The sequence below is a fragment of the Pongo abelii genome, chromosome 1, assembly GCF_028885655.2.
Source record: "Pongo abelii isolate AG06213 chromosome 1, NHGRI_mPonAbe1-v2.0_pri, whole genome shotgun sequence".
Classification (NCBI taxonomy): Eukaryota; Metazoa; Chordata; class Mammalia; order Primates; family Hominidae; genus Pongo; species Pongo abelii.
The window spans coordinates 168771671-169925103 of NC_071985.2; the positions used below are offsets into that span (position 1 = coordinate 168771671).

The following is a 1153433-nucleotide window of genomic DNA, read 5'->3' on the forward strand; positions in this document are numbered from 1 at the left end:
CTGAAACCTAGAACAATCAAATCTAACTCTTTGGGATTTGAGAAACACTGCTTTAGCCTGATGTCAATGAACATTGAATGCCTCACTTCTGATTTCATGCTCACCAAGCAATCTTCTCTGATTAACATTTGGCTTCCCACACAGATTCGTTTAACAGGGATAAAAATGTGTGGGTTAAAATGACTTCGAATATTCTTGGTCCCTGTGGCATTTCTAAATCACACTAAGTTCATGAATTGGCATTCTCTTTTCCATACCCCCATTCCATGAGCAGAGTTAATGTGAGTCAGGTCCTGAGAGCTGGACCATCTGTCAGTGTGGGGACGCATCGGGTATGTAAGCTGGCAAGACTTGGACCAGAATCTGGGCCTTGGAGAGCTCATCAAGCTAATGAATACCAAGCAGTCAGGCCTCTCAAGAGATGGGCTGCTACTGTTCCCACGAGAAAAGTGTGTGTGCCCATGAATTGCTTTGTGCATGGGCAGAGCTAGTGAGTGTGCCTTACCCTTCCACAACTTAAGGCAAGATTTCCATTTATATTCCTCTTGTTCCTTATGTAAATAATCTTTTTTTTTTAAATGAAGGCTTGAACCACTTAATCTAGATTGGTGTGAATGTAATTGTGGTTTTTGCCATAATATATATTATATAATTATATAATTTTTTATATTACATATTGCTTATATTATATATATATATATATAAAAAATATAAGGTTCTTCCCCTGCACTTACCATCTACAATTGGTTTCAGTATTTCTAAAGAGGATTCTCATGCACTTCTGAAAGGAGTTTGATTCTCTCCAGAATTTTCCCAAGTCATTTCACAGTGTTCTCTAATAAACACTGTCTTTTTAAAAAGAAAATAAGCATGCCATTTTGTCCTCAAACTGGCCACCCACTGTCCTACTGAGTCAAAATATGTTCATGAAATACAACTGTATTTTGCAGAGGTATAATTCACAGAATTCTCAAGGATAGATATGTCTGGGGAAATTGTATCCCAAATAAAATTCAAATTTCTCACTCTTCTCAGAATTTATTATTGTCCAAGAGTGGCCACAGGCTGAGCAGGTTTTTCCTTCCAGGTAATATAGTTATCTTTTTTTTTAAGTTGTGGTAAAATGTACGTAAACATTAATTATACCACTGTAAACATTTTTAACTGTAGTGGTTAACAGAATTAAGTACATTCAGAGTGTTGTGTAACCGTCACCACCATCCATCTTTAGAACTTCGTCTTCCCAAACAGAAGCTCTATACCCATTAAAAAGCTTCTCATTCTCCTCTCTACTAAGCCCTTGGCAACCATCATTCTACTTTCTGTCTCTATGAATTTGACTACTCCAGGTACCACATTTAAGTGGAAACTTACAATATTTGTCCTTTAGTGACTGGCTTATTTGTCTTTAAGATTCATCTATGTTATAGTATGTGTCAGAATTTCCCCTTCCTTCCTTCCTTCCTTCCTTCCTTCTTTCCTTCCTTCCTCTCTTTCCTCTTTCTTTGTTCTCACCCTGTCGCCCAGGCTGGAGTGAAGTGGCACGATCACGGCTCACTGCAGCCTCAACCTCCTGGGCTCAAGCAATCCTTCCTCTTCAGCCTCCCAAGTAGCTAGGACTGCAGGCATAAGCTACCATGCCCAGCTAATTTTAATGTTTTTTTTTTTTTTTTTTTTAGAGACAGGGTCTCGCTGTGTTGCCCAGGCTGGAAATTTTCTTCTTTATTTAAAGCTGAAGAATATTCTGTTGTGTGTATATATCACATTTTGTTTATTAATTCATCCGTAGATTGACATTTGGACTTTTCTACCATTTGGCTATTGTGAATGTTGCTGCTATGAACGTTAATATACAAAGGTTGAGTCTTGCTTTTAATTCTTTTGGTATATACCCAGAAGTGGAGTTGCTGGATTATACGGTAATTCCATGTTTAAATTTTTTAGGATCTATCATACTGTTTTTCAGTGGCTTCACCATTTTATATTCCCACCAACAACGCACAAGCGTTCCATTTTCTCCACATCCTTGCCAACACGTGTTATTTTCTGTTTTCTGACAATAATCATTCTAATGGGTGTGAAGTGGTATCTCATGGCAGTTTTGATTTGCAGTTCCTTTATGAGTAGAAATGTTGAGCATCTTTTCATGTGCTTATTTAGCCATTTGCATATCTTCTTTGGAGAAATGTCTATTCAAATATTTGCTCATTTTTGAACTGGGTTATTTGTGTATTTGTTGTTGAGTTGTAAAAGTTATTTAGACATCCTGGATATTAATCCCTTATCAGATATATGATTTGCAAATATTTTCTCCCATTCTGGTGGGTTACCTTTTTACTTTGTTGATGGCATTCTTTGATGCACAGAAATTTTTAACTTTGATAGTGTCCAATTTATCTATTTTTTTCTTTTGTTGCTTGTACTTTTGGTTTCATATCCAAGAAATCATTGCTAAATCCAATACAATGAAGGTTGTGCCCTATGTTTTCTTCTAAGAATTTTATAGCTTTAGCTCTTATGTTTAGGTCATTTTTATATATAGCAGAAAGTAAGGGTTCAACTTCATTCTTTTGCATGTGGATATACAAGTTTCCCAACACTATTTGTTGGAAAGACTGTCCTTTACCTATTGAATGGTCTTGGCCCCCTTGTTGAAAATCATTTGACCTTAAGTGGGAGGATTTATTTCTGGGCTTTCTATTCTATTTCATTGCTCTATGTCTGTCTTTATGCCAGTACTAGACTGTTTTGATTATTGTAGCACTGCAGAAAGTTTTGAAATCAGGAAATGTGAGACCAATATTGTTTTTTTTCAATGTTGTTTTGGCTATATGGGGTCCCATGAGATGCCATATGAATTTTAGGATGGGTTTTTCTATTTCTGCAAAAACATCATTGAAATTTTAATAGGGATTGCATTGGATCTGTATATCACTTTGCATAGTAGTAACATCTTAACACTAGTTTCCAGTCTATGAATGTGGGCTGTCTTTCCATTTATGGGTGTCTTCTTTCATTTCTTTTGGCAAAATTTTGTAGTTTTGAGTTTATAAGTCTTTCGCTTCCTTGATTGTTTGTTTCTAAGTATTTTATTCTTTTTGATGGTATTGTAAATAGAGTTGTTTAATTAATTTCCTTTTTTAGTTGCCTATTTTTGGTGTATAGAAATGCAACAGATTTTTGCGCATTAATTTTTTATTCTGCAACTTTGCTGAGCTTATTTATTCTAACAGTTTATATTATGTGCAAACAATAACAGCAAACGTATGTCATTTTTCTTTGTTTGTTTTTTCTTTTTCTTTTTGGACACAGGGTCTTGTTATGTCACTCAGTTGGAGTGCAGTGGTGTCATTACAATTCACTGCAGCCTCAAATTCCTGGGCTCAAGTGATCCTCCTGCCTCAGCCTCCCATGTAATTGGGATTACAGGCACGTATCACTATACCTGGCTAATTTTTTATATTTTGTAGAGATGGGGTCTCACTATGTTGCCCAGGCTAGTCTTGAACTTCTGGCCTCAAATGATCCTTCCTCTTTGACCTCCCAAGAGCTAGAATTACAGGCATGAGCCACCATGTATGGACATTATTTTTCTTTTAACTGAGGACACAGCTATAAAACAGAAATAATTGATCCCTTTTTCTTTTCTTTCTCTCTCTGTGTGTGTGTGTGTGTGTGTGTGTGTGTGTGTGTGTGTGTTTCAGATAGAGTTTTACTTTTGTTGCCCAGGCTGGAGTCCAATGGCATGATCTTGGCTCACTGCAACCTCAGCCTCCCGGGTTCAAGCGATTCTTCTGCCTCAGCCTCCCAAGTAGCTGGGATTACAGGCGCCTGCCACCATGTCCGGCTAATTTTTGTATTTTTAGTAGAGATGGGGATTTCACTATGTTGGCTAGGCTGGTCTCGAACTCCTGACCTCAGGTGATCGGCCCACCTCAGCCTCCCAAAGGGGATTACAGGCATGAGCCACCACGCCTGGCCGTCTTTTTCTTTTTTATGAACAATTAGCTGTGAAAATGCTAACCTTTAATGAGTCCCTACCATGAGCCATATTTAAAGTTAAGAATTTTCACCATGACCCTGTGAGGAGGGTATTGTTATACTCACTTTATAAATGAGAAAACTAAAGACTCAGAGGTGAAACTGCTTCTAAAAGACTATTTAAAATACAGGTCATCTGTTTGGGTTAGGCCAAGGGAGCAGTCCCAAAGTTAAAACAGAAGAGGGCAGCTACCATGATGCAAGCCAGGGAAGCTGGGAGGAAAAATACTTTAAGCCAGTAAAAAGGTGAGAATTCTTGTACCAAATGTGAACTACTTGTTCCCAGAAAATTCACTGGCTTAAGACTAGAATAAGACCATTCTAGTCTTGATACAAAACATGAAAGCAGCTGTCAGGCAATGGTGTTAATATTTGGTGCCCTGATAATGAAGAATAAGATTATCACTGACCTTGGCCAGTTTTCTAGAAGGTTCTCTGATTGTAAGCTTTATTTGAAATTGATTACAGACAGTGTCCCTGACTGTTAGCTGGGCCTATCCTGGAAGCTAGTCTTTAATCTTTCTAGAGAGGAGTGAGATGGCACAAGTTTTTCATGTCTGAATACCTTAGTGGCTTTTCCCCTCAAGTTCTTTTGTTATTAAGATGCCAAACCCGTTGGAGATGCCTCATTAGTTTTGCAGAGGGAGGAATCCACTGTTATGACCTTTCATGCCTTATTTTTAACATGCCTTCTTGTAGCACAAGCTCTCCTGCCACGTATCACGGATCACAATGTGAGTTATGAGTCCCCGACTGAAAATCGGAGTATGTAACTGCTTCACGGTCCATTTCCAACCTGTAGGTCCAATCTCCAAGGAGGTAACTGAAAAACATCCCTTATGGATTTCAACATAATACCGTACTGATTTTCTTTCCTCTTAGAGCTGACAGCAACTAAAGATTACACTGACACCTCAAAGGAAGGGTGCAGTAAGAAACAGGCAGACAGTTCCCCCAGCAGGCTTCTGGCAGGACTTAGAACTTCTGATTTATTTTCACGATGATGGTGATGAAGTAGGAGGAGATGAGGGACAGAAATCATTAAATACATATTCAAAAGAAATCTCGAGAATGATACTACACCTCGGTAACTTTAAACCTGACTTTTGTCTCTCACTCCATTCCTAGGCAACATTGTTCCCCATATTATAAATAATACCAATGAAATGTTAATAAATCCTGGAATGCTGGCTCACCTGGCAAAAAGGTGTCAGTTTAGTTTGGTTTCATCAGCGTAATATAATAAAAACTGCAAAATGATCAACTCTCATGACACCTTTTCTGTCCCCGCTGATGAGAAATGGGTTTCTTATTGGCAGGCGCTGACTATATTTTAAGGAGTAAGTACTGATAGATGGACTGATTAGTTCTGAATTCCAGATTCTGTAACATAGCATCTACTGTTCTAAAATGACAGCTACTTGTGTATGTGATATGTGTCTTCCCTGGAAGTTTGCAAGTTTCTTGAGTTTTGGACTCTTTTTGCCCTCACTTTCATATAGCAGGGTGTTGCATGTAATAGGCACTAAACAAACTCATTTATTCAACAGGCTTTTTTCTGAGACCCACTAGTACACCAGATACTAGCACTGAGATGAAAAAGACAAACCTTTATCCTGGAGAAACTCTGAGTTGGTGGAGAGACAAGCATCTATTATAAATCAGTGAAACCATAGTTTCAGTCATAAATGCTAGACTAGAGAGCTGGGGCTGAAGAATGCCAGTAGAATGCAAGACCAGTTTACAATTAATTATGTTTGGAGGTAGGGGTGGCAAGTGAAGTTCAGCTTTGTGTTTTCCCACAGGCAAACCAAGTCAGAAACCTTACCGTGTCCTCATGCTCCCTGAAATATTTCCAGCAAGAAAGGCCAAAGGAACAGCATTACCCTCTACCAGCCCCTAACAGGCAGTGGGAAACACCCAGGGAACGCCTCTGCTGAGATCCCAGATCTTCCCACACCTAGCTGGAGGGCTGTCAAGAGGCTCCTGACCCTGGGGGCGGTGGGGGTGGGGGTAGGGGTGGGAGGTGGGGTTGCTTTGAAAAGTTTTGCTCTTAGCACCTCTGCCAGCTTCCAGGGTAGAGACCTCTCCTGCTAAAAATAGCAGCAGGAGGAAGAGATTCAAAAGCAGGAAGCAGAAAGGGGCTGAAGGAGATGTGGCTCCTAGTGGCCTGCAGGGAATAAAGGAAGAAGGGAAGGAAAAGAAGGAAGGGAGGAAGGGAGGAAGGGAGGCAACGTCCTCTGCTGGGAATTTCCAGCTCTGTTACTTCAATGCCTCAACGACGCTGTGAGGTACCTACTATTATTGCCCACTTATCAGAGCCAAACTAGTTAATTCATACATCTTTATGGAGTGTCTCCTCTGCGAGGCACTGTTGGACGCCCTAAGACACCATTGAGGCCCTGCTGGGGAAACCGAACCCTGGGGAAGCAGCAGCAGCGTGGGATCCCATCCTCCTTGGGCTAGGCTAGGGGGGCTGCCAGGCGTGGGGAAGGCCTCCTTCCCTGGCATCTCCAAGGCGGCTTGCAAGGGCTTGCAAGGGGCGGGGCAGGCTCCCCGGAGGGAAGTATTTCTCTCTTGCCTGTGAAATCGCTCCAATTGCAGCCCCCAAGCGGATTTACAACCTATTGAGGCTTGGCTCTTGAATATCCATGGAAAGGCATATGAAAAGGGACAGGAAGTTGAGCAGATTCGATGAGACTTTATGATTTCAGTTTCATTTCAAAGCCTTGTTAGCAGTTGGGTAGGAATGGGGCACAGCAGTCCCCAGGAACGCTCCCTCTTCCTCCTCCAGCCAGGAGGATGTGCGAGCAATCTTGGGTCTGGGGAGGGGGCTGGACCTGGAGAGAGCTGGGAGAGGTTGCTTTAGGGCTTTCTTTTGGGAACTGAATTTTAAAGGATAAAACAAAAATATATTCAACAGATCTTTCCAGAACCAGCAGTGTACGGTATTCGGTACTGGGAATGACTAGGAATTAGGATAGAGAAGGTGGTTACAAAGGAATCTGTAAGAAATTAGAACTGTGGATGGAGATGCCAGTGGTTAAGCCTGGGCTCCAGTGGGAGACATCTGGCTGGGAGTCCCAGTTCTGACACTTACTAGAAAAGTCTGGGTGAATCATCTCACTTTTCTGAACCTGTTTCCCAGGAAAATGGGAATAATAATACCAGTCACAAGGAAACATTGTTATGTATTGATTGGTAAATGCCTCATAAGCGATCTCTCTTGCTCACCATTCTCTGAAACTTAAATTAGATCATCATACTCATGATTAAAAACTCTAAACTTCCCCCATTATACCTGGAATAAACAAATGTTCAAAAGTCTAACAAGCCCCGGTTACTTCCAGCTAATACAGACCAAACCCATCCTCAATACACTTCCCACCATGCCCTGCTCTTTTTCTTCATAAAATTCTGACTACTTGTCCTAACACGGGTCTTTGTTTTCTTCTTTACTGTTTGCCTCCCTTATAAAAGAGCCATCTCTAGGAGAGAAGGGATGGCTTCTAACTTTGTTTATCCACCATATACTGACATAACACATGGAATATATATATATTTGGAATGAATTAGTGAATGAATGATGGAAGAGTGAAAAGTATCTGGTACATAGTAGATAGTTAATAAATGGAAGCTCTCTTTATTCCTATTATTTGTAGTAGGAAGATGTTTTTACAACTTTTGGAGAGACTCCCTATACATGAAATAATTGGAGTGCTGAGCCACTTTATGGTTTAAAAAGTGATTTTGCAAGTGGTGTGTCACTGTTATACTCATGACAATCCTCATGACAATCTTAAGAAGTAGGCAGGCCAGGTATCATAACCTACATTTTACCAACAAGAAAAAGTGAACTCGAATGAAGAAAAATGCTCAGCTTCAAAGCCCCACAGCCAGCGAAGTCAAATCAAAGTGCAGATGTGCTGTGTTCCTGATTTTAAGATCAGGTCTGAACTGTTTCTGTTACGTGCTAGGACACTGAGAGCGCCAGGCACCATCTCTGCCCCAGGGCGCACATACACACACACACACACACACACACACAACATATACACCACATATACCACACCATGTACACACCACACACGTAGCACACACACCACACATACACACACAACATATACACCACACATACCACACCATGTACACACCACACACGTAGCACACACACCACACATACACACACACACCACACATACACACCACATACACCATACCACACACACACACCACACATACCCCATATTTACTCTACACACACCACACCACACACACACACTACACACACCACACACCACACAGACAGCACACATACACACCACATATACCACACCACAAACACCATACCACACACACCACACATGCACACATACACACCACACATGCACACACCATACATACACACTACATACACTACATCACACACATATACCACACCACACACACCATACCACATCACACATCACATCATACATATATGCACCGCACATACACACCACATACACCACACATACCACATCGCACACACCACCCACACATACATCACACACATACCACAAACACACACACATATACATACCACACACCACACCATATACATACACACCACAGACACAGTACACATACACACACCACACATACCATACACACACAAGACACACATATACACACACCACACATGCACACATACCATACACATATATACACCACCCACATACCACACACATACTCCCCCACATACACACATCACACACACCCCACATGCACACAGCACATATGTATGCATACACACATATACACACATACACACACACACACACACACACACGACCAGCATGGCCAGTGGCATGTCCTGTGTTTCCTACAGGACCCCTCCCTATAGGGAGTTTTCTACATCAGCAGCCCCAGACAAGAGCTTCTCTGGGAATATAGGTCACCTGCTTCTCCCTGTGTGCAGGAAGGTGGGAGCTGCACTTGCCGATGGCCTGGGGGCTGCTGCAGAGCAAAGGGAGGCCTGGCCACCAACCATTTTCACTGCCTTTCATCTCAGAACCAAAAATGCTTTGCTTCAGAGCCAGGGACAGAAGCTTTCACATTTCATCTTTCTCTCCTTGTCGCTGTCACCCCACACCACCCCCTCTCCTTTTTTATTTATTAAAGGTTTTCCTGGCAAGTAGATGGAGCACCACAGCCTTCAAAGTTCCTGTCCCATCTCCAGGGCCTCATTTTCTCCCTTCCTGATGAAATGACTGCATCTCATAGTAGTCACTGCTGCTGCGTGTGCAGAGGTGAAGTGAAGAGGACCACTCCTGCACCCCCACCACCCTGCTGAACACACTCATACCCACGCCCATACACACACCCCCTACAAACCAGACATACGCGCACTCCATACACACTGGACTGTGGGGACTCCCAGGTCCAGAATTCAGTGGAACAAAATGCACTGGCTCTGGTAATGCCCCCCAGGGCTGCAGAGCAGCCCCCATTGCAGATGCTTAGCCCAGGACCAGCTTCTCCTTGATGTACTGAACCCACCTTCCTGATTCTCCTGGCTTTGTATTTGGCCTTTGGGTACTTGATTTGGGTTCTGCCTTGGCTTGTGTGTTAGTTTGAGTTTCACCAGAAGCAGCGCTTGAGCCAGTAGTTTAACTGGGAGGTGCAAGGGACCTTCTTAAGAGAATCACCAAGGGAAGGGAGAGCAGGAAACACTGTGTGCCTTGTGAAGTCAGCTACCCCAGGGGGCAACTAGAGTGCCACTCTATGGCGAAGCTCTGGGAAATGGAACAAACCACAGGCCTTGGAATTATTCTCTCCAAGGAGCCAGGGACTTGGAATATTTATACACTAATTCCAGATGGTCTTTGGTTGAGGGCCATTTCCAAGGGCTTAGTGTCCCCAGAGCAGCCTTTCATGGTTCTGAAAGTAAAGCCCTTGGAAACAGGGATGCAGATGTTAGCAAGCTGGAAGTGAACGGTTAGAAAGACCTGGGCCAGGCACTGACAGTGCCCACCATAGGTTGCCAAGCTTGGCTCCTTCCTCAGCCTTCCGTGCCTGACTCATGGTGGGCCTATCACATGCCTGCCCTGGAATTTTGGAACTTGGGAATAAAGAGGTTGAACAAATGTCAATTCCAGACTTCTTCCCACTGTTTAAATAAATCCAGACTAGTAGAGGAGGAAATGAAGCAGACACACCAAGGGAAATGGAGATGAGTGGAGGAAATAATTCTATGGGATTTTAGCTCATGGTTTCAGTTGCCTTGAAGGCCAGCTAAGCCCCTTCCTGAGCCTTTAACAAAGTCTCCTTTCCTCATTAAGCTAGCTTGAGTTGGATTTTGCTCACTTGAACCCAATGAGCTCTGACTAATGCCTGGATATCTTGGGCTGCTTCCCTCCTGCCACTACTCATAAAGAATACTAATAAAAGTAATGATAATAATGATCTTTGCACTGCTGCTAAGTGCCTGGTGTTTTCTAAATACTTTGCTATAAAGGGGAAGTGATTATTCTATGAAAATAATCTGCCGATGATCCTAGATATTTCTTCTTTGCTTTCTAATGACCCTTATTTGGGCCTTAACTCTCTCCACTGGGCTTTGTATTTAATCTGCCCAGTTCCTACCCAGGTGTTGGGTCTTTCTCAGGGACTATCTCCTTAAGATAGGCTTCTTCTCTCAGGCAGTGTCAGATCACACGGCAAGCTACCCTCCCAGTATGTATCTGCATTTAAAAAATAACTTCCATGGCCAGGCATGGTGGCTAACATCTGTAATCCCAGCGCTTTGGAAGGCTGAGGCAAGTGGATTGCTTGAGCTCAGGAGTTTGAGATCAGCCTGTGCAACATGGTGAAACTCTGTCTCTACCAAAAATACAAAAAGCTGCGTGTGGCGGTGCACACCTGTGGTCCTAGCTACTCAGGAGGCTGAGGTGGAAGGATCACTTAAGCCTGGGAGGTGGAGGTTGCAGTGAGCCGAGATTGCACCACCATACTCCAACCTGGGTGACAAAGTGAGACTCCGTCTCAAAAAAAAAAAAAAAAAGAAAAAAGAAAAAATTCCATAGTTTTCCTAAAATTAACTTTTTTTTGGCAAAGAGAAAAAACCTCCATTCAAAAGTCAAATTTTTCCATGCATGCAAATGGAAATCTATTGGCTCATGTAATGAAAATTTCAAGGTTAATAAGCTTCAGATGTAGTTGGATCTGGGAGTGCAAGCAATGCCATTGTAACTTAGTGTTGTTATGTGTCCCAGATCTTTTTCCCTTAGTGCTGGCTTCATTCTCAAATGAGCTCTATCTACAAGGTCATCTCCTTCTTCATCCCTAGCAGTTTAGGATGACAGCCTGTCACAAAACTCCTAAGGCTGATGTTCATTAGCTTTCATTGGCCAGCATTGGTCTTGTGCCAACCTCTTGACTTTTCTCTGTGGCGGTAGGCATGTGGTACTCCTATACATCATGTCAGAGTAATATGCCTGCCTCTGAGTTCCAGGAGAAGAGTTAAGTCTACCTGATTCACGTGGTCTGGGGTTGAAAAGGAGTGGGTCTCTATAGGAAAATTGGAACCAGCCATGGTGGCTCACACCTGTAATCCCAGCACTTTGGGAGGCTAAGGCGGGAGGATCACTTGAGCCCGGGAGTTTGAGACAAGCCTGGGCAACATGGCGAGACCCCGTCTCAACAACAACAACAACAACAAATTTAAAAAGGAAAATAGGGATGCTGTTTCTGGAGAAGAGGAATTAGATGCAGGGCCCACAGAGACCTTAAGCCCCTGTTTCTGGGGCTCAGCTTCTGGTTGAGAGAACACGTTAGTGCGCTGGAGTGCCAGGCAAAGTGTCTTCAGCTAATTGATAATGTATGTCTAATGTTTTTCTGTTCTGGAAGAAAGGGATGTAGAGAACAAGATGATAGAAGGGCTCTAAGATGTAGTCAGGGATTCTTGGGATCAGGGAAAAGGAGGGATAAAAAAGGAGGCCAAGGATGCTCAGGACGTGCTTCCAGATGTGAACCATTCTGTCTAAGCTGGCTACGTTTTCCTTGAATGCACGGGGTGATATGAATGGTCTCAGCAGTGTCTTAGTCACAACTCCCAATGCTGTGATTCACTGAGCATGACTTTCTCAAGATAAGATGTGTGTGGGTGTGTGTGTGTGTGTGTGTGTGCAAATGCGGGCATTATGTAAAGGAGTTTTTCTCCTGGGGCTTTTTAATTGGGAGATTGCTCTGCAAACACATTTGACAAAATCCTATGGGATGAACAAGCTACCTTTGCTCTGAGAGCTAAAGAGGGGTGGGAGTGGGAGTGGCTATTCTGGGAAGCACTACATTAACATGTTCTGGCTGCCAGGAGACTGGAAGACATTGGACAGCCCTCATCTTCATGCATTTCTCAGGGTTCAAAACTTTCACGTGGATTCTGCTTATTTGCCCCCAAAGTACTGATTCTATTGTGTTAACATTTTTTTAAATGATTCAATTTAATCCAAGTGTGGATTTTATGGGGAGGGGGACTAGCTGAGACCTTAAGCAAGTCACAATCCATTGATTCCTAGAGTAGGTCACTATGCAGATGTTGAGAGGCACTGTCTGCCTGAGACCAGAAGATGAGGAGTCATTGTCCACAAAATAATGACTTTTTAAATCCTTGTGATAATTCTGCATGCTGGGGTTCCATTAGTATCACTATTTTACAAAAAAGGAAACTAAGGCACATATAAGTAACTTTCCTTGAGTTACAGAGCTAGGAAAGTGGCAGAGCCAGGATTTGAAGCCAGCCTGGCTGCCTCCAAAGGCCACGTTCTCAATTGTTAATCTCTCCTCCAGAATCAACCTCAGCCGACTTTACCTTGCAAGGCGTAAGAAGCATAGCTACTCCTACCTGTCACCAAAGTACAGAAATTTCTGATCTAGAAACTGTTTTCCAGTCTTACTACTTGAATCCCTCCAGTGATGGAGGGCTCACTACCTCTCAAAGGAAACATTTAGACTGTTGGTGAATTGTAATGATTAAATAGCTTTTTATTATTTATTAATGAGTTCAAACCACCCTCCTGGTAGTTTCTAACCTTGATAATAGTGATAGTACCCCTGTACTGAGCTAGTATTATGTGCCTGGCCTTGTGCGAAGCATTTTTTTTTTTTTTTTTTTTTTTGAGACAAAGTCTGGCTCTGTTGCCCAGGCTGGAGTGCAGTGGCGTGATCTCGGCTCACTGCAAGCTCTGCTTCCTGGGTTCACGCCATTCTCCTGCCTCAGCCTCCCTAGTAGCTGGGATTACAGGTGCCTGCCACCATGCCTGGAAAATTTTTTGTATTTTTAGTAGAGATGGGGTTTCACTGTGTTAGCCAGGATGGCCTTGATCTCCTGACCTTGTGATCCGCCCATCTCGGCCTCCCAAAGTGCTGGGATTACAGGCATGAGTCACTGCACCCGGCCTCGCTAAGCATTATCTTAGTACCTTGTTTAATCATCACAACAAATTTATCTTATCTACAAATATAGGGAAGAGACTCAGAGAGGTAAAGTAATTTAGCGACAAGGAGAAAATCAGGATTAGAATCCTAGTCTGTCTGAATCCAAAATCATCCCAATAAGCAACAGTGTGTTCCAGGGGCAGAACCTTTGCCTTTGGAAAAATTCATTTCATTGCCTTTCATTTTTATTTACTGAGACTCTGCTGTGGGGGAAGCCTTGTGCCAGCTTTGGGCGCTCATGCAAAGATGTATACAAGGCAGTGTTTGCCAGGAGCTTCCCCTCTAAAAAGAAACATGGGTGAGTATAGTGGCCCAGCTGGATCCAGCTTCACAGAGAGTGAGCCTTTGGCTGGAGGGCAGATGGAGTGGAGCATGAAGAGACAGGTCAGCTGACCACCTCCTTTATGGGTCTCGTGGACTGACCATAGACATAAGGTCATATTTCCTTTTGCTTCCTCCAAGGTGTTTTTGTTTTTTGTTTTTTTGTTTGTTTGTTTTATCAGAGTGCTACCTCTTTGGAAGAAGGAACTCTCCACCTAGCACTGCTTCTGGCCTCAGTGTCGAACCTGAGAAAGGAATGAAGGCACAAGCTGAAGCAAGCACTGGGAGAGTGGTAACTGCCTGGGGCTCTGGGAAAAGCTGCCAGGAGCTTACAGTTGAAGATAGTTATCACTACTTCTCTATAATACAATACTGTGTTCTTCAAACAGAAAGCCTGTGAAACCTTTCCTGATGCCCTCAAGCAGGGTTAGTCACTTAGCATTCAGTACACACCTCTGCTGTCTGACTCACTTAAGCAGCATTGTATTATAATTGTGTTTACATACTCTTCTTCGCTAGAATGCCAGCTCTCAGGACTATGGTGTCTTACATTATAAATCTCCCCCACATCTGGAACAGCACGTGGGAAATGGCTTACTAGAGTGCTTATAACATGCTAATATATGTTATGTATTTTACTTATTTATTTTGTTTATTATCTGGCCCTAACTATCTGTTTTATACACAAATGTATCCTCAGCACCTAGGACAGTAGTCAGCATAGCGTAGGTGCTCAGTAAATGTTAGATGAATGACCATTCCTGAGACTGGAGGAGGGGTGAGGAGAGAAACAAGTGTCAGGAAGTGGGGTGGTTAACCAAGAGAGTGCACATTGCTGGCTAAGGAATAGCAAGCATTCTCTATAATGGTGGGTTAGCATGTGAATTATCCTCATTTTCAATTTAATTTTGAAAGTAGCATCCTTTTAACAGTGGTCCCACAGTTGAATCAGTTGAATGATAATCCACTATTTTGATGAGCCAATGATTTAAAAACTATGCCATAAAAGCAATATCGAAAAATTTCAGATACTACCTATTTTTAAAAAAACTTCACTGAATATGTTAATGGGATATCAAGAGACTTTTCCTGATTTGTTGGAATTTCATTAGAGGACTAAAGGCTAAGAACACTCTTACATCCTAGAGATGCTAGAACATCTGTGCCCGACTTGTGGAGAGGTTCTCCTGGCACCAGGTCATAACCCACCTCTAACCTTTAGAAGAGCAAGTTGAAGAGGTCATCTGGAAGGACTGTTTTGGAGGCAGTTGTGGGTATGCTGATTTTTGCCTTTCCTACCTGTGGTACTTTACCCTTACATTGGACCATGTGAAAAGAGAGCCCAGAGGATCATTCAGACAACTTAACATGGGTTCCCTGGAACTTGCAGGACCCAGCAACTCTCAAGGGAAAAATCTAAAGGCTGCTAGATGTGGCAGAATGAAATACAGAAAGACCTGTACTGATATACTGATAGCTGCACTTCTAGCTATGGAAAGCCAAGGGGTGTAGTTCTTATGGACTAGATAAAGGTCTCATGAAAGGACTATCCTGGGATTATTTAAAAAGGGACCTGGCTGGGCGTGGTGGCTCAAGCTTGTAATCCCAGCACTTTGGGAGGCCGATGTGGGTGGATCACTTGAGGTCAGGAGTTGGAGACGAGCCTGGTCAACATGGCAAAACCCCATCTCTACTAAAAATACAAAAAAATTAGCTAGGCATGGTGGCACATGCCTGTAGTCCCAGTCACTCAGGAGGCTGAGGCAAGAAAATCACCTGAACCAGGGAGGCAGAGGTTGCAGTGAGCCAAGATCATGCCACTGCACTCCAGCCTGAGTGACAGAGCAAGACTTCTTCCAAAAAAAAGAAAAAAAAAAAAGGGCCCTACCCCAAGAGTACTTCCTGGAGTGATAATGGGACTCAACATAGGGGTGGACCACTCAATGGCCAGCTGGAGAAGGCAATGCAATCCCAGGGAGGCAGTGCTTGTCTTTAGAAAGGATGCCTCCAGCAGGTAATCTCCAAGGGACCCACCAAAGTGTCTTACAGAAGAAAGAGCCAGCAATGGTGCCTCTGCCACATTGGGAAAGCCCAAAGCCGGAGCACAACTATATGAGCCAAGTAAAACAGTTCTTATCCCTTACTTATTCTTCCTTCCTTCTTATGATACAGGCAGGGCCCAGAGCAGCAACCAACTAGAGGGGGAGGAAGTAGAGCAAGGAAAGAGGAAAGACACAGTCATGCACCTTTCTCTTGTCATCATAAAGGTCTAGGGCAGGGGAGAAGATTCGCAGTGGCTGAGTTTGAAGTTTGATTACATAGTGGACTAGATTGGCCTGGACTTTGTGTCATCTCAGAAAGACTGAAAAAACTATGAAATATGATTTTGACTTCATCCATCTTCTTGAATTATGGTCCTACCAAACTGGAGGTTCTTCACAGGTGCCTGGAACACTCTGCCACCTTATCAGAATGACCAAGTTCTACTCATCCTTCAAGATGCAGCTCAAGGGACATTTCTTCTACCACAACTTCCTTCATTCCCTCACACAGAAGAAGACATCTTCCATGTGTTTCAATTGCATTCTCACTTATCTGGTAGAGAAGGCTAGTTGCCCACAACATCTCTTTTCTCCTTCTCTAACAATGGAGTGGAGCCTGGACCTGTAGTACCTGACCTGCAGCTGGAAACTGTACTGCCCAGCCCACTTTGCAGTTAGGTGTGTTCACATCAATATCATGTCAATGATATGCTCACTTCTATTTCTGGGCCTTCAAATGTTTTGCCCATGCTCCTTCGTAACTGTCCTGCTTCCTGCACGTGGGAGCACAGATATGTTGCCACTCACCTTCAGTTATGGAGATGAGGACAGTACCATGTGAGCTGGTAGAATAATAGAATGGAAGGAACCTGGGCCCCTGAATGACAGTGTGGGGCAGAAACTTCCCCACTGGGGATTTGTTACATAAGAGAGAAATACAATTCTTTGTTCCTAAGCCACTGTGTTATTGGCTCTCTTTGTTTGAGATGTTTAGACTTTCATCATAACCAATTCAACTTATGGTTCTAGACTGTCCTGTAACTGTCTGTTTACCTGTCTGTCTTCCCCAGTAGACTTAGACTTTCCTGAGGACTGGAACTTATTGAATTTTCTTCCCCAGAATCTAGCACAGTGTCTGTAAATAGAAGGTGTTCAACATGTGCATACAAAATGAAAGATGACAGGTGAAAATAAACACAGTGTCCTATGAAGCATCCAATGTGGCAAGCTCTCCATGTATGGCCTACCAGCAAATAGCCACCATATTTGGCTGCCATGGCCTTAGGTGAGTAAAGGACTCCCTCATTTCTGCTTTTCAAGTCTGACACAAATTCATTTCATTGCCAATGAGAAAGGGAGTTCCGTGATATGTAGTTCCTATTATTAGACAGGCATGGCTTTACCAAGTTGATGACAGACAACCCATCTCAACAGGTGACAGGGAGAATGCTCTAGGCAAACAAAATAGCATAAGCAGAGAAAAAGAGGTAAGAGTGAGCATGCTATAATTGAGGAAGTGAAGATAGCTAAGAAACTCAAGGGATGCAGGAGTTCAAGTTGTAGGGAGCCTTGAGAATGTTTTACAGATTCTAAAATGTTTTTATTTTTTTGAGATAAAGGCTTGCTGTGTTGCCCAGTTTGGAGTGCAGTGGTGTGATCTTGGCTCACTACAACCTCCACCTCACAGGTGCAAGTGATTCTCATGCATCAGCATCTTGAGTAGCTAAGACTACAGGAGCACACCACCACGCCCGACTAATTTTTTTTTTTTTGTATTTTTAGTAGAAATGGGGTTTCACCATGTTTGCCAAGTTTGTCTTGAACTTCTGACCTCAAGCCATCCACCCACCTTGGCCTCCCAAAGTGCCAAAGTGCTGGAATTACAGACGTGAGCCACTGCACCTGGACTCTGAAACACTTTTCTGATAAATGGGAAATCATTAAAGGATTTCAAGTAGGAGAGGATCAGTTTCCATTTTGAAGAGGTCCCTCTGGCTGCAATATGGACAGTGAATTGGAGGAGGACAGGAACAATGGTGGGGGGTGCTTAGGAGCTAATAGTAGCCCCTCCAGGGCAGAGATGGCACTGGTTTGGGCGAGGGCAAGGGTAACAGGGATGAAGAGAGGTGAAAGGATAGAAAAGATATTTTGTAGGTAAAGCAAAGCCCCTTATCCATAGTTATAAAAAGCAGCTGCAGCCAGGCACAATGACTCACACATGTAATTCCAGCACTTTGGGAGATCGAGGCAGGAGGATCACTTGAGCTCAGGAGTTTAACACCAGCCTGGGCAACATAGTGAGCCCTCCTCTCTACTGAAAATAAAAACAATTAGCTGGGCATGGTGGCACATACCTGTAGTCCCAGCTACTCAGGAGGCTGAGGCCAGAGGATTGCTTGAGCATGGGAGGTCAAGGCTGCAATGAGCCATGATCACACCACTGCACTCCAGTCTGGGTGACAGAGCCAGACCTTGTCTCAAAAGATTAAAAAAAAAAAAAAAAGAAGCAGCTGATTCTTGCTAATTGGTTGAACCATATGAAATTGCCATTTTGTGGGCCAAAAAATGACCAAGTATCGGCAATTTCATATGATTCAAGTCAAGAACATCTCTAAAGCGCTATGACAATTCTGTTGCTGCAAAGGAGGAACCATTAGGAGAGCAGCTGTGACTTTCCTAAATGGCCAGAACTAGGGGCCAGAAGGGGCTGCCCACCCACATAAATGCCTGTGAAGAACTACACAACTTAGCCTGGCTTCCTATGATTTTTCTCTTAAGACTAAGAGATTTAGGAGACTTTTAGGTGTAAGTAAGAGGAAATCTAATTCAAACCAATGTAACATTAAGTGGCGTTTGTAGGCACAATAAATCAAAAGTCCCGAAGTAGGAAAAGCTTTAGGTATAGTTTGTCCAGGAATTCGGTTTTATTTCCCTGCCATTCTCTCCATATTGGCCTCCTCTGTGAGGCTGCCTCATCCTAACTGGCTTCCCTCAAGATATGAAGATGGCTGCCAGCGTCTCTTGGGGCAACACGTTTCCCTGTCCAGTCAGTGGGAGAGAGATACTCTCACAAACATTCAGAGAAAAACCCCAAGCATCTCTCTGTTTGTGCCAAGTAAGGTTACATGTCCACTCCTGAACCACAGTGGCAAAGGGCAATGAGACGACCCTGAGGGCTTGCAGCCCTGGAGCCAATGGGGTCAAGTCAATCCAAACAGCATGACAGTAACATCACGGGTACGTGTGTGGAATGGATACTGTGGAGACACCCACCTGCCTAGCATAGCAGGGGACTGAATTAAACTGTTCTGCAAAGTGGGTCCCTTCTGATCTGGTAATATCAAGGAACGGCCTCTGGGGTCAAGTTTTGAAATCACCTGCCACACTGGAGGTGCCTGTTGAGAAAGAGCAAATGCATTTCCCTGTGGCATGCCTCTAAGGACACACAACTTGACAGCTTCATAAGAAAGACTCTTTCCTCTCAAACTGCACCAGAAGTAAGGCAGTTTTTCCCCCTGAAAACTTGCAGAGTGAAAAATGAAGGGCCTCGTTTGAAGTATAAAAGGATTTCTTATGGTCCTCACAGATGGCCAACTTTATCCTGGTGCTGTTGGCCAGGGCATGTGATCTTGGTCCTGGGGCTCTGTCATACAGCTGCCGAGGTGGCAGCAGGGAAGATTCCAGCTTGAACTCATTTCCTGACATTTTCTTTGGCACAGAATAAAGAAAAAGAGAGTCATCTTTTCAACTTGGGGTAAGAATCCATCTCATATAATTACATTAAGATGGGTCCTCAAATGCTGTCCTCCCAGCATCACTCTGAAATGCATTACAGATATGGGATTAGAGGAAAGCTGAGAGCTTTCTGCAAAGAGCTTGTAAAAAGTTTCCGTTGTTATAAATGCAGAAAGGAAACATACTAGACGTTAGCTTTATGCTGAAGTCTAGCTCTTCTAAGAATGGCCTCCTTGTAAAGAACTCCCATTCATCACGGATCACAATTTTATACTTCTGGATCCTCTGGGAAGTTACTGCTGAACCCAATAATCATATCTTAGGTTGGTGACCCTCCCTGGAAAATGATACGCTCCAGGACCCATTACCAAATTATCTATTTGGTAATTTGACATTACCAAAATGATCGTATATCCAGGTTTCCCTAGGACAGATTGTCCCTGTATTCTAGTTTAGCCTTTTTCCCAGACAAAAGCATTCTAATTTAGATGATAAACTATATGGTCACCCCAGCTGTTACCCACTTGACTTCCGCTGCAAAGCATACTGGAAGGTGGAAACAGATGGGGCCAACCTTAATATGTCACTGCAATTTCTAATGGTTACAGTGCCAGGTCCTGCATTAAGAGCGCCCTGTGCTTTGTCTCATTTAATCCTTGCAACAATCCTTTGAGAGTAACACTACTACTATTATGTCTGTTTTACAAATGTGAAAACAAATTTGCCCAGGAAAATTTGTCCGCCTATGAAATGGAAGAGGTGGAATTTAAATTTGGACTCCAGAGCTAGAGATTTTAATCATTATTCAAGTTGAGTATGTCTCATCCAAAATGCTTGAGAGCAGGAACGTTTTGGATTTTGGAATATTTGCATTATATGTATTCACTGATTGACCATCCCAAATCTAAAAATTTGAAATCCAGCATGCTCCAAAATCTGAAACTTTTTGAGTGCCAACATGACGCTCACAGGAAATGCTCCCTGGTGCATTTTGGGTTTTGGATTTTCAGATTTGGGATGCTTAATCTGTATCATATTGATGGTGAGGGCACCAACCGGAAAGCACAGCTGCTCTTCTGCTAGATGAGGTCCAGGGGCCAAATGACAATGCACAGCAACTCTGGTATCAGTGTTTGTATCAGTGAAGATGCTTTTATCTCTGGGCAACAGAAAATCCAACTAAAAATGGCTTAAGCAATATTAGCTCACCAGTGAGAAGCCCTGGGGCAGGAAAGTTTTAGGGTTGGATGATCAAGAGACTCAGTGACCTTAGCAAGGACCTAGGGCCCTTTTGTCTCTGTACTCTGAGGTCCACAGTGTTGGCTATATCCCAAGGCTGATCTCCTCCATCTTTGTAGGGCAGCTGTCATTAGCAATCAAGGGTACACACTTCCCTCTTCTCACCTAGTAGCAAAGAGAGAGCCTGGCTTCCTATGATTTTTCTCTTAAGACTAAGAAAAAGAGTCTTTCCTAAAAACTCTCGGTAAATTTCTCCTTCTTAATCATTGGCACAAAATGGCCTGCCTGTCCCTGAACCTGTAATTGGCAAGGAGGATTACTCCTACTCACTCGGGCTGGGGTAGAGTGGCCTTATGGGACTCAGTTGCAGTGTCCATTCACACAACCAATGCAGAATTAGGAGCTCAGTCACAGGAGCTCCTGGGCAGCCTTAACATTTGGAGCCTTGGTTCTGGAGTTAGTGACCTGGGTTTAACGTTTCATTTTGTCACTTACTAGCAAGGGACTTTGGGCAAATTTCTTATCTTCTCTAAACCTTGAGTTTCTCCTCTGTAAAAGGGGAATTAATAGCTTTCAATTATATCTGTTTAAAGATTACTTTAAACGTTTAAAAATATGTGAGAGCAGGCCAGACATAATGGCTCACTCTTGTAATCCCAGTGCTTTGGGAGGCTGAGGGAGGAGGATTGGTTGAGGCCAGGAGTTCAAGACCAGCCTGGGCAACATAGTGAGACCCACTACAAAAAATTAAAATTATAAAAAATTTAGAAATTAGTCAGGCCTAGTGGCACACACTTACTGCCCTAGCTACTTGGGAGGCTGAGGTGGGACAACTGCTTGAACCTAGGAGTTCAAGGTTGCAGTGAGCTATGACTGCACCAATATACCCCAGCCTGAGGGACAGAGCAAGGCCCTGTCTCTGTAAAAATAGAAAAACATTCATTGAATAAATGAATGCAAACAGTGAGACAAAAAGAGAGATTTAGAAACACTAGTCCAGCTAGAACAATAGAATGAGTTTGAACTAGAAGGCAAGAAATACCTGAGTTCACATCCTGGTTCTGCAGTCCACTTACTGTTTAACCACGGACTGTCATTGCACAGCCTGTCATTGCAGATCATATAGCTTGACGGCACCACCCTAGGGCTCACCTTGTCTGTCCTAATGATTATGTTACAAGGAGAAAGGCCTGAGCTCGACTGTGAATTACACACAACAAAGTACAAAGTACCACCGTAGTGAGTCTGGGAATAAAAGATAGTCTAAAGTAACTCGATCTTAGAGTACTTGGTGAGATTTTTGCCAGATGTGAGCTTAAAGAGATAGGCTTTGTTTATAGGCAATCAGAAGATGTGGCCAGCTTCTATTCAGAATGGAGGAAAACAGATCAGTGTTTTGTAGTCACAGTGTGTGTGCAGACTGTGTTATCTATTGTGAGAAACCAGAGATTGAAGGCCAGATAGTGAATGTCTTCAATAGTCCAAACTGGAGAGATGATAGGGGTCTAGACTTGCAGAGCGGCGATGGACAGGAAAGGCTAGTTCACTATGAATAAGGAAGGCACAATCTGGTTGGGGTAATTAATTGGCGTGTGAGTAATGAATCTAGGATGGCCTTGGGATATGTAAGTTGGGTGACTGGTTGGAGAGTTGGGAAGACTCTGAGATAGGGAGGAGGTCTGGTTGATTTGGAGTGCATGTGGTTTGTCTAGGAAGCAGTTGGTTCTATGAGTCTAAAATTCAGACAAGGGGTCAGGGCTGAAGACACAGATCTGCCCACAGACCCTATGGAAAGAAGAGAGGTAAAGGAGAGAATAATTCGAAATACAGTACTAGTATTTAGGGAGTTGGTAGAGGAAATGGTGCCAGCGAAAGAGAAGGCAATGTTAAGAGAAGTAGCAAGAGAACTGAGAGAGTAAGGTTACTGAAGTTGAGGAGGTGGGGAGAGATTTTTTCTGGAGGGAGGAGGGTTACATTTCAGAGACATTAAGTAGGATAAGCACCAATGAGGTCACTTCATGAGCTTCATCAGATCAGTCAGTAGAACATTGGGTGTAGAATCTAGATTGTCTGCAGATGGTCAGAGAGGGAATGGGAAGTGAGATTATAAAGCCAGCGAATAGGAGCTGTTGTTCCCAGAAGTCCTATTGTAAAGGAAAGAAGCCCATGAAGGCAGTGGGTTAAGCAGATGTACAGTAAAGGGAAAGATCTTTATTAGGATGAGGAAGACTTGAGAGTAAGATTGAGGAAAGGTATGAAAAAAGATCCCGGAAGAAATCATAGAAGGTGATGGGAGGTAATTAATAATAACAGTTAACAATTACTACATTCATGACATGTGCTAAGCACTCTCTGTAGTGAGTAATTTTCACTCACTAACTCATTTAATCCTTACTATCACCCTGGAGGCAGGGACTATCGCTATTGTCTTCATTTGACAGGGGAGGAAACCAAAGTACAGACAGGCTTGGAAGTTCAAACTCTGGCAGTCTAGTTTCAGAGAATATGCTCTTAACCATTAGGCTGTACTGACCAGCTCTCTAAAAACATATCTAAGAGCATAAATTAAGGTGCATGCTTTGTCCAAGAAGTGGCTCATTGCTTCCTTGGAGAAAAGGCACAAGAAGATATTGATCAGCTTGGAGGCTGAGCATGTTCATACCTAATGGTCCCCACATCTCCTTGTCTGGTAAAATAGAATATCTATTGAGAGAGGGAAATGAAGACGTAGGGCAGCTTAGCAGCCAAGGTTTGGAAGAGCTGCTGAGATTCTACTAGAATTAAACAAAAAGGTTTCTGAGTAAAGACATTTGACCTTAAAAAAATGAATGATCCACTGAAGTGGATATGACAAGTGCCCAAACAACTGTAATCTGGGACAATATGTGTGAAGGGACATAATAGACATAGGAAGTTAGTGGTATGAGGGTTCACCAAGAGAGAAACTGTGTCAGGTTATGGAGTAGAAGGATCAAAAAGTCAAGGCCTGGGCATGGTAGCTCACGTCTATAATCCCAGGACTTTAGGAGGCCAGGGTGGGAGGATTGCTTGAGGCCAGAAATTTGAGATCAGACTGGGCAACATAGCAAAATCCCATCTCTTCAAAAATAAAAAAATTAGCCAGGTCTGTTAGTGCGTGCTTGCAGTCCTAGCCACTAGGGAGGCTGAGGCGGGAGGATTGCTTGAGCCCAGGAGTTTGAGGCTGCAATGAGCTATGATGGTGCCACTGTACTCTAGCCTGGATGATAGAGCAAGACTCTGTCTCTGGGAAAAAAATTAACAGCAGATAATTCAGTGTCTGACTCATAACAGGCTCCTAAGCAACATTAATTCCATTCTAGTGTGAAAGGACAATCTCAACCCCCTCCTTAGTCTAACCTCAATAACATGTATGTATAGTGCAGCTTTTGTGTAATGCTGATATTTTTTGTGTTGTTTTAAAGACACACCTTTTCTGTTGAAGACCTAGGACAAGATCATTCTCTGTGAGAGTATGGAGCCATGTCCTGTGTAATTTTTGGGTAAAGAGAGAGCATAAGACAGGAAACCAGAATTTGGAAGGTACAGGTTTAGGCAGACAGGGAGACAAGGAAGGGGATAGCTGTTTTCATTTGGTTCTTTCTCTCTGGGATCTGGATGTTAAATAACTTAGAAGTGGCGAGAGGGAGATGGCTTCTGCTCCAGGGTGAGGTCTGAGAACCAGGCAGAGGTGCACTATAGAGGTTCTTGACTGAGTAGACCATAACTTGTAAGCCAGATTCTATGGCTATCTGCCATTCTTTGGTTTGATTTTTCTTTTATTCTTATGAGTCTTAAAGAAAGTGTGCTTGAATGTGCCATCTTTGCTAGTGAGACTTAGGGGACAATTTCTGCCTTGGCCCCCTTTTGGGCTTCAGCATCAAAGAGCCAGCAACACCTCATGTGGTCGATGTGGTGGTACAGTGATATTAGTAGAACCTCAAAGGGAAGGAGATCAGCCACCAACAGTGGCCAGCATCCTCTCCCTCTGTGAAGAGTTTTCTTCCGTTACTTGTCTTGGATGGCCATTGTATTAAGGAATCAGAGGGGTCTCATAATTGGTGATGAGTGGTATCTTGGTTGGAACAGCCCATGGCCCATGGCTGGAGACTTCAATATCCAACAGGAGGTGGACAAGAGATCAGAGCTTTAGCAAATGGTTTAAGAGCCAGTACAGGACTTCCGTTCTAGGAGGCAGCCAGAATACAGACCATACATTCCAGAGAAAAGGCACAGTTCATTGGGAGTGGCAGGTGAGGGGAGGGCAAGTTTGCAACTCAACAGCTTTGTTCAGAACACTCTAGAAAATAATTTATCAATTCTAGACTTCGTCTTCTACAAGGAGCAAGTTCCCTCCATAGTTGGTGGAAACTGCATTAGTTTCCTCCTCCTGTCTCTTAGTGGTCTGAGAAGCTACCTTCCACAGGTGTCTTGGGAAAGTAGTTTCTAAACTGTGGGCCATGGAACCCCTGGAATTTGTGGGAATAGCTCAGGGACCAATAGGTGAAAATGGGAAAAGAAATGGGCAGGCCTCAGTCATTCATCACCTTGACCCCAGGAAGTTCCACTTTCCTCTGTTTCGATCAGTGCCTAGTAGAGAGTCTGGCACAAAACAGGCACTCAGTAAATGAATTAATGTTTTAGATATTTCAGTTATTTGTAAGTTTTCATTTGATTAAAGGATTCCACCACTAAAAATGTATGAAAGCTACTGCATTAGAACATTTTTAGAAGACATCTATCCATATGAGAAGAACTAGAGCAAAGAGTCATCTGAAGGTCTCCTCACTTGGGTTCAAAAACCATCTTGGTCTCTTGATTAAGAAAAAGAATCATCAGAGGAGTTTACATATTTTAATCCCCTCCCATGCCTGCACCAGACCTTGATGACAGAGAAGTGAATTTATCAGAGTGACATTCTTGAGGAATTTTTTTTTTTCATTTTTGGAGAAACATATTCCTTTGATTCTTATATGGTAATATACTTTATTTCCACGAAGGACAAGAATAAAATAACAACATTCATGACACCGTGAGCCAGGTGTTTGCACACATTATGTCGTATAATTTTTACTAGAATATTCTCAGGTGGATATGATCCTCTTTTTTTTTTTGACAGAGTCTCACTCTGTTGCCCAGGCTGGAGTGCAGTGGTACCATCTCAGCTCACTACAACTTCTGCCTCCCAGGTTCAAGTGATTCTCCTGTCTCAGCCTTCTGAGCAGCTGGGATTACAGGCACCCACCACCACGCCCAGCTAATTTTTGTATTTTTAGTAGAGATGGGGATTTGCCATGTTGGCCAGGCTGGTCTTGAACTCCTGACCTCAAGTGATCTGCCCACCTCAGGCTCCCAAAGTGCTGGGATTACAGGTATGAGCCACTGTGCCCAGCCCTTTTTTTTTTTTCTTTAAATGAGGCAATCGAGGCACAGACACAGAAAGATAAAGTAACTTGCCCAGGATCACACAGAGAGGTAAACTCAGTATTTGCACTCACGTCTGCCTGACTCTAGCAGATATGCACTTTTCATCCTGGCTTTTATTGCAGCAGCAAGAGTGATTTTGGGTATTTATGAGAGTTAACTCATTTCTAAGGACTGCAGAGAACTGAGAACTATTACTAAAGCTGGATACATGATCCCTTGCTCTAATACTCTTTCATTAAATAGGCTGGATACTTACCTGCTTAAAGTGCTTAAAGGTGAAGCAGGCGGGGAGCTGCAAGTACCGATTGCTCATTTCTGGCCACACCTATCCATTGGCAATTTTGTGGCAGTGCACCTGGATCGGTACCCTTGAGAAAAAAATCAGTCAGGAGGCAGGAAAACACATGGAACAGAAAGGTGAGAGCTTAGAGAAGCAGGGCACTCTCTTTGTCAGGCAGAACCAGGCAGCAGGGGGAAATGCTGGCCTTGAAGCAGGCAGGGAGAGGGTTGTTCCTCTCCCCTCAGAGACCCTTGGATTTTCCTGTTGGTTTAACTCCTGGGACAGGTCGGGTGGAGCAAATAAGGGCTTTAGAGCCAGCTGAATTCCATTGAAATCCTGGCTCTACTTCAATCATGGATTGGTCTTAGGCAAATTACTTAATCTGTGCAAACCTCAGTTTTATTTTTCATAGTATGAGGATAATAATGTTTCCTCTTATAGTTATTGTGAAGATTAATAACATAATAAATTAGCATGCATGGCATAAATGGATATTCTGTAGTTTCCTTACTCTTTCTTTTCATATTCTGTTCCCCCATCCCCACTTCAAATACTGACCACAAGTCTGCTTCTAGTGCTGTAATTTCAGGGTTTGTTTCTAGAAAGCTGACTGAGAGGAACCTTTCTGGTTGCCCTCAGGAGTGTGTTCAATCTTAAAAATGGGAAGGAATATGATGGGCATTTGAATCAGCAAAAATCCAGCCAAGGCCGGGTGTGGTGGCTCACGCCTATAATCCCAGCACTTTGGGAGGCCGAGTCAGGCAGATCACCTGAGGTCGGGAGTTCGAGACCAGCCTGACCAACATGGAGAAACCCCGTCTCTACTAAAAATACAAAATTAGCCGGGCATGGTGGTGCATGCCTGTAATCCCAGCTACTCGGGAGGATGAGGCAGGAGAATCACTTGAACCTGGGAGGCGGAGGCTGCAGTGAGCCGAGATCGCGCCATTGAACTCCAGCCAGGATGGTCTCCATCTCCTGACCTTGCGATCCGCCCACCTCGGCCTCCCAAAGTGCTGGGATTACAGGCGTGAGCCACCGTGCCGGGCCAACAATCCCAAAAATCTTAACTTGTTCCGCGTCGTCTTAGGAGTCCAAAGTCCCATGTCTCATTTGAGATTCAAGGAAAGTTCCTTCCAGCTATGAGCCTATAAAATCAAAACCAAGTTATTTATTCTCAAGAAGCAATGGTTGTGCAGGCATTGGGTAAACATTCTTATTCTAAAAGGGAGAAATCAGCCAAAAGAAAGGGGTAACAGACTCCATGCAAGGCTGAAATTCAGGAGGACAGACATTAAATCTTGACGCTCCAAAGTAATCTCATACTCCATGTGCTGCTCCGTGGGAACACTGGGGTGGGAGTTGGGCCCCAAGGGCCTCAGGCAGCCCCAACCCTATGGCTTTGCTGAGTGCAGCGCATGTGGTTGCTCATAGGGATTGGAGTTCAGTGCCTGAAGCTTTCCAGGTGGGCTTTGCATCCTGCCAGTGACCCCATAGTTCTAGGATCCTGGTGGTGATCCCATTCCCGTGGCTTCACTAGGCATTGTCCTAGTGGGGACTCTCCGCAGCAACTCTGAGCCTGCATTTCTGCTGAGCATTGTCCTAGTGGGGACTCTCCGCAGCAACTCTGAGCCTGCATTTCTGCTGAGCATTGTCCTAGTGGGGACTCTCCGCAGCAACTCTGAGCCTGCATTTCTGCTGAGCATTGTCCTAGTGGGGACTCTCCGCAGCAACTCTGAGCCTGCATTTCTGCTGAGCATTGTCCTAGTGGGGACTCTCCGCAGCAACTCTGAGCCTGCATTTCTGCTGAGCATTGTTCTAGTGGGGACTCTTTATGGTGGCGTCTCTGCCCAGGCCCCTTTTGAATCCTTTGGAATCTGGGTGGAGGCTGCCAAGCCTCCACAGCTCTCACTTTCTGCAAGCCTGTAGAATTAATACCATGTAGATGCCGCCAAAGTTTACAATTTATACTTCCTGGAGCTGCAGCACTAGCCACAAACCATAGCAAACTCCCTTCAACCAAAAAAGTAATGGAGATGGGAGTGGGACTGGGGGAGGTCTAAATTACTGGTGGAAGAATTGAACGCATGACAGTAAGAACACACATTCATCTGGCTCTCAACCACATGCTGTCAGGACTCTTGCTCTCCATAGTCTCCAGTTTTCTGCATATTGGGTTCATTAGCTTTTCCTACAGATTAGCTTTCTTTGCTTAGTGGAAATTCTGGCTACTAACAGTTTGCAAATTTCACACTTCTTTCTACCACCAGAAAAAGATTGAACCACCTCCTCTCATTGGTGTAAAAAAAAAAAACGTTCCTAAGGACAGCCTTATGAACAATAAAGAAAAAAAAAATCAAGGGGCTCAGCTTGAGTAATATGCTTACCCATGGTGCGCCTAGCTATGACCTGAAAGGGGGTCTGCAAGAATATGGTGACAGTCACTTAAAAGGGTAGATGGTGTTGGAGTAGGAGGATTTCCTAGAATAAAAGGAATTCTGTTCCTAGAATAAAAGAAAAGGTACGAGGCAGATAATATAATAGAAGTCTCCTACAAAACATGTAAATCCCACAAATGTATGCTAGGTTGATCACACTCAAGCTAGAATTTCTCAAACCAGGAAATGACCACATTCTACAGGTGAGATGTCCTATTTAAATATTCTTGGGCTATTTTATAGATGTTCTAGTTGAATATTCTTGAGCCGTATTATTGGGCTGTTTAAATTCCTGGGGTGCAAGTTTCCAGGGATGCATGTTATTTCTGTGGGGAAGGTTATCTCATCCGAGTGATAAGTGAACTAGATAGTCCATGACAATATGCCTTGTGAGTCACATGGTCTTTCCTTACCATGACAATGGATTAGAGAGGCAAGCTGACCCAAGGCTGGGACACCACTGTCTGGTCAGTGGCCTGTGATCAATCATTCTTCTATACTTTGATTCAACAAATACATATTGAGTGACAGACACTATCCCAGGCACTAGCATATAGTGTTCCTGCCTTCATGAACCTTACATTCAAATGGGAAGACAGATAATAAATGTACACACGTTATGTGAAATACAGAATGTAAACCGGGGTGAGAGAATAGAGTGACTCATGTAGCCTGACCCTGAAAGATAAGATGGGTGATCAAATTTCTGAAAGTGGGCTCTGGGAGGCTGAGTTGGTAATCTGTGAAACCTTAGGTAGCCTTAAGATATGAAGCCCTCAGATTGGGTCAAGTGTGGCATAAGGTAGCAGGAGAAATTTCTCCAGGGAAGGATGTAGAGATAAAGTAGAAAAGAGAAGCACAAGCAGTTCCCAGAGTTGGAAGGAGAAGCCTCAATTCAGCGTCAATTGAAGTCCCGATTCTCTCATCACTCGTGTCCAAATCCCAGGAGGGGCAGCTTAGATGTCCACCAGAAGTAGTGGCTGGCACAACTGGCACTGGCTCAAGAGCTGATTCTGAGCACCTCTTCTCAAGTCTGTGTTCAGGGACATGATGGAGGTAGCTTGAAATTGGCCATGGTGGGAGAATTTACACTATGGAAATTGGCAAACATGACAGCAGTGGCATTCATAGCTGCACTGCCACCCCCTAGTACAGAGTCCACCACACAGTTAGCTTGGCAAGTATTCATACACAGAATGTAGATGTTTCGTTACTGAATGATTGAATTGTTATCTATAGATTACCAATGGTTAACACCACAGGCTGTATGTTATGTACCAGGAATTGTGTTAAGTACTTTATATACATCTCTCATTTAATCCTACTCAACCCCTTGAGGTACAACTATCACCCTCATTTTATAGATAAGGAAACAGAGGCATATAGAGGTCAAATGAGTTCCCCAGAGCCACATAACCGGTAAGCAGCAGGTCGCGGATGAATGAGTGGAGTGAAGAGTAGCTTGTACGCAATCAAGTGGTGGTGACAAGGAGAGGTCACTGCTCCACTATGTGGCTTCCCTTTCCAGGAAGAAGGGAGATTATAGGGCTAGTGATGAGGGACAAGTCAACTGGCTGGATTCCACCCTGGGCCCAGGTGGTGAATGGTAAGGAAAGGGGCCACAGGGAAGCATGTGGCTGCAGTTCTGGGTGTGTGTATGATTCCAGCTGGATCCAAACTTCCCTAAATTGGCAGGCCCAATGTGAGGCTTCTGGCATCCCTCACTAAGGAGCTGGATCTTGAGGTTGCCGGGTGTCTGCGGGGTCCAGAGCCCAGCCATGTGGATTGGGCTCTCACTGGTCATCAAGGAGTTGTTTTTATGCGAATGCAGCTCCAGCTGCCAGAGGCATTTCCTGAGGCTTGCTTGAGGCCTAGCGAAGGCTTGAATGTAGCCAGACTTGAAAGCTGAGCAAACCTCAAAACCTGTAGTTGGTAAACTACAACCTTCTGCAACTGGCAGCTGCCAGGGTTCTGGCAGCAAGAAGGCCATTTGGCTGGGTCTAGCATGCGGCTCTAGCCCAGCAGAAGTCAGGAATGGAAAGCATTCACCTCCATAATGTGGTTAGGAATAGAAAGCTCTTCTTCAGTAAGCTGGGTTGCCCCAGCCCTGACAGGTGACCACATACCTGTGTTGGTTTTTTTTTGTTGTTGTTTGTTTGTTTGTTTTTAGCTCAATGAGAAGGCAGACTGAGCCTAACAAGACTAGCAGTGCCCCGTGGGGTCAGGCTGCTGTGTGTAGACACCAGCCCATATGGGGCCCTGTGGGGGTGGGTAGACAGAATGGAGTTGTTCTGAGCCAGGGTACTGGGTTATGGCATCAGGAAGACCCAAGTTCAAATCTTGCTGGCTGTGTGGTTATGGGGCCAGAATGTAACCCTTTAAGCCTCATACTTATCTCATAGAGTGATTGTGAGAATACATGTGATGTGATAGTCAATCATAACCACATCAATGTTATTGTCGTGACAGATCAATTTCCATCACAGGCTGAGGCATGGACACTGATTTAGGAGATCACGGAGTCCTTTTTGTGCATGTGTACGCACCTAGAAAGCTAGCATATGATAGTGTCTCAGAGATTGCTAAGCCCAATTTTCTCATTTTACAGAGGAGGAAATTGAGGTCCAGAGAGACTATAAGGCTTATTAGGTCAGGGCTGGAGCTGGAATCCAACGTCCCTAAGCTTTCTCTCTCATCCAGGCTGTCATTCTCAATCAGTAGTAAGGCTTTAGCTGGGACTGAGCATTTATAGGCTTTTGAAAGCATTCATGGGCTGGTTCTCTGGTGGGGGGTCTGGTGACCAGGACATTCCCAGACGTGGAGCTTCCAATTCCTCCACATTCCTGGTGTGGAGCAGCAGCCTGATAAATGTTCATTCAATTGATCGATAACTCAGGATGCCAAGAAGATGTGAGGGTGTCAGCACTAGATACGGCAATGCCTTAAACCCAGCCTTCCCTCTTTCTTTTTCTTGGACATGCCCTTCTGAGGGAAGTCAGCTGCTGGATATATGCGCAGGATGTAAAAGCATTTCAGCATGGTGTGAGGAAAGCAGCTGTTTCAAGGGAAGGCAGCATAGAGAAGTAGAAATGGCCCTGGCCTGGGACCAGAGATCTAAGTCCAAACAGTGGTTCTGCTACAGCCTAGCTGGATATTAACTGTCATTCACTTTCTCTGAGCATCAGTTTTCTAATCTGCAAAGGGAGCAATAAGCCCTGGCTTTGCTTATTTTACGGGAAAGCTGTCAGGATTAAATGAGGTTCCCTTAGGCCAGTCGCGGAGGCTCACACCTGTCATCCCAGCACTTTGGGAGGCCGAGGCAGGTGGATCACTTGAACTCAGGAGTTTGAGACCAGACTGGGCAACATGGCGAAACCTCGTTTCTATAAAAAATACAAAAATTAGCCAGGGGTGATGATGCGTGCCTGTAGTCCCAGCTACTTGGGAGGCTGAGGTGTGAGGATTGCTTGAGCCCAGGAGGCGGAGGTTGCAGTGAGCTGAGATGGCGTCACTGCACTCCCACCTGGAAAGAGCCAGACCTTGTCTCAAAAAGAAAAATGAAAACCACAAATGAGATTCCCTCATTTTCTCCATCATAACCAGCATGACTAGCAGCAACTGTGTAGTGGAGACAAGCCCAGACTCTGGAGCCAGACTGCCTGGGTTCAAATTCAGATCTCAGGCTTACCTACTAGCTACATGACCTTGGGCAATTTACTTACTCTTACCTCACTTTGCTCATATGCAAGATGGGATAATATTATTTACCTCATAAAGATATGTCCATCTGGAACCCGTGAATGTGACCTTATTTGGAAAAAGGGCCTTTGCAGATGCAATTAATTTAAAGATCTTGAGATGAAATCATCTTGAATTACCTGAGTAAGCCCTAAATCCAGTGACAAATGTCCTTATAAAAGACGGAAGACACAGACACACAGAAGAGGCCACGTGAAGACAGAGGCAGAGATTGGAGTCAAGCTGTCGCAAGCCAAGAATCACTTGAAGCCACAAGAAGCTGGAAGAGGCGAGGAAGGAGTTCCCCTCTAGAGCCTCTGAAAATATTAAAGGTCTGCCAACAATTTGATTTCGGACTTCTGGCCTCCAGAATGTGAGAGAATAATTTCTGTTGTTTTAAGCCACTCAGTTTGTGTGATTTGTTAGAGCGGCCCTAGGAAGCTAATACCTGCTGTCCACCCACATTGAGAAGAGGCCGTCAGCTTTCTGTATCCTGTTGCACGGACATTTATTAAAAATCTGTTCCCCACTTCCTGGTGCTGGACTAGAGATGCTGAAAAAGGATAAAACATGCCTTGTTAATCACAAAATGTTCTACATAGAAATGTCTATTACTAGCTGTTATGATGACTGGTTTTATAGAATCTGACTCTAAAAGTTGGGCTGGAATTTTGAAAGTTGTCAGAGTTTAATCTTGAATTTCCCAAATTCAGTTAGCAATAATATCAAGCTTTTAATTAAGGTCTTTGTGCTGCCGGGCACAGTGGCTCACGCCTGTAATCCCAGCACTTTGGGAGGCTGAGGCGGGCAGATCACCAGGTCAGGAAATCGAGACCATCCTGGCTAACATGGTGAAACACCGTCTCTACTAAAAATAAAAAAAATCAGCTGGGTGTGGTGGCACGCGCCTGTAGTCCCAGCTACTTGGGAGGGCGAGACAGGAGAATCACTTGAACCCGGAAGGCGGAGGTTGCAGTGAGCCAAGATCTCGCCACTGCACTCCAGCTTGGGCGACAGAGCGAGACTTGGTCAAAAAAAAAAAAAAGGTCTTTGTGCTAAGCATCTGGTCTTTCTGCTTTACATGTGTTATTTCGTGTGACCTCATAACAACCAAGAGGCACATACAACTAAGACCCTGAATTTTGAACGTAGAGAAGTCAGATAACTTAACCTAGATTCTACAGTGACTAAGTGCAGGAACCAGGCATCAAACCTGGGTGCCCTCACTAACCACTTGGTCATGTGACCACACTGCCTCGCCAGTCACTTAGTAAGTGCCGAGTTAGCTGCTGGTCCACAAGGATGAACACAATATAGACCCTGCCCGCGGGACAGTGGGAGAGATAAAATATGCAAAAAATATATAATATGATTAACCAAATTCTACATGGATCGAAGGTCAGAAACAAGTCTAGATATTGGTTAGAGACTGATGTGTGCAGGCATTAATGCCAGATGAAGGAGGTTATTGTGCAGGCAGGGGAGGGCCACAGAAAGCTTATAGGCAGGACTCTGAAGAAAGGGCATCCTGGCGGCAGGGTGACTGATGGATGGGACTTCAAGGACAGCTGGGGGTAGGGAATGCAGACAGAATCTTCTTTGACTCCATCTGACTTGGTTTCTGAGGATGCTTAGGGGTTAACAGCTGGCTGGCTATTGCCTCGCTAGCCTGGTCCCCTCACACTTTCTTTCTTTTCTTTTCGAGACGGAGTCTCACTCTGTCACCCAAGCTGGAGTGCGGTGGCGTGATCTCGGCTCACTGCAACCTCTGCTTCCTAGGTTCAAGAGGTTCTCGTGCCTTAGCCCCCTAAGTAGCCGGGACTACAGGCGCGTGCCACCATGCCCAGCTAATTTTTGTATTTTTAATAGAGACGGGGTTTCGCCATGTTGGTCAGCCTGGTCTCGAATTCTTGACCTCAGGTGATCCACCCACCTCAGCTTCCCAAACACTTTCTTCACTCTGACCATTGGGAACCCACTGTCCTTTCTTTCTGGGCTCTCTCACTCTCTTGGCAAGTTCCTAATGAGTCAGCCTTTCCTTCAGCTGATCCCTGGATGCACTTCTTTCCTAACTGACCAGGTGTCTCAACTGGCATTCTCTTTCACAACTCCCTTTACAGTGTCTTTAACCTGGATCAAATTAGCATTCTTTCCAGGCCCCAATTTCCTATTCTCTTCTTTGCTCTTCCTATTCCTGGTAACCCACTCTCAGCTGCAGTGCAGCTGTACTTAAGCAGTCATGAAACGATCTATTGATCTTAATTGCCACCCCTGATGTCCCTCCCAGACACCACAGAGGATGGGCAGATGTGTCTGTCTCCTGCACTTGACAAAGACCTTATCTTCTTTTTGTGTCAGCCCAGTGCCTAACTTTTAGAAGATGCTCTATACCTAACTTTTGGAAGATGCTCTATATTTGCTGAATGAATAAATGAATGAAGAAATAATTTCTGCCTTCAACAGGCTTACCATCTAGTTGGGCAGATAGGTACAGCGTGTCTTTCTCATTGGACATCACTGGGGGATTAAAAAAATTCTAGACAAGTGAATTTCCCAGATAAATGAAATGTATTCCTTTAAATATCTAATTATATTTCTTAGACATTTTAGATGAGAAAATTTAACTTCTTTTTTAAATTTCTTCTTATATCAGTTAGGACTCTTTATGTTCCCAGTAGTAGAAAACTTAATTGAAACTGGCTTTAATAATAAGAGAATTGTCTTAGCTGAAAGCATTGGGTTCACACTTAGATGTGTGGATTGTTTCAGAGCCCAGACAATCTCATCAGGATGTAGTTGTTGTTTTCTTTTTCCCCCTCTCCATCTCTGGTCTTTTCTTGCTAAATGTTTGCTTCATTCTCAGACAGGTTTCCCTTTGAAGTACAAAATGGTGCCAGCAGCTCCCAGGGCTACCCGCTGCCTTATTCATATTCAGTAGGAAGAGAAGAGGATCTCTGTTAGCTTTCATAAAAGGAGGAGGGTTGTCTTTACTTGCAGACTCAGGTAAACCAGTCCCTGACTGGTTTACATACCCATCTCTGAACCAATTGGTAGTAAGGAAATTGGAATAATGTGCTTTTTTCTTTTCTTTTCTTTTCTTTTTTTTTTTTTTGGAGATGGAGTCTTGCTCTGTTTCCCAGACTGGAGTGCAATGGTGAGATCTCGGCTTACTGCAACCTCCACCTCTCGGGTTCAAGCGATTCTCCTACCTCGGCCTCCCAAGTAGCTGGGACTACAGGCGCCTGCCACCATGCCTGGCTAATTCTTTGGACCAATCTAACCCACTCCTGGGGGTGGCATCAATCACACTCAATCAGCAGGGCTGACATGGGAAGGCTGGAGAGAGAAGGGGAAACGGATGCTGGAGAGCAACCAACCAGTATCTACTACCTCCTTCTCTTCCTTCCTCTCTTTCTTTATCATCTTCTCTACCTCTCCCCTCTATGAAAAGTTCTGTGCTAGGAGTAGAGGCTATAAACATGAGAATATATTCCCTGCCCCTGAGGTCCTCCTGGGCCAGTCAAGGGGTGACATGTAAGAATGTAATTATAGCAATGGGAAAATGCTAATAATTGAGAAATGGGAACACAGCAGAGAGGTGGACAGTATTATTGTCCTGGGGAGGTCAAAGAAGGCTTTCCAAAACTATTAGAACTTGAGCTGATTTTGTAGATTGCCTAAGAGGTCACCAAATAGTCAAGAACAGACACAGTATTCCTTTCAGAGGGAACAGAAAATCCCAATGCAAGTAGATGTGAAAGATGGAGGTGAACTCCAAGTGGTTCTGTGTGGCTGTAAGAGAGGTGATAGGGCCTGGCGAGACAGGAAGGGACTAAGACAGACTGTTTGTCAGACATGCTACCAGGCATGGTAAACGTACCACCCTGTTTAGTTCTTACAATGACCCGATGTGTTCTGTGATGGATAAGCCACTGTTAATTCCTACAATGACCTGATGTATTCTGTCATGGATAAACCACTTCACAGCTGTCACTCCTCCTTAGTCCACTTGGCATCATTCTCCACTCTCTATCCCCTGCCTCACCCCACCCCGCCCCACCCCCCAACGTCTCTAAGTATAAAAAAGATGAAAGTGGCAGAAACAGATTTTTTTTAGGGGAAAAGCAACGAAAACAGAAGAAATATAATCCCTGGACAGGCTGTTCTCTGTGAGAAGATGTGACTTCTCAGGCACTTGTCATGTGGGAGTGGCTGTGGCAAGGATAAAGGGGATGCGAGTATAACCAGCTGGAACAGGGAAAGCTGGTGAGAAGGTTGTTAGGGCGGAAGGGTAAGAGGCTCCCAAGAATGGAGTGCTAGAGCAGAGGACAGAGCAAGTGATTTAATGCATTTCTGTGGACTGAATTTTTGGACCCTGTATTCATTATCTATATGCACCTAAGTATTGCAAAACTTGGCCTAAAATAATATAAATATTTATCTCACACAGTTTCAGTGGGTCAAGGGTTTGGTAGTGGCTTAGCTGGGAGGTTCTGGCTCAGAGTCCATCATGCAGTGAGGTATTGGCCAGGCTTGACTAGGCTGACAAGAGCCACTTTCATGATGACCTACCCACATGGCTATGGGCAAGAGGCCTCAGTTCCCCACCACAAGGATCTCTCCACTGAGCATCCTCATGGCATGGTAACTTGCATCCCCCCGCCCCCCCACACCCAGATTGAGTAATCCAGGAAATAGCAAGATGGATGTGGCAATGTCAGAAATCACACACAGTCATTTCAGCAATATCCAACTAGTAACACAAGTCAGTCCTCTCTGGTGTTGGGGGAAGGGACCTATATAAGAGTATGAATACCAGGAAGTGAGAATCACTGGGGGCCTTGGAGGCCAGCCATCACAGAGATCCTTAAATGTTTGAGGAAGACCTGAAGAAAGAATTAAAACTTTTCATATAGGCCACGTTCATTAAATGCTTTGCTGCACAGAAACTGAACAATTTTGACTTCGGTCTTTATGTGCTCATTTTGGTGCCTTTAAAACCTATTTTACAGATGGAAAATATTAGTCTATGTCAATAACCATTAAGGAGTGGCTGATCTTGGTCCACCCAAATCCGAAACCCACATAGCTTCCACAGGGTGAGACTAAAGGTAGGAAAACACGTTAAGAGGCTCTGCAGTGACAGTCCGTAGTTAAACAGTAAGTGGACTGCAGAACCAGGATGTGATCCCAGTTATTTCTTGCCCTCTAGTCCAAACTCATTCTGTTGTTCTGGACAATAGAGTTTCTAAATTTCTCTTTCTCTCACTGTTTGTATTCATTTATTCAATGAATATTTTAGAAGCATAAAAACATTAACCTCTTCAAAGGAAAGGATTCTTTCTTATTAATGTTGCTATTCAAACATCAAAAACAATGTCTTGAACATAGTAGGTAATCAATATATCTTATTTTTTGATTGCTTTAATTTTATTATTAATGATTCATTATCTTGGGCAATGTGTCAGTCATGGTTGTCAGAAAAATAGAAGTTACTGTAGGCATTTCAGGTTGGAAGCAAATTTAATATGAAGAGATAGAAGCTTACACAATCCTTGGAAGGGCTGAGGAGCAATGATTGGGAAGACTGCTGCTCACTACCAAGGAATCTGTTTACCAGGAATCCTGGCAAAGCCGCTACCAGGATCTAGGCGACCCGCAGCACCTAGTGATGATTCTCAGGATGGTACCTAGAAACCCCACAGCTGCCTCCAGAAAACAATGTCTTCCCCTTATTCATCTTCCAAATGTCATGTGAATATCTCTCATTGGCAGAGCCCCTGGTGGAAGGGACTCCGGGAAATCTAATTTCTAGGTTTTCAGTGTCTGTGGTACAAAAGACAGTGATGGGGAGCATACTGACCGTCAAAAGACATTATCTGGTGTAGGTGATTGACGCTTTCAGATTCTTATGGCTAATCTTAAAGGGAACTTGCATTTGCTTATTATGATACGATGTTCTTTGGAGGGCTAACAATTCACGTGACAGCTAAGATCTTCAAAAGAATTATTAGTCTTGTCTTTAATAACGTTAACTATTAATAGTAATTATTATTCATAGTGACAACAACAGCATAAGTCAATCAGTATGATCATGAGTTTTAGAATTCTAGAAACCTAGATGTGAATGTCTGATCTGTGACTTTGGGGAAGTTATTTAGCCTCCTGACCAGGATAAAGATTTCTCATTGGGATGGAGATAATAGAATCTTCCTCGTAGGCTTGTGGTGAGGATTAAATTAAGTAAAACCTATAAAATACCCAGGAAATACTTAAGAAGTGGGTGCTCTTTTTACTCAGTACCAATCACAAAATACTTCAACATACATGATGACATGTGACTAGCCCAATTGGGAGGGGAAACATGAGGAGGAAGAGAAGAGTAAGAGACATGAATTCAAGGAAGGGTCTAGAAGGTTAGAGGGAAAGGCCGAGATGCAGGACCCCGGGTGAAGGGCTATAGTGGGGGTGGCCTGGCAGGCCCCAGGAGAACACTAGGCTTGGAGCTGGCATAACCATCATCTTGTCAACAGCCTCCCTCCTGATGTCTCTGTTTAAATTGGAGGACAGGAAATAAAAACAAGTGCTGAGTCTAAAGGCTCTGAATGCTAACATCTGAATGAGGACCAAAGATTTAGATACTTTTTTTTTTGCTAAATATTAAAACAATAGTGTAAACACTGAGGCTTTTCTTTTGCCCCAGCTCCAGCCCCGGAGGCTTCTGTGGCTCCATTTATAACTAACAGATGAAGAGCAGAGACTGTGGGCTTTGCTAGGCCCATTAACTTGGTCTAATTATTGGAAAATGTTTTTTCCCAGTGATTAATCACAGATGAAATATTTCAACTCACTTCATGATTTTTTTCCCTTACCGTTTCCAGAGCAAACATACTCACACACTTCTCTGTTCCTGTCCTTTGCTTTGGGAACAGACACTCCATCACGCACATCTTGGGCAGTCTTGGAGAAGCACCATGCTGCCCCCAAGGAGAGCAGGAATTCAGGGCCACACTTCTGAGAGGGCTACATCCTGGTCTTCAGCACCCCAAAAGCCACCCATTTGGGTGTCCTTAGTTTTTGATATGGGAACTCGATGTTTTCTCAATCAAGTCAAAGCATTTGTAGAAATAAGTTTTGTAATTTGTATTAATTTTTAACACATTCTAACTTAAAGTAATGTGTTCGTTATACACATTTGGATTTAAGTCAATTTCCTTTGCAACTAGGCTGCAACCCCTGATCCTGAATAGAAATTGAGGAGCTGGTGCTTTTCATCACAGCTCTGCCTCTTGTTAACTGTGTAGTTATCTATGTCACTTCTGTAGGCTTCAGTTTCTTCTTCTGTGAACATGGAATAACCTCCCCTATTTCTCGGAGTTGTTATGGATATTAAATAGGTAACATATAAAGCACACAGCATGGTATTTGACAAATAGAAAATGGTTAGTAAATAATTATCATCATAGCTAACCAGCATTAGTCCCAACATCATACAATTAGTAAAAAGCAGAATCAAAATTTGATCATGTACATCAACCTAAGACGTTTCTGCACAACAAAGGAAACAATCAACAAAACGAAAAGGCAAACCATGGAATGGGAGAAAATGTTTGCAAACCATAAATCGATTAGGGGTTAATGTCCAAAATATGTTAGGTACTCATACAACTCAATAGTAAAAAAAAAAAAGTATTTTAATGGGAGAAGAACCTGAACAGACATTTTTCCAAAAAAGATATACAAATGACCTGCAGATTTATGAAAAAGCATTCAACATCATTAATCATTGGGGAAATGCAAATCAAGACCACAATGAGACACCACCTCACACCTGTTAGGATGACTGTTCTCAAAAGTCAAAGGGTAATAAGGGTTGACAAGGATGTAGAGAAAAAGAAAACATTTATACACTGTTGATGAGAATGTTGATTCGTATAGCCATTATGGAAAACAGTATAGAGGTTCCACAAAAAATAAAAAGTAGAACTACCATGAGATTGATCTGGCAATCTCATTCCTGTGTATATATCCAAAGAAAATAAGATCACTACCCCAAAGAGATATCTGCACTCCCATGTTTATTGCAGCATTATTCACAATAGCCAAGATATGAAGACAACCTAAGTGTTAGCGGTAGATGATTAAAGAAAATGTGATATAGATCATGGAATATTTTTCAGTCTTAAAAATGTCACCATTTGCGATAAAGCTGGAGGACATTATGCTAAGTGAAATAAGCCAGATGCAGAAAGACAAACACCTTATAATCTCACAAACGTAGAATCTAAAAAAGTTGAACTCATAGAAGCAGAGAGTAGAAGGGTGTTTACTAGGAGTCAGGGGGTGGGGAAAATAGGGAGATGCTGGTCAAAGTGTAAAAACTTTCAGTCATAACATGAATAAGTTCTGGAGACCTAATGTCCAGTATGATGACTATGGTTAATAATAACGTATTATATACTCAAAATTTGCTAAGGGAATAGATCTTAAGAATTCTCACCATGCACACACAGAAATGGTAACTCTGTAAGGTGATAGATATGTTAATTAGCCTGATTGTGGCAATGATTTTACAATGTATACATGTATCAAAACATCACAATGTGTACCTTAAATATATACATTTTTTTTCTTCTTGAGACAGAGTCTTGCTCTGTTGCCCAGGCTGGAGTGCAGTGGCACTATCTTGGCTCACTGCAACCTCTGCCTCCTGGGTTCAAGTGATTTTCATACCTCAGCTTCCCAAGTAGCTGGGATTACAGGCATGAGCCACCATGCCCAGCCTACAATTTTTATTTGTCAATTATACCTCAATAAATCTGGAAAAACAATACAAATGATATACACACATACATGCATAATATGCAGCTGGGGAAAGAGATCCATACAGGGAAGTAGATACCACTCTGTTAAAAATAGTTATTGCTTGATGGTGGGATAATAACAATTTTGTTTGATGGATTTTCAAATCTTCTATAATGTAAATTAAATAGTTATAAATAAGAAAGAAGCAAAAAAAGATTTGACCCCAGACAAGACTAAAAAACCCTCTGCCCTTTCTACATAGAATTCTGCCTTCCAGCTGGGTGAAGGATTCAAGACTTGTTTCTTTGCTTTACATACTTGCCAGCCAGAAAAAGAACAAAGACTTGGTTATTTTCATCCAACAGGTGAGGTGGGGGGATAAACCAGACCCCAAAGAGCAATGAAAGGAAGCACGTGATAAGAGGACAAATAAGAGGAAAAGGAAGTACCAGGGTAGCACAGAGATGAGGGGAGGCTTAAATTAGGTTTAACTTGAGATTTGATAAGCAGGAGGCAGCAGGGGGCTTCTTGTTTGCACTTATTCTCTTAATTGACAGACATCCTGGAGCCAAATCTTTCTCTTGAACTAGGGGTGCAGACTTAGTTTGAAGACCTCGCTTTGCACTTACCGGGTATGTGAACTTGGGGCATCCCTTCACCTCAATCTGGGTCTCGGTATCCAGTTTAATAAAAAGAGGGAGTTGGACTCCCCTCAACTTCAGCTTGTCCTGGGAGAATGTGGTGCTATTTTCATGGTCCCACAACATTTTGTAGGGTTATCTTGTTTTACTTTGGGCTTGTTGATTCTAAGTAAGAGAAACCCTATCAAAATCAGTTTAGAGGCCAGGTGCAGTGACTTATGCCTATAATCCCAGCACTTAGGACAGCCAAGGTGAGAGGATCACTTGAGCCCAGGAATTTGAGACCACCCCTGACAACGTAGCAAGACCCTGTCTCTACAAAAAAAAAAAAAAAAAATTAGCCAGGCAGGCATCGTGGCACATGCCTGTTGTCTCAGCTGCTCTGGAGGCTGAGGTGGGAGAATCACTTGAGCCTAGGTGGTCGAGGGTACAGTGAGCAGTGATCACCTCACTGCATTCCAGTATGGGTGACAGAGCGAGACTGTCTAAAAAAAAAATAAGTTTAGAGAGGTGAGGGGAAGTATATATTACATGACTCTAAGAATATATACCTCACTTTTACCCAAGAACAGAAAAACATTCTGGTTTCATAACTGGAAAAGCCCAAGGAGAATTCTCTCTCTCTCTCTCTCTGTTTGGCTCTATAGTTGCTTTTTCTTGCTACATGTCTGCTTGCCTCTCATTTTTCTTCGCAAACAAGATCTCTCTGCTTGTTCTTTAATATACGAAGCCTCAAAACATGCAGCCCACCTACCAAAAAACAACCCTGCCTTGGTTCCCATAACTTCACAGATGCATCTCCTACCACTCACTAACTCAATTTGTGCCCCAATTCCACAGTCTTGGAAGGGAAACATGATTGGCCCATCTGTGGCCAGGGAAAGCTGCTTGGTCTGACCATCTGTGAGTAATGATCCCACAGTGGAGGCCAGTCCCTGTCCTTTGGCAGGGTGCAGTAGGAGTAAGATGGGAAAACCATTCTGGTACTTGTCCTTTCCTGGCATTGGATCAACTTCAGTTCCATTGCTCCCACACCAGACTGTGAGTTCCTCCTTCATCTTTGCATCTCCTGTGCCCAAAAGAGGGTCTCAGAAATCACAGTACTTGTGGAATTGAAAGGATACAAAATAAAAACAACATTGAATGTCCACATAGCTCTTTACAGTTTACATTGCAGTTTTCATATGCATGATCTCATTGGACTCTCACAGAACTGCAAGAAGTAGGTATTATTCTTACTCTCGGTTTACATCTGAGGAAAATAAAGCTAGCTCAAAGTCACATTACCATTAAGTGGTGGAATCAGGACTCAACTCTCAATATCATGGCTTGAAATCCCAGCATCCAACTACATGGTACTAAGGATTCTCTGGTCCTAACATCAACCAATACAAGGACATTTATATCATTGTGTTTAAAAAGCAAAAAACAAAAAACTCCACATTCCCATGTTTCTTGGTTATTATTTCCATCTCCCAATGTTAGCTTTGTTTCATTATATGGCCAATAAGATGTTGCACTTCTAAAAAGCATACCACATTGGATCTCCTTTTATCCTCAAAGATATATTTCACTTGAAAGTGGGGAGAATGGAGAGGAATTAAGACCCTCACAATAAAAAAGAGGAAGGCTCATGAAGAGTGGTCTGGCTAGTCTTTAATGAGAAGCATCAGACTCCACTATTGAGGCCATCTGGGGTGGGGGCTGGGAATCTGACTGAGGTTTCCAGTATAACTGTAGTCACAGGCAGTCCCAGGCATCTGCATGAGTAGCCCTCTACTATTGAAATGTCAGGAATGCCTTTTATTTCATTGACTGGTATAGGCCATGTCTTTGGCTGACTTGGTAGTGTTTGAGTAAATCCTGACCAAGGCTTTCAGCTTTCATCCCTGGGGCACTGCTGCCTGGATAATCGAATTCTTTCAGAGGTACTGTCTTTTTTTTTTTTTTTTTTTTTTGAGACGGAGTCTCCCTCTTTTACCCAGGCCAGACTGCAAGCTCCGCCTCCCGGGTTCACGCCATTCTCCTGCCTCAGCCTCCTGAGTAGCTGGGACTACAGGCACCCGCCACCACGACTGGCTAATTTTTTTTTGTATTTTTAGTAGAGATGGGGTTTCACCATGTTAGCCAGGATGGTCTCGATCTCCTGACCTCGTGATCCGCCTGCCTCGGCCTCCCAAAGTGCTGGGATTACAGGCGTGAGCCACGGCGCCCAGCCAGGTACTGCCTTTTAAGAGCAATAATACACATATTATTATTTATTGATTACCCTGCAATGTGTCAGGCAGGTAGTAAACAATTTATCTAATAATATTCATTTAATTTTCCTCACAACCCCATGAGATAGAGTAACATAGTCCCCATTTTATAGTCCCCATTCAGGGTCACTGAGATCTACAAAAATAGAACAAGATCCCACAGCTAATAAATAGCAGAACTGTCATTTAATCAGTTAGCCCAGATTTGGTTGGCCCCAAAGTGAATGCTCTTAACCATTGGGTTCAGGGTCTCCTAAACCTGGAGGGGACATGTGGAGCAAAACTAGCTATGAACCCAATTTTACCTATTCCAAAACCTGTGCTTCAAAGAGAACACTCTGCTTTTATATGCTTTATAAATTTAGGTTCTACATAACATTTTTTTTTAAGCTTCAAAGCAAAAACTATAATAATTGTTGTATTAAGCTGCTCTTGCATTGCTGTAAAGAAGTACCCAAGGCTGGGTAATTTATAAGGAAAAGAGGTTTAATTGGCTTGTGGCTCTCAGGCTGTACAGGAAGCATGGCCCTGGCATCTGCCTCTGGTGGGGCCCTCAGACGCTTACAATCATGGTGGAAGGCAAAGCGAGTACAGACGTGTTACATGGAGAGAGTGGGAGTGAAAGAGAAGGGGAGGTGCCATACACTTTTAAACAACCAGAGATCAGGTGAACTCAGATTGAGAACACACTCATCACTCAGGGGATGGCACCAAACCATTCATGAGGAATCTGCCCCCATAATCTGAACACTTCCCACCAGACCCCACCTCCAACACTGGGGATTACAATTCAACATGAGATTTGGAGGGGACAAATATCCAAACCATATCGATTGCGATAATGACTTTGAAACGTACTCCACTCCACTGTCATTCAGAATTTCTCCCAGTTGTTTCTCACCACCACATCCACCTATTTCCCCTTCTTCCCAGGCATCCGGCTAGACCACCTGTCCCCACCTTCTGTGTGCTTATGAGTGGCCATGTGACTGAGTGCTGGCAGGTGGCCTCTCCGAATTGTTCTCTCTGAGGCAGAGAGAATGCTGTGTGCCACATCAGGCCCAGCCCTTCCCTTTCTCTCTTCCCTGTCTGCTGGCTGGATATCTGCCCCCAGGGGGACCTTGGAAGCCACATGTTGACAATGGCAGAGCCTCCGTCAGTCTGGGTCCCTGAAAGATTCCGTGAGGCAGAACACCCATCCTCATGCCCTCTACCAATTCAACTTTGCTAGAGTCAATGAAATTTCCTAGTTAATCCACAGCATACTCTCCCCCTCCTGCTGGAACTTGTTTATAAATAAAAGGCTCGTGTTTGAACCAGGCCTTGCTTCACAACGAGGCTCACACCATAATATTCTGAAACCTGGTCCATGACCTCATTTACCTGTATGTAGTGATTAGGAACCTTTGGCTGCCACCATCCCAACTCTGTTACCACCCGAATTATTTGTTTTCTACCTATAGCCAAATTGATAACTGCGAAGCATTCTCTCCACTCTTGCTTAGAAGACAGCTTAAACTGATTTAGCCGTTTTCTTCCTGCCTTTTGGCCACATGGTTCTCCCTCTTTTGTTTACGTCTAATTTTTCCATCCTCAGAGCTCTAGAGTAAGACTGTACCAGAGAGGATCCCATCATTTTAAAGATTTCGCAGAGAACTTTAAGATTCACTAGTCCACGTCTCTCATTTTACTGATGACAGAAGACAGGCCCAGGAAGATAGTCACTTGCTATGGACATACAATAGTTAGTGACAGAAGTGGTGCTAGAACCCAGGGCCAGGGCTAGGGTAGGGTGAGCAAGGCACCCAGGATGTACAGTTCAGGGAGGCACTCACTCGCAGCTGCTAACCCTGGGTTCATGACCAAGAGCCCTCTGTGATGTTCTTTTCTATAAGGAATAGCCATGTCTACAGCTGAGTAGTGTCCTCAGACTGCTTCTCGCTCCTAAAAACTCAGGAGCAAAAAAACTTCTCTTTATTTTGAATTGTCACTGCCTGTTTTAGTTCATGCTAATGTAACTCCCTTGGAAACTTTGTACAAGAGTATAGCACACTCCATTAGACAAAAACTACACTCAACATTCTTTGCAAGGCAGACCTTTCTTTCTTGGCTTACTCATAGATATTTTGAGATTAGGCTTCTGTGACACTGTATCCTGAAGACCTGAAAAGAACAAACCCTGGTGTGGCTGAATAAGAAAGAACTTCTGCCTGTCTTTAAGGTGGAACATCCATCTTTTCCTGCCCTTGGAACTTATGCTACCAGGAACTTACGGAACTTATGCTACCAGCTCTCCTTGTTCTCAGGCCTTCAGATTTGGAGTGGAACTTACAACACGGGCTCTCTTGGTTCTCAGGTTTGGGGACTCAGATTGCAACTACACCATTAGCTCTCCTGGGTCTCCAGCTTGCTGACTGCAGCTCTTGGGACTTCTCAGCCTCCATATTTATGTGAGCCAATTCCTTACAATAAAATTCTTTCCATATATATGTATGCATTTTCATGTTATATGTTTTATAGCATATAAAACATATGGACTTGGTTGGTGCATGCATATTTGTGCATGTTGGGGTGTGCGTATGCATATTCCTATATATTCTTTTGGTTCTGTTCCCTGGAGAACACTGACTAGTACTTCCACTATTCCTGCAGCTGTGGGATGGGCACAGGGAATCATCATAATGCTTAACATCGATCAAGTGATTACACCCCAGGCCATGTTCTAAGTGGCTTACTTCTATTGACTTATTTAATCACCATAACAATTCTACGATATAGGCATTTTTATTGTAGCCAGTTAAAAAAGATGAATTGGAGATACAGAGTGGGTAAGTAACTTGCCCAAGGACACACAGCCACCAATGAAAGGTCTGAGTTTGCACCCAGGTGATCTGACTATAGAACTTGAGATGTAACCACTATGCTTTACTGACTTTCTAAAAAGGAAAGGAAGTAGTGGGGGAATGAGCAAGACAGGGAGGAGCTAATGGATGATACAAGAGAGGTCTTCAGCGCCCAGATCATAACGAATTTTGTGAGTGTCTGCAAAGTTCACGTAACCGCTTTAAGTGCTTCTTTCAGAGACTCTCAGGATCTATGTATGTGCACGTTTTACCCCTCTCGCCTGGCCCAGTTGGTTGAACTGGATCCAACTTGGGCCAATAGTAATCTTTTAGGAATTAGGAATTAGGACTGAGAAGTTCTGGATTGGTCTGGACAGGACTGTTAGAACTAAAGGGAATACATTCAGGAACGGTGGGAGCCACATTCTGCCCACCTGTGGCCTCGAGACGCCTGGCCTTGACAGAAAAAGAACTGTAAGTGCAGGGGAAAGCAGGGAAGATTGACGATGAGTCTCCTTCTGTTCTAGGTCCCAGCAGATCCCTGATTCCAGCCTTCAGGTCTGTGAGGGCCTCCCAATTCCCCCGTTTCCTTCTTATATTAGGGCCCATTGATATGCGGCACTTGCTGCAAACTCCTAGGGATTTTGTACACCCAGAGCATGAGCTTAAACTGTATTTGAAGGTGACAGGGGCCCTCAGAACGATTTAAAAACAGGTAAGAGAAAGAGGGGACAAAACTGTCTTGTCTGTACCAAAGGGTGGAGATTACCGAGAGGCGAATCTGGACTCAGAAAAAAGAAGAACTTCCTAAATTAATGCTGTCCAAAACCAGAACAACTCGATTCCTGAACTGTAAGATTCCCTGGCACTTGCTTGGTGCAAACCCAGAATAATCAACCACGTAACAGAGGAAATTCAAGCTTCAGGAGGAGCAGGAGTGACCAGGGATGACTTCTGGTGTGGCTTCCATATTGAGGTTTTGTGATCCTGTGACTCTGGACTGAGGCCTGGACAGTTTTCAGCCGGCTCTTTGTTTCTGGTGAGGAAAGAATGCCTGGTTTAGAACACACAGTTGTACCAGCTGCCTATGCATGAGAGCGGCTGTGGGAAGATGCTGGCTGCATGGGCCCTGCACTGTCAGTGTGGAGGCAGGAGCCAGGGCCTTTCTTGTTTCAATAAACAGTGTTTCTTCCTCCCACCTGCCATGATGAGCTGGCCAGTTCTGTGGGCATGTTAATGAGCTTCTCTCTGGTGACAGAGACACAGCATAGGACACAGCTCCTCTGGCCCCTGAAGGGCAATTAAGTCCCAGTAGTGTCTGAGAGCCTGATGGCTGGCTTCTGGGACTCCACTCACTCTTGCATACATATTCTCCTTCTCTCCATCCCCACAAATATTGTAGCTGTCTCAGGTTCTAAAAGCAATAATGACTTCTTAGTAAAGACATTCTGAAAAGCCTAAAGAAAATAGAAATGATTCAAAATCCTACCTCTCAAAAATAGCTACTACTCACTTTTTTGGTGAACCCATGGCCCCTCTCTCACACACCTCTCTCATTTAATGATCTCATCCTTGGAGCTGTTGTGTAACCTGCTTTTTCATTTAATCACCTCTCCCAGACATGTTTTTATATGTCAATAAACACAGACAGCCCTGATGCTCCTCACTTCCCCCTCTTCTTCCTGATAGTTTTCCTGCTTCATGTGGATTGCCTGTCTAGCCCAGCCAGCCAAACGGGCTTCCTTCCCTGAGACATCATTAATTGAACAAAAGCCTCCACAGACTCGGGGCTGGGCACCAAGGCAGCCGCCCACTGCCCAGAGGCTGCTCAACCCTTCTCTGCCACAACCTTCCTGCTGAGGCTTTGCAGAGACCGGCTGCCAGAAAATCACAGTGAAAGAAAGTGACAACGGAAATTTCTTTTGGCTCCTTGGCTGCCTTGTCTTGCTCCTTCTTTATGGAATTCCTGGTTTGTCTCTAATTATCTAGCACCCAGAGCTTCAGAGCAAAGCCACGCTTCCAGCCACTTGTCAAGGGAATTGAGACACTATAGAAAATGCATGAACGTGGCTTTGGACCCATAGACGCTTGGCAGATGAGAGCTGTGGCTCCTCAGCATGAAGAAGGGTGCCTGATTCACAGGGGAGATGCCTGATGGGGGGGCTGCTGTTGGCATCCCCACGGGAACGTTTGTCCTAATGGGGGCCTGACTCCCTCATCACTGGCTTGTCCCAAAACAACAATCAGTGTTTCCAAACCTATGCCTCCTCTTTGGATTTTTGTTTTTCCTCTAGTTGGAGGGAATAAAAATAGCCCATGATTTCTCAAGCTTGACACTACTGACATTTGGATAGCGTAATTCTTCGTTGTGAGGGGCTATTGTGTGCATTGCATGACACTTAGAAGCATCCTGGTGTCTATCCACTAGATGCCAATAGTATGTCCCTCGGTGTGACAACCAAAAATATCTCCAGACGTTTGCCAAATGTCCCTGGCAAGCAATGTCACCCCCGATTGGGAACCACTGGGGTAGAGGTTAACAGGGTGAGCACTGCAGCCAGACCAGTCTGAGTCCAGGTACTGGCACTGACCCTTGCTTAACTGTGTGACCTTAGCAAAGTTACGTGAACATTTTTGGTCCTCAATTTCCTCATCTTTACAATGGGGGAAGCAACTATATCTACCACAAGGGGTTGATGAGAGGATTAAATATTATGAGGGAAGTTCATTGGTTAACAAGAGACTCAGGCCGGGTGCAGTGGCTCACGCCTGTAATCCCAGCACTTTGGGAGGCCGAGGTGGGTGGATTATGAGGTCAGGAGTTCAAGACCAGCCTGGCCAAGATGGTGAAACCCCGTCTGTACTGAAAATACAAAAAAATTAGCTGGGCATGGTGGCAGGCACCTGTAGTCCCAGCTACTCCAGAAGCTGAGGCAGAGAATTGCTTGAACCCAGGAGGCAGAGGTTGCCGTGAGCTGAGATCACGCCACTGCACTCCAGCCTGGGCGACAGAGCGAGACTCTGTCTCAAAAACAAACAAACAAACAAACAAACAACAAGAGTCTTAAGGAATTATCCTATTTTGTTTTCACAGTAATTGTTTGAGGTGGTTAATAACAATATCCCCATTTTTCAGAAGAGAAAATTGAAACTTAGGGACATTGGATGACTTCCATAATTAGTAAGTGGCCTATGATGTTAATTCCTAGAGAAAAGGAACTTCCCGACCACGCCTGGGATAGGTTACTTATATGCGGAGATACCAATTTTCTAAACTTAGGGGTGGCTGGCAGAGGCTGGTGTGTCGGACCCATGGACTAGTTATCTCAGTTTATCCAGCGTACTTCATAGATGTCATCATTTTCTCTGTATGCCAGATTGTACATGAAAGCCTTATGTACTCCAAGGCATTGTGCAAATGCAAGTTGTTATTATGGTACAGACCTGTCCCTCTGAGAATGTAAATACACAAGGACAGGTGTCTTTACTCTGTAGAAATTGGACCTTATTGACCTTGAAAATCCTTTTTACTGCTTAGGATTTTATGGATCCAACATCTTACAAGTGAAGATGCTAAGAACCAGTGTTGATGATGGGGAAAAGGAAAGAAAGGCTGAGAGTAGCCAGAGCTGAAGAGTTGGGAAGGGGCTAAGACCCCAAGACAAACAACAGGACAGAGTGCTTCCACAGATGTTTTGATGGGAGGCTGCTTCCTTTCTGAAGATAGGTCTCTCTTCTGATCCATCCCAAACTTCCAGAATCAAGACTTAATTTTGACCAGGTGTGGTGGCTCATGCCTGTTATCCCAGCACTTTGGGAGGCTGAGGCGGGCAGATCACCTGAGTTCAGGAGTTCAAGACCAGCCTGACCAACATGGTGAAACCCCATCTCTACAAAAAAATACAAAAATTAGCTGGGTGTGGTGGCACATACCTGTAGTCCCAGCTACTTGGGAGGCTGAGGCAGGAGAATCGCTAGAACCCAGGAGGTGGAGGTTCCAGTGAGCCGAGATCAGGCTACTGCACTCCAGCCTGGGTGACAGAACAGGGCTCCATTTCAAAAAAACAAAAAGGATTCAATTATGGGTGAATAAAGAAATGAATAGATAAGTGGTAAACACAGCAAAATGTTAATAATGGCATCTAAGTGGTGGGTGTTTGGGTGTTCATTGTAACGTTATTTCACTTTACTGTATGTTTGAATTTTTTATATTAATAATAAAAAGAATTTAATCTCTGGTAGAATCAAATATAAAGTAAACAAGAGAAAGTATCCAGAGGCCAGAGACCCTGTCTGAGGATATGTACAGGCATCAAGACCTCCTCTTCTCACTCTGAACCAATGAACTCCTGGGCAAGTGCTGCTGGGCTGTGGTTGCCCCCGCTTCAGTGCCATGTCTGTGGTCATGGAATATAGGGGTGGCGTGGCAAGGGGCAGAGGGGAGGACAAAGCGAAGACTCATTGGGTCATGCCCCCAAATGCTACAATTTTTTATTTTTATTTTTATTTTTATTTTTTTGAGATGGAGTCTCACTCTGTCATCCAGGCTGGAGTGCAGTGGTGTGATCTCGGCTCACTGCAACCTCTGCCTCCCAGGTTCAAGGAATTCTCCTGCCTCAGCCTCCCGAGTAGCTGGGATGAGGTGCCCACCACCATGCCCGGCTAATTTTATTTTTGTATTTTTAGTAGAGACGGGGTTTCACCATGTTGGCCAGGCTGGTCTCCAACTCCTGGCCTCAGGTGATCTGCCTGCTTTGGCCTCCCAAAGTGCTAGGATTACAGGCGTGAGCCACCGCACCTGGCCAACTATGATTTGATTCCTGTGCTGTCTCATTTCTCCTTGCCCCTGTCTGCCTTCCCTCCCCCTGGAAGACACTTGCTCACTATGTGAGTGTGGAAAATCACAATCTCTCTGTGCCTCATTTTCCTTATCTATAAGGTGACAATTCCTGCTTAATGTTGTTTTGAAAATGAGAAAATAATGTAGCTCTTCGTGATGTCTAGCACAAAGTACATTCTCAATTAATGGAAGCTATTAATATTATCATCACTATTATATTTCCCTATTATCCTTCAGCCCTTGTTTATAGACATCCAAATTTCCATATAATTGAAAGAATGGTTTACTTACATATACAATTCTTTTTTTTTTTTTTTTATACGGAGTCTCACTGTCACCCAGGCTGGAGTGCAGTGGCACGATCTTGGCTCACTGAAGCTTCCACCTCCCAGGCTCAAGCAATTCTCCTGCCTCAGCCTCCTGAGTAGCTGGAATTACAGGCGCGTATTACCACACCGGCTAATTTTTGTATTTTTAGTAGAGACGAGGTTTTGCCATGTTGGCTAGGCTGGTCTCAAATTCCTGACCTCAAGTGATCCATCCACCTCAGCCTCCCAAAGTGCTGGGATTACAAGCATGAGCCACCGTGCCTGTCCCATATAGAATTTTTGACACTGGAAGGCACCGGCTGTCTGGCTCCTAAGTGCTAGGGTAGCACTGTCAGTCTCCCAGAAATTTATTTATATTAGTCAAGCTCATAGAAGGCTGAAATATAAACCCAAATGTCAATTTGTTGATTTACTGAGAGAAATATAGCTGTCTCCATTGTACAATAAAAAGAGACAGAGAGAAAGAAATATAGATCAAAGGGTCTAAGGTCTAAGGTCTCTTAGCCATTTTCTAACTAAGAGAAGGGCTTTCCTGATTTATACAGTGATGAGTTGGCTTAACATAAGAATGGATTGTTGATTTGCAGTTTAAGAGAACAAATTTTTTTCCTACAGCAATCATGCTAGGAGATTAATGAACAATAAGATGCTTATCAGCTTTCCAGCTTTTGTGGTCATTCCATGTTTTATAGTTGGAAGTTACTTTCCTGTTAGATTAAACAGGAAGTCTGAAATGAACAGTCTTAGAAGAATTTTTTGAAATCTTGAATATCTTTAGAATCTTCTTTTTCTTTTTTTTTTTTAAACATGGTCTCACCCTGTTGCCCAGGCTGGAGTGCAGTGGTGTGATCATGGCTCACTGCAGCCTCAACCTCCTGAGCTCAGGGGATCCTCTTGCCTCAGCCTCCAGAGTAGCAGGGCCACAGTTGTGTACTACCACACTCAGCTCATTTTAAAAATTTTTGTAGAGACTGGGTCTCTCCACGTTGCCTAGCCTGGTCTCCAACTACTGGGCTCAAGCAATCTTCCCACCTTGGCCTCCCAAAGTGCTTAGATTACAGGCATGAGACACTACAACCAGCCCTAGAAGCTTCTTGATACTTCTTGATAACATAATATTTTTTAAAGTCATATTTATTTAAATGTATAATTCTAAATCTATCACTTACTATGTGGGTAGTATAGGCACATGATTAAAAAATCGAAAGTATAAATGGCATGGCAATGATGGGTCTCCTTTCTACCTGTGTAGAAGTCACCCACTCTCCCTTCTTACAGGAAATCACTTCTGTTAGTTTTTTTACCTATTCTTTCAGAGATATTTCATGCATACATAAGTAAACAGGCTATATTATAGTTAAATACATCCTCTTACCCACCTGTCTAGACTCTGGGTCCTTGTGCTTCTGAGGACTCTGAAATGTAAATGTCTTCCAGCTGCCTTTCCTTATCTCACTGAGGAGGAACTGACTAGCCCAGTACTCTGAATGGTCATGGTACCTGTGTCAACAAGATGATTTCCTCTCAAGCCTTCCGATTAAATGCCATTGTGCCTTATGGCCTATATTTTCATTTAATTTTAGTGAAGGCTGAAAGAAAGATTTTAAGTTTATAATTTATGTTTCCACACACTGATATCAGACACAACAACATGCAACTTTGATTTTGAAGTGAGCAAACAAAGGAATCAGCTTTCATTTTATTGGTGCTAAGTCAAGTTCCTCACACAGAAGGTGTATTGATTAAAGTATGCCGATTTTGCTGGGCATGGTGGCTCACGCCTGTAATCCTAGCACTTTGGGAGGCTGAGGCAGGTAGATCACCTGAGGTCAGAAGTTCGAGACCAGCCTGGCCAACATGGTGAAACCCCTTCTCAACTAAAAATACAAAAAAATTAGCCGGGTGTGGTGGCGGATGCCTGTAATCCCAGCCACTCGGGAGGCTGAGGCAGGAGAATTGCTTGAACCCTGGGGGTAGAGGTTGCAGTGAGCCAAGATCACACCACTGCACCCCAGCCTGGGTGACAGAGTAAGACTCTGTCCCCAAAAAAAAAAAAAAAAAAAAAATTGCTGATTTTATAGTCCGTTTCTTGGAGAAAAATCTGATCTACTTTTTTTTAAGGGTACAACCTAGTTAATTCCAAGTACTTTTTACACTATTTTTTTTATTTTGAACATATTATGAATATTTATTTAAATATATTTTTAATGATGCAATGTCATAAACTCTGGTCTATTGTAGGGGAGACCATCTGAGACAAGATAGAAGTAGTAGGCTGTGTTTTCCACAGACAGTCACCACAGTGTCTCCCATCCCACATGCTGCTTTATGATGTGACCTTGCTATGCCCCCCATCAAGAGGTAGAGCCTCTCACTTAGAATCTGAGCTGGTCTATGAGTCAGTTACTAGTAACTAGTAGAATGCAGCAGAAGTGGTACTGCGTAATTTCCAAGGCTAAGTCAAAAAACATCCTGTATCTTCCCCCTGGCTTTCTTAGGCCTCTCCTTGAGTAAGCCTTGACAAGAGCCTTGAGACCTCTGTGCTGGAGAGGCCACATGTAGACACTTCAGTTGACAATCACAGATGTCTCTAGTCTTCTAGCCATCCCCACTATGGCACTAAGCATGTTAATGAAACAGTCTCACACTCTTCAGATTAGCCCATCTGCCAGCTGAGTACTGCAGCCAGGGAGCAGAGGAGTGACCCAGCCATGCCCCACTGAAATTCTTTGCCCACAGAATCCATAAGATGTAATAAAGTGGATAATGTTTTAATCCTTTAAACTTTGAGTTTGTCCCACAGCACCAGTAACTGGAACGAGGAGCTTGGGGAACATTACAATTTTAAGAAACATTCAACTAATATAGTGTTATCTATATGTTGGGCACTATAAAGATTCTGGGGATTACAGCAAACAGTCAGATGAGACCCCTATTTGCAAGGAGCTTCCAGATCACTTAATGGAAGTCAACTTGCAGATAAGATAAATACAACCAAATAATTTTATAGGTGCTGTGGTAGAAATATATATGAAATAATATTGGGGGGCATAAAGTAGTAATGGGAAACAACTTAAGTCACTCAGTATTCTAGAAGTTTTGCTACCTTTTCTTTCTTCTTTCTTTCTCTTTCTTTTTCTCTCTTTCTCTCTCTTTCTCTTTCTTTTTCTCTCTCTCTCTCTTTCTTTTTCTTTCTCTCTCTCTCTCTCTTTCTTCTTCCTTTCTTTCTTCCCCTCCCTCCCTCCCTCCCTTCCTCTCTTCTCTTCTCTTCTCTTGTCTTTTTCTTTTTCCTTTTCTTGACAAAGTCTCACTTTTCACCCAGGCCTGAGTTCAGTGGCACGATCTCAGCTCACTGCAACCTCTACCTCCCAGGTTCAAGTGAGTCTCCTGCCTCAGCCTCCCCAGTAGCTGGCGTTACAGGTGCCCACCACCATGTCCAGCTAATTTTTGTATTTTTAGTAGAGATGGAGTTTCACCATGTTGACCAGACTGATCTTGAACTCCTGACCTCAAGTGTGATCCACCCGCCTCGGCCTCCCAAGGTGCTGGGATTGCAGGCATGAGCCACCACCGCACCCGGCTGCTGCCTACTATTTCTTCTAGTCCTCAGCTTCTGACGAGAATATGTTGACTAGAGGTAGGAATAGAAAACACCGTTGTCTCATTTCTAATCTCAGAGGAAAAGTTTTAAATACTGTAGAGGATGAGGTTAATGTTTTCATTTTTGTTTTGTAAATACCATATCAAACTAAGGAAATCCCCTCTATTTCTTAATATATTTAATCTTGAATGAGTATTGAATTTTGTCAAATGCTTTTTCTGTATTTATAGGTATGATACGATTTTTTCCCTTTATTCTGTTAATGTAATGAATTACATTGGTTTTCAATATTAAACCACTTTCACAATCCTGGAATAAATCTGATTTGATAATGACATACTTTTAATATGTTGCTGGATTTGATCTGCTAACATTTTAAGATTTTTTATATTTATGTTCAGGAGAGAGATTGGCCTGAATTTTCCTATCTTATAAGTAATGTTCTTGTAGTTTTTTTTATCTCAAGGCTATGTTGGCATCATAAGATGAGTTGGAAAGTATTCCCCTTTATTATTGTTATATAGGAAACTTGGTGCAAAATGATATAATTTCTTCCTTTAATAATTGAAGAATTTACCAGTGAAGCCAGCTGGGCCTGTATATTTAATTTTGAGAATGTTTCTAAGTAAAAAATTAATTTCTTTATTAGGAATAGAACTATTCAGATTTTTTATTTCCTCTTGTGCCAGTTTTCTAGGCTGTGTTTTTCAAAGATGTTGGCCATTTTATTTAAAATGTCTACTTTGTTGGCATCAAGTACTTACCATATTATCTTTTTAATGTCTACTGAATTTGTAATGATCCCCTTTTCATTTCGGATTTGGTAATTTGTCTTTTTCGTTTCTTGATTACATTGCTAAAGGTTTTCAAAGAATATTTGGTTTTCTTGATTTTCTCTATTTTGCATTTGTTTTCTATTTAATCCACTCTCTGATTATTATTATTGTCTTCTATTTTCTTTAGGTTTACTTTGTAGTGTTCTTATATTATTTTTTATTATTATTATACTTTAAGTTCTAGTGTACATGTGCACAACATGCAGGTTTGTTACATAGGTATACGTGTGCCATGTTGGTTTGCTGCACCCATCACCTGATCATTTACATTAGGTATTTCTCCTAACGCTATCCTTCCCCCAGCCCCTTTATATTCTTAAAGTTAAAAATTAGATTATTGATTTTTTCACCCTTTATTTCTAATATGTGCATTTCAGGCTCTAATAATATCTCAGCAATAGCTGCAACCTGGGTACAGAAATTATCTCAACCTGGCTACAGAAGTTAGCCAGGCATGGTGGCACACTCCTGTAATCCCAGCTACTCAGGAGGTTGAGGTGGGAGGGTTGCTTGAGCCCAGGAGGCAGAGGTTGCAGTGAGCTAAGATTGCACCACTGCACCCCAGCGTGGGTGACAGAGTGAGACACTGCCTCAGAAAAAAATTTCAATTCAATTTCTTCCTGCTTCAATCTTGGGAGGTTGTGTGTTTCCTGAAACCTATCCATGTCCTAGTTTGTGCACATAGAGATGTTCATAGTAGTCTCTGAGGATCATTTGTATATCTGTGGTATCAGTTGTAATGTCACCTTTGTCATTTCTGATCGTGCTTATTTGGATCTTCACTATCTTTTTCTTGATTAATTTAGCTACCAGTCTTTCAATCTTGTTTGTGCTTTCAAATAACCAACTTTATTTTTCAAAGATTCTATTTGCTTTTGTTTTTTGTTTTTTTGTCTCAATTTCATTTCATACTGCTCTGGTCTTAGTTCTTTTCTTCTGCTAGGTTTGCGTTTAGTTTGTTCTTGTTTTTCTAATTCCTTTAGGTGCAACATTAGGTTGTTAATTTTTTATCTTTCTTTTTTATGCAGGCATCTAGCACCATAAACTTTCCTCTTAACCCTGCTGTTGTTATATCTCAAAGGTTTTGGTATGTTGTGTCTCTATTTTCATTTGTTCCAAAGAATCGTTTGATTTCTGCCTTAATTTCATTGTTTCCCCAAAAATCATTCAAGAACAAGTTGTTTAGTTTCCATGTATTTGTGTGGTTTTGAGAGTTCCTCTTGGCATTAATTTCTGATTTTATTTCACTGCAGTCGAGAGAAGATGTTTGAGATGATTTCAATCCTATTGAATTTATTGGGATTTGCTTTATGACCAAACATGGTCAATCTTAGAAAATGTTCTATGTGCAGATGAGAAGAATTTGTCTTCTTTGTTGGGTGGATAATTCTATAGATGTCTATTTATTAGGTCTATTTGGTAAAGGGCAAAATTCAAGTCCAGAGTTTGTTAGTTTTCTGCCTTGATGATCTGTCTAATGGTGTTGGTGGAGTGTTAAAGTCCTCCACTATTATATGGCTATCTCTTTTCTTAGGTCTAGTCTTATTTGTTTTATAAATCTTGGTTCTCTGATGTTGGGTGCACATATATTTAGAATAGTTAAATCTCCTTGGGCCAGGCACAGTGATTCACATCTGTAATCCCAGCACTTTGTGGGGCTGATGCTGGAGGATAGCTTAAGCTCAGGAGCTTGAGACCAGCCTAGACAACATAGTGAGATCTCATCTCTACAAATAATTAAAAAAAATTTTCTGTGCATGCTGTCCTGTGCCTGTGGTCTCAGCTACTAGGAGGCTTAGGTTGGAAAATCACTTGAGCCTGGGTAGTTAAGGCTGCAATGAACTGTGATTCTGCCACTGCACTCCAGCCTGGGCAACAGAGACTCCATTTCAAATAAAAAATCTTTTTGTTGCATTGAACTCTTTATTATTACATAATGCCCTTCTTTGTCTTTTTTTTTTTTTTTAAACTATTGTTGGTTTACATCATTGTCAGCAAACTATGGCAAGGACAAAAAACCAAACACCGCATGTTCTCACTCATAGGTGGGAACTGAACAATGAGAACACTTGGACACAGGAAGGGGAACATCACACACTGGGGCTTGTTGTGGGGTGGGGGTAGGGGGGAGGGATAGCATTAGGAGATATACCTAATGTAAATGATGAGTTAATGGGTGCAGCACACCAACATAGCACTTGTATACGTATGTAACAAACCTGTTAAAGTATAACAAAATATATATATATATAAAATAAACTATTGTTGGTTTAAAATCTGTTTTATCTGACGCAGGAATAGAAACCTTTGTTCTTTTTTGTTTTCTATTTGCATGATAAAACTTTCTCCACCTCTTTACTTTGAGCCTATGGATGTAATTACATGTGAGATGAGTCTCTTAAAGGCAGCAGAAGATTCCACCTTGTTTTTTTCTAATTGAGTTTGTCACTCTATGTCTTTTAAGTGGAGCATTTGGGCCATTTATGTTCTAGGTTAATATTGATATGTGAGGTTCTGTTCCTGTCATAGTGTTGATAGCTAGTTGCTTTGTAGTCTTAGTTGTGTAATTGCTTTATAGGGTCTGTGGGCTTTATACTTACGTGTGCTTTTATGGCAGCAAGTATTATTTATTTGTTTCCATGTTTAGAACTTCTTTGAGCATTTCATATAGGACTGGTCTGGTAGTGACAAGTTTTCTTAGTGTTTGCTTGTCTGGAAAAGACTTTATTTCTTCTTCATTTACAAAGCTAGTTTGGTGGGATATGAAATTCTTGGCTGGCATTTTTTTTTTTTAAAGAAAGCTAAAAATAATGCCCCCAATCTCCTCTGGTTGTAAGGTTTCTGCTGAGAAGCCTGCTGTTAGTCTGATGGGATTTCCTTTTCATGTCATTTGGCCCTTTTCTCTAGCTGTCTTTAAGAGTTTTTCTTTTGCATTGACTTTGGATAGTCTGATGACTACATGTCTTGGGGATGGTCATCTTGAATGGTATCTCACAGAAGCTCTCTGAATTTCTCATATCCAGATGTTGATGTCTCTAGAAAGATTAGGAAAATTTTCCTGAATTATTCCCTCAAATATGTTCTCCAAGTTGCTTTTTCTTCTCTCTCAGGAATACCATTAAGTTATAGGTTCAGTCACTTTATACAATCCCATATTTCTCAAAGGCTTTGTCCTTTTAAAAATTACTTTTGTCTTACTGGGTTAATTTGAAAGACTGTTCTTCAAGTTCTGAAATTCTTTCTTCTGCTTGGTCTAGTCTATTGCTGTAGCTTCAAACTGTACTTTGAAATTCCTATAGTAAGCTTTTCAATTACAGACATTTTATTTGTTTTTTCTTAATATAGCTATCTGGTCTTTCATAACCTGAATAATTTTTCTGATTTCTTTGTATTGGGTTTCAATTTTGTCTTGGATCTTGTTGACTTTCCTTGTAATCCATATTTTGAATTCTTTTTCTGTCATCTCAGATATTTCAGTCTGGTGAGGATTCATTGCTAGGGAGCTAGTGTGATTCTTTGGAGGTACTGAAACACTCTGGCTTTTTATACAGCTTGAATTCTTGCATAGATTCCTTCTCACCTGAGGAAGCTGCCACTTCTTATCTTTGAATTTGCTATCATTTGATTGGGCTTTTAACATTTTTAAATTATTTCTTCCCTTCAGGGTATGACTAAGGTGTATATTGTATATGGTGTATGTTGTATAGTGTATGATCGTTCGGCTTTGCTTCTGGTTGTTTTCAGGGAGCCAAGGCTCTGTATGTGTTCCTTTCTCAGATGCTGCTTGTAGCAATGTATTAGATATAAGGGCTGACACACTATCTCCTGCAGGATTGAGGGTGTAGAGGTCTCAGGAGGCTTATCTCATGGATTAGCACAAAGCCCTTGTGATAGCAGGTTTTTTGTTTGGTGGTGCAGTTCAGGCTGCAGTCCAGACACTTAAGAGTAAGAGCCAGCATGAAGGCTGGTGCTGAGTGGAAGCACTTGTCCTGACTAGGGTGGTAGGAAGAGATGATGATGGGGTGCACTAAGGTCTCAGGGGAAGGATGAGATTGCACCAGCTCTTTGTCCTGAGCTGGCAGGAACATGATCTGCTTTCCTATTATGACACTGTCACAGCACTCATGACCTGTTTACAAAGGCTTTGTCTTTTGATTCCCAGCTGCAGTGTGTCCAGGGACCATGGGTACATGTCTCTGAGGGCTACTACTAATATGGGGCTTGGGGCAGAGCCCCTTCCTCCAGGCCTCACAACTCTGCAGTCTGTCCTCTGTTGTTGGGGTACTGCTGCTTTATGTATGGAGGGGGAGTTGGGCTTCATTCTTCATGGAAGTCCAGGCAGACATTTCAGCAGGGGTGGAGCCATGCAAAAAGTGTGGAAAGTGCTTTCTTTGAGTGCATGTTCACTGTCCCCAGCAGGAAGAACCACTGCTGCACCCACAATAGCGTATGGGGGTGGAGGCAGGAGATGACCCCGCCCCGCATCTGTTCCTGGACTTTGGTGTTGCCGCCTTCAGTGGTTGGTGCTGCCGCCTTCAGTGGTTGGTGCTGCATTCACATTTCCTTTGTTTCAAGGGGGCTTTGGTGAGCTGCACTCCTTCCTCCCTTAGGAACAGCCCACACCAAAGGTTAGATCTCCACGGGTCCCACAACTCCCCAGGGCCCTGCTATGCTTGCCAAAGTCAGAGCAGGTTGCAGGGTATGTTTGTGGGGAATCTGGTGGTTTGGTGGCTTAAGGGTTTAAAATCCCCAGGTGGGGCAGTGGCACCACCACTATAGCACCTACCATCTCAGTTTGGGTCTGAGGGGTGTGTGAACCCACCAGAGTGGGCTGGACACCTGGCTCTGCCCTTGGGAAATCCTCAAATTGCCACTGACAGTATTGCCCTAGGTCATGAGGGCAGAGGGGCTCCCCAACAGTTTAGCAGTCAGCAGAATGTCAGAGGAGTGAGAGGAAGAGAGAAGAGAAGCACTCCCACCTACATTTTCCATGTGGCTTTGAGCTCCTCTGGTGTTAATTCCCATAGACACGTGAACCCAACTTTTACTTCTTCAGTCTCATGACATTGCTGGAAGCTCTGTTGTATTCTCTTTCTATGATTAGCTGTCTTCCACCCATCTTCTTAGCCTCTCATCTCACTCTTTAATATTTAGCAAATAGGAAAAAGTCCTGATCCAATTGTCAGGTTCAAGTCAGTAATATTTCCTTCTTTCTAGGATCTTGATCCTTCATATCCTGGATGCCTCTTCAACTCTTATGACTTCATGAATATTTTTTAATATAGCTTTTTTTTTCCTTATCTTGATTGTGTTGCTACAAGTTACTCCATTATAACCACAGTTAATTTAATTTTAAATGTAGAAAGATTCCACATACATGACTAATATATTCCCTCATGAAGCCATCTATTAGTTCTGTCTTACAATAAAACCTCAAATATATATACAGAAATCTTAGATTCTCAGGTTACCAGAATGAACTTGGATATAACCAAAAAGGTTCAAATAACTAGACACTATAAATGTTACGTAAGATGGGAAGTCTTAATAATACAGTTCCAAAAATGGCTCTGATGGTTTTAGGGCAAATTCTTTAAAAAAAATCCATAAGGGGTAAAATTTTACCCATGAAAATTAATCTCACTTTACAAAGCAGTAAGTGAAAGAAAGAGGATTAGCCCAGTGCCTGATGTATGTGTGCCTAAAAATGTTTATAAGATAAATAAAAGAAAATGGGTTGGAGCTGACAAGCTTGTAAAGGGGATTCTGATACTGAAAAACCATAATGCTTGAGTTCCGCCAAAATTAAAAAAGAAACTGATAAGGACTGTGAAGATGATGATTCCTTTGAGTGAAAGAACAAGCTACTTTGATCTTTCATTCAAAGAATGGTTTTACGGAAAGATGGTCATATTACTCTACACAAAAGTCATGCGACTGAAATTTCTCTCTACTTTTATGAGGAAAAAAATGGCAAGATAGCAACCAGATGGTAAGAAAAACAGGTTTAACAAACCTCAGATTAGCACTTAAATAACTCAGAATACAGATTCAACTGCTTCGACAGACCTAAAATAACATGCTTTCAATTATATAGATCAGGAGTCAGCAAACCATGGTTTTGGGAACAAATCTGGCCCACTACCTGTTTCTGTAAATAAATTTTTATTGGAATATAGCCACACCCATTCTTTTATGAATTGTCTGTAGCTGTTGTAGAGGTGGTAGCTGTGACAGAGATTGTATGGGCTGCAAAGCCTAAAATATTTACCATCTGATCTTTTACAGAAAATAGTTGCCAACCCCTGGTATAGCCATTTTTCTTTTGTGTAAACCTATGAGCAGTTATAGGGGCTCTGCTTTGTGAAGTCCTCAGCGCCCCAGGATCTTTCTATCTTGTCACTTAACCTTCTGTAAGATGTTGCTTTTGTCTTCATAGTCCAAGCTCACCATGAGGTCTGCATGACGTTCCAGTCAATCTACATCTATTGTATAATAAGCAAAATGGTCTTCCAGTTAAAAAAAAAAAAAAGGTTAAACTAAGTTCAATATATCCTGTTTATTAAGGTAGAAAAGCAACATATTTTAAAAATACTTCCATTTTTAATTCTCTGTGCTTAAAGGGGAAACTTGATCTTATATACCTCTCCTTCCAGGCATCATGGATAAAGGAAGTGTTGCAGTATAAAAGCTGGAGAAAGGACATTCTTTGGAATCAGACAGAGATCAAGCTGAATTTCTCAACTTTGTCCCTAAGGAAGTCAATTTTTTTTTTTTTTTTTTTTTTTTTTTTGAGACAGAGTTTCACTCTTGTTGCCCAGGCTAGAGTGCAATGGCGTGATCTCGGCTCACTGCAACCTCTGCCAAGCGATTCTCCTGCCTCAGCCTCCTGAGTAGCTTGGATTACAGGTGTGTGCTACCTTGCCCAGCTAATTTTGTACTTTTAGGAGAGATGAGGTTTCTCCACGTTGGTCAGTCTGGTCTGGAACTCCTGACCTCAGGTGATCCACCCGCCTCGGCCTCCAAAAGTGCTGGGATTACAGGCGTGAGCCACTGTGCCTGGCTGAAGGCCAATTTTTTAAGCCCTCTGTGCTTCAGTTTCTTTGCCTCTAAAAATAGGTTGCTAAGTGAGATAGTTTAGATATTTGCCCCACCTACATTTCATGTTGAAATTCAATCCACAGTGTTGGAGGTGGGGCCTGCTTGGAAGTGATTAGATAATGGAGGTAGACTTCTTATGAATGGTTTAGCACCACCCACTTGGTGCTGTGACTTCTCACAAGATCTGGCTGTTTTAAAGTGGGGCACCTTGCCTTCTCTTTCTCTTGTGCCTGTTTTCACCATGTGATGTGCCTGCTCCCCCTCTGCTTTCTGCCCCTGTCATGATTGTAAGTTTCCTGAGGCCTCCCCAGAAGCTGAGCAGATGCCAGCATCTTGCTTCCTGTATAGCCTGCAGAACCATGAGCCAATTAAACCTCTTTTCTTTATAAATTACCCAGTCTCAGGTATTTCTTTATAGCAATGCGAGAACAGACTAATACACTGAGTAAGTAGTTTTGAAGAGTAAATCCGATGTATATGCTGTGCTGGTAGGTTCTCTATAGCTGTTGGCTTCTTTTCTTTTCATGAGTTTTTTACTTGTGCCAATACGAACTTGATCCTTGGAAATGTTAAGCAGACTGAAACCTCATTGGTTCCCATCCATAGAAACATACCAGGCCCTGCACATATTCATATATTTATTATAAACAACTTTGTGTAAATCTCATTTATGTATAAATAATTTGTGAAGAGCCTAACTGGGAAGTACATCTTTCTGCAGACACTAACACTCAGGAAGCCTATGACCATTCTTAGGTAGTGGGGCATTTGTATTGGAGAGCATCATTGTATACTCTACTTGAAAAGCCTATAATTAATGTCTTAAACCACAGTATATAATATAGTGTGACAGGCTTCTTTTGTGTTAACAAGAAGTTACTCAGTAATTCATTTCCTAGTCCTCTTACTGGAAATCATGATAAAATAATGTGGTTTTAATAAGGCTCTAATATGTTTTTCCAAGAGAATTCTGCAGTGCTTTAACAATTATCATACCACAACTTTAAGGCACTATTGCTTCAAGAATAAGTATAGCTTGTTACCAAAGGAGATGATATGTTCAGGGCCAGGAATGGGAAGTCTCAAACATGTTATACAATTAAATATAGAGATTTAATTGATGAATGCTTAGAACAAAGACAAATCTGAGATTTTAGCATGTGAGATGAAACAATGGTTCCCCTTCCCTGAAAACTACTGCTCACTAAGGAAGAAATAAAACAAAGAAAAATATTAATGCTTTAAGCACTAATTGCTTTCAATGTAGTAACTAACCTATTTCAGGTGCTTAATAATATTTCTCTGCTCTTTGGGGTCCTTTGTTCATCTTAATGGGACTAATTTTGTTTTGATGTTAATTGTCCTTTAATATTTTGTTTAATTGTGCGATATGTCTCTAGGTTTTTTGAAAAAGGGAAAGAATTAATTTTAAGCAGAAAGCCAAACAAACAAATGCATATGATTCATTTTCCCTGAAAACATCTGAGTATTGCTCTGTATATGACTAACTAGACTTATCCTTCAATGAGCCAAGTATTTTTCTTATACGCACATTATAAAATTTAGCAACAAGGAGGATAAGTGACCACCAACATTGATTTAATTCAATAAACATTATTTAAGCACCTATTCAGTGAAGACAGAACAAGATGCAGCACATGAGGATACAAAGGTAGATAAATGGTTCTGTGATCTCATAGTATGATAGAGACAAATGCATACAAAAATGGTATTGATATATGGGCACCCATGAAAATATAATAACTTTCATTTCAATTAGGCTTTTATGGTTCATGATATGGTTTGGCTCTGTGTCCCTACCCAATCTCATCGTGAATTGTAATCCTCATGTGTTAAGGAGAAACCTGGTGGGAAATAATTAGATCATGTGGTGGCTTCCCCCATACTGTTGTTCTCATGAAATCTGATGCTTTAAAAGGGCTTGGCAATTCACCTGCCCGCCCCCACCCCCTCCGCCACCAACCCACTGCAGCCATGTAATATGTACCCTGCTTCCCCTTCACCTTTTGCCATGATTGTAAGTTTCCTGAGGCCTCCATAGCCATGCAGAACTGTGAGTCAATTAAACCTCTTTTCTTCATAAATTCCCAAGTATCATGTAGTATCTTTATAGCAGTGTGAGAACGAACTAACACAGTTTACAAAGGACTTTTGTGTTCCATTCTTATTCATTTAGATCCCACAAAAATCCATGAAGTATATGAAGACTGTTATCTCAGTTTTACAGAACACTGTGGTTCAGAGTTGTTGACTACCCTAAGATTATATAACAAATAAGAAGGAGAGTCAGGCTCCAAGTCTTTCACTCAATTCTCTGTATTATTCTGCTTTTTGTATATAACATGAAAGGACAGGGCATTAGTGAGTTCTCTTTAAGTAATGCTATGGACTGAATTTTTGTTTCTCCAAAATTCATGTGTTGAAGCCCTAATTTCCAATGTGACGGTATTTCGAAGTGGGACATTTGGGACCCACTGGGAACCTTTGGGAGATAATTAAGTTTATCTCCATGAGGGTAGAGCCCCATGATAAAATTCGTGCCCTTATAAAAGAAGAGACCAGAGCCCTCTCTCTCCACCATGTGAGGATACAGCAAGAAGGTGGCCATCTATGAACTAGGAAGAGGGTCCTCATCAGGTACCTAATCTGTCAGCACTTTGATCTTGGATTTCCCAGCATAGAGGACTATGAGAATAAATGCCTGTTATTCGAGCCATACAGTCTATGGTATTTTGCTACAGCAGCCCAAACTCACTAAAGCAAATGTTAAGTCCAAGAACATATGCATTTGTCCTGTCAGGGAAGGCTGACCTGCTTATGTCACACCCAAATCATTTTACTGGCTTCTCAAGCCCTGGATGAAGTCCAAGTTCCTGGACCTAGTAGATGAGGCCTTCCATCTCTGGTGGTTTTTGCCAGAAACTTTGGCTTTATGTTTGCCATTCTCATCCTTGACCTCCCGCAGTACGTTGGCACTTGCAGTTCCTCATGCACTTCACATAGTTTCCCACCTTTGCCCAAGTTGTCTTCTCTGCCTGGAATGTATTTTTGTCCCATTTAACCAGACAACCTCCTATCATCTTTAAGACTTGGCTATTCTACTTCCTATTGGAAGCTTTTCAGACTCTACCAGAATCAATTTGGTTTTCCTCCTCTATGTTTCCATAATATGCTAATTGTATTTTCCTCATTTTAGTATACTCATGTTTATGAGCCTCTTTCCTTTCTTAAACTTAAGTCGAATGAGGGCAGGAACTAGGTTTTATTTTTCTCTGGTACCTCTCACATAGAAAGTGCTGAGGGCTGTACAAATGACCAGGTTCATTAAAAACATAATCACCCCTGAAGTGAGGCTCAGGACTGTATATGACAGAACAATATAGGTCTTATATATTTTAAGGGTTGCAATTGGTAGATAAGAGAAGTTGCTCACTGGTTACATCAGTCTATCTGCCATCCCCTTTAGTCTGGACTGGAAAATGTAGTAAAGACAGAATACAGTAAAATCTTCCTAGTAAAGAAGAGGCAACTAAATAGAGATAGTCTGAAATGTTGAAATAAGCAAATTATACTTTTATTAAAAGAGAATAGTAATATTATAAAAAGTTTAAATCAAAGATGCTTTATTCCTAGAAGCAGATAATTAGAGGTAGATAAAACACAAACAATTGTCTAGGTCAGTCCTAAGGTGTAATTATTACACACACACACACACATACACACACTCACACATGATACTGAATTTCACTGCTAATACAAACAATGAGAATAAGAGTAACATAGTAATCCTATTACTACATTTCTCTATTCCAGCAGTTACCCTTCCTTTCTCCTAGTTGGACAATTAGTACCTTTTCCTTTTATTTTTTCCGACTTCATTGAGAAAAGGGGTGTTGTACTAATAGTAGCACCTAGAACCCTGACTCCCCTGTTCAGGAATGGGGGTCGATTGTGCCACTTGGGTCACCAGGCAACCCAAAGAGAAACTCTGAGGCCATCTGGCCCACCATATTTTTCATCTTCTCCCAAACTTACCATGACCCAAGCTAAACTTGATTTCTCCCCAATTCCCAACCTGTTCCTCCTGCAATCCCTATCTCAGTAAACAACAATTCTATCTTTTTAGTTGTTCAGGTCAAAAGCCTTGGGGTCATTCTTGACTTGCCTATTTTTTTCATATCCTATATCCAAACCATTAGAAATCTTGTAAACTCTGCATTCAAAATATCTGATCACCGTCCTCATCTTCACTGCTACTACCCTGGTTGAAGCCATTACCATCCTTCCCTTAGATTTTTACACTAGTCTCCTAATTGAACTCACAGCTTTGCCTCTGCAGCCTATTCACTACCCAGCAGCTCGAGGGATCCTTTAAACTATGTCAGATCATGTCCTACCTCAGCTCAAAACATTCCAAAGGTTTTCATTTCACTTGTTTAAAATTTAAAAATGTACAGGGTTTTTACATGACCTCCTGCCACTGACCTCACTGTGTTCATTTCTGCCTCAGCCATGTGGGCCTTTTCCTTGTTCTATTATAAAACACATGAATAGACTCCTGCCCCACGGTTTTCCTTCCTGCTCTTCTCTAGGCCAGGAAGGCTCTTCCCATAGACATATGCTTAGACCATTCTTTTTCTTCAGGTTTCTGTTCAAGTGTCTAAGATGAGAGAGGTGTCCTGTGCACAGTCTACTAAGTTCCAGCCCTCTTTCCCCGCATTTCCTATCACTCTATTTTGTATAGTTAAAATAAGGGATAATCAAAGTATGATTTCACAAATCACAAAGAGTATTGCCATACAAAGATATTTTGTTTCTTTTTGAATCACCTAAAGAAGAATAATGAGAACAAATCTAGAGGGAATACACTTGATAGATGACGTACATTAACCACAGAGTGAGTTCCAATTTTGTTAGAGTCCAGTTATTCGTCTAGTTGCTCAATTAGGATAGAAGCAGGGCCTCTGTGGAAAGTAAAGTCTAAGCGAAATTTGAGGCATACTGTCAAAGGAGAGGTTCTCAGGAGAGATGACTTGACCAACACAGGAGAGATCCATGAAGGCACCTAAGGTCTCGCGATGCTAGAGGGCAGTGCTAGTGTTAGCCGAGGAGGCTTTAAGCTCAAAGGCTAACTAAGCACGGCCTTGAAGAAGTGACTGATAGAGTGTATACTGCCACAGGCTGAGCATTCAATGTCTGCCAAGCTCTTGAGTTTATATGTATTTTGGAGTCCGTAATTCATGGATGAGTTAAGGTCAGTAACTAATGGATGAGGTCTGATAATGTGTGACATAACATTCTCAAGGGGAAGGAGATTACACTTCAAATTCTTATCATAGCAAAACTTGTCACTCATGTAGCAAACTATGTAAGTGTTTGGAACAATTTCAAAGCTTATCTAGATGTGCTTTTCTTTATAACTCTTATTACCACCTGATCTGTTATATACACAGTATATATTTGTTATTACATTTATTACCTCTTTTACCTCTAAAACAAAATTAATATCTGCGTGGAAAGGAACTTAGTATTTTACCCTGAAGCATCTGGAGGAACTAAAATGTACCTGGCACTTGGTAGGCACTCAGTACATATGTGTTGACTGAATAAATGAATGAATAAATGAACATATTACTTATACTGCAAAAATTGAAAAGATTAATAATACTTCATAATGGTGACGATATGGAGAACTAGCATTATACTCCGTTGGAGGATGAATTATTTTAGATTGCTAATTGACACTTGGAAATATCCATCAAAATAAAACATAAATATTCCCTTTGCTCCAGCAACTCAATTTCTAGGAATTTCCACCATAACAGTACTAGTTCACAAAGAAGATGGCCAAACAACAGTTACAGAAGTATTTTTTTCAAGAATAAAATAAATAAAAACAACCTTAATGCCCATCAATAGGGAATTAGTTAAATAGATTTCGTTGTATTGGAAAACGGTTTTGAAAGCAAACAAGGCAGATCTCTATGTTAATGCTGCCTGGGATCTGGTGTTGAGGAAATAAATAGTAGGTTGTAGAAGTACATGAATAGAATGGTCCTTCTTATTTTTTTCAAAGAGAACATTACATAGGTTTACATGTACACATGCTTACACACATTAGATGGTACGTGGTAGGATGTCATCAGCTTGGACTGGTGATTATCTCTGAGGGGCATGGGAAGGTGATTTTGCTTTCTGATTCGAGCACTTCTCAGCTATCTGAGTTTTTTCATCATTATTTTAAATGATGGAAATTAAACATTTTTACTTTATTTAAAAATTATTTTTCAATGCCAAGTTTCTCAGAAAGCCTAAAAGAGCAACAAAGATCGATATGAGGACTTGGTTTGAATATTGGCTCTGTAACTTACTAGCTATGTGACCTTTAGCTATCAACTTAATCTCTCTAGAAATCACATCCATTACTTGACAAGGAGGCAGGCAGCATATGACTCCCACCTGGTTGTACAATGGGGAACATTTTGGACACTGAACCACACTAAGGAATAGTAGACAACTGAATAGATGAGATTTTGGAGAGGAGGTTAGCATAATGCTGTTTCATGTCATTTAATATTGACATTAATAGGCTCCATAAAGCTTCTTCCCTTTTTATCCAGGATGTGAACCAGACATCTTTAAGATTGCAGCAGTTAATTTTATCCATTCGAGCTTCCCAATCAATGCTTTTACTTGGAAAATATTTATGCTTAGGATGCTGAAAAGCTTTCTCTGCAGTCAGGTCCCTAAGGCATTCTAATATCACTTTCTAGAGTTAAGTGCTGAGGCCTTGGGACCTTGATGTGAGAAACAATAAATAATAATGACTACAGCACTTGGCAAATATAATGCTCTAGGCAAAGTTGTAGAAAGAATACTCAAGCATGCAGAATAAACAAGATAATATATATAATATAACTTTCTCAGTTTTTGATCCTAAAAATTAGAAGCAAAAACAGCAGCTGTAATTTTGAACGTTCGACAATCACCTTGCAAGCATTTTGTATATCAACTGTCATTGCTTATTAGTGCACGTTTCCTTTTCTTTTCAGTCTCTGTCTCTCTATTTCCACTTGCACTCACCAACCTCATCCTGTAAAGCCCTGTTTACCCTCAGAATCAACTGCTGAGCTCTCCCTCTCAAGGTCCTCGCTGGTATCCATTTTCTATGTACCCCCAGAAGATTCAACTTCCCACATCACTAATTTCAATATGTCCGTCTTCAGCTTAAGTGTTTCCTAATAGATGCAGAATAAAGTTTAACTTTTTAAAATTGGTACTCAAGGCTTCTTCTCTAATCTGTTTCCCTCATTTTGTCATAAGAGAAAGAGTAGAGTACGTGGTGTTAAGAGACCTGGGTTCAAGTTTCAACTATGATTAGCTTGTTTGGATTTCTTGATCTCTTTTAGCTTCAGTTGTCTCATTTGTAAAATGAGATTTATAGTAATGCCTATCTCTCAACGTTATTGTGAGGATCAAATGAATCCATGCTTGTGAAAGCACTCTAGACAGTAGGCACTGTAAAACACAATAATAGTAATAATATTTATTGAATACTTGTATGAATCCAAACCTCACAGCAACCTAGAAGACTTATTACCATTTCCATTTTATAAACAAATGAGGTACACTTGGGTTAAATAAGGCATCCTGGTTACACAGTCAGGCAGTGGCACAGCTAGAAGTCAAACCCAGGCATGTGGCCCAGAGTGCATGCTCTCACCACTCTGTGGCACTGCCACTGGACGTGGTGACTGCCCCTTCCTGACAACGAGACAGTCATTCAGGCTCCCATGCCAGTTAGTTCTCTGTTCTCAATCTTTTGGAGCATACACACTCATTAGATGGATCTATTAATAATTCCTCTATTTTCCAGCGTTCAACAGGATAGATGGTGCCCAATGATCATTTCTTGAATAAGTGAGTATTATCTAATTCCGTATTCTTCAAACTTACCCATTTATAAGAATCACCCTGGGCACTTGTTAAAAATACACATTTCTTGCACATTAAAACCACAATGCGGTATCACCCCTCTCACCTCTCAGAATGGCTATAATTAAGAAGACTGAAGATAACAAATGTTGGCAAGGATGTGGAGAAAAGAAAATCCTTGTATACTGTTGGAGGGAATAGAAATTAGTATAGCAATTAGGGAAAACAGTACGGAGTTTCCTCAAAACACTAAAAATAGAACCACCATGTAATCCAGGAATTCCTGGGTATATATTTAAAGGATATGAAATCAGTTTGTCGAAGAGATCTGCACTCCCATGTTCATTACAGCGCTAGTCACAATAGCCAAGATTTAAAATCAACCTAAGTGTTTATCAAGGGATGAATGAATGAAGAAAATGTGGGATACATACACGATGGAATACCATTCAGCCTTAAAAAAGAAAGAAATCTTGTCATTTAAAGCAACATAAATGAGCATAAAGAACATAAGTGAAGCCTGGGCATGGCGGCTCAAGCCTGTACAGCACTTTGGGACGCCAAGGCGGGTGGATCACCTGACGTCAGGAGTTCGAGACCAGCCTGGCCAGCATGGTGAAACCCCATCTCTACTAAAAATACAAAGATTAGCCAGGGGTGGTGGCACATGCCTGTAATTCCAGATACTTGGGAGGCTGAAGCAGGAGAATCACTTGAACCTGGGAGGCAGAGGTTGCAGTGAGCAGAAATCATACCACTGTACTCCAGCCTGGGCAACAAGACCGAAACTCTGTCTCAAAAAAAAAAAAAAAGAAAAGAAAAGAAAAAAATGAAATAAGGCAGGCACAGAAAGTCAAATGCTGCATGATCTCATTTTCATGGGAATCTAAAAAAGCTGAATTCAGAAGCTGAAAGCGGAATGGCAGTCACCAGATGCTAGGGGTTGGGGGCACCTGAGGGGATGTGGATCAAAAGGTACGGAACTTCAGGTAGAGAGGGGGACTAAGTTCAAGAAATCTATCGTACATCATGGTGACTATAGTTACTGACATATTTTGTCTACTTGAAAATTGCCAAGTGATTATATTTTAAGTGTTCTCACCACAAAAAAAATGATAAATATGTGAGGAAATGCATATGTTAATTAGCTTGATTTAGCCATTCCACAATGTATACATATACCAAAATGCCATTCCATATGCAATAAATATATATAATTTTATTTGTCATTTTTAGAAAAATAAAAGTATGCATTTCTGTGCTCTATGTGAGACCAGCTGTGAATCGGTAACTCTGGAGGTGGGTGGAACTAGATAAATCTAGTGTTTTATAAGTTCCTCAGGTGATTCTTTTAATCAGATAAGGCTGGCAAGTACCAGTCTAATTCAATACATCTGAATCTCCCGGGAAGCTTTTCAAACCAGGCAAACCCATTTTTATCTCCACCTGCCTTCAGAGATTCTGATTAAGTCTAGAATATGTCTTGAAAAAACTTCTTAGGTGATTCTTATGCTTCCCTTTCCCATCCCTGCCTCAGTTAAAAACCCATTTCTACTTGTTTCAGTGTATAATGTATACACTGTGGTCCACAACTTCACACTTCCACCCCAAAAGAGACTGAAATATGGATGCTTTGGGAGGCCAAGGCGGGCAGATCACGAGGTCAGGAGATCGAGACCACCCTGGCTAACACGGTGAAACCCTGTCTCTACTAAAAAATACAAAAAAATTAGCCGGGCATGGTGGTGGACCCTGTAGTCCCAGCTACTCGGGAGGCTGATGCAGGAGAACGGCGTGAACCCGGGAGGCGGAGCTTGCAGTGAGCCAAGATGGTGCCACTGCACTCCAGCCTGGGCCACAGAGCGAGACTCCGTTGCAGAAAAAAAAAAAAAAATGAAATATGGATGGTAAGCTCTGTGTTTTATAATTTTGAATCCAACACATGCCAAGGACATAATGGCATAATGGTTGTTCGGTTGAATTAAAATTTCTGTTTTATTCCCTTATCCATCCCTGGGTTCAAGTTTAAACTATGATTAGCTTGTTTGGATTTCTTATTTACTCATTTTATAACTTAGTTACTCATTTTCTGCCTAACTACCTTTTGACCTGGCCATGTGTCCAATCTTTTGGTTTAATTCACTTGTGTCTTTTGCCACTTAGCTATCTCCCTACCCTGGAATCCATAGTCAGTGCCTTCAAAACCCACCCTTATTGGAATCCTACATTATTTCAATTTGCACACCCTAATAATTCAGGCCATTTGTTGACCCTCAATGCCAATAAGCCTCTGCGCTTGTCCTTCTTTTTTAAAAATATAATTTATTTGTTTTAATAAAAGTAGAGATGAAGTCTTGCTATGTTGCCCAGGCTGGCCTTGAACTCCTGGGCATAAGTGATCTTCCTGCCTTGGCCTCCTAAAGTGCTGGGATTACAGACATGAGCTATTGCACCTGGCCATTGCCCTTCTTAATGATATATACCCAACAAGGTCTGTTCTGCTATAAATGAATCATAGATCACCCTATGATATGATCAAACACACGGAGTGCTCATGCAGAAAACATCTCCCTAACAGACCTGCCCAGGTGCCTAGAATTTCTAATACGATGCCTGTACATCTCTCCAGAACAATGTGAACATGACATGGGAGCATATTAACATCCTCATGAACACACTAGTTTATCCAGGCAGCTGAGAAGAAGGCCTAAGTGTAAAACATGGCTCTAGTCAGATGGCCTGTCTGGCACGTAGGCAGACACTCTAATAGGCACTCTGAGATACAAGCGTTCATGACCCAAGAAGGACATAGAAAAGGGCAGAGATATTTGGTCAAGTTGAAAAAGGAAGACCCAAAACTTAGCTTGCCATGGAACACTTTCTGAGAGTTAGGAATCTAACACTTTCTAGTCATTTGATTTATATAATTTCTAACTCCACAAACTCTCTTAATCTGATGATTTTAAGATGCCCATTCTTATTGCTGCTCATTTAGTTTTTTTCGTCCTCTCATTCACTCTCCAGACCCACTCTTATTTCTTTTCCTTGTCTCTAAAATCTTTTAACCATGCTCTTTTCCCTCAGGATTTTCCTGATTTTTACTTCTCCAACTCTCCTTGAATGTGAGATGTTGTTAGTAAAGAAAAAAAAAAAAAGACAGGGGAAAAAGATTTCAAGTTGGAATTCATTATTTGTCTGCTCTACTATTGTGTGTGTGTGTGCATGTGTGAGAAACTTTGAGACGGAGAGAAAAAGGAAACAGAGAGACAGAAAGGTTAATTGATTCTGTATTTTCCTTAAAGAGAATTAGGAGTTCACTGTGTTATGTAATTATATAATATGATTGGATTTATTTTTTTCTTTCACTTTTTTCTTTTCTTTTCATCCCTCCCTTTTCCTTAAGTTGCTTTGAATTACAATAAAGGCTAAACAATCTGCCTTTGTATGCAATCTGTGCACAAGCTGCCAAGCTGGCTGCCAGGTTTAGTCCTGATGTGATCAAAAATGGTTGGGTTACAAAGCCACTGAAAAAACCGGTTTTCTACAGGAAATAGAAATTTATTAAAATCAGGCCTCCCCAAATGCCCTGGCTGTTAGGCTGGCAGCCTGCCAGGTCAGCAGGGCTGGAAGAGAAGGAGATGAGCAGATGTGATCGTGCAGCCCCTACTCAAGCCAGGCGGTGGGCGGGGAGCACTGCAGGGTCCTAGAGAAGCAACTGTCATACAAACAAAAGAATCTCCATCAAGAACACCAGAATTGTGGTTTCCCAATCCCTGACATTTTTAGGTTTTCTGGGGTGTGCCATTTGGATTCTGGCCATTCATGGGCTCCCAAACTATATTTCAAAATCTCTAATTTTTCCCAGCAGAATAAAATGTTCATACCCTTACAGGGTCTTGGGTTCTAACGTCAACAAAGTTCCTTAACTTCTTTGAGCCTCAGTTACCTCATCTCTACACGGGGAATAATACCTACTCCACGAATTGTGAACTTAAATGAAATAACAACTGAGAACTGATAAGTATTGCCATTGTTATCTCCTTCCACCACAGGATGGGCTATCCCAGGCAACTGGCTGCCTCTCATTAACCACTGGTTTGGATGCTGCTTTGGTTCCGGGCACAAGGCCTAAAGAGGCACTGGCCTGGCTCTCCTGGGTTTCTTCTGACACTGTGATAATACTGACACTTACTCAGGGCTTACTTGAATTTGGACCAGCAATTGCTCTAGGTGCTTTAGAACTATTAACTCATTTAATCCTCACATAAAACTTCTTAGTGGTTACTACTCTTATCAGATTAGGAACCAGGACAGAGAGAGGTGTTGCTCACCCACGGCCAATGTTTGGTGGTGTTCAGAAGGGAATCCAGGCAGTGTGGCTCTAGAGCTGTGCACTTGAATGCAGTGCTGTAGAACCCAAACTCTTTCTTGTTAAGGAAGTTTTTAATGTGTACTTTTCAGAGCATTAGCATCTAATGCAGTGCTGGGAATTTGGGAAACAGATAAAAGACAGATACTGCAGGAGTAATAAGGGATTGGGGAGGAGACGCAGCTCAGATTGTTCTGGGGTGGGGAGCAAGCACATCTTGCGATCAGACTTTCCTTGGGATGAAGTGCCTTGGCAAAAGTCTTGGGGTCAGAGCCCACTACATTTCCCCAGGCCTGGTCTCTTTCCCACTTCCTAAGCTTCCTGCCTAGCTCCACTCCTCTTAAGTTTTCTGAGCAGCCTTTGTGCCTAATTCTCTTGCCTCCTCTTTCCACCATCTTCAGACACAATAATTCTAGCTAGCATTTATTGAACCTGATACTGTGTGAAGCACTTTATATGCATTTTATTATTTAACTCCAATAATGACTCTGTGAAATAAGTATTATTATTTTCTCCATTTTACAATGAGGGAGGTTTTCTCCATTTTCTCCATTTTACAATGAGGCTCAGAGAGCCTTTGTAATTTGTCTAGGGTCACATCACATAGCTTGGCGCACAGGTCTGAACTGAATCTGGCTGAATCCAGAACCCAGCTTTTTCCGTTTGCGATCAGATTAAAATGGATATTAAGTTTGGCCCTGGCAGGAAAAAATAGTCAGTCAGCCTGTCTGTGGGGATCTCAACTTATTAGCAATATCTTGTCCCATTCAAAATGTCTTAATCCTTTATTTTAGTAAATGGGTCCATCATCCCTCATGTCAACCAGAATCCCTGACCCCTCCCTCCTAGAGTCCAATTCATCACCAAGTCTTCTACACAACCTGGAATCCATCCGCTTTTTGTCTTCTCTCTGCTCTGCCCTTGGCAGGTCTCCATCACTTCTCATGTGGTTCCTGTCTCAAGCATGGTCTGGCCCCTGCCTCTTTCTCTTACCTCATTTCTCTTACCTCTTGCCCATCAATTCTGCAATACAGTTATAGCCAACTATTTTCAGGTCTTCTCAGGTGTTGTGTCCCCTCACCTGTGTCTGGTAGGTTGCAAGGCAAGCTGTTCCCTTGGCCCATGCACTCTTCCCCAATTCTCTCTATTGCCCAGTTAACTCCATTTATTCTTCAGAACTCAGATTAAATGCTGCTTCATGCAGGGAGCTTTTCCTGAGCTCTTAAATCTGGATTAAGTGTCCTCCTGCCCCCATGACTCCCAACCCGGCTTGAACTTCACCCATCACACCACTTCATTTTATTCCAACTCAATAAATATTTGTTGAATATGTACATAAACGAGTGAATAAACAAAAGAATGAGCTGATGGTCCCTTGTCCCCTCCAAAGTCACTGCCATTGGTCAGGAGTGAGAAAGTAAAACCTAGACTTGAAGTTCCTGAAGAATAAAAATGGAGTATCCGCTCTTCTGTTTGTTCTCTGCTATGACTGCCATATTCTCCAATTTACAAACACATTGATTCAAACACCAAAAATGTATGAGGCCAATCCCTTATCCTACCTCAATCCCAGGCAACCATAGCTGGGAATGGTGATCACTGCATCAGATGAGCAATATTTACTCTGCTACACTTCCTCTTATTAAATCATACACCAGAAAAAAGATTAAGCAACAAAAAAGAACAAAGATACTTTTGTACACCAATGAGAACACATAGAATGATTCTGCCTCCACCACGAAAGCACCGTTGTCTCTGCCTTCTCTTCTCTGCTGTCCATGTAGATGCATTACAAAGGGACTTTAAGGCAACATTTAAATAATTATTGAGTACCTAGTACATGTCAGACACTGTTGAAGGTGCAAGGGCTACAGCACTGAGGAAAACAGACAGAATTCCAGTCTGTATGGAACATAAATTCTAGAGCCAGGAGAAATGAAGGCAGATCTCCAAATATGGTTATGATGATCAATTTTTTAAAAAAATGATCTATACACATTAAAAATTAGAAGTGTCTTACTTTTTACCAAATAGACAAAGAACCTGTCTTGGCATAACATTTGGGGGCAAGTTGCTTCTAGTTATCTAGGACAGTCCTATCCTTTCACAATTCACATTGCATAGTAATGATCTATTATTGAAGTATATCCTGGACTATCCCTATTGCCTAGTACAAGGCCTGGCACATAAATGAACAACTGGAGACTTTTTTCACCCTAGTAGTAGAGAGAGGTTTATATTGATTTATCTATGCTTTCTGTACTAGATTGCAAAAGTAACCAAAATTCTTAACTCCTCCTTTCATTTATGTCCTTGGTAATATGGCTTCGCGGTCCTTCCTATAAAGAGTTTTCCTATAAAGACTCGATTTGCCCTCCCCTCAAGTCTAGTCTGGACCTGTTTTGGCCAGTAATTTAGCAGAAGTAATGATGTGCCAGTTCTGAACCCAGGCCTCAAGAAACCTTGAACATTTCCTCTCTCCCTCTGGATACCAGTCCAGTTGCCCCATGACCAAGCCTGTGCTAGTCTGTTGAAGGATGAAAGACCAAGACGAACAAAGACAAGCTGTCTCAGTTGAGTCCCCGTAGACCAGACAGACTTCAGCTAAGCTGGATGCTGACTGCAGATACATGGACGAGCCCGACTGCTACAATCTGAGAAGCTGACTCTGACCCAAATTGCTGATATGAAGGATTGTGAGTTAAATAAATGGCTGTTGTTTGAGCCACAAAGTTTCAGGGTGGTTTGTTACATAGCAAAAGTTAGCTTTTGTGATCAATAAATCCACTGCCATGCCCTTATAGATGTTAGGATGGATTAATGAGGATTTGTGTGTATCTAAAACCAGAGAACCCTTGTTCACAGAAAGATTGTACTTACGACTTAACTTTAGAACAAACTGAATGTGGGGAAAATTCAGATTTGGGGAAAATCGTGAGCTGGTTTTTTGAAGCATAGAAATTAATGTTTTTCTTTAAATTCACATGATCTCTTTTTAAACTGAAAGACAAATTGAGTTTGGAAGAGTCCATCTACTTGGATCTAAGTTTCCCAAGCTTTGTAATAAAATTCAGACTAAAGAAGAGTCCAAATCTTTTATTCATAATTAATTGTGTATTTTTTTTTTTTTTTGCCAGAAGGAGACAGGATATCATTTAGATGCTCAAACCAAACTCCTGGGGTGCTCCTGGGGTTCATGTCCATTTAAGCTTTCTTGAGAGCCTAAGAACATTCTTTAGATTTCCTTTGATATGGCTCCCTTCTCACTTTTGGCCAAATTAATAAAATTAATATATTCAACCCCAAGTTAAAGATAAAAAAGAATTATTGAACTTTTCTGATTCTTTCTTTGTGAAAATTAAATGTTTTATGTGGGACAATGGCACACGACTTAAAATTTTATCAATCAGCCTATCAACTGGGGGTCCCCAGGTCTAGAGGAACTGGATACTTAAGTCTCAGAATGTTCTTATTGACAGAGTGAAATCAGCTGTGCAACTCAGAGCTTTTCTAACATGGCAAAGTCTTGAATGTTGAATCTTATTCCCCACCAAACCCCCAGGTCCAGAACACTGTAGTTTACTGCCCCTAGATATTAACCAAATTGCTCTTGATCATAGAGCACCTGTTCTCCCAGGCCCTGTCTAGGTCTCTTGGATTCTAGACCTGCATCTTACACTGCTGAAGGCTGACATTAGGCCATCTCTTTCTGGGGCCACCTGGACTGACCAGCCTGACTGCTGCTACCTGTGTTCCACTGTGTTATGACCTAAGAACATCCTAATTTATGAGGTGTTAATGGACTGTTTACACCATTGAAGCCTACAAATTCTGAAATGCAGCGTGGGCCTAATCATCCCACAGTTCATTTATTCTAATCTATTTTAAGACTGGGAAGAAAGTACTTAAAGGAAAACCCAGGATTAGGTCCCTTTTATGTTGATTGATTTCACAGAAAATCTTAGAAACCCCTGTCCTAGCCCACCCAGAATATTTGGTCACCTAACCAAGATGTAAATGCCTAGAATTCTCTGTCTCCCATCCTCTTCAAAGTGAGTCAGATATTTCGGCAAGTGCAAAAATACAATAATGTAAAATATTTTTAAAAATATATAAAATTATCCTTTCACTTATCAGTTATTAATGCATATTAAAATGTGGTAAAGGCTATTGTAAACTACCCATTAAATCATCAATGAATGACTAAATGAGTATGGATAAACTATATTATTAACAGAACTGACTTTTTAAAATTTTGCTACCAGTTTGGTTTCTAGCATTGAGGACACTGAGTCACCCTTTGCTCTAGAACAGAAGTAGCAGCCAGCATCACTTCCCTTCCCTCTTCTTCCTTTCCTCCTATCTTGAACAAACAGATGAAGTCTGGAACTGTATCAGCCTTTTTTTTTTTTTTTTTAAGACAGTCTTACTCTGCTGCCCAGGCTAGAGTGCAGTAGTGTATGATCATAACTTACTGCAACCTAGAGCTCTTGGGCTCAAGCTATCCTCCTGCCTCACCTTCCTGAGGTGCAGGCCACCATGCCCGGCTAGCTATAAAAAAATTTTTTAGTAGAAACAGGATCTCACTATGTTGCCTAGTTTGGTCTCAAACTCCTGTGTTCAAGCAATCCTTCTGCCTCGGTCTTCCAAAGTGCTGGGATTACAGGTGTGAGCCACTGTGCCCAGCCTTCTAGCAGACATCTTGTAATCAAGAAGCAAAAGGCATGGAGACAAAAGCTAGCATCCTAAAAATGGTAGCGAGGAAAGAGAAGAAGCTTGGTCTTTGATGGCTTCATTGCCTAACTAGCTGGACCAATGCCAGCAACTGCCCACCTAAGGGCTCCTTATTTTGTGAAAAAAAAAAAAAAAAAAAAAAAAATGAGTCTCTACCTCTTTAATCCTCTAGTAGGTCTTTTGTTATTTGCCACGGAATGTAGGAAAAAGTTGACTCATATGACACAATATGAGAACTCAGTTATTTAAACAATTTTGAACACTAAAGTAATATCATCTTATTAGTAGCCCTCACTGGTGACATTGAGGTTTATTTTAGATATATTCTAAGTTAATTATTGCACATACACTTACTTAATGAGAACAATATCTTAGTTATGAAGTTTTCCTTAAAAATGGATGGCAACTTGTGAATGCATCTAGTATATATAATTTTCTCCTCTACAGAAAATATTTTTTTTCTATCAGTGAAGCATTGTTAACATGAGCTAGTTGTTGAGACATGCAAAAAGCCTCAGGAGATCAGGATGGATGTTGTAATTGTATTTGTTGAAACAGAATTCAACTTGTAAATATAATTACCCTTGGCTGTTCAAGTGATCACTTTTCATTTAGATTCCAGTCTGGTCCTTAGAACTTGAAAGTGAGACGAAGAGTCGGGGAGAGGGTTTGAACATTGAGAGGCCGTAACAAAGAATGAAAAGGTCTGGGGTTGGTTAGTACAGATCGCAGAAGGGTATAGAACATTTAAAATTAGCCTTCAGATCTATTAAGGGATACTGCTCAGAAAATGAGAGCCAGCTGCGCTCCACCTTTTATGATGAAAACCCCAAATCAAGTGGGCTTATACTTTTGCATCTAGGAATCAGATTAGCCAAAAAGAACTCTCTCCTGGGAGGTGGTTAAATACTGGAGTTGAATATTTAGATAAGGTTTGAGATCTCACCCTCTGGAGAGAGTGGCTTAAATTTAACTCTAGGTCTCCGTATATTCTGAGTTAACTGCCAAATAACAGAGATGCACAGGATCCCCCTTCATCTCCCAGCCGACACCATCACTGTCATCTCCTCGTTAGGGGCATCCATGGCCTGTAAGGGAGCAGCAGGGAGGCAAAGGAGGTCTAGGTGGCCGGCAGGCCCCGAAGCTTTCTAACTGTCAGCCCCTAGGGAAGTCCCTCCCTCCCTCAGGTAGGAGGGGGAGCAGCTCTCAGTGGATGCACTGATGTCTGGAAGTCATTAAACAAAACTCAGGCTCATTCTCATCTACAAGAGGGTGGTTTCTGTGTGGTCCTGCCTGAAGCCAGTGGTGAGGACTGACTGATTTCTCCAGGTTGGCTCCATGATTTTATCAACGTGAGTAATTTGTAAGCTCTGGGCTATTTTTCTTTCAGTAAATCTTTCCTAGTACTGAGTAAACATCTTCCTTGGGAGGGAAAACAAAGTATTCCGCTCTTATAAACTAGTCATGTGTCATACGAGCCTTTAAAAGCATAAAGAGGCTTGGTGCCTGGCTTCCAGTGAAGAGTGTCTCTTAAGACTTAAGTGCATGAAATAGCTAACTGGCGCCATCTGGAGGGGAAGTGGAGTCTAAACAACAACGCAAGTTTAAAAAACATTGACAATGACGTACATGCAAAATTTTATAATATTTATTTTCTTTTATTTTTATTTTATACTTTTAAGACGGAGTCCTGCTCTGTCGCCCAGTTTGGAGTGCAGTGGCGCGGTCTCTGCTCACTGCAACCTCCGCCTCCCGGGTTCAAGCGAATCTCGTGCCCCAGGCCTCCGTAGCAGCTGGGACTACAAGAATGCGCCACCACTCCCGGCTGATTTAGAACATTTTAAAAAATGAAATTCCCTGCTTCTCTCTTCTCCTCTCTTTTCAGAATCCATCCAGACTGATCACAAGGGGGCTGGGGCCTCGCGTTCCTATAGAACCTTAACTTCAGATCTGGTATCATATCCAGTGGAGGATATGAGTCAGTTGAGCTTTACTATACATGACACACTCCGTTATCAAATGGCACGATTTGGCATGCCATATTAATCATATTTGAAATTAATCTCAGAATTACATTGTGTCTCAAAGTGTCATCCACTAATCGTCTTCATCAGAATCAGCTGGGGTTTTTTTTGTTTTTGTTATTGTTTTTTTGATGGAGTCTCCCTCTGTTGCCCAGGCTGGAGTGCAGTGGCGCGATCTTGGCTCACTACAAGCTCCGCCTCCCGGGTTCACGCTATTCTCCTGCTTCAGACTCCCGAGTAGCTGGGACTACAGGCGCCCGCCACCACGCCCAGCTAATTTTTGTATCTTTAGTAGAGACGGGGTTTCACCATGTTAGCCAGGATGGTCTCGATCTCCTGACCTCATGATCCGCCCCCCTCAGCCTCCCAAAGTGCCGGGATTACAGGCGTGAGCCACCGCGCCTGGCCAGCTGGGGTAATTTTTAAAACTGCAGGTTTATAGACTTCAGTTCAGGCCCTCTGAATCTGAATTTCTTTCATAGTGCATGGGATCAATTAACTAAATAGAAGTAAATTTTGTTTTTTATTTGATCAAACACAAATATAGCGCTTACTATAGGCCAGGCGCTATTATTAACACTTCATAAATATTAATGTATTGATGCATTTATTTGGTTTTTCTCAACAACCATAGAAACCTAGGTGTATTTGTCCTGTTTTGTTTTTTTTGAGACAAGGTCTTGCTCTGTTGCCCAGAGTGGAGTGCAGTGACATGATCACAGATCACTGCATCCTCAATCTCCCAGGCTCAAGCAATCCTCCCACCACAGCCTCCTGAGTAGCTAGGACTATGGGCATGTGCCACCAGAAAGCTCTACTACATGTATCTGGTCTCTTGATACTTTCCTGGCTAGCTAAATATTTAGCTAAATATTGAACCCGGAAGGCAGATCAATAAATCTGACTGAGAAAAATGAGTGAATACTGGTGAGGTAAGCAGAGATGGGGGTCAAAGGCAGAGACATATTTTAGAATAGGAGAGACCCAAGCATATGTGTAGGTTGAGACAATATGGCAAAAAGAGAGAGAGAAAATAAAGTTATAAGAATACGAGGAGATAGAAGGTCAAGGTTGAAGAGAAAATGGCATGTACTCTGGGATAAAACAGAAGAGAAACATTAGTAAATAGCGACATCTCATTCCTTGAATATGGAGGAAACAAGACAAGAAACGAGGCAGATGTAAGTCCATGTATAGATCCCGCTACTTGGGGTCATGTCCAGCCGCTGAAGCTCTTAATTGCTCCCCTCCTATCCCAGCCTCTTTCTGACCCATTCTCTGCCTGCAAAAACTTGTGTCCAGTAGCCTAACAACTGTGGGAGTGTCACACCATTGATTGGCATATGGCAATGAACACCCCTAACTTTGGTAACTTCGTTCTAAAGGAGTAGCACTCAAAAAAGTCAAAGCAACATCTTTACTGATTTGTACTTATATTTCTGATTTGTACTTGCAGTGAGCGGGTGAGAACAACTTGAAAAAAATGAAATCCAAGTTCTGAGAGTCTTCCAAAATTGCTCCACAACGCTGGGCTATGGCGGAGGCTGTTTATTTTTTTAATCTGATAATGTTCTGCTTAATCTAAAGTATTTATATTGAGAGTGTTGGTCCAGGAGATCAGATCTTCCACTTCCTCTTCCCTGGGCTCATCTGTGTCATTTTCATATAATGAAGTGTCACTCTTCCACCCCTCCTCTTCTGTTTCATAAATGTCTGTGATGCTGTTTATTGCAGTTGGTGACTCAAGAAAAATTTCATCTGTGGTGGGAATCATAAAAAATAGAAATTTAATAGACACAACAAGAAAAACAATGAAAAGAGAAGTGTTCTTGCATTTGTAGGATAATGCCAAAGACCATCTGAATGAATGTGAGCAAACTTTTTTACACTTTCTAAACTTCATGTTTTATAAGTAACTTTATTTGTCAAAAATCATTCTTTCCGTCTTGCTCAATCTTTTGATGCTTTGTTAGTTCATTCATTTAGCATATATATTTACGGGGTCTCTGCTAAGGGCCAGTTGATGTGCAAAGGAAAAGCTGCTTTGGGAGCACAGGGAGGGAATCACTATGTCTAAGTGAAAACAGACTCGGACTTTGAAACAGGAAGACCAGTTTGTTAGACAGAGAAGGGAGGTCAGAACACGTTAGATAGAAGAAACAGCACACATCATATAAGCACAAAGGTATGAGAGGACTTGACAGGGTTAGGGGTGATCAGAATGGATTCTCCCGCACTTCCACTGTGCCAGGTGCGGTGCTAAGCAGTCGACAGCTATATTATTTAACTCAGACACAACCCTTGTGATGGGTAGGTATTATTATTCTTATTTTACAGATGAAGAAACTGAGGCTGAGCGACCTATAGTAACTTGATCAAAGATATCCAGCTAATAACAAGACTCGTCCCAGATCTGTCTATCCAAAAACACAATGTTACAGTACACAGAAAGTTTCGTGGAGCTGGAAGGGAGGCTGAAGCCAGATCAGGAAAGCCTCATATGTCATGCAAAGGACTTTCATCTTTATCTTATAGGCCTTGTAAACAGGGAAATAAACTGATTATACTTTTCAAAAGGAGAATATGGATATAATGTCTATATTTCTAGATCTATATTTCCACACAGCATGGGGACCTTGCTTTCTGGGGATGAACTCTAGCTGGTACTATTTATGTTCTGTTAACTCTAAAATCTTACTGCATTCTCTTCCCTTTTACCTAGTTGTCACCGGATTCACTGCCGATTATGGGTTCCAGGACAAATTTTGTTTGCCTCATATGTTTATTTCCCTCACACATGAAATAAACCCTGTAATATTTGCTGTCTTCTAATGCTATAGACATGGGCTACAAGTGACTTGTTTTCCTTCTGTCTTTGGTTTATAGAAAGATACACCGACAGACCGGGCATGGTGGCTTACACCTGTAATCCCAGCATTTTGGGAAGCCAAGGCAGGTCGATCACTTGAGGTCAGGGGTTCGAGACCAGCCTGCCCAACATGGTGAAACCCTGTCTCTACCAAAATACAAAAATTAGCCGGGTGTGGTAGCAGGAGCCTGTAATCTCAGCTGCTCTGGAGGCTGAGGCAGGAGACTCACTTGAACCCGGAAGGCAGAGGTTGCAGTGAGCTGAGATTGACCCACTGCACTCCAGCCTGGGTGACAGAGTGAGACTCCATCTCAAAACAAATCAAAGAGAGAAAAATACACAGAGAGATTTGAGTTTACACAGTCACTATTATCCTATGGTTATCCTGAGGCCCACAGTGATTTTTAATTTTTTGTACTTTCGGTACTAATATTTAGTTGTAATTAATTTAAAACTAAATTCAGTCTGTGCCTTGAGAAAAGCATCTACTTTATTTTCCATGAACATATTATTGATGGACTAACTCCAGTTCTTTCTAACCATGTTTGGGCCTTTCTGACTCCACATGCTTTTGATTACAAGAAATATAAAGCCAAGTCAATCCAGTTTAAACAATAGGAGAGTGTTTTATCTCACATAAGAGAACAGCCAGAGTGGAGAGTAGGACTGAATGTTGCAGTGACTCCACAATGTCACAAAGGACACAGCTCTTTTTACTGCTTGCTTTGCTAACTGAGGTGTTGTCTTCATCTTCAGGTGCATAGCAAGAGAGCTACGGCCATTCTAGTAACCACACCGGACACAGCAACATCCAGAGGAAAAAGCGATCTTCTCACCAAGATCTCATTTTTAAGAGTGGACGAGAAAACCATCCCCTGAAGCGCCCAGCATATTTCCCCTCAAGTGGGATCCTGTCACATGCCATTTCTTTTAATTTAATTTAATTTAATTTTTTTTTTTTTTTTTTTTTTTTTTTTTTTTTTTTTTTTTTTGAGGCAGGGTTTCACTCCCGTTGTCCAGGCTGGAGTGCGGTGGTGTGCTCTCAGCTCACTGCAACCTCTGCCTCCTGGGATCAAGTGATCCTCCCACCTCAGCCTCCCAAGTAACTGGGACTACAGGCATTCACCACCATGCCCAGCTAATTTTTTTTTAGTAGGGATGGGGTTTTACCATGTTGGCCAGGCTGGTCTCAAACTCCTGACCTCAGGTGATCCACCCACCTTGGCCTCCCAAAGTGTTGGGATTACAGGCGTGAGCCACTGCGCCCCGCCCCATTTCTAAACTAGTTACTGGGAAGGGAAATGGGATCACCATGATTGGCTGAAGTGAGTTGCTGGCGTGGAATGAAAGTTGGGAATCAACCACCTTGACTATTTGCCCTCTTAGTTCCTGCCCTGTTAAAAACTCCCAGGAAGCATAAAAAGAAACCTGGCTAGATCAGCAGATTATAATGCAAAATAAATATAGAAATGTTTCTTTAGAACATAAAAAACAATATTATTTTGAATTTCTCTCCTCCAGGAAATCTTAAGCATTATAAATCCCTCTGAGACACCTTGGATTTGGTGGTTGGAATCAGTAATAAAGGTGGGGATTTTGTTACTATGTTAACAAAATAAGTTATGGAAGCACAAATTCTAACTGCCTTATATTTTCCATGCCTTTCTTGGGTTGGATCATGGAAACTCTGCCTCTGATAATTTATTTTTAATCTGAAAATAGTTTAGCTAATAAAGATATTAAAATCTGTGCTGACTGATGGGCTCTGATGATTGCCAAATGGTTTATTTCTATTCAGTCCTGTTTTCAGCCTGGGTTCAGTTAGGAAAACAGAGCCACTACAAGTAATACAAGAGTGAGAGTCTAACACAGGAATGTGGGATTATCCAGCTGTGGGAGGACCCAGGGGAGTGAAGATCTGGAAGCTACAGCTGGAGAATTGAAAAAAGAGCCGTGACCCACTTTAGCCTGATGCACTGACATGAGTGGGAAACCAGGAGCTCATGGAGTACAAGAAGCTGCACACATTTAGCCACCCAAAGTGGGAAAAAAACGATGAGTTCATGGGGATATTTGTGCAGCCACCATGTCTGTGAAGTGAGGCTGTGGAGAGATGTGTGAAAATGCCATATCTGAGGAACCCGCCATGCCTGATGTGAGCAACTTCCCAAGCATAATGGCCTCGACTTCCCTCCTGCCTGCCAAATCTCTGGTGAGTTTCTCCCGTTGGCAAACTATGACATGCCATCCTTCTCTGCAAAAGAGGGACACACACTTCTTTCCTTTTCTGAGTCATACTTCCCTTTGATATCCTATATAAGTTCGCTCTCGCTACATAATAACTCTCTTGCTACATAATAAACAACCACAAAATCTTAGTGACATACACAGCAATAAGTATTTGTTTTGGTCACATGTCAGCAGGTCAATAGGTGGTTGGCTTCTTTGGCTGGGGAATGGCTGGGAAACGTGGGTGGGCAAGCTCAGATCTATGCCTTGAATCTTTCTCTGTGATTAGAGGGCCAGTCCAGGCACGCTCTTGTGATGATGGCAGAAGAGAAAAAGAGCAAGCCAAATCATGCAAACCCTTTCCAAACCCTGGGGGCACACTGCACCCACTAATATTCCACTGATGAAAACAGGTCACAGGGAAAAGCTCAAAGTCAAGGCACAAGGAAATACATTTTGTTCATGTGGGTGGAGCAGGAATGAATATTTCTGAACAATAATCAAATTTACCACAACCTCTCAGGTATAGTTTCTTCCAGAGTAGACAGAAAGAAGAGTCTATTCCATGATTAAAGACGACAAGGCTCAGCACTGGAGAGCTAACCAGTTTCTGGACATTAAACTTAAAATGTTGTCCCTTCCAGCTTGCCTTTTTCCCACTTATCATGGGTTTTCACCTTTTTTCCCCCCAAATCACAAGGCAGATAAAAACATGACAATTTTACTTCATCCTACTGTTTACTTACTCATTGATAGCTACTGTATGCCAACCACTGTGCTGTGGAAGATTGGGAGGTGAGCAGTCCCTTCCCTCAAGAATCTCACTCTTTTTCAAAGGAGACAGGCAGTAAAGAGAGTGATAACACAGCATGTGTGCCGAACAGACTCCAAGATGGCCCCCAGAATCCCTGCATCCTGGTATTTACACCTGAGTGTAAACTCCTCCTTTCTGAGTGTGGATAGAGCCCATGACTTCTAACCAATAAAACAGGATGCAAGTGATAAGGTCTCACTCACATGATTATGCTACATCACATACGACTCCATCTTGCTATCAGACTTGCTCTAAAGACTCTTGCTGGATAAAGTAGGAGGCCAGGCTGGGAGAGCCCACATGGCAAGGAACTGTGTGCAGCCCTCAGCAGCTGAGGGAGGCCTCCCGCATATAACCAGCCAGAAGCTAGGGCCCTCATTCCTAAAGACAGAAGAAAATGAATTCTGTCGATAACCTCACTGGGTTGGGAAGCAGATTCCTCCCCCATTCAGACCACTAGGATGAGAATGCAGCCCAGCCAAAGCCTTGATTGCAGCTTTCTGAGACCTTAAGCAGAGGATTCAGCTAAGCTGTGCCTGTACTCCAGGCCCACAGAAACAGTAAAATAATAAATGTGTGTTGTTTTAAACCATTCAATGTGTGCTAATTTGTGACACAGCAATAGAAAACAAATAGAGCATGATACGGCTATGGTAGAAGGGCTATGATAACCCACAGAGAAAGTTTCCTAGAAAAGGTAATACCCGAACTGAATCTCAAAGGATGCATAGGCATTAGACAGTAAAGAAGGGGAGAGAAGAGCGTTTAGAGTAGGGGTATGAGAAAACACAGTGTACTGCTCAAACTTTTTTATGAAATGAGGTAGGGAACAAACAATCATGACCCACTAGCATAGTGTAGCATTTAGGTTGTGAAGGGGAGAGGGAGGGACTGTCAGTGCAAAGACAGAGACAAGTATTAGAGCATTAAGGATTTTCTGTGTCAAAGAGTCTAAATTTTATCCTGAAGGAAAATGGGAAACAAAGTATTTTAGACCTGGTAAAAACATAAGCAGAGCTGAGCTATAGAGACATAGCTTTGTCACCAGTCTGACAAAGCATAGACAGAAATTACTGTAATCACCTCAACTTAACCAAGTGATCTCTTCCACTGGTGAAGATGGTGGGGATGTTGAAAGACAGAGATTGCAGAGAGGAGTAGGGAAATCATGGAGAAAGCAAAGAGCAAGGCTGGAGAAGGCAACATTTCCTACCTCACAGGTACCCTGAAATCTGGAAGAAGGCAGAGTTGAATGGAAAAGGCTGAGGCTGGTAATACAGAGAAGGAAATCTGCGTGGCACACCAAACAATTAGGAGGGAGAGAGGTGGATACTGAGTAGGGAAAAGAAACTTGGAGATGTGGGGGCAGGGCCCTTGGAGAATCACTGAATAAAGGTGATTGCCTGTGCCTGGCATTTATATGCTGTTATGTTTAGTGGCCAGGTGACAGGAAAAAACAGTAACTATTTTTTTTTGTACTTTTCAGTTCACAAAGAAATTGTCTATACATGGAGTCACTTAGTCATAAGAATCCTGTGAGTAAGGGCAGAATTTTAGCAACTAGGATTTGTTGAACACCTTCCACGTACACAGTACTAGCTGAGGATGAAAAAAACTAAGTTCAGAGGTTGAGTGACCTTTCCATAATAGCACAGAACTGGAATCTGAACCTAAGTTCTCTATCCCCAAATGTCATGCTTTCCCCTCTATACCAGCTGACTTCCATGGTAAGTTACCAGCTCTCCCTGCTGAAGACTCACTCTCAACCTATCCCAACAAGTAAATGTTAATTTTTAAAAGAGCACGAAAAACAACTCAGCATTGTTTCTTTCTTTTCAGCCATATTGCATATATCTTTGAATATACAATGAGTTTTAGGGATCAGTTTATTAGTGCTCTGTGTGTTTTGGCTGCTTTTTCATATTTTGAAACTTAGCCTTAAAATTTCAAATTGTATATCAACCTATTAAAGGGTAGTAAGCTTGAAAATATAAGTAATTCAATTCTGTCAAAGTTCCAATTCCTATGTGAGTAATTTACCAGATTAATTTGGAAAGTCAGAAAAAGTTAAAGCAACCTTAAAAGGAGAACACAAGAATTAGCCCTCATATATTCCAACTTATTTAAATGGAAAAAAGTTTAAAGTTATGCATATTATGCATAATATGTTAGTTATAAAAGCAAAACAAATAGAGTGAATCGATTTACTTAGAGTTGGCCAGAGCTTAATTTCTTCCATTGAGTGATTGACTTCATGAGGCATTCTATTTTTTCTAGCAAGCCAACACTTCATAACAGAATACCTAGAAAGAGAAAAAGAAAAATGAACTAAATTCCCAAATGAATTTTGGTAAGGGTATATTTACTTCTGAGAAAAATAAATGAAACAAATGAAACATAAAAGTAGAACAATAGGCTTTGAATATGGAACCATTCTGAGTGTTGACTAATTTAATGGTAAAGTAAAATTATTTCAATATGTGCTTTCCAACAGAATAGAAGTTGGAAAAGCAAATGAATATGACATAAGTTTACTATTGTAAAAGTAATAAAAACATCATGTGGTATAGCAAGGTATATTAGTTTCCTTGGGCCACCTTAACAAATGACCACAAACTTGGTGACTTAAAATAACAGAAATGTAATCTCTCATAGTTCTGGAGGCTAGATGTTGGGGATCAAGGTGGCAGCAGGGCCTCCCTCCCTTGGAAAGCCCTAGGGAAGAATCTTCTATTGCCTCTTCCTAGCTTCTTCTGGCTGTCAGCAATCCTTTACATTGCATGGCTTATAGCTGCATCACTCCAGCCTCTGCCTCCAATGTCACATGACCTTTTCCATGTGGGTCTCTGTAGTTCCGCTCCTCTTATAAGGACAATAGTCATTGGACTCAGGGTCCACCTAAGTCTAGTATAGCCTCATCTTAACTAATTATTATTTATATCTGCAAAGACCCTATTTTGAAATAAGATTCTGGGGGGACAGGTGTTTGTTTTGAATCATGTGGGACATGATTCAACCCACTACACAAGGGAGAAATTCTATCAGAAAAATTAATGACTCATCCTGGATAAAACAACAGGCTTATGGGAGACATCAATGAGCCCAAGTCAAGCTATTAGAGCATTTCCTTGGAGAAAGAGTTTACATAGGGAAATGAAAAATTTTACAAAATTTTTTTGGGGGACGACTACTTTTTGGAATACATGATGAAAAGAAAACTTTTGGCAACAAAGTTTTCTTGAAGAAAAGTAGGTGGCATAGAAATGTTTTTGTCAAAAACAAGAAATGGGGAAAGGATTCCCTATTTAATAAATGGTGCTTGGAAAACTGGCTAGCCATATGGAGAAAGCTGAAACTGGATCCCTTCCTTACATCTTATATAAAAATTAATTCAAGATGAATTAAAGACTTAAATATTAGACCTAAAACCATAAAAACCCTAGAAGAAAACCTAGGCAATACCATTCAGGACATAGGCATGGGCAAGGACTTCATGACTAAAACACCAAAAGCAATGGCAACAAAAGCCAAAATTGACAAATGGGATCTAATTAAACTAAAGAGCTTCTGCACAGCAAAAGAAGCTACCATCAGAGTGAGCATGCAACCTACAGAATGGGAGAAAATTTTTGCAACCTACCCATCTGACAAAGGGGTAATATCCAGAATCTACAAAGAACTTAAACAAATTTACAAGAAAAAAACAAACAACCCCATCAAAAAGTGGGCAAAGGATATGAACAGACACTTCTCAAAAGAAGACATTTATGCAGCCAACAGACACATGAAAAAATTATCATCATCATTGGTCATCAGAGAAATGCAAATCAAAACCACAATGAGATACCATCTCACACCAGTTAGAATGGCGATCATTAAAAAGTCAGGAAACAACAGATGTGGGAGAGGATGTGGGGAAATAGAAACGCTTTTACACTGTTGGTGGGAGTGTAAACTAGTTCAACCATTGTGGAAGACAGTGTGGCGATTCCTCAAGGATCTAGAACTAGAAATACCATTTGACCCAGCCATCCCATTACTGGGTATATACCCAAAGGATTATAAATCATGCACTATAAAGACACAGGCACACGTATGTTTATTGTGGCACTATTCACAATAGCAAAGACTTGGAACCAACCCAAATGTCCATCTATGATAGACTGGATTAAGAAAATGTGGCACATATATACCATGGAATAGTATGCAACCATAAAAAAGGATGAGTTCATGTCCTTTGCAGGGACATGGATGAAGCTGGAAACCATCATTCTGAGCAAACTATCACAAGGACAGAAAACCAAACACTGCATGTTCTCACTCATAGCTGGGAACTGAACAATGAGAACACTTGGACACAGGGCGGGGAACATCACACACGGAGGCCTGTCGTGGGGTGGGGGGATGGGGGAGGGATAGCATTAAGAGAAATACCTAATGTAAATGACGAGTTAATGGGTGCAGCAAAACAACATGGCACATGTATACCTATGTAACAAACCTGCACTTGTGCACATGTACATTAGAACTTAAAGTATAAAAAAAACGTTTTTGTCACACAAGTGTACCTCACTTATACAATATTACCAGAAAATTCATTCATTTAATAAATATTCATTGAACACCAACCTTGTGCCAGACACTATTTTAGGAGCTAATAATATAGGAAGAACAAGACAGACGAGGTCTCTGACTTCATGGAAGAGACAAAAATGAACAAATATAAAAATCATGATAAATCAGTAGTGATACATGCTATAGTGAAAATAAAGCCTCCAATAAAATATCGTGTGAAAGTAGTGAGAGCAGACATCCTTGCCTTGTTCCTGACATTCAGGGCAAACATTCAGTTTTTTTAGCATTATATATGATGTTGGCTATAGTTATGAAAATAAATATGCTTTATCAGGTTGAGGAAGTTCTTTCCTATTCTTAATTTACTGAGAGTTTTTTTTTCAATGTGTGAAAATCTCCTTGATCTTTTATTTTAAAACTCTCTCCCATCTTTGATAGATTTTAATTTTAATTTTATATGAAAAGTTTATTGGGGTGAAATTCACATAACATATAATTAGTCTTTTTTATCTTCAACTTTTATTTTAAGTTCAGGGGTACATGTACAGGATGTGCAGGTTCGTTACATAGGTAAACGTGTGCCATGGTGGATTACTGCACAGATCATCCCATCACCTACATACTAAGCCCAGCATCCATTAGCTATTCTTCCTGATGCTCTCCATCCCCCAACACATCCCCCTCATCAACAGGCCTCAGTGTGTGTTGTTGCCTGTCATGTGTCCATGAGCTCTCATCATTCAGCTCCCACTTCTAAGTGAGAACATACGGTGTTTGGTTTTCTGCTCCTGTGTTAGTTTGCTGAGGATAATGGCTTCCGACTCCATCCACGACCCTGCAAAGGACATGATCTCATTCTTTTTTGTGGCTGCATAGTATTCCATGGTGTATATGTACCACATTTTCTTTTTCCAGTCTATCATTGAAGGGCATTTGGGTTGATTCCATGTCTTTGCGCTTGTGAATAGTGCCGCAGTGAACACAGGCATGCATGTGTCCTTATAACAGAATGATTTATATTCCTTTGGGTATATACTCAGGATTTGAACTGCTGAGTCAAATAGTATTTCTGCTTCTATGTCTTTGAGGAATCACCACACTGTCTTCCACAATGGTTGAACTAATTTACAAACCCACCAACAGTGTAAAAGTGTTCCTTTTTCTCTGCAACCTTGCCAGTATCTGTTGTTTTTTGACTTTTTAATAATTGCCATTCTGACTGGCGTGAGATGGTATCTCATTGTGGTTTTGATTTACATTTCCCTAATGATCAGTCAAGTTGAGCTTTTTTTCATGTTTGTTGGCCGCATGTATATCTTCTTTTGAGAAGCTTCTGTTCATGTCCTTTGCCCATTTTTTAATGGTTTTTTTTTTCTTGTAAATTTGTTTAAGTTCCTTGTAGATGCTGGATAGATGTCAGATAGATAGATGGCAAAATTTTTCTCCCTTTCTTTAGGTTGTCTGTTCACTCTGATGATAGTTTCTTTTGCTGTGCAGAAGCTCTTTAATTAGATCCCATTTATCAATTTTTGTTTTTGTTGCAATTGCTTTTGGCATTTTCGTCACGAAATCTTTGCCTGTGCCTATGTCCTGAATGGTATTGCCTAGATTTTCATCTAGGGTTTTTATAGTTTTGAGTTTTACATTTAAGTCTCTAATCCATCTTGAGTTAATTTTTGTGTAAGGTGGAAGGAAGGGGTCCACTTTCAATTTTCTGCATATGGCTAGCCAGTTTTCCCAGCACCATTTATTAAATAGGGAATCCTTTCCTCATTGCTTGTTTTTGTCAGGTTTGTTGAAGATCAGACAGTTGTAGGTGTGTGGTCTTGTTTCTGAGTTCTCTATTCTGTTCCATTGGTCTATGTCTCTGTTCTTGTACTAGTATCATGCTGTTTTGGTTACAGTAGCCTTGCAGTGTAGTTTGAAGTTGGGTAGCATGATGCCTCCAGCTTTGTTCTTTTTTGCTTAGGATTGTCTTGGCTACTTGGGTTCTTTTTTGGTCCATACAAATTTTAAAATAGTTTCTTCTAATTCTGTGAAGAATGTCAATGGTAGTTTAATGGGAATAGCATTGAATCTATAAATCACTTTGGGCAGTATGGCCATTTTCACAATATTGATTCTGTCTATCCATGAGCATGGAATGTTTTTCCATTTGTTTGTGTCCTCTGATTTTTTGGAGCAGTGGTTGTGGTTCTCTGTGAAGAGGTCCTTCACTTCCCTCATTAGCTGTATTCCTAGGTATTTTATTCTTTTTGTAGCAATTGTGAATGGGAGTTCATTCATGATTTGGCTCTCTGCTTGCCTGTTGATTGGTGTATAGGAATAATAGCAATTTTTGCACATTGATTTTGTATCCTGAGACTTCCCTGAAGTTGCTCATCAGCTTAAGAAGCTTTTGGGCTGAGACGATGGGGTTTTCTAGACACAGGATCATGTCATCGGCAAACAAAGATAATTTGAAGATAACTTCCTCTCTTCCTATTTGAATACCCTTTATTTCTTTCTCTTGCCTAATTGCCCTGGCCAGAACTTCCAATACTATGTTGAATAGGAGTAGTGAGAGAGGGCATCCTTGTCTTGTGACAGTTTTCAAGGGGAATGCTTCCAGCTTTTGCTTATTCAGTAGTTCTGTTTATGTGATGAATCACATTTATTGATTTGTGTATGTTGAGCCAACCTTGCATCCTAAGGATGAAGCCAACTTGATCACGGTGGATAAGTTTTTTGATGTGCTGCTAGATTCAGTTGGCCAGTATTTTACTGAGGATTTTTACATCAATGTTCATCAGGGATATTGGCCTGAAGTTTTCTTGTTTCTTGTATCTCTGCCAGGTTTTGGTATCAGGATGATGCTGACCTCATAAAATGAGTTAAGGAGGAGTCTCTTCTTTTCAATTTTTTTTGGAATAGTTTCAGTAGAAATGGTACCAGCTCTTCTCTGTACCTCTGGTAGAATTCAGCTGTGAATTTGTCTGGTTCTGAGCTTTTTTTTTTTTTGGTTCGTAGGCTATTATTGCCTCAATTTCAGAACTCATTATTGGTCAATTCGGGGATTCGATTTCTTCCTGGTTCAGTCTTGGGAAGATATGTGTGTCCAGAAATTTATCCATTTCTTCTAGATTTTCCAGTTTATGTGCATAGAGGTGTTTATAGTATCCTCTGTTGGTTGTTTGTATTTCTGTGGGATCAGTGGTGATATCTCCCTTATCATTTCTGACTGTGTTTATTTGATTCTTCTCTCTTTTCTTCTTTATTAGTCTAGCTAGTGGTCTATTTTATTAATTTTTTTCAAAAACCCAGCTCCTGAATTTGTTGATTTTTTTTAAGGGTTTTTTTGTGTCTCTAGCTCATTCAGTTCCCCTCTGATCTTGGTTATTTCTTGTATTCTATGAGCTTTGGGGGTTGTTTGCTCTTGGTTCTCTAGTTCTTTTAGTCGTGATGTTAGATTGTTAACTTGAGATCTTTCTAGCTTTTTGATGTGGACATTTAGTGCTATAAATTTCCCTCTCAACACCACTTTAGCTGTATCCCAGAGACTCTGGTACATCATCTCTTGGTTCTTATTTCTTTCAAATAACTTCTTGATTTCTCCCTTAATTTCATTATTTACCCAGGAGTCATTCTGAAGCAGGTTGTTCAATTTCAGGAGCAGGTTGTTCAATTTCCATTTAGTTGTGTGGTTTTGAGTGAATTTCTTAATCTTCAGTTCTAATTTGATTGCGCTGTGGTCTGAGAGTCTGTTATGACTTCAGTTCTTTTGCATTTGCTAAGGAGTGTTTTACTTCTGATTATGTGATGAATTTTAGAGTAAGTGCTGTGTGGCAATAAGAAGAATGCATATTTTGTTGTTTTGGGGTGGAGAGTTGTGTAGATATCTATCAGGTCCACCTGACCCAGAGCTGAATTCAGTTATTGAATATCTTTGTTATTTTTCTGTCTTGATGATATGTCTAATATTGCCAGTGGGGTATTAAAGTCTCCCACTATTACTGTGTGGGAGGGGGAGTCTAAGTCTCTTTGCAGGCCTCTAAGAACTTGCTTTATGAATCTGGGTGCTCCTGTATTGGGTGCATATATATTTAGGATAGTTAGCTCTTGTTGCCAGATTGAACCCTTTACCGTTGTGTAATGCCCTTCTTTTCTTTTGATCTTTGTTGGTTTAAAGTCTGTTTTCAGAAACTAGGATTGCAACCCCTGCCTTTTTCTGTTTTCCATTTGCTTGGTAAATTTTCCTCAATCCCTTTATTTTGAGCCTATGTGTATCTGTGCATGTGAGATGGGTCTCTTGAAGAGAGCATACCGATAGGTCTTGGCTCTTTATTCAGCTTGCCACTCTATGTCTTCTATTTGGGGCGTTTAACACATTTACATTTAAGATTAGTATTGTTATGTGTGATTTTGATCCTGTCATCATGATGCTAGCTGGTTATTTTGCAGACTTGTTTATGTGGTTGCTTCATAGTGTCACTGGTCTGTGTACTTCAGTATATTTTTGTAGTGGCTGGTCATGATTTTTCCTTTCCATATTTAGTGCTTCCTTCAGGAGCTCTTGCAAGGCAGGCCTGGTGGTGATGAATTCCCTCAGCATTTGCTTCTCTGAAAAGGATCTTGTTTCTCCTTCACTTATGAAGGTTAGTCTAGGCAGATATGAAATTCTGGGTTGGAAATTCTTTTCTTTAAGAATGTTGAATATTGGTCCCCAATGTCTTCCAGTTTGTAGGGTTTCTGCTGAGAGTTCCACTGTTAGTCTGATGGGCTTCCCTACAGGTGCCTTGGCCTTTCTCTCTGTCTTCCTTTAACATTTTTTCCTTCATTTCAACCTTGGAGAATCTGATGATTTTGTGTCTTGGGGTTGATCTTCTTGTGGAGTATCTTATTGGGGTTCTCTGGATTTCCTGAATTTGAATATTTGCCTGTCTTGCCAGGTTGGGGAAGTTCTCCTGGATGATATCCTGAAGTATGTTTTCCAACTTGGTTCCATTCTCCCAGTCTCTTTCAGTTACCACAATCAGTTGTAGGTTTGGTCTCCTTACATAATCCCATATATCTTGGAGGTTTTCTTCATTCCTTTTCATTCTTTTTTCTCTATTCTTGTCTGCCTATCTTATTTCAGAAAGATAGTCTTCAAACTCTGAAATTCTATCCTCCACTTGATCTATTCAGCTACTGATACTTGTGATTGCATTGTGAAGTTCTAATGTTGTGTTTTTCAGCTCCATCACGTTGGTTATGTTCCTCTCTAAACTGGATATTCTGGTTATCAGCTTCTGTATTGTTTTATCATGATTCTCAGCTTCTTTGCATTGGTTTACAACCTGTTTCTTTAGCTCAGTGAAGTTTGTTATTACCCACCTTCTGAAGCCTACTTCTGTCAATTCAACCATCTCAGCCTCAGCCCAGTTCTGTACCCTTGCTGGAAAGGTGTTGCAGTCATTTAGAGGAGAAGAGGCACACTGGCTTTTTGAGTTTTCAGCATTTTTGTGTTGACTTTTTCTCATCTTTTATGGGCTCATCTACCTTCAATCTTTTTTTTATTTTTTATTTTTTATATTTTTTTGAGATGGTGTCTTGCTCTGTCGTCCAGGCTGGAGTGCAGTGGCACAATCTCGGCTCACTGCAAGCTCCAGTTCCCAGGGTTCATGCCATTCTTCTACCTCAGCCTCCCAAGTAGCTGGGACTACAGGCGCCCACCACCACGCCTGGCTAATTTTTTGTATTTTTTAGTAGAGACAGGGTTTCGCCATGTTAGCCAGGATGGTCTCGATCACCTGACCTCGTGATCTGCCTGCTTCCACCTCCCAAAGTGCTGGGATTACAGGCGTGAGCCACCACGCCCAGCCCTACCTTCAATCTTTGAGGTTGCTGACCTTTGAATGAGGTTTTTGTGGGGTCTTTGTTGTTGTTGTTGTTGTTTTCTGTTTGTTTTTCTTTTAACAGGTAGGCCACTGACTGTTAGCAAATGTGGGGCTGCTATGGTTTGCTGGGGGTCCACTCCAGACCCTAGTTGCCTCCGCTTTTCTTGTACTTGGCAGTAACACCAGTGCAGGCTGCAAAACAGCAAAGACGGCAGCCTGCTCCTTTCTCTGGAAGCTCCATCCTAGAGGGGTACTGACTTATTGCTGGCCCAAACACTCCTGTAGGAGGTGTCTGGAGACCCCTATTGGAAGGTCTCACCCAGTCAGGAGGAACAGGATCAGGGACCCACTTACAGAAGCCATCTGGCTGCTTTTTGGTAGAGAACGTGTGCTGCATTGGGGGGGACCCTTCCTCGTCCAGACCACCTGGCCTCTCCAGAGCCAGCAGGCTGGAACAGCTGAGTCAACTGAACCACAGAGATGGTGGCCACCCCTCCCCCCAGGAGCTCCATCCTAGGGTGAGATCAGAGTTCTGTCCATATAAGCCTGGCTAGGGTGACTGAAGGCCCCCTACAGGAGGTAGTGAAAAGGAATGGACTGGGATCTCGATTAAAGAAGCAGTCTGGGCACAGTCTGGCAAAGCAGGTGTGTTGTGTTGGTGGAGAGACCCCTCCTCGTCTGGAATGCCTGGACTCTCCAGAGCTGGCAGGCTGGAATGCTGAGTCAACAGAACTGCAGAAATGGTGACCGCCTTTTCCCCCAGGAACTCACTCCTGTCTTAAGCAGACAGCCTGTTGCTGCTGGTTGGCTGGAGTTCCAAGCTAGTGGGCCCCAACTTGTGACGTGCTGTGAAAGTGGGACCCTCAAAATGGTGCTGCTTGGCTCTCTGGATTCAGCCCCCTTCCTAGGGGAATGTATGGATGGATCTGGTGCCTCACTGGGGGATTCTAGGACCGGATTATGTAAAACACCTGAGTCTCTGTGTGTGTGTGTGGCTGTTCTGCTAAGATTACACACAGCTCTGTATATTGGACCCAAGGCCCTGGTAGCAGGGGCTCATGACGGGATCTCCTGATCCATGAGTTGCAAAGATCCGTGGGAGAAGCATGGTTTCCTGGGCAGGGTCACACACTCACTCACTGCCTCCCTTGTCTTGGGGTGGGGATTTTGTTGGCTTCATGCTGCTCCCGGGTGGGCTCTCGCCTCACCCTGCTTTGCCTTGCTCTCCATGGGTTTAACTGATTGCCTAGTCAGTCCCGATGTGAGAACCTGGATACTTCAATTGAAGGTGCCAAATTCACTTGCTGCTCTGAGTTTTTTTCTTTTTTAAATCAGGAATGGATACTGAATTTCTTTTCATCTATTGAGTGGATCATATGGTTCTTCTTTCTTATACTAATTTACATTGTTTGAAATTTTCAAATGTTAAACCAAGGTTACATTTCTAGTATAAACTCCATATAGTCATGATGAATTATCATAGTTATTTACAATTATTTATCAAAATTAATCCTGACCAAGTACAGTTTATATCAGGAATGTAATCTTGATTTAACATTGCAAAAAATCTAACAAATTTTAAAACTATATTATATATGTTATATATATATTTAGATTAAATATACTAAAATTTTTGCATCTATGTCTGTGAGGCATATTGATCTGTAGTTTTCATGTACTGTCTTTGGTTTTGTTATTGAGGTAATGCTGACTCTGTAACACGTGCTGGGAAGTGTTTCCTTCTATTTTCTGAGTTTGTGTATATTAATGTTTTCCTTAAATGTGTGGGAAAATTCTCCAGTGAAGCCATCTAGGTTTAAAGTTGTCTTTGTGTGAAGGCTTTTAACTATAAATTCCTTTATTAGATATAGGATTACTCAGGTTATCCATTTCTTTTTAAGTGAGCCTTGATAGATGTTGCCTTTCAAGAAATTTGTTCATTTCAACTATGTGGTTGGATTTACTGGTCAAAAAAAGTTTTTATTTTACCTTCATTTTAGAGAGATCTTTTCACTGGTTATAAAATTCTATGTTTAATAATTTCTTTCAAGCACTTTGAAGTTGTCATTTATTATATTTTGACTTGCAAGGCTTCTGACATGAAGTTTTTGGTTATTCTTATCTTTGCTCTTTATGTGTAACATGTGGGGTTTCTTTTTATCCTTTGCTACTTTTAAGATTTTTCTCTTCATTTCTGAGTTTCAACAATTTGATTACGATGTACTTTGGTATGGCTTCTTTATATTTCTGTTTCTTGGGATTCATTGAACTTCTTGGTCTGTGAATTTGCAGACTTCATCAAATTTGGAAAATTTTCAGTCATAATTATTTCTCCAAATATTTTTTCTGTCCCCTCCTCTGGAACACCATTTATATGTATCTTATACCACCTGATATTGTCCCACAGCTCACTGAGGCTCTTTTGTTTCTTTTCAGTCTTTTTTTCTATCTTTTTTTAAAGTGATTATATTGCTACACTTTCAAGTTCATGGGTCATTTCTTCTGCAGTGTCTAACTTGCTGTGCTTCCCATTAAGTATATATATTTTTAAATATTTGATTTATTTTTATCTCTAGATATTCCACTGGTCTTTTGTACATCTTCCATTTCTTTCATCATATTCATGTTTTTCTTTAGATACTTGAGTATATTTTATAAGATGTATAGTAGCTGCTTTAAAGTCTCTATCTGTTAATTCTATCCTCTCTATCACTTATGGATCTATTTGTATTGATTTAATTTCTTTTGGTTATGGGTCATATTTTTCTGCTTATTTGTATGACTGGTGATTTTTTTTTTTTTTTTTTTTTTTTTGAGACAGAGTCTCACTCTGTCACCCAGGCTGGAGTGCAATGGCATGATCTCGGCTCACTGCAACCTCCACCTCCTGGGTTCAAGCGATTCTCCTGCTTCAGCCTCCTGAGTAGCTGGGATTACAGGTGCCCACCACTGCACCTGGCTAATTTTTTGTATTTTTAGTAGAGACAAGGTTTTGCCATGTTGGCCAGGCTGATTTCAAACTCCTGACATCAGGTGATCTGACCGCCTTGTCCTCCCAAAGTGCTGGGATAACTAACAGGTGTGAGCCACCACACCCGGCTGACTGGTAATTTTTCAGTGGGTTGCTGGACATTGTAAATTTTAGGTTATTAGGTGCTAAATTTTGTTATGTTTCTTTAAATCTGATTGTTCTTCATTCTGGCTCACAGTTCAGTTTTTTGTGAAAATCAGTTTGATACCTAATATGGCCCCACTATAAAGCACAGCTCTTCTAAATTTTAGTCAATGTCTGTTAAATTATAATGTCTCTCCACTCTAGCTGGCAGGATTTCCAGCTCTTTGTGAATCTTGTGTAAGTTTAAAAAAACCGTTAGGATTTTATTTTCCTCAGGGCAAATATGACTTTAGAAAACAACATAACTTGATTTATACCTTTTCTTCCCTATTGACAAATCTTTGTCTTCAAAAAATTACATAAGCAGTAATTCCTTCTTTATTCAACCATTTGCCTTTATATAATTAAAACCACAAACTATAAAAACAAAAATTTTTAATGTCACTAAAATATGCAAATCAAATGACTGTGAAGTAAAATGTCATAATAGTAAGTTAAAAAAAAAACAAGTAAAATGACAAACACTAATGCTTGTTCATTTTTAAATTTCTCACATAGATTGGGGCACCACAAATTGTAACATGTTCTTGAAAAGGAGCTTTACATGTATAATAAGAAGAATAAAACTTATTGTACCCTTCCATTAGTAATTTGACTTTTGGTAACATTTTCTAAAAGAACTTTTTTGCTTCCTTCTCATTCCTGCCTCCTTCTGATAAAATGCAATCTCATATGACTCTGGGGAATATACCCCTTCCCGCCTCAACCCTGCTCAGACAGAGAACCTGAGCAGGACCTAAGCCAACCCATGTATCGTATTTCTCTGGTCACAGGGAGAGGGACTGAGGGGAGAGAAAGAGGGACAGGAGAGGGAGGAAGGCTGTAGAAGGAGAACGAACCCATTAAAATGTGGGAGCAGAACACCAAAGAAGGAGTTCTAGGAAAAAAAATCATATGTATTTGTGACTCATATTAAAACTGTCTTAGTTCATTTGGTGTTGCTACAAATACCTGGGAGTGGGTAATTTTATAAGGAAAACAGGTTTATTTAGCTCGCAGTTCTGCTGGCTGGAAGACTGGGCATCTGGTGAAAGCTGTTTCCACTCACGGCAGAGGTGAAGGGGAGCCGGTGTGTGCAGAGGTCACAGGCAAGAGAGGAGGCAAGAGAGGGAGGGGAAATGTCAAGCTCATTTTTTTTTTTTTTTTTTTATGAGACAGGTCTTGCTCTGTCACCCAGGCTGGAGTGCAGTGGCACAACCATGACTCACTGCAGCCTCAACCTACTGGGCTTAAGTGTTCCTCTCTCCTCAGCCTCCCACTTAGCTAGGACCACAGGCATGTGCCATTATGCCTGGCTAATTTTTAAATTTTTTGTAGAGATGAGGTCTCACTATATTGCTCAGGCTGGTCTCAAATACTGGCTTCAAGCATTCTTCTTGCCTTGGCCTCCCAAAGTGCTGGGATTACAGGCTTGAGCCTCCATTCCCAGCTGCCAAGCTCTTTTTAACAACTAGCACTCCCAGGAACTAATGGAGAACTTACTTATCCGCCATACTCCTCCACCCTCCTTCCCTGCCCAAGGGAAGGCATTAGTCTCTTCATAAGGGATCTGCCCCCATGACCCAAACACCTCCTATTTTCCAACATTGGGATCAAATATCAACATAAGATTTGGGGAACATCTAAACTAGCACCATATATGTTTGTGACTCATATTAAAATTCCTCTTTTTCAGGAGAGAGGAAGGGAGAAGCCCTAAGCCATGGTGTTTATAGTAGGGGTAGTTCCACTGGATTTTGTGCTACAACCAGAAATCCATGGTAACATTTTGAGTCTACATTGGAGAGCGAAATTGATGGAATGAATTATATCCATAAGAGGGGACCAATAAAGAATACTGAATTCATAAAAATCAGCTGAAAGAACGGAGTGTGTTTATTCTAAAAAAGAGATGTAAGAGGAGGTAGGAGAAAGACATGATAACTATCTTCTGAGACTTCGAGGGCAATTTCACAAAGCAGAAATGGCCTTATTTGTGTTGTTTCCAAGGACAAGTGGCAATATTTTCTTTTCTGCCCTATATAGCCTCCTTTGAATACTGCCTTCCACCAATCCCCAAGGCCATCCCCAGGTCCTCAGTGTCTGACATGGTGCCTGCTTGATCTAAGGAAAAAAGCGTGGCTTGTGGTATCTGGCAGGCCTGCATTTGAATTTCAGCTTTGTTACTAAGTATATAACCTTAGGGAATTTTCTTTAACCTTTTCTGCACATCTTCTTTATGAAATGGAGATAATTTCCCATTTCTGGAATGGCTGACTATCAAAAGGTGTTAGATACAAGCTAGAACTGAAGAGGATTAGAGCTATTTAATGCTTCTTGAATTATCAAGCTTCTTATCTCTAAAAACATCCAAGCAGAGACTAAATAGTTGCTGGGCAAAAGTCATTTTTTCCTAAAGGATTTTCCTGCCTTTGTTTATAATTTTTCCCACGTCTGTATTTAAAAATACAGGCAGTGTCCATTCTAATGCTAATTCACTTGTTAACCACAAGATGGCAGTCAAGATTTAATTTTGGGGAATAAAGCTAGCACTCCTTAAAAAAATGCATTGAATACATAATTAAGTAAACTTATAAAAAACATGTTTAAATTCAATAACCCTGAAAGGACAGCACAAACATATATTAAAAGAATCTACTCAGCATGAATGTTTTCCATATAAAGGGGATCAAACATAGGTACACCAAAAGAAAGATTACTTATCTTTTGTGAGTTAATACATGCTCACAAAATCAGACACCAAAGAAATGTAGAAAATATATTTATTAGCCCCTTAATTTAAAAGACAGGACAACTAAGTCCAGAGTATGATTTACAAATATAAGAAAGTTTTTTATTGGTATTTGATATTGCACGGATGTTCTTTTTTTACATATAAGAAAAAAAAGAACTAACATTGTTTAATAATAGAATTTAATATTGAGAAAAAACACAACTTTTTCACAAAAGGTAGACTTGATTGGGCTTGCAATTGGGTAGGCAATATTTTTACGCTTACCTGAACAATTTAAACTTTTAATAAGTACATATTAGTAGGCAAGTAAGAAACAGTTTAGTTTTAATTTGAAAATAAAATTTATGTTTATCAGTAACCTCAGGAAAACTCGCTAATCTCTGTGCCTCCATTTCTCTCACTGGTAAACTAGAGATAATATCCATCTCCACCTTTACGGAACGTCTGGGGCGTCAGGGGTTGGGAGATGGGTCTTAGGAGCGGTCATCCATTGAAAAGGTTAGGAATCAGGTCTTGGGCTGTGAACAAGGCAAGCAAAGTGGTCTGACTTGGAGTACAGGTTGATTTGTTGTGGCTTTGAAGGAGGCTGATGGGTATTATTGTGGGTTACACTTACACGTGTGACTGTCAACTCCACAGGATGGCCAATATGAATTAGGAAATGAAGGGAGAATGCCGGGCATACAAGAAGTACTCAGCCATGTTAGTTCCGGTTCCCTCAATACCTCCTCAGTATAAACAAGAAGCAATATTCTTTTCTAAAGCGACACCAAATGTAAACCACCACCAGAACTGATAAGTTTTATTTAGACAACTTGCTAGCTGCCAAAGCTTAGAATACTGATAAAGATTTTTCTGTTGTCACAGAAGCAATCATTAGCTAGAGTATGGCACAAGCATAGTTTTATATGTGCATAACCAAGAACACTCGAAAGAACAGCTTTCATTGCTTTCTGATTTTATATCTTTTACTATTTCTCTGGAGAACTTAAATACAAACTACTGATTAGATTACAGATTCATATCCTTTAGCGGAAAGAAAGCACTTTCATGAATACAAAAGACACTCAAGCCAATAGGAAAGAAAAAAGGCTTTAGAAAGGAACACCAAACCAAATAATTGATTAATGAATATTTATGAGCTGCTTATAATGACAATGTTTCTATTAATAGTAACAAAGACTTGCCAAATTAGAGATTTTGCATAAAATATTCATGATAGCCATTTACATTTCCAGTTTTCAATCACTGTTTCCAACTACACCTTAGAACTCCCAAAATAGAACCCTAAATCTTTACATTAGAATGAACCTTAAAAGTTTGCAACTAAATTTTATTTTTCTAAAATGAACTGCCTTCACATTTAATCCTAATACTAATTGAAAAAACAGGGTGAGGATGCGTTTTTCAACTAACATTAATTGAGTGCCTACTATTTGCCAGGCACCATGCTAGGTACAGAGAATGCAAAGGGACACAAACATCCTTGTCCTGGTCCCTCTTCATGAACAGATGAATTTCCACATCACACATGCTGAAAGATGTGGGAACAGAGAATATGGAGAGAGAGGATGGGGTAACTGTGAATGCCTGAGCTTGTCAGTGACTGCAGTGACTGTCTCCACAAAAAGATATTTGGGCCAACTCTTCACACCATCTTTGTGAAGCATTTCACCAGGCAGAAGAAATGATGGCAGTGGAATAGAGAAGGAAAAAGAACTAGAGGCATATAGGAACTACAATAAATGTGGTTATGATACGTGTTGCTTTCTAACCTGAGAAAAGACAAATTTTACATGTTTCCAACAGATTGTTTTTATTCTCTGAAAAGTAGGCTGGCATTGTCAGGCCTCTGAGCCCAAGCCAAGCCATCACATCCCCTGTGACTTGCACGTATACGCCCAGATGGCCTGAAGTAACTGAAGAATCACAAAAGAAGTGAATATGCCCTGCCCCACCTTAACAGATGACATTCCACCACAAAAGAAGTGTAAATGGCCAGTCCTTGCCTTAACTGATGACATTACCTTGTAAAAGTTCTTTTCCTGGCTCACCCTGGCTCCAAAAGCTCCCCCACTGAGCACCTTGCGACCCCCACTCCTGCCCACCAGAGAACAAACCCCCTTTGACTGTAATTTTCCTTTACCTACCCAAATCCTATAAAACGGCTCCACCCTTATCTCCCTTCGCTGACTCTCTTTTCGGACTCAGCCCGCCTGCACCCAGGTGATTAAAAGCTTTATTGCTCACACAAAGCCTGTTTGGTGGTCTCTTCACACGGACGTGCATGAAATTTGGTGCCGTGACTCGGATCAGGGGACCTCCCTTGGGAGATCAATCCCCTGTCCTCCTGCTCTTTGCTCCATGAGAAAGATCCACCTACGACCTCAGGTCCTCAGACCAACCAGCCCAAGAAACATCTCACCAATTTCAAATCCAGTAAGCGGCCTCTTTTTACTCTCTTCTCCAACCTCCCTCACTATCCCTCAATCTCTTTCTCCTTTCAATCTTGGTGCCACACTTCAATCTCTCCCTTCTCTTAATTTCAGTTCCTTTCATTTTCTGGTAGAGACAAAGGAGACACGTTTTATCTGTGGACCCAAAACTCCGGCGCCAGTCACGGACTGGGAAGGCAGCCTTCCCTTGGTGTTTAATCATTGCAGAGATGCCTCTCTGATTATACACCCATGTTTCAAGGGTGTCAGACCACGCAGGGACACCTGCCTTTGTCCTTCACCCTTAGCGGCAATTCCCGCTTTTCTGGGGACAGGGCAAGTACCCCAACCCCTTCTCTCCTTGTCTCTGCCCCTTCTCTGCTTTTCCGGGGACAGGGCAAGTACCCCAACCCCTTCTCTGCTTTTCTGGGGACAGAGCAAGTACCCCAACCCCTTCTCTCCTTGTCTCTACCCCTTCTCTGCTTTTCCAGGAGAAGGGCAAGTACGCCTCAACCCCTTCTCCTTCACCCTTAGCGGCAAGTCCCACTTTTCTGGGAGAGGGGCAAGTACCCTTCAACCCCTTCTCCTTCACTCTTAGTGGCAAGTCCCACTTTTCTAGAGGAGCGGCAAGTACCCCAACCTTGTATCTCTGTGCCCCAATCCCTTATTTCCACACCCCAACCTCGTATCTCTGCACCCCAATCCCTTATTTGCACACCCCAACCTCGTATCTCTGTGCCCCAATCCCTTATTTCCACACCCCAACCTCTTATCTCTGTGCCCCAATCCCTTATCTCCGCACCCCAATCCCTTATCTCCACGCCCCGACCCCTTATCTCCGTGCCCTGACCCCTTATTTCCGTGCCCCGACCCCTTATTTCTGTGCCCCGACCCCTTATTTCTGTGCCCGACCCCTTATTTCCGTGCCCCGACCCCTTATTTCTGTGCCCCATCCCTTATTTCCATGCCCTGACCTCTTATCTCTGCGCCCTAACCCCTTTTCCCACTTTTCTGGAAGGTAAGAGCCCCCGAACCCCTTCCCTCCGTGTCTCTACTCTCTCTTTTCTCCAGGCTTGCTTCCTTCACTACGGGCAACCTTCCACCCTCCATTCCTCCTTCTAGTCCCTTGGCCTGTGTTCTCAAAAACTTCAAACCTCTTCAACTCACACCTGACCTCAAACCTAAATGCCTGATTTTCTTCTGCAAAGCTGCTTAACCCCAATACAAACTCGACAGTAGTTCCAAACAGCCAGAAAATGGCACTTGGAATTTTTCCATCCTGCAAGATCTAAATAAGTCTTGTCGTAAAATAGGCAAACGGTCTGAGGTGCCTGACATCCAGGCATTCTTTTACACATCAGTCCCTTCCTAGTCTCTGTGCCCAGTGCAACTCGTCCCAAATCTTCGTTATTTCCCTCCTGCCTGTCCCCTCAGTCCCAACCCCAAGCGTCACTGAGTCTTGCTAATCTTCCTTTTCTACAGACCCATCTGACCTCTCCCCTCCTCGCCAGGCCAAGCTAGGTCCCAATTCTTCCTCAGCCTCCGCTCCTCCACCCTGTAATCTTTTTATCGCCTCCCCTCCGCACACCTGGTCTGGCTTACAGTTTAGTTCCGTGACTAGCCCTCCCCCACCTGCCCAGCAATTTACTCTTAAAAAGGTGGCTGGAGCCAAAGGCATAGTCAAGGTTAATGCTCCTTTTTCTTTATCCCAAATCAGATAGCGTTTAGGCTCTTTTTCATCAAATATAAAAACCCAGCCCAGTTCATGGCTCGTTCGGCAGCAACCCTGAGATGCTTTACAGCCCTAGACCCTAAAAGGTGAAAAGGCCATCTTATTCTCAATATATATTTTATTACCCAATCTGCTCCTGACATTAAATAAAACTCCAAAAATTAGAATCTGCCCCTCAAACCCCACAACAGGACTTATTAACCTCACCTTCAAGGTGTACAATAATTAAAAAAAAGTTGCAATTCCTTGCCTCCACTGTGAGACAAACCCCAGCCACATCTCCAGCACACAAGAACTTCCAAACGCCTGAACTGCAGTGGCCAGGCGTTCCCCCAGAACCTGCTCCCCCAGGAGCTTGCTACAAGTGCTAGAAATCTGGCCACTGGGCCAAGGAACGCCCGCAGCCCGGGATTCCTCCTAAGCCACGTCCCATCTGTGTGGGACCCCACTGAAAATCAGACTGTTCAACTCACCTGACAGCCACTCCCAGAGCCCCTGGAACTCTGGCCCAAGGATCTCTGACTCCTTCCCAGATCTTCTTCGCTTAGTGGCTGAAGACTGACGCTGCCCGATTGCCTCGGAAGCCCCCTAGACCATCACGGACGCCGAGCTTCGGGTAACTCTCAGAGTGGAAAGTAAGTCCGTCCCCTTCTTAATCAATACGGAGGCTACCCACTCCACATTACCTTATTTTCAAGGGCCTGTTTCCCTTGCTTCCATAACTGTTGTGGGTATTAACGGCCAGGCTTCTAAACCTCTTAAAACTCCCCAACTCTGGTGCCAACTTAGACAATACTCTTTTAAGCACTCCTTTTAGTTACCCCCACCTGCCCAGTTCCCTTATTAGGCTGAGACACTTTAACTAAATTATCTGCTTCCCTGACTATTCCTGGACTACAGCTATATCTCATTGCCGCCCTTCTTCCCAATCCAAAGCCTCCTTTGCATCCTCCTCTTTATCCCCCCACCTTAACCCACAAGTATAAGATACCTCTACTCCCTCCTTGGTGACTGATCATGCACCCCTTACCATCTCATTAACACCTAATCACCCTTACCCAACTCAACGCCAATATCCCATCCCGCAGCACGCTTTAAAAAGATTAAAGCCTGTTATCACTCGCCTGCTACAGCATGGCCTTTTAAAGCCTATAAAATCTTCTTACAATTCCCCCATTTTACCTGTCCTAAAACCAGACAAGCCTTACAAGTTAGTTCAGGATCTGTGCCTTATCAAATTGTTTTGCCTATCCACCCCGTGGTGCCAAACCCATATACTCTCCTATCCTCAATACCTGCCTCTACAACCCATTATTCTGTTCTAGATCTCAAACATGCTTTCTTTACTATTCCTTTGCACCCTTAATCCCAGCCTCTCTTCGCTTTCACTTGGACTGACCCTGACACCCATCAAGCTCAGCAAATTACCTGGGCTGTACTACCGCAAAGCTTCACAGACAGCCCCCATTACTTCAATCAAGCCCAAATTTCTTCCTCATCTGTTACCTATCTCGGCATAATTCTCATAAAAACACACGTGCTCTCCCTGCCAATCGTGTCCGACTGATCTCTTAAACCCCAGCACCTTCTACAAAACAACTCCTTTCCTTCCTAGGCATGGTTAGCGCGGTCAGAATTCTTACACAAGAGCCAGGACCACACCCTGTAGCCTTTCTGTCCAAACAACTTGACCTTACTGTTTTAGCCTAGCCCTCATGTCTGTGTGCAGTGGCTGCTGCTGCTTTAATACTTTTAGAGGCCCTCAAAATCACAAACTATGCTCAACTCACTCTCTACAGTTCTCATAACTTCCAAAATCTATTTTCTTCCTCCTACCTGATGCATATACTTTCTGCTTCCTGGCTCCTTCAGTTGTACTCTTTGTTGAGTCTCCCACAATTACCATTATTCCTGGCCCAGACTTCAATCTGGCCTCCCACATTATTCCTGATACCACAACTGACCCCCATGACTGTATCTCTCAGATCCACCTGACATTCACCCCATTTCCCCAAATTTCCTTCTTTCCTGTTCCTCACCCTGATCACGCTTGATTTATTGATGGCGGTTCCACCAGGCCTAATCGCCACACACCAGCAAAGGCAGGTTATGCTATAGTACAAGCCACTAGCCCGCCTCTTAGAACCTCTCATTTCCTTTCCATCGTGGAAATCTATCCTCAAGGAAATAACTTCTCAGTGTTCCATCTGCTATTCTACTACTCCTCAGGGATTATTCAGGCCCCCCTCCCTTCCCTACACATCAAGCTCGAGGATTTCCCCACCGAGGCCTGGCAAATTAGCTTTATTCAACATGCCCTGAGTCAGATAACTAAAATACCTCTTAGTCTAGGTAGATACTTTCACTGGATAGGTAGAGGCCTTTCCTACAGGGTCTGAGAAGGCTACCGCAGTCATTTCTTCCATTCTGTCAGACATAATTCCTCAGTTTAGCCTTCCCACCTCTATACAGTCTGATAACAGATGAGCCTTTACTAGTCAAATCACCCAAGCAGTTTCTCAGGCTCTTAGTATTCAGTGAAACCTTTATATCCCTTACGGTCCTCCGTCTTCAAGAAAAGTAGAATGGACTAAAGGTCTTTTAAAAACACACCTCACCAAGCTCAGCCACCAACTTAAAAAGGACTGGACAATACTTTTACCACTTTCCCTTCTCAGAATTCAGGCCTGTCCTCGGAATGCTACAGGGTACAGCCCATTTAAGCTCCTGTATAGACATTAGGCCCCAGTCTCATTCCAGACACCAGACCAACTTAGACTGTGCCCCAAAACAACTTGTCATCCCTACTATCTTCTGTCTAGTCATACTCCTATTCACCATTCTCAACTACTCATACATGCCCTGCTCTTGTTTACACTGCTGTTTACGCTATTTTTCCAAGCCATCACAGCTGATATCTCCTGGTGCTATCCCCAAACTGCCACTCTTAACTCTTGAAGTAAATAAATAATCTTTGCTGGCAGGACTATGCTGAATCTCCTTAGGCACTCTCTAATCAGATATCCTGAGTCGTCCCAATTCTTAGACCTTTTATACCTGTTTTTCTCCTTCTGTTATTCCATTTAGTTTCTCAATTCATCCAAAACCATATCCAGGCCATCACTAATCATTCTATACAACAAATGTTTCTTCTAACATCCCCACAATATCACCCCTTACCACAAGACCTCCCTTCAGCTTAATCTCTCCCACTCTAGGTTCCCACACCGCCCCTAATCCCACTTGAAACAGCTCTGAGGAACATCGCCCATTCTCTCTCCATACCACCCCTTAAAAATTTTTGCCGCCCCAACACTTCAACACTATTTTGTTTTATTTTTCTTATTGATATAAGAAGGCAGGAATGTCAGGCCTCTGAGCCCAAGCCAAGCCATCTCATCCCCTGTGACTTGCACGTATACGCCCAGATGGCCTGAAGTAACTGAAGAATCACAAAAGAAGTGAATATGCCCTGCCCCACCTTAACAGATGACATTCCACCACAAAAGAAGTGTAAATGGCCGGTCCTTAACTGATGACATTACCTTGTGAAAGTCCTTTTCCTGGCTCATCCTGGCTCAAAAAGCACCTTGCGACCCCCCACTCCTGCCCACCAGAGAACAAACCCCCTTTGACTGTAATTTTCCTTTACCTACCCAAATCCTATAAAACGGCCCCACCCTTATCTCCCTTCGCTGACTCTTTTTGGACTCAGCCCGCCTGCACCCAGGTGATTAAAAGCTTTATTGCTCACACAAAGCCTGTTTGGTGGTCTCATCACACGGACGCGCATGAAAGGCATGAACTTTCCTCTCCTCCTCTCCCCAGGAACTAAAATTTATTGAATGCCTATGTGTGACACTATATTAATTTTTATTTTATATATATAACTATATATAATATACACATTTATATATAATTTTTGTTTCTATCTCTTGAATGAAATCATATATATATAAAATAATAAGCGTCAAGTGCAAAACAACTTTGCAAGATAGGTAAGGTTATCTCCATTTAACAGATAAAAAAACAAGTTCAGAGTGGTTAAGAATTTCTCCAACATCTGCCTGACTCTGAAGCTCATGTTCTTCCCCCATGCTGCTTCCAAAGAAAGATTTTTCATCTGCAAATGAGGGCCACAGTAAAGTTTTAAAAGCATGAATAATAGTGAACTTTATGAGTGCTTGCCATGCACCAGATACTGTTTGAAGCATTTTACATATATTAATTTATTTAATCCTCACACCTTCCCTGGGAGGTAAGTACACTTATTACTGTCACTTAACAGATAAATCTGAGGCACAGAAATAATCAGTGACCTTGCTTAAGGTCACAGAACTGGTAATTGGCAGAGCCAGAATTCAAATCCAGACAGTCTGGCTCCAGTGCCCCTGCGCTTAAGAGCTCCACATTCCACCTTTTAACTAACCAAATCCTAGCTCTAGACCAGCAGCAAAGACCTTGCTGATCCAAGGCAGAAGGTACAAAGTGGTAAAGAGGTCTTAGGTTCCCAAATAATAGTGAGAAAAAAGAATTCAGTGTGGCTTAAGAATAAGGTATTGATTGATGAGGGGAGGGAAGGAAGTAGCAGGAGAGACAGGTTTCTCTTTTTCTTCAATGCTATGCAAATAAAGGGTTCTCAATTTACATTTCCTGTTTTTTTGAAACAGGAAATTTCAGCGTAAGGAAAGCATTTTTGAATATTAAAAATTGAGAGATGCATAATATGGCATGCACAATATAGACAATATAGACCAATTACTCATGTGCCTAGATCCCCAAACATTTTCTACTTGATTCTTTTTTTTTTTTTTCCATTTAACCCTGAGTTGACACAGCACGTTTCAGAGAGCAGGGGGCTGGGGGAAAGGCCATAGATCAACAGCATCCCAAGGCAGAAGAATTTCTCCTAGTCAGAACAAAATGGAGTCTCCTATGCCCACCTCTTTCTACACAGACACAGCAACAATCTGATCTCTCCTTCCTTTCTCCACACTTCCCCCTTCTCTTCAACAAAACCGCCATCGTCCTCATGGCCCGCTCCCGATGGTCGCTGTCTCTTCGGAGCTGTTGGGTACACCTCCCAGACACGGGGGCGGGTCAGAGGCGCTCCTCACCTCCCAGACGGGGCGGCCGGGCAGAGACGCTCCTCACCTCCCAGACGGGGCAGCCGGGCAGAGGCGCTCCTCACATCCCAGACGGGGCGGCCGGGCAGAGGCGCTCCTCACTTCCCAGATGGGGCGGCCGGGCAGAGACGCTCCTCACCTTCCAGACGGGGCGGCCGGGCAGAGGCGCTCCTCACTTCCCAGACGGGGCGGCCGGGCAGAGGCGCTCCTCACTTCCCAGACGATGGGCGGCCGGGCAGAGGCGCTTCTCACTTCCCAGACGATGGGCGGCCGGGCAGAGGTGCTCCTCACCTCCCAGACGGGGCGGCCGGGCAGAGGCGCTCCTCACTTCCTCCCAGACGGGGTGGCAGCCAGGCAGAGGCGCTCCTCACTTCCCAGATGGGGCAGCCGGGCAGAGGCGCTCCTCATTTCCTCCCAGACGGGGTGGCGGCCGGGCAGAGGCGCTCCTCACTTCCTCCCAGACGGGGTGGCGGCCGGGCAGAGGCGCTCCTCACTTTCCATACGGGGTGGCGGCCAGGCAGAGGCGCTCCTCACTTCCTCCCAGACGGGGTGGCAGCCAGGCAGAGGCGCTCCTCACCTCCCCGACGGGGCGGCCGGGCAGAGGTGCTCCTCATCTCCCAGACGGGGCAGCCAGGCAGAGGTGCTCCTCACTTCCTCCCAGACGGGGTGGCGGCCGGGCAGAGGCACTCCTCACCTCCCAGACGGGGCGGCCAGGCAGAGACACTCCTCATTTCCCATATGGGGTGGCGGCCGGGCAGAGGCGCTCCTCACTTCCCAGATGGGGCAGCCGGGCAGAGGCGCTCCTCACTTCCTCCCAGACGGGGTGGCAGCCAGGCAGAGGCACTCCTCACCTCCCAGACGGGGCGGCCAGGCAGAGGCGCTCCTCACTTCCCAGACGGGGCGGCCGGGCAGAGGTGCTCCTCACCTCCCAGAGGGGGTGGCCAGGCAGAGGCACTCCTCACTTCCCAGACGGGGTGGCGGCTGGGCAGAGGCGCTCCTCACTTCCCAGATGGGGCAGCGGCTGGGCAGAGGCGCTCCTCACTTCCCAGATGGGGCAGCCAGGCAGAGGCGCTCCTCACCTCCCAGACGGGGTGGCCAGGCAGAGGCGCTCCTCACCTCCCAGTCGGGGTGGCCAGGCAGAGGCGCTCCTCACTTCCCAGACGGGGTGGCGGCTGGGCAGAGGCGCTCCTCACTTCCCAGATGGGGCAGCCAGGCAGAGGCGCTCCTCACTTCCTCCCAGACGGGGTGGCGGCCAGGCAGAGGCACTCCTCACCTCCCAGATGGGGTGGCAGCCAGGCAGAGGCACTCCTCACTTCCCAGACGGGGTGGCCGGGCAGAGGCGCTCCTCACTTCCCAGATGGGGCGGCCGGGCAGAGGCGCTCCTCACTTCCCAGATGGGGCAGCCGGGCAGAGGTGCTCCTCACTTCCCAGACGGGGTGGCCGGGCAGAGGGGCTCCTCACATCCCAGACGATGGGCGGCCAGGCAGAGACGCTCCTCACTTCCGAGACGGGGTGGCCACGGGGCAGAGGCTGTAATCTTAGCACTTTAAGAGGCCAAGGCAGGAGGCTGGTAGGTGGAGGTTGTAGAGAGCTGAGATCACGCCACTGCACTCCAGCCTGAGCACCATTGAGCATTGAGTGAGCGAGACTCCGTCTGCAATCCCAGATCACTCGAGGCCAGGAGCTGGAGACCAGCCCAGTCAACACGGCGAAACCCCGTCTCCACCAAAAATACAAAAACCATTCAGGCGTGGCGGCGCGCGCCTGCAATCCCAGGCACTCGGCAGGCCGAGGCAGGAGAGTCACAGGAGCCTGAGGCAGGGAGGCTGCAGCCAGCCGAGATCACGGCAGTACAGTCCAGCTTCAGCAACAGAGGGAGACCGAAAAAAGAAGGAGAGGGAGACCGAAGAAGGAGAGGGGAGAGGGAAGAGGGGAGAGGGGAGAGGGGAGAGGGACTTGATTCTCTATCAATTGTCCTCTTTATCATACCCTACGTATTTTGATGAACACAAGACTTTTGAAAATTACTTCAAGAGAAGTTGAATTTTGCCATTCTTTAGATTTTTAAATTTTACTATACCTCTAACATTTGCATAGTCAATATTTATGCCACAATAAAATGCAGATAAATATAATATCTTTTTAAAACGGTATTTAAATGGTGGAGTTTTTGACTAATCAACACCAGCGTTTCAAAGCAGCAAATATCATTTGATCTAAATATATTCTCATCAACCACCAGATGGCATAAGGTGTGAGGGTTTTATTCTGACAGGGTCACTATGCACATGATAATTTGACCTATAACTTTGAAATAATGTATTTGGAAAAATGTTCCAGCACTCAAACAGCTCACAATTATTTTAGCCATGTGTAGAAGTGGATGGATAAATTGAAAATGACATGGTTCTACTTTTTCTAAATTTTTGGGTTCTGTGGGATGTTGGCATTACATAATGAATCGATGATCAAACAAATAAAACAGTTCTGTTAAAGGAAATAAAAAAGGAAGTCACGTCAAAGAAAAATTAACCTTATATTCTAAGTAGGTTTCTGCAACTCTAAAAGAAACTTAAAACATGCCTTCAGGAAAAAAACATGCTTATACTCCTTCAAATTTGGCTTGAAAAAACTTTCTACTCCCTGTAATTTATCCTGAAAGCAGAAAAGTATATCAAATGCAAAAGCTGTTCTCTACTTTAGCTTGAAAGAAAGTTGTTACAGAATCAACAGAAGAAAGAAAATCCAACTGAAAAACTCAGTCTGAACTATACGATGTTAAAGGATAGGGAAGTATATTTTAATATACTCAATTTTAAAAAAATATATTCAATTCCTCAATTGCTTCACAAATTCAAAATACAGCACCGTTATCTTTATTCATCATGTATTTCCATCTAGAAACGAGGGCACATGGTTAACAGTAAATTGAAGAGCTAAAAATTGAGATAAATGAGATAAATGCAAAAAATAGGATCTTTAATTCCACTACCTTTATGGTAGCACACTCACTGAGTACCTTGGAATAAGCACACCAGAACAAACAACTAGCACAACACAGCCAATACCACAGAACTGAAATGGCATCTTTGCTGTAACATGATAAAGCAGAAAAACTGCCTTCAGGGGTCAAGAGACCAAAGATGAGATTAAAGTTCCTTCCTTAATGTGGTCGAAGAGTCAATGATTTCTAAAGATATAATAATTTATGTTTGTATTTTACTATATCCTTCCTCATTAGATTTAATATACTTGGTTCTTGAATGAGAAATCTGTGGGAGAAGAAACAATGTTTGGAGCTAACAAAAGGATGAAAAGCTAATTGATGATACATAGTTTTTTGCTTTTTTTTTTTTTTTTAAAAAAAGCTATTTCTAAGTCACATGTTGATAAGGATGATGGAAATGAGAGTAAGAGAAATAATGGGGAGGATATTATGAGATTTCTCCACTGCGGATCGTGTCCTATCTCCATCTTTGGCAGCAAGTATGTAGCACAGATATTTCCTACCTGGGTTCATATGAAAGCAAGAAATGATCGTTTCTTTCATTCTTGTTCTTATACTGAGAAAAGGGTATAAGTTGTTATTTCCAAGGGTTTCTTCTGTTATTTCCAAGTTGGATAGTAGAAAGTGGAATAATAGACAATTCAAGTTAATGTACACATTCAAGGCACTTCATATTTCTTACTTTAAATTCCATTCTTTATGGTGCTGTAGATCCATTTTCTTCCATTTGTAATACTGTCCAATGAAATTTGGATCTTTGAGCACTGAAATTAGAATATTAAAAAAAGAAGCTATACATACATTCTTTAATAATAGTTAATAGTTAAAAGTTAAAAATCATTCACTTCTCATTAAGTTGATATGTGGCAATAACATACACTATATAATTCAAGTCATATTACAATCCTTAGAAACTTTCCAAATTTCTTGCTTTTATTGGAACATCATAATATTAGATATTGTTTGAAATAGATAGATTGTGACTTGGAAGTTATTTTCATTATAATGAAAAACATTATATATCCTTTATCGTGTTAAATAAAATTTATAGGAGACCATTGTTTTGGACCAAACACCTACCTTAGGCATTAACAGACCAAACCAAAATGGAGTCACTCATGCTAAGTGTTATGCAATAAAACTGAAACTTTAAGGAAGCAGGACAATCTTAAGCAGATCAGTTTTTTCAAAAGAAGAGATTCACAGCCACTGGTCAGAAGGGGCCCAGTCAACTTGAAGTGGCATGATAAGGAAGTCCCTGTGCTTTAACCCTTACAAGGAAAGTAACTGAAGTGCCTTATGTTAACCAATCCACTTTTTGTATTATTCTGTTTTCTTATTCCTGCTCTAGCTACCTCATAAAAACTAACTGTTCTGCTATGCTCAGTAGACCACTTATCTGTTTTTAAGATGAGATGCTGCCTGATTCATGAATCACTAATGCAAGCCAATTAGATCTTTAAATTTATTGAAATATAGCCTGGCCAATGTGGTGAAACCCCATCTCCACTAAAAATACAAAAATTAGCCAGGCGTGGTGGCACATGCCTGTAATCCCAGCTACTCAGTAGTCAGAGGTTGCAGTGAGCTGAGATTGTGCCACTGCACTCCAGCCTGTGTGACAGAGTGAGACCCTGTCTCAAAAATAAATAAAAATGTAAAAAGAGAAATTTTGTTTTGAGCAACAATAATGAAGAAAGTATTAAAATAACTCATATAAAACCGAGACATCATAGTTTAACAAAATTCTAATTCAGCACTTCAAGTAGAAAATTAGAACTTTGAAGTTGGAAATGACATTAAAGACCTTGCTTGATCCTTCACAAAGCAAGAATCTCCAACAGATGTTCATCCAGGTTCTGAATGAATTACTTATGAACTATACAAAATGCACCACTTTGTAGCTGGGAGACTGCCCATTCCATTGGTAGGTAAGGGTTACAATGTCCTTCCTTAATCTGACTGCTGTGAGTTTCCACTGGTCTTAGTTCTAACCTCTGGAGCAATACTAAGTTCATCCCTCTCCCACAAGAGAGAGTCCTCTGATAGCTCACAGGGAAGCCTCAGTTCTTTTAACTTTTTCTTAGGATATGATTTTCTAGAAACTTAACCATCCTTAATGCCCTGGTGATAAACTCTTTTGATGTTCCTATTAAAGTTAGTGTCCAGAACTGGATCAGGACCTTGAATTGCTTTGAAGCAAAGATGCAAATGGGCTTACTATCTCCCTTGCTCTGTGCACTATCAATTCAGCTCAGACCTGCATTAGTATTTTCTGGAACTCATATTACATCACCACTGGCTCTTAAGCTTGTGGTTAATTACAAGCCTACACCTTCAATCAAATTCACATAAGATTTATTAAAAACCTACTATGATTAACAACAGGTGCTGGAGAGGATGTGGAGAAATAGGAACACTTTTACACTGTTGGTGGGAGTGTAAACTAGTTCAACCATTGTGGAAGACAGTGTGGTGATTCCTCAAGGGTCTAGAACTAGAAATATCATTTGACCCAGCCATCCCATTACTGGGTATATACCCAAAGGATTATAAATCATGCTGCTATAAAGACACATGCACACGTATGTTTACTGCTGCACTATTCACAATAGCAAAGACTTGGAACCAACCCAAATGTCCATCAATGATAGACTGGATTAAGAAACTGTGGCACATATACACCATGGAATACTATGCAGCCATAAAAAAGAATGAGTTCATGTCCTTTGTAGGGACATGGATAAAGCTGGAAACCATCATTCTGGGCAAACTATCACAAGGACAGAAAACCAAACACCGCATGTTCTCACTCATGGGAGGGAATTGAACAATGAGAACACTTGGACACAGGATGGGGAACATCACACACTGGGGCCTGTCATGGGGTGGGGGGAGGGGGGAGGGATAGCATTAGGAGATATACCTAATGTAAATGGCGAGTTAATGGGTGCAGCACACTAACAGGCAAATGTATACATATGTAACAAACCCGCACGTTGTGCACATCTACCCTAGAACTTAAAGTATAATAATAAAAAAACCCTACTATGTTTAAGGCACTGGTAATTTTTACATGAAATATTATTAAGCCAGATCATATGCCCATATATACTTTATCTATTTTCCTATTTCTTATTATTGTTCTGAGCTTAGCTTACAGTCTTGAACTATTTAACCAGCTACATGCTCTCCATCAGTTTTGTCCTTGTCTGGGGCTTTCTTCTTTTTCTTCTTCTTCTTTTTTTTTTTTTTTTTGAGATGAGGATCTCACTTTGTCACCCAGGCTGGAGTGCAGTGGCATGATCATCGCTCACTGCCACCTCCAGTTCCTGAGCTCAACGGATCTTCCCACTCAAGCCTCCCAAGTAGCGGGGACTATAGGCACATGCCACCATGCCTGGCTAATTTTAAAATTTTTTGTAGAGATGGGGTCTCCCTATTTTGCCCAGGGTAATCTCAAATTTCTGGGCTCAAGAAATCCTCCTGCTTTGGCCTCCCAAAGTGTTGGGATTACAGACGTGAACCACTGTGCCCAGCCTGGCGCTTTCTTCTTAATAATGATGAATTTACCCCTTTTAGTTTGATGACATTTGCCATTGATAGAAAAAAAAAATTTTAACTGAATAGTTTCCTTTTTTACATGATTTTCACCAGCAATATTTTTGTCTGTTCCTTAATTTTCTTGCTTCAAACACAGGTAAGCACACATACATACATATTCTTACAGATGTTATTAATACTTTTTATTGGTATTTGGATATATGCTCCTCCCTTCCATTAAAGAAGTAAATCTTAGCTCCCCAGAGTTCTTATGAGGTTTCATTATTTCCTTTAGATGATTATAATAATTAACATTAGCAGATTTTTCTTTTTTTTCTTTTATTCCTTTTTTTTTTTTTTTTTAAGGTAGTCTCACACTGTCACCCAGGCTGGAGTGCAGTGGTGCAATCTTGGCTCACTGCAACCTCCACCTTCCAGATTCAAGTGATTCTCATGCCTCAGCCAGTGAGCAGCTGGAATTATAGGCATGCGCCACCATGCCGGGCTAATTTTTGTATTTTTAGTAGAGATGGGGTTTCACCATGTTGGCCAGGCTGGTCTCGAACTCCTGGCCTCAACTGATCCACCTGCCTCGGCCTCCCAAAATGCTGGGATTACAAGTGTGAGCCCGCTGTGTCCAGCCAGAATTTTTATTATATGCTGGGCACACGTAAAATAGATATGGTTACCGTTAGAATACCCACTGTACAGATGGTCAAACAGACATAGAGAGGTTGAGTAATGTCTTCTCATTGGGACTCTTCATTACTCTTAGCCAAAATTTAAAATTTAATCTCTCACGAATGCTATTTCCTTTTGAGGTTTCTATTTAAGGATAATTCATATCTTTTCTTAAACTTTTTGAGATTGCCTTTCCTCATTTTATATTTGAATATGTATGGCTGTCTCTTCCTTATATATTATGAAACCCCAAATGACACGGTCATCTTTCCTGAATAGTCCCATTAGTTTTACATCATTGACTCATTTTCTTCATTGCTTTCTCCATCATCTGAGAGATGAAAATGCCACAGTACTTTGTACAAATTTTAACACTTCTCATATTTTATCCCTATGGTTTTTTTTCACTCATCTGTCTCTTACCACTTGTCTGTAAACTCCTTGAAGAGCTTACCACAATGTGTCTTCTTGTCTCCTACACACAGCCAATTGTCTAGATATAGAAGGTGCTCAATGAATGACACTGATCGGAGAGAAACAATGAAAGAATGAGGATGGGAGAGACACAGAGAGAAGAAAGGAACCATGTAATTTTAGCAGAAGTTTTGCACATTGAAATTCCTTCATCACTATGATATCTTGCGTTTGTCGCAGTTTTGTAATCTGTGGTAGGAAAGCATCCTCTATTGCATCCACAATATAGTTCTTCTTGCTTTTCTGTTGTGCCTTCTGCAGATTCCAGGGCATTGCTTCTACTCTGCCTTTTTTTTTTTCTATGATACATCTCTTGTCCAACATCTGTACGGGTTGCCCTGAATTTTTTTTTTCCACTGCTAGGATGGTCACATCCAAAAAAAACAATAGCACCAACTTGCCTCAGCATGTTCTATTTTCACACATGCTATCTCATGCTAACCATAGAGCAACATAAAGTAGGATGGAATATTTTTGTCAATCAATAGAAATGAAAACCAAAGTACAAACAGTTAAGTGACTACCTTAAATTCACTTACCTGCACGTGGCAAAACTGATACAGGGCTAAGGAGTTTCTAACTTCTGACATCATTCTTTTTCCACTAGGACCTTCCCAGCCTTGGATGCACATTGTAGTCACCTGGGGAGCTTTAAAAACTACTACTGCCTGGTCCTACTCCCAGAGATCCTGATGTAATTGGTCTTGGGTGTGCCCTCTATATTGAAATTTTTACAAGCTCCTCAGGTGGTTCTCATGAGCAGTCAAGACTGAGAACCCCTGCATTAGAGTCAGATGATACTGCTTCTTGCATCTAAATGTGTTTTGGAGACACTTGCCCTTATTGCTGGCTTAACGACTCAAAGAATAAAAGTCTCCTAGGGTGAAGCAAACATCCCCATCATGCTTCAGGCTGTTTGGTCTGTCTTGATGACAGCAAACAAACATCAGGAAGCCTAGGCTCAGTATTACAGAGTACACTGGTCTGGAGGAATTCTTTTCCTCTAACATAAACATTTCCTTATGGGGATCATATTCTGTCATTAAGGCTCTGTTGCCCACAACCATATGTATTGGTATGTTCTCTGCCAAACCTTTTACTTGCCATTCTATAGCAGTGGAGAGAGAACAGTGGATCCTTGGTACATTTTCCATACAATTGCCTATGCTTATGAACTAAAAATTATAATTATTTACAAATATGCTGCATGTACTTCCGAGTTTGAATTTAAATCTCATACATACAGAGAGAACAATTTGATGTGATATTACAGAGGCAGTAGAGTATCAGAGAAACAGCAACAAATGTGGAGTGAGAAGATGTGGTTCCAGTCTCTGGACCACAGCCTACCGAATTAATTGAGAACACACTTATTGAGAACTTACTGTTCACTTACTGAGAACTCACTATATGCTGGGCACTGTTTTAAGTGCTTCAACCCTATAAAGTATGTGCTGCGATTATTCCTATTTTATGGATGAGAAAACTGGGACACAGAGAGGTTAAGAAACTTAACTAAAGTCACATAGCCAGTAAATGGCAGACCCAGGATGAAACTCTGGTAAATCTGACTCCAGGATGTACATTCTTTACCAACATATGATATTCTCCCTCACATGTGTAACCTTAGGTAAATTACTTAGCTCTTCAGTCTTAGTTTTCTCATCTTAAAACAAAATAATAATAATAATAATAATGCCTGGCACGTAGGGTTGATATACCACCATGCGTGACATATATTAGGTGCTTAATAATGTTGGTTGAATAAATGAATAAAAGAATGATAGATTGGGATGGCTAAAAATATATAGGAGCATACTTCATAAACTGCATTATACAAGAATAAACTTACTATTATGATGATGCCAACGACTATGTATAGATTTGTGGCACAAGATAGGGAAAAGAGTTAATACCCCAAATCAAAATTTAACTACTTACCACTACTCATAAAAGATAAAGCTCTTAAAAATATGCACAAGAGTTTAATAATCTTTCCAATGCTAAGAATGTAACTGTAGAAAATGAAGTTATTAGAAGTTTCTCTTATATTTCTGAGTTGTTGAAGAAACATTCTATAATCTAAAAGCTTCATCTTTATTATTGCCAGGAAATTAGGCCATTAAAAAAGATAGTATTGGATCTCATCCAGCTGAACTATCAAAAGATAAAATGGCCAGCAGCACATGTAAAGTTTACATTTAATTTTTTTAAATTAAGTGCTGGTTATTATTCAAGGAAAGCTCTTGAAACATTCTTATAACAATTCCCTAGAGGAAGAAGAGGCAGGGTGATTGTGAAATCATGCACCAAGTGCTAGATTCAAAGTCTCACAAAATCATTTGGGCTAGAGATAACGATGGACAGTTATTGCCTTTACAAACAGGGATGAGTTACATACTAGGTTAGTGAAAGATGTAGAAACAACAAAATTAAACATTTTGGGGCCAAACTCTTTTTGAGGAGGAAACTGTGGTCAGTGGAGCCTTATTATTTCCTTCCATTTTTAAATTATTCTTTATTGCAAGACAATTATTCCCAAATCTCCTTAAGTTTTGGCACATGCTTCTATTTTTTTTTCCTCTAGCAGTTTGGAGTTTCCAAGTGGCCCTATATATTTACATGTTATTCTAGAAAGCACCATCCTGTAACAATCTGTTTTTTGGTGGAAGGAGTTTGACTGTGAGTGGTTCCCTAGAGTGTGCCAATTAATGTCTCTCAACACAGTGTTTGTGTAATTAAGGGTTATTGCCCCTGCAGGCTATATGAGCTGCTCAGTGCCTCATACATAGTAGGTACATACAGCAGATGTGTTTGCTGAATTGACTAGGCAGCATTCAACAACAAATCTTTGACCTGAATTAACCATTCAAGTACTCTGGTATCAAAAATAATTAATATTTTATACTGATAGAGCTGCTAAAGATTGTACATCTTGATGTACCTTAAATTGTTTTGACCTATGAGTGAGGATGGTAATATATAATCACAAAATAATTAATAGCCAACCTCCTGAAAGAACATGTGATTTCTTAAAATTTATTGATCTAATTTACCTTTTAAGGATATTTATTAAGCTTAGTACTATTTTTTGCCCTCATTTGTACCTTAAAACTTGATACTATTTTTCACTATAGGAAACTATCATAATGATGTGATGAAATACAAAGAGACCTCAAATTAAGGCAATGGTCATGAGGGTGTAGTAGAGTGGAAGCATTCACAATGTTGCAGCAGATAAAATCAACAAGGCTTAATGAGAGAGATAAAGAGATGTAGGAAACATCTAAGATTCTGGCTTTGGTAAGAAAATGTAAAAATAGTGATCTACCACTAACCAAGAGAGGGAATAAAGGAAGAAAGATAGATTTGGGGGCAAGATGATGAATTCACTTTGAGATATTTTGAATATGAGATGCCTATAATACATATAGGTGAGATGTCCCCTGCACAGTTATAAATATGCATGGAAAATTCAGAAGAGGGATCTGGCTAGAGATGCAGCTTTAGGAATTGCTGGCCTGTAGGCAAATGAAAACCATGGTAGGGGAAGAGGTCTTTCAGAGAGAGTAAGCAGAGAGGACTGAATGAAGAAGATATTGCCAAGGGAAGAGGCAGCAGAGTGCTTAGGAAGGGAGATGAAAAGCCATGGATGTATGGTCTCATGTAAATCAAGGAGAGCACAGTAAGAAGAGGACTAAAACGTAATCACTGCATCTGGGAATTCAGAAGTCTCTGCTACTGCTACTGCAGAATGCACCATTTTAGAAGGATGGCTGAAACAAAGTCATATTTCAGTAAGTGTATGCAGACTGGACAACCTACTTTCATCCAGATAATGAAATAGTACTCTAAAGATCCAATTAAATGGAGCCAGAAAGTTGTCCAGCTCTCTCATTCTGTCTTTTTAATTCCTGATGTATGATGGTAACAGATGATTTTTCCTTTTAGATTGATATAATTGAATAGCCCTATGTTCTTATGTTTTCTTGCGGAATTTCTACCTAATATTTCCTGTGGCGTAGAGGAGAAATAAAAAGGTTCTCTCTGGTGTGAAAGCTTTTCTCTGGGGTAAAGGTAGTAAAGTAAATCTCATAAGATTGGGAACTTTTCTGTTATTCCTCCAATTGACATCTTTCTTTCTGGCTTTTAATCAGACTTCAGTCCAGGGCTCTATATAAAATAACTTTGTGTTCTTCTTTGAGAGGCTGAGGCGGGAGGATTGCTTGAGGCCAGGAGTTCCAAACCAGCCTGGACAACAGAGTGAGACCCCCATCTCTAAAAAGTAAAAATAAGGCCGGGTGCGGTGGCTTACACCTGTAATCCCAGCACTTTGGGAGGCCGAGGTGGGCGGATCACGAGGTCAGGAGATCGAGACCATCCTGGCTAACACACTGTAACAACGTCCCTACTAAAAATACAAAAAATTAGCCGGGCATGGTGGCGGGCGCCTGTAGTCCCAGCCACTCAGGAGGCTGAGGCAGGAGAATGGCATGAAACTGGGAGGCGGAGCTTGCGGTGAGCCGAGATTGTGCCACTGCACTCCAGCCTGGGCAACAGAGCCAGACTCCATCTCAACAACAACAACAACAAAAAGTCAAAATAAAAAAAGTAGCCATGCATGGTGGCTTTTGCCTATAATCCTAGCTACTGAGGAGGCTGAAGCAGGAAGATCGCTTGAGTTTGGAAGTTTGAGGCTGCAGTTAGCTATTATTGTGCCACTGCACTCCAGCCTAGATGACAGAGTTAGACCCTGTCTCCAAGACAAAAAGTTAAAATTAATTTTTTTTGAAAAAAAGAACTAAAGTAATAGTTGTTGAATGAATAGTATATAGAGCCTACAGAGAAGTTTATCACTCTTACATAGCAGATGTGTGTCAATTAGTCTTTGAAAGCAAGAAAAATGTTAACAGATTAACATATACCAAAAGGACATAGGATAAGGATAGTTCACCTTACATGGAGTTCTGTAGTATTCGGTGGCTTTTGATGTAGCTATTCTGGACCATGTCTGGTAGTAATCACTAAATGAGGTTGTTTTAATTGGTCTGAAAATATAAATATAAATCAGACAATGGGAAGTTTGTAAATTTTCTTTTTAAAATTATTGTACTGCTATACGGACTGTTCACATAATATCTTGTCACAAGATATGAAACTGACTTGCAAATTGTAACATGTATTTTTAACAATTGTATCCAATATATTGATTCCACCAATAATGAATACAAATAACGAAAAAGAAAATGTCCAAATCATTTTTCAATGATAAATGTAAATATGGAGCCACATGTATATTATAAAAAGAAAAATACAGGTTTAAGACATCTGCCTTTCATGACTAACATTAAAAAAGAACTTTAAGCAAAGCATTATACCTGTCAATTTCTCATTCTATAAGAAACAATAAACATTTTTCTTGAACTTCAATGCCAAATTCTAGTAAAAACCCCTTATTTCTTATAATGAGGACAGAATACAAATATTAGAATTGAGATTAGTTTTGTTTTTACAGAGAATCTGGCTATTTTCAAAGAGGGGAAAAACAGCTCTTTTCTAATACTCCTGGCTGCTACTTTCCCCTCCCTGTGCTAATATTACTATGTCCTAATGAAGAGCAAAGATTGTTATAAGGTGTTAAATGAAAACTATAAAGCAGTCCCTTAAATAACTGCATTTCCAAGCATTTTTCCACAAACTTGCAGAGATTCTCAACACTCTGTAAACAAAACATTACTTAAGCATATTTTTTCAGACATGTGAAATCACTAATTAACTGGCTTAAACAGATGTTTAGACATCCAGTGCAATATGCCTTATGCCTGTTTTCCAATTTAAGTTCTTAGCTCTTTGGAAGAAGAAGCAAGTTTTCAGTCAGAACAAGTATATTAGCATTAGTTTTTATAGGTAAATCATAGGTACCTTAAATTAAGTATTTGACTCAACTTTTAAATTAATGAGGCATTATCTAAATGTGTTAATTCATTCATTTATTTAAATAACAATTATGCACACCTAATTTTAAGACTAACATTTTTCGAATGTGTTATTACTTTTACAATCACACTTAAGTAGAAATTTGAAACTTGACGAAGATAAATTAATCATTACTATTATTGCTTCCAGAGCTGCATGCTGTGCTGTAGACGACTAAATGATATACTAAACTAACATGAATTTGCCAATGAAATGTCTCAGCATTTGGCAACAGAGGTAACAAAATGAAAGGCTGCATTATATCTCCTGCATGAAAAAGCTTGTGATCAATTTGCTGTCACAGATCATTTAGCAGACAACAATGACTCAAGAGGAAGGAAACTGTCAACACACTGTCTCATGAAAAAAAATACACCATCTTCAGGCACAATCGTCTCCATTGTTTTTTGTCTGACCACGACCCATGACCTTTTCCCTTCCCAGGGTGTCCTGTTCAATTTCAAACTGTTAGCCTTCAGGGGCTTTCTGTTTTTTCCTCCATAATAATTAAAAATATTACCCTAAAAGGTATAACTTTAGTGAGGTTTGAATATACAAAGCAAAATGTCTTACACATTTGGGAGTTTTTGAATTTTCAATTCTATAAAGGAAACAGTCCCTTAAAAAAAGAGAACAGTAAGTATATTTTACTATTATTCAGATAAAGTAAGCTTACAGAGATATATGCAGCATAAAAATACATGTGTTGATAGTTTCAACCAATGATGGGAATTTACTGAGTATTATCATTGACGTTATGAATACAAAAAAGTAGAAGACATAATTTTAAACTGAACATTAGAATTTGTTATCCTGTTGGAAAAAATAAGATATATACCTGGACTAGTGAATTGAACAGCTTTATATATTAACACGATAAAGTGTTATATAGTTTAACGGAGACATTTGGAGAATACAAGAACAGATACTTCTCTCCTCTGGCAGTGGCAATAAGCAAAGAAGTCGGAGGAGGGAGATGTAATTTTTTTTAAGTCGTCAGGGAAAGAGTCATTTGGGATACAGGTCTGGAAAAAAAATAAGGGGGCACTGTAGGCCAAGGGAAGAGTATTAGTAATTGCTCAGATGGGAGAGAGCATGGCGTGCACATATGTACATACAGAGGATGTTGGGGGAAGAAATTATAGAACAATTGACTAGAATGGAGACTTCATATTCACAGGAGTTGGAATTGATAAGTGAAACTGGGCAGTGCAGGGTCCTCAGATTTAGGCAGAGAACGGGTTAGAGTTAATTCAGTAATCTTCATCTTGATTTGTTGGGTAATAGACAGCCATCAGTAGTTCTCGAATAAGGCAAGTAAATTATGGAACCCATGTTGGAGCAAGACTTTTCCTTGAAAGTAATAAGCAGGGTGGAGTATAGAAGGGAGATTAAATGCCAGGGGACCAGATAGGAAACAAACGCAGTAATTTAGGGATGAACTACTGAGAGCTAATAGCACAGTGGCAGCAAACGTTATGAAAGGCAGGAGATGAGTTGAAGGCAATGCTAAAAAATTGACTGGACTGGTTGGTTGCCTGACAGGGTGTGAAAAGTGAAGGAATATTACAGTCAAATATTCTTCTAAAGCCCAGAAATCTGGTTAGTTTTGCTGTTAATAGAAAGCATCAAGAGAAACTGAAGTAAAATATGAGTTTAATTTTAGATATAGATTTCAGGTGATGTTAGTACAGACAAGTCAAAATGATCTTCAGGAGTGTGATTAAGACACTGAGATTAGAAATAAGAGATTTGGGTCAAATCAACAAAATCATCGATAGAGGAAGCTACCAGAGAAAACCACCTTCAAAAATGTTAGTAAGTATTTGGAAAGAAAGAGAAGAAACCAACTTATAATTAAGAGGAGCCAATGAAGGAAAGAGAAAGGTTCATTAGGGGAAGAAGAAAATCATGGCAGTGCTATTTCATGGAAACAACATCCCAGCCACAACCAAAGCCTAACAATGAAACCCCTAAATATCTCTGGTTGGAACCTTCCTGTCCATCATGACCTAGTTGTTTAGTATCATGGATACTCAGGGTCTGGAATCAGTTGGCCTGGGTTAAAACCCTCTGGAGCTTCTACTTGTTAGGTGTGTGGCTCTGGAGCAAGTTATCTAACCTCTCCAGGTCTGTTTCCCCATCTATAAAATCAGGAGATAAAACTTTCTGAAGTGGTTGTTGTGAGCACTCAGTGAAATCACGCATGAAAAGAGCCAAGTTTAGCGCCTCTGCAGCACTTAAGTGTCAGCTGGTCTCCATTGCCTTGATAAGTACCTCATCATTTCTCTCCTATTAACTCTAAACAGCTTCCTTGTAGTTTTTCTACCCCTAACTCTCCTTATTCTAGGTTATCATACCTCTGCTTGAAAACCACATTTGGTACTGAGGCAGGAGGATTACCTGAGGGTCAGGAGTTCGAGACCAGCCTGGCCAACATGGTGAAACCCCCGTCTCTATTAAATATACAAAAATTAGGCCGGGCGCAGTGGTTCATGCCTGTAATCTGAGCACTTTGGGAAGCTGAGGCGGGCAGATCACGAGGTCAGGAGATTGCGACCATCCTGGCCAACATGGTGAAACCCTGTCTCTACTAAAAATACAAAAGTAAGCTGAGCATGGTGGCGTGTGCCTGTAATCCCAGCTACTCGGGAGGCCGAGACAGGAGAATTGCTTGAACCAGGGAGTCGGAGGTTGCAGTGAGCTGAGATCGCGCCACTGCAATCCAGCCTGGAGACAGAGCGAGATTCCGTACTCAAAAAAAAAAAAAAAAAAAATTAGCTGGGCAAGGTGGCACGTGCCTGCAATCCCAGCTACTTGGGAGGCTGAGGCAGGAGAATCGCTTGAACCTGGAGGCAGAGGTTGCAGTGAGCTGAGATTACGCCACTGCACTCCAGCCTGGGCGACAGAGCAAGACTCTGTCTTAAAAAAAAAAAAAGAGAGAGAGAGAAAGAAAAGAAAAAGAAAACCATATTTGGTTATGTAATTCTATATGAAAACATCTAAATACTTTCAAATAGAACTTGAAGCTCTTCACCATCTGGCCATTTCCATCCTTTTCTTCTGTTATCCATCCCCACATCCAGAGGCTCCATCATACAGAATTTCTTACTAATCCAAGCACACCGTGGTATTACACTCCTCTTTCTGTGAAAGCTATTCTAGAGACTCCTGTCTCCTCTGTGCCTGTCAAACTCTTACTCATCAAAGTTTGGGTCCAGTAAAAATATTTTGCATATGAAGGCTGTCACAGTGGACATTGTGGTTGCCTCCTCAACAGCTCTTGCATTCTTCCCCCATTATGTAGATACCATACACTCTGATGGGACTGACCCCACCTCTGGCTCTAAATTAGAGCCTGATGGGTTCGGGGCTGTCTGACCACGGTGCCTAATTCAGCAACACGAATTTGACCTAAAAACATCCAATTAGAGCAAAGTTATAGTCGTTTTCTAGTACATCTTAATATCTAGGGGTATCTATGCTCTAACTTTGTTCTTCAAAATTGCCTTCTCATTCTATGTCCTTTGTACTTTTAGATATATATTTAGAGCTTGCTTACGAATTTCCAGAAAAAAAAAAACTGCTGAGATTTTGATTGAGATTGAGTTTAATCTACAGTTTAATTTGGGAAGAACTGACAATATAATAATATTGAGTTTTTCCCAAGCCACAAACATTGGATATTTCTACTTCTTTAAGTCTTTTAAATTTTCTCTCAGAAATATTTGTGGTTTTCAGTACAGATGTCTTGCACATGTTTTGTTACATTTTGATGCTGTTGTAAATGGTATTTTATTATCTTTTTTTTTTTTGAGATGAAGTTTTGCTCTTGTTGCCCAGGCTGGAGTGCAATGGTGCGATCTCGGCTCACTGCAGCAACCTCTGCCTCCCAGGTTCAAGTGATTCTCCTGCCTCAGCCTCCCGAGTAGCTGGGACCACAGGCATGTGCCACCCATGCCCGGCTAATTTTGTATTTTTAGTAGAGACAGAGCTTCTGCATGTTGGTCAGGCTGGTCTCAAACTCCCGACCTCAGATGATCTGCCCACGTTGGCCTCCCAAAGTGGTGGGATTACAGGTGTGAGCCACAGCGCCTGGCCGTAAATGGTATTTTAAAAATTTCAGTTTCTATCTGTTGATTATGAGTATATAGAAACATAATTTTTAATCTTAACTTTAATCTTATACCACGAGTCTTTGCTAAATTCACTAATTTTCAAGTTTTTTTATATTCATTTGGATTTCAGTATGCACATAATCATGTTATCTATGAATAAAGACAATTTGCTTCATCCTTTCCAAACTTTAAAATTTGTATTTATTTTCCTTGCCTCATTGCACCAGCTAGATCCTCCAGTACAATGTTGAATAGAAGTGGTGGTAGTAGACATACTTACCTTATTCCTAAACTCAGGAGAAAAGCATTCAACATTTCACATTTTAGTATGAGGTTGGCTGTTGGACTTTTGTAGATTCCTATTACTGAAATAAGGGAATTTCTGTTTCAGTTTGCTAAGAATTTTTATCATGAATGGGTGTTAAATTTTAACAAATACTTTTACTGGATTCAGTGAGATAATTTTATGGCTTTCTTCTTTATTTGGCTAGTAAATGTGTTACACAAATTGATTTTTGAATATTAAACCAACCTTGCTTTCTTATAATCAGACCCATTTGGTCATTGTTATCCCATTTTATCAGTGGATTCAATTCGGTAATATTTTGATTACAATTTATGCATCTATGCTAATAAAAGGTATTGACCTATAATTTCCTTTCTGGTAGTAATCGCAGATTTTAGAATCTGAGTTTGGAGGTTTGGAAATGTAGTCATTTTCTCTACTCACTGAAAAGGTTTGAACACCTTTTTTTTTTTTTTTAAAGTTTTATTTTGAACAACTTTAGAAATATAAGAGAGTTGTAAAGATAATTGAATATCTTTTTCTTCTTTTAAGAGATGGGTCTCACTATATTGCCCAGGCTGGTCTTGAAATCCTGGGCTCAAGCAATCCTTCCACCTTGGCCAAATAGCTGGGATTACAGGCCCAAGCCATCTCACCTGGCTTGAATAGCTTTTTAAAATAAATTTTATTGCAGCATAATTTACACTCAAAAAAATGCACATGTTTTAAGTGTACAGACTGATGAGTTTTGATACAAAAGTGTACTTCTGCATAACCATTACCTCATACAAGATGTAGAGTATTTTAATTATTCCAGAAAGTTTCCTACTGCCCCTTCCCAGTCAATCTCCCTTGACATTCTGGGTAATCACCGATCTGATTAATCTGACAGATTAGTTTTGCCCGTCCTAGAACTTCATATAAATTGAATCACATAGTATGTACTCTTTTGTTACTGTGTTTTTTTTCACTCAACATAATGCCTGCATACTTATTCCCTATTGTTCCATGTATCAATAATTAATTCATTTTTATTTGCTGATAGTATTCTTTATATTAATAAAGCACAATTTATTTATGCATTCAACTGTTGATGGACATTTTGATTGTTTCTAGTTTGAGATATTATAAATAAAGCTGCTATGAACATTTGTGTACAACTGTTCTCATGAACATATATTTTTCATTTCTTTTAGGTATATACTTAGGAGTAGAATTACTGGATTACAGGACAGGTAATGTTTGATATTATAAGAAACTTAAACTGTGTTTCAAACTTGTTGTGGGCATGTAAAGTGATAAAACAAGATATGCAGCAATGTACGAAAGCTCCAATGACTCCATATCTTTACCAACAAATGGAATTATTCATCTTAATTTGAGTCAATGGTGTCTTCTTTCAATCTTCTCCATCTCAGTAAATGACAGCAGAACCCACCCAGTTCAACCCCAAATCTAGTAATTATCCTTGGTCCCACTTTTTCTCACGCCCCACATTGAATCAGTAATTCTCCTTCAGCCCAAGCCTTGAATCCACTCATTTCTCCTCCTCCATACCTACGCCCAAACCCTTGACTGAACCACCATTGTCTTGCCCCGATCAACCAAAAAAACCTAATAACTCTTCTCTTTGCTTCCACCTTAGATCCTTCACAAACTATTGCCCTCATAGCAGTTAAAAGTACTCCTTTTAAAAGTTAAATCTGGTTCTGTCTCTCCCTTTCCTAAAAGCTGTTCAACAGTGTCCCAATTTCCTTACCTGGTATAATAAAATTAATCTAAATTCCTTACATGGTTCATAAAGTCCTAAGTGATTTGGCCCAGCCTACTTCTCTTACCTCCATCTACCTCTCTTCTCTTTTCCCCCTTGCTGTGTTCTAGCAACAGCAGCCTTCTTACTGATTCTCTCACACCATACAAGTACTCAATTTAGGGTCTTCACATTACTCTCCCAATTTTTTACTCCTTTTTCCTTTCAATTTCACAAATCTTGATTTTTCAAGATAATACCATTTACAAGTTTACTTCATAATGGTTCTTGAGTTGTCTTTGACTAAAGTTATTATAATTACTTTCTATGTACTTAACTCATTTAATCTTCATAGCAATTCTATGAAATCAGTACTATTATTACTAGCATTTAATATATAAAGAAACTGAGACACAGAGAAATTAACTTTTCTTAGTCACATAATAAATGGAAGAATTGGGATTCTCTCACTTGCTATTCTAGAAATGCCTTTCAGGTGTGTGTGTGTGTGTGTGTGTGTGTGTGTGTGTGTGATAATATCATATACAGTATTTTATAATGCACTCTTTTCATTTACTTTTTTATTGTGGCAAAAACACATAACTTTATCATCTTAACCATTTCTAAGTGTACAGTTCAGTAGTGTTAAGTGTAGTTACATTGTTGTGCAAGAGATCTCTAGAACTTTTTCATCTTGCAACACTGAATTTCTGTGTCCAACTTTTCACTTAATATTTTTTTTTTTGACACAGAGTCTTGCTCTGTTGCCCAGACTGGAGTGCAATGGCGCAATCTCGGCTCACTGCAACCTCCACCTCCCGGGTTCAAGCAATTCTCCTGACTCAGCCTCCTGAGTAGCTGGGATTACAGGCATGTGCCACCATGCCCAGCTAATTTTTGTATTTTTAGTAGAGACAGGGTTTCATCATGTTGGCCAGGCTGGTTTTGTTTGTTTGTTTGTTTGTTTTTAATTTTTTTTTCTTTTTATTATTATTATTATTATACTTTAGGCTCTATGGTACATGTGCGCAACGTGCAGGTAAGTTACATATGTATACATGTGCCATGCTGGTGCGCTGCACCCACCAACTCGTCATCTAGCATTAGCTATATCTCCTAATGCTATCCCTCCCCCCTCCCCCCACCCCACAACAGTCCCCGAAGTGTGATGTTCCCCTTCCTGTGTCCATGTGTTCTCATGCCAGGCTGGTTTTAAACTGCTGACCTCAGGTGATCCACCCACCTCGGCCTCCCAAAGTGCTGGGATTACAGGCATGAGCCACTGCACCCGGCCCGCTTACTTTTAATGTTAGCAAGTATATCTCCAGAATCATATCCAAAGGCTGCTTTTTGGACATTATTGCCTAAACCAATATTTGTTTAGTCAATCAGTTTTGTTGGACATTCTGTTTTCAATTTCTCATGATGTATAATTCTATGATGAATATTTTTGGAATCTCTATATATTAGTTTAAATATATCTTTAAAGATAAATTTCTAGAAGTGGAAATGCCGTGTCGAAGGCATGCATTTGTCTTAGGATTTTTGATATGAAATGCAAAAGTTACACTCTTCTGTCTGTATCCCTCAAGTTTTGTCTTGTGCCTGCCCCTTTAAATGATTTAGCCACTCGCATACAGATGTATATTTAGCATGTTCACCATCTATGTTTCATTTTCATCTCCTCTCTTGATTATCAAGCAACCAATCCTCCCCTCCCTTTCCTCTTCTAGCTTTTATCTCAGCTCCTGATAATCTTATTTTGGTTGCCCCTGGCATTCATGATTCATTTTAACTTTTTATTTAGGTTGTCAAAATGCATTCCCCTGGGTCAGGCTGTTGGAAAGATGTCCTGTTGTAGCTCCATTCCTGTTGAATGTGCTGTTGAATGTGCTGTTCCCTCTGCCTAGGATCCCCCGGCCCCAAAGTCTATAGGTGAATCCCCATTCTGCCTCTAGAAGTCACTTTGGCATCACCTCCTCTGAAAATTTGTCTTTATGTGTTCATCTCCCAATCCCTGCCAAGCCTGAGTAAGATGTTTCTCCCTCTGTGCTCCCCCAGCATCTTGATCTTACCTCTATCATAACACTTACTATATTATATTTATGTTCTACAACAATAAACAGTCGTGGCCCAATAAAATATTGATTGCATTTAAAAGAGGCAGTTCCATTTAAAAGAGTCCCCAGAGATGGATGACTTAGTGAAAAACTGAAGGCCTGTGAAGGAAGCCTAGAAAAAATAAAAACCACAGGGGAAAAGGTTTCTGCTAAATATGACTCATTTTAGACATGATTCAATCTGCCCTCAGCATTCTTCCCTTAGCCACGATCTTGATACCTTCCCTGTGATCTTCCAGCTACATTCTCTGGTGGCAAATGCTGTCTACATTGACCTAATGGATCGACAGGCCTACTTCTTGCACTGTCTCCCTTTCAGAAGAGGAACATCTTCTGATACCATGCAACAATTAATACAAAATAAAACAAATAATTTATATTTATGGAATGGGGAAAAAAGAAGAGGGCTTCCAATGCTAGAATATAAATCTCTTGAGGTTAGGGATGACATATTAATCAGGTGGGTATCCTCACACTGGGGCACAATGCCTGGTATACAACATATGCTCAGTGAATTCATTCTAAGTACATGGATGACTGCAGTACATTTTAAGTACATTCTAAGTACTAGCTGTTCTCCCAAGGGCTGAAAACCTGTCTGTAAGTGGTATCCTGTAGACCACTGCAAACATCCCAGATGACTAGCACAAGTTCAAGTCACCTTCAATTCCTGAACATCAACTAGATTCCCCCAACTATACTGTACCCAGTTGAATAGACCTTGCCTAAGTTTTGCTATGTCTTTTAGAAACAGGGAGTCCAACTGCCTGGATATATCTTTGGAATACATTTCTACAGCCAGGCCAGTTCTTCTAGCTCATGAAGTAATGCAAAGTTCTAAGCATATGGCACTAGACACACAATATTAACAGCAGCATCTTTCTTTGAATAATTTCTGCAAGATCTTACTGTGAATGCATTATTTAAAAACTAAGAACTAGACATAACTGAGCTCTATTTCAAAGCAACTGTACCAGGGGCAAACATTAGAATTCATAGACACAAACAAAGTGCAGCCTGATATACAGCATGAGTCTAGAGTATCATTGAAATCTAGACTGCACTGCCTCAAATAAGTACTACCTAAAGCCTTCTCTAGGAAGTTCAGGCTGGCACAAGGTGCTTACCACAAATCAGATCTGATTCTAGCACCATTTATCCTTGGTTTGGCTCAGAGGACCTGCTGAAGCTGAGACCACAGAAGGTCTTCTGCTCTGTTCTTACTGCCTTATTAGTAAACGCGGGTACTGTATCTTTATGAACTGCAAATAACTATACCATAAAGAGTAATAACTTTTGATATCTAGGGACATTCATGTTTTAGGTGATAAAACCGCCTTTATGCATTGAATGACTATTTATCATAGGCCTATTTTGTGCCAGGATGGTCAACCACATTGACACATTTAAGGGGCGGCAATGCCCTCTATTGAATACCAACTTAGTGTACCATTAACTAGATTATGCTTACCTTTCTGCAATTTTTCAACATTTTTTCACGAAGATAAACCACTTAAGTTTTTTGTTTTTTCCTGTTTGTTTGTTTGTTTGTTTTTTGAGATGGAGTCTCGCTCTGTCGCTCAGGCTGGAGTGCAGTGGCACGATCTCGGCTCACTGCAAGCTCCGCCTCCCGGGTTCACACCATTCTCCTGCCTCAGCCTCCTGAGTAGCTGGGACTACAGGTGCCCAACACCAAGCTCGGCTAATTTTTTTGTATTTTTTAGTAGAGACAGGGTTTCACCACGTTAGCCAGGATGGTCTCGATCTTCTGACTTCCTGATCCATGCGCCTCAGCCTCCCAAAGTGCTGGGATTACAGGCGTGAGCCACCGCGCCCGGCCATAAATTATCTAATTTGACTCAACTTTTATACAGAGCTAGTCAAGGAAATATGAGCTAAAGTAAACACTGTTACAACACTAGTTAATTGGCTGTTTTCTAAATCTGATTGACTATCAAGATAAAGCTGATGGAAATGCTCAAGAAATTAAATGCCGCTGAACCATATGTGTGTTTCTAGGCCTACACCTTGTTCAGGTGTTCAAGGTGAACTGATGCCACATTTATAGGCTGTCTCCCAAAAGGTACAATGGCTTCAGCCCTAACTCTTACCATTTTTATCTAGACCTATCTTCTCCTAAATTGCTTGAATTTTTGTGATCTATAATGGTCTGTGCTGATTTTGTTGACAATACATTCTTCTCTTTTCAAAAATAAAAAAAAGGCAAGATCGGCCAGGCACAGTGGCTCATGTCTGTAATTCCAGCACTTTGGGAGGCTGAGGTGGGTGGATCACCTGAGGTCAGGATTTCAAGACTAGCCTGACCAACACGGTGAAACCCTATCTCTACTAAAAATACAAAAAATTAGCCGGGTGTGGTGGCAGGTGCCTATAATCCCAGCTACTTGGGAGGCTGAGGCAGGAGAATCGCTTGAACCCTGGAGGCCGAGGTTGCAGTGAGCTGAGATTGCACCATTGCATTCCAGCCTGGGCAACAAGAGCAAAACTCCATCTCAAAAAAAAAAAAAGTGAAATCATATAGTTATATTTAATCTTAATTCAACTAGAAAGAATTCAAAATTTTCCACGTTCTTTCTGAAAACAATATTTTAAAAAGATATTATATTTCTAAGTTAAAAACAAAGATTTAATTATGATGAAAAACATAAACAGTTTAAATAAATAGTCCTTTTGGTAAATAAATCGACATAAAATTGTATAAAGAAAAACTTACCTGATACATTTATGTGGGTCTTTAGGTAACTCCTGGCTGTCATCTTTCACTATAAAGAAAAGATATGAAAGGATTCTGGTTTACTTGGAGATTGAATATATGGCTTTATGTGCACTATTTCCAAAGCCTCAATAAAATGGTAATAAAGGAATAAAAATAAGGTATAAAATCTCAAGGAGAGCAAAAGAAAGATGACAAGAAAATTTTTCAAGATAGAAAGCAGATGTCAAGTGGTAACTGTCTTAGCAGGCCATAGAAATTTGAAAAAAAACTGCATGATGAGAGGAGACCAATGAAAAGCAAATGGATTCGCACTTCAGAACCTGTGAAACAGTTCAGGAATCGAAGGTGCCAGATACCTCTGGAAGGAGGGGTAAGAGGGAGAGCACAGACACCAAAGACTTATACCCTCATCCTGTGCGATCAGATGATGACCACTGCTCACACAAGAAGGAAGAAATTTAACCTCTGGAAAAACTGGGCCAGAGAGACTCAGGACTGGAGGACAGTAGAAACAAAACAGGACGGAGTAAGAAGCTGAAAATGGAATAAATCACATCGAACGGACAAGATTCCTGATTCTTTCCCCTCGTCCAGCTGTCAGAGTATTAGCAGTGCTCTCTCTCTCTCTTGCTTGCACTTGCTCTCTCTCTCTCTCTCTCTCTCTCTCTCTCTCCACAAGACTGGCAGATTCCTCTCAGGAGAAATAGTTAAGTCTAATGAAATGGCCAGGTTCTCACTGAATAATTCTACAATGAAATAAAACTGTCAACAAACCCAGCCTGTATTCAGAACTTCCAGTCTTTTTAATAGTCCATTCATCATATGTCCATCATAAGAATGGATAGTCAAAGATCACTAGACATTTGAGCAAGGTCAATACCATAAAACAGAACAATCCTAACCACAAAAAAGAGAAAAATAGGAAACAGAAACATTTTTCTCAAAATCTTCCAGAATATACAACACACAAAAAGACGGATAATAGGAGAAATTTGGTTTTAAAAAATTAGAGGATTGGCCAGGCGCAGTGGCTCACACCTGTAATCCCAGCACTTTGGGAGGCCAAGGCAGGCAGATCATGAGGTCAGGAGATCAAGACCATCCTGGCTAACACGGTGAAACCCCATCTCTACTAAAAAAATACAAAAAAATTAGCCAGGCGTGGTGGTGGGCACCTGTAGTCCCAGCTACTCGGGAGGCTGAGGCAGGAGAATGGCGTGAACCCAAGAGGTGGAGCTTGCAGTGAGCCCAGATTGCCGCGCCACTGCGCTCCAGCCCGGGCGACAGAGCGAGACTCCGTCTTTAAAAAAAAAAAAAAAAAAAAAAAAAATTAGAGGATCAGATCAATAGACCCAACATTCAAATCAGAGCAGATCTAGAAGAGACAATAGGAAAAATGAAGAGAGAAGAAATTATAAAAGAAATCACATAAGAAAGTTTTCCAGAACTGAATGATTAGAGATTGAGATTTCAATAGCTTATCAAATGTCCTATGTAATGTGGAGGCAGGGAAGGGGAGGATACACAAAGAAATATTATGAAAAATTTCAAATCACTGGGAATAAAAAGAAGGTTTAAAAAGCCTCCAGAAAAAAAAGAATAAATCACATGTGAAAAATTGGACATCGGAATGAAATTAGACTTCTCAAGAGCAACACTAGAAACTAAAACGTAGTAAAGTATTTACAATTTGGAAAGAAAACTATTTCCAAACTAAGATTTAACCAAACTATGAGCATATGACAGTAACGTAATTACATTTTTAGGCATGTGAGGTTATAAAAGGTTTAGCTCCCAGGTACTAGGAAGCTCCTAGAAGATGTGCTCCAACAAAACAAAGGAGCAAAATCAACTACAAGGAAAATGGGGGATTGAGCAGCAAGCAGGAGCTCCAACCCAGCAGGCACCAAAAAGGCCATCCCAGCACACCTGCAAGAGAACTGCCAATTCAGAAATGAAGAGGAAGGATAGAATGCCACAGGAAAGAGGGCTCCAAAAACAAAACAGACTCGATGCTGATTGAATACCTAGTAGCTGTTTTATAGCTTTGTCAGAAAGTTTATAAGAAAAGATAGTATACACATAAAAAACAAAGGAATGTAAAATCAGACCTTTTGTACAAGAAAAGAAAGATAATCATTTATGGTTTATCTGTGACAAGTATTTATAAAGTCATATTAATGTAACCAAATCATATTAGGAGGATGGGGGAGAGGAAATGTGGGTAGGAATGGTAGTATAAAAGCAAAATCTTTGTATTTTATAAGATGAAGTCTATAAATAATATCTAAAACCGAAAAGCCCAGAAATATTAGTATAGAATCAACTTAGAAATGTGGTGGTAAATGCCAGATGAAACAACTAAACGTGTTGAAAGCTATTGTTGCCTCTGGCAGGCAGCACTCAGGGATAGAGGACATATTTCATTAAAAACCGATTCCTATTATTTGTCCTCTAAAACTATAAACATATATTTCTTTGATAGAAAATAAATACTTAACATTTCTCGTTAAAACTAGCAACTTAGAAACTTTGCTGAAAAGTTACTGGACTATCTGGTATAATGAAATACAAACAGGAAAAAAGAGGTACGTAACTCGAGCAAATAGATCCACACTCTATCATGCTGTTAAACTCAGTTTTTTAGTATCTTATGACATTTGTAAGTAACAGAATATCTGTAACAAAACTGTAATCATCAACAACAAAACTGGTTCTGAATGATGGTGCTAAAAAAGCTCAGGTTCTTGAACAAGTAAGCAATGCTACTGGACTAAATTTTGTTTTCCCCTGACACCCACAAAGTATATTTCTCAGGGGAAGGGGTATTCTTACACCTAACCGAAGAAGTATACTCATTTTAAAAAGAAACGGCAACCTGGAATCCTATGAGACACCACCTGCTTCAATTGTAGAGACAATTTGCTTTAAAATTGCTCTATTATTAAAAGGATTTTTTTAAACCCAGTGAACAAACTGGGAACTTGAACTGGAGAAGAATCAAAAGTCTGTCACAACATTTTCTTAATCACAAGCAGAATATGATGTATTTGTAGAGTTATCAGGTTTGTAAAAAGTATATCACACAAATTAGTATTATAATCTCCCTAATATTTCTATATTCTCCTTTATTCTAGTATTATGACTCAATCTCAATTATAGCTTATTTAGATGAGCATCTGAAATGTATTAGATGATCCTCCTTTTTTATCAAAAACTATAGGAATATACTTGGCTAAGAAAAAATAATTACCTCAGGCTTAGCTACCATCACTCAGCTTTACTCTTTTTATACTCTTGTACTTTTCTTCAACCAAAGGTTTTAAAAATGATATGAAACTTATATTTTAAAAAATCAAAGCAACTATGACAAACAGAAGATAAATATTACTTGATAATATAACTACATAGAAATCAAAATTCACAAGGATGAACTGAAAAAAGGGGCAGATAATCACTTATATGAAACCTAAGAAAGCTAACAAATTAGAAAGTAAGTAGCAATACTCAGAATCTATGAGGCAAACAGTTGTTATACATTGTCTCCAGACCTTCCTCCTCTGAGTTTTCATAAACTAGTTGAACAATAGGTTGGAAGGTATTTAAAAGGCCCCCTTATCCAATTCTTGGCACCAGAGCTTTTTATCAAAGCAGCTCTTTGATAACATCTCTGAAAAACGGTCATTTAGCTCTATCAAATAAACACTAGTTACAAAGAATACCTTTAGTAATAGAAAGTTTACTAACTGCCAGCCTGGCCTTGTCCATTCTTTTAAGCAACTTGAATTATTTAAAACAATTCTTCCTCATATTTGGCCAACTGGGACCTGGATGGACTTTACCATTAAGAATGGTGCAACTATAGAGTCATTTGCTTTTAGGAAAGATCAGCTGGGCACTCAACTGGCTATATAATTGTTTGTTCAAACTGGTACATTGCAGGTGAAAGGAGGTACTGGAAATAATTATACCAGGACTTTCTCAGGCAGTCTGGGGGATGTGAGCCCTCTAAGAAAGGAAAAGGGGCCAGGCCACAAGGAAAGGAGGCTGTCAGGAAACGGGAAGGTCATCGGACCTCCACACTGGGTTTGAGCTTAGAGCTTGGTCTTCTTGTCAACACACCGAGGCAAAGACCTAGCTATTCAGGGTAGGCAAACATAACAAATGTTGGGGAAAAGTTTGGGTAATGAGCGACATTTACATGTCTGCATATCACATACCAGGCTTAGACTTAGGACAATAAAATTAATTCCAGACAACTGATCATGGAGTAAAGTCCCTGACACATTAAGGTATGTTCTGATACAAGGCAGGGCCAAGCCTGTGTATGTGAACTTCAGTTCTGCTACAACCCAGCAGGCCTGGGAAAGTATGACTGACGTATAACTTTAGTGTTTGTTCTATGTTAGTTTTCTGAAGCAACTCAGAAGAAATCTTTTTCCATAGGAAATCCCTTCGAATATTTGAAAACAGCTTTTACAACTGCCCTTTATCTTTTCTTCCGTTGGCTAAATATATACAGTTTCTTCAGCCTTTAGAAATGTGAGGCTCCAAGTGGAGCCTACTGGTATTCCAGATGAAAGCCCACCAAGCCAGAGAAGGGTACAATTAGTATATAACACATACTTAGAAGAAGGGAATTTTCTATTACTGCTTCACCTTAAGCTTGTGATCAAATAGCTCCCCCAAGAACTTTGTCGTAGAATAAAGTTCTATGGTACTGGAAAAGATGCTTGATCAACACCGTTTGATTTGTATCAGACCCAAAAACCCTGCGGAGGAGGAGCAATTGAACTTGGTCACAATTATACAGACTTAGCTAATGGATTGGGAGTCCTGGAAGGGAAATAGAAAAAGAAACAATGTAAATCTGAGAGAAAAAGTGCTATAAGAAATCAAGGCCTGTTGATTGGGAAGGTAATGATACCAGCTACTATGCAAGGTTGCTGTGTGCTACCAGAAGAAGGTGGGGCAGGATATAAAGGAAATAACTATGTCAGTAGGGGCCCAGCTCTCAGCTGTGGGAAACCCTTCTGTGCACAAGAAGCCAGAAGCAGTGCTCTACTACCTGGAGAGAGAGAGAGAGAGCACACAGGGGCAGTGGAGGCAATGGAGTTAAGAGTCATAACCAGGCTGCTGGCAGGATACCAAGGGTATCAGGAAAACACTGCTCAGTGGAGCAGAAAGACTGAAGAGCTTCAGGCTCTATTTCCACATGGACTCTTAGAAGGAATTCATGGGGAGGGAACTCTCCGGAAAAAAAACATTGGCATCTTGCTAATCAAGAAGAAAAGTGGTACAAATCAGTAAGATCTGGAGTACTGCAGTTGAAGTCTGGGAAATGCCCATTACAGATTGAAGAGTTAAAATTAGATGTCATATCTTTATGATGGGTGGACTAGTTTCATTTGGCACCATCCATGCATATGACCATAATATTTAAAGATACGGAGCTTGAGATCTTTGATGATCTTTAAAAAAGGATCACACTGATTGGTTTCACAAAGAGTTACAGTAGGAGAGATCTTAATACCATTTCATTACTGAAAATGGATACAGAAAATATTTCAAATATTCCCTCATATAACAATTATTTCCTAGATCACTATGCTATAAATGTTTAAAGTATAATTGAAAATTGCCAAATAACAAAAAGTAGGTACTTCTTTTTTTTTTGAGACGGAGTTTCACTCTCATCGCCCAGGCTAGAGTGCAATGGCATGATCTCGGCTCACTGCAACTTCTGCCTCCCAGGTTCCAGTGATTCTCCTGCCTCAGCCTCCCGAGTAGGTGGGATTACTGGCATGTGCCACTAGGCCCAGCTAATTCTGTATTTTAGTAGAGACAGGGTTTCTCCATGTTGGTCAGGCTGGTCTCGAACTCCGGACCTCAGATGATCCACCCACTTCAGCCTCCCAAAGTGTTGGGATTACAGGCGTGAGCCACTGCACCTGACAAAAGTAGATACTTCTTACTTTGTAATGGCCTGTTGAAAAGTCTTAGAATTGTTCTGTACAGAGATTCATCTTTAACCAGTATTCTGGCTGCTTCCAAATTCACTGGATTCTCTAGCACTGGATTAGAAAGCATAACCTATAGGAAAATACAGACAACATATAATTTCAAAAGTAAACTTTTTTTAGAGCAAAAAGACAAACCAATATATACAACTTTCAATAAACATTTATTAAATGCTTACTATGTATGGATCTGGAAATAGATTAAAAAATAACATGAGACATTGTCTGTACTCTCAAGAAACCTAAACTTAGGCTCATGAATGTACTATAAAACCGTGATAGATCAAAAAACACGTTACAAGTTCCTTTCTGTAACTTATTCCTTCCTAGCATATACATTTAAATTGAATTTAAATTAAGATTATAAAAATTTTAGTTGATGGTGGTTAGTGTATTTAAAATTCAAAATATTTTAAACAACATTTCAAGTATACATCCCTTGAATAACAGTGTGATAATTGAAAATGTATCTCATTTGTTATTAAGAAAGAAGTAGTTAGTAATTATGGTCTCAACTTGTATTGCCCATCACTGTAGGCCCAGTCACAGGTGGTTATTTACATTAAAATTAAATAAAATTAAAAATTCAGCTCCCTAGTCACAGTGGTAACATTTCAAGTGCTCAGTAGCCACATATGACTAGTAGCTACTGTATTGAACGGTGCAGATATAGTGGACATTTCCATCAATGCAGAAAGTGCTACTGTGTAGCACTGACCTTCAAAGGAATATTGAATAGCTATTAAAATATTGATTATAACCATATGGAAGTTACTTGAGAGGCAAGTTAAGTGAAAAAGAAACAGGCTATATAGTTTACATACTCATGTGCCACATAACAATTTTCACTCAACAACAGACGGCATATATCATGGTGGTCCCATAAGATAATAATACCAAATTTTTACTGTACTTTTTCTATATTTAGATACACAAATATTTACCATTGTGTTACAATGGCCTATAGTGTTTAGTACAGTAACATATTGTATAGGTTTGTAGCCTAGGAGCAACAGGCTATAACATAGCCTACATATGTATTAAGCTATACCATCTTGGTTTGTGTAAATACACTCCATGATTTTCAAACAACGATGAAATGTTTAACAACTCATTTCTCAGAATGTATCCTTGTTGTTAAGCACATGGCAATATACATACCATAACTGCAACAATGTAAAAATTCAGGTTCATTCATTCATTCATTTTATTTAATATCTACCAAATGTCAGCATTGTCTTTGGTATGCTCCAGGAAATCAAGGATGAATTAGACCTGTTTCCTGATTTTGGGGAGCTTGCAGTACAATAGGGGAAGACAGATAAGTAAGCAGTGTGTGCTTTATAGTATTAGTGTTCTAACAGAAATCTGCTCAGGGTACTGTTGGGTGTGTAGCAAAGGAAGCTCCCCCAAAACCAAAGCTATCAATTCTCCCTAGGAAAATAAATCAGAAAAGGTATCCTAGAGGAAGACTCATTTGTTCTAACTCTTACAACAACATGAACAGCTGCTTGCTGGACAGACTGAGGAAGAGGAGAGGAGAAAATGAGTTGCCAGGCAGAGGGGAACTGGAGACTGACCATTTCTAAGGTAACTTTAGAACTCTGAATGTTTTTTGATCTGAATTGAACCAAGAAATGTGAGTGCAGAAAAGCATGAAGATATAAGTATGAGCAGGATTGCCTGGTGTGTTAGGGAGAGTCTAGGTGTGAGGATTAGATATGCAACAGAACTAGAGCTTACACCTGTGGAGAAGGTGGGATCCACTGAAAGATTTTAAACAGAAACACAGGAGAAAAGAGCAGAAAGCTCTTTCCTAGTAACAGTAAAGTTAAGGGTTTTCTTTATAATTGTCAGTGATTTTCTTTTCCTTCCCATTATCTTAAAAATCTTTTGTAATGTGGGCATATTTGTTTTATTAATGTTTTTGAAAAATAAAAAGACAAAACTGTGTTATCTACTGGCTTTCCATGATATATTTGGCAACATTTTGGTGTCACTTTGCATTACTGTTTAATAGTAAGAACAATCATAATGTTAACTAACTAGAGGTTCAGCATCCTAAATCTGAAAATCTGAAATCCTAAATACCCCAAAATTCAAAACTTTTTGAGGACCGACATGATGTGCAAAGGAAATGCTCACTGGAGCATTTCAGATTTCAAATTTTCAAATTTGGGATGCTCAAATGGTAAGTACATATAATGCAAATATTCAAAAATTGGAAAAATTCCCAATTCCTAAGCATTTCAGATAAGAAATACTCAGCCTGTATTAACTATTGAGTTATTTTCTCGGACCAAGCACACTTCCGAATTCTTTACATGCATTAATTAATTTCCTCCTCACAGATTACATGAGGTAACAACAGCTCCATTTTACTGATGAAGAAATTGAGACATTGAGAAGTGGAAAAATTTGTCCAATGATACAAAGGTATCAAGTGGCAGAACCAGGATGTGAAGCCAAGCAATCTAACTCAGAGCCCCACATTTTCCTTTTATCAAATTATTCTGCAATTCAAAATTTTCACCAGTTCATTCTGGTTTTCCCTTACTCATTACATTTTGGGATCATTTTGCTATTCTTAGGGAAGACTCTAGTTTAGGTGGATGAGATCAGAATATGTCTCAGTTTAAAGGAATCCAAAGGATTAACCCCAGATTTCTGCATATCACACTCACTCACTCCCTTAAAATTTTTGCTCAAATGTCTCTTTCCTAGAACATAGCCTCACACAAGTAGATCCTTAATACATATTTGTAGAATGAATGAATGAACTGAACATTGAATCTTTCCTAAAGATTATATTTTACTCAGTATGCTAAGATGACTAGCCAGGAAAGTATTATTTTATTTATTTTCAAATATAAGAAATAGAAGAAATGCAATTTATACTATAATTCTATATTTAAAAACTCAATTATGCCAGAATATTTTATATTCCAAGTATTCTAGATAATCCAAATGTAATTATTTATCTTCAGATATTATTGGTGATAAGTAGGTCGTGGATAGATTATTGCTAAGCTAGATCTAAGAGGTCAAAGCAAGTTCACTGAAATAATTCATTTTAGCATCAGATGAGAAAGGAGGCATTTTTAAGGACCAGAAATAACACAACACTGGGTGGATGTGGTGGCTCTTGCCTGTAATTCCAGCATTTTGGGAGGCTCAGGTGGGAGGATCTTTGAGCCCAGGAGTTTGAGGCCAACCTGAGCAACATAGTGAGACCCCATCTCTACAGAAAATTTAAAAAATTAGCCATCCATGGTAGGGCATGCCGGTGGTCCTAGCTACTTGAGAGGCTGAGGTGGGAGGATCACTTGAGCCCAGGAGGTTGAGGCTGCAGTGAGCCAAGATTGTGCCATCGCACTCTAGCCGGAGTGACAGAGCAAGATCCTGTCTTAAAAAGAAAAAAAGAAAAGAAAAGAAATAGCACAACACTGAGGTATGCTTCTAAGGACCATGGGTCCAGTGGGTAAAGATGGCATTTGAGAAACAGGCATCTGAGGAGAGGAGAAAATCCTTGGTATAAATTGTTCACTGGGTGTGATGTGAACACTAATGAGACAGAAAGTAGCTAACTAGCACTGTCAGAAACAAAAAACAAAAGTGAACATTTTAAGTTGTAGTCATTTGATCCACTTCTCTCAGGAAGGCAAGGTCCGTAAATGAAGAAAGATCTAAAAGGCTTGCTCAACATCAGGAAGTGAAGTTAGGAACCAAAAGAAAAACTAAGGTTATATTTTCAGAATTGAAACCATCTAAATAATTATTTTATTCTTTCATAAGATATGTATTCTTTGGTCTTGAGAGGCCTTAACTATCAATTTCACTTTAAATAATAGTTTTTATAATTTAAGTAAGTTCTACTTTGTAGCCTTCATATAGAAGTATGGATTTAAATAAACTTCTCAAATTCTTTAAATACTTAAATATGCATTGTATATTTTAATCCTTGTAGTTTGAATAATTAGGGTAATTAAAAGTATTAAAGAGAGGATCACATGAAATCCATTCTTACCTGTAGGGCAAGTAAGATGCTGCTCAATGTATAGTTTGTATTCCACTTCTCAGGGTTGTCCAAAAAGTCTATACAGGGCTGACCAGTGTGTGGGTCTACTGTATTAAAATAATACATTAATATTTGCATTTATAATAAATTATTATTTAAAACTTACAAACATCAAAATAATAAGCCAGAAAAATTATCTGCATTTACTCTTCCTTTTTCCTAGTTCTTCTCTCTGTAGTGAGAAGCACTATACCCATCCCTGGTTCCCACCCATTACCATGTTGTTTTAGCTGAATACATAGGTGCCCCTACTGTTTTTCCTATCCTATCCTTTAGCAAGATATGGCCTTGTGACTAAGTTTTTGTTGTGGGACATAAGGATAAGTGTGCAATTTCTAAGTCATTTTTTAAAGGAAGCTGGCTTTCCTTCTTTTTTTTTCCCCTTCCCCCTGACTGGAAATGGTGACAAACAGTAAATGCCTTAGTCCCAGAAATGGAATCCTCACATCGAGGATGGGCACAACTTCCCTCCGGCGTTGGCCTGTTATATTAAGTTGGAAAGATGTACAGGAGCTTGGCCTATGCCCTAACACAGTTAAGTAATTTAGTGTTTGAAAAAATAAAAGAATAGAGTTAAATAAGAAAAATAAAACTCTAGAATGACTAGAAGAAACTTAAAATGACTATTTGATTTTCTTTTGGGAAAGGATCATCTAAGATGAAAGACAACTGCAAAAACCTCAAAGGACAAGATTAATAGATCTTAAATATAAATTTATTTTAAATCATAAAAATCTCTAAATCCCAGATGTGAAAAAACAGCATAAACAAAGTTGAAAATTAATGACAAATTAGAGGAAATATTTGCAACACCTAGACAATGTGATAACATTGTCAATTGTATCATACAAGTCACAGAATAAGAATCAACAAATGTGGGAAATGTTTACTTCTCAAGTATTCGAAGAAGTGCTTATTAAAATAATAGCAAGACTCTTAGCAAATTGGCAAAAAAATTTTCTTCAAAGTTTCAATGGCCAGAATTGGAAGGTGCTAAAATAAGAACTTTATATATGCTTTTTGGTAGGAGTATAAATACCACCAAAAGGCAATTTGGCTTTTTATATAAAGACTTAAAACTGTACATAGCCATCTTTTGCGGGGCGGGCGGGGGCAGGGGTTGAAAGCTAGTAAATAACCCTTCTCTCCCCTCAAGTTCATATGTAATTATAAAATAGATCAAAGTATTGAAAGGTGGAAGTAAAAACATCAGCTTCATTGTGCATAAGACTGAAATGGAGAACGCACTTGATGAATGGCTTTAATCAGGCTCCACAAAAGTCCCCCTGATTTGAACTTAACTCCCAAACTGAAGGCCTGCCTAAGTTTCCTGCCTGGAGCAAAAGAGACTGTACCCAGTATGGTTAGAAAGAGAGAGTGTTGAGAAAGTTCTGGGCCACATATGCTCAATTCTTTCCTTCATCTCCCTAATCAGATAAGTGACTTCTAGGAGGAGTGATGGGGGAAAAAAAAGAGCAGTCACAAATTTTCCTATACCTTCCCTCCTAGAGACTAAAGTTCCCTCTACTTTATGGAAGTGGGAGGGATGAGGACTAGGGGATAAGAATACCTCCCCCCATTGAACTTAATCCAATAATTCTAACTATTTTAAACAAATAAAGGCACATGTATGTAATTAATTTTGTGTTATAGATACCAAAAATAGGTTTTAATTACAATAAAATAATGTACTTGGGAAAAAAATAACATAAAAAATCTAATGTAAAATATGAATGCTCCCCTGCCTACTAATTCTACCATTCAAGACTAATATTCCCAGTCGGTCTATACAAATATACACACAAACACATATATGTATACACACCCGTATGTGTGTGTTTATTAAATGGGAATATATTTTACGTTTTATTGTTCAAAGTATTTTTTCACTTAACAATGTATTTTCAACATACTTCTGGACATAAATATTTATTCAAAAAATATCTGAATACCAGATATGCCAGGCAGTGAAGATTCTAAGGATATAGCAATGAGCTAGACCTAAAAGGTTCGTAGACCGTCCTCATTCTGTTTAGAAGCAATACATGTGACTGTAGGATATTTCACTTATAATTCCCGTGTTAATGGAGATTGAAGTTATTTCCATTTTTCCTATTTCTAACGTTGCTGTTGGGAATAAACATCTTTTTTTTTTTTTTGAGGCAGCATCTTGCTCTGTTGCCCAGGCTGGAGTGCAATGGCACAATCATGGCTCACTGCAGGCTCGACCTCCTGGGCTCAAGCAATCCTCCTACCTCAGACCTGAAGTAGCCGGGACTACAGGCACATGCTACCATGCCAAGCTAATTTTTTTATTTTCTGTAGAGACAGGTCTCACTATGTTGCCCAGGCTGGTGTCAAACTCCTGGACCCAAGCAATACTCCCCACCAGCCACCCAAAGTACTGGGATAGCAGGTGTAAGCCACTGAGCCTGGTGGGAATAAACATCTTTAAATATAACACACTCTTGCACATTTGTGCTAATATTTCTACAGAATAGTTTATAAACATGGCATTATGGGAATTTAGGGATATATGCATTTTATACCAGATTAGAAACTGTCACACTACTTCCTCAAAAGGTCATGATTATATCAGAGGAACAATGTCTACCCATGCCTACTAAATATGTATGTTATACTTTGACATTTTATGAATATGTGATAAATAACAATATTTTTTGTTTTAATTTGCTTTTATTTTCTTACTAGTCAGATTGATAGTCTTTTTATGTTTATTTTTGTTGTTTATTCTATCCAGTGTTTTATAGCCTTTGTCCATTTTTTAAATTGCTTTATGTTCTTTTTTTATTGATTGACAAGTGTTCTTCATATGATATACATATTCCGTTACATGCATTGCAAATATTTTCCCTCAGTTTGCAAAAGTCAGTGTCTTTGACCTCTGAGTATAATGTCCTGGGCTGTAGAGAAGTTTTAACAGGTTTTGCAGTTTAATGTGTCATATTTTCCAAACAGTTACTGGGTTTTATCATGCTGAGAAAGGTCTTCCTCACCAAGCCCATAAAAATTCTATTAGATTTCCTTTTCTTTCCAGCATTTAAATTTTTTAGATTTTTGATCCTTCAGGAATTGGTTTTGTGTATAACTTTAAGTAGCAATCTAACTTACCTTTTTTTAAAAAAAAGTTAATCTGTCCAGTGCATCATTTTTTTATAATAATGAAAAATTAGATCCAACTAAAATATTGAACAATACAGGAATGGTTAAGTGTATTGTTGAACCATTTAAGACTATCTTTTGAAGAATGTTTAATAATGCAGAAAAAAGACATATAGTTTTAAAATTAAAAACCTAGGCCAGGCGCAGTGGCTCACGGCTGTAATCCCAGCATTTTGGGAGGCCAAAGCGGGCGGATGGTCAGGAGTTCAAGACCAGCTTGGCCAACGTGGTGAAACCCCATCTCTACTAAAAATACAAAAACTAGCCAGGTGTGGTGGCACACGCCTGTAGTCCCAGCTACTGGGGAGGCTGAGGCAGGAGAATCGATTGAACCTGGGAGGTGGAGGTTGCAGTCAGCCGAGATCACACCACTGCATTCCAGCCTGGGCGACAGAGCGAGACTCTGTCTCAAAAAACACACCATAAAATAAATAAAATTAAAAACCTAGAGGCAAAACTTTATGTGTAATACCTACATAGAAAAAAGGAAAATAAGTTTGGCAAAATGTTGACAGTATTTTCTCTTTGCATTAGGATTTAAGGTGATTGTTAATTTTTTCCAGCCTTTTCATATTTTCCCCAATGAGAGTTCTTACTTTTAGAATCATAATAAAGTTCTTAAAAAGAAACATGATTATTATAAGAAACAAGGATAATAGGGACAAAGCCTCTAATGATAAAAATGTCATTTAGTTCTTACCATTTGGATGAAAAGGAATTGTTATAAATTTCACAACTGGAGGAGCATAGTTGTACTCCGATGTAAAATGTATTGTCAGTTGGAAGACTAAACCTATAATATAGAAATAAACATTTTTACTAAAGTGTCATGTTTATTGATTAACTGTAACCTGATTAACACTGGAGTTTCTCCCTATGGTTTAGTCTTTCCACAGTTTTATTTTTAAGTAAATTGATTCATAGAGTGCACAGACTCCTTGGATAGTAAAACAGACACTTCACAATCTATTATAATCATACGTTTTCAGTCTCTTTCCCACTAGTCCTTTCCATCTACTACCTTTGTCCCCCTAACATCCACCCCCTCTGTTGCATCTCGTATTGACTGAACTCACGTTCCCATGCTACACCCTTTCTTGTCTACACGTCTTTGCTGCGCTGTTTACTCTGCCCAAATTTCCTTCTCCTTCTTCTGAACCTGGCAGATTCTTCAGGACTCAACTCAAATATGATTTCCTTGGGAAGACATTCCTGACTCCCTCAGGCATAATTAACTAATCCTCTTCCTCTTTAGCATTCTGTTCAAAATCCATAATAACGTATATTTTATTGTAATTATCAGCTGATGTGTTTGTCTCCCCTGCCTCACTCAAGGAATCTATCTTTTTTTTTTTTTTTTTTCTTTTTTTTTTTTTCTTTTATTGTAATTATTATTATTATTATTATTATTATACTTTAGGTTTTATGGTACATGTGCCCAATGTGCAGTAAGTTACATATGTATACATGTGCCATGCTGGTGCACTGCACCCACCAACTCGTCATCTAGCATTAGGTATATCTCCCAATGTTATCCCTCCCCCCTCCCCCCGGAATCTATCTTATTAATCCACAATTGAAAGAAAACATGATCATTAAAGTTTATAGTGGCTTAGTGTTCTTGAGATTTTTTGATTTATGAAAATTTGGGGGAAAATCATAAAGGAAAAATGAGAAGTAACTGTGGGGTTTTGAAGCCAATAGGAATTTTGATAGTTATTCCCTGATCTCATGGAAGACAGAAGATATTCTCTCAATTGATATGCTTTATTGTGTCTGCTTCTTAAAAATGTAATAAAATTAAGATTTGGCATAAAGAAAAATACCCCAAATTTCCATCTATGTTGACACATGGCAAAAAAGTCATAAATAAAAAAATAATGGGAATTTTTTAGAATTTTAGACAACTGGTATAATGCAAACTTATGCATGTGAAGAAGAATTTCAGGAAATTTATGTAATGCGACCTTATCCTATATAAAAAGAGGATGGGCTAATAATGGTATAAAGACTTTTTAAAAAAATAGATTGGTTTTGAAAATACAAACCCTGCCAAACTGAATTCTGTAGACCTTCAATTTCAACTTCCCATTCCATCATATCTTCACTTACAGGGTTAGCAGTGATACCCTTGAAGTTAAAAACAAAATTAAATCAGATAAAACTTATTAAGTATTTACTGAAGTTTTGAAAATCATATACCAGGTCACACTGAATTCTAAAAACTCTAAATTTTCTTTCCTTGATAAGTTTATTTATTTGCTACTCTGGGGAAGTGTTACATGTCTTATCACACGGAAGTTAATATAGATCCCAGAAAACATATGCAATAGTAAATAAAAATAAATCATAAGTGTGGAAATCACAAGTGGGACTAGAAAGTCAAGATTAGGATGTGTGGCTTATATACTGTTTGCGTAAATCAATAACCAATTTAAGATTCAAATTTTAAAAGAAAGAAATAGTTGGAAAGTGCATGTTTCTTCAAAACATTTTAGAGCTATATGAATGCTATATGAAAGGCATGAAGTGGGAACATTTTCATTAAGAAAAAATCCAAAATTACACTTGTATATAAAAGCAAAGTTTTCCTATACTTGAGGAGTTGCTCCAATGGAGGGACAAGAATGTATTTCATAGAAAACCTTATGAATTACATTAAGTAGCACACTTACAAACACATAAAAACACTTCTGAGCACCCACATGGTTATTAAGTATGTTAGTGCTTGTCTGGGTGAGCCCTCTCTATTATCTATATTTACATATTCCTTCACTGGATTCTCTTTCAACAGAGAACTACAAAGCTCAGGATGAGCAGAAACAATATCAAATGTTAGGTCCATGCCCCAGGAATGTTTGCTGTTGGACTCCATAATTGTTCCTAACATCTCCAGTGAAGGCAGTACTTTTATAGCAGAGGTAAAAACTGAACAATGCCACTGAACTACACCTGAAGCAATTGTGGGAAGCACTCTATACCTTCCATGGACAGCTTTCTTTCTATTCTTTCTCTTAAGCACTCCCTCTTCGCCCCCTCTTCCATTTTTCATTTTCCGTAAATCAGCCTGTGGCACCCATGGACATTGATAACCTCATTGGTGGTGTTTAAGGCCAAGGACATTGCTTCTTTTGTGTTAAAACTATAAAGGGAAGGCATTTATGTGTTATGCTGGTAAAAGTGCACTAGACAGTAAGCAGTGGAACACAGGAATTAAGAACTAGGGCTTTGAAGTCCGAAAACCCTGTAATGGAATCATGGGGCAAAATCTTTACAGAATATTTCTGAGGCTTAGGTTTTTGGTAGGTAAAATGAAATACTACTTATTGTATAGTATTATAATTAATGAGCATAAGCCTGCACCTACTAGTCACTAACTACATGACAGACCCTGATATTCAGTGCCTAGATCCACATAAATTACTCTGCATAATATGTTCAATATTGTTAAGCATTATTATTTTGAAGTAATAATAATTGTTATTAATACGAAACACATTACTTCAGTGAAATGGATTTATTAAATAACAATACTGTAGTGGCAAATCAGGTTTAACTAAATTACTACTTATAGAATAAAATGGGTTAAACTGCCTCTGAAAAATTATTGCACAATGAAACACATCCCTCCACGTGCCCAGTACTTACCTTATAATTGTTCTCCTTGAGATCACAGAAGTCTCTTTGCAGCAAGAGGTAAGCTCTGCCGTGCATGATAGGCAGTGGAGGGTCCGACACTTGTCCCCAAATGTCTCAGGTTTACTCTGAGGCAGATGTTTGAAGTTATGGGTCACTTTCCCACATTTAGTAAACTGATATAAGTTACTTGCCTTCTAGAACCTCAGAACGGTACCAAGATAAGTGGCTTCTAAATTTGGGATATAACAATGACTTTTTCTCCTGCCTCCTCTAAACGAGAACTTCCCGAAGGAAGACTTGGGCACTTCCTCATCTGCGGCGTTTCACTGCAGTGCCAGTTCACAGCCCAGTCTCAACAAACTTGGATGAGCAACGGAGACAAGCCCGTGTCGTCGGCGCGTGAGTGGGAGTGAGCGGCGTACGCCTATCAAGGTCCTAGCAGGTTGTCTCTGCTTCACAGGTGCAACCACGCAGCCACGCACCGGAGGAAGCAAATCGGTTGGCAAGCAACAGGCCCCCGTGGGGCCGCCGAGAGACGGAGGCAGGGGGTTGGCCGCTCTCACCCAATCAGCGACAGGGGGCAGGCCTCTTGCTATCCCCACAGCCAATCCTACAACAGTTTCCCCTTTGAAAGGCCAGTGAGATTCGTGGTCAAGGCAACACCACGCCTTCTCAGGCCACGAACATGGGCTGTACAAAACTAGTGTAAAGGATGGGGTGAGGTCCCAGGACCCAGAGTGTAAGTCACAGAAGCCGTCCCACGAAGTCCCTCTTCGAAATTATCCTTCCTTTTTCTTTGAATATCAAAAGATATAGTAAGTGACTGGTAGGTACAGGTCTGCATAACAATATCTTAACTTACATGGCGAGTTACCATTCACAGTAGTGTGCATGTTATTATGTCATCAAATCCTACAATCACCCTGGGAAAGTGCTCCAGAAACAGGGAACTGCTTAAAATTTCTCTGATTCCCATATCTTCCCGCACAGTTTCGCACTTGCTGTTCCTTCTACCTAGTCGTTTACCACATTCCTTCCAACACTTCAGCCCTCATTTCCCCTTCAATCACTCATCCTTCAGATTTTAACGACTCTTTAAGGGATCCTTTCTTTTGCGATCCCACAGGACCTTCTATTTGCCTCCTAGTTAACATTTGCCATACGGCATCACAATTGTCTATTGTCTTCACCAGAGTGGGAACTACTGAAAGACACAGTTCCATTGCCAGTGCCAACTACAGAGCCTGGAATCTTTGTTCAGAGTGCTTTCTTTTTTTACTTTTTACTTACTAATTTTATGGCATCCGGATGTTCATTTGGTCCATTCATTTTACAAATATTTATTAAATACTTTTTTTATGTGAAAGATTCAAATGAAGTAACTGTCTTTATGGCTCCAATATATAATAAACAAGTATACAAAACAAAAATCATGATTTCAGATCGTGATAAACCTTATGTGGACAATAATAAAACAGTAACATGATAGAGATTGGGGTAGGTCATTAAGGATTAGAAATGATGGTCAGGAAATGCCTCTGTAAGGAATGGGGTTTTGAACTCATCCATGAAAGATGAGAAGGAGCCTGCTACATGAAATATTGAGGGCAGAAAGTTCTAGGAAGAGGAAAACAGGATATTTTTGAGTCAGGAAAGAGCTTGTCTTGAAGAGGGAACAAGGGAAGGTCAGGGAGGTCGTGGAGGAGCCTGGGAGGAGTGTGATAAAGATGGGGCACTACACAGTAGGAAGTTTGGGCTTTATTTGAATAGCTATGGGAATCCATTGGATGGGTTTAAACAGGAGAGTGTCATGCTCTGATTTATATTTACATGATTACTCTGGCTGCTCTACGAAGAATGAATTGTGGGGGAGACCACTTGGAAGGATCCCACAGTAAATTTCATCTCCAGGTATGGTAGCTTAGAAATCACCAACAACATATTAACTGTACTAAAATGTTGACACAATAAAATGCTATTATTCTATGTTTCATAAAACTAAATATAAAGGATTTTTTCCTGTGAAAACATCAACAGGATCTGGGATTGAATTTTTTGGCCCTTCTTTCCATCCCATCAGATTTTAACATGGGCTTGTATAGGACTGCAAATGTCATGTGAAAGTGAGTAAAGGGCTACTTCAGTGAGAAGGGAATAGGCCCAGTTTGGAGATCCTAACTAGGTTTGTCCATATCATTGTGGTCCCACAATCCTTTCTCCCACCCTAATGGATTATTGTGATAACGAATTCAGAATCTTTTGTATTTGAAATATATATATATTTATTTATTTATCATGGAAAACATGATATTTTGAAATATGTATACATTATGGAATAGCTAAATTGAGCTAATTAATATAAGCATTACCTCCTATGCTGAGGAAACCTAAAATCTATTCTCATCTATTTTCAAGGATACAACACATTTTTATTAACTATAGTCATCATGTCATACAATAAGAATCCTCCATCATTTGTTTAGAATTTTGTTCTAGGGAAAATTATGTTAAAGTAAAAGAAAGATAAAAGTAAGTAAAGTAAAAGAAAATTAAGGTAAAGAAAAACATTTTTTGTTGTGAATTTTTAGAAGATGGCATTTACATGATACTTTAGCACAATGAAAATCAAGTTGGAAGATATTCATATGACTGCCCCCACAACAAACCTATATTACTAGCTTTGACCTCTTCTTGGAACTTCTGACTAGTATACCTACTAATTTATATCCAAATGCCTGGTTATCACCCAGCTGTCTTGTCCCAAAGACATTTCAAACTCAAACATCCAAAAATCAACTCATTACTGTTTCTCCCAACCAAGCTTCTGTCCCAGTTGGAAATTTGAAGTCATCTCTGACTCCTCCTCTTCCTCATGACTCACAAGACATGCTGTTGTCATAGCTTCTTCTCAAGCCTTACCACTAACGCTCAATTTCATAACCTTGTCATCTCTTGCCTAGATACAGAACTTCTTTGTATTGTACTCCCTGACTCCAGACTTGCCTGTCATGAAACTTGATAGTAATGTATTTAAACTAACATGTGATCATGAAATTCTCTACTTAAAATACTTCAAAGGATTCCCCTTCATCCCAACTTATCCCATCTTCAACATGTGGATTTACTTCCAAGGGTGTAGGTGGGATGGCTGAAATCACTGGCAACTTTATATGTGTCTGTCTCTACATTTGTATGTGTATGCAAATGGACTTTTTTTTTGCTTGATAAACCACACACTACAGAATTAAATCTAAGTTTCTTAACATGGCAAAGCAGAGCATTCCATAATATTTTCCTATTTATCCTTACTTTTATTGACACTCACTCTGCTTCATACTTGAGGTACCCACTCCATTAAATTGCATATCTTTTTCCTGTATGTACCCATGTTACCTAGGCTCATCATCTTTTCTCCCTGACTTCTTCCTGTTTTTAAATCTAATTAAAAACTGTTAACACATGCTGAAAGACATAAATGCCTCCTTGGAGCCATCCTGAACTGCCAGAATGTGTTGTGTTCTCATTTGACCTGGGTTCATCTTTGTATATTATCACCACATTATTTTGAAGCTATTTTTTATGGGGTTTTCTCCCTCACTAGAATATTACTTCTTAAGGCCATGGAGACCTGTTTATTCATCGCTGCATTCCCAGCACTAAGCACCTGGCTCAGAGGAGGTATCAGTATATTCTGATTGAATTGAACTTAGCAGAATAGAAAGTTTTGGGGCCAGGAGAGTGATCTTCCATGAAAGAACTAGGCGTAAGCAAAGGAAGAGGGTTGCAGAGATATGAAGAGCTGGGTGATGTAGAGAAGCTCAGCCAGCTCCATGACACATAGGAGGCTAAAGTCTGGAGGACAGTGACAGAGTAGACAATGAAGCAGAAGCACCCTTGAGAGCAAGAGCCACCAGAGCAGAAGGGGCTGCAGAGCTGCAGCCAGGGCACATTTTATAAGCAAAATCCCCAGGATGCCAAAAAGGAAGGGAAAGACACTTACAAAGGTCCCACACCCAGAGGGGCTGAGGGGACAAACAGGTTAAGGTTTCCAGAAATATTTTGGGAATGAATTTTTTGAGAAATAAAAAGCTTCCTGCCAAAGTGAGGGTTTGGTGCTGTTGTGTTTGGAGATGCTAACTAAACAAGATCACAGATGTACTCACTGGCTGGCCAGCATCTTGTATTTTTTCTCTCTCTTTTTGTTTTTTAGACAGTTTTCCTCTGTTGCTCAGGCTGGAGTGCCTCGGCGCAGTCATAGCATATCTTATCCTGTGTGTGAGTGTGTGCATGTGTGTGTGTGTAAGTGTGTGTGTGTGTGTGTGTACCTAGCATCTAGCATCTGTGTAGCAACTGGCTAGGTTTGCCTCCTACAATTAATATTATAGCAGCAGGAGCTGAAAACTAATAGCATCAGCTGTTCAGCCATCTGAGTCACTCAAAATTGGAAATTTATAAGGAGAGGCCCATCTGAAAATATTTTCTCTGCATGGTATCACCTTCCATTTATTACAACAAATGTTAGTTTTAGTAAACTTTTCACATACATGATACTGCTGTCATAATCTTCTTGTCACTTCTCACTCCTGAGCCCTGTCTTTCTCTGTCTTGTTCATCAGCTTTGTTGTGTTTGGTTGTGGGTTAGACAAACCAACTCAATTGGGAAAATAAATCCCCATCTTCAGTCCTTCCACTGCGTTAATTTATTAGTAAGTCTGTTGATAAATAGAATGTGCCTTCAAGACAGACCTGGGTTCTGTTCTGTGTCTTATTAACGTGTACAGATAGTCTTGAAGAAGTTACTTAGCTTCCCTGTACCTACAATGTTCTCATCTGTAATTTGTGGCCAATAGTAATACTTACTTTGCAGGATCATTATGAGGATTAAGAGATATAATCCCTGCCAATGACTCAGTCACACCTGGCCTAGAGTAAGTAATAGCCAACACCTGCACTTTCCATGTGCTGAGCATGCTGTTCTAAGTGCTCTATGGGAATTAATTTCATCCTCACTAATAACTCTGTACAGTAGGTACTCTTAAGATTCTAATTTACAGATGAGGAAAACCAAGGCACAGAGACACTAGATGATTTGCCCAAGGTTACACAGCTGGAATGCAACAGAGCCAGGATGCAAACCTGAGTCCATACTTTTAGCCACTAAGCTACTCTGCCTCACAAGTATCTCATGTTCTACTAAGTGAGCTCTCTGGCCTTCAGTAAATTATTGCTACTCTCAATACTTGTGAGAATATTTTTGTCCAGCTGTTATTTTTGTTTTTGTTAACATTGTGGCTGCATTTTTACCTGCCGTTAAAAAGTAAACCCAAGAAAGCCAGACCACTGCTGTATAAAATAGTGCCCATCCGTGGCTGGCCTTCTCCCAGGCTGGCTGGACCCCAGGGCCTGGCCCTGCCTGAGCCTCCTGTGCCAATACTGTGACTTAGAAACAGTGTTACTGTTGGGCTGCTCTACGTCCCTCCCCGTGCTGCCCACGCCAGCCCCAGGCTGCTGGCAGCAGAGGCCAGACCAGGGCCAGTCTGGGTACCCTGCCCCTCAGCTGGCCCTGCCCAGCCACCCAGCCACCCTGGACATGGCTCTGTCCCTCTGCCACACCCCGGGCCCTGTGAGGAGTCCCCAAGAGGAGCCCACTGTACCATGGAGTTAATAACCTCTGCTGCCTGCCTGGGTATCTGGGCCTGGCCACCAGCCGTGTTCTTCGTGTGTTGATTTTATTTGACCCCTGGAGTGGTGGGTCTCATCCTTCTCATCTTGGCAGAGAGCAGCAGAGGGATGCCTCACTGCAAACCCTCCCTTCAGTGTCAGTGATGGTTGTCCTTGTCTCAGAATAACCAGGGGCCTGCCAGTGTCTGACCAAGGTCAAGGGGCAAGTGCAGGGGCGGCAGGGATGGCTCTGAAGCCAGAAATGCCTTAAACTGCAAAGCCCCATCCCTTCTCCAGCCCCAGCCCAGTCCTCTTAGGAGCAGGATCAGATAAAGCAGGCTGTGGGGAGGCTGGGCACCGCGTTACTAACTCCAGTACATTTCCGTGTTGATCCCTGTGAAATAAAGTCTGAAAACTTAAAAAAATTAAAACAGTGCCCAAATACATATCTGTTAACTAAATGTGTATCCTATCTTCTCTTTTAGATTGTAAATCCCTTGAGAACTGAGTTTGACCTCTGCAACTTATGAGTACATTTATCGTACTCTGTATGTAGCTCAGAAAATACCAACTATTATTATTTATAAAAATAATTTTAAGATGTTAACTTTTAGTAAATTTGTACCTTTAAGGGAAAGTAGATTTAATTAAGTTCTACTATATGCTTTCTTGGACTTTCTCTCCCAGTCCTTCCCCCTAAAAATAGAACTACAAGTTTGAAAAGAAAAATCTTGCATTGTATTTTTATGGTAGGCAGGATTCTAAGATGACCTCCAGGATCCCTACTCGCTGTACAATCCTCAGGACTGTGAAAATGATGGATTTTACTGCTGCAATGAAGTTATATGGCACATTTGACTTGAAGAAAGGGAGATTATTCTGGGTAAGCCTGACCTAATCAGGTGAGCCCTTAAATGGGACTAGGTCCTTCCTGAAGTCAGTGACTCAAAGCATGAGAGGGATTCTATGTAAGGGAGACTGTCTGTCGCTAGCTTTGGAAATGGAAGGGGCCATATGGCAAGGAATGTCGGTAGCCTGCAAGCGCTGAGAGTGACCACTGGCTGACAGCCAGCAAGAGAATTGGGGCCTTAGTCCTAGAATTCCAAGGAACTGAATTTCGCCACAACCACATGAGCTAGGAAAAGGACCTGAATTCCAGATCACAGCAGAACCCAGCCAATATCTTGTAAGACCCTGCACAGAGAATCTAGTCAAGCCATGCCCAGATCAGACTGACAGAGTGAGCCAGGCAAGTGAGCAAGGCAAGTGAGCAAGGCAAGGCAACTGACAGTGTAACTATTTCCCTTTTGTAATGTTACTGAGGCTGACTCCAGCTTTAACAACCAGGCATCCTCTCCCCTCTATGTAAAAATAATTCTTTCCCTCAGGACTCAAACAGATGTTTTCATTTTACTTAAACCAAAAGACTGTTTTCCTCCTCCACCAGGAATATGTAGCAGTACAAAGTGCTAACGTCGTGTGGATTTGAACCCCCATCCTCGAGAGCAAAAGAAGGCTGGGGATTGCCAAATGTCGTCTCAGCTGTGAGAAGTGTTTTAAATCATATTTTGACGTAGGTTATGCTGTTAACTAGAAAATGAAGTGCAGCACACATGCTTCTAGTAACTCTGGTTTCAAATCCTATGATATCTTCTTTGTCTTGAAGACCTTTTGATGTGAGTTCCCAATATTGAGTTTCTCTGCTTTTAATAATCTTATATTCCTTCCTCAATATAAATGTCATGAAAAATACTGAATGCTAATCTTCAAAGATCAAACAGGAAGAAAGAGGTGGGGAGCATAGTTCACTGACTTGAATTCCTGAAATTTCTCATTTAAACATTTTATTTTAGCTTATAAAAGCCTTGGCTCAAAAAATGCTTGGTTCCTGTTTTTAAAGTTGGAGTTGTACACTCCCCCACATTTTCAGAAGTGTGTTAATTACAAAATAATTAGGCCTCTCTCTGTAAGGCACCTGACATGCGGGGGCCACTTAATCATTATTTGTATCTGTATTTGTGTTTACAGGGAGGAATTCAGAATCAATACTTACTGGCTTTTAGTTTGCTGTCTCTGCTTTAGCTAGGGTGACCAACAGTCTTGGTTTGCCTGAGACAAAGAACTTTTCAGTGCTAAAACTGGGACAGTCCCTGGCAAACTGGCAGGGACTAACTTGGGCATCAATGACCTTTTTAGAGTGGGAATTGTGTAAACAACTCGGCAAGAGCTGTTTACTTGTTTTGGGAGCTTGGTGTTTAAAGGCACCCAATTTGGTTTCCATGGCAGGCTGGTGCCCAAAGCCTGTGATCAAAGTTATAAAAAATCTTGCTCAGAATTGTGTTAGGAGATGATTCTGGAGGTGTCTGTGATGAAGGAAAGCAGTGCCTGCTTGTGTGCTTTACATGCACTGAAGTGTTTTAGAAAATCAGTTCTCCATTCATTTCCCCACATGAGAATTTCAATTGTTGAGTGATACTGCATTCAATAACATCTATTTGTGACTATTCAGTGTGTGTATACAGGTGTTTAAAAGATGTAATTATTCTAGGCTCCTTTCATATATATCAGTTTAATATACCTTTTTATAGTGCTCTCAGTTGCCCCCAAGGGTAAATGTGGAATTGGACGATGGAGAGACTTTGAGATGGCAATCATCTTGGAAGGTTTAAGGGATGACATATGGTTTAGGGATGGCTTAGGGATGTGTCTTGAAGCTGTTTTACTTAGTTTATGTTTATTAGGGGTGGTCTGAAGGGAGATGATAGAACTGAATGAGGAGTTGGCTAACCCCACCCCCACTTCCTTAGCACCAGTCCTCTGGGTGTTCTATGTGATGGCATATACATTAATAATTAAATGGAATATTTTGTTCTCTGTTCACCATACTAGAAAATATGTATCCCTTAGTAAAAGTTGTTTAAAACACATTGAATAATAACAATCTTACCACTCTTTGAGCACCTACTATGTGCCCAGATACCTCTCATATACTCACATATATTCTCATTAAATGCTCATACAAATTCTGAGAGATAAGTATTATAGAAAAAAAGATAAAATTTTTTTATCTGGGCTCGCTTGTGCCCAGAGAGAAAGTAAAGCCATGTCAAAACTGTCTACAATTCCTCGAGTGTTTTTCCAGCTACCTACCACTCACCCACTGACTCCCCTTGGACCTCAGTTAGAACCTGACACCAGGGCACCCATGTCCTTCTCTTTTTTGAGGACTGTGTTTTTTGAGGACTTTATGTCAGGTGCTCTTCTATTCAGATTACATGAATTATCTTGTTTAAATCTCATAACAGTTCTGTAATACAGACACTTTTTCAGATGAAGAAACAGCAGTTCAGTAACTTGTCTGAGTTCACATGGTTACCAAGGGGTGAAGGGGAGATTTAAGCCAGACAATCTGACATCAGAACCCTTGGTGTTCAGAATAGTGTAAATGCTATATTTACACCATTTGACGCATAAGAAAATAGAGATTGCCTTACTTGCTCAATCAGCTAGCTCATCTGCCAGTGCAGTTGAAAAATACATGCTGTGTGCTTGCATTCTCTTTGTCCAAGTCCCAGGAAGGAGGAGGAACTACAGATTACAGTGCTATATGCTATGTGTCAGGGATTTATAGGAGATTTTCAAGGTAGCTTTTCTGGTACATTCTGGAATGGTCCTGAGAAGTTATAATTTTTAGGTTCTCCCCCAGACAATTGTGATAATAACCTGGCTTGACAACTATTGCCCCAGCACAGGGATGGCTAACAAGTTTTATTTCTAGTGCCATTTCTGAGCGGTAGGTTGTTCAGGCAACTATGTTGAAAATTTTAAGGCTAAGTCTGAGTTCAGTTGGGAAGATCACCAATTAGTGATGTCTCCCATGAATTTGAGGAAAGAGAAGGACATGGGTGCCCTGGTGTCAGGTTCTAACTGAGGTCCAAGGGGAGTCAGTGGGTGAGTGGTAGGTAGCTGGAAAAACACTCGAGGAATTGTAGACAGTTTTGACATGGCTTTACTTTCTCTCTGGGCACAAGCGAGCCATATATACAGCATTAGCAGGGTAATTATATGTTTTACAGACAACAGTCCCTCCAAGCCAAGCACAAGCTCACATGGGCGATCACCTAATATGCCTCATGTGGTGTGGTTACATAATGTGCAGGGTTGTACGCCTGTGCTCCAAACCCGCTGAGTCATGCTGCACTAGAAGGCCGCCCTGGCCTACTTCTGAGTAAAGCACAGCCATTTCCCTTACACTCCACCCCCTAGGCTGAGGGCATCCTCTGGGCAGGGACACATGCCCATAGGGCGGAGCCCTGAATCCATAGCTCAAACAACAATACAGAGAGCAAGAGCTCACTACTAGGATCCCAGTTATGCTACTTATGACTGTTAGGGCCCAGCATAGGCCAGAGCCCAGGAATGCCCACCATAACTTCAGTGGAGCGACATGTATTATGTTTACACAGGCCATGACAGGTACCCATCCCGCAGTGGTGTTACCCCAGTGTTGCTCTATGCACCACGGTGCCTGGGCTAGGGGTACTACATGTTCCCCCACTAGCCAGCCCCACCCATCATAAACGCTACAGGCCAGCCAGGGGTAGGTGTGCCATGGGTCTTGCAGTGTCTTTTGTCTAAAGCTTGCTGCCTTGCGTTCCAGGTGTCAGCCATGGGACCCCAAGTCTCCAGCCATGTCCAGTTCTCTGCAGACACTGAATGCATGTGCCAAGGCAAGCTGTCCGCAACTGCTGCTGGAAGAGTGGTGCAGAGCCAACAGTTGGAAATATTGGTCACCTCAGCCTACGTGTGGGCCCAGTTCACGATGCAGTTGGAGCATGTTAACCTGTGGTTGAAATGACAGAGCAGGCATAGGTACTAACAGAGGTAAATCACGTCTCTCAAGCAAAATACAGGCTAACCTTTCATCCCTGGATAACAATGCAGCCAACAAGGGATTTTGCCCCGGGTGATGGTACCACACCTTCTCAGCTCCCCATGGTTCTTTTGAGTCCTGTATCTGTGCCAGAGTCACAGGGGAACTCATAATAGGTCACACAAGCAATACATATATTCCCTGGAGGAGGGTTCCTTCCCTGGCCATTCCCCTACAAACAGTCAATTGCAGGGGCCATGTATTGAATAACCAAGGAGTGACATGCAAGTCATAGTGTATGCCCTACCCCCAGGGAGCTATGATGGCCAACCACTGGCAGTGGGGGGCTTAGAGGGTCCATGGCCACAGCCAGGTTTTCTGTTCCCCTGCTTTCAAGGGCGCTGGGGCTGGTAACAACAGGTTACTGTTCATCCCCATACCTGGTTGGAGGAGGTCATCCTTGGTATGTATCTGCAACTGAATGGGGATGGTGGCCCAGTGTAACAAAGCCGCCACCAGAGCTGGGCCAACTTTCTGTGGCTGTTAATTCAAGGTTTGAAGTACCAGGTCCAGCCTGGAACTCCAGCCCCACAAAGACAGGGGTGTGACAGGCAAGCATAACCCATTCTTTAAGAGCCTCTTGTACCACTCAATTGTATGTGCAGCTTGTGGGTTATATAGTACATGGAATCCCCACTTTATGTCCATTTGTTATGCCCATTTTTGTGCCTGTTGTCCAGTGATATGTGTTCCCTTATCACTCTCAACAGCCAGAGGGCGATCATACAGGGCATATAAGTGTTGCAGGGCCTGGATGGTGTTCTGTTGGTTGGCCACTCTGCAAGGGTAGGTGAACAACAGGCTCATGACTGTGTCCACAGCTGTTAACACATGCATATACCCTTGCAACTTCAGCAGCGGCCTAATGTAATCTTTTTGCCACTTGGTCAAGGGCACTCACCCTATTGTCGTTTGTTGTGTAGCATTGGGCCCCTGCCTCCATTTAGAGTATGCCTGAGCATATGCCGGGCATTTCTGACAAGCCTCTCAAATGTCTTGCTTGGGCAGGAATAGATCCCAATGCTTATTGACCCGTTGCATCAGTTCACCCCCCGCATGTCCCAGTTTCTAATGTAGCCACAAGGCCACATCTCATGTTGGTGCTGACTAACCATCAGACCTTAACCAAGGCATCTGCCTCATCATTGCTGGGGGTAGGTAGTGAAAGGCATATTGCCTGAGACATGATAAAGAGTTACCTCTTTCTGATGACCCATTTCCCAAAGGTCTTGCCACATGACTTGGCCCCAAATGGGTCAGTGGCTGACTAACCCCTTCTGTATTTTCCAGGTAGTTAACCATAAGGTTAAGCCTTGATAGACTGCCCAGCTACCGATACAGGTTACTATAGGTGTCGCTTCCTTGGTGATCACCATCCATACTACTCTAAGTTCAGCCCATTGGCTACTTTGTCCATACCTGGTTTCAAACCATACGGTGTTAGTACTAGGTTGGACTGCAACGGTAGTCCAGGCAGAAGTAGCACCTCAGCCAGACCCATCTGTGTACCATGCCCCATCGGGAATAGGGGGACACCCTTAAACAGTGAAGGCTCAGGGTCTAGGGGTGGCTCAGGCCCCATGGCCTTATCTTACATTAGGACTACAGGTTCAGGTTCCAAGACTTCTTGCAACTCTGCTGCTAACGGACTTGTACTCAGCGTTCTCCACTGCTCCAAGTAGGCACTCCACTTCGGCAAAGTGGATGTCTGGGCCATCCCAGTCCGGGAGGTCATTACCCATGAATGTACCCATCCTGCTATTGGGTAAGTCATCTGCATGATGACTGCAGCCCATCCTGTCACACTCTCACAAGCCTGAAGGGCGGCATACACAGCTGCTAGCTGTTTCTTTATCAAGGAATACCAGAGCTCAGCTCCCTTCCATAGTTGGGACTAAAAGCCTACTGTCATTCTCAAGTGCTCCGTGTGCTGCCGCAGGCCCCAGCTGAAGCCATCTGTGGTCACATGCACACCCAGCTCAAACAGGCACCCCTGGTCAACTACCTGTAGGGCTTGTGCCTGCTGAATAGCCCATTTGGCTGCCAGGAAGGTGGTCTCAGCTGCATCATCCCAATCCCAAGTAGGTCCCTTTTTTGTTAACCATGCAACAGTTTTATCATCTAAGCTAAATGGGGCACAGATGTCCAACAATATCCCACAACAATGTCCCACAAAAGTTTATAGCTGCTTCACCGTGGTGGGCCAGGGATATGCCTGAATCTTATCAATAATAGCCTCTGGGATGGCCTTTGTCTTACCCAACCAGATAACTCCCAAGAATTTGACAGATAATCCAGGCCCTTGGACCTTGGATTCATTGACAGCCCAACCGCATGCTGCCAAATGTTGCTGCAAGAGGGGCATCACCGCTTCTAAATCTGCAGGAGAATCAGAGGTTAGCCTAATATCAGTAAAGTAATGCAATAGGCAGACCCCTTCTGATATTGTCAGGTGGCTAAATCCGTGGCAACTAGACCATGACATATGGTGAGGCTATGCACATAGCCCTGTGGCAACACTGTAAAAGTCCACTGCTGCCTTTTCCACGTGAAGGTGAACTGTTCTGGTTCTCTGGAGCGATTTCTATGGAGAAAAATGCATTGGCCAAGTCCACTGCATAGTGGTACCGTCCCAGTTCCTTCGTCAAATGGTCCATCAAATCCATGATTGATGGTACAGCTGCATGCAAAGGGGGTGTTAATTTATTCAGTTCCTGATAGTACACCGCCATCTGCCAAGTTCCATCAGGCTTTCTAACTGGCCACACTGGAGAATTGTAGGGGCTGTGGGTGCCACGCACTATCTACACCTCCTCCTGCATCTTGATTGTCTCAGTTATCTCTGTATGCCCACCCAGCAAACGGTATTGACGGGTGGAAGTAACCCATTGGGGTTGTGGTAGGACCTGAGGCTGGTGATGTGTATGTCCACGCAGCACCGGCTTCACCACATGCACTCAGAGCCTGAATTCCGTGGCCATACTTTGTAACACCAGGCCATGTAAAATATCCACCCCCAGAATGTATTCAGATGTGGGAGAGATATACACAGTATGTAAATGGAGAGCCAAATGGCCAGTGCCAAGGTGCAGAGATACAGGTTTCACTTTCACTGACCAGCCTCCATAACCATCAATGTAAGCAGGTTTGCCCAGAGACTTATTCGGGTTCCTATAAAAAAGGCTGCCATCGGTGCCAGTATCCACCAGTGCTGGCACCCGCTGTACATTGGATCGCTAATTCCACATGTGGCCTCTGGTTGTTTGGTGTCCCCCCAGGCTGGGCACCTTAGCCAGTTCCCTAATCGAAGAGAAAAGGCTCTACATTTCTGCCTGGCTGCAGCAAGTAGTCTTTAAGCTAAAGCGCCTGGGCGGGACTGGGTCACGCAGCAATGTCCTTCTCCCCCTTGGACATTTTCTGGAATTGCTGCTCCGGAGACAACTGTCTCCACAAAGTTAAGAGTCCTTCCTTGGTCTGCTTATGGATTTTCCCTCAGTCAACCCTGGCCAAAATCAAATCTATCCACATCTGTGTGTGTCACTCATTGGAGCCCTTTTCTCCCATGGCGGGGCACCCTTAAGGTGGAGCATCTTCCCCTTCTTTATGGCACAGACCCCTCAGTCCTGTGGATGGCCTTCAGCTTGCCTGAGACCTGCCATAGCAGTGGTCACTTCATGTATGCTGCACCCTATGTACCGAGTGAGGACAGCAGCTAGGAAGCCAAAGGCACTCAGTGGGGCAGAACTCAATATGAGATCCCTCCTGTGGGAGGTGAAACTTTCATCATCTGGCCCCTGGGTATTCAGGACAAACATAGCCTGCTGCATACCCATCTCCCAGATGACTTGCACCAAATCGGTATACGACTGCCATTTACTCATGGTTTTGGGTATTTCATCGGCATCATTCCACGCAGTCCATATGGCTGCCTTTAGCCACTCAGTCAGGGTGTGGTCATCTTGCCCTTGTACCAACCACCTACTTACTTGCAGCTGCTGACAGAGGGAGGGGTGAGTCATGATAGAGACCAGCTTTTCCATTTCAGACGTGGAATAGGAGATACTACCTGCTCCCTCATTCCACAAACAAAGCATCCATGTGGGCAGAGTTTGCCCTGGATGTTGTGGCACTGCTTGCCTAATTCCTGCAACTCAGTTGGGGTACAGGCAGTATATGAAGTATGTTGCGTTATGGTGGGGGGTGGGGGGGGGAGGTCCCTGAGCCTGCCCTTGGGGCCGCAATGGCTCTTCATGATCTGCCTTCTGATGAACCACTGAGCAAGCCCACAATGGAGGTTCTTCCTCCTCGGTATCAGACTAAGTGGGGGGTCTCCAGCGGAGACAATAGACCCAGGCCCGGATTCACAGCAGCCTCTAATTACTTTTCCAAGCTCTGTAGCCAGCCTCCAAGTGCCCTGCCTGCACCTAGAGGTCCCCATTCACAGCAGCTTCTAACTGTTTTTCTGAGCTGTGTAGCCAGGTGTTAGGTACCCCGCCTGTGCCTGGAGTGCCCTCACCTGTGCTGCATCCCTCAGGGACTGGGTGTGTACTTCTTGTAGCACAGTCAAAAATGCCCATCCAACTCTGCGGGCAAAAGCTTGCTCCTTCTTGGTGTTCTGTGCTTCCACCGCTTCAGCACCTTCTCCATGCTTGTGGCAGACCCATCTACTGCCACCCAGGTTTCCACTGGAGCCTGTCTGAGCAGCACAGCTGCCACTGGGTACCACAACCCATGTTGCGGCCACATGGCCGACCCAGAATCAGAGGGGACAAAAGGCTCACTCACCTCAGGATCCTGTTTGTGATGCCAATTATCAGGTTCTAACTGAAGTCCGAGGGGAGTTGGTGGGTGAGTGGCAGGTGGCTGGAAAAACACTCGAGGAATTTTAGACAGTTTCGACATGGCTTTACTCTCTCTCTGGGCATGAGTGAGCTGTGTGTACAGTGTTAGCAGGGTAGTTAGACATTTTACAGATAATAGAGGCTCTGAGCCAAGCACGAGCTCACGTGGGTGATCACCTAATGCACCTCACGTGGCATGGTTACATAACATGTGGGGTTGTGCACCTGTGCTCCAAACCTGCTGATTCATGCTGTACCAGAAGGCCGCCTCGACCTACTCCTGACTAAAGCACAGCCATTTCCCTTCCACCTGGGTTTGCTACACAGCCTCTATTCACTCAGGGATTCAGCTGCCTGGGGGATCGTATTATTGTTCCCAACTATTCACTTCCTTCCCTGCAAGAAGATTCTATATTCCTGCTTATGATTATGCAACTGTCTGTACCTCTCTGCAGGTGGAGATATGTCCATGTCCTGCAGTCAGGTTTGGCCTCAGAATTTGTGTTGACTGAGAGGATGTGATATCTGACTTGTCTGCACAGAAGTTTTTGAGTGCTTGTGTTTCAGTTCTGCCTCTTGCTGTTTCCCTCTGTCATGAGAACACGTTGTCCTTCAGAGAACTGGAGACAGGGCCACTGCAGCAGACCAACTCTGCTGATAGACATGAGTGAGAAATAATCATTTGCTCTTGAAAGGCAAGCCACTGAGATTTTGGAGTTGTTTATTACTGCAGCCAAGCTGACCAATACAATCAATACTGGCCAATTTGGAATTGATCTGTTTGAAATCGATCAGTTAAAATCAATTCCAGTGAACTCTGGAAAGAAAAATAATCCTAAACTGTCATTTTGTCTGAATATTAGTTTTAGTCTTATTAGACTGACTCTTGGTAAACTACCTAGGTTATGCCATTAGGGAGTTTCAGTCCCTTTTAAGTGATTTTAATGCGTGTAGACCCAAAAGAAGCCATTCAGGGAATTGTCTTAAAATGGGCCCAAATGATAACTGGACTAATTTTTTTCTAATGCCCAAGGATTGCCGTAGGTAAGGAGCACCTGCCATAGGATGGGGTCTGTCCTGGACCTATTTCTGATGCAAGGCCCATATGCCTGTACGGTTGGGCAGAGCTTAAGCATTAATCTATGGCGTTGTGTAGGTAGTTCTGTTGTTTTGTGTGTGTTTGGATTTACAGTTGGGAGCACAAGTCCATGAAGATTGACATTTAAAACTGCTTTCCTTCAAATTGAATAGTCTCTGAATTATCTTTATTTCGGGATGTCAAGATATTGTCCTTTTTCAAAGTGTAAGTAACGTCCCATCTAATTTTAAAGAGGTGCCTTTCTCTTAAGCATGATTAGGTAAGAATTCAGTTCAGTAACACACAGCATAATGACATTCCAGTCAACAACAGGCCACATTTAAAACAGTAGTCCCAAAAGATACTAATGGAGCTGAAAAATTCCTATCACCTAGTGATGTCATAGCCATAGTAACATTGTGAGTACAATGCATTACTCACGTTTGTGGTGATGCTGGTGTAAACAGACGTACTGTGCTGCCAGTTGCATAAAAGTATAACACATACAATTATGTACAGTACATAATACTTGATAATAATAAACAACTATGTTAGTGGCTTATGTACTCGCTGTACTATACTTTTGATTGTTATTTTAGATTGTACTCCTTCTACTTATTAAAAAAAAGTTAACTGTAAACAGCCTCAGGCAGATACCTCAGGAGGTATTCCAGAAGAAGGCACTGTTATAGGAGATGACACCTCCATGTGTGCTATTGTCCTTGAAGACCTTCCAGTGGGACAATATGTGGGGGTGGAAGACAGCGATACTGATGATCCTAATCCTGTGTAGGCCTAGGCTAGTGTCTGTTTGTATCTCAGTTTTTAACAAAAAAGTTTAAAAAGTAAATTAAAAAAATTAAAAATAGAAAAAAGCTTATAAAGATATAAAGAAAATATTTTTGTGCAGCTGTACGTGTTTGAAGCTAAGTGTTATTATAAGAGTCAAAAAGTTAAAAGTTCATAAATCAAAAGGTTAATTTATAATTGAAGAATTTTTAAATAAATTTAGTGTAGTTTAAGTGTACAGTGTTTATAAAGTCTATAATAGTGTACAATACCCACCACTTCACCCACCAGTCACTCACTGGCTCACCCAGAGCAACTTCCAGTTTTATAAGCTCCATTCATGATAAGATGCTTAGATTCACAAATACTTGCCATTGTATTACAGTTGCCTACAGTATTCAGTACTGTAACATGCTGTACAGGTTTGTAGCTTGGGAGCAGTAGGCCATACCCTATATAGCCTAGGTTTGTAGTAGGCTGTACTATCTAAGTGTGTGTAATTGTACACCATAATGCTTGCACAGTGACGAAATCACCTAAGGACATTTCTCAGAATGTATCCCCTTCGTTAAGTAACGCATGACTGTATTTACTAACATAGTCATTTGGTAAAGTATCTTGCCAATCCTGGTCAGCAAATGTTATGGTACTCATTTGTGAGTGAGCAATTCATACGTGCTTAAGATTCAACTAGTCATAAATATGTCAGCAGACCTTCTCCCTCCATATGTCTATATTTTTAAGCCTTCAAAGCCTAATTTCCCAGAGGATTACATTGACCTTGAGTGCTTTGATGGTTTGTAAGATTCTCCTTTTCTTGAGCTAACAGTGTCCTACTACCGTTGGCATTTATGGTAACAAACTTCAGTGCAGTCATATTTTGGCTGCAAAAACCCTTTCTTGTGTGTGCTCCCTTGCTCCTTCTCCTCTACTCTGGCACTTCCTCTTTAGCATTAGAGCTATTGGCTGAAAAAAAAATGCGTATAAATTAAGAAGAGTATGAACTGCACCCCAGAACCTCCCTTGGATCCCTCTTTCTGTCCTTCCTCAGAGCTTTCAGCCCTTTAAAGGCGGAGGAGAGCAAGTCCGGGCAGAAGAGCACTCATGGCCAGCCAGGGACTGATGATGGATTCCAGCTGGCCAAGGAAAACAGCAGAACAAGCCACAGGTGTCTGCATCCAGCCAGCTGGGTTAGGGCATCACAGGAAGTGCAAGGGAGGGAGGGGAGCCCCTGCAGCAGCTTCCTGCTTGATGCTTACTAGGGCTGAGTCTGTCCCTCCTCTCAAAGACCAGCCTATACTTGACCTTAACTTTGTTAAGTTGCAACATAGAAGGGATTTTTGTTTTGTTTTGTTTTGTCAATCATCAGTTGAAGGGTCAAAAAAACGCGTACTAAGAGACCAACTTCTTTGAATTTGTCCATAAGAAGGAAAAAGCATTTGGCCATCATCCCAGAATTTAGGTCTCAGGTGAACTGGATGAGGAGTATCTTCTTGACAAAGACTACATGTTGTCAGTTTTCTATCCAAGGGAACAACTTCAAAAAATATAGCTAATTGTCAAATGGCTAACACAAACAGCTTTTAGTGCTGAATTTTACAGTAAAACTTGATTTTCTTTAAAGGGGAATAAAGGGGCTAAAATGTTATTAAATGCTTATGTGCACATTACTAAGAATGTAATGATCGGCCGGGCACGGTGTCTCGCGCCTGTAATCCCAGCACTTTGGGAGGCTGAAGTGGGCAGATCACAAGGTCAGGAGATCGAGACCATCATGGCTAACACGGTGAAACCCCATCTCTACTAAAAATATAAAAAATTAGCCGGGCGCGGTGGCAGGTGCCTGTAGTTCCAGCTACTCGGGAGGCTGAGGCAGGAGAATGTCGTGAACCCAGGAGGCGGAGCTTGCAGTGAGCTGAGATGGCGCCACTGCACTCCAGCCTGGGCGACAGAGCGACACTCCGTCTCAAACAAACAAACAAACAAAAAATGTAATGATCACCCACCCCCATGCCTTTAAATTAGGTCAGTTCTTGATCTTTAGAGTATATCAGAATCATGGGAGGCTTGCTAAAACACAAATTTCTGGGTCACATCCCCAGAATTTCCTCTTTAGCATTTGAACTATTAGATGAAAAAAAAAAAAAATGCTGTCTAAATTAAGAGGATGAACTTCACCCCTAGCATCTCCTGTGGATCCCTTGATTTAGTACTTCAAAGTGGGGCTTGATAATTTGCATTTCTAACCAGTTCCAGGGTGCCGCTGTTTCTTTGCTCTGGGAACCACACTTTGAGAACTACTGGGATAGGTAATCATCTTTGAAGATGTGTGGATAAAAGAGCTCCTCTTTATTCAGTATTGTAGTAGGCATTACGGGAAGGTGATGCTAGGAGTTTGCAGATATTGGTGATTAGGGAATTAAGGGAATCTCAGAGTTGAAGAGATTGGGGATGGTGGGAGGGTCAAGAGCTGGGAGATAAAAGAAGGAAATGGGAGTGAAAGGCAGGCTGAGGAATTCAAGTGAGAGGGAGAAACCCAGCCTGACACAGATCTCACTGCCATGTGAAGGGATTGCTTTATTGAGTTTGATTGTTGAGGTGGTGACAAGAGCTGTACCTAAAATAGATGGATAAGGCCCTAAAGGTTTTATTGTATTCCTTTCTGTGTTAAATAGCAGATATGGACAACTTCTTTGAACTTTCATTATGGTACTCATTTTCCTTGACCGTGTATATTAATTGCCAGATGAGGAACTCTTTCTTTTGGGCAAATAAGGTCATAAAGATAAGTTGTGACAATTAAATGGCCCCATTTATTTTATCAATATGTTTGGAAGCTAAGTTGGGCATGATAAGATGTACACAGCCTCTTCTTCTTTAGAGTCCAAAGAGGTGACTTTGATATCTAACGTTATATGGAAACATCAAGGCAGAAAATGATGCAACTGTATTCTTAAAATCAAATATTTTTATATTCCATTGGTTGTAACTATTCAATATATTATTTTGATTTTAAAAATTCAAAGCTTGCCATATATAGGTGGATAGTATTCAGTTATGAAATCATTAGGATTCCCCTCTCCACCTATGGTTGTTTGTTAGCAAAATAATGCCCAAATCTGTTTTAAAAGCCTACTGAAAAAAAAAACTTTAATGAAACAACAGCAAATAGGAATTGTGATTCCTCTTTCTGTAAAATGTAAATATTAAAATCCCCAAATACCTCTATGACAGCAATATTCAGGAAATAATATTTTATAGTAAACATTTTTAATAAACAGCAGCATAAAATACTCAGTGTTTAATATCATCTCTGGTGTGTGAAATACAAATGCATATATCCTTAATATAAAATAGCCTTTTTGTCATTACAATTCAATGCTTGTCTATTTGAAATGCCCATAATAACAAATCAAACATTAAGTAGTACAGTGATTACATGCATGCAGTGAAAATAAGGAAAGATATGGTAGGGTGAGATATCTGAAAATTGCCATTATATATTTGAAGAAAATCTATATCAAGTTAAAAACAAAGGAAACAAGAAAAACAGACCAGATATAAAAATGCAAAGATATATTTTCACTTCTGTGACACAAACCATAAGCATAGTTTTGTGCAAAAAAGGAGAAAAAGATCTGAAAATAAAGTCATCTTACAAAACATTGTCAACAAAGGAAAAGATATTTTTCAGTTTGTGAAAAAAATACTATTTTAATACAAAAGAGACTGTGTTATATAGTATCACAGTGCGATTATAAAATACATTATTACAAGTGGTTTTGAAATTTCATTTGCTCACTTTAATGTTTTCAGTTATTATAAAATGTTTAAAATAAATGTTATAGTTCTTTATAAAAAACTAACTTGAATTTACTTTTTAACCATAATAATGTTTTACCAGAGTAGGTATTTTACTGGCTCATGGAATGCTAATTTCCCTTTAAGGGACTCCTAGAAAAACTCAGATTCACTGAAATTGTGTACTTAAAATAATAAATATTCTTGGAAAACAATTGATTGTCATATGATATACAAAATTGTGGTTTGAAGCTTCATCATTAAACAGTTGCATAGCAACAAAAGGATACAAATATTCTCCTCTACCTAAAGTTAAGAAATGTAACTTCTGAATCAGCTTATTTATGCCACAAAAATATGTCTTAATTTATCTCCCAGAAATCTGGATATAACCAATTCTTCGAGTTCACAGTACCTGTAAGTTCATGTTTGTTATTTGAAGACTCAGGTTTGGGAAAATTGCAATACATTTTGGTAAACATATTTTCTTGATTTCTCATGCTAGTTGTATTTTTTAAAAATGAAAACATCAATGTGTTTTTAATTCTCTTATATTCTCCTCATCAAATATCATTTCCAGGAATTACTTTTATATCCTGTAAGTCTCTTTATAAGTCTCTTATACCTTTAAAGTAAAAATGAGACTTTGAGACATTGTTCTTAGAATAAAGGAGTTTTTTTTTTTAACAAGAGAAAAATCAAAAGTAAAATTACTTTCTATATAGAACTTGAAACGCATAAGAATTCTAAACTTGGCAAAAGATGGTTGGCAGGTAAATGCCATGAGCTGCACATTTGAAACCTCCCACTAAGGCAAAAATGGTTACGTTACTTCGATTTGCTAGTTTAAAGAATTCAGTTCTTGGTAACTTTTGAAATGAGAACTCAGTACTTGTTTTTTAGGAAGACCATCATATTTTGCAAAATAGAATTAATTACCTTTGGATTCCAACTAACTGTATGAATACATCGTTGTAATTCTTGGGGTGGGAATCAAATCTGTGAAAGTTTCCAGCACAGAAAAAAAGGGAGAGAAACTTTAAAATTACTAGACATTGGTATCATGATGGAGTTTCCTACTTCCCTAGAGTCCATTGACCATAAGCACTCCAATGCCTCGGACAACTTGTAAACAGGGAGTTGCAAGGGGTAAGTGTGCTCATCTGTAGCCACACACTTATTTTTCAGTGTTACTGGTTCCAGAAAACTCCTATGGGGGCTGTCCCCATGGGAACCCTTTTTCCTTTCCCACAGATGCTGATCTAGGCTGTAGGGCCATTTTCCTGGCTGTGCTTCCTTTGGCGCCTCATTCCTAATCCAGCAAAGAGAACTATCAACCAACAATCAATTCTAGCATCCACATCTACCCTTCTTATGGTCTGATGCGCTGTGTTATTCCAAGGGCAGTGTAAACACACTGTGAGAAACTGTGGGAAAGACCCTCATGATCAGAGGAGGATTCACAAAAAGGCACGCTCTACACCTTCCCAAAGAAGCACAACGACATAGAAGGCTTCAGGGCTTGTTATACTTGTCTTATGGCTCATTTCCCTCCAGGGTTTCAAATTTGGCCTGAAGTTTCTTCATTGATTCTGAACATCATTTCCATAAGAACATGCAAAGAGTCTAAATTCAATCAATATAATTCCTGAACATCTGTCCTGAAGAAAAGACAGCAGGTAGACAAATGCTATGGTATATATACATCTGGGGGAGAGACCACTCATGGTGACTGAAGGCTAAAACACAAAGCACCATTTGACTTTTGGTTTTATATTTAATCACAAGGTTCTTTTCCTCTTCACTGGTTTGCAGCTTTCAGTGCTTGAAACCACATGTTCCAATCCCAATGCCATGTCATACACTCCAATGGAGTGCACATCCCACAATGTTTTTGTTTGTTTGTTTGTTTTGTTTTTTTCTGGCCTAGTGTCTGTCCTGCTTGGTAAGACACAGTCAAACTTCACAGAAGATACTTGTTGCGATGTCTGCTAAATGAGAACCTTACTTGAATAAAAACATTTGAATATAAATCTTTTCTATGGCCGTCTAGTTTGTCCTGTATACCACATTTACAAAAGTTGTGCATTTTACAGTTCTGCAGAAATCATAGATTCGGTGTGTCCATGAATATTGGCGTCTCCTAGTAAAGATGCTTGCTTTGAGTCAATTTTGTAGGGTTTTTGAGATTTGTTGCCAAAAACGGTGATACCCATTCCACCAGGATGATTTGGAATTGACATGTGTGGTAGTAAAGGAATATTTGCTTCCTGATTGGATCCTGATGAGGGCAAGCTAGTCACATGGCCAGTGCTAGTCGACCCACTGGCACTGCTTGGGGACCGACTCTTGGGAGGCGGGCAGTGCTGAATCACTCTGGGAGGACCTGTTGGCTGGTAGTGGGCAGCTGGAAACGCTGCATATCCAGGAGGTATTGGGTATCCATTGATGGGAATGAATCGCTGGTTCTGAGGTATTGGCGGGCCAATGAAACCAGCAATCTGGCCCTGTGGTGTAATACCCTGGCTCGGGAACATGTAATTAGGATATCTGGGGTTACTGAGATTACTCACTGGGCTGGCACTGAGGGAGGTTGTCTGTGTGGTGGCATTTCCCCCTGAAGGAGTAGTAGAGCTCGTGTGACTTGAGAGTCCCTCCCAGGACCGAAGCCGGACATGAATATCTTTAAATCTTGGTCTCCTGGAAGGAATCTCATTCCAGCACTCTGTCATGAGGCTGTACATTCTGGGTGGGCAGTCTTCAGAGCATGGTAAGAGCTGCCGTTTTCTCACCATCTCAATCACTTCCTGGTTACTGAATCCATAATATGGCTGGAGTCCAAAACTGAAAATCTCCCACAAGACAACCCCAAAGGACCAGATATCTGAATCAGAAGAGAATTTCCCATACATGATGGCTTCAGGGGGCATCCAGCGAATGGGCAGCAAGGACTTACTCTGGACCCTGTAGTAATCAGCGGAGTAAATTTCTCTGGAAAGCCCCAAGTCTGAAATCTTTACATGAAGTTGCTCTCCGATTAAAATATTGCGAGCTGCAAGGTCCTTGTGGACAAAGAAGTGACTAGACAGGTATTCCATGCCAGCTGCAATCTGAATTGCAATGTGCAGAAAATCTCCGTGGTCCAGGCTGGATTTCACAGTCCCATCTTCATCACTGCTGCAGCCAACATCAGAGTGTGGGGATCGCATGATGAGGAACTCATGGAGATCCCCCTGATTCATATACTCAAAAAGCATGCACACAGGTTGTTCCTGAGTGACAGCACCTAGAAGGCAGACAATATTGGGGTGGTGCAGTTCTGCCATTAGGGATGCTTCTTGTTGAAATTCTGTCCATTGCTGGGGGTTGTTATAGTCTTTCAAAGTCTTGATAGCAACCAGCTGAGCGTGGTCCATGCCTGGGAGATAGAGATGGCCTTTATAGATTTTTCCAAAGGCACACTCACCCAATTCTTCCATAAAGCGTACAGCAGAAAGAGGCAGCTCTTTAGCCTTGCTCTGTATGAAAGAGAGGAAAAACGTGGTTTAAAACATATCTTCAGGCAAGACAGCTTTGCATCCGAAAGGAGGGATGGGGCATATAGGAAAATGTTCTATAAACAAATTAAATAAAATATTGTAGGTCTATATATCTTTCAAATCGTTGGCTGCAACTCAGGGGAGGTGCCATAGGCAACCGTCCATCACTACTCTATCCCTTTCCCTCAACCCAGCCACAAAATGGTTTTTTGCTGTTGTCTAGAGTCTTGGTACTCAAACTGTGGTCTGGGGACCAGCAACATCAGCATCACCCAAACTTACTGCAAATGTGGACTCTCGGGCCCACCTCAGACCTACTGAATCAGCATGTGCATTTAACAAGACCCCAGTGGTTTCTGTGAAGATTAGGGTGTCAGAAGCAGTACCGCAGAGGCTATAGCCTGGTACTCAGAGCATTTGTAATCTGGTTCTAACTCACTTTCCTGACATGATCCCTTGCTACTTCTCTATGTGATGGCATCACTTTAGTTAAATAGGTTTTCTCAATGTCCACTCCTGAAACCATTTACACTCTTGCCTAATACTTTTGTTCCTCCAATGTTCTGCCATTCTTAGAATATTTATTGTGCTAAAAGAGAAACCAAAACAAAAGATTGTCCTTCTGAAGTACTCACAATAGAGATGGGAAGATCTGAAATGTGGTCTTCTCCATTGATTAAATCCTTTCTTTTCTAAAAAGCCTGTTTCAGGCCCCTCTTCCCGCAAAACCTTCCCTGACCACTACGGTCATTTCTTTGCTAGACTCTTTTGCCTTTACTGTGAATGCCACCACATACACTCAGCAGTGTGGTGGCTGGTTACACATGTGGCCTCCATAGCCAGACAGTCTGAGTTGGAATCCTGCCTCGTCCACTTATCAGCTGTGTGACCCCAGATACAACATTTAACTTTGTGCCTCAATTCCTTCATCTATAAAATGGGATGATAATAATTGTACTTACCATGTTATTGCAAACTTTTAGTGAGTTAATGTTTGTAAAGCACTCAGACCGATGAGTTAATGTTTGTAAAGTACTCAGACCTAGGTCTGGCCCATGGTAAGTACTATTTAACTTTTTGTTATTATTATCAACTTGATGTTTCTGTTCTTTTTATGCATGTATTTTGTCCTCACAACCAGATTTCAAGGGAAATCTTATTGGAAGCACTGCTCTTCATACCAACGTATATCCCTAGGGCTTCGCAAGTGGGTTGTTTATTAATTGTCCTTAAGACAGACAGGTGAAGGCATTAGCTCACAAAGAAAATAAGTATTGAATCGTGACATTTGATCTTGGCAAGTAAATATCTATAATGTTATATGTTTTTACTATTTTAAAATGTACCTCAAATTTAGTCTGATGTTTCATTTAATTTGTTAGAAAAGAAAGTAATAAAAACAATGCATTTTACATACAACTGATTTTTCAAATAATCCCCATCCTTCAAATCCTTATTTTTTAAAAAAGAATACTACCCTGAAAATTCTAACTGAAACTGACAACGTTGAAATACATATGAAATCCAGAGCCCTCTGTACAGAGTTTAAAACAACAGTTTAGATAATTTGGTAAGAAAGTTTTCTTATCCAAACTCTACTAATTTAGAATTCATGATGATTAGATTTGTTCTAGGCTGATATCTTCCAGGGCAAAATGCCCACTAACCTAATTGTAAGTGTAAATAAACTTGCAGCAAAATACTCACTTACAAGGACAAACTGGGATTGGGGATTTTGGAACATTAATTATTCTATGCAAATAATCCGTCTCATTATAAATTGGTCTTATTTGTTCATCAAAGCAGATTTTGTGAGGTTTATATTTGGAAATGAGTTTTAGAAAGTTTACTTGTGCTGAAAGTAATGGTAATGTGTTGCTTTAAACTTTCAGTAAATTAAATCTTATTGATCTAGTTCTATTCAATATAGTATTGTTTGTAATAGCAAAATATTATAAATGGCCTCCATGTCCCGATAGAGAACATATTAAATCAATTACGGTGGAGCTAGTAAATAGAATATTCCACATTTGAAAAAAAAGAATGAGGACGTTTCGTATGTACTGGTAAGGAAAGGTCTGCAAAATCCTTTGCTCAGCTAAAAATAAAAAGCAACAGAACAGTTAATGCTGGGTGCTGCTTTTGTGTAAGAGAGAAGGAGAAAAAGAACACGTGAAATATATTTCTTTGTATAAGCATAAAGAAACTACGAAAGGATACTTGGGAAATAGATAGCAGTGATTATTGGGGGTATGGAAGTAGAAACTAGAAAAAGGGGGGGCAGAGGTAAGAGATTTTTCACTTCATGCTTTTTTATGCTTTAAAATTTTTCAACCAGGTGAATATATTAACAGTGCTCAAATTAAATCATTAATTTTTTTTTTTTTTTAAAAAACAGGCGAATCTTCCCATCTTACTGAACTAGGAAATATCTTTTGCAATTACAAGTCCATCTACCATTTTTCCTTTTGCTTTTAGGGTCTGTATTCTTGTGGGAGCTTGTAGAATTCCTTTGAGAGAGCAAGGTGTGGGTGATGAGAAAGGTAACCAGTTGAGCCAACCCTACTTTTTTGTCTTGTAGCTCTCAGATGATTTTACTTTTGCTGGCAAGAGTAACTCAAGGAGAATTTTTCCTGCATGACGTTAAGATTGGAGATTTCCATCAGAACTTTTCCTAATGATGTAAATAAATCCAGTTTAGGTGAAGGTCCCTTGAATGGCAAAGTAGACATCACTTACTTTTTGACAAAAATAAGATCTCTAGGCTTTTGGAGATAGAGAAGTTTAAGGGACTGAGTACTAAAACTTCTTTGTGGAAAATGGGAATTAGGAAGTAAATTCATGGAATATTAGACTGGTATAATGAGGAGTTAGAAACCCAATACCCTCTCCTTCTTCACTGCTTGAAATGTATCCATAGGCAGTATGGTATAATTCAAACTAAGTGAGCTTTGGACTCCTATAAATCTGGGTTTGCATCTTGAATCTGCTGCTTTCTATGAATAATAGTTAATACTTACATAGCACTTACTTTGTGCCAGATAATGTTCCAAGCACTTAGCAAATATTAACTTATTTAACACCATGATCCTGTGGCACAGGTCTTATAATATTAATCACTGACCTTGGGTGAATTTCTTAACTTTTCTGAACCTCTGTTTCCATATCTATGAACTAATATACTATCTAGCTTGAGCTGTTGCAGTAGGAATTAAATACAACGATGTATGAACGTAATTCCCACCCAATAAGTGCTCTTTAAATCATTCTTATTATCCTTATTAGGAAAGTCATCCAGGAAGTAAAGTAATGCAAATGATTTAGATCCATTTAAGCCTTAAGTAGTTCCAGAGTGTTTAAATTTCTTCCTGTTAATCTTTCTCTGTTCTCCTGTAGTTGTTAGTTTAAAAAAAAAATCATTTAAAAATGACAGGGAATTTGTTTTGGAGCTTGAGGGTGGGTGAGAAGTTGAGTGGCCTGTGGCTGGCTCCTCTGAGATGTGAATGAAGGTGAAGGCAACAAGAACTCGTGTGGAAGAGTGGATGGTAGCAGATGGGAAAAGGAAGCAAGCCAGCCAAACTTCTGGAGGTGGGAAAAGAGGAAGAGGTGGACAGGACCTTGGCACCAGCCCTACACATGGCCTTGGGGCTTCGTGGCTAAGAAGGCCAGCTGCATTCCCCTCCACTGAGGTAAGCAAATTTGTTCTCATATATTTGCCTTTGGAAAAAGAACGCTTAATTTTGCTATTTTACAGATGGAGAAAGGGGCTAAAGAAAGTATCAAGAATTTTCAGGAGAGCTGAAAGAGCCACACTTGCAACTCCAAGGCTCTCTGTTTTTCGGCCACAGCAATCTGTTTGAAACCAGAGAAGCCTGCTGGCCAGCGATCCCAGATTGATGCCGAATGTCTCTGGAGGCTCAGCCCGAGGCCTGCCACCTCACAGAGCTAGGAGGTTGGCCTTCAGTATGTGGTCACTCTATGGAATTATAATTGTTCTTCCTCCCTGTTCAGACACATGAAAGAAAGTAGATTTTACCCCAAAGTATATCTTGTCCTATCTCACCAATATCCAGTGGGCCATATAGCATATAATCCCAGGTCTTCTCCAAGGAGTCATTTACTAGAGCTACTGAAAACTAAATTTGGGGGGTTTGCTTTGCAAAGAGGCATGGAAAGCATCTAAAATGGCAGAGTCCACAAAATCTTCCCTTCAAACACCTGTGCAGCTGCCAGCAAAGAAGTGCCCAGAAAAAAAAATGCTCCTAGCTTGGTTTCAGGGGAACAATTTCCACAGTGATTTGCATTTTTAAGGTGCTCAAGTTACTTGGTACAAATGAGTCCTAACTATAGACTCATTTTCAAATTTTACATGAATCCTGAACTAGTTAAAAAATCATAAAAACCCTTAAAGAAGCAGTCAGTAGACTGTACGGTGACGGCAGGAAATTAGCTGTATTGTTGAGGAACAGATGGTTTACATTATACAAACCCTTTAGGCTAAACTTGTTTAGGTCTGGCATATTGTAAATTATATTTTAGTAATGAAAGTGAAATGACCTCTGCTTGACCTCAAGTGGGGTTTGTCTGTTTGAACCAATGTAGTGGAAAACTATGAAAGAAAATGAAGTCATAAAGTTTTGGCAGTTCAATTTTGGCTCATTTCAAGTTAAGGGGTTATAAATCTGTTTAGTTTTTGTTTGACAAGTATTTGTCATACAGGGATGTACAAAATGTAAAGAAGTGTAAAATACACATGAGGCATGGTGCCAAAGTAAACCAAGTACAAAGGAAAACTGGAATGAATAGGGTCCCAGGCTCCTATCTCTTTATCACTCCCTCCATTAGTTGAAGGACAAGATGGCCTCGGTTTATTATATGCTGTAAGGCAATTAAGTACCTTAAAACTGAAACAGGCTTTCAGTTTCAATGTTAACATTTTTACTTCTCAAAGTAAACACACATCTGCCTTTAAAAAATTATATAAAATTATTATATAAAATAAAAGTTGATGCAGAAGTTAATACATTGTTCCAAGATGCTTCTTTCTTTAGAAATTTTTGAAAAGCAACAGTATTAGAGTTTAAATGAACTCTTTACAGAATGAAAATGAAGGAAAAACATTTTAGATGCGAGTCATTTAGATGCGAGTCAGATGGGAAAATTGTAGTACTTTCTAAACTGCTGATAAGAGAGACCAGGCTGATACTGGTGGCTTTTTTCACCTTAGTGATGACTGCTAAGTGGGGATGTGGGGGAACTTTTAGATCTCTTAACTTTAGATATGAAAGCAATGAACTATGAGTAGCGTTTTTAAAAACTGTAATTACCTTGGTGGCTGTAGATGGATAAAGAGGGCAGACTCAGTGGCTTTATCTCTTTCCATCTTTGGGAAGTTATACCTTAGGTGACAATACATTTGAAATGACTCCTGGTGAAGCAGCCTACTACTAACCTATTTCCTGCTTACTTTAAGGAAGTGATTACCATAGGATATGAGGTGAGGATTTTGTGATGGCCGCCAACATTTGTATGCAACATGAAGCCTGCTCTGTCACTTTTTGCCTGGAACATAATGTCATATAATTGCTCTACTTTTGAGTCTAACTTGAAGTAGACACACAGATAAAAAAACAGAGCTACATTAGGGTGCAAGAAATCGAGCCCAGGGTGGTTCTCTGGGACAGAAACGGGGCTTTAACAGTAGGTGCTGAAACAGGACCCACATTCACAAGTCAGCTCCAAACCTCCCCCTGTGGTCCCTTTCACTCAAGGCCAGTTAATTCCCCATGTTCTAATGTCCCAAGACTGACTGCTGTCCTTTTTCAAATGTATGCTATTCTTTTGAAGCTGATTCTAGCTGGACACAAGTGTCTACAGAAGAGTAGCAGGTTTCACATGGCATTTGTGCTTGCCTCATGATATGGTTTGGCTGTGTCCCCACTCACATCTCATCTTGAATTCCCACATGTTGTGGGAGGGACCTGGTGGGAGGTAATCGAGTCAGGGGGCAGATCTTTCCCATGCTGTTCTTGTGATAGTGACTAAGTCTCACGAGATCTGATGGTTCTATAAGGGGGAGTTTCCCTGCACAAGCTCTCTCTGTGCCTGCTGCCATCCACGTAAGATGTGACTTGCTCCTCCTTGCATTCCGTCATGATTATGAGGCGCCCCCAGCCATGTGGAACTGTAAGTCCATTGAACCTCTTTTTCTTCCCAGTCTCAGGTGTGTCCTTATCAGCAGCGTGAAAATGGAGTAATATTGTAAATTGGTACCAGTAGAGTGGGGCGCTGCTGAAAAGATAACCGAAAATGTGGAAGTGACTTTGGAACTGGGTAACAGGCAGAGGTTGGAACAGTTTGGAGGGCTTAGAAGAAGACAGGAAAATGCGGGAAAGTTTGGAACTCCCTGGAGACTTGTTGAATGGCTTTGACCAAAATGCTGATAATGATAAGGACAATGAAATCCAGGCTTAGGTGGTCTCAGATGGAGATGAGAAACTTGTTGGGAACTGAAGCAGAGGTGACTCTTGACATGTTTTAGCAAAGAGACTGGTGGCATTTTTCCCCTGCCCTAGAGATTTGTGGAACTTTGAACTTGAGAGAGATGATTTAGGGTATCTGGCGGAAGAAATTTCTAAGCAGCAAAGCATTCAAGAGGTGATTTGGGTGCTGTTAAAGGCATTCAGTTTTAAAAGGAAAACAGCACAAAAGCTTGGAATATTTGCAGCCTGACAATGCGATAGAAAATAAAATCCCATTTTCTGAGGAGAAATTCAAGCTGGCTGCAGAAATTTGCATAAGTAATGAGAAGCCAAATGTTAATCACCAAGATAATGGGGAAAATGTCTCCAAGGCATGTCAGAGGTCTTCATAGCAGCCCCTCCCATCACCCAGAGGTTTAGGAAGAGAAAAATGGTTTTGTGGGCTGGGCCCAGGGTCCCTCTGCTGTGTGCAGTCTAGGTACTTAGTGCCCTGCATCCCAGCCACTCCAGCTATGACTAAAAGGGGTCAAGGTACAGCTTGTGCTGTGGCTTCAGAGGTTGGAGGTCCCAAGGCTTGGCAGCTTCCATGTGGTGTTGAGCCTGCAGGTGCACAGAAGTCAAGAATTGAGGTTTGGGAATCTCCACCTAGATTTCAGAGGATGTGTGGAAATGCCTGGATGCCCAGGCAGAAGTTTGCTGCAGGGGTGAGGCCCTCATGGAGAACCTCTGCTAGGGCAGTGTAGAAGGGAAATGTGGGGTTGGAGCCTCCATACCAGGTCCCTAATGGGGCACTGCCTAGTGGACCTGTGAGAAGAGAGCCACTGTCCTTCAGACCCCAGAATGGTAGACCCACCAACAGCTTGCACTGTGAGCCTGGAAAAGTCCCAGACACTCAATGCCAGCCCAGGAAAGCAGCCAGGAGAGAGACTCTACCCTGCAAAGCCACAGGGGCAGAGGTGTCTGATGCACTGCTTGCATCAGAGTCACCTGGATGTGAGACATGGAGTCAAAGGAGATCATTTTGGAGCTTTAAGATTTGACTGCCCTGCTGGATTTTGGACTTGCATGGGGCCTGTAGCCCCTTTGTTTTTTGGCCAATTTCTCCCATTTGGAATGGCTGTATTTACCCAATGCCTGTACCCCCATTGTATCTGGGAAGTAACTAACTTGCTTTTGATTTTACAGGCTCATAGGCAGAAGGGACTTGCCTTGTCTTGGATGGGACTTTGGACTGTGGACTTCTGAGTTAATGCTGAAATGAGTTGAGACTTTGGGAGACTTTTGGGAGGGGATGATTGGTTTTGAAATGTAAGGAAATGAGATTTGAAAGGGACCAGGGGTCGAATGATATGGTTTGGCAGTGTCCCCACCCAAATCTCATCTTGAATTCCCATATGGTGTGGGAGGGACCCAGTGGGAGGTTATCGAATCATGGGGGCAGGTCTTTCCCATGCTCTTCTCGTGATAGTGAATAAGTCTCATGAGATCTGATGGTTCTAAAAGGGGGAGTTTCCCTGCACAAGCTCTCTCTTTGCCTGCTGCCATCCACATAAGATGTGACTTGGTCCTCCTTGCCTTCCGCCATGATTGTGAGGCCTCCCCAGCCATGTGGAACTGTAAGTCAATTAAACCTCTTTTTCTTTCCATTCTCAGGTATGTCTTTATCAGCAGTGTTCAAACAGACTAATACACCCCACCAGAGTAATGATGAGCAGATCCTGGCCCTATTGAAATTAGGGGAGTATTTTTGGTAATAGGAGGGCTATCCCAGGTCCTTTTTCTCTTTGGAAGCACAGTTTTCTCTGAGATTGGTATTCCCTATGGGCTGATCTGCTTCCTGAATCTCAAGTACTGACCAGCATAGTCTACATCAGAGCAGGCATTGCTGGGCTCCACCTCAAGAGTTCCTATGTGGGTCTAAGATTGTCCATTTCTGACAGTTCTCAGTTGAGGAGACTCCTGCTGGCCTAGAGGCCTCACTTTGAGAGCCCCTGGAATAAATGGATGTAGTTTTCTGGATCAGTCAATTCCTTAGTGATCTGGGTCCCTTCTCTCTGCATGATGAATGACCACAATGTGTCTGATGAACCTAGTTGGGCAATTCAAACTTATCCAACTGAGAGAAAACAATACTCTTGCTTGAAAAGATGCTTTGGAAATATCAGGTAGAGAAAAATATATGAACCATTAACCAGCATTTATTAGGTTTACATACTACATGACTACTGTCTTAGTGAGACTTATACTTCAAAACTTTGAAATATAAGTCTCTCTATAGCTTGGGCCATATCACCAGTTTCCTTTAGTTTCAATTACAGCCAATCGTTTAGGATATATTTTAATAGCTAGTTGCATCAGTCAGTCAACTGATACTGTATATACAATATACTGAAAAATATACCTACAGACTACTATATGAGGGACCATGAAAGAACCATGAAGAGAGAAGACATGGCTCCTATCCTAGATATCTGTAATCTGAATTTAACAATACCTACCATTTATTTAATATCTGCCATATGCCAGACACTGAGATCCTAATAATGGCTATGATTTTTTGAATGCTTATATGTTAGGCTGTAAGTACTTTACACATATTAGCTCCTTTCATCCTCACACTAACCCCATGAGATTGGTAACTATGACTCACACCTATTTTACAGATGGAAAAACCGAAGAACAGGTCAGTTAAGTGGTCTCACAGCTGGTAGGTGGTCAATTCAGACACCAGAGCCTGCCTTGCTAATGACCACACTACACTCCCTTGTTTGCTCTCTGACATAAAGTGCTTAATGCATCAACCCATTTAATCCTCATCACAATCCTGTGAGATTCATATTACGACTGCCCCCATTTTATGGATAAGGACATAAGGCATTCAGTGGTTAAGCAGCTTGCCTAAAGAAGCACAACTATTAAGTGGTGATGCCAAGATTCAAATCCAAGTATGTCTGACACCAAAGTTGCAGAGCTTTCTGGGAAGAGGAGGCAGACTTTCCATCTGATCCTCAAAGGACTCTACATTTTAAAAGCATGAGGACCATTGATGCAAAAGTGAAATGCTCAAGGTATAAGAGTTCTCTGGTTTTTGAGTTAGACCTCACTCCGTTGATGCTCAGTTGTCTCTGCTAGTTGACTGGGATAGATGAACAAAACCTGTCCATGGCAACCTTCGCCTGAATTGAGTATGAGAGCCCTGGAGAGTACATAGATGTAAGATTTCTTAGTATCTGGAGTTGGCTGTTGACATGGATCTGCTTGACTCCAAAACCTATTTTCCTTTCTTGTGCATTTTACTGGTTCTTAGGTAAACACTGTTAGAATTATGAAACAATTGACTCTACTCATAAATGGAAATGATTACATTTTAAAAGCTTAGAGGCCACAGCCATTTTGTTTTGGGAGGTTATGGACATTTTCAAAGACTACAGCTGGATTAAGTGCCTTCTGGCTTATGCAATCAAGTTCTAGAGGGAGTTTCAACCAATATTTTGCCACATTTGCTTGGAGTTCAGCTGCATTTCTCTGGAAGTGATTTAACTTCAGAAGCATTTCTTTTCTCTATAACGTAACTTTCTGATAGTTAGCTTGAGTGTTTGGTGGTGAGCAAGGTTGATTCTGTGGTTGAGTTACTTTATAACGCCAATGGGAGAGGTTCTATTCTGCCTGAAAATAGACAGAACAGATGCCAGTAATTTTAATGTCAGCTTGAGCCATCACGTGCTCATAACTTGGGCTCATATGTTTCAGTCAGCCTGAAAATAAAGGCAGTAGAGGCAAATAGAAAAGCACTGGGCTCTGCACCTGAGCGGACCTGGGTTCAAGTTTGGCTCTGTCACTTAATAATTTGTGACTTTGGGCCAACTCTGAATCTGAAGCCTCAGTTTTCTCATCCTAAAAATCAGACTTAAATTAGCACCTACTTCATAGGGTTATTACAAAGATTCTATTGAGATACTGAAGTACTTTAGTCTGTTTATGATGCCAATTTGTAATATAGTCATTTATAGGACTTGTTTTTCCCAGAAGTAGAGTTTCTATAGACATTGGTTTAAGCTGAGGTTATGTACTGGGCAGCCTCCCAGCCCTCACTATCAGACCTTCTCCACCCTGATGGATTTTATCCAGGATGTGAGCAGGGTGTGGGGCAGGAGCATGTATGCTGACAGGATGGACACAAGGAATACAAGAGCTGTCCAAAGAGCTACCTCTATAATCTTTGCTGGGATTCTCTTGCCTGTGTCCTCACCCCAGTTACTGCTGTGCATTGCCGGATCCTATAGCTTCCTCCCCAGCCCACAGTATCCTATGTCTGCACAGCATTTGCTTCATTAATCTATGTTTGCACAGCATTTGCTTCATTAAAAGATCTGTAGTCAAAACACTGCTCAAAGAAATCAGAGATGACACAAACAAATGAAAAAACATTCCATGCTCATAGATTGGAAGAATCAATATCATAGTATGGAAGAATTAATACCATACTGCCCAAAGCAATTTACAGATTAAATGCTATTCCTATTCAACTACCATTGATATTCTTCACAGAACTAGAGAAAACTATTTAAAAATTCATATGGAACTAAAAAAGAGCCCAAATAGCCAAGAAAAAAGAACAAAGCTGGAGGCATCATACTAGCTGACTTCAAACTATACTACAGGGCTACAGTAACCAAAAGAGCATGGTACTGGTGCAGAAACAGACACAGAGACCAATAGAACAGAATACAGAACTCAGAAATTAGATTGCACACCTACAACTACCTGATCTTTAACAAACCTGACAAAAGCAAGCAATGGGGAAAGGATTCCCTAGTAAAATAAATGGTGCTGGGATAAATGGCTAGCTATATGCAGAAGATTGAAACTGGACCCTTTCCTTATACCATATACAAAAATTAATTCAAGATGGATTAAAGACTTAAATGTAAAACCCTAGTGGCTCATGCCTGTAATCCCAACACTTTGGGAGGCCAAGGCAGGTGTATCAGTTGAGGCCAGGAGTTTGAGACCAGCCTGGGAAATATGGTGAAACCTCGTCTCTATGAAGAAAGACAAAAATCAGCCACGTGTGGTGGTACATGCCTGTAGTCCCAGCTACTCAGGAGGCTGAGGCATGAGAATTGCTTAAACCCAGGAGGTGGAGGTTGCAGTGAGCTGAGATCACACCACTGCACTTCAGTCTGGGTGACAAAGCAAGACTCCATCTAAAAAAAAAAAAAAAAAAAAAAAAAAATAAAGCCTGAAATTATAAAAATCCTGGAAGACAACATAGGCACCATTCAGGATACAGGCACAGGCAAAGATTTCATGACGAAGACACCAAAAGCAATCAAAACAAGAGCAAAAATTGATAAATGGGATCTAATTAAACTAAAGAGTTTCTGCACAGCAAAAGAAACTATCGACAGAGTAACACAACCTACAGAATGGGAGAAAAACTTTGCAAACTATGCATCCGGCAAAAGTCTTATATCCAGCATTTCTAAGGAACTTAAAGAAAAACAACCCCATAGAAAGGACATGAACAGACACTTTTCAAAAGAAGACATACGTGTGGCCAACAAACATATGAAAAAAAGCTCAACATCACTGATTATTAGAGAAATGCAAATCAAAACCACAACGAGATACCATCTCACACCAGTCAGAATGGCCATTATTAAAAGGTCAAAAAACAACAGATTCTGGCGAGATTGCAGAGAAAAAGGAATACTTATACACTGTTGATGGGAGTGTAAATTAGTTCAGCCATTGTGGAAGACCTAAAAGACCTAAAGACAGAAATACCATTTGACCTAGCAATTTAAATCCTGGGTATATACCCAAAGGAATATAACTCATTTTATTATAAGGACACATGCACATGCATGTTCACTGCAGCACTATTCACAACAGCAAAGACATGGAATCAACCTAAAGGCCCATCAATGATAGACTGGATAAAGAAAATATGGTACATACAATATACTCCATGGAATACTATGTGGACATAAAAAAGAATAAGATCACATCCTTTGCAGGGACATGGATGGAGCTGGAGACCATCATCCTTAGCAAAGTAACACAGGAACAGAAAACCAAGTACTGCATGTTCTCACTTTTAAGTGAGAGCAAAAGTTTGTTCTCATAGACACACAGAGGGGAACAACACACCCTGGGGCCTTTCAGAGGGTGGAGCTTGGGAGGAGGGAGAGGATCAGCAAAAATAACTAATGACTACTGGGCTTAATACCTGGGTGATGAAATAATCTGTACAATAAACCCCCACGACACAAGTTTACCTACATAACAAACCTGCACTTGTATCCCTTAACTTAAAAGTTAAAAAAAAGATCTGTACTCATCAGTTATAACAATAATAGTAATTTCTAGCTATTAAGTACCTGTGAGGTGCCAGACACGCTATCTCAAAGTGTAAAAAATATCCCTTTTAAGTACTATTCTTATCCTTGCTTTATGGATGAGAAAATAAAAGGTTCAGAGAAGTTAGTTATTTGCTTAAGATCTGTGGCCAGTTGACAGCAGAGCCAAGATTTGTAATCATATCTCTTTGTCTCTACACTCTTGCTCTTTGAAGTGTATCAGACTACTTTCCAGAAATAAACTAAGAGAAAAGCGTGGCTGGAAAGGTAAGCTAGGCCCCGATAGTATGGACTTTTGGGTGGCAGGATTTTGGTGGCAAGAATTTTATTATAACTTGAAACTGGGCCTTCCAGGTTGGGAAATCATTACACTCAAGGGGGAGCTAGAGCAATGCCGGAGGATGAAATCAGCTTAAGAGAATGAGAGAGGAAAAGAATGTCAGAGGATGCTCCCATTAAGGGAATTAAAAGAACTAGTGAAGGAAGTGTGGGAAGGAGATAGGAGGAAAGTCAAGGGGAAAAAAAAATATTTCAGGATGGTGGTTAAGAATATCAAAGGCTCCAGAGAAATTAAAGGGGAGGAAGATTTGGCAAAGGTCACTGGATTAAATAACATCACTGGTGATTCCCAAGAGGCCCATGTTAACAGAATGGTGAGCTCAGAAGTGTTGGGAGACAATAGCTTTAAGGAGTGAGTGGAAAAGTTATTGAGGATATTTTAGCATGAAGTGTGGTGACATTTGGTAAGAACAGCAAATTAAAAAGGGTAGCCAGACTCCAGCAGGGCTTTTAGATGGAAGCGTGTTGCTGGCAAAAGGGACAGGGCCAGAGAATGTAATCAAATTTCAGTATATTCAGCAACTACTTTGGCTGGAAAGGAAAACGGAGAGATGAATTGTCTGGAAGTGAAAAAGCAGAGAAGCTGGCAAGAGATGAGGGTAAACTGAGAAGTAAAACACAGCCATCAGCTTTGGAAAGCTGGGCCAGTCCTGCTTTCTTTCCCCTGCGATGTTCCTTACATCAGCCAGGAGCTGCAGGAGTTTGACTCATGGGGGCTATCCAGGCTTTGGCTGCATCTCACACCCCTGGCCTGCCTTGACTCTTCCTCGCCCCCATTCTCAGACTCCTCCATCTTTTTTTCTTTTTTTGAGATGAGTCTCACTCTGTTGCCTAGGCTGGAGTGCAGTGGCATGATCTTAGCTCACTGCAGCCTCAAATTCCCAGGCTCAAGTAATCCTCCCACCTCAGCCTCCCGAGTAGCTCCGAGTACAGGGATGCACCACCATGCCTGGCTAATTGTGTGTGTGTGTGTGTGTGTGTGTGTGTGTTTGTAGAGATGGGGTTTCCCCATGTTGCCCAGGCTGGTCTTGAACTCCTGGGCTCAAGCGATCTGTCCACCTTGGTTTCCTCAAATGCTGAGATTATGGGTGTGAGCAACCATGCCCCTCAGACTCCTCCATCTTTTAACCTCTCTGTCTGCCTAACCTCCAGGTAGGTGAGGAGCCAGGAGGCCTGGGCTGAATGGGACCCATCCTGTTCTTGAAGGGGAGACTCTGCCCCCTCCCTGCTCCCACAGTAGCACATACCACAGCTTCTCTCCCTTACCCAAGCAAGCTTACAGAATGCTGTTTTCCAGAGTCATACCTGGCAGGTGATGTAGGGGCAAGGGAAGGAGAAGCAAAGGAAAAGAAACAGAGAAGGAATTTAGAGTTTCCAGGCTCCTCTGAGAAGGTTCAATTTCTGCAGTACTAAAAGAAGAAAAAACAACCTCACTCAGATTGTAAAATTTGTAATGCAATATAGAAAAATCCTGCTTAGTTTAGGCATCACTACAGTACTCATTAGAGGATTGAATGGCTTCAAATCCTTGGCTAAACAAAATAACAGGAAAATAAACAGTCTTCTACTTGAATGCAGTCTACTTCTTCCCCTGAACAGCTGAGAAAATTGAACTGCAAAAGGCTAGATGGCTTCTCAGAGTCACAGAGCAGTTGGCATGGGAGCCAGGGCATCTCCACTTTCCTGACTGTTCGGCGTTAAGGTGCCTCCCTGGTCCACTGGCTTCCTTTGCCCACAGATCAGAAGGAAACTCATGGCTCATCAAAAGCTTTTACTTCCAACTGCATCGTCCTACCTCTCTGGGGACCCAAGCCAGGCCTGTCGGCAGCCCCCTATTGTGCTCTCTCAAGGGTATCAGTTTCTAATCTCCCACAGGAGCCTCTTCTTCTCAATCCAAACACTCAGGAGAATTTTAGCAGCTCAGCAAGTGAAGAGAGATGGAAGCAGAGAGTTTAAACCCTGAAGGGCACATTCATTTGGATAAATAAGAACCCTAGAGTATCTGACTTTTGAATTGGCCAAGGGGAAAAAAGAATAAGGCTAGGGCAGACTGGCTTCTATCCTTCATTCCTTTTTCATCCTCGCCTCCAAATATTCCTTTGATTTTGCTCTGGTGGAGTGTTTGTTTTCAGGACTTTTTTTTCTTTCTTTCTTTCTTATGTGTGTCCTTTCCTTTTAGATTTTATAGGTACACGTAATATTTATGTGTCAGTGACCTTCCAAAGCAGTTTTAGAGATTTTCTGTTTACATTTAGGAATTTTCTTTAAGGTTTACAGAGTCCTTTGTGCTTTTTCCAGGAAACGCACTCAGTAAGAACCAAAACAAACAATTGAATAACTCAAATTTGATCGGAGTCAAGTCCCTTAGAAGTGTAAGAAAAAAAAAGTTAGCATTTGTTTTTGTTGTTTCCTTTCCCCTCCCCAACCCATTCAAATATTTAAGCCATTTCTACTTCTCTGGTTCAGGAGTTTAAGGCTAAGCTCTAAGCCTCATATTGGACAAATCTTGACACTGGGAGATTTAGCAAGGCATACCTCAGAAATGATCCAGAAACTATGAAAACAATGTTTACTTCACCCAGTCTCTGGGAAAACTCATGCCAGTATATTTTACATTTGTCTCTTTGACCATGAAGGATGGGGAACTATTATTGCTCTAGCCAAATTGTACATGTCCCTGGCAGGGCTAGGGCTAATTCATTCAGTGACTGCCATGCAGGCCCCTTAAAGATTTGTCAGAAGCCAGGAGAATGCCTGTGGTTACTCTGCAGCACAAACTGACCAAGTGGGATCACATTCAGTTGCTTGCCTAAACCTCCCTCCTCCTTCCCCACTTGATCTGTTCTGTGGAAAAGTTATCACGGATTCTGCAAGAGCAAGGGCCGACTCAATTTAGAAAAGGTGAAAAATCCTGTATTCACATTTTGTTGCTTCTAATAACTATCTCTTGGACCTTGGGCAAGTTACTTAGTCTGTTTGTGTCTCAATTACCCTGGTTGTACAATAGTGATAATAACACCTGCCTTATATAATAGCTGTGAGGATTAAGTGTGATAACGGATGTAAAAGCTCCTGGTATTGTTCTTGACAGTTTGTATTCATCGATATATATATTAGCTTTTTTTCTATTTATGCCACAAAGCTCTCTGGAATCTCTGTTGGACATCATGTGATACAAAACAAACCTCCACTAAAAACGGAATTAAATTGCAGATTAAGGCTAACCCACAAAATTGATAATTTCTAAAAATGGAAATGATTCTTCCATGGTTCGTGCCCTGGCAGTGAGGAGTACATCTTTCCAGGATGGTGGCTACTGCACCAAACTGCCGTCTGCTGTAACCAAAGTGATCTAGGTCTCTCCCCCACCCAGAGTTCTGGTGTTTCTAAGACTTCTCAACATTTACCAACAGAAATGAAAGGGAAAGAGTCTCATGGAACTATGACTCTTACACTAGAAGCTTGAAGTCATGAGCTAGGTAAAAGTATCTGCCAGGTCAACTAGGTGAATGTGTAGCAATATTAACCCCCATTCATTTGCTTTTACTACTTTTACAGTAGCACTAAGTAGTAAGGATTAAATGTGATATTATATAAAATGCTATAATATATGTAAATCAGCTAGCTAGAAGCTGGGATGTCAAAAGAGTTGAATCCCTACCTCTGCCCACCCTCCGGGCTACTGTGTGAACTCTACGGTCTTCAAGATTTGTAGGTTTTTGTTTTTTTTTTTAAATGATAAAAATTCACACTCAGCAAGAGAACAGTGGTTTTGCTGAATACAGAATATATACACTGAATTTTTAGCATTTAAGGAATTCCAAATCCTATTAATAAATATGACTTTATAATAGCAAAAATCTTTTCAAGACTTTTTAAATAAAAAAAATCTAAACAGTAAAGCAGAAAAAAAAATGAGGGCTCTGTGTCAGCCCAATTACGCTACTCCATTTATTAGATAAGAGGATTAGTTAATTTGAGTGTGAAGACTTTTTTTTCCTAAAATTTTATTAAAAGTGATGCTTCTCCTCTTTATGAGGGTCAAAAGAATAATACAGATACTAGTCCACAGGGAAGATAAATATTTGTTGAATGAATGAATGAATGTTCTTATGGAATTGGAATAATTAGAATAAAAAACAGGCTGTTAGATGCAAGAGTCTTAAGTTATTTAAATGAAATCTTTTTGCTGAGAGGCCTGGGATTGTGGTGCTGGCTTTCCTGAAAGAAAGGCTCTGTTGTATTTTAGTTCCAAGATGCAGTGCAGGGGCTTCATTTAAGGTAAGGGCCAGTGACCCTGGGTTCCTTGCCAGGACCTCGAGCAACTCAAACGTTGAAAGATGTGGATGAAAAGCAAAAGGGAAGGGGTTGATTTAGCTCCAAGTGGGGAAGGCTAAGGTTGGTTATCATAAAACAGCGTTCGAAGACTATTGGAAGGACAACACTTCCTTAAAATACACTTAAGCCAAGGAAAAAGGGATGTAAGTTAGGCATACAAAAGACTTTTTAAAAATTGTGGTAAAAAACACAACAAAATTTACTATCTTAATCATTTTTAAGTATATAGTACAGTGGTTTTAACTATTTGCACATTATGCAACGAAAAGGTTCTTGACGGTGAAGTTTGTGAACAATGATGGATCTTGTTCTCTCTTGCAATTTGGATGGAAAAGTATGAAATTTCCTCTTTGAAATATTGAAAAATTGCTCACATTCTGAGTCCTGACGGGCTGGCCAGGATGATTTCTTAGGGATCACTTCTAGCCCAACGACTCTATGGCAAGGCAGTGATATGGCTGGCCCAACACTGAAGTAGACATACTGATGAAAGCATCTTGGTTTAGATAGAGGTAGGTAGTTCATCTTTGCATTTGGTTAAAATGAACCTTAGCACTTATAAAACTCTGATTCCATATCATTCGATTTCCAAGCTTGGGAGGGTTATAACATGGTGCTTTAACTTGAAGCCCATGGAACAAATGTAGCTCTGTACTGCTAACATTACCTTGGGTTTATATGCATTCAGCATTGACATCTCTACATTTTGACCTCTGACATGTTTTGGTTGTCTCTGGACTGGTGGTGATGATGACTTCTGGTTATTTCGACAGACGCAAATGAAGAAGAAAAGTAAAGCAATGGCCAGGGGAATGGCCACACTTGGCACTAGTATGTACAGGATTTCCATTTTATTCTTCTCCTTGGAATCCTTTGAATCTGGGTGCAGAAATGAAAAAGAGCAAAAGTTATACTCTTCAAAGTAACATGTATAATATTACATTGCATAGTTTAAAATGAACCACCTCTTCTATTCTTCTATACACACAAATCCACTGTGAGAAAAAAGGAGCCCATTGCTTATTACTATTTGTTTCCATCAAACTTTCAACATAATTTATTGAAGTTTAAAAGTTTAAAGTTCAAATGTTTAAAAACTGCAGAGGGACATTATGAAGACTTTGTATGTGTGTGGGTCCCCCTCTGATGTTGCCTCTCTTTAGTGGCAGACCCACATTTCTCTAACACCTTAAAAGTTAAACGCCATGTGAACGGACTGTATACATCCAAGAGCCTTAATGTGGACCACAGGGCTCTTCTTCCATTGGCTGCCAGCCCAGATCAGCCCCCACAAGAATGTGTTCTAGAAATCATGACCTTGTCTTGGCTGGTTTGGACTTATGGGGCCAATCCTGCATCTTCCAGAATCAACATTACTAAGGAATCCTGGTCCCAGTGTCCAAAAAGCCACTGGCCTGAGAATATGGGGGCCTGAAGTCAGGGTCAGTTTGATCTTTGATCAGCTGTGTGACCTTGAACAAATATTCACGTCTCTGGGCCTCATTTTTTACCTCTGCAAAAGTGAAGTGTCTATTTTGGATGATGTCTATAATTCCTTCCAGCATGGCAGCACTGTATAATCTGACACTTTATTGAAACCCCAGAATTCTTAAATGGTTTCATATGAGCCCAATAATTATGAGTGCTAACACTTTGAAGTATATTTTTGAAATCTTATATCCCATTGCTTGGAAAAGAATATAATATGTGTAGAACATGAGACATACTTTTCTTTTTATCAGTTTGAGCCTGACCATTGAAACCAAATATTTAGGCATATATTGTCATTAATGAATTATTTGACTGGTAAAACAAACACAGAATTATGGGATAGTAATTACAGGGGTTACATAAGGACATGCCCTGATAACCAAGATAGCTATCTTTAAGAAAACTCAAAGTGTGAAAACTCAAATTGACACAAAATTCAGAGAAGATTATTTACCTTACAAAATTAACCATGCATTCATTCAGTTATCCTTCCACTCATTCAGCAAGTCAATAAACAAAAGCTACTGCATGTCAGGAACTATTGTAGGTACTGGGAATATAAAATTAAGTATGACATGCCCTCTGCTCTTAAGGAGCTCATCGTCTGGTAAGGAAAATAGAAGAAAGATAATGACATGTCCTGTAAATGCTAAACTGGAAGTATAAAGAGAGTGATGAAAAGACCCAAAAGGTCCTTTAAATGATGAGTTACCCTAGTACATGTAAATGAGAATAAACCATATGTAGTTTTTACTTGTACACACCTTGTTTGGGAACTGTTTGGCAGGTGAGATATGGCATAACAGTTATTCGAAAGGAATACCAAAACCTGGTTTTGGGACTGTGCCCTGTGAGTTAGCCCTCAGAAGAGTCTGGAGAGGGGTTAAATCTGGTTACAGAGTAGAATAAAAATAATAAGAATTTTAGGCTGGGTGCAGTGGGTCATGCCTGTAATCCCAGCACTTTGGGAGGCCGAGGCAGGCAGATTGCTTGAGCCTAGGAATTTGAGACCAGCCTAGGCAACATGGCGAAACTCCATCTCTACAAAACATTAAAAAAATTAGCCAGGCATGGTGGTGCATGTCTGTAGTCCTGGCTACTTGAGAGGCTGAGGCGGAAGGATTACCTGAGCCCGGAAGGTTGGGGCTGCAGTGAGCTGTGATTACGCCACTGCACTCCAGCCTGGGTGACAGAGTGAGACCTTGTCTCAAAAAAACAAAACAAAACCCAATTTTAATATTTATCAAATATTTTCTACTGGTGCAAAATCATGTTAGCTATTATTATCCTCATTTTTATAGGTGAAGATGCTGGAAGACAGAGTGGTTAAGTAAGTTGCCCAAGGACATGCAGCTAGTAAGTCAAAAGCTGGGATTCCATCGTCGGTCTTGCTTTTTGCCCACCATTCTAGCTACTACACTTCACTGCCAATAATTGGAGAATTTTGCCCCTATTTTCTCATAGTAGGGTTCCTCTTGTTTCATGGAGGTAGGAAGGATGAGGGTGATCTGAAAGGAAGGGAATAACACTGAAGCTTTGCCAAATGTGATTCTTTTGAAATCCCTGCTTTTTTTTTTTTTTGAGACGGAGTCTCGCTCTGTCACCAGGCTGGAGTGCAATGGTGCGATCTCGGCTCACTGCAACCTCTGCCTCCCGGGTTCAAGCGATTCACCTGCCTCAGCCCCCTGAGTAGCTGGGACTACAGGCACGTGCCACCACACCCAGCTAATTTTTGTATTTTTAGTAGAGACGGGGTTTCACCATGTTGGCCAGGATGGTCTCGATCTCTTGACCTCGTGATTCACCTGCCTCGGCCTCCCAAAGTGCTGGGATTACAGAAAATCCCTGCTTTATACACTGTTACAGGTAAATATATAACCCAGGCATCACTGGAGGCCATTGTAGTCAGTGCTGGGTGCACCAGTAATGATTGTGTCTACATGCCTATAGATAGACAGAAAGGAATCACCTGAGTAGAAGATGGTCTGCCACAGGGCACCAAGTCACAAATCTCTGAATAATGCCTTTTTCATTATCCACGTGACCTTCAGTAGGCCCTTAGCCACTCCAAGCAAACTCATCTGTAAAATGGGAGTAATACCTACTTCACAGAATTGCTGTAAGCAACAAATCTATTCTAGTACCAGTTACCACTCAATGTTTACCCTTTACCCTTAGACTAGAGGGGGATTCACAGGTAAAAGTTTTGGGCTGGAAGTTCTGGGCTAGATAATCTTAAGCAAGAAACAACCTCTCTGATCTCCATTTCCGCATTTATTCAATGGCATAAATAAGATTGGTAGAGCAGGAATAATGGTATCTGCTCTACCAATCTTATTTGGTTCACGTGAGAATCAAATGAGATAATGTTCATGAAAGAAACTTGGATAATTGAAAATTGCCATACAGTTGTTGGATGTTATGGTTATTATTAACATTATAAACCATTTTCAAATTTCTCAGTACCCTAGTGGGGTAAAGTCTCTGTTGTTATTCTTGGTTTTTCAGTGAAATCATTTTGAGGGTAATGATTACAAAAGCAATGAGGCTAATTTAGTACTAACGCAATGCTAGTCATTTTTCCAGGCCAGATTTTTAGCAACAAGACAAAGTAGGGCCTCACCTGTCTGGCAAACAAAGGAGTCTATTCTGTATTCATGCCCTATCAGATTATTCATGGAAGGTCTTCTGTTGTAAACGAGGGTCTGGGATAAATCCCCCTGTAGGTCTGCAGGAGAACAAACTTCAAGAAGCTGAATCCTTTAAACATTCAAGCTTGGCTCCTTCTGATTACACTGAGGATATGCTAACAAGCACAAGGGGCCCAATGTCTTTTTGCCAAGTGAAATAATCAAGGAGAACAATACATGGTCATGACAGAAACACATTCAGGCCCATTGTAAGTCTTCCATACAAAGTGCTTCCTTCCCTACACAGCTCTCTGCATTTGGCCAGAAGGGGATTCAGTCTCTGCTGGCTCTGAAAATCTTATATAAAAATATTCCATAGAACAATGAGCCTTCCAAATGAAAAATTAGAAAACTAATATCTGCCTAGGTCCTTTTTGATGTCCTAGCATTTGTATTCCTCATTTTAACCCGGAAGGCATATTGGTGTTATCTTGATTTTACACACAGAGAAATTAAGACCGAGAAAGGAAAAATAACTTGTCAAAGCTTCAAAGTAGCAGTCTGGGTTGGAATGCAAGCCTGTCTACCTTCAGTGCTTCTAGTAAATTATATCACTAATCAAAATTACCCTAAAACATTATATATAATTGTTTTTCATCATTCTCCTTAAGAGTCCGAAGTTTTCTTTCAATGAAGACTAATATCCGGTGGGAATCATACTATTTTAAGAAAATCACTTTGGAACAATGGACATTATTCTTACTAGTCATTTTAAAGGGTAATGGACACCTCCAATGCATTACAGAGAAAATCGGCTGAAAATTAGAATGTTGAAGATTTTTAATACTTTGGAATAACTGTTTAAAAGTGAAATGCACATATTAGTTACATCAAGTTAAATACTTGAGATTTTTGAAACCAACGACTTACCAGATCACATGATTAATTTCCTTTTAAAAATCAACAATTTGGTATCACAGTTCACATCTGACATTCCTATTTTATTTTTACAATGATATTCAATACTTTGATCAGTAATTAAATATAATGGAGAAAACACTCCTTTCTTATCCTGAAGCTTAAAGCAAAGTAATCATGTTTTCTTATTAAAGAGGTACTTTTAATAAAGTGAAACATCATCTGGGATATTACTTTGAGTTAAAACAAGAAAAAGCTCTGGTTTTAAATATGGCAAAGGTGGGAAGAAATCTTACAGAACCTTAGAATTCAAGGGAAATTAAACAAGTTTAAATTATAACCTTGACTGAAAAAAATTTAAAAACCATAGAAAACAAACAGGAATCACTACCAATTTATTACTTGAAAACTATAAAATAAGCAGGTTGGTAGCAGATAGGGGCCTGCACCAGTGATTTAGGCATATGCCTGGAAGCCGAGAGAGAGAGGTAATTAGGCCTTCAGTTGGCAGGCTGGGCCCAAGCATTCACTCTCTTGACTTGATGATGGAAGTACTAAGTAGATGATCTATTGCCTTATGTATTCTCAAATGAATTCTTTAAAAAAAATGCTGAACAGGCCATATACATTGATTAAAATTTTTCCCTGCAGAAAAGGTTTTAACTACAATAAGTTAAGGAGAGCAACTCATTTGTGAGCATTTGGGAAAAATCTTAGTAACTGGAATCCACACAAGTTCACTAAAAGTTTCTATAAACTCTCAGGGCCTCAGTTTCCTCCTCTATAAAAGAATTGGGCTAATCTTTTTTAATGATTAAAAAATGTTTAATTGTAAAAAATACCATAAAATTTACCATCTTAACCATTTTTAATTTTACATTTCAATAATGTTGCATATATTTATTCTTGTTGTGCAACCAATCTCCAGAACTTTTTCATGCTGCAAAACTAAAACTCTATGCCCATTGAATAACTCCCCACTTCTCCGCTTCCCCCAGCCCTGACAACCACCATGGTACTTTCTGTTTCTACGATTTTGACTATTTTAGGTACTGCATATAAGTGGATCATTCAGTATCTATCTTTCTGTGACTGGTGTATTTCACTTAGTCTAATGTCCTCTAGGTTCACGATGCTGTACCATGTGACAGGATTTCCTTCTTTTTATGACTGAATAATATTCCATTGTATGCATATACCATGTTTTCTTTATCCATTCATTCACTGATGGACATCTGGGTTGCTTCTGCCTTGTGGCTATCATGAATAATGCTGCAGTGAACATGGGTGTACAAATATTTTGAGACCCCGACTTCAATTCTTTTGGATTAAATACTCAGAAATGGGATTGCTAGATCAGATGGTAATTCTATTTTTAATCTTTTTAGGAACTTCCATTCTGTTTTCCATAGCAGCTGCACCATTTTACATTCCTACCAACAGATCACAACGGTTCCAATTTCTTCACACTTGCTATTTTTTTAATAGTGGCATTCTAATGGGTGTGAAATGGTATCTCACTGGGGTTTTGATCTGCATTTCTCTAATTATTAGTGATATTGAACATCTTTTCATATGCTTTTGGCCATTTGTATATCTTCTTTGGAGAAATGTCTATTCAAGTCCTTTGCCCACTTTTTAATCGGGCCAGTCTTTAAGTGACAAAATCCTATAGGTTGTATAAAATTAAATCTCTTTCATTTTGATGAGATTATTAGTGATAGACCAAGCACATTTAAACTTTAGCAAAACATTTGATCAAATGACTCGAGTGACTTATGACATTCTTATGGACAAGACGAAGGGATGAATAATAATATCATCAGATGTATTTGTAATTCATCATCTGCCTTTATTTAATAGTGTTAATCAGTCAATCAACATCAAATTGTAGAGGGCTATGCTTGAGGAATCCTGCCTGCTCAACATTATCATTGATGATATGTTTATCAAACTTGAAATGGCCAGAATCTAGGAAAGATACCTAACTGTTTAATTATGGAATAAAATTTTAGAGGCTCATACTCAACAGGCTAATATAATGAATCCAAATCAGAAGCTGAAATTTTAAAAATAAATATTATAAGTTGCTTTAAGGTTAAAGACATTGTTTATAAAATCCATGATTAGACAAATCTACTAAATAATTGTTGATGTAACCAAACCCCAAAAACAAACAAAAGATTACTAATAAGTTTTACTGAAGATTTAAAGGCTCAGATGAACCCAGCAACAGCATGATGCAATTGCTCAAAAAATTGTATATATGGCACTTATAGCAACATAATAGTATTCATTGGCAATACTGGGTAATGATCAAGAACATCGTGGTCCTCTTCTACCTGCTCTGGTTAAAAAGCACTGAAAGGTGTTTTCTAAGAGCCACATTTCTAAGGAGGGCTCTAAAGGAGCAGGAAACACCTAGAGGAGAAGAATGGGGAAGGAAATGTAGGAGGACCCATGTGATCTTTAGGCCAAAGAGAAAATCAAATGAAGGATGTGATATATGTCTTCAAATTTGTGTAAGAAATTATCCAGAAGTTAAAATTTGGATCTAGTCCATAGACTTGTTCTTTATTAGGTTTTTTAAAAAATTGGAATCAGTGGCCAACATTTAAAAAAAATCAGATTTTGCATACAAGTTTTGGTTTCTAGCTTACAAAGGCAGAACTTTTGAGCAGTTGGAATCATTCCATAATCACTTTGAAGTGGAAGGATTTCTCTGTCTCTGGAGATGTCTGGCAATGTTCAAGTAGAGGCTGGATGATTTCTATGGTTGCTCCCAAGGTTCTCTGATTTTATAAATTGAGTTGAAATAACTTATTTAGGCCCTTACTGAACTTTTTTTTTTCTTGAGACGGAGTGTCGCTCTGTCGCCGAGGCTGGAGTGCAGTGGTGCGATCTCAGCTTGCTGTAACCTCCCCTCTGGCGTTTAAGCAATTCTCCTGCCTCAGCCTCCTGAGTAGCTGGGATTACAGGCACCCCCCACCACACCCGGCTAATTTTTTTTTTTTTGTATTTTTGGCAGAGATGGGGTTTCACCACGTTGGCCAGGCTGGTTTTGAACTCCTGACCTTAAATGATCTGCCTGCCTCAGCCTCCCAAAGTGCTAGGATTACAGGCATAAGCCACTGAGCCCAGCCCATTTCTTTCTTAAAACAATTTATTTAAAGCTGACTCTTATGAAGCGATTTAAAGTCAGTGATGACATTTCCCCTGAGTATCCTCAGCCCACCAGATCCAGTCTCAGTCCTTTCTGACCAGCTCCTTGCTGAGGCCAACCTCTACTGATAGTATCAATGGATACCTTTGACCTGTGGCTTCCAGTTAGGTTGAACCTATGGGAGTTATTTGCCGGAGATGAAAGGCAGAAGAAGAGTATGGGTTGAAACCCTTGTTCCTCTGGCTTCCTCCTTGCTGGGTTGCTGAGGGTTGACTATATGCCTCTGCCAAAGGCCACAGCATGTGCTGGACAGCCCTCTTTTCAGTCTCAGCTATATTCTGCAAGGTAAGGTAACTGATCTAGGATGGTAATACCTCCCATTCATGTTAGCCCCAGGTCTCGCACCTTTCCTTGATGGTTTCTCCTAATTCTGCCAATACCTCCCTAAATAATTACATTATAACATTTCCCTTAGTCGATTGGCTTGTGCCATGTGTTTCCTGCCAGAAGCTTAACCAAAAAACAGTTTGTTACAAAGCCAGTGGCAACAATCATTGTGGTGTTATATCAGATTTCTGTCACCAAAGGTTAAGATACCAACAAGCACTTCTTACTGGCATGGTGGTGAGCCCAAAGAGTTCAGAGGTTTCAGAAGCTAATAAGCTGCTAGAGCAGCTTACACGCTGGGTAAATGACTCAATATATACTAGGAACAACAACAAAAAAACCTTTGAGAGAAATTATTTTATGGTTAAAAATGTTCATGGAACATGACTTAGCTATAAGTTTTGGGTCACTATTGTTCTTTACTTTGTTGTTGAAAATGTATAGAGACTGGAAATGAAAGCACATCTTGAAAATCTCTGTAGTATAAAAATAACTCTTCCAGAAAGCTTCAAACTATATAAAACAGTGCTATACTTCTTCCTCCTTTACCCCCTCCACCATCCAATTCACTGTAATGTTCAATTTTATTTTGAAGAAATGGCTGAAAGACAAATTGCCTTACAACAGGTCTTCTATGAAATATGGGTGAAGGCTGCTGACAGAGCAAGTGAAAAATGGCAGTGTTCACAATCTGGAAAACATCTGCCTTGCCCCGAACTGTAAACTACCACGTTGCAGAATATGGTTTGTGACAAACTGGAGCCCAGGGTGGGTGTTTGTAAGGTTATGGGACAAGTCAAGGCTATTCAGGCACAAAACTGGGCAATATGCCCTTTGGCAAATCGTTGCAAGCTAATGACTTAAAAGGAAATACAAAAGCAATAGGCCAGGTATGAAAACTCCAAATGGAGCCAAATGGTTCACCACTTTTCTTATCATGGATACTCTTTGGTGAAGCTGGTTTAGGAGTAAAAACAATACTGCTGCTTGGAACTTTTATTTGGTAGAGGGAGAAACCTTTACTTAGAGGAGAAACAGACATGCTGGCATGGCTAGGGGAAGAAATGTGGCCTCAGGATTTGATCAAGGGTAAAATAAAGGGCCATGGTTTAAATATAAAAATACGAATACGATTGGGATTCTGCCTTCCCATACAAATCAAGAAAGAAACAAATAGGGGATCTAAATGAGAGAGAGAGAAAGAACATAAGTCTTATGGTATTAATAAAATACAACCAAAGTAAAATGGACAGATTGTTGCAAAAGGAGTTCTCAGAGGTATTGACAGTTTCCACAGCTACACCCCCAGAGCTGCATAGAAAAGCAATGATAAAGGGCTACAGTGAAATGGTGAACCTAGGCAGTGTGCCTAGATGCCAGTTAGAAAGAACTTTGGCAAAATGCTTCTTTCTCAATTTAGTTTACACCCAACCCAAGATATTTGACTTGGAAGGTGACCACAACAGAAGGTGAAAGCATAGTGAATGAAGCTTTGCAGGCAGAGAAGATGGCCAACTTTGAGGACTGGAGGAGACATGGGGCTTCCAGAAAGAGAGGAGATGGGACTTAATGGGAGAAGGGCACACCCTGTGAGATGTGGGTGGAGCTGCTGGGGAGCTAATCTATATCAGGGCTGCGTCTAAGAGGAGCACAGTAGGGTCTCTCAGAGTAGATGTCTTTGTGGCTGGGGGCTCCATTCCTATATCCCTGGAGCTGCAAATAAGAATATCAATGGGCAGCATCCCAAAGACCCAGAGAGATCATAATGATCAAAGGGAAAGGGAAAATAATAAAGGAATGTGTGTTCCTCTGAAATAATCAGGACTCTATTGTTTAAGCAGTTATGGCATGGTAGATGGAGGAACGGATATGAAATTCTATGGAATTGGTTTGAATCTTGGCTTCAGTAAAAACAACATTGCCTGTTTTTCCTTTAGGAAAATGGAGATGACACCTTTATCTTGTGTTTACCGTGTGGATTAAACCAATTAATTCAACATATTTTACTGAGCACCAACTAAGTCCTAGGCTAGATGCCGGCACAGATATCTTAGCACAGTATTCAACAAGCAGTAGTCATCATTAAAATGCCACGCACATAAGAGCAGACATAAAACTGGGAACTATATGACAATACTTAATGTGATTCATATTTTTTTTCCATCTGATTCCTTCATTAGATTGCAGGCTACACAAGGGCACGGTCTGATTTAGCTTGTTTACAGGGTCTGAGATGCAGTAGAAGCTTAACATATATTGGTTTCTGTGAGTGAATGAATAAATAATTAGTAAATCTAATTGTTAGATGCCTGGAACACAAAAGAAAAGACATGGAGGATGAGAAGCCAGGTCTTGCCCAAACCATCTTTTGTCTTTTTTTTTCACTTTCTCTAAGCACTGTCTGGGCATATGCATATAATCCTAGCCAAGCCAATTCCCAGAATTTACAACAGCCATGTTTGGTTGTACTTAATTTTATATTCTGCTCTGGAGTGAAAGTTCACAGATAAAACAATCTGCAGCAGACTGTTCTCAAGCGCGTTTATTAGAGAAAGTACAACAAACGTTCACATTTTCTATTTAATTAGGCCTATGCGTCTTTTAGCTTTACTTAGTTGAAACTAAAACAAAAGTTATCAGTAGGAAAATGAGAAACCCCATGGAGATTCTGAAATCTCCTTAACTTTGAGTTAGCTAAAGAATGCAGGAATTTTCCTATGAGACTCTGTCTCATTCAGGATGGAGGAGAAAAAGGGCTCATTTCAAATCTGCCCCACTAGCTTACAACTCACTGTAAAATGAAGTTATTCTCAAGTTTTATCTGTTTACACACACAAAAACACATACGCAACAACATACATGCATAAACCACAGTTTAAAAGGCTGACTACAGATGTGAGTCCTGGGTCCACTTCTTATTAACCATGTGACCTTGGACACATGTTACTTAACCTCTCCAAGTCTCAGTTTTCTTTCTTGGGTATAATAAAACCCTACTGCTAGGGGGATAGAACTATTTAAGCACGAGATAATGCCTAAAAGTATCAGCATAGTTTTCAGCTCATTGTAAGCATACAATAAATGGTAATTACTATTGAATATTATTGTTATTCTATAGTTTACAATTCTATGGTGTAGAAAAGAGTTCCTCAACCCCAACATTCGACATTTTGGGCTAGATGATTCATTGCGTGGGCTGTTCTGGGTATTGCAGGGTGTTTAGCAACATCCCTGACCTCTACACAACAGATACCAGTAGCATCCCCCAACCCCACCCACTTGTGATAACCAAAATCTCTCCAGAAATTGCCAAATGTTCCCTGGAAGACAGAACTGCCCCTGTTTGAGAATCACTGGTGTAGAACAAAGAGCAGTGGTCCTGGAGACAGGAGACCTGGTTTCCAGGAATTCATTTGTGATCTTAGGTAAGTCTTCTCACTTCTCTGGGCCTTGATTTTCTCATATGGTAAAACAGGGCTGGAAATTCCTACTTGATCTCTCGTGGTTTTGTGACAATGAAATGAGAAAAAAAAAATCAAATGCTCCAAAGGAGTTATAAAAGTAGGATTCCATGATGATCAGTTTGTTAGAAGTGGGCTGAGGGCGACTGGGAGAAGACAGGCATACTCCTGAGCACAGCTGATGCTGACCTGCTGTCTTCTCAGGAATCCCATCTGGGAGCTACTCGCCCTCCAGCAGCTTATTGATCATATGTCAAGGCTTCCCTGTTCCTTTAATGGATATATTTGTGGCTTGGCTTGAAGAATTCAAGAGGAACTGCTTTGTTTTAAAATAAAATGAAAATGTTCTTTAAAAAAAAAATCTAAGTGGTGAAAACTGCCTTGTCATCTCTATATTTAACTTTCATCTAAATTCATCTCTCATGTGACTAGTATTAACCAGTCCTCAGGATTTTCACTGTGTCCTCTGCACATATATTCAGAAAAGAAATATTCCAAGGGTTTTCAACATCGCTATACTGATTAATACTAAGATAATAACACACCGAGTAATACTATGATAGGGTTCTTCATCAGCACGGGAAGCTTTTTGATGTCATATCATATAATGGAAATCGGCATGATGTAATCCAGAGGTGGAACCTATCATCATGCTTGTATTTATTTCAGAAAAATCTTCAAATGAGAGATAGCAGAGTGTCTGGTAAAAGAGCATGAGCTTTGAGTTTGGTCAGAGCTCTATGCAGACAGTGGTTGGCTGTGTGATTTAGACAAGTCCTATAGCCCCTTTGAACCTCAGTGAAATATGTTAATCATACCTACCCCACAGCATGGTTGTGAGTTTTAAATGGAGATGAATATGTAAAGCACCAGGCACCATGCAGGCACATAGTAGGTATCCTGTAGATGTAAGTGATCTCCCTCTTTCTACTCAGTCTGAAAGACCTTTCGAAGGTTTCTTTCATCCCTCCTAGAATGTGTTTGATCTGGATGCTGCAGGAAGGGCATTGAAATGAAAACGAGTACTTTTTAGGTATAATTTGTAGTCTTTGCTTAAACTAATCGTAATAGAGCTTGAGTCCTTGAATCAGAGTATCAATATGTCTTCCAGCTTCTAGACAAATTACTTCCCTACTTCTGATGGGCATTAGTTGGAAATTAAGGGTCAGAAGTCACCCAAAGAACAATAGTGTTTACCTAGAGTGGAACGAATAATGCTTTTCTTTCCTTTTCTTTCTTTCTTTTTTTTTCTTGAGACTGAGTCTCGCTCTATCGCCCAGGCTGGAGTGCAGTGGTGCGATCTCAGCTCACTGCAACCTCCGCCTCCCAAGTTCAAGCGATTCTCATGCCTCAGCCTCCTGAGTAGCTGGGATTACAGGTGCATGTCACCACACCTGGCTAATTTTTGTATTTTTGGTAGAGACGGGGTTTCACCATTTGGCCAGGCTGGTCTTGAACTCCTGACCTCAAGTGATCTGCCTGCCACGGCCTCCCAAAGAGCTGAGATTACAGGCGTGAGCCACCAAGCGCAGCCCATTTCTTTCTTAAAACAATTCATTTAAAGCTGGGCATGGTGGTGCATGCCTGTAGTCCCAGGTACTCAGGAGGCCGAGGCAGAAAGATTTATTGCGCCCAGGAGTTAGAGACCAGCCTGGGCAACATAGCAAGAGCCTGTCTCAAAAAAACAAAGAAACAAAACCAACCAATTCATTTGGTTTCCTCTGTACATCAACCAATAACCCGAAGTAGCACAGTAGAGTAGCAAGAAGATGAGCTTGGAATCACACAGACCTTCCATTTACTAGCTGGATGACCCTGGGGCTTTCTCAGCCTCAGCTTCTATATCAGCAAAAATAGGGTTAATAATACCTGTCAGAGTATGAGGATGAGGATAAAGAAAGCATGTGAAAACCCTAGCACTGTGCCTGGTGCGTGGAAGGTGCTTAGTAAGTACTGCTTTTATCCTGGACTCTCTTGCAGACTCTCATACCTTACCTGGTTTAGGAGAAGGAATGGAGCAACTAAGTAAATCTATGTTTTGTTTTTATTCCTTTCTTATCACTGTTGAAAATAACATGGAAAATGTCATAAATGAAGTGCAAACCATTACAAAATACAGAATAATTTTCCTTGAAATGATCAGCAATGGCTCTGCAAGAGGTTACTTCATAATACGTATGAAAGTATATTAAAGCCCATATGAAGGTGTATGAAAGCCCAGCAACACAAAGGGGATGTGGTGATCTTTCTAAAATTTGTTGTGTTCAACTTTCCGTAAAACCATTTTGCAAGTAAAGTCACTATAAGTAACAGGTAGGAACAAAATTATAGAATAAGAGTTCCTCAAAGTTTCATCATTAGGGTTCTTTTCAATATTTTTAATACTTTTTCTTAAGGATTTCTTTAGTATATTTTTAAGCCCTTCCTCTTCTTTGTTCCATAACATTTGTGCTAACTTCTGTTGTATCATACATACTGCATTGTAACTGACATACCTCAAAAGCATGAATCATTTTATTTCTCTTATAACCTCCCTACTCCATGGTGGGCTCTCAAACAATATTTGCTGAGCTGAGAGCAAGAATTTATTTACATATGTTGACTATGTGATAATTCGAATAGATTTATCTTTATATATTGACTATATAATAATAGATAATATGTACTGAACATTTACTATGTTCGGACATCATAGGGTTTTTCAGCTAACAACTAATTTATTCTCACAATAAATCCTAAGTGTATATCATTATTTTCTCATTTTACTGATAAGAAAAATGAGATTAGAAGGGGCTAAGAGCACACAGCTATTTCATTGAAGACCTGGGATTCAAACCCAGGCACTTAAACATGAGAACCCATGTCCTTACCTATTACAATAAACTGCTTTTACTACAAACTATATATTTATTGTTTACCTGTTATTGTTGCCATTAAGCAGATTCATTTTGCTCTCTAGAGAGAGAGCATGCTTAGTGGAAAGAGCCAACACGTTTGGGAATCAGGCTGACCTGAGTTAAAATCATGATTCAGTCACTGATAGCTGAATGTCTTTCAGCAAACCTCTTAATTCTTACTGAGTGTCAGTTTTCTTATCCATAACATAAGGATGATAGAAGCTGGATATGAAGATTGAATGAGGTGACAGAGGTAAGGTGTCTCACATAGGATCTGGCACATGGTAGCCACTCAGTTAGGTCATTATTACATTAGGAACTGAGGCTACTGCCCCTGACCCAGAGTCTAAAGCTAGCTTTCATTGTCTTGCACTGACATTTCCTTCTCTTTTGTTCAGTAGATATGCTCCTCTTTCCTTCAGGTGTCATGGCCTTACATGCCATATGTATGCCAACATTTCCTTCGTATCCATCTCATCCCAGACCCTGACTTGAACTTCAGTCTGTGATATCCAACTGCCTCCTCAGTATCTCTTTTTGGATTTCTAAAAGGCATCTCAAACTCAGCATGAACAAAAACTCTTGATTCCAGCTCCCACTAAATTTACTCCTCCTATAGTTTTCTCCATCTCAGCAAAAGGCAATTCCATGGAGAAGCTCCGGAGTCACTCTTGATTCCTTCCATCATTTATATCCCACATCTGATCCGTCAGTGACTCCTCTTGTCTCCAATTTCAACACATATCCAGAATCTGCCCACGTGTCCCTCCGTCTTCCACTCCTCCTCCTGTCAAGGCCACTTTATCTCTCCCCTGCATTCCTGCAGTAGCTTCCCAATTGATCTCCTTGCTTTTGCTCTTGCATCCTTCCCACAGGCTAGTCTCAACCCAGCAGCCCGGTGAGCCTTCAAACATATAAGTCAGGTCATGTCACCCTTCTGCTCAAAACCCTCTCATGCTTTCCCAACTCATTCAGGGTCAAAGCTTAAGTCCTCCAATGGCCTACAGAGCTTTACCTGATTGGGTCCTGTTACTTTCCCGACCTAATCTTCTGCTACTCTCCCTCTTGCTTGTTCCGCCTCCATGACTCCTTGCTTCTTTGTGGATGTGCTATGCCTACTCCCTCCTTAGGGTCCCTGGCGTCTCCCCATGCTCGGATGAGTAAGTACTTGGCACGTAGTAGGTACTCAACAAATATTCTGAATGAATGGCTTGAATAATCATCTGGTTAAACACTGAGCTCACTTTGTATTGTGAGTCCCATGACTATTGCTCTTGTTTGCCCACCCCCCTACCCTGTAGCTTTTGCTTTTCCAGCAGTGACATCCTGACTCTCCCACTATGCCTGGGAAACTTGGCATTATTTATGATATCTATGAGAACTAGGATCAGGAAGATGAATTAGTTCTAAAATAGTTCCTAACTCCAGGTTTCACCAACATTTTCTTTCTTTTTTTTTTTTTTTGGTAGAGATGGAGTCTCACTATGTTGCCTGGGCTGGTCTTGAACCCCTGGGCTCAAATGATCTTCCTGCCTCGGCCTTCCCAAAGTGTTGGGATTACAGGTATAAGCCACCATGCTTGGCCCATTTTCATTATTTTCTCCAAACATTTTCTAGAAAAAGGAACAGTTAACTGACTCAGGAATTCCATTTTCTTACTAGATACCTATATGCTGCTTCTGCAGTATTAACAGACATAACGAAGGACACAGTTTACCCACAGATTGCCCTGGATGACCGAGTAATGGTTGTAGATTCATCCTGCCTTGTGGTGTTTTTAAGGCATACAGAAAACAATTTCTTCCTGCTTCCAATATTCCTTTTTTTGCTAAAAAGGACCACTTGGATGCAGACCATTCTAGGTAACATCTTTTTCTATAAAAATCAATGTGATAAACTGTCTCAACTGTGCCTCTGGAGGGCTGGGTCCCTGTTACATCCACGAGTGCAATGGCTGCAGGTATAAAGGCAGTTGACTTCTTGAGAACGTGTTTTGGTACCTTACAAGGTGTTTTATGTAGAAATGGCAAGGTTTACCCTAAAACCAGACTGAGATCAAGCAAATACTGTCCATTTTCTTTGCCCCCCCTTATAGGATTCTCCTAAACGAAGAGGGGTAGGATAGGGATCTTTAAAGGTGATTGAATACATTAGGGGCAATGACTTCTATTTACCGCAAGCTGGGATGTCACACAGATCAGACTTAAAGTTTTCATCCAAGGTGAAGCACCAGGGAGCTTCCTTCTGATTCCCTGGGTTGCGGCAGTAGGAATGGCCTCCATTCAGCTCTGGGAAACGAAGGGCAGTGAAAGTGTGTGTGTGGGGATACTGGGAATTCCATGGCTGGCACTGGCGTCCTGATTTGGTCACACTGACGGTCCCCCGGTAGTCCACACCTGTGCTGTTATAACACTTGTGATCTGAAAAACACACAAAACCCCAAACAATTAGAAAGAAACATAGGAGATGCTGGAGCTCTCCTCTAGCCAGCAGTTTCTGGAGGGGAGGGCTGGTAATTAACCTCGTGGCCACAGCTTCCCTGCTGGTCAGGGGCCATGCAGGGCACTCTCCCTGCTTCGCTGGGCTTGGACCCAGGGCCTGCCTTGCAGTTACATTCCTGGGAGGATTTAAAGCTTTTGCTTCAGGAATAAAATCAGTCTTCCAAAAGTATTTTTAACATTGAACACAGAAGAAATCGGAAGTGGGGTGGGACCTGGGGGCACAGAAGTAATTTCCTAGTGAACAGTTCAAGGAAGGTTCAAGCCAAACTTTTCCTTCCATTCTGATTGACAGCCTTAGACATGAAATCATGTAATAAGGAATCTAGTTGGTATTGTAATTCACAGAACATGCTTATTAGAGGCTGTGCATTCTGGGTTTCTAACAAAAGTGGGGGCTATCTCTGTGCTGATGGGGTCGGCACCCTTGAGAAGCAGATCCCATTAAGTAGACCTCGCAGGTGGCCACAGGGGCTTAAAAGCACTGCAGAATCTATACAGTCGAACTGAATTGGAGTTTGGAGGAGTAATGACAATAATAATAATGTTGCTACTGAGCCCTTACCATGTGTTAGGCATTTTAGATGCATTCATTTACTTAACTCATAAAATAGTATTAACGACCAAAAGGAAACTAAAAAATTGCCGGTGAGATTAATGCTAGATGAAAGGGAACTGTACACTGAAATAGTCTTTTGCTTGGTGGTGTTGACGGGGTAGGGGATGGAGGCAAACCCATCTATATCTTTAAAATGGCGGTATGATATGGTTTGGGTCTGTGTCCCCACCAAATCTCATGTTGAATTGTAATCCCTAGGGTTGGAGGTGGGGACTGGTGGGAGGTGACTGGATCATGGGAGCAGGTTTCTTGTGAATGGTTTAGCACCAACCCCCCGTGGTACTGTCCTTGGGATAGTGAGTAAGTTCTCATTCTCATGGCCATTTAAAAGCATGTGGCACCTCCCCACTCACTCTCTCTTGCTCCTGCTCCTACCGTGTAAGAAGCTTGTTCTCCCTCCACTTTCTGCCATGATTAGAAGCTTCCTGAGGACTCCTCAGAAGCAGAAGCTGCTATACTCCCTGTACAGCCTGCAGAACCACACGTGAGTCAATTAAACTTCCTTTCTTTATAAATTACCCAGTCTCAGGTATTTCTTTATAGCAATGCGAGAATGTACTGATACGTGCTATAATACACTTACCATTACATGTACCATTAGTGCATTTATTTAGTTCATTCACAATATTGTACAACCTTCACCACTATAGGTTCTAGAACACTTATATTACCCTAAAAGGAAACCCCGTATCTATTAAACAGTCACTCTCCACTACCCCTAGCCTGGCCCCTGGTAACCACTAATCTGAATTCTGTCTATATGGATTTATCTGTTCTGGAAATTTCATATAAATGGATCATACAATGGTGTCTGGCTTCTTTTACTTAGTATAATGTTTTCCAGGTTCATCCAGGTTTGTAGCATGTATCTGTATTTCATTCCTTTTTATGGATAAATAATGTTTCACCATGTGGATATACCACAATTTGTTTAACCACTCCTCTACTGATGGCATTTCGGTCATTTCCACCTTTTGGCTATTGTAAATAGTGTTGTTATAAACATTCTCATATGAGTTTTTGTTTGAACATCTGTTTTCAGTTCTTTTGATTACATACTCAGGAGTAGAATTGCTAGGTCATATAGTAATTCTATGTTTAAGTTATGGAGAAACCAGCTCCCATATTTTAAAATTATTATCTTCATGAAGCTTCTTGAAGATAACTATGTCTAATCCACCACTGAATGCTCAGGCACAGTACTCAGCCCATTGGAAAATAATTTGATTAGCAGTATGAAAATCACTATGGGTCAAGGTCCAGTTTTCCCTGTGCCAACAGATTGCTGACCCTTAGAAGAGCACAGAAGGTCAGGGGCTACCACTTACTTTTATTTATAGGATCTGCCATGGGAATTCCAATCCGGATACAGTTCGCAGCTTCCGGGCTCTCTGGCTGGGGGAGATCTTCACAGTTTGGCAGTTTCAGCCTCATCAGAATCATGGGATTTGATCTTGCAAAAATGTACTCTGTTTGACACAGGACATTTTCCAGGATTTCACATTCATCGCGACACAAGTCACGGGGCTTTGGGACGGATGAAGTTTCATCGCAGTACGGGAAGGCATAGTGGCACAGGGAAGGAATGGCGAACTGAGAACACTTATCAGATAAGTGACTGGAAGTGCCAATCATAGTGAAAGCAGCTGGAAAACAAACACAATTATTAACTCCCAGAGGCCGGGGTTTATCTTCTTTGGTTATCTAGTCAACGGATATCAGATATAAACACACATTGCGAGGAATCCGCCGTGCTGAAACAGACAAGGCCCAGAGAAGGAGATTCATTTCAGATGTCTAAGCAGCTTACTTTCACTGGCTTGAAAAAAACCATTTTGACTACAAAGTTAAAAAAACAGGATTAAATTACATATGTACCATTTCCTAATAAAAAAATTAATTAAGTTAAAGTACAATATATTTTTCATTTTTTACTACAAAGCAATCGAACTTTGTGTTTCATCTGGTGCTTTTTATTAGTTTCGTGAGGCTTCTAAAACATTTGACAGCTGTAGGGACAGAATTTGTTTCTGCAGTGGCTGAGCCTGAGCACAGGATCCAGTTCCGTGTCTTGCTGGATGGCAAGAGTTGCTGGATGACTTAGGGTAACTTGCTTAATTTCCCTGTGGCTTGAATACTTTCTACTCCATCTTCTGAAAATGAGGCAACTCACTTGGAAGTTCTCAAAGAGCACAGTGCAATTGTTCCAATGTGTATCATCGAATATTAGTGGTTCCTTAGCTTAATCTCTTACTAGTAGGGTAAGATGCACAAAAAGCGCACCAGCCTACCTTTGAATACCGCTATTGACAAGGAGCTTACACCTCACAAGGAAACCTATGAGGTTGCTGATACATTATTTCCCCAAGTATGTTGCTCAGAACATTAATCATGTGAAATAGAATAGTGTTTGAGAAACAAGCCAACAAGTTTGGGAAACGCTGGGATAAACAAAGGTAAATGAATTTTTTAAAAAAACTTCCCACCAGGCTGATACCCATTAGAAATCTCCAAGAGAGGATTTTTATAAATAGGTTACCAATTATTTACAGCAAAACTTCCACTTTTTTTTTTGAGACAGTCTCACTCTGTCGCCCAGGCTGGAGTGCAGGGTTACGCTCTCAGCTCAGTGCAACTTCTGCCTCCCAGTTTCAAGGGATTCTCATGCCTCAGCCTCCCACATAGCTGGAACTACATGCACGTGCCACCGCACCCAGCTAATTTTTGTATTGTTTTTTAGTAGAGATGGGGTTTTGCTATGTAGGCCAGGCTGGTCTTGAACTCCTGGCTTCAAGTGATCCGCCCGCCTCAGCCTCCCAAAGTGCTGGGATTACAGGAGTGAGCCACTGTGCCTGGCCCAAAATGTCTACTTGTTTTTCTGGATACTCAGTTAAAAGTACGTTAAGGCATTCTTACATTAGGTTGAAATGGGTGTTTAACAGCTCCTCCCTGTCAGTCTTACTGCTGTTTGAAACTTCAGAATTCTCTTCCTGTTGAAATGAGGGCTTCAGAAAATGGCAACTACCTATGCCTATAGTTGCTGCTTTTGGTTGGTTAAAAAGTCCTCCAGGAGGCTGAGGCAGGAGAATGGCATGAACCTAGGAAGCGGAGCTTGCAGTGAGCCGAGATCGTGCCACTGCATTCCAGCCTGGGTGACAGAGCGAGACTCCATCTCAAAAAAAAGAAGTCTTTCTCCCTCTTTCCCCCAGCCTCCTCTCAGTTCCTTCACATTCCTCATAGCACATAGCTTCCACATAGCTTCTGGGCCTTTTGCTGTTCTATGTTTCTGCCTTGGGTTCGTTCTTACCTCTCCTAAACCCTAGGGTTGCCAGATAAAGAAAAAGACAATGGTAACGTTTTAATTTCAGATAAATATTTATGACATACTTATACTAAAAAATTATTCGTTGTTTATCTGAAATTCAAATGTTACTGGGTATCCTGAATTTTTATTTCTAGATATGGCAACCTCATTAGAATGTCACGAAGGCAGTGTGAATGGATTGCAAAGGATATGTGACACAGAGGCATCATAACTACACTAATGGAAGGGGACAAAGCTGCTGTAACCACCAGAATGATGCATGCAAAATCCTACGAGGTAGCCTAGGCTACTTTAACTCATGTGTGCTAGCAAGTGCTTCGCTACTAGATTTCTATCAAAAGGATACTTTCAATTAAGAAAAATGAAGAGTGAAATGTTGAAAGCTAGAGCAAGAAGAGACCAATGGTCATCTTGCTTCATCACTCATTTCACAGATGAAGAAGGGGACTTTTCGGGAAAGTAAGCCATTTCCCCAAAGTTCACTGTCATAATAGTTCTGGGATGAGTGTCCAGAATTCTAAACTCTAAATTCATCCCCTCTCAGTTGACATCATGTTGCTTCTAAACAGTAAGCTCTGTGAGGGCAGAGACGTACCTGGCTTATTTACACACCATCATCTCTCCCATTCAGGTTCAGTTCCTGGTATGCTGAAAGCACTTAATAATATTTATTGAGTGTTTGAATGAATGTGAGATTTCGCAAAGCTTCCTTTTCCTCTAAGGGCAACCTTCAATAAATTACTTTAATGTAAATTCCAGAGCACAGAGATCATGTCTCTTGCTTTTTTATGGTCCTGCTCCCAACCTCCATGCTGAGCTTAATCCTTTGTCAAGAGAGGAGCTCAATAAAACTTTTGGTGAGAAAAATAGTTATTCAAGGGACAAATATAATTTCATTGGTGCTACCTACCTGTGATCTGATTTTCTATTTCCCCTTGCATGTGCAAAGACTCCATATAGACGGTGCGGTTGCCAATAAATCTTGCACATGCAATCCCTCTGTATGGCTGACAGAATCCATCTTCTTCATACTCATCTCTGAAAGAAAGCATAGACACATTAGCTGATGCACCACTTACATACAAGGCACAAGCTCTGACTGCGCGATACCCTAAATAGTCACTAGGGGGCATAGTTGGGCACAATATACAAAAGACTGGGCTAAGGAATTGGGCTTTTGCTCAGTTCTTAAAACATCTGTTGGTCACATTGGTCAAGTTTCCTACACCCCCAGAAAGTCATCCTGAAGCACAAAATCATCCTTAAATATGGGAGAAAATGCTTTTATTTTCGCAGCTGGTGGTGGGCTGGAAGATGATGTAGTTATAGGAGTAAAGAGGAAATGAGTTGGAAATCTGGGCACATGTTCTACAGTTTTTTGTTTTTTAAGCACAGATTATTTCTGCTTCATTTGCTACAATGGCGTGGGCGACCAGATCCACTCCAAATGACGTGTCAATTAGGGGGATCCATGGGGTGAGAAGCTGGGTGCAGCTGGAAAGAAACCCGAGGGCAGCCCAGTTAGGTGGCTCTTCACTGCTGAACCTCCATTATCTGTACCCTGCCCAAAGAGGACCAGGGCAAACCATGGTCTGGAGAATTTGAATTGAGTCACTAAATCCAAGGAAATCTAGAGAAAATGTCCATGGAAATTTTGCTTTCATGCTTCTCTACGATTTTAAAAAATAGTCTTATTAAAATTTGGGGGCCTCAAAATTATAATACTTTTTTAATAAGGAGGGGTAGCAGATTTCATCCTGAAGACAGAGGGACACCAGAAATGACATGATTCATGTGCCAGGTAAAAGGACTGGAGATCTAAGGCTGGAGATGAAGACCCAAGATGGCAGGCTCAACCTGAAAGGGCAGAGGCTACCATCTCCCACAAGGGCCTACAATGAGCACAAGAGCCCTCGAGTGCAGAACATCCAGCTGTTTCTCAAAGGCAGACCATAGCCAAACCAAAGTCTGCCTGCCACATGTATAAGTTGACTTCAACCCTGGATGCTCCTCCTCAATATATCATCTCAAAAAAAAAAAAAAAAACACAAACAAACCATTTTTCCCCTTTGGTTTCTTTTAAGTAAAAATCCCTCAGAGCAAAGTCAGGAGAACAAAATTCTCTTCCTGAGTTTAACATTTGGGCACCCTTAGGCAAGCTGTCTGAGCCCTCTGAGCCACAATTTTCTCATCTACAAGTTGGACACAGTAACTGACTTCTCTGCCCTACAAGGGAAAGTCATGACGAGCCCATCAGATAATGTAAAAGCTTTTTTAAATTGTAGAGATAATATATGGCTATTCTTAAAGTATTTACAATGACCAAAGAGGACATTTATTTAAAAGACAGTTATTTACTAAGCTCCCACATCGTAAGAGAGACTGCGGTTAGTGCTATGGTGCTGCACTTCCCGGCTTGAAGGTCTAGTGTAGGAGTCTAGAAAGTCAAAGTATAGCAGCAAACCAAGTGGAAAAAATCACCTGATAGGACACTAATTTTCTGCTTCTCTCTACTCCCATTCATTAAAATAATCATTTTAAAGGTGAAGGTGGGGGAAGTATCTTCAGTTTAGTCCTGAAAATAGTTTGTATTGCAAAGCTCTTAAAAACTTAACCTTTAAATACACATACAAATTAATATATCATATACCTGACATAAAGACATTGAAATTTTACTGTTGCACAATCCTGCAAGCACTCCACATGTTTACTTTCATAAATCCTAGAGTAATGCTGAAGACTTTTTGGCTTAAATTTTACTTGGGTTGTAAAATTAACCCAATTTTTATTGGGTAACTAATACCATAAACCTATGGGGAGAAAGAAGGTTCTTGATGACCTACACTTGGATCTTGGAAACCTAAGTACAGAGACCAGAATACACCCCCATGCCACCCCTCTGCTATTACAGATGATGCTTTTCTATCCCTAGGCATTAGCAGAGCCCTGGATTTTTAAGGTGTCATTATGAGAACACTTCTTTCTCCTCCACATTAAACTCTCAAGGCTTCAATTTATATCTCTTGGGAGGACAAAACCCTGGAATTACCCCCAGATATAAATCCCCAACCTACTGGGAGTTCCCATATTTTATGTGTGAGGCTTAGGCTAAACTTCTTACCACCTTTCCAGTTCAAGACTCTTAAAAAGACTCTTTGAATACTTTTTTTCAGAATAAAATGGAATGCAATTCCTTGGCTGCACATTTCTTATCAAGGGCTTAGAACTGCAGGTGTATTAAATTTTTGACTATTCCCAGAATTCCTACTATCCTGTTCAGTCTCCTGGGAGACAGATTTTTTAAAAAGAACACAAAAATCCCCCAAACCAGTATGTACTGTTATCTGCTGGGGAGTGGTTCTGTCTCGGCTCCTTATGAGAATTGCCTTGGCAGCACTTTGGGAGGCCGAGGCGGGTGGATCATCTGAGGTCAGGAGTTCAAGACCAGCCTACTCAACATGGTGAAAACCCATCTCTACTAAAAATACAAAAATTAGTTGGGTGTGGTGGCTGGTGCCTGTAATCCCAGCTGGTCAGGGGCTGAGGTGGGAGAATCACTTGAACCCAGGAGGTTCAAGTTGCAGTGAGCCAAGATCATGCCACTTCACTCCAGCCTGGGTGACAGAGTGAGACTCCATCTCAAAAAAAAAAAAAAAAAAAAAACAAGAATGAAAGAATCTCCTTGAGAAGCTTTAGGAAATACGAATGCCCAGGCCCCACCTTAGACCTATTAAATCATAGTCTTTGGGGATGAGGCTTAGGTATCTATGCTTAAAGAAACCTATCCGGTGATTTGAATGTCGTTGAGAACCACAACACTGAAAAAAACCAAACGTCTATTAAGTGTCTGCTGCTCTGGGCTGGGTACTGTGTTAGGTGCTTTCTTCGAAGCAGCCCCTGATGAGCTATTATCCTTATTTTACGAGGGAGAAACAAATTCAGAGAAGTTAAGTAACTTGTTCAAATTCACAAAGCCAGTCTGGTGGAGCTAGGATTTAAACTGAAACTCAAGATGAGGCCACTATCCCATGTTGTTAGGTCTGTAACTATGTTCTGCGTTTCAATACTACTCTTAGTTAAATCAGCCTACTTGAGAAAGAGACCTTATAATGAGTCTTGATTCTGTACCAGATACTGCTAAGTTTTATATACTTATAAAAGATATTAAGTCATTTAATCCCAACAACAATCTTATAAAAAAGGTAAAGATGTAATTATTCCCATTTTACAGATGGGAAAAGTGAGACTCAGAAAGCATAGAGAACTTATCCAAAGTTACGCAGCAAGTAGAAGAGCTAGATTTGCCCTAAATAGTGTTTCTAACCACACTCTATAGCTTCTTTCCAAGTGGTTTGGCGATGGAGTTTTTGCAGTGCTTACAGGGGCTTTCTGCTATGGAGAAGCTTTGGTGTATGCTGGGTGGTAAAAGGTTTTCTTTTAAACATGAAGTCAAAATCACATTTCTTTCTTTTCCATTTTTCACCACTGGCTTTGGCTGGAGGGGAACAAATACTCCTCCCAGCATTAATCAGCTTCATGCTTTTTTCCAGCTCACACTTCTTTCATCATTGATGTCTTCCTGCCTCACTCCATGCTCAGCAAATTAAAAACATGAAGCAAGTGGCAAGGCAGCAAAAGTGCAAGGGCACTTGCAATGAGCGTGCCCGAGGCTGCATTCAATGGAGAAGAAAAGTGCATTGTGAAAGGGCAAATGGAATTTGGCCATTCATCACAGTGGCTGGCACCAGCGTGTGCCGCTGCCTCACCATGATGTCAAGGTGCAGGGGTGCTTTGTGATGGGAACTCATGTTTCTCATAAAAGTAATTGAGTTACCATGTTGCCAGCCTCTACAACCTGCCATATTCTCTGCCATGGGATTGGGAAACGCAAATGTGGTCTGTAATCCACCTCCAGGGTCTCCTCCTTCTCCAGGGCAAGGAGCTTATGAAGGATACTTGAAGAGTGCTAAGAGGGATCATGGAACAGTGCGGCAGCAAAAGGAGTGCCCATCTAGGAACCACTGCAGAGCAAGGAAAGGAAATGCTGTTCTGCAGAGACTTCATAATCTAGTTCTTGCCAGTTTTTCCAGCTTCCTTCCCTGCCAGACAAGCCTACGAGCCTGATGATACTAGTCATGTGGATGATCTTGCTAGTCTCAAACCACAGGATGCACTTCAATGCTGACATGGCTTGACCCATGCTCATCCTGAGGGCTGGCATGCACTCCACCCCCTCGTTCACCTTATGAATGTTCTCATCTTTCAGATCCAAATGCCCCACCTTCCCTGGAAAGTTAGTCACTCACTAACCCCACCCATTCCCAGTACTTTCATCAAACCATTCCACAGATTTCCAGTTTCATATACTATTTTATCTGTTTAGCGCCCACCTTACCACTGACCGGCCAATAGAACTAGAAGAGATGAGGAGACTGTCCCAGGGTAGCCCACCAACGTGGACCCTTCTCCATACCAGGAGTATCCTCTAAATTGGAAGCCATTTTCTTCCTCATCAGAATATACAGTGCATGGGCAGACATAGCTGAACTGATCGGTACTGACAAACTTGGCCCTCAAATATTCTTTTTGGGGATAATTTCAGTTAAAATGCCTATCTCTCCTTTTTTTTTTTTTTTTGAGATGGAGTCTCGCTCCCATTGCGCAGGCTGGAGTGCAGTGGTGCGATCTCAGCTCACTGAAACCTCCACCTCCTGGGTTCAAGTGATTCTCCTTCCTCAGCCTCCTGAGTAGAGGGATTAGAGGCATGTGCCACCATGCCTGGCTAATTTTTGTATTTTTAGCAGAGACACTGTTTCACCATGTTGGCCAGGCTGGTCTTGAACTCCTGACCTCAGATGATCCACCTGCCTCGGCTTCCCAAAGTGCTAGGATTACAGGCGTGAGCCACCGTGCCCGGCCTCCTACCTCTTCTTAATGAGAAGAGAATGGATGCAGAGGGACTTTCCTGACTGTAAAATCTCACTTAAACCAAAGAATTGAAAACAGGTACTCAAACACACACTTGTACACAAATGTGCAGAGCAGCACTATTCACAATAGTCCAAATGTGGGAACAACTCAGGTGTTTATCAACAGATGAATGGATAGACAAAAGGTGGTAGATACCTACAATAGACTATATTATTCAGTCACGAAAAATGAATGAGGTACTGAAACAGGTTATGATGTGGGAAAGCCTCAAAAACATGCTAAGTGAAATAAGCTGAACAAAAAGGGCACATATTGTATGATACCATTTATATGAAATATTTAAAATAGGTAAGTCTTTAGAGAAAAGCAGATTGGTGGTTGCTAGGGGCTGGGGACAGGGAGGAATAAGAAGTAACTGCTTAGCGGGCATGGAATTTTATTTTGGGATGATGAAAATGTTTTGGAACTAGACAGATGTGGTGGTTATACAACATTATGAATATACTAACTACTGTTGACTTATTCATTTTAATATGGTTAATTCTGGCTGGGTGCAGTGGCTCATGCCTATAATCCGCACACTTTAGGAGATCAAGGTGGGAGGATCACTTGAGGCCTGGAGTTCAAGACCAGCCCGGACAACATAGTGAGACTCTGTCTCTACAAAAATAAAAATAAAAAAATTAGCAGGGCATGGTGGCACACACATGTAGTCCTATCTATTCAGGGGGCTGAGGCAGGAGGATTGCTTGAGTCCAGGAGTTTGAGGCTGCAGTTAGCCATGATCACACCACTGCACTCCAGCCTGGGTGACAGAGCAAGACCATCTCTTTAAAACATAACGAGAATAAAATAAATAATAAAATAAAATGGTGAACTCTATGTTATGTGAATTCCACCTTAATTAAAAAAAAATATCATTTACACAAGGGCCAAGGTAGAGGGACCTTGGGAGAGGGCCAGTGGTTGCAAATTCAAGCCTTGAGGTGGGGGAGGTCGTGGGGGTAGCTTTGTAAGTCATTTCCAAGCAGACTAATCTGATATAAGCATGAGCAGTTTACTCAGTATCAGCAGGTTCTTTTGTTTTGATTCTCATGGCTCTTCAAATGGAATGCCAGGGACAGTGACTCGGCAATCCCACAGCATGGCAGCCTCATAGGGACAGAGTGCAGTGAATTAAATAGCCCAACACCTCTGACTTCTGAATTTATCCCCCCAGCCCCTTTCATACACCCTGTTTTGAGCCATGGAGAGGAAATCACATCAAGATGGCTGCCCCTAAAACCCTTGAAGGAAAGTCATCACACAGCTCAAAGAGATAGAGGGTCCACAGGTTTGCTCAGTGAGCAGTTTATTAAAGTGGGAGTTATTTTCTGTCATGTGGATAGTAATTTCTCTTTACTCAAGCAAACACAACTTACTAATGCTTTCCCAAAAGACCATCACGGCCATGAATAAATGGAAAATATCCCTTTTTAAAACTTGTGAATCAGGCCACCTATTAGCAGATCTGGTTAAAAGCATGGCCACATAATGGCTCTAGTAACCTCAAGCGAGTGTGAAGCTTCCCACTTCAGAGGCAGGGTTCTTCTCCCTTGGGAGGGGCAAACAGATCTCTTAAGGTAAAATTAGCCTTGGCTTTTAATAAAAATGGGGCTATATTATAAAATTAAGGATCCAAGTAAAAGACGCAGAATTATTCCAATGTAGACAGAAGATCAGAGACATAGAAACTTAAAGAACAGATTATAATTGGAGGTGGTCTGAAAAGTTACCTTCTATTCCAACCTATCTCCTTCCTCTTCCGGAGGAGACTTCAAGCCTGGAAGCAACCTTAATCAACTGCTAACCAGGAGGAGGGGGCATCATTTAAATCTTATCAGCTCTGGCTGCACACACCTTGAAATGATGGCCCTGGGAGAGGGAGCATCTCTGGACAGGTATAGGCAGAGACAAGGAAAGGGATGGCTGGGGAGGGTGAGCATCCAGGAAGGGGAGCTGTCGGGAGCACCAAAAGCAGACTTCGCCTCAGGCTGGCTGTGGTCAAGAGATTACAGGTTAAATATGTGATCCTGAAGTTATCTCACAAACTCTGCTTTCTAAAGACCGGTCTGAAAGTGGGCATCAAAAAGTACGTGTTAACATACTTGACCTTTAAGGTCAGTTTTCAAAGGGAGCCAATCAAGGCATGTCAACCCAGAGGGCCAACGACTCACAGAGAAGCCTTAAATCTATAGGGTTGAGAATTCAGCTAACCCTTACATCCCTTTTTCTTTTATTGGAATGCCTTTGTAAGCATAAGCAATTTTGAGGTGACTGTGTCGAATATCACATGCTGGTTCCCACATCTGGTCAGTGACAATTTGGTTAACATTTATTCGCTTAGCTAAAGAGTCCCTCGACCTGTTTCATACCACCTTTTTTCTTTAAAAAATTAAATCAAAATTTTGAAGTTTTTTTCCCTTGGCTATTAAAACAAACAGATGAATAATGTTCTGTCATAATTTCCAGAGCAGCACGTAAGAGTTACTTGTGTCCAACTCAGAAAAGGGAAGGTATTGGTTTTGCTTCATAGTGATGTTTGGAAACACAAGGGTTTGCATTTCACTTGGAACAGGAGCAGAATTACCCAGGCTTGTATCTCACACACGTAATTTGAAGGAAAATTATGTGTGTAATATATTTTATTCCTATTTAAACACACATTTGAAATGATAGGACTGCACTAGTACAGTATTTGCAAGAATACAGAAGATTGCTAATCAAAAGAATTGAGTGATTTTTTACTGTCTTCAATTTACTGAGGTTTTCATGGTAGGGCGGTCTTGCACCTTCTAAGAATGCTTTGGATGTTTTTACTTTTCCTCTGTTAAGGGCCTGCTTTGCCCCCAAGGTTAGGCTGAAGCTGGAAATGCATAGGTGACACTTGGAGTCCCCGAGTTCAGGGCCCCCGAGTTCTTATTAGAGACCCCTTGGATGTGCTTTGGCAGTTCTCCAAATATCAGGCTTTCAAACCACCCCCTAAAATTGCCTATTAAGAATAATGGGACTTTAGAATAATATGAAATTCACACATACCAATCTAGGCAGATTTTCTACCACAAATGTTACTGGAATTGCTTTGATTTTTTTTTTTTTCTTTCCTTTTATGCCTTTGGCCATGGATTGAAAAAAGAGAAGGTTTGTGGAAAGAGTGGTAAATGGAATTTAGGGACATCTTAGGAGGGTTTTAGTTTCATCTTACTACTCAGAAGTGGGGTGAAACCCAATCCCCAATTCTTGCTTTTCTGTCTCATCTCAGCTTTGTTTCCCATTCCTTCTGCTGATGGTGGTTACAAAAGACTACTGGCCTCCGTAAAAAGCAATGGTGAGTTTAATGCCTCTCTGTACCCTCAACTCCAAAGGCCATACAGAGATGCCCACGTCACAGGTAGAATCTTACACATTTTTATAATTGCAGAAGCAGCAATTCACATTAAAATAGTGATTAATTTGTAATGCACAGATTTGTCCTGTTCCTTCTCTGTTTCAATCCTCCTAAAGGCGTCCCTTGCCATGCTAAGTAAAACTGGCATCTTTACAATATCCTTACATCATCTTCTCCCGCCTCACCTCGCCTCTCTGACCTCTTGCCCTGCCACTTCCCCCCGACCCTTACTTGATTATTACCTATTGTGTTAATATTTAGTCTCATCAGGCATACTCTCTATTGATATATTCAATTGTTTATTGTTTATAAACAAACTTCATGGGAATAGGAACTTTGTTTTGGTCACTACTATGTCCCTAATGGCCAGAATAGTGCCTATTAAGTATCAAGTTGTTGATACTTAATAAATAAATGCTTAATAAGTGAATTAAACCTCTCCCACTTTTTATTTTAATTTCTGTGTGGTGGCAGCAAAGAGGGATCCTCCAGCAATCTGGTATGTGTAGTCAATCTCTCTACTTCCCCACCCCAGCCACCCAACCTCTCCATGCATTTTTCTTTATTTTTTGAGACAGGATCTCACTGTGTCACCTAGGCTGGAGTGTGGTGGTGAGACCAGAGCTCACTGCAGCCTCAAACTTCCAGGCTTAAGTGATCCTCCTGCCTCAGCCTCCTGAGTAGCTGGAACTACAGGCTTGTGCCACCATGCTTGGCTAGTTTTTTCACTTTTTTTTTTTTTGTAGAGACAGGGTCTTGCTATGTTGCCCAGGCTGGTCTTGAACTCCCACCTTGACCTCCCTAAGTGCTGAAATTACAGGCATGAGCCACCGTACCTGGCCTCCCCATGCATTTAGTTTTGCTAAATGGAAGAAATAATGAGAAGAGGAAGAGGGGCAGCTTCTAAGAGTAGCAACCTTGAAAACTAAATTTGCTTCCAAAGGAATTCTTGAATTTGACCACTTTCTTCCCTCACACCTCAGGTCATGGCTCTCAGCTGCCCCTCACTGAGAGCCCTACCTCCAACCTTCCACTCTTCCAGTCCATCCTCCAAAGGCTGCAAAACACCATCTAAGATGGAAATCTGCGTGATTGCTGAGGCTGATGTTCTTCACAAGCCATCGGGCCATTCTTGGGTCCACAGTAAGTGAATGCTTGTTATTAGAATGCCTGTATGAGACTGCAAGCTCACGAGCATCTCAGCTAATTTGGTTTTCAAGTTAAGACGGTTTCTTCTTTTTCTCCTCTTCATTTCTTCTTCCTACCATTATGCCCTATTGAGATTTTATTCTATGCTCAACAGTATTCTAGGCCTCGAGGTAGACATCAAAAAAATTACCTTTGACTTTCAGCATGGATATAATTTGTGATCATACATGTTTATGAAAATACTACATTGCCCCAAACCAGAAGCAACCAAAAGAGAGAGAGGAGACAGAGAAAGAGACAGACACACACAGAGGAAAGAGAAAGAGAGAAGGAGGAGAGAGAGAGAGAGACAGAGAGAGAGAGATGAAAGCTTACTATACACCTACCTTGTACCAGGAACCCCTCAAGGTAGGTAGCATTATCTCCATTTTATAGTTGAGGAATTAGGTCCAGAGATTAAGTCTCTTTCCCAAAACCTTAGGTCTTGCTCCAAATTTCTTGCAGTGTCCATTATAAGAAATATATAATAAAGCCAAGAGCTTTGAAATGTGTACATATATGATTCAGTGAAAAAGAGACAACACAAAAGAGTATTTGCACAAATAACACTGCCATGTAAAGTGTGGAAGGAGTTTAGATGGAAACAGTTCGATTTTATTGGATTATTCATCCTCAAAATTGCCCAAGTGCTTAACAATGATACAATAGTTAGGTTAAAATACTGAGGAAACAAACTTGAAAAAAGGTGCTAGGTTTTGTTCTACACTGCCTAGACTCAGTAGAAGGGAGAGAATTTGTAAGCAATGGCTGAAGAAGGATTTTTAGAGGAGAAGAAGAGGGTGGAAGATGTGGGAGGCACCTAAAGCCAGAAAGACAATGAACAGAAAAGATCCCTCCCAGGCAGCCTGGCTGGATTCAGGGTCCCTCCATCCAACAAGGACTGTTCTCACTTCCTAGATATGGCCAGGAAAAATGCTAGCCAAGTACATTTCAAGTTTCTCTAGGGCATTCCCTAACTGAAGCATGATGCTGGGACCGAACTTGGCATTGCTGAGTGGAAAAGTCACTGGACTGGAAATGAGAAGACCAGGGTCTTTGTCCCACTTTGGCTGCCAACAAGGTTATTTCCATACAACCTTGGATAGGTCACTTACCGTCTTTGTCCTCACTTACTCCATTTGTATAATATGGAAGTTGAACTGTATAATATGTTCTTTCCAATTCTAACCTTTTATGGTTACTCTAGTGTAAGCTTTCAATATATCCCACCAAGATGGCTGCAGGAGTCCCCTAACTGGTCTCCCTACCTCTATTCTTGGCCTGTAAATTGATCTTTCCTGTTGCCATAGAATGATGAGCTAATAGGTAGACCGCATTATCTCTTTCTTACAAATGTTCAGTGACTCTCTACTGTATAAAGTCCACTGGCAAAGGTCTTAGACCATTAACAGCAATCACAAGGTCCCGATATAACTGCCCCACGGACATCTTCAGCCCAGTCTCCTGCATTGCCCCTCTTGGTCCTCAGGTCCTGGTATTAAGGAACAGCTTATAGTTTCTGAACATATCACACTGGCACTGATGTTTGTGCCTTGGCTATTTCCCTTCCAGGAAATCCATTCTCATCTTTCTTCATCTGGCTCTCTCTCCCTCATCCTTCCAGTTTCGGTTCAGTCTCATCTCCTTTAAGATGCTTTCCTGAAACTTTCAGATTAGTTCATGAGAAAATATGTGCTCTCCAGCATCCTTCACTGTATAATTATTATTTGTTGAGAAGTCTGTTCCTCTACCAGGCAGTATGTTCCGGAAATACAGCAACTGTTCTTACTTTTCCATGTAGTAGTAATGCAGCCCCAGTCTCACTCCCAGCAGAGTCTAGTACATATAACTTGGTTTGTAGAAGGCACCAAATAAATGTTTATAAAAGTGCACTCTATGTTTCTCTGCTATGGCTACACAGACCTCCTCCAGATTCCAACACCATCAGCCTTTAGCAAGCCCTCATTTGAATACAATCCCAAAGGTGGAACAAGGCAAGTTCCATCCCTATTTCTTAAGTGCACTAGGCGAGCTCCCCATAAGCCCTGCCAACTTTAGTCTTTTAGTTTCGGAGCTGGTGGGTCAAAGGCAGGCTCATGGCTCCCCACCTCTCCCACTGATTAACCAGAAACGAAAAGGCTTCACAATCCCTGGGCCCAGGTTGCTGTTATGTGGGGCTCGTAGTATGGAATAGTATCTGACTCCATGAGAGTATTTGAAGCTTTACTAAACACCCCTAACCTATCAACTCCCAGCTTTGTAGTCATTTCCAGTTGGAATGTTTTTAGGCTGAAAAAAGACAGGTTTGTGAAAAGACATAAACATCTTTGGTGAGAGGTGACATATGTTTTCTCCTAGTGAAAGCAGGGCACTCCTGTAGATTCTGCAGTTTTTGGATACTGCACAAAATACATCTCTTAGGCAATTAATCTCCTGGCAGGCTTTGAGTGAAGCAATTACCCCATGTTTTTCTTTGTCATTGTTCGAAAGTTTAACAGTGCATCTATCTACTTTATTTGAGTCTGGAAAGCCAAAGCCCGCCTTGAAACCTCTACAGCAAACATATGTAAAAACGTTTAGTGTTCACACGTTTGATTTAAATATTGACAAATTTTTTCATTAGAACATTAAACCCTTTGCTTGATTCATCTTACATGCTTTCCAGAAGAGTGACTTCCCCCATTAGAATGACTCCTAGTAACTCAATACAAACTCTGCAAGCAAGAGATCATGGAACATGGTAGTCTATTGTGCTCACATTCTGTGGTGAGGCAGCTGTAACTGGTTATGAACCAGTGCTGGAAATAGTATTTGGAGCTTTCTTGGCAGATTTCTTACATCGTTATTCAATATGAACTGCAAATCATATGCTCATAGTTATGAAAATGTCAGAAACTCCTAGTGTTCATGCTTTGTTTGACAAAGCTACTTTCGAGTAGTGTTGGAAGGCAGAAGTGTCCAGCACTTCTGGATGCAGAAGGAAAGAACACCCTCCCACCCCTGGCAGTTTTTGAGAAGTTGGTATTTGCTCCTATATGACAAGAGCTCAACTCTGAACTGATGGACGTACGTTTCACATAGTCTTGATTAGTCCGGGATGTGTGTCAGGGCTACTAGAGGTCTGGAAGGAAATGCAAGAAACTTGTGCACTTCTTGCTCAGTTTCGTCAACTGAGCTTCAGACCAGGGTCAGCAAACTATTTGATCTGAATCCTAGGGGCAGCTGAGCAATGCTCCCCATGGAAGGAGCAGGAAAAAACCGGGCCTAGAAGGAAAGGAGAGAACAGACAGTGAAGAAAAGAAAAAGGGGCAGATGGAGACAGAGAGGGAAGGAGAAAGGGAAGAAGGGAGAAAAAGAAAGGCAAAGCTTGAGATCAGTCTAATATCTAACAATAATACAATAAATGTGCATGATGTATTTTATAATTTAAATTTAGACTTTCATCACATTCTTATAAGATACCCCAGGGCATTCTCATTCCACTCTTTTAAAAATAATACTTGTTGTGGCAATTTTGAAGAATAGAAGCACAAAGAAGGGAATTAAAATCATCTACATCCACAAACCACAGATAATTAAGGTTAATATGTAGCATATATTCTGTACGCATACATATAAACACACAAATTATTTTTGCAAATTGGAATTATGCAAGACATAGTTTCTTCTTTTTAATGTAATATGTATTTTCCACATTATGAAGTATTCTTCTAAAATATTACTTTTAGTGACCACAATTACATAGTTACTATTATATTCAACTTATCATTATTTATAAAAATGTTGAGATAAACATCCTTGTAGATAGATCCTTATATACTGCTATGATTATTTTTCTAGGCTCAAAACAATAAATGGAATTATTTTGAGGTAAAAAGTATGCACATTTTCAGGGTTTTTACATGTATTTATAAATATCTTTTAAGAAAATTGTTATGACTTATATTTCTACTATCAATGGGGAAGAGTATCTATTTTTCTGCACTCAATGCCTACAAGTGCCTGTTAAAGTACCTGCTGGGTAAAATCACTTTTTAAGATCATACCTCGTTTTTTTATCCTAGTAAAGTTAAACATCTTTTTCATATGTTCACGTATGTAAAACTTTTGTACTAGTTATTACATGAACTGTTTGTACATTTTTAGCACTTTTTCTGTCCATTCTATGTTTATATTAGTATTCTTTATTAGATGAAAACACTGAAGTTTTATGAGATTAACCAACTTTCCCAAGATCACACAGCTAGTTAAGTGGCATAAATGGGACTCAAATTTGGGTTTTCTAAGTTGGCTTCATGTCGTGCCAGGTACAGTGTTCTTTTCTAAATTCCAAGAATAATGATGTCCTGAAATCCAACATGTCAAAGACAAACCCATTGAATGCCAAAATGAATAAAACCGAGGGAACTTACAATAGTATAACAAGACATAGTGTCCCTCCATGAGGATCAAACATTGTTTTGGTCTTTGATTCTACTCACCAAACAATGCTTGGAATATTTGCAGAGACATAGAGGTAGCCTATTAACCACTTCTACAAAGTGTTTTATTTAAATGATCTCTTGTGTCCCTTCCAGAGTGGCAGGCTTAAAGGAAATCTGGATGGGAGACCATGTGAGGAGAGATACTGAGGAAGGGGAGGCTTGCCGTTGTAAAGCAAGATGGTGCATTAGTTGGTAGTGTTTTCTACTGGATCAGTGAGGGAATGTAGCTATCAAAAACCTGAGTGACATTAGGGGCACTTGTGACTAGGATGTATTCTCTGAAATGAGGGAGGAGCTATTCTTTCTTCCCTCTTACTGGTCAAACTTCAACTTCACCTGGAGCATCAGGCACCACTGTGGACACCAGATGTCATCAGGGCTATACATCAGTGATCGTTCTTTAAAAGCAAAGAGACTAGGTTGGGGAAGAGAACTAAAATGATGTCACAAGAGGAATCATTGAAGGAGCTAGAGACGTGAGCCTGGAGAGGAGAAGACTCCAGGGAAATGAGAACATCGTTCAAATGCTTGAAGGACAGCTCTGTGTCCTCTACCAGACAGATGTGCTCTTTAAGCACCTTCTCCAGTTCCTCATCTCCGGTATCCTAGCATATGGGGGTCAGCCAGAACACAGACATTTATTGGTGGCCTACTGACAGCCCACTCCTCCCACTCTTGGGGCTACAGCAGTGGACAAGGCAGAACCCCTGCCTTACAAAGCATGCATCCTAAGGGTTTCCAGTACATGACTGCTGAAGGATGAATGAATACATAAGTGGATGCCTCAAAGATTAAACATCAAAATGGGGAACCGCGGAGGAATATTTGGATTGAGAGGGTAAAGCAATGATACCCTCAGAAATGGTGGAAGAACAGTGCCAGTCCCCAGAAAGCTGAAGTCAAGAGGTCTGAAGAGAAAGGGCCAATTAGTTCCTTCTTCCCCATCCTCACATCACTAAGTTACATTTTAATGAAAGTTCCACCTGGTTAAATTGCATTGATGACTCCTACTGTTTTCAGGATAAAGTGTAAATCCCTTAACATGATTCATAAGCTAGCTCACAAATTGGAGCTTGACTATATTTCCAGCCTCAACATCTCGGGTTCAGACAAAACAAGGAGAATCAGATAGAAAATTCCTGCTTGGAGTCAACTAAATGCAAGCTAAGCGAGGCTAAGGGGAGCAGCCTTCAACGAATTTTACTGGTTCCTTCAACTAGCACTAATTGAGCACCTGGTCGGTGCCAGGTTGTGGCAGCTGGTGCAGGCTCTGGTGCTCAAAGAGCTCACAGTTTAAAGAGGAGGAAGTAGCTAACCATAATGAAATGCCATAAGGGCTACTACCTGGTGAGGGCTGCCTCTCCAAGGGTAGAAGTCAGGAAGAAATGGCAAGAAAAGAGGCAGAGGTAGATCTATTGATTCATTCTGCAGATATTGAGTGCTTGCTATGAGTAGCCATTATTTTAGGTGCCAGGGCTCAGTGGTGTACCAAGGGCTGGGCAACAGAGCAGTCTGCTCTGGTGCAGCCAATATTGGGTGCAGACTCTGTGGATAATTTAAAAACAATAATGAGATCAATTATAAGTTAGTCCACTTTTATTACCATTATGCACCGGCAATTCAAACAATGTTGTTTAAAATACTCTTCCCCGCCAAGGTGGATGTTCCCACTGCCCAGCCCTTGGTACACCACTGCTGGGTCTACTACATTGAACAAAACATCCCAAAGTCCCTGCCCTCATGGCAGTTTACATTCCTGGGGAGGGACAGTGGTGGAGACTTCTAGTTGTCCATCAAGATCTGCTCTTCTCCCCCAATTTTAATAGTAGAACTCCTTACATTGACTGACCACCAGCTGGAGACCACAGCTAGATATGGTCATGTGACTATGTTCTGATCAAGGAGGTGTTTACCTTCTGATCAAGGTGTACCACCTCTGGGTCAGGTCCTTACCAAAATAAAGAAACAGGAGGAAGGAAGGAAGGAGGAAAGGAGGAAAGGAGGAAAGGAGGGGAGGAGGAGGGAGGGAGGGAGGAAGGAAGAAAGGAAAGGAGGGAGGGACAGGGAAAGAAAGAGAGGAGACAGGAAGGAAGGGAAGGGAAAAAAGAAAAGATAGAAGATAGGGCTGAGCAAAAAAAAAAAAAAAAAGGGTATCCCCCTGACTGGAGTGTGGCCATGAAGAGAAATGCTGAAGAAGCCATCCAGAACAAGGTAAACACTACAGGTTGAGGCTGGCAGAGGAATAAGATAGACTGAGGCTGGATGTTAATGTGAACACTGGGAACAGAGATACTCTTCCAGCTATGGAGAGCCTCCTCTAGACTAGAGGGAAATCAATTTCTACCTTGATTAAGCCATTCTCCATCCATCCATCCACCCATCCATCCATTTATTACACCAACTTAGACTGAACCCTAAATAATACTGGGAGGTAGACTATAAACAAATAAAGGAAATATATAGTCTGGCAGGTGTTAAGTGAATGCAGGAAAATAAAGTGGGGTGGAGGAGAGTGAGTGTTGCTGGGTCAAGGAGGCTGCAGTGCCGTTGTTACCATTAGACCTACATGGTCCAGTATGGTAGTATGGTAGCAACTAGCCACACGTGCCTGCTTTTGAGCATTTGAATGTGGTGGGCTCAAACTGAGATGTGTGGTAAGCGCAAAATACACTCTGGATTTCAAAGACTTAGTACCAAAGGAAAAAAAAAGAGTAAAATATCTCATTCATATTTTTATATTTATTACACGTTAAAATGAAAATATTTTGGATCTTTGGGTTAAAAATAGATTATTAAAATTACTTTCATTCATTTTTACTTTTTAAAATGTAGCTCTTAAAAACTGAAGATGACGTATGTGGTTCCACTGGACAATGCTGCTTTAGGCTCCCCATAGCAATTCCTCACTGTGCCCCGCACAGCGCTCTCCATGAACCTACTACCTCCTTTGTATTGTTGACTCCCTAGGCCACCCCCAACTCCAGGCTTTCCATGGTCCTGTTCATGGGAAAGAATCCTGCTCTCTGGATATTAGGCTTTATTAATAATAATCATCATCACCCAGTAGGTTCCTTTAAAGACTCAGCAAAGGGAGTTCCCTACATGGAGGCCCAGTGCACATTGCCTCTTTGGAGAACAGTCGAGAACCACCAAAAGGTTTTGCTTCTCAAAAATAACACATCATTTCCTGACTGGACTGCCACAATACACACATTTCCACCATTGAAAGTTTGCCTTTTCTTAAAAGCTTTTATTTCTAGAAGAATCCTTTTTAAGAAAGTGGCATTTGAAAAACTCTAAGTCACAGTATCCAAGAGCAAAGGCTTTGGAATCAAATAAACCAGAGTTCAAATCCTAGCTCTCCCCTTTCTTACCCACGTGGCCTTAAATAATTACTTACCCATTTAAGCATCCATTTCTTCATTTCCAAAGTCAGGATATTATCACCTACACCTTACATGGCTGTCCTGACCTACTATGGTTCCATCTTTAACACATGTGCCATGGATATAGGTCAGCTTAGATTATAGACTATAGGCCCCCAGCCATCACTTTTGTTTTTTTTTTGAGATGGAGCCTCACTCTGTTGCCTAGGCTAGAGTGCAATGGCGTGGTCTGGGCTCACTGCAACCTCCAACTCCTGGGTTCAAGCGATTCTCCTGCCTCAGCCTCCCAAGTAACTGGGATTACAGGCGCCCACCACCACGCCTGGCTAATTTTCGTATTTTTAGTAGAGACGGGGTTTCACCATGTTGGCCAGGCCGGTCTGGAACTGCTGACCTCGTGATCTGTCTGCCTCAGGCTCCCAAAGTGCTGGGATTACAGGTGTGAGCCACCATATCTGGCTGCCAGCCATCACTTTTAAAAAGCTGTTGAGAATCATGAATAAGGATAAAAAAATACAACTATGGGGGTATATACTTTCCCTTCCACTGCCTCTCAGAAAAATTCAACTGGGGGGAGTGGGCTAAAAAAGGCAGTAAAAGGGGGACCACATTCCCCCAGAGGATAAACAATAAATGCCAAAATTCCCGTTATGCACATATAGCATTCTACTGAGAGGCCAAGGAGTCAGGAATATGTGTGAAAAAAATTAATTGAAATGGCTCTTTAAGAAGCAAGAAAAACAAGGTAACCCCATCATGTCCTCAGTGAAATGTCCTTTTCACATTGGCCCTCGGGTTACGCCAGCCAGAGATGACCTGTCAAGGTGAAGCTGGCTGACACACGATGAAGTGTTTCATTAATACTGTCAAACCATGACAACATTTACAGTCCACGTGCTGGACCTTCACGTGTCACCTAGACATGAATCTTTTAAAATTTACATAGCCCAGAACAGTTGAAATATCAACAGCTTTTATCCATGAGTCACATGGAGGAGTAAGTGCTATATATGCATTATCTCATTTCACTCTCACTGCAACACTGGGCTTGTTAACTGGGTATTGTTAACTCTGATTTACCAAGGCCTAAAAAGCCTCCTCATTTTCCCCTTGATCTAAGCATCAGAACGAGCGTTAGGATCAGGTCCATCTAATTCTTTTTTTTTTTTTTTTTTTTTTTGAGACGGAGTCTCGCTCTGTAGCTCAGGCTGGAGTATAGTGGCGCGATCTTGGCTCACTACTACCTCTGCCTCCCAAGTCCCGGTTCAAGCAATTCTCCTGCCTCAGCCTCTGGAGTAGCTGGGATTACAGGCATGTGCCAGCATACCCAGCTAATTTTCGTATTTTTAGTAGACATGGGGTTTCACCGTGTTGGCCAGGCTGGTCTTGAACTCCTGACTTCGTGATCTGCCTGCCTTGGCCTCCCAAAGTGCTGGGATTACAGGCTTGAGCCCCTGTGCCCGGCCAGGTCCATCTAATTCTTAACCATTTTGCTATACTGCTAAATACAGAAAGGCCAGGCTTACAATGTTTACATTTATTATGAATTATTAATGACTTATAAACTGAATGGGATCTTGCTTGAATGTTTTAATTATTATTATTATTTTGAGACAGGATCTCATGCTGTCACCCAGGCAGGAGTGCTGTGGCACAATCACAGCTCACTGCAAACTTGACCTCCTGGGCTTGGGTGATCCTCCCACCTTAGCCTCCTGGGTAGCTGGGACCATAAGTGCCCACCACTACACCCAGCAATTTTTGTGTGTTTTTTTCTGTAGAGAAAAGGTTTCACCATGTTGCCCAGGCTGTTCTCAAATCCCTGGGCTTCAAGTGATCTCCCCGCCTTGAACTCCCAAAGTGTTGGGATTACAGGCATCGGCTGAGGTACCCAGCCCCTGTTTTAATTATTTGTATGAGGACAAAATGCTAGTGAACTGATCTCCTTGACTAGGAAGTAGATGGTGAACATGTCTGTGACTGAGAATGTCTTGTGGGAGCTGCCTAATATTTGTACAGGAGACCCAGTGTGGTGTTGTGGAAAGAGGACAAGGCTGGAGGAAGGCAGGCACTGTCAGCCTGATAGGGTGATGTTGGGGCATTTTTAAAGCCTCTGTGAGTCTCAGTTTGCTCATCAATGAAATGGGAATACTTACTTCCACAGTGCCTGTATTACAGGGTTTTTGTATGATAATGCATGTGAAAATGCTTTTGTGAGCTACAAAATCCTACATGAATACCACAGACAAATCAGGTGTGTGGCATGCAGCAGGTGATTTGAGAAAAAGGCAAATACTGGCAGATCTAACTTCTTACATAAGCTAGAGTCATTTCAGAAAATGTGATTTTTATCATTCTTCCCCCACTCATTGGTTTGAGAGAAAAAAATAATACTTTTTTTCTTAACCCAAGCCAAATTGAAAATTGAAGCAATGAATAACATTACAAAGTGGGCTCCTGCATACAAAGCATTTTCCATATATTATCTCTATTTGATCCTCAAAATCATGCTAAGAGGCAGATATTTCAAAGATGAGGAAAATGAGGTCGAAGAGATCAAATAGGCTTTATTTGATAACTTGGTGATTAATTGGCCAGATGGGGACTCAATACCAGGTCTGTTACGTCTTTTCCTCTTTACTGTTTCCTCTGAGTTGAACCCCCATTCTCCCACACCCCTCTATTCCCTGCCCCAAAAATGTTTAGCAGAAGACAAAGTAACATCATTGACCAATCACTGGTTTTCTTAGTCAATCAGGCCTTGGTTGAGGACATATTTATTTTATAGCACTACACAGAGGGTTCAAAAGGCAGGTTAGACTTGATTTCTTCCCTCAAGGAGCATGTAATGTTTCTGGAGAGACAAGATATAAAATGTTGAAATAACATTTCATATGTTATTTCATATGAGAGGCCGTGTGTTAAATCATATACCATGGAATCTAAGTGTAACAGATTCAGTGCAGGAAAATCCACTGTAGGCTGGGGTGGTCAGGGATAACTTCTTGGAGAAGGCGGAACTTGAGTTTCCTCTCAAAGTCATGGCAGAATGGAAGCCAGGGCCAGATCCCGAGTCCCAGCCAAGTGTTGTCTCACTGCACAGATTGGTGCCAAAGGGAAGAGTAGATTATACATTTAAAATGCCCTTTTCCTTTCAATGTACCCAGCTCTTCGAGCTGCTGGATGTAATTCCCAGCAAGCAGAGGCAATCTGTGAATGTTTGTTATCTAATAGGTTCCTTCTTATGTTAGTTGAAATAACCATCACAATATCAGTAAAATCATCAAGGACAAGGCTTCAGAACAACATTTTCCTTTCGTAAAAGAGCTATACTTTTTGAGGTAATACTCATTTAAAAAGGGGCATTCTTTTATGTGGCTTTCCCAAGAATGCAGCCTGGCAATTTAAAAGTCCAAGTAGTAAAGCTTCCCCTTTGGAAACCTCCTTTATATCTACCATGTGCACATTCGCCAGGCATAATGTTAAAAATATTGTGACACAAAATCACCACCCCATCCTTTCAAGTTTGATGCAGCCAGTTTAATGTTCAATATCGCTGTCCACAGAAATGCTTTTTGATCTGAGGAGATATGAGACACAGCCATCCCACAGCTGGAATGTAAGGATTCTATAGAAGAGCATGGATTAACTTGAAAGTGCGGTGGAACGGGATGGTCTCATCTCATTAGTGACCAAGAGTTCACAAGAAACTCCCTATTTGTTTCAACACATTGTAAATCTGTGTCCCCAGTGCCAAACTCTGTATCTGGCATAAAGCAAGTACTCAAGAGATAAATACTGAATCAATGAAGAGCTACGATCTTTCATGATCCGGCACTTTACAGTGCTTTTAGAATCCTTATTCTAACCATAATCATGTTGACCATTTATTGGCAGATGTGTATTAAGCACTTTATAAATATGATCTTACTTGTTCCATACAAGAATCATGTAGAGGCAGGTATTACTCCTCCCATTTAATAGATGAGGAAACTGAGGTTTAGAGAATGAAGCAATTTCCCCAAGTTCACACCCAGTTCCACACAATGCCTAAGCTCATGCTGCCACCCTCTGTTTACAATGCCACTCAACCTTCAGGTGCATCAGGCAGGAATAGAGATAGAGCAAAAGCAGATGATAATAGCAGTATTAATAAAATAAATATATATTGAGTGCTTATTCTTTTTAAGTGATATATATATACACATATATATATATATACTTTATCTCATTTATTTATCATTACAACCATAAGAGGTAAGTTCTATTTACCCTCTTATACAGATGAGTAAACTGAGGCATATATAAGAATTTAAGAAATGCAGTTTGGGAGGCTAGGGTGGGAGAACTGCTTAAAGCCAGCAGTTCAAGACCAGCCTGGGCAATAAGGCAAGACCTGTCTCTACAAAAAAAAAAAAAAACTAAACTAAAAATTAAAAATTAGCCAGGCATGGTGGCATGTGCCTGTAGCCCCAGCTCTTCGGGAGGCTGAGGCAAGAGGATCCCTTGAGCTCAGGAGTTCAAGGCTGCAGTGAGCTATGATTGCACCACGGCACTCCATCCTGGGCAACAGAGCAAGTTATAAAAATAAAAATAAAGAAATGTGTCCAAGGTCACCCAGTTAGTAAATGGTGGAGCAAGGTACCAGATGTGATACTGTACATATTACTTAAAATCACTTCAATGAAAAAATCCCAACATAACTGGGCACGTGCCTGTAGTCCCAGCTACTCGGAAGGCTGAGGTAGGGGGATTGCTTGAGTCCAAGAGGTGGATGCTGCAGTGAGCCATGATCGCACCACTGCAATCCAGCCTGGTGACAGAGTGAGACCTCGTCTCAAAAACAAACAAACAAAACAACAACAACAACAACAAAACAACCATCTTATTTTTACCTATTTTACCTCTACTTAACCAAAATTGGATTATAACAATATAAAAGGCAAACAAGTCTTGTTAACTGACTATTCCAGTTAATGGAGGATTTATCACATATCTGATGATGTGCTGAGCCTTGGCTTACCTCCCTGTGTAAAGAGGAGGTGGGACAAGATAAGGCTGATTCATGGTCCCTGCCAGGAATGCACTTGGATGGCCCTATGATTCCCTCATCGTTCACCACTGAAAGGCAGTTGATACCCGTTTGAATTGTGTCAATCAGAAAAGGCAATGTGCCAGGTTTGTTAATGCCAACCTAAACAACTTCTCAATTGCTCTGTCAGCACTGTCAGTACCCTGGGCCCTATTGTGGAGCAGAAAAAAAATGCTTAAGCATGTCTCCCCCACCCTTTCTTTAAAGGTGCTGCAGGGCTGTGGAGCCGGGGTTCTTTCAGTACTACCTGTATCAGGATGCCAGCTTTGTTGTTCACATCTGCCCTGGGCACCTTTGCATAGTCAACGACTGAGTCTCTCTCCCATCAGTCACTCCTTTAGAAACTGCTCTCTCTCTCCTAAAATTAAGCCTTTGAGCTTTTGCTTCTCAACATTTCATACTGATAGTATCAAAAGGGCATTAACTTTCTAAGAAGTGACATATTAAGCTGAAGAATTCCGATGGTGTGATTTCAATGACCTAACTGCATGTCAGTCATGTTGCACGTTGAGATGGCCTCAAGCGGCTCCAACAGGGCAGCAATTGTGCAAGGTGGTGACACTTCCCAGTTTCAGTCATCAGCTTGGGCTTTCTATTCTCTCCCCCTGGTAGGTGAGTCTCATCTTGGCTCCAAGTTCACCGGTCATGGTCCCACATATAGAAAGAGTTAAAGGCAGAGGCACAATTCAGGGGCAGAGGGAGAAAATGGACTGAGTTCCCATGCCAGGAGTCATGCCAAGCACTTTAAAATTTATCCTTTTAATCCACATATATCACCACGAGTAAGAGTGTTTTTATCTTCATTTTATAGATGGGGGCAGGGAGGCGATTGTTAAATGTTAAAGTTGGGCCTCCAACCCAGATCTGTCAGATTCCAAAAGAAAAATCCTTGGATCTTTTTAAACTTTATGCTTTCTTTTTTCTTTCTTCCTTCCTTCCTTCCTTCCTTTCTTTCTTTCTTTCTGTCTCTCTCTCTCTCTCTCTCTTTCTTTCGGATGAAACACTAGAACTCTCCAGAATAAATTGGTACCTGGGTCTCTTCTGAAGTGAGCTGCTCTTAGGAGCTTCAAATGAGGGTCTTTGAAGCCACATGAAAATTGATGAGTGGTTGTAACATCCAAGGTACCAAATCAGACACACTTGTAATTGTTCCCAATGTGAGTTTTCACCCCAAAGTTCTCTTCTCTCTCTCCCTCATTTTTCCCGAGTACATGGGGGAGAAAGTCATGATGAGGGGATGATCTGCCTTCCAGTTTAAAATCATAAGAATGGCTTGGAAACTTAAGAGCAGTGAGATTCTGGACCATTAACAACCACACTAACTTGCAGCTTCCTTATCTGTACAATGGGGCTAATGACTCAACGGCTATCTCTTCAGCCTACTGCAGAATATAGGGATGGTACCTGTGAAGCCCTTTGTAAACTGCAGAGTGCTATGTCTACTTTCACTGATTCACTCTTTCCATAGATATGGTGTACCTCTTTGTGAAATGCACAGTGTTAGGCTATTTAGTGAAAACCAATGAAGAAAATACAATCTCTTCCCTTAATGTATGCACATTCTTGAATAGAAAAGACATTTACAGAAATAACTATAAAAGAGTGTAGAAGAGAAGAAAACAGGCACCAGAACAAAGAGAAACACAAGATGCAGGTTGAGGGGCACCTGAGAGCAGGGTTAAGTGAGGGGATTCAGAAAAACAGAAGAAAGTAGCTTAGGTAAGAGCAGTCTGGAAGATTAAATCTATGGAAGGTGGCCACTGTTTCATTAAATTATGCATTCTTTCATCTATTACCAATTCATCACATGCTTATTATGTACTGGCTACTGTGCAAATTAGTGCGGCAACGTGGAAAGGTGAAATAGGGAATGCTGGCAGGCTGTCCACAGGGAAATGTCCAATGGGAGGCTGGAAATGCAGGTCTTGCATTCAGGAAAAGAGTCAGGGTTGGCTGATAAATTTCAGTCGTCCTTATAGAACCGCCAGTTGAACCTATAAGAACTGATGAACACACTGGGTATGCAGGTGAGATTAGATGGTGAGGGAAGGAGGAAGGACAGGGACAGAAACTTGTGTGGGAATACACAAATATGAGGTTGAAAGAGGAAGAGAAGTCAGCAAAGCACACTAAAAAGAGTCTCAGAGAGGTGGGAAAAAAGGGTAAAAGATGCTATGAAAGGGTAACCAGCTGCATCCCATTCTACAAAGTTCACTGGTGACTGAGAAGAAACCACTGGGCTTATCAGTTAAGACACTGTTGGGGCTCTATGAGTCAGCATACAGCTCTCCCAAGTCCAGAACAAGTTACTATAATCATCTGATTTGTGGCCACTAGTAATCATGATAGAATGCCTGGGTTGGAATTCTAGGCCTGCCACTTACTAGCTATGTGACTTGGACAACTTAACCTTTTTTTTCTGTGCCCCAGTTGGAGATAATACCTTTACTGCCTCATATGGTTATGATGAGGATCTGATAAACATCACAATAGCACTTACCCAATAGTACACACACAATAGCACATCACAATAGCACTCACCCACAATGGAACTTAGAACAATTATTGATATATGATCAGCACTCAGTATGTGTAAACTATGACATGCAGGCCAATCCACCTAGAAAGGCCTATTTTCAAAAGCTCATGTCCTCTGAATTGAGGAACCACAGATCAGATCAGCCTCTTCAACCCCTCACGAGGCTCCCATTCATGTAAGACACCCATGGCTTTGTAATGGCACCCAACGCTCTGGGCTGGCATGAAAATTGTGTGACTCACATCATGTGCCTCCCCAAGAAGGTGAGGCTGTTGCTGCAAAGCTGACTAGTTTGTGGAATGTAAGGACTTTTCATTGATTAGCTTTGGGGAAACCACTGTAAGCAAGTCTTAAACATCATCACATTTGATTGGTTTGTAAGTTGTGGCAAGTGAACCCAGGTCTAACACTTAGGAACAAGGGAGAAAAAAGGAAGATTTTGTTACTTGTGATCAGTTTTTTACTCCACAGATTTTCTGTGAGTTGGGTTCAAAACATTTAATTCCACTTTTTCCCTCTATGTGGCACCTCATTTGTTACCAGGATTTTACAGATGGAGACACAGAAATGTGAAATGAATAGCCCAAGGCTATCTTCTCCCACTACTCCCAGCCCTACCCTGCTGTGTGTAATTGTGGAGCCACGGACAATGTACCAAGGCAGCAAACATCACTGGCTTGAAGATGACTAGTAGCTGTGGTCAGCTTGCTGGGGACCCATGCTCCTGAGGGTTCTTAAGAAGTGTGGGAGGACTCCTAAAGCTGTTGTTGAAATCAGTTTAGATTATGGGACTAGGAACCCGAGGAAGCTAAATTTACTTTACAAGTCAACTGGATTAGCACTAAAGTAATTTTCCTTGTGTAAACCCAATTTTAGGTAATGCATGAGCTAAATTTGGAGCAGGGGGCTGAGACACAGATTTCCTGTGCTGTCGAGCTCTTGCAGATCTCAGCAGATAACAAAGCTATTATCCTGGCAGAAATGGAAGCATCCTCAAATCCTGTCAGATGGCAGCATGGACAAAAATTACAACCAAATGTATTTTTAAGCTGATGCACTTTCTTAAGTCTGGCTCCTAAAAGCAAAACATGCTCTTCTAGGAGAAGTTTTAGTAAAAACATAAGAATGCTGCTGGTAAGGAAATCTCTAGGTGATGCCACGGACTGACAACAGAGGATTTCTGATAGAAGAAAGAGACAAGGATTTGGACCAAGTTTCTGAATGGAATCATTGTCCTTTCTTTTCGTTTTTTCTTCCTTCTCCCTCCTCGCTTCACCCCCACCACCTCTAGAGTTTCTTAGCAGGCATTTTGGAGGAAAAGATTTGGATCAGAAATTCAGAAATTACCTGAGCTCACAAAAATATGGTATGAAAGTATTTTTTAAATGGTTTCAAGTTAAAGGTCTTTACTCCACTGCTCCTAACAGAGTCCCTTAATTTCCTACCTACTCTCAGCCCCTCCAGCACCATCCTGCATTCTGCTTCCAAGATACATGAGCTTTCTGAAGAGCTGGTGAGAATGTTGAAACTTCCTGGCCTTGGTTTCCCATCTGGTAAAATGAGGAAGACCAAAGCTTAACTCTCACAAGGAATACGCAGGCAATGAACACTGTATGATTTAAGAGACCCTTGTGATATATTGAGTACTAACTTTGAAATTACAAACAGAAACAACCCTCCTTTGTTACCCTGTGTTTTAGGCAGGAAGCAAGCAGAAGAAAGATGAGGATGGGAATTAGAAGACTTGTGTTTTAATCTCAGCTGTGATACTTACCAGCTGCCTGTCCTCAGGGTTCAATGTTCAACTGACCTGAATGCAAAACCCAGCTCTATACCTGATAGGCTGTGTGACCTTAGAAAAGTTACTTGGTGCCTCTTACCTTCAGATTCCTCATCATCAAATGGAGAAGGAAGTACTTGCCTCTAGTGGTCTTCCTTCCCACTTTACAATACATTTATGCACATAAAATCTAGTTAAAACAGACAATATGAATAAAAGAATAATTTGATTTTAGAATAGGCATAGGAGAAAAGTGAGCTGCCTTCATTGCTTTGAATATTAGAAGGATTTATCCACCGATTCTAATTGCACTTGTTCATTAACTCCACGAATATTTGATTAAGAGTTATGTTCCTATTGTACGTATGGAGAATACCTGGCCTCATGGAACAGATAGTGCTATGTGGTATGGACAAAGACAGGGAGACTGAGTGTGCAGAGGAGGTCATGTGACCTTTACTGGAGGGATATAGCAAAGGCTTCCTAGAAGAAGTGATGTCTAAACTGACAGAGTTAGCTCTGGTCTGAGTTGTATCTGTTGGTAGGGCTAAGTAATAAGACATTTGGACATCAGAAGCCCCCAAAAGACAACATATTCCTGCCCATCCCACCCTACCATATAATAAAAGGAAGGGAGGAGGGCCTGAATGAGGTAACTCACACCTATAATCCCAGCACTTTGGGAGGCAGAGGGGAGGATTGCTTGAGCCCACGAGTTTGCGACCAGCGTGGGCAACAAAGTGAGATCCTGTTCTCTACAAAAAAATACAAAAATTAGCTGGGCATGCTGGTGTGTGTCTGTAGTCCAAGCTACTTGGGAGGCTGATGCACGAGGATTGATTGAACCTGGGAGGTTGAGGTCGCAGTGAGCCGAGATTGTGATTTTTCAGAAAGGATAAGTAACTTTGCCTACAGGGCTCTTCTATAGTGCAAGGAAGATTCTATGTGTGAAAGTGCTATCTAGGCATTGTGCACCACATCATAAGTGCAGGAATGGAGCTCAGGGCTTGAGTCAAAAAGATGTGATTTGAGCCCAAACTCTGCCACCTGCTCAGAGTGCTCAGAAAATACCCTGGAGAAGTTACTTATCCTTTCTGAACCTCATTTTCTTCATTCATAATTCCAGCTACAGCAGCCTCATAAGACTGTGAAGATTAAAATTAATAGGAAATGTGTAATTTTTAAGTAAACTTTAATGTAAGCTGTTTTCATGCCAATCTTGTGCATTGGAGCTGATCTATAAGGTATAGAAGATTTGGCTGCCTCTGATCTGATAAAACTCAGAACAATAGTTGATGCCACGTCTCTCAAACTGGGGTGTCTGTAAGACACACCTAGAGGATGGACTAAAGATGCAGATTGCCAGGAACCACCCCCAGATATCTAAGCCAGGGGTTTGTATCAGAAGTATCTGTGGAGCTTCTTTTGCATTCCGATTCCTGGCCCAAGCTCTAGAGACTGTGATTCAGTAGCTCTAGGGTGGGTCCAAGATACCTGTGGCCCTTTAAATAAATCATTTTCCCTGGGTTTTCTGGAGATTTGGATTTAGTAGGACTAGGACAGGGTCCTAAACATTATTTTTAGCAATCCCCCAAGGGATGCTTATGACCCTGTAAGGGTGACCTATATAACAGAAGCTTGTTGAAACTTGTTGCCAAATGACTTTCTTCTGTACCTCTCCATACATAATCTCCAGAATACAGAATGTCCCTTTGAGTCCTCATCTCTCTGACTTTTCCATTTAAGACTGTAATTGCTGAACACTCTTTTGCTAACTTTTTGTTTTAGAATGTTGTATTGGGGTGTGTGTGTGTGTTATGTGATGGGTGGAGTGGAGGCTCACTCGACCTGACTTGCCTAGGCATTGGGAGCCCCACAGTGATTCCCACGGCCAGCTCTGCCCTTGTCACTTAACTCTTCATCCCAGAAGTGGAGTGTTGAATTCACCCAGCGATTTGAATGTTCTGGTTAATTGAGATTTTTAAAGACCACAGTGACTTCACATTTTGTGTCCTAGCACTTAAAAGCTAAACAGTGATTTTTTTTTTTTTTTTTTTACATGGAGTCTCACTCTGTCGCCCATGCTGGAGTGCAGTGGTGTGATCTCGGCTCACTGCAACCTCTGCCTCCCAGGTTCAAGCGATTCTCCTGCCTTAGCCTCCCTAGTAGCTGGGATTACAGGCATGCACCATCATGCCTGGCTAATTTTTGTATTTTCAGTAGAGACGGGGTTTCACCACGTTGGCTAAGCTGGTCTTGAACTCCTGACCTCAGGCCATCCACCCACCTCGGTCTCCCAAAGTGCTGAGATTACAGGCATGAGCCACCATGCCCAGCCTAAACAGTGATTTTAAACTAAACACACACACACACACACACACAAAACAAGAAAACAAAAAAATCCAGATGTTAAAAATATGCTGCCCAAATCAAAACCAAAATTTATACAACCATACAAAAGAATTAAACATGTCATTTATTCGCCAGTAAAATGATTATGATTTAATGCAGAGCCAAACTCTGACCACCAATGCTGAATATTTATGGCTGGCTCCCTCAGAACACAGAGGTAGCTGCAGAAATACGCTCTTATTCTACCCTACCTTCACTTGATGAATGATTATTTTACTTAGTAATAAAGTGAGTGAGACCGAATTTGAAAATACATCAGAGGTGAGGCCCAGTAAAATTATATTTATAAATAGGGGTTATTGTAATCAGCTCTAAGTGGGCTTAAAATAGAAATCTAAAAAGTGAATTGTTAAAAAAAAAACACAATACAATCTTTACTAATCAAGAAAAGCACTCAATTGCTGGCACTTTAAAGTGCATTCTGAAAATCTATTAACAAAGCTTTACTTAAAAAAAAGACCCCTAGTTCCCTTATTTAAACTTGTGAACAGAAAGAAAAAAACACAAAGGTGAAACATAATAGGTACTGCATAATGATCACAAGGATGGAACAGCAAAGAAAATGAAAAAGGAATTTATGATGATTACCCTGTGAAAACTCTCTGAAGCACATAAAGCTTTTTAATCACCTAAACTAGCTATCATTGCTCAGAATCATTCTCACATTTGTATAGCACTTGACAGAGAGCTTTGTGGTTAAGAGAGTCTGAGGCTTAGAGCCAGACATTCTAATTCTAAGTTCAAATGCTGGCTCTGCTACTTACTGACCACCTGCACTCAAGTAAATTACACAACCTCTTAGTGCCTCACTTTTCTCATCTGCAAAATGGGGGCACCAACTACTGAAAAGGTTATTCTAAAAATTAAATGAGATAATATGTGTAGAGCACTTAATCTAACGCCTAGTACATAACGCACATAATAAATGGTACCTCTGACTATTATTATTACTCTATGATCATTTTGACAATCATGTGAGGAAAGTGTTATCATCCTTGTTTTACAGATGAGGAAACAGAAGCTCTTGGGGTAACATGACTTGTGAAACTGCATGCTGCTCCTCAGTGGCAGGGTGGGGACTCTGGACGGAGGAACTGGCAAGGCCTTCTAGACCTTTGACGTGCATAAACTGGCATGTTTAGAGAATAATGAGGGAAACAAAGTGAAACAAAAGACCATACCCGTGTGCTAAGAATTTATTACCCGCACATCAAAAAACTTATCCACCACGATCAAGTTGGCTTCATCCCTGGGATGCAAGGCTGGCTCAGCATATGCAAATCAATAAACGTAATCCGTCACATAAACAGAACCAAAGACAAAAACCACATGGTTATCTCAATAGATGCAGAAAAGGCCTTTGATAAAATTCAACATCCCTTCATGTTAAAAACTCAATAAACTAGATATTGACGGAACATATCTCAAAACAAAAGAGCTGTTTATGACAAACCCACAGCCAATATCATATTGAATGGGCAAAAGCTGGAAGCATTCCCTTAGAATACTAGTACAAGGTAAGGATGCCCTCTTCTCACCACTCTATTCAACATAGTATTGAAGTTCTGGCCAGGGCAATCAGGCAAGAGAAAGACAAAAAGCGTATTCTAATAGGAAGAGAGAAAGTCAAATTGTCTCTATTTGCAGACAACATGATTGTATATTTAGAAAACCCCATCGTCTCACCCCAAAAATTCCTTAAGCTGGTGAGCAACTTCAGCAAAGTCTCAGGATACAAAATCAATGTGCAAAAATCACAAGCATTCCTTTACACCAACAATAGACAAGCAGGGAGCCAAATCATGAATGAACTCCCATTCACAGTTGCTACAAAGAGAATAAAATACCTAGGAATACAGCTAACAAGGGATGTGAAGGACCTTTTCAAGGAGAACTACAAACTACTGCTCAAGGAAATAAGAGAGGACACAAACAAATGGAAAAACATTCCATCCTCATGGATAGGAAGAATCAATATTATGAAAATGGCCATACTGTCCAACGTAATCTATAGATTCAATACTATCCCCATCAAGCTACCATTGACATTCTTCACAGAATTAGAAAAAACTACTTTAAATTTCATATGGAATCAAACAAGACCGCATATAGCTAAGACAAGCCTAAGCAAAAAGAACAAAGCTGGAGGCATCAAGCTACCTGACTTGAAACTATACTACAGGCTACAGTAACCAAAACAGCATGGTACTGGTACCAAAACAAACATATAGACCAATGGAACAGAACAGAGACCTCAGAAATAACACCACACATCTAAAACTATCTGATCTTTGACAAACCTGACAAAAACAAGCGATGGGGAAAGGATCTCCTATTCATTAAATGTTGCTGGGAAAACTGTCTAGCCATGTGCAGAAAACTGAAACTGGACCACCCTTCCTTATGCCTTATACAAAAATTAACTTAGGATGGATTAAAGACTTAAATGTAAAACCCCAAACCATAAAAACCCTAGAAGAAAACCTAGGCAATACCATTCAGGACATAGGCATGGGCAAAGACTTCATAACGAAAACGCCAAAAGCAATTGCAACAAAAGCCATAATTGACAAATGGGATGTAATTAAACTAAAGAGCTTCTGCACAGAAAAAGAAGCTATCATCAGAGTGAACAGGCAACCTACAGAATGGGAGAAAAATTTTGCGATCTATCCATCCAGCAAAGGTCTAATATGCAGCATCTATAAGGAATTTAAACAAATTGACAAGAAAAAAATAACCCCATCAAAAAGTGGGCAAAAAATATGAATAGACACTTCTCAAAATAAGACATTTACATGGCCAAGAAACGTGAAAAAAAGCTCAATATCACTGATCATTAGACAAATGCAAATCAAAATCACAATGAGATACCATCTCACACCAGTCGGAATGGCGATTATTAAAAAGTCAAGAAACAATAGATGCTAGTGAGGCTGTGGAGAAATAGGAACACTTTTATACTGTTAATGGGAACATAAATTAGTTCAACCATTCTGGAAGACAGTACAGCAATTCCTCAAGGACCTAGAACCAGAAATAACATTTGACCCAGCAGCCCCATTACTGGGTATATGCCCAAAGGAATATAAAATATTCTACTATAAAGACACATGCACACATATGTTTATTGCAGCACTATTTACAACAGCAAAGATATGGAACCAACCCAAATGCCCATCAATGATAGACTGGATAAAGAAAATATGGTACATATACACCACGGAATACTATGCAGCCATAAAAAGGAATGAGATCATGTCCTTTGCAGGGTCATGGATGAAGCTGGAAGCCATCATTCTCAGCAAACTATCACAAGAACAGAAAACCAAACACTGCATGTTCTCATCATAAGTGGGAGCTGAACAATGATAACACATGGACACAGGGAGGGGAACAGCACACACCAGGGCCTATTGAAGGGTGGGGTTGAGGGGAGAGAACTTAGAGGACAGGTCAATAGGTGCAGCAAACCACCATGGCACATGTATGCCTGTGTAACAAATCTGCATGTTCTATACATGTATCCCGGAACTTCAAGTAAAATAAAATTAAAAAAAAAAAAAGAATTTATTACCCGTGAGGGAACAGGATGTATATGACTTCATGCTATACTGATTAGTAGAGGACTGGGCACACTTGTGATTTTCCTTTGGACTCATCAGCATCCTCCTTGCAAAGTCCTGTCACACATGGCTTTAAGTAAAAATAATAATGATAATAAATAAAAACCCATCTACAAGAGGACAGCTGAGTGTGGTAGAGAGAGCTGCCCACAGCACCTAGGGTGTGGATAAGAACCCTGACTCTTCTATGTACTAGTTTTAGGATCTTGAACTGCTTCACCCCTCTAAGCCTGAGTTTCTTCATCTATAATAGGGGATAATAATAGTAAAGACATTTTAAGAAATGTCCTAAGGGTAATATAAGGTAACATAGATATATAGCCTAGTGCAGAGTTTCTCAATCTCAGCGCTGTTGACATCTGGGGCTGGAGAGTTGTTTGTTGGAGCGAGCTGGCCTGTGCACTGTACGATATTTAGCAGCATCTCTGGCCTTAAGCTACTAGATGCTCATATAATACCTTTCCAGTTGTGATAACCAAAAATGTTTGTAGACATTGCAAAGTGTTCCCTGGTGGGCAAAATCCCCCTCACTAGAGAACTGCTGACCTTGCCCAAAGCCTGGCACAAATGGGTGGTCAATGAATATTAATTCTTTCCCTCCTTTTAGATAGAAACCTTTTTTTTTTTTTAAAGTGAAGTGAGGCACAACTAACTTGGAGTCATGTTAATTGAGATAATGGGAGAACTGAAATCTATATTTTCAGTAATACAAAAAAATTAAGTGTCCACCGTTATTTAGAGAACACTGTGCATTCACTTATGAAAACATACTACTTATAAGGACTCATTTGAAAGTCATTTACATTCAGTTAATATACTAAGTTCTCAAAGCCTCAGAAAACATATTTAAATCACAACCATTTCAGGCAAATTTTAATTGATAATTGTAGTTAAATATATTGAAATGGCAATTATATATTTTTTAAGAAACAAAGCAACTATTTCTGACTTTGTCCTCTACTGCAGATTAACTTTCCCTTTAAATAAGCAGCTTAATGAAGTTTTGTTTCACTCACATACCTAAAGTAGAGGACATTTTATAAATGTTGCACTGAGATTTTCTAGTTTCTTACTAACTTTTTAAGCAGGAAATTCTTTTCCATAGCGAACCTAACATCTTCCTGCTGCTTTTTTAGCCTGTTTCCTATTGTTCAAACTTCAGTGGAAAATGAGACCAGATGTTCATAAGAAGAGCCTCATTCTTGTGTACCTGGAGATTGTAAGTAACACCAGGCCTGGCCTGGGACTTCCTCATCTGGACCAATGATTCTCAACGGGGGGGGGGGGGGGGTGATTGTCATCCCAGGGGACACCTGGCACTGTCTGGAGACACTTTTGGTTGTTGAAATTGGGGAGAGAGGGTTTGCTGGCATCCAGTGCGTGAAGGCCTGTAATACACAGGGCAGCCCCTACAACAAGGAATTATTATCCAGGTTCAAGTGTCAAGGTTAAAAAAATCCTGCTCTAGACCATGGCTCGGAGATGAATTGAGCAGATGAACAATGAATGAACTGTTTAAAAAAAGCGAAGTCAATCAAACTCTACTTGTCTGGCTTTGAGATAGATACCTGTTGCATTCTTCAGGAAGCTTTTTCTAAGCCTACCTTTGTGCATATTCCCATCACAGCACTTGTATCACCAGCACAATGCTGGCATACAGTGGACATTTATAAAAGGCAGATGAATAAAAGCACAGCTATGAGGCCCAACAATGAATCTCCAGGGTTCCTTAACCTCCCTCTCTGGACACATCAATGTAAGCTCTGAGGGACTGACAGGGACTTCTCTTTGTGAGAAGAAAGAAGTGGGTGTGAAGGAGCTGGGTTTGCTTGTCTCACCCTTCCGCTGTCTACACCAGGAGTTGAAGTTTATTTTCCTTCTTTGCCTCACACTGACAGGGACAGAGGCAATAGATTTGGTTTCATTTACCATTTCACTTAATCGCCTGAAATGTAAAAACCGCACAAACAGATATGATTCCATACTCTCCATGCTCCTTCTTGTGGTGCTGCTAAGTGGAGCTGTTAAAACAAACAGGAGAAATGTGGAGGTCAGAGTTCTGCTACCTACTTCTAGTCTACTTAGCTATTGGTGCCTCTGTCTCCCATTCTCTCCAGACCTCTCCCCAGACCTACTTGTACCTCTTGAGAGCAGGACCTTCTTTTCCTCATCACCTGAATACAGGAAGTGTTACAGTTATTAATGGGGACCAGCTCTTAATGTTTGACCAGTAACTATATTGCATACACCTAAAAGCAGGGGTCTGTAACAAGTTGAAAGGAGATGACAATTGATCTTAAAGCATTACCCAAGCAATTTCTAAGATGCCTTTTTATTCCTTGATTCTGCCAAACATGCTTCTGTCACAAAGCTTTTAGGTTAGCTGTCCTGTTTGCCTGGAATTATCTGTCCCTCTCTCTCAGATAAATGTATGGCTCACTCTCTCACTTCATTCAAGCCTTTGCCCAAATGTCACCTTATCGGAGAGGCCTCCTCTAATCAACCCATGTAAAGCAGCAACCTCTACCACGTTACTCTCTTTCTTCTCATTGTGATTTCTGTTTCTTCTTAAGCATCCTTGGGTTCCCCCTCAAGAATGTAAGCTCCACAAGCAATAGAGCAGAATTTGTGCCTGTTTCTTTCACTGTCATATCCTTTGTTCTTAGAACAGGAGCTGGCTCACGGTAGGTGCTCAGTAAATATTTGTGGACTGAAGGAAAATCTCAGGGCCCTTCTTGGTCAGGAGCTTGTACCATTATGTCTCTACCTCCTCCCCACCCCACCACGCATGATGGGTTATTTAGTGCATTAGTTAATCCCTCCTCTCTTAATCAATTCCACATGTCCATATCTGGTTATTACTTAGTGTTTACCCAAACAGCTTAACTAAAGGCTCCCAAAGACTCCTTAGGAATGAGACAGGACCATGGTGAACAGAGACTCCCCTGTTCCCTACCCCATGGCACTATTAGCCTCTCCACGGCCTCAGGCATGGAGTTCCTTGATGTCCCGGTTTAAGGTTTTTACTCTACTGTAGGCATAAAACTCTTCCCTGTTTACTTTCTGCACAGAGCAGCTGAACGGCTTTTTTAGAACCATTGCAGAAGGTAAAAGTAAAAATTTCTACCCATAAAACTGTGTAAAATACCCTCATGATTTCATCTGTGACCCTGAACCTTTCTTTTTCTCCAAATCCCTTTTATTTTTGTAAAAGAATGCACTACGCACCAGCATCTGGCTTGTAAAAATAAATACAGTGACTGGCTTTCCCAAGTAACTTGGCCTAATCATCCAGTGCTCCTGAAAAGACCCGTCTCCTGAGATGCAGCAATCTTACGAACGATCTATTCCATGGTCCAGGCACAGAGAGGGCACTTACATGGGTTGAATTACACACCCCAGAGTATATGCATTTAGAATGAGGACTAACTCTTGACTCTATAGAATTAGATGTTTTCCTATGGTGGGTAGATTGCTAATGCTTGGTATTCCCTTAAAACACATTTGTCATGACTCAGTTATGTGTAGGCTTGATCATTTGAGGGCAGGCACTAGTAGGGGTTTGATATATTCCCAGATGAATTTTACATCTTTTACTTAAAAACAAAATGAAGGCTTGGAGTATTTATCAAAATTAAGTGATGCTGATATAAAGTAAATAGATATCACTATCTTTAAATCAAGGTATCAATTATTAACATTTGGGGATATTACTGATAGGCTTATTTTGTTTGTTTATTTCTTGAGACAAGGTCTTTCTCTGTCACCCAGGCTGGAGTGCAGTGGTGTGATCACAGCTCACTGCAGCCTCAACCTCCTGGGCTCAAGTGATCCTCCCACCTGTGCCTCCTGAGTAGCTGGGACTATATGAACACACTGCTATGCCTAGCTAATTTTTTATTTTTTATTTTTAGTAGAGATGAGGTCTTGCCATGTTGCCCAGGCTGGTCTCAAACTCCTGGTCTCAAGCTATCCTTCCAACTCAGCTTTCCAAAGTGCTGGGATTATAGACACGAGCCACCACACATGGCCAACTTTTTTTTAAAAAAATTACCAAATCAAAAAAGTCAACTGAATTGAATTTAACTCAACATCTATTGTGCATGATTTGCAATATTTTTAAACTTTTCCAAAATTTAAAAATAGCCAGTTAGCTGAAAAATAAACTCAACCTTTTTTTTTTTTTTTTTTTTTTTTGAGACGGAGTCTCACTCTGTTGCCCAGGCTGGACTCAGTGGTGCGATCTTGGCTCACTGCAACCTCCGCCTCCTGGGTTTAAGCAATTCTCCTGCCTCAGCCTCCTGAGTAGCTGGGACTACAGGCACGCGCCACCACGTCCACCTAATTTTTGTATTTTTTAGTAGAGATGGGGTTTCACCATATTGGCCAGCTGGTCTTGAACTCTTGACCTTGTGATCCACCTGCCTTGGCCTCCCAAAGTGCTGGGATTACAGGCGTGAGCCACCGCACCCGGCCTATTTGATCTTTATTTTCAACAATAAACCCACAAACTTAGTTAAGCAAAATGAGCATGTGTTACTTGAAATTTTAATTATTTTACAAATAACTGTCAACTAAATTTACTGTCGGAAAAAGACATTACTCAATCTGCAAACTTTAAAGCATTAGGTCAAGCAACTAATTTATTTTTATCATTATTTCTTTATTTACAGCCAACTAGAAAATACAAACATTTTATTTTTGCTTTTATAGTTTCCAGTTGGAACGCAAATGCTCTGGAGCAGAATGTTCCTCTGGCGGCCTCTGATGAGTTCAGATGCTCCGATGACTTTTGTTATCCTTCTCACACCACCGTGACAAGTATAATAGCAGGTGGCATTGACTGAGCACTTAGCAGCTATTTACTGAGGGCTTCCTATGGCACTGTGCTTTGCAACAAACTGGCATATTGGAAGGATCGCCAGAACTGAACACAGATTTAACATATCAATCTGTGGGGCTTTGGCAAGATTCTTCACCACTCTGAGGCTCAATTGCCTGATCCCTGATGTGGAGGTAGTATTAGCAGTCTTGCCTGCCTCGGGGAGTTGTTTGTGATGACATGCACTGTGAGCAGGATATGGCTCCATGGTGGGAGTATACACTAATGTGTAAGATTACAGGTTCACTCCTCAGCAGCCTCCCTTTATAATCCCAGAAGAAGGCCTGCGAGAACACAATCTCTGCTTCACTTCCTGGTGTATCTACAGCATTGGGGCCCACCAGTAAACATTTCCTGATGACATGAATAATATGTGTGAAAGTGCTTTATGAGCTGTAAAACAGGGCAAAATTCCATTATATTATTGATAACATTAAATTTCCTTCAGCAACTTATTTCACCCATAGCCCCGATATTTATTTTTCATCATTATTGGGGCAACTATTTATTTAGTACTGAGAAAGTTATTTCAGGCTGATGAAGTCCTGAAGTCTAAAAGGATCTATTTCAGTTCTTTATCAATATCACAGAGCTGATTGTGCCCCCACAGTCAGCTGGGATGAAAGAAGAGGCCTGTAGTACCTTGGGGAACAGTGATCCCCTCTGGCTGGACTATGCAGGACTGATCCTGAAGAATCCCAAAGCCCTGGAACCACTATAAACAGGGAGGTGTGACTGACAACTGTGACAAAATGGGACAAATTACACAGACTCATACCAAATCCAGGCCTGCACCTAGCAAAGTGCTTTAAGTTCTGGGCTTCACTGGAGCCCTAGTTTGTGCTTAAGCTTAGTTTGCCTGAGAATTCTGGCATGTGGAGAGGCAGCAGAGGTGAGCCAGTGAGAGTCTTAAGACAGACCGTGGAACCTCCAAGACCAGACCTCACACTAGGGGCCAAGTCAGAAACATGCTTTTCTATTTGCTGCAAGCACAAATGAAGAACTTGTGGTGCCTGAACTGTACAACCCGGGCCCCTTCTTCCCCATTTCAGACGGGGTTTGGGACTGAGTTGGCAGGGAGCCTACCTCTGGGTGGGGACTCAGTGCATCTAAAAGCACAAATACTTGTGATAAGGGTCTTTCACCCTCACTTATCACTCACAGCACAAGCCTCCAGATCCAGTAAATCAGGGGCTTTCACTTTATTTCATCACTGCCCTGGAGTCTCCTCAAATTACCTGGAACAAATTTGAAAGGGCTGAAGTTCCTGTAGAGTGGGAGAAATATCGATTTGTGACAAGCACATGATCCAGGCTGAGGGTTAAATATAGGAGAGTGTAAGGCAGACGCTAAGTCTTACAGATGAGTAGCAACTGTGTGTAAATTGACGGAGAACGCAGCCTTTTGCATAGATTTGTCCATGGACTAGCACTTACTATTCAGCAACTGCCAATCCTTCATCTTTCAAATCCTTCAACCTCTGAAACAAAACCCACCTAAATTCTCAAACTGTCCACCACAGCTCACCCTCCAGAGGTTCTGAAGCTTGAGGAACATGACTGCTGGGTTTAGGAAAACCACTTTTCACTGAATGAGAACACTGGGTTTGGAAATCTGGCTTCCAGTCCTGGCTCTGCCATAACCAGCTCCAGAAATGTAGGCAATTTGCCACACCTTATTCTTTTTTTTTCCCTTGGTAAAATGGAAATAATTACACCTAGAACCAAATAACTTTGTTCTAGGTAAAGAAAGCATTGTCTCAAGGAGATATATATATATATATATATATATATATATATATATATATATATATATGTACATACACACACACACATATATATGTATATACACATATATGTATATACACACATATATATATACACACACATATATATACACATATATGAAATACGTATATATGTATGTATTTCAAAAATGCATAAATACAATCTTGTCTGTAATAAACAGAATAAAGGCCCCTAAAAATGTGAATGTACTAATCCCCAGAGCATTTGAATATGTTACATGGCAAGTGGGAATTAAGGCTGCAGATGGCATTAAGATCAGTAATCAGCTGACCTCAAAATAAGGAGATTCTCCTGAATTTTTTGGGTGGGTCCAGTGGAATATAAACATCCTTTAAATATGGAGGAAAGAGGCAGAAAGTCAGAATGTTACAATGATGCAGTGTTCAGAAGGATTCCACCGTCTGTTGCTGACTGAATTTGGAAGAGGGCCGCTAGCCAAGAAATGCAGGCCACCTCTAAAGCCTGGAAATGACAAAAAAAATGGATTCTCCCCTTGAGCCTCCAAAAGGAACCTTAATTTTAGGCCAGTGAGGCCCATTTTGGACTTCTGACTTTCAAAACTGTCAGACAGTCAACAAGTTTGTGCTACTTTTTTAGAGTAGCCATTAAAAAATTAATTTAGCAAATGAGGAAACTAACATACCACCCATAAGACTGTACCATTGTCATCATTGTTTACATTGTCAGAATCCTTGACATCATCATCATTATCATCATCAAGACTTTATTTCATGGCTATTATTAAAAAAAAAAAAAAAACAGATGCTGGTGAGGTTGTGGAGAAAAAAGGAATGCGTATACACTGTTGGTAGGAGTGTAAATTAGTTCAACCATTGTGGAAGACAGTATGGTGATTCCTCAAAGACCTAAAGACAGAAATACCATTCGACTCAGCAATCCCATTACTAGGTATATACCCAAAGGAATATAAATCATTCTATTATAAAGACTCGTGCATGAGTATGTTCATTGCAGCACTATTCACAATAGCAAAGACATGGAATCAACCCAAATAACCATCAATGATAGACTGGACAAAGAAAATGTGGCATGTATAATATACTCCATGGAATACAATGCAGCCATAAAAAAGAGTGAGATCATGTCCTTTGCAGGGCCATGGACGGAGCTGGAGGCCATTACCCTTAGCAAACTAATGCAGGAACAGAAAAGCAGATACCACATGTTCTCACTTATAAGGAAGAGCTAAATGATGAGAACACATGGACACATGGAGGGGAACAACACACAGTGGGGCCTATTGGAGGGTGGAGAGTGGGAGGAGGGAGACGATCAGGAAAAATAACGAATGGATACTAGGCTTAATATCTGGCTGATGAAATAATCTGTACAACAAACCCCATGACACACATTTACCTATGTAAAAACCCTGCACATCCTGCACAAGTACCCCTGAAATTTAAAGTAAAAAATTAAAAAAAAAAAAGACTTTATTTCAAATACAGCCTGGGAATGAGATTTCAAGCAATGTATAATTTTGCCAAAATTTTCAGAAACCAAATCAGATGGTATCTCATGGAGTGAGTGACAAAGGGATTTTATCTTTAAGAATGATATCATATTGTTTCTATGCAAACACTGATGGTATTGTTCACATTATTTATTTATTTTACAAACCCTTTGTTCCTAGTACAAAAGTATACTTCAGAGCAAATTATTTTAGAATAGTATTAAGAGGTTTATTTAGAATATCTTTGTTAACATAGCTAAAAGATCTAAGGACTAATCTTGGCTCTACCAATTCTAAACTTCATAATTTATAGCCTATCACTTTACTTCTTTGGCCCTGGTCTCTCTTTCTGTAAAACATTTCATGTTTGAACTAGATACTCTTTCTTAGATCACTTCCAGTTTTAAGAATGTTGAGTTTAATTTCTTGTTTTGTATAATGGGAGACCATGACCTAGAGGAAGTAAGTTTTACATCTAATTTCTAATAATTCAGATATTTTTGGGGTAAGCTTTTACAATTGAAGTATAATATACATACATAATTCTGCACAAATGATAACTATAGAATTCAATTAATTTTTGCAAAGTGAACACAGCTCTGTAACTACCACCTAAATAAAGATATCGAATGTTATGGCACCCAGGAACCTCCCCTATGACTTTCCTGGTCATTCCCTTCAAGAGGTAACTATTATTTTGATTTCTATCACAAGTGGGAACTAACATGGCATTCACCCATGTTGCTGCCTGTAACTATAATTCATTACTTTTTGTTGCTGTATATTATTTTGCTGTATGAATATATAGTACCATAATTATCTATCTTATTGCTAGTAGAAATTTGGGCTATTACCATTTGGAGACCATAATAACTTAGATTTCTCTTCTCAAGCTAATGTTTGTAAAATATAAAGCATTTTGTTCTATTTAATTGAACTTAGTATCCCTGGCTTATTTATTTTGAACATTCCTATTTTACATTTTCTGTCCAGCAGGGAGAAGTCTAAGAGATAAAATCAATAAGGCTAAGCAGATTGGCTTTCTCTGGATACTGTACCTTATCCGTGTGAACAGGAGATTTTATAGTGACTTGTTTCAGTATAAACAAAGAGGACTGGAATAACTGATTGCTGAGGACTCCAATCATGGCAGCACTATATGATGTGAATGTAAAATAAGCATGACTGACTGCAACAGGAAGGCAGCCTGAACCCACCTGAAGAATCCTCCGGCCATCCGATTTGATGATATAGTCAGTAGGACTGTTTGGTTTGCTAGTAACATAAATTCAAAGCTTCAGGAAGGAGACTGGGCACAGCGGCTGATGCCTGTAATCCCAGCACTTTGGGAGGCCAAGGCGAGTGGATCACTTGAGGCCAGCAGTTCTAGACCAGCCTGGCCAATATGGTGAAACCCTGTCTCTACTAAAAATACAAAAAATCAGCTGGGCATGGTGGCACATGCTTATAATCCCATCTACTCAGGTGGCTGAGGCATAAGAATCGCTTGAACCTAAGAGGTGGAGGTTGCAGTGAGCCAAGATCGTGCCACTATACTCCAGCCTGGGCGACAAAGCAAGACTCTGTCTCAAGCAAAACAAAAAAAACAAAAACAACAAAACACACACACACACACACACGCCAAAGCTTCAGGAAAAAAAGGAAGACTAAAATATATGGTAAGTAGGCTGTTTCATTGAACTGAAATGCAAAAGTAAACCAGAGATGTAAGTTGTCACAAGATCTCTCTTCATTTCTTTGGTTCTCTTTCCACTGCTCTATCCATACAGTGAGTAAAATTTTACATCTTAACTCTCTCCTGGTCCTCATTCCTAGCTTGGCCCACTCAAGACCTGACTTGAATTAAACATCAAAATCATGGTTTCTAGAGCCCCAGTTTCTGGATGGGATAGGGTAGAGGAATGACAGAGAATGATTCCCAGAGAAAGGGGTGTTGTTTGTTAAAGGAAAAATGTGCTTGCAATAGACATAGAAAACTTTGGAGAGGGACAGTCTATGGTAGTTATTTAAGAAGAGTTACTTAGTATTTCATGAATTATGAGTCAGACTTTTTGAGTCAAACTTATGTTAAGAGAGGGTTTCATTTATGACAAGCAATAGTTGGCATTTTTTAATCCTGTGGTATAGTAGAAGGAACAGCTTTGAAATTAGATAGGCCTAGTTTTCAATGTAAGTTCTGCCACTTCTGGCTGAGTTTCACTGGACAAGTAATTTAACTTTTCTGTAAAATGGGCATAATAATAATGCCCACCTTGTAAAGTTGCTTTGAGAATTAAAGACAGATGTACAAGAATTGAGCACACTGGTACATAATTTTTTCTTCCTGCTCTTTTCCAGTGTTCAAAGGTGAAGTGGCATAATAAATTAGAGAGGGGTGGAGAGGAAGATTAAACCAGATTTAGAAGTGTTGCAGTCTGGCACTGAGATCTCTAGCTGTGGGGTCTTAGGCAAGTTACTGTATCTCACTGTTTTTCAGTTTCCTGACAAACAAAAAAAAGAGGTTTAGGACAGGGGGTTTCTATTGCTTTTGGGAGGCCAAGGGTTCCCTAGAAGTGCTTAGGTATTGCTGAGTGTGTGTGTGTGTGTGTGTGTGTGTGGTAGGAGGCAGTATGGGGGGAGGATAAATAGCAAGGAAAGTACCATTTGGTAGAATTTCTCTTACCTCCCACCCCTCTTTTAAAAATCTGTTTTATAAATTGAGGTTTTGCGTCAGATTTGTATTGGGGAAAAAAAAGGTTTGCTGTTTAAAAAACTAAAAAGCATCTTGAAAAATACCAGATGAGATGCTCTCTCAAGTCTTTCTTGCTCTAAAACATGAGGCTCTGCTAAATGCCTTCCATTGTTAAGGCCGAGCTACCCCCAGAGCCAGAGGCAGCCTGGACATTTTCAGCAACCCATTAAGTCATCTATTCTGGGACAGCAGGAAAAACAAACCCTACAAAGGGCAGTGGCTAAAACAGAAGGAGAGAGAGACTCATCCAGCTTGTCCAGAAAACAAACCCAACACATCCTCTCAAGATGCATCCTTAATATAATATAGGAAATGTCATCAGGACCATAAAGTTGTCTCTTTCAAAGTGGATGAACCACCCGGCGTTGCTTAGATGACAACTTAGGGTTTCCCGGCTTCAACAGAGGACAGCTCAAGAGCCCAAAGCTGTCCTAAGTGGTCACCCTTACTAAAACAGTTGGCTCTGTGTGGTAACTGTGAAAACATCTATGTCTGTCATAAGCCCCACTGATGATGGATGAGTCTAAACAGAAGATATTCACAGGGGAATAAGGGATCTAGCTTGGGCATTTTGTGCTCTGTTGAGCTAGGTAGGAAGCAGAATGAAAAGCAGATTATTCTTTTGATAAGAAATGCATTCTTAGAGCAACAACCACACGAGGAAAAGAAAGGCTCCATTATTTCTATAAAGGAAGATTACACACAGATAATTTATATATTGAAGTCAGGTATGCTGGAAGGCACCTTAAAGATAATCTAGTCTGGTAGTTTTCAAACTTTTTTGGAGTAGGTTTTCTAGCAGAAAGCTTAAAAATGGGATACATTCAAAAAGTTTCACCAGAATATTAATTCAGGTTGAAGTAGGAATGAGGGACTCAGCCCTGCCTGATCTATGCAACCACCTCCTTCTCTACCATAACATCCCTTGTAGGACAGACTCTCAAGACACCTCCATGAATCTTTGAGGGCTCCCAGGAACAGTTTAAAAATCACTCATTAGTCCTACCTTCCCTATTTACAGATGACAAAACTAAGCACAGAGAGGCCAAGTGATCTGCCCAGAATTCCGGGCATACTGAAAAGGGAGACCAAAGCTAAAGCCAGGCCTCCTGATGTCGAGCTCAGTGTTCTCATTATTATACAACATGGGATCATTCCCAGAAGACTTTTGAAACCACCTACGGTCACCTCTTAGGAGTCACACAGTAGGATATAAACTGCTTAAAGTCTCTGTGAAGTTTCTTTCTTTGCTTGTCTAAAGACTATCTGGAAGGAAGGGAGGAACAGAAGGAGGAAGAGAGATAGGGAGGCATGCAGGGAGGAAGGGAGGGATGCAGGGAGAGAGGGAGGGAGGGAGGGAGGGAGGGAGGGAAGAATTACATCTTAGCTCCAAAAGCATGGGCAACTACCCCCACCCACCATAAAGCCACACCCAAAATTGTAATAAGTAATTTGAAAGGGGAAAAGAGATGATATCAAAATGGCTATTTGTTCACTAAATTCAGTGACTTCAACAAGTCTTGAAAGAAACACATGGTCAAAAGCCCCATCCATCCATTGATCCATCCATCCAACTAGCAGACACTGCTCATACCCATCACTTCCTGCAGGGATATGGAGGTGAATGATCCTGGACTTTGAGAAACTCAGTTTTGAGGAGAAAAGGCATGGCTTGATGCTAAATCTTATGTTGGGAACAGAGTAGGAGAAGAGAGACATGGAGAAGAAAGGAAGCAAGGGCAGGGAAGGGGAGAAGAGGAAAGAGAATATAGTGGTGGCTGTGGTTAGTTGGGGAGTGTGGTGTGGAGTGAGAAGGAAGAATACCAGGTGGGCATTATGCGTGGAAGGGTAGGACATGAGGAGGAGTATTTCCATGGCTCAGAATGGGACACATGCCCAGGAACACCAAAGACCAGACTGGCTACCAGCAGGCTAAGGATGATTTTCGGGATCCCAGGGTACAATGGGATCAAAGATTGTCATTTCTTTTTCCTCTACATCAGCAACCTCACTTATTACATGTGATTACAAATATACTGAATCTTTGATAAATTAAAAAGGGGTTCTTAGGCTCCTCATGGTGTATAATCCTAGGATTACAGTATTTCATCAGCTGTTTAGATTTGTTATTGTGAAATGTGAAAGAAACATGTTTTTGTTTTAAGGCTGGGCACAATCTGTATTTCTACTCTAGTCAGACCTTTCCCACACTTATCCCATGATGCTAAAGTGTGACTGGCCGGGGTATGGAGGAAACACCACCGGCTCATCCTTAATAATTTTTTTTTAAAAAGCATTTGTGGGTTAGATGCACTTGCACATGTGAGAATGGACTACATGTTGCAGTGGGTTTGGGGATTAAGAGATAGGCTTCAGATCCAGATGGATGGGTATTTGAATCCTAGCTGCCTCTAATCATCTACAGCATCTTTAGAAAAGTATTTAACTTTCCTGATTCTCAAGAGAGGCTGATAACAATAAAGATACCAAACTATTAGGGCTGCTTTGAGGATTACTTAAATTACACATTAAAAAATGTCCATGATGACAATAGGCCCATGTGAGTGTGGGAAGTGGATGTTAGGGCCCCTAGACAGAACTGAGTTCTCTAAACTCTGAAATCAGAAAAAGGAAATCCACCAGGGAAAAAAGGGCAACTTTAGTAATACTGGTAGACTAAATAGCTTCCCTCCCCATCTCCCACCTTTCTCTAGGCCTGGGAATAAGACATCACATTGATTTTCACTGAGGAAAACCATCCCAGCCATTTGCTTATCACCAGGACAACTTATTTTTTGTTTCTTCCTCTGTGTAATCAAGTGCAAACAAAATCCAGATTCTAGTAAGTAACAATGGCCACATGGGGTAGGAACTAATTTCCTCTTGGAAACATTGAGCTTTTGGGTCATTTCCCTGTACTCTGATGACAGCATATCCCAATTTGTTTATTTGTTTATCTTTAATTGTTGCTCTATGTACACTTGACAGCAATTGAAGGTGCTTACGTACTAAGCAGAGCATCAAAGAGTTTTTACAATTAAGGCAGCTTAGAATTCATGGGATATTTGACATAATCAATGTTTCAATGCATCAACTAAAGTTCATCCAAATCTGACTTTTGAGATCATCTGCTTTTGTTAATAATATTTATGAACACAATTATGTTTTTCTCCCAAGGCCTGTCACATGACTCACTGTCAGTGTTCCTTGAATGAACCATGAGACACCCCAGACTTGGAATAAATGCAATTGATCTGGACATTGAGAAGACAACAGGCTTTTTCTCTTCAATATGCGGAAGACTTCTGTATTAGTCTGTTCTCATGCTGCTAATAAAGACATGGGTAATTTATAGAGAAAAAGAGGTTTAATGGACTCAGTTCCAGGTGGCTAGGGGGGTCTCATAATCATGGTGGAAGGTGAAAGGCACATCTTACATGGAGTCAGGCAAGAGGGAATGAGGACCAAGTGTCTTACATGGTGGCAGGCAAAAGGGAATGAGAACCTCCTAAAACCATCAGATTTCATGAGACTTATTCATTATGACGAGAACAGTATGGGGGAAACTGCCCCCATGATTCAATTATCTCCCACCAGGTCTCTGCCACAACACGTGAGAATTATGGGAGCTACAATTCAGGATGAGATTTGGGTAGGGAAACAGCCAAACCATATCATCTTCTTACATTTCCCTTGTTCTACTGTGAGTAACAAACCTTTTCCTGCATTCAAAAAACTTCAAGTTTTGGCCAAATTTTCACATATTCTTTCCTCACTTATGAAAAGTATAGATACAGACACAGAGATGTATCTCAGTTATTATTAACATTTTCAGAGAAGATGAAAAATGAGTTCAATGTGTCCATTCCAGCCACTTCATTCCCAAGTTAATGTCCCTCAACAGAGCTTATTTACACCAACAGTTCTTTTTTTTTATTTTTTTTTTATTACTATACTTTAAGTTTTAGGGTACATGTGCACAATGTGCAGGTTAGTTACATATGTATACATGTGCTATGCTGGTGTGCTACACCCATTAACTCGCCATTTACCATTAGGTATATCTCCTAATGCTATCCCTCCCCCCTCCCCCCACCCCACAACAGTCCCCAGAGTGTGCTGTTCCCCTTCCTGTGTCCATGTGTTCTCATTGTTCAATTCCCATCTATGAGTGAGAACATGCGGTGTTTGGTTTTTTGTCCTTGCGATAGTTTACTGAGAATGATGATTTCCAATTTCATCCATGTCCCTACAAAGGACATGAACTCATCATTTTTTATGGCTGCATAGTATTCCATGGTGTATATGTGCCACATTTTCTTAATCCAGTCTATCATTGTTGGACATTTGGGTTGGTTCCAAGTCTTTGCTATTGTGAACAGTGCCGCAATAAACATACGTGTGCATGTGTCTTTATAGCAGCATGATTTATAGTCCTTTGGGTATATACCCAGTAATGGGATGGCTGGGTCAAATGGAATTTCTAGTTCTAGATCCCTGAGGAATCGCCACACTGACTTCCACAAGGGTTGAACTAGTTTACAGTCCCACCAACAGTGTAAAAGCGTTCCTATTTCTCCACATCCTCTCCAGCACCTGTTGTTTCCTGACTTTTTAATGATTGCCATTCTAACTGGTGTGAGATGGTATCTCATTGTGGTTTTGATTTGCATTTCTCTGATGGCCAGTGTTGTTTCCTGACTTTTTAATGATCGCCATTCTAACTGGTGTGAGATGGTATCTCATTGTGGTTTTGATTTGCATTTCTCTGATGGCCAGTGATGATGAGCATTTTTTCATGTGTCTTTTGGCTGCATAAATGTCTTCTTTTGAGAAGTGTCTGTTCATATCCTTTGCCCACTTTTTGATGGGGCTGTTGGTTTTTTTCTTGTAAATTTGTTGGAGCTCATTGTAGATTCTGGATATTAGCCCTTTGTCAGATGAGTAGGTTGCAAAAATTTTCTCCCATTTTGTAGGTTGCCTGTTCACTCTGATGGTAGTTTCTTTTGCTGTGCAAAAGCTCTTTAGTTTAATTAGATCCCATTTGTCAATTTTGGCTTTTGTTGCCATTGCTTTTGGTGTTTTAGACATGAAGTCCTTGCCCATGCCTATGTCCTGAATGGTAATGCCTAGGTTTTCTTCTAGGGTTTTTATGGTTTTAGGTCTAACATTTAAGTCTTTAATCCATCTTGAATTAATTTTTATATAAGATGTAAGGAAGGGATCCAGTTTCAGCTTTCTACATATGGCTAGCCAGTTTTCCCAGCACCATTTATTAAATAGGGAATCCTTTCCCCATTGCTTGTTTTTCTCAGGTTTGCCAAAGATCAGATAGTTGTAGATATGCGGCGTTATTTCTGAGGGCTCTGTTCTGTTCCATTGATCTCTATCTCTGTTTTGGTACCGGTACCATGCTGTTTTGGTTACTGTAGCCTTGTAGTATAGTTTGAAGTCAGGTAGCGTGATGCCTCCAGCTTTGTTCTTTTGGCTTAGGATTGACTTGGCGATGCGGGCCCTTTTTTGGTTCCATATGAACTTTAAAGTAGTTTTTTCCAATTCTGTGAAGAAAGCCATTGGTAGCTTGATGGGGATGGCATTGAATCTATAAATTACTTTGGGCAGTATGGCCATTTTCATGATATTGATTCTTCCTACCCATGAGCATGGAATGATCTTCCATTTGTTTGTATCCTCTTTTATTTCACTGAGCAGTGATTTATACTTCTCCTTGAAGAGGTCCTTCACTTCCCTTGTCAGTTGGATTCCTAAGTATTTTATTCTCTTTGAAGCAATTGTGAATGGGAGTTCACTCATGATTTGGCTCTCTGTTTGTCTGTTATTGGTATATAAGAATGCTTGTGATTTTTGTACATTGATTTTGTATCCTGAGACTTTGCTGAAGTTGCTTATCAGCTTAAGGAGATTTGGGGCTGAGTGTACTGCTTTGAGGCCTGGCGCAGTGGCTCACCCTTATAAAGCCAGCAATTTGGGAGGCTGAGGTGGGTGTATCACTTGAGCCCAGGAGTTCAAGGCCAGCCTGGGCAACATGGCAAAACCCTGACTCTACCAAAAATACAAAAAATTAGCTGGGCATTGTGGCATGTGCCTGTAGTCCCAGCTATTGGGGAGGCTGAGGTGGGAGGATCATCTGAGCCTGGGAAGTTGAGGCTGCAGTGAGCCACAATTATGCCACTACACTCCAGCCTGAGACACAGAGTGAGACCATGTCTCAAAAAAAAAAAAAAAAAAAATACTGGTTTGATTATTTTACTATTATTGTCAAATCTTGCTAAAATAATAATCATTAGCTGAGAAAATAAAATAGCATTCTGAAGGTGAAACACATTACAATTTTGTATACAATAATTTCTTATCACCTTTGGAGTAATGCTCCTAAAATACCAACAAAAGTATTATAATAATATTTAATAACAATGAAAATATATTTTTACTATTTAAAGTATAGTAAAAAAAATTCTAAAAAAAATCACTGTGTCCAGAACAAACTAGATGTCATTTTAAAGCCCTGCTCTGGCAGGTAGGTGATACTTTTTCAGTTCTGCAGAAAACATTGTGGAGACTGATTCTCCCACAAGAATTATATTCTGCAGTCTGTATTGCTTTCCAAGGATTTCAAAACAACCCTTCATGTCTTGAGGTATACTGTCTTTCGCATAAGAATTATTTTTATGTCATTTAATTTATGGTTTGTATGCTTCTCCTAATTGTCAGATACTAAGGGTCATATTTCTCTGGGCCTGATTTAATTATTTGTATCACTCAGGACACTTGGTTACAAATGGTGGGATCAGAACTGGAGCTAGTTTAAGCAATAAAAGATATTTATTGGCTCGCTAGCCAATGTATGGGAAAAGTGGAGCTGGCTCAGGGAAGACTAGACCCAAAGAATCAGATAATGCTATCTTTCATTTCCAGATCTTTCATGGCCATGGGCATTTCCAGATTTATATTACAATTGCACACCTAAAAAATGCAGGAGAGCAATTTTGGCAGCTCTATATTAGAAAACATTTGTGGAAGAATTAGAATTTGCCTAGCTTTGTCATCTGCCCATCCTTGGACCAGTCTCTGTGGCAAGAATGTGAAGCACTGTGGTTGGCACCTGGTAAGACTCTAACAGTTACTCCTCAAAAGTAAGAAGAGCTATTCTGGACATACATAGCAATAATATCCATGATCCCTTTATGAGAAGGTGTACACTTATAGATCTTCCTTTTTGGATTATTCTATAGATTGTCTCATGCTCAATAGCATTGAAAAGCAATAATTGGTGTCAAATTCTTTTGAGCAAAGAGACTGAACTAAAATGTGCCCATAGGAAAAAGATCATGAATTTCAACTTTGGCATACAAATTTTAAGCCTTGTTATCTCAAAACCACAACTGGCAGAAATGTAGCTTGGTGTGTGTCACTCTTCCAGCAATCCCCAACAAAAGCAGGAGCCTTGTATCAAATAAACACAAGCATTCACAGGCCACCCAGTCTACTGGCCTTTCTCTGATGGTACTCACCAGTTGAGTCATTATCTACATAGAGAAATCCAGCAAAAGCCTAGTTATACATGTAACTCATTTGTTATCCAAATCTGCACACTCAGAAGTTATCAGTTCCTTGTCGACAGACTGACTGATAAAAGTTACAAAAGGATTAGGATTCATTTTCTTTAAAATTTTTTTGGTTTTCATTTTCAAAAACTCTTGTCATGCTGCAGGGCTCCCCTCCCTATATTTTTGTTCTTTTTGCCCAGACCTTGGAAACTGTCTGCAGTTTCAGGGAGCACTGCTTTATATTAACATTACTGCTTATCACAAGACAATAATAAATACACTTCTATGTAGATTGAAGAATGTAAATGAAGATTAAGCCCACATTACTTAAAGTGGAAAGTATGCCATCAAAACAGAAATAAATGGTTTAGTTCCACCTAGTTACCAGGGCCCCTGGTGGCTCCAGTGTGGTTCTGATTTTCAGCAACTGGGCCATGCTCTGGCCTTGGTCTGCCATCTTTTCTCAGAATGAATGCCAACTGCATTGGCAGAACACAATCGCCACCCATTGTGTTCGTACTTATGTTTTGTATAAGCCAGTTAATACAAACAGGTGTGAACCTTCCACTACCCTCCTCATGCTAGTCAATCTCTGATTTGTCACCTTTCTAGGAACACAGGGATGACTTTGAAAATTATTCTATTGAAAAAAGACAGCATTTTAAGAAGACCACAAAACAGAAGGTGGGGCAGGAGCCAAGATGCAGCATGAATTTTACTATGAAGGTCTGAATGATGGGAGTGATTGGATGAATCAACGGCTGGTATTAAATTCACCTTATGTATCATGTATATCATATCATAGGGTCTTTTGATATTCTCTATATGTTTCAGGTGGGCAAAGATTCCCTCACTGCTCAGGCTCAAGTACATGGTATACAGAAATTGGGCTTTTGAATTCAGCCACAGGCAGAATCCTAGCTTTTCTTCTTACTGACTCTAAAACTCAGGCAAGTTCCTCAGCCCTCATAAGCCACAATTTCCTCAACTGTAAAATGGGTCTTATAGTTGGGTGGTGTCAGCACTAATGAGACGATATAAACATAACATTTGACAAAGTGCTCAATAACAAAAGCTGCAATAGCTAAGCTCTAAATAAAACCCCAAATGATCTTAAGATGACGGTAATAAAGATGTTATTTTATTTTTCTACATGAGAAAAAAAGCACTTATTTAATGGGTTGTGCTGGGTAGACTGTGAAAAAGAGAAATATTAGACAACAGTCTTGCCTTCACCGGGCTCATCATCTAGCTGGGGGAGCCAAAGGTAACACACAATACTCAAAGGTAATGCGCAATACTCAACAGCAAAATAAAATATCAAATTACAGATGCCGACTGTGCATGTGAAAGTAGGTTAGAAGAGAGGATGGTTATTGGAAGTTAGACTAGTACTTCCTAAACTATAGGCCTTGTGATGGCAGGAATATTGTCAGTTGTGTCCAGGGCTCTATCCTCAACAACTAGACCAGCACCTGGCTCTTAGTGCACGGCCAATAACTATCTATTGAGTTAATGGATGAATGAATGAATGATTTGAATAACTAGTTGAAAAGACCTGGACTTGGAATATAAAGACTGGGCTTTAAACCTCTGCTTCATAGCTCTGTCACCATAGATAACTTTCTTAACTTCTCTGAACCTCAGTTGCTTTGTCTGTAAAATGGTTGTATCATCCTTGCCCACTCCATTAGGTTGTCATACAAATAGACAACACATTTTGTGTGAAAGGAAACGATCCACAGCAGGCACTTGAAAAATCGCAGTAAAAATGTAGTTGTCAGGTGGAACTGGAAGCTTCAGAATGGGTAGAAATTTGGACAGGTGGAAAGGAGCAATTTTAAGACTGCATTTACCCATATGTCCCTTAACTTGGGTTCCAAGACTAATAACAGCATCCAGGGAATAAGGGATGGACGGCTGTTTTTCTTTCCCGCCATGATAACCAATGGCACATGCCCGGTTGCTGTTAACAAGATCAGTAAACTTGCCACATTCAGAAATCGACAATTAACCCCTTTTACAACACTTAAAGTCACAGGCCTTTCTGTTTTATATGGCCAAGCAGGCTGCTGAGCACATGGTTTTTATTATTGCCCTCCCCCAACTTAAAAAAAAAAACTAATAATAATTTAGCACCTTATAGAACCTGTCCCTTTCTTAATGATTTTGCAGGGAAGCTCTGTGCACTGCAGCTGTCTTTGCAAGGGCCACCTCCAGGTCTGCCCTCCATGCTGCTTGGGGAAACTATATTATCTTTAGTTCTGCTTACTTTTCTAAATGTTTTATGGTTTACAGCTGTGGTGAAAAGCATTTTGGGGTCGGCAGAGATTTATTCCCCTTTTTAATGTTTTTACTAGGCTGAATAAACACATTCTCAAAGAATGAAACCTCTGGCCATGTTGGGAATATGGAAAGCTGGGCAACACTCTGTAATGGCAGCTCTCTCGTGACTGACACTTGCTTATAACAACGAATGCCATTGTTGGCTCTGCATGGGACTGTGGTCAGAAGCCCCTCAGTGGGTTCCATAGCACCCAACCCACGAGCCACTCTGTCACAATCCTACCTAAAACCACCTTCCTCTTTGCAGGATCCCATTAACACCTGTAGGAAAACACTGCCTTTAATGACTCTGGAAAGTCTGGAAGGTTGAGAATGCATAATTGATGCTATTGCTTTGGCACTTTTACATCCAGCATGTGCTCATTTAAATATTTTTGGCAAATGAGTTCAGATAAAGTGAGTCTTTCTCCCAAATTCAAACCAACCCTTAATTTTTATGAGATTTGTAAAACTTTAGCAAAATGGTTTCTTAAAAAGGAAAAAGAAAATTATTTCCTTAAGCATGCTCACTCCGTTGATTTTGGCCAAGACTGCTTGTAGAATTACTAGTATGCTATGAGAAAGATTATTCATAAAATGATTTGAAACTGGGTGGAATCAGAAAGTATTATAAATCTCTTCTCATGACATTCCTGCAAACTCTGCCAGGGCTGGAATAAAATAGGCCTGGAAGCCAACAGCTAGCACACACCTGCACAGCCCACTGCAGGGCAAAAGCTGGCCTGTCGGGTTGACCTTCTCAAGCCATCCCCAAGTTATACTACAAAGTCAGCAGAATAAAGAGCTTTGTCTGTTGAAGGAGTTTGGGGGGTAGTTAACAGGCATAAGTCATACTTGTAGACATAGACATATCAACTGGCAGCTTTGAAGAAACTGATGTGGCTGGTTCATTCCTTCCCAGTTTCAGTGCATTTCTCTTCACAAGACCAGGGTGAGTCCTCTCCATAAAGAGCCACGTCTGGCTAAGACTAATGAGAAATGCCATGGATTTTGTCATTCAGCTCCTTTCAGGCTACTGCCCTTTGATCTGCTCTAACTGTAGAGTTGCATACCCAAGATAGCACAAAGTTGAATATATTATATTAATGAAACAATAATTTCAATGGGAAAAATACTTAAGAGCTTACAGACTTGCAGTAATCGTGATTTTTTCTGTAGAATATCAATAATAAAGTTTCCTTGATAGCTGTAAGTGTTGAGAGACCTGGACAGAGTTATATCGCCTAAAGACCACTGTACAAATCCAGTCTTTGAGTATCCAGAACATTTGCTTCAGAGAGCATTTCTTCCCCAGTCAACCTAGTTCTGACATAGAGCATGGTGGTTCTTGGATATTTTTATCATCTTTATCACCCATTGTTATGAAAAAGTACAGTGCCATTCAAACAAAGCAAACAAGTAGCTATATACTAGTTCCTTTTCTGTGATTGTTGATAATTACAAAAGTGGACTGCATAAAGCCAATTTGTTTCTCTGAACGCTTGAGTTATAGTTGAACTAGGAAAATTCAAGATGTAAGAGAAATGCCAGGACCTTATTAGTTCTTTCTTAAAAATTAGAGTCATAGTCCTTTGGACCAGTACTTGACAGAGATCCAACTTCATGCATTTAAGGCAAGATTTTCCTTTGCCCCATCACATTTCTTAGGGAATAACAGTATGCTCACCAGCCATTCCTGATCATCTCCACTCTCTTTATACATTTTCTCCATCTCATTCTCTTATTCTCAGAGGTTGGTCTTGTTACTTTTGTACCAGGAACACATTCTAAGGGGTGAGGTTCTTCATTCTCACCCCTTATATCTCTGTCATTTCTGCCATCTTCTTGTTGCCACGTTCCAGAAAAGAGGTTTCTCTCTTCCATTTAAAATCTAACTCCTCTCTCTGGCCTCAGTAGCTTTTCTCTTCCCACTGCCTTCAGCATTTTAATTCCACAATGGTTTTTTTTTTTTCTCTCTCTCTCTAGCACCTTTAAAGCCCTCTTCTGGAAATGGTTAGGTGTTCCTAAAGACACACACACACACACACACTCAATCTTGGAAATTTTTACTCTAGTTAGCTCAATTTCCCTCCTCCCATTCACGGACAAACATTTTCAATGTGAGGTCTACTGTCATTACCTCCAGCTATTTCCCACTACGTTTCTTCTTCATTTCTGTAAACTTGGCACCTATTCTCATTCTTTCCCTGAAATAATCACTTGATGGCCAGCCAGCCGCAGTGTCAGTCTCTAAATGCGAGACCTCAGTCCCTACTCAGATTTTCTTTGACGACATCTGAGCTGATTATCACCTGTTCCTAAAAAGCTCTCTCTCTATTTCATGTTCTATGATCCTACACTTCCCAGAGTTTCCTTCTACTCTTTCAATGACTTCCCCCCATCATCCTGAATTCTCTTGCCAGTTACAAGACTAACTGTACTTGTACTCTTTCCTAATTATGACTGTAACATAAGGTTCAAACCTTGTCCCCCACTCCTCCCTCTAATTATGCTATTAGGGAGACTCTCGAGATACAGTTATCCCTCAATCCTGATTGCTTTCAAGAACTGTACTATTTTCCTTCCACAGTAATTTATTTTGGATATGTAACCATCACTTGTGTTGGTTCTGGTCCTCCAGAAAGCAGATACCAAGATGGAATTAAAAGTGCAAGAGATTTACTGGGGGCAGTGTTTGTGGAAGAGAAAGAGGGAGAGAGAGAGCAGGAAGGGAGAGCATTCAGACCATGATACAGACTTGATATCTGAGAAAGAATAGGGGGAAGAAGGGAGATTGAATGGGAAGAGCTTAAACCAAGGTCAGCCCTCAGAATCTGGGCCAGCCTAGTGGGATGCCCACGTGCAAGGACTGCCTACTTACTAGAGGAGGCTCGCATGGGCAGAGAGGATCAGCTCTAATGCTGCTTCTAATGCTGCTTAGTCATGGCTGAGAGCTGCCTGGGCAGAGGGTGACCTCAGTTTGTGTGGTATGGCCGATCCCCAAGGGGCTGCAGCTGGGGACTTTCAGATAACTGCACTTCTTAGAGCAGCTATTTTCTTGAAGGGAGATCTCAAACCCAACTCATATAAGACTAAGCCTAACCTCTTCCCCACTCCTACCGTATATGCATCTCTTTCAACGATCCCATCGCTTTCCTTGATATCAGCATTCTTCCATATTCCAAGCTAGAGAGGTTCAAGTAATATTTGGCTTTTCCATTACCCTCATCTCATACATGTAATTTACAACCCCTAATTTATTTTAAAATGCCTATCAGCTTTATCATTCCCTTGCATGTCCCAATACCACCATGCTAATCCATGTAGGTTATTATCTCATATGGATTACTGCCACGAGCTTATTCCCTTCTCTGGCTTGTCTTCCTCATCCATTCCCTAAATGTCAGTATTTCCCAGGGTTCAAGCCTTGGCTCTCATCTCTTCTCACTCTATAGGCTCATCCTAGGTGATCTTATGCAGTAATCAATCTCTACGAAAACATCTATGACTCCAAAATTTTATCTCTGGCCCCAGTTCTGTCTACAGCTGTAAATCAATGTTTCTCAAGCTTGAGAGTTATATGCTCTGCTTTTAAAGGGAAAAGAATTATTGTATACCTCAGCTTTATTTTTATTAAAAATGTTATAAACGTACTAACATAAAAAAAGTATAAACTCTTGGTAATAGTTTGGTTTCCCTCCAGACTTTTTTCTATATATATTTTATAGAATTGAGATCATATTATAAGCATATAAATGTGTATTTGTGTATGTGTGTGGGGGGTGTTATATTTTGCCGCTTCTTTTTTTTTTTTTTTTTTTTTGACAGTGTCTCGTGCTGTCACCTAGGCTGGAGTGCAATGGTGCAATCATGGCTCACTGCAGCCTCAATCTCCCAGGCTCAAGCAATCCTCCCATCTCAACCTCCTGAGTAGCTGGCACCACAGGCATGGGCCACCAAACCTGGCTAATTTTTTTATTTTTTGTAGAGTCCCCCTATGTTACTCAGGCTGGTCTCGAACTCCTGAGCCCAAGCAATCCTCCCACCTCAGCCTCCTAAAATGCTGGGATTATAGGTGTGAGCCACCGAGCCCGGCCTGCTTCTTATTCTTGACATTAGAGCACAAGCATTTTTCACAGCCAATGAAACTCTTCAAGTATATTATTTTTTCATGGGTACATAATGTTCCATTCTATAAATGTGTCATATTTAATCTATTTCACAATGATGTCTAACATTAAATAATGAAGCAATAAGTAACTTTGTACATAAAATTATGTCCATATTTGAGAGTACTTTTTCAATACACGTTCCCAGAAATCGGAAGGTCGATGTCTTCATTTCAGAGATAAGAAAACCTAGGTTCTAAGAGTTTGAATGATTTCCCTATGACTGCTCAGCCTGAAAAACGTAAGAGATGAGAAGGGAAATCTCAGCCTTGGGCTATTTCTGTTGGAGCAGGCTATCAGTGCTGAGTCATGAAGTGTAGTAAGGGAGGCTTTCCTAGGATTCTTCAGGGGTAGGGGATCTTAGAGCTACAAAGGCCTAATTTATGATCTGGCTCACTGAAAACTTCAGCCTAATTTGGGACACAGAGGTGTAGGTACATGTTAGCATGCGCTGTGTGGGGACTCTCAGAGGGTCCTAAGAGTAACCTAGTCAGGTACCATTTTCTCAGTCTGTATTTGTGCCAAAGTCACAGTTGCTTTCATACCACTGTCGTGGTCTTATTCTGGCTTGGAAAGGCTACAGGGGTCCTTCATGGCTGAGCTCTACTGTCCAATCTTTTAAAGACAGTGTGAGCTCCTACTCAAAAGCAAACGAAGGGCACCATGTGGCTATATCTGTAGCTTGTCCTCCATCCGTACTCTTGGCCCAGAGCTGCTGCCATTGGGAAATATCTGATGTTGTTTCTCTGCAAGCTGTGGCATCTTTGCCTTTATCCAGGGAGGGATGTGTTTCTTGTTTGGACCCTAATCAAAAGTGACTTTTCTGGTCAAAGGGAGTTTAAAATGTCCTTCTTATTGCTACAGCATGAAGAATGGGATGGGTGGGGGTACAGTTCACAGAGACAGAGTATTCAGCCACACAACAGTTCTTAAATTAGAAAATAAAATTAGTCATCTAGGGCTTTACAGAGTGTACTGGTGGTAGCTGATTTAGAAGGAAGACTTAAAAACAGACCAGGGTTTCTTAACCTCAGCACTATGGTCATTTTGGGCTGGGTGATTCTTTGTTAAGAACGGCTGTCCGGTGCGCTGTAGGGCTTTGAGCAGCATCCCTGCCCTCTACCCACCAGATGCCAGCAGCATCCCTCTCCAGTCATGACAACCAAAAATATCTCTAGACATTGTCAAATGCCCTCTGAGGGTCAAAATCATCCTCAGTTGAGAACCACTGAAATAGTCTCATAGGTTCCAAAAAAGAAAGCAACCAATCCCAAATGCAGGGGGCAAATGAAAAGAAAGGTACAGGGCATGAAAGATGCGCAAACACCTATGAGAAGAGGACTCCAAATCAGGTAAGAACAGAGGCTCCTTCTTTAGTCATCCCAGCTAAGGGTCCTCTCCAGATCCACAATGAGAAGGGATGGAAAGAAGCCCTCTCCATAGTAAGTATTATATACACATCATGCCTGTTAACTCAATAATACCATGGGTATTTTTCTCAAACTAGAGCATGGCTTCTGCTATTCTTAACAAAAATCCTCCTGGAATTAAAAAAAAAAAAATTCAAGATTGTTTCCACAGTTCTTAAACTGCATAAATCTTACTGAAAATTCCAATCAAGGCCAGATACGGTGGCTCATGCTTATAATCCCAGCACTTTGGGAAGCCGAGGAGGGCAGATCACTTGAGGTTGGGAGTTCAAGACCAGCCTGGCCAACATAGTGAAACCCCGTTTCTACTAAAAATACAAAAACTAGCCAGGCATGGTTGCAGGTGCCTGTAATCTCAGCTAATCCCAGCTACTTGGAAGGCTGAGGTTGGAGAATCGCTTGAACCTGGGAGGTGGAGGTTGCAGTGAGCCGAGATTGTGCCACTGTACTCCAGCCTGGCAACAGAGCGAGACTCTGTCTCAAAAAAAAAAAAAGTCCCAATCAAGATTCTCTTGCTCAGACAGTGGGACAACCTGCAAGAATGCCAAAATTGGCTTCTATTTCAATGCTCCATATATTAAGTATCTATGATATATTACTATTAAAAAAGATAGAAGAAGCCATCTAACTAAGGATACCAAATTTCCAGCACAACATCCTTGGCAGATGATTGAAATCCTTCAAGAGGCAGATTATTCCATTGCTGGATAGTGCTACTTACTTACACGTTTTAATGTTTTTAATGTACACTTACTTACATGTTTTAATGTTTAATGTTTGGAGGTAGAGAATCTGTCTCCTAGGAATGACCACTTGTTGGACCTCGTTCTATCTCCCGAAGCTACATGGAATAAGTCTATGCCCTTATTCAGATGTCTGAACCTGAAATCACCTATTAAGTCTTCCCTTCATCACCTTTCGCCACTCTAATCAACCATTCTCAGCACACTCAACTGTTTTCACATGCCATCCATCACCTTTCTCTCTAGCAGTCATTTTCCTCTTCCTCCTTTGAACACTCCTTCCTCGAAATCAAGAGTTTGTGTCATCAGCACCTCATCATCGTACTCAACAATGACTCCAAACTTTTACCCCTTTCACCAAGGCCCCTATAATACTCTGTCACCTCTCACTCTCCTTGTTGGACTTGCCTTTAACCTCAGAGACATCAGGCGTCATGCAGGTACAACTCTTAAGATCATATCTTTTCCTTCTGCCCCCTCTTACCTGTGTTCTGCCTCCCAACACCTATTCTTAGAATGTATCTATGTCTTTGGTTCTCTTCTTATCTTTCCTCCAATCAGAGGAGGGGGAGGTCCTGTCTCCACTAGTCACTCTCTGTCCAGCATTTTTAGTTTCTCCCTCTCATTGTTCCCTTCTCATAGCCTACCCTATGAGTAGGCTCTGCATCTCAAAAGTGAACCAACAAACGTGGCCATCCCTCCTTCTAACTGAAGCACTATCCTACTGAGTCTCCTTCCTCCACATCTTAGCTCTGCTTACAGTCTTCCACATTTCATGTGTCTTCCACATTCATCTCACTTATTTCTCGCTTCACTGCAATCACTATTCTCACACCAGGCCCTGCATATTCCCTTTGCTCCACGCATACCAAAAGATCTGCAGTTCTCCAAACAGACCATTTTTGTTTCCTGTGCCCGCAATGATCTCCCCTGCTTGTCTAGCTGGCAAACTCCTATTCTTTTTCCAAGACCCTCAGATGCCATTTTCTTTGCATGGCCTTTCCTAGAGAGATAGGAAGAGAATCAAACCACTATTATAGCTGTGTTTTAAGAATTAAATGAGATAATATACACTAAGTGCTTAGCACAGTGAGTGGCACACAGCAAATGCTTGATCAACTGTAGCGATGGTTATTCTTGGCCCCTTAGGTAGACTCTGTTTCTGCTTCTCCAGGTTTTTGTTATAGTGTCCAGATATTATGTTCTATTTGTCTTAGCAGGTGACAGTTTATTTGCCAGTATACCAGATAGTTAAGGGCAGGGACATCCTCTTTTCACATCCATGTCCCTCACATTGAGCATCACATTGAGCACATAGTAGGAACTCAATTAATAGCTGATGAATGAGCAAATGACTGCATCAACACAAGGCAATGATTGTGTATTGTAATTAGCAAGGACATGCTGGTTCTCTGCTGATGGCTCTGACCTTTTCAGCAGTGATATCACATTTCAAACCTCTGACTTATCTTCATGAAATTAGAAATGGTTTAGAATGCCAAAGAGAGACAGAATGTTCCCTGAGGCTGCCTCCCCAGTGGGGAGAACCACCGTGCTGGATCTTGGGGTCTTGAGTGAACCCTTGGCTGGGCTTGGTGCTGTCTGTCCTTTGTGGGCCAGGGTTGCCCTAAGCAGCCAGCCTCTTTGGGTTCAGCTGTGGGCCAGACGCTGAAGGTGGAACAAAAGCGGCATTGATGCTCCACTCACAAAGCAGGCCCTTGGGCAAGGATCAGAGGACGTGCCTGCTTCTCTCTTCCCAGACACAGAGCTCAGCTCCACCTTTGCCTTCAGGGCCTGGGGTAAAGTCAGCCACTGAAGTTCAGGTGGAAAGGATATGTGAGGGTGTGAAAGCCCTCAAAAGAATGTTGCTTGGTAGTTAAGAAATGGAGATGAATCAGTGGACATTTCATTCTGATGACAGAGTTGATCATTGTTTTAAGTATCCAATGGAGTGATCAGAGTCAAAGAGCCATGCTCCAACCTTCTTATCAAAGAACTTTTAAAAACCTTACATCTCCCTGCCCTCAAGAACATATACTTGAAATGTTTTCTGTCTCATATATAAATTTGCAGTTTCTATGGGAAAATTATTTATCTATTGAACCATACTATGTGCCGGATACTTTGCTTCCGTACTATGTGCTTTGCATATTGTGTCTTTTTCCCCTTATAACAGCCATATGAGGAGGGTATATTTTTTCTATATGAGGAAACTGAGGCTCAGGTAGTTTAAATACTTTATTTTAGACCAAACATCTTATAAATACCTGTATTAGTTAATCCGTTTTCCAAGGTCACACAGCTTTTAAAATAATCTCAATTAACTAATAGCTAAGTAAAAAAGTAACTGTTCCTCTTACTGTTATTAATATAAAAAATACTGCTGTAAGATATGTTAACCAAAATTTGTTAAAATTAGCATATAAATATATCAAAATATAATTGCCAGGGAAAGCTTCTAACTTGCATGATAATAAATTTTATTTTTACTTAATTGATGTAATTTGAGACAGAAACAAAGAAATGTGTTACTCTGGTTATCCTGTGCTGCTGTTTAAAAACAGTAAGACATTTGAAATATGGTAAATAGTTTGTGGACTTCCACTACACTACACTACACTACGAGGTCTGACACTTCCAGAATGGTACTACTATTTGTAAACTGGTTTTTAATGTACTGCACAAATGACTGCATGCCAATTTTGTCCTTGGTGGCATTCTCTAAATTGAGGCAAGTTTCTTTCTATCAGCAAGTCAGGCAGAGGTCTTTCCTTTGACCTGGATGCTTATCTGGAGAAAACACAATTTTAGGATTTCCTCAAGCTGTTTGTATAACCCCTGAAGGTGCAGATCATAAAGATTTCAAAGGCATTGTAGGACCTGAAGAAGAAATGAAAAGGTCACCTTTGCCCTTAGCTTTGTGTGTCCATCCACCAGGGAATCTATGGGCAAGGCTTACTGGTGACTCCAGGTGTGTACAGAAGGGTCCAATTTCAAAGCACTTGGGGAACTCTTACTCTAAGACCCAAATAAGAGGTTGGGGCTTTGATTTGCAACAGAAAGACAGCCTCAAATTGTTTTGCAGATTCCTTGCTACTCCAAGAAATAAGATTCAGTGAGATCAGGAGAATAACTTCCAGCTAAAAGGTAGTGGGATTCTTTTTGCTCTGTCAGCAAGAAGGGTAGGAGAACTGAGCTGACAGGAAGACCCACAGTAACACCTCCTGATAGGTGAGGCACAGAATATCACACTGGAGGAAACCCACTGCTGGAAAAGTGACAATCATACTTTCCTGTGGTCACTTATCAAGCCAGCATAATCTGCAATTTGTCAAAGGCCTTTCCTGACTTGGGTGTCATTCATTCTCACCACATTCTGAAAAGGTGTGGGTAGAACCATAATTTGAACTCAAAGAGATAGTGCACTGAAACGTGAACTCTTAGAGCCATTAAGCGTAAAGGTGTATAGTGCAGCGTTACTTATACATGTTATTAAAAGATGAAGCAAGGGCAAGTTGATACACTTAAAGTGATTTTAGGAGAACATATACATTAGGAATGAGAGACAGGGAGATCTTGTTACTTAAAAAGATATCTAAGATACAGTGTTAAGTGAAAAAATAAGGATGCAACTGTATATACACGGTTATTGCAATCACAGGGAAAATGCATAGGACAGTGACTGGAGGCATTCATAGGAGCTAACATTGATGGTGTATTATGTGTCAGATGCTCCATACAGCGTGAATTATCACTCTTAAACCTTGCCAAAAACAAAACAAAAAACTTCTATGAAGAAGCTTCTAGAAACATTGTATAAGGACGGATGAGGAAACTAAGGCTGAGAGAAGATAAAGTAACTTGTCCCAGATCACACTGTGGTGATCTGGCGGGCCTAAAAGCAGATAATCTTAACCCCCTCTATATTAGAAAAACATGGTTCTGTTGTGGTTAGTGAAGTTATAAGTACATTTTTTTTACTCTATTCTCTAGATGTTCTGAAGTGTAATTTTATTAAATTTAAAACATTTTAGGGTGTGTATTAAGAAATTAGAACTTGAATATTCAGATTATGTATTCAGATCTCATTGGACAGTGAATGTCTGATAAGCTTATTGTTTGATCAAGCACAGGAATGACAAGGTCACCCCAAATCAGATTCAGCTAACATTTTTAAAGCACTGGCTATTGGGAGGATTAAATGAGATAAGGTATGTCAGGAGCTTAGCACAATGCCTCGGGAACACTAATAAGCACTCAACAGATATTATCCACTATTATCATCATGTGCCAGGTACTATCCTAAGGGCTCCCACGTAGGTTATCTCATTTTATCCTCACAAACACTGAGTGTCCGGTTATTATTTATCTTCATTTTGCAGATGGAAAAAAATTGAGATTTGGAGGTTAAGTAACTCCCCCATTGTTGCTCAGTTATTAAGTGGCAGAGCCAAGTGTTAGTGCCCTGCCTGCACCTGTGCCAGTCTCTAACACAGGTAAGGCATAGAGTCATATACTTGCCCAAACTGGTAGCACAATCTGGTGTGGATTTTCCCCACCCGTACATAAGTCCACACTGGAGAACTATCCAGATAAGTTCAAACTTCTCATCCTGGGATTCCAAGTCGTCTGGCATTTTCCCTGCCTCTGTTTGTCAAAACCCACTTTTCATTTCTTGTCCACAGATTTTAACTGAGTTCTCCCTCCCTCTGTGCCTTGCACAGAGTTCTGCATTCTCTTGGTCTCACCTAATCCTCTCCATCCTTTAAGACCAGTTCAAGTTCAGCCTCTGCCAGGAAGCCCAGCCACCCACATCAACCTCTTCCTCTCTTGACTTCCCACAGAGTTTAGTTTCTATCTAACTATACTCCATGCCATTTAATCCCTTAAATAGTTAATGTAGCTACTCCACCTTGCAGAAGCTGAAAAAAGAAAAATGAGGGTTGTGGGGTAAAGGTGTTTATAGGCTTATGTAACTGACAAGTCCAGTGACTTTGGGGCACGGTTGGATACCCAAATACACCAACTGGGCCGGCCTGGTCACGTGGCCACCCTGATTTAGGTAAGGGTCAGCTCCACCTAGACAGAATGGGCATGAGGTGGTTTTCCGCAAAGGAAAAGCAAGCAGTTCTTGTCAAAAGAAGAATAAATGGACATTGGGCAAGCAAGCACAGCAGATGTCCCTTACCTTATTGAATTAAATTCCTCAGCACTTTAATAATAACTGTCCTTCACTGGTCAGGCACCAGACTGTAACCCCGTTAAGAACTGCCAAGCAGCAACAGAGCTCTTATTAACCTCATCTCCACTGAAGTGAGCCAGGCCCCAGGGCAGAGCTACAAAGGGGAGCTTGCAAATCTCTGACACAGCATTTTAATGCCACAGGGGATTTTTTTTTTCCGTTCCCACACATTGTGTTAACCCTTTGGGAAGAGGGGGGAAACCCAGTGTAGAGCCCATTAGTGGCTTTCCTTCAGAGCTCTTCAAAGAGGCCCCATCATTTGCCAACATGATTTTTCTTAATATTGTACAGATGGCAGGCTAATCCATCTTCAAATGATCTAATTGCATCTAACTTTCTCTGAAGAAACATTGCATGGAGTTGCAATGTCTTAATTGTGGGGTGTATGCAGAGTGTCTCCAAGATTACAGAGCCAAGCACTCAAACCAAAGCTGGGGAATTTCTAGTGGAAACTCTCAGGGGAAGAAAACAGAAGGTGAAGATTGGCAAACTGGTAAGCTTCATCGTGTCCAGTTCTTAGGGCCCAGTCTTCATAAGATTGAAGTCGTGCTTTCACTTACTGGCTGCGAATTTCCACTCAGGGCTTGTAGAGGCTCCCCTATGCCTTCAAAGGCTTACACTTGCATTTCATGGAGAAAAATGGGTAAAATAAAGGAGCACATGGAGCAGGAAGGGGCACACAGAAGAGTAGTTGGATCTTCTGACTGATTGGGCAAGAATAAGGACTCCCGTGTGGCTAGTATTTTCTCAGGGGTTCACTGACCTTCCACTCTCTTAGCGCAGATACCTTCACACACCTTACAAAAGGCCTAAATAAATAAAACAAATTTACATAGAGGAGGGAAGCTAAGCAAAGTAGGGGTTCAGGGTGGTGAGACTGGAGATGAAGCCTGGAATTTCAATGCTTCTGCATAGGTGAGAGAGGAGCACACAGAAGTGGGTGAGGTTACCATGAATACCAAAGGCTCTCTTGCAGTTAGCATTTCCTTTAAATCTTGTTTGTTTCATTTATCTTGTTTTTTCATCACAACTACTCTAGGGGGGGTTGAATTCTTATCTGAATTTACATTTGGGAAAAACCAGGCTCCCAGCTGAGGTCTCTGCTACAAGCTGGTGTCTAGCAGAGGTGGAATCCAGACATTGGGATTTGTGTGTTTGGAACTCAGAGGAGGACACCACCCTCAAAGCCCCTCCCTTGGACAAGCCATGGAGCTAGTTGGAAGCTAGGTCAGGGTCATATACCAGTTACCAGCACCCCTGAGGTTCCTGGCATGTGTGGGTACAGATAACCCCGGCTCTCCCATTCCCTGGCAGACCTGTGAGAACTATTATTTTTACTAGGATGACGTCACGTATTAAACACTAGCGTGGTTTCTGTCAACAACAGGGCTTGAGGTCTTTGTTCTCCTCTCCCCACAAACATATTTATATTGGCCCCAGTAAACAATATCCTGCTTTTCATTTTCCTTCACAATCCCTTATGTCTCATCTGGTACACAATACATGGGAAATCGGGCTGTCAGGGAACTGGCAGTAAACCTAAGGCACTTTATTAATTCCACCATCAAGCCCCTACTGACAGTGAGAACTGATAGAGCTTATTTGGGTCCCTGCACCAGAGTCCTTCTTTCCTGGAGATTGGCCATATATATTTCCCTCTTAATCCAGAGCCCTCAAAGAGGCTCTGAGGGCCATTTACACACAGCAACTCTTTAAGAAGCCATAGGAAGCAGGCCCCTAGTAATAGCAAACTTCTATCAAGGACTTATCATATGCCAGGCATCATGCAAAGTGAATGACACAAATTATCTCTCATGATCCTTGCAATTCTTTGAATAGATGCTACTGTTATTCCTATCTTTATAAAAGAAAAAACTTCACAGGTTATTCTGCAACCTCAGAAGTTTCTCGGCTCTAAGACAAGAAGCACTGGTGTTTTCCGTTGCTCATTCAGTGTTTAGATATTAATCAAGGCCCTCCTTGTGCCAGGGGTAGTTTACACAGATGAGTGGTCCTGCTTGGAGAACTAAACCATGGACCACAACGTAGTGTAACATAGGGAAGCACCACGGTGGTGGGAGAGCAGAGAAAGGGAATCCCTTTCAGGCTGAGCTCTGGTAACCGAGAGAGAGGAGAGAACACCCTCCTTATTGGCTCTTCTCTCCTCTCCTAGAACACGGCTAATTGCTTCATCCCATGGAACCCTGCTTCTCCATCATTGCTGAAGGCTATAGCTATTCTAAGAGACCAAGATTACAGAGGAATAGAAAATGGTAGACTTATCCTGTCTTCATGCTGTGAAAATCACAGACACATCCACATCCCTCTCCCTGCAGTTGCCACTCATTCCTGATGATGGGAAAATCCAGATGAGGATGAAACCCGTAAATACTTCTTCAAAGAGCCACCAAGGTTTATGTGTGTGTGTGTGTGTGTGTGTCTGTGGTGGGGGGAAGCGGGGGTGGACCAGAACGGGACACGAGTTGATCACCGCCACTGTTGTAAGCAGTTAGGCATTTTGGATGCAGATTCTATTTATCCTGTTTATTTATTTAATTTAACCCTTCACACCTGCCTCCTCTTCAAGCCATCTCAAATCCTCTTACTTCTTTACAACTCATCTACCCTCACCTGGTCCAAGTCATCAAACCACCTATTTTCACATCTAGACTAGTGCAGAAACTTCCTTATTGCTCTTCCAGCTCCTGGTCATATTCTCATCCACCCTCCGCACAGATGCCAGAGTGCTCTTTCCATTGTAAATGAGGACACATCACCCCTTTAGCTGAAACCGTCCCATAGCTTCCATGGCTCTAATGAAGCCCAAACACTGGCTTGCACAGCTCAGTAAGGTGTAGCTCCTGCTCACCTTTCTAACCTGAAGTCATACTTTCCACCACTCGCTAATCCAATTTCAGCCACACTGGCCTTCTTTCTGTTCCATGATCGTGACAAAACCATTTCCCATGTCACGGACTTTACTCTTGCTGTTATTTTGCCTGGAATAATCTTTCTTCCCTTTGCTCTCTGCAAGCCTTGCTCATTCCATTCCTCAGATGTCAGCTCAAATGTCAGCCCCTTGGCAGAAAACCTTTACTCACCAAGCTATTAAAGTTGCCCCTTTCCTACCCCCAGACATTACTCTCTGACACATTAGACTTCCTTCTTCCTATCTTGTTTATGGGTCTCCATGTTTATTGTCCATTTCTCCTGATAGAACCAAGTTCTATGAGGACAAAGAGCTTGCCCGGTATTGTTCACCACTATATCCGTGAAGCCTTGGCCTGGCACACAGTGGCTGCTCCATCACTATTTTTTGAATGAGCAAATGAACCCCCACAAGAATTCCTGAGATGAATATCATTTCCATTTTGCAGATGAAAAAACTGAAGCATAGGCCAGGTGTGGTGGCTCACACCTGTAATCCCAGCACTTTGGGAGGCTGAGGTGTGAGGATGGCTTGAGGCGAGGAATTTGAGACCAGCCTGGGCAACACAGTGTGATCCCATCTCTATAAAAAATAAAAAAAAATTTAACTGGGTGTGGTGGTGCATGCCTGTAGACCCAGCTACTTGGGACAATTACTTGAGTCCAGGAGGGTCAGGCTGCAAACAGCCATGATTGCACCACTGCACTCCAGCCTAGGTGACAGAACGAGACCCTCTCTCAAAAAACAAAACAAAAAACTGAAGCTTAAAGGCGGGACAAGATTCAAATCCAGGTATGCATGGCTTCAATGCCAGACCTCTCATTGCTATGCCAGAAAGTCTCTCAAGGTCATCAAAACACAAGGAAGACACAGGTCACAACATGGATGAACCTGGAACACATTATGCTAAGTGAAAGAAGTCAAACACAAAAGGCCACATACTGTGTATGATTCCATGTATATGAATTGTCATTTGGATCCTGGACATAGGCAGGATCATTTGCCTATATGAAATGTCCAGAGTAGACAAAACCATACAGACAGAAAGTAGATTAGTGGTTGCTAGGGGCTGGGAGTGGGAAAAGATGGGGAGTGACCACTGAATGGGTACAGGAGTAATTTTTGGAGTAATAAAAATGTTCTACAACTAGACAGTGGTAAGGATCATACAACACTGTGAATGTACTAAGTGCCACTGAACTGTGCACTTTAAAATGGCTAAAATTGTATATTTTATGTCATGTATAGTTTACCACAATAATAATAATAAAAAGAAAGGGAGATTTCCCAGGAAAACCAGGTATGCACACCTACTTGGAGACTGGGCCAGGAGCTGTGGCCTCCCTGGTTCCTCTGCACTGCTGGCTGCCTTCTCCCATTGTCATGAACCTCTGCAGGGATCTGCCTGCTAGAGTCGTGGGCTGTTTCAAAATTAACCCTAATCTAAAAGAATAACATTTTACTTTGCAACTTCATGGTGTTTCTTTTTGCAATTTACCCTTTCTCTTTAATCACAATGATCACCCAATCACACACATGAACACGTGTACACACACACACACACACACACTTAACCCAAGAGGAAATGTAGCCTGCTGAATGCTGCTTTGAAATCCTATCAGACTGCTGCTGCTGTTTTCTGAATTTCTATTTTTAGCCCTAAACAGAAAATTGATTCAAACACGTACTATTGTGGAGAAGTTACGAGTTCTGTAGTGTTTGAGGCAAGGAAAGTCTCTCCGAAACAAAAAAGTAATGGAAAAAAGAGACGGGAAGAAGATATGCCACAAATTTCATAATGGATCACAAAAAAGTTTGTTGTGCAAAAAGAATTTTAAAGATAATAAAGTGGACAATAATAAAGAGACCCTTTTCAGCAAATACACAGTGATTTTGGTTTTTTTTTAAAGTTCCCCCCCACCAATTAAAAAAAATTGATGAAATTGGTCACCTGAAATTAGAATTAAATAAATGTCCTACAAAAAAATGTCTACACAATTTTAACAGGATCTGTGCTTGCAACTTTGTACAACTATAAAGCCACTTTCAGATACAGAGATGGTAAAAGAAATAATTATTTTAGCTATTATTTAGCTTATAGAATATAAAAACAAAATCAATTGATTAAAATTTTGAAAAATTGCAGAAACTTTTCTTCAGTTTTTGATGAGGCATGAGATACAAGAGAAACTTGAAAATATATATTTTGGGTATGTTTACTTTAAAGGACTTCCAAATTCACAAGGAAATGTCAATTTGCAGCCTGTAAAATGGAACTTGTGGAGTAGTTTATAATCTCTTACATCTGTCAAAGAATTTCAGTTAGGTATGAAAAAAAAAAGTTTCTATCACAATGGATGGTACTCTAGCCATTAGGTCAAAAAACTAGACTTAGTGGAATTGTAAAACAATACTGATGGTTCCCTTATTGCTTTGTTGTACTTTGTGATACAAACTGAAAATATATGTACTCAGTTTTCTGAGACAGACTTTATAAATTAAGGTATCATGGATACAGTCATTAAAATCATTTCATATATATGTGCAACTAGAATCATTGACAGTTTGCAGAGATGTTGAAAAAAATCAAAGGCAATGGATTTAATAATCTTATATTCTTTGCAGTGCTTGCTGATTGACTGTAGAATAGTTTTACAAAGATTTACTGCACTGCTAACTCCACCTCAAGACTTTCTTGAAATGGAAGGATGGTTGCCAAATAATAAAAGTTAAAAAAAATGGCAATATGATTTACATTTTTGCACTGATACTATGTTGTATATGAACAAACTTAATATGCAGCTCCAGGAAAAGGAAAAGCTTATTATAACCTAGCTAGACAGATATAAGAATGTATGTTGGAACTGAGGCTTTTCACAATACAAATAAACAATCATGATGTTTTTAGACATTTAACATGGATCAATATGCTGAAGATTTTAATTGTAATTGACAGCATTTTGTAAATTGCCTGCATAAACTGCAAGAAGAATTTAACTGTTTTGTTGACATTGATAAATTTAGTGTTGCTTTTCAATTTATGCAATATCCCTTTGAATTTGATATAAATAATACTGAGTTGATCCAAGATGTAGTGAATCACTTTGGGAGGCCAAGGTGGGCAGGTCACGAGGTCAGGAGATCGAGACCATCCTGGCTAACACAGTGAAACCCTGTCTCTACTAAAAATACAAAAAATTACCCGGGCATGCTGGCAGGCGCCTGTAGTCCCAGCTACTCAGGAGGCTGAGGCAGGAGAATGGTGTGAACCCAGGAGGCGGAGCTTGCAGTGAGCGGAGGTCACGCTACTGCACTCTAGCCTGGGTGACAGAGCGAGACTCTGTCTCAAAAAAAAAAAAAAAAAGAATTTATTTAACTTGCATAGAAATAGTTTGAAAAATGATACACTGTGGTTCAAAGTCAATTCAATTATTCTAAAAATGATGAACCAATTTTGTCAACGTGGATGCAAAAATGAAAGAAAAATAATGTTTTGGTATTTGATTCAGTTACTAGAAAATTGAGTATATTTGAAATAACTTGGGAATGTGAACCTATGTTTTTAATTATTCATTTTATAAAATATAAGTACAGATCAAGTATTGCTTTTTTTTTTTTTTCTTTTTTTTGAGACGGAGGCTCGCTCTGTTGCCCAGGCTGGAGTGCTGGGATTACAGGTGTGAGCCACCACAACAGGTCTCCTTTTTTTTTTGTTTTTTTTTTCATGAGACAGGGTCTCCCTCTGTTGCCCAGGCTGGAGTACAGTAGTGCAATTTTGGCTCACTGGAACCTCTGCCTCCTGGGCTCATGATCCTCCCACGTCAGCCTCCCAAACAGCTGGGACTACAGGCATGTGCCACCATGCCAGGCTAATTTTTGTATTTTTATTAGAGACAAGGTTTTGCCACATTGCCCAGGCTGGTCTCCAACTCCTGGGCTCAAGTGATCCACCCACCTCAGGCTCCCAAAGTGCTGGGATAACAGGCGTGAGCCACTGCGCCTGGCCTAAAGTATTTCCAATGAAAATTTAGCATCTGAATTAAGATGTCCTCTAAATATAAACGACAGGTACACACTGGATTTTGAAGACTTAGAAAAAAAAAATGAGCTATTCCATTATAATAATTATTATACAATGTATATGTATATCAAAAGATTACATTGTATACCTTAATTATACATAATTGTTACTTGTCAATTACATCTGAATAAAGCTGGGTAATAATTTTATATTGATTTCATGTTGAAATAATATTTTGGATATGTTGGGTTAAATAAAATATATATTAAAATTAATTTTATGTGTTTCTTTTAACTTTTTAAAATGTATCTTAAGGCTAGTCCAAGTGCCATCATGTTTACAACTGATTGATCACAAGCAATTACAAATTTCTTTGTTCCTTCTCCACTCTCACTGCTTCATTTGACTAGCCTTAAAAAATGTGGCTTAAAAGTGAGTTTAGGCTGGGCGTGGTGGCTCTCACCTGTAATCCCAGCACTTTGGGAAGCCAAGGCAGGTGGATCACGAGGTCAGGAGATCGAGACCATCCTGGCTAACACGGTGAAACCCCGTCTCTACTAAAAATACAAAAAATTAGTCAGGCATGGTGGCGGGCGCCTGTAGTTCCAGCTACTTGGGAGGCTGAGGCAGGAGAATGGTGTGAACCCGGGAGGTGGAGCTTGCAGTGAGCCGAGATGGCACCACTGCACTCCAGCCTGGGCGACAGAGCGAGACTCCGTCTCAAAAAAAAAAAAAGTGAGTTTAAAATTACATATGTCCCCTGTATGATGTTTCTAGTGGACAGCATTGCCGCTCTAGAGACACAGATAGGTATCACAGCACTCATCATGTTATATTTTAACGGCCTTGAGAGAAAGTTGGGGTTTCATGTAAGCACATAGGACAGCTACCCAGCCAATCTTAGAATAATGAGTAGAAGACAAGAACATCAGAAACTGGCCACAAAAATACCAGGCCATCCAATGAAGTAATAGACATTTGTAATGACTGAACCATGATAACTTTTCTATTATCTATGGAACATGTCCCATCCCAGTGGCAAGTATTTATACCTGGATGACTTTACCATTGTTCAAGTTCTAGGAGTGGGTTCCTGACTTACATACTAAGCAAGGCCAAGAGGGTTGAAAAGCACAGGGTGATCCCAGCTGGCCTGAATTGACCCCAGACTAATCTTCAGAACCACTAACTATCGGCAATCACTATGAAATGTATTTACTGAAGATAAGTGATGCTCTGAAACTATGAGTCTTCAAGTTGTTTGGGGCAGGATGTATGAGTCACTTAGCATTATTTAGTAATAATAACTGGATGGTATGATTTGCACCTGGTTTCAGTGGAGTCTTGGGGCTTCAATCACTGAGGTGTATGTCACACAGCTGGAATGTGCCCATGTGATCAGCTCACTATAAGTCACCTCCACTACTGGACTTCTTGGAACTGAGGTTCTGCACATGTATACCAGTAAACCTTCAAGACCTGGAGATAGAGTGCCCTGTGCAACCCAGTTTTAGGAGGATAAAGAAGCCTGTATCTGATATCTCTGGGACCCCTGCATTACCTATCTGTCTTCTGCTGTTGCTGTACTGTTTCCCTTGTCTGTAATAAAACTACCCCATGAGGATAAACCATTTGAGTGTTGTGAGTCCTTTCAGCAATCAAACACTTAAGGTGACTAAATGTGTAATTCAGGTAAGAGTTCATCAGCTGATCATCTCCCCACAATAAGGACAGGCAGTATAGTAGACTGGCCAAAGTCTGAGCTCTGGAGTCCACCTGCATGGGCTCAAATCAAAGCTTCATCCTTTGCTGAGTCTCCTTGAGTGAGTAAATGGGGAACTAATAGTCTATTAGTTTTTGTGCAAAGTTTTATAAAAAGGCCTGGCACAGCGTAGCACTTAGTAAGTGTTTGCCACAGTTAGCAAATTCTGTCTTTGGAGGCCCAAGAAGCAAATATCTAGAAGTTTACTGTCTGTTTTCAGCCTTCAAAAGTTCATAAATATTGAGGTCTAGATCAGAGCACCCCTCTACACAATTAAAAAGTACTTCTTATGATAAAGGGCAAGGGTATGATGATTTATCAATTTTTTATTTTGCTAGATAGAAAATGAAAATACCAGGGTATCTAGTCAAAGTTATTAGATGGCTGTAAGATCAAAGGAGAAAAGAAAAAATATTCTGAAAATTACAGACAGTACTATAAATATAAGAGGTCTGCTTATTCTTGTTCCTTTTTAGTTTTTCTTGGGGAGTTTTACTCCCTTCAAAGCTTTGTCCACCAACTTAGCCAAATGTAACACCATGTCTGCCCCCTCAGCCTTGACCTTTGCTCCAGGCCTCAGTTCCACAATCCAAACTGTCCACTGAATGTTCTACCTGAAGGCTGGGCAGGAATTGCAGCTTTGAATGCTTTGTTTTCTCCCCAGCCTGTTTCTTCAAGGCTGTCTGCAGGCTCGGCTTTCTAGTGGCATGGAAATCAATCTGGGGTATCAGTGCTGTTGCTGGACCTATTTGTCTTCAGATCTGTTCCTTGCCCATTTCCTGCTTGGGTCAGCATCTGCAAGGCAGATGACCTCTGCAGGCTGTGATTCTCAGGCTCCCTGTGTCATACAGTTTCTGGCAGTATTCCCCTAATGGGAGAAACTGGCTGGCGTTTGAAAGTGGGAAGGAAGACAGCAGCCACGTTGTTTCTCTCATTTCTTTTTGTTTTGGGTGATAACCCCAGCAGTGGAAGCATCTTCTCATGACTCCAGCGCCCACAGAACAGACATGCCACCATTCCAGCCTCCAAAGATGACCCCAAACCTAGGCTCTGGTAATATTACCCCTCCTATTTTTCCCTCCAACCTAAGTGTAGCTGGGGCTTCTGTCTGTTGCTGATGCTGCATCACAATTTCTTGTTTGCTTTTTTGGCAAACTTCATCACCTGTGTAACCAATTCCCTACGTTAAATTCTCTGTGTTAAATAGTCCAGAATTTTTTCTGCTTTCCTGATTGGATCCTGATGATGCTGTAGGCATGTTGCCATCCAGGCACAGTTTCTGCTGCTGCAACTCCTTTGGTGTCTACAATATGGTGTTGGGGCAGAGACAGAGAAAGAGGTAGAGCTGGGCTAATGCAAGTTCCTTTCAGGTGAGAAAGGGGATGGGAGAGGGTCCTGTCTGGTTGCATGGACATGACATCACTTAGGGTGATTTGATAAAATATCATGACTGGGCACCACTCTGAGAGATTCTGACTTAACTTATCTAGGGTGTAGCCCAGGTATAGGTAATTTATAAAGCTCCTTGGGTGAGTCTAAGGTGGAGATGGAGTTGAGAAGCACTGCCCTAGATAATGAGACCCCAGCTGTTGTTGCTTTTGGAGCATGTGTGACTGTGTGAATGAGTGTGTTTGTGTGTGTATGGGAGAGAGAGAGACAGAGAAAGAGACATAGAGAGGACAGCAACAGATGATTTTTAATTTTTAAAAATAATTTTTTAAAAAAGAGGAGAGCAATTAGATAAAATTGTCAACACTGACATTGAAAAAAGCCAGAGGCTTAACAAAGAAGGAAGAAACCTGCACATTCTGCTGAAGAATTTGGAGGGGATTAGAATATGCCATTCCACATTATGATTCACTGGCATTTTGGGCTGAAGGCAACTGAGAAACAATAGATTCAAGAAGGGCTGTCTTCCCCCTTTCTATCAAAAGTCAGGGCATACATTTCCTGTGAGAAAGATCTCTTCTCTAAACCACGAAGAAGAAAACATTCATACCACAGAAGATAATGAGTTGACGATGAGAGGAATCTGTACAAACAAACCTTGCTAACATAACACTTTTTTTCCATTAGTTTCCTCCATGCATTTTCTAGTCACTTTCCCACAATTTACCACCCTATCCCAAACCTCTTTTTCCTTTGCCTTATCATGTCTCCACAATTTATCATTCTTGGTTACAATGGTATATGAACCCCTGGGTCTAACCATATCTTTGGGGTTTCACTTCTTTCTAAGAAACCCCCTGCGTCATGTAAAAATATTAACATCAAATAAAATGTTTATGTTTTTTCTTTTGTTAATCTGTCTTTTCAAAATTTATTTCATGGGCTCCAGCCACAGAACCTAAGAGGGTAGGGGAGTGTCTTTCCTACCCTACAAAGTCGAAGGCTAATTACATACAATATTTATGTGAAGAACTGATCATTATGCTTAGCCACCCTTTAACATCATCAAGATTATTCATAACATTTCATTAGCTATGTTTGTTGTGAGGTTCAGTTGTTTCCCTCAAAAAGCTCTATGAGTGTACAAGATGTGATGAATCAATAATGGACCTGCTTTCACAAGTCACACATGCAAAGCCATAAATCTTGTTTTCTTATCAGCCTTCTGGGCCTACCAGTCAGGCAAAAAGGTCAGTGCTTTAAAAACACCCACATGGTCCGGGCGCAGTGGCTCATGCCTGTAATCCCAGTACTTCGGGAGGTCGAGGTGGGCAGATTATGAGGTCAGAAGTTCGAGACCATCCTGGCTAATACGGTGAAACCCCAGCTCTACTAAAAATACAAAAAATTAGCCGGGCATGGTGGCGGGCGCCTGTAGTCCGAGCTACTCAGGAGGCTGAGGCAGGAGAATGGCATGAACCCGGGAGGCAGAGCTTGCAGTGAGTCAAGATTGTGCCACTGCACTACAGCCTGGGCAAGAGAGCAAGACTCCATCTAAAACGACAACAACAACAACAACAAAAACAACAAAAAACACCCACATGAAGACTTTAAGAGGCTGAATCCACCACCACACTGCCTCCTGCTACAATCCTTTCATTCAATTTAAAACACAGGCAGTCACCCAATATAGCAGGAGCCTAGTGAAGAAATATGGCAAGAAAATTCTGTTCTATTCAACAGGAGGCAAGTAGAGTCTGCTACTGACCAGCAAAAGGAGCAGTAATTTCCTCTGTACCCAGGAGGGCACAATACCACGGCCACTTCAGAATTTGAGGGAGAGTTTCCAGGTTAGAGTTCCCTGTAAAAATCTTTCACACTGTTTGAAAGTAACTAGATAAGATCTTGTTTAGAATGGACAGGACAGAAGCTCCTGACAGATAAAAGAGGGTGATTAACACCTCAGGGTACAGAAAGAGAATCTAGGAGCAAGTTGCATGAAATCCACAGCAATGAAAAGATCTTACTATAACAGAGGAAATGTTGAGTTTCAGTTAGTCATCAAACGTAGATAGAAAAAAATCATAAAAGACATTAAGTCCAAGTGCTTCACTTTGCAAATAAAGAAACTTGGGACCCAGAGAAAGTAAGCAATTTGCCCAGGGTCACTGGCTAGTGAACTAGCGAATTACATAGAAAGATCTAGTATCTGACCAGGCACCTCTTCTCTAAACCCCTGCTTCTCTAAGTGTGTGAACCAGCAGCACCAGCACCCCCTGGGAAAGTGTAAGAAATGCAGTCCCAGGCCCCCTCCCAGACCTGCTCTTTTAGAATCTGCATTTTAACAACAACCCCAGGTGATCTATACACACATTACAACTTGAGAAGCACTGCTTTAAACTACACTTTGATTTCTCTGGGGTTTTTGGTTCACCTACAGCCAGGGTTGGAATAGTCATTTTCTCCATTCCTTGAGCACCACTTGTTCTGGAACCTGTTGTAGAAGCTGATATTAAAACTTTTAAATATAGGAAGGGAAAGTGTAAATGATGTAGAATGAGGACTTTTGACTGGTTTTGTTCCCGACACCCATTTCTGTGACTTAAAAACAGCTAATCAAAAGACCTGGAACACAGAAAAAAACTTGGTAAAAATGTGTTGAACAAATAAAAAGCCTTGTAATATGTGAAGAAAAGCTTTCAGGACACAGACTTCCAACATTCAATTTAACACACATTTGTTAAGCATCTACTATGTGCTAGCTGCTGTGCTAAGTAGGAGATACATTCATTACTAACAGACCGAGAAACAGAAAGACTGAGAAACTCACAGCCTGGTGAACAAGCTCTCAGAAAGTGTACTCCTAGAAGGCAAGGGTGTATCTTCGCCCTTCTCCCTTTAAATGTGCCCTGCACACAAAGATACCCCTTGCCAATATTCACAAGTACTGTTTTAATTGGAAACTTTCCAGGCTTTATTCATACAGTGGGGATTGTTGAGTAATGGGGGTGGATTGGGACATAAGAGCTTGGCTTCTCAACCTTCTGTACATTTTACTCACTCCCCTACTGGATTAGAAATCCTTCTTATCTAATCTCTCCACACATTCCCTCCATCTGCTCCTTCTCTGCAGAGTGCTGAGTCTAGGATGGTTTGATGAAGAGATGGAGGTTAGCTGCTTTACTGGAGCAATGGCCCTCTGTGTGCTGGCCCAGCTGCCAAGTGACTTCCTGGTCTCCTGTCTACAAGATGCCTCACCCATGAACTCTTGAGTAGCCGTGTTGAAAGTTATACTTGAGTTTATCTTGGGTTGGATATTACATTAGCACTTCTTGAGTTGGGCTAGCACCCAGCTACACTTCTTCACTATGGCTAACACTTGGAAACGGATAAAAGAGGAAAATAGTTCATCAAAAGCTGGTCACTTTGTTCTCTGCAGAAAGGGACTTTGGCCAAAGGCCAATGAGAGAAAAGGAAATAAAGCCTTCAAGGTCTCAGGTTGGGGTTCACAGCTGGAAATATTACCTAACAGAAGAACTCTGGCTGGAAAGAAGGAATAGCCTCTTTGCTCAGATAGCGTTGATGATGATAATGTTAGTAATATTATCAAGCTCCTAATATGCATCAGGTACAGTGCTAGCTACTATATATGCATCATCTTATTATGTCATTTAATCTTCTCAACAACGCTACAAGATAGATTTTTTTTTACCACGCCCTTTTTATAGACTGATTCTGCAGGAGACCACAGAAGATAAAAGAAAAGAAAGAAAGAAAACTTAAATTCATTCAATGCTAATTATACACCAAGTCCCATGTTAGGATTTCTCATATGTCATAAGATAGGTGAGAGAGTGGATATATAGGAAAAAAAACTAATGCTTGTTAAGAATGGAATTTTATGGCATTTTAATTTGCCCTATTTTCATTTTCCTCTCTCAAGTTCTGTGGTAACCGTGAAAACTAGCACCCCAGCAGTCACTAGAGGAGGCAGGATGAATTTGGAGCTCCTCAGTTAACCTAGTGATCAGTTAATGACTGGACAGAGATTTCCTTAAACCTCTTGGCAAAGGGTAGGAGACTTACTGGTTTAAGGAAATTTCTGTCCAATCATTAACTAGTTACTAGGCTAACTGAGTAGAGACATCTCTTTCTCTTTTTTTTTTTTTTAAGATGGAGTCTCGCTCTGTCACCCAGGCTGGAGTGCAGTGGCGTGATCTTGGTTCACTGCAACCTCCGGCTCCCAGGTTCAAGATATTCTCCTGCCTCAGCCTCCTGAGTAGCTGGGATTACAGGCCCATGCCACCATGCCTGGCTAATTTTTGTATTTTTAGTAGAGATGGGGTTTCACCATGTTGGTCAGGCTGGCCTCGAACTCCTGACCTCATGATCCGCCTGCCTCGGCTTCCCAAAGTGCTGGGATTATAGGCATGAGCCACCGCACCTGGCCGAGACTTCTGTCTTTAAAGGGAGTACATGACAGAAAATACAGACTATACAGAATTAATTCAGGAAATTCACCAAACAAATGGCAAAAACAACACACAGCAACATCAGAGGAGAGGCAATCTGATTTCCACAGTTGTCACAATACACTATTTCAATATCCAGTTTTCAACAAAAGTTAGTTCTTTGCCAACAAAATTGGCAAATCTTTAGTTAGACTAGCTAGTCTGACCAAGAAAAAAAAAAGAAGACACCAATTATTAAAATTAGGAATAAAAAAGGGACTATCATTACTGATGTTACAGAAATTAAAAGAATGATAAAGGAATAAAATAACTTAGATAATCTCAATGAAATGGAAAAATTTCTAGAAAGACATAAACTACCAAAACTGACTCAAGAAGAAATAGAAAATTTAAATAGACCTATAACAAGTAAGAAAGTTGAATTAGTAATTTCAAAACTTCCCATGATGAAAAATTCAGGCCCAGATTACTTTTCTGGTGATTATGCCAAACATCTAAATAAAAATCCTTTACAAACTCTTCTTAAAAAATGGAAAAAAAAGGAATACTTCCCAATATATTCTGAGGCCAATATTACCCTTATATCAGAACTAGACAAAGCTATCACAAGAAATGCAAAGCACAGACCAATATATTTTATAAACATGGACTCAAAAATCCTCAACAAAATACCAGCAAGCTGAATCCAGCAAAAGATAAGAAGAAATTATATACCATGGCCAAGTAGGAATTATTCTAATACAAGCTTGGTTTAACATGCAAAAATCAATTAATGTGATATATCACATTAATATAATAAAGGACCAAAAAAAAAAACCCACCATGATCATCTAAATGGACACACAAAGAGCATTTGACAAAATCCAATAGCTTTTCATAGTAAAAAACACAGAAGAAAATAAGAATAATAGGGAATTTTCTCAATCTGATAAATGGCATCTATGCAAAAAAGCAGCTAACATCATATTCAACGGTGAAAGACTGAAATCTTTTCACTTAAGATAAGGAAAAAAAACAGATGTCCACTCTCACCACTTCTATTCAACATCGTACTGAGGGTTCTAACCAAGGCAATAAGGCAAGAAAAATAAGTAAATGGCATCCAAATTGAAAAGAAAAAAGTAAAACAATCTCTTTTTGCAGATGACACAAGCTTGTAGATAGAAAATCCTAAAGAATTCACAAAAAAACTGCTAGAGCTAAGAAGCAAGTTAGCAAGGGTATAGGATATAAGATCAATATACAAAAATTAATTGTATCTCTATGTAGTAGCAATGAATAATCTGAGATGATATTAAGTAAAAATTCCATTTCCAATAGCATGAAAGAGAATTAAATACTTAAGAATAAATTTAAGAAAAGAGAGCAAGACTTGCACAGCAAAATCTACAAAACATCATTTAGAGAAGTTAAATAAATGGAAAGACATCCCATGTTCATGGATTAGATGACTTAATACTGTCGAGACAGCAGCACTCCCCAAATTAATCTACAGATTTAATGCCATCCTTATCTATATTCCAGCTGACTTTTTGGCATAAATTAATAAACTGACCCTAAAATTCATATGGAAATGCAAAGCACTGAGAATAACAACAACAAAAAAAGTCTTGAAAAAGAACAATATAGAAAGACGTGATGACTAGTTTTACGTATCAACTGGCAAGGTACAGTACCGAGTTATTCAAACACTAGTCTAGGTGTTGCTGTGAAAGTACTTTATAAATTTTATTAACATCTACAATCAACTGACTGGTTGTAGGAGGTCATCCTCAATAGTTTGGGTGGGCCTGATCCATTCAGATGAAAGGCCTTAAGAGGTATCTCTGAGGAAGAAGAAATTCTACTTGTGGACTACGGCATGAACAACTGCCCAAAAGTTCCCAGCCTGTGCCTCCTGGCTCCCTGCCCTAAGGATTTTAGCAAATTCTTTGTAATACATCTCTTTATATATGTATACACACATAATTTTACTGGTTTTGTTTCTCCAGTGGAATACTAATACAGAGTACTCATATTTCCTGATTTCAAAACTTACTACAAACCTATAGTAATCAAGAATATGTAGAACTGAATAGGGATAGACACATAGACACATGATTAATAGGTTTTAACAGAGTGCCAAGACAATTCAATGGGTAAAGAATGGTCTTTTCATCAAATGATATTGGGACAACAGGATATCCACATGCAAAAGAATGAACCTGGACTCCCACCTCACACTGTATACAAAAATTAATTCAAGATGGACCAAAAACCTAAATGTAAGAGCTAAAACTGTAAATAAAAACTTTTAGGAAAAAAACAGAGGAGTAAATCTTTGTATGCTTGCATTAGGCAATGGTTTTCAAAATCACAACCAACCAAAGAATGGGTAATAAATTGAATGTCATCAAAATGAAAAACTTTTGTGTTTCAAAGAACACTATCAAGAAAATGAAAAGACAATCCATAGAATGAAAGTATTTGCAAATCATATATCTAATAAGGGTATATCCCCAAAATAAGTAACTCTTACACCTCAAGAATAAAAAGACAATTAATTCAATTTAAAAAATGGGTAAAAAGTTTGAAAAAACATTTCCCCAAAGAGAACATATAAATGGCCAATATGAACAGGAAAAGATGCTCAACATCATGAGTCATTAGGAAAATGCAAATCAAAACCACAATGAGATACCATTTCACACTCATGAAGATGGCTATAACAATTTTTTTTTTTTTTTTTTTTGGAGATAGAGTCTTGCTGTGTTGCCCAGGCTGGACTGCAATGGCATGATCTCAGCTCACTGCAACCTCTGCCTCCTGGGTTCAGGTGATTCTCCTGCCTCAGCCTCTTGAGTAGCTGGGATTGCAGATGCTCGCCACCACACCCGGCTAATTTTTTGTATTTTTAGTAGAGATGGGGTTTCACCATGTTGGCCAGGCTGGTCTCGAACTCCAGATCTCAGGTGATCCACCCGCCTTGGCCTCCCAAAGTGCTGGGATTACAGGCATGAGCCACTGTGCCCGGCTGGCTATAATAAATTTTAAATAAATAAATAAATAATTTTTAAATAAGTGTTGGAGAGCATGTGGAGAAATTGGAACCCATATACTATCCTTCCGCAAATACAAAATGCTACAGCCTCTTTGGAAAACAGTTTTGCAGTTCCTCAAAAAGTTAAACATAGAATTACCATATAACCCAGGAATTCTATTTCTAGGTATATACCCAAGAGAATTGAAAACACATACCCCACAATGCACATGAATGATCACGGCAGCATTATTCAGAATAAGCAAAAAGTAGAAGCAACCCAAATGTCCATCAATAGAAGAATGGATAAACAAAATGTGGTATAGCCATGCATGGACTGTTATTCAGCCATAAAAAGGATGAAGCACCGATGCATGCTATAATTTATATGAACCTCAACATCCTTATGCTAAGTGAAAGAAGGCAGACACAAAAGGACAAATATTGTCGGACTCTACTTATATGAAATGTCTAGAATAGGCAAATTCATACGGATAGGAAGTAAATTAGAAGCTACTATAGCCGGGAGAAGTTTCTTTTTGAGATGATGAAAATGTTCTAAAATAAGATAGTAGTGAGAGTTGCAAAATTTTGTGAATATAGTAAAAAGACTGAGTTGCACACTTTAAAACAGTGAATTTTATGGTTAACTGTATCTTAATAAAACTGTTATTAAAAAAAGAGAGAAAAGTCCTGGCCCTGGGCCTACATACAAAAAATACACAGAGAATATATGTAATGAGAGTAAAGAGTACGCATGGAACCCTTCGCCTCTTGGGATCTGGCAATGAGTGCTCGCACAATGTAACCAAAACCTTAGACATCTATTGCTGTGACCAGCACTGTTCTGGCCCAGGGAACATTTCTCTACATGTCTTGCCCTCTGTCCTTGGAATAGAAGGTGACCACAACTGCATACTGTCAAAGTTTTGTGTATTGTGACACTGCCAGCGGAGGAGATGGACTCTTCTTAGAGCCTAGGAGAAACTACAGTGGCAGAGCCACTTCAGCAGGAGAAAAGATAAATAAACCAATGTGTCAAATTCTTCTCTCAGTTTGAATGCAAAATATTCTTGCACAACAAACTATCATTCCCAATATTACCAAACATCTATTTTCATTATATTCCAACCAGCACTTCTGAAAGCTCTCACAGATTAGAATAATATTTGCAAGAGTTTTGCATGGCTGAGAAAAACTTTTCAATATCAAGTGTTATGGGTTGAACCATGTCCTCCCAAATATGTATCTTGAAGTCCTAATTTCCAAGTACCTTGGAATGTGACCTTACTTGGAAATAGGTCTTTACAGAGGTAATCAAGTTAATATGAGGTCATCACAGCGGATCCCAATACAGTATGACTGGTGTCCTTATAAAAAGGGGAAATTAAGGGCTACACATATAGGAAGACTATCATGTGAACACCAAGGCAGAGGTTGGGGAGATGCATTTATAAGCCAATGAATACGGAAAAATTCTGACATACTTCTAGAAAGGAGAAATCTTTCCTCATAGCCATAAGAAGGAACCAACCCCATGAACACATTGATCTCATACTTCTAGCCTCCAGAACTATGAGATACTAAATTTCTATTGTTTTTGCCATGCAGTTTGTGATACTTTCCAGCAGCCCAAGAAAATTAACACATTAAAAAAGTCATATTACTCTTAAATTTGTACAAACCTAGGATAATGTATGAAGTATGATACTGACTTATATGATTAAATTATAATATTTTGTAATATATTCTACAATAATGATTATTTGTCATATATGATTCTATTTCTGTGTTTGAACATGGCATGTATAATTCTTAGTTCATTCCCAAATTTAAGTATCACTTTAGGAATTTTATTGATAACTATAGCTGCCACTGGCTCCGGGGAGTGAAGTTTCTCCAAATTAAAATCAGTTTTACAATATAAGAATTACAGCCAGTCATGTTGGCTGGCACCTGTAGTCCCAGCTACTCGGGAGGCTAAGGTGGGAGGATTGCTTGAATGCAGAGGCAGGGGTTGCAGTGAGCCAAGGTCATGCCCCTGAACTCCAGCCTGGATGACAGAGACAGACCCTGTCAAAAAAAAAAGCAAGAATGACAAGGACTTAAGAAATTTGTTCAGGCCGGGTTCAGTACTTCACACCTGTAATCCCAGCACTTTGGGAGGCCAAGGTAGGTGGGTTGCTTGAGGCCAGGAGTTCGAGACCAGCCCGGCCAACATGGAGAAACCCCATCTCTGTAAAACATACAAAAATTTGCCAGGCACGGTAGTGCGTGCCTGTGGTCCCAGCTACTCAGAAGGCTGAGGTGAGAGGATGGCTTGAGCCCAGTAGGCAGAGGTTGCAGTGACCCAAGATCATATACCACTGCACTCCAGCCTGGGTGATAGAGCCAGACCTTGTCTCAAAAAAAAAAAAAAAAAGAAAAAGAAAAAGAAAAAGAAAAAAAGAAAAACGAAAAAGAAAAAGAAATTTGTCTAATTTAGCAATGTTATCAATAGAATATGCACTGTAAAAATCTTGTATAAAACAACTTAGGTAGTCATTTTCCTGAAAGCAAGGCAAACAAATTTTTATGGAACTAATATATAACAATCTATGAATTATATATAATATCTTTGGCCCATGAACAAAACATCCAGACATGCATAACAATAATTAAAATAGCCATTTTTGATAGTTCCTGGCTCTTAATCATTCAAAACACCCCATAACTTTCTATGTATTTTAAAATTTTATCGTTAAAAAGGTATATTTGACACTGTGGGAGGATAGAACATATTTTATTCAACAATGTTGCTAGCTTGATTTATAACTTTTAAATATTTAGACATATGGTATGTGAACCTCCACTTGTACTCATGCCCCAGGTCCTATAAGTGTTAGGGGTAGCCAGGACCCAGCAATGACAGAAGAAATGAAGCCTAAATCTATGAACGGAAACCAAACGAAAATATCAAGCTTGTTCCTACTATAAACTAAAATATCATTCTGAAAGCTTCATGTGGAAACCTGATGCAGTCCCTCAGAGGAAGTGACAAGTGCCTTTCTGGGCCATAGTCCCAAGGGTCTCTACAAGCCCTTCCCAGGCAGGAGTTGTGTAGCCCTGTTGCCTCAGTGGACCTCAGCTCTCACCAGGTTTCATATGCCTAATGTGTTTCACAGTCCTTATGTTCTGAATGTTAGAGTTGGGTCATAGATGCTTTTATTTCTTTTGCAGTAACTCTGTGCCACTTTCAAATAAACAGAGCAATTTATAACTGTATTTCACTCCTCTTTTGGAAATAGTAGTGTACAATTTGACAAACAACCTTTAGAGGGACCTCGATGTTGTGATATTCCCCATGGCTATCATTTTGTTATCTTCTGCCTGTCCCCTTGGAGAGAGGGTTGGCTGCCTATTGCGGGCTACTCCGAGGCTAGGGATGGGAACCAGCATTCTTTTTGGGAGTTAGTCTCAGGAAGTGAAGAACTCCTAGAGACAGGGGAAGTGGTGGCAATTAAGAGAAGAGATAAAGAGCAGGATGCATCACTGGGAAAGAAAAGAAAAAAGGTATCAAAATGCCAACTAGGAATGCCAAAAACAGAATGGAGATGTAACTGCAAAAGGCCCCATGGGATTTCCAATTTGAATTGTATTTTATTGTAACTCCCTGCAAGCAAACATGGTAACTATACATTTCATGCTATTACCAACTAATGTAATAGATAATCTGACAGCTAATATAAAACACAGATGCGTGATATCAAAGGATACTTTTTAGCTGTGGTTGAGCATCTTTAAGGAACTTCAATACCCTCTCCATAGATATCGGTTCACAACAGTGGTATAAAATCTTTGTATAAAATTAAAAACCACGAGAGACCTAGACTGGGTTCATCAGAAAGACAGCAGTGAAGAATGAAAACTTCAAGAACATAGAAGGATATAATCATAATTTTGATAATAAAAAGAACTCTAATGCAAATACAACAGGCTGAAAGTCAACAACACAGTACTTAATAGTAAAGGCAGATTAGTGAACCACATTAATCAGCCTGGGATATAGATTATCAGCCACATTTGAAACACAGATTAACAGGAACAAATAAGGTACCAGGGTGGGAGACATTTTTACAAGTAACAAAAGTTTTCATCTTTGTTTAACTAAGACTTCAAAAGGATTCCACATATAACCAATGGTGAGACCATTGAAAAAAAAAAAAGCAGATTAGCATAAAGAAATGCAAGGCAGAGTGACCAAATTTCTGACCTGTTTTAAGATCAATCAGCATTTTCTACCTGGGCAAGTAGAATGCAATTAGCACTTGAGTGATTTTAAAGACTCTTTTACAGCTGCCTTTAACTAGCTGATGAAATAGCAGAACTGTGTGGCTGAAGGCCAATGTTTATTTTTACCCATTACCTATTTCATTAATGGGATTGTGGGCCACTGGGCCTCCAGGCACACACAAATGTATTAAAATACCCCACACTGTAATTAAGTGGCACAGAGGGGATTGGAGCAAATTAAGTGGCTGTTATATTTGCCATAGGTGTAGTCTAGATCAGACATTTTGATGCTCTTGTGGCAGAGCCACAAAAATTTTATTTCAAAAGTCTACAGAGTATTGAGGATTTTTTTTTGTAGAGTAAGAGTTTTAATAAGTGGGTCCTTCCCCCAAAATAAAAATATAGATAAAGAAAAATGCCCCAAGTAGATACTCTTAAAGTGAAAGATGAGAATCCTTTAGCCAGAACAAAGGACAAATGCATCAACAATAGCATCAGTGAAAGAAATTGGACCTTAAAACTCCATTAACAAGGGACTCAAAATGAATCAAACTTCCATGCAACTCTCAGTCCAAGCTTGGGACTTTCTTTCCCAGTGTAAGTTAGAACTTCTGCTTTTTAATTTAATTTAATTTAATTAATTTATTTATTTATATTTTTGAGATGGAGTCTCGCTCTGTCGCCCAGGCAGGAGTGCAGTGGCGCCATCTCTGCTCACTGCAAGCTCCGCCTCCCGGGTTCGCGCCATTCTCCTGCCTCAGCCTCCCGAGTAGCTGGGACTACAGGCGCCCGCCACCACGCACGGCTAATTTTTTGTATTTTTAGTAGAGACGGGGTTTCACCATGTTAGCCAGGATGGTCTCAATCTCCTGACCTCGTGATCCACCCACCTCGGCCTCCCAAAGTGCTGGGATTACAGGCGTGAGCCACCGCACCCAGCCAGAACTTCTGCTTTTGAGTTCTTTAAAGGGAATAAAAAATAAAGTGATTACCTAATTGTTGCCCTGATCAATAATGAATTCATCAAAAATGCTTGCAGAAACATAGACCCTGAGAGTAAAGGTTCCTATGCCAGCACTATATCATTTTTTGTTTGATTTTACCAAATCAATCCATTGTTGCCACTAAATGTTAGATTCCTTCTAAAACAGTAAATGGAAGATTTTTGCTTTGATCATTCAGAATCAACATTACTACACTTGAGAATTCTTCCAGTGGTGGTCTCCTGTGAATCTTTAGAGCAGAGAACAAGCAAAATGGAATGAGGGCAGGGCAAAATGGAATGACATCTGGAAGTCAGTATTTTGGCTCAAGAAGAGGATAACATTGCCTTTGCCCTAGAAAACCACGGAGAAACACTTAGAAATGACAAGAAAGGAGATAAAAGTACTTACGAGTATCCTGGACTTGCAGTGGGAGGGGGGCCTGAAGAAATCAAAGAAAAACAAAAGAAACAGTTAGTCTAGATTATTGGAGGGTGAGTATGGATACACTCAAATCATTACAAATTAAAGTTCTCAACCACCCAGAGGTAGTATTTATTTTTCTGGAATTTATTGTTTTGCTCTATTCCCCCAACCATCTCTATGAAAAAAAAAATACCAGTGAGAACGTGTCTATGTCTCACAATTCAGGGCCTGAAAACGCTAAGATGAGTGCTAAAAAATGAGTTAATCGAGTAAGCATCCTCAAACTATGCAGGGAGTTTCCAATGGGCTGAGTGGTAGCATGAAGGTGTTGATTGCAACAGTGAGTGGGGCTTCCTTCTAGTCCTTGATGGCAGGAAAAGGGCTATGCACGCTGCAAACATTTCCAACTTCTTGGACAAGAAGCATCCTTGTTGAAAAGAGCTCAATGGCACGATGGTTTCAATTAGGGGCTGTGAGGTCAGAAAGATCCGGACCTCATTCCTGCTCTGCTGTTTACTAGCTGTGTAACATGGTAACTAACTGCTGGGCCTTGGTTTACTTATTTGTAAAATGGGTACAACCGTACCAGGTTTAGGGTTGTGGGCACAGAGTACATTCTCATTAAGTGTGCATTCCTTCCTTCCTGTCCCTGTGGACTCTAGCCATCCTACCACATTGGGCTGAGGGCCAAAGTCCATCCCCAGTAGGGGTCTGCTTACCAAACTTGACAAACAAGACTCCAGTGGAAGAAACCACCTCCTTGCCGTTTGTTGCCACGCACTGGAAGTAGCCTGTGTCTGTGGTGTCGAGGTTTCTAATCCGCAGCCGAGAGCCATAGATGGTGGACCTAAAGGAGAGCCTCCGGGGCTCCTGGACCACAGGAGCATCATTTTTGAACCAGCGGATGGTGGGAGGTGGATTCCCAGAGACTTTGCAGTGCAGTTCTGCTGTCTGGCCCAGGGACGTGGTGATGTTATTCATTGGTTCATCAAGGGTCAGGTAAGAATCTGTGAGCACAGAGAGGAGGCAGGTGAGAGGGGCAGACAGCTTGAGAGGGCTTCCAAGCAGCCAAATCTCCTCCAGTGTACCCTTGGGATCACAGAGAGGCTGAGCAGGAGAGGCAGGTGAGACAGACAAGGAAAGAAACAATCACATTGACTCAGACCAGAGGACTGCTAAATAACCACCCACAGAGCCTGCTGCTTGGAAGAAAATTTGTCACTAATCAGAGTATAAAACCCAAAGTCTCCAAATGACTACATGAATGAGCTTTTGTGCTTCAGATCAAAAAATCATATTTTGGAACAAACATTCCTTGTTCCAAATTCCAACATAGCAAAAGAGAGAGAAAATAAAGTTCACCTCAAATCTCCCCACCCAAAAATAACACCATTTTTAACATCCTGGCAAACATCCTTCCAGTTTGCTCACTTTTGATAAGAAAGGAAGCATCAAAAATTGGAAAAGTAGGAGCAACACATTCATATCCACATGGCACAAGATCAGAAAGGATGCCTGAAACTTTCATGTTACTGACAATATAAGGTTATGAAGGCCAGGTCAGAGGCAGACAGAGTAATAAAGCAATGGACATTTCCATATTACTCATATCAACCATAACATGTTACAATATGTAATTATTTCGATCACATATATATAGATTAATTCATATACAATACTGTGCAATATACAGATCTTAGTTATACAGGTCTATGAGTACAGGCAAATGCATATACTCATGTAACAAATGTCCCTATCTTGATAGAACATCAACACCCCAGAAAGTACCCCCACAATCTTTTGTAGTTGGTCCCTGCTCCCAACCACTCCCTCCCACCCCACCTTGAAGCAACTAAGGTTCTAATTTCTATTACCGTAGGTTAATTTTGCCTGTTTCAGAATTTCATATAAATGGAATCATGCTGCATGTATATTTTGCTTTGGCTCCTCTTAAGATTTATTGCACTATAAATTTTAATAACAAAATAAGTTTTATTTAAGCTTATTCTTCAATCAAGTATTTAAACATCAATATTAATATTAGTTGTAGAATCCAATTGCAGATAAAATTATTTATTTATTTTTAATTAAATTTGATTCTTTAAAAACGTGCTCTGTTATTCATGTGTAGGGAGCTTTCTTTGGTTTTATTTTTCCTAAGCACCCTTTCTTGGATAGATCCCCTGCCATACCTTCTCATTGTCCTATGTCCTTCCATAGGTCCAAGTCTGGGGTAACTTGTTCAGCAGAGCTATAAGCCCCATAAGGGCAGGGATGGGAATGTTCTGGTCATCACTGCATCCTCAGTGTATACTACTGTCTAGCAGTGTTATCCACCAGAACTTTCTGCAATGATGGAAATGTTCTATAGTCTGCACTGTCTGATTGATAGCCACTAGTCACACAGGGCTTACCGAATGCAAGAAATATGGCTGGAGCAACTGAAAACTGAATTTTTAAATTTAAATAGCCACATGTGGCTAGTGGGTACTGTACTGGACAGCACAGGTAGAATGCAACAAATTTGTTGAATTTAATAGAAGTTTATTGAAAAGTAACATTTTTCTGAGCTATTTAACTGGGTAATTTAATTGCCCAAATGTCTGTAAAATGAGTTCATAAATGCTAAAAATAATTGATTCATTATTTGCTTTAATTCCAACCCTCCCAAATTCAGAAGGAACATTGTTAATGTCTGGGCAGCCTCACAGGAGTGTGTCTCATATATGAATGGCATTTATCACGTGTGCAGTAGGAAAGAGATTAAGCATGACTACTGCATTACCATAATGACACTTTCCATCTCACTTAAGCCAGTGAATAATTATCCTTCACAACAGATTCATGAGCCCATAAATGATCTTGCTAATGCTTTGCTTCCTAACATTTATATTTTGATCTCTATCTTTGGGCATGTTTCTCTAATCTATATACATCTATACTCAATCCACGAATGTGCTTGCTCATGGATATAAGCACATATGTTCCTAAGATGTTTGAGGTATGCCCAGAAAGGAGGGAGACTAATTAGCAGATGGCTCTATGGAACCACTATCATGCCTTTATAGCCCCATATCATTCATTGAGAATAGATAACTATGTACCCTTTGTGGAGAGAAACTTAGAGATAGCAATCACATAAAAATGCCACTATAAGCATAGTGATTAATACTCCATTGGACAGGTTCTGGAATTTGATTGGCTGGGTTTGAATTCAGGTCAGCCCCTTGCCTATCTGTGTGACTTTGGGCAAGTTACTAAACCTCTTTGTACCTCAGTTTAACCAACTGAAAAACAGAAATAATAAACAGGGCTCCATCTGAGGGGAACTGTTAGAAGAGGATTAAAATGAAAGTGGGTGACATCTGGGAAGCACTTCTACCAGTGTTTGGCAAAAAGTAAGCACTCAAAAATGTTAATTAATGTTGTTACTATTGTTTTTATAACAATAACTTCTGTATACCACTTTTCACATGACAAAATGTTTTCACAGCCTCTGTCTCCTGTTATCCTCTAACAATCTAGAGAAGTAAGAAAGGCACATTAATTACTATGATTTCCAGTGCAGATGAGGAAGTCATGTCTCAGAGATTAGCAGACTTGCCCCATGGATACACAGGAAACTGCCCAAAGCTTCCATCACTAATGGCCTTTAATCCTCAGGCTCTGCCAAGCACCTAAAGAAAGTCCATTTGAGGCAGCTGGCCAGTTCTGGACCAATAATGGACTATTTTGAAATCCTGCTATATGCTAGGGTTTTACTTTAGTATTCACCTGTATGCTAACCTTGCAAGGGAGAAGTCATTATCACTGTTTTACAGTGAGGAAACCTAGGATCAGAGAGGTTTAGTGACTTGCCGGAGGCCTTGTGGCAGAACTGAGGTCCAATTTACATCTCTCTGGCTGCTAAGCCCAACTCTTTTCACTCCACCAGACTGCTTTGGCACCATGGGACCCATTGAGGGCTGGGATTTGGTACCATGAGACCCATGGAGAGTTGGAATATCTCCCTAAACCAAGGTGGGCCGTGGACACACATATACCCACAGGGTTGTGCTCTTCCCCTAACTTCAGCCAAGACTGTCTGGTTAATGGGCCTAAGCTTTAGCCATGGGTGCTAGCTGATGTTCTTTCTGGTTTCCCTCCAGAGGTCAGGCACCTCACCTGATCTGCTCTATAAAATATCTATCTAAAAACAAACATGAGGGTTGCAGGGCACCTTGAAATCAGTGTAGTAGATGACCCAAGCAGTGTGTTTCCAGAGAGAACAAAAGAAATGTAAATAGATCTTTGTGTTTACTGAACAAAGGAGCCTTGCCACAAACAGGGAATTTGGTTTTAACTTTTCACTGACAAAGAAGAAGGTTCAAATTTGTTGGCCATCTGTAGCTGCTTATTTAGTAAGCAGAACTAATAGACCTTCAGAGAACACCTGGGCATCCCAGCAAAGATGTCCAGTCCAGAAGGAATTCACACTGGACTCAAGTAGCAGTTCTGTCACTCACTAGCGATGTGTGTCAGACCATCACTTCCCCTCGCTGGGCTTTGGATTCATAATCTGGGCCTTTGGGGTTGGGTCTGCTTCTTCTGAGACAGTTTGTGTTTCTATATGGGCAGCTGCAGAACAACTGGATGACAGGCAGCAGGTGTCCAGTGAGCTTGAATGCCAGACAAAGCAATCTGGCTTTTATGTGTAAACCTGGCTGTTTGTACATTTTTCAGTGGTTTGATTCAGTAGCTCTGATGATATGTGCTTGAGCTATGGAAGATTTCTCACCCTTTTTTCCCTTCTTCCCTAGACTGCAAATGTCGAGATGGCAGATGGTAAGTGGGAGGTAGGGTATAGTCTGGCTTAAGGGAAAAGTTCCAGTCCCACTGAATCCATCTCTAGCTCTGTGTCCCTGAACAAATGATGTCTTCCAGTGCTAATACTGGTAATAATGATGACGATGACACTGACAACAATAACGATATCATAACGATGGTGGTAATACCTAACACCTAAATGGTATTTATCATCATGACAGTTATTGTTATGAACATTTTACACATGGAAAACAGAGAGGGTAAGGCACAGAGAGGGTAAGACAGTTGTCCAAGATCACACAGACAGTAAGTAGAAGTGAGATTTAAAACAAATTATTTTGGCTCCAGAGTCCATGCTATAGGATAGAAGTTCTCAAATTTTTTGGTCTCAGGACTCCTAGATAATCTTTAAAATATTGATGCCGCTGAGGGGAGAAAGTTTTAAAATATTTGTTTATTAACTTATTTAAAAATAAAAACAATCCCATTGCTTAACATAAATATTTTAATAAAATATTTAGTAAAAATAATATTTTCCACACACATATACCAAAAATAGTGAGAAAAGTGGCATTTTTTAAAATATTGAATATCTATTATTTGCCTTAAAACCAGACAGCTGAAGCCTCCTGTTTCAGCATTCAATCTGTTGAGGTATGTTGTTTTAGTTGAAGAAAATCTGGCTTCGCACAGTTGGAAAAGGGAAGGGTTTTTAATAGTCTTTCAGATAATTTAGGATATTCTTCTTTGATACTACAACAAAATTCGATAGGTGGTAGTTTCTTAAAGGTTGGTTGCAATGTGAAATCTGAAATCATATCAATAAACTTTTCATAATCTATTAAATTATAATGGATTGATTTATCTTGTACTTTGAATGGTTATTCTACCTAGATACGATTTTGTAACATCATGCATTGCCCATTTAGAAAACACTGGTTTACTGAGTTATGTTCGTTTTCAAAATGTGGACACCCTTACTTATCTAATATAGAAAATTCAAAAGCATTAATATCACCACCAGTGTCATCAGTTATGATTAGGAAGAAGTTGTCAAGCTCGTGATGGTGGCTAAAACTTTCGCAAAATTCTAACTTTTTCTGGAAAGTTCAAATTTTATTATTGGCAACTAATACTACTGTTTCCTTCAAGCGGCAGGTTCATTTTGCTCATTTTAAAGAATATTCAAGAATAACTAACCATAATTTTTCTGTCAGTCATTCTTTAAAGTAAAAGTGGCTAGTTCAGCTCAGAACTCAAATGCTTTTCTTTGAGACAGTCATAGTATTTGGCAGGAGTACTTTACGTATACTGCCCATCTGCCATATGAAATATTAAAAATATATGTATTCAAGGGTCAAGATTTAATACAATTAATAATTTTTACTGCTTCATGGAAGACATTCTTAAGTGCAATTGGCTTTTTTTTTTTTTTTTCAACTACAAGTATATGGCAGTGGAACGTACAGTGACCACTAGTTTGGTACAGTTGGTGCCACTGTCTGAATTTGTTTGAGCAGTTTCACCCACCATTGCTTTTGCACAATTAGGATGGGTAAACCGCAGTTCAGAAGACTTAACAGCCTATCCCAGAGTTCACAGCTAATAAAAGGCAAAGCCAGGATTTGGACACCAAGCCCAGCGCTGTTTCCATCACACTCCATAGCTGCCCTTTCCCAGCCCTCGGGGTCCTAGACTGGTGTAAGGCTTTCAGAACAAAATGGGTTAGCTCAGGCCTTGAGCAGTATGAGTCAGAGAGCAGAGTGGCTTGGATGGCATGTTTTCTATTTCTGAACAAGCAGTTTGGGGCTTTGGGGCAATCCCAAGCGATTGTGTCAGATCTGGGCAAAAGTTTAGGACTCTGAATTAAAAAGGATTTGTTATTTTTACAATGTAGGAAAATGAAATGCCAGTATCCTTTTAGTGCCACCATTTTCTCCCATTAACAATAGAAAGTGTTGATCATAGCTAACATTTTTCTGAGCATTTACAAAATGCCAGGCACTATTCTGAGCATCTTACACACTTTAATTTAAACTTGACAACAATCCTATGAGGTAGACTCTAAAATTGACCTCATTTTAGAGATAAGGAAATTGAGACACAGAGAAGTTAAGAATTTCCCAAAGTCACACAGCTAGAAAGCGGCAGAGCCAGGACCCAAACCCATGCCTTTGAACAGCAGAGACCATATTATGATCTGATGCAATCAGATTCCCAATCAATCCAACCTGTAGTCTTTCATTGTCCTTTGCACCACTCATAACCTGGACTAAAAAATATTCTTGCCTTTTTATGAGTCCATCAAGCACGTGACAATACCCACTGGTACTGAAAACAACTAAATCACCACTAGCTGCTTATGACGTAACTGGAAGTCATCATTGAGAATGAGCTTTTTAAATACAGCGCAGGCATGGTCTGCACTGAGGCTTAATGAACCAGAAAAAGCAAACTGCAAGAAAAAAGTTAGTTTATGACCTCTCTGGGAATTGAGACTCTATTTCCTCCTTTTTACATTTTTTTGTATTCCCCTCAGCACTTCATGTGTTATTGTGAACTTCGTAGGCATTTAATAAATGCTGGTTGATGAAGTAAATGGAAGACTCAAGTGAATTTTAGGCAAATTAGCTTTGGAGACACCCCATTTATTATTTACCCACTTGACAAGATGTCACATCCACAAATCCACAAATCCTTCCCAACATTTATTACTTAATTTTCAAAGTGCCCCCATCTCTCCTCAGGGAGGAAGGTGGGGCCAAGTGTTATATTCCCATTTTGACAGGTGAGAGAAACTGAGATATAAAGAGTTGAGCAGTCCATTGCCATGGCAACCCAGCCAGTCAGCCGAGGAGCCAGTCACAATTAGGTTTAGGGCCTGGGTCTCGGTATCAAAAGAGGCACATGCCAAAATCCTAGCCTCCCACATGACTGATGCTTTTCAGAAGAGGGAGGAGGTTCCCAACATGAAATAAAATGCTTAGCTAAACATAAAGGAAGGCTGCCAAACACAGTTAGGTCATCGCATTTGACTTGGAGAGAACATTCTGTTCACGCTATCAACCTGCATTCACTTTCAGCACACTTCACCATAAATACTTCTGACTCACTATCTCGGGAAATATTTTTTATCTTAATAAACTCAATGCAAAGCATAATCTAAATCAGCTTGCACATTCTTGAGTCGAAGCCACAAGCTGAGTTTAATAAAATCAGCCAAAAATAGCAGGGGACTTCTGAATAACCACAGTTCGTTATCTGACACAGGGCTGCTGGGAAGTCCTGTGGAAGTCCTGAACACACAGAGCTGAAGGTAAAAGCAAGAGGTGGGTAACCTGAAGGTATGAAGGGATCCAAACCATCGAATGACCCCACCTGCTGGATCTTAGTTCTCACCGGACATCTCACTGGAGGTGCTGCTTATAATAAAACAGACTGCGTCACACCAACCAAGAGCGTGGGCTCTGGAGCCAGACTGCTCGGCTTCATATCTGAGCACCACCTTTTACTTGCTGTGATTTAACCTCTCTAAGCCTCAGTTTCCTCAAATGTGAAATGGGCTAATAATGATACCTACCTATTAGGGATGTTGTGGGGGTTAAAAGGATTTAATCCATCTCTGGAATATCAAAAGCATTCCAGAAAAAAATACTGATACCTGGGTCCCACCCCTAGAGATTCGAATTTAATTGTTCAAGGATGGAATCCAGACATGAGCATTTTTAAAAGGCCTTCTCCAAATGATTCTCCTGTGCAGTGAATAAGAGAACAACTGGCTACAGTAGCTATCACTATCATTTCCTGACCCCTGATTCTTGCCTGGCTTCCTGTTAAACCCTGTAATTCATTTATTCCTCAAAAATCCTCAGGAGTATCCTCCACTACAATCCCTTGTTTACAAGAAGAAACCAATGCCGAGACATTAAGTGTGTTGCCTAAGGTCACATTACTGATAGAGAGGGAAGCCGCATCTCCAACCCAGCCCTTCGTCTTGCACTCTCCAGTATCCAAACCTCTGCCCCAGGTTAAGTACCGAGGTGGCACAACGAAGATAAACATTATCTGGGTGAATGAACCTGCTGGAAACCAGGGGATATGATGGTTAAAAGTGAAAAGAAAAGAAGTACTGTGCTGGGCTGGGTGCTGGCCGAACACATTTTCTTGAAAACACAAGGACTAATGCATCAAGCTGAGCTTGGGCTATTGACTACAGTGTAGTAAGAGTGGGTTTAAAGAGTATCCACTGGACCAAAGACAACAAATGGCCAATAATGTGCCTCCTTTTTGGGGAGAGAACACACATACATTAATAATGGTTCTGCAAATATGCACTTAGAGCAAAACCCCCTATAAATCAGGGTTAATGGGGAAAGACAGCCACCTTTATAGTTCTTTCCTTAGGAAGCCCAGTTAGCATGTGGTGCAACTCAAAGGAGTTTAAGAAAACTTGGACTTCGCTACTTGAAGAGGCTTATTTTAATGAATAGGTCTTTTTTACAAATAGACAAATTGTATGTAAATGCACTCTTAAAAGCTCAGGGAAACTACTTTTTCCTTTTAAGAAAAGATCTCTACCAAACGAGAGTGGCTGGCCTCCAGCATTTAGATTGTTTTATGTCTCAGGTATAATTAATAAAGGTGGGAGACGAAGGAAACAACATATATTGGGCACTGATTCTATCAGGCATTTTACATGTATTATTGCATTTTGTCATCACCAGAACCCTGTATATATATATAGGATTTTCCAGCCCCATTTTAAGGAAGATATCAAGGTTTATAGAGGTCTTAGCATAGCTAGACTCTACACAGGTTGGACTGAAACTCAGTTCCATTGACACTCTTCTCCTGTCCCTACTCCCAATCTGCATTTTATAACATACTGTCATTAAGAACTTTTCTCACTATTAATTGACTTGAGACCATCCAGATAAAACCTCCTTCCCACACCAAAGGTGCTATGATTTTTACAAGTCTTTATTTTTATCCCAGGAGCAGGTTATCTAATGGTACCCTTAGTAACCACCAATTAGGTTACTCTAAGAGACCTTTTGCTGATTATAAGCTTTTGTGGATATATGGTCTGAATGTTTGTGGCCCCCTAAAATGTATATGTTGAATGCTCAGGGTGAAGAGGTGGGGCCTCGGGAAGTGATTAGGTCATGAGGGTGGTACCTTCATGAATGGGATTAGTCCCCTTACAAAATAGACCCCAGGGACATCCCCTGCCTCTCCTACCATGTGAGGACACAACGAGAAGACGGCTGTCTGTGAACCAGGAAATGAGCCCTCACCAGGGAGAACCTGACCATGCTGGTGTCCTGATCTTGAACTTCCAGCCTCCAGAAGTGTAAGAAATAAGTTTCTGTTGTTTTATAAGCCACCCAGTCTATGGTAGTTTATTATAGCAGCTGAACAGACATAGAAAGTGAATTTTTGTATCTATTTTACCTCAAATTTTCAAGTATTTTTATTATGGGAAGGTATCATTTTGTTACTTTATATTTATCATATGTGCATTTTTCACTTAAATTTTTAAGTGAGAATACTTAGAATTTATGAGCAGAAACACACTTAACCATCAGGGAAATGACTTGATTTTTATATAATATGACCAAAGTCTTTTAACTAGAATTTTGAATACAAAGTTTCTGGCTTGAGAATTGGTCCTTGAGTTTTGGTGAAATATTCCCAATCTTGTTTCTAACTTTCTCAGCCTCATCCATCCCAATTTTAAAATGGTAAATTTTTAAAAACTAAACCCCCATCTTTAGCTGAATGCTAGGATGATAAGTAAATCTATAGGCCTAACAACTCTTTAGGTTTAGGGTACACCTGCATTCCAAGAAGTCACTTGCAGCTTTTCCCATCCCTGTAAAACCAAACCAAATAATAATAACAAAACCACCAGCTATTACTTTGCTTCACTATAACTTAGTAACGGCCTAACTTAAAAACAACAACAAAAAAGCAAAGTTTCTGACTCCAGGGCTTAAGCTTTATAGGTCACATTGCAACCTAAAGACTGCATTCTCCTTTGTGGTTGAATTATAAACCTTTGAAAAATGCTGACAGACCTTAACTATAGCAGGACAGGATGAGTGGGTCCACGTAATGAACTTTTAAATGACTGGAGATAGAATCTAGAAAGCCAAGCCTGAAATACATTTCTGGTTTGGGCTTTGGGCCAACACAAACAGAACACATCATAAGTCATCTCTGTGATTTCAGTACCATGCGCAGGAGATGCCTCAGCATCAGCACGACACATGATCCTCACTGTGGAAGCTTTTGGCTGCTTCTATGTCATGCAAATGCAACAGTTGTGCTTTCAGCCCTGGTAGAGAGCCCTGTGCTAGGAAGAACCAGGCCACATTCAGGGCATTCAAAGACAAAGTCCATGTGTATTTTCACTACCCTGGCTTGACTCTTAGGCAGTGGCTTGCCCAGTCATAATAAATTCTCAAGCATTTGATGGCTCTAAGTGGAGCCTAGGTGGCTTTCAAAATAAAAGTTTGTCATTCTGGCCCATGAATTTCTATTCCTCTGGGGATCCATACAGTCATACAATCTCAGTGTTCTAAAGTCACATCTTGGTTAAACAGGACCAGAATCCCTTTGTGTGCCAGTCAACATTCCAACTCAGTTCCACCAAGGCCGACATTCCAGTTTCATGTTTTCCCAGAATGTAAACTTCAAGGAGCACAAAAGGGCACACAAGCCATTCTTTCCCCCTTTCTCCATTCATTGTGCAAGATCTGTATTTCAAAATTTAAAAGAATCTGCTGACTTGACCACAACTCAAGGTCTCTTGTTAGCAGGGCAGTGCAATGGTGAAGGCCCTGTCACTTGAATGTTCTCTCTCATGAATGGGGTGGTTTTGCCTTGAAATTTTGAACCAGATTCCTCAACAATTAGAAATTATCTGCTCTACTGCTTTTCAAGAAAACAGAAAAGCACTGAGAAATCTGGAGATGAAGACTGAAGGAGGTACTATTTTCTTCGTAGCAAGAGACAAAAATCAATTCAACACACAAGGCCGTGAACTTTGAGGATGGGACCATGCCTTTTTCATTTGCTGTGGCTCCTTAAACTGATCACAGGCTTGCTAAAGATAGATGTGTAAAATGCTGGATGAAGAGATGAACGGATCTATTTTTATTTTATTATCTATTATAAATAGATAAACAAATACCTAAGAGCCTGTACTCAAAGATCACTCATCCTGGCTACAGAGTTATGCAGGTAAAGAGATAATCATGATAAAGTGTGATCTGGGTATGTTCAGGGTGGCAAAGAACCCTAGAAAGGGGAAACTTAACCCATCTTCCAGGCCAGAGGTGTCAGAGAAGGGTTTCTAAAGGAGGTAACACCTTGCAATCGGTGGAATTTTTTAAAAAAGAGGTGATGCGGCCTCTGTCCTTCAGGAGCCCCTTAAGATCTGGAAGGAAAGCAGAGCTATTCTAGGGATCTAATTTGAAAGCACAAGTCAGAGTGAGAGCAAAAGCCAAGTGTGTGGTCAAGATGTTGAGTGTTGAAGGCGTTCACAAGAGAGGGTGGAGAAAGGGAGGCTGAGATCAAAACAGGCCGGCCAAGGTTACTGAGGTGGTGGCAGAGAGGCTAGATGGTTCCCTGACTCTTATCAGGCAGAGTGGGCAAGACCCAGTGTGGAGTGGAGAGGCAGAGAAACCCCAGACTTCCTGTCCTCTTGCTGGAATGTGCAGGCATTTAGGGGAGGCGAGGAGTAGATAGGAGAGGGGAAACAGAAGATAAATAAGCAAATACTTATTAAACACTTGTGCGGACATGGAGGGGGGACCTGTCCCATCTCTCCTTGGCCTCGCAAAACAGTGATACAAAAGAAACATATGAAAATAATCAGAACAAGGAAAGAGGTAAGGAAAAGGCTGTTTTATGCTCAGGAGGGGGTGAACCTGTCCAGCTCTAGAAATCAGGGAAGGTGTGAGAGAGTAGGGGGTGCTTGCATTGGGCCTTGATGGAGAGCAAGGCTGCAGAGGGGAGAGGAAGGGCAGAGGCTGTGCAGTTGTTTTGGGGAGAGTGTGGCACACAAACCAGATGCCACCCTTGGTGACATGTACCATGCGTAACTACTGAGGACTCCACAGTGCACTTCTCACAGCTTCCCCACTTCACTGTGTTTCTGACATTAGGTCAGAAATTATTAGCATTTTTGGTAGGAAAGTTCCTCCTCCAGCAGGATTGCTAGCACATGGTAGGGTGTTTAACATCCTAAACCCCTATTCAATAAATGTCAGCTGCACACCCTCATCATGGTGAGAACTAAAAACAGAACCATTCATATATGACTACATTGAGGAACCCCAAGGCATCTTTTCATCACAGTCTTATTAAACATGGAGCCTAGCCAGTTCCCAGCACACAAGAATTGCATGATAAAACAAGGCCCCGATCCACCTTGCCTGCCCATACTAACTCCTAGGCCACTAAAGTCCATAGTTAGCAAATTCTGTGAGTAACTGCAGCTAGGGCTAGCAAACTAGTTGCAATGGATGTAGCTGTCAGTGAAGCCAGAAACTATCAGTTGTCTGAAAATCATGGCTTCCAGCTGAAATGAAAGCTCCCTGAAAAGTGTTCATTTTTTCATATTTCTCATGCAGGAAGACGTATAAAGCAGAGATGTAGAAACACATCTGCAAATTGTCTAATGCTCCTTCTATGAGAAGGTGGAGTCTGTGTGCCCTTTCGTTGCACCTGGCAGGACCTCTGTGATCGCTTCTTTCTTGCACGTGGCAGGACCTCTGAGAACAGAATGTTGCAGAAGTGACACTGTGTGAGAGACTTCAGAGTCAGGTTGAAAAAAACTTGACGCAATCCCTCTGGGAGCCTTCAGTCACCAGTTGCTCTGAAGCCACCACATGGAGAGTGCTTGGAGAGAATAAGGAGATGCTCTTGGACATCTCTTGTGCAAACAATACTTGTGTGTGGAACAGCCCCAGCTATTCCAGACTCCAGCTGTTTTTGTCCTCTCAGTCGAGACACCAGACATGTGAATGACAAAGTCTTTAAGATGACCCTAGGCCCAGCCACCATCTGACTGCAACCACATGAAAGACCCTGCACAAGAATCATCTAGCTGATCCCAGTCAACTCTCAGAACCAGGAGAGAGAATAATAATACATAATTGTTGCTGGACGCTACTATGTTTGTTGTGGTTTGTTACCTAGCAGGAGCTAACTGATACACAGCTCTCACTTGAGATTCTAAGGAGTGAAATAAATTCTCTAGAAAAGCAGACATTTATTGGAGAAGTATCTTGTGGCAGATTCTGTGCTAGGAAATAAAAGCAATGACTTACACACAGTCCCTGGTTTCAAGGATCTCCCAGGGGAGATTCAATATGAACAATGGATTACCACAAATATTAGGAAAGAATAGACACAAGAGGCACAGAGAATATATGATGGAAGTATATTCTGGGAGATTCCTGGATGAACTCGCTGTGATCGTGGGCTAGCAAAGTTAGCAAAGTGCCCTCCAGATGGGGAACCCCAGGGAATGAAGTAAAAATAAACATAAAGAACTTTGGTCCTTCCACACTGTGAGTTTGTTGAGGACAAAACACATGTATCCCAGTACCTGTCATGTAGCAGAATCTTGCTCAGTTTATATTTACTGGATGGATTGGGTGGATGGATGGATGGATGGATGGATGGATGGATGGATGGCACTAGGGAGCCAGCCTAGAAAGAACATTGGCTGGCCTGAGGACCAGAAGGCTAGGGATCGAGTCCTAGCTGTGTGACCCTGGGTAAATCACTTATTTTACCTGTCTATAGTCTTCAGTTTCCATATCTGTCTAATGTGAGGATGAGGCTAGGAGATCTCTGAGGTTTGTTCCCAACTCAAACCTTCTAGGGTACCAAAGGGCAAGTATGAACATCCTTCTATGTGTTTACTTGGCCATCTCTATAATCAAACAAATACACACCAGAGAGGTATCAATCTGTCTTTGTTAAGGCTCTTTGATTACATGCAACAGGAACTAACTCAAGCCAGTGTAAGAGGGTGAGGAAAAGCAGACGAGGTGGATGGGGAATTTAACACAGGATGCAAGGGTTTCTTGTGAAACTCTGGCAAGATGTCTGGCCAGGTTTTGGGAGGAACGAGAACCAAGAACTGGAAAGTTGCCAGGAACCAGATCAGGAATCTCCCTCCACCCCTAGACTCTAATTCTCTTTATGAATCTGATTAAATCTGTCTTTGAAAACCAGCTTTCTTGGCTTTTCTATGCACACAGTAGAAGATCAACACTCTATTGCCCCCAGATTGATCTCCTGGCACTAATAGCAACTGACAAACACTAACAGGCTACTTCTGAGTTCCAATTGCAAATTCCTGGGAAAGAGACTCTGGTGTAACCTGGGCCAGGTGTCGTCTCCCTGATCCAATCAACTCTCACCAGAAGGACAGGGTTATAAATTCAAACATGGCTGCCGAAGGCCCCTCATGATGGGTCGTGAAAGCAGCTATTAGACAACAGAGGGCTATTATGAGGTAGGCAGCCTCCCTGAAAGGTATCTCATATAAAGTCCAAGAAAATGAAATAAACAATTTTTGTATGGATTATTGATAAGTACAAAAATTGTCTAACTTAAGCTTCCTCTTCGTGTGCACTGGAACCCTTTCCAAAGCCACTTTAGAAACTCTGACAAACTTGAGGAAAATCAGTTAATTTTCAAATTCATCTAGGTTGCACACAAGCATCACTATTTTCTAGCACCTTTAGGATGATCTCACAAACATTATGATGATGGGGACTCATGAAGAGGCCTTGTGCTCTGGACTGCTAGTGTGTGCCACAGCCTCCTTTCTCATCACTTTACCAAAAGATGTGATTTGAAAAACATATGCAAATATCACCACTGAACTCCCACACCACTTCCTGAGAGCTACTGAGGATTTTGGTGTCACTTTAGAAGTCACTCTATTTGTGAATAGCCCAGCAAGAGAATCAGATCAAGCTATTAGGGAGATTCTATGGAAAAGTAGGTATCTACCTCAAGATTAATGATACTGAATAAAGGAAAAGCAGTTATTTTTGACATTTTGACCATCATTTTAGGGTCTGGTTCTTATTAGTTCCATTTCTTCCTTTTAAAAGGCTTATTTATTTATATATTTTTAATGGAAAATGTCAGGAAATTTAGAACAGAAACTTACAATAAAACACGTCCCCTGACCCTCTGATCTATCAATCTTTCAAATAAACAAGAATACTTAGAGAAGCCTAGAAGAAGGCATTTCTTGGTAGTTACCTGATATTAGCCACCATAATGGTCATTATCTAGCAATTGTTTTTTGGGAAATGGAGTAGAATGGAGAGAAAAGGAAGGAAAGAGAATGCAGATGAGTGAGTGAGAGCATGAGACAGAAAGAGGGGGGACTCAATAATTCATTTTTGCTATAAATGCTTTAAAATCTTACAGGTGCCAAACAAGACACCCTCGTTCATATTTTTTTCTCCAATCATTCCATTTTGGAAGCTACATTATTCACAAATGAGACATTCAAGAAACAAAAATTCTGAAATAAAAATGGGCACACCACCAGTGGAAAAGCAAACAAAAGCAGCTAATGTACTGTGGCTAAAGAAATTTTCAAACAAAGTGGCAGTAATTTACTGCCCTTGCTCTTAGCTAGACCCCATGAACATAATCAGAACCCCCAGGACTGATGGGAAAGTGTAATTTACAGTAAGTCTCAGGATAATAAAAAAAAAAATGAAAAAGCAAATTGTGCATGAACATGAAAGCTGTATTTCTTCCGTTTTTAGCAATGGAATCAAATTTCCAGCCAGAATTTCAGGGTAAAACTTAGAAGTCTTCAAGAAGTAAACTATGAGCCAACCAGCATCCCTACTTGGACATTGCTCCAGCTGCCTGAATGACGTAACTAACATTTAGAGATAACAGTGAATAGAAAGACACACATGACACCATCTGAATCATAGTAAAGAGATGGGTGGACTTGGGTTTGAGTCCTGGCTGTGTCACTTGTTCTCATGTATCTTTGAGCACATTATTTCATATCTCCAAGCTCTAGTATTACCTGTTGCTTCAGACTGTTATACGGATTAAATGAGATAAAGTGCATAAAGCACTTAGGAAAGTGTTTGGCACATGCAAGTCTCAATAAATTTCATTATACATTTTAAATACAAATAGTACATTTTGATAAATGAGTTAGTGTTCTTAAGGCACTTAGAACAGTACCTGGTGCACAGTGAAGTTCTATATAAGGGTTTGTCATTATTATTACTATATAGTAAAACCTCCATTAATCAGGATGTCTAGACAATGAGGTAACTAAGTTAACTTATTTTCATGCTTAAAACCTCTAAACCACTTCAAGTTTTTGAAAATCCTTTTAAAATGTATTAGTCTCTTTTCCAAGATTAGTAAGCATAATATGTTAACTATCAACTTAAAACTTTTACACAGGTTCATGCATGGTTCCAGGAATACATATCAGAAGTCGTGGGTTCTAGGACCACTCTGTTACTTGTCAGCAGTGTAACTTTGAGCCTCAGTTTACTCATCTGTGAGATAAAAGATCTGTTATGCTTTTCTCCCAGTTTTGGTGACTATCAGATGCAACCATATATATGCAATTATTTTGAAAACAACAAAATTAAGGTGAACTAAAAATAGCATAAATTTGTTATTATCATTCTTTAGAATATGATATCCTGTTTCTGGGGATGCATGTGCATAGGGGTATGGAGATTCCAGATTATACCAAGGATGTTGCACTTTTTGAAAACTGTGGTAAAATACACGTGACAAAATGTACAATTTTAATTATTTTTAAGTGTTTAGCTCAGTGGCATTAAGTACAATCATATTGTTATGCAACCATCACCACCATCCATCCCAAAACTTTTTTCATCTTCTCAAACTGAAACCTCATGCCCACTAAAGACTAACTCCCCATTCTCCTTTCCTCCCAATCCCTGGCAACCACCATCTTACTTTCTGTCTATAAATTTCACTACTCTAGGTACCTCATATAAGTGGTGTCATACAGAATATTGTTTTTTAAAAAAAGTCTCTTGTTTATTTTCTTACCTTTTCCATCTTTGACTTTAAAAGTTGAGTACAAAAAGCAGTGGAAATTGAGAATTTCCTTTTGTGGGTCCTAAATCCTTGAGGTTTACAATAGGACTGTGATTAAGAAGAAACAAACACACACTTCCCTGATAGCATCCTCCAAGCTCTGATAGGGCCAACTGCTTGGTCTGGTCTCCATTGCAATCTTAGGATACTTCTGAGAAGCTATGATGTTATAAGGCTGTGCAGTGAGGACCAGGGGATGGAGTCTAGTCCCACCTCTGCCACAAAGTACTCTTGATATTGTGTGAACCACTCTTTTCTTTGGGTCATGTCTGTTAAGCTTCAGGCACAATGGGCTACATTATTCCAAAGTAGTGTCAACTTCATATTCAAGTGTTTTGATGGTATTTATTCCTTGCAAGACACTGCAAAATATAATTCTCTTCCTCCCCCAATCTCCATCCAGGAACAACATATTTTCTTTTTTGTTTTTTGTTTTTTTGTTTTTTTTTTGAGACAGAGTCTCGCTTTGCCACCTGGGCTGGACTGCAGTGGCACAACCTCGGCTCACTGCAAGCTCCTCCTCCCGGGTTCACACCATTCTCCTGCCTCAGTCTCCTGAGTAGCTGGGACTACAGGCACCCACCACCATGCCCGGCTAATTTTTTTATTTTTAGCAGAGACGGGGTTTCACCGTGGTAGCCAGGATGGTCTCGATCTCCTGACCTCATGATCCGCCCTCCTCAGCCTCCCAAAGTGCTGGGATTACAGGCATGAGCCACCGCGCCCGGCCATATTTTGTATAATGAAAATGGAAGAGGAGGAAGATACCTGCGATATTTTTCCTAGGAAAAGAAACCAGGGGGTAATATTGAACTGGTTTTGGATGTTACTGGCAGTCGATTCAGTGTTGTCATCTTTCTTCTGACCAGAAAAAAAAAAGAGTTTCATAGCACATGCCAAAATGTTATAGTGCATGCGCACGCACACACAAACACACACACACACACACAAGCAAAGGCTGTGTTCAAATTCAAGGCTATGCGTTCACAAGAAAAAAGAAATAATGAGTTAAACCATCTGAATTTAGAAGACAGAGATACATGATCATTTTTAAGTTATCTCTGAAGTCACATGTACACCAGCTCCAGGATTCTAAGATCCAATTCTGTTGAGTAGAAAAAGCAATATAGTCAAATATAAGACGCCACAGACAAAAAGGGTTATGTATTTGGAATGAGCAACTATCCTTAACATTCATAAACTTCCCAACTGGGATCCATTTGTATGAAGAGACTCTTCTGGTCTGATAAGAGCCTGGCTTTGGGAAAAAGAACAAGATGACCCAAATTCTTTTGGGGGAGACACTTTCACACATGAATCATCCAAGAAAAATGGCAGCTACATCAGAACATTGGCTGCCTGCCCCAGAAGCTGACCCTGGGGGGCTCAGGCTGCTGGGACCCACCTTCAGCATGGAATGTACTCAGGATAGCAAGGCTAAGTACCTCATCCATCTGACTTCTACAGTCGTGGACAACTCATGCATATTACTATTTTCTTCCCCAGACAGTGTAGCCCTTGGTTGAAAAATATAGCCTCTACTGGTCAGAACCAAGTCAATTTTGTTAGTATGGATATTTCCAAGCTGTGTCCTCCAAACAGCTTCATAAATACTAACTGACAGAAGCTGGGCGTGGTGGCTCATGCCTATAATCCCATCATTTTGGGAGGCAGAGGCGGGCAGGTTGCTCGAGCCCAGGAGTTCAGGACCAGCCTGGGAAACATGGCAAAACTCCACCTCTACAAAAATTAGGCAGGCATGGTGGTGTGTGCCTGGAATCCCAGTTACTCAGGAGGCTGAAGTGGGAAGATCGATTAAGGCCAGGAAATTGAGGCTGCAGTGAGCTGTGATCATGTCACTGCACTCCAGCCTGGGTGAAGAGTGAGATCCTGTCTCAAAACACACATACATACATACACACACATACATACACACACACACACACCCCCCTAATTCACTGGACCAACATACATGAAACAATGTAAAGATAATTTGTAATAATCTTAATATAAGTTTTCTAATATATATTACCCAAAAAGAGATGGGAGAAGTTAGGTTTTATAGGTCTATTTCCATTAAATCTATGTCAGAGATGGAGAATTCCTGAGTCAGAAGACTTTAGAGATGAAAGAAAACTAAAATATTAGTTATACCAACATCCCCAGAGCATTCTCGATATAGCATTCCTGAAAACTGATCATGCAGTTGGCTTCAATTCCTCTAGAGAAAGGGAGATTACTTCTCCTTGAAGGAATGAGTGATGGAGGTAGTCTACATGATCTTATATCACATCTTTAGACTTTTTGGAAATGTGGTTTTCTCATCTATAAAAGGTGGGAACTATTTTATAAGACCACGTGGAAGTGGAAATTGTAAAGCAGCAGTTTAGCAACTGATCATCAATGAGTGTTAGTTTCCTTCACCTTTTTGTTATTTATTAAAAAGTTCTTCCATAAACTGGGCAGAAATGTGCTTCTTTGAAACTTTTACCTGGTGGTCTCAGTCTAAACCCCTCAAGCAACATTTTTTCTGTCTTCTGTAAGGCATCACTTCCAACACTTGGAGATGGGCACAAGCATTTCTCTTATCTAGCCTACACCCACCCAATCACCTCCATCATTCTTTAGAGCTAATGAAAAACTCAAGTCATAAATGTTATGGAGTACCAATAAAATTGGGAGCAAACTGGGAAAATATTAAGGCAGAGTCCCTAACTTCAAGGAGCTTAAGTATATAATGTAGTTTGGGTAAAATAGGGGCTCAATCAAAATACAGTCAAAGAATCATTATTGAGTAGGTGAAAGGGCAACTAAATTTGACTGGAAAACCAGAGAAGTCTTCATGGGAAATGACATTTGAGTTGGGTAATGAATAATCGGAAAGATTTTAAAAGACAGAAAGCTTATGCCGGGAAAACACCATAAGCAAAACCATGGAGAAATGAAAATATATGTGATGTTTTAAGAAAGGTACAATGGACTGAACTGTGTTCCTCCAAAATTTATATTGGAGTTAGGGTTGAAGCCCTAACCCTGATGTGACTGTGTCTGGAGACAGGGCTTTTAGGAGATGACGTTTAATGAGATAATAAGGGTGGGGCCCTAATCTGATAAGATTGGTGGCCTCATAAAAATATAAGAGACCTCTCTGTCTATCAGTCTGTCTCTCTCTGCCATGTAAGGGCAGAGCAAGAAGGCAGTGGCCATCTGTAAGGCAGAAAGAGAGCCCTCACCAGAAACTGATTCCTGCTGGACCTTGATCTTGGACTTTCCAGCCTCCAGAACTGTAATACAATACATTTCTGTTGTTTAAGTCACACAGTATGTGGTACTTTGTTATGGCAGCCCTAGCAGACTAATACGAAGGGCAATTACAGAGGAGAATCAATGGGTAAAGACCAAGGAAGAGAGTCGGAGGGTATATTGACCAATGGGGTAGAATAAGAAAATGTAAATGGTCAGGCTTAGGAGACAGAGAAACCAATGTTCAAATCTGTTTTGCTGCTTGATTAGTTACATGACCTGAGGCTACTCAACCTCTCTGAGCTCAGATTTCTTCTTTGTTAATGGTAGAAGGAGATAATATATGTAAGGTACCATTCACAGGTATGATTCACAGGTACTATTGATAGAAGGATGGTAGGTTAAGTACCTTCCACCTAGCATGTGGAAGGTCATAAAACTGATCATAAAACTAGTACTGAAACAAGACATAAGAGTGATATAGGATGTTCAATGATCTGAATACATCTTAAAAATTCCTCTAGGGCTTGTTTTGGCAGCACATATACTAAAATCAGAACAATAAAGAGATTAGTATGGCCCCTGGGCAAAGATGACAGGCGAATTCATGAAGTGTTCCATATTTTTAAAACAATGAATAAGACTTAGTATTGATAGTAAAACAGGGGTATTATAGTCAATAATAATTTAACTGTACATTTTTAAATAACTAAAAGAGTGTAACTGGATTATTTGTAACACAAAGGATAAATGCTTAAGGGAACAGATAACCAATTTTCCATGATATGATTACTACGCATTGCACACCTGTGCCAAAATATCTCAAAAACTCCATAAATATATACACCTACTATGTATCTAAAAAAATTTTTTTAAGTCCTCTTAGAATGGTGCATATTTTTTCTTCTTAGCATTTCTGGATGGCAATTGCATCTTCTAGAATGCCAAGAACAAAAATCTAATTGTGAATGAGAAAACACTGCTTTCAGAAAAACAGCAGCAACTGTGAGAGAAAATATGCATGCAATATTGGCATTCATGTGGGCTAAAGAGAGGAGATGTGGGTCATGGCCAGATGTGTCCTTGATCTGCTTCCTATTTAGCAAATGCCCATGCATCCTGTAATACCCAACTCAAATGTCACCTCCACAAAGTCTTACCCAAACTTCCCCAAACCTATTATGTGCCCAGTTCATTTGATCTGTTTCTTCCACTAAACTGTGAGCATCTTGAGGATAGATGCATATTACTTATTTATGCACCTACCACAGTAACTGGCACATAGCTCAACAAATGCTTGTTGAGTGAATTAATGTGGCAAAATGGGAATGCTGACTTTAAAGTTCAGAGAAACAGGAAGATGCTGAAATCAGTGAAAAGAATTTTTTTAAAAAATCTAAACTATATGCATTTGTAAGAGAAGAGAGGCAGTTCTCCACACTGGCAACAAGACAAGGTATAATCATGATAGAGGCTCTGTCTACATCCTTTTCCTGCCAACAGCCATATCAACGTCTTAGATAAGAACTAAATTAAGGCCAGGCGCAGTGGCTCACACCTGTAATCCCAGCATTTTGGGAGGCCGAGGCAGGCAGATCATGAGGTCAGGAGATCAAGACCATCCTGGCCAACATGGTGAAACCCCATCTCTACTAAAAATACAAAAATTGGCTGGATGTGGTGGCAGGTGCCTGTAATCCCAGATACTCAGGAGGCTGAGGCAGGAGAATCACTTGAACCTGGGAGGCGGAGATTGCAGTGAGCTGAGATCAAGCCACTGCACTCCAGCCTGGCAATAGTGTGAGACTCTGTCAAAAAAAAAAAAAAAAAAAGAACTAAATTAATATCATACACAAAGTTGGGATGTTATGAGCATGCAAAATGATAGCATCAAATAATATGACAAATCTAACATGTTGAAATATAATAGGAATAGCTTCTAGTGAGTGCTGGGACACAAAACACCGATTACACAATGAGAGACGAGAATTAAACAGTTGAGTATGAGAAAAGGGAGATGCAAGTGAATGCTAAAAACTGCAAGAAACTCACAGGAGATTTAGTTAATTGCCATTGATTAAAAGTTAATAAGTTGATGTTACTGAGCAGCAGATAATTTAGGTTGAGAAATAAAAGCGTAAAATGAATTAGCAGAAAAAAAGTGCAAAATGAAGTGGCAGCACAAAGTATTTTGTGCTCACTCCAGGAGACCACCTTTTATGAGGGAAGGATCTGGAAAACGAGCTAGGAAGGGGATAATGAAATGAATGGAAACTTCAGTCAGAGAAAGAAGAGATTCTGTGGGCAATAACATCACAATGAAAATGCACTATCAGAGCTCTGCATGATCTCCTGTAATTCTCGAATCAACCTCATGAGGTTTAGGCGTCCATATACCAGGTCCTCTACCTAAAAACAGACAAGGTCTGAAAGGCTATTTGTCATTTTATCCAAAGTTCAAAGCAACACTGGAACTAATGAGGACACATCTATGTAACAATAAGTTTCATAACAGATTGTTGGTATTAATATGACACTGATTTTGATCCTTCTTGCTTCTTTTCAAAGTATTCACAATTTTATCTAGAGATATTGATATGGTTGGGGTCCCCACCCAAATGTCATCTGGAATTGTAATCCCCATAATCCCCATGTGTTGAGGGAGGGACCCAGTGGCAGGTGATTGGATCAAGGGAGAGGTTCCCCATGCTGTTCTCCTGATAATGAAGGAGTTCTCATGAGATCTGATGGTTTTATAAGTGTTTGACAGTTTCCCGTTCACGCACTCTCTCTCACATGCCGCCATGTAAGACATGCCTGCTTCCCCTTCAGCCATGATTGTAAATTTTCTGAGGCCTCCCCAGCCATGTGGAACCGTGAATCAATTAAACCTCCTTTCTTTATAAATTACCCAGCCCAGGGCAGTTCTTTATAGCAGCGTGAAAATGGACTAGTACAGATATATTTTGGCTTTCTTTATTAAGCATAAATTATGCTACAAGATACTGCTTTGAATACAGCTTTAGAAGCAAAGAACTAAAGGAAAACTTGAGTCATAATCAAGTCTAAAATGACCACACATAACTGCTAAATAAAATAGCATTGATGCCCACTTGCTCCAGCATTTAGCTTTGTCTGTCTCAAAGTTAGAATGTGTAATAATAGTAATTTTTGAACCCCCATTTTATAGATGATAAAACTATAGCTCAAAGTGATTAAGTAATTTACCCAAAGCCATACAGCTACTGAGTATAAGATTAGAAACTCAGGCCAATCTTACTGCTAAGTCCAGATAACAGCTCCCAGCCACTTTCTGAGCAGAAGAGGGAATAAAACACAGAAGAGTGAGAATGAAGACCAGTTGGCTCAACATAAGAAAGACCTACCTAATTTTAGAGTTTCTCAAAAAGAAGAATAGGTTATTCTTGTGTAATGTCACTTAAGAAAGTGTTGAGCTAGAAGGAAACGCCACTTAAAAAATTATTTCCATAGGTTTTGGGAGAACAGGTGGTATTTGGTTACATGAGTAAGTGCTTTAGTGGTGATTTGGGATATTTTGGTGCACCCATCACCTGAGCAGTAAACATTGAGCCCAATTAGTAGTCTTTTATCCCTCACCCACCTCCCACCCTTTCCCCCAAGTCTCCAAAGTCCATTGTATCATTCTTATGCCTTTGCATCCTCATAGCTTAGCTCCCACTTATGAGTGAGAACAGACAAGGTTTAGTTTTCCATTCCTGTGTTACTTCACTTTGAATAACAGTAACCACTTCCATCCAGGCTACTTCAAATGTCATTAATTCATTCCTTTTTATGGCTGAGAAGTATTCCATCATATATATATGTGAATGTGTATATGTGTATATATATATCTATATGTATATATGTGTGTGTGTGTATATATACATATATCTCTCTCTCTCTCTCTCTTACAATTTCTTTATCCACTCATTGACTGATGGGCATTTGGACTGATACCACATTTTTTGCAATAGCAAATTCTGCTGCTATAAACATGTGTGTGTAAGTATCTTTTTTGTATAATGACTTCTTTTCCTCTGGGTAATGGGATTGCTGGATCAAATGGTAGTTCTATTTTTAGTTTTTTAAGGAATCTCCATGCCGTTTTTTCCATAGTGGTTGTACTAGTTTATACTCCCACCAGTAGTATAGAAGCGAGGAACCACCACTTATCAGGCTTCTGGAAGACGGGAATCACGTATCAGCCAGGAACTCACATTATACGACTCCTAGAGGTCATTCAACTTGGAGATTCCCTGAGTCTAGGTTGTGGAGAAAAGTTGTCTCTGGCACCAGACTAATCTGCTGCCCTTCCTAGGGCTGGAAATATTGCTCAATTTGATTCAGACTGAAAAGGAAGTGATTACTTATAACACCTTAAAGAAAATATAAGTGACTGTTTTGATCATCTTGGAGAATGGAAGGCTTTTCTAAGCATGACACCAAAGTCAAAGATTGATAGATTCAATTTCATAAAAATAAAATTTTTCCATGTTAAAATATACATGCAAACAAAAATAAAAGTTAAACTAGAAATAATGCAGATTTCAAACAAAAGATAAGTATCTTAATAGTAGAATGAGAAAAAGAAATGAATATGTTAGAGATAAACTGGCTACTAAACATAAAAAATTCAACCTTAGTTATCAAAGAAATGGAATTTAAAATAACAATGACATACCATTTTTTTGCTTTTAAAATTGACAACAACCAAGAAAATGACAATACTTAGTTTGAGTGAAGGTAAGTAGTAGAATAGGACATTCTCCTGCAGTGTTGCTAGGGATGTAAATATGCAGAGAGATTTAAGAGAACACTGTGTAGTAGGTACCTTCATGAGGCCAGATACTGTCCTGGGCCCTTTAAGGCATTTTTCATCACCCTACTATTTATAACACAAAGCTAGAATAATTCTAACTTTTCAACAATAGGTGATAATAGGTTCAGTAAATTACTGAATACCTCTACAATGGAACACATTTGTTTTTTGTTTGTTTGTTTGTTTGTTTGTTTGTTTTTTGAGACGGAGTCTCACTCTGTCTCCCAGGCTGGAGTGCAGTGGTGCAATCTCGGCTCACTGCAACCTCCGTCTCCCAGGTTCCAGTGATTCTCCTGCCTCAGCCTCCCAAGTAGCTGGGATTACAGGTGCACGCCACCATGCCCTACTAATTTTTGTATTTTTAGTACAGACAGGGTTTCACCATGTTGGCCAGGTTGGTCTTGAAATCCTGACCTTAGGTGATCCATTTGCCTCAGCCTCTCAAAGTGCTGGGATTACAGGTATGAACCACTGCGCCCAGCCCACATTTGTATTAGTCCATTTTCACACTGCTATAAAGAATTACCTGAGACTGGATAATTTATAAAGAAAAGAGATTTAATTGACTCACAGTTCCACATGGCTGGGGAAACCTCAGGAAACTTAGAATCATGGCAGAAGGTGAAGGAGAAGCAAGCACTTTCTTTACAAGGTGACAGGAGAGAAAGAGAGAGAGGAACTGCCACACACTTTTAAACCAACATATCTCGTGAGAACTCACTCACTATCACAAGAACAGCATGAGGAAAACTGCGCCCATGATCCAATCACCTCCTACCACGTCCCTCCCTTGACATGTGGGGATTACAATTTGGATTACAATTCAAGATAAGATTTGGGTGGGGACACAGAGCCAAACCATATCAACATTTAATATGGCCAATAAAAATGATGTTAAAAATATTTAATGACACAGAAAGATGTTTGCAAATTTGTTTCTAAGGGACAAATGTTGTTTACAAATAGAATGGCTCAATATGATTCCATTTCAGTAAATATACCTGTAAAAATATATGCATTAAAAAGACTAAAAGAGCACCTGTTTGTTAGCAGTAACATAATTTTGGCTTCATTTCATTTTCTAGATTTTCTACAATAAATAAATACATTTAGATATTGCAAGAGCTAGTGTTTTATTTTGTTTTGTTTTTAAAGGAAGAAAATGATTTAAGGATAAGGGCAATAAACGGTACAGGTGACACATCAGGCCCACCTTACCTTAAAAGAGCTGAACTGCTGGGAGCCATCTATCTTCCTGCTATTAGTCTCCTGCCTCAACTGACCCTGGGAAAGAGGACCCAAGCTGTTTAGCTGGATTCTGAGGTGGTCTTTCAAGGTTTCCCCAGGTCGTCTCCAAATTCCTCTCTCAGCAGGATGAGGGCTGCTGAGAGCTAAGAAGGCACTGTCTAGCTAGTCTGGGTGGACTGGAGGGATGGGCTACGGTGAGCTCCTCTGACTCGATGCAGGATGCTAGCATCCTTCTGTTACCCAGCACCGTTGCAAGGGCAGTATCTCAAGGTCTACCCAGGGTTTACCTGCAATCCAGCACAAAAGTCTGATTCTACTATCTTCAGCAGTATTTGATTCCTATTGGGAATCCTTAGCAGAAAAATGCCTGTCACCAGTAGAAAGGCTTTCCCTGAGCTCGTGTCTTCAATGGATGATCACATTGTTAGAGTTTTCCATTACCTCAACATTTCTCCTAGCCCCAGCCCAAACATTCCTTTTTACATGAATAAATGTTATTATAAAGTAAAAACAAAAACAAAACACCCACAAACAAAAAACAGCAATGTCAACATCAACAGAAAGCATGGCCTCTAAATAGACACTTTACCAAGATTTCACCCCTTATGCTCACAGTTCTTTTAACACAGATGCTTGGTAAGCAGAGATAATTTCAGATCACCTACTGTTTCTTGATGTAAAAATAAAGAAACACATATTCAAGTCAATTTACATTTTACGAAGCACAATATTATCATATTAGGATCTGGAATGACTTCATGTGGACATTTTTACCCTTGTGTGACAACTGAGGACACAGAAGTCCAGAGAGGTTTAGTGAATGGCCTAGGGTTACCTTATTAGTGGACATGCCAGGGCTCTTACGGGGAAATGGGGCTGTAGCACTAAGTAAAAACAGTTAGCGTTGCAATGTTAAATTCATTTTTGTAGCCCTCAGAGAACCGGCAGTACAGAAGAATAGCAAGACCAAAGCTCTTCAATGTGACTGTTTTGTTTATTTAGAGTTTTCTTATTTTTGTTTTACTTTGGCAAAAGTCACTTAACATAAAATTAACTGTTTTAAAGTGAACAATTTAGTGGCATTTAGTATACTGACAATGTTGTACAACCACCATTTCTATCTAATTGGAAAACAGATCTGGCAGCCCAAAAGGAAAGTGTGTACCTATAAAGCGATTGCTCCCTTTTCCCACTCTAGCCAGCCCCTGGCAACCAATTCAACTTCTGCCTCTACGCATTTACCTCTTCTGAATATTTCACATGAATGAAATCATACACGTGACCTTTCAGGTCTGGCTTCTTTCACTCAGCATAGTGTTTTTGAGATTTATCCATGTTATGGCATGTATCAGAACTTCATTCCTTTTTATGGCCAAGTAATATTCCATTGTATGTCTGTACCATTCTTTGTTTACCAGTCATCCCACTGATGGACATTTAGGCTGCTTCCATCTTTTGGCTATTGTGAGTAATACAGCTATGAATATGTGCATACCTGCATTTGTTTGAATACCTGTTTTCAGTTCTTTGGGGGTATATATGAGTTTTACAGTTTTTATGTCTTCTACTTATTTTTTTATTTGACTACAAGAGTATAGGATATTTATTAAAGAAAATATGAAAATCAAAGAAAAAAGACAAATAAGAAAAACCACCTAAGGGTAATCAAGAATATCCCCTTCCAGAAAGGATATCCTACCAGCAAAAAGCCTTCTAAGCCCGTTCCTTCTTTCCTCCCTATATACACAGATTATTATTTTAGAAATAAATAGTCACTGAGAACATGGACTTGGTAGCCAGGAAAGCCTGGATTTGAATTCTGGCTCTGCCATTTACTAGCTGCGTCACTTTACCTTGAACTTGTTTTCCTGCCTGTGAAATGGACATAATAGTATCTACCTTGCAGAGTTTTTATGGCACATTAAATGGTGCTCAGGAAGTGTCAGGTATAACAGTACTTCCTACACAGGGATTTGCTAACTCCACCAGAAAGTGAGGTTCATGAGACAGGAATTTTGTATTTTCACCTCTGTATCAGCACAGTGCCTGCCACATGGCTGGCACTCAATAAATACCTGTTGAATGTATAAGTGAATGTAACTATCGAGGACATTGGGGTTGAAATTAGAGTCCTAGGAAGGATCTTTGGGAAGAATTCAGGTCTCTGAGTTCAGAAGACAAGACCATGGATAGAAAAATCTTGTAGGTCAGTTTTAATTCTATACAACCATAGTCCAACGGCCAGAGTTCGTTTGGTCTGACTTTGGGCCCACAGATAATGAAATCATTTGCTGAAAAGGGTCAGAAAATAAGTTATTTGCAGCAATTGGGGCAGAGGCTAGGAGGCCTCTGAGGTATGCGGGGATTTGAACTTCCTAAGCCGCTAGACCAGCTAAGGCTTGGGGCATTTTTTTTTTTTAAGCAAATAAGCATTTGACAGAATAAACCCAGACAAAGAGATACTTAAGCATGAAGCCTTGACAGAAACTTCCCTGAAGTAATATAGCTTGGAACTAAAGAGATGATTAGTGAGCTTCTCATGACCCTACAGGAAATCTTGCTTGGTACAGGAACGCAACATTTTCGAAGTTTGTCTAAAAGAAGTTTTCACACACTCCACTGCCTCATAATAATGTCTGCAACGGGTTGCAGAGCTCGCTGTCTGCTGAATTCTTTACTGCCTTTCTTCTTTTGTGGGTCTTTATCCCCAAGTAATCTGTTTGTGGACCAACTTCTGCAAGCTCAGGAGGGCTAAAGTGGAGCTGTAAGCCCTCAAACCCTCAGTAAACAGGCCAGAGGGAATGAAGAGCTGACGTCTACCTCAGCCATTAGCTGGGCCTACCTAGGATGGATCTGATCCTATATTCCAGGATAAGTCTTACATTTTTCATTCATCTCCTTTGCAGCACTATCACTGCTGGAATTAAATGGTTTTCAGTATTTCCGTGTATGTGAAAATACTTGTCTAAAGTTTTTCTCTTCCACTAAATTGTAGAGTATGCAAAGGGAAGAATGTTTCTGCCTTTTTCATTTTTGTATCTTCAGCCAGTACAGGCCTTGCCCATGGTAGGCACTGAATAAACATTTGTTGAATAAATGAATCTAAGACATTTTATTACAAAGTTCAATTCAGCTTAAAGGCAATATAATATATTGATTAAGAACATGGGTTTGAATTCTGGGTTCACTGCTTTTTGACGTAGGGCAAGTTGCTTAAATCTCTCTTAGTTTCCTGATGTTACTTTAACAAATTATCCCAAACTTAGTGGCTTAAAGCATCAGCAATTTATTCTTTCACATTTCTGGAGGCTAGAAGTACAAAATCCAGCAGAGCCACACTCTTTCTGGGGGCCCTGGAGTGGAATTCATTCCTTGTCTCTTAGTTTCTGAGGGCCCTGGCATTCTTGAGCTCGTGGCTGCATCACTGTGATCTTTGCTTTCATTTTCACATTGCTTTCTCCACTGTGGGTCCATCTAAAAACTCCCTCTGTCTCTGTCTTATAAGGACACTTGTAGGCATTTAGGCTTCTCAGGATAATGCCGGATAATCTCATCTCAAGATCCTTAATTTAATTACACGTGCAAAACCCCTTTTCCAAATAAAGAAAAATTCACAGGTTCCAGAGTTTAGGACATGGACACATCTTTTTCAGGCAGGATGTCACTATTCAAAATAAGATTTTTCTCTAAGGCTCAGTTTTTCATCTGTAAATCTGTCACAGTATCTCAGAGTTATTATGAGGATTAAATGTGACAATCCATGTAAATCACTTAACATGGTTCTTGGCATATCATAAGCCCTCAATAGATGGTAGCTATTAATAATTGGTATTATCTCATGAGAAAGGGAGGTGTTACTCCCGATGTCCATAAGGAACAAGCGATGGAGTTATGCCAACACATTCAGATATTTTAAAAATATATCAATATCACTATCAATCCACCCTTCTCTGTATTTATTTTATGAGTTCTGGGGCTTGCGCTCAGCCGTCTCACATATGTCATTACATTCTGTACTTACAACAGCCCTTGAAGGCTGGTATTCTCCACATTTTACAGAAGGGGAAAAAAATCCAGATCTTAATATTCAAGAATCTGGAGTTAGCCACAGAGCTTAAATATAAACCAAGGACTTCTCACTCCAAGCCCAGGTCTTGTCTACATTACCTCAGAAAATTGAGGACAGAAATTGACAAAGTGCCAAGCACCTATACTTGTATTAATCACTTGTTAGAATATTATGAAGAGTCGAACTACAGGGCAGGTTAGCCTAGAAGAACTCTAAAGCAGTGATTCTCAAACTTTGTTGCACACTAGAATCACCTGGAGACTTTTTAAACCTCTCAAATCACAGGCTACACACCAGATCAATAAAATAAGAATGAGGGGAGGAGGAGAACAGACCCAGGCATTAGTAATTGTTAAAATTCCCCAGGTGATACCAATTACAGCTGAGGTTAAGAATTACTGCTCTATCACTGGTCCTCAAACTTTAGTGGGCATCAGAGTCACCTGGAAGGTGGTAAAAATGGAGGGGAATAGGATCTAGCCTGATTCAATGAACCCGGGTCTCTCAAGTGATTCTAACACCCACCAAAGCTTGAGGACAGCTAAAGTACCTTTTGGCTCCCATATTCTGATTTTCACCACTCATTCATTTCTCTCTTTATTCAAACAACTGCACTAGATGTTGGAGAGATAAGGATGCATAAAGAAGACATGACTTCTGATCTCAAGAAGTTCACAGCTTGACATGCTGCTCTTTTCTGTCTCAAAGCCCTCTCCGTACTGCTTTTCCTGGTCAACCTCTGTTTGAATGGGAGACACATGAGGGCGTTGCTTGAAATGACGAAGATCTTCAATAAAATTTCTTGCATGAGGAAAGAAGAATGGGGAGAAGAGGAAGAACATACATGCAAACAAGCATCACCTGGCATGTGGAGGAACAAGGTGTGATCACCAGTGGGAGAAGGTGGAGTCAGGGAAGGCTTCTTGGAAGTGGTGAAGTATGAGCTGGGTCTTTAACAATGACAAAAGGTTAGGGGAGGGTGTTCTCATCAGAGCAAATAGTAAGGTTTGCACAGATGCTTGAAATAGGATGAGGAACAATGAACAGTTTGGTTTTAGAGCACAACAAGCAAAGGTGGAGAAAGAGAAGCAGGAAACTGAGGGAGGAGCCCCCATGGTAAAGCACTTTGTATAATCTCTGTTTCCCCTCCCTTTAACCAAGCAGACCTTTTAAGTCTGAAAGTCCCAGCAAGTCTTTAGATAAGGTTAACCAAAGCTGTGGGCCCAGGGCTAGGAAAGACTTCCATGATCCCTGCGAGCAGGACCCCAGTCCATAGGTTTCTGGAAGTACCTTGAGGCCAAACTCTAAAGCCATTTTTGAAGTGGGTGCAACAGGAGGAGATAGGCTTAAATTCAAACTAAAAGACACACAGGCAAGGAAAAAACAGCCTGGGAAAAAGCCAGACACTCTTTCTCTGTGACTGCCTTATTATTTATGAGTCCAGAAATGTGCCTTGTCTTAGCCAGTAATTACTGAAAATAGTACCAAGGGAGTAAGGAATCTGAGACTCAAGATATAAGGTAGATGAGCTCTCTCCTCATTCTAAATGGTAAAAACAGGAGCACAAACACTTCCAAGCTTGTGCGGTTGCTCAACTGCCTGGGCTGCGGCAGCGGTTGCTGGGAGGATGGAGGTGGGGTTCTATGCTGCTCACACAGCCATCTGCGGAGCACCCCCAGGGCCTCGTTCCTCTAGGCTGAATGCCCCCCTAACAGCACAGATGGGGAGATGAGGAATGATGGGAGGGCTTGGGTGTCAAGAGCTGGAATAACCAGCTGGAAAGACCCCTACATGGTGAGGAAGACCCTTTCTGCTCCATTGATGGCTGGATGGCAGGGGGGCTGATGGCAAATCTCTCCCCTTTAAGCATGTTTTGAAGAATCAAGATGGACCATAAAGGGTCATTTTCCCTCTATTTCCGGATAGAATTCCATATCCCTCATCTTGACGATGCCTTAGTGAATAGACTTGTCAAAGAGGATTAATACTGGTCTTAGAGAGAGAGAGAGCTGCTTGGTTGAAGGGAACTGATTTTCATGTTGCATGCTTCTATGCTGGGTGTAAGCAAAGGGAATAAGAGCTGGTTGCCAGCAAAGGGATACAGGAGATATACAGCAGGCAAGAAGCTCCCCGCATATATCCAAATCTCTGCTCTCCTATCAGGAAGGTGTTCCTGGCTGAGTGTGGTGGCGCATGCTTGTAATCCCAGCACTTTGGATGGCCGAGGGGGCAGATTGCTTGAGCCTAAAAGTTCAAGACAAGCCTGGGAAACATGGTGAGACCCCCCTGTCTCTAAATACAAAAATTAGCTGGACATGGTGAGGTGCACCTGTGGTCCCAGCGACTTGGGAGGCTGAAGTAGGAGGATCACTTGAGCCTGAGAGATGGAGGCTGCAGTGAGCCATGATCACATCACTGGACTCCAGCCTGGGCAACAGAATAAGATCTTGTCTCAAAAGAAAAAAAAAATAATCCCTATGTGTTTTTCGGCTTTCAACCCACAATATTTTTCTCCACAGATGAGAAATTACTCCAGATATTGCTTGTCTCTAATCATATTAGTGGTCAATTTGTAATCTAGTTATAATAATGATCAGACTATACCAGTAATGATAATCCCTTACACATAAAATCTTTATATATATATATATTTTTATATATAATTTTTTTATTATATTTTAAGTTCTAGGGTACATAAAGCATTATACACACACACACACACACACACAAAATCAGTGTTTAGAAACATTTCTTTTTATAAAAAGTAGTTCCTAGAATTTTGAAGCTGGAATGGATATGAGAGCATTTCTTTATGCTGCAAGGAGGAAACACAGGTTACATTTACCTAAGGTTCCAGTGATTGTTTCCTGAGAGCAGCATTATCTAATAGAAATAAACTGTGAACCACAAATGTAAGTGAGAAGTGTAATTTTAAACTGTCTGCTAGCCACATTAAAAGGGATCAGGTACTATAAATTAATTTTAATGTATTTTACTAATTCAATATATGAAAATATCATTTCAACATGTAATCAATGTAAAAATTATTAGTAAGATATTTTCTTTTTTATATTAAGGCCTTGAGATGCAGTGTGTTTTACACTGATGCTACCCCTCACTTTGGACTGTCCACATTTCACATTCTCAATAGACACAGGTGGGTAGTGGCTACTATACTGGGTCACACAGCATTGGAGTCTCAAAATGGGCAATGCAGCCAGAACAAGGATTGATGCCTCCCTTTCAACAGGTGAAAACCCCGAGGCCCAGAGCTTAAATAGGTCATTGACCTGGTGATGGAGCTGAGCTGGAACTAGAACCTAGCTTCCTTGTTAAAGTGCTGTTTCCTCAAATCATACTGCCCTCCCCTTGGGAAAGAGAAGGGAGTTGGTGGGGAGGGGGGGGTCAAGAGAACTACCAGTAGTGAGCACCTATATATGCTAGAGACTGTGATGAGATTTATATTTTATTTAATTCATACACCAGCCCTTTCAAGTACATATCACTCCTCTATTTTCCATATGAGGTTAGAGAGGCTCTAAGTGTTTTAGTAGTTGATAATGGCAAGGTGACAACCTTTAAAGAAAATGGTGCTATCAATATTAGAAAGATGTTGCTTACGACCCCAACCAGCTACCAGTTTTGAAGATGGAACACAAGGATGGATAAGCTCTCAGACACCCCAGTCCTAGGAAGACTGTTCATCAGCTCGCCACCTGCCAAGAGCCAAGGCAAGATCCAGTCTATCCTTACAATACCACCTTCAACCCATAGCTCCAAATATATACAATTTAAGCACAAGAAAATGACTCAGTCACCCCATTCTGACTAGCTAAGTATCAAGCTCTAAGCTATAGGCCAGTCAATACCATTTAAATAGACCATGTGCCAAGGACAAATCAAGTAACAGAGTGGGGACAAGAGGGAGCAACCACTCCTGAGCTAGAGAATCTGGTCATAGGCCTTGATGGTGAAGCTTCAAGGGAAGAGGCAGGCCAGGGGGCTGAGTCTAGGATGTATCCGTCTGTTGTGACTGAGCAAGCAGCTATCCTATCACAACATGGGCATGAAACCCACAGACATGCTAGTTGGCTAGGAAAACCACCTTAGGTAATTGATATGGTTTGACTGTGTCTCAACCCAAATCTCATCTTAAATTGTGTCTCCCACAATTCCTATGTGACATGGGAGGAACCTGGTGGGAGCTGATTGAATTATGGGGGCAGGTCTTTCTTGTGTTGTTCTCGTGATAGTGAATGAATCTCATGAGATCTGATGGTTTTAAAAACAGGAGTTTCTCTGCACAAGCTCTCTCTTTGCCCGCCACCATCCACGTAGGACTTGACTTGTTCCTCCTTGCCTTCTGCCATGATTGTGAGGCCTCCTCAGCCATGTGGGAATGTAAGTCGATTAAACCTCTTTTTCTTCCCAGTCTCGGGTATGTCTTTATCTGTAGCATGAAAATGGATTAATACAGTAATAGATACATATACCTCCATCCACAGGTGAGCAAAAGGAAGCTCAGAGTCATAGTAACTTTAGGGCCCATGTTTATAAGACCCATACTGCACACTTCCCTGCTAAAGCTCCAACCTGGTAAAGAAAGCCATTTGAAAAGGCAAACCAGGACAAATATATATATATACACATATATATATGTGTATATATATAGTCTGTCAGCACAGAGAACTATTTGCAGTTGGAAACAGGCCTCAGTATTTTTTTTTTTTTTTAAGTAGTAGGTTCCCTCCCTTTCTGCTGCCTATGGGAGCAATTTCCAGCCCCTTCTCCAAAAGAAACATTTGGCTTTCTAAAGAGAACCTCTGAAACCTTTTGTGACTGAGTATGGTAGAAGGGGAAAGAGGCCCTTATCACACCCACCCCAACACTCTCATGGGGAAGCTGAGGTTGAGCCCCTGTAGATCCATTTATTTTAGGCGGTATTTGGTTCTGAAGCAGTTGTTTCAGAAATTACCCCCATGACCCATCAATAGTAGCTTTCAGCGGCTCTTCCAGGGTGGCCTTGTCTCTTTTAAATTTCATTTCCTGTTGGAAAGGATAGACAGGTAACTGGTTAATGCCAGTGACTGGACTCATTTAACAGAACACTGGGACCTGAGTGTGGCTGGGGAGCCGCAGTAGGACTGACAGGTGCAACAGGGCAGCTGGGTGAAGAGGAAGGCATAAATGCCCACCGAGAGATGGACTGTATTTTACTGCTTCTCCACGTGAGGGAACTTGTCCCACAAGAGGAGGGGATATGAATGCACTCAGTTGTCACACGGACGTGGTCCTTGGACCTGGCCCTGAGGCCTTGGTGGGAATCCTGGCACTTCCCCTCCATCAAATCCTTTAGCCCAAATGAGCCTCAGTTGCCTATCTGTTCTATTGCAAAGGGTGGTGTGAATTCAAATGATGCGTGCAACCTGATTAGCAAGTGCCTCACGCCTGGTAGGCATTTACACACCATAACTGGGATTTGAACCCAAATAATTTAATGCCTTGTTTCCTACTACATGTTACCTACTGCATGGTGTTAGGCAATAGATAAGGCAAACCCTGACTTTAAAGAGGCAGGCACGAAATAGATAATTTCAACACACCGAGGTAAGGATTCTGATCAAGATAGACATAGGCTAATACGGTACCCCATAATTTGGAGCACTGTTGATGGCATGGTCAAAGGGGTTAATGGAAGGATTTGTTAATCATCTCTCTCTTCCTCCAGGAGGTTCCAACAAGGAAGGAATACTGCCTGTGTTATTCAGAAGTATGTCCATTAGGGGCACTGTGGGGAAATGGGGAGGGAGGGAATGTTCAAGATGTGCTTAAGTAAAAGAGGAGTTAGCCGAGTGAAGAACAAACCCAGTCAGAGGAAGCTGCATGAACAAAGGCTGGAAAGAGAATGGTATGTTTAGGGAATCGGAGGCAGGTTATTGAAATAAATTGAATATTGAGTATGGGGACTGGAGGTAAGATAAGAAGAGTCAGTAGGAGTAATACCATGGAGAATCTTGTGTTGCCAAGCTAAGAAGTATGTCACTTGTATGAATGAACACTAAAGTGCGGAAGGCCCACTGTGTTTAGCTTCTAAGGTATGAACTTTTCCATGTGTTTTGTCTGCTAACCCTTACTAATGGTGGCTTTCTTCCCCTCTCTTGTCGGCATTATAATTTTTTAAAGTAAGCTCAACATCAGCAGGAGTTTGCCATTGTTGTTTTGTGGTTTTCATTTTTAAAATTTTGTCTTTGGTGGAAAACCTTCATGCATGAGGATGTTGAGACATTTTAAGAGCTGGTTTTAGGTTTGCTGCTGTCAGTGTCTCCTAGTTTAATCAATTCCAGGCCAAGTTTTTATGTTACCTCTTGGTTTGTGGCTTGTGCAATACCTGAGAAGAACCCCAACCCCATTCCCACATGGAGTACAGGCTGAGGTTTTGATTTCTCCTGGGTGATCCCAATGGCCCAAGGTGTTTCATAGGTTTCTGTATCACATCCTCAGCAGAATTTTCCTTATTTCATACTTAGGCCAGTCATTCTTCATTCATATCCTAATGCAGGGAGTTTGTTTCCTGTGGCTCCAACTCTTATCCTCGTGGGATACTAAAACTCCAGGCCCTAGGGAGTACACAGTTTTCAAATTATCATGGACTCTTTTGCTTAATTCCTCCTCAAAGATCATTGTTCTGGTATTGAACTTGTTCTTCATTTCTGGAGCCTAGGGATTTCACCTCTTTGTGTACCAGCGGGGCAATGGATTATTTTCTTCATTGTATATTTCACTAGTATCTCTCTGTGATTGGAAGAAGTGTCTCTTGAAAGCTCAATCTACCAAATTGACCAGAAGGCTTTGATTATGCATTTAGCTGTCAGTCTTTCCAAATAGTCTCTGAGTTCATGAAGGACAGGGGCCTTTGCCTGGTTTATCTTTATATCCTAATTTTCATAGAGTTCCTAGACCAGAGTAGGAATCAATAAGGTTTTGATCAACAAATGATCTTCCTCTCTCATTCAAAATGGAAATTAAAGAATATACACTAATTACCTTCTAGAGAAAGATGATGCCAAGCATCCTCACACCTCCAGAAAGCCATCCATACTCTCTGGAAGTCTGTGTTGAACAAACAAAGGAGTCTGGGGCCTGCCTTTATCCTTCCCTTCAGCCAGCAGGTTCATACTATTGACACTACTTCTTTCTTGATGGGCAACTACTACTAATTACAGTGCTGGTCTGGTAGAAATTCCAAGTCTGGCAGGCTGGGTTCTAGACTGCTGGCTCTGCTGCCTTTCTTAGCACACATTGATGCTTTTCTATCGCCATAACTGGAATCTGATCAATAACATGCAGTGTGCATGATATAATTTTTCTGTTGGCACCATAAGGAACTTGCAGAATAAGTTCAGATAAAAGCACCCAGCACAGTGCCTGGCACAGAACAGGTACTAAGTTAATGTTCAGGGTCTTTTATTTCTTCTTTTCCATTAAACATATTCTATAAATATTTGTTGAAAATCTGCTTTCTAGGCATTGTGGTTGGTGCTGGAGGTGGAGAGGAGTAACATGGAGTGCCTGATTTAATATTTAATAGAAAAATAATGTCAGGTCAAATTTGGCAATAGAAAAAATATTCTAAATGTCCTTTGATTTAAGGTGAAAAAGACATCTCACTTCATTCCACCATCCTAAAGTGCCTAGTAAAGTATAACCAGCAAAATAACTTCACTCATTGCTGTTTTATAAAATAAACTTATCTCTTCTCAGAGAGGAAATACAACTTACAGTGAATGTATTAGTGGATGTATTAGTTTGTTCTCATGCTGCTATAAAGAACTGCCCAAGACTGGGTAATTTATAAAGCAAAGAGGTTTAATTGACTCACAGTTCTACATGGCTGGGGAGGTCTCAGGAAACTTACAATCATGGCAGAAGGTACCTCTTCACAGGGCGGCAGGGCAGAGAATGAATGCCCAGCGAAGGAGGAAGCCCCTTATAAAACCATCAGATCTCATGAGAACTAACTCATTATTATGAGAACAGGATGGGGGAAACCACCCTCATGATTCAATTATCTCCACCTGGTCCCTCTCACAACACGTGGGGATTATGGGAACTACAATTCAAGATGAGATTTGGGTGGGGACACAATCAAACTATATCAGTAGACAATAGAGAGCTAATCATAAAAGACCATTTATGACAATGACTTTTGAGCTCCCTTTACCACTGTAATCTCAGAACCTTGAATCATGCCTGAACTAAAGTAGAAACTCAGTAAGTTTGCTGAATGTATTTGCACACATACGTATGGCTATGGCTTCTCACCAGGTAAGATGTGACTCATCATTCCACACACATTTATTGAGAATTTCCTACAAATAAGAGTTTGTGCTAGATTTTGTGATGGAGACCAAAAAAAAAAAAAAAAAAAAAAAGTAAGATAGAAACCCTACCTACAAGGAACTTCTAAGCTTAAGGGTGAGATAAGTATACAAATCAGCATAATATCATATAGAAAATGTGAAGAGAAGAACAGAGAAGAGAGCTATGGGAGTTTCAAAGAGGGAAAGGCCACTTCCAGCTGGAGGGATTAGACAAGACTGGATAATGTAAATTTTATGCTTGGTCTTGAAGGCGAAGTAATTTGTTGCCTTGCAAAAGGGGGAGAATGGGTATTGGCAAAGAAGGAAAGGCAATCCAGGTGAAAAGATGAAAGCAGAGAGGCAGAAAAGCACAGGATGTATAAGAAGAAATCGAAATTTGGCTGGAAATGCATAAAGGGGAATAAAGATAACTAAGGCTAGAAAGGTAGATTGAGCCAGACTGCAGGGGTTTTGAATGTGTCCTGATGTACCACTCCAGGACATAGGGTCTTTATAAAATACCCAATGCTTAACATATGGTGGGGCTTAATTAATGCTAAACAACAATCTCCTAGCAAAAACCTGTTCCCCACGTGCACAAAGGAAGCTGCCATCCTTATGCACAGGCAATTACAAACATTCCAGATACTCGGTCCTGAACCCTGCAAGCACATCAAATGCTCATCGTGAAAGGTCACCGAGCAAACAGCTCTGATCAATCCTGGCTTGGGCTGAATCAAATCCCCTAAATAAGATCCACTAGGTGTAGTGTCAGAAAGGTCAGAAACGACCCTATTTCACATCTTGAAGCATTTTTACCATGTGGAACATTTTAGAGGAAGAAGAAAAAGGAATGAGGAGAGGAAAGAAACTCACCAGAAATAATAGAATCCCAAGTAATCTAATGTTAAATGATCACAAAGTAAGCTGGGGATTTATTTTGGCCCCCACCTCCTTGCAGTGATCTGAAAAACAGTTGATTTCAAAGAAGGTCATGCCAGGATTAAAAACAGAGTTTCACGCCTCTTTCCTCGCCTCCCCTTTGTGCCCCCACTGTGTACCTTTGTTGAGTTCACTTGAAATGTTCCATGATGAGGTAGGCACTAATTCAGCACTGACTGACAGCTCTGTTTCTGAAAAGAAAAAGAAGGGAAGGGAGAAAGACAAGGGCAATATTAAATATAGTAACTTATAGGCTGTTAAAAGCATTAGAGATTTCCAAAGGGCCTGCCTTTGGAGAGAGACCACGGCAATCCCATAGCTTATTAGACTGGAATGGTGGCTCTAGATGCCAGTAGAGGCGCCTGCATTTTAGATGCCATCCAAATGAACAATCTATGGGCCAGATTTGAAGATTTTTACTTCAAAACACTGGCTTGAAAATTAAAATGTAAAATATTACATTAACCCTCTCAACATCACTTACCATCAGAGAAATGCAAATCAAAACCACAATGAGATGCCATCTCATACCAGTCAGAATGGCTATTATTAAAAAGTCATGCAGGGCACGGTGGCTCACGCCTGTAATCCCAGCACTTTGGGAGGCCGAGGCAGGTGGATCACAAGGTCAGGAGTTCGAGACCAGCCTGACCAACATGGTGAAACCCTGTCTCTACTAAAAATACAAAAATTAGCCCTGCATGGTGGCATGCACATGTAATCCCAGCTACTCAGGAGGCTGAGGCAGAAGAATCGCTTGAACCCAGGAGGCGGAGGTTGCAGTGAGCTGAGATGGTGCCACTGAAATCCAGCCTGGCTGACATAGCGAGACTCCATCTCAAAAAAAAAAAAAAAAAAGTCAAAAAATAACAGATGCTGGTAAGGATGCAGAGAAAACGGAATGCTAATACACTGTTGGGGGAATGTAAATTAGTTCCGCCACTGTGGAAAACAGTTTGGAGATTTCTCAAAGAGCTAAAAATTGAACTACCATTCAACTCAGCAATCACTTTACAAGATATATACCCCAAAGAAAATAAATTATTCTACCAAAAAGACACCTGCACTCATATGTTCATCACAGCACTATTCATAATAGCGAAGACATGGAATCAACCTAGGTGCCCATCAACAGAGGACTGATAAAGAGAATGTGGTACATATATACCATGGACTGCTATGTAGCCATAAAAATAATGAAATCATGTCCTTTGTAGCAACATGGATGCAGATGGAGGCCATTAGCCTAAGTGAATTAACAGAGAAGCAGAAAACCAAATATCATGTGTTCTCACTTATAAGTGGGAGCAAAATCATGGGTACCATGGATAGGAGCAATAGGCACTGGAATTACAAAAGGATAGAGGGAGTGGGGCAAGGGTTGAAAAACTACCTATTGGGTAGTATGTTCACTATCTGGGTGATGGGATCAATGGAAGCCCAAACCTCAGGATCATGCAATATACTCTCATAACAAGCCTGTACATGTACCCTCTGAATCTAAAATAAAAATGGAAATTGCAAAAAAAAAAAAAAAAAAAAAAAAGAACACGGGCAAAATACACCTCACCCCTAAAATACTACATTAACAAGAAAACAAATCTGCAGAAATGACCACACATAGTCAAACATAAACTCCTTTTCTTGTTGAAAGACCAGTCTTAGACTAATAAATTTAATAGCCTTCCTATGGAAGAACAACATTGCTCCTGTAACTAATTTCACTGGTCGTGTTTGGAATTGTTACCATTTCTGTGAACAGAGAAATGTGTTTCTCTACATTGGAACTTTAGGTCAAGACAAATGAAAGCTAAGTATTTGAATATAGAGAGTCATTTGTGGTAAATAACTTAAAAGATAATTTTCAAAGCCATCATGAATTAAAGCAAACATACACATCAATAATCTGAACGACATAATACACTATGAAGTACTTATGGACTGTTACAAGTACTTATGGGCTGTTAAAACTCTTTAATAATAGACTGTAATATACAAATAATGTTTGTTGTTGTTCTTGTTTTTTGAAAATTTAAGCCATGCTACTAATGTATTGTAATGGGGCTATACTAACCTCCCCTTAGGCTATGTCTACACACACAGACACACACACACACACACACACACACATACACACACACACACACACACTCAGAACATTATTAGAGAATATTAGGGCTGGACAGGACCTTAGAGGACCCAGGGTCATTAGCTATAAGGCATACAAGTTATCAATCCCTCCTACTTCAATCCAGTGTAGGCATCTTTAATCAATTATGGCTCTGTTTGCCTGTTAAGCCTGGGATCTGTCGTAGAGTCCTTTAAGCACAGTGCTCTAGGTAGCCACTAAAAATTGATCTGAGATAGAATGCAGGATGAACTTTATTAAGTGGAAGAACTGCAATTCAAATCGAGGTCTCTTTGACTCTAGCACTCCACACCTTCTGGCAGCCCATGCTGACCAGTACTCAAGCCTGTGAAACCTGGCTTTTTATTTCACCTTACCTCTGGCCTCACCTTTTCACAGAGATAAGCACGTTTTTTGTATTTCCATATTTACTGATGGTGACTGTCTGCCAAATGGCCACATGTCATCGTCACTGACTAAGCTTGAATAAGAACAGGATGTTGACCCACCGAGACCTTGCAAAGGTATACTTCTAGTTTATCTCCCTGCCACAGCAGAGACAAAAGGATTGTTTGGTTTGTGCAGACCTCCTTGGCTTACCTCTTTCCCAGTCCTAGAGGCAGGTGGGAAAGAAGTAGACAAACAACACATACCCTCCCCACCTACAATGGCCCTGGTTTCCTCCAACATCCTGAGCCAAAAATAGCATAGACTCTTTTAAGGGGACCAGATGTCAGATAGGCAGTATGGCAGGGATCTTAATTCCAAAATATGAAAACAAAAAGAAAATTTTACCCAAGTAGGAGAAATGCTTAATACAAAGCCACGGTGGAAAGCAGTGCTTCTGTTATCAACCCCTTGTTTGGAGAATGGGTATTTCGTGCAGGTGCTTTCCCCAGGAAGAGCTAATTGTCTACATTTCAGGGCCCTCCACATATGACTCCAACCCCAACTCCACTCCGAGCCCCATGCTGCTGCCACCCACTTTGGCTCTTTCAATAATGACAGCCCTTGTTTGCAGTAGTATGGACTGCTGTGGTTCACCTATGAAAAGGCTCATCAAACACTCCAACACCCAGACTTCAGGGAGCTTGGGAATAGAAGGTTGGCAGCCAAGGCGGCCTTTCAGGGAAGGAAGCATAGGTTGGAAAGTGGTGGGATTAAGATGAAGCTTGACAGCATTTACATGCAATATTTTCATAGCTTCATCTTACTGCTGCTCACAGCCAGAAATATAGGTTTCATTTTACAGTGTTAATTTTATAGACAGTTAGCTATATGTCACTTGGTTTTTCCAAGCTGAGTTGAATTGCTGATTGAATATAATTTGGGACTGATGACAAATGAATAGATTCTTGGCACTGCTAACAGTGAAATTGTTCCCCACGTGTCCCTGGACGCTAATTACCACTCAGTTCTTGGGCTGTAGCAAAGATAATTTCAATTCGCAAGCTCATTAAGTGATTGTGCTGATTCTGGGGAATTTTGTTCTCAGCCTCAAGATCCATTCCTTTAGATAACCATGTGTTCAGCTTCTCAGATAAAATGATAATAAAAACAGATAAAATATTTTAAAATATGAATAACTTCCCTGAAAAATAATATCTTCCAAGTCCATATTTTTTAAAAATAAAGGCTGATTATTTTATGTAGAAAGTTGAATATTAATCATCTCCCCTCACAAAGTGATGTTTAATAAGCTTTTTTTCTTCACTGAAAGGAAAACCGAAGATTAAGTGAGAAAAATCAAGCACATCTCAGTTGAACTCCATCAATTCCATGGCCACCAGTGGCTTCAGAGAGAGACATGGCCACAAGTTTTGACCCTGTAGGATCTCCACCGATGGATTCCTATTCGCCTCACCACTGGCAAAAGCATGAGACATTTCCAAATATATTTACCACCAGCCTGGCCGCCTCTCTTCAACAAAAGCATTATGGTAATAGCAAATGTGTATGCGCCATTTAGAGGACAGTAGAATATTTAATGGAAATACACACCTAGATTTTAATACTACTGTCTGACACTTATTAATTTTGTGATCATGAGAAAGTTACTGAACATCATTTAGTTTCTATTTTCTCATCCATAAAATGGGAGCAATAAAAGCCATCTCAAAGGACTGAGGTAATGGTTAAATAATGGACCAAAAGGCTCCTGTACAGTGTCCAGCATAGAGACTCAAGGGCTTTCATACATCTCCTTTGTCTAGTAAGGCAGACAGTGGCCATCCTCTGCATGGATGTACTTGGTTAGCTACTAAGTCACTGTCTATATTTGAAATAACACATTTACTATGCTCTTAGAAAGACACTGCATTTCACATGCCTCACTAATCCAAGCCAATCTTTTCATTTTGTGAGGTTTTCCTGAATTGGTCACCAGTTCTCTAAGAACATAAGTGTTTTTATATGGCTTCATCCAATTTGAGCAAACCAAGCATGTTTTAGAAAACTCCAGCCCTTATCTTTCTCGACCTCTTTCAGGAGGGCAAACCTCAAAAGCTAGTCTCCTCCTGATTTGATCAATAGGAGCTATTATCTTTGCAGTTTCTCGGAGGATTGACTTTTTGGCACTGATTCTGCAAACCATAAGGTTTTGGTATTTAAGCCTCAACAGTGGGAGTGTTATTTGGAAGGAAGGAAAAAATAAGCCTTGAATCCTCCTTATTGATAAAAGCCTGTGCTCTCTGAAAGGATTACTGGTTCATCTCAGCAGTTGGCAGGTAGAGACCCAACGTTCACAGGATGTGGAAGCCCTTCCAAGAAGCTCCCAGCCATGCCACATCCCGTATCCCCGATTCAGTGATGCATGAGGTTACACAGGCATGCGCTTACTCACAAGACCAGCGGCCAGCCCAGTAGCTGCAAAGGCTGAACGCAAGAGAAGCAAGTGGCTACCCCAGCGCCTTTCTTGACTACTCACTGAGTCCTAGAGTGTTATAACTGGGTGGGCACTCAAGGCCCAGGACGTATTTATCAAACTATATTCTTTGGATCCACGGGATTTTTTGGAGCAATTTATAGAGGAACATAAGAGGATCTGGGGTTCCAGAGGACAAGAGTACAGGCTCTATAGACCCTCCTTCAAAAGGAACAACTCTACTTTTATCTATTCTATATATTGTTGTGTTTACAGGTACTGTGGAAAATTCTCCAATTTTTAAACAATTTTTTAAAACATTATGTCATACAATCTCCTCATTTTTCAGATGAAGCAAGTGAGGCCCCTGGTAGGGAAGTGGCTTTGCCAAAATCACAGAAGTTCTAAGATAGAGGCAGACTTTAGAGGTGGCTCAAAAGGAAATACATGCTGACTTCTCACTGAGCTGCATGTTCTGCTGTATATAGCCATAAGATGTGGTATGTATCCTCAGAGGCCGAGCTTTGAGAGACACTCAAGGAATTTCCAAGCAGCCAGGTTCAATCACAGAGAAGGGGCACACTTTCTTCCTATGGTAAAAGAAGGCCTCCACTTGTGATCATTTGGAGGGTGGTGGGAAAAGAGTCAAAGATGCTGATGGCTTTGAGACTGTTGGTTTTCAGTGTTACTTTAGATGTTGTTTGGTGAAGGCTCTTAGCCCTGTTTCTTTCCTCTCCCTAGTGCCTCAGTGGAGAAGCCCATAGCCAGGTAAATCGCCTTAACCAAAGGCGCCTGTTTGGAAAAGTAAGAGTCTGCTGTAACTTAAAAGGACAGGCAGGCTACATTCCCCAGTAGTGCAAGGAGGTCAGTCAGCCTGAGCCATGCTCTAGCCCTAGGCTCACAATTGCCCCACATCTGGGGTCCTGAAGGAGGGGGCCTCTCCACACTAGGGACTCAGCTGACTTACTGAGGAGAGAGAAAATTTGGAGTTTTCTTCATCCTTTATGGGATAGTCAGGACTGGAAAGTACTATGCTCAATGTCTCCAAGGATCTTCTAGTCCTCAGTGACCTCAAATTTGGATTTCTGATGTAATCTCTAAAGAGAATTATCAATATAGTCACAAAGAAAGAAGATGGCACAATCCTGCAACCTTAAACCCCTGCTCAATTACCCAGTCACACTACCTATATTGCAGTAGGAAATCATTTTTTAACAAATTAATTATGTAATTACTTTGTAATCAGCATAATTATTATATATGTGATGAATCCATTACTTTGCTGAAGAAAAATTCATAATATATCAAAATTTGTGCTATTATTTGTATTTTTATATGGTGAGATCTGCAGGAAAAAAAAGAAAAAGAAAAAAAAAGGAAGGAAAAGGTGCCTAGGTTTTGTCAAAGTCCAAAAGACTCTGCTTGTTCTCAGAGATCTTCTCAACCATCAACAGTCTATAAGGTAGGTACCTTTATTATCTTCATTTTATGATTGATGAACCTGAGGCAGAGATGTGAAGGCAGCTGCCCAATCAGCTTGTCATGGTCGGGAGGGGGATCGTCATCAAATCCAGGAAGACTGAGAGCAGAGACAGAGCATCTTCAACTGTGCCATATGGGGGATGGGGGAAGGAGCTGAAAGACATAACCACTTACTCCCTGGCTTAAACCCCCTTCAGCCCCAGAGGTCCCCTGTGGAACTCTAAGCTCTGCAATACATAGCTGGAGAACCAATAACAGAGGCCAAGCTCCTCAACGATCAATGCTTGTTTCACCAATTCTAAAATCCCCAAAGGATGGCACAGCACAAAGGGAGGAGAGGAAATACTTCTTGAATCACACTTAAATGCCTTTTGTTTTCCTCTTTGGAGATACTGTTCCCTTTTTAAAATCTGTTAAATTCATCTTGTAGATCACATGCAGTTCTTGTATTTAAAGAAACTATGCTACAAAAAGCACCACAATGACACACATCTTTAAAGTGAATAAAAATAGTCTGTATTCTTGAAAACTATATTACTTTAAAACTATCATACTTGGGCTCTCTTCCACGGAACTATAGAGATTCACTCATTCATTCATTACATATGCATATGTATTAGCACTTTCTATGTGTAAGAACTCAGATGAAAAAGCTCTAACCAGGCCGGGCATGATGGTTCACACCTATAATCCCAGCACTTTAGGAGGCTGGGATCAGGAGGTCAGGAGACTGAGATCATCCTGGCCAACATGGTGAAACCCCGTCTCTACTAAAAATACAAAAATTAGCTGGGCGTGGTGGCGCATGCCTGTAATCCCAGCTACTCGGGAGGCTGAGGCAGGAGAATCACTTGAACCAGGGAGTCAGAGGTTGCAGTGAGCCAAGATTGTGCCTCTGCACTCCAGCCTGGTGACAGAGCGAGACTCCGTCTCAAGAAAAAAAAAAAAAAAAAAAGTTGAACTGGTCCCTAACACCTTTTAAAACCTTACAGTCTGGTGGGAGAGGAGTACATGACCACAAACAGGCAATTATAAACAATGTGATGGGGTTAACAATAAGACCTGACAGAAACAGCCTTCTGGTCCCCTAGCCACCACCACCCCCACCGCCACCACCACAACGAGGCTAAAAACATGAAGAGTACTGAATAAAATGTCACAAGGAAATATATGATGCATAGCTGAGATGGAAAGAAAAAGAAATTCTTGGTGCCAAAAAGGATAATAGAAAGTGGAAGCCGATGCTGAAGGTGCCTATGAATATGGGCCCTGTGGACTGGGGCCTGCAGTTTTAATGTTCATTTAATAATCCAAGATGTAGCCCTAGGCCAGAGCGAAAACTGAGCTCCCTGCCTAAAGCCTTTACTAGAGCCTGGGAGAGCTGCCCTACCTGTGGGAAGGCGCTGGAAATACTTCTCCTAACAGTCCATAGAAGCTGCTAGGACTCTTGAAAGTCCATTCAGGACTTGGGTGGGGTTGGGGGAAACGTCTCCATAAGACATCAAAAGGCTGTGTAAAGACCAGAGAGATTCTGCACCCTTCACCCAGTTTCTCCCAATAGTTAACAGCTCACAGAATTATGGTATAATGTCAAAGCCAGGAATCTGACATTGTTAAAATATGTATATACAGTTCTGCCATTTCATTGCAAGTGTAGATTCGAGTAACCACTACCACAAGTCAAGATAAAACAATTTTGTCACCACAAAGATTTCCCATGTGCAACCCCTTTGCAGTCCTACCCATCTCCCTCCTCCCAACCATTCCTGACCACTGGCAACCACTAATCTGTTCTCCATTGCTATAACTTTGTTGTTTCAGGAATGTTGTATAAACAGACTCATTTAGTATGTGACCTTTTAAAAACTGGCTTCTTTCACTCAGCATAATGCCCTTGAGATTCATCTACTTTGTTGCATGTATCAATCGTTTGTTTTTATTGCTGTGTAGAGTATTCCATCGTACGGACATGCCACATTTTGTTTAACCATTCACTGCAAACATTTGGTGGTTTCCATTTTCTGGCTGTTACAAATAAAGCTGTCATGAACCCACGCATAGACTTCTGTGCTAAATTATTTACTCCTGTAAAAAGGAAACTGCATTTAGAAGGAAGAGTTGTATGTAAGAAGCAATAATAAGCAAATACATTGGGAAACGTGTTTAGTATTTTAAAATAAGCCATGGCTCTAAAAGTAAATATGTGATAACAGGTAAATATGTGATAAGAGGTACAACAGAGGTAGGCACAGGGTTCTAAGACATCACTGAGGAAGAATACATATTCCCGTTTGGGGAGGAGGAATCCCAAAGGACAGGAGGGTGGTCCTTTGAAAGATTGTTCTGGGTTAAGAGGAGACCTATGTATTAGAAAGACCATGGCACATTGGAGGGAGTGCAAATAACTCAATAATGGTCTCACTCCACTACAGCCATAGCAACTTTTTCCAATCCAGGGCCTTCTGTTCTTTTTGTTGTTATTTGTTTTGTTTGTTAAAGACAAGAAAGAAACATCCCAACTAGTTACTAAGGAGGCAGGATCTCCTTAGGGACAGTGGAAAGTCCTAAAATAAATTTCAAAATGGTTCATATCTTGCTTTTCCCCAAGGAGAAGTTCAAATGAGTGGACCCAAAGTTAACACTCCCTCATTCATCCATGGTGCCACTGGAGACTCAATGGATGCTTAATACAATAAAATAATTTGTTTATTTCTGGCCTCAGAAGAAGCTGGCAAAGACAGAGTATAAAAGGGAGGAGGCATGCTGCAGAATGCTTCACTCAGAAACTGGTCTCAGCTCCCTACAGAGGTTCCATTTCACTTCCTTTCAGTAGCTGTGGACATCTCGGGTTTCTAATGACATCAACAAACTTTACTCCTTTTTTCCTATTTCCACTTGACTGCCCTTCCTTACACATGCTTCCCCTGAAAAGTGCCTCCAGGCAATTTTTTCTTCTTACTCATCCTTCTGTGTCATCTGTCTTTGTCTTATGGAGTTTGCCATTTCATTTTCCCCTTTGTATGGCCCACGTACATTTTCATTTCATATTCTATAATCCATTTTACAATAAACATCTATTACCTACTAATCATCTCTGGCCAATTCAAAGTCACATGCCACTCAAAAGAAACAAGAGACACAAGGAAGATGCTTTCACAGCTGCAATTCCATGACAGCCTGAGAGTTTGTTCTTGACTCTTGAAAAACAAATGAAGTCTTGGTTAAGTCCTATACACAATGAGAATGAAGTTATACTGGGTGTTTCCTAAAGCCATAGCATATTAGCAGACAGTTTGGAAAACTATATGGCCACAAGGAGCTACACAACTCCTTATGTTCATTTGGAGTTTAATGACATTAAATTCATTTGTTTGTTCATTGATTTATCCATCCATCTAGCCATCTAACAAATATTTATTGAGCACCTATTCTGTTCCAGACTAGCTAAGTGCTAGCCAGGTACTAGGATACAATGGTGAACAAAACTGAGACAGTTCTTTACTTTATGGAGCTCATTTTCTGGTAGGAACACAGAGAAGTAAACAAAAAATTAAAGTATAGTATGATAAATACTGTGATAGGGGCCTGGGAAGGACAAAGGGCTTAGCACAGTTCTGGAGGATCTTGTCCTGACCAAAGATTTTGGTGATGAGGCTTATGTGGCTTATGGCAAACCAGATATTTAGATAGACATGGGATCCTGGATAATCTGATTTCTTCCTTTGAATAAAACAGAATTTTCCACCACAAGTAAACAGTGAGCTGAGACCTGGTGAGGATATCACCTCCCCTAGAAAGACTCCAATCTTCATAGAAAAGATGGTCTACAGTGGGTACATCTTCACCTGTCATAATCACATATCTGTCTTTGCCTGCAAACTTGGATACTCAAAGGAGCCTTCTATTGGAAACAAAGAATGCCTCCCTCAGTTTTAGTGATTTGGCCTTGGCCATGTATACGTCTGTATTTCTGTATTAGTCTGTTTTCACGCTGCTGATAAAGACATACCTGAGACTGGGAAGAAGAACAGGTTTAATGGACTCACAATTCCACGTGGCTGGAGAGGCCTCACTATCATGGAGGAAGGCGAAAGGTACTTCTTACAGGATGGCATTGGCAAGAGAGGATGAGAGAGAAGCAAAAGCGGAAATCCCTTATAAAACCATCAGCTCTCGTGAGACTTAGTCACTACCACAAGAACAGTACGGGGGAAACCGTCCCCACGATTCAATTATCTCCCACTGGGTCCCTCAGCACATGGAAATTATAAGAGTACAATTCAAGATGAGATTTGGGTGGGGACACAGAGCCAAACCATATCAACCTCCTAAATTGATTCTTCAATCAGAACTGAGTCTTTTTGGCTTTTATTTCCCTAGCAACATAAATATCTGCTGGGAATGGAGGGTTAGCTTAATGTACTTGTCTAAGATGTTCTAAACTTTCAATTCCTTTTGTCTTTCTAGTTTACACTTAGCCCCCTGAAAAAGATAAAATAATTGTCCATTCAACATGGTACAAGGTACAGGTTACATTATTTCTGCTCCAACCTGTGTGTTTAGAGACCAATGGCAAAATAGAATATGTAAAACAGAATATGTTGATGCACAAATTGCATCTCCTTGAAAGATTATAACACTGATATCAACAAAAATATTTTTCATGTTGGGACCTCAAACAGAAGGATGCTTCTGATTCACACTATGTTCAAATCACAGCAAAACAACCATGTAATTCAATAGGAAAGAAAATAAACCCCCTAATTCAATGATATTCAGTTTACTATTGAAAAGACAAAAAAAACCAAACCTTAAATTACCCCAATTTTCTACTTTACAATTTTCCACTTAAGTTTATGTTCCTTTGGCCACCAGTGAGTATGTGTTCTTCCTTTCATTCTTCTCAGACACTAAACTTCTTGAGAGGGAGGGTCATGTCTCATGCTTTCTTTGTGTCCTGCCTGACTATTAAATGATCCTGGAATAGGTTAGATGGGAGGCAGTTCAGCACAAGGATGAAAGGTGTCAACTTTGTGTTGTTCAAACACAAATCCCAGCTCTGTTACACACCAGCTTAAAATTACTTCATACCTCTAAGACTCAGTTCCTCATTCATAAAATGGGCATAATAGTAATGACCTTGCAGGACTGTTATGAGGCTTAACTAGGATAATATTTGGAGATGACTTCAATGTCCAGCAGAAGGTAAACTTTTAGCGAAGTAGCAGTTCTCACAATTGGGTAAAGACTTTAAAAAAAAAAAAAACTAATCATAGATACAGAAACTAACCATAGATACAGCCTGAAGGATGTTTAATGTAATGATTCCCAAACTCAGCTGGGGAGCATGTTAAAAAAAATACTGATTTTTGGACCCCTGTCTCTAAACTATTGAATCTCCCTAGGTGAGTCTTACATAACCTGAAGCCTAGCACCGATCCTCTACAAACCACCAGGGTAAGGAAACCCAGATAGTATGTCTGTAAAAATAACTGAAAAACACAAAAAGCTTTAAATGAACTGAGAACTTTAATGTAATTTAAGAGTCTAGGGAAAAGGGAGTTAGCCAACTAAAATGTTACTTTTGCTTTTGTCGTAAAATTTCAGCGTGGGCAGCAACCTCAACATTGAGACAGCTCAATGAATATTAACCAACAACAAAACTGGTACCTCTTGAATGTCTTTCAAAGCCAAATATTTAGGTCTAACTTGAAGGTTCTCTTAATTGGTTGACCACTGAATTAGACAACTATACTTTCACATAGAAAATTATTTTCCTACAAAAAGCAGTGTAGTATTGTCTTAGCCATTCTCTATTTTACATAGGATTTCAATGGCTGTGATGTCTGTGGAGCCCTCCATTATAAATGGGCAAATTGGGCAAGCCCTAAAAACGTGCAGCCATCCTACTCTAGGCATAGATGGGGAGAGAAACAAACCCCTTTTCTGCCTTGATTCTCAGCCACTTAAAGCATTTACAAAGAGAAGCCCACTTTGGCTGCAGTTGAGAAAGCTATTAAGATTCCAAGCACCTTACAGTAATACAAGTACCTTGTATTTAGGTAGCACTTTTCCTTTCAAGAAGGTCCGTACACAGAACAGACGTTAGCTCATGACTCCCCATGCAAAGGATCAAGGCCCGAGATAATCATCCCTGGTTGGACTTGAAGAAACCCAGACTCGAGCAGAGAACTTGCCTAAGGTCCCCTGACATGTCACCAACTGCCAGAACATAGCTGTGATCTCTCCTCACCCAATCCTGGTTCTGCTCAGGCTCTCTACTGCACTGCTGGTAAAGCCCCTTTCCCAGTTTTTGTTTTTGTCTAACCACCTCTAGCGCACTGTTAATTCAATTATTTCAAAGCTCCAAACTGTGAGGCGTGAAAGGGGGAGAAAAAGAACTATTTTCAGAAAAATATATTGAAAGTGTGATTTATACCTTCTGGCTGTCCCTGGAAATCAAGTGTTTAAGTTCATGGGATTGAGGGACTCCTGGATTAGTGGAAATTATCTTAATCAGAGAGAAAAATTTAGGAGGATTACTATCATCCTGCAACACAGTAAGATGGTTTTGCTCCAGCCATATTAGCCTGGGCGTGTAGAATCTGGATGGCTGGCAATGTTCAAATACTTAATTCACCTGAAATTGCACCAGTTTAAAATGTTTCACCCGTCTGGACTGGGTTTCCTGCACCATGTCATTACTGACAGCCTGGGGAGATCAATAATTAAAGTTAAATCGAGGAAAACATTAGCAGAGCGTAAGTTGGGACCAGAATCTCTTCCCAGAGCCTCTTAGTTTAATTTCTCCCTCTTCTGAAACCCCACAGTATTTTATCTGTTCCACTCTTAAGAGACTTTGTACTTTGTAAGGTGATCTACAGTTTCTTTGGGGGTACATCTTTTTAATAAGATTGTATGCTTCTTGAGGCTGGGGATGAGATTTTACTTTCTTCTACGTTACTCACAGTATCTCACAGTATCAATGTTGCACCAAACTCATAGTAGGTAGTCAATAGACGTTTTCTGAATGCATAGGTGATATGATACCTGCATGCTCCCTATGTTATCACATTTATTCCTATAAGGTAGTGTAGTAGACTATAAAATGCCCACAATTTATTCCTCCCTGTATCCACATCTTTTTGTATCTCCTCCAATGAAGAGATGGAGTGTATTTCTGTACCATTGAACCTAGACTTGCTTTGGCTAATAGGATGTGCCGAGATCACCTTGGCTCAGTCCAGATCAGAGAACTGCCTAATCAATCTTTTTTGATAATAGCTACAATAATAAATAATAGCTCATTTATTCTTGAGCTAAATAAATGCTCATTGTTTTAAGACACTACATTTTGGGGTAATTTGTTATATAGAATTATTTGTGGGTAATACATGTCCATTTACAGATGAGAACTCTAAGGCTCAATGAGGTTAAGAACTAATCTAAAGCCATAGATTGACAAAGCCAAGATTTGAAATTCAGTCTTTCTGATTGCAAAGCCCATAATCATTCCACTAAATAAGCTGACTAGATTTCAAAAATCCTTGTGCATTCAGAAATAAGTTCAAGAAACTAAAGGCAAAAGACAAATGGAGGGAGGAACTTACTTTCATTGCTGTGAAGCGCTACGGAGAACTGCCTATTAGAGTCATCTTAGTCTGACAGGGTCTCGCGTTGGCAGCTCATTTAATCAAATTTGAGAGAGGCAAAAGTACAGGAGGTCTCTTTCAAACAATCATCTGGGAAGAATGATATTCTCACATCCAAAAGTACAGAGTTCAGCTAATAACAACTGCTATTTAAGCTTGGTGAGTTTGTCATTCCCTAATCCAGTATGTATTTTTTCATTATCTTATTAGAAAAAAAATAATTTTCCATGTAATTAATTTTGCAATTCCTTTTCATTAGCCATCAACCTGCCAAGACTGTTTTGGCTTTTAGATCTGATGGAAACAGTTTGACTTGGTTGCCGGGTGTCGATATCTACATCCAAAATGAAATGGCATTCTACCTGCAGCTTTTATAAACAACCTAGCTGTTTGTCGCTGCCTGCATAGGAACTTTCACAAAAATGCAAGACCATCTTTGGATTTGCCAAAGATCTGCCCATATGTGGAAAGGGAGGGCTCTCCCTCCTCCCACAGCTATCAGCATTTCAGGAGGCCTTTCCAGTCGACTGCAATGAACAGGAATGACCAAAGCTACTGTGCACTTGATGGATGAGGCAGCCTGTCTGCTCCTGTGTATCTCCTTCTGAGATGGGCAACCTGATCTCTGGCTGATAAGAGGATGCTCAGAGGTGGTGTATACTTTTCTCATATGGAATGTGGTCATCCATTTTCAGTCAGGGATGACGGAGGTATTTGGGGGAATTTGCTGTGGCTGGTGGAAGCACTTGGGAGACAGAAGCAATGCAATGAGTTTCATTTTACTACCTCTCCCTCGAGTTCATGTCACCGTCCCACACTGTGAGCTATTCCACTAAGAGGACCCCTCTTCTTCAGGCCTTTCCCCACAAGCCTTCTCCATTGTCTGCATGTTTTCTGACCTGCTGCTTCAAGGTCCTTGTAGTGTAAAGACCTTTTCAAAGTTTGACACGAAAATCTAAAAGCCTTTAAAAAGGTAATAAATTTGACCGTATTAACCATTTATGCCTAGTTTTCCATTATTGGAAGGCTAAGCACGTGAGAGTTATTGATATCCTACTGCTCAAGGTCCCTGCCGAGGTCTGATTGCAAAAATTCAAAAAATTGCTACTTAGGCATAAATGGGTTATTAATATCAAAAGACATATGTCAAACTAGGGAGACAAAATTATTGCAGCTCAAAAGGCAAAGGGCTACAATATAGTAAGCAAAATTTCCTACCAATCAGTAAGAAAAAAAATCCAAGGAGGAAATAGATAAGTGGACAAAGGATATGAGTGCACAATTTACAGATAAGGAAATGTAAGTGGTCTTTAAACATATCAAACATGATAACCTGACTGATAATATAAAAAATGTTATTTAAAACTTCAATGAGATGTTATTTCTCCCCAATCAGATTGGAAATATGAAGAGTTTGATAACTCACTATACTGAAAGGGATATGAACAATCAGGAACCCTTGTATCAAAAGCAGCATAAATTGGTACAACTTGACAATATCTATGAAAGTTTAAAATGTTAATAACTGTGTGTACATCAATTCCACTTGTAGGAATTTAATCTGACAGATGCCCTCAAACATACATGAAATGATATTGGTACAACATTTTCATGGCAGTATTGTCTATAATATAAAATGATTGGAAACAACCTACTTGTCCGGCAATAGCAGACTACCTAAATAAATTATGGCTATCCAAAATTCACAATGAAATACAATGCAGCTGTTATAAAAAAAAAACAAGGAAACTGTATGTACTGTATTTGGAACAATCACCAAAATAAATTATTAGGTTTAAAAATAAAAGCAAAGTACTCATAGTTTGTATACAACAATATAATTTATGCAAAAACAAAAATGTGCTTGTGTGTTCTTATACACAGATATATATGGAATGTATAATATGCATTATGTATGCATACTCTTACATGTATAAATATACATCTTTATAAAATATCTATAAAAGAGATGCCCCAAAATTGGGAACAGTGTCTACACCAGAGAAGGGGAACTGGTGGTTTCAAGTCAAGGGCAAGCAGGATGTTTTACTGTACATCCTTTTGCACTCTTAAAATTCTATACCATGTGCAAAATGGGAGAATTTTTATTAAAAAGAGTTCAGTTCTCAAAGATTCCTCTTTCAAATGACAAGTGTTTCTTCTGAAGTATGCCCGGGGTTTTACGGGACTCCATAGAAAGAGCACCTCGTAAGAGCGAGTAGGAGGGCAACAGAAATGAACATCTCAGGTTGCCAAGGGATACTGACCTTCGAGTTGAGTTTTAAGGATGAGTAGACATTAGGTATGTAGACAAAAGATTTTTCTGCCCCAGGGAGCCATATTAATTTGGGGAACTGTAAACAGTCCCTTAGGTATCGCTGCATGTCCATATTTGTATATTTTGAGTACTGATCTTTAAATCCTTCGTGTTGGACACTTATTAGGTATCTAATATTTGCTGACTCTGACTGGCAGGCAGAAAAAGACATGGGTTAAGAGATGCAGAATCTACCCTAATGGCTCACAAATTCATAAGGGGTAGTTGTGACAGTAATGAGCAGGAAGAAGAGGCAGGAAGAGGAGGGGGAGGAGAACTTCAGCAAAGTCTACACTCATTAGCAGAGCAATCATACTAATAACATGCTATCTATACATGACAGTTTGCAAAGCACATTTATACATTTTCACAAACATATGCTGATGTGTTATTATCTTCATTTTAGTGGTGACAAAACCAAGGATTAGAGGGTGATGTGCCAAATGTCACTGCTAAAAAGATGCCAAATTAAACTTGAACCAATAGTTCTTTCCCCTGTTCACCAGTGGCTTCTGTTTAAACTACCAGTAACTCAAGCCTTTTACTAGGATGTGTCTATACAGTCCATCTCTTTAAACACAAATACCCTGAGCAGAAGTCTGCATTAAATAATTAACCTGGCCTGACACGGTGGCTTATGCATGTAATCCCAGCACTTTGAGAGGCCGAGGCGGGTGGATCACGAGGTCAGGAGTTCAAGACCATCCTGGCCAACATGGTGAAACCTCATCTCTACTAAAAATACAAAAATTAACTGGGCGTGGTAGTGTGTGCCTGTAATCCCAGCTACTCAGGAGGCTGAGGCAGGAGAATCGCTTGAACCAGGGAGTCGGAAGTTGCAGTGAGCCGAGATTGCACCACTGCACTCCAGCCTGGTGACAGAGCAAGACTCCGTCTCAAAAAATAAATAAATAAATAAATAAATAAATAAATAAAATAATAATAATAGTAATAATAATTAACCTATTCCACAGATATTTGTTCCATTCTCTGCTATTTAATGTATCACAAAGTACTAACAGACTCTGACATATACAAGGGTTGTCGGGTTTTTTTAAGTTCATAAAATAAAAACATGTATCAAAAGAAATTCTTCCCAAAAGTTACAATGTTAAAATATAAGGTCAGGGATTTTGGTCACACTAGACACACTAGACTAAATACTACAGGTGTTTACATTCTCCTCTCCTATTCGTCACATTATGTTCTCCACACTGAATCACGAAATGTGAGTGGTAGAGTTAGTCAAGCAAGACAGGTGACAGAAGAGAGAAGGGTCATTGCATTTCATGACAACCACATTAGTGATGTTATACTGGCTTCTACAACACCCTTAAAGGTTAATAGCTACCTTCTTTGTTGCAAAGACACCTCTAGGCCTTTCTTCCTTCTCCTTAAAGAAACCCAACAGCATTAACTTCTCATGTTTTCCAACTTCCCCAGGTGGCAGATCACAAATAATTAATGTAAGAAAAGTGAAGTCTGCCACACAGATAAACCAAACATAGCCCAAATTAGACCTGGAAGACAACGGACCCATATGGGTGAAGAAGACCTGCCTCTTACTGTCTTTCCCCAGAAATTGGTTATTTTTCTATACCACCAAGTAATGCCTTTGTTGGGGCCTCACCAGGCAGTGTGGCATCATTCCAAATGCATATATGGCAAACAGGCAAACTAAGAAGGACCACTTTGCCTTGACTTTGCAAAATAAGATCTGCCTATCAGCAATCTGGCAACTGCAAATATCTGAAAAATGGCTGTGATCTACAATATTTTTACAGCTTGTCAGTGTTCTGAGTGGTTAATGTAGAAGTCACAAAACTCATGCCATAAAGCTCATGTATGTCCATCATAAGTAAGTCTACCAGTCCTTTACTAAAGACAGGGCTTTTAGGCTGGGCACGGTGGCTCAGTCTATAATCCTAGCACTTTGGGAGGCCAAGTCAGGAGGATCTTTTGGGGCCAGGAGTTCAAGACCAGCTTAGACAGCATAGTGAGACCCCGACTCTACAAAAAAGCAAAAAAACAAAAACAAAAACAAACAAAAAACAAACAAACAAAAAACCCTGGCATGGTGTCATGCACCTGTGGTCCAAGCTATTCAGGAGCCTGAGGCAGGAGGATCACTTGAACCCAGGAGTTCAAGGTTATAGTGAGCTATTATTACACCATTGCACTCCAGTCTAATAAATAAACAATTTTTAAAAGACAGGGTTTTTCATTTATACATAGTTTTAATATGCCTTTCAACTATAATAGTGCCTTATATTAGGAGGATTCTGGGTACTCTATTAAAATGCCAAGAAATGAGTTACTCCTCCCTCTCCTTCACTTTTTGTTTTGTTTTGTTCTATTTTTAAAGAAAGGAAGAGAATCTGGCTTTTACCTTTTTTTAATGTAAACACATAACATGTGCTTGGGAGGATAATACATGAGGAACTAGGTTTTCAAACACACAGTGGAGGAGCTGGGACAGAGCACCATTCAAATATTTTATCTTTGACAAAATTACAACTTCCCTTCTCAGGAATAGAGGTTTGGGATTTTTGTTTTTAAAGGTAAAAAGGTTCATAATAAAACTGAAAAGTCTTCTTGGATGTCAACGAGCTCATAAAGAAAAGACATTTAGATGAGTTAGGCATGTAAATCAGAAACATCCAGAATTCTTTCAACTGCTTGGGAACTTTCAGAAACAGCACTGGTATTTCTAAGGCACTCTATTCACCCTCCTAAGGGCAAATTTAGAAACTGATAATTTCGCTTGGCATTGAAGAGTCCATGAATTACAGGACGGGGTGGGGTGGAGTGAAGCCCTCCCTACACTTTCATGTCTGAAGACCCAAGTTCAAAGTGCTCCTTGGAGTTCCAGCCAAAATACTCTCCCACTCTAGCCTTCTCTTCCTGGGCAAGTCTTTAGGTATTCCCTTCAGCAACAGAAGAGGCTCAAACTCTAGCCAATGCCCTCTGTGGTTTTTGTGATTGTGTCAGAAGACACAGCTCCATGTCTCAGAGTGAAACTGAATTTTATTTCAAAAGTACAGCCTTCATGCCTGCTGGGTGCTAGTGGGACCATGAGGAAGGTATATGGGAACAGGTAGTCCCTGGTCTCTCTTAAGGAGCTGACAGGAGAGAAAAAACAAAATGGAGAAAATTTGAAATTATTATTGATCCTAAACTCAATGAAAGCAAGAGCTTTAGATATCAAGCACTCCGAGCAATGAGGAAGGGGAGAGGTTGAGTAAGGGATGGAAGCATGGTCAAGGGCTCAATGTGTTGAACTGATTGAGAGATGCATATCCATGCATCTGTTCTTTCATGTGGACATCACAGTTTGGCAGGAAAGCCAAAATAAGGGGAGAGATGGTGTGACTTCCAGTTATCCTATTCTACTAGACTGCAGTCCAGAATTGATTGATATACATGATGAGAGATCTAGAAACCACATCATTTAAGAAACAGTTGAATGAAACCAGAGTGTTCGACCAAAGCAAGAGAAGACTAGTGAATACTTGATAGCTGCCTTCAAATATCAGACAGGTGACATGTGGAAGGGGGATATTACTTATCATGTGACATTGTAAAGAGCAGAGTCAGGACTGATGAATTAAAGGCACCTGTTACACAAGCTACAGGAGTTACACCAAAGTAGGTTTTAATTCAAAATGAAGAAGTCAGTCTAACATCAGAGTAGCCCTAAATTTAATGGACTAATCAATGACCACCAAAAAAGCAAGAGTAAATATTCACTGATAGCCTCCTATTTTCAGACAGTGAACTAAGTATTTTTACATGAATTTTCTCATTTCATCCTCATAATTTTATAAAATTAATATTATCCATTACCCACATTTTCCAAAAAAGCCCCTCAGGCTCAGAGAGGATAAATAATTTGTTCAAATTCCCACACCTAGTATGTGGCTGAGCCAGGTTTCAAAGCCAAAGTCCACGCCTTTACAACTCTAAAGAGTTTAAAAAAAAAACAAAAAAAAAACAGAAAATGACAAGTGTTGGCAAAAACGTAGAGAAACTGGAATGCTTATGCACTGCTTGTAGGAATGTAAAATGGTACAGCCACTGTGGAAAACAATATGGCAGTTCCACAAAAAATTAAACATAAAATTACCATGTAATCTAGGAATTCCACTTCTGGAATTGCTTTTGGGTATATACACACAAAAGAATTGAAAGTAGGGACTCAAATATGCACACCCATGCTCATGGCAACATTTATAACAGCCAAAAGGTAGAAGCAACCCAAATGTATATTGACAGATGAATGGATAAACAACATGTGCATGTGTATACAATGTAATATTATTCAGCCTTAAAAAGGAAGAAAATTCTAGCACACGCTCTAACATGGATGAATCTTGACAACAATATGATAATTGAAATAGGCCAGTCACAAAGGACAAATACTATATGATTCCACTTAAATGTGGCACATAGACTAGTCAAAATCATAGGGACAGAGAGCAGAATGATGGTTGCCAGGGAGCAGAGGCAGGGGTGGGGTGGAATCGAGAGTTAGTGTTTAATGGGTCAGAGTTCTAGTTGGAGGAGACGAAAAATTTCTGGCATTGGATGGTGGTAATGATTACACAACAATGTGAAATGTACTTAACGCAACTGAACTGCACACCTAAAATGGTTAAAAAGTAATTTTATGTTACGTATGTTTAACCACAATTTTTTCTGAAAAAGCAGTGAGTTGCCCATGGCTAAAAGTGTTCAAGAAGAGACTAGATGTCCATATGTCAGAGATACCGAGGAAGAAGTTATTTTCCGAGAAGGGGCTGGATTAAATGAATTCTGAGATCTCTTTCAACTTTAAAATTGTATGACAAGATAAGCACTTCATCAATTATGGAAGTAAAAAATTGTTTTATTTTTCCATAAAAATACAGACTACCTTTTATCCTGCAGCTTCCCAGCCTGGACCCTGAAACAGCTGGGTCCTGGAGTTGATTTACAATCAGATTCTCTCATTGTTTGTAAAGCACATTACCAGAAAACCATTTTCAGTTCCATTTTAATGAGGAACAATTTGTTATTTTTTTGGAAACTCCTGACTTCTATTGTTATAGAAAAGATACAAGAAAAGAAAATCTAGGTCTTGCAGTTCAAGAATTAATAAAGGCCCTGAAACAATTATGCCTTAAATATACAGAGGTCTTCTTAATGTAAACAGACTGTATTTCACAGCAAATCTTCTTAGAACAAGGAATCCATTTCAGCATGACAGAGTGGGCAATGTAGCAGGGCTACAGTCTGTACTCAATTTGCTATTTTACTTCCATTGACGTGGACTAATGTACAAATAGCCTGGCTTAAAGGATCTGGGAAACACTAGGTCACAGTGTGAAATACATGCTAATATAGCACAATTTATATAAAAATAGAGGAATGTAAATAGCTAACTGAAGCCAGAGGTAGTTGCTCCAGCCAAGTGGGGACTGAGGAACATTGATAATGCGAAAAGAATGTTGTTCTCATTAAAACTTCTGAGAACAATACCCTCAGGTTTTCTTCCAGCTTCAATGCAATGATAAATTAAAACTGAATTTCTGCTGCTCTCTGAAATCATGTGTGTGTCTCTGCATTATGATTAGAATGACATGTTTAAATAATCTAACTTAAAAGTCACTATGATACAAAGATTAACATTCCCAGACCCCACAATTGAGGAGCTAACAGTAGAGTGAAGATAAACTGAGAGCACATATACCTTGAAAAAAGACCAAGTGCGTTAAGTTGGCAGGCAGTGTGACAGAGTGAAATGAGCATGGGTTAAAAACAATTGCTGTTTATTTAGTGCTTATGGGTCAGGCATGAAGATTTCACACTCATTATCTCATTTAATCCTCATGATGTGGGTTAAGAACCAGTACAACGTGGAATATAATTCAGGCATTAATAAATTCCACTAACATAATTCTGCAGCAAAACTATGGCTGAGTCATCTATTAGCCCATTCCTGGGGTCAGGCAGCCTCTACTTGTTTCTGTAGGCTCTAATTGCTTGGATCTGTGTGACACCATTCAAGGGAAAAGAGCAGAGGCAGAAACAACAAAAAAGCCATTGATGGATTCTGGGTAATTGAGGCAAAAAACCCAAAATTTAAGACCTGAAGTTGAAGTCGAAAATTACACGTCGATTATTAGATGTTGTGGGTTTGGTCCTCTGCTTCTGCCCACCTTCCATGCCACAATTCCCCATCATATGGTCACACTTCTTTTCTTTCCTTTTTTCTTTCTTTTTGAGACAGGGTCTCACTCTGTCACCCAGGCTGGAGTGAGTCGAATATGGCTTGTTGCAGCCATGACCTCCTGGGCTCAAGTGATCCTCCTGCCTTAGCCTCCAGAGTAATTGGGACCACAGGTGCACACCACCAAGTCTGGCTAATTAAAAAACAAATTTCTGTGTAGAGAGGGTCTCCACCATGTTGAGTAGACTGATCTTGAACTCCTGGGCTCAAGGGATCCTCTCACCTCCACCTCCCAAAGTGTTGAGATTACAGGTGTGAGCCACCACGCCCAGCCTGGTGACACTTTTCTAAGAACTCCTGAGTTAGAACCTTCGCTGGCCATCTCCTGCACATATAATAAAGCTTGAAGTCCTCAGCAGAGCATGCTTTACAACCTCGTTTCCCATAATTCCAGCCATGCTAAATGACGGCTCACCATTCCAAACACACCTGCCCTTTCAATCCGTGATTCTCTTTCTTGGGATGTCCATTTTCATTCCTCTTCCCTTTCTCTCTATTCATCCTTTATGTCAAAATGAGAACAGGAATTATATCTTCTTTATATGCTACTGCAATCTCAGTGAAAGGAATATAGTTTGTATTGAATAACTGTTTATTGCCTATAGGAACAAGAGAAATACAGAAAGACATAAATGAATTTTTAAAAGGGAGGTAGAGAGAGGGCAAATTATCTCCTCTTGCTTATGGTCTTTGATTCTTCTAAGCAGACATCATTCCATTCTCTGTGTTATGCAGAACCTAGTCATGCACCCCTCTATACTGTTTTTCAAGTTTATCTGCATATTTCTAAGTTTTTTTCCACCTAGACTTTCAGTATCCCAAGAGCAAGGACTATGTCTATCTAGGCGGCCAATGCTTTGCTCAGTGCCTGGCAGTAAACAAGAAATGATTGAACAGACCTTTCTGAAGGCCTTGTAACATCCCACTTAAAGCCAGCACTTGGATAGTCCAGGTTGAGTATCCCTTATCCAAAAATCTTATAATTAGAAGGGTTTTAGATTTTGGATTTTTTCAGATTTTAGAATATTTGCATACATATAATGAGATATCTTAGGGATGGGACCTAAGTCTAAACACAAAATTTATTTTTCATATACACATTATACACATAGTCTAAAGGTAATCTTATTATATATATATAAAATAATAATTATTATTATTTTTTAAAAAGACAGGGTCTTTCTATGTTGCCCAGGGTGGTCTCAAACTCCTGGACTCAAGTGATTCTCCTGCCTCAGCCTCCCAAAGTGCTGGGATTACATACATGTGTGAACCACCATGCCTGGCCCCTATATTTTTAATAATTTTGTGTATGAAACAAAGTTTTAACTCCAACCCATCACATGAGGTCAGGTGTGGAATTTTCCACCAGTGGCATCATGTTGGTGCTCAAATGTTTTAGGTTTTGGAGCATTTCGAATTTTTTGATTAGGGATGGGCAATCTGTGGTGATTTGGAAATTCTAATTAACATTTGGATTAGGTTCCTGAAACTCAAATTTGGCAGGATAGGAAAACAAATATCTGAAAAAATAATGTCTGAGGCAGAATGCTTTCTGTTGTGGAGAATCAGCCCAGTTTGTTGCACTGAAGCTCTTACTCCTTAGAAAAGCTCAAGAGGTTTTCACTCAGAAGCTGTTTATATGTACTTTTCACAAGCTTCGTTATCACATTTCCTAGTCTGGAGTTGACTAGACACAACAAATTGAGATCAGGAAAGGAGATGGAGGCAGATAAACTGGGAACTGCTCAGGAGAAAGTGCGGAGACCCAGGGACTCAAAAAATTTAACAGCTTAGGGCAATTGGTCCAGAGTTCAACACACCCCGGGTATGTAGTAATATATATGACAGCACCATCCAAAAACTCACAATGAAGTCCAAGCAGTATTGTGAAAACACAGCCCTCCTTCGGAAGACAGAGGTGCGTGGGTAATCCATTAGGAAAGATTTCCATTAAGCAACAAACCGTTTGGCATTTAATGAGAAATGCTTCGATTGGTTGGAAAATTCACTTGGGTGGAACAGTTAATGAGCTGACAATGCCAGATAAATAATGTGTTACTATGGAAACCAAAGAGACTTCATATTGTATATCTGTCCATGTTCAGCTATCCAACGCATGGAATAGGACCAAAAGAAACACAAGAACGAAAATACACATTGAGTCAGGATCCTAAATGCAATTCCAGGAGACTGCATTCCCAGGCATCCCCAAATCAACTTCCAAAGGCTGCACGAGCCCTTAAATGGCACTCTGCAAAGAACTCTTTTGAGAGCTTGTGTTTGGTACAAAGAAAGTCAACATAAAGTTAATAGTAGCAGCTAGCTTGCACACCCTAATAACATTTACAGGACTAGTATCTAATGTGCAATTAGCCAGGGACATTTCCCTGCCTGAGCCACAAAGCCATCACTATGCACTTAATATAATCCTATTCCACGTGGCACCCTCCCAAGGATGGACAAACCACAAGCTTTAAATGTGAATGGCTGTGGTCTGGCTTGTGGGGTGGAGGAGACAAATATTTTATTGGGGGAGGGCAGTATACAGGCACCAGTGCTCTGTTTCTCCTTGACCAGATCCCTTCCACTGCACAGTCCCCCTTATAAGCTTTCTTAAATTCGAGTTTCCCAGAGAAGTCTGGGTATCCTTCAGGAGAAAATATTACCAACATTCCTAGCCCCTACCATTCAGCCACCTTCATTCATTCTTCCTTATTTAGAGCCCATTTTGTCCCAGGCAGTAAGCTAGGTAATTCCACATAGATAATCTCATTTCTGTGGCAAAACTAGGAAAGGCATGTTTCAACTTGGTCTTCATGAACTATCAGACACATAGAAAAAAAGTACAGTATGTTAATAAATAGATCGAGGTGTGTTTAGAAGGGGTTATGTGTGCCTTGCTAAGAGAAAGGAAGGGAACTAATGTTTAGTAAGTACTCACTGTGAGCCACACCGGGTGTGGGGTACTTTGCGTCCCTTTGCATCTTATTTGATCTGGCAAGGAAGCATTATTTAGTAGATAAGGAAACTGTGGCTCTGAGAAATTTACCTTATCTCAAAATCATTCAGCTCATTGATGACAGAGCCAAGATTCAGATCTGTGTCTGTTAGGTTCTGAAGTCAAAACTTACTCCACTCAACCACAGTATTAAAGAATGAGGACATTGTCCTTTTGGACAATGAGGCGCTAAAGGCAGTTGTAATGCTGTGAACTGATGTGATGTCATCCTAAGTCAACCCAGTTAGAAACCAGACCATTCCGGAGGGATTGCAGGGTACCAACCACACTCCTGCCTTACCGAATGTTTCTAAAACCTTAAAATCTGGTTCAAAGCAGCTTCAAGAATAGCCCTAAAGTGGGCTGAGTAACACTGACTCACTCCAGAACCCTGAAAAGGTGTGGAAAGTCCAGCCTCAAGTTTCTCAGCCATCACTTCTAGAGGGGTCCTGCTTCCCCTATTGCCCGTCTCTCAGCAGCATAGGCACAGCTGGAACACCAGACAGTCCTCCCCATTCTCAAGACCAATCAGATCCGGGGCAGAGGACTTGCTGCTAGCTGCCAGGCTTCGGCAACTTGGGAAAGTAGTAAAGAATAAAAAAGTCTTAAACAGCAATTCAGATGATCACACTGAGTCCTCTGGACTTCCATTTCCATATCTGTAAAATGGGGAGGGGGAGAGTGAGAAAATCTCTCCCTGAGAATTGTTATGATGATTAAAGAGATAATGTATATAAAGTATAGAGCATCATACCTGGCACATTGGAGGACCTTAGTTATTACAGCTGAATTCAGTTTCTTTGCCATTTTATTCTTATGTTGTTTGTGAATATTTTGTGTGCTTAAGAAAGCATAATAATAGCATGAGGTAACATTCACAGAGTACATACTATATATGGCAGGTGCAGTTCCAACTGCTCATTTAATCATCACAACAGCCTTTACAAGGTCGGTGCTATTACTACTCCCATTTTACCAACAAGAAAACTAAAGCACAGACAGATTAAATTATTTTCCAGGTTATATATCTAGTAGACCAGGAGTCTGGTTGGATAGCCAGTGTTCCTCACACTACTCCACTGGTTAAAATTACTGCTATTATTTTCTGTTATTATCATTACCGCTCCCTTTAGTACCAAAGGGATTCCCATTCAACTCCTTGAAAGCTACTTTTAGGAATATTCTAATGTATTGAAAGCATATATCTTAAACTCCCAGAGTTTGTAAGTGCATTTATTTATTTGACACTTAATGCGGTCTCTTCAATTTAACTTGACTATTTAAAGACCACTTGAGCTTGCTCCAAGTTTGCTGAGCCTACCCAGAAAACAAAACCTTACTAATGGCTTTGGTTTTGTGGACTTGATAAACATTCTTGGAATGATGAAAGGATCACATATGGTGTTATCTTATTGAATAATGGTTTGGTGTGTCTTCTCTTAAATGAAATGTTTGAGCAGTGTTTTTGTAGGCCCGTGATACATTAGAATAATACCATATATTTACATAGCGCTTTGCAATTTTCAAAGTGCTTTCCCAATTACTGTCTTATTTGATCCTCACCGCAGGCTTGCAAAGCAAGCAGGGCAACTGTTATTACCATCCCCATTTTATAGGCAATGTGGTCAAGTAGAGAGTAACCCAGGCTTTGAAGGAAAACAGAATAGCATTCTGTTCTCTGCTCCTCAATGTTCTAGCTGGGCGACCTTGAACTCGTTTCTTAACCTTCCCAAGCTTCAGTTTCTTCATCTGCCAATTGGGGATAGTAATTTATAAGGTTCTGCAGAGGATCAGATGAGATCATCTACATAAAGCAACTAGAATGGTGCTTGTTGCCAATTATTAGTAGTAGTATTTTATTATTTATTTTATTTTTATTTTTTATATTATTTGTTACTAGGACAAAACAGCCTTAAAAAGAGAAAACAAAAAGGGAGGCAAGCAAGAGCAACAAGCATTAACAACAAATTGGGCTGAGTGGGCTTGATTTACTTTTGAGCACTGCTTGCAAAAGGAAGAAGGGAGTATGTGACTCCAGTTGGATGGACTTTGAAGAGTATTGGAGTAAGAGAAACTAATATGGACTCACTGTGACAGCCCAGGAATCCCCTTTTCTATGCCAGGACTTCTGCTCTCTAGGAGCAAACTTAAACCGCTAGGCCAGGCCGTCCTTCTCCTGCTTTCCCTACACATCCTCCTACCCATGTGGACCAGCTGAACCTTCCAGCCCAGCCAAAGGATCCCAGGACACCAGCTCTCAAGACATCATGAAGCAGCCTTGACTCACTGCAGTCTGGCAGGATCCATGTCCTGACATATAATAGAATGCACTCCCTTCTTACCTGAGGGTAAGATATTTCAGAAGATAACACAGGCTTTCTCTGCAGGCAAGAAGAGAGAACAACCTCAACAAGGAAACTCTGCCCTTAAGGCACCAATCTGGGCCTTGGGGACATTCCACTTAGCCCCACCTGGGAAGCTTCAGCCTTCCTGGGCTTCCACCCCAATGCCACCCTGTCTCAGGACAGACTTGGCTACTGCAGTTGGGATGGAACCACTGTGAGGACAGGGCAGGAGCTGAGGAGGCTGCTGGACTGGGTCATTTTCTGGCTCTATTCTTGGCTAAGTTGCTTAACCTGTTTGACTTTGGTCTCTCTGCCAGCAAAATGCAAGGTTGTGTGAAAATGGAATGAGATCACAGATGCCAACCTTCAAGCACTGTACCTCCTACAGAGTAGGTAAACAAATGGTGGGGACAGATTCCATTATTACTATTACTACCATTGTTGTTATGAACAACACCAAACTGATTCAGGTTTCTCCAATCTGGCAGCATGAGTGATTCAGACAAAGGTATATTTTTTCTTCCAGTAATTCCCAGAATCAAAAGTCTTATCTGTGCTCCTTGCACAAAGTGCTAACAGGATCACAACAGCTTTATGGAGCTTTTCCGTCTGTGCTGTCTCCTGAAAACTTAGCCTGCAGAGCTATGTAATGGAGAGGATTAGGTTTGTGGCAAGTACAGCCCCAGAGACAAGTGCCCTTGGAGGGACAAGTGCTCCTTGGCCCTTTTACACAGGCCCAGTGTGACTAGGGCCATCCCTACCTCCTTCCCTTCCACAGCCATGTGGCTAAGGCCATCTTCCATCCCCTCTGGTGAAACCCAAGCCCTATTTTCAAAGGTTAACATAAACCAATTGAGATGCCTGTAGACAGATGGAAAAGAAGGAGATTGAAAGCAACCTTGCAGATAACAGATGAGGTATATGTCTACCCAGGCCTGACCTGACAATTACCTTGCTCCCAAAATGATGCCATTTACAGAAGGTTTAGCTAATGATAGGTATAAGGCCAATGGTAGTACTTTTCTAAAGTAAGTCCTCAAACTCGGAAAGCAGGATGTTTGGAGAATTTCTTCCCTGGTCCCAGGCAGGAGCACAAAAATGAACAGCAGTAATTTACATTCACACAGGCCTTAAATCACTGTATTGTGTGGATCAAATATCTCAATGAGGTGGGGTCATGACAATGTCACTGAAGAGAAGAATCTATATCAAGAATATCCATGGCGTCTCATTTCCTCAAGAGATCACCCACTAGCTTCATAACTCTGGGCTAGTACCTTGAACCCCTCAGGCCTCAGATTCCTCCAATCTGGCAGCATGAGCTAGATGGATGAGGTACCTCATCCATATAACAGAAAAATTAATACCAAATATATACATATATGTTATATATATTTTATAAATATATATTTTTCCTCATAAAGTTGGATCCTTAGTGCACGGAGTTGACTTAATCACTCTCCTCTGTTCATAGCACATTATCATCATTGGTCCATGAAAGACCTCTCTCTCCTTCTCATTTATTCCCTTTAATCCACATTACTTTCCTCTACCACATGCAGCTATTCCTCAGTGTTTGATGTGTATGCTTTTGTTCCCAAATAGTCTGGCAGATGTGCATTGTTGTTTTGTGCATATGTATTTTATTTTCATAACTAGAATTCTGTTTTAGATCTTTCTATTTCTTACCTTTTTCACCAAGCACTACGTTTTCAGATTCATCCATGTGGTTTTGAGCATATCTACTTCATCATTTCTAACTGCTGTATACTATTTATGATGGCCTTTCATCATGTGCCCTTTCCAGGCCACTGAGTCATTCCTTGCCCAGCTCTGTGCCCCTAAGGCTGATCTCTACAGACACATCACCCAGAGCCCCATGCTCACAGGCTTCTGGTTGTGTTTGACCAATGAAAGACACCCAAAGAAGACTGAAGGCCAGAAGAAAGAGGTCAGGTTTACAGGCTACCACTCTGGCCCCTCACCTATCCCTCCCTCTCTGCCTTATTGAGCATTTGGCAGTAGGTCCATTCCTTTATGGCCACAGCTTATGGCAGGATGGCCCTCTTCTACGGCTCCAGTCTCACTGGATTCCAATTGCATCATTCTCTCCCCTTACCCTTCAGGCCTAGTTCCTAGTCCCTGGGTGCCTGTCTCTGCTGATTCCTTAACTTTGTTCACCATCGTAAGCAGCACCTTCATTAAATTCTTTTCAGTTGAACTCTTTTGAGCATACCATCTCTTTCTTCTTTCGAAGTTTATTTGATACAGTACCCCAGAGTCAGCAGCCATTAAATTTTACCCATATAATTTCACAGGGATGGTGCAATGGTTAGTTTTATGCATCAACTTGGCTGGGCCCAGATATGTGGTCAAACATTATTCTTGACATTTCTATGAGAGTGCTTTAGGATGAGATTAAAATGTAAATGGGTAGGTTCTGAATAAAGAAGATTGCCCTCCATAATGTGGGTGGTCCTCATCTAATCAGTTAAAGGCCTGAATAGAACAAAAGGCTGACCTCCCCAGAGCAAGAGGGAATTACTCCAGCAGATGGCCTTCAGACTTGAACTACAACATTCACTCTTTCCCAGGTCTTCGGCCTGACAGCCTTTGGACTTGAAACTACAGCATCGGCCCTTCCCTGGTCTCCAACCTGCCAGCCCACCCCACAGACTTCAGACTTTCCAGGCTCCATAAGTGCGTGAGCCAATTCCTGGTAATAAATCTCTTTATATATATTGGTTCTGTTTCTCTGGAGAACCTTGACTAATACAGATGTGTGTTCAGATTGTCTCCAATTCCCAGCTATCACCAACAATGCTGTGAGGAACATGCTTATACATGTTCTCTTATAGAACCATATGAGAACTTCTTTGATTTATATAACCAGAAGTGAAATTTCTGGATCATAGAAGGATATGCCTACTTTTAGTGTTACAAAGCATAACGCTATAACAAAACTACAACATGTTACAATTATTTACAAAGTGTTTACCACGTGCCTCCCACTATATTTGGGAATTGCAGACAGAACAATCTACAAAATAAATGTGATCCCAGCCCATACTGAGTTTTCAGCAGAAAATAACATAAATGATCTGTCACACAGGAAGTGTCCAATAAAAGTATAATTATTGTCAAAACCAAAATTATCCACACCACACAGCTTACTGAATACATTAATATGAATACCTTAATGACCATGACTTTACTCTTACAGAAAATTATTGTCTAGGAAGATAAAAGTTGTAAACAATCTCCTGAAACAAATCATTTAATAAACATCAAACTGATCAACTTTTCCATAGATAACATGAATTTCCCGTTTACTTTCCTCTTCTCCTTCCTGGATGCAGAAATAAAGAGGTCATTTGAGATTAAATCAAAATTCCTGGGTTCTAATCTTAGTTGGGCTACTAACCAGATAACCTCTAGTGTGCACCCGCCATGGATGGACAAATAACCTCCAAGGCCTCAGTATTCTCATGGATGAAAGGAGGGGCCTGTTGTTGATGGTCCCTAAGGCACTCCCAACACTAAATAGTATGAAAATCTGTGCAGACAATCATCATCAACAAAATTGGCAGTTTCTTGGGAGGTTGAACTTAAGTGTCTTATAAAGATCTAAGATATGGAATAGAAGATACAAATATTTTCCTTCTACAAAAAAGTTAAAAAATTTTGGTATAGATGTGCATGCCACAACTATTCAGCCTGAGGGGATGATGTGGATCATACTAAGTCAAATTGCGTCTCTCTGGCTCTATGCATTTCCCAAAGTAACATCAGAACTTTGATTCTTAAAGTTGGCCACTTTTCTCCCTCTGAAAAGTGAAACAGGGACAAGCAAGGCACAATCACATGGTGATGATGAGGCACCACAGAGGAAGATGCTTAAGTATGCCATAGCATTTGCCATGTGCCTGGTACTGTTCTAAGCTGCATGAACTTCTCTGATTTTTAGAATAATCCTACAAGGTCAGTACTATAATCATTTCCATTTTACTGATGAGGAAATTCAGTGCAGACAGGTAATTTTCCAGAGCTGCTGAGTGACAGCCAACTCACTACAGGTTGAGCATCCCTAACCCAAAAATCCAAAATCCAAAATGCTCCAAAACCCAAAACTTTTAGAGCGCTAACATGAAACCACAGGTGAAAAATTCCACAACCGACTTAATGTGATGGGTCACAGTCAAAATGCAGTCAAAATTTTGTTTCAGGCACAAAATTACTAAAAAATATTGTGTAAATATTCAAGCTATGTGTGTAAGGTGTTGATATGGTTTGCCTGTGTCTTCACCCAAATCTCATCTTGAACTGTAGTTCCCATAATTCCCATGTGCCATGGGAGGGACCCAATGGGAGGTAAATGAATCATGGGGGCAATTACCTCCATGCTGTTCTCGTGATAGTGAGTGAGTTCCCATGAGATCTGATGGTTTTATAAGGGGCTTTCCCCCTACTTCACTCTCATTCTTCTCCTTGCTGCCATTATGTGAAGAAGAACATGTTTGCTTTCCCTTCTGCCATGATTCTAAGTTTCCTGAGGCTTCCCTAGATATGCAGAACTGTGAGTCAATTAAATCTCTTTTCTTTATAAATTACCCAGTCTGGGGTATGTCTTTATTAGCAGTGTGAGAATGGACTAATATAGGTGTATATGAAACATAATGAATTTTGTGTTTAGACCCATGTCCTGTGTCCTAGATATCTCACTATATATATGCAAATATTCCAAAATCCAAAAAATTCTGAACTCCAAAACACTTCTGGCCCAAGATTTTTGGATAAGGGATGCACAACCTGTAGTTTCATTTTCCTATAACCATTTGAAGGTGCTAATGAGCAATATGACCAAGTGACTGACAAAAGGAGGAGGAAAAAAAATGACACCAACAAACCAGGGATCTAGATTCTCCTTATGCTAGAAATTTCTCCAAAATGGTGGAAAGTTGGTTACGGTTTTACAGTACATAACAGTATATATCTAGTTAATGAATGATGTTGACACTGGACTAGGAAGATGTGGACCATATGAAGTCAAATTATGTTTCTCTGGCATTATCTGGAGTAATATTGGAATTTTGATTCCTAAAGTTGGCCAGTTTTCTCCCTCTGAGCATCAACAGTTTTCTGAAATCACCACTTTTATGCTTAAATATATAGAGAGATGGCTGTGGGGTAGCAGAAAGCAGAGTGCAAAAAGCATTATGAGATTTGCATTCAAGCCTAAATGCAATCCTTTCCTGGCTGTGCTTCCTCAGGTCGGCCTTTCCTACCTCTCTGTGGTTAAGTTTCTTCATCGGGAACATAAGAGAATTAGACAAGATCACCCAACCAGAACTCACACTCCATGACATTACCTTTTGTTAGCTTTACCACTAGTGTATCACAGGGGTATCTAGTTCTTGTGTGTGCTGTTAGTTAACTTACAAATGCATGTCTTGGCTCTCTAAAGGACTGTAAATTCCTTGAGGGCAAAAGCTTTATCATAGACTTTGTTTTTGAAACCATATAAAATACATTTTTTCAAATTCCCCACAGCACTATTAGCCCAGTGAATGATCAAAAATACTTTCCAAATGAATGAATGTACCCACAAAAGTCATGATTTACTCTTCAGCCAACAAATGCCGTCTGTTTTAGCAATCCCCAGCATGAATTTTGGAAAATGCAGGGTGCTGGATGTAGACTGAAATGATGGGAGCCTCTCTCCCCTCTCCCAATCACAGGTCTCTAATATTGACAAGATGTCACCCGCCAAGGAAGTGTTTGAAAGAGCTCAGCTTTAGCAGATTGTAGAGCATCAACCTCAGACAGGATCACAGGAGCTCAAAGCCAGGGAGAAATTACATAATGCTCAGAAATTTGCTTTGGCACAGGGTGGGGACACTGTGGCACCGCTTCGTGTGTGTTCAGCAATTTCAGCATCCCATGATTTTTCTGTTTTATACTTCCGGGCATGAAAAAGAAAGATTTCCGCATAACTGCTTAACTGGGAGACAGCTGACCCAAAGAAAAGTTGATTTCTGAGAGCTCATCCAGGCAGCTAATTATGCCATCTCAGTTATTAATTCATTTTTTTAAAGACTGAAGAGCTCCCATGTAAAAAAAAATCCAGATTTCATTGCTATTTCTAAGGCAGAAAGAAATAGACACAACTTAATCATGAATCTCTTTAGTCCAGTGCTAGCATGATTCTATTAACAAGATATATCGTACCATCAAACTATACTACTATAAAAACATAATCAACTTTTATTCATTTGGGAGATATTTTGAGTTTGAAGAGAATCCAGATTCCCTGCTCCAGTATCTTCTTTTTTCCTCTTCCTTCTGCCAGCCATTTGGTTTTACTGCTCGTTAGCACCTCCAAAGAACGTGAGAAGATGAAACCTGTAAGTTGGGCCACTGTAGAGCAGTTCTGGCCAATTGCCTACCGGGAAAAAGTGATATTTAATCTATGCTCTGACTGTTCTCAATTTATTACAGATAATAAAAAAAATAGCTGCAATACAAAGAGGTTGGGAGAAAACCTGTAAGTCTTTGAGTGCAATCCCACTTTACAGATTATAAAACTGAGGCACAATGACGCAAAATGTCTTGTCAGAGATCACATCGGTAGCTAAAGGCAGAGGTGAAACCCAAGTTCAGCACTCTCCCCCTCATACCTCAGTAAATGTAGTGAAAACATAACTCAGAGAAAGATATGAGAAATAAGAGTTGGTAGTCGGTGGTGATAGTGTGCACCTATATAGTTCTAGCTACTCAGGAGGCTGAGGCAGGAGGATTGCTTGAGCCCAGGAGTGTAAGGTTTCAGTGGGCTACGATCATACCACTGCACTCCAGCCTGGGCAACAGCGCAAGATCCTGTCTCTAAAAACAATAAAAAAGAAAAAAAAAGGGTTTATATTTCTAACAAGTTTTAAAGGAGATTCAAGTAATGTCCACATTAAAAACTGATATTGGAGGCTGAGGCAGGAGAATTGCTTGAACCCGGGAAGCGGAGGTTGCATTGAGCTGAGATCGCGCCGCTGCACTCCAGCCTGGGTGACAGAGGACTCTGTCTCAAAACAATAACAACAACAAAAACACCTCATATTGAATACTTCAGAAAGATTACAGTAATATTTATATTCACTAATATTTCTTGACCACCTATTAAGTGTTCTTTTATTTTTTTTTGTCATATGCTTTTCACCACAGCCTAGCTGAGTTTGTTTTAATATTTCCATTTCGCTAAGAATGAAGCTAAAACTCAGAGAGATAGAGATTTGCTCAAGGCCACACAGCTAGTAAGAATTTAATTCAAGATTTAAACCCAAATTCTTTGACTCAGTACAGAGCTTTTCCACTCATCTCAATTCTTTGCAAACTTGAATTTTCCCCATACTACCCTCACAATGTTTGTTACCAGAATTAGTATTTATTTAATATTTCCCTTTAAATTGATTCACTATTTTTATTTAAATACATTTAGCCTTTACTTAAGCAATAATGTTGATGAAATTATGAGTTTAGTGGGTTTATTACACATATGAGTTTTATATGTCAGTTAAACACATAACTTTGAAATCTTTTTTAAAAAATGTCTCCTTGTGGCACCCAAAATAATTGCAAACAGTGATATCTACTCCACACTTAGAAAATCCAGTGTCTCATAGGCATGTTGTAAGAAATAAATATATAGCACTTAGAATACTTAGGGTTCTGTGTTCATTGTTATCGTTAGTCACAGGTTTCTAATCTTCACATATATCAGAATCTGCTGTGATCCTTGTTAAGATGCATATTCCCAGACCCCCCCCTAGATCTGGGATGAAGTTCAGGGATTGGGTTTTTTTTTAACAAACATCCAGCAAGTCTTTTGCTGATGCCCCTAAAATCGTATTTTGAGCCACCCTGTGTCCCAATACTGGGGACTCTATGACTAGTCCCTGAAGCAGGAGTCACTTAGCACAACTATCTCCAGTCATATTTTAAATGAGTGTTCTATTAATTTATAGTCACCAAATCACAAAGCTGAAGAGAATTCCAAACAGATTGTCATGGATTCTGCTTTCTGAGGTCTTCTTTACAAATCTCTATCTTCCCACTGGGACTGGGTAGAGGTATGGAGAGGGTAGACAATTCACTCTCTGCAGGCATCACATTATCATGGGTGGAACTTCCCAAAGCAGCAGTCATAAATATGCTCTGGGCAGCCCAGGGGGAGCATTTGATCTTCTGCCCAGGGATCTCTGCTTGTCATCTGCTCAACCTCATTCATCGCAATAAAGACAAGGAGCTAAATTAGAGAGTGAGATCCAGTGTCGAGGGAGACAAGCCAGGAGGGCAGGGGCAAAGAGGTGGAGTATTGCTGCAAAGCCAGGACAGGACTGCAGGTGGGTGAGACCCACATGGGGGCTAACAAGGAGGAGAAGGAGAGAAGAAGCAGCCTGCCCTTCCTCAGCACTGGCTCCCTGCCTCAGAAGCATGGGCACCACTAGCTGCATGGTTGGCTCAATCCTCAGCATTTCAAGGAGGTTAGTGGTAACCATGAGCCATGTATTGTTTAGCTGTTCAATTAAAAAATAAAAACAAATTAGTTGGCAACATTGACTATAAAGAAACTGTACAGTAAGTCTGGACTTCCAGCTTTTCTTGAAAAAATGGAAAGTCTCAAAACACTAGGCCCATATTCCAACATGGAAATGATTAACTGGAATTAAGTTGTGGTCGCTTCCATTAGACAGTATTGATGTCCAGTTAGCAAGAGTCCCCATTACTTTTCAATGGGTCATGCCCAACCTTCTTAACTCATTTTTACCTGCCCTGGTTGGCATTTGAGCTTATGAGTTGTATGCCACCCACCTTACTAAGTAAAACAAAAATGTCCACATCCCTTCTTTCCTTCTTTTCTTCCACACATATCTATGTTTGCTTAATGCTAGTACCCAAGACCTAACTAACACCTCATAGATACAATAAATGTAAGTTGAATAATTAAAAAAAAACACCTTACTGAGCCTAAAGCTGTGCTAGGCACTGCAGGGAGATACAAACTTGAGCAAGACATGACATATGACTTCAAGGAGGGAGCCTGGGGCAGAGAAAAAATGCACCAAAGTTGGAGTCTGACTTAACTTTGTGTTTTAGGCAAATCACGTAAACTCTATGAGCCTTGGGTTCCTCACCGGAAAAGTGAGGATGAAAATGCTACATTCCTCATGGGGCTGTTTTAAGGGCTAAATAAAAGGATGGATGTGAAAACTTTAAGTATTTGAGAGCCCAGGCTAGATGGCAAATTCCTATAAGCACAACAAAGATAGAAAGGGAAAACAGGCATGAGACACAGGCATAGTGCAAAGGAAAAGAACACAGCCAGTAGAGTGCTGAGAAAAAACTTCAGGAATGAAATGGCTTTTAATCTGGGCCTCTTTAGGATTAGGTCTTACTCAGGTAGGGTGAGAAAATTCTAAGCAAAAGAAAGGGTAAGTGTGGAACGGTATACAGTGGAAAGGTGGGTTTGATCAAGGCTGGAGAATAGCCCATGAATGCCGGGCTAGGGTCCGAGAACTTGATAACACACAATATACTGCTCTCCAACTGCTGGCATGAGCAAGACCGAGGACAAGGGCTTTATCATCTGCTGACTTTCCTGGAGCCTGAGCCAACTCCTCCTCCTCATACCCATCAGGTAGATAAAAGGCCGTGATTCCTGTGACCACACACACGGCCAGACAGACCATTCCAGATCCTCCCTTTACAAGCATCCCCATTAGATTGTAGACAATGAAGGGCTTTAAACCAATCTAGGCAGCAATCTTTAAACTTGGCCCAACTTTTACAAGATTTATGAAAACCTTTCAAGTGGGGTTTTGCAGATGATTTATTTTTATCTTTCTGAGTAATATATATATATATTAAAGCCCATAATGAGATGAAAGAACTGGTAGGTATCTACCAGATATCTACAGCTCAATCAGTAGTTGAGCTAACCTGGTACTTAATCAAAGCACTCTAACAACAGCTTGAGTAAATATTAACAAGATTATTTTAATTACAAAAATACTAATCAAAAAGTGGACTAAGCACACTTAGTGCTTATTGTGGGCCAAGCCTTGTTCTAAGTGTGTTACACATATATTAACTCCTTTAATCCTTATAATAGCTTATGGGTTAAGTAATATTATTAATATCCTCCTTGTATAGATGAGGAAAGTGAGGCCTACGGGGTTTAAATAATTTGCCCAAGGTCATATACCTAATGAGTGAAAGAGTTGTGGTTTGCTCTCAGGTAGTCAGAATTCAGAGTCCACTTTTTAGCTACTGTGCTATACTGTCTCTCATGAACAGTATGAACATCTATCTAGGAAACAAGGATGTGATCACAGAGAGCTTAGAGGGGACTGACCCCCATCTGCACTGGCTGGGTCCTCCGGCAACCAGGGATAGTGTCTGAGTGAGAGGAAGCCCTGCAATTGCAAATGCCTTATTGGCCAGGCTCGCTTTTGCTTTTGATAACCAGAGAGCTAAAGATTTTTTAGAGTTCATAGAGGGCGGCAGCAAGGGTGGTGACCATGGAATCAGACTGCCTGCATTGGTTCCACCACTTCTGCTCTGTGCCCTGACGCTGGTTGCTTAACTTCTCTGGATCTCAGCTTTCTCATCTGTACAATGGAAATCATTATACTTTGCTCATAGCGTTGTTGGGAGGATCAAAATAATTCATGTAAAGTAGTTAGGAGGCGCCTGGCAGAAGACGCTCTCAGTGAATGTTAACTATTATTCTTACTTAGGCATTTTTCCCCTTTCTAATCAGAATCTTAGACAGCAGCCCATGTATGATTCTTTTTATACCAATGTATTTTTTTAAGTGTGGTTGATCTTAGGGTTCAGTGGCGTGAACTACACAATGTGAGTTTGCCAGAGAGGTTGAAGAGCTTCCTAAAGGAAGCAAGAGTTATAACCAGAGTTTGGTCCAAGGAAGGACCAAGAGAACAAAACAATTGGTGTGTTATTATTATTACTGTGTAACCTTACTTTTATGTCCAGACTAATGTCATCTGGAGAAACAAAAATTTATCTTTTAATCAACATTTATTAAGTACCTACAATTACATATTACTGGACTAGATTCTAGAAACACAAAAAGTGGTGGCGGCCTCTGCCCTCACCAAGCCCATGGTCTTCTGGTGATAGCAAAGAGACCAACCAGTGTCTTAATGGTGATGATGGAGGAGGTACAGGGTCTATGGCAACAAGAAGTAGAGGTGTCCAACCTAGACTTTGGAATTCGATAAAGATTTCCTGGAGGAAGTAGTGTCTGATTCAATATCCAAAGAATGAAATGGGGTGTTCAGATAAATGAGGGAAGGAGTCGGGGAGGAAGATGCAGGGGAGAGAACATTCTAGACAGAGGTAACAGCATGCATGAAGATATAAAGGTCATAAGGTAAAATGAGTATGATATGGATAAAAGAAAGTAATGATTTATGACTAAAGTCTTAAGATTTGAGGAAAAAGAGGGCAGGTAATGAGACTGGAGAACTCAGGAGTGCCATATTAAAGAGAAAGGGCAGTGGGCAGCCAGGCAGGAGGCACTGTGCAGAGGAGTCATGTGATCAGAGTTACAAGGAGAGAGATTCATCTGTCTGGAATGTGAAAGGGAGAAAGACAGGTGGCAGGGAAACCTGAAGAGAAGTAGAGGTTAGATTAGAAAGAAGGGGACTGAAGTGAATGAGATCAACACAGGAGGGGGAATCCACAGAACTGGGAGATTCATCACACATGGAGGGGAGGAAAACACATGGAAGAGCAGAGATTTCTGGCTCGGACACTGGATGGACAACAGGGCCATTCATGGGGACAGGAAACACAGGAGAAGCCAGTTTGCAGGGAAGAGAAGTGGAGATGACACCAAACTCAGTTTTGAACAAGCCAACTTTTACACAGTTGTTAGACTCCCAAGGGGAACTATCCAGCTGACTACCAGCGCTATGAGTCCATAGCTCAGGAGGGCACCCCAGCCTAGACTTATAGATGGCCAATCCTTCCTCAGTAAGCAGTATCTGCAAGGACAGGAGAGCCTGAAACTCTCAAGCGAGATTGCACAATGTGAGAGAAGGCCTGAGACCAAACCAGGAAGAACCAAAGAATTCAAGGAAAAGACAAAGAAAACAAGAGTTGCAACGAAGTGAAATATCTTGTCTGCATCTCCTTCCAACCCCAATGGGCATTAATCTTTATGACAGCAAGTCTTCCGTCTTCATTCTTTTATTCCCAGCACCTGGCACAAAAAGCAGCAACTCAGTAAATATTTTGTGAGTGAATGAGTAAACTGTCCAAGGTCACACAGTCAGAAACTGGCATAACTACAGTAGTCTGGATGATTTCAGATAGGATTTCTTCTCCCACCCCCCCTGCAGGCTTAGAGAATCCAGGATTTGGAGTAAAGTGATATTGGCGGTTTGCTGCATTAATAGCATTCCAAGGAAGCTCCTATTTAATGCTTTCCATCACAAAACACTTAGTGGGAAATGAAATTCATTCATTTTATTATTTCCTGGGTCTGCACTCCTTTCTATAAACACTGAACTCTGTGTTGAACAAATTCCTGCACACTTAGACATATGCTGGCTGTGCTGCTGTGGTCACTGGCAGAAAAGTTTACAGGGTGACCTTCTCTTTCCGCCTTTAACTGCAGTGCCATGGACATGGAGCCCAGCCAGGCAGTCCAACAGATGCTATAGTTAGGACCTTTCAAAGAAGGTCCTGATGCCAAGCATGAAACTAGTGGGTGTATACAATAAACTCGGGGGCAGAAAAGTTTGATCCATCTCACTGTTTTCTGTCAAGGTATTTCCCACACAGTGAAGAAATCTGCATTGACATTTTTGGTGTGTATTACCAGGATTATCTATATTTTAGATAAGGTTTGAACTTTTAAATATAATTTTTCTCATAAGAAAAATAATACTCATTGTAAAAAAAAAACAGAAAGAGAAGTGTTAATAAGAGAATTAAAGTATTTCATGATCCACTATCCAGTGATAACCATTATCATTTGGGGTTATTTCCTCTACTTTTTATCTCTACTGTTTTAAATAGCTGAGGTGGAACAAAATTTCTTTGTATATGGCTCTTTAGTATAAATATTCTTATCAAGTTTATATAATCATTCTCCTATTGCTGAGCATTTTATTTTGTATTCTGCTTGTCAGTACCATAAATAAAATTGTTACAATCACTTTATCCACAAATTGTTATCTACATTCCAGGCTATTTCGCCAGAACATATTCCTAAAAGTGGATGACTAGCTTCAGATACAACTATTTAACATTCTTGGATCTGACAGAAAAAATTCTTACCATCTATCTGTAAATTATAAACAGATGCAGAAGTATGCACAGGCATACGCACACAGACAACCCTACCAATTTCCATAGGCCTTAAAGGGAACAAAATGTGAGAAGGAATTTGTGTATCTATTGTAAGAAGAACTTCCTAAACTAATTTCACTTTCCAGGATAAAAAACGTGTGTAAAACTATACTGCATCTTCGCATGAATGTTTATGCATAAAGTGTTCCAGCACACCACCAGTCAACAGAAACCCAAATGCCCCAAGGTGACATCAAGTTTCAGAGCCAGGAGGAACTCAGGAGATCCTAGAGTCCAAGCTCCCCCTCCAATTCTATAATTGAGGAAGCTGGGGCCCTGAGGGCAAACTCTGATTTTATCACTGACTTTAGTGATAAAGTCACACAAATAGTACATGGCAGAATTAGGACTGGGGCAGGTCACTTTCGAGCAGTTCAGTGCCAACTGAACATCTTCTAAATGCCAGGTACTGTATTCGATGCTGGAAATAGAGGTGAACCCAACAGGGTTGATGACGGTGGTAGGGATAGAGGAGGAGAACTCCTAAGATGAGTGGAGGCCAGGGGTGGTGGCATGCAACTGTACTCCCAGCTACTCAGGAGGCTGAGGCAGGAGGATCGGTGGAGCCTAGGAGTTCAAAGGCCAGTCTGAGCATCATAGCGAGAATCCATTTCCAAATTTAAAAAAGTAAGAGGAGCCATTAAAGGAGACTGTGTATTTTTTTTATGTCATAGGATAGTATCTTTAATATGTCACCCTTCACCTTGTATGCAGGAATGTTTTTTCTCAGTCTGGGTTCTCATGATGTCATTTCTTCAGAAGGAATGAAAAATTCTTATACTTATTCCCACAATTCGATACAGAATCTATCCAACAAGTTGCATAAAATGATGGAATAATAACAACCACCACCACAATTGCTAGCATTTATTGAGTGCTTATTATGTGCCAAGCACCATTCTAAATCTTTTACTTACAGTAATTCCTTTCATTTGAGCTTCTCCTAAATCATATCAAGTCCCCTTAAGAACTAATTTTAGAAAATCCCAAACCTGGTGGAGTCAAATAACTAAATTTGATCGAGTTTAAGAATCCAGTCTGATGAGGCAGCACCTAACCAAAGTAGAATGCAAGCATATAAGCAGAGGAAATAAGGGTCATTGAAAAACAAGACGTGAAGGCCTCCTAGTAAGGTGATATCATTTGTACAGGAAATTGATCTGAAGTAAGAACTTTTCAAGCAATTGGTTCAATGCTTGGTCATTTTCCAGTAAAGAAGATGAGCCTCACCATATGCAATTCCAGTTCCCTCAGTTTAAAGGAAAGCTAAAACTTGACTGCCCTGAAACAATATTTTCAGAGGCAGCCAAACAAACAGAAAAAGTAATTACAAAAAGACAAAACAAAGAAACAAGAAGCTCTAAGTTAAGACTGCTTAGTTGAGATGGGACAGAACTGTACTTAGCAGCCTGAATGAGAGTTGAGGGTAAAACATTTGGGCATAATTCCATAAGAGACTCATTCAGCCTTTCCTTAACTTCTTCTGTTGTAAAAAACTCACCTTAGACTAGGTAACACTTTGTAGTTTCCAGATAGATTATACTTCTAGTACCAGATTACCCAGCAGGAAATTATACAAACCTTGCCATCTGTTTATCTCTGTACAAAACTCGAAAGCATCCGTCTACAATGAATGGTTCTCATTAAAAGCCACGGTGGTGACTATGTCGACATGCCGAGCTGGGGTGTGCCCTGCCATCTGTGAGGAATCCATGCGGGAGACCCAGGAGGCACAGCCAACACTCCAGGAAGGGGATTCCAACGGTCGCTTTGACAGCTCCGAGTAACTGAACCAAGAGAGCGGCATCTCCAATTGCTGAGCATATTATGCTCAGCATATATGTCTCCTTGTTTGACAACTTCCGAGGGAACTAACTGGTTTTAACCACATTGGCGAAATTACATGATAGAGCATGAAGATAAGAATGATAATGAACCATGAGTGGCAGGTGTTCAGCATTTGCCCTGTGTCAGGCACTGCACCCAAGCTCTAACATCGGATTTAATCCTCATAACAATCCTACAAGGGGTTACTATCAGTAACAGTCCTATCCCCACTTTAAAGGGGAGTAAACTGAGGCTTAGAGAGGTTTACTGACTTGTATAAGATTACACAGTTAATGAGTAGAGGAGCCAGGTTTACCTGACTCCACAGCCCTTGCGGTATTCACTGATAGCACCACTGCCTCCCATGATGTTTAGTTCAAGATCACCCCAAGCTTGTTCGTTACTTTGTCAACTAATCTGAAACTCAATAGTCTCCAAAAAAGGGCTATCCTCTTTAATAAGCAATAAATCTCATCGAAACTGAGTCCCTAGACCAGGAAGTAAAACTGTAGAATTATACTGATTGAGGTGATAACAGCACAATAGAATAAAATAATGCTTTAAACACTTTTAATTCTCGGAGGAGACAACATGCAACTACGGAAGTCCCTGGTGGAAAGAGTCCTTCCACTGTCTTTATGGGCTTTTGGAAACTCAGGGTTTAATTTTTCTTCCTTTAAAGAAAATATTACAAATTGTGGTCAGTTTGCTAAGACAGGTTTAACAAGTTGGTTTTTTTCCTAAGCAAATGTAATGTCTGGGGAGATGTTAAATGCAGAAACACTATTACTAAAGTTTCCAACAACAACACTCTTCATGGTAGTAACCAGTTAGTACTGGCAACTTTTGCCATGAGCAAGTGCCGAGAAGCAAGGTGGTCTCACTCTTCTGGTCCAGCCTCAATGAGGATGGATTGTAAATACACACATCTAAAGTAACCAAAGAAGGTGGGCCAGTTTAGTGTGGAGCTTTGGAGTCATGTAGAGCTGGATTTGAGCTCTGCCATTTACCAGCTGTGTTAACGCTGGGCAAATTTCTTAACTTCTCTGAATCTCAGTTTTTTCATCTGTAAAATACAGATGATGATACTTCATGGAGTTCTTAGAATGAAATAATTGATAGTATGTAAAGTGCATGGCATATTTAAAAGTGTTCAACAAACAATAATAATACTAGAACTTTCTATTTCCTTGTACCTGTTGAGAGATAAAGCCATAGGGAAAGTTGAACACAGACTTCACACCTAAGCAAACTCTTAGCACACCCCTTGCCTAGGTTTTCAACTGCGAAGCGTCTTAAGGCCCAGCTTAGAAACTCATCCTCAGTTCTCAAAAAGTTGCTGAAGCTTCAGGTCATGCCTCTGGCCCACATAACCAGGTGCTCAGACACAGTAGGTGAAATGTGACAGCACACATTCAGAAACCAAGAATCACAACCTAAATCAGACCACCACGTGTTAATATCAGCACATGGTGTGCCATCAAAACTGCCCCACTGCTGAGGGTATGGGCTTTCTTTGAAAAGCCCAACTAATTTCATACAAACCGATAAAGTGGCATATTAATCTACTATCACCTCAGAATTAGGAAGGGAAATAAATTCGTCAAAACCCTCGAAGATCAACTGTAAGCTCCGAGTGGGGAAGGGAATGTGATTTATTTATTTTTGTTTATTTTTGTTTTCACTACTCCTGGCACAGCTCTAGACATACAATAAGATTTGTATAAATATTTGATGAAGAATTGGTGGAATGGATAAGTTGAATTCAGACTGCTATGTCAGTTTTTACATACACACATATATATATGTAGGTATATGTATGAAGAAAGAGGACAGAATTGATTTTATTTATCCCAGGGAAGCCAACAAGACACTGAACTCTTGCTATGAAACCCAACCCAAAGCAGGTATAGAAACACAGTGCAGTTCGGGTGAATTCCATTTAATAAGCATTTGCTGTGTGCCTGCTAAGGGAAGTGGGATCTGGTAGCAAAGAGCTGTGAACTCTGTCAGAAGACTTAGGTGGCTATATGCCCCTAAAGAAACCAAATAATACCTCTGAATCTCAGTTTCCTCACCTGTCAAATAAGGATGATCATACCTTACAGAGTAGCAGTTAAAGTCAAAAGAGATTACATACCTGAACACTTCCTGAGTGTCCCAGTTAGGACTAGGCTCAGCTACATGTATCCAAAAAGTTAAAATTAAAGTAAGTAGTTTAAATGGAAGTGTGTCTTTTGCTCAAAAAAATATAAGACTGATACAGTAGCTTCATGGTCAGAAAAGGCCAGATTTCTTCTATCTTACTGCTCTGCCATTCTTAGAAAGATGGATGCTGGTACCCCAGGCAGTGCGTCTGCATTCTAGACAGCAGGAAGGAGGGAGAGGAGAGCTGAAGGTGCTTCCTCTTCATCTTTTAGGAGCCTTTCTTGGGGTTCCAGAAAACACTTCTACTTGGATCTTCTTGGTGAGGACTTAGTCACATGACCACACCTATCTGTAAAGGAGCCTGAGAAATGTAGCTTTTCTTACACTCTGGAAAGCAAAGTACTCATCTACAAATCAGAATTCTTTTTTTTTCTTTCTTTTTTTTTTTGAGACAGAGTCTTGCTCTGTCACCCAGGCTGGAGTACATTGGCAGGATATTGGCTCACTGCAACTTCCACCTCCCAGGTTCAAGCAATTCTCTTGCCTCAGCCTCCCAAGTAGCTGGGATTACAGGTGTGCACCACCATGCCTGGCTAATTTTTGTATTTTTTAGTAGAGATGGGGTTTCACCATGTTGGCCAGGCTGGTATCAAACTCCTGACCTCAGGTGATCCACCCACCTTGGCCTCCTAAAGTGCTGGGATTAAAGGCATGAGCCACTGCACCCAGCCCAGAATTATTTTTCTAAAAGAGAAATAGATATTAGGAGAAAAAAAAACTAGCACTCTTTGACACATATGGCACATTAAGTTACTATGAAATAATTCATTAATTAAAGCACTTATTAAGAAAACAGTATTAAAATTCAAACCTTACTAGGTGTCAGATACTGATACAGAGATTAAGGGTATAAAGATAACAGATATCATCTATAACTGAGAAACTCACTGTCTAGTGTACACCAGGCACTATCGTCTATCTAGTCAACCAACTCGAGCAAGAAGAAGTCCTAATACTTCTCATATCTGTCCCTTCTTCTCCAATCTCTACCCTATATGTCCAAGTTCCAGCCTTCACCTGGTCTTGAGATCCATCTTGCCTGGTTCTCTTTCCCCTCAGAGGTGCCCTTCACGCAGTTACCAGTTGGCCTCCTGCTTAAAATCCATGGGTGTATCCCATCACGTCCAGATGGAACCCACATTCCTTCACTTGCTATACACTGTGTGGCCCCACTGACCTCTCCTAGCATCATCTCCCATCAGACCCACCTTTGACTTTCCCACAGGTAGCTCAGCCCCCATCGTGACGCTCTCCACTCCAGGCTCTGCTCACACTTGGCCGTGCCTGAGGCACTCTCCCCACTCCCTCATCTGATGGATGTCTGATCATTATTTGAGATGCAGTTAAATCATCACCAACTCCAGGGAGGCTGTTCTCAGTCCCCTACTCCTTCTTCTGCAGTTAGCGGCAGACGCCTACCCTCTCCCACTCCCTTAGCAGTTCTGTATTTACATCTCCAGGTACTTAACATCTCCAGGTTGCAGTGAACTGTTGTCATTTTTCTTTTCTAGCTTATGTCTTTCATCTCCATATTCTCAGTGCTTGGCACATTGTAATAACATTCATGTCTTTGTTCACTTATTCAAGAGGACCTCTGTTAACAAGTTAGATCCATCTCCTATTCTTACAGACCTTATAATCTTTTTAAAAATAATTTTATTTCATTTATTTTTTGAGACAGTCTCACTCTGTCACCCAAGCTGGAGTCCAGTGGTGCAATCTCAGCTCACAGCAACCTCTGCCTCCTGGGCTCAAGCAATCCTTGAACCTCAGCCTCCCAAGTAGCTGGGACTATAGGTGCACCCTAACATGCCCAGATAACTTTTGTATTTTTAGTAGACATGGGGTTTTGCCATGTTGCCCAGGCTGGTCTTGAACTCCTGGGCTCAAGGGATCCTCCTGCCTGGGCCTCTCAAAGTGCTGGGTAATTTTATTTTTTAAATTTTTAAATGACACATAATAATTGTACATATTTATGAGATAAATGAAATGTCCTATTTCAATATATGTACACAATGCATAGTGATCAAATCAGGGTATTTGGAATATCCATCATCTTAAACGTTTGTCATTTATTTGGGTTTGGAACATTCAGTTTCTCTCTTCTAGTTATTTTGAAATGTATACTAAGCTGTTCTTAACTATGATCACCCTACTGTGCTGTCGAAAACTAGAACTTATTCCTCCTATCTAACTGTAATTTCATATCCATTAACCGTAACTTCATATCCCTCTCCCACTCTCCCCTACCCTTCCCAGCCTCTGGTAACCATGATTCTACTCTCTACTTCTAAGAGATCAACTTTTTTTAGCTTCCACATATGAGTGAGAACACGCGGTATTTGTCTTTCTGTGCTTGGCTTATTCTACTTAATATAATGTCCTCCAGGCTCACTCATGTTGCCACAAATGACAAGATTTGATTATATTTATGTCTGAGTAATATTCCATTGTGTATATGTACCACATTTTCGTTATTCATTCATCCATTGATAGACACTTAGGTTGATTCCATATTATGACTACTGTGAATACTGCAGCAATAAACAGGAGTGCAGACATCTCTTTAATGTACTGATTTCCTTTCCTTCGGATATGTACCCAGTAACAGGATTATTGGATCATATGGAAGTTCTAGTTTTAGTTTTGTGAGGAATCTCCATACTGTTTTCCATAATGGCTGTACTAATTTATATCCCCACCAACAGTGTATGGGTTCCCCGTTTTCCACATCCTTGCCAGTATTTGTTATTTTTTTGTTCCAGACCTTATAATATTAAAGGAGCTTAATGGGAGTTTTAAAAAAAGAGGGAATGACAAAAAGGAGGAAAGGATGAATGGAGGGAAGAAGGAAAGGGAAAAAGAGAAAGAAAAAAGAAAGAGGAAAGGTAAGAAAGAAAAGAAAATGCTAGTTCAGCCCTCTGGTACATCAAATTGCTTATCCTCATGACAGTCCCTAAAACATTTGAAAGCTGCTGTCATAGTCATGTTAATTCTCCTGTTTCCTAATTTAAAAAATATTTTCAGACTCCCTCCTCAACACATTCTCTAATACCTCTTCTACACTTACTCTCTTCTTTCGAAATCACCTTACTTTCCAAGGTTGGTTCTCCTAATAATAAACATTTCTCCTGGAAAACCTAATCCTTTTTGTATTTTTTTAGAAAAATGAAACTTAAGCATATCAGTAATTGGCAATGAATGGAAAGTCTGAGAGTTCAAAGTTTTAAATCAGCCTTTTGAGGGGCTCTATAACACAGGACCCTTTTAAGGAGCCTTGACAGGAATGTTAATTACTTAAGCAAAGTCCAGCATGACACACACTTACACAAGTATCTGGTCAAACTTGAGCAACAAATGTAACCTGAGGTCTCCGGCTCATCTTTCTGCTAAACAGAGCTACAGGATTCAAACAGGATTAGCGCCAAGGACCTGTTCCTATTCAAAAATAAACCATTATAGAAAGCCCAGCATTTTATTCAAGTGGCTGATGATGTCTCATGAGTCCCTTCAGCTGCACAAACTAAGACCTTCTCCCTTGACGGTCTTGACCACAGAGCTGCTATTGGGAATTTTAATATAACAGCAATTCCAAGCATGCTCGTGCTTCGACGAAGTAAGAAGATACCTTCATCACAACATGGCTGTGGGAAGGTCTCCCATTCCCAAAAGATCTCCCCACCAGAGGGAAAATTCTTTTATTCCCTCTGTAGATCTAAGTACTGAAAGTTGTCATTCATTCTCTTTCATTCAACAATGAGTAACAACGTTTCTTTTAGATGTAAGAGGTTGTGTGATCAATTTACTGTCCTGCCCTGGAAAAGTGCAGGGTCTACCTGGGGGAAATGGGCTTGTGTGTTAACTCTGATGACTCAGTGTGATACACGCTGTCACAGCAGTGCATTTGGGGGACTCTGTGACGTCAAAAGGGGATAGTGATGCTAAGGGATTAGAGAAGCCTTCTCGTGGGAGGTGATGCTCAAAGTGGGTCATTTAAAATGAGCAGAGAATGCTGGGAATGGGCTGCAGAAGAAGTGAAGGGATGAGGAGGACACTCCAGGTTAAAGGGGCTGCTGGTGCAAGTGTCTGGACTTATTGAAGGACATGAAGAATCCAAGGCAGGGGATTTGGCACAGCTGGAGGGTAAGGACGTGGAAGGGTAAGGAGGGCAATAGGAACTGGAGCTGGAATGGGAAGCCAGTGAATCCTAGCTCCTTAGCTCATGTTGATTCGGGTAGCAAGCCAGCTGCCTAACTGTGCCCAGCAAACATGGTGCACACAACAGGTAAGTTTTGAAGAGGAGGTTGAGAAAAAGAAACTTTAAACATGTGATATGCTTCTACATTACGGCCAAATGCTACACTGGGGTTCCCTGATCATTCAGGAGGCAAGATCCTTAGAAGGAAGGAGGAAGAAACCCAGATGATGGCGGAGGGTGAGGAAATCAACTGAAGCCATTGCACAGCTCTGCTCTGAGTAGCAACTATTATCCCACATGTCAGCACTTGGTGAAAGGATAAATCCAAACCATGGATCAAATCACAAGAGACAGTTACTGCTAGCTGTCTACCCAGTATCATCTTGATATGGTTTGGCTGTGTCCCCATCCAAATCTTATCTTGTAGTTCCCCTAATCCCCACGTGTCATGGGAGGGACCTAGTGGGACGTAATTGAATCATGGGGGTGGTTACCCTCATGCTCTTTTCGTGACAGTGAGTGAGTTCTCACAAGATCTGATGGTTTTATAAGGGGCCTTTCCCCCTTTTCTTCATTCTTCTTCTCCTTGCTGCTGCCATGTGAAGACGGACATGTTTGCTTCCCCTTCAGTCATGATTGTAAGTTTCCTGAGGCCTCCTAAGCCATGCTGAACTGTGAGTCAATTAAATCTCTTTCCTTTATAAATTACCCAGTCTCGGGTATGTCTTTATTAGCAGTGTGAGAACAGACTAATACACAACTCTTCCCTTATTCTTTACAAACAGATCTCTAGTTTTATTCAGGATGGCACTGTGCCTAGGTACAGGTAGATGTGGGCATGTGACCAAGTTCTGTTCAGTGAGATGCAAAGAGAAGTGTTATGTGGGATGCTGTGAAAGCTCCTAAAAAGGCAGACAGATAGCTGACATATGCATCATTTGTCCTTTACCCTTTTACTTTCCCCTGCCTGGAATGTTGATGTGATAGATAGAGTGCCAGCAGGTATTTTCTGGTCCTAAGGGTAAAAACTACATACTATGGACATAGGTGTAGCAGAAAGATATGATTTCATAGATCCACTATATGAGCATTGGACTGCCACCTACATCCAGATCTCTTTTATGTAAGAGGATAAAACTTTAAGTTGTGGAAGCTACCATGTTCAGGATTTATCCTAACTGATCAACCACACAATTTGACCCTCCTTCCCTTCCTCTTGCCAAACAGAAATAATTTACAATTCTTTCTAAATATGTTCTCCTCTCACTTGGGACTCAGAGTATGCACTTAAGGAAGACATATGCACCTGGGGATTTGAAAATTTAACTACCATTATTGCTGCTTCTTCCCCCGAAACCATAATCCTATGTTCTTGTTGTCAAATTGTTAAGCAAAGGATTACAGGTGTACAGGAGGCATGGAGAGTATCTGGGGGACTCACAAAAAAGAATAAGTTAACTGTCATACTATTGATTGTACACTAGGTGACAAGTAAGGAAATTTGCAAAGGAAGAGGAAAGAAAACATAGGCAGAGGGCATAAAGTATTTTTCAGACATACTTGCATAATAATAAATATTCATGTCAATAAGAAAATGAGTAAATAAAATTTGATATAGCTATATGACAAAATTCTATACATCTATTAGAAAGAATGAGGAACTCTGGTAAGTGCTGCAATGGAAAGGTCATTAAGAGTTATTAAGGCAGGGTGCAGTGGCTCATGCCTGTAGTCCCAGCACTTTGAGAAGCTGAGGCAGGCAGATTATGAGATCAGAAGTTTGAGACCAGCTGGGCCAACATGGTGAAACCCCATCTTTACTAAAGATACAAAAAATTAGCTGGGTGTGGTGGCATGATCCTGTAATCCCAGCTACTCGGGAGGCTGAGGCAGGAGAATCATTTGAATCCCGGAGGCAGAAGTTGCAGTGAGCTGAGATTGCACCATTGAACTCCAGGGTGAGACTCTGTCTTCAGAAAAAAAAAAGGTTATCAACTGGTTAAAGAGCAAGTTACAAAACACTATGTAGAGAAACATTAGATGCATGAATGGCTGGATCACCTGATAGACAGACTGACAGACTTCATGCAGTGCAGATCATGTTTTGAAGATATGCAACCCATGTGCTTTCCATTTCCTTCCAAGCAGTCATTCCCCCACTCCCTCGGGGAAGGCAGGAGAATGAGGGCAGGAGGAGAATAGGATGCAAAGGGGGGTCCTCACCCTCTGTTGTTGGGGCAACAGGAGAAGGAAAAAGAAGAGGTGTGCTTGTTGGCATCATGGATTCGCATCTCTCACATGGGACTGAAATTCTAGAAAGATGAAGAGGGTCAGAGTTATGTTTGTTAAGAGAAAGCTGCTTGGAGCATGTACCCTACTTCCCATTAGGAATTTCTCGGGGACAGAGGGACCTCCATACCCAAAGATCCTGCAGTTGCATGAAATTACAACAACATAGTAACACTGGCAGTTGAGTACATTCAGGCTGCAGGAAGGTACCCCAAGGCTACCACTGCTCTCAGGAAAATGCAGAAGGAGCCGATGGTGATAGGAGATGTTTGCTACATTTGTCATTGCATATAATCTCTACCAGGAGAACTGCCTACAAGTTCACCAGCCATAGACTTCCTTAATAGACACCAGCCCAAGATGCCCAGCCAGACCTGAAGCAGAGGATGTCGAGTCCAGACGCCAGGGCTTAAATTCAACTCTATTACCCACTTCTATTGGCCCTCCCCAACTAGGAAGGAGGCAGCGCTCAGGAAAAGTAGTTAATTAATAAAACAGATGCTACGTTTTCTTGGCATATCTGCAAGGTAGTGTTTTCAACTCCATTACATTAAAGTTTCAGAAGGATATCCAAGTAACCATTTTGTTGTTTAAGAAATAGGACTGAGAATTAGGGGAAAAGTGGGAGAAGACTTACTTCTTTATACTCTTCAGTCAGGTTCGAATTCTTTCACTACAGCCATCTATTGCTTTCAAAATATTTAAAAACGTAAGTTTTAAAAATGTCTTTCTCAACAGAGTTGGTTCCACAAGCATTTTCCACAAGGCATCACAATGTTTGTGAGTGATTCACAAAGTAAATCAATGCCAGTATTAAGGACCCCTCAGATACAGTGAATTAGTGGGAATTAAGGGAATTTGGGCCACTGCCTTGGGTCCAGCTGATAATAAATAACAGCCAATATTTCTTAAATGCTTATGATGTGCTATGTACTATGTCAAGCACTTCACCTGCATTAAGTCACTCACTCCTCAACAACCCTATGAGTTAGCTTCCAGGGCTTGGGTAAGAATCTGGGACTGTTGCTCTTGGAGCCCCTGGTTCCATCCACTTTCGTCTTCAGCTTCCTGAGGGCTGAGCTCTGCTGATCAGTGACTCCCTGGCCTCTTTAGAAATGAGCTCTGCTGGGACTGGTCAGCTGAGGAGGACCAGCTACCCAGCTAGAGCGATACAGAAGAAATGTATTCGGAGACAGGGACTCAGTGTGGGACTCAGACTAGTTGCCCACTCAACGCCTGTGAAACATCCATGACAGTTCCTTTTCCTAAGACCCAGTGTGTGTGTAAACTCAGAGGCCTCAAACCCATCTCATCTGATCTCCAGACTGTGCACGCTCTAACAGGGCTGGGAGCACCAGAACTACCACCACCTACACAGGCCTCATCCCCATGGGCTGAGGCCAGCAGAGTGAATCACCAGGTGCAGGGAGTGCTGCAGCTGCCCTTCTGCCTTCTCTTCCCAAATAAGTACTCAATGGACACATCTTTGCAGAGATAATTATGGGTCACACACAAAGGCCTAGGACTCAGATGGCCTTCAAAACTAGGCTCAGAGGCCTTCTAGCCGAGAAAGCCTCTGAGTCACACTTCCTTAGCAATGTACTTGGGATAACGGTAAAAATGGAGACTGCTATGGTGGGAGTGGGGGAAAGCTAGAGGGTGGAAGGAAGGATCCTGGAAGGCCATGCCATTCCCAGTTTCATTCCAGGTCTATTAAGGATGTGAGCTGTGCTAAGCTCTCTTCTGGTCCTGAGGGATAAATGAAACTTTGGCATTTTTAGTTTCCCTTCAAAAGAAGAAGAATAAGAAGAAAAGAAACACAAAAACAGGAAGCAGCTGGATTTATTTCTCCGACTTTGATTTACACCCCCTTTCAGCTCACAATCATTATTTTTAAATTAATAATTTAACTGTCTCTCCTGAGAAAAAGGAGGGATAACTTATCTGTTCTTAAAAAGAAAATAAGTCCAAAGGGCAAAGAATCTGCCCCCTTTGAAATAATTCTCTCCAGAAAAGCTATAAATAAGATTTCTGATTCAAAATTGAGATAAGGTTATCTGAGGGAGATGGGGAAAAAAATTGCCAAAGAAAAAATTTATGCTCATATTAGCAAACTCCCCAAAAGGATTAGGTCCTTGTAGTTAAGAGGATTTTTTTAAAGCTTCTTCCTAATTAGGAAAAAAAGTAAAATTAATATCTGTAAACGCCTTCAGACATGTGAACTTAATTTCACGTAACCTGGCTGGCCCCTGGAGTTTCCAAGGTCCTTGTGTTTGCTAAACCTCTCTAGCCTAATCCACGTCCACTGCCTCTAATTGTCTATGCCTTAACCTCTTCAGTCCAGATTTTGCTTGTTCCCACCCAATATGTTACTAATCACCAAATGGAATTCTCTTGCATTCTGCAGGATTAGATACAGCTAACCACTGCTCCATCCCACAACCCACACCATCCCATTTTGCCTACTTGTCTATCTTCCATGTTTTTCATTAACTTCTTAGGTCTTTCTCCATTGCCATAATGGAATCCAACTAATTACAGTCGTCCCTTGGTATTTGTGGGGGATTGGCTCCAGGACCCCCAGCAGATACCAAAGTCCAAGGACGCTCAAGTCCGTGACATAAAATGGCATACTATTTGGACACCACCTATGCACATGCTCCCATACACTTTAAGTCATCTCCAGGTTACTTACAATACCTAATACAATGTTAATACAATGTAAATAGCTGTTATACTGTATTGTTTAGGAAGTAATGACAAGAAAAAAAATGCCTGTACAGACACAATGTTTTTTCCAATAATTTTAATCCCAGGTTGGTTGAATCCATGGATGCAAAACCCATGGATACTGAGGGCAGACCATACTTCTGTCACACTCTTTCTCCATGTTCTCATCCAAACTCAGGTCTTTATTTAACACTGCTTATGGCAGACATTGCTAGCTGTCCCGAATATCTGTTCTTCCCTCTTCCAAAATAATAGAACTGTAGCTATGAATCAGGCCTCTTGGAATAAAGTATACATTGTCCAGCCTCCCTTGCAGCTAGGTGTGACCATATGACCAAGTCTGGCCTGCAGAATGTGAGAAGTTGGGTTTGCAGTATCTAGGTTGTGCCCTCAAATGAGCTGGGTGTGCCCTCACTTTTTCCCATCTCCCCCTCCCTGGGAGTGGAATGTAGGCACACTGCTGTGCCACCTTGGCCCATTCAAATGAGGGCTACCAATTAGTAAAAGTGGAGCAACAGGACAAGGATCCAAAGCCCTGCATGGATTACTCTGACATCTCTCTTACATAAATCACCGTTATCTGGGAGTCTTTGTTATAGCAACCAAGTTTATATCCTGACTAGTATGCCATCACAGTGATATTAAAAGCAATGTGTCTGCTTAGCCCAGGTCTCACTCTTGCAAACCACTGTATTCTCCAAATCTAGAGACTCTCTCCACTTGGCTGCTGCCCCAGATTCAACCTGAAGTGTGACTCTTTCCCCAGTCTACTTTCTTCCCAATTTTCCTTCTTGTTTGGGCATCTAGTTCCACATTTTCTGTGCTGAAGACCTTCATATTATCTTCACATTATCTTCTTATCCTTCAGGCCCCAAGTCCTGTTCAAGATGTCTTCCAAGCCTCTCAAAACTATCTCCTGTCCTACAAACCTCACCCTCGCCCTAATGAAGGCCCTCACTGTGGGAAATCTGTGCTGCCACAGTAATAACTTTCTGCCTACAGTACTCTCCATCTACTGCAACCCAGTAGGTGCCACCATTTATTGAGCACTTAACTAGGTGCCAAGCACTGGGTTGGGCACTGTATGCACATTCTCTCTAATCACAAGCACCACTAGGGTAGGCATGTTACAATAGTCCCGCTTTATCCACAGTTTCACTTTCTACTATTTCAGTTACATGTGGTACAGTATAACAATATTTTGAGAGAGAGGGATCATGACTGTATTCACATGACTTTTATTAAAGCATATTAACATAATTGTCCTATCTTATTAGTTATTATTGTTATCACAGGTACACATGTGTAGGAAACATATTAAATATGGGGCTCAGTGTTATCCATGGTTTTTGGCATCCACTGGGCATCTTGGAACATATCCCGCACAGATAAGAGGGGACTGCTGGTATTATTATTCTATAGACAAGGAAACTGAGGTTCTAAGAGATTAAATAAAAGTTGCCCTAGATGACACAAGTAGTAAGTGGTAGGAACAGAGTGTGAACACAGGAATATACAAGTTCCATTCTGCCACTTGGCACACTGGAGTATTCATAAACAATTGCTAAGTGGATGAATGGGTGAATGAGTGAATGCCTCCCCACACTCACTCTTGACCACCTTTCTAAATCACACCTTTCATTATGTAATTTTCATTCTCCCAGGACAGAGCCAAGGATTAATGCCCCATAATTTTCATTGATCCCCAACCCCTTAGTAACCCCAAATAGGATACCATCCAAGTAAAAACAGTGTGTTTGCTATGCAGTGTAGCTTTAGGGCAAGACCTCAAACCTTTACCACTGGCTCTTCCCAAAACCACCCTCAAGTAAATACACAACCTAGGTAAAATCTTTTGCTTGCTAGCTCTACGACAAATCCTCTACCCCTTCCATCACCCCTACCCTCCACCTGAGAGCTATCCTCAAATTGCTCCTAGACAGAAATTTTGGAGTCCCCACTATTCTCAGGGCACTCAGGTATTCACATTAGTAAATATCAAATTCCCCTGGCCTGGCTTCAAGGCTCTCCATGCTTCAGGCAAAGGTACCTTTGCAACCTCATCCCCAGCACTATCCCTCAGAGAACTCCAGCTCCAGGCAGCACTGGTCTGTCAAAGGCCCTCAGACAGGTCACCTTTCCTAGCTCCATGCCTGGGGCCCTGCAGTGGCTGCCACTGGCCTTCTTTCTATGCTGAACTCTGCCCACTGGATACTTCCAGGCCCAATTTGAAGTCAGCTGTGAGGCCTCTGATGCCCCATGCTCTCTCCTTCCCTAGACTTCTAGAGCACTGGCTGTCCAAAGGCTGCCCACAGCTCATAGAATGAAATCCAAATTCCTTACCTAGGTCCTCCATCACCTAGTTCTGCTTTCCTCAATTTCTAGGACCTTCCTCAAAAAGGCCCAGCATGTTCCTGTTTGGGGGCCTTTCTATTTGCTATTCCACCGCCTGGAGTATTCTTCCCCCATATGGCCCACTCTCTCACCTCCTCCAGATCTCAGCTCAGACCAGAACTGTGAGAGCCCTTCCTTTCCCATCCCTTACAAAACAGCAACACTTTCCCACCCCATCGTACCCTCACCCTATATCCCCCCTTGACCTATTTCATTTTTAACCATTGTCACCCGGGACATTATATAGGTATTTGTTTATTTTCTGTTTCTCTTTACTAGAATGGATGCTCCACTAGGACAGGGACCTTATTTTTTTCATAGTAGTGCCTGGCACTCAGTAAATTGATATTTAATAAATGAACCAATGAATGAATGAATCTACTATTAAATTCCATCTTAAGCACAGCTCTGTCTACACCAATTTTCTTTTTTCTTAAGGCTCTTAGACTATACCAAGCTTGTTCCCTTCTTCAGCGTATTTGTACTTCTGGTTCTCAGGGGCAGATCCATGTTTGATAGGGCCTAAAGCTTCTATAACTAGGTGTGGATAGGCAGAGTGGGTGGCAGGGGGGCTGGTGGTGAGGGGGGGTGTCTTTAAGAGAAATTACAAATGCAAAATAGCTAAGGCCCCTCCTAGGCCCCTGGAGAGGCATATAGGGTGGAGCCCAGAACGTCACCTTCATGGCTCCCTGGGAAATCCTCCCACAGACATTCCTATTCCCTTTGCCTCTGTGTGAGAGACCATTCTCTCTCGGGTCTCCCGATGGCACCTGCTGTGCCAGCCAGGCCTCCGTTCAAAGTTGTCCCTTCCTCAGAGACGAGTTCTCCCCAGCCCTCCTCTTTTACCCTATTTTCCTCATATCACTTTCATTGACTGACATGATCTGTATTAGTATTTCATTTAGTTGCTTATTATCTGTCTTTACCACAAGAATGTCAGCTCTTAAGGAACTTTGGTGCAACAGTGCAGGGTGCCTGGAACAATGTCTGCCTCATAGTCATGCTCTAAAAAGCTTTGCTGCAAAAGAAAACAAGCCCAACAGCCACCTCCCACATTCTCTGAAAACCCAGATGATAAATTAGATCCTGGTAAAGAAATTAACTGTCCTCTTTACCTCCCTTCTCTGTGACCTCTGAGGTGAGCCATGGTCATTCTTTTGCTAATGACCACAGACAATGAACCATTTACTGGCTCTTGCAGAGCTCCTTCTACTTCGGCCAATCCCCAAAGAGAACTTCTTGCTCCTAAAGGATGAAAAGTTCAGGGCTTTATTTCACATGTTATTTTTGGATTTGCTAGGATTTTCTAGTAAATGTAGTAAAGAGTATTGTTCGATGAAGGTTTTTGGTTGTATTTTCATCATCCTTTCCCATGATGAGTGGTAATCTCACCTGTGTAGGTGTATAGCTTTGATGAAATTTCAATGTCATTTTCTGCTCCCTTCACTGTGGTTTCAAAATAGTTTAACTCCTGCAGGGAATCTCTCATGTATTCCCCTTAAAAGTGTTTGATAGCTCACTGGCTCCCAAATCTGGCTGCCCTTGCATTCACCTGTGGTGCCTGCTAAAAACAAACATTTGGGGAACTTGCCCTAGGTCTGTCAGAGGCCTTGGAACCAGAGTGACTCCATCTTGAATAGGCATTGGGTAAAATGAGGCTGAAACCTCCTGGCCTGTATTCCCAGGAGGTTAAGCATTCAGAGTCACAGGATGACATAGGAGGTTGGCACAAAATACAGGTCACAAAAACCCTGCTGCTAAAACAGGATGCAGTAAAGAAGGCAGCCAAAACCAAGATGGCGATGAAAGTGACCTCTGGTCGTCCTCACGGATCATTATATGTGAATTATAATACATTACCATACTTAAACTCCTACCAGCACCATAGCAGTTTACTTTTCATCCTTTAGGAGCAAGAAGTTCTCTTTGGGGATTGGCCGAAGTAGAAGGAGCTCTGCAAGAGCCAGTAAATGGTTCATTGTCTGTGGTCATTAGCAAAAGAATGACCATGGCTCACCTCAGAGGTCACAGAGAAGGGAGGCATGGCAACATCTGGAAGTTACCCTATATGGTCTAAAAGGAAGAATTCCCAGAAAACTCACGAATAATCCACCCCTAATAATCATATGATCAAGAAATAACCGTTAAAAACAGCAAAACAGCAGCCCTGGGGCTGCTCTGCCTATGGAGTGGTCATTCTTTTATTCTTTTAATTTCTTAATAAACTTGCTTTTACTTTACCCTGTGGACTTGCCTCGAATTCTGTCTTGCGCAAGATCCAAGAATCCTCTCATGGGGGCTGGATCGGGACTGCTTTCTGGTAACAGGTCCACTTAATCAGAATCTCCAGAGGCTATCAGGACATTCCCTGTGTTTAACAAGCACCTCAGGTGATTCTGATGTTTAGCCAACTTTGGAAACTGCGGTGATTCTAACAGATTTGGATAAGAAAGGAATCTTCAAGATACTTACAAAACGAAGGTCAAGACAACTGGACCAACCCAGAAAAAACAAGTATGTTTACAAATGTCGTCTAATGAAAAATGAAAACTTTCACCCCACCTCCACCCCACACAAACCATTTTCCTTGATTTGTACAAGTTAGGGCACTGGCTGGACAGGGGCATTCAAGAAGGAAAAACTACTGAAGTCTCAAGTTCCCGGGCTACCCCCTTTGAGAAACTTAAGCATGTCTGAAAATGGCATGAAACCTTTTCAATTTTGAGACAACCAAGCAGGAGACTGAAGGAGTAAATTACTAAGCCCTTTGCACCTGGAGGAATTATGGCACTTTCCAGACACATTCTGTGAATGTGGTCCAGCTCCTGGAGGAGTGAAGCAGAAAGAAAATAGCACCCGTAAACAGGAAACCCTCCAGGTAAGCTAGGGCAAGCTGCTGGAACACTCTAAGCCTCTGTTTCTTAATTCACAAAATGGGCTGAAAACCAGGCTATCTCACAGAATGAAATAAGTTCAGGTTTCTACAGAAACATTATTCAAATGTGGCTGTTCTCCTGCCTATCCAAAGCCAGGCTCAAATCTTCCACCTTAATGGAAGCTTACCCCATTACCTCCACTCAGGCAAAAACCTTTCCTTCTCTGGGGGTGGGGAATGGAGTGGGAAAAAAGAAAGTCATTGGTAAGAAGGTAAGGAGCAATAGGTAATCAGGAAAAATCACCTGATGAAATTGAATTTGGACCTGATTTCGTCTATTTTAGCCTTTCCTTTTTTCTTTTCCATGTCCCCGACTTGCCCTAACCCCTTTCTGTGCAAGTGCTCACTCCTGCCTTCATTATATGGAATGGTTCAGATGCCTGAGCGGGGCTTGAGGAAAGTACACCTGGCTCACTGCAGTTCTGCACAGCACACTGGAGCACATGTAGGGTAGCTCATTAAGCATATTGTACAATGTCACAGAACATACCATGAATTATAATGTCATAGCAATGAAAAATTTACTGTGTGTCTTAGTTCAGGCTGGCATAACGAATATCATAGACCGGGTGGCTTATACACAACAGAAACTTAAATCTCACAGCTCTGGAGCCTGGGAAGTCTAAGATCAGGGCACCAGCAGAGGCAGATTCAGAGTCCGGTAAGGCCTCGCTTCCTGGTTCATACAAGGCTTTCTTTTTGCTGTAAATCTCATGGCAGAAAGAATAAAGGAGGTTTCTGGGCCTTCTTTTATAAGGGCACTAATCCAATTCAGAAGGGCTTTGTCCTCATGACCTAATCACCTTCCAAAGGCCCCATCTCCTAATACCATCATATTGGGGGTTAGGATTTCAATATAAGAATCTGTGGCGGCAGGGAGTGGACACAAACATTCAGTAGCATTATGTATGTTCACTGGTTTCCAAACTTTATGGCCATCTTCTTTATTGAACATCTACTAGGCATTAGGGTTGGTACCGGGAATATGGTGGTGAGCAAATGAGACAAAAATATCTGGCTTACACCCTCTGGAAGTATCAGATTTCCCATAATATTATCAATATCAGTTATCAGGAAAAGAAACTCTCTTCTTTCCACTGAACTTTGTAGTTAAGTATAGCAATCTCCAAATGTTTGTAAATTAGTTAAAAAAAAAAAAAAAACTGGATCACAAACCTCTATTATATATGTATATTTATTTATTCAGAACTTACATACATGAAGTTCTGTACTATTATAGTATCTATTGTAAAACATCTACATAAAATAGAAACGTGTAGAGGATAATTTCTTTTTGTTTGTTTTGTTATCTCAGGGGATCAACTTGTACGGTCTAGAACAGTGTGGAATGGCTAAATCAATTTTAAATTCCACGTCAGTAACTTACTACCTGCGTGATCTTGGCCAAGTGATCTAATGATTCTGTGCGGCAGTTTTCTCTGTAAAATGGAGAAAACAGCAGTACCCAATGCAGTGTTATTGACAGAGTAAAAATGAGATAATTTAGGTAAAGTATTTATTCCTGGCATATTATAAACACTCATAATGACAGCAACTATTAGCAACATAATATTATTATTACTAAGTGGTATCTGTTCACCAGCATGATTTTAGAAGACAGATTGTGTGTCTCCTAATATGAAATCCTAAAGGGTGGAGGATAGGCTTCATTGGTATCGGGTATCAGGAGGGCCAAGGGTTCAAGACCCAACTGGGGATCATATTCTCTGCTGTAACAGATGCAGGTAGGACATTATGGCATGTGGTATATGTTCCCATTATAAATCTTCTTGCTTTAGCCCCCAGGAAGGTCTTCTAGCTGACACCAGCTCACACAGGTCTCAGCTATCACCTCCCGCCGGCCACCCCACCTCCTTCACAGTAAGCCCTCTTGGTTGATGGGGAGCCTGCAGTGGAGCTGGCTGGTACATACATTACAGGTTATTAAAGGGCATGGAAAAATGCTCAGGCTTCAATGCAGACCCAAGAGCAGTTTTCAAATTTCCCTGTTTGGATGGGAATGCTTTAACACTGAAGTATGTTTTCCTTGGCAGAGGTACCCTCCATTAGATGCAATTTCTTCCTGACATTTCAAGAATTGTTTTATGTCTGTGTTCTCTATAAGGAGTATCCATGGAGGTCAGAATGGAAATTATAGTTCTAAGAATGCCATATTAGCATAGACAGTAATGCATAAGCCCCAAGCTAAATATCCCCATTCTGGCTAGCCTGCCAGTGCGATGATTAACAAGTTGGGCTGCCGCACAGGGGACTGTACTGGGCGCGCTCCCGGACTGCTGCTCCTGGGCCAACATGGGCAACGTGTGTTTAGTCTATCAGAGTATTTACTCAGGACGCCTATCACCGTGGAACCGAGACAGCCGTCTGAGAGAGGACTCCCTGAATCCCCTGGAGAACACGGGTCAGGAGAAGTAGATCTATTTTTTCACAAGATTCCTTTCCCAGCCTAATGCAGCCTCCACTGGCAGGAAGGATTTGGTATGCTGGTGAATCACGGTAGCTTCAGGCAAACCTGACTGTGAAAGGTATGGCTTCAGAAGGGTCAGAGGTCTGGTGAAGCCTTACTCCCTCCGTTAGGAGCCAGCATATGGTGGTATCCACCACCTCAACCCTTGACAAGATCACGCCTGGCATTAGGATATCCTTTGTACCAGTTTTTCTGTCTTGGATCCAACATGCCTTGAGGAAGCAAGGATGACCTGTGCCTGTCACAGATATAGAGCTTGGATGTAGAAGAAAGAGGCCATGATTTAGAATCTAAATACCTGAATTCAAATCCTACCTCTGACATTTAATAGTCATATAAATCATCTCACCCCTCTGAGCCTCTGTTACTTCCTTTATATAGTGGAAATTATAATATATTTCTTCAAAGATTGCCTTAAAAATTACATGACAAAAACAAAAGTTGAGGTATATGCTCAATTAGTATATGTTGAAAATTGATTCAGCCATTCCACACTGTACCTATATATCAAAACATCATGTTGTACACCACGAAAACATTTTTTTAACTTGAATACATTTGATTCTGTGCCACTGTCAAACAAAGTTAGAGGCAATATAGCATAAATTAAGCAGACACAAAACTGGTTAAACAGACATTGGGGAAAAAAGCTGGGGGAAGTTTTCAGAGATAGTTATATCTGGAAGATGTTCTCTTCCTGCCTAAATTTATACCCAAACCTTCTAGTCCCCTTGGCAGTAAAGCAGAGAGAAGGAACCAACAGCTATTTAATTAGGTTGAATATTATAGTGTGTGTGTCCTGAGAGAGAACTATGAGCCTCAAGCACCTGCCCAGAGTCACACACCAGCCAACAGAAGCAGTACCAAGCCAGGGATAAAGAAATGTCACAGAGGATGTGTCTGGGCTGTGACAGCCAAACTTTAATGAGTGCAGGAGAGAAGCTGAGAATTCTCTGTAGCTAAAACAAACTTACTTCTGATAGCACAATTGCCTAGGAGGACCAGGATGCATGGAAGAAAAGATCTGGCAGAACAAGAGGGAGATGATTCCTCTACGATCTGGCCTGGGGGCTCCCCAGTTCTCCAAAGTGGAGAGACCAAAATTATCACTAGCACCATGTTGCAGCTAGAGCAACCTATGAACTGTACCTTCTTGTATTTTTGCTAAGAATCTATTTAGTAAACTATATGTAATTCAATTGACAATATGTCTTGAATTTGTTTCACAAATCTCATGTGAGGAATAAAGTATAATGTTTAAGATCTATCACTTCAGAGATTAGAATGCAGAAGAGAAGGCAACACTCTAAGTCACCCAATTAAGGGCCAAATAAGTGTAGAACCAGGACAATCCTGCTGGGTATGTTTGATGTAGCAAGTAAAGGTATAAAAGGGAGGGAGAGTGGGAAAGTCGATCCAGGCAACAGTAGACTGATTCTGGTACTAGAAGGAATCAACATTAAACAATGGGTGAGCCTGTTCCCCAGAAATAAGCCATCCCTTCATCAGTGTTTTTCAAACTATAGGTCAGGGGACTGTACAACAGATCATTAAATCAATTCCATGGCTCTGCACCCACATACAATGAAAGAAATGAAATGGACTAGTTTAAACTGCAATGAAATAGAAAATAAGAAAAAATATGAGAGTGAATCACACATAGAAAGTATTGTTCCATGAAGGCTGTATTTACATGGGACTGAGTGTATTTACATGTTATTGCATGTGTATACCGAGATAACGATCTTTTTTAGTTTAACAGTCAAAAAAGTTTGAAGGCCACTGCCTTATAGACCCTTAACAAGTCTCCAAGTGACACCATTTGAAAACTATGGAGGACCATACTAATGTGGGTCATTTTAATCTTTTCCCATAATTTGCATTCTCAGGCCTTCCAATATACTATCTCCTTGATGTTCAATGATTTTCAATCCTTCTTCCACAATATAATCTCCTGGGATATAAAAAATTACCAAAGCCCAGGTCACCCTGGATTCTAATTGGTCTGGGTGGGGCCTAACAAAAGGTATTTTTTTAACACTTCCCCAGGTAATTTTAATATGCAAGAGAGGTTGAGAGACACTGAATTAGGTCATTTTATCCTTATAATACCCCTGTGGGAAAAGCAGAGAAGAGATGATTATCCCAACTTTTCAGACAAGGAAATTAAGGCCCAAGGCAATTAGGAGATTTGGCCAAGGCTGTATCCATGATGTCAGTGTCAGAGCTGGGTGAGAAGCCAGGTCTCCTGACTCTGCATCCAGAGCACCCTCATCCCATGAACCACACTCACAATTTTATCCAACATCTTTCCATTTGAAACAAGGAAACCACTGAAAGGATAGAAGAAAAATGGTTAGAATTTCAGCATTTCTTTGCACAATCATTCTCAGAGATGCATCAACAAATACAAGTTCCTCCTTACCGGAATAACAAAATAGACCACTTAAGTAAATCAAACCATTTAACGTAGGCTAAGAGAGCTATTGATACTAGTTTGCCTGTCTCCAAGGAACAAAATACTGAAAGGCAAGGGCTTAAAATGAATGAAAATGTATCCAATGCACAATCAAATGAAAATGCTGTGGGCCCATGGCCAGGGATTATCTGCCAATTGGATCTCTTTCAGCACCCTAAATTTAACCAGCTGGGATTCTTTTTTTTCTTCTTCCTTTTTTTGTAAGTATCATCTTTTTCAACCTTCTGAAAGGAAGAGATTTTCCTTTTAATGGGAAATCTGTATTTCATCATAAAGATGAACACAACGTGCTTGGTTTAGCCAATCTCCTGGGAAGTAGGTTCTTTGTGTATCAAATGCTTGGCATAAAAGACTCACATCCCAGCAAGTTTATTTCAGGCATGAGAGACTAGAAGCATATATCTGTGGAATTTAAGGTATAATCTCACCTCCGTTCCCAACATGTTAATAATACTTTATATTCCTAGCTCATTCAACTGCTTTCACAAATCAATATAATCTCTAAATTTCCAAGCAATTAATGAAGTCTCCAAAATGCAATGAGTAAATGAAGATGATGCTATGTTGTGTATGTGTGTATATGTGTGTGTGCCTGTGTGCAGAAAAGACAGAGACTGAAAGAATAAACTCTGGTATTTACAGTGATTATGTCTGAGTTGTATTATTGGTTTCTCTCTTTTCTTTTTGTTTGCATTATCATAACTTTTCTATAACAAATACTTAGTACTTTGCACCTTAGAAGAAAATTATTTTAATGGAAAAATAACAATAATAAATCACAAGTGAAAAGTAGGAATGCCTCTACCTATATATAATCAAATGACAAAGTCAAGGTTCTCTCTGCAAATGTGACCAGCCAGCTTGGGGGCAGGGAGCAGTTAACCACATGGCTCCACCTCCAGCCTGCAGAGACAGAGCTCTCACCGGGTATCTGCTCTGCTAATGCCAGCAGTTACCAGATGAGCTTTTTTCCCTTCCTGGGCCTGGGGAGAGTGGCTCTCCAGGAAGGACTTGGAGACCACACTGGTGAGGGACCAGTGGAGCTGGGTTCCTCTACGGACTTCCTAAAGAGCACGGCTGTGAAGCACAGGGGCTTGCCCTGAGCTGTATCCAAGCTGAGACCAATTGCTCTAACCTAGGAAGGGTAATTTGAGTTTGGGTGTCGGTGCCTGGGCTGAGGTTTAGCCTTCCCTTGGGCTTCGCTCAAAGATTGCTACGGAGGAGCAACCATTCCCACAGTTCAACAAGCAGCCTTGGGATCATCTCTCTGGCTGAGTGAGTTGTGGCACAATGGGAGTCTGAAGTCTGAAAAGATAAAGGAATCCAGGAAGGAGGTGTCATCTGTCTACCTATTCATTCATTCAATATGTCCTGAGTAGCTCATAGGCATGGCTGCTGCACTTAATCTTTTTTTTTTTTTTTTTTTAAGACAGGGTTTTGCTCTGTTGCTCAGGCTGGAGTGCAGTGGTGGTGCAATCACAGCTTGCTGTAGTCTCTACCTCCTGGGCTCAAGTGATCCTCCCACTTTAGCCTCCTGAGTAGCTGGGACAATCGTCCCGCTCCACCATGCCTGGCTAATTTTATTATTTTTTGTAGAGATAGAGTCTCACTGTATTGCCCAGGCTGCTCTCGAACTCCTGGGCTCATATGATCTTCTGGCCTCAGCTTCCCAATCTGCTGGAATTATAGGCATAAGCCACCATGCCAAGCCCACTTAATCATTTATTTTGTAGATTACACAAAATGCCCAGCGGTGGGGAAGAGTAGGAGGTAGAATATAGCTTCACTTGCCAAGCTGTGCCTCCTAACAGAGAAATGTGTCCCTCCAAGGACAGGGTGCCTTTTCTTCACATACAGGTATCTGCTGACCAGCTCTCCTCCCTGCAAAGCTTTTTCTAAAAGGAACTGCCTTTTTCTAAATTTCACCAAAGTGAGAGATGGGCTAGCAATGGCCCTACTCCTAAGGCCATGCGTCATACAGAGCAATAAGGACACAAAGATGAAAATGGCATGGCTCTTGCCCTCAAGAAAATCTAAGTGGAGGCACTTAAGTAAAATAAGTCACCACAAATATGAAAAAAAAATGGTACATAAAAATCATAATAGACACGAAAGAGGAGAAACACCTGGTTAAAAGTAGTATTAGCATTATACACAAGGAAATATTCAGAAGGAAAGATAAGAACAAAAAGACAAAGGAGAAGGAGAAGAATCATGACCATTTGTTGAATACCTCTTCTCTGCCAAGATTGTTTTTATCAAACATGGGAACCAAGGCTCAGAAAAGCTGAATGTAGAGACTGAAGAAAGAGTGAAGATTCTAGGTGAGGTCCTTTTAGTTGCAGAGCCCTTACACTTTCTAAACACTCTTTCCCATCATTCATTCTATAGACATTTATCAGGTCTGCACCAGACCGTGCCAGGCAGGGTACTGGGCACAGGAGAAAAAGGTTTCACTGGAGGGCTCTGGTTGAGAGCATAAACTGAGAGTAGAATGCCTGAATTTGAATCTTCACTCTGCCTCCTCTTCTTGCCACAGTTTCCTCCTCTGTAAAATGGAGATAATTTTGTAAGGGTTAAATGAGATAATGCATGTAAAGTACTTAGAACAGTGTCTGGCACCCGGAGGCTCATGAGTACTATTCAAGCTGGAGTACTATGTAAGTGTTAGATATGATTATTATTTTTTAAGGCTAGCCAAGATGTTATTATTAATGGTACCGGCAGTAGTAGTATCATCTCCTCATGGTTTATAAACGCAAGTGTCTCATACATAGAAGGGAACAAAGCCTTATGATCAATACAAAGCCCTGGAGGTATGGAAGGGTTTAGATGAAAATGTCACAGCTATGTCTACACATCTTTGCAGTTAGAAAACCTGTCATGCACACAACCCTATAATGGAAAAAGAACTGGTATTATGTTATCCCCACTTGAAAGGCAAGGAAACTGAGGATTAGAAAGGCTCAGTGACTTGTCCAAAGTAAGACAGCTAAGTGGTGGCAGACAGCTGGGCTCCACTTATTTACTGTACTCCAATACTTAAAAAACCTTTTACTTTGAAATTATTTCAAACTTGGAGAACAATCCAGACAATTCCAGAGTAATCCAGACAACTCCTATATATCCTTTATCTACCCAGACTTGTCAATTTCAACATTTCAGCACAGCTGTATCATTCTGTGTGTGTATTTATTTTTTCTGAACTACTGATGAATAAGTTGCGTATACCATATCCCTTTGCCCCTTAATATTTCAGTATGTATTTTTAAATATATGTGTATAATATTTATATATATCTAATCCAGAGGCCATATCCCAGTTTTTTCAATTGTTTCAATAATGTACTTCAGAGCATTTGTTTTTTCTACCCTCCAGCACAAAACCCAGTCCAGTGTTACCTATTGCATTTAGTGACCATGTCTCTTTAGTCTCCTTTAACTTGGAACAGTTCCTCAGCCTTTGCTTTTCATGACATTGGTCTATGACAAATACAGGACAGTTATTATGCGGAATGTTCTTCACTCAGTTTGCTTGATATTTCCTCCTGATTAAATTCGGGTTATTCAGTGTTGGTCAGAATACTACACAAATGATGCTGTGCCCTTCCCAGTGCATCACGTACCTGCATCTGGACACCTGGATGCCTTGTGATGTCCATCTGCTTCTCATTCGTGATATTAACCTGATCATCTGGCTGAGATGCTATCCATTTTTTCCACTGTATAGTTACCATTTGCCCAGTCTTAGCCAATAAGCAATATGTGGGGGGATACTTTAAATCCATACCAATATCCTGTTCCTTATCAACCCCTCTCTCTCTAGATTTAACATCCATTGATGATTTTTGCCCAACAATTCTAGGGTTGCAAAATGATGACTTTACAAATTCACTACTTCCTCCACATATATCACATGTCACATGTGTCAGCTGGCATTACATTGTAAGGAAGGGCCCTTTCCTTTCCTTCACATTATCTATCTATCTATCTATCTATCTATCTATCTATCTATCTATCTACATACTTACCTACCTGTCACAGAATAGACTTGTGGCTTCATATTTTATTCAATGGCTTATAATCCATTGCTGTCCTTATCTATTCCATCACTCAAATTGTCCCAGATTTGGCCAGCAGAAGACCTTCAAGCTGGTTTCTCTCTGTCTTCTTGACATCACTGATCATGTTTGCATACTTTCTGGTACAACAAAGTGCTCCAGGCTTAATTTGTACCTTCTCTGCCCAAACCGTGGAATTAGCCTTTTTACTTAAGGACCCCTGGTTCTTTAGAGTGGAAAAATTGTATAACCTGATACTTCTTGGTCTGGCATGTAGTTGTTGCTCAAATGACTGAATGAATAAAAACCTGCCTTCCCTGTGTGGCTCATGAGTCACTACAGAGCCAGAAAATCATCATCCAACTCTTCCTAAAAGATGGACGGATCACAACCGTGCACTTTCAGACACTCCTGTATGCAGGATACTCAGGTCCAACTCCTAACTTCCTCCCTTCCCACTCATGTTTCTTCCTTCACAAGAAAATGAGTGTAAAAACCCGCTGAATGAATCATCCTTGGTAACTGAGAAAGTACTTGGGGAAGTCAATCTCTCTAAACTTCAGGGATCCTTGTAGCAGGCTTGTCTGTGGTGACAGGTTTAGGAAAGAAAGCTGAATGCATTAACTCAAAACGTGCAGGAAAGAGAAGGAGAAATTGAGCCAACATTAAGTACTAGATCCTCCAAGGACATTCTTTCTAATCTTTGTAACACCCCTCCATGGTAGGTGTTTTCATCCCTAATTTTGCATGTTTCAGAGAGGTATAATGTTCCCTATTCAAGGTAACACAGCTGTTGAACTGTAAAATCAGAATCCAAAGCCAAAGCACATACTTTGAAATATACTGTAGAAGCCCATTTGTATTTCTTTTAACTTACATTGTTTTTTGTGAATAACATTGTTTCTGATATGCCTGGAAATTTTTTCATTAAAATAGAATGTAGAATGTGTTCTCCAAAAGTATTTATTTAAGTTTTGTTTCTCTATATTTCAGGAAAATAAGCAAAGTTTTTACTTCTTAAAGGCTATATACCTGGCATACCACCCTCTCAAAAAAATAATCCATACTCCTATATTCCTTAACTTTGCTGCACATTAGGATCACCTAAGACCCTCAAAATATGCTCTCGTCCCCATATATCTGATTTCATTGGCTTAAAGTTGACCTGGGCATGGGGATTTTTAAAAGATGCCTACACGATTCTAATGCGCAGCAAAGGTTGGAAACCACTGCCAGCCACAATGAAAAGAATCTGGGAAAGACAACTGCTTCTCAATTGGTTCAGAAACTTAAGGAGTGATTTGGGCATTCTGGAAATCAACCTGATCCTTCTTCCTTCAGACAATGACCCAGGGTATTATATGAAATGAATTTAAAGCAGAAATTTGCTCCTTAGTAAAATTCCAATTTTTATATTTATTTATTTATTTATTGAGACAGGGTCTCCCTCAGTCACCCAAGCTGCAGTGCAGTGGCACAATCACTGCTCACTTCAGCCTCCACCTCCTGGGCCCCAGCAATCCTCTCACCTCAGCCTCCCGAGTAGCTGGGACTACAGGCATGTGCCACCACACCTATTTGTTTTATTTTGTTTTGTTGTAGAGACAGGGTCTCCCAATGTTGTTCAGGGTGGTGTCGACCTCCTGGGCTGAAGCGATCCTTCTGCCTTGGCCTCCCAAAGTGCTAGGTTTATGGGCACGAGCCACTGTACCCAAGCTAAATTCCAAATTTTAAAAATTAAAACAAAAAAATTACAAGGACAAACAAAAATTTGAAACCTACCTTAGTGAAAGATGTGATTAATATTATGGGCTTCATGGAGATTTCATTGAACAGCAATCCAGTCAGTATTTATGAAGCAACTCCCCCTGCAAGGCACTGGGAATACAGTGGGGAGCAAGTGGGCACACTCAGGCCTCAAGGAGCCTTGAGTAAAAAGGTAATGGCTATAAGTGGTGCTCAGTGTGGGGAAAGTCACTAAGGGGAGGTGCAGGGGGCTCTGGAGCACCAAGTCAGATACAGTCATCCTTCAGTATCATGGGAGATTAGTTCCAGGATCCTCTCAGATACCAAAATCTATGGATGCTCAAGACCGTGATATAAAATGGCTTAGTATTTACATATAACCTATGCATATCCTCCTGTATACTTTACATCATCTCTAGATTACTTATAATACCTAATAAAATGTAAGTGCTGTGTAAATAGATTCTATACTCTATTGTCTAGGGAATAATGAGAAGAAAAAATTCTGCTCATATAAAGCACAGACACTTTTTTTTCTGATATTTTCCATTTGACGTTGGTTGAATCCATGGATCCAGAACCCACGGATATGGGGGGCCAACTCTGTATTCTCTGGGGGATATCAAGGAAGCCTTCCCTGAGGATGTAAAATCTCAGCTGAGACTGGAAACAGAAGAGGGAGCCAGGATTTGGAAGGAGGGCTAAGGAGAATCTGGTGGTGTTTAGGCAGAAGAGCACTGTAGTAGGCCAACTGTGAACCTTCTGAATGTGTGATCAAGTCTAAATGCCTGTCTATACGGGCTCTACAGCAACAGGAACTAGATAAACACTGGAACAAGTAACTAATCAACATCTACAGACTCAGTAGTTTCCTCCTTTGCAATCCATGTCACATAAACACTAAAAACACACTAATGAAATATTAACTTCCTCCTATGACATATTTCTTCTTGCCTCTAGGTTCAGAAAACTCTCATTTCCCAAAAGCACCTGCACCTTCAGGCTCTGATTTACAACTGTACTGCCAATGTGGCTCCTTCCTTTATTCAACGTTAGGACCACTCACTTCTCTGAGCCAGCCATGCCCAAGATGGCTATCCAGAGCAGCTTGCACTAGAAGATGAGATGTGGTCACCACACATGTGTAAATGATTCAGCCATATAATTTAAAAAAAAAAAAACTTCAATGACATCTGCAGAAGTTAGAAGGATGTCTGCGCTCTAAAGTGGGCAACAGAGATTATGCAGTGAACTCACTGCAGAATGTAGAAGGGTCCATCTTGCAGTGTTGGTACCTGATAGCGTATTCCTAGAGTGGAAGAAGAGCAAGTCCACAAACCTGCTGAAGTTCAGATCTCAATTCAGAACAGGGAGTGGCAATGGGTCTGGGATGGCAGTAAAAGGACGGCCCAGGGCCACTGAACATTCCATCCAGAAGCATTGCCTGCTCACTGAGAAGTGCAAAGCATTGTGCTAAGCCTCAGTCACTAAGAGATAGATGAATGAGACATGACCCCTGGCCTGGAGGAGCATATAGTCAAGTGAAGGAAGCAGAAAATTAATAACATCTTGGCCCATTTCCTTGGCCAATTATCAGACATCTCCTAATTGAGAAACCATATCATTGGCTTCTAGCTCTAAAAACTATCAAAGCTCCAGACAGGAAACACACTGGACACATAATAAAAACTGGGCTATTGATGAGATAAAGTTGTCTACTGGCTGATTGCCTCATTGAGTCAACAAATGGCCCTGTGTTTGGTAATGGCAATATGAAGAGGCCTAAATCAGACACAGCCCCTGCCCTCAGGGAATTTATATTCACCACTGTACATCTGCTCAGTACTTTACAAATGTTCAGAGGACTCTTATACATAGAACTTCATTTGTTCCTGATAGCAGCTTTACAAGGAGCTAAGGAAAGTGCTCAGAAGGGTAACATCACCTGCCCCAGACCTCTAGCTAAAAATGGCATCGGCAGGATGTGTTATTCCAAGGCCAGTTCCCAGATCACTACATTATGTGGTGTGTGACTTGAATGTAGACAAGGAAGGAAAGAAGGAAGAAGAAATCTAATGGTGTCAAGTTAAATTTCTTTCTCTCCAATTAACTTCAACTTTCCCATAACATGCGTTAAAAAATAATTCTTAACTTAGTCATACATTCCTTAAACGCTGGAAGGTTAGCATTCCAGCAAAACCTTCAAGCATTTAAGGTAAGAGTGTTTTAGAAAACAGTCATTATTCCCCCCAAAGCATGCATTTTTTTTTTATTAAATACCACAATGATTGTTCTGTGGGAGAAAAGGAGAGACTTCAGAAAGCAGCTGAATCTGAGGTCTCTACCTTTTCACTTTACAGCACCCCTTTCTTAGCTTTGATAAACCAAGGCAGAAAACGAATAGATTACAAGTGCTCCGTGATAATGTGTTTGGAACCAATAGATCTTCTTCACTTATTTCTGGACAATAAGAGGTCAGCTGGAAAGCACCAATAGCAGAGTTCTTCATAGCAACTCATGACACAAAAGACAACTAATGGGAAGGCTGAAGGCATTAATCCTTTCTCCATAATGGTTTTTCCATCAGCAGGTAATGCCACTGGGATGCCAGTGTGTACTTAAATGGACTTTCCCATTTTATTCCTGGCTAATCTCCCTTTCACCCTCTCAGAAATGCCAGCAACATCCAACTTGGGATTGTTACCAAAGCTTTCATAATTTACAGGACTTTTTTTTCTCCTTTACATTTGAAACCACAGCTACCTCATAAATAACTCCTTTTATCACAAGTGTGGATGTTCCTGTAATGCTACCTGCAATATGTCAAACGTTTCAAAAGTTATCTAATGTGCTAGACAGAAACTGCTTTTGACCTCTGGGTTAACCAAAGTTAACCAACAAATGTGACTGCTTTAAAGGCTCCTTCCTGCTCCAGCTGCTGTTTCAAGCTATAAATTACTGCCACTCAGGGCAGTGACAAGACAGGGTAGCAGGACTTTTTCTGACACTGTACAGTTTGTGATTAAATATAGTCTTGGTTTCCTTTCTCAGTAATCAAGTATGTGGACATTATATATAATCCTAAGAGGCCTTCTTTGTAAACTATCTACAGAATTTAAAAACCATGTGGTAAATGATTAGAGGGAGGTGGTGTTTTAATCACTTTTTGGGGTTTCCATTAGAGAAATTTGATTTTACTTAGTTCAGCACACCTAGGCCTGATCTGTGCCACCCTCTACAACTAACCTGACCATTTCACTCTGTCTCCGACTTCCCATTAGCTGTACCTTGGCACAGGCTGTGCCCCTGCTGGTAAATCCTTCACTCCTCTTCCTCACTAGTGGAAACTCCTTCTCACTCGCCCCCCAGGCCCAACGTTAAGTGGAACCTCCTCTAGGAGACCCTGCCCAGCATTCCAGTCAAAGGTGAGCCTCTCTCATCTGTATCCCAAAGCACCTTGGACACCATTGTTTTAACGTGCGTGACACTATATTCTAGTGATTTCCTTCCATATTGCTTTAATCACTGGACAGTACTGTAGCATCAGGGTTTCGAGCACAGTCTTTGAAAGTGCAGATCTGCATCTGAATTCAAGCTGATCTATTCACTCCTCCGTAGACTTGGGCAAAATGCTTAATATCAGAGACCTTTCCCCGCCATATTTATTAAATGAGGCTTAAAACATCTACTTCAAGCAGGTATTTGCTGTTATGATGATTAAATAAGGTACAGAAAGTTACTGGCATAGATGCTGCATAAATGGCAGTTACTCCTACTTCTCTTCCATCACCATCATCAATAGTATAAAATTCTAATCATTATCATCAATATAAGTAAGTTCTAATCATCATCCTCATCCTCATCAATATTATAAAGGTCTAATCATCATCCTCATCCTCATCAATATTATAAAGGTCTAATCATCATCATCCTCCTCATCAATATTATTAAGTTCTATGCTCCCTTCAGGAACACTTCTATTCCTCGTTGTATTTTGAGAGTATTGTATTTTTCAACTACTCAACTGTTTGTGCTAAATTTTGAAGACAAATACAGTTTCACTGTATTTGTCAACAGGACCTGGTCCTCAGCAGTTGCAGAACTGCATCTTAGCTCATCTGATGCTGACCAATGATCTCCTGGGCTTGCAGAACTAAGCTATAAGCATAAAGTTCATGAAGTTCCCTCCATTCTGTTTTCCTAACCAAAGGCTGAAAATTAACTCTTGCTGTCCAGGAGCATGGACATTAGTTTTTGTTTCTTTGGTGGTGGTGTCAGCAGGGGAGGGAGGTTGGGCAATGAATTACTGAACCATATTTTACAGTGCAACAAAAACCCAACAGGCTACTTTTCAACATTTGGTTTACAATCATTATCCCCTCTACCCAAAAAAAAAAAAAAAAAAAAAAAAAATTCTCCCAAATCAAACAGAGCTGGAGATGGATGGCAGATTGCTAAATTCTTGCCGAGTCAAAATGTAAAAGAAGCATGATAAATTGTTTCTTGGCTCCCTCATCCTTCCTTTGAAAAAATAATTTACAATGTGGGATGGGTTAACTCCCCTTCACATCGTCTAAATCCTCAGAAAATCTCTGGCAGGCTCAGTCTGAAAGGCCAATTGACCCCATAGACCTGTCTCTTACAGGATCTTCTCGGGCCCAGACATTAGACGTAAGCTGTCTGTCCCTCAAGACCCTGATATCTCAAAAGCCAAAATAGTAAAATATACTTTTTAAAAAAAAGGAAACCCTGACAAAGCCAACCCAAATGTTTTCTTTCTGTTAAATTAAAATAAGTGTTAAATTAGATTCTGCCTAGCAGTCCTTGCAAGTCCAAGTCACGGGGTACGAATTTGGTAAACAGTTTTATCTGTCAAAACCATCCCACAGGATCCATTTAGGAAATAAATGAAGTTGAGGGTAAAATGTTGCCTTTTTGTCAATGATAGCACCTAATATTTGTTATATGCTTACTACAGGAGCCAGGTACTATGCTGATTGTATGGGTCTGATACCATTTTGATCCACACAGCAAGTCCATGAGGTTGGTGTCACCAGCATCATACCCATCTAACAGATGAGCAAACTGAGCCTTAATGAGTGTAAGTCTCTTGTCCAAAGTCACAAAGAGGGTGAGTGGTATGGCTCGGTTCAAACCAGGGGGGGTCTAGCTCAGAGCCAGGCCCTTACTGGGAAGCTCAAGGCCTCTTGCTCCATACTGGCCACCCAGGTCCATACCAGTGGAGTTCACCTACAGGATCTTGACCTCGTTCTTATCATCAAATCCCTTACGTTCACCATAGGGGATTTACCATGAGGTATGTTTATCACTGCTTTAGTGCTCTCCCTGACATACCTCCTCACCACCACCAAGAACCCAAACTGAATCCTGCACCTGCAAAGCAGCAGCTAGCTGGAGGCCAAGTCTGAGACAGAGCCCAGCTCCCAAGCCTTGGTACTCCCATCAGCCCTCACCCTGCTTCTCTGTTCTTCCTTATTCACTGTGGTTCATTGTGCAGAAGCTGTACTGACCCCACATCCAGACACGAAGGTGCGGAACTTGCTCTGGGTCTTAGTATGTTCAGTCCAGGCAGAGGGCATGTCTCACCTAGGATGTGTATGTTTAACACTGCATGGCATTTGCTGGTGGGAACACAGGCTTTATAGTCACAGCTCTGCCTACAGATCCCAACTTCACCAATTAGCTGGGTGACGTTGGTTTTCTCATTGAACTTCTCAAGGCCCTAATTTCTTCGTTTAAAATACAGGCATAGTAAAGATTTTCAGAATTGTTGCAATTAGATAAAACGTATAAAGCAGTTGGTGTTCAATAAATGTTAGTATCTCTGCCCATGAAAAGGCAAGATCTTAATGGTCTCTTAACCCTTCTGCGATGGAGTTAGGAAACTTATGAAAGAGAGCAAAGCAACCACGCTTATTCATTCAGCAAATACTTATTGAGCACCTATTACATGCCAGACATTTGATTGAGGGTTTGATACTCCTACTGGGCTATTTAAGCCCACTTCTGGGGATGTAAAGGGACATTGATTAAGCTCCTGCCTAGTACCACGCAAGTGGTACATGGAGAATCTCAATGACTGTCACAACCATCTGAGGCCAGTATTATTAACCCTGTTTTACATATAAGGAAATGAAATGCACTGTGAAAGGTCCAGAAGCTTGGCCAAGGTCCCACAGCTATAAGATGCAGCAGGCACCACTACTATGCTGCCCTGCCTCTCAAGTTCCATCAGATGCCAGATGGATAATCCTTTCTCAGGAATCTTGGTCATTTTCCATTGGATCCCTCCACAGTGTTTAATTTAGGGAAAATTAAAAAGAGGGTCAGTTCTTATAATTTTCAACACAAGTCAATTAAGGCTGGCAAGATCCCTGGGCTCAATCTCAGGCCTTGCAACTGGGAAGGGAAGAGGCATCTTTCAGGACTCTTGGCAATTATTACAGAGATAAAGCGCTGTCAGACAGGTGGGCAAAGAAGGCTCAGAACTGTCACCACCCACTCTACCAGCTCTGGCCCTACACCTGCCATTCCACCACACAGTTCCAGTCTTCAAGTTCCAGGTGAAAATCAGTGGAATGAATACCAAGCAAGCTGGGAGAATGCCCATACACTGCCTCTCCTCTACAGCAAGAGCAACAGGATCAGCCGGATGCAGGTTCAAATCCTGCCTCTGTCACTTACTGGCTAAAGGAGTCACCTACCTCCTCTGGGACTGTTTTCCCTTCTATAAAGCAGGGAAAATAATGATAGATCATGATAACATCACTTGAGGACATCTGAGAATCAGATAAGGTAATGTGTGTAAACTGCAGTTCCTTCTAAATGGGAAGAACCATCAGGGGCATCATTCTTCCTTGGCTTTGGGGGCAGTAGAAATGCTACCGACCAAGCCAGGATGGTAGAGAATTTACATGATGATGACTGTCATTGGTAGGCCTCACCTCTCATACAGCACCCAACAGCCTTTTTCCAGTTCAGAAGATGGGCTGAAGGAAGGGAGGCAGGGCTACTCTTGCCAAGACCTGAGTGCTGCCTTTTTTCCTCATTTTCCACCCAAGCAGAGGTCCCCTCTTTCTGCACATAATGGGACTCCATCAACCCACTTCCTCTCCATTCCCACTCAGCTGGGGCCCCCAGAGGCCAGCCAAGAATCCTATCTATCACCCCTGCACCTTTGCCACCTCTTCCTCCCATGCCAGGCAACCTCCCCTTCACTCATTCTCCTCGGGTCTATTGATCATCTTGCTACAGGCCAGTAACTGAGGTTAATAATACTGGCTTTATGTATTCGATGGCTCAGTGCCAGCCCCTGAGCTAGGTGCTTTATAAATATTATCTAATTTAATCCTCACTGCAAGCATGTAAGGTAGGCATTATTATGAGTACATAATATGAGTATAGCAGTTTCTCCTCATCCAAAGGGGGTACGTTCCTAGACCCCAGTGGATGCCTGAAATCATGTATAGTACAGAACCCTATATATACTATTTTTCCCTACACACACATACCTGTGATAAAGTATAATTTATAAATTAGGAACAGTAAGAGATTAACAATAATAACTAATAATAAAACAGAACATAGTAATATGCCAGCATCACTATTCTTGCACTTTGAGGCCATTATTAAATAAAATAAGAGTTACTCGAACACAAGCACTGTGATACCAAGATGAGTATATACTGTGAGGATCTATCTGATAACCCAGACGGCTATGAAGTGACTAATAGGCTCTAGAAATTGTAGACAGCTTAGATACGCAGGACAAAGGGAGGATGCAGGTCCCAGGCAGAACTAAGCTGGAAGGCGTGAGATTTCACCATACTACTTGGGACAGCATGTAATTTTAAACCTAGAAGTTGTTTATTTCTGGAATCTTCCATTTAGTATTTTTGGACCACGGTTGACTGAGGGTAACTGAAACTTTGGAAAGCAAAACCCTGGATAAAGGAAGACTACTGTACTCGAGGTTCTGAGACGTGGTCTCTGGCCCACTGCCACAAAAAAGCTGGGATTCAAACCCATTCTGTCTGACCTCAGAGCTACGCCTCTTTCCACTGTTCTACACAACCTCTGAGCACCTCTGTTATATTGTCTGTGATTTACTTTATTTTACTTTATGTTTTGAGACAGAGTCTCACTCTGTCACCCAGGTTGGAGTATGGTAGCGTCATCTCGGCTCATTGCAACCTCTGCCTCCGAGGTTCGAGTGATTCTCGTGCCTCAGCCTCCAGAGTAGCTGGGATTACAGGCACCCAGCTACTCTGTCCAGATAATTTTTGTCTTTTTAGTGGAGATGGGGTTTTGCTATGCTGACCAGGCTGATCTCAAACTCCTGACCTCAACTGATCCGCCTCTCTTGGCCTCCCCAGGTGTTGGGATTATAGGCGTAAGCTGAGCCACTGCATCCGGCCTTCTGTGATTTACTTTAAAGCTCTTGAGTACTGATATTGAGATGAACATGTGTGTTTCTAAGTTAAATTTAATCTAACTCTGAGGGATGGATAGTTAACATTTGTGTAGCCTAAATAGGGACCTACATCCCTGCCATGGTTATTAACATTTCAAGTACACTAATTAGGAATTCACACATGTGAATAGAAGTTGGTAAGAATATAAAGGAGGAAACTGTAACCACTTCACATATTGCTATCTAAATCTGCATTTGAGAAGTCATTAATGAGCATCAATTAATATGGGGCATTAGAAATAATTTTTCATTCATAAAATGAGCGATGGTTAGGAAATACGATTGGCTTACAACATTGTATGGGCATCTCCACTCTAGCATGAACAAGAGGAGTCGTACCTAGGTCCAAACTTCTGTAAGGTCCTGTGTGTCCCACCCAGTAAGTCTATCACCTAATGCAGCTGGAAGACTGGCCAACCCTGATATCAGAATATTATGTTTGTCTTATCCTGAATTTTTTATGCAAGGATGGTGCATGGGCCTCAAGGACAGAAAGAAGGAATTACTTGGAGCCTAAAGAAAAGAGATTTACGATGATTTGGCTAATAAATGGCTAATAAATGCTTGTACCTGTGAAGAATTTAGCCTATGACTTGCTTTCATTGTAACTTGGGTTGTTGGGGAGGAAATGTGGTTCCCAAACCCACCAGAAAGAACCTGACCACTGTTGAACAGATAATGACTTTGGTCAGTTCACAGCAGAGTCCAATAAGCCGGAATCCCTGCCTTTAAAGTAAGAGAGAGGAGAACCCATTAAACAGTGAGAACACATGGACACAGGGAAGAGAACATCACACACCGGGGCCTGTCAGCGGCTGGAGGGCTAGAGGAGGGATGGCATTAGGAGAAATACCTAATGTAGATGACGGGTTCATGGGTGCAGCAAACACCCATGGCACGTGTGTACTTATGTAACAAACCTGCACATTCTGCACGTGTATCCCAGAACTTAAAGTATAATAATAATAAAAAAAAGTCCTAAAACTCTGTCTACAGACTCACAGTGAGAGGCAGATTAACGTAGCTGTTAAGAGACCAGGTTCTGGGCCAGATCGCTGGATCTGAATTCTAGCTTGAGTTACCCAAAACTTCCTTGTGCCTCTTGTCTCTTCATTTACAATCTGTTAATTATACTTCCTCCTAAGGCAGGATGATCACATGAGCTACTGAAGGAAAAAGCACACTGAACAAAAGAAAGCCTTTAGTACATGTTAGTTACCATTACAGCAGAGAAGGAATAAGAATTGCTTTTCAAGAGGTACTCGGTGTTAGCTATTATTTTATTATTTACCATTTACATTTTATTTACCATTTTGACGAATAAGCATACACTGCATCCCCAAGTACTAGAAGCTATGGAGATAAATAAGAACTATGTAACATCCCCCTAGGCTGCTTTTCCATGGTCTCTGCCCTCAAGGGGCTCCTAATCTAATATGTGAGTCAGAGAAGCAGACAATCACATCTCCAATAAGGTAAAAGGCAAAGTTTTATGAAAGCAATCGAGAGAGAGAGAGAGAGAGAGAGAACTGAAACTGTGCTAGGAGAACTCTGGGAAAGCTTCTTAGGGGAGGTGATATTTGAGATGGGATTTAAAGAATAAATGGGATTTGGCCAGGGTAAACGTGCTCACACATAAGTGTATATTTCCCAGTTTGCTTGTAACATTGCAAAATTCCCCAAGGTCAGGAATCATGACTTATCACACCAGCAATCCCAGTCCTCTACAGGATAGATGTCCACTATTCAGTGCTTACTGATGGGCAAAGGAAGCAAACATTATATTAAACAAGAAAGGGGAAGAAAGAGAAAACACACAGCGAAGCGAGTTGTGGAGTCTGGAAAGGGTGGAAACCCCATATCCCTGAAGCAGGAAGTGTCAATCTGCCTATTTGTGTGTTTGCTAGTATAAACTGTAATGACTCTTTAAATACTAATCCTTTTTATCTGGGATGCCCCAGCTGGGTTAAATTTCCAAACTTCTCCCTCTGACTTTTATGAGCTTCGGCCTATAACAGGGTCTGACAGAGGGCACACTGTGTCCTTTCATTGTTAGGATGGGGCAAAGAGCAGTCGGCAGCACAGCCCAGATCTTGGCCTCTCTAGAGTGTTATCCCAAGGACTCATTGAGCACTAAGTGCCAGGCACTCTTCTAAGAGCTTTATTTGTATTAACCCATTTATTCCTTGAAACAATTCTAGTAGGTAGATGCCATTAACATCCTTATTTTACAGATGAGAACAGAGAGGTTAGTCTTGTGATGACAAAGTCCCACAGCTAGTAATGGCAGAATTAGGATTCAAACACCACAGCACATGACCTAGGAGAGACTGAGAGCAGGTTTTTCAGGACGCAAGCCTATAAGCTAAGTCTTATCATCAAATTAGTGAAAGGTGTGCTATGCTTATAATTTGAGACTTTTGTGGGATACTGGGCATATCTGCTCCTCTTACCCTAATAACTATATTAGCGTCTTACATCTGCATAAGAGGCACTTCTGCCATGCCTGCTGTAAAATGACTAAGTTGCTAATAAAAGTAATGCTTCTCACTGTGACTGGTGCCAACCCCAGTCTCTGAGTGCCAATGGCCTCTTGGCTTTTCCCACCAACTTTTCTGGATGGCTGTAAGCAGACAAACCACCCAGACTGCTGCAAATGTTACTTGGAGAAGAGCACGTGCCAGGAGCAACAGGAAAAGGGCCCACCCTCATTGCAGTTGGAGCTTTCCTAAGTAAATCTATCCTCCAAAATAAGTTAATTACTCCTCCCCAGGATTCTTATGGAGCTTGCGATTGCCAAGTACTTCAAGATCAATTTCGTGAGCATTTCCCCGACTCCCTGTATAAGATGGAATTGGCCATTTGACAAACGGTTTTGGTGACTTCCATGAGGACAAGGATGCAGGTACTCAGAGCAATCTCATGGTTCAAAACCACGCAGTTGCCAGCATGCCAAATCATTAGGCTGGCTGGCAAAAAAAAAAAGGGGAACCCCTTACATTTTGGTTTCTCACTTGCCAGTGGATCGCAAAGGACTATGGATAATGAGACATTTTGTTAGGATTGAAAAGAGCATCAGCCAAATTTTAACTCCTAAAAATCCAGAACAGGCCTAGTAGTTGAGGAAACAAAAGGAGCAAGATGGAATGTCCTGAAACTTAAATTCCTCATGATCGCAATGGAGTGGGTACATCTTTAGTTGTCTGAAAAGGGATGGGGCTTTGAGTCATGGAGACATGGGCCTAACCCACCACTTACTAGTGGTGTGAATATGAACAATTCACCTTATTTCCATGAACCACAGCTTCCTCATCTACAATGAGGATATCAACATCTCCCCAGGACTGCTGCTAGTCCAGATAGACTACTCTATTTTTTTTTTTTTTTTTTTTAAGAAAAAGGTGTCATCTGGGTGGAGGAAGTTAAAAAAAAAAAAAAAAAAAAAAAGCAGCCCCTTTGCTGGTCCAATCCGCAAAACCTTCCACCCTCCTCAAGGGCTGATGAGAAAATGTGGACAAGGTCAGGCATTCTCCAGATTTAGATTAGATGTCACTCCTTTAGAGATGCCTCCCTGATCCTCCAGAAGAGGGCCTCCTACAAAATGCTCCCAGGCCCTCCTGTGCTGCTCTCTTGTTAAATACTTGTTTCAATGGAAAATTCTTGCACTCAGTGCCAGTCTTCACTGTCAAACTATATGCTCGGTAAAGGCAGAGCCAGGTCTATCATGGTTAGTTGCTATGAGCCCAGAGTTCAGCACATAGAGCAGCACACAGTGAGCTCTTTTCAAATAACTGAACAAGTGAATGAAAGTATCAGGAGGCAGTAGGCTGTATGAGATGGTCTCTCACCATACCTCAGTGCTCTGAAGACGAGTGATTCTTCCACCCACCCTTCCCATCAGGCCTGTCCATGGCCACTGGATCCCAAACCTCAGCTTGAACATAGACATTGAAAGACTTCTCTCTTATTTTTAAAAACTCATTTCTACTTATTTTTAATATATAATAAAAAAATTTATTCATTCGATCAATCAATATTTGCTGAGTGCCTCTTATACAGCAGACACTGGTTGGAACTAGTGCTGTAACCCTAGCCAGAGTTACCTTCTAGTGGGTGGAGATAAACTGTCAACAAATACATGAGAAAACTTCAAGTAGTGCTGAGTACATGAAGAAAATTAAAACACTGTAATGTGTTAGAAAGTCATTGGGGGAGAGAATGTGGTGAGTTTCTACAGAGAAGTCAGGTGGTTCTCTAAATGACAACCTAAACCCATGCTATCTACATCTGGAATAACCTGCACAAAGTGAACTGTTAACCAGATACCAGAGGTTGCTAACTTTATAGTCTTATGAAAATGAAAGAACCCCGTGTTTAGAGATACAAAATTTCCAGCTATGCAAAGATCTTGGAGAACAGCATTCCAGGCAAAGGGGACAAACAGCACATGCAAAGGTTCTCAGGCCCACTGGTTTTGGTGCATCCAAGGAAGAAAAAGAAGGTCATCATGACCGAGGCACAGTGAGCTGGGGAGCGAGGGGCATCCAGTGGAGGTGGGGAAGTGGGCAGGGACCACGGCAGGTGGCAGTTTGCAGGGTCAAGGGTACAGATTGATTCAAAGTACAATTGGAAACCAGTGAAGAGTTTTACAAAAGCGAATGAATGATCTGGTTTATATTTTAATAAAATCACACTTGATGTTCTGTCAAGTGGGAGTACAAGCAGAAGACCAGGTAAGAAGCTAGTATAGTAATCTAGGCTAGAGGTGAAGCTGATTTAGACTATGGTGGTAACTAGGCACAATATAGATAGGCTTAAGGCATAATTTAGAAGTGTCAGAATTTGTGATGACTTCTGAGAGGAGAGGGAAAGAGAAAAATTAAGGATGATGTAATCCAGAAGAAAGTAAGCTACAATGATCCTCTTTGCCTGGGTACCTACTGTGGATCTGGCACCACTGGCTCAATTAACCCTCACAACTCAGAGAACGGAGTACTATCCTTATTCCCACTTACAGGTGAAAAACTGAGACTCAAAGACATTGAGTAACCAGCCCAAACCAACAGGACCTTGCATCTCCAATGTCATTCACCTTTTCAAGATTCCACACGGCCTGGGATCCTGTTCCAGAGTTACACTGTCTGCAGGAAGTGTTGGGGGGGAACCCAGCACTCTGCGGGTATATTAAATGCTTTCTGAGCCAAGAGGGGCTGAAGTGCCATGCTGGGAAGCCCAAGGGCAGGTGTCACATGCAATCTGTTTTACATCAGTCGCCCAGGGTTATTTCGGCCCCGTGATCTCACATGCCCCGTGACATGATGGGATGTGACAGGGCCAACCCAGGAGGCCCTACCAACAGCACAGGAAGCTGGCAGTTGTTTCCATTATTATTACATTAGAATCAAGTAGCTGTTTTCCATTGAGAGCCACTGCTAATTTCTTAGCCGGATGGTCACTAACACTGGTTAATCCATGTAATACAGGGGAATATGGAAACAAGCATCAGAGTTGGGGCTGGAAAAACCAGGACTAAAGTCCACTTAGTTCTAAACACTTGGGAATAGTTAGGCTGTGTATAAGTCTCTTAACTCTCTAAGTCTCCAGTTTCCTCTTCTCTAAAATATGGGTAACAAAACCATCAACATCACAGGACTACATGAGGATTACCTGGATAATCTGTGTTAAAGCTCATCATCATCATCATCATCATCAATACTAAAAAGAAAAAGCCTGCTGTCTTCAGTTGCCGCTCTCCTCTATTCCGAGGAAAAGTGAGCTGTAGAACTCTTCATGAAATTCTGCAAATTAAGAATTCAAAGAATTCTGGAACAATTCTCCAATTTTGTTGCAAAGAGATGGATGTTTGGCACAAAATTCTTGGCTTCGACATAAACTCATGCTATCTACCTCTGGAATAACCTGCACAAAGTGAACTGTTAACCAGATACCAGAGGTTGCTAACTTTATAGTCTTATGAAAAGGAAAGAATCACGTGTTTTGAGCTACTAAATTGAAAAGACTTACCTTTTACAAACAGAACAAAACCAAACCCCAGGCAAGTGAGCCTGTCTGAGCGTTAGGTGCCTCATCTATGAAAGTGGAACAATTTCATAATTCAAACTACCTTCTTCCTAGGAGTGTTGTGAAGATTAAGTAAAATAACTCACAAAAAATATTCAGTAAATGAAGATTAAGTAAAATAACTCACAAAAAATATTCCCTTCCACTCCCCAGCCCAGAGACTTCCTTTATTCTTAATGGGTTCAGTGCAAGAAGGACAAGCTGTGATAGTCTAGGGGTTTCTATTGGTGAAGAAGAGGCTGAAGTGGGCTGCTCTGAAATAGCATGAAGCCAGTTTCCCCAGAAGCTCTATGCATCTCCTGAATACAGAATAGGCTGAGAAGCATAACAAGCCCTCAGAGAGACATAAACCAAAGTGGGAGCTCCTGAGATACCCCCTCTTTCCTGCCTACTGCTGAAGACTCTACATTTTTTAATTATAAAAATGCACATTTGCAGTGCTTCTTTGGTTTTCCCATAAGCTTTTGTGCATCCTGTCTCACTTCTGCAGTCCTGGGTGGGCAGAGCAGATGTTACCAGTCTGTTTTGCAGATGAGGATATCGGGACACTGAAAGGCTCAGTGATTAAACTAGGTCACATAGCAAGTCTGTAAATGAGCCCTGATGAGAACACAGGTTTCCTGACTTATAGCCCCCCACCCCATCCGCCCCACCCCACTTTCTCTGCTGCACCTTATCAATCATGTTCCTAGGATAGCGTACATTCTTCCTTTAACTTTAAGGTGTGTTAGCATTGTAAACCGTGCCATTGGGCCTTGAGATCTCAAGCTCTTAGATTCCTTTGGTGCACATGGTAGCAACAATAACCATAATGATCATGTTAAACTGGGGCCTGGGGCCAAATCCAGGCCTGCTGCCTCTTCTGGTGTGAAAGTGACAATATGTTCCTGTCTTATCCTGCTTGTATTTCTTCTGCCATTTACTTGGTTCTCTAAGATCTTGCTACTTCAAGAGGTCACCTGGATGTGCAGCGTCGCCACCCCCTATGAGCTTGTTAGAAATGCAAACTCACAGGCTCCACCACAGCACTTTCAAATCAGAATCTGCATTTTAACATGATTCCCAGGTGATCCAAATGCACACTGAATTTAATAAGCACTGTCCTGAAGAACTCAAAATGTGTTCAATAAACCATCAACACAGAACATGGAAGGTGATAAAATTCCCATACTGGCAGTTCAGAGGTGATTACTGAGTTACTTCGATTGTCCTTTAATCATGGTGTCTGGCATACAGTAAGCACTACATAAACATTTTTAGAACTAATTGCTGATTCATTATTTAATAATTTAGTCCGTTTGTAGAGTCTGTTCATCACCCTTCTCTCCTACTGCTCACTCTTCTGGTGAGTTAAATGAATTTGGACATGTAAAGCACTGAGAACAGTGTCTCGCACAGAGTAAATGCCCAACAATGTCCAACATTCTTACTAACAGGCCATGAAGGTAGCTGCCTTCCTAACTGACCACTTTGGCTGTGAGAAGGAATGTGTAACACGGGCCACCTTGGGGCTTTGTGGGAATGCCACTTGGTTAAAGGAATGTAAACTTATCTTAAGAAATAGACACTCTGAAGCATACTTTGTAATGCATAAAAAAATTATTCCAGTGGATTCCAGGGAAATGATTAAGTGTCCAGGAGAGGTGGGCTGACAGATTATCAGTGTTGGTATGTAAACTATGTTTGGCAGAGTAGCGAAAAGCAAAGCACTTCCTCATATCTGTATCTGCCTCTCGTCTTGCTTTTGATTTGAAGATAAGAGACTCTGGAGTAATGAATCATGGTGGTGCAGAATGGCGTGATGGACAGGCCTCCTGAATCCGGTCAGACAGACACTTCTGGTTCAAAGGTAGCCTTAAGCGTTAATGAGCCTTCACTTGCTAACCACTCCACCCTCTTGCCTTGTTCTTTGCCACTACACTGACTTTGCTCTTACCATTAAACCATACCTATGAGATGCTTTCCTGCTATTCTTTCCTTACCCATCCTTTGAAAAACCAGCTCAAATAAATCCCTCCTCCCATCACCAGTGCTTCAGCCTGAGGTCTTTCCTTCCTCACTTATTTAGCAGCTAGGTGCTGTTTTGTTGTTTAATGTTTTTTCCATTTAATTTTCCAAGTTACACCAAAAATTCCACCAAAGCAGGGATTGCATCTGATACTTCTTTGAACTTTCCCATCCTGCCCAACAATGTTCCTCACACTGAACAGGGTCTCGGCATTTATGGGTTTACTGAGCTATTTTTACGAACAGATAAAAGAAAGACAGGAGATTACAGATGGATTTCCCATCACTTTTAATAAAAATAACTGCATTTCTATAACATGAGAAACAAAAGCAGCTTTCAGCATTTTCAGCTGCATTTAAGCTACATTTATTTTGCCTCTGCTAAGCGGATATTTGGTAGTTTTCCCGGATAGTTGAACCACCTTATTTTCTACTGATTTCTATTATTATCAGATCATAAGAAGGCATATTCTGAGACGAAGCTTTAAGTTATAGATCACTGTGCATCGCTAATAATTAGTCAATACTCAATAAGTGCTGGCAGCTGTGCTAAATGCTTTAGGTGCATTAATCATTACAGCATGATGACGGCGGCACTATTATGATCCCCAATTGAACAAACAGGCTCTGGAAGAGTAATTTACTCAAGGTCAGAAAGATAGGAAGTAGCAAGGCCAATGGAAACCAATATCTCGTCTTCCAAAAGAACCCAGATGCTTACGCATTATGCTCTGCTGTCTCTGTGTAAGTTTCCTCTATCTTGCTGAAACAATAAAAAGATTATCTAATAAATTAATATAGTTATCTAGTGCAAAAAAAAAAAAAAAAGCCACTTCAATGAACACTGCTCATAGGAAAACTCTACCTTTAGGGCAATTCAGCCCAGGCTATAAAACACATTCTCTGGGCTGATTTTTGGAATAAAATGTCAAGGACAAAATACATTTTTTGCTGATTAAAAGAAAAACCTCTCGGTGGCGGCTATTAAATTTTACAGCTGAAGAAAGAAGGCATTCATCGGCATTGGCTCTTTTTGGTCCTTAATCATAATGCCTAAGCTTCTATTAGTTTTAGAAAAACAAAAAGGAATTTTTTTCTCAATGTGTCAATATAATGGACTCCTTCCCAAAACAATGTTAAATAAAAATGAGGCATTTTTTTTACATGCTTGAAGAGAACCAGTCCTACTCTTTGACCCTGTGCATTGAACCATCATTTCAAAGATGTTTCAAAGCATTTTGGTCCTGTTATTTACCCTCTAGATATTCCTGTCTTTTGGAAGATTTGTCAGTTTTTAAAAAAATCATCAAGATATGCATTAACATTCATTAATACTGAACTTTCAAGGCTAACTGGTTTTATTTGCTTAGCAAACTTATCTTTTTAAAAAGATGAATGGTTAAAGGTATTTCCTCATGCTGGTCATTGTCTCGTGGAGACAGCACTGCCCACTGATTTTGGGACCCAGATGAGGTCTCAGGACACTCCTCAGAGCCTAGGGCTAGCTATGGAACTGTTCCACACACTCAGCCTCATGCCTCACTACTTGTGTGGGCAGCATTTGGCCCTCTCTCTATTTACACAAACTCCCTAACGGTCTCTGGCACCACTGACGTCTCAGAGGGAGGCACAGCACATAGAGTGTTTCACAAGAAAATCTTTAAACAAAAGGAATTAAAGAAAAGCCCTGTTTAATAGTAAGTTTTTACCAAGCTCCTAAATTCTCGAGAGCATGTGAAATATTAACTTTCCCCAAATGGGAGCACAGAGCTTGCCTTGTTTCAATTCATAGTGTTGGGTCACAAACGCTCTAGAGAGTATCACACCCCGTTCTTAAAAACCTACTGAGATTCTTCATAAAAAGTGGTTTAAAAGGCAAAGGGTCTGGGCTCAGACAGACCTGCGTTCAAATTCTGGTTTTGACACTTTCCAAGTCTCAGGTACTTCATCTATAAGGTGGAGATCATAGTGGTAACTACCTCATTGCTTTGTTGTGAGATTCCTGTCGTATGATGGGCTGCTCATACCAAGCATTCAGTGAGTCGTGGTAGGTGGAATATAGTCAGCCTTCTACTATTCTGACTCAGGGAGGGACGTTTTGACAGAAAGTACAACATGGTGAATCTCTAACATAAATTCCTAAAACTTCTTCGTGTTCCACGCACCCAAACGCAATCTGGATCTAGCTTGGTTTATAGCAGGTGCCAGGGCACCCGAGTCAGGGCTAACAACAAGCATGGCCTCAAGGGGGCACTAGACAAGAGTCTGCGAGATGGCAGGTGGTGCTGACTCCTCACTTTGGAACAATAGTTGTCTCCCCAGAGCTGGCTTTCTCATCCTCTCTCCCCATCACTAGGATGGGAGAGCAGCATTAAGAAATTAGCCACCACCCTACTGCCTTCAGAAGCTCCTAGATAATCAAGGCAGCCATTTTGCTCACCCACATCACTGAGCCTGCAGAGGCCCTGTCATTATGCCATGTGCTTTCCACAAAACAACATTTGCCTCCACCAAAGGCAGGTGGCAACTCCTTAACTGCCCCACACTTTCCCCTCTACCAACCACAGTCATTTCGTGCAGCCAGGGCTCTCCCCACGTGGTCTGCAGCTCCATCTGCCACATCTCCATTTTCCTGGACATTCACTCTTGATTTCTCATCATATACTCCTTTTGGATAAAGTAAAATGCTGACTGAGAAGCAAAAATGATTCAATTTTTTATAATTTTGCATCAGTTTCCATGAAACAATAGATCATACAAATCTGATTTGAGTCTAGCAATAGGGGATTGGTTGAATAAAATCATGACAAATTAAATTTAGCGGATGCTTAATCCTGTTTACCATACTATTAAGGGAAAATCATATTATTTTATAGAATAGAAAAAAATTTAAAAAGTTTATGCCAAAAAATGGAAAGTGGCTTTTCTTTGGTTGTAGAATTTTGTCTTCCTATGTGCTTATTTGCATCTTCTGATGTATCTGTGATAAATTTAATAATTAATTTCTTAAACAAATACCTATTGAGTACCTGCCAGGTGTCAGGCTTAGACTGAGTGCCAGAATTACCCTCATGGAACTCACAGTCCAGTGGAAGAGGAGACATTCATCAGGTAATCACACAAATGTATAATTATAAACTGGGACAGGAGCCACAGGGAAAGTGTGGTGCCCAATGACCAATGTAACAGGTCACCTGATGTCTTCTGCTGTGAGGTTGGGTTCAGGGAAAGCGTCCGTAAAGAAATAATATGTAATGTTGACTTAAGGAAAGAAGAATTTAAAGCTGAAGGGGAAGGGAGGAGAAGGGCTCACACGCAGAGGACAGCAAAGGCCCTGAGGCTGGACCCTGCACAGTTACAGTCTAGGAACTGAAAACAGGCCTGAGCAACTGCAGAGAGAATGGTGAGACTTGAGCAAAAGGTAGGCCAGGGCTTTATAGGAGAAACTGAGGGTCTTGCTCTTTACCCTTAATGCAGTGAGTAACTTCAGTGCAGAAGAGTAAAATGATCCACTTTAGCCATGAGATCACTGGCACCCTGGGCCACTGCCTCCCTTCCCCCTACTCTGTCAATAGCCAAGGAGTCTCAGATGCAGGCCAGGTGGAAGCAGAGGTCTCACATCAGGAGGTGAGACCTTTGGGCTGATCAGAGCACTATTTTGTCTCTAAGGATTGTTCAGGAACAAAGTGTAGAGTCTATGCCTGGGCAAAGGCAAATTACACTGGCACAATGTTCAAAACTCTATTTTATCTCAAAACCTGTAACCAGTGCTTCAGAGAACAAATGGCAGGTGTATTTACATTAAACATGAAACTCATTCAATCTTGTATTTGTGAAGCATGGGGCTCTTTTATTCCTGGTTTCACAGGGGTTTTGTAGTCTGTTATCTCCTATTACCATGTTATTAGGCTTTTCCTCAATCCCTACCACTCCCTTAACCCCTACTCCTTTCAAAATTTCTCCACAAGTATGTGCCACTTGGTTTTCCACCTTGATGAGCCCTTCTTGAGAAAGCGCCTGGCCTGATGAACGCTCTTTTTATCCTCTTGCCTTCAACAACGGTAGCCAGATCAGATGGATCATTTTGCAGTTATTGTTTATGCGAAAAGGAAACTTACAAAAATCTGCAAGGGCTGCCTATTCCTTAAATGACCTCAGAGCCAGAGGATATTTCAAGGGAAGAAAAATAGGGTAGAAATGTTTGTTTTCAGCTATAAGCTTTGGGCGTAGCATAAATAGCAGGTTCTGGAGGTCAAGTATGTATAGGGATAAAATAACTGAACCATTCTAGAGTGTCTAGAGAGGTGCCAGGAACAGATTCATGTTCCCCAGAGGGACACTGCAGTGGCCCAGGGCAAAGTTTACATGTACTTGTAGATGGGGGATCCCACACAGGAGATACTGGGTCTCCGGAGTGGGAGAATTATTCCCTGGGCAGGACTGATGCATCCATTACAAGATATTTAGTATATTTGGTTCAGGGAGCACCAAGTGCCAATTGTAGCACACCACCCTGGCTTCACATGCATCCACCCCACCCCACCCCCTGCCAATCTTTGTGGCAAAATCAAAAATGCTTCCAAACCCAGGGAAGCAGTACTACTTTGTGTGAGAACTTCTGTATAAGCACAGCTATCCCTACATGCAGGCTAGCAACCATCTCCCATCATAAAAGACCAAGGATGGGGGCAGAGGGTGGGAGATGTTGTGGGCTCTAAGTCCTTGGTAATAGTCATATGATTAAGACAGCCTTAGTCTCATACCCTTCTCTCCACTGCACTCTTCTTATACTCCGCTAAGCATTTATTCATGTAGTTTCTGCCATTCCCTATTCTCTAAGTCTGCTATAAAAACCCTGCCCACTCCTCAAGGTGCAGGGAAGGAAAGCTCTCTCCACAAAGCCTCTTTATTGCTCTCCAAACACTTTTTATGTGCACCCTTCTTAGAGCCTGTATCCCACCTTAGGCTATACACCAGGGGGCAGTGACTGCCTTACCTCCATCCCAGATTAGAAGCTTTAACAGCAAAGACCAGGTCTCCCTCACGTCTGCATTGCCCACAGGCCCAGAAAAATGGTGACATGGGTTGAGATGGTGGAGTCAGAACTGGGTTTAATGTAACTTTGCCACTTACTATTTAATGTGACCATGGGCAGCCCACTTCTTAACCTCTTAGAGACTCAGTTTTTGTATCTTTAAAAGAAAGATGACTATAACACCTACCTTCAAATGGTTGTTGTGAGGATTTGATGAGAAAATACCAAGCACGATGTATTCAATAAAGGGTAGCTATGAACACACTGGTACAGTGCTTTGCAATTAACCAATGACTTTCACACATGTTGTCTTGTATGATCCTGTGCCAGTGAACTCAGGAGGCTCTCCCAGACCCCATCTGCTCTCCCAAGCTGTGAGCGTCAATTCTAACAGTGTCCATCAGCCAAGTTGCATGGAAGCAACAGAGAAGAGAGACTGATTCTGCCTTGGGGAGAGATGAAGCAGAAATAGGGGTGGAGGGGTACAGATTTAAACCAATTTTTTTAAATGGCTGATTACACTGATCACTTCTGAACTGGTTCTTGAAGGAGGGTTTAGAGTTTGCCAAGCAGAGAAGAGGGTTCCAAGGGTCATGTGTACACAAAAGATTTGGTGTTTGGCCAGGTTAATAGAACAATCTGGAAAGATAAATTGGGATCAGACTTTAGACAGCCCAAGAGTCATCCGAAGGGATTTGAACTGTCTTCTTCCTACCTCGACTTACAGGTTCTCAGCTTTGCATAACAGCTCCTGCCTCTTCCTTCTGGAGGCCTTCTGATTGCTGGCATGAGCTGAAATACTGGGGACAGCCACAGCCTGAACTCAGCAGCACCCTACAGCATGCTACTTTCTCTCTCCTCCTGCCTTCCTCTCCCTAGGAAGTGAAACCACACAATAAACCAGGCACGCAGGGTTCCTGTCCCTCCACTTTCCTAGGCTGGGCCACACTTGATCATTCTTGAAGTCATCACAATCCTGCGGGTCTGTACTTGAAATTTCACATATAATTTGTCACAGCTAGAAAGCCTGTTTCTAATAAAACATTTTCCTCTTTGCTTCACCTTCCTGAATACTCAAGTTCAGCTCAGGGTTCTGGTTATTCAGCCGGTGCTGAAAAGGAGAAAGCAAGAGCTAGTGAAGTCTAACCATTTTTTTTTTATCTTAAAACTTGAAAAAAAAAAACACACACTAATGCAGCCTCCCAAACTTAGCCATCTCTTTTATACACCTAACCTAGAGCTCCTGACACAGGCATAGGAACTTCTGATATTTGTTCACAGACGAAACAACCAGAACCTTCCCTAAATTTGAGGCTGCACTGCTAGGGAAGGCTCCCCGGGAGAGGCTGGCATTCACAGAGCCACTGTGTGAGGACAGTGTTTTAAACTGCAGACAATAAAATGCTCATCATGTGTAAAAAGCCATTAAAAACCTTCAGTGCGAATCACCTTGGTCATGCCATCCTCACGAGTTTATTATTGTCTTTCCCCTGCTCTTATCCAAACAGCCTGGACAGCTTGTTTATGGAGGGCTCTAGAGCAGCCTCATAGCAAGGGAGGTGATGACAGAATCACGGGGTGTTGTGGCCACACTGAGCGCAGCTAAGAAAATCTCAGGGGGAGGCCGTGGGACAGGCAAGGGAATGCCTTTCAGTCCAAAATAAGCCTGTCCAGAAAGGCACAGCTGGTTGATGAATAGTTGCTCAATGAATACATGTAGAATGAATCATGAAAGAATCACCTGAATCTTACAGCAACTAGTGAAAGGTATCAGCAAAAAAGAAGCCAAATTCTTCCCAAAATACACAGCATACCCCCAATTTTATCCCTCTTCCTCCCAAGAAATTTGTTTTTGTTTCCAAGGTTGAGTACAGAGATCACACTCACTGAGAACTTTTGTTTAAAATATTTAAGATTTATTCTTCTCCCAGAAAAAATATATGGGAAATATAGAAGAAAACCTTGCAACCCAAAGGGCAATGTATATTACACATGTCTATTCTACATTAATATATGCATATTTTGTGTTTCTTTCATAAAATTTGAGATCCGGTTAGAGATAGTTTTGTATCCTACATTTACACACTATACCCTTTATCAAGCATAGAAAAATCCAGAAGCTAAATTTTCTTCACCTACCAGAAGTAAAACCACACTGCATTCCTGAAAGTGGAGGCTTTTTTTTTTTTTTTTTTTTTTTTGCCTAGAGATACAGCAGCTTTTAAAGAGAGGGGGAAAATAAAAATAAATGGTCCCCAAGTAAAGACAGGGAAGATGTGGTGTCACTATCAGCAACCCCCGCCAAGTTTGCCCATTTCTTATCTGAAGCGCTTCTCCTCACACCCAAAGTTAATTTGTTTTGTTAATCCCAACTAAGATAAAGGATATCTGCGTCTCCCCATGACTGCTGGAAGATTTCTCCTCCTCTGCCCTTCCGTGGCCACAGTCCAACTCAAAAGAACAGGGAGAAGAGAAGCACAAGTATCAGATGAGAAGAGCCCGTATCATTCCCTCCCTTTAAAAGGTCCACAGCCTTCCTCAAACTAAAACAAGGCAACCCAGCCTCTTAGCCCAACAGTGTCAAGGATACAACTCCGGCTGAATGTTCTGCTTAACTCTCTCTCCCCAGCCCTATAATGTAAGATGCCAGTCACAGCGAACATCATACCATTGTATTTTTGCATTGCTTTGCCTTTGTACATGTTATCTATCCTTCCTACCCCTCCTGAAGAACTCCTAACTCTTCCAAGATCTGACCTAAATGGCAATAGCTCTGCCTTTCTCCACTTCCCTCAAACAGACCCCTATGCTCTCATAGCGTTTTGTAAATGCTGCATTTAGAGTGGTTTCTCCTTGCATTATAATAAACTTTATCTTCCCTCAATAGAGTATGAAACCCTGAGAGTAGAGATCAGGACCATGTCTTTTTTTTTTTTTTTTTTTTTTTTTTTTTGAGATAGGGTCTCACTCTGTTGAACAGGCTGGAGTACAACGGTACCATCATGGCTTGCTGCAGCCTTGAGTTTCTGGGTTCAAGTGATCTTCCCACCTCAGCCTCCAGAGTTGCTAGAACTATAGACACATGCCACCATGCTCAGCTAGCTAGTATTTTTTTTTTTTTTGTAAAGATGGGGATCTCACTATGTCTCTCAGGTTGGTCTCAAACTTCTGGGCTCAAGTGAGCCTTCCACCTTGGTCTTCCAAAGTGCTGGGATTACAGGTGGCAGCCACTGTCCCTGACCCAGGACCACGTCTTAATTCGCCTTTGTATACTCACACAGCACCTCCACACACACGTGGCAGGTGATGGGGTTTCCAGAAATGTTTGCTGAATGAGTAGAAAATCCAGTGTCATCTTCACGGCCAAAGCCTGACACCTACAGCTTGAGAAGGAAGGAATTCCTTCCCCATGCCCCTCAGCATATCTCTTGTACAGGTCCAAGTGTTCCTATTAATGCTTTGTGGCTTAAACTTTTTATTCCTTCAGTTTTTTGTTTCTTCTCTTCCCTGGAACAAGAGTCTTAGTGATTTCACTAGTACAAACAATGTAATGACACAATACTACAACCAACAGTATCTACTATCTACAGCGGTCCTTAACTTTTTTGGCATCGAGGACCAATTTCATGAAAGACAATTTTTCTATGGACCAGGGTTGGGGGTCAGGGGGATGGTTTCGGGATCTATTCCACCTCAGATCATCAGGCATTAGTTAGATTCTCATAAGGATCACACAACCTAGGTCCCTGGCATGCACAGTTCACAATATGGTTTGCACTTCTATGAGAATCTAATGCTGAGCTGACAGGAGGCAGGGCTCAGGTAGTAATGCTCGCTCACCTGCCACTCACCTTCTGCTTTGAGGCTCGGTTCCTAACTATCCCTGGACAGATGTCGGGGTTGGGGACCCCTGTACTAACAGATAGAGTATCATTCTAATGCCCAGAACAACAACTGTAAGAGGTGGTCATTGTTATGTCCATTTTACAGATGAGAACACTGAGGCATAAGGAGATTAGACCACACCACAGAAATGAGTAACAGTCGAGGTTCAAACCCAGGCCTGTTTAACTCCAGACGTTATGCTACAAGGCTCCTCAGTTAAATAATTGAGGCCACAAGTTTTTTGTCCAAGCATCATGGCGAAGGAGAGGTTCAAAGTGTCTATCATTTGATTCCTGTTCCATCAGACACCTGAAGGCCAGGCAATGAGCAAATAATCTTCCTGCAGTTCTCAAGTTGGAGACAGACAGTCAATAACAATGACTTACACAAAAGTCATTTCTTTTTCTCTGACGTAAAAAACCAAAACTGTTAAATAGAATGCAGCCCAGGGCTGGTGAGAAGGGATGTGGCCACATCTTTTTCAGGGCGTCACTCTTCAACCCACTGCACTACAAAGGCTGGATGCATGTCCTTTTCATTCTGAACCTCTGGGTTGGAACATCTACTTCGACAGGCATTTGTGCAGTGGCCTGAGTGCAAGGCAGTCTGGGAGTCATATGGATGAACCAGAAAGAGCGCAGCCCTCACAGACATGACTTAGTATCTAGAGGACGGTATCAGGAAGAACACAAATGGCCATGCAAGAGCACACCAGGATAAAGGTCCCAACACAGGGCTATGGGGTCATAGGAGGTTAGTTAACTGGTTCAGGGATCAGGAAAAGCTTCCTGGAGGGGACAGGCCTCAAAAGTGACACTAGATTTCAAGACGCAAAGACTGGAACTCAGAATTCACAGTCCATAGTCCACTGTCTCATCCCCTTTCATCCCTATAAGGCCCTAGACACAGCCTTCCTTCACCAGTCCTGCCTTCATTGACCCCTCTCTTCTTGGTTTCTGTTTAAACCAGCCAATGAGCCCTTTCTGTGAATACAACACATGAGCTCTGCCTGAACAATGTCCATTGTACAAACAAGGACATTGTCTTGGTCAGCAATTTGTCCATATATAAATCGTGTTTCTAGCATTTATTCTTTGTAACATGGGCATCTTGTGCAACTCACCATAATTGACTTAGCTAGCTGAAAAGTTCACCAACCACCTCATCATTCAAAGAGTGCAGCTAGTACCTGTTAAATGTAGCACTATTGGAGAGTGCAAAGATGTACAAGACAGCATCCCTGGCCTTGAGAAACAAAAGGAAGCCCCGTGAATACTGCTTCATAGATTAAGTGCACTGAATTATATAATAGATTAAGTGCCTTGTTAAGAGAATGTTAATCAGCATAAAAGGTCCCATCCCTTGAGACTAGTTTCTCCCTGTTTTCCTCACTCTCCCACACACTTCCAGGCCAGGAAGCACAGTGTAAAATTCTTTCACATTAGAAAACAGACCATATTTTTTTGCAGCACGCCAAACAGCTCAAAGATTGTTCAAACCCTTTGAATGCTTTAAAATAAGCCAGGAAGTGAGACTGAGGCGAATAAACAACTGCAGATCACTTTCTAGCATTTCCAACATATTTATTTCATTTTCTCCGTGGTCTCATGTAGCAGTTACTCACACTGATTGACTTTATATATTTTAAAAAAAGAAAACTGGAATAAAGCTGACCCAGATGTGTACAGTGCCTCACCCTGAGAAAATGTTTGCAGACTTCAAAACTTCACGCACTTGAAAGGCAGCTGGAGGAAGAGACTGGATGGACTGAGGTTTCTGTCTGAGAGTCTTTAACTACAGCACGAAGGTCAAGTTCAGGGTAAAACAGCTATGATGACCTGTATCTCACCTAAACAACCCAACTGTGGCTTCTTCTTGAGGACACACAGGTAGAGAGAGGCACAGAGTGGCTTCAAGGAATCCTTTAATTCACCTATCACCAAATGGCATCTGAAGATAACATCAATATACTACTTTTCTTCAAGTGCATACAGATGCTGTTGTAATTAATAAAATCCACATTCACGAAAAGCAACTGAATTTTTGTTTGTAAGTACTTACTGAACAGAGATACTATAAATGTAATGACCAACAGCTCACTTTTCTAAGTTAAAAAAGGGAAAAAAAGGAGCTGAGGAAAAGGATTTGTGCTCAAGCTTTATCGGGGCAGGGGTGGGGATCCCAGGGTGGAAAGCAGGTGGGCAGGGGGCAGGGGGAGGTGAGGTAGGAATCGAGATAGAGCAAATATAGAGTGGTGCATTAGTTACTAAGCTGTCACAACTTCACAGAAAAGTGCCGGTTTGCTGGGTCGCCAAGACAAAGGCTATATGGAAACCACATATGGGTCAGAACAGTCTCCTGCGCTTCTATCTCCCCTTAGCCAAGGTTCACCTGTGGGCCTTAACTCCCTGCTCTTCTGCATTGTATCACTAGCTATGGAGGCCACTGGAGACACCACTTCCCACTCCCTGGCACATTCTTCATCTGAGTCCTGGCATGGCGGGAGAAGTCAGGGCTTTCATGGTAGGGGCCGGATCAGGCCTGGCTGCTGGCACTGCTGGGTTCTGCTGCACCAGGAGCTATGCAGACTGAGCTGCAGTTTTCCCCTGGGGAATGAGGTAGTACAAGGTGGTAGTAACAACTTTCTAGCAAAATTCAGCAAGAGGCAGGCAGGATAAGCCTATCCCGGGAGATGCAAAATCTAGGTCCCATACAACTATCTGTGGGCAATCCATCATGTTTTGTTAGTAAAGATGGGTTCTCAATAGTATGTGCAAATTAAGAACATTCTGGTGAATACGCATTCATATACATATAAATACATAAATAGGGGAGCGAAGAGGTTAAGACACCAAAATGTTAACACTGATAATCACCAGAGTATTAACATATTTCTCTTTTGCACATCTGTATTTTGCCTGTATAATAAAATAATAAACTTCTGTTTACCAAAGAAAAATAGGCCCTCATATAAAAAGATGTTGGGATTCACCGATCTGGGAACCAGCATTTCCAGATCCTATTTCCAATTGTGACCTCATCTTTTGCTTTGCCACTCCTCATTCATAAACAAAATACTCTGGCACTTTAGAGGGAGCTTGCTTCAGGGGCAGAAAAGTGTGTTTTGCAGTCAAAGACACGAGTATGTAACCCATATCCAACAACTCTTGGCTATATGATTTCGGCAAATCCAGCCTTCAGTTCCCTTATCTGTGAATTGGAGGTGATAACAGACCTGCCACATGGAATTGTTCTGAGGAGCAAGTGAGTGTAATTATATAAATCAAAGTACTCTGGAAGCAACCATGCATTATCTATGCATTAGATAATATTATTGTAAAGGAGTGAGGACGATCAGAAAAGTTTCAGATGCAGAATAATACAGATTTTGGATATGAAAGGATTTTTTGATTCATAAATAAGACTGAGGAGCCATAAAGCAGATTTATTTCTCTAGCTTTGGTATCAGGACAAAAAGAACTGCCCGAGACCTAAGATTTGCTAGCAACTCACCTGGGCACTGGGATAAGTCACTGCCCAGGATTGGAACACATGTTTTCACCTTTCAAATGATTAATTACATTGAAATCCATGCACAAGAAGTGTTTCAAGTTCTAGTAACCTCCTGGTAAGAATTTAATCTGAACTTTGGCAACCTTGCGTACTCCTAGGCACAGAAACTATTCTTCCAGTGAACTAATGCTTAAGAGGGGATTCAAAGGCTCAGTGAATTTTAGAAGTAGAAGGGACTATAGCTCTAAATTTCACATTTCATATGAGAAAACCAAAGCCCAGCCACCTACATGGCATGACCTACTCAATGTCACATATCTGGTTTGTGGCAAAGCTATCTTTTTAAATAATAAAATAACAGCTACCACTTAAGTGTAATGTGCCTGGCAAGCACTGAACACTTAGCATAGTTGGTTTCATTTCATCTTTAAAATAACCCCAGGAGGTGGGAATCAATGGCCCCTTTACAGAGAAGGAAACTGAGGCTCAGAAAGCTTAAGTAATTCCCCTGGTTTAAGCAATCACCAGCCGGTCGCCCAAGCCCCATGCTTATTATTTGCCAACATCACCAAGTCCCTGTCCAACGTGCTGCTCCCACACCATACTCCAGGGCAAAATATTATCACAACCACTCTCAGCCTAGAATGTCCTAGCCTCTGAGACACGACAGATATTCTAGCATCATGAGACCCAAAGTATCTGGGGGCAAAAGCTATGGAGAGAGCTGTCCATAATCTGAGCAGTTTAATATTTTGCCTTTTAAACCATTTTACCTTCTCTTCTCCTAAATCCAGCCAACACACAACAGTTAAATATTCATTTCTGGGGCGATCATTTTGTTTTCCTCCTGGTCTTTCCTGAATTGATTTTCACAAGTTTTCTCTCCTGCCTGTGGCTCTGGATAAAGTAATATTGAAGCATTCACTTTGCTTTGGATTTGGGAAACTTAGGACTTTTCTTTTGACAAAAAAATAAGAATAAAGTTTCACGTGTAACAAAAGACGGTCTTCGGATTTGTACATATGCCTCAGTGGTGAGCAAAATGGAGAATGGTATTTCAGAAACTTAAAATAAAACTAAAGCACATATGTTCAGTAAAAAGCATTGTTTGACAAGATCAGATTACCCCAAGAGAGGGAATTGATTTCACTAACTGCCTCTCTTGCACATCTGAATCTCCCCCATGAATCTGGCAGACAGGGTGGGGGTGAAAGGGGTTAAACCCCACCCAGATGCACCTGGGTAATTACCCTCTGGACACTTACTAAAGAGCAGACTGCAGCGCTTAACCTTGAGCAGGCACAGGAGGGGTTACGGGAACTGGCACAGCTGGATTTGCATTGAAGAAAAATCCATGGAACAGGCCTGAATAGCCACAAGCTGTGCAAGATTCTTGGAAAGGTCATTTACAGGCATACATAAAATGTCTTTTACAAACACACACATACACACACACAAATCTTGATAGCACGTGTGCTTCTGAGGTGAAACCAGATGTTTACAAAATGATCCTTGCTTTCTACAAAAGAGGACACAGGAGGAGAGATCAGTCCTGTAATCAATACCAAAGCATAAGACTTCGGGTTATCAGGACCCGTATCTATGAGGCTGAGGGCGTGTAAGAACAGGCAGTTGACTCTGAAACGTTCACAGAAGTGGATGATTTTTCATCTAGTTTGTTTTGGTTAGTGCCCTAGAACAAGGCCTCAAAACAATCCCATTTGCCAAGATCTGTTCTTCCCCGTATTATAAGCATGTTGTATTCCACCTTTGCTTATAAAATGTCTATAGGAAATAATAAGAATCCAGATTACCTAAAAACATTCTAAATGGAACCGTTTGATTACATTTAGCTAATTATCAGTAATAATTATAATATTCCCTGATCTATGAAGTCCCAATAACCTCAAGTACATTATTTTATGTTGATTATTATTGAGTTAAGTAACTAAAAATTCCTGTTACTTGAGGAATTGAGCTATAAATTACAGCAAAATTTTCTCATTTTTCTTATGAGACTATTTGGTTGTTTATAATTTTTGAATTTAGTTCCCTTTTTCTAATTTTAAGTTAGACTCTTATCTGCACCTTCTTCTTCCTAAGGTCAAGCTAGAACGTCAACAGGATGAGCTTTTCCATGATTGTGCATGTCCATTACCATGTATGCTTTGCCATGACCCAAACAACAGATTATAGATATCTTGTGACAGCTTTTTCCATCCTCAACTTAACTAGTGTTTTCACATTTTATTATCTTAAAAACTACATCCGTTTCTGAATGCTATATGTCAATTAATATGAACTTGTGTACCCTTTGTTTCATTACCATTTGCATTAGAAAGTTGATTAGTTTTCTTCACATACAGAGGAACTTAAAGCAAAGGAAGAAAATTAAAACTCATAATCCCATCATCTGATTTTTAAAACTTGTTAATATCCTGGGTATATTAAGGTCTGTAGTGAGGCAAAACATTTGAGAATATTAAAAAAGCTAAAAAGCATAATTTTAAAAAATACCTTTAAATCCTTGAGTATGCACTTAAAATCAACAAATAGTTTGTGTCCACATTGCTTATAGAATTGAGGAGATGGAAATGGCTTCAGAGATTCCTAGTTCAACTGCACTATTGAATCCAGAAGGTTAGGCAATTTATTTTCTTGGCCAGTGAGTGGCTCCATCAGACTCCCAATCTGCCCTCCGTGTTCTCTGCACTAAGACAAACTCCCCTCCACTACTCTCTTGCCTCTGAAGCAGTGTGGCTGAGTAGGTGACATAAGATAGGCCCCAGGGAAGGCTCTTAACAACAGGAAGGATGAGGAGCTGTAACAAGCAGGAGCTAAGACACCAGCCTGGGTGTGCGATCTCAGGAGGAGCCAGTTAAAATGTAGGTTAAGGCATGGGCTGATATGTTAGGGCTGCTATAACCAAGTGCCACAGAATCAAACAACAGGAATTTGTCTCACAATTTTGGAAAATAGGAGTCTGAGATCAAGACATCAGCAGGTTGGCTTCCTCTGAAGCTTCCCTCCTTGGCTTACAGATGGCTGTCTTCTGTCTTCTCCTCACATCTTCACCGGTCTTTCTTCTGTGGGGATGAGTTTCCTAATCTCCTCTTCTTACAAGGACAACAGTCAAATAGGATTAGGGCTCAACCTAATGACTTCATTTTAACCTAATCTGTTTAACAGCCCCATCTCCAAATACAATCTCTTCCTAAGGAACTAGGCTTAGGCCTTCAATATACGAATTTAAAGAGAAGGAGGAAGGGACACACCTCAATTCATAACAGGCTGGTTTAAAGTTGCTGTTAATCTGGTTGGATTTGGAGACTTGGGACTAAATTAATTGAGCAGTCCAGACACAAGCTGGCAAAGGAAAAACTGCCAGGTCTATGAAGCACAGGGGCCACCTTACATCCTAGGGAAGTCCTGAGGAAAAGAGCATGGGACTGTGAGTCACAGGCATGGCTCTTCCAACTCTGCCAACATCTGGCTATGAGACCTTGAGCAAGACCCTTGTTTATCTGGGCTTTAGTTTCCTCCTCTATTACATGGGCACACAATGTCAGTTTAAAACGAATCACTAGATGATGTCTAAATTCTCTGGAAACCCGTAATCCACAAAAAGCACACAACACTCAGATTTCACTTCCTGTATCATTGCAATCTTGTCACACTCTTCCCTAGAGACTTGCATTCTTCAGCTCCACCATGGGGCTCCCCTGAACTGATGCCCCTGACCTGGTCCCACTTCCCTACCATTCCCTGACTGTTCTCCTCTTCTATCGATGTCTAGAAAAATCCTTCCCTTTCCTGCCATATCTCCCATTCTCAAGACTCTGCTCAAATGCAGCCTCCTTCATAAAACCTTTCCTAAGCAGAGGTCTCTCCCTTGTATTGTTTGGTTTTACCTCTTTTACTGGACACCTGTCATTCTCCCTAGTCTCATGATTATTTCGTTTCTTGTAACTATCTACATAGACTCTTCAGTAAAGAGTATCTAAAGTATGCTACCTGCTGTGTAAGAAAAAAAGGGAATGAGAAAATATATCTATATACAAAAATATATATCTATATGTTATATAACTATATAGATATATATAGTTATGTTTACATATGCTTATATATCTATATAGTTATATAATCTGTGCACATTTTGCAAAAGCAAATACAGTAAAGTTAAACCAGAAATAAATGAGACTGAGCACCTATGGGCGTGGGGTGAGCAGGAATGAGGTGGAAATGATGGGAGGGTGGAAAGGAGCAGAAGGAAGATGAGAGGGACGTGTCTTTGAATATTTCTTTTTGTATCATTCTGACTTCCAAAACACATGAATGTTTCACACATAAACAGACAAAAAGAACCTAAAATGGAGACAAACTAAATAAATGAACCCAACTATATTTCAAATGAATGACATCATCAAGTGGGAGTGGAAGGGAGAAATATCCCTGGCACTCCAACCCGAACTTCAACTAAAGAAAATACACTTTAATCTGAACCTGGGTCTGTGAAGATTTAATGAAGAAAAGGCAGGGAGGGTGCATTCAAAAAAGTTAGCTAACTGCTGATTAAGTTTATTTCCCAGCTGATAGGGCAGAGATTAGTAGACTCCTACCTGATATCCCGTCCCCCCTTTTCCCTTATCTTAACAGAACCCTGATTTTATTGGGGGCAACAATGTGCTTAGCTAAAAAACTTTTTCCAGCCTCCCTGGCAGCTGAGGGTGGTCATGTGACATGGTTATGGTTTTGGCACATGAGATGGACTGGGAAGTGACTAGTTAGGGTTTCTGAACAAGCTTTTGAAAGAGGGCTGATTCAGCTTGTGCCTACACTTTGCCCATCTCATTCTTCTAACAAGAACATGGACATGAGGCAGAAGGAGGATCAGCAAGCTTATGACTACAGATGAGAAGCACACACTAAGGATGATTGGGGGAAACAGAAAAGGTGTCTGGGTCCCAGGATGGAAATGTCTACTGCCTATCTCCTGTTTTCATTACGTGAGAAAATTAAAACATGAGTTTTAGGAACTCTCCATAACTTATTAAGCCAATACTTTTCAGGTGTCTGAACTCACAGCTGAATGCAGATTGTAATACAGCTGTAGCTAGTGATGGAGCTAGATTTACAATCCACATCTTTTGGCTGGGCAACAGTGGCTCATGCCTGTAATCTCAGCACTTTGTGGAGCTGAGGCAGGAGGACTGCTGGAGCCAGGAGTTCGAGATCAGCCTGGGAAACCTGGTGGGTCCTTGTCTCTACAATAAGTAAATTAAAAAAAAAAAAATAGCTGGGCATGGTGGCATGTACCTGTGGTCCCAACTATTCAGGAGGCTGAGGTGAGAGGATCACTTAAGCTTGGGATGTCGAGGTTGCAGTATCTCATGATTGAGCCACTGCCCTCCTGCCTGGGCAACAGAGCAAGACTCTTAAAAAAAAAAAAAAGATCTGTTATTGTCTACTAGGGTCTGATCACACTAAGGTTCGGAAGTTTCCCTGGTTACTGTTAATTCCACTAATTTACATGAAACTATGAATTACATTTAAAATGTTGCATATGACAATTCTTCCTTCTTTTCCATTTAAATAGCTATGAACAAAGAATTTTTTAAAGCTAAGGATAAGCTCTTTTCCTATTATCTGCAGACTTGAACTGAATATATTCAAAAAAGCTTTGAAGTGCCATAATCGAAAATATAACTTAAATATATCATGGTTTGGATGTTTCAATAACGTCACCATAAAAAAAGATATTTCCTTATTCCCAAGTTCATACTCGACCTTTCTCCACTATACTGTACTGCAGTATTTAGAGTCGTGTATCCTTTGTTTACTCTTTATCCATATGTCTTAGGATAAATAAAGAAACAGAACAAAGTATCTTTGTTTATTTATCTTTCTCACTAGCTTGCCAGCTTCTTGAGGTCAGGGCCTATCTAGTTTGTACACTAGCTAGCACAATCTCCATCTAAAGGGAGTTGTATTCACTAATATATGATAGAAGGAAGTATGTATAACCCATACAGAATAGGTTATGCTGGACCCCAGAAAAGCAAAAGATATAATTAAAAGGGCTAATGTTGTATCCTTTAAGAAAAAAAAAAAGTTAATAAAGAGAGGTTTTACTCTACAAGCAGGAAAGTATGTATCTGGGTGTTTTTTGTTTTTTTTTTCCAAATTAAATTCCCTGGGAATCAAATTCTGTTCACTGATTTAGGATAAAATCTCTAAAGAGATCATTAGAATCTGAAAAGTGAGATTAACTTATACTGAGTTCATTTGGCTAGAAATCCCAAAACACATCAAGGAACACTCCAGGCCCTTCAGCACAGTGCTATTACACTGCTATTACAGCTACAGACATGGAATCTTAACTTAGTGAAAGGGTGTAAACTGGGGATAATGGGGAACCGGACAACAACTCCCAAGGCCAAGTGTAAAACTGCTGTGTCATAACCTCTGCACACCTGTAGGTGATCGGTGGTTCAGAAACATTGTCAGGATAGAGCTCTGCTGGCCGTAGAATCTTCAGGAAATAAACACATGCCAAGTGTGAATCAGCACCATTCCCCAAACCAGGAAGACCCTATTCTCACGCACCATGTCAGTCTTTTAAACACCAGTATTCATTCAGCACACACGTTTGCTAGCTTACAGCGGGCCAGGCCAGGTCCCGGGAGACAGAAAAGTCATTCAGAATGGGTGACCATTCTGGCTGTGCCACTTCCTAACTGCAGGACCCTGCAGGTTATGTAACCCCTCTGGGCCTCAGCATCCTCACCTGTAACATGAGGGTAATAATGCTACCACCTCAGAAGCTCATTATGAGGACACGTGAGTTACTGTTTGTAATGTGCATAGGAGAATGCCTGGCTCACAGAGCCATGTTAAGTGTTAGTGATTATCATTTGTTGAATAAATGAAGAATGCAACCGTAACATGAGGCATGTTCATGATATATTTAGATTTTTTTAAAATTACATTTCAAAACAGATACATACAGTAAGATGTTAAATTAATATATAATGCATACGAATAGAAAATAGATGAGTGGTAAATAAAACTATTAATAGGGGCTTCCTCTTAGACATGGAATTGCAGATCACCTGTGTCTTTTTCTCCATGGTTTTTAATATATTTTAGTGTAAGAAAAATGGTAATAATTATTCATATTAATTATACAGACCTCAATTTCCTAATCCATGGGATGGGGGCAGCATTCCATGATTTCTAAGTCACCTCACATGCTTCACCTTCTGATACATGGTTACCAGATGCCCAGCTAAAGAAAATTAAATCATTAACTTTTCCTTTTTTTTTTTTTTGAGATGGAGTCTCACTCTGTTGTCCAGGCTGAGTGCAATGCCACCACCTTGGCTCACTGCAACCTCCACCTCCCAGGCTCAAGCGATTCTCCTGCCTCAGCCTCCCAAGTAGCTGGGACTACAGGCACCCACCACCATACCCAACTAATTTTTGTATTTTTAGTAGAGACAAGGTTTCACTATGTTGGCCAGGGTGGTCTCGAACTCCTGACCTCAGGTGATCTGCCCGCCTTGGCCTCCCAAGGTGCTGGGATTACAAGCATGAGCTACTGCGCCCGGCCAACTTTTCCTTTCTATAATGTTAAGAACAGATTCTTAGAAATAGCTTTCTTCAAACTAATCAGAGTCAGTGGTAAGCACGAAAATTAGTATAAAAAGTAAACAGACTTGTCTTACAAAGCTAATTCAGCAACACTAGTCTCACTAAATCCTAAATCCCTCCATAGTAACTGGAATCTAGAGGGAGAAATAACACACTGTTTTTAAAGGCAGAAAGGGGAGTAAAAAGCCTCCCATATGGTGTCTGTTCGGATATTTAAGTGATTTTTCCCTTCTGTAACATTAAGAAGTTCCTTCCTCCCTTTTACCTGGTTTGATATTTAAAACCAAGAGTAACAATTATGGTTTTAGCAACTTTACCAAAACTGCATTGTCCAATCGCACATAAAAATTAGAAGAACTTTGTAAAACCCAAGCAAGCAGAAGAGGAATCTATACAGAGAGCAAAGAACATTTCCTTTTCTCCTCTGGTGTTGAATTCACTTAGAATTTGGTCGTGGAAATACTGCTTAGGTTTTCTGGTGCCAATGTAACCTATATGCCTGAGTGCTGTTTTGAATTCACAAGTACATCTTTGACAGGGCTGCAGCACTGTTGAAAAGAGTCTTGGGCTTAAGGCTCGGAGCAATTCAGACTGATGCCAGGCAGCATAAACAAGACACTGAAACTTTCTGAGCCTCAGATCTCTCATCTATGAAATGGGCATATTAATATCGCTTCGAAGAATTGCTACAAAGTATGCAAATTTAGGAGATACAAAGGGGAAAATGTTAAAGGCACAAAAGGAAAGAAAAGGCAAAAGATTCCACTGTGTATATGGCAAGGATGCAACTATCAACGTGCTGGGTTTGTGGTCGGGAGACTCTGGCAGGCATCTGGGCACAGTATACTCATGCCTGCGTATGCGGCTACAGTCAGTCAAATTACTGAAAATCTTCTGAATGTGGATTTTGTGGAGAAACTCAATGAGTTAGGAAAGAGACTGATGAGGAAGGCAAAGTAAACAGAGTATTCTTAGGGCCTCTGGCACCACCTGGTCCACACCCCAGATCTGAACAACTGTGTCTTGGCTGCACAGAACCTGGCCTGAGAAATTGTAGGCTTGAAGAAGCAGGTCCTGTGTGATGGAGAGCTTTGCCCGTCCTGGTGCTTCTTGGTGGGTGGCAGGAGTACTTTATGTACTGTTTCCATGGAGAAGCACAAACTTTTCAGGAGATTTATTAACTTCATTTCCCCATCAGACAACAGGGAGATATTTTTGTCCTCTATTGGGGTGGGCAAATCATAAAGTTGCAGAAATTAGGCCAGAAGGACCAAGAAAAGCAGAAGCCAAAGAGCAAGGTCTCTCTGGGAAGCCTTCCCTGACCTCCTAGGCAGGGGAAAACTTCCCTCTGCAGTGAGTACAGCGCCACACAACTTACCTCTCAGGAACCTCCTGTGTTCTCGTTCTCTCTCTCTTCCCTCCTTTCTCTCCCTCTCTCGCTCCATTCCCTGTTCTTCCTCTTGTTCAACTTCTCTTTCACCCCCTTCTTTCCTGTCTCCTTTCCACTTTCCCTCTCTTCTTTCCTTTTTATTTTTTCTCTCTCTCTTTCCTTCCTTCCTTCTTTCTTTCCCTCCTCCTTTGTCCTTTCATTGTCTTTCTCTTCTTTTTCTTTCCCTTTTTTCAATATGTGTTTCTTGAACACCTACCATCCTGGAACCCGGTACCATGCTTTGCAGATCTTTATTATAGCAAACGGTTTCTTCTTCTTTTGTTCTTTCCTTTTTTTTTTTAAACTCTTTTGTCCAAAAAAAAAAAGTAAGCTTCTATTATGGTGCCCGACATCCAACAGAAAAACTATTTTTTTACTTCCAATTCAGAAAACATCTATTTACCTGCTGTACTATACTGGGAACTAGGGATAACAGAATTGAATATTATATAGGCTTTGCCCCCAAGGAGCTCACAGGTCATGAAAGACCCACATGTGAACAGAAAACAAACGGCATTTTGTCCATAAGGCAGAGATGGCCAGCTGTTCAAAGATTTGTACACTCCTTTCAATATGCAAAATTATTGCTGGGATGAGACCAGCAAGGATCTACATTTCTTGCCCCAACCCCTCCAGCTGTCTAAATGTAACAGACAACAGAATGAGCTCCGGCCAAAAAGGCCCTTTTGGAACCCTCCACGCCTTCCCTCTCCTCTGTCTCCTGGCTGGAGATTGACAGTAAGTTAACTAAAGAAGACACAGGTTGAAGATGGCAGAACCTTTGCCAGGCTGGGTCCCTGAATGACTGTATGGAGCAGGGTCACTCAATCTACTTCAAGTTGGGCTTTACATGAGCAAGAAATGTACTTTTATTTTATTAAGCTGAGTTTGAGTTACCAAGGATTATCAGTTATGACAGCTAGTATTATCTTAACTAATAAAATGTGACAGTTCATTTGATAAATATTTATTAAGCACTTCTGTGTAGCAGATATTGTCTGGGAATATATCAGTGAACAAAAGAGACAAATATCTCTGCCCTTCTGCTGCTGACGTCCTGTTGGGTACCTAGCTCCACAGTAGGTGTTCAAAAAATATTAATGGAAGACATAGCTTAAAGACTCATTGAGCTTACATTTTAGGAAAAAGAAAGAAGGAACCGAGAAACAAGGAAACTTTACGTGGAAAACAGTAAACACTTTCAGAACACAGCCTCGATTTCACTGAGTGGAAAAGCCTCTCTTCCCTTTTTCCTGTTTATTGAATATGAACACTGCCATCTGTGCCCACTCTCAGATAGGGAGATGTCTCATGGCAAGGGTTGTCTTATTTGTCTGGGTATCCCCAGGACCTGGTACAATGTCAAGCATTTCATAGGTGCTCAATAAATGTTGGCTAAAACAGTCTTATGCTTTAAAATTTATGTATGTTATGCATATCCTTTTATTTTGTCGAAGGTTACATTTTTAAAAAATAGTACAAAATTAAAAATACGAAAGCCATAAACTTTCTAGAGAGAAAATTTCTATCCAGGGGAAGGGTTGACCAGCATCACAGATGAATATGTGAAAGGGCCAAAGGGCAGTACCAATAGTGAATAAGAGAAATGCAAAATCCTGAGAGCTGGAATAGCCAGGAAAATTTTACAGAAAATACTGTTAATAACAACAGCTTGACTTTTTATGACCTTGTAGAGTTTACAAAGCATTCCCATACCTATTACTTCATTTGACACATTTAATAGCTCTCTGGGGTAGTTATTATTAACCTCAAAGAGATTAAGGGATTTACCCAAGCTCAACAGCTAATAATTAATAGAGAGTCGGAACTCGAACTCTGGTCTTTTTATTCTGCATCTGAAATAAGGCTCCAAGGTGAGATGTGGGTGCGCAAGGCATACATAAGGGGCTTTCCAGAAAGCAGCCCCCCCAGTGCCCCCCAAATCAAGGGTTAAATGTGTTCACATATGAGTCTACATTTTCAGTGACCTGCTCCCCTCTGGTTATAAGCAATTTCAGGCTGTCTTCTAAGGAAATTGTAGACTAGTCAGTTTTTCCCCAGTGTCCTGCCAGTCATTTCTGGTGCTTCGCCAACATCACCATCTTACTGTGATTACATTATTGGGAAACAGAATCCACCTCCTTGATTAGATGAGAAAGGAACTGTTAAGTCCAACAAGTCGGTTTGTAATGAAGGAGAAGGTGGAGGAAGCATTCTTTAATGTCTACCAAGTGTTATAGAAATCTTTCAGAGTAAAGGAGGGACCCAGCACATACTTTGGAGAAGGCTTCAGATGGCATGGAGTTCAAGTTATTAAACACAGATTCTAGAACACTGGAGGGGTCATTTGTCACATTTTCAGAAATGCCACCAGAATCCGAGCAAAGTCCTGACAATCCAGGCACCAAAGACATCGTTTAAAAATTCCACCTGCTATCAAAGGAGCTATCAAAACAACTTCAGAAAGGATACATTTATATTATTTTTTAACAAAAATATCCTTATTTTTTAACAATCTGATAGAAGTCATTGAATAAATATGATATGATATGAAATCTAATATGTAATAATGGGAGTGGCTGTTTTGGTTAAGGAGGAAGCACATTGTGAATGAAAGACTCAAACAGGGGTTAGCCACTCATCTAGGGCACTGTAGGTGGAAGTGTTCATCTTAGAGGAGGTTGGATATCAGGACCTCCAAGTCCATCTAGCGACCTGTGAGCCCTTTTACAGAACAGAGGGTATCCAGAACTTAGAGGGGTCATAGTTCTAATCTCACAGATGCCAACTCCAAGACACCACTGGGTATTATTTCCTGAGCACAAAACACTCAGTATCAAATCAAATAAAAATGGCAAGACGAAATAGAAAGAAAATCATAGGGCACCTAGAATCAAGACGAAAAGAAAAAATTGTAAAATTTTTCAACAATTATCGAAGAACATGTCTATTTAACAGCTGGTAAATGTTCACGGTTAATGATCTCAACTCTGAGACTTGGTTCCTTCATGGGAAAATGAGAGGGAGAAGAGATTGACAGAGCACCTCAAAATTCACTATCAGCCCAGTCTGTGAATCAATGACTTCAAGAAAGGCTAATGATATGCCAGGTACCTAATCAAGATGTGTGAATATCAATTCTTGGCCTTCATCTTTTCTGTCTGGGAGACTAAACATGCCAAAACCTCACCCTGACTTCACACTACCTCCACTTCAAATTCCATCTTGGTCAACAGAGGTCATCCTCTTTCTCAGGTCTAACCATCTTCTTCATGAAACCAAGATAGATGGTTCATTTTCTTAAGTGAGTGTTAGCCTTTACCCACAGTTTCAAGTCCAGCAATGTAGCCAAACTAAAGACAATACTATATCCCACTGTCTGACAGAGACAATGAAGAAAAATGCAGATAGCTAGTATTTCTAAATCTGAGTAATAGTCCTGTGTTCAAAGAAGAACAAGAATATATTACAAGAATACAACATTCTGTTAAATTGTGCAGTGACCTTTATTGGCCAACTATCATGCCATTAAGTGCCATCTCTGTCTTGAGAGATTACAAGATCATATCTAAAAAACTTGATAAACTTTCCTAAGCCCTGATCAAATCACATACTTACATAAAACACAAGCATGCCATAACTTTGTCCATGTCATGTGTCATCCAAATACGTTTTATAAAGAGCATTCTAAGATCTAAAAGCTCCTCTAATCCACGTCCAGGAGTTTTTCTAGACTGAGAGAAAACATGCACTGTAGGATTTCCCACACCTCTGTCAAAGATTTGAAGGTCTTTAGTCTACTTGGCAAAATAAAGTACACTTAAGATGCATCACTCTTGCCAAAGAAAGGGTTTCGACCTTTTGGACAAGCAGATTCCAACCTAATGGCCAACTCAAATGAAAACCAGTGTTTATTCTAACAATTTGTAGAATATTTGTAACTACCAGTTCTGTCTTTCTCACTTTGCCAACTCACTACCCAGTGCCCAGAAAGAGGGATTATGCATAGGGCAGTGGTTTTGGTGTATAACCAATAAAGAATCAAATCCTTTTTGCTCTTCCTTATATTTCTCTTCCTTATATTTCTTCCTTCCTTATATTTCTCTTACACACCTATCCCAAAAACCTCCCCTGTGCTACAGGAGCCCCATCCTGAACATGATCAGTACAAACATCAGCTTCACAAAAATCAAGTGCACAAATGTAAGGTGTATGTGGTGTGTGAAGATGATAGGAGGCTATATGTATATGTATGTAGGAATGCATTAATGAATGGGAGGGGTTTTTGCAGTGATCAACGCAATGGCATTTGATATCACCATCAAATTGCTTTCTCTTATAAACTTTTAGAATATAGTAGTCTCCCCCTTTATCTGTAGTTTTGGTTTCCATGGTTTCAGTTATCTAAGATAACATGGTCTGAAAATATGGAATGGAAAATTCCAGAAATAAACAATTCATGAGTTTTAAATTATACACCATTCTCAGTAGCATAATGAAATCTTGGGCCATCCTGCTGCATCCTGCCCAGAATGTGAGTCACCCCTTTGTCCAGCGTATTCCCACTTTCTATGCTACCTGCCCATGAGTCACTTAGTAGCTGTCTTGGTGATCAGATCGACTGCCACAATATCACGTACTTATGTTCAAGTAACCTTAATTTTACTTACTAATAGTCCAAAAGCACAAGAGTAGTGATGCTGGCATTTGGATTTGCCAATAAACCATAAAGTGATAAGGTAAAAGATTGAAGTGAAAAGGTGAAAAAAATCTTGACTTAATAAGAAAAGAAAAAAATCGTATGCTGAGGTCGCTAAGATCTACAGTAAAAATGAATCTTCTATGCATGAAATTGTAAAAAAGGAAAAAGAAATTCATGTTTAGTATATATAGAATTTGGTACTATCTACAGTTTAGGCATCTACCAAGAATCCTGGAACATATTCCCAGGACACAGATAAGGGAGGACCACTGTACATCTCTTGACCCACTTTGTATAGCACCATCCAGAGATTACCGATACTTTTGATACCATTAATTGATGAAAAGACGGCTGCTTCCTTTGTTTCTTAGAAACACGGAAGCCTGTAAATGTAGCAAAGGCAACCAGAAAAAAAATAAGAGTCCATATGTCCATGCCCAGTCAGTAAACAACAAAATTAAGAAACCAACAAAAACCTTTTAACCTGGACATCATGAAGGATACACTTGAAATGGTATCATCAAAAATCAGCCTCTTTTCTATTCATATGGCATATTAGCAAGCACAGCAAACAAGTAAATAACCATCTTCAAGGCCAAATTTAATGAATTCTTTCTTTACCCCCCTCTTTTATCCCAGTCTCTATCTCTGCCCTTCCAGGAGCTGGGTTTTCTCATGGCTGCTGCTCCTCTCCCACACGGTGTAAGCAGAGAGCTGGAGAAACAGGGCCCTAAGCTGGGGACTGCCAGCAGCAAGCCTCTGACATCACTGGGTAGCAGGAAGTACCACAGGAGTCTGAGGTTTCACGCCTCACTGCCCTCTCAATACAAAAATCCTCCCAGTGACACTGTGCCCAGAAGATGTTTACTGCCTAAGCACACAGTCAATCTCCCCTCGAAGAAACATGCTTCCCACTGTAGACTGTGTCCACCACTCTAGAGACAGGGAAACCGCACCCTCTGCGGCTGACACCATAGAAACGAACTCATCTTTAAATCTGCCGAGCTGCTTTTTGCTTTCTTCTGCCAGCTGGTCCTTGGCAAAGCTACTTGATAAATCCAAACACATCAGTTTCACTGGCTGCTGAAGGGCCTGTGCTTTTGGGAAACAGGCTTGCCATAAAGCTAATCTTTGTGACGGCAGCTTCTGGTCTCTCCTGTCACCCCTATTGCCCTTCCCTGTTCTGTCTCTAGAAATCACAGACTGCATCGCTAGAAGGGCCTCAAGTCCTACTCTCTCCACCCTGCAGATGAGAAAGCCTAAGTTTAGAGAAGGTTGGCAACTTGTCCAAGTTTACAGGGTGGCATTAGTGGTGGCAGAGCTTAGCCAAACCCAAGACTGCTATCCAGTATGGACTTCCATAAGCATGGGTTTTACTGTAAGAAAAAAAATACTGGGTTTCAGTCCTAGAGTGGCTAATCACTGGTTGGTGACCTAGGGCAAGTAACATTTATCTATCTGCCTTCTCAGGCTTTCACATCTGTAAAATAGACAATAAATATACAATAAACATAGCTACAGCTCACTACGTGGATGTGAAACTGTGATACTTTCAAGTGTTTACAGGAATATGATTTGTGCTTTTTTGTACAAATCATACTTTATAAACTACACTCAAGTCTCCTTAATGTGCTTAAAGACCCATGAAACCTCTGGGTCAGACAGATTCTTAACTCATCTTTTCAGATCCAATTTGTTATTATCTCCTTCAGAACCTCCCCTACCTTCCCAGATGCAGCGAGGTGCCCAGCTCCCTCGTACACATCTATCTTTGCACCTTAGTATAACCGTTCCTTGTACCTTTTCCCCTATTCAATTGTGAGATTCAAGGAAATGAACCGTGTCTTAATCATAGTCCATTAATCTTTGCATTTCCAGCACCTAGCACTATTCATGGTCCATTAGAAGTGAATTAATGAATGCTTATTGAATTAAAGTAGAAGTGAATAAAATAACTAAGTAATAGGGACAAACTAAAGGTGAATATACTTTCCTCCTTTGACTTGCTGTATTAGAGTTCTCCAGTGAAACAGAACCAAGAAGATATATATATGTAGAAATTCATTATGGGGGTTGGGTCATACAATCAGGCAGGCTGAGCAATCCGACAATATGCCATCTCTAAAAGCCAAGTGAGAGAACCAGGAAAGTCAGTGGTATAATGCAGTCTGAGTCCAAAGGTCTGAGAACCAGGATTAGGGGAGCACAGGTGTAAGTCCCAGAATCTAAAGGCCCAAGAACTAGGATCTTTGATGTCCATGGACAGAAGAAGATAAGTGTCCCAGCTCAAGGTGGCATCAAATTCACCCATCTTCCATCTTTCTGTTCTACTGGGCCCTCTGCAGATTGGATGATGCCTACCCGAGGCATGAATATCTGAGGGCAGATATTCTGTACTCAGTCTACTGATTCAAATGCTAATTTCTTCTGGAAATCTTCACAGGCACACCCAGAAATAATGCTTTACCAGTTATCTGTGCCTCCCTTAGCCAAGTTGACTCCTAAAATTAACATCACACTTACCAATCCTGAAATGACATTCCTAGGCAACCACTCACACCTGCAAGTCTTCCCATGAGGTGCATTTCCAGGCAACACACCTCCATCAGCTCTAAGTGCCTCAGACGAAGGAGTCCTCACCACCACCCTGTAGTCAGGAGGCATGAAATAATATTTCTGAAATATCTTCACATCCCTCTTTGACAGTCTCTAGGGTATTTCCAATTTACCACAACAAAAAGAGAAATACTTTTATTTTGCTGTTTCTTGTAACAATAGGGCCCTAATGATGCAAAGAGATGGAAACAATAATATAACCAATCAGGCATAGGAGAATTTCTTAGCAAACTGGAACTTATGACTGCTGCAAATCTCAAGAACAGTGAGGGAATCAGCATTTTGTGTATTTGATTAGCAAAAGTAGTTTGACATGCAATGTTCCCATACCTGACTCACGGTGAGCCCATGTGACATGTCCCAGATATGTCCCCAAGGGTCATGATGAACACCAGGCAGAAAAATATAGTTTTAAAACACTATTAGTCATGGCAATGAGAATAAGTTTTGAGCTCCTTGTCATACACTATATTTTGGGGGATAAACGATACACCATTTGGATTTGGAACAGTCCTAGAAAAACATTCTAGTTGCTGAGACTCTGGAAGGTAGAGAAACAAACATCAATTATGGCCCAATTTCTTGTTCCAAAATGGACCAGGCTGTGTCTCACTTTTATGCCTTTGTGAATGATTTCTTCTACCTGAAATTCCTCCACCACCACCCCAAACTTTCATTTTCCTTCCTTGCTTCTTCTTTTAGCAAACTCCCCCTCATCCTTCTAGATCCATCATCACCCACGATAAATCTTTCAGTACTCCCTAACAAGAGTAAATTACTCTTTCCTGCATGACTCCTGACAAATCAAAGATTACCTTGAGTTGTAACCATCTTTCTCTTTGTTGAATTTCCCATTGGACTATGAGCTCCCTGAGGGCAGGAAATTAGTCTTTTTCATCTTTTTCCCCCTAATATCTAGTATGGAATTTTATACCTATTATGTCTAGCAGAGGACAAGTATGAAATAAGTGTTAAATGAATAAATGAGTAGAATGAATAACAAATTCCCTTAACCTAGGCAGGACAGGAAAGGAGTTGGTAAACAGGACTAGAAAGGTGACATTTCCCTGTTTCTATAAAATAGTCCAAGATCTCCAAAGAAAAGGAGCTTGAGAAGTATGTGTAACTTTGATTATTTGCTTGGTATGGACATTAAAAAGCAGATAGATGTTTACATTTTTAATAGGCCAGCTAGAGACCATATAATCTTCCCGAATTCTTTCCCTAAAATGAAATTCCCTTAAGTAGGTCATGACAAGAAGATGTATCTCAGTGGTCAGGTCCTCTTGCAGGGGAGGCAACTATAAAAATGCCCTTTTCTGGATGTGGTAACCCAGGGTGGTTTGGGATGGTCTGGGAAAACACCATCTATACACCAACCACCTAGAATCTTAAACATAACTAGACTTTCACATGGTTTATTAGTGTCCTCCTTGGATCTCAAAATATTTTTAAACAAGATTGAATTCCACATTTATGCTAGAAGGGAAAAACAAAATCTTCCCTTCAGGGTAGTTTCATTCACCCACAATTGCAATACTACTGGTATACTCCACTACCTGAATGCTTATTTAAAAGCCAATGATAAATTACCAAGTGATACAGGAAGATATAAGCAGAAGTCCCTTAAATATGAACTTCCATCATGCATCTGAAATGAATTGAATTTGCAAATCTTTGGTTTATGCCCTGCTCTTCAGGGACATACTAACTATGTAAAGATAGGTATCTGTGAGCAAACAGCCGTCCGGGGGCACCCTCAGAAACATGCTAGAATATCCAAAGCCAGGGCTGCATGCACTTCATTCTTCCAGGACTCTCTGCATTGGGCATTCATTCTGGAAAGCATACAGGCAGTGCAGTTCACCAGATCAGTGTTCAAATCCCAGCCTGCTCACTTCCTGGGTAGATGACTTTGGGAACTTATGGAACCTCTCTGAGCATGCATTTCTCAGCAGTAAAATGGGGCTAATAATGCCTATGGTAACCAGCCTTCAAGATAGCCCCAGTGTTTCCACCTCCTGGCTTTCACATCCTTGTGTAGTTCCCTCCTATATTTACTACAGTCAAACTCTATGACTAATAGTATATGGTAGAAGTGATGGCATGTCACTTCTGTAAATTAGGTTATAAAAGACTGTGACTTCCATCTTGGGCTCTCTCTCTCCTCCTCTGTCATATCACTCACTGGGAATGCCATGTCTTAAACAGACTCATGGATTCCTTGCTCATATGTCAAGGAATTTTCCTACCAAAAGTCACTGAGTGAGCCCGGAAGCAGAACTTCCAGCCCCGGTCAGGCCTTCAGAGACTGCAGATGCAGCTGACAGCATGACGGCAATCTCATGAACCACTCAGCCAAGCTGCACATGGATTCTTGATCCTTAGAAACTATATGAGATAATGAACTTTTATTGGTTTAACCTGCTAAATTTTGGGGTTATTGGTTATACAGCAATAGATAACTAACACAATGTCTCTTATGTTGAAATAATATATGTCAAATGCTGAGCATATGCTTGGCACATATTAGGAACTCAAATGATAGCTATAAAAATTTAAATTATATCACTGATAATTATATCAATTAATATTTCATTTTATTGTTATTTATATTTATAAATAATATTTATAGATCCATCATAATGCTTTTCTGTGGGAAAGAAACAAACAGAAGGAGCATCAGTCTTTTTTTGGTTTTTTTTGGAGACATGGTCTTGCCCTGTCACCCACGCTGGAGTGCAGTGGTACAATTATAGTGCACTGCAGTCTTGATCTCCTGGGCTTAAGTGATCCTCCTGTCTCAGCCTCCCAAGTAGCTGGGACCACAGGCACATGCCACCATGCCCAGCTAATTTTTAAAGTTTTTTTTTTTGTAGAGATGGGATCTCCCTATGTTGCGCAGGCTGGTCTCAAACTCCTGGGCTCAAGCAATCCTCCCACCTCATCTTCCCAAGGTGCTAGGATTACAGGTATGAACCACCGTGCCCAACTGGGCATCAATCTTAATGACACTTTTTTTTCATGTTTCCTGTTGGTAGCACAAGGCTTAAACTTAGTACCCACAGCTCTAATTTGCAGATACCCACTGATATCAAGCATTCTGAAAACTAGATTTTTTTCTATGTAAATATTTAAAAGGTAATAAAATAGAAAAAAAGGAAGACTGTCCTCTCTGACCAATAGATACTGCTTTTAAAATAATAATGACCTCTGCTTAGCTGCTACTTCAGTTCACAAGAGTCCATCTCTCATAGGCCTGCTCTAGGTTAAAGCCCTGGACACAAAGGCTCCTGATTTGAATTATGACTGACTGCTCCGTGGCCCTAAGCAAGGTACTTCCCTTCTGAAAGCTTTGGTTTCGCCATGTGTTAAAATAGGAAAAATGGTACACATCTCAAGGTGTCATTTTGAAGATTAAATAAGATAATGAAGTAAAATGTTCAGAAGAGTGAAGTGGTCAATAATGGTATGCAGCTATTATTATCATTTTCTGCTATGTGGTAGGAATTATTATTATAATTGTTTTAGAGATCAGGTCACCTAGGCCCATCATCGTCAAAGATTTGCTCAAGGTATAGGAGAAGGCTGCTTCTAGCTCCAGCCTTCTGATTTTTTTAAAAACAGTCCCAAATGAACTGTAACCCTTTTTGGATTTACACAGGTTGCAGTGAATACACGCTTTTTAAAATTACCCTGTGTATAAACTATGGTGATAGAAGCCAGAAAGTGATTGCCTCTGGGTAGAGGTGTGGGAGTAGGGATGGGAGGCAGGCGAGTACAATTGACTAGAAAGGAGCACAAGGGAACTTTCTGAAATGACACAAATGTTCTACAGCTTGTTTTAGGTAGTTTCATGAGTGGACATGACTGTTAAGACTGATGGAACCAAACACATAATTCATCTATATTAATTATACCTCAACAACAAGAATAAAGTAAACAAAAACCCAAAAAATTACCTCATGTATTCAAAATAAGCATTGGCCCCATCACAATTTCAAGCCCACCCTCCTCTTCTTTCTTCAGACATTGTTATGGGAAGAAAGGACAGCAACTCTGGGTGAACAGGCATGGCCTATACATCCCCAAACCGCCCCCATCCCAAAACGCAAAACAAAACAGGAAATAGTAGGGCAAAGGAAGGTGAGCTCCTAAAGGGGCCCTCAGACAACAGCCCCTCTCTCCCTGAAAGGTGGTCTGTGCCCACTTTCCACAGACATGCTGCAAGCCACCCACATGGGCCATGGTCTGACCTGCCCAGGTGGAGACACAAGGTCTCCTGGGCTGTCAATCCTGCACCTTGAACAAATAGGAAATTCATTTGGGAGGAGGACAGAGTGTGGAAGAGTGAGGATCCTTCCAGCCCACTTTATACACAAGCAGAAAAACATCGTATATCCAGGTAACTGCAATAATTCAAAAGTTGCTCAAACTTCAACTCCCATTCCTATCCCACCTGCCTGGAAGAAAAGTCCACAGCCCGGCTCAGGGTGAGCTGAGGGTTCTGATTTAGGCTGGATTTGTGCCAGTGTGGAGGTGGGTGGTCGAGTATGGAGGGTTTTCTCTCCTAATAGTTTAAATAAAAGCCGCTATGGAAGACGAGAGAAATATGAGCTCTAGTAGAAAAACTTTTCTTCTCTAAATCTAAGGGAAAATGATGTAGCAGCCAACCTTCAACATTCTGAAGGAGAAAATGCAGAGACCTTTGCAACCTCAGTTAGTAAGTGCCAGGAACTGAGTGTGGAGATTGGGTGATCAGCTAGGTTGACTCACCAGCCATGTGACTCCTTCTGGCCAAATCCTTGCCTCAGCAGAATTATAAATTATCGGGTGCCACAGGCCTTCCCAGATCCCCGGCAAGTAGCAAAACCCATGTGTGTAAAATCCATAATACCAGGGCCCAAGAACAAGAATGTTTGTGCTAAGAAGGGACCTTAAGAACCATGCACTGCAACCACCTCATTTTCCAAAAAAGAATGCAGCCCATATGAAATGGTCTAACACAGGGGTCCCCAACTTCCAGGGCCACGACTGGTACTAGTCCATGGCCTGTTAGGAACAGGGTTGCACAGCAGGAGGTGAGCGGTGGGAGAGTGACCAAAGCTTCATCCATATTTACAGCCATTCCTCATCGCTCGCATCACCAACTGAGCTCCACCTCCTGTCAGATCAGCCAGCGATGGCATTAGATTCTCATAGGAGTGTGAACTCTACCGTGAACTGTGCATGCGAGGGATCTAGGTTGCATGCTCCTTATGAGAATCTAATGTCTGATGATCTGACACTGTCTCCCATCACCCCAGATGGGATCATCTAGTTGTGGGAAAACAAGCTCAGGGCTCCCACTGATTCTACATTATGGTGAGTTGTATAATTATTTCATTATATATTACAATGTAATAATAATAGAGAGTACAAAATAAATGTAATGTGCTTGGATCATTCCAAAAGCATCCCCCCACCGCTGTCTGTGGAAGAACTGCCTTCCATGAAACTGGTCCCTGGTGCCAAAAAGTTGGGGACCACTGATCTAACACATATGAGGGTTCACATTTGGAGGAATCAATCTGCTCAGCTGCATGGATCCTATACCCAAGGGAATCTCTGGGCACCTACTCTTGGGAGAAAAATGCTTTTGGGAAGCAAACAATTAGGTAAGAGATGCTAAAGAGGTGAGGAGAGAAAATTGGAACCAGATGACAACATCTTAAGATACTGGTCTCTCTCCTCTTTCCCAAAAGATAAACCTCGTTGTTGCACCTCTTCAAGGCACAGGCATCTGTGGGCACACGTCCCCACTTCTGGAAGGAAGCTCCTTCAGAACAAAAGCCATACCCAGAAACCATCACTGGTCCCCCAAAGCCCCAGACACTGCCATATCCCCCTGTTTGTTCAACAGAACAATACTCACCCCTCTGTGGCCCCAACTTAGACAAAACCATGAAGGAAAAAAGAAATACTAGCCTTCAGGCTTTCTTCTTCCCCAAATCCCTTCTCACCCACTGCTTCCAGACTGTACCCGTCCATTCCCACCTACGTGTCTGGTTTCCCTAGGAGGAGCCCCAAGCAAAACCAGCATCTTTCACTGGCAACTATGCTAACATTTCTAAATCTTTGGTCACCATTGAAACATAGGGATCTGTGTCATTACTCAGCATACTATTCAAATACAGCTCTTGAAATAATAATAATAGCTATTATGTTTTTTTCTGTATGCCAATACACTTTTAAAGTGTTTTCCATGTATTAACCCACTGAACTCCTACAATAAATCTAGGAGATAAGTATTATAAATTTTCTCACATTTTTAGAGTGGAAATCAGAGGCACAAAAAGCAACTTGCTCAGCATTACTCAGCAGGTGAGCAGCAGTGCTTGGATTCACATGAAGGCAGTCTGGTTCCAGAGCCCATTTCCTGGGTCACTATGCTATTTTATGTCTCCAGGTTACCTTGGTACTTTTTCTGACTCTCCTCAAAAAAAAAAAACAAAACAAAACAAAAAAACACCAAAACCAAAACACAAGTCAGGCACTTTCCCCGGAGAAGGGAAAGAAGAGCCTTCTATTCTTACCCCCATTTACCAGCACTTTCCACATTGAGTTAATTTGTATAATCCCGTCTCCTCCCCAGGTCTATGAGTTGTTTGTGGAGACAGACTTTATTCATCTCTGTCACAGTTCAATAAATATTTGCTGAATTTCTGAATAAATAAATATATTCATTTTTAAAAGGGCAATGCTTTAACCTAGGAGGGAAAAAGGATCCCTGGTTTATCAATCAAAAGGCTGAGGCTGCAGTCCCTGTCACCAACTAGCTGTGTGACCTTGAGTAATTTCCTTCACCTCTTTGGTCCTTGGTTTCCTCATTGCCAAAATGAAAGGGGTCAGGCTTGATGACCTCTGAGTTCCCTTTCAGCTGTGGTATCCTAAGATCATGGCACAGGGGCAGGCCAGTGAGAGAAGAGACTACAGCAAACTGGTCTCCATGTGTCCCTCACATCACACCCACAGGTGCAGGCACCGTCAGTCTGACTTTACCAAGAGTCACCAGGAACAGCAGGCGGGAACGCTAACTGGGAAGGTGGGGTGGCAGACTGCAACCAAGCCCAGTGGCACCACCCTCCACGTGGGAACCACCCAAGAGGGGACATCAAAGGGGTACAAAGAGTCCAACTGCTTTCTGGGGGCTGCTGGCCATTGGTGTGAAAAGAATGAGACCAGCCACTCTGTCTGCACCAAAGCCACCGAAATGCCTGTAAATCAGGAAGGGATTACTCCACTTGAGTAAAACCTGTGATGTTCCTTTCACTGCTTTTCCCCCTACTATCATTACCCAGTCAAGCATGCTTGGCATTGTAAACAGGTGATTAACAGGCAGGTTTTGGAAGAAACCAGGAGTAGGAGCCGGATCTCTGCTCAGCACATGCACTATGTTCTTCCTCACCTCCTCTCCTCTGAGCAGGAACCCATTTAGCCACACGGCTGCCCATCCCTCTGGAGGAAGATTTCGCCTAGGGATGGGAGGAGTATCGTGATGGTGGGAACCTCCTTTATTCAGCAACACCAAGATGAAGCTGGCATGAGAAATCAGACTCAGAACTCAAGCTGGCAAAACATCTGACGGGGTGCTGGTGGCCAGAGACAACAACATGGGTTATGGAGAGTCACAAATGGCAGAGGATGCCAATCAGCCAAAGGATTCCCTGTGTTTTCTGGCCTGTTCTCTGAGGCCAGCTCATTTCACCCAGTCATAACACAGGTTTTAACAAAAGCTCAGAGCTGGGAAATAAGGCTTTTGTGTCTTGTCCTCCAGGTTATAGGTATTTTTATTGGAAGGTGCCTTCTTTCCTGGGCAAATATTTTATGGAGTGTCTTTGAGTGAGTGGCCCAGAAAACAGAGGAAGGAGATGTTAAAAAAAATAAAAAGAGAGAGAGAGAGAACTTTTAAGAATACAACAAGTAAAGTGCAGATGAGGGACAGAAAGACTCCACTGTCATCACATCAAGTCAAGAAACCTGCCCCAACAAGAGACACAACTTAAAGGTTGGGCTCAAATTTATAGATGTTCTTTTTCTGGCTTCAAAGACAGTACAGTGTAGGGATATTTTTTTTCCTCTAGAATGAAAAAAATCTCAGAGTTGGAAGGACCTTTGAGCCCAAACAATATCTAATACACAAATCCCTTCTACAATCTTTCCAACAAGTGTTAACCCATTCTCTGCATCCTCACTTCTGGGACAGGAAACTTATTATTTGCCCTTTCCACTTCAAAGAAGCTCCCATCATTGGAGGCTTCATTGAGAACCTGAGCTGAAATTTGCTTTCCAGAAATGTCTACCCATTTTTCATCACTCCATACAACATAAGCCTAAGTGCTAGGCTACTGATTATCTTCAAAACATTTGAAGACAGTCCTTGATTTTCTCTTTCTGGGTTTAGTAACCCTAAAATCATCAACCAAAATATCTCCTCAGCCTAGATGTTTTCCTGTGGACTCATGCCAGCTAATTTTTATCTTAACATCTTTACCAAAATGAACACTCCTTTTGTAGTAGGCCCATGACAGAAGGGGACAGGATGATTAGAAATCTTTTAGAACTCTTCATGCCCATCATTACTATTTTCTCAGTGTGGACATGTCACATTGTGGACTGGTGACATTTGTAACCAAAATCTGACTCTTGTCACACATATTATTGCCAGGCTAAATATTCCTCCATCCTGCTGTTGTACAATTGGTTGTTTCAGCCAGAGTACAGAATTTATATTTTCCCTAGTAAATATCCTCTGGTTTGGAATCGTTCAAGCTGTTTGAGACATCTGGTTTCAGATTAAGTCATCCACAGGCTCACAAACCTTCCAAACATTGTGTCTTCTATTAATCTGATCAACATGCATGTCATCTTTGTCTAACCAAGCCATCAATATAGAGGTTGAACAGAACAGACCAGAGGCCAGAGCTCTAAAGGGTGCCTGCCATCAGTGCCTTCTTTTCAGATTAATATTTTTCAAGGATCGGTATTTTTTTAGCGTTGTCTCATAGTCCTCCAAGGCTCCTGGGCCTAACATCCAAATCCTTCAGTGAGATCTGGTCTTGGCAAAGTTTCCTGGTACAAAGAACAATTTGCCTTTCCCAACACATCCTACTATTGCTTGCTCCCATGTCCAACTTTGCTTCTTTCCCTAAAATGCACTTCTCTTGTTTATTCACTGGGGGGGATCTCCTACTAATTTTCAGGTCTCAGTTCAAAGTTTCAACCGCCTGTGATGCTATCATCTGCTCCATGTGCAGAATTAGGTGTTCCCAGAGTATCCTATATGATCCCCTGCTATAGTACCTAATATATGGAGCTGCAACTGCCTGCCAGTCTCTCAGAAGACTAGGTACAGAAAATGGGTGGTACATCTGCCATTATCCCCTTTCTATCCTCAAGGAAGATTGTTCTAATCAATCACTGTGTCCAGACAAAGCCTCAGAATTCTCCCCAACACAATCCTCCAGGCAGCCACTACCAATTAATAGATTAGATCTGACACTTAAGTTGAAACTCTATACTATTTAATATTTCCTTAGGGGCAATGCCATGCCTCATTCACCTTTGTATCACTAGGCCTAGCAAAGTGTCTGGCGTAAAATTAACTCAATAAATATCTGGTGAGTGAATGACTTTGTTTACCAGAGAGCTAGCATTTAAAAAATAAATTTTCCCATGCTCATATAAGATCTCTATATACAAAATAATTCTGGTAGTGGCAAGAGGTAGTCTTTTGCACTAATTGTGATTAATATTCAAGAATAATAATTGACTACTGCTTAAGAATGTTCTCCACCTGATTCTGAGCAGAGCTTCCTGAAAAGCCTGGCCTGATTGGTCTTGGTATCCATAGCCCTCATGTGATACTTATGCATGCAGGGCCTTAGTGGCCTGGAACCAATTTGCCTTCCCAGCTTTCTATATCCTAAATCTCTATTAGCTGATAGCAATTTTAGGAGGTCTGAATGCCAGGGTTGAAAATGGATCTGCCAAAGTTTTATCTATTAAAAAAATGTATATCATGAAGATTGTTTTCCCATGGAACACTCTTCAGAGACCGTGCCTGAACCAAAAAGAAAAATTCCTAAAGAAACTCATTTATTATCACACTCTGGTGTTGATAAAGATAGCCCCTGGGATGAGTCCAGAGGCAGCTGTGCTTATGTAAAGGTCAAATAAGGGCCAGCAGCATCACCAACTATTATTAATTATTTAGTAATTAGCCATTCTTTACCTATCTCTGCCTATGGACAGGATATTTTAGGTCTTAGATGTAATCTAGTCTCCAACATTACTCTTACAGAGTCACGGTGTACACAGAACAGAACTTATAAATTAGGAGGATAAGAAAATAAGATAGAACAGTCTCCTTCATTTTCATAAGTAACTTTCAGAGGCCTAAAGAATTTCTAGTGCTATATTTAAACCACATTTGGGGGCTTTGTGAGGATGCTTCATAAATTGGAAGTGATTAGTAGTACTTGACTGATAAATATTTACTGCATGGATGGATGGATGGATGGATGGATGGATGGATGGATGGATGGATGGAAGGATAGATGGATAGATGGATGGATATGCAACTTCATGTATGAAGCAACTAGAAAACCAGACATTCTATCACTTGATTCAACTGCTTAGAAACCGAAAAGAATCTGGCATAATCAACAAACAGAGCCAACACCTCAAACAGAGCTCAAATTAAATCACAAGTCAGTTTACTAGATTCAGATTCTTTTACAGGCAGAGTCTTTTAAAGAAATAATTTAAAAGATTATAAAGAAAGACTCTGGGTTCAGCCATCGGGGCTACTTATGATTATTGATTTGGACGTACTTGTATACAGTATGACTTCCACAGCAGTACTGCAGGAACACACATTGTGGTTCTCTCTCCTTGTATGAAGCCTCAGGTTTTTCTCCAGCTGGGAAACTATTACCCCATCAGCTTCTAAACATATTATCATTTGCCTCAAGCTGGAAAAGGCCCCATGAGAAGAATATTTTGGCTATTAGACATTTCTAGATTTTGTTCTGAGTAAAGGGCTCCAATCTTTCCATGCTTATTAATTCCTTGGCATTCTTTAATCAGCAATACTAATAGCTAACATTTATTAAGCTCTTACTTTGAACCAGGCACTGTTCTCAGCATTATACATGCATCATCACATTTAATTCTTAGAAGAGCTCTTGTAGTCATTACTATTATTACCCACATTTCACAGGTGAGGAAGGAGGCACTGTGGTGGTAGGCAATTTCTTACATCATTCAGCTAAAACATGGTAGACCCTCAACTCACACCCAGTAACCTGTTTTCCTAACCACCAAAACCCTCCATTAAATGACGCTGGTCCATACCATTTTCATAAAGGAAAGATCCTCACTCCCTTAATTCTTACTTTTTGGGGACATCCACTCCAACCACTACCAGAATAAAACACACAGAAAAAAATATATTTCAGCTTAGATCATTCTATTTCTATTTCAAAGTAGAAATGTTTCTACAAAGATAATTGAGTTGCTCTACCTTGATCTCATGCTGGTACTTCTTGCTCTCTCCAACTCCTAAATTAGCATTACTCAGGTCTGTTTTGAGGGAAGTTCTATGATTATGTTTTCTGAGGTCAAATAAGCTTGAAAAATGGTGGATTAAACAGCTAAACATCTCTTCAGTATAAGACTCTCACTTCTCAGGGTCTTTATTTATTGGTATGCATTATACATCTTCAAGGGTGGGCCAGGATATAATATGCAGTGTTTTGCAAAACCTATCTGACTAGAGAACTCTTTTGTCACAGAATACCTTGAAGGCCCCCGGAATACACACAGGAAAATGCTGCCAGAAAGGAAAGGGGTCCCCATGTCTGTGGCATTGGCCCTCATCTCCGACCACAGGCTATCTTCCTAGTTTGCCCCAAGTTCTCTCTAAATTATACACAGGCTTTCATTTCCGCCTCATCTCAACTCACTCCCTCTCAAAAACTCTGTCCCTTTGGCAAACTACAATAGAAGACATCATCCATAATGGGAGCAGGAGGGTATTTTTTATTCTTTATGGATTCATTTTATAATTTTCAGGTCAAATTTAGTGCCAGGAAAAAGTCATCACTCCAGATGAGCTTCCTCTCAGCAGATAATAGGAACCAAGTCATCTGCTTGGGTTTCCTTTTTCTGCCTTCCTTATGAGACTGCTATTTAAATAAATAAAGCTTTCCTCAAAGCTTGTGTTCCTGCTCAGCTGTAAGATCTGACTCATTCCAAGTTTCTGGGGCTTCTATCTCTCCCTCCTCTAACAGTTTATTTTCCTTTAAATTGTCCTTTCAACATAAGCCTTAATATTTGGGGTTTCCAAACCCTTTAGAGGAAATTAATTAATTGATTAATTAATTAATGAAATTATTCAACAAATGGAGGCTCAGGACCTGTAATGCAACAGGCTTCATATACCATGAGGACTGAACAGGCTGCGGTCTGCACTCTCGTGAAGTTTGCAGCCTTGTGAGGGAGACTGGCAAGAAATAAGTACATAACTACGCAGTAGTAACAAATTGTGAAAAGGCCTCACAGTACTTATAAAAAGAGAATGAATGCCCTGGATGAAAGTAACCAGGGCAGCAGATGGAGTAGACAGGGCTCCACCTTTAGGTTTTCTGGAAAGAGGGAAGGATGAAAGATGAATAGGTTGGTGCTGAGGAGCAAAGTCAGCAGAGGCTAGACCCACAGAGTCCTGTAAGCCAAGCCACGGCGAGGATTTCAGCCCTAAGCCTGTAAGCAAATGGCAGCCGTGAAGGAGTTTTAAACCAAGAAGGCTCACGATCAGATTTCTGTTTAAAAAAAAAAAAAATCACTCCAGCTACAATGTGGTGAATAGATTAGAAGGGGACAGAGAAAATGTACAGAGACCGTCAGGACACTGCTGCAAGTTGCAGGTCTTGAAACTGTTAAGCAAATAACAATTAGGTTTATTTACGATCAGTTCCTCATCGCCAAGGAATGGTAATGGTGTTGTCAAAGCAAAATGGAAGTAAAGGTATATAAAAACGCTTGCGAATGCTCAGGGATGTTTGGAAATAATGCATTCCCAAGCATTCCACATGAGTCCTATAAGGCCCTTCACCTCCCTGGTTCTCCACGGGCAGACCCTACTATAAACTCCATGCTACTGAAGGACACCAAGGCCCTTCTGGAGTCCCCAAGGCCACACCATCTGCCCACACTTAGCTGGGTGCCAAAGTGGGGCAAGGAAACAGATGTAAAGGAGAAAAAGATGGCATGTGATTGAGCCAGATGCCGGAGAGGTCCTTGAAGGAAAGCACTCTAGAAGCACTACTCACTCAGGAGGAATGTTTCTGTGGTCAGAGTCCAGGATTGAGGTTAAGGAAAGTTTTACCCTCACCCACAAGCAGCCTGCAAAGCCTCACCTGCGCACATTAACAAGGAGCCTCTTTGTCTTGTTTGATATGTTCTTACTAATTCATCAGATAGTTTATAAACTTTGACAGCATACATCAAATGGGACCAGTCTCATTCATTCACTGTTTTCCCCCCCCCAAAATGTCTAATAAATATATAGAAGCTGATAAATTTTCCTCTTTAAAATTAAAATATAAATCTTCCCTTTAAAAATCAATATCCCTTAGATTTTCTCTAATAAAGAAAAATATAAAGGTCTCCTCTGGCCTGCTGTAAGAAGCAATGCTATTTACTTACTGAGTCTTCAGCCATCCTATACATTTCTATTGTCCTCCCTGTACCCTTGTGCTACCTTCCTGAAAACGCCACCTCACCCTACTCCCTCCAGGGCCAATCCCTTTACCACAATTTTACAAATGAAGAGTAAAAAGTATAGGCTAAATTGCATTTTACTCTTGCCAAGTGCCAGATCTTACACGAGTGCCTTATACACATTGTTGCGCAATTATTACAACATCAGGTGATGTGCATTATGATCCCCATCAGACAGATGAGGAAACTGAGACTTGGGTTCAGCAATTTGCCCTCGTCACACATTGAGCAGCAGAGGTACATCTGAATCTATGTTGATCTGGCTCCGAAGCCTGTTTTTAACCACTATGGCCTTCCACATCCAGAGAAATTTAACTCTGTACCCAGAGGAATTTTTCTTTCAACTTTGGGCAAAGTTATTAACTGATTGGGTCTTGGTAGCTGAATATGAACAAAACTGAAAGCCAGGCCCTTTCCATTAAACCAAGCATGTAGGGGGAAATAACTCTGCCTCACTAGAAAATCTTAAGTTGGACATGTGAAAGAGAAAGTTAGCATTAATCATTGTGTGCCCTCGTTTTCTAAGAAAGATTTTCCTTTCCAAGAAAGGAAAAACAATGCACATGGCATACCAGGTAGAGTTGTTTAATATGTCATTTTCATTGCAGAAAAGTTATTGCTTTCTAAGACAAAGCTATTTGTTTTTTTCTGGCAACTCAATGGCAAGTAAGAATATAATACATGAGATTCTCACTGGATGAGCTAAGCAGTCTTCTACTTGCTGTATTTTGGCTTTAGGGGATGAGGCTGTGCAGTGCAACCTCATTGCTGTATAGCCAACCTAAAATATAGCCTTGAAACGACAAAAAGAAGAGGAAGAAAGAGAACGAATGAAAGAACTGACCTAAACACATGTACACACACACACATATACACACACACACACACACACCCCTTTCATGGAAACACATGCATACATACTCTCTTTCATGGAAACAGCTTCCAATTTGTTTCATAATTGCATTGAGTCATCTGGGCTAATATTCAGACCATTTCTCAAATTCACCATGCCCCTTACAGACATAAAAATTAGGCATTTAAGGAAATTTCCCTCCTCCCCATCTAGTGTCTTTCACTTTAGGTAGTTGGATGGAGGTGGTTGGGGGAGGAGGGGGCAGAAGTTTTGGAAATCAGAGTTGATGAATTGCAAACGTGTGCAAGTGATGCACAGGGTGGGAGGAAGTAAAAAATGAAATTCTTCTGTGAAAATAATGCACATGTCCCAGGAAAATCAGTCACACATTTTTTATGAATCAATAGACCAGTGCTTTCTTTATATGTGCGCCAAGCAGCATTCCTGGGTAACAGTTCCATGTCTCACGAGGTGTAAGCCACTTCACTCCATCTTATTAGAAACATTCAAAACAAGGCAAAGATTTTGAAACCCATAAAATTATGAAATCCTGAGCATACCAAAGACAGAATGAACGAGGGACTCCTCTATTTAACTGGCTTTAACTTATATTCACTTTAGCAGTTTAACCCACCTTTAAAATCCCACCAAGATTTGAAAACATTAGTAACTATAAACCATTTTAAAATATAGTCTCCCACTTTCTCAACAGCCTCAAAACTCACTTGCTTAAAACTTCAAGGACACAAAAATAAATCCCAGAGTGCCAGGAAAATTGACTATAACCTTTGTCACTCACCTGATTGCTTACCCACCTCACAGGCCATTTGCAAGATTAGTAGGCAATGTAGCTACCAGACTTTGTATTCCCTCTAAATTCCAGACAGCAGTTAATGAGGAGAGAAGTGATCAAGGAAGCCTATTTATTCTGAAGCCCAGTTCATGGTGGCAAAGAGAATACATTCTTCAGAACAACCAATCAATACACCACCATAAACTTGTGAGTGCACAGTTTTAAGTAACATAGAAGTATTTAATTTTTCTACTACAAGGTAGACTGAAGGGAAAACTCAGTTTAAATATTTACTATTTTAATTTAGCAGTGATTATAAACATGGCATACCAGGTAAAGTTAAGAAAGAAGAAAAAAAGCAAGGGTAAACCATGGCTCTGCCCTCAAGGATCTTAATTAGGGCTCAGAAATTCAACTGATTTTATTTTTATGCCCTTTTCACAGATGAGGAAACAGAAGCTTAGAAAGGCAAAGTAATTTGCCCCAAAACACACAGCAGAGCTAAGATTTAAACACAGCCCTGTCTAATTCTAAAGCCTTGCTGAAAAAATGAACTGCACTTCAGATAGTAAGACCTGGATGTTTTTCATTGTAAATTCAATAAAAGCTAACACAGAGTGCTTATTTCACTCCAGGCATTGTTGTAGGCACTTAGCACAAACTAATTTATTTACTCCTTATAATAACTTTATAAATAAGTACTATGATTACCCCCGACTTTACAAATGAGGACAAGTTTACAGAGAGATTAAACAACTTGCCTAGGGTCAAACATTTCATAAATGGTAAGTCTGAATTCAAACCAAGACAGCTGGCTTCAGGCTGTTCTTTATGCCATTCCATTATCTAACTGTCTAAGGCACGGTGGCCCCAAAAAGTCCAGCAAATGCTGGTTTCATTAGTAGGATAATAACAATGCCCAGAACCTTAAGAGAAATGCTCCACCATACTCTATGCTTATCAGACTATACCTGGCCTACTTCATTCAGATATCTTTACAGTATTTCACAAAAAAAAATTGACAAAATGAAACTTGCCCTGTGGAGAGCAAGAAGGAGAGAAAATGTGGAAGCAATGTCCAAAGATCATGGAGAAATTGGGGCTGTTTGGCCTGGACAAGGAAACTTTAAAGGCACACATTTATCATCCTCCAAAAATGTCAAGAGGGCCTTAACCACTCTAAGAAGAAGTAGGAAGCAGCCCAGGGACCTTATTCATCATTCGTTTGCTCTTTTACTGAGTGGCCTGTAGGTGTCAAATGGAGAAAATGCTCCCTAGCTTAATAACTTTTGTACTTCAGAAGTGGAAGTACAGCTCACTCATCAATGAAATTCTTTTCCCAGAATGTATCCAGCAGAAGTGGGAAGAACAGATAACAGAGACCAACCATCTCAGCACCCGGTGGAAAGTTGGACAAGTGATCTATGAGACCTTGCTAATAAGCAGATGCTATGATTCATGTATCCTGTCCTGCACTACCACTGCCAAAAAATGCCATCAAAATCCTCACAAATTACAGCTCTTAATTATCTTTAAAAGGCCAAAAGAAGCAACCTTCAAAAAAGAAGGAAAAAAAATGTCTTAAATGGCTTTTACATTGAGAATTTGACAAGTTTAAACAAAAGTGAAACATACCACACTTTGAAAATATGCCAAAGGACTACTTGTGTTCTAAAACAAGAGAGTAATTATGCAGGAAAAATGCAATTTCTCTCCTCCATTTCCTTTATCTCAAGTTCCTCTCTCATTAATTTATTCATGAACATATCTCAATAATAACTATCTTGTACTTAGAGAGTATCTTGCCCATTTTTAAATGTTTTTACATAAACAAGAAACTGGCATCAGCATCATGGTTCTTTCTGAGCAACAAGACCAGCTCTTAACAGGTTAGCCCTGAACAACATACAGCAGTAGCAGTCTCTCATCACTGGCTACTCTAGCAAAACATTTTACAATTTCTGAGTCAGGAGAAGTATCTAAGGTCAAGATCTATAAACACATTCCAGAATATGAGCACTTCCAAGTAAAAAAACCTATCAAACCCACTGCAATGGTTTTAAATTCAAGGCAGACAATCCTTCCCATGGACTACTGCAATCTTTGTTAAAATTAAGATTCATGCTTATTTTAGTTTTGCTATTAGTGTGGCTTTTTAAAATTTCTTTTTTCTTGAACCATGTATTACTTGGAAAAAAAAAACATAATAAAAATATTCTGCTATTTCAAGACATCCTTCTAGATAGGATAATGAATTTTCCATAGATAAAGAATATTCTACCTGAACCAATCCTGTGAGTTTTTAGTGATACCTTTTCTTTTGACTTGATCAGTGGACTGAGACATTGCATGAATCAGTCAAAACAATTTAAATGAATCTACGAAGAAATGGTAACAGGATTCTACCACGTCAGGATAAGACTCCAGCCTAGGCCTGCTCACTCCTTCTGGGTGTTGCTTCAATGCAAGTTTTTGTTTGTTAGTTTTGTTTTGTTTTTTAAAGAATGGGTTGGAGGAGTGAGGTGGGAGATAATACACTAAGAAGAAAAACTCTCCCAACAACAACAACAAAATTCTTACTCTATAGTTTACAATACTATTGGAAACAGAAACTCCATTTAGCTATAGCCAGAATCACTCAAACAGGCACTCAGCCCTGAATCAAGGAGCAAACATATTAGTAGAAGGTACATGTCTCCATGTAGCCCCGATGACTCCAGAACTAAGAACAAAGAGAAATCATAGCAGGATCTGGTGACAGCAGTTCACAGTAGCTCTCTCACATCACTTACAACCTCGATTTGTGGGGAGGAGAGAGAAGAGAAAAAAGAGAAGAGAAGACAGACTACCTCTCTATTGGAACACTGTCTCCAAAAAAAAAAATCATAAATATATCCGAAAATCCTGGGAATGTAAATACCCTCTCAAATCATCTCCCACCCTCTCACTGTCCTTCTATGGGTTTGGGAAACCAAAAGAGATTATAAAAACCACAACATATTCTTGCTATTGTGGGATTTGAAGAAACCAAGAGATTGTGACTAACAAAGTCTATGAAGATAATTGTGTTTCCATTAGCACCACTAATGAAGAGAAGTGAAAGATAAAAAATGGACAATCCAAAAACCATTTGTATTTGATCCTACACTAAGATAGATGAGTTCTCTTGCATTAGGCTAGGCTTCCTAAATATTTCCCCACTTTCTAAGCCAAGGACAAAATCAGACTGCCTTCAAGAACACACACTAACCAATCACGGGAGAAAAGGCCAAGAAAGGCTGGGTGGCCTTGGACAAATCTGAGAGGAATTCAACTTGGTGGTGTGCATATCTTTCAATCTATCCTTTAGGGAACACCAACTATATGTCAGGAGCTACGTTCACTACTTACATTATCACCTCTACTAAGTGTTTGGATAGCACTGCCCTATAAGTATTAACACCCCCATGTTGCAGGGAGAAAAAAAAATATCTAAGCAAAAGGAGGTTAAAGAACTTACCTGGCCACCAACTGGGAGCTGGGCTCAGGCCTAAATATATGTGTCACCAGTGCCTATATTCTTTCTACTATGCCTTGCTGCTTCCCATTTTTAAGAGACAATTCTCATAGTGGAGAATTCACAGGCAGATCATCAAAAAAGGATGTGTACAGCATTTCACAACAGACACAAAAGTATTCAAATTTACCAGAGAAGGGTGATATTTAACCGTTTACTAATGGGACCTACTGTAGACCACCCTGGTATAAAACATGAATTTCTTCAGAGATGTGTACATTGACAGTTTCTGCTGAAAGCAGGGAGTTTGTTTGTTGCTATTTCTCCACCAAGTTTATTTAATAGAATATTTTGCAAAGCTACATTTCAGGCTAGCTCTTACACTTTGACAAATACAGTATAACATTGCTGTTAAATCTCAACAGCATCTCATTAGTGTAAATTAGTGACTCAATATTTATAACTAGAAAACAAGTGGTTAAGAGACCCCAGCTAAGACAAGTTTCATTAAAACGATAATGACTTAATACACACTATGCCCAGTTTCAGAGAGCTTCAAGCTCCCTAATCATTTTCTGGAAGGTTTCCATTCCAACCAGTTTCCATGTTGGTGTAAACCCATCAATCCCCAGTAGGGATAAGCATGGGAAAATGAACACAGTGTTAAGTCTACAGAGACTTTGTTGCAATGTCAAAATCAAGTTATGTCAGTTTAAATTACAGCTTTACAAAAAAGGCACTGTCAAGGCAAATGTCTCCTGGAGCCTGTCTGGTTGCCTGGAGCAAATGTTCTACCAAGTTGGGTAGAGAAACCGGTTTCCATTTGTCTGGCAGTTTTCTCACTGCTTCCAAGGTGCTTGGCAGTGATAACACACTCTACAACCTGGTAAACATGACAGAGCAACTGGGGACTCCAGAGTGCATCAACTTCTGATGCTCCACAGGGGAATGATCTTTCATAGCAACCAATCAAGTTCTTTGCTTATGACACCCCTCTATTTACTCCCATTATGACTGGAAACCCACAAGCTTTCACTGAAGCACTTGCTAACTTCCTCAGCTTGAGGCCTCAACTTTTCAACACAAAGGACCCCTTCTGGATTCTTCCCCTGTGGGTACCATGTTTCAAAGACTCCATCTGTCATGTACTTATTACAGTGACCAGAACTGTCTCCTTTTCATAGATTTTGAAATACCGAAAATAGCTCACAGACTCCACTACTACCTAAGTTCAGAGACACCAGTCTGGAAAGCAATAAAATTATAATGTGAAGCAGGAAATAACAACAATAACATTTCACATTTATTGAGTGCTTATTATTTATGCCAGGCGTTGTGCTAAGTGCATTATTTGCATTATCCAGTTTAATACCGACCACAACCAAGTGAGGTGGGCAATGTAATTATCTTCCTCATGGAAAGATTCAGAAACATTAAGTAATTTGCCCAAGGCCACCAAGCTAGTGCCAGAGCAAAGTTTTGAATTCTTGCTCTGTGACTTCAAGCCACTACTATTCTCTACTCCACTGGTTCCCCTGCCTCTCACTCCCAGTGGCACTTCCAGATCCCTCTTCTCCTTTTGGAGAATTTCATATGCATTGTACACACTTTGGGGACTCTTGGAAAGCTTTGAGTTATGATTTTACACCCCCCAACACTTCCATCCTCAGTCTGGGAAGGGATACTACTCACCCTTACGGGAGAATGACAGGCAGATGACAGACAGAGACAGCAAGAATACCTAGAGCATCAGACGCATTCAGCCCAAGTCAAGAGCATTCCAGAATACACCAAATTGCTAGGTGTTTAGTTACTATTAATATATATCCACACCTAACTTGGTCTACTAAGAGTAATAATGTTGGAACCTTTCTCCTGGGCACCTTAGAGTCCTTCAAACACTTCCTTCTAAATTCTCTTCTTTTAATGAGAAAGGCAAACAGGATTTAATAGGCAATGCCTCTAGATTTCTGATGAAAATACTAACATAGCCTTGGACAATGAAGTCTGGGCACTCTTGCTACCTAATTCCTATTCTCACCACAAGGGGAAAAGAAAGTACCTAAGTGGGCTGGGGGCAGCAGCTTCTTCTAGATGCTCAGAGTTCAAATTATGAGCTCTCTAAGGATAGCTAAATGTCTGCATGCAGACATGACTAAACTTTAGCGCATACATGAATAATATTATGGTGTATGGGGAGAGGAGAATGGGGAGAACAGAACACCCAATGGTATGTACAGTATGATTTCCACTGTGTGCAAAAGTTATGAATTCATGGATAAGAATTATGAGTAAACACACAAATATATTAAAAGTTTTACTCATACAAATGGTGAGCCCACACACATTTTTCCTTATGTTTTGAGTTCAGTTTCTGTTGTAATATTTGTGCAATAAATAATAATTTCAAAAGCATATTATGTACTGAGTGTATAATTATGTGGCACAACTATAAACAAATTAGCTTTATAACATGCCAGTCAAGCATTAACATTTGGAAAATAAGAGTTAGGATACTTATCTGAGGTTACTTACTTACCTCTGTCTCTGTCTAAAGAAACTATGTCCAGTTGCAAGATTCCTTTTGATCATTCTCTGTGCCATCAGGCACAAATCTGGTGGACAGCACTCTGCCTCTACTAGGAGCCCAACAAGTGTTCTAGAATAATTGAATGAGGCCTTCCATGAGTGTTGTTTTGCAACTCAGACAAAGACCGGCAAGATTACAACTACAGTGGATACAAGTTGGGTTCCTTAATAACCCAGCACCACAAAGCTAAGTTCTGTACTGGGGAAAAAATGTGTATGGAGGAGAGGATGATTCTTCAGTGCAAAGTGCAAAGAGGAGAGAGTACTGTGAATCAGGTTTGTAGTGAGGGCTTCCTATTGGTCCTTGATCTGTAGGACACAAGCCCCCTTCTTAGCAGGCCTGACAAAAAATAGTAAGGTGCACAGCATCTCAAGGACTTGGCAGGTTGGCATAGAAGCCAGGCACAAAGGCCAAAGTTGGCCCAGTCACAATGAGCTGCAGGCCAGTGTGGAAGGACACTGGGCTGATACCAGTATATTCAGACTCACTGAGGAGCAGCGTGTCTTTGACCAATTTAAATTCTGGATTATTAGAAGTTACAAATAATCAATAATAGTAACAACTGCCATAATCATCGTTGAGGGCTTGCCATGCATATTAGGGACATCCTGCCATAACATCCCTAGGCTTTCATGGTTCCAAAAAACAACAGAGAACTTGGGAACCAGATACCTTCTCTAAAACACATTTGATCCTAACAAGGAATTGGAAGGGTGTCCCCACTAATGCAGAGATTCCAACACAGCCAAGTCATTGAGTCTCTGCAATCACTTAATAGATGCTGTTCAGAGAAGGTTGTGGGGGACAACAAAAGAAAGCAATACACAGCTGTTGGCACTGGGATTCATGCTAAGGCTTAAGTAATCTCACAATTTGATTCACATACTGCAAATAAAAACGATGCAAAATAAGTGCCTATTTGCTAAAAGCAAAACAAAATGTGTAAAAACCTATGTCTTGAATACAGTTTCTTCTCTATTCTCCTTCACGACATTCCCAGATCCTACTCATTCTCCCAAGCTCAGTGCAGATGCATGTGCCCCATGAAACTCCTGATCCCCTTGCTGATCCTCTCACTGCTGTCCAGGGGGTGGAGACTGCCTCCCTGAACTCACATGGTTATGAGTACCTCGCCAGAGATAATAAAATAATAAGAGCAGCCATTCGTCAAGTGCTGACTCTAGACCAGGCCCTTTTCACAGCTTATTTCAAATCCTAAAACAACCCTTCCAGGACGCTGTGTATTATGCAGAATTCAAAGATTTAGAAACTGAAGTTCAAGATTAAGTAAATTGCCCAAAGCCAAATGTGCTCATAAGTGGTAGAGCCTGAATTTGATCCCACGTCTATCAGACTCTGGAGCTCTTTGCTCTGCATCCTGCCATATCCTATGGCCCAGCCTCCCTCTGCCTCATATTTCTCTGTCTCTTACTAGGTGACAAGATCCTTGAGGACCCGACTCATTCCTGAGTCATCGCACATTCATTGATGCTTTAAGTAATCCCTGAAGTATGGTCAACAGCACACAGGTAAACAGCATACAGAAAGTAGAGATTTAATAAACACTTGTTTAACGAGTGATAAAATGACAGAAAACCCATGGGAACAGGTAGAGCAATTGTCATAGCGTTGGCAAAAACAAAAAAACCGCGCTAGTATTTCCCTGAACCTTTAATTACAGAATGTCCTCCTTTTTGCTTGATTCGTCCTGACCTGCCATGGCTGCTTTTTCATTAGCAGCTTCACTCCAGCCACGCCTGGGATCTCTTCAGTGTGGTGCCAAGGCGTGTGGCCCTCCAGGCAGGGAGAGCAACAGCTTGTTTCCAAAGAGAACAAACGACATGACTATGCTCGGCAGTAACCCTCATGCCACAAGCTTCAGCAACCCCCAGACAGCCGGAATCGGGAAAAGAGAAGCAGACCAAGGAAGGTGGGATATTTGGCCCCTGCCCATCATTTCCATGGTCCAACAGTAACCTATGGATCTTATCCTAGATTTATTTTTTCTTTCAAAGGATAAAGGACAAGTGGTCAGGGGCAGGCCCATAAATTTGCTCTGACTTTTATTAGATGGGGAATATTTTTGTCGGCGAGGTCAGCATAACTAGGAAGAAAATACAGAAAACTCTCCACAAGTGAACCACCTCGTTACCCCTGACATAACACAGGCCTGCTGCCTACTGACAAGGGAGTCGCCTGCTATCATGCACGGTTAGAACTCCTTAAAAGTCATCAAAATAGGTTAATGTTTTCCCATTCAACATTATCTTTTCATGGATTTCACATCTCATACACAGATTCTAGGGGGAAAGGAACATGACTGGGACTATTAAGTAATGGAGCTGAATCCTTTCATGATGAAACAAAACTGGACTCGCCACCTCCACCATCTCGTAGACAGGAAACATAGCATAGACACAAGCTAAGGAAAAGGTCAAAGACATAGGAGTAAGGCCAATAAACCCCCGTGAGCGCTTTGTTTTGTGAAACCACCTGGTCTAACACTCAAGTTTTGTACAAATGTCTTATTCATTTGTTCATTTTTTAAAAGTATTAATTATGTGTCTACTATAGTGGAATGCACTAGGAATACTCTGATGAACAAGGCTTTGTCCCTGTTCTCCAGGAGTTTACAGTCCAGCAGGAGTGAGACTGTCTAAGAAAGAGGTCCCCATACAGTATAAGTACAGGAGCCAAACAGTGTAGCAGCTACTACATGGCAGCCTTCAGCTGCATAGCTGGCTGTACAAACACTGTAGCTAGATTAATTAAAATAATGGTTTTCACCATGCCTACCCAGTGATTTCACCTATGTTATCTGATTTCATCCTCAATTAATCTATCACAAGAACATATTCTTCCTAGGGAAAAAAAAAAACCTGGACTATCAAATCTATTCCTTTCAAGTCTATGTAAAAGAACACCTGGAATTTCACAGAAAATAACTTTCTGTACAGAAAGGAAACAATTTATGACAAACTCAGATATTTCATGAGATAAACCAAAGCTTCTCTATAAAGCCTTCTTAATAAAATCGTTTCCAGCCACTGAGCAGGCCTAGTCTAAAACAATAGATCCACAACTCATCTAATGAAATATACTTTTTTTATTTCAGAAGGAAATGTATAAGGAAAGGAGAATGAAACAAAATAAAACAAAACCAAAAAAAAAGTGTAGGTCCCTAGAACTTCAAGGGAAGGAGGAAAGCTTTCTTCTCCTAAATTTGACTGACAAGAGGAAATTCAGCCAATTCTCATCTATACTTGGTGTAGGAAAAGTAGAGCTCTTGTTTTCAAAAGAAACCACTTATTCAAGATGATCAAGTGGAAGTAACATTCCAAGTCATTTGGGGAGATGTCGTAGACACCTTGCTGGGTTTTGCATTGAGCAGCCACATTTGCCTTGCCCATATTTCTTAATGTTTGATACTTGGATTACCCCAGCAGGAAACGAGCAGTCTTTGAATGGAGGGTTTTGTTCAGAATTCTAATAGCTTCCAGCATTTGCCCCAGAGCACAAGAAGTACACCAAATTTACTTAGACATCCAGGCCAGACGTGAAGAATTTCTCTGTCAGATCTAGTAAGCTCCACCAATTTAACATTTTGGCTTCTCTGGGGCAAAGAGAAGACCGCCAAACAGCACTGGTGCTGGGGGGGCACCACTGGTGACATGTGGCAGTTCTTGAAAGAAAATTAATGAACATGACCAGTAACCTTTCTGCCCCTCTCTACTCCTCATTCAAGGAAGAGAAGGAAAATTTCAGCAATTGGGGTGACTAGGCAACTGCTACTCTTTAAAACAGCTTCAAGGTTGTCTGGTTTTTTTCTCCACCAGACTTGCCACATTTCATCTTTTGCATTCAAGACCACTTCACTATGAAATTTGTTGACTTAAAGGTAGAGCCATCAGTTGTTCTGTTCAACAATTTCCTCCTTGTTAATCTACTGAGCAAAAAGCTACCCCTGGCAACCTCTGATTGAGTCACAAGCGCTAACTATGTACAATCAAATCCAATAAAATATTTGTTTAGTGCCCACTATGTGCCAAGCACTGTACCTAGCATATTACACATATTAGTGATGATGATGACAATCAATAACATGAGCATCACTTATCAAGTGCTTACTCTGCAAAAGGCCAGAGTGAAACAAATAAACATGGCTGACCTCACTCCTCATAACCCTTTGAGCAACATGTAATTATTATTCTCCCCTTGTATGGAAAAAAAAGGACTCCACAAAATTAAATAAACTTGCCCAAAGTCATATGGTTTGTAAGTAACAGAGCTGAGACTTGAACTTAAGCCTGTGTCGAGGGCAATGCCTGAACTGCAATTGAAATAATATCAGAAGTTTGTTGCAGTATATAAGGATGAGATAGATGGTAAAAGTTTTCCAGAGTACAGCAAAAATGACACCGGACATGCTAGTTGTATTACTCATTTAGACCAAAAGCATGACAAAACTACTTTGTAATAGAATTTTATCATCTCTCTAATACTGGGACCAGTATGATATGTGTGACCTATTTTCAGTCCTAAAAAGACCTACCTAGAGTAATCAAGTATAAAGACTAGGACCAAACAGGTAATACAAATAACAAAACAACCAATAACATTTAAAAAAAATTCCCTTGCAGATGCACTCAATTTCTATGAAGCCAAATTGCCTAGGGAAAAATGTATATGTATATGTATGTTTGTGTTTCCAGTTGGATTTTCTAGTTTTAACACTTCGTTTTTATGTTTGTATATAGTGAAACATTCTTTACAGGGGTTTGAAAGGACCCATCTTAACAAAGAAAACATTCATAAAAGTTAAATGGGAAACTGAACTCACAGATTGGATGAGCAATAAAAAGCTTATTGATACCTGATTTCTGAACAAAGCCAGAAAGGAGAAGGTAAAACAAAAGGAAAAAAATAAATAAATAAATAAAAAACTTTGAAATTTTGAGGTTCCAAAATTTGGAGGCAAAAAAAAAAAAAAAAGATTGAAAAATTTGGAAAGCTTCAAAGAGAGAAAAGGACATTGTACAACTGCTCCATAGCAGCAGAGTTCCAAGGGGTGGGAGGACATTTGGAAAGCCTGGTTCTTCCAGGTTCCTATAGCCACTCACTCGTTCAATGGGGAGCTATATCCTAACTCCCAGCCCAGAATCTTGATTTAGATTTGGGCTGACAAACGCCTGCACAGCTAGGATCCTGCCAGTGACAGAGTAGAGGCTCCGCTGATACTGTGCAGAAAACCATCAAGCCGCCTACCCCCCGTCATACCAACACAACACACATGGACACATAAATGCATTTGGCACACAATTTCCAAGGGTTCATGAGTCACCTGAGACATGAATCCAGACTGAGAACACCTGTGCATAGTAAGAATCCTTAGACTTGAGGATCTGGCCAAGTTTAGAGCCACAAGTAAGCTGATACAACTGCTTTCTTAGCCTGTGGCCTCATAACAAGGCCAGTTTCTCCAGGTTCTCAATAGGCTGAGAGTGAGCAGCTTTAATTTAGGCAATGGTCCAGCCATGAAACATCAGGCTGCCTGAGGCTGACCGCCTGAGTTTGAATCCTGCCTCCATCACTTAATAGCTGTGTAATCTTGAATAAGTTTTACTTAATTTCTTGTACCTCAGTTGTCTTATCTCTAAAATAGGGATGATAATAATGCCTACTTCAAAATATTGAAAAGATTACATGAATTTTCATATGGGAAGCACTTAAAACAACCCTTACCTATCACACAGGAAAACACCAAATAAATGCTAGCTGCTATTATTCTATGGTCCTTTTTAGGAAAAAAAGAAGGTGGTTTAATATAAAGGTTCCTATCAGAAAAACACTGCAGAAAGGCCAAAAATAGTAGTTAATGCTAGCATTGATTTTTGTGTCCTGTATTAAATTATCATGAGATGTCCACTTCTGCTATTTCTGCAAAGTTGACCATTTGGTTAACTGAACAAGTATCGCCATCTATGTTCCAGTACAATACAATACAATGGCAGTGTTGAATGCTGGAAAATGTAGTCTGTGAAACTTATCACAAATAAAGAAAAATATGCCATCAGATTAATAGCTTTCCTTCATTTCAGTTTGTGAAATGAATTAATCGCTTTCCTTCATTTCAGTTTCAGCTGGCAAGCGCACAGCTTTGGATTATCACAGACCCATAGATGGTGACAAATTAGAAGGGACCTCAGTGATCATGATCATTCTGTACATCTAGTCCAGGACCTCAGTGTGCAGCTGGGAAACCTGAGCCCAAAGACAGGCACGACTTGCCCAGATAGACCCTGTGTGTAAGGACCAGCACCAGAAACTCAAGACTCCCAAGTGTCTATCTGTTTACTCATTTACCTCCTTTCACTAGACTTGACAGCCCCTTAGAGGCCAGAATCTATCATACTTGTCACCTTCATGCCAGCTCAGCACACCTAGACACAGAAGGCAACAGCAAACGAAGGCTGAAAAGAACTAAAGTGATAGTGTTCTTTGCTTCTACTAAGGTATCATTTTAACTCAAGAAAGAAGAGATAGTTACCTCCTTCACTGAAAGATGACCCAAGTGGTAAAGCAAGGCAGAAATCACAACTAAGCATCCTGCTGGTGTGGGAGTCAGGAGATCAGGACTTTTGCCCTACCTCTACCCTAACTTGCTTTGTGACATTGGACAAGCACCTAGCTTTTCTTAAAAAAAAAAAAAAAAAAAAAAGAAAGTGACTAGGCAAGATGCTGTCCTTGATAGAGCTGAAAGGAATCAAATTTTATGAGGTCCCAAAGTGAAATTCAATTTATTATTGATTATAATTCATTGTATGTCACTATGCTTATACTATACTCCAATATTAATTTTTAAAAGTCTTCTTTGTACATTATCACTTAATCCTCACGGTAACCTTAAGTAGGTCAGGAAATACCTTATAACCCCATTTTACAGACAATGACACTGAGACATTTTACAGACTCACTGAGGCGAGTGTTCCCATGTTTATGTCAGAGTTAAATTAACAAATACCACTTATACCGAGAGGCAGAATTCACACCAAGAAAGAAAAAGATATGCTCAGCGGTAGATCAAGGGCCCAAGAAGAGGCAGTACGTGGCTTGAAGGTGAAATTAATAAGGAGCCATGGAACCTGGTCATCTCTCCCTAACTCTCAGGTTTCTTTACTCAAAATTCTACTTTCAAAGATGTACTTCTTTCATAGCTACATGAAGATCAGATGGGTTATGGGAAATACAAAGCCAAGATATTTGGCGGAGATCAGACAGAGAAGGTGAAGTAAGCCTCTGAAATGTATCCTGCCTGCAATAAAACAAAATTTTTTTTTTTTTTTTGAGACAGTCTCACTCTATCTCTCAGGGTGGAATAGAGTGGTATGATCTTGGCTCACTGCAACCTCTGCCTCCTGGGTTCAAGTGATTCTCCTGCCTCAGCCTCCCAAGTTGCTGGGATTACAGGCATGTGCCACCATACCTGGCTAATTTTGTGTATTTTTAGTAGAGACAGGGTTTCACCATGTTGGCTAGGCTGGTCTCGAACTCCTGAGCTCAAGTAATCCACCCGCCTCGGTCTCCCAAAGTGCTGGGATTACAGGCATGAGCCACTGCGCCTGGCCAGGAAAATGTAGTTCTAAGCATTTTATTGAAACTTCACCGTAAGAAAGACCCTGAAATAAGGTAAAGAATAATAAATAAAAATTATGTGATAACCATTATTTATAGCTTAAGCTTAATTAAAATACCATTAATATTATTTTTCCTTATAGAATATGCCTTTTTTTATTTTAATGAATCTTAGCAAATACATAAAATCAACCCTAGACTTGTTAGGAAAGGCATCTCCACTCTAAAGTCCTATGTTATCACAGAAACCCTAAGAAGACTGACCTACTGGCTCAATTGGAATGGGCATTTATCTTTCAAGATTTCCTAAAACCTTTTGAACCCCTTCTTAACATCCTGATATTGTAGTTTCCTACTGCATTGATGAGTACCATTATTTCAAAGTAGAATTCCCAAAAACCATATTTCCTATGTTTCCAACAGCAAGGCAATCATATGCCCCTCTGCAAATCACGGATGCAGAAAGACATACCTTCCAGTAAGCCTACTGGTGAAGTATTCCTGAGCACAGTCAGTTCAATGTGCTTGGCGGCAGTGGCAGTGGTATTTCCTACAGACCTGTCTCGTGGCAAAACCAGGCACTGCTACACAATGTTCTTGGCTATGTAACATCACAACACTCAAGCAGGCTATGACAGAGCAATGCCCAAAAGGAGAAAGAAATAAATAAAATCCAAGGGAAAACCAAAGGAATGACTGTTGGCAAAATGGAAAATGTTACTCCCAACTTTTACATTTGCAACATTTAATTATTTCTCCCCAAACTCAAGAGAACCATAAAAATAAAAGTTCTGGCAGCCACGTCTCAGTGTGCAGCTTTGTTTCATCACAGACTTTAATAACATTCTTTTTCTGCTGGTGAAACACTGGGGAAAGGGTGGAGAAGGATCGAAGTTTCTGGACTCAACAGTCCCAGATTCCTCCTGGACAGCTGTGTTCTTCCCTGGAGTAAAGCCCCTTTCCAAAGACAGAAAACCTTTTTATTTTCTGGCCCAGCTATTTTCAAGACAACTTAATTCAATTCACTCAAAACTCCATAAGGCAAAACAGAATCTTGGCCATTACCAACCGTGTGTCAAGAGAAGGGAAGATGTCAGAAGGACAAATTTGTTTCTAAACTTTAAAGATTGCACACCCTTCTATCTGTTCATCATTGTTATAAGGGACGGCCACATAACTGATTCGTCATGTCTATTTCTTTTACTCAAAAACACTATTTGCTAGCCAGAATATTTTCAAATGGTGTCTACCACCAGATTGTACCCTTCCATTCTTCTTTTTTTTTTTTTTTTTTTTTCCGACACAGAGTCTTGCTCTGTTGCCCAGGCTGGAGTGCAGTGGCGCGATCTCTGCTCACTGCAACCTCCACCTACCAGGTCCAAGCGATTCTCCTACCTCACCCTCTTGAGTAGCTGAGATTACAGGCTCATGACACCACAACTGGCTATTTGTGTGTGTGTGTGTGTGTGTGTGTGTATGTGTGTTTGTTTGTGTGTGTGTATTTTTAGTAGAGATGGGGTTTTACCATGTTGGCCAGGCTGGTCTCAAACTCCTGACCTCGTGATCTGCCCACCTCGGCCTCCCAAAGTGCTAGGATTACAGGTGTGAGCCACTGCGCCTGGCCTCCATTCTTCTTATTAAAAACTTCTTTCCAGCTTTCTAATACAGAATCTCATAAACTAGTTTCCCTCTCTGGTTGTTATTTTATATTTTCATAACTTCCCCCATTTTAGGATATTCTATTGAGCATTTCTCCTTACAGGTAGGAAAGTTAACCACCTTCTCACACATAAAATTCATAACCAATTAAATCCAATAAAGTTTTATTGAACAGCTACTATATATATTACTCGGTGTCAGTGTGGTGAAGAAAGGCCTGAATTTTAGAACAATAATAGTAATAAGAATAATAGCTACTATTTGCTCTGATCCTGCGTGCCAGGAATCGTAACATGTCTGGACAGATAACATAGCATGACACTGCATAACAGTGAAGAATGTGGCCTCTGCTCTCTAATAGGCCTGGGTTCAGTGAAAAGCTCTACCACTTAGGCCAGTTTCTTCACCCTTCTGTGCCTCAGGCTCCTCATCTATAAAATACAGATATTAACAAGATACACCTCACAGGGCTATTTGAGGATTTCATAAAATCACAAGAGTAAAAAACTTAGCCCAGGGCCTAATTAACAATGACACATTGCAACTACCCTATTATTCTCATTCTAAGAGGAAGAGACTGAAGCTCAGAGACAGTCCACAACACAGCTGAGATTCAAATCCATACTCATTCAACACTGAAGCCTTTGCACTTTCTAGTGCCATGCATTGACCAGCCATACAGTAAGGGAGGGCACATTAGAAGCCTAGAGTCTGGCAACTGGGAGGGCCTTACAGTCAGTCCACCCTCCAAGCATGGCATCTCTCCAGTGAACTGGCAGGCGATCAACCCTACTGCTTATACACAAGCTCCAAGCTTTACCCACGTCTGTATCCAAGAGCTGGAGAAGAGCCTACAGGGGGGACATTTGCTTATTGCATGAATGATTAAGGCAATTTAAATAAACTAATAATTATAGCTAAGTATTGAGCAGAAACTATGTGCTGGGCACTAGAATCAACATGTACTAACATATCTACTATTAAATTTTAAAAACTCAAATAAGCTTTGCAGAATGTGGTGAGGGAGGTACATATTTTCATTAAATCAGACTCTGGAGAGACAGATAAAAGCATCACAAAAGTGTCCCCAAAATAGAATAGGGGATCTTCATCTTCACAGGGCCTGCACTTCAAGAAAACATTGAGTAGGATAAGGTGACTGTCTTCCTTAAAAGCACTCAACACCAAAACCCCCAGCCAGCCAGAAAATGAAAGTCAGAGGGTCTTCATACAACTGTGTTGGTTGTACCCTGCAGAGGGGCGCCCAACCCAGGGAGCAAGTGAGGACAGAAACACACCAGGACTCCTCTAGTCATGCTGAGCATCATGACTTGGGTCAGCACACACACAACAGAAGGGGCAGTTTGTACAAAGGTACCATAAAAACTTTGACTACCTTAACACACACAGGCTAATTTCTTATTCAATTATCCCATCTCACATCCCAAGATGGAATACATTTAAATCAGTAACTATATAAATATATTGATTTATTCACATTTATTCAAACATGTGAGTATACATTCACATACTCACACATTTCTTTATGTGCAGAGTACTACACTTAGTATAGCAGGAGATAACAGAGATTACCATCTAATAGACATAATTACAAGTATCATAAACAATAGGGCCAAAGAGAATAAATATCTTAATTAGCATTCTGGACAGCATCAAAAAACTTGCTGCCTAGGTCACTGAGGCACTAGGGTCAGGGAAGTGAAGAAAATACCCTCATCTAAACAAGACAGAAGGAGAAACAACACTATCATCAGATTTAAATACAAAGTACACTTGAAAGTTAAATTCAACTAGTAGTTTTAGAAGCAACATAGTTTACGCTTTAAGCAAAAAGTCAGATTTTTTAAAGTGGTAGGGTCTAATCTTGGTTTAGCCACAGAATCACTGTGTCATTCTAGGAAAATATGCAAAATACACCCAGTTTTAATTTGTGCATCAGGGAAAGGTTTCATCAATAGCTGAGAGGTAGAATGAGAAATTCCATTCTACTTAACTAATGCAAAGTGGTGTTGTTAGTTAAAGCCACCCCCAGTCTGGGCCATAGATTTGAAAGGGAAAGGATAGGGAAGGATGGAGATGTCTTTAAACAACTGGATCACCAGGCAAGAGCAGTGAAAAAAAAACAAAAAAGCAAAGATTGTACTTTAAGTCAAGAAGACACCATTTCAGGAAAATAAACATGGGGCCTAAAAGCAAAGGAACACACATTAAACCTTCAAGGAAAAGCTGATAAGTGAAAGATACAGATACAATAACTCCATATGTCTTTAATGTTAGTAACCACTCAGCACAATTCAACTTCAGAGGCTGATGGCTATCTTTTCAATTAAGTTTGGGGGAATGGGGAGAGGGTTCCCATGTGCCTGAAACTGTGATAGGCAACTAACATTTATTACTTCATTTATTCCTCATAGCAACCTGACAAATTACATCTTATCCTACTTATATCCTACTGCATAGATGAAAACACTGAATCTGAAAGAACAAGAACCTCAAGCCATTTCCATCATGCCAACTGTGCAGGATGGGGATCTGGGGGACTTGGAGGTGGGGCTCCAGAGTCACCTTTGGTAACCAAGAGCTGCTGAGGAAATGGAGCAAGACAGTCTTAAGAGGCTTACCAAATATGGTTCATTCTACCTACTCTTAAAGATCCAAATATAGTATGAACTTGCACTTGACCATAACTCTAGTGGCACATATCCACTGTCAATTGTCTCCAGTTGATAAGAAGGCACCGACTCACAGCTATTTATTCTCCATGACAGAGAAAACACTCTTCTATGTGCTCTCCCCATGCCTGGGGAACCATGAAGTTTTCCAATACCAAATCCATAGAGCTATTTGCAGACCATCTGAATCTACCTGGATAAAAGGCATCTAAGTACATCTGACATGGAAAAGGCACTTCAGATAAGAATAACCTCCTGGCAGACTTGGGATATACCACACCTGAGGGTCCATCATAAAACAGATACCTAAAAGTTAGTCTTCATTTTGTTTGTTTATAGAATACGGCTATTCTGTTCTTGGTCCCTTTACCTCCACGTGTTATTTCAAGCATCAACTAGGTGGCTTTTATTAACACCTTCTAAGGAGAGGCTACAAAAAATAAATAGGTAAAAACCATGTCCCAGCCATCAACAACAACTGATTATCTAGAAATTTAAGAGAGATTTCAATTGCATATATGAAGATGCATGTCTAATCTCATTTCTGTAAAAAAAAAAAAACTTCTGAAAGTTGTTCAACAACAGATACTTTGAAAATTGAATCCTATTTATTTATTCATTCATTCATTCAACAAGTACTTATTGAGCAACTGTTACACGCCTGAGTCTATGTTAGGTGTTAGAAATCCCGAGATTAAAGACATTCTCTGTCCTCAAGGAAATAAAATCTAACGAGAAAAGAGAGGGTTAAAAAAATGCAAGAACAACACAGGGAGAGGAGTGCCACACTAAGTTACTGTAAGCACAGGTATGATGGGAGACCAGAGAAAGGGCTCCTAACACAGTCACATGGAGTCAAGGATGGCAGTTTTTAAACATTGGGGATGGAGGATTATTTCAGACAGAAAGAATAAAATGTATCACTTCCATTTCTGGCCAAGTTGGAGTAACAGGATAATTGTCAAGACTGGGATAACAGTCAGTAAAGGGCAGTGATCCCTGGAAGAAGGAAGGCAAATGAAACAAATCCTACGAGTCCTCCAGCTTACTGCCTGAGAGAATTTCCAGCTCAAGGTGTCTGGAGGAAAGGGAGAACTCAGGCAGAGCTCAGTGAGTTGAGTGAATTGTCTGAGTTGAGTGAATTGAGCTAACAGTCCAGGGAGACCAAGGCAACTAGAGTTTGCAAGGCCAAGTATCAGAGAAAAGAGAGCTGCAGAAAGAGCCACAGAGAATCCTCCTCAAGTATTCAGCAGAGTGCTGATCAGTGCATACATGTGTGGCAACTACCCAACACTGGGGAAAGAAATATCCAAAAAGATATTTCCAGATTGGAAAACCTCATGATTCCCCAGGCAACGAGGAGAGCACATAGAAGAGTGTTTTCACTGTCATGGAGAATAATTAGTTCTAGACTAAGTACAACTATTTCAGTCTTCCAAATCTTCAAAGCAAGACTTTCCAAAAGGATCAAACTGCTTCTAAACAACTTAAACACATTCCAGAACAAAGTTCAAAAATATTTACAGGAATACAAAAATAGCCAGTACCCAACAAGGAAAATTCACAATGTCTGGCATCTAATCAAAAATTACCAGGCATTCATAAAGCAGGGAAATATAACCCCTGATGAGGAGGAAAAAAAAAATCAATCAAAACTGACACAGATGTTAGAATTAGCAGACAGAACATTCAAATGGTTATTATAACTATATTCTCTAAGTTCAAAAGTAAGTGGAGACACTGAAGATATGAAAAAGAGCTACATCAGCAGGGCGTGGTAGCTCACACCTGTAATCCCAGCACTTTGGGAGGCCGAGATGGGTGGGTCACGAGGTCAAGAGATCAAGACCATCCTGGCCAACATGGTGAAACCCCATCTCTACTAAAAATACAAAAAATATATATATATATATATTAGTGGGGCGTGGTGGTGTGCACCTATAGTCCCAGCTACTTGGGAGGCTGAGGCAGGAGAATCGCTTGAACCGGGGAGGCGGAGGTTGCAGTGAGCCGAGATCACACCACTGCACTCCAGCCTAACAACAGAGCAAGACTACGTCTCAAAAAAAAAAAAAAAAAGAGCTACATCAAACTTCTAGAGGTGAAATCTACAATGTATGCAATGAAAAATACTCTGGATGGGATTAACATCAGATTAGACATTGCAGAGGATAAATATGAGTAAACTTGAAAACACAAAAATCAAAACTATCCAAAATAAGATACAGAGGGAAAAAGGGAATTAAAAAAATAAACAGAATCAGTGAGTCGAGGAACAACTTCAACTGGCCTAATATACATGTAACTGGAGCCCCCAAAGGAGAGGAGAAAATTAAGTATCAAATATAGTATTTCATAATCGCCCTTGCCTCCAAGAATTTACAATCTTGATGGGAAAACAAATTGTAATAAAAAACAAAGTCATAAGGTATTTGAAAATCAAAAAGTATTATAAGAACAGAAACAAATGTCATGAGTCAGTACATAATTAATTACCAAACACACAGTACACATAACTGTTTAGAGGAGAGGAACAGATTACTTCAAGTTGGGAGGTCAGGTTAAGAATAGTCAAAGAGGAAACATTTGAATTGTCCTTTCATAAATGGGTATTTTCATATAATCCAAAGTAGTGTTCATTAGTATATCTAGTCAGCCCTCCATATCCCCGGGTTCCATACCCATGGATTCAATCAAACACAGATCAAAAATATTTGGAAAAATAAGTAAATAAATAATAATAAAAAATAATACAAATTTAAAAATATGGTGTAACAACTATTTACATAGCATTTATATTATATTAGGTATTATAAGTAACCTAGAGATAATTTAAAGTACACAGGAGAATGTATGTAGGTTAGATGCAAACACTATGCCATTTTATATCAGAGACTTGAGCATCCATGGATTTTGGCATCCATCAGGGTCCTGGAACGAATGTGCCACAGATACCAAGAGATGACTGTAGTTTTTCTTCTTTCATCACTTTTTCTTCTTTATTCATTCATTCACCATTAATTGAGCAATCTGTATGCGCCAGATACTATCTAAGCACAGACATGTTCTATCTCTACCTATGATGGGTTTAGAATCTAGAAGAGGTAAAAGAGAGAAATGGCTATTGCTCACACTGCTAGATACTCTGTGATGGAAGTATGTTCAGATTGTTGTAGGAAGGAGGCAGTTAACTCCACTAGGGAAAGGAAATAGAAGAAATTCACGAGACAAACAACTGTCACCTATTTGTAAAACCTCCATCCTGCCCTGTTTCCAGACTTGGCTGTCAAAAAGAACTGCTGGAAAATATGTAGAAAAGTCTACCTACCATGGAAGGAAGCAGAAAGCCAAGCAGTTTTCCCCTTGATTTCAATTCACTAATACACAGGAGGAAGAAAACGCAGGAACCTCCTCCTGCCAAGCAATCAGCCACACCTAAGTGGTGCTAAGATTTAGATAAGCCCTGACAAGTCTATTGAAGAATGCCTTAAATAGATGGGCAGCAGAGCGGTAATACGTCATATATTTTTATATGACATAAAGCCTCAGTGAATAAAAAAAAATTCACTGGAATCAGGTTGGTGATCTGATATTTCCATTGAAAACATTTTATTTTTCCTGAAGCTAGCAGTCATGCACTATGCAACATACAAAGCTAGAAGGAACATTCATGATCACAGAGGCCAATGCTCACATTCTACAGATGGGCCCACTGAGATCCAGAGAGAGTAAGAGTCTAGACCACAGTCACAGCAGCATTAGTTAAAATTCCTATCATCCTAGTTCTGGGAAGCTGGCGATCTTTACATGAAACCGTACAGTTTTTATCCATCTCTTAGAATGAAGGAATTTCAGCTGTGATTTTAATAGAGAATTATGCTAATACAGGAGAGGTATATTCGGATGTGGAATGATCATTTATCATAAGCCTTGGTTTAATAGTTTTCCTAAAAATAGTGTTTCACTAAGGAAACCTCATATTTGGAAACTTTTCATTCATGCTCCATTGGCAATGAAAGATTCCTTACTGTGTCCCCAGTGCACTGTTTAATGTTCAATTTACAGACTATTTTGCTGAAGAAAGAAACAAGATGTAAGAGCAAAGCATAAGCTAGACTCTCACTCTACTATATACAAGATACAGGTTGAGTATCCTTTACCCAAAATGCTTGAGATCAGAAATGTTTCAGATGTCTTCAAGATTCTGGAATATATGCGTTTATACCAGCTGAGCATTCCTAATCCAAAAATCCAAAATCTGAATGCTCCAAGGAGCACCTTTGAGCATCATGTTGGCATGCAAAACGTTTCAGATTTTGGTGCATTTTGGGTTTTGGATTTTCAGATTAGGGATACCCAACCTATATATGATCTTGGGCAGAATATTTAACCTCTCAGTTTTTTCATCTATAAAACGAGGCTAACAATAGTACTTACTATGGTATATGTAGTGTGTTCTCAAGTTTTGAGAATGAGCTAGCTGATATAAAGTACATCACCAGGCATACCACAGGAGTTCAAAAAACTTTAGCAGCAGCTGTTGCCGCAGTTGGTGACTATGATGCTGGGAGCAGGGGATGGGTGTAATCATTGTTAATGTCTTGAGGTTAAATCATATTAGACATCTTTTCCCTTACGATTCTCAAAGAGAACTCAGATACACATATTTATGCCAGGTACTGATAATGATACAACATCTTAGTCTTAGAACTCTCCTTAAAGAGTATGTACCTGTCCCTAAGTTTAAATCTTACTTATAATAATAATAGTTACTCTTCCAAATCTGAGTGGAGCTAAATTATTTGCCACCTTATGCTGTAAACCTTGGGCCACAGAACTTGGTAATAAAATGTATGAGTATCATACTTTCTCCATCTGTATAAAGTCCTTACAGAAAAGCAGGACTCTATTACAAATGTCACCCTAGGTTTCCCATGGTTAATGCATGTGGTAAGACTGAACTGTCATGCTACAGATTTGTCCTAAAAGTAGAATGTGAATTCAACAACCACACTCTCCCAGTGAAAATGATCTGTTTCATTTTTTAGTGTTTTTCCTTCCATCAATACTCAAAGGAACTGGTTTGCATTAGTGAGTGTCTACAAAGGTTTCTTCCTCTTCTGGACAATTAATTTGTATCATATAAGACAAATATTGGCACATCTGGACAAACTCAGCATGAGTCTAAAAACCATGAAATTTCTCAAGGCATCTGTGAATAAAAACACCTCTCTGAGCTTTTCCAAGATGACAGACCGAGACGGGAGAAGTGGACAAATGGACACGATAGCCCTCTTTGAAGATCAGAAAGGCTGTTGTGTGAAAGAGGGAGCAGACTTCTAAGGCTGGGTGCTCAGGAGGGCAGGATGAGAATAAATATATAGGAAAGTTGCAGGGGGCTGCCTTCAGCTCTACAAAAGGAAGAGTTTGCCAGGGCAAGGGTACACATACACGTATGCCCCAGCAGAGTGAAACAGATGGCGGCTGAGTCCAGGCAGCACCACTGATGAGCTGTGCACATGGGGCAAGTTTCTTAAACTATCTGATCTCTCCCCTGTCAGTCAGTACAGTTATTCCCACATTCACAGCTATTCCAGAATTGAAAAATATATGTATATTTAATGCTTAATATATGGTAGGCATCATGATTGCTTCAACTCTGAGGGATTTGTCATATGCCTTTGGAACAGGAATATCTACATGACCTAATGAATAAAATCTCTTTAGTTCTGCCTTTTCTTTTGGTCTTAAAACCCAATGAGCGAAGCTCAAATTGTTCTACCACCTGCTGTGCCACTGCTTTTAGGTAAGATGCCAGTCTATTTGTCTTCCATCTTCCCTGGATCTTTCCAGCAGCAAAACCTAAAGAAAAACACTTATCATCCACCAACCTTAACCCAAGGAAGGATTATAGGATCATTTACAAAATCATTACAAATCATTTTTCATATACAGGTGTTCTCCCCTTCTTCCAGCACATGTTTTGTGTAAATCGCATTCTTATTTTCGTACCAAATGAGCTTATAATTGTTTGCATATGCTTAGTATTTTATTCCAAGAATATTACTCCATGTCCATTAAAAAAGCTTTGGAAAACAGAAAAATGGGACAATGAGGGGAATAATCACCCACAGTCTATTCATTGTTATTTTTCCCTGTCATCTTTATACATGAGTGATGGTGGTCTTTTTTTACATAATTTTAATTAGATCAGAATTTTGAAGGTGACTTCTTAGCATTTTTTAACTGCTCTTCACTTAGTGGTAGCTCCTGCATTAAGTTCCTCTGTTCTCAATACCAATTAAGTATTAGCGATTTTTAAGATGTTTTAAAGTACCAAGGGTCAACGCCACTTAGAAGCATGGAATTTTGAAAGCAGAAAAGAAAACCTGCACTTGAAGAAGGAATGACTAATGCAATCTCTCATTTTATGGACATTAAAACCCAAAAAGTGGCCGGGCACGGTGGCTCACGCCTGTAATCCCAGTACTTTAGGAGGCCGAGGCTAGCAGATCACCAGGTCAAGAAATTGAGGCCATCCTGGCCAACATGGTGAAACCCCGTCTCTACTAAAAATACAAAAATTAGCTGGGCATGGTGGCACACGCCTATAGTCCAAGCTACTCAGGAGGCTGAGGCAGGATAATTGCTTGAACTCGGGAGACGGAGGTTGCAGTGAGCCTAGATCGTGCCACTGCACTCCAGCTTGGAGACAGAGCAAGATTTTGTCTCAAACAAACAAACAAACAAACAAAAAGCAAACCAAAAAAAACCCAAAAAGCCACACAGGCAGCAATCTCTGCTGGTATAGAGAGCAAGGTCCCTGAATTCACTGGCCAGTGCAATGAACCTACTGTAAATTGGGCCCCAGTATCTCCTGCTATGCACCCCCAACATAGGTTCCATAAGTTTGGACTTTGTCTCTTCAATTCCTTAGAAATGTACATAATGTGTTCTGTGTACAATGGATGTATAGCAAACTAATTAGGGCCAAAGTAGGCTTTGATGAGGATAATTCTATCCAAGCAGAAACTCAAATCTGCCCTATAATATAGCTAGAACAATGTCCTAGAACAGGAGGAAAAGGAAAAAAAAATCTCCAGTCTTTGCTCTAACATCTTTACTCAACTTGACATATCTTTATACATCCAAACTGTGAAAGTTTATCTCATACCTGTTGAATAAGCAAAATCTAAAAATACTTTCAATACCAAGAGTTAGAAAGGGTAAAGAGCAACGGGAACTTATATCCTGTAGGAAGGAGCTCACACTGGCATAAGGCCGTTGGAGAGCAATTCCACAGCACCTAGGGAAGCCGAAGACATGCATACTCTATTCTATTCCTAGGTATTTGGCCTAGAAAAACTTCGCACATTTTTACAGAAAGACAAGTCAAAGTTTTCATGGCAACATTGTTTATAATACACAAAAAATGAAGACAGAAGAATGGGTACATTAATTGTGAAATGGTCATACAATAGCATACTTACTGCACAGCAACTAAAATAACTTCTTAGATCAACATGTAATTCCTAAATTAACTAGGTTAATACCAAAAACATAACATTGGGCAAAAATAGCAAGATACATGACAGGTACAGTAAGTTCCCATTTATACACAATTTTAAAATAGGCAAAGCACTATTTTTAGTAGCACTCAGTGTATTTATGCACAGAGAGCGAAAATATAAAAACATGCATGGGAATGAAAAGACATCACATTTAGAGGACAGATTATCTCTGGAGAAGAAAAGAGACAGGATTTAGGGGGGTACACTGGGAGCTTTTGTTGTATCTATAATGTTTTATTTCTTTTAAAAATCTGAAACAAATAAAAAATATTTGTATCTGAAATGGGTTTTGTCACTTTTGTTTGCTTTTCTGTACACTTAAAATATTTCAAAGTTTAAAAAAGAAAACAAAACATGATGGCTTAGCAATGGATTGGTCTAGATATCCAGGAATCTGAGATGGTAGGAAAAACAAAAATCCATCCGCTGTTGCGGAGCACTTTAGTTATTTTTATTTATTTTTTTGAGACAGGGTCTCACTCTGTCCTTCAGGCTGGAGTGTGGGGTAGCATCACTGCTCACTGCAGCCTTGACCTCCTGGGCTCAAGTGATCTTCCCACCTCAGTCTCTGGAGTAGCTGGGACCACAGGCGCATACCACCACACCCCGCTAACTTTTTTTATTTTTTGTAGAGATGAGGTGTCACTATGTTGCCAAGGCTGGTCTCAAACTCCTGAGCTCAAGTGATCCTTCAGCCTCGGCCTCCAAAAATGCTGGGATTACAGGTGTTAGCCACTGCTCCTGACCCTATTTTAGGCATTTTAAACAAGACTGGTGGCCATCACAAACTCCTCTGCATCCCTGTGCTTGGCATGGTGCCAAGCCAAAAGTAAATACAAACTAAATATTGAAGAATAAATGAACAAATCAATAAACAAATGAACTGAATGGGTTGTTATACATGCCTTTGGTTAATTAAAACGGAAAACAACAATTACCATTAATAATTTGAAATTCAAACCACTTCTAAATGTGGGCCCATGGACAGCTCTGAAAGGCATCATTAATTAAAAAAGATTGAAAACTAGTGGGCAAAGAAACCCTTAAAGACTTTAAGATCCTTAACATTCCATGTTTTTTCTTTATCTCAGAGCCAGGCATAGCACACTCATCCCATTCTTGTCACCTAAGGACCAGGAGTTCATTGCCATAACAGACCCCAGGATGCTGCCCACAGCCTGACATATCAATAAGTCTTTAGGTATCTAAGCGAATTAAACAGCTCTTCTGAGCCTATGTGAAGAATTCCCAGCATTTTTCTGCTCTGTTCACTCGGTTTACTGAGTACATTAAGATTCTAAATCATTCTGTCTTCACAAATGTAGGTTTGTCCCCTTGGGGACAAAAAATTTCCAGGATGATAACCACGATTTCAAACTCCTTACCATTATAGGGGAATATACAGGCTTGATGAAATCAAGCAGAAATCCACTACCAGACGTTTTTGCCATTATTGATTTTTTTAAATTCCAAGTGAATTTAAAAAGAACCAAAATAAGATGCATGGCACATTCATCTAAGCCTCGTAATTAAATCCAAAAAGGCAGTTTACAGTAGTTTAAGCAAAAAGAATAATTTTAGAAAGTACCACAGGCCTCCACTATCTGAAATAAATTAGGTGTTTTTTAGTTTCCTTATGTTATTAAAATATTAATTTACTTTTAAATATAATCCTGAAGCTTCCTTCGAAATACCTTCTTCAAGGAAAGGGGCATATATTTATAGTGTTCTTTTAAAGTTTAACAAAAGAAGGATTCAAACCGAGTTACCTCCACTCTGCAGAAGTCTTTTTTTCAAATGTGTAACAGGATCTTATTGCAGTCACTCGGTCTGCTCTCCACACAAAGAAAGACTGGAAAGCATTTGTGTTACGCTTCTGGAGTTAAAAATGAAGACGCCTTTTTGTTTCCATCAGTTCTTTTTTATTAATAAGGTGGCCACACTAAGTCAGAAATTATAAACATCTGCTTTAGCCATTAAATACAGATTCAAAGGCCTAATGATAAAGTGACCTCTTTATTAATAACAGAGAGCGACAAGTGGCCATTTTCCCAGAGTGTTCACAGAAATAAATCAATCCATAAGTCCAGGTGTCAGCTATATCGGCTCTTAAGTTTTCTCTTCGATTTGGCCTTTATTGTTTTAAATCACTTAGGAAACAAAAAGGGAGCTCAGGAAGTACCTTTTCCATGAGTTTTGTTTTTACCTCTGCTCTTGATGAGATGTCACTTAGCCACTTCACAGAACTTGAAGACACAATCTTTGATTCTCCACATCACAGAAGAATCATCCCCATGCACCATCTAACCGATGAGTAGACACATGGGACTTATCAGCCGCAGGGAGTATATCTGAATCAAAGCCTCAAACAAAGGTGTATAGGAAAACCACAGCTCTGTCAAAGGAAACAATAGTGGAATCACTGCAGCTGTATTTTAAAATGGCAGGAACACAGCCCCTTGTTTTCTTTAATTCACATATTAGAATTTTAATTATCAAGTTGCTAAAGTGTGGTGGCTTTCAATTGAAGTGGGTTTTACCGACCCAGCCTCGCAGGGCAGACAGAAGTCCTTTGTTGCGCTGCCAGATGCACAGAGACGCCAGCATGGCACCATCCACGTCCTCTGCCTCAGATCCTTCTGGCAGGAAGCCTCTACCACCACCTAGAGCACAGGAGTCTCTGGGAGATGAATCTCCCTGGCCCTTGTCCAAGGGGCTTTATTACTGGAAGGACCAGAAAGATCTCTTTACAAACCTGATCTTTCTCCTTACCCAATCCATAGGCTGGTACCAGAAGAAACAGCAGAAGACTGAACTGCTACAATAGAAGTAGCCCGTGAAGGATGAGTAGTTCTTGCGGGGAATACTTTGTGAAGGCTGTGGAGAACACTCCTGTCCCACCACAGGGAGAATTCCCCCAAGTCCTGTCTTTACTACAAAGTTAAAACCCTCTAGAAACCCACAACACCAAGGCACAGAGCCAGCACATACAGCCCCAACACCTCTTGCTCCTCTCCCTGGCTTCCTGTTTCCTGATTTCCCCTCACTGTTTCCCTCACTCCTACCACTCTGGAGAAGGCAGTCACCATCTGTCAGGTGGAAGAAGACCCCTGCAGGGCTGTGGGGACAGAGGCAAGAACACTGGACTGATAGTTCAACAGAGGCCCACGGAAGCCAGCCTGGACGAGATAGCGGGTGAGCTCTTGTAACCAGCCAAATCCTACAGATCCCCCTTAGTGACTTCACCTCCAAGGCCGCTGTCCTGGGCCTGTGGTCAGCAGAGTCCTTGCTCTGCAGTTACACGCTGTGCCACATTAGGAGTGTTAGTGAGCTTCTAGAGGTCTTACTATTCTTCCCCCCAAAAATAAGAGCGCAGAGTTAGGTCATGTCAAAAGTCCGTTGAAGGTTTGGCATTCTATAACTTTACATCACTTCCTTTATCTATTTCCTCAGTTCTCTCAAGTATCAAGCCGCATAGTTGCAGATGATTTTAAGGCCCTTTCCAACACAAAGGCTCTATGATTCCGTTGATGAAGCCAGATCACAAGCAAGGATCATGCTTTTAATCTCAGTGGCTCTTTCTTTGCCAAATAATGATAGGAATGTACTTCAGCTGAATGCCCCCATCTCAGCTACCAGTACATCTGGTTGGGAAACCTACATCTACTTCTATCTGCCCACTTGCCAACACAGAAATCTTCAAACAAAGACAGGATGATTCATGGCATCTTTAATAGGGCCCCCACCTTGACATTAAATCTTGGGCTGAGGTTATCGAAAACAGCAAGTATACAAAGAACTTACTCACAGCCTGAGAGCAAGCCAGAGACCGTGCAGGTGGCTGGAGGGAAAATTGACAAGAATTACAAAGAAAAGGTGCATTGAGTTAATAGAAAATAACTCTGGTATTGAGGAACAGGGGCTGAAAACAGATGTGAGGGGTAGGCCACCTCCTCACCATGAGGAGTGAAAGCAAGAACCACAGCTGATTTTTCAAACACACACACACACACACACACACACACTCTCTCTCTCTCTCTCTCTCTCTCAAATAAAAAATATAAAATTCACTATGCTGGCCCAGGGGTGTGGGTTGCGGTGCCCTTCAAGGAATATTGTAGAGCTGAAAGCTGATTAGACACAGCACCCAAAAATCAGTATTCCAGAAGGAGTTTGAAGCTAAAGATGGCAGTTTCACATACTAGAGGCGGTGCTGAGTATAAAAACATAAGTTCAGGCTCCATCTAAGCTTCATGATCTTTTATAAATTACGAAATCTCTACACCAAATTAATTCCTCATCTGTAACATGGAGACTACAAATACCCAGTCTATCCGAAAAGAGATTTTTAAAGCAGGTACAACACATACAAGTATCTGGGGCACAGCAGACACTCCCAAAAGTTTGAAGTTACTATGAAGATGCATGCAGGTATCAGAGATCAGAACACAATAATGGGTCAATCCAGAGACAAACAGAAATCAAGAAAAGGCAGGCAGTGGCAAACAAGGCAAAACAGTGGGTCAAGGGTTGAAACAGGAACCTAAAAGAAATTCTCCAGCATCATCACTTTTAATAAATATCTATTGTTAAGGAGAAGAAAGCAGATTGCCAGATGAGTGATAAAAAATGACCTCATTCATTGAAAGAGAAAGAAAAGCAAAAACACAAAGCCAAGGAAGACAGACTATAGAGACATACTCCAAATACTATTATAATAGTAGTTATCACTACTACTAGTAGGGTTATTTCAGGGTTTTTTGTTTGTTTATCAATATTTTCCAAATATTTCAGTTTTTATTTCAAAGTTAATAAAAAATGGCACCTTAAACATTTAATAACAGGCCCTGAGTAGCTGTTCTTTCAGGGAAGCTGAAGCCCTGGAGAAGATCATTGGCATTCTGAAATTGAGGCTGTGCTCTAATTATTTGAAAGTTCTTAACACATATATGGAGAAACTCAGCCAGTCTATAAATATATGTAGAAGGCCTTCTTAATTCAAAAGCATGACATTAAACATTTCAGGAAAAAAACATAAACCCCCAAAGAGTTTCCATCTCATTAGGGAATTAGATACGCTCACATTAAATTATAACTCACAATGCAGGGTGCACTAGTGTAACAATGAATTCAAGGAGAGTGATTTGAGCCAGGCTGAGGACAACTGGAAGACTTCAAAAGACGGGATAAAGTCACTTTCTGCTGCAGAGACAATTTAATTAAAAAGAAGCTCCTTTCTACCCCCTCCTCCAGGTAATAGAGAATTCATTGTATTCTGAGAAATTGAAGATCTTACAAGAAGGCAGATTGCATGACCTTCCATTTGCAAAAGATTCTTTCAGGAAAGGGAGTAATTAAGATTGCCTAGAAGGGGCTGCTTTATTTCATTGAGGAGATAACTTTAAACAGGCTTCCTCACCACATGCACCACACTCGACAAGCAAACTCCCTACACTGGACTCCTACAGGGCCTAATTCTCACCTTAGCCCCAACTTTACCCAGATTCTCTCACCTGTTATTATTAAGCTACTTAGCTGCCTTCCACCCTTCATCCCCAGACCCCAAACACCCTAGTAGACTGTGAACTCTTTTTGTTCTTTCATGTATTCATTCACCATTTTTTTCAACACATGCTATGTGCTAGAAACACAGAGATAAATAAAACACCCCCCATCCCCATAAAGCTGACAGTCTAGCAGCATTAACTGACTTCTTAGTAGATATTTATAGCTCAATGGCCAACACATGCATGGAGCATCCAAGAGAAGGAAGAGGATGTGCCTAACCAGCGTGAAGCCAGGCAATAGGATTTGGAGGAGATTGCAAGAAGAGTGGGTGGCAGGAATAAAGGCACTAACCATGGTGAAAAGGGACACAGAGTGAGCAGAAAACCATGTAGCCAGATCTTAAAGTGCGAGGCAGAGAGTGGAAAGACATAACCATAACAGCCAACATCTACTGAGGGCTAACCATGTGTGAGCTGATTAATTCCTCACCAACCCATGAAGTAGGTTTTATCATCCTAATGTTAGCAATGAGGAAACGAGGCTACAAAGGTTAAGTCACTGGGGCAGTAAGGGAGATAATCACTCTGATATGCTGCCCCCCTAAGGCTAGAGGGATCAGCAAGGGCTGGTCTGAAAATCCCTTTGGTGTCATGCTAAGGAGCTTGGGCCTTTCCTATAGATAAACGGCAGGCTTTAAATGGCTTTAAGCAGGAAAGAGTCAGATTTGTGTCTCAAGAGGCTACTTCAGCAAGGTGTGGAGGACTGATAGGAAGAGGGACCTACCCAGAGTTAGGGAAATCAGCTAAAAAGTTGTTGCAGTCTTCCTATGAGCAATGTGCAGCCTGATCTAATGGTGCAAAGAAGGAGCAGAGGGCAGTCAGGTCCCGGCAGCGGCTGCAGTGCTCTTGTCTTCTGCGGCTCTCCGCGCCCTCTCCTTTTCGCTTCCGGAAACATGGCCTCCGGTGTGGCTGTCTGATGGTGTCATGAACATGCTCAACGACATGAAGGTGCATAAGTCTTCAATGCCAGAGGAGGTTAAGAAGCACAAGAAGGCGGTGCTCTTCTGCCTTAGTGAGGACAAGAAGAACATCATCCTAGAGGAGGCCAAGAAGATCCTGGTGGGTGATGTGAGCCAGACCGTCAACGACCCCTACACCACCTTTGTCAGGATGCTGCCAGATAAGGACTGCCGCTACGCCCCCTATGACACAACCTACGAGACCAAGGACAGCAAGGAGGAGGACCTGGTGTTTATCTTCTGGGCCCCTGAGTCCGCGCCCCTTAACAGCAAAATGATCTATGCCAGCTCCAAGGACGCCATCAAGAAGCTGACAGGGATCAAGCATGAATTACACGCAAACTGCTATGAAGAGGTCAAGGACCGCTGCACCCTGGCAGAGAAGCTGGGGGGCAGTGTGGTCATCTCCCTAGAGGACAAGACTTTGTGAGCTCCTTCTGGCCCCTTGCCTGGAACATCTGGCAGCCCCACATCTGCCCTCAGGGGTTGCAGGCTGTCCCCTTCCTCCCAGACCAGACGGGCTGGGGGGATCCCAGCAGGGGGAGGGCAATCCCTTCACCCCAGTTGCCAAACAGACAGCCCCACCTCCTGGATTTTCCTCCTCCCTCCATCCGTGATGGTTCTAGTCGTCCCAAACTGCTTTTGGTCTTCTTATTCCTCTTGGGTTGAAGCAAACCAAATTTCCCCCAGGCACCTCAGTTGTGGAGAGGGGCCCATATTTTTTTTTAACAACGCCCCCGCACCCAACCTGTTCCTCCCCCTTCGCAAGCTTCCAACTTCTAACCGCAATAGTGACTCTATGCTTGGTGTTTAGTTCGGTGTATAAATGGAATGTTGTGGAGATGACCCCTCCCTGTGCTGGCTGATTCCTCTCCCTTTTCCCCTGGTCACCACTACTCATGGAAGCAGGACCAGTAAAGGACTTTCGATTGAAAAAAAAAAAAAGAAGGAGCAAAGGGAACAGATGCAAGATATATTTGTTGGGAGACATTCTCCATGAGTCCCTTCGGTTTCTGCACATCTTGTGTGCAAAGCACTGGCTACCCTTGGTTCCAGACTAACTTTTCAAAGATGTTTATATGGATAACAGCCTTGGAAGAAATGATCTCCCTCTGGAGCAAAGGTGAAGCATCTTTGTTGCCCAATATAAAAGATTTGGGTTCCCTAAGTTCAGAGTTTCTCTCCTGTAACGCAATGCACTTCATGTATGGATGTCACCTGGCCCTCTTCATGACATCCTATGGGAGTTGGGTCTTGGAGAAACAGTGAATAAATATGTTGATACTCTGGCTATTGCTATTGCTATGACTAATAAAGTTCTTTGTCTCTAACCCAGGAATCCTTCCGCCAGCATCTATGGAACTGCGGCAGGCAAGTTCATTTGCAAGTAAGCTAAAGGCTCAAATCCTTCACAGTTCTTGATGATATTTAGGGGAAAAAAATCAGCAGGATTGGTGAATAGCCAAATGTAGAATGTTAGGGAGAAAAAAGGAATCAAAGATTACTTCTGGTTTTTTTGTTTGTTTGTTTGTTTGAAGGGTGAAGTTTGGACAGTGGTTTGAATGGTTACTTTAGACAGTGGTGTCACCAACAGAGGTGGAATATATAACAGGTACAAGAATGTAATATATAATGAGACATAGTGGGTGCTGGGGATGAGATAATAAATTCAGTTTGGAGGTCTATGAGACATCCATGTGGAAGTATCCAACACAGAGCTGAATAATGAAGGCAAAAGGGGAAGAGCTGGATTAAAGATATATAGGGTTCATTAGCATCAGGGCATAGGTAAACCCATGATATTGGATAAAATCCTCTTTCATATAGAAACCATCATATTCATCCTTAAACTCTTAGTCCCCTGCAGAGGGCTTTGCACAATGTATATGCTTAATAAATGCCTGTTAAATAAATGGCTAAAAACAGATCCAGAATTAGTTGTATCCTTTATTTAAATTAAAATTGCTTCAGTGGTTACCGGTGTAATGCTAATCCATGTTTTCTCAAATCAGAGTCTCAAATACAGGGTATGTACTTTTGTTTCACACGAAATACAACCAGTTTCATACACAAGTAATTACAAACTCTTACATGTAACATGGAAGCAGAACAGAATTCTAAGACTCATAATATCATGTCATTAAAAAGCAATATTGTTGGTTTTCTTATCGGAGAAAAAAGTTCTATTATCCACAGGATCACTCCTACCTTCACTCATTCAACATAACAAAAAACTTACTGAGGACCTACTATGTTTAAGGAACGGTGCTGAAATCTGTAAGGGATCTAAAAAGCATAAAAGTCCCATCCTTAAAGGAATTTACAAAAGCGGGGTGGTGGTATATACATCAGACCAGAATTTAGTTCCAAGTTCCACATTTAGCAATTTTATGACCTTGAGCAAGTTACTTAACCTCTACAACCTTTAGTTACTAAACTTGTAAAAAGAAAATAGTGCAAATGCATACCTCATAAATGGCAATGAGATGTACATTTTGTAATACACGTAGAGTATGTATTATAATACTCCATCAAAAGTAGTGGCCAGTATGATTACCATCATGATAAACTAGTTGGGGAAGAAATACTCATAGAAATACTCATAGAAAAACCACTCAGTGAGAGAGAGTGCAGAACATTATAAATGCCATTGAAGTGCTAAAGCACTAGAAACACAGACCCTTAGGAACCTGTTGAAAACAGTAGTAGTTAACACTGTGTTTTAACTTATTTAAACCAGCCCAACAAACCTATGAATGAATAGTATTATTCCCATTTTCTAGATGAGAAAACTGACACCTAGACAAGTCAAGTAACTTACTCCGGTTCACCCAGCAGAAAGTGGTGGAGCAGGAAATAAATCCAGGCTGTCTGGCTCCAGAGTCTGATGCCAAGCTGGCTCCTCAGGGAGAATCATGCATTTTTATGACTTATATTTTGAAGACAAAAGAACTGAACTCTTTGAAACTATTTGCCTTCAACTCACAACTATTATACAAATACTATTCTACTCAGAATTGAAAGATTATTTTAAAATATCTAAACAGGGCCAGGTGCGGTGGCTCACACCTGTAATCCCAGCACTTTGGGATGCCAAGGCGGGCAGATCACCTGAGGTCAAGAGTTCGAGACCAGCCTGGCCAACATGGTGAAACCCTGTCTCTACTAAAAATACAAAAAAATTAGCTAGGCGTGGTGGCGTGCACCTGTAGTCCCAGCTACTCAGGAGGCTGAGGCAGGAGACTCACTTGAACCCCAGAGGCAGAGGTTGCAGTGAGCCGAGATCGCACCATTGCACTCCAGCCTGGGCAAACAAGAGTGAAACTCCGTCTCAAAAAAAAAAAAAAAAAAATCTAAACGACAAGCGGAGAGACTTTTCTAGGTTAGCTCAGGTCCTATTTCACAGATTCTGAAAACTGTAAAGGAAGGAAGATTTAATGCTTCATACCAAACACGGTGTAAGACAAAATCACAGTGCATCATGGACGGATGCACAAAATCCAAAGTGACTGAAAGTGTAGGGCTTTGGGCTTAAAGCTCTGAGGCACCTTTATGAAATAAAATGACTCCATTTACCAACTCTCATTTCCTACTGTTCATAAGCACTTCCTTAAGCTTAATTTAATATACACTCCTCTCAGATGCAGAGTTTTGGGGGTTGTTTTTCCATTTCCATGTGAATAATGTAACAGACTGATGAGATATATTCAGCCACTGTGTTGGGCCACCTTGGACTTTCATCAAATTTTGTTTTATTTAATTTTCAAAGAAAATAACGATGAAATACCCTAAATATCCAATCACTGAGTGATGGCTAAATAAAAGAAATAAAAGAAAAGAAAAACAATATCTATAAAGACTTGGAAAAAATAGTATTAGGTATTCAGTGAAAAAAAGCTTGCTACAAAATAACATAGACAAGATGATTACATTTATGGATAAAAATGTATGCATAGGGCAAAAAAGCCTGCAAGGAAATGTACCAAAATATTAAAAGTGATTTTTTGTGTGTTTATAATATGAGCCCTAGTCTTTCACTTTCTCAGTGTTTCTTTATTTTCTGAATTTTCTTTGATACATATATTATTTGTACCTTTTTTAATTGCAGTAAACCAACATAAAAACAAAAAAAAAAGTTCAATGTGCTATCCATTGCACTACAGAGCCTTCTTATACTTTTTAAATGTTTGGAATATTTGTATTACAGACATATTAATGGATAAATAGATGCCAAATTAGATAGACAGATAGATAGATGATATGGAGACAGACATTCTTTTACCAAAACATTACAGAACAGCTCCTCTTAGAAATGTAGTCAAAATCTGGCTTCCCCGTCCAATTCAGCTGTCTCTTTCTTTAAACCAATCAACCATGTATTTCTTTAAGGTAAATGTTACTTAAAAGCATCTTAGATGGACAGATCTGACTTTTGAAGCCCTAAATAGAGGGCACAGGTAACCAATTAATGCATGAATTACAGCCATGCGTCGCTTAACAACAGAGATATGTTCTGAGAAAAGAGTGCTTAGTTGATATGCTTGTTGTCATGTGAACATCATAGAGCGTACTTACACAGACTTAGATGGTATAGCCTACTACACACCTAGGCTTTATGATATGGCCTATTGCTCCTAGGCTACAAACTTGTACAGCATGTTACCATACTGAATACTGTAGGCGACTGTCGCACAATGGTATCTGTATAGCTAAACATATCTAACCATATAAAAGATGCAGTAAAAATACAGTATAAAAGATTAAAAATGTTACACCTGTAGAGAGCACTTATCATGAATGGAGCCTGCAGGAATTAGAAGTTGTTCTGGGTGAATCAGTGTGAGTGAAAGTGAAAGCCTAGGACATTACTATACACTACTGTAGACTTCATATGTACACCTAGGCTACATTAAATTTATAAAGTATTTTCTTTCTTCAATAGAAATTAGACAGCTTACTGTAACTTTTTTATTTTATAAACTTTTTATTTTTTAACTCTGGACTCTTGTAATAATGCTTAGCTTAAAACATGAACACATTATATAGCTGTACAAAAATATTTTCTTTATATCCTTATTCCATAAGCTTTTTTCTATTTAAACATTTTTAAGTTAAAAATTAAGACACAAACACACACACTAGCCTAGGCCTACACAGGGTCAGGATCATCAATATCATTGTCTTCCACCTCCACATCTTGTCCACTGGAAGCTCTTCAAGGGGCAATAACAGGCATGGAGCTGTCATCTGCTATGATAACAATGCCTTCTTCTGAAATACCTCCTGAAGGACCTGCCTGAGGCTGTTTTACAGGTAATGTTTTATTTTAGAAGCAAAAGCAGTACACTCTAAAATAATAATAATAAAAAGTATAGTAAATATGTAAACCACTAACATAGTTGTTTATTACTATTATCAAGTATACTTACTATTATCACAAATATACTTACTATTATCAGTATACAATTAGGTATACTGTATATCACTGGAGGTGCTATAGTTTTACGGGACTGGCAGGGCAGGTTTGTTTACACCAGCATCACCCAAACACATGAGTAATGCACTGTGCTACAACATTACAACAACTACAGCCTCTCTAGGAGTTTTTCAGCTCCATTATAACCCTATTGGACCACCATCTTATATGCAGTTCTAACGTTGACTGAAAGATGATTATGCAGTGCCTGACTGTAGCTGCCATACAAATGTGACAGGAAGAGTAACTTAGCTCATACACAATTACATACATACTTACTTGTTAAGAGACAGAATCTCGTTTCTGTCACTCAGGCTAAAGTGCAGTGGCATGATCACGGTTCACTGCAGCCTCGACCTCCTGGGCTCAATTGATCCTCCTACTCCAGCCTCCCAAGTAGCTGGGACTACAGGAACACGCCACCGTGCCCAGCTAATTGTTGTATTTTTTGTAGAAACAAGGTCTCACTATGTTGGCCAGGCTGGTCTGGAACTCCTGGCCTCAAGCAAAGATACACACTTTCTTTTGGCAGCCACAATTAATTATCAATATAAATGTCAGTATGACAAACTGAAACTGCTTTTCAGAAAAGGTTATCCAAACTTAATTTTGTCAAAGAAAAAACCTACTCTATTGGCCAGAAAGTACTGAGTTCAGTCTAACGAAATGAGTAGAATAGGTACACAAACTACACAGTGTACTTTGAGGGCTGTTTCCATCTGGAAATGTGCATCATGTACACATTACTCCACATGCAACCAGTCATCCTTTAACCACCTTCAAAACACCAGCCATAACACAATCCGAAAAAGAATAATAGTATGCATTTTTTTAAAAGAATACAATTATTGGAAGAACTTTGGGAAATTAACGTAGCCCTACTGTGGAGGTCAAATTCATACGTAGTACAAAATGAAAACAAATCTGACATACTGAACACTTGTCATGTGGCTCTCACTGAAAGGGTAAGGAGAATTTTCAAAGCAGGATAGAAACTGGAGTTCAGTGGAAAGTACAGATGCTTGACTACCTTTCTTTATGGGGAACAGAAACATTCTATTCGCCCCCTGCTGCTTTGGCCAAGTTAAGCTCAGCCTCCCCTGCCATTCTTCCAAGACAGGGAACCAACGTCTTGATGCTGGCTAACAGATAATTCAAACACGCACACACACTTCATCGCTGTAAGAGGTACCTCTATGTGGTTGTCAGCCTTTAACGATATCAACTCAACAGGCCCACAAGCTTTTTACAAAATAAACATAAATTAATTGGGAGACAAAGATGGAGCGATAGGAGGGGGCATTCTTAAAAAGATGGAAAGTCAATTGCATTAGTGGTCACAAAAGAACCAGGGGTGTTTTTGTTTGGCAATGGAGCAGCTACATGCAGAATGTTAACCTCTTTGAATAAGGCATTGGTGATTTTAAGAAATTAATTTTAGGTCTGATTAGTGCCAAGTGCAGAATTTCTGCAAGAAGAAGTCATGGAGTAGAGAAAAATCTACAGTGTCTGTTCCTCTTTCTGTTTATAACCTCTGGACTTCAGTATCGTCTCTTGGGCTATCTGCAGAGGCCTTTTTATACTCATCAACTCAGAATTCCCCCTTGCTAATTATGAAATCTTAAGAAACTGGGTATAGGAAAACACAACTTTTGGTCACAACTTTTTGTTCCTATTTATTAATATATCCTAACTCACTTGGCATTCCACATCTATAGACGCTATTTATGGTTCATAAATTTAGTTTTCCCACTGGTTCAGATAAACAGGTCCTAAAAATGATTTAAGATGTGCTTTTTTCTACAAAGTCTCAAAAGCCATCAGACATTACAATGAGTGTGAATCATGGATGGACTATGGTGTTGAGGCTTAGGGCTTGGACTCTGGAATCAGGAAAATCTGGATTCAAATCCTGACTTTGTATGTCAAGTTGTGTAACTCTGAGCAAGTTCTTTAAGTTCAAAATGGTCCTGACCCCAGTGGGGCTATTGGGAGGAAGGAATGCAATAGTTTACAAAAAGCAAGCAGCAGATCTGAAATTCTACCTCTTGGGGCTACCTAAGGAACAATGTTTTCAAATTATAAAATCTCTGCTGGGAGACAATAGAATCAAGAAGAAAGAGAGTGTTTTCACTTTAGTCACTACACAAATTAAAGTTTCTGTGGGGCTAGTGTCAGCTTTACTTTAACCTAAATGTGTGACGTATTAACCACTCCCAAGCTCCATTTCCTCTAAAAGGAGATGGTTGTCTCAACGAAGCTCTATCAAGATCTGAATACTTGCAAAAATGAAATCCACATTACTGTGTGCACCCTATATTGTCCAACAACACAAGTGCCTTTTAACAATGAGATCATATTCTCTTTCCATCTACTTCTCCCATACTTTAGTATATTTTACTGCACTATGAGCTTCTCAAAAGGAAGGACAATGTCTTGCCTGTTGTTTCTACCCATAGTGCTTCTAACAATATCTGACACATGACTGATGACCGATGAATAAATGAGTGACTGAATCATCTCAGTATCCTCCCCAAAGGCACATAAATTTTGCACACAGTAGGTATCAAAATACATTTGTTGGAAAAATGGATTTGAGCAAAACTGGGAATGCCTTTATAGGTAGGGACTTTCTCTTACTCATCTCTGTAGCCCCTGGGCCTGGGCAGAACCTGGCACATAAAGAAAGGAGGATCAACGAATCTTTTTGCTCTGGAGACATGCTGGTAATTGACCTACTCAAAAAGTAATTGGTAAGGTGTGTGTGGATTCCAGTTCTAGAAGGCCTTCTCTGTGTCTGGCACTGTACAAGATGGTTTGCATGATGTTTTCTTAACAGCTCTGAAAGGGATGAGTGACATCGTTTTAAAATGAGTGAGCAAGGGCTCAGAGAGATTAAGTCACTTACCCAAAATCACAAAGCTGATAAATAACAGAGCTGAGATTTAAAACCAGGCTTCTGGAACCTGTGCTTTTTCCATTATGGGAGGTTAAGAAAGAAGAGAAAGCACCAAAATAGATGGGACCACCTTATTTGAAGCTGCGTGACTTTAGGGGAGGATGGAGGAGGCAGCAACAGGTAGATAGAGCTCAAGGAGTGAGGCTGACCAGTGGGGCCAACCGCCCCAGCCAATTATTGATCCATGGGCCTGCCACCTGCAGCCATGAACAGCAGGTCTAGAAGAATGTTGATTAGAGGCATTTCCCAAGCAGAATTGACCAGGTAGTGGCTGGCAGTAATGGCAGTGCAGACCAATTCCTTCTGGTCATTATATACAAGTCCAGGCGATCCCATCGGAATGCCTTGGGCCCAGATCTTGGAACAGTAGTCCACTTGCCATCTTGGAACCAATGCACAAAGCACAAGAGCTCCCACATGGAAAGACTAACCACATTTTCCAGACTGAGTGCTAGAAGAGGAGGAGGCCTGAATACTTTGTCTCAGAGGAAGAAATGTAATGACTCTTGGTTTTGGAAAAATCAATTTTAAGAGTAAGCCTAAGTCCCATGTGCTCATCATAGAAACAAAAAGAGATAACATTCATTGTCAAAGCATCAGAACAGAAGAGCTGCCATTTTTTAAAAATGCTGTTTTATAGTTTTGTTAAGATTCAGCATGTAAACAGCAGTACCCCTCCTATGACTACAGGGAAAACTAATTTAATAAAATCAAATATGTTTGAAACATCTTCTGTTTTTAACAGTAACATCAACTAGAAACCTGGAATCTTATACATCCGTATACAGACAAGATAAAACACTCAGTATAATTACTTTTTAATTCATCTAGGGGTACAAAAGTAATTCTTCTAGAGACACCACACTAGACTCTCTAGTTTGCAGGCTCAGAGTAACCCACTTTAAATATCTGAAGCAGATCCTGCCATCCCTCAGCTCAAATGCCCCATGCTTCCGGAGGCTTCTCCATGTCAGCTCCACCGAGAGGGTCTAAGCCCAGAGTAACATCTTTCTTACTACGAGAGCTTAACAGCCTGCTTAGATGGAGAGGACAAAAGCTACACAGGATGTTAGAGAGAAAGCAATGCCAGGTCAGTAACTAACCGAGCTTTCTCCCTGAGTTGGAAAAAAACAAACAAAAAAAAAAAAAAAGAAGAAAAGTCAAAAAAAAAAAAAGCCCTCGAGACGGAAAGCATTGATGTAATTTCACTATTCCTAAGCATGCCAGAAGCCATAAATATTTGTAAAGCACAGTCTTTATATTTGCAACATTCAAGGGCATAACTAGAAAAAAAAAAAAAAAAACCAGTGTGTAAATATGCACATGTGCTAACTATTCTCTTAGATCACCCAAAAAGAAAAAAAAAAACGCAAGCAGGCAAGCAGAAGTCCAAATATTGCTGGAAAAGTTTGGGTTGTTTCTGTCTGAAATTTACTCTGATCAGCCCTGTAGAATCTGTCCTTGCATACTACCTTGAAGGAAAAAAAAAAAAATGAAAAGGAACTTTATAGATAGAACCTCCAAACCCGTGCTTGACTATTCTCTGTCCTCTCCCCTCCCAGAGCAGCCAGTCAGAGCTTGGAGAACACATCACCCCCAGGGACCATTCTGAAGCTCTTCCCTGAGCTAGCCAGAACCCTGGGCCCTGGGAGCTTTCCCTTGTCACCCTGAAGCCCCACAAAACAAAGCAATCCTTCTCCAAGATGGCCCTCTAACTAGTTAAAGATCATTCTCATGTCTTCTCCTTTTCTGGCTTGCTCTTTTCTGGACATACCTGGTTTGTCACTGTTAATACCCCAAGGGTGGTCTGACCAGCACACACTTAGAAAAGATAAAAGCACCAAAACCCTTCCACTCAGGCAGTCCATTTCACTTAACACTATCAATCAAAGCAACTAAACATTGTAACTAGTGATCCCTGCCCCAACCCACAATTGTACTTAAGTACAATTTTAAGTACAATATTATTAATTAATATTAATAATAAAACAGCTACCTGTTACTGAGTGTCTGCTGTCTGCCAGGAATTGTGTTAGACAGAGTCAGTTCTGCTATAACACAACATATGAGTTCTGAGAAATCACCATACTATGCAAAATTGTGCAGTAAAAACAGCAGAGTTTATGGGAAAACAGGATTGGAACACACTACTACTTTCTTGTGGAAACGGGCATTGTAAGGGTTACAGCTTATGGGTTATTGTGAAGTGGTGGGTGGGGGGCTGGTTATCAGAAAATGGACAGAAAGTTGTAATGGCAGATGTGGACAAGTGTAACTCGAGTGTAACTCAACACACCTGGTGAACTGAGGGAGGTGGTAGATGTTTCAGGTGTGTGTGTTTGTATATTGCCATGCATCTCACTTTAGCTAAGTGCTGTCTTCTGAGTCCACCTAGTACTTTTCATGGATAAAACTGACTATGTAAGTAAACATAAAATTTGCATTATTCCCAAATTTTTCTGAATACATCAATCAGCTTTGAAAAAATGTGTGTGTTTTCAAAACAACTGTTATAGCAGCACTGACTGCGCTTTATCTTATTGAATCCTAGCAACACTGAAAAATCAGTAGTACTAACTCCATGTTCCAGAAAAGGAAACACAGGCTCAGCGAAGTTAAATGATTCCCAAAGCCACATCACTGGTTGATATGGTTTGGCTCTGTGTCCCCACCCAAATCTCAACTCGAATTGTAATCCCCACATGTCAAGGGAGGAGATTGCTTCTCCTTCACCTTCCACCATAATTGTAAGTTTCCTGAGGCCTCCCCACACATGCAGAACTGTGAGTCAATTAAACCTCTTTTGCTTATACATTACCCAGTCTCAGGCAGTTCTTTATAACAGTGTGAAAACAGACTAATACAGAAAATTGGTCCTGAGAGAAGTGGGGCATTGCTATAGAGATATCTGAAAATGTGGAAGTGATTTAGGAACTGGGTAACGGGCAGAGAATAAAAAAGTTTGAAGGGCTCAGAAGAAGACAGGAAGATGTGGGAAAGTTTAGAACTTCTTAGAGACTTGTTGAATGATTTTGACCAAAATGCTCATTGTGATATGGACAATGAAGTCCAGTCTGAGGTGGTCTCAGATGGAAACGAGGAACTTATCGTGAACTGCAGCGAAGGTCACTCTTCCTATGCTTTAGCAAAGAGACTGGTGGCATTTTGCCCCTGCTCTAGAGATCTGTGTAATTTTAAACTTGAGAGAGATGGTTTGGATATCTGGCAGAAGAAATTTCCAAGCAGCAAAGCATTCAAGATGTGACCTGGCTTTTTCTGAAAGCATACAGTCATAGACATTCACAGAGAGATGGTCTGAAATTGGGATTTATGTTTAAAAGGGAAGCAGAGTATAAAAGTTTAGAACACTTGTAGTCTGACCATGTTGTAGAAAAGAAAAATCTATCTTCTGGGGAGAAATTCAAGCTACCAGCTGCATAAATTTGCATAAATAAAGAGAAGCTGAATGTTGATAGCCAAGACAATGCGGAAAATGTCTCCAAGGCAATTCAGAGATCTTCATGGCAGCCCCTCCCATCACAGGCCCAGAGGCCTAGAAGGGAAAACTGGTTTTGTGGGCCAGGGGTCCCTCCTGCATTCCCTATTCTGTGCAGCCTCAGGACGTGGCACCTTGAGTCTCAGCCACTCCAGTTCTAGCCATGGCTAAAAGGGGCCAAAGTACAGCTCAGGCATTGCTTCAGAGGGTGGGAGCCCCAAGCCTTGGCAGCTTCCACCTGGTGTTGGGCCTGAGAGTGCACAGAAGACAAAAGTTGAGCTTCAGAAGCCTTTGCCTAGATTTCAGAGGATGTATGGAAATGTCTGGATGTCCAGGCAGACAGACGTCTGCTGCAGGAGTGGAGTCCTCATGGAGATCCTCTACTAGGGCAGGTAGAGGGGGAAAATGGAGTTGGAGCCCCCACACAGAGTCCCCACTGGGGAACTGCCTAGTAGAGCTGTGAGAAGAGGGCCACCAGCCTCTAGATCCCAGAATGGTAGATCCACTGGCAGCTTGCACTGTGCACCTGGAAAAGGTACAGGCACTCAATGCCAGCCCATGAAAGCAGCTGTGTGTCAGGGGGTGCTGTATCCTGCAGAGCCATAGGGGCAGAGCTTCCCAAGGCCTTGGGAGCCCATCTCTTGCATCAGCATGCCCTGAATGTGAGACATAGAGTCAAAGAAGATTATTTTGGAGCTTTAAGATTTAATGGCTGCCCTGCTGTGTTTTGGACTTGGTGCAGGGCCTGCAGCCCCTTTGTCTTGACCAATTTCTCCTATTTGGAATGGGAACATTTACCAAATTCCTGTATCCCCATTGTATCTTGGAGTTAATTAACTTGCTTTTGATTTTACAGGCTCATAGGTGGAAAGAACTTGCCTTGTCTCAGATGAGACTTTCGACTTGGACTTTTGGGTTAATGCTGGGATGAGTTAAGACTTTGGGGGACTGTTGGGAAGGCATGATTGGCTTTTAAATGTGAAAAAGACATGAGCTTTGAAAGGGGCCAGGAGTGAAATGGTATGGTTTGGCTCTGTGTTCCCACCCAAATCTCATCTCAAATTGTAATCCCCACGTGTCAAGGGAGGGACCTGGTGGGAGGTGATTGGATCATGGGGGTGGTTTCCCCCATGCTGTTCTCATGATAGTGGTTGTTTTAAACCAACAAGATCTGATGGTTTAAAAGTGGCACTTCTCTCTTAGCACTCTCTCTCTCCTGCTCTGCCATGTAAGACATGCCTCGCTTCCCCTTCACCTTCTGCCATGATTTTAAGTTTCCTGAGACCCCCCCAGCCATGCAGAAGTCTGAGTCAATTAAACCTCTTTTGTGTTTATAAATTACCCAGTCTCGGGTAGTTCTTTATAGCAGTGTAAAAACAAACTAAAACACTGGCAATAAGTAAGGTGCAAAGCAAGGATATGGCCAAGGTCTACCCAGCCTCTTCTCCACCACGTTATGCCCTATTGTTACCACTTTCTTTTACTTTGGCAACCAGTGCTGGGTAGGAGGTACTGTGACACTTTCTGGGACTTAAAAGCAGATTCAAAACTGCTCTGACTCCTCCACTCCTGCTTTAATTGTCTGCCCCACAGTGGCGTAAAAGTTAATGCAAACATATATGTCTGTAGCATTACCCATGTCCCTTCCCTCAAGTATGAGCTACAGCCTCAAAGATAATTAAGTTTTTATGAAAGTTTTTTTTTTTTTTTGGCCTCATTGCTATGATATTCACCAGTCAGATTCAACAGAATTTAAGCTGATTTCATGGAGCTTAAGGATTTACTTTCTGGAAGGCCCTTTCACTGTTTTCACAACCTCCCTTCCTGGGAGCTTGTGTTCAAGTTCCTTGGCGAGGAAATAAGCTGTCTTACTCCATAAAATGACTGTTGAAAATGAAAGTCAGACCAAGTCACTCCTTTCTTGGAAGACTTCCATGGCTCCACACTGTCCTTAGGATCAAGTCCAAGCTCCCCAGCATGGCCTGCAAAGCGCTCCTTGATCTGTCCCCAGACTATTTCACAAGCCACATCCCTATCCACTTATCTGTCCTCACACTGGATGTTCCAGAAAGACTGAATTACTTTCAGTTCCACCAGTACTCTATGGTTCTGCACTTCCAGACTGTACATTATTCCTCCTACCTGGAATACTCTCCATGCCATCAATTACATCACACTCCCTTCGCCTGTTGAATGCCCATTCCATCTCCAGATCTCAGCTTCTATGTTCCTTCCTCCTGGAAGCCTTCCAGGGTCCTGTCCCCACATCTGAATTAGGAATCCCTCATGAGGGTGCTCCCATAGCATGCTGCATATTCCCTATCACACTATCCCTATCACCCGCATTCCCACTTTGGTGAAATTACTTATTTGTCCAATTACTAAGCTCTGTGAAGGCAGGAACTGCATCTGGTTGATTAAATGAATAAATGAATGAATACATTTGCATAACACATATCACAAAAGAGCTTTCAATGTGCAACATCTCATCATATGCCATATGAAACAAATGAGTAATCAAACAAAGGATCCACGGGAGCAAATTCATTAGCTATTACCACACAGCCAGTATGTGGCGGAACATCCAAGTAAATTATAGCAACTGTGTTCTAGGCACTGGGTATACAGCAATAACCAAATCAAACAGAAACACTTGTCCTAGTGGCGCTCACGTTCCCAAATAAATAAGTCAATATATCAGTACATCAATATATCAGTTTATCAGATGGCAATGATATAATGGAAAAAAAAATAAAGAAAGGAAGGAGATAGTTAGGGCCTCACTGAGATGGTATAATCTGAACAAAGACCCAGAAGAAGAGAGGGAGTGATCCCTGCTGGTCTGTGATCTCCAAAGTGCTGAAGCAGGAGTAGCCTGGCAAGTTCAAGGAGGAGCAGCAAGGACTGGACAGCTGGAGAGGAGTAGCTGCATCTTGGAGAGGAGAATAGTAGCTAATATTTCCTGAACACCTACTATGTGCCAGGGGAATAGAGTAAAAAACCAGAAAAACAAATTCTGTCTTTACAGACCTTACAATCTAGTTGCTTAGGTTTAAATATGCTGGAATCAAATCACATGCTCTGAAATAAACCATGCATATAAAGGTCAGTTCACTCCTTAGCCTATCAGGAGGATGTTGATCAACTGAAAACTGCTTTGCAAACCTACTAAATGAAAAAATAGGTAGTGAAAGTTGCCCCCACCAGTAATTTTTGTGTTGGCCTCCTAGGGATGAACAAGAAGTCATCTTCTGTATATAAACAGTGCCAGCTGCCACATCACAGGGGTTTATGAACTGTGGCTTTCTGATCAATGTATGAAATTAACAGAAAACTGTTTTAAAACATATTATTGCTAGGGAAATTACATAACAAAGACAAAAGTCCTATTACTTAAAGTAATGAAAACAAAAATAAGGATTTATAAGCTTCCCAGCTCTGACCTAAATTTGCTGTGCATTATTTTTCTACATGTCTTTCTACTTTAGAAAAACCGCTACTAATTGCATTCACATTACACAGTATCAACCAAACCTGGATTTGGGTTTCCTCCAAGACCACCAACAGGCTCAAGTTACAGCAAGTTTATTAAGTGGAATTTTTTTTCTCTTTTGTACAAAAACTAGAATGCTGTTACCTTTTGGGGTGGCTTAGCAGATAAATGCTTGATGTGTAACATTTTAAGAAAATCCCGAACATATAAATAAGGGGAATATGCACATTTTCTTAACTCGCAAAATAATACAGGATTTTTTAAAGTCTACAGTTTATTGGTGGCTGGGAGCCTGAAGCTAATGAAAAAAACATTTACAAGTTTGGTTTCCACAATTTTATTCTGTGTTCTCTAGGTGCAGATGCTCCTGGCTGTACTGTAGGAAAACCTGGAACTTGGCTGGAAATGGAGAACACAAGCAATTGGAAACCAGTTCAGTTTCACCCAGTTTAAATTTCCCTGCAGTGAGTATGGCACCAGCTCCCCCCTCGGAAGCCAAACATGAAAACTTACTATTTTCATGGCAATATCCAGCCTTGGTCTTCCTTTAATAGGCTCTCCTCTCATACTTCAGAACAAGAAACCTAGATAGTTTCCTGGTGATTAAATCATCCAAATTGTGTGTCATCAACGCCTTGGCAAGTGTTGAGGCCAAGCAGAATGCTTCCAGTTTACAGAACAAATTCCATCCAACCCCTTGTCAGCATTGCCATCTCCCCTGAGTCCCCTCCAGTTTCTTACCTTCTCCTTTGTATTGATTACCTCAGAACCCTACATGCAGTTCTGATTTCCCAGCAGCAAAAGAAAGGGAGTGGGGTGAGGTTGGGACAGGGGTGTAAATAAACAGCACCTGTAGGCAAAGGTTTCATGACAAAGGCACCAAAAGCAATTGCAACGAAGCAAAAATTGACAAATGGGGTCTAATTAAACTAAAGCGCTTCTGTGCAGCAAAAGAAACTACGACAGAGTAAACAGACTACCTACAGAATGGGAGAAAATTTTCACAAACTATGCACCCAGCAAAGGTCTAATATCCAGCATCTATAAGAAACTTAAATTTACAAGAAAAAAACAACCAATCCCATTAAAAAGTGGACAAAGGCCATGAACAGACACTTCTCAAAAGACATACATGCAGCCAGCAGCCATATGAAAAAAAGGATAATGGCTTCCAGTGCCATCCATGTCCCTGCAAAGGACATGATCTCATTCCTTGTTATGGCTGCATAGTGTTCCATGGTGTATATGTACCAAATTTTTTTTATCCAGTCTATCATGTGGCCAATAAACATATGAAAAAAAGTTCAACATCACTGATCATTAGAAAAATGCAAGTCAAAACCACAGTGAGATACCATCTCACACCAGTCAGAATGGCTATTACTAAAAAGTCAAAAAATAACAGATGCTGGTGAGGTTGTGGAGAAAAAGGAATGCTTTTTCTCCACAATGTACCATTGGTGGGAGTGTAAATTAGTTCAACCATTGTGAAAGACAGTGTGGTAACTCCTCAAAGACCTAAAAATGGAAATACCATTCAATCCAGCAATCCCATTACCAGGTATGTACTCAAAGGAATAGAAATCATTCTATTATAAAGACACATGCACGCATATATTCATTGCAACACTATTCACAATAGCAAAGACATGGAATCAACCCAAATACCCATCAATGATAGACTAGATAAAGAAAATGTGGTATATATACACCATGGAATACTATGCAGCCCTAAAAAAGAATGAGATCACGTCCTTTGCAAGTACATGGATGGAGCTGGAGGCCATTATCCTTAGCCAACTAACACAGGAATAGAAAACCAAATATCACATGTCCTCACTTCTAAGTGGGAGCTAAATGATGCGAACACATAAACACACAGAGGGGAACAACACACTGGGGCATATAGGAAGGTGGAGGGTGGGAGGAAGGAGAGGATCAGGAAAAATAACTAATGAGTACTAGGCTTAATACCCAGGTGATGAAATAATCTGTACAACAAACCCCCATGACACAAGTTTACCTATGTAACAAACCTGCACATGTACCCCTGAACTTAAAAGCTAAAAAATAAAAATAAAAATAATCAGTGCCTGGCCTCCTACTTTTAGGGAAATCAGTCTTATTCATTACTGCCACTACTATGTTTTCTATTTCTGATCCTCTATTCCCTGGAACCCAGTATTTCCTTGTATTTATTTCTGTCCTAGATCTTACAGATGAGGGAACTGAGGTCCACCCAGCTGGAGGCAGGATTGAGACCACGCTAGGTTTCTTGACAACTGGATTGGGATTCATTCCTCTGAATCATTCTTGTTTAAGTCCAATGGCTCAAATTGAACCTACTGAATACGGATTTGGGCGTAAAAGGAAATAAACACTGAATATTTCTCCCAAGTCACACAGGATAAAGAAATAAAACATTCACATGATGGAATAATATGACACTATTAAAAATTCAGCTTTCAAAGAATATTTTTACCAGTTATATTTAGGTATAATTCACATAACATTCACCCATTTAGTGTACAGTTCAATAATTTTAGTAAATATATACAGTCGTGCAATCACCACATTCAACTTTTAAAACATTTCCATCATCCCCAAAAGTTCTGCTGCTCCTAGAAGTGACGCTAACCATTCCCACCTTGCCCGAGGCAAACACTGCTCTGCTTTCTGTCTCCAGTTTTTTGCCTTTTCTAGAAATGTGATGTACATGCAATCACACAATATGTGGTCTTTTGTGCTTGACTTCTTTCACTTAGCATAATGTTTTTGAGGTTTATCCATGTTGTAGCCTATCTGTATTTTGCTCCTTTTAATTACTAAATAGTATTCTATTGTATAGACACACCACATTTTGTTTATCCATTCACCAGTTGATGAACATTTAGGTTGTTTCTAATTTTTGGCAGTTATAAATAATGCTGCTTTGAATATCTGCATACATATCTTTGTGTGGGCATGTGATTTCATTTCTTTTGGATAAATACCTAGGACTGGAGCTCCTGGGTCATATGCTAAGTTTAATTTTTAAAGAAACTGCCAAATTGTTGTCCAAAGTAGCTGTACCATTTTAGATTCCTACCAGAAATAGACGAGGATTTCAGTTTCTCTACATCCTTACCAATGCTTGGTATTGTTAGCTGTTTTTTTAATCATAGCCATTCCGTGGGTATGTAGTGGTATCTTATTGTGGTTTCAGTTTATATTTGAATATTCAACAACACTGACAAATATTTACCACATATTATTAAGAGAAATAAAGCATGATTCAACATAGTTTGTAAAGAAAGACCTTATACATATGCAAGCCCTATACATACATGAAGACTGAAAAAAGACACATCAAAATATTGACAAAGAATAGGAAAGCATTTTTTTCTTTGCTCATAACTGTAAAATTTTTATGAGTAAATATATAATAAAAGTATTTTTAGAAGTTTAAAATATTGCTAAAACACTAAGAATTATGTATCGCCAGTCATTAAGAGGTAGGATACATACCCAAGCCTCAGCTAAACTCAATTCTATTATTCATTTATGAATCATCCATTGTGGGGTTGTTTGTAGCAAATTTGCAAAACCAGATGAGCTTCTCACAGCCTCAAAGCATGCTTCTGAGACCCTACCCCAGGGATCAGCAAACTGCAAACCCCAGGCCAAATCCAGCTCACTGTCTATTTTTGTATGGCCTACAAACTTAAGAATGGTTTCTAAATTTTTTAATGACTGGGGGAAAAAAAACATAAGACAAATAATATTTTATGACAAATGAAAGCTGTATGAAATTCAAATTTTATTTCTATATATAAGTTTTTATTGGAACGTAGCCATGCTCATTTGTTTACAAATTATCTATGGCTGCTTTCCTGCTGTTAGAGCAGAGTGGAATAGTTGCAACAGAGTCTATATGGCCTGCAAAGCCTGAAATCTTTACTATCCAGACTTTTACAGAAAACATTTGTTGATTTCTGTCTACCCAACCCTGGTGGGTGCACAGAAAAGACAAAATCAGTTCCATTATCCAAAGGAAAACTCATTAGGAGAAAAAAAAATCTTTTTGGATTAGTTGCTCATTGTATTAATTCATATTAATATGTCTTTTCTTAAAAGGTAAGATTTCGGGCTCACGCCTGTAATCCCAATACTTTGGGAGGCCGAGGTGGGCGGATCACCTGAGGTCAGGAGTTCAAGACCAGCCTGGCCAACATGGTGAAACCCCACCTCTACTAAAAATACAAAAATGAGCCAGGAGTGGTGGCTCATGCCTGTAATCCCAGCTACTAGGAAGGCTGAGACAGGAAAATGGCTTGAACCCGGGAGGCAGAGGTTGCAGTAAGCCGGGATTGCACCCACCCTGGGCGACAGATCAAGACTTCATCTCAAAAAACAAAAAGTGTAAGATTTGGACTGGGTGTCGGGGCTCATGCCTGTAATTCCAACACTTTGGGAGGCTGAGGTGAGAAGATTCCTTGAAGCCCGGAGTTCAGGACCAGCCTGTGCAAGATACAAAGACCCCCTTATCTCCACAAAAAATAAAACAATTAGCCGGGTGTGGTGGCACGCACTCCTAGTCCCACATACTCAGGAAGCTGAGGCAGGAAGATCACTTGGGCCCAGAAGTCTGAGGTTACAATGAGCTATGATAGCACCACTGCAATCCAGCCTGGGTGACAGAGTGAGACCCTATCTCAAAAAAAAAAAAAAAGTAATATTTGTAGTTAGCAGCAATATCAAAAAACTTTCAAAGCACTATCTTAAATTATAAACCTTGTATCTATTAGGTCCTCCATACTCATTGAATGAATCAACATATAAACTGATGGATGGATGGGTGAGTGGGTAGATGAATGAGTGGGTGGATGGGAGGATTCAACATTTACTGGGGCTAACTGTGGACAAATTCCATAGCAAGTCCCATCATGGATTGGGAGGGACCAAGGAAAGAAGATCTGTCCTCGAGTCTCTGAGTAAGAAAATGGATATAAACCAGTAACTTGCAAAAGAAGAAATACAAATGACAAAAAATATTTTAAAAGATTTTTAACATCACCAGTAATCAAAAGTATATTAACTTAAATAACAATAATATTCCCTTTTTAACCCAGAAAGTTGGGGTTTTTTTTAATGACAATACATGGAGTCAGTTATGTGTAAAGAAAAAAAACCACTTTATTTCCAGAGAACACAGAGAGGGGGACACATTTCTGTAACCTTTATGGTAGCCACAATGATTGTGTAGATCAAAAGACTTTTACCTTTGACTTAATAATTCCACTTCAAAGGGTTATTGCCAAGAAAATAATCATGGATATGCACAAAAATTAACAGATAATCACAGCATTGTTTATACTAACAAAACAGAGAGAGGAGTAATGCCCAACAATTCAGCCATAGGGATTAAGAAAACTATGATGCAATCACACACAATGCTAAATTGTGTGATGCTTAAAAATTGATGATTTGAGAACAGTGTATTTTGATATGGAAAGCTGTTCACAATAACACTGATAAGTGGGAGGAAAGCAAGTTATAAAATCAACTTGCAAGAGAATTAAACTCATTTTTTAAAATCAGATATTTACATGGAAAAAGTTTCTAATGATATAAGCTTAAATGAAAATAATTATTGTCTCAATTATTTTTCTTTTTACATCTTTGCTCTTTTCTCATTTTCTACAACAAACACATCACATGTTTACCTTTTTAAATAATAAAAAGAATTAAAGATATCCTAATAAAATTGAGGACTTCGGGATGCTCATACAAGTAGAATAAAGGAATAAAATCATTCATTAATTAATAATTAGTTGATTAATTAATGCAAGCAAACTAGGTTGTAAGCTCTTATGAGCAGAGACATACTCACTTGTTCAACAAATATCTATTTCGCATCCACTATGTGCCAGACACTGTTACACATAGTACAGTTTCATCAGCAAACAAAATAGACAAATCGCTGCCTTCATGGAGATTCCATTCTAGTATTTCACATGTCTCATAATCTCTGAACCCCCACATCAGCAAGCACAGTGCTGGGCATGTGGGACAGTCCTACATTCAAAATTAATGTTGGTTAATTTCTTAACAAAAGGATTCATCACAGCAAGCTTCCCAGTACATTTACTAAATGCTTTTATCATCACAAGAAAATGTCTGCACCAAATACGGCTTTTCATGAAGCTGTCCAGTGTGCAAAGCAGAGTAAACCTGGAATACCAAAATCCCATATGAGAACACAGGTTTCTGGGGCAATTGTGACTCACTCCCCAGCCACTTGAGGAGAAGGGGGAGCTGTCAGATAATATTTCACGAATAGCTGGGCTTAAGTTACTTGAACCAGCTGGGACTTTTCTTAAGCTACATTTTCCTTTGGCCAAAATATCCTCACGGCTGAAGCTGCCTGCTCAGTATCATGCCACAGAGAAATCGGTCCTTCTGTTTTCCTCATAACTGCAGACGCTGCTTCTTTTTCAGGCTAGGGAAACCCATGGACCTGGTATTCAGCTTATGTAATAACTGGCTCCCTGCTGAGGTAAGCCACTAAGAGACCTGCACTCAATTTCAGAAGACAGATTTTTCTCCTTTTGGGCCAAAGTCGTTCATAAATTATTGACTCAAAATAAGTACACACGGGTGCTCTCAGTTTCCCAGAAGTCCTGAATCACTAACACATCAACTCACTATGATTTTCTTCCAAATGCAGCAGTGAAAAGTGTTGGCAGTTTCCAATGGATACCAAATGCTATCAACCATCAACAATTGTAAGGGTCTTTGAAGTTAAAACCACAAATGCCATCACAGGACTGTCAGAGAGAAGTCATTGAAAACTGCAGAGGAAGGCAAGGTGGTGGACTCATTCTGTGTTCAAATCTCACCATCAGAACTTCCTCTGTGGGTGAACCTGGGGTCAAGGAACTTGACTTTCTGAAGCTCATCAATGAAATAAGGATAATGACAGCATGGTTAAATGTGAGAATTATGCAGAGCACCTTGCTTTAATCTAGGAACAATGTGAATACTTAATTCACAGTAGTTGTAGTGCTTCCTCCCCCCAGCATAATCTTGAGAATAAAAAGGGCTGTGTGGATGGAAAGTGAACACAAAAAATCTTTCCCATTTCCTTGCTCCCAGAGGCTATTTATAGAGCACTAACAAGCACAGCTTGTTACAAAAGAAGCCTGTAACAGAGATAGCATATTCCACCACAATTGCTAGAAGGGCTTACATGTCAGACATTTGAATTCAAGTCCCATCTCTGCCACTTCCTAGCTGTACCACCTCACACAGGTTATTGAACTTCTCCATTCCTCACCTGTTTCTCCATCTGCACAACAGCAATAAAAACAATACTTATCTCTAAGGCTTGTTATAAGGATGATGTGAGAAAAAGACTTATAAAGTCCTAACACTATCACTACACAACCACTCCAGGCAGAGGATGCATGCAGAACCTTATCTGACCTTTGAATTTTACTGTCAACCCTTGGTATGTTCATTCTTGTATCCACATCTTCCCCAAGGCCATAAAAGAACTAATTCCAGCTAAACTCAAAATTCACATCAAACCTGAATCTGCATATAGCACAAATGACTGCAAGGTAGCAGAGAAAAAAAAGAAGGCAAAATTCACTCTTTTCAGGTGCTAGACTAGGATTTCAGTTCTACTGGGGCATTTTCCTTCTCCTAATCTCCCAACAGTCCTCCATAAACTAAAAGCAAAACAAAACAAACAATGAAAGCCTTCTACAGTGCGATCACAACTTCACTTTCCAAAATCCACCTTACTGAATACTGTTCTTTGTGGCCTGCAGCAGTACAGTGGGGTAGATTTCATGAAACAACCAAACAAGTGGGTAGAAAATGTAGCCAGATTGTAGGGGTTGCAGGGGGACAGGGAGAGCCACCAAACCTCACGACGCACCGTGTGGAGATCACTAAAACATTACAATGGCTTCAAATGTGTCACCCAGCTTAGCAATTCCACCCTTGGTCCTCGCCAACTTGAGATTCAACCAAAATGATATCTGATATTTTGATATCTTATCAATGACATTTTACTGAACAATTTGGAACTTTTGGCTCAACAAGTTAACCACTTTTGCCTTATTAAAAGAAAGAAGAGTTTTGGGTTTCAACCATGCTTCTTGATGCCTACATAGTGTTCCATGGTGATATTTGTAAAATACTTTCAGAACTGGACCATTTTACGCATCCAAATCCTACTCAGGCTTCAAGGTGTACCTCAGTTTCCCCATTTCCTACTTCTAAGAGATATCTTTTATTGCCAAGTACTATGAACTACTATGTTAGGAGATTTACATATATTATGTAAACTTTATCCTTACAATAAGACTATGATGTAGGTATTAATAATCCCACTTTATGATGAAACTTAATGACCAAAGAGGCTAATTTGTACAGCTACTGATTGACAGTGCTGGTATTCAAAGGAAACTTTAAGTTCCAGGCATTTTGTATTCCTCCAATCAACTATTTCAACCAACAGGTATTTTTTTCTCTCTACTGCCTTTCTCTAACGATTCCTATCTATGCCATGTCCTACGTTTTCAGCAACATCCTCTTCATGGGCTCCTGAAGAATATTACATTTTCTAATGGAAAGAACTCTATCCATACTTTTTTTCCATCTCCCTCACAACAATAACTGCTGCAGGGATGCCAAGAGTTTAAGAAGCTTATGTGACTTGCTCAAGATCACACTCAACAAGGAAGCAGGTTCAGCATAAACACACCAAAAAGCACCCATTGTTTTTCAAGTTTCATCCCTTACAAAAGGTATGTACCTGCCCTCATAAGTCAGTGCCTACAGAAACCATCTTCTTCCCCAGGAAGAAAAGATGTCACTTGTATAGGTCTAAGGAGGCCATAGATGATCCTGCCATAAAAAGAAAACAACATTAACCAACTGATGACCCAAAGGTAAGTGTTTGGATTTTCTTCTAAGCTGGAGAAGAAGATGTGAATCAGTCATGAGAAACTCCAAAAGCCACAGAAACTTTCTACGACACTCTGGGGAGAGCAGAACGTCTCCCCATCCCCTGGAGACTGTCTGACAAGGATCCTCAGAGGAATGAGGTCTAGTCCCAGAGAATCTTTACAAGGTTCTGGTAGCCTTCAATTCCCGGGGCTTTAGCAATTTTTCCTTATTAGTAGTAACCTTCTAGGGCCTCCCACTGAGACCCTGGAACAGAAATATAGGGAAGCATAATTCGAAATGCAGAGAAATCACACCATAGTCTCTACACACCAGTCTCGAATCCCAGCTCAGAAATCAACCTCTCTAGGCTGTTTGCTCATCTGTAAATTAGGAATGTTGAAATGATCAATGAGATAAGGTTACTAAGCAGTCAGCATCATGCCTGGTGCATAGAAGACAGTAATAATAGGTTATACCTTATGTATTCACCATCAGCCTCATCATAATTATTTCTGTCAGATCCTTTAAACAACAGACCTAGGGAGGAGAAAATGCCCATTTGGGGCTCTACCTAAACATAAGAACAATTTCCTCTTTTTCCTAAAAAAAAGATTGTTCTAAGCACTGTATTTGCCCTCTGGTTTTGTGAATTACTTCCCATCAGGCCATTGCCATCAATCAAAGGAACAGAAGCGCAGAGAGAAAAGATGTTCTAACAAATATAAATAGATCTTGGAGGTTAGATGGAGAAACAAGTGATAAAGTAAATAGAATAAAACAGCAGTAGTAGAATCTAGGTGGTGTTCAACTTTTCAATCTGTCTGACATTTTTCATGATACAATATTGGTAGGAAAAAAATACATTTCTATACTCATTATACCAAAGAGCCAACACTGAAGGGCCTCTGCTAAAGAAAAACAGAGCTAATCTGGTAAGAAGCCCCTAGAAATAATTTCCCAAGATTCATGTTAGGCAAATTTTCAAACTTTTTTGAAAACTCAGATCCTTTCCTTCCCCAGGCCCTTATTAGGGTATATGAGAAGAGTAAGAATCTTTCCAAGGAACAGAACTGGGTTCTAACCCCAGCTCAGATACTCACTGGCTACAGATACTTTAATCTTTTTGCATCTCAGTAATCTCATCTTCAAAACAGCAATAACAATACGTATCTCACAGGAGTACTGTAAAGGCTGAACATGCATATGTAAAGTGCCTCACTGATAACAGAGCCTCTGTAAATGCCATTATAACATTTCAGTTACTACAGTGGGCTCCATAGAGACACTCTGCATTTCTCTATGGGCTTCAGAGGTGGGCTTCTCCCATGAGCCATACTGCCAAGAGGGAGGAAGGCAGAAGAAGCACGAGGCTTAAACCAGGGTATCCCACAAACCAGCCAGCCCCGGCCTCCAAAACTCTCCCAGAGTCTAGGGCAAAATAACCCAAACAAATGAAATTGAGACAATAAATCGGAATTCTGCCCTCCCTCTAACCCTTCTCGCGTGAGTCCCAGTAACTGCACTTTGATTTTGATTAGAATGCTCGTTGTGCTTCCCTGCACCCTTGCAGCCCCCAAAGCCCCATCCTAAACAGGGATGTCCTCTTATTAAAGACAATCGTGCTTTAATCTACGTACCAGAGCATGCTAATGATACTGTACTGAGTTTTGGTCTACTGCCAAAGAGCAAACAGTGCCAACATTTTGTAGACTTCCAACAGGAAATTAAATAACTGCCCTGCTGGAAATATGAACCAATTTATGGCGGTCAAACTTGAATCTTCCAAAACACTGGCGTGGTTTATGCATATCAAGCACAAACGTTTGAGGAAGGAGATGAGGAAAATTTTAAGTTAAAGCTCAACAAAGTCTTCAAGAGAGGCTTTGAAAATAGTCCTTTCTCTCCCTCTGCCCTGGCTATACCCTTCTTGTAGATAAGAGACCACAGGGCGTTGACATCATGCTGCCCTGGGAAATATTAACTGCTGAAACTTCAGGCAGGGCAGCATTACAGCCACAAATTCAAAAGCACAAGCAGGCAGGAAATGCAAAACTCCAGTTCCCTCCCAGAAGACACATTCCACATTCTACCCACTGTGTTATAAAATACATATTTAGAAGGCATCCTATAACATTAAAGCTTTCCTCTTATATATACAGAGAAGGGTAAAGCTTTGAAAACTTTCTCTTAGAGCCTTCTCTTTGTTAAGCTCAGTGAGGTCAGGAACAATGCCTATCTTTCCCCTCTGTTGTAGTCCAGTGCCCAGCACAGTGCCTGGCACACAGTAAGCACTCAATAAAGAGAGCTCCTTCTATTGTCATTATCACCACCATTTGCTGTGCAATTACCAGGGGTACAGGCCATTAGGCAGAACTTTCCAGGATGACAACTGAAAAAACACACCCCTGCCATCCACACAGACCTATGGTACAAAGTAGCAAGGAAAACACCTACCATGGATTGAGCATCTGCAAGGTACTATGCAGGGTGCAAGGGGTTTTTCTTACATGAGCACAAGCAATCCTTACAAAAAGCCCATAAAACAGATGCTCTTATTCTCATCTTACAAATGAAGACATGGCTGCTCAAGGAGACTTCACAAGGTTGGTAAGACAAAGGCAGCACTTGAGCCCGTCTCTTCTCCCTCAACAACCTCAAGGTATGTACCATTAGCCCATATACTGCAGACAAAGAAACCGAGGCTAAAGAAACCCATGCTGGTGAAACTCATTAAATCACTCTATTAGTCCATTTTCATGCTGCTGATAAAGACACACCCGAGACTGGGAAGAAAAAGAGGTTTAATGGACTTACAGTTCCTAATTGCTGGGGAGGCCTCACAATTATGGCAGAAGGCAAAGAGGAGAAAGTCACATCTTACATGGATGGCAGCAGGCAAAAAGAGAGAGAGCTTGTGCAGGGAAACTCCCATTTTTAAAACCATCACGTCTCATGAGACTTACTGTCATGAGAACAGCATGGGAAAGATCCACTCCTATGATTCAATTATCTCCCACTGGGTCTCTCCCACAACACGTGGGAGTTATGGGAGCTACCAGATGAGATTTGGGTGGGGACACAGAGCCAAACCATATCAATCACTCTCCTCAGACCACAACTCCTGAATCCAGTTGAAGGCCCACTCTCCTTCAAGGGGCTAGTAACACATTTCTCTGGTGATGGAACTGGTTTAAATGACTACATGAACTAAAGGGTAGGAAGACTGTCTAGCGGCCACCAGTGGGCACACAGCAAATGTTTGGTTGCTGTTAAAATAACGAATAAAGTGCAGCCTGTGGCCAGCTTCCAAAAGAGACTGGCACTGTGTGTTCTGCATGATTCCAAGATGGGTCATCATTGCTCTCCTTGGGTTCTGGTCACAGATGTGGCAGCCCCCACTACCCCAGGCAGGTGACTGCAATGCATTTCCCCAATCCCCAGAGGGTCCAGCTGAGGAAGTCCCAGGAAGTTTTCCAAGTGGGCAGGTCCCCCACCCCAGGACTGTGTCAGTAGGTCCTGGGCAGGACCTGGGTATGTGTAATTCATGGCGGTTCCCCACATGATTCCATACTCACCCCTGAACAAGAACCACTGGGATGGGGTCTCTCAAATTCACCCACACAATTGGAAAAGCTCCCACAGATCCATCATCACCACAGGAGATAGCCCTGAAATCACCCTGCCAACTGATAGAGTAAGTTCATAAAAGGAGTTGTTTTGAAAGGTTAAAGCATTTCACCACTGAAGGGTGGTATTAATATTATTATTGGTTTTATCTTCATACACAAGCAAGTATATTATTAGACCCAAACATTCTTCTGGTTTCCTTTCATGAGTACTCAAAAGGAAAAAAAACAAAACAAAAGAAAAGAAAAAGAAAAAAAAATCCAGTCCTATGTTTCACAGCAAGTTAATATACAAGGGCAGGCATTCTTTCCTTAATACAAAATTATAGTCCACCACCTAGAAACAAAAAGACAACCAAACTTCAAAAACAACAGAATTGCTTATCCAAAAATGTATATTTGAAGACTTAATGCTCTCAGATTAGCATAATTACTGGTATCCCTCTGGTTCTGCTTTTCTCCATATCCAAAAAGTCTTCATTGCTCGGAGACTCTCACCAACATTAATTAAAGAAATGGGCAAAACTATAGAATGACCTGGGGGAACTAGGGCTGTTGAGGGAGGGTCAGGTAGCCTCAGGCTAGCCAAAAGACCAACCACAAATCATAGTGCATTTGCAAAAACAAACAGAGGCAGTAATAATACCCCAGTGCCCTTTTTTCCAAAGAGATCAAAGCTATAGGCAAAAAGTGAAGGCAATTCAGTGAAAGGAAAAAGGCTGGCAGGACAGAACTCGGCAAAGCAGATTCAAACTCCTAGGGGAATAGGAGGGAATTGAGGGGAATAGAGACACTCCACCAGAAGTACTAAGAGGCTATGAAAAGCACTGGCCACTGTCCTGGTCCTTTAGGCCAGGGTCTCCTACTGGTCCATGGCCTGTTAGGAACCTGGCTGCACAGCAGGAGGTGAGCTGTGGGCAAGTGAGCAAAGCTTCATCTGTATTTACAGCTGCTCCCCCTCACTTGCATTACCGCCTGAGCTCCACCTCCTGTCAGATCAGTGGTGGCATCAGATTCTCATAGGAGCGAACCCTGTTGTGAACTGCATATGCGAGGGGGATCTAAGTTGCGTGCTCCTTATGAGAGTCTAATGCCTGATGATCTGGCACTGTTTCCCATCATCCCCAGATGGGACCATCTAGTTGCAGGAAAACAAGCTCAGGGCTCCCACTGATTCTACATTATTGTGAGTTATATAATTATTTCATTATATATTACAATGTAATAATAACAGAAATAAAGTGCACAATAAATGTAATATGCTTGAATCATCTCCAAACCACCACCCCCACCCCATCGGTGGAAGAACTATCTTCCACAAAACTGGTCCCTGGTGCTAAAAAGGTTGGGGACCACTGCCTTAGGCAGCCTGAATAGCTGCATTAAAAGAGGTGCCTGAAATGATATGCAACAAATCAAGAAAGGAGTATGTGCAAGAACTGGGGAAGCTGTTTTAAGGAGTTGCTCCAGTCTGAGATTTTGATGAACGACTTTGCTTTTCTGGCTGCCAGAGGGCGCAGAAGGTGCCCAGAGAGAGTTCCAGGCCAACTTCTTCCATGGAAACAAAAACAGAAGGGCACTTCTGACCCTGGCCTGACTCAAACAGGCCCCAGAGCAGCTGCCTGACTCCCAAAAGCTAAAATGTACACAGAAACTATTTGGATGTTGCTACCTCAGTAATCCAAAACAGCATGCAAAATAATAGGTCAGATGTAAAACACAAAGGAGATAAACAACGAATTGGCAACAGAAGAAGCAGATGGGGGAAAAATTCTGAGTCAGAGCCACATGGACTGTGAAAGTTTCACTGAAAAGCTAAGCACGTCAGCTTACACCAACCCACAGACTGGCAACTAAGTAGGAAGAAAAAATAGCTCATGACCTTATGTGACTATATCTTCCAGAGTGAAAGAAACAAATATGACTTCTATCTAAAGCAATAAATATGTTTTTCTTTGTCTTTGTTGGACATTTCCACCCTCAATATAAATGTGGGTCTCAATCAATGCCCTTAGACACAGAGAAGTCCATCTGATCATCATGCTAGTTTTCAATGGGCCATTCACTCAGCCGCAAAGCTTTGGGGGCCACAAAATGATTTGGGAGCCACAGCATAATTCCACAAATGTTCATTGAGCATCTACTCAGTTCCAGCCCTGTGCTAGGTAGGCACCATAAGAGGTACAAAGAAGTGGGCAGGGTACCAGTGCTCTTCTAGTGCTTATGCTATAGTAGGTAAGGGCACACATTCACGTAAAACCAAGTATACTGGAAGGCAATTCGTGTGAAATGCTAGAAGGCACTCTCATTCATTCAATCAATGTTTATTGAATGTCTGCTATGTGCTAGGTACCCAGTTCCGAGTGATGTGCGGAATTGGCGGAAGGTTTCTGGGAGAAGGCAGCATTTGAATGTGTATTACCACTGCATACACCATTGCTAAACAAATGAAAATTCTACAAATCCCTAAAACTTACCTATTTTGTTTTTCCCAAAGAAAACATGCTCCCCCATTTAGTTTTTTCCATGAAGTACACTGAGCTGAACCTTAAGGAAGGGAATTTTTTAAAGTGCACTTCTAATGATGAGTAACTTCACAGTTTTCTAAATCACATAAATGGTTTAAAAGGTTTGATAACCAACTTTTTTTTTTTGCCATTTATTTCTATCTTGAAGACCCCTCTCCAAAAGTGATATCTGTCTCTTTTATTTAAAAAAGTGGTGGGAAGCATCTAACAGCACTCAGAAACAATGGAGCATGGTGGGAAGGCTTTAGAACTAGACACCCTGGAGTTGGACCCTGTGCTCAATGCCTTACCAGCTCTGTGACCTCAGCAAGTAACTCAGCCTCTCTGGGCTCAGCTCCTTCATCTATAAACTAGGATCAATAATTCCTGCCTCACAGTGGGTGGCTGTGAGGACTAAAGGAGGTAATAAAAATAAAGTTCTTAATAAAGTGCTCAACACATATAAGCTTCATAGATGGTAGTTATATTTTTAATAGCATTTTAAACACTCAAAGTTGTATTATGGGAAATAATCCTCTTAAGTACTGCCTGTTTCATAGGTAGCACTGTTCTTATTTTATTTAAAGGGAAACTGGAACCTGAAGTGTGTCCTAAAAAGTCTGCTGTCAAATTACATATTCAACAAATTCCGATTTCCTGACCATTCATTCATTCATCCATTCATTCATTCATTCAGTCAAAACTTATGAATACCTTCAATGTCCCCAGCCCTCCTGGAGTTTATGATCTAGGACAGGGGTTAGTTAGCAAAATCCATCTGTAAAGGGCTAGGTAGTAAATATTTTCACCTTTGCAGGCCACATGGTCTCTGTTACAACTACTCAACTCTGACATGGTAGCATGGAAGCAGTCACAGATGATATGTAAATGCATGTGGGTGAATGTGTTCCAACAAAACTTTATTTATAAAAACAGGCCTCAGGCCAAATTTGGCCTGCAGGCCTTAGTTAGCTAACTCCAGCACTTTGGGAAGCTGAGGCGGAAAGATCACGAAGTCAGGAGTTCGAGACCAGCCTGGCCAACATGGTGAAATCCTGTCTCTACTAAAGATACAAAAAATTAGCCAGGTGTGGCAGCACACGCCTGTAATCCCAGCTATTGGAGAGGCTGAGGCAGGAGAATCGCTTGAACCCAGGAGGTGGAGGTTGCAGTGAGCTGAGATCACACCATTGCACTGCAGCCTGGGAGACAGGGCGAGACTCTATCTAAAAAAAAAAAAAAAAAAAAAAAAAAAAAAAAACAAAAACAAAAAAAAACAAAAACCACCTCTGGTTTTATTTCCCAAAAGCCTTCTTTAGCTTATTGGACTTGATCCCAACCTGGAACTAAGGACATAGAGCCCAAGGTGAGGCAGCTCTTCTCGCACCCACTGCCTGAGCCACCCAGACCTTTCTAGATCATATGCACTCACTGAGTATACAGGGAAAACTCAAAACAGGCCAGAAAGGGGAGTGGAACCTTAGCTTATCACTGAGTCTCTGAATGTTTTTACCTCACAGATGAGGAGACAGAAAGAAGTACCATTCTATGTTCACCAGGGAACTAGCAGAACCTTACTTCCAGCTAACCACACCTCCAGTCCCAAAGGCCAGGGTCCTTCCTGCTACATCTCAGTGTAGGAAGGAGAAAAAAAAATGGAGTGAGGGGTTTCCCTATAAGGCCTACCAAAATCAGCTGCCCACAGAAGCTTGCAACACTTTGGCACAAGGACAGGCTAGTAGTCTCTCCTTGGCCACGTGGGGTTTGTGACAACTCACTCCCCTGACAAAACACAAAATTTTGATCTCAAAAGTAACCTAAAGAGCTGGACCAATTTCTCATAATCAGCTGCCTATGTGACAATTTTAGGGGCACTGATCATTAATTCCTCTCCAATCAGGGGCTGTCCAGCACAGGCAGCTCAGCTCCTGGATGCTCCGAGTCTGAGCTTTTCAGGCACTGGTCCAAACTGTGTGAAAAATGTTTCTTTCCGTGTGTGTGCAGCCCACTTTAAAGGAAAGGGTGCTCAGAGCACAAAATTATAAACAGATGAGTATGAACTTAACGTTTTGCCACTCTCCTTACTCCACATTCACCCAAGTTAAAGCAAATTATATATTAACCTCAATCCCACAGTTTTCTACAGTCGGTTGAGTCTGTATCCTCTCACTACTTCCTGTCTCTCTTAGGGTCAGTTTCTAGGCAAAATTCAGGTCTTTGATGTCCTTGCAGAACCTAGGGGAGACCAGATAGTCCATGTGAGTTCCTGGGGTCCACATTCAGGAGTTCTGGCCTTTTTGACAAGCATGTCTTTCTTTACTGTTTGTAGTTACTTTCCTACAGAGAAGTGATTTACTTCCTAAAAGATTAAGTTTAGATTTGTAGACTAGCAAGCATATCAGGCCATTTGCGATCCAGTATTATTTCCCAAAATAGCCTCCATGGGCCTCCCAAAACCCGTGTTCCAGCTAAATGAGCCATCCCCTAGAGGCATCATGTTTCACACCTCCGTGCCTTTGCATATGTGGATACCTCCACGTGGTCTGCCCTTTCCTCCCTTCTTCCTGGCAATCACCTTCAAGATCCTTCAGTATCCAGCTCAAATACCATCTTTTCTGTGAAAGCTTCTCTAATGTCCTCAGGACAGTTCATCTGTTCCTCTTCTCCAAAACCACAAGCCTTTACACCACTTATGCCATTAATTACATTATTTAGATTATATGTGTGTTTCCCCCTCCTGCCTAGCAGTTCATTAAAGGCTGAAGTGTGTCTGTTCATCTCCAGAACTCAACACTGGTTCTGGACACATAGTTAAGTAAAGAAATGATGCGTGCCTTCTACCGCTATGTAATTCCCCAATGCACATAAGAGATTCAGGGCTAGACAACTTGGAAGCCATCAACAAAAAAGAGCAAAGAGAACGCCTTAGAATGTTCCCAAAAATATCTTTTGCCTCATCTGGCTGTTTCCCAAGAAGCAACATTCCTCCCCCAAATCAACCCAAAGGCTTTGTGACCAAATCCATTCATTTGCCGATAATTTCCCAACACACTTATAAAATGAACATATGCACTAAATTCTCAAAATGGGTTTCTCGTTTCTTATTTGAATACATTTTTCCTGAGCAGGACAACGTTTTTCCTTCCCCTACACAAACACCTGGCCTTTAAACTCCATTGAACCTGGGCAAGCTGCCTGCATCCAGCCTGCTCATTGCATTGGAATCCAAGGGTTGGTGACTTAAACCACTGATAAGTTCACTTTGTTTTATGAAATTTCTTTGGTAAAATGAGTTCCACAGAATTGAATTCCACGCATCTTCTTTGCCAACATGTCAATGCACCTTCTTTGATCTTCTTGTGTGCCTTGCTTTAAGAAAATCCAAAACCTAAAATGTTAAATGTCCAACGTATTCTTGACTTTGGAAAGGTGTGGAGGATGATTTTTGTTTGCAAAGATTTTCTGACACAGATATTTTCAGGATCCCATACCCACTGCCTGAAGTGACATATATTCATGAGCAACTTTCTTTCTTTAATCAAAAGGAGAAACACTCAATTCTTAAAACTTGGCCTTTCCATGGTCTCTCTGCTTAGATGCCACACTGGAAGTACACTCACGTTTGCTTAAGCATCTTCCCTAGACAGAGAAAAGGACAATGCTTCAAGTCTAGACTTCTTTGAAACTCTCCATTCCCCAGAGTAACAAGTACAATGTATATATGATACACAAGATGCTAAGTTAAACCCAATTTGGAAGCAGGCTATGTATTTCAGACCCACTGTTTTGGAATCTCTTTAGAAATTAAATATAGAGGCTCCAGGTACCTCCTATTGCTCTTCCAGGGAAACTTTCTGTCTTGTTCGCCCGCTTTGTTCCCAATACTCATCACAGAGATTCTATATGGCATTCATTGCTCTGTGGGGGACTCATCAGTTTATCTCTTCATCTCCCTCTTGATGGCAGAGAGCTCATTTATGGGATTCCCTGGTACCCAGCATTGCTGGTGCACAGAAGTACTTAAGTATTTGCTGGGGGTTTCTGACTGCCCTGACACTACCTTTTCCATATCACCTACAAACTATGGGATTGCCATGCCTTGCCTGGAATTGGCTGTGGCCCCAAAGAAAGCATTTAAGACACTGAAGCACCAGGTGGCCTCAGCATCAACATCCATCCCATTGTAGACAGTTCCAAATGGCCATGAATCAAGTTGTGTGACAAAATGACTACATCTAGCCCCAAGGTCCATGCTGATAATTATCTATTCTTTTGAAAACATCTTGTCTTCCCAAAATCTGGTTCAACTAGGATGAGAAGTACATCTCTTCTTGGCAACACTCAAATTAGGTGGCTTATATTCTTTAAAAAAAAAAAACATAAATCAAAACTAATTTTCCTATATGTGACTGCTGATAGGTACTATAGATTGGTTCACTCATTCTTCCTTTTTCCTACCCCTTTTCTGCCTTGTTCATCTACAGTGATTGAAAAATAAAACTCACATCCACAGCTTCCTTGCAGCCAGAGAGACCCACATGACACATTTCTGCCCAGTGAAATATGGTGAAAGTCACTTGGGAAACCTCCTTTCTCAATAGAAATGTATGTGCTGACCACTATTAAAGCTGCTCAATAATAAGGGAAGGCAAAAATTCATTCATCCATTTAACAGACATTTATCAATACCTCCTGAATTGATCAGAATACAGACTAGGCAGCTATAATAAGTGCCTTTTGTACCCAAAGGTAGAAAAGTTGTAAACAAGTTAGAAGTATATTTGTCTCTCATGTAAATGTTACTTTACAAATAAAAACAGTTCAGTTATTCAGTCTAGGGTCGTGGCAACAGCTCTGCAAGGATGAAGACCCAGGCTCCTTCCACTTTGTTGCTCTGCCATCCCAAAAGCGTGACCTTTATTCATATGGTCAAAGATGGAACTGTGCTCCAGCCCAATAGAAGAAGAAAAAGGAGATGGCCCACTGCTTTCCTTTTAAAGCACAAGTTGGAAGTTACAATTATCACCTCTGTTTATGTCTCTTTCACCAGAACCTCACATGACCATATTCAGCTGCAAGGAAGGCTGGCAAACGTGCCCAGGTAAAGTTCCTATTACTATTGGAGGAGAAGAAGAAGAGGAAGAGAGGAAGAGTAGGAGTTGGAGGAAGAGGAAGAAAGAGAGAAGGAGAGGGAAAACTACTATTAATACTATTACTACGACTACCGCTAATAATAATAATATTGGGAAGAACAAGTAGCAGCCTCTGCCACACTTCAATATGCCAGGTACAGTGCTGGAGAGACATGAATAAATTTCAGTCCCTCCCCTCAAGAAGCTCAGTTATTACTATGAGCTGAAAAGTGTCCATGCATCTTTGTATCTCCAGAGACCTGCACAGATTCCTGCACTCTGTTTACCAAATACTGATGCCTCCCAGCAGCAACAATAAATATTCCACCCCCCACCCCAGGACCAATACGCACCTGGTACTGAACTGTAACTTGAGAAACAACCATGCGTAGGGCATCATCCCTGCCTTCAGGAGTGCCCAGTCTACACAAGGAGACAAGATGGGGCTTACACATGGAAAGATGATATAACAAAAAATTGCAAAGACCTGTGCCAAGTGAGGGAAATCTCTCTAAAGCCTGGGACAGCCAGAAATGGCTCTGGATGAGGAAGAATGACATCACTTGGCTCATGTCAGCAGGACACATCTTAGATGAGATGCTGGGGTATGTGAAGGCAGGGCAATGAAAAGACTGATGCTAGCACAAACTCAGCACATGTGAGAGTCCTGCTTCGCCCACCTGAGTGGAGGAGGGCATTGTCCCCTTCTCTCATCAGACAGAAACTGTCCTAGGTAATCCTGGCTCACAGCAGCTGCTCTCCCCAGAGAGACAGGCACTGAACCTTAATTTCCCAAACACAAACCAGCCACCCCCACCTTGCCCATCATTAGTGATTTCATGCTCCCAGTTAAAACAGCATTTCCGTAAAGCAATTTTCCCAGAAGTGGCAGAAGGGCAGAGATTAGCTGCAGGTTGCCATGGAGAGTCTCAGAAGACCATCTGTCCTGGCTGGTTTAGACTTTCATCTCCCTCGAGGTTATTTCTTAGGGTCAGATGCTCTCAAAAGTCCCTCCCAGTTGTAAGACTCTGAGAAACTAAATTAGAACCATGAGATCTAAAACCTCCTAGGACAAAACTGAGGAACACCTTGATCACATTAAGGAAGAAATCATTTATGCAAAGAACCCAGTACCATGCCTGAAAAATGACAGGCCCTCAAAAAAGAGTTGTTATTGTAATGTTATTAGTTGGTTTTTGTTTCTTAATTATATTCATAGCCCATCTCAATCCAGGGAGATTCTGAAATGGCTTATGATACAACAAGCAATATAGTAACAAGAATTTTTAAGTCAGGGCCCGTGAATCTGTCAAGACAAGGAAAGAAAACTTGAAAAACAGTACAAAGATACAAAGGTCACAATACTCTAAAATGGAAACTAACCCTGAGGTACAAATTTTCCTTGAGTTTCCTTGAGGCCAAAACAAAAACAAAAACAAAACACTAAATTATTTACAAAAATTAAATAGTCTGGGCCAGGCGCGGTGGCTCACGCCTGTAATCCCAGCACTTTGGGAGGCCGGGGTGGGTGGATCACGAGGTCAGGAGATCGAGACCATCCTGGCTAACACAGTGAAACCCCATCTCTACTAAAAATACAAACAATTAGCCGGGTGTGGTGGCGGGCACCTGTAGTCCCAGCTACTCGGGAGGCTGTGGCAGGAGAATGGCGTGAACCCGGGAGGTGGAGCTTGCAGTGAGCTGGGATTGTGCTACTGCACTCCAGCCTGGGCGACACAGTGAGACTCCGTCTCAAAAAAAAAAAAAAAATAGTCTGACAGTCACAAACAAGCTAACAACAAAACCCCAGGAACTCAGTTCAGAATTCTGCAGAGCAGTATCCTTGTTCCAGGGGACTTGACCAGGCTATGTAACAAGTTAGGAGGAAGTCACAGGGCACAGGAGAGGGGTCCATGGATAATAAACTAAAGAGTTACTGAACTAAACAAAGTAAAACGGATTTCTTTGTTGCAGGATTTTCCCAAAACTTTAATGTGCTCATTATAAATCTCCAAAAGGGCAATAAAGTATGTCTTATACAGCCAAGGAGCATTTTTATTTATTTTTTGAGACAGGGTCTTGCTTTGTTGCCCAGGCTTGAGTGCGGTCATGCACTCATAGTGCGCTGCAGCCTTGAGCTCCAGGGCTAAAGCAGTCCTCCTACCTCAGCCTTCCTAGTAGCTGGGACTACAGGTGCACTCCACTGCACCAGGCTAATTTTTTAAATATATTTTATAGAGACAGGATCTTGCTGTGTTGCCCAGGCTGGTCATGAACTCCTGTCCTTAAAAGATCCTCCTGCTTCCACCTTCCAAAGTGGCTGGGATTACAGGCATGAGCCACTGTACCCGGCCTGTAATGAAGCATCTTATACTTTGGAATGCTTGGATCCCAAGTGGATAAATGGACAGTCACCACTATAATTCTATTCTTATCACGACAAAACATGTCAAACTTCTACTCTTTACCAAGATGTCATCTTTTTGTGCTTTTTAAAAAAGATACAAGAACAGAGTTCTGCATCTTCCCCTCTTTCCTCTCTTACACTCTGGCTAGTTTCACTCCAGTTGATGCATTATGAGCAATCATTTATAAACTGCATTATACTTTTTTATAGTGCATTTTATACTTTCATAGATTTGCCCCCATCTTCTTTCTGTTGTCTACATGTTTCTGGAGGAAGGAAGGATCTATATTACCATCTCCATTTTAAAAGGATGAGAAAACAAATCCCACAGAGGCTGAGCTCCAAGGTCACACTGAGCCAGTGGCTGACCTGATCCTGGGCCACGGGCTTCCCGACTCTGGGCTACACCCATGGCCAAGCCTGTCCCTCTCCCTCCTGGTTCCTTCCCCTCCCTGATCAGGTGCTGCTTTTATCCTATTGTGTGTCTGCAGGTGGGTGGCAATGCTGCTGACTCTTTTTTTGGCTCCATTTGGGCTCTTTTCTTTCATCCACTAATTAAATCATGCACTTTTCTTACAGGGGAGCAGAATGTTCAAAAGAGGAAAAGGAACCCTCCCTTTCAGCGCATTCAGGGATTAAAGTTCATCTGGCTATGAAATACTCACCAGGGACTAAATGCATTACTGAGAGGCAACTGCTGAAAGCCAGTGACACATTAATATGAAAATGTGAAGAGCAAGTGACAAGATCTCAGGCTCTAGCATTCCCAAGGTGGGGTCAAACAGCCCAATGGCACCTTAGGGGACATTCTGATGCAGGAGCCTAGAGATGGCATCCTCTGCTGCAGTGACCTTAACAAGAAACTGGAACAAGAATGGTGTCCCTTCTTATTTAGGGGAGAGTTTGCAGCTAGGCCACAACCATTCCCCTCTGCACTGAGATAAGCCCAGCCCCAAGCTTGTAAAAAAAAGCAGCCCTGCACATGTATACCTATGTAACAAACCTGCACGTTCTGCACATGTAACCCAGGACTTAAAGTACAATTAAAAATAAAGAAAGAAAGAACGGTAAAAAAAATAAAATAAAAAGGGTCCCTGAACAGATGTCCATGCTCATCCTCATTCATACATCTTCACTGGGGTTCTTCACTGTAGAGTTCTAGGAAGGAGGCTTTACAAATAATAGAACATCTATTCAAGCACCAGGCTTTTATTTAATTTGAAATAAGTATAGATTCAGAGGAAGTTGCGAAAATAGCACAGAGAGGTCTCACGTACCCATCATCCAGTTTTGCCCTCTGGTAACATCTTCTATAACACTAATACAATAGAAAAATCAGGAAATCAGCATTGGTACATCCATAGGCCTTACTCAGATTGGACCAGTTTGACACGTACTCATGTGTGTTTGTGTGTGAGTGTGTGCGTTCTGTGCAATTTTATCACACATAGGTTCATGTAACCACCATTACAATTACAATACAGGACTGTTCCACCACCAGAGTTGCCTCATGATCCTCCTTCACAGCCACAATAATCCCCCTCCCAGGACGCCCCCCTCCTGAGTCCCTAACCCTGGCAACAATTAATCTGTCCTCTATTTCTTCAATTTTGTTATTTTGGGAATGTTCTATAAATATAACCTTTAAAGATTACTCAGCATAATCTCAAAAGGGTACTTTTTTTAATGTCTCATAATTTTTTACCCAGTAAAACATTATTTTCACTGAGTTTTGCTGAGTCTTTGTTCACTCAGCACAATTCCCGTTGGACCCATCCAAGTTGTTGAGTGCATCGATAGTTCATTTCTTTTTATTGTGAAGTAGTATTCCACGGCATGGATGTAGCACAGTTTGTTTAACCATTCACCCACTGAAGGGCAATTGGTTTGTTTCTAGATTTTGGCTATTACAAGCAAGGCTGCCATGAACAATCCTGTACAGGCTTTTATGTGGACATAAGTTTTCATTTCTCTGGGACAAATGTCCAGGAGTACAATGCCTGGGTCATATGTCAAACCTTTTTTAAAAATATTTTTGGGCTGGGCGCCCAAATATTTTTACAGGCTCACGCCTGTAATCCCCACATTTTGGGAGGCCAAGGCGGGTGGATCACGAGGTCAGGAGTTTAAGACCAGCCTCGCCAGCATGGTGAAACCCCATCTCTACTAAAAATATTAAAAATTAGGCGGGCATGGTGGCTACTCAGGAGACGGAGGCAGGAGAATTGCTTGAACCCAGCAGGCAAAGGTTGCAGCGAGCCAATATTGTGCCACTGCACTCCAGCCTGGGCGACACAGCGAGACTCCATCTCAAAAAAAAAAAAAAAAAAAAATTTGATGGAGAGTTTTCTAAATACATATTTCATACCATACTCGGCCCTCTTAAATACAATGTAGATAATTTAATCTTATTTTTAATGATTTGAAGTCATTATTAGGAGCCACTGAAATCTGTAAAACTATTTGTCTTGAAATTAAATGGCCCCAAAGTATTAGAGGCTTGTATCTCGAAGTGTTCACATGCCTGCATTTGTTACAATATTCTTCTTAAAGTTCAGAGGTGTGTTGTTCAATATATGTGGCGAGTGAGCATCTGAAATATGGCTAGTCTGAGATAAGCTGTGCTGTAAAGCAATTTACACACCTGATTTTAAAGACTTAGTACAAAAAGAAGAGTGCAAAATATCACAATAAGAATTTTTATAAGGATTGAATGTTGAAATGATGATATTTTGGACTTATTGGGTTAAAGAAAATATATAATTAATTTTGTTTCTTTTTTGTTTTGTAATGTGCCTAAAGGAAAATTTCAAATTACATATGTGGCTCAAATTATAATTTTATTGGACAGTGCTGGTCCAGAGGAGTTTTGTCTCTTTATTTGCTTGTAGGTTGCTAGAGGTGATTAATGTTTAACATTGACATATGTAGTATGTTACTATTACTGATACGCCCTATGATGGTAACATAATGCTATAAGAAAATTTTTTTTTTTTTTTTGAGACAGAGTCTCGCTCTCTCGCCCAGGCTGGAGTGCAATGGCACCATCTCGGCTCACTGCAAGCTCCACCTCCCAGGTTCACACCATTCTCCTGCCTCAGCCTCCCGAGTAGCTGGGACTACAGGCGCCCGCCACCATGCTTGGCTAATTTTTTGTATTTTTAGTGGAGACAGGGTTTTGCCGTGTTAGCCAGGATGGTCTTCATCTCCTGACCTCGTGATCCGCTCGCCTTGGCCTCCCAAAGTGCTGGGATTACAGGCTTGAGCCACCGCGCCCGGCCCAGAAAATTATAAATATCTAAATAAAATCAAAGTCTCATCACTGCTTTCAAAACAGCATGAAAAGAGGCAATCGAGAAGACAGGGTAGAGATCTGGCTTAAGACTGAAAAATCTGAACTCTGCTTCCAATGTACCTTCAAGGAAATTACTTATTCATAGTCACACAATTCAACTTCTATGAACCTCCATTTTCCCACCTCTATCTTGCCTTGCTTATTTTATGAGCATTGTAAAAATTAAATGAGATAATCAATTTGAAAGTACTTCAAGAACTGTAAAGTAGCATGCAAATAAACAAACATAGAAGTTTTTTTAACCAACCTCCACACAACTAACTCACTAGATCGGGCAGGGTTCTCCATTCCCTCTATAGAGCACCCCACCTAGTGTCCAAGGATGCTCCGTGGATGCTCCTGGACAAGCCATGCACTATTCCCACCTCTTGAGTTCTATTCTGACAAGGTTCAGTAGGGTTTGATCCCAAAGCTTGTTATACAGTTTCAGCTATATAATTTTTTAGAAATTGTGTACTTTACAGAATTTAAATTAATAAAACAAGAGTATAAGAAGAGTTGTTGCTTCTATGAAAATTAAGCCCAATTCTTTGGAAAGTGCAATAAAAATAACCTCCTCCCCTCCCCCCACCAAATAATTACCACTGTGTTAACTCTAAGATAAGGATAAACACATGGGGGGGCGTTATACGTATCTAAAAGAATTCTCCATTTACAGTGCTTTACGTGTGTCTTTCAGCTTCTATCTACTTTAGAGAAAACAAAGCTGGATACCACAGGAAATGTATTACAGGTTAGGTGTGGATGTGAAAGAAGACAGCACCCTCCAAACATCAGACCCAGCTCAAAGGAAAAGCTACGAGATTAAATGAATGTACAGCTAGGCAGTTAAAGTGAGATAAAATAGTTAATTTCATTTCTTCACTATTTCCTCACTCCCTATTTTAACTAACCTTTTTCATTAACTGTCTAATGAGTGCTGGATAAGAAGGCTACTTAATCACTATTATCAGAATAAATGGGAGGAAGAAATCTCCAAAATGAAATATAAGTGACTCAGTGGTGTTTAAAAAATACACGATACCTGGCCGGGCACAGTGGCTCACATCTGTAATTCCAACACTTTGGGAGGCCGAGGCGGGCGGATCACTTGGAGTCAGGAGTTCAAGACCAGCCTGGCCAACATGATGAAATCCCGTCTTTACTAAAAATACAAAAATTATCCAGGTGTGGTGGTGGGTGTCTGTAATCCAAGCTACTCGGGAGGCTGAGGCAGGAGAATTGTTTAAACCCAGGAGGCAGAAGTTTCAGTGAGCCGAGATCGCGCCACTGCTCTCCAGCCTGGGCGACAGAGCGAGACTCTGTCTCAAAAAAAAGACCAAAAATATGATACCCATAAATACAGCCACATAATACGTCCATGTTATGAGTAGAAGATTCAAAAACAGGTTAAAACAAGAGTTCAAAAGCATGCAAATGCTTTTTAATTCTTTAAGAATACTCATTAAATCATATAAATGACATAAAACTAATGCAAAATCACAACATTGTAATCGTAATAATACAGTAATTTTCTCCAATCATAATAAATAATTGAACCATCTACACCAGGGCTCAGATAAAATAACAAAATCAGCAATAAGTAATATTTATTAAGTTCCTACTATATGCCAAGAGCATTACATTATTTCATTTAATCCTCACCAAAAAAATAAACCTAGCAAAATATCCAACATATACTTTTTATAGATGAAAAACATCTGAGATTAAAAAGGTTAATTAATATCCCCACAGTGGCAGCTCTGGGATTCATGGTCAGTCAAACTTCACCATGCTACATCCTAGAATTATGAAAATCCAGACTATCGAGCCTCAAGGTTGAGGAAGTTCCCAGATTTTCTCATCAGAGCAGCACACCTCAGATGTTAATGTGCAGATGAATTACCTGGGGATCTTGACGAACTGCAGCGTCTGATTCAGTAAGTCTGGAGCGCATCTGAGATTCTGCATTTCCAGCAAGCTCCCAGGTAATGTGGATGCTGCCGGTACTCAGACCTCCTGTCCTGCAGCACATCCAATCATTGTTTGTCTCAGAGGGCCTGATTTCCTTCCAGTGGCAGAAACCATTCAGAACATCATTGCCTTTTCTGCCTCCCCAGCTCCTAGTCCTCAGCAGTTTCCTACACCCAGGAAAGGGCCAACTCTGCTGATGCCAAGTGGTTAAGAACTCCAAGTATCACATCTTTTAAGGGCCTGCTCCGTGCCAGGCACAGGAGCACCAAGAAGAATAAGAAAAAGACCCACACTTCTTAGGGCTTTTAATCTCAAATACAGAATGTACTCCTGAAAATATGCCATTATAATCAATTCACAAACAAGTGATAATTTTATAGGTAACAGCAAAATCACCTTAAAGGGGCTGACATTGTCATCAGAATATCTTAAGGAATTAACACTCTTCATTCACATTTTCAACATCCATGCGTAGAAACATTAAAGCAAAAATGGACCCAGGGTAACCCTGGGACTCAGTCCTCCTAAGTCAAACCTTCTCATCTGTCTATGAAGCATCCCCATCTTTGAGCCTGGCTGCCTGCCCATCTCCTGAGCTAAGGAAAGGAAAATATTCACAAGCCTGCCTTCATTACTAGGGGAAATGTTAGCTCCTGCTTTTAATTAAGCATTTTATACTGATTTTCTTCTTTGACCATAAAAGATAACCAACTGCATATTTTCTAAATGGTCCATACAGATCTAATAAACAATGTTTTTCCAATAAAAAGGCAGCTCCCACTGTCTCCCTTGTCTGCCATAAAAACTTGAGCTTTCCAATATTCATCAGTTTGACAAATATTTAATGAGTGTCTCTTTGATTTGTGCCAGGCTCAATGTGCTGAACACTGAAGATATACATGAGAATTAAACACCATTCCTCCTCACCCAGATCTCACAGTCCAGAGACAGAGACAAACATATAAACAAATAATCCCAAAAGAGTGACACTAGCTGTTTAAAAACAAAAAAAAACAGGAGAGGAAAAATGGGTGTTTTTTTTCCTCCTCCTGAGTCAAATGCAAAACCATAATCCATTTCCAACTTGAAGGAACTAAGAGCTATAAACAAATGGGAAAAAAGCAGAATTGCACAATATTCCTGAAATACACTGTGGTTAGCAACCAGACATACAGACACTATGACAGGCATGCTCCTAGGCACTCAAGTGATAACATGGAATTCTGTCACCAAGGAGGTTCCAGTGGCCTGGGGAACAAAACACAGCTAGCATTGGAGAAGTTTTTAAACACTGGTGAGAGAAGTCAGACAATGTAGGCTATGGCTAGATCATGATGAGCTTTGATCCACCATGGCCATGGCAATGGGGAGCCATTGAAGATATTTTTGAGGAAGGGAAATGACACAATGAAAGCTGTTTGTATGTCAACTTTATAATAAGAAAAGTGACTTGAACACCTACTATGTGTCAATCACTATTATTCCAGGGGCTTTACATGTATTATCTCTAGTTTTCCTAACAGCCTTTCAAGGTAGACATGATCATCCCTTCTTTACAGATGAGGCAAATAAGACTCAGAAACATTAAGCAAAAGTATCTAAGATTACGTGGCTAATAAATGATGATGCTGGGGAAGTTAATTCAGCTGTTGAATCAATAAAAGAAAGAGGTTACCAGCAGGGAAATTAACGTTAAGCCCCCGAATAGCCAAGATATAAAGTATGGTGCTGACACCAAAAATAGGAAAGTTTATAATGCATCTCACATAACACTTCATCTATTTTTTCAAAGTAGTCCAGAGATGAACCAGAGATACCTTTGCTTAATGTTTCTGAGTCTCAGTTGCCTCATCTGTAAAGAAGGGACGATCACGTCTACCTTGAAAGGCTGTTAGGAAAACTAGAGACAATACATGTAAAGCCCCTGGAATAATGGTTCATCTCTGGACTACTTTAGAGCAGCAATAAAGTAAATAGCCACAATGTGTTAAGTGATTACTATGTGCTGGATACTATGTGTGATCAGGGCTGGGGATGCAAAGGAGACATGCAGAGCAGGTAGTGACTTGTCTATACTCACAAGGCAAAGTGATGGGTGGGCAAGACAACAAACCACCCTGCTTACCTCCTCTCTATGGCAGCGGACCGCATGCTGCCTGGCTCAAGCCCATGCATAATACTAGGACCCATTGCAAGGGGTCAGGTCTGTGGCCTCCTCCTCCTCCCCCAAAAACTGCAACCCCCACTGACTTGTTCCTCACAGGCTCTTGGTCCTGTTTTAGATTATTCTAACCAAGAGTACCTACTTAAGTTGATGGGCCCAGTGCAAAATAAAAAAGTGGGGCCTCTTATTGAAAATAATATTAAGAATTCCAATTTCCCTGCAGAGCATTAAATCAATCAGGGGGCTCCAATGTGGATGGTCTGTGCAGTTGCACAGGTTGCATACCTATGAAGCTGGCTCTGATTCTAAACCAGTTCCTACTTCTCTAGATTGGTAACAATTGTATGCAGAGTGGAAAGATGCCTGACTGATTCTCAGAAAATGTCTGTTCCATTCAAATCTTCAGGATCAGGAGACCTACTGCCAAAAAGATAGCTTCTCGGCTCAATGAGAGCTGGCATAGTATGGGCTCATAAGATGAAGAACGCAGCCTCTCAAAAGGGCAACTTTCTCCCTTCCCAGTATATGGCTTCCAATGATTATGTGGTGCAGTATTTAGTGAAAAGGAATTTGGTCATTTGTCCTCTCAAAGGTTATCCTGAAGATAGAGAACATGGGAAAAAAAAGACAAGACTACAATCAGTCCTGCTTTAAAACAACAACAACAATAACAACAACAACAACAACAAAAGTGTCCCTAAATTTAATATGTGAAGCTTAGTAAAAATGATAACAATAACAAACATTATTTGAGTGTTTATCAATTACCAGTGGCTATGCTGAATCCTTTTTAAAGGTATATATAGCCCTCACAGCAACCTGAGATGCAATATTCAAAACCATGTTCATTTGCTTTCATAGAAGGGCTTGTTTCACTTGTTCAAATAGAGCTGAATTTCAGGTAGAGGGAGACCAGAACAAATAAACCCTACTAATTGTCTTACCTTGGGCAAGTTCCCTTCCCTTGCTGGGCTGGATGTGTTCACCTGTAAATGGAGTTTGTGGCCTGCATGCTTTTGAAGTCCTCCAGATTCTGATAGTCTGTGATTCCCAGAGGAGGAACTCGGGAAAATTCATGACTCTCCGTTCAGCCTTCCCACACGTGCTACTCCAGAGCACCAGACAGACAAACCACAAAATCAGGCACAGCAGAAAAAAACCTGGCCCCACAGCCAGGACACTGGGTTTCTAGCCTGGATCCACCAATTACTCATAGGATGACTCGGAGCAAGTCACTTCACCGCTTTGAGCCTTGGTTTCCTTATCCATAAATTAATTAACAGATGCTCAAAGTCCTTTTTTGCAAGGCACAGTGCCTGGCACCTAGAAAGTTCTCAGCATGTGTTAGTTATTATCATCATTATTAATTATTATGCCCTCTTCCAATAGTTCCCACCAGCTTCAAGTAAGAAAGACCCCTTTTAATGCAAAAATGAACTAGAGTCCTCTTCCCATCTAATAGGTTTAAGATTTAGAATCAATTAATTCGAAAAATATAGAACATCAAAAATTCACTATGAATTGTTATTCAATTCATCAAAGCACTTTCACATATGCTTGAAAAATGTGAAACATTTTTCTCATCACCGATGATGTTGGATTCTCAAAACCCTTGCAATGATACTGAGGAGCTGGGCTGGGGCCCACTGCTCTCTGGACCACCTGCCAGCTCAGGGCTCAGTGCATTGCCATTTCCACCTTCAGTCACCTCGACTCTGCAACTCCTCCTCTCCTCTCTCCACCGCTGCCCTTACCACACTGTCAAGGCCCAAAACACAAAGGAGGCAAAAGGAAGAAATATGTATATCTAGCACTGGAACTGAATGTATGACTGCTTGTGCCTGTTTCTGCCTTTAAACCTTTTTTCTCACAAAGTACAAACTTTTGAAGGGTAAGAGATGATACACCCATTTTATGTAGAATGTTTGATGCAGTCTTCGATAAATTCTTCATAACTATATTTTAATATGCATTTGGAAAAAAACACAAAATAATACATTATTAGAGCAGGAATGGTTCTTTAAAGCCATGGTTCTTTAATTTGCATATAAATCACCTGGGATCATGTTAAAATGCAGCTTCCAATCCAGTAGTTCTGGAGAGGAGCCTGAGACTCTGCATGTCTAACAAGCTCCCAGGTGATGTTGACACTGCCACTACACAGGGCTTGGTCCAACCTTATTGCTTTGCAGATGAGAACTTGAGGATCAGAGAAGGCAAGTGTTTTGTCTGGGGCCACACAGCTAGTTAGAGGTAGGGCTAGGAGATAAACTCAAGTTTATTGACTTTCAGTCCAGAGCTCTTTCTGCTATGCCCTGATGTCATCCTTTGTAGAAGGGAAAAATGTTTCTGAAAAAAAAAAAATCCCATTGTCCTTTCCCATGTAAGACAATACTACACACATATAAATATGCACATACATACAGGACAAGAGCTAAACTCTCTCTCTCCCAGTTTCCAGCACAGAATGTTGCCAACAAAAGATACTCAAAATACTATGTGTCGATGGATTAATCTGATGGGGGTTTTAATGAAATGTTCCGATTAGAGTAATGCTTTTACCTTTGTCGTCTCTTTAAAGACTCCCTTCTGAGCAGCCACCCCCATCTCCAAAACCTTCTGTACTTACATACTAAGTTTCCCCTAATGGCATTTCTAAATTAAAATTTAATTTATGGGGAGAAAGTTCAAAACAAGCTATTGTTCTAAATCAATATTGAGGCAGAAGATAAGGCTATTCCAGTAGCGGCAGGATATTTTATGTTCCTGCATATCCTTTGCGCTAGACCATCTAAGGCACGTGAAGTGTTTGAAGAGTCGCACTTAGCAGTCTAAGTGTTCAAACAGCATTCAAAGTCTCTCTGCCCTCCCACCATTCAGAATCACTCCAAAGGGCTTCTGTGGCTTGGAACTGTATTTTCACAATCTTAAGAGTTCAAGAGAGCTTACTCCATGAGCTTGCTCAGCTCAGGCCCAAGCACACGGCAGGTCCACAATATGTTCCCGACCCAGTGTCAGATCCAGCACCTAGAGTCACAAGTTTTCAAGGTTTCGACAGGATTTTCCTTAAAAGGTCAGAAAACATACCCTCAAAGGGAAGAAAAAATGGCTGTTTAGACTTCTTATTCTATTCTACCAGTAGTTGAAATTAACAAATTCAATGCAAATAGTTTGGATTTGAATCTTGCCGCACTAGGAAACCAAGAGGACAGGAGGATAACATTTAAAGGCACAGCCAATTTTTCCCCTTGCAAGAGGGAACCTCAGGCATAGCTCCAAAGCCACAAGAGCCCTCTCAGCGTGGCTTCTGATGATTTCTAACTCGAAGAACGTAATCCATCAGCCCCCTGAAGCACCAGCCTGGCCGCCAACCCTCCCACCAGAACCTTCCTGAACCTGCGCTCCCAACCACGAAGTCCACTTCCCTGGATGCAGGGTTCCAACCTCCCTTCACTGCATGGCATTCGAGGCTCTGCACACACAGGCAGCCTCGTCTGGGGTCCACAAGTCACTGTGCAGATCTCTCTTAAGGCATGTACCAAAACAAATTCTAATTCCTCCGGTTATTATGTCTCTCTACCCACCCCAAACGACTGCACTCCACCACTACCACCGGTTTCATGAGTGCGTGAGCCCCTAGAAAATGGATAATGTTCTGGACCCTGTATATCCCAGCACAGTCCCAGGCATGCAGTCAGGACTTACAAAATGGGAGCTATTATTCTTACAACATATTGTAAGAATCCCTCCGCTGCTCCCTTCTTGCTCGCTGCGTCCTCCAGTGGGCTTCCTAAAACAAATTTAGGGCTGAAAGGGGCAGTCAAGCCACTGCATTTTACAGATGAAGAAATTGAAGAAGACCTTCAGGTGATTCCATCACCGCGGTCCTGCTAGCGGTCTAGCTGGAGAGCCGCCCTCTGGCCTCTGATGATTAGTCCTGAGCTCTTCCTCACTCTTTCTCTCTGGACCCAGCCAGCAGGGCACAGCAGGCCACCACCAGTGACGGAAAGAAGCTGGTTCCTTCGTGGCCCAGTGCTGGAGGCCGGGGAAGCCAGTTTCGAAGCCAGACTCAGGCACTGAGGAATTCAGGGTGGTTATTTCTGATCAAGGCCAGGGTGGGCCTCGGGTTCCTCGCCTGGAACATGGTCATCTGAGCTCTTGCTGATGGACGACTCACCATGCACACTCAAGACATGCCAGTGTCCGTCAGCATTATCTGATTTTGCCCTCACCAAAAGGTAATGAGGTAGATATGATTAGTACCCCAATTTTTACAGATGGGGAAACCGAAGCTTTGAGGTTTGCCTAAGATCACAGTTAGTTGAATGGGTTTGGCTGACTCTCGGAGCCAGTATTTTGACTTTGGTCACATTAGCTTTGTCAGAGGCCCCTTTGGCCCTAGGAAGCGGTGACAGTGAGGACGTCCTTCACTGAGAGCAGATGGGAAGCTCACCCTGTGCTTCCTGGTTCCCCAGTAACCAGGGCCCTTGCCTTTACCTAATTGCATTAGCGGCAGTTCTACCTAATCCTAGGTGCACACAACGGAGACAGGAGTCTTTCCCTGGGGGCCCTACTTCTCCTGAGATTAGCCACAGTCCCCAGGAGGCTGTTATCCCAACCCCAGCAGGGAGGGCAGCACAGCCAAGATGGAGCTTACTGCAGGAAACCACTGCTTCACTAGGAAAAACAAAGCTCAGACTGGATGGCTCGGCTCTGATCACAGGCACGAGATGTGCCAGCTACACAGGTATACACCTGCCAGTCATCACCAAGTGACCGCTGAAGCAACCACCACCTCTTTCTGGAGGTCCTGGGAAGGGCATCAGCAAGCATTTCAAATAAAAAAACATACCCTGAGCTTCTCCTAAGGGCATTCCCTAGAGCAAGCACCCAGGTCCCTGTCTCATTCACCATTGTATTGCCAGCACCCAGCACTGTGCCTGGCACATAGTAGGTGTTCATCGATCATTTGCTTAACTTTTTTGATTGACACATAATAGATGTACATATTTTCAGAGCACATGTGATATTTTGGTACATTCATAGAATGCGTAAAGATCAAATCAGGGTAACTGGGATAGCCATAATGTTATGCTAGGAACATTCTAATTATTCTCTTCTAGCTATTTTGAAATATATAATAGATTATTATTAACTATCATCACCCTACTGCCAATCGATCATTTGATTGACAAATGAGCTCACCATCGCCATCGTGGTAGAAGCCAACGATGCCTCACCAGATTTGAGAATGAGTATCCAGGCTCACCATCAATTATGAAGTTTGGGATAACTTCCTTCACCTGGGTTTTTCCATTCTGTAACCCCAAATAATAATACCTATCTCACCTAATCCAGTAGGATTTGGCCATTCATCCCACAAGACTCTGGGACAAATGCATAGAATAATTTTAAAGGCCAGCACTATTTGAGGCCACTTACTTTTTTGCGTAGATAATCTACACAATGTGAATCAGAGAAAGCTGTCATAAGATTCTGCGTCTGAGGATTACAGGTTGTCTGGTATTGTGGAAGAGTGGACTGGGAGTCCTAGCACCTCAAGTGATTCCTTTAGAAATGTGAGAATCCTCGGCACCAACTTTATCTCACAGTCCCTTCATCTTTCAGCAAAATACTTAATTCAACTGGATACTCTAGTTAACTCATTTCCACAGACATTAGTAGAAAATAAGTTTTCAGGGAAAGAACCAAGGAAGTTAAGTAAGTTGCAAGTTTCCATTTTTCTCTCATTCTCTCTCTTTGCAAGAGGCAAGGAATGTGAATTGGTGTAATAATAATAAGAATAAAGTGATATTCTCATGGTGCCCTGCAGTTTGCAACATTCTTTCACTTGGATCTCTCGCTTTATATACACAATAATCCTCTGAGATTTTATTAGCCCATTTTATAAATCAGGAAACAGAAGCCCAGAGAGGTGAAACATCTTGCCCTTGCAGCAGATGAGTAGCAGGCCAGGCCCAAACTGAGATTTTTTTTCTCTCCAAACCATACACTGTTCCCTCTGTGCAGGGCTGTGACTTATACACTCCCCATGTAAATGAGAACTGCTCCCTCTTCGTATTATCTGGATGCTTGGTTTGTTCTAAGAATGCCTCATCTATGACATGGGGGAAGGATAAAAATAGGACCTACCGAATAGGGTTGTCGCGGCGCCTGAATACTGCCTGGCACACAGTATAGACTCTATAAATATTACCAGTGGCAGTAGAAGCAATTGCTGGTTGTATTGTAAACTGATAACACTCCCATTTCAAGGCGTTTGCTTTGAATGCCTCTGCACTCACTGCTCCTCCCTCAGACAGTCTCAGGGGTCACCCCTTCCCTTCACACAGGTCTCTCTGCTCGAATCCCTTACCTAGAGGCCTCTCAGACTGCCCCATGCGACAGCACCCACCCCACTTCCATCACAAGCTCTTTACCCTGCTCATTTTTCTTGGCCCTTCCTGTTACCTGCTGTCATGTATACTTCTGTATTTCCTGACTCCTCCATGACCAGGGTCTTTGTTTTGTTCACAGCTTTACCCTCAGTATCAAGAACGATGCCTGCCATGTAAATATCTGTTGAGTGAATAAAGGAGGCCTCATGGATCCATTCACCAAGAAATGAAGACAAAATGGTACTTGCTGTCTAAATCCTCGATCTCAGATAGGACTTTAGGTTTACAAGGTGACTTTATGGCCTTCATCTCCTATACTCTTCCATAATCTTCAGGGAATGGGTTATAATTCCCATTATAGAGATAAAGAAACTAAGACCTCTTATCCCCAGAAAGGGCAGAGCAACATTCTGGGAAGACAGATGCTAGGTAAGGTCCTGAACCCCACCCCCATGCCCACCCATCATGCCCATCGATTAGCAATGAGGCATGGGGGTCTCAGCCTCCTTCTGAGTTGCTTTGACTCTGGTGGAGCAGCTGAGGTTCAAGGGGATGGTGGGGACTGGCTTACAGAAAGGGGCCTGGGAAGTGAGTTTTAGCCCTCAGTCAAGAATCAACATTAGAGGCTGCATGATTTTGTGAACTCATTTGTCCAAATAAACCCATACATTATTACTAATATCATTTTAAAACACATAATGGGCTCTTGTTTTAGTGCCTCCCAGACACATTTTTTTCCAGTGAAGCCTCCCCTGAGTCACCTTTCCTGATTCTGCCTCCAGCACTCTAACAGGAGCCTGCATTGGCTGCTCCCTCTCCACACCTTCCAGGACCTGTGCCCAAACTCTCACTGTGTCACCATCATTGTTTTCATGCTGCCCACCAGGCCAGACTTTGAGGTACTAGCAGATAATCCTGTAGCCCCAACACCTGCCCAATGCCTGGCACCCAGCAGGCCTCCATGTGCCTGCTGACCAAGGACCACTCCTGACTCATAGCAGGTGCAAGAAATAAAACAGCCCAGGCTTCTCTCCTCCCCACCACTGCCTCAGGCCCCAAGAAACCTGAGCAAAATTTTATTAAGCGCCCCTTTCTCCTGCATGAAGGAAAGATGTCCCAGCCTGAAGCAGATGGCAGTGGGAGGCTAAGGCAGAGTTGCTGTAGGAAATCCAGGGACAAGGGGGCATTTCTGGCCATCTTTGCATCCAGATGCCTTGCAGGTTCAAAACTGAGAACACTTTCCCCTCTACTCATTGAGAGAAAGAAGAGAGAGGAAGAGCTCCCCAGGGGATATTTCCCTAGTAATGAGACCTCTTTCAAAATTCCTGAGAAATAGTTTGTTATAATTTCTGTTCTTTTACATTTATTGAGGAGAGCTTTACTTCCAAGTATATGGTCAATTTTGGAATAGGTGTGGTGTGGTGCTGAAAAAAATGTATATTCTGTTGATTTGGGGTGGAGAGTTCTGTAGATGTCTATTAGGTCCGCTTGGTGCAGAGCTGAGTTCAATTCCTGGGTATCCTTGTTGACTTTCTGTCTCGTTGATCTGTCTAATTGCTTCAAAGAGAATAAAATACCTAGGAATCCAACTTACAAGGGATGTGAAGGACCTCTTCAAGGAGAACTACAAACCACTGCTCAAGGAAATAAAAGAGGATACAAACAAATGGAAGAACATTCCATGCTCATGGGTAGGAAGAATCAATATCATGAAAATGGCCATCCTTCCCAAGGTAATTTACAGATTCAATGCCATCCCCATCAAGCTACCAATGACTTTCTTCACAGAATTGGAAAAAACTACTTTAAAGTTCATATGGAACCAAAAAAGAGCCCGCATCGCCAAGTCAATCCTAAGCCAAAAGAACAAAGCTGGAGGCATCACGCTACCTGACTTCAAACTATACTACAAGGCTACAGTAACCAAAACAGCATGGTACTGGTACCAAAACAGAGATATAGATCAATGGAACAGAACAGAGCCGTCAGAAATAATGCCACATATCTACAACTATCTGATCTTTGACAAACCTGAGAAAAACAAGCAATGGGGAAAGGATTCCCTATTTAATAAATGGTGCTGGGAAAACTGGCTAGCCATATGTAGAAAGCTGAAACTGGATCCCTTCCTTACACCTTATACAAAAATCAATTCAAGATGGATTAAAGACTTAAATGTTAGACCTAAAACCATAAAAACCCTAGAAGAAAACCTAGGCATTACCATTCAGGACATAGGCATGGGCAAGGACTTCATGTCTAAAACACCAAAAGCAATGGCAACAAAAGCCAAAATTGACAAATGGGATCTAATTAAACTAAAGAGCTTCTGCACAGCAAAGGAAACTACCATCAGAGTGAACAGGCAACCTACAAAATGGGAGAAAATTTTCGCAACCTACTCATCTGACAAAGGGCTAATATCCAGAATCTACAATGAACTCCAACAAATTTACGAGAAAAAAACAAACAACCCCATCAAAAAGTGGGCGAAGGAAATGAACAGACACTTCTCAAAAGAAGACATTTATGCAGTCAAAAAACACATGAAAAAATGCTCACCATCACTGGCCATCAGAGAAATGCAAATCAAAACCACAATGAGATACCATCTCACACCAGTTAGAATGGCAATCATTAAAAAGTCAGGAAACAACAGGTGCTGGAGAGGATGTGGAGAAATAGGAACACTTTTACACTGTCGGTGGGACTGTAAACTAGTTCAACTATTGTGGAAGTCAGTGTGGCGATTCCTCAGGGATCTAGAACTAGAAATTCCATTTGACCCAGCCATCCCATTACTGGGTATATACCCAAAGGACTATAAATCATGCTGCTATAAAGACACATGCACATGTATGTTTATTGCAGCATTATTCACAATAGCGAAGACTTGGAACCAACCCAAATGTCCAACAATGATAGACTGGATTAAGAAAATGTGGCATATATACACCATGGAATACTACACAGCCATAAAAAATGATGAGTCCATGTCCTTTGTAGGGACATGGATGAAATTGGAAATCATCATTCTCAGTAAACTATCGCAAGAACAAAAAACCAAACACCGCATATTCTCACTCATAGGTGGGAATTGAACAATGAGAACACATGGACACAGGAAGGGGAACATCACACTTCGGGGACTGTTGTGGTGTGGGGGGAGGGGGGAGGGATAGCATTGGGAGATATACCTAATGCTAGATGACGAGTTGGTGGGTGCAGCGCACCAGCATGGCACATGTATACATATGTAACTTACCTGCACGTTGCGCACATGTACCATAGAGCCTAAAGTATAATAATAATAATAATAATAATAATAAAAAGAAAAAAAAAAAAAAAAGAAAGAAAAAGTCCTCCTCTGAAAACTCTCTCTCAAGAAAGAGGAGCTATTTTCCTCAGAAACCACTGAAAAAAAAAAAAAAAAAAATTCCTGAGAAAAGACAGGGAAGCGCAGAGCAACAGGGAGGGAGAGAAAGGTGCTGAGGGCCGGCAGCCAGCACTCACCACCTCTATTCCCAGCCTGCAGGTACACCGTCCCTGTAGCACAGTGCCAGGATTTTCCACACCTTCTCTCAAACACAGTCCACACGAAAAAGGAGAAAGAGGAGGACTGTAAGGGAGAATCTGAATTGGTTGCCAATTAAGAGCAGGGTGACCCTAATTTATAGCAGCAAAACCCAGTTATCACAGACTCCATGTTGGGAAAACAGCCCAGCTCTGGAGCTGCCCATTGCTCTACTGCAAACAGAACTCACAGCAGGTGTCATTTAGCCTGATTGACTTTTTACAGGGCTGGATTCCTCAACTGTTGGAAGAGACAGCCTGGAGATTTTCAGTTGTTCAAAGACGCATTTTTAAATTCCTTGATAGTCACACCAAGGTAAGCTGGAGTTATCTCGGCCTCTAGGAAGGAAGAACAATGCTTAGTAAAAGTAAAAGTAGAATCCATTCAACGGGCCCAGGCTCAGGAGATCCAGAACCAGAGCCTACTGTAAGGAGCAACCAACCCAGTGATAGAGAAGATCCCAAAAAACAGTCATTACACAAATAAATATTCAATGACAAATTATAGCGAAGGTTATTTAAGAATACAAAGTGCTAGGAGAGCATGTGAGTGGAAATCCAATCTCACCTGTTGAGTCAGGGATGTGACATCTGAGCCAAGACAGAAGGACTGCAGCTGATGGGTGAGGGAAAGGTGCTTCTGTGGGAGGGAACAGCCCATGAAAAGCCACCATGTGCATAGCTGCCCTATGAGACCACAGAGGGGGTTGTAGACAGCCTGGGAGGGGCTGCCTGAAAGTCACGTCAGTGGATCCTTGCTTTGAAAAATATTTAATGAGTATCTCTTTGATTTGTGCCAGGCTTAATGTGCTGAACACTGAAGATGTGCATGAAAATTAAACACCATTCCTCCTCACCCAGATCTCACAGTGCAGAGGGAGAGACAAACATATAAATAAGTAATCCCAAAAGAGAGTGACAGTGCCTGTTTAAAGACAAAAAAAAAAAAAAAAAAAAAGGAGAGGAAAGAGGAAGGATGGGTGGTTTTTTCCTCCTCCTGATTCAAATGCAAAACCACAGTCCACTGTTGTGCCCCCATCCTCCTTCTCCTCCACTCTATTTCTTTAGGTCTTAATTTCCCGGCACCCTGTCACCTGCCAACTTCCTTCTAGATACCGTATGTCTCTTCCTCTGTCCCTCTTTGCCATGTTCACATTGACTTATTTTCACTTCAGAAAAGCTCAAAAGTAATCATTGTCTTAGGCAGTACCCAGTCCCGACAGCAGGCAGTGCTCAGGTGTCCCCATTCACTGGCTTTGCCCACTCAGAGCCCACTTAATGGGAGGAATCAAGTCAATATTAGATCACTCACCTTTCACTGCTATGGTCGCAGCCATGAGTATGCTCAGGCTTCAGAAGAGGCTTGCCTCTAGGGTCCTCCGCTGTGGCAAGGAGAAGGTCTGGTTGGACCCCAATGAAACCAATGAAATCTCCAATGCCAACTCCCGTCAGCAGATCTGGAAGCTGATCAAAGATGGGCTGATGATCCGCAAGCCAATGACTGTACATTCCCGGGCTCGATGCCAGGAAAAGACCCTGGCCTACCGGAAGGGCAGGCACATGGGCATAGGTAAGCCAAAGGGTACAACCAATGCCCGGATGCCAGAGAAGGTCACGTGGATGAGGAGAATGAGGATTCTGTGCTGGCTGCTCAGAAGATACCGCATATCTAAGAAGATTGATCACCTCATCTATCACAGACTGTACCTGAAGGTGAAGGGGGATGTGTTCAAAAACAAGCGATCTTCATGGAACACATCCACAAGCTGAAGGCAGATAAGGCTCGCAAGAAGCTCCTGGCTAACCAGGTTGAGGCCCAAAGGTCTAAGACCAAGGAAGCATGCAAGCGCCATAAAGAGTGCCTCCAGGTCAAGAAGGAGGAAATCATCAAGACCTTGTCCAAGGAGGAAGAGACCAGGAAATAACAGCTCCCACTTTGTCTGTACATACTGGCTTCTGTGATTATATAGATCAGCCATTAAAATAAAACAAGCCTTAAAATATATATGTATAACATATAATGTACATATTAGATCACTCTGTGAAGCCCCACCTCCTTCAGAAAACCCTCCCAGTAATTCCAATCAATGCCGCCTCTCTCATTCTTGATCCACAAAATCTACTGCCTGTAACTCCCTGTGGCACTTAATTACATTGAATTTAACAGACAGTCAACATGTTTTAGTGATTTGCACTGGTTTTGACCCCAGAGGAGTTACTTAACATCTCTGAGCCTCAGTTTTCTTCTGGAAATAAAAGCATAACCTCCTTTTATAAATCCACGTGTCTAAATAACACAATCAGAAGTTATCTCTGAATGGTAGGATAATGGGTGAAATTTGTTTTCATTATACATTTCTGAATTTGCTTTTAATGGATATAAATGTTCTCATCAGAAAAAGCAATAAAACTGCTTCCTCTTAGGTTTAAAAAAAAGATAACACCCACTTCATTTTGTTATGAGGATTAGTGAGGTGAGGCTGTGTGCATTGTAGGAACACAATAACCTCATGAAAGCAGCATCTACTGGCTCAGATAAGGAAACCCAAGAGAGGTGGAAAAGAGATTGGCAGGCTGTCAGACCTCTTCTGCCTCTCAGCAATGCCTGCTCTGGATATGAAGTCATTCTCTCCTACACACCAGCTTCTTTCCTGGGCTCAGACATGACCAAGGGCATCTCTCAGCTTCCCCATCCCAGAAGGGCTGCCCCTAAATCCCAACGAAAGACTATGATTAGTGTGGGCCAAGCAGTTCCTTTTGGAACTGATGAAGGGGCATTTCCCAGAAGGAGGTAGTGACGGATGAGGGATTGAAAGCAGGGCAATAGGCCGGGCGCAGTGGCTCATGCCTGTAATCCCAACACTTTGGGAGGCCAAGGTGGGTGGATCACTTGAGGCCAGGATTTTGAGACCAGCCTGGCCAACATGGCAAAACCCATCTCTACTAAATATACAAAAATTAGGCAGGAGTGGTGGCAGGTGCCTGTAATTCCAGCTACTCGGGAGGCTGAGGCTGGAGAATTGCTTGAACCTGGGAGGCGGAGGTTGTAGTGAGCTGAGATCGCACCATTGCACTCCAGCTTGGGCAACAAGAGCGAAACTCCATCAAAAAAGAAAAAAAAAAAGAGAAGAGAAGGAAGGAAAGGAAAGCAGGAAGGAAGGAAGGAAGGAAAGAAAGGCAATAGTTCTACAGGGAGAAAATAATACGATTCCACTACAAAATACAAAATGCCTGCCAGGTGCTCGGTCCACAGTCAATGCTTAATACTTGACAGTGACAATTATTGCAAAGGTGTTGGGCTAAATCAGAATAACCAGGTGTGATTTAGACGGCCTATGTGAGAATACTGGTGGAAGGTGAGACCACAAAAGAAGGACTGACAGAGGCTGAAACAGGCCAGGGTGCCTTCCTGGATGTGGATGCAATACAGGCTGAAGAACAAGAATTCAGCAAGAAGAAATGAAAAGAGGAAAGAGTCTGAGCTGGATATGCCAGGGAGGTAGGCCGGTGTGAGGGTAGAAATTCCTGGAGGCTTCAAGATAGGCAAAGGGCCCTAAACCAAGGGCAGGACACTGATATTTGGATCAATTCATTATTCCCATACTGTTTGGGGTGTATCAGTCTTGCCTCCCTAACAAAAACAGTAAACTTCTTACAGGAGAGGATATTGCCATATTTCTCCCGCATCCCTTTCAGTTGCTAAATCAGTATTTAACCAAATGGAAGCACCAGTGACTTCTTGTTAGTTTACACAGGACGTCTCCCTCGGGCAGGTGGAGCTATGCCTCTTGGGCCCCTCCTTTCCTTCCCTCCCATCCACCAGCACTCAGATCAATTGCTCTGTGTATTTGATGAGTCTAGGGGAAGCCACTTTCACCCACATACTGGGATGGCTAAACCTAAGCCCTCGGGCAAAGATGTGGGAGGATTATTTGTAAAAGGTTTTGACCACCTTGTCTATATAGTTTTAACCCCAACACAACCATCAAATCTGACAACTGCTCCTTAAAAAAAAAAAAAAAAAAGGCCGGGCGCGGTGGCTCACCCCTGTAATCCCAGCACTTTGGGAGGCCGAGGCGGGCGGATCACGAAGTCAGGAGATCGAGACCATCCTGGCTAACACGGTGAAACCCCGTCTCTACTAAAAATACAAAAAATTAGCTGGCCGTGGTGGCGGGCGCCTGTAGTCCCAGCTACTGAGGAGGCTGAGGCAGGAGAACGGCGTGAACCCGGGAGGCGGAGCTTGCAGTGAGCCGAGATTGAGCCACTGCACCCCAGCCTGGGCGACAGAGCGAGACTCCGTCTCAAAAAAAAAAAAAAAAAAATCAAGTTGTAGCCAGCATGAGGGGGAAAATGCTTTATTCCCTGTGCCAGGTGCTTTCTTTCTAGGTAGGGAGACTAATCAGTGTTAACTCCTGGACTCTCTCTGCACCTTTACTAACTCCTCCTTGCAGGGGCCTGGAGCACAGTCCTAGGCAGCAACTTATGGATGAGCTGGGTAGCACAGACTGGACATGCTCAGTTCAGCGCCTCCCTTCCTCAGTGGGGAAAAAGGACATTAGTTATCACGTGTCTCCTGGGAAGCCCTGACAGCAGACTCTAACCCACTGAAGACTATCTTGTCACAGGCAAAGTTTTCAATGCTTTGACTTAGGGACACCAGATGTGAGTGGGCAAAGCGCTATGAGCTGCGCAGAGAAAAAGAGGTTTAAATCACTGGTAGATTAAGAACATCGTGGAAAATTGTTGCTGCTTAGGCGGGGCGCAGTGGTTTACGCCTGTAATCCCGGCACTTTGGGAGGCCGAGCGGGGCAGACCACTTGAGGTCAGGAGTTCAAGACCAGCCTGGCCAACATGGTGAAACCCTGTCTCTACTAAAAATACAAAAATTAGCCGGGCAAAGTGGCAGGCGCCTGTAATCCAAGCTGCTCGGGAGGCTGAGCCAGCAGAATTGCTTAAAAAACCCAGGAGGCAGAAGTTGCAGTGAGCTGAGATCGCACCACTGCACTCCAGCTTGAGCCACAGAGTGAGACTCCATCTCACACACACAAAAAAAATGTTGCTGCTTGTTTTCAGTGGTCTACACACCACTGGTCTCTAACAGGCAATATCTTGGGACTGAAAATCCCCATACAACACACAACAGTTCTCTGAAGGGAGGAGATAAAACAGTCATGACTGGGTTAAGCATTACTTCTTTAAGGTAGGCATATGAAAGGCTAATACAGTCCATCACTACAATGGAAGTTCAGGCAGAAAAAAGAAAAATAGCCAATACTCTCCAGGGGGTGTGAAAATTATGTAAAAACTTTGAAACACCCCAGTTGGAGTGAAATCCTAGAAGCGAGGCTATAATCTCTCTCATGGAGAAAAAGTAGAATAAGTTGCTTTCATGTACATTGTCTAAACCCATCCGGAAATGGTGTCAATTTCCCATGAAGAACAGATAAGAGCCTTTCAAGGATATCTAGGATTGCAGGCAGCATGTTCTATTTTTACCTTATGATATCTAACCTTCACAGAGCATAAGAAAGTCCCTGCCCTTGAGAAACATTAATATAATTATAACCTAAGATTTCCAGGTGCTAAGAAAGTCCGTGTCAGAGATGACTGTATTATAAAATCATGCCTAACGAGGCGCTGAGAACTAGCAATTTTGCCCCATCCCATCCTGTGAAAAATCTTAAAGGAAGAATTGCTGCTCTCCATTCACTTCAGAGGTATAGCTTTGATCACACACCAACCACCAACTATGGCCCAGACACTGTGCCAAACACTACCCATGGTCCTTCCCCCTCTGTCAAGGTAGGCGCCATTATGGCTCCCATTTTACACGTGAGGAAAGCCAGTCTCAGAGGTTACGTAGTTTGCTGACCTGGCAGAGCAGTAGTGAGCCTAGTCCATCTGATGCCAAAGTCCTTCCCTTCCTGGCTCCTCTCCCTGCCACAATCACCAACCACTTAGGAAAATCCTGTTTTTAAATAACTTCTCTGTCTTTTTGCAAGTAAATTTTCCTAGGTTACAGAAATCCCAGAGCCAGGTCCCATCTACAAATGCCTTTCAACTCTTTCTAAAGATAACAGCTATTTGAAGATTTTGTGGATGAAACAAATGAAAATCAGGCAAATTCACCTTTTGGTGAAACAGTAGTGAAAATAGTCATATATCAGTATATTAGAGGCACAAATTCCAAACAAAAGTAGTCTTTAGAGCAGAAAGTTCAATGGGCCCTAAGTCAAAGGGGCTGGGTTTTAGACAGGCCCTGACAGCTAGAGTGACCTTGTGTGAGCTGCCAAACTCGCCTGCCTAATTTTAAAAGGGAGAGAGAAATAAATCCTATTTAACTGTATTTTTTGGAAAATTAAAGGTAATACTGTACATAAAATGATTTTGTAAGCTGCAAAGCCCTATACAAATGGAGGATTTAATTATAATTATTTTGACTCAGCTATTTGGCTGGGATCTTACAGAGAAATTTAATCATCAGACAGAGTTTAAAAAAAAAAAACTGCAATGCAGCTTGGCATAATAATGATTAGGAACAAAACCCAGGCCTTAGGATACGCAGGTTCAAATCCTAGTTTTCCCATTTAACTCTCTGTGTGGTCTTGGGCAGTTTACTTACTTCTCTGTGTCTCAGTTTCCTTATCTGGAAAATGGGGATATCATGGAACACACTGAGCACCCTGCCACATGCATTGTGAGTGTTCAAGGAGTGTTCAGCAGCCAGTGAAAGACCTGGTCAGGATTAATCTGCTTCTAAAGCCCATATACTCTTGCTCTGCTGTGCACCTTTTCAACAGACATGTGGTCGTTGGAAGAGTAAGTAGTTGTGTAGTTACCAAATGGAAGGGAAGACACCAAGACAGTTGCTCTTGTATCTTCTCCCATCTGCCCTTATCCTGGCTTTTAGCCTGGATTCTGCTTTGGGCATGGTAGAGGATTCACACAGGTGTGGAGCTGGAGAGAATCAAGATGCCTAATAGTGAACGATAATGCTCCTAGAACTCTGGCTTACCTCATAGGGTCGTCCTGAAGACTATGCAAGTTAAAATGCTTAAAGAACTTAGAATAGTACTTGGCCCACAGTATGCTCAGTGTGTTAATTATTAGTATACTATTATTATTTTCATCAAGCAGACAAGAGGGGGGAATAGAATTAAGTAGCCTGCACTATAAGAGAAAACGGCTGCATTAGAGAGAATAAGACACAATCATATACCTTTGATAAGCAGCCCTGAAATGCACCACATTTTTAACTCCCTGGGATACCCTTTGGGAAGAAAGACAAGTCTTCAGGCTCCCAGTGAAACTGCTTCCTTCTCTCTTCTCCTCCACCCTTCATATGCTAAAAACACAACAGGCTTCATTCAACGCTGTCTTTCTTCACTCTCCCATCCCCTGGAGATCAGCTTCATTCCGCAGTGAAGGCCTGGTTTAAGAATTCAGGATAGTCTCAGCAAGTCCATGGAGACCCCCAGAGCAGCTGCAGGCTGCTGTAGAACTCCAGCCCTTTTCCAGCAGTGGAATGTCCAACTCCTCTTCTCCTCTCCCATCCTTCAATCCCACACCCTCTCAATCCTTCCTTCAAGGCTCACATCATATCACACTTCCTCCCGAAAGACCCACCCTTCTAGGGATTCTGCATATATAATTGCCAACTCCGTACTCACTGGCTGTATAAAGTGCCTATTTTACTGCCCCTAAGAGGTAAACTCCCCAAGGGTAAAGGCCACCCTTAGTTCTTCTAGATTCTCTACAGTGCTAGAGGCACCCTATGTGTGCCATAAATTATTTGGGAAGGGGTTTAATTTACTGGATGGAGCCCCAGGCTCTGCATGAAGGGGTCAGACACAAACCAGGTTTCCTATTTTATTCTATCTAAAAATGCTGGTCCTAACCCACTAAATTGATCTCACCACGCACTGATTTACAACCTCACGTTAGTTAAGGTAACATTAGCAGCTGTAACAAAAAAAAACAAACAAACAAAAAAAAAACCCTCAAAATCTCAGCCTTAACAATGGACACTTGTTTTTGGTTCATATAAAACCTAAACAAGTGTGGCTTCCACCATACAGTGATTAAGGGAGAGTCTCAGGCTCTTTCCATGTTGTGACACTTTCAACATATGACTTCTAAGGTTGTCAAGCCACCGAAGAAGGATCATAGCAATTCTGCCTGGGGAGTTTTTTATGGGTCAAGCCTACAAGTGACAAAAATTACCTCCAATTTCATTTAATTGGCTAGTATTTAGTCACATGGCTTCACTTAACTGTGAGAAAGCTGAGAAATGTTGTTTAGTCATGTGACCGGAAGAGATGGAAACATATTTGGTGATCAGCTAGCAATCTCTGCCATAAATCTGCCATTTGAAAAACCCTCCAAGGCAATGATCTAACCTTATTCATCTTTATATCTCCAGTGAGACTATCAGAATATTTGGTTCACTGTAAGTGCATAGAAAATGTATGATCAATGAATGAATGAGGGCAGGTGGTAAATCCTGGCCAGAGTTGTAGGAGCGCTGTAGTTCATGATGAGATATCTTGATTCTCTCCAACCCCACACCTATCCAAATCCCCTCCCATACCCAAAGCAGTCCAGTCCTAAAAGCCAGGATTAGAGCAGGTGGCAAATGTACCAGAGCAACTGTATTGGTGTCTTCCCTTTCATTTGGTGACTGCACAGTTACTTACTCTTCCAACAACCACATGTCTGTTTAAAAAGTGCACAGGGGAGCAAGAGTACATGGGTTTTAGAGGCAGATAAATCCTGCCTCTAACTGAGCACTCACTGAGCACTCACTAGGCACAGTCTGAGTGTGTTCCATGAATTATTTCATTGACTCTTCATAATAAGCCTACGAAGGAGGCACTCCTGTTCTTCCTCTGACCCTCTGATCCTCTGAGAATTAATGTATTCTTCCCCATGTTCCCACAGCATTTTTTCCACAACCCTGTCCTGTAATTCGCTTGTGGGAGAGATAGTTGTGTGTAGTAACACATCTGCTCATTGGTGTCTCCCCAATCACACTTTAAGGATAACAAAAAGAGCATACACCTGAGAGTCAAAATACCTAGATTCAAATCCCAAATCCCAACTTAATAATTGTATGAATTTGGCTGAGATACTTACCTTCCTGAGCCTCAATTTTCTTATCTGTAAAATAGGATCAGAAGTCCAAACTCCAAGGAGTGCTGAGAAGCATAAATTTAATAGCTTTAAAAAAATGATACCTGGCATATAGCAGGTGCTCAAAAAAGTGAGAATTTTTCTCCTTCTCTCTCCTTGAGGGCAAAGATAATACTTTATTCCTGGACACAAATACTGTATCTTTCATGTGATAAATATATAATAAATGTTAGTTGAAATACACTGAGTGACAAGCTTCACTGTTGAAAAATAAAATAACAAACCCAACCTCTGCTTTGTCTTTAGAAGTCCTCTTTATCACCCCTCCCCCTTCCCACACACTTCATTACTCTTCTCTCTTTGGGTAACATGAACTTTTTTTCTTCTACTCAGAAAATTTAAATGGCAAACAGAGCACCTCAGGATCCTTTCCTCCGGCCATTATCCTTCTCTTTCAAGTTGTGCTCAGCAAGATTATTTGGATATTGCAGCTAAAAACGGTCAGATTACAAGTGGAGGTCCCTGAAATGTAACATTCCCCATTTTAGGATTCTGGAATTACACTAAGCACCTGGGAGGGGTTGCTCTTCCCCAAAGAGCTTGCTGTTCTGAAAAAAGCCTTTGTTTTAAGGCTTTGCAAAACTGCACTGTGGAATCCCTTCCATCCAGGTCCCCAGCACTGGCCTGGGTACTGCTCAGATCTAGAGTGTCTGCATGCTCCCTATAAAACAAAACACTCTGGAGTCCTAAAACCTTGTAAAACTTGCTGTTCTCTGAGCCTTGGTTGCTACCTTGCAGCAGGACCATCGTTTTGAAGCCAAATTTTGAAATTTCTTCAGTAAGCCCTTGATAATGATGGTGGCTAACATACTTCACGTTCACTAAGTCCATGGTGCTGTGTTAGGTGCTATAGGTTCATAACATACTTTTATTCTCACAAAACCCCCCAGTAAGCCACATATTATTGCTATTCCCATTTTACACATAAGAAAACAGAGGCTCAAAAGGTTAGGTAACTTTGCCCAAGAAGGCAACAAAGCCCCAATTCAAACCCCCATTCCCTATCAGGCTCAAATCCCATTCTATTTCCATTACTCCATGCCACCTCTTTAAACAGCTATCAAAGGAAGTCCATCCTGTATAGAAATACTTGAAAAAAATAAAGTTTGGACTGTTGATCTTTTAGCCCCCCTCTCTCTCTTAAAAAAAAAAAAACAAAACACAACTATGGTTCTATGGAGAGAAGCGGGAAAAGGAAATGTAAGGAGGCCAAACATTATGAGGCTTGGCTTATCAGTATTTCATAACAGCTTTTGGATCAAGACTCTACAAAACCTTATTTATGGACAGACAGTTACTGTTAAGCAGAGCCTTTTTATACAACCTTTTCATCTGAGGATGTTGTAGCCTTCTGCTGCCTTTCTATTAGTGAGAGATGAGGTGTGAAATTTGCTGGCCCTGCCAAGATTATCCCATTAAATTATCTGCCCTCTTCCAATGTAATTCACTCAGGGGCAACTGTATGAGACTCAGGTCCTATGGATGTCCATGCCTGGGTGTTCTGGGGGGTGTGGCTGGGGGCGGGGGATGAAGGAAAAAGTTCAGATGGTGGTAGCATCCCAATGACATAACATTAATCCACGTTTCACTGCTGCCACAATTATCCCATTCCTAAACAAACTGAAAACCCCAACCGAGCTTACTGCAACAAAGAGAGAGCCTTTTTACTGCTGTTTATTTTTATTTTGTATTCGTTAGCTTTTTAGATATTCCTGGCATGCAAGTCAGTCTCCGTGTAACAAGCAGCTGCATTTAGTTAAGGATTTTCGAAGAGTTGCCCCCATCCCCTCCCCCTTCAACTCCAGAGAACTTTCTCAGACTCTCCTTTCTCTTCGAGTGTCTACCGAACAGTTTCTCCCGTCACACCCCAGGGAATGGGTGAAGCCAGGCTAAGGCCCTTCTGTTTGAGAAAGAGGCCTTGAAAACTTGAGTGTTTCTCACCTGGGGCTGGATTTGCCAGGGTCTAGTCCTTAGTGGGAACTTGAGCTGGCAAGCCAGCTGTCCCACTAGACAGCACTCTAATACATCCCCGCCTTCTCAGCCTACAACCACAGTTGTCCACCAAGATGCAAATACAAAGTCACTTCATCAAAATATAGCTCATTGATAGTTGGAAAAAACTGGTGAGCACACTTCTCAAACCACATCAAAGTTGAAGCTCATTACAAAAATGTAATTCTTCCAGAACCAGAGATCCAGGCCATCCAACAAGGTGCTTCCAGTCTATCTCTGAGTTTCAGCAAGACCATCTTAGGGAACTCCAGCACTGGAAGGAAAATTGAAATTGGCTGTCTCCAATAATTTCTTATAACCTCTAGATTATGGCTAAGCAAGCTTCCTTTTGCTGCTGTTGGAAAACCTTGGGAAATACCATCTTTGTTTCATACATTAAAAGAATATAAATTGTAAGAATTAAACAAGGAGAGAATGTCTAGGACAGCCATTAAGGTAAGAGCATGAACTGTTAGGGCTTATAAGCCCAGTAATGCCACTTTTTAGCAGTGTAACCTAAAGAAAGTAACTTAACCTCTCTGTGCCTAAGTTTACCCGTCAGTAAAATGAGCTAATTATGCCATCTCCCTTATAGGGTTGTTGTGAGGATTCAGTGAGTTAATACTTGCAAAAGGCTCAGAAGAGTGATTGGCCCATTGTAAGGATTAGATAAGTGTTTGTTAAATAAACTGTACAAATTGCATCTCAGAATGCTTGGATTCAGAGACATATTTTCTTACTTGAGGTCACAAGGACTTGGCACCATTCTTCAGCTTCTCTCAGGCCCAATTAACAGCCTGCCTGGTGGAAGGGAAACTGGGAGGTGAGAAGTGGGGGCTCCATGGTGTTAACCTGGGATAAGGCCTAGAACTGGCCACCTAGAACTGGCCTAGAACTGGCTGGCAACTCCTTTCAGCCTCCCCAGGAAGACAACCCATTGCCTCAGGCATCAAACACTCCAAGTCAGCAGTTCCTATCGTTCAGAGGTTGACACTTTTCTTGGAAAATAAGATTATAGCTATAGCTATAAATACAGAACCTAAAAATGCACATAAAATTGTGTATATTATTTCTGGGAGTTCACATATCCTTAATTTCATGTACCCCAAATTAATTTCATGCACTCACCTCTAGGCTGGGTGCTGTTCTCCAGTACTTTACATGCATGACCTCACTTCAATCTCATAACACTCTTGAAAGGCTCAGGAAAACTAACTGGCATACCCACTATACAACAGAGAAAAGATTCAAATCCAGGTCTGTTAAATGCCAAAGCCTGTGTTGTAACCATTTAGCTTTACTGTCAAGTTCTGCTACACTACACTTCTTTCATACTAGAAGATGGGACAAGAAAAGGAAAAATCCTTGAAAATATGCCATGTTGCATTTTTACTAAGCAAAGCATATATCAGAATTTTGCATACAACCAAAAAAGTTATTCTCCATTCATTCAACAAATATCTATGGACTACTTACTATATATGTGTGTGTATATATATACACTATCTGTACATATACATTTACATCAAAGTACATATAGCTTACAAAGTGTTCCATTCTCCATAGGATGCTGTGTAAAATTTTTAGAAATATTTGAAATGGGGTAGATGTTCACCATCAAACCACCAGCCAAACCCTGATACTAACTTCAGAGCAAGTGACACTTTCAGAAACTTTCCAAAAGCCTAACTGGGGGCCTGTGCTCACGATACAGAAGAGAAAGGGTGCTATAGGGCAAAGCTGACCCCTCACTAAATATCAGGCAGATAATCCCAGGCATCAGAGTAGCAAAACAGCCTACCATGTATGCTGAATCTATATTGGAAATTAAATATTTCCAAAACTGAAGGAGACAATTTGACCACATCCTTTGCCCATCCCACCTTGGTGAGGCTCCCCCTAGCCAGCCAGGGAGGATTTTCAGGCATCTCTAAAGAGTTGGGACTAGCGGACTTGGGCTCTCAGTGTTTTCACCAGAAAAGCTCACAGTCTTATTGCCTTCAAGAGACTTCTATTCTAAAAGTACAGACAAACACCTATTTAAATGGCAACGGAAGGTTTACAAAATGATAGCAAACACAGTAGCAAGCCACCTCCCTCTGGCTCCCAGCAGCCAAACCACAGAATCTATAAGATTTTGAGAAAGGCCAGGTAGGTTCCTAAAGCTCTGGGCTTGGGTGCAGTTATAAGGTAAGCTTCAGGTTCCTAAAGAAGTTGAGCTTTGCATAGGGAGGGGGTAGATGAGAAATCAACAATGGACAGACCAGAAAAAAATAAATTTAAAGGTTTTCTTCTCCTGGCTAACAAAATAGAAAAATGATGGGAGAAACGTTTTGTATCTTTTTAAATAAATACATGAAACATATCTCCCCTTAAGCTGATTTCCTGAGCCACTGGCTGGGCTACCTTAGGAATCTTGAGTCCAAGAGGAGAAAGTAAATGTGAGTTCTACCAGAAGTCTGACCCCAGAGAAAAGATCAAACATTCACAAAATGGAAAGGGATTTATAAAACAACAAATAAGACAATAATAACAGATTTGAGCTCATTATAGAAGACAGACAGACCCTCTCATATTGTTTTATATTGTTTTATACTCAGAAAAGGAAAGAGAAGCGAAACTAAAGGCAGATAGCCCGGCGCCTAGGAACCAGACCTGAAACCAAGGAACCAGACCCGAAACCAGGCCTGGGCCTGCCTGACCTAAGCCTGGTAGTTAAAGATCGACCCCTGACATAACTGGTTATGTTATCTATAGATTCCAGACATTGTATGGAAAGACAATGTAAAAATCCCTATCCTGTTCTGTTTCGTTCTGATTACCAGTGCATGCAGCCCCCAGTCATGTACCCATCACGACCCTCTCACGCGGACCCCCTTGGAGTTTTGAGCCCTTAAAAGGGACAGGAATTGCTCACTCGGTGTCTGAGGAGTTTTGTCTGCGGCTCGTCTTGCTACAATGGAATAGGCAATACCTTTTTTAAACAATTCTAAAAGGCTGTAAACAGTTAAAGGAGACAGAATTGGGGTGGCTGCTGATAAGAAGGGTGTTTACAGTGAGCAAAATCAATGCAGGGACATTTATTTAAAGGCAAGTGACCCCCACCCCCACAAGGGGCTATGATCTAAAAGCAACCATTGTTGAAAGGTGAAGTACAAAGTAAAGGAGTCCACAGAGGCAATAACTGAATTAATCAAAGCCCCAAGCCAGGAGTCCCACCTTAGTTAAAATCACCCTGCTTATCTCCACCTCAATTTGCTGGGCAACCCAACTTGAAAAGGATGTTTACATTACGTAGGCAGCATGGCCCATTTTTACTTTTCACCTAGGTGTTGTGGCGCAGGGCCAGATGTTTGGCATCACCAAGCAAAACATCTATGTGACCAAGCTGTTTACATTTCATTAGGATTTTTCATCAGGAAGGTGCACTCCCTGCTGATGTACATCTTAATTACAATTAGGAGATCTATTTACCCCCAGGAGCTTCCAGATTAGCACGACCACATTATAGGATCCGTTTCAGAAATCATCCTCAGAAAATGCTACTCTAGCTTCCAAAAACCATCTCTAAGAAATCAAAATTTACACACAACTTCCTTCCAGAGTGTGTTTTCTACCAAGAAAGTCAGCTAACTTTTAGTAAAAACTAATTCTGTATTCGTAGTCTATGTAGTGAATACATCTTCCTCTCAACTGCTAAGTAGCGCAGAGCTTTTTCTTTTCCTAAACACAGTGCTAACTTAAAAATGAAAGATGCATGATAAAAGAGCGGAGATCTATTTATCCGCTCAGGTTTAGGGCTGGGAGTGGGGGAGGGCAGAATCCAAAGGCTCCTCACCCCCTCAAGGGATGCATGTTAAAAGTGAGGCCCGAGACCCCGGAGACTTTAATCAACTTTTCCCCTCCAACCTCCAAAGAATGAATCGGTTGTCTCCACAGGCTCAGCCGGGCTCTTCCCTCTCATTGTGTACGGGCTCAGACGCAGCAAGGACCCCAGCTTCCCGCAGCGAACTAAGACGCTCGGGCTTGCGGTGAAGTCTTTCTCTAACTGTTGGGATTGTCTTTGGAGATTACCAAAATCAAATATGCATTAGATGGCTTTTCCCCCCTCTTGTTTGTAACACGCACACACATACGCGCGCGCGCGCGCGTGCACACCCAAAGCACTTTGGAGCCGCAGACCGCCTCTGACAGCACATTTTGCACAAAGTGGCAGCGGCTGCAGCGGCGCACAAGTTTTGGCCTCTATGGTGACCCTCGGGAGGGCCGGAGGGCCGGAGGGCCAGAGGCGGTGGCGATGCGAGGCCGCCAGAGCCCCAGGAGGACAGGGCTTTTGTTTGCGTCGATCCGCGAGCCGCCTGGGCTCTGGCGGGCACCACTGAAAATCTAAACTCCCTCCTGGACCGCGCCTTCCGGGCCGGCTCGCAACCTGGGGGCAGGATAGACTTGCCTGAACACCGGCTGGGGCGCGCTAGAGGTCCAGGGAGACAAGGGGGGACGCCCTGCACAAAAGTGCCCCGATCACCCCCAGGACCCCCAAACCCCTCCACGCTTCCTGTCAGCGCTGACAACCGCTGCTGCGCGCCGAGGAACGAGTCCCTGGGCGCGCCCCGGCCCGCCGCGGGGCTCCGGGGCAAACCCTGGCCTGGCGGCGCCGGCGAGCCCCGTGGCGGGTGGCCGGACGCGCCCCGGAGCCAGCGCGGCGCTTCCTGCGTGTCCCGCGCCCGGCTGGACGACGGAAGAGTGGCCATGGGTCAGGGGGTCGGGGCGGGCGGGGGCCGGCGGGCGCCTCTTACCTTGGGCAGCAGCCCCGCGTGCGGCGGCCAGCAGCAGCGCGGCCAGCAGCGCCAGGAGCGGCGGGCGCGTCCCGCGGCGGCGCGGCCGGTGCATTCCTCCTCTCGCGGCGGCGGCGGCGGCGGCGGCGGCTCCCAGGCCGCACGCAGAACATCCACGGGCTCTTCCCGGGCTCCCGGCCGCCTCGTCCCGGCCGCTGGCGCTCGCAGGACACCGGGGACGTCTGCAAAGCTCTTTGTCCCTCTAACCTGCTCCCTCGCCTCCGCCTGGCCGCCTCTGGATGCCGCGAGCGCGATCCCTTCCCAGCCCTCTGGCTGCAGCCTCGCCTGGGCCGGCGGGTCAGTCCCAGGCTGTCCGGGTCGCACCAGTGGGCGTGAGTCGCCCTGGCTCGGACTGCGAGAACAGCGCACCCTGCGCCCAGGGGCTGCCGTCCCGGGGCTCCCTCGGCGGCGGCGGTGGCGGCTGCTCCCGGTCTCCACGCTCCCTCTCTCGCTCAACTTGTCACTTTCCACCAACTCTCCAGCCCAGCGCCCCAGCCCTGACCAATGGGAGACGCGGCCCAGGCTGGCGACCCAGCGCCCTCTGCTGCCGCCCCTCAACGCCCGCACCCTCCCTGACTTCGCAGAAAGCGGTCGCGGCTCCCGCGTCTCGGGCACGCTCCCTCCCCTCCCCTCCCCCACACGCCTCAAACTCGCCACCGAACCGAGCCCGGGGGACCTTCGAGGCGACTTGACAGAAGGGGAAACCGAGGCTCAGAGAGACTTATCCGGGATCTCAAGCTAGTTCGTGGCTGGACGACAGCAGACCCAGGTTCTAGCAGCCTCAGCTCTGTCACTGTTAGCTGTGTGACTCTGGGTAATGGCACATTTATTGCTATCATACAATTTCCCTTTTGCTTTCTTCTTGGACCCAAGAGTTGAGAGAGTTCTTACACAAGTAATTTATACTTCGCCTTTTTGTCTTTAATTTGTAGTTTCACTGAATTCAATGTCATCCGTACTGCCTCCTGGCAAGATTTATTGAGGATTATCTGTGGTTATTTTTATCAATGTCCCATGGTTTTTTGAAAGGTGTTTCTGTCTTCCGAATGTGAAGATAGAATACTGTATCGATTTATCTTCTTTATATTCATTATTTTTTTCAGGCCTTCTGAATCTTTGCGTGTTTTTTTGTTTGTTTGTTTGTTTTTTGTCTAGCTGCTCTGCCATGAACCAAGGGATCATTAAAGACCTCTACAATGAGTGTGTTTTTGTCCATTTCTCCTGGTTTAACTTTATGGATTTTGTAATTCATAAATACCCATAATGATTTGACTTTCCCTGTAGAGACTGTCTTTGATCATAAAAAGTGGTGAGCACCTGCTGTTTTCAGGGCTGTGCTCTAGGCTCTGAAGATGCAAGGGTAATAGGACACCTGTCAGTCTTGCTCTGGAGGAACAGGAAGAAGCCCATAGTCTATCAGTAATCACGTGGCCACTTACTAAATACCTCCTGTTTGCCTTGTGTTTTATATGCATTTGCTCACAAATCCTCCGTTGACACTAAAAAGAGTCATTAAAAGTATATACTTCTTAGCTGTTTTACATATATTATCCCTATATTACAGTTTTAGAAATTGAAACTCAAAGAGAAAGTAAATGACTTGCCCACAGTCACACAGACATGGGGCAGCCAAGCCAGCACTCAGGCTGTTTCCACTGACAGAGTTAAAGCCTGTAACCAGAGCCTGGCACATGATAAGCACTCACTCGGGGGTTGTTGCTGTTGCAGTAGCCTCTAAGAACCCAGCTTTAGGGTTTTAAAATGAACAGTCACTTCATGGAGGGCAAGGACTCTGTCTCAATCATCTAGGTATCTTGCTGGCCTCTAATAGTACCTGGAATGCAATAGGAGCTCAATTAATGAACAAAGGTTAGGTCACCATTTGGAAAATATTAATTTCTCATCATATTTGTTTTATAGGGGTGCATGGAGGAGGGACAAAATTTCATCCATACTCCTTGGCACCAGGAAAAGCGGATCCCTGAGAGCTGAGGCATTAGAAGGGGGAAAAAATGCAGCCCAAAGTATGTCCTAGCAGGTCATGGACTCCAGACTACCAGCCCTGTGCCTTCAGGCAGGTGAATGACTAACCCATGCAGGACAAACAGTCACTTATTCTTCTCCAGGACTTCATGGCAGGAGCTGTGTTGGTAGTTTTCCCCCTTTCTATCGCTCTGACCTGAGGTCAAAAAATGATAGACAGAGAGGCCTTGGGTCAACCAGTTCATTACCTACATTGATCTGTCCCCCAAGTTTCTCTGCCTGAGATCTATTCAATCCTGTCCCAATTATCTCGCTTCTTGCCTGAGGAACTCACTGCACAAGGTTCTCTTGTTGGGAAACAGTCTTTGATGGTCAGTCTTAGTATATCACAGCCCAGAAATCAGAGGATACTCAGTTACACTGCACAGTGCTGGGCAGTCCTCTGTTGTCTACAGTCAATACACACAGTTGTCAGACAAGGAGCCTTTCTCATCCACCCACCCTGCCCCCAGCCCCCACCCTATAACTCCTAGGCCCAGGTATCTTAGGTAACAGACAGCTGCTAGTGCTGAGTATACAGAACTTAATGGCACTTTTATCAGTACTTAACCTTCCAGGAACTTAATCACAGAATCATAGACATAAGGAATGTGAGACCTGGAAAGGGCTTTGGAAATTAACTAGTACACCCCCCTCAACATTTTATACAGGAGAAATGTGGGACTCAGGAGGATGAAACTGCCTCGCCCAAAGCTGGCCAGAGCCAAAACTAGGACCTAGACCTACCAGTCCAGACCTGGGTAAGGACCATCATCAAATCATCCCAGATTCCTTCAGTTTAGCTATAGCACACAAGTTTCCAAAGAAAAGGTTGGAAATGGCCTGGCACGGTTGCTCATGCCTGTAATCCCAACACTTTGAGAGGCCAAGGTAAGTGAATTGCTTGAGATCAGGAGTTCGAGACCATCCTGGCCAACGTGGTGAAACTCCATCTCTACAAAAAAATACAAAATATTAGCCTGGTGTGGTGGCGCACCTGTAATCCCTGCTACTCAGGAGGCTGAGGCATGAGAATTACTGGAGCCTGAGAGGTGGAGGTTGCAGTGAGCAGATATAGCGTCACTGCACTGTAGCCTGGGCAACACAGCAAGACTCCATCTCCAAAAAAAAAAAAAAAGCTGCAGTGGGGGGTGTTAGAAAAGGCTTTTCCTGTTTAAAAAAGTAAAAGAGGTAAATATATATATAATATGCAATATATATGTGTATATGTATATTTATTTATTTATGCAAGTTCAGTAAATGCCAATGTTTAAGAGCACAGGCTGGGGAGCTGGGCTGCTTGGTCTCAAGCTTCAGCTTCTCTGGTTGCTGCTGAGTGGCTATGGACAAATATCGTAGTTGCCTATACTTTTGTTTCTCACCTGTAAAATGATGATGATAATAATAGCACCTATTTCATGCTGTGGTTAGTGTTAATTGAGTTAACTCATAGAAAGTGCTTTTGTGAGTATCTGGCACAGAGAGACACCTAATAAACAGCAGATATTATCTTTATTGTTTACTACATGAACCTACTTATATCATCAAAATAAGGTTGGTCTTAGCCCGTTTTTAACAAATGGGCTAAGTGAAATGAGTTTTTAAAACTTGCCCAAAGTCAAAAAATTAAAGCAAAAAGACAGGACTCCATCCCAAGTCAAATATCTCTCTACACTATACACCGCTGTCTCAAACCGCTGGTGGGCTATGAAAAAAGCTCCAAGCAATCTAAATGTTCCTCTCACAAACCTCTTTTGGCCATGCCCTCTCTTTTAGGAAGCCAGAAGTTGACACAAATGGATTAGAGAATCCAGGTGAAGCTGCTCACTTCCCAGGGGCCTGGCTCAACCTGAGGTACTGGCTGAGGCTCCTGCTACTTACAGAGGCACTCATCTCCCCTGGCCTCTTGCACTGGCCCACACGGTTCTGTTTATTATCACTGTGAGGCATAGTGGGAAAATGGAACAAGAGCAGGGCAATAGTAAATCATTGGGGTCAGGTGCCAGGGGGAGCATTAAATAGAAAACTATCTTTCATTTCAAAAACTTGGTGGGAGAGACTCATTTGGGCCATCTGCTTGATTTACCCAACAAATACAACCATTAATTATCCTTGGAGAAACGGTGTAGTGTGATGCTTACCAGGAAGAGTTCAGGAGCCAGACTGCATGGATTCAAATCCTGCTCTGCTCTTAATAGTTGTGAGACCTGGGTCCCTGTATTTTAGTTTCTTCATCTGTAAAGAGGCATAACAATAATACCTACCTGTAGCTTTGTTCTGAAGATTAAATTAGTTAATACCTGTAAAGAATTTAACATAGTACCTGTTACACAGTAAGCAGCCAATATTTATTAGCTACTATTGTTAGTGATTAAGAGAATGGACTCGGGCCGGGCATGGTGGCTCACGCCTGTAATCCCAGCACTTTGGGAGGCCGAAGCAGGTGGATCACGAGGTCAGGAGTTCGAGACCTGCCTGACCAACATAGTGAAACCCCGTCTCTACTAAAAAAAGAAATAGAAAAATTAGCCGGGCGTGGTGATGTGTGCCTGTAATCCCAGCTACTCAGGAGGCTGAGGCAGGAGAATGGCGTGAACCCAGGAGGCGGAGCTTGCAGTGGGCTGAGATTGCACCACTGCACTTCAGCCTGGGTGACAGAGCGAGACTCCGTCTCAAAAAAAAAAAAAAAAAAAGAGAGAGAGAGAGAATGGATTCTAACATCAAACGGAGCTGGCTAGATAACCTGAACAGGTTGTTTAATTTCTTTATGATACAACATTCTCACCTGCTAAAAGGAGAGACAGATAATAGAACCAATCATATAAAGTCATTTTTAGTATAAAATAATGTACTTTATACTTTGAATACAAAAGTCACAAAACAATGTTTGAGGAGCTGGGCATGGTGGCTTGTGCCTATAATCCCAGCTACTAGGGAGACTAAGGTGAGAGGATCTCTTGAGCCTAGGAGTTTGAGACCAGCCTGGGCAATATAGCAAGACCCTCATCTCTGTAGAAACATATATATTTTTAAAAACAGTGTTTAGCATGTTACTTACTCAAAAAAATTGTTATTATTATTGTTTTTTCTCTAAAACTACATTATGAGATAGGAGAGAAGCATAAATTCGGGTGATCATACAATCTGAATTTCTAGCACAATCTTGATTTCATACATTTTGTTCCATTAGCCTCTTAGGTCTATTTGTACATGAGTAGAAAAGAAGATTAAAAATAATATGTGTAGTGTCATCAGAAATTCATAAATAAGAAACTTAAGAATAAGGGATTGTTAGTGAAGCTATTACAAGACATTATAGACTGTAATACTTCTGAAAGAAAGCATTGGAGAAAATCTTAGAAAATCTTGGATTTGGAAAAGATTTCTTGATATCACAAAAACTATGAAGTATAAAAGAAAAACTTGATAAGGCCAGGCATGGTGGCTCATGCCTGTAATCCCAGCACTTTGGGAGGCCGAGGTGGGCAGATTGCTTGAGCTCAAGAGTTTGAGACCAGCCTGGGCAACATGCCAAAACCCTGTCTCTACAAAAACACACAAAAATTAGCTGGGTGTGGTGGTGGGCACCTGTAGTTCCAGCTACTTAGAAGGCTGAGGTGGGAGAATCACTTGAGCCCAGGAGGTAGAGGTTGCTGTAGGAGGTAGAGGTTGCTGTAGGAGGTAGAGGTTGCTGTAGTTCCAGCTGTAGTTCCAGCTACTCAAAACGCAGAGGTGGGAGAATCACTTGAGCCCAGGAGGTAGAGGTTGCAGTGAGCCAAGATGGTACCAGACAGAGTGAGACAAAGAAGGAGGGAAGGAAGGAAGGGAGGAAGGAAGGAAGGAAGGAAGGAAGGAAGGAAGGAAGGAAGACTTGATAAATTGGACTTTTCAAAATTAAAATCTTTTGCTTTTCAAATGACGTTGTTTGAGAACACATGGATACAGGGAGGGGAACATCATATACCGGGGCCCGTTGGAGGTTGGGGGAAAGCAGAGGGAGAGCATTAGGACAAATACCTAATGCATGCGGGGCTTAAAACCTAGATGGCAGGTTGATAGGTGCCACAAACCACCATGGCACATGTATACCTATGTAACAAACCTGCACGTCCAGCACATGTATCCCAGAACTTAAAGTACAATTTAAAAAAAAACCATGAAATTGCTATAAAATTAAAAAGGTAAGCCACAGACTAGGGGAAAATATTTGAAAAACTTATGTCTGACTAAGAACTTACATCTGCAATATACAAAGAACTCTTAACAACTCAATGATAGGAAGACTAACAACCTGACTTTTAGAAATGGGCAATATAATTGAAGTGACACTTCACCAATGAAGATATATGGATGGCAAAAAATATACATTAAAAGATGCTCAACAACATTAATGATCAAATTAAATGCAAATTAAAACCATAATCAGAAACTACTATATACCTAATACAGTGACTAAAATTAAAGAGATAACCCATATCAAGTTTTGGCCAGGATGTGGAGCAACTGGATCTTTCATATATTGCTAATGAGTATATAAAATGGTATAGACACTTTGGGAAACAGTTTTGTAGTTAAAAGCTAAATCTGTATCTACTATACAATCCAGCCATTCCACTCCTAGATATTTACCCAAGGGAAATGAAAGCATATGTCCACACAAACACTTACACATGAAAATACACAGTAGTTACATGTGTAATGGCCAAAAAATTGGAAACAACGCAAATGTTCATCAAGAAGTGAGTGGAAAAACTCTGATATAGACATATAATAAAACTCACCAAACACAATAAATACATTACAATGTATGTAATAGTATATTTGAATAACAAAATAATTATGCTGAGTGAAAGAAGTTAGAGTTTTAAAAGAATATATACTACATGATTTCATTTCCATAAAATTCTAGAAAATGCAAACTAATCTACAGTGACCAAAAAATAGATCATTGTTTACCTGGGGTGAGAGAAATGGAAGGATGAATGACAGATGGGCATAGAGACATTCATTTATGGGGGTGATGGATTTGTTCATTATCTTGATTGTGATGATGTTTCACAGGTATATATATACCTGTGTCAAAATTTACTGTAGCAATCTGGGTCCAATCAGGAGATAGAAACCACACAGTAGATTAAGCAGAAGTTTAACAGAAAGAAAGAAATATTAACTATGATATAAAGAATAATCATAAAATATAAAGCAACTATCTATGGTACCCTAAGGGAGACTCCCTAAAGAATTACACACTTGGAAAGGGTTCAGATCTCATGGGAGAAGGCATGGTCAACCACTGGATAGTAGGGGAGTTTGCTGATATAGCCAGAGTAAGGCAAATGATAGGTCACCCTCAGGAGAAATGCAAAGGGAATTTCCTAAATTTCTAGCTGAGGGGCAGCAACTAATGGCATGGGCATGCAGTGAAAGTCTGGTGTGGGCAGGAGGCCTTCAAAACATGTGGGCAATGTGGAGCTTGCAAAGAAGCAGCAGCTTCTGTGTGTACTCTTCCCACCCTGTGGCTGCAGGTGGGCTCTAGGGACTTACAGAAGAAGCAGCTTCTCAGTGTGTGACCCCCTCAACCACTGATGACTGCATGCAAGCCACACTCAGGCTCTGGTTTTCTTTCTTTCTTTTTATTTTTTTCTGTGAGACAGAGTCTCTCTCTGTTGCCCAGGCTGGAGTGCAATGGCGCGATATAGGCTTACTGCAACCTCTGCCTCCTGGGTTCAAGTGATTCTCTTGCCTCAGCCTCCCAAGTAGCTGGGATTACAGGCGCACAATTAGCCACCACACCTGGCTAATTTTTTGTACTTTTAGTAGAGATGAGGTTTTGCCATGTTGGCCAGGCTGGTCTCCAACTCCTGACCTCAGGTGATCCGCCGCCTGGGCCTCCCAAAGTGCTGGAATTACAGGGGTGAGCCACTGTGCCCGGCGAGGCTCTGGTTTTCATGTCAAGAAGGCTGTGAGAAATATTATCACCAGGCCAAGGCTAGAAGATTGCAGAGAAAGTGAGTTCTGGGCCTGAGGCTGAGGCAGCCTCCATCAAACGTTCTCACACCCACACCACTTGGCCCATGCTGGAAACTGCAAGAAGGCTTTTCCTCTTGCAATATCCCTCCAGAGCCCTCTATTTTAAAAGCTCACTTTAAAGGAGAAATGCTTAAAGAAATTCCATTGTTTATCATAAAGCATATATCAAAGGGTGAACTTGGAGCTCAGAATAATATCCATCTTCAAAACAAGCAATGTAGCATCTTCAACTCTCTTTGCTTCCATCTTCACAATGCCTTCTCTCTTATAAGGACCCTTCAAATTACGTAGGACCCACTTGGATAATCCAGGATAGTATCACCATCACAAGATTTTTACCTTAATCACATCTGCAAAGTCTCTTTTGCTGTATAAGATAACATACTAACAAGTTTCAGGGATTCAGATTTGGAGATCTCAGCCTACCATACACCCTTTCTAAAGACACTAACAGAGGATAAACTCTAGCTACTCAAGAAAGCAACAGTTTCCCCCGCCAAAAAAAAAAACAAAAAAACAAAAAAACAAACAAACAAAAAAAAAAACATGAAATCTAGGAAAAAGAGAAGTGAAGGAAATTCCCAAAGTGATAAGAATGAAGGGAAGTTCCAGGAGGAAACCAAAATAACTAATCAGAGAAAATTAGCCAAGATTGGAACAGGTCTAAGGCTCTGGGAGAGAAGTCACCATCCAATAAACTACTACATGAATTTAGGCCTGAAAGAGACTTTCACTTTCGAGGAAGAGTTTTGGAATGAAGTAGTAATGAGCATATAGAAATCACTAAACAAACACAAATATAAGACAATTATTAGTTCCATGGAATACAAGAAGTTATACAAAAAAGACAAATGTAAACATAGTATATTACATGGCTTAGCTGTCGATAGAGATTGCATACTATTATAAACACTGAATCTAACCAAAATTATGATCTAATTATGATGGGAGCACAGAAGGATGGGAAGTGTATGGTGGTGGTGGTGGTGGTTGTAAAAGAGAGGTCATATTTTATAGTGGAAAGTCAATAGGTAATACCTGCCACTGAAATATTAAGATGTAGCTATATGTTATTTAAGGTCATGAAGCTAAATATTGAAAGCATTGAAATCACGAAATAGATGTGGAAAAGGGGACTGGATTATGGGAGGACACTGGCATCACTGAGAAGCTCAGTAGTGGCTCTCCTCTGTAGGCCAGGCCAGAGGTGAAGGTAGGAAATGCTGTTATGAAACTGGGATTGCTAATAGTAATAAGGATGATAATATCCCAAAATAAAGGCCAGGTGAAAGCAGCATGGACACAATCAATGTGATGAGCAGTGAGATTGGAGAGGCCACCAGGGTAGCCTGGAGATGGTTAATAGAACACAGCATTCCTAGGGGCAAGATACATGGATGTGTAGGCAGCCAACAAGGGCATTGTTCAAATCATTTGGCTAAAAGAAATCAAGGAGGTGGAAGACAGCTTCCCTGGTAAAATATCATGGTAGTTTATCGGTTCTAGGCCAGGACCAGTTTTCTGACCCAGAATACACTGAGCAAATGAAAGGTCAGATGCTTGGAAGAAGTTCCCTATGACACAGTGAGTGCATTAAAGAAAAAGCTCTTCCACAGAACCAAGCCATGGTATGAGTTGTTGTCCAACTTGTTGCTGCTTTGCCCCATTTAAGCCAGGAGCCCCTTTGTTATTGGAGGGTGTCTGCAGTGGGGAAAGATGTTATATGAAATTAATGGCAACCATCAATCAGAGAATCACAAGATAGATCTCTAAAGGTTCTGTGTGGCCATGTCATGTGTAGCAAAGAATTACTGTCCAAAAAACAGCATCCCCTTGCTGATGATCGGGGTAATTACTCTTGCCAGGATGGTAATTCCTTTATTCAGTGATGGGTCTCTTGGCATGAGGAATCTAAAGTAACTGGATGGACTGCAGCTATAGCTTTCAAATTTGATGGGGTCTTGTTGTGAGCTTCGTGGAAGGGTTATGTCAATGGGAGCAGAGTCCAAGGTTATTGGGAGGGGAAGTACATGTTCTATGAACAGCATTCAAGAGATCATACAGATGAAATATAAAGACATAGGCTGAAAGCAAAAGCATAAAAATAAGATGTACCATACAAACAGTAGCCATTTAAAAAACTATCATAGCTCTACTATCATCAGAGAGAACAGTACATTACATGTATCACATCATCACTATGTACTCCATAAATTGTACAACTATTATGTGTCAACTTAGAATTTTTAAAATAAAATTAAAAAGAGACACTGTTGAAAACACAAAAAGAAAGAAGACAAAGAGTTAAAAATCAATTCATTAAGATCACATAAAAATCCTAAATCTTCGTGTGTTTATATGTATGTTCCTAAAAATGGAGCTTAAAAAGCAAAAATTGACAAAAGTAAAGGGAGAATAGAAAATGAACAATCATAGTTGGAGACTTCAGTACTTCTCTCTCAGTAAATGATAGAGCAAGAATATAGAAAATAAGTATTTAAGCGATGAGAACACTATCAATTAACTTGATTTAGTAGATGTTTATGAAACGCTACATCCAACAACTAACGAACACACATTCTTTTCAAGCACTTACATAACATTCATCAAGATAGACCATCTGCTAAGCCATAAAATGTCTCAATAAATTTCAAAAGATTGAAATCATAGACTATATTCTCTGGCCACAAGTCAAGTAAATTAGAAATCAATAGCAAAAAGATATGTAGAAAATCCATTTACATTTAAAAATTAATCGACATTTTTAATAACTCTGGAACCAGAGAATAATCACAAGAAAAATTAGAAAATATGTAAACTAAATGATAAGGAAATCATAGCCTATTGAAATTTGAGAAATGCAGCTAAAGTGGTATGAAGGGGAAAATTCATGATTTTAAATATTTATATTAGAAAACAAGAAAGAGCTAAAATCATGATTTAAGCATCCATATTAGCAAGCTTAAAAAGGAAGGGTGAAGTAAATCCAAAATGAGCAGAAGAAAGTAATGAGGATAAGAAGAAAATTTAATGAAATAGAAAACAAGTTAATAATAAACAAAAATCAACAAAAATAAAAGTTTGTTCTTTGAAAATATTAATACAATCGGGAAACTCCTAGTGATATCAAAGAAAATAAGAGGAGAAAAAAAGCCCACAAATTACCAACATAGGGCATGAGAGAGACTATAACCACAGGTTCTATAGACAATAGAGGACAACAAGGGACTATTATGAATAACTTTATGCCAACACATAAAGTTGTAGATGAAATGGACAAATTGCTTGAAAAACACAACTCACCACAATGGATAGATAGAAGAATAAATAAAAGGCCTAAATAGCTATGTACCTATAAAAGACAATTGAAATCTTAATTTAAAACATTTTCACAAAGAAAATCTCTAGCCCAGATGACTTTACAGGTGAATTCTATCAAGTATTTTAGGAAGAAATAATTCCAATATTGGGCAAACTCTTTCACAAAAGAGAGAAGGAGGGACCAATTCCTAATGCATTGTATAAGCTTCTATGTCCCAAACACCAAAACATTATGATAAAAGATGTTTCAAGAAAAGAAAATCACCCAATGATGACTGCAAAATAGCACTTGAAAAAGAATCCAGCACCCATTTATATATTTTCAAATAGTTCCCATAAAACTAGAAATACAAGAGAACCTCTGAAAAATCTGATAAAAGGGGTCAAGCACAGTGGCTCATGCCTGTAATCCCAGCACTTTGGGAGGCTGAGGTGGGCAGATCACTTGAGGCCAGGAGTTTGAGACCAGTCTAGTCAACATGGTGAAACCCTGTCTCTACTAAAAATACAAAAATTAGCCGGGCATGGTGGTGCACACCTGTAATCCCAACTACTTGGGAGGCTGAGGCACAAGAATTGCTTGAACCCAGGAGGTGGAGATTGCAGTGAGCCGAGATGAGTGGAGTGCCATTGCCCTCCAGCCTGGGTGACGGAGTGAGGCTGCCTTAAAAAAAAAAAAAGGCTTCTAAGGAAAACCTAGAGTTAACATCATAATTGATGGTGAAATATTAAAAATGGTCCACATAATGTAAGGGACAAGGCAAAGGATGTAAACTTTCACCATTTATATTTAATATCACACTGGAGGTATTCACCATGTCATGCATGTCTTACATAAGGCAAGAAAGAGAAATAAAAGGCAAAAATATTGAGAAAGTAGTAAAATTCTATTTTTTTTGTAGGTAATGATAGTGGACGCAGAAAATTCAAAAGAATCAACACAACAACATTTTGGGGTTTTGGTGTTGTGTGTGTGTGTGTGTTCTTTTTGAGACAGGGTTTCGCTATGTCACACAGGGTGGAGTACAGTGGTGTGACCATAGCTCACTGCAGCTCAAACTCCTGGGCTCAAGGGGTTCTCCCATCTCAGCCTCCCAAGTAGCTGAGACTCCAGGCACAGGCCACACTGCACCTGGCTAATTTTTTTTTAATTTTTAGTAGAGAAAGGGTATTGCTTTGCTGCCCAAGCTGGTCTTGAACTCTTGGCAACAAATGATCCTCCTGCCTTGGCCTCCCAAAACTCCAGAATTAGGTGTGACCCACCTCACATGGCCTAACACAACAACATTTTTAAAACCCTACTACTAAATTGATAAGTGAATTTAGTAGGGCCTCAGGATACATGTTCAATATACAAAAATCCATCATATGTTTATATATTAGCAATAAACAATTGGAAATAAAATTTTAAAATAAATTTTATTTACAATGGCACCAAAAACCATAAAGAACCTACAAATAAAGTTTATGAAAGAATTAAAAAGACCCCTACACTGAAAATCTACAAAATATTATTGACAGACATGAAAGAAGACCTAAATAAGGGGAGAGCTATATACACCTTAAAAGATTCAATACTATAAATATGCCATAAGGGCAGAAAAGTGAATCCATAGAACAGAATACAGAGTACAGAAATAGGATCACACATATATAGACAATGATTTTTCTGCAAAGGCACAAAGGTAATTCAATGAAAAAATAAAAGTCTAACAAATTATGCTGAACCAACTGGGAAAAAAATGAACCTTAATCTGTACTCCATAGCATAAAGAAAAATTAACTTGAGATAAATTAAAGCATAAATGTAAAAGCTAAAACTATGAAGCTCAAAGAATAATTAAAAAACAAACAACACAATAAAAATAAGCAAAAGACTCAGATACATCTCCAAAGAAGATATACAGATGGCAAATAAACACATGAAAAGATGCTCAACATCATTAATTATTAAGGAGCTTCAAATTAAAATCATAATATTTACCACTACTTACATATTAGAATGGAAAAAAAGACTGTGCATCCAAGTGTTGACAAGAATGGGGAGAAACTGGAACTCTTCATACACTGCTGGTAGGAAAGTAAGATGGTAGAACTTTGAAAAATATTTTGGCAGTTTCTTATAAGGTTAAATACACACCTACAATAGGATCCAGCCAAATCACTCCTAGGCTTTTTCTCCAGAGTAATGAAAGGATATGTTCGCACAAAGACGTATACACAAATGGTCATAGCAGCTATATTTTTAATAGCCCCAACCTGGTACAACCCAAATGTTCATCAACAAGTGAGTGAATAAACAAACTATGGTACATTCATATAGTGGAATACTACTCAGCAATCAAAAGAAATGAACCAATGATGATATACACCGTAGCACGGATAGCAAAATATTTAAGCTTATTGAAAGAAGCCAGACATAAAGAAAAGTACATTCTATATATCCCATTTGTATAAAACAAACAAATGTATAGCGAAAGAAAACAGATCCATGGTGACCTGGGGACAAGGTGTGGGGAGACACAGATGGATCACAGAAGGTCATAAGGAAGCTTTTCGGGGTGATAGATATGTTCATTATCCAGATCGTGGCAATGGTTTTATGGGTGTGTTCATGTGATGAAATTTATCAAAGTGTACACTTAAAATATGTTGCTTTATATTATGTCAGCTATATATAAATAACCTGCTTTAAAAAAAAAAATGCATGGCCAGGCACGGTGGCTCACGCCTGTAATCCCAGCACTTTGGGAGGCCGAGGCGGGCGGATCACGAGGTCAGGAGATGGAGACCATCCTGGCTAACACGGTGAAACCACGTCTCTACTAAAAATACAAAAAATTAGCCGGGCGTGGTGGTGGGCGCCTGTAGTCCCAGCTACTTGGGAGGCTGAGGCAGGAGAATGGCGTGAACCCGGGAGGCAAAGCTTGCAGTGAGCCAAGATTGCGCCACTGCACTCCAGCCTGGGTGATACAGTGAGACTCCGTCTCAAAAAAAAAAAAAAAAAAAAAAAAAAATGCGTTTAGGCCCAACCAAACACTACTAAGCTAAATACAGCCCTCAAAATGCAAATTTGCCACCTCTGCTCAAGTTTTGCTCCTGCCATTTAAGAGTTAAGAACATTGAGACCTATAGAGATATAGTAACTTGACCTGGTCAGGTTCTGTTTATAAAGTCAGTATTTAGAGGCTGGATAAGAAAAGGCCAAAATAATGTTGTTGTTGTTGATGATGATGATGATGACAATGACGATTTAAATGGATTTTAGCTTTTTATCTATTTTAAGAATTGCTTTTGCAATGGAAAGCAGAGCTAAAAATCAGAAGGTCTGGTCTGAATTTCCACTCCATCACCAATTAGCTCTATGACCTTGAGCAATTTCCTTAGTTTGCAGAATCTGTTTCTTTATCTCTACACACGTTAGAAATATCTACCTCATAAAGACTTCTTGAGGGTTAAATAAAATAGGATATGCTCAAGTACATTTTCAATAAATATCGGTTGGATGAATTTAATCTGTGAGATAGTAGTGAAATATATATTATGAATTGATAGATTTATAAAGCCAAGGATGTAAGAAATTAAGGGCTTGCCCTGGGTCATGCAGTTAGGAAATGGAGAGTTGGCATATCCAGCCTCCCAACTCCTAGTCCAGCGTTCTGTCATTAAAAAAACACCCACTGAGGTTTCTGGGGGAAAAAAAAAAAGCTAAAAAGCCTCTAAGTGGGAAGTCAGGAGGTTCTTTTCTTCTCAAAGAATCGCCTAATTCAGGGGTCTCGAAATGGCAGCCAGTGGCCATATATGGCCTTCTGAAGTCTTTAGACTCTGAGTGCATTGTGTTTTAAGAAATTCAAGCCAACATTTAGAGTTTGAGAGATTTCAAATAGAAGTCTGAATTTCCTGCTTGTTTTGCAAAAAATTAACAGATCAGGCAACGGGGAGCCCTCATGGAGGAAGAGCAAGGGAGAGCCAGAGCTGAGAAGCAGGTGCCCCTTCAGATGAGGCGGGTCCCCTCAGATCTTCACAGTCCCCATCATTTCCTCACGCCTTGACACCAGGCCCACCTCACTCATTATCACAGGAACCTAGCCTCTGCAGGCATTGATTTCTGCAACCCATGTTTTACACCATTCTGCCCCATGCAGTTAACCTTCATTTCTAGGGACCAACCGTGTTTATGATTTGTTATCTAGAAATGACAATTAGCTGTGTTGACATTCGGCCAACCACTCAACAGAAATCACTCCCTTTAGGCTGCATATGTAAGCAGTTTATACACACACCAATTGAAGTGGAAATCTGGCAACCTTCCGGTATGTTACAGCAATGTAGATATGCAGTCAGGATTTATTTATTTTTTTTTTTACACCAAATTGGATCTATTTTGGAGGTCCTGACTCTCAAATAATCCAACCTGACATTCTAACTTAATCAAATTTACCTGGCAACTGCCCTGTTTCCACGGACCTGTGCTCCAACAGTGGAATTTAAGAGCCACATTAAATTTACTAAGGAAACTTATGGGTGTAAAAACCAGTGCAGCCTAGGACTTGAGATAGCTCCACATTCAACCTTAAATTAGCCCATGAAGTAAACACACGAAACACAGGAAGAGAGAGGGGAAACCCAACAGCAATAACACATCAAACATTATTTTTATATGCAAAACCTACCAAACCACCTACAATTAGTGAATACAGATCACTTTTCGGCTCTGAGACAGTCCATCACAGCATACAAATGTAAGTTAAAACGTGTGCTTGAGACCTTGGAGTACATCTGCTCTTGATTCTCTGTCAGTACAAAATATTTTTCCTCTTTCAACGTAAACATTGAATCAGGAAGCCTGCAATGAAACTATATAGTACTATCCAATCTAAAAATATGTTTGGAAACCAAATTCTGGAAACAGATACATATTCCCATTTGTCTGTCCTCATAACTACAAAACACAAAGAATAACCTAAAGTTTTAAGTATTCTGATTATATTGGATTTTACCACTATTAAACAGGTTACTATGAGAATAATTGCCCTAGACAGTTATATACAACTACGGAAGAGCCACCCATGGGAGGAGAATCAGCTGATTCTTTGTGTGTCTACAATTTTTGTTTTGTTAAACAGTGAAATGTTTGTGGTCAATATTTTTCTGGATTTCATTCCCCCAGAGAAAATGTACTATATACAAAACCCATTTTCTATTATTACTTTTTAGTAATAGAGTTAAAGATCTATCGTCTGGTGTGATTTGTAAACACTATCAAGCTGGGAAGGGAGCTCCTCAAAATCCAACGATCATTTTAAGGATACCTGTTATAAATTTTAAATAATAAACACAGGTACCACCAGACCCAAGGTAGAAGTTGGTATCGGGGTACAGAAATGTTTCTGTTTTACTTTTCTTATTGTACTCAGAGTCCACTATTTACTCCAGACTTCCCTATCTCTCTAATAAGTGCCAGATTTTTATTGACACATTTCTTCTGCTTTTTGCCACAGACACCAAAAACTCTGGAATGTGGGGACATCTTTTCCAGCTACCATCATCTCCACACATTTTCAGAGAGATCACTATTATCATTCTCCAGGGCTCTTGACTTTGTTTTTAAAACATAGTCCCATTACACACACAGTACATCTGTTTTCCTCTCAGAAGAGAAGCATTCTTGATTACTCTGCCTTTTCCCCTCAGAGAAATGTACTACACACAGATGACACAAATCTTTTGATCAACAAGCTTCCAAAGAGATACAGATTTGTTCTCCACAATGAGCAAGGAAGCTGTATTCATTTTTTTTTCTTTATTACAAAAAAAAAGGAGAGACGTGTGTAGGGAATCCTAAAAAATAAAAAAATAAAAAAATAAAAACTGAGAGGACTGCCTTTAAAGAAAAGAGTAGAAAAACATTTACAAGATCACCCTAGGAACTTGCACAGAAATTGATTCCCCACATTTATGCACAAACTACCACAGTTTGAGCAGAGAGAACGTTGGGCTTTTCCTCTTGGATGCTGTTTTTTTTGTCTTTTTTTTAATTTTAATTTCATGGAACTCTGAGCTATAGATTCACAGCAACACTAGGCATGCATTGTCACTACAGGGTTTTTCATCTCTCTGTAACTTTACAGACCAGCTCAAAGAATCCCTGGGCTAGAGGGAATTATTTGGATTCCTGTTTACAGCTGAAGAAACTGAAGAAGAGAAGCAGAGAGTTTCCCACTGAGATACAGAGAGAGTCTGTTTGAGGGACTCAGTCTTCAGGGTTTCAGAGTTCAAACACCCCCTCAGAGCACTACAACAGGGGAACAGGCAGCTTCTAAATCTAGCATGAAATGCCAGATTTTGTTATTCTCTCTATATAATGCCATAGAACATATTTGCGTGGGCAGGAGCAGCAACAACAGAAAAATGTGGCCAGAGGGTAGTTAGATCCAAAATAGACTTCATTATACATAACTGAATATGATATAAGAAATACAGTCATTCCCTCCTGCCATAAACATTAGTTAAACCCTTGGTGCCAGAATCATCTAAATCCTTCCATTTTATAGTGTACTTGATTGTAGCTTGTTCTCACCGTCTAAAAAAGAAATCATTTGGGTATAGCTCAGCTATAGACTAAATTCCTCTTGGAAGGTGAGGTTTTTAGTATGGACAGCAAAAACTTTTTTTTCACTACACTTTTTTTTGGGGGGGCATATAAGTTTACAAAAATTTCCAATTACAATATGACATCTTTATTTCATGTACAGAAAATTCCCATAATGATGATTTATTAATCCTACCAGAGACCACCAAGGGTAACAGAGAGTTAGTTGGATGGCTAGGATAACCTGCTTCTAGTCCTACCAGAGACCACCAAGGGTAACAGAGAGTTAGTTGGATGGCTAGGATAACCTGCTTCTAGTCCTGGTAAGTAATAACAATAGTCATGGTATCTATAATCTAGTGAGCACTTTATATGCATTTTCTGAATTAATCCATACAACATTTCTTTGAGTTCAGTATTATTCTCTCTATTTTACAGATGAGAAAACTTAAGATTGGAGGGGCAAAGTAACTAACTCATGATTACATTTAGTGCCAGTGTGGTTAACAAGTAGTATTCTGGAATCAGGGAGCCTTGGGAATCTGAAAACATTTACCTACCCATTGTAATGACCAATCATCCTGACTCGCTCAGGACTCAGGAGTTTCCTGGGAGGGGAGAATTTCAGTGCAAATTAGGATGGGTAGTCACTCTAGGAGTAGTGCAACCTCAGAAAAGTACCCACTCTCTGGACCAAGAGGAATTTGGACCAGAATGACGGCTAAGATTCTGTGGAGAGTGCTGAAGTCTGGTTTTGCTCTATACAAAATGACACAGGGTCATCTAATAATAACTTAAGGACTCTGCAGTATCATTTTTGCTCTTCCCTTTTTTTTTTTTTTTTTTTTTTTTTAAGATAGAGTTTCACTTTGTCACCCAGGCTGGAGTGCAATGGCGTGGTCTCGGCTCACTGCAACCTCCACCTCCCGGGTTCAAGTGATTCTCCTGCCTCAGCCTACTGAGTAGCTGGGATTACAGGTGCCTGCCACCATGCCCGGCTAATTTTTGTATTTTTAGTAGAGACGGGCTTTCACCATTTTGGCCAGGCTGGTCTCGAACTCCTGACCTCAGGTGATCTACCTGTCTTGGCCTCCCAAAGTGCTGAGATTACAGGCGTGAGCCACCACGCCCAGCCCTCTCTTCCTTTTTTATGACAGCACAGTTGTAACAGAGTGAGCCTGGTTTATTCTGGCAAGTACCTCTGAGTGAATCTACACAGAATCAGAACTCATACAGCACAGCTGTCTAGGGAACAGGCCTGAGCATGACAACCCCCATGTCCATCCGCCTCAACATGCTAATGGGCGCTTCACACTGATCACATGCACTCAGTCCCCCTCGGCCTGTTCCCCCATCAAAATGGGGATAACAAATAACAGCATCCCCCAAGTTCGTGGGACTCAAGTGAGACCAAAGATATGAAAGTGCTTCTGTAAACTGCAGAGAAATATTTTTTTAAAGTTTTTTTCTTATGATTATATTTTGTCTTCAAAACAACACTGGGACTCAAGCAGGGCCTGCATTTCTAGGCCCATTTTCTAGATGAGGAGGTGAAGGTTTAGGGAGCTGAACAGATGGGCTTGAAGTCACACACCTATTAAAGAAGAGTCCACTTGTCCTTTTATGTACTCATTTACTCCTTCATTCATTCAACATATAGTTTTTGAGCACGTACCATGTATCAAACACTTGTGCCAACTACTGGGGATGTAATGGGTGAGCAAAAGCGCAGTCCTTGCTTTGGGAAACTAGCAATCTAAAGGTCAGAATGGGACCAGATGTGACAGAGATGGCTGGGTGCCCCCCAAAATCTGCTCTTTCTTTCTTCCATCCATGGTAATAGTTTCTGACTGGAATGTGGCTGCCTAGACCTCTTTGCGTCTAGTGTGGCCTTGTGACCACGTTCTCTCCAAGTGAGGTTGGCCTCTTCCACTACCTTCTAAAACTCCCCACTTCCTGGTAGCTGTCATAGCATGACCAGGGCTGCCTGCTAAATGCAATTAGCAGTCTTGGAAGTCACTCATTGAAGTGGCCAAGCTACCATTAGCCTAGTTCTCTGAATAACTATGGAGTGGAACTACTTGCTGGCCTGAAACACTCACTGCAGAGTGTTACATGAGAAACAGCATCAATATTCTTTAAGTCATTCTTTATTGCAGTCTCTTTGCAATAGCAGCTACTGTTACCCCAACTAACACAAATTACACTGTTGTGGAGACAGAACATTACTCAGGCAACCAACCAAAAGTTAGTTAGAAAAACCTTTGCTGCTCAATGTGAAGAACGAAGATACCATCTACACTGCCTGGATTAGTTTCCTATTGCTGCTGTAACAAATTTGGTGGCTTACAACAGCACCAATCTATTATTTTACAGTTCTGGAGGTCCGAAGTCTAAAATGGGTCATCAGAGCTGTGTTCCTTCTGGAGAAGCTGTCTCTTACTCTGATCTCTGCTTTCATTGTCACATCCTCTTCTCTGACTCTGACACTCCTGCCTCCCTCTTATAAAGATTCTTGTGATGACATTGGGGTCACCTACTGGATAATCTCCCCATCCCAACATCCTTAATTTAATCACATCTGCAAAGTCCCTTTTGCCACATAAAGTAGCATATGTATAGATTTCAGGGATAAGAATGTAGACATCCTTGGGGGGTCATTATTATAACTACCTGATATGGTTTGGTTGTGTCCTCATCCAAATCTCATCTTGAATTGTAGTCCCCATAATTCCCACATGTTGTGGGAGGGACCTGGTGGGAGGTAATTGAATCATGGGGGCACTTATCCCCATGCTGCTCTCATGATAGCGAATGAGTTCTCACGAGATCTGATGTTTTTATAAGGGATCTTTCCCCCTTTGCTTGGCACTTCTCTCTCCTCCTGCCCTGTGAAGAATGTTTACTTCCAGTTCCGCTATGATTGTACGTTTCCTGAGGCCTTCCCAGCCATGCAGAACTATGAGTCAATTAAACATCTTTCCTTTATAAATTACCCAGTCTCGGGCAGTTCTTTACAGCAGTGTGACAATGGACTAATACACTACCAGAGTGCCCATGAACCCCATGGTACTGACTTTCTTCAGTGCTTCTGGCCTGTACTAGTTACACACTTCGTTTTTCATGGATCTAGAGAAACAGTGTGGGGACCAACAAAGTTCCGGTGGACAGACTGTATGATGCACTAATAATAACCATCTCTAAATGCTGGGTAATTAATCAGCAGCTGAGTCTTTCTTTCTTTAATAAAATAATAATTTTTTAAACTTCTGTCATGTAGAGTGTATGTGACAGCATTTTGCCTTGTTCTTTATATACATTATTTCATTTCATTCTTACCAACATCCTATGACTCCCTTTTTGCAAATGAGACAACAGAGGATACATAATTCTAATATTGCACAGCAGGGAAAGAATTTGGCACCAGGCTGCTTTACCCCAAAGCTTGTGCTCTTAAAATCCATATTCTACTGAATTCTGGACTCATTCTTCCTTTTCTATTTTCACTTCCACTCCCTAATTCAGACACCCTCACATTCCTGCCAGAATTACTGTAATCTCCTCCTCACGATTTTGTTTCTCTCTCCCTTCCTGTGTCCATACTCTGCACTGACACCTGACTACACTTCCTCCCTAGCCGTGACCATGACTCTCGCACTCAGAACCCTTAGCAGTTCACCACTGCATCCTGAACTCCTCCTGGCCTCAAAGGCCTCCACCAATCTGGCTCCACCCCGCCCCATGTTAACATAGTGCATCAGTCGCACAAGGCCTTTGGCCACCCTCTTGTACATACTTAGAGTATTTTTGTCTCTGTTTATGTGCCCATGCCATATCCTCCACCTGGGATGCCCTCTCTGACAACGGAAACACTGACAGTCATTCAAGGCCCACCTCAAATTCCATCCATCCCCTCTGGAAAGTTGCCCTGACTACTCTAGTAGTAATACAGTATCTTCCCAGAACTCCCAGGGTGCTATTATTCATTTATGCAGGCATATATTAACACTTAAGAAATATTTACTTAATACCTACTATATCCAAGGTACAGTTTTAGAAACTGATGATATAGAGATCAAACACACTGACACTCACACACAGTCCATCTCTCAGAGAGCCCAAACTTTGTTTATGTCATTTCTGAAACGTGTCCTGTGCTGCCTCTTCTCAGAGCGCACATACACAGTTCCCCAGCCCACCAGCGCCGAGCCCAGGGACTATGTCTCCCTCCACATGCTTGTCTCACACAGCACTTAACCTAGTATAGACTGTCGAAAGTAAAATTTTATATTCAAGGTTGTGAATCTCTTCTTATTTTGGCCACAATTCCAGATGTTTCCTAGCCATCAGGAAACTTGTTCTATGCATCAAAGTTGGAGATGGAAATTTAGAAGAATAAGGCATGAGAATCACTCAGACTGGTGGATAATACGAGCAAATTAGTTAAAATATCTAGATGAGAAAAAAGGACACTAATCCCTTATGGTGTTCAATTATCTAATCTTCTAGATGGGCAAAGTTGTTCATACCTTCTGTAATTCATAGAGGTATTTTGAGGATCAAATGAAACACGGATGGGAAGGGCCTTGATGAGAAGGGCCCTTCAAAAGCAGGCAAAGGAGCTGGGTATGGTGGCTTATGTTTGTGATGCCAGTTCTTTGGGAGGCTGAGGCAGGAAGATCCCTAGAGATCAGGAGTTCAAGACCAGCCTGGGCAACATAGTGAGACCCCATCCCCACACAAAAAATTTTAAAAATTAGCTGGGCGTAGTGGCACACAGCTGTAATCCCAGCTACTCAGGAGGCTGAGGTGGGGGAATCACTTGAGCCTGGGAGATCAAGACTGAAGAGAGCTGTGATTGTGCCACTACATTCCAGCCCAGGCAACAGAGTGAGACTCTGTCTCAAAATGAATAAATAAAAACAAAAGCAGCCAAAGGACTCTACAAATTGAAGTGCTAGGTATACTCATGATCATGAATATAAATGACACAAATATATTTCATCTAGTCCAAATGGGAAAATGAGGAGCCAGACAGAGTTAGTGACTTGCCCAAAAGCCCATGGTCAGGAAGCAAAATGAAAACTTAAATCCCTTGACATTCAGTCCAGTGCTCATGAATCATAGGGATTGCCTTACTTTGGGGTTCCACAGAAGTGGACTCCAAGGCAAAGATTCAAATGCAAGTGGCTTATTTGAGAAGTTATTCCAGGGAACACGGGTTGAGCAGCGGAAGTGAGACAGGCAAGAGAAGAACACAATGAAACAAGTTTCCACCAACTGGAGCTTCATCCTGCTGAGAACTCTGAGAAACAGCATAGAGCATGCACCCCAGAGTTATCCCACGAGGGGCAACAGGGCCAGGGCATTTATCCCATCAGGCATTCCATGTCAGTTGCCGGGGGAAGTGATTATTCCCTGGTCACTTCCAGTATGCAAGTAGGTGGGCTCCAATGACCAGAGAATCCCGTAGGCAAAGATTCACAGGATTTGGCAATTGAGGCTGGTTCAGCACGCCCAGCAGGGGTGCATGTAGGGGGACACTGCCGGATACTGACAGCATCTCCTCTGCCAAAGGATGCTCAGGATGAGTTAAGGAAGCTGAGTCCTTGGTTGAAACGCCTCTAATAGAAAGCTCTTCCCGACACCAACTTCCTGTTTTCCTACCATGGATCAAGTTTCTCTGGGATCAAAAACAAATAAATCTATTTTCCTGGACCTAACAGTCCTTCACATATTTTTTTGGATAGCTATTGTTATGCTTGGTTTCCACAGCTGCCCTCTCATGACATGGTTTTTAGATGTTTTTCTATCCTAGTAGTGGGAAGGACATGCATTTAGGAGTCAGCCCTTTCACTTTCAGTTGGAGCAATCTTAGGCAAGTTTCTTCCAAAAAGAAAAAAAAAGAAAAAACTCTTTTTTTTAGAATAATAAAAAACATTTCAGCATTGATGTGAAGATTAACTGAGACCATATAGGTAAAACCCTAGCTCAGTGTCTAGTACATGATGGAAAGCCCCACAAAGGTGAATTCTTTCCAGTGCTGAGTCCAAGGCCTCTGGTTATGCTCCAGCTTGTCCATACAATGTGAAAATAAGACGTTCAGAAAGAAGCCTTTCTATGCATCTGTCTTAAGTACAGAATACAGAGGGACTATACCATTCCTCATTCTGAGGGCTTTAAAACACTTGCTTGAGTTCCTCAGCCAGTTTGTGAAAGGGTTAGGACTAGAAAGTAATGCTTTATTTATTTATTTATTTATTTTTTGAGACAGAGTCTTGGTCTGTCACCCAGGCTGGAATGCAGTGGCACGATCTCGGCTCACTGCAACTTCCATCTCCCAGGTTCAAGCGATTCTCCAGCCTCAGCCTCCCAAGTAGTTGGTCTGTTGGTCAGGGGTTTCACCATGTTGGTCAAGCTGGTCTCGAACTCCTGACCTCAGGTCATCTGCCCGCCTTGGCCTCCCAAAGTGCTGGGATTACAGGTGTAGCCACCACACCTGGCTGGGACTAAAAAGTAAGTCTTAACTCACTCTGTGTTAGTCAGAGTTTTCCAAGGAAACAGAACCAATAGGATATATATAGATTTATAAGAGGGGATTTATTATGGGAACTGGCTCACACAATTATGGAAGCCAAGAAGTATCATCATATGCTGTCTGCATATGATGATATGGAGAAGCAGGAAAGCCAGTGGTATAATTCAGTCTAAGTCCAAAGGCATGGGAACCTGGAAGGAGAGGTGCCACTGGTATAAGTCCCAGAGTTTGAAGACCCAAAACCAGGATTTCTGATGTTCAAGGGCAGGGGAAGACGGCTGTCCCAGCTCAAGAAGAGAGAGAGTGAATTCATCCTTCCTCCACCTTCCTGTTCTATTTGGGCCTTCAATGGATTGGATGATGCCCACTCATATTGGTGAGGTGGATCGTCTGTGCTCAGACTACAGATTCAAAGACTAATCTCTTCTGGAAACACCCTCACAGACACACCCAGAAATCATGTTTTGCAAACTATCTGGGCATTCCTAGTCCAGTCAAGTTGACACAAAATATTAGCCACCACACATTTTCAGAATGCAACTGATTTTTAGACAAATCCATAGCACTATTATTTCTTATTGAGCTTATACAACTAAAACCTCAAGGTCATTTTTGTGTGAACGATTCTACTTACCCTGCATTGGGTACAGGTGACGTTTTGAGCCTAACTGTGGGACTTTCCATTGATCTTTATTGATTTCTTCCTTAGTAATTCCCTTTCCCCACAACACCACACCTGCCACTAGACCAGACAAGACCAGCTGGGAGAGCTCTATGGTGCCTTCCTTGTTTTTCTGCTCACATCACCATTTGGTGGCACATCCTTTAAAGATGAACAGGAGACAGGGAGATGGAGAGCTGTCTACCAATTTTATGACTTTTTAGCTGCTCTTTTCTGCAAATGGAAACCAGGAATCCACTAGATAGTTGTGGAGAGTGTGCATTCACCTTATCTAAACTCTTTTTGACCCTTAATTCCACAGATACAAGAGAAGCAGCAGTTTAATAAATGGAACCAAGCAATGACAGGATAATCCTAAAACACAAACTCTAAGGAATATCAGAAAATCAGCCCAGTAAAGTAGCTAATGTGCTGGACTGCAAGGCTGAGGAATTGATTTCAAGTCCTGACTGTCATGAACTAGCTGTGGGACTCAAGAAAGTTTTTTTAACCTCTCTAGGATTCTATTTTCTCATCTAAAAAATAATGAAAGGAGTTGGTCTAAAAAGAGAACTATTTCCATATGTTAAATAATAACGGCACCACATATGTCCTATCATTCATTTCCCACAGACAGGCTTTCTTGTTTGCTCCATTTTACAAATGAGGAAACTAGGAAGCCAAGCGCCAGAGATGGGACTTGCACCTAGATCTTCTGAGCGCAAGCTCAGGGTTCTTTGCGTTTCACCATACTGCCTACCGCCCAGATCTCAAATCCTATAAGCATTTTCTTGGAAATAAGTATGCACTTATTTAGTGTCCAGAATACATGGGACACTCTCTAAAGAAAAAAAAGAGAAAAAAAACAACCTCTTATTTGTTTTGAGCTAGTCACAGTTTATGCAGTTTACATAGAAGGCAGCAAAATAGAAGGATTAAGAGTATCGGCTTTAGGGTCATTTACTAGGTATATAACTCCTGGCAAGTTAACATCTCTGAGCCTCAGTTTCCTCATTTGAAGCTGGATGTAATTTAGAAAATGGAAGTGATGATAGTACTTCCTTTCCAGGAATCTTGTCAGAATCGTGAGAGATAGGGCACGTCAAGCATTCAGCACATGACTTGGCATAAAATAGGGCTAAAGAAAGTTCATTTACTATTAATTGTGAGCGCATTGGGCAGGCAGTGAGAAGTAGTATAGCACGGTAGTTAAAAGTGTGGAGGCCCTGGGTTCAAATCCCAGCTCTGCCACGTATTAGCTGTTTACCTTAGACAAGTTACTTACAGTCTCTGTGATTTCATGTTCTTATCTGTGTAAACGGGACAGGTCACACTAGTACCTACCTTGTAAGACTGTTGTGAGGTGTAAATAAACAAATGCACTTAAGATGCTAAGGCCAGTGTCTGGCACACATAAGAAACCGTTGTACATGTTAGCTGTCGAGATTGTCCTCTTGGATGACTCTCTTTCTTTCCTTCAGCAAATCCCAAGTCTGTAATTGCAAACAACTGCAAGACCACTTTGGAAAATATTCCCACTTACTTCAAACCCATGTCAAAGGAGACGGCCCTCATGATGGCCACCTCACTCACCTTAGACTTGAGATTTTGATCCCATCTGTTCTGATAAGTGTGCTACAATTGTCTCAACTAACTTTGCAGATTGGTGGTGTCAGGATTCCTCTCTGAAGCAAAACCCCAGTAGCAAGTGCTGAGCCAACTCTGGGATGGACAGCAGGAGTTGGCAAAGCTAGCCAGAGTCAGCTGAGGCTTGCACCGCAGGGCCCTGTGGAGTCCAAGTTACAATTTAAAGATCTTGGACCTGCTGAAAGGCACAGAGAGGAGAATGCTCCCTGGCTGACAGTGGGACTCCTCCCCAAGACTTCCAAGAGAGAGCTGCCTGGAGGGTGACGTAAGGTATGGCATAGAGTTACAACAATTCCGAGCCCCTAAATCTTGTGTTCCGACCCCTCGGCTGAGCTCCACACACATCTGGTCTTCTGGCTGTGCCTGCTCCCATCATTGATTCCTGCTTAAAGCACATGTTTTCTGCTCTGCAAATGCACTCAGTGCATCTGGGAATGCACAAAAGCTCCTGCCTCCAGCCTCTCAAGATACTAAACACACCTTACAAACACGTGTCTTTCCATTGTCAAAGAATGCAGCGTGGAATGTTTGGGACATATGGTTTAAAAGAAGCCCCAGTCAACAATACCAACTAAGAAACCACCTTACTGAGGTGGGGGCTCAATAAAGCATTTCTCCAGGCGGTTGCATGTAGGCCACACACTCATCTTCCACACTGGTTGAAAGCATCTAGAACCTGGTGCCACGGGCTCCTGAAGTCACCCGAGGCTAAGCAAAGCCATCTTCCTGAAACATTTATTTTATCTAAGGGAAGGAAAAATAAAAAGTTTTACCTTTACCTTAAGAATATAAAATATATTTAACACAAATGTGGCAATTAATATAACAAAATTCATAGTTCAAATGAATTTTTTAGATAAGACGCAAGATTTGGTAGTAAGTTTGCATCAGAGATAGTAAGTTTGCTGCCATAAGGGGTGTTTCTACAGGAAAGCTTTAAACATGTTGGGCCTTAGTCATGGTCTGAAGTGCAAGAGAGAAGGCGGCACCACAGAGGCCGGAGTGCTGGGTGTGGGGTCCAGAGGCCTGCAGGTGGGCCTAGTCTCTGCCACCTCCTTACTGTGTGACCTCAGCACTCCTCTGGAAGGTCTAGCGGGAATGTTGGTCTAACAGAGATGTTAATCCTGGTCCCCTGTGCCTCCCAGGGCTGCTGTGAGAGTCAAACGAAACAATGCGTGTGAAAAGAGCCTTGGAAACAGCAGAGTGTTCCATAAATGTAAGTTCTTATGATTCAGCCTTGTTGTTTTTGGAAAGCCTCTTTCATTTTATAGATCGCATGTATTCTCCCCGCCTCCCACAGTCAGATCAAAAGTGTTTGCCTTTCCCTTCAGAGCGAGGAACCTCTGATCTGACACGAAGCAATGAAGTCACCAAGCTTCCTCTCACCCAGCTTTATGCCCCAGCCTTGGGAGAAGCACGCTCCCTGCCAGCCCACGCCACCTCGTTCTGAGGGGAAGTTAGTCACCACTGTCTGAATTTCATTATGCAGGTCTCCAGACAAGCAGAGGGGAAAAGTGCAAAGGAGCAGGTCAGCGTCTGAAATGTGAGAGGGTAGCAGTCTCTGAAGTGTATGGGAATGGGAGGAAACCTAATACTGCTCCCAAGGGGAGGGGGAGCATTGCATCATGTGGAAATAATTGCAGGCGGTCAGCAGAGCTTGGGGTTTGGGGAGGCAGGATAGCCCACTGACCCACTTGCAAAAGGGCTTTGACACTTTTCTGTTGTAAAGGGTACTTGCATGGGGACACTAATACATCAGCCTGGGTGCCTGCAGGGACTAGAGATTACAGCAGGTCCTAAGAGACTAGATTCTATGGGGTTCTGCTAGCAGGTGGTTCAAACCCAAACTAGAATTCTGAAAGGAGCCCCAGAGTTGAGAACTGGAGAGGATGGGGCCCACCAATTAGTCAAAACTACCATTTATTGATGTATTATTTAATACATCCTAAGTACATACTTCAGTTGATCCTCACAATAACCCTATAGGTAGGAATTATCATCTCCATTTTATGTACAAAGAAACAGACTCAATGAGTTGAGCGACTTTTCTGAGAGCACACAGCTAGTAGGAGGCTGAGCCAGAGTGTGAATCCAAACCTGTGCAACTATAGATTTCTTGATTGGAAACCCTTTGATACACCTGTCTTTAAGTAGAAAGAGGAGACATGGTGGGAATTGGGTGGAAAGCGGACCAAAGTGCAAACACAAAAGGAACAAAGGAGGAAGGTCTGGATTTCTGACATGTTGCTGACTTGCTCTGGGCTGGAGAAAACATGAGTGTGGTTTCTTCTGTGTGTTCGTAAGTGTTGGCCGCCTTTCCCCAGTAGGTAAGCAGTGGCCTTCCAGCAGAGTTTCTGTGGGGCTGGGTGAGAGTGGGGCAGCCACTATTAGAAGGAAATGCAAAAGCTGCAAGCATAAGAAAGAGGGCATGATAGAGGGGAGCAGACTTCCTGTCACTGATGAGATTTTCCTCTGGTGCTTTTGTCAGCTCTCTATTGCTACAATAATGCTGCATAACAAACCATCCCAATGTCTACTGTCTTTAAACCCAGCCATTTACTATTTCTCATGCATCTAGGAGCTGGCTGAGCAACCATGCTGATCCAGGATGGGCTCAAAGTATGCAGCTGAGCTTGTTATGTGACTGCCCACAGCTGGAAGGTCTGCTGGAGTTGACTGATCTAGGGTGGCCTCAGCTGGGAATATGCATCTCTGCTTCATGTCATGTCTCATCTTCCAGCAGGCTAGTTCAGGATTGTTCTCCTAATAAAGGCAGAGGGGCAAAAGAGAGTGGAAATGTTCAAGAACTCTTGATCTTAGAATTGACCAAGATGGCTGGGCGCGGTGACTCACACCTGTAATCCTAGCACTTTGGGAGGCTGAGGTGGGTGGATCACGAGGTCAGGAGTTCAAGACCAGCCTGGCCAAGATGGTGAAATCCTGTCTCTACTAAAAGTACAAAAATTAGCCGGGCGCGGTGACAGGCCATAATCCCAGCTACTTGAGAGGCTGAGGCAGGAGAATCACTTGAACCTGGGGGATGGAGGTTGCAGTGAGCCGAGATCGTGCCATTGCACTGCAGCCTGGGCAAGAGAGTGAGACTCCAACTCAAAAAAAAGAACTGACCAAGAGGTCTTGGTTTAAGACCTTAGGCTTGGAACTGACATACCATTACCTCTGCCACATTCTACTGGCTAAAAGTAAGTCACAAGACAGCCCAGATTCAAGGGGTAGGGAAATAGACTCCATTTCTTAATGGAGTTGCTGGCAAAGTCACAGTGCAAAGTGCTTGAAGAATTGCAGCCATTTTTTGCAATCAATCTGACATGGAAACCCATTCCAGTCACAAAAATAGATGAAAGGCAGTGGCATTTCCCGATATTCTGGACTATGCCCACTTCCCTACCAAAAACCCTTTGCCCACTAACTGCCATTTCTCTGCCCAGTCTGTCTTATTAACACTAGACTGGGGAGGGAGAGATATCATGACTCTAGAATTGGGCAGATAATGTGTCTGACTTCTTTTTTAGAGGTACTAAAATTCAGACTCTTTACCCACTGACTTCATCGCTGTAGTTTTTATAACTATGAAAGTTTCATTAGAAAGTATACTCAAACTTTCTCAGTGAGCCATCCCAGCCTGGCCATACTTGTATGAGAATGCTGTCAAATTCCAGGAAACAGATGTTCATTTAATAAGATGAATTTTTACTAATACTTCCACCCCACTGTTAATACCACGTTTGTGATTTGAATTGAAGACACAAAACTTCTGCAATTTATCTCCTACAGTGTGGCTGAGATCATAGGCTTCCCAGAGGTACATCTTTGAAATCCCCTACATATGAAACTATTGGCATGATATTTGACATTTTTATGCCAAGAAGTGACTGTTACAATGTATTGGAAAGAGCAATGGGCTTGGAATCAGAAGACTTGGCTGGTGCTGAAGTCAATGGAGCATAGTGGTCAGGCATACTCTCTGATGTCCCATTGCCTGGATTTGAATTCTGGCTCTGTCATATGCATTATATAGCCTTGGGCAGGTTACTTAGCCTCTCTGTGTCTCAATTCCCCCATCTATTAAATGGGGATAATAAAACTACCAACCTCACAAGGATAACATAATTCAAATTAAATGCCGAGAACAATGTATGCAGAAGTACATACCACCAGAGCATTGTCTATAGTTACTGGCTTAACTCTTGCTGCCTGGATATCATCTGTGTAAAGTGGGAGTAATATTCCCTGTCAAACCTACAGCACTAACTTTACTGGATCCTTCAACTTCAGACCTCAGATGGGCTTTCCTGTCCCTGAAACCATCTTGGAAACAAACCTTGGATCAGGCTGACCCATAAGGATAGGGCATTTGGAAGGAGAGAGTGGGATCCAGTCATTCCTCTACTAGTTTTCTTCTATTTCCTTGTCTGTGTCATTAATTCCATGCTAGCATACTCTTCTGTGTTCCTGCCAGGTGCTATGCTCAGCTAATCTGCACTGCTCTCAGGAAGCCAGTAGAAATACATGAAGGGATTCCTTCTCACTTCCTGCCTCCTCTCTGTTTCATCAGCCATCATCTGGAAAGGCAGGACACCTACTCTAAATGACCTGTGGCCACTCTACCCCTGAACATGCAAGAAGAAGTCAGCTTGTTGTGTGTGGCTTCCCTGCCCTTGGAGACATTCCTTTCCAAGTCTCCATCTTTGTTTAACCCTGAGCCTAGGGAGACTGAAGAGTGCACAATCTCCCCAAGAGCTGAGAAATAATTTCTGTGCTATCTGAAAGGCAAGACATGGAGGAGCAAATGAGCCTTCAAAACACAGCAATGTGCACTTTCATTTGGGGACTGCTTCTTAGGTACTTTTACCAAGTCCTGGCAACCCTCATTAATTGATATTTCCTCAAAGTGCATGTTCTTCTCCATTTCTACTACTCATAGCTTAGTTCTGGTCTCACCCTTAGGTCTGATTCACTTGGAACATGGCAACTGTTTACTCCCAGCTTCATCTTCTCCTTTGATGCCAGAGAAAATTTGCTAATTAGCCATTTTTCAGTAGTTGTCCAGCACCTACAAGATAGTCAAAACCTTGCATGTGTGACCTCTTACAGGTCACCTGTGGTTTTCCTCCATCCCCATGATATGCCACTTCCTCTTAAACAAGTCTCACTGCAACCAAATTGAACCCCTCCCCATGCCCTTAACCCAAAATGCCCTTTCCCATGAAATATCTCTTCCTTACTTCTACTCTCTCAAGCTTATGTCCTTAAGATTGCTTTGGCTATTCAGGCTGTTTTTTAGTTCTATATGAATTTTAGGATTGCTTTTTCTAATTCTGTGAAAAATAACATTGATATTTTGATAGGAATTGCATTGAATCTGTGAATTCCTTTAGGTAGTAGGGTCATTTTTAACAACACTGATTCTTCTGATCAATGAGCATGGGATATTTTTCCATTTGTTTGTGTCATCTGCAATTTTTTTCATCAGTGATTTATAGTTTTCATTGTAGAGATCTTTCACCTCTTTGGTTAGACATATTCCTAGGTATAAAATATCTTTTAGTCTCCTCTTCATCAGGGAAATTTTAGTGCCATTTAGTCCTTCATAATCCCCAACTGTACACCAGGTTACTCGTGCCTTTCATCCCACCTGTCTCTACTCTACTCCTTTTCTCTTCCCTTCCCTCCCTCTCCCTCCTCCCCCTCCCCTGTCCCCTTCCTCCTCTTCCTTTTCTTCTTTTCCTTCTTCTTCTTCTCTTCCTGTTCCTCCTCCTCCTCTTCTTCTTCCTGTTCCTCCTCCTCCTCTTCTTTCCTCTTCTTCCTAAAACCTCATAAACCAATTTCTGCTAGCTTCTGCAGCTTCCTCACTTTTTTCACTGTTCATAGAATGAAAGAGAGTTAGGACTTTGCTCTGGATTAGGCTTTGGCTTAAGGGATGGTTGTGTCTGGTTCTTCTATCCAGACCACTCAAACTTTCTTCATATCAGTAATAAGGCTGTTTTGCTTTCTTATCATTTGTGTGTTCCTTGGAGTCGAACTTTTAATTTTCTTCAAGAACTTTTTCTTTGCATCCACAATGTCGCTATTGAGCACAAGAGGCCTAGCTTTTGGCCTGTCTCAGCTTTCAACATGCCTTCCTCATTAAACTTAATTATTTATAGTTTTTTAAAGTGAGAGACTTGTGATTCTTCCTATCACTTGAACTTTTGGAGACCATTGTAGGACTATTAATTGACCTAATTTTAATATTGCTGTTTCTCAGGGAATAGGGAGGCCCAAGGAGAGGGAGAGATATGGGAGAATGGTAGGTCTTTGAAGTAGTCAGAACACACACATTTGGCCAGGCGCAGTGGCTCACACCCATAATCCCACACTTTCATCAATCATCCTCCCCACAGGAACACCAAATTTAATATCTACACAAAAAAGCACCTTCAGAAGAACCGAAAATCAAGTGAGCAATCACAGTACCTAATTTTACCTATAGATTCCAGAAAAAGGTAATGAAGAGGGCAGGAAAGACAATCTTGAATTGCCAACACCACCCCTCCTCAATCCTCCAGCAGTGGCTTCGGGGCATGGAGAGAGAATCTGTGCACTTGAGGGAGGGAGAGCACAGTGATTGTAGAACTTTGCATTGGAACTCAGTGCTGCCAACACTGGGCAGAAAGAACAACATCCATGGAGGGAGCATTTAGACAAGTTCTAGCCAGAGGGAAATCATCCATTCCAGCAGTTGGAACTTGAGTTTCAGCATGCCTCACCACCACAGGCTAAAGTGCTCTGGGGTTCTAAATAAATTTGAAAGGCAGTCTAGGCCACAAGGACTGCAACTCCTGGACAAGTCCTAATGCTGTGCTGGGGTCAGAGCCAGTGGAGTTGGGGTATGGAACCTAATGAGACACAAGCCAAAGCAGCTAAGAGAGTGCTTGCACCACCCCTCCCCAACCCCAGGCAGCATAGCTTGTAGCTCTGAAAAAGACCCCTCCTTCCACTTGAGGAGAGGAGAAGGAAGATTAAAGAGGACTTTGTCTTGCAATTTGGATACCAGCTTGGCAACAGTAAGACAGGGCAGCAGGCAGAGTCCTGAGACTCCCATCCCAGAATCTATCTCCTGGGTAACCTAGACACACCCTGGACCAGAAGGGAACCCAGTGCCTTGAAGGGAAGGACTCAGTCCTAGCAGAACTCATCCCCTGCTGACTAAAGAGCCCTAAGCCCTTAAGCCCTTAATAAACAGCAGTGATACCAAGGTAGTACAACACAGGCATTGGGTGAGACTCTGAGACATGGTGGCTTCAGGTGTGACCCAGCACATTCACAGCTGTGGTGACTATGAGGAGGGACTCCTTCTGCTTGAGAAAAGCAGACAGAAGAGTAAACGGGACTTTTTCTTACAGCTTAGGCACCAGCTCAGCCATAGTGGAGTAGAGCACCAAGCAGGCTCTTGGGGTCCCCAGCTCTGGGCCTTGGCTTTGGATGGCATTTCTGGACCTGCCCTGGGGTAGACGGGAGCCCACTACTCTGAAGGGTGAGTCCCAGGCCTGGCGGCATTCACCACAAGCTAACTGGAGAGCCCTAGGGCCTTAAGTGAACATTGGCAGTAGTCGGATAGTATTTCCCACTAGCCTGTGATGATGATGGACAGAGGGAGAGACTCTTCTGCCTGGGAAAAGGGAAGGGAAGAGTGGAAGGACTTTGTCTTGTGGCTTGGGTGCCAGCTCAATAGAGTAAAGGTAGTTTGTAGGGTTTTCAACTCCACGCTTTGGCTCCTAGATGGCATCTCTGGACCCGCCTGGGGCCTAGGGGAATGAACTTGTTGCCCTGAAAGGAAGGACACAAGCCTGACTTGCTTTGCCACCTGCTGATTATAGAGCTCTAGGTCCTTGAGAGAACACAGGCAGTAGCCAGGTAGTTTCACAGTGGGCCTTCAGTGAGACACAGTGCCATGCTAGCTTCAGGCCTGACCCAGTGCAGTCCCAGTGGTAGTGGCCACAGAGGTGCTTGTGTCATCCCTTCCCCAGCTCCAGAGAGTTAGCACAGACAGAGACTTTGTTTGTTTGACAGAAAGTAAGGGAAGAGAACAAGAGTCTCTGCCTGGTAATCCAGAGATTTCTTTCATACCTTATTCAAGACCTCCAAGGTGGTACCTCTACAAGTCTTAAAGAAACACAGTGTTACCGGGCTTGGGGTGCCCCCTAATGCAGGTAAAGCTGCAGTGGCCAAAAACTCAAATCACAACACCCAAGTGCCCTTGTGTACCTGGAAAGCCTTCCCAAAAGGACAGGTATAAACAAGCCCAGACTGTGAAGACTACCATAAATACTTAACTCTTCCATGCTCAGACACTGATGAACATCCACAAGCATCAAGGCCATCCAGGAAAACATGACCTCAACAAATGAACAAATAAGGCACCAGGGGCCAATTCCAGAGAGAGAGAGAATTCACTGTTTTGAGGAAACTCAAAGAAATCCAAGATAACACAGAGAAGGAATTCAGATTCCTATCAGACACATTTAACAAAGAAATTAAAATAATTAAAAAGAATAAAACAAATTCTGGAGTTAAAAAAATGCAGTCAACATACTGAAGAATGCATCAGGGTCTCTTAATAGTAGAATTAATCAAGCAGAAAAAAGAATTAGTGATCTTGACGACAGGCCATTTGAAAATACAGTCATCTAATCAGCTACCAGTGTGGCTAGAATAAAGCAGGCAGAAGAAAGTGGAAGGGACTGACTTGCTGAGTCTTCTGGCCTTCACCTTTCTCCCATGCTGGATGCTTCCTGCCCTCGAACATCAGACTCCAGGTTCTTTGGCTTTTGTACTCTTGGACTTACACTAGTATTTTTGGTAGAGAGAGGATTTTGGCATGTTGCCCAAACTGGTCTCAAACTCCTGAGCTCAAGCAATCCTCCTGCCTTAGCTTCCCAAAATGCTGGGATTATAGGCATGAGCCACCATGCCTGGCCTCCAGTTTTTTTATGTAGACTCTTTTAGCTGTAAACTTCCCTCTTCATACTGAGAACTGATAAGAACTCTGTCTCCCCCGTTATAAAACTTTTTGCTGTTCCTGTTTATGTCTTATTGTATTTTTTATGTCTTGAAAAGTTGTTATAGATATTATTTTTGATAGGTTCATCTTTTTGACTTTCTACTTGTGATGATTAATATTGAGTGTCAACTTGATTGGACTGAAGGATACAAAGTATTGGTCCTGGGTGTGTCTGTGAGGGTGTTGCCAAAGGAGATTAACATTTGAGTCAGTGGACTGGGAGAGGCAGACCTACCCTCAATCTGGGTGGGCAACATGTCAAAACCCTGTCTCTACCAAAAATACAAAAAAGAAAAAATAATTGGGCATGGTGGCATGCACCTGTAGTCCCAACTCATCAGGAGACTGAGGTGGGAAGATAGTTTGAGCCCGAGAGGTTGAGGCTGCAGTGAACCAAGATCAAGCCACTGCATTCCAGCCTGGGCGACAGACTGAGACTCTGGAAAAAAAGAAGAAAGAAAGAAAGAAAAAGAGAGAGAGAGAGAGAGAGGGAGAGGGAGAGGGGGAGGGGGAGGGGGAGGGGGAGAGAGAGAGGGAGAGGGAGAGGGAGAGGGAGAGGGAGAGGGAGAGGGAGAGGGAGAGGGAGAAAGAAAGAAAGAGACTTCAAATAAGCAATCTAATGATGGATCTTAAAGAAGTAGAAAAGCAAGAACAAACCAAACCTGAAGTTTGTAGAAGAAAAGAAATAATAAAAATCAAAGCAGGGCCGGGCACAGCGGCTCATGCTTGTAATCCCAGCACTTTGGGAGGCCAAGGCAGGTGGATCACAAGGTCAAGAGATCGAGACCATCCTGGCCAACGTGATGAAACCCCATCTCTACTAAAAATACAAAAATTAGATGGGCGTGGTGGTGCACGCCTATAGTCCCAGCTACTCAGGAGGCTGAGGCAGGAGAATCACCTGAACCTGGCAGGCAGAGGTTGCAGTGAGCTGAGATCACACCACTGCACTCCAGCCTGGTGACAGAGCAAGACTCCGTCTCAAAAAAAAAAAAAAAAAAAAAAAAATCAAAGCAAAAATAAAATAAGTAAAACTGAAATGAAGAAAACAATACAAAACTCAACAAAACAAAAAGTTGTTTTTTAAAAAAGATAAACAGAGTTGATAAACCTTTACCTAGACTAAGAAAAAAAAAGAGAGAAGACCCAAATAAATAAAATCAGAGATGAAAATGGAGATATTACAACTGATACTATAGAATTTCAAAGGATCTTTAGAGGTCACTATGAGCGACTGTATGGCAATAAATGGGAAAACCTAAAATAAATGGATAAATCCCTAGACACATACAACCTACTAAGATTGAATCATGAAGAAATCCAAAACCCAAACACACTACTAACAAGTAACAAGATCGAAGCCCTAATAAAAAGTCTCCCAGCAAAGAAAAGCCTGGGACCTGATGGCTTCACTGCTAAATTCTACCAAATATTTAAAGAAGAACTAATACCAATTCTACTCAAACTATTCTGAAAAACAGAGGAGGAGGGAATGCTTCCAAACACATTCTACAAGGTCTTCATATCAAAACCAGAAAAGACAAATTTAAAAAGAAAACTACAAGCCAATATCCTGTAGTTTTGATGATCATTGACACAAAAATCCTCAACAAATTACTAGCAAACTGAATTCAACAGGACATTAAAAAGATCATTCATAATGACCACATGAGATTTATTCCTGGGATGCAAGGATGGTTCAACATAGGCAAATCAATCAAAGTGACACATCATATCAACGGAATAAGGGACAAAAACTATATGATCATTTCAGTTGATACTGAAAAAAACATTGGATAAAACTGAACATCCCTTCACAATAAAAATCTTCAAAAAACTGAATATAAAACCTCAATGTAATAAAAGCCATATACAACAGACCCATAGCTAGTATCATACTGAATGGGAGAAAACTGAAAGCCTTTCCTCTAAAATCTGGAACATGACAAGGATGCTCACTTTCATCATTTTTATTCAGCATAGTCCTGGAATTCCTAGCCAGAGCAATCAGACAAGATAAATAAATAAAGGGCATCCAAACTGGAAAGGAAGAAGTCAAATTATCCTTGTTTGTAGATGATATGATCTTATATTTGGAAAAACCTAACGACTCCAAAAGAAACTATTAGAATCAATCAACAAATTCAATAAAGTTGCAGTATACAAAATTGACATGCAAAAATCAGTAGCATTCCTATATGTCAACAGTGAACAATCTGAAAAAGAAATTAAGAAAGTAATTTCATTTAAAATAGCTACAAATAAAACTAAATACCTAGGAATTAACTTAAAGAAGTGAAAGATCTCTAAAATGAAATCTATAAAACATTGATGAAAGAAATTGAAGAGGAAACAGAAAATGGAAAAATATTCCATGTTTATGGATTGGAAGAATTGATATTGTTAAAATGTCCATACTACTCAAATCAATGCAACCCCTGTCAAAATACCAATGAAATTCTTCACAGAAATAAGAAAAGTCCTTTAATTTATATGGAACCACGAAAGACCCAGAATAGCCAAAGCTATCATGAGCAAAAAGAACAAAACTGGAGGAATTACATTACCTGACTTCAAATCATACTACAGAGCTACAGTAACCAAAACTGCATGACACTGGCATAAAAACAAAAACATAGACCAATGGAACTGAATAGAGAACCCAGAAACAAATCCATACATATACAGTGAACTGATTTTCTACAAAGATTCCAAGAACATACATTGAGGAAAGGACAGTCTCGTTAATGAATGGTGTTGGGGCCAGGCGCAGTGGCTCATGCCTGTAATCCTAGCACTTTGGGAGGCTGAGGCAGGTGGATTGCCTGAGCTCAGGAGTTCGAGACCAGCCTGGGAAACACGGTGAAACCCCATCTCTACTAAAAATACAAAAAAAATAGCTGAGCGTGGCGGCTGGTGCCTGTAGTCACAGCTACTTGGGAGGCTGAGGCAGGAGAATTGCTTGAACCCGGGAGACGGAGGTTGCAGTGAGCCGAGATCACGCCACTGCACTCCAGCCTGGGTGACAGAGTGAGACTCTGTCTCCAAAAAATAAATAAATAAATAAATAAATAAATAAATAAATAGTGTTGGGGAAATTGGATATCCATATGCAGAAGAACAAAACTAGACCCTTCTTTCTTGCCACATACAAAAATCAAATCTAAATGGATTAAAGACTTAAATCTAAGACCTCAAACTATCAAACTACTACAAGAAAACATTGGGGAAACTGTCCAAGACATTGACCTGGGCAAAGATTTTTTGAGTAATACTCCACAAGCACAGGCAACCAAAGCAAAAATGGACAAATGGGATCACATCAAGTTAAAAAGCTTCTGTGTGCCAAAGAAAACAATCAACAAAATAAAGAGACAACCCACAGAATAGGAGAAAATATTTGCAACTATTCATCTGACAAGGGATTAATAACCAGAACATATAAGAAGTTCAAACAAGTCTGTAGGAAAATATCTAATAATCTGATTTATAAAAGGGCAAAAGAGGCCAGGTGCAGTGGCTCACTCCTATAAACCCAACACTTTGGGAGGATGAGGCAGGTGGACAGCTTAGCCCAGGAGTTCGAGACCAGCCTGAGCAACACGATGAAACCCTGTCTCCACAAAAAAAAATACAAAATTTAGTAGGGCATGGCGGTGCGTGCCTGTAGACCCAGCTAATCAGGAGGCTGAGGTGGAAGGATAGCTTGAACCTGGGAGGTTGGGGCTGCAGTGAGCCGTGATTGCACCACTGTACTCCAGCCTGGGTGACAGAGTAAGAACCTGTCTCCAAAAGAAAAAAAAAAAAAGGCAAAAGATCTGAATAGACATTTCTCAAATGAAGACATATAAATGGCAAACAGCTATATGAAAAGGGGCTCAAAATCATTGATCATCAGAGAAATGCAAATCAAAACTACAATGAGATCATCTCACTCCAGTTAAAATGGCTTTTATTTAAAAGACAGGCAATAACAAGTGCTGGCAAGGATGTGGAGAAAAGGGGACCCTTGTATCCAGTTTTGGGAATGTAACAACTACCATGGAGAACAGTTTGGAGGTTCCTCAAAAAACTAAAAATAGAGCTACCAAATGACCCAGCAATCCTATTGCTAGGTGTATACCCCCAAAGAAAGAAAATCAGTATATCGAAGTGATATCTGCAGCCTCGTGTTTAATGCAGCATTATTCACAATAGCTAAGATTTGTAAACAACCTAAGTGTCCACTGACAGAAGAATGCGTAAAGAAAATGTGATACGTCTACACAATGGAGTACTATTCAGCCATAAAAAAGAATGAGATCTTATCATTTGCAACAACATTGCTGAACTAGAGATCATTATTTTAAGTGAAATAAGCCAGGCACAGAAAGACAAACTTTGCATGTTCTCACTTATTTTTAGGAGCTAAAAATTAAAACATTGAACTCATGAAGATAGAGAGTAGAATGATAGGCTGGGAGGGGTAGTGAGGGTGGCAGAGGGTAGGGGGAGAATGGAGATTAATGGGTACAAAAATATACAATGAATAATATCTGGTATTTGATAGCACAACAGGATGACTGAGTCAAAAATAATTTAATTGTACATTTTGAGATAATGAAAAGAGTATAACTGGATTGTTTGTAACACAAAGGATAAATGCTTGAGATAATGGATACCCCATTTACCCTGATGTGATAATTACACATTGTAACCCTGTATCAAAACATTTCACGTAACTCATAAGTATATACACCTACGGTGTACCCATAAAAAATGTTTAAAAGAAAATAAAAATAAAGTGAAGCTTAATAAAATGAGGTGTGCCTATACCCATCTCCTGGAATTGCTGTAGGGATTATTTGAAATGAAGCATGTAGTGTACTAAGGACAGCATCTAGCATATTTCTAATTGAGTATTAGTGAGTGTTTTAACTCCGTAAGAATAGCCATTGTTATAATTTCAAGCAATCATTGCTCAGAAGAATCAAGTTTAATAGAAACTACTTGAAAATTAATGTTCAGAGATACAATAATTCAAAGAGACCTCTAATAATTTTCAGCTCAGTAAATAGAAAAAAAAAGTCTGTATACACACTTTAGTTGTTGAGATACGCATAAACACATCTTCACGTCTCACCCTGAAGAGTCCGTGGAGTTGCCATGTGGGAAACAGCTTCATTGTTATATTGTGGAGTGTCTGCCAAGAGGAATTTTGGGTTAAGCCTCATATTTGAAACCACTGTTGGTTTTGTATGTCCCTGACAGCTTAATCCAATGAGCTGTATCTCCCAATTGGCATCATAAGGGCCCCTCTTTGTGCCTAAGTTTCATTGCTGTGGAGGATGAATACCCATCGACTTGGGTGTTTCAACATGCCCGAGTCAGACATCTTCCCCAGGTGCCTTGGAAAAAGTGTGTCTCTCTTGGTGAACTGCCCTAAGAAATCTCATTGCATGTCTCTTCTTTGGGCCTCAAACATCTTTCGCATTCTGACTAACATTTTAGACTCTTTAAAAAAGTTTTCTTCTGAAAAAATCCTTCCTGACATGGAATTAATGCCTTTAAAGGGGTTCCAGTAAGGTATAATTTCTTATGTGCACCCACTGGGGGAAAATGATGATTTTTGGAAATATAATGAACCCAGAAGTTTCCCCATCCATAAAATTAGAGCAAACCTTAAATAAGGTAAATGTCCGAACTCAGGGAAATCTTCAGAATGAAGTGTCACAGTCCCCTCTCTGGGTGGAAATAAAAAACCGAGGCTCCCCTCCACCCTCAGCTTCCCATGGTGAAATTGTTGCCATATACCCCATATTTGAAGTGAAATCACCTTCAAATACCCTTCAAACTGGATGAAATTCATCCAGCTGTTTTCACATGTTGTGGTGCCAAGGAAACAGAGAGAAACTGAATCATGGTTATGTAGCTGCTGCTGCTGCTGCTGCTGCTGGTGGATAATGAGCCAGTGGACATGTGAGACTGTCAGCCTGGCTTAAAAGCCCTGAGCAATGGTAGATAGTACGGGCACCCAGCGAGCCTTCAGCAAATGCTGCTGTTATGTGAAAGACCCAGAGTGCAAATGCACATACACCCCATCATTATCTCCATCAAAAACAAGTGAGGAGACACAGGTAAAGTAAAAAGACTGCTAGAAAATACACCCAATGTCAGTCACAGTGGCAGTTGGGCACAGGGATTCTTTCCCTTTCTGCTTTTCAATATTTTCTCCTTTTTCTTGAATAAACAAGTATTATGTTTATCATGAAAACAGCACAGGGTGTTATTCAATTTTGAAAGATATTTTTAAGAAGCTGTACTTGGTCTACTCGCAGTCTTTACAAATCAAATATTTTCCAGACCTCTGAAATATTCTGTGAGAAGGGACATGAGGAAGATTTTTGAAAACTGACAGGGAACCATCCTCTGGCAATAAGGCTAACTCTCTTTCTTTCCTTCTTTTTCTTTTTTCTCTGTCTTTCTCCCTCTCCCTCTTTTCTTTCTTTCTTTTTTCTTTTTTTGGGGGGTGGGACAAATGGGACGAAATCAATGATTTACAGCTGTGAGAGTTGCCACATTTATTTCTTTAATTACTTTTTCTACCAACATTTTCTATTGACAAAGCTTCCTGTGCAAAATGAAAACATATAAACATTCAGAAGTTGTTATTATTTTTGTAAGCAAAACAAAAATTAATTTATCCTAAAAGCAAACAGACCATGTGGGTCAATTTTTCTAAGTTCCTCTTTTACACTAGGCTATTTAGTAGCAAAAACTGCTAGAATTCTCTTTATAGAATCCAAGCAATGTTAAAGGCATTGACCTCCGTTAAACTTCTGACCAGCCCAACCAGTGAATAAAGTAAACAAAAATCCCACAACTAAAGCTTGATTTTATGCTCCAGCTGTGGGACAGGATGTGGATATTTTAAAACAAACAAGCCAACAACAAAATGCAACCACTGCCACCAATTCCCAAGCACCAGGGTGTGGTCCCAGTTCCTCAGAGCAGCATGCGTCCTTCTTTCCCAAAGTACTCCTGCAATAAATCCTTGATGAAACATGACTCAGAACTCCTTGACTGGGGGAGCTGAGCTGGAATTCCCCTGGCATTAATGAAAAGCTCTGACTCAGGTGGTATGCGTGAACAGACTTAGCACAAGTTGGTACAGCGGTTGACAATCTGCACTGAGGAGAATATTACTGTTCTCCTGTGATAGGCACAGTCCTGACATTTTGTAGAGAAAGGAGGGAAGGGAGTCTTCTCACATATTTCATCTCATTTCATCTGCACAACAAGCCTATGAGGTGAGGATTATTGTTCCCATTTTACAGATGAGAAAACTGAGGCCTCAAGACGCAAAGTGACTTGAATGAGAGTTACCCAAAAAGTTAGTGACAGAGCCAGAAATAAATCCAGATCCCCATAACAATTGCCCAGTAAGAAAGGAACGGAAATTCCCTGGTGTGAAGGATGCATTCCAGGAACCTCTATTGGGAATTCAGGATGCATTCCAGAAATTCTCAGACATATTTTTCTTTTCTTTTCCCTTCTTTTTCTTCCTCCTCCTCCTCCTCCTCCTCTTCCTCTTCTTCTCTTCTTCTTCTTTTTCTTCTTCTTTCTCTTCTTCTTCCTCTTCTTCTTCTTTTTCTTCTTTTTTCTTTTTTTTTTTTTTTTACAGGATCTGGCTCTATCACCCAGGCTGGAATGCAGTGGCGCCATCATGGCTCACTGCAGCCTCAACCTCCCAGGTTTAAGCAATCCTCCCCACTCAGCCTCCTGAGTAGCTGGGACTACAGGCATACACCATCACACCTGGCTAATTTGTTTTTGTATTTTTTGTAGAGACTGGGTCTCGCCATGTTGCCTAGGCTGGTCTCGAACTCTTGGAGTCAAACAGTCCACCCGCCTAGGCCTCCCAAAGTGCTAGGATTACAGAAATGAGCCACCACACCCAGCCTAGTTCTTTACCCAAAAGTTCAAGCATCTTAACCTGACCCTGTGTCAAAGAGGGTTTCTGAATAGTTTAAGGAAAGGTGGAGGGCCGGGTGCAGTGGCTTACGCCTATAATCCTGGCATTTTGGGAGGCTGAGGTAGGAGAATCCCTTGAGACCAGGAGTTCGAGACCAGACTGGGCAACATAATGAGGCTCCATCTCTATAAAAAAAAAAAATAAAAATAAATTAGCTGGGCATGGTAGTGCATGCCTGTAGTCCCAGCTACTTAGGAGGCTGAGTGAGGAGAACCGCTTGAGCCCAGGAGGTAAAGCCTGCAGTGAGCTGTGATGGTGCCACTGTACTCCAGCCTGGGTGGTAGAGCTAGATCCTGTCTCAAAACAAAAAGGAAAGAAAAGGAGAAAGAAAAGGTGGAGTTATTTTTTAAATGGCACTTCTGCTGAGTGTGCCTTATGTAGCCTGTCACCATAGCAACTGTAACTTTCCAGTGGAGTTGGCAACTAGGTCTCAGGAGATGAGGAAGGTGCTTCTATCTTGTCTCTGAATCTTGTCACCCGATAGCACAGGAGCCAGCTCTTCTGGCCTAATCCCCAAATGGCCACAGCTCCCTTAGCAGGCTTCATTTTAGCCTGGAGGGTTATGGGGTTGGAAGATAATAGGTAAATATTTTAGGACCAATTCCTCAGGGAGGCCTGGGAGTAGGTTTCCCCCAATCTAATCTGCTCTTGGTTGGACAACAATCTTTAGGACTGTGCTAGTTTACAGTAAAGGGACCAACTGCTTACTGCCGACTTTATCTAGGTTGCAATGCAGTGTTAAAATCAGGAGAAAATGCTTTTTTAAAAATATATATATATCATGAAGAAATTTTTTTCAGAATTAACAGTACATTATAAGGAACCCAGATGATGGGTCTATCCTAAAGCCCCTTAACTACTATAAAACCTTGCCTCTCTAGAATCTCAGCAGGATTTTAGACGAGGCACTAATTAGCTCAGGGAGGAAGACGGTCAGCATGTGTTCACTTGGAGTAGAGATAGATTTCCTTCTTTTTGAAGAGGAAGAGCAGAGGTGGAAATAGATGACCTAAAATAGATGTAAAAATGTGTCCCCTCAACAGGCCTTGTTCCCACAGCTGACTGCTGATGCTGCAAGCAGACGTGTGCCTCATACGAAAAAGACCACTTAATTTTGGCTCTAATTTTCTTTTGGTCATAATTATCTGTTATTATAATAATCTTATTACCACAATACAAAACTCCAGAGGCTAGAGAAAATATAAAAAATCACCACTAATCCTACCACCAACCTATAACAACGTTTTAGAGGGACTTTTTTCCTTCAAGTCTTTTTCCCTGTATGAGCTTCATTCAGCCATTCAATAAATATTTATTGAGCAACAACTACAAGTCAGACACCGTGCTCTTTTCCACTGTGGTAGTCATTGTGGTCGACATAATCTTTTCCCTCATTCTTACCAAATAGTATGAACAGCTTATATTTCCAGCACTGGAAAAAATAAAGACAACTGAAAAACATTCAAAATTCGACTCCGTTTTTGAGGCCAGAAGTGATGCCCTAGGAGCCTCTTGGGATATCCTGGAGGCAGGAGGTAGTGCAGGGTCTGATGTTTGGCTGTTTCGTGTGCATTTCTGCTGGGGAGAGCAGGCTGCTTTAACTGCTTGAAGAGCAGTGCTGGTCACTCATCTCTGGGCAGGTCCATGGCCCCAGTTACACACAAGCCCTCTCGACAGGAGAAGCATCCTCATCTGATAGGAGCAGGCCTTTCCACACCACACACCCCACAACCTCTCTTACCTTCGCTGACCTGAGGCTTGGGCAGCCTGGAGGCCTTAGACGCTTTGTCACAAGAAAGAGCACAAAACCTCTGGATAGTCCGTGGTGCCCTTGAGCCCTTGGAAAAGCCAGCTACCAGCCCCCGCTTGCCAGTGTTGCACCTGTGACAGTCAGCCTGAGGCTTCACTGCCCGAGTCCCTGGCCCCCTGGCCCCCTGGCCCCCTGCCCACAGAGGGATGTAAATACAAAACCACCACGTCTTGGGAATCTGACACCCAGCCTGGCATTCCCAGTGTCTCCGCCCCACCTCCTAGGAACGCCAGCACTCTCCTCTCCTGCTTGCCTTCACGCCTCACTCTCTGCTCTCCCCTACCGCAGGGCCTAAGCTGCTCTCCTCACAGGTTCACCAGTGCCCCCTAACCAAGCCACTCAAGGGAGCTTGAGCTGATAGAAGATGGAGAAATGGGTCCAGCAGACCCTTGGAGGCCTTCTCTTCATGCTTGGGAGCTTGCTGAAGAGGAGGCCCCAAGGAAATGTGGGGTGTTCACTTCTGTGTTCATCCATTTTGCATTGCTACGAAGTAATTCCTGAGACTGGGTAACATAAAGACGAGAGATTTATTTGGATCACAGTTCTGCAGGCTGTACAAGCATGGCACCAGCATCTGCTCAGCTTCTGGTGAGGCCTCAGGAAGCTTTTACTCATGGCAGAAAGCAAGGGGGGAGCAGGCATGGCACATGGCAGGAGAGGAAGCAAGAGAGAGAGTGGGGAGGCCCCAGACTCTTTACTTTTTATACATTTATTTTTTGAGACAAGGTCTTGTTCTGTCACCCAGGCTGGAGTGCAGTAGTACAACCATGGCTCACCACAGCTTCAACCTCCTGGTCTCAAGTGAGCCTCCTACCTCAGCCTCCCAAGTAGCTGGGACTGCAGGCACACACATCATACCTGGCAAATTTTTTTTATTCTTCGTAGAGATGGGGTTTCGCCATGTTGCCCAGACTGGTCTCGAATTCCTGGGCTCAAGCAATCCTCCCTACTTGGCCTCTCAAAGTGCTGGGATTATAGGTGCGAGCCACTGCACCTGGTCACAGACTCTTTTTAATAATTAGATCTCACAGTAACTAACAGAGTAAGAACTCACTCCTTACCCAAGGACCTTACCAAGATGTTCATGAGGGACCTGCCCCATGACCCAAACACCTCCAATCAGGCCCCACCTCCAACACTGGGGATCACACTTCAACATGAGATTTACAGGGGACACATATCCAAACCATATCCACCTCCCTCCCCATTCACTACTCACCACAACTGCCACCATCCTTGTTCGTGGAGTGAGCAGCACAGGTGGAGACTGAAAAAAATAATCCTATTAATAAAAACCATAGTCAAAATTTCCTGTTGACAACAATGAACCAGGAACAGTACTAGGTTCTTTATGCATATCAGCTCATTCATTTAATCCTTGGAATACATTGGTTATCATCCCCATTTTATATGTAAGAAAAGTTAGGCTTAGAGGGGTTATATCACTTTGCCAAGGTCACACAGCTACTAAGTGGAAGAAGTGATTTGTACTTAGGAAGTCTCACTCCAGAGCAGGGTTCCCAGTCGCCATCCTATACCACCTCCTGTTCCATTTATTCAGTACCAACTATATGTCAGGCCTTATGCTAGGTCCTTTATATGGGTGTATTAGTCCATTCTCATGCTGCTATAAGGACATATCCAAGACTGGATAATTGATAAAGGAAAGAGGTTTAATGGACTCACAGTTCCACATGGCTGGGGAGGCCTCACAATCATGGCAGAAGGTGAAGGAGGAGCAAAGTCACATCTTACATGGCATCAGGCATGAGAGCGTGTGTAGGGGACCAGCCCTTCATAAAACCATCAGATCTCATGAAATTATTCACTATTATGAGAACAGCATGGGAAAGCCTGCCCCCATGATTTAATTACCTCCCACTGGGTTCCTCCCATGACACATGGGGATTATGGGAGCTATAATTCAAGATGAGATATCTGTGGGGACACAGCCAAACCATATCAATGGGTTTCTCTAATCCCAAAACAATCCTGCAAAGAAGGCAGTATCTCATAGTAGTAAGCAACCTTCAGGATTCAAACGGACTTTACCTAAAATCTTTTAAATTAAATTAAAGCAATCACCTCCAGTTTTGTGCCCTCCCTGAAACTCCTGACTAACATCAGTTTTAGAGTGGGAGAGACCTATGTTAAAATCCCAGCCCTAGTTGGCACGGTCATGCAGGCCTGTGGTCCCAGCTACTCGGGAGGCTGAGACAGGAAGATTGTTTCAACCCAGGAGTTCGAGGCTGCAGTGACCTATGATTATGCCACTACACTCCAGCCTGGATGACAAAATGAGACCCTGTCTCTAAAAAGAAAATAAGGAAAAAAAAAAATCCCAGCTTTTACACATAGCAGCTTTGTGATCTTAAGCCTCCATTTCTTCATACATAAAATAGAGGTAATAACATCTCCCTAACAGATTTGCTGGGGAGTGGGATGAGTTAAGTGAGATAATGCAGGGAAAACATAAAATACTGGTATCAGTGCCCCAAAAAATAGCAATAGTATTAGTAATAAACAATAAGTATGAGAACCATGACACATATACTCAGGGTTTCTTAGCTCCAAATTCCAGAATCTTTTCCACTTTGCCAAGAACATTGCAATTCTGAGTCTGCAACAAATGTCCCAGTGATATAATCAAAGTTCTTACTTGAGTGACAGAAAATCCCATATTTTTTTGAAACACTTGTTTGCTTTTATAGGGCAGGCCTGTAGTGCTGAGAAATATGACCTTTTCTAACTTTTTTAAAGGATACATTTCTCTGCAGTTCCCTCATCACAAGTTTGCTGCAAAAGTTCAGTGAGTTGGGCTCATGGGATGTTAGAAACAAATTTAGCAATATTTAATCTAATACCCTTCATTCTACAAGGGAAACAACATGATATGATTTTGCCCTTTGACAACTTGTTTTCAGCACTTTGAATCATATTGGCTAATCAAAAGGTGAGGATAATATGACTACTCAACTTACCTGAATGATATACTTCCTATGCTAAAGAAAAAAAGTATTCAATAATACTTGCTAGAGCACAGTAAGGAAGAATTTATTCATGATCATTGCAATAAGTATAGGGAGCACTGTAATGGGATTTTGCAGAGTGGGAGAGAGATTGGGTTTAACCCTGAATATAACATGGGTAAGTAGGAATTTATAGCCAAAGAGCATGGTGGGAGTGGAAAATTACTAAGAAATTAGTAAGGAGAATTCTGGCTAAATTGACTGTTATGGTTTAGATCTATGTCCCCACCAAATCTCATGTCGAATTGTAATCCCCAGTATTGGAGGTGGGGCCTGGTGGGAGGTGATTGGCTCATGGGGTGGTCCTTCAGGAATAGTTTAGCACCATCCTGTTGGTGCTGTTCTTGGGATAGTGAGTGAGTGATCACAAGACCCGGTTGTTTAAAAATGTGTGGCACCTCTTCCCCTCACTCTCTTTCCTTCTGCTCCAGCCATGTGATATGCTGGCTCCCTCTTTACCTTCTGCCACGATTGTAAGTTTCCTGAGGTCTCCTCAGAAACCAAGCAGATGCCAGTAGCATGCTTTCTGTGCAGCCTGGGAACTGTGAGCCAATTAAACCTCTTTTCTTTATAAATACCCCAGTCTCAGGTACTTCTGTATAGCAGTGCAAGAACTGACTAATAGACAGACCTAACAGGATTCTTGCTGAAGGCAGGCCAGGGTGGTCTGAAGTCACCTGGGGAATGGTGGAGGATAAGAAACCTGATCATCTACAGAGGGCGGGGATTCTTGCTAAAATGACTTAGCAGGGTTCTTGTTAAAACTGGATTTTTTAAGAAAGTGTACAGATGGGCGTAGGAGAAGGTTGAGGAGCATGATTAAAGTCTCATTAAGCAAAGAATTTTTTGTCACCTAACACTTCTCCTTTCTCCCTTCCTCAATTTCCCATAAAACAAAAACAGCCAATTTTTTTTTTGAGACAGAGTCTCACTCTGCTATCCAGGCTGGAGTGCAGTGGTGCAATCTTGGCTCATTGCAACCTCTGCCTTCCTGGGTTCAAGTGATTCTTCTGCCTCAGCCTCCTGAGTAGCTGGGATTACAGATGCACACCCCCACACCCAGCTAATTAATTAAAAAGGCCATTTCTGCTGTAGCGGTACCTCAGGAGGAAAGTAAACTGGTTGACTCTGCACACAAATCCCAGGGATATTTGCATTGAAAAGGAAGTGTAAAATTTTCAAAAGTTTCGGCATGCTGGGAGCATTTTGAATCACGGGCGGTGGCAATGGCAAGAATAACTTTCTTCGCATTGCATCTGACCCTACTTATGAATAAGGTTCTCCTGGCAAGCTCCTAATTGTAGTACAAAAAGTACAGAGCCTTGACTCAGCAAATCTGCCTGAAAGTTAATCTTGTCAACCACTATCTCTTTGACTCTGGAGTTAATTGATTCCTCTGAGCCTTAGTCTTCCTATCTGTAAAACAGGGGAAAATAATACCCAACTGTTAGTGCTGTTGTGAGGACCAAAGTAAATAACAGACATGAAAGCATTTTGAAAACCCTGGATAGCTACAGAGATGCAAGATGTTGTTGTGGGTAGTAATAATTAAAATCTAAATTGTCATTGTTAACCATAAGACTAACAGCAACCTCACTTCACATTTAATTCTTGGTAAAAAGCGTTTTCCAGAATGGCATCCAGCTTTGGTCTGTGGTCGTATAGTTTACTGGTAAATACTTGGGTACGGGTGGCAAGCAAAGTTCCCAGATGTGTCTAAGCCAACAGTCACACTAGAGACACATCATTTCAGGGTATGATGATTCCTTCTCTCTGAAAAACAGGAGAAAGAGTTTTAGGAAATGGCACACACTTGGCATGTTTAAGGGCAGCAAGGAAGCCAGTATGGTGAGCTGAGTGAGCAAGGGAAAAGGTGGTAGGAAATGAGATGAGAGATGCAGGAAGAGCCAAGCGCCTGTCAGGTCATCGAGAGGAATTTGGATTTTCCTCCAAGAGGGAAGAAACTGACTGGCTTTGAGCAGAGAATGAGATAATCTAACTCGAGTTTTTACCAGATCATTTTGGGGCAAAGAGTAGAAGCAAGGGGCCAGGGAGAAGACTGTTGCCATAATCCTGACAAGAGGCATGATGGCTTGCACCAGGGTGTTAGCAGTGTAGGCAATGAGATGTGACTAAGCTCTGAATATGTGCAAGGGTGTGTAGGAGAGAACGGTGTCAAAGGTCATCTAGGAACTGTGGCTTGAGCAACTGGAGAGAAGATAGTGGAGCAGGGCTCAGGGAGACCAGGAGTTCTGCTTGCAGTTTTGTTTTGCTTTTAAAATATCTGAAAGAATTATACTTTTGAGTTTCATTAATACATTTTTCTATATGTGATTTTTTTTAAAAGGCACACCTAAAGCACATTATACTTTTCAAAGCAGTTTCTCATCCATTATCTCATTTGATCCTTCAAGTAACCTTGTGAGGTTGCTGCTACTAGCCCCACTGTATCTGTTAGAGTTTGAGCAGAGAAGTAGATTCACTAAGACTGACATAGAATAAGCAATGTATTCTAGAAATTAGACCTTACGCAATTGCATTGGCTGCTGAAGTGTCTGTGTTGTGGGTTGTGCCTAAAGTTCATACAGGTCAGCCAGGCTGGAAGTCAGGAAGGACAGCTGGACATGAAGTGATGGAGACCAAGAATGAACTGGAACTTAGTGGAAAATGAGGAATGCATGAAGGTAAACTGGAAGCTGCATCTGTCTACCATGTCCTCCACCCTCAGTGTTGTGTAGGACCTGCAGAAGAAGCTATGCTCTTTGCATGTGTGATGGTTAATACTGAGTGTCAACTTGATTGGATTGAAGGATGCAAAGTATTGATCCTTGGTGTGTCGTGAGGGTGTTGCCAAAGGAGATTAACATTTGAGTCAGTGGGCTAGGAAAGGCAGACCCACCCTTAATCTGGATGGGAACCATCTAATCGACTGCCAGCATGGCTAGAATATAAGGCAGGCAGAAAAATGTGAAGATGAGACTGGCCTAGCCTCCCAGCCTACATCTTTCTCCCATGCTGGATGCTTCCTGCCCTTGAACATCAGACTCCAAGTTCTTCAGTTTTAGGACTCAGACTGGCTCTCCTTGCTCCTCAGATTGCAGACGGCCTATTGTGCGACCTTATGATCATGTGAATTAACACTTAGTAAACTCATATATATATATATATACCCTTAGTTCTGTCCCTCTAGAGAACCCTGACTAATGCAGCATGCAACTGCACACACCCTGGCATGGGACTTGAAAAAGCTAAAGGATCTTGCAGGAGCTGAAGGAGCTGTAGGATCTGGGCAGCCACACACCAAGCCGAGCAAGCAGATTAGCAACAGTGTGTATGCTGCCACAGCATAAAAATGGCTACTTCTTTACTTCCATCTTCCAGATCTAGCACAGATTTGTGTTGTGGCCAACTCTAAAATCAGATCTGCAAAGGAAAAGGAATTCTGGGAAACATGATTCCAGCTTAGCTAAACTGACATGGTATAAAGATGAAGACAATGAAGACCCAGAGATGTTAAGTGACTTGCCCAGTGCTTTGCAGAACATTTGTAGCTGATTTATTAGGACCCGGTTTCACTGACTCGTGGCCTGCTGGCTTTAGTTGAACACTTGCTACATGCCAGCTACTGAATCATCTGATCCACAACACCACTGTGGAGTAGGTATTATTATGCCTAGTTTCTGGATTAAGAAATTGAGGCTCAGAAGGGTGAAGTCAATGAGCTAACATAACTAAACTATGGAAAGGTGAAACAGATTCAAATGCAGATTTGTCAGATCCCAAGCCCCACCCTCTTAACCTCCAGGTGGGTGGTCTTTCCCTCCACTAACCCCATGTCCCACAGTTTCCCAGAGTAGGGTATCAGAAGATGGTTCACAGTAAAAGAGACCCTGGCATCGCAGTTTCCCCTCTGTAGTCTGTGGTGCTGGCCTGGGGCCAGTTCCCTCTCACTCCAGGGATAGTACAAACATGCAGATATGCTTCAGTGAGTGTGATTAGGAGTTGTACTGAAGGGAACATGTATTCTAAGCACTGTAGGGTAGAATACACCAGAGCACAGGCCCAGACGTGGAAGAAGCCCACCAGCTCTCAGCCACAGCAAAGAGAAGCATAAAAGTCAAGCAAGTGCCCCCATTGGTGCTGAGAAATTTCCCACAATTGCAAAGAGACCAGAAAATAGGGCTGGAGCAGCAGCATGACTCAGTGGGGACCAGAGAAGGCCTATTGCTTTAGTAATAAAATCTAAGGGTTGTGACTTCAGAGTTATCAAACAATGCTACATTCATTGAATTCTTCTAATAGTAATCATAGTTCTAATAAGAGCAATTAAGAGACCTCTGCACCCCCATGTTTATTGCAGTGCTATTCACAATAGCCAAAATATGGAATCAACCTAGATGTCCAATATGAGATGAATGAATAAAGAAAATGTGGTACATATACACAATGGAATACCATTCAGCCATAAAAAAAGAATGAAATCCTGTCATTCCAGGCAACATGGATGAAACTAGAGGACATTATGCTATGTGAAATAAGCCAGGAGAAAACACCACATGTTCTTATTCATATGTGGAAACTAAAACAAAAAAGTTGATCTCATAGAAGTAAACAGTTAAACAGAAGATACTAAGGCTGAGAAGGGTAGTGGAGAGGGAGGGAGGAGATTATTTTTATTTTTGCTTTTGTTTTGAGACAGGGTCTCGCTCTGCCTTCCAGGCTGGAGTGCAGTGGCACAGTCACGGCTCACTGCAGCCTTGACCTCGCAGGCTCCAGCAGTCCTCCCACCTCAGCTTCCCAAGTAGCTGGGACTACAGGCATGTGCTACCACACCCCACTAATTTAAAAAAATTTATTTGCAGATACAGGGTCTCCTTATGTTGTCCAGGCTGGTCTTGAATTTCTGGGCTCAAGTAATCCTCCCACTCCGGCCTCCCAACATGCTGGGACTACAGGCATGCACTAATTTAAAAAAATTTATTTGTAGATACAGGATCTTCTTATGTTGTCCAGGCTGGTCTTGAACTTCTGGGCTCAAACAATCCTCCCACTTCGGCCTCCTAAAGTGCTGGGATTACAGGCATGAGCCACCACACCCAGCCAAGATTTGTTAAAGGATACAAAATTATAGCTAGATAGGAGGAATAAATTCTAGTGTTCTATAGCACTGTAGGAAGACTATAGGTAACAAAAATATATTTAGTTTCAAATAGCTAGAAGGAGGATATCGAATATTCGAAACATTAAGACATGATAAATGTTTGAGATGATGTCTATGCTAATTACCCTTATCTAATCACAACACATTATATGTATCAAAATATCACTATGTACCCCATGAATATGTACAATAATTACTTGTCAATTAAAAAATAAAATAAATGATTTAAAAATAATAGTAGCTATTAATTACTTATTATAGTTGATTGCTTATTATTGATTGCCAGGCACTACTCTAGGCATTTCACATAAATTAACTCACAAGCATATATAGTAGGAAGTATTATTGTCCCATTTTACATACAGGGAAATTGAGGCAAAGAAAGGTTAGGTAACTTGCCACAATCACATGAACCAGGAGTCTGCCTCCAGAGCCTAACCTCTCAACCTTAATATGCATCTGCTTCTCAGCAACCCTGTACGAGAAGGAGAAAGGAAGAGAGGGTGGCAGGATGGTGGTGCTCATTTTGCATATGAAGAAACTGAGTCTTGGGATGGCTGAAGAAGTCGCCTAAAGCCTCCCTGCCAAGCCCAGAGTTGAAGCCAGCGCTGTGGAACTGCAAAGCCCCTGGTCTTTTCACTTGACCACTCAGCCCTGTTAAGTTAGTGGCCCATTCAGGACTCGAGTTTGAATACCAAACTCAAGCCTAACGGCAGTTGCCTATGGTTTGCTAGAAGGACTTATTGCTTTGAATACCCAAGTGGGCAATTTGACTACTGAGGTCAGCTCAGAGGCCAGAAGCCAGCTGCCTGGTGAACAGAAGGGTCCTCTCACATTTTCAGTCAGGAAAGGACCAGGACTGACCTTCCCACCTTGGAAACATTGCCTTTCACCCTGGAACCAGAAGAACAAACATAGTCTGATACTTGGAGATGAGGCAGCTCCAGCTCTAGGGTACAGCCATAACTGTGGTTGCCTCAGTATTCAGCCCCTTTGAGGCAATGGTGTAAACGCTCATCCATGATTCAACAAAATGCATTCACCAGTTTACCAGGCATTCGCTCCGTGTGCCTGAAGGGGGACCTATAAAAGGGAGCTCACATGCAGTTCCTGCCTTCAGTGCCTTTATTGAGTAGCTGAGAAAACTCCAGTTCCCCTCCCATCACCTCCTCATGCCCCCATATACCTAAATAATGCCAATACACACAGCCACAGGGACCAGTAGAAGGTGGTAGGAAAATGACTGATAAAAGTTTCTTTCATCATTCAATTCATAACTGAATATATGTTGAGTTTCTCTTATTTGTCAGGCACTATACTACGTACTTTGGATGTGAATCACATTTAATCTTCCTAACGTCCCTGTATAGTAGCTATTAATACCTTTATTTTGCAGATAAGGAAACAGACACATGAGGGAAAATGACTTGCTCAAGATCATCCTGTGAGGAAGTCTCAATAACTCCAGAACCCAGGTCTTCTGATTCTAGCTCAGTGTTCTTTTAATCACATTATACTAGAAAGAGAATTAGAAGATCCTTGAGTAAGATACATGACCAGAGATACAAAAAGGAGGCAGACAAGCAAATCGGTAGGGAAGTAATCAAAGTTTTTTACCTACCAATGGGGGGCAGATGTGATCAAGACAGATAGCTGTCCAACAGAGGTTCACGCTCCCCTTTCATAGTGGAGAGATGTCACCAGAAAGGGACTGCCAGGCCAGGGTCTCTCTTTCCCCTTGCATCTTGGTGTGCCCACGTAACTTGTTCTCACCAGTGGAAGGTGAGCAGAACTGATGCCTGTTGCTTCTGGGCTGGAGTGTTTCAGAAGTGAGGCGCCTTCTTTAACCACTTTCCTCAGCAACTGGGAAAAACAAGGGCTCCTTCAGTAGCTGGGTCCCTGCATCTCTGCTTGGAGAAGAGCAGCTTGGCAATTGGAAACATGCATTTGGGCTTAATGTAAGCAAGAAATAAATTTCTACTCTGTTGATTCATTCTACATTTAGCGGGTGTATTGCGACATCTAGCATTATCTTAACTAAATATGGCAGATGAGGCCAAAGTGCCAAAGTTCTGGGTTGTTGTGGAATAATTCATTCCACCTCAAAGATGGTCAGTTAAACCAATAAGGTACACTACACATAGGCTACCCATCCTTTCTGAGAACAGGCCCTTGGTCAGATTGTGAACATCCCAGGGCTGAGCCTGTCTCATGGCTTTCCACATCCCACTGTCTAGCACAGTGCCTGGCTTGCATCAGACTCTCAGTACCTGCTTGAATGCGATAACCCCCCAGCTTCTCTCTGCCATCAGAACACATGAGCAGCTGCAAGACTGAAACTTAGTGGCAAATACCCTGAAACCAGAAACACAGGGAGCATTTGTAGAATGTTTAGGAGGGAATCTGAACTAAGCCTTGAGCCTTGCCCAGATAGGAATCAGACAAACACTGTAGCACATGGCAATAGAGAAATATTTTGGAGTTAAGCGACATTACATTGATAATAAAACGAAAGAAGGAATCTCTCCATAAAATATCCTGGTGACGGCCCCCCCAGAGAAGGTTTGCTATGTGATAAATTGAAGTGTTTTGATCCCTCTCCTAATCCATGACCATCTCTTGTATTCCAAAGGGGTTTTTCTGGTTAGGAAGTTTTATCGGGAGGTCCTTGAAATATCCTGAGGGAGAGTTTATGGTAAATGTTTTAACAGGGTACAGTAGCCAAAATATGATACTTGATGTAGAAAGAAACCCAGATGGTGGCTGAGATGTCAGGAAATGCGATTTTCTATTTTATCTGGGGAAAAGTTTTTCCCTGAATTCCAGAACCTACAGTGACCTGGCCTCACAGATAGTCTGATTTGAAGCCTCTACACAAAAACATCTTCCTCTGCTTGTTAGGGAGAGGATCTGGACCACTACTTCTGGGACCATTTGGCAACTGGATTAGCTCCCTCTAAGTTGCAGCCGAATTCAAATGCTTTAGCTAAGAAAGAAAGTCATTCATCTGAAGGCCTGCAGGCTGATAAGCACTAATAAAATGATGAGAGATGGTACCAGATGACAAGAGCTCTGCAAATACTATTCCTTTATCACTAGTACTTTGAAGATACTTATCTTCACAACAACTCTGAAAAGTAGGTATCATTACCGTCACTTTACAAACTTGCTAACTAAGGCATGCCAGCTATCCAGCTGGGAAATGGCAGAGTCTGGCTTCAAGTCCAGGTCTAGATGACACCGAAACCCACTATGCACTACAGTTGCTGTTTAGGTAATCCCCCTCCTGAGTCCAAATTCAACATACTTCCCACCACATCACCCCTGGCTGGGGGAAAGGGAAAGACATTTTGCCTTAAATCACACACAGTCCCTCTACATGAGGATTTTGCTTTGCTGAAGAGGTAGGGCTAAAATAATCTATAATTTTAAGGATCAGGAGATGCCATATGTCCAGTCTCCCAGAAGATGCCTTGTCCGTTGCTTTGGAGCTTAGTTAATTCAGCTGCCGCCACCACCAAAAGCAATAACATAGATTTCTTCTATGTTACCTCTGTCCTTACAGGTGCAGCTCTAACTTCTGTAACCTTCTTTTATGATGAGGTACCTGAAATACAACACTCTCAGCAGTTTAGAGCACAAAACTGATTTTAACACATTATGACACATCTGGGGATTCCAACCCCTTGGAAACAGGTCAAATGCAGGCACTGAACCTTGCTGTAGAATTCAGCTAGCACAGCTGGACACATAAAGCTGCCTTTACATTCCAACCTGTTATATCTCTAAGCCCAACTAGACTAGTTACCCAAACCTCAGAGCTTGGGAGTGCCAAGCTCATTCTGGCTGGAAACCAAGTACGGTTTCCTGTTCAGACCAAAGTTGTTCACTCCAGAACCCCTTGACAAGCCTGTGTCACCTGCTCCCCTTCCTGGGTCCCTCCAAATTCCTTTCTCTCTGAGCCAGCCATGCTTGTTTCACTCAATCCCCTTGTTGACAGCTTTTTTCTCTTTTTTCCATCTTTGCCCTATAATATAATGTTTTTAATGTGTTTTTAATGTTTACATCCCCTGGGCATCTAAAACTGCCTACTTATTGCAAAAATACGACAAAAAGCGTGACTCACAATCTTATTGCTTGTCCCCATCCTTCTTCATTTGCAGACCCAAGAGCTGTAGTCAGTATAATCATACCAGAGATACAATTTTGGCGGTTTCTATATTCCTTTCTGGTTGGGATGGCAAATGAGTTTCATCTCTTGCCCCAACTCTGGCCAATCTACCTGAGGTACTGACTTGAGAAAGAGCCTAGGCTCAGCAGCTAAGTGTGCTGAAATCAATTAGCGATTTCTGCACAGGCACATATGATGGGGAGAAGGTAGCATGGAAGCATACAGACACACCTGCTTTACTGTACTGTTAATGTTCAGGGCATTAATAGATCATCTGAAAACATGGCCTCCAAAAATTCCTCCCAGCCAGGACAGGCTTGCAGGTTGTCTGTTTCCCCTCCTCTTGAATCTCACTGCAACCTCAAACTCTTGGGCTCAAGGGATCCTCCTGCCTCAGCCTCCCAAGTAGCTAAGACTACAGATGCACACCACTATGCTCAGTTTTTGTGTTTTGTTTTGTTTTGTTTTTTGTAGAGACAGGGTCTTGTCAGCTTGCCCAGGCTGGTCTCAGATTCCTGGGCTCAAGCGATCCTCCCACCTCAGCCTCCCAAAGTGCTAGGATTACAGGCATGAGCCACTGCTGCCAGCCTTGGGCTGCCTTTTTGATTGTCTTTGACCAATCAAATGCAGTGGAAATAATCCTGTGACTTCCAGTTCTTTTTTTTTTTTTTAATGGAGTTTCACTCTTGTTGCCCAGGCTGGAGTGCAATGGCGCGATCTCAGTTCACCACAACTTCCACCCCCGGGTTCAAGCGATTCTCCTGTCTCAGCCTCCTGAGTAGCTGGGATTACAGGTATGCGCCACCATGGCTGGCTAATTTTGTATTTTTAGTAGAGACAGGGTTTCTCCATGTTGGTCAGGCTGGTCTCAAACTCCCGACCTCAGGTGATCCATCCGCCTCAGCCTCCCTAAGTGCTGGGATTACAGGCGTGAGCCACCATGCCCGGCCAACTTCCAGTTCTTAAGAGACCTTGCAGCCTTTGTTCATTCTCTTGGGATTCATCTACCATGTAAAGAAGTTCAAGTTAGACTAGAGGAGAGACCTCACATAGGGAGAGAGAGAGGCCCAGTGATCCCCAGATGTTCCAGCTACCCCCAGTGAGGCACCAGACATGGGAATAAAGCCATCTTGGATATTCAGCCCTTCCAGATTCCTAGCTGAATGTATTCACACAAGTGATCTGGTTAATACAAGATGTGCCAGGAGAACAGTCTAGCAGAGCCCAGCCAATCCACAGAATCATGAGAAATAAAAAAATATGGTTTAAGCCACAGTTGGGGGTATTGTGTTATAAAGAAATAGATAATGCATACCACATTTCTATCTTAATCGCTGACTTTCTTAATTTCTACTTTAGACTATTAAGTCACCACTTGTATAACATCTTCATTGACCCTCTCCAACCAAACGGAAATTTCACTCTTTCTTTTATGTCCTATCTGACTCCTTACTTCTTAGTGTACATATTTGCTTGCACATCTATGTCCCCTACTGAACTGTGGACTTCTGGAGGCTGCCATCTGGGTTTTATTCACATTTGTATCACCAACTCTATTAGAGAATGTCTGTCAGAGTGGTAAAAGCTCAATAAATGTTTGATGAATTAATGAACTAAATGATTGAACTAATCATTGCACTGAGTCTTCCCTTTGACTGTAACAATGTCTCCTCTCCTCCACCTCATGTACTGGCATGTCATCTCTTACTTCACCAAATCTCTTATCAGCAAAGACTTCCTCTACCACCATATCCAAAACAGCAACTTCCTCTCTCCTTTTCTATCCTTTTACCCTATTTTATTATTTTCCTTCATAGTACAAATAACCATCTGAGAGTTTATATACCTATTTATTGTTTGTCTCTCCCCAACAGAATATAAGCTCATGATGTCAGGGACCTTTTTTATTCACCACTACGCCCTAGTACTTAGAGCAATGCTTGGTACCTTACAGGTTTTCAACAAATATTCATTGGATAAATAAGTAAATGTATGTTTCGTAAAAGGAACAACAAATGTGGATGATTTTTCCACTTTTGCTTTGGGTTGTTTTGCATTTTAGCTTGAGCCCTTACACTGGGCGTGATTAGGACACCTTAGGATCCAACTCAGCTCTCCATCCTGGGCACACTGAAAACTACTCTTCCCAGCTATCTTGCAGTTAGATGTGGCCACGTGACGTCTGGCCAAGGGGCTCTGCAGGGAAGTGACAGGTAGCACTTCTGGGCTGAAGCACAGCCTGGAGGGTGCAGCTCTCCAGGGGCTCTTGCTTTGCCTTGTGCTGAGATGATGGAGCCACCGGATCAAAGGCGCCTGGGGTTTCTGAGCCACTGTATGGAGAACAGCTGTCCTGGAGAGTCGCCCATAACCACAGGGGACTTTGCATGAGTCAGAAATAAACTTTTGTCAAGTTAAGCCACTGAGATTTCAGAGTGGGCTGTTACTGAAACACAGCCTAGCCCAATCTCATCACAAAAAGCCTATTTGGTTTAAATTCCTTTACATTTAAGAAACAAAAGAGGCAAATGCAGAGGAAAGAGAGAAAGAATGAGGTGTTTTCATCATCCAAATACTAAATTACAATTTCAAAGTACAAAAATATCCTCTCTGAGCCTGACATGGTGCCAGGTACCAGCCACACCCTGAGGACACAGAGATGAATCTGACTCAGTCTCTCTTCACAGTTTACACATCAGTGAGAAAGACAGCATGCCATTAAAATATGGTGGGATAGTGCATGGTTGTAGTTATACTATCTATGTGTTCAGGGCACATGGAGGGTGGGACCCTTCATTCTGACCAGATGCTATTTCCATATTAAGGTCACTCTGGGCACTAATAGCCAGGTATGTTGGACACATTTTCTCTAATATTTATAACAACTCTGCATCATGGGAAGGATTAGCCCATTCTACAGATAAGGAACCTCAAGGTCAGAGAGGTTAAGCCCCTGGCTCAAAGTCACAGTGCAAGTAAGCACTGTATTTGCTGGTAGCTCCTAGAGGTCTGTACAGCACAAGCTCCCTCTTCTAATTCCTGCCCAGGGACCCAGTTCTGACTTTGATATCTTGAATTATTCTGCCCGCTCCTCACCCCTGGGGTTATTGTTTCCTTTCTGTGTATTTGCAATGGCAAAGTAAAAATCCCAACTATCTGCCATAAAATATGAAGAAAAGTATTACTTTTAACTAGAAGGCTGTGGTCACGGCAGCGGGAACCTAGCAGGGCGGGTGGGTCAGCTGACGGCAAGGGTCTTACAAACCCATGCCGCTTGTCTCTCCGCACCAACCTCATCTTGCCACTTCTGCGAAGTCATTGAGGGAACAACTGCTGACTCTGAAGAACAGCCAAGAAGCACAACTCTGAAGCTGATGCACTCGTGCCAAGCTGTCCTCTGGGCCTACTGCCTTCGAGCCTGGAGTCCTCCCATTGCTGTGTCTGGGTTGGTTTTATAGTTTCTTTAAGACTAAAAATACCTTGAAGTGGCTCCTTGCCCTTTATTCATTGGTCAGTCCAAACCTGTGGTCCAACTGCTTCTCTAATAAGAGGTAATGAAGGAGGAAGTGGGGAAGTCAGCCATCTGGACTGCAGGCAGGCACAGGTGGCCCTAGGAGAAGCCAGAAGGGCTCCTGCCATTGCAACTTTGGTTGGTGAATGTACTAGGGAAGGACAAGGAACAGAAACACAGGCATCAGCTAAAGAACAGAAGATCTTTAGAAACAAAGTATTTCTAATCCTTATCTTTCGTCGAGACATCATTAGCCCAAGAACCAGGACATTTTGTCAGTGGCAAAATTCAACGATATCAAGGTAAAGGGCAAGGTAGACATGTTGTTCTAACAGTTTCTAAGGGCAAATGCCAGGGGTGTGTGGGTGTGTTTAAAATAGATCTTGGCCAGACGCGGTGGCTCACGCCTGTAATCCCAGCACTTTGGGAGACCGAGGCAGGTGGATCAACTGAGGTCAGGAGTTCGAGACCAGCCTGACCAACATGGAGAAACTCCATCTTTACTAAAAATACAAAATTAGCCAGGCGTGGTGGTGCATGCCTGTAATCCCAGTTACTGGGGAGGCTGAGGCAGGAGAATCGCTTGAACCCAGGAGGCAGAGGTTGCGGTGAGCCAAGATTGTGCCATTGTACTTCAGCCTGGGCAACAAGAGTGAAGCTCCATCTCTAAATAAATAAATAAATAAATAAATAAATAATAAATAAATAATTTTAAAAAATAAAATAAAATAGATCTTACCCACAATTATAATTGGGCCAAGACTTGAACCTAAATCACTCTTACTCCAAAATTCACACAAAACTCAAGCATCTTCCATTTTACCCAATGTGGCTATATCAAGTCATACGTTGAAAATTGGAAAACATTCATTCTTCTCATTTGTGTCACAAGCTCCTGGGTTTTCACAGGGACCTTTTGAGGACAATGCTTTAACCAGTGATTTTCAATCTTTCTTTCTGCCTCCAAACAAACCAAAAATAAATATCCATATTTCTACCACAAGCAGTAGCTCATTGTGTCATAGACATAAAGTTTCAATGCAGAGCAGGGGTTCAGGGAAGAAAGTATGTGTGCACTGAACAAGTCCCTCAGGGTATTTGGGTACATAATGTAGACAGATAGTTAATGTGGTTGTCTACATGGCACAGACCCTTGGATCGAGCTATGGTCGGGCCTGGTCTTCATGAGACAGATCTGTTTTATTCCTCTTTTTAAAAAAAATTTAAACATTTCTCATTATTAACACAATTAAAAATAAACTCTAGTCAGGGTGCGGTGGTTCACACCTGTAATCCCAGCACTTTGGGAGGCCAAGGTGGGCAGATCACGAGGTTAAGAGCTCGAGACCATCGTGGCCAACATGGTGAAATCCCATCTCTACTAAAAATACAAAAATTAGCTGGGCATGGTGGCGGCCGCCTGTAGTCCCAGCTCTCAGGAGGCTGAGGCAGGAGAATCTCTTGAACTCGGGAGGCGGAGGTTGCAGTGAGCCAAGATCGTGCCATTGCACTCCAGCCTGGCGACAGAGCAAGACTCCGTCTCAAAAAAAAATCAAAAAACAGAACTCTAATCTGCTTGGATCATTCTCTGTTCCCTTTCTATTTTGCTAGAAAATTAGACACAGCTGGGAGCTACATGTATAGGAGGACATGGACATTGGGATCAGAGAGATCCAGTCTTGAATTCCAATTTCTCTCCAGGCAGGGCAATAAACGCCTCAAGCCTCAGTTTCATCATCCTTAGAACCAGATTTGAAGTGTCTTACAAGCAATAAACGGTGAGTTTTCGGGTAGGCTGCTCTCTCAGAATGTAACTTCACAAGTACACTTCCAAGAACTGGCCTAGTGTATATAACTGCCCTTTGTAATAGCTATAGTGTATTCCATTGTGATACTGTGTCACAATCTGCCTGCCATTTCCCCAATACTGGGAATCTGGATTGTTTCCAGTTTTCCTTTCTTATGAATTGATCTGCTGTGAACATCTTTAGACAGATGGATACTTTCCCCCTTAAGTTATTTCCTTAGAGAAAATTCCCAGAAGTGGAATTACTGGGTCAAAGAGTAGGAACAGCTCTGTAGCCCTTGTTATTTATTGCCAGATGAATTCTCATTTTCTAAGAAGGCTGTCAGCTGGGAGAGCGCTGCATATGAGGTAGTTTCCATATACCACTGCTGTCTCTGCCATGAGCTGTACTGGAAGAACCATCCCCAGCCTCTCTCATTCTGTGGTTGGCACTAAGTGGTAGGAGATAGGGACTAGAGAAGAAAGATAAAGACCTGGAATGTGTAGGGATGCAGGGCTGGGAGAAGGAAAATGGATAAAGCTGTCTGCATTTAGGGATTAGAGTCTGATATGACTAAGCACTTTGATCTAGAAGTAAATGATGCCGGGAGAAAAATCCTTCAAATAAGTTAATATTCATTGCTTTTGTTCTACATACATTTATGAGCACTTACCTAACATGTGCCAAGCACTAACATTTATATGATGCCTGAACCTGTCCCCCGACTCCTTTTGTAATATGAGGAAGACAAGGGGGTTAAAGTCTAGCCCTGCTTGGGCTTCTCTTTCGCTAAGATACTGGAAGACAGAAATCTTGCTTAAGAAACTATGAAGGCAAAATTGAGAATATGAGTAAAGCCACAAACCAGAGGCAGATAATAAAACTGGTGGTGCAGACACAAATCAAGGACTACCCTGAGATGTGTGAATGAAAAAGTCAGGACAAGAGCGATGGGAGTGTATATGAGGTGAAGTGGAGACCTGGGGGAGGTGATAAACCAAACCAGTGTCCTGAAAGCTTTTACATGATGCTGTCCAAATCTCAAATATCCTTGCCAACATTGTTTTCTACTTGATCTACCAATAACCAAGAAAGCTGTATTAAAATAGTGAAGGATTTGTTAATGCCTCTTCATAGATCAAACCGTTTTTGTTTCTATATTTTGAAGGTGTATTATTAGGTAAATATAAGTTTTCAATTGTTATGTTCCTAACAAATCGAACCTCTTAGCATTATGTAGTGATTTTCTTTATCTTTTTAAATGCTTTTTTCCTCAAAGTCTGTTTTGTTTTGTAGGCCTGCTTTCTTTTGGTTAATATTTTCCTGACATATTTTTTCTAGGCTTTGACATTCAAACTTTTTTTGTCCTTGTGTTTTATTTAGTTAGTCTCTTGTAGAAAGGACATAGCTGGAGTTTGTTTCTATGCGGTATGAGGGTCTTTGTGCTTTAACAGGACAGCTTAATCCATTTTCCTTCTGTTTCTTGCTTGCTTTCTTTTCTTTCTTTCTTATCTCTTTATCTTTTTTTTTTTTTTTTTTTTGAGACAGAGTCTCGCTTTGTCCCCAGGCTGGAGTGCAGTGGTGCAATCTTGGCCCACTGCAACCTCCACCTCCCGGGTTCAAGCAATCCTCCTGCCTCAGCTTCCCGAGTAGCTGAGACTACAGGCGCGTGCCGCCACACCCAGCTTATTATTATTGTTATTATTTTTGTATTTTCAGTAGAGACGGGGTTTCACCATATTAGCCAGGATGGTCTCAATCTCTTGACCTCGTGATCTGCCTGCCTCGGTCTCCAAAGTGCTGGGATTACAGGCGTGAGCCACGACGTTCCTTTCTTATTTCCTTTCTTTCTTTTTCTTCTTTCCTTCCTTCCTTCCTTCTTTTCTTCTCTCTCTTCCTCCCTCTTTCTTTCTTCTCTCTCTCCCCTCCCTCCCCCCTTTCTTTCTTCCTTTCTTCTCCTTCCTTCCTTCCTCCCTCCCTCCCTTCCTCCCTTCCTTCCTTCTTGCTTTTTCTTTCAAGATGGGGTCTTGCTATATTGGCCAGGCTGATCTTGAATTCCTGAGCTATGGCAATTCTCCCACGTCAGCCTCCCAAGTAGTCAGAATTACAAGGGTGCACCACTGTGCCCAGAATTTTTTCCCTTTATTTTGATTACTGACTTGTTTGGATTTGTGTCTACTCTCTTATTTCTAATTATCCTTCTATTCATTCTGCCTTTCCTGTTTTACACCCACCCTTCCTACCTCCTTTGGATTGACTGCATTTTTTCTCTTCCCCATCCTAATTCTTCCCCTACAAGTTTGGAATTAATTAATTAAAGTGCTATGTCATTCTTTTGAACAAAGTTTAAATAGTAATTTTTTCTCCAAATATACTATGACTTCATGGTGTCTTAAATAAGATCTCCCACTCCTCTAAATTCACATGCTACTTTTGTCTATTCTAGGCTCTTTGCCCCCAACAGACATTAGACATTATTATTATTTCATAAATTAAACGTTTTCTTAAGTTTTATCTGTAAATTTACCAAAATACATATTCACCATCTGTCCTTGCACCCTCCATCTATTCTGTCTGAGATATATTCCTTAACAAACATTTTATTAAGTGTCTGCTGTTTGTAAACTTACTGCATTTTTGTTTTTTCTGAAATGTTCTGTATTTTGCCCTTATTTTTGACTGGTTATTTTCCTGGGTATGAGATTCTAGGTTATTTTATGTCACTGCATTGACCATTTCATTTCCCCCTTTTCTGGCTTCAATATTTTCTCTAGAGAAGTCAGCCCTCAGAAAAATTGCTGCTCTTTTGAGAAAAGAGCAGCCTTTCTGACATTATCTTTTCCTTCTTCCCATCTCTAAATATCTTTTTTGATTTTCTGAAGTTTTGCCATGATTTGCCTATACATACATCTCCACATATATATTAATATATACACATATATACATATATTTTGATTATCCAGCTTGGAATTTATTGTTGTTTGGAACTGCTGGTTGCTTTGTATTGCCTCCCTGTTCTCTGGAACACAGACTCTGAGTAAAAGATTAGCATGCTGAAAACTCACTCGGGAGGGCTCTCAGAACTGGGATCTGTGGAAGAAGCAAAGGAATAGGACTGGGCACAGAGTGAAGTTGGGCTGTGATGCAGTCACAAAAAAGCCCTCATCCCATTCCATAGAGAGCTCTGGGGTTTGAAGAGCCCTGAAGCATTGTTCCTAATTGGGGCAATGGGGCTGAGCTTTTATGACCATGCAGCAATGACCCATTAGGCTCAGGGCTGCCCTTAAGGAAGGTGTGTGGCATTGAGCAAGGCAACTCTCTTCAGCTGTGGGCAGCCTCTGGGGCTGGACTCAGCCATATGCTGTCAATTGTCAACACTCTTAGTAGCTGGGGGAATGAGTGCTTTGATCCTGGGAGTGGGGAGACAGAATTTGGCTGGGGCATCACAGCATCCATGCCAATCCATGCCTCATGTTGCTCAGATCCACTCCTTTGGTGTGTGTCCTAAAAGCAGATCTTTTAGGATTCTAGTGGACCTCTTTTTCTAGAGAAACTTAAAAGAGGAAGGTTAATGCTGTAAACTAATGTGTTGCCTGCTGCACCTGATCCCAAGGACAAAACAGATACTCAGCATCTTCTTCGTCTCCTATCACTCCCCTCAGTCTCAGCTACTGCCTCTGCAGGTTTAGATAGCTTACCTGGTGAGGGTGCCCAGACCTTCATATCCGAGGGATTTGAACTCTTGTTCCTCTGCCCTTCTCAGGCAATGACTCCTACACTTACCTATTTATCATCAAAACTGGGCAAAAAGTACCAAGAAACACTCAAATGGATCACCTGGGTGCCAAACATATTCTTCCCTGCCCCCATTGTGTAACACCGGTGCTACCTCTTCCTGATAGTCAGGATCAATGACTCTTGCCAGGATCCTGAAGGGACTAGAAAGAAAGATGTGGCTTAACATTTAATGGGATTCTTGCTGTGTCCCTTGGTGGAAGCATTTTCCCCTCTGTGAGCCAACACTGCTAAGCCTCTAGAAACCAGGGCTGTGAAAATGAAGCACAAATTCCCCAAGCGAATAACTGAGAGTGATGATAAGGGGGCTATTCCTACACAAACCCCTTGGTTCCTAGACCTGCGTATTTGACCTACTGGGGACATTACACCATCTCCATAGCAGATTGGGCTTTTCTGTCTTGCCACTTACTATGATAATTGTGCCAACCTTGCTTTTCACAGGTAAATCCTGAAACCTGGCCTCTATTTTTGAGATTTTATCATCCCTATTGTTATTGCGATCTTATCATTCCTATTGTTACTATGATAATTGCACCTCCCTTGCTTCTCATAGTTAAATGCTGAAACCTGGCCTCTATTTTTGATATCTAATCATCCCTATTGTTATTAGGAGCCCAAATCTCCCAGCATTAACTCTGGTCTATAGAGAGTGGCCATCACTGAGCTTCTCCGTGATGATGGTCTTTTTGTCAGTGTGTTCCTTATTGCTCTGGCAAACGAAGTGTTTCCGGAGCCCACCTGCAGAACAGAGTCTTCTGGTGGATTTACCAGCCTCACATACTTTATTCATTCTGGTATGCACAGTTCTCTGAGCCATCCAGTCTCTCCTTTCAATGTCTTCTGTAGTAACTCAGGTATTTCCACTTCACTTCTATGGGTTATAGCCCTCTCCAACCTTCTAAGAGTCACCGGGAGGTGTGTTAACACTGCCTCCCAGGGTCCTAGACAGGGAGATTGCTGCCATACCTATAAACTCTCCCTCATCCACTTGTAAGATCGGTCTCCCCTTGATCCAGCACTCTCAGAGTCCAGGCCCACACATACTCTCCCAGGTTCTGTACTTGTGGGTTAGGTCCTACAGCTTCTCTGAAATCTAGTTTCTTTCTTCCCTGAATAGGCTCAGTACTTTCCTGGCAAAGATGTGTTTTGATTTAATTCTATCTTTTTTTGTCTGGTGGCCAAAAGGTGGGTAAGGAGGGAGGTCATGTGTTCACTTGAAGGGTAATGGTCTCTACATTGTCTACAAGCAAGGGGGAAGCACTGGCCTCTAAGAGGGAGTGGGGGGCTACCTCTGCCAGCCCAAAGAATTCAAGGGAATCTGGACACTCAAGATTTTGAAGTGCATCAACTCAGATGTCCTCCTGCCATAACACAGTCCATTTCTTCCCGGTTGGGACTCATCCTTGGTGGAATAGCCCTGTCTGGGTCTAGAAGCTCTACTTCTCTTATAATTAAATCCTGGGCCTGATCCTCAGCTCTTTCTATTCCAGATCTCAGGAGATGAAAATTTCTTTCTATGCTGCTAAATATTTACTCTCAGCCTTTCATTATCTTTCTCAAAAGCATCAATAACTCTCAGATACACCCATCCAACTTCATTCTCTTTATGACTCCATATTACCCAAACACCCGACCCACCACAATATTCCTTGCATGTATATACCTTTCCAGTTCACCATGATGACAATTTTCACGACTGTACTGCTACTTTGTGCCTGGAGCCATCTCTATTTCATCTACCACCAATGATGGCGTTCTTATTGCCAGTTCAAAATGCAGCTGAAAATTTTCCCATTAATATTTACATTCTTGGCTACTCCAAGAACCAACTGCTGCAGGTCGGGTTTCCTGGGAAGCAGACTTGGAGATGGACATCAGCATATAGGAACTGGGGAGCATTCTTGGAATAAATACCTTGACGGACGTGAAGGAACCGAATAGGCTAGAGGAAGAAGTTGGCGTGTTGAAGCAAAGGTCTCAGCTAATCCCAGGTGGAGCTTTGGAGCTTGGATGGACTTGCAGAGTAATTCTGACCTGGGGCAAAGAGGCTGGCTTGACTCCTCTGCATTCACTACTCATTGGAGGCAGACTGCCCTCAGGAAGGCATTGTGACTTCGGATGTGCTCAACTCCTCAAGAAAGTTTGAAGTCAAAGAGCAGAAGTAAAAGGGAGCCACAGCCTGAGGAAGCAGTATGAACAAGGATATATTTCTTTAAATGAAGGAGACTTTAGTCCTTTTTAGGCAAAAGGGAAGGGAGTTTTTCAGGCACTGGGAGGACTATGGCCTGGCTATGCGTGGAGGCAGAGAAGGTGATAAAGAAGAGAAACATACACACTCGCGGCTTTGCTGAGAACTGGTGACACCATGAGAGAAGCAGCCCTGCAAACGATGGGCCACTCAGGACAACAGTTCCGTGTACAAGTGCAGATGTGTGTGTTTAAAAGTTACTCATTAAACAACCATGAGAATGGAGAAGTATGCCTCCAACTCATAAAGATGGGGAGATCTTGAAGGGAACCAGACCTGGAGAAGGATCTATGCTTTGAGAACAACTGCAATTAAAAAAAACTTGTTGAATTTATTTAATCAGTATTCCCCAAACTTCTATGACCACAAAAATTTTCATTTTAGGGGAATGCCTATTGACATATCTCAGAACATTCCTCAAAACACAGTTTAGAAAATGATAAGCCCAGTAATAACCTCAAGACCTTAATCAATCTCTTGATGGCCAATTTATAATCAGGATCAAAATGGAATGAAATAGAATGATTAAAAAAAAAAACAACCTTTTTTATTCAATGATGCTTCCATTTGGAGGACATTTACTGAGTATCTACTATGTACTAAACCCTGTTCTGGGTCCTAAGGACACAGGGGTGACAAAGTCAAATGCCCTGTCCTCAAGGAGCTGGCCACCCGCAAGGGGACCCAGAGGGTCTGGAAGTAAATAGTCTCATACCGAGCAGCAGGTTTCTTGACAGGGAGGAAGTTGCCTGGTGACTAAGCCAGAGCCTATGCTTGTCCAGACATGGTCTGGACACCTGAGGAAGGAGGAAGGCAGGAACCAGGCATGGAGAGACATAAGATTGTAGGGGGAGGCCAGGATTTGGGGTAAGGATTTACCTGGACTGACTCTGCCATTCCCGGTCATGCCGTCTTGGCCCAGGCTGGTCTTTTCATCTCTCTGAGCTTCTGTCTCATTTGCAGAATGAGCATAGTAATCATTCACACCTCACAGCATCTCTCTTAGGATTACACAGGAGAAAGCGATGTAAAAAAATTACACCAACAGTAAAGCACTCCACCAAGAGAGATCTCATGACTGACATTTCTTCACAAAGTATATTTCAAAGAAAGCTAAACAAACTCCCCCAAACTTTCCACTCTCAGGGCTATTTTTATTTTGTGATTTTCCAAGCCTCAAAATGAAATTGAAATGTAAAAAAACCATAAGTGGCTGCTTTTTATATGGTAGTTTATAAGAGTCAGGATGAAATAGAAATCATGATAGCACAAGGCCCCTAGTTTACATTCTCAGAGGGAGGCTGAGAGCTGGGAGCGCTGATGACTTTGGGGAGGGCAGCTGAAATCACTAACGCCAGCCTGGCTCTAACCAGCCTGTGTAGTTTTAAGTGGTCTAATCAGCCCTGCTTTTCACAAACACAAATAAATAAAAATTGACATTACATCGGGCAACAACATGGCATGCCCTGTGCAATTAGAACCAGCTGAGTTTATGCACCCCACGGTTTACAGAGAAGGCAGCCATGCACTGCACTCTGGGGACAGATGTCTATGTGGCTTCTTAACACATATGTTCCAGCGCAACGGTTCCCAACCCCTTGGGGGTGGGGGGTGCAGAGTTCTTTCAGATGGCTCCATGGATGCATACGTTATAACAGCCATGTCAACAGACTGGTTAAATCCTGGCTTCCATATAGACGTGGGCGTAATTCTCAAGTGTGCCTCCATCTCCTGGAGGCTTTGTTCCTTAGTTATTTTCTCAATTAACAGATACTAAAAGCACCAGAACTGTGACGTGGGGGTGAAGTCTTTTACGTTAAGAAACAGCTCTCATGCTCAAAGGGGTTGTATCCCATTGTTCTAACGTGACAAAACCCCAGAATGTATTAAAATCAAGTTTGAGAATGCTGTGGCCACATGGAGAAAAGGAACCACGGGGGTTTGAGAAAGAACAGCAGACAAAACCTGCTCTGGAAGCTCCACAGCCTGGACCTGCTCTTGGAGTCAAAAGAGTACTCTGCTCGACGATTTCTCTCACCCGGTCACCCAGTCCCTGGTTTTCCAGCCTTGCCTCCCTCCAGAGAGGGGCTGTACACTCCCCAGAGAGGTGGGGAGTGACGTTGCTAAAGTACAAATCTAAATGTGACATTCCCAAGCTCTAGGAACTGCCCACTGCCCTGGGCACAAAGCCCAAACTCTTTTTTTTTTTTTTTTTGAGATGGAGTCTGGCTCTGTAGCCCAGGCTGGAGTGCAATGGCACAGTCTCGGCTCACTGCAACCTCTGCCTCCCAGGTTCAAACGATTCTCTTGCCTCAGCCTCCCGAGTAGCTGGGACTACAGGCACATGTCACCATACCCAGCTAATTTTTGGGGTTTTTTGTTTTTTGTTTTTTTAGTAGAGACGGGGTTTAACCATGTGGGCCAGGCTGGTCTCGAACTTCTGACCTCAGGTGATCCACCTGCCTCAGCCTCCCAAAGTGCTGGGATTACAGGCGTGAGCCACCGTGCCTGGCCAGCCCAAACTCTTTCAAGTGCTCACAAGGCTCTAGGCAAGACCCAGCCCACCTCCTTTCCTCTCTAATTTCATCTCCTGCCCCGCTCTCCCACTCCAGCCCCCCTGCTCTCTGCCTTCTTTGAATCCATCCACCCCTAGCCTGGCCTCTGCATTTACACACATGTATACCTTCAGCCCGGAACACTTTCTCCCTCCTCACCTTTGCCTGAATAACTTCAGCTCTCTGAAGTTATTATCTGAAATTATCTGAATAATTTCAGATCTTGTTTTAGAGGACACATATTATACCTTGGGAAGGTTTGCCAGAGTTTTCGCCAAGACTGAGATTGGAAGGAGTTGCCCCTCCTGTGGCTACAGCTCCCTGTAGTAGTTTCACGGGAGCATGAACTAGGGCTGATTCTCTAACCATTTCTCCATCGCCAGACCTTAAGCTTCACGAGGGCCAGGCTGAGCTCTGTTGGCTGACATATCTCTCTGTAAGGAGCTCAATACGCAGCTGCTGAGTGAATGTGTTCAGTGAGCATCTTTCCCACTGTGTGATCTGATGAGTGATGTTTTAGACAGAGGAACCTCTAGGCATTGCCCACCGCATCACCCCACATAGCTAAACACTTATCCTGCAAGCACAGATTGTTTTCGGCACAGGTACCAGTTGTTGTTGAAGAACACAGCAAAGGCCCTCAGGAAGTTCTGGCATTGGTTTACAAGTGCTCAGAGAAAGAGATGCTTGAATTGAGAGTAAAAACAAGAGAGAAAAGAGTTAACTCAATGGAAAAGATAGAAGAAAGAGACAGGAAAGCACTCACAACTTCTTCCCCGCCCCCTCACATCTGAATCATTTCCTGACCAGAAAACTATTTCTTAATTTTTACTTTTAATTATTTTATTATTTCTTATTTTTGTGGGTACATAGTAGGTGTATATATTTATGAGGTACATGAGATACTTCAATACAGGCATGCAATGTTTAATAATCACTTTATGGAAAAGGGGGTATCCATCCCCCCAAGTATTTATGTCTTGTGTTAAGATGCCTGGGTTCTGGTTATGATCTCCTCTCTAACTAGTTGGGGACACTGGGCAAGTCACTTAACCTCTCTGAACTTCAGTTTCCTCATCTGTGTACTCTTTTTGTTATTCTAAATGTTCTCTTTTTTGTTATTTATACTCTTTTTGTTATTTCTAATGTTCAATGAAATTATTATTGACTATAGTCACCCTGTTGTGCTATCAAATACTAGGTCTTACTATTCTTTCTAACTATTTTTATTTTGATACAAGTCTTTCAGGCCTGTCTTAAAGTCATAGGATGCTAAGGGCTAAAAAGGCCCAGAGAGAGCAGTAAGTTGCCCAAATTTGCCCAACTAGAGAGGGGCAGAATTCAAACGAGAACCCGGGTTTCTGATGCCAAGCTGCCTCCTCTCCGCAGAACGCCGTGGTGCTTAGGCCCGCGTGCACACTTCTCTGGAGAGATTGCGCCAGGCCCCAGAAGTAGCATGTGTGCCCTTCAGCCTGAGACTGCCTTGGTAAATACATATTGCTTCCTGGCTTGCAAAGCAAATATTTACTCAAAACCCACATAGCATGGTGCATAAGTTCCTGACAGCCCCAGGCAGTTTCTAACTCACTTATCATTTATTTTTAATTTGTTTTTTAGTGCATGTATTTTCTGCATTAGACTTGGAATAAACAGAGTTCAGAGTAGACGCTGGACAAAATGAAAAGTGGTTTGTACTAAAAAGCACTAGTCTCTGCCTATTATCTCTAAATTCCAATTTCTGAAAAGTCTGTGAGCAGAATCAATCAAGCTTAAATGGAGTCAGTGCTCCATTTAAAGGCAGTCTTTAAGGCAACACAACATGATGTCCTTTGGGAAATGGGCTGAAGAATTAAGGAGTCACAAATGGCTCACATCATTTGCATAATATTGAGATTCAAGATATCTGGGTTCTGGTTATGACCTTCTCTCTAACTAGTTAGTGACCCTGGGAAAGTCACTTAGCCTCTCTGAATTTCAGTTTCCTCATCTGTGTAAAGGGATTAATGATAGCTTTCTACCTAATTCACTATATATGGACAACAGGCCAAATTGAAGGTCAAGTCCCACATCTATTGACCAAGTATGAAAGGCCTACTAGGGGCCTGGCTGTTTTATGAACTGAGCAGACGGCAGTGAAAAAAATGAAAATGAAAACCTGTCTTCATGGAGCTTGATTTTGTAGGAGACAGACAGACGGTAAACAAAAAGTAAGTAGTAATAGGTCTGAAACTAAGTTGTAAGAAGAAAAATCACCATGATAAGGGAATAGTAGTTTGTAGGGGGTGCCGTTTTATAAAGGATGGTCAGTGAGACGCTCTCTGATGAGTCCTGAAGGAGATGGGGGAAGAAAGAGTTCCCAGGCAAGAGGAGGAGTGGAAACAAAGGCTCCAGGGGTAATGCTTAGAGTGTTCAAGTTGGGAAGACCATGGTGGCTGGTGCAGAGTGAGTGGAGAAGGATGGAGATGGAGTCAAGAAGGATGGATGGGCCGGGAGTGGTGGCTCACGCCTGTAATCCCAGCACTTTGGGAGGCCAAAGCAGGCAGATCATTTGAGGTCAGGAGTTCAAGACCAGCCTGGCCAACATGGTGGAACCCCATCTCTACTAAAACTACAAAAATCAGCCAGGTGTGCCGGCACGTGCCTATAATCCCTGCTACTCGGGAGACTAAGGCAGGAGAATCGCTTGAGCTCAGGAGGTGGAGGTTGCAGTGAGCCGAGATCATACCGCTGCACTCCAGCCCGGGCGACAGAGCGAGACTCTGTCTCAAAAAACAAAACAAAAACAAAAAGGAAGGAAGGATAGAGTTCCTAAAATGTAGTGTGCACATGTGCACAAGCATCCCTGGATGTCCTGGGAAAGGTGATCTAGAGATCCCCCATTGTCATAAACACTGGCCTGGAGTCTTGCCTATCCAAAGAGATCCCTAGATCACAATAAACACCACTCCAACTTGACTCAAGAATGTGGAAGGCTCCCTGGTTGACCACAAACATATTCCCATCCACATCAGCTCAGCACATATAAATTACATGGTAGAAGTTTTGTCAGACTTTTAGTCCTTCTTTAGGTCAAACTACTATGCTTTAGAATATTTCCTCTGCAGAGCTGGAGAACATTAATTTGGACATTGTTAGAAAGAGACATGAAGGAGAGGGCAGGCCAGCCACAACTGCCTTCATTCATGAGCAGGCTTTAGTTCTTTATGTGAAGTCTGCCAGAGGTTCCCAGCCTTGATCCATACCTGCCAGTACCTTGCCTGACTGCACTGTGCTATTTCCAAGAATAAGTATGCTGGGCATGAGTCTTGATCATAACCTGAGAATGAGGCCTTACCCACTGTGTCTCTACAAGCCTGAATGATCTCAGAATGATCATAGCCTGAGAACTCCTGCCAGGGAGGTTGGAGCCATCAGCAGGCCCACATGGGCCAGGGAAGCAAGGCAGGATCCCACGTCTGGTGGGCAGGCAGTTAAGGCGGGCACTGTAGAAGTGATGGCACTTGCCTATCCAAGGCTCCACTGTGACAAGGGAAGGCCTAAGCCTGGTCCAGAGAGCGCTAAGCCAGGCTTGAGGGGAAGGGAATCAAACTTGTATATTACGTACCTACTGCTTTCTGGGCAGTTGGTTAGGCTTTTTTCATGCACAATCTCATTAAATAAATCTTCACTAACCTGCAAAATAGTATTACTGTTCTATAGAAGAGGATACTGAAGCCCAGAGAGGTTGAATGAATTGCCCACGGCCACATAGCTACTAGGTGGTAAATGGGGACTTAGAACCCACTGACTGCAAAGCCTGGACTTTAAATTGCTTTGAAATGAGTTGCCTTATCATGAGACGGGAGACAGTCCTGCCTGGATTTGGGTAGTTGAGGAAATTCATCCTTCTTGTCATCTCAGGAGGCTGGAGAGATGGCCAGATTTTCCAGATGACTTGGGGTTTAGGCGGGGGGTCCATGTTCCTTGAGGGCTCAATGGATCTGCCCTTTGAATGGGATGCCTGTCTCCTTTGCCATCAGAACTCTTATCCTTAAGGGCCCAGCTGCCTTCTACAGTCTGGGCAGGACTCCTGGCACTAGGAGACCCTACTCGCTTCCCATCCACCCAACGCCTTGCTATCCAGCACTGCCTCTACTGCCCCACACCAGGCTGAGTGAGTCAGAGATGTCGGCCTCAGCCCCTGTGTCTCCACAGGCCTGAAACACTGACTTGTGTTAGAACTGCCTGCCTCTGCTTCCTTCCTTCTCCTTCTTGGGCTTGTTGGCACTCACTCTCATTCACAGGCACCCTGGCTCATGAAATATCATCTGCAAATATGGGAATCTCTGCAACAGCCCCACATTGTTGATGGCTCTGGAGTTGTTTATAAAAATATCCTTGGCATTCCCTGCCCGATGCGGTTTCGCGTCATGCTGCGCTTGCAGGCGAGCTTCGCCAGCCTGATGAAGAGTCCTTTATTTGACCTTTAGGAAAGTTATGACTCACATCACCAGCTTTCCTTCCCCTTCTAGAGTGCATGTTATCCATAAAAAGCGTCATTATAAAGGTGTTGGAGAAGATTAACCCTAGTCCTGGGTTTTAAACGTTCTCTGTAGGACACAGTCGAATCAGCAGTACCTTGTGACCCTAGGAACTAGTTAGCTTAAATGGGGAGTTGTTAGCTCAGTCAGTAACATGTCCATTCATCTTCGGACTTGCTAGTTTAGCAAGGGGCTGGATGGCTCAGGGAGGATCTGGTTAGACAAATCATGGGCTGGTTATCTCATATTTGGATTGGAAATTGTAGTTGGTTAATGTACTTGTAGAATCATTAACTCAACTTGTTATAGTGCTGGGCTTTGAAAGAAAAACTCTGATATTTCTTTCCCTGAGAGGAAGGCGTATAATTCTGCCAGATTCACTAACTACAGACTTCAGGTCTAACCCCAGCTGGCAAATATACCAGTGCAAAGAGTATGAATGGATCCCTGCAGTATATCAGCATCACAGGAAGACCAGCTCTAAGCATAAGCCCAACCTTTAGCTCATATCTAGGACATTAGGTCTATGTTGTCTTTGAACCTCAAGCAGGGTACCAGTAGAGAGAATAGTGAGGACCAAATGAGATCATGTTCACCTACGTACTTATTCAGTGATGTTTCTGAGTATCCACTATTGCCCAGACATTGTGCAAGGCACTGGGCACTGAGGACACAGACAAGATGGTATTGTGCACACTGTTTGATGATGCCTCCTAGCCTCCCTTGCAGTTAAGATTCGTCATGTGACTGGAGTTTGGCCAATAAAACATAAGCAAAAGTGATGTGCAACACCTCCAGGAGTGGCCTATAAAATCTCCTACACAATCCTCCACGTTTTCTTTCTTCCTGCTTTTGCCAGCAGATGAAGAAGGTTCAGAAAAGGACTTTGAGGCCCCACAAAATGAGGGAGCCATAAAATGGATGGATCCTTGATCCTTATCACTGCATGGAGCAGAGGCTCCTGCCAACCCTACGTTGTCTGGACTTGATATGAAAAGAAATAAATTTTCATTATAGTAAGCCACTAAAACTTGGGGATTGTTTGTTGCAGCATTTAACCTGTCCTGACCAATGCACGGCCCTTCACCTTTTGCTCCCTGCACTCTCTGCAGACCTTACCTTTTTCTGTTCCAAGAAAGACCATCAGAGAGTCCTTCATCTTCCTTCTGCTGCATCCTTGACTTGTCTATTTGTCTTCTCCCTTGCATTCTCCATCCCCACCACCCACCAGGATGAATCCATCTACCTGGGTCCTTGACCTCATCCTTCTATCGCTTTGTATTCTGTTGACTGTACTCTGCCTAAAAAAATACATTCAACTTTCTTCTCTCCTTAAATACAAGAGAGTCCCATTCAGTGTTTGAGTAGCTGAGATAAATCATCCTCCTTATCATCCCAGGAGTCTGGAGAGATGGAGAGATACCCAGATTCCCCAGATAGATATGGGGTTCAGGCAGAGGTCCATATCTCCCTAGAGCTCCCTTGATCTGGCCTTTTGAAGGGGATACCTATCTCCTAAAATAAACCATGTGGATAAAATTTTTAAAAAAGAAATAAAGTATGTGGAAGGTGTTTATCAGTTTGAATCCTCCTAAAGCAACTGACCTATTTGCCTCTAACCCTTTGTGTCTTAGTCCAGTTGGGCTTCTATATCAAAATATCATAACCGAGTAGCTTATAAACAACAAGAATTTATTTCTTACAGTTCTGGAGGCTGAAAAAGTCCAAGATCAAGGCAGATTCAGTGTCTGGTGGGGGCCCAGTTTTTGGCTCATAGACAGCACCTTCCACATGGCAGAAGGGGCAAGAGGTCTGTCTCAGGCTTTTTTTTTTTTAAGATGGAGTTTTGCTCTTTCACCCATGCTGGAGTGAAGTGGTGCTATCTCGGCTCACTGCAACCTCTGCTCCCCTGGGTTCAAGTGATTCTCCTGCCTCAGCCTCCCAAGTAGCTGGGATTACAGGCGTAAGCTACCGCGCCCAGCCTCAGGCTTCTTTTATAAGGGCACTAATTTCATCCATGAGGGTTCCAACCTCATGACCCAATCACCTCCCAAACACCCCACCTCCTAATACCATCACCTTAGGGTTGGGGATGTCAACATATGAATTTGGGGGCACAGAAACAAGCACTTCACAAGTTAATTTCTGATGAATAGGTCAGAGTTACTCTTTCTGCCTTACCACTCATTGACACCTTAGCCCACAGCAATCTGGCTTCCTCTCCCACTGCTGTCATGATACTTCTCATTCAAAGATCACTAGTGATCTCTGTCAAGTCCAGGGGACCGTTCACAGGCTTTTTCCAGCTTAATCTTTCAGAAGTTCCTGACACCTGACCAGCCTCTCCTCTACACCCTTGTGCAATGTTTTCAGCCCTTCTCTCTCCTGGTTCTTTCTGCTGCCTCTAAATGGAGGAGTGCCCCCATATTCTGCTCTCAGCCAACTCTTTTCTCTCTAAATTTGCTTATTTGGCAAATAGGGCTATTATTGCTACTACTAATAAAAACTAACATCTATGGAATACGTATCTGAGACAAGTGCCAAGCAGACCACATGCATTATCCTGCCTAACCCTAACAAAAACTCTATGAGGTTAGTGGTGTCATAATCCCATTATAAAGATGAGAAAGGCTAGGCAAAAAGCAGGGTTAAGTAAGTTGTGCGATGCCACATGGCTGGCATGCGTTGGAGCTAGACAAGGCCAGTGCCTGCCCATAGTGTGCCCTTTTTCAAATATGAAATCACCATTCCCATCCACTTCCAAAAAGGGCACCCTATAGGCAGGCACCAGCTTTCCTCTGGGCAGGTGCAGCCCCATTTCAGAGTACTTGGTTTGGTAAGCAGAGGGAGCATTTAGCCCCACTCATCTCCTTAACCAAGCCCCCTACTGCAAGGCACAAAGTACAAGAGTGTACAAGGCACTCATGGAGCCAGAATTCAAACCCTGGCCTCTCTAACTCCAGAGACACCGTATCTCACCAATCCCCTATGCCCCTACCTCACAGCATGTTGTGAGGATTAAAACTAAACAGATCATGAATGTAGAGCACTTGGCTCAGAATTTGATGTGTAAGAAGTACATGATATAAAATAGTCACTATTATTGTCATATTATTCATATCACCATTCACATTCACTTCTAAGGCTTCAACAAACTCATTCACCAAATGTGTAATTATTGCTCATGTGCCAAGCAGTATGCCAGGTGCTGAGGTTTCAAAGAAGAATAAAACACTGTTCCTGCCTCATTGTATTGAAAATCTAGCAGGAAAGAAAGCCACACAAACAATGAACTGAAAAAATGCCAAGCACAGTAACCAGAGGTGATACAAAGTGCTGTGTGAGCACAGAGAAAGCATTACACCAGTCTGGGTTAGGGACAAGGACCAAGCACATTTGGTGACGGCTTCAGAAGAGAAGAGAAATTTTAAAGGAGTCTGGGTCGTTAGATGCTGGCCAGTCTAGATGACTTGGAGGGAAATCTAGAGAGAGGAAACTGCAGGAACAAAAGCAAGGCATGGCAATAAGGAAGGACATGGTTTATGTGGCCTGGAGTTTGCGCTTGTCAACCAGAAGTCATTGAAAGTACTAAGCAGGGCTGGGATGCAGTCAGATCTTCGTTTTAGAAAGAAAGCCCTGGCATCCAGACCAGTGTTTTGCACATAGTCGGAGCTTAGTAAATGTTTAGAAAAATGGATGAATGAATGAATGGCTTGAAGGGAACCTAGCCTCCATGGTGTAAGCACTGAAGACATTCACACATCAATTTTAAAGTCCTCTGGGGTTGCATAAACATGTGTGCTCACACTGCACTGTGGGAACAAACCTGTATTTACAGAATGTTAGCGCTGAAAGAGTCCCTGATGAGGAACCACTCCTGTCTAACTCTACCAACCCAGAAGCTGAGGCCCAGAGAGGGAAGTGGCTTGCTGAAGTGATTCATCTCACGACCCAGTCTCAATTTTGGCTGCTGCAAGTGTGACCATCCTTAAGTCTAATGGCCTTCCTAAGTTTCTGATTTGATCAGGTGCTTCCTTTAGGGATTCTGTTTTTTCTCGAACACACATCTTTCATATTTCTATCTCCATAACTTGCTTATATGCCTGGGCCCCTGCTAGAATGCCTGCTTCTGTATTCTTTCCAAAGATGATTCATCCTGCAAGCCTCTTTTCCTCCAAGAAGCCTGCCCTGACTACCCTGGCATAAGAGGTCTTTACTTTCACTAGCAGCAGTTCTTGAATACTTACTGTATGCTAAGAACTGTGCTTGGCAATTTACATTCATGCATTATTTATATGTAACAAATGTAAAATATGTTTACATTTATTACTTAATCTTTACAAGAGGCCTATTAAATGTGGGCTATTGTTATCCCCAGTTTACAGAAAAGGGAATGAAATCCCCATCAATATGAGAGCTAGTCATGTACTACACAGTGGGTTAAATTCTTTCCGTGGATTATCTAGATTATCCTCACCACAACCCCACTAAGTTGGTACTGTTACTATCATTTTCACTGAACTGACAAGAAACCCGAGGCTCAGGATGGTGAACTTATTCAAATTCTCACAGAGATTAGGTCACGCATCCAGGATCAAACCCAGCCCCACTGGCTTCCCAGTGAGGATGATGACTTGCCCAGGGTCATCCCCAAGTACAGGTGGTACCCCCTGATCTGAAAGCCCATGCTTCACCTCCTGCTCTAGACAGCCTTCCATCACCCAACTGTCCATCCAAACCACCACTCACTTGGTTCTTTTTCTTGGTTGGTTTTTTGTTGTTGTTGTTTGAGGCAGAGTCTCACTGTGTCGCTCAGGCTGGAGTGCAGTAGCACGATCTCTGCTCACTGCAACTTCTGCCTCCCGGGTTCAAGCAATTCTCCTGCCTTAGCCTCCCGAGTAGCTGGGATTACAGGCACCCACCACCATGCCTGGCTAATTTTTGTATTTTTAGTAGAGATGGGGCTTTGCCATGTTGGCGAGGCTGGTCTCGAACTCTAGACCTCAAGTGATCCACCTGCCTCGGTCTCCCAAAGTGCTGGGATTACAGGTATAAGTCACCATGCCTGGCCCTCATATTATTTCATTAATGAATTATTCTTTACCCTTTAGATGGTATTCATTCATTTGTGTGTTGATTCATTGATTCTGTAAATATGCTTAGAACTTATGCTAAATGCCAGCTCTTTGAAAGGTGTTTGATGAACAAGTCAAAATGGTCTCTGGTCTCACAGAGTTTGCAATATGTTGGAGTACCTTTTAAGTGGCAATCCTCATATTATTTATCTCTCTTTTTTTTTTTTTTTTGAGTCAGTCTCGGTCCATCACCATATTGGCTAGGCTGGTCTTGAACTCCTGACCTCAAGTGATCCACCAACCTTGGCCTCCCAAAGTGCTGGGATTACAGGTGTGAGCCACCGTGCCAGGCCCTTTACTTGTTATTAAATAGCATGTTTGTTCCCATGTTTTTCTTCTCTAGCTGGATTGCAATTTCCTTCTGAACAGAAAATGTGCCTTCGAAACCTCAGTATCCCAACACATGAGTGCTTATGCAGTATTGATTAATTGGTTGATTAACAAGATGACTCAACTACAGAAATAATTTTGCATTTTTTTTGAGTATGGAGGTGTTTGTATAAACCAGCAGCCCAAAGTTACACTGCAGAAATGGTGATTGCAAATCCCATTTACTTTTCATACCTTATAAAGTACAGTCCAAAATAAAAATGTCATGTGCTTAAAAGAAAAAAAAAAACTTGAAATTCATATTTCTCTTGAAGGGTTACCTTTTTTAAACACCCCTGAGTCCCTAGAACGCCACCAAGTAGTTGCTCTATAAATACTGTTAATCAATTGGTGCATAGAGACACATTATATCTTAACAGTGAGGAATATTTTTGTTAGGTTTTTGGTCCCCTAGACTTTTATTATAGCCTAAGTCCCATTGATTTTACAGTGGACCTGATTTCTTTATGTGAATTTCCTTCCTTACTAACATAAGGGCCTACTCCCTGAGAACAGATTGTAAAGTTTTGAAATAGCTTTGTACAAGGAAAAAAAAAAAAAAAGAAAGAAAGAAAAGATTTTACTGCCAGACTATTTTTCCAGCTCTTACCTCAGAAGTTAGATGTTGCCTGTTGGTTTCCTTCACTAAGGACCAGCTTTAATCCATCGTGTTGTCGCCTTCTACTGGTGACAAATGGAAGGTGACTTGTTCTATAAGGCTAGGATGCAGAGGCTTTTTCCCTTGAAAATATTCAGTTGCTTTTGTAGCTAAGAACATTTTGTTTTCAACAGTAAATCTACCAGCCAGTGGCAGGCTCGGTTTACTTACCTAAATAAAAATCTTTCTCCAATTCTCAGGGCCCTCCAGGACTAATTTTACAGCAACTCTTACTTTCATTGTATCATATTCATATCCTACAATTTCACTCCATCAGAGCTTCTCCTAAGGAACTCTATTTTTCATCATTGTTTCCTCTGCACCTAGCACAGGTCTGGAGACAGAGTAGTTACACAATAAATGTTCATTGAATACATGTATGTGGAAATTAATTAAAGCATGAAAGGAAGGGAGCTCCAGAGGGAGATTTTCTTTTAATTTTTTTTTTTGTTTGAGACGAGGTCTCACTATGTTGCCCAAGCTGGTCTCAAACTCCTGAGCTCAAGCAATCCATCCGCCTTGGCCTCCCAAACAAACTGCTAGGATTACAGGCATGAACCACCGCGCTTGGCCAAGAGAGGGAGATTTTCTATATGTCTCTTAGCTCGTGGCAAACTGCGGAAAGCCACATTTGGTTTCGTCATCAAGAAGTGCTTCCGAATTTTCATCAGCAGATTCTAAAACCAGGGTAAAAACTATTTTTTTCCCTTTTCCTCTTTTTCCTGTAGCTGAGCAGAATTAAATGCCTGACATTGTTTAAATCAAGGTCATTAGGCTCTCAGCCTCTCAGCCTGTGCTTTTCACTTTTTTCTTTGAGGTTCTTGGTAATTGCAGGGCAGATGATTTTTTTTTTTTTTTTTTTTCTAGAAGGCAGAATCAAAGAAACTAGTCATGCATAGCTGTGATGGACATTTGCAGGTTGTACTGTCTAGCATCAATCTTCCTTTCCATTAGGGGAACACCTGTTGTGGGTAGCTTGAAGGAGACAGTACCTTGCCTCCTTCTCCTGGTCTCCTGGCAGCCATGAACCTGGCATGTAAGCCAACATCAGCCAATTGAATACTCTTTGACTCATGAGGGGATGGTGAAACTTGAAAGGTCATTACAGTTATTTTATAGTAGCAGTTTTGGGGGTGAAGGGCACAGACCCAGGAATAAGCTTGGCTGGAAAGTCCATGCTTCCATCAGGAGGCCATGCCCCAGACATAGCACCTTCCAGACAGTGAAAGTTGGGGCTCCAGCGTCTTGGCCCTCTGGAGTTGTCTTGTGTAATGGTTAATATTGAGTGTCAACTTGATTGGATTGAAGGATGCAAAGTATTGTTTCTGGGTGTGTCTGTGACGGTGTTGCCAAAGGAGATTAACATTTGAGTCAGTGGACTGGGAAGGTCAAACCCACCTTAATCTGGGTGGCAAAATCTAATCAGCTGCCAGCGCAGCCAGAATAAAAGCAGGCAAAAGAACATGGAAAGATTAGACTGGTTTAGTCTTCTGGCCTACATCTTTCTCCTGCACTGAATGCTTCCTGCCCTCAAACATTGGACTCCAAGTTCTTCACCTTTGGGACTCGGACTGGTGTCCTTGCTCCTCTGCCTGCAGATGGTCTATTGTGAGACCTCACCTTGTGATCGTGTGAGTCAATACTCCTTAATAAGCTCTCCTTTATATATACATCTATCCTATTAGTTCTGTCCCCCTACAGAACCCTGACTAATACATCTTGGCTCTAGCCTCTGTTCGAAACATGGTCTTCCAGACTTTCTGGAAATTTTGTGAGCCTACATTGGAAGACTTTCCAATTAATTCCCCTTTTGACTCAACTAAACCAAAATCAGTTTCTGCTACTTGCATTACTTGCATCTGAAAAAAATTTAATGAATTTATAACGAGCAAAGGAAAAGAGAAGTCAAAAAAAAAGAGAAAGAGAAAAAGAATGAAAAAAAGGAAGGAAGGAAGAAAGGAAGGAAGGGAGGGAGGGAGATGAAAGAGAAAGATCCTGGAGTCTTCTGGTTGGCAACTGTGTGCCTATCATATACTCAATGTATAGTAGGCACTAAAGTTGGATCAAAGAAAAGTTCCTTTATGAAAAATATTAACATATTACAGGATGCTTGTTTGGTAGTCTCCTTACCCGATCCCCATCTCAGCTCTAGAGTTGAGTCAGATAAACTCAAATCACCTACTCAAAGCATGTGGTCCATCCAGCAGGAACCACCTGTGAACTTGGAGAAACACTGAATCTCAAATGGTCCCCAGACTTACTGAATCAGAATCTGCACTTACACAAGGTCCCCAGTGGACATTACAGTTTGAGAAACACCATCTGTGAGACCATAATTACGTTGCTTACTTTCTCATGTCTCAGAGTTTTCATGTGTACAATGTAAAAAATAATAAGACCTAATTCATGTATATGGTAGAAGCATATGAAATTGTAAGTATTAAACCATTTTGACCTATTCTAACCTACTACTTGTTTTTAGGATTCAATCAAACTTTCCATAGAAAGTGCTTATCTCAGTGCCTGGCACAAAGGTAAAATCGGAAAGCCTGGCATGTGGAGAAATGCCTGCACTTGGGTGCCCTGCTATTGTGTGTTGGGTTACCTCTCCAGCCTTCACTGTGGCCATTCTAAAATGGGTGCTGTTGTGGATTCATTCCTTTAGTGGAAAAATACAGGCTGCCTGTTGTGGCCAGGCACTGTGCTAGGGGCTGGTGATACCGCAGGGTGGCAGAGCTGCTATGCCCCCTCAGGTCTTCTCATTTTGGGGTGAACTGGCCCAACAGACTCTCAGCATCCTTATGTCTTTGCTTTAAGGCCTTTCTTTTTTTAAATGGAGGAAACCTGCTGTACCCATGTACAAGACAGAACAGACAAGTCTTAGAATTAACACCCCCCCAGGGCAGCTCTAGCTCCCCCACTCCTCAGGCAGGTAAACTCTAAGGCAGGTATTTGACATTAGCTCCCAGTGTGTCCCCAGTGGGGTTAAGCTCCAGCTTCCCAGATGGTGAGGTGATTAAAAAAATTCATTCTTCACTGGCCTCCTTCCGTTCCCTGCCTCGCCTCCCTACTCCCCTACAAGAGTTGCCTGAGACCACTTCCTAAATAAACCATTTGCACTAGAATCTTAGTCTTGGAGCCTGTCTGTGAGGAAGCCCCCCTCAAGATGAGCTACATTCCTGCCCTCAGAGGCACACCCTGGCTCCAATCATTTGCTGTGCTATCAGATATTATTTTCGAATTATTTACTTAACAGCTATTAAGTGGGGCTGGGGATTTCCTATGGACAAATGTCATAAGTAAATGCTGATTTCCTATGAATAAATACTATTTACAGAAATGACCCAATTACTACTTCTTGTTTACTGGCCAAAGCAGAATCTGTGTTCAGGAAAATTTGACAATATTTCCACCCTTTCTAGAGTTCTGGTTCCCTCTTGGGTTTTCCTTGCTGACTTCCTCAAGTGGACTTCTTAAACAGGCACTTTAAAAGGTTTTGAAAATTAGAAAGTTCCCAGCAAATAGCACGAACTATGCATTCATCCTGTGGTTTTTAGAACTTCAGCAGATTATGTATGAGTCCTACACATACAGAATTTTTGAGTTTCACAAAAACTCAGCAGAGATTAGCCTGGGCCAGCAAGTGTGTGCTTCATTCCATTCCCACTGACGGTCGCCATCTCCCTCAGTGGGAGCAGAACCAGTTTACATCTTGTCAATTTAATCCCATGATGTCTCGGTCCCCTGTGTAACTCAGCATCCTGGCTGGCTGCTGCCTGGCTGTCCCTGTATTCACCTTCACCTGCCCTCTTGGTGCTGTCTGGGCTGCCTTCCCTTCAGCATTAAGAGACGCTGATAGACAAGAGCTTTGGGGCTCCACAGCCAGATGCCAAGCTGAGCCTTGCACGTGACTCCGACTTAGGACATGACTTCTGCAACCGCCTGCCTCTCCACCTGACCCTCATCCCTTCCCCAGACCCTGGGTGGCAGAATAAGAGTCTTGATAGAGAAACCCCCAAGACATGAGCAGGCTTGCTGGGGACTAGGAGCAAGCAGGCATGTGGGACCCCTGGCCGGTTTGGGGCCTCCAGAACCTCCTGCAGAGCTTCCTCACTCCTTTTTTTCATGGCAACTGAAGGAAGTGAGTGAAATGCTGAATCCAATTTGAACTGACAACTACTTAAAGGGAATCTCCTATATCCCTAGTGCCATATGGATCTCCATGCAGGGAGAAAGATGTTTCAGATTCATAAGATGTAGTCTATGCATTTAAGGAATTCATAGGCTTCTTATTAGAGAAATGATTTAAACATATTAAATGATTAATTAACAACCTGAATCTGAGTCAGTTGCAGTACAGACCACTGGGTCAGTTTTTTGGAGATGGAAGGAGCAACACGGAGACAGACAAAATAACTTTTATTAAACATCTACTTCCTGCCATGTATTTCACGTTCAACTGCTCATTGAATCTTCCAATCACCTTTAAGACAGATATTATCATAATTACTACTCTAATTATTATTATAATTTCCATTTAACAAATGAGGAGACTAGAGACAGAATAAAACAATTTGGTTACACAGCCATTGAAGGGGCAGAGCTGGGATTTCAAGCCAAATCTGTCAAATTCTAAGTCTTGTGGATTTTTTTTTTTCTCATTGCAGCCTTGACCTCCTGGGCTCAAGTGATCCTCCCACCTTAGCCTCCCCAGTAGCTAGGACCACAGGCACATGCCACCACACCCAGCTGATTTTCTTTTTTTTTTTGTAAAGACAGCGTCTCACTATGTTGCTCAGGTGAGTCTCAAATTCCTGGGCTCAAGGATTCCTCCCTCCCACCTCAGCCTCCCAAAGTGCCTCACACAGATGTGAGCCACCACACCCAGCCTTGTGGTCCTAATATTACATCAAATCCAGATTTGGACTGAAATTATTTGGTTTAATGTAGGGAGAGAAAATTTCAATGCAGATGAGGAATCTGAATGGCATGTGAGAGCTGGTAATATTTGGACGGACAGAGAGGAGGAGGGGCGCTGTTCTGAGTGTGAGAAATAACATGAAAGGCAATGTGTCATGGAAATGGATGTGTGATGTCTGGCACCTAGAATAGGACCTGGTGCAGGGAAGATTGTAGGATGGATGGATGGACGGATGGGTGGATGGGTGGATAGATGGATGAAGAAGTGGATGAAAGGATGGATGGATGGATGGATGGATGGAAGGATGGATGGTGAATGGATGAATGGATGGGGGATGGATGGATGGAGGGTGGGTGGGTGAGCAGATAGATAGATGTGTGGATAATATGATGAGTGGATCAATGCATGGGTGAGTGGGTGGATGGCTGGATGGATGGATGGTTGGATGGACAGATGGACAAATAGATAGATGAATGGATGGATGGATGAAGGAGTAGGTGAATGGATGGAGGGATGGATGTATAAATAAAAGAATGAATGATGAATATATATGGCATAATAGTCACTTATAAAACATAAGTACAAAAATAGTAGTGATTTTTGGCTGGGCACGGTGGCTCACACCTGTATTCCCAGCACTTTGGGAGGCCAAGGTGGGTGGATCACCTGAGGTCAGCAGTTCAAGACCAGCCTGGCCAACACGGCGAAACCCCATCTTTACTAAAAATACAAAATTAACCGGGTGTGGTGGCGTGCACCTGCAGTCCCAGCTACTTGAGAGGCTGAGACAGGAGAATCACTTGAACCCCGGAGGCAGAGGTTTCAGTGAGCTGAGATCATGCCACTGCACTCCAGTCTGGGTGACAGAGCAAGACTCTGTCTCAAAAAAGAAAGAAAGAAAGAAAGAAAGAAAGAAAGAAGAGAGAGAGAGAGGAGAGAGAGAGAGAGAGAGAGAGACAGAGAGAGAGAGAGAGAGAGAGAGAGAGAGAGAGAGAGAAAGTAGTGATTTTTAAAAAGTATATCAAAATCTTAACTTGAAAACCAATGTTGTCTCTCAAATGTGTCATCTCCAAGAGTCTATGGATATTTTGCCAGGAGGATTTTGAAAGTTTGTTTTAAATTTGTACTTTGGGCCAGGCTGAGGCAGAAGAATTGCTTGAACCCGGGAGGCAGAGGTTGCAGTGAGCCAAGATCGCACCACTGCACTCCAGTTGGGGCGACAGAGCAAGATCTGTCTAAAATTTAAAAAAAAAAATTTTTTTTTTTACTTTCCCATTTTGGAGCTGTGAGATTTTGGGGAATTTTCTTAACCTCTCTGGGCCTACGTTTCTTCATCGATATATTGGGGATAATGCTTTACAACATTCTTCGGAGGAGAACCAATGCTTGTAAAGCTCTTAACACAGTGCCTAACACTCAATAATGATAGGTAAACTTTACATATAAATAAATACTGTGGAGCAGATTAATTCGAGGCCTTTTTGTGGCCAAGAGCCTACCTAATAAGCATGACCTATCATTTGTTAAAACCATTTTCAGGGAGACAGAAGTAGTCTAGACTAAAGTGTGCTAATTAAGACTCGGAACCACCCTGATTCTAAAATCCAAAAGATAGTTTAGCAGCACAAGGACTTCAATTCAGGCACTTTGAAGATAGACTCATTTTGAAATCTAAATGCACCATTGTTTACTTACACAGCAAATAAGAGTGGATTGCATCTCTCCATGTGGACCCCTCAGGCTGCGGTCATTGCAGCTAGACTGTGGCCACAGCAAGAAGTCATGACAGATTTTAACCAGGGCACAGGAAGAGGCCATAGGGCAGATCCAGGCTTGCAGAGCTTATAAGAGATGGGAGATATGGCCGGGCGCGGTGGCTGACACCTGTAATCCCAGCACTTTGGGAGGCCGAGGTGGGTGGATCACAAGGTCAGGAGTTCGAGACCAGCCTGGCCAATATGGTGAAACCCTGTCTCTACTAAAAATACAAAAATTAGCCAGGCATGGTGGCAGGCGTCTGTAGTCCCTGCTACTTGGGAGGCTGAGGCAGGAGAATTGCTTGAACCTGGGAGGCAGAAGTTGCAGTGAGCCGAGATCATGCCACTGCACTCCAGCCTAGGCAACAGAGCGAGACTCTGTCTCAAAAAAAAAGAAAGAAAGAAGTGGGAGACCTGGCCTGGCACAGTGGCTCACACTTGTAATCCCAACACTTTCGGAGGCCAAGGCAGACAGATCACCTGAGGTCGGGAGTTCAAGACCACCCTGACCAACACGGAGAAATCCCGTCTCTACTAAAAATACAAAAATTAGCCGGGCATGGTGGCACATGCCTGTAATCCCAGCTACTCGGGAGACTGAGGCAGGAGAATCGCTTGAACCCGGGAGGCAGAGGTTGCAGTGAGCCAAGATTGCGCCATTGCACTCCAGCCTGGGCAACACAAGCGAATCTCCATTTCCAAAAATAAAAAAGGGAGACCTTCATCGAGAAAAACAAGAAACAATATTATGATTGCACATTTTACCAAAGTATATAACCACACGAGCACATTGCTAGGGTGCTTCCCAGTGGGGCCTTGCATGGGGCCAGAGCAAGGGCAGGATCCTGAAGCTTAGGCTTCACTGGCCTCATGATACATCCACCTCTGGTCATAAGAAGCAGCCCCTGCCTCGAAATACGACTGTTTTGCCTTCAATAAACACAATCTGGTCTTGCATATAGACCTACGGAAACTCAGCACCTAAATATACCGCAGAAAGTATCTATCTAGCTCACTCATTTTATATGCAGGGAGAATGAGAAGTGAAGTGTTTCAGTCAAGGTCATACAGACTGGAATAATTAGAGACTAACAGGCAAATGAATTCCATGGGAAAGAAGGTACCTTGGAAACTTTAAGCATGTAAACCTAAATTATCCTTTTGTAAATCGATATTATCCATCCATACAAATAAAAATCTATTTTAAAAAAGGAACAGCATAACAAAAACATATTAATCTATAGGCTATACAAGCAGTTGAGAATGGCTTTTAATAATATTTTCCAAGTATATGGCAAAGAACACTTCTCAAATTGCTTTGAAACTGTCTACCACAATTGAATCATTCATGCATCCAAACACTATTAAGCATTATCTTATCCTCTGAAAGCAGAGCCCAGGACAAAGATTTGGATGCAGGTAGTTTACGTGGGAGGTGAGCCAGAAAACAGAAAGGAGCGGGCAGGGAGAGGAAGACAGAGGAGGAGGAACAGCCAACAGGAGAGTATGAACTAGTTACTACTATGGGCAACTATGGTTCACTTCTGCGGGAGCTCCCATGAGAAATGGTGTAGCATATACCTTGCGTAGTTCCTCTGTAAGACTGGAGGCTTTCTATCCATAAACTCCCACCTCTCATTTGTTGAAGATTATCCTAGGGGCACGAACTCTCTAGCTCTTCTGGACTGTGCCTTTTTCTTTTTGCTTTTCCTTGCCTTGCCTCTTCAAAATCCCCAAGAAAAGTTTAGGAGCCAGGCGTGGTGGCTCATGCCTATAATTTCAACACTTTGGGAGGCCGAGGCGGGAGGATCACTTGAGGTCAGGAGTTCGAGATCAGCTTGGCCAACATGGCAAAACCCTATCTCTACTAAAAATATAAAAATTAGCCAGGCGTGGTGGCATGCACCTGTAATCCCAGCTACTTGGGAGGCTGAGGCAGGAGAATCGCTTGAACCCAGGAGAAGGAGGTTGCAGTGAGCCGAGATCACACCACTGCACTCCAGCCTGGGCAACAGAGACTCCAGAGTGAGACTCTGTCAAAAAAAAAAAAAAAAAAAAAAAAAAGCTTAGGGAGCAGGAAGCATAGAACTGCCCACCACAGCTGCAGCTGAAATCAGAGGTGGGCTTCGGGGCTATGGCATGGGCCCTCAGGAATGCTTGCTACAAATATCAACCATGTACCAGGAGTCAATGTCTGTCTAATCCTCTATTTTTAAACCAGGCTGATCCACCTGCATAGTCCAAAGAGCCATGAATATACATCTCAAAGCCACACGGCAGTCATTCAAAAAATGCCTGTCAGGCACTCACCATGGCCTCGGTATTGTTTTAGGAACTGAATAGAGAATGGTGAACAAGGCAGACCTTGTATCTCTCTTGAACTGTATACTCTTATGAGGGGGAGAAAATAAAGAAATGAACGCACAAAAACACAAACAACTTCTTTGCTAGTTGTAGATACCACTCATGCTGACAATCGCACTGTGGGCATGTAACTGAGGAAGCAGCTGCTTCAGGATGGCTGGTCAGGGAAGACTTCTTTGAGGAGGTGGCATTTGCAGAGATCTGAAGGACACGGGGCCTTCATGAGAATATTGACAGGGGGCAGGGGATGAAGGGGATTCTGCAAAAAGGAAGCAGCTAGTGCAGAGTCCGTCAAAAAGCAGCTTGAGGTGGGAGCGGTGGCTCACGCCTATAATCCCAGCACTTTGAGAGGCCAATGTGAGCAGATCACTTGAGCTCAGGAGTTCAACACCAGCCTGGGCAACATGGTGAAACCCCATCTCTACTAAAAATACAACATTAGCTGGATGTGGTGGTGCACGCCTGTATTTCCAGCTACTCAGGAGGCTGAGGCATGAGAATCATTTGAATCGGGGAGGCGGAGGTTGAAGTGAGCCAAGATAGTGCCACTGCACTCCATCCTGGGTGACAGAGTGAGACCTTGTCTCAACAAAAAGAAGCTCAAAGTGTGTGAGGAACCCATGACAGGCCAGGGTAGCCAGGGTGCCAGGCGAGGAGGTTGAAAAGGTCGTCAGGGCGAGATCCTGCAATGTTTACGAGCTGGGGCTAGATGTTTGGTTTTTATTCTAAGTGTGTTGTGAAGTCATCAGAAGGTTTTAAAAGGAGAGTGGCATGCTGTGGTTTTGTTTGTAAGAGTTCATTTTGGCTGCTGTGTGGAGAATGGGGGTGAGGCAGGAGTGGAAGCTGTGGATTACCCATTGCTGTAATCTGGGTGCCTTGAATTGTGTGGCAGCAGCAGAGAAAAGTGGAGAGTTTCAGAGCATATTTCTGAGGTCAAGTTGATGGCACTCTAAGGTACATTGAACTGAAAGAACTGAAGGATAGCTCCTAGATTTTTGGCCTGAGCATCTGGATGCCTGGGGATTATTTGTTGAGATGGGAAAAACTACATATATTGGTCTGGGTTCTCCAGAGAAACAGAACACATACACACATATATACACACACACACACACACACACACACACACCAGAGAGAGAGAGAGAGAGTAAGGAATTGGCTCATGTGATTATGAAGGCTGAGAAGTCTGAGATCTGTAGGTGGCAACTAGAGACTAAGGTGAGCTGATGGTAGAGCTCCAGTCCAAGTCTGAAGGCCTGAGAAGCAGAAGAGCCCATGGGGTAAGTTCCAGTCCAAGTCTGAAGGTAAGAGAGGATTGATGTTGTGGCTCAAAGACAGTCAGATATATAGAGAGAATTATTTCTACTCAGCCTCTTATTCTATTCAGACCTCGACTGAATAAAGTCCATTCACCTTAGGGAAGACAATCAACTTTCCTCAATCCACAAACACAAATGTTCATCTCACCCAGAAACACCCTCCCAGACACACCCAGAGATAATGCTTCACCAAATATTGGGGCACCTTCTGGACCAGCCAAGTTGACACATAAAATTAACCATCACACCAGGGAAAGAATAAGATGACTATGATCATGCAAGGGATCAAGATTTCTGTTTGAGCCCCATGAATTTGAGGTGCCTAAAACACATCCAAAAAAGTGACAAATGGACAGTGGGATATAGAAGCTTCAAGTTCTGGGATGAGCCCATGGCTGGAGATCTAAATTAGGAATTTACTGATTTAGAGATGGCTTTGAAGCCACGGAACTGGATGATGCCACCTAATTAGAGGACAGCAAGGGTCCATGGCAGAATCCTGGGGCACTCCAAGATACTCCATGTATATTCATTTGCTAGGGCTGCTATAACAAAGCATGAAAAACTGGATGGCTTAGGACAACAGAAGCTTATTGTCCCACAGTTCTGGAGGCCAGAAGTGTGAGATTAAGGTGTCAGCAGGGTTGGTTCCTTCCGAGGCTGTGAGGGAGAATCTGTTGCATGCCCCTCTCCTAGCTCCTGGGGGTTGGCTGGCAATCTTCAGTATTCCTTGACTTATAGATGCAGCACCTCAACCTCCACTTTCATGTCCATGTATTGTTCTTGTGTGTATGTCTGTCCCTTGTGTCCAAATCTCCCCTTTTTAGAAGGATACCAGTCATATTGGATTGGGACCACTCTGATGACCTCATTTTAACTCTACTTCTCTAAAGATTCCATTTCCAAATTAGGTCACATTCTGAGGTACTGGAGGTTAGCACTTCAAAATCTTCTTTGTGGAGGATATAATTCATCCCATAACACCATGCTGATTCTGCTGCCTCTTCTCTCTACTCTGGACTTACATCCATTTCATTCCATTTCTGTCCAGATCCTGACCCCACATGCTCCTGTTCAGGGCACCCGTAGAGATATTAGGTTGGTGCAAAAGTAATTGCAGCCTTTGCAATTACTTTTAATTGCAAAAACCACAATTAATTATGAAAAACGCAATTACTTTTGCACTAATATAATAGTTCTGCAGTTTGATCTTTGGATAATTCCAAGAACTCTGGCTCAGCCCTTGTTCTAGTGGTTTGTACTCCTGGTCATTGTGGTAAGAGTTCTGTGCCCAACTCTGACTTCTGGGACCCAAAACTTAACATCAACTCACCTGGGCTTCACAAGTTCCCATGAGAAGGGCATGACACCCAAGCACCAAACATACTTAATTTGTTCTCAGAGAGTTAGCAACCTACTCAAGGTGAGAAAACACAATCATCCATAATGAATAAGACAAAGTTTGAGTGGATGATCTAATTGTCTCCCAAGATAATGAAGAAATAAGAAAGATTTAGACAAAATGGGTAAAGCTGTTGTCTTATTCCATTTGTGTTGCTATAAAGGTATATCTGAGGCTGGGTAATTTATTTTTTTTAAAGAGTTTTATTTGGCTCTCAGTTCTGCAGGCTGTACAGGAAGCATGGTGTCAGCATTTGCTTCTGGTGAGAGCTTCAGGCTGCTTCCACTCATGGTGGAAGATCAAGGATAGCCAGTGTGTGCAGAGATCACATGGTGAAAGGAGAAGCAAAAAGAGAAGGGAGGTGGCAGCCTCTTTTTTAGCAACCAGATTTCTCAGGAACTAACAGACCGAGAACACACTCATCACCGTGAGAACAGCATCAGCCAGTCACAAGGAATCTGCCCCCATGACCCAAATACCTTCCATTAGGTCCCACTTCCAACACTGGGGACTGAATTTCATTGTGAGGCTTGGAGACGTCATAGCAGCAAGACTTCAGGAAGAGTGCTGAGGGGTACAGAAGAAGGAAACCTGGATGGAGTCACAGATGTGAGTTCTCATGCTTGTTCTTCCACTAACCTTAATTACATCAAGGATGTCCTTGGTACAACCCACTTTCTCTTTTTGAACCACTCTTGCCTCATCTTTGAAATGCAAATGCCCTTCCAGTTCTAGCCATCTATGATGATAAGGTGGCCCTGGAAGCTTCAGCCTTGCGTGACGGGAATGGATGCTGGTAGAGAGGTTGAAAGCAGAGAATCTGCTGGGAGATCTGAAATGGGATGGGCCTGAAGGTGGGCAAGGGCAGTGGAAGTTGGAAGGACTCCTTATACCCACAGGTGTCCATGTAGATGCTATAGGAAGGCACAGACAAAAAAGCAAGGTTTGAGCTCTGTCCTTGATGGGCTATTAGATCCCTTTGTTGTAGGCTGGGAAATAGGAGCATCTCTTCCTGGACACTGAACATCTTGTGGTTTCCCTGACTCACTGTCTTCTTAATTCCCAGTATTTAATAAGCGCCTCCCTCTGCCTGGAACTCTTTTTCCACTTCTCTTAACAGTTCCAGCAGTGCCAGGTAAAATCCAGGACACCCAGTCAAATTTAAATAATGGAAATATTTTTAGCATTATTTGGGACATCCTTATGTTAAAAAAAATTATTTGTTGTTTATCTGAAATTCAAGTATAACTGGGCATTCTGTATATTTATTTGAAAAACTTGGCAACCCTATTTTATTTTATTTTGTTATTTATTTTTAAATTTTATTTATTTATTTATTTAATTTGAGACAGAGACTCACTTGCTCTGTTGCCCAGGGTGGAGTGCTGTGGTGCAGTCTCAGCTCACTGCAACCTCCCTCTCCCGAGTTCAAGCCATTCTGCCTCAGCCTCCCGACTAGCAGGGATTACAGGCGTGCAGCACCATGCCCGGCTAATTTTTGTATTTTTAGTAGTGATGGGTTTTCGCCATGTTGGCCAGGCTGGTCTTGAACTCCTGTCCTCAAGTGACCCGCCCACCTCTTGCCTCCCAAAGTGCTGGGATTACAGGAGTGAGCCACTGTGCCCGGCCTGCAACTTTATTTTAAACCTGTCAACTCCTGCTTTTACCTTAGACCCTGCCAGGTATCACTACCTCCATACCTTCCCTGACAGCCCTATTTCCCCTTCCCCAAGACTGGATTAGATGCCCCTTTTCTGTGCTTCCACAGCCATCTCTGTGCACCTCTTTCATTTAACTATAATTGTATTTTCTTTCCTTCACCAGACTGAGGCTCCTTAAGGGCAGAGACTATGTCCTGTTCACCACTGCGTTCCCCAGCTGGCATATAAATATTTGATGAAGGGAGGAGGGAAGAAAGGAAGGCAGGCATGCAGGCAGTTAATTTCTTTGAGAAAGGATTACCTAGAAAAAAGGGTAATCTTTGTCCAATGAAAAAAGGGTAATCCACTGGCATCCTTGTCCAGTGACCAGCATGCCTTGCACATGATCCCAAATACAGCAATGAGCATACAGTAGCCATTCAAGAATTGCTTGTTACTTTATCCTGCCAGTTAAGATAATTAGAATGCTTAGGTCTCCATGTGAGACCATGAGTTAAAATTCTTTGCAACCAGGTCCAGGAGAGGGCCTGGGGGCAAAACCAAAGAGAAGTGTCCTAAACCTCCTTAACAAGAGAGGCCTGAAGTGGTGTGTCAGCAGAGGGGGCCTCTGAAACCAAGAGGGTCAGAAAGCCAGGAAGAGAACAATGGAGGGGGGCTACACATGAGTGCAGGGGAGCTGATCTGAATGGATACTGGAGACTACTTGCAATGGGGCATACAGGAGCTACTGGCACTACAATAGCTAGATGAGTTGGAAGCATAAAGGTACTACTTTATGACCAGAGTCAAGCCTCGTTCCAAGCAACACTGAAGCACCGCAACACTGGGAAGGTCCATTCTTCACCTATGGTTTCTCTCTACTCCATTAGTGTTCTTGTCTTCCTCCTACCAGATCCCCTTTGTTCCCTGCTACAGCCCTGTTGTCAAGGAAGGAAACTGTCTGCTGCCCTCCTTCACATAAGGGGTAGGGCCTCGTGCAATCATTTGCCTGCTAGCTCTTAGATCCACTCGCCACCCTTCTCCTGCCCTACGCTGAGTTTCATGGGCTGTCTGGGCAAACACTTCTCAGGCTCCTTATCCACAGGATGCTGGTTGAGTTCAGCTAATCAGAGACACTGGAGGGACATGGAGAGCAAGAGCTGGGAAAGCCAGGTGCGGTGGCTCACACCTGTAATCCCATCACTTTGGGAGGACAAGACAGGAGGATCACTTGAGGTCAGGAGTTTGAGACCAGCCTGGCCAACATGGTGAAACCCAGTCTCTACTAAAAAACACAAAAATTAGCTGGGCGTGGTGGCACACGCCTGCAGTCCCAGCCACCTGGGAGGCTGAGGCAGGAGAATCATTTGAACCTGGGAGGCAGAGGTTGCAGTGAGCTGAGATCATGCTTGGGAGAAGGGGTAGTAGGTGTGGCAGATGGTGGGGGTACTGGATCTGACCCAGAATGATAAGATAACCAGAATGATAAGAACTCAGTTCTGAGGCAGCAGGTATAAAATAAAGGTGAAAACAATAGTTTACAGAGCTAACCCTTCTTAGTGAGGAATTACCAAAAACCTAGAAGTGGGCCAGTGCCCTAGTAAAATATGGCATTCTATTCTTTATGCCATGTTTATGTTTAGTTGTGATTCTGGGGCTGTTTGGGCAAAAGAGAAACTGGTCCTTGCTTTCTAATTTAGTTTTCCAAATGTACAGCACTTGTGTTGATGTCACTCAAAAATTGGGCGGCTTAATGATGCTTGTCTCCTGAGTGAGATAACCAGTGTACTGAGCTTAGTTTGGTTATACTGTGGTCTAGAGCCCAGTGTCTCTGACATTCAAATCACCTGGGAATTTAGTGGGTCTGGGGTGCGACCTGAGATTCTGTATTCCTAGCAAGCTCCCAGGTGATGCTGCCGTGCTGATCTGAGCACAGTACTTGAAGTAGCAAGGCTATAGTGCAGACATGGGGCTTTCTAGGTGTGCCTTGAAAACATAAGTGGGCCACATAATATGGGGAAACAGTGGATACGACTAAGTTCATTGGGTGTCTTTACTTTGAGGACCTCTTAAGACTTGTTGCCTGCTCACATGTCTTGTGACTCCAGAAGGAACAATTACATGTAGTGGTTCCCAAATTTATTTAACCACAGGATCTTTGTTCCCATGTATCTGTATCTCAAAGACTAGGATTTTTTAAAAGTAACCTCCGGAAATGTTTTTCTGAGAACCCAACCCTTATCCCTTGCTCTCACCCCAAGACTGCAGGGAAAATGTTTAACAATGGGAATGAGCAGGATACTGTGTTCTTGGCTTCAGAGCTGGACTCTCCCTCCAGGAGAAGACTTAAGTTGGAGAGATTAACAGCTCCGAAAACCACAGGGTGTGTATACCGTAGCGGTTGGAGTAACACAAACCTAGGTTTGAATCCTTGCTTCACAACTTACTATGTGACCTTGAATCAATCATCTTCTCTGAACATTGATTTCCTAATCCATAAAACGGGGATACTAGTATATATCTTATAGAATTATGGTGAGAAATAAATAAGCTGAATGCATGTAGAGGACTCAGTGTGTTGCCTAGTACACAGTAAACGCCCAGTGGAGGCTCTTATTATTACGATGATGCAAAAATGTCACAACATCTCATATGCACCCCATTTTTTACTCCAGTTTTGTATTTCAGGAGAGAGGGAGAAGGAGATGGGGAGAGAAAGAGAGAAAGTGCATTCTGGCTTGGAAGGGAACTTATGCTTTGAAGCTGACAAGTATAATTTGTCTTGAGACTGCCAAGCTCTTGGGTTGAGCCTTCATATTGGAAAAAAGAGACAGGCGAGATTAATCTGGGGCCTTCATTACTTACTCCATCTGGCCTGGCTTGGCACGGTCCCTTCCCTCTACAAACTGATTACTCCTTCAAAAGCCTCAGCAGAGTGGTCCCTAATGAGTTCCGACATGGCAGGAATGGGGCTCACACAGCACAGAGATAAGGGCCCCAGCAGCAGGGCCAAAACGCTTCCAGTGCTACAGCCCAGATGCTCCACCACAAAAGAAAGCAACGAACTGAAAGGGAGCCAAGGCCCCTGGGCCAGGGTGAATCTCAGGATTCCCAGGAGCACCTGGCTCCCCACAGTGAGGAGCAGCGGGAGCCGGGCTCACATGGATAGGACTGGTAACGTCGACTATTTGACTAGGGCAAGTTCCAATGACCATGGGCGCTTTTTAATCTGGCTTTACAGTCACACTGGGGATAGGAAGGTGCTCCAGGGAAGTGAAGAAGGTTGTTGTTTTTAGACATTTGCTAGTGAAATCCTGCTGCGGAGGCTTTCTCACATTCCCTCCCCCAACTCCTTCAGCAGCGCAGTGTAGGAGGGGGAGAGGGAAGGGAATCGATGTTTACTAAGCACCCACCATGCTCCAGGCACAGTGCCAGGTGCACGGTGCCAGGCACTGTTTGCTTAATCATTCAGCACAAGCCTGAGAAATAGGTATTACTATTCTTTTTATTGAGAAAAGATAAGGGCTTTGTCCTGAGTCACACGGTAAGTGACAGAGCCAGGATCTGAACAGGATAGTCTACCTGTGGGTCTGTGTTGGTGGCTGTGCTAGTCTGCACTCACAGCAAGTAGCAGCTGTGGGATTTGAGAGAAAGTATGAATAGGGAGAATCTTCCAAAGCACCAGGAGGTAGCAACTCTGTGGCCTGGGTCTTCTCTCCTAAGAGATTGTAAAATTTAAAAGCTGCAAAGGAGCCTTTGAGCCACTCTTGGAAACAGAGTTCTTGAACAGAAGACCAAACCAGATCCATCATTCGAGTTGGGGAGGAGGGTTGTTTATCTTGGATTGGGGGACTGCCAGTCTCTGGAACAAAGGCTCTGCTTCTCAGTTGCTTTGAACACACAGCTCCTTTAAAAAGCTGGCCCTGGGACTTGGCGTCCACGGCTTGAGAGGTCAAGGTCCAGCTCGATAGCTTCCAGGGTCTCAGGGAAGTCAGTGTGGGAGCCTTGACGAGTCAGAGACTGCACAACACTGCCATCTCCTGGGAGCAAGGTCCACCCTGGCCTGGTCAGAATCCCAGCTCAAAATACCTGACTAAATCATGCATGAGGCTCTCTACCACCCCAGGGAACCTTCTGTGGTCACGTTATGAATCAGGATTGCCTGTATTTGTGTATTAGATTACAAAACCTGTGGAGATCGAAGGCATGGGTTTCCAAGTCAAACATTCAATCGTTCATTTTTTCTCATTTGACAAATGTTTACTGAGCACCTATTTTGTGCCAAGCACTGTGCTAGGCACTGAGTAAACAAGGATGATCAACATAAATGGTCGTGGCCAGGCGTGGTCTCTCATGGTGGTAATCCCGGCACTTTGGGAGACTGAGGCAGGAGGATCACTTGAGCCCAGGAGTTCAAGACCAGCCTGGGAAACATAGTGAGACCCTATCTCTACAAAAAATAAAACTAGCCAGATGTGGTAGTGCACACCTGTAGTCCCAGCTACTCAGGAGGCTGAGGCAGGAGGATTGCTTGAGCCCAGGAGGTGGAGGTTGCAGTGAGTCATGATTGCACCACTGAACTCCAGCCCGAACAACAGAATGAGACTGTCTCAAAAGAAATAAAAATTTTAAAAAGACAAATGGTCCTTAACTTCATGAAGCTTATAGTCCAGTGGTGAAGATGGACTGTAAACAAGGAATTATCTCGTGAACAAAGAATGTATTCATTACTACTGCAATGAGTGCTGAGAGGGAAAAGCATTGGTGCTGCAGGAGTTTATACTGGGGAGGAGGATTGTAGGGGGACCCTGGCCTAGTCAGGCAATCAGGGAAGCCTTTTCTAAAGACATGACCTACATGCAGACAGCTGAAGGATGTATAGGAATTAGTTAAGAACAACATGTGAGAAGGCCATGAGATAAGAAGGAGCCTGGCCCGCTTGAAGAACTAAAAGAACGCCGGGCACGGTGGCTCATGCCTGTAATCCCAGCACTTTGGGAGGCCAAGGCGGGTGGATCACGAGGTCAGAAGTTCAAGACCAGCCTGGCCAAGATGGTGAAACCCTGTCTCTACCAAAAATACAAAAATTATCTGGGCGTGGTGGCAGGCACCTGTAATCCCAGCTACTCGGGAGGCTGAGGCAGAGAATTGCTTGAACCCGGGAGGCGGAGGTTGCAGTGAGCTGAGATCGCGCCACTGCACTCAGCCTGGGTGACAGAGTGAGACTCCATCTAAAAAAAAAAAAAAACTAAAAGAAGTTCTGTATTGATGGATCACTGGGGGGAGGAAAACAGTAGTGTGAGGTGAGGGTAGAGATCACACAGGGCCTTGTCTTCGAGCTTCAAGTGAAGGATGCGGCTCTACATTGGTCAAGTCTCTTTTTGTTCCATGGAAACTCATTTAAGTAAAAAGGCAATTTGCTGATTCATGTAACTGAAGCTCCAGATATGGCTGGATCCAGGAACCCAGGGTTTTCGTGGCGGGGCACAGTGGCTCACACCTGTAATCCCAGTGATATAGGAGTTAAGGAGAAATTATTTAGGCAGATAGTGAGGGTAAGGAAGTTCTCAGCAAGGTTTTCCTTTTAACGAAAAGCAGCCCCCAAATCATTTTCTTTTCTAAGAAACAGCAGCTTGTAAAATTGAGCTGCAGACATAGATAAGCAAGCTGGAAGACTGCAAGGGTGAATACCGGCAGTTGTGCCAATAGGAAAAGGCTACCTGGGACTAGGCATGTTCGAAATGTAGGCTTCATGCTCCCTTTTTGCCAGCCACGTTTACAGTAAGAAGCAGACAACATGGGGCCGGCCAAGTGGAAAGGCCATTTGCATAATAAGACGAGGATGGGGCGGCCAGCCTTCCCCCTCGCTATGTAAACGTCACGCCTGGACCAACTAATCTGTGGGCCCTACGTAAATCAGACACCACCTCCTCAAGCCGGTCTATCAAATCTGGTGCACTCTGCCACAGGCCGGAATTCCCATTTGGGCACCCATCTCTCTCACAAGCCAGAGAGCTGTTCTCCTTTCTCTTTCTTTTGCCTATTAAACCTCCGCTCCTAAACTCACTCCTTGTGTGTGTCCGTGTCCTTAATTGTCTTGGCACGAGACAATGAACCTCAGGTATTTACCCCAGACAACAACGATGGTTCACCAGCACTTTGGGGAGCCAAGGCGGGCGGATCACCTGAGGTCAGGAGTTCAAGACCAGCCTGGCAAACATGGTGAACCCTCGTCTCTGCTAAAAAAAAAAAAACAAAATTAGCTGGGTGTGGTGGCACACACCTATAATCCTAGCTACTATGGAGGCTGAGGCAGGAGAATCGCTTGAACCCAGGAGGTGGAGATTGCAGTAAGCCAAGATCACACCATTGCACTCCAGCCTGGGCGACAAAAGTGAAATTCTGTCTCAAAAAAAAAAGATTTTATTTTCCAGCCAGATGTGGTGGCATGCACCTGTGGTCCCAAGTACTCAGGAGTCTGAGGCAGGAAGATCACTTGAGCCTAGGAGTTTGAGGCTGCAGTGGGCTATGATGGTGCCTGGGTGACAAAGTGAGATGCCATTTTCTAAAAAAATGAAAAAATTTAAAAAGACTTTCTTTTCCACTAATTTATTATCTCTGCTTGTTTCTGAATTTATTAGTTTACCTCATTCTCTCCTGCACTGACAGGATCTGTCAATCTGGTAGGAAAAGAGTCACTGATACTCATCAGGCCTATATCCTTGTAACCTATGATTCAAAAAGAAGGTTATCCCTTTACCTTCCATTTGGAAAAAACGTAATGGAAAGGCTCTGATTGGTCCATCTTGGTTCACATGCCTACTCACTGGCCCAATCACTACGTCCACAGGGATGTGGTCCAATGATTAGTCTACCCTGGGCCAAGTTCCTGCCCCTGTAGCAGGAATGGAGGTGGAAGGGAAAGGAAGCAGAAGGCACTGTGACTAACAGCCCTGGGGCCACATGGAATCTGAGAGGAGTTTCGTCCCAGGAACAGAATGCTGATTATGGAAGAGAAATGAGGAAGATTGTGGGATATCCAAAAACACTGACAAAACAATATTATAATGAACAAAAAGCTATAAGAAACTATTGAAAAGTTGCAAGTGAAAAACGAGAAAAAAAAATTTTTATTGTTTTTCAAGATGACACTGGCTATTGTAAGGGTGGAATGGAGGGGCATGAGTAGAAGCAAAAGGACTTCAGATTCTGGGCACACTGTAACACCTCCCAGCTATCCGAGTTACCTGGAAATACTCCATACACCACAGCAAAGGCCCTTGTAAATGCACAATAAAATTTGCAAGAAAGTATGAGAAATCCTCATGTGCCAAAGATAAGGTAGAAACAGGAAAACAAGGTTGAGTGAGAAGCTAAAGCTGTAGCTCCCTTAGAAAGTTCTTAGGTAAGTAGGGTGTGGTGGCTCACACCTGTAATCCCAGCACTTTGGGAAGCCGAGGTGGCTGGATCACCTGAGGTCAGGAGTTCAAGACCAGCCTGACCAACTTGGAGAAACCCTTGTCTCTACTAAAAATACAAAAATTAGCCACGCGTGGTGGTGCATGCCCATAATCCCAGCTACTCAGGGGGCTGAGGCAGGAGAATCACTTGAACCCAGGAGGCAGAGGCTGCAGTGAGCCAAGATCACGCCATTGCACTCCAGCCTGGGCAACAAGAGTGAAACTCGGTCTCAAAAAAAAGAAAAGAAAAAGAAAAGAAAGTTCTTAGGTAACCAAGAGATTTGGATTTTAAGTCGCATGGGGAAACAAGACAAGGTCTTAGGCCTAAATGAGATAGGTATTAGATCTGACATCCTTTCTCTCCACTACCCAAACCCCACCTAGAGCTGAGCACCTCAGCAAATGATGAAATGATGGACCAGGGGGGAAAAATGTACCCATCACCATGGAGATATCATTTGTGTCTTGGCCTGGGCTCTGGGTAGAACAAAGCCATCTCTTTTGGGACTTTCTAAACATGAATATGTTCATGGGTTTGGGGTTAAACTACATTCCACTTGCATGGTCCTGTAATCCCTAAGCTGATAAATTAGCTTTAAAAAGGGTTCCAGGCTAGCTATACCCTTGAGGCATCTGTGAGAAACACACATACAACTTCTCCGGAGAAAGACCCTCCGCCTAGGATGCACAAGCACCCACAGAAAATGCTCTCTGAGCACATGCCCACAATCCCAAGCTGGTGTCTTTAGCCAGCCCTTCACTTTTAGCTGGCCGCCAGCCATCTGGGCATTCCTGGCCCCCTCCCAACCTGTTTCTGACCCTCCTAGTTTCTGTCCTCATCATTCCCCTTCCTGCGTGTGGCCTGAAGTGAGCCAGCCAGAGACCTCATATTTGTCTCATTGTCTGCCTCAGACCTCCTGCCTCCCTCTTAACCTAGTTTGGGGTCCCCTTTGGTTATGAGGCTTTGGCTGCCCCCACTAACAATATTTCTCCACCACTTAGGCCCAGCCTGGCCTTGGGATTCTACATCCTGGTCTAACCCCACATCCAAGAATGACCTCACATCCAGGCATGACCCCACATGGATGATGGCCCTCTCTGTTTGCCCTGGCTCGGCTTACTAGACCCAGAGGGAACAGACAAATTAGAAGCATGTTCTGGGTTGGTCTTCATTACAGTCTGTGGCAACTTACAGAGGTGACGCGGCCGAGTACAGCCTGAGCTCCTCTGGACACCAGAACCCCTTCAAGTCAGGCTCAAGTCAGGCAAGTGTTAGGCCGCTGGTGCGGGAAGCCACTCCTGACCTCCACCCACTTGAATCAAGGAGTGCATTCTCTGACCATGTTCCAGGAACCCGAATTCCTTCTTGCACCATGGCCGGTGGTGGTGAGGCTGGCAACACTGAATGCTGGCACTGAGTTCTGAGGTGGAAATCAAATAACTATCTGACTTAGAAAAACAGATCCAACACAGCAGTCTTTGTAAGAAGAGAAAGGCCCTGAGTGGGCCAGAAACACTGGGCTGGGTGCTCCACCCTGCCCAGCAGTTGGGAGGAAGCAGCTGCTTGCCTACCTGAGAGATTAAGGCAGGGCCTTGACAGCCACTGCCAGGGCAGGATTCTCTGCCTGGACCCTGACAGGCCAGGTGAAGCCAGGCACCTTTCCCAGGCAGGCCCTGGGGGCACTGAAGGAGGGCGGCAATGAACCCTAAGAGTTCACATCTGGGGGTGTGCTTTGCTAATGGCAGAGATAGAAAGGTTGGCTCGGGCCCTGGGCTGTGTGCCCTGAACAGATGCCTTCACCCCTCTATTCCCACAGCTCTCAATGCACAGAAGCCTCTATCCCAAGGCCTGAGCAGGGAATTCCCATTATTGGTTTAATTACCTTTCTTCTTGCCTAATCTGTGGCTCTCATGTAGCAGTGTCTGGCACATTGTAGGGGCTCAATAAACAGCTACAAATGCAACATAGACTTCCATTTTCTTATTGTAGATAGAGGAGATTAAACCCTATCTCTAAAAGACATTCATTTGCATACAGTTTAGCAGTGCCAGGGACAAGGGTTCAAAATCTGGCTCCACCACTCACTAGCTGGGACTTGCAGCAAGTTATTGAACCTTTCTGTGTTTCCCATCTGTAAAATGGGGATATTACAGTCCTCATCTCATAAAGGTATAGTGAGGTCACCTTTGCAAAGCACTTAGTTTAGGGGCATTTGCCTTGTGTTAAAATAAGAGCTCCACAGACACAAAAGGCCATGTATCACACAGTTCCAATGAGACGAAATGCTTACAATAGCAAAATCCTGTTGGGACATTATATTTTCCAAAAGTGGCTACACTAGCCCCCATCTCACATACTGTTCTGCAATATGACCTTGCCACACTCCCAACAAGAGGTAGAGGATAATTCCCCTCCCCTTGAATCTGGGCTGGGCTGAGTGAGTTGATGGTAATCAATTGGATATGGCTGAAGTGATGCTGCATGACTTCCAAAGGAAGGAAAGGAAAATACAGCAGCCACTGGACCCTCTTGGCATACTTGCTCTCGGGATGCTCTCTTGGAAGCCACCACCAAACTGTGAGAAATCCAAACAACAAGGAGAGGTCATGTGCAGGTGTGAGATTTGACAATCCCAGCTGACCCAAGACATTGAGTCATACTAGACACAAGTGAAGCCTCCAGATGACTCTAGCACTAGCTATTTGAGTCATTCCCAGCTGTTTCAGTGTTTCCAGGTGCTATGGTCTGAATGTGTGTCCCCCTGAATTTCATACGTTGAAATCCTGGCCTGGCGTGGTGGTTCACACCTGTAATCCCAGCACTTTGGGAGGCCAAGGCAGGTGGATCACCTGAAGTCAGGAGTTCGAGACCAGCCTGGCCAACATGGTGAAACCCCATCTCTACTAAAAATACAAAAATTAGCCAGGTGTGGTGGCACGTGCCTGTAATCCCAGCTACTCGGGAGGCTGAGGCAGGAGAACTGCTTGAACTCGGGAGGCAGAGGTTGCAGTGAGCCAAGATCATGCCACTGCACTCCAACCTGGGTAACAAGAGCAAAACTCCATCTCAAAAAAAAAAAAAAAGAAAGAAAAAAGAAATCCTAAGCCCCAAGGTGGTGGTATTAGGACCTGGAGCCTATTGGGAGGTGATAAGGTTATGAAGGCAGAGCCTTCATGAATGGGATGAGTGCTCTTATAAAAGAGGCCCAAGAAAGACCCCTCACACCTTCCACCATGTGAGGACACAGCAAGACAGCACTACCAAAGCCAGAGAATGGGTCCTCACAAGATCAAATCTGCCTTGATCTCACATTTCCCAGTTCCGTAACTGTGAGAAATAAATTTCTATTGTGTCAGTTACCTAGTTTATGATGTTTTGTTATAGCAGACAGGCAGACTAAGATAGGAAATTGGTACTGAGAAGTGGGGGTGCTACTGTAACAATTACCTGAGATATGGCAGTGGCTTTGGAACTGGGTAATCAACAGAAACTGAAAGAATTCTGAGTTGCATGCTAGAAAATACTTACATTGCCATGAATTAACTATAAAAGGCAATTCTGGTAAGGGCTTAGAAAAAGAGGAGAGCTGGGCCAGGACAGTGGCTCATGCCTATAATCCCAGCACTTTGGGAGGCCGAGGCAGGTGGATCACCTGAGGTTGGGAGTTCGAGACCAGCCTGACCAACATGGAGAAACTCTGTCTCTACTAAAAATACAAAATTAACCGGGTGTGGTGGCACATGCCTATAATCCCAGCTACTCAGGAGGCTGAGGCAGAAGAATCGCTTGAACCTGGGAGGCAGAGGTTGTAGTGAGCCAAGGTCACGTCATTGTTGCACTCCAGCCTGGGCAACAAGAGCAAAACTCCTCTCTCTCTCTCTAAAAAAAAAAAAAAAAAAAAAAAAGGAGAGCTGTAGAGAGAGCTTCAGTCTTCTTAAATACCTATATGGATGTGAGCAGAACATTGGTAGAAATGAAACTGCCTCCACAAAATTATAACTGAGACAGTGAAAGAGATCTAACCTAACCAACTCTATCTATCTTGCTTCTAACCTTTAAGCTGCCCTTGTTCCTTCCTGGGCATAGGCTGAACTAACTTTGGGAGGAACTTAGTTCATAGCTACAGTTTTAAACAAAGATGACAACAGCCCTTTCCCAAAACAAACCTCCTTGCCTGGGGACTAGACTGCCTTTGTAGGACTAACAAATTAGCCACAAGGTTAGAAATCATGTTAAGGAGTCATGCAGTTGGATGATACAAGATTCTGACCTTCCCTAAACTGCTCCTAAGATCAGTGCTTGAGATATTTTGCAGACCCTGCACTTGATGGATCAGCTGGCACCACCTAGATCGATAAACTGGCTCATCTGATCTTGTGGCCCCCACCCAGGAATTGACTCAGCACAAGAGGAGAGCCTCAGTTCCCTATGATTTCATCTCTTACTTGACCAATCAGCACTCCTGGCTCACTGGCTTCTCCCACTCACCAAGTTGTCCTTGAAAATTCTGATCCCCAAATGCTTGGGGAGACTGATTTGAGTAATAATAAAACTCTGATCTCCCACACAGACAGCTCTGTAAGAATTACTCTTTCTCTATTGCAATTCCTCTGTCTTGAAAAATCGGCTCTGTCTAGGCAGGGGCAAACTGAACCCATTGGGCAGTTACAGAAACATGGACAGTGAAGACCATTCTAATAAGATCTCAGACAGAAATGAAGAACTTGTTATGGGACAGTGGAGGAAAGGCCATGCTTCTTATAAAGTGGCAAAGAACTTGGCTGAATTATGTTCATATTCTAGTGTTTTGTAGAAGGTCGTGCTTGTGAGCAATGAAATTGGATATCTGACAGAAGAAATTCCAAGCAATGTATAAAATGTGCTGTTTGGCTTCTCTTGAGTGCTTATAGTGAAATGTGCGAAGAGAGAAATGATTTAAAGTTAATGAAACTGTTAACCAAAAGGGAAGCAGAACCTAAAAATTTGGAAAATTCTCAGCCTATCCATATTAGAAAAAATCAGAAAGCTTGTTTGAGAGAGAACATGAAGGGTGTGGCCAAGTTTGATAAGGAAGTTAGTTCAGATGGGCCATCTCAATCAAAGCTAGGAGCTATTCATCCAGACAATGGGGAGATTAGACTCCCATCTAAACAGAAGCCAGGACCTATTGTGCAAGACAATGGAATAACCCCGAAGGCATTTTGGAGATCATCAAGGCTGCCCCTCACTTCACAGGTCAAGACTGCAAGGGACTGGGGGAATAGAACAATTTCAAGGCTCTGCTCTTTGCCAAGCTCTTTGGCTGCCCCAAGTTCAGCTCTAGTGAGTTCAAGTGCATAGTGGTACTCTAGCTGCTCCTCCTCCAGAGGGCACAGAGAGTAAACTTTGGGAATGTCCACAAGATGCCACCTCCACCAGCACACAGAGTATACAAGCCAAGGAGGCATTACTCCCTCCATCAAGATTTCAAAGGATGGAACTACCCAGAGCCTCAGGTGTGTGACCCAGGCAGAGGGCTGCCAAGAGAGCTGGGCCACCGCAAAGTCCCTACTAGGTCGATGTCTAGTAGAGCTGCTGTCAGACCAGTAGAGCCACCTATATGTGATTCCAGCCTGGGAGAACTGTAGGCACTTGACTAAAACCCATGAGAGCTGCCCCATGGGCTGTACCCAGCAAAGCCATGGAGGTAGGGCCATCTGGAACCTGAGGTCCCAATCCCTGCCCTAGCGTGTCCAGCAGGTTGGATGGCAAACCAAAGAAGATTATTCTCAGTCTTAAGATTTAACACTGTTGGCCTGGTTAGGTTTCAGACCTGGGTCCTGACACCTGTCACCCCTCTTCTTTCCTATATCTCCCTTTTACAATGGGAATGTCTACACTATGCCTATCCTACCACTGTATTTTGAAAACATATAAAATGTTTGATTTCATAGGTTTACAGCTGGAGAGCAAATTTGCCTCAGGATGAGTTGCACCTTAAGCCTCACCCATATCTGACTTAGCTGATATTCAGAAAAGACTCTGGACTTCAGACTTTTGAGTTGATGACAGAATAAATTAAGACTTTTGAGGCTACTGGGTTGGAATGAGTATATTTTGCATGTAAGAAGAACATGAAATTTGGGGACCCAGGACCAAAGCCTATGGTCTGAATGTTTGTGTCCTCCCAAAATTCATGTTGAAATTTTAATCCCCAAGGTGACAGCAGTGGGAGGCAGGGCCTCTGGAAGGTGATTAGGTCATGAGGGTGGAGCCCTCATGAAGGAGATTAGTGTCTTTATAAAAGAGGCCTGAGAGAGACCTGTTGCCCCGTCCACCATGGGAGGACACAGCAAGAAGGCTCCATGTATGAGCTAGAAAGTAGGCCCCTACCAGACACTGAATCTGCTGGTGCCTTGATCTTGGATTTCCCAGCCTCCAGCACTGTAAGAAATAAATTTCTATTGTTTACAAAACAACCAGTTTATAGTATTTTGTTATAGCAGCCCAAACAGACAAAGATACCAGGTGAGGCCTCAGACATTGTGGAGCAGAGACAAGCTTGTATCTCCACTGCACCCTGACTGGTTTCTTGACCCACAGAATCTGTGAGCATCATAAAATCATGCAAAAGTTTAATACCATTAGATTTTGGGGTACTTTGTTATACAGCAAAGGTTGAACAGAAAAAAAAAAAAAATCCAAACATCCAAGGGTGATTGGAGGTGGTTGGTCTGCTTTCTCCTTCATCATTCGTGGGACTCCACACAAATCACATAAACTCTCAAAACTTCCATTTCTTTATCTGGGATAATAATAGCCCTCCTATCATCATGTAAAAATGAAGTCAGAAACCAATGAAGATGAAGCTTTTATGAAATGACACCGTCATGAGAAGCAAAGAGATTGCTACTCGTAACTAGTCTTTCTGTTAATTGGAAGCTGCACTCAGTGAATCACATAAGACATGCTTTCTGGAAAACAGTTATTAACCCACACCCACAATGACAACTTACTGGATGTAGGTGGAGCTTTCATATTTGGTGAAAACCAAACCAAAGCCCTCCACAGTTTCCATAGGACGATCAGACAGACATGAGACATGCTCCCGCCAGTGACCTCACTTGTTTTGGATAATGACACACCGACTTGTGGGAATGCTTCTTGTTCTGATAATGGGAACTGAGAAGAGCCTCTCAGACTTCCAGAAATAGATGCTGTGTGCCCTGCCAGCATGACACCCAGTGCCAGGGTACCCACTTTACCCATGATGGGTTCCTTTCCATGAATCTGCTCAGAGGGGGACTTTGGGATTGAGGCTGGTTTTATTGATTCTGTTCCTTAAAGCACCCATTTCTGTATTCAGTAGAACTCTTTCCCAACTATACCCCCCAATTAATTTTGTAGCAGTGGGAGATAAAATGTGTTTTAACATTTAAATTAAACGTTTTCTTCAAAGTGACCATGACACATAACTCCCATCTATTGCCAGTACCCTCCTGCCCACCTCTCCTGGGTGCTTTCTCACTTGCAGCCTCTAACACTTTTTGAAAGAGTTCTTGGTTAGCCAGTGACTAGCTATGGAAGTTGCTCAAATCACTTATCACCTGTAAAATTGAGACAATCCTGCCTCATAGGTCAGGGAGATTCCAGCATAATGAAACACTCTGCCGTGCAACTAGTAGATTTCATTCACTCATTCTGAAAATATTTAATGAGGCTTTTGCTATGTGCCAGACACAGGCCTAGATCCTGGGTAAACACTGGTGAAAAAGGCAGTCTCTGCCGTGTAGGAGTTCCCAGGGCAGGAGAAGAAATGGAAAGTAAACAGCTTATGAACATAGAGTGGGATAAGCGCCTCGAAGGGGGAAAGAGAGGTGATAGGAATACCAGAAAAAGCTCCCAAACCAGACACTGGAGGCTCAGAAAGCGCTTCTTGGAGGAAACAATGTTTAAATTGAGACCTGAGGAACAAGTAGGAGTTGGGAGAATATGGCAGATGGTGGAATGAAGGGGAAAAGTGGAGAATGTAGTGGAGGGTGGGATGGAGGGGAAAGGTGATTCAGGTGGAAAGAAGAGCAGCTTCCAAGGCCTGGGGGCAGGAGGGAGCTGCCGTGGTTCCCCATGACTGAAGCTTGGAATGAAAGGCTGTGAGTAGGGGGAGAGGAGTGGGTAGGTAAGTGACAGGCAGGTGAGTCACACAGACCTGGAGGCTACACAAAGGCCTCTGCACTTCAACATTTGAAAGAGCACTTAGCTGGTGGTATGGAGAATGGATCAGAAGGGGCAAGTGGGAAGGCCAGAAGGCCATGGGGTGCCCCTGCCAAAGCCCAGGGGCCATGCAGTGAGTCCTGCATGAAGACTGTTAAACTCACATCCAACCCCCTCTGCTGGGGGGGGGTTCAGAATGCAGAAAGGGGGCACCTCTTACTCATGGTAATATGTTTTCTGGAGAATTCTTATAAGCAAGGTCAGCTTCTAATGAGTCAACAAGAAACGTTGAAGAAAGCAGCATGGCAGAGAAGGCAGAGGGACCCTGTCCCCAAGCCTGGCCTCGAAGGGCCAAGGAGATGACTCTCCCCAGAACCACAGTGAGCTTGGCCTCTGCTTTCACTCCCTATGAGGCAGAGCCCAGCCACTGGAAGCCTGGCCACGGTGTAGGCCTGGGGCACGTCGCTGAACAGGAAACTGCTTCTCTGAGAGAACAGCTGAATGTCAAGAGGGAGAGGAAAAGTGAAATTTCAGAATTGGGCCCCAAACAGTTCCAACCCAATTTTCTCACTGTAATTCTCACCACACCCCAAAGAAAACAAGCCTGACTCACAGACCACATCAACGCTGGGAGGTGAGGAAGCCTGGCTGGGCGCTGCTGCCCGCCTCTCAGGACTCCTCTCCCGCACTCCCTGGGGGACACGCACTGCCCCATCTCTTTGGAAGCCCTAGAGAGACAGTGATCATTACTACCCACACCCACCTCCACTGCCCCATGGCTCCAGCCACCTCCTCCTTCCTCCCCTGAGCTTTTAACTTCCAAGCTGTTGCCAAGTGGAGGCAGGAAAAGCAGTTGAAATACGATCAGGGAGGAGGAAACTTTTGAAGCCATTCCAGGGGCCACAGAACTGGGAGTATCCGCAGCTGATTCAACAGATGAGGAGGCAGAAAAGGGTCAGGAAACATGAACGATACTTAGGGTCAGAATTCCAGTTCCAGTTCCACCACATGGTAGCTGAGAACCTGGGGCAAATTAATGAGCTTCTGTTGAGCTTCAGTTGCCTCAACTGGAAAGCGAGAATAATGATGTCTCGCTTCGAGGGTTACTGGAAAGCATCTACCCCAACATCTGAGATAGAATAGGTGCTTGGAGAATATGTAGGTATTGCCTACACAACTCATAACATTTATCCCATACAGTTTCTACTTGTGCTAGACTCGATTCCCCCAGCTAGTCTTACAGGCAGCTTGATGGCACGGGCTCTGTGTTATACAGCTCTTCCTCCCAAGCACCTCACACTTAATGTAGGTCAATACATATTTCCGGGCTGACTGATACATCCGGATATCCAGATCTCTGCAGGAGCTAATATAATGCCAAAATAACAGAGTCTTTGGCATCCAGAGCACATAGTATCCCCCTTTAATGCGTAAAGCACAGGGGCATTTGCACACCTTTCTTCCACATTAGGTGTAGCCTAGAAGTAGCCAGTCCGTAGGAGAAATCTGAAGTGGTTTGAACCCTGTAGGGCTGGAGCTGCACTGTCTGGGAGCATCTACCACTCCCCAGCAGTGTGATCTTGGGTGAGTAACTGAACCTCCTCTGTAAAATGGGAATATTCAGAGTACCTACCTCAGAGTTGTCAGGAAGATTTAAAGAATATATGGAAAGCACTCAGAAAGAATATATGGAAAGTGCCTGGCAAGGGGTTAATGTTCCAGACAAACTCATCACCACCACCACCATCATTGTCATCATTGTCAAAGCACAGTTTTGTTTGCTGAGCTGGCAACAATGGAAATCTTACTCCAGATAAAGATCCTGCCACCTGTACCAGGGAGTCCATACTGAGTAGGGGAGGGGTACAGAGCTGGGCTGACTTTTTAGAATAGCCCATATGGCAAGGTGACTTTGTGGAAGTACCTTGGAAATGTAAAATGTGTTACAAATATTAGTGTTATAGTTTTTGTTTTTCCTGTATATACAGTACTTTAAAATCTAAAAATGGTATCATAAACATAATCCTAGTTTTCACTTATTTAACAATGTACCATGCACTAGCTACTGTGCTCACTGCTTTACACAAATGTACTCACTTAAGGTACTCAACAATTCATAAAGGTAGAACTACTTTCATCCCCACTTTAAGGATAGGGTAATGATATTCAAAAGTCACTCAAGGTCTCAAGCAGGATTCAAACTTGGGTCTGTTGGCTCTCAAGTCTATGCTTTTAACTATAATATACTCGTGGATGGAATATAAGTGTTCTGAGCTGAATAAGATGTCAGTGGGCTCAGATTTTTGGCCAAATGTCAGTAACCCTGCTCTCAGATTCTGAGGGTTCTGCCTCCATCCCTTCAATAAGCGTCAAGGCATCTCAGCACGGCAGAGCACGTACCAGTGCTTTGCTATTTAAGCACTAGGAAGAAGAAAATCACTCTTCCTTTCCCTTGTTCCAAGTTAACCATGTCAAGCTTGATTTGTCTACCTTGGAAGAATCCAGAGCTCAGTTGACCCTGCTAAGATTTTAAATTACAATTCTCTTAAAATTTATGTTACTTTTTAGAATATTCAGGACAATAAAAAAATTACAGTTCTTGAGTCTAAGGATGTGCAACCTAGCCTAGAGACCATTTCATTTTCTGACTAGGACATGAAAACAAAATACAATACTCCCCTCCTTCTAAAAAAAAATTGTTTTTCTCTCTAAAATCAAAAAAGTACTTTGCAGTTAAGAAAAAAAGACGACAAGCAATAGTAGCTTATTTTCCTTTATTATCCCAAAATATCTGTGTGAATGGGACAATGTCGCAAAACAAGGCAGAAATCTGTAGCCAAGTACGTCTCACTCAGAGGAAAGAACTGATTGGACAGAAGGCACCAGAAATTGCATTTTGTTGGGTTACATATAAACAGGAAATGGGGGGAAAGATTCACGAAAGAGAAAGGAACTTGCACCGTCATTTCACTGCCACATCCTAAGGATGAAGAATGGCCTCGCTCACTGCTGATGCTCCACCTGTAGCTTACATTGTAGTGTAAACTGTACCTGATGCTAAGGAGACAAATACCCACACAGCAGCAATGCAGGAGGGCATGAAAAGGAATTGAGATTGATCTAAGCCCGCAGGTCCTCTTTCCCTCACAGCTCCCAAAGGCATCTTGTTTGGCAGTGCCTTGCAAATGCACTGCTCATCAACTGGTTAGTGGAAAAGTCAAATCCTAAAAAGCTTGGTGAATACATTTTGTTTCTGTCATGCTCTTCAATCAGATGACTTGGATGGGTCCGGGGGTGGAGGGACGTACCACATCAGGCCTGTCTTCTTAGGTGATGACAGTGGGTGCAGTGCGTCCCGTCCTCTCCTGCAGTTGGGACACTTTCAGAGCAATGGAAATAAGGGGGGCCAACATGACCTGAGGAAGACATAGAGAGAAGCTTTTCCATCACTTCCTCTAAGCACAGATGCTTAGCTCCAAACCCGTATGTCTGACTGCCTACTTCCAGGTCTCCAAGGCTCCTCAAACTCCACAAATCCAAAAACAAACACATGTTATTTCCCCCAATACCTAGTTCCAGCAGTTTCTATTTCAGTGGATCAACACTACAGTCTTTCAAGTGAAGTGAACAACTAGGAGTTGCTCCTGACATCTTCCTCTGCATTTTCCCCATGCCCAGTCCATGAGCAGGCCTAAATGACTTTCCCCACTAAATCTCTCTCCATGGTCTCCTTTTCTCTCCACTCTCCTGCTGTAAGTCTTGCTAAGTCAATGTCCTGTCTCTTACCTGGAGCAGTGAGTGCCTCCACATCCACTTGTGCATCTTCCAATTTCTTTCCCACACTGTACCCAATGGGATTGATGTGGTTTGGCTCTGTGTCCCCACTCAAATCTCATCTTGTAGCTCCCATAATTCCCAAGTGTTATGGGAGGGACCCGGTGGGAGATGATTGAATCATGGGGGTGGGTCTTTTCTGTGCTGTTCTCATGATAGTGAATGGGTCTCATGAGATCTAATGGTTTTAAAAACAGGAGTTTCCCTGCACAATTTCTCTCTTTTGCCTGCTGCCATTCATGTAAGACATGACTTGCTCTTTCTTGCCTTCCACCGTGATTGTGAGGCTTCCCCAGCCACGTGAACTGTAAGTCCAATTAAACCTCTTTCTTTTGTAAATTGCCGAGTCTCGGGTATGTCTTTATCAGCAGTGTGAAAACAGACTAATACAGGAATCTTTTTTTTTTTTTTTGAGATGGAGTTTCACTCTTGTTGCCCAGGCTGGAGTGCAATGCTGCGATCTTGGCTCACTGCAATCTCTGGCTCCCAGGTTCAAGCGATTATCCTGCCTCAGCCTCTCTAGTAACTGGGATTACAGGCATGTGCGACCATGCCCGGCTAATTTTGTATTTTTAGTAGAGACAGGGTTTCTCCATGTTGGTCAGGCTGGTCTTGAACTCCCGGCCTCAGGTGATCTGCCTGCCTTGGCCTCCCAAAGTGTTGGGATTACAGGTGTGAGCCACTGCACCCGGCCTAATACAGGAATCTTTAAAAATGCAACAAGCCCTCCCCACATCTGCTTCTCGCTTAAAGAAAAAAGAATTCTGTTCCTTAAGTAAATAAATGCTTTCAATATTAAAAAAAAAAAACTACTAATCTAGTTGAACTGCCCATTTTACAGATGAGAAAATTGATACCCAAAGAGATGAAGTGATTTGACTAAATGACTCAATAGCAGAGCCAGGAGTAGTATATTTTCTACTGCTGACTGCTACTTTTTCTTATCTAAATCTCCACCGATTCATTATACCTGGATAAGGAGAATCAACTCCACCTGCTGAAACTACCACGTGCCATTCCCCTTAGGGCTTGGGCAGTCCCCACAAAGTGCTGATGGCCTAGCAGCTGCAGAATAAGGAAAGGCAGCTCCCTGGATAGACGGTGATACACGTGGGCATTGTGGGAACCTCACACCATCCACTGCCATTCCACCTCCTGAGGACTATGGTTCAGAGGAAACAAATTTCATTCATTCTTTGAATCTACCATGTGCCAGGCATTTATCTTGATGATCAAAAGACAAACACAATTTCCTTCTTCCTTTTCTCTTGTGCAATTACGTGTCTATAATGCAGACTCCATTGCCTTTGGTTGAAGTTTTAGGGATGCCTACAACACAACAAGGTACTGGTGATGACTGAAACTGGGGCCTGGCCACTGGAAAAAATGTAGAAGTGAAGCATTCTCTCATCTCCCACTTTCTGTAATAAAAGCAACTATACGCTCATGTGAGGTACCTACAATGGTCAAATTCATAGACACAGGAAGGAGAAAGGTGGTACCAGGGATTGTAAAAAGGGAGAAGTGGGGAGGTACTGTTCAATGGGTATAGAGTTTTAGTTTTGGGGAAAAAGTTTTAGAGATATGTTGGACAACAATATGAATATGTACAACATTATTAAACTACATACTTAAAAATGGTTATAATAGCAAATTTCATGTTATGCTTAAAATTAGACTAAAAAAACTAAGAGAGCTGCTTATTCTGAAAAGTTAATCCTATATGCCAGCCACAGTGTTTAAACATTTTACATTTATTATCTCCTTAAATCCCGGTAACAACTGGATGAAGTAGGTATTACTCTGCCATTTGACAGACAAGGAAACCAAGACTCATAAAATTGTAACAACTTACCCAGGGACACACAGTTATTAAGTGGCAGGAATAGAATTTAAAACAACATCTCTCTAACTTTGCTCAAAACCACTATGCCAGGGGTTTCCAAATGAGTTTCAAAGGATTTTAATTAGGTGTTAGAAGAAAAAAGCCTTTGTAGAAAAATAAGCATGGCAAATGCTATTTGTTTTATTTTACTTTCAATTTTTTAATAAAAATTGTTTATGTTTAAGGTATATAATATGATGTCTTGATATACAAATACATAGTGAACTGATTACTAGAGTCAAGCCAACTAACGTATCAATCTTGTCACCTACTTACCTTTTTTGTTAGGGTGGTGATAGTGAGAAAAATTAAGATCTATCCTCCCAGTACATTTCAAGTGCTACTCATTATAGCCATCATGTTGTACATTCCATCTCTAGAACTGCTACATCCTACATAACTGAAATTTTGTACCCTTTGGACCAATATCTCTCCATTTTCCCCATTCACTAGCCCCTAGTAAGCCCCTTTCTGCTCTGTTTCTATGAGTTTCACTTTTTTTAGATCCCACATACAAGTGAAATCATGCAGTATTTGCCTTTCTGTGTCTGGCTTATTTCACTTAGCATAATGTCCTCCAGGTTCATCCATGTTATTGCAAATGGCAAGATTGGCAAGATTTTGGTTTTTGTTGTTTTAAGGCAGAATAATTTTCCATTGTGGTATACACACACACACACACACATATATATCACAATGTCTTCATACATCTGTAGATGGGCACTTAGGTTGGTTCCATATCTTGACTATTGTGAATAATACTGAATGAACAAGACAGAACAGATATCTCTTTGACATATTTATTTCAGTTCCTCTGAATATATACCCAGAAGAGGGATTACTGGATCATATATTAGTACTAAAAAATTTTTAACTTTTTGAGGAACCTCCATACTTTTGCTTATTCCAAAATAGCTATACCAATTTATATTCCCACCAATAGTGTCTGATGGTTCCCTTTTCTCCACATCCTTGCCAACACTTGTTATCTTTTGTCTTCTTGAGAATAGCCATCCTAACAGGTGTGAGGTGACAACTCATTGTGGTTTTGATTTTCATTTCCCTGATGATCAGTGATGTGGACCACCTTTTCATACGCCTGTTGGCCATTTGTATGTTTTCTTTGGAGAAATGTCCTTCAGCAAATGCTATGTAAACAGGCACCTTTACTGCAAGTCTTCTCGGCACCCTCTTTTCTTCTTTCCTTTTCTTTTTTTAGAGATGAGGTCTTGCTATGTCACCAGGCTGAAGTGCAGTGGGTATTCACAGGTGTGATCCCACTACTCATCAGCATGGGAGTTTTGACCTGCTCTGTTTCCAACTTGGGCCGGTTCACCCCTCCTTATGCAATCTGGTGGTTCCCCTCTCCCGGGAGGTCACCATATTGATGCCAAACTTAGTGCAGACACCCAACAGGCATAGCACAATATAGCCCAGAACTCCTACGCTCAAGTGATCTTCCTGCCTCAGCTTCCTGAGTAGCTGGGACCACAAGTGTAGGCCACCATGTCCGAATTCTTGGAGCCTTTATGGTGCATTGTATGCTGTGAATCACCAAGAAGGGAGTAATATACCACAACACTTCCCCAACTTTTTTTAAGCTATGGAGCTCTGGTTGAGATAAGGATTGTGAAAAATACTTAAAGAAACTCTGTCCTGTCCTTCACTGCTTCCCCTTGGTGCCTCCATTTTTGGGGGTTGTCCTTCAAGTTCACTGTCCCACCCTTTGCTCCCGGAGTCCCTCCTTATTCTGATATACTTCTGAAGACTTTTGGGGGAATGGCTGAGGAACCCAGCTCACCAGGCTGCAGGTCTGCAGACTGTTCTGTGAAGACACATGAAACTGCCTCTCCTTGCCCCCACCAAATCTAAGACCCAGTGTGTGTTCTGCCCAAGCAGGTGATCAGACCAAACAAAGCAATGAAAGGCTGGTAATAGAGCAGAACACCAGATGAGGGGCTGCTTTAAAGATCAATTATCCTGGGTTGAGTGCAGTGGCTCACACATATAATCCCAGCACTTTGGGAGGCTGAGGTAGGAGGATTACTTGAGGCTAGGAATTCAAGACCAGCCTAGGCAATGTACTAAGACCTCCTCCCTATAAAAAGAAAAAACAAAAGAAATGAGCAGAGCATGGTGGCACGTGCCTCTAATCCTAGCTACTCAGGTAGCTGAAGTAGGAGGATTGCTTGAGCCCAGAAGGTGGATGTTGCAGTGAGCTGAGATTGTGTCACTGCACTCCAGCCTGGTCAACAGAGTGAGACCCTGTCTCAAAAAAAAAAAAGAGAGATTCATTATCCTTACTAGGCATGTAAACCTATTAACTGTTGCTTAACTTTTCTGTGCCTCAGTTTCCTTATCTGTAGCACAGAGAATAATAGTCTAAGTTATTTGAGAATTAAATGAGTATATTTTCATAATGGGCTTACAACAGAGTCTGGCAAACCATAAATGCTCAGAAAATTTTTTATTTTTAATTAATTAATTTATTTATTATTTATTTTTGATACAAGGTCTCACTCTTGCTCAGGCTGGAGTGCAGTGGTGTGATCTTGGCTCACTGCAGGCTTGACCTCCTGGGCTCAGGTGATCCTCCCACCTCAGCCTCCCTATTTTTATTATTATAATTATTATCTATAATGTTGTTGACATGGAGAAAGAAACATGGAAGAAAGTAAGCACAGCTGGTACCTTGTTGAGTCATTTGAGAAATGGGCATTGAAACACAGGCTCAATGGGAAACTATCATTCCCTTCAACAGAATGAACTAACCAGGGCACAGGGCTGGGCATTACCTGGGGGTCCTGGTTAATCTTGGCAATGTCCTTCTCATAGGTATCGATGTACAGCCGAATGGTGGCCCCGGCACTCCCAGTGCCGCTCAGACGGAAGATGATTCGAGAACCATCTGTGAAAATGAGCCGCAAGCCCTGGAAAAGATAAGCAGAGGTTTTTTTTCCCCATATGCTGGGAGACTGAAGGCTGGCAAATTATGAGGGGTCTATTTGGGAATGTAATTTCATCCATACTTGATCAATTGGAGGGTTAAATCCTTGATAAATGGCAGCAGCTGCCCCTTGTGAGCCTGCCTTCCGTCACCCTCTCTGCATCCAGCTGATGGGGGCTTAGCTATGGTGGGAGAGGCATTTCCAGGGTCAGGGGAGACCTGACCTCAGTGATGCTGGGTGATGTGAGGGCTTCCCTCCTCTCCCCACTTCCCTGTGATTTATGGACTAAACATTCCAGCTTGAAGCTTAATAATGAAGCACATAAAGCTGCTAGATGCAAAAATTCAGCCCCCAGATCAAAAAGGAAACATGGACCAAAGGGGCTGAAACCAGAGCAGAAGAGGTTTCAGGCAGATGAGGGGAAGAACTCTTACAAACCACTAGCAAAGGTCCTCAAAAGAGAACAGGAAGCCAGAGGTCCCAAATGGCAGAGACTGGCTATTCCCAACCTAACAAGCAGGAGCCAGTGGCCAATCTCCTGCCGATCCCTGATGACTCAAAGCGAGGTCTGTGTGAAGTGCCAAGCCCATCCTTGTCTCTGCTGCCCTCTCTTTTTCCTCCCCAGCGGTATCTCTGGACATCAATAATCTTCTCACTTGGGGAAAAATGTGTGGGAACTCTGGGGTAGATATTTCCCAACCTGAGGGAAGAAGGCTGGGACAGAAGTTGCCTGAGGGCTCTTCGGTCTTTATGAGTCTATCCATCCTCTGTAAAAAGGAGAACTTTGCATAACGCCAAAGACTGACCAAAAAGACGCTGCTCCTCACCTGCTGTTCGTCACTAATCCCCATCTGGTATTTAATGGTGCCATTCATTAGCACTGATTAGTGAAGACAGTAGATGAAATACACAGAGGACATGCCACAGTTAGTCACTACGGGAAGGATATGGTCCATTTTCACTGACCATTTCTTGCTTTCCAGAAACACACCAGGGTTGGTCTCCTTTCCTCACAGCTTCAACTTGAAGCCTCTAAAATTCTTTTCACTAGATTGCAGATGTTCTATCTACATATGTTGGATCATATTTTTCCCTCCTATCTGGTCTCACATCTAAATGCTTGGATTTTCTGATTACAGAAAGTGGGGCAGCTGCTTTCTTTACAGCACAGAGGGCAGCTCTTGAGCTTAGGCCACTGTCTCCTATACACACCTTTGCACCTCTCCTCCCTCCTGGCAGATGCCAGAGGCACTGCAGAGCTGGGATTTACTTTTCCTGGACTTCCCTTCTGTCTCTGAAGGCTTAATTACACAAACTTCTGTCCCACTCTGCCATCCCTCAGTTCCACTCTCTCCTTTTCTACACCCCTTTCTTCCTCAACCACAGGTCTCTCTTCTAATTATCTCAGGCATAATTTACAATCATCCAAACTGGACCCAAAGTTCTCACAAATGGCAAACAGGCACAAGGATGAGAAACCACTTGTGCTAGAAGTTGAGGAGGGGAGACTCCAGGCACTGAGGGTTGCTGTGGCCCATCCATCCATTCACTGCCTGCTCCCCAGAGGGAAGCTTCCAGTAAATCCCACAGCCCAGCCCTTCCAAACCCTATGAGATGCCTTGAGAAGGACCAGGCCAAAAATCTGGGTCAACTGGAAAAAAGTAAACTGGGAGGTTGCAACAGAATCTTCATCCTGCTTTTTATTCTATTATGAATTGCGAGAGATGAGTTTACTCTGTGACAACAACAGGCAACAGAAGCAGAGGTGAGAGAACCCTGGGCCATAAGTGTTCATGAGAAGCCGGGAGAAAGCCTGACCCAGCCTGCAGCCTAGGGTACCCGGCACACAGTGAGGGAAGCACTAACAATTCTGTCCACATCTAGAGATGCTCCAGGCCCTAAACTGTGGCATCTTGCCAGGTACTGCTGTGTTAGGTGGGGTGCCAGTCACGTGCTGCGAATGACGATGGTCAACGTTTCTAAGTCTAGGAATGCCTCATCTATTTTTCTCTCCTTTAGAAACTAGAACATATGAGAGAAACGTATAAAGATAATGCCACTTACATGCTGTCACTCTGCTATAATCTGCTGACAGAAAAGAGAGGAGTTGATATCTAAGTTCCCACGATTCTCCCGCTTTCTTAGATTCTGGGTCTCCTTTCTGCATGTACAATGGACACATCATCTTGCATATAATTCCAGAGGGTGCAAAAATCCCTCTGGAGTCCAGGTTAAGAATCCCAGAATGAGGGTAACGGACAGTGCATAGAACCAGGGCATAAACCACTGTCCCAACGAGAGCATGTGAGAGTCACGTGGGACATCAGAAAACCAGTAAGAACAGCTACCCTAGAAAAACACGGCAGCAAAAGAAAAATGGCCAACAGGAACTTTTTCATTTTTCCCTTGAGATGTCAGAGATGAAGCTCTGAGGTCTCTCTCCCACTTACACACAGGTCTGTTTCTACCTGATTTCTTGAAATGCTTCCATCCACTGGGTCGCTGTATTCAAAGTTATCGGCCTTCTCCACGGTGTAAACTTTGTCATTTGCTGAGAACTGCTTCCCCACAAAGGAGCGATCAAACATCAGGGCTTCCAAGTCCTTCATCATTTTGTTTGCGCCCTCAGCTTCCACCTCCTCGTAATCATACCTGGAAGAAGTCACGAAGTTGAGGCCCACGGGCTGACTGCAGATCACACCAAGGCCTATCAGTCAGCACTTTCTTCATCATTTGTTTGGCCCTCCCCCAAAACTATCTAACTTCAGAAGAAGCTGGCAAAAAAAAATACAGGCCTGTCAGTCACTGGGGGTGGAACAGGCCAGGGATGAAAGGAAGGGTTTGGAGGATTTCAGGGAAGGGTTATGAGCTTCTGAATAAGCAGAAAACACCCATCTTGGCATTTCTACAGAATAAAGCTCTAAGATGTTTCAAAGGCTTTTGAAAGATGCTATCTAACATTTAGTCACCACATCCTGAGGAGGTAAAATGAAAAGCAATGTTATCTCTGGAGAACTCTCTTGAAAGGAGCACGTGACTCAGGCACTTCTCCTCCAAGCTCCCTGGGCTTCTCTGGGGTGAATGCTGGGCCTGCTCCCAGCCTGAGACCTGCCTGAGGCTGCTGAGATTTTGACTAAGGAGAGTTCCAGCTCCACAGGAGCTTCCTAAAGCAGGGCCAAGTTTTCACCGACCAGATGAAGACACCAAACACTGACTCTTTACATCTAAAATGCCTCTTTTTTCTTTCATTAATTTTAGTAAGTTTCAAGATACATGTGCAGAATGTGCAGGTTTGTTATATAGGTAAATGTGTGCCATGGTGATTTGCTGCACCTATCAACCCATCACCTAGGAATTAAGCCCCAAATGCATTAGCTGTTTATCCTGATGCTCTCCCAATTTTTTTTTTTTAATTTTGTTTTAAGTTCCGCCTCCCTCCTTTCAGTGGGAGTGGACTTTGGTCCAAGGTCCTTTGGGTTCACCCTGACAGAGGAGGCCCAGTGCGGATGAAAAAGGGCCAAGGAAAAAAGTGCATCACAAATGAAATTCTATAAAGATGAGTTTTCCTTCAAGAATTCTTTTTGACTTCTTTCTTATGATGTTAAAGACTTGTACAGGTGGCTTTTCTTGACCTAGTGGCATACACCCTCTTGAGAGAGTTATTTTTTAGAAGCTCAAGATAGCAGAGTCTATATTTATTTGTAATCATGAAATAGATACGATATATGCAAGATGACACCTCTGAGACATGAGAAATGCTGAGGAATTAAGACCAGCCTATTCTGGCTCCAGGATTCTACGAATCAAGGGCCAAACATGTTGTCCCCTTAATCTTAAAGTCAGCTCTTTCCCCCAGTTAACATGATAAACAACAAGAAATTACAACCAGGTATTTGTGCTTTACATTTTTGACCTCTGGGTACTCCAGAGAAATGTTTTCTAAACCCTAGGCACAGAGGGGTGGAATAGAAAGAGTCTGGGTTTTGCAATCAGACAGATGAGCTATGAATCCAGCCTCTATTGGCTATTAATTGTGTGACTACAGGGCCAGTTGCCCTATCTCTCAGAATCTCAGCTACCTTATCAATAACTCTTTTGAAGCTAAAGTGAGACAATGCATGCAAAAGTGCAGCACTTTTGTTCAATAAGTGGAAGGTATAATGGAGTTTTAACTGATCATAAATGCAGGTACTAAGGACTTGATTTGTAATACTTGGTTAGCAGTTATATTTGATAATTAATAAAATTATGTTAAAATAGTTTTTATATGGAGGATTGTGACTAATTCAAGGGTGTGACCCTTTCTCTGAACAACCCCTCCTAACCTTATTCTACTCTGGCTATTGTTCACCTGTTAACTCATTCATTTATCTCTTCAAAACGTATTTATGCAGTCTCTACTATAAGTTGGGTGCTTAGGGCACAAAAACAGACATGGCCCTGTTTTTATGATACTCTAGGTTCTAGAGAGTTCATGACTGCTGTTCTGAATGACCAGGTTTTTCTGTCTGTTATTAAGTAGGGATTTTTTTGCCTTGGTTCCCAGGGCTACTGTGTGGTGTCAGGTAGTTATTACTTATTCCTTCCACAAAAGAGTAACGTGAAAGAGAAAGAGATCAATGAACCTGTCCAAAGTTAATAAAATAATTCTGATTAAGGAGCTTAATTTACTTAGTTGAATTCTTTCTTGACTATCCAGAGATCACGGACTATAAAATCTGGGATATATTTTTTAAATTCTCTGGTCTAACTCACCCATTTTATAGAACAGGCAACTGAGGTCCAGAGAAATTACACCTATTCATTTCTTATACATAAACAATTCATCTAATATCCTTTTTACCATATTTTCTCTCTATAATTGGAATACTGAGGTACAGAAAAATTCTTGTTAGATTTTTACACTAACTGGGGGAAAGGCAAATTGGAATTAGTGAAAAGTACTACTGTCAAAGTTTTTTTAATGCTTTTTAAAAATAGAAGTATGCATGATAAAGAATAATTACTAAGTATTCTAAGTATTTTGTTCACTGCTGAATTCCAAGTACCCGATGGAAATCGGGTATACAGTAAATATCTGTTGAATAAATTAAAAAAATATTGACAAGTATATAGCCCTTGGGGACCTATTTCACAAGGCAGAAAAGTTGATGTGGACTAAGCATAATTGTTTCTATAATTTATGAAAAAAAGTTTCTAGGCTTTCAGTGCCCCAGAGTTTACAAAACATTTTCAGACTCATTATTCATTTAATCCTCTCAACAGCTGGACTGTTATTCCCATTTCTACAGATGACAAAACTGAGTACAGAGAAAAGCTAAATGGCTCCCCAGTCTAATAAGGGGAAGAAATAAAATTCTAATCCATTTCTCTGAATCCAAATCCAATCTTATGATCATGTCCATCCAATGGGCACATTTAAAATGCTTATAAAGCATTTATTCTTTTGATTATGTTAGCTAAATTTTTAAAGCCTCACTCTTTATGGCTGACATAAAAATTGACTTCATTTCATCCCTGACCGAATTATTTTTAAAGTCTCCAATTGAGAGAGGCTGGATGAACTAGAGTTTTATTAGTACTTAGGAGAGGCTGTGGATGCGCAAGAATTCTCTCTGCCCACTTCCCCACCTTACCTTGTACCCCAGCTGGGCTGTGGCTCACCTGGTGAAGAAATTCCGGCCATACTTTTGCCAATGATCTTTGAGAATGTCCTCCACACTCTGCTTGCGGGTGGCTAGGATGGAGAGCCAGGCAAGGACAGCCCACAGTCCATCTTTCTCACGGATGTGGTCAGAACCTGGAAGGGGGAGAGCAAGCTGCTGTAAGAAACGTGCTTCTCCCAGTACCTGAGAAGGTACTTGATATGGTTTGGCTCTGCATCCCCACCCAAATCTCATGTTGAGGGAGGGACCTGATGGGAAGTGATTGGATCATGGGGGGCAAAGTTCCCCCTTGCTGTTCTCGTGATAGTAAGTGAGTTCTCATGAGATCTGGTTGTTCAAAAGTATATAGCACTTCCCCCTTCGCTCTCTCTCTCCTGCAGCCGTGTGAAGAAGGTGCCGGCTACCTCTTCATCATTCTGCCATGATTGTACGTTTCCTAAGGCCTCCCAGCCATGGTTCCTGTACAGCCTGCAGAACTGTGAGTCAATTAAACCTCTTTTCTTCATAAATTACCCAGTCTCAGGTAGTTCTTTATAGCAGTGTGAGAACAGACTAATACAGTACTCAACAGTAGGTGTGCAGACCCAAATAAAGGAGGCACACTGCCTGACTGAGGACTTGGGTACACAGGAGGAATCACATATTAAGTAGGCAACATGATACTGAAAAGAAATTGATGCTTCCCAAAGTGATTTAGAAATTTAAGGCATAAGTCAATAAAAGTGTCAGTGAGATAATTAGGTGGAATTTGATATATCAGTTATAAAGTATTAATGTGAAGAAAAAACACAATAGATCTTAAATGAACAAACAGCAGAAGAACATGACCATTATAAAATTTCAATAATTCAAATAGTCTGGTAGCTTAACAGAACAACAGAGTGCATCTGGAAAGAGATCCAAGCACACATGAGGCTTGAGTGTATGACAAAGGTCTCACTGCAAGGCTGTGGGAAAAGAGTAGATTACTTTTTAAATGGCATTTGGATAACTGGATAAATAGCTTTAAAAAATTGTTTTCTTCCCTATAAAACACCATAACAAAAATAATTCCAGTTGAACTAAAAATTCGAATGTAAAACCTGAAAGCTTTTAAATACTAGTATATATTATATTAATATACATTTCTTTTTATATATTTACATATATAAATCTTAGGGGTGATAATGTAAATTCAGTATTCATAAAAGAAAACATTGATGTATTTATCTACTTAAAAATCAGCATTTCTATACTGTAAAACTACTATGGACAAAATTAAAAGCCCATTGACAAACTTTAAAAAATTAAAGAGATCTGGTTGTTTAAAACTGGATAGCACTTAAGGTAGATGTTTAATACTATATATATATATATATATATATAATTTTATTTTTTGAGACGGAGTTTCGCTCTTTTGCCCAGGCTGGAGTGAAGTAGCATGATCTTGGCTCACTGCAACCTCTGCCCCGCCAGGCTCAAGCGATTCTCCTGCCTCAGCCTCCTGAGTAGCTGGGATTATAGGTGCCCGCCACCATGCTCAGCTAATTTTCGTAGTTTTAGTAGAGACAGGGTTTCGCCATGTTGGCCAGGCTGGTCTCGAACTCCTGACCTCAGGTGATCCATCCGCCTCGGCCTCCCAAAGTGCTAGGATTACAGGCGTGAGCTACTGTGCCCAGCCACATTTGATATATTTTAAGGCAGATGTTTAATACATTCAATATAGAAAAAATTATTATGTATGAATAAGAAAAAAGAATTTCAATAGAAAAACAGGCCAAGGATATCAATAGGCGATTTGCTAAACAATACACATACACATATACACCTAACCAATTGGTATAATAAAAAGCTGGTGTTATTTTTAAGAAGAAAAATTAAAGTTAAAACCACAATGAGAAACTGCTACTTGCTTGACAAAAGGTATAAAAATCCACAAGTGTAAAAATCTGAACAGCCAGTGCCAGGAGAATAAAAGGGAAATGGGATTCCACCATAGAGCTGGTGGGAGTGGACGCTGGCACAATCCTTCTGGACATCAATTTGGCAAAAAAGGATCAAAGCCTTCAAATTGGGCCTACTCATGGATCCAGCAACTCCAAGACACTGTTCTTCAACCATTAACGTTTGGTTAAACAAACCTTAATGATGTCTCTTAAAGGAGACATCTGTCTCCTGCTAAGGTCCTTGCTAAAATCTTTAACAAAATTTTTAAATGGGCTTCTCGGGAGTATGTGCTTATATGCATGGACACCCTTTTCCAAGAGCCTGATATGGAACACAATTGTCATTTTTTGCCTTTAAACTCCTTATTCTGAAAGAAAGCAGTCTACATGGAGCCTTATTTTCTGATTTCTGAATAGAACTGTATACAATTGCTCTATAATCACGCTCTCACATTATCCTATGTTGAATTCTTTATGTGCCTGCCCTACTGCACTTCCCGCTGGGTCTTATTCTTCTTGGAATTGTTAGAGTATCTAGCACCATGCTGGGTATGCAGGAGGCACGTGGTGTTTTTCCTTCCTCTCTTCATCTTTTCAGACCCAGCTCAAATGTCCTCCCTTTTTTAAGACTAGCTCCCAACTTCCCTAGGCAATCATGAACTCCCTTCTCTTTCTTCTCCTATAGCAACTTGCACAAAACATCTGGGGTGGCATCAGCCTCCTCGAGTCTCAACCATCTGTTTGTGAGCCTTTCTCCCCACTAACTGTGTGCTTCTTAGGGGCATCTCTTATTTATCCTTGTAATTAAGTCTGGTGACTAGCATAGCACAAGGAATACGGTAAATAACTAATTATGAAAGACTGTGTGAATGAATCAACCAATCAATTTACTCCAACACTTTCTCTTTCTATTTTTGGTTCTTAAAAAAACATGACTTTTTCTTTCAAAAGACTTTTCTCTTCAATAGGAGAAGTTAACAGTCCTCAAAACCCGGATGCCAGTAAAACTAGAGAGTAGGCAATATTTTTAGTGCTTTATATAACATATTTTAAAAATGTTTACCTAATTTTACTATCTTTAGACTTTTATTTGCCCTTACTGCTATTTTAAGGAGCAGAAAGCTCTCTGGCTCTTACGGCTTTTGCAAATGATATGTTTTGGCAACAGTTCATCCTGAGAAGCAAGATTCTGGCAGCTTCCCTAATATATTGGGAATTCATGACAGCAGTATACAGCTTGGAATTATTTGTCTGTGCTCCACTGGGTTTTTTTCTTCCTTCTTTTTTTTTCCTTAATTTTTTTTCTTTTTTCTCTTTTGGCTAGACTGAAAGCATAGAAGGCAGTGTTCCTTTGTGGCTTTTCCTGCCCTAAGTAAGGAACTTGATTTTTTCTTTTATGTGGAAATGAAAATAAAATCTAAAAATCTTACCCAACTCTGGCCAAGTTACTTGGAGATAACTAAATCATACACCTAATACTATAAACAAAATACCTGCCCTGGGTAAGGTATCTGATTCCAATTGCATAATCCTCAGCCTCTTTGGATATTCTGGTTCATCACTAATCACCTTGGATGTATCAAAAACTCCAGGTAATTCAATTAATACTCAAGAAGTTGGAGCAAATTTCATTTTCTTCACGGTTCTGATGAATGACACCAAGTTTCCAGTGGAAAATACCAATGGTGCAGGTACATGTTTCTAAAGCTATTCTTTTTGCAGTTGTGGCTCAGTAGATAAAGCTTGATACTTAAGAATCAGATAAACCTGAATTTGAGGCTCTGTTACTTGTAAACTACTTGAATTTGGACAAATCACATTTTCTGAGCCTCAGTTTCTTAAACTGCAAAACAGAAACAATGCTAACTTCTCTCTCATAACTGTGAGAAATTACTACGAAAAAGCAAGTAGAAATATTTTATACATTGTGAGGTGTAATGTAACTACTAGATACTGTTTTGAATAAAAGTATTTTATGGAAATACTTTATTTTATGGAAATATTTTATTTTATGGAAAAATAAAAGGATTTTATGGAAAATTATTACATTTTCCACTGACTTTATTATGCTTTTAAAAATAATGCTCCTTGACTGTACATATTGGAGAAGAAAATGGAAGAATATAACCTAATATGCTCTTTCCTCTGGGCACTGGGATTACAGTGTTTTTTTCCTCCTTCCTTATTTTCTCATAATGAACATAAATTACTTGTTTCATTATGTTTTAATTTTAGAAAGAAAACAAAGCCAAGCTCATTTAACTGTGAGAAAGGTAAAACATTCTGGGCAAGGACTTCTAGTCCCAGCTGGCACAAAAGACAGTGGTGGGTTTTGCACTGGGTCTCTTCACCCTTGCTCCGCTCAGGGACAGGAATTCACCCTTTCAGCATCTTCAAACACCTGTCACTTTACTTCGGCCTAATCAGCACCTTGTGATAAGCACATACTCGGCTCAGCCAGGGCACATCCTGGGTCTCAGCCAAGAAAAATGTCAACCATTCCTGAGGGAGCCAAGAGCTAACAGTTTAGGGATTGGGTTACATTTACCAGTATGGGCATCTCAGGAGCTGTCCTGGCTTCTGCCCCTGCCAGGTGACAGGCCTGAGGATGGGGACATGGCAGCTGAAAAACAGCTGCATGGAGTTCCCTGAAAGTACCAGTGTCTATCTGTCTCTTTCTTTTTCTGTCAATTTCTCTCTCTCCTCCAGCCCCCTGAACATACAGTTCTCACTTCCTGGAAAGCCCACTCCACATACACCTACTAGCCTGGCTAACATGTCCTGCAATTACTTTCAACTTCAGTCTTATCCAGGATGCCCTCCCCATGCCCTCTGTGCTTCTACCACTCCCTGTGATCACGCCGTACCCTAGACTATGAGTTGTACTCCCCAAACAGGGGTTGGCCCAAAGTCAGTTGTTAAGACAGTCTGCCCAAAGAATGGCCGGGCCCCAGTTGACTGGCTGGGAGGCTCAGGTGACCTGCTGTGTCTGCAGTCCTGTCCTCTTGGCCTTCCACTGCAAAAACAACTTCACTTGGAAAGGAAGGTTAGCTCCTCAGAAAGCCTTTTCCAGACCACTCCAGCCCCCAGGAGGCTGGCGCCAGGAACTGTCAGGCCTTCCACTTAGCAATGAGGCCTGACCTGCCTCATTACTGCCCCTGGAACTTGGTTTCCTTTCCATAAGGTGCCTTTGGAAGAAGGTAGTTTAAGTGCCTGATAAGCAGGAACTGTGTCCTAACACAAACTTCACTTTACACTCAACAAATGTGAATCAGTGCCAGCATATACCAAGCACATAAGAAGATACCAAGATGCACAAGGCGTGTCCCCTGCCCTCACAGATGAGCACAGACATACAGGTGAGGGAGACAGGCAGATAACAGTTTAACTGAGTGAGTTATGATTAGGGTATAAGCCTAGTTCTACTGGGGTACTGTCTAGGCTATCCCCAGACATGGGGTGCTACAATCTTCCCCTGTGGGCTTTGCCGACAGGGAAATGTACTCAGTAGCTATGCAAGTTAGGATGGGCAGAAAGCCAGAAAGAAAATCTAATCTCCTACACCACAGAACTAAGTTAGGCACCCTAAGAATAAAGCTCCCAAAGTACCCCTGTACTTCACCTTCTATTGCTTTGCACACTTGTAAGTCATGGAGCCCTCTATGAGAAGGCCTTGTTCACCATGTGTCCCAGAGTCTAACTCAGTATCCAGGATAAAGTCAAAGTTCAATAAATATTTGAGGAATGAATCAACGCAAAATGTACAAACATGAAGGACTTTTCATAAGAAACTAAAATTAAAAGAAATTTGCAAAGCGTTAATGTTGTATTTCTTTATCACTCCTTTATGATGCATTAGCACTAGAACCTTTAAAGATAGGACAGGGAAAAAATATTGCTAGCCTCTAGACCTGACCGGATCATAACTTACTATCTCTAAGTGATACCAAGTTCATCATCAACCTGGTTTCCCATCGCTCTTTCCCAAGTCCCCTATTTTCCTGAGGAAGGGTTCAAATGCATGGTATTGTATACTATTCAGTGACTTCATTTTCAAAGTCCCAACAATTCTAAGGTGGGATGGAACTGACCGTCTGCCCTCTGCCATTGTGTATAAACATGTACATAATCATCCATGGTTAGGAAGAAAAAACAGCTTTGTACCATGAGATCAACAAACAACAACAGGCTCATCCTGTCTAGTTCTGGTCCCCATTTATCCGTGGTGTTTGTAATGCTGACCTCTGAAGAAGTAAGTGTCCTAGCTTCTGTGATTACCATATCCAGGTGAGAAAGCTGCTGCTCCTCCAGCACAAACAGACTAATGTATAATGTATACAAACAGACTAATGTATAATGTTAGTAATATTCCAAGATTGTTCTTCAGATGCTAGTGGTTTGTTTTACTCAGTGGGCCAGTCCTGAAGTTAGACTCCTTTGCACCTCTTTGCAAGCAAACTTCTTTTCTTTTTTAAAAGCGCATTTCTTCCCACAAAGACCTTAGGGTTCCCAACCCTGGACTGTGGAGTGGAAGTGGTGTTGAGTCATTACAGGGGTCCCAGACTACGGCAAGAGGTGAGGTATGGATTCTCCATTGAGGTGGGTGGTTAAGCCAGAAAGCAGTGACCAGTCACTATGGTTCCAGCATCATACAGGAATTTACATCAGATACCTTTTAAAGTTCTTTCTTTTCCAACAGCAGGAATCTGTTTGTCTAAATGGAAGGTGCCAAGTGAATAGTGTTCACGAACGCATTCAACAAGCATTTACTGAGCACCTGTTCTATGCTGGGCTCTAAGGGAGGCTCGAGGGACACAATGCAGGATAAGATACATAAGATCTCTGTCCTCATGGCATATACAGCCTAGTGGAGCCAACAGACATTAATCGAATAACCATAAGTAATTATAAAATCACAGCTGCAACAAGTACAACGAAGAAGAGGTACATGGTGCCACAAGAGCCAATAATCAGGTGATTTGGCCCACTCTGAAAGGTCAAGGAAGTGTTTTTGAGAAATTGTCTCTGCTATCGCCTGGAAAAATACAGAAATAAAGCACTCTGTGCTCAATTAAGCTATAGAATTCAAATGTTTCAAAGTTCATAGAGTCACTAATGTCTACCCTGAGAAACTCTATGAAAGAACTGTTGGAAACATTCACTAGCAAGGGGCATGGTTGCTAAAAATTAACTCCTCTATAAATAAGAAGATCAAGAGTTCAGATAAATAAGCCCAGCTGTACTCATTCACAACAGCGATCTATGGCTATGCAGCCTGGCTGTTTAAATGTTTATCTCAGAAATATTACACAACAATTTTCTTTTTTTGAAGAGAGAGAGAGAGAGAAAGAGCTTGTGATTATCCTCATGATAATGAAGAGCATTCTCTCTTTGGATATGAAATATACCAAGGAGAAGCTAAAACCATGATTGGTACTAGGTATTTGTTGAGTGTGTTAATAAATGAGAACAAACTTTAACAATAGTCTAAAGTCTAACACTTTGGTTCAAAGAAATCAATTCCACAAACATAACATGAGAGACTTCCCTTGGCAAATAGTTCTAGGTAAAAACTTTAAGGGTTTAATTACCCACAACCTTACGTGGGCTAAACAGTATTATGTAACTTCCCAAAAACTAACACAAAGGAAAGTTATGTCAATAAAAATACAGTGTCCTAATCACTAGAAATAATCATCCCACCCCACTCTTCACTTGCCAGGCCAACCCTGGAAGATTTGGGCTCAGTTCTGGGCATCACCTTCTAAGAGTGGCATTGGCAAACTCAGAAGCACCTAGAGGCTGGCGCTGAGTCTATAAACAGTGTAAAATGAGGAACGACTGGAGGAAACAAAGATGGATGGCCTGAAGAAGGAAGGACCTGAGAGCTGCTTCTTGTATTTGAAGGCCTGTCGTGTAAGAGGAGCAGCTTGTGCCATCCTGTCTTCAGGCCTGTTCCCTGCCAGTCAGCACCAGGGATTCCTATTTGGCTCTGGGGCTCTGATCCCTCTTGCCCAAGGCTTCCCACATGGGTCTGTGGAAAAAGATGTTACTGTACATACTACAAAATGATGATAATAATAATCATTATTGCGGTGATGATATTGTATAATATCATCATAATTATTATATATAGTGGTAAACTATATTTAGGCAAAACTGTACTAACAGAATTCTTTACGGCAGAATGTTCTGGAATCTTCAAATGCTAATATCATTGTGAATATCCAAGACAGAGAAGTGTGGTCCAATTTTCCCAATTTTTCTTGACCTCTAGAACCCTCTCATGGAACTAGTATTCTTCCACATACCCACATGCTCTGGGAAACCTGACTCTAGACTTTTATCTTTTCACTAGGCTCAACACTGATACAGGTACAGGGCAACAGGAAACCAAAGGTTTTGACACAGTTGCTGCCTTCAAAGACATCTTCAGTCATAAAGAATGACTGATGCCAGGCCTGAACTAGATGACACTGTGAGGAGTTTCATGGGAGAAGACCACCTCATAGGCTCATTGGGCATTCATGTAGTATCCCTCAGAATAGCATGGCACCATGCCCATTATATGAAGTAGAAAAGGACTAAGCAGTGGCCTTGTAATCTCTGATTTAAACACCCACAACTTTGGGAAACTGTCTAGCCTTTGTTGTGGAAGTTGTTCAACCCCAAGACTCATCCAGCCTTCTTCATACCTTCCAATTCCATCAAGGCAGTTCATTGCCAAGGAATATTACCACTCTCGAAAATATCAAGTTGCTTAGAACTTTGTAAATATGTGCCTCCAATTTAGCAGCTCATTCTACCTGCTCTACCTCCAGACTTATAGGAAAGGAAATGAAATCAGTATTCTGTTCTGTTTAACCTGGCATGAATTGCAACTCAATTGCAAAGCTGAGAGAATGCTTGATTTTGATCTTCTTCTCTTCACTAAAGGGTGACAGTAGAGTACTATAGGACCAAGATCAGCGCATTTACTTAAAAATATTGGGTAGAGGGAATAAAAGGAGAAGAGATGCAGTCACTTAACTACCTTATAACCTGGCCGGAGACTGATACATGGGACAGGGCCACACACTTGAACAGATGTTTAGGAAAGAGAGACTGATACAGGCAGCATGAGGTAGCAGAGAAGGTCGTGAAGGAGGTGGGAGTTTGGGTCAACATTTGGACAAGCAGAGAGGAGGAAGGAGAGCACAGAGAGTGAGGTCTATAGGTCTTGGGTCATCCCCTGAGAATACTATGTACCCTTCTTTCACTCTAATATTAATACAATTACACAGACATCCTCAGGCACAAGGATGTATTTTTAATTTCTTGATCACCTAGCAACTTAGTTCCACCCTCATGTTCTTCCTTCATTTAGCCTTGATTACTCTGCTATAGAAAACTTGGGCCTATAAAAGAGAAAGATTTAATGCTGTGCTGAAACCTCTTCTTAAATAAAAACAAAAAACCGACTTGCTCCACTGTATTTCTTCTCAGAAATGAAAACATTTATAAAAGTTTCTTTGACCACCGAAGGAAGAAAAATCTGTTTATCGCTCTGTTTAATCCCTGCAGACCAATGACCATGCTACCGAAGAGGCCCCCCAGCTTCCTGTCTGAGTCGATGTGATCCTCTGAAAGTAAAATTAGCCTTTCTGGCTGAATGTGCTCACCCCTTTTCAAATGTGTACACTTCATCAGGGTTGTTATAAATAATTTGTGCCTTGATTTAGGACACATCGGCTACTGTTGCTATTTCAGTGCTACCTTAGCAGTCTAAGCTTTTACTGGAAATAGTGGTTACAGGGAGGAAAATGCTAGCACAGGAGTGTGACTTACCGGTCCCGAAGCTCTCCTCCCCACAAAGGGACAGTTTGCTCGCATCCATCAAATTCCCAAAAAACTTCCAGCCAGTTGGGGTCTCATACAAAGCAATCTTTGTAGCATTAGCCACCCTTCAAAGGCATGAAATCAAAGTTACATCACAGCAGGACTGTTAGCGTAGCCACGTGAGGGACGGAAAAGGGCAATCATTATTGTAATCAAGGGTCCCATTTAGCATTGCTCAGAGTCATACATAATTCTAAGATTGGTGGAAAATCATAAGAGAAACCTTGGGCACAATGGGCTATTATATGTGGATTCAGAGAAGGCGGAAGAAGAAAGAATTAATTCAGATCATGGAGTTTAATATTTTAGAAGAAGCATCCGTAGTAAAATGTTCAGGGCTGCTGTTTAGGCTATTTAAACCCACATTTTGGATACAGACTGCGTCTATAATCAATCTACAAAGAAGAGAAGAATGATGTTTTGATGCACCTGTAATCACAGAAGCATGACATACTGGGTCTGGGCAGTTAGCAATTTACAGAGAAAGAAACAGGGCCCAGAATGTTATGTGATCAGACCAAGGTCACAAAGCCAGGATGACCGACCGCCCAGTATTCAGCTGTCTGGTCAGTGCTGCTTTTGTCTCATCAGAAGTCTCCCCAGGGGAAACGTCCAGTGGGGTCTCCCCTAAGTATCGACTTCACCCACACTGATTAGCGGTTCCCCTTCCCTTCTAACACATCTTTTATTTCTCTCTAGGTATCTTTAGACTATTTAAAACCTTTGAGCGACTTAAAAAAAAAATTCCTTTCCCTTTGAACATGAAAAGTTACCTGATAAGTTCCATTCACTGTTTGAGTGAGATTTGCTTCCCAGAATGTTTGCCTTATTTCCAGGGAAGCAATGTCAGCTTTGCATTCTGATATTTGAGGAAAAATCAAATCTATGATTTTGAAAACTATGAAAGTACAATAAACTTTTATTTGGGTAATGAGGTAGTTCAGTTGTGCTTCTATATGTGGATTATCAATTTTTCCAAAAATTGGAATTACACTGCTCTTGGATGACATAGAAGGTATTCCGGGACCTGACAGGCCTAACATATGACAGTGTGACCTCAAACCAGCTCATAATTTCAAATGCAGGACCTGGCGGTAGACGTGCTGGGCTCAAATGCTAGCTCTAATTTGGTGGTGAGATCTTGGACAAGACTGTTAACTTCCCTGACTTTCCATTTCCTCTTCCTTAAAATGAGGTCTGCTGTGAGGATCAATTGAGATGGTGAATGTAAAAAACACTATACAAACTACAAACCACTATATGGATATTAGTGGCTATTTTCTTGTTAGCTGAAGCTAACACCAATTCTATAACCATCTAGCACCAATTCTATAACCATCTCCCCTCTACAGAAAACAACTGCATGGCCCAGTGGGTGGGAGCAAAGGCTCTGGGTTCAAATCCTGAGTCAACCATTTACCAGCTGGGTGACCTCGGGTAAGTTACTTCTTCATCCTTTGGTTTTCCCACCAGAAAAATGGTGTTAAATACAGCATTTACCTCATGGGGTTCATCTGAGAAGTAAATGAATTAAAACATGCAAAATATTTAGTGTCTACAACAAAGTAATGTTCAATAAATATCAGCTATTATTATAAGAGCCTAGAGATATATTACAGCCTACTTTCCTCCCTGGCCTTGACCTTTTATTCATTCATTCATTCTTTACCTTTTATTCATCAAACATTTCCTGCACACCTGACATATTTCAACTAATGTTTTCCCTGGTCCTCATCTGTTATGACTTTAATTTTTCAATTTTTTAAGTGTGATCTAACAAGCCACCTCAAAGCCTTTGTACAATGAAGTGATATATAAACATTCACTGTGTTTGTGTGGGCATGAGCGATCCAGTTGTTGAAACTCTAAAATTACTTCAAACTGCTCTTTCACCCACACTCTGTACACACTGCAAAAGGAAAGTGATCCTCCAGAATGATGTCTTGAGTACTTCCATTGTTATTCATTAACACTCAACTATTCATTAACTTTAAAAAATTATATGTGTGTGTTTGTTCTACTATGTGGCAGGCACACTATGGTCAGGCAGAGTCCAGGATGGTGAACAAGACAGTCCTTTCTCTGTAGAAGTATACAGTCTAGCAGGGCAGCCCATCAAGAAAACAGGCTACTAGAACAGTGTGGTAAGTGCCAGGAGGAGGAGGCCCAGGGTGCCAAGGGAGTGCGGAGAGGGGCATTGAATCCAGAAAAAGCCACCCATCCCCTCACACAAGAATCGCTCAGCACACTCTGTGCATCAGATGCCCATGCTGAAAGGGAAGGACATGTGTTCCAGGCACAGTGAAGGGTACGGTGAAGACTGGGACGACCCAAGACAGGAAGGCCAAGGGAATGGAGACACCTACCGGTCCAGGGCACCACTTGTGGGCATGCTCCGTGCAAAGCCGCGGACCCCAGTCTGCTGGAAATACGGAATGCTGAAGATGTTGGCAGCAATGACAGCCACAGAGTCTGAAGGGTTCACAAAGAACCCATGCTTGCCCAGAATCATGTTTCGATCCTTGGGGAGAAGAGAGGATCAAAGAAAGACCTTTTAATCAAACTACAAGAAATCAAACTATCTTTCATGGGGGTTTTATAAAATGTAAAACTATAAAATTTGAAATTGATCTCTTTTCCGTACTGCATTTTTAACACTGGGTTTTATTTTCAATGGGTTTATACAGTACCACTGGGCCAAAGGCACCTCCATGCCAAAGAGTTAAAACTGTTTTCAATTAAAGTCCAAGCCCTACCTCCTTTTGAGCTGAGTCCTCTGTTCTCTCTCCAGAGGCCAGCTAACTTTAACCTCCTAGACTTTTTCCAGACTCTGGAACCAATCATCTTTTTCCCAGGGGAGGAGAAAATGCAATGAGAGAAGAAATATTGGCTGTTTACATAGTTTGGTAGGTCTACTGGGTAAACTGTGTACCACAGTCTGTGTACCACGGTAACTGGGAGGGTGGCCAAAAAACACTCCCAGCATGCACTGCATCACAAAGATGTACTACAGAATAATGTCTGCTGGAACCCCTTTAATTTCCCAACATTTTGATAGGGGAAAAATTATTTTTCAGGAAACAATGGATTCTAGCTAATGGTAACACTAGCAACAACAAAAATATATTTTCAACTAAGTAAATGTATACAGTGCCTACCATCAGTGAGATACCAGGGATATAAACCTAAGACACATCTCTTCCTTGTCTGGTACATAGTCACCCTTGTAAATAAAACAGCTTATTTCTAAACACTTTAATTGTAGAGAATGATTAAAATGTTAATTCTTTCAATATCATCTTCATATAGGCAATGAAATTACAGCTTCAATATTCAGCTCATGTGAATGAATGAATGGGTGTATTATAAGATTACAAAACCTTGTCCAGAGATTAAATAAGTAGCCAGCTGCTGGTTGAGGGCAGAAACCTACCTTAAGACAGGCATCTAGAACTCACCCAGCTCAGGAAATACCAGTCATTCTATCATAATCAGAACCTAATCATTGTGCCACTGTTAGCAAGTATGGATGTCTGAAATTAAACGTGTGGGTTTCATTTCAATGACTCCTATTCCTGTTCAAGAGGGGCTTCTAATAATTTAGTTCTGACCTCGGGTCAGAATGAGGGATCCTTAACAGTTACTCCCTGGGTCTGGCAGAAGCAGCCCACTTTTTTCCCCATCTGCAGGATCAGGCCTGGCCTGCACCAGAGTTCACTTAAATGTACTTATACCCACCCCATCTCCATCAAAGGCAGCCCCAAAATCATGCTCTCCTGACTTCATGGTCTCCACCAGGTCAGCTGCATAGGTGAGGTTGGGGTCAGGGTGGTGGCCTCCAAAGTCCTCCAGAGGAACACAGTTAACTGCCGAGTTCGCAGGGGCACCGAGTTCTTCACAGAGGATCTTCTTTACATACGGTCCCACAACTATATACAGCATGGAATAAAAGTATACAGAATCAGAAAATAAAACTCCTTAAAGTATGAGGATTCAGGGGTGAGGTGGATGCACTCTGGGGAGAAGAATGGCATGAGAAACAACAGGAATGTGTGAAATGTGTTCAGGGACTAGTGGAGAGATACGCCTGACTGAAGAAGAATGTTCTCTAAAAAGGAACAATGAGAGATTATGTTGGAAAAGGTGGGGCCAGTTCATGAAGGGCAGAGTGGGGAAGGGAAAGGAAACCAACCATTATGAAGGCCCTATTGTATACTTGTGCTTTCCCATTCAGTCCTTCAGAAAAGCTCAGAAGGTTGTATAGCTTAGAGCTTAAGAGCCTGGACTCTGGAATCAGAGTGTCTGGGTTCAAATCCCAGCTCTGCCAATCATTGGCTGTATAATAATTTTGGGAAAGTTATTTAAACTTTCTGTGCCTCAGTCTCTTCCATCTGCAAAATGAGGGTAGTAATGCTAACTACCTAACAGGATTGATGTAAGGATTAAATGAGTTAATAGTTATGAAGTACTGAGAATAGTCCCTGGCAGATATGTTATAAATGTTTATATTATGATTATCACCTGCAGTTTACAGATACATTGGAATGCTGGTGTTCTGAGGTAAAGACATTTGCCCAAACTTACATGGCTAGGAAAAGTGGGAATTGGGATTCAGAACTGTTATCTTTCTACTATGACAAGCTAGCTGACAAACTGATTAAAAAACCACAAACAGGCCGGGTATGGTGGCTCACACCTGTAATTTCAGTACTTTGGGAGGCTGAGGCAGACAGATCACATGAGGTCAGGAGTTTGAGACCAGCCCGGCCAACATGGTGAGACCCTGTCTCTACTTAAAAAATAAATAAAAAAAAAAAAATATATATATATACACACACACACACACACACACACACACACACATACACACAGACACACACACACACGCATACACAAAGATTTGCCAGGCGTGGTGGCGGGTGCCTGTAATCCCAGCTACTCAGGAGGCTGAGGCAGGAGAATCGCTTGAACTTGGGAGGCAGAGGTTACAGTGAGCCGAGATTGCACCACCGCACTCCAGCCTGGGCAACAGGGCAAGACTCTGTCTCAAAAAAAAAGAAAACAAAAAACCCACCACCAACAACAAACAACAGGAGAAGCCAGTTACATATGTTTACAGTGACATTTTATATAACTACCAAGAACATGCATCTCTGAAATGCTGAGAGAGTATTTTCATCAAGGATGGTACTAATCCCAATACAGTACATGCCCCAGAGGTCAGAACACTGTAGAATAAGTGTGTCCTATGAGGGGTCACCTGTTAAGCAGGTTACTGACACACCACAGAATGAGGTCAAGGCAGCCAGGGCTGAGGGATATAGAAGTGAAAGCATTAGATGAACAGCCAAAAGACCTGGAGAAAAGTAGTCTACTTCCTGAGAAGCTCCTCTTACCCAATGCCCTCCTCACATGCCCCATTCTCCGGCCAGCCCAGGCCTCTCGTTTCCCTAATGTGACATCCATTTTTAAGCCTTCATGCCTTTGCCACAGCCACCGACTCCATGAGAATGACCATTGCTTGATTTTTCATCACTCTAGATCTTTCTTTCATAAGAACTGAGTTGGATGCCACTTCTTCCAGGAAACCTTTCTTATACCTAGTCAAATTATGCCTTCTTCCAACCCCAAAGAGAATACTTGAAATTCCAACTCTCATTTTGTTGGCCTGGCAGGAGTTAGTTTTTTAGGGATTTTTTGTTTTTTTGAGACGGAGTCTCGCTCTGTCGCCCAGGCTGGGGGGCAGTGGTGTGATCTCCACTCACTACAACTTCCGCCTTCCGGATTCAAGCTAGTCTCCTGCCTCAGCCTCCTGAGTAGCTGCGATTACAGGCATGTGCCACCACACCTGACTAATTTTTTGTATTTTTATAGAGACTTTTATAGAGACGGAGTTTCACCATGTTGGTCAGGCTGGTCTCGAACTCCCGACCCCATGATCCACCTGCCTCAGCCTCTCAAAGTGTTGGGATTACAGGTGTGAGCCACTGCGCCTGACCCCAGGGTTAGTTTCTTACTCACCTCGTCTCCCCAAACATTGCACATTCTTTGAAGAAAGTAATCTGCCCAGTTCCTGCCTATTCCCCAGGCATGCATGTTGCAGGTATGCAATACACATCAGTTGAATGGTTTAAAATGACAGAATCGCTTTTGTCTGAGTAAGGCCTCCATTCTATGAGAGTCCAGAGGCCAGCTAGGACCCCACAGAAGAAGTTTCAAGGATGGAAGGTTTTAGTTCACCAGGAGAAGACTTTCTGTGGTTTGCAGTGTCACAGGAATCCCTGAATTGCAACACTAAAAGGGTTCAATCGCAGGCAGAAAGGCTTCTCCAACCAAGCAGATGTATGTGTATAGGTTTCAGGGATTCTCATATACCTACATGTCTGAGAAAACCTCGTGGTTCTGGTTCACAGTGATAGCTGCCCTCTCTATGGACCTGACCACACAACCCACGGAGGAAGAAGAGAGGGCTGTACACATCCTGTTGTTCCTGAATTTAATCCTCAGCTTGCTCCTGCCCTCTTCTAAGAAAAGGAGCATGTGGGGGCAGGTGAGTGGGGGTGTGGGGCTCAGGAGTATGTTTATCACATCTCTCAAATGACCGTCGTCTCAGAAATACATGGGGGTGTGCAGCAAGAACGTAAGGTATCTTCTGAGGGGGAGGGAGAGTCCACAACAGCAGTTGCATGTTACTCAGAACCTGATGCTTAATGTGGAAACGCTGACCTTCACACGAGCTTACCACGAGGAGTGTCTCTACTATTTTTGCTACATATAATTAGATTTTTATCTGTGTGAATATTGCTCTGGTTGCAAAATAACTCTATTTAAAAACCATCAGAGAGACTTGAGAAAAGGCTTGTTGACGCATCATGATACACACAGAAGAGGGCAACTTCCTATCCTCAAGAGATGGGAATTGAAAAGAAATGATTGTATACCTCCATGCATAGCATCAATACGGATCTTCAGTCGGTTTGGCCCAGAAAGTAGTTCTTTCAGTGCACTGAAATCAAAGATGCTTCTCAGCATTGTAGCGTAAGCTTCTACCGAATCCACAATTTCCACTGTGAGAACAAGCAGCATTAAAAGATGGAAGGACTAAACACATTTAGAAATACTATATTCTGATGTGATTATATTACTGTAAACCTGCTATTGCTATTTTAAAAGGACAATTACTGAACAGCTCCAATAATACGACTGTTAAATGATATCCAATACTATCTAATACTACCAATCCTTATCTAATAATAACAATTTTCCTGAGAGGTAAATGTTATTAGTCCTATTTGATAGATGAGGAAACTCAACGTGTGAAGGGTTAAGAAACTTGCCCACACAACTTGGATGAGGCACACAGGGGATTTTCAACAGAGGTTGTATAAATTCTGCTATGCCACCACAGTGCTTCCCCATTCGTCATCTTGAGAGGTATGTTTTGGTGTTATAGAGAGCAGAAAATGTAATGCCTACTTTTCTTTCCTTTTCTTTTTCCAAGTCCATTGTCATCAAGACGTAATGGTACTAAGTGGAAAATGAAATTTTTTAATGAATCACTTTTCACAGGTACTGCTTAAGGAATAAAACAAAAATAAAACTTATATAAATATAAGAACTTAGTATTGTTGTTCTTGTTGGATATTCAGGGCTTCTGAACATTTTCAAAACTGTTGGATATTCAGGGGTTCTGAACATTTTCAAAATATGAAGAATTTAAGAAACTCTCTACTGGTATCTTCTGAACCTCAAGAATGTCTTCGAGATGATCAAAGTGTCACTTTATCTTTGTTAGGATGCAATTGTCAGCTCTCCATGAGTAGGTTCAAACAAAAAAATGCAATCCATCCTTTAGCCAGGAACTAAATGACTAATAAAATGCATTCCATAAAGTTGCAATCCAGAAGAAAGTAAACATGTTAGGGCAAAGTCAAAACGCAAGTTCATTGCCAATCATCTCATCCTCATTTTATTAATCTGAATAATTTTATAAATATTTATTCTGTCAATTATTACAATAATTCAACAACAAAATGTTAGCCACAGCTGCCTATGTAGGGAGTTGCAATTTGGTCCCCCCAAAATAGTCTGATTGATTTTACTGAATGAGGAAAACTAAAATGGAAAGTGTAGTCTTGCGAATCATTCAAACCTGAGTTGAAATCCTGGTTTTGCCATTCACTGACTGTGACCTTGAGCCTGTTACTTAATCTCTCTCAGCCTTTGTTTCCTCATCTGTAATAGTGAATGCTGACAGTGCTGCCCTGACAGATCTACTGTGAGAATAAAATGGATTAACGTGTGTAAAGACCTTGGCATGTGGCAAGAGGTCAACAAAAGTTAACTATGAATGTAATCTTACGGGTCTTCTAGTCAAGGCATGAAAACTGAGGCCTAGAGTGTTGGAAATGACTTACCCAATGTCATGCAGCTGATCGCTGGCAGGGCCCAGGGAGCCCAGGTCTCTGGACTCCCAAACCTAATTCCAGACTTGTTAATTAACTAACACTTGCAAAGCTTACAGACCACTCATGGAAATCTTTCCAAAGCTGAAGACCCTCTACTAAAACGTTGAAAGGAAAATCGCTCAACTTGGAAATAGGAGTGGGCAGAAAGAGGAGGAAAGTAAACATGCCTGTGAAGGGTTTGAACTTATTTTCCAAGTCAAACTGCTGCTTTCCCAGAACACCAAGGTCTACTTTCAGGTCAGGGCAAACTGCATATTCTTCAATTGTCTTGCTGATTTGGAAAATTTTATCAGTTATTGCTTCTGGAGCAGGACCTGGAAACCAAACAGCAAACAGTGGGTCACTTCGTGCAGCTCACATGGAAATACAAAGAATCCAAAGCTCATCAGTTCCTCTTCACTAGCACATCTACCATTGCATCATTCAGTCAGCAAAGTAGCACGATTTTTCCAAAAGAAAATATCATGTTAAGGAAGATTTGTGCATGGCTCTTCATATTCAGGTATAGTCAAATGAGAATCATTTCATTGTCACTGAAATGAAGCAAAGAGCACCTACCCCCTGCAAAGGATCAGAACCAAAACCCTGGTCTCCCAAGGCTCCAGGTATTGGTTTATTCGAATGAATATAAACTTACCTGTCCTCAAAATGACAGCAAACTCACCTCCATTAGAAATATTGAATTTGATTCCAAAATCTCCATTGGGGCCCCCTGGGTTGTGGCTGGCTGTCAGAATGATCCCACCAATGGCTTTGATTTTTCTAATGATGCAGGATACAGCAGGGGTGGAGAGGATTCCATTCTGTCCAATAACCAAGCGACCGATCTAGGCAAAGAAATCCAGAACACACTCTTTAACATCAATACATCCAGAGTCACAGCTCAGAAACAACACCAAGACAACAGGCAGATGGACAAAAAAAAAATAATAATAATCTGTTGGACAAGAAAAGATTTTATTTAATAAAAATCTACAGCTTGGATGTCTCCACCATATTACTGAAGTAGAATCAGCAATGTTGAACAAATTCCTTCAGATGGTTTTGGGACTTTGTAGTTTTAGAAGTGTGTGGTCTGTGTGCACTGTAAGGCTCCAGCATGAAAACACAGCATATTAAAAAGAGCCTTTCCAGATCGGGGTCACAATTTGGATGCATTGAAAGAATATGAGAAAACCCACATTTTGATCCAATTTTTATCCATTTTTATCCAATCAATCATACTTTCAATCCACAATGGGAGAAAAGAAAAGGTTTAGCTAGTTAAAGGGATTCTACCCAAAGAGAAGTCTTTTTTAAAGTAAAAAGGGCCAATTTTATATCAAGATTATTGAAAAATGACTCATCAATTTATCTTTCCAGTCAAGCTTGGCTTTTTCATATAGTGGGTTTCCTCAAAGCAAGACACAACTACTTCTGTTACAGTGTACCTGGGTTACCTCCTGGGCCTAAGACAAGAATGCTGGAGTTATTCCTGATAAACCAGTCAGAATGACCTACATGAAAGGGCGACAGATGGGACTTCTGTTGCATTCTTAAGTTACCTTCCCATTATCTCTTACAGATGGTATCAGTACTGCTCCTAAATCTTTTTTGCTAAAATGACAGTAATTTATATCTGTTTCAACATGACTCAAGTTGGAAAAGAAGGTTGAGGTGCTGTCAGTTCCTCTTAAAAAACAGGGATTTTTTTACATTTTCCATTTGTTATTTCTTTTTGCTTCACCCAAGATAAATATGATTGAAGAAACAACTTGATGGTGGAAGATGTGTTTCTAATGTTGAAAATGTCCATGAGATATCTGGATTCCCTGGGGAGAGTTTCTCTGGGACTGTTGGCTCTGCCACCCTTCCCAGAGCTCACTGAAAACTGTCAACCACTCCACTACCAACCACCTCCCAGGGAGCAGCTAGTTCACTTCAGTTACCTCTTAGCTCTCATATGTTGATCTCTGAACAATTTCTGTTGTAGCTCCCCTAATATATTGGTTATATCCTGCCTTCCCCAGGAAATGGTAACCACCAGGGTGGATGCCATCAGTAGGCTGCATTTTAGACTACAGGAACCTGCAGATAGTGTGGAATCAATACCGATGATTGTTACCGAGCTACAGAGTGCTTTCTACATCCCATGGTACTTTTGATCCATTCCCACATTTGCTCCTCCCAAGTACCACTGCAAACATGAAGAAGCTGAGGTCCAGAGTTACCATGATCCTGCCCATTCATTCATTCTTGCCTCCACCCAGCAGCAATAATAACAAGCATTAATGGAAAGGTGCTATGGCAGACACTGGCATAGATGACATGACAAAGCCACACAGCACATTAGTGGCCATGGTGGGGGAAAGTATTGAAACCTCCTGACTCAACACAGCGACATTTCACCTTCCAGCAGTTTCCAGGTGTGGTTGTGATGCGAATAAAAGCCTATGTTTAGGCAGTTCCAGAATGTCCATAGGAGGGGTTTAGGGGTGGCTTGTCGAGTTGTATTTACACACCAAGCATACCAATTTTTATATAGATTGTATTTGGTGTGGAAGGAGAGGCTGATATTAAGCTACACCACCCATGTCACCTCTTAATTCTACCATTCCTTAGGGTGAGATTTGCAATAGTTCCAGGCTGAGGGGATTATGCCAAGGGTAAGAGTAAGAAGGAAAGTTGAGAGATAGAAGCAAGGTAGCTTCTCTCTTGAGCCCAAGAAGAGGTACATCTGGTGGAAGAACTCCCCTTCCAGATCGGGCTCTTTCTTGGGAATCACCCTCAGGAATGTTGCTCTCGATCTGATACAGGGGAGACACTGCTCTATTACCCTCCTTCCCTTAAAGATGCCTGGACCACTGCAACAGCTCCTAACTCAATCTCCCCTGCCTCTCTTCCACAGGAATCGCTCTTACTCGACCCTGGCTGGATCCATCTGACCTACTCAAACCCATCTAGTTCATCTTTCTAAATCATAATTCTGTGTCCCTTTTCTGACTCCAAAACCTTCCCAGAAATTCCACTTCTAGGTATATACCTGAATAATTGAAAGCAGGACGTAGACAGACACTTAAACACCAAATTTCATAGCAGTATTACTCACAAAAGTCAAAGGGTGGAAAGAACACTAACGTCTATCAGGTGAACGGATAAACAAAATATTGCGTATACACACAGTGGAATATTATTCAGCCTTAAAAGTGTGTGTGTGGGGGGGTCCTGCCATATGCCACAAGATGGATGAACCCTGAGGACATTATGCTAAGTGAAATTTGTCATACAGCATTTGTCACAAAAGACAAATGCTGTATGATTCCACTTACATGAGGTATTTAAAGAAGTCAACACCATAGAAACACAAAGTACAATGGTGGTTGCCAGGGGCTCAGAAGAGGGAAAGATGGAGAGTTGTTCAATGGACATAGACTTTCAGTTTGGCAAGATGAAAAATTTCTAGAGATATGTTGCACAACAATGTTTCGTTAACATCACTGAACCACACACCTAAAAATGGTTAAGGCGGTAAATTTTATTATATGTTTTTACCACAATTAAAACTTTTTAAAGAATTTGTCACTGTACTCAAAGATGACATTGCAATCTATAGATATGGATGTGATTGGAAGGACATACATAGGATAATTTTTTTCTTTTTTTTTTTCTCATGTGACTGCCAGGTCATAAGGATAAATATTTTTTAACTTAAAAAAAGGGAATAAAATTCTGACACATTGTACAGCCCGGATAAGGCTGGAAAACATTACACTAAGTGAAATAAGCCAGATGCAAAAGGACAAGGATTGTCTGATTCTGCTTCTATGACATAACTAGAATAGGCAAATGCATCAAGACAGAAAAGTAGTGCAGAGGTTACCAGAGGCTGGTGGGAGTGGAAATGGGGAATGATTGTGTAATGGGTAGAGAGTTTCTGTATGGGATGATTTTTTAAAAAGGCTCTGGAGATGGATAGTGGTGATGGTTGTACAACATTGTGAGTGTAATTAATGCCAGGGAACCATAAACTGAAAATGGTTAAAATGGTAAATCTGATGTTATGTATATTTTACCTTTCCTGGCTCTCAAGTTAGAGATAACCCCCTCAGCCAGGCACTAAGAGTCCATCCTCAAATGGCCTCCCCTGCCTGCCTTCCTTTCCCACGACTTCCTTCCTTAAAACTCATGCCTCCCCACCAAAATGGGTTACTTCATTGTTCTCCAAACATCTAATAGTCAAACATGGCAGGGAGTAAACTTTAAATATTCCTTTTAATTGAAAACAGGGCTTGGTATTTTCTTAGGTTTCATTAAAAAAACGAGTTCCATTTTCTTTGTCCTGTAATCATGCACATGGGTCCTGCTCTTACCTCTAAACTTACCTCTCAGTTTAGAGCTCTGGGGACTGAATGAGATATCAATATTCTAAAAGGGGCCCGTCAATATCTTATTTTGCGCAATAAAATGTCCTTTAAAAGCAGAGAGCTCTATGTAAATAAAAATGAAGAGAAACTTATAACCCATAAATGTACCAGATAAAGTATGGTAAAGGGAAAAAAATAAAATGATCTCCATTTAGCTCAGTGGGCTGAAAAGCCCTCCAAGAATCAGCTTATGGGCACAGTGGGTATTAATGAAAATGAGAAAGGAGCACTGACTTTTGTCAAAATCTGTGGCAATAATTATCCTTCCTTTAGATTTCCTCCCTGCAGTCCTACCCACAATCAAAGGCATGTTAAAACAGTCAGAATTTAGGATATGTTAGAAAGAGAAGAAATCAAACCCTTTAGAATTTCATAGGTTTAAAGTGCATCAGATTGAAGTGCTTTATCAGTCCACTAATGTTTTAAGCAATTCAGTTGGTTAGCATGACTGTTTTAAATGCAGTCCTATTTTTAATAAGGTGGCTGTCACCTCTAAGCTTACCTTGAAAAGACTTGAAAATATTGCTTGGGCTGCCAACAGCTCTAACAAATAGGCAGCTACCATATTTAGTCAATTATTATCATTTAAATGTATTATTTAGCAAACCTTCAGAGGGCAAACCTGAGAAAGTCTGTAGGGTCTGCCTGAATTACACATTCCTACCACTTCTTCCACATCCTTCAGCTCCACACAAAAATGAAATGGAGCCAAATATATCACAGCAACGGGGACAGTGTACCAGATCCACTCAACAGTCTAGATATATGTGGAGAAATAATGTTCCATTCGTTCCCTCTCAAAAGATTAAAAGCATCTTAATACCGTTCCCTTTGCAGCTCTCCTCAAAGAAAAAATTTATGGCATGTCACATTTTATCTTAAAAATGTGTACGCTTCATAATAATTTCATATTTGAGTGCTTTATCAGCAACTTTTACATGAGAGGCATTCAGATTCTGAAACTGAGTATCAGGAAAACTCTAATTATAAACAATAGGATCTACAAACACTTTAAAATTTAGTGTGCTGGTACATTTTATTTTGTTTTGCTTTATTTTAATTTTGCTTCTGCAAACATACCTGCTCAGCATATTTTGAAAATACACTGAAAATGAATGCCTAACACATTTAGTTGCAATACTAAATTTTATCTTGTAAGAATCAGAATCTCTTCCAGAAAAGAAATACAACAGATTTTAAAATTTGCGGGTACTGAAGGACTACGTGCTCCAACTAATTGCTAATCATTATCTAAAACATTAAAAATGTATTTTTGGTCCCACAGAGGAATTTGCAGAGCAAAAAACATCCATGTCCTGATGCCCACCTTCCTGTAAACCAGTGGGCTGCGTGAATTGTTAGATTATCAAGATCAATGCTTTCTGGTACAATATTCCTTCTCATTTGCTTAATCCAGCCAACACGGTTTTTCACGATGCAGAGGTTTAGCAGAGCCTCCTCATACTATAGTCTTACAGGAGTTATTATCTCTACCCTGCTGCACAAATTCACCATGCACAGGGCTTCTTTGTGTCCAAGGTCATTATAAGCAGGTGCCCCTGTAACAGGTCCTCTCAAAAAGCTCACACCTAACATTTTCCAACCTCCTCCTAGCATTTCTGCGTGACTACCAGGATCCATAAACAACAGCATGCCCTGGCTTTTGTTTTCCTGTTTGACAAGTGACTGAACTTCAACAAGAAAGCCATTGAAAGAAAACAAAATCCTCTTCTCTCCACCATTCAGTAGAGCCCTCTTACATAGGACAGGGTGCCCCTTGAAGCTAGTTAGAATGTAGATAAAACAGCTTAAGACCGGGAGTGTGCTTTAAATGTCTAAAAAGCAACAGGTACTTTGTCAAGCAACAGAACAGAGCATAATACCTAAGAAGTTGAACTTAACATTCCTGTATCCCAGTGTGGGTAATGTAATTTCTGAAGTATTTTCACAATATACAATCACTGAAGTTACAATGAAACTTAGCTGGATGTTAGTAGAATTGAAGTGTATACCACATATAAATCCTTGTACGTTTGCATACTTCTGTAAAATTAAGGTTATTTGGAGAGCCAGAAACATAACAATACTTATCATATACCCACCCCGTTGGCAGCTGCCATCTGCACTATTGTTTCTATTGCTGATTTATTAAAGTACCGCCCATCTCCACCAACCACCAGTGATGATCCCTGGCGATCTTTTAGGTCTATGGAAAAGAATATACTCTGGATGAAATTCTCCAGATAGCATGGCTTTTCCTCAAAATAATAGGTTTTCTTCCGTAATCCACTTGTTCCTGGTTTCTGATCGTGGTAGGGAGCTGTAGCAAAAGTCAACAGAGGGAGAGGACCTTCTTCCATTTTTCTATATGTCCCAGAAATCCATTCTTCAAAATCACTCATCCTTCACTTCCACCGACTGGCTCAGTGAGGGTGTCCAGAAAGTAGTCAAGGGACTCCAAAATAGGTCTGTCCAACCTGAAGCTGCAACAGTGTCGTATGAGTAACTAAAATAGAGGGTTTGCCTGGATGATCACTCTCAATGAGAAAGCTTGGTTAATTCCTTGTTGTTGTTGTCCCTTGTGAACAAGTTAAGGGCCACACACCCACTCGCACCCACACACAAAGCAGGTCTTCAAAGTTGTTTTGATGAGGACACTTCTGCCCACTTAACCAAGCCAAATACCCTTCAATTATTTTTGTCTCATTTCCCCGTTAGGGTAGAGATAGCTCCAAGGAGTGCTGCATGCAGCCAACTTCAGCTGTAAACACCAGGTGGCTGACAGGCTCCACTCTCAGAGCCCAGGCAAAGAGGGCAAATGCAGTCCCACGAAGCAGATTTGTGAACAAGACACCCTGGTGTGGCTCTCACTGCTCCTGCCACCCCTTAAACCAGAGCCTCTCTGGGCATTCATCTCTGAGAAGGCCATCTGCAGCTAAAGTTGCTCCATGCCACCTAGCAAGGTAAAGGTCAATCTTAAAATGGAAGTGAGGGAGCTTAAGTTACCCCTGGTTTTCTTACATCACTGTCATTTTGAAACCTAAGAAATTTTTTTTACTTCACACATGCAATCTATCAGGAAAAAAATGATCTAACAGATTTATTCACTGGCCATCAAAGATTTAACAAAATAGTGTTCAGTTCTAGAAGAACAGATACCTCCAAAGTTGCCCTGAATAACCAACAGCTTGGTCATTCCTTTGAATACACAAAAAAACAGGCATGAGGATGCACCAAATCCTTAAAAATGTAAGCAAAACACGGAAAAAAATATACATATGTTTTTCTGAGTACACAGGGTTGGATCAAGTTATTATTTAGAAAAATAATATGAACATGAGATTAGTTTTTAAAATTTTCTCAGTTTTAAGCATACTTGACTCAATAAAATGTTTTGAGGGAAGCAGTTTAAGTCCTTTGTATTTGAAGAAACTAGGATGTTTAAAAACATTTTACCTAAATAAATTTCATATCCAATTCCATTTGATCCCTGAGATTTTATTAATGATCTATTTAAATACATACATGTGTGTTCTCGGCCAGGCATGGTGGCTCACACCTGTAATCCCAGCACTTTGGGAGGCCAAAGTGGGTGGATCACCTGAGGTCAGGAGTTCGAGATCAGTCTGTTCAACATGGTGAAACCCTGTCTCTACTAAAAATACAAAAATTAGCCAGGCATGGTGGCGTGCACCCGTAGTCCTAGCTACTTGGGAGGCTGAGGCAGGAGAATTGCTTGAACCTGGGAGGCAGAGGTTGCAGTGAGCTAAGATTGTGCCATTGTACTCCAGCCTGGACAACAGACCAAGCATGCACCGAGGAATTAAGGTTTTCAAGGGAAAAGTGAATCATCCCTTGAGCAACAAAATCTGAATCTTTTTATACTAACTTGTCAAGGAGCATCCGAAAGTAGACAGGCACTGGTAGCTGTCAACTGCCCTCTATCAAGAATGCCCCTGTGTTCTGGGGCTGCTCTACACAAGACCAGCAGGAGTAATAGGCTCACGAGCAGAAAGTAGGCCACTGGCAAAGGGAGCCCCTTCAAATGACAAATGGGCCTGGCCCATGTGCAGGAAATACCTCGAGACATAACATTAACACGATTGACAAAACACATCTATTGTGTTGAAAACCAGTCAGCCAAAAGACAACTACTTTTTATAGCTTATTTTGGGCTCTTAATTTGTTTTCAAAAGTCAAATTCTTTAGAAATTAATTGAAAAAGCAAGCATGCATTATTAACAGTTTACATAACCACTGTTTTTCAACTTACTACAAATGGTTTTTTAAATTCCTATTTTGTAAGTTCTGTGCCAAGTTTTCCCTGGTTTTATATGGGCTAGTAAATTAGGCTGGCATGTGTGTCTTGACATATTCGATAATAGATCCAGATTTATAAAATATCATTCCAATAATCTTTTCATTGGAATAACAGAGCAGCCAACCACGTAATTGGTAGTTTTCTTAATGAGATCTTGAAATCCCAGGGTAAATTTGGGGGTACTTGGGCACAAGGACATTCCCACATCCCATACCAAAGCCTCTCTGCCCACATAATACACCACACTCCAGCATGGTCTCTGCTGGCAGCCTGCCAGTCTCTCGGTGAAGTTCTTTCTGAGGGCAGAACTATGAGAGCAACATTTTAAGCAATGACATATGCCAGGCATGGTGTTTGTCAACATGCAAAACTATACCAAAAGGACATAATCCTTGCCCTAGAAAAGCTTCTATTCTAAAAATGGGCCTGATCATAATTTTATGAACACTATAGAACTCAACCCCATATAAAAATATTACCAGAAGCAGCAATGTTAGATGGACTGCGAAGTATAGTAAAAAAAGAAGAGACATTAAAAACATTAAGCTTCCTAAGACACTCAGACTAAGTGGGGCAGCTATTAAGAAACTCATTTGTTTTAGCTCTCCAGCAAAGGTTGAACTTCATCTTCAGAAACGTTACTGTCGAGCATAGCGAACCCAATTTGGCCTAATGAATTCGCCTGCATTGCCAGTACTCCTTCACAATGACACAAATTACATTTAAACCATATGGGGGATTTAAGGATTACTCCCTTCAGACAAGGAACTTTCATACTGGTCTTGGGTCTAATCAATTTCACAATGGCAGAGTTATGAACCCCTTCGCTCCCAGCCTAGCAAAGACTCCATCTCCCATTCGCATCAGCAGTGATACCTTCCCAGTAGAGCACAGCAGAAACCGTAGACTTACCAATCCTTTATTCACTCTTTCTTATGTTTCTTTAAAAAATATTTAATGGACAGTTAATAATGGTGTCCCAGGCCCCATATAAGGGCTGGCCTGAATGGGTTCACCTCTTCACACCAACAGTTCTTTTTTAGCAAATGTCCCAGGAGTGGGCATAAGGGATGGGCCTGATAACCCTATTTCCAGGCATAAGCACTAGAAAGAAAGGCAGAAATTTGGCTTAAAGCAGCAGGGTTAATTATACCCCCCAGCCCAAGGCCCTATGCTTGTGATGGCTGCAGGTGCCTGTTCCAGAGGGCTTGAAGTGTTTGTCCCCAAGAGTGGAAAACGGTTATTCATCTCTCCAGCCACCAGTAACTAAGCAGGTAGTAAATGCTCAGCCCCAGGCAAGGCACTACATTCTAATGGGAAGGGAACAGGTTCAGTAGCCAGATACAACCAGGGCTCAAATCTTTCACTGTAAAATGTATGAGTGGTACAATCTAGATCAAGTTACTTAACTCATCTGAGCCTATAAAATGGGGACAGCTCTGAAGTTTGTTCAGAAAACTGAAAACAGGTCACATGTGAAAACACCCAGTACTGTGCCTGGTATAAGGTAGATTATCAGTCATTGTCAGCCCCCTTGTCCTTCTGAGCCTCAATTTCTTCATGAAATAATACCTGTCTCCCAAGGTTTTTGCGAAGATTGCCTCAGTGAATGTCTAGGAAAGCCTTTATGAACTGGAAAATGATGTAAAGATACAATTTTTTTTTCACATTCTGAGTGGGGTTGGAGATAGAAACAAAGGTGGATGGGCCTCTGTTCTCAAAAAGTTCACATCAGAAAGCAGCCACCACAGCATGGTGGCCTTGGTGCTATCCTGAAGGTGTGTTTACAGAGCTGTGGCTCTGAAGAGGTTGCAGTGACAGGGATGAGACTGGAGAAATAGATGGGGCAAGTCTACGGAGCCTTGTGAACCGTGCTATACTTTATTTTGAAAGTGCTGGGGAACTATGGAAATTTGTAAGCAAAAAGAATATAAACCAATATGTTTTTGGAAAGTTGACTGGCTGGCAGTGGTGCCTTGAATGGCTTGGAGAAGTAAGACTGGAAAAAGATTAACCAAGGCTTGCAAAAATGGTTCCATCCTTAGCTGGGGTGGCTTTGAGGGTCCCAGTCAATGTGATCTGGTACAGCACTGTTCCTCTGTCAGTTTTCTACACACAACTTCAACTTTGAGTTCTTGGCCCGGTTTGAGCACTGCCTTTGTTTTTTTTTTTTCCCCCTCCTACTGTGAAGATACTCCTTGAACAACCTCTTTCCTCTGACCCTTTTTCCATACTGTGCTTTCTACTTATCTCCTCTCTTCTCTGAGAACTGTCCCCCAACTATTCCATGACAGTGAAGGCCTGAGGCCAGGTCTCTACTCCAGGACCCTGACTCCAGGCCATGAGCAAAAGGGGTAGACACCTGACTAAAGTTGGACCACTCATGTTTTCTCTCCTTGGAATCCAGAATTGGGACTCGAAAGTATACTAGTCAGATTAGGTTAGCCCTTGAACCAGAAAGACAGGTAAACTTATGAGCTGTGGGGCAAGAACAGTTGAGGCATGAGAATATCCACAGAACTGCTGCTGACAGCCTGACAATATGTGAGAGTCCGTGACAGCTATGCAGGATCCAACTCGGGATCATTCATACATCTCTAACAGTTGTGGATCTGATGTACGGGAAGAATCAGAAAAGAATTCAAAATAGTATCAAGCAGAAAATAGGTTAGATGAATCTTCTCATGTAGGTAGGGCTTGCAGATTCATCAGACCTGAGAATCAGGGAACAGGGGCTGGGAACACAAGCCACTGGAGAATCCCTTTTGGTGCTGGTATTCTGGACTCAGTGCCTCCACATCCAGACCCTTGGCCAAGCCACACCTCACCCAGCTGGTGTCACCCCAATTCAGCTGGAAAGGTAACCCCTCATCACTTGAGGTGAGAGGATGGTTTTTTAAGTAGGCATTTTAAAACATACTCTCTTAAAATTAAGTGTACAGGTGATGTATATCACATAGGATACAAATAATAAAATGAACATAGTATTAATATTTTTGGAGTAAGTGGGGGGAAACTAGGTATATTTGGTATTTGAAATACATTTAAGAAATGTGGGATATTAGTTTAAAGATTAGCCTTGTGGTTCCAGTTTATAATTAAGTGCAGGTTGTGTTACTTATTTAGACAAGATTTTAAGTTTAAGGAGGTATGAGAAGAATTTTATGAGAAGAATTTTATCAAAATTATAAACATTAGTGGAACATTCCAGAAAACTTGGACTGTATTATATTTATAAGTTTAAGTCATTACATGCAGACAGTATACTATAGCAGTTGAGGGAATGGCCTCTAAGGCCAAAGTGACAGGGTATGAACCCTTATTCCACCAGTTACTAGTAATATGATCTTGGACAAGTTACTTAACCTCTTTGTGCTTCCATTTCCTCATCTGTCAAGATGGAGATAATGATAGCAGCTCTACTTTACTTGTTGTAGTCATGTTTGAATGAAGCAATTTACAGATAGTTCTGAAACCAGGGCGGCTATAGTATGCCCTGCTGTTATTATTTGATTACATGAGAACAACTTGAATACTTGAAAAGTTTTCCTTATTAGACAAGGAATTTTAAAAGAAAACAAATATTTGACTTAAAAATTTGAAATATTCATAGGTGCTTGATTAAATGAGTTTGTAAAAAAAAATAATAATAACACACTGAGAAACCTAACTTCCATTGACAAATGGGTCAGCAGAGAGAGAGGAAAATGAAACAGATGTGCTGAGATAAACAGGAGACGCTGCCTGGGTTCCTCTTGTTTCAGGGTCTTTTTTTTTTTTTTTGGGAGGCAGAGTCACTCTGTCTCCCAGGCTGGAGTGTAGTTGTGCAATCTCTGCAACCTCTGCCTTCCAGGTTCAAGCAATTCTCGTGCCTCAGCCTTCTGAGTAGCTGGGATTACAGGTGTGTGCCACCATGCCCTGCGAATTTTTGTATTTTTAGTAGAGACAGGGTTTCACTGTGTTGGACAGGCTGGTCTTGAACTCCTCACCTCAAGTGATCCGTCCGCCTGGCCTCCCAACATGTGTCTCAGGGTCTTGAAGTCCATCTGCCCCACTGCCTGTGGCTTCAGGAGACGCCTCTCTCTCTGTGTGCAGTCCTTGTGTGTCAGGCCTCATGGGGGCTCACTGAACCCTAACTGGGCTTCTGTTACTTACAGCCGCTTACATCTCTTTACAGGGCTGACCAGGGCTCCGTAGTACCTGGGTCCTGTTTGCCAGCTGTGAGCCAGGCCTCACCTGCTGTCCCGTACAGGCAAGAAAAGGAAGAGAGAACACTTCCTCCCCTTCTCCTTTGAGCTCCCTCAGTCCACAGCAAGGAGACAGGCTGAGTACCATTTTCTGACTAGGGGACTGTGGGCAAGGAATGTAGGCTCTTCATGCCTCTATTTTCTCACCTTTGAAACAGGGATTGAAAGTAGTAGCTACTGCATAGATTTGTTGTATTAAGAGACCGGAGTTTACAAATGTAAAGAGCTTAGCACCAGCTGGTTCTAGTGCTTTGCGAGCCTTGCGTAAGTATTAGCCTTTAGCACTGCTCTGAATCTGTAAACATGCAGGCGTGTTTCATACCCAACTATTGGGACGGGCCATTGGCTATGTGCATTTTAGTAGAGTTAGAAAATGTTCTCTAAAGAAAAGGAGAAATTACATTAAAATTGGAAGAAGGTACAAGGTCAGAAGAATTACAAGGGCCAGATGTCTTAGAGCTCTACAGAATCCCATGTTCACAAAGATTCCTGAAGTAGATTTTGAAAATAAAAACAAACATAACAGCTGCCTCAGAGAGTGTACAACCTTTAGCATGCGTCAGTTGGCTGTCCATCTGTTTACCCATCCATCTACCCAATATTTCCTACATAAACTGATGTGTTGTATTCATTTCACCAGGCACTGTACACCTCAGGAAGACTCAAGTTGCCAAGAAACCTTTGGTGCAGAAGGAGAGATAGATAAGCCAACAAATCATTTTAAAATGGAATAAAAAGTACTCATCTGGGAGCCTACAAGAGAGCTATGAGCACTCACAGGGCAGACAGAAGCCATGGAAGGCATTCCCCATCTGCACAATTGCCATTCTGAACCCATGTGGTTACGTCTGAAAACAATCTCCTCGATTTGAAGATGTGCAAGGCTTAGGAACCCCTTTTCATAAGTAAGGCACATGTGAAGAAGTCTCCTGTTTCATCAGAAATGACCCATATTCAAACATTTTGACCTATAAAAACAGCCATTTATGTGGTTCATATAACATTTTTCTATGTCTTTTATTTCCTTTTTGGAGAATTCTCAAGACAATTTGAATTTCAATCCCTTAAGAATATTCACTTGGCGCTAACAGAAGAACTTTCCCCATTCTAGCTTACCAGGAGCACAATTATTAAAATTCTTTGGTAAAAAGAGAACCAGTTAAGGAATCGCTTTATTTTCAAATCATTCACGGTCATATGTTTCCCTCTTGTGGTGGAAAATGGAAAAACAAGCAAGATTGCCAGCAGCCTCATAAGGGGCAGTGCTTCACTCACCTCTGCCCAGAGCAGCCTTGCACAACTCTATGGGCTCCCTTCACCAAGATCACAAGGAAAATTGTGCCCCTTTAAGTTTTGTGGCAGGCAGTGGTTGGCCCTCCATCAAATAATTAAAATATGGTGGGACTCTGGGGCTTTTAAGAAGAGGAGAGAACTCCTGACCTCAAGTGATCCGCCTGGCCAACATGGCAAAACCCCGTCTCTACTAAAAATACAAAATTAGTCAGGCGTGGTGGCAGGGCCTGTAATCCCAGCTACTCAGGAGGCTGAGGCAGAAGAATCACTTGAACCCGGGAGGCAGAGATTGCAGTGAGTTGAGATCGCGCCATTGCACTCCAGCCTGGGCAACAGAGTAAGGCTCTGTCTCAAAAAAAAAAAAAAAAAAAAGAAGAAGAGGTGAGAAATGGTGAGGTTATTTTCTGTTTGTCTCATTATTAAGATCATTTTCAATTATATGGTCTGGCCAAAATAGAATGTCCAGCTGTAAGGGACATGAATGAAGGTGGCCACAAAGAGGGAACATCCTTTTCTATAGGGTCCTTGTAAGCCAGAGTTTCCATAAAATGGAGAGAGTGAAGCCTCCTTTAAAAGGTTCTGAAAGCAAATGAGGAAAGGTATGTGTGAAATGCATATCACAATGCCTGGCCATATAGTAGTCACTCAATAAATGTTATCCAAACTACTAAAAACAGAAAGGGTATTGATAAGGACTGATCACATCCTTCTAACACATCCCCTGATCTCGAAAGCAGGTAAGCCTAGGTAGGAGGGCATAGATGCAATGGGTTTATCTGTGGATAAATACTGATTAAACATCTCCAATGGTCCAGGCACTGGAGGAATGGGACAGGTAGCAGAAGGAGGATTTAAAGAATCAAGTACAGTCCCTGCTGTAACCACTGGGCTCTGGAGTCAAACAGGCCTGAGTCTGAATCCTTGCTTTGCTCGAACCTTCTAGTGGTGTATGGCCTTTCTGGCCTCAGTTTCTTGATTTGTAAAATAGTAAGGACAATGATGCCTGCTCAAAGGCTGTTGTATATAGTAGAAGATAAATTCAGTAGGCCACAATGTGCTGGGTCATGTTTCAAATGCATTACAAGCATTAACTTATTTAATCTTCACAACAATTGTATAGGGGCTTATTATTCTCAGCCCTTATCCTAGGGATAAGGAAAATGCGGGATACAGAGATTATGTCATCTGTCCAAGGTCAGGTAGATTGTGGAGATGGGCTTTGATTTAGTGAACTGTTTATCATTCATTTTACATATAGATTTGGTTCAGCCAACCCAAGTTAGAAGGCTTGCTCTAAGAAGACAACCAGGTCATACACAGTCTGTCTCCAGAGCCCAGACATGTAACTATCATGCTACCTTGCCACGTAATGTAATATGCAGCCAGGTGAACAGCAAATACTCAATAGACAAAAGCTTTTAAAACAGCATGTGAGTAAATGTGGGCATCTGTGGGAATTCCTGAGATGGGCAGTGGCTCGTGGGGGCAGCAGCAAGGCATTCTCTCTTGGCTTCAAACAAGACTTCAGTGAGAGCAAGGCTTTAGGGATATAAAAAATGGGACTTTCACTTAAAAAGTTTAGGAACCCCTAGACTATAGTGCTAGATAACTATTCAAAGGGTCTTAAGGAATAGAGCACAGTGGAAATCCAGGTTCAAATTCCAACTCTTGATACTTTTTAATATCTTGGAGATCTTGGGCAAATCACTTAGCTTCTATTTCTGCATCTGTAAAACAGGAGTCTAAACACCAATCAATTAAGAGTTGTTGAAAAGATTATATGAGATCATGTAAAGTGCTCAGCACAGTGAATATCATTACTTGTAGGTTTTCATGCAGGCTTAATAACAACTCAGTGGTGTAGGTATTCTCACTATTCCCATTTTACCAATAAGGAAACTGAGGATTAGAGAAGTTACATGAGTTGCTCAAGGACTCACAATAAATTGGAAAGGCAGGCTTCAACACCAGTTTTAAAGCCAAAGCTCATGTTTCTCATCATTGGGCTACGTATGGCTCCTTTGGATGATGAAATTTGTTTAAACTTGAAGAAAATTAAGAGGAAATAGATCCCAAGTGACTCCCAAAGGGCTACTGCCCAAGTGCAAAGTATATGTGCTTTGGTGTCTGTACAAAACCCACCTGCATTTGGTGGACAGAGCATAGATGTCATGGTTGAATGGTGCAATACTCCCGCCCCCTCCAAAAAAAAAAAAAAAGAAAAGATATATTGAAGTCTTAACCCAGGTACCTGGGGATGTGACCTTATTTGGAAATAGGGTCTTTGCAGATGTAATCAAGTTACAATGAGAGCATACTGGATTAGGGTGGCCCTAAATCCAATGACAGGATTTAGGAGAGGGAAATTTGGAGACAGAGACAGAACAGATACATAGGGAAGAATACCATGTGAAGACAGAGGTAGAGATTGAAGTTACATTGCACCAAGGATTGCTAGCCACCACCAGAAGCTAGGAAGAGGCAAGGAAAGATTCTCCCCTAGAGCCTTCAGAGGGAGCATGGTCCTGCTGCCACCTCGATTTCAGACTTCTAAGCTGCCAGAAGTGCAAGAGAATAAATAGCCATTGTTTTAAGCCACACCGTTTGTTACGGCAGATGGCAGCCCTAGGAAACTGCTAAGTGCTTTTAACAAAAAAAAAAAAAAAAAAAAAGATAAGCCAACTCCTTTTGCAGCAGAGTGGCTGGTCTGAGTGACAGGCACTCTGGGTAGACTATTCCCCCACCCTGCCCCCCAACCCCCTACACCTTTTCTTTGCTTCAGAGTGTTTGGTTTCTAGCATTAAGTAACCCTACATGGGCCATGGCTCCATATATACAAACAAGCTTCCTCCTTTGCTCAGTGGTATGGAGAGACTGCATCTCACTCATTTTTAACCTCAGTACCTGGAATGGGGTTGGGCACATACAGATAGTCAATAAATGTGTGAGTGACTAAAATATTTAAGTGAGAGCATCAAACGACCCCTGTAATTAGTGTTTCTGAGCAAGGAGGCGAGTTTTTAGGCAGGAGTCAGGAGTGGTTTCCCTTCCTGAGACCAACCTCAAATAGAAAATTACTCCCCTAATCGCAGACAACTTCCCAAAGCACAAGGTGTCTGCAACAGAGGGAACTCTGCCTGGGAACTGGCATTCCAAGTAGTTTCAATAGCACAAAGTCTTGTGCAACGATTACGAACAGAACTAGAAACTGCAATAGTGAAGGAAGTAGAGCCAGTTAGTCTGCACGGTTGAGGCTGAAAGCTTATATTGCTTCCCAGGATAACTGCAGGCAGAGTGATGAAGGAGGGGTCTTCATGGTGCTACTCAGCATGAGGTAGAAAAGTGGTGAGAGTAAGAGAGAAAAAGATGAATGCAAACGAGAAAAAGAGGGTCACAGCTGACCTAGCATCCCAGCCCCTTTCCTAATATTAGAGCAGTAGGATACAACACAACCACACTGTATGTCTAATTTTTTTTTGCATCTATAAATGTATAATTTAACTTAGTGAACTATACATCAATCATTCTACATATGGGTTCAGGCCAGTTGACCCAAGTTAGAAGGCTTGCCCCAGTGAAGACAGTAGGTCACATGCAGATGGTGTTACGTGTCATGTAACCTGCTGGTTAAAGAGTCAGAGCAAACTGATAGAGCCTTTTTTTTTTTTTTTTTTTGAGACAGAGTTTCACTCTTGTTCCCCAGGCTGGAGTGCAATGGTGTGATCTCGGCTCACTGTAACCTCTGCCTCCCAGGTTCAAACGATTCTCCTGCCTCAGCCTCCCAAGTAGCTGGGATTACAGGCATGCACCACCATGCCCGGCTAATTTTTGTATTTTTAGTAGAGATGGGGCTTCACCATGTTGGCCAGGCTGTCTCGAACTTCTAACCTAAAGTGATCCGCCCACCTTGGCTTCCCAAAGTGCTAGGATTACAGGCCAGGTGTGAGCCACCACATCCAGCTCCTGATGGCCTTAATATGTTACTGGGCAAATACTTCAACCCAATCATCCTTACAAATAGCATTTTCTGAGAAGGAGTCTCACTCTGTTGCCAGGCTGGAGTGCAGTGGTGCAATCTCGGCTCAGTGCAACCTCTACCTCCCCTGGTTCAAGCGATTCTCCTGCCTCAGCCTCCCAAATAGCTGGGACTACAAGCATGTGCCACCACATCCAGCTAATTTTTGTATTTTTAGTAGAGACGGGGTTTCACCATGTTGCCCAGGATGGTCTTGATCCCTTGACCTTGTGATCTGCCTGCCTTGGCCTCCCAAAGTGCTGGGATTACAGGTGAGAGCCACCGCGCCAGGCCTACAGATAGCTTTTTAGGTTTTTGATCCTGTCTCCAAAATCCCCCCTTCCCTCAGGCCTTAGGATAATTCCCAGACTGGGTCTTACGTTGGCCTGTGTATAAAAGAAAGCCTCAGGGGTTAAGGACCTGTGTGACCTCAGGGGTTAAGGAGCTGAGTCACTGGTGGCCTCCCTCTTCCCTTCCTGCAATGCTGGAATTAGGATGAGTCCTACTTCACAGTCTAAGGCTGTGGTTTTACTTTCTACAAGGATCTCCTTGTTTTGCAAGGGCTGCTCCCTCTACATAGAATGTCTTCTTCATACCCCCGTGTCTACACTTTTTCCTGGCTTCCTCTTCATCATCCTTCAGGACTTGGCTTAAACACATCTCCCCTGGGAAGCTTCCTCTGACCACCCCTGCGTGTTCCCCTCCCTAGGGCCCCCAATACACCCTAATGAGGCACTTCTCACACTATATTGCAATGCCCACTTGCAGAGACCGTTTTATGCACTACTGCATGCCCCAAATACACAGCACCGTATTAAGCAATAAGAAAACGTTCAGTAAATGTTTCAGGGATGGAAAGCACCCCATCAAATCTTATTCAGGGAGGTTTCTGGAGCAAGTGGACCTAACCAACTATTTACCAGAACTACTATCCTAAAACCGTTAGGGGTAGAGCTGGCACACAAACACCAAACACCGTAACCAGTACTTAAGCTACTCAGCATCAATTTTGCTTACTTTGGGGCTGGCTGCTGTGTTCTTTTGAGAAAATTAAGTATCAGGCTGATGACATATTATTGAAAACCTAAAGTTATATAGAACAGTTCTCCCTCCCCCCAGGCTCTGTGCATGAAACACTCTCTGTAAGAAAGACATTTCTGTTCTGAAATTTATAAGCTAACAGGTGTAGAGCATCTTCACAGGTCATTGGCAAATCTGGGAAGAAAAGTTAAAATGAGGGGGTAACGGCTGGGAAACCTTTCCCAAGAAGTTTAAAGTGTCTGTATTTCCCATCAAAACCCTAAACATATTATTTTAATTTCACAAATGAGTAAAGAAGCAGCTCAAGCAATTTGCCCAAGATTAAACAGCTAATAACAAGCATGTCCAGGAATCAAACTCAGATCTCACACCAAAGATTATATATACTTTTAACATAAATTTTAACATAAAAGATGTAATTTTCATATTCCACTAAGATTCTCAAAATGGCATAATGCCTGTAACTTTTTTTTATTATTCTTTGGCACATCTGAGTTTTGGACTTTGAGAGAACTAGATGAAACCATGCGTAGAGATTTGTTTTTGGCAAGAGGCTTAAATTAGTCCAGTGGAGTGACTTCCCTGAAGCAACAGTGGAGTTTCAAAAACAACCAAATAATTCATATTTGAGTTGCACCTTAGAATTCACAAAACCTTTATATGTACATTATTTCATTCAATCCTCATAAAATTCTCTGATATAGCAGATATTGGAATTAATCCCACTTTACTGGTGAGAAAACAGTTTTAGATAAGTTAAGCAGAATACATGATATTGTACAATTAATTATGAAACTGAGATTTGAAGCAAAGTCTCAAAGTCTTCACTTCCAACCCACTACTATGAACTGAAGTTATGTGGTAAAATTAGGTAGCCACCAAGTGGCCTGACTTCCATTTGGAACCCATTGTAAGTTGAAAATATCATCAGTCAAAAATGCATCTGATCCACCTAACCTACCAAACATCATGGCCTAGCCTAGCCTACCTTAAGTGTGCCCACAACACTTACCTTAGCCTATAGTTAGGGAAAATCATTGAACACAAAGCCTAATTCATAATAAAATGTTGGAAGATCTCGTATAATTTATTAAATACAGTACCCTGTATTGTACACTATTGGTCGTTTACCCTCGGGACTGCATGGTGGACTGGGAGGTGAGGCTTGCTCCTAGAGTATCATCCTGCGTTTTGCTAGCCTGAGAAAAGATCAAAATCCAAAATCCGAAGTATGGTTTCTACTGAATGTGTATCACTTTTACACCACTGTAAAGCTGAACAACTGTAATTCATCATTCCATGGTAAGTCAAGGACTGACTGTTCTAGAATTCACACCCTGTTGTTGTAACTACCCATGGAGTGCCTGTCTCCTCCACCAGCATGAGCACCCGAAGCACAAGGACTTTGTCTTACTCATCCTGTACCCCCAACCACTGTGCACAGTGCCTGGCACACAAAAGTGTTCCACGATGCTTGTCAAATGAACACATCCACATGTCCCAGGAGGTTTCCAGAAATGCCAGCATACATTTCTTGCAGCTTCCCATCTGCAGCAAGACATTGGCCTGGGCCCAGTAACCATTCCACAGATCCATCCTGAAATATCCATCCTTAGCTAGCCACTGCTAGCTGGTGATTCAAAACAGGTGAAGATCTCAGATTGATGGGCCTGTGGCTGAGATTTAGAGCAACTGTGAACCTCTGCCTGACAGATAAAGTCCAAGGGATAATGTGTGGACAGAGGCAGCATAGGACAGCCAAAAAGTGAGGGTGGTAGGAGGCACAAAGACCCTCCCTAGGCCCATCTTCTTGTCCCCTCCCGCTGCCTTCCAATGGCCTCAGTATTTGGAATAATCATAATAATCATAGAATCATCAGAATCTTCTCTTTACTAACCAGTTACAGTGTCAGGCCCTACAATAAGTGCTTCACAAATTTTATTTCATCCTCACAAGAATCTTTCAAGGCAGATATTACGATTACTCTTTTGAATACCACTTCTACATATGGAGGAGCTGTCTATGGCAAACTGTGGGGTAAGTGATTTTCTCATGTATTTGATCACAAAGCGGTTAGAGTGAACTGTGTGGCCCAGCCCAGAGAGGAAGCTGGGCTTTCATGACAGGTGCCAATCTTATCCCTGATTCTATCTGAGTTTTCTACACTTATTTCCCTTTTGCTTCATTTCAAAATCTTCCTTTAAAAAGCACTTCATCTTGTTCCACAGAATGCATTTTTCAAAGTCCCCATGAAGGTGGTGTAACCTAATAGTTTTATTGCTAAATCAAAAGGCCTTTCCCTGTCCCCACCCAGTTATGCCATCCCAGATCAATTTTCTGGCCTCTGAAGTCAGGGGACAATTTCACAGTCGAGGTGGGCACTGGCTTAGCATTTGGGTTTCAAGTTCTATGGTTTAGAGCTGACAGGACTCTCTTCCTCAGTCAGGGCCGGGTATTCGACCATTTTGTCGGTTTATATTTCAACAAATCTTCCCATTTTGTACAGCTCCTAAATACCTCACCAAAGCAGGTTTAAATGTTTACCAGAATGGAAGAGAACTGTATCCCCAGGCCACTGCGGTAGGCTGCAGAAAGCAGAATGCCGGACTCTGCCTCGGCAAGAACTGTCTCCTAAGCTCCTCTCTACAGGTCAACGTGCTTGAACAGTATAAAATACAGTAACTCCCTTTAAACAGTTATGCCAGAGTACATTCATCTCAATTAGCATTATCTCCTTCAAAACAATCACCTTGGGAAACAACATATTTATTCAAACAATGCTGACACCTCTCTAACTCTTTTAGTGGGTAACTGTTTTTACTGCCTGCGGCACTTTCTTTGAAAGTCCTCAGTCATGACAAATTTCATCCTTTGAGAATAGATTTGAACTTTGGAAAAAGACAAAAATTGGCTGGAGCCATGTCTAATGAATAAAGTGGGTGATCAAATCTTGTTACATCGCTTTAGGTGAAAAATGAGGCATGACTATAAAATAATGTGACTGGTTTTCCTAGGTGACCCATAAACCGACTGGCTGAAAGATAATTCCCATAGAGGAGTTTCAAATGCTTTGAGCACTAGACGCATCACTGGTGTGTGCACATGGTTCCCAGAGTGGCGATTTGGCAGGGTACGATACTAATTTGGATATATAAGTTCAAATATGTTTATAAAAAAAGAAATCTGATTGCTTACCCTCATGAAAATGAAGAAGCTATTCTCCTGGAGAAATGTCGCCTCCTTTTTTTGACAGCCTGGTCTGCTGTGGACAGAGAGTCTGCTGAGAAAGACACACTAATCTTCTGCAGAACGCCTTCGCCAGGCATACCACCCATCCCAGGCACACTCGCCTATCCCAGGCTGGCCCTGAGCTCCCACGGCCATCTCTTTTTCCTTTTGTGTTAGCTTTTATAACACCTAATGGTTACTGTCTGGTTTTGCATGTGTCAATCTTCCCCATTCAACTGGCGGCTCCTTACCAATGAGGACATCTTTAAACCTCCCATGCTCAGGACAAGGCACACAGAAGCATGGGATACTAATTCTGCTGCTCCTGACACAGCCCTTACTTTGCTTCTCATGATCCTGTGGTTTCACTTGGTAAATGTAACTTCCCCTGCCTGGCAACCAAAACTGGACGTTTGGTCCATGTAAAGTCTACCCACACAAACGTAGAGACTGAAAGTAGACTAACGGCTGCTTAAGGCTGAAGGGGTAGGGAAGCAAGGGAGATTGGCTGCTAATGTAAGGGGTTTCTTTTAGGATCATGGAAATATTCTAAAGTTAGATTGTGGTGATGGTTGTACAGTTCTGTGAATATACTAAAAAATATTGAATGATTCACTTTAAGTGGGTAAATTATATAGTATGTGAATCATATCTCAATAAAGTAGTTTAAGACTCTCGCACAATGGCAATGTTTGTGCCTTGGTTCCTTTCTAAAGTGGGGTTGGAATAACTGACGGTCAAGGTCTCTTCCAAAAATCTAGCTGCCCATATAAAATTAAGTTCTGTCTTCTCTCTGTAACACTACCACTTAAAAATGACAGTGATTTTCACCAAATTTGGAAGGAATGCTTAGGACAGTATAAACTATTGGTTGTTTCCCAACATCAATTCTCTGTTTCATTTAGTTTGTCAAATCCCCAATGTTTAGCTTGACAGATGACACCCAGAAGAAGACTGATATTTCACAGCCGTCCTTGCTGCTAGAGGTGGGCTTAGCTAAGTTTTGATTAATGGAACATGAGTGCAACAGATATGTTCAATCTCTGAGAAAGGTGTGCCTTCCTCCATCTTTCTCCCCCTGCTGGCATGTTGGCTGGCATGAAGCTAAGGTGGTGGGCAGCCATCCCGGACCTAGATAAGAGCAACACTCCAGGGAAGGCTGCACAACAGAAGAAAAGGGGCATGGGTCCCTGTGTATAATGGAGCCACACATCAGCCCTGGACTGCCCACACCCAGGATATGAAAGGAAGGGTTCCATTACTATCAACTTTTAAGTACTTTATTTGGAAACTCTGCTAACAGCAGCCAAACCTACATTTTAACAAAAAAGTTGGTATTCTGTACCAAAACAGAATCTAAAACATGTGGCATCAGCATGCTTTTTATGGCATGGAAAAATTGTTGCCTCTGATAGCATGGAAGGCAGACCACTGGCCAACCAAATTTGTAGCTTGAGACAAATGATTGGCAGAATTCAGAACATGAGTGCTTGTCGACTACCTCTTGCTACAATAAAGACGGGAGCTCAGGCAAGGGCTGGCCATTCTGCAGATAGAAATAAAGGCAGGTTGGGCTCTGCTAAAGGAAGCTTTTTTTTTTTTTTTTTTTTTTTTTTTTACTGTGGCCTGCAAATGATGCTGCCCAAGTCCAGGAATTTGTGGCATCACAGAGATGACAACTATTTGTGCAACCAAGTTAAAGCAGCTATACAGTAAGCGGCAGGCTTAGCAGAGAAGGCTGTGTCTAAAATCTTTCCCAGGGCCAGGTGCGGTGGCTCACACCTGTAGTCCTGACACTTTGAGAGGCCGAGGTGGGTGGACTGCTTGAACTCAGAAGCTGGAGACCAGCTTGGGCAACAAGGCAAAACCTCATCTTTACAAAAATACAAAAAATTAGCCAGGTGTAGTGGTGCATGCCTGCAGTCCCAGGCTGAGGCTGAGGTGGGAGGATCACTTGAGCCTGAGAATTCGAGGCTCCAGTGAGCCATGATCACACCACTGCACTCAGCCTGGATGGCACAGTGAGACCCTGTCTCAAAAAAATAAAAATAATAAATAATAATAAATAAAATATTCCCCAGGATTCTCTGTCAGACAATGGGAACTAGCCCACCAGCAAAATCAGATTAAGGATACTGCCTTCGTACTAGTCTATCTTTTCCACCTGTCTCAAGGTAGCCATCAGTAATAGAGAAATCAAGGGAGGGACAAAGCATCCAATAAATACAAGTCAAAGTTTTTAGGTTTCAAAACTATCTAGGTGAGAACTTTCACTGTGATTACCAGCACATGGAACTGATCAGGATAGGCCAGAAGCCTACTAAATTTGTGAAGGTACTGTACAGTGAAAGAGCCAGGAGCCTGGCCTGCAAAACTCACCCCTGCCTCTTTTCCTCCAACTTCCATCAGCAGGAAGCAGGTTACATAAGCTGTACAGCCCCAAAAGGACTTTTAGGGCCTTCTCCAATGTCCACTCCTACTCAATAAATATATTTACTCAATAAATATATTTACATGAGCAGGTGGATAGAGTTCCTCCCTGAGAGTGGAACCAGGGTTCCCTGTGGACCTACTCCACTGCCAGGACAGGATTGTGCATTCCCAGCCAGCACAATGCAACAATGTGAACAGTCCTATGGCTAGTGACTGATCTACATATGTAAATAAACAGCTATATCCCCTCTCTTTATACATACACACACACACAGAGTTATGTAACTCCCTCCCTATATATATAGTTATACATAGTTATGTAGTGGGGACAGGGGGCCTGATAATTTGCCTTTAACTTTACACAAGGAGCCACACATGGGCTTGATGGAGAGAACTATGAACACTGAGTACTGACTGGGTAACTGGAAGGAATCTGGGGTGCCTCCCCTGGAAAGGAGTGCTGTGTTTCAATAGGCAGGAAGAACAATGAGCATGGTTGTCTTCATGGCCAAAGAGGTGGACCATGGCACATATTTCTAGTGTTCCTTCTCTTCTTAAAGGTAACAGAACCATTCATTTTCAGGGGGCCATGTGCCTCTCAATATAGTCTACATTTTCAGCCCTTCTTGCAAGTAAATGTGGCCTGCATGTTAGATCTAACCAATGGATTGCGAACAGTAGTCAGGTACGCAATTTCCTGATTTTAAAGGGGGAAGACACTCTGCCCCATCTCTCCTGTGCCCACTAGCTGAAACGTGGATGTGGTGGTGGGAGTCATCTGCAACCAGATGGGCAAGGGCAACACCTTCAAGATGGCAGAGCAACAGGATTAAAGAGGCTAGGTCCCACCATCATGGATCCATCATGCTAGTCTTGGCCTGCTGACACCAGAATATTCCACAAGACAGAAAAACATCTTGTTTAATCCACTGTTGTTCTGAGTCTCTGTTACAACAGTTGATTGAACCTATAAAATTGTAAAAATTCCTTATAGGCTACGTGGTGTACATCAAATTCGCTTTGGAAGGCACCTCAAACTATATACTCTTTCAGAGTGGTCCAAACAGATCTACAGCGGTAAGACCAAGCCTTGACAAGGAAATCTAACAGATTTCAAATATAAGCCAGGCAGAAAGGCACAGGGCATAAGTGCTCCAAGTTGCATGTGTTGAATCATGATTGAGATGATTCTCATATGTGCACTCTGAGTAGCATCAAGAATGTGCAGTGTAGTCACATCATACAAGTATTTATCTTGCACAAATTTAACCGTTGTATATAGAACTTCCAGGGAGACAAAGAAGAAAAGAGTGAAATTTAAACAGCATGGGCAATTCTGCCACCATTTCACCCAGTGACCACGGGCCCTTGCTCAGTCTTAGTCCCCACGTGCTTCTCAAAGTATGGGCATCTTGAGTGTCCTTCTGCTATTTAAAGACATACCTGTTGTGTTACATGTTGTTCTCCAATGCGGTACTTTCCTATGGGACTTTAAGGATGATTTTGACTGAAGTTTCATCTTCCACTTGAACTCTAGAACCCACCTCACTGTAAAATGCAATTTCCTCTATTAACTAGATGATAGTTAATGGCTTGCCCCCACTGATCCTGGGAAGCCATCTGGTCTTAGGATTCTGTTCTACTGACTCAGTTTTCGTTTTTTACGTGGAACATTTAAGGAATAAAAACCAATGTGCCTCGAGGTGGATTTTGCCTCTTGTTTTACATTGTGATTCCAGAAACTGGTTTTAATTCAACCCAGTAGTGAGAAAAGTAGCTCTGATTTACATAGCAAGATCTCCGCACTTCCCTACTCCACATACTCATTTCCTGCTTAAAACTTTGCCCAGATTGGCATTATCCTCAGCCACTCTCAGTGGGAACCTGGTATTTGGAACATGGCCCAAAACCTCTTACATTCTAGGAAGAGTGGGGGCAGTTCCCAGGCTCTTTTCCTGACTTTGTGACCTGGGACACCTGAAAGGTTTGCTGTAGACAGGAAATAAGGCCATGCATGTGGCAGTAACTTGTAAAATAGAAAACATGAGGTACATTTTTAGTGCAGTTGCTCCTTGTAGAGTATGAAACAAAAACATGGAGTTGGGGGGCAGTGAGGGGAGCTTTCTCTTCAACATGCCAAATTCTCTCACCTCTGGTTCTGCCTGGAACATTCCTCTCTGCTCTTCACCTTCAGGTCTGGTTTTAGTTGTCACTTCCCTACTCCCTCTGCTGGAACCAGGCACGCCTCCTTTGTGCTTTCCTAGCCTCCTTTGCTCACCTCCATCCCAGTGCTGACAGCACCTTGCGGAAGTTCTCTGCTTGTCTGTAACCCATCTAGCCTCCAACACAAACCTTCACCTTAAGTCCCAAGCATGTGAGGACTGAGCCTGTATTGTTCTCTGCTGCATCCTAGGAGATCACCATGAAGTTTCACCAATCAGCTCATTTTGAGTTCTCTGCCAGTTTGCAATCCTCACACTTGTGGGTTTAGCCCCCAAATGGCTATGACACCATGCAGATTAAGCCCTCTGGACTCAAACAATGTAGTAGCCATTTCAATTCACTCTTGAGCAACAGAGATGCTTGTGAGCACATTGGAGTACAACATACAGGACTAATACTTGGTCAGAAGGACTTTTGTCACTTACCTCATAACCCTACATGTGGTGACCTGGTTAGAAAATACTTATTGGGCTGAATCAATCACACTCAAAGCAGCCAAGAACAAATTCATATATTAGTTGTCAAAATAAGCCATATGGTATACATGGATACAAAAACAAAATTTCATCTTCCCTGCATGCCCTTAATGGCAGTTTAAAAAGAAGAAACTTAACATAAATCTGCGAAGATTCTTGTATAATATAGACGGTCCTATCAACCCAGCATGGTATAGATTGATATTTCCCAAAATTATTCTGTTTGGGGTCCTTTTACAAACTCACAGGACTCATATATTAAAAGCTCTGAAACTCCTACTTAACATTGCCCAAGCCAATTTCTCCATGCTATTAACCAGGATATTATAACAATCCCCAGAACTACTTGCTCTCGGATATATTTATTTATGGAAAAGACCAACCAGATGAAATATCAGAAGACTGGAGTCCCTGTTCCAACACCATTAGCATACTGGACAAGTCAACCAAATATTTCTGTCCTACCACCTATCGCATTTCATCCTTCAAAAACACTTTGGGGTACTCATGGAGAAAAAAAGAACATCTTTCCAATATGAAAACATAATTCTCCAAGTGTTTCTGATTCATGATTAAATCTTTATTGGCATGACTTAATTAGCATTCCCCACTGTGTTAATTCAGGGCTGTCTTTATGCCTTGGGGAATCAGCTCAGTGGTGATTTAGAGAAGCTACGGGAAGGAGGACTTCCAACAGCTGAAGTTTAAAAAACTAAACAAAACAAAACCCAGCTTACATCCACCCACATATCCCAACACTAAGCACAGCCTTCTCATCCTTTCCAAACAACTCCCTATGCTGCCCCCTTGTGATTTCTTTCCCCTTTGAGGACCCCGGGGGAGAAAAGTCTTCTCCACAGTCCTCCCAACTAAAGCCCTCAGCTAGCCATTACTTACTTAACACACTCAGGAGCCATTTTTTAATGGTGGATCCCAACTGTGAGCACAGCTTCAAAGTCAACAGAATAACTGGCTATGTCTGTGTGGGCCTCAAGGGAACTTGGAAGAGAATAAAGGGATCAGTTCAAACTTTCCTGCTTCACTTTCTTAGAAGTGTAGCTCACTTAAATCATTCTCCTGAAAGCTCTTCTAAAGTCTAAAGGGGTCCGGACTATACCACTGTGACATAAAAATTATTCTGAGCCACAGTCATTTAAAAATAGGCTTTTTACTAAACTCCTTCATCTGTCTTAAAAGCAGCATGCCCCAAAGGAACTCTGGAGTTTCACAACCAGGGAAGATCGACTCTTATTACCATAACTAAATAGACACTGGCATAAAACTACCACATCTCTTACCTATTCTCTTAAGGACTGATTTATCTTTCCTAAAGTCGTGGTTTCCAGCAAATGCTCTTCTCCTCCTCCGCCTTCCCCTACTGAGATGATGTATAGGCCCCCAAGTCTAACTGCCTCCTGTCACATTTTTCTGTAAACTCCCACAAATGTATTTTTGTTGCTCATTCGTCTTTTACATTTAATTTGCAAGCCCCCAATATATAACCTAGGAAAGTAGATGAAAAGTTTTCCCTACCCTACAGTCCAAGAGAGAAAAAAATTATTGTTAAATATTTGATCAATGCTGATTACACATCTTATTATCCCAAGATAAATTTATAATAGAATAATACTTATAATCTATATGTAAAATGTCATAGTATATTGGGACCCTTTGTACAATAAAATGTATGCTACATTTATTTACCTGAGGCATAATTTTATAACATTAAAGGATTATGTGTTTATCCTTTCCATCTAACTCTTCCTCTGTCTGGAAGTCTTTTCACGGATATCTGCATGGCTCACTCCTTCACTTCATTCAGGTCTCTGCTCTCATGAGGTTTATCAGACATCCCAATTGCTGCACTAAAAAGAGCAGCCCATCCTCTAATGCTGTCCCCTTTACTGGGTTTTATTTTTCTTCAGAGAACTTATCTTCATTTGACACGTTTATCATCTGTCAGGCTCAATGAGAACCCCACAGCTCTGTAGAGCAGAAACTTTGTTCAATTCACTGTTGTATCCCTAGTACCGAGAACCTAATAGGTGCTCAATAAATATTTATTGAATGAGTCACTCTTTCCAAAACAGTAGAGCACTCTAAACAAAACAAACCCTCTATCTCAAAAAGGGAGAATGTTTTTCTTTTTATTCTACAAAATTTCATGAGCATTACATTTGATTAAAAAAGAAAGAAAAAGGAAAAAGATGTTTCACCAAGAGCATTAGTGAAGCCAAGAAAGACAAACTCCCAAGCAAGTTGATTTAAGTATTTTATATAACAAAGATTGTTTAGTGACTAAGTGCCTGGCTCTAAGAGTCCTGCCTATTCCCTCTTTCTCACTTCTCTCAGCAGGTCCCCTTCCTGAAAGGCAGCCCCATTTTCTATCGCACACTATCCGCTCTTCAAGACATAATTGGTTTTAGGTGCAGGCACCTCTTCTTTCCCAATCCAAAATGTTCTCTCTCTCACTTAGCTCAGCATGTTTTCTAATTCTGTTCTTTGTATGTCTATGTGTTTCTTCTGTCTTACCTCCCCCAAAAGATTGTATGCTCCTGGATGGAAAGGACAATAGGTTATCCATCCTGGCATTCAGTGCTGATTCAAAATCAGAAAGTGTAAACAAGGGGAGAACAATTATTCAAAGCCCACCATAATTCATTTTATATTTATTTATATATTTATTTATTTATTTTTGAGACAGGGTCTTGCCATCGCCCAGGCTGGAGTGCAGTGGTGCAATCACAGCTCACTGCAGCCTCGACCTTGCAGGCTGAATGTGATCTTCCTACCTCAGTCCCTCAAGTAGCTGGGACCACAGGCGCCTGCAACCATACCAGGCTAAGTTTTTTTATTTTTTTGTAAAGAAGGGGTTTCATCATGTTGTCCAAGCTGGTTTGGAACTCCTGGGCTCAAGTGACCCACTCAAGTGCGGTAAGCCACCATGCCCAGCCCCACCATAATTTAAAAAGCGTTTTAAAAAAAAAAAAGTGGGGGTTACAGCGTATTAAAAAGTGACTTGGGCCGGGCGCGGTGGCTCACACCTGTAATCCCAGCACTTTGTGAGGCCGAGGCGGGCGGATGATGAGGTCAAGAGATCCAGACCATCCTGGCCAACATGGTGAAACCCCGTTTCTACTAAAAATACAAAAATTAGCTGGGTATGGTGGCGCATGCCTGTAGTCCCAGCTACTCAGGAGGCTGAGGCAGAAGAATCACTTGAACCCAGGAGGCGGAGGTTACAGTGAGCCAAGATCCTGCAACTGCACTCCAGCCTAGGGCAACAGAGCAAGACAGCGTCTCAAAAAAAAAAAAAAAAAAAAAGTGACTTGAAGGTGTTTCTCTGCCAAGTCATCCCTGCCCCAGGGATATAAGGTTTAAAGTAAAGGTAGCAAGGTGCCTCCACCTATCTCCAACTACCCAAGAGTGTCAAAACCTTCCCCTTCCTGCTCAGTGTTCTTTTCTTTCCTTCTCAGGAAATGTGAACTACTATAGCCAGAAACATGTTTCTTCAGCAGTGTTTGCAGATGTATCTCATGGAAGTTCAGAAAAGGGTGGTTCACTTCAAGCGGGAGACAGTGGAGTTCCTCCACTATAAGGCGAAGTTTGCAAAGTCCCACCAGTTTGCTCTGAGAACACGAGACCCTTAACCTCTGGGTCATGTGTTTGAGGTCCATTTTGGTACAGGCATCACCTGACACTAAAAAAGGATCATTGTTCAGTGTGGGGTTCTTAACTTGGGATGCTTACACCCCCTCCCCCTACCTCAAGAGGTCCTTGGGTAGAATTCAATGGGGTCCATGAATATGAATGACAAAATAAACAAAACAATCCTTATTTTCACTAACATCTAACTGAAATTTAGCATTTCCTTTTATTATAAATGTAAGAAGCAAACCACAGCATTATTACTACTACTGCTACTATTACTACTACTACCTAGGAATTTATCATCAATAAAAATTATATTTTCATATCCTATTATAGTTATCTCAAAATACTGAGATTGCAGACATCTCAAAACACCATTTATACTCACCACTACTCTGAAGTAAGGCAGTATTAAATCTTCCACAAATCTTGCTATCTAATGTCAGTAAAGAAGCATGTATCTTGATATATCACAAATCTGGTTTTTTAATATTTTGATTATACTTCAGTATAATTTTGCTTCCTTTGTAATGCTTTGTATTTTGTTTTAATCACTTAAAAATAAAATTACTCTGCCCGGGCACGATGGCTCACACTTGTAATCCCAGCACTTTGGGAGGCAAGGCTGAGGCAGGCAGATCGCTTGAGCCCATGAGTTCGAGATCAGCCTGGGCAACTTGGTGAAACCCCATCTCTACAAAAAATATAAAACAATTTGCCAGGCATGGTGGCACGCACCTGTAGACCCCAGCTACTTAGGAGGCTGAGGTGGGAGAATCAACTGAACCTGGGGAGACTGAGGCTGCAGTAAGCCACGATCGCGCTACTGTGCTACAGTCTGGGCAACAGAGTAAGACCATGTCTCAAATTTTAAAAAATATATATTCTGAGAAGGGGCTCCATAGTTTGCACAAATGAGTAGCAAAGGAGGCGTGACAAAAGAATCCCTGTAACTTGACAACAACAACAACAACAAATACCCTCCTTACTCATAAGTTCCCACGAAGGCATTTATTTTATTTTGCTTAGGGTGGTGATAAATCATCCTTCAAAACATGTACACATTCATTTACTTGTGAGCTTAAACTCTCCTCAATTTCTGATGCTGGTCATTTGCAGATCATTAGACCCAGAAGTGATTTTTAGAGACCAGGAATAGTTTCAACTAAAGAATTCATTGGGATTCTCTTGGACTTTTCAGTAACATAGGCCAATAAATTCCTTTTTCACTTGGAGTAATCCAAGTAAGGTTTTTGTCATTTGTACCCAATTGGGTTCTGACTAACACGGAACCCCTCTATATTGGTTGAGGCTGTTGAGGATTAGAGGAAGGTGGGAGACCATCTGGGTGGCTCATAACTGCATCGGGTTGGATTGTGTCCTAATACCAACAAAACATTGATAACACACCTGTCATTTGAATAGTTTCCAAGTGAGGTACTTGTAAATATGTTGTTTCATCTAATTCTCACAACAGGCTCTCCAGGTATGTATTATTCCCAACCTTTGTGGATGAAACAAAAAAGGATTAGAAATTTGCATTTGTATCTAATCTAAACTCCCTCAATTTGTATTCATTCTGCTGAGAATTCCTCCTACCAGACAAACCCACTTTGGGAACTCCAAGTCATTCTTTAAGACTCAATTCAGCTACCACCCCTCTATGGAGCCTCCCTCCCTTCATCTTCCCCTCCTAAGTACAGCCCTTCAGGTTAAAGACACCTGCACATCCCTCCATCACAACACCTGACACATTGTGCTGTCTGCTTACTCCTGTCTACCACCCCTTCCACACTATGTCTTTCCCAAGGGCAAAAATATTTTGTATCTCAAGTACAATGTCTGATGTAAAGCAAGCACATAATAAATGTCTGATGTGAATAAATTTATTGGTCACCAACTATATGCTGGCTTTAAATCAAGTGCTAGAATACAAAAGTGACTCACAGTTCAGAGCAAATAAACAAGAATTCATTGAATGCTACATAGTCCTAGGCATTGCAGATACAGGTAAAACACAGGTCTGACTTAAAGAAGCTTACTCTCTAGTTGGAGGCTGTGACATGTAAACAGAAAACTTCACTAGAATTTAATATATATATTCTAGAACTATCTATGGGAAAGGAGCACTTAATAGGTGGAGAAGAGTGGTAGGGATGGGGTGTCAGAAAGCTTTCTGAAGATGCTATCTGGACTGAATCATATCACAAGAGAAAGAGTAGCATATTTAAATCCCGAGTGAGTAGAGAGAGTAAACAAAATCAGAGAACAACCTGAGCGTAGAAACCTAGGGAATAGGCCAGGCGCAGTGGCTCACGCCTGTAATCCCAGCACCTTGGGAGGCCGAGGAGGGTGGATCACCTGAGATCAGAAGTTCGAGACCAACCTGGCCAAGATGGTGAAACCTCATCTCTACTAAAAATATAAACATTAGCCAGGTGTGGTGGTGCATGCCTGTAATCCCAGCTACTCAGGAGGCTGAGGCAGGAGAATTGCTTGAACCTGGGAAGCAGAGGTTGCAGTCAGCTGACTGCGCCACTGCACTCCAGCCTAGGCGACAGAGTAAGACTCCATCTCAAAAAAAAAAAAAAAAAAAAGAAAAAAGAAAAAAGAAACCCAGGGAATAGTCAATGTGCAGCCCATGAAGGAACTTCCAAAAAGTGCGAGTAGAATCAGAAGAGTAAGCAAGGCCAAGGGAGGAAGAACTTTACAAGAGTACAAAATCAGCAGTGCCAAATGCAGCAGAAAGGCCAAAGAAAATTAGACCTAGAGTGTATTCCATGAATTTAGTAACTGGCAAGTCACTAGTAACTTTGGCAAGAGCACTTCTACTGGAGTAGTGGAGGGGGCAGAAGCCAGATTGCAGGGAAATGGCAAGTAAACTGGAGGTGAGAATGAGAAATAGTGAATGCAGAAAGCTTTTACAAAGGTTGGCTGAGAGAAGAGCAATAGGGCAATGGCTAAAGGGTGATGAAGTTTTAAGACCTTTTTTTTAGTCTTAACTAATTCTTTCCTTCCCACCCCACACTACTCTCAAATGGACAAATTTCCATCTGGACACCTAAAATTCCCACTCTGCTGTAAGCTCCTTAAGGACAAGTCTTGGGTCTGCATCATCCTTTTAGTCCACACATTTCTCTGAACATGGTATTCAACAGGATCTGTTGAATGACTGAATAAATGAATGAATGAATGAAATGCAAATTCAGCACAGGTGGTAACAGGGAAATGAAGGGATCTACTGGGATACAGCTATTGTCTGTTTTTCTTTCATGGGAATTTGTGCTTGTCTGAAAATTCAGGAGCACAAAGTAAACAAATCCAGGCAATCTTCTCTCATTGATGCTTATAAATGTTTGGCCCAGGGAGGCAGATGTAGATAGCGCCCAGGCTGCAGGAGGATAAATGAGACCTAGAAATGAAGCGCTTACTATGGTGCTTGGCAAATAGTACTCAATGTCAACAAAATAAGATAAATAAAGTACTATTAAAATGAATAAAAATATCCATTTCAGGGGATGCGTTCCAGAAGAACTGGGCATAAGTCAAATCTCACTTAAAATACAGAAAGAAAACTTGGTCCTTAGAACTCCTTAGAAATGTTCTACAAAAGTAAGTTAATAATTAGCCCCAACTTATCAATCCACATTTTCTTTTTTCTTTTTTTTCTTTTTTGAGACGGAGTCTCGCTCTGTCGCCCAGGCTAGAGTGCAGTGGCGGGATCTCGGCTCACTGCAAGCTCCGCCTCCCGGGTTCACGCCATTCTCCTGCCTCAGCCTCCCGAGTAGCTGGGACTACAGGCGCCCACCACCACGCCCGGCTATTTTTTTTTTTTTTTTTTTTTTTTGTATTTTTTAGTAGAGACGGGGTTTCACTGTGTTAGCCAGGGTGGTCTCGATCTCCTGACCTCAGGTGATCCACCACCCTCAGCCTCCCGAAGTGCTGGGATTACAGGCGTGAGCCACCATGCCCGGCCCCACATTTCCATATATCAGATTTACTGAAAAACCTTTTTTTAAAATTTCCCCTATCCGAGTGGACCCGCCCAATCAAGTCAGTTAACTTTCCTAGGCCAGGGGCAGAACCAAGGTGTTGCGTTAATTTCCTGGCCTGCCACGACTGCTTGCTTGCGTAAGGGCGCCTTTGGGTATGTTGCCATTCTAATGAAAATTCAGCTCCAGCCCCGTCGGTGGAACAGATCCCGGGCACCACTGGGCAAAGACTAGATTTTTCAAAAGCCTGCCCCCCAGCAAGCAGGCCGCGCAAAGGGCAGGAGTTCGGAACCAAGGCAAACTAGAGGGCGGGGAGAGAAGATTGGCACCCGCCTGCTGAGATCTGCCAACCTGACGCCCCAGGGGAATGGGTGCTCTCGCCACCCTTGCCCCACAGTGTCGGGCTCCGAGCCAGCGGGAAGCGCCAGTCCTAGCCGAGAATAGCAGGGGAGCGGGCGGGATGCGAGGGGGCTCTGGGCGAGGCGGCGGCAGTCTAACCTTTCCTGCTTAAGGCAACAGCACTCTGCGCCGTAACCGTATCTTCCAAGGCGGCAAGGTTAAGGCAAATGTCAGACGCCTCGGGAGGGGCGGGGGACGGGGAGAGGGAAGGCAGCGGCTAGAGACGGAGAGTCGGGCATGACCTTGGGAGGCTCCGCGCCCGCACCTTCCCGCGCCCCGGGAGTCAGGCGAGCAGCTCTGCCGGTTCCCGTGGCCACTTTCCCCAGCCCGGCGACCTCCGTCGGGCCCCCAGGCCAGAAGAGCGAGCGCGGAGGAGGGGGAGGAGCGGGAGGTGGAGACCGGGGCGGCAGCGCGCGGAAGCGGCCGGCCCCGAGCAAGGGAGGGCGCCGCGGGCCGCACGTCGCACACACGCCAGGGAGCACAGCGGCGCGGGGCCGCGCATCCCTTACCCCGTTGGCGGCAGCGATGCGGGCAATGAGCTGGATGGCCTCCTTCATGTAGAACCGACCGTCCCCGCCCACCACCAGCGTGGCCTCCTGCCGCTGCGCCGGCTCCACGGTGGAGATGATACTCTGGATGAAGTTCTCCGCGTAGTTGGCGCTGCTCTGGAACACCTTCACCCGCTTCCGCAGCCCGCTCGTGCCCGGCTTCTGGTCCGGGTACGCCTGGGTCTTAACTGTTACGATCTTCACCATGGTGGCGACTTACTGTCCGGGGTCAGAGCGGCGGATTCGGCTGGCGGAGGGGCGGCCGGCTGGGGCTGCAGCTGCTGTGGGGTGAGGGCGCGGCGGGGGGGGGCTACGCCGCACTCTCGGCCCGCGTTTGGCCCTCCTCCTTAAAGGGACAGGGGACAGGGCCCTCCCTCCGCGTCAGCCCACCTCCTGGCAGGTCCGGAGGGAGGGGAAAGGGGAGCGCCCGTCTCTAGGCCTCCTGTGAAATGGGTGGAGCCTTACTGATTTACTCTCCCCTTCGGAATCCTATCCACTGTAGAAAGAGGCCCGCAACTCCTCCCCTAAGTGTTGGGGCAGAGGTTGGGGTAGGAACCCGGTCATAGGGCAAGGACGTGAGGCGGGGTGGAAAAAAGTATAGGGTAGAATGATTTCCAGTGGTTTGGCGAATGCGTCGTGTGCAAATAGCTTTCTGGAAACCTGTTGGGAGGGACAGAAGTGCCAGCCTCAGCTCGATTTCATGTCATAATTCTTTCTATTTCTCCCTAAATGTGAGGGCATTTGAGTTCCGTAAATGAGTCGACTCCAAATGTTTACTGCTGCACCACACACTTGACCACCATTGGTGACGGTGACTTAGCTATGACTTGCTGAATGTGGTGTTTCTAAACCTTTCTAAAGTATGGGTTTTATTTTTCCCCTTTTTATGCTTACAAAACTGAAATTCAAAGAATAAAATGCCTTGTCTCATTGCCACACAGCTAAGTCCATGCGGGAGGCCAATTCAGGTGGTCTGGCTCCAAAACCAGGGCTCTTCCCATGATTTGCCCGCTGTGACACCAGGTTGGCAACTAGGAAATGTACAAGGAGGACTTGACAAATGTAGGAACAAATATATGGTAAGGATAAGTATGAACACCATCAAAATTAGCCAGTTACTCATGTAATAGAAATAAAGTGAGGAGATCAACAAACAAGGACTGATATGGCTGGAAAAGTTTCACAGGGGATAGCAAGGTCAACCAAGGGGATTTGATTATTAAGTAGGAATCTTCAGTGTTTCTTGTTTTTCGGTTTAGTATCTCCCTTAATTTGGTGAGAGTGATTGTCTCCTCTGTTCAAGAAACCTGTCATTTTGGTAAAGTGGCAAAAAACTTGGCTTTACAAGATGTGTGCTCTTGGGAAAGTTAGTTAATGTCTGTGGGCATCCATTTCCTTACTGTAAAATAAACATATTACCTATTTTGGAATATTTTTGCAAGATTTAATGGGGTTTTGTATGTCAGAAATTCTCAATCATGGATACACAGTAGAATTACTTGAGGTGGTTTCTAAATGGCCCAGTCCAAACAAATTCAATCATAATCAGCTGATAGAAGTAAATCATCTAGCCTGGTGCCTGAAACATAGAGGCCTTCAAAAATATTAGCTCCCCTTCCCCAATTCCAAAACCAGAGCTTATCATTCACCTGTGAATTATATTCTTTTGGTGGTTAATTGGTATGTCTTGATCAAGCAGGGAGGCGAACAGACCCATGAGTGTAGACTCTCACAAACCAAGTGTTGATACACATGCTCATATAGTACATGTTACGTAGATACAGAGTGTTGATATAGTCACTGTAGATGAGTTTCGGTGGCAAATATGATGTGAAAACAGAACCCTGGACTGCTAGTCATGAGTTCTAATATTTGCACAGGAGTTTACAGAGCGGTGTAATCTTGTGAATTAAATAGTATAATCAAGCCCATTTTACAGAAGAGAGAATTGAGGATTGAATGGTGAATGTAATCAAGGTTATCTAACTCCACAAAATGAAAATATAGCATAGATTCACCGAGCCTTCAAAATACCTACCTTAGAGTTGTATGGTTTAGATACTGAATATAGAGCTCTTACCACAGTGCTAATAAGTAAGTCAATAAATGATAACTCGTAGTCATGGGCCCAAATTCAGATCTCATGCCCTTTCTATATTCTTCAGTATCTTTGGAAATATGATGCAGCTTTTCATTTAAGAGGAGATTGATCTATACTTCTCTCAGAAGTTGTAACAATTAGCTTTAACTGCATAACACACCAGTCTAAATCTGAGTGGCTTAAGACAACCTCCATTCATTATTATAGTTCATGATTCTATGAGTTAACTGGCAGTTCTGCTGTTCTGGACAGGGTTACTGTGGCCCCTTATACAGACCTAACATGATCCCCATGTTCCTTGCCTCCTGATAATCATGCCTTTATGCAATCCCCTTGTATTACAGATTGAGTATCCCTTATCCGAAATGTTTGGTACCAGAAATGTTTCAGATTTTAGATTGTTCCAGATTTTGGAATGTTTGCATTACAGTGGTTGTGCATCCCACATCCCAAAATCCCAAATACAGAATGCTCCAATGAGCACTTCCTTTGAGTGTCATGTTGGCACTCAAAAAGTTTTGGATTTTGGAGCATTTTGGGTTTGGGATTTTTGGATTTGGGATACTCAACCCGTACTTTTCTACTGCTGTATGACAAATTACCACAAACTCAACAGCTGAAAACAACACTCATTTATGATGTCACAATTCTATAGATAAGAAGTCCCAATTCTATAGATCAAAAGGTTTGGCCAGGTTTAATTGCCTCCTGGTAATTATGGATATATAACAGCTTATAAACATCACGGAGAAAGTATTTTGACCTTCATTACATTCTTTTTAAGGCAAGCAAACCTGTTTAAACTGATTTGTCTACAGCCAGTTGGTTTAATTTCATTGAATTCTTCCCAGAGCCTCAAGATAAGAATCCACCCAAGCTTGGTGTGTTCTTATCTCGAGGCTCTGGGAAGAACACCTTGATTTGAAGTCAAGAGCCAAGCTGGCTTCTTACCTGGAGGCTCTAGGAAGAATCTGCTTTCAAGTGTTAAAGATAAATAAAAATAGAGGCCCCAGTTTAGATATTTTAAGTCCAACCACCCATAGCCAGGTAGCCAAAACTTAAGTCATCCTTATTTCCCTGAAACACTTGCTCTAGACATAAACAAAACACAAAATGTCCTTGACAGTGTGATTCAATGAAATTAAACCAATCGGCTATAGACAAATCAGCTTAACAGCTCTACTTGCCTTAAAAAGAATGTAACGAAGGTCAAAATACTTCCTCCTCAATGTTTATAAGCTGTACTGTAACTGCTGTGAGCTGGGCTTCTTGCCACTTTTGGTTAGATGTCTTCCAGTTCGTAAACTGTTCTTTGTATGCATGCTAAACTTTTAAAAATTTTTAAAGTTTGATCTGATTTTAACACAGCGCATTCAGATTGCTGGCAGGATCTATTTCCTTGCAGTTGTAGGAGTGAGGTCCCCATTTCTTAGATTAGACCTACCTGGATATGTATCATCATATTCACAGGTTCTAACCACATTCAAAAACTGACTTGCAGAGATTTCCAAGTTGTAGTATTTATGAAAAGCAACAGAAGGAGTCTTATTCCCCTGTGGGTAGCACTGAAATCGGGAAAGAAGCCATTGGACCTGATGAGCCCATACAGACAGAAATGAGAGAATTACTGGCATTGTGGACCAATGACCAAGAATAAAACAGGGTGATTGTATGCCTGCATAGACATTTGATATCAAAGGCTAGATATTTTTCCCAAATGCTTTGGCACTCTATAAGCTAAGTGTACTTAATCATGGCCCCAGATGGGCTATCTCAGTGAAATGAAATAGAAATGAAGATGAATTCTGAAAAAAAAAATTATTTCCTAATCACCTAACTCTGTCAACCGAGATTTATATCTGCTCACAGAAATCTGAGTCTCTGCCACCTGAACAGAATGAAGTTTTGAAAACATTAAGTTGTTAAAGAAAAAGTAAGTTGTCATTCTCGTATCGTTAGATTATGGTGAGGTATTTATTCTTTTTATCTGTTTTCTAATTCATATTTTTTCATGTTCATATAGTATAACTACTTTTATTAATTCTAGTAAAAATCCAAGATGTGGGTCAAAGATTTACCAAAAGATATTCTAAATCAGAATTACTTATAATATGGGAATAGTAAATGGTACAACATAAATAGAAGAAACAAAATTGTAAACATATTATCCCACTTGAGTGTTTTTTCAAGAAATACACACAGACATACACACACATACAAACACATAAAGGACTGGAAGGAAATATACCAAGATGTGCAACAATGATTACCACTGGGTTGCAAGATAGGGCAATGTTTATTTTCTTTATATTTTATCTGGATTTTCCAGGTTTTCTATAGGGAATTTGTATTATTTTTTAAATGATAAGTAAATATTATGTTTTTTTTCCTTTTCTTTGAAATACCTTTTAAGTGGTAATCCCTACTTTTTTTTTTTTTGGAGACAGTCTCACTCCATCACCCAGGCTGGAGTGCAGTGGCACGATCTTGGCTCACTTCCGCCTCCACCTCTGGGGTTCAAGCAATTATCGTGTCTCAGCCTCCCAAGTAGTTGGAATTACAGGCACATGCCACCATGCCCAGCTAATTTTTGTATTTTTAGTAGAGATGGCATTTCGCCATGTTGGCCATGCTGGTCTGGAACTCCTGACCTCAAGTGATCTGCCTTCCTCGGCCTCCCAAAGTGCTGCAATTACAGACATGAGCCACCACACCCGGCCCTCATTATTTCATTAATGAATTATTCTTTACCATTTAGATGTATTCATTTGTGTATTGATTTATTAACTCTATAAATATGTTTTGAACTTGTACTAAATGACAGCTCTTTGAAAGGTGTTTGATGAATAAGACAAAATACTCTCGGCCAGGTGCGGTGGCTCACGCCTGTAATCCTAGCACTTTGGGAGGCCGAGGTGGGCAAATCATGAGGTCAAGAGATCGAAATCATCCTGGCTAACAGGGTGAAAACCCATCTCTACTAAAACTACAAAAAATTAGCCAGGCGTCGTGGCGGGTGCCTGTAGTCCCAGCTACTCAGGAGGCTGAGGCAGGAAGATGGCGTGAACCCGGGAGGCGGAGCTTGCAGTGAGCCAGGATCGCTCCACTGCACTCCAGCCTGGGCGACAGAGCGAGACGCCGTCTCAAAAAAAAAAAAAAAAGCAAAATAGTCTCTGGTCTCACAGATCTTGCAATATGTTGGAGGAGACAGATACTGAATAATAAATCATAATCATGATAAGTACAACAAAGAAGTATAGGTGCTGTTAGATTGTAAATAGAAGGATCTATCATTGGAGAGACAATATCCTGGAGGAAGTGCTATATAAGCTGAGGGATAAAACTGAGTAATAGTACCTGGCCAAGTGAAAAGAGAGGAACAGCATTTCATTCCAGAAAGAACATTAAGGGAAGTTTAAAGTAAGAAGGAATCTAGTGTCATCAATAACTTGAAAAAAGACAGTTAGTGTAACTGGAGTATAAAAACCTCGGGGTGGAATGGTAGGTCTGATCATATTGGGCCTTGTAGGGGGGTGTCAGGTGTTGAGATCTTTATCATAATAGCAGTGAACAAACAAAAGCATTTTGTTTTCATTGTGGCAAAACATACGTAACAAAATTTACCATTTTAATGATTTTTAAGTGTACATTCAGTGGCACTAAGTACATTCACATTGTTGTGCAACCATTGTACCATCCATCTCCAGAACATTTTCATCTTCGCAAACTGAAACTCTGTACCCATGAAACAGTAACTCCCCATTCCCTCCTCCCTCCTACCCCTGAAAACCACTATTCTGTCTATGAATTTTACTATTCTCAAGTGCAATCATATTTATCCTTCATTTGCATTCCAATTGCAATGATTTAAAGAAATGTATTTACTATAGGATAACAATCTTTGATGACTGCAACAAATAATAAATGGTATGTATGTGAAATTTATAATAAAAAAGATGTATGGAGTTTATAATGAAAATACTGGATGGTGAAGTGGGTGATATAGTGGCATTAACATTTAACAGTTATTAGTTACATGGCTTATACGGAAACCAATTATCAAAGTAAGAAATATTGAAAAGTAATTCATTAACAACATGTAGACAAAGCCTTAGCACGCACCTATTTGGCATACAATAAAAGCATGTATCATGTTATTCTTAAAAACAAAACAGCTCTATATCTATGTATCCTCATCTTCCTGTCTGGTGGTGTCAAGTAATGGTGGAATAATCTATATTGAGGAATACTGAGGATGTCTCCAGTTTAGGACTAGAATGTCCTAAACCAGTCTCTTAACTAGAGACTAGTCTTTCAGTTAACAGAGCTCTAATAGAGTAAGTCAGTTGTAAATAATCTTCTATAAGAATGTGCAGTTATTTGTAACTGGAAAATAATTGACAATTCCATGTGAACCCAAATTAATGCTGAACAATATTGCAAATGTCATTTTAGTTCATTTATGAAGTCTAAATCATAGGTTCTTCTTGACTGCAGATTTAGTTTATTAAATCCTGACCTATTTGTAATTTGCTGAAATGACTACTTCCTACATATGGAAGCAATGTGAAACCAATGTCCATTTGTATCCATAAGTTATTCAGGTGTTTAAAACTTTTACTTGAATAAAAGTTAATAGATATCTGCACGCTGTGATTCTGAAATTAAGTTTGTTCCTGTGCCAAAATAATAATAGTTTCTGAATTCATGTTTCAGTGTCAAGTGGTTATTCATAAGGCTATATGTGAAAAGGATTGATATATGTGATAAATTGGACTTTTTCCTTAGAATTCATTTTTGGAATCTTCTATAAAGGATATCAGTCTGAATTAATTTATATGAATATTTGATATGCAAATATTAATATTTCAAATGGCAAAAGATAAGATTTTTAAAAATACAGATTGTGAAGGACATTTTTCAAGAGATAATGAATGTCTTCGTTTTTCCATTTCATCAGTATTCTCGATTCCTTGTTAGATGCTGTGGTAGGTTAAATAATGGCTCCTAAAAGTTATACATTTCCCAATCCCCAGAATCTGTGAGTGTTACCTTATATGGCATAAATGAGTTTGCAGATATAATTAAGAATCTTGAGATGGAAAGATTATCCTGGATTATCCAAGAGGGCTCTAAATGCAATCACAAGTGTCCTTAGAAGACAGAGAAAGGAGGACATTTGACTGCAGAAGAGGAGAGGGCCAAGGAGGCAGATTGGAGTGATGTAGTCACAAGCCAAGGAATGCTGGTAGACACCAAAAGCTGGATGAGACAAAAAATGCAGTCTCCTTTAAAACTTTCCAAGGAAGCACCGCCCTGTCGTCACCTTGATTTTGGCCCAGTTATACTGATGTTGAACTTCTGGCCTCCAGAATGTGAGAAAATAAATTTCTGTTGTTTTAAGCCACCAAGCTTGTGGTAATTTGTTACAGCACCTATAGAAAACTAATACAGATTGATATGGTTTGGCTGTGTCCCCACCCTAATCTCATCTTGTAGTTCCCATAATCCCCACATGTCATGGGAGGGACTTGGTGGGAGGTAATTGAATCACAGGGGCAGTTAACCCCATGCTGCTATTCTTGTGATAGTGAGTGAGTTCTCACAAGACCTGATGGTTTTATAAGGGGCTTCCCCCTTTGCTGGGCACTCATTTTCTCTCTTGCTGCCCTGTGAAAAGGTGCCTTCTGCCATGATTGTAAGTTTCCTGAGGCCTCCCCAGCCATGCAGAACTGTGAGTCAATTAAACCTATTTTCCTTATGAATTACCCAGTTTCAGGTATTTCTAAAATAGCAGCGTGAGAACAGACTAATACACAGATGCTTTAATTTTATGGAGGGCTATGAGCCACGAAACTTATGGCTTGATCCTCTGGAGGCCTAAAGCATGATTTCAGGTGACCAGCAAGAGACAGAATAAGGAAAAAAAAAAAAAAAAAGGCTATCCTAAAGCTCTACAATCAATAAACACCAGAGAAATGTATATCAAGTGTAGCACAAGTGAAGGAAGGAATCAAGAAAATCATGGAGGTAAATATCTCCAAATTATTATCTTGCTTAAATTATCTGAAAAACTAAGGTCAAAAATGTTTTTTTCCTCGAATTGTCTAGGAAACATAGTTCTTTGTTTATTCACTATGTAGAATTGCTGCAGTGTACTGGGAGTGTTCTGTATGCCACCTTGAGATTCTGAACGCAGTCTATCAGAACTAGTTTAGAATTGGCTGGTATTAGCAATTTTTCCTCATAACAGAACTGTTTTTCCTTTTTCCCTTGATATCACTTCCCTGGATATGATTCTTAGGTTCTGTTATTTTTCTTAATTTTGAAGCCTTCTTTGAAATACTTTTATTCATTACCTTCACTTACTCTCCCTTTCATCCATCTGTTCCTTTTCAAACCACCTATCAAATTTTTACTAAGCACATAGTACAGGATAGTCAGTTAGGTCCCAGATTAGCCAACCAAAATAAGATCCCTGTACTCCAGAACATTAAAATAGGGAAATCTAGACATGTACACAAATTAATAAAATATACAAAGTATAAGCTACAAAAAGGTACTGATTTTTAAAGCTAATATTAAAAAGCAAGATATTAAATCAATAATCTAAGCTTCTACCTTAAGAAACTAGGAAAAGAACAAGTAATCCCAGGGTAAGCAGAAAGAAGGAATGAATAAAGGTAAGGGCAGAAATCAACAAAATTAAAAACAAAAAAAATCAATAAAACTAAATAAAATCAATAAAACTTTTATTTGAAAAGATCAATAAAAATGACAAACCTCCAGCAAGACCAACAGAGAGAAGACACATTTTATTAATATCAGAAATGAAAAAGGGATATCACTACAGACTGCATTGGCAATTTTAAAAAATTCTATGCACATAAACTTGACAACTTAGATAAAATGGACCAAATCCTCAAAAAGCCACAAACTACCAAAACTCAACCAAGAATAGGTAAACTGAATATCCTGTAGCTGTTAAAGAAATTGAATTTGTATTAAAAAAAACCTCTTCCGAAATAAATCTCCATGCCTAGGTGTTTCTAATGAGAAATTCAAGTGAACATTTAAAGAAATAACACCAATTTTACAGTCTCTTCCAGAAAATGAGAAAGCATACCCAACTCATCTTATGAGGCCAGAATTACTCTGATACCCAAACAAGACAAAGACATTTCCAATTAAGAAAACTACAGACCAACATCCATTTTATGCAGTCACAAAAATGCTCAACAATGTCCAGTTGACCCTGAAATAATATGGGGGTTACGAATGCCAACCACCCCCCCAAGTCGAAAATCTATCCATAACTTTTGATTCTCCCCAAACTTAACTACCAATAGCCTCTGTTGACCAGAAGCCTTATGGAACATAAACAATAAAGTTAGCTAGAGAAAGGAAAATGTTATTTGTTATCATAAGAGAACATATATTTACTGTTCATTAAGTGAAAGTGGATCATCATAAAAATCTTCATCCTCATTATCTCCATGTTGAATAGGAGGTGGAAGAAGAGAAGTTGGTCTTGCTGTCTCAAGAGGCAGGCACACTTGGTGTAACTTGGAAATACATTGTAATTTTTTTCTTTTTTCAAGACAAGATCTTGCTCCATCACTCAGGCTGGATTGCAGTGGTGCAATCATAGCTCACTGCAGCCTCGAACTCCTGGGCTCAAGTGATCCTCTGGCCTCAGCCTCATGAGTAGCCGGGACTACAGGTATGTGCCACCATGCCCAGCTAATTTTATTTTTTGTAGAGACAATGTCTTACTATGTTGCCCAGGCTGATTTCGAACTCCTGTCCTCAAGCAATCCTTCCACCTCAGCCTCCCAAAGTGTTGAAATATAGGCATGAGCCACCACACCCAGCTACACTGTAATTTTTGTCTGTCTTTTTTGGTTTCTTATTTCTCTAAAAATGTTTCTATACAGTACAATACATCTTCCACTGTTTGCTCTAGTTTCCATGTTGCAAAAGAAGTCAAAAGTGATCTTGAATAATCAGAACCCTTATGCCAGATTGTCTCATGTCATTTTGTTTCCTGGCACTGCTTCTTCTGTGTCTTCTTCCTCATCATTTGGCACTGGTTCAGAATCACTCAACTCTCTCCTGTTGTCTTAACTCCTCTGGTGTGGTGTCTTGAATTTCTCCAAGATCCATATCTTAAAAACCTTTCACCTCCCACCATTTTTTTTTTTTTTTAGCCATATCCACGTCTTTCATTTCTTTGATTAGGTCTGTCATAAATTCCGTGAAATGATGCACAACATCTGGACACAGTTTTCTCCAGGAATTCATTGTTTCAGGTTTGATGACTTTCATGGCTTTTTCTGTAGCATAATCAATGGTATTATCCTTATAGACTTTTATGATGTCCTTTTGTTATTGTTGTTTTAATCTTTGTCTTTTATTTTTATATAGTTTTCTAAAAGGCCATCTCAGCTTCAGATCATGGTTTCTCTCTATTGGGGGTTCTCATCCATAGTGTTGACACTCCTTTCCACAGAGTACCTCCCATGTGAAATGAGCCTTAAAGGCCTTCATGACCCCCAATCTATAGGTTGAATTAGGAACCTTGTTTTGGGGAGCAAGTAGGCCTCATTGACACCTTCAGTGTTGAATCATGGGGTTCCGTATGGCCAGGGGCATTGTGCCAGATCAAAAGAACTTTAAAAGGTGGTCGCTTACTGGCAAAGTACTTCCTGACTTCAGCAACAAAGCATTGATGGAACCAATCTAGAAAAAGTGTTCTCATTGTACAGACCTTCTTGTTGTACAACCAAAAGACTGGCAGCTGATGTTTATCTTTTCCCTTCAAGGCTGGGGAGGGTAGGGCGTTGTAGGGGGAAGAGTTTAGCAGCTTTATAGATAAGGGCAATCTTGATCATAAACATGACTGCATTCATAAAATGGTAGAGTTTGTTATCCCTTCCTGCCTTAAATCCTGGTGCTTCCTTCCCCCTTACTAATAAATGTCTTCTGTGGCGTGTTTTTCCAGAATAGGGCACGTTAGTCTGCATTAAAAACCTGTTCAGGCAGATATCATTCCTCCTCAATGATTTTCTTAATAGTATCTGAGAACTCATCTGATCCTTCTTTGCTGGCAGAAGCTGCTTCTCCTGTTATCTTGACACTTTTTACGTCAAACCTCTTTCAAAAATTATCAAACCATCCTTTGCTGGCACTAAATTTTTGAGCTTTATATCCTTAAACTTCCTTTTGCATGGCTGGGTGTGGTGGTTCACGCCTGTAATCCCAGCACTTTGGGAGGCTGAGGTGGGTGGATTACCTGAGGTCAGAAGTTCGAGACCAGCCTGGCCAACATGGTGAAACCCCATCTCTACCAAGAATACAAAAATTAGCTGGGCATGGTGGCATACACCTGTAGTCCCAGCTACTTGGGGGGCTGAGGCAGGAGAATTGCTTGAACCCAGGAGGCAGAGGTTGCAGTGAGCTGAGATGGCACCACTGCATTCCAGCCTGGGAGGCAGAGCAAGATTGCATCTCAAAAAAACCCAAAAATCTTCCTTTGGCTTTGTCATATAATGACTTCACTTTTTTTTTAATCCTGTTAATTTACAGGTATGATTTCCTTATAGCAATCCTGCACCCACATAAAAGCTGCATTTCCAATATGAGATGAAAAGGTATTTAGCAAAAAGGGCAAGGTTTTCATGCCTGCTGGCATAGCTGCAGCAACAGTGGCATGAATTTCCTTTTCTGTTTATACAATGGTCCTTATGTTTTATTAATTTATCTTGAAATGGCAGGCAACCACATCTGCAAACCTCAATCCACAATGCATATCAAGCAATTCAACTTTTTCTTGTAATGTCATGACTTTGCTATGCTTCTTAGGAGCACTTCCAGCATCACTAATGTCACTAGTGGCATTTTGAATGGGTCCCATAGTGTTAGACAAGGTTTACAATATTCCATTAAATACAATGAAAAATACATAAGAACTATGAGATCGTTTCTTTACTTTGATATGCAATTTACTGGAGAAACAAGCTGCTCTCACAGTTTAACATCACAGCATGCGGTGTTTTCAGTGGATACTTACAACACTTGAGTTCACTGCAATAGCAGCAGGAGGTAGCTATGAAATTATTACAATAGTGCAATATGTACTACAGTTAATTTTATACAGTTATGATTTAATACTGCATCTTTACGTTTGTTTACGTTTGTCTTGACTATGAATGGCACCATGTGTAGTCTGTGTTTATGTGCCTAAGTTTTGATAAATTTTAACTTTTTATAATAGATTTTATGTATGTGTAGATTTTATGTAATAAATGATAAAACAGGCCACTATCTACATATATTTTATGCATTCATGACATACCTAACTTTTCCTTGCTTTTTTGGTTATTTCTAGGCTATGCAGTAAGTTTTTTCAAAATGTCGCAAATGTCCAAAAAATTTTCCAATTTATTTATTGAAAAAATCCACATATAAGTGGATCCATGCAGTTCAAACCCAATGTTGTTCAAGGGTCAACTGTATTAGCAAATTGAAATCTAAAATATATAAAAAGAATAACATATCACAATTAAGTGGAATTTATCCTAGAAATGAAAGGGTGGTTCAAATTTGAAAACCAGTCAGTGTAAGGTAGCATATTAACAGTCTAAAGAAGAAAAACCAACCATACAACCACATCAATTGAGATAGAAAAAAATATTTGACAACATTGAGCATCCACCCTTTTTTTTTTTTTTTTTTTTTTTTTTTCTTTAAGAGACGGGATTCTTGAATGCTCAGGCTCAAGTGATCCTCCTGCATGAGCCTCCTAAGGAGCTAGGACTACAGCCAGAAGCCACTGCTCCTGGCTCAGCATCCATTCTTAATAAAAACCCTCAGCAAACTAAAGAGAAGTAACTTCTATAACCTAATTAAGGGCATCTACAAAAACATCCACAGCTAACATAAAATAGTGGTAAAAGACTGAATGCTTTCCCCACTAAGATTGTGAGCAAGGAAAGGATATCCACTGTCATTGTTCTTATTTGATATCTTAATGGGAAGTCTTAGCTAATGCAATAAGGCAAGAAAAAAAGACATAAAAGGCATATGGATAGGAAAGAAAGAAATGAAAATGTCCCCATTTGCAGATTACATGCTTTTCTAAGTAGAAAATCCCAAGGGATATATAAAACACAGTAAAAAAAAACCTTCCTAGGACAAATAAATGAGTTTAACAAGGGTCTCAGGATATAAAGCCAACATATAAAAATCAATCATATTGTTACATATTAGCAATGCACAGCTGAAAACTGAAATAAAAATACAAACAGCTCATAAAAATAAAATATTTAGGTATAACTCTAATAAAGGATATATAGGATCTGTATGCTGAAAACTACAAAATGCTGATCAAAGAAATAAAACCTACCTAAGTGGAGAGCAATACTGTGTTCATGAATTGGAAGAGTCAACATAATAAACATGCCAGTTTCCCCCAAATGATCAATACAGTTAACACAATACCAGTTAAAATCCCAGCAGGATTTATTTTTTGTAGATATAAACAAGCCAGTTCTAAAATTTATATGAAAAGGGAAAGAAACTAAAATAGCTAAGATGATTCTGGAAAAGAACAATACCATTGGGGAAATCATGTTACCTGAATATAAGACTTACAATGAAGCTACTGTAATCAGGACAATGTAGTATTAGTGAAGGGAAAGACACATTGATCAATGGAACAGAATAGAGTTCAGAAATAGACACATTGATCAATGGAACAGAATAGAGTTCAGAAATAGACTCATGCAAAGATATGGTTCTACATGACCAGTGAATTTTTCAACAAAGATACAAGAGCAATTTAATGGAGAAAGGATAATCTTTTCAACCGATGATATTGGAATAACTGACATCCATATGAAAAAAAATGGACCTCAACCTAAACCTCAGAACTCATACAAAAATTAACTCTAAATGTACGAAGTAAAACTATACAACTTTTAGAAGAAAGCAGAAGAAAAATCTTTGTGACCTGGGGTTAGACAACGACTTCTAACTTGACACCAAATGCATAATCCATTAAAGGAAAAACTAATTAATTGGACTTCATCAAAATGTAAAACTTTCACTCTCCATACGATCCAGTTAAGAGAACAAAAAGACTATCTACAGAAGAGAAGAAAATACTTTCAAATAACATATCCAATAAAAGACATATCCAGAATTTATAAAGTATCAAATGGTAAGAAAATGAAACTCAAAACTCAACAGTAAGAAAACAAACCACCTTATTTCAAATGGGCAAAAGGCTTGAAGAAGCACCCCATCAAAAAGTGTACTATGTATGCAGATGACAAAGAAGCCTATGAAAAGTTGTTCAACATCATTAGCTATTAGGGAAATGCAAACTAAAATCACAATGAGATACCACTGCACATCTATTATAATGGCTAAAATAAAAAATGCAGACAATACCGAGTACTGATAAGGATGCAGAATAACTGGAATTCTCCTACATTGCTGCTGGAAGTGCAAAATGGTACAGCCAATCTGGAAAACACTTTGGCGGTTTCTTAAAAAGTCAAACGTATATTTACCATATGATCCAGCAGTACTACCTGTGGGTATCTACTATAGAGGAATAAAAACTTATGTCCATGTAAAAATCTGTAGATGAACTTTATAGCAGTTCTATCAATAGTTACCAAAAACTGGAAACCACCCAGCAGATGAATGCATAAATAAACTGTAATACAATCATATAATAAAATACTACTCAGCAATAAAGGGAACAAACTATTGATACATACAATTTGGATGACTGTCAAAGGCATTATGCTGAATAAAAGGATTCAGTCTCAAAAGGTTACATACTGCATGATTCCACTTATACAACATTCTCAAAAACAAAACTATAGTGATGAGAATAGAATAGTGGTTTCCAGGGGATAGGGGTATGCATAGGGGTAAGGTCATGGGGATGTGACTATAAGAAATAACATGAGGGAGTTTTTTAGTGATGGGACTGCTCTGTATCCTGATTGTGGTGGTGGTTATATGAATCTATACATGTGTTACATTAATAGAACTGTGAAAGCTTCCCCCCAACCCACCAAAAAAGGGTCAAATTTACTGTATGATTTTTTTTTTTATCTGAAAAACCCCACAGGAAAAAAGTATTAGTTTTAAAATAGAAGTTCAAGAAGTAGAACAGTTTCTTCTGGGCTGAGAAAAAAATTAAAGGTTTCATGAAGGATGAGGCATTTAAAAAATGTATGTTAGAGGTACAGACTGTAATACTTGTTCACAATCTATCTTCTCTGATAAGACTATGTATAATGAAGGCAGGAGCAGCGTCTGGCTTGTTCACCTCTATATAAGCAATAATTAAAGCAGTACTTTGCACACATTAGGGACTCAATTTATATATGATTGATCTATTGCTTATGAGGCCGGGCACAGTGGCTCACGCCTGTAATCCCAGCACTTTGGGAGGCTGAGGCGGGCAGATCACGAGGCCAGGAAATCGAGACCGTCCTGGCTAACACGGTAAAACCCCGTCTCTACTAAAAATACAAAAAATAAACCGGGCATGGTGGTGGGCGCCTGTAGTCCCAGCTACTTGGGAGGCTGAGGCAGGAGAATGGTGTTAACCCGGGAGGCGGAGCTTGCAGTGAGCTGAGATTGCGCCACTGCACTCCAGCCTGGGTGACAGAGCAAGACTCTGTCTCAAAAAAAAAAAAAAAAAAAGTATGTTAGAGGTACAGCCTGTAATACTTGTTCACAATCTATCTTCTCTGATAGACTATGTATAATGAGGGCAGGAGCAATGTCTGGCTTGTTCACCTCTATATAAGCAATAATTAAAGCAGTACTTTGCACACATTAGGGACTCAATTTATATATGATTGATCTATTGCTTATGATATTAATAGGCAAAGATACAATAATATTCTAGGAAAAGTGAAAAACATTAGAAAATACCTTAAATTTCCATTTCCTCTCCTCTTTCTAAATCCCTCCTATCTCTTCAAGGTCACTTAAAGTTCAGTTACAGAATCAGGTTCCCCTGATTCTTCCAGCCCACATTCATTTTTCCAACTTGTCCAAACTTGCTCTAACACTGTCAAACTTAATCTAACATTTTAGTGTAGTACTACTTAGTATTTTAAAGACTATGCCTCATTTCCTTTAATAGTTATTAAAATGTGTCCTCTTTTTATATTATTTAAATTTTAAAATACATTATATTACATGAGTAAAAACAAATCAAAGCACTACTCAGCTTCAAACTAAACTTCATTCCTTCAGTCCTCCAACAGATTTTCACCTACTTTCATCTACATCCCCTAAATTGGTCAAGCCTTCCCCTCCTCTTCTGTTTCCATATTCACATCATTAGTTTAATGCTTAATGATTGGCATTTATTAAGATTTAATATTACTCCCTAATAGGTTAACATGTAACTCATTTCCTTAGCTTTCCTATCCTGAGGACAGAGATGATACCTACTACTTATTTATTATAACTAATTAATATGTAATAGATACATGCTAATTGGATGTCCCTGTGTACTATTCCCTAGCCCAGTCTACTCCTATTTTTACCTCTCTACTAAGAAAAAACTTTTTTTTCAAAAGCCAATTCTGGACATTTTTGTAATGGATATTTAAAAACGCAGAAATTTACTTTTTAGTAATTCTGCATACTATATCAGAAATTGCCAGAAAGCTTACAATACTGGCATTCTGGAACATTTCATTTTCATAACATGCTGACATTAGCCTGAATCAGATAACTGAACTTAAGCTGGCCTTGAATTTAACTTGCTTACTCTTGTATTCAATTGGAAAGGTAAGAATACAATTAAGAATATGTATTAAATGTTGAATATTTATCAACTGTGTCTAAAAGAAGTTGAAAAATATTTAATTTTTGAGAAACGGAACCATACTCCAACTCTTTTATCATATGTAAGTCTTTTCTGTTAAATATTCATATATATTTTTAGAAATGTATTGGGTGAAAAAAAAAAAAAAGTACTCTTTTTTTCTTTTGAGTCTCACTCTGTCACCCAGGCTGGAGTCAGTGGCAGATCTCAGCTCACTGCAACCTCAGCCTCCTGGGTTCAAACGATTCTCCTGCCTTAGCCTCCCAAGTAGCTGGAACTACAGATGCACACCACCACACCTGGCTGATTTTTGTATTTTTAGTAGAGATGGGGTTTCACCATATTGGCCAGGCTGGTTCGAACTCCTGATCTTGTGATCCGCCTGCCTCGGCTTCTCAAAATGCTGGGATTACAGGCATGAGCCACAGCACCTGGCCAAGAGCACTTATTATTATTATTTATTTATTTATTTATTTTTTTGAGACAGAGTCTCTCTCTGTCACCCAGGCTGGAGTGCAGTGGGGCAATCTCAGCTCACTGCAAACTCTGCCTCCTGGGTTCAAGTGATTCTCCTGCCTCAGCCTCCCGAGTAGCTGGGATTATTACAGGTGCCCGCCACCACGCCCAGCTAATTTTTTTATTATTATTTTTTTATTTTTAGTAGAGACGGGGTTTCACCACGTTGGCCAGGCTGGTCTTGAACTCCTGACCTCAGATGATCCACCCACCTCAGCCTCCCAAAGTGCTGGGATTACAGGCGTGAGCCATGGCACCCGGCCAAGACTTTGGTCAAATATCACAAATACAGACAGCTTATGAATTACTCATAAGAATTGAGGGTATCTTATTCTCCATTTCTTTACACAGTGCTAGCCATGGGTAACAAGTACAGACACTTCAAAGCAACCAAATTATTTGCCCCCCTCAGACTTTGTTATTTTTTGTTTTTTGTTGTTGTTGTTTTTGATACAGAGTCGCACTCATGTTGCCCGGGCTGGAATGCAATGATGCGATCTCAGCTCACTGAAACCTCTGCCTCCAGGGTTCAAGCGATTCTCCTACCTCAGTCTCCCAAGTAGCTGGCATTACAGGCATCCGCCAGCACACCTAGCTAATTTTTATATTTTTAGTAGAGACAGAGTTTCACCATGTTGGCCAGGCTGGTCTCAAACTCCTGACCTCAGGTGATCTGCCAGCCTCGGCCTCCCAAGTGCTGAGATGACAGGCGTGAGCCACCATGTCAGGCCTACCCCTCAGACTTTCAATAATGATTCCTAGAGTTCCTGGCTCACACATTACCTCACCACATGAATCCCATCTATATCCTCTAAATCAGGTCCACTATTTGCTTTATTTTTCCTCAAATCATTACAGTTCTTTTTTCCCCCAGAAATTAAGCTAGGCTGAGCATCAAAGATAGGCTTTATAAGACTACGTAAAGATAGCAGGGCTAACTGAATGCTCTTAAACTTGCAAACTCATGAAGACTCATTAGGAGAAGACTTAGTATCCACGTTATAAATTAGAATATGTTCTCTAATAAGAATGGGTGTTGGCTGGGGGCAGTGTCTCATGCCTGTAATCTCAGCACTTTGAGAGGCCGAGGCACCCAATCGCTTGACCCCAGGAATTTTAGAGCAGCCTGGAAAACATGGCAAAACCCCACCTCTACAAAAAAAAAAAATTTGAAAACGAGCTGGGTGTGGTAGCGTGGGCCTGTAGTACCAGCTACTCGGAAGGCTGAGGTGGAAGAATCACCTGAGCCCAGAAAAACAAGGCTGCAGTGAGCTGAGATAGCACCACTGCAGTCCAGCCTGAGTGACAGAGCAAGACTCTGTCTCAAAAAAAATGGGTGTTACATGCCTGGATATGCATATAGCCATAGTGTCCAATACAGTTTGCCAAAAGTAGTCTTAGAAGTCATAAAGGACCTAACACAGTGCAGAGAAATATAATACTATCCATCTCTCTAATAAATAAAATAATATGCTCACCCTCTGGTGGCCAAAATTGGAAATACACATCCATTTTCTTGGATTATATCCAAAATATTAGTGTAGTATATAATATATTAAGTTTCTGCTTCATATTTAACCTAAACCAAAAAGATTTTAAAAGGCCACTGACTTTAAAAAAAAAAAGTCTACCCCAATATCTAATATAAAATCAATAAAATTACTAAATATAGTAATTTAAGAATATGGCATGACTCATATATATATATATAACAGTACTTGATACTTAAACTTTAAATTTGTTTTAAAATATTAGAACTATAAAACTTTAAAGTTGGAAGGAGTTACAGTGATTACGTAAGTCTATAATTTAAAACTGCATGTTAGATAGTTTTTTTAATTTGCTAATGAAATAAAAACATCTGGGTAAATAGAATTGAATAGTAATGAGACTTAATTTTTATATTTCTAGTTTTAATTTATAAATATGCTAAAGAATTCAGAAATATTCATACATGTAAATTCATTTTAATTTTCCACTCATTTTATCCAACTATCCTTCCAAGAGAGAATATAGTATATACTTTCTGCCCCGCTCCACTACCTCTCAGCAAGCTGAACTCACTGCCTTAACTCGAGACCTCGCTCTTGCAAAAGGACTACGCGTCAATATTTATACTGACTCTAAATATGCCTTCCATATCTTGCACCACCATGCTGTTATATGGGCGGAAAGAAATTTCCTCACTATGCAAGGGTCCTCCATCATTAATGCCTCTTTAATAAAAACTCTTCTCAAAGCCGCTTTACTTACAAAGGAAGCTGGAGTCATTCACTGCAAAGGCCATCAAAAGGCATCAGATCCCATCGCTCAAGACAATGCTTATGCTGATAAGGTAGCTAAAAAAGCAGCCATCAAAAGTCATCAGATCCCATCGCTCAGGACAATGCTTATGCTGATAAGATAGCTAAAAAAAGCAGCTAGCGTTCCAATTTCTATCCCTCATGGCAGTTTTCTTCCTTCTCATCTGGCCACTCCCACCTACTCCCTCACTGAAACTTTCACCTATCTCTTCCCACACAAGGCAAATGGTTCTTGGACCAAAGAAAATATCTCCTTCCAGTCTCACAGGCCCATTCTATTCTGTCATCATTTCATAACCTCTTCCATGTAGGTTACAAGCCACTAAGCCCGCCTCTTAGAACCTCTCATTTCCTTTCCATCATGGGAATCTATCCTCAAGAAAATCACTTCTCAGTGTTCCAGCTGCTATTCTACTACCTCTCAGGGATTGTTCAGACCCCCTCCCTTCCCTACACATCAAGCTCAGGGATTTGCCCCTGCCCAGGACTGGCAAATTGACTTTACTCACATGCCTCGAGTCAGGAAACTAAAATACCTCTTGGTCTGGGTAGACACTTTCACTGGATGGGTAGAGGCCTTTCCCACAGGGTCTAAGAAGGCCACTGCGGTCATTTCTTCGTTTCTGTCAGACATAATTCTTCGGTTTGGCCTTCCCACCTCTATACAATCCGATAACTGACCGGCCTTTATTAGTCAAATCACCCAAGCAGTTTCTCCGGCTCTTGGTATTCAGTGAACTGATGGTCTTTTAAAAACACACCTCACCAAGCTCAGCCACCAACTTAAAAAGGACTGGACAATACTTTTACCACTTTCCCTTCTCAGAATTCAGGCCTGTCCTCGGAATGCTTCAGGGTACAGCCCATTTGAGCTCCTGGGACACTCCTTTTTATTAGGCCCCAGTCTCATTCCAGACACCAGACCAACTTGGACTGTGCCCCAAAAAACTTGTCATCCCTACTATCTTCTGTCTAGTCATACTCCTATTCACCATTCTCAACTACTCATAAATGCCCTACTCTTGTTTACACTGCCAGTTTACACTGTTTCTCCAAGCCATCACAGCTGATATCTCCTGGTGCTATCCCCAAACGGCCACTCTTAACTCCGTCTTAAAGTAAATAAATAATCTTTGCTGGCAGGGCTATGTTGAACCTCCTTGGGCACTCTCTAATTGGATGTCCTGGGTCCTCCCAATTCTTAGTCCTTTAATACCTGTTTTTCTCCTTCTCTTATTCCGTTTAGTTTTTCAATTCATACAAAACTGTATCCAGGCCATCACCAATAATTCTATACGACAAATGTTTCTTCTAACAACCCCACAATATCACCCCTTACCACAAAATCTTCCTTCAGCTTAACCTCTCCCACTCTAGGTTTCCACGCCACCGCTAATCCCACTCGACGCAGCCCTGAGAAACATCACCTGGCATTATCTCTCCATACCACCCCCAAAAATTTTCACCGCCCCAACACTTCAACACTATTTTGTTTTATTTTTCTTATTACTATAAGAAGACAGGAATGTCAGGCCTCTGAGCCCAAGCTAAGCCATCATATCCCCTGTGACCTGCACGTACACATCGTACACATCGAGATGGCCGGTTCCTGCCTTAACTGATGACATTCCACCACAAAAGAACTGAAAATGGCCTGTTCCTGCCTTAACTGATGACATTACCTTGTGAAATTCCTTCTCCTGGCTCAAAAGCTTCCCCACTGAGCACCTTGTGACTCCCACCCCTGCCCGCCAGAGAACAACCCCCTTTGACTGTAATTTTCCTTTACCTACCCAAATCCTATAAAATGGCCCCACCCCTATCTCCCTTTGCTGACTCTCTTTTCGGACTCAGCCCACCTGCACCCAAGTGAAATAAACAGCCTTATTGCTGAAAAAAAAAAAAAAAAAAAAAAAGATTTCCTACTAAATAAGAACACCACACAATGAAAGCATTATTTATATTTTAATAATAAAGTACATAACATGGACATAAAATGAAAATGCATATAAATTGAATAGATTATTATTTAGGTACGTCAGTTAAATTAAGTAGCATTTAGTTGTTTAATAAATAACAGACTAAATCTGAAATAATTCTTAGTTTGGTAAGTTCTAAGTATAATTATTTAAGAAATAAGAGAATATATACAATAATATATCCATTCTTCTCGTTCATTCAGAGGCATTACATGTTGACAAACCTGCACATAAAAATAGAAAGCTTTTACTCTCTTTTTATATATTGTTACTTTTGGCTAATTTTTAAACAGGACAACATTTCTAGGCCTTGTATAAGAATATCCCTGTACAGATAAAATTCTACAATATTTGTCCTTAGCAGAGACTAGCAATCTATGATCTGAGGTCTAACAGGATAATCCAGTCTAAATTCTACCCTAACATAGTAGCTGTCAGTTGGTGTGTGTGAATGTGGGTAAAGAAGAGTGGTGGAAAGAGGAGAAAATATCCTTTCCTTGCTAAACCTAGAGCATTTTCTAAAATCTTAATTGGAGAAACAGAAAAGAATCTCTTTATCCTGTTCTGGAATGTTTTAGGATTTTATGGACAGTATGGAGAAAGAAAGGGTAAGAATAGGAAGCTTTTTCCTTTCTCCCTTCACTTGCCCAGTAGGTAGCTCTATTGATCTGTCCCTGCCTTTGAAGCCCTGGCTAAATCAGAAACCCAGAGTTCTGCTAACACCAGAACTATAGCTTTTTCTAGCTCTTGACTTTCTTGCTTATCTAAAACTCAGAGGCATTGTCCCTCTCAGGATACTTTAGAAAATCTTAATAATGCAGATAAAAGCATTTTGGGTTATCAAAATTATTGTTACTATTAATACTTTACATTTCTATATGATGTAAAAAGTACTTTCATGTGCATCATTTTATTTTTATCTTTAACTTTGTGAAGTACGTAAAACTACTGATATTATCTTTTTTTTTTGAGACGGAGTCTCACTCTTGTCACTTAGGCTGGAGTGCAATGGCGTGATCTCAGCTCACTGCAACCTCCGCCTCCCAGGTTCAAGCAATTCTCCTGCCTCAGCCTCCCGAGTAGCTGGGATTACAGGTGTCTGCCACCACGCCCAGCTAATTTTTGTATTTTTGTAGAGATGGGGCTTCACCATGGTGGCTAGGCTGGTCTTGAACTCCTGACCTCAGGTGATCCACCCTCCTCGGCCTTCCAAAGTGCTGGGATTACAGGCGTGAGCCACTGTGCCCGGCCTAGTGATATTATCTTAATTTTACATTTAAAGAGACTGGAACATAGAAGTAAATGAACTTCCCATAGTCACTCAACCAAACAGTGACAGAACTGGATTAGAACCAAAGTCTCCTGTCTCTGAGTATAGAATGATACTGATACAAATATCACACTTAAAATAATTTTCCACTCCATTTTATATCTACGTTTACTCATAGCATTAATAGCAAATTTTTTTCAAAGACATAAAACAAAAGGCTTTAATTAGAAAATAATACATTACCATTGTAGATTTGGGTCCCACTTCTACTGCAAATATGTTGAGTCCTCTGTTGTTTACGCAGTTTTTACTTAGCTCATTGTTGATGTGAATAATCACTTTCTCATCTGACTATAAAAAAAAGATTTCATAAGCTGCTAGTCCTTTCTTTAATAATTACAGACAAATATAAGCCTCAGAATGAACCCTGAAATTCTGTTTTAACATCATATAGTGCACTACAAATTCATACAAATTGGCTACTTCTTTCAACTTTTTTACTTTTTCTCATTCATTTTCTTTCCAATCTGTCACCATTTATATAAACTTTTTCTTTTAAATGTGACTTAAATTTACTTACCTTTTAATCTTCATTCCCAGGGTATTATGGACACTAGGGTCACATTATTTCATCCTTGACTTATGATACCAATAGTCTCTATTTTTTTTGTTGTTATCTCTAGTTTTTTCAACTTCCATTCATTTTAATACTACCTTCCAACTAATATGTCTAAAACATCTTTTTACTCCTTCATTGACAATATATAAACAAATATATTTATTATCAACTTTGTATCAGGCATTGTTTTAGGGTCTAGGTGCATTGAGATAAAAGATAGAATTACTGACTCCTAGCTCACACTCTAGGGGAGACAGACAAATAAAATGACAATTACAAAACACTTTGCTGAGTCTTGTAACAGAGGTATTTAGAAGGATCTGTAGAAACACAGAAGATGAACATTAGCTCGGACTGGGGTTTCAAGAAAGACTTTATGGAAGAAGTGACAACTGAGATAATAGACAATGGCCTCTAGGATGGATAGGGAGCAAGGGAAAGCAGAATGACACTGATAAATGGGAAAAATGCAGGAATAAAAATATTCCCCTACTAAGAATCTGCGATCATACCCTAATGACTACAAAGGGGGTAGTATAATGTTAGACTACCTGAATTTATTTCTCAACTCTTCTACTACTTAGCTGTCTAATCATTTGCAAGTTATTTAACTGCTCTGTGTTTCAGTTTCCTGTTTGTAAAATGAGAATAGCACTTATGTCATACGGTTGCTGTGAGAAGTAAATGCTCTAATATATGTAAATGCCTGGCAAACAATAAGGTCTAAAATGTTCACATTATTATCACATTTTGGTGAAGAGAGTTGAATTTTCCTTGAGGAAAAAGGAGGCACAGAATTGAGAACTAATAGGTGATAGCAGAACAGAGGGGTTGGGGTAAGGTAGTGACTCCCTTCACCTTTTTAACCCTAATAAAACATAAAGGGCAGAAAGGGAACCATGATGGATCTTAGGAATCACCCTCTGAGGCATGATTGGTTCATTTGAAAACTGCAATCTACTAGGTGGGGACCCAAGCTTAGTTAATCAAGTCTAAACTCCTCTATCTCGTTTTCAAGATAACATATATAATTTGGATCCATTCTGTATGTTATTTACCTCCTAATCCTCCTCCAAATAAAGCTGTCTATTTCTGCAAAGCAGATATTCTCACTCTTTCCTTTATACTTCATATATACCCTTCGCCTTGTTTCTCCTTACACTGTTTCCCCCGCTTCTAAAGGCTGTCTGTCTGCATATCTAAATCTTAGTCATCCTTCAGTGCTCAAATCCCATATCACAGTTCCCTTCCCCTCATAACAAATCCTTCCCCAACTTCTATGGTCCAAATTAACAACAACTACAAGAGAAACAGAATAAACCCCTATCGCACACACAAACGTACTACATTATGTAACGTTTAATTCTTCTCTGATGTCTTTCAAGAGTATTAATTTTGTCTTTCCAATTATAGCCCATAAACTCCTTGAACGCAGAGATCAAGTTTTACACTTTCTGGTGGCTCCTATTGTAACTAAAATAGTACATAATATATTTTCAGGTTGACTAAAAACGCTGCCAAATCTTAAGTATTTTAAGAAATTTATGGCAGGCATAAAAATATGTCTCACCTAGGACCTAAAAGAAATAAGTCAACAGTACTGAGCACCTAGCCATCTTATATAAAGTTTTATGAAAATTTATAATTTCTAGAGAACTGGATATTTCTGACTAAGAATTTATGCTCGTATTCTCTTGACCTGTAATATCAATAGTATTAATAGCAGGGAAGAGAGCCAAAGGTAGAAATAATCAGCTTGATGAAAGCAGGCCTTGGGACAGTAGAATATATTTAGTTATATTAAATAATGATAATTTATAGGATCTCTGCAATGTTAGTGTAAAGCGCTGGGTTGAAATTTTTTTCTTTCCTTATAATATTTCTTTAAAACATGATATCTATTATTAAAATAGCTGTGTATACATAAAGACTTTTAGAAACAAACTAAATAAAATATTTTGTACCCAGATTGTGCTCTATTTTCATTGATATCCAAATGTTTAATTTTCCTAATATTTTAAGAGAAAAAATTGGAAACCTTTAAAAATCATATAAAAATTACCACTCCCAGTCTGAGTTAGAAACTTGAGGAGAGAAAATAATTATGCATTATAAACATTATTAATGTGATGGGATACTTAATTACCACATACGAATAGAGTAAGGAATAAGATGAAATATATTAGTAAGCTTTGTAGCAAAATGAGGAAAACCACCTCATAATTGATACCTTGTTTTCAATAACTGACGTTATCCAGGTGTCACAACTGTAAGTATGCACAATTATATTTTCATAGCCATCCATTACTTTGGCATCACCGTTGCTAAGAACAGATTTACAAATGGCCTTCTCAAGTTGTCCACTACATGCCTCCATATGGACAGCTTTAATTTTTGGCTTGCATTTTTCTGCATAGATATCAATGACAAATGGACATGCCTGATTGGAAAAAAAAATCTTGTTTTAGCCTTTTGATAGAATTTTAAATAAATTATTAATATGTTACCATATAAGAAGATATGCTATACCTTCTAGCTTGTCCTTCTAATATACTTTTAGAGGAAAATTTTAGTACTATGAATTGAGTAATAAGCAAGCATGAAATCCTGACTTTTTGGTAGCATATTAACTGATAATGGTCATAGAAAATAAAAGAAAATAATAACCTCTAGCTAATCATACTGTTCATAGAAAATAAAAGAAAATAATAACCTCTAGCAAATCAGTAATATACTACCTTCTTTAAGCCATAATACCATCTCTTCATTTGGTTCAATGCTAACAAATACCATGTTATTTAATTTTCTTTTCTAAGGTGAGGGTTACAGAAAGAATTCATCAAAGGTTTCTAAAGAAATTATTACATTTACAATTGAAGCTTACTGCATGGACCCAGAGCACTGACTAAATGTTTAGTCTAAAAACACCTTTAAAATATAAGACTTAAAAATATTTTCTGCATTCGGAATGAAATTTTTCTAATATCTACCTTAGTCTTTTTACCATAGCCTACAATGTGGTAAAAAGCCAATGTGGTAAAGAGCCTCTGCCTCTCCATCCAACCTGGTCTCCTGTGTCTCTATGCAACAGCTATCCTGATCTTTCAGATCTTAGAGCAAATGAAGCCCTTCATACATAGTGTTCTCTCCACTGGGAAGATTATCCTTATGTATTTTCACATAGGTACCTTGTCTTCCTGCTTCGGGCTAAAGCTTAAGTGCCACCTCTGCAGAGGGATCTGCTCTGGCCCCGCAATCTCCCTCACTCCCCCACTGTTCTCTGTTCTCTACTTCAGCCTTTGAGTTGTTTCAAAACACCTTTGAAATAATTTTTTTTTTGGAGATGGAGTTTTGCTCTTGTCGCCCAGGCTGGAGTGCAGTTGGGTGATCTCAGCTCACTGCAACTTCTGCTTCCCAGGTTCAAGTGATTTTCCTGCCTCAGCCTCCGAGTAGCTGCGATTACAGGTGCCCGCCACCACACCCAGCTAAGTTTTGTATTTTTAGTAGAGACAAGGTTTCACCATGTTGACTGTGCTGGTCTCGAACTCCTGACCTCAGGTGATCTACCTGCCTTGGCCTCCTAAAGTGCTGGGATTACAGGCATGAGCCACTGCACCTGGCTGATAGAATTTTTTAAATTAATTAATCATTCTCCTTCATGGAATATAAATTTCATAAGGGCAGGAACTTTGACTATTCTATTCTTCTTTGTATCCTCAGTGCCTCTTTCCTGCAGTTATCACATAGTAGGTATTCAATAAGTATTTGTTGAATAACTGAATAAATTCACAAATTGGTGGTCATCTTTTAAGGAAATAAAAGAAAGAAGTCTGAAGTTAATTTTAGTAGAACATAAACAGAAATTTTTGTTTTTAAAAATAATTTAATAATATAAAATAAAGTAAAATAATTATAAAATATTTTTATAATAAAAATATTTTAATCACTTCAACCTTTGGCAATAATAAATTTGCCTTTTTAAGAGAAATAGTAGAATTAAAAATCATTGGACTAAAAAGTAGAAGACCTGGGTTTATTTTTCATACACATCACCTTTGTAAAAATTTTTAAAGATTATTTATAATAATTATGAGTATGGCATTTTTAAAGGTTTAATTTATTTGTTCAGTACTGGTAAATTCTGGTAATATTCTGCCATTTTTTAAGTCATGGCTATCAGTTTTATTTAACCAAAGAGGATCAATATTTGAATATTCACTGAAAGTAAAACATCTTAAAAGGTCCATGTTAAAACATATTCTCTAATTTTTTTTCTTTTTTTTTTTACACTTTTAAGTTCAGGGGTACATGTGCAGATTTGTTACGTAGGTAACCGTGTGTCATAGGGGTTTGTTGTACAGATTATTTCATCACCCAGGTATTAAGCCCAGTACCCATTCGTTATTTTTCCTGATCCTCTCCTTCCTCGTACTCTTCACCCTCTGATAGGCTCTAGTGTGTGTTGTTTCCCTCTATGTGTCCATGTGTTCTCATCATTTAGCTCCCACTTATAAATGAGAACATGTGGCATTTGGTTTTCAGTTCCTGCATTAGTTTGCTAAGGATAATGGCTTCCAGCTCCATCCATGTCCCTGCAAAGGACATGACCTCATTTTTTATGGCTGCATAGTATCCCATGGTGTATATTTACCACATTTTCTTTATCCTGTTTTCCACTGATGGGCATTTAGGTTAATTCCATGTCTTTGCTATTGTGAATAGTGCTGCAATGAACATACATGTGTATGTGTCTTTATAAAACAATTTACATTCCTTTAGGTGTATATCCAGTAATACGATTGCTGGGTTGAATGGTATTTGTCTTTAGGTCTTTGAGGAATCACCACACTGTCTTCCACAATGGTTGAACTCATGTACACTCCCACCAACAGTGTATAACATTCCTTTTTCTCCACAATCTCACCAGCATCTTTTATTTTTTTACTTTTTAATAATAGCCATTCGGACAGGTGTGAAATGTGGTTTTGATTTGCATTTCTCTAATGATCAGTGATGTCGAACTTTTTTTCATATGATTGTTGGCTGCAGGTATATCTTCTTTTGGAAAGTGTCTGTTCATTTGCCCATTTTTTAATGGAATTTTTTTCTTGTAAATTTAAGTTACTTATAGATATTGGATATTAGACCTTTGTCAGATGCATAGTTTACAACAATTTTCTCCCATTCTGTAGGTTGTCTGTTTACTCTGTTGATAGTTTCTTTTGCTACACAGAAGCTCTTTAATTTAATTAGATCCCATTTGTCAATTTTTGCTTTTGTTGCAATTGCTTGTGGCATCTTCACCATGAAATCTTTCCCCATGCCTATATCTTGAATGGTATTGCCTAGGTTGTCTCCCAGAGTTTTTACACTTTTGGGTTTTACATATCACTCTTTAATCTATCTTAATTTTTTTTATTTTTTTATTTGTTTGAGACGGAGTCTCGCACTCTCGCCCAGGCTGGAGTGCAGTGGTGCCATCTCAGCTCACTGCAAGCTCCGCCTCCCGGGTTCACACCATTCTCCTGCCTCAGCCTCCCGAGTAGCTGGGACTACAGGCGCCTGCCACCACGCCCAGCTAATTTTTTGTATTTTTAGTACAGATGGGGTTTCACCAGGATGAAGCCAGGATGTTAGCCAGGATGTCTCGATCTCCTGACCTTGTGATCCACCCGCCTCAGCCTCCCAAAGTGCTGGGATTACAGGTGTGAGCCACCACACCCAGCCCTAGTTAATTTTTTTATATGGTGTAAGGAAGGGGTCCAGTTTCAATCTTCTGCATATGGCTAGCCAGTTATCCCAGCAACCATTTATTGAATAGAGAATCCTTTTCCCATTATTTGTTTTTGTCAGATTTGTCAACAATCAAACAGGTGTAGGTGTGCAGTCTTATTTCTGAGTGCTCTATTCTGTTCCATTGGTCTATATGTTTCTTCTTGTACCAGTACCATGCTGTTTTGGTTACTGTAGCACTGCAGTATAGTTTGAAATTAGGTAGCATGATGCCTCCAGCTTTGTTCTTTTTGCTTAGGATTGCCTTGGCTATTCGGGCTCTTTTTTTGGTTCCATATGAATTTTAAAATATTTTTTTCTAGTTCTGTAAAGAATGCCAATGGTAGTTTAGTGGGAATATCATTGAATCTATAAATTGCTTTGGGCAGTATGACCATTTTAATGATATTGATTCTTCCTATCCATGAGCATTGAATGTTTTTCCATTTGTTTGTGTCATCTCTGATTTCTTTGAGCAGCAGTTTGTAGTTCTCCTTGTAGAGATTGCTGGCCTCCCTTGTTCACTGTACTCCTAGGTGTTTTATTCTTTTTGTGGCAATTATGAATGGGAGTTCTTTCGTGAATTGGCTCTTGACTTGACTATTGTTGTTGTATAGGAATAATAGTGATTTTTGCACCTTCTACAATTTTTTAATTAAAATCTTATCACTTCTAAAAGAGTTGCCCTATAGTTTTATTTTTTCTTTTCATGGGCTTGATCTTTTATTTACTTATTTTCTTTATCCTACTAACTTAATATAGGAAGCAAACAACAAGCAAGAAAACTATTCACTGTAAATTATTCATTGTAAAACTATTAACAATATATGTGATAAGGAAGATGGGGAAGACTGTAATAATAAAACCTAGATTATGGGATGCTACTTAAATTTAGCACAATATTTAGCTCTCAACTACCTGTTAACCCATACAAAAGAGAAATAAAAAGTTATGTAGTGCTTAAACTCTAAAAAAGAAAGTAAATTTTCCCAGTTCTGAATCTAGAAAGAAATTAATATCATGAAATTTTATTTTAAAAAGGAAAACAGAAAAAAAAAGGGGGGGCAAAACTAAACATGTAAGTTTTGCTTCTCAAATTCAGTAAAAGAGCAACTATTCAGTTACAGTGATATAGGGGCAATGCCCTTATAAAGAAGTTATATTGCTCTTTAACAGAGGATCTTCATAGGCTGATACAGGGAATGTGTAATCTGTAATTCTACAGCCCAAATTAGAGAATTTAATAAGGAAAAATAAAGAAATAAGTAATAAGAATTTAATAACAAACAATTAAGAAATTTAGTAAAAAAAAAGGTTTTAAATCTGTTCAACTGATCAGGAACAGCTCCACTTCAATTAACACACTTACGTTAGGCAACCAGTGTCAGCTCCTCAGTTTTGAAAGTCAGGCAATCAGAGATGGATTCACATCAGTAAATACACTGCTTAGTGCCAACCAATCAACAGTCTCATCCAAGTAACCATGCTTCCCCAGATAGTATTAACTCATTTATGCCTCTAAAAGCCAAGCAATCCTTGAATTCCATACCTCCCCAAAACCCTATATAAATGAGCACTCTGCTCTTAGTGGAGAGACTGTGCCTGACCAGCATAGCTCTCCTTTATAGTAAGCAATCAATTCAGCTTTGTCTTTTTTATTTCAGTTACTGAGTGGCAGTCTCATCATCTATTGATACTTTCCAATGTATACTGTATTTTTTTTACCTTTTGAATTTAAATGATACAAATAACCTACCCAATAAATAAATGAAATTTAAATTAAATTAAATGTTAGCTCAGAAATCCTTCTTGCTTATAGTTTCAAAGGTAAATGACATCAGTAACTGCGGTAAAAAGTCTTAAATTGCTCTTAACTAATTTCCCTAATAAGCAACAACATGGGTAGCACAATCAATATTGTTCATAGATTAGATGCTGATTTTACACATGGTTAAAATGTGGGAGTCACTGACTGTTAGGCTCAAGTAGGATATAAATAGTTACCATAACTATTCACCTCCTATTTCTAAAAATGGGTAAAGAATAGAGAACCTCTCAGAAAACAGGTTAATGAAGGTTTTGAATGATGTAAAAACTAAGAATTAAACCAAAGTCTAAATGTATCTAAAACAAAATTTTTCAAAGTTAGTAGTGCCCTCCTAAGTTGATTCAAGTATGGAAAAAGGACAAATACTATTTTTAATTTTAAGAGTATAAACAAATGTACTGTTATGTAACTTGTGGCCTAAAACTGAAACTCTTAAATTCTATATTTTAAATCTGACATAAAAATATAGAAATTAGCCTGGGTAAAACAGTGAGACCCCCCATCTCTACAAAATAAAAAAAGTTAAAAAATTAGCTGGGCGTGGGGGCATGCACCTGCAGTCCTAGCAACTCAGGAGGCTGAGGCAGGAGGCTTACTTGAGCCCAGGAGGTTGAAGCTGCAGTGAGCTATGATTGTGCCACTGCACTCCAGCCAGGGTGACAGAGTAAGACCTTGTCTCAAATTAAAAAAAAAAAAATTATATATATATATATAAATTAAGAAGGCCTAATTTTTAAATTTTTATTACCCGTATGGTTTATTACGAGCCCTGTTCAACTTCTATACCTATCATGTTAATGATAATAATGATGATGATAGCTGATACATACACAATGCTTTGTATGAGCCAGCCACTGTTCCAAGTGTTTTACAAGTATTAACCCCAAAAGTACCCTTTATAAAAAGATCAGAAATCCAAGTTCTAATGCAGATACATTCTCCTTATTCTAAGAGAGCCTTTAAACTGTTAAGACAAAGTGTTTCCCTATAGAAATGAGACTTTAGTAACTCAAACTGCCTTTTCCAATTTTAATTTTTTTAATACCAAATTTTTTTCTTGCATATTATATGCTTAAACTCTTTTGTCTTTGAATTATTTTAATGTTGGCAGTAACTAAATTTCAGGTGAGAACAAGAACTTGTATAAACTAACAGAAACATGATGTTGCACCTAGGATTCATTCATATACTAAAGTTCAAAGATTTGCGTGCCCAATTCGAAAGTTATATGTCAGGAAAATGTTCATAAAGTAAAATATTATGTACACTAAACCCACTGGCAAAAGTTTAAGAATACTTTACCTCTGTCAACTCCAGAGCTTTATTGTAGCCCATAGAGTGTAGAGTTACCCAAAGGTCACAAGGATCTCCTTCTCGATCATTAGCTTCCATTAGATTCAAATCCATAAATCCTTGTCTTGTTAGTTCATTCCTCTTTGTATCAAAATTCTCTGTTTAAACAACCAAAAGTTTTTTCTTACATAATTTAAAAATTCATAACTTTAATAAAATGTCTATGATATATTATTATTCATAGATATTTATTTTAAAAGAGGCCTATGAATCTGTGAGCAGGATAAAAGTGGAATAAAAATGGCTCAAAACATTATTGAGAGCTATTCTTCTAATTTCCTGTAACTCAGCATAGATATGTCATAGTACACAATTTCATTTTTCAAAAAATCCTAAAGTTATAAATAGTGCAAATATATTCTAAAATTAGAGGAAACTGTAATATTTCTGGGTAAATTCCAATCTGCCTGCTTATTTAGAGCATACATTATTATATTTCAAAGAATTAAAATGCTTCATATGTATTTGCCACTTAAAGCCAGCAGAAACTGGATGAATTTGATATAATACTCCCCAAACTACTGGAGTTTCAGAAAGAAAAATGGGAATAGTGTCATATTTAAGGAGATTACTATATGCCTGATTCCTCTAATTTTAGTTAAATTGTCCCCGAGTCTTGAAAGACTGACAGATAATGGGAAGCACTTTGGAATCCATGAATCAACTACATTTTCCCAGGTAAGTCTATGCCCATTTTAACACTATTTATGAGCAAAACTAAATTTACCTAGAAGTATCTAGACATGCATAATTCCTGAATTTGTCTGTAACATGGATAATAAGTAGTTAATTTATTATGGATATTTTGTTAGCTATCCCACAACAGGGAAGATTTTATTTCCTAACTTCCATCTATAATATATCCAAGGGAAATGGGTACTCTTATTTGAGATAGCATCTCTTTTGTGTGCATTATTGTGAGAAAAGCAGCAGAGACATAACTGTCTAAAACTGGTTGACTGATTAATAGCTTAAAACATTTAGAAGTCGGGCATGGTGGCTCATGCCTGTAATCCCAGCACTTTGGGAGGCCAAGGCAGGTGGATAGCCTGAGCTCAGGAGTTCGAGACCAGCCTGGCCAACATGGCGAAACCCCGTCTCCACTAAAAATGCAAAAAATAAAATTAGCCCGGCGTGCTGGCATGCACCTGTAGTCCCAGCCACTTGGGAGGCTGAGGCAGAGAATCGCTTGAACCCACGAGGCGGAGCTTGCAGTGAGCTGAGATCGTGCCACTGTACTACAGCCTGGGTGACAAAGCGAGACTCTGTCTCAAAAAAAAAAAAGTTTAGAGTTTAAAATTATTCATAACTTTTTCAAGGGGAAAAAATAAATGCAGATTAAATTCAATCATGAAGAGAAACGGTAGCCACAAAAATCGAGGTTAGAGCTACTATGTAGAAAAGATGAAAAAATTATTTGATATATAATACAAATACATTAAAAAACCTATCTAGATACTGTACTGTACTATAGAGACTATTAAAAACGAATCTACTTTTTAAAACTTAAAATTCTCAATCCTCATTAATTTTTAAAAAATTTATTAACACTTGGGCCGGGCACAGTGGCTCACGCCTGTAATTCCAGCACTTTGGGAGGCTGAGGCGGGCAGATCACGAGGTCAGGAGATTGAGATCATCCTGGCTAACATGGTGAAACCCCGTCTCTACTAAAAATACAAAAAATTAGCCAGGCGTGGTGGCAGGCACCTGTAGTCCCAGCTACTCGGGAGGCTGAGGCAGAATGGCGTGAACCCGGAAGGCGAAGCTTGCAGTGAGCCAAGATCGCGCCACTGCCCTCCAGCCTAGGCAACAGAGCAAGATTCTGTCTCAAAAAAAAATTATTAACACTTGACTCCAAGACTTACTATAAAGCTACAGTAATCAAGACAGTGTGGTAATGGTGAAATAATGATGAATAGATCAATGGAACAGAATAGAGAGCCCAGAAATAGATCGACATAAATATATTCAACTGATATTTGACAAAGGAGCAAAGGCAATTCAATGGAGAAAGGACAGTCCTTTGTGAATGATATTGTAATGGTGAATACATGACGTTATATATTTGTCAAAACCCATAGAACTGTACAAGACAAGAGTGAACCCTCCAGGGGTTTGAGACCAGCCTGGGCAACATGGTGAAACTCATCTCAACAAAAAAAATACAAAAATTAGCCAGGTGGGGTGGCGCACACCTGTAGTCCTAGCTACTCAGGAAGCTAAGGTGAGAGGATTGCTTGAGCCTGGAGGCAGGGGTTGCAGTGAGTTGAGATCGCACCACTGCACTCCATCCTAGGCTAACAGCGACTCTATCTTAAACAAACAAAAAGAGTGAACCTAATGTAAACTATGAACTTTAGTTAATGATTATGTATCAATATTCACTCATCAATTGTAACAAAGGTACCATACAAATGCAAGATGTTAATAATAGGGAAAACTTGTGGGTGAGGAGGAATATGGAAGATTTCTATTTTTTTTTTTTTGAGATGGAGTCTCACTCTGTCACCCAGGCTGGAGTGCAGTGGCATGATTTTGGCTCACTGCAACCTCCACCTCCCGAGCTCAAGTGATTCTTCTGCCTCAGCCTCCCAAGTAGCTGGGATTATAGGTACCTGCCACCATGCTTGGATAATTTTTGTATTTTTAGTACAAGTGGGGTTTCACCATGTTGGCCAAGCTGGTCTTGAATTACTGACCTCAAGTGATCCACCCACCTCAGCCTCCCAAAGTGCTGGGATTACAGGCCAATTTTTTTTTTTTTTTTTAAGACACAATTTGCTCTGTTGTCCAGGCTGGTCTTGAAATCCTGGCCTCAAGTAATCCTACCGCCTTAGCCTTCCAGAGTGCTAGGATTATAGGCATGAGCCACAGCACCCAGCCTATGTTTTTCTGTAAACCTAAAATTGCTCTAAAAATAAAGTTTATTAGGAGGCAGTGCTTGCAGTGAGCTGAGATCGCGCCACTGCACTCCAGCCTGGGCAACAGTGCGAGACTCCATCTCAAAAAATAAATAAATAAATAAATAAACAAAATAAAGCTTATTAATAAACAAAATAAAAATAAAGCATCTTTAAGTATAAAAAAAGTTTATTAAAATAATCTTACAGATAAACAGTACATTTTCTTATTATTCAAGGGAAACATTAAAACCTTAAAAGCTCTCATTTCTTTGCAGTATTATTAATGTTGGTAAAGTAGACATTCCTTCAAATCATTTTTCAAGTCAATAACTCTTGGAGACTTTTTGACAGCATTGAGTTCAAAGTTCTGGAGCCTGACTATCTGTGAAACTTTCTTGCTGTGTAGCCTTGGTCAAGTTACTTAACCTCTAATTCTATTTCCTGATTTATAAAGTGAGAATAATAAAGTACTACTTCATAGAGTTGGTGTGTAGAAGTGCATAGATCAGCAGCTGGTACATGGTAGACGGTAAGCTATCAAAAAATGTTAACCGTCAACTCTGCCAATTTAATTAAAATTTTAAATTAGAATTTTACTTATCACAAACTTTACCAACAGAAAGTCACAAATTCACTCTTATGGAATGTTCTCTAGTGCCAATTAAAAGATTATATCATTAAAGTTACAAGATAATTACATCTTCCTATAGGTAATACTCTATTATGTATATTGGGAATTTTATTAATCAAAGTTTAATATTATAAATCAATATACATGTATTGTTGTTGATTATATTAACTTTCAGCTAAAATAGAAATACTGAAAAATTCCTTTATATAAATAATATACTTCTACCCTACTTGCTGTCTAGGTAAACAGACTCCCAACCTGGCTCACTTTGCCAAGCTTAGACCATTTTAAGACCCACACATAGCTACCCCAGTGAAAGTATACGTGAGTTAATCTCTCTTGACTGCATTTTGGTCTTCTCATACCTCTTGTTCTGTGATCTATAGTTGGCTATGGCTTTTTGGCTTTCCCTCTGACCTTGCGGTCTTTGGCTTAAATATGCAAGTACGTCTTCCCAGACTCCTGCTAAGTGATAACTGACTTTGCCTCATTCTCAGTGATTTTCTTTGTCCATCTTGGCATTTTTGGCTTCAATATTTCCGTAGATGGACTTTTTAAATTCAACTCAAATACGAAAAGCACTGAAGAATGTTTAACATGTATAATATAAACAACTTCCTGGAAACCTTAATTTGTGAGTAAAACTCTAGCTTTTTGGCTTTTTGCTGCCCTCTCCTGGTCACAGTTTGTGCCTCTTGACCACTTCAGGCCCAGTGGTATCAAGTGCAAGGACAAGTTTTTTGTCTTCTAAACCCCAAAGAGTAGAGACTCAAAACTAAAATTATGATTAAGTAATTCACACTTTCTTTTAACTTGAGTATTATACCAACTATCGGTTTAAGAAAAATAAATGTGTAAGTTTTTATGATCTACAAACAATACTACTTTCAAACTGTCCTAAATGCTATAATAATATTTCATGGAGAAGTTTGACTTCTTATTTCTTAGAGATGAAAAGGTGCTATATATATATTTTTACACATCTGTTAAGAAAAAGAAAAGTGCGGGAGGAGCCAAGATGGCCGAATAGGAACAGCTCCGGTCTACAGCTCCCAGCGCGAGCCACGCAGAGACGGGTGATTTCTGCATTTCCATCTGAGGTACCGTGTTCATCTCACTAGGGAGTGCCAGACAGTGGGCGCAGGTCAGCGGGTGAGCGCACCGTGCGCCAGCCGAAGCAGGGGCGAGGCATTGCCTCACTCGGGAAGCACAAGGGGTCAGGGAGTTCCCCTTCCAGGGGTGACAGACAGCACCTGGAAAATCGGGCCACTCCCACCCGAATACTCTGCTTTTCCGACCGGCTTAGGAAACGGTGCCCCAGGAGAGTATAGCCCGCACCTGGCTCAGAGGGTCCTACGCCCACGGAGTCTCGCTGATTGCTAGCACAGCAGTCTGAGATCAAACAGCAAGTCGGCAGCGAGGCTGGGGGAGGGGCGCCCGCCATTGCCCAGGCTCGCTTAGGTAAACAAAGCAGCCTGGAAGCTTGAACTGGGTGGAGCCCACCACAGCTCAAGGAGGCCTGCCTGCCTCTGTAGGCTCCACCTCTGGGGGCAGGGCACAGACAAACAAAAAGACAGCAGTAACCTCTGCAGACTTAAATGTCCCTGTCTGACAGCTGTGAGGAGAGCAGTGGTTCTCCCAGCACGCAGCTGGAGATCTGAGAACGGGCTGACTGCCTCCTCAAGTGGGTCCCTGACCCCTGACCCCCGAGCAGCCTAACTGGGAGGCACCCCCCAGCAGGGGCAGACTGACACCTCACACGGCCGGCCAGGTACTCCAACAGACCTGCAGCTGAGGGTTCTGTCTGTTAGAAGGAAAACTAACAGAAAGGACATCCACACCAAAAACCCATCTGTACATCACCATCATCAAAGACCAAAAGTAGATAAAACCACAAAGATGGGGAAAAAACAGAGCAGAAAAACTGGAAACTCTAAAAACCAGAGTACCTCTCCTCCTCCAAAGGAACGCAGTTCCTCACCAGCAACGGAACAAAGCTGGATGGAGAATGACTTTGACGAGCTGAGAGAAGAAGGCTTCAGACGATCAAATTACTCTGAGCTATGGGAGGATATTCAAACCAAAGGCAAAGAAGTTGAAAACTTTGAAAAAAATTTAGAAGAATGTATAACTAGAATAACCAATACAGAGAAGTGCTTAAAGGAGCTGATGGAGCTGAAAACCAAGGCTCGAGAACTACGTGAAGAATGCAGAAGCCTCAGGAGCCGATGCGATCAAATGGAAGAAAGGGTATCAGCCCTGGAAGATGAAATGAATGAAATGAAGCGAGAAGGGAAGTTTAGAGAAAAAAGAATAAAAAGAAACGAGCAAAGCCTCCAAGAAATGTGGGACTATGTGAAAAGACCAAATCTACGTCTGATTGGTGTACCTGAAAGTGACGGGGAGAATGGAAACAAGTTGGAAAACACTCTGCAGGATATTATCCAGGAGAACTTCCCCAATCTAGCAAGGCAGGCCAACATTCAGATTCAGGAAATACAGAGAACGCCACAAAGATATTCCTCGAGAAGAGCAACTCCAAGACACATAATTGTCAGATTCACCAAAGTTGAAATGAAGGAAAAAATGTTAAGGGCAGCCAGAGAGAAACGCCGGGTTACCATCAAAGGGAAGCCCATCAGACTAACAGCGGATCTCTTGGCAGAAACCCTACAAGCCAGAAGAGAGTGGGGGCCAATATTCAACATTCTTAAAGAAAAGAATTTTCAACCCAGAATTTCATATCCTGCCAAACTAAGCTTCATAAGTGAAGGAGAAATAAAATACTTTACAGACAAGCAAATGCTGAGAGATTTTGTCACCACCAGGCCTGCCCTAAAAGAGCTCCTGAAGGAAGCGCTAAACATGGAAAGGCACAACCGGTACCAGCCACTGCAAAATCATACCGAAATGTAAAGACCATCGAGACTAGGAAGAGACTGCATCAACTAACGAGCAAAATATCCAGCTAACATCATAATGACAGGATCAAATTCACACATAACAATATTAACTTTAAATGTAAATGGACTAAATGCTCCAATTAAAAGACACAGACTGGCAAACTGGATAAAGACACAAGACCCATCAGTGTGCTGTATTCAGGAAACCCATCTCACGTGCAGAGACACACATAGGCTCAAAATAAAAGGATGGAGGAAGATCTACCAAGCAAATGGAAAACAAAAAAAGGCAGGGGTTGCAATCCTAGTCTCTGATAAAACAGACTTTAAACCAACAAAGATCAAAAGAGACAAAGAAGGCCATTACATAATGGTAAAGGGATTAATTCAACAAGAAGAGCTAACTATCCTAAATATATATGCACCCAATACAGGAGCACCCAGATTCATAAAGCAAGTCCTGAGTGACCTACAAAGAGACTTAGACTCCCACACATTAATAATGGGAGACTTTAACACCCCACTGTCAACATAAGACAGATCAACGAGACAGAAAGTCAACAAGGATACCCAGGAATTGAACTCAGCTCTGCACCAAGCGGACCTAATAGACATCTACAGAACTCTCCACCCCAAATCAACAGAATATACATTTTTTTCAGCACCACACCACACCTATTCCAAAATTGACCATATACTTGGAAGTAAAGCTCTCCTCAGTAAATGTAAAAGAACAGAAATTGTAACAAACTGTCTCTCAGATCACAGTGCAATCAAGCTAGAACTCAGGGTTAAGAATCTCACTCAAAACCGCTCAACTACGTGGAAACTGAACAACCTGCTCCTGAATGACTACTGGGTACATAACGAAATGAAGGCAGAAATAAAGATGTTCTTTGAAACCAACGAGAACCAAGACACAACATACCAGAATCTCTGGGATGCATTCAAAGCAGTGTGTAGAGGGAAATTTATAGCACTAAATGCCCACAAGAGAAAGCAGGAAAGATCCAAAATTGACACCCTAACATCACAATTAAAAGAACTAGAAAAGCAAGAGCAAACACATTCGAAAACTAGCAGAAGGCAAGAAATAACTAAAATCAGAGCAGAACTGAAGGAAATAGAGACACAAAAAACCCTTCAAAAAATAAATGAATCCAGGAGCTGGTTTTTTGAAAGGATCAACAAAATTGATAGACCGCTAGCAAGATTAATAAAGAAAAAAAGAGAGAAGAATCAAATAGATGCAATAAAAAATGATAAAGGGGATATCACCACTGATCCCACAGAAATACAAACTACCATCAGAGAATATTACAAACACCTCTATGCAAATAAACTAGAAAATCTAGAAGAAATGGATAAATTCCTCAACACATACACCCTCCCAAGACTAAACCAGGAAGAAGTTGAATCTCTGAATAGACCAATAACAGGAGCTGAAATTGTGGCAATAATCAATAGCTTACCAACCAAAAAAAGTCCAGGACCAGATGGGTTCACAGCCGAATTCTACCAGAGGTACAAGGAGGAGCTGGTACCATTTCTTCTGAAACTATTCCAATCAATAGAAAAAGAGGGAATCCTCCCTGACTCATTTTATGAGGCCAGCATCATCCTGATACCAAAGCCTGGCAGAGACACAACAAAAAAAGAGAATTTTAGACCAATATCCTTGATGAACATTGATGCAAAAATCCTCAATAAAATACTGGCAAACAGAATCCAGCAGCACATCAAAAAGCTTATCCACCATGATCAAGTGGGCTTCATCCCTGGGATGCAAGGCTGGTTCAATATACGCAAATCAATAAATGTAATCCAGCATATAAACAGAACCAAAGACAAAAACCACATGATTATCTCAATAGATGCAGAAAAGGCCTTTGACAAAATTCAACAACCCTTCATGCTAAAAACTCTCAATAAATTAGGAATTGATGGGACGTATCTCAAAATAATAAGAGCTATTTATGACAAACCCACAGCCAATATCATACTGAATGGGCAAAAACTGGAAGCATTCCCTTTGAAAACTGGCACAAGACAGGGATGCCCTCTCTCACCACTTCTATTCAACATAGTGTTGGAAGTTCTGGCCAGGGCAATTAGGCAGGAGAAGGAAATAAAGGGTATTCAATTAGGAAAAGAGGAAGTCAAATTGTCCCTGTTTGCAGATGACATGATAGTATATCTAGAAAACCCCATTGTCTCAGCCCAAAATCTCCTTAAGCTGATAAGCAACTTCAGCAAAGTCTCAGGATACAAAATCAATGTGCAAAAATCACAAGCATTCTTATACATCAATAACAGACAAACAGAGAGCCAAATCATGAGTGAACTCCCATTCACAATTGCTTCAAAGAGAATAAAATACCTAGGAATCCAACTTACAAGGGATGTGAAGGACCTCTTCAAGGAGAACTACAAACCACTGCTCAAGGAAATAAAAGAGGATACAAACAAATGGAAGAACATTCCATGCTCATGGGTAGGAAGAATCAATATCATGAAAATGGCCATCCTTCCCAAGGTAATTTACAGATTCAATGCCATCCCCATCAAGCTACCAATGACTTTCTTCACAGAATTGGAAAAAACTACTTTAAAGTTCATATGGAACCAAAAAAGAGCCCGCATCGCCAAGTCAATCCTAAGCCAAAAGAACAAAGCTGGAGGCATCACACTACCTGACTTCAAACTATACTACAAGGCTACAGTAACCAAAACAGCATGGTACTGGTACCAAAACAGAGATATAGATCAATGGAACAGAACAGAGCCGTCAGAAATAATGCCACATATCTACAAGTATCTGATCTTTGACAAACCGGACAAAAACAAGAAATGGGGAAAGGATTCCCTATTTAATAAATGGTGCTGGGAAAACTGGCTAGCCCTATGTAGAAAGCTGAAACTGGATCCCTTCCTTACACCTTATACAAAAATCAATTCAAGATGGATTAAAGACTTAAATGTTAGACGTAAAACCATAAAAACTCTAGAAGAAAACCTAGGCATTACCATTCAGGACATAGGCATGGGCAAGGACTTCATGTCTAAAACACCAAAAGCAATGGCAACAAAAGCCAAAATTGACAAATGGGATCTAATTAAACTCAAGAGCTTCTGCACAGCAAAAGAAACTACCATCAGAGTGAACAGGCAACCTACAAAATGGGAGAAAATTTTCGCAACCTACTCATCTGACAAAGGGCTAATATCCAGAATCTACAATGAACTCCAACAAATTTACAAGAAAAAAACAAACAACCCCATCAAAAAGTGGGCGAAGGACATGAACAGACACTTCTCAAAAGAAGACATTTATGCAGCCAAAAAACATATGAAAAAATGCTCTCCATCACTGGCCATCAGAGAAATGCAAATCAAAACCACAATGAGATACCATCTCACACCAGTTAGAATGGCAATCATTAAAAAGTCAGGAAACAACAGGTGCTGGAGAGGATGTGGAGAAATAGGAACACTTTTACACTGTTGGTGGGACTGTAAACTAGTTCAACCCTTGTGGAAGTCAGTGTGGCGATTCCTCAGGGATCTAGAACTAGAAATTCCATTCGACCCAGCCATCCGATTACTGGGTATATACCCAAAGGACTATAAATCATGCTGCTATAAAGACACATGCACACGTATGTTTATTGCGGTATTATTCACAATAGCAAAGACTTGGAACCAACCCAAATGTCCAACAATGATAGACTGGATTAAGAAAATGTGGCACATATACACCATGGAATACTATGCAGCCATAAAAAATGATGAGTTCACGTCCTTTGTAGGGACATGGATGAAATTGGAAATCATCATTCTCAGTAAACTATCGCAAGAACAAAAAACCAAACACCGCATATTCTCACTCATAGGTGGGAATTGAACAATGAGAACACATGGACACAGGAAGGGGAACATCACACTTCGGGGACTGTTGTGGGGTGGGGGGAGGGGGGAGGGATAGCACTGGGAGATATACCTAATGCTAGATGACGAGTTGGTGGGTGCAGCGCACCAGCATGGCACATGTATACATATGTAACTTACCTGCACATTGCGCACATGTACCATAAAACCTAAAGTATAATAATAATAATAATAATAATAATAATAATAAAAGAAAAAAAAAAAGAAAAAGAAAAGTGCTTACCTCTGCAGACAGCCCAAGCATCTTCATCACATTTCTCACCACTTGTTCTCAATTCAAAAAAATTATATTCTTCAAGGCTAAGAAGACCATTTCCATCTAAATCAATTACTTCAAATATATCTGATAAAGTAGACCTAAAATTATAAAAATAGCTAGTTATTTCTTGTCACTAAGGCAACTACACTGAAGAACAGTTTTTTTTGTTTTTTTTTTTGAGACGGAGTCTCGCTCTGTTGCCCAGGCTGGAGTGCAGTGGCATGATCTTGGCTCACTGCAAGCTCCGCCTCCTGGGTTCACGCCATTCTCCTGCCTCAGCCTCCCGAGTAGCTGGGACTACAGGCGCCCGCCACCACACCTGGCTAATTTTTTTTTGTATTTTTAGTAGAGATGGGGTTTCTCTACTAAAAATTTTAGCCATGATGGTCTTGATCTCCTGACCTCGTGATCCGCCCGCCTCAGCCTCCCAAAGTGCTGGGATTACAGGCGTGAGCCACCGTGCCTGGCTGAAGATGGGTTCTATGAGGATAACATTCAAAAGGAAGTAATATAGCGTTACACAATTTCTGTAAACTATAAAGTTAATGTATCCAAATACAGTTTTGGCTCAGTCCGGTATTACATGAGATAAAAAAGCTTCTAGAGCAACCACAGTATCTCAACACACAGTAAGAACTCAATGAATAGTAGTAGTTCCCTTCTTTTTTCCTTTCTCCAATCTACTTTCTTCTTCCTCTCTACCGATAGGGAGAAACTGTAGATGTTTGACTGAAGTTGACTTGCCAAACGTGTAGAACCCAGAAGTAAATGACAATCCCAGATCTACAAATGGAGGAACATTTTCAGATGCCTAGAGAATAAGTTGTTTTGTTTTGATATATATATATTTATGGTATACAATGTGATTTTTTGATATATGTATACATTGTGAAATGACTAAATCAAGCTAATTAACATAGCCATTATTTCACATATTTATCATCTTTTTTTCTAGCGGGAATATTTAATACCTATTCTCTTAGCAATTTTCAAGGATACAATATATAACTATAATCACCATATTGTCAACAGATCTCCTGAACTTATTCCTCTTATCAAACTGAAATTTTGTATCCTTTCACCAACATATCCCCAATCCCCCCACTAATCCCAGCTGCTATAACCACTCTTCTACTCTCTGTTTCTATGGGTTTGACTTTTTAAGATCCCACATATAAGGCTCGGTGTGGTGGCTCACACCTATAATCCCAGCACTTTGAAAGGTTGAGGCAGGATGCTCGCTTGAGGCTAGGAGTTTGAGACTACCCTGGGCAACATAGCGAGACTCCCACCTCTTTAAAAAAAATTAGCCAGGCATGCTGGCAAGCCCCTGTAATCCCAGCTACTGCTACTCAGGAGGCTGAGCTGGGAGGATCACCTGAGCCCAGGATTCTGAGGCTTCAGTGAGCAATGATTGTGACAGTGTACTCCAGCCTGGGTAACAGAGCAAAACTCTGTCTCTATTAAAAAAAAATAAAGTTCCCACATATAAGTGAGATCATGCAGTATTTATCTTTCTGTGCCTGGCTTATTTAACTTAGCAGAACATCCTCCAAGTTCATACAGGTTGTTTACAAGAGTTGAATTGGTGAATTAGAATCTGAGGATGGGGGTGGGAGCTGGCCAAAGGGAGTAACACAGGCTATTAATATCTATCCAGTCTAGATGTTATAATTCTAACATTAATAAACAAAACTTACTTAAATTCCTTTGTAAGGAATAATTCCCCTGTTTCATCTCTATATACAAGTTGGGCTTCATCTGTTACTGGTTTTATTTTTTTCCTCAGCCTACAGCCAGTTGTGGAAGGAATTAACCAGTAAATTCCAGGTCCTAGTTCACCAGTCCATCCAAACACCTTTTCTCAAAACAATAAAACAAAACAATCATCAGTCTTAATCTTTTCATCTTTTAATTTAAAGCTTTTAATATTTCTTCTGAAAAGGACACATTAGAAATGATTTTTAAATCAACATTTACAAATTCTATTATAGTCCTATCAGTCTTTTTACAGGTTTCAAATTCTTTTTGTTAATGGTAATCCCATTATGAGATCATTAGATACAGCAGTTCTTTATATATTTTTGAAACAAATGCCTAAAACTGTAATAGGTAAGTTATATATCTTCTAAATCTTCCCCAATAATCTTAAAAAATATCTGTGATGCAAATACCTTCAACAGCAAGCAAAGATAAATCGTAGGATAATTTATTATTATTATTATTATTATTATTATTATACTTTAGGCATAGGATAATTTTTTAATGCAAACACTGAGCTCCTTCGAAAAAAAGTAATAATATTCTAGATTATGGTTTCCTAATTTGATTCAAATATATGATATTTAAATCAGATTTCAATGACATAAATTAAAAATTAAATATATTTTGAAATGGTTTACTATTTGTATAAATTAACCACATTTGTAAGAGCTCAATTATGTGGATGAAAGCACTGGAACTTCACTTTTTTTAATGTAATATGGACTATAAAACAAGACACAGAATCCCAAATAAACCAGCTTTATATGAAATTCTGTTTCCTATCAAATGTTGGATATTTATCATGGGTACCAGAACATGCGTATAGGAAAACATTTTATTCTCCAGTTCTATAAAAGCAAGCAGGCTGGGCACGGCGGTTCACGCCTGTAATCCCAGCACTTTGGGAGGCCAAGGTGGGTGGATCATTTCATGTCAGGAGTTTGAGACCAGCCTGGCCAACTTGGTGAAACCCCACCTCTACTAAAAATACAAAAATTAGCCGGGCAATGGTGGCGGGTGCCTATAATCCCAGCTACTTGGGAGGCTGAGGCAGGAGAATCACTTGAACCCAGAGGTGGAGGTTGCAGTGAGCTGAGATCGTGCCACTGTACTCTAGCCTGAGTGATAGAGCCAGACTCTGTCTCAAAAACAAAAAAAAAAAAGAAAGAAAGAAAGAAAGCAAATGTTATTTCTCTATGTACCTCCTAAGAGCTTTTTGGAGCCCAAAGGTTTCCTATAAAAGCTAGCAGCTGTCTCTGTTAAATATATTAAATCTAAACAATTCTTAGTTGTGTGTAATAGCTAAGTACCCTTCAGCACACGCTAACCCAAGAGAATCCTTTCAGGTATTATGTCCAAAAATTCCTTTTAAAACCCAAGTATAAGGCCAGACACAGTGGCTCATACCTATCATCCCAGCACTTTGGGAAGCCAAGGTGGAAAGATTGCTTGAAGCTAGGAATTGGAGACCAGCCTGGACAACATAGCGACATCCTACCTCTAAAAATAACAACAATAATAATAATGCATCTATAGTCCTAGCTACTTGAGATGCTAAGGCAGGAAGATCATTTTCACCCAGGAGTTCAAGGTTACAGGGAATTGTATCACTGCACTTCAGCCTGGGCAGCAGAGTGAGACCCTATCTCTAAATAAATAGACAAAAAACAACTTAGGTATATTTTAGGTCATTCTGGAGACTCATATACAAAATAATGTTGCTCATCTAAGTTCTGGGTTTAGTTCCATTTCTGCCCTGGCAACTCAGAGAAATCATAATCTTCTTAAGGTCACCAGGTCCTATTTTGATACAAGAAGAAATCCAATATAACCGAAAGTCATTTTTAAGACTAAATGTTGGCCAGGCGTGGTGGCTCAAGCCTGTAATCCCAGCACTTTGGGAGGCCAAGGCAGGCGGATCATGAGGTCGAGAGATCGAGACCATCCTGGCCAACATGGTGAAACCCTGTCTTTACTAAAAATACAAAAATTAGCTGGGCATGGTGGCACACGCCTGTAGTCCCAGCTACTTGAGAGGCTGAGGCAGGAGAATCGCTTGAACCCGGGAGGCGGAGGTTGCAGTGAGCAAGATCGCACCACTGCACTCCAGCCTGGCGACAGAGCAAGACTCCGTCTCAAAAAAACAAACAAACAAACAAAAAAAACCGAAATGTTTACCAAATCCATCCTTTGAAAAGCATAACCTTTGAAACTGGCCAGATGTAGACTCAGGAGTGAAAAGCCAGATCTTGCTGCTTCCTAATATATATTATCCCATGATCCTTCCTTATCTCCACACATAACCTTGCATTGCCACTGTGGATGGCAAATGGAAAGTTTTTTCATGGGCACAAAACTCATCTATAAGAAAATAATTGTGAAAGTATAAATACAAATAAAAAATCCTTTGTCAATATAACATATTACAGATAAACAGAAGCCTATAAAGAGGTAAATAGAAACTCATGCAAACTCTATTATAATTTTGCTATATACTAATTTTTTTACACATGCAATCTCATGAGAGTAATTTTACCCAAAACAAAGTGGAAACAGCTATTGTTTTAGACAATGCTTTATCTTGAACTTAACTTTGTAGTCAGTTCTGAAGAAGAGTTTAGTCAAAACATTACCTTCAGCCAATTTTATTTGTTTCTTGACTATTCTTGTCTGTAAGGAAGCCTACAAAAAAGACTTTTATATAACATTCTATCAGGGAAATGTTTGTCTGTCATTGAGCCTATATAAAGATTAAATATGATATTGCAGTAAGCCCTTAAATAGTATTATTTCTGTTGTTGTGTAGCAGATGTATTTTGTAGTCCTTATAAAATAAATAGCCACATTTATGTATCGGCCTCACATATTTGGCCTCTGAGTAAATATACAATTAGAAAAGATCAGAACAACCCCATGGGCAACATATAAAAACATTTAAAAGCATTTCTTCATATCAATCTATTTTTGAACCCTATAAAATAAGTCAAGCCTGAGGATAGTAATCTTAAGTTTTTCTGTTTTGCAGTAGTAATATAAGTAAGACAAACATCTACAGCAGCTTTTCCAAAGTCTTGAATTGCTTGCATTTAAGGAAAAAAATGTACTGGCATCAACCTTTTTTATTGAATATATCAAATGTTCACACATGAGGCATCAGGGCATTTAGAAAAGATGAAAATAAGGTACAATATTATACAACTTAAAAGGTATAAGCCAAGACTCAAGACTGCCAACCAATCCTCAATTCTTTATTTAAATTTTTTTTTAGCGACAGGGTCTCGTTATGTTGCCCAGGCTGAAGTACAGTGGCTATTCACAGGCACAATCATAGAATAATACAGCTTTGAACTCCTGGGCTCAAGTAATCCTCCTGCTTCAGTTTCCCAAGTGGCAGGGACTTCAGGTGCATGCCACCATGCCCAGCTCCTATCCTTAATTCTTAAGAAATCGCAGCAAACAAGAAAAAATCCTTATAATTATTTAATTTAATTTAATATGATTAAATTAAAAACATAATATCTATAGTGTTTAAGTGCTGTTTATACCTTAATTGGAAGGTATATGAAAGCTTAAAAAATAAAATATAGAAACATACTTTCCCCAAACTGCAGTTCATACTATATTTAAAAATTAAACATTAGAAAATAAATATGTATACTTCTCTATTTCGTAGTTCGGTAAAACACACAAGCTGTAGATTTGCTTGACTCTCATTTTCCTTGAGAATATACAAGGCAGTATCAACGGATAACCAAGGGGATGGTTTTCCTACAAACAAACAAACAAGCCCAAACACCTTAAAATAAGCAATCACTATCTATTCTTTCCTATATAAAAAATAAGTTACTAGTTTCTTCTTGGATATTTTCTTTAGAAATACATATTCCATGTTTTTTTTTTTCAAGACGGAGTCTCACTTGGTCACCCAGGCTGGAGTGCAGTGGTGCAATCTTGGCTCACTGCAACCTCCACCTCCCGGGTTCAAGCGATTCTCCTGCTTCAGCCTCCTGAGTAGCTGAGACTACAGGCATGTGCCACCACACCCAGCTAATTTTTTTATTTTTAGTAGAGACGGGGTTTCACCATGTTGGCCAGGATGGTCTCGATCTCCTGACCTCATGATCCACCTGCCTGGGCCTCCCAAAGTGTTGAGATTACAGGCGTGAGCCACCACACCCGGCCCATATTCCATTTTTATATGTAAACATGATAGCATTTGCAATAAGGCACAAACCTAAATACAGCAACCTTGTGAGAAACATTTTCTATATACTCACTTTCTAAAAATCATAACTTTTCTTGAACTCATCAAAAGCTGAGGTTGCAGGGCAACCAATTAGCCTGAAATCCAAGGAAAAACAGACATTTTCAGAAAAAAGTAGGATTTAAGTACTGGCTTACCTGTGGTGGAGCACACGAGGAAGAGACGTCAGACATCTATGTGCTGACAACCTCAAAATTTATATCTTTAGGATCTTTCCTCTGAATGTTAGACCCATATAACTGTGTATTTAACATTTCTACCTGGATTTCTATTTCCAAAACTGGACTTCCCTAGTCTCTTTTTAAAACGCTGCCCATCTCAGTTAATGGTAACTCAGTCTTTCCAGTTGCTCAGGTCAAAAATCTTGGAATCTTCTTTAACTCTTTTCTTTTCTCACATACCAAGACCAATCCTTAGGAAATCCTATGGTTCTGCCTTCAAAATATACCCAGAATCTCTACTGCCCTATCTCCCACCAACATCCTGGTTCAAAGCATTGCCAGTCCTCTTCTAGAATTCTACAATAATGTTCCAGCTGGATTCCTTGCTTTCTCCTGCGTATCCTTCCAACTGCTTTTTTTCTTTTAAATGTTTCAAATCTATTTTTAATGTTGCTTGTTGAACATTAACATTTTCACAATTCCAGAAATGACATTAATAAAAATATAAACAAATTGATATAAAAATCTGTGTAGACTAACCTAGAATTTACAAACTATTAATAAAAGGTGTATTTAAGCTTTCTCAATTATGGGACAACAAATAATAAACTTCATTGCTTTATACTAAAATGGTATTTTTGACTAATCACAAGGAAACTTAAACTACTGTGTAGTTATAATCATAGGTATTCAGTCCAAAGAGGAAAAAAGTTTTAGTGGTACTATGAGAACCTGTATCTCTGAAAATGTTAGCTCCATAAGTGTAAGCACTCCCAAAGATTATAAGATAATAAAATGTGGAAACAGGCAAACTATGGGGCGATTTAAAGTTTCTACCACTTCCTAAAGATTTTCTTTAATAGAATCATTCGTGCTAAGTGGATAAAAGTTACAAATTACAAAAGAAAGATACAGAATACATCCAATAACAAATTAATCAGACTGAGGAATATTTAGTGTAAAACTGGCTTTAAATTTTTTGTCAGCAGAATTTCTCAACATCTAACCCTATAGCAAATAATACAAATGACAAGGAAATTCTTCAAGCAGTTGGCATTTTTTCAAAACACAAGGGTCCAATTATAAGAAAAATATCACATTATTCAAAGTCCTACAGAATTAGAGGAGAATCTGTACTAATGTTTTTGCATAAATTCCACGATTTATAAATAAATAAACCCAAAATATAAATTATAAACATTTAATTTCAGTATAATATAGACAAAAACAGCAGCTAACTTGTCATCTTTCACAGTAATTTTAACGTAAAAGGTTTAAACATTTATTTTGCCAATATATTTTTCATTGCATATAGGCTTAAAAAAAAAAAGACAATGGAAGTTATAAGTAATCCCTTGACATGTGTAAAATAAAATTTTTTAGTAGATGGGAATGTATTGATGATAGTCTCTTATTTCTTCTCCCAGATATGCAAGTGATATATCTAAATACTTACTAGAGCCAAATCTATCTCAAAAGTTTAGGTCATTTTTTTTCCTTTTTGATAGTATTCAATGAGAAATAACACTTTAAATAAAACTTTTTCCATGAGGAAGGTACAGTAATTATCCACTTCCTGGATACTCTCCTGTAGTCCTCTGAGTAAGCTCCAAACTCAATCCATACTCCAAGTAACAGACTTAAGATGTTCAATATTGGAACTCTTTGGCATCAATTAAAAAAGAAACCTTGGTAAAAGCAGAATTTACAAACATTTTTTTCCTTGCAGTACACCTTTCAAAAGACATCTTCATCAAATATGTAAGAAAGGAATTGCTGAGCTAAGTAGAGGTCTCTTTTTTTATGGTCTTCATTCTATCATTATTAAACCTTAATCTCATGTCATGTTCCAATGCATTATGTGAGTATTCAGTCAAAGAAGTGAGGCTGTTCTGCAGAATTGGTTCTCTGCTACAGGTCAAAACCGACTGTGCCAGCCTTGGCGAAGCTCCGCCGACTGCCCTTTGCTCCAAGTAATTTTTGGTGATTTTTAAAGTAATTTTTCCGGCGGAGTCATAGTGGCACTATACTCTTGGATAGGTTATCCTGTCTCTTCCGCTACATTGATGAGATCAGGCATCACTCCAAAATGGCGCTGAAAGCGCTGAGGCTCCTCATTCAAATTCGTTAGAGCCAACCCCGCCTTCCATCTACTTTCAATACAGTAACCTAACTGCTCTTGTTAAAATATAAATCAGATTATGTCCTGCCTTCTACTCAAAACCCTCTAATGGAGCAGAGAGTTGGGAGAATATTGCTCCTTTCCTAACAATAAGAAAAAGTTAATAAACTACAAAATCATAACTTTTCTTGATCCCATCAGAGCTGGGGTTACAGGGCAACTATAAACTTAAAATCCAAGGAAAGACAGATCTTTCCCAGGAGAGACGAGATGCAAGCACTGGCTTACCTGTGGTGGAGCAGAAAAGGAAGAGATGTCAGGTACCATACAAGTGGAAGAAGAAGAAAGAGGGCAGAAGAAATATTTGAAGAAATAAGGCAGAGGATTTTCTAAAAATAATGAAAGGCAACAAGCCACATATCCAAGAAGCTCAGAGAACCCCAAGCAGGATTAATACCAAAAAACAACCCAGGCAATAGCATCAACAACAAAAACAAAAACTACCTAGACACACAGTCAAACTGCTGAAAATGAAAGATTAAGACAAAATCTTGACCTTATATATGGGGAATAAAACTCACAAAAAACAAGGGGGAAACCTCATTTCTCTGATCAAAAGCCCAAGTCCTAATTATGACAAAAAGAAACCTCTTCCTGATTTTGTCCTTGCTTCTCCCTGGTTTCATCTCCTACAACTCTCTCCTCACTTACTGCATTTGAGACACTCTAGCCTCTGTTCTTCTAACACCAGTACACTCTCACAGAGCCTCTGCACAGAGTATTCTCTCTACCTGGAATACTCTGCCACCTCCTCCACTCTTCACCCATCCCTTCCAGCACCATACACCCACAAGGCTTACTCCCTTTCCTTCTGTGGAAGACAGCAAAAAATGGCTGTCCCCCTCAGTATCTACAGCCCTTTGCAATGTGATTTTGCAGCTTTTCCATCAAGAGATCAAGTCTATTTCCCCAGGCTATGAATCTGGACTTGCCTTTGACTTTCTGTGAGCAACAGAATATAACAAAGTAACATTGTGCTGGTTCTGAGCCCAAACCTCAGGAGACTCTATTGTGCTTCCGCTTTTGTTTTTTTTTTTGTTTTCAGATCCCTGTTATACCAAGAGAACAGGTCCAGGGTAGTTTACTGAAAGATTATTAAAGATCATATGAGGCTGAGTCAAGTTGTCCCAGCTGGGACTTCATACATAAGAAAGAACCCAGCCAAGATTAGCAAAGCCAGCCACCAGCTAACCTGTAGCTAACAATAACTGTGTGAGTAAGCCCTACAGAGAAAAAACAAGCCTGGCTCAGACTAAGAACTAACAGATCTACTGATTCATGAGTGAACAAATGTTTAATTGTTTTAAGCCACTGAGTTTTGGGGTAGTTTTTTATGTAGCAGTTGGTAACTCATACATCTCTTCAAAGTCTTTATTCATATGATACCTTCTTAATGAAGCATATACTAACCACTCCATTTCAATGGCAACCCACATTCCCTCAGCATTCACTAACCCCCTTTCCTTCTGATTTTCCCATAACACTTATCACTTTCCTACATACCATGTCATTTGCTATTTATTATGTTTATTATGTATTATTTCCCTCACTAAAATTTAAGTTGATGAGGGCAGGGATTTTTGTCTTTTTTTTAACTCTAATGTATCCTAAACACCTAAACTGATGTCTGGTATATAAGGCCCTCAATAACTATTTGATAAATAAATGAATAAAGGAATCTTGTTAATAAGAATACAGAGAATCAACAACTACACTGAATTTGCAGGGCTATCTTGATTTCTCTCTCTGAAAAATAACTGTTATTGTCATTTAAAAGTATCATCTGCCAAACATTATACGTATCCCACAAGAGATGCAGTGAAAACTTTCAAAATCTCTACTTTAGGAGGGAAAAAGAATGGGGGGGTGGGAATCCTCTAGTAAGAAAATGCTTGTATGCAAACATTATAAAAGAAAAATAAATATTGATTTAGAACAGCCAACATAAAAAAGGTTATCTAGGGAAATCACCCTTATAGATAAATATCTTTCATTGCTTAAAAATTACATAACCATTTTAGACACTAGAAAAGTATTAATTTTTATCTAGAATATTACCATGAATACAAAGATTACTAATAAATATTGTCTAAGTCAGACAAAGGGTTTTGAAGGTATTAAAAAATACTTTCAGCTTCATATTGTTCCAAATTATCCCCTTGCAGTACTTCTCTTTGACATATTAATTTTAAAAATTGACAAATGGAAAAAGCTAAGATTAATTAGCAAATAAAAACTTAGTTCTGGCTGGGCACGGTGGCTCATACCTATAATCCCAGCCCTTTGAGAGGCCGAAGCGGGTGGATCACCTGAGGTCAGGAGTTTGAGACCAGATTGGCCAACATGGTGAAACCCCGTCTCTACTAAAAATACAAAAAGAATAGGTGGGCGAGGTGGTGTGCACCTGTAGTCCCAGCTACTCGGGGAGGCTGAGGCAGGGGAATCACTTGAATCCAGGAGGCGGAGGTTGCAGTGAGCCAAGATCGAGCCACTGCACTCCAGCCTGGGCAACAGAGGGAGACTCCGTCTCAAAAAAAAAAAAGAAGTTAGTTCTATATCATGAGGAAACCAGTTAACATTTTTTTTCTTTTATTTTCTTCTATCTTAGCTGTAGAAAAGTTTGGAAAAAGTTCTTATTTTTAATAAAACATGCTTTAAACATATAAAGCAATCTACTTGCTTTTCATATGATTAACACAGTTCATGTATAGGCCAACACTTTCTTGAAATGTAACCATAAATTCTTACTTAGGCAGATTATTTTCTTCCCTAACTAGGACTATGGAATACTTACATAAGTACTTTCAAGGAGGGTACAAATTGACATTTTAAAAATATACAAAAAACTTAAACTTGCCTTCAACTTGACTCAGGTTTAATGGCTTAATTGTTAGATAAACCATGGACCTCTGAGCTATTTGCATCCTGTACTGATGACCAATGATTTCACCATCTTCTTCTAAGAAGAAGCAACCTTTTGATTGCATGTGTTGCCAGTCCTGAAATGAAGGAAAAATTATTTCAAACAATATTTATTAAATGTTTCCAGTATGCATAGTAATGAGGAGAAAACACAGGGGGATATAAAAGAAATGTCAAATATAATCACTGCTCTCCAGGAATGTGCAACATAGGAGGTAAAAAACAGACATAACAAAATCCTATTATACGCAGGGCATGGTGGCTCACACCTGTAATCCCAGCACTTTGGGAGGCCAACGTGGGCGGATCACCTGACCAACATGGAGAAACCCTGTCTCTACTAAAAATACAAAATTAGCCAGGCGTGGTGGTACATGCCTGTAATCCCAGCTACTCAGGAGGCTGAGGCAGGAGAACTGCGTGAACCTGGGAGTCAGAGGATGCAGTGAGCCGAGATCGCGCCATTGTACTCCAGCTTGGGCAACAAGAGTGAAACTCCGTCTCAAAAAAATCCAATTATAATTGGCAGTAATATATGGTTAACACAAAAAGATAATTATACATGCAAAAGAATTTACTATAATCTAAGTTCCTAAAATAGTGCCTAACACATTGGCTCAACAAATATTTACTGTCTAACTGATTGGGGTTGGGGGACTGATGTAAACTGAATGTGCAACTGATGAACTATATCATGAAGAATAGATAGTATTTCAATAATGAAAAGTTAGGAAAAGATATAAGGTAAAGAAGAAGTAAGAAAAATAAAGTTGGCCGGGCGCGGTGGCTCACATCTGTAATCCCAGCACTTTGGGAGGTTGAGGTGGGCAGATCATGAGGTCAGGAGTTCAAGACCAGGATGGCCAACATGGTGAAACCCTGTCTCTACTAAAAATACAAAATTTAGCTGGACATGATGATGAGTGCATGTAATTCCAGCTACTTGGGAGGCTGAGGCAGGAGAATCACTTGAACCAGGGAGACAGAGGTTGCAGTCAGCTGAGATCGCACCATTGCACTCTAGCCTGGGCAACAGGGCAAGACTCCGTCTCAAAAAAAAAAAAAAAAAAAGGAAGAAAAGAAAAGAAAAATGAAGTATTGAAGAAAAGTAATAAATAAATATGTTGCTGTAATAGAATGAGATTAGTGCTAGAAGCACAGTAAGAAGGAAGAATTAAGGATTGCTAAAAGAAATATATTGAAAGAAAAAATGACTTTAAATGTAAAAGCAAAATAATTGTTTCAAGTGTAGATAACTAGAAGCATGCTGAATAAAAGTTTCACAGCTGGCCGGGAGCGGTGGCTCACGCCTGTAATCCCAGCCTTTTGGGAGGCCAAGGCGGGTGGATCACAAGGTCAGGAGTTCAAGACCGGCCTGGCCAACATGGTGAAACCCCGTCTTTACTAAAAATACAAAAATTAGCCAGGCATGGTGGCGTGCACCTGTAGTCCCAGCTAGTCAGGAGGCTGAGGCAGGAGAATTGCTTGAATTCCGGAGGCAGAGGTTGCAGTGAGCCGAGATCATGCCACTGCACTCCAGCCTGGGTGACAGAGTGAGACTCTGTCTCAAAAAAAAAAAAAAAGTTTCACAGCTACAGAACAATGCTGATGAATATAAAATATCACTTTTGAGAAAGATTTTTCTATATTGGCTTTACCATTTCTTGGTCTAGCCAAATCCCTTCTTGTCTGAATTAATATATGGGATCTCATAACTAGAAATGAGTAAAACTTGGCCAGCCACGGTGGCTCACACCTGTAACCCCAAGACTTTGGGAGGCCAAGGCGGGTGGATCACTGGAGGTCAGAATTTCAAGACCAGACTGGCCAACATTGGCAAAACCCCATCTCTACTGAAAATACAAAAATAGTTGGGCGTGGTGGCGCACACCTGTAATCCCAGCTACTCCGAAGGCTGAGGCAGGAGAATCGCTTGAACCTGGGAGATGGAGGTTGCAGTGAGCCGTGATCATGCCACTACACTCCAGCCTGGGAGACAGAGTGAGGCTCTGTCTCAAAAAAAAAAAAAAAAAAGAAAAAAAGAAAAGAAAAAAGAAAAGAATAAAACTTGAAAATGGCATCTTGGACACAAAGTAGAAGATTCTTTATTGAAGTTACGAGAAATTGTGTCATTACCATACCTATGTGCAAAAATGCTTTTCACTTTATTAGTAGGCTTGCCTACCTGAAATGTAAGTAAGAATATTTAAATAATAAGTTCAAGGCTTTAATAATATTGATAACTACTGAAAAGGTATATGCTACCTCTATAACATCATAAATGTTTTCTAACTCATTATAGAAAGATTTATTATGGCACTGCAAAGGCAAAAATAATTTACATTGAGATCGGTTTCATGCTCACATTTTTAAAAGAAGACTAAATTATCCTAACATATTTACATCTCATTTTTCTATTTTATGTCATAATTATTTTCATATTTTATCAAAAATCTCTATAATTCTAATGCCCTACTTAGATTTTCATGTAATCCTTTCTAATACTGACCTTATGTAGAAACCTATTTTTTACATTTTAATAAACACTGCTTTATGTTCTGCTTTTAAATTTTAATTTTATATCCAAAATATTTTGCTGTTGAAAATGAATAAAGCTAGAGGACTCAGACTTTCTGATTTCAAAACTTACTACAAAGATATAGTAATCAAAATGGTGTGGTACTAGCATGAAAGCAGACATACAGAACAATAGAATAGAATGGATAGCCCAGAAATAAATCCTTGCCTATGTGGTCAAATGATTTTCAACAAGGGTGCCAAGATCATTCATTGAGGGCAAGGACAGTCTTTTCAACAAATGAGGCTGGGAAAACTGAATATCCATCGCAAAAGAATAAATTTGGGCTCTTATCTTATGCAATACATAAAAATTAACTCAACCTGAAGACCTAAATATGCTAAAATAAAACTCTAAGAAGAAAACATAGGGGGAAAGCTGACGCTGGATCTGGCAATGGTTTCTCGGATATGACAACAAAAGCACAAGCAACAATCAAATAAATTGGAATTCATCAAAATTAAAAACTTTTGTGCCTCAAAGGACACTACCAACAGAATGAAAACGCAATTCATGAAATGGAAGAAATTATTTGCAAATCACATATCCAAAAAGGGATTAATATATAGAGCATATAAAGAACTCCTACAATTCAACAACAAAACAAACCACCAGATTTTTTAAATAGGGAAAGGAATCATCAAATGATCACCTCTCTAAAGAAGATATATAGAAGGCCAATAAGCAAATGAAGAGATGCTCAACATCACTAATCATTAAGGAAAGACAAATCATAACCTCAATGAGATACCACCTTACACCCATTAGGATACCTATTATCAAAAAAACAGAAAATGACAAGTGTTGGTATGTGGAGAAATTGGAACCCTTGTGCATTGTTGATAGGAACATAAAATGCATAAAATGGTGAAGCCATTGTGAATTAATAGTATGGTAATTTCTCAAAAAAGCAAATCTAGAATTCTATATGATCTAGCAATTCCAGCTTCTGGGTATAGAACCAAAAGAATTAAAAGCAGGGACTCAAACAGGTATGTATGCCAATGTTCATAGCATTACTGCTCACAATAGCCAAAAGGTAGAAACAACCCTAATGTCAATTGACAGAAAAACAGATAAACAAAACGTGGTAAATACATGCAAGGGAATATTATTCAGTCTTAAAAAGGAGTAAAATTCTGGCACATGCTATACATGAATGAGTCTTGAAGACATTATGCTAAGTGAAATCAGCCAGACACAAAAGGACAAATACTGTATGATTCCACTTAAATGAGGTACCTAGAGTGGTCAAATTCAGAGAGAGAGAAAGTAGAATGGTGGTTGCCAGGGGCTGTGGGGAGGGGGAAATGGGGAGTCATTGTTTAATGAATAGAGTTCCAGATGAAGAAGTTCTGGAGATGTATGGTGGTGGTATTGATGGTTGTACAACAGTGTGAATGTACTTAGTGATACAGAACTGTATACTTAAAAATGAGTAAAATGGTACATTTTATGTTTTGTATATTTTACCTCAGGAAAAACCATTTTGCTATGCAATATTCAAAATTTCAATTTAAATGGTTCTATGATTAAAAATTGAATTGGGGCCGGGTATGGTGGCTCACTCCTGGAATCCCAGCACTTTGGGAGGCCGAGATGGGCGGATCACTTGAGGTCAGGAGTTCAAGACCAGCCTGGCCAACATGGTGAAACCCCATCTCTACTAAAAATACAAAAATTAGCCGGGTGTGGTGGTGGGCACCTGTAATCTCAGCCTCAGGAGGCTGAGGCAGGAGAATTCCTTGAAACTGGGAGGCGGAGGTTGCAGTGAGCTGGGATCGTGCCATTGCACTCCAGCCTGGGTAACACGGCAAAACTCCATTTCAAAAACAAAAACAAAAACAAAAACAAAAACTTTGAGTTGATATACCATTATTTAGTTAACTATTTCTAATATGTTAGACATTTAGGTCATTTCTAATTTCTTATCACAATATTAACAGAATACTATTTTGTCCAAATGCTTTTCTTCTGATGAATAATTTCCTTGAGAAGAACTTCTAGGCAAAAATGTATGTATATTTTTAAAGCTATTGACATGTGTTCCCATACTGCTTTATAAAACAGTACTGCCAATTTTACAATACCACCAATGGTATATAATGTAATAATTTTACCATTATTTGGTTAGTATTGTTTTATTGTGAAAAAAATTGGGTGATGAGGGATGATTTCATAAGCAAGGTGTGGGTACATAAAGCATTCATTATAGTATTCCATATATTTGTATATGCCTCAAGTATTTCATAGTAAAAATGGTATTGTAGTAACTTTTGCATTAATTTGAATTTCTCTGATGATTAATACCAAGGCTGAACATTTCCCTCATATGTTTATTATTTTTTTATTTTGTATAAATTACCCATTCTCCTATTCTCATAACTCTATTGCAGACTTAGCATTTTTCTTACATATTTTAATAAATTCTTTTGACTATGTTAGATATTACCCACTCTGTGAGTGTTAATGAATGTATTTTCTCTATTTCCTTTTATTTTCATTTTGGTTATTTCTCAATTTATACAAGTTTTCTATTTTTATCTTTATCTTTTCTTTGGAAATTTCTTCTTAAACTGCATTTTAAGATTTTATCATTATAAACTGAACTATACTCAAGCTTTCAGTCAGTCATTAATCACCTGCACTGTCACACCTTTGGGGTATACAAGATATGTGTATTTTTAATTCTAAGAAATTAAGATGTGACCTTAACTTACTGAAATTTATCTTGTTAAGTATATTGCCCATGACAGAAACAAGTCATTATATATGATATTTCAACAACATCCTATGAGGCAGTATGGGGTAGATATGAATTAGTCATTTAAATAAACAGAAAAATTGAGGTAGCCAGAGATTATATGGGTTCAGAGTTTTACAAGGAGTTTGTAGCAATATTAGGTCTAGAGTCCAAGACCTTTGGCCTCTACATTTAGACCATGTTTCTAAAAGAAAATGTACTCAGGGTACGAATTCAAATTTTTTATTATCTGTGATACAATGAGGTTCAAACTTAGGCTTGTGGCAGAAGTTGAAGTTCAACTTTTTTTTTTTTTTTTTTGAGATGGAGTCTCACTCTGTCACCCAGGCTGGAGTGCAGTGGTGCCATCTCAGCCCACTGCCACCTCCACCTCTCAGGTTTAAGCAATTCTCCTGCCTCAGCCTCCCGAGTAGCTGGGATTACAGGGGCCTGCCACCACGCCCAGCTAATTTTTTGTATTTTTAGTAGAGATGGGGTTTCACTATGTTGGCCAGGCTGGTCTCAAACTCCTGACCTCAAGTGATCCGCCCATCTCGGCCTCCCAAAGTGCTGGGATTACAGGCGTGAGCCACTGCGCCTGGCCCAAGTTCAACTATTAATGATGAGTAATGATACACAGACTTTCATTTAGCTTCCCTGTAAACCTCTTGGATGGGCATATATATGAACTAACAACAGATGCTAGCATTACCTCAGACCCAATTGCCCTTAATGTAATCAACATGACCTTGGATGGTGATGACTGGTAAAGAATAGAAATGAAAGAAATGTTATACAGTATTTAGACAAGTTACACTTTGAGACAGTTTGAATTATGATTCTGACATTAAATGGAAAACATTCAAATGCTTTCAATCAGTTTTGATTATAGCATCAGATGGAATTTCATCCAATATATTTTATATTTTTTAAATTTACCTATTTGGAATGGTAAAGGATAATACTTTAGAATTACAGACTTGTAAAAGTAGAAGAAATCTAAAAAGCAATCTAGTCCAGACTTCTCTTTTGAATGACAAAAAAGACTGAAAAATAAAGTGATATATGTGAAAAGCTATAGTTCTCAATTGACTGCAGAACTAGAACCAAAACCTAGGTCTCCTTACTTTCTCTCCAGTGTGTAAGTTATATTCTAAGTTCTGTTCTATTTCACATTTAAATATCTGCAGTGATTTTTAAAAGCCAGTTTTTAAAATAAACTTTATGAATATATCATTACAATAAAGTATGGTGAGGCATTATCAATCAGGATTCCATACATTTAAGTGTTAAGATAAACTTAATTATTTGGTTTTCTTACTTTAAAAATGTAGAATTTAGTAGCTGCAAAATTTCTTAAATTTGTACTGTAATCATCAGCACAGCAGCCCTACCCCCAGCTTTAAAAAAATGGTTAAATTAAGCTTTAAAAGATAATATACTTTGCCTGGTACACTGGTAGTAAACATAATTTGTGCCATTTAGGAAACTCAAAGATTTCGGAAGAATTTTTCAATGTGCTGATGCTACCTCTAGGGCAGTGCCACAGATTAACACGACATGGCTTTATAGAATTTAACTGGGAAACAAGTTAAACATTTTTATTATAAGTCTTTCCTAAGTTCCATGTCTAGAAAATAATGCTATAATAGAAGAGAATTTGTGAGCTTCTTTGGAAAGACAGCCAAACTACATACTATAACATTAAATATGGATTAATATAGCTGGAAAATGGTAGAACAACAGTTATTAAAGTAAGACAAATACCACATTATTTATATCAACCAAACTTCAGTGTAATAAACAGATCAATTTGAATTCTAAATAACTTCACTAGGAGAACTTATAGCTCCTACTGTTCAAAAGGAAACATTCAACTTAAGATCTGCCAGAGTTATTAAACATACAATGCTTATTCAACTTAAAATTTCCTTTCAAGGCTGGGTGCGGTGGCTCACGCCTGTAATCTCAGCACTTTGGGAGGCCGAGGTGGGCAGATCACGAGGTCAGGAGTTCGACTGCCTGGCCAATATGGTGAAACCCTGTCTCTACTAAAACTACAAAAATTAGCCAGGCGTGGTGGTGCACGCCTGTAGTCCCAGCTACTCGGGAGGCTGAGGCAGGAGAATCACTCGAACCCAGGAGGCGGAGGTTGCAGTGAGCCGAGATGGTGCCACTGCACTCCAGCCTGGGCAATAGAGTGAGACTCCATCTCAAAAAAAAAAAAAAAAAAAGAAAAAAAATATCCTTTCAAACAAATAGACTTTCAATCATACAAAGCTGTTTCTCTAGGACCTAGACTAAAATGTTATGAACTAACAGAAAAAATTACTGACAAATTGGCTGGCTCATTCAAATAAATCAATTTGAAAGGATTATAGATTAAGCTGACAGTTTGAGTATTAAGAGAAAAATGAAAGAAGGTTGAGTTTTGAAAATAATTTTAGAATAAGAGTAAGAAATTCCATGTATGATATAATTTTTTGACATTATAATGCAGAAATAAAATAATAGCTTGTAATTCTTATATAGGGCATGAGGTGGTGCTGTATTCTACCAATTCAGGTAAATTCATATAAGTGCAAACTGAACTGTTATTTCCTTTATTTGTCATATACAAATTTTACTTATTTTCATTCATAATAATAAGGAAATGCTGAAAAGCACAAAACCAAATACTAAAGCAAAAAATTCTAGTTATCAAAACAAATGTATCAGTATAGTCACATTTTTCTTAGAACACTGTAGTGAATGAAAATGATTTGTTTTAACATACAAATTCTGTATTATTAAAATTTTCAGTGAGAAAGAATTATTAAGCAGAAGATCTGCCATAGATTTAGTCAGAAGAGGAACTCATCACTACCATTATCATCACTATTGCTTTTTATAAAGATTTCCTATGTCACATACTTATTAGGAAGCTATTTGGTTTGGGGTATGATAAGACAGGTAGGTAACCAGTTGTTGCACTTTTTGTTATTAAATAATTGTAAACTATACATACTTAAAAAATAAAAGGTTAAATAGATAATTTATGAAGGGTAAAATTGATGTGGGCTGAAATCTAATTGACAGATTGAATTGATCAACATTTTGAAAATGTGAGAAACTTATACGAAAATTATTATCTGGAGCTTTCACAAAAAACAGATAATGAACCATTTGGAATTTCAAATGTTTGTATTGCCATATAGAGACATACATATAACATATAAATAGTATACAATGTAGATGCTATATAAGTTTTGACATTTGTAATATATAGGTTGTACAACATATGTGTGTGATGTGTGTGCATATGTTGTACTATATATGTATAAAACATAAATGTAGGCATATTCTAAGAATTTGAATATAGGAAGTATTGCATCTCTGGAGTTTACAACTGATAGTTTGGGGCTTACTCTAATTCTAGACATGACTGGTCTTAGCAAGGAAGGTGAAGCTATTCCTCTCTGAAAGGAAAATTCCTGACATTCCTTGACCATCACAGAACCTAAATAAATGGATAGAATTCAGGATTTTAAAAAGAATAATAATACAGTAACTAAGTATGGCCAATAGAAAGTAATATATGTATAGTACCTGTAAGGATTTTATTTTCCCTTTGTAATTCAAGTCCTTTACCAATTGTGTGGTTTTATGGTTTAAAACATGGCTTACCCTTACCTATCACAACAATTTTCTAATTTCTGAAAAGTCCCTCCTTCTCTGTCCCAATTCCATACTTTTCTGTTCCACATGAAGTTGAGATACCTGAACTTGTTTAAAATAAATTTAAAGTATCTGGAAAATTAATTTAACAATCCTTTCAGTAATTTATTCTGTACATTCACAACCAAGTGCTTTTCAGAATGGTTATAAAACCTCAGGAATATATGAAATTTATGAAATAAAAAAAGAAAACTTCAAGTATTACAGTTCTTTTAGAATTTGTCTAGCAGGTTCTCTGTTTTTCCAGAAAACCCCCCCAGGAAGAAACAAGACTTAAAGAAAAATGTGGCCAGGCGTGGTGGCTCACATCTGTAATCCCAGCACTTTGAGGGGCCGAGGCAGACGGATCACTTGAGGTCAGGAGCTCAAGACCAGCCTGGCCAACATGGTGAAATCTCGTCTCTACTAAACACACAAAAATTATCCAGGGATGGTGACATGCACCTGTAATGCCAGCTACTTGCGTGGCTGAGGGAGGAGAATCACTTGAACCTGGAAGCCTGGAGGTTGCAGTGAGCCAAGATCCCACCTGCATTCCAGCCTGGGTGACAGAGTGAAACTCTTGTCTTAAAAAAAATGCATAAATAAATAAAGAAAAGAAAAGAAAAATGTAAACAAAGAACTGAATGCTGCTGAATAACAAAAGGGTCACTTACTTAAAAAAATAATAATTTCAGCTCATCTAAGAAACAGATAGCAAGCAACAGTGGACAATATCAAGATCAGAAACAGGATACTAAAAGGTAAGATATACAGAGCTATCAATTATTTCCAAAAGACATTACATTTTATATGAAACTCACAGAATTAAAAAGTTGACAGTATGCCCTTTTCTTTTAATCGTTAAATTATCTTAGTACCTTTTACCTAATTCCCAATTATCATCCACACCATTCGCTGCTCTTGACTTACATACAAAACTTTAGTCTCTTTGTTAAATAATCATTACGACTTACAGACTAATTTTGGCATTTTTCTATTACACCTGCCCCTACCTTATTACATTAAGTACTATCCTAGGCCAAGTTATCATCACTTTATATTTGGAAAACTCTATCAGCCTCTTAGATGGTGTCTCTGAGGTCTCTATATATAACACAACAGTAGATTAACTTTTCTTAAACTATACTTTAATCATGTCATTTCCTTACAAGCATCCAGTTATTTCTTAGTTCTATAATAATATTAATACTAGTATTTATTAATGTCCTTTGTATATAATAAATAGTATTAACATTATTAACACTATTCTTTATTAATGTCCTTGGCATTGTGCTAAATGCTTTACATATGTTTACATATGATTTAAATCTTTCCAAAGCACACTAAATATAATTACTCCCTATTTATGGGTAAGAAAACTGAAACTCTGAAGGGCTGCTGACATATTCACCCAAGGTCACACAGTTATTAAGTGATAAAGCTAAGATTCAAGCCCAGGTAGATCTCTACCCAAAACTCTAGATCACTAATCTAATCAACATCTAGAACACTGGCAGACAGTAGTCATTCAATAAATATTTGTTGAATAAATGAATGAATAAATACTATGCTATAGTGTAGCATATACCAAGGTAGTCCTTGGTATACTGTTAATAGTCAAATGAAAATTTCTATTTTTAAATTCAAGCTCATATTTTACACTAAGCAAAATAACTGGCACACATTACATGCTTAGTGAATATTTGTTGAATTGAACTAAATTTTAAAAATTATATTGGTATGGGCCCAACTAATGACACAGAGGAAAAGTCTTACTATAACTTAACATAATCCACATTAATATTTATTTATATCTCTCTTTACAGTGGCTAAAATTACATTTATTTGTGCTTTTGAATCAGGTAAACCATAATTATTTAACTAAGTTAATTTTACTAAGAATTAATTTAGTTGCAAAATACAAAAAGGTTCCATTGGTGGAAAATAATATTGTTGGAACACTAAATATTGTGTATGAACATGTTGGACATGCACATCAAATTGCTTAGGGTGTACAGATTCCTAAACAGTCTGAACAAAATTCCTTAGAGATAATGTTTTAAAATTTTAATATAGAACAAATGTCACTGTCTAGCAATTTAAAGATATAAGGGACTTCAGAGTTCAATAACAAATACAGAGTTGTTATTTGAAACAAAAATGTGGCTCTTGAGAACAATCAGTTCAGCTTTCTAACAGCAGTTATAGTATGTGGTCATAACCATTTTTTCCCCTTTTACAGAGGTCTCTAGGTGCACATATTTAATGTATCCTAGCAGTTTCCAGTTAATGTTTTATATTTCTGTAGCTATTATTTTCTGTTGAAAGAAAACTAGTAAAGGTTGAGTCTAGAAAGGGAAAACAAAGAAAGAAGATCAATATTAACACTCTACAAATATTGACTTAGCTAAGTGACTTTGTTGTCATTCTCTCACAGGAATTGAAAGTAAATGAATGATTTATTTATAAGAAACACCTATGGTGAATATTTGTTAAACAAAACAAAAAATTTGCTTGCCAAAGTATATAACTTGATAATCTACTCATCAAGTTATAAAACTTGAGTGTTAACATTTTCAAACTGAAGACTTTATAATAATATTCATCATTTTTAATTTGAAAGTATTACACTAGCTTACAAGTAGAAATTACACAGAAAAACCTCAAATTACTTCATAAACTTTACTGGTTCCCTGTAGACACTGCACAGTTATTAATAAACTTAATGTCAAATTTTTTTCAGAAAAAGTCATCTCTGTTAACTTAAAATACTATACCTTTACTAAATTTGGCTCTGTTAACTTTGAGTTTCGGTTACCATTAGCCCCCATGGTAACTGTGAAGGAAACAGATGTTTTGAACTTCCTGGTTGCTGACAGTAAAGAACTCCTGGTGTCACCTGCAACAAGTAATGATTATTTGGTCTCATATTATGAAAAGTTGTCAATGGGAGTTTTTTCCACAGTGCAGTATAAAAGATCTACTGTATTACTTTGACTCTCTTTGTTCTCCCTATTGAAATAAAGTCAGAAGTTTTATATTTAACAGGCTTTAATCATCCCTAATTTATGGGCTTCTAATAAGAAATCTTATTTCAATATGTCACCTTTCAGTCTGAAATTTTAGTTTTAATAGCATATAATGAGCAGAGCTAAGTCAAGTTCCATAATAAAATTTTACTTCAATAGATTTTTACAGCTAAAAGAGTCTAGAAATAGTAGCTAACAAAAGTTAAGATTCTCATTTGTTTTATCACTGATAAGCTGAAATGGAAGGAAAAATTTATCTGAATATGACTCTTCATTTCTGATCAAGAAATTCTTAGGGTTAAAAATAAATACCTTTATTTGAGAATGTTTCTGGATCAGTTTTTCTGATGATTTTAGGTGATGGTTTTGGTACTGGTGATGGGTCCCTTTCAAGGGACTCTTCGATGTGGTTTCCAAACTGGTGACGCATCAATTTACTGTCAACCTCTAGTTTTTCTAGTGTAGTCTTGAGACATTGCTCGTTGGTTGTCATATATAATTTACAAAACTACAGGAAAAAAAAAGTCCAGTGGGTAAAACATTCAATCATACATTGGGGAAGAGGAGAAAGCAAATGCACATTAGTAGGCAAGGAATAGACTGATAGATGGAATATATTTCCTATTGATGGTTACGCATTTTATTTTTTTGAATCAGATTGACCAGCCTCAAGTGACCTAGTGAAATGTAGCCGTGATTCAATGAGGTCATACTCTGAGTGAAAATAAAATGTTACACAAGGAGAGGTGATTTATTATTATTTTTTTTACAAGATGTGTAGACTTGCATTTGTTCAAAATAATTTTTATGATTCTTCCACCCCAGAAAAGGTACATTTCTGAGTAGAGTCTCTATGTTTATGTGTGTATCTGTCCGTGTGTGTGAGCACACGTTTTTTTAACTTGGTTATATTATTTTTAATGTAGTCATCAGATTGCAATTATGGGACTGGAAAAATTAAATTTCATGCACAATATTTAAGGATGTCATTGCCAATATTAAAAAGATGCATCCCTTTAAAAATAATTTGCTGACATGTTAGTTGACATGTTAACTGATTTAATTGTTTCACAATGTATACATATATCAAAACATTGCATGTACACTGTAAATATATACAATTCTTATTTGTCAATTATACCTTAATAAAGCTGGGGAAAAATAAAAACACTTTTCCAATACAGTATGTAAATTTACATCAATGTGAGCTTATGTACCTTGATGTAGTCAAATTTGCCATCAGCATTTACATCAGCCAGATTTATTATGGCATTTACTTCTTCTCGAGTCATCTTCTCACCTCTCTGAAAAAAAAAAACAAGATTTATTTTAAAGCAACATGATTACTACTTTGTTATTCATGGGGATAGTGGAAGCACATTTTAATCTTTTCCACAAGTAAGTTTGAATGTATTGCTTCATTATAAATCATGAGTATTATATATAAAGAATGAATGAGGCGGCTATGTAAATTTCACAATTTTATTAAATTTTGTGAAAGTGTGCTGAATTTCAGTTTACTAAATAGTAACTAACAATTGAATAGTATAGAGTCAGTTATAACTGCTGTTGAGTTTAGGGGAATGATATTTTCTAACATTGTACCAAAAAACAGAATGGATTCCTAATCCCATTTATACTTGGTTTTCCTTTTACTTATCACATATGGAACTATCACTGATTTTCAAAGAGTTCTGGACAGGAACGAATTAAATAGGAGCACAAGGGGATGGTAACATAAGCTCAATTTTATACTTTATCTTTTATTTACAAAGAACATTTCATCCAGAAGGATTCCTAAGTAATTTATAAATAACATGTAAGTAATTCATTTAACCTCTCAATGAAATAGTTATTTTTAATGTGAACTTTGGTAGTCAAAGCTAGATTCCAAGCTGTTTTAGAAAATATGCACATTACAAAACAGTTTTACAGATCTTACCTTTGTTAGAAATTTATAAAGGTCAGTGTGTAAAATACAGCCATCATCATTTACATCTAATTGCTTAAATGATTTTAGTAGTTCTGCTTTTGAAGTAGGTTTTTCCTTCCTTAAAATTATACAAAAATCATCAAAATTCAGTTTGGCAGTTTGAGGAGTCCAGTACTTATTAATGGTCTTTTGGGATGGATTTCTTCCTGCATGCTGAAGAGCTGCCCAACAAAACAAGTATTATTTGTGATTGTAACACCTGCAATTTGTACTTAAGCGCATTTTTTTCTTCAAATCATTATGTATTATGATATTTAAAAAACACTAAACATATACCAGTACATTACTTTGGTGTTGATTTATCTAGTGATACCAAGATAGGCCTGACTTTGAAAAACAAAAATATTTATGCCACCACCTATAGATTCTTTAATTATTAATGTCAAAATTAAATAGATTTTCCTTATTCTGACAGTTTGGTTCTCAACCTACATGGTTTAAATAACTAACAATATCTGATTACTTAAGAGCTTCTAAAAGCTCTTCTAAAAGCTTCTAAAGGAAATACAAGATTAAAAACAACCATCCACTTAATTGTTTGGGGGACAAAAGGATAACACAAAAAGTATAAATTAGTACTTTTTCTGGCTAAATACTTTAATCACTATTTAGCCATAAAGAAGGAGGAAATCCTGTCATCTGCAACAACATGGATGAACCTGGAGGACAACATGTTAAGTGAAATAAGCTAGACGCTGAACACAAATACAGCATATCTCACTTGTGTGGAATCTTAAAAAAAAAGTTAATATCCTAGAAGTAGAGAATAGATCAGTGGTTACCAGAGACTGGGAAGGGGAACTTAAGTACTACCTAAGTACTCTGGGGGTAGGGGAGGATGAGGAGAGGTTGGTCAATGGGTACAAAGTTACAATCAGATAGTGGAAAATAGGTTCTGCTATTCTATTGCACAGTATGGTGACTATAGTTAGCATTAAGGTACTGTATATTACAAAATAGCCAGAAGAGAGGCTTCTGAATGGTCTCACCACAAAGAAAAGATAAATGCATGCAGCGACAGATATACTAACTACCTTGATTTGATCGTTATGCAACATATAAATGTATTGAAATGTCAAATTGTACCCCATAAATACATACAATGTGTGAATTTTAAAAACAAATATCTTAGTGAAATGAGAATATCATTCATTTAAGAATATCAATGTCAATAAGGCATATCTAAAATGTTCATCTTTGCTAGGTACTAAGCTTTCAAAAACATTAATCATGTCCCAAATGTCAAATATATGCACATAAATTATCCCTTTGCAGTTATTGTCCTGCTAAAAATCAAGAATGTCAATATACTGTGAGAGAAGATTATTATAGAGATGCTATGGTCAAACTACTCTTCAGTTTTAACCATATCCTTCTATCTATGAAGAGCAAAGAAGTACATGTGAGAAAAGCTTTGTATATTTATGTATGTCATATCACACTAAAATAAAATGGTTAAAGCAACTGCAGATATTTTGAACAGTTGAATAAAAGTAACTTGGTAATTTGCAAATAAATCTCTGCATACTGAAATATAACATTTTCTAAAATAAACCAATGATAAATTTCCTAAGCACCACAGAAGGAATTAACATAATTTTAAAAGATACAATTGTCCTGAATTGTACTGCCAAATTCTATTACAAAATCTTATAGTGGATAGTTCCAACTATCTTTATAGAAATTCACAAGATCTGTGCATCACCAATCAGCATCAAAAAATGATAATCTGGATATTGTACAATTTAATGTAATAAGGACCAGTAAGTATAAAACAATTTCACTAAAGAAATATCCTCATGGAAATAGAAACCAGATCAGGGTAATAAATACAGATATAAATGAGTCAATTATATTGAACATTATTGTGCACAAGTATAGTATAGGGTGATTTTTGTTCATCAATACAAACTTTTTAGTTCCAAACAAATTTTATATTCTAGACTGGCGTGGTGGCTCACACCTGTAATTTGGGTTTACAATTATACTCTGGGTGGCCGAGGTGGGCAGGTCACCTGAGGTCAGGAGTTCGAGACCAGCCTGGCCAACATGGTGAAACCCTGTCTCTACTAAAAATACAAAAATTAGCCGGGCCTGGTGGCACGTGCCTGTAATCCCAGCTACTCAGGAGGCTGAGGCAAGAGAATCGCTTGAACCTGGGAGGCGGAGACCGCAGTGAGCCGAGATTGAGCCACTGTGCTCCAGCCTGGGTGACAGAGCAAGACTGCATCTCAAAAAAAGAAATTTTATTTTTATTATTATTATTATTTTTTGAGATGGAGTTTTGCTCTTGTTGCCCAGGCTGGAGTGCAATGGTGCAATCTCGGCTCACTGCAACCTCCGCCTCCAGGGTTCAAGCGATTCTCCTGCCTCAGCCTCCCAAGTAGCTGGGATTACAAGCATGCACCACCATGCCCAGCTAATTTTGTATTTTTAGTAGAGACGTGGTTTCTCCATGTTGGTCAGGCTGGTCTCAAACTCCCGACCTCAGGTGATCCGCACGTCTCGGCCTCCCAAAGTGCTGGGATTATAGGCATGAGCCACTGCGCCCGGCAAGAAATTTTATAATCTAAATAGGAAGTCTACATCTGAGTGTAAAATTGCTATCTATGACCATAACTTATGGGTTACAACATATCAAAAATCCATAAATAAAATTCTCTTCTCCTCTAGATTATGCCAGTGACTTTCAGAGCTAACAGAAGTTGTAGTTGTGGTAACCGCCATCTTCCATATACCTATAAAGGCTTTGTGGAAATTCGTTGCATTGGAGATAATATAGATGTTTTTATTCCCACAGTTTTATTTTGGATGTTGACAAAAGCCCTGATTACCATGCTGCCCTAGCAACAACAGGTAAGTAAGTATTTTGCCTAGTGTGTAAATGAACTATTCCTTAATTCAGCTGTTCACAGAATCAAAGAAATGGCATATGTGTTTTAGGATTCCAACCCCAGCCAGCTCCTACCCTTTAAAAGCTGGGAATACAAGTAGATGTAAATGAAGTTGTAATTTTTTTTGGCCTCTAAATTATTTTTATTTTAAAAAGGCTTAGTGTGCAAAGATGTTTATCATACTGCTACACTACTGCTACTAATAATAAACGAAACAATGTTCAAAGAATCAAGGAGTGGTTAACTGAATCATGGTACATATACAGAATGCATCTACACAACTACTAAATTGTTTTTATGACAATGAATATTATATAAAATTTCCTGCAAAATTTCTTCCTTATTGTTAAGCCTAAAGTGCCTTTTTTCTAAGGTTCTTTTTTTTAATCTTTAATTTTTGGAGGTACATAGTAGGTGTATAATATGAGATTTTTTTGATACAGGTATGCAATAATTACATCAGGGTAAATAGGGTATCCGTTGCCTCAAGCATTTATCCTTTGTTTCAAACAATCCAATTATACTCTAATTATTTTAAAATGTACACTTAAATTATTTTTTTTACTACTGTTACCCTGTTGTGCTAGCTAATACTAGGTCTTATTCTTTCTATTTTTCTATTTTCTCCCCCAACCCCCACTACCCTTCTCAGCCTCTGGTAACCATCATTTTACTCTCTATCTCCATGAGTTCAATTGTTTCAATTTTTAGCTCCCACAGATAAGAAAGAATGTGTGATGTCTGCCTTTCTGTGCCAGGCTTATTTCACATGATGACCTCCAGTTCTAGCCATGCTGTTGCGAATGACAGGATCTCATTCTTTCTTATGGCTATGGTACTCCACTGTGTATAGGTACCACTTTTTAAATTTGTATCCATTCATCTATTGATTAACTCTTACGTTGCTTCCAAATTTGGGCTATGTGAATAGTGCTGCAGTAAACATGGGAGTACAGATATCTCTTCAATATGCTGATTTCCTTTTGGGTATATACCAAGTAGTAGGATGCTAGATCCTATGGTAGCTGTATTTTTAGTTTTTTGAGAAGCCTCCAAACTGTTCTCCACAGTGGTTGTACTAATATACATTCCTACCAACAGTGTAAAAGGGTTCCCATTTCTCCACATCCTTGCCAGCATTTGAAGTCCACATGAAAGAAAATTATATTTCTGTTCAGTTTTGAGAAAAAAGGTGTGTAACTTTTTCTCACAAGTGGTAGCTTAGCATATGCTTGCTGCTATCTTTAGTAACAAAGAAAATACTGTTTTAAAAAATGTACTGGTAATTAGAAAAGAACAACTTTCTCTGAATAAAATTAATTATGCCAAAACATGTACTCAGTAAGCAGATGTCCCCATAGCTAAGAAATTGGTACAATCTATTTCCTACTAACTTTAATCTCTAGGTTTAGAATTAGCTGGATCTAATTATTAAGTTTGATGATAGTAAAAATATCACGTAGCTGTAGACGTTTAAATTTTGACACCATGATATGGATCTTTTGCCAGGGTTTACTTTAAAGTTCTGACATGCATCTATAACGCCTGTATTATTTATAAATTGACAAAAAAGAAACTTAAAGCTATAGTAATGCTACTGCTGTCTCTGACCTTAAAATGGAAATGCACATGTTATATGTATAAGTGGCAGAAGGATATAGATGAAAGGTATAGCAATAAGAAGCAGCTCTGGTTCATGTTACTCCTTTTTAAAAAATAGTTTATCTAAAATCAATTATTACAACGTTAACAGAGTATTCCACCCTAAAACCAAAAGTGTATATAACACTGAAGAGACAAACACTGCATTGTTATCCTCCCAGATAATTTCGTAAGATTGATAGCATCTTAGTAATACATACACATTGATTCACAAACTAAATGCCATAGTAGTGGAAGGCATGTTAAACTTTTAAATAAGCAGATTCCTTCTCTTAGTATATTTTCAAAACAGTAACAAAAAAAAAAACTCAGATATTTTAGAAATAATGGCAAATTAGAAGTAATTTTAATTTATTGGCCAGGCGTGGTGGCTCACACCTATAATGCCAGCACTTTGGGAGGCCAAGGCAGGCAGATCACCTGAGGTCAGGAGCTTGACATCAGCCTGGCCAACATGGCAAAACCCTGTCTCTACTAAAAATACAAAAATTAGCCAGGCATGGTGGCGTGCACCTGTAATCCCAGCTACCCAGGAGGCTGAGGCAGGAGAATCACTGGAACCCAGGAGACAGAGGCTGCAGTGAGTCGAGATCGTGCCACTGCACTCCAGCCTGGAAGACAGAGCAAGACTCCGTCTCAAAAAAAAAAAAAAAAATTTATTGGATGTCTGCCTAAACATTTAATGTATATGAATTAAACACAAATACTTAAAATTCAAAATAGAGCATTTTAGTAATTTTAAAATTATGTAAATCAAAATTGAACATGACTTTAAAAGTCAGTCATGTACATTTGCATTTAAACTACTTTACAAATAATGTATTTTATTTAGACATCAAATAAATTTTAATCTTGTCAATTCTTGTATTCCTCAAAATACATTTCCTCAAATAGATCTTATTGGATACAAACTCAAGACACTGCTGCAAAAATATGTCAGGGTTTTGGTTTAAGAAAATTCATTATAAAATTGGCAAAATAACTCAGTTTCTCTACCCATAGAGTTATTAGCCTTGATGAAACTGACATGAGTAGTCAGTGTTACCTAGTACTGTTGTTTACTACTCTGTCATGACTAAAGACCTCCAAATCATTTGATACTCCTGGAAAGGACCAAATTTGGTGGTTCTGGGAACCTTTGTAATGAGAGGAATTTTTAAATGTGATAAAGGACAGAAGCAATAAAAGACAAAACAAAAAATAAAAATAAGAAATAAAAAAACCCAAACTCAATTCTCTTTTAAAAGTTCACTTATCTCTCAGTACTTCACTTTTTCAGACATTCCACCCATTTTTACATATCCTTTACACTTTCCTCAGTATGGATCAAATTCAGACTAGTGACTTAAGAGGCCAAAAGTGGTTTAATTTTATTATGATAAATCTTAAAGCACCAAAATGAGAATTAAAAATATCTTAAGCAAGTAGTAATTGATAGAAGCTTTCAATTACCCATCTAGTTTGTATAAACATTGAAAGTTTTATTTTGTAGTTCCTAGAATATGTAACTATATAATATGACATAATAGCTTACTGTAGTTCCATTGCTCAAGCTTCACTAAGAAACTGGGATGATTCAACAAGGTAATTCTAATTTTAGTCTTTTGGAACTATTTATTAACTTTCAACAAAAAGGTGAAAGATTTAAAAATTTAAAAAATTTACCTAAGTAAAGTTGATCTTTAGAAATAATGTTTTCCAAGCTGCTTTTGAAGACAGTTAAGTAGGCAGCTCTACAATTCATATAAAATATTTCCTCTTCAGTTAGTGGAAATTTCTTTGTTCGAGGACTCTCTGAAGGTGTTGATTTCTGACTGGAGAAAGTTGCATCGCTTCGTGGACTGATCGCCATTCTATTGGAAAATAATTTAAAAATTTGTTTGTCAATGTGAATCACTAAAATGCAAATGTCACCATGTCTTTCAAATACAGGGAGGAGAATCACGATTTTATACTTAGAAGAAAATTTATAACATATATGAAAAGATCAAGATATTAAAAGTTTTATATGTGGAAGAAAAAGATGAATATTATAGTTGTATATGGACGTACTATATATTAAACAAGAATAAGCCCTTGGCAGTTAATTTCTAATTTTAGATATATACATATGTGTATATATATAATTGCTCAAATATGTGATAATAGCCAAAAGAACAAAGATATATACAAAAGAAGAATCACTGAACAAAGGAAAAGCACACATCTATTCTCTCAAAATACGAAAGTCAGATGACAGTCTTCATCAGGTTTTTAAGAGGAGCAAATCAGTTAATAGATGTGAAGCATATACAACACTGCTTGACACGTAGTAAGTGCTAAATAAACTGCAGATAATGAGAAACTCCAGAATAATGAGAATCTGGATATGAGTGGTAGTTGACACCCATCTTCCACAGCAGGATCAACAAGATCATTTCATTAACATCTCAATAATGCAGCCCCACATTTCAAATAGCTATATTTTAAAAGTCTCATTTATAGCATTATCACAGTTTTACTGTGTTCCTTTATTAATAACAATATTTGGGGTTTATATAGCACCTCTGTACATAAGAGCTTAAAGAACTGTCATACAGCTTGTCTTATCCCTATTACAGTGGTCAGGTATTTTTTTGTCCGTTTTACAGGTGAGGAAATTGAGGGGTAGCGATGTCACCCAGCTAGCAGTAAGTGGCAAAAAGCCGTAAATTTCACCAACAGTTTCTTCTTTGTTAATGTGGATATAGGTTTACTGAACAATGGTTACCAGTATTAGATTCTACTGGTGGTCTAACAGCTTCCAATATTCTAATACAGTAGTATTAGATTCTACTAGTGGTCTAACAGCTTCCAATATTACTCTACCCAGCTTTGACTTCTAAAAATAGATCTCCAACCTAATAAATTGAATATTTCAAGTTCAATAATAAGATGACACAGGTAGGGTCCCCTTCAGGACTCATTGGATTCCTACTCAGGAGGCCTAAATCACTTGCACCTTTTTGAATTACATAGATCATTTACACTTGGGAAAGAAAGATAATAATTGCTTATCATGGATGAAGTACCCTATTTATAATACACAGGCCGCCTGCCTGACACTTTCATATTACACCAGATTTAGAAGGACCCCACAGCGATGTGGTGTCACAGTCTGGTTACTGCAAATTGGTATTACTATAATTAAGCATCAGAGTTCTAAACACATACGTGTGCATGCATCTTCTCACAAATGTGAAAGAAAACTGTTTCAAGAAGGAAGGGAGAATGAATTTCACTCTGCAATAAGCAATTTTAAAATGTAAGTATATTTTAGGATCGTCCTCAAATATTCTTTCCAAACGAGGCAACTCCCTCACATGGAAATCCCAAGGCAGAAATTTTATTCTTTTCCTTTCTGTGACGAGAAACCAAATTAAAGCTTAAATAAACACATAATTGCACCCCCCGCAGGCTTGGAAACCTCCCTTATTTAAAACTCCGGCCCGAGACTGAGACAGGGGCCTAGAGAGTACATTGCAGCAAACGGCTCCATAAATAACCAGCCACACAATAGCAAGAAAAATAAACTGTTAACAAGGGCCTAAGGCTTCTACAGAGCCAAGTGAAAACAGAAAGCCATCCAGTCACCGTCCCCACACAGTGAAATACCGTCACAGGTAATCTCGGGCACCATCTCTCTATTTTTGTATTCCTCTGGAAATAAAACCGCATTTACATGTACATTTTAGGTACATACATCGACCAAATGTTTATGACAGAGAAGTAGACAAAGCAGGGAAAGGAGAAGCAGCTGCACAGAGAGGGACAGAGGAAGCGAAGAGACAGAGACAGCGAGCTGTTTGCTACCTAATTCTAGCTCACAAACAAGGAAGCGCAGCCAATTCTCTTCAGCGATTCAGCGTTCCTCTCACCGCAGATGGACAGATCTCGGCCGTTCTCTAATCACCATGGCAACTGCACCTCACCGCCACCGGAAATAAGATGCAGAGCCCTTCCCCAAACGATCCGGCTAGAAATCTAGGAAGCGCTGATCCAGAGCGCACAGAGACAGCTGTGTTGATCCTCTATCGCGGGGGTGGTATGGCCAGAGTAGTGAGAGAAGGTGCTCTGTTACACCCAGCAGGAAATAGGTGCTGTCCTGGGCCTAGACTACCCGCCCGCTCCTTTGCTCGCGCACACCCGGATCCTTCGCCGCGGGGAGGATGTTTCCGCCCGGCCCTGGTGGGCGTGACGCAACGTCCAGCGCGCGCTTTTCATGCCTTGGCGTTTCCTTTGGCGGATTTTCTGTTTTCAGAAGTTGCTGGGTTCGTTTTATTCAGCGGCAGTGGTGCTTTACCGAATCTCAGAATGCCGTAGGTATCTCCTCCCCAGGTATTGCTGTTTTGGGGGCCCTCTGCAAGAAGAGAAGATATTATGTGGCCCAATAGCCTTTCTCGTTTTCCTATTTTTTCGGAGTATGAACTTGTCTCCTCTGTCCACAGACAGTTCCCTTCGCTTGGTACCCTCAACTCTACGCCTCCTCCAGCATTACTCATACGATAGTCCTCCTTCGCTTTCTGTTTCTACGATGCTTTTGACAGATTTCGTAAGCTGTGGGCTGTATTTAGGTGATGTCTAACTTGAAATGACATAATTAAGGTTAACACACAGGATGGGACAAAGTAGATAAAAACACGCCTTCGTAGTTTGTCAGTCCCTTGCCTTCATTAGTGTGGCGCATTCATGTAAACCCGTGGGAGAACTCATGGACTAAGTGGGTCTAGATACCTGGATTCCAGTTGACTCTCACTGTTGGGCAAGTCACTTATCGACCCTGAGCTTCGGTTTTTTTACTTACACAAATAAGTTTGTACTGCGTGATCTCTAAATTCCCATCTATGACCAATAATCTGATTATTGAGAATGACCATAGTGGGAATAGGCATTGTGCTAGATAATATTCATCTGTTTTTCGTATCCTTCATCCATCCTATATTGAGATGCATAAAATAGTTGCTACCCTATAGAAACTTTAAAAAGTCATTAAAGGTTGGGGGAGTGGGGTGGATATCAAACACCTGTAATTTCTCTTTGGCCGTCGTTGTCCTCAGGGTGATTTAGGTACCCCCTCTAGTGTAACCTGTTCCTTAGTTTATTTCAGGTTTAAGTAAAATGCAAAGTAACACAGCTGGGGAAATATTTGTATCAAATAGGAATTGACATGAAAGGGGAAAGCTGTACAGGAATGATAACCTATATTTATTGAATCTTGAATTACAATGTGGGTGCTGTGTTAATCAATTTATCTACGTTTTTTCATTGAATCCTAAAATACTTTAGGGGATGGGGGCTGCTATTATCTTTACAGGTATAGAAACTCATCACCTAATATGGTGTTCAACACAGCTACCAATAAATGCACGTTTTACTGATGCCCTTAAAAGTTATGGATTATTGAGGAGGTTTTCCTTTCCCCAGAATTAAGCAAAGAGACTTGTCTTCCTACTTTGCATTAGAAAAATCATCCAGTTCTCAAATAAACAAAGCTGCAAAGATAATGTCACACACACACACACACACACAAAATCCCTAAGAATACAGTGAAAACAAACGTGTATTTGCCAAACAAGTGGTGATACCTCCTGAACTGTGTGTATCTGTGTATAGGAGTGGGGAACCAAAAAACTATGAAAAGTGGAACTTTTTTTTTCTTTTTTTGAGGGAGAGTCTGGCTCTGTTGCCCAGGCTGGAGTGCAGTGCTGTGATCACAGCTCACTGCAGTCTCTACCTCCTGGGCTCCCACAGGCCACCATGCCTAATTTTTTTATTTTGTAAAGACAGTGTCTCCCTGTGTTGCCCAGCCTGGTCTTGAAGTCCTGGGCTTAAGTGATCCTTCCACCTCAGCCTCGCAATGTGCTGGGACTATAGGAGTTAGCCACTGTGTCAGGCCTAAAAGTGGACCTTTTTGACAACTGTCTTCCTAACATATGCACAGTAGATGTTATATTAGGCTGTTAGATAAATATATTCTGGTAATATACAACCTTAAAGTTGAGGTTAACATCTCACATATATAGCTAATATATATGTGAAACTAGCAATTACTTTGCTAATTTTCTAAGTTTTAGCAAAGTGATTTAAGACTAAATCAACAGTTAAGTAATGCATAAAACATAATGGCATGTTAGTAGAGAATCTCCATCATTGTTAGTAAATTAAGTTTTTGTTTTTTTTTAATGTGGTTACTGGTGAGGTCATAAATGAGTGGTGCAAATAGTTATCTTGGCAAGTTACATATGAAAGTGGATTCATTTTTAAGTGATGTTGAAATGGTGACTATTTGGTATGTATTTGGAAGACTAAATGTGTAATATAACTTATGGGAGGGTGTGATCTATCTTTTCTCTAATTTCTTAGAACCTTGAGCGGAAAAAACTTCAATACAACAACGAGTAGTTGTGAAAATATATATGGTCCAAATGAATCTAAAATAAATAAGAAACAGCAAATATTCAGTGACAATAGAGTGGATGGATGAATCTTAATGAGTGAAAGAACCAATTTGTATGAGACTACATTTGTTATCGTTATAAAACTTAAGAACACGCAAAAATAAGCAACTTATGGTTATATATGTATATGATAACATTATTGTTAAAAGGCAGAGAAATGATAAATACAGAGAAATGATAAATACAGTTTAATAGATGCCTTTTGGGGGAAGCAAATAGATGCATGTATACCCAGTCATACTGGTAATGATCTAGTTCTTAAATTATGTGGTGAGTTTATGGGTGCTTATTTTCTAATGTTTTATAACTTGCACAGCTTACATTTATTCATTAGTATCCATTATTCATTAGTATTACATTTATTCATTTAGTAGGTACTATTTAAAATGTTTTTTAAAAGGATTTAGAGATTACCTATCTTAAGTCCTCCCTAAGTGTAGCTTTCTGTGCCTTCTCTTTGATCCTTTGGAGGAAACAGATGAATTAGATAAATGCTGCTGTTGGTTTCATTAGGCTAATCATCTTCCCTTCCAATCTTGCTCCTCTTTCTGTGTACATTCTAAAATTAGTGGCACAGTCATTTCTCTATCTAGGTTGAAACCTTCACTTTTTAAATATTTGAAGTGGAAAAATCATGGACTTTGGAGTAAGACAAACCAGAATTTGAATCTTGAGTCTGTTAACCAGCTGTGTGCTCCTTAGATTGTTACTCAGTGTCCTCATTGATAAAATAGTTGCTCAATAAGTATTTATTAATTGAATGATAAAGTTGCTACTTTGGAAAGATTTCATTCTATGTAGACAGATACATGTCTTTTTAGTAGCTCTTGCTGTAAGTAATCAAATCCCATTCTAGACCTTTTTTCTTCTACCTTTTCTTTATAAAGCTTCCTTTAAAAAGTACCATTTGCTTAGTCTTTCTAATTAGTGTACATCATCATGCTAATTCAGGCAAGGATACTCTCTACCAGAGTTAACTTTATTCTGTTCCAAGCTATGACTGAACTAAAGCTAAAAAGTTCGAATAGCATTAGTGTTGTAGAAAAACTATTCATAACAGTAACAGTGGGGGCCATTCTGCTGCTGTATTTATAGTGTGAGAGTTTTCTGAGAGAACTTTAAAATGTGCTATATTTTCCAAGATAAGGGAAAATGAATATAAACATATTCTGGATCTTTATTGTGCCTATATGCTGTAATCATTTTGATGCTACTTCCAGGTACAATGATTTTTATTTTGTGAGTTGATTATGAAGAAATAGGTGGGTGGAATGATGTGTCAGGCCAAGTAAAAGTTAACCATTAAATAAACATCCTTTGAATTATAGTGGATATTCAAAGTTATATAATTTCTTTTATAAATAAAGTGTCCTGCATTTTCAAAGAAGATTGGTGAAATTATTAGTACTTGATATAAGAAAAATATGAAATTTAAATGCAATTCTTTCCTGCTTGTAAAAGTCAGTAAAGTCTAATAGAGGAAGGTATAATAGAGCCTTTTTGGCTGAGCATGGTGGCTCTCACCTGTTTATTTAACTTAGAATTTTTTGACTTCATAAAGTGTGAAAGCAATATGCATTCAGTAGAAACTACTTCAAGTACCCATACAACCATTCTTTTCTTTACTTTCAGCACAATATTCAATAAATTACATGAGATATTCAACACTTTATTTTAAAAGAGATTTTGGGTTAGATGATTTACCCAACTATAAGTTAATTTAAGAGTTCTCAACATGTTTAAGCTATGATGTTCAGTAGGTTAAATGTGTGAAATGCATTTTCAACTAACATTTTCAATTTACAGTGGGTTTGTTGTAACATAATCCTGTTGTAAGTCAAGGAGCATCTATATATTTTTTGCTTGCAACTTCTTAAAAAGGTGAGAATGTTTAAAGCAAAAATTAAACACTTATGGGGTTATATGTAGACATAATATGTATGATACCAGTGGCACAAAGCACAGAGGGAGTTGACTATAATGTTGCAAGATTCTTCTCTTTTACGTGAAGTAGTACTGTATTATTATAACTCTAGATAGACTGTGGTATGTTAAAAAGGCATATTGTAATCCCCAGAGTAACCTCTGAAAATACAAAGAGGCATACCTAAAAAACTAATAGAGGAATTGAAATGATATATTTAAAAATACTGTTAATTCAAAAGAAGGCAGGTAAAAAAGAACAAAGGAACAAAAACAGGTGGGACAAATAGAAAACAACTATCTAAATGGTAGACCCAACCAGATAATTACATCAAGTTTAAGTGTAGTAAAGACATCAGTGAAAAAGGTAGAGAATATTATAAGGCTAGATTTTTTTTTAAAAGCAAGTCCTAACTCTTTACTGTCTATAAGCAACAAACTTGAAAGTTAAAAAAAAAAAAAAAAAAGAAAGGGAAAGGTAGATATAACAGTCTAACAGGAGAGAAAACAAATTATCAATATCCAGAATGAAAGGGTAAATTGTACTTAGATGAAAGAGAACACAAACTATCAATATCCAAAATGAAAGAGCAGAATATCACTAAAGATGCTATAGATATTGAAAGAGGTAATATCATTAAAGCCTTTATTCCAGTAAACTTGACAACTTATACAAAATTGACAAATTCCTTGAAAAATACAACTTAGCATGATGGCATAAGATGATATAGAAAATCTGCATAATTAAGGAAATAGAATTTGTTACTAAGAATCTTCCCACAAAGACCCAGACGATTTCATTGGTTAATTGTACAGAGAACATTCCCATTCATGAGAAAATAAAACCCTCAGCAAACTAGGAATAGGAGGCAACTTCTCATTTCTTTGAAAAACCTATAGATAATATATTTAGTATTGAAAACTTTTTCTAAGATTAGGAAAAAGGCAAGAACGTGCCCTCTCACCACCTCTATTTAACAAAGCACACACAGAAAAACACCCACAATGTTAAAAAGGAAAAAGTGGGGCCAGGCCCAGTGGCTCATGCCTGTAATCCCATCACTTTGGGAGGCTGAGACAGGCAGATTGCTTGAGCCCAGTAGTTCAAGACTAGCCTGGGCAATATGGCAAAAGACTGTCTCTACAAAAAAATATGAAAATTAACAAGGTGTGATGTTACATGCCTTTAGTCCCAGCTACTTGGGAGGCTGAGGCAGGAGGATCACTTGAGCCGAGGAAGTCAAGGCTGCAGTGAGCTGTGATTGTGTCAGTTGCACTCCAGCCTGGATGACCCTGTCTGAAGACAAACAAAAACAACAACAACAAAAAAGGAAAAAGTAAAATTAATGATTCAACAATGACATCATGTATGAAGAAAATCCTAAAAAGTCTATAAAACAATTTTCAGAACAATTTAGCAAGGATGTAGGATGCAAAATCAATGTGCAAAGATCAATATATTTCTATATTTCAGCAATAAACACCTGGAAATTGAAGTTTAAGATTTTTCATTTATAATTACACGAAAACACATATAATAATTTAGCATAAGACATGCAAGACGGCTACAGTGAAAATTACATAATGTTCCTTAGAGAAATTAAAGATGAAGATAAATGAGAGTATTTTTAAATGATAAATGTGGTATTATTAAAATGTTAGTTCTCACCAATGTTTAGATTTAATGCAATCCCTGTCATAATCCTAACAAACATTTGTTTTTAAGTTTTGCTCTTTTTTTATTTCTACTTTTTAAAATGGATCTTTTTTAAAAAAAGTTAAGTGGATGAAAACTTGTATAATAGTATTTGGTATTATCTTTATCTTTTCTGTTTTATATTTCATTTTTCATGTAATCTAATTTTCCTTCTTTGTACTTTCTTTTTTTGAGTATGATCGTTTATACCTAATTTATTTGTTTTTATTTTTTATAGACTCAGGGTGTATATGTGCAGATTTGTTACAAGGATATATTGCATAATGGTGAGGTTTGAGCTCATAGGTGCCCATCACCCAAATAGTGAACATTGTACCCGAAAGATAATTTTTCAACCCTCACCTTCCTCCCACACTTCCTCCTTTTGAAGTCTCAGTGTCTATTATTTCCCTCTGTATGTTCATGTGTACCCATTGTTTAGCTCCCACTAATAGATGAGAACATGTGGTATTTGCTTTTCTTTTTTTTTTTTTTTTTTTTTTTTTTCATGAAACAAGGTCTTACTCTGTCACGCAGGCTGGACTGCAGTGGCATGAACATGGCTTACTGCAACCTTCACCTCCTGGGCTCAAGTGATCCTCCTGCCTCAACCTTCCAAGTAGCTGGGACTACAGGTGCACACCACCACACTTGCCTAATTTTTAATTTTTTTGTAGAGACAAAGTCTCATTGTGTTGCCCATGTTGATCTCAAACAATCCTCATGCCTTAGCCTCCCAAAATGCTGAGATCACAGGTGTGAGCACTGCTGCACCCAGTTAATTTTCTTTGCTTTCCTTTCCTCTTTTTTCTCTTGTTTTCTTTCTTTTCTTTCCTTTTCCTTTTCCCCACCCCTCCCTTCCCTGCCCCCCCACCCCCCGGCCCCGCTTCCCTTCCCCTCCCCTCTCCTCTTTTTTTTTTTTTTTTTGAGACGTGGTCTTGCTCTGTCACCCAGGCTGGAGTGCAGTGGCGCAGTCTGCTCACCACAACCTCCGCCTCCCAGGCTCACTCTGGACTAAAGCAATCTGCTCAGCTCAGCCTCCCAAAGTGTTGGGATTACAGGTGTGAGCCACCATGCCTGGCCTAATTTTCTGCTTCTGAGTTATTCCAGTTAAGAGAATGATTTCCAACTCTCTTCATGTTGCTGCAGAACAACACGGTATCATTCTATTTTATGGCTGCATAGTGTTCCGTGGTGTATATATACCACATTTCTTTATCCAGTCATCCATTGATGGACACAGGATGATTCCATGACTTTGCCGTTGTGAATAGTGCTGCAACAAATGTACAAGTACATTTGTCTTTTTGATATAATGATTTATTTTCCTTTGATAGATACCCAGTAGTGTGGTGGTTGCTGGGTAGTTTTTTTTTTTTTTCTTTTAGACGGAGTCTCGCTCTGTTGTCCAGACTGGAGTGCAGTGGTGCGATCTTGGCTCACTGCAACCTCCGCCTCCCGAGTTCAAGTGATTCTCCTGTCTCAGCCTCCTGAGTAGCTGGGACTACAAGCATGCGCCACCATGCCTGACTAATTTTTGTATTTTTAGTAGAGATGGGGTTTCACCATATTTATCAGGCTGGTCTTGAACTCCTAACCTCGTAATCTGCCCACCTCGGCCTCCCAAAGTCCTGGGATTGCAGGCGTGAACCACCGTGCCTGGCGTTGAATGGTAGTTCTATTTTTAGTTCTTCAAGCAAACATTTTATAGAAATTGAAAACTGATTTCAAAATTTGTATGGAAAGGCAAGTGACTTGCAGTAGCCAAAACAATTTTGAAAAAAAAGCATGAAGTTGGAGTATGTACACTAACTAGACATGGCATAAAGTGTTGGTAATGAAATCAGTGTGGTTTGGGCATATAGAGAAATAGATAAATAGAATAGAATCGAAAGTCTAGAAATAGACCCACAAAGGTACCAAAGCAGTTCAGTGGGGATAACAGAAGATTTTCTTCCCAAGTGGTGCTGGCATACCCAGTGGGGAAAAAAACAAAACACCTTGACCTTCACCTTATACTACATACAAAAATTAATTTGAGATACATTTTAGTCCTAAATGTAAAAAGGAAAGTTTCTGGAGGGAAATATTTGAGAATATTTTTACAGTCTGAAGTAGGTGAAATTTCAGGCAAGACGCAGAAAGCAATAATTATAAAAGAAAAAAATGATAAATTACACTTCATCTAACTTTTAAACTTTTGCTCAAGAGATACCATTAAAAAAAGTAAATTTTCTGTTTTTCTTTTTTTTTTTTTTTTTTGAGACAGAGTCTCGCTCTGTCACCAGGCTGGAGTGCAGTGGCACGATCTTGGCTTACTGCAACCTGCGTCTCCTGGGTTCAAGCGATTCCCCTGTCTCAGCCTCCTGAGTAGCTGGGACTACAGCTACGGGCTTTTACCATGTTGACCAGGATGGTCTCAATCTCTTGACCTTGTGGTCCGCCCACCTTGGCCTCCCAAAGCGATGGGATTACAGGTGTGAGCCACCATGCCCAGCCAAAAAAAGTAAATTTTCAAACAACTGACTGGGAGAAAGTATTTAACAGACATATATCAGACAAAGGATTTATATTTAGGATAAGAAAGAACTCTTACTCATCAACAGTAGAAAGACAAAAATATTAAAATAATGGCCCAAAGATTTGAACCAATAGTTAATAAAAGAAGATACACAAATGAACCGTAACATGTTGCTAGACATTTTGGCAGTTTCTTATGAAATTAAATAAATATATACCTACCCAATGATCTAGCACCTCTACTTCTAGGTATTTATTTATCCAAGAAAACTGAAGAAAACTGAATGCAATATAGCTAAGGAAAACAAAACAAAACAAAAAAACTTGTGAAAGGTGTTCTTAGAAGCTTTACTCATAATGGCTAAAAACTAAAACCAAGTGTCCATCAACAGGAAAACAAATAAATGGTTTATTAAGATAGAATATTAATTAAAAATAAATGATCTACTGATGTGCAACAACCTGGGTGAATCTCACAGTTATGCTGAGCAGAGAAAATAGACACAAGTACATACTGTATAGTTCTATTTATATGAAATTCTAGAATAGGCAAAAGTGATCTAAGTTGGAAAAAATTAGAAAAGTAGTTGTGTATGGTATACATTATGGAATTGGAGGGAGCCTGAGGTACCCTCCTCATATGATTCAAATATTCCATATCTTGGTACGGATGTGAGTTTCAGGGATATAGTACATGTTTGTTAAAACTCGCATCTATACACTTAATATTGTGCTGCTTGCTATATGTAAATTTTACATTAAAAATATTAGGCAAATACTGAACTTGAGTAAGAGATTTGCTTTCCATAGTAGTATGTGTTAGCACTTCTGAAACTAGTTTTTATGTGTTCTAGGCTTGGTCAAATGAGTAAGTGTATTGTGGATGATGGGAGCCAGTTTCTCACCTTTGGATGGAGGAATTTCAAATTTCTTGACTTGGCATTGGAAATGTCAATATGAAATCATAGTTTTTAAAAATACACATATTAAAGATAGAGGTAGATAAAAATGTTTTTGTGTGTGTGATGTGCGTTCCAGCTCTGTCCTCTGAGAGAGACTATAAGCGATGACATAAGTAACGGTGAACACATTTAGTACCCAGATTTTGGTGTCTAAATACCATTGTCCACTAAAAAGAGCTAGGTCTCATTGGAGAAAAAGCTGATTCCAAAGCTGGTGCAGAGAAAACTTTTTGTGTATGCTGGAAAGGTAGGAAGTGCTCAAAGCGTTATGGGTACATAGGTTAAACAGGAGCCGGGGTGAAGGGGAAGAACGGTCCCATTGCCAAATTTGGGACAGTTAAACATCAAAATAAATAATGATAGGAATGACTTAAAATCCATTGGCTAACATAAAAATCTGTGACACTGTAGTGATATAAATGAATAAAGGAAGGAGAACTGAAAGTCTTTTCTTGGAATGTAATGCTAACTAATAAATATAAAAGGAATGATCATTAGTGGCTCTTTATAAGATTTCTTATTTACTACATTGGAGAAAACTGGAAGATAATATCTTAATGGTCAAAATTTATATCACTGATATTACAATACATCAAGATCAAGTGCCTCAAGTTATGCTGTCACAAGGATGCAACATCACTTCTGTGATATTTATGCCAAATATGCGTAACCTAATCATGGGGAAATATCAGATAGGCCCAAATTGAGGGATAGTCTACAAAAATAAAAATAAAAATGGCCTGCAGTCTTGAAAAATGTCCAGATCAAGGAAAACAAAAGGTTGAGAAACTGTTCTAGAGGGAGACAGCCAAATGCAATGAGTGATCCAGGACTGGATCCTAGACTTGGGTGGAAATTTGCTATAAAGGACATTATTAGGACAAGTGATAAAATTTGACTACAGACTGCTTATTATAATAATGTATTGATGATAATTTTTTTATTTTGATAATTATGTTAATGTAATTGTTCTTAGCAAAACATGGAGATATTTATGAGTAAGGGTATACTATGTCTCCAAGTTCTCAATGGTTTAGAAAAATAAGCATATATAATAAACATATATATGTGTATAGACAGAATGATAAAGCACATGAGACAAAATGTAAGCAAGTGGTAAATCTGGGTAAATGATAACAAGAATTTTTATTCTTGGAGCTTTTTAAAGTTTATAATTGTAGAAAAATTAAAAGTTACTCCAAAACGTATTGAATTGTTTTAAAAAAATAATGGATGGTTTACACAGTAGATTAGGCACAGCTGAGTAAGGAATTAGAGAATCGAAAGATAAATCTGAAGAAATTGCCCAAAAGGCAGCTTAGAGAACAATGAAATGAAAGAGGAGTTTAGGGATGTGAAAGAAGAAGAAAGTCTAAAATTATTTCTTAATAGAGTCTCAGAAAGGTAGAATGAAGGAGAGGGAATAGTTGAAGAAATATGGCTTAGTTTTTGTTTCAGAACTGGTAAGACAAATCAACATAAAGGACTACCTTAGAGATGAAACTGTGTTCAGATGATATTGTTTGGGAACTTTTTTTTTTTTTTAACAGGGTTTTGCTCTGTAGCCCAGGCTGGGAGTACAATGGCGTGATTGTGGCTCACTGCAGCCTTGACCTCCTGGACTCAAGTGGTCCCACCTCATCCTCCCGAGTCATGGGACCACAGGCATGCACCACCACACCTGTCTAATTTTTTTTGTATTTTTTTGTGGAGTTGGGATCTCCCTATGTTAGCCAGGCTGGTCTCGAACTCCTGGTCTCAAGGGATCCACCCACCTCAGCCTCCCAAAGTGTTGGGATTACAGGCGAAACTCACTGCGCCAGGCTCTGTATTTAAACTTAAATATGGTTGATGGGAATATCTTTAAAAAAAAAAAAAAGTCTTACCTAGGAATTTTAAACCAAAATTATTTTAGTCCACAAAATTGGAGCATCAGAAAATTGAAGAAACTAAATATATTCTTGAATTTGAGATTGGTGTTTCAAACTAAAAAACAAATGCAATTAATTAAACAAATCGTTAGTTTATATAACACTTGTATGCCAATCACTGTATCAGGCTTTGGGGATTCAAATATTAATAGATACTGTGCTATCTAGGAGTTTTAACTTTAGTGGAAGATATAGTTCAAGCATTTTTAGAACTTGTAACCTACCAGTTAGCAGACACAGTGCTGATAATATAAATATTTTAGTCTGGGGAAGAAAAACGAACATAAATAGTTTCAACATAAGTTTAGTAAGAGGGTCATGCACAAGTGCTGTTGAGTAGAGTTGAAGCTTCCCTAGTGCAAACAAGACAGTGTCAGTAGAAACTTCTTAGAGATGATTCTGTTGGAGTCTTAAAGGTATGGTAGATTTCAGTGTTAGTTTTTTGTTACTATGTTTATGTTGTGAAATAAAATTCATACAGAAAAAAGTCTATTACCCATCTGCCATTTTTAATTCTGATACACCTGAGTGCTTTCAATAGAGACTCTTTCAAAGGACATACTTATGTCCTTCCTTTATATGTATGTATGTGGCAGTACTTAATAACAGTATGGTCAATATGAAAGCAACTAAATGAATGATTAATAACAGTATTAGTGGCTAATACTGTTATTAATTTGAACACAAAAAACATAGGCTTGAATGAAAAGGAGAATGCAGAAAGGATAATAGATTCTTCTCCCATCTTTGCTCATTCCCATACATAGAATGGAAAATAAATTATTTCACATATCTCAGTTTACATTTAAGGAGTCACATGGGATGTGAATTTGGCCATTGCCTTTCATCAAAGAATTTCTAAGAATCTCACAAGCATACTTAGTAATCCTCTAAACACTCCTGTGAAGTTGTAGCTGGCAATATTATCATCTCTATTATAGTGTGGAGTAAATGGAAGCACTGAAATACTCAGTGATATTTTTATCTTCCACTTAGAAATTTCTTACTACTTTACAGGCCTGTGTTATTATCAACTTTATGAAGCTTAGTGAGATTATGTGATTTGCCCAACCTTAGGGAAGAATTTGGCATAGCATGAAGGCTCCCTGAGTCTTAACTACTTTACTAAGTTTATTCTTTACACCCCATTCTTCCCCTCAGTCCTGTTATTCAAAATTGTATTCGAACTAATGTTTTAAAAGTTCTATAAGAGAACCTCAAATCATAAAATTTTGTGATTTTCTGAGGTGTCATTCCTGGTTTTTTATTAGGAATCAAATGATAGGGTTTTTTTTCCTAGAATAATTTCTTTAATATTGTAACTGATGTTAGTCAATAACATTGTATAATAAAACTCATCTACTTGTTCTGTTCTGATGAACCAGAGAATCCTATTCAGGATACTACCATGTGTTAAGCTAAATAGAAAAGAGGAGGTCAGTCTTAGAGAATAATATAATTATACAAACATAGTTACTCTCTCTATAAAATTGCATGTCAAATGCTTTCTATCTTTTTAAAATTCTCAACAGCAGTAATTCTGGTAGCAACCAGAATTTTGATTGCAGTGAATCTAAACCTAGTATACCTAGAAATATAATATAACTTGTAAATTACGGGCATAGGTGGAAATTTGGGTAAGTTGGAAGTTAGAAGTCACCCACAGAGATGTTACCTGTAAAAGGGAGGTAATTAGGACACAATAGGTAGATATCCTTTAAAAAAATTATCTATTTTTAAATTGTGCTAAATTATACATAACAAAATTTACTATTTTAATCATTTTTTAGGTGTCCAATTCAGTGACATTAAGAATGTTTACCTTGTTGTGCAACCATCACCACCATTCATTTCTAGAATTTTTTTTCATCTTGTAAAACTGAAACTCTGTACCCATTAAAGAGTAATTTCCCATTCCGCACTCCCTCTAGCCCCTGGCAACCACCATTCTATTTTTTGTCTCCATGAACTTGACTACTCTCCTATGAGTGGAATCATACAATATTTGTCCTTTTGTGACTGGCTTATTTTACTTAGCATAATGTCTTCAAGGTTCATCCATGTTGTAGCACATGTCAAATTTCATTTCTTTTTTTTAAAGCTGAATAAGATTTTGTTTTATGTATATATCACATTTTGTTTATCGGTTCATCTGTCAGTGGATATTTGGATTGCTTTTCTACCTTTTGGCTATTGTGAGCAATGCTGCTGTGAACATTGGTGTACAAATATCTGTTTGTGTCCCAGCTTTCAATTATTTTTGGAAGTGGAATCATGGAATCATATGGTAATTCTATTTTTAATTCTTTGAGGAACTGCCATACTGTTTTCCATAGCTGCTAAACCGTTTTACATTCCCACCAGCAGTGCACAGGGATTCTAGTTTCACCAACACTTATTTTCTGTTTTCTTTTTTTTTTTTTTTTTAATAGTAGCCATCCTAATAGGTTGTGAAGTAATATTTCATTGTGGTTCTGATTTGCATTTCCCTAATGATTAGAGATGTTGAGCATTTTTTCATGTGCTTATTGGTCATTAGTATATCGCTTTGGAGAAATGTATATTCAAGTCCTTTGTCCAATTTTGTGTGCCCACTTTTTTAAACCAAGATAGTAGCCACAGGAGCTGCTTATAACTTTACAGAACTACCAGATAGATATCACTTTTGTTAGCTAATACTGGTAACAAAAGAGTAAATATTTTAGGAAAATATCCCATATATTTAATCAAATTTTACCTATTCTTCCTTCATATGTTTCATCCGTCTCTTCTATTCCTACCAACAGTAAAGTAATCAATTTAGTATATTCTCGTGATTGTGTTAGTTGTAAAAGAGTGGTTGGGCCCAGTTCTAATATAATGTTAAGAATAGATGGTCATAAACTCTGTAGTGGGTTTGCTCTTCTTTTCCCTTCTTTAATTCCTTTCCCTTCAATTCAATAAAGATTTATTACTCACAGGGCCTGAGATCTGAGTTTCTCTCCCTCAAGATGTGTGACAGTGGGCAAGTTGCACAAACTGTTTTCCCTATTGGCTGAACTAAGTGATTTTTTAGATTTCTTCTAGTCTTGTCTATTATATCTTTTAAGGATTCTTTTAAGTATTATAACTTTTGGTTATTAGATGTCTGAATTATCTGAGTACTACACTACCCTCAGTAAATAATATTTTTAGATTGTCACCAAACATAAAATGGGAGATGACAGCCTATTTTAACTCAGCTTACTTTCTTGTTTACTATTTTTTACGTATTTCCTTGGGTTTCTTAGCTCAACCTGGGGCCTAATCTGTAAACTTTTTAAAAGCAAACATTTAGTTACTTTCTCTAAGAATTAACCATTGATAATAAAGCAATATTTTGAACAGTTAATAGCAGGATGGAATTTGTCTCCTTCTAAAAGATAGTATTGCATCTTAATAGCATTTAGAAACAAAGGATAAGAAATGCTGTACTGTTTAACTTTAGTTTTTTAATTTCTATTTTCTTCTTTTTTTTTTTTTTTTTTTTTTTTGAGACAGTTTTGCTCCCGTTGCCCAGGCTGGAGTGCAATGGCACGATTTCCGTTCACTGCAACCTCCGCCTCCCGGGTTCAAGCGATTCTCCTGCCTCAGCCTTGGGAGTAGTTGGGATTACTGGCACGCACCACCACGCTAGACTAATGTTTTGTATTTTTAGTACAGACAGGGTTTCACCATGTTAGGCTGGTCTCGAACTCCTGACGTCAGGTGATCCACCCATCTCAGCCTTCCAAAGTGCTGGGATTACAGGCGTGAGCCACCACGCCTGGCCTAATTTCTATTTTTGAAGTGTTATAAATACCAGAACATCTTACATACCCAAATAGGGCAATATGTATTCCAAAGCTAAATATAAATTTTAAAAAATTATCTGCATTTTAGTTTGTTTGTACCTCTGTTTTCTTCTTGCCTCATTGGGAAATCAGATTAAATTGATATTAAGTAGATTTCTAAAAGCATAAATAATTCTTTACACCAGTTTAATCTCAAGAAATAATGTTGTGATAGGCTAATGTGGATATAGTAGCAAAATAATCTTTTAGATAAATTTTTGTACTTAATATTTACTGTTCAATGATTTTCTTAGATTGACCATCTCTTCTATTTTTTTCTTATTCCTGTCCTTTGTAAATCAATAGTTCCTTACGAATAGTCATTTTCTAAGATCAATACAAACTTTTGGGGGATTTCTGTAATGTAATATAATATAGTACAATCTTTTTGCTTTATGCTCTAATTCTTTAATATTTTAATTCTATGTCTGTTTCTCAAGAATCAAGAAGATACTTTTAACACTGCATTTGTCACTGAGAAAACTAGTTTTAATTTATATTGGCCTTTTTCTCCTTTGAACATTTAGTCTGCATTCAATAAAATGTTGATGACTGCTCTTTAGAAGACAGCTGTATGAAATAAAGTATTATAAATATTCAGCTTCCCTTTCTAAGCATTGTCACCAACAGCTGGGCATCCAGTTTAGCAGAACAGATTTTGCACACAGAGAGCCTGGCATATTCCTGAATCAGTTTAGTGAAGGAAACAAAAAATAGTTTCTTATGGATTGGGGACTTATAAAGACATAGAGCATCTGTTCCTCAGTTAAGTCATAGTCTGGTTGCACTGAATCATGTTTAAAGCTAGAATAATGTGCAAAACTTTTTTTCGCCATGCTCATACCTTTAACACGTAGTGCACTGTTTCTGTACTATACTTTCAACATCTCCACTGAAAGTGTATAAATTATTTTGCTCTTATATATGATATTGTAATAGTGGTATTTTAAAGCAGACAAACTTACTTTTATAAGAGTTTTTATAATATGACTGATGTTTAAATTGTACGTTAGTCCTTGTATATATAACTGCATATATTTTTTAAAGAAACTCATTTAAATATTTAATTATGATCCCATTTAGAGATATGCAATTAGAATCAAACCTGTCATCATAAATAATTGCTTTCTTCATATGGTATTCTGCTTTAATACATAATATAAAAATTGGTTGGTAGAACTAAGAATCTTTGTTTATATATCTTTCCCTTAATTATTGGGCTACTTTAAATAAAGCATGTCAAATCTAAAATTTCTTTAAATTTTTTGTTTGTAGTGTTAAAAGATCACTGAAATTGGATGGTCTGTTAGAAGAAAATGTAAGTATTTGCTTAAAAGTTTGTCATTGCATAAGATTGTGTTTTCAGTTTTTAACTAGATTTACCTCGTTAAATATTAAAATTATCAAGACACAGTGTGATGTAATTGTGATTGGTACACCATTTTCTGCATATAAGATATTTTAGTTTTTGTAAATCTAATATGTGGAAGTTCCTGGCCAGCTTGAGGTGTTCAGTTAAGAAGCAAATTAATTATTTAAAAACCTTAATGAAATAATTTAGTAGAAATTAATTCACTATTTGTGGAAAAAAATAGTCTGCCACTTAAATGTACAAGAAACAATATGGGACAATGGCAGTACTTTTAATCTGCATACTATAATCTGCTAAAATGAAATGAAAACATTAGTAGCATTTTTATATCAAAAATGTAATTACCTTCCTCAGCTATGCTGGCATGGATTAAACAGCATAATACTAACACTGTAATAAATCGCACCACAGTTATCACAATGAAAATTAAATTGTACTGTTGCCATTACTTTTTGTAAATTGAGTTGTAGCACATTCCCACTGCCAGCATATCATGACATATGTTAGTTTATTATCTTTTCATACCAACTATGGATCTAGATAGAAACACTAATACTGAGATACTTATGACCTCAGTAATCTTAAATGCAGGTAAATTGGTGAGAAAGTAAATTAAAACAAATAGCTAGTCAATAAGTAGGCTCCTCCAAATTCACATATGAATGCCATTTCAATAAATGGGTTTTATGTGGAATTTTTCTTTGGAAGACTCACTGGTATTTAACAAAACAGAAATTTACCATTTAGAAAACTTGCTACATGCTTTTTAAAAATTTTTAAACAAAGGTGGCAAAGTACTGCAATGACACTAAAAAAATCATTAACAGTATAATTAGCAATTTAGAATACCATTATCCAACTTGTTCTGTGCAGAATGCAGCTGTGACTGTAATTCTGCATCTGTTTCTTTGGTCAGAATGGTTTTTTGGTAGATGAGTAGTCCAGCTTGAAATGAAATACTGTTCTTTCCTGCCCCAAAGCTGTTCTTTGGGAGATGGTAACATTGTTTAAATGGAAAAGAATGACTGTTTCAGAACCCATTCTCTTCATGAAGTAAATTGTCATCATGGCAGGCTTTCTTTGTATTTTTTCTTCAGATGAAGATGTGTCAAGGTAGCCAGTGCCACAGCTGATATCCTATACTAGAAAAATACATTGTTATGTTTGGCCCAGTTCTGTACCTTTCAACAGAACTTAAATTGATTTAAGCTTGTACCAACTGATTTAGTAGTACCAGTTGATTTAGCTTGATACTGCATGATCACATCTGCCCGAAGGAGGTTCCTAGCATACTAGCTTGGGCATTTCTATTTCCTGACCAGTTTCTGGTATTTTCAGCTTTGTCCTCTTGCCTTATTTGTTTGAAGCTCTATATTTACATCTTAGAGCTAACAGCTTTTGTTCTGTTCTGGTGTTAGGTCTGGGCTTCTCTCCATGGCTACATACACACTTCATCTACTCTAGTAACAACTTAGCCCTGAAGCAACCTGGCTCCCGATTATATACTCACTTGGCCCATGGCCCCATTGAGGCTGCCTTAGCCCATGCAAAAGGAAATTGGACATTCAAAATATATACCTACAATTTTAGGAGTACTTAATTGTTGTGAAGCTATAGTGGAACTAGTAGTAACTTTGTGGTCATTTTACCTTACCAATATGTTGCTGAAGGGGGAAGGCTCTGGTTTCTAAGGGAAAGAGATGGCCCTTATATGCCAGTTGGTGGAAGTGGAGCCTGTTCATCCTAAGCAATGGCCATATCCAGAGATATTTGGAACTCCTAACTCCCAGTGTTCCTAATGCAGCTACAGATCTTCATGGAGATTAATGCTTCATGATGTTTGGGCAAGGTTCAAATACCGTTTTCTTATGGCTCTTGATATGGTTTACTGTGTCCTCACCCAAATCTCATCTTAAATTGTACTCCCGTAATTCCCACGTGTTGTGGGAGGGACCCGGTGGGAGATAATGTGGATCATGGGGGCAGTTTCTCCCGAACTGTCCTCATGGTAGTGAATAAGTCTCACTAGACCTAATGGTTTTATCAGGGGTTTCCACTTTTGCATCTTGCTCATTTTCTCTTGCCACTGCCATGTAAGAAGTGCCTTTTGGGCAGGGGTTGCAATCCTAGTCTCTGATAAAACAGACTTTAAACCAACAAAGATCAAAAGAGACAAAGAAGGCCATTACATAATGATAAAGGGATCAATTCAACAAGAAGAGCTAACTCTCCTAAATATATATGCAACCAATACAGGAGCACCCAGATTCATAAAGCAAGTCCTTAGAGACCTAGAAAGAGACTTAGACTCCCACACAATAATAATGGGAGACTTTAACACCCCACTGTCAACATTAGACAGATCAATGAGACAGAAAGTTAACAAGGATATCCAGTAATTGAACTCAGTTCTGCACCAGGCGGACCTAATAGACATCTACAGAACTCTCCACCCCAAATCAACAGAATATACATTCCTCTCAGCACCACACCACACTTATTCCAAAATTGACCACATAGTTGGAAGTAAAGCACTCCTCAGCAAATGTAAAAGAACGGAAATTATAACAGTCTGTCAGACCACAGTGCAATCAAACTAGAACTCAGGATTAAGAAACTCAAAACCGCTCAACTACATGGAAACTGAACAACCTGCTCCTGAATGACCACTGGGTACATAACGAAATGAAGGCAGAAATAAAGATGTTCTTTGAAACCAACGAGAACAAAGATACAACATACCAGAATCTCTGGGACACATTCAAAGCAGTGTGTAGAGGGAAATTTATAGCACTAAATGCCCACAAGAGAAAGCAGGAAAGATCTAAAATTGACACCCTAACATCACAATTAAAAGAATTAGAGAAGCAAGAGCAAACACATTCAAAAGCTAGCAGAAGGCAAGAAATAACTAAGATCAGAGCAGAACTGAAGGAAATAGAGACACAAAAAACCCTTCAAAAAATCAGTGAATCCAGGAGCTGGTTTTTTGAAAAGGTCAACAAAATTGATAGACCACTAGGAAGACTAATAAAGAAGAAAAGAGAGAAGAATCAAATAGATGCAATAAAAAATGATAAAGGGGATATCACCACTGATCCCACAGAAATACAAACTACCATCAGAGAATACTATAAACACCTCTACGCAAATAAACTAGAAAATCTAGAAGAAATGGATAAATTCCTCGACACATACACCCTCCCAAGACTAAACCAGGAAGAAATTGAACCTCTGAATAGACCAATAACAGGCTCTGAAATTGAGGCAATAATTAATAGCTTACCAACCAAAAAAAGTCCAGGACCAGATGGATTCACAGCCGAATTCTACCAGAGGTACAAGGAGGAGCTGGTACCATTCCTTCTGAAACTATTCCAATCAATAGAAAAAGAGGGAATCCTCCCTGACTCATTTTATGAGGCCAGCATCATCCTGATACCAAAGCCTGGCAGAGACACAGCAAAAAAAGAGAATTTTAGACCAATATCCCTGATGAACATTGATGTAAAAATCCTCAGTAAAATACTGGCAAACTGAATCCAGCAGCACATCAAAAAGCTTATCCGCCATGATCAAGTGGGCTTCATCCCTGGGATGCAAGGCTGGTTCAACATACACAAATCAATAAACGTAATCCAGCATATAAACAGAACCAAAGACAAAAACCGCATGATTATCTCAATAGATGCAGAAAAGGCCTTTGACAAAATTCAACAACCCTTCATGCTAAAAACTCTCAAGAAATTAGGTATTGATGGGACGTATCTCAAAATAATAAGAGCTATCTACGACAAACCCACAGCCAATATCACACTGAATGGGCAAAAACTGGAAGCATTCCCTTTGAAAACTGGCACAAGACAAGGATGCCTTCTCTCACCACTCCTATTCAACATAGTGTTGGAAGTTCTGGCCAGGGCAATCAGGCAGCAGAAGGAAATAAAGGGTATTCAATTAGGAAAAGAGGAAGTCAAATTGTCCCTGTTTGCAGATGACATGATTGTATATCTAGAAAACCCCATTGTCTCAGCCCAAAATCTCCTTAAGCTGATAGGCAACTTCAGCAAAGTCTCAGGATACAAAATCAATGTGCAAAAATCACAAGCATTCTTATATACCAATAACAGACAAACAGCCAAATCATGAGTGAACTCCCATTCACAATTGCTTCAAAGAGAATAAAATACCTAGGAATCCAACTTACAAGGGACGTGAAGGACCTCTTCAAGGAGAACTACAAACCACTGCTCAAGGAAATAAAAGAGGATACAAACAAATGGAAGAACATTCCATGCTCATGGGTAGGAAAAATCAATATTGTGAAAATGGCCATAGTGCCCAAGGTAATTTGTAGATTCAATGCCATCCCCGTCAAGCTACCAATGACTTTCTTCACAGAATTGGAAAAAACTACTTTAAAGTTCATATGGAACCAAAAAAGAGCCCACATTGCCAAGTCAATCCTAAGCCAAAAGAACAAAGCTGGAGGCATCACACTACCTGACTTCAAACTACACTACAAGGCTACAGTAACCAAAACAGCATGGTACTGGTACCAAAAGAGAGATATAGACCAATGGAACAGAACAGAGCCCTCAGAAATAATGCTGCATATATTTACAACCATCTGATCTTTGACAAACCTGACAAATACAAGAAATGGGGAAAGGATTCCCTATTTAATAAATGGTGCTGGGAAAACTGGCTAGCCATATGTAGAAAGCTGAAACTGGATCCCTTCCTTACACCTTATACAAACATTAATTCAAGATGGATTAAAGACTTAAATGTTAGACCTAAAACCATAAAAACCCTAGAAGAAAACCTAGGCAATAACATTCAGGACATAGGCATGGGCAAGGACTTCATGTCTAAAACACCAAAAGCAATGGCAACAAAAGCCAAAATTGACAAATGGGATCTAATTAAACTAAAGAGCTTCTGCACAGCAAAAGAAACTACCATCAGAGTGAACAGGCAACCTACAGAATGGGAGAAAATTTTCGCAACCTACTCATCTGACAAAGGGCTAATATCCAGAATCTACAATGAACTCAAACAAATTTTCAAGAAAAAAACAAACAACCCCATCAGAAAGTGGGTGAAGGATATGAACAGACACATCTCAAAAGAAGACATTTATGCAGCCAACAGACACATGAAAAAATGCTCATCATCACTGGCCGTCAGAGAAATGCAAATCAGAACCACAATGAGATACCGTCTCACACCAGTTAGAATGGCCATCATTAAAAAGTCAGGAAACAACAGGTGCTGGAGAGGATGTGGAGAAATAGGAACACTTTTACACTGTTGGTGGGACTGTAAACTAGTTCAACCCTTGTGGAAGTCAGTGTGGCAATTCCTCAGGGATCTACAACTAGAAATACCATTTGACCCAGCTATCCCATTACTGGGTATATACCCAAAGGATTATAAATCATGCTGCTATAAAGACACATGCAAACATATGTTTATTGCAGCACTATTCACAATAGCAAAGACTTGGAACCAAGCCAGATGTCCAACAATGATAGACTGGATTAAGAAAATGTGGCACATATATACCATGGAATACTATGCAGCCATAAAAAATGATGAGTTCATGTCCTTTGTAGGAACATGGATGAAGCTGGAAACCATCATTCTCAGCAAATATCGCAAGGACAAAAAACCAAACACCGCATGTTCTCACTCGTAGGTGGGAATTGAACAATGGGAACACATGGACACAGGAAGGGGAACATCACACACCAGGGCCTGTTGTGGGGTGGGGGGAGGGGGGAAGGATAGCATTAGGAGATATACCTAACGTTAAATGACGAGTTAATGGGTGCAGCACACCAACATGGCACATGTATGCATATGTAACTAACCTGCACCTTGTGCACACGTACCCTAAAACTTAAAGTAAAAAAAAAAAAAAAAAAAAAAGAAGTGCCTTTTGCCTCCCGCCATGATTCTGAGGCCTTCCCAGCCTTGTGGAACTGTAAGTGCAATTAAACCTCTTTTTCCTCCCAGTCTCGGGTATGTCTTTATCAGCAGCATGAAAACAGACTAATACACCTCTTCTAATGAGGGAAGCAGAGATATGGACCATACCCTGTGTTCTTCCTATAATATACGGAATGTATACTGCCAGTACCACAATTTGCTGAACCTCAAATTGTTGGGTGTTGTAAGGAGGTGAAGAAAGTTCCAATTTATAATCATCTACTGTATTTGGGCTGCTTGAGTTGTTGCTCTCCAAGCGTTGTTCCTAGATGGATTTTCAGGAATGAAGATGAATTATATATTACAAACTGTTGCCAATGGCAGTCCATATGAATTTATATGGATAACTGGCTACCTGGCCATATACCAAGCCAGCTTGACCCGATCTTTTTCAGGCCACTTCAGTGAGAGAATAGAAGATGCTACGGTTGGGAAGAGAAGAGCATACTTCTTACCAAGGCCAGCTTAATAGGCTTCCTGCCAGAGGAGTAGTGGTGCAGGTTTTGTTAGGGAGGTTTGCTGATTTATATATAGATATCCAGTCAAGAGTACTCCATAACTTATTAGTAAGACACCTCTTTTTTTTTTTTCGAGACAGGGCCTCACTCTGTTGTCCAGGCTGGAGTACATTGTTGTGATCACAGCTCACTGCAGCCTCAACCTTCTGTGCTCAAGCAATCGTCTCACCTCAGCCTCCAGGGTAGCTGGGACTACAGGCGCGGGCCTCTATGCCCAGCTAATTTTTTGTATTTTTTTTTAATCAGTTTCGCCATGTTGTCCAGGCTGGTCTCAAACTCCCAAGCTCAAGCAATCTGCCCATCTCGGGATTACAGGTGTGAGCCACCATGCCTGGCAGTAAGGCACTTCTAAGTCAGATTATTCCCATTGCCTAACCTAATCTCTCCAATCCTAGAATGTTTCTCTCACCCCAAAAGGAAACCCCATACCTATTAGCGGTTAGTCTCAATTTCCTCCTCTTCCCCTCCCCCTGGAAACCACTAATCTACTTTCTGTCTGTATAGATCTTCTTCTGAACATTTCATATAAATGGAGTCTCATAATTTTGTATCTGGCTTCTTTCATTTAGCATAACATTTTCAAGATTCAATTTACCTATTTTTTTCTTTGATTGTCCTTTTGATGTCATATCCAAGAAACGTATAATCCATGGAAACACAGGTTTTTATCTACGTTTCTAAGAGTTTTATAGTATTAACTCTTTCATTTAGGTCTTCCATTTTGAGTTAATTTTTGTACATGGTTCAAGGTAGGGACTAGATTCATTACTTTGCATGTGTATAACCAGTTACTGAAACAGATATCCACATGTAAAAAAATGAATCTAGTCCCTACCATTTGCTGAAACGACTATTTTTTCCTTTATTGAACAGCCTTGGCACCTTTGTTAAAAATCAAGTGATCATAAATGTATGGATTTATTTCAGAATTCCCAGATAAATTCCATTTGTCTATCTATATATATGTGTTTATGCCACTACCATGCGGTCTTCATTACTGTAAGTTTCTAAGATCAAAAAACGTTTTGATTATAAGTTTGAAATCAGGAAGTATGAGTCCTTCAACTTTGTTGTTCTTTTTCAAGATTGATTTGGCTATTCTGTATCCTTTGTAATTCCATATGAATTTTGGGATCAGTTAGTCCACTTCTGGAAAAAAAAAAGGCATTGGAATTTTGATAAGGATTACATCAAATTTGCAGATTCAGTTGGGAAATTTGCAATTTTAACAATAATAGTAAGTCATCCAAACCATGAACGTGAGATATATTTCTATTTATTTAGATCTTGCTTATTGTCTTTCAATAATGTTTCATAGTTTTCAGTATACAAGTCTTATAGTTTTCTGATTAAATTTATTCCTAAGTATTTAATTCTTTTTATGCTATTAATGGAATTGCTTTATAATTTCATTTTTAGATTGGTCACTGCTAATTTATAGAAATACAACTGATTTTTACATATGGATCCTATATCCTGCTGCTTTGCTGAACCCATTTATTAGCATTAATAATTTGGAGATTTTCTTTTTTCTTGTTTTGAGATGGAGTCTTGCTCTTTTTCCCAGGCTGGAGTGCAGTGGTGCGATCCCGGCTCACTACAACCTCCGCCTCCTGGGTTCAAGCAGTTCTCCTGCCTCAGCCTCCCAAGTACCTGGGACTACAGGTGCACACAACCACACCCAGCTAAATTTTGTATTTTTAGTAGAGACAGGGTTTCACCACATTGGCCAGGCTGGCCTCGAACTCCTGACCTCAGGTAATCCGCCCGTCTCGGCCTCCCAAAGTGCTGGGATTACAGGCGTGAGCCACAGCCCCCCCACCCTACTTAGGGTATTCTATATATAAGATCAGGTCATCTGCAAGTAGGGATAGTTTTACTTCTTCTTTTGCAATCTACACCTTTTATTTCTTTTTCGTGCCCATTGCTTTGGCCAGAACCTCCTGAACAATATTAAGTAGAAGTGGCAAGAGCAAACATCCTTTTCTTGTACCTGATCTTAGAGGGAAAGAATCCAGTCTTTCATCATTAAGTATGATGTTAGCTCTGAGTTTTTCATACATGTCTTTTATCAGATCGAGAAAATTCTGTTCTATTCCTAGTCTGTTGAGTGTTTTTATCATGAAAGGATGTTAGATTTTTGTCAGTTAACTTTTCCTGCATAATTGAGATGATCATGTGTGCTTTTTTCTTTTATTCTCTTAATATAGTGTATTACATTGATTGATATTTGTATGTTGAACCAACCTTGCTTTCCTTGGATAAATTCTGCTTAGGTATGACATATAATTCTTTTATGCTGCTGATTTCAATTTGCCAGGATTTTTACATCTATATTTATAAGGGATTTGGGTCTGTAATGTTCTGGTATCACGATAATACTGGCTTCAAAGAATTAGGAAGTGTTTCCTCATATTTTTGGAGAGTTCGAGAATACTTGGTGTCACTTCTTTAAACATTAGTAGAAAGGCTGGGTGCAGTGGCTCACACCTGTAATCCCAGCACTTTGGGAGGCCGAGGCGGGCGGATCACCTGAGGCCGGGAGTTCGAGACCAGCCTGACCAACATGGAGAAACCCCCTTCTCTACTAAAAAATACAAAATTAGCCAGGGGTGGTGGCACATGCCTGTAATCCCAGCTGAGGCAGGAGAATTGCTTGAACCCAGGATACGGAGGTTGTGGTGAGCCGAGATTGCGCCATTGCACTCCAGCCTGGGCAACAAGAATGAAACTACATCTCAAGAAAAAAAAAAAAAAAACGCTAGTGGAATTCACCAGTGAAGCTACCTGTCCTGGGCTTTTCTTTGTTGTAAATTTTTTGAATATTAACTCTATGTCTTTACATGCTGTTGGTTTATTAAGATTTTCCTGTTCTCCATAATTCAATCCTGGTATATTATGTGTTTCTGGAAATTTGCCTATTTCATCTAGATGATCTAATTTGTTAGCACGCAGTTGGTCATAGTAGCCCTTTATGATTTCTTTTATTTCTGCAAGGCCAGTAGTAACATCCCTTTTTCATTCCTGATTGTATAATTTGACTCCCCATCCCTTCCTTCCTTCCACCCTCCCTCCCTCCTTTTCTTCCTTCCTTCATCAGTCTAGCTGAAGATTTACCAATTTTGTTGATCTTCTCAAAATACTGACTTTTGGAATCACCACCTCTGATCTCTATTGTTTTTTCTCCATGTCATTTGTTTTCTCTTTGTCTTTTTTTTTTTTTTCCTTCTGCTTGCCTTGGGTTTAGTTTGCTTTTCTTTTTCTGGTGTCTTAAAGTGGAAGCTTAGGTTATTGATATGAGAGCTCTCTCTTTTAACATAGTTATTTGCAGCTATAAATTTCCCTCTGAGTACCACTTTCACTACATCCCATTAAGTTTTTGTATGTTTTGTTGTGTTTTGTTCTTAATGTGTTTTTTAAGTTTTAAAAAAATTCCTTCTTTGACCCATTGGTTATTTAGCAGTATGTTGTTTGATTTACACATATTTGTGTATTTTCTAAGTTTTCTTCTGTTATTTTTATTGTTGTTCCATGTGACCAGAGAACATTCTTTATGAGAACATTGTATTATTTTCCTCTTTTTAAATGTGTTGAGACCTGTTTTGTGGCCCAACATGTTGTTATCCTGCCAAATGTTTTATGTGCACTTGAGAAGAAGGTGTATTCTGCTGTTGTTGGGGGAGGGTTCTATAGATGTCTGTTAAATCTAGTTGGTATATAGCTTTGTTCAAATTTTCTGTTTCCTTGCTGATTTTCTATCTAGGTTTTCTATTCTTTATTGAATGCAGGGAATTGAAGTTTCCAACTATTATAGTTGAATTTTCAATCTCTCCCTTCCAATTCTGCCAGTTTTTGTTTTATGTATTTTGGGCCTCTCCTGTTAGATATGTTTATGTTTATAATTGTATATCTTTTTTTGTTTTTTGTTTTTTCCCCAATACCAAAAAGTATTTATTCATTGTATTTTCTTGGAAAAAAGAAAGAGGGGGAAAGGAAAAGCATATGTTACAATAGTGCAACAGAAAAGAAGTGCCCAGTACAGTAAATTGACCATCAAATAAACACACCCCAGTGATAAAGTCATCAGAGTCCAAGGGAGCTCAGTCTCCTGCAGTTCAGGAAGATGGGGAAGGGATCAAGAAAAGAACAGACAGGTACACACTCAGCCTACCTTCTGTCCTTCCCTCTTCATGAACTCAGACTTTTGCACAAAGCTTTAGTTTCTATCAGTAAACATCGAGCTACATTTGTCCATCTCTTATTAATCAGTCTTGTGGCCACTTTGACATACATTTTTTGCACCTATATAAAAGCTCCTGAGTGACTTAGATACATTTATCTTCCTTTTCTTAGTCTCCCCCCCAGGATGAGACACATGTCACCCAATACATTCTATTTGCCCTGTTTGAACAAAGGGATGTAAGTTTATAGTGCTCTTATGGCAGGTAAATGAAACTCCCTTTCTCTTTAGCTACTATGACTACAATCACTACTGCAACAATGCAGGACAGTGGCTCCAGATACTATTAACAAAAGCCCTTGGTAATGGGTCTAGGTCTCTAAGTCCAGAATTTTCAAAAGTTAAGGATTTTTTGTTCTATTTTATTTTTTTAGAATAGGGATCTCATTCTGTCATCCAAACTGGTGTACAGTGGTATAATCATGTTTCACTGCAACCTCGAACTCCTAGACTCAAGTGATCCTCCCAACTCAACCTCCCGAGTAGCTAGGACTGCAGGCACATGCCACCACACCTGGCTAGAAAAATTAAGAATTTTTGTCTTTGCTTCATATGTTTATTCCTGGGCAACACAGATGGGTACAGGCATTTCATTTAAAAAACCTATGCTTACCACCTCATACTTTCATACACACACACACACATCTTAATGTGCATGGTAGATTTAGTTTAATCTCAGTGAAGGATAGATCTGGTGTGTGAAGCAAGTCTAGTACTCTAGGATTAGAGACTTGGAATAGGAATCCTTTATTGCATATGTAGACAACTTCATCTAACCTTGTTCCTCTCTAGGCCTTTCACCTGGCCCAGGCTCTAACCTCTCAGCACCACCTTCCTATTCATACTCATGTCCAGTCTTCCAGTAAAATGAGATCAAGTCATGGGACAAATCAACTGAAACCAAGTATCCCAAGAAACATTATCAAGCTGGAGGAGTTTTAAGAAGACATTGCAGTAGAAAAGCCAGCCCTTATTGACATAAATGAGGTAGTCCAATAGGCTGTATACTCCAAGTAGTTGTTTTTTATGGTGATAATTTAACAACAAAAAGTATTCCTGCTGTGCAGACCTGGAGCAGCTGTCAAATTATCCCTGAGGTTGCCTGTGTACCTCACAACAAAGTATAAAAATAAGGACCTTAGATTAAAATATATAAAAATATTTTTATTAAGGAAAAAAAGTTAAAATGCACGAGATACATCATTTGCACACATCAAGGACAGTTGGCCTCCTGGAGAAAGTGAGAACCAAGGTGCAGTTGTTCAAAGGAGCAAATTATAGTGCCAGGTGCAGTGGCTCACACCTGTAATCCCAGCACTTTGGGAGGCTGAGGCTGGCAGATTGCTTGAGCTCAGGAGTTTGAGATCAGCCTGGCAACATCACAAAACCCTGTCTCTACCAAAAGTACAAAAAATTAGCCAGGCATGGTGGTGCGCACCTGTCGTCCCAATTACTCAGGAGGCTAAGGTGGGAGGGTCACTTGAGCCCAGGAGGCGGACGTTGCAGTGAGCCGTGATCGCACCACTGCACTCCAGCCTGGGTAACAGAGCCAGATTGTGTCTCAAAAAAAAAAAAAAAAAAAAAAAATTATAGTGAATGAGGTAGAAGTAAGCTTAGGAGTTGCAAATCTGCAGCTGTTTCCTCAACTGCCCCTTTTGCCTGTAATCATACCCGTTGCTTGGAATAGTTCCCGGCTCCCTGTCTCAAGAATGGGTTATGGGTAGACACATGGAAAAGCCCTGCCCTAATCTACCTGAGAGATTCCCTCCCACAGAATGATGTGGCTTCTTGGTTGGGTCCATGAATCTGGTTTCATGCTGAATCTTTTCATTCTGGTATAGGAAATATTATTATATATCCTTGTTTAAAAGGAAAACGGGTTGCCTAGAGTGGAGCCTAAGATAAAGCATCCTGGTTCTAGGGAGATTTTCCACAAAAGCCCTCACTTTTTTTGCTTGAATAGCATGGTTAGAATTCCTTTGCCTTCACCCCCACCCCCACCTCCCTCCACAAGGGAAGAGAGAGTGATTGCCATGGATCCTGGCCTGAGATACATGGCAGTGCTAGCTGCTCCCTACCTGCCCCATCCTACTTGCTTTGCTCTTTGCTAGCTGAGTGAGGGAATATATTAGTTAAGTGAGGAAACTGAAATTCAGATGAGTGGTGTGTCCATGATAGCATAGCTGGGGAGCAGCAAAACCATTAAGTGAGACCAGGCTTTCCAATATTAAGTCTGCAGTTCCTTCCATATACCACAGCTATCTTTCCTTTAGTGTAATTGTTTAAAGACGTCATGATTCTTCATTCTCTTTGGAAAATCTTATTTCTAATACTGTTTTTGGTTCATATTTTTATATTATCTTCAGCAGTTGACTAAATTTGTTAAACGTTTTAAAATACTGGGTTAATTATTGGAGAAAAAGAAAGTCTTTAATAAATGGTAACCATATAGAAAAAAATTCACTTCATATACAAAATTCATATGCACTTCATATCTCACTTTATTTACAAAATTTATTCCAAGAAGGATCATAGGCCTAAAGTAAAGCCAAACCATAAAGTCTCTAGAAGCCTGCATGGTGGCTCCTGTCTGTAATCCCAGCTTTGGGGGTGGCTGAGGTGGGAGAATTGCTTGAGGCTAGCAATTTGGGACAAGCCTGGGCAATGTAGTAAGACCTTGTCTCTAAAAAAATTTTGTTAAATAAGCTGGCATGGTAGTGTGCGCCTATAGTCTCAGCTACTCAGGTGGGTAAAGTGGGAGGATCACTTGAGCCCAGGAGTTCAAGACTGCAGTGAGCTGTGATAGTGCCACTGCACTTCAGTCTAGGCGACAGAGAAAGACTTTGTCTCTTAGAAAAAAAAAAAATTACAGTGTAAGAGAATGACAGTAATGATACTTTTATTATTAAAATTAATATCTTAATATCTTTAAATTGTGAAACAATAATTACTACAAATAGACAAAACCAGTGCATCAACGTTTTTAGCCAGTATTTTATTTTTCTTGTCAGGGTGAAATTTGCATATGATTAATTTCAAAGATCTCGAGTGTATAATTCGATGAGTGTTAGCAAATGCATAATTCAGTACCATAGCTCTAATATATTGGTCATATTCTTTCCTTGCTATCCCTGTAAGATCACTAAGATAAGTTCAAAATGTTTCTGTTTTCCATGGCTACCATAAAAACAAAACCCCAACATTTTTAGAACCATTAAGGTTGATAATTGTGGTAGCTGATAAGAAGGTAGTTGGGGTTGGGTGTGGTATCTCACACCTATAATCCAAGCACTTTCGGAGGCCAAGGCGGGCAGATCATTTGAGGTCAGGAGTTGGAGACCAACCTGGTGAACATAGTGAAACCCTGTCTCTACTAAAAATACACAAATTAGCCGGATGTGGTGGTGGGCACCTGTAATCCCAGCTACTTTGCTTGAACCTGGGAGGCAGAGGTTGCAGTGAGCCAAGACCGTGCCACTGCACTGCAGTCCGGAAGACCCAGCAAGACTCTGTCTCAAAAAAAAAAAGAAGGTAGTTGGTTGGTGTCTAGTACTCTTCTAGGAACCTTAGGGCCAATTTGTGAAATGTCTCTGAGGCAGCTAATGCTAGAATTTTCTAATGTAAATTTCATAATTAGTACTAGTAATGCATATTAATTATATCTTAGGTGGGACACTCCAATAGCCTAAATAACCAGTATAAGTTTATGAAGAATTATCTCCTTCTAGCTGCCCTTTTGTTTCTAGTTGACCAGACACTACAGTATCTGTATTTTAAATATTTTAGCATAGGCTGACAGTTCAAAATAGTGATAAAGTATCCTTTAAATCCCATATTTTATCCTGCAAGAATTTTTAGTTAGTACTCTCTAGACTGTTTATAATAGGTTTAAAAAAATCAGTAAAATGTAGGCACCTTTTTGGTAGTGTATGCTTTAAACAAGGCGACAAAGCAAGCTACAATTTGTGAAAGATATTGAAGGAAGGAAGGGAAAATATCATATCTATTTGAAATTATTGAGAGAACATTGATTTTTTTTTTCAGGCAGAAAAATCGATGCCCAAATTTTAGTTTTGCTAATGTACAAGATTAGACCTCCTTATAAAAAGTACAGTAGCATTTGGGTGGGGCTGATTGCAGCATCTTAGAATGTGGCATTTCTTTTGTTTAGAAATGGTGTTAAATAACTCTAAGGAGTCAGGAATTATTACAAGCAGGTTTGTTTGTTTTTTGAGACAGAATCTCCCTGTGTTGCCCAGGCTAGAGTGCGGTGGCGTGATCTTGGCTCACTGCAACCTCTGCCTCCTGGGTCCAAGTGATTCTCGTGCCTCAGCCTCCTGAGTAGCTAGGACTACAGGTGCACCACCATGCCTGACTAATTTTTGTATTTTTAGTAGAGACGGGGTTTCTCCATGTTGCCAGGCTGGTCTCCTACTCGGCCTCAAGTGATTTACCCACCTTGGCCTCCCAAAGTGCTGGGATTACAGGCATGAGCTGCCAGCAGTTGTAAATTATTATAGAAGTGGTTGTGACATCTATTTTCGTGTGTGTATGTGTGTGTGTGTGTGTGTGGTATGATCCACAGCTCACTACAGCCTAAACTTCCTAGGTTTAAGTGATCTTCCCACCTCAGCCTCCAGAGTAGCTGGGACCACAGGCATGCACCACTATGCCCAGCTCACTACAGCCTCAACTTCCTGGGTTTAAGTGATCTTCCCACCTCAGCCTCCAGAGTAGCTGGGACCACAGGCATGCACCACTATGCCCAGCTCACTACAGCCTCAACTTCCTGGGTTTAAGTGATCTTCCCACCTCAGCCTCCAGAACATGGGACCACAGGCATGCACCACTATGCCCAGCTAATTTTTTGGTACTTTTTGTGGAGTCGGGGTTTTGTCATGTTGCCCAGGCTGGTTTCGAATTCCTGAGCTCGAGCAATCCTCCCAACTTGGCTTCCCAAAGTGCTGGGATAACAGGCATGAAACGCCCTGCCATCGCTCTCTTTCTTTCTTTCTTTCTTTTTGTTTTTTGTTTTGTTTTTTTTTTCATTTTGTTACATCCTGAGTCCTTGCTTTTTTCTAGCCAAATCTAGCCCTCTTACTTTTTCTTCCTGTTTTTCTAAAGGGCTCATAGGTAGCACTCGTCCTTGCTGAGTGGAAGGATTGCTGACTTCTCAGTCAGCTGACTTGCTGACTTGCTCAGTCTTCTCTCAAATCCCAGTATTCTTAATTCTTCCTTTTGTGGGAGACTAATGAGTAGGCCAAGATCTTCAAAGTTTGGGAGTTGGCAGAATGGAAATTCTCAGATGGATTCTAGGATTACTTTTAAACCTCTTCAGAGATTAAACGTTAGAGGAACTTGGTACAACCTTGAAGGAAAGAAAACTTAGGGAAGTAGGGTTATGCCTTTGTGTGTACCAGTAGGGCAGATAAACAAAAGTGCATATTTACTGAAGAATATTTAGTGGTATAGTAGGGAAAGGGTAGATTTTCGATTTTCGTTCTGTGTATAGTAGTTGTAGATAGACATTTTTCTTTTTAACCAACACAAATGACCAAAAAAATAAAAAAAGAAGCCTCAGTATTTTTAAAGTGAGGCAAAAATACACACACACACACACACACAGCACATGCACACTCACAGAGTTATTTTCTGAAAGCTGGAAAATTGTTTCCGAGGAGAAACGTATGATCTACAGTTAAAATGTTTAGACATATGGCAATTGGATAAAATAATTTTTTGGTGAAAATAGGAAAACAGATTGACATAAATGTACATTAGGGTAGTGACTTTCATTTCTTGTACATACACAGTGAAGTAGTTCTGGGCAATAAATTCTTGGAAAAGTAGAGTAGGGATTGGATAAATGTCATAGTTTATGACTGAATACATACAAACGGGTGAAAACTCAAGATGGAGAGATAATAATAACCACCTGATAAAGAGACTTAAAACCCTTTCACTGTACAAAAAAGAAGATTGCTTTAGAGTTATAACTTGATATTATAGTTTGATTTTTTAAAAGATATTCATTGCATTTGTGGCCACTATGGATACATAAAATAAAAAATGTCTTTCGTTTCTCAATATAATTAAATATTGTTTCCTAATATTTAAAATCTTAACTGTAAAAAAAATTCTTTTTGAATGCTATAGATTCTGGAACTAATATTAAGATTACTAAAAAAGATGACAGAGCCACTATTTCTTCCATAGGTCTCTTAAAAATAAAGGATAGTTGACCAGGCAGAGTTAAGGAACTATTTCAAATCCTCTACCAAGCTATATCCAGTATGTTGGCAATGTGTGAACCATCAGACCTTTCCTATATCCCCCAGATCAATCCTATACTGTCTGTTCCACCTCTTAGTTCAGATTTCTCATGCCTTTTTCTGTGACAGACTACTGCAGCCAACTTTGAATTTTTCCTCTTCTCTGAATTTCGTAGCATACATACTAATTTAAAACCTCTTTGTTGTTCTTTTGGTAGATACTCCTTAAGGCCAGAGCAATTTGTTATATTTCTTTGTACACATTAGTACACATTTAGCAGTGCTGGTGGGTGATCAGTAAGCCTTATGGAAAGCAAGTTTTAAGGGAATTCAGGAAAGGGAACAATTAATAGTATGATAATGGATGTTTGAAGGAAGGGGATCATGAATGAGGACCTAAACTAAAGAAAGTCTAGGTCTTGGGGAAGATAAAAAAGAGGACGTTCCAAGCTGAGATCACAAAATGATCTGAGGCCCAGATGCACATAGCCTAGTGACTGAAGCTGTAGGTAACAGTGAATAATTGGATGAATGAACCAGTGAACAAATTAGTATATTCTGAGTAGAGCAAGATGGCCAAATTTACTGGACTGTTCCTTGTAAGTCATTCATTCCTCACACATTTTTTAGTTCTCTAGGATATAAAGATGAAAAGATAATATTTATTTTCAGGAGCAAATTCTAATGGAACAGACAGAAAAATTAAAACTTATTAAAATATGTTACCTGAAATAAGAGGTATGCCCAACACCTATGGAAACACAAAGGAGGAAGCTGCTAAGAGGAAATTTGTACGACAGGCCAAATCCTCAAAGGCCTTAAATGCCTGACTCAATTGTTTGGACATTATTTTGGTTATTATTGAAGCAAGATACTACATCAGACCACTTTGTGAAGCTGTAGGACAGCAGTGATCCTTCCTGAGGTTTCTGTGTGAGGCTTAGTAATAGGCACCTCTGAGAGTTTTCCTGCCCTGGCCCCATAATTATACTTCAAGTTCAGCTGAAAGCAAAAGTCAGGGTATGGTTGGGAGAGTTGGCCATCTCTAACCTGTTTGGAAATACCATCTCAGAAGGTAGTAACCCTTTAAGGCTAAAATTTAGTAAATATCAAATTGAGATGTTCTAGTTATTATAGAGACCTGAAATATCTACCTTGAAAGAATAGTGTTTGAGAGTGATAATTGAGTATATTTGTAATCTGAAAAGCAAGAGCAAGGAAACAAGTTTGAATTTTGCTGATTTTTTAATGGTATATAATTTCAGAGATCTATAACTAAACATAACTATTTCTGTCCTTAATTATTATTTATTTCCAGTCATTTGATCCTTCAGAAATCACAAGGAAGAAAAGTGTTATAACTTATTCTCCAACAACTGGAACTTGTCAAATGAGTCTATTTGCTTCTCCCACAAGCTCTGAAGAGCAAAAGCACAGAAATGGACTATCAAATGGTTAGTTGAACATTCTTTTCTCCTATTAAGGTTTTTCTAGTTATTGGCCAAATCAAAATTGTGATTTAATTATGTATGGATCTTACTACATCTGATTTTTCTCTTCTCTCAAATAATTTAATACCTTATTATAGGTATTACTTTGGACATAAATGTAAACTTTGGGCACTTATTTTAAAATGCAGCTGTAGGCTTTGTTCCCTTAGTATCCCATCCATTAAATAGAAATTATGGCCTGACTTGCCTTCAGCTACTATCAATTATAATGGTTACAGATATGCCCCTTAACAAGCTATCCATCATATGCATAAATTAAAGAGAGCATAATTCAGGTACTGCTGCACTACAACTTAAGAGTGATACTTCTAAATGTTATTTTTATCCATGGTTTCCATTTAGTTTTACCCACATTTAGTATATCTTTATATAGCTTATCTTTATTTATTATATTTCATTCCCTTCTTTTTCTTGACTATTTCAAATGTATTTACAAAAGGTTTGTAGAATTTTTCCATAGAGAAAAATCTAATTTTAATATGAAATTCTTTATTTTAAAATATTATTAGTTTAATTTTAATTTTGACCATACATATTTGTTGTCCTCTGGTAGTTCATTGCTAAAATATTGATTTAAAAACACAAATCTCGATTTCGTGGGTTTTTTTTTTGAGAAAGGTTATGAATCAGTGATGTAGTTTTATAATTAAAATTTTAAATAGGCTCAAATTTAATAGTGTATCCTTTAGATATACTGTGATTAGCCTAATTCACATTTTATTGTTTAACATTTAATGAGTACTAAGCATATACTAGAAGCTACCCAGAAAAAAGAAGTCTCATTTTACCTGATTTGTTATAATGTAACACATAATGAGATCTTAAAGTTTTGAATGTCTTTAATTTTACTTTAATCAAATGCTTTTTATCCTAAAGCTGTGACTGTTAGGTTCTCTTTCCCTAAAATGTATGAAAATGTATACACTTTAAGTTTCATAGTCCTATCTTTATATACATGATATATCTTTTTAATTAAAAATAAATGCCTTAGAGATTGTACATCCCTATACTGAAATGTGAATAGATTTTAAGTTGATATGTACTCAATTTCCATATTGAAATTAAGTATGGACTTAAGGGGACATTCCTTTTGCCCATAAAAAGATTGGTCACATGATTTCAGTTGACATTTAAGTAGATAATTATCATAGATTATAGTCCTAAGTAAGCTCTTTTTTAAAAAGTCAGATAGCAAGGGTTTCAGAGGTGCTGGCAATGTTCTATTTTTTGACCTACATAGTGGTTACACTGATTCACGCTAGTTATTCATCAGACTGTACATACATGTTTCATGTGTGCTGTAATATATATATCTCACATATAGAAGTCTCGAAACAGAATTTTGTCCAGAATTCTGTATCAGATTATGTCATTTGTAATCATTACATTGCTTATCCTAATATGTCATCTTGTACATGTTTTAAAAATAAAAAAGCTTGATTTTTATGAAGTAACTCAAGTTCAAAATAAATGAGAAAATATGACTTATGAAGTCATTTAAATTCTAAATGAGGTAATAACCTCTTAACTCCCACTTTTAAAATATTATGCAAAACATAATATAAAATTTAAATAACATTTTCAAGGACATTTTAGGTGCTACTCACTTTCCATCACACTTATGATAAGATCCAAAACCCTTATCATGACTTGGAAGGCCATATATCCATCTAATACCCAAACACCTCATCTGCCTCATTTTCTACCCCTTTTTTACACTACTTTAGCCACTCTTACCTTCTTGCTATTTGTCAGTCATGCTGAGCCCCTTCTTGCCATAAGGTCTTGCAGTTCTCTCCACCTGGAATAATCTTCCTCCAGATATTTATATGTACTTTCTATGTACATTTGAACCATATACTATGCGAACAGAAGACTTAATATTATATTTAAATCCATTTGTAGTTATAAAAGGATGAAAAATTTGGTTCTGTGTCTTCCTTCTACTTAGATTCTACATTGGCCAAACATGGGATTTGTTTCAACTCTTTAGTTTATACATTTAACAGATGCATTCATGCAGCACATAATAACGTTGCAGTCAGTGACAGACTATATACACATCAGGGGTCCCCCAAGATTATAATGGAGCTGAAAAATTCCTATTGCTTAGTTGCCTGGTAGCCGTCATAACATTGTAGCACAACACGTTACTCACATTTTTGTGGTGATGCCAGTGTAAACAAACCTAGCTCACTGCTAGTCATATAAAAGTGTAGCATGTACAATTATGTATGGTACATGATGTAGTCGTGTACTACATAATGATGTTTTGTTCAACAAATTACCACATACGATGATGGTCCTATAAGATTATAATACCGTATTCTACTGTGCTTTTTTATGTTTAGATATGTTTAGATAAATACTTTCAATATATTACAATTGCCTACAGTATTCAGTACAGTAATATGCTGTACAGGTTTGTAGACTAGGAGCAATAGGCCATATGCTAGGTGTGTGGTAGGTTATACGATGGAGGTTTGTATAAGTACACCTACGATGTTTGCACAACAATGAGATCACCTCATGATGCATTTCTCAGAATGTATGTCCATAGTTAAGTGACACATAACTCTATATGTATGTGTGTATGTTATGTATCATTTATGTATTTTTTAATTTGTATGTACATTATTTTGCTGCCCTCCTCCAACCCATAGCAAGTTTCTCCAGACTATTACAGTTGACCCTTGAACAACATGGGTTTGAACTGCACAGGTCCACTTATATGAAGATTATTTTCAAATAAACATACTGGAAAATTTTTTGGAGTTTTCTGACAATTTGTAAAACCCTGAAGACAAACTTTATAGACTGTAAATATAAAAAAAAAAGGGGTATGCCATGGATGCATAAAATATATGTAGCTACTAGTCTATCATTTACCATAAAACATACACAAATTTATTATGAAAAAATAAAATTTATCAAAACTAATGCACACAAACACTTAGACCCTACACAGTCCCATTTGCAGTTGAGAGAAATGTAAATGAATATAAAGATGCAGTACTAAATCATAACTGCATAAAATTAACTCTGGTACATACTGTGCTACTGTAATAATTTCATAGCTACCTCCTGTTGCTATTGTAGTGAGCTCAAGTGTTGCAAGTATCTGCTTGAAATACCATGTGATGCTGATAATCTCTGCACAAGCAATGTGTCTCTCAAGTAAATTGTGTATTGCAGTAAAAAGTGATCTCATGGTTCTCGTATGTTTTTCATCATGTTTAGGGCTATGCTGGAAACCTTGACTAACACCATGAAACTCACATAAAGTGCCACTAGTGATGCTGGAAGTGCTCCCAATGAGCAGAGAAAAATCATGACATTACAAGAAAAAGATGAATTACTTGATGTGTACCGTAGATTAAGGTCTGCAGCTGTAGTTCCTCACCATTTCTGACAGTTCATCTTGTAAACAGATGACAAACTTATGGTATTAATACTTTACAATACTGTAAATATTTTATCTTCCTTATGATTTTCTTAATAACTTTTTTCTCTTGCTTTATTGTAAGAATACACAATATAATACATATAACATACGAAATATGTATTAATTGACTTTGTGGCATCTGGTCTACAGTAGGCTATTGGTAGTTAAGTTTTTGGGGAGTCAAGAGTTATACTTGGATTTTTGACTACATGGGGGGTTGGCACTCCTAACCCTGGAGTTGCTCAAGGGTCAGTTGTATGCATTTTAGAAAAGAAGAAAGAGTAAATTTTTCCCCATTCCTCTGATGAACACTTCGGACTTGTTATTTAATAATGGAAGTAGAAGAATAAACAACAAATTTGCATAGTCAAAGAGAGTACTTGTTAACTGGACAATAGATCTGTAAAAATCACTCAGACTATAACAATATAACAGTACAGAGAGATAAAAGGAGAATGTGATGAAACAATAAAGTGAAATGATAGGCAGAATAAGACTCTCCAACATCTGCCAAATTGGAGTTCTACAAGGAGGAAATACAGAGAATGGGCCATAGGCAGTATTCTAAGATATAAGGACTGTCAGTTTTTCATAATTAAGGAAAGATAAGAATTTGCAAATTAGAGTAGCATGCTAAGCCTGGGCAGGGTAAAGTAAAACAGATCCACATCTAGTTATATCATGATAAAACTGTATGTAGAACATCAAAGACAAATTTTAAGGGCAACCAGAGAAAAGATAGTACCTACAAGAGAGTAACAGACTGATAAACTTATCTATATCAGTAGTCTCCAGCAGAAAATGCAGTAATAGCATCAATTAAGAATCACAGTTGAGTTTTTATCCAGAAAGTGAGGATGAAATAAAGATATTTTCAGACAAAGTCTCAGAGAGTTTGCCACTCACAGATTCTTGTAAAATAACTACAAAACAAGTTACTTCTCTAAGAAGTAAAGTGAACCTCAGATAAAGGAGTGGAATTGCAAAAAGCAATGATGAAAAAGTGAATTAGCAAACATGTTAATCTAATTACAAGTTTTGCTGACTATAAAGCAAAAGTCAAACAATTGGAGGGCGGGTGAAAAAAAATTGGAGGGCGGGTTAAAAACAATTGGATGGCGGGTGAAAAAAAAAAGTCAAACAATTGGAGGGCGGGTGAAAAACTATCATGGAAGATAAGGAGGCAACAGATAAGAGTTACCATGTTTTAGACAATGTTTTAAGGTCCTCGTATTTTCAGGCAGATGATGAGATGCCTATCAGTTGACTTCTTCATTGTATTTTTTGTTTTCTTGCCTGTAAAATGGGGAAGATAGTAATTCCTACCTCAGAATTGTGAGGATTAAATGAATTAATACACAGAAAGCACTTAGAATGGTACTTGACATATATTAATAGTATATGTTCCATAGATATTCTAGCCATTTTCATTAATAGCATTGTTAATGAGACTTTAAGAAAAGACAGAATTAAATCTGAAGGAATAGAAAAAGAAAACAAAGCAAATACTAGCTTTTTTAAAAAAGCTAGTAGTTGATACAAAAATAGAAAGGCCGAAATAGACTTTATGCCTAAAAGGATTTATTGAAAATAATGAGTCTCTTTACATAAGAGATAAGAGAAAGATTCACCACTACAAAAATAAAAGGATCCTGAGCCATATGTGCATCTAAAAAACTCAAACAAAACATGATGAAATATGACAGGATAACAAGGGAGAAACTGATAAATCCACAATCATTGTAGGAGATTTTAAACTACCTCTTTCAGAAACTGATGAAGCGGTTAAAAAGGAAGGATATAGACAAGTTGTACACAATTAGCAAGCTTATCTAATGAGCTGTGGTCAAAAAGATATAATACCCAACATATAATAAAGCACACATAGAACGTTCACAAAAATGTAACCAGCTTGGAGTTACAGAGGAAGTCTCACTGTACTAAAAATTACAGTCATACAGCTCACACTCTCTAAAATTTCATACAATTAGGAATCAATAATGAAAAGGCAGCCCTCCAAACCTGTATGTTTGGAAACCAAGAAACTTATAAATAATTCATTGATCAGAAAAATTATAATGGAAAGTATAAAATATTTAAAATTGAATGATAATGAAAACATGTCAGCACTTAGAGGAAAAATTTATACCTACATTATACTAAAGCAGTTCTTGGTGGCAGCTTTATATAGTCGTCCCTTCCTATCTGGGGAATTGGTTACTGGATCCCACTCAGTTTCTAAGATCCACAGACTCTCAAGTCCCTTGTAGAAAATAGTATAGTATTTGCATATAACCAATACACCCTCCTATATACTTCAAGTTATCTCAGGATTACTTATATACCTAATACAATGTAAGTGCTATGGAAATAGTTGTTATACTGTATTGTTTAGGGAATTATGACAAGGAAAAGTCTGTATATGTTCAGTACAGATGCAACCATCCTTTTTTTAAACAAAGTATTTTTGATCCATGGTTGGTTGAATCCACAGATGTGGAATCCACTAATACAGAGGGCCAACTGTACTTACAAATGCATATACAGTCCTGTGTCACTTAACAATGGAGATACCTTCTGAGAAAGGCATTGTTTGGTGATTTTGTCATTGTATGAACATCATAGATTGTACTTACACAAACCTAGATGGCATAGCCTACTACACATTTATGCTATATCGTATAGCCTTTTGTTCCTAGGCTGCAAACCTATACAGTGGACTACTGAATACCACAGGCAATCAAAACATAATGGTATTGGTGTATTTAAACATATCTGAGTAGAAAAGGTACAGTAGAAATATGGTGTTTATAATCTTATGAGACCACTGTCATATATGTGGTGTGTCACTGACCAAAATGTTGTTATACTGCTCATGACTGTATTTAAAAAGGAAGAATGATTGAAAACTATTGAGTCAAGCATTCAACTCAGAATGACTGAAAAGGAACAACATAATGAACCCCCCAAAGTAGAAAGGAAATAATGATATGAAGGTAAATTATAAATTGAAAACAGGGCAATAATAAAGAAAAGCAACAAATCAAAAGCTGGTTCTTAGAAAAGTCTAATGAAATGTTAGCCCTCTGGCAAGACTGATTTTTTTTCAAGTAGCATAAGGAACAAACAATATGTAAAAGAGCTGATAAACTAATATACTATCTCCTTAAATCTGTGATGAGCAATCTGAGGTGTGGGCCAAATGCTAAACATTTTTATTATTGTGAAAGAACTAGTCAAATATCTTACCCTGTAAAATGTAGATCAATAATATTGATCTCAATCTTTTCATGGAAGGGCTTATGCTTTTAAATACTTTTCAGCTTTTAAATATGACAAGTTTTAGTATTTCTAAGAATAACACTTAAATCAGTTATCAGACTGTCAAGTACCCAGTCAACACAAAGTAATCTGAATGAAAGATGTAAAAACCTGTATTTTTGTTACTGCTTCCCAAATATTACTGTTTTAGTAGATTAAAAAGTGATTTCAATTTTCTCAGCAATAACCTTCTATTCAATAATGTAAGTAATACTTTAAGAATATTATTACATTTCTATCTATGGGGCTTAATAAAGGTATTTTCATTTTGAGTGAAAAAGAACCATTCAGCTGGGCGCAGTGGCTCACGCCTGTAATCCCAGCACTTAGGGGGGCTGAGGCGGGCAGATCACCTGAGGTCAGGAGTTTGAGATTAGCCTGGCCAACATGGCAAAACCCAGTCTCTACTAAAAATACAAAAATTAGCCAGGCGTGGTGGTGCATGCCTGTAGTCCCAGCTACTCGGAAGGCTGAGGCAAGACAATCACTTGAACCCGGGAGGTGGAGGTTGCAGTGAGCAGAGATCGAACCACTGCTCTCCAGGCTGGGCTGGCAAAGTGAGACTCTGTCTCAAAAAAAAAAAAAAAAAAACCATTAACATTGTTATTTTTTGTGAGTTGATCCTCTAAAGAGGTTATTTACCCTCCACTCTATTAATATTAATTGGTTTATTAAAAGAATAGCAGGACTGTATCAGTATCTCACTCACCTCTTTGCCTACAGGCCTCAACTTGATCTACATGCAAGTAACCTTTTTAGAAAGAAGTTACTAACTTTTGTTTGACCACCTTGAACAAATCACTTGAACCTCAGTGGATCAAGGTTTTCCCAACTCTTAACTTTTGGTTTGAGACCAAAATGATTGCCTATAATATTTATCAACTATAAAGTATGGGTACCTAGAAGCAGCATGATACCAGCCTAAACCTGTTTGGACTTTACATTAATCTTTTTTTTTTTTTTGAGATGAAGTCATTTTGCCACCCAGGCTGGAGTGCAGTGGCATGATCTCGGCTCACTGCAACCTCTGCCTCCCAGGTTCAAGCGATTCTCCTGTCTCAGCCTCCCAAGTAGCTGGGATCACAGGCACACACCGCCAGGCTCGGGTAATTTTTTGTATTTTAGTACAGACAGGGTTTCACCGTGTTGACCAGGCTGGTCTGGAACTCCTGAGCTCAGGCAATCCACCCGCCTCAACCTCCCAAAGTGCTAGGATTACAGGCATGAGCCACCACGCCCAGCCTACATTAATCTATTAATAAGCATCACATCTTAGTTAAGAGCACAGTCTTCAGCTAAATGTCTGGGTTTCAATCCTCACTCACTAACTTTATGGGCTGGGATAAGTTTGTAACCATTCTGTACTTCTATTTTCTCATCTGTAAAATGGGAACAAAGAGTGACTATGTCAGAGTTGTGCAAGTTAATTAGATATCGTATGTAACATATTTAAAGCAATGCCTGGCCCTAATTAATACCATGTGTTAGCCATTGCCATCACTATTGATTGTGCTTCCAAGTATTAACAATTTGTTGAAAGCTATCTTCATTTGTTAGGGAAAGATCTCCCTGGAGCCTTACCAGAAAGCCAAATACAATTATGAATGTAGTTCAGATTCAGTGATGGTACATTTATCACCAAATGTTTTGTGAAACTGCACTTGAAAAGAGTCAAATACACAAGTGTTTGTTCACTTTTACATATAATCTCACAAGAAAAATACCATATAGACTCTACAGTCCTTTTGTATATGTTCATTGCGCTTACTTTTTTTAATAGAATGGAATGAAATAAAGGAAAGTAATTATTAAGTAATTGGAAAACTCATTTACTACATTTACTACTCAATATGTTGTATTACTCAACAGTCTAGTAACTGATCTAAGTATTACTCTTAGAAATATTAAAACTCTTCATATTTAACAGCTGAAAATTATTTAAAATCGTAAGTCCTTCCATGAGAAGACTGAGGTTAATACTATTGATCCACATTTTTACAGGGTGAGATGTTTGACTAGTTCTCTTATAATAAAAATATTTAGAAAGGCATTGAATACCTAGTGAAAATTCAAATAACATTCTTTACTATTTATTGCCTAACATTTTTTGCTATTAGTGCTGAAATGTGAAAATGAATTACAAGTTAAAGGAGCAAAGTAATTTTAATACTTAATTTTGGAGGCTTACTGAATGCAAACAGCATAGTACAAAATTCAGGAAACTAGTATTGACCTTTAGGCAAAGATTTTCTGAAATAAAGGTTTAAGGTACAATTTGGGTTTTCATTTGTGGTTTTCCACAAAACATTCATTTTCAGCTTTTTTTTAGAGACAGATTTTAATTTATTACTCCAAAACTCTCTAAAATCATAATATATTGTTATTCTTTTCCCCTTACATTCTTTACTAAATTTTTAACCATATTAATTTATTCTGTTTGGAACTTAAGGATAAAGACCTGTCAAATAAGGCATAGTTCATAAACAAGAGAAATAACTAGTGCTTTAACAAAATTTCTGTGAGTTTTTTCTCCTTTTGCCATTAGAGACTATTTTGGGGTAACAATTTAATTGTGAATAGTTTTTTTTTGTTTTTGTTTTTGAGGAAGACATAGGTCCAAAGTAACAATGAGAGGAATTATTATTAATCAATTTCTGAACCAGTGGACTCAATGAAATTGAGTTTCGTTTGGCTGTTTTTCATTAGTGGTAAACAGTTTGGGTTATTCATTCATTTGCTTGTTCATTCATTCAATAAACATCAAAAGCCAGTATATTTAAGACACTGAAAATCTTAACTGTACTAATATGTGTCCTCAAATACTTGCTAATTATATATCAAATGTGTTTAAAGTACATAGTGTATATGGTAGTATAAAGTACTCTAGAACAAACAACTAAATAGCTCATAAAACAATTATCTACTTGACCATTGATAAGTACAAACATTATGTTCTACTAGAGCTATAAAATCAAACAAACTTACATTTCAACCCAGTGGGCATATGAAGGATTATGACTTAGTTACATCCTATGTCTTCACGTGTGCATCTGTCAATTTATGAAACTTGTAAAAGTTTAGATAAGCCATGACCTTGGATAACTACATGGCATTTTAAATGGAATGTAACCATTTATTTATTTTATTGTTATCTTAAATAAATAATGAGTGATATACTTAGATCTTTCCAAGGATTTACTAAATAAATAAGCATTTAAGATTCAGGTCCTCAAAAAATTTAAATAAAACTACCATATGACCCAGCAATCCCACTACTGAGTATATATTCAAAGGATATTAAATCAGTATGTCAGAGAAATATCTGGACTCCCATGTTCATTGCACCATTATTCACAATAGCTAAGATACTGAATCAACCTAAGTGCCCATGAACAGATGAATGGATAAAGAAAAGATGGTATATATACTCAATGGAATGCTCTTAACCTTTAAAAAGAGGAAATCCTGCCACTTGGGACAACATGAATGAACCTGGAGGATATTATGTTAAGGGAAGTAAGCCAGGCACAGAAAGGCAAATACCACACGATCTCACTTATAAGTGGGATCTAAAAAAGTCAAAATTATAGAACAGAAAATAGAATGGTGATTACCAGGGTCTGCTGGTCGGGAGGGCCGAGTGATTGGGAACATGTTGGCCAAACGATAAAAAATTTCAGCTAGACAGGAGGAACAAGTTCAATTATTGTATAATTGACTGTAATTAATAACAATATATTATATACTTGAAAATTGCTGAGAGAGTAGACTTTCAGTGTTCATACCACAAAAAATTATAAGCATGTAAGGTAATAGATATGTTAACTAGTTTGATTTAGCCATTTCACAATATATACATATTTCAGAACATGTTATACACTATAAATATTATGTCAGTTTAAAAATAACATTAAAAGGTACTTTTACCTCTAAAATCAAATTTATTTTACAATGAGGTTACGAGGAACTTAACTATTATCTAAGTATCGGTATCACCAATCCCTTGTTGTTAACTTGAGAAAAAAAATAAAGGTGGAATAATGCAAACTGGAAGCCTTTATATGATATCATTGATTAAAATATTTGATGAAAGTATCCTTTATCTAATAAAGTTTACTAATGCATTTTAACCTAATTATAGAATCATATTGGATTTCTCTTTAATATACCAACCTTCAGTGGAAATTTTATTCAAAAGATTATTTTTTCTTATATGGTATCATGAATAAGAAATTAGGAAAATGGGAAATGAAAAAAAACAAAATAGGATACTTTTTCTTTTCCCACCTCCCTTCCATTTGTCCACCTGTTTACTTTCTATATAAAATTTGACAATCTAAATTCTATTTAAAATTTGATGATTTCTCCTTTAACTTTATGTCCTTTTCTTTATTACACATATATAGAAAAGAGAAAAAAATTGAATCATCCCAGTTTAACTGAAAGCAAAGAATCTACAACAAAAGACAATGATGAGTAAGTTTGTTATTTTTGAAATTATATATGTGTATCTTGCAGAAAGACGTTCATATTTGTTAAAGTGACCATTTAAAAGCATTTACTTGTAGAAAGTAATAGTTTATACCTGACCTGAAATATTCTTTCTTAAGTAAGTAGAATACCTTAGTTGTGATGTGGTTTGTGATATTCTGTAATGGTTATATATGATGCCTTAATTTTAATACTCATTGAGCCCAGTTCTCCCAGCCTATGCATAATAGACCAGCTCAGGGCAAAACTGAGGAAGACACTTATTTCAGATTTACATGGATGGAGAAGTAATGCGTGGTTTAGGAACAAAGTGTCTTAACAAATAGCTGGTTCAGGATGGAGCTAGAAACAGTGAAGCCAGCAGAGTGAGAGATCTAGAGGAACCTGGAAGGCCTACATGCCAGCAACCAATCATTTTCATATTGTCCTGCTGGTGGTTCCTTTGAATGAAGACATTATCTGCAGAAAGCTACTGTCTACGTAGGAAAAGCCTGGGAAGAATACAGATGGCTCTCCATATCTGTGTATTACACATTTGTGGATTCAACCAATGACAGATTGATAATATTTTGAGAAAAAAATGAATGGTTGCATCTGTACTGAACATACACAAACTTTTTTTTCTTGTCATTATTTCCTAAACCAATATAGTATAACAACTATTTATATAGCATTTACATTGTGTTAGGTATTATAAGTAATCTAGAGATGATTAAAGTATATGGGAGGATATGCATAGGTTATATGCAAATACACCATTTTATATAGGAGACTTGAGCCTCCATGGATTTTGGTATCTGCAGGAGTCCTGGAACCAATTCTCCACAGATACTGAGGGACAGCTGTATTTGTATCTTCTTCCTGGAAGGATTGAATTAAGCAGAACAGGGGTTAAATTTTCAAAGTAGTGCATATGTTTAGCTCATTTACCATTTCAGTGTATCTTCTATGTACCACACCAATGGACACTGAAGAGTAAAGATAAGGAAAATGAAGTTTCTCCCCATTGGGAGCTTATGATCTTTTTTTTTTTTTTTTTTTCCCTGAGACAGAGTCTCACTCTGTTGCCCAGCCTGGAGCACAATGGTGTGATTGCCATTCAGTGCAGCCTCAACCTCCTGGGTTCAAGCAATCCTCCCACCTCAGCCTCCTGCGTAGCTGAGACTACAGGTCCACGCCACCACGCCGTACTAATTTTTGTGTATTTTTGCAGAGACGGAGTTTCGCCATGTTACCCAGGCTAGTATCGAACCCCTGGGCTCAAGCGATCCACTTGCCCAGGCCTCCCAAAGTGCTGGGATTACAGGTGTGAGATACTGCATGCAGCCTGGGAGCTTATGATCTTATGCTGTAAGTTAATATACCTTCCTCAATTTAGAAATGGGTTATGTTTACAAATGTTTTTGGAGTCATTTACATGGAACTCAGAATGCATTTTCCATGCAAATAGTGTTATAATCTGTGGCTACAGCCCCAAGTCAGGGTACAGATCTATTTATTTCATAATATAGCTGAACTATAGTTTTGGTAGTAGTCCAGATTAAAAGATGTGGAAACTGAGTGCCATTTAAAATACTTTAGGGACAAAGAGAAGAGTTTTTCAAAGAAGCCTCATTGTTTAGCATCTCCTACATCTGTCCTCTATTTGCTTTTAGTAGCTGTTTTCCCTCGACATGCTGCTCCTCCAGCTCCAAATATTTGCGTGTTTCAGTCTTTTCTGCCCCACAAATATTTTTGTTGTAAATTATTTCTTCCTACTCCTAATCGAAGCTTTCGTTTCCTCAGTGAACTGATCTCAAACTAGATATTAACAGGAAAGTATTCTTTTTTGTTTAACCTATTTAATGTTTTTTAACATAGGAAATATATGTACACAAGAAAAAGTTCAAATTATACAAAAGGATATACAGTGAAAGCAAGTAGCAAGTAAAAATTTATAAATCACAGATAATCTTGTATTTGAAAGCAGGTGCCTGCTAAACCAAATTAATTTCTGATGCAGTTATATAAAATGTAAATAGGCAGCAAAGGAGGAAATGTTTTTGGACAAAAGTGATACCAGATAATCAAGCCTCGTGTTTTTCTCCCTGAATCAGCTCCACTTAAACTTAATAGTGTCTTTCCTTCTTTCTTCTTGTAAACCCATCAATTTATTTAGAGCTCAGACTTTTAAAACAATAGCTCCCATGGCAGTGGGCTTCAAGGAGCAAGGGAAGAGCAAGAACCATTGTTATGAGTCACATAGGAATTTGCCTATGTTTATTTAATTTATTAATTTCTCTCCATATTTGTTTCTAAAGATCTCTGTTATTTAAGTATATCACTCCATGAATTGGTGTTATAATTAGTGAATTTAAGTATGAGCTGAGACATTTTACAACATATAAAAATAATGGGCCGGGTGCCCATTATTATCTACTAAAAATACAAAAATTAGCTGGGCGTGGTGGCGGGCGCCTATGGTCCCAGCTACACAGGAGGCCGAGGCAGGAGAATCACTTGAACCCGGGATGGGGAGGTTGCAGTGAATTGATATCGTGCCACTGTATTACAGCCTGTGTGACAGAGCAAGACTGTGTCTCAAAAAAAAAAAAAAAAAAAAAAAGTATTATGAGGAGACTGAGGAAAGAAGATTGCTTGAGACCAGGAGTTCAGGGCTGTAGTACACTGTGATCCCTCCTGTAAATAGCCACTGCACACCAGCCTGGGTAACACAGTGAGACCATCTCTTAAAAAAAAAAAAAGATGCATTTCTTTTTTTTTTTTTTTTTTTGAGACAGTGTCTTGCTATGTCACCCAGGCTGGAATGCAATGATGCAATTTCGTCTCACTGCAACCTCCGCCTCCTGGGCTCAAGCTGTTCTCCTGCGTCAGCCTCCCTAGTAGCTGGGATTACGGGCGCCCATTACCATGCATGGCTAATTTTTATATTGTTAGTAGAGACTGGGTTCTGCCTTCTTGGCCAGACTAGTCTCGAACTCCTGTCCTCAGGTGATCTACCTTCCTCAGCCTCCTAAAGTGCTGGGATTACAGGCATGAGCCACCGCACCTGGCCAGGATGCATTTCTGATTTTTTTTTTCATTCATTAAAATAACTCAGTTCTAGCTAATAAAGCCATTTTTATCTTTAGTAATAGGTTATTTATTCCATTTGTTTAGATTTCTTTTATTTTTTAAAACCATTGCATAAAGACTTGGATTTTTTTTTTTCTTAAGAAACAGAATCATGCTCTGTCACCCAGGCTGGAGTGCAGTGGCACAATCATAGCCCACTATAACCTTAACCTCCTGGACTCAAGTTATCCTCCCACCTCAGCCTCCTGAGTAGCTAGAAGTACAGGTATGTTACTACCCCTGGCTAATTCTTTTACTTCTTTGTAGAGATGTTTTCTTGCCATGTTGCCCAGGCTGAACTTGCACTCCTGGGCTAAAGCGATCCTCTTGCCTCAGCCTGAAGACTTGGATTTTTTAAATCTCAAATTGAATGGAATATTGCCAGGCACGGTGGTTCATGCCTGTAATCCTAGCACTTTGGGAAGCTGAGGCAAGCAGTTTGCTTGAGCCCAGGAGTTTGAGACCAGCCTGGGCAACATGGCCAGACCCTGTCTCTACAAAAATTTTTTTTAAATTAGGTGGGTGTGGTTGTGCACACCTGTGAACCCAGCTACTTGGGAGGCTGAGGTGGGAGGATCACTTGAGCACAGGAGGTTGAGGCTGCAGTGAGCTGTGATAATGTCACTACTCTCCAGCCTAAGCGACCGGGTGAGACCTCATCTCAATCAATCAGTGAATCAATCAATAAACAACATTTCACTTTTGTGGATCAGTTTTAAATGATCATAACATTTTATGTTTTGTTTTGGCAATATTCTTTTTTTTTTTCTTTGCAAAAATATCATAGCTAGGAGAGATACCAGAGAGGAAGCAAGGCATCTGCTTCTAGAATAATTCCTGTAGCTTCAGTACCTTGATGGAGTCACTGTAGATTCAGTGTTTGGTCCTACACAATACAAATTTAGAAACTTACCATGAGATGTTGAAGCATAAGGAATTAATGAATACTAATCAGCCTTAGGACAAACCGAAAAATAATGGAAATGCCATTTTATTATGAGAACTTTATTGATATCAATAGTTTTCTCAGGACAGCCTCTTCTGAAAGTCAGTCTGTTCAGATTAAAAAAAAAAAAAGTTATTCACTTTGGGAGGCCGAGGCGGGTGGATGACGAGGTCTAGGAGTTCGAGACCAGCCTGGCCAATATGGTGACACCCCATCCCTACTAAAAATACAAAAATTAGCCAGGCATGGTGGCTTGCACCTGTAGTCCCAGCTACTCAGGAGGCTGAGGCAGAAGAATCGCTTGAACCCAGGAGGCGGAGCTTGCAGTGAGCTGAGATGGTGCCACTGCACTCTAGCCTGGGTGACAGAGTGAGACTCTGTCTCCAAAAAAAAAAAGAGTTATTTAAAGATATTCCACAATCTAAGAATTAGAATTAAGGGAGTAAGAAGTTTTAACAGATAGCTTCATTTAGCTGAATTAGTTGTATATATCCTTTTCTCTACAAAAGATAGCACTGTTATTTGTTATCAGTATGGGAAAAATTTTATCTGGACCCTTACCCTCACACCATGCACAAAAATCAATTCCAAGTGGATTGGAAGTCTGAATATGAAAGGTAAAAGAATACAACTTTTAGGGGCTGGGCACGATGGCTTATGTGTGTAATCCCAGCACTTTGGGAGGCTGAGGTGGGCAGATCACGAGGTCAAGAGATTGAGACCATCCTGGCTAACACAATGAAACCCTGTATCTATTAAAAATACAAAAAAATAACCAGGTATGGTGGCGGGCACCTGTAGTCCCAGCTACTTGGGAGGCTGAGGCAGAAGAATGGCGTGAACTTGCAGTGAGCCGAGATCATGCCACCACTGCACTCCAGCCTGGGCGACAGAGCGAGACTCCGTCTCAAAAAAAAAAAAAAAACTTTTAGAGGACTGGACCTTGGATTAGGCAAAATGCCAACAATAAAAGGAAAAAAATGGATAAATTAAATGCTTTAAAAGTCCTTTTTATAAAAAGAAACTTTTTAGGGTGTGAAAGTACAGCCCAGTGTGAAAAGATTTGCAAGACAATCCAATAGAAAAATGGGCAAAAGACTTTAATTGGCACTTCACAAGAGCAGATTTTCATGTAAACCAGCAAACATATGATAAGGTACTCAACTGGAAAGTGTCATCTGGGAAAATGCAAATTAAAACCTCCATGAAGCACCACTACATCCTCACTAGAATGCTGAAAATAGAAAAGAAGGAAAATACTGGGTAGATCTTCTGAAGTGAGGATGTGGAACAACTGGAACTCAAATAAACTGCTGGTGGGAGTATAAGTAGATGAAAACCACTTTGGGAAACTGTTTGGCAACATCTAAACCAGGATATACGCATACCTTATGGCACAGAAATTCCACTTCAGGGTATATACCCAACAGAAGTGTATGCATATATTTACCCAAAGACAAATACCATAATGATCATTGCAGCCTAATTCCTAGTTGCCTCAAATTTGAAAATATCCAGATGTCCATCAACAGTCAAATGGATAAACAAATTATGGTATTTATCTGATGGACTACAGTGAAAATTATCTATAGCTAACAACAATGGCTGAATATCACAAACATAATGTTGAATGCGGAAAAAACTAGAAACAAAAGGTTTCATAGTGTATGATTCCATTTGTATGAAGTACAAAAATAACCAAAACTAATCAATACTGCTAAAAGTTAGTAGTTATTCTTAGTTTCTGGGATGTTGTCAGTGTTCTGTTTCGTGATCTGGGTGCTAACTGCAGTTGAATGAGCGGTACACTTATGTGTACCCTTGTCTCTTCTTTTATTTCTATACTAATAGACTCCCAAACTCTCATGTAAATGAAGTCTTGTGCCAAGACCAGCTTGGTTGGGGAGACCCTAACCCAGCAGCGCTGGAGGAATTAAAGACACACACACAGAAATATAGAGGTGTGAAGTGGGAAATCAGAGGTCTCACAGCCTTCAGAGCTGAGAGCCCTGAACAGAGATTTACCCACGTATTTATTAACAGCAATCCAGTCATTAGCATTGTTTCTATAGATATTAAATTAACTAAAAGTATCCCTTATGGGATGGGCTGAATTAAAGGAATTAAAGGAATAGGTTGGGCTAGTTAACTGCAGCAGGAGCATGTCCTTAAGGCATAGATCGCTCATGCTATTGTTTGTGGCTTGAGAATGCCTTTAAGTGGTTTTCTGCCCTGGGCGGGCCAGGTGTTCCTTGCCTTCATTCCGGTAAACCCACAACCTTACAGCGTGGGCGTTACAGCCATCATGAACATGTCACAGTGCTGCAGAGATTTTGTTTATGTCCAGTTTAGGGCCAGTTTAGGGCCAGATTTTGGGGGGCTTGTTCCCAACAGTCTTGAACAACACCAGCAATTTTTTCAAACATGTTATATGATTAAGTAGATTTTTAACTTTTGGACTGCATGGCCTTGTCTGGGACATTTTCCAAACTGTATTCTATAGGACATTTGTATCTTTAGATATGCCCGTAAGTGTTCATGGGGTTAAACCATAATTTTGGGCCAGGCATGGTGGGTCACGCCTGTAATCCCAGCACTTTGGGAGGCTGAGGCGGGTGGATCACCTGAGGTCGGGAGTTCGAGACCAGCCTGACCAACTTGGAGAAACCCCCTTCTCTAGTAAAAATACAAAAATTAGCTGGGCGTGGTGCACATGCCTGTAATCCCAGCTACTCGGGAGGCTGAGGCAGGAGAATTGCTTGAACCTGGGAGGCAGAGGTTGTGGTGAGCCGAGATCGTGCCATTGCACTCCAGTCTGGGCAATAAGAGCAAGACTCTGTCTCAAATAATAATAATAATAATAATAATTTATGGTCAAATAGGTATGAGTAAAGGAGATATCTTCATCTTAAGGATTTACAAAGCATAGTAAGTAAACATGGGTAATAATAGCTAGTAATTATTGAATATTTGCCAAGTCTTAGGCATATATTATCACATTTAATCCTCTTAACAACCCAGTGAGGTAGATAATGTTATTGCCCTAACAAAGGTGAAGAAACTGACATTTAGAGAGGTAAAATAACAGCTTAAGCTCACAAAGCTTTTTGTCGGGCAGACTTTTTTTTTTTTTTTTTTTTTTTTTCTCAGACAGAGTCTCACTCTGTTGCCAGGCTGGACTGCACTGGCACGATCTTGGTTCACTGCAACGTCTGCCTCCCTGATTCAAGCAATCCTCCTGCCTCAGGCTCCCGAGTAGCTGGGACTACAAGCATGCACCACCACGCCCACCTTATTTATTTATTTATTTATTTATTTATTTATTTAGAGACAGAGTTTTGCTCTTATTGCCCAGGCTGAAATGCAATGGCACGATCTCTGCTCACTGCAGCCACTACCTCCTGGGTTCAAGTAATTCTCCTGCCTAAGCCTCCTGAGTAGCTGGTATTACAGGCATGCACAACCATGCCTGGCTACTTTTGTATTTTTAGTAGAGATGGGGTTTCTCCATGTTGGTCAGGCTGGTCTTGAACTCCCTACCTCAGGTGGTCCGCCCGCCTCGGCCTCCCAAAGTGCTGGGATTACAGGTGTAAGTCACCACGCCTGGCCAATTTTTTGTATTTTTAGTAGAGATGGGCTTTCACCATGTTGGCCAGGATGGTCTCCACATCTTGACTTTGTGACCCGCCTGCCTTGGCCTCCCAAAGTGCTGGGATTACAGGTGTGAGCCACCGTGCCCAGCTGCAGACTTCTTTTAATCATTGTACGAGAGTAACTGACAGTGTGGTGTACTATCTTATTTTGTCTGCCCAGCATCTCTTCCTGCTGGGATTAACATTCTTTAAATCACTCGTTACCCCATTCCAATAATGTGGCTCTTTATTTAAAGACTACCAAAGTCTTACATGACCCTACCCTGGACAGTTGATTGGTCCAGGGGTAGGCACCTGACATAAACACATTCAGTCAGTTATTTCACAGAATTTATAAAATGGGAAGTAGGAAAAGAGACTACTTCTCAGATGGAGATCTTCAAGCAAAAATGGTACTGGCAGCCATGTTTTTTACCATGTATTAATAGATGAACTGGTTTGCAGTGAGAGAGAAAGAAGCCCGTAGCCAGAGAGAAGAGAGGCATTAGTTAGGCAGGGTCCTGTTTGTCTTCTGGCTTCTTTCTGTTGCTCCTTAAGCCTTGCTCAATCTCAGCTTCCCTTTGATTATGGGAGATACTCTAGTATCTCTCCAATAAGTGCCCCCTTTTTGTCTTAAAAGATAAATATGTTTACCTTAGTCATTTACCAATAAAAGAAGTTTCATACAGTATGTAAGATTACTTCAGGGTTTCTCAATCTCAGCACTGTTGACATTTGGGTTGGGTAATTCTTTTTGGTAGAGGCTGTCCTATACATTATAGGTTGCTTAACAACATCCTTGGCCCCTACCCATTAGATAAGTTGTTAGAACACAGTGTGGTATTATGATGGCCAGTATGACCTATAGATATGTCTAATAGAGTCTATAAAACTAGAAGATACAGTGGCTCATTCCTGTAATCTCAGCATTTTGGGAAGCCAAGGTAGGAGGATCGCTTGAGCCCAGGAGTTCAAGGCCAGCCTGAGCAACATAGCGAGACTCCATCTCTACATTCAATCAATCAATCAATCAATCAATCAGCAAGCAAGCAAGCTGGATGTGGTGGTGTGCCTGTAGTCCCACTACTCGAGAGGCTGAGGTGGGAGGATCACTGGGGCCCAGGAGGTCGAGGCTGCAGTGAGTGGTGATCATGCCAGTGCACTCTAGCCTGGGTGACAGAGCGAGACCTTGTCTCAAAAACAGAAAAAAAAAACCCTAGAAAATAACTGTAATTTAGAAAGCAAGATGCTTTTTAAATACATTCTTAGCCAGTTAGAACAAATAATCTGTTTTCTGATATGAGAATACTAAATGTTAATGATTATAAACTACTACAAAACAAGTTTCTAAATAAATTTTCTTATTTGCAAAAGCTAGTGAATGGTCAATATCCATCACTGGCCTGTAATCCCAGGACTTTAGGAGGTCAAGGAGGGAGGATCACTTAAGGAGTTAGACACCAGCCTGGGCAACAAAATGAGACCCCATCTCTACAAAAAATAAAAAAATGAGCCGAGCATGGTAGTGTGCACCTGTGGACCCAGCTACATAGGAGGCTGAGTTTGGAGAATCATTTGAGCCCAGGAGGTGGAGGCTGACATCTGCAGGCCGAAAGAGCCGTGGCCTTGGAAGGGCCATAAGTTCTACCACACTCTTGGTGGTTCTCACCCTGCAGCTTGGAGAAGGCGCAATACTCCATTACCACTAATATAAATAATGTTTGTAAAATTCTTACCTAATAAAAAATTTAGGACAGGCATGTCTGCTTACAGGTAAGGTATTTTTTGTCTGTTAAAACTAGTCTGTAGCTTGTTTCATGAATGCTTTGTCAAATTATGAAAGTTAAAGTGCAATGATATTTGAAGACTATAAGTGATGGTGTATCTTGTTTCTAATAAGATAAAACTTTTCGCCTTTGTTTTATCTTATTAGGGAGTTATATGTCAGTGTTTGAAACATGCTGTGTGGTATAATAGGTTTAAAATAAATTCTTTAAAAGAGGAATACTGAAACTAGCCTTGTAGATATGTCTGGTGCACGTGATGAAACCTACAGCTTTATTGGGGTTGGTGGCAATGCCCTGCTGGCTAACTTTCAAGTGACTGGGTTTTTTAAGTTTGGCAAGTTAAAATTCTAAAATTGGGTTTTCCTTTAGAAATGTGTAGGGTCGGGGGAGGATGTCCTAACCGTATGTTGTGATCATATGTAGTTTAATCCAGTGTTCCACATGTGTGACTGCTGTTTCTGAGAGAAGTTTCCAAAATGTCACCATTTCTCAGAACTGAATAAACATATTGCCAAGAGGCTTTTCTTAGGAATGAAACATATCTGGGTAAATGTAAACAAAATTGCCTCTGTCTTGACAGTACCAAAGTTCACATAAAAGGTGAAAGCTCCTGGATCAATGCCATGGCTCCATGGAAGGCGATGGATAGTAGATACATATTAAAATATCTATCTGTAACACTAATTTGTTACCATTGTGAATCCTTTCAGCTGCATTTTAGGAAAAAGTAGTTGGCTATTTAGAAGTGTGTACATCATTGTTAGTCATTCTTACAGATAAAAACATCTTGGGTCAGCCCACTGTGTCCACTCTTATAGGCTACAGAGAAAAGTCATAATTGGTGTCAATACAAGTTGATGGTTTCCAATCTTAAAAAAAAAATTTAATTAAAATAAATAAAAAATAAATGTTAAATGCAGTAAAAATACAAATTTGGATAGAAACATGACTCAAATCATTTTTACAAATACATAGTTTTGTTTATTCAAACCAAAATCTTGAGACCCTTAAAAACACAAAATTTATGAAGTAGAGTTCATGGAGAAAAGATGCTTAAGAACTGCAAACAAAATTTCCCACTGGGGCTGGGCGTGGTGGCTCACACCTATAATCCCAGCACTTTGGGAGGTCAAGTCAAGCAGATCACTTGAGTTCAAGCCTGAGCAACATAGGGAGATCCCATCTCTACAATTTTTTTTTTTTAAATTAGCAAGCCTGGGTGGTGCAGGCTTGTAGTCCCAGCTACCGAGGAAGCTGAGATGGGAGGATCACTCCAGCGCAGCAGATTGCACTCTAGCCTGGGAGACAGAAAAATACCCTACGAAGAAAAAAAAAGAAAAAAATCCCACGGGTAAAATATCTATAAATACCGTTTGTAAGCTTTTAACAGTTTAGAGACATTTTTTAAACTTTAGATTCTTAAATAATTTTAAATTTACAGAAAATTTGCAAGAGTATTAAAAAGAATTCCTGAACACTCCCCCAGAGTCGCAAATTGTTAACATTTTGTCACATGTACTTTTATTCTCTCTGTCACACATGTGCACACACATACACAGGTACTCAAACTTTTCTGAATATTTGAGAAGTTGCAGACATCCTTTTTTACCACTAAATCCTTCAGTGTGTATTTCCTAAGAATAATATTATTTAACCATAGTAAAAATATTAAAATCAGGAAATTTAACATTGATATAATTACTGTTATCTAGTGTATAGTCCAAATTCAAATTTTCCCAGTAATGTTCATTATTGCAATTTTTCTCTTGATGCAGGATTCAATCCAAGATTACATATTACGAAATTGTTCTTAAAGTTTCCTTCAATCTAGAACAATTTTTTTAACCTTTTATTGTCTTCTCTGACAGTGATATTTTTAAATAGTGTAGACTATTTTTTGTACATCATTCCTCAGTTGTGTTTGCCTGATATTTTGTCATTATTCATGTTATGTATTTTGGGGCAAAAATATAGAAGAATGTTGAATTACATCAAGAGATATTTTGTCCTATTATTGATGAATTTTAATCATTTGATTACAGTGATGTTCAGCAGTTTTATCTACTATAAAAGTAATCATTTTCCCTTTGTAATTAATAAATACTTTGTGGGGAGGTACTTTGTCATGTTTCACCCAGTAGTTTTAACATTCATTGATGATTCTTGCCTGAGTCAGTTATTACTGTAATGATTGCCATAGTCATAATTTTCTAACTCCATCATATCTATATTTATTAGTTGACCTTCTGCTGGTTGGCCATTTAAAAATTCATCTGTTCATAGTGATACAAGGTTTTTCCTTGACTTCCCCTTTTCCATATTTCTATCCCATCTCAAATCTAAATCTCTGTCTCCTAAGAGCAGCAATAAATTTGCACATTTGCTTAATCTTACATCATACACAAAATACTTGCAGAATTCCCATGCTCACAGCACTGCTAAAAACAAACCTGCAAAGCATTCAATATTTGTTTGCAGTTTTTTGTCTTTAAAGATATATAGTCAAATTACTGTTTTCAAAAATTATTTGGATTAGTTCTTCATTTGAAGAAGTATTCACTTGAAATAGGTTTTCTTGTTCGTGAATTTTACTTTTTTCTCATCCTTTTTGAGTTTTTAAAATGAGATAAGCCATTAATATGGTTCTAAAAGTCAAAACTATTGCCAAAACAGGATACTCAGAGTAGTGTTAATCCCTCCCTCATTCCTTCTACCTATTTCTTGTGGGTAACCAAATTCATTAGTTTCTTATTTACCTTTCCTATGTTTGTTTCCATAAAATTAAGCAGTTTCATTTATTTTTTCTTATTTTTTTATACAGATAAGGTGGCACACCATATGTACTCTTTTCACTTTGCCTTTTTTACTGATGAATACGTCCTGAAATCAATTCCTATTGATCAATTTGGAGAATTTTAAATGTAAGAATCCTCTCAACAGGAAAATACAGTTCCGTGTTCTAGGTTTAAAAATGTTTTTTTCTTCACAAAACAAGTAGTTAATGGCATGTCAGTAAAGCCCATTTGTAAAAAAACACCTACACATTAATATTTTATGTAAACTTCCATATCCTTTATGTTTTGCAAGGAATATATATAATTTACTGCGATTGGCTTTTCTTCCTCATGGCAATTTGCTGCTGCTGTAGCTGGCATTGCTATGAAAATGCAGTAATGGTGACTGTCCTGTAAGTTTTATTTTCAGATAATTGTAGATTTACTTGCCATTGTGAGAAGTAAAACAGAGATATCATGTGTATTGTTTTCCTAGTTTCCCGACATAACATCTTACAAAACCATAGTACACTAACACAACCAGGAAATTGACATTGACTCAATCCACTGATCTTATTCATATTTCCTGTTTTGCAATGAACTCATTTGTGTGTGTGTATTTAGTTCTGTACAATTTTATCACGTGTAGATTCTTGTATCTACCACTGTAGTCATGTTACAGAACAGTTCCGTCACCACGAGGATCCCATAGGACTTTTTTTTTTTTGAGACAGAGTTTCGCTCTTGTTGCCCACGCTGGAGTGCAATGGCATGATCTTGGCTCACTGCAACCTCCACCTCCTGGGTTCAAGTGATTCTTCTGCCTCAGCCTCCAAAATAGCTGGGATTATAGGTGTGCACCACCACCATGCCCAGCTAGTTTTTGTATTTTTAGTAGAGACGGGGTTTCACCATGTTGGCCAGGCTGGTCTTGAACTCCTGACCTCAGGTGATCCACCCACCTCGGCCTTCCAAAGTGCTGGGATTACAGGCATGAGCCGCTGTGCCCAGCCTAGGACTTACTTTTAGTCACTAGCTCATTCTCTCTTATAGGCAGAAGAGTAACTTTTTTAGATGTGTATTTTTTGTTATTTCTGTACTAACCCAAATAAAATCTTTTTAATAGTAGTGAGTTATGCCAGAACTGGTTTTTTTAAAAATTTTTGTTGTTTTGTTTTGCATTATGTATACAATTTAATTGTGACAACCACTGGTCAGTATTCTAAGTTCCTCTTGACTGCTCAAATGATGGTCTCTAGGGATAAGTTAGTTGAAAATGTTTATCAGAATCTTAGGATGAAGATATAAGCCTATATTCCATATTAGGCCTATTCTGTAGGTGAGCAAAGGCTAAGAGGAAAGCCAATCTTAAAGAGAATTATTTTCAACTGTTTAAAATTTTAGATATGGAACACTGAAAGCTTTCCCCTAAAGATCAGGAGCAAAACAAGGACGCCTGCTTTCACCACTGGTGTTCAACATTGTATTGGAAATTCTAGCCAGAGCAATTAGATAAGAAAAAGAAATAAAAGGCATTTAAATTGGAAGGGAAAAAGTAAAACAATCTTTATTTGAAGACAAGATGATTCTCTATAGAGAAAATCCCAAGAGTGCACAAGAAGCTACTAGAGCTAATAAATAGAATCAAAAAAAGTTTCAGGGTATAAGATCAACACACAAAAATCAGTTTCCATATACCTGTAATGAATTTGAATAGGAAATTAAGGAAGCGATCCATTGCAGTAGCATCTGAAAGGATAAAATACACAGGAATAAATTTAACTAAAGAGGTAAAAAACTTGTACACTAGAAACTACAATTCATTTTTGAAAGAAATTAAAGAAGATTAAATAAAAGGAAAGATATTCTGTATTCATGGGCAAGAAGATTTAATATTGTTAAGATGTTAATGCTACTAACCAAAGCAATCTACAGATTCACTGTAATTCCTGTATTTCTTTTGCAGAATGATTAAACAGCATTTTTTGTAGAAATGGAAAAACCTGTCCTTAAATTCATATGAAACTACAGGAGACCCTAAATAGCCAAACAATCTTGAAAAAGGACAAAGTTGGAAGACTCATATTTCCTGATTTCAAAACATACTACAAAGCTACAGTAATCAAAACAGTATGGCACTGGTGTAACAGTAGCCATAGAGACCAATGGAATAGAATTGGGGGTCCAAAACAAACGCATACATCTATGGCTAGTTGATTTTTAACAAGGATGCCAAGTTTATTTAATGGAGAAAGAATAGTCTCTTCAATAAATGTTGCTGGGAAACAGGATTTCCTTATAAAAAAGAATGAAGTTGGATCCCTACCTCACAGCATATATAAAAATTAAATCAAAATGGATCAGTGACCTAAATATAAGGGCTAAAACCATTTATAACTATCTTAGAGGAAAACATAATGATAAATCTTCATGACCTTGAATTTGTAGATAGATTCTTATATAAAAACACCAAAAGCATAATGAACAAAAGAAAAAATAAATTTGACTTTATCAAAAGTAAAAGCTTTTGTGCTTCAAAGTACACCATCAAAGTGAAAAGGCAAAGCACAGAATGGGAGAAAATATTTTCAAATTATATATCTAATAAGGGTTTAAGGTCCAGACTAGATCAAGAACTTCCAAAACTCAACAAGAAAAAAGACAATCCAATTTTAAATATAGGCAAAGACTTGAGTAGATATTTCTTTTTTTTTTTTTGAGATGGAGTCTCGCTCTGTCGCCCAGGCTGGAGTGCAGTGGCGCGATCTTGGCTTACTGCAAGCTCCGCCTCCCAGGTTGACACCATTCTCCTGTCTCAGCCTCCCGAATAGCTGGGACTACAGGCACCCGCCACCATGCCCGGCTAACTTTTTTTTTTTTTTTTTTGTATTTTTAGTAGAGACGGGGTTTCACCATGTTAGCCAGGGTGGTCTCGATCTCCTAACCTCGTGGTCTGCCCACCTCGGCCTCCCAAAATGCTGGGATTACAGGCATGAGCCACCGCGCCCAGCCTTAAGTAGATATTTCTTGAAAAAAGTTATATAAATTGCCAATAAACACATGAAAATATATTAAATATCATTAGTCATTAAAGGAATGCAAATCAAAACCACAGTGAGACCTTACGTCTTACACCTTACCTCTACGAGGATGTCTATTTAAATAAACAATAAAAATGGAAAATAACAAATATTGGCAAGGATATAGAGAAATTAAAACACTTGTACATTGTAGCTCCTGTGGGAAACAGTCTGGCACTTTTCTCAAAAAGTTAAACATATAATTACCATAAGACCAAGCAATTTCACTCCTAGGTATATGCCCAAAATAATTGAAAACAGTGACTCAGATATTTATATACCAATGTTTATTCCATCATTATTCACAATAACCAAAAGACAGGAAACAACCCAAATGTTCATCAACAAATGAATGGATAAAGTGTGGTATGTACATGCAGTGGAATATTACTTATTTATGAAAAGGAAGGAAGTTCTGATACATGCTACAACATTGAAGAATCTTGAAAGCATTATGCTAAGTGAAATAAGCCAGACACATAAGGACAAATACTGTAAGATTCCAGTTGTATGCAATATCTAGAATAGACTAATTCAAAGAGACAGAAAGGAGATTAAAGGTTACTAGAGGCTGGAGGTGGGAAGCATGAAGAGTTATTGCTTAATGGTTATACAGTTTCTGTTTGTAGTAATAGAAAAGTTTTGGAAATAGATAGTGGTGATGGTTGCACAACATTGTGAATGTAATTAATGTCACTGAATTGTACATTTAAAAATGTTTAAAATGACAAGAAACTTTTTAAAAAAATTTTAAGCTGAACGGAATGCAGAAAAGCTCCTTGAGACAGCCTGTAAAAATGTAATGAAATAAATAGAGCTAAACACAGGGGGAAATTTTTTTTTTGACAAAGAATGTCAATTTTATTTATATTGACCAGATTTTTTTGTGATCAGTCTTCAGGAAAAATGCTTTTAATTAATTTTTATGTGCATAAGAATTGCCTGGAAATGCATATTTCTGACCTTCTTTGTTAGTAGTTCTTGGATGCAGCCCAGGAATTTGTATTTTTAACCATTTACCAAGGAATTCTGATGCCAGTTGTAACTGAATTACACTTTTGGAAATATTATATAATGGTTGAGAACATAGGTCAAACACACCTGGGTTCAAGTCCTGACTGTGCCCCTTGTTATAAAACTCTGGATAATTAAATAATTTATTGGTACTTCAGTTTTCATAGCTGTAAAATGGAGACAGTATTTCCCACAGATAGTTGTTTTGAAAATTAAGTAAGATATAGTTTGTAAAGTAGTAAGTATAGTGCCTTAAACTAAGAAAGCATTAAAAAATGTTAACTCTATTTCATTGTTTTCATAATTCAACTGTCATCCAAAATTATCAGTTTAGGTCAAGGGAGATGGAGATTCAGTTACCTATTTACCTTTTTCTGCATGAATCATAGTATTGTAAAGATAAAGAAAACCTAAGGAATTCATCCCTGTTATGTACATTTTAATGCACAAGTCTTGAGATTTATAAAAGAACAATTTCTTAGAGGTAATAACTTTCAGATAATAGCTTTTAGTAATAGAATTAATTAGTAGTGTATTTGTGGCCTTTGAGAATACTGTATTAGAATACTAAGGCAGAAATCTAAATATAAGAGTTTAATTTTAATATGGAGGAAGTGGAGATTGGGTTAGGCTGTCATGTTGAGCAGAAATTTGTGAAAGAAGATGCATTAAATTAGGTAAATGGAGAGTTAAGCAGCATTGGGTGCTCAGCAAAATCATACTTGTAATATTGACTGTCAATTCTACTGTGAGACTTTTTTTTTTTCCATAGTACTCACAGCTTAGACTAGGAGCAATGAAAACAAATAGGGGCATCTAGGGTTACATGTGAGAAAGACATATGTGGTGGAAAGTTAGGGAACTGAATTAATTAACTTTGTCAGCAATATAACTGATGAATCATGGAGACTATATAAGACAACATGAGAAGGAAGTAAAAAAAGAGAGAAAACTGCAGGATGGGCATACTTCACTTGAATCTAGGGATGAATGGTCACTGGACCAGGTCTTTTTTATTCTGTTCACTGATCCATCAAATAGTTACTGGGTACCTCCCGTAACTGCAGGCACCTTATTAGTTAACACAGGTTGTAACAGTAAATAAGGTAGATACCACCCTTGCCTTCATGGAACTTACAATCTGGTAAGGGAGACCTAAGTCAAACAATTGGAAGTTACAAAAAAGGAGGGAAGTCAAAAATTTTTTCAGGCCATTATCATGGCTTTTACAGGTTTTCACTCTTCTTCCACTATATCCACAATGCCTACACAGTACAGTAGATACCTTGGCTTGCATCTGAGGGAATCTATAAATCACTGGGTTCCTTTTTCATCTGCTCTACTCCTTTGCTTCTCATTCTTTCACATCTAGGATGGCACAGCAGGAGCTGAGTTAATGCTTGCTAACACCTGCTTCAATAAATCTGAATTAGAAGCACCAATTTAATACAATTTCTCTTTGTTCTTTTAGTTCTCTCCTCAGAATACATCTGAGGAACTTAATAGAGAAAAAGTAAATGATGAAACTACATTTTAAGCTAAGAATGGAAAATAATTGAAAGAATTCAAAGTGGCCAAGATAGGAAAAACCCAGAACTGGTACAGAATGATAGTTTTGAAAGTCAAGTTACACCTGACTTGAGACTGAAGAAGTTAATATAGAAGGAAGGAAAAGCAGAATTAATGAATACATCCAATGCTTCTCATGGATTTTATTTGGCTGATGCACCTAATTTCAGTTGTTTTTCAGAATAAGGACTTTTTCTTTGAGGAATGTGAGAGAACTCTGAATTTCACAATGCAACTCTTCTAAGCAAATTGGAAAACTGCACTGAAAATCCTGAATTTTGACATGTAGCTCCCTCAAGAGAAAAACTACTAGATGCTTAAAAAAATGCTGCTGGGTTTTTACTCTACGATGAAAAAGAAGGTTAATTCAAGGAGGACCAAGATTTCAGATTTCTCAGGTTGTGCTACAATAGTCTTTGACCACAGTGCAGATTTGATTAAATCTTGTAAGGATGCCATAAAACTGGCAACAGTCACTGGATACCTGGATGTAGTGGCCCATTGACATCTGGATGGCTCAAAGGGTCATTATAAGATAAAGGATTTGGTCCAATTTAGTCTAGCGAGAGGCAAGTCTATTTGAGAAAGAGATAGTATTCTGTAAAATATGAATGGCACCCAATGATGATACTTTTACTCACCAACTTGAAAGAGCCACAATAACTTTGAAATTTTGTACCATAATGAACTCGAGAAATATATTCTTCAGGCAGCTTGAAAGAAATGAAAGATCATTGGTTTTCAGGAATAAATAAATTAGTAAAGGAACATCAAGATGATATTAAAAACTAAAGGAATGTATGCAAACCATAATGCTATGTTAGGGCAACAAAGTGAAATTTGAACCATGCATTGAAAATACAGAAAAGGGCTCTCAGTAGCAATGCAAATCTACTTTTCAGCACAAATAGGATGTTTATGAGAATTCCATTTTGTCTAGGATGAAGAAAGTGGTAGAATTATTTCTCCCAAAATCTGCTCAGCAAATAGTTTATCTCCAAAGATTATGAAGGCTTCTTCAGTGATTCAGAAAGTGTGGAAAAGAATGCCTTGAAAAAAAGAATTTTTCAGGATTTAACAGTTGTATAACACTTAAAAAATCATTCATGGGAATTTGGTTGCCTTCAAGGTGGGAAAAAGAGGTGATTTCGTCTAGGGAGAAGAAAAGGAGGAGGAGAGGAAAGGGAATCAAAATAGTAATAAGAAGAGCAATGGCATGTCTACTAGTCCTACTACTTGATCCTGCAATGGATACAAGTGTCCTTGAGAAAGCACCTTCAGCATATCAAAGATGTTTTGAAAACAGCTTCCCCAGATAATTGATATTTAATCCATACAAGTCTCCAAGATTGTTAAAACAGTTTGTTTTAGCTTAGCACCTCAATTACTATCTTAATTTAGGAGAGCTGCTAGTAGGTCCTTTGGGGATGCTACATTATACAACTTTTGGGGGCACCATTTACATCTAACTCTATGTGAACAGAGCCCCTTGGAGACATTCAAGATGGCAGCCCTGCAGGACCTAATCCTTCCCACACAATTCCCTATGTATTAACAGGGAGTACCATCAGCTCGTTAAGATATGGTAAGACAGTTCGAAAAGGCTCTACTATTCCAGTTCTCCCAGGAAAGGGATGCAAGGTATAAGGCAACAACCCCCTCAGATTCTTTCTCGTAGCAAAGTAACTTATTTGCCTCCACTTTGTACTCCTAGGGCACTCAGTAGGCTTTGGCATCATATATGAGAAGCTAGAGGATCCAGCCTGGGTGGGAGTCCCTTAAGTCCTTGTTTCTTCAGGTCTTTGGATCCAATTTGAAGAAGCAGGAATTCCTTTATGATACCATCTCTCAAACTGAGGTTCTCCTGTTAAGCAATCAGGGCCTCAGACAGATGACTTCTGATTGAAAATACATAATAAAGGAAAACTTTTAAAGAAAAAAAACACCCAAAATTCCACTGTCCTCATAATTTTTAGCTTTTTCATAATGCTATCAAAAGTCTCTGTTTCTTGTTTGCATACTTAGATAAAATTTTATAGTTGAAACTTACTGTACATACACATTGTATATCAAAATTTTAATATATTTTTCTTATTTTTAATAACACAAAAATGTCAATGACTAACACTGATGTAATCTTGAAAAAGCATTTAAATAGAATTTCTGGTTTCTCTCATAAAATCTATATGGATTTATGCTGTTTGAAACAGTACTCACTAGCCATACATGGCTAATGAGCACTTGAAATGTGGCTAGTATGAAATGAGAGGTGCTGTTAATATGTAAAGTATACCTGGATTTGAAAAAAGTATAAAATATCTCAATAATTTTTATATGCATTATATGTTGAAATATTTTGAATATATTGATTTAAATACTTAAACATTATGAAAATTATTAAAGAAAATTTACCTTTTTATTCCTTTTAGTGTGGCTATTAAAAATTTTAAATTACATACATGGCTTACATTATTTTTCTATCAGACTGTGTTGATATAGATTATCACAAACAGCTATGGGGTCTTAAAATTGGAAAAGAAACTAAAGTTTTAACAATAAGGGAATGGTTAAATCATTTTTAATATGTTTACTAAATAGAATATCGTGCAGCCTTTAATATGTGGCCCCCCAAAATGTATATAATGTTGTATTAAGTAAAGAAAGCACAGCCAGACACCATGGCTCACACCTGTAATCACAGTGCTTTGGGAGGCCAAGGTAAGAGGATCGATTGAACCCGGGAGGTTGAGGCTGCAGTGAGCCATGATCACACCACTGCACTTCAGCCTGGGCAACAGAGGTAAACCCCATTTCTTTATAAAAAGGAAAAAAAAAAGTATGATAACAAAGTTACACAATTTTTTTTTTTTTAAACTAGGAGCATTTTTCCAAAAAGCTAACTGGAGATATGTTCGGAAGATTGAATTCCAAATGATGTTTTCCTCTTTTTCTTTTCTTTATTTTCATATTTAAAATAAAGTCATAAAACTTTTTTTATTTTAAAAAGAAGTTACTAGGTGATACTGATTCATAGACTCAGATCAAGGTAAATGAAGGAATGGTGGTGTATTAGTGTTCTCAATGTGGCATTGTGGAGAAAGGAACAGCCAACTATGTATTCCATCCCACTGCTCAGTGGGAATCGGAAAGTAAAACTCCAAAAGAGGGGACAGTTGATAATATATATATTGTGTTTGTAAAGAATGAAAGAACCTAAGTCTAAGGTCCTTTAAAAAGAGTTAAAGCTCTGAAAATGACTTACCATGTTTAAATGCTTCCCCTTGCTAAGTATTATCTTTTTCTTTATTACTAGATTCATGATGTTGCTATCAAAAGTTGAGAAATTGTCAGAAGAAATCATGGAGATAATGCAAAATTTAAGTAGTATACAGGTTTGCATTTTTTCATACTTCTACCCTGTTTGAAAAGGATAAAAGGAAAGAAGTGTCCCAGATTGGAGAATCCAATCCAGGAAAGAGTTTGCACAGAGTATGTTTAATTTACTTTTCATGGGAATTTTTTTTTAATAGGAGAACACTATTTAACCATAATATTTTAGTAATATCTTGCTTTTCACAATTAAACATAAATTTGTAGATTATGTTTAGTCTTTTTAGTTAATTATAAATTGTTTTTATTCAGGCATTTTTGGGCTTGAAATAGTTGGCCTGCCAGAAACAGTTAAATATCCTAACATAAAGTTTAAGTTTTTCAAATGAAGGAAACAATATACTGTATTTTCACTAGACGTGTCAGTAACCTCATATGTGTAGAGAACTTAACTCATTCAAGATGACTTTCTTGTAGGCTTTGGAGGGCAGTAGAGAGCTTGAAAATCTCATTGGAATCTCCTGTGCATCACGTTTCTTAAAAAGAGAAATGCAGAAAACCAAAGAACTAAGTAAGAATTTATGAGTTTTCAATGACAGTAATTTTAAAGATAAACCTATTAATTTGTCTCATTTACATTTGATAGACTTCTTTATATATACCATTACTGGACATGTGATAAAAATACTATTACCTTCTTTAAATAAGAAGCCACATGTCTTTTATCAGGATGTGTTATTTTGGGGATTCTTCTTGAATGTGAGTGAAAAGAATGCACCTTGGAAACTGGTAGTTGGCGTTTCAAATGTAATGCTCATTTTTGTAATATATAATAAGGTATTATATTTTATACTTGATACTTATAAATATGTATTATTTTGAATTATTTTTTCTCATGAAGTTGTTTGTTCCAAGTATTGAGAAATTATCCATATTCTATGTTAATTCTTGACATGGGATTTTTACTTCTTTTAGTGACAAAAGTAAATAAACAAAAACTGTTTGAAAAGAGTACAGGACTTCCTCACAAAGGTAAGTAGTTGTGTTTTAGTTTATTACATAAAAAGATGCTTTCATCCCATTTTGCCAATTAAAACTAATCATCATGAATCCTTTTTAGTGGTTTTCTTTTTTCCTCAGAGATCCCTGTTCTGAAGTGTGTTCTTTTAAAAGATCACAAATCTCATTTGAAAAGCTTTATATTGCATTTAGCAGAAGATGATGTCTGATGAGATCAACTTCTCTGATTGAACTTTTTAAATGTCTTTTGAAATGCAGTCTTCAACGTAAGATTTGAATTTTGTCTTTTTATTAAAATTTCTTTTTGAGAATACAAACAGGAGCAACAATGCATTAATATACTGCAGTTTTTAGTGTTGTACTGGAAGCATTGAAAGTTACTTTCTAACCAGTATTCTGGAAACTTTCAGATCATTAATATGCTTTGTTCTACTATGAACTCTGATGTCTCTGAGCATTTCACAGTATGGAAAACTAAATAAACAGTTTTTAGGTTTTCATAGGAAGTACACATTCACACCTTCACACCTCAATGAGCAAAGTAATCATGAACTGTAAAATACCAAAACCTTTAGACTAATATAAGAGTGATTAATAGTACCTACATGAATGCCATTTAGCAATTTCTGCAAGTGGAATTAGGCCTTAAAATGGGTGGCCATGTTTTCAGCCTACCACTTTTAAATACCGATGACTGCCATTTATTGAGTAACTATAATCACAAATATTCTGAATACTAGGATCAGCAAATCTTTAGAGCAATGTGGAAAGATAGCTACACTGTATTATCATTGTCATTATAGACAAGGAACGAAGACACAAAAAATATTAAGTAACTTGCCCAAGACTTCTACTTAGTAACAGAGCAAGGATTCTAACCATAGACCAGTCTGGCCTCTTAAAACTCTGGTCTTTTCATTATTCTGTGTTATCTCTTCCTAAAACAAATGAAGTCATCCAATCATCTTAGCTTTCAGATTCAAACATGGCACATAATTGAAACTGCTTCAGCCAATCTGGTATGTTAGCCTGGGTTTAGAACCTTTAATCAGCCAGTGATGGATTGGCAATGGAAAGTGCTGGGATTGCCAGCCAGTCAGATCTAAAGGCCAGCTGGGTCATGGCAGGGCTGCAGCCATGGCAAGACTCCTCCAAAGCTCATGTGGGAAGGGAGCTGAATAGGCTTCCTGAGCTTTTCAGTTGAACAACTAACATCTACTGTGATGCCAAGAATTTAAGAACATGAAAGGTAGCTCTTTATTGGAAATGGTTTGGGATCTCTTCTTTTTTTAAAAAAAAAAAAAAGAAAGAAAGAAAAGAAAAGAAAAAGAAAAAAGAAAAATTTAGAGGCAGGATTGTACCCTGTCACCCAGACTGAAGTGATGATTAGTGAAGTGGGATTACAGGCATGAGCCAATACGCCTGGCCTCTTCTTGTCTCTTACTTTAGTTGTGTAACTTGATTAGAATGTGTAACTGGGTTTCAGTGGTTTCAATCTCTCCTAACTTGACAAGTTTTAGAGGATCACAATAGGAAAGCAAAATGTTTATTATTTCCCAATTGGAAGAAATCTTGCTTCTATATATTCTACACCAATAGTGTGATTTCCTTAAAAATCTGTAACTTCCTAGAACTAACTAGAATTAGGCTTAATATAGTTGGCTTTTGCAAACAGCTTTGAGAAATAAGGAAGAGGAAAACTCTGGAATAAATAAGTGAACTGTCAATGCTAATAATGTAAAGAAAAATTTTTTAAATTTATATTTCATTAAAATATTTTTCCTTCCAGGGGAAACTTTTTTCGTTTCCTTATGGCCATCTAAAATACATCAATTCATTGTGTGTTTATGCATGATCAGCCTTAAAACTGTTTTCTATTATTTTAGGCATTAAGGCTGACTTGCCCATTACCAGATTTTCCCAAAGGACTGAGTTCCTGCATACAGGAGACTGTATCACTAAACCATGTTTGTAAATTTCTAATAATCATTGATTTAAATGAAAACGCAGTTTAAAAAATATATAATACATAGTATCTATATAAGTATGTCATATATTAATGGGTGTTCTATTCTATTCTATGTAGTCATCGTCCAATTCTGTTTCTTGGCAGGAGCTACATTAGCTCTTTATATTTCCTGAGGTATTAAAAACTTCATTAGCTTTTTAACTAATTTTGGGAAATTCATATTGCCTAAAAAATAGATTAAAGCTTATTTTTGTTGTAATTTGATTTTGAGCTATATAGTTTTCCTGAGTGCTTTTGCTACCTCTTTCTCTGGTTCCTAACATACATATTAGTTTTGGGGGTTTTTTGTTCGTTTTGTTTTTTGGTTAATGATTATGTACACACAAACATCCACACACATGTAAATTTTTTTTACTAAGCTAACAACTTTTACCCTTTTCTGCTCATACATTCATTTTAAGAGGATTTTGCTAATTCTTTTGACATCTTAAACTAGTTTGCTTTATATGTCCCTTATTTTGCAATCTGGCCTTGAAATTTCCACTTTCTTTTATTTATTTATTTTTACTATGCTATTACACAGAATTGTTTAAATTTTAAAATGTTTTGGGAGTTTGTCATAATATTAGAAAATAAGTAAAATAAAAATCATCCCTATAAGGTGTATAGGATTTATTAAGGTAATTATGAAAATTAGAATAAGCCAATTACTTGTTTCACTATCAAAAGAATGTCCTTCAGATTCTTCTGGGTTTTTGGTGGGTTTGTTTGTTTGTTTGTTTTTTGGTCTTTCAGATTGTTAAAAAATTTTCCTGGAATAGTTAAAATAGACAATACCATGAGAATTTCAATATTTATGCTATCATTGCCTCTTCTAATTGGTCTTTTAGTTCTAGTAATATTTATTTTTTCACTTGAGTGGGAATTTCAGTTAACGTCAGTTACAGTCTTTATTACAGGAAAAGTAGAATTGTAAAAATAACACTAGTGTTTTAAATAAATAGACATCTGACACACATTCTTAAGGCTTTATATAACTTATTCAAGAGAAATTTAAAACATACACAATAATTAAAAGGCACATTGAGATTTTCATAGTGTCATAAGAACTGGACCTGGTAAATCAGGGGATGCCTTGATGAGAGTATATGAATAAAAGAGGATGTCCTCTGCTAAACACAGATTTCTTAAACAAAGGAAGGCTTCTTTCTTTCTTCAGTTACTTAGGAAATAAGCCTAATTTTGCTTTCTTCAATAACACTGGCTTTATGACTATTAGGAAAATAATGAAATGAAAGGTTCTTTTTCTGTAAGATTTGGATGTGAATTTTCATAATTATTTTAAATTTGTTATGCTGAAGACTTAAGACATATGACCATTCAGTGGGCTGATACAGATGAAATGTCACATTATCGTCACATGGTGAGGCATGAAATTTACTTTCCATAATCAACCTCTACTTAAAACAACTTGTTACAGATATTCCTTAGTCAATAGATGGCATTATATAGTAGTTAATATTTTCAGTTTTTTCTGAAGATAATAAAAAATACCATCAATGTTGGTCTATGACTAGTACTTCCAATAAACAAAATGTTTTTGAAAAGAATGTAAGCAAATTGTAGAGCAGTTGCCAAGATATGAAATCTAGACACTTAGCTTCAGTCCAAAACATATTTTATCTGTTTTGAGAATAATTGTGTAGGTTGCAGTATGCATATTTTAAATGAAATGGAACCATCTGAACTTTACATTGTTCAGTGTTTCAGCTGTTTGTAATAGAAAATATTTCAGAATTTCCAACTTTGGTCTGTTTTAAAAAGCATAAACTACAATGTTCCTGTTTTCTTTAGTTAACTTTCTGTATTCTTACATAGTAAAATTCATCTTGGTTATAGGATTTTAAAGTTATCAGATTCTTAGACAACAGGACAAATTTAAAACTCTTTGTGTTCTAACACTATAAAATAGTTTGATATTGCCTCTTCATTCTAACCACCCACTGAAGTATTTTTTAAACATAAAAATATGTTGTTCTTTCCCCCACTCAGGCTTGAAAAAGTATTCATCATACCAGCTGAATAATTTCACTCCCAGAAGACTACTACCCTTTTAGTTTTCTATTTTATCTTAACATTAAACAATATATTTTTTTCAAACAGATACTTCAATTTTAAAAGCACTGAGGTTTGAAGTTTAGACATGACGACTTTTAGGAGAAACAACAGAAATTCCCCCTATGCTTTAACATTCTGGGTTTATCTGGAGATAAAAAATGGAGCCATTAATTTTGATAGCACAAATATACATTAATGTACAACTATAGTCCTCAGCTCTTTATAATGATTCAGCTATCATGTATGCCATATGTGAGTCATGACCTTTCCTATTAATAATGTTAATGCTCTTGTTTTACACGATTCGTCATTGTTTTGGGGTGTGCATTTCAGCTGCTAAAAATGCTTACTTGAGATTTGTCTAGGATTTAAGTAAAAATAAACTGGTTTATTACTTTTCAAAGCCTTTTAAATAATTTCTTTCATGATTTAAATTTTTTATACTTTAACAGAAGTATGATAATTTTTCTTTCAAATAAAATCAGTAGAAAAAATTTTAAACTATAAATTTGGACTCAATAGCAATTAGGTATTTAAGAGGTGTAAATAACTTGCTATCAGACATTACAAATATCCAGGTGCTGTGTATGTGCTGATGACAACAAAATTGAAAAGAAAGACTGTAATAATTCTGACTGGTTTTCTCTGCAGAAGATATTGATTATTTGTATGTGGTGAGAGATTTGGAAAATTCAATTAAAGGAGTTGTGCAAAGGTTTCATAAATTTTCTTTCTACAGCATGTACACAGACATTGTTGCGTATTAAATCAATGCAGCACTTCACAATATATTTTCTTTGAAACATAAAAATAAATAACATTTAAACAGTTCTGCTTACTACAGAAACAAATTTTATTTTCTGTGAAGCATTTAGTCATGTGCTATCACTGACTCATACACATTTGCCAGCTGTAACAAATTTTATAGACATTTTCCCCAGAGACATATCTCACATACTATGAATTTTTAAATGAGCAAATGGTGAAGAAGGGATGTCAGCAATATAAAAATTGATCAGTTAAAAGATAAAAGCATAAGTAAAGAGATTTGTATGGTAGTCTTAATAGGTTTTATTAAATAAAAATACTGTAAAAAGACAGTAATGAATAGACTGAAGACTATTTTTGAGGTGGAGAAAAATTATTCTGGCACATTTAGTAGAAACTGTTTTGTGTCACCTGACAGGTGAACTTTTTTTTCTCATTTTTAACTCTCAGAGTAGTCAAAAAAGACCCACAGAAAAAGAGTTAGATAAATTATCTAAGTGGTTTACATATTTTAAACACAATAAAGCAAATGTTTATAGTATTATATAACTAGTTGTATAGTTAAAAGCAGGACTTGGTAATTATTAAATATTAGGTGATTTTTCCTCCAGCTCAGGCCTCAGGTAAGAGGAGGGTAGTCATTTTTATTCATACTAATCACACCAAGTGCTTCAGCCCTCTGGAACCTCTCTTTCAGGACCCCAGAACACTTTGCTACCTTTCCCTCTGCCTAGGTTGCTTTTTTCTCTGTCTTGCAAACTCCTGCTCATCCTTTAAGGTCAGCCTCAGATGTCACAACCTCTGTGAAGCTCTCCCCAGCTCTCCTAGGTAAAGCTAAATTGCTTAATCTTCGAGGCTCCCACAACACTTGTCTGAATATTTTACATGTATCATGTTGTAGTGCATTGTAATTGCCTGGTTACAGGACTCTTTCTGGGCTCCTCTTTGGCAGACAAACAAAAAGTCTTATCTATGTACGATAGTTCCAGAGCCTAGCACAGTGCCTGGATAGAGCCTGGAAAGAAGTTCCACATGCAGTGCAGCCAATGTGTGATGAATGAAAAGAACTTTTTTTAAAGAATTATCTAAGTATTTTCAAATACTTATAAATTGCTATTTTCTTACCTCATTAATGTTTATTGAGTGCCTACCATGCTCCAGGCACTATTCTAGCATTGGGGACACACTGACAAACAAGGCAGACATAGTCTTGCCCTCAGGAGTATAGAATCTAGCACAAATGACAGTCATTTTAGTAACTATAAGGAGTATACTAACAATGGTAATAAGCATGTATTGTAATAAATGTCTGGGAAGTTTTTGTAATAAATTTGAAAATGTATATTCTGAAATAGAATCAGGCTAACTATAGCATGTTGAAATGAGAATTTATAGCCTCAGAGCTGCTATTAGTGTAAAACAAGACTTTAGGTTGTTTTAATTTCATTTTGCTTCAACATTTATTCTGCATCATATACTGTGGCAAGATGCTTTGAATTGTTTTCTGAAAAAAAAAAAACCTTTCTTTCATACAGAATCATGTCATCTTGACAGCTATGAATTCCTTAAAGCCATTTTAAACTGAGGTACTGTTTCACCTTTCTAATTTAGTTTAACCTTGTGAAATTTCACTGTGTTTTGTTCAGGTGGAAACATTTTATGTACATTATCGGATTTGGTATTGTCTTCCTATAAGAAAATAGGGATGTGAGCTTTAGAGCTTTAGTTGAAATTATATTAATCTAGTCTTATAAACAACAGGAGGGCATCTGACATCAGTTAGAGGCTGATTGGAAAAGAACTGTTGAGCTGACGACGCTAACTTTAAAAGTCAGAGAGGACACGTTTTTAACTGAGTGTAAAAGGGTCCTTAATCAAGCATCTTTCATGTAAACAGCTAAGTAGACTAGCTAAATAGATGCTGACAAGTAGATTATAGTTTCTGTAGGACACATCTGACTGAACAATATATAACTAGTCTGTTAAATTTGGAAATGTGCTAAATTAAGTAAATAATTATATATTAATTACTTATACCTTGCCTTCAGAACAATTCCTATTGATTCAGTAATACAAGTAAAAATGATGTGTTTATAAATAGCTTATTATAACAAATAAGCTAAAAGCAATATGAGTCATGATATATTAGTGTTTAGCATACCTATAACTGAAGGTTCACATTAAGAACTGACATTGGCTGGGCATGGCGGCTCACACCTGTAATCCCAACACTTTGGGAGGCCAAGGCGGGTGGATCACTCGAGGTTAGAAGTTCGAGACCAGCCTGGCCAACATGGCAAAACCCCATCTCTACTAAAAATACAAAAAATTAGCCGGGTGTGGTAGCTTGCGCCTGAATCCCAGCTATTCGGGAGGCTGAGGCAGGAGAATTGCTTGAACCCAGGAGGCGGAGGTTGCAGTGAGCTGAGATCACGCCACTGCACTCCAGCCTGGGCGACTGAGTGAAACTCTGTCTCAGGAAAAAACAACAAAAACTGGCATTAGGGGCTAGGCATGGTGATTCATGCCTGTAATCCCAGCACTCTGAGAGGCCAAGGTGAGAGGATCGCTTGAGCCCAGGACCAGCCTAGGCAACATAGTGAGAGACCATGTCTCTACAAAAAAATAGAAAAATAAGCTGGGTATGGTGGCGCATGTCTGTAGTCCCAGCTACTTAGGAGGCTGAGTTGGGAGGATCACTTGAGCCCACGTGGTAGAGGCTGTAGTGAGCCATGATCGCTGCACTCCAGCCTGGGTGACAGAGCGAGACCCTGTCTCCAAAAAAAAAAAGAATTCTTAGCTTACCAGGTGTGTTGCCTGCTATCTCTTAGGGGAAAAAAGTCAAAGCACAATTAAAGAATTATATTCTACCTCCAAGATACTTTTCTTTGGAAATAGTATCTCAAGTGATTAATATTAGCTTCCTGACAAGCTAGTCTTAATATCTGCAAAGCATCTTATATAGAAAACTGTCAGTTTTTTATGAAAACGTTTATTCTGTTGTATGCAGTAAACAATAGCTTATATTCTGTTGTTTGCCGTGAGTAATAGCTTATAATACCTAATATTTATTGAGTACTTTCTGTTTTTTTGTTTGTTTGTTTTTTGAAATGGAGTCTTGCTCTGTCACTCAGGCTGGAGTGCAGTGGCACGATCTCGGCTCACTACAACCTCCACCTCCTGTATTCAAGTGATTCTCCTGCCCCAGCCTCCCAAGTAGCTGGGATTACAGTTGAGCACCACCATGCCTGGCTGATTGTTTGTATTTTTATTAGACATGGGGTTTCACCATGTTGGCCAGGCTGGTCTTGAACTCCTAACCTCAAGTGATCTGCCTGCCTCGGCCTCCCAAAGTGCTGCAATTACAGGCATGAGCCACCGTGCCCAGCCTTATTGAGTACTTTCTATGTGCCAGCAGTGTTATAAACACTTTATACGTATCCCATTTAATCTTCACAACAACTTATGAGGTAGATACAGTTATTATTTTTATTTTATTTTTATTTTATAGGTGAGGCAATTGAGGCACAAACGAGGTTAAGTACCTTGTCCCAGAATCGCCTAAAACAGGGCCAGGATACTAAACTGAGTAGTCTGGTGCCAGTGCCTATGCTCTTGCCACTACCCAGTAGTAATCTGTGAATGTCAGATTTCACTACTGGCCAAGGATTTTATATCCTGTTAAGGAAGGATAATATATAAATATTATCCTTATATATCCTATATGTAATAGGATATATATATATATATATCCTATATGTAATAGGATATATATATATATATATATCTCTTATATTTACCATCCACATACACCTATATTCATTCATTATAAGGTTACCATTTTACAAAATTTCTGACCCATGAAAATCCAACAGAGAACATATTAGGTGGTGATCATAGATACATCTTCACAGTTACACATTTAGTAAATGAACATGCAACATTTAGTGTCTGATAATCTCTGTAATAAACTTACAGGGAATTCAGAGTACTGAGAATAGCTTTGTGTTAATGGATTTTAGTAAAGATAACCACATTTTGGGGTGTTCTTTTGAGTCTTTGAGTAATACTTTCAAGAAACTGGAAAGAATTAAGGTTGAGCTACCAGTCAACTTCCCTTTCAGTGAGAAGCAAAAGAGCAATGACAGTGAAATTAAGTGACTTCACCCTTGAGGCATTTCCCTCAGTTCTGCCTTTCACCGCGTTTTCTTCTCACTTTGAGCATTTCCTTCATTATCTCCTTCATTCCCTGACTTTTCACTTTAGTGTATATGGTTTCCAAATTATTATAGTCTCCTGGGCTGTAAACCCACAATCTCAGCTGCCATACAATGTCCCCCAAGTACACTGATTTCATCATTTCCCCTCCAAAGATGTTTTTCTTCTACCTTTCTAGGGATTATATCATTCCATTGGTCAAATTCTCTCTCGCTTTGTCCCCACATCCAAATGCTGCCAGATTATATTACTTCTGAGAATGCTTAATTCTTTCCACACCCACCAGACCACTTTATTTCTTCATTACCTCTCTTCCAGATTATCATTGTCCCTATTGTAACCTACCTGTCTGCACTTTGGTCCCTTTCCCCTACAGCCTATCCTGCTACTGGACAAATGTATGCTTTAGAAGATATCACTCTACCATATGTACGATAAAATCCAAATTTAAACTGACATTCAGGAGTCTCCCTGATCTGCCCACAGCTTACCTTTCCAGTTTCTTCATTGTGCCTTATTCATTCCAGATTACTTGCCATTTCCCAGACACCTTCCCCAGAAAGTGCCTTTCTCATGTCCTTACCTTTGGTCTTGTCTGCTCAACCTAGCGTGCCTTTTCCCTCATTATTGTCAGAATTTTACCCGTCTTTCAAAACCTGCTTAGAACTCATCTTCTGCATAAGCTTCCCCAAATCCCTCTCCCCCATATTCTCTCATTGCTCTTTTATATATTTGTCATAGCTGCCTGACTGGTATGCATAAGGGAAGATGTGAATGAAATTCCTGATTTTGTCCTTATGCCCTAGAAACCTGACAGTACTCCTGATATCACCGTGGCCAACTTCCCTACCTGCACAACAGCTCCAGCCCTCTGTCACACTTCAGTGATTATTCCTCTTGACCTGTAATTGTTCAGTGGGGAGGACTGTCCCATACAAATTCACTCCCAGAGGCTTTAAAAAGTGAAGCCTTTGTGAAACAATGCTAGAATAAGAGAGAAAGTTAAGGGTGACAGCAACCCAGAGGCCACAGCCAGAGTGCTAACACCATCAAAAGATGGGAAGAGAAAAACATTTTGGCTAATGGTAACGGGATATTGGGATACTTTAGTAACAATGTGGATGAATCACTTGGGTAACACAAGGATGAGGCTTAGTATGAACAAAGCGCTGTGTATTATGACAGTTTGAAACCTAATAAGGACACAAAATATAAGGCAAGTTATGATAAATGATACAAGTTCAGAGTCTTCTAAGTTCTGGCCAATAACAAGTACAAACAAGGATTGTGCATCCAATGAGGATCAAAGTATCAACTGGATTGGTGGTGGAATTGATAACCCCCAACATGGCAGGCTCTCTGGTAGAAGCTTGGGGTAACTAAGGTAGATTGCCTTAAAGCAGAAATGCAACCTCTTCTTTCTCACACTAAGTCTAAATCCTGAATTCTGTGCACTTTACTGAACCTAAAAGCTGGATCTTTTAAATAGACCCCCAAGTCCGTGTGACTCTTAACACTGTGAAGACCACGAGCCTGCCTTTTACATGCTTGACTGCAGGTCAGCACAATAGAATGGGTTGGTCTCCCTACTACATGAAATTAGGAAGTATTATAATAAAAAAGGCCCACTGGGATTGAGAGTAGTCAGTGATAGGGAAACTACAAGGAGGGAAGAATTTGTGTAATGTTACTAGTAAAATGGAGACCAATGAATGTTCTGGACTTTGGCCAATCAAATTTGTCACACTTCCATGTAGTACAGAGGAAGAGTTGACAGAAGTTTCTTCCCCTTCAGACTGAGAAGTATAAACATTATTCTCTACTGTAAGCACCGAATGAAGAATAAGCAGTGTTATGGGAATTCACAGCAGACAGATCACCTCAGGATGGGATTATCTGTTTGTTTTTGTTTTTTAAAGACAGGGTCTTGTTCTGTTGCCCTGGCTGGAGTGCAATGGTGCAATCATAGCTCACTGTATCCTTGACCTCCTGAGCTCAAGCAATCCTGCCTTGGCCTAGGATTACAGGCATGAGCCACCACCCCCAGCCTTATTAGGTCATTTTTAAAGATCTTTTCCCACATGCCCTATGGTAATGTATGCCATTAGTTGCCAATGGCTGCTTCCTTCAAAGGCTTTCTCTCACAGAAGGGTTCTAAGGCTGAAGAGACATGAGCCTCTACCACCACTAGGAGTCCCCAGAAGGACATATTCTGAATAGGAATCTGTCATAGTAAATACTGTCTTTTGGGCGGGGGGCAGCTGTTGGAGGAAACACCTGCTGAAAGGCCCCTAAGGCATATAGACAAAGGCATGTAAATAAGTTTTCTGTAGGCCCTGTTGGAGTTTTAAAATTCTCTGAGAAGTATCTCATGTAAGTATGGTCACATAAGGTAAAGAATACCGAGTGCTATGTCAGAGTAGTCATATTGACAGTTACTAGTGAAGATAATCAAAAAGCAAATGAGGCCGGGCACGGTGGCTCATGCCTGTAATCCCAGCACTCTGGGAGGCCGAGGTGGGCAGATCACGAGGTCAGGAGTTCGAGACCAGCCTGGCCAACATAGTGAAACCCTGTCTCTACTAAAAATACAAAAATTAGCTGGGTGTGGTGGCACACACCTGTAGTCCCAACTACTCAGGAGACTGAGGCGGGAGAATCACTTGAACCTGGGAGGCAGAGGTTGCAGTCAGCTGAGACCATGCCACTCCACTCCAGCCTGGGTGAGAGTGAGACTCCATCTCAAAAGAAAAAAGCAAATGAGAGGTTGCCAGCACTATCTAACTAAACTAGGTACCAAATTAGATTGTTATTGGGTGTTAAAATCACTTCTTAAGTCATGTATGAGGTGCATGTTAACTAATTCTTGATAATATAATTATCTTTTATATCCCACAGGCATTAAGAAGAAATGCACTCACCATGAGCACCAACTTCTGCATCTGCCTGATCATATTTAAAGGAACAGAGAAATATTTGTAATTAATCTGCCTAGTAAATGCCAGCTCGTAGCAGTTGGCAGGTGCATGTCTAGATAAAATTTCTTGCAGCTAATTTAAACTTTCTACACACACCAGTAGATAATCTCAATGTAAATAATACATTTCTTCTTGGCTCTTTAATATAAGCCAACATGGGGAGGAAGATCTTGACTTATATTCTGTACCACATACACTTCTGTGGACTTTTAGCATTTGTGGGTAGACCTAATAAAGCATGTATAAAAATGGCACCCTTGGTAGAACTATATATTTTCCTGAAATTCAGATTAAATGTAATGATGAGTGGAATTAAGTACCAGTTTTCCCATTTAAAGCCCCAGCTGCTTATTAATTTATAGATTCTGTAAAAATTTTTTTTAAAGATTTATCTAGTCTTGTGTAGCCACTGTCTCGGGAGTGAGTTTTTATTTTCCTATGCTTATAGAGAAAAAAACGTTTTCAAGGTTTTAAAATTTTACACCATTTATAAAATATTAGAATGTATTTTTTCAGTACAAATGTTTAAAATATGAGTTTTTTTGAACTGAACTACAGAGAGTACTGAATTTAAAGAAAAGACCTTTATTAAGGGGCAATATGTGATCCATTCCAAATTATTTTGAAATATTAAATTTCAGTTATTCTGTGGTGTTTTCTGTCATCATCATGTTTTTGTTGTCACTCCCAAAATAAAGGGGAGGAGGGAATCACAGAGTATGTTATCTTGATAGTGAAACCTATGCTTTTCTTGACCATTTCTGTAGGGAAAAACTGCTACTGCTTTGGTACTTGCCCTAAGTTTTAACAAAATTAGTAGAAAATGTTACCATGACATTTGAATATATCATGAAAAATAAAAACTACATGAAAATCTGAAACAAAATGTAACAAATTAAGGTTGAAAATTTTCCACTGCGTGCAATGGCACAAGCCTTTAATCCCAGCTACTACTCGGGAGGCTGAAACAGGAGGATTGCTTGAGCCCAGGAGTTTAAGACCAGACTGGGCAACACAGCAAGACACCTATCTCAGAAAAAAAGAAAATAACTCACTTTCCACTTAGAGAAATTTTAGATTCACCTTTTTAAAATGAAAAGTTTTTAAAAACTGTTAATATAAATGATATAAATTACCTTAATTATTTTCTTCATACTGTTTAAGAAATTTATTCTGATACAGTGCTTACAATAGGATGTTACCAAAAATATACTAAAAAAGGATTATTCTAGCATTGAAAACTAACCTTAGGTTATAAGCCAAAACATTTTATAAAGTAATCTATGTTAGGTAATACAGGGTTAAGAAGTAGATTGGTTTCATATATAATCCAAGTTATATAGGTATGTGCTTAATGCTGTTAAACCTGTTACTGTATGTTTGACCTCTTGATATACTAAGCTTTTGCCTTTTAGAACAGCTGGGTCTGCTGAGAATCATTTCCCAGTTCTTTTCATTGTAGATCAGATGACTCTCACTTTATCACCCTTGGAGGCCACATGAAGGACAAAGCAGAAAGATCCACACACACAACTAATGTTTATATGAGGGGAGGGGGAGTTGCGGGGGATATACTTGCCCTGATCTTCCAATGAACATAGCAGAAGAGAGAGACCAATTGAGACTTGAAACCATTGTGTTACTTTAACCATTATTTAGCTATATCCTATCCATCTCTTTCTGTTGAACAGAGAGGCTCGTTTGGCTGCCTTGACTTTTGTAAATGTTTCACTCAATTTGTTGTGGTTTATCATTTGGACAGAATGCTACATCGGAGATTTTTCGCCCCCGCCCAAGTCCTCAAGGGAAAATGACTTCTGTATGCCTCATATATGATACATGAACATACACCCTATTCTCTTCATTTTAAGAAGCAAACCTAAGTTTATCGGCAGCTGAGAAAACTGCATTTCTCAGAAATGCCTTCTCCATCTAAAATGTACTTGAACATAACTTTGAAGGGCTTATTTTTTGACAGGTATATTAATGAAGAAAGTGAGAAATCTATCTTTAATATTTTTGCATAACCTAAATATATTTATATGAAAACATCCCTATAGCCCTGAGTTTAGCTAAGAGAAATGCTTTGGAATTGCCTACTTCTGTGAGAATTCATCACTGGATATTTTTGATATTTTGGTTTTTTGGGGATGGTGTCTCACTGGTCTCAAGTGATCATCCTGTGTCAGCCTCTCAAATAGAGACCGCTGTGCCTGGCCTCTGTTTCTGGTATTTTGTTTTGGTATTTTGGAACCTAATCCCTCTAAGTTCAATATAAACTCTTAAACCGGTTTTTAATAGATATGAGGGATACTTATAAGATAACTGCTACAAGTCTCTATAAAAACTATAGTGCAACTCAGTATGATTAGATTAAATCATCTGAAGAATGATTTAAGAATTTACCTATATGGTACCTTACAGAATTTACCTAGATGATACCTTGAATCACGTGCATTTCATTTTACTAATATATATACGTAATACTATTATTTCCAAATAATAAAGTTATGCTACTCCAATTATTTATAACTTCCTCATCATTTATCTAAGTCAACATTCTATGCTAAACACAAGTGTACTATTACAAAAAATATTTTTTAAAATAAAGCTACACCAGCCAGCCAAGAGGCTGACATTTGGGCACAGTGATTACAGATGGTGACCATGGACAGCGATGTTCCTGCTGATTCGGCAGTGATTCAAGGCTGCTATTCTGCGCTGACCTGCCCTTTGAGTCTTTATGCACATTTGCTTTGAGAAAGAAACCTTTCTAGATTTTTGCTTTGTCTAAACCCACTTCCTTTATCAGACTTAGAAACACATACCTTCTTACATCAGCCTGTGACTGTCCATGTCTAGAACCAGTTTTTTTGTGTGTGTATGTGGTTTGATTTGCACTATTTTAAAATATACCACCACTTAATATAGTTTAATGGCTATCTTACGAAAGAAATATATTCCTTAAAAAATGTTGATGGGAAAATGATTATCTTTATTACAGAGGCTAAAGAAAACATATCTTTATATGAGAAACTGCAACATGGATATCATGCATTATTTTTACCAGTTGAATACTATAATAAATATGGGCTTCTGCTAATATAGGGTGATACAGTATTAATAGGATGAAGTTAACATGAATCAATGCTCTGGCAGTGGTAACCCTGAACCATGTCAATAATAATATATATATAATATAATGTTTAATTAAACAGAATGGTTCTGGAGGTTTAGAACCAGTGATTATGTGTAATTAAGAAGGCTTCACTCAAACCACTTAAAGCTTACATTTAAATTCAGGAAAATTCATTTTTAATTGTATTAAAATATGCATTCTTGGAAATAAGATTATGGTTTATTTGCCTTGTTAAAACAATGAAATTTGCATGTGTAATAAGGCATATTCAAACTTCAAGCAGTTTAAATTGCCTTCTCAGTAATTAAAAAGATTATCACAAATTTAATTCCCTAAGATATGACTTCCAAATAGTGAAATACACACTACTTGCATTCTAAAATGTAAGTTTGAATACCAAAATTAGTGATGATTTCCATTAAAAAGAAGGGGCTCAATTCTCCCATGAAGCTCACTATATGGTCTGATGAAGGAAGTAGGTTTAGACAAAGCAAAAGTCAAGAAATATTTCTCAGTTTTTTCAAGACATTTAAAAAGTGCATTTCCTGAGTAAACAATGGGATTAAGGACATGTTTCTCTTTTTTCCCCACTTGAATAGCTGTGAATAATAAAACCACAACATGTTTTGGCCAAGCAGTACTTAGACAAGCCTCCCTTGGTCTTTGGTCTCCATATACATTTATTTTGTGTAGACAACAATGACTTTTCACCATTTCCTTTCCTGTGGTTCCATGGTTCTCAAAATGGTAATTTCATTTATACATAGCAAAAAGTTCACAAAACCTTTCAGCACTGTTCACATTTTCACATTTGTTTAGGAAACAATTTGTTTAGGAATACAGCTAGCTGATTTTCTTCTGATTTCTTCCACCTTTGGAATCCCACATAATTATAATGTTAAAGTATACCAAGAAGAACAGGAAGTTCAAGCAAGATACAAAACACACCAATACAGAAAACAAGTCCGGTAGTTTCTGAGGAGGATCCAGTGTGACAGTCATCAACGTCAGAAGCACCATAGTGATGACTGAGATAAGAAACTGCAAGGAAAAAAAGGATTACTGAGTAGTATAAAAGGTGAAATTTAAATGTACTGGAAACATTGACTTGTAGCTATTAAATGAGCAGAATTAAAGTTGAGGGTTGAAGGTCTAATTTATTCTGGTGTATCTCAACTTTGACTTCCTATTAGAATCCTATGAGGGGTTTTTAAAATCTCAATGCCCACATCACACCCCAGACCAATTAAATCAGGCCTCAGTACTTTTTAAAGCTCTCCAAGTGATTCCCATGTGTAGCCAAAACCTGAGGACCCCTGTCTTATACTTCCTACCACCAAGGCACTGAAGAAAGGTATCTGGGACAAATATTAATGCTAGTCAGGGTTAAATTTATAGCATCCCTTGGGGGCCCAACAGGATATAAAATTCTAAGCTAATGGGTACAAATGTATAGGTAGCTAGAAGAAATAAAACCTAGTGTTTGGAAGGTCAGTAGGCTGAATATAGTTAACATTAATGTACATTTTAAAATAGCTAGAAAATAATAAGTTGAATGTTCCTAGCATAAAGACATTTTTAAGGTAATAAATAGCCCGGTTACCCTGATTTGATCTTCATGCATTACATGAATGAATAAATGAATCAAATTATCACATGTACCCCCAAAATATATACATCTATTCTGTATCAATTTTTAAAATTCTAAGCTAATCTTGAGAACCCATCTGTGAAAAAGTTTTCCACGGCAAATGGAAAATTACATTTCATATTCACTAAATGCTTTCAATGAGTAAAGCACATGAGGGCACATGAAAGAAAATGTGGTCCTCTGGCCTCAAAGAGTTTTCCATCTACTTAGGAGAATGTTAAATAAAATCACAAAGTCACACTGGCTTAAATACCAAGGTGAGTAGTAAAAATAATTAGCACATTTATTGTAGTTGTGTGGTCATCAGTTAGTGTGGTCTTCTCTAGGCCAATGTGCTATACAATAGAACTTCCTGCAGTAATGAAAATGTTTTGTCTGCACTCCAATATAGTAGCTGCTAACCACATGTGGCTATTGGGCATTTGAAATGTACTTACTGTGACTGAGGAACTGAATTTTTATTTAGTAAGTTTAAATTTCTATATATGTCTAGTGGCTACCGTACTGGACAGACTGTGACTCTAGACTGTGAGCTCCTTTAAGACAAAGACCAGCAAGATCTTACTCATTTTATCCCTAGCACAGTACATAGGTATACAAAAGCAGTATAAATAAATGTAGAAAGCAGTGAGAAACAGTAGTGACTTCCATGAAGTGGGTGGGACACAGAACCCTAAAGGATGCCTTAACTGCTGGCTACATTGTGACAGTATTGGTACGATCTAAATAGAGAGTAATGCAGTGATCATTCCAAATGGAAAAGCAAGGATAGGCGCCAAGAAAGCTTACAAGCAGATACAAACAAAGGCTGCCAGTGTCGTTAAAGGAAAAATTCCTGAGGCAACCTTAGTGGGAAGTGCAAACATCTGGAATGAAATCTTTAAAATAAGTTTCAAACTTAAGAAATATGGGACTGGTTGAAATGTCATAATACCACGATCTTGAGTCAGTGTTAAACAGAACAAAAACCGTCTCTTGCTGCAACTATTACCCCATTTGTCTGCTCCTATTTACACTTGTTTCCCAAAACAGTTGCCTATAAACATGCTGTGTCCAGTCTTCATCCCATTCACTAGTGAACCCATACCAATTGGGCTTTCACCCTAATCACGATGAAACTGCTATAGTCAAACATCCATAATGACCTCCAGTGCACTAAATCCAATGGTCAGTTCTTACTGCCTTACTTGATTCTCTCATTCGCATTTGAAGTCACTCCCCTCTCACTGAAACACTTCGTTCACTTGGCTTCCATGACATCACACTCTCCTGGTTCTCTCCTACCTCACCCAGTTAATTCTTAGACATCTTTGCTGGTTCCTCATGTCCCTACCTCTGCATTCTGGGGCTTCGTACCTATTCCTCGTATTAATCTATACTCATACCCTTAGTGAGTCATCCAGTAGCATGACTTTAATTACCAACTATATGTAAAGACTCAACTTCGTCTCCAGCCTGGCCCTTTCCCCTAAACCAGGGTTGTCCAATCTTTTGGCTTCCCTGGGCCACGCTGGAAAAAGAAGAATTGTCTTGGGCCACACATAAAATACACCAACACTAACGATAGCTGATGAGCTTTAAAAAATATCACAAAAAAACTCCAGGTTTTAAGAAGTTTATGAATTTGTATTGCACTGCATTCAAAGCCATCCTCAGTTGCAGATTGGACAAGCTTGCGCTAAACTCTGGACTCACATATCCAGGTACTCCTTAATATCTCTACTTGGATATCTAATAGGCATCTAAAACTAAATATGTAAAAAACTCTTGGTCTCCTCATACTCCCGACTGCCCCCACCACACACAAAGTTCCTTCAACATGCTTCCTCCAATTCGGTAAATGGCAACCCCACCCATTCAGTTATGTATGCCAAAAACCTTGGAGTCATCCTGAACACCTCTCTTTCACAGCCCCAGCAATTTCTGTTGGCTCTACCTTCAAAATATATCAAAAATCTGACCATTTCTTACCACTTCCACTGCTAACCCTGGTCCACAGCACCATCATCTCATGGATTCCATTATCCACAATCTGTTCTCCACATAGCTACCATAGGGACCTTTTAAAACTGTAAGTCAGATTCTAGTCCCATTATAGGAAACTACACTATTACCTCTCTAATCTTAGGTCCTATTATTTCTTCCCCTCACCCAGCTCCAATCACCATGACCTCCATGATGTTCACTGCATTTGCAGTTTTTCTCTTCTAGGATGTTCTACCCTCAATTATCTGCAATTTACTTCCTTTGGTTCTTTGCTCAAGAAAGCCCTGCCACTTTAAAATTGCATTCATCCCTCCTGCATATCATATCCATTTCTCCCTTGCTTTGTTGTTCTCCACAGCACTTATCACCCTCTGACATGCTATATATTTTACATATGCTGGTGCTGGATTTCTCCACTAGAATGCAACCTCCATGGGAGCAGGGATTTCTGTTAGTTTTGGTCACTACTGTATCCTCAGCCTCCAGAACAATGCTTGCATATAGTAAGTACTCAAAAACTATTAAAGAACAAATAAATCTGGGAGCCCATAGCGGTCCTCACCTTAAGATTACTGGACCAGATTGTGAATATCACAATAGGGCTAGACTTTGACATACACTCAGGAATCTGGGCCTATACTAACAAAAAATGAACTTTATATCTACTTTCCATTTGAACCCCTGAGTAAAGTTAATCCTCTCCTTGTCTTTCCTGTTCACCTCTTAACTTCCTACCTCCCACACCCCTATCCTCCATGGTCATTACCTAAAGTGCAAAACCCTCAGGACACCCATTCAACTCTGCCCTGAGAATACCTGCCTTGTCTTCCTACAAGATCTAAATATAAAATATCTCCTTTGAAACCTTCCCCTACACTCCCCTAATAGTTAGTCATTCTTTTCTCTTTGTTATCTGGGTACTTTGGGCAATCCTCTATATAGTACTCAAAAATATAAATAAGTATAACCTGTTGGGCTGGGTGCGGTAGCTCATGCCTGTAATCCCAGCACTTTGGGAGGCTGAGGCGGGTGGATCACGAGGTCAGGAGTTCGAGACCAGCCTGGCCAATATGGTGAAACCCCGTCTCTATTAAAAATACAAAAATTGGCGGGGTGTGGTGGCACGTGCCTGTAGTCCCAGCTACTCGGGAGGCTGAGGCAGAAGAATTGCATAAATCCAGGAGGTGGAGGTTGCAGTGAGCCAAGATCAAGCCATTGAACTCCAGCCTGGGCAACAAGAGTGAAACTCCATCTCAAAAAGAATAAAATAAAAAATAAAAATTAGGCAAGCATGATGGTGCATGCCTATAATCCTAGCTACTCAGGAGGCTGAGGAAGGAGGATCACTTGGGCCCAGGATTTCCAGGTTGCAGTGAGTTATAAATGCACCACCGCACTCCCGCTTAGGCAACAGAGTGAGATGCTGTCTCAACAACAACAACTTCATAACATTTGTAGTAGTTGCCAAATATTCCATGGAGCTTATATACTTATTCATGTATCATTTTTCAACTACTGGACAATTGAGCTGCCTCTAATTTTTCATTATAATAATTAGATGAATATCCATTCATTCAACAAACAAAAATCAGAGCACCTATTCTTTGCCAGGCACTGATAGATGCTACAGATCAAATGGTATGTATAAAATGCAGAGTTCTTGACCTCAAATACATTGCAATCTAGCATTTTAGACAGCCTTGAATGTAATGTGATATGCCTTAAATATATGAACTTTATGAGTAGACAAAGATGTCACATGAAAACTACATGTTAGTGTCTCTTATGAATATAAATGCAAAAATCATCAACAGAATACTGTCAAACTGAAGCCAGTGGCAGATAAAAAGAATTATACACCGTGATCCAGTAGGATTTATCCTAGGAATTCAAGGTTAGTGTAACATACAAAAATCAATCAATGAAATGTCATATAATAGAATAAAGGAGAAAAAAAAACACACATGACCAAAGATGCAGAAAAAGAATTAGACAGAATCCAGCATTTTTTCATGAGAAAAACATGTAAACTAGGAATCGAAGAGAACTTCCTCAACCAGATAAAAGACATCTATTTTAAAAAGCCCACAGTTAACATCATAGTTAATGGTGACAGACCAGATGCTTTCCCTCTAATATCAAGTAAAAGAGAAGATGTCCACTCTTGTTACCTGTATTCAACACTGTCTTATAGGTCCTAGGGTAATTAGGCAAGTAAGAGAAATAAAAGATAAAAGTCATCCACATTAGAAAGAAAGAAGTAAAACTCATGGTTTGCAGATTACATTATCTTGTATATTGAAAACTGTAGGAAATCCATTAAAAACCTATGCCGAAGAATATAAGTTGAATATACAAAAATATACTTGTATATAGTAGCAATGAACATTATGAAAATGAAATTAAGAAAACAATTCCTTTACAGTAGCATCATAAAGAATTATGCTTTAGGATCATTCGTTATACTTAAGAATAAATTTAACAAAAGAAGTCCAAAACTTATACACTGAAAACTACAAAACATTATTGAAAGAAATTAAATATCTAAATAAATGGAAATACATCCTGTGTTTGTTCATTGGAAGACTAAATATTAAGACGGCAATATTCATGGTGAAACTCCGTCTCTAAAAAAATTAGCCAGGTGTGGTGGCACACACCCATAGTCCCAGCTATTAAGGAGGCTGAGGTGGGAAGATTGCTTGAGCCTGGGAGGCAGAGGTTGCAGTGAGCCAAGATCACACCATTGCACTCCAATCTGGGAAACAAAGTGAGACCTTGTCTCAAAAAAATAAAGCAATATTCCACAAATTGATATGCAGAATCAACTCGGTCCCTATCAAAATCTCAGCTGAGTTTTGGGAGAAAACTGATGAACTTCTAAAAATCATATGAAAATAAAGGGATGTAAAATAGATAAAACAATCTTGTAAAGAACAAAATCAGTGGACTTGCATTTTCAATTTTGAAACTAACTACAAAGCTACAGTAAACAAGACAGTATGGCAGTGGCATAAAGATAGACATATAGATCAATGGAACAGAACTGAGATTCCAGAAATAAACCCTTACATGTAAGAACAACTGATTTTCAACAAGAGTGCCAGGACAATTCAATGAAACTGAAATAACTGAATAAAGTCAGACTCCTACCTCACACCATATACAATATTAACTCAAAGCGACTCAAACGCATTGATTTAAAAACTATAAAACTCTTAGAAGAAAATACAGGGGTAAATATTTGTGACCATTGGTTATACAATGGTTTCTTAGATATGACACCAAAAGCACAACAAAAGAAAAAAATAGATATACTGGATGTTATCAAAATCAAAACTTTTGTGCTGCAAATGATACCATCAAGAAAGTGAAAAGGCAACACACAGAATGGGAGAGGATATTTGCAAGTTAAATATCTGGTAAGGAACTCATATCAAGAATATATATTAAAAAAACTCTTACAACTCAAAAAGACAACCCAGTTTAAAATGGGCAAAGGATTTGAATAGGTATTTCTCCAAAGAAGATATACAAATGGCCGATAAGCGCATGAAAAGATGTTCAACATCATTAGTCATTAGGGAAATGCAAGTCAGCACTCCAATGAAATACCACCTCACACCCACTAGGATGGTTATAATTAAAAAGACAACAAATGCTGTGAAAGATGTGAAGAAATTAGAACCCTCACACATCGCTGGTGAGAATGAAGAATTGTGCTGTACTTTGGAAAACAGTTTGGCAGTTTCTGAAGATGTTAAACATAGAATTAACATATGATCTAGCAATTCTACTCCCAGGTATACACATAAGGGAAATGAAAACATATGTGCACTCAATACCTTGTAAACAAATGTTCACAACAGCACTATTATATTCATAACACTAAAAAAGTAGAAACAACTTCATGTCCATTAATTGATGAATGGATAAACAAAATGTGGTATATCCATATAATGGAATATAATTTGGTAATAAAAAGGAATAAAGTACTGATATACGCTATAACAAATGAACCTCAAAAATATGCTAAGTGGCTGGGCGCGGTGGCTCATGCCTGTAATCCCAGCACTTTGGGAGGCCAAGGCAGGTAGATCATGAGGTCAGGAGTTCGAGACCAGCTTGGCCAACATACTGAAATCCCATCTCTACTAAAAATACAAAAATTAACCGGGCATGGTAGTGCATGCCTGTAGTTCCAGCTACTAGGGAGGCTGAGGCAGGAGAATCGCTTGAATCCGGGAGGCAGAGGTTGCAGTGAGACAAGATCATGCCACTGCATTCTAGCCTGAGTGACAGAGCAAGACTCTGTCTCAAAAAAATAAATAAATAAATAAATAAATACACACACACACACACACACACACACACACACACACACACGCTAAGTGAAAGAACCGAGTCATAAAGACCACAATTTTATTATCCCATGTTATGGACTGAATTAAAATTCATATGTTGAAGCCCTAACCCCCAATGTGACTGTATTTGGAGATATAGCCTTTTGGGAGGTAAATAAGGTTAAATTAGATGATAAGAATGGGGCCCTAATCCAATAGTACTGGTGTCCTTACAAGAAAAGGAAGAGACAACAGAGGTCTCTCTCCATGTGTGACACATAAAGCAGAGACCTTCTACAAGCCAGGAAGAGAGGCCTCACCGGAAACCAACCCTGATGGTAGAACCTTGATCTTGATCTTGAACTTTTAGTCTCTAGAACTGTAAGAAAATAAATTTCTGTTGTATTTTGTTATTGCAGCTATCACAGACTAATACATTCCATTTATATGCAATGTCCAAAGTAGGCAAATCTAAAGAGGCAGAAACTGGCTGTCCAAGGAAGGGAGTTAGGAGTGAGAATAGAATTGGGAATGAATGCTAATGGGTACAGAATTTCTTCTGGGAGTGACAAAAATAATGTAAAATTAGATGACGGTCATAGTTGTACAAATCTGTGTACATAAAACCACTAAGTTGTATACTTTAAACGAGTGGATTTATATGAATTATATCTCAAAAAGCTATAAAAGAAAATCACTACTTCAATAATTTTTTAAAATAGTGACATGCTGAAAAATGTGCCATTTCTTAAATTGAACTTACCAAATATTGTATAATTCTGGAAAGAAATGTAAAACATGGAAGATATTTCCTCACAGAAATGGAAAAGGATTTCAACTGCAGTTCTTCTTCAGAAGTCTTTTCAAATATTGAAAAGGAAGTTACACAAGCTATAAAAAATGCCATTGTTGTCACAACAGAGGGCATTAGGAGTTCATCCTTCAATAGAAGAGGTAGCATACTGTAAAGGAAAATTTTTAAAAATCAAAAGAGAATTATCAATTCAAACCATAACCACTTCATAAAAAAGTTTTGAATTAGTTTACAGGAATTATACTGAAAATATATGGAAATTGGTATGACTTACCTAAATGTTGACACAAGTAAAAACCAAGTAGACATAAAAGGAATTTCACTTAAAACTAAGCAGACTGGTCTAAAATGGTAAAGAAAAAAATATTTTAATATTACAGAATATAATTTCAACTCCTAATTGTAAAAAATATAAATACATTTTATCTGTCTGATTTTCAGCGGTAGCTTAAAAAAAGCCAGGAAGGTCTTCATATGGACTACTGATTCATTTTGTTAACAGTCCAGACTAAATTAGCCCAGACAAGACACAGAGGTGTCAACTCCTCATAATAATTGGAAAACTGCTGCTTCCAGTATGCCGTTAATGGAACTTTTTTTCTCTATCATACAAACAAGTAGCTTAAGAAAAGGATCAGATAAACAAATCTGAGAAGGCTTTGTCATATATTTCGTAGTACTTGGTAAATATGAATTCCCAGTATTGTTTTCAAACATCTCTTTTATGTTCTTTCATGTTACTCCGCTAAGTTAAAACTAAAGTTATGGCAGACAAGATCATCATGCCACTGGAGAGGACAAGAGAGACAAGAGGATAAAGGAAAACAAATTGATAATAATAAAATTAAAAGGAGGAAGAAATTAGTAGGAAGAGCTACATAAAAAGGGAAATAGTATAGGAACAGGAAGCACAATGCCAATAAATGGAACCACTGGCTTTATCAAAGAATTGTTTAGGGGCCAGGCACAGTGGCTCAGGCCTGTAATCCCAGTACTTTGGTAGGCCAAGGCTGGTAGATCACTTGAGGTCGGGAGTTCGAGACCAGCCTGGCCAACATGGTGAAACCCCATCTCTACTAAAAATACAAAAAAAATTAGCTGGGCTTGGTGGTGCGTGCCTGTAATCCCAGCTACTTGGGAGGCTGAAGCAGGAGAACTGCTTGAACCCGGGAGGAGGAGGTTGCAGTGAGCTGAGATCACGCCACTGCACTCCAGCCTGGGCATCAGAGCGAGACGATAGGGCGAGACTCCATCTCCAAAAAAAAAAAAAAAAAAAAAGTTGTTTAGGGTCATAGCTCTAAGCCCTGTGACCTCCTTACCACAACTCCTGCTCCAGTACCTTTGGGATTCAATTGTGGCAATGCTCAAAGAAGGAGCATTGCTAGTTTGAAGCCCTGAGTCCTGGTCCCCATGTTTGCCCTTTATTTACTGTGTGACCTTGAGCAAATGATTAATCTATTTTCTTAAGTGGAAATGGAAATAATAATAATACCCTGTATTCTTAAGTAGTTGAAAGAACTCTTTGCAGGTATCATCTAGTGTTTACTTTTTTAAAATACAATAAACTTTCCTAATGATGGTGGTTATTGAATAATTGTTATCATTATTTTGAATCTCTTTATTTTAAAAAGTGCTCTATAAAGATTTGGGCATTCTCCCCCTTTCCCAGAAGGATGACTTTTTCCTATGTCAACTAATATATGAGATTTAAACCCTGGGATTATAAACTGATTGAAAACTACTAAAAGAAATTACTAGGCCAGGCGCAGTGGCTCACACCTGTAATCCCAGCACTTTGGGGGGCTGAGACAGGCGGATCACGAGGTCAGGAGTTCGAGACCATCCTGGCCAACATGGTGAAACCCCGTCTCTACTAAAAATACAAAAAAAAAAAAAAAAAAAAAAATTAGCTGGACACGGTGGCGCGTGCCTGTAATCCTAGCTACTCAGGAGGCGGAGGCAGGAGAATTGTTTGAACCAGGGAGTTGGAGGTTGCAGTGAGCCGAGATCATGCCACTGCACTCCTGCCTGGGAACAGAGCAAGACTCCATCTCAAAAAAAGAAATTACTAGAGGACTTTCCATTTCACTGCTTTAGAATGGATGCATATTAATAGCAAGCTCATTGAAGGTGCTCGATAAATACTGTTTTCTCTTTCTGGTTTAATTCTTTCCCATTTATGCATTCAATATTTATTTAACAAACACAAGCATTGATAAAAAATGTATTACAGCCGGCGCAGGGGCTCACAATTGTAATCCTGGCACTTTCAGAGGCCAAGGTGGGAGGATCACTTGAGCCCAGGAATTCAAGACCAGCCTAGAAAATATAGCAAGACACCACCTCTACAAAAAATTTAAAAATTAGCCTGGCATGGTGATGCACGCCTGGGGTACTTGTCACTTGGGAGGCTGAAGTGGGAGGCTCACTTGAGCCCAGGAGTCCGAGGCTGCAGTGAGCTATGACCATGTCACTGTGCTCCAGCCTGGGTGACTAAGTGAGACCTTGTCTCTTAAAAAAACTTACTACATATAAGCACTGCTCTGAAAGGAATACAAAGATGATTATAACTCAGCTCCTAACCTCAAAGTACTTAAAATTCATCACCAAACAGTGAAATGCCCTACATCCTCAACCTCTTCTCTGAACCCCTCCCTTTACCACCTTGTTTGAAACAATGCCTGGCTCTCTACTCTGAGGACAGTACTGCCCTCTGCCCTCTCAACTGTGCCTGTTTTTGTTGTTTCCACAGTCTTCAAGTGACTTGGCCTGGAGGTGGGAAGTAACCTCCTTGATCTTCCTCACTACTTTCCTGCCAGTTTTCCCTCTCTCCACCCTAATAATCTCCAGCTTTGAAACTCTTGTCATCACACTTTATCCCCGATTATTACCCATCTTGTAAATACTGACCAATCACAGGGCCGCTTCCTCCATTACCCAAAGATTTCAACTCCTTTCTCACTATCACTCTCCACAAACTGACTTAATTCTTGGCAATTTTAACATATACATAGATCTTCCCTCTCATTTGCTAGAACGCCTCTCTTCTAGTGATCTCATCTTTAATCCTGTCCCTTACGGTCATACTTTAGACTGCACCTCCTCCATGACTCTCACCACTATCTCCTGCCTTTTGGATATTCCAACTCCAACAATCTTTTGATCCTACCAAGATCTTCAATTCATTGTTCCTACCACCTTTTCACTTTCCCTCATCATTTCGATGGCCTTTTCCCTTTTTACCTACCTTAAATTCTAAGGTCAATCATTATAATCACTCCCATACATTCACTCTTAAGCCCTCAAGCAAGGGAGTTATCCTAACCAGACAAAACCATAAACTTGGAAATACCCAACTCTCCACCAGCGCTTCCTCCAACCATACTGAACAACTGCTCAAGAGAAAAACAGCTACCCATACTAACTGGTCTCACTTTAAATATATGATCATGATATTCAAGTGCCCTGCAATTACTATATATTTCCCTGATCTGTTTACACTCTGTCTCTCCTTAGAAAATGTTTCACACTTCTCCCTCCTACTTCCAACAGCTTCAACCCACTCTTGGCTAATGACTTTCCCTCTCACTTCAATAAGAAAACTGAAGCAGTTAAAAGAGAACTTTCACAGATGTCCACCATCACATTTGCTCCCTTCCCAGCATCTCTACCAATATAGCCTATTCACCCCTTTTACTAAAGAGGAACTCTTCACACATCTGTCCAATGCCAATTCTTCCATTTGTGCTCTAGATCCTACCCCATCTCCCTTTCCCAATGACAGTGCTCCAGCAGCTCCTCCTCTCGAGATCCTGTACCATCAGCTTTCCTTCTCTGCTGATCGTTCCCCTGCCTTTATTGCTCCTCTCTTAAACAAACAAATCTATCTTGACCCCATTTTCTCTACCAATTATTGCCCTATTTTTCTGCTTCCTTTTTCAACAAAACTCCTCTGAAGAACAGTCTACCTTCCTCACACCATATATAAAAACTCAACTGGGCGCAGTAGCTCACACCTGTAATCCCAGCACTTTGGGAGGCCAAGGCAGGCGGATCACTTGAGGTCAGGAGTTTGAGACCAGCCTGGCCAACATAATTAAACCCCTATCTCTATTAAAAATACAAAAATTAGCCAGCTGTTGTGGCGGGCAACTATAGTCCCAGCTACTTGGGAGGCTGAGGCAGGAGAATCTCTTGAGCCCAGTAGGTGGAGGTTGTAGTGAGCGGAGATTGCACCACTGTACTCTAACCTCGGTGACAGACCAAGGCTCCGTCTCAAAAAAAAAAAAAAAATTTAACTCAAAATGGACCAAAGACATAAACATAAGAGCTAAATCCATAAAACTCTTAGAAGGAAAATGAGGGTAAATCTTTATTTCTTTGAGTTTGGCACTGGTTTCTTAGATATATACCAAAAGTACAATCGAAAGACAAGATAGGTAAATTAGACTTCATCAAAATTAAAAACTTTTGTGCATCAAAAGAACACTATCAGGAGGGTAAAAAAGACAACCCAAAGAATGGGAGAAAATATTTGCAAATCATATATCTGATAAAGGTTAGTACCCAGGATACATAAAGAACTCCTAAAACTCAAAAAATGACAACCCAATTAAAAATTGGGCAAAACGGCCGAGCACAGTGGTTCACGCCTGTAATCCCAGCACTTTGGGAGGCCGAGGCAGGTGGATCACGAGGTCAGGAGTTCAAGACCAGCCTGGCCAACACAGTGAAACCCCACCTCTACTAAAAATGCAAAAATTAGCCGGGTGTGGTGGCACGCGCCTGTAGTCCCAGCTACTCGGGAGGCTGAGGCAGGAGAATCACTTGAACCTGGGAGGCGGAGGTTGCAGTGAGCTGAGACTGCGCCATTGCACTCCAGCCCGGGTGACAGAGTGAGACTCCGTCTCAAAAAAAAAATTAGGCAAAGGATTTAAATAGGCTTGTCTCTGAAGAAGATAGACATATTGTGCCAACAAGCACATAAAGAGATGCTCAATATCATTAGTCATTAGGGATATGCAAATCAGAATCACGATCAGATACCACTCATATCCACTAGCATGGCTATAATCAAAATGATGGAAAATAACAAGTGCTATCAAGGATATGGAGAAATTGAAGCCTTCATATATTATTAGTGGGACTGTTAAGTGGTGCAGCCACTGTGGAAAAGTTTGGTGGTTCCTCAATAAGTTAAATACAGAATTGCCATGTGACTCAGCAATTCTACTCCTGAGTATAGACTCAAACAGAAACTTGTACATGAATATTCACAGTGGCACTATTCACAACAGCCAAAAAGTGGAAACAACCCAATGTCCATCAACTGATGAATGATGAACAAAATGTAGTGTATCAATACAATGCAATACTATTCAGGCATAAAAAAGAATACAGTTCTGATACAACATGGATGAACCTTGAAAATATTAAGAAGCTAGACACAAAAGACCACATATAATATGATTCCATTTATATGAAATATTCAGAATAGACAAATTCACAGAGATTTGCAGAAAGCAGATTAGTGGCTAGAGGGACTGGGGGAAGGGAAAATGGAGAGGGACTGCTTTGGGTATGGGATTTCCTTTTGCGGTGATGAAGATGTTCTGGAGGTAGATAGTGGTGATGCTTGTACAACAGTGTGAATGTACTAATTCACAATGTAAAATTTATGCCATGTGTACTTTACCACAATTTTAAAAATATAATTTTAAATATTTCTTTTAAAAAATGAATTATCAGCCAGGTGCAGTGGCTCATGCCTGTAATCCCAGCACTTTGGGAGGCCAAGGCAGGGGGATCAGTTGAGGTCAGGAATTCGAGACCAGCCTGGCCAACATGGTGAAACCCTCTCTCTTCCAAAAAATACAAAAATTAGCTGGGCGTGGTGGTGTGCGTCTGTAGTCCCAGCTACTGGGGAGGCTGAGGTGGCAGAATCGCTTGAACCCAGGAGGCAGAGGCTGCAGTGAGCCAAGATCACGCCACCGCACTCTAGCATGGGTGACAGAATAAGACCCTGCCTCAAAAAAAAAAAAAAAAAAAAAATGCATTATCTCTACTTGACTTTAGTTCTTCTCCTCTTGTTTTTTCTATTCTTTTTTCCTTTGTTTTTTGAGACGGAGTTTTGCTCTCATTGCCCAGGCTGGAGTGCAATGGTGCAATCTTGGCTCACCGCAACCTCCACCTCCTGGGTTCAAGTGATACTCCTGCCTCACCCTCCCGAGTAGCTGGGATTACAGGCATGCATCACCACACCCAGCTAATTTTGTAATTTTAGTAGAGATGGGGTTTCTCCATGTTGGTCAGGCTGGTCTTGAACTCTCAACCTCAGATGATCCACCCACCTGGGCCTCCCAAAGTGCTGGGATTACAGGTATGAGCCACCGTGCCCAGCCCATTTTTTCTTAACCCTACCTAATCAGGCTTCTTCCTGCATTGCTCCACCAACACTGGCCCTACCAAAGTCACCAGTGACTTCCATATTGCTAAGGCAAATAATATATTCTCAGCCCTCATCTTATTTGACCTATAAGCAGCATCTGATGCAACTTACCACCTCATTTCCTTAAAACACCTTCTTTTATATATATATAAATATTTATACTTAAAGTATATATATTATTATATACATATATTATAATATATATGTACTTTAAGTTCTGGGATACATGTGCAGAACGTGCAGGTTTGTTACATAGGTATACATGTGCCATGGTGGTTTGCGGCACCCATCAACCCGTCATCTACATTACATATTTCTCCCTAATGCTATCCCTCCCCTAGCCCCCCACCCCCCAACAGGCCAGTGTGTGATGTTCCCCTCCCTGTTTCCATGTGTTCTGATTGTTCAACTCCCACTTATGAGTGAGAACATGTGGTGTTTGGTTTTCTGTTGCTGTGTTAGTTTGCTGAGAATGATGGTTTCCAGCTTCATCCGTGTCCCTGCAAAGGACATGAACTCATCCTTCTTTATGGCTGCATAGTATTCCATGGTGTATATGTGCCACATTTTCTTAATCCAGTCTATCATTTATGGGCATCTGGGTTTGTTCCAAGTCTTTGCTATTGTGAATAGTGCCTCAATAAACATACGTGTGCATGTGTCTTTACAGTAGAATGATTTATAATCCTTTGGGTATATACCCAGTAATGGGATTGCTGGGTCAAATGATTTATAATCCTTTGGGTATATACTCAGTAATGGGATTGCTGGGTCAAATGGTATTTCTGGTTCTAGATCCTTGAGGAATCACCACACTGTCTTCCACAATGGTTGAACTAATATACACTCCCACCAACAGTATAAAAGCATTCCTATTTCTCCACATCCTCTCCAGTATCTGTTGTTTCCTGACTTTTTAATGATCACTGAGGCAGGAGAATCACTTGAACTAGGGAGGCGGAAGTTGTGGTGAGCCAAGATCACGCTATTGCCCTCCAGCTTGGGCAACAAGAGCAAAACTCCATCTCAAAAATAATAATAATAATAAAATAAAATAAAATTGCAACCTCTACCTGCATCCCATCCTCCAGTACTCCCAATTACTCTTGCTCTGTTTTATTTCTCCATCATGGTATTTATTACCTTCTAACACACTCACTTCTTTTTTTTTTTTTAATAAGTGTCTATCTTTAAGAATGATAGCTAAGAAGGCAGGGATTTTTGTCTGGAATATATCCCAAGTGCACAAAACAGTGCCTGATAAATAGAAGGCACTCAATAAATATTTACTGAATGAAATATTTGTTTAATGATATGATTAGCTGGGACCAGGTCAAAAGGAACTTTTATTTATTTATTTATTTATTTATTTATTTTTGAGACAGAGTCTCACTCTGTCGCCCAGGCTGGAGTGCAGTGGTGCAATCTCAGCTCACTGCAACCTCCACCTCCTGGGTTCAAGCAATTCTCCTGCCTCAGCCTTCCAAGTAGCTGGGATTACGGGTGCCCGCCACCATGCCCGGCTAATTTTTTTGTATTTTTAGTAGAGACAGGGTTTCACCGTGTTAGCCAGGATGGTGTTGATCTCCTGACCTCATGATCCGCCTGCCTCGGCCTCCCAAAGTGCTGGGATTACAGGCTTGAGCCACCAGGCCCAGCCCAAAAGGAACTTTTAATGCAAACTGTAAAACCATTTACCAAAAATAGCTTAAAGCCATGCACTGTTACAAATAATCTAGGTGCATTTGTAGAAAATGAACCCCTAGAAGTTCAGTGTCTGAGAACTAATCTGGTCAGATTACACATCCTGAATGAGCTGCCTTTCTATGAGTATAAATTCTGGGGAAATATATTAATACATGTTTGAAAGTAATGCCTCTCCACAGTTTCATCCCCTGGTACCAGTGATTTGTGTAGGGTCAGCCTAGCTTCATATAATAGTGGTAAGCTCTAACTCAGGTTTGGGCCTCAGAGGATGGCATTAACCAGTCTTCCCAGTCTACAATGATATGAGACTGTTTTGTTTAGAGCCAAGAAGCCTTCCACACAGGCCAGCCCAGCTCTGCACTAAGGTTTTAGTCCAAAGCTCCACCTAATAAAAGCAATACTGCCTGCCATTTGTCATTGGTCATTCTGTACATGTCTCTTCCACAGGATCCTAGTGAACACAGGGTGAGGGGTAGAGCAGTAGTGCGTTGGGATTGACCTAGAGGAGGATTTCAGTATTCCAAAGGGTTCTATGCAAATACGATTTTAATATTAGGATATCATACTCCCAGCTGTCATCCACTGCTTTCTGTGAACACCAGGAAAAAAATTTAATGCTTCTAAAACAAAGTAGTCTGGTTACAGATTGCCAGTAGGATCTAAACTAAGCTTGTGGCACAAAAGAGAAAGAAGGCAACATACAAAAGACCCCATGGAAGTAAATGGAAAGAAGGTGCCTACTGAATAGATGTCGAAATGAATGAAATGAAAAAGCAAAGATGACAAACAGGCTCCAATATGATGAAAACCTCTTTGAAGGATTTTTTTTTTATTAGCATGTAGAAAATATAAGTGAAGGAACAGGAAGAAATTACTATTATGTCAATAATATTCTACTAAAATTTTTCAGTTTAAAATACATTTTATGAAGAAAATCAAAAATTCTGGAAAAAACACGACTATGAAATCATTTGATGCAAAGATATAACATTTGTGTAGTTTTGTTTTGCATTCAAATGTATATTTGTATGTAAATTATAAAGTTATATTATAAACACATAATAAACACATACTTCAAATGTTTCTACTTACAGTGATACCAAGAGAATGGATTTTTCATGTACTTGGAAAGAAAATAAAAAGAATGATAGTGCACAGCTAACCTTTAAGAAAAAAGGGGGGAAAATGAGATATAACAACTTGTGAAATAGCATATCAAGTTAATTATAGAATCTAAATAAAAATCATTTCAAATGAAAGTTGAAAGTGTATTAAAGCTCTATTTAGAAGTAAAATACAAACAACACTAGTATGCATATTTTAATCAAATTTAAAAATTGACATATTTTTTCAAAAAACAATGATTATAAAGCTTTATTTAACCATCTAAGTTCATTATAACTCAGTTATTAATAAACAGAACTAGTAAATACCTCAGACACAACAATCATACATTCATCCTCCCTTGGAATCTTGGACAACTTAAATTTAAAAGCATGAAAGACAAGAAGGTCAGAATCTAAAATCGGCAAAACAAATCTATTTTGGTGTTTTAAAACATGCACTTCAATAAAATATATTAATGTTTTATAAATTAATCACGTGCTATTTAGAGTTTTAAATAAAAATTATCTATTTTAAGAAGTTTATATTCTGCAAATTAGATATGGATAACTATCCAGTTGCTCAAGCAAAAACCTTGAATCTTATCCATGCTACACATCTAACCCATCAGCAAATGCTATCTACAGCACCTCCTAAATACAATATCCATCCACTTCTCTCCATTCCCCTCTGCCAAGGGTGGCAGAGGAGTGGTCTAAGCCACCCTCCATCTTTGTAGTAGTGCAATAATCTCCTAATTGGTAGCACTCCTGCCTCTTGATAGTCCATTCTCCAAACAGTTACCATATCAGATCATGTAATTTTCCTGTTTAAAATCCTCCAATAGCTTCCTATTATACTTAGAAAAAAATCCCAATGCCTACAAGATCTGGTTCCTGCCTTCTCTTCCAACTTATCTCTTGTATCTCCCTCACTCATTTTACAGCAGCCACTTCATTCCTCTCCTTTTGCCATATGTGTTCCTGCCTTAAGGAAAAATATGATTCTATCAAGTCAGGGCCCAGATCTTCGTGTGATTGGCTCCTTCTGGTTGGTCATTCACTTCTTGGCTCAAATACTATTTTAATATTTAATATTTATATATTATTAAATAAATTATATTTATATTTATATATTAAATATATAAATATAATATATAAATATTAATATATATAATATAAATATTAAATTTAATATTTAATAATAAAGCTACTCAGAAAAACCCTAAACTATAGAAACCTTCTCTAGAAAGGTTTCCTTTACTCAATCTAAGTGTCCCCTAACCCCATTCCATCAGCTCTCTTTTCACATAACACTACTTTTTTCTTTTTTTTGAGATGGAGTTTCACTCTTGTTGCCCAGGTTGGAGTGCAGTGGCGCAATCTCCACTCACCGCAACCTCTGCCTCCCAGGTTCAAGTGATTCTCCTGCCTCAGCCTCCCAGTAGCTAGGATTACAGGCATGCACCACCATGCCCGGCTAATTTTGTATTTTTAGTAGAGACAGGGTTTCTCCATGTTGGTCAGGCTGGTCTTGAACTCCCGACCTCAGGTGATCCACCCACCTCGGCCTCCCAAAGTGCTGGGATTACAGGTGTGAGCCACCATGCCTGGCCAACACTACTTTCTTCATAGCACTCATTACTCCCAGATGCTTTCTTGTTAATGGATTTATTTTGTTTATTGTCCATCTCCTGCCACTAGCATGGAAGGCCCCAAGTAAGAGAGCAGGGATGTCATCTGTCATTCCTTTACATGCCAGTACCTAGAGGAGGACCTGGCATATGAGAGGGCGCTCAATACCTGAAAAATTAAATATAAATCCTTTTGCTGCTATACATATACCAGTATTCATGCTATCAATTACCTCAATTATAGATTTATATTGAGATATAATTCAGGCAAACATGATTGAAAGGAAAATACTTTTAAAATAATTATAATGGGAAATGTTCTTAAAACTCTCAGAAGTATACAATAAGAATTCAAAGCATGATTAACAAAAACAAAATAACAAAAATCTTACATTTAGAAAGTTTTAACACAATGGCTTCTTTTAAAACATACCAAACTGAAAAAAATTAGAAAATTAAGAAAAAGAAAATGTTTTTTTCTGGCTTATAATCCTAAAAGTAATCATCTCTAACACTGCTAAAGTTACCCAAACTCTGAAATTCTATTCCATTATCTTTGAAATGTACATTTATTTAGCATGATATTTCCTAGAAAAACAACAATCTATCACAAGCTTGGAAGATATTTCAGGTTAAGCCTAGTGAAGACATCAGAGCATTACACCATATCCATTCTGTTCTAACTATCCGATAGAATATTAACAACCGATGACTTGGTATGCTCAGAGTTCATTCACAGAATCAAACAACACAAATCATCAATAAAAAGATAATTAAAAAGAAAGGAGGAACATAAAGCTATCCTTTTTGCATTGTGGTAATGAGATGCACTTTTGAAGTATTTCACTGTTATGTTCTTTTCTGGCTTGGTTTTATCCAATGTACTTACATGGCAGTCCCAGACTTGGAATCCTAATTTGTAAATGTTGCCTCACATAAGTCCAGTAGGACTTACTGTTTTCAGAAACTAAATGTTCTTGATAGTTTAAAAGGTATTTTTTAAATGTCATTTTATAGACCATGGCACACAGGAACAAAATTTTAAATGCCATAGAAACACAACCAAGAAGACTTTGTAAAGCTACTCAGAAAAACCCTAAACTATAGAAAATGCACCTAGTACATCTTCAAACTGACACAAGTCATCCTCCTAAAACAGAGATCTGCCCCCTCCCCTTCTCAAAAATATTTTTTAGTTTCTCTTGCACACAAATCAAACTCCAAACCTTTTCAACCAAGATATTCAAGGTCTTCAATAATTTGGTCAATTTTTACCCTTATCTTTCACTATATCCTCTCCTACTCTCAATACATACACACAAAACTCACACAAGTTATATTGTTTAATAGCTATTCCCAGAATATCCTGTGTCCTTTCCCACCTCTGGACCTTCAACTTCTTCCTTCTGTTTTGAAATTCTCTTCTGCTATATAACCTGCTGTTCTAATCTTGCCCCACTTTCAAATTTGGGCTCAAATCCCACTTGCCCTAAACAGCATTCTAAAATCTCCCCCCGAGATAATATCTCCCTTTCCCACACCATCACAGGACTTCATTTGTACCTGATAGAACTTAATACCATCTGTTTGATAGCATAACTATTTAAGCTACGTAAGTTCATTGCCACTGTTTTCTACTTTGTAGTCCCTCATTAACTAATACGAAACAAATTAAATAGTTGAATTAACTGAAAGAGTATTGATTGCTTAGCTTAGTGTCTAACACAGAAGCTAAGTATGGGAAACATCCAATAAATGTCTGCCAAATAAATGAATGTCTTGTTTCCCAACCCAGTAAATCCTGTGCAGACCATGAAAATAATTTTTAAAAGATCAGTTGTGGCAAGAATTAAGTATCTAAAGTAATGAAAAACTTACCAGTGTAAATTTGAATCCTTTGGAAGATGGCTGAAGTATTAATTTTATGCATGCAGGAAGCAGGCTCAAAAACGTAAAACAAAAGCTAAAAAATTAATAAAAATCAAATATTTGTCTTCTTTGTAGAGGTATAAATCTAGCTTAAATAAGGAAATATTTTTTAAATATAAGGATCATATTATTTATCAACTTGTTTATTTCAAACTATATCTTTATTTATTAAATTTAAAGATGAAATAACATTTAAACAAAATCTACACATAGATATATATATACTTTCATACACGATCACATAATATAGACCAAACATGATAAAACTAAATATTGCTTCTGTTATTTTAGTATTTAATATCATGTATAGAAAATATACAAAGATACATAGTTGAAGGTCAAACACTCAAAATAAGAAAACATAATGAAGTATAAGAGATAATGCTATATCTGTAACACAAACATTCATAAACTTTACTCACAAAAGAGTCTCTCTAGCCCTCATTTCACAAATGTTGATTATCTGATTTTCAAGCCCACGGTAAATCATAAAGAACAAGGTGGAAAGGGAGCAGGAAGCTACTAGAGCTTCTCCTAATGATGGCTAATGGGTGGGAGGAAAAAGAACTAGAAAAAGCAGACAGACTCACCAAGCAAAGTGGCCTGGAACCATTTAGTACTATGGGAAATAGCCCCTGAAAGCCCTGAAAACAAGTATATAACCTAATACAATAACTGATTTTTCCCAGTTGTAGATTTTGACTTGTCAACTTGGCTAGGCTGAACTAATGTCCCTAGAATTCCCTTCCTGTATGCCTTTGTTAGGGTGGGCTACAAGGGAAATTCTCATAAGATTTGGAAGACAGAGAGGCCACATCCACCTCATCTCCCAGTTATTTGAACACTTATCTGCTGTGAAAGAATTTTGCAGATGTAAAACCCCTACTCAGTTGATTTTAAATTAATCAAAAGGGAGCTTGTCCTGAGGCGCCTAACTTAATCAGATCAAAGCCCTTTAAAAGATGGCTGAGGCATTCCCTAACAGTATCTGGGTCTGAGTTGCTCTTCCTTCCCCCTAGATATTCCCTCCTGACTGCCTGCCTTGTGACTTCTGTTTTGCTTAGCTAGGCTCTACAACTGTATAAGCCAATTCCTTGTCATGAATTCACACACACACAGTACACAGTGATCTCCTACTCCTACTTCTTGGATTGATCCTGACTGATACGCACTGAATATCATGACTCTTCAACATAATATTAATCGTATTTAATGTACTCTCTGTTCAAGGAGAGAACAAGGTAACAATTCAGAAAAACTTTCACATAAAATAATTCAAGTTGAAGAGTTTTATTGTACAGAGCAATAGGTCTGTTATGTGGAAAATCCTCTAAAGAAAAACACCTCGGCTGAGTGCAGGGGCTCATGCCTGTAATCCCAGCACTTTGGGAGGCCGAGGTGGGTGGATCACCTGAGGTCAGAAGTTCGAGATCAGCCTGGTCAAAATGATGAAACCTCATCTTTACTAAAATACAAAAATTAGCTGGCTATGTGGCGGGCGCCTGTAATCCCAGCTACTCCGGAGGCTGAGGCAGGAGAATGACTTGAACCCAGGAGGCAGAGGTTGCAGTGAGCCGAGCTCAAGCCACTGCACTCCAACCTGGGTGACAGAGCCAGACTCTGCCTCAAAAAAAAAAAAAAAGAAAAGAAAAGAAAAACACCTCATTCCCTAATGATGCCAAATAAATGAAATAATACCATAATGCTTTTAAAGAGTAACTTATAAAATACTACATACAAACTTTGTTTCTCTTACCTCATTATTAATTGGATGTGACGTGGCAAAATATCCTTAATCTTCAGAAAGACATTGAAGCTGCACCAAATATTGGCTACTTTATCCTTAAAAGAGATTTGTTAGCTTTACATTCTGGTATAATTGAAAGAAATGTTAAAACCCATGAAGTACAGCCCATAATCTCTAATAAATTTTTTGAGACGTGAAACTTTTAGTCACAATTATAACTAAATAGATTAAATCCTCCAGGAATAAACATATACACACACACTGTCTCAAGCATTTTTCATTTTTGTGCAGGGCAGTTGATCAAAAGCACTGGCCCACCATAATCCACACATTCCCAAATACTTAATAGTTTTCAAAGAGCAGTGCACTATCCCTGAATACTAAAGTCATTCATCTTTGGAAATTTTTCTAAGAAATATTTTTTCTATAATTTATAGAATACATATTACATTTGACCCATTTTTATCACACAACTGAATTTACTTAGAGTAACAGAGTAACCTGCTAGCTACAAGCAATGACAAGAGCTAATTGCTAATAAATCAAAAAGTCTAAAGACATTAGCAGTTGTGCTAGGATCACTTTCAAAATTAAGTTTGTAACTACAGCTCTCCTGCTGGTGAAATCCATTGTCTACACAGCTGCTTGACTTACAGGTGTGCAGACTTAACATCAAAAAAGTAACTATCACTGACAACTATATCATCCCACTTTCCTCTGCTGGATCAAAGAAAATGCTTTTCAGATTCTGAAGGCAAGAAGTGAATGGAAGAGACTGGCAACACCATCAAACATGTCTGATACTCATTTTTATAATTATCACGATAAATGCCATTTCTGAAATGGAAGGTAAGGCAAATAATTAGGCAGCTTACATAGAGAGTTAAACTTTTCTTTATGTAACTGTTAGAGGTTATATAAAGAAGAGGTTAGGAAAACAATTTTCCAAGTTCAAGTCACAGTTCTGCTACACACTAGTTATAGGAATCTTTGACCTCAGTTTTCTAATCTGTAAAGTGGAGACAATAGCTACCACAAAGCTACTGTAAAGAGCAAATAAAATTACATGGAAGTGTCTGGCACCTGCTAAGTGGTGGTTATAACAATAGTGATTATTTAGATCATCACTACCATCATCCTGTTGACATAGTGTCCCATATTTCTGTTCCTTCACAACACCAAACTCCCATCTTAGTCGCTTTCAAAATGCTGGTTCCATCTTCCTATAAGTCTACTGAAAGATATTCTATAGAAATTTATATATTCAAAACTTAGAAAAATATGCTTTTAAAATTATTTTTAAAAGAAATGTTAGCAAATTATCTATAAATATGTTGTTTCTGTCTAACTTTATTAAAAGGCCTTTTTGTTTCAGAAAAATGGTTTGTTTAATTTAATTACCAAATCTAAACGATCAAATTATTCACATAATAAAAGTTTAACAAGAGTGATTAAACTAGCATTAAATGAAATGAAATGAAAGATTCTCATTAAAAATTACTATGGATGAAGGTTATATATCTCATAAGAAATTATGAGATCTTCCTGAAGCAAACATGATTATTAGTTTTACAAATAATTTCCTAAGACTAAAAACAGAATATAAACCAAAAAATTACACAGCTGTTAAAATTGTAGCTGAAACTTCTCATGCTGTCTTTCATTACAAACCCTATTTCATTACAAAAACATATAATTGAATTATGGATCTGATGATGGCATGAATATTACCTATTGATGTACCATACTAAAAAATGCCAGCTGAGCTAGGGGTTATATAATGGATTAAATAACTAGCAAGGTGCACACAACCTGTTGTCCCAGCTACTTGGGAGGCAAAGGCAGGAGAATCACTTGAGCCCAGGAGTTCAAGGCTGTAGTGCACCATGATTGCCCCTGCGAATAGCCATTGCCCTCCAGCCTGGGCAACAGCAAGATCCTGTCTCAATCAATCAATTAATCAATCAAGCAATAACTGGCAAGGAGTGATTACAGGAGGAAAGTAGCTGAAGTTCCTATTCCTTGTATCTTCTACATGAAACCCCTAAAGGTCACAGGTAAGGTACAGTAACAGAAAGGAGAGGAAAGTGTTTAAACATGCCTCAAATAATCCACGATCAACTGGGAAGAGTCTTCTTAGAACCTGCAGGGTTTGTTCCCTTTCTGTAAAGAATGGCAGCCAGCAGAGAACGAAGGAAGCCACAACAACACAAGCTAGCTTAACTAGCAGCACAAACCTAAAACAAAAACAATGGTAGGCAGTAAGATAGGGAAAGGTGAGTAATTCTGCAAAATCAACCTGAGTCTCACTGAACATAATACATGCAAATAGTATAGTAATGCCAAATCTATGTTACCAATATAGGCTTAAGATGGGAGTCTGCTCAAATCAGAGGTAAAAAATTCACAACAGCTAAGATGTGCACTTCAACAAAAGGACTGTTATCACCATCCTAATTAACATTTATATTAGATGCCATTCCTATAGAAATAAGGTAGTGCATTCATGAAGAAAAATATCAAATGGGGATGTATTTCTAATAAGTATATAATGAAGTAAGCTCTAAAGTGATAAAATCCTACAGCAAAGTTCTAACTAGCCAATCCACACTACCAGTAAATATACATGAACTGAAATATTTCTCTAGTTAGGAAAATTTAAAATAAAATACAGAACATGACTTACTCTCTCTCCTCCCACATACCCTACAGCCAAAATATTTATAAGAAATCACCAAAAGGCAAAGTGAAAGATCATCTTACTCCAAGTAAGTATGCCAAAAAAATTATCTGAAGTAAATTTTTGGATTCTGATGTTTAAAAGTCACTCACCCCTTTCCTCTGAGGCCTTTTTTAAAACACTTGCCAAGTAAAAAGCAAAAAAATGGCAAGGCATGGTAAAGTTCCATCTGTTTATAATTTATAGCTAAGCAAAATGCCAGTGACCCTAGCAGGTCGCAGTCACAAGATACTCCAAGAACACCCCACAAAGCAAAGCCAAGACTCACAGAATTATATATGTTCCTGTGTCAAGGAAATTATCTCAATAATCTTTTAAAAAGATAGAGCTTTTAAAAAGCAAATCACACAAGAGATATGCTCTATGAAATGCAAGCTCATAGCATATCTCTTATGTGATTTTAAAATAACATATACAATGAAAGCTATTTCCCAATAGAAATTCAAAGTGTTGAAGTGATAAACAAACATGAAATTATGTATAATAACATCAAATACATTAAATCTACTGCTAAGCAGCAACTGATTTGTTTTGGTTTAAAAGAGCTCTAAAGATTTAAAACACAGCTTTGTTTCTGTTAGATTACTTCACAATATTATTATAACATACCAAAATCTAGAGAATAAAACAATGTTCCAACAGCAAGTTAAAACAAAAAATTTACTGAGATCACTACACTTCCTCTATTATATATATTAATAGTATAAAGTAATATATGTACTTAATTAGCAATTAACAACATTGTTAATTAAAACAATATCACAATTAGATTTTCAGTTCAAAATGGTGAGCTAGGCACTAATGTTTACCTCCTCTCCTTCCCGAGAGACTCTTAAAATAATAAGAAAAGGAATTTAAAAGTATAAATTCAGGCCAGAAGCGGTGACTCACGCCTGTAAACCTAACACTTTGGAAGGCCAAGGCAGGAAGATTGCTTGAGCCAGGAGTTTGAGACCAGCCTCAGCAACATGGAAAAACCCCATCTCTACAAAAAAATTTTTAAATTAGCCGAGTGTGGTGGTGCAAGCCTGAAGTCCTAGTTACTCAAGAAGCTGAGGCAGGAGGACTGCTTGAGCCCAGGAAGTTAAGGCTGCAGTGAGCTATGATCATGCCACTATACTCCAGCTTGGGCAAGAGAGCAAGAAAACAAAAACAAACAAACAAAAAGTGTAAATTCACAGCCATAAAGAGAATGGGAGGATCTGTATAATAGATAAAGATTTCAACATATTTCTGGAAGACAGAAGTGATAACAAATAAAATAGGATGAAGGAAGCCACAGCTTAGAGTATACATAGAGGAAACTCAGGGTAGCAAGAAGCCAATCCACCCTGCAAGACCCTAGAGAACTTTGGAAACACCAAGTAGGTTACAGTCTTTGAGTAGTATGTGCAGAAGAAAACAAGAGATTAATTGAAAATCCCTAGAGGTAGAAGTCAAATCTTACCCCACTCCCATGCAAAGATTATCTGGCAGCCAAACATTTACCCCAAGGCAACAAAAGAGGGCATATTTTTCTGAAGAAATAAACTAAACTATCCAGGGCAGCCACTGTAGAGGTTAGCACTATAATGCAAACCCCTCCACATTCTGACATTTAAGCATCTCAATGTGTGGTGGCCAGCTTGCTCCCCACTTATCCTATAGTGGACCAATGACACATAGAAGTCACATGCAGGTGTTCTTGCCTTATTCTTAAATAAAAATAGATACACTAGGATAAAATAAACATTTATAGAAAACCTATGACAGAAAAAGAATCGAAATGAAAGGGAAACTAAATTACCGTGAAAGAATTAAAATCACTCAGGGAACAGTAGTGAAGTTTACCAAAAAAAAAAAAAAGGAGTAAATTCTAATTAGAAATTAAAAACATACCTAACAATACAAATGAAATTTGATAGAAGTGTTGGGGATAAACTCAAGATAATCCAACCCATAAAACAAAAGACAAAGAGATGCAAAAGATCTAACATCTGACTAGTAGGCTCAAGAAACAAAAAAGTGAGAAAATCATCAAAGAAACAATATAACAGAATTTAGCAGAACAGAAGAACATGAGTCTTCAAAATGTATGGACCCATACACAGTTTGGATATCCAAAACAATTGTGAAAAACGCCTATGTCTAAATCACTATAAAATTTCAGAACCACAAAAATAAATTATAAAAATGGTTAATAATAGCAACAAATGCCTATATAATGTTTAGTATCTCCCAGGAACTGTCTTAAGTGCTTTACAAATATTAATTCATTTAATTCTCAAACTAAGCTTACAAAGTCAGGGTTTCTATTATCCACATTTTGCAAATGAGAAAAGTACATAATGGTTAAAAAATGTGTCCTTACAGCTAGGCACAATGGCCCACGCCTATAATCCCAGCACTTTGGGAGGCCAAGGTGGGTGGATCACTTGAGGTCAGGAGTTTGAGACCAACCTGGCCAACATAGTGAAACCCCGTCTCTACTAAAAATACAAAAATTAACAGGGTGTGGTGGCGCATGCCTATAATCCCAGCTACTTAGGAGGCTGAGGCAGGAGTATCGATTGAACCCAGGAGGCAGAGGTTGCAGTGAGCCAAAATCATGCCATTGCATTGCAGCACGGGGGACAAGAGTGAAACTCCGAAACTCCGTCTCAAAAGAAAAAAATGTATCCTTACAAGATAACATGCCTGAAAGCCTTCAGAGTTTAACTCAAATCACAGGGGACATACTACTACAAATTTTCCAGAATGGCTAAATCGAAAACCATTGACAGTTGGTCAAGAAGTAGAGCATCTGGAACTCTTACACCATTGTTATCAGAGTCTTAATTGGTACACACTGCTTAAAAACAATTTGGGATTATCTAAAAATGGATATGTGCACACCCTATAACTCCACAATTCCACTCATAAGAGGAATGTTTATATGTGTACGAGGAGATATTTATAAGATGTTCATGGCAGCATTATTCGTCATGGCCCAAACCAGGAAACAACCCAAATTACTCTCTCAGTGATAGAATTACACGTATTCATGCAATGGAATATCGTAAAGCAATGAAAGTGAACACTGGGCCGGGCGTGGTGGCTCACGCCTGTAATCCCAGCACTTTGGGAGGCCAAGGTGGGCGGATCAAGAGGTCAGGAGATCGAGACCATCCTGGCTAACACGGTGAAACCCCGTCTCTACTAAAAAATACAAAAAATTAGCCGGGGGCGGTGGCGGGCACCTGTAGTCCCAGCTACTCGGGAGGCCGAGGCAGGAGAATGGCGTGAACCTGGGAGGCGGAGCTTGCAGTAAGCCGAGATCGCGCCACTGCACTCCAGCCTGGGCGACAGAGCGAGAATCCATCCCCCGCAAAAAAAAAAAAAAAAGAAAGTGAACACTGAATTCACTTTCATGGATTTTTAACAAACTACAGCTACACACAACTACGTGAATACATCTCATAAACAAAATGTTTAGCCCAAAACATCAAACACAAAAGAATACTTACTGTGTTGTCCCTTTCATATAAAATTCAAAAACGGGGAAAACTATAGCATTAGTAGTTAGTTCAGGGGTACCATTTGGAAAGGAGGAGGGAGAAGGATGGGGAGGTGTACAAGGGTAGTTTTTGGATACTAGTAATGTTCTATTTCTTGACATGAGTGGTAGTTTGCCAACTCACTGAGCTGCACATTTATATTTTGCATAGTTTTCTGTATGAGTGTCACATTTCAAAGTAAATATAGTTTTAAAACTCTGGTAAATAACTTTTTTTCCTTTTCTATCACTGTTCTTGATATTATCAGAGTATTTGATAGCCATGATCCCATAAACAATGTCAAAATTTTTAAAAAACTAAATTAGTAAAGTGGACAGAATAGAAAATATAGGATAAAAACAACTACAGACTTGAATATCTTTTATTTGTAAGTCCTTTGACAGATATACCTATTAGTGTTATTATAACTAAAACAAGACTGGCATCAAAAGGAAAAGCTATTAATTAAATAATCATGTTGCTGTGTAATGTCGTCTTTTTTTTCCGTTAAGAGAGATGGAGACAGTTAATAACATTCAATACATCACAAGACAAATTAGATAGATATATACAGATTTTTATCAATTTATTCTCTAAGCTTTGTTTGTTTGAATGTTCCTTATTTTAGGCATCAAAAAAATGCACATATAAAAGCCATATTTTGATTATCAGTTTTAGTTTCCTGAAGCTTCTAGCTACTACTATCTGATAGAAAAAAAAAATTTTAAACTCATAAAACTGTAATATCATTCTCCTTTTTTCATGTCAGATAACATTTACAAAGCATAGACAACATGTTACACTTTATAGAGTATAACCATACGTGGCACTCTTTTTCCAACACCCCAGAAAGAGCTAATCATTTACCAACATTTTGTTCCCAACCAAACAATATGAAAAAGCAATTCTACTTTTAATAAATCTGTACTTTACCTTTCAAATAAAAGCTTAGTGAAGAGATTCTTTTATATTATTGTGAAATAGTTTATATAAGCAAGCACTCTATCAAATAAGACATTACTAGACGACAGCATTGTACACATTGAGTCTAGATTTCGTAATATGCAACTGACTTCATTTCTACATTAGTAAAGGATACTGAAAATGTCCATAGTCTATAAGAATAAGGCCTGGATACAGCAAGATGCATAATGCATTAGCAATCTGTAAAGAAAAATATTGTGAGATAAGAAAGTAATCTGTTACACAAATCAAGCAGGGTAAAAGTGTGGTTTTTATCTAACACATTAGCAAATGTTCCCCTTTTCCAGAGGTGTTACACTTTCTTTTTATAAAATATTCAATTTTTATAAAACAACTCTTTAGACAATGAAGTTTTCATGGAGGTGACATTGGACACTTCCATAAAAGGAAAAACAAAACCACTAAAAGGTTTTGTCAGAGGAAGTACTTTCAGATATACAAATTGGAGAAGTCAATCTAATGTTAACCTATCTAAAATGACCAAAAATAATATTTGATAACTATGAATTAAGAATACACAACAACTTTTCAAAATGCCTTTCAGTTTGGTCAATCTCACAAGCCAACTCAAAATCAGCTTTACCAGTAAAGTAACAAATTCAGCATGGCATGTAGTTCAACAGAACATAACTTCCAAAATTCAGTGTATCTTAGTAGTACACTAAAATAATTAATTACTGTAAGATAAGTTGATGTTTTTGAAGGGAAAATTGATAGAAGATACAATATTCCTAATTACTCTCTTTCCAAAAGCATGGCTTCTCTAAGGTCTATACTTAATAGTTAGACTAATAAAGAATACATTGCAGAGACGAACTGTCAGGGTGCTTGAAAACCTACCTTTTTCTTAGTTGAGATTTCCTTTAAACAACAACAGTACAAAACCACTGCAGGTATGTAAATCAGCAGATCAGCAATTAAAACTGAAAACACAAGTAAATAACTTTAAACATGAGTCCATCAGGATTTACAGCTACCCATTAACTGCCTCCCTTCCTCCAACATTGATTGAGAATTCATTAACACAAGGTTCTTGACCCACTATGGACAAGTCCTTTACATAGTCAGCCCTTTTCAATCCCTTCATCTGTGACTAATTTCAATTGCTGTATTGCAAAGGAGTCTCTTAATTTTCTCTAACAAATTCACACATTTAATCAATCAGATGTATCTAACATTCTCTCTTTGCTCTAACTTGGACTTAAAAATTAAAAATATTCAAAGCAAGGAAATATTTTTTTCCTCAATCTATATACTCTAAATTTTCTGGTATAAAGAATAACTGAAATGTAGTGATGTGTAAGAAAATCTTATTAAAATGTTGGTCTTTATTGAAAAAATATAAACTTTTGCTAATTAATGCATATAAAGAGCTTGAGAAACCCAGGTGAGGAGAAAACTGAAAAAAACATACTAAAAAAAGAAAAGCAATTCATAATTTTGAACATGCAGTCCTTTAGAACAAAGAAAAATAAATACATAAGTTCTTCAAATGTATAACATAGCTGTCTAAAGAGCTTATTTTTTTCTTATATCTCACTAAGTATAGTGTCAAGAAAAAGGTGACAGTAAACTGTCAATCTATCAACTGCAATCTATCAATATGTTCAGCTCCAGATGCCACATTAAAGATGACACTGACAAACTGGAACATACCCAAAGGAGTGGTCAGAGTCCTCAAAACCATAATCACATTCAACAAATTGCTCATCTAAGGAATAGCTGAAGTATATAGGAATCTTTAACTTAGAGAAGAGGTGACTTCAAATTCTTGTAGGATGTTAGGGATACAAGGGATCAGACTTGTTCTCTGTAACCCTAGAAAACATAATCTGTAATGACTGGTGGAAGTTCAATTTAAAAAGGTAATTTTTAATGACTGGAGCTCTCTGAAAACAGAATAGACTGTCTCTAAAGGTTGTGAGTTCCCTGCAAGTATGGATGTTGGTTCAGAAGCCAAATAATCACATGGTGAGTATGTGGTTCAGAAAGGATTAAAGCATTGGAGAGGGAAGGACAGTGGTGTGGGAGAGGGAAAGCCAGGCAAAACAGGTTATCTCTTGGGCCTAAGATTCCATGACTGGATGAATTGTAAGGAGAACAAACTCTGACTACATTTAGACTAATTAAGGAAAAGGACTGGGCTAGCATAAAGCATAAGTCATGTAAAGCTTTTAAAGAAATCTAAGCTTATTACTTTCAAGCTCCTACAACAGCACACACAGATGCTCAATAAACATTTGTTGAGTGGATTATTTAATTTAGAAACTGCACAACAATACAATGTATAAGATGATAACTGCAAGGTTTGCTTTAAGAAAAAATGAAAGAGATTTAGAATTAGGATATTCAAGCAGCACCCTAAAAAACTAAAGATTCAATTTATAGCTATCTTGCTTCATTTAACTGTGCCACAGTTTCCTCAGCTTAAAACAAGAATAATAGTATTTATCTCATTTAGGTGTTCAAAGAATTAAGGCAGATAAAAAATGTAAAGCACCCAGAATTATTCCTTTCTACTCTTTCCTGTTTTAGCTTACATATACATTTGGTCTTGGATCATGTATACAAATACATGTGTATGTGTAACTGCACAATTTTAAAGTCAGTAAGAACAATAATAGTACCTTTACCAGTTTGTCCAAAATTTTTTAAAAATCAAATTTTACATTTCACTACCCATTGCTCTTTTACCTGTTGTACGCATGAAGAGCTTATGTGCCTGACTCTCATATCCACGTGATGTATGGAGAGCAATCCAGTCTGGATTTATAAACTTTGCCCTGCAAATCAAAGCATACATACAGATACTTCACTCCTCATCACTTTTAGCAATAAGGATATTGAAGGATGTATGAATTTATTAATATTTTGAGAATTGGCCATTTCTCTTATAAAGCAACAGAGTCAATGCTTAAGTTTTACTCTTTTTATTTAATCATGTGAAACTGACTTAAGCTATAAAACAGCATCTACATTGCTTACCTTCCAACAAAACTATGTAAGGTATAACTACCAGCCCTATCTTCACAGTTCTTCCAGTGTAAAAACAATCTGGCGTGTCACATTTCATTTACTAAACACATACTTTATAAAAAGCAATATGGTAGTGTTGACCAGAGGATCATCTTTACAATTTATAACATTTTAGTTATCATAACAATTGGCTACAATAAACAGCTACAATAATCATAAATCACTGCATAAAACTAAACACAATTGTTAAAGATAAATGAAATTTTCAACCATATTACAATTACCCTGAATACTATAATGATGATGTTTGGGAGTTTATTTTCAATCCATGAAGCTTATTTTTGCAAATATGAAATACACTCATAACAACACTGCATAACGACATTTCAGTCAACAATGGACCATATGTAGGACAATGATCCCATAAGATTATACTACCATATTTTTACTCTAGCTATGTGTTGATATGTTTAAATATACAAATACCATTGTGTTACAACCGCCTACAGTATTCAGTACAGTGACATGCTGTACAGGTTTGTAGCCTAGGAACAACAGGCTATGCTATATAGCCTAGATATAGTAGGCTATACCATTTTGCCTACTAAAGTACCCTCTATGATGTTTGCACAATGATGAAATCACCTAACCATACATTTCTCAGAATGTATCCCCATCGTGAAGTGACACATGGCTGTAAAGTTGAAATTAAACAAGGAAGATAAGTTCATGAGATATTGTGAAGAGGTTCCTCAAATTTTTGCTGACACACTTCAAATCTAAGACAGAATACCACTACAGAGTAGAACTGGGTCTCTACCAAAACAGAAGTTCCTTATCTTCTATAACTATTCAATTTCTTAAAAGGAGGAGGAATTCCCATTTTGATCTTCAATCACAAATGAAACACTGCAATTATTCTAGTTTCTAACTCGACAGATTAGTCAGTAACCATTTGGATCTATATTTTTCATTTACTTTGAGCTGTTCCAGAAAAAAAAGGTTCTTATACACAACACATATTAGATATATTTCTCAGTAGTCCACACATATGGATAACATCTCTACTTCAAAACAAAACTAGGTTTTTTGCATTTCTTGCTAGACGTCCTCAAAAAAATTATAGAAATGTTCAAAGTTTGATAGTTCTTTCTTTTTTTTTTCAGATGGAGTCTCACTCTGTTGCCCAGGATGGAATGCAGTAGCGTGATCTCGGCTCACTGCAACCTCCGCCTCCTGGGTTCAAGCGATTCTCCTGCCTCCGCCTCCCGAGTAGCTGGGACTACAGGCATGTGCCACCATGCCTGACTAATTTTTGTATTTTTAGTAGAGACGGGGTTTCACCATGTTAGCCAGGATGGTCTAAATCTCCTGACCTCGTGATCCGCCCACCTCGGCCTCCCACAGTGCTGGGATTACAGGCGTGAGCCACCACTTCCAGCCGATAGTTACTTCTTAAAACCCATTTGTAATACACAATACAATAGCAGTGGCTGGGTGCAGTGGCTCATGCCTGTAATCAATCCCAGCACTTTGGGAGGCTGAGGTGGGTAGATCACTTAAGGTCAGGAGATTAAGGCTCTAGATTTGCCTGGCCAACATGGTGAAACCCCGTCTCTACTAAAAATACAAAAATTAGCCAGGCATGGTGGTGGGCACCTTAGTCCCAGCTACTGAGGAGGCTGAGGCAAGAGAATCGCTTGAGCCTGGAAGGTGGGGGTTGCAGTAAGCCGAGATTGTACCACTGCATTCCAGCCTGGGCGATGGAGCAACACTTCATCTCAAAAAAAAATACAATAGCAGCTACAAGCAATCTCTCCTCTTGTCAAGAAAGCCCCATCACATGCTTCTTACTAAATCTGCCAAGGGCATAAAAATTTAGAGTTACATTAAGAAAGAAAAACTTACACATATGCACATAGGAGACTATGATAAGCTGTAAGAGGTGGGTAATCCAATCCCCAATACTGTAAATTGTTATCACTGCTGTTAAAATACCTGAAAATAAAAAAAGAAGAAAGCACATTACGTTAATCAATATTCAAGAAGTAGACTTATAATTTAACATTGTACCTCATTTATCTAAGCTTAATAATGTAATTTACTAATTATTAAGCTATTATAATTAAGCCATGTCAACAGACACAAACCAGGACTCTCCCAGGCAAACTGGGATTTACTGTCATCCTATTATTAGTAGACTTCATCAATGACTAACACTCATACAACAAAAAATATGCAACAAAAAGAATAGGATTGCTTGCAACCAATTCAACCAACATGTAACGAGAGCCTTGTTACATGCAAGGCTCTCTGAATTTTAGGAAGAAAAGTAGGTCTAATGTCCACAAATTGATAGGCTCCCCTGGTTAGCCAGAATGTGAAGGAAATATACACAACTATCATGACTCGAGAAATACAAATTAAGTTAACATAATTTCTTAATCATGTCCTTTACAACTAGGCAGCTTCTTCTTCTATTCGATTTATTTTCTCAATCATAAGAATACAACAGTGCAAGCCAAACTATATAGCCCACAAATAACCATTGCTCATAAGCTTATTTCTTTTTGAGACGGAGTCTTGCTCCATCGCCCAGGCTGGAGTGCAGTGGCGCGATCTCAGCTCACTGCAACTTCCGCCTCCTGGGTTTTTTTTTTTTAAGTGATTCTCCTGCTTCAGCCTCCCGGGTAGCTTGGATTACAGGCGCCCACCACCAGGCCCGGCTAATTTTTGTATTTTTAGTACAGACGGGGTTTCACCATGTTGGCCAGGCTGGTCTTGAACTCCTGACCTCAAGTGATCCACCCTCCTCGGCCTCCCAAAGTGCTGTGATTACAGGCGTGAGCCACCATGCCCAGCCTAATTTATTTCAAATGGGTCACAATTCCTCGCTATCACAATCTCTTACTTTTTGAATTAAAAATATTTCTTTAAATTAGCATTCAACATGATCCCATCAAATAACCTATTAATCATCTTTGGAAGGTCTATTTTTCTTAGTGTCAGTTACATAAAACATACGTTTGTATGGAAGAGATGGGGATTAAAATTATCAAGGCATGCTAGACAGCCAAGACATCTGGACATAGAGTACTACAGTATGGTACCAGCTGGTGGCCACTGTCCCTCCAGAAACATTCATGTGAACAATCTTGGGTTCCATGTCTGGCTGGGACTTGAAGCCAAGAAGCAGCAAGTCTAAGAATCTCTGGGTTAGTTGGAGCCCCTTTTGGCAGCTTGAATCTGGGAGACTGGGCCAGGCAAATAATGGAGACCAAAGGACCCACTTTTCTAGACAGAGATACCTAAAGACAGGCACCAACTGTATCATTTCCAAATTCATGTGACTATATAGCATAAAGTTTTATTGTATCAGCCTCAGAGCTGTTGAAGCATTGAGTTAAACAAGTAAAGCTGTGAGGTCAGTGGCTGACACAAAGTGCTCAATAGTAGTTCCAATTGGCTACTAGCCGCAAAGCAACTAAGATGAATACAGCAACGGAAAACCATCAAGTAATTCAAGAATCACATTTTGTCCGATACAACTTGATTTGGTTTTCAGCTTCTGAAAATAGACAAAACCTATTTTTTCATTTAGTTTAACCTTGAGATCCACTGGAGATGAGTAAAAGAGGCATTGACAATAAGCTGCAAGCATGCAACGATATATACTAAAAATAAAGTCGTTGGTTGGATTAGGAGGAAAAAAATATAGGGTTTATAACAGTGCTCCCCATTCTTACGGAAATTCATAAAGTAGAACAAAGAGGCATAAAAGAAGATAGCTTAAAAGTGTTTCAAGTAAAGCATCAAAATATATCAGTAGGAACAAAGCAATTAGTTGATACTCCTGCTTTATATTATATATATATATACATATATATATATACACACATATATGTATATATATACACACATATATATGTATATATATACACACACATATATATGTATATATATACACACACATATATATGTATATATATACACACACACAGACACATATATATATATGTATATATTTTTTTTTTTTTTTTTTGAGACAGAGTTTTGTTCTTGTTGCCCAGGCTGGAGTGCAATGGTGCGATCTTGGTTCACTGCAACCTCTGCCTCCCAGGTTCAAGTGATTCTCCTGCCTCAGCCTCCTGAATAGCTGGGATTACAGGCATGCACCACCACACCCAACTAACTTTGTATTTTTAGTAGAGACGGGGTTTCTCCATGTTGGTCAGGCTGGTCTTGAACTCCTGACCTCATGATCCGCCCACCTTGGTCTCCCAAAGTGCTGGGATTACAGGCGTAAGCCACTGCGCCCGGCCTTACTTTAGATATATTAATACTCGAAAAGTTGTCTAAATACTATTTATACATTGAAATGTATCTTCCCACTGAATTCCCACGTAATCTCAGTAGATGTTTAGTAAGTAAAAAAAAACTGGCTGCCACACAAATTATAAAATTACATTCAAGAGTGTTACCATTACGATGTAGTTTTCTCTAACAGACAACCCACAGAGTCATCATTGGTATTTTTGTTTAAAGAAAAAAATTTTTAGCTTGAAACAGTTTCAAAGTTACAGAAAAGTTGCAAGAATAATTGAAATAACTTACATACATCAAAATGTAGAAAGTTTTATAAGACAAAGACACCATTTACAGAACAAGACAAGAACAAACAGAAAGAAGACATTTACTTTATACACCCATACACACACATGAGGAAAATGATTAAAGTGTACAATACTGCTATACTGTTGTGGTAGACAGACTTTAAGGTCACCACCGAGAACACCATCTCCTGCTGTTCAGACTCCCGCGTGCATACAATCCCCTCCCCTTGAGTGTAGGCAAGTCCTGTGACTTGCATCTAACTAATACAATATGGTAAATGTGACAGGATATCACTCTTGTGCTTCTGTTTCACGTATATGTAAGATTCTGTCTTGCTAGCAGATATACTAGACAGACTGCCTCTCACTGACTTTAAAGAAGCAAGCTGGCATATTTTAGTGCATGGCCATGTTGGAGAAGCCAAGTAGCAACAAATGGCATGTGAGCTCTGGGAGCCAAGAGTGGCTCCCAACAAGAAACTGAAGCCCTCACTCTTGCAGATGCAAGGAAACTAATTCTGCCAACAGCCTGAGGAAACTTGGAAATGGATCCTTCTTCATTTGAGCCTCTGATAAGTCTGCAGCCCAGCTGACACCTGGATTATAGCCTTCTGAAACTGAGCAGAATACCTAGCTAAGCTGTGCCCAAACTCCTGATCTAAAGAAACTGTGATAATAAATGTGTGTTTAAGCAATTAGCATTTGAGGTCATTCATTACACAGCATAGAAAATTAGTATAACTATTTAAAAATCATGCAAATCATTACAAAAATGATTATCCATTACAAACCCGGGGGAAAGAAATGAACAAGCAATTTTGAAAAGAAATCTAATTATCGGCCACGTGCGGTGGCTCAAGCCTGTAATCCCAGCACTTTGGGAGGCTGAGGCGGGCAGATCACGTGGTCAGGAGATCGAGACCATCCTGGCTAACATGGTGAAACCCTGTCTCTACTAAAAATACAAAAAAAAATTAGCCGGGCGTGGTGGTGGGCGCCTGTAGTCCTAGCTACTCAGGAGACTGAGGCAGGAGAATGGTGTGAACCTGGGAGGCGGAGCTTGCAGTGAGCCAAGATCGTGCCACTGCACTCTAGCCTGGGCAACAGAGCGAGACTCCGTCTCAAAAAGAAAAAGAAAAAGAAATATAATTATCAATAAATACATTAGAAGATGCTCAGGTCACAATTACTCAAGGAAATGCCAATTTTAAAAGTCTGGTATTATTAAATGTTGGTCAGGGTATGTAGAAAGAGATATCCTGGTGTTACTTTAGAGCTTCCACTTCTAGGAATCTACCTAGAAAAAATGTGCACATAAGAAATAGACTTTATTTAATCATTCTCCTACTAAGAGACATTTAAAGTGTTTCCGGTTCCTCTTCCATTTGAAACACTCCAAACTCTGACTAGGGAACAGGCAACCTATCAATAGAAAACTCAATATGAAGTTCTTGCATAAAACTCTCTGATAAAGGGCCTATATAAAAGCAGTAGCCAAAGCAGTCAACAATATAATATGAACAGTTTATATAGCCAGTCTCTAAGAGAATAACCTACCAGCCATCTAGTAAGTCAATAAGTAATGTCATCAACTGTTATCAGGATATGTTCAATAAAAATGACACAGGCATGAATTTCTATGATGCTATAACCACAGCTAACATTTATTGAGAGTTCATTACATGCTAGGGACTGGCCTAAGTGCTTTACATGTATCATTTTATTCAGTCCTCACAATAACCCAGTGAAATATGCAGTCTATTATTTTCATTCTACAAGTGATAAAACTGTGGTTGAGAAAGTTAAATAATTTGCCAAAGGTCACGCAGCTAATAAACACTAGAGCTAGGATCTGAACTCAGACAGTCTGACTCTAGCACCTACACTCTTTACCACTAAGCTACTGCTATTTTATACTTCAGGTAGATTTGTATATAAAATTAAGGTTAATCACCACTGTTCAATTATGATAGAGAGCAATAATAATTAACAAAAATTTCTATGAAGTTCTCTGAGTTTTCGGAAACAGAAGGTTCAATATATACTGTATCATAAAACCAATGAAGGGTAGAGCTGACCTCCTTCATAATACAAAGAGAAAGCTATGGAAAGGAGAACATATGAAAATGAACACCTAGGCTGCACACGGTGGCTCACGCCTGTAATCCCAGCACTTTGGGAGGCTAAGGTGGGCGGATCACGAGGTTAGGAGTTCAAAACCAGCCTGGCCAAGATGGTGAAACCCCATCTCTACTAAAAACTACAAAAATTAGCCGGGCATGGTGACAGGAGCCACAATCCCAGACACTTGGGAGGCTGAGGCAGGAGAATCGCTTGAACCCAGGCGACAGCGGTTGCAGTGAGCTGAGATCGCACCACTGCACTCCAGCCTGGGCGACAGAGTGAGACTCCGTCTCAAAAAAATAAAAAGAGAAAACGAACACCTAAATACTCATTCCTTCCACAAATTTTTATTGAGGGTCTACAATGTGCCATGCCCTATACTAGATGCAGGGTATTCAAAGGTGAATCAAAAGGACACGTGAAATTTTCAGAGTTGAAAACAAGTCCTATTATTGTAGGCTTCTCCCTTTGGTCCCCTTTTCAGCTCTGCAAATTCAGCCATCAGCTACTGCCAAAGCTCTCTTCTATTTTTATCTATAGTTACCATCACAGTGATCTTTAGCGAGAGAAACAGTGGATGAGGGAACAGGGAAGAAATGTTTTTAGCCTATGATAGTGCTTCCATAGTTTATGTACAGAGGACATATAGACATTCAGAGTTTTATCATCAACGTTCTAGTTCAGCATCATAGCCCACCTAACTAAGTATATGAATTAACTTTCAGGACTATCAAATTTCAAAGACAGGCCTACAAAATGCAAGGCAATACATATGTGGCACCAGTATGCAAGAGAAGAGGATGTTCAAGATGAAGAAAATAGCGTGTTATCCTTTTAATATTTTCAAACAATCTATATTAACTATGATAAACAAGAAAAACAAGTTAAAATTATCATACCATTGTTTGACCGGTAAATTAAAAGTAATTTCTTGCCAGTGTCTCTGAGCTTCATAATCACCAAACATAGGTGGTTTTCCAGCACCTAAGATCAAAGGTAAAAAGAGCAAAACAACAATGTACTTTAGCATACCAGTGATTTTTATTTCCTTATGAAAATTGTCTAAATTAGAGAGGCAGTGTAGGTTACAGAAAGAACACAGGAGTTACCGAGAAAGTCAGAGAGATAAAATCTGAATCTAGCACTGCTGGCACACTGCTGGAGTGACACTGGGCAAATTACTTAATCCCTCTAAACTTCAGCACATTAAAAACAGGATCAATACAACTTCCCTACTGCAGACTACTGGAATAAATAAGATAATGGATATAAAATACCCAGCATAGTGCTTGGCACACAGTAAACATTGAATAAATAGATGCTATTGTTAACATTACAATCATCCCTCAGTATCTGTGGGGGATTCATTCCAGGACCCCCCACTATGACAGAAACCAAACTTCATGGATGCTCATCCCTTATATAAAATGCCATAGTATTTGCATATAACCTCTGCTCATTCTCTTGTATACTTTAAATCATCTTTAGATTACTTATAATACCTAACAATGTAAAATGCTACATTAATAGTTGTTATACTGTATTGTTTAGGGGATAATGACAAGGGGAAAAAATCTACATGTTCAATACAGGCACAATCATCCTTTTTTATTTCCTGAATATTTTCAATCCATGATTGGCTGAATCCACAGATATAGAACCCATGGATACAGAGGGCTGACTGTACTCAATAATAATTATGTCCAAGTTTATTTTTACTTCATAAGGCTGTCAACTATACTGCCCAATATGTATCATAAAATAGTAACACAAGTATCTGCATTTTACAAAGGACTTTTTTTTTTTTTTGAGACAGAGTCTTGCTCTGTCACCCAGGCTGGAGTGCAGCGGCACAATCTCAGCTTACTGCAACCTCCACCTCTGGGGTTCAAGCGGTTCTCATGATTCAGCCTCCCGAGTAGCTGGGATTATAGGCGTGTGCCACCATACCTGCCTAATTTTTGTATTTTTCTTAGACACTGGTTTCACCATGTTGGCCAGGCTGGTCTCAAACTCCTGGCATCAAGTGATCTGCCTGCCTCGACCTCCCAAAGTGCTGGGATTATAGGCGTCAGCCACCATGCCCAGCCATTACAAAGGACTTTTACAAACTATAAATAACTTAAGGTCAACTATAGGGTCAAAAACAGATTATATGTTACAAAGACATTAATTAGATCAGGCTTTGCTGTCAAATAAGTTGTATAAAAACTATTGCTTTATGGTTTGATTATTTTAATTTCAAAATTGCAAATAAGGGATAATGGATTTGTCATAACTAACACTTGATAGTGCTTACTATATGCCAAATACAACGAACCTATGAAATAGGTATTATCTGGCCAGGCACGATGGCTCACACCTGTAATCCCAGCACTTTGGGAGGCCGAGGCGAGCAGATCACGAGGTCAGGAGTTCAAGACCAGCCTGACCAACATGGTGAAACCCTGTCTCTACTAAAAATACAAAAATTAGCCTGGCATGGTGGCGTGTGCCTGTAATCCCAGCTACTCAGGAGGCTGAGACAGGAGAATCGCTTGAACCCAGGAGGCGGAGGTTGCAGTGAGCCAAGATCACACCACTGCACTCCAGCCTGGGCGACAGAGTGAGACTCCATCCAAAAAAAAAAAAAGAAATAGGTATTATCATTATACCCACTTTACAGCTGGGAAAACAAAGGCAATGGCCATTCACATAATAAGCAGCAAAGTCTGGATTTGAATCCAGGCAGACTGGCTCCATAATCCATGCTCTTAGCTCCTATTCTGTAATGCCTCATAAGTTGGTTAAGTAGCTTTTATTCTTAAATCATTTAAAATGACATAAAGGTGGCCAGGCGTGGTGGCTCACACCTGTAATCCCAGCACTTTGGGAGACCGAGGTGGGTGGATCACGAGGTCAAGAGATCGAGACCATCTGGCCAACATGGTGAAACCCCGTCTCTACTAAAAATACAAAAAATTAGCCAGGGTGGTGGTGGGCATCTGTAGTCCCAGCTACTTGGAAGGCTGAGGCAGGAGAATCACTTGAACCCAAGAGGCAGAGGTTACAGTGAGCTGAGATTGCACCACTGCACTCCAGCCTGGGCGACAGAGTGAGACTCCGTCTCAAAAGAAAAGAAAGAAAGAAAAAAAAAAGATGTAAACGTATCTCCAATTAGTAAAGAGTAAACACCCACTCACTATTTAACTAACAGTTGACTACAAAATTGTGAGAAGGCCCAAAGAGGTACAGTATAATCACAGCTTTTTAAACTGGCATGTAAGGTAAAAATCACATAGAGTCAAATATACTAATTAACCCATTAGGAAGGTGTGCCATATTGAAAAATGACATATTATTACTCACTGAAATCTAATTCAGATTTTCTCCAGTTTTAGAACATTACATGAAGTGTTTGTATTTAATTGTTGAATTATACCAATATTCTTTAAATGCTATAATCTCTAAGAAGATATTCCCACTATGAGACAATCATGGGAAACGCAGATTAACTTTTCTATAGCATATATACATTGAGTGATTTGCACAAGAAATTAACCATAGTATACACGCATGTGTGTGGGTCTCTATCTCTCAGAAAGAAATTTAATAAGTTAAGTTTTCTATTCTCAGAATGTAATAGCACCTAGTAGATTCTCAATGCCGCCCTCATAGGTTATCAGTGAATGTTAATACAGCAAGGACGTTTAAGTTCAAAAGACTTGAGTTTGTGAGTCCCTGATTTTTCACTTACTGATCTGCAACATTAATTTGTGATGGCAGACCAATTAATTTTGCCAAGGCTGTTTTACACAGTGCCATATATGAGTTCTCACCCAAAAACATTTTTAAGTTACTATCTGGCACTTTGAAATTCAAAGTTTCTGTTCATGCTTCTTATTCCATATTCTATACACCTATTTCTATCAACTCATATCCAACCTTCAAGCATCATCTGAAATCCTAAATCTTCCATGAAGCCTTCCTTCATAAATTAAAAACATATTGATCACTAACTACTGACTTCTCATAATACTTATACTTTCAGTTCCATGTTTTATCATATGACTATACTATTTCTTAACTGCTAACCAGATAAGAATTTTATATCCCATAAGCAGAGAAACTGATTTTCCAGTGTCCAAAGAAAACATTGCTAGGCATATAGTACATTAAAAGTTTGCTTAATTAAACTGGAGAGGAAGAATAACCTACAATAATAAAAATTTTTTTTAGAAAAGAATTCCCCAAAGAATTAATTGCATTTTTGCATGTGTATTCTTTGGCTGGGGGGCGGGATGGGGGGGCAGGGAGGGATATAAGTTTCTATTTTAAAGAATACAACCATTGACTATGGCTTCTTTGGGGATGGAAAGGAGTTGACTTTTCTTTTTATTTGTTTTGTTTTTGTTTTTGGTCCACTGGGATAATAAAAGTCAGAGAGAATCTTAAGTAATTTCCTATACCTGAAGAAATCCAACTATCTAGATTTTCTGAAATTGCTCTAGACTTGTGGTCAAAGTGGAAGAATTTATTACCATTCTCTAACAAACAGAAGAATGGATAATGACTCTCTTTAGGGTTGGGAAACAAGTTCCTATCCAGAGTCTGACCTACTTCAATAAATTCAGCTGACACTGGCTATGAAATTAGTACTTAAGTTTTTAAAACTGCTAAAGTGCCCTTAAAGCAACCCAGAAGGACAACCCAACTGTACCTATGGGAGCTTCACTTGGGAAGGGCAAAAAGGATTCCTTCCACAGTGCTTAATTCTACAAATTCATTTACATAAGATTCAGAATTACATAAAGAAAACACAGTAATGTATATTTACTCAGCTTCAATTCTGTCTCATTCTCAGAAAAATGGGCTTAAGCACTACTTAAATGTTCATTAATTGTTGAACTATTCATAATTATGTTTGAATTTTAAAAACAAGTAGTTTTGTTGTTAACAATACCTACTAACTGCCTTTAAATTAAAATTTTAAGCATTTTAGAGAAGAGAATTTGGCTAAAATTTTCCATAATAAAATCTTCCTTTTGGCAGGGTGTGGTGGCTTATGTCTGTAATCACAGCACTTTGGGAGGCCAAGGCGGGCAGATCACCTGAGTTCAGGAGTTCAAGACCAGCCTGACCAACATGGTGAAACCCCGTCTCTACTAAAAATACAAAAATTAGTTGGGTGTGGTGGTGCATGCCTGTAATCCCAGCTACTTGGGAGGCTGAGGCAGAAGAATCAACTGAACCTGAGAGGCAGAGGTTGCAGTGAGCCGAGATCATGCCATCGCACTCCAGCCTGGGTGACAGAGCAAGACTCTGTCTCAAGAAAAAAAAAAAAAAAAAAAAAAAATTCATCCTTTTATATATTCCATAGCAATGGGTAAGTAGAAAGAAACTAAGCAGTTAAATGGAACACAGTCATACTTTAGTAATGATGTGCTACAAAAACTGATTCTATAACTTTCTCATCAAACAGCCAATGCAGCTTTGGGGAAAAAAAGTTATTAAAATAAAATAACTTTCCCCAGCTCAAGTTGCCATTTGCCTTAAAGACACCGGTAACACTTTGGATCAAGTACAGAGGAACTGTGAATCTCTACAAGAAATGGTAAACAATCAATACTAAAATCAAAATTTTTCTACTCCCCATGGATTGTTTAAAAGCAACAAACAGTATTTATTCAATATTTTTAGGTCTCTGAAAATTAATGTATATAAGCATCTCTAAAAACGTAAGGGACAGACATTTCAGAAAAAATCAAATTACAATAATATACATAAGCCATTTTCCTAAATAATACATACATTTCCAAAGGAGGAATAATGCATTAATACAAAGCAAGCTAACCTGAGTTTCCACACTTGAGTGTGATGGAGTTCTGAACATGCAACTTCAAAATCTGGCACCTTGGCATATTGAATATTTTAAGCTAAAGGAATTTGAGGAAGGGCAGATGCAAGAAGAACTGACCATCCCCTGAGGCAGATCATAAAATCCTCATGTGAGAGGTGCCCTCCCTATACCCAGAGAAAAGAAGCATCTTTATCTCCAAAGGTGAAAGGATACCCAGAGGAACCAAAATGAACAGGTTTTGCCAAGTTTCCCATTTACTACTCTTGACTCATACCCTATTGTCCTATCACATTTTCTACAACTCTCCACTCTTCATCAAAGTTAGTATAAAAACACTCAGGTTTAACTGTTTCTTCGGGTCTTCATTTCCTTCTGAAGGTTTCAAACTTATATTCAATAAATGTGTATGTTTTTGTCTTGTTAATCTGTCTTTTGTTACATGGGCACAGTAGAGAACCTAGAAGGACAGAAGGAAAATGTATTTTTCCTCTCCTCTAAGTGCTTCTTAATTACAATCTTAAAACAAGATAAACCAAAAGCAAACTAAAATAAGCATATTAAAAAACAAACTATGACAGAGGAGGCAGAGCAGGATGGCCAAATAGAACCCTCCGGTGACTGTCCCCCTGGCAGGAACACCAAATTCAACAACTATCCCAACAAGAAAGTACCTTCATAAGAACCAAAAATCAGTTGAGCAATCACAGTACCTGGTTTTAATATCATATCAAGGTAAGAGGCACTGAAGAGGGTAAGAAAGACAGTATTGAATTGTCAACATCACTTCTCCTCCATTCCCCAGCAGCAGCTGCATGGCATGAAGAGAGAATCTGTGTGTTTGGGGAGGGAGAGTGCAGTGACTATGGGACTCTGCACTGGAACTGAGTCTTGCTTGTCACAGCAGAAAGCAACACAGGACAGAATTCAGCTGGTACCTATGGAGGGAGCATTTAGGCTAGTCCTAGCCAGAAGGGAATGGTCCATCCCAGCAGTAGGAACCTGAGTTCCAGATAGGCACACCACTGTAGGCTAAAGCACTCTGGGGTCTTAAATAAACTTGAAAGGCAGTTTAGACCACAAGGACTTCCTAGGCAAGTCCTGGTGCTGTGTTGGACTCAGAGGCAGTGAACTGGGGGTGCACATGACCTAGTAAGACACCAGCTGGGGCAGCCAAGGGAGTCCTTGCATCACCCCTCCCTCAACCCCAAGCAGCATGGCTTGCAGCTCCAGGAGAGACTCCTAATTTTTTGTATTTTTAGTAGAGACGGGGTTTCACCGTGTTAGCCAGGATGGTCTTGACCTCCTGACCTCGTGATCCGCCTGCCTCGGCCTCCCAAAGTGCTGGGATTACAGGCATGAGCCACTGCGCCCGGCCAATTTTGTATTTTTTATAAAGACAAGGTTTCCCCATATTGCCCAGGCTGGACTCAAACTTTTGGGCTCAAGCGATCCACCTGCCTCGGCCTCTCAAAGTGCTGGGATTACAGGTGTGAGCCACTGTGCCCAGACACCATTTTTTTTAATGTTTAGCATATTTATTTTCCTTATCTGAAAAATGACAAAAATATATCATAGCCATCTACAAGATGCCTTCAAATAATCTACTAATGTGCAATAACAGTATTTTTCTTATATAGTAACCCAAAAGGAATCTGATTCTGTTGATTTTCCTAGGGACAATTTAAGAGCTGTGTTTAAAATAAGTAGCTGGAGTCCTGTTTTCTTTTCCAGATGAGAAAAGTAATTGAGTAAACTCAGTTCATGAAAGAAATGTCAGGTTAAGTAATATATGTAAGTCACAGGAATAGAGAAGTATTGGATGAATTGTCCCCTCCTGAATTCCCATTAAGCATTTGATTATAGATACCAGCAATACTGAAATAGTATCATGTAAAAATTTGTAGTATTTTATCCTATACTCTGATTTTAGTTCTTTTAAACTTCACCTTAAAATAAACAAGAAAATAATATATGTGTCACAATTAGGAGACAAAAGGAAAACTGGAAAAAAGATTGCAAACTAAATAATCACCATGAATTAGTACCAAATTCAGAAAAGGGGATGACTTTCCAATAGACCAATTATGGACTAAAAGTAATATTATAAGTTACATATTTTATATAACAACTTCCAATTGGACCTTTCCTCAGCCCTTCTTCCCCCACTTCAGCCACCAAACTACTTCCTTTCTTCCGTTCATGAACAAACTTCCTGAAAGTTGCTATGTCCATTTGATAACTACCATTCAGTCCTCAGTTCATTACAGTCTGGCATCTAGGAGGTTCACATGGCCTCCTATAGATCCCTCGTCTATTTTAAATTTTCATCATTTTTGACATGTCTATAGCTTGACACTGTTGGCCGGTCCTCATTTTGTAAAGTTCTCTGGTTTCTTGGTTTCTAGAAAAACAGACTCTCCAGATGCTAAGCCTACTACACAGTTTCTTCTCAGTCTCCTTTAATCATTCTCCCTTCTCTCTGGAGATGATTAGTGGTTAAATCTGTTTCCTTCTTGCACAAAAGTTGCTTTTGTTGAGGGGCAAAAGCAACTCTTAAACCTGTTGCTTTTGCCCCTCAACCCCTGGCTTCAACCATCATGTCTATTAACCCTCTGTAAACACTAGAATACTTAGGGAGCTTTTAAAAATATAGATGGCCTTCAGTTTCCAGCAATATGCCAGACAAAGGGTCCAAAAACATCTCCAGTAAAAATCCTAGTTAACATTGAATAAATAATATATATAATATAATGTTTTATATATGATGTTTTATATATAATGTATGATTTATATTTGTTTTTATATAATTAATAATATAGTATTACATATCCTACTTTTATAAATATATAATTTTAATATATGGCTGAACTAGCAGTAACATGAAAGAATTCCTTAGAGGCCCCAGAAACAACAGCAAAGTGTAGATTCAGGGAAGTAAGCATTTGCCTTGAGGGTATCCAATGATCTCTGGTGGTCAATAGCCTGGCTACCAGGAGCCCTATGCAATCAGTAAGGAGGTAAAGCCTGGGACCTGAACAGGTAGGAATTCAAGGTCAGAGAACCCTCTACTACAATTTAAAATACAATGCCTTTAGGGAGATAGTGAAGATAGTACTCATCTCAGCCTTGGCTCCTGGTAGTACAGGAAAAAGGAAAAAGAGTCCTATGAAAATTCCTAACCATATGCCTGCATTTGCCCAGGTTGGGGCCTGAATTCACACCAAGTACATGACCCAAAGAAACTTTAAGTTGCTAATTTAGTTTGATTTTTGTTAATAGTGCCCCAGGTGCCTACCAGGAAGCAACATAAACCCTATGTGGAAAAATGCACAGGAAACTCAAGCCTCAAAGAATTCCCACAGATAAAAGTTCCAAATTACATAAACTCACAATTTTATTAAAAATCACTAAGCTCATGAAGAAACAAAATACCATGAGCTAGGGTCAGGAGAAACAAAAAACTATGAAATCAGAATGCAGATACGAGAATTTTTAGATAAGGAACATAAAATAAGCATGGTTCAACTGCTTAACAATACAAAAGAAGACCTTGAAAGTATGCTGAAGGAACAAGAGACTATCAGAAATGATCAAGATCTAAAAAGGAACCAAAGAGAACTTCTGGAAATAAAAAATATAATAACTGAAACCTTAACATTCAATGGGGAGTTAAAAATAAAAACAAATTAAGCACAGCTAAAAAGTAATGAACAGGAAACCAAACTTGATGATTATAAAGGAAGCACTGTGAAGAAACCCCGAGATGGAAAATACAAGAGATTATGAAACACAGAAGACAGAATGAAAAGACCCAACATACATCTAACAAGAGTTGCACAAGAATAAAAACGAGGAAGATACAATATTTGAAGAGATAACTGAGAACTATAAAGTCAATGAGGGGAAGAGATTATTGTCTACTTTATTCTCTGTGGCATCACCAGCCCTTGGCACATAGTGAATGGCCTATACATATCTGTGGAATTCCTAACCAAAGATCCAACATATATCTAATCAGAGTTCTAAAAGGAAGAAAAATAAGAAGATACAGTAGCTGAAAAGTTTCTAGAACAGACAGAAAATACCATTCCTTAGAGACAGAAATCACAGAAAATTCTAGGATGACAAATGTTTTAATATTCACTAGGATATATCATAGTGAAACTGCAGCAAGAAAGGAAAGGCAAATTACCTACCAAAGAATAACAATTAAAATGACAGCTGATGTCCAAACATCAACACAAATTAAAAGACAATGATATTTTCAAAACACTAAGAGAAAATAACCATCAAAACAATTCTATACCCAGCAAAACTTTAAGACTGAAAGCCAAATAAAGGCATTTTCAGACAAAAACTGGGTTTGCCACCAACAGACTCTCACCAAAAAAACCTCCCAAAGGTGTACTTCAAGAAGAAAAAAAAATGATCTCAAAGAAAGATACAATATGTAAGAAAGAAGGGTGAACAGAAAAAGCTAAACGCAAGGGTAAAACTAAATAAATATGCAGGGCACAGTGGCTCACACCTGTCATCCCAGCACTTCGGGAGGCCAAGGTGGGAGGATCCCCCTTGACCCCAGGAGTTTGAGCCCAGCTTGGGCAACATAGCAGGACCTTATGTCTGCTAAAAATAAAAAAACATATATTTAGCTGGGTGTGGTGGCAAGCACCTGTAGTTCCAGCTACTGGGGAGGCTGGAGCAGGAGGATCCTCTGAGCCCAGGAAGTCAAGGCTGCAATGAACTATGGTCATGCCACTGTACTTGAGCTTGGGCAACAGAGTGAGATCCCATCTCTAAAAATAAATAAATAATAAAACAATATTAACTGTACAAAACAAGTCATTAATGCCTAATTTATAGGATTAAAAATCATGGAAGAAACAAAATGCTAGACAGTAACATTTTAACTTGGGAAGTGAGGATCTGTAATCAGAATTAAAACATTCTAAAGTCTTTGCATTGTTCAAGAGGATATAAATATTAACTTTAGCCTTTAAGTTAAATATGCAACTGAAAATTTCCAGATAAGTCCTGAAAGAAGAAAATAAAGTATAGCTTTCAAACCAATAGAAGAGGGAAACAGCAATTGGGGAAGGAAATTGCTTAGACATATCTAAACATACGGTAAAGAATAAAAGGACAGAAAAGATATAACAAGCAAAAATCAAACTAAAGAAAACTATTATGGTTATATTAATTTTAGAGGAAACAAACTTTAACAAAAAAGCATTACTGTAAACAAACAGGGAAGCAACAGTGATAAGAAATTCAAGTCACACACAAAAAAATTCTACCTGTTAATACCAGCATTTTGGGAGGCCAAGGCAGTGGATCACCTGAGGTCAGGAGTTCAAGACCAGCCTGGCCAACATGGTGAAACCCCGTCTCTACTAAAAATGCAAAAATTAGCTGGGTGTGGCAGCGCATGCCTGTAATCCCAGCTACTAGGGATGCTGAGGCAGGAGAATCCCTTGAACCCAGGAGGCAGAGGTTGCAGTAAGCTGAGACTGTGCCGTCCAGCCTGGGCAACAGAGTGAGATTCCATCTCAAAAAATAAAAGAAAAAAGAAAAACAATTCTAAATCACCTAGTAATATAGATACAAAATATACACACACAAGTTGACAAAACTACAAAGAGAAACTACAGCTCTCTTAATAACTGGTAGATCAATTGGTAAAATATCAGTAAGAATATAAAACACAATTGTATCAAAACAATAATATTGGGTTATTGAATATATGCAGAATATTAAACTAGAGATTACACATTCTTTTCAAGCACACACAGAACATTTACAAAAACTGATTACATACTAGGTCAAGTTTCAATGCTTTTCAAAGAATTAGTACTACACAGAAAGATTCTCTTTCTACCATCTACTTAAATTTAAAATATCAAAAAGATAATTTTTAAAGCCTAAATATTTAAAAAATTTTAAACATAATTCTAAATAACTCATGGGTCAAAGTAGATGTCACATTAGAAATTAGAAAATATTACTTGTGGGATGGTACTCTAAAGAAAATGTATAGCTTAAATGATAGTGTTACAGAGACTGAAACTTAAGAGCTAAAGCATCCAATTTAGTAAATTTAAAAAAGAACAACCCCAGGCATATCACTGAGAGAATGGGCAAAGCTCAAATTAGTTATTTGAAAAATACAGCCATGTACCACAACAATGACATCTCAGTCAACAACGAACTGTATAAACAACGATGGCCCCTTAAGATAATCATACTGTATTTTAACTGCACCTTATCTATGTTTAGGTATGTTTAAATACACAAATACTTACGAGGTGCTACAACTGCCTACAGTATTCAGTACAGTAACATGCTGTATAGGTTTGTAGCCTAGGAGCAATAGGCTACAATGTACAGCCTGGGTGTAGTAGGCTGTACCATCTGAGTTGGTGTAGTCACTCTATAATGGTTGAACAATGACTAAACTGCCTAATGATGCATTTCTCAGAATGAATCCCCATCATTAAACAATGCATGACTGTACTAATAAAATTAATAAACCCCTAATAAGACTGATTTTTTTAAAAAATGAAACACCACTAACTATATAAGAAATAAAAAAGGAACTATAATCATTGATACAGCAGAAAATGTAAAAGGTAAGAAAACATTATGAATAATTTTATGCCAATACATTTTGAAACTTAGGTGAAATGGAAACATTTCTAGAAAAATATAAATTACAAAAATAATTGAAGAAGAAAGAGAGAGCCTAAATGGTCCTATAACCAATAAAGAAATTAAATCACTAAACATTTTCCCTATGAAGAAAATTCCAGGCCCAAATAGTTTTACTATCAAGTTCTACCAAGCATCTAAGGAACAAACAATTCCAAGCTTACATACTATTCCAGATTTTACAAAAAGAGAGAATACTCCCTAATTCATTTTATGAGGCTAGCTTAACCTTGATATCAAACCTGACAAAGGCATTTTAAGGAAGTAAAAGAAATGGACCAGGCATGGTGGCTCACGCCTGTAATCCCAGCACTTTGGGAGGCCAACGAGGGCGGATCACCTGAGGTCAGGCGTTTGAGACCAGGCTGGCAAACATGGGGAAATCCTGTCTCTACTAAAAAAAAAAAAAAAAATATTGCCGGGGGTGGTGGCACATGCCTGTAAATCCCAGCTACTCCGGAAGCTGAGGCAGGAGAACTGCTTGAACCCAGGAGGTGGAGATTGTAGTGAGCCGAGATTGCACCATTGCCCTCCAGCCTGGGCGACAGAGCAAGACTCAGTCTCGGGAGAAAAAAAAAAAGAAAAGAAACAAAGTATTTGCCTATACCACACTACATTTTGTTTTTAAATGGAGTCTCCCTCTGTCACCCAGGCTGAAGTGCAGTGGCACCATCTCTGGCTCACTGCAACCTCCGCCTCCCGGGTTCAAGCAATCCTCCCACCTCAGAGGCCCGAGTAGCTAGGATTACAGGCATGCGCCACCATGCCTGGCTAATTCTTCTTTTCGTAGAGGGGTTTCACCATGTTGGCCAGGCTGGTCTGGAACTCCTGACCTCAAGTGATTCCCCCCACCTCAGCCTCCCAAAGTGCTGGAATTACAAGCATGAGCCACCTTGCCCAGCCTACATTTTAATGTAGTATATATTTACATGTCCACCCTATCCACTAGACTGTAAACTTCTCAAGGGAAGACACCATTTATTATTCTTGGTCACCCTAAAGACCAGGCCTAAAGACTTAATCACCAGCAAGACCTATTTTTCTGCATAGCAGACATTTTCAGGTTAAACGATCTGATGTGAGGATCAAATGAGATGAGTTATGAACTATAAATGTGCTGGTTATAGTCCTACACTATTAAAAAAGAAAACACAATTGATACATATTATCTCAATCCTCACAAGAATCCTTTTTTTTTGGAGACAGAGTCTTGCTCTATCGCCCAGGGTGGGGTGCAGTGGCGTGATCTCGGCTCACTGCAACCTCTGCCTTCCAGGTTCAAGCAATTCTCACACCTCATCCTCCGGAGTAGCTGGGACTACAGGCACCCACCACCACACCTGGCTAATTTTTGTATTTTTAGTAGAGACGGGGTTTCACTATGTTGGCCAGGCTGGTCTCGAACTCCTGACCTCATGTGATCGGCCCACCTCAGCCTCCCAAAGTGCTGGGATTACAGGCGTGAGCCACCGCCCAGCCAAGAACCCTCTTAAAGTATGTATTAATACCCCACTTGATAGAAGAGGCTCAAGGAGATTAAATAACTTCCCCAAGATCAGGCAACTAACAGGTGAAAGAGCTAAGATTTGAGTCCAAGTCAACTGCTACATTTAAGTGATTTTACTTCCTCAATATTCCTCGAATTCATTCAGAAGCCACACAGCAGAGTCATAAGAGCACTGATTTTGGAATTAAATACAACTATATTTGAATCCCAGTTGTCATTTACTGGTTGTCTCATTTTCCATTTGTAAACTGAAGATATTACCTGTCTTCAGTGGTTGTGGTAAATACTAAAGAAAATACTCATACTCAAAATATAGTAGTTCTTACAAGTTCTTTCTATAAATCCTTTAAATTCATGCTGAATAAAGAGAAACTCTATCAAGCCAGAGTATTTGAAAAAATCAGGCGTAGTGGCTCACGCCTGTAATCCCAGTACTTTGGGAGGCTGAGGCAGGAGGATTGCTCGAGCCCAGGAGTTCAAGACCAGACTAGGCAACACAGTGAGACCTCATCTTTACTAAAAATCAAAACAATTAGCCAGGTAATTAGCCACATGCCTGTGGTCCCAGCTGTTCAGGAAGCTGAGGCAGGAGGATCGCTTGAGCCCAAGAGGTCAAGGCTGCAGTGAGCCGAGATCATGCCACTGCACTCCAGCCTGGGCAACAGGGGGAGACCGTGTCTCAAAAAAAATAAAATAAAATAAAAAATAAATTAAATTAAAAAATAAAAATAGCCCAAAAAAGTGTGTTGTTTTGTTTTTTTTGAGGCAGAGTCTTGCTCTGTCACCCAGACTAAAGTGTAGTGGGATGATCTCAGCTCACTGCAACCTCCATCTCCTGGGCTTAAGCAATTCTCGTGCCTCAGCCTCCCCAGCAGCTGGGATTACAGGTGTGCGCCTGGCTAATTTTTGTATTTTTAATAGAGACAGGGTTTTGCCATGTTGCTCAGGCTGGTCTTGAACTCCTGAGCTCAGGCAATCCACCCACCTTAGCCTCCCCCCAAAAAAAAATGTTTTAAGAGAAAAGAGAAACTATAGTCTGGTTAAAACATTGGCTGGACATGGTGGCTCACACCTGTAATCCCAGCACTTCGGGAGGCTGGGGCAGGCAGATCACTTGAGCTCAGGAGTTCAAGACCAGCCTGGGCAACACGGTGAGACCCTGTATCTACAAAAAATACAAAAATTAGCCAGGCATCATGGTGCACGCCTGTATATCCAGCTACTCGGGAGGCTGACGCAGAAGAATCACTGCGCCAAGGAGGCGGAGGCTGCAATGAGCCAACATCATACCATTGCACTTTAGCCTGGACGACGAGAGTGAAACCCTGTCTCCAAAAAAAAAAAAAAAAAAAAAAAGACTTACAAAACATATGTATATTTGTGTGTGTATACATCTATATGTAAGAGCTACAGGCCAGGCACAGTGGCTCATGCCTGTAATCCCAGCACTTTGGGAGGCCGAGGCAGGCAGATCACGAGGTCAGGAGTTCGAGACCAGCCTGACCAACATGGTGAAACTTCGTCTCTACTAAAACTACAAAAATTAGCCGGGCATGATGGCGTGCATCTGTAATCCCAGCTACTTAGGAGGCTGAGGCAGGAGAATCGCTTGAACCTGGGAGGCGGAGGTTACAGTGAGCCAAGATTGCGCCACTACACTCCAGCCTGGGCGACAGAGCTTTTTTTTTTTTCTCAAAAAAAGCTATGATATACACAGACACATACACATTTATTCTCTACATACACATTTACTATACACACATATATATACAGATATTTATATATATGTGTGTGTCCGTGTATATTCATATATGTCTGTGTATATATACATTTACTATATACAGACACACACATATATAGGTATGCATAAAATACATATATAGGTATGCATAAAATATATAGGTATTTTATGCATACCTATATATGTGTGTGTCTGTGTATATACACATTTACTATATACAGACACATATATAAATATATATAAATATCCATATACGTATCTGCATATATAGTAAATGTGTAAGCAGAGAGTAAATGTGTATCTGTGTATATACATGTGTCTGTGTATATCATAGCTCTTACAACTATTAATATTATTGTCTCATTTTTCTCTTTACCTATCTCTTTTTCCTATGACCCTTTTTCACTAACATAAGTTATTTTTCTACAACTAAATAATTTGCCCAGCTAATTGTATAACCTACTCTCTGGTCACTCTCTCCTAATCCTTTTTGTTCCTATCTTTTATGCAACTCAAATACAATACTTACAATAACCATGCTCTGTGACACCATGTCTGTTGCACAAGTTCCTGCACTCTATAATACCTTCTCCACTTCATTTGCCTAGAAAATTCTGACTCATCCTTCAAACCTTGAATGCAAACATCTTTCCTGAAGTTTTCTCTAATGCATCCTGATCATCCACCTCTCTGTTAACTCTGGACCTCACACATAGTTCTACATTATAATTATCACCCTCTGTTGTGACCATTTAACTATCAAAATGTGGACCCTCTGGATGGGTGCAGTGGCCCATGCCTGTAATCCCAGCACTTTGGGAGGCCGAGGCAAGTAGATCACGAGGTCAGGAGTTCAACACCAGCCTGGCCAGCATGGTGAAACCCCGTCTCTACTAAAAATGCAAAAATTAGCCCGGCATGGTCACGTTCACCTGTAATCCCAGCTACTCGGGAGGCTGAGGTAGAAGAATTGCTTGAACCCGGGAGGCAGAGGTTACAGTGAGCCGAGATTGTGCCACTGCACTCCATCCTGGGCGACAGAGTGAGGCTCCGTCTCAAATAAATAAATAAATAAATAAAATAAAATGTGGGCCCTCTGAGTGTTGGATATTCACCTTGTATTTTTAGGACATAGCACAGTGCCTGGAGTATGAGACGTGCTAAATAGGTACCTGCAGAGTTACATTTAAGCCAATCCAACACACCAGGACCATACTGCATCAATTCCCCCTCCCTCATTCCCAATCTTATTCTTGTTCACTGATTGCTTCCCTTTAATCTAGTAATATGCTTCTCTACCCTAAAGAGACTCCACCCCTCCCTTGAAGTGCCAGCTCATTTTCCTCTTCAATGTTTAATACAGAATCATTTCTCAATTTGTCATCTTACCTGTTAGAACACATTTTTGCTTTCTCACATCACAAAGCACATGCTTCTATTTAGCTGTTATCCATATTCTTTCATTAGAATTGGACATTTAAATGTATTTTCTCAACCATATCAAAAAGGCCTGAAATTCTTCTCTGTCCTGGTCAGAAAATGGTAAACTTTTCTCCAAACAAACATCTATTCAAAGGAAAATTTCCTTTTTTTTTAAACTGTAAAAATGTATTACCTGAATAAGAATTAAGAGACACCGTCCATCGTACTGTTAGTCCTATTAAAACCACTATTGCCATCAAGTGCCATTTCTCCATACTCCTTCAAATTTACAGAGGGGAAGAAAACACAGCACCAGTGCCAGAGTACTTTTAAAACGTGGTCAATCACTTCTTTTCTTGTTCAGAGAAATGTTATCACTTCTTGAAATGTTATCGATTCTTCGCAATTAGGAGTTTGAGAGGATTTTAATGATGCTTGGTTTCCAAATAGTCAAAAATTGATTATGTCTATGTAGAAGTATCCTAAGGGGAAAAAAAGAGATATCAAGATTTAGCTGAGTACAGTACCTACAACAATGAACCCAGTAAACCAAGTAGAAGGATAGAGAACTCGAGGGGAGGGGTAGTGGGAAGGAATGTGAAGGAAAGGTGGTATTTTAAGTTCCTTATTCCCTAGTCCTTTAGTTGGGAATATACATCAAAAGGTGGATCTCCCTATTAAATGGGACTCAATACATCTAAAGATATAGTAAAGATTTACTCTCACAAAGGAATATTTCTGAGAAAAGAAAAACAACACATATGTAGATAATGACACAGTCAATTCTATTTAGAACACGTTCACCTACAGGTAAATATAAAACCACAATGGTAGACAAAGGGGTGATTTATCTTTGGTACAGCGAGAAAGAGGAATTTTGTCTTTGTATTTAGTTTGGGAAAGTCTTCCAATAATTTTTCTAGTTTGGTTTTTACTTTTCTTCCAAAATATATTTGCGTTAACCACACCAACTTTCCATCTTAGAGAAATAAGCCTTTTTAAGAATCATAAAGAATAACCCCAAATTGTGAGAAAAAAATACAAAAGCAGTAAAACTCAATTAACCACTTACTTTTTTTTTTTTTTTTTTTTTTTTTACAGTTTTCCTTAGGTTGGGGTTTTAAAATAAGAAGCAAATTGATGGCGGTCGCATGGCTCATGCCTGTAATCCCAGCACTTTGGGAAGCCGAGGTGGGCAGATCACCTAAGGTCAGGAGTTCGAGACCAGCCTGACCAACATGGTGAAAGCCCATCTCTACTAAAAATACAAAATTGGCCAGGTATGGTGGCACTCGCCTGTAATCCCAGCTATTTGGAAGGCTGAGGCAGGAGAATCGCTTCAACCCAGGAGGTGAAGGTTGCAGTGAGCCAAGATCGCGCCATTGCACTCCAGCCTGGGCAACAAGAGTGAAACTCCACCTCAAACAAAAAAAAATAAAAAGCAAATTGACAAAACTGACATTTTCCTCTTCTCTTTGAAAAATGTTGGACCATTTTAACCACAGGATACACTTTAAATATATTCAGAAAATATAATAAATCAACTAAAAAATTTAGGGCAAAATTGGTACATTCCACCTAATGATCTAAAATTATTTTATTTGTTTTTTTTTTTCTTTTTTTTTTTGAGATGGAGTTTCGCTCTTGTTGCCCAGGCTGGAGTACAATGGCACAATCTCAGCTCACTGCAACCTCCGCCTCCCGGGTTCAAGCGATTCTCTTGCCTCAGCCTCCCAAGTAGTTGGGATTACAGGCGCCCGCCACCACACCTGGCTAATTTTTATATTGTTAGTAGAGACAGGGTTTCACCAGGTTGGCCAGGCTGATCTTGAACTCCTGACCTCAGGTGATCTACCCGCCTTGGTCTCCCAAAGTGCTGGGATTACAGGCGTGAGCCACTGCACCCGGCCCTAATTATTTTCTTATTTAAAATAAAAACAACACGGGATAACTCCAAAACTGATTGGAATGGCTAATCTTTTGTCATTGATGCCAAATCTCAAATCATCCCCTCAGAAAGATCATCCCTGACTATCCTACTAAAGCTTCCTCCCCTTACTGTTTGTATCATTACCTTCAATTTGCTTCCTAATTCTTTTCACTATCAGGAGTTGTATTTTCACATGACATGGTGCAATCTCACACACATAATTTTCAGTATAAATGCTGGACACCAAAGAATACATATCATATGGTTCCATGAAAGGTTCATAAATAGGCAAAACTAATCTATGGTGTTAAAAATCAGGAAAGAGGTTACCTTTGGGGAGGAAAGAAGGGACGGTGGTTGGGAGGGGTGCCCAGAGAGGTCTTCTGAAATGCCTGTGAATCTTGCTTCTTGATTTGAGTAGTGGTTAGGAAATGTGTTGACTTTAGGATAAATTAACAAGTTACAACTTATAATTTGTGTACAGTATTTTTCTATATGGTATATTCCAATTTAAAAAGCATAAAAGGGGCTGGGTGCAGTGGCTCACCCCTGTAATCCCAGCACTTTGGGAGGCCGAGGCAGGTGGATCACCTGAGGTCAAGAGTTCGAGACCAGCCTGGTCAACATGGTGAAACCCCATCTCTACCAAAAATACAAAAAATAGCTGGGCGTGGTGGTGCGTTCCTGTAATCCCAGCTACTTGTGAGGCTGAGGCAGGAGAATGGCTTGAACCCGGGAGGCAGAGGTTGCAGTGAGCCGAGATCGTGCCACTGCATTCCAGCCTGGGCGACAGAGCAAGACTCCGTCTCAATTAAAAAAAAAAAAGTGTAAAAGGAAATTACTTGGATGTGTTGACCAGAGTAAAGGCTCCCTGTGAGCAGGGATCTCCTGTCTTAGTCGTTGCTTTCTGTTCCCCACTTGTAAAACAGTGTTAGCAGAAGGCAGGTACCCAAGAAGTATTTGCTGAATGGAGCTGGGTGCGTCTGTTGTGTGTGAAGCGGGGAGGTACCTAATTTTACTGAGCCCTGTGTGGTTAAAGATATTATGCGAGGCTTTTAACCACTTTCTTCTGCTTAAACCAGAAAAAGGGTTATTTGCGACTTTTTCCACCTGTAAATCAGAAAACAATAACTTTCTAACCCATCCACTGGCCACGAAGTTGCTAGGCAGGCAGTAGATGCGCTTTTCGTCCTCCTTTGCCCTGACGGTGCATCTCGACAAACGCCAAGCCCGCCGTCCCCATCCCAGAGCCGACTTTGCTCCTTTTAGTCTGAAAGGTCCTTCCACCGCAGTGGACACAACACCGGGGAGTGCAGCTATCCCGTGCGTGCATATGGGGCGAAAGGAATCCCTTCTCACGTTTCTCCGCCCCTCCTCTTGAGGGCCAGGCCCTCAGAACCGCAAGGACAAGGGTACCAGGACCGCCCCAACCTGCAAGTGCCACCACTATCACCGCGTCCCCTCACCCGACCCACAAGCGACCCTGCAGGAAGGGCTGGGGAGGCCTCGCGTCGCGTCCCTGGGAGTGGAGCGGAGCTGGGAGCCGGGTCGCCAGCTCTGCGCCGCCTCGTGGCGCGTCGCGAGCCCCCGGCACCTCCCCACACTGGCCCGGGGTCCGGAACCCCCGGGATCCCATGCTCTTACCCCGCCGCCCGCCGGCCGCTGGGATTCGCGCCTGCAGCGGGTCCCAGGAAGGCGCCTGCGCGCTCGCCCCCGCGGCGGACTGCGCCTCCGGCCTTCCGCCTCCGTGTGCCCGCGCACCACCCGCGCGCCCGTTGCGGGAGCGAGCCCGTCGAGCGTGAGGGGAGGGGCGGGCAACCTGGCCTGGAGAGGAGGCGGCCGGCTTAGAAGGCGGGGCAGGAGCCGATGGAACCCGAGAGGTCCCCAGCCCCGGGTTAGGCTAGGGGCAGGTGGAAAGCCCCTTGCTCTTCTTTCCTGGGATCGTGGCCAAGGCCAGAGCGGCTGCTTAGCCACCGGATTCCTGTCAGGGGCGGGCCCTGGCTTGCTGCACTGAGCGGAGAGCCTTGGCCGGTCCTCACCACCGGGCAGCAGGGCTTCCTCTGGGCCTGTGCCCTCGAGGAGCCAGAAAGCCAACCTGCTTCACTTTCTTCCAGCCACATGCCTGCGAAGAAGAAGACTGGGCAGCCCCCTAAAGTAAGAAACATTGAACATCCAACCATTTTCGAGAGCCTGTGCGTTGTGCAAAAGGACAGCCCTGCCCTCGAGTAGTCACTACACGTGCCCCAGCGGGCAGCTTGAATCACCTGGTCCCAAACTTGCCAAAAATACCTATCTAGTAAGTTAGTAAGACCTGCACACTTTTCCTTTTGCATTGATCCCTTCCTTTCCAGTTCCACTATTTCCATCTCAGTCTAGGCTTCTGTCCAGTCACGCATGGACGGCTGTGATGATTTTTACTTGCCTTCCTTTATTCAGAGAGTGCCCTCATTCCCCACTTCTGAATCTTGCCATTCTACGTAAGCCAACCCCTATAATTTGTAAGTGTTAGCAAATATTTGGCTATGACTATGGCTTTCTACTGAGTCTGAATAACTTCTCTCTGGGCCTCAGTTTCTTCAACTGTGAAAGGAATCAGTAGGGCTAGGTGAACTTCCAGGTCTGAAATATTATTATATCTAAAAGACCGTCAGCACGGGGAATATGGAGAAATATGGCCAGGTCCCTGCCCTCAAGGCATTTAATTCTCATTGGAAAGACATTTTTATGCATAAAAGGATAAAAAGCTGTAGAAGGGAACACATACTAAATGTTACATTACTTATATATGCACTAAGCACTGTAGGAGTTAGGAGAAGAGGGTTCACTGTAAACTGCAAACCATCAGGAAATGCTTTTCCTGGAGGAGTCAGCTGAGCTTTGAAGGAAAGCCTGGCTGGATAAGCCCAGAGAATGAGAGTAAGAATCTAGACAAAGGAAATGGTTCAAGCCAAATATTGTGGCAGCTGAAAAGCGTAGAACATTTCCTCTAGTTTAGGTGGTGGGTGATGAAGCTGGAAAGGACTGGTAATTGTAGAGAGCCTTGAATACCAGGCTCTGGTGTCTGGAATGTATCCAGTGATCAGTAAGGGGCTATTAAATGATTTTTAGCAGGGAGTCAAGTATACAGTACAGTGTTAGAGAAAACTTAAAGCAGTAAAAATGGATCAGATGAATCAGAGGGAGACTATAGCAGTCCACGCATGATTAGACAAGGGCTTGGACTGAGATGGCAATAGTGGAACTGGAAAGGGAGAGATCAATGCAAGAAGAAACATGTACAGGTCTTTTGTTTTTTTTTTTTTTTTCTGAAACACAGTTTCATTCTTGTTCTCTTGTTGCCCAGGCTGGGGTGCAATGGCGCAATCTTGGCTCACTGCAACCTCCACCTCCTGGGTTCAAACGATTATCCTGCCTCAGCCTCCCGAGTAGCTGGGATTACAGGCATGCACCACCACATCTGGCTAATTTTGTATGTTTAGTAGAGATGGGGTTTCTCTGTGTTGGTCAGGCTGGTCTCGAACTCCTGACCTCAGGTGATCCGCCTACCTCGGCCTCCCAAAGTGCTGGGATTACAGGCGTGAGCCACCGCACCTGGCCTCATGTACAGGTCTTAATAGCATACTAGATATGTACAAGTGAAACAAAAGAGAGGGAAGAATCAAGGATGGCTCCCAAGGTTTCAAGTGTGAATTACAGTTCCCAAGAACTGATAGGTTTTGGGAAGCCTGGAGAATAATCTGGCTTGGAGGGAAAGATGGTGCATTGTATTGAGTTCAAGGTAACATAAAGACAAGAAAGTTGTAATACTCAGGTGTCAGTTATGAATCAGAGCCCAGAAAAGAAGTTGGGGTGAAGATAGAGAGATGAAAGTGTTTCATTTGCTGAACAATGATGGAGACAGTATAGAGAGAAAATAAACAACCATACTTAAATAAATGCATTGTCTCAGGCCAAAAGGAGAAAGACACATTGGTGAAGGACGTTACATGGTTACAAATGTAGGGAGAAATCCAGTACATTGCAGGATCATAAATATTAAGCATCTGGTGAACAAGAACCACGTTTGGCAGACCAAAAATCATACTTTATTGAATCTAAAGTTCCACCACTTGTAAAAAGCCCCATTATTTTATGTACCACTGAGGAAGAAAACAATGCTACCATTTAAGCTAGCAATTACTGTAAAACACATATAATTTCAGAAATATTAATATGTAAAAAGTATACATTTTAAAGTGATGGAAGTTGGTATCAATCTCTCCTTGCTGTTTCTCAACCCAATAGCTTCTGACCCAGTATTTAACAAAAAGTTGATGCTCAAAATGTTCATAAATAAATAGCGGAAGAGACATCACAGTCACTAACTCATAGCTGAATTGTCTCACCACTGCCATCTATATAGCTTCTCCTGCTCTTTACCTTCAATAGGTATCATCTTTCGCATCTGAATATCCAGTGCCTTTACATAACAGATGTTCAGAAAATGCATTTTGAATGATAGCATTTACTATAAGCAAAAAGGATAAGCCATAGCAAAATTGTAGAGCAGATCAAGTTTAGAGGCAGTGTAGAAAGGTGATTAAGAACTAGTCTCTGACTCTGAAGACAAACAGGTTTAGATTTAAATCTTAGTTCTTCTACTTTCTAGCTGTGTGAACTTGGTAAAGTCTCCTAATGTCTCTGGCATAATTACTTCACCTACAAAAAAAAAGAATTAATAATAATGTCATCTTTGAATTTTAATGACAGTAAAATAAAATCATGCATATAAAACTTGAATATACTGCCTGGCATATAGAATGCAATCAATAAATAATAGCTATTATCATTTGTCTTTAACATGTGCTCACTTTTTCATAGCTTTTCTTTGAAGTGTCTTCTTTCCCCTACCATATAGCAGCCCATACATATATATATTTACATCCCCATCAGAAGCCTACTGTTCTTATCTGAAAATTTTCTCTGAAACCACGACCAGACACAGTATCTCACAGCTGTAATCCCAGCACTTTGGGAGGCTGAGGCAAGCAGATCCTTTGAGCCCAGGAGTTGAAGACCAGACTGAGCAACATGGTGAAACCCTGTCTCTACAAAAAGTATATAAAAATTAGCCAGGTGTGGTGGTATGCTTGTATAGTCCCAGCTACTCAGGAGGTTGAGATGGGAGGATCACTTGAGCCCAGGGAGGTTGAGGCTGCAGTGAACCATGATTGTACCAATGCACTCCAGCCTGAGTGACAGAGCACAACCCTGTCTCAAAAAAATAAAAAAATAAAAAATTCTCTGAAATCAAATTACACTAATGCATAATCCATCTTAAAAGTTGTTGTTGGCTGGGCGCAATGGCTCACGCCTGTAATCCCAGCACTTTGGGAGGCCAAGGCAGGCGGATCACGAGGTCAGGAGATCGAGACCATCCCGGCTAACACGGTGAAACCCCGTCTCTACTAAAAATACAAAAAAAAATTAGCCAGGCGTGGTGGTGGGTGCCTGTAGTCCCAGCTACTCGGGAGGCTGAGGCAGGAGAATGGCGTGAACCCGGGAGGAGGAGCTTGCAGTGAGCCGAGATCGTGCCACTGCACTCCAGCCTGGGCAACACAGCAAGACTCCGTCTCAAAAAAAAAAAAAAAAGTTGTTGCCCACGCCCGCTGGCTCACGCCTACAATCCCAGCACTTTGGGAGGCCGAGGCGGGTGGATCACAAGGTCAGGAGACACGGTGAAACCCCGTCTCTACTAAAAATACAAAAAAAATTAGCCGGGCGTGGTGGTGGGTGCCTGTAGTCCCAGCTACTCGGGAGGCTGAGGCAGGAGAATGGTGTGAACCCGGGAAGCGGAGCTTGTGGTGAGCTGAGATCACACCACTGCACTCCAGCCTGGGCGACAGAGCGAGACTCCGTCGGAAAAAAAAAAAAAAAAAAGTTGTTGTATTTTAAAGGCAGATGGGAAAGAATATAAAATGAATACTATTAATCTCTAAAGTCAGTTTGACTAATAGGTGATGGCTTCAATTATCTACTGCTGTGTAACAAATTACTCCAAAATTTAGCGGCTTATATAGCAATGATTTTATTTGCTCATGCTTCTATGGATCAAGAATCTAGGCAGGGTTCAGGTAGGTGGTTCATCTGTTCCACTGGGATTGTCTGAGGTCACTCATGAGGCTGCATTCAGCTGGGAGATCAGCTCAGGCTGGAACACCCGTGAATGGCTTCAGCCCTCTCTCCACAGGGCTTCTCTCTTCAGAAAGTTTTGCAAACTTTTTACAGGGCAGCTCACTTCCCAGAGAGAGCATTCCAAGAGGCAAAGGCAAAAGTTGCAGATCTCTTACACCCCAGCCTTACAAGTCACACAGCAACCTAGCTATGATACAAGGAGAGTGGAAATAGATTCTGCCTCTCAATGGGAAGGTAGGAAAGAATTTGCGGCCATCTGTAATCCACTACAGAAAAGTTGGGATGAAACTAGAAATGGGAAAGAGACCAACTAACAATTTTATTTGTCACCAGCCAGAAAATCAGAGTTCGAATCCCCTTACTTTCTTGTTTTTCTGCCATGTCTTTCGCAAAAGGAGCAACCTCTGGTGGCCATTTCATGTATGTAGAGATAATCTCATGGTACAAATTGCATATAACTTGTTTTGGCCTGAATTGTAGCCCTCAAAATTCATATGTTGAAGTCCTAATCCCCAGTGCCTTAGAATGTGACTATATTTGGAAACAGGGATTTTAAAGAGGTAATTAAGATTAAGTGAGGACATTAGGATGGGCCCTAGTCCAACATGCCTGGATCCTTGTAAGAATGGAAATTTGAACACAGATATGCATGCACACAGAAGAAAGACCATGTGAAGACAGGAGAATAGGGCCATCTGCAAGACAAGGAGAGAGGCCTCAAAGGAAATCAACCCTGCAGACACATTGATCTCTGACTTCAAGCCTCCAGAACTCTGAGAAAATAAATTTCTGTTGTTTAAGCCACGCAGCCTGTGCTATTTTGTTACAGTAACCTTAACAAACTATTATATACTTTATTGAAGGTACTGTCAATATTCAATCAGCTAGGCAAACTTCCTCACACAAATCATACTTTTATAATAGTTTCTAGTCCCTTTCCTAGATCACTTCCACTCAGTAAGAAAGCAAGCCCTTTTTATATAAGTTTCAGATCTTCTCTGATTTTAAGTGAAAGCCATTCACCTGATCATAACTATTCTTTGAAATAAGATCTATTTTCTTATCAGTACCTGTTCCTTAATTGACCCTTTTATGGGTCAAAATGACTCATTTTCCATTATTATTCTGTAACCTCCAAGTCTCATTATACTCTTGCCCCATGTAGGGCATAAGTTCACCTAAGTAGCAGAGTGTTAGAGTTAAACTTACACTGTCATGTTTCAGTATAGGCATTAGCCAAAGTCTTTCATATCCAGCTCACTTGATCTTCACAGTAACTCTGAGACAATGGTAGAACAGGTGTTATTATCCCCTTCTGACATATAAGAAAACTTGAGAGTGACATTTCCCCAAAGCATGTTCCACAGAACTCTCATTCAGTGAGATAACAACTATTGTCACACACAAAAAAGAAGGTTCTAGGCTCCCTAGTTGCAGACTGCTGTTCTGGTGTCTCTGATGCCCAAATGTTCTCTCTCTCTCTCTCTTTTTTTTTTTTTTTTTTTGAGACAGAGTCTCATTTTGTTGCCTAGGCTGGAGCGCAGAGGCACGATCTCAACTTACTGCAACCTCCACCTCCCGTGTTCAAGCAATTCTCCTGCCTCAGCCTCCCAAGTAGCTGGGATTACAGGCATGTGCCACCACACCCGGCTAATTTTTGTCTTTTTAGTAGAGACGGAGTTTCACCATGTTGGCCAGGTTGGTCTCAAACTCCTGACCTCAGGTGATCTGCCCAACTCGGCCTCCCAAAGTGCTGGGATTATAGGCATGAGCCATTGCGCCAGGCCAACAAAATCTCTCTCTAAAGGCTACCATAGTAAGTAATGCTTCCTTTACTCAATCATTTATTCGTCAAATGTTTTCTGAGCATCTGCTCTGTCTGTGCCAGATGCAGAGCCATGTGCTAATAGAAACCAGACAAGTTAGACTTGGTGGTTGCCCATCAGAACTTCACTTGTAGGGAAGCTAGAAGTCTAACTGTACACCATGGGAAGCAGAGTCTTTCAAGGAACAAGGAAATGTATATTATGCCAAGAAATATTACAATGAAGCTTATAATTATTATACAAAAGTCATAGGCATATGTCCTAAAAATGCTAGCTACTACAGTAATCAAGCAGCCACATTGATTATGCTTGGAAGGTTCCAGGAAGCTCTTGGAGATGCACACCAGTCATTGAGATTGGATGACAGTTTTGTTCAGGGACATCTAGGAGAGGGCAAGTGCCCCCTCTCTCTAGAGAATGCCATGGCCATATGTTAGTTTCCAGAGAGCCCTAGAACTGGATCATAAAAATGCTCAGGAATAACAGGAGTTCAAGAATGCTAATTCAATCATGGAATATGAGAAGTTAGCAAAAACAGATTTTGAGAAGCATGATATTAGGAAGGTTGTTCTCTGCATGGACTGTGCCCTAGCACTTGCCCCTGCCTGCCATTGCTTCAAAATCCTCAAAGCAGAATATTTAGTAATGCTGGGTCATTATCCAGAAGCACAATCTGTGGCCAGTGACATTTTACAAATGGAGTCCACCAATGCAGATCCTCTGTATGTATAAGGTCTTTGCCTTTATTATGAAGATTGTATTGAGAAGGCAGTTCAGGTTTTTGTATAGGCTCTCAGGATGGCTCCATGAGAGGGTCTGCGTTGCTTGTAGAAATCCCAAAGCACTCAAAGCAAAGAAAGAAGACAGAAATAAAGCATTTAAGGAAGGAAATTACAAGCTAGCATACGAACTGTACACATGAGCCCTGGGGATAAACCCCAACAATATAAAAATACATGCTAAACTCTACTATAATCAAGTTATGGTTAATTCTAAGCTTAGGAAACTGGTTATGCAATACAAGACTGCAAAAATACAGTGAAGCTCAATGACACCTATTTAAAAGCCTGCTTGAGAAGAGCTCAGTGTTACATGAACACCAAACAGTATGAAGAAGCAGTGCACAATTATGAAAAAGTGTATCAGACAGAGAAAACAAAAGAACACAAACAGCTCCTAAAAAATGCACAGCTGAAACTGAAGAAGAGTAAGAAGAAAGATTACTACAAGATTCTGGGAATGGACAATAATGCCTCTGAGGACGAGACCAAGAAAGTTCATCACAAATGGGCCCTGATGGACCATCCAGATTGGCACAGTGGAGGCAGTGCTGAGGTTCAGAAGGAGGAGGGGAAGTTCAAGGAAATTGGAGAGGCCTTTACCATCTTCTCTGATCCCAAGAAAAAGACTTGCTAGGACAGTGGACAGGACCTGGACAAGGAGGGCATGAATATGGGTGATTTTGATGCAAATAGTATCTTCAAGGCATTCTTCAGTGGTCTTGGGGCTTCAGCTTTGAAGCATCTGGTCCAGGGAATTTTTTTCTATTTGCCTAATGAAGGGCAACCACCCAGAACCCAGAAAATGCAGAGTCACTCAGTTTAATCTTGAATGTGGACGCAATTCACATCATGTCTCTGTGTACCTACAGCAGTTCTGTTTTCTCAGTTGGATATCCAGTGTCTGTGTGAATGGGGTGAAGGATGATGAACCAGTGTCAAAGACTGCAGTTAGGGGAGGGAGGTAGGAAGATGGACAAGGAAACAGTTTGTGAATTTTTATTTTACTCTTTAACTTTATTAAAACAGAAAAAAAAAAAGAAGAGAAAAAAAGGTGTGAGGACAGTCTCTTCATACAGACCAATAAATTTGATTTATTTATTTATTTTTTGAGACAGAGTTTCACTCTATCATCCAGGCTGAAGTGTAGTGGCACAATCTCAGTTTACTGCAACCTCCGCCTCCTGGGTTCAAGCAATACTCTTGCCTTAGCCTCCTCAGTAGCTGGGATTACAGGCGCCCACCACCATACCTAGCTAATTTTTCTATTTTTAGTAGAGATAAGGTTTCACCATGTTGGCCAGGCTGGTCTCGAACTCCTGACCTCAGGTGATCCGCTTGCCTTGGCCTCCCAAAGTGCTGGGATTACAGGCGTGAGCCACCACACCTGGCCCAGACAAATAAATTTTAAAACACTAGGTTACACAAATCTAAGGAAGAAAGCTTCCTTACTTCAGATCTTCTTGGTGCCTGTTTTTTAAGGCAGAGTCTCACTATGTTGCCAGGCTGCCCTCAAAATCCTGGCTTAAGGTAATCCTCCTGCCTCAGCCTCCCAAGAAGCTAGGAGTATAAGCACATGCCACTGCACCTGGCTTTCAAAGCCTTTTATATGTTATGTACATCATGATTCTCCAAGAGAATATAGGATTTTCAGACTCATGTGACTATAGACTTCTATCTTCACACCCACCCCACCTCCCACTTCTCGCCGTGAAGAATGGTCCATGAAACACACTTTTGGAAATGCTGGTGTGAGACACTGCACAATTTCCCTAAGAGATACAGCGGATAAGTATCTGAACATAGATCTTAGTTAACTTTTATTCATTTTTAGGGCTATTTAAAGGAAGTCAGAATATGAAATTTGCTGATTAAATTAATGATAAAGCAAAATTAAAATGGAAAAAATAAATTCCTAAAATTCAAAAATAAAGTGAAACAAAAGAACTTAACTATATATCCAGCTGATGGCTCAGCTACACAAAGAGACTGTTCCAAGTGACTTTAAAACATATAATTTAGCCAGCATAATGGCCCAGCTGTAATCCCAGTTACTTGGGAGGCTGTGAGGCAGAAGGGTAACTTCAGCCCAGGAGTTTGAGGCCAGCCTGGGCAACATAACGAGACTCCATTAAAAAAAAAAAGAAGAAACAGAAAAAACACAGTAGGGCCTGGGTGCAGTGGCTCATACCTGCTATCCCAGCACTTTGGGAGGCACAGGCACGAGGATCACTTGAGCCCAGCAGTTCAAGACTAGCCTGGACAACATGGGGAGACCCCATCTCTACAAAAAAATTTTTTTAATTATCTGGGTGTGGTGGCACACACCTGTGGTCCCAGCTACTTGGGAGGCTGAGGTGGGAGGATCACATGAAGCCCGGGAGGTTGAGGATGAGGTGAGCCATGATTGTGCAACTGCACTTCAGCCTAGATGACACACAGTAAGATCCTGTCTCAAAGAAACGAAAAGGAAAAAACACAGTAATTTGATGGTTAATTCCTAGTGTGATATACCTTAAGGGAAAAAAATCTGTTAAAATAATTAAATAATTGTTAATAATCATATTGTGGGTATTAGGGTTGGAATTGTTATTCTGAGACTACTATATATGTAAAGTAGGATAAAGAAAATGAAGATATATATGCTATTCAAATTCTATCATGCCTGGTGTTTTGAGACCACGATTCTTGGCATGGGAAAAATGAGTTAAACATGAAAGATAAGGTTAAATATTTCTTTGTTTTTCTTTTTTTTTTTTTTTTTTGGAGACAGAATCTTGCTCTGTCACCCAGGCTGGAGTGCAGTGGCGTGATCTCAGCTCCCTGCAGCCTCCGCCTCCCAGGTTCAAAGCGATTCTTCTGCCTCAGCCTCCCGAGTAGCTGGGACTACAGGCGCACACCACTACCCCCAGCTAATTTTTTTGTATTTTCAGTAGAAACAGGGTTTCACCATGTTGGCCAGGGTGGTGTCAAACTCCTGACCTCAAGCAATCTGCCTGCCTTGGCCTCCTAAAGTGCTGGGATTACAGGCTTGAGCCACCGCGCCCAGCCTAGAAGTTAAATATTGATATACATTCAGGATTTATTTTATTGAATTACTGGAAGGAAGAAAGGAAAAAAAGGAAGGGAGGAAGGGAATGAAGGAGGGAGGGAGAGAAGTAGGCCAGGCACAGTAGCTGACGCCTGGAATCTCAGCCCTTTGGGAGGCCGAGGTGGGTGGATCACTTGAGGCCAGGAGTTAGAGACCAGCCTGGCCAGCATGGTGAAACTCCATCTCTATTAAAAATACAAAAAAATTGCTGGGTGTGGTGGCGTGCACCTATAATCCCAGCTACTCGGGAGGCTGAGGTATGAGAATCGCTTGAACCTGGGAGGCAGAGATGTCAGCGAGCCAAGATCACCCCACCACTGCACTCCAGCCTCAGAGACAGAGTGAGACTTTGTCTCAAGAAAAAAACCAATTCAGTTTTAAGTTGATTCCAATTTGGTTCCTCCAAATATGAGGTAGGTTTCCGAAGTTCCAAAAGAGATTCCTTTCATCTATAAGTCTGTTCTGTGGTTTGAAACAAGGGTGATCGTGTGTGTGTGTGTGTGTGTGTGTGTGTGTGTGTAAGAAAGGGAGAGGGAAGGGGAGGGGAAGAGGTTTCAAAATAATGAGTTGGTTTATTAGCTTCCCCATTGGTGACAATTTTTTTTAAAAGTATCATGAACTCATGGAGAATGTGACAGACAATTCACATTCGATGTGTTTCAATCCAGTGTAGTTACTGTGCTTACTGGTGCTCAGTGTGTCCCATGGCTAGTGGGAGTCTCTTTAAGCTGGCTCCTGAGTCCTTTTGACATGACATAGCAGTCTTTACTTGGATCATGGTTTCCTTGCTGTCTGGTATAACAAGATGTTCCAGGTTTATTTTTGTATGTTTATTTTCCAAACCTGTAATTAGCTATTTCTTCAAGAACCCTGGTTCCTTTTAGCAGGAAATGGTATTTCAAGACCGCAATCTATGTGCTGAGGATACTCATTGCTATTGGGTTGCTTTTTGATTTTAGTCCTTTCTGTGGAAAGAGCTAAGAAATATGCCCTCCCTCCCTCCCTTCCTTCCTTCCTTCCTTCCTTCTTTCCTTTCCTTCCTTCCTTCCTTTCCTTCGTTCCTTTTTTGAGACAGAGTCTGGCTCTGTCGCCCTGGCTGGAGTGCAGTGGTACGATCTCAGCTCACTGCAACCTCCACCTCCCAGGTTCAAGCAATTATCCTGCCTCAGCCACCCGAGTAGCTGGGTTTACAGGTGCCCACCACCACACCCAGTTTATTTTTTTATTTTTAGTAGAGACGGGGTTTCTCTATTGGCCAAGCTTGTCTCAAACTCCTGAGTTCAAGTGATTCACCCATCTCAGCCTCCCAAAATCCTGGGATTATGGGAGTGAGCCACCACGCCAGGCCTAAAAATGAATTGTTTTCTACTGTGAATAGAGTGGTTTTGATTTCTATTGTTTAAATGATGCAAATCAAGTTAAATTTATAATTACTTGTGAACATACTCATTCATTCAACAAATATTTATTGACTAAATAGCCTGCCCTTAAGGAGCTTACACCAGTAATTTATACACAGTCCAGAAGAATATAATCATTGTTATTTTTACTGTCAATTTCAGATGCCAGCTGGAATTATTCTCATATATATACATACATACAGACGTTTCAACTGTATATATGTATATAATCATACATATAAGAATAATTTTGTTTATATGGATCATAAAAAAATGTTACATCTTTATGGATAAAAAGAGTTCTTTAATGTGACAATATAATGTATTCATTGGTTCATGGACCCCCAAACCTCCAAGGAGTGTCACAAATCTGCATCTCTCTCAGCCCAGGATCTTGAATTTAAATTTAAATCTATGATATATGGTATAACTTAGCCCAATGTATTTTTGGACAATTATAAACATCCATAATTCCCAATAATGAATAACACTGTTGGGTCAGTGCTTAAGTAGATTTGTAAAGCCAATGTGATAACACAAATGCTGCTTTATTACTTTATCTTCAGTGTCTTTCACAACTGAGTGGATTGTCACACTCTATTATGTGGCACACAGATCCATTGGCTTAGAGCTATCATGGTACTTGTCTAAAACGGTCTTTGAAAATGAAAATTTGGGCTAAACATAAAGGAAGCAACCTGCCAGTAAGAACTATTCAAACCAAAAATTCTTCCCGAGGGAAATGGTAAGAACTCCATTTTAAAATCATATAAATCAAGACAGTAGGAGGTTCCAACTTGCAAAATTTACAGTAAATACATCAAGATTTAAAGTCAGATTTTGAAATAGATTTTTATTTATAGTAAGGGATCAAAATCTATGCCAGTGAAACAGGGTAAAACACAAAATAAAGTCTTTTCTTCTTACCTGAGTTTTTGCTTTTGTTCACCAAAGTTATAAAAGATTGCCAAACTAAAAATGAATACTGAGGAGAGGGGCAGGACACAAAATATGTAGGATGTGATTTTTGTATCACCATTTTGTTTGATAGTAGGTTTGGGGTTTGGTTTTAATGAGAAAGGAGACGGCAGATATTGTCAAGACAGCACTCTGCCTCTGGAAACATGGATTTAAAAATCTAAATGAGATACCACATGTGCCCAATAATAGTAGCTACTACATATCACCGGAATGATTCTCATAAAATGAAGGAAAGAACCTGGGTGCTTTGATGGTGTAAAGGAAAATAATCCTTCCTGGATATGTAGTGAAGATAGGTTTGTAAAAACTCTATCTATAAAAAGTTATTTTCTATAATTGATGGAGTTAGTTTTCTGGAATAATAGCTGAACTGAACAGAACTAAACTGTTATTGAATCTACAGTAGTCAGTTAAGCAAAAGAAGTAACCTCTAAGTGCCCTTTCTCGTCCAGGATTTCTTTAGGATCCAGAGAAGACAGCTAAGAGGAGGAAAGCATCTTCTCCCTTCAACTATAGCATCCAAATCTACAACCCAAGAAAGTGTATGATGGCTGGACACAGTGATTCACACCTGTAATCCCAATACTTTGCAAGGCTGAGGTGGGAGGATTGCTTGAGCCCAGAAGATGGAGACCAGCCTGGGCAATATAGTGATATCTCGTCTCTATTAAATTAAAAACAAAAAAAATTTTAAAAATTTAAAAACAGAAAGTATACTATGAGAAGAAATTTAAAAATTAAAAAAAAAAATTTTTCAAAGCCCCTATCCAAAGCCGTTGTGGAATATTGTTGTGGTGTTTACTTTTCAAATACTGGAGCGCTTGTTCTTTATAACTATTCTTGGGAAAGTTGGAACTACTGCATTACCCTAGGTAAACATTTGGGCTGATTGGAAGGGCGGGGCCAGAAAGTACTAAATCCTATTCAAAGAAATGAGAGGGGCTGGAAAAGTGTGAACATTCTCCAAAATAGACCCCAGTGAAACATAATTACAATCCATCAGATACTCTGCATTTTCTTCTCCAAAGAATTCTACAGAACGTTGTGGTTTAAATGAAATGCATCAAAGCTGGTATCTAGTTACATTAAACGCTAATTTGACTCCTTGGTTTGTTCTCTGCTGGAAGCTTTCTGGTTGTGTATACTTCACTTCCCAAATGAATTTTCCTCAGAGGCATCAGGGAAGCAGAAAACTTTCTCTGGAGGCTCCTCTTCTAATTTTTGCCTCTTACCTTTTATAAAATAGTTCCTTTAAGCTATTTCACAGTGTGAAGTTTAATTACATTCTGGGTTGCTCTTTTCTGGTCCTTACTTGCTGCTACTGATTTGATCGAAACCCCCACGTAGAGATTTTTATTGAGTCCTGAGATCTTAAGACATCCAAATCAAATTTTGGAAAAACCTTGTGTTCTAAAAAACCAAACACCGCATATTCTCACTCATAGGTGGGAATTGAACAATGAGAACACATGGACACAGGAAGGGGAACATCACACTCTGGGGACTGTTGTGGGGTGGGGGGAGGGGGGAGGGATAGCATTGGGAGATATACCTAATGCTAGATGACGAGTTGGTGGGTGCAGCGCACCAGCATGGCACATGTATACATATGTAACTTACCTGCACATTGCGCACATGTACCATAAAACCTAAAGTATAATAATAATAATAATAATAATAATAAAAGAAAAAAAAAAACAAAAAACCTTGTGTTCTTAATAAAGTTCTCTACTTTCTCAGCACGCTTTTCTTACATTGAATTAATAAAGTTTTGGTAGTTGTTTAAATAGATTAAATGTCACACTTTAAATAGAAAGAGAAGGCTCTACCTAACTGAACTATTTTTCATCTGTGATTTAGAAAAAGGCAAGATTAGCATGGATATTGCATTTTCAAGGACCTTACCACTATTAAATAGAATGTTAAGTGCATTTTATGGCTGAAGAGTCTGTTCCCAGTTCAGTCTGCAAGACATGCTAAGTTCATCTCTACCTGCTACATTGAACATTCACTGACTAAAATACTTTGTGTGGATCTAATACCTATGCTCTGTATCTTTTAAGTACATAACTCTAAATATTTTAGGACTAGTAAAACGTAATTCAATAACAGCCCTAAGAATATGTATTGTCCCCCAAGAAAAATATAGTGTTCGTATTTATCCAATGATATACATCCTTTGCTCCATTAGCACCTGCATATCATAAGTGACCGGATGTTGAAAAATAACACAGGCACTCATAAAATAAGAGTCTTATTTAAATCAAGAAAGCAAGAATAGCTGATTAAAACTCCATCCTCACATTGACTCAACTTGTTCTCAGGGTTTCAAGGCTATGAGAGAAGTAGTTTATGGACCTATATTCCAAACTGAACAGAACAGGTATTTTACCATTCATTCTTACTGTTATTCAGGCAAATTTTAGTTTTTTTGTGTGTTTTTTTTTTAAGAGGAACTTCTGCCTAGCCATTTTACCTCTTTTAAGGTGGTTTTTGAACACAAAAGAAAGTGTCAGTGAATGAATGTGAGAAAAAAATAAATAAATATATGTATATAAATTAAGAAATGATTTTCCTGTATGTTCCTCTTTTATGAAAATACATATCTATCCTACTTTGTCAGCAAACCCAAAAAGAAGCAAGTCTCATTAAAAGAGAATTCTGTTCAAAGGACTGCTTGCCTGTTTTTGCCTACTTGGCATGCCAAAACTTTGATTTTAATTGTTTGGTAGGCTCTATCTAATTCAGATACTCATACATAGTAGTAATTAAATAGATTCTCCAATTCAGAATTTTATGAACCAAAAGATAGATCCTCTTGGATGGGTATGGGGAGACTACCTGTTCTGAGGGCTCCAACAGCCCAGACATGCATCCTAAGTATTTAAGCTGTATAAGTTCCCCAACTTTAACTTTCTGTGAGGAAATCCTACAGACCACACTAACTATAGAAAGTCTTTCCGTTCCTCCTTTCTGCCACAAATAACGGTATAGCCTTTCCCACCCTGCCCAGTTGGCATTACTATAATCTTTCTTCTATACCCTCATTCCGCTTTGCTAATACCTCCTTTATGGCATCTAATTCATTCCTCTTTGTGTTGTAATTAGGTCTATACATGTTTGCCTGCAACTAAACTTTAAGCTTCTTAAGAGGAGGGTTCATGTTTTCTTTCCTATATTCTTTACAGTTTTCAGCATAGTATTTTGAATCAGTGGGTTCACAATAAACAGTTGTTGAATTACTTTAAGTTCATTAATTCAACAGTTAATAATCAAGATTATATTAATTAAAGACTAAGCAGAGCTGTTAGAGAATTCCTAAGTTCTCAGTGGGAGCAATAAGGATTACTTAAATATACTTGACAGTACGGTTTGGATTTAAAAATATGCCAAAAGGAAAAATAACCTAGACTCATTTAAACAATTTTGTAAAGCAATTTTGATCAATGTATTTATGATTCAGTAAATTATTCATTCCACAGATACACTAAGACTAGATTTCCTAAAAAAGGAAAAACCAGCACTAAGACTAGATAAGATAGATTTCTGGTTTGCTTTTCTCAGAATTGCTTGGACTACTTCTTTAGTTTCTTTCGTTTGTTTGTTTGAGATAGAATCTTTGAAGTTAGTTCTCACTCATAAGTGGGAGTTGAACAATGAGAACACATGGACACAGGGAGGGGAACATCACACACCTGTTGGGGGGATGGGGAGCAAGGGGAGGGATAGCATTAGGAGAAATACCTAATGTAGATGACAGGTTGACGGGTGCAGCAAACCACCATGGCCCATGCATACCTATATAACAAACCTGCATGTTCTGCACATGTATCCCAGAACTTAAAGTATAATAGTAATAAAAAGAATCTTTGAAGTTAATAGAATCTTAAGTTCTTAACTAGAGGAACAGTAGGACTACAAAACTGCTGTCAAGTTTTCTTAATCAAAGATCACTAATAAGCTTTGTTTGAAAAAGAAAACCCTGCTGTGGAATTAAAAGTACAAGACTAGAAGTCAGAAGACCTGGTTTTCTTCCTGATGCTGCTACTGACTGTGTTACTTTCTCCAAAACACTTCAGCTTTCTGGGCCTCAGTTTCCTTACTTATAAACTTTGGAGGTTTCATGCTCAATAATCTCGAAGGTTCTACCCAATTCTTAAAATCCTGTGATCCTGTGAAGGTATTACAAATAGCATTCATTGTGTGTGTGTGTGTGTGTGTGTGTGTGTGCATCTCCCTCTGTCATCCATGCTAGAGTACATACAGTAGCAGCCTCGATCATCCTGGGCTAAGTTGATCCTCGTATCTCAGCCTCTGGAGTAGCTGGGACAACAGGCATGCACCACCACGCCCAGCTAATTTTGTATTTTTTGTAGAGATGGGGTTTCACCATGTTGCCCAGGCTGGTCTTGAACTCTTGGGCTCAAGTGATCCACCTACCTTAGCCTCCAAAAGTGCTGCGATGTAGGCATGAGCCACCATGCCCAGCTTTTTTTTTTTTTTTTTAATTAAGTGGAACCTTTTATTGGAAAAAGCAACATGTGCAAGTGGTGGATTAAAAGTGGCCACAAATTCTTTGCAGCTCCTCCCAGAAAGAAGTGCAGTCTATTTTGCCAATCCTTGAATCAGGGCTGGCCTTGTGACTTTCTTTGACTAATAGAATGTGGCAGAAGTGTTGTATGAGCTCCTCTGGAGTCTAGGCCTCAGGAAACCTTGCAGCGTCTGCTCTTGCTCTCTTTGAACACTGGCATCGTACAAAGAAGCCCAGGTTAACCTGTAGGAGATAGATGTCTCAGGTGACAGCCAGCATCAACAGCTAGACATTTAAGTGAGGTCATCATAAGCCATTCAGCTCGTATCTAGTTACCAGATGACTACAGCCACATGAGTGACTCCAGGCACGCACACGAGAAATGACCGGCTGAGTTCAGCTCTAATTTCTGACCCTTAGAATTGTAACCAAATACAATATAAGTTTAGCCAGTAAGTTTTGAGATGATTTGTTATAAAGCAATAAATAACTGGCACAATATATCTGGTTAAAAATTGTTTTCAGGCTGGGCATGGTGGCTCAAGCCTATAATCCCAGCACTTTGGGAGGCTGGGACAAGTGGATCACTTAAGGTCAGGATTTCAAGACTAGCCTGACCAACATGGCAAAACCCCACCTCTACTAAAAATACAAAAGTTAGCCAGCATGGTGGCACACACCTGTAGTCCCAGCTACTCAGGAGGCTGAAGCACAAGAATCCTTTGAGCTTGGGAGGTGGAGGTTGCAGTGAGCCAAGATCTCACCATTGCACTCCAGCGTGGGAAACAGAGTGAGACTGTCTCACTGTCTCAAAAAGAACCAAAATTCAAAACAAGCAAAAATATGTCTTCCTTCCTCCCCCAAACCTCGGTCCTCACCTCCAGAGACAACAGCCCCCACAATGGAAGCTGTTCCATTTGAGTTCTATACACTACTCTGCATCTTGCTAAAGTCCCTTAATATGGAACTTACTCCACATCAGTCATATAAACATAAATGGCCTCAGAGTATTCTGTTATATGGATATAGCATAATTTATTTAACCAAGGCTTTCAAATGGGAATTTAGGTTGTTTCTGCTTTTTTAAAATTTCCAAACATTGATGCAGTGATCATCTTTGCACATATATATCTATGCATGTATGTAAGTAAATCCATGGGAGGTGGGGATGGGGTTCAAGGATGGTGATCCTCCACAAAGATCTCTAGAAACTGCCCCAACAAACAAACTTCTCTCCAACAACCAGAACTAACAGGACAGTCCTATGGTCTGGCCAGTATCAATGAGGGTGATCCCTACCCACAAGGCAACTTATACTTTTTGTTTAGCTTTTGTTTCCCTGCCAAAGTCACTCTTTGCCATCCCCAGTGCTGTGCATTCCTCCTGGTTCACCACAGCAAGATTCTGATATTTTGTCAAAAGCTGCAATTGTCAGATCCTTTGCCTGGATGTCTATCCTATGCCAAGCTTTCTGACTATGATCACCAAACTTATCACTGCCTTTCACTGATGGGAGCTTGCCCCCTAACAAGAGAGCTACCAATCAGGTTAATGCTGATAAAAACAATGCCTAGCTTTCTCTGCATTGTCTCCTTAATAGTAGACATGGTTTTACTTCTGTCTTCCCTCTCCACTCCAGTTCTGGCCCTCTTTTGTGTTCTCTAGAGCCTTCCTCTGGTTATAATTTCTCAGCTTTCACTCCTTATCATTTTGGAGCAGGCTTCACTCTCTCCACAAATGTCTGAAGGGAGGAATCAACTCAGAGAGAGCACCAGACCGTCTGACTCTGGTTGGAGGTGCACATCAGCCCTCCCTAACCAAAGTCTCTCTCAGATGGTCTCCTTAGAGAAGGATATTCATTCTTACTTTCCAAAAATACCAAAACCCCCACTTATGAAAAACCCGGTTTCTGAGGCACTCAATCACTCTGCCTTGGCCTGCTGAGGGCAAATGACACTTAGCACATGGGACAAAGACTTTCCCACGGCCCTTCCTCCCAGATGAATGGCACCTGCAGTCACATGCTCCGATGTTCTGCACCTCAGCACAACCCAATTATGCTTTCATTAATAAGGGACTGACCCATCTACAAAACAAATCAGACTGGAAAGTCAGATACTTTCCCACCCTCCCTTGCAGCTAGAGGTGGCCATTCTGTCCAAGTTCTTCTCAATGATTTGTAGGGAAAATCAGCTGGCAGGATACCTGTCAATGCTTTTGCTTTCCTGACAAAAGGAGTGAATGTGGCGTGGATCTGCCTTTTAAACCCCTAACCCTTCTTCCTGCATTGGCTATGAAAATAATACCTGGAGCTGTGACAGTTGTCTTGCAACCATTGGTGAGAAATTCATTTCCTATTGCCAAATTACCACAAACTTAATGGCTCAAAACACAAATATATTTTATTTTAATTCTGGAGGTCAGAACTTTTCCACCTTCTAAAAGCTGTCTGCATTCCTTGGCTTATGGCTCCTTCCTTCACCTTCAAAGCTAGCACCACAGTATCTTCAAATCTTTCTCTTTCTCTAACCTCTTCTTCTTTTTTTTTTTAAAAAAATAATTAATTAAATCTATTTATGTATTTTTGAGATGGAGTTTCACTCTTGTTGCCCAGGCTGGAGTACAATGGCACGATCTTGGCTCACAGCAACCTCTGCTTCCCAGGTTCAGAAAATTCTCCTGCCTCAGCCTTCCAAGTAGCCAGGATTACAGGCATGCACCACCACACACAGCTAATTTTTTTTTTTTTGAGACGGTGTCTCGCTCTGTTGCCCAGGCTGGAGTGCAGTGGCGCCTTGGCTCACTGCAACCTCTGCCTCCCAGGTTCATGCGATTCTCCTGCCTCAGCCTCCTGAGTAGCTGGTATTACAGGTACGCACCACCACACCTGGCTAATTTTTGTATTTTTAGTAGATACAGGGTTTCACCGTGTTAGTCAGGATGGTCTTGAACTCCTGACCTCATGATCCACCCGCCTCGGCCTCCCAAAATGCTGGGATTACAGGTGTGAGCCACTGCACCTGGCCTATTTATTTATTTTTAATTAGAGATGGGGTTTTGCCATGTTGCCTGGGCTGGTCTCCAACTCCTGGGCACAAGTGATCCACCCGTCTCAGCCTCCCCAAAGTGCTAGGGTTACAGACATGAGCTACCATGCTCCCAGCCCTCAATATCTTTAACTCAATCAAATCTACAAAGTCCCTTCTGGCATGTAAGGTAATATATTAATGGATTCTGTGTATTAGAATGTGGGTATTTTGGGGGGCCATTATTCTGTATACCACAAGTAATATGTATAATGCATAATAAGCATCCAAAAGCCAAAAATGGTGAAACAAAAAGATAGGAAGAGCCCAGATTCTTTTTTCTTTTTTTGAGACAGGGTCTCACTCTGCCACCTAGGCTGGAATGCAGTGGCAGAATCACAACTAACTGCGGTCTCCCCTCCTAGGCTCAAATGATCCTCTTGTCTCAGCCTCCTAAGTAGTTGGCACCACAGGCACACACCATCCTACCAAGCTAATTTGTTTCGTTTGTCTTTTTGGGGGATAGAGATGGGTTTTCACTATGTTGCCCAGGCTGGTCTTAAACTCTTGGACTCAAGCAATCTTCCCTCCTCAGCCTCCCAAAGTGCTGGAATTACAGGTGTGAGCCACTGCACCCAGCCCCCATATATGTACATATATATATATTTTTTAAGACAGAGTCTTACTCTATCATCCAGGCTGGAGTGCAGTGGCATGATCTCAGCTCACTGCAACCTCCGCCTCCTGAGTTCAAACGATGCTCCTGCCTCAGCCTCCCAAGTAGCTGGGATTACAGGCCTGCACCACCACGCCCAGCTAATTTTTGTATATTTAGTAGAGACAGGGTTTCACCATGTTGGCCAGGCTGTCTCGAACTCCTGACCTCAGGTGATCCACCCGCCTTAGCCTCCCAAAGTGCTAGAATTACAGATGTGAATCACCACCCCCAGCCCCCAGATCCTTAATGACATTACAGAATTAAAGTAGCAGCTCTGGATTGCCTACCTCTAAGTAATTAAATGTCTTCATTGCATAAGTCACTAGTAAACAGGTTTTCATTAACTTGCACCTGAACACATTCTAACTGGCCATTGTTTTTATTGTGCAAGATTTCAAAGTGTCGGATTAAACGAGATCATATTTGGGAAAATGTTGTGTGTGCTTTTGTCATATTGAATTCCCTGAAAGCACCATACTATTTTGCTTTTCAGCCATTGTTTTATTGTTTTTCATCTCTGCATTGTTTTCCTTTCTCCCCTTTCTCACATGCTGCCCCATTTCTGGCTGACTCGTACTAATCATTTCCATCTCTATGTAGATGTCTCTCCCTACCTGCCCAGAAGCCTACCTACACTCACCAAAGTTCTGGCTATGTAGCCTGTGTCAGTGTTTTCATGGCAGCCTGACTCTCCTGATCACATCGTCTTTACCTATCTGTAAGCTCCTTGTGGACAGAGACTGTCTTATTTTTGGCTGAATTCAGATGCTAAAGGAAATCATTAGGAATCCGTTTCCCTCCTTCCCTCAAGTCTGCTTTTCTTTTCTCTTGGCTTTACTCCTGGGCAGATTCCTCCCACATGGACGAGATGGCCACCAGGAGCTTCAGGCTTACCTTTTACCAACTTGGTAACCTTGACAGAAAGACAATGTCCCTTTCACGTTAGATCCAGAAAAACATTTGGCCTCTCATTGGCCTCAATTGGGCCAGGTGTGGGCCACATATCACCTCCTAGAGTGGCTCTATGGAGTCAGCCCCCAGAATCACAACAACTGAGAAGGAGAAAGGAGAAGTTTTACAAAGGAAAATGGAGGCCTTATGACTAGAAAATGCACAAATAGATACTGGGCAGGCCAGGCTTGGTGCTCACACCTGGAATCCCCATGCTTTGGAAGGCCAAGGCAGGAGATCACTTGAGCCCAGGAGTTCCAGACCAGCCTGGGCAACACAGTGAGATCCTGTCTCTAAAAAAAAAAAGTTTTAAAAATTAGCTTGACATGGTGGTGCATGCCTCTAGTCCCAGCTACTTGGGAGGCTGAGGCTGGAGGATTGCTTGAGCCTAAGAGTTCGAGGCTGCAATGAGCTGTGATTACCCTACTGCACTGTAGACTGGGTAAGAGATAGAGACTTTGTCTCAAAAAAAATAGAATAAACTTACACTAGCTTTTGGGTAGGCAAAACAACTGATGACCACTAGAGAAGGAGATATATATATAGAGACATCTTTTCTTGGGTACTTACTATGCTTCAGGCACCAGGCTAAGCCATTTTTATTCATTCAAAAAACAATTACTGAGAACCAACTACAGGCTAAGCATGAGAACAAGAAAGATGTGGTCCCTTTTCCCACAGGACTCAAAATTTAAAGAGAATTTCTAACTATCCTTCAAAACGTATGAGGTATGTGTTTTGTTTATCACTGCCTAATAGACTTTAAAAACAAAATGACATGTAGCATAGAGTGCTTAAGTGACTTGCTCAAAGGCACATGATAGTGGGTAGCAGAGCTAGAAGCCAACATTTATCTGAGAGGTTAGCCTCATTTAACACATACCTTGCAGGTATAGATGAGACAGGTGAGAGGGACAGCATTTTCCAGTGACCTGTAGGACCAATGCTATCCAAGGGAGTGCTGAAGACCCAGACAGGGCACCCCAATCCAGTTAAAATGAATATCATGGACAGGTAGAGAAATACATATGTGAAAGAAGGAAGACAGACCCCTGTATTTTGCAGCAGTAAAGGAGAATTTGGAGACCAGTTATATATTTCATTTCTAGCACAAATGAGTCCTCAGCCTCCCTCTTTCCCCCTTTCCTCATCCCCTCTTCTTCCCCTTAATCATTAAATTACAGAACCCAAGAGATAGAAAATGATTTAGGAAGCATATAGCCAAAACCTCTTGGTAACCCAAATGACAGCCAAGGTCTCCCTGCCTCTTAAGACCTGGTGGGATTCACTCAATCCCCCATTCCACCTCCTGTGGAAAACCCAGTACCCTTCTCAACCTCTCTGGAAAGACCCAGGGGCTTCTCATGGCAGTTGCTTCTGGCTCCAACTACTTTGTCTTCTAAGTTCTTGGTCTTTAGTCTATATGGCTGCTCCTCTTTCATCTCAGCCTTATCATCAATTCAAACATGTAGCTCAACCCTTTTATACTAAGATCAATATATTAATCTCTTATGCCTCATTTTATACTGAGGAGAAAATTGAGGAGTGGAGAAGTCACAGGACATGCCCAAGATGACTCAGCTGGCGAGGGGCAGGGCTGGGCCAAGAAGTCAGGTCTTCTTTCCACTTCATCATTCTTCCCAGTCATCAGGTACCTTTGTATAGCTCAGGGAGGGGAAGAAATTTGGCCATTCTTTGGCCAAAAAATGCAGCTCTAAGAGTTTTCCCCAGGTCTTTACTACTTATTAATTAATAATCTATTTTAGTCAGCTTTGGCTGCCATAACAAAATACCATAGACTGGATGGCTTAAACAACAGAAATTACTTTTCTCACTGTGCTGGAGGCCAAAAGTCCCAGATCAACATTCAACAAGGTTGGGCCTTGGTGAGAGCTCTCTTCCTGGCTTGTAGAGGGCTGTCTTCTCACTGTGTCCTCACATGGCCTTTCCTTGCTGGATGCAGAGAGGGAGGGAGGGAGGGAGGGGGAGATGGGGAGAAGGGGAGACGGGAAGAGGGAGAGACGGGGAAAGAGGGGAGAGAGAGAGAGAGAGAGAGATTTCCTCCTCTTCTTATAAGGCCACCAGTCTAATCATATTAAGGCCTCACTCTTATGATCTTTAATCATTTCCTAAAGATGTAATCTTCAAATGCAGTCACTTTGGGGGCTGGACCTGGGAAGAAACCATTCAGTCTGTAGGACAGTCCTATTAGAAGTTAGAGGGTGAAAACAATGTGTCATGTCAGAAAATATTCTCACCCACCTTCTTGATTCTTAGTGAAGTTTTAATTAGGGAAATAAAGAACTGTGGATAAATTTTTAGGTTTCATTAGCAAGGCAAAAGAACTTGCAAATTGGCTGGGCACAGTGGCTCACGTCTGTAATCCCAGCACTTTGCGGGCCGAGGTGGGCAGATCACTTGGGGTCAGGAGTTGGAGACCAGCCTGGCCAACATGGTGAAACCCCATCCCTACCAAAAATACAAAAATTAGCTGGGCTTGGTGGTGCATACCTGTAATCCCAGCTACTTGGGAGGCTGAGGCAGGACAAGCCCTTGAACCAGGAGGTAGAGGTTGTAGTGAGCTGAGATCGTGCCACTGCATTTTAGCCTGGGTGACAAAGCGAGACTCCATCTCAAACAAAACAAAACAAAACAAAACTTGCAAATCACCTAACAATCCATGAGTGCCTACTACGTGCCCGGCATCATTATAAGCACCTTACATATATTAACCAATTTCATCCTCACAACCATCTTATTATGTAGATACTATTTTAGCTCCCATTTTGCAGATGAAGAAATGGAACTAGTCCAACATCACACAGCTAACAAGGGGCAAGGCTAGGATTGAAACCCAAGCAGTCTGGCTCCTGATCCTATGCTTTTAACTATAACTCCATGTTGCTTATATTTATTATAATCACTTCTGGTTTCCCGCGGCAAATAAACGTGGTTATACAAAACAAATGGAAAGTGGTATGTATGAACTATCCTTTACGTAATTTACTCATATAAAGTTCTTAGAATAATAATTTTAAATTAAAAAGCAAAAAATAGGAACAAATAGCTTGGGCAACATAGTGAGACCTCACCTCTACAAAAAATGTAACAATTAGCCAGGCATGGTGGTGTGCACCTGTAGACCTAGCTACTCAGGAGGCCAAGTGGGAGGATCGCTTGAGCTTAGGAGTTCGAGACCAGCCTTAGCAAAATAATGAGACCCTGTCTCTACAAAAAAAAAAATTAAAAATTAATTGGATGTGATGGCACATGCCTGGAGTCCCAGCTACTCAGGTGGCTGAAATGGGAGGATTGCTTGAGTCCTGGAGGTCGAGGCTGCAGTGAGCTGTGATTGCCTCACTGCACTTCAGCCTGGGCAACAGAGCAAGACTCTGTCTCGAAAATAAAAAGGGAACTATTGAAAATTATAGTCAACTCAAGTCAGCAAGTGCAGCTCCTAAAAATTTTGGAAGTTCCAGCTATTTATGTCATATGTAGTAGGGACACTAAAAGATTGCCAAGCCTTGCATTTATTAGTAGAATGCTGAATTCTTAATATAACATAACAATACTGCATTTATTTTACAAATATCAAGTATAATTGGAAACTGAAGAACCCTCCCAAGTAGGGTGACCAACTGTTTGCCTGGGACTTTCTTTCAGTCCAGAGAATTTCTATCTTCTCTGGAACCGGAAATAACTCTATCAAACACATTTTTCATTTGTTTTTGTTTGTTCTTGAGACAGTCTTGCTCTGTCGCCCAGGCTGGAGTCCAGTGGCATGATCTCGGTGCACTGCAACCTCTGCCTCCTGGGTTAAAGCAATTTTCCTGCCTCTACCTCCCAAGTAGCTGGGACTATAAGCACATGCCACCATGCCCGGCTAATTTTTTTGTATTTTTAGTAGAGAAGCGGTTTTGCCATGTTGGCCAGGCTGGTCTTGAACTCCTGAGCTCAGGTGATCCGCCAGCCTCAGCCTCCCCGAGTGCTGGGATTTTAGGTGTTTTTATTTTTACTTTTTGGCCAGGTCTTTGGTTTTTAGTGCTCAAAAGCCAAAAATTTAACTTATTTGTTTCTTATGGCCTCCCTTTCCTGAGGCAGTGAATGACAAGTTCTAGTCTGAACTGGAGAGAGGGATGAGGTTAAAAAAAAAAAAAAAGCATTGCACATCAAGAGCTACCTCACCTTACTCCACCCCCAAGCCCCAGTCCAAATAGTCACAGGAAAGCACAATTCTCCTTTGCTGTCAAATCCAGAGGTACTTTTATCCCAACTGTGGAAATCAGCCTGGATTAGGGAAAGTTCCAGATACTGTCATCAGCTTCTCCCCGGTTCTTTCTCTCTCTCCTCCCCAAGGCCAGGCATCGTTATATAATTTGATCAGGTGAAATTCTTCACCTGTTGTTCCAAATCAATTGTTAATGACATAAACTTTGACTCTGGGTACTCTGGTTTTTGACAGGCAAAGAGCCGTTTCTTTCAAAAAGCCTTCCTTTCCAAAGTATTCTCTTTGTCACGAACTTCAAAATGCCTGTTTTAAAACTAAAAAACTAGGCTTGGTGCAGTGGTGCATGTCTGTAATCCCAATGCTTTGGGAAGCTGAGGTGGGAGAATGGTTTGAGGCCAGGAGTTCAAGACCAGCCTGGGTAAGACCCTGTCTCTACAAAAGAATTTAAAAATTAGCTGGGTGTGGTGGTGCGCATCTGTAGTCCTAGCTGCTCAGGAGGCTGAGTCAGGAGGATTGCTTACACCCAGGAGTTTGAGGTTGCAACGAGTGACAATTGTGTCACTGCAAACTAAGCAGAGACTTTTTCCTCTATGAATTTCTGCTAAAGCAAACAATAATAGCTTAATATTCATTACATTTTATAATAATAGTACTACCTCATAAGGTTTTGGTGACAATTAAATGAGTTAATATGTATAAAGTGCCTAGTGCCACTTAGCATTCTACAAGTGTTTGTTCGCCAAGCACTGTTGCAAATGCCTTGCCTGTAACTACCTCTCTTAGTCCCACAACAACTTCACAAGGTAGGAACTTTTATAATCCTCTCATTTCAGATGAGAACACTAAGTCACAGTAAGGTTGCTCAGGTCACACAGCTAGTAGGTGGCAGGGCTAGATTTCAAGCCCAGGCAGTCAGGCTCCAGACTTTGTCTGCTCTGCCATATGGCTTCCGCCTTTCAAGAGGAAATCAAGGAGTCACAAGAAATTCCAAGAAAGGAATCAAATGTTAGCATTTCCTTCCTTCTTTCCTTCCTTCCTTCCTTCCTTCCTTCCTTCCTTCCTTCCTTCCTTCCTTTCTTTCTTTCTTTTATTTTTTTGACGGAGGCTTGCTCTGTCACCCAGGCTGGAGTACAGTGGCACGATCTCAGCTCACTGCAAGCTCCGCCTCCCAGGTTCACGCCATTCTCCTGCCTCAGCCTCCCAAGTAGCTGGGACTACAGGCGCCCGCCACCACGCCGGGTTAATTTTTTTTGTATTTTTAGTAGAGACGGAGTTTCACCGTGTTAGCCAGGATGGTCTTGATCTCCTGACCTCGTGATCCACCCGCCTTGGCCTCCCAAAGTGCTGGGATTACAGGTGTGAGCCACCACGCCCGGCCTTTTTCTTTCTTTTGTTTTGAGACAGGGTCTTGCTGTCACCCAGGCTGGAGGGTCTTGCTATGTCACCCAGGCTGGAGTGCAGTGGTGTGATTACAGCTCACTGCAGCCTCAAACCCACAGGGCTCAAGCAATCCTCCCACCTCAGCCCCACCAAGTAGCTGGGACCACAGGTGCCTGCTACCACACCCAGCTAATTTTGTTTAATTTTTATAGAGATGAGATCTCTCTCTGTTGCCCAGACTGGACTCGAACTCCTGAGCTAAAGGGACCATCCTGCCTTGGCCTCCCAAAGTACTGGGATTATAGGCATGTGCCACTATACCCAGCAAATGTTAGCATTTCAAAATTTTACTGCAACACTCTACTTTGAAATGCATCAGAAAAGTAAGATGGACTGATGGATGGATCAAATGATAAATGGATAGATCGGTTATGTAGTAAAGCATACGTATTAGGCCAGGCGCAGTGGCTCATGCCTATAATCCCAGCACTTTGGGAGGCCGAGGTGGGCGGATCACTTGAGGTCAGGAGTTGGAGACCAGCCTGGCCAACATGGTGAAATCCCATCTCTACTAAGAATACAAAAATCAGTTGACATGGTGGCATGCACCTGTAATCCCAGCTACTCGGGAGGCTGAGGCAGGAGAATTGCTTGAACCTGGCAGGCGGAGGTTGCAGTCAGCTGAGATTGCGGGCACTGCACTCCAGCCTGGGCGACAGAGCAAGACTCTATCTCAAAAAATAAAAACGAAAAATAAATAAACAAATAAAAGCATGTGTATTAAAGTGTTCACGGTAGAATGGTAACTATATAGGTATTTGTAACAAAATTCATGTTTTCTGTGTCTGAAATTTTTCGTAATAAAATATTGAGCACCATTTCCCAAATATTACTGCAACATATTTGCACCCTACGAGCCACTCAGCTAATTCTTTTTTCAAAAGTCTACCTTATCCAACATCCTACTACATATGACAGCACACATTTAACTACTAAATTGTACAGGACAGACAAAATGCCATGCAACTCTGAAATAAGGGTGATCACTGTGGACTAGCCTGATAAGTGCTCCCAAGGAATGTCACTGTGAGTCTCATTTTTGCAGATTGTGGCAAGTAGAGAAATGGGAGAAAAAAATTAAACTACATTTAACTATATAATTAAAATATATTTAGCGCACAGAATGCCCCTATTCTAATAACCAGTGAATCAACATTTTTTTTTTTTTTTTGAGATGGAATCTTGCTCTGTCGCCCAGGCTGGAGTGCACTGGCGCGATCTCGGCTCGCTGCAAACTCCGCCTCCCGAGTTCACGCCATTCTCCTGCCTCAGCCTCCTGAGTAGCTGGGACTACAGGCACCTGCCACCACACCCGGCTAATTTTTTGTATTTTTAGTAGAGACGGGGTTTCACTGTGTTAGCCAGGATAGTCTCAATCTCCTGACCTCGTGATCTGCCCACCTCGGCTTCCCAAAATGCTGGGATTACAAGCATGAGCCACCGCGCCTCGCTTTTTTTTTTTTTTTTTTTTTTTTTAAATGGAGTCTCGCTCTCTCGCCCAGGCTGGAGTGCAATGGTATGATGTCAGCTCACTGCAACCTCCACCTCCTGGGTTCAAGTGATTCTCCTGCCTCAGCCTCCTGAGTAGCTGGGATTACAGGAACGCACCACCACACCCGGCTAATTTTTGTATTTTTTAGTAGAGACAGGGTTTCACCATGTTGGTCAGGCTGGTCTTGAACTCCCGACCTCAGGTGATCCACCAGCCTTGGCCTCCCCAAGTGCTGGGATTACAGGTATGAGCCACTGCACCCAGCCTTTTTTTTTTTTGAAATGGAGTCTCGCTCTGTTGCCCAAGCTGGAGTTCAGTGGTGCGATCTTGGCTCACCATAACCTCTGCCTCCCAGGTTCAAGTGATTCTCCTGCCTCTGCCCCCTGAGTAGCTGGGACTTCAGGCATGCACCACCACACTGGCTAATTTTTATATTTTTTGTAGAGATGGAATCTCACCATGTTGCCCAGGCTGGTCTTGACCTCCTGGGCTCAAGTACTCCTCCCACCTCAACCTCCCAAAGTGCTGGGTTTACAGGCATGAGCCACTGCACTTGGCCTATTTATATTTTAAGGCTAGTCAAGTGAATCACTGGGAGTGAAGACAGAACAAATAAATCTATAACTGGGCCGGGCGTGGTGGCTCACACCTGTAATCCCAGCACTTTGGGAGGCCAAGGCAGGTGGATGGCTTTGAGCTCAGGAGTTTGAGATCAGCCTGGGCAACATGGAGCAAGCTTGTCTCTACAAAAAAAATACAAAAATTAGCCGGCTGTGGTGGCCTATGCCTGTAATCCCAGCTACTTGGGAGGCTGAGGCTGGAGAATCACTTGAAGCTAGGAAGCAGAGGTTGCAGTGAGCCAAGATCATGCCACTGCACTCCAGCCTGGGAGACAGAGTGAGACCCTGTCTCAAAAAAAAAAAAAAAAAAAAAAAGAAATCTATAACTGGTTGTGTCAATTAATTGTAAACACCACTGCAATGAGACCAGCCTTTTTTTTTTTGGTATGGAGTCTCACTCTTGTCGCCCGGGCTGGAGTGCAATGGCATGATCTCGGCTCTTTGCAACATCCACCTTCCTGATTCAAGTGATTCTCCCACCTCAGCCTCTGGAGTAGCCTCTGGATTAGAGGCACCCACCACCAAGCTCGGATAGTTTTGTTTTTTGTATTTTTAGTAAAGACAGAGTTTCATCATGTTGGCCAGGCTGGTCTCCAACACCTGACCTCAGGTGATCCACCCACCTTGCTCTCCCAAAGTTTTGGGATTACAGGCGTGAGCCACCGTGCCTGGCTTAACCAGCCATATTTTATTTTTATTATATTTAAGGTATACAACATGATGTTTTGAAATACACCAAGCCTGTCCAACCTGTGACCTGGGAGTCACGTGTGGCCCAGGACAGCTTTGAATATAGCCCAACAGAAATTTGTAAACTTTCTTAAAACATTATGAGATTTTTTTTGCGATTTTTTTTATTTGTTTGTTAGCTTAACAGCTATCATTAGTGTTAATGTATTTTATGCGTGGCCAAAGACAATTCTTTTCCTTCCAGTGTGGCCTGGGGAAGCCAAAATATATATATATATAGTGGTTACTATAGTCAAGCCAATATATAGTGATATATATAGTGGTTACTACAGTCAAGCAAATTATGGGCATTAATCCCATTTATGAGGGCTCTATCCTCATGACCTAATCACCTCCCAAAGGCCCCACCTCCTAATACCATCACTTCAGAATTAGGTTAGGATTTTTTTTTTTTTTTTTTTTTTGAGACAGAGTCTTGCTCCGTCACCCAGGCTGGAGTGCAGTGGCACCATCTCGGCTCACTGCAAGCTCCGCCTCCTGGGTTCACGCCCTTCTCCTGCCTCAGCCTCCCGAGTAGCTGGGACTGCAGGCGCCCACCACCACACCAGGCTAATTTTTTGTATTTTTAGTAGAGACGGGGTTTCACTGTGTTAGCCAGGATGGTATTGATCTCCTAACCTTGTGATCCGCCCGCCTCGGCCTCCCAAAGTGCTGGGATTACAGGCGTGAGCCACCGCGCCTGGCCCTAGGTTAGGATTTCAACATATGAATTTTGGAGAGACGTAAACATTCAGTTACTGCAGGAAGAAAGTTAGAAGCTGAGTGCAGCTGTGTATGGTGGCTCACACCTGTAATCCCAGCACTTTGGGAGGCTGAGGTGGGTGGATTGCTTGAGTCCAAGAGTTTGAGACCAGCCTGGGCAACATGGTGAAACCCCGTCTCTACCAAAAATACAAAAAATCAGCTGGGTGTGGTGGTGAAAGCCTGTAGTCCCAGCTACTCAGGAGGCTGAGGTGGGAGGATTGCTTGAGCCCAGGAGGCAGAGGTTGCAGTGAGCCAAAATTGCAACACTGCACTCCAGCTTGGGTGAGAAAGCGAGACCCTGTCTCAAAAAAAAAAGAAGCTGAGTGGAAATTATTTGCAAATATTTAGATTATATCCTTGGGCTGTTAATATTGATATAATAATAAGAATAGCTAACAGTTTTTTTTAATGCTTATTATGTGCCCAGGACTGTTAAAAACATTCTATATGCTTTAAATTATTTAATCCTCTCACCAACTCAGCGAAGGTAAAATAGGGACTATTATTGTCCCTGTTTTAAAGATACGGTAATTAAGCTGGGCATGGTGGTTCATGCCTATAATTCTAGCACTTTGGGAGGCTGAGGAGGGAGGATTGCTTGAGCTCAGGAGTTTGAGACCAGCCTGGGCAACATAATGAGACCTCGTCTTATTAGCCAGGCATGGTGGTGTGTGCCTGCAGTCCCAGCCACTCGGGAAGTTGAGATGGAAAGAACACTTGAGCCTGGCAGGTTGAGGCTACAGTGAGCCATGATTGCACCCTGCACTCCAGCCTGGGTAAAAGAGTGAGATGTCTCAAAAAAAAAATTTTTTTTTTAATTAAAGATAAGGTAACTAAGGTACAGGAGGTTAAGTAACTTGCACAGTATAACACAGCTAATAAGTCATGGAGCCAGAATTTGAAATCGGCAATTTCATTTCCACACCAGTGTTCTTAACCACTCCCTTATACTGCCCCTTATCAGGCATTTAAGTAGTTAATTCATAACCCTTCTCTTTCCCATCTAAATTTGGAACCAATTAAAAGTAGACACAAAAGTGAGATATTGAAAATATTAGCTTTATTTCTGGTGAAAGTTGAATTAAAGACATACAATCAAGTGGACTTGCTAATAGTTGCTGAGCTAGTCAGATTTACCTACCCAGCCATAGGCAGCACTAAACAGGTGCATATCTCACCCACAGGTATAGAGCATATTTCGCTAAGTCACAGCATGGTGGAGACTGAAAACCAGAATGTATCCTCTCTGCAAGCAGTCATGCCCAAAATGTACAAGAGTGGCTAATCCACAAATGCCCAATTCCCTCTTCCAAACTCTTCAATCAGATAAGTCACTCTCCTGCCCTCAGTGGAGGGGGCAGGGGAAAAGGAAGAAGCTCACATCTTCCTCTAATAAAAATTCCTCACCATGGAAACATGTTGAGTAGGAAATAAATATTTCCCTGCCTAGCACTTACTAGTTGAGCTCTATAAGAATAAAAAAAGCACTAGATACACACACACACAAACACACACACACACACACACACACTTGGAGATTTCCCAATCCGAAGTGAGGTAACTCTAGGAGGGCCTAGATGATAGAAAATCTAGAGGAGGAACTCCCCACAAATAAGTATCTACCTGAGATAATCTCCTTAAAGGACTAAGCACATTTTCTGGCGTGTGGTAAGTGGTCAATTCGTCTTCTAAGCTCCTATCATCATCATCATGGCTGTTGTTCTATACTTATCTATAATTCCCTTTCTGTGTGAAAACACAAAACAAATAAGAGCAAATCTATTAGAATGAATTCATGGCCAAGTCTTGTCCAGAGGACAGAAACAATTTACATTTCATAGCACTGTTAAGTTTTGCAAAGCAATTGAACACATATCACTTGATTCTCAGAACAACCCTGGTAAGGCAGATATTACAATGGAAATTGCATCTTGTGAAGGAATTAGACTCTAAAGAAACATGTAAGGTAAAACTCGAATATAATAAAAATTAGCCACAAAATTTTTTAAATTTGCCTTTACAGTATACAAGCATACCATATCTCCATTAATCTAAATAGCTAGCTTTTCCTTTGGTTGAGCTATAGATGTAATAGCTAATTTGCAGCCTGGGCAACATAGCGAGATTCTGTCTCTACAAAAATTAGCCCAGTGTGGCAGTGCACATGTATTGTCCCAGCTACTTGGGAGGATTGTTTGAGTCTGGGAGGTTGAGGCTGCAGTGAGCCATGATCATGCCACTGCACTCTAGCTTGGGTGACAAAGTGAGACTGTCAAAAGAAATGAACGAATAAAAGAAAGAAAAGAAAGGAAGGAAGGAAGGAAGAAAGAAAGAAAGAAAGAAAGAATGAAAGAAAGAAAGAAAGAAAGAAGAAAGGGAAGGGAAGGAAGGAAAAAGAAAAAAAGAAATAGCTGACTTGCATTTAGAGGCTATATTGCACAAAAATTGAGGGTAGTATATTTAAACACCAACACTTTTGGCAGCGAGATGCCCATATTGTAAAAAGTATAAGAGAGCCAAGCGCAGTGGCTCACGCCTGTAACCCCAGCACTTTGGGAGGCTGAGGCAGGTGGATCACCTGAGGTCAGGAGTTCAAGACCAGCCTAGCCAATATGGTGAAACCCCATCTCTACTAAAAATTTAAAAAACTGGCCAGGCGTGGTGGTGGGTGCCTGTAATCCCAGCTAATTGGGAGGCTGAGGCAGGAGAAGTGCTTGAACCCGGGAGGCAGAGGTTGCAGTGAGCCGAGATCGCGCCATTGCACTCCAGCCTGGGCCACAAGAGCAAAACTCCATCTCAAAAAAAAAAAAAAAAAGAAAGAAAGAAAAGGATAAGAGAACTGACAGTAACTATGGAAACAGCAATTTGTGCCACCCTTGCTTCAGTTCCCTGTATCTCATGCCCATTAAGTAGAATTCAGGGTAGCTTCACATTTAAGTGGATTTTCAGTGTCTCTCTCTCTCTCTTATTTTTTTTATTTTTATTTCTTTAGTTTTCTGGTGAGAACTGGAAAACCTGCTAGACTAATTCTAAAAGAGCTGTAACACTGCTTTTTAAATGATGTTTGGTTTAATGGGAGTAAGCTAAACAGATATGTAATATGTCTCCACTAGATAATAATAATCTGCAGTTTGGAGTTTCAAGTGACTTAACCAAAGTCACCATCCAGCGAACCCAAACCGGCTGACTTCTATCCCATCCTCCTGGAATTACACAACATCACATCCTCCCATTAACAAGATAGTATGACTGAGGTGGTCTTTACTAGCAAAAGTAGGTACTGAGTTAATCAGATCCGACCTAGGCAGATAGTGACTTCTCCTAGTGAAATATTAGTGTAGACCTAGAAAAATGTTAAAATTAGTCCACCCAGACTGGATCTCAGCAAAGAGACATAACGTATATGTCCTTGTTCTTGTGAAAATGCTATCATATCTTTAATGACTATTGTCAAGACCTCTCATCCACAAGACTGAAAAATACCCTGAAAGTGAAAAAGTGATTTACCAAGCAACACTACAGAGTAAATTGTTTCACATTTGTTAAGTTGTGAGAACGCAAAAATGATGCCTAGCTCAAACAGATGGAAGGGACAGTGGTCTCAATGACTTCATTTTTAAATATGAAACATGGCAACTATTTGGTATATGATATCAGAGTAAAAATTAAGGTAGCCTCATGAAAATATGACCACTATGTAAAAGCAAAACTGTATAGTACTAATAGCCCCCATATTTGAGCACTCCAAATGCGTGATAGTAAATCTTCATATTCTGATCCCCATTTTGTAGGTAAGAAAACTGAAATTCAGAGAGGCTGAGTAACTTTAATCAAGATCACATAGTTAGGAAATGGCAGAGCCAGGATTTGACCCTAAGATTATCAATTCCAAAGCCTATGCTCCTTCTAGAATATCATTTTGTGTCCCAAATAAGAAGTAAGGGAATCAGTTTGAAAAATACAATATAGATATCTCTCACATCATAAGTGTTTAGCTCTCACAACTAATAATATGCTTCTCAAACTTCATCTCATTTAGTGTAAGAATATTTTATTTTAAAGTAACAAAAAAATGTGACCCATTAAGTATGTATTTTGAATATACTGTACTAGAATACCAGTTCTCAAAGTTGAGCACGGATTCCTGCTCACAGTCTCCTGTAAGTCTTCTTCAAATTATTCACTGTACCTCATAGGTGGTGGTAGCAGAGAATAATTCAATCCCTTACCCTGAACTGTAGTATATAGTATCAGTATTAGAGTAAATAAGTTCTCAAACTGCTGGAGGTTTGAATGACAGATATCTTAAATCAAGATAAAAGTAAAATCAAGGTTAAAAAAACTCTAAATTTTAAAAACAGTTACTCAAAAAACTAAAATTGTGAAATGATAGTTATTATACTATAATTCCTTTCCTTCTCTCAGCTAAATTTTCACTAGTAATCTTTACTGTATGTAGGCTTCTAAATTCAATGTCAGGACTGGGACTAGCAATTAGTCTTGTCTTTTAATCCAATCTATTAACTCTTGCACTTGAATCCCTCTAGCAACAAAAGCAACTTTATCATAAAGTCGTAATTCCTGATATATGTGGAAAATGATGCTGTCGAAGTACCATCAATAAAGCAGATGTTTCACAGTGGTTGTGATTAATTTGTGCTGATCTTGATACTACCTTGCTCTTGTAACCAACATTTACATTTGCAAGCTGGTAGAATTTGAGAGTAGGTTTACCAGTATAATCTGTAACAATGGCAAAGAAGGAAGCTAACAGAGCTATATAAAGACTAAATCAAATGGGAACCACACAAACTACGATATAAATTTGCCAAAAAATGCATTAGATGGGTAATGCAAAAGAACACATTATCTTGATTCCAACTGGAAGGCAATGGCCAAATATCTGGGATTTTCCTTCTTTCTGCTTCTCTAATTAAACAGTGGAATCTACATGAATATTTTCCAGAGAAGACATCTAAGTTCCTAGTTTTATATGATGAGTGGTTTAGAAGACTAACATAGGTAAGACATAACTTTTATGCCAAGGAATACAGCAATGAAAGATGAATTAAATGATTCAACTTTTTAAAAAATACTTTTTATTTTAGCTTATAAAAACAAAATGGTAAAAAGAAAAAAAAAAAAAAGCTTTTTATCTGGTTAAAAAAACCAAGAACACAAAACTCTTACAACAATTCCACAAGAGTTTTACCACCAGTGTAGTCTGAACCCAAGGCTCTCAGAGTGGGTCTCAAAACAAGGCCTGTGGACCACCCTGGATTGTGTGTAATGAATACAGAATCCAGAGGCTTTCTCAAAACTTTAGCTTTTGCTCAGTTCCCCCCCCCGCCCATAGTAGTTTTAATGTAGGAGCTAAAGCACAGTGAATTCTTTGTGTTTCTAGATAAAGAAACCCAACACATGGAAATACGACCATCTTTCATATGAAAATCTGAGCAAATGACTCTCAAATCCACTATCCTTTACTAAGGAAATAAAGGGGTTCTAGAAAAGAAAGACCCTTGAACAAATAACGATGCCCTTAAGTGGAATGGATTGTTTTGTGAGGTAGTGGTTCCTCTTCCTCTTCCACTGGAAAAATATAAACAGATGCTAGCTGAAAACCGAGGTGTTCTGAAGAGGTTTCTACATTAGGGTGGGAGGTGGAACCAGCTACTGGTATTTTAGGCTGGGAGAAGTTTTCAACTAATTTCACAATGACTGAGAAAACATGCCAGAAAAATACATAGTTGACGGGTCTTACGCTTTTTAGACCTCTAATAAAGACTTAAAATTCATTCACTTAAAAAAATTAAGTGTTTATAAAAAGCATTCATTATAAAGAAGGAAAGAAAAGAAATGGGAAGAAAACAGTCCCCCAAACTCTTGAGAAAGACTTGATTTGATAAGTTAACAGCCTTCAAGCTCCCCTATCCCCGCTCCCGTGGTGCGAAGCTGTTATTCATCAGACAAATAATTTAGATCGTCCCCTTTGTGCTCAGCAATGTTAGGCGGTCAGGAACTCACCAGGAACTCAGAGGGCAACACTAATGACAATGGCTCATTAATTGGCACGGTGAGCTTCAAGAAGGAGCAACTGATCTGGGCAGGGAGGCTCAGGAAGGCTTCGCGGAGGAGACGCTGCATCCCAGGGGTACCTCGAGAGCAAACAGAACATTTGGAGTTTAGGATTGTTCTGGGGCTGACAAGAGAGCTCCCTGTGAACCTAGGCACGCGCCCCTTGCAGAAAGGGGTAACAGGGGCTTTTTTGGAGAAAATTGAGTCTTGCTTACCATCTGTTGAGAGGAAAGTGGGAGGGATGGAGGGAGGAAAAGAATCAAAGCTCTCCCCTTCAATAAGACGTGCACCACAGCTCCGGTCCCTGGACCCCGGGAAGGAGCATGGCAAACGCGGAGCCCGCAGAGGCGGGAGCGGCAGGGCCGGGGATGGCAGAGAGTGCGCTTCTCGCTGCCGGTTCGCGGCCTGGGGTGGGGGGCACTCCAGTCCATTCCCCAGCCCGGCAGGGTCACAGGGGTCCTCACGCTAGGGCTGTGGCTTAATTAGACCGTGGTAAACTTGCCCCTATTTCCCCCAGAGATCCCAGGCTGGGTCCTCTCGGCCTCCCAGGTTCACTCTGAGCGGATTTATTTTCTGTCGCGAGCCTCCCGTGAGCCGGCAACTGAGTAGCCGCGGGACGGGGACGGGAGCAGAGGCCCCACCGCGCGCCCCGCTGCACGCCCAGCTCCGCGGCGGGTGCCTTTCACACGTGGGTTTCCTTCGTAATTAATTCGTACTCTCTTCTCCCTTCCCTCCCTCCAGGCAGGGGCAGCTGGTCTCCCGCAGGCCGAGCCCTCGAGGTTGGCACGGGGGTGATCTCGGCGTGGGCAGGGGGTTGGGGGCGCCCTTGGGGACCGATCCCCGACACGACAGCACTGTGGTTGGGCCGCTGGGCGAGGGGAGCTTCGGGCCTGCAGTTGCCGCCTTCTTTCTTCCCTCCCACATCACGAGGCAAGAAGGAAATGGGGCCGTCGGTCCCCGCAGAACCGCCCATCGCTGGGCTAGAGGCGCCCAGGCAGCGGGGAGCCCCAGGGTCCAGGTCCACAGCCTTCCCGGAGCTGAGTTCCACCGGCCCGGCGCGTCTGTGTCTGTCTTTCCCTTCTCGCAACCCTCCCCAATCTTCCTTGCCCCAGAGTCTGCTGTTTTTGTTTCCTCAAGTGGCGCCTTCTTGCTGGGTAGAGCATACTTTTTCCTCCTCCGAGCACTTCCATAGCTCGCACTTGGGCTGCTGAGTGACCCTGGGTAAGTCCCAGAACCTTCTGGGTGGGCCTGTGTGAAAAGAGGGCCAGGGTGACCCCGGAGGCCACTTCTAATGCCGATATTCTAGGACTGTTTTTCTGAAGACGGGTTCGGAATTCAGCACCAGAGGACTCAGGCAAGAGAGTGAAGGTGTCCCTCTTCTTCCCCACCTCGCCCCTGATGGGATGGAGCTGTGTGCAAAAGCACAGATGATCTGGAGAAGAGCCTTAGGTAGCAGTTTTATGTTAAAATGGGGGAAGGGACCAATTTAATTCTGCATTTAGGAAAATTCTAATATATGACAGCACTTCGGGAAATAAAAATGAGGTAGTTATGCTTTCTTACAGACACCCTGGCTGGTTTTACATTTCTTTTCAAATTTTGTTTTGTATACCCCAGGGAGCAAAGAATGGCTTGTACATTCCTTAGAGGGCAAGGGGAGGGGGAGTGGCGAAGAGAGAAGTTGGCTCTGGGTGTAACTCTGCCAACTGTTGGAGGGCAGCAAGGGGAGGGTGGTCTTTTAAGTGAGTTTGGGATCTGGTTACCTTTAATTCGCCTCCCAGGCCGCATCTTGCACTAATGGGCTTCTGTCAGCGGTGGACTCAGATTTCCCCACTTGCCTCGGATAGTGGAAGCATAGGGGCAAACAGCAGAGTAGGCCGCTCTGCCAGAGAGAAGAGAGATGTATGCCCTGCCCCTGGAGCTGGGGGCACAGGCCGAAGGATGTGTGGGCACTGAGAGCTTCTCCGCAGGCATAGTGAAAGGCCTACAGACCAAGAGGAAGCTCCACCTTTTAAAAGCCGCTTCTGGGGTGGGAGTTTCCTAGGATGGGTTCTGCAACCCCTCTTAGAAAAATCCACCTTTCATACCTAAAATCAAATGGTTCAAAACCAAGCCAATGTATTTGGCCGTGTACCAGTGCTTAGAACAGAGTTGTTTCTTCGTGTAGAGGCCATTAAAAAACACACTGTACATGCCGCCAGCACTTTACAGTTTATTAGACATTTTTCACTGACACCAACTCACCTAATTCTGCAAGCCCAGGTGACAGGCAGACTCATTCTCACTGTAGGGTCGAGGAAATGCAGACATTGAAAGAAACCAAGCAGCTTGTCCAAAGTCACAGTTAGGAAATGCCTAATCCCTGTCGGAACGCCTTCTGCAAGGCCTTTCTCATCCCGCTTCTTCCTGTCGCCTCCTCCCTTGAAACAGACGGCTCCCCACAAGGCTCAGCCTAGCACTTTCAGAATGCCCTTCCAACCTCCTCCCTTCACTACTTTATTCTGCAGCTTGCACCACCGGGGACACAGGTGGAGTCGGGGGACACAAGGCTCTGGAACCCACTTTCTTTCAGATCACATACCCCTCAGGACAGTTTCTTAAGAGACTCACGTTAAAAATACCCACCTCTCACACACACATATCAGCCTTTCATGTTCTCACTACCAAGACTCACCCTATAAACCATGTGAAATAAATAACCTCAAATATAACTCTTAATTGCTTCCAAGTCAATGTTTCCTCATCACTAAATTTTATTGCCTCCCTATCTTTAGGACAAACTCCCCTCGGGACTCTGTTCCTCCCAGGACACAGGCGGGGGAAAGGAGGAAAGCAGCTTCTCGAGATTCGACCTAGGCGTCCGGGGCCTGAGGATAAGCAAGGATGTCAGTAGGCTCAGAGCCTGGGAAGGAAGGAGAGGCCTCCGGGGCTGGGGCTGAACCGTTCCAGACAAACCGCGAAGTTTTCCGTCTGCTCGTCGCCCCCTACAGGCCACATCTGCCATCGCATCGACAGCCCTCAACAGCCGGCACATGTTTTGCTCTACTCTTCGTTCGCCTTTCCCTGGACATCCAGATCCACCCTCCCGAGGGACTAGATACGGGCGGTCCCAACTCAGAACTTGGTCCTGAGAACGCTCTAGGGGCCACAGGCCTCAGGGCTGGATTGATTTTTCTAGGAACGAGTGCTAGAGAAAGTAGAAACATCTAAATGCGTGTGTAGCCGAAAGCTAAAATCTTCCCCATAAAAATCAACCCGCTTCCTCCTTTTATTTCAAATAAAACTGCCTCCCCTTCCTTTAGTTTTTTTTTCTTAAGTGGAATAAAAAGTGGATATCAGTAGTGTTCACTTTAAATCTCAACGAGAGAGCTGTTTCCAGTGCCGTTTGTCTCAGGTGCCTGCGTTCCATAACATCAAACAAGGGTTTCAGGCTTCCCCCAGCCCCACCACTAAGTGCTTGCGATCATTGTCTATAATATTTGCATTTCCCCTTTTGTGCTAAATCTTCGAGGTTTAAAAAGCTTAAACCAAAAAGAGCTTTTGAGGGTGCGACGGCCGGGCCCATCTTCCTGACATCTGCCAGGACTTTCAATAACCCCTGGCAGGTTTAGGGTCTGGGTCCGAGAGTTTCCTGCCTTCCACGACATAAAGGAAGGGGACCATCTCTAGGCCGTCGTTCAAGGGTAAGAATTGGCTGGAAGGAAAGTTGCCGGCAGGTCTCTCCCGTTCACCCCGCCGCCTAATGAATGTAGCGCTGGAAAAAGCCCTGCAAGTCTCCGGCGGTGGCTTGTGGCTGAGTGTCACGCTGCTGGCGCAGGCTCGGCCGGTATTGCTGCTATGCGCGGAAATATGAGCGAGTAATTTTATAAGTAACAAAGGATCAGGGATGGAATGAAGCCCCTGTTATCCAATGTCATTTAGAAGCCTTGGATCAGCAGCTTCTTGAGGCTAAAAGTGAATTCAAGAAGCCCTGCCTTTCCCTTTTCCCAGGGGGTGTCAGCTAAATTTAGAAATAACGTCTCTATGTGTTTGCACAAATCATGTACCATTTGCTGTTTGTGTAAAAACCGATTAGCCAGACACAACTGTGAAACAACTTGTTACTTTTATAGCTGCAACACACAAACAAAATTAGATCCGTTTAGTTTTCCTTGTAAAAGGAGATTAGAAGGGACCCGCCCGGAGACCGTGAGGTCCATAATCTCCTCTTGGTGAAGGTTACCATTGCTCCTCTCTCGGCGGTGGTTATCAGGTTCTTGTTTATCAAGTTAAACTATCTCACCCCCGGCAGCTTGTTTTATTTTAGGACCCTGATCCCGAAGGAATGTTTACTCAGGACACAATAATGTTTACCATTTACCAGGAAAACAGATTCAGTATTTGCAAGGAAGTGTCTTTCAAAGCGACCCCCAGCCCACGTCGACAGCGGAGAAATGAGGCTGGGATCCGCGACGGGGAGGCATCTCCACCGCCAGGGCGGCAAAGTGGACGACAACACCGGGGACTGGCCGGGTTTAACCAAAAGGACGCGCGCAGGGCCGAGCCGACAGCACTGCTATTCGCTCTAGTTTTTAAAAGCGATTTCGCACAAGTAGTTGTAACAGCTAAATTAATTACAAAATAATTAGAATTGATGCCTTTTGAGGATATGCTGATGGTGGTGAGAACCAGCCTTCCACATCAAGATGTTTCATTTCTACCTTCATACTTTCTTTTAAAAGGTTTTTAACAGCTGAAATGCAAATTAAAAATAATCTACAAGGACCTTCCCCATTCCTGCCCTATGATCTCGCATTTCACACTAACCTAGCCTAAGGTAAAGAAAAAAAAGGGGAGAGAGATGATGTTCAGCTGTTTTTAAAAGGATATTAAGGCCATCATTCCTTGGCCTTCAGAAAGGCTTCAGGTTGGAGGGAGAGGAAGCATCTATAGGACCCCTTCAGAAATCCAATTATGTTGTGGATTGATTATTGCCATATAAATGAGATATCTTATTTGAAAATACTATGAAAACAAAACTATATATTATCCATCAGATGAATATAAATAAAATCCCACTGCAAAATGTAAAGTGCCTTAACATAAATTTTAAAACCAGCTGGGTCTATTTACCACTTCCACTTAAGGAATGAAAAGAAATAATTTCAAAAATCTAAGATTTAAATGTTAAAAAGAGGGATGTTTGGAATTTACTTACTTTTCAAAGGATAATTGAAATGACCAAGAACTCTCTCATTTGGGAAGTTTTCATTGTGGAAGATACAAGTGTAGTCATTTTTTAAAAAAATTTAACTGCTGTTGTTTCGGTTTCTTTTTTTTAATGACAGCTTACTTTATCTACAGAAATGTCTGGTCATTTAGATTTAATGGGTTGATATGAATGATATCACTCACATCCTGATTTTATGTGAAAACTAAAAGAAAAATAGTAACACAATTTAAATTAGGCATACTGTTTCCTTTCTCCAATTAAAATTTTCTTACACTCAAATTATGAATTTACAAAGTTTGAAAAGGTCATTACTTGAAATTCCTTGATTTTCTGGAGAGGAGAAAAGGCAAATACCATTTAAAAATCTTGCCATTTACTTCAGACAACTAAATGAAACACTAGGCTGGGCATTTTAAAAATTTATTTACAAAGTTGTGTACAACACGATGGAATAACATTTAGAATACCATATATATTCATTCATATATAAACAGACTTTTATAATAGAATGACACTTTTTGCCTTTTTGAAAATTTTTTATATTTAAAATCTCCCAACGTCTCTATACATTCTTTTCTCAGATAAAACTTCGGAGAGTGAACCTTCAAAAAAAACGAAAGTTCAGAGCTCTAAATCTACAGAATTTGTTTTTTCTTAAAAAAATAAAAACCCCAAAAGGAAAGTCAATAATTTTTTTACAAATATATACAAAGAATTTCCCTCCCATCCCCACGGTACTAAGAGCAGGCGCCGTCGGGGTGTATTTTTGGAAAATTCGGTTTTCGGTTTTACCTGTATGGGAAGCTATCCCCGGCGGACGCGCGGTGAGTTTGCTCGACCAGCTTAGGTGTGCGCGAGGGGGTGGAGGACGCGGAAGGTAGGCGTTGGGGGCTCAGGGGAAAGGAAATGGGGGAGAGGCAGAGTCCAGGATTGGGCAGCGGGACCGGGACCGGGCTCGGGACGGGGCGCGCAGCCTGGAGGTGCAGCTGCTGCTCGAGGCCGCCGCCGGGCCCTGGGTCCCGGCCATTGGCGCGTCCCTATTGCGCCGGCCATTTGGCTTGAGCGGCGGCGGCAGCAGCGGCGGCGGCCGAGGCAGCGGGCTGCAGAAACTGTCCGGAGAGTGGCACGCTCAGAATGGGCGCGATGGTGGCAGTCGTCCGGCTCAGCGACAGCGGTTGGTGCGTGGCCATGAGCGCTGCCGACTGCACGGTCCCGGGTGGCCGCAGAAACGACTGGGCCGTGCTGCCGCCCCCGGAACCCCCAGTGCCGCCGGCGACCCCAGCGCCCGCCGCCGAGCCCCCGGGAGCCGCGGGGCCCCCACCTATGATGTTCTCGATGCTGAACGACGGCCGCGCGCTTGGCTCGGACTTGATGAGCGAGGCGGTGGTGCCCGCGGCGCCCGCTGTGCCCGCAGCGGCTGCGGCGGCGCCCAGGCTATTGAGCTGCAGCTGCAGGCCCGGGCCGAGCTGTGAGCCGAAGGCGGCCGCTTTGCGGCCCAGCTCGCCCGAGGGCAGCAGCGGCACGGCGGGAGGCAACACCGGCGCCACCGGCGGCAGCGCGTACGGGTACTGGAGCGCCGCCGCAGCCGCCGCGGCCGCCGCCGCTGCCGGGTGCGAATAGGCACCGGCCGCCGCCGCAGGGTGCAGGCCGTAGGGGCGGCCGTAGGGTCCCGCGGCGCCGGCCGCCGCCGCCAGGCTGTAGGCGCCGAAGCTCTGCATCATGAGCGCCGTCTGCTCGCGCAGGTGCTCCTGCTGGTGGCGCTTGAAGCGTTTCCGGCGCCGCAGGAAGCTGCCGTTGTCGAACATGTCCTCGGACTGCGGGTCCAGGGTCCAGTAGTTGCCCTTGCCCGGGTTGCCCGGCTCGCGGGGGATCTTGACGAAGCAGTCGTTGAGTGAGAGGTTGTGGCGGATGCTGTTCTGCCAGGCGGGGAACTTCTCCCGGTAGTAGGGGAAGCGGTTGCTGATGAACTCGCAGATGCCGCTCAGGGTCAGCTTCTTCTGCGGGCTCTGCAGGATGGCCATGGTGATGAGCGCGATGTACGAGTAGGGCGGCTTCACTAGGCTGTTCTTGGGCTTGCTCGGGGCCAGGCCTCCCGCCGAACCGCTGCCCGCCCCAGGCCCGCCGCCGCTCGCGCCGCCCTCCTCGCCGCCAACACCGCTCTTGCAGCCGTCCGCCTCCGGCGCGCCCACGTCGCCCTCCGGTCCGGCCCCGGCTCCGGCCGCCTCCTTGGGCAATGCCAGGGGCTGCTGGTGGGGCGTCTGAGGCTGTCCGTGATGGGGTGCCGCCGGGGGCACCTCGTCCGCCTCGTCCAGGCGCAGCTCCGGCGGCCCCGCAGGGCTATCGCAACCCGCGTCGCTGTCCTTCTCCTCTAGCCCGTCGTCGCCCTCGCCCACTACATCAATGTCCACGTCCTCGGCCGTCAGCACCGTCTGGCCGGACATGTCGCTGGCGCTGCCGCCGCCGGAGAGGGTCATCCCTCCTCGGGATTGGTAGCGGCGGCGGGGAGGGGGCAGCGGGCGATGGGGGTGATCGGGGGCTGCCGCGGAGCTCAGGGGAAGAGGGTTTGAGTGCCCCCGAAAGATGGGGGGCAGGGAGAGGGGAGGGGGCCGCAGGTGGCTTGGGGCCCGCTGGGCTCAGCTCACACTCGGCGGCCCCGCATCGTGCGGCGCGGGCTCTGCCGTCCGCCCCCAGCGGCCGCGCTCCGCGAACTCCCGCCGTCCCTGGCGCTCGGTACTAGGCGCTCGCTACCGCTCCCGGCCCCGGCGGTTCTCCACGCCGTGCCCCCTCACTTAGCCCGCCTTCCTCGGCCTCTGGCCCTGGCGTGGGGTGCAGGAGCGGTCCAGGCGGGCGCGGGACGCCGGGCGCCGAGCAGCTCGGGAGGGCGCGAGCAGGGACAGTAGCGGGGGGGGCAGGGGGCTGGGTGTCAGGGACGCCGAAGGCCCCGGTAGTCGAAAGTCCCGTTTTAAGGACTGGCCTGATAGATTACTTTCTACTTAAAGATCCAGCGGGAGGCGGAGCCACGTGACCGTGCGTGACGTCAGGGCCGCGGCCGAGCCGGCCAAACTCAAGTTGGTTCAGGGAATTGTCAACAAAGGGACGAGAGACGCGCAACTCCGCTCCGCACTGTGCGCCAGCATCCCCGGGGCCCCGAGGGCGCTCAGGCCCGCCCGGAGACCCCCCGCCCAGGCTGGAGCCGGGCCCTGGGGCCCAGGGAGCGGGTGGGTGTGAGTGTGGGTGGCTGTGAGCGAGTCAGGGCGTGGGCCCGGGAGCGTCCGCGGGACTGTGCGACGGTCGCTGCCCTGCCTTCCCCGCCCCCTCTCCCTTCAGCCCTTCTCTCCCCCTCTTTGCCACACTCCTTAGACAGGGACTGGGCTCCCATACCGTCTTTTGAAAGAGGTTCCCATACCGTCTTTTAAAAAGCAAAACTTAGTCTCTGTTTTGCTTTTAGTTTCACTGTTTTTAGCTTTAAAGAGTAAGAGCAGCGCACCCGGCTCCCTCCTGCTAATTAGACTTCAGATTCCCCTCTGGCCTCAGTGCTCATTCCGGGGAAGACACCTGCTGAGATGTCTTTTTCCCCCTCCCCCAACCAAACCACTCAGGTCCTGCCTGCTCTTTCCCGGCTTGATGCGGGCGTGTTTTCCTGTATGTATTTTTTCGTGCGGCCACAAACAGCATCAGCTGGGGTTCCCGAAGGTCAGAAAATGGCCATTGATTAATCTATTAGAATAGTTGCCGAGAGAAATAAAAAGGACGTAAAATAACAGGGAACCTATAAATAAAGAAGCCATAACTGGCTACTTGGAGTTGTTAAACGACTTAGCATATGAAAAAATCGGAAATGAGGCGCTGGGGAAGGAGCTGGGATTGGCAGCGGCCTGGGTAAGTCGAGTGGATCCGGGAAGAGGCCTGGTGCCTCCAGGTTAGACGCAGCGCCCAGGGGCGGCTGAAGAAACGTGAGGGGTGCGGGCGGTGACTTCCTGGGCGGCGGGCATGGCCTTGGGGGAACCTGGGCAGACTTGGGCATGCCAGCGTGCTGGGCTCTCCGTTGCTGCCAACTAACGTGGATTTTCTCCTCTTAAGGTGTGGACAAATCCTCCAAGATTTAACTTCCAAGGAAACCGGCGGCTGAGCGGGTGGAGGAGGCGAGGATGTGTGGCCAGTGCACGCGGAGTGCAAGGCAAGTCAGTGATAGTAGGAAAAACTGTGGGGATTTCACTGGGACTGGAGGGGAAGGCACCGCAAACCGACCCCCAAGTGTGTGGCTGGGGTGCGTGGACCTCACACCTCCAAGGAAAGTCAGTGCTCTTGACCCGGTGAATCAGCGATGCGCCTTCTCTTTCCTCCCGCATTTAGGCCGCCTAGTTGGGAGCCGCAAGAGCCTGCCTGGTGTGGCAGGCACACGGAACCCAATCCCTGTCTGTCTGCTGCGGCCTGGGAGGGGAGCGCCGGCCTCACCAGAGGAAGGAGCACGAGGGGAGGAGTTCCGAGAGGAAATAATTAGTGAAATATTTGCGGAAGATGCTGGGATGTGGATTTAATTCCGGATGGACAGTGGTGCTTCTGATTCCCTCAGTCTGTTTCCCTTGGCCTAGACACATCAAAAATAATTCAATAAAATAAAAATAAAAATTTAAAAACCTGGAAACTTGCTTCATTACAGGCATTGAGACACACAGATTGACTTTCATCCCCATTAGACAGTTTCCCCGGATATAACACTACTCATCTGGGGCTGGGAGCAGGGTGGGGGTTGGTGACTCTATCCTGAGACGCCCGCCAACCTCCACGGTTTTTCTTCATCTAAATGATCCCGAGGTTGCACCCGGCCCTAAAACGCATCTCAGAGTTGATTTCCGTAGCTCCACAGCTTTGTGGCCCGCAGGCTCCGAATCGTTTACAATGCCGTCTAGACAGCTTTCCGAGAAACCGACCCGAGCTGAGCTGGCTGGCCACCGCCCCTGACTGCAGAGGTCGTGTCTGCAACTACCTCAGCAACCAAAGGAGGGTCGGAAGGTCAAAAAAAAAAAAAAAAAAAAAAAAAAAAAAAAAAGCTGAAAAGCGGAAATTTACACATTCAGGAACCTTCTTTGCTCTGCTTGGGTTGCCCAGCCCTAGAGGCAGGGGCCCGGGGCGCAGCGCTGGCCCTGCCGCGGCCTTGGTGGCTGGGCCCGCGTGGACGAGTAAGTGTGGATGCGCGCCGTAGGATGGTGGCTACAGGGCTCCCCTCACCGGTCTCGAAGTAGTCTCCAAATGAGCCTAATTTCGATTCCGCCGTCCGCCGACGCTAGCTCTCTGGACTCCCTCCACGCCGCTGGTCGCTGCCTCCTACCCTCCCTCTTCCACGGCCCAGCCTGATCCGTCCATTCCCCGGTGTCTCCTTGGAACCTCCCTGGGGAAGGGGGTGGAGGACGAACAACTCCCAGCTGCCGGTTCCATTTGTTGCGCTTTTTTCCTTCGACACAATAAAAGTCAAATTAATTGATTCATACCATTAATTACGGCGCGTAGCGTGAAAAGCAACGCTTCCCCTCGGTTAGAGATCTATTGTGCTAATCTCTTGTTCAATCAGTGTTACCATCTGATGCTGGGTCCGGCCCTTACAGAAACTTTTCGACTCGATTAGCTAAATGATGAGACGTGCACAACCTCCTGGCTGCGGCCCCGACGTCCCGCGCCCGCGCCGGCCTAATATCGATTTCCAGCGGAGGCAGAGGATTTTTCCGCGGCCGCTCTCGGCTCAGGAACCGGCCGCCGGCTTTCTCCCTCCAGGCGGACCATAGCGCCCGCACAACCTCCGGGGGCGGGAAGGAGGCGAAGCGGCGGCCGGGGAGGGCGACAGGAAGGTTCCTGCTGGCCTTGACTCAGGAGGCCGCCCCAGCGGAAGGGTCCGATCCCGACGTGGTGCAGGGTCCTGCCGGAGGCCAGCTAGATGCCGGGCTAAATAAATTGTTTGCCGCGTAGTTGCAGTTTGCAGCTAAAAGCTCACAAGTCGTCAGTTACCGCCAAGCTGTAGGACAGAGATGGAAGACGCGAGACAGATACAGAGAGAAAGTGAGACACATGTATTGGGGGGGGGGGGGAGAAAATGTGATAAAGGGAAGGGAAAGGGGTGTATGTGGATAAAACGTTTCTGAGTCTCAAAGGGTTATTGGAGAGGTAGAGGGAGAATGAGTAGACACACACACGCAATTATGAGTTTGAGCGACTCTTTGAGTCTCAACAAGCGAACTTCCCAGGAGAGATTTTAAAAGGAAGATGGCAGCCAGCTGCCTCACCTGCTCAAATGTTTGAAATGTTTCAACCAAAGGAGAATGGAATGAAACCCTTTCGGTACCTCTGGAGCGGGCAGAGTACGTGGTACCCCGCTGGGAAAGCCACCTGGACGCAGTGGGAATGGGGGGTGGGGGGAGTGGGGATCTAGGTTCTAGCAACAGGAGGCAAGAAGAATGGAGTCCGGATCGATAGGAAGGAAATTGAGACGTCTCCAGGGGAGGGGAGATTTAGTGTGTGCGTCCGGGGGGGATGGCAGGGGGAAGAAATGGATAGAAAAATTTATGATGGAGAAAGGGAAATTAATTACAGCTCATTTTGGGTTCTTAGGTGGTCAACACTGGAGGAGGGGCACGGCTAGAGTGCGCAAGGCGGGAATTGCCCACCTACCCCTCACCAGGCCCAAGTGAACACATATGCCTCTTTTCTCCTCTTTTAATTCAGAGACAGTGCCAGTGGCTTGAATAAATCGTTGGCGCGAAGTGAGGTAGAATCATCATGCCCACGCGCGGGTGCACTTTTTTCTTACAATCCGGGGAGTTGGGACCAGGTTCCGCGGAGTGAAGGGCGCGTCCCCTACCAAGAGCAGTTACTCTTTGTCCAAGAGGGAGCAAAACGTGGGTGGGGCTATTAGAAAAATTCCCTTCCTTTCTCCCCAACACCCCCGCGCCCGCAACAATCAAAGTCTGCTGCTTCTTGACAATCTTCATAGATTTGTTAAACTATTACCGGCCTCTTTGTCTGGATGGCCGCCACCAAGGAAGGTGGGAAAGGGCAGAGGTGGTACCCAAGGCCCCAACCCACCCAGATTACTTCCATTTCCCAAAGCGGGGGATTTTCAACTCTCTTACCCACCACCACCCCTTTGTATACCTCTCTGGATCTTTTCGGGGTGGAAAAAAAGAGGCTATTTTAATGTTCTTGTTTGGATTTGCATCTCAAAACTTCATTTATTTTCAAGGTGTCTGCCACTCAGGGTCCACGCCAAGGCGTGCCTGTAAATGGCGAGAGACCAAAAGGAAAGGAGGAGAGAAAGAGGAAGAGAGAGAGGATGGTTTCGAATTTATTTATATTGGAAATGTATAAACATCCATTCTGTAAAAGGCAACACGTTTAATTAACGATGAGAGAGCAGTTAGGGGCAGAAAGCTAGTAAAATTGTGTGATAAATTTATGGCATTGTTAGCGTGCTTTTAATTATGGCTATTATGTTAATTATTTCACATTAGCATGGAGTTATCAGCAGCATGTCAGATTTAATCAAAACGAGCCTTTCTCTCGAAAATTGTTCTTTTCATCCACGAGGAGAAAGGTCCTGGACAGGATCGGGGCTTAAAAATGACTTGGCATTGAAAGCCGGAGTCTTTCTGACACCGTTTGGAGCGATGCGTTCAGGCCAGGCTGTCCGCTGGGTCCCTCCAGGCAGGCTACCGGCAGCTCGAGGAGGAGCCCAGGGCTGGGTTTTTAGGAATTCACCATTTTCACCCCCTTCGGAGACGACACTTCATCATGCGAGATCATTCTGTCAAACAATATGATGCTGCTCATTTTTATCTGTCCCGCTTTACAAAATCCCCATTCAGCCGGCCGAGGAGCAACAAAAGCCTCTGAGCAGCTCCGCAGCCACTGGCGGCCACAGCCTCCCCTGCGCGCGAGAAAGAAAGGCGAGAGGGGTCGAGGAAAGCAGGCGGCGGGCGCGCGCCCCTCTCCGCCCGAGGGAACGCTGCCTGCCGGGGCCTGCGAGCCCAGGTGTCGGATCCTCGGGTGTGGCCCGGGCGGGACACGCCTCCCTCAGGCCCGCGCCCGCCCTCGGCCTCCCTGCAGGCGCTGGACGAAAGCCCCCAATCCCTCCCCGCGAGCGACTCGCCCACCCAGGCCACATCGATTCTTTAATCACCGCCGATCGATTTATTGGGAGCAAATAAACAGCCCGTTTTGGAAACATTTCAATTGCTGGCTTGATGGTTGGGGCGCTGACGCGGGAGGGCGGGCAGGGCCGTGGGGAGCGCGCGGGAAGGGACTTGTGGGAAGGCAGGGAGCGGAAAGGCCGAGCGCCACCCGCCCCGGGAGCCTCCAGAGCAGCGCGCGGGGCAGACCTCCGCGGGTCCCCCGGCGCTTCGGTCTCCGGAGACGCCCGGCCTCCTGGAGGGTTCGGCTTGTCCTCCTCTGGCGCCCGGCTCCCTCTGGCGGCCGGGCTGGCAGGACCTCAGCGCCCAGCCCTTCCGCCTTGTTACGTCCAGGCAAGTTGGCCCGGCTTTCGGATGGCTCTGGACAGTCCCCGTCCAGGCCAGCGACCCAGCACGAGTGGAGGCCCTGGGGCCCACAGAGCGCGGCCTCCCAGGCCTTCCAGCCCTGGCTGCGGACTCCGCAGCCTCCTCGCCCCTGGGCCGGACGCGGCCTTCCTGCCCAAGACCACTGGGGCCCCCGCCCCTCCCGGGACAGGGCTGTGGACAGGCCAGCTGCTGCCTTATTTTTAGCGCCATTCCATTCGCTCGGTTATATTTAACTCGACCCACTCCTCCGAGGAGGTCGCTTGGACATCGAATTCTCCACATCGCAGCTTGGGCCTGCCCGCCTTGCCTCAGGGGTAGTTCCTCAAAGGGCAGATTGGAAAACCCCTGCTTAAGAATCCTTGACATATCTGGAGCTTGGAGAGGACGGGACTGGGGGAGAGATCTGGTTCTAGGGGCAGTGGCCACCGCGCCTGCAGTGCACTGCGTGGGGATTCCGCCTTGTGTGGGGGAGGGGAGGAAGGGACAGGATCAGTCCTGTGGGAAGGATTCTCTGCGGGGGGTATCGTGTCCATTTCCTACTTCTGCATGACCCAGAGCACTAGGTGACCTGGAAGACCTCTCACGACCCTGCCCTTGGAAAAGTTTAACATTTAGTGTGCGTGCAGGAATCCCCTCTTCTCTACCCTCCAGTGCACCCAACGGGATATTTGATTTCAATGGTATGTTAGCTCCTTAGTTCCAGCCCAGTCTTCCCTTGGCAAAATCTTAAAAAGACCATGTCAAAGGCTCACTCACATCCTGGGGAAAGGACCCACTTGGATAACATACAGAAACACCATTGTGATACGTGCTTTATTCACACAGAATGTCAGTTAGCAAACAATGCAGAAGTCATGTACTAAAGGTACACTAACAGATGTGACATGGATCGGGGATATTGAAACACATTTTTTTGTTTTTCTTTGAGACAGGGTCTCACTCTGTGTCTCAGGCTGGAGTACAGTGGTGCAATCGTAGATGGCTGCAGCCCTCGACCTCCTGGGCTCAAGTGATCCTCCTGCCTTAGCCTGTTGAGTAGCTGGGAGTACAGATGCACACCACCACACCCAGCTAATTATTTATTTATTTATTTTTTTTGAGATGGGATCTCGCTCTGTTGCCCAGGCCAGTCTCAAGCTCTTGGCCTCAAACGATCCTCCCACCTCAGCCTCTCAAAGTGCTGGGATTAAAGGTGTGAACCATCCTGCCAGGCCAAAACACATTTTAAAAATTTAAATTCTTCTAACATTTCTAAAGAAACAAGTTTTCCTTGGGTCAAAGTTGCCTTTTTTAGTAATTCTCATTTTAATCAGAAATTTCTTGGATTTAAGTCATACCCACAGCTGAATTCAGGGGGAGAGGATATATAAGTATGCAATATATATTTATTTACTCATTTATTCCTTATTAGTAATTTATTGAACTGTTGTAGACCTGGAAAGTACTAGGAATGAAAAGAAGAATTAAACCCAAGGTTCTTCAAGGAAGAACCAGGCAGGAGAATCAGTGTTTGTCATGCAGATTGATAGGTGCCATGGCAAGGGAAAGAAACAGCACAGAGGAGGGCCTTTCTCACTGGGTAGGGATTGAGAAAGTGTGAAGCCTTCAATACGGAAGATGCTACTGACCAGCTAGCTCTGACTTTACAGATTTTCAGGGGAGATTGGGGAGAAGTAAGTTAGAACCTGGGATATTTTGGGAAAAGAAAGTACTAAGTTGGATGCCTAATGGTACTTCTGGACAGCCAGAAAGTACTTGGTCTCAAGGGACATGGACAATAGATGCATGATAAGGAAACAGAAAGGGATGGAAGAAGAGAGAAGGGAAATGTAAAAATTGAAATTTGCTTAGATATTTTGTCTAGGTATAGTACATTTAGACTACATGGAAGTATTTGTCTAACAAACACATGGAAGAAATTTAAAAGGGAACGTAGATAAACGAAAAGATCCTTTGAAAAGAAAATATTCAAAAGGCTAGTTGTTAGACCCAGCTATTTTTCTAACCTTATTGTATTCATCAAGGGCCAGGCACTGGAACCACAAAGGTGAGTAAGAAGATAGACTCCACCTTTAGAATGTTAATTCCAGGAGGGCAGGAATTTTTATCTGTTCACTGTTGTATCCCTAGCCTCCAGCCAAGTACTAGGGGTGTAGGGGTGAAGGTGTGCTCAATAAATATTGCTTGAATAACCAGATTAATAAGACACATTCTCACTCTAATGGGGGTCTTATTCAGGGAAGTCCATAGCTAAAATGTAGTGTGATGAGTTATAAATACGTGATAGAATGTTACAGGAGCGCAAAAGAAACATAACTAACTCTGCCTGGGAAAGAGAGTAGGTGGGTAGGAAGGTTTCCCTAAGAAATAATACTTGAATGGCCGGGCGCGGTGGCTCACGCTTGTAATCCCAGCACTTTGGGAGGCCGAGGCGGGCGGATCATGAGGTCAGGAGATCGAGACCACGGTGAAACCCCGTCTCTAATGAAAACACAAAAAATTAGCCGGGTGTGGTGGCCGGCGCTTGTAGTCCCAACTACTTGGAGAGGCTGAGGCAGGAGAATGGCGTGAACCTGGGAGGCGGAGCTTGCAGTGAGCAGAGATCGCGCCAATGCACTCCAGCCTGGGCAACAGAGCGAGACTCCGTCTAAAAAAAAAAAAAAAAAAAGGAAATAATACTTGAGCTGTTGTGAATGATAAGCAACAGTTAGGTAGAGAAAAAGAGGAACAGAGTTCTGGGAAAAGAAAGAGAACACAGCACGAGTAAAGACACAGATTTATGCAAGACACGAGGAGCAGCATGTGGTTTGGTATAACCGAAATGAGATAAGGGAATGGCCAGAGTAAAATAATAAAGACTCTTGAATACTGGGCTGAAGAGCCCAAAGTTATTAAGAAGCCAGTAAATGTCTTTAACTGATTGGCATGATTGAAATAAAATTTTGGAACTATTCTTTGCGGGAATGTGAAGGATAAACTGAGGGGGTAAAAGACTGGAGATAGCAAGGAGGCTATTTCGTTATCTTAGTAAGAGATGATGAAGGTATGATTTAAATTATTGGCAGTGAGACTGGAGAAGAGGAGATGATGATGACTTTGAGAGGACTGAAGAAGTAAAATGGATGGAACTAAGTGTCTGATTGCTAAGGTAGAAAGAGTTCACAGTAACTCCCAGATATGAAATTTGCAAGTCTAGAAGAAATGGTGTTATCATTAATTGAGGAGAGTACAGATGGAGAAACACTCTCTAGTCCCTTGTTCCTCAGTCATAGACATGACTACTCAAATTATTTCCTTAAATGTCAGCTGGAGCATGCCAGTCACTCCTCTGATCAAAACCATTTAATGCCCATTGAGCATGATGGCTCATGCCTGTAATTCCAGCACTATGGGAGGCTGAGGCAGGAGGATCGCTTTAGCCAGCATTTTGAGACCAATCTGGAAAACATAACAAGACCCTGTCTCTACAAAAAAGTAAAAAGTTAACTGGGCATGGTGGTGCATGCTCATGGTCCCAGCTACTTGGGAGGCTGAGGCAAGAGGCTTGATTGAGCCCAGGAGGTTGAGGCTGTAGTGATCTATGATCTATGATCCTGCCACTGCACTTTAGCCTGAGAGATAGAAACCTTGTCTCATACAAAACAAAACAAAAACAAAACTGTTTAATGCTAACTCATTGCTTGTAGAGGAAAACCCAAACCCTTTAGTAAGATACTTTAGGTGTGCCATAATCTGGCTCCAATATACCTTCTAGTTTCCTTTGCACTACACACCCCTGACCTATGGGACTATAATGCATTCCCAGCATACACTGTGGCCTCCATCCTTTACCAGTTATATGACCTTGAGTAAGTTCCTTAAACTCTCTGTGCCTCATATCCTTACCTGTAAAATGGAGATAATAGCATCTTCCTTATGGGTTTTTTGTAAGGATTAAGGACATCCAAATCACTTAGAATAGAGTTGGCACATAATTAAGGATCACTCAAAAATTTTTTTTAATTGATTGTAATGCTTTTTCCTTTTTTTATTTTTTATTTATTTTTATTTTTATTTTTTTTAATTAAGAGACATAGTCCCAGCCTTCTAGGAATTTTCAGTTTACTTGTGAAGAGTAAGAGAGGCAGACGTTGTAAGCGCTTGAAGGTAGAGACTGAGAGGCTTAGATTTTTTTTTTTTTTTTTTTTCCTGAAAGTGACTATTACAGAATTTTGAGCAGGGAAGGGATGTAACTGGATATGTGTTTTAGCAATATCACTGTATCATCAGTGTGGACAATGGGCTGAAAGGGGGAAGTTGAGTTTAGTTTTACACATACTGAATTTGAGGTGCTGGTGGAATTTCTAAGTAGAGATAATTAGTAGGAGGTAAGAATTTGGAGTGGTGCTGTCTAATGGAAATATAATGTGAGCCATGTATGTACTTTTAAATTTCTAATACCCACATTTTAAAAAGTAAACAGATGGGTACAAAATATATTTAGAAAGAATAAGACAGTATTTGACAGCACAACAGGGTGACTATAGTCAATAATAACTTAATTGTACATTTAGAAATAACTAAAAGAGGCTGGGTGCGGTGGCTCACGCCTGTAATCCCAGCACTTTGGGAAGCCAAGGCGGGCAGATCATCTGAGGTCAGGAGTTTGAGACCAGCCTGGCCAACATGGTGAAACCCCTTCTCTACTAAAAATACAAAAATTAGTCAGGTGTGGTGGTGCGTGTCTGCAGCCCCAGCTACTCAGGAGGCTGAGGCGGGAGAATCACCGGGACCCTGGAGGTGGAGGTTGCAGTGAACCAAGATCATGCCACTGCATGCCAGCCTAGGTGACAGAGCGAGACTCTGTCTCAAAACAAAACGAAACAAAACAAAAAAACAAAACTAAAAGAGTACTATTGGATTGTTTGTAACACAAAGGATAAATGCTTGAGGGGAAGGATACCCCATTTACCATGATGTGATTGTTGTGTATTGCATGCCTGTATCAAAGTGTCTCATATACCCCATAAATATATACAACTACTATGTACCCACAAAAGTTTTTTTAAAAAACTAAACAGAAACACATAAAGTTGATTTTTTCTAATGTTTTGCCATTAACCTAAGTAAAATTGATTTTAATGATACATTTTATTTAACCCAAAAATATTTATTTTATTATACCTAAAAATATTAGTATTTCAGCATGTAATCAATATAAAACTTAAGATTTTTTCATTTTTTTCTTTTTTTTTTTTTTGAGACAGAGTCTCGCTCTGTCTGTCACCGAGGCTGGAGTCCAGTGGCACGATCTCAGCTCACTGCAAGCTCTGCCTCCCAGGTTCACGCCATTCTCCTGCCTCAGCCTCCCGAGTAGCTGGGACTACAGGCGCCTGCCACCACGCCCGGCTAATTTTTTTGGATTTTTAGTAGAGATGGGGTTTCACCTTGTAAGCCAGGATGGTCTCGATCTCCTGACCTCGTGATCTGCCCGCCTCGGCCTCCCAAAGTGCTGGGATTACAGGCGTGAACCACTGTGCCCGGCCCTATTTTTTTTTTTTTTTCCTACTAAGTCTTTGAAATATGGTGTGTATCTCAATTTGAGCTATCCACATTTCAATTGTTTCATAATCACATGTAACTAATTGTTATCATATTGGACAGTTCAGATACAGACCTTAAGAGAGAGGTCAGGACTACAAATAAACATTTGGGAGTCATCAGTGTTCAAGTGTGATATGTCATGCAATGAGAGTGTGTTAGCTCAGCAAATTAGAGGGTGTGGAATAAAGGAAAAGGATAAGGAAATATCAGAGATAGTAGAAAGAAGAAAGGCCCGTAAAAGAAAGTTTGAAAATAATAGAGCATAAATTGGGAGCAAGCGTTATCATGGAAACTAAGGAAGAAGGAGTTTTGAGAACATAAGAGTAGTCAACAAGGTCAGGTGCTCTGAGATATATATTTATTATATGAATTTGTTTTTCCAGAGACAGGGTTTCACTCTGTTGTCTAGGCTGGACTCAAACTCCTGGGCACAAGCAATCCTGCTTCAGCCTCCTAAGTAGCTGGGACTACAGACACACACCACCTTGCCCAGCTATACGTAATTTTTATATAGATATTATGATAAGGGTTTGGCCACCTCTGATAGGAATTATTTAAGTAAAGTAAATTGCTTATTTAATAATTATTATGATAGGAATTATTTAAATATAAGTGGATTGCTTCTGGTGAGGTAGTTATTGGGAGTAGATACCATTTCCTCATTCTGTGCATAGTTGTAAAATATTATTGTTCAATTTCATTACAAACTATGTGTATTGCTTTTCTATGAACTTATCCCACAGTCACAGTGACCAATCATTTATCCCGACTGGCCTGGAACAATTCCAGTTTAAGCCTGCTTTTCAAATATAATCTTTTCTATGGCCTTTTTAATTCTCAGAAGTGTCCCAGTTTGGATAAGAAATTATTTAGCTACCCCGTATGTAGTTGATGTAACTTTCTTTTTTTTTGAGATGGAGTTTCGCTCTTGTTGCCCAGGCTGGAGTGCAATGGCGCAATCTCGGCTTAGTGCAACCTCCGCCTCCCGGCTTCAAGTGATTCTCCTGCCTCAGCCTCCCGAGTAGCTGGGATTATAGGCATGCACCACCCACCTGGCTAATTTTTTGTATTTTTAGTAGAGACAAGGTTTCACCACATTGGCCAGGCTGGTTTCGAACTCCCGACCTCAGGTGATCCACCTGCCTCAGCCTTCCAAAGTGCTGGGATTAGAGGCATGAGCCACCGTGACCAGCCATTGACGTAACTTTCAACGCTTAGAGCACAACTGTGAAGCTGCCCATCGGGATATACTAATGGATAGGGAAGTGCTTGAAACAAATATAGGTACCACTTACTATAGTTTTAATTGCCTCCCAGCTAGGTCAGGGCTTCTCTTTTCACTCTCTTGAGGTTTTCTGAAGGGAAATTAAATCAGCAAGATCTGCCAAATAAGACTGTGACTGAATCTTCTTTGTGACCCCAAATACATCTATATATCCCCACCCTATCCACACCACGAGGATGATGAAGATGATTAAAGTGATTTATGATGCACTTGTTGTGTGCCAGATGATCTCCTATGCAACTTACATGTATTTATTTACTACTTACAACAATCTTATGAGGGAGGAGTGCTAATTATTCTCATTTTACAAATGAGGAAGGTCATCACACAGGATCTGGACCAATGCAGTTTGGCTTCAGAGCCTATGCTCTTCACCACGACTTTGTACTGCCGTGTAATATCATCTTGCTTTTCAAATGCCCCTTCCTTCCCTTTCTCATCTCCAGTAGCTTTCTCACTGGCAACTATAACTGAATTAAACCTTTCAATGGGGGAACATTGTTTGTTTTTATAATTTTAGTATTAATTATTTGAATTATGGAAGATGATATACAAAGAACAACAAGAGATCTTTATTATCTAGTCATTATTGCAGAATTTGATATTTTGCTTTTTTATGAGATGAAGATGTGTCAATGATTTTGTTTTTCTTTTAAAGGGGCCATAGTAATTTTTTTTTGGGACAGAGTCTCATTCTATCACCCAGGCAGGAGTGCAGTGGTGTGATCTTGACTCACTGCAACCTCTGCCTCCCAGGTTCAAGTGATTCTCCTGCCTCAGCCTCCCGAGTAGCTGGGATTACAGGTGCGTGCCACCACGCCTGGCTAATTTTTGCATTTTTAGTAGAGACGGGGGTTCACCATGTTGGTCAGCTGGTCTCAAACTCCTGACCTCATGATCTGCCTTCCTCAGCCTCCCAAAGTGCTGGGATTACATGCGTGAGCCACTGCACCCAGCCTCATAGTAATTTTTTGATAACTCATTTTGAGAGCTTTCTCAGAACAGACAGTTTTTAGGGGGAAAAAATGAATACCGAATTTTTAGTAACTACTTATAATTATGATCTATTACTACATTACCCAAAATATAGCAGCTTAAAATAACAAACACTTATTTTCCTGTAGTTTCTGTGGATCAGGAATTCAGAAGGGGCATATCTTGGCAGTTCTTGCTCAGCATCTTTCATGAGGTTACAGGCAAGCTGTTGATTGGGGCTGTGGTCATCTGAAGCCTTGACTGGGGCTCACTTACTTGTCTGTTTGGAGGTGGCCTGAGTTTATTGTCACATAGATCTTTCCATAAGACTGCTTAAGAGCCCTTATGACATGGAAGCTGACTTGCCAGAGCAAGTGATACAAGAGAAAGAGCAAGAAAGAAATCACGAAGTTTTTTAGCCAGGCATGGTGGCTCACGCCTGTAATCCCAGCACTTTGGGAGGCTGAGGCAGGCGGATCACCTGAGGTCGGGAGTTCGAGACCAGCCTGACCAATAAGGTGAAACCCTGTCTCTACTAAAAATACAAAAATTAACCTTGCGTGGTGGCCAGTACCTGTAGTCCCAGCTACATGCGAGGCTGAGGCAGGAGAATTGCTTGAACCTGGGAGGCGGAGGTTGCAGTGAGCCGAGATCGCGCCACTGCACTCCAGCCTGGGAGACAGAGTGAGACTCCGTCTCAAAAAAAAGAAAAAAGAAATCGCATTTTTTTTTGAGATGGAGTTTCACTCTTGTTGCCCAGGTTAGAATGCAATGGCAAGATCTCAGCTCACTGCAACCTCCGCCTCTTGAGGTCAAGCAATTCTCCTGTCTCAGCCTTGGGCATGTGCCAACATGCCCGGCTAATTTTTGTATTTTCAGTAGAGACAGGGTTTCTCCATGTTGGCCAGGCTGGTCTTAAACTCTTGACCTCAGGTGATCTCCCTGCCTCAGCCTCCCAAAGTGCTGGGATTACAGGTGTGAGCCACTGCGCCCGGCAATCACAAAGTTTTTTATGACCTAGTTTCATCATGTACTGTCACTTCTGTAGTATCTGTTGGTCACACAAGCCAACCGTGATGCAATGTGGGAGTGTACTATATAACGATGTGAATACCAGAAGGATCACTGGGGGCCATCTTAGAGGCTAGCTTCCACAATCTAACCCTATATTAACATTGCTCCCACATGCAAAATGTACTCACATTCCCCCCAAGATTCTCAAAAGTCCCATTTAATTGCAGCATCACTTCAAAGTTTAGAATTTCATTGTATAAATCAGGTTCAGGTGTAAATGAGACTTCTCAGGTTTAGTTTCATAAGCACAGCTCCCTGAGTACAGTTTCTCTTGATCTGAAGACCTGTGAACTAAAGAAACAAGTTAGCTTCCTGCATGCATACTCAACATAAAATGGTAGGACACGCATAAGTTAACTGCTACACAGACACTCCTATTCAGAAAAGGGGAATAGGGAAGTCACACAAGAGTAACTGGTCCTTAGCAATTCTGAAATTCAGTTAAGCACTGATTGGCTTTTCCTTGATTAGGTCTCAAAGCCTGACAATAATTTTCTACCTTCTTGGCTCTTGTTTCCACCCTCTGAGTCATCCTTCTTTTTTCATGAAAGATAACATGTTTTTGCAACCAAGTAGTTTTTTTTTAACCTGCTTTCTGCTGGTAGAAGTTTGCAAGGTGGGCCAGAGGCCCCTTTTCATTTTGTACTGTCTATGTCACTTTCAGTCCAAGCTGGTAAGTGTTTCTGCCACTGTAATTCTCTTCTGCTAATATAATTCTCCAGATATCTCCTGTCTTCCTCATGGCCATGTATATTGTTGGAAATGAGCCCCATTCCAGTTCCAGAGGTTGAAATTTGCTGATTTAGTCCAAACATGATAGTTTCATTCACCTTGCCAAGGATTAAGACTTGGTCAAGTGATGCCATCTGGCCAGTGAGACAGAAGGGGAAGATTGTTTAGGGGTTACTGTGAAAGGTTTTCTTTTCTGACAAAAGGATCTCCAGGGAAGAAAGCATCTCTCTTCTACTAGACATTGGTATGCCTGCATAACATAGTTGTCATTTCATGGTTTTGAGTCTGGCAGAAGAAAAAGATGGAAAGCACTTAGGTTCTTCATTATATAATTGTGCGACTGAATTAATCAATGCTGGAAAACCAAATTTTCTTTATTTTAAAATCGGTTGCGGGAGGCTGAGGCAGGAGAATCACTTGAACCCAGGAGGCGGAGGTTGCAGTGAGCTGAGATGGCGCCGTTTCACTCCAGCCTGGGCAACAAGAGCGAAACTCCATCTCAAAAACAAACAAACAAACAAACAAAAAAATCAGTTGCTAATTGTGGACATGAATTTCAAGTGAAACCTAGTCAGTATGGCTGTATGGTTGCTTTTTGGGGGGAATATGAGCCAACTGCTCAGGTGAAGATGGAGAAAGTGGATAATGAGGTACAAGCAAGGTTGTGTGATTAAGTGTTTGCCAAGTACAGTGGGTGTCCTTCACAAAGCAGGGATTATAATTGTGGTATTTCTTTCCTCTTTCCTCTCCCCCCTCACCCCTTTCCACTATCCCCACCTCTTCCCTGTGCCCCTACTCCTCTCTCCTGTCTTCTTCCCCTTCAGTTTTCCTCATTCTATATTCCCTTCCCCTTCCTCCTTCTCTTCCTTATTCTCAGTCTCTGAGCTACCATTTATTTGCATGCATTGCCTTATTCAGTTCTCATAAAGACCCTGTCTAATAGGTACAGATAATATTCTCAGTATTTAGTTGAGAGATTAAGCAACTTGCTCATAATTATGCAGCTAAAAAGTGGCCACTAGGCATCTAGCTCAAGCCTATATGATTCCAAAGTCTGTGCTTTAACCATTATGCAGGAGTGAAAGGAACTCTTCCACAAGACGGACAATTTGCTAGCTGTCCGTGTTAAACTGGTTAAGTTCATATATCTAACTGGTGGATATAAACAGAAAACTAGGGTCAAAGATGTAACTCGTGTGGGAGTCAACATTGTAGCTTTAAAAAAATCAAATTTTAAATGTTTATTTTCCTTTAAAACGAAGGAAATGGAAACCCAAAAGTTTAAAACAAGATCAAGATTCTAATTTCTCTAACTGGTTGTTTGCCTCCGTACAGACCTGATTATTTTGCCACAGTTTAGTTAGCTAGATGAGTAAAATTTCAGTCCCAGATCCTCTCACCCACCCCCACCTATAATGAACTGTTAAAAGGGTGGCAACCACCTCTGATATTTCTCTTTTTTCCTAGAATACTTTACACCATGCCATGGCCAAGAGACCTAAGGGGATGAATCTTTGTTTATTAGTGTCCTGATTATGCGGTTGTTTAATGGGAGTCATATTTAGTTTTGACAAGTATCTTTCCTTTTTAGAAATAGGAAATTGGTCTCAAAAATGCTCATGGAGTCTTCTGTTTCTGGTGATCTTATCAGTCTATAACCCATTGGAACTCCTTAAGAATTCAAGTTTTTTTGAAGACAGTGCCTTAAAGAGGAAAATGTTTTCTTTGTGATCTGATTTGGGTGTTGTTTAGAGAAAGTGAAATTTAGTTTGGAGGTAGGCAGTCCTCTTGTCCCAAGGCATTTACAGTTTTTGAATATTCACTTCTACTTATTTAAAAGCCTTAGAGGAAAACAGCTATACCTACTTTTTATTATGTAAATTAATGTACATACCGACTGGAATTGTTTATATAGGGGATTTTGACTGTGGTATTGTTTGCCTAAGGAAGAAAACATGGTAACAATCTTGTCATGCAATATTTACAGTCTGCAAGCAGTGTATATTTAGGGAATCTTGCTAAAATATTGCATGACAGGAGATTTCAATAAGCATGTTTAAATTAATTCTAAGAAACCAGACAGAAAGGAAATATGCCTCTTTGGTTCTCAAACATTTATCTCCCTGGGTGGAAAAGGGTAGGGGTAAGCCTTTGAATGATAGATAGTCCAACAGAAAAATTCACATTAATCTGTGGTTTAATGTGTTCCCTAAATGTCTTAATTGCTTTTAAAGCCCTGTAAATAAATAACATTCAAAGGATGTAAATTAATATCCTAAGAAAATGACTTTCCTGGTCTAAGGGCTCCTATTTCAAGTAATATTTATAAGGCACTGCAAATAATTTTCAGCCTAGAATGAAGAAACCTGCAGTTGGGAAGCATGAATTTACCACCTATTAAGGTAGGAACATCTTTGTCTTGTTTTGTTTTTCCAAGAGGCTTATCCTTGCCCTAGGTATTCACATGTTATTTTACAAAGGAAGGAAGGATCAACACTTCCAGGGAGAGGACAGGCTTAAGGAGAACCCCAGAGAATCTTGGATTGCTAGATCTTAGTGGCAATTACAGCACTTTGAAAATGAACTCAACATAACCATATTTCTTTTGTTTCTGAATGAAACATTTTCTGCCTTATATAAAGAGGTTAAAAAAAAGTTTGTTTTAAATTAGCACCGATTTTCTGAATTAAAAGTGAATGCATCTGGTCATGATGTTTCCTGCTCTCCTCTAAAAGAGTTAAAACATGACCAGGAGCGGTGGCTCACGCCTGTAATCCCAGCACTTTGGGAGGCTGAGGTGGGTGGATCACCTGAGGTTGGGAGTTCGAGACCAAACTAACCAACATGGAGAAACCCCGTCTCTACTAAAAAAAAAAAAAATACAAAATTAGCCGGGTGTGGTGGTGCATGCCTATAATCCCAGCTACTCAGGAGGCTGAGGCAGGAGAATCGCTTGAACCTGGGAGGTGGAGGTTGCAGTGAGTTGAGATCGGGCCATTGCACTCCAGCCTGGGCAACAAGAGCGAAACTCCGTCTCAAAAAAAGAAAAAAAAAAAAGTTAAAACAGAAATCTATAAACTGATTACCATTTTGGAGAAGTTTTAATATTGAACTTTGATTCATAAAACTCAGCTTATTCTCTCATTCTTGCATCTAGGAGTGACCCCTTCTTCCTCCTCCCCAACACATGAAGCTTCTGTGATATTTTGAACTTTGACCATGACTCATGATGAGAAATACATTTTATATCATGACCCAGTATATATAAAATACATGTAACTATGTATATACATACATGAAACACAAGTTTCACAGGACAAAATTCACACTGTGTAATACCACATTTTTTTCTAGTCTAGTAAAAAAAAGAATGCTGTCAGACCCACAAAATTGATTTCATGGCCCACTAATGAATTGGGACTAACAGTGTGATAAAACACTATCAAGATTTTAAGGCCGGGCACGGTGGCTCATGCCTGTAATCCCAGCACTTTGGGAGGCTGAGGTGGGCAGATCACCAGGTCAGGAGATCTATCCTGGATAACACGGTGAAACCACGACTCTACTAAAAATACAAAAAAATTGCCGGGCGTGCGCCTGTAGTCCCAGCTACATGGGAGGCTGAGGCAGGAGAATGGCGTGAACCTGGGAGGCGGAGCTTGCAGTGAGCCAAGATCACGCCACTGCACTCCAGCCTGGGCAACAGAGGGAGACTCCGCCTAAAAAAAAAAAAAAAAAAAAAAGATTTTAAGAAGTAATAGAATTAAACAAGCATACTCTTATTCACTTTGGGGGATGCCAAAGCGAAATAAAACCTCCCTTCCTTTATGTTGCTCTCCACATTTTTACCTAACTACTTATTTTCTTCACATGTCATACTCAGATCTGGGATTTTACAGATTGAAAGATGGAAAGGCGGCCAGGTGAGGTGGCTCATGCCTGTAATCCCAGCATCGGGGGGCCAAAGTGGGTGGATCACCTGAGGTCAGGAGTTCGAGACCAGCCTGGCCAACATGGTGAAACCCCCGTCTCTACTAAAATACAAAAATTACCTGGACCTGGTGGTATGTGCCTGCAGTCCCAGCTACTTGGGAGGCTGAGGCAGGAGAATTGTTTGGACCCGGGAGGCGGAGGCTGAAGTGAGCCAGGGTTATACGACTGCCCTCCAGCCTGGGCGACAGAGCAAGACTCTGTCTAAAAAAAAAGAAAGAAAGAAAGAAAAGAAAGAAAGATGGAAAGACAATTTAAAAAAAGAACTTTATTTTTTAGAGCAGTCTTAGGTTCACAGCAAAATTGAGAGGAAGATACAGAGATTTCCTGTATACCCACTGCCTGCACACATGCATAGCCTCTTCCATTATCACCATGTCACATCAAAGTGGGGCATGTGTTACAACTGACGAACCTACAGAAATCCCATCTTATCCTCAGTTTCAGTTATCCATGGTCAATTGCTGTTTGAAAATACTAAATGGAATATTTCCGAAATAAACAATTGATAAGTTTAAATTGTGTGCCATTGAGTAGCATGTTGAAACCTTGTGCCGTCCTGTTCCATCCTGACTGGGATGTGAATCATCCATTTGTCCAGTGTATCCCTGCTGTATACACTCCCCACCTATTAGTCTCGGTTACCAGATTATGCTGAGATATTGTGACAGTATATCAGGGCTTGTGCTCAAATAACACTTATTTTACTTAATAATGGCCCCAGGCTAGGTGTGGTGGCTCACACAGGTAATCCAGCACTTTGGGAGGCCAAGACATGAGGATCCTTTGAGCCCAGGAGTTTGAGGCAGCAGTGAGCTATGATGGTGCAACTGCACTCCGGCCTGGGCAACAGAGAAAAACCCTATTTCAAAAAAAAAAAAAAAGTAAAAAGGCCCCAAAGTGCAAGGGTAGTGATGCTGGCAATTTGGATATGCCAAAGAGAAGCCATAAAGTACTACCTTTCGGTGAAAAGGAGAAAGTTCTCTAATTAATAAAAAAGAAAAAAAATCTCATGCTGATGTTGCTAGGATCTGTGGTAAGAACAACTCTTCTGTCTGTGAAATTGTGAAGAATATAAAGAGAGTTAGATACTCTCTGTGGTTTCAGGCATGCACTGGGGATCTTGGAATGTATCTTCCTCTGATAAGGAGGAGCTACTGTACATTGACAAATCATTACCACCCAAACTCCATAGCTTACTTTAGGGTTCACTTTTGGTGTTGTACATTCTATGGGTTTGGATAAATGTATAATGACATATCTCCATCATTATAGTGTCATACAAGGTATTTTCACTGCTCTAACAATTCTCTGTATGCCACCTATATTCATCCTCTCCCTAAAACCTAGTAACTACTGATCTTTTTGCTGTCTCCATAGTTGCCTAGAAAGGAAATTTTTACTAGGGCTAGCTTCAGGAGGAGAGGAAGTTGCAGCCAGGAAGTGTCTTATAGAATAAATGATCTGTTAATGAATGAAACAGCCATAACATGAGTATGATTATCAGATTCTTGCCGGATACACTTTATTTTTTTTAATTTTTTTAAATTTTTTCCAAGACAGAGTCTTGTTCTGTCGCCCAGGCTGGAGTGCAGTGGCACAATCTCAGCTCACTGCAACCTCTGCCTTGGATACGCTTTAAACCTATTGTAGAGGCCGGGCGCAGTGGCTCATGCCTGTAATCCCAGCACTTTGGGAGGCCGAGGCGGGCAGATCACCTGACGTTGGGAGTTCGAGACCAGCCTGACCAACATGGAGAAACTCCGCCTCTACTAAAAATACAAAATTAGACGGGCGTGGTGGTGCATGCCTGTAATCCCAGCTACTGGGGAGGCTGAGGCAGGAGAATCTCTTGAACCCAGGAGGCAGAGGTTGCAGTGAGTTGAGATTGTGCCATTGCACTACAGCCTGGGCAACTAGAGTGAAACTCCATCTCAAAAACAAACAAACAAACAAAAAAACTGATTGCAGAGGTAGTCTTTTATTTTATTTTTTATTTTTTGAGACAGAGTCTCACTCTGTCGCTCAGGCTGGAGTGCAGTGGCGTGATCTTGGCTCACTGCAACTTCTGCTTCCCGGGTTCAAACAATTCTCCTGCCTCAGCCTTCCGAGTAGCTGGGACTACAGGCGTGTGCCACCATGCCCGGCTAATTTTTTGTATCTAGGGTGGTCTCAATCTCCTGACCTCGTGATCCGCCCGCCCTGGCCTCCCAAACTGCTGGGATTACAGACATGAGCCACTGCACCTGGCTGTAGAGGTAGTCTTTTATTGTAGCTATACTTATTTTATGTGATAGATGAGTCTTTAGAACGCTTATCTAAATACATTAATGAGAATGTATTTATAAAATGTTTATTAGGATACATTTAATGTTTCTGAATGGCCTTACTTTTTGTTTTGTTTTGAGACAGAGTTTCATTCTTGTTGCCCAGGCTGGAGTACACTTGGTGCAATCTCAGCTCACTGGCAATCTCAGCTCACTGCAACCTTCGCCTCCCAGGTTCAAGCGATTCTCCTGCCTCAGCCTCCCGAGTAGCTGGGATTACAGGCATGCGCCACCACGCCTGGCTAATTTTGTATTTTTAGTAGAGATGGGGTTTCTCCATGTTGGTCAGGCTGGTCTTGAACTCCCGACCTCAGGTGATCTGCCCGCCTTGGACCCCCAAAGTCCTGGGATTACAGGCATGAGCCACTATGCCAGGCTACTTTTAGTTTATTTTATTTTTTTGAGATGGAGTCTTGCTCTGTCACCCAGGCTGGAATGCAGTGGCATGATCTCGGCTCACTGCAACCTCTGCCTCACGGGTTCAAGCAATTCTCCTGTCTCAGCCTCCCAATTAGCTGGGATTACAGGCACGTGCCACCATGCCCGGCTAATTTTTGTATTTTTAGTAGAGGCGGGATTTCACCATATTGGCCAGGCTGGTCTTGAACTCCTGACCTCATGATCCACCCACCTCAGCCTCCCAAAGTGCTGGAATTACAGGCATGAGCCACCATGGCCCGCCAACCCGGCTACATTTTAAGTATAGTTTATAGCTATTTAAAGGAATCCCCTTTTAAAAAATTCACAAAATTTCTAAAATTCACAAATTCTTTTGCATTATAGCAAATAATACTAGAATGTCAACTCCAAAAAGGCAGAGATGTTTGTGTATTTTATTCACTGGTATATCCCTGACTCCTAGAATACTACCTGACACATACCTGGTACTCATTAAATATGTGTTCAGTGAATCTATACATAGAGTTTCCTACAGGTTTCCCAAACAGAGACACTCCTATATTCATATGGTGTGGAAGGTTATACCCAGTGTTGCTGTGATAAAGTCAGCATTCCTTATCATATTGTCTAGAAGACCTTTGAGCCAAGATCACATTTAAAATAACCTCATTAAATTAGAATTGGTGCTTTAAGTGAAGCAATTGATGCAGAGAAAAGAAGAACAAATAACCAGTGGGAGACAAAAGAAATTCTAATATGAATAATAATATCAACCATTTATTGAGTGCTTAATAGCTTCACAGGGAGGGAGGAATATTATCATTCAGTTCTCACAACTCTGAAAAGCAGATACTATTTTTAGCTCTTTTTGGGAGAATTTGAGATTTGGAGGACTTAAGTAAATAGCTCAAAATTACATAGCTAGTAAGTAATTAAACTGGAATTTGAACCCAGGTCCAGTATTTTAAACATAATAGTACTTGAGGTTAAAGCTCATTAAGATCCTGAAGTCAGACCGGACGTGGTGGCTCACGCCTGTAATCCCAGCACTTTGGGAGGCCAAGGCGGGCGGATCACCTGAGGTCAGGAGTTTAAGACCAGACTGGCCAACATGGAGAAACCCCATTTCTACTAAAAATACAAAAAAACACAAAAAACCCAAAATAAGCAAAAAAAGATCCTGAAGTCAGCTTATACATTACAGTTTGAAATCCATGTATTTGGCTTTTTTTTTCATTCATTTAGGCAAATGAATAGAGAACCTATAAAACACCAGGTATTAGATATGTAGTGGTAACCAAACAGACATGGTCACGCTCTCTCCACCATAGGGTCTGATGGAGCAGACAGATAAAAGACAAGAAATAACAAAGTACAAAATGTGATAAAGAGGCCGGGCATGGCGGCTCATGCCTATAATCCCAGCACTTTGGAAGGCTGAGGTGGGTGGATCACCTGAGGTCAGGAGTTTGAGACCAGCCTGGCCAACATGGTGAAGTCCTGCCTCTACTAAAAACACAAAAATTAGCAGGGCGTGGGGGCTTATGTCTGTAATCCCAGCTACTCGGGAAGCTGAGGCAGGAGAATTGCTTAAATCTGGGAGGTTGCAGTAAGCAGAGACTGCACCACTGCCCTCCAGCTTGGGTGACAGAGCGAGACTCCATCTCCAAAAAACAACACCTCCAAAAAAAAACGTGGTAAACGGGAAAAGTGTTATGATAGAAAATATAGTATCCACAGTGGATTAGTTTCAGGGCCCTCCCACCATAACAAAATCCATGAATACTCAAGTCCCTTAAATAAAACGGTGTGGTATTTGCATATAACCTACACACATTCTCCCATACACTTTAGATCATCTCTGGATTCCTTATAATACATAATAGAATGTAAATGCTATGTAAATAGTTATTATACTATATTGTATATTGTTTAGGGAATAATGACAAGAGAAAAATCTATACATGTTCAGTATAGATTTTATACATGCATGTGTGTGTGTATATATATATATTTTTTAATTTAATTATATATAGTTTTTGAGACAGAATCTCACTCTGTCGCCCAGGCTGGAGTGCAGTGGCGCGATCTTGGCTCACTGCAATCTCCACCTCTCGGGTTCAAGTGATTCTTGTGCCTCAGCCTCCCAAGTAGCTGGGATTACAGGCATGCACCAACACTCCTGGCTAATTTTTATATTTTTTTAGAGACGGGATTTCACCATGTTGGCCAGGCTGTTCTTATACTCCTGACTTCAGGTGATCCGCCTGCCTTGGCCTCCCAAAGTGCTGGGATTACAGGCATGAGCCACCGCGCTGGGCCTTTTGAGCCACCACGCCCCACCTGAGAATTTCTTTTTTTTTATTATTTGAGACAGAGTCTCGCTCTGTCACCCAGGCTGGAGTGCAGTGGCACCATCTCGGCTCACTGCAAGCTCCGCCTCCTTGGTTCATGCCATTCTCCTGCCTCAGCCTCTCAAGTAGCTGGGACTACAGGTGCCCACCACCATGCCCGGCTAATTTTTTGTATTTTCAGTAGAGACGGGGTTTCACCATGTTAGCCCGGATGGTCTTGATCTCCTGACCTCGTGATCCACCTGCCTCGGCCTCCCAAAGTGCTGGGATTACAGGCGTGAGCCACCACCCCCGGCCAGATAAATTCTTCTTTTTTTTTTTTTTGAGACAGAGCAGAGAAATTCTTAATTGGAATACTTGGTAAACCTATTGTATCAAATGAAATGTCAATATTCTAATCAAACTACTGTTTCCCTTTACTATTATCTAGCATTCTAACACCTTTTCAAGAGTGCATGCATTTTCTTTGGTAATTTCTCTTTTGAAAATATCCAGCTCACTGCCCCCACCACCCACCACACAATAACTATATGAGGAGATAGACATATTAATTAGCTTGACTGTAGTCAAACTAATGTATATGTATATCAAAACACATTGTACATTTTATTTTATTTTGAACTCTTATGTCTATAGCCATATACATTTTAAATATATACAATTTTTATTAAAAAGAAAAAAGAAAATGTCCAGTGTTTTATTCCCACACTATCTCTATAATACATTGGTTGGCATTCAGAAATAATTTACTGAAGTCTTACACTAAGTGGCTTAAAAATGGAGCCTAACCTAATGAACTTGCAGACTACAAGTAGAGTTAAGACACTTAAAATGTTAGTAAGCCCTATGGGTAAGTAACAAAATAAAAAAATAATAATGTTAATAAACCCTAATACCAAACCAGGGTTCCTAGCAGTTACATTCTAATGCACATGATATTTTTAAAAAACGTTTTAAAGTTTTAAAAACGTATATGGAAAACATTTTTGTCTTGTATTTCAAAGTTTTAGCATTTACCAATATCAAACAAGTTTGGGTACAGATGGTCTCATGGGAATGGGAAAGTAAGCTTTCTTGGAGATGGCATCCTAAGAAGAGGGTAAGTCTTATACATAACAAAATTATAGATGTGAGTACTTAAGGCCAACTATAAGACAGAACATTGGCCAGGCGTGGTGGCTCACGCCTGTAATCCCAGCACTTTTGGGAGGCCAAGGCGGGCGGATCACGAGGTCAGGAGATCGAGGCCATCCTGGCTAACACGGTGAAACCCTGTCTCTACTAAAAAAAAAAAAAATTAGCCAGGCATGGTGGCGGGCGCCTGTAGTCCCAGCTACTCTGGAGGCTGAGGCAGGAGAATGGCGTGAACCCGGGAGGCGGAGCTTGCAGTGAGTCAAGATGGCACCACTGCACTCCAGCCTGGACGACAGAGTGAGACTCCATCTACAAAAAAAAAAAAAAAAGGACAGAACATTAATGATACTAATTATACAAATGTTTTCTCAACTTTATATTTTTCTAAGATAAAACAAAACTTTCATTATCCTATATATATATGTATATATAAACGTGTATATAACATGTTTTAAATCTCACATTATTTTGGACCAAACAAATAGATCCATAAAACTGGTTCAATAGCTGAAAATAATGACCTATTACTAATGGTTTTTGATCATCATAAATAATGAATATTATAATTTAAATGCATTTTTTCCTTCTCCACTATCTTTTCTTTGTGGTACTGCGTGTCATTTCTGAGTTCTCTTTTCTAAAGTACTCCAAAATTATTATGAGGTATTATAAAATTCATGAGATGTTATAAATAATCATAAGAAAATCTGTCTAATTACTTTATAGTGACATGCAACTTTTGATTCCCTAAATAGTACTAGCTCAATTATCCACTTGTTGTTGTTGTTTGAGACAGTGTTTCAGTCTTGTGGCCAAGGCTGGAGTGCAATGGTGCAATCTCTGCTCACTGCAACCTCTGCCTCCCAGGTTCAAGCGATTCTCCTCCTTAGCCTCCCGAGTAGTTGAGATTACAGGTACGTGCCACCATGCCCAGCTAATTTTTTGGATTTTTAGTAGAGACGGAGTTTCACCAGGTTGGCCAGGCTGGTCTCGAACTCCTGACCTCAGGTGAGCCACCTGCCTCAGCCTCCCAAGTGCTGGGATTACAGGTGTGAGCCATCAAGCCCAGCCCTTTTTTTCTCTTTTTTTTTTGAGATGGAGTCTTGCTCTTTGCCCAGGCTGGAGTGCAGTGGTGCACTCTTGGCTCATTGCAACCTCTGCCTCCCGGGTTCAAGCGATTCTCCTGCCTCAGCCTCCCAAGTAGCTGGGACTACAGGCATGTCCCACCACACCCAGCTAACTTTTTGTAGTTTTAGTAGAGACAGGTTTTCACCGTGTGAACAAGTATGGTCTCGATCTCCTGACCTCATGATCCGCCCCGCCTCGGCCTCCCAAAGTGCTGGAATTACAGTCGTAAGCCACTGTGCCCGGCCAATTATCCACTTTTCTACAACTCACTTTTAGAGGCTGTTGTCTAGAATTAGAGCCAGCATCAAATAATGACAATTTCTCATCCTTAAGGATGACCAAAAGAATATGCTCTAGTCTGCAAACGTCTTTCCACACAGAATTCTGAAAATGTTTTGAGGATTTGAAAATAAGTTTATAACGTTCCAAAATGTTGTTTCAGAAAGACAACACTCATCAGGACAAGAAAAACAGCTTTAAACAACACTGATTTTTCTATATCTCTGTATCTGAAATATTCCCATATAAACATAATGTATGTTACTGACGTGTGTGTGTATATATGTGTGTGTGTCTCCATCCCCACACCACGCCCCCACTGACACATACACACCACACCCATCATGTTCTCTGAGCTGTTGTATACTCTTGGTCTTTGAACTTTCAGGACATCTGAACTCTGGCCATCCGCTCTCAATTCTCAGAGCTCTTTATCTTGCAGTCCTGAGTTGAGTGTGTTAGGCAATGGATCTACTCTATTGTAGCCTCTCCCTGTCATTTATCCTGTGCTCTAGCAAACGTGTAATAGCTGACAAAAGACATACATGAATAGTACTTTGTTACAAAGTAACAAAGGAAGGGCATCATACTGGGTGTTAAAATGCATTTTCAAGGCAGCTTGAGGTGTCTTTAAGTGAAGGGTAGAGGAAAAGGAGTCAGGAACAGCCAGAAGCACTTTAAACACTGGTAGAGCTCTTTGACATTATGAAGGGCATAATAAACATTACTGAAGTCTTGGAGGATTGACCGATAATTGTAGGAATGGTAGCACGAGGTGACTGTTACCTAAGGGATGCAGTGACTTCAGGGGATTTGAAGGGAACAATGCTGACTTACAAAAGCATCTCCACAGGGGCTATGCTAAACAACTACACATATACAGATTTAGTTTGCACACCTATTTCAGGAATGCAACCCACCCCCTCCCTTACCAGGACTAAACAGGATATTCATGCAATTAGCCTTTACTCTGGCAGAAAAAACCTAATAATGTCTGTGACATGAATTGGGAAGGTACCCGGATTTGCCATTTTCCTTAACGCTAAGGACAAATTATATAATTTGTGTTTTATTTTGCATTGGTTACTTAAAGTAGTAATCTCCTAAGTAGTGGTAAGTATAAATAAGATAAATGCAGTGTTTTGAGAGAAGAGTAGGAATTGCACAACACAGAGAGGGTTTCAGGGATCTTTCATTCTTTTGCTTGCTTCCAGCTTACTGAGCGGTACTTGCAGTTAGCATTTGTTGGGTTAAGTAAATTTATAGATTATAATATGTAGTTAAAGTAACCCTTAAAATTGTACCTATAATTTAAGCTTGAAAAGATTCTTGCAGAGAAATTTTGTTTTGCAGATGGTACTAATGATAAAATGGCAAAGCCAACTCTTTTTCCTCTTAATAGAGTTCTTCCTCAGCCACAATTACCAGATGAAAATAACGGTGATCCAATTAGAGCTCTTTTCTAACATATTACAAGATAAAGACAATGCAATGGTGATCTCATTAGATCTGTCAAGAAATTGGACAAAAACTCAAAATTATCAAGAATTTTTGAAATACGGATTTATCTTCACTATTATTGATAAACTTAATCCTAAGTATATTATACTTTCAGATAATTAATTCAACACTTTTTTTTTTTTTTTTTTTTTGAGACGGAGACTTGCTCTGTTACCCAGGCTGGAGTGCAGTGGCAGGATCTCGGCTTACTGCAACCTCCGCCTCCCGGCTTCAAGCAATTCTCCTGCCTCAGCCTCCTGAATAGCTGGGATTACAGGCGCCTGCCACCAAGTCCAGCTAATTTTTGTATTTTTTAGTAGAGACAGGGTTTCACCATGTTGGCCAGTCTGGTCTTGAACTCCTGACCTCGTGATCCACCTGCTTTGGCCTCCCAAAGTGCTGAGATTACAGGCGTGAGCCACTGTGCCTGGCCAACAAATCTTTATAGGTCAGGCACTGTTGTAGGTGCTTGGGGTACATCAGTGAAATAGACGGGATTCCTGCTCTAGTGGAGCTCACTTTCTACCAAGATAATAAGAGATAACAACATTTATACATTATCTCAGAAGGTGGTAAGTGCTAAGGAAAAAAGAAGAGGATAAAAGGGTTAAGAGTACTAGGAATGAGACTGTTGTAATTTTATGTATTTATTTATTGAGACAGGGTCTCCTGCTGCCACCCAGGCTGGAGTGAATTGCAAACATTATGGCTCACTTCAGCCTCAAACTCCTGGGCTCAAGCAATCTCCTACCTCAGCCTCCTGAGTAGTTGATACTACAGGCGTGTGCCACCATGTCCAGCTAAGCTTTGTGTTTTTTTTAGAGATGGAGTCTCACTATGTTGCCCAGGCTGGTCTCAAACTCCTGGACCCAAGTGATTTGCCTGCCTCAGCCTCCCAAAGTGCTGGGACTACAGGCGCAGCCACAATTTTTAAATATGGTTGTTAAGGTAGGCCTTAAAGGTGACATTTGAGCAAAGATTTTAAGGGAAGTGTATATTTGGTATACTATCATCCTAAGATACATGTATATCTTTAAATTGGGATTTATAGTTACTGAAAATAGTATTATGAAAGTGCTGGGTCCATAGTATGTACTAGTTTGAATAGCTATATAGAGGAAAGGTAGATTAATATTTATTAAATAGCCGTGTTGGGGCAGGTACTCATTAGGGTCTTTACATACATTCTGTTGTATAATTCTGTAAGATAAGTATTACCAATCCATTTTATAACCAAGGCTTGTGGGTGCACAGTACCTTGTTTAAGGTCACACAGATATGTAGGTTGTAGAGCTGATGCTGGACATCTAATTCCAAATCCTGTTTTGTTTTGTTTTTTTAAGATGGAGTCTCGCTTTGTTGCCCAGGCTGGAGTGCATGGCACGATCTCAGCTCACTGCAAGCTCTGCCTCCTGGGTTCCCGCCATTCTCCTGCCTCAACCTCCCGAGTAGCTGGGACTACAGGCGCCCGCCACCACGCCCGGCTAATTTTTTGTATTTTTTTAGTAAAGACGGGGTTTCACTGTGTTAGCCAGGATGGTCTCGATCTCCTGACCTCATGATCTGCCCACTTTGGCCTCCCAAAGTGTTGGGATTACAGGCGTGAGCCACCGCGCCCGGCCTTTTTTTTTTTTTTTTTTTGAGACAGTCTTGCTGTGTGGCCCAGGCTGGAGTGCAGTGGCACGATCTCGGGCTCACTGCAACCTCTGCCTCCTGCATTCAAGTGATTCTCCTGCTTCAGCCTCCTGAGTAGCTGGGACTAGAGGCACACGCCAACATGCCCTGCTAATTTTTGAATTTTTAGTAGAGACGGAGTTTCACCATGTTGGTCATCTCGGTTTCCTGACCTCATGATCCACCTGCCTTGGCCTCCCAAATTCCTGGGATTATGGGCGTGAGCCACCGCGCCCGGCCAAATCCTGTTCTTTTTTACAGTGCCCGGGCCTGCAAAAAAGTTTCTTCAATTGATCATTGCTGCTAGGAGAATAGAAGAATTGTGTTGAGTAAAATTCTTTTTTTTTTTTTTTTTTTTTTTTGCGATGGAGTCTCACTCTGTCACCCAGGCTGGAGTGCAGTGATGCAATATTAGCTCACTGCAACCTCTGCCTGTGGGTTCAAGCGATTCTCCCACCTCAGCCTCCCAAGTAGCTGGGACTACAGGTGTGCACCACCATGCTCAGCTAATTTAGCTAATTTTTGTATTTTTTGTAGAGATGGGGTTTCACCATGTTGGCCAGGTTGGTATCAAACTCCTGACCTCAAGTGATCCAGCCTCCCAAAGTGATGGGATTACAGGCATGAGCCACTGTGGCTGGCTTGTGTTGAGGAAAATTCTGAGGCTAAATCTAGGATCCAGCCAAAAGAAATACTTTGATCAATGTAATATGTGATATATAACAAACTGAGTACTAGTATGCTGGTTCTTGAGACGAACATCTTAAAAACAAATGAAAGATAATTTAGATACAGTGATGTAGATCTTGAGCAGTACTTTGAAAGGATCCATATTCCTTATAGCAATTCAATTTGTCTTTCTAAAACATACCTCGGATTGTTACTTCCCCAATAACCTTCAATATCCCACCTCTGTTAAATGAATAAAGTGTTACTGATGTGGCCTCAGTCTACCTATCCATAATCCTGCTTCTCTGCCCACCCCCACTTTTTTAAAATCTATGTGGTCTCTGTCTAGATGCTTACATAGTCCATTAAAATTACCTACATTTCAAATGACAGCTTCCTAGAAAAGTAGAATGCTCTATTACTAGAAATTTCTACACAGAAAGTTGATGTCAGAGATAACATAGAAGGAATAACTGTACTATATTATGAGGCATACAAATTTAAAATTTTTGATTAAAATTTTAATAGAGATGGTATAATATAGTGGTTATTAGACATCTTGGAGTTAACCATGTACTCACTAATCATGTCTGTTTTTATGCCAGTACTCTGTGCTTTTGATTAGGTCTGTAGTATATTTTCAAATCAGATAATATGATGTCTCCCGCTTTATTCTTTTTGCTCAAGATTGTTTTGGCTATTTGAGGTCTTTCATAGTTTGATATGAATTTTAAGATTATTTTTCTATGTCTGTGAAAAGTGTCTTGGAATTTTGGTAGGGATTGCATTAAATCTATAGATTTATGGACATTTTAACAATATTAATTCTTTTAATCCATGAACACGAGATATCTTTCCATTTATTTGTGTTTTCAACTTCTTTTGTCAATTTTTTTTTCAATTTTCAGCATATAGATATTTCACTTCCTGGTTAAATTAATTCCTAAGTATTTTATTTTTTGTAGCTTTTGTAAATGAAATTATTTTCTCAATTTCTTTTTGGGATAGTTTGTTGTTAGTGTATACAGATGCTACTGATTTTTATATGTTCATTTTGTGTCCTGCAACTTTACTGAATTTGTTTATTAGTTCTAACAGTTTTTTTGTGGGGGAGGCTTTAGAGTTCTCTATACATAAGATCATGTCATTTGCAAACAGACAATTTAACTCTTCCTTTCCATTGTGGATATCTTTTGTTTCTTTCTCTTACCTAGTTGCTCTGGCTAAGACTTCCAGTACTATGCTGAATAGAAATGGTAAGAATGGGCATCCTTTTTGTATCTGATCTTAGAGGAAATGCCTTCAACTTCTCACTGTTGGGTTTATTGCTAGCTGTGGGTTTGTCATATGTGGCCTTTATTGTGTTGAGGCACATTCCCTCAATACTTAATTTGCTGAGAATATTTATTTATTTATTTATTTATTTATTTTTGAGACAGAGTCTTGCTGTGTCACCCAGGCTAGAGTGCAGTGGCGTGATTTTGGCTCGCTGCAACCTCCACCTCCCAGGTTCAAGCAATTCTCCTGCCTCAGCCTCCCAAGTAGCTGGGACTACAGGCACATGCCACTGTGCCTGGCTAATTTTTTGTGTTTTGATAGAGATGGGTTTCACCATGTTGGCCAGACTGGTCTTGAACTCCTGACCTCAGGTGATTTGCCTGCCTTGGTCTCCCAAAGTGCTGGGATTACAGGCATGAGCCACTGCACCTGGCCTCTTGTTACAGTTTTCTACTTTAAGTCTATGTTTTCTGATATAAGTATAGCTATACTTGCTCTCTTGGTTTCCATTTGTGTGGAATATCTTTTTCCAACGCTTTACTTTCAGTGTATTTGTGTCATTGAAGGTGAAATAAGTCTCTTGTAGGCAGCATATAGTTTGGTATCTTTGTTTGTTTTGTTTTTAAGCCACTCTATGTCTTCTGATTGGGGAATTTTATCAATAGGTAGGAAGTTATTACTGCCATTTTGGTAATTGCTTCCTAGTTGTTTTAGATCCTTTTTTCTTTTCTTACTCTCTTGCTGTCTTCTTTTGTGATTAGATGATTTTCCTTAGTGGTATGCTTTGATTCCTTACTTTTCATTTTTTGTGTGTCTACTATAGATTTTTGCTTTGTAGTTACTACAGTTACTATGAAGCTTACATAAACCATTTTATAATTATAACAGCTATTGTAAGCTGAGAACAACTTAACTTCAGTTGCATAAAAGTCTCTACACATTTATACCCCTCCCCCACATTTTTTTGATGCTCTAATTTACATCTTTTTATGTTGGGCATCCCTTAACAAATTATTACAGCTATTATTATTTTTAATAGTTTTGTCTTTTAACCTTCATACTAAAGGTATACATGATTTACACACCACCATTGCAGTATTAAAATTTTCTAGATTTGATTATATACTTACTTTTACTAAGGAGTTTTATACTTTTGTATGTTTTCTTGTTATTATTGTCTTTTTTTGTAATTTGAAGAGCTATCTTTAGAATTTTTTGTAAGGCAGGTCTAGTGGTGATGAACTCCTACAACTTGTCTATCCAGGAAGGTCCTTATCTGTACTTCAGTTCTGAAGGACAGCCTTGTTGGGCATAGTATTCTTGGTTGGCAGTTTTATTCTTTCATTACTTTGACTATATCATCCCACTGTCTTCTGGCCTGCAAGGTTTCTGTTGAGAAATCTGGAGGTTCCATTGTATATGATGAGTTGCTTTTCTCTTGTTTCTTTCAAAATTCTCTCTTTTACTTTGGAGAGTTTGATGATAATGTGTCTTGCTGACACATTAAGATCTTTTTATATTTAATCTATTTGGGGTTCTTTGGGCTTTATATTTTTTGTTTTTTTGTGTGTTTTTTGAGATGAAGTCTCGCTCTGTTGTCCAGGCTGGAATGCAGTGGCGCAATCTCAGTTCACTGCAACCTCTGCCTCCTGGGTTCAAGTAATTCTCCTGCTCCAGCCTCCAGAGTAGCTGGGACTGCAGGTGTGCACCACCACACCCAGCTAATTTTTTCTTTTCTTTTCTTTCCTTTTTTTGAGGTGGAGTCTTGCTCTGTCACCCAAGCTGGAGTGCAGTGGCACAATCTCGGTTCACTGCAACCTCCATCTCCCAGGTTCAAACAATTCTCCTGCCTCAGCTTCTCGAGTAGCTGGGATTACAGGTGTGCACCACCATTCCCGACTAATTTTTGTATTTTTAGTAAAGACGGGGTTTCACCATGTTGGCCAGGCTGGTCTTGAACTCCTGACCTCAAGTGTTCCTCCCGCCTTGGCCTCCCAAAGTGCTAAGATTATAGGCATGAGCCACTGCACCCAGACTCTTTGGGCTTTATGAATCTGGTTGTTTATTTCTCTTTCCAAATTTGAAAAATTTTCCATCATTATTTTTTTAAATAAGCTTTTTTGCCCTGTTATGGTTTGGATTTGTGTCTCCACCCAAATCTCATGTTGAATTGTAATCCCCAGTGTTGGAGGACAGGCCTGGTGGGAGGTTATTAGACCATAGGGGTTTACATCCCCCTTGCTGTTCTCATGATTAGTGAGTGAGTTCTCATGAGATCTAGTTGTTTGAAAGTGTGTAGCACCTCCCCATTCTCTCTCTCTTCCTCCTTTTCTGGCCATGTAAGACATGTCTGCTTTCCCTTCGCCTTCCACCATTATTGTAAGTTTCCTGAGGCCTCTCCAGCCATGCTTCCTGTACAGCCTGTGGAACTGTGAGTCAATTAAACCTCTTCATTACAAATTACCCAGTCTCAGGCAGTTCTTTACAGCAATGCAAGAACAGAGTAATAGATGCCCCTTTCTCTTTCTCTGCTCCTTTGGGACACCCATAATGTGTCTACATTGGTTTACTTGATAGTGTTGTATAATTTCTGTAGGCTTTCTTTATTATTTTTCTTTGTTTCTTTTGTTCCTCTAACTGCATAATTTCAAATGACTTGTCTTCAAGCTACCTGATTCTTTCTTCTTATTGATTGAGCCTACTGTTGAAGGCTCTTTATGGAAACCATCAGTTCAGAGTTCAGTCATCTTTTTTTTTTTCATAATTTCTTTATCTTTGTTGAACTTCTCATTTTGTTCATGTATTGTTTTTATAATTTCATTTAGTTGTCTATTTGTATTCTCTTGTAGCTCACCGAGCTTTTTAAAGACAATTGTTTGAATTATTTTTTAGTCAGTTTATAAATCTCCTTTTCTGTTAGATCTAGTTACTGGTGTTTTATTTTCTTTCTTTGGTGGTGTCATGTTTTCCTGATTGTTTGTGATACTTGTGGCCATGTGTTGATGCCTGTGCATTTAAAGAGGTAGGGATTTATTCCAGTTTTTGCAGACTGGCTTTGGCAGGGAAAACCCTTTACCAGTCAGCCTGCCCAGAGATTCTGGGCAGGCTAGCTGGTGTTGCTTGTAAGAGGGCTTACTGCTGGAGCCCTTGGGTAGTATTGTCTGGTGCCTGGGTCAACAGGTGGAGGACCTCACATCTGGGTCCACAGAGTTGGGCCTTGTGTCTCAGTCCACTAGGGCAGGCCTAGAGCTTGGGTCTGATGGAATGATCCTGGATTCTGGGTTTGTGGGGGCTGGTCTGGCACCCGGGTCCACTGGGGTGGACCTGTTGACTGAGTCTGTTGCGACAGGCTTAGATATTGTGTCTGTGAGGGCAGATGCAGAGCCTGTGTCCATGGGGGCTTTCCTGAATCCTGAGCCCACTGGGGCCAATCTGCCACTGAGACAGGTCTTGAGCCTGAGTCTGCAGGGGCTGGCCAGAAACTGGGACAGCCCTGGCATCAGTCCATAGGTATAGGCCTGGAGCCTGGGTCTACAAGGGTGGGCCTGGATCCTGGGTCTACAGGAGCTGGCCTGGACCAGCCTGGTTTGCAGGTATAGTCCTGGAGCCTCAATTCACAGAGGCCAAGCTGTTTCTAGTGTCTAATATGGTGGGCCTGGACCCTGGGTTCATTAGAACCTGAGGGCCTGGGGACTGGCCCAGAGCCTGGATTCATGGGAATGGTCCTGGTCTCTGGGTCCATGGGGAACACACTGGAGGCTGGCGGTTTGGGTACTGGCTGGAAGGCTAAGTCCATGATGTCTGGCCTGGTGCCTGGTGCTTTGAAGGATGGCTTAGCTCTAGGTTGGCTTGGAGGCTGGGTCTGTGAGAGTCTACCTGGGGCCACTGGGGCCAGCCTGGAAACTGGGACTCAGAAATGATCCTGGAGAATGGGTCTATAGGTACCTTCCTAGTGCTATTGTCTACTGGGCCTGGGCTCTGGGTCTGCTGAAGTGTGGGCCCACAAGGAATGGCCTGGAGCCTGTGTTCATGGGGGTCAGCCTGGCATTGGGCTGATCTGGAGTGTAGGGCAGGCCCGAAGCTTGAGTCCTTGGGGACTGGCATGGAGCTGGGACTCAAGGGCTGGCATGGTAGGGTGAATTTGGAACCTGTATCCTCTGGGGCAGGCCTGGAGGTGGAGTGTGAGGGTACTGACTTGGTTGTTGAGGCCATAGGGGTGGGCTTTGATCTACTGGGTCTGCAAATACCAACCTGGTGCTGGGGTGGGCCTGAAGCCTGGGGCTGTGTAGGCTGGCGTGGTGCTGGGCCAGTCTGGGGCCTGGGGAAGGTCTTGATCCTTAGCTCATGGAGCCTGGCCTGGCACTTGGCAGGTCTGGAGCCTGTATCTGCAGGGACTAGCCCTGATCCAGGGTCTGTGGTTGCCAACCTGGTGTAGCAGTGGGGCTAGAGGCTGGGTCTGTGGGTACTGGCCTGGAGTCTAGGGCTATGAGGGCTGGCTTGGTGCTGGGATAGGCCTGGAGGCCAGGCCAGCAGGGGCTAGCCTGGCACTGGGATAGGCCTGGAAGCTGGGTCAGAGGCTGAGTCTGTGGAGGCAGGCCTGGGTTCTGGGACTACACAGTCAACCTGATGTTGCAATCTGTAGGTACTGCCCTGGAGGATGGGTCTATAGAGGCTGGCCTGGAGGCTGGGGCCATGGGGGCTAGCCTAGTGCTGGGAGTGGTCTGGAAGCTGGGACCTATGGGATAAGCCTAGTAGTGGGGCATGCCTACAGTCTCCAGCTGGTGTCTGAATCTGGGGGATAGGCCTAAGGTCTGGAGTTGGGAGGACTGGCTTGGTGCTGGGGTGGGCCTGAAGTGTGGGGCAGTGGAGACCTGTCTGATGCTGGGTTTTACTTAAGTGGGCCTGGTATTGTGGTCTGAGGCAATGTCCAGTGCTCACTTCCTTCTCCTAATAGTATCTCTCTCCATGCTGTGCTGCTTGTGGTTGGGGGTGAGGTAACGTGGGTAATGTGAAACTGTCCTCCCTATGCTGTCTTCAGTGTGTCTTAATTCTGTGATATACTTACGTGATATAATCTCTCACCTGATTTTTGTGATGCTACTTTGGTGTACAGATACAAATTAATGTTTCCCCAGGCTTCATGAATGGGATGAGCTCTAGAAAATTCTATTCTGACATCTTGCTAATGTCACTCCTCTTTGTTGCTTTAGTGGTTATACATTTTATGGCCAGGAGTGGTGGCTCACGCCTATAATCCCAGCACTTTGGGAGACTGAGGCGGGCGGATCACGAGGTTAAGAGATTGAGACCATCCTAGCTAATACGGTGAAACCCTGTCTCTACTAAAAATACAAAAAACTAGCTGGGCGTGGTGGCAGGAGCTTGTAGTCCCAGCTACTCGGGAGGCTGAGGCAGGAGAATGGAAGGAATCCAGGAGGTGGAGCTTGCAGTGATCCGAGATTGCGCCACTGTACTCTAGCCTGCGCGACAGAGTGAGACTCTGTCTCAAAAAAAAGAAGTTATACATTTTGTTCTATTTTTTTTTATGATTGATCTTGCAGGTTTTATTACTGTCACCTTAATTTACAATTCTTTTTTAAGACAGTTTCACTCCGTCACTGAAGCTGGAGTGCAGTGGTGTGATCTCAGCTTACTGCAACCCCTGCCTTCCGGGTTCCAGCAATTCTCCTTTCAGCCTCCCAAGTAGTTGGGATTATAGGTGTGTGCCACCATGCTGGGCTAATTTTTGTGTTTTTAGTAGAGACGAGGTTTCACCATGTAGGCCAGGCTGGTCTTGAACTCCTGGCCTCAAGTGATCTGCCCACCTTGGCCTCCCAAAGTGCTGGGATTACAGATGTGAGTCTTCGCACCCAGCCTCTATTCTATTCTTTTAGTGATTACCTATACCTATATATGTTACTGAGATTTGTACTATAAAATATTTTATACATACAAAAGAATACGTATTATGTACATGTAAGTTATTAAGAAAAATAAAATGAGGCCGGGCGCAGTGGCTCACGCCTGTAATCCCAGCACTTTGGGAGGCTGAGGCAGGCGGATCACAAGGTCAGGAGATCAAGACCATCCTGGCTAACATGGTGAAACCCCGTCTCTACTAAAAAATATTTAAAAAACTAGCTGGGCATGGTGGTGGGCACCTGTAGTCACAGCTACTTGGGAGGCTGAGGCAGGAGAATGGCATGAACCCGGGAGGCGGAGCTTGCAGTGAGCCGAGATCACGCCACTGCATTCCAGCCTGGGAGACAGAGTGAGACTCCGTCTCAAAAAAAAAAAAAAAAAAAAAAAAGAATAATAAAATGAACAGCTGTGTAACCAACCTATAGCTTAAAAAAATAGAACTTTAATAATTTGACTGAAACCTTCAATTTGCCATTTAACCATTCTTGCTAGAGATAATTCTAATTCTGAAATTTTTGTTCTTTTTTTTTTTTTTGAGACAGAGTCTCTCTCTGTCATCCAGGCTGGAGTGCAGTGGCGTGATCTCAGCTCACTGCAACCTCTACTTCCCGGGTTCAAGTGATTCTCCTGCCTCAGCCTCTCTAGTAGCTGGGATTACAGGAGCCTGCCACCACACCCAGCTAATTTTTTTTTTATTTCAGTAGACAGGTTTTCACCATTCTGGCCAGGCTGGTCTCAAACTCCTGACCTCAGGTGATCCACCCGCCTTGGCTTCCCAAAGTGTTGGAATTACAGGCATGAGCCACTGTGCCCGACCTATTTTCTTTGATTTTCTTTATACTTTTATTATGTATGTCTCATGCACACACACACACTCACAAATACACACACTTTACAGATTTTTGAACTTAAGTGAAATCATACTGTATATCTTCTTTCGCAACTTGCTTTCTCTTTGCTTTTTTTTTTTTTTTTTTTTTTTGAGATGGAGTTTCGCTCTGTCACCCAGGCTGGAGTGTATTGGGGTGATCTCGGCTCACTGCAACCACCGCCTCCCAGGTTCAAGCAATTCTACTGCCTCAGCCTCCTGAGTAGCTGGGATTACAGGCATGCACCACCACGCCCAGCTAATTTTTGTATTTTTAGTAGAGACAGGGTTTCACCATGTTGGCCAGGCTGGTCTGGAACTCCTGACCTCATGTTCTGCCTGCCTCGGCCTCCCAAAATGTTGGGATTACAGGCGTGAACCACTGCGCCCAGCAGCAACTTGCTTTTTCCTTCCTCTACATTATACATTATATTTGTGATATTTATTGGGCTTATTTGTTTTTTGTTTGTTTGTTTATTTGTTTTTTGAGACGGAGTCTTGCTCTGTCGCCCAGGCTGGAGTGCAGTGGCGCCATCTTGGCTCACTGCAAGCTCCACCTCCAGGTTCATGCCATTCTCCTGCCTCAGCCTCCCAAGTAGCTGGGACTACAGGCACCCACCATCACACCCAGCTAATTTTTTGTGTTTTTAGTAGAGACGGGGTTTCACCATGTTAGCCAGGATGGTCTCGATCTCCTGACCTCGTGATCTGCCCGCCTTGGCCTCCCAAAGTGCTGGGATTACAGGTGTGTGCCACCGCGCCCAGGTGAAGAATATAATTAATTTAAACAAAGCATATCTGATTAAAATGCTGTGTGGAAGTAATGTTTTTCATGTTCTTAGAAGAATGATGGAGAAAAAAATAGTATTTTCAATCTGATTGAAAATCAGTCTTTATGTGATATCAAAATGGATACTATTCTATTTCCTCTCTATAACAGATATCATATTTGTGATTCTGTCTATGTGTGTGTAGTCCTACTTTTGTTAATGTGTCTTCATTTCTGGGTAAAATGAAAGCTGACCTAGAACTGTGGTCATTCCTGTGTCAAAGTTGCAACAACTGTGGTCACTGAAAAATTACTATGGCAATCTGACTGGTCCTAAAGGGATAGTTGTGTTAGACCAAGATCTAAAACAATCTGTAAAAGGCGAATGAACTGCAGTTTCAAACTGTAATAGTTTGAGCTTGTGTCAGTATTTAACCAAAAGAAACAAATATGCAGACAACTTATTCTTGGAAGGATAAAAGTCCTAGAAAACTTTGAAATGCTTCTTTACTCAGTTGCTTTTTCTTGACAATTTTATTTTAATACTGAAATATTGACAGAGCTCTAAGAAATGACATAGATGACTATGTGGTTTCTATGCTAAATAAAGTAGTTTTTTTTTTTTTTTAGAACCATCAGATTATTTTGAACTGGCATAAAAATAAGGATGTTATTTCTTTCTTAACATGATATCCTAAAATATTTATGAGGTGCTTAATTGAGAGATTATTAATATACAAAAGGAAATAAGAAAGTGACAAAATATTTAACAGCAGCACATGTATTTTTATTCTTTTTTTCCCCCAAAGGGGTTACAGATTTGTACTGATTCAGCTACATTTTCTAACCTTCCTCGTATACATTTTTTAGGTCGTGAAATTTTTAGCTAGAGTTAGTGCATAGCTGTAAGAAAATGAATATCCTGCCTTTTTCCAAACTGATTTTTGTTTCTTTATCTGCATTCTTTCATTCATTCAACATATGCTGAACTCCTGTTCTGTACAGGCACTGTGGTAGGTGGTTGGGATACCTTATTGACTAAGACAATCAGGGCTCTCTTGATGAGTCTCTAGTGCTGGATAATTTTTCCCCTCTTTCATTCTTACGCTTCTCTGCCACTTTCTTTCTCTAACTTTTCTCTTCTTTACCTTTCTTTCTTTCCCTCATTTCCTTATTTCTCTTGCTTTCTCTCTTTGTCGGAAAATTGCTAAGGGACTTCCCTGTCTTCTTCAAGCTCGTCTAGGCCCAATAGATAAAACTTCTTTCTTTGCACTACACTCTTTTCCCATTGGAATTCATGGACATTCATAACTTTTGGCCTGATTTAGCTATGTCTGTACCTCCTCTGAGGGAAATTGGTTGCCAGCTGATGAGAGTATCATTTCTTCTACTGCCATGGAGTCACACTCCTCTGCCTTTCATCATGCTGCCAAACTCTGTGAAGAGTGAATCCTTTGGGAAAAGACATCTTCCTGTCTCTGTCTATGAGCAATCATTTTTTGGTTGAAACCAGTTTTTAAACATTGGTTTTATATTCGTGTACCTAAATTTATTTCCAATTTGGTTTCATTGATCACATTACTGGCTGAGTATTTTCATTTCTGTTGAGCTTCCCACCATGAATAGTGCCGAGTATTTTTCCAGCACTATTTGGTGAGATAGGGAAAGGTTAGGGAGGAAAGCCTAATATAAATTCAGAAATGGCCATCGTCCTATTGTTTTCTGACGCAGTGTAGTAAAAAAAAAAAAAAAAGAAAAACAGAAAATTGGTGTAGAGTCACAACTAAAAGTAGGTAAGGATAAGCAAGCTGGGTTCACCTGAAAGCACAGATTAATCAGAATTGTCAAATTTATTTTAGTCCTGGAAGAGTTATTTTGATCTAACCTTGGATCTTTAAAGTTGAGGATCAGAGATGTCAAGTTACTTGCCAGATGTCACACAGCAAGTTAATGACAGAGCTGGGGCTAGAACCCAGGTCTCAGTTGCCAGTTTCCTTTTTCACCAAGCAGGATATAGAAGGTAGGATATAGAAGTAATTATCTTTTGATAGAGATTGATTTGTTAGAACCTCAGCGATTCAGACTTTTATGGTCTTCACCTTGGAATTAAAGAATCTAGTTTCATATGATCCTTGTGCAACCAGCTAAGGTGTTGAAAAGAACTGGTAAGATAAAATTAACTGCTACCTACCGAATATATGGTCTGCATCGTTAGTATATCCATAGGTGTGAGTTTATTTTATATCTTGGTTATTGATGTTAGTTATTGCTTAGGGGGAAAATGTTTTTCCCCTAACCCCAAGTGCTGCAGTTATAGGTAAAGTTGGGGAAGGTGCATTTGTTTTTGGTGAATTCAGGGGATAAGTAATACATTGAAGTGTTCTGGATATAAAAACCACAGGATAGAGAGTTTAAACTTGAAAAAAAAAAAACTTGAATAAGGAGTCAGAAACTTATCTACTTATTTAATTAACGTATTATATGAGGTGGCTTAGTACAGAGTTAATCTCTCTTCTTGGGAAATCATTTGATCTCTGGCTTTCTACCCCCTGAAAAGCCAAAAAAATTATTACTTCTCTGCTCCATTGGTGTGGATATTTATTTTCATTGGTGTGGCAGCCAGGCCCCAAAATGGTCCCCAATGATTCCTTGCCTCCTAGTAATCATGGCTTGTAGGGTCTTTTCCCACATTATAGTGAGTTTTTTCTGTGTGAGCAATAGAATATGGCAAAATAATGGTATGTCACTTCTGAGGCTAGCTCGTGGAACACATTGTGGCTTCTGCCTTGTACTTTCTCGGATCCTTTACTCTGGGGGAGGCAAGCTGCCAGGTTATGAAGGTACCGAGACAGCTCTCCACGTAGCAAGGAACTGAGGCCTTCTACCAATGACCAATGAGAATTTGTAGTCTTCTGTCAATAACCATGTGAGTGAACCATCTTGGAAATAGATCTGCCGACTCTGGTCAAACCTTCAAGTGACTGCAGCACCTGAGGTTGCCTGAATGTAACCTCATGAGAGACCCTGAGCCAGAACCATCAGCTTAGCCACTCTCAGATGCTTGACCCCAGAAACTGTATGAGATTATAGATGCTTGTTGTTTTAAGCTGTTACATTTTGAGGATAATTTGCAGCAATAGGTAATTAATATAGTTGAGAAGATAAAAGTTAAATATCCTTAGTTAATTAATTGATTTTATGAGATGGGGTTTTGCTATATTGCCCAGGCTGGTCTTGAACTCCTGGGCTCAAGCAATCTTCCCATCTCAGCCTCCCTAGTAGCTGGGATTACAGATGCACACACCACTGTGCCTGTCTCGCTAGCATTTTTTTTTTTTTTTTGAGATGGAGTCTTGTTCTGTTGCCCAGGCTGGAGTACAATGGCATGATCTCAGCTCACTGCAGCTTCTTTTTCCTGGGTTCAAGCAATTCTCCTGCCTCAGCCTCCCAAGTAGCTGGGATTACAGGCATCCGCCACCATGTCCGGCTAATTTTGGTATTTTTGGTAGAAATGGGGTTTCACCATATTGGTCAGGCTGGTCTCGAACTCCTGACCTCATGATCCACCTGCCTCAGCCTCCCAAAGTGCTGGGATTACAGACGTGAGCCGCTGTGCCCAGTCTCTAGCATTCTTTTTTTTTTTTTTTTTTTTTTGATACGGAGTCTCGCTCTGTCGCCCAGGCTAGATAGAGTGCAGTGGTCCGATCTCGGCTCACTGCAAGCTCCGCCTTCTGGGTTCACGCCATTCTCCTGCCTCTGAGTAGCTGGGCCTACAGGCGCCTGCCACCAAGCCCAGCTAATTTTTTGTATTTTTCGTAGAGACAGGGTTTCACCGTGTTAGCCAGGATGGTCTCGATCTCCTGACCTCGTGATCCGCCCGCCTTGGCCTCCCAAAGTCCTGGGATTACAGGCATGAGCCACTGCGCCCAGCCTAGCATTCTTGATTTAAAAGAAATAATAATAATAAATGGAGATTTTAATTGTGAGATTTGACCCTTATAAGCAATCACACTATATTTATTTGGCCTGTATTCAGTATTTTAATTTGATTAAAAAGAAAACTGAAGAAGAGGAAAGTTAAGTGGCTTATTTTTTGGAGGAGCTGGTAGTTGCTGAGAATTGAAATACACTTCTATTCTTTTTCCACTTCTTTTTAAAGTATGGCTCTATTCAAACAGATAGAAGTAAAGATGAAATCCAAAATGACACCAGCAAATGCAAAAGAGTTATGGTTTGCGCAAATTTTGTTTAAGGGTAAGTTTTCTGAGAGCTACTGTTTTAGTATTAAATCATTTCAAGTGGTCTGAGTCATTTTATCCTTACACACAGGTCAGTTATGCCACTTTCAGTTAATAAATGTGGAGGGGGTTCAAGAGATCATTTAAGATAGGCCTAGATATGAATATTTTTGATCAATTCAACCGACACTTGTAAAGAGCACCACCACTGGCCAGGGGATACAAAAATAAATGAGATAATAACATCTGTGCTAAAATGTTTATAGGTTGGTGGTGGGGCTGATAATTTCAATAATGATACAGGTATTTATAGGGTACAGGTAGAGTATAGAGGAGGTACATCTAACCGAGAGAGGGAGCTCGGGGAGGACAAATTACTCTCTCAAAGACACACAGCTGTGTGTGGCATCTTGAATCTGTCTTGGCTGTTTTCTAGAGACCTGGGAGTGGTAGTAACAGGATTGTATGTTGCCTTCCTATTACCTTTCACGTATGGGTAAGGTACTGTCTATGTTTCTTTATAGAGACTCCATTCTGCGACCTCACTATTCACTGAGATATTATCCAAACTACTTTTTCTTTTTTCTTCATAGAGATGGGGTCTCCTTATGTTGCCCAGGCTGGTCTTGAACTACTGGGCTCAAGCAATTCTCCCACTTTGGCCTCCCAAAGTGCTGGGATGAGAAAGGTGTGAGCCACTGCACCTGGCTCAAACTTTTTTTTAAAATGACTTTGTCTGTCAACCAGGATAAGTAGAATGAGACAGAAAGACTAAGAAACAGAAATATTAAAATACAAAACAAAACCCAGGAAGTATAGAAGTGTTGGAAACGAGTCAGGAGGCTGAAATACATAAGGCCAAACTGTAAGAATAAAACATTTGGGGTGTGGGATTCTTAAAAAAAAGTATTAAACAATTCTTCTTAAAGCTTCATCACATATTTCTAGCTACTAGTCAATAAGAAATTTGTGGCAATGTGCTGGTTTGGCTTTAAGGAAAGATTATACCCATGGATCAATTTGGTAGAATCTAGAACTTACTCCTATCAGTTTGAACAAGCAAGTTTCAGACATTATAGAGCCAAGGAACTTCCAACAGTCTTCCATGAATGAGGCAATCTGAATGAAAAGGCCTTTTATAACTTCGTTTTGAACTCTGCCCACAAATCAAAGGTCAGCAGGCCCTTCAATTCAAAGAGGCTGCAAAATGCCTGGAGGTGCTGCAGTGCCAGTGGTTGCTCCTGTGTGGTAGGCAGAGGGAAAAAAGAAACAAGGAAGAGGAGACAAAAGGCAAAAAGAGGGAACTGGAAAAAGAAAAGAGGGAGAGAAGGAAAGGAGAAGAAAAAGGAAGCACTAATAACTATTGCTTGTTGAGCACCACCAGCCACCATGCTAAGTACTTTGCAAACTTGATCTCAGTCCTCACAGCAGCCGTATGAGGTAGTAGTGGCAGTACTTTTGTTTTACTGATTAGGATATTGAAGCTAAAAGAAGGTAATTTGTCAAAAGTCATACAGCTAATAAGTAGCAAAGCTGGACTTTGAACCCAGGTCTGTCTGCCTTCAAAATCTAGCACTCCTCACTACAATGCCACAGAGGAAACATGTTCACCTATTAGGATCTGAGAGATACCTACCACTGACGATGTCTGGCTGGGCTCTTCTGTGGCTGGCCCCTGGATTTTTTTTAAGTTTGTAGACAAGTCTTTAACAGGATAAAGATCCCTTAATTGGATTTGCCTGTTATCCAATATTGCACACCACATCACATGCTGTGCTTCAGTTCCCTACATGAATCAGTTAAAACCTTCCCATTTAGTCTAATGAACCCTAATTTCAGACAAAGGTAACCATCACCTTTTGTTTCATCCTGTGCTTTTATTTTTCAAATACCAGAGCCGACCTCTGAACTCAATCTGCACTTGCCTATTGATGCATAAATATCTATAATATCACAGTAAATTAAATTCTATTTTAAAGGGTTTCTATTTAACAATCTGTCAGAATTTTCACAGCATTTGATTTCTGGTCCCCTCTGTCCAGTGACAGGTTTATCTCAATATGGCTTGATTAATGAAACCTTTCATTTGGTGTAAGCACACCTATTACTACCATAGTCTCTTAATGCTTGCTTAGGCAACACTGAAGTCTGGCAGCAGGGACTCTCAAAACTTCTAGCTTCTTTAGCTCCACCAGAACATCGGGTGCGATTAACGGGCTGGGAGACTGATCCCCTCCTAGTGGGGAGCATGGTGATGTTAGTGTCAGTTAAATGATACGGCACTCCGTCTCAGAGGCTTGGCCAAACTCTCTTTTAATTTCTAGGGTTTAAAAAATGTTTCCGACTTAGTGCCAACAAATCCGCCTTTCTCTCCATTGCTACGTTGTCCTTGTATGTCCGTCACTGAGGGGCATTGTGGACGTCTCCTTCGGCAGCCAATAAATTGCAGTGTGCACTGTGTAGCTGAGAAGTGGGATGCAGTCTAAAATAAAATAACATATTGAAAAAAAGGGCCTTAATGAAGCCAAGGGGCCAGGCACTAATAGCTCTTAAGAAATAGAAATGACTTTATGATGGGTATTCCACAAGCAGCCTTTTCAGAAAACAAGAGTGCAATTGAATTATGTTTTGTTCTTGACGAGTATTTACCTCGAAGAGAAGCTGCTGTTTCTACTGGACTATCTCCTTCGTGTCCCACATGCTTTCAAACCCCGGGGAAAGAAATGCCTTGGTTTGCACATACACTCAAAATGTTGTCACTCTGTTTTACATTGCTATTAAATATTTAATAACATTAAAAGTGAGACATTGAAAATAAAATTTGAAACTTATTTGTGCTGGAGACATTGTCTTCTCTGCAGTTTTCCTATCTAGTGTTTTCTGTACTGGTAAAATGATTTGCTTCTGCCATATATTACGCTGTTTCTTATTTGTACCCCTGTCTCCTGCTGATACTTAAAACAGCTCATACTTCTTTTTAAACGTTGTTTTTTTCGTTTGTGGTCATTATGGCTTTAAGTGTAGTAAATTCCACCTGGAGAATTTAACGGTTTGGCTGTTACTTTTAAATGTTCTGAGGTGGGAAAGAGAATACAGTAATATTAATAGGTATGATTCAAGTTTATAATAAATAATAAAAAAATCAGATAAATGAAACAAATGAGTCTGTTATTTAAAAAGAACATTATGATAGTTAACATTCTGTTAAGACTTGAATATTTAAAGGGAAACTAACCCCTAAAAACATTAGAAAAAAATATTTTGTTTACTTACTGTCCCAGATTGATTATTAATTTGATTACTTGAGTTTGCAGTTTGTTATTCAACATATATGCTTACATAGACCTTAAAGCACAGGAGTTTTCCTTCTGGAGTTTTAGTAGTGAAGAGGAAAATATCACAGGAAATATTTCTTGTAAAGGGGTAACATCAGATTTTTATTATCAGTTTAGTGTTAATAGAATTCCTTGTAATCATACTGGAAAAATAAAGTATAGTTTAACTGTACTTTCAAAATTAGATATATGGTTTAAGAATATTCAATAAAGTAAAAAAGTAGAGAAACTAGTTTAATTTAAAATGATGCTGAAAGTTAATCAAATAATTTTCAGTAACATAATTAACTAGTATTTGGATCTTGTGTTCTATTTGAAATATATATATATATATGCCATTTTTCTTCATTAAAAATGTTCTTTTGCAAGAAAATACAGAAACCTCTTAATGAGATTCTGAGTGGAGAATTATGATTCTCCAACATGTTTCTCCGGTTTTAGTTTATTTCACATCATGCTTTTTAAACTTCGACAACAAATATTGTTGTACCATGAAGACAGCAAATCTAAACAATTACATATGTAGTCCAAAGGCATACACAAGAAAATCAATATTTGACATCTTTGCAACTCCCTCTTTGCACTAGCGTTCAATAGCTCTTATTCATTATACACTTATATCTCTTTCAGATTCGCCTTTGTCACTAGAAACCCATTTTTTTTTTCTCCTTTGACTTCCACATAACTTCTTTGCCCTGTACTTTTACAGATGCCTTCTGGCTATAAATACTAATGAAATCTCTTTGCTTAATTCAATTTTGCTGGTACACTTACAGTTATGACCTAACTTTCCCACGAGAGAGACTGATTGAACATTCCACTACCTTATGGATGGGAGCAAACATTCTTACAGAACTGGACTGACAATTTCCATAATTACAGAATTCACAGCCTAATGACCTTAAAAAACAATAAAAAGATCTCTTGTTAATTCCATCTCTGTTACTGACATTCAAGATATTTCATTTTTCACGGGACAACAAATTTACTTTTTTATTTTCCAAAGAGCAGTCTATCCTTTCCCCCCAGATTAAATTTTCTGAATATTGAAGTATCCCATTGAATATTTAGCATTTCTTTGTCTTTTAAAAGTTAGAATATTTATGATCCTTAGAATGAGTTTGACTGATTTATAGCAATCAATTATAAGAGTACGTTTTCAAATAGCCCTTTTAAAAATGAAGAATAGAATAATTAAAAAGATCACAAGTCCTCCCTTGCATATAATTATTTCATTATTTCATTACAGTGCAGAAATTATTTTTGCTGACTGTGAGCAATTTTAATTGAGCAAGATCTGTGTTAATATCCAATAGCAAGCAGTTCTTCCTAAGAAATAAGATCATTAATTGCCTAAATTTTATTCAGTACAGGGAGTCTTATGAGTCACATTGCAATATAAACCTAATCACTAGGTAGAGTGGGTACAATACCTTTTCTGTAGTGTAGATATCCTAAAAGCATAACCTGCCTGCTAATTTATTCCTTCAACAGGTTTATTGCCTTATTAAGCATTTGTTTTGTAGAATATTCTTAATCTATCCAGACTATCACAGAAAAACTGTGATAATGAAACATTAAAATTCAGACTTGAAGTCTACTAAAGCCAGCAGGAGTAATCAAAGCTAAAACACAGCATCTTTGATTATTTCTAAATACCAAAATGCTCAGCACCCTGGAATATATTCTGGAAGCTTTTGGCTTACAAATAAAGACTTTGTGAGGTATGGAAATCTTCACTATAGTAAGATAGCCTGTTATTAAGTGAAGCTAAATTAAATGTTAATAATAGCCATTTTCTTGGAAAAATCTAACATTCATCATAAACGTTATAGTAATCTTGGCATATCTAAATATTTTATACATATCTAAGATATTTTCTTCCCATAAATATTTTACATATATTTATTGCTATGGGAAGAATGTATAAATTGTAATAAAATTCATCAGAACCACTATCTTAATGACCTAGACTGTTTTGAGAAAGTGTGAGTGAACATATTAAAAAACTTATTTGTCATTATATATATTTTAGTATTGAATATGATGCTGTTGCTGGTCTGACTTAGACCTTAAGTGAAAAGTACAGTATTCTTACTTTAACTTCTTGTTTGTTTGCTTTTGTGTGTAGTTTTTTGTTGTTGTTTGTTTTGTTTTGTTTTGTTTTTAAGACACAAGGTCTCACTCTGCTGCCCAGGTTGGAGTGCAGTGGTGTGATCACAGCTCATTGCAGCCTGGAACTCCTGGGCTTAGGTGATCCTCTCACCTCAGCCTCCTAAGTAACTAAGACTACAAGCAGGTGCCACCATGCCTGGCTAATTTTTTAAAAATACAGACAGGGTCTTGCTATGTCATCCAGGCTGCTTAGTTTAACTTCTGAAAGTGGAAATAAAATACATGAAAAACTCACTGGTATTAATTGGTAAATTTGTGTATTCATTTAGCAAATATTTACTGAGCACTTCTGTGTGTTAGGTATAAGTCTAATGTGCTAAAACTAGTTTTCCACATCCTTTCAAGAGAAACATTAGCATTTTTGCCTTCTTTGCTTGGATTCATTTGCTGCTAAAAGGAGAAATTGGCCAGCAGTGCAAGCCTGTAATCCTAGCACTTTGGGAGACTGAGGCAGGAGAATTGCTTGATCCCAGGAGTTTGAGACCAGCTTGGGGGACATAGACAGAATCTGTCCCTACCAAAGAAAAAAAGAGAGAGAGAGAGAGAAGGATAGAGAGACTGGCCAGCTTGATACTTAACTACCAATTTAGAAGTTATGGAGTTGTTTACAATGATAATTTCTGGATTTCAGTATTTAATGTGTCAGCAATAATTGAAGCCTACTGGAACTCTGTAAGAAATGAGTTACTATTGTGAATAGGACAATTTTCGTATTTGGAACTTTTTTACTGGAGAGTAAGAATTATGTGTGTTACAGAAGGCAAAACAAACTATCACCTATAAAAGTTATTCTTACAGTGAAAGAATTCTAGCATGGTGTGTTGGGTGGGTGATGTGATCTGGAAGAATAAGAACTAGACTATCCAGAGTCCTGGGTTCTGCTACTGCTCCTAACTAGCTATAAGACTTTGGGCATCTTGAAACCTCTCTGAACCTTAGTTCCAGATCTGGAAAATGTGGATCATAATCCTTGCTCTGCCTCTTCGTGGGGATGCTATCATGATAAATAGTAGCTTCCTCATTTGTAAAGTGAAAGTTTTCAAATTAGAGCAGTTCTTAAAGTGAGAGTAGTTCATGAATCCCCTTGAAACAATGCATTTTTTTTTAATATACATTCATCTGTTCATCTTTCTGGGTATGAGGTCCATAGCTTTCGTCAGATTCTCAAATAGGCAAGTGATCCAAAGAAGGTTAAGAAATGCTGAATTAGAGAATCTCTAACATCCTTTCTACTCTTAAATTCAAATTCCATTCTCCGTCTCTGAATAATATGAAAGCACTTTGAAAGAGTGCTCTTCAGGTTCTAGGGCTCCTGTTAGGGGAGGGAGAAATGTTGAATCAAGAGGGAAAACATCTACTATGATTTATAAACATATTTTAATGTAAAAATTTGCATTTAAAAGGAGTGGCCCTGTTTTCTGTGTTAAAACCCCATTTGGTGCTATTGAGTTTGTTCTTTATTCTTTTAACCCAGTGAAAATTGTTGATCTTGCTGTAGGGAAAAATTAAACTCTTTGAATCTCCAAACAAGGAAGTTTCAGCATTCCCTTATGGATCAGAGAAAACTTAGAGGCCTGCAATTGTTGCTTCCAGTTTAGCTGCCCCTCAAATTCAAGTGAATATTTTCCCTTCTCCCTTTACCCATCTCCAGAAATAAAGCAGGTGACAGGGTTTTCAGAATCTTAAAAAAAAAAAAAAAAAGAAAGAGTGCTAAACAAATGCAAAGTATCATCCTCCCTCTCTCTTTATGGATCTACTCTATGCAAAAGTCATAGCCATACTTGGAATACTGATATTATATTATGTTGCATGGGTTATTGAATAAACATATTGCCTGAAGGAATTCCTCAAATGCAAGGTTCAGTATTAAACCCCTAGGAGAATTAGAGTGTGCCATAGAGACTCAGAGAAAATAGAAAATAAATCTAGGTGAGAGTGCAAAAAATGTTTTTTTTTTTTTTTTTGAGATGGTGTCTCGCTCTGTTGTCAGGCTGGAGCACAGTGGCGTGATCTTGGCTCACTGCACCCCCTGCCTCCCGGGTTCAAGTGATTCTCCTGCCTCAGCCTCCTGAGTAGCTGGGACTACAGGCACACGCCACCACACCCAGCTAATTTTTGTATTTTTAGTAGAGATGGGGTTTCACCATGTTGGCCAGGATGGTCTCAATCTCTTGACCTCGTGATCTACCCACCTCGGCCTCCCAAAGTGCTGGGATTACGGGCGTGAGCCACTGCGCCTGGCCGCAAAAATATTTTAATATAGGTACACAGTAGTTTGTTGGACAACATGAAACTATTAATTTAGCATTAATTATTAATCAGTATGAGGCTACTGATCTAGTTCTACTCTGGATTATGACAATGGTAGCTGGGCCTCAATTTCCTCTTCTCTAATTCAAAGCTCAGAGGCAGGTGGGTGAAGATCAGTTTAGTGCAGTTGAAAGTGTTCTTAGTCAACTGTACAGTGTTACACAAAAACAAGGCATTCTCTATTCAAAGCATGAAATCCCACTATTAAGGATTTCCTTATTGGTCAGGGGCAAGGTTGCTGGGGAGGTTGGGGGAAAGACATTGAGCTAGAGTACTCTTAACCACAGTGAACAAAATCTGCTGCATAGAAATAATGTTTTTCATCTAAGAAATAATTTATCTTTTCCTTTCTAGATTTGAATCAGAATAGAGTGAAAAGAACATTTTGTTCCAGAACTTGTTCTCTTTCTTACTAAGGGTGACTCTGAGTTCCTAGATAGATCTTACACTTTTTTTCTTTTTTCTTTTTCTTTTTTTTTTTTTTTTGAGATAGTGTCTTGCTCTGTTGCCCAGGCTGGAGTGCAGTGGCGTGATCTCAGCTCACTGCAACCTCTGCCTCCTAGGTTCAAGCGATTCTTCTGCCTCAGCCTCCCGAGTAGCTGGGACTATAGGTGCGTGCCACCACGCCCGGCTAATATTTTGTGTTGCCCAGGCTGGTCTCAAACTCCTGAGCTCAAGTGATCTGCCTACCTTGACCTCCCAAAGTGCTGGGATTACAGGCGTGAGCCAACACACCCTGCCAGATCATATACATTTTAATATCCATAGCCCTATGCCAGGACTCAGTAAAATGTATACATTGAATGCCCCTGGGCTGGTTACTTACTTCCTCTGAGCAATGTTTTCACTATTTGTAGGACTAATGATAATAATAATAATAATAAAACCCTGGCTACCATTGAAGTAAGCTGCACCAAGTACTTTACCTATGTTATTTTGTCCCAGCCTAATAACAATCCTGTGAAATATTATTCTTATTTTAAAGGTTAGGATTCTGGCTGAGCGCAGTGGCTCACGCCTGTAATCCCAGTACTTTGGGAGGCCAAGGCGGGTGGATCACCTAAGGTCAGGAGTTCGAGATCAGCTTGGCCAACATGGCGAAACCCCATCTCTACTAAAAATACAAAAATTAGCCAGGCGTTGTGTCACAGCTACTCGGGAAACTGAGGCAGGAGTTCAAGCAACTGCTGCTTGAACCGAGCAGATGGAGGTTGCAGTGAGCTGAAATTGCACCACTGCACTCCAGCCTGGGCGACAGAGTGGGACTCACTCCATCTCAAAAATAAATAAATAAAAAAAAATAAAATAAAATAAAGGCTAGGATTCTGGTTGGTGGGCGTGGTGGCTAATGCCTGTAATCCCTACACTTTGGGAGGCGAGGTGGGTGGATCACCTGAGGCCCGGAGTTCAAGATCACCCTGGCCAACATGGTGAAACCCCGGCTCTACTAAATATACAAAAATTAACTGAGTGTGGTGGCGGGTGCCTGTAGTCCCAGCTACTCGGGAGGCTGAGGCGGGAGAATCGCTTGAACCTGGGAGGCAGAGGTTGCAGTGAGCCAAGATCCAGCCATTGCACTCAAACCTGGGTGACAGTGAGACTGTCTCAAAAAAAAAAATAAAATAAAAAATAAAATAAATAAATAAAAATAATAAAGGTTAGGATTCTGAGGTTCACAGAAGATAAGTTACTTACTTAAGGCTATAACCACCTTATAAATTTATTAGAAAGATAAAATTATGTAATGTACTTGATCATGCTTTGAAAACTGTTTAGGCTACATAAATGTAATGCTGCTGCTGCTCCTCTTTCACTTTTTGTTCCTTTTGTCAGATGATCCAGCTTCAAAGATTTTACTTTATTAACAGCCTTCCCATTGAAAGAAGAAGGTGCTTTGCTAGAAGGTTTACGGTACATTGTGTCCCAGAAGGGCAGATTTGGCGATGACAAGAAATGGTTGTTGCCAGGTCATTTTTGAATCGGCTAGATTTATCTGTTGTGTCACCAAATAGCTCTGCTGTTAGCTGAGAGAAGGAATGAAGAGGAACTATGACTGTTTGATGAATAAGACCCTTTGTAAATATTCTGCTTGGAGCTCCTCCCATTCCCTCACCATTAAAATAGATTAGTGTCTAGATTAAAATCACAAAAGCCAAGATCTAAAGCTAAGATTTAAGGTTGGAGTATCAGTCTTAACTCATGAGTGCAAAACCAGGAATCTAGGTAGGACCAGGATCATGAGTTTGCTCTGAATCTCTTGGTTTCTGTGGAGCTGAGATTTATATTCACTATAATATACAAAGTTGAAATACTTTAAAACTTCATAACATAGCAAAGACAGGATTATAGTTGTAGAATAGGACCATCTCCCAACTTGTCACTGGAGGAATGGTAAAGTCAAATTAGAGTAGAACTACTGATAACTGTGGGGAATTACCTTTTATTTCTGAAAACTGTATTTCTCTTTGGTTTAACAAATACCCTTTTATGGGGCAATTTGATTTTGTGCAATGTTTTGTGCTTAAAAAATCTAATAGGAGACCTGATGGAGAGATTTGATCATTTATTGTCCATCTACACATTTACTAGTAATGATGAAAGATTTGTTGGTGTCTAGTTTATCTGAGAGAGAGTGATGAGCCACACCAGAAGAGAGGATGGGAAATCTGGGCTCAGTGCCCAGGATTTTTCTTTGCTATTTGGATCACTGTGTTTGCTAGAATATTTAATTAATCCCACTCTTGGAGTAATGCTTATTGCTAATGGCCGTTGCTGAGCTGAAATATTAAACCATATGTAATATATCTTCAATAAAATTTAGATTTAAAAGTCCCTAAATGATGTATGTGTTTGACAGTCCTTAATGAAAGCTGATTAAAGAAATTCCAGAGAATGGATACGCTTAATAGTAACAGTTCTTTTCATTCATGTGAAAGGAAGTTCAGTATTATAAAATGAAACATAAGGAATTAGCACAATATTTGGGGTAGGGCTATACCAGTTCTTGAATATATAGGTTTTGGTTTTTAGTTTTGTTAAATATTTGGCTCTTCTACTGTGTCTCTGGTGAGGGTCTTTCCTGAGTTATTTAAGACAGTTCTTTTTGGAATATGGTTTAGCCATAGGTAGACCATCAGGGAACTCTGATAATTCTCTTTTGAGTAATTCAATACATGGCATGATTTTCTCTTACTATTGAACCAATGCCTCAGCAAAGGGTTAGAGGAATTCTGCTGTTTGTAGCGAAAATCTTGTGCCAGAAGCGTTAACCTTGAAGTTCTATACACTTTGCAGGTCAGGCAATTTACCACAGTTATCCTAGTTACTTATTTAAGGATGTGGCAAGGAGAGCCTCCAAAAAGTGAACTGATAAATGTGAGTGGAGGAAAAAAATCAATTTCTTTTTTTTGAAAGGACAGATCTAGAATTGTAATGATGGAAAGAATTCTAAGATTCCGTTAAAATATCTCTTGAACAGGTCAAAACAGGCAAAGGGTCTGACATATTGGAGTGTGGCTGGGTAGTCCAGGGATAGAATATTAGAAATGAGACAGTACTTCAGAATTTGGTCAAATTGAGTTGTCTTCAAACTTTGTAACTCCTTGAGTTACTTTATGCAAACAAACTTTTTTTTTTTTTTTTTTGAGACAGAGTTTCACTCTTGTTGCCCAGGCTGGAGTGCAATGGCACAATCTTAGCTCACCGCAACCTCTGCCTCCCAGGTTCGAGCGATTCTCCTGCCTCAGCCTCCCGAGTAGCTGGGATTACAGGCATGCACCACCACGCCTGGCTAATTTTATACTTTTAGTAGAGATGAGTTTTCTCCATGTTGGTGAAGCTGGTCTCGAACTCCCGACCGCAAATGATCTGCCCACCTCGGCCTCCCTAAGTGCTGGGATTACAGGCGTGAGCCACCGCGCCTGGCCTACAAACTCTTATATACTTAATATGTAAAACAGATTTGAGGGGAGCTATTCTCCTTGAAGCCAAAGAGCTTGAACCTGTTCATAATGCTTCCCCCTTTCTCCATCATTATTAGCATAGTCTGAAAATCAGTTATCTACTTCAACTCTTTCATTTGACATATATAAGCATTTATTTCCAAGAGGAGTAAACTGACTTGTTCAAGGGTGTATAACTAAACAGTGTCAGGGCTTAGTCTCAGACCAGTGCTTTGCTCTGTTATATACTTTCTACTTCAAACACTCTCTGCTTCTTGCAGGGAATTTTGGTAAGAGAGCAACCTTCTCTACAAGTATTCTAGGAAAAAGTAATGTAGTCAGGAGTTGCAAAGACAAGTGGGGCATATGGTCACAAATATTATTCCTTGATACATTCATAAAACAGGAGTTTATTGATCATCTATTATGTGCAAGGCACAGCTTGAGGCTACAGAGAAAGTACAGAATTCCAGAATAGAAGAAGTCGTGTCTTTACTATTCTTTGTCCCATATTTTCTCCTTAAAAATATGAACAAAGCAATAATTTACAGAATATGAATGATACACTCATAATAGTGTTTTTTTGGGTATAGACTCTGGAGTCAGACTATCTAGTTTTGAAGTCTGGCTCTGAAGTTATCTTGGGCAAATCACTTAACTACTTCTCCCTGTCCCCCTCCCCGCTCCCACTCCCACCTCCTCCTCCTCCTTCTTCTCCTCCTCCTTCTTCTGCTTCTTCCCCTTCCCCTCCTCTTCCTCCTCCTTCTCCTTTTCCTTCTCCTTCTCCTCCTCCTCTTCCCCCTCCTCCTCCTCTTCCCCCTCCTCCTCCTCTTCCCCCTCCTCCTCCTCTTCCTCCTCCTCCTCTTCCTCCTCCTCCTTCTCCTTCTCCTCCTCCTCCTTCTTCTTCTTTTGAGACAGGGTCTTGCTCTGTCGCCCAAACTGGAGTGCAGTGGTGCAGTCATTGCTCATTGCAACCTCTGCCTCCCAGGCTCAAGAGATCCTCTCATCTCAGCCTCCCAAGTAGCTGGGAATACTGGTGCACCCTACTATGCTCAGCTAATTTCTTTTTTTTTTTAATTTGTAGAGATGAGGTCTTGCTATATTGCCCAGACTGGTCTTGAACTCCTGGGCTCAAGTGATCCTCCTGTCTCAGCCTCCCAAAGTGCTGGGATTACAGGTGTGAGCCACTATGCCCAGTGAAATTGCTTAACCTCTCATGCCTCAGATTTCTCATCGGTAAAGTAGGAATAATAATGTTACAACATCATAGAATATTTGTGAGCATTAAATGAATATATGCATTCATTTATTATATAAATGTACATTTTTGATATATTAGAATAAATCTTAGCTGCTATTATTATGTCTTATGTCACTCACCATGACAATTTGAGAGTCTCCTCTAAATCAGTGTTTTGGCTTCTTATGTATATTGTTCAACAAATCATATGGAATTACATTTTGCATACCTAAGTTACTAAAGCATTGTCAATTCAATTTGGTAATCTTATTTTAGCAAATGGTTAACACCTATACAGTATATATAATATATATAGTATGATATACTTCACTCACTCATGAATTTTTTTTTTTGAGATGGAGTCTCACTCTGTCACCCAGGCTGGAGTACAGTGGCGTGATCTCTGCTCATTGCAACCTCTGCCTCTTGGGTTCAAGCAATTCTCATGCCTCAGCCTCCCGAGTAGCTGGGATCACAGGTGTGCACCACCATGCCCAGCTAATTTTTTGTATTTTTAGTAAAGATAGGGTTTCGCTATGTTGGCCAGGCTGGTCTTGAACTCCTGGCCTTAAACTCCTGGACTTAAGTGATCTGCCTGCCTCAGCTTCCCAAAGCGCTGGAATTATAGGCATGAGCCACCGCACCTGGCCTTATAAATCTTTTTTGTTGTTGTTGTTTTAAAGACAGAGTCTTGTTCTGCCACCCAGGCTAAAGTGCAGTAGTGCAATTGTAGCTCATTGCAGCCTCGAACTCCTGAGCTAAAGTGATCCTCCCACTTCAGCCTCCTCAGTGGCTGGGACTACAGGTGTGTGCCACCATAACTGGCTAATTTAAAAAAAATTTTCTTAGAGTTGGGGTGTTGCTGTGTTTCTCAGCTGGTCTCAAGCTCCTGGGCTCAAGCGATCATCCTGCCTTGGCCTCCCAAAGTGTTGGGATCACAGGTGTGAGCCACCATGCCTGGCTCACTCATGACTCTTAAGATGCTTTGTACTTCTTGAATGGGAATCTTGATAATCAGAAATATGCGACATTCACAAGTGATATCCTTAGGCCATTGCTTATTCTTTCAATACATATGGTATCTCCTCAAACAAAAAGTAAGACTTTGGACGTGGACATCATCATATGTGTCTCTTCATGTTTCTAGAGTCCAGGCCTGTAACTTGAGATGTTTCCTATGTATTTATGTCACAGATTCTATTGTTAGTGGCAATATCGCTTCTCAATTTTTGTTTTTCTTTTCTAATTTTAAACTATCAGCCTAATTATAATATCTTCTGTACTAATTTTTCTTTGTTCCACTGGATCTAAAGTTAATAAATTTGTTGAACCATGAATAAGAGCAAAAAGCTAGCACAGGTAGGTACAAGCCATATGCATTGCTTTAATGAATAGTCACCATGACATACGGAGGAGGACTGCCCAATTAATTATTGGGTTTGATGGAGTTGCTGCTCGCCTGCATGAGTTAGTCCAGGGGCCAATTTATAGTGTTAAAATCCTGTGATGGGCTGGTCTGACCAATAAACAAAGTAAATAAATGAACCAAGTTGATTCAGTAGCCCAGATAATTTGTGAGATTAGCAAGAAAACATTATATTGCTTTTTATTTTTTTGAGGCAGGGTCTCACTCTATCACCCAGGCTGGAGTGCAGTGTGCAATCATGGCTCACTGAAGTCTTGACCTCTGGGACTCAAGCAATCCTCCTGCCTCAGCTTCCTGAGCAGCTGGTACTATAGGCACACACTACCATACCTGGCAATGTTTTTAAAATTTTTTTGTAGAGACAGGGTCTCGCTATGTTGCCCAGGCTTGTCTCGAATTCCTGGGCTCAGGAGATCCTCCCACCTTGGCCTCCCAAAGTGTTGGAGTTACAGGTATGAGCCACCATATCCGGTCAAGAATTAGTAATATTACTTAAAATTTGTAGTATATTGGAGCACTGGAAAATAGGTATATATCCAATAGGACTCTTCAGGTTGTGAGTAACCAAAAACCCAACTCAAACCAGATTGAGCAAAAGGTGAAATCTACTAGCTCAAACAACTGAAAAATTCAGAGGTAAATTTTTCTGACTTTCATTTACACTTGATCTAGGGGGCAATGTCTGCCTCCATCTGTCAGCTTACCTCTCCTCCATAATGGTATGCCACAAGGAGGCAACGTGCCATTTAGCAACCCCATGCCTATATCTTCCCAGGATTCAGCCCAGCAAAAAGTAGAGTGATTCTTGGCAACTACCATGTGAGTCTTGGGCATTGGAACAACTTAGGTCACAGGTCAACCCCTGAGTCAACAATGTTAGTAGGAGGATTTGATACTCTGATTGGCAAGGACTAAGGCACATGGTCTCTTCCTGGTAAAGCCCTAGCAACTACATGGGAAAGTGATGATTTTCCAAAGGACATTTGAGTAGCTCCCAGAAATAATAAGGAGCAGACAAATATCTATTAGAAGGGAAAATAAAATTCTTTTTAAACAAACTAATATCAAAATGCCAGATAAGAAAACAGACATTCTTATATATTATTTCAAGTGGGCTATTTGGGAATATCTACCAAAAATTCAAGTGCACATTGTCTTACACAATTTCACATCAAGAAATTTATCCTACAGATAAATCATACCAGTGTACAAAGATGTTATTTAAAGGATGATCACTGAAACATTGACTGTAACAGCAAAACACTGTCCATTGACATGGAAGTTGTTAAATTATGATACATTTATAGAGGAGAATATTGCACAATTATTTTTAATGAGGTAGATCTATATGTTCTAATATGGAAAGAAGTCTATGATAATTTAAGAGAAAAAAAGCAAATTGCAAGAAAATAGGCAAATATGGCCCTGCTTGTATAAATGAATAAAAAATACCTGGAAGAATATCCAAAAGTGTTTAACACTGCTTATTGCTGGGGACGAAATTCTAGGGAGTTAGGAGTGGCAAGAAGAAGACATTTGCTTTTCACTTTATATCCTGTGGGACTTTAATTTGTTTACCTGAGTACTTGTTACTTTCATTACTTTAAAAAGTCAGTCTAGCCGGGCATGATGGCTCATTCCTATAATCCTAGCACTTTGAGAGGCCAAGGCAGGAGGATCATTTGAGCCCAGGAGTTTGAGACCAGTTTGAGCAACATAGAGAGACTCCATCTCTACAAAAAATGAAAAAAAAAAAAAAATCAGCCAGCATGGTGGTGTGTGCCTGTGGTCCCAGCTACTCAGGAGGCGGAAGTGGGAGGATTACTTGAGCCTGGGAGATCAAGTCTGCAGTGAGCTGTGAGCATGCCACTGCACTCCAGCCTGGGTGACAGAGTGAGACCCTGTCTCAAAAGAAAAAAAAAAAGGAATTCCGTTTCATTGAGCACCTGTTATGTTAGTAGCTGTATGGCTTTGGTGAATTCAATTAATTTCCCTGACCCTCAGTTTCTTTATTTTTCAAGTGGGGGTAATCATATTAATAATATTTGCCTTACATTGTAACTGGGAAATTATAGATAAAATATGCTAAATGCTTGAGTGTAGTAGACATCTAGTAAATCATTGCTATTATTAGTAGTAATTACTTCAGTTTGTGAGTAATTACTTCTTTTTCTTTTTCTTTTCTTTCTTTTTTTTTTTTTTTTTTTGGTTTTTGTTTGAGACAGAGTCTCACTCTGTCACCCAGGCTAGAGTCTAGAGTGCAGTGGCGCCATCTCGGCTCACTGCAACCTCCACCTCCCAGGTTCAAGAGATTCTCATGCCTCAGCCTCCCAAGTAGCTGTGACTACAGGCATGTGCCACAATACTCAGCTAATTTTTGTATTTTTAGTAGAGTCAGGGTTTCAACATGTTGGCCAGGCTGGTCTCGAGCTCCTGGCCTCAAGTGATCCTCCTGCCTTGGTCTCCCAAACTGCTGGGATTGCAGGCTTGAGCCACTGTGCCCACCCTGTTTTCTTTACTGTTCTTCCTCTGCAGAAGTAGTCATCAGGCATGACCTCCCATGGGTGCTCACAGGAGATGGTGCCGTGCATGTTCAGAACTTCCCAGGCCAAGATCCACCACATCGGACCCACTGAGTGAGCCCCCTTGTCATTGCATGAGATGGTGATGATCACATAGTGTAGAGGAGAATAAGTGTGACACAGAACAATGGTAGTCAGTTTAACATACAATACCCCTGTGAAAGGTTGGTGGTCAGCCGTGTGATCAGTAACCATCAGAAGACATGGCTCCCACAAGGCTGCCTGGATCTGGTTAGTAAAGGAACCAGAAATAAGAGTGGCTCTAGTGGCAGCAGCAAACTTCAGCGTAGCCTGCTGGCTGACATTCCTGGAGGATGTGACACTGACAGCAGCTGAGTTTCCAAATGGCAACAATGGCACAAGCTGCCAGCCAAAGCTTCTTGCAGGTCCTCTTCAGATTTATCATGTAGATGCCATCACTTTTCCTTTTGTAGTGTATCATTTGGAAGTCAAGGTCGGTGCCACCTAAGTGGATTCCTGCTGGAAGGAATGTGAGGACATTCTCCTTCATCTTCAGGGCATCAAGGGCTCCAAACATTGTGAAAGTTTCTCTTTAAATTACAACATGCTGTATGGATCTCTGACTGGGGAACATGGACAAATACACCCAAAGTTTGATTGCTAGTATAGCTCACTCTTCTGTGGCTAGAAATCCTGAAGAATAAAACGTTAAGGGAGTTATTATGCTGACTACAACACCCAGGCTTAGGAACTAGTGAGCATAAGACCTCAAATTTCTTTCTGGCTCTCATTATGAAAGTCATGATTGTTTCCCTTGCGTCATCCTCTGCATGTGGCTTTTCATCTTACATTCTGGCTTTGCTCCAGGAGACACACTGTCTTATGCCAGGGACCTGGTGGAAAGGTCACCCCCAGAATGGCCAGGCTGGGAAGAGCTCACTTAACAGTGTAGGTCCTTAACTGCATTTCTTCAAGCGCCACCTTAATGGCATATAAGCAGAAGTGAAAAATTCCAAAGGGGACTAAAATTTAGATTTTGGCCTGATAGTATAACTAGAAGGTTTTTTTGCTTTGAATTACCATAAGTAGGAGTGAGTGAGTTTCTGTCATTCCCCTACCGAATAAAATATTGAATTTATGATGAATAGTTGTTAAATAGAGTGATCTGGACTTATTCTTTCCAGCCTAGTGAGACCCATCCCAACCTTTTACAGACAGTTTCTTTAAATATAGCATGAGAAACCTCAGTGTCCTCTGGAGGGTTTTGTAAATGGATGCCAGCCCAGTCTTTATTAAACTGGGTTTATATGTCATATAATTGCCTGTCTTGACATACCTCTTCCAGGCTTTGTTGGAAGGGTTTGTTAAGGGTTCTTTTCTGCTGTAAATGATGATCCTTGGTGTTTTTGTCATTGTTTTTGTTGCTTCAACTTTATCTTTTTCTGTGTTTTTCCTGAATTTTTTGAAGTTTCTATCTTTTTCAATTAGTTTTTTTTCCTTTTAAATCTACATAGATGATGTCTACTGATTCCCTTCAATCCAATTCAAAGTCCTATAGCAAACATTTACTGACCATCTACTCTATACAAATCATGCTGGTGCTGTTTTCCAAAGCTTCAACATAGTTTTAGAGTTGTAACATCCAATATGGTAGCTATTATCTATATGTGGCTATTTAAATGTAAATTAATTAAAATTAAATTAAATTAAAATTTCAGTTCCTTTTTTGTACTAGACTTACTTCAAATGCTCAGTAGCCACATGTGACTAGTGGCTACTGTATTAGCCAGTGTGGGTACAGAAAGTTTCCATCACTGTGGAAAGTTCTACTGGACAGTGCTATTATAGTGCATCAGTTATTTAGAACTACAACTCACTACCTGTCTTTCATTTATAAAATAGTCAAAAACTCCTATCTTCCAATCAGAACCTTTTATTTCTTTTTTTGAGACAGGGTCTCATTCTGCTGCCCAGGATGGAGTGCAGTGGTGTAATCACGGCTCACTGCAGCCTCGAACTACCCGGGCTCAGTGATCCTCCCACCTCAGCCTCCTGAGTAGCTGGAACTACAGGTGAGTGCCGCCACCTCACCCGGCTAATTTTTGTATTTTTTTGTAGAAACAGGATTTTGTCATGTTGCCCAGTCTGGTCTTGAACTCCTGGGCTCAAGAGATCTGCTCACCTCAGCCTCCCAAAGTGCTGGGATTACAGGTGTGAGCCACCACACCAGGCCAAGAACTTAGTTTTTAGCAAGTCAAGTAAGATTTATTGAATTTTACTGTTAGGCACTATGGAAAACACAAGGACAGATAAAATGTTTCTTGCCCTCAAGGAACTTAAAATATATTGAGGAAAACTGACACATTAAGATAGCTAACGAGATTGGAAGGCAGAATATGCAAAGTGACGTAACTGAGGCATAGTTAAGGTACAATGGACTCATTGAGGAGGGATTTCTTTCTATTCTGCATCAGGGCCTTTATGTAGAAGGTGGTGCATCTAGGAAGGAAAGGACATGGGGAAGGTAGAAAGTCATTTTAGGTGCTGAGGAAATAACATGAGTAAAGACATGGAATGGGGAAAGTAGCTCTGTGAGGCAGATGATATAGCATAGAGATTCAGAGCACAGAGATTCAGATATAGCCTCTGGGGACAAACTGCCGGGGCTAAAAAAACTGGCTTTGCCTCTAGTTAGCAAGTAAATTCATCTTTCTAAGTCTCAATTTCTTCATCTGTGAAATGGTGCTAATAATATTTGCTACCTAACCAGGTATTTGTGAGGATTAAATGAGATGTGCTGTTGAGGGGTTTAGCACAGTGCCTGTCATAGCAGGCCACTAGGGGAGGATCTGGAGGAAAGGGAGGTAGTTATACTGAGGCTATTGCTTGAGAGTGGTCTCAATTTGCAAAGAGTCTCCAAATATAGTGGCTGAAATAAGATAGAAAATAATTTGCCTTCCAGTTCAAAATTTGGGGATAGTCCATCCATGACTGATATGGTGGCTGTGTTCCATGAAGTCCTCAGGGACACAGTTCCTTCTCATTTTCTGCTTTGCCATCCCTAGGGTGTGGCCCTTGTCATCATAGTCCAGGATGGAACTTCAGTCATGACATTCATGTCCCAATCAACAGGTTGAGGTGTGCACCCATGACCTCAAGGTTCCCAGAAGCTGCCACATGACCTTTTCACTTGCATCCCATTAGCCTCAGCATGGTCATATCACCTCACCTAGCTTCAGGGGAACTGGATAGCATAGTCTTTTTTCTGGGAGACCCATGTTTCCAGCTAAAATTTTTATTACTAACAGAAGAAGGGGAAATGGATATAGTCTCCGTAACAAAGAGACACAAGACTGAAGCCAGATTACAGAGGTCTTTAACGCAGCCTAAGAAAGAGTTTGTATTTTATTTCTTGGGCTCTGTGGAGTTATTGACACTCTCAGTGTGGGATTTAACACAATTAGAGTCTGTTCATGGTAATAGACTTGACATGGTTCTTTAAACCATCAATACCCACCCCAGGAATACTCAGAAACTTTCAAGAACAGTTATTTACAATCTTTTCAAAAAATTTATTTTCCCTAATATTCTTACATTCTTCTCAATTTTCCCTTCTCTTTGAGGAAGGGAAAAGATAATCCGTTCTCCTGGCAGCTTTCCTTTACCACGTCCAGTGTATCAACGGCCCTCTAAAATGAGCTGTCCAGGAGTCTGAGGCTGCAGTAAACTGTGATTGCACCCCTGCACTCTAGTTGGAAGACAGAGTGAAACCCTGTCTCTAAAAAAAAAAAAAAGTTCGGATAATGGAACTAGTTCTTCATATGCAGGGGAGGGGATTGTGCCAAGTAGAGAGAAGTGGTACCTTTTTTTTTTTTTTTTGAGACAAAATCTAACTCTGTTGCCCAGGCTGGAGTGCAGTGATGCATCTTAGCTCATAGCAACCTACACCTCCTGGGTTCAAGCAATTCTCCTGCCTCAGCCTCCTGAGTAGCTAGGACTACAGGCATGTGCCATCACGCCAGGCTAATTTTTATATTTTTAGCAGAGATGGGGTTTCACCATGTTGGCCAGGCTGGTCTAGAACTCCTGACCTCAAGTGATCCACCCGCCTCGGCCTCCCAAAGTGCTGGGATTACAGGTGTGAGCCACTGCATCTGGCCTGGTACCTTTTTTTGATCAAAATACTGTTCTCTCTCTTTGGGCACCTTGTGCTTTCTTTCCTCAAACGCTGTGCTTACCACACGACAGTGCATTATTGACAGTGTGTTACTCTAGATTCTAAGCGGCTTGAGGACACAGTTCAGATCTTACTAGAGTCTATCTCCTCTGTGGTTTATTCAGTGCCCAGTACCAGGCACACATCAGGTTATCAAATGCCTGGATAAAGGCTGAGTGTAGACTGCTGCCTAGATTATGTTGGCTTTAAAGCAGCTGAACTAGCACGTAAAGCCTTGTACGGTTGATTATTGTTGGGTTTGTGGTGAAAGCACTCCAGGAAAAGGCTAAGAGAAAGAACTGTGTAAAATGTAGTTTAGTCCACATGGAGTATGGTTCTGCGCAGAGTACACTGGACTGTGAAACTATGAGATCAGGTTGAATGCTTTGCGCTCAATACCAAAGTCTGTTTTCTCTTTTCTTACTTTGTCTATGTTATTGCAGGCACTGGTTTACTAAGACAATTCAAAACACACATTCTTTTTGTGTGCTTATGAAATATATCCCAAGGTAAGCCCCTCCAACAAGATTTTTAAATCAACAAATATTTACTGAGTATGTGTGAGGCGTGTGGTTGGGGCCATGAGGAATAAAAATAACTGAAAAAAGAACCATTCCTTGCTTTCAAGGAATTCAGTCAACAGACACTGTGCTGGGTTGTAGGGATCTAAATATGGTTGACAAGGCTCCTACCCACAAGGGGCTTCCCATATGGTATGAAAAATAGACAGATATGCAGTTGATTACAGACACTGTGATCTAACATTTGAAGCTTTCCTGGGACCAAATGTACACATCTTGATTAAAAATGTAAAGAAATTGTACAGTTGAGATTTTGTAAAATTTGTACATACATTCTAGTTAGGTGGCATATAAGATATTTTCAGGGAGTTGAATCTATTTTAGGAGTGACAGTGATCTGATATGCAACCAGGAGAGAGAGACTGGGGAGGGAAAAAAAGAGGGTTGATCGTTTTGAAATGACAGTAAATTATCTTTTGACACCAGCTGCATCTTTTTTATAACAGAAAATGGAAACAACTCTGTCCTTGACCTTCAAAAAGAAATTGACTTACCTAGCTTAACTATTCAAACAAACAACTGTGTACTCTCTTCAATTCCGATGATGATTTTGATTTACTGTAAATGACTGAATTTAATGAACTAAATTATGCTATTTAAATGCATTTTGTGAATGGTATTGTAGTTTGTTACAAAGCATTATGTCTATGCTAAATTGTGCTGTAAATGATATGGTATGGAACATATGTGCTGTATTCATAATTTAACTGTTGCTGTGGAGTGCCTTCTTGGATAGGACACATTGAAAAAAGGAGCCTTTATTTACCTGGTGAAATGAAGGTGATATCTCAGCAAATCACTAGGTCTTACTGACCTTGACAGAATTACAGTGCTAATATTTTCACATGGATGAACTGTTCTTAAACAATTTCTCTAATGTATATGGCAGAAATAGGCTTTCCATTAAAACTAGGTATATATGGTATATCTTCTCTTTCCATTTTTTCCCCCTTCAACAAACATTTACTGCAGTCATTGCAAGGATAATTCCATCTCCATTAAGGTTCATGTTTTCTCCTGGCCTCTCAAATGGTAGAGATAATAGAATAGAGAGGTTTGTCCTGCAGTTACACTGGTGGTCTCTAAAGGGATCTGCATTAAATAATTCCCTGCTTTTCTTCTTTCTGAATAATTCAAGAAATTTTTTTTAAAAAAAGTAAATACTGAGGCCAAAATACCACCTTTGTTATGGATACAGGCTGAGTTGGCTTTGTGTGGGAGCCAAATGGGCTTTCTAACAGAAACCTGGCGTTAGATACACTAACCTACAAGGTCCCAACTTGCATACGTGGAAGGCCAGCCCAGTAGGATTTATAACATGGAAAAGCAAAGAATTTATGTTTTCTGTGGACAAGCTCATCTCAGGAGAAAGAACAGTTGAGCCAAGTGGAGCATTCTCAGTTATTCTTTACAAAAGTTACTAGTTAGGTTTGAATGAGTAAAGTGGGTAGAGAGAGACCTATCTCCTCATATGAAGAAAATATTAGACACAAGTTAAAAAATCATTTCCCAATAACAAGTGGAATATTTTAAGAAATGAATTCATTCAAAAGTTCATCACTACAGAGAAATACACCAGATATGTTACACATTTATGATGATGCTTCCATTTCTCCCCTTGGAAGGGTATCTTTATGACAGCAGTCCTTCTGTTACTTGATGGAAGATGAAAAAACAACAGCTTTTGGGGCAGCCACAATGATAGGTTCAGAAAAAATTACATGAAGTTTATGTGATCATTCTCAGGAGTTCAGTGCTGGCCATTACATTACACTGATGTAAATGAAGACAAAGAGTCAAGAGGCTTGGGTTTTAGAAATTTTATGATCATTAGCTCTGTTTCACTCAACTTAGGTTGCTATAACAAAATACCATAGCCTGGGTAGCTTTAAACAACAGACATTTATTTCCTCAAAGATCTGGTGGCTGGAAGTCCAAGATCAAGGTGCCAGCACGGTGAGTTTCTCGCGAGGCCTCCCTTTCTGCCTTCTAGGTGGCCACCATCTCACTGTATGCTCACATGGCCTCTTCTGTGTGTGTGATGCAGAGAGACAGAGAGGGCATCTCTTCTGATAAGGACACTAATTGTATGGTATCAGGACCCCAGCTTTATGACCTCATTTAACCTGAATTACCTCCTTGGAGGCCCTATCTCCAAATACAGTCACATTGGAGGTTAAGGCTTCAAAATATGAATTTGGGTATGGAGTTGGGGAACAAAATTCAGCCCATGGCAAGCTCATTGTGTGACAAGGCAAGTGCTTTGTCTCATTTGCCCTTTCTATAAATGAGGGCCCATACTTTATGCCACCTGATAAGGTTACTAGTATATCGAGTGAAATCATGGACATTAACACATTGAAATGTTTAAAGTGCCATACCTATGGCATTATTTTTATTCACTTTTGAATCTAATAGTTACTGAGGGCAGGCTTTTCTTACTATTTAGCCACTCTTAGTTCTTTTTCTCTTACCTGAGCATTTCTCAGTGGCAGATAGGAAGTTGGGTAATGCTTGATTATGGTCTCACTCCCTTAAGAAAAATTTTCTGGAGGCAGAGGACAGCATGAAGTAGACATTGCACAACAAGGAATGCTGATTTTCCCAAAATGACTTAAAACATTTAGCTACTAGATTTCGCAACAGACCGATCCTCTGGTAAGAAATTAGAGTTTAGTTTATTTTGATGATTTTTTTTTGTAGTAGAGTTTTTTGTTTTTGTTTTTTTTTTTTGAGACAGGGTCTAACTCTGTCACCCAGGCTGGAGTGCAGTGACATGATCTCAGCTCATTGCATCCTCAACCTCCTGGGCTCAGGCAATCCTTCCACCTCAGCCTCCCAAGTAGCTGAGACTACAGGCACACAACACCACTCCCAGCTAATTTTACAAATTTTAAAATTTTTTTATAGAGACCAAGGTCTCACTATGTTGCCCAGGCTGGTCTTGAACTCCTGGGCTCAAGGGTTCCTCCTGCCTTGTTCTCCCAAAGTGCTGGGATTACAGGTGTAAGCCACCATGCCTGGCCAATTTTTTTTTTTTTTAAATCAAATGCATGAAAGTTTAAGAGAAGAAATCTGCAATAGTCCATCTCCAATTGTACTGCAAAGGAATATCATAATGTGAACATTGGACAGAGAAAATTAAGCCAGTGGAAGTGTTTTCTCATTTTAGTGAGATTGCTTCTGAACTTAGCAACTTAGGGTTAGGTATAGGCAAATGACTGGACAGTCAATTTTGATGAGTTGCTGCAAGAAAAGAATTAGTTTTACTCATTTTTCTGTGCCATATTTAGCATTTTCTTCAGAGTGATTCAGTTAACATGTCTCTCGGTAATATTCTCTCTATATTTATTTTGGAAGCAGCAGTAAATGATACAACTAATATTTTAGAATATTGTAATAGCAAGTAAGTTCTAAAAACTTGAAGAACTTGGAGCTTATCTATTTGCTTGCTCTTTTTAAATGATTATAGCATGAAGCTTTTCTTCAGAACAGGGGCAATATGACTCTTATCAGGAATGTGAAACTGTTTGGTAAAACAATCTGAAAATGAAATGTTTGAGCTGGTCTGTGAAGGTCATTGATAAACAGAGTAGTGTTCAGGACCTTTCTCTGTGATTGGCCACCATGAATAAATATGGGTGGAGCTAACAGATAGAAGTCAGTTATGACCATAAGATTTCCCACATCAGCAACATGAAATTATAATGCTAGAGAGTTTGCATTTTTCTGAATGTCACAAACAGAATCTTGGTTGGTTGTTCTAGCAAGGTGTTGGGCGGACATACAGCTAAGAGTTGGAGTCTTGAAGAAGCAAAGTCTATAAAATAGCATAACTCTTGTGACATGTCTTTAGAGTCCCCAGGCCACACTTGCAGGTAACAAAACCAAGAAATATTAAGTGACTTGTTCAAAGTCACCCAACAAATTAGTGATGGAGCCAGAACTACCCTAGGTTTCCTCCTTACAGTCCAATATTTTCTATATGCAAGAAGGGGGTAGATATTTTTCCTATGGAGAAAGTTGAGGCAAAGGAAGCCCCTTCTCTGACCACCAGGGCATTTAGGATCATAGAGTTGGATTATCTGAACATTTAGAAAGACTTAAAGATTAAGGTTTTTGTTTTGTTTTTTTCAGAGATGAGGTCTCATTATGTTGCCCAGGCTGGAGTGTGGTGGCTATTCACAGGTTCGATTATAGTGTACTGCAACCTCAAACTCCTGGCCCAAGCAATCTTTCTTCCTCAACCTCCTGAGCAACTGGGACTACAGGAATGCACCACTGTGCCTGCTTTAAGATTATGTTTTTGTTTTTGTTTTTTTGAGATGGAGTCTTGTCCTGTCTCCCAGACTGGAGTGCAGTGGCACATCTCGGCTCACTGCAACTTCCACCTCCTGGGTTTAAGCAATTCTCCTTCCTCAGCCTCCCGAGTAGCTTGGACTACTGTCACGCACCACCATGCCCAGCTAATTTTTGTATTTTTAGTAGAGATGGGTTTCACCATCTTGGCCAGGCTGGTCTTGAACTCCTGAGCTCAAGTGATCTGCCTGCCTCGGCCTCCCAAAGCGCTGGGATTACAGGCATGAGCCACCGTGCCCGGCCAAGATTAGGTTTTTAAATGTTTTCTAATTCAATCACCAATACAACATTTGAATCTAATCTACAAAATCCCTGCCAAATGGTCAGTCTATGTTTACACACTTAGAGTGATGAGAAACTTGGCCTTTGATTTTTGTTTGGCTTAGACTATTAGAAAGTTTAGTCTTATATTGGGCCTAACTTTGTCCTCCTGTGGCTACAACTCTTAGGTTTTAATTCTACTTTCTGGTAATTCAAAAAGCACACAATTAACCATGGGAGTATATTATCCTTTACCCTCTTTCGTGTGTATTACTCTTGTCTTTCCTTTCTTTCAATGCTTTATGTTTTAGAAGGACATACTCAAATGCCCACTGGACCAATCAAATCTATAAATATGCCTGTTACCAATGTCTTTCAAGTTCATTGTGTAAAACAGGCCTGAAAACTCTCAAAGAGGGACAATGAAAGGGGAATTAGAGTCTAATTCAGGCCAGTTGTTTGACATCCTTGAGGTGCTTTGCAAATGCTGATTTCATGTGGGTCTCAGTGTGATTTATATAATCTACTTGGCCAGGTTATCTCAACTCATTTTCTAAAACTCATTGTTTGCTTCGTTATCTCTATGTATTTTGTGATACTACAATTTCCATTGTCCATGGGTAGTACTTAGCAAATTATACAAAAGTATCATCTTTCATCCAGGTCTGCAAATATACTTTAACAATTTGGTTTTGTGTACCTTGTTTTTTTTGTTTTGTTTTGTTTTGAGATGGAGTTTCACTCCGTTGCCCAGGCTGGAGTGCAGTGGCACGATCTTGGCTCACTGCAACTTCTACCTCCCGGGGTTCAAGTGATCCTTGCACCTCAGCCTCCCAAGTAGCTGGGATTACAAGGGTGTGCCACCACGCCCGGCTAATTTTTGTATTTTTAGTAGAAATGGGGTTTTACCATGTTAGCCAGGCTGGTCTCAAACTGCTGACCTCAAGTGATTTGCCTGCATTGGCCTCTTAAAGTGCTGGGATTACAGGCGTGAGCCACCGTGCCTGGTCGTGTACCTTGTATTAAGCAAATTTGATATCTAAAAATCAGATTTAGACCAAAAAATTCAGAAAATAGGCCAGGCAGGGTGGCTCACGCCTGTCATTTCAGCCCTTTGGGAGGCCAAAGTGGGTAGGTTGCTTGAGCCCAGGAGTTCGAGACCAGCCTGGGCAACACCTCTACAAAGAAATACAAAAAATTAGTGAGGCTTGGTGGCATACGCCTGTAGTCACAGCTATTCAGGAGGCTGAGATGGGAGAATCACCTGAGTCCCGAAAGTTAAGGCCACAGTGAACTGTGGCATGCAGACCCGTCCCACTGTACTCCAGCCTGGGAAACAGAAGTAAAACCCTGTTTCCAAAAAAAAAAAAAATCAGAAAATGATTTCTTTTAAATAACAAGTTCCCTAAATGCCCCTGAAGTATAATTAGATAGAAAAAGTTCTGTTCCAACCTAAGGTGTCTGGAATACTTCAATTAAATAAAGCAAGATATAGACATTTGAAATCTCTATAAGGAAAAATAGAATTACAGAAATAAACTTGTAGATGAACAAATAGAAATGAGGAGATGAAATTCAACACAGAAAGGTGATCTGAATATTCTCACATTTTTTTGGGCTACAGACATGCCTAAGCTTTACTGTTGAAAATTAGTGGAGCTTGTTGTGGCTCAACCTAAGACATTTAGGTATCATTTCAACCAATCAAATGTTCACACTTGTAGAAAAGGCAGGTTGGGTGTACATCAGATTTTACTAGGATTATATCCAAACCATCAAGTCAAAACAGAAACTGGGCTGGGCGTGGTGACTTACACCTGTGAACCCAGCACTTTGGGAGGCCGAGGTAGGAGAACTACATGAGCCCAGCAGTTTGAGACCCACCTAGGCAACACATAAAAGGTCTCTTTTATAGAGAGACCTTATCTCTATAAAAAATTAAAAAAAAAATTAACCAGCCATGTGGCAGGCGCCTGTAGTCACAGCAACACAGGAGACTGAGGCGGGAGGATCACTTGAGCCCAGGAGGTCGAGGCTGCATGAGCCCTGTATTGTGCCACTGCATTTCAGTCTGGGTGACAGAGTGAGACCCTGTCTCACAAACCAACCAACCAGAAACAGAATTTGAAATTTTCAGAAAATTCCACTATTTTTGTTTTTAATCCATTCCAATGTCAGGAAGCTTTTTCTTATGACCGAATCTAAGCCTCTAGTTTGAGTCTCATGAAAGAAAAGTTGCAGCTGGTTACCACCTCTTTGTAAGACCCTATATGCACAGATTCCATTTCTTTCTGGATCATGAATACCTGAACTAGTTATAATGATTTTATGAGGGCCTAATAAGTAGGAAGATTCTGTTACTCATCTTATTCCCTATGTCCAAGTGAATAAGAGCCAATTAAGGCATAGAGGTAATGCTCACAGTACTTATTTGTCCGGTTCAGGCTTCTGCCTCTGCACAGACAGGGGCCTAATTTGATATTTTATAGTAATGTTTCGACGTCTGAGGCTAAGTACTACTATTATAAGAAGAACAGGAAACATCATTTTATAAGGTCTATAAATAAAGGGTATAATTCATTAAAAATTTCTGAAATCTCTTATACTCAGTGGCAAAATTAAGTGTATTAGGTTGAAAATTCTTACTAGAAAATATTATGGGCTGGCCGGGCATGGTGGCTTATGCCTTTGGGAGGCCGAGGCAGGTGGATCACCTGAGGTCAGGAGTTCAAGACCAGCCTGACCACCATGGAGAAGCCCCACATCTACTGAAAATACAAAAAATTAGCTGGACATGGTGGTGCATGCCTGTAATCCCAGCTACTCGGAAGGCTGAGGCAGGAGAATCGCTTGAACCCAGGAGGCGGAGGTTGCGGTGAGCTGAGTTGGTGCCATTGCACTTCAGCCTTGGCAACAAGAGTGAAACTGTCTCCAAAAAAAAAAAAAAAAGAAAAGAAAAGAAAAGAAAATATTATGGGACAACGTCATAGGAACAAAGCACAAAACTGACTTTGGATCAGGTCTAGGCCGTTTAGTCGTTCCGTAGTATCTGTGGGGAATTGGTTCCAGGACCACTTGTGGATACCAAAATCTGCTCATACTCCAGTCCAGCCATCGGTCCTGCAGAACTCGTGGATATGCAAAGTTGGCCCTCTTTACATGTGGGATTTGCATCCCTCCAATACTGTATTTTCAATCTGTGTTTGGTTGTGAATTTGGAACTGGCTGGTATGGAGGGCTGACTATACTTATTGCAAAAATTATTGTGATAAGTGGATCCACTCAGTTCAAACTCACATTGTTTGAGGACCAACTGTATTTTGTTTTTTGCTGGAGACATTTAAAATATTTTCAAAATTCACTTAAATTCAGTGTATTTTAGGCTATTTAATTACTGATATGCCTTTGTACAGCTTTTTTCATGTTTCATGGTTGTGTTGTTTTAATCAAAATTAAAAATTTTGAGGTCATTGTTTCTTCAAACTGCTTTTCTCTTCCCTTCCACTCTCTCTTCTCCTTTTGGGACTTCAATTACTCATATATTAGGCTGCTTAAAATTGTCACACAGCTCAATGATGTTCTGTACATTTTTTTTTTGTCTGCAGTATTAAACTATTTTTAATTCTACATGGTTTTTTTTTCTTTACCTAAGACATTATATTTTTCATCTTCAGAAGTTTGACTTAGGTTATTTTTATATCTACCATGTCTCTTTTTACCATGCTTATGCTTTCCTCTCTTTTTTATAATATGAAATATATTTATAATCATTGTTTTAATGTTCCTTTTTCCTAATTTCTAATCTTGGCAATTTCTTGGTCTGCTTCTATTGATTGATTTTTTTCTTATGATTTTAAGTCATATTTTCTGGCTACTTTCATGATTTTGTGAATTTTGGGCTAGACATTGTGAAATTTACATTGTTTGGTGGTGGATTCTTTTGTATTCCTAAATATTTTTGAGCTTTATGTTAGAGTATTCAAATAATTTAAAAATAGGTTCATACTTTTGACGTTTGTCTTAGGTTTTGTTAGGTAGGACCAGAGCAACTTTTAGTTTAGGACTAATTTGCCCCAACTACTGAGACAATATCTGCCTATTGCCTTATATATTCTGAGGTGTTCATTTTTAACTCTGGCTGTTGAGAATGTGAACTATTCCCAGGCCTCTGTGAGCTCTGAAAATTATTTGACCTGCTCCTGGAAAAGTGGTTCTTTTTCCACCTTTGAGTGGTTGCCTCACATGCATGTGCTGATCAACACCAAGCTTAAGACTTAAGGGGGACCCTCCACAGATCTTCCGGTTCTTTTCCTTTGGTGCTTTGATACTGTCTCCTATTTGTCTGGTGAATTCCAGCCACCTTGGCTTGCCTAACTTCTCCACTTTTTCTCTCAACTCAGGAAAACCATCTCATTTCTTTCCTTTCCTCTCAGAGATCATTATCCTGTATGGGCTGTTATCTAATGTCTGAAAAATATTATTTCATATATTTATCTGATTTTTTTAGTTACTCCATCTCAGCCAGAAATGGCATCCTGAAGGTCAGTATATTTTAGGGCTCCTAAGTGAGAGGAATGGTTTCCAACTTTCTATTAGTATATCCTAAAAATGTTTAATATACAATATTTAAAGGTATTTATGTAAACAATTGAAATCCTTCTTTGAGGAAATTAAAACAACAAAACTTGATTGCATATTGTGATTTCATATTTTGCAAATGTTACTATTTAATCATATGCAGAGCCATTTAGCTTAAGTGCATTAATGTAACTCATTTAAAAGAGGCCAGTAATTGTCCTATTAACTCCCAGTCTGGATATTATCTGCTCTGCCCTGCTGGTAAGGCCAGAGGGGGACTCTTCTATTGGCACCCACAGAGATTGCTCTGATCTGTTGAAAATCCTGTTAAAATCTAATTACTTAGGAGAATCAGCCAGGGAATATCTAATGAGCTCCAGGAAACCCACTAGAAGAAATTCTGTGTTACTAACGAATGAAATGTCTTCTGTCTTTCAATTATACTGATACCACATGAACATAATTGCTGCCTTATAAAATGTGACTCTTGTTTGTTGTTTTTTAATTGTGTGTCATGAATTTTTTTCGGTCATGTGAAAATAACTTAATTTCCCATGGAGGAGAAATGATGATGTGAAGCTTAAATAAGTATACTTCATTTCCTCACAAATATTTGATTCTTGTTATCAAATGCTTATTAAAAAGTATGTACATTATTTAGTGAAACCACTACACAGGTGTAAATAAACAAGATGATTAAAAAACCTTGAATTTTTAATCTAGAATGAAAAATGTGTTAATCAACAAACTCTGAAAAGAATCATTCTCTGCAATCATCTTCAAATATTGCCAAAAGAAAATGATTTATTAAAAATGAAAATTCATTTATCTTATTTTGTAAATATACTTTTGAGAATCTTACCATGGTTTATATTTCCTTCTCTCTTTAACAATTAACAACATCTTTTTCTTTTTTTTCCGTATCTTACCTAATTTTATATTTCTACTTTGTTGACTTTCCATTCCCCTATATTTAGGACTTTGTTTTCTTTTTCCTATCTTTTGTCTGTTATTTTTTTGAAACAGTGTCTCACACTATCGCTCAGGCTGGCATGTAGTGGCACGATCTCGGCTCACTGCAACCTCTGCCTCCCGGGTTCAAGTGATCTTCCTGCCTTAGCCTCCCTACTAGCTGGGACTACAGGTGCGCACCAGCACGCCTGGCTAATTTTTTTTGTATTTTCAGTAGAGACGGGGTTTCCCCATGTTGTCCAGGCTGGTTTCAAACTCCTGACCTCAAGTAATTCTCCCACCTAGGCCTTCCAAAGTGCTGGAATTACAGGCATGAGCCACTGCACCAGACCGGGACTTTGTTTTCTTAAAATTACATGGGTAATACGTCATATTGGTTAACAGCACAGGTTTTGGAATCAGATACACCTGATGTATTCAAATCCCAGCTCTTCTATTATTTATCTAATATTTACAACAAATTTCTTAACCTTCTGAGTCTCAGTTTCCATTTCTGTACAATGGGGACACTAATTATTATGTACAGCATTGCATAAGGTTGTTTGGAAGACTCTGTGAAGTATGTAAAGTTATTAGCACAGTATCTTGCATGTTGTAAGAGCTCAAGAAATGGTAGTTATTATTTTTGAAGACTAATTAAATTTTGGAATATGAAAGAATTGTGATATCTAAGATTCATTAAAAACTAATGTAGGGTGAATTTCTATTATCCTAATGTACTTCTATCACCATGTTCCTATTAAATTTGTTGAAAAAATTAAGATGGGTCTATTTTTAGTAGCATGTCAGTGAACTTCATTCCAAAGTTTATCAAGTTTTTAGCCAATGTGTCATTTTATAACATGGATTGATTTCAGCAGATGACACTAGAAACAAAATGTGGTTTGGTGATACATTACTTAGAAAAATACCTGTCTTAGTGACAAATTATTATTAGAATATTATATAAGATTTTAATGATTGAGGAGAAAAAAGACTATTACATATTATTTCAACAATTAACAATGTAACTATTATTTAAAATTATTATCTGGCCTATAGAACTCTGGCAGTTGGAATACTTGTATTGAGAGTGCTTTTATTTTCAATCATTTAATAACACTAAAATTAGATTTTCTCTTTTGCCTAATATATAGTCTAAAACATTTTTTTAATCAGACTATTTTGAAGCTTACAAGTTGCCTTGTAAAATGGTTCTTTGCATTATAATTAGATAAGGAGTTAGGATTGTTATAATAATGTTTTCACTTAGAATAGGCTCTTTTATACTTAAAATTTCTTTCTTTCATAATTCATTAATTCTTATAGCAACTTTTTGAACTAGCGATACAGTACTATATTATAGGCAAAAAAGGAAACAGAGTTTTTATATACATGCAGTTCTGATTACATTTCTAGTATAAAAGGTGTACATATAAATTACATAAGAATTAAAATGTTTCAACAAAATATTTAAATGCTTAAAATATTTTGTTAGTTGACACTTTATATAGATTTTGTTTGGCTCGTGGTAGCACTTTGGGAGGCCAGGAGTTCTTGACTAGCCTGGGCAACATGGTGAAATACCATCTTTAAAAAAAGAAAAAAAGGCTGGGCATGGTGGCTCATGCCTGTAATCCCAGCACTTTGGGAGACTGAGGCAGGTAGATCACTTGAGGCCAGGAGTTCAAGACCAGTGTGGACAACATGGTGAAACCCCATCTCTACTAAAAGTACAAAAATTAGCCAGGTGTGGTGGTGCATGCCTGTAATCCCAGCTACTTGGGAGGCTGAGGCAGGAGAATCGCTTGAAGCTGGGAGGCAGAGGTTGCAGTGAGCCGAGATCATACCACTGACTCCAGCCTGGATAATACAGCGAGACTCTGTCTCAAAATTAATAAATTAAGGAAAAAAAAAATAAAAAAAAAAAAATAAAAAAATTAAATTTAAAAATCCAATTGAGAGATAATGGTACTATTTGGCAGGGGAAGATGTCAGAATTAATGAATTTATGGTGATTTTTACTGTTTGTTGAAAAGTTTATAAGTAGTAATAAACATTGTGAACTTATTTTTTTGGCAGAAATTATTATACTATATTTGAGGACCAAGCACCAGCTAATTTGTTCATACAACAAATATTTATTGAGGGCTTATTATTTGCCAGAATAGGGATGGCTAAGGTTTGAATATATGTGTCCCTCCAAAATTCATATGTTGGAACTTAAACCCCAAGATGATGGTATTAAGAGGTGAGGCCTTTGGGAAGTGATTAAGTCACGAGGGCTCCTCCCTTGTGAAGGGGATTAATGCCCTTATGAAAAAGGCTTCAGGCTGCTAGGCACTTCCATCTCATCAGCCATGTGAGGACACAGTGTTCATTTCTTGTGCCCTCTGCTTTCTGCTCTGTGAGGACGCAGCAGCAAGGCTCTGTTATGAGGCAGAGAACAAGCCTTCACCAGACATCATATCTGCTGGGGCCTTGATCTTTGATTTCGATTTCCTAGCCTCCAGAAATTTGAGGAATAAATTTCTGTTGTTTACTAATTACCCAATCTAAGATATTTTGTTATAGCAGCATGAATGGACTAAGACTGGGTTGTACTGTTGAACAAGACAGGCAAGGAAGAAGAATGATCAGACTTGTTATTAAAGTGAATAGTTTGCTGCAATGTCAATTCATTAAACTTCACTCAGTCTTAAGTCCCTGACAGAAAGTGCTTTGGTTGTTCATATTAGCATATGAAACTACTGCCTAAGCCTGGCTTTGCTGGGGAATTCATATATAACTTATTAAGTCAACACATATTTATTAAACCAGTTTCTGTTTAATAGAAAACAAATACTTCACTTTGACAATCGAAGTAAAAGCAAAAATAAAAAAAAATAAAATAAAGGTAGCCTTATTTCTTTTCCTTGTGCCTTTCCAAGGTTAAACTCTCCTCGGCAAACTTTAAATGTCCGACTCTCTGTAAAGTATGTGACACTGCTCCCTCACTCCAATTTTTCCTGGCCCATGGTAGGCACTTGATGAATTAATGTAACTAATAATCCTGTTATTCTAATGGTCCATACTTCTAGTTCTGTTGTTGATTCTCCCATGATAATCTGGCATAAAGCAGTCACAGGATCTACCCATTTTCCTGTATAAAAATGAATACAGTGTTTTAATTTACCTAGTTAAAATGTACTGAGGATTATAAGATACTCGTTTGAACTATTTATTCCTTAACAATTTATTTTTATTTTTTATTTTTTTATTTTTTTGATTCTTCAACTAAGACAGCAGAAGAGGTGATTTACTGTATGCTTGTTCCACTTGGCCACAAATGAACACAGAAATGAGCCCAGAATGTTACAGGTCCAGGGTAAATGACCAACAGGGACTGTTTTGGTATGAGCAAGGTGGGTCTCTCAGAGGTGGTCTTGGTGATCAGATGGTGATGGAACTTCTAGGTCCTTTGAGAGACAAATTCTAGACAGTAGCATGTTGTCCAACAACTTATACCGACATCCCCAGCCTCTGGCACTCCATGTTTCTGCTCCTGGGGCCTCTATGGGTGCACAAGCTAGCGGTTTACTTGGACACCTGTGCCTCATCTTTTGAGCTTCAGCCTGCACATTTGCTTCTTCCTCCACTTGGCTCTCATGGAGCGGAGGTTTCCAAGAGGATGGTGCTAAGGCCGAAAGAAAGCTTATTTATTATTTATTATTATTATTTTTTACAGACAGGGTCTTGCTCTGTCACCCAGGTTGGAGTGGCACCTTCATAGCTTACTGCAGCCTCATATGCCTGTGCTCAAGTGATCCTCCCACTTTAGCTTCCTGAGTAGCTAGGACCAAAGATGTGAGCCACTGTGGCCAGCAGTTCGAACTATTCAAAATAGCTGACATTTGATCATTTTTTTGACCTACAGAAAAATAAAAATTGTAGACAATTCAACCTAATAATTTTTGCTAAGGTGTTTTAACTTGACCAAAACTGTGATAAAGTTACCAAAATAATCACAACTGCAAATATGTTACATTACTGTTTATAGTTTTCTTTCTACCTTTCTTTCTATTTCACCTTGATTACTGATATTTGCCTTGCTTTCTTCACTGAATGGTATTTTATTACCAAAAAATTAATTGAGTAATATACCTATCACTCTAAATACTAAATTATATATTTTTTAATGTTAATGAGCCTAGAGTCCAATAGGCTAGGTCTAGCAAGCAGTATTATTTGACTTCTTTAAGGAGTTTTAAGCATCAGGGTATAGTGGGTAGTATTTAATTTCCAAATTTAGTTACAGTTTAAAAAAATCAATTTATTTCACTATTAGAAAGTATACCTAAAACTAATTTTCATTGTTTCTGACAATTTGGAAGACTTCATTAGTTTATAATTTGGAAATTATTACTGTGTTTACCCTGAAAACTAGAATTTCAAGCCCTGTTACATTCATTTCTGATTTATTCTGATAATACTCTGGAATAATCTTATAATCTTTGCAAAATACAGTTATGACAAAAATGATGTTTTCTCCAGAAATTTATTATTCTATCTCTGAAGAAAATGTAACGTCCCCAAAGTTTTTTTTTCCAGAAAGGCCAAAGATAATAATTCTTTTATTTTCTAAATATAAAGCAACCCCACTGAATGAGCTACAGCTCCCTTAAGTTAGAGCTCGAGCTGTTCTCTGTTTCACATCTTTTAAGGCAAGGCAACATAATTTAATTTGCCTAGAATTTGCCAAGAAATATGGCTGAAAAAGAGAGATGTAACCTGGTTCTTTATGCAAATATCAGGAAACCCTGATAGCTAGCTACTTATCAGTCAGTCAATCTAGGAGCCCTAAACAAGTAACTCAAGTTAGTAGTCCCCAAATTTAAGACCTGTGGCTAGGTTTTCACAGGTTGACAGCAAAATGAAAAAACTAAGGACAATATAAATTTTCCATAAACCAAAATTTATTAAACTTAAATGAATGTTTATATTTTTTCTCCTTTTTACTTCTTGTTTTTAATACAGCCTATCTTTTATGAAATTATACTATTTTTTAGTGTTTCTATTTGCTAAGATAAACAGCAATCCCATGTGACGTCCCCAAATCTCTTTTGAAATATCCTTGAAATCCTAAACTCTTGGAAGCACCTATTACTTTTATATATCTGTTTTCTCACCGGTTAAATGGAGGGTATTGATTCTTACTTCATTGGATCAGCATGAAGGTTATATGAGATCTGTAGGTGGAAGTGGCTGGGACAGCACCTGGCACTTTATACATACTCCCAACATGAGTTCAGTTGGAAACCTTGGTGTAGTCTCAAGATTTCAACCAGTTTTCTTTTGTGGAGAATGAAGATCATAAGTTCAGATTAGGATGTTACTTGGTACGTAGTAGATGTCAAATAAATATTTTTCGTCTATGGAATACTAAAGTAGAAGAGTCTTGTAGGCAGATTGATAGGAGGGTCAGGAGTACTAGAATGAGTTCTGGACAGGGAATCAGCAGTGCATAGATGGTAACTAAGTCACAAAAATATGAAGACAAGAGGCCCTGGGGCAGACAGTAATGATTTTAAAGCCCACAAAGCTGCACTGCCTCCTCAACAAACATGAAAAGGAAGGACAAACATTCGTGACATCCTACAATGTCCTCATAGCAGGGGTTTGGACCATGTTCCTCTTAATATTTTGGACTTTTCAATCTTCAATGAACGTCTGAAAGTCTTTGGACTCCCCTTGTTGAATCCTTAATTCCAGAGATAGAACCTCTTTTCCTGTGAGGCTTCAGCAACTTTGGGTGCCATTGACAGTAGAGATAATTCTTTAGGGTGAACAAATATGTCAGAACTAAGAGATTATTTAGGGGGTTCTTGAGTCAAGTGGGGTCATTCCCTGCTAAGAACTATATTCTTCTTGACAGCATGCAGCTGAAGAAAAGATGTACATGGGAAGGTAAGGATGAAGGAGACCCCAGCCTAGCCAGCCAGAACTAATGAAGCCAGCCTGGCAATCAATAGGGTGACAGATGTTGTAGCCAGATCACTCTCACACCCAGAAGAAATGTGTGATTTTCCTACTTCTGTATAAAAGGGCAGCCAGAAAGACCTTTTTACAGCCCAGCCTTTGTTACCAGCTGTCTGGCTGTTGGTAGGACTTGTCTTTGTTTATGGCACCCTCCCCATTGCATCCCAAGGGTCCATTTACTTGACAAACTTCATTCTCATGTGCTGTGTCAGTCTGTCAGTTTGAATAGTTTTAAAGTTTCCTTGGCCTGGCTTTCCTTCCTGGATTTCTTCTTATTGAGAGTGGGCCCCAGCTAAACTGTGAAGTTGACCAAGTTCATTGTCCACAACTCTGGGATTCTTTCTGCGACCCTCACTCCCTGGCCCCCTGATGCCTTCTCCCTTTTGAAAGACCACACACCATATTTATAAAGTCCTTGCCTTCGTGGAGATCAGAAAGACAGTTTGATAAATCAATACACTACAGTATTTATGGCAAATGCAACTTTCTCAGACCCCTAGCAAGCTAATTTGTGTTCACATCCACCCTTTACTCCTAGTTTCAATGTGTATTAGTCAGGGGTCTCTAGAGGGTTAGAACTAATAGGATATATGCATATATGAAAGAGAGTTTTTTATTTATTTATTTATTTATTTATTTATTTATTTATTTATTTGAGACAGAGTTTCACTCTTGTTGCCCAGGCTGGAGTGCAATGGCACAATCTCGGCTCACTGCAACCTCTGCCTCCCTGGTTCAAGCAATTTTCCTGCATCAGCCTCCCTAGTATCTGGGATTACAGGCTTGTGCCACCATGCCTGACTAATTTTTGTATTTTTAGTAGAGACGGGGTTTCCCCATGTTGGCCAGGCTAGTCTCGAACTCCTGACTTCAGGAGATCCACTCGCCTCGGCCTCCCAAAGTGCTGAGATTACAGGTGTGAGCCACTGCACCCGGCCAAAAGAGAGTTTATTAAGGAGAACTGACTCACACGATTACACATTAAAGCCCCACAGTAGGCCGTTTGCAAGCTGAGGAGCAAGGAAGCCAGTGATGGATCAGTCTGAGTCCCAAAACCTCAAAAGTAGGGAAGCCCAGTGCAGCCTTCAGTCTGTGGCCAAAGGCTCAAAGGCCTCTGGGAAACCACTGGTGTAAGTCCAAGAGTCCAAAAGCTGAAGAACTTAGAGTCTGATGTTTGAGGGCAGGAAGCATGCAGCACAGGAGAAAGATAAAGGCCTGAAGACTCAGCAAGTCTGCTCCTCCATTTTATCCTGCCTGCTTTATTCTAGCCGCACTGGTAGCTGATTAGATGGTGCCCACCCAGACTGAGGGTGGGTCTGCCTCTCCTGGTCCAATGACTCGATTTTTTTTTTTTTTTTAAATTTTGAGACAGAGTCTTGCTCTGTGCCCAGGCTGGAGTGCAGTGGCACGATCTTGGCTCACTGCAAACTCCGCCTCCCAGGTTAAAGCAATTCTCCTGCCTTAGCCTCCTGAGTAGCTGGGACTACAGGCATGCACCACCATGCCTGACTAATTTTTGTATTTTTAGTGGAGATGGCGTTTTGCCATGTTGTCCAGGCTAGTCTGGACAACAAAACTTTAAAAAAGTATAACTGATAAATGAATTCAGCAAAGTTGCAGGATACAAAATCAACACATAAAAATCAGTCGCATTTCTATACACTAACCTGACCTCATGTGATTCCCCTGCCTCAGCCTCCCAAAGTGCTAGGACTACAGGCTTGAGCCACTGCACCTGGCCAGACAATGCTTATTTTAATTAAAAAATGTTTTTCTGTGATCATGTCTTGATCATTTATAAAACACCTCATTTTCATTCTTCTTCCTGCTGACTTTCCCCACCTTGTCATTTACACTGATATGTGAATTTATTGATCTCTCCAAACAAATAAGTCCAGATGGGGACAATATATTTGAGTAGATGTGTGCCAACATCATTCTGAAAAATGTTCCCAGAGGTACTGTCACCAAGACAAGTCTGTTTAGAATTTTGTCTATGTAAAGAGAAGAAAGCAATGATTATCCCATAGAAATTAATCTTTTGTGATAGGATTTAAGACCCCTGATTGGGGAAGATGTTTTGGGGTAAGTTCCTGCTCTGAAGCTTTCAAATAAAATCATATAGGTGATTGTGTAGATGAAAAGGCAGTGAATGAGGTTTCAGTAACTGTGCACCAGCTTCACTGCTGGACCACTTGCCTGTATGGAGAAAAGTTGACTTGGGGAGAATTATAGGACCTAGGAGAAGGATGTTGATTTCTTTCTTTCTTTCTTTCTTTCTTTCTTTCTTTTTTTTTGTTTGAGACGGAGTGTTGCTCTGTCGCCCAGGCTGGAGTGCAGTGGCACAATCTCGGCTCACTGTAGCCTCTGCCTTCCAGGTTCCAGCAATTCTTCTGCCTCAGCCTCCTCGGTAGCTACGATTACAGGTGCATACGACCACGCCTGGCTAATTTTTGCATTTTTAGTAGAGATGGGGTTTCGCCATGTTGGCCAGGCTGGTCTTCAACTCCTGACTTCAGATGATCCACCCGCCTTGGCCTCCCAAAGTGCTGGTATTACAGGTGTGAGTCACCACATCCAGCTGGATGTTGGTTTCTTAATGCCCACACAGAGATAAGAGATTTGGCTAATAAGTCTATGCAAGGTACAGAACCTGGAATTATTGCCCCTGTATACAGCCTAGAACTTAGAGGTTCTTACACTCACAGGTTAGAAAAACTCTTCCTCTTCCTCTGTCCCAGATATGTGGTAAAGAAGTTTGCCATCTGTCTGGGGGCATTGCCATCTGCCCAGAGAATTGAAATCTCAGGCTTATGTATGTGTGGGGCTCAAATTGATTCTACCTGCGTGATGTAGGATTCATAATTCAAGAAATAATCCAGGACTATTGATACCATTGGAAGAAACATGTCTGTAGAAACAACTGAAAATATTGTGTCATTGTCCATACCTTTACAACCCAGAGGCACCTATCTCTGCCATAGAGTATATAAACTCCTCTAAAAATGAAATAGAAAAAAATTACAAACCTTATAAAGAAAAAACCCTCCATGAGGAAGAGTTAGCAGATGTAACTAATAGTATTTGTACACTAAGAACCAGAAATAATAGAATAATTTGAAAGAGCTTGTAAAATAAATGTTTATAATGATATACAAATTAAAGGAAGAATAGAAGCCATACTGAAGTAAGTGCAATTGTATAAAAAATGAGCAAGTAACAAAAATATGGTACAAAATCTATGTGAGGAAAATCACAAAACTTTAAAAAAGCATAACTGATAAATGAATTCAGCAAAGTTGCAGGATACAAAATCAACACATAAAAATTACTCGCATTTCTATACACTAACATGAAAAATTCAAAAAGGAAATTCAGTAAACAATTCTATTTATAATAGCATCAAAAAAAAAAAAACACTTTAAGAATAACCTAACCAAAGAGATGAAAGACATGTACACTGAAAACTACAAAACATTGCTGAAAGAAGTTTAAAAAGACAAACAAATGGAAAGACATCCCATATTCATGGATAAGAAGTCTTAATATTGTTAAGATGTTCATACTACCCAAATCAATCTACAATTCACCATAATCCTTTCAAAATCCCAATGACATCTATTTTGATAAATAGAAAAATTTATCCTAAAATTTATATGGAATCTCAAGGGACCCGAAAAGCTAAAAATTTTTTAAAAAGAACAAAGTTGGAAGACTCACACTTCCTGATTTCAAAGTATATTACAAAGCCATGGTAATCAAAACAATGTGGTATTGACATAAAGCCAGAGAAATAGAACAATAGAATAGGATAAACAGCCTAGAAATAAACCCTCCACATAAGGTCAAATGACCTTTGACAAGAATGTCAAGACCACTCAGGGGGGGAAAGGACAGTGTCTTCAACAAATGGTGTTGATAAAAGGAGATATCCAAATGCTAAAGAGTGAAATTAGACCCTTATCTTACACCATATTCAAACATTAACTCAAAATAGATTAAAGACCTAAACATGAGACTCAATACTATAAAATCCCTTGAAGAAGGCCAGGCATGGTGGCTCACGCCTGTAATCCCAGCACTTTGAGAGGCTGAGGTGGGCAGATCACCTGAGGTCAGGAGTTCAAGACCAGCCCGACCAACGTGGAGAAATCCTGTCTGTACTAAAAATACAAAATTAGCTGGGTATGTTGGCACATGCCTGTAATCCTAGTTACTCGGGAGACTGAGGCAGAAGAATCATTTGAACCTGGGAGGCGGAGGTTGTGGTGAGTCAAGATTGTGCCATTGCACTCCAGCCTGGGCAACAAGAGCGAAACTCTGTCTTAAAAAAAAAAAAATCCCTTGAAGAAAACACGGGAAAAGTTTTATGACATTGGACTTTGCAACGATCTCTTGGCTATGACAGTGAATGCACAAGTAACAAAAGCAAAAATAGGCAAATGAGACTACATCAAACTTAAATACTTTTGTGCATCAAAGGACACAGTCAACAGAGTCAAAGGCACCCTACAGAATAGGGAGAAAATATTTGCAAATCATAAATCTAATAAGGGTTAAATTCACAATATTTAAAGAATTCCTATGACTCAACAACAAAAAAGCAAATAACCTGATTAAAAAATGGAGAAAGACTTAAATAGATGTTTCTCCAAAGAAGATGTACAAATTGCCAACAAGCATATAAAAAGATGCTCAACATTACCAATCGTTAGGGAAGAGCAAATCAAAACAACAATGAGATATACCAAATCCCATTAGAATGGCTACTTTAAAAAACAATAACAAGTGTTGGTGAGAATGTAGAGAAATTGGAACCCTTATAGGATTGTAAAATGGTGCAACTGCTATGGAAAACAGTATGGAGTTTCATTTAAAAATTAAAAATAGAACTACCATATAATGTAGCACTCTCACTTCTGGGTATATATCTGATATGATTAGGCTTTGTGTCCCCACCCAAATCTCATCTTGAATTGTAATTCCCATAATCCCCATGTGTTGAGCAAGAGACCTGGTGGGAGGTGATTGGATCATGGGGGTGGTGTACCCCATGCTGTTCTTGTGATAGTGAGTGAGTTCTCATGAGAGCTGATGGTTTTATAAGCCTCTGATAGCTCCTCCTTCACACACTCACTCTCACCTGCTGCCATGTAAGATGTGCCTCTTCTTCCTCCAAGATTATAAGTTTCCTGAGGCCTCCCCAGCCATGTGGGACTGTGAGTCAATTAAACTTCTTCTTTTTTTTTTTTTTTTTTGAGACAGAGTCTCACGCTGTCACCCCAGTTGGAGTGCAATGGCGCGGTCTTGGCTCATTTGCAACCTCCACCTCCTGGGTTCAAGCGATTCTCCTGGCTCAGCCTCCCGAGTAGTTGGGATTACAGGAATGTGCCACCACGCCCAGCTAATTTTTGTATTCTTGTAGAGACAGTGTTTCACCAAGTTGGCCAGTCTGGTCTCAAACTCCTGACCTGCCTGCCTCGGCCTCCCAAAGTGCTGGGATTGCAGGCATGAGCCACCATGCCTGGCCTAAACGTCTTTTCTTTATAAATTACCCAGTCTCAGATATGTCTTTATTGGAGGGTAAAAATGGACTATTATAATATCCAGAAGAACAGAAAGTAAAGTTTCAGAGAGACATTTGTATACCCATGTTCATAGCAGCATCCATTTATGCCTAGTGTTCCATTAGTGGAACGCTAAGCATGTGGGAGTTATATCCTACTGCTCAAGGTTAGTGCCAAGGTCTGATTTTTCACACGTCATAAAATTCAAAAAATTGCAACCTCAGGCATAAATGAGTTAAGCAGCATTAGTCACAATAGTTAACAGTAGGAAACAACCCAAATGTCCATCAATGGCCAAATGAATAAACAAAATGTAGTATGGACATGCAATAGAATATTATTCAACCTTAAAAAGGAAGGGAATGTTGTCACATGCTAATATGAATAAACCTAGAGGAAATTATGTTAAATGAAACAAATTGTCCACAGACTAATACTGCATGATTCTACTTATATGAGGTATATAACATTATTAAATTCATAGAAACAGAAAGTAAAATGATGATTACACACATTTACCTATGTAACAAACCTGCACATCTTGTAAATGTACCCCCGAACTTAAAATAAAAGTTAAAAAAAAGAATGATGGTTACAAGGGACTAGTGGGAGAGGGGAAAGGGCATTTGTTTAATGTGTATAGTTTCAGACATGCAGGATAAAAAAGTTCTGGAGAACTGTTTCATAACAGCATGAACGTATTTAACACTACTGAACTGTATAATTAAAAATGGTTAAGATGGTAAAGAAAAGAAAAGGGGGAGGAATATATGAATCAATTAAAAATTATATAAACATGCCTCAATGACAATATAAAGTGTACATGAATGTTTGTTACATTATTCTGTGTACTTTTACATACATTAGAAATATTTTATAATAAAAGTGTTATTTATTGCTCTTAAAAATTCTGATGAAAGAAATAAAAGTACAACTAAATACTGGAAGAGATTCTCCATGTTCATGGACAGGAGTCTCAATATTGTCAAGATGTCAATTCCTCCCAGCTTGATTTATAGATTCAATGCAATCTAAAATGCCTGCAAGTTATTTTGTAGATATTGACCAACTGATTTTAAAGTTCATAGAGAGACGCAAAAGACCCAGAATATATAACACAATAATGAATTAGAAGAACAAAGTCAGAGGACAGACACTTCCTGCCTTTAAGACTTACTATAAAGCTACAGTAACCAGGACAGTGTGGTATTGGTGAAAGAATAGACAAATAGATCAATGACACAGAATAGAGGGCCTAGAAATAGACCTACATAACTACAGTCAACCGATCTTTGACAAAGGGGCACAGGTAATACAATGGAGAAAAGACCATCTTTTCAACAAATGGTGTTGGAACAAGAGGACATCCACATGCAAAAAAATGAATCTAGACACAGGTTTTACCCCGTCACAAAAATTAACTCAAAGTGGATTATAGATCAAAATGTAGAACACAAAACTATAAAACTCCTAGAAAAATAACATAGCAGAAAATCTAGATGACTTTGGGCATGGCAATGACTTTTTAAATAAAACACCAAAGACATAGTCCATGAAAGAATTAATTGATCAACTAGAGTTATTAAAATTAAAATTTCTGCTCTGCACAAAAGACACTGTCAAGAGAATGAGAAGAGAGGCCACAGACAGGAGAGAAATATTTGCAAAAGGCGTATCTGATACAGGACTGTTATCCAAAATATACAGATAACTCTTACAAATCAACAATAAGAAAACGAACAACCCAATTAAAAAATAGGCCACAGATCTGCACAGATACCTCACCAAAGAAGGTATACAGATGGCAAAAAGCACACAAAATGCTCAACATCATATGTCATTAGGTACTTGCAAATTGAAACAATGAGATACCAATACACACCAATTACAATGGCCAAAATCCAAAGCAGTGATGAGAGTAGATGCTGGCAAGGATATGGAGCAACAGGAACTCTATTTCATTGTTGGTAAGAACACAAAATGGTATAGCCACTTTGGAAGACAATCTGGAAATTGCTTATAAAGCTAAACATATTTTTATCATACGATCCACAATTGCAGTCCTTGGTATTTATCCAAATGAGCTGAAAGCTCTGTCCTCACAAAAACCTGAACACAGATGTTTATAACAGATTTATTTAATTGCCAAAACTTGGAAACGACCAAAACGTCTTTCAGTAGATGAATGGATAAATAAACTGTAGTACACCCAGACAATGGATATTCAGCATTGAAAGGAATGAGCTATCAAGCCATAGAAAGACATGGAAGAACCCAAAATGCATATTACTAAATGAAATAAGCCAATCTGAAAAGGTCACATAGTGTATGATTCCAACTACATGATGTTCTGGAAAAGGCAAAATTATGGAGACAGTAAAAAGATGATTTTTAACGAGAAGTTAGGAAGTTGGGAGGGATGAATAGGCAAATCAGAGGAGATTTTTAGGGCAGCGAGACTTCTATAAGATACTATAATGGTGGATATATGTCATTACATATTTGTCAAAACCCATAGAATGTAGAACAACAAGAGTGAACCCTAATGTGAACTATAGACTTTGAGTGATAATGATGTATCTAATGTAGGTTCATCAGCTGTAACAATTATAACACCCTGGTGCAGGATGTCCAGACTGAGGAGGCTGTATTAATGTGCGACAGGAGATACATGAGAATTCTTTATTCTTTCTGCTGTGAACTTAAAACTGATCTTAAAATATCAAGTCTATTAAGAAAAGAGCAGGGGCACGGCACAGTGGTTCACACCTGTAATCCCAATTCTTTGGGAGGCCGAGGTGGGAGAATCGCTTGCACCCAGGAGTTTGAGATTGTGGTGAGCTACGACCGTACCACTGCACTCCAGCTTGGGGAACAGAATGAGACCTTGTCTCAAGAAGAAGAAAAGAAAAGAAAAGAAAGAAAAAAAAGAGCAGGTATTCTGAAACAAGCAAACAAACAAGCAAACACACACACACAAAGCAAAACCCAAATCTCCTAGAACTAATAGAAATGAAAATCTCAGTGGATGGTGTGGTAACTATTTCTATTATTCACCAACATCGTTTTCTGGGCAAGTGGAAAACTATGCTTCTTAGCTCCCTTGAAGTTGGCCATTTCTGCTCTGTACAAAAGACACTGTCAAGAGAATGTGAAGAGAGGCCACAGACAGGGAGAAAATATTTGCAAAAGGCATATCTGATACAGGACTGTTATCCAAAATATACAGATAACTCTTATAAATCAACAATAAGAAAACAAACAACCCAATTAAAAAATAGGCCAAAGATGTGAAAAAATACCTCACCAAAGAAGGTCTACAGATGGCAAAAAGCATACAAAATGCCTTTGGATTTTGGATCATATGATAAAAGTATGTTTAGCTTTACAAGCAACTTCCAGACTATCTTCCAAAGTGGCTATACCATTTTGTATTCTCACCAGCAATGAAATAGAGTTCCTGTTGCTCCATATCTTTGCCAGCATCTAGTGTCATCATTGCTTTGGATTTTGGCAGAACAGCCCCATAGCTAGTTCAGGTCAATCAGCTGTAAGAAGAGGTCATTTTGGGGTCAAAGTATTTAATTTCAGATATGAGGAATGTCAGTGCATATTTCCTGTTTTGTTGACACAAGGAGCCACTCATTTAAAATAGTGGAGTTTCCTCCACCAGAGGGGATGCATCATGGCTATCTTGTTCCGCTTTCCATATAATACTTGCTTTCTAGCTGTCTTGCAGCTTGGGATGGCCATGGGCTTCATTTTGACCAATGAGACATAAGGGAATGCCTGATACAGGGCTTTTGGGAATGTTTTTCTTCTCAGATAAAATAGAAGCACTTCCTGAGTAGAAAGCTTTTTATGCCCTTCTTCTCTGCTTGGTACAGTGGTGTAAGGACATTATGTTGGGAACTGTGGCATCTCCATTTATTCACGAGACAACAAGCATAGGACCAAGGAGAGTGAGGAGCAGAAGAACAGAAAGAACCTGCGTCCTTGATGACAAAATTGAGCTACTGCTCTAAGCTTTCAACTCTGGATCACCCAACCTCCAGACTTCTAGTTATGTAAGATGAAGGTCATTATTGCTTAAGTCACTATTAATAGAGTATTCTGATACATTTCACATTGTTTCCAGTCATGCACGTAACATTTTTAAAAATTGACTCATACTGGGCCAGAAGGAAGTTTAACATATTCTTAAGAACCAAACCTAGACAGAACACGCATTCCAGTTATAAGATAATAAAAAGTGAATATCAAAAGAGAGTTTAAAAGCCCTTACATTTTAGAATCTAAAAAACATACTTGTACTTTCAAATTCATAGATCTAAGAAGAAAGTGCAATGGGAACTATGGAATATTTAGAACTGAATACCAGTGAAAACACTACATATCAAAACACAGAGCAGCAGAAGCATACTTAGAGGAAAATACTTAGAGGAATTTAAGCATGTAGCTTAAATTCATGTATTAGTAAATAAGCAATATTAAAAATTAATGAACTAGAGACAGAAAGTAGAATGGTGGTTGCTAGGGGCTGGAGGTGGGGGGGAATGAAGAGTTATTGTTTAGTGGGTACAGAGTTTCAGTTCGGGAAGATGCAAAAAATTCTGGAGATGGATGGTGGTGATGGTTATATAATGTAAATGTACTTAATGCCACTGAACTGTATCCTTAAAATAGTTAAAATGGTAAATTTTACCACAATAGAAAAACTTTTGTAAAAAATTTATTGAAATAAAGATTAGCTCAAGAAATTAGAATCAAAATAAACCCCCAAAAGGAAAAGGAAGAAATGATAAAGATAAGAAGATAATTTAATTAAATAGAAAAGAAAAATAGAGATAAATCCCACAAACTAAAAGATGGTTAGGTAAACCTCTAGATAGATTTGTTAAGAGAAAAAAAAGAGTAGAAATGACAAAGAAGGGAGTGGCTTATTGAGTCCATTGCGTCAGTGACGTCTAGTAAGATAAGGACCATGATATGTCCTTTTAATCAGCAGCAAGTATGGAGTGGCAAGGGCAGTCTCAGCAAAATGCTAAGGTCAGATGCTTCAGTTGCTGTTTTTGTTTAATGAATAGGTCAGGAAAAATTGAAAACATTGAGCGTAGCTAATTTTTATTTATTTATTTATTTATTTTGAGACAGAGTCTCGCTCTGTCACCCAGGCTGGAGTACAGTGGCATGATCTCGGCTCACTGCAGCTTCCTCCCAGGTTTAAGCAATTCTCCTGCCTCAGTCTCCCGAGTAGCTGGGATTACATGTCTATGCCACCACACCCAGCTAATTTTTTGTATTTTTAGTAGAGACGGGGTTTCACCATGTTGGTCAGGCTGGTCTTGGACTCCTGACCTCAAGTGATCCACCAGCCTTGGACTCCCAAAGTGCTTGGGTACAGGCATGAACCACCATGCCCAGCCAAGTGTAGATAATTTTTTAATGAAACTATTGTGAAGGAAAGCAGAGAGTGTGAGAGAGTAAGAGAACAAGGGAGAAAGCATACTAACCAGAGGGGGCACTCATAGCACTCCTACTCATGGTTGAGGGATTTTCCAGTTGTTTCCAGCAACCTGTGTGAAAGAAGGAAAGAAACTGGTGTAGCATAATGGTTGGGGGATCTGCCCTTAGTGGCCATATTTTAACCACATGACACTACTTTTTCTGGCCACTGCTGATTAGTGGGGTGAGGTGACCACTCAGATTCTCTCTCAAGAATTTGTCCTAGGAGAGAGACAGAGATCATATTCCATTGGTGTGCTGGACTTTTGTGATAAAGACCTGAGGCTGGTAGTCATGAAGGATTCGTGCATCTAGAAGAAGCTTGTTAAGAGAAAATTAGTAAGAAGGGTCGATGCGGGAGGGATGGAAAGAAGACAGGAAAAACGGAGGGTAGGGAAGGACAAGAAAGGGGCAGAGGGGAACCAAGAGGACAAACAGAGACAGGAAAATAGAAAGAAGCAGCAGAGGTGAGAAACACCACAGGGGCTCTAAGAGAGAGAAGAAAGTTTTGATTATTTTTAAAGCTTCATTTCTAAATCTTGTTTCCATGAATTCCGGCTCTATCAATATGTGGATCGGGAAAATTGCCCTTTTCAAATCTTATAATGAGTATCTATTCTTTGCAACAAAACAGCTTGACAATTATGATTGTAATATCTTAGGCATTGAGAATGACATGATAAGGCCATAGGCATGGGAATTTAAATCCAATTGAACCAGGGAAAAATCATGATGAGAGCGGTACCTAACATCAATGAAAGTTAAAATTGCAGGAGTAGGCCCCCTCAAGTTAATGGTAGAAGGAAAGTGAAGTATGAATTAACCAACCGACCAACTAGCTAATTCCCCTATCAATCTCAGGGGTAACTTTAGCCAAGATGGATCTAACTAAATCTTGCCATGTCACCTGTCTTCTTACCAAATCAGTCTTTCCCTTTTACTTAAAAATAGTTAAATAAAATTCTCTAAAGAAAGTGCCTTACACAAGACTGCAAGTGAATGTCAGCCCCAATTAACAACAAGTTTAGAAGAGGGAGACAGAGTAAATTAAAGCTTTTGGCAGCAGGAAACACTCGGTGTCTTTCTCCTTGCTGTGGCATATTATAGTTTCCAAAGGTGGTGGCAGCAATACATTCCCTATTCCACATGTTCTTCTACTGTATAATGCTGGCATGTTTTCACTGAGAGGTGACATCTATATTCCCCTTACTTGAACCTGTGCAGATTTTTTTTTTTTTTTTTTTTTTTTTGAGATCGTTCTATTGCCAGGCTGGAGTACAGTGGCAAGATCTCAGTTCACTGTAACCTCCACCTCGCAGATTCAAGCAATTCTCCTGCCTCAGCCTCCTGAGTAACTGGGACTACAGGTGCGCACCACCACGCCCGGCTAAGTTTTGTATTTTTAGTAGAGACGGGGTTTCACCATGTTGGCCAGGATGGTCTCGATCTCTTGACCTCGTGATCCACCCGCCTTGGCCTCCCAAAGTGCTGAGATTACAGGTGTGAGCCACCACGCCCAGCCAAACCCGTGCAGAATTTTTTAACTGCCTTGGTCAATAAAAGCTGCATTTAAGAGATGTTGCATTACTTCTGAGGCCAGTCATAAAAGACAGCTTTTACAAGGCTCTCTCTCTCGGGATGCTTGCAGTTGGAGCCCAACTACCATGTAATGAGGAAGCCCAGACCACAAAGAAATGGCATGTATGGCTGTTTTGGCCGAGAGCCTCAGCTGGACCTCCAGCCAACAGCTAGCACCAAATGAGAGTAAGTGAACTTTCAGACAATTCCAAATTTCAAGTCTTCTAGCTAAGGCTGCAGGAATCACATAGCACATGCTGTCTCCACTGCGCTCTGTCTATATTTCTGACCTGTAGAAACTATGAGAGATGGCTGGGCGCCGTGGCTCATGCCTGTAATCCCAGCACTTTGGGAGGCTGAGGTGGGTGGATCACCTGAGGTTGGGAGTTCGAGACCAGCCTGACCAACATGGAGAAACCCTGTCTCTACTAAAAATACAAAATTAGCCGGGCATGATGGTGCATTCCTGTAATCCCAGCTACTCGGGCCTGTAATCCCAGCTACTCGGGAGGCTGAGGCAGGAGAATCACTTGAACCCAGCAGGCGGAGGTTGCGGTAAGCCGAGATCACGCCATTCCACTCCAGCCTAGGCAACAAGCGCGAAACTCTGTCTCAAAAAAAAAAAAAAAAAAAAAAAAAACTATAAGAGATAAGAGATAATACATGATTATTATTGTTTTAAATCACCAAGTTTTGGGATAATTTGTTATGCAGCAATAGATAATGAATACATTACTCACAAATAAACCCAAATCATAAAGTTGGTGCTGAACAAGACAATGCCAGGCTTTCTTGAAAAAAAAAACTTTTAAATTATCACGGAACAAATACTTAAGTTTTAGTGACATTCCTGTCTAACTTTGCCTTTGGGGAGTGAAAAGATTGTTTGTTATTTTGACCTAGAAAATTAGTTTCTATTACAGCCCTTCATGACAGAATCCAGAATCTAGGTAACAGTCACTGATGCAAAATTGACATCTTCATGAATTATTGGACTTTTAGATTTCTCTATCCCCCAAATCTCACCTTGTACTTTGTACATAGTAGGTACATAATGAATTCTGAATTGAATTGTGTTTTCCATATGAAGCATGTGATTTTACAGGGCACTGGCAGTGAAAATGCCAGGATTTCTGCGAGAATGATAACGGTTTTAAAATAAGCCATTTGACAATATTTTGAGCAATTTCAGTGGCAATACCGAAAGAGTTGTCCGTAGTGACATTAAAGCCCTTCCTTTATAACTTCTACTAGACAACCCCTGGCCCCCACCCCCAATAAATGCATTCTCATTAAAAACAATGTGCTTGCTCTGGAAATGCAACTTCAAGACTGAAAGTCTGAGAATGAGTGCCAGCATAGTCAAATTCTGGTGAGAGTCCTCTTCCAGGTTGCAGACCATCAACTTCTTGTGACATCACATGGCAGAAGGGGTGAGGGAGCTCTTTTTCTTTCAAAAGGGCACTAATCCTATTCACCAGGGCTCTGCCCTCATGATCTAATCACCTCCCAAAGGCCACCACTTCCTAATACTATCACATTGGGGGTTAGGATTTCAACATATACATTTTGGGGGTACACAAACATTCAGTTTGTAAATAAGGTTAATTTCTCTTCCACTGTTGCTTATACCCTTTTCAAATTCTACCTTAGCCTGTATGAGCTCAGATAAATGTTAAAGAGAAAGCAAACAACGCTATGACAGCCTGTATTGTAGATGGCCCACCTTTTTTTTGGCTGGGGTAGGGCACAGAGGATATGAGATGTTAATAAAAATAATTAAAATTTGGCTGGGCACGGTGGCTCACGCCTGTAATTCCAGCACTTTGGGAGGCTGAGGCAGGCGGATCATGAGGTTAGGAGATCGAGACCATCCTGGGTACCACGGTGAAACCCCATCTCTACTAAAAATACAAAAAATTAGCTGGGCGTGATGGCACGCGCCTGTAGTCCCAGCTACTTGGGAGGCTAAGGCAGGAGAATCGCTTGAACCTGGGAGGCAGAGGTTGCGGTGAGCTGAGGTTGCACCACGGCACTCCAGCCTGGGCAACAGAGCAAGATTGTGTCTCAAAAAATAAATAAATAAATAAAATAAAATAAATTTTTTTATTAGAGAAAAATACATATAGCATAAAATTTGCAGTTTTCCCCAGTTTTTTTTTCTTTTCTGGTCTAATTGCTCTGGCTAGAACTTCCAGTTCAGTGTTGAATAGCTGTAGTGAAACCTGGCATTCTTGTCTTGTTCCTAATATTGGGGAAAATATTACAGTTTTTTGGCATTGAGTATGTTAGCTGTTGGGTTTTTTATAAATCACTAACCTGTTGAAGAATTTCTCTTTTATTCCTAGTTTTCTTTGTGTCTTTCTCAGGAAACAGTGTCAGATTTTGCCAAATGCCTTTTCTGCATCAATCAATATGATCTTTGTGTTTTCTCCCCTTCATTCTACAGATGTGATATATTACATCATTTGATTTTTCTAGTATTTTGCTGAGGATTTTGGGATCTATATTCATAAGGGATATTCGTTTAAGATTTTCTTCTCTTGTGATGTCTATTTATTTATTTATTGAGACAGAGTCTTGCTCTGTCACCCAGGGTGAAGTACAATGGTGCAATCTTGGCTCATTGCAACCTCCACCTCCTGGGTTAAAGCGATTCGCCTGCCTCAGCCTCCCGAGTAGATGGGATTACAGGCGTGAGCCACCACGTCCGGATAAGTTTTGTATTTTTAGTAGAGATGGGGTTTCGCCCTGTTGGCCAGGCTGGTCTCGATCTCCTGACCTCAGGTGATCCACCAGCCTCGGCCTCCCAAATTGCTGGGATTACTGGCATGAGCCACCGCGCCTGGCCTCTCGTGATGTCTTTATCTGGCTTTGATATCAGGGTAATTCTGTTTTCATAGAACGATTTGGGAAATGTTTCTTCCTCTTCTATTTATTGGAGCAGCTTGAGAATGATTGATTGGTGTTAATTCTTTAAATGTTTGGTAGAATTCACCAGTGAAACCAACTGGTCCTGGAGTATATTTTTGTTGGGAGGTCTTTTTTTTTCTTTCCTTAATTATTCTTTATTTTTATTTCTATTGAGACAAAGTCTCACTCTGTCACCCAGGCAGGAGTGCAGTGGTGCAATCTCAGCTCACTGCAACCTCTGCCTCCCGGGTTCAAGCGATTCTCCTGGCTCAGCCTCCCGAGTAGCTGGGATTACAGGCGCCCACCACCACACCTGGCTAATTTTTGTGTTTTTAGTAGAGACAAGGTTTCACCATATTGGCCAGGCTGGTCTCAAACTCCTGACCTTAGTTGATACACTTGCCTCAGCCTTCCAAAGTGCTGAGATTACAGCTGTGAGCCACCACGCCCAGCCCTCCTTAATTATTCTTTCTCTTTTCTTTCTTCATTTCCTTTTTTTCCCTTCCTTTCTTTCTCTTTTCTTTTCTTTCTTCCTTTTTTTGTAGAGACAGGGTCTTACTGTGTTGCCCAGGCTGGTCTCGAATCCTGAGCTCAAGTGATCCTCCCACCTTGGCCTCCCAAAGTGCTGGGATTACAGGCATGAGCTATGGCATCCAGCCAAGGTTTTTTGATTACTGATTCAATCTCTTTATTTGTTATAAGTGTGTTGAGATTTTCTATTTCTTTTTAAGTCAGTTTAGGTCATTTGTGTGTTTCTAGGAATTTGCCCATTTCATCTTGGTTATCTAATTTGTTGGTGTATAGTTACTTGTTCATAGTATTCTTTTATAATTCTTTTTATTTCTGTAAGGTCAATAGTGGCTCCACTTTAACTTCTGATTTTAGTTTTTCATTTGTGTTTTCTCTCTTTTTTACTTTGGATGACCTAGCTTTTTTTAATTTAATTTAATTTTATTATTATTATACTTTAAGTTTTATGGTACATGTGCGCAATGTGCAGGTAAGTTACATATGTATACATGTGCCATGCTGGTGCGCTGCACCCATTAACTCGTCATTTAGCATTACGTATATCTCCTAAAGCTATCCCTCCCCCCTCCCCCCACCACACAACAGTCCCCAGAGTGTGATGTTCCCCTTCCTGTGTCCATGTGTTCTCATTGTTCAGTTCCCACTTATGAGTGAGAATATGCGGTGTTTGGTTTTTTGTTCTTGCGATAGTTTACTGAGAATGATGATTTCCAATTTCATCCATGTCCCTACAAAGGACATGAACTGGATGACCTAGCTTTTAATTTATGAAATCACTTGTCTAATAGCTACCATTCATTGAGCTCATAGTATTTGTTTTTAGAGGTTTAACGGCATGTTAATTAATTCTCACAACTACCCTAAGGGAGTATCACTATCCTCATAGAATAGATGAGGAAACCAAGACTCAGGGATTCAGCATATTTCTTATGGTCATATAGCTAGTAAATGAATGATAGAGCCAGATTTCTAATGACCACTACACCTATTCCTTATATTTAAAGTTTCTTGAAGGGCAAAGATAAATGATAGTTTTGGTGTGATGGAGTTTCCCAGTTGAATTCTGTATAGAGACCAGCAGGTGTAATGAATAGACATTTCTCTTACAGTGAGAATTTTCTCAATATAAATAGGATATATGGAGATAGAGTAATTAGAGAACATGATTTGTATTACATGCAGCTGTTGGTTATACATCCATTACAGGAGAAAGGTTATTATTCATGCAGCATTGGGAACACATGCATGTTTGTTTTGAGTGGCTGGCTGTTCATTTGGCAACGTATTCTGATTCTTCCTTGCAAATATGAACTGTGCTACTGTTTTTTTGGATTCTGTGCTTTTTAAAATACCGAGTTATTATTTTTTTGTTTTGTTTCTCATTTGATAACAATGAATCTAAAGTCTCACTGATTTTGATATAATCTTATATGCGGTTTAGAATTTGCTTAAAGGGGATTTGACTAGTATATTTTTAACTTTCGAGAGTAAAATATATTTATGCATTATAACTCCCCTTATTCTTCCTTGTTGCTAGAAACCTGAAACTCTGTAGCTGATTAAACCCTCTTTTATTTCTCATTTACACCATTGTTTTTATGTTGTTTTCATGCTACTGTTTTACGTTGGTTTTATAGGAATGCAAGAAATTACATTATAGAAAGCAAGCTGTATTTCAGAAAAACACACATCCATAGAGGAAGAGAAAAGCCCCATTTCTTGTGAAAATCATGGAAGGTTCTTTTCAGAAATCTTTTTAAAAAATCAGTATGTTCAGAGATCTGATAGAGACTTTATTTTAGTTCTAGTTTTTTTGGGGAAAAGTTTGCCATGGTTTTGGAGGCTCCTTAAAGTATTAAATCTTGAGCTCTTCTTATCAAAGTCAAGGGAACCTACTGAGTAAAACTATTTTTAAAAGGGAGAAATTTTTATGCTTTCCTTTTAAGAGCTTAATCAATAAACCCAAGTGAACAAGAACCTTTCAAGAGTAATGCATAATTAAATGTGTGTGAATAACACATACTCTCTTCAATAGTGAGTAACATTATGAAATCCAGAATTATGAAAATGAGAGCATACCTGGTCCCCTAGGCCTGTCTTATGACATCATATAAGGGCATCCCAGCAAATGGACTACCTCTACATGGAAAATATTGAATACATAGTTCCTTGTATCAACAGGCTATCTGGAGGACTTGCTTTGGACCCCAAAGAGGAGTGTAATTATGACTAGAGAGGGAAAAGGGATGATGGATAGTTACATGTGGATTGTGATGGAGAGGGCAAGAACAGGACTTCTATTTTTCTAGCCAAACATGAAATATTATGATTGCCTTCAGCATGCTGGACATACCCCTATCATGATCCCAAAATGTTTTGTAGCTATGGTACTACCATCCCCTACATTCCCCAGGTTCTTTTCTGCCAACAAATTCATATCTCCTAGGTAATTTTATTCAGGAAAGAATGCCGTTTATCACACTTACAATACTTCTTATTTATTTATTTATTTACTGAGATGGAGTTTTGCTCTTGTTGCCCAGGCTGGAGTGCAATGGTGCAATCTCGGCTCACCGCAACCTCCGCCTCCCAGGTTCAAGCAATTCTTCTGCCTCAGCCTCCCAAGTAGCTGGGATTACAGGCTTGCACCACCATGCCCAGCTAATTTTGTATTTTTAGTAGAGACGGGGTTTCTCCATGTTTAGGCTGGTCTCAAACTCCTGACCTCAGGTGATCCACCCGCCTCGGCCTCCCAAAGTGCTGGGATTACAGGCATGAGCCACAGCACCTGGCCACAATACTTATTTTTGACCCCAAACATCCAGTGGCACCCCTCCTCAACCATTTTTGCCCTCAGTCATTTAGCCTGGGAATAGTCTCAGATACCCCATTGCACACCTTTCCTCTATGTTTAGACTTTTGCCAAATCTCTTGTTCAGAGTCTAAGTTCTACTTTATCCTGGCGTGGCCACTTCTTTCTGTGCTGTGTAGTTTCCAGTATTCCTATATTTCAAAGTACAAGACAGCATATTAATTATATGATCATAATTAATGATCATAAGTAGAGAAGTGGGAAAGGGATGAAGAGGAAAAAGCATAAACTTCTAGGGATTTCTGTGGTGACTGTCACAGAGGGACTTACTAGCCTCTCTTTTTAAGCACAATACTTAGCCTAGTGCCTAGCATACAGTAGGTGTTCAAAAATACCAGCTTGAATCTTGAGTCTACTCAACTATGGGGTCTTTTATAGCTTACATGATCTCTTTTGATTTTTTTTTAATTGACACACGATGATTGTACATATTTATGGGGTATATAGTGATGTTTGGATACATACAATGTAGAGTGATCAGATAAGGGTAATTAGCATATCCATATTCTCAAATGTTTATCATTTCTTCATGTTGGGAACATTCAATATCCTCTCTTTTAGCTATTTGAAAATATATATTATTGTCAGCCATAGTCATCCTACAGTGGTATAGAACACTATAACTTTTTCCTCTCATCTAGATATAATTTTGTATCTTTTAACAAGTTTCTCCCAATCATCTCCTTTCCCCTACCCTTCCTAGCCTCTAGGAACGTCTACGGTACATTTTACTTCTATGAAATCAACTTTCTTCAGCTTCCTCATATGAGAGAGAACATGAAGTGTTTAAACCTGTGCCTGGTGTATTTCACCTAACATAATGTCCTCCACTTCCATCCATATTGCTGAGAATGGCAGGATTCCATTCTTATTTATTTATTTAGAGACAGAATCCGTCTGTTGCCCAGGCTGGAGTGCAGTGATGCAATCTTGGCTCACTGCAACCTCTGCTTCCCAGATCAAGCGATTCTCAAGCCTCAGCCTCCCGAGTAGCTGGGATTACATGCATGCACCCCCACGCCCAGCTGCTTTTTGTATTTTTAGTAGAGATGGGGTTTGGCCAGGCTGGTCTTGAACTTTTGGCCTCAAGTGATCTGCCCGCCTCAGCCTCCCAAAGTACTAGGATTACAGGTATAAGCCACAATGCCCGGCCTCATTCTTTTTTATAGCTGAATAATATTCCATTGTGTATATATACTATATTTTCTTTATTCATCTGTTGTTGGACACCTAGGTTGATTCCACATCTTGGCTATTGTGAATAGTGCTGCAATAAACATGGGAGTGTAGGTATCTCTTCAATATACTGATTTCCTTTCCTTTTGATAAATGCTCAGTAGTGGGATTGCTGGATCATATGGTAGTTTTATTTGTAGCTTTTTTTTTAGAAATCTCCATACTGTTCTCCATAGTGGCTATACTAATTTACATTCCCACCAACAGTGTATAAGAGTTTCCTTTTCTCTACATCCTTGCCAGCACTTGTTTTGTTGTTGTTGTTTTCATTTTTTTTTTTTTTGTCTTTTTGATAGTAGCTATCTAATTGGGTGAGATGATATCTCATTGTGGTTGAAATTGGAATGAGTTTCTAAATATCTCATTGTGGTTTTGATTTACATTTCCCTGATGATTAGTGATATTAACTATTTTTTCATATATTTGTTGGACATTTGTATATCTTCTTTTGATAAATATCTGTTCAGATCGTTTGCCCATGTTTTGATTGGATTGTTTGTTTTTTCTTGCTGTTGAGATGTTTGGTTGTCGTACTAATCCAGTGAGGAAACCAAGACAGATGTTATTATCTTCCCTTTTGGGATGAGGAAACAATACCAGAATCTCAGAATTTTCAGATTTATAGACTCTCAGAGATTATGTAACTTCCCAATATCACCCAGCAAGAAAGTGGTTGTGTTTAGGACATTTGAGGACTCTCCTTATCAAGGTGATTGAGAGGGCTGGGCTTGGTGGCTCATGCCTGTAATCCCAACAGTTTGGGAGGCCAAGATGGGTGGATCGCTTGAGCCCAGGAGTTTGAGACCAGCCTGGGCAACATGGCAAAACCATGTCTCTACCAAAAATACACAAATTAGCTGGGTGTCGTGGCACATGCCCGTAGTCCCAGCTACTAGAGACTCTGAGGTGTGAGGATCGCTTGAGCCCAGAAGGCTGAGGCTGCAGTGAGCTGTGAATATGCCACTGCACTCTAGCCTGGGTGACAGAGACTCTACCTCCAAAAAAGAGAGGAGGGGAGTTGAGGGAGGGGAGGATAGAGAAGATAGGATTATGAAAAAGGCTTGGGGATTTGGTTGTTTTTCCGTAAAAGAGACTATTTTCAAAGATTTTTTTTGCGGGGGTAACCATATATATATATATCTAAAAAAAATTATTGAGCACAGGACGTGATGTTGGTATTTTCAAATGCTTTTATGTAAATTTCTAATAACTCTAAGGGATAAGTAGGGCAAGGATTATCACCTCTCATTTTCCAGTAGAGAAAATTGTGGCTCAGAGAGATTTTCTGTCCAGTGAAACGTGAATCTTTACCTTTGAATTCCAAATTCAATGTGATTTTCACCAGGCTACATTCAATATAATATCTTTCTGCTTTTGGTGGGATTAAACTTGGAAGTAAATATATGACAAGAATAACTTGTTGAAATTGGAATGAGTCTGTAAAGACCTAGTGATTATGATCATATATTATGCCAAGTCATGTATTCATATTCCCTTTAGAGGAGATTCGGATTTTCAGAAATACTAGTTGACTTTCTCAAGCATAGCATTTCTATGGAATATTGTGGGTAAATCAGCTTTCCAAATAGCCTCTTACAGAGCAGATTATTTGGCTTTCATTCAAAGTTTTTAGATTCATGAACCCTCTTTTAATTAGATGTAACTGTCAAGTAAAAGGACCAAGGTGGTAGAGCAGGAGACAAAAGGATCTTTGGCAAGTTTTCTACTTCCCCAGACAGTTTTCTACCTTTCTACCCCACTGCCTTTTCCCTTTCTCCCAACAAGGTTTCCATAGCTGACCTTTCTCCCAGACAAGCCAGTCTGCAGTTCACTGGCATCTGTTGCCTTCCAGGACTGTTAGAGGCTGGAAGGCTATAGATATATTGTGATGAATTGGGTCTGTAAGTGTGTTAGCAACTCAGTCTGCTGCCACCGAGAGATCCACACGTTTTAATTATGGGCTTAGTTTCTTAGGCTTTGGAATTATAGCATTTGCATGTATTCCTGGCTTGCACATTTAGGGATGTGTTCTCATCTCAGTTTGTGAAAATTTATGTGCACAATTCCCATTAGCATTAATGGGAGTTGAATATATAAATCGTTGAACGTCGAAATGAGAATATACTCTTTAGTCTCAAGGATGAATGAGCCACATCTCTCTTTCCAGCTCTTCTTACTAGGTGATCTTCAGAATTTCTTTGGCAATTTTTAAAACATCTGATAGTTAGATTGTGGGGAAGCCCTAAATATAGCACCAAATTGTTTTATTTTACCAGTTTTATAAACACGGTTTTTGGTATATGCAAAGACTATGTGCTTATTTTAAGAGATTCTTCAAATACCCTATTAATGCTGATTGCTGTATTATTAAAATTTTTTTTGAAACATCATAGAATATATTAAAACTATTAATAGCCATCACTGAATGTGCTTTCGTTTATTCATTTAGCATTATGGAATTGCTGCTGTATGGCAGGTACTGTACTAAGCTCTTGGGGGTACCAGGAGACACAATTTTTTTGATGAGGATGGATATAAAAACAAACAACAAACTTTACACTGCAAAGTGGTAAAAAAGAAAGTGCAAGAATCATGAGAACAATGAGGACAGAAAGAATGGCTGGAAGAAATTTAAAAGGCTTCACATAGAATGTACTATTTGAACAGAATCTTGAAAGTTGAGTAGTAATTCTCCAGGCTTTGAAGTTGGGGCAGGTCATGGAAGGATAAGGGCATTCTAAACAGAAGAAACTGAATGTCTAAAGACTAAGTGAGAAATGTATTGTAGCAGGAGTATGAAAGAACCTGAGGGGTACCAGAAAGAGATAAGCCTAGAAGGTGGAATGAGATTATATTAAGAAAAGTGTCCTTTAGAACTATATTCAGTGGGGGAACAATGGAAATTTTTAAGAGAAGGAGTTATGGGAATGCCAAACGTTTTAAAAAGTTAATCCTAGGGACAGAGTGAAGACTGAATTGGCATGGGAAGAGGTGATTTAGCTGAAGTAATTGGGAGGCCATTAACTCAATATCAGAATGATTTGTTCTTTGGAATAGATAGAAATATTTACAGTTTTCTTTAGGTAAAATCGACATAAAATAAGTGGCATATATTTAAAGTGTACAATTTGGGTCTGTTGGTTTGTTTGTTTGAGACAGTCTCACTCTGTTGCCCAGACTGGAGTGCAGTGGTGCAATCTCAGCTCACTGCAATCTCTGCCTCCTGGGTTCAAGCGATTCTTGTGCCTCAGCCTCCCAAGTAGCTGGCATTACAGGTATGCACCACCATGCCTGGCCAATTTTTGTATTTTTAGTAGAGATGGGGTTTCGCCATATTGGCCAGGCTGGTCTCGAACTCCTGGCCTCAAGTGATCTGCCAACCTCAGCCTCTTAAAATGTTGGGATTACAGGTGTGTGCCACTGTACTCAGCCTATTTAAGGTGTATTAATACAATCTGATAAATCTTGACACACATATATATATACCTGTGAAACCATCAATACTATCACTACCAATATTATGAATACATTCATTGTCCCCAAAATTTTCCTTGTGTCCCTTTGTAAATACATAAACCAATAACATAGTCGTTTATTATTGTTATCCAGTAGTAGGTACTGTACTTAATTGTATGTGCTATACTTTTATACAAATGGGAGAGCAGATTTCTTTACACCAGCATGGCCACAGATAAATGAGTAAGATGATGCACTATGATATTATATGGACTATGATGTCAACAGGAATTTCTCAGCTCCATTGTAATTTCATGGGACCAATGTCGTATGTGGTCTGTCATTGACTGAAATGTCATCATGTGGCACATGACTTTAACATACTATAAAATACATCCTTTTAAAGTGTACAAGTTGATGATTTTTAAAATCAGTGTATTTTATGGTATGTTTTATAGTGATTTTTAAAATTACCAGAGTGACGGGTCACGGTGGCTCAAGCCTGTAATCCCAGCACCTTGGGAGGCCAAGGTGGGCGGATCACGAAGTCAAGAGATCAAGACCATTCTGGCCAGCATGGTGAAACCCTGTCTCTACTAAAAATACAAAAATTGGCTGGGCATGGTGGTGCACGCCTGTAGTCCCAGCTACTCTTGAGGCTGAGCCAGGAGAATTGCTTGAACCCGGGAGGCAGAGGTTGCAGTGAGCCAAGATCGTGCCACTGCACTCCAGCCTGGTGACAGAGCAAGACTCAGTCTCAAAAAAAAAAAAAAAAAATTACCAGAATTGTGCAACCTTCCAGACACTAATTCCAGAACATTTTAATACTTACATATATTTTTATTTTTAGAGATGGGGGTCTCACTATGTTGCCCAGGCTGGTCTCAAACTCCTGGGCTCAAGCAATTCTCCTGTCTCAGCCTCCCAAAGTGCTGGGATTACAGGCGTGAACCACTGCACCCGGCCCAAATTCCAGAATATTTGAACACATCATAATGAAACCCCATACCTATTAACAGTCATTCCCCATTACCTCCTCCCTCCAGCCTCTGGCAACCACTCATCTACTTTCTGTCTGTAAGGATTTGCCTATTCTGGACATTTCATATAAATGGAATAACACATGGTCTTTTCTGTCTGCCTTCTTTCACTTAGCAATAATGTTTTTGAGGTTCATCCATGTTGCAACATGTATCAGAATTTCATTCCTTTATGTCCAAATACAACTGCATTATATGGATATATACCACATTTTTATATCTCTTCATTGGTTGGTGAACATTTAAGTTGTTTCTATTTTTTGGCTATTATGAACAATGTTGCTAAAAACATTTTTGTTTAAATTTTTGTGTGTAACATATGTTTGTTTTTCTTGAATATATAATTTGTGGTAGAATTAATGGTTTATATAATAACTCTATGTTTAATCTTCCGAGGAACTCCCAGCCTATTTTCTTTCTTTTTTTTTTAAATTATAATTTAAGTTCTGGGTTACATGTGCAGAACATGCAGTTTTGTTACATAGGTATACACATGCCCTGGTGCTTTGCTGCACTCATCAACCTGTCACCTACATTAGGTATTTCTCCTGATGTTATCTCTCCCCTACCCCCCTCACCCACTGACAGGCCCCAGTGTGTGATGTTCCCCTCCCTGTGTCCATGTGTTCTCATTGTTCAACACCCACTTATGAGTGAGAACATGCAGTGTTCTGATAATTTGCTGAGAATGATGGTTTCCAGCTTCATCCGTGTCCCTGCAAAGGACATGAACTCATCCTTTTATATGGCTGCATAGTATTCCATGGTGTATATGTGCCACATTTTCTTAATCCAGTCTATCATTGATGGACATTTGGGTTGGTTCCAAGTCTTTGCTATTGTGAATAGTGCCACAATAAACATACATGTGCATGTGTCTTTATTGTAGTATGATTTATAATCCTTTGGGTATATGCCCAGTAATGGCATTCCTGGGTCAAATAGTATTTCCAGTTCTAGATCCTTGAGGAGTCGCCACACTGTCTTCCACAATGGTTGAACTAATTTATGCTCCCACCAATAGTGTAAAAGCGTTCCTATTTCTCCACATCCTCTCCAGCATCTGTTGTTTCCTGACTTTTTAATGATCACCATTCTAACTGGCATGAGATGGTATCTCATTGTGGTTTTGATTTGCATTTCTCTAATGACCAGTGATGATGAGCATTTTTTCATATGTCTGTTGGCTGCATAAATGTCTTCTTTTGAGAAGTGTCTGTTCATGTCCTTTGCCCATTTTTTGATTGGGTTGTTTGATGTTTCTTGTAAATTTGTTTAAGTTTTTTTGTAGATTCTGCTTAGTAGCCCTTCGTCAGATGGATCTACTGCAAAAATTTTCTCCCATTCTGTAGACCCCAGCCTATTTTCTAAAGTGGCTGCACCATTTTGCATTTCCACCAACAATATATGAGTGTTCCAGTTTCTCCAGATCCTCACCAATACTTGTTATTATTATCTGTCTTTTTAATTATAGCCTTCCTAGTGGAGGTGAAGTGATGTTTCATTGTGATTTTGATTTACATTTCCCTAATAACTAAGAATGTTGAGCATATTTTTATGTGCTTATTGGCTATTTGTTTGTTTTCTTTTTTAAAAAAAATCTATTCAAATTCTTTTCCCATTTTAAAATTGGGTTATTGAAGTTTTATGGTTGAGTATTGCAAATCCCTTATATATATTGGTTACAAGTCTTTTATATGTAATTTATGAATTTTTTTCCCATTCTGTGGGTTGTCTTTTCTTTATTTTATATTATTTTATGTTTCCTAGGATAATCTCTGTAGGTTGTCTCTTCTTAATGGCATCCATTAAAGAACAAAAGTTTTTCATTTTGAAGAAGTCCAACATTACCTATTTTTTCTTTTGTCACTAGTGTTTTTGGCATTATATCTAGGAACCTACTGCCTAAATTGAGATCATAAAATTCATGCTTATGTTTTTCTCTAAGAGTTTTATATTGCTTGTTTTTACAATTATTTCTATAATCCATTTTGAGTTAATTTTTGTATATGGTGTGTGGTAGGAGTCCAACTTCATTCTTTTGCATGTGAATAACCTGTTGAAAAGAATTTAATGGGAAAGATAATTCAACAGGAAAGAATATGTTTTCCAAGCATTAATGTTTTCCAAGCATCATTTACTGAATAAGTAAATGCTATTGAATAAACATTTGGTATATGAATGTAGGAATTTGGGATAGAAGTCCAAGCACTGTATATAGATGGTATTTAAAGTCCAGAGACTGTATGTGATTATCTAGAAAAGGAGTTTAGATAGAGATGAGATCTCAGGTCTGAACTTTGGGAGACCTCAGTGTTAGAGCTTAGGTATATGAGATAGTCCAGCAAAAGAGAATAGAAGGAGGTGTCATTGTAGTAGGAGGAAAATCAAGAGAACCTGCTGTCTCAGAGTCAAGTAAAGCAAGTGTTTCAAGAGGCAGGACCAATCAAGTGTGTCAAACACTGCTGATAGGTTGAGTAAGATGAGGACTGAGAATTGATCATTGGATTTGACTGTATGAAGGTCATCAGTGACCTTGCCAATGTCTGTTTTTGTGGAGAGGTGGGGAGTTAGGCTATTTGAAGTAGATTTAAAAGAGAATGGGAAGAGAGGAAGTAAAAGAGCATAGACAAGTCTTTCATAAAAAATTTCCAAAGGGAGCAGAGAAATGGAGCATTAATTGCCTTGAGAGGGATATGCGGTCAACAAGGATGGTAGAAAAAATCTTTTTACTCTGGAAAATATCAAACCTACAGAAAATTGGAAAGAATAATATAATGTACACCCATATATCTTTCACCTGGATTTAACAATTTTTAATGTTTTGCCATATTTGCTTGTCTCTTTCTCTTCAGGTTGTTTGCTGAGCTTTAAAAGTAAGTTACAGATACTGTGACACTTTACCCATAAATACTTCAATTTGCATATCACAAGAATAAAGACATTCTTCTATATATCCACAGTACCACTATCACATCTAAGAAAATTAATGATAATTCCATATCACCTAATATCCAGTCATATTCACATTCTCCCAATTAGCTAAAAAAAAATTTTTTTGAGACGGGTCTCACTCTGTCACCCAGGCTAGAGTGTAGTGGCATCATCATGGCTCACTGCAGCCTCCTGGGCTCAAGTGATCCTTTCATCTCAGCCTCCCGAATAGCTGGAACCACAGCTGTGCACCATCATGCCCAGATAATTTTTAAAATTTTTTTGTAAAGATGGGGTCTCCCTATGTTGCCCAGACTGGTCTTGAACTGCTGGGCCCAAGCAATTCTCATGCCTTGGTCTCCCAAAGTGCTGGGATTACAGGTGTGAGCCACCGCACTTGGCCCAAAAATCTTTTATCTATTTTAAAACCCAGAAACCAAAGTTTACACATTGTATATTACTATGCCTCATTAATATTTATTAATATAAAAAAGTCCTCTTACTTTTTTTTCTTAGTGACTTTTTTTCTTAATGATGTTTATTTTGTAAAGCATTTATGCTAGTTGTCCTATGGACAACTGTTTCTAATTATTTGTTTCGAATTATTTATCTTGTTTCTAATTATTTGTTCATTGTATTAACTTTTTTTCATCTAAACAGCCTATAAACTGGAAATTAACTCTAGGGGTTTAATTAAATTCAGGTTAAACATTTTCGGCAAGAATATTCCTTTAAGTTATGTTGTGTACTTTATATTACATCCCATCAGGAGGTACGTAACATTTGGTTGTCCACTGTTATTGATGCTAAATATGATCTCTTAGTTAAAATAGCGATTGCCAGATTTCTCCATTATAAAGTACCTTTTCCATTTTGTAATTAAGTAAAAAAACTATGGGGCAATATTCTAGTGCTGTGTAAATATCTTATTCATCAAGGAAGGGCTTTTTAAAAAAAAATATGGAAGTAAGTATAGCATGTTTATTTGCTGATGGGAACAATCTAGAAAAGAAGGAAAAATTGATGGTATAGGAGAGAGAAGAGACAATTGCTGGAGCATAACTCTTGAGTAGATGAGAGAGGATAGGATCCAGTGCTCAACTGGTGAACTAGAATTTAGATAGAATCGTAGACATTCTCCATAGTAATTGGATACAAGTAGATTGTACGGATATGAATGCAGGTAGGGTGGTGTGTATAGTGGGGAGAGCTTTTGAAATTCTTTTCTAGTTCTTTCTGTTTGCCAATATAATTACCGATTATTTCAAGTAAACTCAGCCCAATTTAGGATTCCAATCTTCCCTCTTTTTCTCCCTACAGTGGCATTTAAGTTCCTTGGGATTTAATTTGCCATGCTCTGAGGAGAAGGAAAAATCTGGTCTATAATCTCCGCTAATCATTAGTCACTCTCATATCTGCTTCAGTGTCTGTTTTCCTACCATGACTTGCAGTTCGTATAGTCCATGCCTTAGGCCAAGGTGTCTCCTTATCCTTCAGGATACTTCTGGTACAGGGGTTTTCTTTAAGAATCTTGCTGTATTTCTGGACTTTAGCCAGGAAGCAAAGCACAAATGTCTTCTTGAAGTCTCCCAAACCTATCTGAGATTTCTTTTTTTCTGTTTTTGAGATAGCCTTGCTCTGTCATCCAGGCTGGAGTGCGGTGGCGTGATTCAGCTCACTGCAACCTCTGCCTCCTGGGTTCCAGCAATTCTGGTGCCTCAGCCTCCCCAGTAGCTGGGACTACAGGTACCCACCACCACACCCGGCTAATTTTTGTATTTTTAGTAGAGATGGTGTTTTGCCATATTGGCCAGACTGGTCTTGAACTCATGGCCACAAGTGATCCACTTGCCTTGGCCTCCCAAAGTGCTGGAATTACAGGCATGAGCCACTGTGCCTGGCTGCCCTTTTCTGAGATTTCTATTGTCATTCCACTGAGGCTTGGGCCTGGAGAAACCAGAGCACAGGCTCCCTTCTTCGAGACTCACATCAGTGGCAAATTTCATTCCTCTTGTTTCCATTCTCTCATCTTTCTTCAGCCTAACTTTCAAACATGGATCTTCTATCATCGTGCCTTATTTCCAATTTTGTTTTTTAGCAACAGACTTTATATTCTGAGAAGTTTACCCTCCTCTCTTTTAAAAGAAAACCTTTTCTCTCTCTCAAAAAACAAGCACCCAACCTTACCAACAAAATGAAGTAGAGCACTTGTAGGCTTTTAAGATTATTTTTGTCAGGAATTTAAGAACTTTTTATTATTATTATTATACTTTAAGTTTTAGGGTACATGTGCACAATGTGCAGGTTAGTTACATATGTATACATGTGCCATGCTGGTGTGCTGCACCCATTAACTCACCATTTAGCATTGGGTATATCTCCTAATGCTATCCCTCCCCACTCCCCCCACCCCATTTTTTTGTTTTTCAAACAAAGAGAAAATCTGTTGTCTGGATTTTACCTTCCCTTGAGTACATAAGCTTTAGCACCAAGCTTTCATTTTAATGGTAGAAGAATAAAGGACTTCTTGAGAACAAAAATTATTGAGTAATATTTAAAGTGTTCTCCTGCAGATGTATTTTTAAAATGTATATTTCCCTATGATTATTCTCTGTCGTTGGTGTATTAATCACAATAGTGAGTATTTATTTTTAAAAGACCAAAAGAAACATTTGAGAGTGTCCCAGGGAATGAATGAGAATGGAAAAAGAAAGATTCCAAAAAGAATGCAGACTGAAATTTAAGGTGGAAGGGAACGTGTTCCATCTTTGTGCACATTACTGATATTCAATCACTATTGGTCCATGGAGTGGAAAATATGAAAGGAATGACTTGAAATGGCATGAACTCATCAAGAAATGTACTGGTTTCCTTTGAAACCACGTCTTATTTTTGCTCTCCTAAAGCAGACAGAGAAAGCAGTGTCATCACCTTTCTGATATTCCAAGAGAAGCTTGGTAATTGCCACTTGGTTCTGCTGGTCCTTTTAATATGTACCTAAGTGGCGCAACTCAACATCACATTAATTTTAAAAATATATGCCATTCTATTTATACATTTTTTTGTAGGCAAGAAGACATAACTTCTGGGCTTAAATTCAATTTAGTGACATTCCGTTAAAAAAGAAATAATGTCAGAGATTTGTAAGCTTGTTTTAGAGAATGTACTGAAAAGTGACAATTCACTTTTAAATTTAGGGTAAAATTTCTGTATCTTTTCTCTTCATACATAAATATTAGCTTTATCAACATATTTATAAATGCATATGATGTTACTGGTTATATTATACTTATACAGTAGTATGTATTTGTCATAAGACATATTTATGTAGATACCCTAAAGTTATGGAATCTTGAAGGACACTGGAAGTGTAAATCAATTCAGTGCTTCAAGATATGTTGCTGAATAGTGGGGAAGGTAGTCTTTCCTAGAGAGTTCACTTGAATATTCTGTCCTAGAGGCAGCTTTTGTTTCTTAGGTACCTGATTGATTTTAAGGCTGATTCTTTCACTCCAAAATCACTTGGAATACTACCTGCTTGAAAACGGACAAAGCAACTTTCTCAAGGTTTATAAAACTGCTTATGCGAGGATCCTTCATAATGTATGTAAACTGAAAGACACATTTGAGAGTGCCTACTATTTGTCTTATGTGCATTCATTTAAAATGAATGTCTCCCAAGTCATGTGCATATGTTGACTGTAAATACAACCTTTTACTAGGTGATACACAGTTGTGGGTCACAGCCTGTCCCTGAAATGCCACCCCCCTTTTCTATATCCATATCAATTCTTCCTATTCATTAAGGCCCAGCTGCTGCTTCTCCATGAAACCTTGCTTAATTCCATTAGCCCACAGTGATTTCTCTATCTCTCATCTCTGGGAACATTTACTGTCTGCCTCATCCCTTCGGTTTTTCTCACTTTGGCTTGTAACCAGTACAGTTTACAAGGTTATTTAATTATTTTCTGTTTTTATGTCACATCTCTTCACCTGGATTGCAGACTCTATGAGATCATGGACCATGTACAGCAAGTCTTCACATCGCCTTACATTGCTTAGCATAGGGTGAATGCTTAGTACCTTATTTGTTAAGTGAATGAATGAAACAAGTGTCAGTTTCGTGAACCACCACAAAAGGCCATTTACAAATGTGGTCTGTGAACTAGAATTAGCATAAGATATATGTTTTCAAAGGATAATAGAGTCTCGGGATGAGAAGACACTTTAAGGGCTACCTAGTTTATCCATCACCCTGATGTGTACATTTCCTCTGCAGGGCAGAGTTGAGCCCCTCAGACTGAACATCTCCCATGATTCAGAATGAACACCTAAGTAACATGGAATTTTCAGGTACTATAGTAAAATGGATAAGCATGATAAATTTTCAACCAGATTATCTGGGTTTAAATCTACTCTTCCCTAATACTGCTCTAATCTTGGACAAGCTCTTAAGTTTCTTCACTGTTAAACTGAAATGATCAAATAAACTCTCAATTTATTATTTACAATTCTAAAATCCAAAATCTCTGAAAACCAAAAGTTTTTGTAACTTATTTGTCAGGAAAAACCTGCCCTGGTCTGAACTCATAAATCTAACTTAAATGGATATGTGGTTATTTACAGTCTTTATGTACTCACTAGTGAATATGCTTCTCTGTAAAAATATTAATGTATTTGACTATGGGGCATTGCCCAAGATCCTGCTAGAGGTGTTACATATAGTATATGTGCTCTATTAATTTTCTGAAGAGTTTGAACACCAAAACATATCTGGCTTCCAAGTGGTTCAGATACGAGATCATGGACTTCTATTCTATTACCTATTTGTAGCATTGTTATGAAGATTAAATGAGATAATAGATGGGAACCATTTAGCACAGGGCCCAGAATATAATAAGTCCTTAATAACTAAAATCAGATATCATCTCACCCCAGTTAAAATGGTTTATATCCAAAAGACAGGCAATAACAAATGCTGATAAGAAAGTGGAGAAAAGGAAACCCTCTGTTGGTGGGAATGTAAATTACTACAACCACTATGAAGAACAGTTTGGAGGTACCTCAAAAAATTGCAAATAGATCTACCATATAATCCAGCAATCCCATTGCTGGGTATATATCCCTATTCCCCAGAAAGGAAATCAGTGTATTGAAGAGATATCTGCACTCCCATTTTTTTGCAGCACTGTTCACAATAGCCAAACTTCGGAAGCAAACTCAGTGTCCATCGACAGATGAATACATAAAGAAAATGTGGTATTTGTACACAATGGGGTACTATTCAGCCATGAAAAAGAAGATCTTGTCATTTGCAACAACATGGATGGAACTGGAAGTCATTATGCTAAGTGAAATAAGCTGAACACAGAAAGACAAACATTGCATGTTTTTACTTATTTGTGGGATCTAAAAATCAAAACAGTTGAACTCTTGGAGATAGAGAGCAGAAGGAGGGTTACTAGAGGATGGGAAGGGTAGCAGGTGGTGGGAGGGAGGTGGGGATGGTAAATGGGTACAAAAAAGTAGTTGGAAAGAATGAATAAGGCCGGGCACGGTGGCTCACACCTGTAATCCCAGCACTTTGGGAGGCTGAGGTGGGTGGATAACCTGAGGTTGGGAGTTCGAGACCAGCCTGAGCAACATGGAGAAACCCTGTCTCTACTAATAATATGAAAATTTAGCCAGGCGTGGTGGCACGTGCCTTTAATCCCAGCTACTCGGGAGGCTGAGGCAGAAGAATCATTTGAACCCGGGAGGCGGAGCTGAGATTGTGCCATTGCACTCCAGCCTGGGCAACAAGAGTGAAACTCTGTCTCAAAAAAAAAAAAAAAAAAAAAGAATGAATAAGACCTAGTAGGTGATAGTACAACAGGGGGACTATAGTCAATAATAATTTAATTGTACATTTCAAAATAACTAAAAGAGTATAATTGGATTGTTTGTAACACAAAGGATTAATGCTTGAGGGGATGGATACCCATTTTACATGGTGTGATTATTATGTATCACATGCCTGTATCAAAATGTCTTAGGTACCCTGTAAATACATATGCCTACTATGTACCCACAAAAATTAAAATAAAGACTAAAAAAAAACTCCTTAATAAATATCAGCTAATGTTATTGGTACTTACACTTTAAATTAATCACATTAAGCTTTTTGTGAAAGTTAAATTTCTTTCTTTGAACGTTTTATGTTTAGTATGTATAGGAGTATTGCTATTTTTCTTATTCCCTAATGAACAAATGACTTTCCCAGGAAGCTAAATGACTTTCCCAGGAAGCTAAAGTGTCCTTAAAAATAAAATTATACTTATGATTGAACTTTTATTATTGACTTTTATTTTAGAATAGCCCTCTGAAATGTACTCACTCTTATTCATTTGTTTATCACTTCATTCATTTTACAAAAGTGTACTGGGCAATTTGCTAGTTTCTGTTGACCTAACAATAGATAAACAGACATTGTCCCTACCTTCCTACAGCTTATAGTCTAGTAGACTATTGTTTTTTTTTTCCTGTTGTTTCATTCTTTCATTTATTCAGCAAATAATTATTGAGTACTTATTATATACTAGACACTGTTCTAGTATGTAAAGGCAATGGGGATACGGCAGTTATCGAGGCAGACAAGGTTTCTCCATAAAATTCATTTTTTAGTGGCGAGAGACAGATAGTAAACAAAGAAGTAAACAAATAAGCATAATATGTTCAAGTGAGGATAAATTCAATAAAGGAAATAAAATAGACTTATGTGCTAGAGCAGTGATCCCCAACCTTTTTGGCACCAGAGACCAGTTTTGAGGAAGACAGTATTTCCACAGACCGGAGTTGGGGAGATGGTTTTGGGATGATTCAAGTACATTATATTTATTGTGCACTTCATTTCTATTAGTATGTTGTAATATGTAATGAAATAATTATACAACTCCCCATAATGTAGAATCAGTGGGAGCCCTGAGCTTGTTTTTTCACAACTAGATGGTCCCATCTGGGGGTGACAGGAGACAGTGACAGATCATCAAGCATTAGATTCTCATAAGGAGCATGCAACCTAGATCCCTCGCATACGCAGTTCACAGTAGAGTTCACACTCCTACGAGAATCTGATTCTGCCACTGATCTGTTGGGAGGCAGAGCTCAGGTGATAATGCAAGTAATGGGGAGCGGCTATAAATACAGGTGAAGCTTTGCTCTCCTTCCCACTGCTCACCTCCTGCTGTGCAGACTGGTTCTTAACAGGCCACAGACTGGTACTGGTTTGTGGCCCATGGGTTGGGGACCCCTGTGCTAGAGAGTGACATAGTACATGTGAGGATGGAGCTACTTTAGATAGGGTAGTCAGGGAAGGCTTGGCGAAGAAATGATATTTGAACCGAGGCCATGGATTGGATACAGATTGACTGAATGTGACAGACTTAAAAATAATAGAGGCTTAAAACCAGATAGACATTAACTTTTTTTCTCACAAAGTTTTTCACCAAGTTCTGCTTCACCAAGTTATCTGGGGCCTAGAGTCCTTCTGTCTGTTGCTCTACTGTCCTTTGAGTGCCACACACACGGTTCAACATGGTTAACCACCAGGGTTACACTCCAGCCAATGGGAAAGACAAAGGGGGAAAAAGAAGGTATCCCTTTATAAAAATGTACTTCTTTTCAGGGAATAACCCTCAAACTAGACACATCATTTTCCTCTCATCTCATTGGCCAGGACATAATAATAGGGCTATATCTAGTTGCCTGCTAGGAAATGTAATTTTTACTTGAGTAATCATGTACTCAGCTAAATATTCTATTAGTATGGCAGAAGGGGAGAATAGATATTGGAGGACTAGAAGTCTCTGCTAAGACCTGAATAATGACATGGAGCCAGGGGAAGAGCAACTTGGGCAATAGCATTCCAAGCAGAAAGAATAGAATTTCAATGACCCTGAGCAGAGGTGGGTTTTCCATAAAGATAAATGAAGCTTGAGTACCAGGGCATCTCACTTGCATTGGCACCATCCAACACCCTGCACTTAATTTTATATAATTGTACCTAAACTGAATAAGCTTCAAGCCCTACCAAACCTTTATCAGACCCTGGCTCTGAGGAAGGAAAATGGTAGGCATGAAAGGAGATCACTATGTATGGAGCAGAATGAGCACAAGAGAGAGCAGAACTAAGTGAAATTGGGCAGGTAAGTAGGGAATGGCTCATATAGAATGCTGCATGAAAGGTTAGATTTTATTTTAGTGTAACGGAAAACCTCTGGAGAACTTTAAGAAGAAAAAAATGAAATTTGATTTATTTTTACTCTGAAGGAGACATAAGAGAATGTTCACTGGGAAATTTAAAACAAAACAGTGTACATAAACAGAATGGATTAATAAATTGATAAATTGTGGTACATTCATAAGGGGCATATTTTGAAGTGGTGAAATGAATAAATTAGTTTTATATATATCAATATAGCTAAATCTCAAAAATATGTTGACCGAAAGGAGAAAATTTTAACACTAACATACAGTATAATTTAATTTATGCGTGATTTTATTTATATAAAGTTTCAAGTCATTCAAATCAATATCTTACTTAAGGGTACATACTGTAGAAAAGACTGTGAGTTGCCTACCAAATATCTAGTCTCCTCTTCTTCCATAATGGCATAACTTTACTTTTATTGTGGTAGGAATATGTCCAAGTGGAAAACTATTTTTCAGCTTCTCTTGCAGATATAGGTCATGTCATCGTTCTGAAAAAAGAATATAAGCAGAGGCTAAGAGGCTGGGCGTGGTGGCTCATGCCTGTAATCTCAGCACTTTGGAAGGCTGAGGCAGGCAGATCACTTGAGCCTAGGAGTTTGAGACCAGCCTGGGCACCATGGCGAAACCCCATCCCCACAAAAAATACAAAAATTAGCCAACCATGGTGGTGTGTGCCTGTAGTCCCAGCTACTCGGGAGGCTGAAGTGGGAGGGTCACTTGAGCTGGGGAGATGGAGGTCGCAGTCAGCTGAGATTGCGCCACTGCACTCCAGCCTGGGCAATTAGAGTGAGAGCTTGTCTCAAAAAATAAATAAATAAATAAATAAGAAGTTGTTGTTAGGTAGGAGATACTCAGCTAATGTAATTTTTTGCTATCAGCCCTTCTGTCTTTCTCTTAGGGGGGTCACAAATGATTGAAGCTACAGCAACCATTAAGGGAAAACCAAGAAAATCCCAAATGATTTAGCCCTAGTCTTTGAGACATGAAGCCAGCCTCATTGTTTCAACTGCCTACCCCAAGCCTCTCAATTATGTAAAGATGTTAAACTCCCATTTCTTTATAAACCCCTATTGTTTGGGTTTTCTGTTACATGCAGGTTAACTCAATCACAGATGATATTCATGAATTTGTAATAAAAGTAAAATCTCATCTATAAAAATAAAAATTACTGGCCGGGTGCAGTGGCTCACACCTGTAATCCCAGCACTTTGGGAGGCCGAGGTGGGCGGATCACCTGAGGTCAGGAATTCGAGATCAGCCAGGGCAACATGGTGAAACCCCGTCTCTACTAAAAAATACAAAATTAGCCAGGGGTGGTGGCACATGCCTGTAATCCCAGCTACTTGGGAGGCTGAGGCAGGAGAATCACTTGAACTTGGGAGTCGGAGGATGCAGTGAGCCAAGAACGCGCCATTGCACTCCAGCCTGGGCAACAAGGGTAAATCTCCATCTCACCAAAAAAGAAAAAAGAAAGAAAGAAAGAAAGAAAAATTACTAAATTAACTAAATTTAGGACAATTATTATTTCTAAAGTGAGAATAATGTGAATGGAACTGGGAATGGATACATAGATCCTTCAGTTATATTTTATTTCTTAAAGAAAAAGACCGAAGCAAATCTGATAATATTTTTAAAAGTTAGGTGATGGACCCGTGAGTATTTACACTTTTTTGCTTTTTTATATGTGTGAACTATTTCATTTTTAAAAAGATCTGGCTGCTGTGTGGAGAAAGAGTGGAGATACGGAAGTCGGAGGTTCTTGTAGCAATGCAGGTGAGAGACGATGATGGCTTGTGTTAGAGCAGGAAAGAATGTATTTGTAATAGAGTGGGGAGTAGAGCCTACAGGATTTCATAATAAATTGTATGGGAGTTGTGAGAGAAGAAGGAAAATCAAGGATGACTCCTGCATTTTTAGGATGAGCAACTGGGTAGATGGTGGTACCATTGAGATGTGGATGGCTGAGGGAGGAGCAAGCTTAAGCAGGGTGGCAATCAAGAGTTTGATTTTGGACAGTTGAGGTCAACATGTCTAAGTGGAAATGTCAAGCACGCAACATGATATAGGAGATTGTGAAGCTAGGACTTGTTCAAGGACTTCCAGAATATGGAATCAGATTGGTTTTTCCTCTATGCATCCCTATGGAGTCTTGTTTATTATCTTCCCTTTGACCTTCTTTGATAGGGATTTGGAACTTGCAAAAAGGAAAGTGACAGAGTTGGGATAATTCTCTGTGAAACCTCCCATACTTGTTTTCAAGTGGCTCCTTGGAAGTGAGCACAAGATAATAGTGC

At 40.6% G+C, this 1153433-nt stretch overlaps 8 protein-coding genes, 2 long non-coding RNA genes, 3 other non-coding genes and 3 pseudogenes across 33 annotated transcripts; 9 read left to right on the plus strand and 7 right to left on the minus strand.

The window, feature by feature from the left end:
* Nucleotides 1–84588: 84588 nt before the first annotated feature.
* On the minus strand, nucleotides 84589–157460 carry UBE2U (ubiquitin conjugating enzyme E2 U). 7 transcript variants are annotated; one of them, XM_054554411.1, is made up of 11 exons: nucleotides 156262–157418; nucleotides 154662–154743; nucleotides 153314–153406; nucleotides 149380–149477; nucleotides 145308–145425; nucleotides 139330–139378; nucleotides 127305–127393; nucleotides 122326–122394; nucleotides 118330–118411; nucleotides 91214–91308; nucleotides 84589–84851 (listed from the first exon to the last, which is right to left on the minus strand). In XM_054554411.1, the coding sequence occupies exons 1-11, from the start codon at nucleotides 156325–156327 to the stop codon at nucleotides 84670–84672; spliced, it is 1023 nt and encodes a 340-aa protein (XP_054410386.1). In that variant the 5' UTR covers nucleotides 156328–157418; the 3' UTR covers nucleotides 84589–84669. The 7 variants fall into 7 exon arrangements, with proteins under 7 accessions (XP_054410386.1, XP_054410385.1, XP_054410380.1 ...); XM_054554410.1 differs by having other exon boundaries at nucleotides 145284–145425; nucleotides 149380–149474; nucleotides 156262–157411; XM_054554405.2 differs by having other exon boundaries at nucleotides 145284–145425; nucleotides 156262–157409.
* On the plus strand, nucleotides 156312–185913 carry LOC129059070 (uncharacterized). Of its 4 annotated transcripts, none has more exons than XR_008524744.2 (6): nucleotides 156821–157078; nucleotides 158109–158163; nucleotides 162667–162796; nucleotides 163361–163589; nucleotides 166574–166797; nucleotides 184649–185913. It is a non-coding gene; the product is annotated as an uncharacterized LOC129059070 (long non-coding RNA). The 4 variants fall into 4 exon arrangements; XR_008524747.2 differs by lacking the exon at nucleotides 184649–185913 and adding an exon at nucleotides 174606–175201; XR_010135715.1 differs by lacking the exon at nucleotides 184649–185913 and adding an exon at nucleotides 174606–175200 and having other exon boundaries at nucleotides 156823–157078; nucleotides 163361–163457.
* On the minus strand, nucleotides 176808–585903 carry ROR1 (receptor tyrosine kinase like orphan receptor 1). Of its 4 annotated transcripts, XM_024233924.3 has the most exons (9): nucleotides 585366–585903; nucleotides 350124–350195; nucleotides 310055–310342; nucleotides 309321–309351; nucleotides 220718–220845; nucleotides 217811–218128; nucleotides 215540–215785; nucleotides 199086–199297; nucleotides 176808–180873 (listed from the first exon to the last, which is right to left on the minus strand). In XM_024233924.3, exons 1-9 carry the CDS (start codon nucleotides 585457–585459, stop codon nucleotides 179446–179448), a joined length of 2817 nt encoding a protein of 938 aa, XP_024089692.1. In that variant the 5' UTR covers nucleotides 585460–585903; the 3' UTR covers nucleotides 176808–179445. The 4 variants fall into 4 exon arrangements, with proteins under 4 accessions (XP_024089692.1, XP_054410370.1, XP_054410374.1 ...); XM_054554395.2 differs by lacking the exon at nucleotides 350124–350195 and having other exon boundaries at nucleotides 585366–585876; XM_054554399.2 differs by lacking the exons at nucleotides 350124–350195; nucleotides 585366–585903 and adding an exon at nucleotides 349939–350027.
* Nucleotides 245915–272949, plus strand: LOC129059075 (uncharacterized). The gene is made up of 7 exons (XR_008524753.1): nucleotides 245915–246117; nucleotides 254809–254891; nucleotides 262827–263512; nucleotides 267300–267427; nucleotides 267763–267929; nucleotides 271522–271711; nucleotides 272766–272949. It is a non-coding gene; the product is annotated as an uncharacterized LOC129059075 (long non-coding RNA).
* LOC112131031 (U6 spliceosomal RNA) lies at nucleotides 331069–331172 on the plus strand. The gene has a single exon (XR_002913190.1). It is a non-coding gene; the product is annotated as a U6 spliceosomal RNA (small nuclear RNA).
* Nucleotides 513835–514330, plus strand: LOC103892431 (cofilin-1-like; annotated as a pseudogene).
* Nucleotides 570717–571307, plus strand: LOC112129419 (large ribosomal subunit protein eL19-like; annotated as a pseudogene).
* LOC129059069 (guanylate cyclase-like) lies at nucleotides 585644–587670 on the plus strand. Its single transcript, XM_054554460.1, has 2 exons — nucleotides 585644–586218; nucleotides 587325–587670. Exon 1 carries the CDS (start codon nucleotides 585644–585646, stop codon nucleotides 586094–586096), a length of 453 nt encoding a protein of 150 aa, XP_054410435.1. The 3' UTR covers nucleotides 586097–586218; nucleotides 587325–587670.
* Nucleotides 587671–699850: 112180 nt separating this feature from the next.
* PGM1 (phosphoglucomutase 1) lies at nucleotides 699851–766487 on the minus strand. The gene is made up of 11 exons (XM_002810739.6): nucleotides 765929–766487; nucleotides 730362–730524; nucleotides 729865–730011; nucleotides 728171–728296; nucleotides 724968–725158; nucleotides 723596–723750; nucleotides 721179–721294; nucleotides 711425–711560; nucleotides 708229–708412; nucleotides 705608–705742; nucleotides 699851–700509 (listed from the first exon to the last, which is right to left on the minus strand). Exons 1-11 carry the CDS (start codon nucleotides 766172–766174, stop codon nucleotides 700420–700422), a joined length of 1689 nt encoding a protein of 562 aa, XP_002810785.2. The 5' UTR covers nucleotides 766175–766487; the 3' UTR covers nucleotides 699851–700419.
* Nucleotides 766488–787705: 21218 nt separating this feature from the next.
* On the minus strand, nucleotides 787706–843307 carry EFCAB7 (EF-hand calcium binding domain 7). 3 transcript variants are annotated; one of them, XM_024249463.3, is made up of 14 exons: nucleotides 843015–843307; nucleotides 840784–840971; nucleotides 834512–834723; nucleotides 833787–833873; nucleotides 832882–833077; nucleotides 832318–832439; nucleotides 820456–820597; nucleotides 814650–814759; nucleotides 810928–811085; nucleotides 809192–809325; nucleotides 798530–798678; nucleotides 791858–792067; nucleotides 789252–789359; nucleotides 787706–787962 (listed from the first exon to the last, which is right to left on the minus strand). In XM_024249463.3, exons 1-14 carry the CDS (start codon nucleotides 843050–843052, stop codon nucleotides 787888–787890), a joined length of 1929 nt encoding a protein of 642 aa, XP_024105231.2. In that variant the 5' UTR covers nucleotides 843053–843307; the 3' UTR covers nucleotides 787706–787887. The 3 variants fall into 3 exon arrangements, with proteins under 3 accessions (XP_024105231.2, XP_054410463.1, XP_054410456.1); XM_054554488.2 differs by having other exon boundaries at nucleotides 842965–843053; XM_054554481.2 differs by having other exon boundaries at nucleotides 842950–843039.
* On the plus strand, nucleotides 829755–829814 carry LOC112131260 (U7 small nuclear RNA). The gene has a single exon (XR_002913362.2). It is a non-coding gene; the product is annotated as a U7 small nuclear RNA (small nuclear RNA).
* ITGB3BP (integrin subunit beta 3 binding protein) lies at nucleotides 843184–925169 on the plus strand. 6 transcript variants are annotated; one of them, XM_003775674.4, is made up of 9 exons: nucleotides 843184–843455; nucleotides 859753–859795; nucleotides 878195–878330; nucleotides 889560–889629; nucleotides 910874–910952; nucleotides 911368–911461; nucleotides 911866–911922; nucleotides 918301–918351; nucleotides 923882–923993. In XM_003775674.4, exons 1-8 carry the CDS (start codon nucleotides 843184–843186, stop codon nucleotides 918348–918350), a joined length of 801 nt encoding a protein of 266 aa, XP_003775722.4. In that variant the 3' UTR covers nucleotide 918351; nucleotides 923882–923993. The 6 variants fall into 6 exon arrangements, with proteins under 6 accessions (XP_003775722.4, XP_003775725.4, XP_024105232.2 ...); XM_003775677.5 differs by lacking the exon at nucleotides 918301–918351 and having other exon boundaries at nucleotides 923882–925169; XM_024249464.3 differs by lacking the exons at nucleotides 918301–918351; nucleotides 923882–923993 and adding an exon at nucleotides 916043–916969.
* A 2593-nt stretch (nucleotides 925170–927762) lies between these two features.
* On the minus strand, nucleotides 927763–988240 carry ALG6 (ALG6 alpha-1,3-glucosyltransferase). 2 transcript variants are annotated; one of them, NM_001133588.2, is given in 15 exon segments: nucleotides 927763–928141; nucleotides 935844–936042; nucleotides 936169–936237; nucleotides 945142–945212; nucleotides 948665–948749; nucleotides 950472–950557; nucleotides 952564–952699; nucleotides 953295–953480; nucleotides 957817–957881; nucleotides 958542–958624; nucleotides 960396–960484; nucleotides 962586–962675; nucleotides 968314–968398; nucleotides 984825–985113; nucleotides 988206–988240. In NM_001133588.2, coding segments are annotated over 14 exon segments (1524 nt in total). In that variant the 5' UTR covers nucleotides 984907–985113; nucleotides 988206–988240; the 3' UTR covers nucleotides 927763–927943.
* On the plus strand, nucleotides 987739–996117 carry LOC100441242 (dnaJ homolog subfamily C member 7-like; annotated as a pseudogene).
* A 26182-nt stretch (nucleotides 996118–1022299) lies between these two features.
* LOC112131263 (U7 small nuclear RNA) lies at nucleotides 1022300–1022361 on the minus strand. The gene has a single exon (XR_002913368.1). It is a non-coding gene; the product is annotated as a U7 small nuclear RNA (small nuclear RNA).
* Nucleotides 1022362–1030493: 8132 nt separating this feature from the next.
* On the minus strand, nucleotides 1030494–1033870 carry FOXD3 (forkhead box D3). The gene has a single exon (XM_002810743.5). The coding sequence runs from the start codon at nucleotides 1033074–1033076 to the stop codon at nucleotides 1031640–1031642; it is 1437 nt and encodes a 478-aa protein (XP_002810789.1). The 5' UTR covers nucleotides 1033077–1033870; the 3' UTR covers nucleotides 1030494–1031639.
* Between the last annotated feature and the right edge of the window lie 119563 nt (nucleotides 1033871–1153433).

Coding starts and splice junctions, on each gene's coding strand:
- UBE2U (XM_054554405.2), bottom strand. CDS start 156,327: ATGCACGGCAGAGCTTACCTCTTGCTGCAAAGAGACTTCTGTGATCTC. Junction 139,379..145,283: donor GAAGTATCTACTTTTGTCAG/GTGCAGTGGCTC, acceptor TTTTCTTTATAG/TGAAAGATGACAGCCAGGAG. Junction 91,309..118,329: donor CATAAAGAATGGAATTTAAA/GTAAGAAATATG, acceptor TTCTCTTTCTAG/GTATTCTGTTATGAAGTGTT.
- ROR1 (XM_024233924.3), bottom strand. CDS start 585,459: ATGCACCGGCCGCGCCGCCGCGGGACGCGCCCGCCGCTCCTGGCGCTG. Junction 350,196..585,365: donor ACGCGGGGCTGCTGCCCAAG/GTAAGAGGCGCC, acceptor TTTTCTTTTCAG/AAACAGAGCTGTCAGTCAGT. Junction 199,298..215,539: donor GTGTGACATCCCAGCTTGCG/GTAAATAGAAGT, acceptor TTCTGCACCCAG/ATTCAAAGGATTCCAAGGAG.
- LOC129059069 (XM_054554460.1), top strand. CDS start 585,644: ATGCCGCGAGCGCGATCCCTTCCCAGCCCTCTGGCTGCAGCCTCGCCT.
- PGM1 (XM_002810739.6), bottom strand. CDS start 766,174: ATGGTGAAGATCGTAACAGTTAAGACCCAGGCGTACCCGGACCAGAAG. Junction 721,295..723,595: donor ACAAGTGGTGCCCTGGACCG/GTAGGTGTCTCC, acceptor ATGCCTTTGAAG/GGTGGCTAATGCTACAAAGA. Junction 711,561..721,178: donor GGAGGAGAGCTTCGGGACCG/GTAAGTCACACT, acceptor TCCCCCTTCCAG/GTTCTGACCACATCCGTGAG.
- EFCAB7 (XM_024249463.3), bottom strand. CDS start 843,052: ATGGTGATTAGAGAACGGCCGAGATCTGTCCATCTGCG. Junction 833,078..833,786: donor GCAAATTTGACTACATCAAG/GTACATAAGCTC, acceptor TTTTTCCTGTAG/TTTTGTAAATTATATATGAC. Junction 798,679..809,191: donor TGCTTGGGCTGTCTGCAGAG/GTAAGCACTTTT, acceptor TTGTTTAAACAG/AGAATTTTGATACAAAGAGG.
- ITGB3BP (XM_054554502.2), top strand. CDS start 843,184: ATGGCCAGAGTAGTGAGAGAAGGTGCTCTGTTACACCCAGCAGGAAAT. Junction 859,796..878,194: donor ATGGTCTGTTAGAAGAAAAT/GTAAGTATTTGC, acceptor ATTTATTTCCAG/TCATTTGATCCTTCAGAAAT. Junction 910,953..911,367: donor AAAATTTAAGTAGTATACAG/GTTTGCATTTTT, acceptor ACTTTCTTGTAG/GCTTTGGAGGGCAGTAGAGA.
- ALG6 (XM_054542928.2), bottom strand. CDS start 984,906: ATGGAGAAATGGCACTTGATGGCAATAGTGGTTTTAATAGGACTAACA. Junction 960,485..962,585: donor AGTCTCCTATGTGCATATGT/GTAAGTTTTTCT, acceptor TTTGATTTGCAG/GGCAAAGTTTATAAATCCAG. Junction 958,625..960,395: donor GCTCTTCATGCGTACAACAG/GTAAAAGAGCAA, acceptor TTGTGTTTTCAG/TTTTAATTGCTGATCTGCTG.
- FOXD3 (XM_002810743.5), bottom strand. CDS start 1,033,076: ATGACCCTCTCCGGCGGCGGCAGCGCCAGCGACATGTCCGGCCAGACG.